The 1,153,433-nt window shown below is 44.3% G+C and overlaps 17 protein-coding genes, 5 long non-coding RNA genes and 1 other non-coding gene across 58 annotated transcripts; 13 read left to right on the top strand and 10 right to left on the bottom strand.

Annotated features, from left to right (window-relative positions):
• The first annotated feature begins 74,899 nt into the window (after window positions 1-74,899).
• ENPP7 (ectonucleotide pyrophosphatase/phosphodiesterase 7) lies at window positions 74,900-83,265 on the top strand. Its single transcript, XM_035104188.3, has 5 exons — window positions 74,900-75,192; window positions 76,168-76,313; window positions 77,850-78,470; window positions 80,093-80,318; window positions 82,561-83,265. Exons 1-5 carry the CDS (start codon window positions 74,952-74,954, stop codon window positions 83,157-83,159), a joined length of 1,833 nt encoding a protein of 610 aa, XP_034960079.2. The 5' UTR covers window positions 74,900-74,951; the 3' UTR covers window positions 83,160-83,265.
• A 31,215-nt stretch (window positions 83,266-114,480) lies between these two features.
• On the top strand, window positions 114,481-124,862 carry CBX2 (chromobox 2). Its single transcript, XM_035104187.3, has 5 exons — window positions 114,481-114,785; window positions 114,930-114,973; window positions 116,414-116,479; window positions 121,853-121,922; window positions 122,489-124,862. Exons 1-5 carry the CDS (start codon window positions 114,714-114,716, stop codon window positions 123,860-123,862), a joined length of 1,626 nt encoding a protein of 541 aa, XP_034960078.2. The 5' UTR covers window positions 114,481-114,713; the 3' UTR covers window positions 123,863-124,862.
• Window positions 124,863-136,392: 11,530 nt separating this feature from the next.
• On the bottom strand, window positions 136,393-141,643 carry CBX8 (chromobox 8). The gene is made up of 5 exons (XM_035104186.3): window positions 141,257-141,643; window positions 140,590-140,633; window positions 140,298-140,363; window positions 140,098-140,164; window positions 136,393-139,863 (listed from the first exon to the last, which is right to left on the bottom strand). Exons 1-5 carry the CDS (start codon window positions 141,323-141,325, stop codon window positions 139,015-139,017), a joined length of 1,095 nt encoding a protein of 364 aa, XP_034960077.1. The 5' UTR covers window positions 141,326-141,643; the 3' UTR covers window positions 136,393-139,014.
• A 12,940-nt stretch (window positions 141,644-154,583) lies between these two features.
• Window positions 154,584-155,458, bottom strand: LOC132591632 (uncharacterized). Its single transcript, XR_015948581.1, has 2 exons — window positions 155,037-155,458; window positions 154,584-154,846 (listed from the first exon to the last, which is right to left on the bottom strand). It is a non-coding gene; the product is annotated as an uncharacterized LOC132591632 (long non-coding RNA).
• Window positions 155,459-204,451: 48,993 nt separating this feature from the next.
• On the bottom strand, window positions 204,452-212,234 carry CBX4 (chromobox 4). Its single transcript, XM_035104183.3, has 5 exons — window positions 212,016-212,234; window positions 211,831-211,874; window positions 210,701-210,766; window positions 207,937-208,003; window positions 204,452-206,906 (listed from the first exon to the last, which is right to left on the bottom strand). The coding sequence occupies exons 1-5, from the start codon at window positions 212,082-212,084 to the stop codon at window positions 205,521-205,523; spliced, it is 1,632 nt and encodes a 543-aa protein (XP_034960074.1). The 5' UTR covers window positions 212,085-212,234; the 3' UTR covers window positions 204,452-205,520.
• Window positions 212,235-280,945: 68,711 nt separating this feature from the next.
• Window positions 280,946-343,973, bottom strand: TBC1D16 (TBC1 domain family member 16). Of its 14 annotated transcripts, none has more exons than XM_088661483.1 (14): window positions 343,660-343,774; window positions 338,016-338,111; window positions 335,414-335,503; window positions 330,510-330,759; window positions 328,196-328,826; window positions 297,991-298,188; window positions 291,462-291,609; window positions 289,298-289,465; window positions 288,488-288,636; window positions 287,714-287,848; window positions 286,534-286,720; window positions 284,185-284,364; window positions 282,244-282,390; window positions 280,946-281,986 (listed from the first exon to the last, which is right to left on the bottom strand). In XM_088661483.1, exons 4-14 carry the CDS (start codon window positions 330,694-330,696, stop codon window positions 281,741-281,743), a joined length of 2,376 nt encoding a protein of 791 aa, XP_088517609.1. In that variant the 5' UTR covers window positions 330,697-330,759; window positions 335,414-335,503; window positions 338,016-338,111; window positions 343,660-343,774; the 3' UTR covers window positions 280,946-281,740. The 14 variants fall into 14 exon arrangements, 10 of the variants coding, with proteins under 10 accessions (XP_088517609.1, XP_034960067.3, XP_034960069.3 ...); XM_035104176.3 differs by having other exon boundaries at window positions 343,594-343,723; XR_015948016.1 differs by lacking the exon at window positions 335,414-335,503 and having other exon boundaries at window positions 284,244-284,364.
• A 218-nt stretch (window positions 343,974-344,191) lies between these two features.
• On the bottom strand, window positions 344,192-346,298 carry RMI2 (RecQ mediated genome instability 2). Its single transcript, XM_035098937.3, has one exon. It carries the CDS (start codon window positions 346,253-346,255, stop codon window positions 345,821-345,823), a length of 435 nt encoding a protein of 144 aa, XP_034954828.1. The 5' UTR covers window positions 346,256-346,298; the 3' UTR covers window positions 344,192-345,820.
• A 421-nt stretch (window positions 346,299-346,719) lies between these two features.
• CCDC40 (coiled-coil domain 40 molecular ruler complex subunit) lies at window positions 346,720-373,007 on the top strand. 2 transcript variants are annotated; one of them, XM_088661482.1, is made up of 22 exons: window positions 346,720-346,853; window positions 348,716-348,782; window positions 349,416-349,472; window positions 350,207-350,351; window positions 350,388-350,737; window positions 351,979-352,099; window positions 352,890-353,077; window positions 353,872-353,955; window positions 354,049-354,268; window positions 355,548-355,705; window positions 357,144-357,266; window positions 358,653-358,774; window positions 360,515-360,758; window positions 360,854-361,036; window positions 363,772-364,017; window positions 365,220-365,433; window positions 366,569-366,738; window positions 367,472-367,563; window positions 368,607-368,727; window positions 369,544-369,732; window positions 371,673-371,831; window positions 372,580-373,007. In XM_088661482.1, the coding sequence occupies exons 1-22, from the start codon at window positions 346,834-346,836 to the stop codon at window positions 372,823-372,825; spliced, it is 3,519 nt and encodes a 1,172-aa protein (XP_088517608.1). In that variant the 5' UTR covers window positions 346,720-346,833; the 3' UTR covers window positions 372,826-373,007. The 2 variants fall into 2 exon arrangements, with proteins under 2 accessions (XP_088517608.1, XP_034963844.3); XM_035107953.3 differs by having other exon boundaries at window positions 346,721-346,853; window positions 350,207-350,737.
• A 2,435-nt stretch (window positions 373,008-375,442) lies between these two features.
• On the top strand, window positions 375,443-397,830 carry GAA (alpha glucosidase). 8 transcript variants are annotated; one of them, XM_088661475.1, is made up of 21 exons: window positions 375,466-375,528; window positions 375,800-375,953; window positions 376,426-377,020; window positions 378,000-378,145; window positions 380,439-380,604; window positions 382,790-382,886; window positions 384,527-384,646; window positions 385,794-385,912; window positions 386,064-386,195; window positions 387,154-387,264; window positions 388,098-388,211; window positions 388,343-388,427; window positions 389,281-389,398; window positions 390,319-390,452; window positions 390,738-390,889; window positions 393,040-393,188; window positions 393,453-393,594; window positions 394,600-394,698; window positions 394,966-395,130; window positions 395,268-395,420; window positions 396,701-397,830. In XM_088661475.1, the coding sequence occupies exons 3-21, from the start codon at window positions 376,493-376,495 to the stop codon at window positions 396,758-396,760; spliced, it is 2,790 nt and encodes a 929-aa protein (XP_088517601.1). In that variant the 5' UTR covers window positions 375,466-375,528; window positions 375,800-375,953; window positions 376,426-376,492; the 3' UTR covers window positions 396,761-397,830. The 8 variants fall into 8 exon arrangements, with proteins under 8 accessions (XP_034960060.3, XP_088517601.1, XP_060127911.2 ...); XM_060271928.2 differs by having other exon boundaries at window positions 375,490-375,556; XM_035104166.3 differs by having other exon boundaries at window positions 375,522-375,667.
• Window positions 397,831-404,468: 6,638 nt separating this feature from the next.
• On the top strand, window positions 404,469-425,624 carry CARD14 (caspase recruitment domain family member 14). Of its 5 annotated transcripts, none has more exons than XM_088661473.1 (21): window positions 404,469-404,489; window positions 409,424-409,658; window positions 410,478-410,615; window positions 410,961-411,286; window positions 412,700-412,870; window positions 413,397-413,516; window positions 414,128-414,253; window positions 414,959-415,102; window positions 415,659-415,790; window positions 416,020-416,147; window positions 417,591-417,685; window positions 418,619-418,664; window positions 419,447-419,636; window positions 420,950-421,076; window positions 421,543-421,780; window positions 421,920-421,983; window positions 422,402-422,513; window positions 422,860-423,033; window positions 423,465-423,568; window positions 423,722-423,837; window positions 424,550-425,624. In XM_088661473.1, the coding sequence occupies exons 2-21, from the start codon at window positions 409,433-409,435 to the stop codon at window positions 424,755-424,757; spliced, it is 2,985 nt and encodes a 994-aa protein (XP_088517599.1). In that variant the 5' UTR covers window positions 404,469-404,489; window positions 409,424-409,432; the 3' UTR covers window positions 424,758-425,624. The 5 variants fall into 5 exon arrangements, with proteins under 5 accessions (XP_088517599.1, XP_034960050.3, XP_034960049.3 ...); XM_035104159.3 differs by lacking the exon at window positions 404,469-404,489 and adding an exon at window positions 404,895-405,043 and having other exon boundaries at window positions 415,662-415,790; XM_035104158.3 differs by lacking the exon at window positions 404,469-404,489 and adding an exon at window positions 404,895-405,043.
• A 227-nt stretch (window positions 425,625-425,851) lies between these two features.
• Window positions 425,852-434,393, bottom strand: SGSH (N-sulfoglucosamine sulfohydrolase). The gene is made up of 8 exons (XM_035104164.3): window positions 434,245-434,393; window positions 432,586-432,746; window positions 432,364-432,469; window positions 430,223-430,376; window positions 429,678-429,834; window positions 429,141-429,222; window positions 427,920-428,123; window positions 425,852-427,040 (listed from the first exon to the last, which is right to left on the bottom strand). Exons 1-8 carry the CDS (start codon window positions 434,366-434,368, stop codon window positions 426,481-426,483), a joined length of 1,548 nt encoding a protein of 515 aa, XP_034960055.3. The 5' UTR covers window positions 434,369-434,393; the 3' UTR covers window positions 425,852-426,480.
• A 13-nt stretch (window positions 434,394-434,406) lies between these two features.
• On the top strand, window positions 434,407-453,204 carry SLC26A11 (solute carrier family 26 member 11). 2 transcript variants are annotated; one of them, XM_060271931.2, is made up of 17 exons: window positions 434,407-434,541; window positions 436,245-436,605; window positions 437,135-437,327; window positions 439,097-439,182; window positions 440,719-440,798; window positions 441,661-441,803; window positions 442,889-443,064; window positions 444,233-444,305; window positions 445,132-445,182; window positions 445,404-445,464; window positions 446,436-446,491; window positions 446,640-446,780; window positions 448,588-448,715; window positions 449,500-449,605; window positions 450,310-450,443; window positions 451,065-451,137; window positions 451,591-453,204. In XM_060271931.2, the coding sequence occupies exons 2-17, from the start codon at window positions 436,414-436,416 to the stop codon at window positions 451,680-451,682; spliced, it is 1,785 nt and encodes a 594-aa protein (XP_060127914.2). In that variant the 5' UTR covers window positions 434,407-434,541; window positions 436,245-436,413; the 3' UTR covers window positions 451,683-453,204. The 2 variants fall into 2 exon arrangements, with proteins under 2 accessions (XP_060127914.2, XP_034960054.3); XM_035104163.3 differs by having other exon boundaries at window positions 434,509-434,650.
• A 3,520-nt stretch (window positions 453,205-456,724) lies between these two features.
• LOC118079699 (E3 ubiquitin-protein ligase RNF213) lies at window positions 456,725-561,023 on the top strand. Of its 3 annotated transcripts, XM_088661464.1 has the most exons (67): window positions 456,727-456,859; window positions 460,563-460,651; window positions 462,487-462,671; window positions 468,977-469,126; window positions 472,134-472,288; window positions 472,932-473,090; window positions 474,433-474,629; window positions 475,681-475,952; window positions 477,092-477,363; window positions 478,071-478,280; window positions 478,949-479,144; window positions 481,830-481,885; window positions 482,472-482,625; window positions 482,786-482,941; window positions 486,469-486,567; window positions 488,588-488,710; window positions 489,517-489,694; window positions 491,332-491,505; window positions 492,757-492,915; window positions 494,394-494,980; window positions 502,990-503,155; window positions 503,323-503,540; window positions 504,838-504,978; window positions 506,306-506,467; window positions 506,781-507,921; window positions 510,567-510,760; window positions 511,524-511,676; window positions 512,468-516,052; window positions 516,678-516,814; window positions 517,437-517,532; window positions 518,783-518,901; window positions 519,422-519,538; window positions 522,872-522,954; window positions 523,606-523,753; window positions 525,149-525,284; window positions 526,844-527,035; window positions 527,416-527,555; window positions 528,352-528,497; window positions 530,760-530,978; window positions 531,935-532,116; window positions 535,545-535,665; window positions 535,981-536,081; window positions 537,395-537,577; window positions 538,062-538,219; window positions 538,307-538,403; window positions 538,686-538,800; window positions 539,885-540,098; window positions 540,563-540,753; window positions 541,285-541,407; window positions 542,461-542,571; window positions 542,778-543,020; window positions 544,603-544,684; window positions 547,971-548,005; window positions 548,398-548,492; window positions 548,733-548,892; window positions 549,565-549,745; window positions 550,587-550,675; window positions 553,052-553,303; window positions 554,234-554,366; window positions 554,776-554,856; window positions 556,274-556,454; window positions 556,584-556,785; window positions 556,913-556,990; window positions 557,534-557,731; window positions 558,714-558,803; window positions 558,918-559,096; window positions 559,256-561,023. In XM_088661464.1, the coding sequence occupies exons 3-67, from the start codon at window positions 462,513-462,515 to the stop codon at window positions 559,407-559,409; spliced, it is 14,778 nt and encodes a 4,925-aa protein (XP_088517590.1). In that variant the 5' UTR covers window positions 456,727-456,859; window positions 460,563-460,651; window positions 462,487-462,512; the 3' UTR covers window positions 559,410-561,023. The 3 variants fall into 3 exon arrangements, with proteins under 3 accessions (XP_088517591.1, XP_088517590.1, XP_088517592.1); XM_088661465.1 differs by lacking the exon at window positions 460,563-460,651 and having other exon boundaries at window positions 456,725-456,859; XM_088661466.1 differs by lacking the exon at window positions 522,872-522,954 and having other exon boundaries at window positions 523,613-523,753.
• Window positions 561,024-563,335: 2,312 nt separating this feature from the next.
• RNF213 (ring finger protein 213) lies at window positions 563,336-655,940 on the top strand. Of its 2 annotated transcripts, XM_088661462.1 has the most exons (68): window positions 563,336-563,415; window positions 568,362-568,508; window positions 570,458-570,633; window positions 570,861-570,989; window positions 571,863-572,564; window positions 575,978-576,153; window positions 578,079-578,237; window positions 579,153-579,349; window positions 586,034-586,326; window positions 587,957-588,213; window positions 589,448-589,657; window positions 590,886-591,081; window positions 592,793-592,848; window positions 593,341-593,494; window positions 595,742-595,870; window positions 597,483-597,581; window positions 599,111-599,233; window positions 599,886-600,069; window positions 600,511-600,684; window positions 604,335-604,493; window positions 604,804-605,381; window positions 607,089-607,251; window positions 609,122-609,339; window positions 609,975-610,115; window positions 610,574-610,735; window positions 611,479-612,619; window positions 613,134-613,327; window positions 613,493-613,645; window positions 614,009-617,650; window positions 618,896-619,032; window positions 619,577-619,672; window positions 619,998-620,116; window positions 620,719-620,847; window positions 620,975-621,057; window positions 623,200-623,347; window positions 624,436-624,571; window positions 625,828-626,019; window positions 626,986-627,125; window positions 628,191-628,345; window positions 628,719-628,937; window positions 629,685-629,866; window positions 630,944-631,064; window positions 631,779-631,879; window positions 632,731-632,913; window positions 633,082-633,239; window positions 633,328-633,430; window positions 633,693-633,807; window positions 634,727-634,943; window positions 635,134-635,330; window positions 635,905-636,027; window positions 636,688-636,798; window positions 637,086-637,328; window positions 637,564-637,645; window positions 639,705-639,739; window positions 640,032-640,126; window positions 641,007-641,166; window positions 642,668-642,848; window positions 645,062-645,153; window positions 646,450-646,698; window positions 648,203-648,332; window positions 649,105-649,188; window positions 650,451-650,631; window positions 650,763-650,964; window positions 651,093-651,170; window positions 651,929-652,126; window positions 653,307-653,396; window positions 653,509-653,687; window positions 653,834-655,940. In XM_088661462.1, exons 3-68 carry the CDS (start codon window positions 570,499-570,501, stop codon window positions 653,985-653,987), a joined length of 15,522 nt encoding a protein of 5,173 aa, XP_088517588.1. In that variant the 5' UTR covers window positions 563,336-563,415; window positions 568,362-568,508; window positions 570,458-570,498; the 3' UTR covers window positions 653,988-655,940. The 2 variants fall into 2 exon arrangements, with proteins under 2 accessions (XP_088517588.1, XP_088517589.1); XM_088661463.1 differs by lacking the exon at window positions 570,861-570,989.
• Window positions 655,941-658,314: 2,374 nt separating this feature from the next.
• On the top strand, window positions 658,315-700,503 carry ENDOV (endonuclease V). Of its 3 annotated transcripts, none has more exons than XM_088661479.1 (9): window positions 658,315-658,441; window positions 660,097-660,268; window positions 660,620-660,754; window positions 662,000-662,039; window positions 662,583-662,695; window positions 663,981-664,049; window positions 664,555-664,683; window positions 671,564-671,634; window positions 700,395-700,503. In XM_088661479.1, the coding sequence occupies exons 1-9, from the start codon at window positions 658,380-658,382 to the stop codon at window positions 700,444-700,446; spliced, it is 843 nt and encodes a 280-aa protein (XP_088517605.1). In that variant the 5' UTR covers window positions 658,315-658,379; the 3' UTR covers window positions 700,447-700,503. The 3 variants fall into 3 exon arrangements, with proteins under 3 accessions (XP_088517605.1, XP_034960044.3, XP_088517606.1); XM_035104153.3 differs by lacking the exon at window positions 700,395-700,503 and adding an exon at window positions 676,348-677,436; XM_088661480.1 differs by lacking the exon at window positions 700,395-700,503 and having other exon boundaries at window positions 671,486-671,612.
• On the top strand, window positions 700,407-1,087,312 carry RPTOR (regulatory associated protein of MTOR complex 1). 5 transcript variants are annotated; one of them, XM_088661471.1, is made up of 36 exons: window positions 700,407-700,503; window positions 810,598-810,700; window positions 818,677-818,759; window positions 889,311-889,469; window positions 893,862-894,008; window positions 905,138-905,313; window positions 921,820-921,879; window positions 947,933-948,033; window positions 948,620-948,764; window positions 967,697-967,772; window positions 980,835-980,936; window positions 990,116-990,199; window positions 991,151-991,261; window positions 999,276-999,350; window positions 1,000,909-1,000,974; window positions 1,001,155-1,001,346; window positions 1,002,359-1,002,499; window positions 1,006,619-1,006,736; window positions 1,008,033-1,008,173; window positions 1,011,339-1,011,497; window positions 1,023,139-1,023,257; window positions 1,023,977-1,024,051; window positions 1,029,413-1,029,516; window positions 1,030,694-1,030,877; window positions 1,032,472-1,032,582; window positions 1,046,037-1,046,142; window positions 1,049,322-1,049,436; window positions 1,049,773-1,049,897; window positions 1,053,015-1,053,119; window positions 1,059,044-1,059,091; window positions 1,067,883-1,067,989; window positions 1,073,404-1,073,531; window positions 1,075,009-1,075,095; window positions 1,081,117-1,081,233; window positions 1,081,779-1,081,908; window positions 1,085,031-1,087,312. In XM_088661471.1, exons 1-36 carry the CDS (start codon window positions 700,492-700,494, stop codon window positions 1,085,097-1,085,099), a joined length of 3,981 nt encoding a protein of 1,326 aa, XP_088517597.1. In that variant the 5' UTR covers window positions 700,407-700,491; the 3' UTR covers window positions 1,085,100-1,087,312. The 5 variants fall into 5 exon arrangements, with proteins under 5 accessions (XP_088517597.1, XP_088517594.1, XP_088517596.1 ...); XM_088661468.1 differs by lacking the exon at window positions 700,407-700,503 and adding an exon at window positions 775,265-776,875; XM_088661470.1 differs by lacking the exons at window positions 700,407-700,503; window positions 1,023,977-1,024,051 and adding an exon at window positions 775,265-776,875.
• NPTX1 (neuronal pentraxin 1) lies at window positions 726,059-736,291 on the bottom strand. The gene is made up of 5 exons (XM_035104150.3): window positions 735,762-736,291; window positions 735,178-735,385; window positions 733,927-734,171; window positions 732,640-732,819; window positions 726,059-730,349 (listed from the first exon to the last, which is right to left on the bottom strand). Exons 1-5 carry the CDS (start codon window positions 736,272-736,274, stop codon window positions 730,128-730,130), a joined length of 1,368 nt encoding a protein of 455 aa, XP_034960041.1. The 5' UTR covers window positions 736,275-736,291; the 3' UTR covers window positions 726,059-730,127.
• LOC148686787 (uncharacterized) lies at window positions 967,043-970,187 on the bottom strand. The gene is made up of 3 exons (XR_015948014.1): window positions 970,080-970,187; window positions 968,681-968,730; window positions 967,043-967,143 (listed from the first exon to the last, which is right to left on the bottom strand). It is a non-coding gene; the product is annotated as an uncharacterized LOC148686787 (long non-coding RNA).
• Window positions 978,205-986,591, bottom strand: LOC148686786 (uncharacterized). The gene is made up of 2 exons (XR_015948013.1): window positions 986,469-986,591; window positions 978,205-978,410 (listed from the first exon to the last, which is right to left on the bottom strand). It is a non-coding gene; the product is annotated as an uncharacterized LOC148686786 (long non-coding RNA).
• Window positions 1,087,313-1,097,555: 10,243 nt separating the features above from the next.
• LOC148686785 (uncharacterized) lies at window positions 1,097,556-1,104,209 on the top strand. Its single transcript, XR_015948011.1, has 4 exons — window positions 1,097,556-1,097,682; window positions 1,098,798-1,098,903; window positions 1,103,730-1,103,825; window positions 1,104,154-1,104,209. It is a non-coding gene; the product is annotated as an uncharacterized LOC148686785 (long non-coding RNA).
• A 10,122-nt stretch (window positions 1,104,210-1,114,331) lies between these two features.
• CHMP6 (charged multivesicular body protein 6) lies at window positions 1,114,332-1,126,121 on the top strand. The gene is made up of 8 exons (XM_035104146.3): window positions 1,114,332-1,114,446; window positions 1,117,792-1,117,901; window positions 1,120,664-1,120,751; window positions 1,121,173-1,121,259; window positions 1,121,346-1,121,411; window positions 1,121,844-1,121,924; window positions 1,123,733-1,123,787; window positions 1,125,444-1,126,121. Exons 1-8 carry the CDS (start codon window positions 1,114,384-1,114,386, stop codon window positions 1,125,494-1,125,496), a joined length of 603 nt encoding a protein of 200 aa, XP_034960037.1. The 5' UTR covers window positions 1,114,332-1,114,383; the 3' UTR covers window positions 1,125,497-1,126,121.
• Window positions 1,126,122-1,141,292: 15,171 nt separating this feature from the next.
• LOC148686784 (uncharacterized) lies at window positions 1,141,293-1,145,513 on the top strand. Its single transcript, XR_015948012.1, has 3 exons — window positions 1,141,293-1,141,401; window positions 1,144,865-1,144,955; window positions 1,145,398-1,145,513. It is a non-coding gene; the product is annotated as an uncharacterized LOC148686784 (long non-coding RNA).
• A 1,540-nt stretch (window positions 1,145,514-1,147,053) lies between these two features.
• On the bottom strand, window positions 1,147,054-1,147,128 carry TRNAR-CCU (transfer RNA arginine (anticodon CCU)). The gene has a single exon. It is a non-coding gene; the product is annotated as a tRNA-Arg (tRNA).
• Window positions 1,147,129-1,153,433: the final 6,305 nt, after the last annotated feature.

Raw genomic sequence — 1,153,433 nt, 5'->3', positions numbered from 1 at the left:
TGCTTAGCCTGGAGAAAAGAAGACTGAGAAGTGATATGCTAGCCTTAAATATCTGAAGGGCTGTCACATGGAAGATGGAGCAAGCTTGTTTTCCGCTGCTTCAGAGGGTAGGACCCAAAGCAATCAATTCAAATGGTAAGAAATGAGATTCCAACTAAACATTAGAAAGAACTATCTTGCAGTAAGAGTTGTTTGACAGTGGAACGAACTACCTCGGAAGGTGGTGGACTCCTCTTCTTTGAAGGTTTTAAAGCAGAGGTAATCTTTTCAAGGATTCTGTGATTCCTGTATTGCAGAAGGTTGGACTCGATGACCCTTGGGGTCTCTTCCAACTCAAGAATTCTATGATTCTCTTAAAAGGTGCCCACATAGCCACTGCCACACTTGCTCACAGAGAAGCTCATTGTACTTCTCCTCTGTTCAGAACCCAATCCTGATAGGTAATAATAATAATAATTTATTATTTATACCCCGCCCATCTGGCCGGGTCTCCCCAGCCACTCTGGGCGGCTTCCAACAGGAAAATACAACACAATAATCTATTAAACATTAAAAGCCTCCCTGAACAGGGCTGCCTTCAGATGTCTTCTAAAAGTCTGGTAGTTTTTTTCTCTCCTTGACATCTGATGGGAGGGCGTTCCACAGGGCGGGCGCCACTACCGAGAAGGCCCTCTGCCTAGTTCCCTGCAACTTGGCTTCTTGCAACGAGGGAACCGCCAGAAGGCCCTCGGTGCTGGACCTCAGTGTCTGGGCAGAACGATGGGGGTGGAGACGCTCCTTCAGGTATACTGGACCAAGGCCATTTAGGGCTTTAAAGGTCAGCACCAACACTGGTGATGAAATGTCAGCATGTTTAAGGGAATGTGTTCAGAAACTGAACCAGCAAAAACAGGAACTGAGCAGGAAGAGCAAACAGTTTGCTGGCCATTGCTGAAGGGATACTTATTGAAACCTTTGCAGGAACCATAGGATGAATGGGGAGGGAGGTTACATTCACCCATGGACACCATAGGAGTGAATCCTGCCCTATAGCTTCCCAGGTGACGGACTTGTGCTTTAAGCAGGGCTATGCATATTCCTTGGTGCTGTACAAGTCAAGAAATTCCACTTCCTAGAAAACTCAACTTTCCATTGAAAATATTTTTGTCTAAGTATCTATCCTTTACAGTTGTGGGCATGTTTGAAAAATGCGAGGATTAGTGCCTCATGAAGTCTCAGAAGCCAGAGGTCTTGCGAGATAAGATTTCCAGGGGTTGAGAAAGCAGCTTCAGTGCCTTCCATTACTTCTTAAGAACTGCAAAATAAATTATGTAAAATAAGATAAATTATGCTTGATCTGCATAATTTATATAGGTTACAAACTCAGCTTTACTTAGTGCTGAGCTGGGGGGTTACCTTGTTTTCTTTAACAACAAAAAACAAAAACACAGTGTAATCTTTTTCCAGCCAAATATGTGTACAAAAATGCATATGCTGGACTGAAATGTGTACATGGGTGCATATATCAGTGAACAATACGATGTGCATTATATCACGAGAAACTGCATACAAAAAATGTGTTTTTGGAGAAAAATCAAACTAAAAGGCTGAAAGATTTTAAAGAGGACTTTAAAAAATTTCAACAAACTGACACGTAAATGTGGAGATCTGAACTTAAGATTTGTAAAATGAGAAACCAAAATTGTCAGACCTGTTCAAACCTGGTACTATCTCATATTGCAAGGGGGCAGGGGGTATCCGTGACTGAATACTCCTTCATACCAAAAACACACAGGCTGATGACAGGAAGAAGGGTTCCATCCATAGAATCATAGAGTTGGAAGAGACCACAAGGGCCATCCAGTCCTACCCCCAGCCAAGCATCAAAGCATTCCTGACATATGGCCGTCAAGCCTCCACTTAAAGACCTCCAAAGAAGGAGACTCCACCACACTCCTTGGCAGCAAATTCCCTGCCGAACAGCTCTTACTGCCAGGAAGTTCTTCCTAATGTTTAGGTGGAATCTTCTTTCTTGTAGTTTGAATCCATTGCTCCGTGTCTGCTTCTCTGGAGCAGCAGAAAACAACCTTTCTCCCTCCTCTATATGGCATCCTTTTATATATTTGAACATGGCTATCCTATCACCCCTTAACCTTCTCTTCTCCAGGCTAAACATACCCAGCTCCCTAAGCCGTTCCTCATAAGGCATCGTTTCCAGGCCTTTGACCATTTTAGTTGCCCTTCTCTTTTACATACTCCTTTTCTGTGCACAGAAGGGAATGTTTGTTTGTTTAACAGAGAGCAGCAACTGGTTTTTCAATCTGCAATCACCTTTCTTGGCGAGTTCATGAGGACCAATGGACATTAGCACTCAGGACCTGCAGCCATGAAGACGTTTGACTGGCCTGCAAAAGGGGTGGCACTCTTATTATATGCCCAGCATAATGGAAACAAAAACAGACCTGAAAATGGGGTGCAATGAGCAGAAGGAATGTAAATGAAGTCATTAGCAAACTGCAGCTCCCGTCTGATCGCAGAGGGGCTGTTGGATGCTTTACAAGCAGCACAGAACTGGAAAGAAGCTCCTCTGTACAACACCATGTTCCTGGTAATAATAATAATAATAATAATAATAATAATAATAATAATAATAATAATAATAATAATTTATTTATACCCTGCCCATCTGGCTGGGTTTTCCCAGCCACTCTGGGTGGCTTCCAACAGAAAAATGAAATAAAACAATTAAACATTAAAAGCCTCCCTAAACAGGGCTGCCTTCAGATGTCTTCTAAAAATCTGGTAGCTGTTTTTCTCTTTGACATCTGATTGGAAGGTGTTCCACAGGGCAGGCGCCACCACCGAGAAGGCCCTTTGCCTGGTTCCCTGCAACTTGGCTTCTCGCAATGAGGGAACCATCAGAAGGCCCTCGGTACTGGACCTCAGTGTCCAGGCAGAACGATGGGGGTGGAGACGCTCCTTCAGGTATACTGGACCGAGGCCATTTAGGGCTTTAAAGGTCAGCACCAACACTTTGAACTGTGCTCGGAAACGTACTGGGAGCCAATGTAAATCTTTCAAGACCGGTGTTATGTGGTCTCGGCGGCCGCTCCCAGTCACCAGTCTAGCTGCCGCATTCTGGATTACTTGTAGTTTCCGGGTCACCTTCAAAGGTAGCCCCATGTAGAGCGCATTGCAGTAGTCCAAGCAGGAGATAACCAGAGCATGCACCACTCTGGCGAGACAGTCTGCAGGCAGGTAGGGTCTCAGCCTGCGTACTAGATGGAGCTGATAGACAGCTGCCTTAGAATGAGTGCAAATCCATTTCCACAAGAGGGAGAAGCAAGCACTTGCCTGGCCCTGAATATGCTAAGGAGTTGCTAGAAAGAAATCTGTGCAAGGCCATCTCCCATGGGTAGATGCAGATCTGTTTTATTTGCTCTGCTTTAATACAAGTGTCAAAACACTTCACGGTGATATGTCATCTCAAAGCCCAAAAATCATACAAAAAGGTGCTCTTATAACTGGATCAACAGCCAAAGCAGCAATATGTAATTCACTGGGAATAAAATTCAGGAGTTGCTGCAGTGGAACTGCTGTTCATCACTGTGTGGATCCCTGGGTTCAATACCTGGTGCCTCCAGGTAGGGCTGGGAAGAAACCTCAATCTGAAATCCTGGAGAGCTGTCACCTGCCAGAGCAGGCAGTAGAGAGCTGGGTGGTCAGATTTGGTATAAGGGAGCTGACAACATGCGCAAAAGCAAAAGCAGGTCCTTAATAAAATAAAAATCAGTGACCACAAGGTGGGGGTATTGAAATCAAGGGGATCAGAGCCAAACAGTGGGGAGCCTGAGTGATATTAGGAGGCTAGGACTGACAGATGAGTCTGCTTCAAGTGTCTCAAAAAGAGAAAAAGTGTGAGAAAGCTACTTCTTCAAATGATCAGAAGCTGTACATTCTTTCTAATGAAAAAGTGGTGAGACAACACATTGACATCCTGAAAAAGAATAGCCTGCAGAACTGCCATCACATACACATACAAACCTGCCTGTCACTGGATCAGAGTTGGACAATAATGAGGAATAAACACAAAGAGTACAAACCCCAGCTGTAGCATTTGGGCTTTCTGCAGGATGGAAAGAAAAGAAGCCTCACTCACATACTAAGAAAACATTAATCAAGTCAGAGTTTATAGGCAAGACTCAACTATGAAAATCACAGTGCAATCCTGTGCTTGTTTACAGATCTTGCTGCCAATTAAGTGTTTAGGATTGCAACCTTAATAAATAATAATAATAATAATAATAATAATAATAATAATAATAATAATTTATTATTTATACCCCACCCATCTGGCCGGGCCTCCCTAGCCACTCTGGGCGGCTTCCAACAGAAATATTAAAATACAATAATTTATTAAACATTAAAAGCTTCCCTAAACAGGGCTGCCTTCAGATGTCCTCTAAAAGTCTGGTAGTTGTTTTTCTCTTTGACGTCTGGTGGGAGGGCGTTCCACAGGGCGGGTGCCACTACTGAGAAGGCCCTCTGCCTGGTTCCCTGTAACTTGGCTTCTCGCAGCGAGGGAACCGCCAGAAGGCCCTCAGCACTGGACCTCAGTGTCCGGGCAGAATGATGGGTACCCATGAGAGACTGGAATCTTGGAAAGAGGACTGGGAGCATCGGTGAACGCATTTGGTTGCCGGAGGTAGAGCAGTAAGTGGCAGCATCCCCCAAAAGATGTATCATACAAGAGGGAATTATTTTGGTACCCAAGGACGAGAATCCTACAGCCCCTCTCTCCTGGCTGGAAGTACAAATACAACAATAATAAATTAAATAACAACCTGTTACTCTTTTCACAACACCCTGAAAACATCTGCCTGAGGCAACTACCTTGCTCTACCTAATGGCACAGCTGGCCCTTGGTCTGCATCGCCATTTTCCTGACAACCATTCAAATTTGCCTGCTCAAAAGTGGCACCAAGCAGCTTTTCTTGCTACAGGGGGGAAAAGATGCAGGGGGGGGGGGCATTTTCATTCCTGTATAGGTGGGAAAGCAGACAGAGGAGGCCAATTTGGGGTTTTGATGTTTGGGTAAATAGTCCAGTTCATTCAAACTGTTTCTGAATCAGAGCTGGGACGGATGAGTGTGCCCATCCCTAATCAGTTATCTTTTTATGCATGATACAGCCTCATTTGAGGACCATCATAGGCACACTCTGATCAACAAATGAGATCCCACTGCACCAAGTAAAAGAAAGAATGGAAATTTATTTCACTCCAAGATATAGACCAACCATCCGCCAGAAAAGCGGGAGGGGGAGAATAGTATTTAAGAATTATTTTACTCCCACATTACAGTAGCACTTTCTGTAATTAACAGCCAAGGTTTAATTAAACATTGATTAGCCAGTAATTAGTCTAATGATTAGTCACCTGAAAGAGATGGAGCATAAATACACAGTGGGGCTGCCAAGTGATGGGAGTGAGGAACTGAGAAGTGGGGAAAATGATAAAGGAAGCAGATTAGAGGCAAGTCTCAGATTCTATTCCCACCTCCCTCAGGGCCAAATGTTTCGTGTTGTTCTGGTGTGTTATAAATGGTGCCTTCAGTGTGAATTTTTCTAATCGGCACAAAGTCTGACTGTGTCTCTTGTGTGAGAAATGAAGCCGAGATTGAATTTATCTCCCTGTTCCATCAGATTTTGCCTTGTAAATGCAATTAAACAAATTTTTTCCCACTTACTGAAAAATAGGCTCGTTCTCTGTAATGAAGTTCATCTGGAGGGAGTTCAGTGCATACCTCACCAAATACAATACAAGAAATGCATCATTTGCTCAGCACGCAAGAAATGACAACTTTTAACACCCTTGAAGGAAGCCACTCCACAAACATAGATTTTTATCTTTGGCTTCTAGCAGGTACTAAAGTAGCTAAAACATTGGGAGAGCTCAGCAAGAGTCTTTTTCTCTGCACTGCAGCATTTTCAAGTAAAGCAAAGTAACTGCACCAATTATTAAGATCGTGGGCCGGGGCTGCTGATAAGACAGCCAAGAGGCTCATCTGGTACCCCACACCTTGAGGCAGGAGGCAGCTGATCCACTACCAACTGCTCATTGGATGCATCCAACCATACACCATGTTGCTGTTCTTGCTACAACAGCAGGCTGTGCAAATATCTCTTCTTAGTTTCAAGAGACCTAGAGATTTCCTTGGGTCAAGTCCCCTTCCTAACCAAGATCGGAACCTCACCTGATTACGCCTTTAGTGAAGCCGTTTCTGTCTTCGGCTGTCATGGTTCCAACCTTGCCTGTCACTCATTTACCTTCCTCTCTGTTTCCTATGGACATTACATATGAGCTTAGTAGCATTTAAATAGGTCAGAGTTCTAAGACTGCCTCCATTCACACATGTCGCAACCCCCAAATCCTCAGAACTACTTGGCCGAGCCAGACTACATGTTCCACCTGCCCATTTTTTGGTCTTCACCGATCTCCTTTGTAAGTCAACACCCTATATACAATGAAGCCCACAAAGCCACCATGAGGAAGAGCTCAAGGAAGCTCTACAATCCATAACTTTGTGGAGAACAACCTTCACTTGGATCACTGGATTTGAGAGGATGGGGGGCACACCCCACCACAAGAGAGCACATTCTAGTAGTTAAGGTTGTGTGTGCATCCCATTATCCTCATGCTACACCAGCATGGCCAGTGGCAGCGGGGGGCCAGGGGGGTCACTGGCTGAGGGCCCATGAACTCATGAAGCCCTAGGACCACCACCTCCACCACTCACCACCTGCCCTTTTCCTCACCAGGACACATAGCCATGTGTGGTTATGGGGAAGATGAGTGGGGCTGCTCTGCCCCAGGAAGAGGCTTTCTGGATGGGGATGCCGGAGACGAAGGAGCAATGGGCCTCTGGACCTGATTGCTGGCTGCCTGTCTAGATATGTGCTGCTGGCCATGACTTGCTCACTTGCTTTGCTCTGTTAAAAAGGTATTCCTGAGTGTTAATAGAGGAAGAAGGGGCAGAGCCTCGGACTTGTCTGTTTGTTGCCTGCTGCCAACCGCAAGCTTTGTTTGATAAAAAAAGGCTTTCCTGGTTGTCACTCAACATGGTATGTGTGTGGAGAAGGTTGGGGGGGGGAAGAGGTGGGCATGTGTTGCTTGTTGTTATTAGATAACAGCAGCATTGTTCTGTAAAGGGGGGGGATCAATAGTGTGATGTTCAGCAGGAAGGCTGGTATGTATGCACTGTCAAAGATGGAATTCAAGACACAGTCACCTTTCTGATGAAAGAATGAAAAAGGAAAGAGGGTTATGTGTTAATCCAATCTGATAGTCTTTTAGGTTTCACAAGTAACTTTTAAAATTTGTAATTTCAGGAGAATAAAATTTATTCTGGCAGTTAACTTTTGATGTGTGCATTTCCTGTTTACCTCCAAGTGATATGTCTCCCAAGTTCTACATCTGAGAGTACAATTTTATATGTATACTTATCCAGAAGTAAGGCCTGGGATCTACTCCCGGGTAGGTGTATAGAAGATACAGCAGTACCTTTAAGTTATAGTTGTTTGCATCTGTCTCAGGAGGCAATGGAGGAGTGTGCTTTTGGGGGTGAAGTCCAACTGCCCCTGCTGTGGCTGTAGAGACTGGTATGGGAGAGACATGTTTTGTTGCAGCAGGGAAGAGCAAGGCACCCGGTTGTGATGCACCATGGAATTTCTTTTTCCTTTATTCTTAGTTTGTTTGTTTTTCCCTGAAGTTTTTGAGAAAATTTTGCCGGAAAATCACCCAAAACGACACGGTTGGATTTTCCCATACATTTTCCAATTTCTGCCTGGACACTGCTTCCAACTGCAGTATTCCAGCTACATCTAGGAAATTCTGGACGTATGGCAACCCTATATTTGGTCAACATTATAACTTTTATGCTCATATTTCTGGCTACAGGCACCAGGCCCATTGGCAGACCAAGCCTGCATTACAAAGACATCTGCAAACGGGACATGAAGGCTAGCATTATTCTGTTTGAGTCACACTTATATATACACACAGGTATATATACACAGGAAGGAGTTTCCTGTGTATATATATATAAGTGTGACTCAAACAGAATAATCTTGTTTAGGCCACCATATTCTACTCTAAGAATATAAAGAACACAAGATGTGTAAGTATTAATTTCTGATATGTTTGGTTTAGATATCTGTTCTTAACAATGTGTATAACTGAAATCAGTATCCTATTTTTGCTGTTAGTGAATTTGAAAAATTAACCAGAAAACACTGTAAGTACTAATTTCTGATATGTTTGGTTTAGATATCTGTTCTTAATAATGTGTATAACTGAAATCAGTATTCTATTTTTGTTGTTAGTGAATTTGAAAAAATAACAAGAAAACACTGTGGCCTAAGCCTAAATAAGAAACTGTACTTTCACTGTAAGTATTGCTTGTACAAATTCATTTGTCCAAACACCATTTTAGATATTTTGTTTAAATACTAATGAACTTAACTTGAATGTATTAAAATAACAGAAAGAAGAAGATACCACTGAAGAAGCCCAATACTGGGCGAAACAGGTCCTAAACGCCGGCAACCTGTCTGTTGCGTCGTTGCTGACCCACCCTGTATCGCATGTACTTTGCGTTCACCTTATTTCCTGTCAATACATTTAGACTTTAGTTTTCAGTTTTTGGCTATCTCCAATTTAGCCACCAACTGCAAGAAAGAAATTAGAAAGAAATTAATAACTTGTATGTTACATCTTCATCTCCACCTTCCCACACACTGAGAAGTGCCAGTTGCGGAGGGAAGGATGCATGTTTTGTTTTGCGATGGGTGTTATTTCTCTGAAAATCATAGACTAATAAGAAAAGACTGCAGGACAATTCCAGCACATGTATACAAAAGACCCTCATACCTCACATCTGGGAAAACCAGCCTTATATAGCCAACATGCTAATTAATGCATGAAGGGGTTAAGACCATCCGGAAAGCTGTAATGCTGGTCAGCTCCTACTTTTATAGCTAGAGTATTATTTGTTGCTCTTTTCCATCAAATCCAGGTAAAGCTTCTGGGTCTCCCTCACCTGTGGCCAAAAGCTCTCCGTACTCAAGTTCAGCAATTTTCTTTTGGTTTAGGTCCAGTAATCACCGACCATTAAGTGTGTGCTGCTATTTACAATGTGCATTGCACTGGCAGTAATGGCAGGTTGTAAAGCAGGAATCAAGTGGTTTGACATTAAAACTTTCAGCTTGGGCTTGTGGTGTATTGGAGCATAGAACTGGCAATAAGGTCTTGTTCTATAATCACCTCTTCCTGTACGCTTGGAGTGCTGTGCTAGGTTACAGCAAAGTATGGATTCAGTTAGCCTTCTTTCAAGCTAATCTTTATTACAGCATCAGCTTTCATAGGTTACAACCTACTTCTGCAGATGCAAAAACAGATAAGCTGGCAGCAAGCAGCGTAAGGATGTGAATATTTACTCTCAGAAACCCTCCTTTTTAAAACGATGGTAGCCTACACAACAAACAGCTTCAGATGGCAAGGGATATGATAAATGCTTCACTTGGGTTTTATAAGAGAAAAACCCATAATCACTCTTTAAACCCTGGTTTACACAATCAATTTTTATATGAATTCCTGTTCTGCCAGCTCGATATGTCCACTGGAGTTGATTTTCTCGAGAATGATCACTCCAAAGTCCACCTCACTGGAGGCTGTCATGTCCTGGATTGCTTTTCTGCCACTTTATCGTACAGTCCTTTTTGACTTCTTAGGTGTGAAATTTCTAAGCACACTTAGGTAAAGAATTGTAGCAACGGCTTGATTGCAGTTTGGAATCTAAGAACAATGGCACTACATATGGGAATGCAGAAATGTATCCATCAAGTAGTGAAGAATACTGCATTTCCCCGTGTATAAGACGACCCCTATGTTTATTTTGCACCCAAAACTGAGAAATCAATATTTTGAACAACTTCGATATTTTAATAAACATTCAAAGCACCGGCGTGGTAATTCCCAGGGTGGCACACTTCGCCACTTGCGCTCACCCTCTCAGAAAATAAGGATCAGTGGTGCAACAGCAAAACAATGGCATCACGGCAGCGCGGGCACACCTAGGCATAGCTTTAGCTTTGGAACCCACCCCATGAAGATCAAAGATAGGAAAAACTTAAGAAATGAGAGCAGCACTCCCGAGCATGTGCAGAGTTTATTTTCCCCCACTCCTGAGCTACTGCAACCAGCAAACCTCTCTCCCCATTAACAGGAAGGGCTTTCAGGTCAAAGGGCGGAACTTGAACCCTGTGCGCTTCCCGTCCTCAGTTGGGGGACAGGACCGGGGCTGATTGGCGCAGCAGGCCAGCGGGCTCCGGCTCCACCCGCTTCTTGCTAACTCAACCTGGGGGGGGGGGGCCTTCCAGCTCGATAGGTGATCTCCAGCACCACCGTTACCCCGCACGTCAGCCTTAGCTGGTGAACAAGCTGCTCTGGAAGGCGAGCGGCCTCAGCATGCCTGGCTCCGGGCCCTGTCCTTCGCCGCAGCGGCTCCTTGGTGGCGCCTGCTCAGCGCCTTCCACCTTGACACAAGTCCAACACCACTTCGCTAGCGCGATCCCACACGCACCATCCGTGTATAAGATGACCCCCAATTTTTTACTTAAAAGAAATCTTATACACAGAAAAATATGTTATTTGATTACTACCAGGGTTGTGTGTGTGTTTATTTATTTATTTAGCTAGCAAGCAAGCAGATGGGTTTCTGAATGACACCTGAAAAGCAGCCCTCATTCAGCAGGCTTGCAAGCTGCTGAGATGGTTGCCTAGAAGCCAGGAACAAAAGGGATTGTCAAAACATGTCTGTCTCAAATAATTTTCTTTCAGAGCTCCCCCCCCCAACCTTTTTTTTTGTATTCAAACAAAATCTGGGCCTAACATTTGCTGTACGCCAATGTATCCACCCCATATGCAAATCAGCTCATGCTCAAAACTATGTATGCTTGAACCCTGCATGAGAGGCCCATGAAACTGGCTAGCTCATGATACTTAACGAAGGCCTGGTGGTCCCTACGACTGAATGTAGTTTCAAGGGGAACTAGCCTGCTTAAGAGCTTTTTAGGAATCTTTACAAAACCTAAAACAGAGTTATCATACACATTGCACGAGTTTCAAGCAAACAAAAAACACCTTGCCAATACAACTGACTGCCGTGCCTTTTCACCGGGGTGGGAGTGGCAGAGGAAGAGGAAGAGGAAGAGAGCACCATTGCCATGGAGCAGCTGCTGGCGTCAAGAGTGCAGCGGAGGTTCTGCCATTTCCAAATTGCAACATGTGAATGGGTCCTTTGAGTCAGATTCTCAAAAGAGCTAAATCAGTTTAGCCTATCACAAATAAGATTAAGAAGTCATTTGATGGTTGTGTATAAGCATCTTCCCAGGGAGAATCTTTTGGGCACTAAAGTGTTCTTCACTCTAACAGAAAAATGCAGAGCAAGAACAAAACAGCTGGAAGTTAAGCCTCAACAAATGTGGGGAAGGTAGGGAGGCCAATATTCACTGGATCAAGCTGCCCAGGGGACAGTTCTCTGATACGTACAGGTTCTGACTCAATAACAGACGTTGTTTTGGGCTGATAAAACAATGTCAGCCTTCAGATGATTGGGTTGTTTTTGTAACAGAGCACTGGATTTGCTCTTTGTCTGCAGTGGTGATAACCATTTTTCAATATGGTGGCGAAGCTGACCACCCTCCTTATAATTTCCCCTTGCTCAGTACGTATGTATGTATTTATTCAATTTATAGCTTGCCCTCCCCTTCCTCCTAAAGGAGCACTGTTTCTGTGGATCACAGATGCATCACAGATTGGAGGTTCCTGGTCTAAAGTTACTCCACTCAGTATGTTTATTTCTGTTTTTAGGTACGAACTAATTTTTTTCTTTAAGTGTGAACCAAGAAAATCAAAGAACGGATGCAACAATCATGCTGCATATACATCACAGAGGTACGCATGCCTAAGGAAACTAGGATATGTATTCATATCCTGCAATCCTATTGCTGTTTGCCTGGGAATAAATCCCATAGGACTTACTTCTGAGGAGAAGCGATTTAGTCATGCTGGCCACATGACTCGGAAGCTGTCTGCGGACAAATGCCGACTCCCTCGGCCTATAGAGTGAGATGAGCATGCAACCCCAGAGTTGTCTGCGACTGGACCTAATGGTCAGGGGTACCTTTACCTTTAAACCCTGGTGTACCAGGAGCCCAGAATAGCAGCAAATAAAATCCGTTCATATGTCAGCAACTGATAAGACTTGTCAACTAGTTCTTCCAAAGTCTTCCTAAATTATAAAGCTCCAAAATACAGGCCAAAAGAGAGGAGGTCTGGGAAGAACGAGCCATACAATGGGCACCACCAGTGAAAAGGCCCTGCTCCATGTAGCTCCTGCCCTCTCATTTGATAGGGTGCCCACTTGCCCTCCTTCTTGACATGGAATGCTCTCTATTGGAGTCTCCAGGTCCAATATAAAGACCATAAGAAGGAAGAGCAGGGACCTTGAAGTTCCCAACAGCTGTTAATCAGGCAAGCAAGCAAGCACACAGGTCACCTTTGTCACAGGGCGCTTATGTCCTGGCCAGGCCTGCACTCAATCTCGTTTTTGTACAATCTTGTTTGTTCTCAGTAACCAAAATTATATTATCAACATATACAAGCAGAAAAGTTGTTTTCCTTCATTTGCAAGGAATTGTGCAAAACAAAGTGGAACTAATAAAGAAAAGTTCCAGGGTGGCAACAGAAAGCAAATTAAAATTGCTTCTGCAGTTCATCAGAACTATCCAGCAATATCAAGTTATAGGAAAACTGGTGCTATTAACAGTAACCCTTCTAGTTGGTTAATTGAGTTGGCATGCACATGATGTCTGATGCTAATTCCCCCCAAAGAGTTAAATCATCAGAGGCAGCTACAGTTGCAAATGGAAACAAAATATCTGTGAAAGGAAGAGGAGCAGATTTGCTCAAGTGTGTTGCAGGTAGAAATACTGTTTGTAATGAAGTGAGAGCAGTAGTTGCTTGAATTAACAAATAAGAAAGTTTTGAGAATTTACATGCTAGATTAATTCATTGAGAAGGAGATTGTAAGAAAAACACCGGGGCCTAATTTGAATAAGAGAGTGCCTGGTATCTGGTGGGCAATCTCCTGCTTTATTTCCACACTGTGGCTGCAGACCTAATCACCTGTCAGAAGAGCTATAAGATTCCAGTGAGGGTCATATGCCTTGTTAATCCCAGCAGGTATATAACAGGAATACTGGCCTGCCAAGGTTCCACATGAGTGTTAAACTGAGGATCCACATGAGATGACCTCAATTTTCTCTCTCCCCCCCCCCAAAGGAATATAGGGATGTTACTTCCCAGCCACATTGCCACACATTTGCAGTCTAGATGCCATGGCTCCTGCACTTCTTTATGCTGACTGTGAAGTAACTTGGGAGGCCTCTGACCCCTGCAACTCGATGGCTCTCGTCACTTAGCAATATATTACAATGATGAGGATGTGGATTATCCTGCCAGGGCCTTCCGAGTGTGCTAATCCTATTTACCTATGTTACTTATGCCGCTAAAAAATAATTTCAGGAAGTGAAGGTTATTATGAACTGCTGAGGGCACAGCATCTCCCTGTGACTGCTGAAAGACTGTATGCTGCAGGGTCCTATGCCCCCCATCTCCCCTGCCCTGAGCTCAGAGCAGGTTCCCCTCCTCCACTAGACGTTTGGGGAAATCTTTGCAACTTTAGACTCCGATTGGGCTTGCTGCTGTTAGACTTAGCTTTCAATGCCATGGCCAATGTGTTACTTAGATGTGTGCCATAAGAACAATGTAAAATGGGTGGATTGTTTAATTATTACAATTACTTTAACATTTTTTAAACGTAGGCACTCTTCGGTGTTTTTACCACTGGTTGGTGTTTGATTTTTTTGGTTGGTTTTATCTGCTTTTTATATTTTTTTAAAAAAAACACCTTACTATTATAGATTTTCAACTGTTTTATTGTATTCTGGTCACTGCAGAGAAACAGCGGAAGAACTACTCATGGGGAAGACACGGGGTTCATCTTACCAAATTAAAAGCACTGCTTTTTCTCCTAAATGTTCCAAGTGCTTCATGCGCATTTTCTTATATCAGACCAAGTAGGTCAGTTTTTTTAATTATTATTATCCTCATATTGTAGTGGGGGGAGGGGAGAAGGGTGGTGCTAAAGCTGAGTGAGAGAGTTGCTTGCCTAAAGTCTCCCAGAGAGATATTGGAGGAGATGAGATAGGAACCAAAGTCAGTGAGAGCCAGTATGGCGTCGTAGACTGTTTGACTAAGATTTCGGAAGACCCAGGTTCAAGTCACAACTTGGCCACGAATTTCACTGGGTGACCTTTGGCCAGCCTGCCTATCTCTCTCTCTCAACCTAAGCTACTTCACAGGGTTATTGTGAAAATTGGGGGGGGGATGGGACATGTTGAGCTCCTTGGAGAAAAGGCAGAATATAGATATAGAAGCAAACAAGGACTTCCTGGTTTATACATCTTTACAAAGGGTGTTATCCAAACCTTGCTAGCCCCCTGCCCTTACAGGGCTTCCCTGACTGGCATAGCTTGCTTGTGGGAGGTGCGGCCAGTAAGATTGCTGCATTGGCACGTTTGGCAGCAGGAGTGCCAGCTTGGCTCCGCGACCATGGGTGCCATGGGCCGTGGTGTCCATGTAGCGTGCATGGCCCTGGCACCGGAATTTGTGGGTGCCCAGCCCCTTCTTGGGGAATTTTGTGGGTGTTTGGGCACCCACGGTCCCAGGGAGTTGACACCTATTCTTGACAGGCAGAAAGGAGAGGCTGGCACTAATGGAGTGACGCTTGCCTCCTTCCATTGGCTGCAGGCGGTAGGAGGGCAGCTTAGACAGAGCTGGAAAAAGGGATGCCTCTGTTCTTCCCCTACCCTCCTCCCAGCCCAGCATAAGGGGAGTTTGCATTGCTCTGTCCTCTGTTACACTTGCACAGAGGCTGTTGCCCTATCTTGTTGTTGTTTAGTCGTTTAGTCGTGTCCGACTCTTCGTGACCCCATGGACCATAGCACGCCAGGCACTCCTGTCTTGCACTGCCTCCCGCAGTTTGGTCAAACTCATGTTCGTAGCTTCGAGAACACTGTCCAACCATCTCGTCCTCTGTCGTCCCCTATCTTAGGGCTTTGCAATTTGTGGCAGCTAGCAAACCTAGGCATAAATCATGTTAACACAAGAAATTCTGCAACTGCACCAAATCCACAGGCCTCTACTTATGAAGAGGCTGGGCTTTCATCTTTAACTTTCAAATGCCTCTCTCCTTTTTTTGTTAATGGGGGTGGTGGTGGTGGTGCTATTTTTGTCCAAAGCCCATGGAATTAAACCTGCAACATGGTTAGACTTTTGTCTTTAGGGATGATGATGGGCTGTGATTAACAAAAAGATATGCCAGTGCAAGTGCCATTGTTCCCCCCCCCCGCCACCCCCATTTCTAGGCTGCCTGTAATCTCCTAATGCTTTTGTAAGTAGAGCAGTTGAAACAAGAATATTTTAAACCCTTTTTCTCCTTTTCTAATTGGAGGGGGGGAAGTCAAAAGATACAGAAAGGGGGTGAAAGAAGCATTTAACTTTAGGACACCAGTCGGCTTCCTTATCGGCTACCCTTGCTTGCTGGGATTAAAGCCTATCATGACTCAAAAGCAGCCAGCAAGACTCTCACTCTCTCTTCCCTTCTACCTGTCTGTAGCAGTTACCTTGAGGTTTAGGTTTAGGGTTGTTGTTTTTAGGCTTATTTAATTTTTATATCACTTCCCACTAAAAAGTCCGGAAGCAACTTACAAGCAAATAAAAACGCAATGAGAGAATTACCAAAGTATATTAAAAATGGATTGAACAATATAGTTATTTAAGCAATTTATATACTGCTTAGCTACAGTTGTCTCTAAACAGAAAATACAATACAAAAAACGGTAAAAACCAATTAAAACTGTGAATTCAGATAAAATATGATATAATAACATTGGTACTAGCCTAATGCTTTGGAAAACAAAAAACCTATTTGCCTGGCACTGAAACAATGACGAAGTGGACACCAGGTGGGTCTTTCAGGGGAGAGAAGTACACAAGGCCAGGTGAAGCCTCTAGAGTTGAGGCCAAGAAGCATTCAGCAGGTGGTGAGAATCATGGAATTGTAGAGTTGGGAGGGACTTCAAGGGTCATCTAGTCCAAACGTGAAGTGACTGGCTGACCGGCTTAGGTGCTTTGCGCCCTCCCTCCCTGTTGCTGGGCAAGGAAAACCAAAGTCCATGTTCCTCTCTCTTCCTGGTTTTCCAAGGATAAATTATCTTGTGTGTGAATGCATTTGTTGCTAGACCAGGACTTTCTTTCCAACTCTTTCAAGAGTTGGCAACCCTAGGTCAGAAAGAGAACTGGGTCATTGCTGGGCAACCACCAAATACACTCCTCTTGCCCCAGAAGTGACAATCATTGTGGGATTCCATCCTCCCTGTCCAAATGGATTATTATTATTATTATTTTACTTTGAAACATGTCACTTGTAAACAACAGCGCTTTTTTTATCAAGTGTTCCATGAGTGTTCCATCAACCATTTCCCTAAGCGGTGGCACTTTTAACCACATATCTTGGTCAAGGCCAAACATATTCATTCTGTCTGCTAGGCATGCAGCATAAAATCGACAGCAGATTTTGACAGCCTTCAAACTTCAGCTTACTGCTGGCCTTAATTTCTTGATCATTTTTCAGCCCATCTAATCTTAAAGGTAAAGGAAAAGGGACCCCTGACCATTAGGTCCACTTGCGGATGACTCTGGGGTTGCAGCGCTCATCTTGCTTTATTGGCCGAGGGAGCCGGCATACAGCTTCCGGGTCATGTGGCCAGCATGACTAAGCCACTTCTGGCAAACCAGAGCAGTGCACAGAAATGCCGTTTACCTTCCCGCCAGAGTATTTATCTACTTGCACTTTGACATGCTTTCAAACTGCTAGGTGGGCAGGAACAGGGACCAAGCAACAGGAGCTCACCCGTTGCGGGGATTTGAACCAACCTTCTGATCGGTAAGCCCTAGGCTCTGTGGTTTAGACCACAGCGCCACCTGCATCCCTAGGTTAAGGCAAAATAAGCAGGTGAGCCACTCCAGTCCCAAAACATCATATTACGTCACTTATTGCACCAACACATCAGAAGTGCAGTTGATACATGAGCAGAAATATGGGGGGTCTGATGTTCATGTTCTTCACTTTTTTTCAAAATTCAAGTGTTTAGTCCTTTGGATTTGGAGGGTAGAGGTGTGTGTGCTTATGTGCTAAGTACTTAGAAAACGTTGGCTAACACAGCAAAAACAACATGAGAGGAAGCAGTTACGAGTAACCGGTCTCTACAGCCACAGAAGGCACAGAAGGCACAGAAGGCACTGTGATTCTTCAGCAGTTTGACTTCACCCTCAGAGGCACTCGAGGGATTGTCACTTGAGGCAGACCGATGCCAACACAGAGCAGCATTCAAGCCTTCCTTTCCTGACTTGCAGTTTAGGCTCCACATGGAACTATCCAAGGTGCTGACTGTCTTGCTTGCTTGTCTTTGGGACTTAGACCTGTGTTTCACTTTGCTTGCCTGATTCTACCCTCTCCTTTATCTAGCCTTACATTGCTGGAATCAGACTTTCCTTGTCTTGACTGTGCTTCCTGGATCCTGACCTGATTGGAGCATGCCCCTACTTGGGCTTGAATCCCATCCCTGAGATCAGAACACAGACACACGGTTATTGCCATTTTTAGTACAGTATGGCCATCTCAGATTTTGCTTAAAGGCTTTGGGATTAGTGTTGGACAAAGTGCCCCTGCATCTTTGTATAGTTGCACAAAACCTATGCTAGGAATTGGCCCACAACATTCTCAGAGGATCCGAAGTGTAGGTGAAGAGTTACCAGTAACTTGCCTTTCATTTGCTACAATAGTGCAGATTTACATGTATCTAAGGCGGGCGGAAAAGAAACCAGAAGTTGCTGGACTACAACTCCCAGCCTCCCCAATCAATGACCCTGCTGGCTGGGCCTGGTAGCAACTGAAGTTCGACAGAAGCTGGAGGTGGCACAGATTTGAAACCCCTCATCCAAACAATGATATTTATTGCTCACTCCATCCTGCTTCAATGCAGCAGACCAAACCTAAAGGGGACATAGCCCTTCAGTGCAAACTCACCTTACATGCCAAGTAGGCTACAATTAACATTCTTAGTACAGAGAGAGAGAGAGAGAGAGAGAGAGAGAGAGAGAGAGAGAGAGAGAGAGAGAGAGAGAGAGAGAGAGAGGCTGCTGGATGCCCAAAGGAGGTTCCCTTCTCAGGTATCTCAGCCTGGAGTGATGGTTTGGTAACCCCCTCTTTACTACTATGATGCCTCAGGGTGCAACCCCACCCCACCCTTCCACCAGATTGAGCTTAGCTATCTCAGTATCCCTCCTCTCCTGCCAACTGCAAAGTACTGCAGACCCCATTGCAGATACCAGAAAAACAAATTTCACCTTTCGGCAGAAAACATATCTGTTACCCCTTTATAGATGTGTCAGTGAGTGTCTGATGCCTGATGGGGGTTCATGCCCCCAACGTATGGCCATCAATGACCCATGAAAGTGCTGACTACTCTTTCTACATATTCTGTTGACTCTCTGGGTTTTGTTTTGTTTTCTTGGGGGAGTGGGATCTGCCAAATCCTGCATGGATAGAAGATAATCAGCTTTTGGTCCCAGAACCTCTCCATGCTGGTTATCTCACTGAGACTGAGCCGGGTTTCCATGCTGAAGCAGCATGCCTTATTGCACAAGGAAGAACTTGTGGCTCTCAAGGTATTCGTTGGACTACGACTCCCACCATCCACGACCATTGGCCATGCTGGCTGGGTTTGATGGGAGTGAATCTGGTGAACCGGGTTCGCGTCCCCGCTCCTCCACATGCAGCTGCTGGGTGACCTTGGGCTAGTCACACTTCTCTGCAGTCTCTCAGCCTCACTCACCTCACAGAGTGTTTGTTGTGGGGGAGGAAGGGAAAGGAGATTGTTAGCCGCTTTGAGACTCCTTAAGGGAAGTGAAAGGCGGCATATCGAGTCCCAATTCCTCCTCCTCCTCCTCCTCTTCTCCTCCTCCTCCTCCTCCTCCTCCTCCTCCTCCTCCTCCTTCTCCTTCTTCTGGTATACTGTACATGGGGTTTGAAGGGTTAATAGTATAAACTCAGGCCCTCCAGTCACATTCTTCCACAGAGCCGCAGCAAGAGCATTGATTGCTTCACACATCTCATCAGACTCGGATCGGTGGAAATCAATGGGGTTAGGTCAGCAGCAAAGGCAGCCAAGTCTGTGCCGCCTGTCTTCTATGTCTGGGAATGGGATCTATTGAAAAGTGTCTCCCTAGCTCCCTCCCGCTTCCCCAGTCCCCTCTAGAACTTGCGTGATCTGCAGTTCTCTTTCCATGGATTTTCCTGTGCAGAGAGGAACTGCTCGTTTCTTTGCGGCTTGAATTTCCTCGTTATTTTTGGAGGCTTGGCTATCTCCTGGTAAGAGTCGTAAAGAGTTGACAACTGTTTACAGAGGAGGATTTAGGGATCTAGACTTTGTAGTTGCAGCGGTTTTGTGGCAGGGTGTACCCCTCCCCCCCCTCCAAGAAGTAAAAGCAAAGAGAGGAGTTTGTGCTTTTTCAAACATAGGTCTTCGTCCAGAGCTGGTGCAAGAGACTGTGCTGCTCTTCTGCCACTGCCACCCACCCACCCCCTTTTCTGCATTATATAGTAATAATAATAATAATAATTATTATTATTATTATTATTATTTATTTATTTATTTATACCCCGCCGCCCATCTGTCTGGGTTTCCCCAGCCACTCTGGGCTTCCAACAAAATATTTAAATACAATGGTCTGTTAAACATTAAAAAGCTTCCCTAAACAGGGCTGTCTTCAGATGTCTTCTAAAGGTCTGGTACTAGATGTTTTTCTCTTTGACATCTGGTGGGAGGGCGTTCCACAGGGCGTTCACCATCCTGCCACTTTTCCTGCTGTCCCTGCTGCTTCTCTCTGTGCCATCACCACCCTTCCCCTGCCACTACTGCCCCTCATTCCTATTCTTCCTCCTTCTCTCTCCCCCCCCACCCGCCTTACTTTTTATGTTCTTTATGTTTTGTTCTGGGTGTTCTGGGGATGCAGGGTGGGTTTGTGGGAAGTGGAAGAGGAAGCCCCATTGTGCTGGCAGAAGTTCTTGTGTTAATACAAGGTATCCCAAACTTGGGTCCCCAGCTGTTTTTGGACTACAGTCCCCACCATTCCTGACCACTCGTCCCTACTAGCTAGGGATGATGGGAGTTGTAGTCCAACAACAGCTGGAGACCCAAGTTGGGGAAACTCTGTGTTAATGGGGTGACTCCATTGGATGCAACCCTATGAGTGTGGTGGTTTAAATGATTCTGTGATTATGCCACACTAGCATGTGGCACCCCACGTTAAAAATTTGTTCTAAAATTACTTACCTGAAGCATGGGAATTTTGCAGGCATGTCCTTCTCATGGAAGGAAGACTTCCTGTGAGTAAATGTAAGAATGGATCAGGCCCAAGGCCAATCTAATCTAAACTCTGATCTCACAGTGACCAACTATGTGCCCCGGGCTATCTTATTTTCACTAATTGTTGGTATTTTCTTTGACTAACCACAGTACTTACTGGGGACGAGGGTGGCGCTGTGGTCTAAACCACAGAGCCTAGGGCTTGCTGATCGGAAGGTTGGCAGTTCGAATCCCCGCGACAGAGTGAGCGCCCATTGTTCGGTCCCTGCTCCTACCAACCTAGCAGTTCGAAAGCACATCAAAGTGCAAGTAGATAAATAGGGACCTCTCTGGCGGGAAGGTAAACGGCATTTCCGTGCGCTGCCCTGGTTCACCAGAATTGGCTTAGTCATGCTGGCCACATGACTCAGAAGCTGTCTGCGGACAAACGCTGGGTCCCTCAGCCAGTAAAGCGAGATGAGCGCCCGCAATCCCAGAGTTGTCCGCGAGTGGACTTAACAGTCAGGGGTCCCTTTACCTTTAACTACTTAGTACTTAGGGCTCTACTACACATGCATTTCAGCACGTGATTTTAGTTTTCCATTTCTGAAAAAAATGCGCCTAGAGCACACGCTATGAATTCTTTGCCCTCAGGCAGAACAGGAAGCTCAGGAGCTCATCCTTTCCACTCCTTTCTTTTGCAATGTATCTGAACATTTCAGTGGGTCAGGATCCTGTTTCCTGGGAAATCACATGGAAGCAAAGATTTTGGGGCACTGGTTACCCCCTTGTGCATCCCCATGAAACAGAGACACCCCCTCGTCTATTTCCAGATACACTGTGGAAACTAGTAATAGGTGCACACATATGTATACAAAGGCCTATTATCCAGCCGAACTGAATTCTACTTGCTAGCAGCAGGGGGAAGAGCAGGAGCTTTCTCCGTGTCCCTTTAATGCTTCTAAACAATGCAATCTGCTGCTGGCACTACTGAGTTCCTTTTCCTTGAATGCAGAGAGAGAAACATCCTCTAGATGCTAATTTATTTGAGAAGCTGCTAGAGCAGGTTCAAACAAAGTGGTAACTCGAGTGAAAAGGGAAAAGGAAACAGCAGATCCTTTTGAAAAAGGGAAGGAGCTGGTTTCTAGCAATAAACTCTGCCTTTCCATAGGATTTCCCTTTCTCCCAGCTCCCATGTTGGGAGTGCCAGCAATAGCCAAATCCAAGCAATAGCCATATCCAAGTCACAGAAATGTAGAAGGCTGCCTTCGTTGGTTTGCATGTCATACTAAGCCAAACCATGGGTCACTGTGAAAACATGCAAGTGTTCAGATTTAGGGAGAGGAGATGGTGGTATGTTTGCTCCTTCCCAGTCAGTTTTGCTGCACATACTCTGGCTTAGCACATGATCCAAACCTGGGCTCCTGGTTTAGCTCTCTCATAAACCATTGGAGAAACTTTGTTTACAGGTTGTGGTTAGTCTGTGGAGAGCTAAACCAGGAGCCTTGGTTTGGTCAACACACTACACCAAAGCAGTGTGGTGTAGCAGCAAAATGACTAGGGAGGAAGGAGGCAGTTTTGAGCACCTCTCTGCACCTGCCTGAACATGCTCAGCTTCACAAAGGGGTATCGCCTGGAGGGGCTGAGTATTGAACTGAGAACCTTTTGCAAGCAAAACATCAGCTCTGCCTTTCAGCTGTGACCCCTGCCTCATGTGAAGTGAGAGGAGGCCCTAAGTAACGCCATTGCTCCTATGGAACATTGTTGAAGAGCAAAGTCATTTCACAATACAGCCTTGCTAATGAACTTTCAGAACTGGCTACCACAACACACTTTGATAGGCCTTGGTCCGATCCAGCCAGCCAAAACGTATGTTCTTAAAAGAGAAGTGGGGAACCTGTGGCCCTCCAGATGTTTCTGGACTCCAACTCCCATCAGCCCCAGCCAGCATGGGCAATGGCCTGGAGGGATGATGGGAGTTGGAGTCCAGAAACATCTGGAGGATTGCAGGCTCCCACCCATCTCTTAAAGCCACAAGTTATGGATATCCTTTCACTATGCAAGCAGAACAGATCGTCCTAATATTTGGAAAGGGCAATCACCTCATCATTAGTCTTTTGTCCCAGTCTAGCTGGCCCTACAGAATAAGGCCTCCAGCTTGCCGCCTTCTTTTCTGTTATCAACAGAGGCACTTTTTAGTCCTCCGGCATAAATAAACTTCTGTGCAGTGCCCCCTTTCTGCCTCTGGTTTTGCTGCAATGAGGCTTCGCTGACAGAGTGAGGGAGTGTGTGGGGAGAAGGGGCTCTCTGCCTTTCAGCCTTCTGTGAGATACAGCTCTGAGACAGGCACCCTGGAGATCAAAAGCTCCTCATGCATCCTGTCATCTTCCTGCCTCCAGAGGTGCAGGCCTCAGGGCGTCTCCGAGAATGGCATGAGAGAAACCCCTCCACCACCTGTCCTGCCTTCCTATCAACTGGACGTACTTGAAGCTTGCAGATGCCTCCACACTTCATGGCATGGCACAAGATGAAGCACGCTGCAGAGAAACTAGGCCTCGCCTAGTGCAAAATAGATCAGCAGAGAGAAAAACGTTGTGTGTGAAGAAGGGAGGGTGCAACCTCCACAGGCCTTTCCTTCTTGCACTGTTCTCCAGATTTCTCTGCATTTTCCTCCCTTACAAAGATGTAGAAGGAACACAATCGGAATCCAATTACGAGTACCTCCTTTGCGGGCACCCTCAGCAATTATCGGTTTAGTGGTGCAAAACGTAGTTCAGTCGCAGCCGAGGCTGGCGGGATTGATTTCTTGTTTTGTTTTAAGTGTAGTTAATCTAATAGTTCATTTATTTAAATTGATAGGGCAGAGCGAGAAGTAACAATTCTATTCCGCCCCCGCCCCCCCCCACCTCCTTAGATTCGGATCCAAGGAGCTCAGCTTCAATAGCTAAAGAGGAAATGAAAGGAATCCTAAAATGCCCCACGAATATCAGCTTTTGTCAGCTTGGCTATTCTTTGAATTCATTACTCCTCTTTTAGTATGGGTTTTATGTTACGGCTGGCCTTAATGTGTTAGCCACGTGTATACCGCTATCTGTCTCAGCCACTTCCAGGAAATCCTTCCCTACAGAAAAATTAAACCACCAAAACCAATCCACACACACAAAAAATGGTTCCGGGGGCTTCAACCAGCTTCAAACGTACTTCCAGCAAATGTTGGCAGATGGGTATTCGCTAACAAGCCACGCTGCCAAGCCAGCAGGGAGGAGCTCGGCTCAAAGCCTTCCTGCCGGTGCATTGTTCCAGCCACCGCCTTGCTGTGCTAAGGACAGAACTGGTTTCTGGTTAATGGGCTTTAATTAAAACTGTTGACGGGGATTTCGGTTGTTTACACTGGAAGGCTGCACGGAAGTTGGGCTGGATTAATGGTGTTGTGCAAAAAGAATTGGCTTTACGCAGAGAGGCGTAACGCAGTCGCTGCGGGGCTTTGATTTCACTTTGGCCATGGGGGATCATCATCGCTAACTCCCTCTTAAGTGTCACTGATAGACTCTGTGCTGTGATTTACTCACAGCAGAAAACTGAAGATGCGTTTTCCACAAGTAGTGGGCAGGGGAACATTTCTTCTTGCATGGCTTCAAGTGTCTAGCTGGGAGAGGCCACTGTAGGGTATAGACACAGCTCAGAACTGAAATGCTGTTGGGCAAGATGAAATGGAGGGGGGAAAGGTTAAGGGATTATGTAATATTCAAGGCCAAGTGTTTGGAGCGCTGGGATCCCCAACAGAGCAGCAGTCCTTGCTTTTTCTCCTACAGCGTTTACTGGTTCTTTGAGAACCTCAGGCTTACTTGCTGCCCACTGGAACCTCAGAGACGCTCTTTCAGTCTTTGTATGTGTATGAGAGAGGGGGGGGGAATAAAAAGTCAGATTCTAGGAACTGGTCCTGCAAGCAGAAACCTACACCATGACCTCTGCTAGTGCAACCAGGCTTTCCTCCCTCCTCCCCTCTATGCTCCCCCAAATTGGCACATGGGTGTGTATGTATGGAGAACTCCAGAATAGCACAGCAGGAGGAGAGGAGAGACAACACCATCGGGCAGGCAATAAATGCTTGCACTGATGGAACATTTGTAACAGTGTGATGTTGGGGAGCCTTTGCTGGAGAGAATAAGCAAGGGTTGGCTCCCTGCCAATTCTCCTCTGGATATGTCCCTCCTTTCAGTCCTCATGTTCCTGTAACATCACAAACTGAGAATAGGGAATTCTGCCTTCAGGATACATGAGTATGCTCAGGCAATAAGAATCATTTGCCAGCTGAAGACTTATGAGCTGTACCTGTGTCATATGTGTTTTCCAGTCCTCCTATCTCTCAATCATTTCTCCGATGAAAATAGAGATGTCCTATTAATAATAATGATGATGATAATGATGTTATTATGTATATCCCGTCCAACTGATTGGGAGGCCTCAGCCACTCTGGGCAGCTTCCAACATATATAGAAACGTAACAAAACATTAAACTTTTTTTATAAAAAAAATCACTATACAGGGCTGCCTTTGGATGTCTTCTAAAGGTTGTATAGTTACTTGTCTCCTTAGCTCGGGGGGTTGCATAATTCCATACCCTACAACATTTCTCCATTGAAAATAGGGATGTCCTAAGGAAAAGCGGGACATTCTGGGATCAAGTCAGAAACTGGGATATCTTCTGTAAATCCAGGACTGTCCCTGGGAAATAGGGACTCTTGGAGAGTCACACACACACACACACACACAGTAGTTGGAGAATAGATCAAAATAGTTTTTTAAAATGTATTTTTATTAAAGATTTCTTGGTTTACAAAAGTATGTGCACTGTCTCTTTTTTCAAGTTACATTTTCTACAGATCAGTTTCATTTGTTGAGACATAAGTGTTACATTAGGGGAAAGGGGGGGAAGAGGTAGAGGGGGGTGGTGATGGGGTGGGGTCAGGTGGAGATGTCTCTATTTTGCTTAAAGTATGTGTGAGGTATTGTGTCAGCGTCGCTTGTGCAGGATTCTCTTTGCTATTCGCTTGTGTTCCTTTGGTGGTGAGAGAGGCTGGGGTTGGCCTAGGGCAGGCATCCCCAAACTTTGGCCCTCCAGATGTTTTGGACTACAATTCCCATCATCCCTGACCACTGGTCCTGTTAGCTAGGGATCATGGGAGTTGTAGGCCAAAACATCTGGAGGGCCGCAGTTTGGGGGTGCTTGGCCTAGGGTGTGGTTGTTCATTTGTGATTGGATTGGACTTTGTTTTCATGTGTGAGTGGGTGTTTTGGATCAGGTTAGCCATATTGATTCATATGCTGTTGATGGATTCTTGCCGTCTTATTGGGCTGTGTATGTGATAAAGGGGAGCCATACCGGGGTGAAGGTGTCTTCTTCTATTTGTCCCTGTGTCAGTTTCAGTTTATTGGTTAATTTTTCTAGTAAAGCTGTTTCCCATGCTATTTGGTACCATTGGTCCATGCTTACTCCTGACAGGTCTCTCCAGGGTCTGGTTATGATGTTTCTGGCTGCTGGGAGTATCAAAATAGCTTTTAAAAAGAGGCGTCTTCAAACTTTTAACCTATTGGCTGAAGCTGCTTGGAAGAAGCTGGGTGCAGAACAAAACTGTTGGTTCCAAATTCTTTGACAGTTGCCCCCAGTGAGAGGACATGCTGCTGGCCAGGACTGATTCTTTTTTTCCACCGCTGTCATCCCTCTCTGCCTTTCCCCAACCCCTGTTCCATTTGCCCTTTTCACAGGGAATTTGCAGGTGTGTTGGCTTCAGCCGGCCCACGGGAGACATTGTGCACTGAAAGATTTTTGTTTTGTTTTGCTAGATATCTTCATAGACAGCGGCACATCTGTGCCTATATGAGTCACCATGCTGGAAGCTAAAAAGGAAAACCCAGAGTGTTTCAAAGAGGGACTGTCCAGCACAGGTTAGGCTAAAGAGCCACAATTCTCTGCGGACGCCTCGGCCGTGACCTTGCAGGCAGAAGCGGTTCTGCTTGAGGCCTGCAGGGCGAGAGAAGAGGTAGAGAATGTGCGTGAGAAGAGAAGTTATCTCTCTCTCTTGGGGGGGGGGGAGGCCGAAGAAAGCAGATGACTTTGCTGGAACAGGGCAAAGCACACAGCACACACATCAGAAGCGCCAAGATGCTCCCCAGCAGGATGCTGGAAGCACTGGCCCATTTTCCCTGCTGGGGCCAGGCAGTGTGATGCATGCCAATGTGCAGAAGGTGACAGGGTAGAGGGCAGGAGGAATGAGGCTATTAATGCTTGTTGTGTCGAAGTAGTTTATGATCTGTCTCTGTGGTTTTCAACTGAGCTTTTTTCCTTTCCTTTTTTTGAAAGGCGATTGATACCGCATGAGGTGTAGAAGCAAGGGCAGGGAAAGGTGCCGCTGGAAAAGGCCTGCTCCTGCAAATCTCACGTTTGCTGCAGGGTTGAGGCAAAGAGAAGGGGGTGCCTGGGCAGCGTGGGGGGCACGATGGCTCTATTGAAGCAATGGGGGCAGGATCCCGTACAGCACTAGCTGAAGTGATAAGGCAGGCAATTGGAATCAAGGTGAGAGGGAGCGGACACATTTGGGGGAGGAGGTTGGGATGCTGGGAAGCAGGCCGGACTATTTCTTCAAGGAAACATTGTCTTACGGTATTGTTTGCATTAGTGGCTTAAAAGGCGGTGAGACCATTTCCCTCCTGGGCAGTTCAAGTTGCATTTCCATGGCGCTGGGGATGTCTTCACCCAACACGCATGCCCTTTGGGGTTTCCTCACCCTTTCAACACCCCCTCCAGAACTCTTACTCAGGAAGCTGCCATCTGCACACATGCGCTCACAGCTGCCTCAAATGTTCACCTCACCACGTACTCTGCATTCCCAGGTTCTAGTCAGATTGAAGTTGGTTTGAGGAAAAGACTCATCAAACAACAGCACTTGTCCAGAAACTACAGGATTGTGGCTAACATTGTGTGGGTGTGTCTTCAAAAACCAGCAGTCAGAGGGTCCTGGATGCCGAATAAGCAGTATTGTGAACATACTTTTCTGTAACTGTCTGCGTCTAAATGTAAATGGTTGGAACAATTCTCTTCACCCTCTTTGTCTCAATTCTGTTTTCCAATGGTGAGCACACTGAGTCTTCTTTGGAATAGATATAGATATAGATAGATAGATATAAATAAAATTTGATCCCTCTGCCTAACCATTCTCTGTACAAATAGCCATAGAGCATGTATGGTCTACCTAACCCAGCAGGCAACAACTGATGCTACAAGACTTTAAGAATGCTTTCCCCTTTTAATTGCCCTGAACATAAGGTTCTTTTGGCTAAGATAGTTTCCGTCAACTTGACCCTCTGTGAATTTGTTCTGTGATACTATTGACTGCCGTTGTCACATCCAGCGGCAGTGAGTTCCAGAGATCCAAAATGGAAATAATAATAATAATAATAATAATAATAATAATATTTCTACCCTGCCCATCTGGCTGGGCTTCCCCAGCCACTCTGGGTAGCTTCCAACAGAAGGTTAAAAATACATTAAAACACAGCCATTTCCCCACCGCACATTAGGTTCATGTTGAATCCCGATAAAGAAATCCCACTTACAAACAGCAGGAGCAAAAGTAATAAGAGCCATGCCTGGTTTTCTGGTCTGGCCAGCATTTCCCATAAGCCAGAACTGCTCAATAAGGGTTCTAAAACAATGTTGGCATTTGCTGTTGGGTTGCTGGGAACGTAAAAGTAAACACAACAGAAAGATTCATGCTAACTGCTTTGCTTTTGTGGGTTCCAATCCAGAGCCTGTCTCCACAGAACAACAGCTGTGGAGTATATAGCTCTGTAGGTGAGGTGTTATGATGCTGGGAGCATAAGGATGAGCCTGGAACCAACTTGCCCTTATCCTGGAGCAACTATAGTGTGGCCATGCAGAGAGCCAAATGACATTAGTTGATAATAGCCTTTATCCGCAAGAAACCACTCAGCAGCCAAGTGTGCCGCATAGTAGGTATCAATTTGCTACTGACCAGGGTATATACAGAGCTACTGAAACCCTTGTGTCTGGTGGAGAGGGAAGGATGACATAAGTACGGAGTTACAGTGGACCATTCATAGCCCACAAGTTTGTTCCTTTTCCTTGTTTCTCTCACAATAGTGCAACCGGGGTTTCAGCATAAGGCACCTGGGACAAGGCTCCTGGACTTCTCTAGCCATTGAATATAAGAGGGAATTTTAGCAAGTGAGAATTGTGGGAAGCTACACTTGTCAAAATTTGAACCTAGATGTAACTATGAAAAAGCACAGAACCTCTGTCCTCCTTTGCAACTAGCAGCGACCCCCTCAACACATTATTATTAGCCTCTCTTTTTTTATTTGCAAATACTGTTCTCATTTTCTTTTTCCTGTTCTGGAATAAGAACTTCCCCTTCGCAGAGAATTGGGGTGCAACTACATATGATAATGTGAGATTGGATAACCTGCTGTTTTCTTCAGCAGTTCAATAGCAGCTGGAGATATAGGGTGAATTTTGTTTGTTTGTTTAATCTTAATAAGCTTTGCTTAAGGTACAGTTTCTTTTCCGTACAAAGAACAGCTAAAATTCTTTCAGGTTCCTAAAACTAATTTCATGGGAAAGTGGAGGAAAGTTCTACAGGGGCACTGGGATAATGGCAGATGGAAAAGAATTTGGCAAAATATCTTACCTTCTGTGCCAACACCAGGCTTTAAATATCATAAGCAAGTGGTATAAGTCTTTTGAGGGGGGTAAAGTCACTATTGAGAAAATTGATCCAAACCATAGAAAAGATGGAACAGTTAAGGGTATGTACCTACATATATGATGGGAGCATCTTATATAGCCTTGTGGTTTTGAAATAGTTATAAACATGATTGGATGCTTGGTACCGTTCTCTCTGGAATATGGCTATAATGGAGAAAATCAAACGTGATTTGAGATTTCAACAAAGACTAGAACCTCCAGACACTTTTTATATACTTTGGCATTCCTTTATGACATATACAGTGGAACCATCATTTTCAAGACAATGCTTGTCACAAGCCAGGCAAATGTGGAATTATACTTGATGATCTGATAAAGTGATCATTTTTACTTGGACTTTGATATTTTAATCCATGTGCAACTGTATTCATTCTATGTGCCTATTTTATAGTTTAGTTTTTCATCTTTTAAATTTTACCTGTTGTTATAATTGTTCTCTTTGTTTTACATCCATTATAAAATGAAATAATAATAATAATAATAATAATAATAATAATAATAATAATAATAATAACAATAATATTTACCAAAAGTGTGTTTTGCCAATGAATCCAGAGCTGGCTCTCTTAAATTATGATGCAGATGATCTCATTCTGTTTACTAGATAGAAGAAGCATTAAATTTTCTTCCTTTTATCAGTGGCTAAATTTGTACTGGCTAGAAGATGGGATTCCGAACAAACCACCTCTTTGTTACTGTGATACGAACACCTGGGACTTTTTAACAGCAGAGAAAAGCACACACCAGCTGAAAGTTTCCACTGGGAAGTGAAAAGTAAATAAATTTATACTTACTTGCATTCCCTTTATAGAAGTCATGAAAAGATCCACAAGAACAGCTTCTCAACCTGTAAAGGACAAAACAGCTTTTGTGTACCCCACATTCTAGCTAGCTAACAACCCTTATTTGATACTGTTGCAATGCCTTCCCAATCTCTGAGCAGTGCGAGATTCCAGGGCTCCTGGCACTTATCCAGGGTTCATTGTTCCTTTTGGAATGAGGCACAGTGGAGACTGTGGTGTCTTTATGATATATGGCTTATTTACACACACATATATAACCTGAATCTAGAAGGGAGGGGCCCACAGCATTAACACCCCCAAAGGGTACTGTTTCTCCCATAGCCGCATAGTTCTCTCTCAGTCCCCCGCTCCCCTATTTGAATGGGCATTGCCATTCAAATAGTGTTTGTGTGCTACATCTTGTGATTGATTATGTGGGGCAGGGCTTACCTGGGCCTCCCAATATTTTATTCAGGTTGGTACCTCTACTCTCTCTCCACACATACACATTGTCTCTCTCTACACAGAGAGACATTCTCCCACACATACTCAAGGTAAGGATGGCATGTGAGGAGGAGACCAGTTGTTTAGCAGACACCCCCTTCAGAATCACATGAGGAGGAGGCAAAATTCAGCAATGCAGGTGATTGGGCTGTGAAGGCAGCTTGGGCACCATGTGTTGTCCATGGTCAAAAATGAAGCCTCAGGATATGCTTCCATATAGTATCCCCCTAACATTGACTCCTGGCCTGTGTTGTGCATTAACAGCCAACAATCTCCAATATTTAGCACGGCAACTACCATCCCTGCTCTTTCCATAATCTCAATTCAGTTCTCTCTCCACCTCTCTCTCCGTCCCACTTTGGGACTTCCCATGCGGTTAAACATGGGCATTGGGTCCACTCCGTAATCCATCATGCTTACACCATCTTGCACCATTTACCCCTTAGGGCCAGGGCAGCTTGCCAAAGGAGAGTCTACCTCCTTGAAGATGCAGGTGGACCTCTGCCTTTGCCCAAAGTCCATTGTTAATGAAATATATATCATTGCTAATGATATATATTTATTTGATTTATTTTTTGTAGTTAAAACACTGAAGAAGACCAAACCAAAACAGTATGATTACCTTGAATCACTGTCTCGCATGTCGTTATAGTTTATAAAGATAAAAATAGATATACCGGTATTTCGCCTGTTGGAATTGGTTGACGTGTTTCCTCTTTTTTTTGGTATTTTGACCAAAGTCCATTGCTGGCAGACAGCAAGTTCTGCTAAAAGTTCCTTTGTTCCCTGCTCATCACAAGTCCTCAATCGCTCCCCTTCAGGGGGCAGCGAAGAATCTGGCCTGCTGTGCCATACAGTTTATACATTTGCTGCTGCTGCCAAGCTCATCCCAGCACTGGTCAATGCTCCTGGCATTCTGGAATCCCCACTTTGGGCGCCTGCTGCTTCCTAGTGCCTACTCTGCTCTTCAGCTCCACCAAGGGAACTAATTTTGATCACATTTCCCTCTCACGTCCTCTCTCTCGCTGTCTCTCCAACTCCCCATGAGGGGACTTTAATACAAAGTAAATCACTATTATTCTGTACCCAGAGGTAAAGGCTCATGTTCTCCTGATCCATTCTGATGAGGACCTTTTCCTCTTCCCCTCAAAGTCATTCAGCATGCGTGAGCTGGAGTGCAGGAGAGTGTCCTTCAGCAGTTGGGGCCTTGCCAGGGGAAGGTCAGAATCAGGGATGCAGAGAGAAAGATCAACATGTGAGAGTGGATGGGCAGGGGCAGGCAGGACAAAGGCACAGTGCAAATTGCTTCATCGAGGCCGGGAGAATGCAATAGTACTTTACTCCAAAGCCAAACTTCATGGTGCTGTCTCAGGGAGCTAGAAAGCAGGCCAAACCGGGGGGGGGGGGAGCCCTTTCTTTATGAACAGAATTCTCCCAGTCTGTATCATTCTTTTTCTGGTTCAGATTTGGATCCAAAGCAAGTAGCTATATAATTGGTTGTTTTCTTCCACTCCTCTTTTCCCCCAATATCAGGGGGCAAATCACACACCCCCAAGGGTGTATGAACTCAACTATAGTCTCTGAAAATGGAAGGCAGTATCCTTCTGCGAAGAAGGCTGATCGCCAAAAATTGATGCTTTTGAATTATGGTGCTGGAGGAGACTCTTGAGAGTCCCATGGACCACAAGAAGATCAAACCTATCCATTCTTAAGGAAATCAGCCCTGAGTGCTCACTGGAAGGACAGGTCCTGAAGCTGAGGCTCCAATACTTTGGCCACCTCATGAGAAGAGAAGACTCCCTGGAAAAGACCCTGATGTTGGGCAAGATTGAGGGCACTAGGAGAAGGGGACGACAGAGGACGAGATGGTTGGACAGTGTCCTCGAAGCTACCAACATGAGTCTGACCAAACTGTGGGAGGCAGTGAAAAACAGGAGTGCCTGGCGTGCTCTGGTCCATGGGGTCACGAAGAGTCGGACCCCACATCCTTCTGCAAAGTCCACATTTGTAGAAAAGTGTTCCTCGAGACTAAGGGCTGCCTCCCTTAGGCATGGCTGACAAGAGGCTTCTACCGGTAGGTTACCCAGGAATTTTCAGATGTGCAAATATTCCAGGAAAGGTGTGGTAGGAAACACAGCTACCTGCCCTCTGTAATATGTAATATCTCAGGTGCACAGGCATCTCAGGTGCACAGGCGTGTGCAAACACACCTGCACATTCACACATGCCCTGCTTAAGAGTGGCTGCAGTTGCTCCTCTCTGAAGTTGTAATAAACTTTGTGACTAGTGCATTAGAGTTCTGTGCAGGGATCAATAGCTTTCCCGTTTGGTTCTTTTCACTCAAATTTACCCCATTCCTCCATCAGTAATATTGTCAGTCCAACATAATTGCCTTGTGAGTCTGCTGGAAGGGGACGAAACGTCTGGTCCATCTGAACCTTTTCCCTAGCAATGACAAACAACTGGCCTCTCCCTCGCTGAAGTGCCAGCACCAAAGATGTGGGGAAGGTGCCTTAGCTTGATCAAAAGAGTCATGTAATCATTCACAGGCACCGGGACGCACCTCTCGCTGACCTTAAGAAGGCAATTCGCATCTCTCAAAGTTATTCTGACAGGTTGTTTACAGACTCTTCTAAACTACACCACAAAACAATTTAAAGAACAGAACTTCCTGCAACATCTACCCTCTGTTGATCTCTCTCACACACATAAACACCGGTGTGCACAAGTACAGTGGGAAATCAGCTGGCAGAGGGTGAATGGATTGCGATCTCAGGATGGGGCCTGAGTAACAAGGAGGAAAAGAGAAGAGAGCCAAGGGCTAGAACTCAGCACAATTTGGCTATCATCCCATACAAGTAATTATGGCCCAGGAGGAGAGAGCACAGTGAACGCACCGAATATGCATGGCTGCCAAGAAGAGGTGTGCAGCGAGGCAATGGCTATGAGAACAACCCTCCTAGGTCAATGGTGAAGGGAGGTTCCACCTCCATTGGTGTGACTAGAAGATGTACAGAGGGCAAGTTCCTCTCCTAGGTTGTTGCACAGAACTGCCTTATGTCCTCTCTGCTGCATTCTAGAAGTAATAATAATAATAATAGTAATAATAATAGTAATAATAATAATATATTATTTATACCCCAGCCACTCTGGGCGGCTTCCAACAGACATTAAAATACAATAATCTATTAAACATTAAAAGCTTCCCTAAACAGGGCTGCCTTCAGATGTCCTCTAAAAGTCTGGTAGTTGTTTATCTCTTTGACGTCTGGTGGGAGGGCGTTCCACAGGGTGGGCGCCACTACCGAGACGGCCCTCTGCCTGGTTCCCTGTAACTTGGCTTCTCGCAACAAGGGAACCACCAGAAGGCCCTCGGCGCTGGACCTCAGTGTCCGGGCAGAATGATGGAGGTGGAGACGCTCCTTCAGGTATACTGGACCAAGGCCGTTTAGGGCTTTAAAGGTGAGCACCAACACTTTGAATTGTGCTCGGAAACATACTGTGAGCCAATGTAGGTCTTGAGAGACCGGTGTTATGTCTAGCCGCCACATTCTGGATTAATGGCAGTTTCCAGGTCACCTTCAAAGGTGCACATAGAGTAAATGCACATAGAGTGCATTGCAGTAGTCCAAGCGGGAGATAACTAGAGCAGGCACCACTCTGGCAAGACAGTCTGCGGGCAGGTAGGGTCTCAGCCTGCGTACCAGATGGAGCTGATAGACAGCTGCCCTGGACACAGAATTGACCTGCGCCTCCATGGACAGCTGTGAGTCCAAAATGACTCCCAGGCTGCGCACCTGGTCCTTCAGGGGCACAGTTACCCCATTCAGGACCAGGGAGTCCTCCACACCTGCTCACCCCCTATCCCCCAAGAACAGTACTTCTGTCTTGTCAGGATTCAACCTCAATCTGTTAGCCACCATCCATCCTCCAACCGCCTCCAGGCATTCACACATACAAGGGGCAACACTGAGGCTAAACTGGCAGTCAGGGCCACTCTCTGGATTGATTATAAGTCAGTACGTGGGCAGGTGGGGAGGGGCTGGCTAGGGCAGACTGAACTTGGTGGGACAGTATCCTATTTGCCCTAAAGGACCAGTTCCCGATGGAAAACACAGGCAGTGGTATTGGTGGGCATCAGTGCCATGCTGCATGCACACCCACACCCTCCCTTGTGCTTAATCACAGCTTCCTCAAGTAGTGATTCACCAAGTCAAATGCAGCCTAGCAGCCATGTACAATAGACCAGCAGAGGCAAACTAACATGCCCTCCAACATTTCTCCCATGAAAATAGGGACATCCTAAATAATAATAATAATACCCCACCACTCTGGGCGGCTTCCAACAAATATAAAAACATAATAAAACATTAAACATTTGAAAACTTCCCTATACAGGGCTGCCTTCAGATGTCTTATAAAAGTTGTATAGTTACTTATTTCCTTGGCTCGGAGGGGTCACATAACTCCATCCCCTCCAGCATTTCTCCAATGAAAATAGGGACATCCTAAGGGAAAGTGGGACATTCCAGCATCAAATCAGAAACTGGGGTGGCTTCTGCACATCTGCGACTGTCCTTGGAAATTAAACCTCCCACCTCCAGCGCTTGGGTGATGTGGTTTGCGTTCAGTTTAATGGCTCGCTGTTTTTGCAGGCCTGGCCAGACCTAAGGGCAAATGGAAGTGAGTGCCAAAGGGTTAGGGCAGGGCTCCCCAAACTAAGGCCCGGGGGCCGGATGCGGCCCAATTGCCTTCTAAATCCGGCCCACGGACGGTCCGGGAATCAGCATGTTTTTACATGAATAGAATGTGTCCTTTTATTTAAAATGCATCTCTGGGTTATTTGTGGGGCCTGCCTGGTGTTTTTACATGAGTAGAATGTGTCCTTTTATTTAAAATGCAACTCTGGGTTATTTGTGGGGCATAGGAATTCATTCATTATTTTTTTTTCAAAATATAGTCCGGCCCCCCACAAGGTCTGAGGGACAGTGGACCGTCCCCCTGCTGAAAAAAGTTTGCTGACCCCTGGGTTAGGGGATGAATGCTTTTAAAACATTTCTGCAGCGGAAGGCAGCAATGCGAATGCAGCACGTTGGCCAAAGACACCCCTTTCCCAGTACCTGCACGATTCTATGAAAAGCAGAGAGGGACACCTGGATTTCAGCTTCATATTGTGACAGCAAGGCAGGCTGCTTAGCACCAAATGCTCCTCTGCAGGAATGTCCGCTGTCGCAGCCCCCCTCCCCACTCAAATCCCTCTGCTCCATCCCTGCTTGCCCCCCCCCACTCCTCCCCGCCCTCACTGACTGTAGCTTTCCTTAACAGCGAAGGGTTGCTGTGCCAGATTTACGAGGAGGAAAGCTGCTCTGGTGTTTAATGACTGCTACAAACAATCCCATGATGGCTGCTGCCGGGTCTGCTCAGGGAAGCACTTTGTAGCTTTGATTACTGTATGTGATGGGGGGGGGCATTAGAAAGGCAACCTGTTGCCCATTTCCCAAGGTAATTAATTTCATCTGTATTGAACAGATGCCATAATTTCAGGGTTATGGATTAAGTAAAGAATAGACGAGAGCATCCTTGTTGGCTTGGAGATTAATTAATTTCATCAGGAGAAATAGGCTCTCACGCTCCCCTCTTGGCAGAATTGCTTTTGCCGGGCATTTTTAATCTACCTGCTTCACTTCGCTGCTGTCCCCAAGAGGACTCTCAGCCCCCTAATTTCCTGCCAAGGAGGCAGAAGGACCCCACCTTGTCTGATCAGAAGGGAGGAGGGGTGACTGATTCCAGGACTCCTGGGCCCTATCATTGCCTCAGAGAGAAGACGAGGGTCTAGTGAGCGAAAGCAGAAATTTTGGGGGCAAGAAGATTCATAGGTTACCTTTTTTTAAAAAACCAAATCTGCCAGCTTCCTGCGTGATCTTGGTACCTGTTTTAGGCCATGCCCAAACAAGAAGCCAATGTGGAGGGTTTGAGCTCCAACTCCCCTCACTACTCATTATTAGTAATGATGTCTAGGACTGATGGGAGTTGGAGCTCACAACATTTGAAGGGCACTACATTGGCTCCCCCTGCATTACACTATGTCCAGACCAGCCTTTCCATTACAGAACTGTAGCATTGGAAGGGACCCCAAGGGTTGCCCAGTTCAATGGCCTGCAATGCAGGAATCCCATTGTTACATTAAATTTCTCTATCACCCCTCACTTTCCCCATAGAAATATTTGTTCCTTTGTTATCTGTATTTTATTCCTCGCCACCGAACTGCAGACTTGGGATTCATGCCAAAGCGGGAGGCAATAAACTCCAGGTTTGTTGCCATTCTGATCTGAGGAAATGTGAGCCAATATGGCACAGTGGGGGGGGGCGGGGGGGTCAAGTGTGGGCCAGAGGAAATCCGGCTCCAACTTCCAGGCCGGCTATGAAACTCACTGGGTTAACTTGGGCCAGTCGCTGTCGCTCACGGCGTTGTTTCAAGGATAAATTGGTGGCAGGAGAAAGAAACTTAAATGTCACAAACAATAAATACATAGGACAATGCCACTGTTACTGTGGCATCTTTTTTGATGCAGCTGTTCCAACTGGAACATGCCTGATCAGTTTGATCCAGTGAGGTAGATGAGTGTGTTGAAGCAGGTTTCCACCTGAACCAATCCAGATGTGCACCCGCCTCTGAGATGCTCATTCATGCTCTACAAAATTGGACCCCAGTTATTATGCTTCAAAGGATCCAGTCCCTCTACGGTATGCTGCCAGGAATGGATAAGACAAGGAAAGTTCTTACCAAGGCTTTTTATTGAATATTCACAGAGAGAGGCTTAGAAATGCAGCCTCTTGGAGTAATGGTGTTGCTCCGAGTGAAACCCCACCCCCTCCGTCTCTCCTACTTCCTCATAATTCATCACTACGGATGCTGGAAAGGGCCTTTCGCCTTTGTGCTCTCTACTCTCCTACTTTCAATGCCCGCTGGGTTCTGGGAGAGGAGGGGGTCAGGATGCTTTCTAAAGACACTGAGTCCATCAGCTGTCTCTCCCCTGGTGCTTCTTCTTCCTCCTCCTCCTCTCCCATTATTTCCCAGATTTTCCCCTCATCTGCCTCTAAGCTATAACCTCTCTCAAAACCCTGTTGTAATTCTGAACGGTCTCCTTCTTCTCTGGAAGGGTCAGGCTGGGGAGGTGGTCTCCACCATTCCTCCTCTGCCCAGTCCATGACAATGGAGAGCCATGCATGAGGAGCCATGGATTTCACACATGACTACTTGTGCACAACTGCAGATGCGCCAAGGCTTCTCTCTTGGTTAAGAGATACACCAGCAGTGATTCCCATTGCCACATGAAATGCTGACCGCTTGCTGACCACTTGGTGCAAGCTTATTTTATCTCCTCTTACATCTCACCTCATCCTAGAAAACCCTCAAAATTTGGGCTTGATCCTGGAGGTAATGAACTACGTACCTCAGTTTCCTATTGCACAAAACATTTGCCAGGCTTCTCATCCAAGACAACATATGATTGCTTTGCTACATCACTACCCATGTTAAAATTGTTTAGTAAATCAGCTCTTAATGTCAAAGCAAGAGCAAGCATTCCCTTGGCAGTGGCTCGGTTGTCATCACCCTGATAACTCTGTCTTCATTCTCAAAACTAGAAGGCACTAGCAAATAACATCATAAAGCAGTGGGTGCTCAGTCTGGCATTTCTTTTAGAATCTGAAATACCTGCAGGACTGTCAGCCACCAGTAAATTTAGTGATTGACAATAAAACATGCAGTAAAATCTTCTCTGCCTAGATTTTTTTTTACAGCGATCACCATATAATATTTATTTACTGTGCATCCTTGAAAAAGAATTTGGCAATAAAAATACAGTGGTGGTAGAGGTGGTGATGGTTGACTCTGGATCTCACTAGGCTCAGAAGGGGAAAAAAAATATGGGAGCTTTGACCTGGGGTTTTGCCCTCCAGATGAATCCAATACACAGTAGATTATAGAGGAGGGATCACCATGAGCCACGAGTAGGGTTGCCACTGTAGGGACATGACCAACACCACTCCTGCAGGACTCCCTAGGGCATGGGCCCAAACCTCACTTTGAGGAAGGAGTCCTTCCTTGCAGAGCTTGTAGAAGGTTTCACATGGACTGATAAGCTCCGAACATCATTTGCCACCACCTCAGCAACTGCGTCCTCTGCGACTACCTTGCTCCCTATGCCTCCCTTTGAATTAGGGCTCCTTCCTCCAAGTGTGATGATGAGGGGCAGGATAACAATCCCTAGGGCTGCCATACATCCGGACATTACCAGGAATTCAAAGGCGGAAGTGATGTCCAGGGGGAAAATTTTGAAAAGCAGCACTTTGTCCTTTTGGGGTGTTCTGGTCTTTTACTTTTTGAAATATGACAGCCCTAACAATCCACAGAAAGCTTTTCTGTGCTGCTGCCGCAAAGGCATTAATTTAAAAACTATTTAAAATGGTGAGCCAATGGCTCATTTTTGGGGAGACGGAAGTAGCACCCTGTCTCGGGCAGCATGATGCTTCTTGCCAGGCCAGCTGTGCCTTGGGACAGTGTAGAGTGTGCCATGTTCAGTAGGCATGCTGCTGTCCAAAAGTCAAGGGCCCCTGGAGAAACCAGGAATGTTTAAAACAGAAAGCTCAAAGCAAGATGCCAGGTGTGGTATTTGGGGAGAAAACTCCATACTAGTCCATACTTTGTCCATACAAGTCTCTTGCATTGAATTAAGCTTGGTTACCTTCCCATGGGAAAGGAGTGCCATCAGCTGTTGCTGCTGATCCCCTCCAGTGTTAGTACCAGGCTGTGGAAATCCAAGGACACAGAAGGCCAGAGGTACAAGAGACCAATGGAATGAAACCACAGCTCAGAGGGAAAGGCTGGGCCAGACTTGCAGGAGGCCCAGGAAAGGACATAGAAGGTAAGAAAACAGAGGCTGGGCAGAAAACTGGAAACTGCACATCCTCAGAGAGCCCTATATAAACCAAGACAGCACCTGGCTGGTGTCCTGACAATGATCAGGCCCAGACCAGGAAGCATTTATGGCCAAGCCATCAGCAAGCAAAGGGATCTCTGGGCAGGTGGAGTGATACTGGAACTTGGGAGGGCAATGCAACTGATTGAGCTTTCTCTCTGCAACCCCAAGGGACTGGCCATGTGAAGCAGCTGAAAGCAAATCAGAAAGGCCACCGATTCTGATCACTGTTCTCACACTTTTGCCACTATCCCTTGGCTTTTCTCAACCCAAGGCTTTTCTCAACCTTGAGCAGACCTCCAACCTGCGCTGACCTCCAGGCCTCCAACCTTGCCTATATCCCTCAGGCCTAAAACACAGTTCCACCTTCTGCTTGCAATTCCACCTCTGGCTCCTCAAGCACCTATTTTTCCAATAGGCCTTGTCATATATTTTAAACATGAGCACAGAGGACGTCTATTGAAGGGAAGAATCCCCTCCCCAACACACACACACACACACACACACACACACACACACACACACACTCACTTGCCTCGTACTTGAAACTCACTTTTAATCGCCTAAGAAGGGGGGGGGGCTCTGTGCCACGTTGATATTCATGAGCCAGGCGTTTTATTTAATGTGCCTCACGATGGAGGATCAAAGATACAGAGCGGCACCTAATTAATTATTTTTTTCCTTCTTCTGTAACATCCCCTTAGTGGGCCTCGGAGCCCTGGAATCTAAAAGGGTTCCGCTTTTGCACAGACTCCGCATAATGAGATGGAATTTGGACTCCAGCAAATTTGTTCAGTTTTATAGAGTATTACGCGAAAAATGCTGTGAAATTAAGTTCTGGCTCCGCTATCACACCGCGGCCATCAGGGCCGCTTTTATGTGTGGTGCTGTGACGGGAGAGATGGGGAAACGGCCCTACATCATGCTAATGTGGTGAACAGAGAGGAGGAGGAGCTGTAACACAGCGCCAAGGGCGGAGAGTGGGGGAATAATGAAGAGAGAGAGAGAGAGAGAGAGAGAGAGAGAGAGAGAGAGAGAGAGAGAGAGAGAGATATCTCAGCAGAACTGGGCCAGCAGCCCTGAGTGGCAACAGCCAGGTATCTCCAGAGACACATACACAACCCAGCCCTCTCCTTCACTTTGAATTAGAGCAGAGCACAGCAGTGGCGGAAATGCCACTCACTCCTGGCTGCAGGTAACCATCTGGAAAGACAAGCAAGAGAGCCCTGGGAAGGTCACAGAACATCTGCAATTTGTTCCAGCCCACACAACAGCCCTTTAAGGTGGGTGGAGATATGATGGAGGAAGGGGACAGGCATTAGGAGTGGAGGGGAATGCTGTGTTTCCTCTCGGGCTGCTTTGGGTGGAGCTGCTCTGGGCTGCGTCTTGCCTGAGCCTAAGCTGCCTTGCATTGCGAGGGCAGGATCATTTGATAGTGGGTTATTTATGGACACCCCTCTCTTCCCCACCCGCATCAACATCCACTAGCAGTCAAGGTGGCATCAAGAGACCTATGCCTACAGGTCATTTGTCCAAGAACATTAGTGAAGTGTTAGGGCAAAGGAGAAAATCAAATCTATCATGTGAACAATTCCCTGAACAAAATTGATCCAAAAATCCCAAAACATCCCAATTTGAAAGAACAGGTTTCCATGGGAAACACGTTCACCCTTTGGGATTTCAAGTGGCCTCGCTTGCACTGCCATACTTCTGCTTTGTGGGTTCACTTACAGTCCTGAATAATTTGTATGCATGTGCATTTCATCCGGAGTCATGCAGCATCATGGGTTTTGTAGTCTTATTCCAGGCATCCCCAACCTTTGGCCCTCCAGATGTTTGGGGCTACAATTCCCATCGTTCCTGACCACTGGTCCTGTTAGCTAGGGATCATGGGAGTTTCAGGCCAAAACATCTGGAGGGCCGAAGTTTGGGGACGCCTGTCTTATTCCATCGCCAGGAGGTCTCACACATGGTATTGCAAGAATGCATTCTTGCTTGTTATCTGGGTTCACAAACTAAAATAATGAAGTCAGTCTCCATAGGCCCAAGAAACAGGAAAAAATGCCATCCAAAAGTCATTTGGTTTGATGAAAGGGGTCCATAGTTTTAGCCAATGGTTGCAATCAACATTTTATGCGCTCTCTCTCCCTCCCCTGGATGGCAGGACACAAGAGTGGCCCTGCCTAATTGCTTCCCCTTCAGTAATGGGGCAAAAAGTAGAGCAATGCAGCCAGTACATGGAAAGCAGTATGTTAACATGCCGACATCTAGCACAGTAGCTCATTATCCGACTGAGGATTCTTAGTGTATATGGAGGCAGCTTCCTGACCCTCTCTTGCCCAGCTGCAAACCCCAAAGCTTCCTATCACAAAAGAACCAGCAGCTGGCATGGAAACAGAAGGGCCGTAGAAGAAGAGATAATACAATTAAAAAACAAAAACTCCAGCAAGGCCTTCCCTCTTTTCTTCCCTGCTGTGATGTATGTGGTTTTTTGTCCCTGACAGGGCAGGATCCTCTGGGGAGCTGCATTGATTAATCGCACCTTTCAGTTTGCTGTGAAACATCTTCACTTTCTCAAGCTTAAAGAAGGCTGACATGTTCAATTGTGGCCCTCGGTCCTCAGTGCCAGCCTGTCTGGGGAGTGGCTGCCCACTGAGCATCGCAGCCATCTAATGAGAGTGGCGCCTGCATTAGCACTGCCAGAGGCTCTCTGATGTAGCAACCGCTGGGAACAAGGAGGCCTGCACTGAGGAAATTCAAACAGACACACTTTCTAATTTCCATGACAACTGTAATAGGGTATTTGCTGGGCTCAGGCGTGTGTGTGTGTGTGTGTGTGTGTGTGTGTGTGTGTGTGTGTGTGTAGGAATGTGATCCTTCAGCACAGAGTGAGCCTGTCCTCATTTGCAAACCCAAGCTAGAGGGTTATATAAAGGAAAGGCATGTATCTTTGCCAATTTGCAAATATTTTGGACCATGGCATCAACTCCCGTTAATGTGATTCCCTACACTGATGAAGAAGCAGCTCGAAAGTTATTTATTTCCCCTTCAAGTGGCACTGTTCTATTGTAAATGCACATACATCTTTACATTACACACCAGTGAATGTACTTCTGCTTACTGCATTGCAGACTGGAGGAATGGAGCAATCCAAAGAGATCTCTTCCTGTAAACACTACATCCGTCGGAATGGAATCCAGGGAAAGCTGTCTAGTGTGCTGGATCTGTAATACGGCAAGCTGTGGATTGTGCAATTGCGATAGAGTATGATTTCTTGAAGGGTATCTGTCCTAATCTGTTGCAGGATAAACAGCCAAGGGTCTTGTGGCATCTTAAAAACTAAGGGCAGGATTCACCTAGCAATACCTATAGGTGGAAGTCTTGAACATAGCAGGAAGTTGAATCCCACCAAACAAATTTATTATGGCAGAAGTTTTTATGGACTACAACCCACTTAAATGAGATGCTTGAACTTTTATCCTGAGTTACAGGAACTTTCCTGAATGTTGAGCTCCTTGGGGAAGCCTTGCCTCTGAAATGAGGCGGGAATGTACCAAGGACAGGACCTTCTCCGTGGTGATTCTCACCAGGGAGCATCAGTCAAATGACCACGTTGTACTTTTTTTAAGCCATCAGCTGAGAACTTTTTTATTTACTCCAACCTTTCATGGCTCCTGAATTGATTTTGGGTTTTAGCTCGTTGTACATTGACATTTTCTGCTTAAGGTTGCTTCTAATGTTGCCCTGTGAATTAGAGATGGGGGATATATTTTGGTACGGTGACTGTTTCCATTTTAAAATTGTTTTTTATAAAATGATGTAAGTTGCTGCGAAGCCACATGTGAATTTTAAAATAAATAATACAAGCAAAAAATAAACAAGCCTGTCAATTTGATGGCAAGCCTTTTGAGATTTAAACAACAGCTTAACACTGTTCTCTCTCTCTCTCTCTCTCTCTCTCTCTCTCTCTCTCTCTCTCTCTCTCTCTCTCTCTCTCTCTCTCCCCCCCCCAGCATTCTCCTCTTTGGTTGTAGGCATCTCTGGTGGAAGAGCAACAAAACAGTTCAGAATACCTAAAGTTAAGAATAATCCTTCCTGACCTTTGCAATCATCTGATTAAGCTCTCACCATACAATAGAACTCCTAGATTTGTTCAAGCTCAGGTTTAAAACTCACTAGGCTATTTAGCTTCATAGCTGCTCTGGAAGGTTAACCAATTCTACAGTATTGCAGTCACATATCTGCAGGTACCATGGCTTGGGAGTGCGGTGGGAGGAAGAAGCAGTAAAAAGTGGCTTAGGGCTTTTCCAAATGGTGCCTTCCCACACTTCAATCCTGCGGTGCACAATTGGATGCAAGCTTATACAGCTGCCCTAATTTTGAGTCAGAATCAGATGGTTTTCTCTCTCTGGTGTGGTGTGACCAGTTTTGATGACTGGCGATGGCTCTCCAAGACCTTTCCCAGTCCTCCGGTAAAAAGTACAAGCTGTTATTAGTGCTGGTTTTGCCCTATAAATCCTTATACATCTCAAGACCCCCGAACCTCAAAAAACTGCCTCTCCCCATATGAACTAACCTGAATGCTGCAATCATCATATAAGACCCTTCTTTGTGTCCATGGGAGGTCTGGAGGCTGGTGACCTGAGAATGGCCTTTTCACTGGTGGCTCCCTACTTGTGGAATGCTCTCCCCAGGGAGGCTCACCTAGCACCATTATCTTTAAGTGGCAGGCAAAAGCATTTCCTTTTCATCAGGCATTTGGCTTTGAATTATCTATGGCCTTTTGCAGGGGGTGGATTCTGGTGTGTGGGTGTGGGTGTGGGTGTGCCTGCTTGCTTGCTTGCTTGCTTACTTGCTTGCTTGCTTAAACAGTTGTAAATTTCTTTGAGTTGCCATGGACAAAAAAGTGACCAATAAATTTTAACAATAATAAGAATCCCAATTCCCTGCTAAAGGAATGGGGAACCCATGGGCCTCTGGATTTTGTCGGGCTCCAACTCCCACCAATCCCAGCCAGCAAGAGCTGACAGCAAGGCCAGGGGTGGTTGGAGCTGCAGCCCAAGAATATCTGGAGGCATGCAGGTTCCCCATTCCTGCCCTAAGCCTAAGTGCACATAGATGAAATAATGGCATATTCTGCCAATTACCCCTGCACCTATCTGCCCTGATTTCCCCTTCTGCCTCCCATGTGTCTATTTCTAGATTGCAAGCACCTTAGGGCATGGACCTGCCCTTTTGCATTTTTTTAAAATGCAGCATCATCTTTTTAACTAGGGATCGAACTGGAAATCTTCTGCATACACAGAATGTGGTCTTAATGCTCATCAAAGGAGGAAGTCCACCCCAAAGCAATTCCATCATGATGAGGACATAAAGTTACTATGAATGGGCTGCACAGCCTATATAGGAACCGGTGTACCCTGTCCCTCTCAGCTGTGTGAACTTCTGCTCCACCCATGCCTGCACAGCACCCAAATTATGCTTCTGGTTCCTAAAATGTCAGTATCTGAATTCTGAGGAATTAATATTTGATAGAATCATTCTTTTTCAAGGAAAGACACCCACTTTCCTATAAATACTCTGAATATTTATCTTATGAAACACTTTTACAGCCCAAGCCTATGAAGACAACATTTCAACTGCAGCACAGTGCTGGTATTTTGAGATTTCCCCAGCAGTGTGGGCAGCCCAACAACAGATGGGTAGAGATGAACCCATCATTCTGTGCCCATATGAAAGGGTGATATCAATAGCAAGGCCAAAAGTAGCATAAGAAACTCACATATGTCGTCTCTTCTGACCTTGCCAGCACTACGGACAAAATGGAATTGCTCTAGTGTCCCCAGCATTGATGCAAGGAGTTTTCAGGATACCATCCATTTTTTGAGCCTCCTCCTCTTTCATGTACCCGACCCAGAAAATATTGTTAGCATCTCAGTGGGTCAATCCATGCCACCCGTTGCAGATGCAACATTCTGGCAACGCAACAGGAGAAATTAGTGGAAGAGTGTGTGAAACAGGAACATGATAAAATACAATACAACTACTGTACAACCCGTTCTATGAGAACATCACATTGGAGTCGGTTTCATTTAGGTAACTGTACAGTTTTATTTTGAGGTTGCAATGAATACACAGTATTGTGGGCTGGACACCCAATCTGCCTCCAGCAGGATGCTGCTATAATTATGTTAGTGCATAATGGACTTTTATGACTTCCCCGACCTGGTGCCCTCCAGATATTATATGACTACAATTTCCATCATCCCTCCCCCTTGACCATGCTGGTGAGGTCTGGTGGGAGTTGAAATGCAGAACACTCGGAGGGCACCAGGTTGGAGAAGAGTGTTTCAATAGTATCAAGATGCTAGTGCGCAGAGTGCTTTACAGCTCTCACCTTGTTCATCTTCAGGGGCAGGGAGAATATTTGTGAGGAGGGCAACCTATTTCCATTTTGCAGATGGGAAGTGAGATTGAAGAGGGAGGTAATTCCCTCAACTCCACTCAGAAAGGACCCTAACCATCAAAATGCCTTATCCACTGATTTAAATAAGAATAAGAATATATTATTTGTACCCCGCCCATCCAGCTGGGTTTCCCCAGCCACTCTGGGCGGCTTCCAACAAAGATTAAAATACATTAAAATGTCACACATTAAAAACTTCCCTAAATAGGGCTGCCTTTAGATGTTTTCTAAATGTCAGGTAGTTGTTTATCTCTTTGACAACTGACAGGAGGGCGTTCCACAGGGCAGGCGCCGCTACCGAGAAGGCCCTCTGCCTGGTTCCCTGTAGCTTTGCTTCTCGCAGTGAGGGAACCGCCAAAAGGCCTTTGGTGCTGGACCTCAGTGTCCAGGCAGAACGATGGGGGTGGAGACGCTCCTTCGGGTATACTGGGCCAAGGCTATAATTTGTTTCAACTGTTTTTTAATTCTGAATTGTATATAGCTGGAATTGGCCCTGGGACATGCTGGTGAAGGGCAGGTAATACATTTAATATCAACAGCAAAAACAGCAGCAGCAGCAGTAGCAGCAGCAACAACAACAAACAAACAACTGCCCACTGTCTCTAACTGTAGCCTCATCCATCTGTAGGCTGTACTGGAAAGAACAATTATAGGTATTAATTCCTATTTCCTTCCCATCTGTCCTTAAGGCAGAGATCATTTAGAACAAATGATACATAGAAGGGGGAGGAAAGTTACACAGAAGCTAAGCCCCAGCCCATCTCCTCCTGAATACCTTGTCATCAAGAAAAATGATGCTGGCAAGAGAGAAATCCGCTGGGGTTGCTTGGCTGGCAATTCACCAGGCTCCAGTGGCCCATGAATGTTTATCAATAATTTCAGGATCTGCCAGTCAGGGACATTGGCTCTAATGCTTTTCCAAAGCATAGAAAATGCTGGAAAATGCTGCCTCCCAAACTAGGTATCTGGGTGGACTGGAAAACACGGGAGAGGAACTCAATTAGTAGCTCCCAGAAGAAGAGGATTTTTCTTTTTATTGTGGGAAGCAAGTGATATCTTCTTGACATCACATTAAGAAATGGAATGATGGGGCTAAAAGAAGCTAGATCCTTGCAAACCCTGTGGCCATCAGGTCCCTATCCCACAGGACAGGACATAGGAAACTGCCTTATAATGATTCAGGTAGGTAGCCGTGTTGGTCTGACGCAGTCAAAATATATAAAAATAATAATAAAAATTGTCCATTAGCACCTTAAAGACCAACTAAGTTTGTTCTTGGTATACACAGAGTGTATCTGAAGAAGTGTGCATGCACACAAAAGCTTATACCAAGAACAAACTTAGTTGGTCTTTAAGGTGCTACTGGACAATTTTTTGGTCTACTGGTCTACTGAGTCAGACCAGAGAAAGCTCCAGGACCAACAAAGGGGGGGGAGTGCTCAGACACAGAGTTTTAAAGTGAAGACCTTGTGCTGGAAAGAGCAGAGAAAAGGGTATGTGTGATAAGCCCATAGTGTTCCTGCCCAGGGAAATGTGAGAGGGAACATGGGTTCAGTGCATCAGAGGTGCTGGCCCCAGAAACAGGGTGCCAAAGGTAACATCACTTCCAATGAGAAAGGAGATGAGGAAAGGAGTTGTGCAATATCAAGGCCAGCAATAGCCAAATGGGCAGGATCTGGACCATGAAGCAATGTTAATACTGCCCCTGGCATTCATGGATTTTAATCCAGGTGGTGTTTTTTTAAAAAAACCCCACACAGTCCACAGTTGTATTTATAAGTTGTATTTATCTTGGCTGTGAGTTCTGGGGGACCTGCTCCTTGTGGGTCTTTTCCAGCTGGACTAGGACAGAGGGGCCCTGACTGACTCCAGCTACAAACACTGAAGCATCTGAACAGACTCTTGAGCTGAGGTGTTATTGGGGGTTTTTTGTGGGCAATGATTGCTCTTGATGATGGTTTTATATATATTTATTTTAAATACTGCGGTTTATGTGGAAATTGTTCAATTTAATTGTGTGTGTTTTATGCTTTATTGTTTATGACTACTTTTGCTATGTTGCAGTTATGTGATTTTTTTTCCATGTTGTAAGCCGCCTTGAGCATGGTTTGAACTGTGGAAAGGTGGCATACAAATAAAATCATGTGTGCATGCATAAGGGGGGGGGATTAAACAAATGTGAGGATAGAGATAATTCCACATTGTTACTCCAGACCTCTCTTTGGGCCTTGTTATAGCTGCTTCAGCCACACCTCCATTCAACATCCTTTGCTAGCTAATGCTTACTTTACTGCAGAGCCTGAACTAAAGAGGGCAGAGTGTGCAGGAAAGCACAATTTTCTGGCCCCTGGGCGCCTGAAGGAGAGAGCCCTTGAGAATACAGATCTATGTTGCAGGAAGGCATGTGAACGTCCAAAGCATTCACACATATATACTACATACTCGTCAAACAGAAGAGCATATTTGTTCCTTTTTTCCCTCAGTCTGGGTATGTTCCCATTGAGTTTCTCTCTTTTCCTACTCCTAGCTGGAGACTCAATGAAGAGGTCTTGACCTCCAGACCTATCTGCGTCAAACGCAAAGTTCTTCTTCCTCTGTTCCTAAAGTTTAGCCAAGGGGAGGCTCTCACCCCGCTGCCCTCCCTCCACAAGGGGGGTGTTTTCTGCGGATTAGCAGAAGATTATGACTCCTGTGCACATATTGATAGAGAAGGTGAGATCGATGGGGAGTGACAGCACATGCCATTAAAGCACATTTAGTCCTCCCCGAAGGGTGTGGAGGAGCCAGAAGGGACGGCGCAAGAGCAAGGAGCTGCCAGACCGGATTGGAAAGGTCAGCTCCGTCTGTGTCTGCGGGACCTTGCCGTGGGGCCCTGCTTTTAAAAAAAACTGGGTAAAGTCTGCAGTTATTGAATGCAATCGCGATCGCTTGGGGCCCTTCAAGGAGGCTGCGGCGCTTGACAGAGCTGGGCTGGCTCAGGGCGTTTCAGCACCACGGACAGCGGAGAAGGTGGCGGGAGGGGCCGGGCAAGAAGAGGCTCCAACTTCCCCGGAGCGGCAGCCCGCAGGCGCCGCCCGCCGCATCCTTCTTCGATTGCAAAACTTTAGTCGGCATTTCCGCGCTTCTCCAAAGGTTACGGGGAGACGAGGAGGAGCCTCTGACAGGAGCGCCGGGCAGCCAGCTGCCAGCGAGGGGAAGCTCTGAGGAAGGCAAGCAAGCAGATGTGGAAGGGCAGCTAAATGGCAAAAAGACTGCGCGGGCGGAGGGGAAATCAGGTTTCCTGGCGGAGCGTTGCGGAGGGGGAGCCCTATGGGGAGTCTTAAGTGTAGGGGAAAACTCACCGAGCCTTGATGCCTGATGGCAGCGCTGCACAACATCATTCGTGCTGTGACAAAGGGGATTCCAAAGTGGGTGTTTAAAGTAATGGAGGGTTACTTCTTAGGTTAAGTAAACTCTAATTCTGAAGGAAGACCAGCCACACAGGACCCAGATCAGAATGTGTTCCCAGTCCAGATTGGGACCCTGCACTTGCTGCTCCACCCTGCTTCCCCCCCCCCCAAAAAAATCCCCCTCTGCTATTTGGCAGGTGCTGTTAGGGGATGCTTAACACAAGGTGTTATTTGACCCAAAAACAGGAAGGTATTCCAGCTGGTATGAAGGGAGTACTGGTTAAAACATAGTTTAAACAGAAGCTGCATTCTCTGGATCTCACCATTCTGGACCATTACCAACCAGTATTACCATTTCACACAAAGAAGGCAGGAAGGCTGTGCAACTGACTGATTCTCCACTTGCCATGAAACGAATTATCAACATCGCTTTCGGCCTGGCTTGAGAACTGAAATGGCCTCAGTACCCCTGGTGATGATCTTGGCCAGGAATTGAGCAGATGCTTTGCTCAGACTTTCAGCATCCTTGGGCACCATGGTATCCTTCTGGAACACCTGGCTGTGGTGGGGATTAGAGATGTCTTTTGAGGGTGCTTCTGGTCCTTCCCAGAACACCACAGTGCTAGAGTCAGATTGGGGGTCACCTGCTCAATGCTTTGACCTTTGGCATGCTACTCCATTACTAAATCACTAATGTATTGCTGGCTGCTGGTCCATTTCCAAGTGCACCTCAAAGTGTTGGTCATCACCTGTACAGGACATCAAAAAGGATTGTCTTATCCTATATGATTCCTCTGAACCTGAAGTCAAAAGGAGAGGCCCTTCTGCACATCCCACCAGCTTATGAGGTGCAGTGGGCAGGGACTTGCTGTGACAGGGCCTTTTCTGTTGCAGCACCCAAAATGTGGAACTCCCTACCTTCCCCCAGTGGATCACTTTGTCCCCCTACTCCAAAATTTTCACCTCACTATTTAAGCAAGCTTTGGGGTCTCCATCGTTTGAGTTGCTTTTTCTGCTGTTGTAGCTAGTTAAAAATGGTTTTATGGTTCTGATTGCTTTTATTATGCTGTATTTATTATTTTTGTTGGCCACCGTGAACACTTTCTTAGAAGCTGCATGGTAGGAAACCAATCTTTTAATAAATAAAAGATGTATTAAAATAGTTAATAAAAGATGTATTTAATAAAAGATTTATTAAAAGATAATATGTTGCCTATGCATGTGTAGACAACACATAGCATAGCATATCCCTGCTATCTCTCTCTCTCTCTCTCTCTCTCTCTCTCTCTCTCTCTCTCTCTCTCTCTCTCTCTCTCTCTTTCTCCCCTCTCTTACAATAATGTAGAAATGGCATAGCTTCACTCACATTTCTCTAAACGGCAAGGGCAAGGAGATTTAAGCTACAGAAAGACTAAGATTCATTTAAAAATAGATATGTGTTAGAATGTTTGTTATTTTAAGGGGTTCATGCAATATGGCACAGAAGGTGTGAAATTGCCGCACAACTCTTGTCTTCAACATGCAAGCGATCATGTGGGACTGAAGAGGCGGCTTCACAGCAGGGGCTTGCTTGGCAGAGCGATGGGGATCCAGAGTGAGAGAACGTGTCCTGCCTGATATGATGGTCAAGATGGAACCAGGGAATGCACCTGCCTTTCCCCTTGAAGAATAGTGGGGTACGTGAAGATGAAGCTGACTGCGCTGGGAAAAGCTGGCTGGAAGAAAAAAATTATATAATGAATGTAACTAAAGGGGGGGGGAATCAGGAAAGGGAAAAGAGGAGGCAGGAAGATAATCACAATGCACTGAAGGTTCCAGTGGTGCATTTTGAGTAGGACAGGTAATTTGCAAGATATATTGCTGGTCCTGCTATACAGCATCCAAACTCTCATTGCTACAGACAGGCCTCTCTCTGCGTACCATGTGAGTAAGGGATAAGGGGTGAATTTGGGCATGCAGGTAGTTCACTGCTAAATGTTTTATTTCATGCCATCGTTATGCTCGCTGCTGTTAGGAAACGGAGTGGCAATGAGTTACATTTTTGCATGGTGCCTCTTCTCCTGTTCTTTACCTTGATTGTGCCTTGGGCCTGCTAATCCTCTTGTCATCTCAGCCCACATCCTGGAGCAGTGCTGGGCTTGGAGGTGGGGAACCCAGAATTCAAATCTCCGCTCAGCCGTGATGTTTATTGAGTGGCCTTGAGCAGGCCGGTATCTCTCGGCCTCAGCTGCCTCCCAGACCCATCACGAGGTGGAAACGCTGCTCCGATCTCCTTCAAGGAAGGGCAGGATGCGAGTATCATAAATATTCTAAGCAGGAGGAAAGTTGTCAGAAAATATCCTCCTAAGCTGCAACGCAACTGGCAGGGAGCAAAAGCAGAACGGCTGCTGAGTCAAGGCCTTCCTGCTTGCCAGGGCATATCCTTGAGTGGGAGATACCCCCTCGGCTGGCTGAGCACAGAGCCTGAGTGGTGCCAGCACTTGAGCTGAAATTCAATACCTGGATGCACAGCCAAGTCTGGAAGGAAACCTGATCAAAAGGAGTCTGGAGCAGAGAACGCTGAGCAAGGTGGATACTTGGCATGGATCTATAGAAGCTAAGGTACAACTCAGCTGCAACTGTGACATTCACCCTGGTGCAAGTGTTGGGGTGGTGGATGGGGCTTTGGGAGTGCACATGCCCCCCACCACCACCACACACACATCATGCGAAGTATTCATGGATAGTACACACACACATTGTCACTATAAGCCCTCCACCCTCCAGAAAAGGTGGAAAGTTCATGGGAATGTGTACACTAATGCCCAGCTTACTGGTGATGTCATTAGCATGGTGGCATGTGAGTTCCTGGGGCCCATACCCCTTCTCCAGGACATGTAGCAGGGATAGAGAACCTGTAGCCCTCCAGATGTTTCTGGGCTACAGCCATGTTGGTTGGGGTGGATGGGAGTTGAAGTCTAACAACATCTGGGGCAGCCAGATGTGGCACTCAGTTTGCAGAACACACTCCCCATGGAGACTGTGTTGTCTTTTCAGTGAGGTGCTTTCCCCGCTTTCCCCAAGTCTTTTACCTTTGCGGAATTGTGTTAACGCTGCTGTTTTTTCCTTCTATTTGTCTGGTTACTGTTTCAATTAATTTTTTTCCGTTTCTAATCACCTCATTCTAAAGCAGTGTTTCCCAACCTTGTGCCTCCAGATGTTTTGAGACTACAATTCCCATCATCCCTAGCTAGCAAGACCAGTGGTCAGGAATGATGGGAATTGTAGTCCGAAAACAGCTGGAGGCACAAGGTTGGGAAACACTGTTCTAAAGCATCCTGAAATTGGTTTTTCCATCAGGAGTGGAGAACCTTCAGACCTTGAGCCTCATTAGTCCCAGCAGAGGTCTCCATTTGGAACGCGAGGCCACTTCCCCTAAAACCACACCCATCTGCCCCAGGCCCAACATCCTTTGTGGCATCAGGCACGAGGAAGATACAGTTGCAGCTGTCAAAAGGCAATTGGGGAGTTTCAAAACTGGGCTCCTGGCTGTTTCCTTGGCAAGGGAGGGTTGCTGTCAGCAGCAATCAGCTGAGCTTGCTGGGATCAGCTGCGCTGCACAGTTCCCAGTCAGGGTGCACAGCCAACCCCTGCCAAAAACAGGGCTTGAAGTGAGCATCTATCAGCTGATAGGCACTGACTTTAAGTCCACTGGGAATGAGTGCACTACATAATTCCCCACAGAGAGCTCTGCTGACTTCATAGCCTGCTTGGATCGGATCGGGTTTTCCTTCTCAGGGCAGCTTGAACTCAGAGGGGAAATGGGTCACCCGCTGGCATCACCTGCACTGTGGTGTTACCCACAGAAGGGCTTGGCATCAGGGGTGCCAATCGTCCTTTGCAGTGTGGCTTGAATTCAAGCTGCACTACAAAGGGAAAATGGGTCATCTAACATCAAGTTATTGATGTGATGACATGTGATGGGCAGGTGGCCGGCACTACCCACCTGGCAAAACAACTCACTAGGGGTGCTGAAAACCCAGGATACAGCCCCCAACCTGAAAAGGTTCCCCATTCCTGTTTTCCACTGGAGGGTGGAATGGATGGGTGGGTGACACTTATCACCAGATGAGATGTCTAAACTGACCCTGATAGATCCTACATTCTTATTATCCTGCTGAAGCACCAAGCAATCCTGACCAACAAGCCCCTTTAGATCACAGTCCTGGGATTCTGCCTGGTTCTCAGCCAAGTGTGGAGCAGACATCAGCAAGTTTGCAAGTGCTTACGGTATCCTTACAGGCATCTGATTCTGAGAAGGGTTAGGTCAGCAGCACAAAGGATTTGCTGAAGCTCTTGGAGGACTTGGAGAAGGTGTGCAAGTGATTCACTGCAGACAAAACAGGTACCATAAGCCACATGGGCAGAGAGACACGACCAAGTTTACTTCTCCATGGTGACCAGTTTGGTTCAAAACATTCAACCTGAAGGTTCTTGGATCAGGGTGGTGGTGATAATATAGACGCCCTATCAACAGCCACATGGGCTACTGCTGAGATCATCATCAGATGACTATGCCAGCCAAGCCAACCAAGCCATGAATGTTGCCCTCCTGCAGCAACTTCATTTCACTTAACAAATCAAAAGATTCAAGCTCAACAATGGTGTCCACCTGCAGACCCAGTGTTAGTCCTTGCTTTCCTACAGCTCTTCTAATCTCTCCTAATCTCAACCCCTTGTCTCCTTTCTATCCCACCCAGGGGGATCCCGGCAGTTGTTATGCCAGGACTAGCCAACACGGCCCCCTCCAGATGTTTTGGACTACAACTCCCATCACCCCTGGCTATTGGCCATCCTTTCCACAACATTTGGAGAGCACCACATTGGCTACTCCTGGATTATGTGTTTCAGTCATCGCTTCCTTACTATTCACCTTTGCCCTGAATAGCTCTCTGGTTTGTCGAGTTAGTATATCTAGCCACATGATTTTACAGACTCCCAAACCTGGAAACAAACATCAGTCGTTGATTTTGATATTTAGAGGTTTGCATATTTTGTCCCTACCACCCCTACTCCCCTAATTACCCTGCTCCCACATTGTGCTGGATAGAGATGTTTTAAGCAGACCTTCCCAAACCCAAACAGCATATGTTGCTCCAATTACAATGTATTTCATTGGCTGTTTAGTACAATGATAGTACAGTATTACTGGCTCGACCAGCAGAAACACAACTGTGGGAAGCGCACTGCAAAGCTATAGAGTGTCACCTTGTGGCCAGGCTTGAGCATAGCAACTTTTAAAAATTAAATTTGAAAAACTGCAAGGGTCACCAACCCAGCAGCCATGGCAGGTGCCCCAGATGCAAAGCTTCAATTTTTGTTAAAACGACTCCCCTAGAAAGAAAGTTATGAAGCAAAATGTAGAGGTACCTTCTAAGCAATTTCTATGCAATGAGAGTGAGTGTGATGTGGCCGCCTTGTATATTTTTCCTGGCACTGTTCCGCACAGCAACAGCAACAGTGTGTCTTCAAGACTGTGTGATCTTCACCATCAGGCGCTGCAGGACGTAGCTCACTTACCATGGTAAGTATGTGTTGGATTGGGGTAGCTGTTTCTCTAATTTTGTCTGATGCCTTGGTCCTCATGGCAGACATTTTTTATTATACCCTCCCCCGATAGCCATTATTTTGTAACTGGTGCCCTCAGCACTGTCTCAAAATTCAAAGTGCTCCCTCCCAGAATGTCCACTGGTCCAAAAGGTTAGAGACCCCTGCTGTAAACTTTTGAAGACGTTTTTCTAACATCCAACAGTATTCATCTTCAGGGCAGGAATCCTCCTTATAAGTCAGTCCCTTGGAAAAAAGCAAAAGATGGAAAGGGTTTCTTCCTGCAAGGCATACAGGAGGACTTTCGTGAAGGTAAGCTGTAACCCTAGAAGTAACATCGAAATGAGCCTGGCCAGTTACACAGGTCAAAATGCCAGGTTCAGAGATCAGATTGATCTCAGCTCCAGATTGATAATCAGCAGCAACAATCAAGGAGCACAGTCCTTCCTGGCCCAGTCCCAAGGCTCATCCTCAACCTAGAACAGTTGGATTCAGAGAACAAGGAGCCATGTGCACCACGGCACCATTGGAAGCAACATGGGGTGGTCTCCCTGTGCAGCTAGAGGCACCTGGCGGCAAAGGTTTAAGCAGGTCCTTGGCTCCTGGTCATCTGAATCCACCATTCATCTATACTTTAAAAAGCAATTCACCAGTCAAGCAAAATATATAGTTTAACCTATGGCCCCTCATTGTGCGGATCTCTTGTTCCTAATGGTTTATCATTCTGTGGCACACTCTGGATCCAAGTCTTGATACCTAATGAGAGCTTGCTGGTTCAGTTTTCGGGAACCAATGGAGCTGGCCAGGAGCGTAGCAGTTAGATTGTAACATGAATCTGGCAAAGCTTCTGGAACCTTCTTCACCAGTCACATGTCTCAGACTCCGGCCCATATTGCAGACTCCGGCCCATGTACATATATGTCTATTTCCTGGTCCTTTTTCCTTCAGACAGTTTCACAATGCAAGTAGGAAAGATTTGGCCTTCACTGAATAGAGTTCCTTTAGCTCAAGGTGGGACTTTCGTGCCAGTATTTCCAAGTACACAAACAACCTGTTCCTGAGACTTCCTTGGATCACTGCTGCATTCCAGCCGCTAGGCAAGATCTTTGAACTTTTGCCTGTATAAGGTGGGCCAAAGGTAAAGGCCTTTATCCAAGCACAAAGATTTTCCTTGATGCTTAATCTCTGAACAAGCACTAAAATAATAATAATCATCTGTTATGAAATGCTCTTTTGCATACGAAGGCAGAGGTTCTCCCACAAGAGGACATAATCATCATCAGGATAACATTATCAGGATTCCTTCCCTCTGGTATCAGCCAACATGGGGACAAAAGAAGTCCATTGGCTTGGTAGGTTAATAATAGGAGGGGGAGTTGAAGATACATTTGCCTGATAAGGATAATTGTGCCACTTCAAGGCCCATCTAGTCTAGCATCCTGTACTCCAAGGGGCCAACCAGATGCTTATGGGAAGTCCATAAGCACAGGGGCGTACCCAGGATCAAAACTGGGGGGGGGGGCAAGAGAGGGGAAGAGAGAGGGAAGGAAGGGGTGGGTGAGAGAGGGAAGGAAGGAAGGAAGGAAGGAAGGAAGGAAGGAAGGAAGGAAGGAAGGGGTGAGAGAGAGAGAGAGAGAGAAGAGGGAGGGAGGGAGGGAGGGAGGGAGGGAGGGAGGGAGGGAGGGAGAAAAAGGAAGAAAGAAAGAGGGGGGAAGGAAGGATGGAGCTCCCATCCGCCCTGCCCCCCAGCTCAGGCTGCTCCTCCCCCCTCCCACGTTCTTGTCGCTGGCTGCAGCCACAGAGGGGGCAAAAACAGCCCAATTTCCATAACTTGCAGTGACTTTTCCCCTTCAGTTTTCGGAGGGGAAAAGTGTGGGTTAAGGTCCGTAAAATACAGTATATTTTTTTCCTGGGGGGGCAGCTGCCCCCCTGCCCCTCGCTGGGTACGCCCATGCGTAAGCAGCACATGAGCACAATAGCTCTCTCCTGCTGGTGATTCCCAGAAACTGGCATCCAGAGACATGTCACCTCTGAACCTAGAGCTAATGTAGCCAGCCGGACTAGTAGCCAGGGCCACTGATGGCCTAATCCTCCATGACATGTGGTTCTCGCCCCTTTGCTAAGCAGCATCTGTTGGTGATTTGGGCACTGCAGGTGGGTACCAGCGAGGAAGGATCAGGAAGAAGGCTGAGCCCAGGTAGACCAACATTGCCACGCATGGACTCCAACTCTCACCTGGATTCTGGGCTTAAGCTGCTGCAGCCCAACCAGCAGTGCAATCCTGTTCTGAGCAAGGCTAGTAAACTCCCCTGCCCTCTGTATGGGACACTGTGGATCTTTGCTGTTTGTTTGTTCTATGGGATTTGATAGCCCTTACTCCATTCATTACAGACCCTCCACGTGTCCCTATTTTTTCAGGGACAGTCCCGGATTTACAAAATTCTTATTTGATCCCAGAGTGTCCTGCTTTTCCTTAGGACATCCCTATTTTCATCAGAGAAATGTTGGAAAGTATGGAGTTATGCGACCCGCAAGCCAAAGAGATAAGTAACTTTGCAACCTTTAGAAGATATCTGTGTGTTTTTTTAATAACAATTTATTAAATTTTTCCAATTAAACACATTTAAAAACATTAAACAAAACAAACAAACATTCAATACAACACAGTACATACATCACTCTTTTTACACTTCTCATACTCTCCTATTAAAAATGCTCCACCGAGTTTGACTTCCCTCCCTCCCCTCAATAAGTTTTCTAATCAATTCTTATCTCGCAGTTCCTTTATATCTAGTCCTTAAAGTCAATTCGTAGGATTTATTTCAAACCTGCAAGTGTCTTTAAACTTCTACAATTCTTTTCCATATAGTCCACAAATTTACTCCAGTCTCTTAGAAACCTTGTCTCCCTCTGGTTTCGAATCCTGCTAGTCAGTCTCGCTAATTCTGCATATTCAATCATCTTTGTCTGCCACTCTCCAATTGTCGGTAAGTCCTGGGTCTTCCATTTTTGGGCTAATAAGGTCCTCGCCGCGGTTGTCGCATACAGAAATAGAATATTATCCTCCTTGGTTATCTCTTGACCTATCATTCCTAACAAAAATGCTTCTGGTTTTTTGGGAAAGGTATACTTAAAAATCTTTTTCAGTTCATTATAGATCATTTCCCAATAACCTTTAACCTTTTCACATTTCCACCACATATGATAAAAGTCCCCTTCCTTTTCATTGCATTTCCAACACATTCTGTTACTCATTCTATACATTTTTGCTAATTTCACTGGGGTTAAATGCCATCTATACATCATCTTCTAAACATTCTCTTTCAAAGCGGTACATGCTGTAAATTTTAATGTTTGGTTCCATAGTTTCAACCACGCATCATATTCAATATTATGCCCAAAGTCTTTTGCCCATTTTATCATTACCTCTTTCGTCAATTCATCTTTAGTATACCATTCTAACAGCAAATTATACATTTTGGACAACAATTTTGTTCTGCCTTCTAGCAACTCTGTTTGAAATTTGGACCTTCTCTCCTCAAAACCAATATTTTTATCTTTTACAAATATATCATTTATTTGGTGGTATTGCAACCAACTCGTCAAAGATACTTTGACCTCTTCATAGGGTTTTAATTTCCAACCTTGTTCAGATTTTCTTAAAAGTTCTTCATATGTTGGTCTCTCCCCTTCCATATTCACCTTTTTCACTGTAATTACCTCCATTGGTGAAATCCACCATGGGGTCTTAGTCTCTAACAGCACTTTATTTCTTTCCCATACTTCAAATAGCGTCCTTCTTATTACCTTTAGAAGATATCTGAAGGCAGCCGTGTATAGGGAAGTTTTTTAATGTTTAATGTTTTAATATGCTTTTTTATTAGTGAGAAGCCGCCCAGAGTGGCTGAAGCAACCCGGGCAAATGGGTGGGGTATTATTATTATTATTATTATTATTATTATTATTATTATTATTTAAAAGGTCATCCCTATTTTCATCGAAGAAATGTTGGAGGGTATGAACCTTATGTCGACTTGTGCACTTGGGTTGCTGAGCATCTTCAGAGGGAATCGAAAGACCTGAGTGACTTTGCTCACTTTAAATCCATGTTTTTCCTCCTCCTTCTCCTCTCCTGCTTTCTAGCAGGCCAAGCAACATTATGACACCACACCCTCATTCTGCCGCTTTATTGTACGGGTTTTCTGCAATGTATTTTTGATACAATGTTAGTGGTGGATTAGTTTTGTGCTATTAATTTGTTCTCTGTGATGCTTCTCCAATGCTACCATATTATCGCTGTCTGGCTATAAGTGCCACAAAAGCAGGAGAAATCAACCACAACAGCAACCGAGAACATTTGTGGTATGAAAAGTCATGGGATTTCATTAGGAAGTTACAGGGCATGCACTGAATGGAAACGAAGCCATATGACTGCCCCAAAGCTTTTGCAGGTGCAAACAGCCTTGAAAGCAACGTCATGTGTGGCCAACCTCATAGCATCATGAGCAAAAAATATCATGTGTGAGCAACAAAAGGGATGACTGGAGGTTCCTCTCTGACAATTGCCAGTTTATTCTCTACCTTTGAGGAGCAACTTAGGTTGCCCTCTCCTCATCCACCACCACTCCCTCCTGACTTTCCACTTTTCTACCATGTACATAAAGTTGTCTGCTGCGATCCACTTGCCTGATTCTCCCTGCAACCCACCTTCCTCAATCTTTCCCTCTTTTCCTCCAGTGCCTTTTGATGAGATTACTACGCTGCTGACCCCATCTAACCCTCATGCACACCCATTGACCTATTTCCTATCTGCTCCCTATCACCACAGCCACAGTCCCAAGCTGCCCCTCTCCTCCAGTTTCTTTACTGCTGTGTTCTAGCATCCTACAGCTCTCACGGCTCCCTTGACCCATCCTCACCCTTTAAGCAACTGCTGATCTCATTCCTTTGCTGCCAAGCTCTCTCCTGCTCCTCTGACTTTCTCTCTTTCACCTGCACTCTTGACCCCTCTCTGATCTGGCTCCCATCCTGTGGACTCCACTCAAGCTGCTCAGAACATAAACCCAAAGGTCCCTGCCCTGTCCTTGTCCTCCCTGATCTCCCCCTTGCTTTGAATACAGTTGACCCTCCATGGTCCTGTGAAGTTGAAGGGTGTGTGTGTGTTTGTGTGTGTGTGTGTTGCGGTGGACCGTGGACATCCCTAGAAGGAGTTGCCAAAGTCCGTTGTTATTTTTCCTGCTTCTTTAGTTGGTTATGTTGCACCTTTTTGTATTACGATTTGAATTCTCTGGAACAGGAAATAAAATAAACAATAAAAAGTACAGTTGAAAACCATACAGCATCCAGAACAGAGCATTGCGATTGCTACAACAGGCAAAAAAACAACAACACAAGTTTTCAAGTAGTTCATTGCAAGAGAGGGAAGAGTTTAGGAACCACTGTGCTACAAAGCCATAATAACTCTGTGCTTGCTTTGGTTTGCAACAAGCCAAATGGAATGGGTGTATAAGACAGGGAAAAGATGGGAGACTTTCCCTGATGAAACTGGACCTGTGTGTTACTAGATGGCTGTTCAAGAGGAGAGGGGAAAATCAAAGAACCAGAAGTGATTGCAGGGCCAGCACACCTCGTGCTACCCAGAAATACCTAGGGTGCGGGGAGTTCTCTCAGGTGTCATATTTCTTTCTCCACCCCTTTTGTGAGTGATGACCAATATGCATACTAGACACCCACAAGCTCAGCATCAACTGTGCTGATCAAACATACCTGAAGAATCATCAAGAGCCAAAAGGTGGAAGAGAAAGAGCAGGACAGTCACTGTGTAAAAGTAGCAACCACAGCTCCAAACCAGAAGCAAGATGAGGCAGCAGCTGTACAGGCAGGAGATTCTGAAGGTGTCGGTGGGCGTCAGAGTGAGATACAAACAGGTCAGACCAATGGGCTCACCTGGCACCATCATTATATATCTTTAGGCACCAGACAAAAACCTTCCTCTATAACCAGGCCTTTGGTCTAACTACCTGTGGCCTTTTAGAAGTGGGAGATGGTTTTAAAGTACAGGCAACTCCTATTTTGCGCACGTTCAAAGAATGTGCAACTGTGAATGCACGGGTCGTTTTTGCATCCAGAAGAGAGCAGGGCGGGGTGGAACAGGATGTAACGGGGCAGGGTGGGGTTACATGCACAAGGGTGGGGTTACATGCACACAATGACCTGGAACAGAAAACAGGGGGTTGCCTGTATTTCTTTTTTCTTTTTCCTTTGCTTTTAATGTATCTATGTGGGGGTTTGTTTGTTTGTTTGTTTGTTTGTTTGTTCGTGCGTTCGTTCGTTCGTTCGTTCGTTCGAAGTTGCTTTGGGTTGCCCTGGGCAAGATAAAGTGACTAACAAAATTAATAAGTAAAATAAATGAATACTCAGCTGGCGAGTGCAGCTCCCATTCATGTCAACAGAGCTTATTCAGGAGAAATTCCTGGTGGGTTGTGACCCATATTAATGAGCATGAGGGTGGGTGGGTGCAGATGCCTTTTGTACTTTCTGCATTGAGACCTCCAGGATAAAAACATCATCTTTTATTAGGTACTTCCTGATTTGTCTTTACTCTCACCTGGGATGCCAAAGCATGGAAGGATCCCAAGAGATGCACAAGAGAGAGAGAGAGAGAGAGAGAGAGAGAGAGAGAGAGAGCATTTGTTGAGGTAGCATAGCATAGAACCTTTTAACAGGCAAGCCCTACATAGGTTTGCATGCTTCTGTGGCAACAGTCAAGGTGTTTGTGCCTTTATGTTATGAATCCAGGAAGGTTCTGTTTTATGCTTATCAGGAGTGATCTAAGCGATAGGATGCATTGCTTGATTCTTTTATTACCTTGTTGTGCTTGATGTTGAGTCAAGCAAATGCTTGTTCTCTGTTTAAGAAACAAAGACTCTGCCCTGCCCATTCTGCTCTGGTACAGAGGCCACCAGGTATCATTTCAATGCTAAGTGCAAGAAATAACTCAGAATAAATTTGCCGTCCGGGCTCTCTTATCGCAAGTATTGATTAGAGTTGCAAATACACATTCTAGGAGCCATTCTCAAGACCATTTAACATGGAATAATTAACACAGTGCTATTTGCTTGCCTAATGATGACTGCACTGCCACTTTTCCAACAGAACATTATATTCCCTTGCTATGTGGGTATTTTATTTCAGCAGTGTCAAGAAGACCCATGCATATTCAACCCTGTAACTGTGAGTGATGTAGACAGGCCATTGCAGTTCCAGTTTTATCTAATCTAATCAATCTACAGTATATATCTATCATCTATCTATCTATCTATCTATCTATATCTATCTATCTATCTATCTATCACATTTATAGCCCACCTTTCTTCCAAGGGGCTTAAGGTGGCAAACTTTTTTCTACTCTGCCGCCATATTTGGATGTCCAAAGCCACTTGGAATCTACAGCAAAGGGAAGGAATGCTGAAAGACAGTTAGCAAGCAGCCACCTACATTTCTGAGGTTGTACTGTAATCTGACAGTAGACACGCTTCCCTGTGAGTAAGCCTCAGTGAACTTAATGGGGCTTCTTCCCGAAGAGGGCATGGATAGGATTTGCCCTGTCTGTTACGGTAATGTTGGCAGAGGCTGAGCCAGTGTTAGTAGCAGGCAAAGAAATAACGTACTGTATCTCAAAGATGCTGAGAAAGCCAAACCCGTAAGGTGGATGGCTTAAAATCTGAACAGCTCTGCCTAATAAAAGACCGATCAGTGAAAGGCACTTAGGGGAGAGGAGAGGAAGTGCCTACACAATTCATTCTGGCATGTCTTGGTTTCTGGCATTTGACAGTGCTTGGGCTGCACTGATACCAGTATCTGCTGCATAACTGATAGGACAATGATTGCAAATCTGCTTGATGGGATCAGAAGCCACCATGGTGTGTAACATGTTTTAAAGGTGGGTAAGCCTAGGTGGTGCCTTATATTTGTTGCTGGACTCCCAACTCCTTTCAGCCCCAACTAGCATGGCCGATGGTCATAGAATCAAAGAATTTTTGAGCTGGAAGGGCTCCAAGGGTCATCTAGTCCAACCCCCTTCAATGCAGGGATTGCAGGTAACGATCAGGGAGGGTGGGAGTTGTAGTTCAGCCACATCTAGAGGGCACCTCATGGGCTGCCCCTGTTTTAGAGAGTCAATGCAGCAAATATTACAGCAGACAGGAAATAAGATCTAAGAAAAGGGGCTGAAGGGAACGAGAAACCTGACCATTTGTGGCACAGGGAAAGTGGCTTTTAACTCCCAGCCCTTATCCTTCCAGCACAGCCAGTGGGGAGATGCACAGATGGTCCCATGAAGCTGATACCGCTCGTTTTCCTTCCCACAACCGGAAAGATTGGCAAAGCGGGCAAGAAAACGAACAGCTAAGGAGGGAACTCAAAACCCACCGAGCGAGGCGAGGCATTGTAAGAGGGACGCGAGGCGAGGCACCAAGGTCGATCGCAGGGGGCCTCTGGGGAGCCGCATGACACAATTCCCTTAAAATATTAATCCCCATTTTCACTGCGAGGTGAGTCAGCAGCAGTGATAAAACTCCAGAGAAGTCATAAAAAGCAAAAGCAATTGATAAAGCGGAGAGTCGACATAATAAAACTCTGCCACGCTGAAGGTCAGGTCGCGCCTGTCTCAGTCAGGGCTATGAGCCGGCAGATGGATGGTTCGCTTGCTCCACAGCCCTCAGGGCCACAGAAGAGAGGCATCTGAGAAGGCTATGCAGCTCAGCAAAACCCGCAGCGAGGGGGTTTTCAGCCTGCAACGTGCCCCAATGCAACTTGCAGATCCGAAAGTTTCCTGAGGACGAAAGCCTGGCATTTCTAGTTGAATTATTTGGCCAGGGAAAGTGATCAGAGTGGAGCAAACAAACTTCTTCCTTATTTTGGCTGAAAACTGTGTCTGCATGACAGAGCTCCACAGTGGGGGATGACCACTAGACCTCATTCACCCCTACACAATCAGGGCAGTCTCGAGCAGGTCGGGCACCCTGGCGCTGAGGGGCGGAGATCGCTCCAGCGCCCCCGCCCCTGGCCGCGCAGCGCCCAGTCTACCGGCCTGGTGCCCTGGCGCCCCACGCTACCGGGACTCTACCTAGAGCCAGCCCTGTATACAATATCCCACGATTCTTCTATATTGGTCGCTGAATGTGTAAACTGACCCCATTGAAATGCCGGAGGTCATATGCGAAGATGCCAAAGGGGTCAGTCTGTCATTCGCACATGCAAGTCATCACATGATGTTAAAGCCATCTAGTGACGAACCTGCATGTGCGAATTGTGTCCTGAAAATGGCTCATTCCTGGGATACTGCCGATTGCAAGGAGAATCTCCAGGCCGCTGGGGATAATATTATTGGTGGCTGCTGCCATTGACATGAAGGCTTTGTATGCAGTTGTGGGTATCTATGTGGAGGTCAGTTTTCAAACATCACAGCTCCTGCATGGAGCACCACTGTTATGTACTGAGCTGAATCCTAGAACAATAGGATTCAGAATCAGCGGGAGCTACCCAATCCAACTCCAGGTGGAAGTGAATCCTCAACCTGATTGGCCTGCTGGAGCAGCCAATCAGGCGGCTGGCAGAAGTGAATCTGCTACCTGATTGGCCTGTAGGAGCAGCCAATCAGGCTGCAGGCAGAAGTCAATCCACAATATAATTGGCCCACAGGTGTAGCCCTGAAGTAGCCAATCACGCAAGGCCCATTGTGTAAATAATGTATATAAGCAGACGGTTTGGGGAAAAGAGCCATTCGTCTTCTCTTCTCCTCCTTGATGACTATGAGCTGAATAAAGAGCATGAAATTCACTCTTGACTCCGAGTATATTTCACTGGCGACGAGGATGGGATCCTGCTGAGCTGACCGCCACCACGCACTGCACCGCAGCACCGCCACCTGCTGCACCGCTGCATCGCACCGTGCATCCAGGCTTCAGCTCCAGGACCCAAGGAACCCAGAATGGCAACCGACAGCAGCTTCTCGCCATTCAAACCAGCATCAGGAGACTGGGAAGGGTACGCCGCCCGTTTCAACTTCCTCCTGCAAGCGAAAGAAGTCACCAACGATGCCATGAAGAGGGCAACATTCTTCAGCGTCTGTGGAGAGGAGACGTTTGAAATCGCCCGGGCTCTCCTTGCACCTAGAGATGTCGCTACCGTCTCTTACAAAACAATAATGGAACGGCTGAAGGAGCACTTCTCACCACAGCCCTCGGTGGTAGCTTGCCGAAATGCCTTCTACGCAAAGCGGCAAGCCCCGGGGGAAACCATAACTGGGTTTGTGACCTCCCTCCGCCAAGCCGCCCGGTTATGCAACTTCTCAGAATTGGAGAACATGCTTCGTGACCGCCTCGTCGGTGGCCTGAGGGACGAGATGTTGCAACGACGCCTCTACGCCAAAAAAGACCTCACGTTCCAGATTGCTCTGGAGGAAGCCCTGGCAACCGAAGCCGCCGAGAGGTCAACGCAAGAGGCACGACCGGCCCCGCCATCCCAACCGAGGGTCTACCACGAAGACCTCACCGACGAATCCGAATCTGACAGGGAGGAAGTACACCGAGTACAGCGGCGCACTCAAGCAGCACACACACCACAGCAGCCTCGACGAGAAGGAGGGAACTGTGCAAGCTGCGGGGAGAACCACGAGAGGAGGACCTGTCGTTTCCGCAACGCAGAGTGCAGGCAGTGCAGAAAATTGGGACACATCGCCCGGGTGTGTCGGGCTCGACTCACCCGTCGACAAGCATCAGATGACCGACCCAGGAGCCCCAGGTCACACGGCACCATGCACCAAGGCAACTCGACGGAGATCACGGACTACCAGGTATTCCAGTTGCCCCATCCCAGCACAGAGAAAATTTATATAGAGGTACAGATAGAGGGAGCCCCATGCCGCATGGAGCTGGACACGGGTTCAACTCTATCCATAATCTCGGCCCGAACATTAAGGGAACTGTGCCCTAATGGGGGTCCCAAACTAAGGCCGGCCCCATTCACCCTCCGGGACTTCCAGAAACGTAAGGTCCCTACTATGGGGGTGGGGACCTTCAGGGTGCAATATCGAGGGCGAAAGCAACAATTGGACTTGCTGGTAGTTAAGGGCCCCTACGTTAGCTTACTGGGACTGGCATGGTTTGGACCTCTGGGGCTAGCCGTTACCGGGGTGAACCGCACTAGCTTACAAGTGGACGTGGACGCCATATGCAAAGAGTTTCCAGGGGTTTTCGATGGGGCATTGGGACGATATACAGGACCCCCCATTGCCCTACAGCTAGACCCCGCTGTACGACCCATCAGGCACAAGGCCCGCCGGGTCCCGTTCGCCCTGAAACCCCGCATAGACGAGGAATTGGACCGGCTCGTGGAGCAAGGAGTGCTGGAGCCGGTGCCCAACGCCCCCTGGGAAACTCCAATTGTCACACCCGTCAAGCCAAACGGTTCGGTCCGCATCTGTGCAGACTACAAATGCACCATAAACAAGGCTCTCACGGCCCATGCATACCCAGTGCCAGTGGTCAGCCATGTCCTCGCCACCCTGGCTGGGTCAAAAATCTTTGGCAAACTGGACTTGGCCCAAGCGTATCAACAGTTGCCTGTGGACGAAGCCACAGCAGAGGCTCAGACGATTGTGACGCACAGAGGGGCATTCAGAGTTAAGCGGCTGCAATTTGGCGTTAGCGTGGCACCAGGCATATTCCAGAATCTAATGGACTCTCTCCTTAAAGGGATTCCTGGCGTCACCCCCTTCTTCGATGATGTACTGATCGCCGGGCCCACACCAGAGGAATTTGAGGACCGCCTCCGCTCCGTCCTGCACCGTTTCCAGACGGCGGGCCTCAAGGTGAAGCGGGAAAAGTGTTTACTGGGAGTGCCGCAGGTGGACTTTCTGGGATTTAAGGTGGACGCAGAAGGGGTCCATCCAACCGGTGACAAGGTACGGGCCATTTGTGAGGCCCCAGCGCCCAAGAGCAAGCCCGAACTTCAGTCATTCTTGGGACTATTGAACTTTTACCATGCCTTCCTTCCCCATAAGGCAGCGGTAGCGGAGCCCCTACACAGACTCCTAGATAAAAGGGCCCCTTGGGTGTGGGGCCAGCGACAAAGGGCCGCATTCCAGGCAGTCAAGGACTTGCTCGTCTCGAACTCGGTCTTAGCACACTTCGACGAGAGGCTGCCAGTGGTGCTGGCATGCGACGCCTCTCCCTATGGCATCGGCGCTGTCCTGGGACACCAACTCCCGGATGGAAGAGAGGTGCCGGTGGCATACTTCTCCCAGACGCTTGCTGCAGCCGAACGAAACTACTCACAGATTGACAAGGAGGGTCTGGCAATCGTGAAGGGCGTAAAAAAATTCCATGATTTCTTGTACGGGCGGCCCTTTACCATAGTGACTGACCACAAGCCGTTGCTTGGCCTGTTTGCTCCTGAGAAGCAGACCCCCCAAGTGTTGTCTCCACGTGTCCTCAGGTGGTCAATTTTCCTTGCCGGCTACCAGTATGCACTAATCCACCGCCCTGGGAAGGCGATGGGCCACGCAGACGCCCTCAGCAGGCTACCACTACCAGAAACAGGCCCCGACCCAGCGCCTGCGCAAGAGGTTATGACCCTGGAGCTGCTTCCCGACCGACCCATTCAGGCACAAGAAGTTGCGCACCATTCCACAAAAGATAGGGTCATCTCCCGGGTCCTGGACTGGGTGTGGCGAGGATGGCCCAGCAGCAGCCCCGGGCCAGAATTCGCTGGCTACACAAACCGCAAACATGAACTGTCGGCCCACAAGGGGTGCCTGTTATGGGGAAGCAGGGTTGTTGTTCCCCAGCCCCTCCGCAAAAGGGTCCTCACAGCCCTACACGAGACACACCCAGGGGTAGTGAGGATGAAGGCCCTTGCCAGGAGTTATGTGTGGTGGCCGGGGATTGACAGAGAGATAGAGGCCTGGGTCCAACACTGCCAGACCTGCCAAGAATCCCGCCCGGATCCCCCAAGGGCCCCAGTCCAGCCCTGGGAGTCCGCCCGACATCCATGGTCACGCTTGCACGTGGACTTCGCTGGCCCCTTCCAGGGAAAAACATTCTTCATAGTGGTGGATTCCTACACCAAATGGCTGGAGGTCGCACTGGTACCATCCACTTCTACGGCGGCGGCCATCCGGGTACTACGTAAGCTGTTTGCGACCCACGGGCTCCCTGACACCCTCGTCTCGGACAATGGAACCGCATTCACGTCAGAGGAGTTCCAGACCTTCACAGCGCAGAACGCCATCCGCCACATCCGCTCGGCACCATTCCACCCTGCCACCAATGGCCAAGCGGAGCGCATGGTGCGGACCACCAAGGACAGCCTCCGCCGCATGACACAAGGGGACTGGGAATACCGCCTTGCCGCATTTCTTCTAGCACAGCACAGCACCCCAAGCACAACGACGGGCCGGAGCCCAGCTGAATTACTAATGGGCCGGCGCCTTGCAACTAGACTGGACCGACTTCACCCCGACAGAGCTCAGGATGAGGTAGTGGTGGGGAAAGGCAGGAACCCCCGGACATTTGTGGCCCAGGACCCAGTGTATGCAAAGAATTTTGGGGCAGGCCCAGCATGGGTACCCGCCACAGTCACCAAGGTGACCGGTCCCGTGTCGTACGAGGTACTAACGGAAGGGGGGCAATGTTGGCGCCGCCACTGCGACCAGCTACGGCGACGATTCCCAGGAGGAACCCGGGAGGAGAGCGGGACAGAGGGGTCCCAAGGGGACAGCAGGGCAGTGAGGCCTGTAGAGCGAGAGGGGTGGGCAGGGGAAGCAGAAGCAGTAGGCACAGAGGGGCGCCCCGAGGCTGGAAGGACACCGGAACCAGAGCTACAACCTAGTGGTTCAGTGGCGCCAGACCAGACAGCCCCGGCACAGCCAGCAGCCTCGGAACATGAGCCAGAACCAGAACCCCTGACCAAGGAACACCCCAGGCCACAACGCACACGGAGGCGGCCAGCAGACCTTGGGGACTACGAATGCAACTTCCCGGGCAGGACTGGAACTTAGAGGGGAGGGGTGTTATGTACTGAGCTGAATCCTAGAACAATAGGATTCAGAATCAGCGGGAGCTACCCAATCCAACTCCAGGTGGAAGTGAATCCTCAACCTGATTGGCCTGCTGGAGCAGCCAATCAGGCGGCTGGCAGAAGTGAATCTGCTACCTGATTGGCCTGTAGGAGCAGCCAATCAGGCTGCAGGCAGAAGTCAATCCACAATATAATTGGCCCACAGGTGTAGCCCTGAAGTAGCCAATCACGCAAGGCCCATTGTGTAAATAATGTATATAAGCAGACGGTTTGGGGAAAAGAGCCATTCGTCTTCTCTTCTCCTCCTTGATGACTATGAGCTGAATAAAGAGCATGAAATTCACTCTTGACTCCGAGTATATTTCAACCACCATGTGGAAGAGTTTTGCAGCGGCTGGTACATGGATGTGCTGAGAGGGTGGAAACTTCAGAAGCAAATCAGGGTGGGGGGGCACCTGAATAAATGGTCCTTATGGCAGGATTCCATGGGCTACAAGAAGGCCCAATACAGCAAAAACACTGTAACAAATTTGTGCAACAACAGCAAGCCAGCACAAAGTGATGTGTGTACATAACTTGGCAAAATAAGAGCTGAAAGACAGTGCAGTGGTAAAAGGCACAGCCAGTGAGACACCCCTTACAATGTGATACAAGAGAGACCTGCTTCTCTTTCTGCCCTGCACATCTCTGCTGCAGGTGACTCTATTCACAGAAGCACAGAAGGTAGAGACAGGCATTATGCCCAGGAGGTGAGGCAATGAAGCTAAGCAGATCTCACTGCAGTATGGACCATATGTAGGCTGCTCGGAGCTCCTGTAAGGAAGGACAAATCCAACAATAAATAGTGCATTTCCTTTATTCTAGGTGTTGATACCATGCCCTATCCTGGGGATCTAGGCTGCTAATGGGCATATACATTGGAAAGGGCTAAGCCAAAGGGCTTCCCCCTAATCATCTCTCTAGCCAGCCTGCAGAATCTTGTGGAAGTTCAGGGAGTGCAGAATACAGCTGTTTGTTCTGACGAACTTTGTGTTTGAAGGGAGGAGGGGAGTGTCTCCATCTCCAGACCTCTGGGTGGAGCTACACAGCTTTTCCCACCAAGACCCATGGAGCATAAAAGTGCTTAAACCAGCATGAAGCTTCTGTTAACTATTAATTATTTGTTGATGTTGGCTTGTGTTTTCATGAGAACTAAGGGCCTTTTTCATAGCAGTGCCCCCCTCCCTGCTGCCCAGTTGTGGAATTCCCTTCCTAACAAAGCACACCTGGACATAGGTGTCAACTCCTTGGTGCCCTGGATGCCCGAGCACCCACAAAATTATCCATGAAGGGGATGGATACCCACAAATTTCAGGGCCAGGGCCATGCACACTGCATGGCACTCATGACTCTGGGCACCCACAGTCATGGGGCCAAGTTGGCACTCTAGCACCTGATTCCTTCTCTAATGTACAGGTGAAACTCAGAAAATTAGTTACAGGTAGGTAGCCGTGTTGGTCTGAGTCGAAGCAAAATAAAAAAATTCCTTCAGTAGCACCCTAAAGACCAACTAAGTTTTTATTTTGGTATGAGCTTTCGTGTGCATGCACACTTCTTCAGAAAATTAGAATATTGTCAAAAAGTGCATTTATTTCAGTAACATAGCTGCCAAGTTATCCCTTTTTTAAAGGGATTTTCCCTTATGCTGAATAGGCTTCCTCGCGAGAAAAGGGAAAACTTGGCAGCTATGTTCAGTAATGCAACTTAAAAGAAGAAACCAATATATGAGATAGATGCATGACATGCAAAGCAAGATATGTCAAGCATTTATTTGTTGTAATTGTAATTATTTGTCGTTAGACGGGTCAATTATAAATGGATGAATGAAATGTAATAGTGATGTTTATTTTTTGTTTATTTTTGTATTATTGTAACTATTTGTTTTATTACTGTGTAAAAATTAAAATAAAAATAAAAATAATAAGTTGCATTACTGAAATAAATGCACTTTTCGACGATATTCTAATTTTCCGAGTTTCACCTGTATTTTCAGTGGCAGGTAATGATTTTCTCCAGCTTTTAAAATGATAACGTGGACTTACTATTACTTGGCTCTGGGGGGTTTCAACCCCCTGCTCTCTTAAAGTGGTTGTATTTCTTTACTTTGCTTTTGAGTTGACAGAGTTTTGTTTCTTTTATGATATTGTTGTTACTATTTCAGAAGCCAGTCAGAAAACTTTTGTTATTGGATGAAATATGTAAGTAAATATCGGTACTTTGGCGGAACCCTTGCAGAAAAAAAAATTTTTTTAAGGAGTGGGGTAGGAGTTGATTATTGGGGAAATCAAGCAAGAAAGAGCCAGAGAGAATGGCAGCTTGGAGACTTCGATAAACCTTGCTGTCAATCTCTTTATCTCCCCGCAGGGGAGAAGCCTGGCACCCTTAAGGCTTCAGCTCTTATCTCTCTGTTAGCATTAAAGGAGCAAAACGCCTAACCCCAGCCACCAGGATGCAACTTGATAGAAAGGATTCTCATAATTGCTAGAACACCAGGGCTGGGCCAGGAGATTTTGCTGCCTGAGGCATAATGTATTGTGCTCCCTCCCAAGCCCCTCCTACCACAACATGCAGGTGCACCACAGCACTATAGTGGCCACCCTGGAGAATCATGGTAGGGTGGCTGCTGTCTGCAAAGTCTCCAGGGCTGCTGCTGTTGCACAGCTGTGCAGTGCCAAGTCTCTTCCCTCCTCTTTGCCTTGTCACTCAAAGTTTTTGCCCACTCTTCCTCCAGCAGCTCCCCTTCCACCTACGCAGCAACAGCTGTGGGTAATGCGTTCCTTGGAGGCTGGATCTGCTGCCCCTGTGGATCCTGCCACCTGAAGCAGCCACCTCACCTTGCCTGATGGGCGGACAGGCCCTGTTCAACAGCCTGTTCAACCCAATAAAGGGGTGGTGCAAGCAGAACACCGTTGCTTCCAGGACACCAGTAAAGGGTGTGTTGCTCCCAGCTACCAGGAGGCATTGAGGAGGAGCAGATTGGCTCTGCTGATGTGGCAACATTGCACTCAGCTGCCTTGTGCTTCCACCTCTCAGTGACCAGCAGCGTGAGGACACCAAGTGACTGTCCTTGCCTGTGCCACTCTGCCATGCACTATTGATTTAACCTTTGGAGCCCCTAGCTTTTCAGGAACACAGTTTGAGAAATGCTGACTTATGCAGTGCTATCAATAAACATCAAAGTCAGTAAATTGCCAGCCCTGGTTGGAGCCACACTTTCCCTGAAGGAGCTGGTGCTCCTCGATCATTGGAAGTGCAATTGGGAGAACAACAGAAGGAGGTGAAGGAGAGACAAGGGTTGGGAGGGAGGGGCATGGACAAACGCTATTACATGCGCTCCAAACTTGGTTGCAGCTGGGATTAAGGGAGCAGACCCAAAACAACAGAGGTGGTCTGGAAAGGTAGAAAGTAGGGGTGGGGTGGGGGTGGGAGGGAGAGCACCAATCAACATACACGTGCAAGGAAGGAGCTCTATGTGCTCGGGGCAGCAAGGGAGAATTTACAGAAGGGCAGGAAGGAAGAGAGGGACCATTGCAACATGCATGTTCAGTTCCGCATATATGTTCATGGAAGGAACTCCATACACCAGAGGGCAGCAGAAGAGAAATGTGTGGAACCAGGTATCTTCAGGCTGGAGAACTGGAGAAGCAGAGTTCAGAAAGAGGGATACAGAGAGATTATTTTTGTATTTCAGCTTCTTGGGGGTGGTATATTATCTATTTCATTTAGTTATGCCTGCTCGCATTTTAGATTGCCCCATTTTGATTAATTTTAATACTTTCCTTTTTAATGAGCCTTTTCCCTTTCCTCCCACCCTGTGTGAGCAGCTTTTGAGAAGCATTGGGGAATGAGTGATTGAGATTGAAAGGCTGCATCTTGTCAATGATTGCTGGCAGCTGTTTTTGTCACAGGCCTATGGCACTGCTATTTCTCTGGCCTGTAGCAGAGGCATAGCTGCCAAGTTATCCCCTTTTTTAAGGGATTTTCCCTTATGCTGAATAGGCTTCCTCGCGAGAAAAAGGAAAACTTGGCAGCTATGAGCAGAGGGCCTCTTCTCTTATGGAAATACCACTTATTTCGGAACAGGGCTGCTCCACCAGGCAACCTAGGGCATGAGTCTAATTTCTGAAGGTTCCCCCTCCAGTTAGGGTTGGAGGTCCTTTCATGGCCCCGAGATCTGCACCAATGAGCAAGTGGTGATAATACTTAGATCTGTGTCAATAAAAACTTCACGCTGCTGATTTCTGCATATCCAAACTCTTTTGAAGTGATAAAAACAAGACACAAAGATGATGATGATTTTCTAGCCAGTTTACAAGTCTAGCTCCAAAACGTTTGTTAACACACGACATATCTGTTGGGATACTTTGCAAACCTTCCATCCATGTCTTCCTTCAAACATGCCTTCTTGAAAGGAGGGAAATCTTTTGCTAGGGATAAACTACAGGCTGTTCTTGAATGTGGAAGGTAAACGGTGTTTCCGTGTGCTCTGGTTTCCATCATGGTGTTCTCCCTTGGTGGCAGTGGCAGTGGTGGCAGCGGCAGCGATAAGTTGGTGCACAATTGGGGGTGTGGCTCCGCTTCATTATTTGCATAACTTTGGAGGCCTCCAGGTCCCAGAGCTTTGTTGGGGCGCTCTCGGTCCCCATGGGATAATGATCAGGAGGAGGAGGCTCTGTGCGGCCTCTTTGCTTGTTGTTTTGGGTGCCCCAAGCTCCCCTTTGATTGCAGCAGTGGCAATGAAGGCAGCACAGGGACCAGCCAGGAAGCTCGGTTGCTGCTGGCGGTCCCTAGGAGTTCGACGCGGCCATGGCACTCACCATCTTGCTTTGCCGGATGCCCTCCTCCACAGCTGACTCTAGTGTTCTTTCCCTTCCCCATCCAGCCACACCAACTTGCAGGTCTTCCAGGACTGATGACAAGACAGTTCATGCCCTATTACAGAAAATAACCAGTGCTGAGAGTTCAGCGGGGGAGGAGAGAAAAAAAGCCTGAACTATCATTAAATTCGGGACGCAGGTGGCGCTGTGGGTTAAACCACAGAGCCTAGGGCTTGCAGATCAGAAGGTCAGCAGTTCGAATCCCCGCGCCGGGGTGAGCTCCCATTGCTTGGTCCTATTATGGAAAATAACCAGTGCTGAGAGTTCAGCGGGGGAGGAGAGGAATAAATCCTGAACTATCATCAAATTCTGGACATGGGTGGCACTGTGGGTTAAACCACAGAGCCTAGGGCTTGCCAATCAGAAGGTCAGCAGTTCGAATCCCCGGGATGGGGTCAGCTCCCATTGCTTGGTCCCTGCCCCTGCCAACCTAGCAGTTCAAAAGCACGTCAAAGTGCAAGTAGGTAAATAGGTACCGCTCCGGCGGGAAGGTAAACAGTGTTTCCGTGCGCTGCTCTGGTTCGCCAGAAGCGGCTTAGTCATGCTGGCCACATGACCTGGAAGGCTCCCTTGGTCAATAAAGCGAGATGAGCGCCACAACCCCAGAGTCGGTCACGACTGGACCTGGTCAGGGGTGTCCCTTTACCTTTACCTATCATCGAATTCTGCATGTTCAATGCACACACGCAAAACAACATTAAGCTGACTGTGCATAAAGTTGACTAGCAGTTTGAACCCCAGCAGGAACTTGTTCCCAAGCCAAGTGTAGAAAGGTGGATCAGATAGAGCTGTGAACTTGAGACCCTGCCATGCATATATAATCCATGCCTTTCCTATATTTACTCTTTCCCTGCTCGCTCGCTCTCGCTCTCTCTTGCCTTCCTGGAAAGATGTTTGCTTCCTTGGGCTTGGTGGCCACCCTCCTTGCTCTCGGAACTTGTGCCCCTTTGCAAAGGGCAAGCAACCGCAGCAAGCTCCTTTTGGTTTCCTTCGATGGTTTTCGGTGGAATTATGACCAGGATGTGGACACCCCCAATTTGGATGCCATGGCTTATGATGGGGTGAAGGCCCGCTACATGACACCTCCTTTTGTCACCCAGACAAGCCCTTGTCACTTCACTCTGCTTACAGGTGAGTGCCTGGTCACTTGGGAGAGATGAGGACAGGACAGTGGGGCCCTAGGAATCAGAAATGGCAGCTCTTTAAGGACAGGAGCCATAATGCTAAAGGCTCGGTTTTGGGTGCATTTTAAGCAAACCTCTTGAGCATTTATTACTCTTAGCACTGCCCCACCTGAGACCTGGCCCCAAGTTGTTTAAGGCTAAAAATGTGAAGGGCAAAACCTGTGACATGGGCTGATAAGAACGGAAGTCCAACACAGCATCTGGAGGGCCCATCACCTTCCTAGACTCCTTGCTGTGCTGGATTCTCAAGAGCCAGGTGACACACTGGTGTGTGGATCCAAGGGTGGCAACTAAGCCACATCCATGGGAATTATTTGGCATCAGTTTCCAAGGTGGGGTAACTGGAAGAGGCATAGGTGAGATAGCAGTTGGCCCATAGCAGAGGGCAAAGAAGAAACCTAGGCAGGGGGAACAGAGCTAAATGAGCCTGGGAAGAAGGGCACATAGCAATTTCATGCTGGCAACAGTCTACTGGAAGAATATCTAGAATTGAGGCTGATCTGCCCCAAGAAAATTCTACACCAGCCTCCTGCCAATTAGAAGACAGGGAGTCCATCAGAGTGTGCAAGTTCAAGGGCTAACTTGGGAAGATCCTACCATTGGCAAAGACTTGGCTGGTCTGCAGCTGAGGGCTCTGAATGTTTGGGCCTCCAGTAATGGAAGTTGCTGGAAACCACAGGAGGTGGGAGTGCTCTGGTGCTCAAATCCTGCTTGCAGGTTTCTCACAAGGATGCTGGACTAGGTGGGCCATTGGCCTAATCCAGCAGGCTCTTCTTAATGTTCTTATGGAAGGGACTCTGACTCAGTGGCCCCTGGGGGTGAGTTCCCAGAGTCCAACAAGTACGGCAAATGGAGATGCACCCACCCACTCCTACTACGAGACAGCTTGTAATTAATGCCAAGTTTGACTCTCCCCTGGCAGGAAGGTACATTGAGAACCATGGTGTGATTCACAACATGTGGTTCAATGTCAGCACCGGACAGAAGCTTCCTTATTACAACACACAGGGGAAGTCGGAGTGGTGGGATAATGGCAGCCTCCCCATATGGATCACAGCACAAAGGCAGGTAAGCCATGAACCCACAACACTTCTGGGGAACAAAATGGGGGCCCTCTTCTGGAACTTGCCACTGAAAGAAACAGACAGAGAGACAGACAGATGGGTGGACAAGCTCCACATTCTCATGAAGTTAGTTTTGCATCTTCCTCTGCATTATTTTCATTGAGCCCATCCCTGGTCTTGCTAACTAAAGCATCCAGGCACACACTGTGGTGCTCCATCTTCACAGACCTTAGTAATGTCACAGGTTTTTCTTAAGTAGGGATGGGGGGACGCTGGTGCCCTCCAGGCTTTGTTCTCAATGGCCAAGCTGGCTGGGGCTGTTGGGAGAGGGAGCCCAGCAACATCTGAAGCAGTGTTTCCCAAACATGGGTCTCCAGCTGCTTTTGGACTACAATTCCCATCATCCCTGACCACTGGTCCTGCTAGCTAGGGATGACAGGGGTTGTAGTCCAAAAAACAGCTGGAGACCCAAGTTTGGGAAACACTGAGAAGGGTCACAGGTTCCTCCAACCCTGTCCTAAAACTACTATCCTAAAATTAATTGGAGAATCAGCCCGTTGAAGAAGTTTTTAGGAATTCATTACCACAGCCAGAAGACTTGGAGAAAGGTTGTCAAATATGTTTCTGTTGAAGGGCCTTCCCTCAAGGGGTAGAAACATTGGACCCTTTGTTGAAGGCCCCCCCCCCAAGGAGCTGGACATCAGATGAGCCCCCATCATGCAGCAGGATGACAAAGTGATTGATCTCAGGAACTGGCCTCTCTGTGATTATGACTACCAAAGCACACATCACGATGACAGAGGCCACACATACGGCAAGAAATCTCGGGAGAACTACTGTATATCTTTGTGCTTGGTGCCCAGAGACACAATATGACATATGGATGCCTTCCTTTGAATCATCTCCTGGTGGAAGCCAAGCCATCGTGTGTTGGGGCAGGATCTATGGGCCTCTCCAAAAAGGTGCACTCTGGACTTGGTTGTTTTACAGGGGGGTCTCTTCTTTAGATGGTGATGCCTATTGCTTCACCTACTTCAAAATCTGGTCATCTGAATTTGAGGGTCTTCCCCCTGATGGGGACTGGACTACCCCTATCCTAGAGTGACACGTTCCTTCCGCTGCATGCAGACATACACCCACCCACGGACCACCCCAATAAAGGACCCAAATGGACATTGCATGCAATTATGAGGTTTTTTTCCACATATGGTTTTATTTAATTAATGAATGAATGAATAATAAATATTATTTCTGCTTTGCTTAGCAGACAAACAGGTGCATGGGGGAGAGGGAATGGCTTTGCAGAGGCACTTAAGCCTCATCCACCTGCATCACTGGATGCTATGGCAAGCCCTGCACTGCCCAGCTTTGTGCTGGCTTTTGAGGGCAATGCATTTCCAAGGCTTTCTCTGCAATCTTGAGGGGCTAAAGATTTAGGATGCCCAATTGTGCACCCAAGGCCAGAGAACCTGTGTTTGCACCATATGCAGTTCGGGTCTAATATTGTGCCACTTTCTGGGTCTGTGATTTTTCATCCTAGGGTTTGAAGACAGCCTCCCTCTTTTTCCCTGGGGGGAACGCCACCTATCATGGAGAGCAGGTGATGGTGAAGAGGGTGGAGAAACTCTTTCACAAGTACAACAACGAGACCGAGTGGAGGCAGAACGTTGACATAGTCATGAAGTGGTTCCTAGAGGACAACCTTGACTTTGTCGCCCTTTACTTTGGTGAGCCTGACTCCACTGGACACAAATATGGCCCAGAATCCCAGGAGAGGAAAGACATGGTCAGCCAGATTGACCGGACGGTGGGTTACTTGAGGCAGCGTCTTGAGGAGACCGGCCTGAGCTCAGACCTCAACATGATCATCACATCTGACCATGGCATGGAAACGGTGATAAAAACGGATGAAATTCACCTTCAGAAAGTGCCAAACTTCTCTTTCAAGGACATTAAGTTTGAGCTGGTAGACTATGGGCCACAGGGTCTCCTGGAACCAAAGCCAGGGAAACTAGAACAAGTTTATGAAGCCCTGAAAAATGCTCACCCCAAGCTCCATGTCTACAAGAAAGAGGAATTCCCCAGGAGGTTTCGTTATGCCAACAACACACGGATCACGCCTCTTGTGCTGTACGGTGACCCCGGCTACGTGATCCATGGGGTATGTATAGTCTTATCCACTGCACTTCCAGCTCTCTCTTGTAATTTATATGTTCCCATCTCCTATTGTGAGCTCCCCAAATCCATTCTGTTGACCAAATAATCTGAAAGAAAGGGCTAATTTTGAAGTCCTGGTTCTTGTGGGAAACCTTGAATCGGGAATATGGATCCAGTTGAGCAATATGAGAGCCTTTGCAACATAACATTATGGTGATATTCCATTAATATTTATGCCCCCCTGTTTTGTTTCTAGTGGAGGTATTGATATAAATATGACAGGTTTACTGCTTCATGTGGCATTTACACGGAACCAGATGGGTTCAATACATTTTTAAAAATTGGGTTTAAATTATAAATTTTGCTTAAACCAGATTTTTAACAATTTAGTTATAGTAAATGTTTAACATGTTTGTATTCAAACACACACACACCTTAACTTCAATCATCTATCAAACAGATCAAGTTAAAGCCTACATTTTATGTTATATTTATTACGGTGGACTTCCTAGTGGACTCAGGAACTAGCAAGTTATCACGAGTGTTAGAATCCAGGAAAGGCTATGAGCAGGTCTACACTCACGGTTTATAACGTTAAGAAAAGGTTAAGGAAATAATTTCTAAAACGTAAGCAACATGTTATATGTTGCTTAGAACATTAACAATGCATTATTAAAATGTGACACCAGAGGGCGCTGCAGAGCAACCATGAACAAGCAGTAAGGGAAACTGCGGAGGTAATGAACTTTTATTTAGCAGTATGCCCTGTGGCGTTTTAGAAGGATATAGCGAATATCGTTCTAAAAACATTAAAAAGGTCAGTGTAGATCCAACCTATTTTTGAATACCAGAGTTCATATGGATGACCTCATGCTTTTATTTTATGTCATCCTAATTTTTGCAGTTTTTACATTATGGATACTTAGGACTCTACTAAGGAAGTGTCTCATTGAGAGAGCTTCCTGTCTCATTCAGAGAAACAATTTTGCCCAGTAATTAACAGCTTTTGCTTATGGACACTTACAGCCCATTTCCATGCATACATACACACTCAGAAGGAAACGTCACTTTGTTCAGTCCCATAAGCTTGCAAAGAACTGCAGCCTCGCAGCACAATCTCATGCATGTTTAGCCAGGAGTAAGCCCTGGCTGTGTTCCATCAGGATTCTCCCTTAGAGGTTATGATTGCAGGCTCACTCTTCAAACAAGACCTTGCTTAGTATCCTTACAGGTGTATAGAGACAAACAGAAATCTGTCTCTTACCTGCCATGTACATTGACTGCACAGCCAGAGGTTGTGCTCTCAGGTTGTATAGAGGCGCTCTTAATTGCAAAACAATACATTGGGCTATAGCAACCAGGTAGTATGCATGTTTGTTCAGGAAATATAAAGTTCTCAGTTTTGAAGTTCATTGATCAATTACTGCAAAGCTATCTTAGGACACAAGGCACATTTCAAATAGCTCACTATTGTACTACCCACTGTGCCTAATGGTAGGGCTGGCCCTGATATACAGCACAACAGATGAAAAATGTGCTACTTCGTTGCTTTGTTACTGCATAGGAAAGCTGGGGAAGTACCAAGGCAAAACGTGCAGTAGGTTATGCCCTGTCCTTCCTTTTCAGAGAATCAAAGTGCAATTCAATAAAGGCGAACATGGATTTGACAATGAGGATATGAACATGAAGACTATATTCCGAGCTGTGGGACCAGCCTTTAAGAAAGGTCTGGAGGTGGAACCTTTTGAAAGTGTGAATGTTTATGCCCTGCTTTGCGAACTCCTGGGGATTACACCTGAGCCTCATGACGGATCCTTAAATGTCACACAGAACATGCTGGCCAAAAATGCAGGTATGATTTTGCTCCTTAGGAAACTTTCAGTAGAACTGCAACCAAAGCATTCAAGGATGCAACCAACAAACCTGTCAATTAACTGATTAAATCCAAACTGGTAAATTCTGAAGAATACGGTCAGCGCTGTAGAATTTCAGTGACATCTTTAGAAAGTTCCTTATACTGTACCAGACTTTTCCAACCTGGTGCGCCTGCAGATGTTTCGAAATACAACTCCCATAATTCCTGAACATTGGCTATGCTGGCTGGGGCTGATGGAAGCTGGGAGTTCAAAGCATTGGGGGGAGGGGGGTGTTACTAGCATGGCTAAGGCTACTTAACCTGAACCATCAAGCCCCAAATATTGTGCTGTTTTGTAGACCAGAATTGACTCCTAGGGTGGTACCCACTATTAGTCATATGCAGAAGTATATTGATTTCAATGGATGCGTTCTAGCTAAGGAGCCGTAATCATGATCATCATCATCCTTTATCATAGGGGTGGGGGGTCTGCGGCCCTCCAGATATGGGGCTTTGATTCTCACTAGCCCCAGGTAGCATGACCAGCCAGGGGTGGAGCAAGCGGGGGTTGGGGGCAGTCCGCCCTGGGTACCGCCCTGGAGGGGGTGTCACTCGGAGCCACACCCCTGCCCCTCACCTCTGCACAGCAGCCTGGGGGGGGGAGCTGCAGGTGCACCGGGTGAGCAATTGGGCGCCGGGCGGGTGCCTGCTGGAGGGGGGTGGCACTTGGGGCCGCGCCCCCACCCCGCGATTGGTGCCTGAGCCTGGACGCTCTGTTTAGAAGTTGCAGGGGGCACGATCCCCCTCTACCTAGCATGCATGTGCAGCGGGTTGCTGCACATGCATGCTAGGTAGAGGGGGATCGCCCCCGCGACTTCTATACGGAGCCTAAACGGAGCGTCCAGGCTCCAGGTAGATAGCCCACTGGTGCAATACAGAACACATTTACCTTTCCTATATACTGAGCTGAAATGTTGCCCAAAATGAACATTTTTGCCTCTAAACCACACAGGCTAGTCTACTCTGCAGCCAGCAAGTTGGGATCAGGTTACCTAAGCAGTCAACAAGATTCAGTGTCAGCTACTATGAAGAGGGGTGTAGAAGCAGAAGGAAATTAAGGAGGACCTTCAGCCTGGTTCCCCAACATTAGCTATACAGCAGGCTGGTGCACAACAAGCAGTAGCCTATTTTAACTAATAACTATTAACAAAGTAATCTGCAAATGAGTGCCGTCCTCCCCAAACTCAATGACGTTGCTTCTTTCACAGCTCACTCCAATAAACCTCATGTTGTAATTGAACACAGAAATAAAATAAAATAAAATCCTTCTATGGTTTGATGGCTGCTGGGGGATTTACCAGTCATAGAGCTCTCTGCTATTTCTGGGGCAGGCTCTCCTCCCAGTTGCATTTTACCAAAGCTCAGACAGGTCATGCAACTTAGAATAAACAACCAGACATCTCTCATTAGAGAGTAGTAGCTGTGATCTGTCAGATGACCTATACAGAGAGAGATTCACACACACACACACACACACACACACACTTCCAGGAAGGTGGTAAAGCAGATTTGGGGGTCACCCATGAGGCAAAACAGAGAGGAGGAAAAAAGCTCATTAGCAAGGGATAGATTAAATGGTCACATGGACAACATCCCCAAGGACACGAGGTTTAAATCAAAGATAACCTTTGCTGGCAATGGACAGAAGACCCTATAAAATGTGAACTCCTAAATTTGTCTTAGCACACTGGCATGGTATTAGTTTTGAAAATAATGACCATGGTTTCCATCTATGAGAATAACATTCAGGGTTGCATGCTGCTCTCTTCGTCTCTTCCCTGTATTCCTGGGACATTTAAACTTACAGAACTGTGGCTTGTTTCAACTATGGCTCTAGAACATAGCCAGGAACTGAAGCCGTGGTTTGTTCCTGGCTCTCTTACTGATGTCCTTTCTCCATGTTGCATGTCAATTAAATGCACAGACATTAAATGCTTTCACACGGTGCAATCCTAAGAAGGGCTACTTTGGAAGTAAAACCTACTGAGTTCAAGGGGACTTGCTCCCTGCCCTCCAGCCCACATAGCAGTGAGGCCTGCTTTGTCTCTGCAAAGCCAGCTGAGGTGCTCCAGGCTCCCACATTTGCTTCCCTGTGATAGTTAAAACACTTAGCCCTTCCCATCACCATGAAGGCTCTCCTGGATTAATTTTTTCCTGATCTCTGTGCTTCTATCTACAGGCACCTCTTTGGAATGCGAGTTTTGCAAGGGAAGAAACAACTGCACGGGTGTGAAGAAGCCTTGTCCCAGTGGCCAAGATGCCTGTTCCATCTCTCTGCTCGAAATCCCCAGTGAAAAAGACAAAATAATAAGCAAGGGTTGTGCATCCTCCGAGACCTGCAAATTGGGATTGATCGAGGTGACTCATGGCAAAGGGAATTTCACACGGGAAAGCATCACCTGTTGCAAGGAGATGGGCTGCACACCGGCCACTCCTACGTTTCCACCAAAGAGCACCAACCCCAATGGAAAGTCTTGCCCGGGCTGCTTTTCAACCACAGGAAAGTGTACCACAGAAGTGGTGGGTTGTACTGGGTCAGACACTTACTGCGTTGGTTTTGTTGCATCGCCAGAAGAGAATGCCATAAACTACAACCTGAAGGGCTGCATAAGTGAATCTTCCTGTGGCCTGTTAAAAACACACAAAGAGGGTGTTTTGGGTAACATCGTTTCTATAAAAAATGTAACATGTACCCAAGCCTACGATACTTCTACTTCTCTCTCTCCCTCATTTGGATTCCTCCTCCTGGCTCTCCTGCTGATTAAGCTTCTCTTGTAACAAGCTGCTTGCAGCATCTCAACACCTCTTGTTTTGAGTTGCCTTCTTTTTCATTTTTTCACTGAGTGAAATAAATATAAAGTTGAAAAAGGAATGAATTTCAAGTCATTGTCTCGTTCTGCTGATCCGCTGATCAGAGGTGAAATCATTATTTCCCCTAATTCAGCATTGGGGTGGGGTGGGGGGACATTTCAAGCAGCCTTGCTCTGCTTGAAGGAAGTGATAATTTAATAAATGCAATGTTTTGCTGAGAGAAAATGAATACAAGTTTGTTTGTTTGTTTGTTTGTTTTTTAAGGCATGGGGGGAATTGGACTTGCTCCCACCTAAGTGGAGATTAGAATTGCAACCGCAGCCTCTCATCTCTTGGCCTCCTGTAAGCAATTGCAATGATCACAGCAGAGCTGGTTTGGTCACACTGGGTGCCAAGCCTCAGGGGCACTGCAGCTATGATGTAGAATAGAAGGTGAGAGGTGGGGGGGGTGTCAAATTCTTTGGCATCGCACAGCTGAAATTTGTGACACCCCCCCAGGCCCACCACTGAACACAGCGGCTAACCAACATTCCGGTGTGGTTATTTATTTATTAAATTTATATCCTGCACCTTCTTCCAAAGGTGAAGCAAACAAGTTATACAAGTTTTATCCGCTATCCAAAGGAAAAACTGATTCACACAATGAATATATCCTCCCCCCAACCCTCTGCCGGGCAACTACCAGGATGCATTGCAACACATGAAATTATGGATGGATGGACTGGTTCGTTTAGCAAGGCGCATGCAAACATCTACTATGGGTCAATTCACACATGATATGAGAATTATAAGGGAAAATCCTGAAAGCATTTTGTCTCTTCCAAATTGACCTCAAATATTACTCTGCAAGGCCAGGATGCCCAGGTAATCCAATCAGGTAACCTGGCAAGCAGGACCCAGGTGGCGCTGTGGGTTAAACCACAGAGTCTAGGGCTTGCTGATCAGAAGGTCGGCGCTTCGAATCCCTGCAACGGGGTGAGCTCCTGTTGCTCGGTCCCTGCTCCTGCCCACCTAGCAGTTCGAAAGCACATCAAAGTGCAAGTAGATAAATAGGGACCGCTCCGGCGGGAAGGTAAACGGCGTTTCCGTGCGCTGCTCTGGTTCGCCAGAAGCAGCTTTGTCATGCTGGCCACATGACCCAGAAGCTGTCTGCGGACAAACGCTGGCTCCCTCGGCCTATAGAGCGAGATGAGCGCCGCAACCCCAGAGTCGGACACGACTGGACCTGATGGTCAGGGGCCCCTTTACCTTTAACCTGGCAAGCAGGATAAAAATAACACACTCAGATTTCTGTTGTAGTCTGCCCCTTCTCTGATGTACATATTGGGGGGTGGTCTTGGGCTACACCCCCTCTATGATGTACCATATGTATGATGTATGGAGGGGTGGTCTTGGGTTCCAGGTCCAGGGTGAGCAGTTCAAAAGTCTATATAAGGGCTTGCGCTCATGGTTCGGGGTTCTCTTGCGTGTGGGGGGAGCACCCTGTTGCAACAGCTTTAATAAAGATCAGGCTTACTAGCTGCTTTGCTTCTCAATATTCTCTGGTTGGCCTCTGTTATTTTCTTCTACTGATAGAGAACCTAAACAAGGACTCTATATGGCCTCTTGGGTACCCCATAAGGGAAAAGGAGCAGGGTTTTTCCTATTATTATTATTATTATTATTATTATTATTATTATTATTATTATTATTTAAACCCCGCCCATCTGGCTGGGTTTCCCCCACCACTCTGGGCGGCTTCCAACAAATAGCAAAATACATTAAAATATCACAGATTAAAAACTTCCCTAAACACACAACATTGACTTTCTTCCTGTGGGATGTGCTCAGGCATATGCAGAATGCTTAAGGCGAATCGGGTGTTGATCCAGCAGCCATCATTGGGACGAAAGTTTGCTTTCTCCACCACTGTTAGAGCATACCCATGTATGTATGAAGAATGAAGAAGTTCAGTAGTGCTTTTTATTATGGGCCAAAGGCTCCATTTACATAAGTCACACAACAACAATACTGCATGCACATTGAGCACAGGGCTGCATGGGAACCTACCGTCATGCCCATAGCACAGCACAATCGTTACATGCCCCATGCTTGATGCCCTGATCCTTCTGTCTGATACACACGTGGTGGTGGCAGCTTTACAGACGCCCCCAAACTCCTGCATGGGCAGCTGCAGGACATTTTTGTTTAAATGGTGGCATCTAGTGGACAAGCCAGTGCACCACAGCTTACGGCGTCTTTTTGCGGCAGAAGCTTGGAGTGAAAATGAGATTCTCACTGCCTTGAAATTGAAATACAGTAACTGCAAAATCTGCCGTTCCTCCCTGCGCGAGCACACACACATTAAGCGACTCCTTTTCACCCCCTGCTGCCTTTCTGAGAGCTGAAAGGGACCACAACATCATTTATGCCAACTTTCTGCAGATCTCCCCTCTTTGCCTAACGCAAAGGACCTGTACAAGCCAGTGGTGCTGTATCACTTTTCTGCCTTCTACATTACAGGGACTTGGAAACAGGAAGAAGTGCTTGCATGCGCTTCTTAAACTCACGGCTGGGATTCCTTGCGGTGTGCTTGGGCAAGGGATCTTTTCCAGCTTCCCAGGAAAGACATCAGCCCAGTACAGTGAACTGCAACGTGTTCATGATAATAGTTAGCCATTGCTACTGCACAAAGGACAGCCATCTTAAAATAGCTCCCACACATTCTGCTTCCCAGACTCTGCTGGAAGTCTGCTGGCTCTCCAGGAACATTAACCCACAAATAGCCAGACACTTTATTACAGAATTTGCATTTCTTCAACATGCAAGGAAAGAGCTGCTCTGCAGTGCCTTCAAGGAGCCAGAGAGGCAGACTCTTGTCACATTCTATCAATTCAGTGTGTGTTCCAACAGAAATACCTGCTGGCAGGTGTGCCGCTCCGAGGCCCATCCTTTGCTCTGCATCAGACTGCAACAGAGGTGTCTGTCTCTCTCTTTTACAGCACTTTGGGGGAAAGGGGTTCTGTAGCAGTGGGGTTCAGTACTGCTCGCAATCCATCCCATTGCCCATTCCAAATTCATAATCAAACATATGCAACTTTATCACCCGCCCGGAGTGTTGTTGGATTTCTGGATTGAAGGATGGTGGCTAACTGGGGCTTTGCAAGATCCCTGCATTGAAGTGTCAGCTGAGCTCTGCTCCATGTGGTGAACCACATTGCTGAAGCCTCTCAGAACTAGACTGTTTCCTGCTTGGCAGGGGGTTAGACTGGGTGGCCCTTCGGGACTCTTCCAACTCTATGATTCTATTATTCTAACCACCCAGGTTGTTCACTGTAAAGGAGAGAGTAAAGGAAAGAGTATGGGTAGGCAAACTAAGGCCCAGGGGGCAGATCTGGCCCAATCGCCTTCTAAATCCGGCCCGCAGAGGGTCCAGGAATCAGTGTGTTTTTACATGAGTAGATTGTGTGCTTTTATTTAAAATACATCTCTGGGTTATTTGTGGGGCGTAGGAATTCATTCATTTCCCATATATATATAGTCTGGCCCCCCACAAGGTCTGAGGGACAGTGGGCCGGCCCCCTGCTGAAAAAGTTTGCTGATCCCTGGGAAAGAGTTATAGGAGGGTCTCCAGGCTCATTGGCTGCTTTTGCTGTGAGCTATTTTTCTGAGTCGTGCAGAGTGATGCAGCGGTTTCACCCTCGAAGCCCTAGTGATGAAGTAGACTCCACACACAAGACTCTGAAGATGACTCCTTACTTGCAGGATGGCAACTATTAGCAAGAAGTATTATTTATGCAATACAATGCGTTTCTCTCCCTTGAGCCCAAAAGAGGGTCTTCTTGCTTCTTGCTTCCAAAACTCCTTCGCAGCAGTGCATAAGCTATCAGTCCACGGCTTGCCTGCCCTCTCAAACTCCTCCAGACACAGCATCTGCTTGACATTTCCACACTCCCACGTTGGCAAGATAACCGTCTATCTTTCAACTCCCACCCCTCCTATCTAGGACACACACACACTTTTAAAGGGAGTTAACAAATTAACAAGGCAATGGCTCAGCATTTCTGTGACCTTAATTGGAGTCACAAGATTTTACATATGTTTTCTTTTCCCCCATACAATTTATTCTTTATAAAATACCTTTTCTAACAAATACGGTACAAATACTAACATTTGCTTGAGCAACAAGCCCTAATTTAGCTCTGGTATGTCTTATATATCTTTAACCTTGCTCTTGAGTTCTGCTCTTTGTTTTCAACTCTCAGTTCTTGGCTTGAGACTGGTGCCCATAGCCTGAGCCTGACCCAAAAGTGCTTCCATGCTTTGTTCTTCTTGTGGGCTTCCTGAAGGCTGATCTTTCTGGCCAGTCACAGATGGAAGCAGGATGCTGAATAAGACAGACCCTTGATCTGATCCATGGCTTCCTCAACCTCAGCCCTCCAGATGTTTTGAGACTACAATTCCCATCATCCCTGACCACTGGTCCTGCTGGCTAGGGATAATGGGAGGAGGAGGAGGAGGAGGAGGAGGAGGAGGAGGAGGAGGAGGAGGAGGAGGAGAAGAGGAGGAGGAGGAGGAGGAGGAGGAGGAGGAGGAGGAGGAGGAGGAGGAGTTTGGATTCGATATCCCGCTTTATCACTACCCGAAGGAGTCTCAAAGCAGCTAACATTCTCCTTTCCCTTCCTCCCCCACAACAAACACTCTGTGAGGTGAGTGGGGCTGAGAGACTTCAGAGAAGTGTGACTAGCCCAAGGTCACCCAGCAGCTGCATGTGGAGGAGCGGAGACATGAACCCGGTCCCCCAGATTAAAAACTGTGATACGAATTAGTGACTTCCTGGTTCGTTTATTGTCACGGAAGGTTCCAAGCTCTATATTCCGATTCCCTCCTCCCCCCCTCCAGTTCCCCGTGGCATCCTGGGAGGAAATATGTTGTATAAGATCTGTTCTGTAGACGGCCAACAGATGGCGCCATTGTTACACAAAAGGATATGGCGTCTGTTCCTTCGATGTCCAATAGAGGGCGCAATTTTTTCAGAAAATCAGGTGTTTACCTGTCACAGGTATGACATCTATATACTCTAAGTTTATACAAACACTCGTGTATTGGAATGCAACGTTGTGTCAAAATTTCAACGCAATCGGTCAAGCGGTTTCGGAGGTAGCTGGCGGTGTACGAACGGGGACATTTTACATTTTTATATATATATAGATGCACCTCTGGGTTATTTGTGGGGCAAAGGAATTTGTTCATTTTCTTCCCCCAAAATATAGTCCGGCCCACAACATGGTCTGAGGGACGGTGGGCCTGCCCACGGCTGAAAATGGTTGCTGACCCCTGGCTTGGGGCCTCATCAATCCTAAATCCAGCCCTAAGGATATTACACTGATCGTGCCCCAACTGCACTGGCAATCCAGTAGTTTCTGGGCCAAATTCAAAGTGCTGGTTTGGCACTCATTACAGATCTTTAGGAAACAGGCAGAAATGTTTCTCTTCAACCTGGCATCCAGTTGATTAACATTCTGTGGCTTTTAAAATGTGTTTGTGGGAGGGAGTTTATTGGTTTGTTTTTGTTTTACTGTGTATTTTGAATTCTCATTCCATATTTTTCTGTTTTGAACCACCCTGGGATCTTCAGATGAAGGGGGTTATACCAATTTAACAAATAATAAGATTAAGAAGGGACGCGGGTGGCACTGTGGGTTAAACCACAGAGCCTAGGGCTTGCCGATCAGAAGGTTGGCGGTTCGAATCCCCGTGACGAGGTGAGCTCCCGTTGCTCGGTCCCAGCTCCTGCCAACCTAGCAGTTCAAAAGCATGAAGTGCAAGTAGATAAATAGGTAGCACTCCAGCAGGAAGGTAAACGGCGTTTCCGTGCACTGCTCTGGTTCGCCAGAAGTGGCTTTGTCATGCTGGCCACATGACCTGGAAGCTGTACGCCGGCTCCCTCGGTCAATAACACAGGATGAATGCCACAACTCCAGAGTCAGTGATGACTAGACCTAATGGTCAGGGGTCCCTTTACCCTTTACCTAAGATTAAGAAGATGCAAATGATGCCCAAGACTCCCATAAATGGTCACAACATCCTTCTGTACAAACACTAATCTCCCTTTCTGGGAGAGAGTGGTGGTGTTCTTCAGTAAGTAATACAGATGATGCCAGAACCTTGGTATTTGGCACATCCAGGCTTTGAAGAATATGAAAGCTCCTTTTAGTCTTAATTTTCATTTTGATTGTTGGCTTCTTTATAACATCACAAGATGACCAAACTGTATGTCAAATACTTTCAGAACTGCTGTGATGTGAGGCAGAAAAATCTCGAGCACCTTATTTTTTCCCCTCTGGAAAGTTTTCTGTTTCATAATGGCATTAGTAATAATAAATGGGTGCCAACTGCAATATTATGCAAGCTTGGCAATTTCAAAGTTTGTTTATTAAATACAAGTAAAACAAACATGCTTACCATAAATTAGCTGAGTCTTCTCGGGCATCAGAAAATTTTCACATGCAAACTGAAATTTTCTGCATGCAAATTATCCCACCTCATTTTAATTTCCGTAAGATTTTCCCCTGGAAGTTTTCCTAGTTCAGAATTTTCTGGGAAACCCCCACCACTGGTGCAGTATGCAAATAAGACATTAGGGAGAACTTCATTGGCGCGTCCTCTGTGTTTACATGGGATGGACTCCATGACTTCTACCACTACTAAAGCATTTTCAAGATGGAGCCAGGTGGTGAATGGTATAAATGCAATTCTCTTCCATACGTTTTAGACTCTGATGAGAAGCACAGAACCGCTATTGGCTGGAAGATGACATTTGATACAAATGCAAGGCAACATTCACTAGAAGAACATTGGTACATATGCCTTACCAGGTGAAATGATTCAGAAGAATAGAATAATATATCACAAGTGCATTTTTAGGTTTTCACAGTGGAAATGAGTGTTATAGCACCTAGACAGCACAAGATAGTAATCCCAGTGAACAAAACATACACTTCAAGAAGCACCTATCAAGCTCTCGACTGGATCTGTAAAGAAGTCTCCTGCATTCATTACTTATTCACACAAGAGAGGTGTACTTCCATGCTTGACTAGAAACAACTCTCTGGAGTTGTTGTCTGTCTAAATGTGAAACAGCCCTCAATCACACCAAACACATAGATTCTATTGGCTAGAGTGTTTCAATTGTTTTTTTTTGGGGGGGGGGGAATAAGACTCGAGAGACATACCTCCACCCACCATCATATTTGTCTAGATAAATAACTTTTCCCTGCCTCAGCTTGCCTCACACACAAAATACTGATCCCTGGCTAACTTGTGTGATTGACAGGATTTATGCTTTCTGGAGCATTCATGAAGTGTGTCCTGGAAAAAAAATACAGTAGAAGGCATTTAGAGCACACAAAATAGTCTCCCCATGGTTCTGATATCAGTCAGATGCTAGCAAAAATAGAGGGGGGGGGGAGAATGAACCTATCACATTTTGTCACTAGAATGGCATAAGAGGCATTCAACCCAAATTCCTAATCTAGCCTGGTACAGATATAGCAAAACTGTTTGCTGCAGCTTTCCTGTAGCCTAACAAATCTTGGAAGATCACTGGCAAAAGTCTGTCTCAGGGGACGGTGAAAAGTGCAAAGTTGGAGAGTTACAGTGCCTTCTGTGGCTGAAGAGACATGTTTTATTGCAGGTGGGCAGATGAGGTACACCATGGCATTTCTTCTCTCTATGTTCTCCCACTGGCCATTCCTCCTCCAGTCACTGCTGTGGATACACAAACTTATTGTCTATCTCCAGGCACTGCAGTCCTCATTTCTACTGGAGCTATATCGTTAAAGGAGGGCCTGCTCATTTAACTTCTTTTCTTGAGGTTTTATAGCTTATGCAAAAATCTGAGCTTGTCTTTTAGTTTTGACACTTCGAAGGAATGACCGATCGTATTTCAAAAATCCCTGTTCGCAGCTTCTGTCCACTGGTCACACTGGAATTCTGATAGGGTATCTTCTGAAAAGAAATGCATCGTGACCAACAGACCTCTGTGTCTCTGAGCACATTTGGCTGTCTACCTGGATTGCTTTCAGCTTGCATATGCCACAGTGAAGGTGGCCAGAAAGGAGATAACCAAAATGAATAAGGAACAAGGAAGAAAAGTTTTGTTCTATTCCTCGCTCACTCCAGGGTCCAAATTCACTGGTTCTGCACTGTTGGACTTCTATGGGAGGTGCATATAGGGCTGGAGCTGCAAACTGAGGTCTGGGCAAAACTTGCACCTGCCCTACAACACTCTGGTAATCTCAGTTGTAGGGGATGAGACAAAAAGAAGAAGAAGAGTTTGGATTTGATATCCCGCTTTCTCACTACCCCAAGGAGTCTCAGAGCAGCTAACAATCTCCTTTCCCTTCCTCCCCCACAACAAACACTCTGTGAGGTGAGTGAGGCTGGAAGACTTCAGAGAAGTGTGACTTAGCCCAAGGTCACCCAGCAGCTGCATGTGGAGGAGCAAGGAATCGAACCCGGTTCACCAGATTATGAGTCCACTGCTCTTAACCACTACACCACACTGGCTCTACTGACACCTGAGCTGTGTGCCCAGCTGCAATTCCTTTCAATTACCACATTAAAATGAATGAACCATTATCTATCATCAACTTCTTTAGGAGAGAGGGGGGAAAGGTGCCATTTGGGACATTACTAAGGTGAGTGGAAGACCTTTCCCTCATTTTGCATAGCTGTAACTCCAGAATCACTGCGGGAAGGGCAGCATTTTACCCCCTATTTAAATATACACTAAATAAATGCACCCCCTTTACTTTCTCTCCCCTACACAGACATCTATGGGAGAGAGTAAATATAACCTGCCACACCGGACATCATTTCCCTCATTAAGAACAAACATAAGGTTCTTGTGGAATTGTTTTCTTCTCTTTCTTAAGGTCTTGCACTCTTGGATGCTCGCAGTCTACAATTTTGTTATGCTCTGGACCATCAAGAGTGCCTTTGTTCTTCAGTTACATTCATCTTAAAATAGCCATCTGAAAGCCTCTCTCCCATCCTGGAACAATCCCAGACCTCCTTGGAAAGCCGACTTGCTGCATTGTCCAACTCTGCTACTGTGATTTTGTATTGTTAGCGGCCAATACTTTGGTTGGGCTTTGATTCCTAATTCCTCCCCTTGGCCTCATGAGCTGATGTTTCAGCTCCATCTGTTCTACACATTCTGGTAACATATATGGCATTGCAAAGCCTTTCGAGCAATTTGGGATTCTCTTGTCACCTGAAGAAAGAAAGATTGTTTTCGGCGATAGGAACAGCCTGCAGGAAGCAGCAGATCCCTGCAAGATCAAGGAATATTTAACAGCAGGGCAAAGGGATGGCTTACAGACCACTTTGAGAAGTAGAGAAGAGATCAAAAGGGAGCATTAACATATGTAAGCAGCTGACCAAGGATCCTGACTCAGCCAGCAACCACTCTTGGACCTTTTCAAACTTTCATGCAATTTATATTTAAGATCTGTATCTTTTTCGTGCAAAGAAACCCTGTATCATTAAGAGCTGTATAACAGGCAGAAAACATTGTACAGGTTTCCCATCACTGCATCTCCAGGCTTGGGGGGGGGGATTACCTTTTGTACTTCTGCCTGTTAAGGGCACATGCCTTCTTTTTAAATGAAAGAGGCTTATCTTTGACCAATTATCATACTGTCAAATATCCATTGATTTGAACTTTGAGAGTTCCATGCACGAGCCTAGTGTTGCAAAAGCTGTCCCTAGGAGTTCTACACGGCACCAAAGCCCTAATCTCATACAGCCTGCTTCTGAAGATTTCACCACACATTGCTCTCTCTGGCCCACAGGAGCCGATTCCTGGGGGGCGTGGGGGCCAAGGTCCCTTCAGTCCCTCACCCCACCCTGATAAAATATTTGAGGGGGGCTGCTCGCCAAAGTTGATGGGCATTGCCACTCAAATGTGTAGGCCACATCATGTGATAGATTATGTGGGGTGGAGCTCACCTGCCCCCTCCCAATATTTTATCCAAGTTGGCACCCCTACGGCCTGTCCTGTTCAGTCCTTCGCGCTGCCAAGCCTGTCTCTGCAGCTGGAACAACGGTGTGAAAAAGGAAGCCACCGCCTCACCAGCAGTATCGTGCTGGTGAGGGCTGATGGGAATTTTCATCTGAAACACTTGGGAGGGCACCCCGTTGGGGAAGGCCACATTCCATCTCACACCCCACAGCAGGGGTCACCAAACTTACTGTGCTTCGGGCTGGTGCCTGCAGCGCCGATCACGTGGTGGGCCAGAGGGCGGGGCAGCGCGCGCCCATACACATGCACACTATTTCCGGTGCACTTCCAGATCACAGGAGCACCGGAAATAGCTTGTGCGCATGGGCATGGGCCTCCCGCGACCTGGAAGTGTGCCAGAAATGACACTTGTGCACGCGCGCAAGCTATTTCCGGTGCTCCTGCGACCCGGAAGTGGGCAGCCATGCTATGCTGTGCCAGTAAGAGCGGGCATCGTCATGGGCCAGATAAATGAGTCCTTCAAGCCGTATCCGGGCCCCGGGCCGTAGTTTTGGGATGCCTGATCTAATGCATTGTACCTGGCAATGCGCTCCAAACATGTCGGGCCTGCACAGGAAGAAATCAAATCCCAGGCCTTTCATACTCGGCGAATGGTGTGGGGTCCCATGGCCAGCTCCAGCCCCTTCACACATCCTTCAGTGACACCGGTGGCTCCACAGACCATGCAGTGCAGCCCTCCCCCCCCCCAATGTTTGAGAGTGCCTCTCCCCAGCCTAGTACCTCATATCTCAGGAGCTCAATAAACATGTGTTGCCATAGCAACCAGTTCCGGCTGTGCTCACCGGTGGTGGACTTCTCCCACTAATGAGATGAAACAAGAGACGTGCTCTCCACGCACTAGAGCAGGAAGGAAATGTTTGGCTTGGGAACCTGTTGCAGGGGGTGGGGTGGGAAGAGGCTGTTCTACAACCAAGCCAGATATATGTGTGCGTCTCCCACTATTTTCAGCAAGTAAGGGCAAACATTAATAATCTGTCGCAGTCAATAAGAAGGAGGGGAGACTCACATTTTACATGCCTGCTTATACAGTAGAGCAAATAGCTTACTCTATATTAAACATAAACCAAGACATTTCAAAACACCAAATGATGCCCCCTCCCCAAAGTGAAGGCGCAGCATAGCCAAGGCAGGCAATGTTATGCTGGCAGCTGAGAAAATCTCGCAAATGCTTCTCCCCGGGAGTAATAATAATAATAATAATAATAATAATAATAATAATAATAATACAATTCATAATAATGAATTAAATGCCAATTTTCTGCCTGTCAGTGACACCCAAGATCAGCTGCTGCGACCTCACTCTACTTACCAGACTTGGTCGCTGGGCTGTTTAATATAACACTCAAGAACAGGCTTCCCCAACCTCGGCCCTCCAGCTGTTTTGGAACTACAATTCCCATCATCCCTGACCACTGGTCCTGTTAGCTAGGGATGATGGTAGTTGTAGTCCCAAAACAGCTGGAGGGCTGGGTTTGGGGGTGCCTGCTCAAGAAGAAGCCTTTTTAGGCCATTCAAGGGTTCCCAGCATGCCTTGCAGCACCTTGACCACCCAAATTATCGAACTGTCTCTGGGGCAGAGGCTCGGAAACCTGTTATTGGACACAACAAGGCAGGCATGCGCACCTGAGTGGGTCCCCCTCTCTTACACACACAGACACATATCAGTGGTAGTTTCAGGTTTTGGGTGGACCTTAGGCAGACCTTGGGCAAGACGCTTTCAGTGGGCTATGCCCATGTGGTTGTCTCAGTCAGCACCACCTTCCAGACAGAAAGACGGAGAACATGGAGTGTGTAAGTTACTCCCCTTCTTGCTCCTCTGCCTCTCAGTGTGGTGTAGTGGTTAAGAGTGGTAGACCCGTAATCTGGGGAACCGGGTTCGTGTCTCCGCTCCTCCACATGCAGCTGCTGGGTGACCTTGGGCTAGTCACACTTCTTGGAAGTCTCTCAGCCCCACTCACCTCACAGAGTGTTTGTTGTGGGAGAGGAAGGGAAAGGAGAATGTTAGCCGCTTTGAGACTCCTTCGGGTAGTGATAAAGCGGGATATCAAATCCAAACTCTTCTTCTTCTCACCAAAAGAGGACAGGTGAACAAGGCAGCAATGAGAAGGAGCAAAAAAGCCAGGGAGTTCCTGGGTTTGGCAGTGGCTGTCTGTGCAGGCCTTGGAAGTCCTGCCAGCTCCTGAAACCAACCCTGGTAATAATATTCAAGGCTATACTTTTTCTTTTCTTTTGTAAAAAAAAAAAAAGCTTTCCATAGCTGCAAATGGAGTATTTCCTAACACAACTACAAAAAAAGAAAGAAATGCATGTATAATCAAGCTGGAATGCACGGTTTGGTGTAAGATGGAAGGAGAAACTGTTTAAATTAAAATCTATGGGTAGGTACAGTATCTGCCAGCCCAGTAGAGTTCAGTTTCTATCGTCAACACGCTCTTGCAGACAAAATAAGAATGTAGACTATGCCCACTGAGACCGAACTATAATTGTAATAAAAATACATTAGCAAATCTTTGCCACCTTGGCGATTCCTTGCTGCTGCTGAGGTCCTCTGTAAAAACAGCTTGTAATCTATCCTACTTTCAGGTGGTAAAATGGGCACAGTGAAAAATAGGCAAAGGAGAGAACAGCCAGGCTCTCCTCCTCTGGATTTAGCAGCCATTAAATCCTGTTCCACCTCAATCTCCCAATGCCTGAACACTGGTTGTCAGTCTCTGACAGTGTGCAACTCTAAACATGTTTAATCAGATGTCTGAGCTCAATCCGAATACCAATGACCAGGGTCAGGTTGGTTCAATAGGACCAACTTCTGAGTAGACATGGCTAGGATTGCACTGTGTCTTCCTAAGTGTGTTTAGGATTACAAGCTTTTTTTCTGAGACATTTGGCTTTGGAAGGGAGATGCTTAAATCCAAACAATATAATCACCATGCAAAAATGCCAAGGTAGGCAACCTAACAATAGCTGACATTTCAAGAATGTTCAAATGCAGGAACAGTATTTGAGTAGAGCATCTGCCTTAGTGAATCTATTCCAGTGTGAAACTATACCCATTGCAAACTGCAGAAATATTAGGTTATTAATTCCCTTGTCATGTGTTACTTTGTAATTTTAAATTATCCTTCCTTTGTTGTACAGTACTTCAATATTTGTGTAGCTTTTAATACAATAAAGGAAACATTAGGTCACCATGTATTAAAATAATCTAGGATCTCATATAATCATGTAATGAATAGCATCATCACGAAACTTTGGATGGGCTACAGGTAAAAAGAAACAAACAAAAATCAATGCATTCGCATATGAAAATTCAGAACGTAAGAAAAAATATGGATCGGAATTTGCAATTTATAAATGCAGACGTCATTTTAAATGCAATCGCATTCTATAACACCAACTGACAAAAGCTAGAAGCAAACCCCAGGGAATGGATCACTTGTCCATATGACTGAAAGCATTGATCAATGCAATTAATTAATTGGTTTATCACAGCTCAGAGGTGCTGCTTTGTAGATGGATTTTAATCAGGCCCATTCCCTATGGAAGGCTTTCAGTGCTGATGGCATGAATGCAAGCACATCCCTTGATTAAAGCTATATATTCCTTCCAGAAGGCACAAGCTATGCTCTTGCATGAATATCAAAGTAGCTTGTGCCAGCAACTCCTGGTGGTAAAAACAACTTTTTAAAGGTGTTAGGAACTAGAAATAGAAAAAAAAAATCCAGGGATGCAACATAGCTGATTGCATTCTTAGTACAGAGGAAAACACTGAGCTATTTTTAACAGTTCCGCAATTTCCTACATGCCGTGTTGTGCAATGTTTCCTGGGATGAAGTGTGACCTCTTGATCATCTTTGGACTGTGGCGCTCTCACTCCTACATTGCAACACAACCATATTCCGCAATACCATTCACAGGCAGGTGGTGGCTCCCGAGCTGTGTTGCTATTAATGTGGCCGCAACTGCATTTCAAAGCCCCGGGGTAAGGCTTTTGCAGCTGTGGGGTCAGAACAGGCTCGGGGAAAGGGTTACAGTCAAACGGCATATTGCTGAAACGTCCAACTGTCTCCAGTTGGCACTGTAGCCCTGGGAGTCCAGCGCTGCTATTTGCATTCTTAGCACAGAGGGAACATTGGTGCAATCCATCTGGTTAATACACTGGAATGTCTCTCCCTAAAGATAAGTCAGAAACGCAACTCAGATCGAACATTCATGTGATTTAAGAGAAGTCCCTGTGTTTGCTGTGCTAGGAAGCTGCTGCAAACCTCAAAGGGTTAAAACATTCCCAGCTGCCACCCCCTGCATTGAAAACCGAAGATTGTCCAGAGCAAAAAGACCTGCACATCTGCATGCCTCCCACAGTCTCTTGGCCTCCTTCCAAAGGGACTGCGGTAGCTGTGCACACACAGAGCCAGTTACTATCACTTGTTGCAGAATAACGTTAATTGTTAACAGACAATCTGCCTGGCCGCTGAAACTGAAACGGCTTCAATAAGTTTCTCAGCTGGGCCTACATTTTAGGTAAGTCGTTGTCACCCATATGCACAAAGCCACCTACCAACCTGGAGGGAGGCAGCTAAATGTAACCTCTCTCAACTGGCCTCCCGGAAAGCTTCACCTTAATTGTGGGCAGAGAAACTGGGGGGGGCAAGGGGGGGACACATTTCACCGACCAGGGGGAGGAAAAATGATCCAAAAGTTTCTCAAGGGCGAGGGTTCACCATTAGCAAAGCACTACCAGGGCTTCATTGTTATTTTTCCTGCCAAAAGATTTGTCTTTTGCTAGTGTTGAAAGTGGCAGCAGAAACTGCGTCGGCTGCCTGGCTACCATTTTGCAGCTTCCACAATGCCCTGGGTCTACTGTCATTTCACGTCGTTTGCCAGGGGGCAAGGGAATTGAGGCCAGCCCAAAGAAACTGGTGGAAAAAATACTCAGAGGATATTCTACAAAGTGGTTTCAAACACATACCCTGCCAAGAGGTGCAGGGTGAGCAAAGGGGGGGGAATCAACTTTTCTCACAAAAAAGTCTTCTGAGGAATTATGGCTCAGCTGTAACTAAATGGCATGCTTCATCATTATAAAGCAGCTGGTCCTTTGGATGAGAATCCCAGGCTAACTTGTACGCCCATTGCTAGGTAAGGTCAAACTAACAGCCAGTCAGCCCAGTGACTAGTCTTTGACAATGTCCCCTACTGGACATTGTCCCCTACAAAGGAAGCCACCATCTGCTTACTCTGTCACATCCAAGTCACGACCGGCACTCAGCAGTCTAAGATCACCCTGTCAGACCAGCTATGAGATGTCTCAAATACAAACATTGTTCACTTGCTGACCGCAACATCAGGAACAGTGACCTGCGTATGCGTACTGTAACATTATATGCTGAATTTTCATATCATTCTGAAGCTAAGCAAGGCTGAGACTGGTCATTTCCTGATAGTATATACTATCAGGGAACTCTATGTATGTTGCATTGATTTCCATAGAAGAAAGGGCATGAATATAACATTTTTTAATTTTTTAAAAAATTCCAAATAGGAATTGTTCACTCTTTCTCTTCCTACAATAACAATTACATAGGCCCCTTTCTCCACATTATTCATGGCCAGTCTCACATATTTCGTATTTTCCAATGGGCTATTTTCCCTTTAGTCACGGATCATATAAAGATGGAAGATATCCTTGCCCCTTTTCCCTCCTAGATCCTCACCCTTTCCTGTTCAGTCCGTCATCTTTAACATAAAAACAACAAGAATGGCATGTGGCATTCAAGGTGTGGTTATTTAATGCCAGTTCTGAAACAGAGGTCCTGATTTTGACCTTTTATTTCCGATTCGTGCTCACCTGTATTATATACCACAAAGATATGTTTACTGTAGATGTACCGAATTGTGGGGCAGGGGGCGGAATGGGATGAATTCAGAATGGTCATTCCAAGCCTATAATTATGACAATGGATTTTGTATGAACAAAAGCATACAGAATTTTGTAGTGGCGAGGTTCGAGTGTTGGATCAAGAGTACCCAGTTAGTTCCATTCAGTTATGAAACTCACTCAACCTTAGGCTAGGAACTATATCAGTTCCTGATATAACCTACCTCACAGGGTTGTTGTGGGTATAGCATGGGAAGAAAACTATGTAGGGTACTTTGGTGTTCTTTGCAGGAAAGAAGCAAAAGAAGCAATATAGAAAGAAGCAAAAGACAGGAATACAACCAAATGAATGGCAGAAGAAGATGATAGAATTTATGGAACTGGCAGAGTTAACTGGGAGACTCCGAGACCAGAGGGAAGAAGCGGTGGAAGAAGATTGGAAAAAATTCAAAGTGTATTTAAGAAATAAACATATCATTGAAAAGAATTAATAGAAGTTTAGAAGGTACAGGGAGGTTGTAGAAATAATATATGTTTAGATAAATATTGATATGGAGGTGTAGTTATAAATAAGCAGTATGTGTGAGATTTTGTGTTATGATATAAGATAAGATTAGAAGAATAGTTATAAGGCAAACAAGGTATAAGAATAAGATTTAGAAATTACTATAGAGGATTTACAATGTAACGCAGTTGGAAGGGACTTGAGGAAGTCACAGTCACTAGAATTGATACAAGTTGAATGTTTTGGAATTTTTGTTTGTCTCTTGTTTTTGTTTTTTTTGTTTTGTTTTTTTGGTATTTGGTATTTTTTGTATGTTGTATTTCTTGTATTTTGTCTATTTTTTTGTCTTTGTGTGTTACAAAATAATAAATATATTTGGGGGGGGGGGGAGAGAGAGGAATACAACCAAAACAATGGATATATAATTGAAATAGAAGCACAATCCTGTACATATCTACTCAAAATATAGCTCAGTGGAAATGACTTACTGGATTGCAATCCCAGGCGGAGGGGGGGGGTTCATAAAACCTTCTACACACACAAAATGAAAAAGGAGAAACCCAAATGGAACATAATCGGGATTAGTTGAAGAAAACGGGGAGAATAGGTCCATTCAGCTGGCCTGTAGGTGAAAGATGAGAGGGGACTCCTACACCTTAAATTATAGTTGTGTAGAAAATGGGAGTTTAAGTAAGCCCTGTTGAAAAATGTGTCTTCTACGCAACTATTTAAGGTGCAGGAGACCTCACTCTTCTCTTCCACCTGGCCACCCTACCTTTAGGGTTGCTAACTGACCAGGGGGGGGGGGAACGGCTGCAGCCAACCAAACAGTTTGACCTACCTTTAAAAGCAGCTTTATATACAAGAAGCTTTTCAATATGAGATTACCTGGCAACCGACACTGATCAAACCGCTGATAAAGGGGCTGAGTGAAGGGTTCACAACCCTGCCAGACAGAGTCTCTCCCTTGAGTAATTCACCTAAAAGTCTGTGTTACAGGTGCCTTGAAATCCAAAGTTTATCGCTGGGGGGGGGGAAAGGCATTGCAAGTCAGTCTTGGCCAAACGGGAGGATGGTGGTAGAAAGACTTGGGTGGGGAAAAGAGCAAGCTGTAGACACGTGTATTGTGAACCACATGGCTTCCTTACTCCTCTCCCAACCATAAATATAACGACTATTGCTAAATTACAGCAAGAGAAAAGTCAGATCTCAAATGGCTGTCATGTAGGCTTCATTGCAAGTGCAGTGACAGGAATCTAAAACCGCACAAGTTTCAAAGTACAATTGTGTAATGTAACTCATCAGAACGATTCCAACCATACATTTCTATGGTTCTATTGAAGAAGAGTTTGGATTTGATATCCCGCTTTATCACTACCCGAAGGAGTCTCAAAGCGGCTAACATTCTCCTTTCCCTTCCTCCCCCACAACAAACACTCTGTGAGGTGAGTGAGGATGAGAGACTTCAAAGAAGTGTCACCCAGCAGCTGCATGTGGAGGAGTGGGGAAGCGAACACAGTTCCCCAGATTACGAGTCTACCGCTCTTAACCACTACACCACACTGGCACATGCACACTGGCACAGGCATGTGCCAGTCAACCATTGGACCATATAAAAACCTTCCCAGGTTCTGTTTAGGGGGTGGGGACAGAACAGTTGGGGCATTCCCTCCTCATTGATCAGGTTCGGGGTTCTTTTCTGTAGCTCTTTAGATATTCAGCCTTTGGAGCTCACTTGCCACTAGCTCATTTTCCTCACTGTTCAAGGTGTTGTATACCACAAAACCCACCAGGTATTAGCACCCTGGAAAGTCATGCTTCCTCCCTCCTCCCAAAGGATCATATGCAAAGTTACTGGGTGAATCCTGAAGGATACACACTGCAGAGAACTCCCAGCATAGCAACAGCCCGTTTTTAAAGCAGCGCTTCCCAAGCAAAACAGACCAGAACATGCTAGAAGAGTTCTGGTTTAAAAGGCAAAAAAAATAAAATTAAAAAAAGTTCTGGGTTCAGCTGGTGTTTCTTCCCCACCAGAAATGTTTGGCAAGGCCATTGTTGTTTTCTCGTTTCCAGAATGATTGGTTCCCCATCTGCCTGTCCTGCCTCCCGGGCGAAGAGGAATCACACAGCACAGCAGGGAGAGGCCTGTGTTACATTGCAACCCAATTTGCTACGCATTTCCACACCATTTGCTTCCCTTTCTCTCTCCTGTGCTGGAAAGACATTTGCTGCCCCGGGGGGGGGGGGGGTCTTCGCTGACCAAGGAGCTGGACTGCAAAGTCCAGAAAAGCAGCCTGTCAGGGGACCAGCTTGGGGGTTGTTCCAGGTGTTCCTATGGTAACCCAAAAGCCTCGAGAACAAGAAGAGACTCTGGCCGGCTGACTGATGGAGATGCTAAAGCCAGATGTGCAAACAGGGTTTTAAAAAAAAATGTTAAGGCACATTCAGATTTTGACATTCTGCTGGCAAATGCCTCATGAACTGGGACTACTCTATTCCATTCACAGGTACAGTGGTACCTCGGTTTAAGTACACAATTGGTTCCGGAAGTCTGTACTTAACCTGAAGCGTACTTAACCTGAAGCAAACTTTCCCATTGAAAGTAATGGAAAGTGGATTAACCCATTCCAGACGGGTCTGCGGAATACTTAAACTGAAAGTACTCAAACCAAAGCATACTTAAACCGAGGTATGACTGTATATATGTGGCAGTCGTCTTTTCCTGCTGCATTACTGAGCAATATGGAACATATTCATGGACTTATACTACTTTCCATTCAATACCTGTTTTAAGCTGGGAAGCCCCTTAGGAGCAACCTACCATTATTATTATTATTATTATTATTATTATTATTATTATTATTATTAATTTGTACCCTGCCCATCTGGCTGAGTCTCCCCAGCCACTCTGGGTGCCTCCCAATCGAATATTAAAACAATATAGCATTAAATATTAAAAATTTCCCTAAACAGAGCTGCCTTCAGATGTCCTTTAAAAATAGGATAGCTGCTTATTTCCTTGACATCTGTTGGAAGGGTGTTCCACAGGAGGGGGCACGACTACCGAGAAGGCCCTCTGTCTGGTTCCCTGTAACCTCACTTCTCGCAATGAGGGAGCCGCCAGAAGGCCTTCGGCGCTGGATCTCAGTGTCTGGGCTGAATGATGGGGGTGGAGACGCTCCTTCAGGTATACAGGACCGAGGCCGTTTAGGGCTTTAAAGGTCAACCCCAACACTTTGAATTGTGCTCGGAAACGTACTTAACCTTCTTCCGCATGAGCCCACCAACATGTTCGGATCTGACTCAGAAGCACTTCTCCACATTCTCCATCACCACCACACAGGTAGAAAGGACAAAGTGGTTCTTTGCAACAGTAGAAACACAGGACTGGAATTATCTCCCCGGAGAAACTTTTGTTGTGATAAATTATGTTCTATGAAGTTTCAACATTTTTAACATGTGTGATCAAAATACAATTTCTTCTTTTCTCCTGTTTTTATGGACTTCCCACCCCGTTTTACATGGAGTTGTTGTTTCTCCCCATCTGCTGCACCTATCTTCTATTAAATCAATAACCACAACATTGTACCATAATCTAGTTACTTCTGTTGCTCATAGTTCAAATCCTGCTCACAAGTTCACCATACTATATTTATTTAAATAGTCTGGAAAAGGTGCCTGGCACAGACTAATGTACCGGTACTTCTAGCACCAAATTTTCCATGGATAGGGCTACTGTTAGGGTGGTCCAGGATGCCCAAGCCCTGGGTGTTGTTGTTGTTGTTGTTGTTGTTGTTGTTGTTATGCTGGGCAGATCTGCTCATCACCCAGCTACCCACTGTCTTAATTTTCCCGAAGGCACACACAATAGCTGGACAGGGTAGGGAAAGTGCAATGTGTGGGGAGAATCTTGCTAGATTTTAGAAAGGACTTGACCTAGTTTTACTAGGTACGTAAGCAGCAGATTTTGCCAAAAGATTGCTGGCAGTTACAGGCTACAATCCACATGCGGTGTACTGGGTCTAGAATAATACATCAGCGCCCATAACTCACCATGTGAGCCCTGACAGCAAGAGCTAAAATATGTTCCCCTCTAAAAGTAAGCTTAAGTTTGCAACTGAACATACAAGTTAGCATATACAATTTTTATTCATATTTGTGTCGTGGGTTTTGGAAACGCCCTTGCCTAGCCCTATTGGATTTCTTTAATTCTGCTTCTTGGTTATCTTGCCTGCTGTATTTTAAACTCCCCCCCCCCCCAAAAAAAAAACACTGATGTTGTTATGGATTTTAAACATTATTGTATACTGTTACAAAAACCTTCCAGACTGAAGGGGAGCGTGGGGAATAAATACACAGCTAAGTAATAAATTAAAAATATGTACTCATTGCGCTGGGCTGGTGAAGGACATGAATGTAGCAGGTCTATGTACATTTTTCATGAGGTGCAATCTGGAACACTCCAATTTCAGCGCTTAAAATTAAAGCTGGAATTAAACGGAAGAAATTATTTTGACTATCAAAGAAGATAATCTCAGTAATTCCTTATTACAGAGGGGGAAATCCTTAACCTACTTACCTGGGAGTAATCCCCACTGAATTAAATAGGGTTTACTTCTGAGTAAACAAGGTTATGCTTGCACTGTGAAAATATATTAGATAAATATATCATCTGGCCTTTTCTCTGTAAACAATCTCTACTTGATTAGAACATGGTGCTGATAACACCAAAGTTGCAGGTTTGATCCCTGTACAATATAGGACAACTAAATATTCCTGCATTGCAGGAGGTTGGACTAGATGGCCTCAGGGTCCCTTCCAACGCTACAATTCTTTGTTTCATCTACTGCTTTTACACACCCTCCAAACAGGACCATTTAAATAATTACCTCCAAAAGGTAAGACCCAGAGAATGATAACACTGAGAGACCAAAGCCTTGTGGGTGGAGCTACTTCCCAAGAAACATTGGTTCTAGTTCCTAGAAGGGCCATGACAGATAGTCTTTACCTATGACCACATAAATCGTTGACAGGCGTAGGAAGAGGAGCTGTGCGGGAGGATCTCCCATAGCAATAAAGGAAATATTTGATGCAGTCCTAAGATTTGACACTTATCCATATGAGGTTACTATTGCCTAAATATGACTGCTTACAATTCTTCTATATTCCTGGTAAAACAATATTTGATGAGGGATATTTACCTTATGTTACCGTAGGTGTGAGTGTGCGGGTGTGTGGGTGTACACCCTCCTTCAGCTAAATAAAATTCCCAAAGCAGTAACAGTAACAAAACGAGCAAAATACTTTTTAATAAATGCATTCATTTAAAAGCAACAACAATAAGATGGCAGTCCTATACACACTTACCTGGAATTCAGTGGACTCCAACGAAAATACTTTTTAAAAAAATAAAAATAAAAACTTAACCTGGTTGTGTTGTTTAGTCATGTCCAACTCTTCGTGACCCCATGGACCAGAGCACGCCAGGCACTCCTGTCTTCCACTGCCTCCCGCAGTTTGGTCAGACTCATGTTCTGTCCAACCATCTCATCCTCTGTCATCCCCTTCTCCTTGTGCCCTCCATCTTTCCCAACATCAGGGTCTTTTCCAGGGAGTCTTCTCTTCTCATGAGGTGGCCAAATTATTGGAGCCTCAGCTTCAGGATCTGTCCTTCCAGTGAGCATTCAGGGCATTCCAGTGAGCATTTCCTTCAGAATTGATAGGTTTGATCTTCTTGCAGTCCATGGGACTCTCAAGAGTCTCCTCCAGCAGCATAATTCAAAAGCATCAATTCTTTGGTGATCAGCCTTCTTTATGGTCCATCACTACTGGGAAAACCATAGCTTTAACTATACGGACCTTTGTCAGCAAGGTGATGTCTCTGCTTTTTAAGATGCTGTCTAGATTTGTCATTGCTTTTCTCCCAAGAAGCAGGCGTTTTTTAATTTTGTGACTGCTGTCACCATTTGCAGTGATCATGGAACCCAAGAAAGTAAAATCTCTCACTGCCTCCATTTCTTCCCCTTCTATTTGCCAGGAGGTGATGGGTCCTGAAGCCTAATACTGGTACCTGAAGCCTAATACTGGGCACCTGGGGAGGTAATTCCATCAAGGGGTGCCATCACCAAAGAGGCCCTTTCTCTGGTTACCCCTGCTTCACGTCTGGCAGTGGGGGTAACTTGGAGAACAAACTTTGATGCAATCCTTAATGCATGTGGTAGAAAACAGCTCTTCTGTTCTCCACGTCCCCAAGCTGGGGCTGTGGGGAGCATTCCCACACATCCTGAGATGCCAAAAGCTTGGCAGCGAGATGGGAAAGGGTTGGCGAATCAGCTGACTTTCAGCCTCCTAAGATGAGCTTCACACATGGCAGGAGGCCATACATAAATGTATGCCCCTGACCTCTAAGAGTGGGGGAACCGATCTGTAGCACCTGCCCCACCCCCCATTCCCTGAGCCCCACAGAGAGCAACAGGGGGAAAGACAGCGACCCCCTTGAGTAGACAGAGAAAAGCACTTAATGGCTGCGATAGCCAAGGGGCATAGAGACTGGTGCTGCTGTTAAGGAGCATAATTAATTCCATACCACACATGTCCAAATATCATGTTTTCCTTTCCCCACAAAGTAAACCCCAAGCCTAGCTACTTGAAAAATTTACATCGTTTTGCCTTCCGTGACATACAGCATAAAACATTCCAAGGATTTCTGGCATACCATAAGAAGTGGAATGGCGAGGCCCTGTCTAGATGAGTCAGGATCTCATTTTGAAAATGCCCAAGGCGCTCCCTAGTTGCTGAGCAAGGAAACAATCAGAAATTCCCCCTGCCAGGCCTGGAGGCTCAGCTGACTGACTCCTCTTAGGCTTCCCTAGACTTGGAGGCCCTGTAGTCAGAGGGTAAAACAGGGACTCAAGTAGAACCATTCTAGCTTAATCAGCCGTGTATGAATGAACACAAGGCCAGCTTGTCAATTCCCCCATTGAAAACGGAGAAGGTTCCAGTTTTCTGTAAGACCACCAGAATAGGGTACCTGAAAGGGCATGAGTTAAAGAGGTTTTCTGCACTGGTCCAGTAAAAACGCTTTTGCTGCGCTATACAGACCAGAAACAGTTCTCTTTGCAGAGCATTAAGCACAGCGGCTGGATTCTTCTTGTTGTAGAATTCTTGTAGCTTTGCAGCAGAAAACGACTCACCAAAGCTCAACTTTCGAAGACAGCTTTATTGCAGAAAAAATAACAGAAACACCTCCAGAGCTTTCAGACATGACTGCTCCACACCCCACAGGCAAACAAAACAAACACTCTATATATACGGTACTGAGCATCTTAACAACTTAACAACTTAAATCACATGACCTTGCTAATTTGCCAGCGTCTCAGGCTTAAAGTCCTAACATGAGTGGACGGTCATGTACATTGGCTTGCAAAGCTCTCTCATTTTCCCTTAGGGTAGGGAGGTGGTGGGCAACCCTTGGCCCTCAGCCTGATTTCAAAAGCCTTCTTCAAGCGGTCATCTCAGACCTCTGGAGTGGGAGAGACAAGGGAGTGTCAGGAAGCAAGAGAGAAAAAGGGTGGCTCCGCTTGCCACTGGCATGCAACCCCCTACCAATTACCACTGCAGCCACCTCCAGGGAATTGCAGTCCTTGACAGGGAATGTCCCCTGCCCCCACTGCCTTAGAGGGGTCTTGGCTAACAGACTGCAAGAACTCAAAAGCTTGCTCACTATATTGCGTGGCATTTTGATTGACCCAATAAAGCTATTGCCCTACAATGGATTTCGGGATTTCCCCTTAGGGGTCAAAAAAGCTACCGTATATTTGCTTTTTCTGTGACTTCAGAGAATATTGAATTTACCTGTTCAAGAGGGCAATGCTAAACTGGAGGGAAATCATTTCATATCAGAATAATTATGGGACTTTATTCTGAGGATACATCCCCTCCAACAGCTAGATAAAACTACCTGATTTGGCTTCTGTTGACTTTGTCCTACCCCACCAAAAATTCATCTCTGTGGCTTCACCAACATTAAAATTGCTGCGGATCTATTTCTTGCTGTTCTCTTCCATGAGGAGCCTGTGTCTCTCTCTTAAGGCTGGACATAGATCTAAAGAACTGGTGGATTTTATGTTTTGAAAAATGATGAATTCCCCATGTTGTTTCCTCATTCATCCCTAGGCGTTACCTGAAACCTGCATAGTATCTAGGGAAACTCTAATCGAGTCTGTTATCTCTTGCAGACTTTATGGCTTTAACACCAAACCAGTTTGTCTCTTCTGCCCCACATTTCTCACGAAGAGTTCTGGAGAATTCAAAAGCTTGCTCACTCGTTTATGCCATTCTAGGTGCCGTACTATGGATTTTGCAATATGTTTAAATCTGTTCTAGGACCAATGCCAACTATTACTCTTTAGTTGTCTTGGATAGAAATTGCAACCTCCAATGACCCATTTCAATTAATGTGGGGGAGGAAAGGACTTGCGCAGGAATTTGTGGAAACCCCAAAACGTTGTGATTTTTAAATGGATAGTGTAATTTGGGAGGTTGGATCCGCCAAAATCACATTTTGGTCCACCATCTCAATTCAAAATGGCGCCTGGCATCAAAACAGCAATAAAGTCCACCATTCCTACTTTGGACTCCTCATGCCAAATTTTGCAATGATACCTTGAGAGACAGCCAGACCTATACCAAAAAAACTGACAGTGTCAAGCCACAGTGATATTTAGTCTGCCATTTTGATTCAAGATGGCACCTGGTGGTCCAAATGGTGACAAAGCCCACTGCCCCGTCTCAGAAACCCTTGCACTGTTTGGTGGTGACGTCTCAAGAGGCAGATGAACCTACGCCAAAAACCAGGCAAAGTCACACAAAAGTGATATTTTGGTCTGCTCTTGAGTCAAAATTACACCCAGGGTCCCAACGTTGATGAAAACTGCCACCCTCACCTCAGGAACCCTTGTGCAAAGTTTGGCAACCATATATTGAGAGGCGGCCAAACCTATTGAGAACAAATGGACAAAACATTTCCCAAAATATAAAGGAGTGTTGCCTGCCACCCCAAACTCTAAGCAGTGCAAGATTCCAGGAGTTTCAGGTGCTTACTCAGAGTTCAGTTTCCTCAAAATGAGGAACAACAGAGACTGTGGTGTCTTTATATGGTTATTAACACATATATATACCGGTAACCTGAGTCTACCACGGAGGGGTTCACAGCATTAGCATCTCAAGGAGGCCTTACTTCTCCCATAGCCACAACTCTCTGGCCTTTTGTCTTTCAAACTACCAGCAAATTGAGGGAGGGGGCCCAGGCATTGATATCAGGCACAGAGCCACTTCCTTTGCTACCTTCATGGCCCATACTTAGAGGGTCATTGCTTCACTAGGAAGTTAGTTTAGCTATTCCAGGAATTGAATCTGTGCTGGATCCAAGAATCTTAAAAGGGGGCGCATGCATAGAGCCTATCCCCTCTACTAATTCACAGCAGATTGGGAAGAACACACACCTTTGGCATCCGTGAACATGTAGTATGGGGAAACCTAGATGCCCACCTGTTTAACACTGAAGTCTGCTATAGCCTTTGTCCTTGGCCACCCAATTATAGTGATTTATTAGCTTTGCTGTAAAGTCCAGCTGACATCTGGTTGTCTTTCAGCACTTGACGACTCTGTATTGCCTTCTGATTGAGAGATGAATGTTGTCTTTTAATATAACAGGACCACTTGCTGCTGACCCATCTGAATTCTCACCTTCCCCTACCAAAAGGAGGAATTAATCTGCCCTTTTTACAGGTTTTCTAGAAATGCTGAAAGAGTCCCATCATGCATGTAACTAGTAGCATTTACACACCATACATCTGAAGCATGTGCCTTTCCCCCAGAGACTCCTGGGAGTGGGAAGGAGGAGTGTCAATAATATATAACCCAGTGACACAGCTTGGGTTTTTAATTACACGGAGTGGGCAAGGAAGAGTTACAGTTGAAGGCCCTGAGTGTGATTAGAAACTGATCAATTCGGCAATTCAAGTATGCTTTACCAAAAAGAAGAAACAGACCAGTGCTTATTTGGAAATAAAACCGGTTTATACTGACATGTTCAACTGAAGACACCCAGAGACGTTTCAAAGAAAGAGCATTGCCAACTACAGCTAAAAAGAAAGTGCTGTGAGCAGAAGCATAAAAATGTTTAATAACAATTCATTCATAGTAAGATAGCACCATTTTTAAATCTTAACCCCCATTCATTCCCTGAATATACTCTCACATACCCCAACTTTAGCCAGTCCTCTCAAATCTTCCCTTCTTCATAGGGAAGAAGTACATACCTCCTCACCACTGTGTGATGTTTGCCATTTGTGTTTTAAAACACATACAATACAGAACTAATTTTAAGGATTCAGGGGGTTTTGTTTTGTTTTGGCTTTAGGAATCCAAAAGCTCTGGTTTAAATTTGTATAAGCCTTAAGTCACTTAAGTCAGTTTGCATTACTGAACAGCAAAGAGCTTGATGACTTCTTAAAGACTAACAAATTTATTGTTAAAGCATAGTATAAGCTTTTACATACGTAAGTAATCAAGAGGCAGTGCTCAAGGCGTCAATCATTAAGACAGCACCCCTAAGTGCACTTAGTTGGAGGTTAGCCCTATTGAATTTACCTCTGAGTAAACATGCATAGGATTGGGCTGAATTGCTCTCTGCCTGCCTCCTATACATTGGGCCCATTTACGGTATGTGTGAATAGACTGTAGGTTTGATCACATTCATTAGCAGCTGGTGCCAACGTTCAGCATGGAATGCTGAATCCCCAATAACACTTGCCTTATTATGTTCTAACACTGGTACCATTGACAAATCTGCTAACCGGAGGCACAAATGATGATAGTGAACTGTATCCTCGTCTCTTGCATGTACCCAGTTAAGAGTCAGCGCTGGCAGAAGAAGAAGAAGAAGAAAAGAAGTATCTTAGAAGCTCGTGCGTTTGAAAGTTTCTTCTTTTCCACTCATCTGAATTGCAAGTCACGAACTTTTATTTTGCAATCCTTTATTTACATAATCCTTAAGCATCTGTTCATATAGCCTGGTTTTATATACCGGTACATGGTTTTAGGGTACCATATCCTCTCTTCAGTAAGGGACTTGGGTGGCGCCATGTGGGTGGCGCTCAGGGCTTGCTGATCGGAAGACCGGCGATTCGAATCCCTGCGACGGGGTGAGCTCCCGTTGTTTGGTCCCACCTAGCAGTTTGAAAGCACGTCAAGTGCAAGTAGATAAATAGGTACCGCTCTGGTGGGAAGGTAAACAGTGTTTCCGTGCACTGCTCTGGTTTGCCAGAAGCTGCTTAGTCATGCTGGCCACATGACCCAGAAGCTGTCTGTGGACAAACGCTGGCTCCCTTGGCCTATAGAGCGAGATGAGCACCGCAACCCCAGAGTCATCCACGACTGGACCTAATGGTCAGGGCTACCTTTACCTTTATTCTCTCTTCAAGTGGACAAAATTTCATAAAATAGATCAATACTAATGAACCAGGCCTTCTCGGTTGTGGCACCCAGCCTGTGGAATGCCCTCCCATCAGATGTCAAGGAAATAAACAACTATCTGACTTTCAGAAGACATCTGAAAGCAGCCCTGTTTAGGGAAGTTTTTAATGTTTGATCTTTTATCGTGTTTTTAGTGTTCTGTTGGGAGCTGCCTAGAGTGGCTGGGGAAACCCAGCCAGATGGGTGGGGAACAAATAATAAATTATTATATTATTATTGAGCCAACCTAATAACCATCCACCTAAAACTACGTTACGCCGCTCTTAGAATTTAATGACAGCGAAAAACAATTAATAAAAAGCAGGCTGAAATGAAAATACTTTAAAGTTGTTCCTTTAGAATTTTCAAAGATGGAACTACTCATATTTCCCTGAGAAAAAAATTAGGCCAGGTTCATCTAGGATGAGAAAGTTCAGGCGAGGTCCATTTAATCCAGCATCAAGTCTCCAACAGTGGTTAGCATCTACTCCTCTGTGGGAAGGTTCTCTGTAGAGAGATGGAGGCAGGCAAGGAAGACCCCAGAGCTCTGCCCCCACCCTGGGGCCATTCTACCACCAGCTGCCCGATGGGAAAGATCCTGATGACATTTTAAAGGGTTATAAGATGGGGGCAGGATGTGATTTGGAAGATATATTTGGGTTCACTCCAAGTCTGTGGTTTTTATATCTCTTTATGTGTTCACATGGTATAAACATGTATGTTGTCCCTTAGATCCAAATACACACAGAGAGAGAGCACATAAGCAAGCAATACTCCAAAGGGTTTCTGTTTCCAAAAAGGGCAGGATGTGGTGTTCTGATCTCTTTACCACTTTTAATTGTTGAGGGAAACAAAAGAAAGCAACAAAACTTCCACTTTTCAACTTTGCTTGGAGAGCAGCTTTCTCTGGGATTTCTCTTTCACACACACACACACAGTTCCAAAGACAGACAGGGGAAAGGGGGAAGGATTCCACCCCCTTTTTTCTGCTTCCCCTTGAAAATTAGCATCCCTCTGGTGCTCAGCAGCTAGGAAAGACACTGCAATGATTCGGCCCACGGAGGGATATCGAGTGAACCTGCCCAGGTGAGGTAAACCTTGCCGACCCCTGCTCTAGAGGCTTAACCCGGGGCTGAGACCTCAGCTAACCAACCCCTTTTAGCTACGGCCCTGGCTTGGGATGCATGTAACAATACATTGGTGGTGTTAATGCTACTTGCAAGAAGAGAGATAAATAACTGAAATGCACAAATAATTGGGACGATGTTGCAGAACCACAGAGCCACAACAGAGAAGGCCCTGCCCTTGTGCTCACTTGCCAAATACCCCAAGATGGCAAGAAGATGCCTCTATGAAGTTACAAAGCAAGGTATGGAGGCAACAGCCTTCTCCTGCTGTTTTGTCCCCAGCATTCAGCTCCAATGTTAAATTGTCTCCGCACATGGGAGTTCCACATAATCTCACATCTAATAGCAATAGTCAGATCTGCCTGCTGTGAATTCAGCTCCAGCTATAATTCACTTAATGAGGGCAATGGGACGGCAGGACCAGGCCACTGAAGTACTTGCTCATGATTTCCACCCCCACCCCACCCCACTTCTCAGGAGGTGGCAGAATATATATTTCCTTTGAAGCTGTTCATTATGCATTGCCCAAAGCAGTTGTTTGCTTAATTTGTCCAGAGACATGGCCTCCTGTCTCCCCACCCTTCCTTCCTATTTCTGAGCTTCAGAGGGATGAGGTTCTTTGCCACCTCCAGTTCTCTCTGGGCTGGGATGCTCCCTCCCTGCCCCCCCCCAAAGCACGGGGTAAAGATTATGTGAAGTCTGCTCCTCCAAAAGCTCAAAAAGGGCACTTGTCAGGAAGAATATTTCCTTTGCAGTCAGACAGCATATCATTATTTACAAAAGACCTAGTTCCTCCTTCCCTGTGGACCTTCCCTTCCATTTCTCCTCCCTCCTGTGGCTGAAATTTTGTCTTTTTCTAGCACTACTTTCCAAGCAATCAACATCTCAAATCAAGGCACTGCGGGGCTCTGGTGCCTCATGGAAGGGAAATCTGTTCTGTAGAGCTGTGATGCTTTGGAATTTTTTTAATTATTATTTTTATTTTGTTTATGGGTTTCTCCAGCCACTCTGGGGATAAAGAAGAGATAAATCTTACTAAAACTCGGGTTGTGTAAATGTCTCTTTACTTATGAGGCAAACACCACAATGAACAGACTGACAGAATATAGGGGAGACACCATAGCACCATTCCCATTTGTACAGTGCTGCTTGTTAAGGTGTTCCAACAGCTTCACTGACATCACCTTGAAAATCTTTGCAACAATCCTGTAGGTAAGGAGAGTCTGCATCTTTATTCCCACACTGCAGAATGGGGGTGACATGTTCTAAGAGATTGTTGTAAGATCACCCCAAAAGTTCACAGGAATGAGGTCTAATTCCTGCCTCAAAGCTCACTGGAATCCTTTGCGCAGTTACTCCGAAGTAACTCCAATTGAACTCAATGGGGCTTACTTCTGAGTATTGCACTGCACCTCACAACGCTATTTATGGGATAGGAACGAGCTAAAGTTTGGTCTCCCATTCCTTTTTCACCTGTTTTTCAAATATTCAATCCAAATGCGGAACCTTAAAAAAATGCTAGGAGGAGGCTGCTTTGTATCTACAAATTTATTAATGTATCAGTTAATAAAACCATTGTAACCCCATTTATGTGACCATTTGTCGGCGGGTGCCAGTTGTCCTTCCAATTCGATACGGCCCGGCTGACTTGTGCAAAGAGGAAGGGGGCTGTCCCTTCCCGGAGCGCCCCTACAAACCGATCCATGCGGTGCCCTCGGGATTCACGCGCCGGCCTCCCCACTCCGGCTCCCTTTGGAAGACGACGAGGTCTGCAGCTGAAGCAAGGGAAACTCTGCTCGCAGCAGCGCAGGTCCAAAACGAAGGCCAACTTCAGAGCAAGTTCCCTGGAAGTCCTCGCCGCCGGCGCTTATTCAGGACTGACTTGAGCGTGTCCGCCGGGGACGGTGCAGTAAAAAAGGAGGGGGGAAAAATCTGTCCGAAGCGTTTGCCTTCTTTTCCCCCAAGGATTAAACTCCAGGAACCAGCCAGCCACCCCCGCGCTCCGATCCAACTGTCCGATCCCCAGAGGAAAACGCCGCGTGAGACAATAGCGCCTGCCGCTTGCCTCCTTTCCTCCGCCAGAAGCTTGCTTAGGCCCCGCCTTCCCCGCTCCTCATTGGCTCGCTGGGAATTTGGGGAGCCCCTGAGCTGGGCGTGGGGAGGCGGAGCCCGCTGCGCGCGCGTTGCATTGTGTGCGCCAAGGAGCCAAGGCGAGCGGGCAGAGAGGCGCTGGCGGCGAAGGAGGAGGAAAGCGCGCGCGTGCCCTGCTAGTCGAGGGAGGACGGCGGAAAAGGAGGAGAAGCAGCAGCAGCGCGCGCTCCCGGGGCCTCCCTCGCCTTGTTGTACTCGGCACAACGCTGGCTCCGCTACGAGCAAAGCAGCGGAGGGGGAGAAGAAGCAGGCGGGAGCCCGAGCCGAGCCAGCCGGCGCCATGGAGGAGCTGAGCAGCGTGGGAGAGCAGGTCTTCGCCGCCGAGTGCATCCTCAGCAAGCGGCTCCGCAAGGTGGGCAGGCGGGTGGTTGGTGGGCGGGCGGGCGAGGGAGCGGGCAAGCCGGCGGGGAGCAGCAGCCGCCTCAGCGTCGCCTCTGGCTCTAACCCGCGCCTTCTTTTCTTTCTTTCTTTCTTTCTCTCTCTCTTTCCTCCGCAGGGCAAGCTGGAGTATTTGGTGAAGTGGAGAGGCTGGTCTTCCAAGTGAGTCCGGACAATGAACGCAGCAGCTGAGCGCCAGCCAGCCGTTGAGCTGAAGGGGGTCCAGGGGCGGGGCTTGAGCGCTGGGAGATGCTGGGCCCAGGCGACCCCTGAATTTGGGGAGGGGGGACAAGGCGGGGAGGGGAGCAAAGAGCGAGAGGGAGAAACGGGGCTCGGAGGCGCTTACCCCACACCACCCCCGTGTCGGCTGGGTTTTGGAGGTGCTTCCAGACGCTTGGAAGTTACTTTAGTTTTTGTTGTTTTTCCCCCTGCGAGGTTCCTGCTTTCCTACCCGTCCCCCAGAACCAGGGAGATGGATGGGAGGGCATGCTTTCCTCCTGCTGGACTTCCTTTTGTTTACCCATAATTGGTGCCTTAGCTTCTCTCTCCTGCACCTCCTTGATTTTGTTCACTTCTTCTCTCCCTGTGTTGTATGTTAACTCTGCCAAATTAATCCACGGCCAGATGCCATGGGTTGCCTTCACTACCCCTTTTTGTAGTGGGGGGGTGGAACCAGAGGAGAGGATCTGAGCGAGCTGTTAGGATTCCCCAGGCTCCAGCAGAGAAGCTGCAACTGCTTCCCATGTTGTCTATGGATTCTCTTCTGAAACCTGAGATATCAACTGATGCATGTGGTGTGTTCTCCCTCTTCCCCCCCCCCCACCTCATAGACTGGGGAGAGGGGTTGTCAACCTAAGAGGCGACCATCTCTGTTTACTCCTCCTGCCAGCTGCTCCTGCAAACCAGGCTTCCCCCACCCTGCCCCCCATTTGCTTTTATCCTTTTCTTGCTTGACTTCTCATTTTACTCCCCTAGCACATACATGTGTGTGTGTTCTCAAGTTATTCATAATCCACCTGAGGTTTCTCCTTTGCCAAGCAAATGCTCCTTTTTCTGCTCTCCTCTCCTTTCCATTATGGAAATTGAACCTACCCTGTCATGTGCTGCTAAATTCTCACCCCACTTAATGACCCACAGTTCAAAAAAAAATCCCACCTTCCCAATCAATTATTTTTTCAATTCACTCTAAGAGCATAGCCGCTGTTCAGTTTTAAATCGTGCCAGTGTGGTTGTTGTGTATGGCTAGGGCTGTAGCATTTCTGAGGGTTATTGTAATGAAACGGTACTTCTAGACGCCTGCTATTACCGTGTTTCTCCGAAAATAAGACACCGTCTTATATTTATTTTTCCTTTTAAAAAACAAACACTATGGCTTATTTTAATGGGGTGTCTTATTTTTTTCCTCCTCCGTCTGCTGCCGCGGCCGGCACTGCTGCGCCTATCACTATGTCTTATTTTTGGGGTATGGCTTATATTCCTTGAATGCTGAAAAATCCTGCTACGGCTTATTTTATGGCTACATCTTATTTTCGGAGAAACAGGGTAACTACTTGTTTTATAAAAAGAAGGTTGTGTTTACAGCGACTGGTTACTCTTTTCCAGGCACAACAGCTGGGAACCCGAAGAGAACATTCTTGATCCCAGGCTGCTCCTGGCCTTTCAGAAGAAGTGAGTAAGCCACAAACTGAGAGGCAGGGAGGGAGGGAAGGAGGGTTCCTCTAGGCTGCCCAGCTGGGATTATGGAAACAGAATACAGAGTAGACCATTGTGTATTCATTGTTCCCCCTAAATTGCAGTACTCAAGACAGCCTTTCCTTGGTACCTAAATATAAAGTGTTTTAATGCCCTGGTGTGTTTAGTGGTCTTGGTAGACTCGAAAAGTCACGTCTTGTTGTGGGAGGGATGTTTGCAAATAATGCTTAAGACTGTAGCTTGCTTTTCCTGCTTCTGTACTGCATGTATTAGGCTTACACTGTAGGCTTCATTTGGAAGTCTCTCTCCCACTTGCTGTGCTGCGTAAACAACACCCGTATGTAAGTAGCATGAGAGGGCAGCGCCATGCAACAAAAAAGTCCTTAAACTTGATCGTTTGTAAAGTATTTGTATGCTTCAGCTCCAGTCTGCTGCTAGTGGGACGCATTGTATGTCCAAACTCAGAGAAGAGAAACTTTGAGAAGCAAAATGGGTTAGCTTTTAGCAATAGTAGTGGAGTCTCAAATTGCTGGCACACTCCTCCCAAATGCCTTATAGTAGCCATTTTTTTCCTGACAGTTTGTTTTATGGGATAGCTAATAATAATAATATATTACAATTAAATTAATCCCTACCTAAAATTAGAAAAGATGTCTGACAAAATACTGGAAACAATTTCTACTAACTGTTAAGAAAACATTGTAACCCCTTGCTCAGAAGTCTCCAACTTGCAATGTTCTGTGTTCTTGGGTTTTCGGCTTGTATTTGTAGAATTAAGGATGCCTAAAAATTATGATAGTCAAATCTAAAGCAGACTGCAAAGAGTTCCTGAAGGAATTCTCCATACATGAGTGATTGGGTAACAGAACAGCAGGCAAACTTTGTTTATTCATTTGGACAGGCTTAAGTCCAAGGTCTTAGGTATATTAGGGCAGACTGTCTTAACCAGGCATCCCCAAACTGCGGCCTTCCAGATGTTTTGGCCTACAACTCCCATGATCCCTAGCTAACAGGACCAGTGGTCAGAGATGATGGGAATTGTAGTCCAAAACATCTGGAGGGCTGAAGTTTGGGGATGCCTGGTCTTAACCATTGGGGCAAATGGTGAGGAAATTCACTAGGTGAAACCACCAATAGCTGCTGCGTGGTGATTCCTGCCTTAGTCTTTGGTGGTGGGAGTCGGGGACATAACATAGTATTTGCCCTCCTTCACTCTGCAGTAACAACAAACAGTTTCGACTAGCCAACTACCTTGCAAACCACCTCTAGCCACAGAAATATTTGCAGTTCTGTTTGGTAGCTTGAGCAGCTTTCAGAGTGCATAGTGAGTCCCAGCAGCTGTAGTGGCTCCAGTTTCACATGCATACTTAAAAAAAAATTATCTGTGGCTTGAGGCTAAGCAGCTCTCCTGGTCCCCTACCCTGTTCCAGCAACACCTGCTGGAATTTCTTTTTTTCAGCATAACTGATCAAGGTGCTGGTGCCCGTTTCCCTTTTTCACCTGTTCATCCTACCCAAGCAAGTAGTATCCATGGAGCCTCTCTGGTTGTATTTAGGGGGGGAAATGAGAGCAGTTCTTGTTTCACCCCCGATGCACAACTGGAGAAAGTAACATGTTACACGGGCAGGGTGGGTAATAACTATGTCATGTATGTCATGAGTAGTACAGAAATAGTGAATGTCAAAGATGATTCGTTCTTAAAACTGAAATCATGAAGCTGATAGGATGGCAACTGTGAAAGGGAAGGGTTTTCATAGAACTTTTTGCCTTGTGATGGTCTCTGCCCTGAATAGCTTTTTTAAAAAATAAAATAAAAATAGTAGGTAGGTTCACAGAAGGTGGGTACTAGCAGTAAAATAACTTGAAATTGAATCTTTGTGTTCAGGGACAATGTGCTTTCAACAGTAAGGGTGTTGGTGGTGTGCCCTACTTATACCTTCCTTGTGGGTATCTGATCTCTGTTGGAAGGAAGAATCTTGAGCTAAGTACTCTGATTCTCCCCACCTTGTATGATTTTTGAGACCAGAAGATATAATTTGGGGTGGAGAATGTGGGTGGGTGCTTGCTGGAAACTGAAATGAAGCAGCTAAAGGAAATAATAGGAGTGCATTGGTCACCGAGGGTGCAATCCTGTGTTAGAGTTAACACTGGCTTAAGGGGCTTTAAGATTTGTCAGAAGCCCTTTCTATAACCTCCCAGCCCAGCCGTTCTGTCAGCAAAAGGAACAGATGGAACAGCCGAAATAGGATGGGGGAGTCATGGGGGACAGATTCTTTATCTCTTTCATCCATAGCTACACCCCCACTTGCAGAATGACATTACACAAGTGTTAAAGCTGGTGCAGATAATTTCTCCTCCTGTTGACTTAAGTGGGGAATAATTTAAAAAATAGCCATAGGGTATGATGTATATGTTACTACCCAATCACAGCGCGCCTCCCCCAGATAATAAAAATCCAACACAGGATGAATATAACTTCTCTGGCTCCACGGGCATTGTTCAGAAGAGGCAACTCTGGCAATGGGAAGCTGTGGGGAAAGGGCACTCTGTACATAAATGGAGCACTTTTCACAGTCTCAAAACACACACGCACACACAGGAACTTGAGCACATTAGTGTCGCAGGCTAGAACAAACAAGTACCTGGTTGCAAACACACAACTCCACTCCCATGGCTTGTTGTACCTGGACAGAAAACCCCACACAGGTAAGAAAGGGAACCAGGAGCATGTGCTGTAATGTGTAGTTGCTACAACTGTTTCCCATCTCTCTGTCTGCCCCTTTGCTAGATATGAATGCTGTGCTGTGTCTTGGCTGAACTATCTTGCTCTAACACATTGTCGCCGTCCCCCGCCAGTGTGGTGTAGTCGTTAAGAGCAGTAGACTCATAATCTGGGGAACTGGGTTCGCGTCTCCACTCCTCCACATGCAGCTGCTGGGTGACCTTGGGCTAGTCACACTTCTCTGAAGTCTCTCAGCCCCACTCACCTCACAGAGTGTTTGTTGTGGAGGAAGAAGGGAAAGGAGAATGTTAGCTGCTTTGAGACTCCTTAGGGTAGTGATAAAGCGGGATATCAAATCCAAGCTCTTCCTCCTCTTCTTCTTCTCACTCCCAGAATAGGGAGAAGTGTCTCCTACACAAAGGGGAGACACTCGCCTTTTAAAATGCAGGCATACCCTCTGTTGTCAGAGGCCAGGCATCCCACTCCAACCATTGCCACCACAAGCCAGATGCTTGAGTCCTTTTTGATCTTGAGCAGGGAAGGTCACAGCCTGGCTGCAAACAGCCACTGTGTGCACAGTGTTCTGCTACAACTCCTGGTTTGGGGGAAGGAGGTAGTATACTCCGTCCATGCAGTCTCTCCCTTCCCCACATCGAGCATGAGCACTGGCAGAGCATCTGGGTGGGACCACTCGCTACTGTGCATCCAGTAATAGGAACTATGTGCTGCAAATGCTACCCATTGCTTGCTTCTCTGTCTGCATCTCCCCTTGTTCCCTACAAGCTGTTTTCACACAACCGCAGGGTCTATCCCACACCGTGTTCTGCATAAGCCGAAGTGAGGCCCAACTCATGACCGACAGCGGTGACTAAGCTGCACACAGCTGTTCTTTTGTAGCAGCTTTCCTCAACCTAGTGCCTTCCACATGTGGCTGGACTTCCATGTCCCAGACAAACAGCCCTGCTAGATGAGGCTGGTGGGAATTGTAGTCCAGAACATCTGGAAGGCAACTGGTTTAGAAAGGCTGCCCTGTAGGGTTGTTAAAATGACTTGCTCCAGGCAGGTGCATTTCACCTTGCAAGTTCCATGGCAGCTATGCCAAGATCCTAGCAAGATCTTGTGCAATTTCTCCTCTGTACACTTTGTTTATTGTGCTCCAAAACAATGGTTGTGAGGAGCCTACGGCCATGTGCTACAGACTGAACCACTGAAGCTGATGGGTTTAGAGGCAAAGTTGCATTGCCTTGCGTTTTCTTGTGTGTGGTGACTCAGGGTGGTGGTGTCCCTGTTGTGAGTCCATTGCCTCTCTCTGTGTTTTTTCCAGGGCTACTCTAAGCATACTTGCCATTTTTCTTGCTGCTTTCCCCCCCCCCCTAGGTGTGAGTTTATTCACTCTTGGTCTGGGTACACATTGGATATGTTGACTATTCCATCAGTATAGTAGTGGCTTATCTCTGATCTCTGTATAATACAACTATTGTGTTGCTCTGTTGGTGGAATAGAACCAAAAAATCCAAATACTTGGGGATATATGAAGACCACATATATGAAATGAAATAACATACACTTGATGTAGTAGATAATACATAATGTGAGTTTAATACAAACAAATTACTTGCTACATAAAGTTTCCACTGCATGGTTGTTCAGCTGTATTAATGTAAATATATGGTATTTCATCAGGTTCTACCACATTCTCATGTGTATGCAGAGCAGGAGAGCATTACAAAATAGAAGGCTTGTCTTGTGTTCTTATAGCAATGCTTCTCCACATTTCCTCTGGTTGGATAGTCATTGGTATTAATAATCAGTTGCTAGTGATTAGTGGGGAAATATATCTCCAACTATAGAGTTTTGTGTGTGTCATCTCTTTTAAGGACAGCTTATTTTCCCTGCTGCTTTGTCACCTTCAGTTTTCATGTCCAGATTTCCATTTCTAGTGTTACTTGTGTACTACAAAAGAAAGAGGTACATGCAGGTTTAATGCATTTTTAAAAAATACTTACGATTTGGCGTTTAAGTATTTTTCTTCAATGGAAAACTAATATCTCTGAAACCATAGTCCTGTTTACATGTGTGTGTTGTGCACAAATCATAAACTACTAAAAATTCATGTATACAGAATGCAAATGGATAATATTAAATTGCATGCACAATAGACCATCCCAAGACTTTCAAAGAATCAGTCTTATTTGTAAAACACCAGAATTTTTTTCCTAAGAGAGCAACTCCAGAGAGAAGGAAAAAATACGTTTTTGATCTCTTTGGAACAGTGCCATTAAACTTTTGAGATAACAAAAACAGAATAAATCATCTACTTCTGCACACATAGAACCAGGAAAGAGTAGCAACTTGCAGTAATGTACAGAGAGGTGGGTAGGGCAAATGTCTTTTACTGCTTAGCAACGAAACAGGTCAATAAGCTAGGGATGGCAGAACACCAGCAATGGAATACTACGGAACCAGGCAGGGTCACCTGCATTGTCAAATGCTGGCATTTATTTGAAAAACGGACGTACTTTCCTACATTTCTCAAAATGGTAAACCGGTGGTCTTTATTCACCCATGGAATCTTCTGAGAGAAGAGAGACTTTGAGAACTGCACTGTCATTTTGTTGTCTTTTCAGGGAGCATGAGAAGGAGGTGCAAAATCGGAAGAGGGGCAAACGACCTAGAGGCAGACCCAGGAAGAACGTTGTAAGTAATGGTGATTTCTGGGAGGTAGCTAGAAATGGATGTTTAGTGCAGCAGACTGTGGGGTGGGGGTGGGGGCAGGACACTTCATGTGCCTCTGTTAGGAAGTGTGTTTTGTGCAGCCTGTGGCTTTATCCCACAGCTGGTTGTGTGTGCCCGGTCACCTGGAGTCAGTTTTTTTTTCTCCATGGGCAATCAGGAAACTAAATAATGCCTGTATCCAGAAACATTTCCTTCTAGAAGCCAATGAAAGTGGAAATTTCTGAGTTCTGAAAATTAAATAGTGGTCCAGGTAGCATATTTTATTATTAGAATCTTACTTAAGGCTGCATGATCTTAAGTACCGGCAAGAGAGAACCAGGTGGCTTTTTTGTAATAACAGGAAGTTACTAGTGTTTTAAAAATGTTTTATAGTAGAGTAGATCTCTCTGCTTTGGTGGACTTTCCATGCAGCAGCCCTTCAAAAGCCTTCACTGACAGTATTTCTGAAGAAGCAGAGCATATTAATGTCGCTCCTACTCTTTGCATGTGTGTGTGTGTGTGTGTGTGTGTTGCTTTGTTTTTAAAAGGAACCGGAGGTGCCTCCAAAGAGCAAATCCAGCAGCTCTTCTTCCTCAAGCTCCTCCTCATCTTCCTCCTCCGATGAAGAGGATGAAAGTGACCTTGAGACAAAAAGAGGTCAGCGGAGCAGAGAGAGCCACCCAGTGCCTCAGAAGAAAGCTCAGATCTTGGTTGCCAAACCTGAGAATAAGGACCCTATTAGGAAGAAGCGTGGGAGGAAGCCTCTGCCTCCGGAGCAGAAAGCAGCGAAGAGGACTGTCAACCTGGCAAAGGTGCTGAAAACAAACCAGAAGGAGATGGGAGGAGGGGGAGGGGGAGCTCCCAAACTAATGAGCAAGATGCAGCCGCAACACAATGCTCAGAGTTCTGGCATTGCCATGCTTAAATCCCACATGAAGGAAGCCCAAGGTGCATTTGGTGGGTTTTGTTCCGGGGCTTCCTCCACCGACAACCTCTCCGGTATTGTGAAAAGCACCTCGTCTGGGAGCCCAAACTGCGGCATCAGCTGGCAGAGCTCCATTGTACATTATATGAGCAGGATGTCGCAGAACCAGAACTCAGCAGATGCCTCTGCCGTGGGGAGACTGACGCTCAAGTCGGCCATGTCCTGCAAGAGTGGCCTGGGGCTCGATTTAAAACTGAAAAACCAGAAAGCCGGCGGGGATCTGGAGTTGACCGTGCAAGGCTCCAAGGTGACAAAGAGGCCTGGCAGCAGCAGTGCGCTGGGGGAGCAGAAAACAGGGTACGGTGCTGGCACCCAGAACTTGCACAATGGCAACAAGCCCCCCACCGGCTCTGCCAACAGCCACCCAGCTTCCAACCAGGAGCTCAACCTCCAAGCTTTAAATCTGCAGAGTGTGAAAAACGGGGTGAATTCCACAGGCGGCAGCAACCTTCCCCGCCATGCTTGTGGGACTGCGGCCAAGGGCACCGGCGGCAGCCTAGCTGTGAGCACAGGTGTGGCCAAGGGCAGTGGCTCAAACGCCACAAACGCAGGGGCAGCGTTGGCAGGCGCGGACCCTTGCAAAAGCGAGAAGCCGGCACAACGAGCAGCTGTGGGCGAGAGGGATGCAGCCGCGAAAAGTGGCAAGCCCCCGTGTGCACAGGAGGGGTGCCCCGCGGCAGGGAACCACAAGGCTTCGGCCCTCTCTGAGATGAGCACCGGAGAAGAGGAGACGAGCTCGGATTCAGACAGAGATTCTGCTTCTTTCCCCGGAGCAGGCCAGAACATGTCCGTCTCCATCCAGACTAGCCAGGACTGGAAGCCCACTCGCAGCCTCATCGAGCACGTCTTTGTCACAGACGTGACAGCTAACCTGATCACAGTGACTGTCAAGGAATCACCAACCAGTGTTGGCTTTTTTAATCTTAGACATTACTGAGCTCGGAGGCATGCAGGGGGGAGATACGCTTCCCTCCCGCTCATCTTGTCTCATTGACTCTACCTGACTGTTGCCTTGGATGCCAGAAGGGGAAACAAAACCCAGCTGCTCCCACCCTTAATAAGCTATATGCTATGACGCAGTCACTCTGCATTGGGAGGCTCTGCGGTGGTTGACCATGGTAGCTTCCGGCCTGTAGTTTTATCTATGGAACCCCCCTGAAGCATGCAGTGGGTTCTTCTCGGGAGCCAAGTTGTTAATGCAGCTGCCAAAATATATGTGATGCAGTGGGGGACACACTCTCTCTAGAGGAATGGCTTTACTTGTTGAAACCAGCCATTATAGAGGAGGTTGGGCAAAGGCTGGTAGCCCAGGTTTTGTTGTGCTTGGGGACTCCTTAGCTTTATGAGTTAGAAATGGCAGAGAGAAATGGAGATCTAGCTGCCTGGTAAGTTGAGGGAGAGCAAGCCCTCCAGTACAATAACATTTGTGTTCTCCAAGGAAAACAAATTCCTCATTCCTTCCACCAAACAATCCACATTCAAACCTTGTCATTTCCTAGGACAGTGAAACCCAATCTAAACCCGAATGCAAATTTAGGAGGCTGCAAGAGAGCATATGAAATGAGAATGATGTTTACATTTCCTTATTTCCTTAAGTCGATGCATTGGACTTGGAAGCTAAAGGGGGTGGTCTAGAAGTGGGCATTGCCCTCAGAGCTTTTGTGGCTGGGCCTGAAGGTGCTGTTTGTTGCAAGGCCAAACTGGCAGTGGACTGCTTTAAAAGGCTCGGGTTGAACATTGGCCCCTGGAAGCACCAGATCTATCTAGGAATCTGTGTGCTGTAGTGTACAGGAAATCATTCCAATAAAACAGTCTCTGAGGTCTGCTCATGACACGGCACCCTTTTTCACTTGCCTGAAGCTGCTCAGAGTGGGGAATCCAGCCTCCTTTTCTTCATTAGCACCTGGGGTGTGGTTGAGGGATACTTTGCCCATCGCAAAAAAAATTACAGGAGAAGCACATGTGAATCATTGTTAAGAGTTTAGCTGTGCATTCATGTATGGTGAAGCCGTGGCCAGTTGTGGCTTCCAATCGTGCTTATATGCAGCAAAAATCCATACATGCACTGGTGAGTCTTTTATAAGAGGCCCCGTGGAACATGTGTACTCTGTATCCACAGCGCCTCTTTTAAAGGACTCTCCCTTTACATATGTTTTTTCTCACAGCGAAAAAATAGAAGTGGAGTTCATTCATGTGGAGTAGACATTTTGTCGTATGTGAAGCAGCCCTGAGGTTTTGATGAGCGAGAATGTTGCTGATATCTGCCAATCAAATTTAACTAAGGGCCTTTGGTATTTGGGCAACAGATCCTTAGGGTTTCTATTGGACTGATCTCTTCCGCCGCATCCGTGCTTGCAAGCTTGATACAAAACATCCCATGCATATAACATTTGGATGGGGAGCTCCGCTTTCTTCTCCCTTACTGATGTTTTGGACTGCATGTAGATCCGGCATCCCTGGATCATATATTACTAGCCTTCACACATGATGCAGAGTCAAAGTTCTCCTTGTGATTTGTAGTTACAGGAACTATCCGTTGTGACATCACCTGCTTACCAGTGATTGAAACCAGAGAGGTCAACATTTGTGTTGAGCCTGAACTTGCCTGAAATCAAGATGTGACTCAGTTTGAGTCTGTTTTGCTTCTCCCAAAATAGATGTTTCCTATGGGTCGAACCTGTAATCCAGGTTTGTGCTAGCACCAAGCAGCATGTTTATTTCTGTCAGAATTTGACTTGTGTCCCTTCTAGCTTATCAGGACTTTAGCATGCTCAGAGCGGGAAGCAGGTAGGAGCAGAGAATGTCTACATCAGGGGTGGCTAGCCAGTGAGTTTTCTGTACCAAAGGTTTTCTGTACACCCAAAAAAACTATTTGGCATTATTAATTTTTGTTAAGCAAATTAAAAACTGTGGTGCTATGATGTTCCCACTGAGATGCTATGGAAAGTCAGCCAGTCCTCCAAAAATTATGCACCTTTGGCTTGCAAAGGTACCATTTCATTCTCTGGTGTTGCACCATTCCCTGAAGGTCCAAACAGGTAGAGCCCACCTACCTGTTTCCTCAGCCTTAAGACCTTGGAATGGTGCTGTGCTGCAATAAGAAGAGGCACTTTTGCAAGGCAAGTGGGAGGCTCTACTGCCTCTCCCTGCACTGAGCTGATTGGGAGAGTGAGGCAGGGAGGAGCTGTCTACTTTTATCTGCCTGGGCATGCAAGTGAAGGGAGCATTGGCCACACTGCAGCCAATGAAAAGGGTTAGCCTCTCCAGGTCTCCATTATTTATAATGAAATGCTTTCAAACCTTGGCTGCAAGGACATGCAGCTGTGTAGCTTTCATAATCCTAGGGTGTATGGACATTAAAATACTAGTTTATAGGAGCTGCTCAAGGACAAATGGGTGTGTCCCAGGCTTAATTGTTCTGAAAGTTGAACAGCTTGTGTTTGCATCTTAGTTGGTAGTATGACTGTCATAATATCACCCAGGCCCTAGTTTGCAACCTTTGGACCTTTTTTTTTCTTAGCAGTGGTTTGGCCTTCCAGTATTCCTGTTTGCTCACTACTGCCACATGAGTTTCCCAACAAGGGTATTTATATGCCTTAAAATAAAATAAGGATGTGAAAGGAAGTTGCAAACCTTTGGGGGATATTGTGCTGGTTACACTTGGGTTAACTGCAGCTCTATATGGAATTGGATATTGAAGCAGGTTGGTTCATTCAACCTTGCTTACGCAGAAGTAAATGCCATGGAAATCAATGGGTTTTGTTTCCAAGTACCATAACTGCATTTATAAACCAGGTGCAAGTTTATAGTTTAAGAGATTGTGATTGTTTAAGAGCGGTTTTAAGTTTTGGTTAGAAACACTAGCCTGGATTCAACTAACCCAGTACATTAGTCGAAGGCAGCAGAAAGACTCTCGCTAACTCAGTGGGGCTTTCCCCCTCTCCTTCCCTCCAAATTCACTCTCGAGAACTGGGAGAACCCCCAGAATATAATGCTCGGGAGGAGAGGGGAGATCGTTCCCTCTGGTAAGGAGGAATCCTTTCACTGGCAGAACACTTGTATTAGACAGTTGATGCATTGGACCTTCTCTTCACAAGGAAGCTAAATAGGTGGCTTGTACATTGTTCAGAGAGCTTTCTAAAGAATGTTTTGGTGAGATTGAAGTACTAATTGCTAGAGTGCGCACACTAGTGGTTCTAAAAACATACTTTATAGTAACAGTATGATTCCATTAAGGAACTTTGCCCAGACCAGAGTAAAGATTCCCTTTGGCTGATATGTACAATGATGTCACTAATTCTAATGTAGTATGTAAATGTGACCATAAAGTCAACTTCTAAATGAAAAGGATCCTTGTATATAGCCTCAGAAATGGAAGGAAGCATTTATTCTGAATATGCAGGTCCACTTCACAGGGGTCTGCACTCCTCTGTCCATTTATTATTCTCCATTGAGGTGTCCTTGTTTTTTGTTTGCCTTGCAGAATAGGGACTCGTGTGTCTTAAAGCAGAGGCTCTAAACCAGGCATCCCCAAACTCGGCCCTTTAGGTGTTTTGGGACTACAACTCCCATCATCCCTAGCTAACAGGACCAGTGGTCAGGGATGATGGGAATTGTAGTCCCAAAACATCTGGAGGGCTGAATTTGGAGATGCCTGCTCTAAACCATTGGGCAATACCTTATGGTCATATTCCTGCCCTATAGCTTTAGAATATCTGCTTCAAGACACTTGGAGCCCTGTTTTATAATGGTCACTTCTGTTCATTTGTTGTGTTGTGCTTTCGTTTTGCCCCAGGATTTATCCTCAGGGTCTACATGGCCTTACCTTGTTTTTCTTCTCAGCAAAGCATGAATGTCTCACTTTCTGGGTGCCAAAATGCAACAGTATGTTCTGTTAGTCTCTCTTAGTATAAGCTCAGCCAATGAATTCTCCATTTGGAAGGCTGAAGGACCTCCGCTAGCCAATAATTTGAAAGCTCTTGCCAATGCCTGGCCCAGACTTAGAGTCCTAAACGTCGTTGTGTTCTTTGTCATGCAGTTGGCAGGTCTTGGTTTTGCAGTCAAGGAGAGGGATTTCATAAACTTCACTTGCCTGCTATCTCATTGACTTTGCTGTGCATCAAGTGTTTATTACATGCTTGGTTTCTGTGAATCTTGATTTCTTTTAATTTCTCTTAAACCCTCTCTATATTATGTGTGTATCCCTGTGTTACACAGAGCTTGCAGTGTTGTAACTTACATCAGTATATTTTCCATTTTGCCCCAGTGCATCCTGTTTTCTTCTAACTTTTGCCAGGCACCTAAGCTGTGCCATCGATTGGTTTTCTAGATAAGCATCTTCTGTCTACACAACCTGAAATATACTGTACAACAATTTCCACTTACTGATGGGCATCCCTGCCTGTTTCAAACTTCTGTACAATTTTCTTGGGATTCTTGACTTTTGCTCTTCAGACACTGCCATTGTAGACAAGCTTATATTCCACAGCTTGTCTGGAAAATTGAAGAGTCCGTTGCTCTCTTTACCTTAGAAGTTCTAATGCTGTGCCTTTCTACTAACCAGCTATTTCAATTCCAAAGTCTGTAATCTTGAAAACACCTTTCTAACCAGCAATGTGATCCACTCTTCTGACAACTTGACTTGACTCCATTCAGTTGCTTAATGTGGAAGTAAGTGAAACATTTAAGAAGGGGGGGAATCTAGTTGACAAGTTGTGAATTCATATACAGTTGTGGCAAATTGGTGCTGACCATGTTTACCAGTTGAAAAAGTTGGTATTCAAAGCCTACCTTTATATATTTTTCTTAGGTTTGCTGCTATGTGTCTTGAGTATATTAGTTGTGTGGCAAACTGCTGTTTAAAGTTTTGTCACTACTTTCTCAAATTTTGAAGAGCTTTTGTTAAAAATTAAAAAAACATGAATAATGCTACAGTATTTGTATATCAAATGGATATTTTTCATCTGGAATAATTAAGTTGCTCTTTTGCATTGACTGGAAGAAGTTATCCGTTTTAAGTCACTTGGTTAAAGGTGTAGTATGCACAGTACCAAAACTATTTTAAAAAAAAATCACAAAACCGATTTAGTTTTATATTTTGCTGTTCACGTTCCTATAATATTCAGTGTACCAGTTCTGCATTCAAGAAGAATTGCTTTTACAAGAAAGAAACTTGTGAGAATTGGTTCTGTGCTTTTTGTAATGTGTGTCAATCACTGTGTGTTTAATTTTTTTTTAAGCCAAATAGTTCTTGTATGACATTTTCTAATTGCTTTAACTAGAGCTGTTCCTTTGCTTTTATGCTAAGAGAACAAAAGTTGGAGATGTTATTACCCTGGGAAAGCTTAGGTTCTTTGTTAGAGTGGGACAGACTTTCCAGCCAGAATATTAAATAAGGCTGAAAGCAATGTCTGCCTATTGATCTCACTGTGGGTTCATTGCTGCATTTGGGGTTTGTTTGCTTGACCCTGATTGGCTGGCTTTGCTTGCTTCTCTTGTGTGATGTCTTATCTTCCAGTTTCCTTTGGCCGTTAACTTTATAGTTTAGGCTTGAGATTTCTAGGCTGTTTTGTGTTTTTGTTTTTTTTTAATTTATTTTACAGGTTAAAAGGGCTCCTAGAAGATGCTATGCTGGACAATTTTTGTATAACTTTCAATTCATTGTTTTAGTATCAATAAATATTTTTTTAACTTTTCAGCTCACTGTGGCCTATGCATAGTTCAATTACTGTACTTGAATTGATTGGTTGTATTTCTATGCAACTTTCCATCCAGATGGATCCCAAATACTTCCTTCTCCACTGTACTCTTTCCCCCACCAAAAAAGAGAGAGAGAGAGAGAAATTATAAGGCACTGGTGCATTTAAATACTGGGCAAAAGAACTACCTAATGTATCAGTAGATGTACACAAGAAAAGAAAAATAGTCAAGTCCTTCTGCTCATCTGGCTGACAATTAACAGGTGCAGAGCCGGTTCTGCCATTAGACAATCTGAGGTGGCTGCCTCAGGTGGCAGAAGCTCCCAAGGTAGCAGCCACCCAGGCTCCCTGCCACTGCTGTCAGCTGAATTTGTATCAGAAATGTGAGATCTCGCCCAAATTTTGCACTTACCACTGGCACCACTTCTCTGCTGGTGGCAAAAGCGGCGCCAGTGGCAAAAGGTACGGAGGCGGCAGGGCAGGGAAAGGTGGCACTCCCTGTTTTGCCTCAAGCCCTGAACAGGTGTATCCACAAATTAATGTTTATTTTCATCTCGTCCACATGACATGCTAGAAGAAATTTCCACAGATAATAGGAGTGTTTTCTATCACAACCTGCCTGTTTGTTTGTAAGAGAGAGAGAGAGATAAAATATTATCCCCGCTGAATCATGCCATGATCAAATCCCTTTAGACCAGGCATCCCCAAACTCGGCCCTCCAGATGTTTTGGGACCACAACTCCCACCATCCCTAGCTAACAGGACCAGTGGTCAGGGGTGATAGGAAATGTAGTGCCAAAACATATGGAGGGGTGAGTTTGGGGGTGCCTGCTTTAGACTCTTACCATCCAACGCTACAAGTCTTTGACTTTACTACTACTGCAGCAGTAGCATGCCCAGAGCAACTCCCATACAAAGCTGTGTTCTCCTTTCTAAATGCGACATTGTGGGAAGTCATTCTGTAAGTCAGTGCTCTACTGTCAAAGGGCCTCTAGTGGCCAGAGCCGGTCCTGTGGCAGCGAAGCTCTCCGGGAAGGGAATCGAAAGTGTCTAACGCCTGCGTGAACCCAGAAAACAAGTTACAGCTCCGTTTCTTCAGTGGCCCATTATTCGAGCCCCCGGTGATTCCTGTGGTGCTATGTTGACCCGGTTAAAAGTAGCAACCGTAGTTTATAAGCCGCTTGGCTCAGGGGAGGCGGTGGAAAGGGGTGGATCCCTACATTTTCCACTCCAGCGTCTTCCAAAAGTCAACAGTGTAGGAACCGAGGTGCTAAACAGCAGCTGAAGCGCAGCATCTGCAGAACCACTAGTGGGGGAAGAGAAGACGAGAAAGGGCCACGCCTCATAGGCAGTGGAGGACTCCCCATCAGTCCCCATCCAGTACGGCCATGGTCACGGGGATTATGGGAGTTGTAGTCCAACGACGTTTGGGAGGCCACAGGTTGCCTGCCCATCCCTGTTTGTGTCTCCCGTGCGCTGATTAACTTGGCAGACATTTGACTTCTGGCGAGCTTACTCCGAGGCTGATCCGGCAGGGATGAGCCAGCCATTTCCACCGGCTGTTCCTCAAGCCCAAGAGGCCGCTGGATGCTGCAGTCGACTCCTCGAAGACCAGCAGGTCTCCTGAGTAAAATGGATTTAGCCTCGCAGCTTAAATTTTCTACTGCTTACCATAGCTGTCAACTTCTCCCCTTTTTAAAAGGGAAATTCCCTTATGCTGAATAGGCTTCCTCGCGAGAAAAGGGAGAACTTGACAGCTATGCTGCTTACGCATACCGCTGAATAAAGTTCGCTGCTGAGCCAAGAGAACTTGCTTGCCGTGTATCCGCACCTATATAAATTTCTGTGGGTGGAATGAAAGACTTTTCCTGAGGGACTCGAGGCCGAATCGGAGTTTCCCAAGTCCATGCGCTTCCCTTATAAAGAAAAATTACGGTTCCTTTGATGTTCCAACGGCTTGCTCTTGAGTAATCGGCTGAAGCCAAAACCTGTACTGGAACATTTTGCTCCATAATTAAACGTGGTAAAAAGCCTCTCCTCCCACCTCCTTTTCTTGCAACGACATTAGGTTCTTGCATGGCCGCTGCAACATTCCTCTTTTTGCTTAGGGAGGGGAAAGACGTGGATGATCCTTCCTCCGCTCGGGCTACCTGATCCTCTCTGAAATAAAGGCTGCAGCCGCACCGAGTTTGTGCTTCGGCCCATCCACGGATACCCGGCGTCCTCAAGGGACGTGGACTGTTTGAACCCCCCACCACCTGGTGGTTGCGCTCTCGCTCTTTTCCTTTCCCCTCCTTTTGCAGCGGAGGTTGCTCCATGTGGGCAAACGAGGCACAGCCCCTCAGCCGGTCCCCCCCCACACACACTTCTTGCCTTGCCTTCCTTGCTGACTTGCCCCCAGCCCAGGGGGCAGCACTGCCCGTCAGCTTCCTTCCCCTCTCTGCTGCCCTTTGTAGGCCTCAGCAGGGAAGAGGAGGGGGGCAAAACCTGTTATCTGCCCGGCCTTACCCCCGCCCCGCCGTCCCTGCCCAGGGGGCACCAGCTACCGCTGCACCCTTGGTTAAGTCCAGAGTAAATCCCTCTGGAACGGCAGTTCTGCCCTAGTCGACGCGGAAAGAGGAAACCGCCCAGGCGGAGCCTCCGCACCTCTCTGTCATCCCGAATTGAAAAAGCCACGCTATCAAAATAAATCCTGGACGGCTATGGGGATGGATGGTTCCCTGCTCCTCTCAAGCTTGGGGAAGTCCGAAACTTGAACAGACGGGGGAAAGCTGTAGCATAGAGCTTGTTCACACGTGCATTCTTATCACACAACTATGGCATTCACTTGCACGCAGGGCGCTACACGAAACAAGATTAGAAACTCAACAGCTTCAGATCAAGGAGGGAAAGCAAAGTGCAGCGGTTCCAAACACAGCTTGTATTGTATGACACCACCTACCTAGGGAAGTCGCAATCCTAAAAAACAACAAAAGACAGGTCTCGCCGCCTTTCCTAAAAACAGCCAAGGAGACGGCGAGTTCCTTGGCTATTTTTAGGAAAGGACTGCAAGACCCGGAGTAACTGGATCCCTGCCAGAAACTGAATCGGATCTTTCCTCCCACACCGGCGGCGCATAGGAAGCGAGGCTGGATGCGCAGGGCTCAACTGGTGGGCCGTGTGTGTGTGTGTGTGTGTGTGTGTGTGTGTGTGTGTGAGAGAGAGAGAGAGAGAGAGAGAGAGAGAGAAGATCTATACGAGGAGAAACATCCTCTCCGCGCAATATGCGATGGTCACCCTCAGCTCCAAATGACCCACCCATCGCCTTCAATTGTCTTAGAATCACAGAATCGTAGTTAGAAGGGACCCCCCAAGGATCATCTAGTCCAACCCCCTGCAATGCAGGAATCTCAGCTGAAGCATCCATGACAGATGGCCATCCAACGTCTGCTTAGGAACCTCCAGGGAACGAGAGTCCACAACCTCCCGAGGGAGACTGTTCCTCGAGCTCCTCCAGCACCTTCCACGGAGGATGCCGTGAGCAGCCTTGAACACAATGGGAAGCAGAGAGCGCTGCCTGAGCCAGATAGCCGGCTTATCTAAATCGGTCCTGCCTACACTGGTTGGGAGCAGCTCTCCTTGGGGACATTCCCAGCTATGCCGGGAATTGAACCAAAGCACCTCTTCTTGCAAGGCTGAGCTACCAGTCTGGCGCCCGGCTCTCCTTTTTGGGCAAAGAGGGGAGTCCCTTTTTTGAAAGGAATGCGGGCTTCCTCCTTCCGGGAGGAGACGCAGAGGCACCGTGCAGGGACTAGTAAAACCATCGGACTAACACGAACCGGCAGAACCGGGCTCAAGCAAGCCAGAAACTCACTGGCCGGCCAGTCCACTGGATCCCCCCCCTCTCGCCCTAATGCTGTTTTAAAGAGGACAAGTGGGAGAAGATAGACCTTGGTTTGCCTCCCTGGAGCTGCTTTGGAGAAACGACACGGTAAGAATCATCAGAGCCAACTGCTAGGGGCCGAGGGGTCTTTGCCCCCCCCCCCAATAAAATATTTGAAGTGGCCCACAAAGTTAATGAGTATTGCCATTCAAATGGTGATCGATTACGTGGGGCGGGGCTTACCTGCCTCCCCCCACCCAAATATTTTTGTTCAAGTTGGTAAGCATGGTCCTAAATAAATATGGATGAGATGCTTCCAAATCGGGAGCCTGGGGGCGCATCCTTCCTGAGTACTGGATGCTTCTTTGCAGGACAACGCAACCCAACTTAGGTGCCGGCTGCCTGGGAGCCCACAAAATTCCCCATGAAGAGGCCGGGCACCCACACATTTCGGCGCCAGGGCCATGCACGCTGCATGACACCCACAACACTGGGCACCCACGGTCGCGGGGCCAAGCTGGCTCTTCTGTTACAGAACCAGCGTTTCTGGGCTTGCTAATTGCTGGCTTCGCGCACAGCCGAAGGCAAACAAGCCGCAGCAAACAATAATTAAGCGAGCACCGCGTCTACGGGAAAGGAGACGCTCCCGACCAAAACTTGGCTCTTCTGATAGACAGAACTGTTCGCTGTCCTTTCTCAGCGTGAGAGGTTCAGGGGGCAAGATGGCCAGAGATGGCTGGGATGCAAGGCTAGGTGGGAGAGAACAGGACGAGAGTGGAAACCCTAGCCAGAGGCTCCTCCAAGAAAATCCTATAATTAAATCATCTAGTCGCTCTCGAGTTGCCCCTCTCTGTCCTTCCACCAACCCCCGTTTTTTTGTTGTTTTCCCCGAAGGTAAGGCGACTTCCGGGGGGACGGGACTCTTATAATTCAGAAGTTTCTTAATGAAATGCAAGCCGCGGTTCGTTTTGTGGCTACTGGCTCATCGCTCGCTTGAGAGAGGCTTTTATCTCGCTTAATATGCGGTAGTTGTTGCTGCTACTCATACCGACGACCCGCAGCAACATGAGCTTACTCCTGAGTAAACGACTTCACGGACCCCCAAGACAAAGGGGGCCAAGAGTTAGGGTGGCCGTGGCTGTGCTCAGAGGCGGCCAGCGCGAGTTGTACTCGTATTATTTTTTTAGCAGGAAAGAGCACGGGGTGCCGGACGGCCTTTATCATTCCCAAAGCCAGAGTGCTCCCTGGAGGATCCCACTTGGACCCGGGAAGCTCAGATTCAAATCCCCACTCAACGAAGAAACTCAGCCTATCCTACCTCTCAGGGTTGTTGTGCAAAAATGTACGGAAAGGAGGATGGGATGAAAAGTTAACTTTTTCAGATTAGGCGTCGGCTATTTTCCTTCAGGGAGGGTTGTCCTTTCACTCCCCCCACCCCTCTCCATCCTCCCCCCACCCCGCCCAAGTGACCACAGAAGGTTATTCTAAGACATCTATTCTAAGGCATCAAGTGACAGCCGCCCTTGGGTGCTCCGCAGTCTGGCCAGATTAGCAGAAGAACTCCTGCGCATTTCGCTCTGTCTGGTTATGGGAGAAGATAGCTAGGACTTGGGGGGACCCGCAGAGGACGCTCGGCATGAAAACGACTTCTGCTTTCCCAGAGCTGCCAGAAATGCGATAGTATTCTCCTAGCAATGTCAAGGCTAGCGGAGAGTGGGGAGGCTATGGAGGCAGTTCCGGAGAGCCCAAGAGGACGCTTCCCCACTGCTGTTATCTCCCTAGATAACCTGAATCCTGAACGAAGCGCAGCAGTGCGAGTTCAAGGCGCCCATCCTGCCAGGCCGAGGGCCGCCCGGCCCTGTTCTGCTCGAGCTTGCCGTCCTTGGCTTGCTGCTTTTCTTGCTCTTTGTCCGTACTTTACCTGCGCTCTCCAGAACAGAGACTGGCGATGCAGAGACTGCTCCTCTAAAGGTTAAAATAGGGCTTTCCTTCCCATTTTCTTCGCATTTGCTCAGTTTGAGTATTGCTTGGTGTGTGATCCCATTGATGACTTGGCTAAGAGGAAAACTTGCCTCGTGTGACAGCATTTCCTACCATTGAAGTCAACGGGAACTGGAATGAACCCCGCTATTCTGTTGGATGCAATAACGTGCGCGCGCACACACACACACGCACCTGGCCCCGCTCCACTTAAGAAACCCAGGAGAACCGCTTAGGAACCTGGGAGGGGGGAAAGTCCGAGATGGACCCCTGCCTTTCAGTGTTCACCAATGCAGCTTCCACTGCTTGATGAGTATCAGCTGAGGAACAAATAAAAATAATAGGGTTCTACTCTCATTTTTAACCTCCGGTAAAATCATCTCTCTTTTGGAATGAGTGGCAGGGAGGTCTTAGACTGGAAATAATGTGGCAACAGGATGGGGGTTAAAAAAACAGGCCAGTATAAGCAGAGAGGCCAAAGCAAACCACTGGGAGAAATCCCTAGCCCAGTTCTGTTCCTAGTCTGGTAATAAATTTTATCATCTGGCTGGGCTATAGTTCAGTCTACCTACGGAGATCTAGGTCTCTTGCAGGGCTTAAATGTCTTCCTAAGCTGCCCCACCCCCCTTGAGAGATGTGTTCCAACAAAGATAGTCACAGGCAGCATCTTTTCCCCTTGATTGAAACATCTCACTCAGGAAATGGTACCCAGCACAGCCCCCTCTGGTTACTGCAGCAGAAGCACTGCTGAGTCAGCAAAAGTGGCCCAGTCGCCTCCCAGCCCTCCCCCACCTCCCCAACAACCCAGTCAGAAGCCTTTCCAGCAGGGAAACACACTGCCAGCAGCCCTCTGTATTGCAAATGGGGGGGGGGAGGTTTGCATCTCCCTTGCACTCCACAGAGCAACAAACAAAACAAAGGCAAGTCTCTATTTACAAAGTCGTATATATATTTCAGTTCACATAAAAAGCAGGTACTGTATTAGACATTCAACACTGGCCGAAGACACCTACTTAAGCTTCACTTCTGAGACTTGTTAGGCCAGATCCATGATTATAGGTTTTGTAATTTCTTTTCCTTTTTTTTTACAAAGAGAATTAAATAACTCACACGCACATACATTCAATATATGTAACTATGTACATACACATATACACCCACATGTATGTTTAGCTTTTATATACCCATGGGCGTGCATCGAGAGACACACATCCGTCAGTGGCACAGAGCCACCTTTGACACCTGAGGAGGTAGGGACCGCATTTGTGATCTATTTTCAACCAAAGAGGCATTCCTCCTGGCCACTACCCTTTCCCCAACCCCAACCCCTCCAGCCTCTGTAGCAGGACTATGGAAACCTTTGTCAACATACAAAAAGCTGACATACATATTCCCCACCCACCCCATGTAGGAGAACTGAACGTATCTGCAGTTTGTTTCATGAATTTTTTTTAACTGCCTGGAGTTTGCAACATTGGCTTTATTTTAGAAAGGAGGGAACAGAAAACAAGAACCTGAACTTACTTCCCTAAGTACAGCCCCAATGAAAACCCCCACATTTGTTTCGTTGGAAGAAACCTCCAAAATAATGAACAGAAGCAAGAAGGTGGGTGAAGAAGCAAGACGTTTCTAGTTGATCCCAGGGAAGGAAACAGCCCTCCTTGTGCTTCCTTCTTACACCCAAGCTTCGTCCTCCCCATGTCTCATTATGCCACATGTGCTTTCATCCCCAGCGCAGTCCCCAAATTAGAGCATGTTTTAAAAGGTTCTAGCAAGTAGGCCATTCAGAGAAAAGACAGAGAAGGCTACTCACCCCCCTGCCAGGCCCTTGGAGACTGCTAGACAGATTTGTGCTTTTTGAACCAAGAAGAGATGCTTAAATCAATATCTATTGGGACACCAAAACACCTGCTAAACACAAAAAACGAGAGCAAAGCCAGCCTCCCATTCTGCACACACACCCTCTTAATGTGTGTGGGGGGGTGGGGGGTCTAACACAGGGTTAGGAAACAAATTTGCATTCCCGTAAAAAAAATAAATACTGGAGGGAGCTGAATATACCAAGGCATTTTACAAATCTTCAAATGCCAAGAGTGCTTTATGCAAGGGAGCAGGAAAAAGGGGTCTATGTTCAGCATAAAACTGGCAGGTGAAAAGAACTACTTGACTGTTGACCACAGAAAGAAGAAGAATCTCATGTGGGACTGGGGGGGGGCGGCGGGGGGGGGGGACAGGATATACTTCTTCCCAGAAGGTACAAGAGAAAGAAAGCCACATATAAACAGGCATCTTGCTTTGTGACTGATCTTGTGCCCCTAATTAAGTGTCTTTTAAAGAGGAGCTGCTTTCTCAGCATCTATAATGGAGGCTTAACATTTCTAAGGAAGATAAAGATCTTCCCTAACACACCTTTTTAAAGACCCATCCAACAACCAGGGAAGAACTGTGGGGATGGGAGAGAGAGAGAGAGAGAGAGAGAGAGAGAGAGAGAGAGAGAGAGAGAGAGAGAGAGAGAGAGAGAGGGAGGGAGGGAGGGAGAGAAGGTTTACTTTCAATGTAACAGCAGAATCGCCTAAAATATGAACAGTGAGATACTTTCCTCCCCAACTTTTCTGGCATGTAAGGAATGTAAACAGATTTTCCTCTTTTTTTGGAGTGACTAGGGAAGGACGAAAGAAAGAAAAACCAGAACAAGTTAAGCTAAACTATGAGCTCAGTTACTTCTCCCCCCCCCCTTTCTCCCCTCAAGTCATTTTAAAGTGCATGACAGCAGCTACACTTTTTCCGAATCTTGAAACATACAAAGCCCCTTTTCCCTTGCAAGAAAAGGTCATTCAAGTTAATACTTCTTTGCTAAAACATCTTTCGGTTTTTTGTTTTGTTTTTTAATTGACACATTTTATAGCAACAACTTAAAAAAAACTGGAGCAAAACATATGAACGACAATACTGTAAAGTCAAGTGCTCACTTCAGCTGCCCAGCGAGAACAGTTGTGTATACAGCACACTTGATTGTACAAAGCAACACCTTATAATATAACAATCAAGAAACTGGAGACCTTTTTTCGTCCCCCCAGGTGAATATAATATCCCCTATTTGCCCTCATCTTCTTTGGGGGGAGGGACAGGGTAAAAAAGGAAAACAAACAAACCAGAAAAAATGAAATCAATATGTTATAATTAGCTAATAAGGTCATTCACTATCTACACCTGCTCTTGCAACTGAAGTAAGACATACATCAGTTCTGTTTTTTTACTGTCCTTCTCCAAGAGCCTTAAATAAAAAACCAACAACTTAGAGTTGAAATATATATGTATATAGATATATATATGTATTTTTCTTTAAATAACATATTTACATCTAATAGAAAATATAACTCTAGAGATAATTTTTCCAACCAAAATTGAAATTGGTGGTGAGGGACTAAATGAATGAGTTAAGGACAGGTGTTCCCCCTCCCCCGATCCTGTCCAATAAACCAAAAATCTAGAACCAGACAACAACCTCTACCCCAAACCCTTTAGATGCCTCCTCTTCTTAAAGGGGATTCATCGCTTTTCCTTGAAGAACCCTTGGTCTGTGTTGCTCTCCTTAATGGTAACTGTCAAGAAATTAGAGGTCACATCAGTCACGACCACTTTCTCCAAGTTGTTGAGAGATGGGCTCCAAGCTTCCTCTTCTGGGTCACCAAGGATCCTGGAGACAGGGATGCGGGCAATGAGAGAAGGCCTGCCAGCCTGGGTCCCTATACCATCTCGGTATAAGCCGCCTTGGCTCGCAGAGCTGTGCAAGATCTTAGGGGCGCCCAAGTCCAAACTACTTTGCCCTTTCGGATCCAGGAAATCTGCCCTGTGCTTTGTTAGCCTGGGGGGATAGGCCTCAGGTGCACAAAGCTTAACACCAGCTTCTGCTCTGGGGCTGGAGACAGCACTGGGTAACTCAGGCTCCCGTCTCCGAGCTAACTGGATCACACTGTGTCCGGAACTGAATTTGGCTGCGCCCGGGTTAGCTGCTTCTTCCAGTTTCCTGGCCTTTAGGTAATCGACCACTGCCTTGTCCCCTGGTTCCACTGATTTCCGCTTGCAGGCAACGTCAGCTGTTTCAGGCAGGTCTTTGTAGAGCTCTTTCCTGGGCTTGGGGCCTCGCTTTTTAAAGGCTGCTTCAGACCGGTCTTCCTCTGCCACAATCCTGTTTTCCTGGATGGTCTCTGCTCGGGAGGTGTTGGTGGTAGCAGTGGCAGAGGTGCTTTGAGGGGGCAATGGGATTTGCCTCAGTCCTTCCCTAGCACGGGAAGTAGAGCCCATCTCCTGGGGGGGCCTTCCTGGGTATGGCACCCGGATTCCCCTAGCAGAGTCGCTACGGAATTCATAGGTCTTAGCTTTGGCTTTTGCCTGGGCCTGCAAACAGAACAGAACAGATGAAAAAAAGGAACTGGATTGATCTAATACTTTGCCACAGCAGCTTCATAAATTTAGCTTATAAGGAAATCATAGTGTTTGTTTCTCTCTCTCATGCGCACATACAGATATAATGAAATCATCCCTCATTCACAATGTTGCCTTTTGAAAGTGATTTCTGTTACATGTAACCATGTGCCAGAAAGCAGCTCTCTCTTTATCCTGTACTCTTACCTTTAGCAAAAATGTTTTGGGTTTGGGGCCTCGTTTCTTAGGACCATAAAGTTCCATTTCTCTTTCCCTAAATGAGGTTTTTTTTAAAGAAAAAGGGGAAAAAACATTAAAAAACCCAGAAGATCATAGCATCAGATTAGCACTGCTCCAAAACACAGTGATATGGGTAAAAAGTAATTTCCCCTGCCTAAAAAGCATACCTTTCCTCAAAAGCTGCAAGCAGACGCGCATCTAGAATATTTTCCTCAGGTTCCCAGGTGCTATATCTAGCCAAAGGAGAAGGAAAACAAAATGAGGTGGTGTGAGGGGTTGTTTCTTTAATGTGTTCTTGTTTTCCAGAACAGAATGACTGCATGGTAACTTAAAAGATCGTCCAGTCCATCCCTCTTTTCCATTAAAACACTAAATTCAATTTTACTGCAAAATAAAACAAGGCCAACACCATCCTAAATACACATTCCGCTTCAAGGACTGCCTTTGACAGTTACTTACTTCTGAGACCAGCCCTTCCATTTGACAAGATATTCCATACGACCCTGCAGATGTCAAGAGGACAAGACAAATTAGCATGCATTTCAGAAAAAGGAGGGGGAAGTCTAGAAGAATCCAATACAACGCTCAAAACCATGCTTGTAATAAAAACCAAAGGTGCACTCAAAATCATGTGTCAGGGGTGTGTGCGGGTGTGCAGTGTGTGTGTGTTGCTAGTGGCCAAAAGCGTGCTACAAAAATGCACATACAAGCGGCAAGGGCGGAAAGGGAGAGAGAGAGAGAGAAATCCATACATGAAAAAGGGGGCGTGCTGCAAAAAACGTGATCAAACATGCATGCAGCGAATGCGTGCAGCGAAAGATCCGTGCAGCAGCCCGAACGGTGCATGCATGCAAAGGAAGGAGGCGCAGGAGCCGCTTTCGATGGCGATGGTGCTGGCACCGTGCGCAACGCGAGCAGCAGCTCGCGGGGATCGGCAGAGGCAGAGCTCCGGAGTGCTAGTGCTGCTGCTGCTGCAGCAGCAGCAGCAGGAGAAGGCAGGGGGGAGCAGCCGGGCCAGCGCCGCTCGCCTGCCCGCCTGCCTGCGGCCTCGCGCGGGGCCTGTGGGCCCGGGGGCGGCGCGCACAAAGCCCCGACAGGCGCTTCCCGTGCGGGCGAGGGCACCTACTTTGCGGATGCGTCTCTTGAGCAAGGCCTCGGCCGCAAACACCCTCTCGCCGACGGCGGAGAGCTCCATGTTTACTCGGCCGCGGGCAGCAGGAAAGCGGCGGCGGCGGCAGCAGCGGCGGCCAGCCCAGCCCAGACCATAATACTCCGCTCGCTGACGTCAGCCTTCGCCCTCCCTCGCCTGCCTCCGCACTTGTTGCTGGCGGAGCCTGGCTGCCTGGCTGCGTGCGCGCTCGCTCCCTCGGAGCAACCGCGGCTGGGGAGGGAGAGGGGAGGAGAGAGGGAGGCCGCTGCCGCTGCCGGAGCTCCGCTCGGCCTGGGCCCGGTTCTTCCCCCGGCCGCGCGGCGCCCGCCTCCCTGCGACGTGAGCCGCGTTTCAATCGCAAGGGGGCGGCGCCCAAGGAGCAGGGAGGCAGGAGGGGGGCGGGCAGGCTGCGTCCCAATGAGGAGGAGGAGGAGAGCAGGGAGGGGGCTCTCCGGAGGGGGGAGGGAAGGAGGGAGGAGGGGGTCCTCAGCTGTCTGGTTCTAGAGACGGGGGGGAGGGGTGCACATCTAGGCAGCCCTCCCCAGCCACCCATCCCTTCCCCCTTTCTCAGAGAGACGTTACAGCCTGGACTCTCTGCAGCTCGCCAAGGCACTCGGGCCCACAGCTCGATCTTCTCCCTATTCACCGTTTGGTAGCGGGGTGGGGGTGGTAGGGGGCAAGGATGCGGGATGGGGTGGGTGAGAAGGAGGGTGGTATAAATTCAGTGGCATTTCTAGAAGCCAATGATACTGTAGCGCTTTTATTGTGTGTGTTTGAAACGACTAATTTACAAAATAAACGACGACGACGCCTTCCTAAGCCTTGCAGAGAACCGAAGATCAGGGGTGTTGGTAGAATAATAAAGGGGGTTGTCCACGCCGGGTGAATGGGGATGCCAAGTTTCCTTGGTTTGGGTCGTGGACAGGTTTGGGGAATCGATGGCGTTCTCGATCCTCTAGGCAAGGATGGTTTGGTGGCGAGTGTGGCGTGCATTGCAAAAATAAATGAAATAATTTAGCCTATTCTCTCTCTCTCTCTCTCTCTCTCTCTCTCTCTCTCACACACACACACACACACACACGACCGCCTCTCCTTCCTCCCACCGTTTAAAGTGCCTTTTAATAGCGGGAGGAGGAGGCGGGAGCAGAATGGGTTAGGTACCACCACCGAAGCCGCCAGCCAGCGCGCTGCCTTCCTGCACCCAGCTCAAGCAGACGCTGCATTTCCTGAAAAGCAGCAGCGGCAGCAGCAGCGACGTGTGTGCAGAGAAAGGGATTTGGAAAAGAAAAGGTGGGGGGATAGTACTCAAATGCACACAATGGGCTGAAAAAGTCGACTCAGCAAGCGAGCCCATCTCTTTTTCGGTGGCACCGGAGGAAGAGGTGGCCTGGGACTGGACCTCTTTCCTTCCCAAGGGCCAGACACACAGAGCCGGGTCGCTTTCCAAGGCAGCCCTCGGCTCGGTCGCCAAGGAAAAGCCTCGCTCTGCTCCCTCGTCCACCTCTGCCGAAACCAGGGGGGCTCCTGCGCTTTTCCACGAGCAAAGCGTTCGCCTTCCTCTGGAGTTCTGCTGCGTAGAAAAGTTAAAACGCAGCAGCCGTTCCGTTTTATGGCAACGTATTGAGCAAAACTCGGTTGAACTTTGACTTAGGCATATTTGCAGCATGACACATGCAGACAGATACGGGGACGGGGGTTGTGCACATGTGTGAGAGGGATGCGGAAATATGCGATAGAAAAACCATAAACGCGCGATTTGCGCGGTGGAAAAAGAGTCTCTGTTACTTATTACCTATCTTTATTGACCTTTCCGTCCTAGGTGGGGAGGGATCTGAGCGGTAATAAAGCTAAACAGGAGATCCTAACTTTGCCTCCTTACTTGGCGGTAAATTCCACGGACATCCATGACTCCCCACTTCAGAGTTAAGCACGTGTGGGATCGGAGCGAAAGAAACCTACGAAGCTGCGATCCTAAGTACACTTATTTGACATCAGTTTGGCTTTACCAACAAAACGTTTCCTGTGAACTCCGGGAATGACGGGACAGGGAGGGAGGGAGACTTTGGCTGGATGGCTTTTGAAGACCCACGCCCCATCCAGAAGTCAGTTATGCCGGATAATTTTGACGTGATCCCCAAATCAGGCTTCAAGATAAACTATTTCTGTCCAACTGCTTGAAGTCTGGAGCAAAAAAAAACCTCGCTCCACAGGGACAGACAGATACTTTCTATTCAGTAGGCTATGCAGATTTTCTGTTTCAGACGATTCGCTGTGCTTGTGCTGATAGGGTATAACAAAGGACCAAAAGTCAATATAAATGTATCAGAGTTCAGATCAATAGAGTTGGGAGTTTAAGAAAGATACCCAAATAGCTTACCACGGTATAGCTGCTTCCCCAAGGATGGATGGATTAGACGGAGGGGTTAATATAAACCTATTAGTCATATTATATATTGTATTATGGGTTAATAAAGCCTATAACACCGGCGCGGGGAGAGGATTACACGAGGTTATTTACAAATTACGTAAAATAAAAATAAAATAAAATAAATCACCTCATCGGACAATAGCAGCCAAAACTGTTCTCCTTTTTAAAGAAGCCAGCCGTGGACTACAAAGTCTTTCTTCGCAGCAAGAACGAGTGGTGCCAGCAATACAGCTGTTTTTGCTTAAGTTTAAATACTTTCCAACAGTTTGGGTAGTGAAAATAAAGCCGACCTCAAGAGCCTATAATACGAGGCTCCGGTTTCCTCGCGCCAAGTACCTCTGGGCTTAGCTTTTCGCAAGTTTGCTCGAGCAGGGGGAGAGAGAGAGAGAGAGAGAGAGAGAGAGAGAGAGAGAGAGAGAGAGAGAGAGAGAGAGAGAGAGAGAGAGAGAGAGAGAGAGAGAGAGAGAGAGAGAGAGAGAGAGAGAGAGAGAGAGAGAGAGAGAGAGAGAGAGAGAGAGAGAGAGAAGAAGAAGAAGAAGAAGAAGAAGAAGAAGAAGAAGAAGAAGAAGAAGAAGAAGAAGAAGAAGAAGAAGAAGAAGAAGAAGAATTAATAAATTAAAATAAAATAATAAAACGTAAGGGCGGCTGTGGGAAAGGAGATGATGAGGCGTTTGTCGCATCCCACAAGGGTGTCAAGTGGCTGGGGGTTTGTAAACAAAGTGGCCGTGTGTGTGGAGCGATCAAGGCGTTTCTCTCCCCTCTTCCCCTCGTCCTTTTACCTCCCCTCCCCGCATGGTCGGACTCCTCTTGCCTAACCATCCTGTAAGTTTTTCCCCTTAAGCCGCCTCCCCCGCCCTCCATCCCCTTTAAATCACTAATGGCTCTTTAAGACTGCAGCTATTTGCTTTAAGATACTATTTCTCTGCATTTCATCCCTCAGTGACTTTACTGCCTCTTTACTCCAGTTAACTGTGTTTACTTTTCAGACGATTTGAAGGGACTCAAGAAGAAGTTCAGGCGCTGCGCGGAGGGGGGAGGGAGATAGGCTGGGAGTCATCCCCCGCCGGGTTTCAGAAACCGGGGAGGAAGGAACCACCTTTCCTTCTCTGTTCCGACGTGATCTGAACAAAAAGGATGGACTCGACCCGAAGAGTGGTATGATTCAAAACTTAAGTTGCATTATGGTGCTATTTGCCACGACCAGGGGCGGAGGGGATGTTTATAATAATAAATGTTTTTTTAAAAAAAGTAAAGAGTTTTGTGCAGCTCCTAGCACAGTGCTTGAGCAAAATCAGATAGCAATTGTAAGATCTATTAGTTAGGTACGCTCGTGATATCAGTCGAGCAAGGGTGTGCGGTGCTTTCCAATTCCATTCTAGCTGAAACCAAACATTTATCTGCACGATCTTACGTATTGGCCTTTATGGCTTCAGCAGTCACTGATCGATCAATCCATCTCTGCATCGGAGGGATTCCTCTGAATGGTAAACTTAAATAGCAAAGGCAGGGAGACGCAGCAATATTCAACATGTTTCTGAACAATCTGGGGACAGGGTTTTTAGGGCAGGTTTCTTTCCAAAACGAAACAGCGTTGGCGTTGGGATCAGAATGATACTACATAACTTGAATTTAGCAATATAAAGTTTAGAGGAAGGGTGACCGTGACGTTTGCCTCGCATAACAATCTTCTCACTCGCTGTTTTCTTATTGCCACTGGGATAAACAATATAGTAACATGCATGCCACCTAACACCCCCCCCGTGTCTATTCCACGCACCCCGTTGGGTCTTCACCGTCTGTCCCTCGCACCTCTACCCGCTACCCCCCCGCCCCGCCCCCCAAAAAGAAGCACAGTAAGAGGCTAAACAGCTAGTAGCCTCCGGTGCGAAATGCCTGTTCCGTTTCTAATCGCCTTGCTGGGACATCTCAGCTTCCCTAATGTCCGCGCGCCTCCGCTTGGAGAAATAAGGTAAAGGCTTTCTCTTCCACCTTGGCTCCCTCCATCTGGCTGCAATTTTGACTGTCTTGGAGCGAGTGCGTGGCGCCTGTGTGAAAGTGGAAATAAAACGGTCTAGCATTGCGATTTTATGAAGAAAAAATGCCAGCAGTTCCATTTAGGATCGTTAGCAGCGTGATAAATTAGTTCCCCCTCCTCCCCGGCTCGCCTTCGCCTACACACACACACACACACACACAGAGAGAGAGAGAGAGAGAGAGAGAGAGAGAGAGAGAGAGAGAGAGAGAGAGCGCCTCTGCTCCCCCCTCCCGGGTTCTCTCTTTGTGTGCGCGTGTTTATTTAATGGAACAGGGGCTGCCAAACACCTGTTTCCTCCCCTCCCCGCGCCACGACGCGTGGCTTTTGTCTCAGAGGGCTCGGAGCTGAAATCGGGGACCAGGAGGAGACTGCAGCGTTGGGCGGGGTGTGCGGGAGAGCAGCTAAGGCGGTGTCTTCCCCATTAGAGCTGTATTTGCAGTGCGGTATGGAGGGGGGCGGGTGGAGGAGGAGGACCGGGAAGAGCCCGGGGATGCCTCGGCCAAAGGGCTGGAAATAAGAGGAGGAGGGGCCTGTATTCTGCGTTCCAAATGGGGATCTCCCCAAGGCTGGCTGGCTAGCTGCCTGCCTGCCTGTCGATCCCTCACCCCCACCCCCACCTCCGCTTCCCAAAAATCTCATTCGGCAGCTTGGGGTTATAGATCACCATTTTCATACCGAGGCTGTATCGGACGGAAACAGCCTGGAGGCGGACGGCAGAGAGGAACGAACCAATACAGTACTGCGCATTCTGATATAGATATACTATATAGACGATGCAGTAACGAACGCGCAGCGTGCAAACAGCGTACCCCCCCCCACAAGCAGTGACAAGCCTGTGGTGCTGGATCCTGGCGCGCCTGCGCGGCGATTGGAGGGAATTGCCGAGTCAGGTGGCGTCTGGCGCGTGTTCGCGTGGCCCGGTAGAACCAGCGGGGGGCGTCGTGGAGGCGCTAAGCGAGCCGAATAGATTGCGCGACGGCTGCGCCCGAGATTGCGACACTGCGCCCGAGACTTACTGGTCGGTGCGAGTAGAGAAGAAGCGGTTCCAGTGTCGCTGGGCAAAATGCGCGCAACACTCACACAACAGGGACGACACACGGGGTCGGGATTTTTGTGTTGGTGATGGGTTTTTCCGAAATCAACCCCAGAGGACGGGTGTAACTGCAGAGTTTACGCACAGCAAGCAGGGGGACAAAATTAAAAATAATAATAAAGAAGTAATTATTGTTGAGCTTTAAGTTCGTGGCCACGAAATCAATACAATGTTTGAGCCGGGGTGGACCTGAATGCAGGCTCCAGGAAGACGATTGAGTCAATCTCTCTCTCTTTTATTCTTTTGCAAATTGGTAAAGGATCACAGCTCAATAAAAGAGTATCTGCTTTTCATTCGGAAGGTGCCAAGTACAGTCATCTCTGGGTCATAGCTGCTAAGTTTTCCCTTTTCTCGCGAGGAAGCCTATTCAGCATAATGGAAAATCCCTTTAAAAAGGGATAACTTGGGAGCTATGCTCTGGGTAGGGCTGGGAACGACTCCTTGCCTGAAATCCTGGAGAACCGCTGGCTGCTAGCCCGTGTAAGCAATACTGAGGTAGAGGGTCAGTGAACTGACTAGACTGAAGGCAGCTCCTGGTGTTCCTCGAGTGGACAGAAGCACCTTCCTTTTTTCTACATCACTTGGCTGACCCAGCCCCGCCCAGCCCCGCCCCTTTGCGCATTTCCCCTGTATTTGAAACCCATTCCCCCGTTGTGTTCATAGAGGCCATCCAATACCTTCGAAGAAGCACGGTGGTGAGTGAGCGGGTGTTGAAACGAAGGTGTGCAGAGAGTGAGGCGTGTCTTTCTCCGCCTGTGCCTCTGTGAATGAATCTGAAGTGTGCAGGTGTCAAAAGTACTCCTTATTAAATAAGCGGGCGAGCAGAGCATGTGTGTGCAGAGGCATGCCTTTGTTGCGCTTTGTGGTGTATGTGCATTTGTGTGTGGGCGCAGGGCACGTGCCACGGTTCTGCAGCGCTCATTCATAGGAACACCAGGACAATCTCACTCATTCCAAATAAAGGGTCTTCCAGGTACCGGTAAGTAAGTGCAGCCCAATCTTCAACGTGCCATCTGGAAAGTAAGACTCAGCGGGTGCAATGAACATTGACTTCGAGGAATTGTGTAAAGCTAGGATCTCACCTTTCGCTTGATGCTCAGGAGTGCACCTTGCAAGAGTCTATGGGTGCCTCCGTGTGTTTAGACAGCTGTGTCCCTTTTGCGTTTTGCTTTTTTTCTCTGGACTCTTGATGTGCATCTGTGCAGCGCGAATGGATGTGGGTGAGACGCGAGAGGAATCCTTGCAACATAAAAGCGCTGACGGATGTCAATTTTATCCCGATTTGTACCTCCAAACTGTTCTGTCCCATCATGAGCCCTAAGGGCTGCTGGAGTCCCCTCTCACAACATGCTAAGGGATCGAGGGATGTTGTGAATGTTCTTGATGTGAGGGTGGGGTCAGGGGTAGCAGTTAGGACGGACGTGAAATCACCAGGAGGTGAACAGAACTGAATCGAGGCAAGGCAAGGAGTCTTGTTTGTAGGAGATGATGTCAGGTTAGTAGTAAGTGTAGAGCAAGACTATCATAGAACTGTAGAGTTGACAGGGACCCTAAGGATCATCTAGTTCAACCCCCTGCAATGCAGAAATATGCAGCTGCCCCCTATGGAATCGAACCTGCAACCTCGGCACTATCAGCACCACGGTCTAACCAAATGAGCTGTCCACTAGTCAGGGTGGTTCGCGCCAGAAGTTGTTGAGCTACAACTCTCATCATCCCTCACACCATTAACTATTTTGCTTGAGGCTGTTGGTGGCTGTTAGTCCGACACCGTCTGAGGGCACCGCGTTGGTTACCACTGGCGTAGAGGGATGGGGTCGCGAGTGAATGCTTTGGTGTGTGGTTTATGGGGGCAAAGGGCGCGACTAACCCAATAAATACGGCGCGCGTCTCTCCTCCTGTCAGCCGTTCTGTCTCTGCGAGTGAGGCAGAGGGGAGGGGGAGGGGGCTGTTTTGCAAGTGACAGGGAGGCGACACGTGGACAAGGCAGCCGCAGCTTCCTGCCTGGGGCAAAGGTGCCCCCTGCCCCGCACCCGTGTCCCTTCACCCTGCGTCACCCCTCTGGGAGAATGGGAGAGGAGCCAAACACAAAATGCTACGCAGAGATGCCTTTGCAAGGGCTTGGGTCTGGAGAAAACCATCGCCCTGGCCAGTTACAGGCAGCTCCCCGAGCCACCCTCCTCTGATGAGGATGATCATTATCATGATCTTCATAATTAGTGTCTCTATAGCCGGTGGAACTCGCTGCAACGGGATGTAGCGGTGGCCACCAACTCGGGCGGCTTTAACGAGGATGCTATGCAGGGTAAGGCTATCAATAGCTACCAGGCACGATAGCTAAGTTCTGACTCCACTGCTGGTGGCAATAAGTCAACAACAACGGGGGAGAGCTATTGTCCTGGATAGCTCAGTTGGCTAGTGTGGTGTGTGGTGCTGATGACACCCAAACGCCCAGGTTTTTTTTAGGGTGGGTAGGAAGGAAGCTAGTCTGAGCACAGTGTACCAAACCGAGAGGGCAACAGAAGTCTGGATAGCAGCGCCCTTAGCTGGGATCGGGGGATGTAGAGAGGGGTCAGCAAATTTATCCATGCTGAAGAACTGAGAAATCCCCAGCAAACGTTCCCTGGCCTGCCCTTGGGATTCTTAATCCCAGTCCGAATATTAGTTTTTCTTCAGTTAGTGGAGATTTTACATTTCTTAATTTTTTGCTTTTCCTTAAATCTTTGTTCCATTGGACAGATGTGCATCCCACTTGCAACTATTTTTGTTTTAAAAAAAACAGATCAGATCCTATGATATTTCTCTTTTGAAATAAATTGTGATTTTGTGGAGTAGAAAGACAATGCCCTTGCCTTTCACACTGCCTTCAGGCTTTCCCTGGAACCAGCTGGGCAATCTTAAATCCCCTTCCCCCAAGAAAAACCCTAGCTTATCAGGATTCGCCCTAAATTTCCCCATACACCCACACTGCCTTGCTTCCTAGTGAGTTCACCTCCTACCCAGCCGCCCAACCCGCTTGAGTGCCCCATTTGTTGAAAACACTTGGCCGGGAAGGCCAAAGCAGAGCCAAGGCCCACGCGTTGTGCATTTGGTCTTCAAAGAAGCAGAGGGAAGGTCACGTCCCTGAACCGAGGAACCCGAACCTCCCATGGCCGTATTTAGCATCCGCCCCCACGAAGCAGGACCTGTCCAATCCATGCCAAAGGACGCTCCTTCTTCTAACCAAGCCTCCTTTAGTAGCATCCAGCAGACGCGAAGGGAGCGGTGCGCAAGATGGACGGGTCGGGCCGGACCTTCCCGTCGCTCGCCCTGCCTTGTGGCTGCCCGGTCCTCTTTCGTGCTAGTCTGTGCTGAGAGTTCCCGCTTGAGTTGAGCAGGACTTTGCTTTTTGTTTGGCAGCGCCGGCGGCTTGAGCAGGTGGCGGCCGGGAAGAGCTGCCCTTCTTCCTCTGCAGGCCAGCGTTGCCTCGGAGCCAGGGGCCGCGGTGGCTGGGCGGCCCTCGTCCTAGGCAGGACCCAGCGGGTTTCTGCTCAATCCCATCAACGCGCTTGGCTGCCCCGGGGCTGAGAGGTGGGTGTGAGAAGAATGAAACGGAAAGGAGGGAGACCCCCGGCCGCGGGGACCTGGAAGGGGGGAATTTGGGCGAGAGGGGACGGAGGTCAACGAGGGCTGACCCTGGCTGGGCTGCGGCCAACCAGGACCCTCCCCCGCATCCTGGGGGCAAGGGGACACCCTGCACCCACGGCAGAGTCAGAGGGCAACCCTTAAAGGGGGGCAGGCATTCACCAGAGAAGTCAGAAACAGGCGGTGGGGAGAGGCGGCATCACACCCTGGGATTTACTGAAGCTCATATTTGCATGTTTGGCCAATACTTTGGCCACCTCATGAGAAGAGAAGAATCCTTGGAAAAGACCCTGATGTTGGGAAAGATTGAGGGCACTAGGAGAAGGGGACGACAGAGGACGAGATAGTTGGACAGTGTTCTCGAAGCTACGAACATGAGTTTGACCAAACTGCGGGAGGCAGTGGAAGACAGGAGTGCCTGGAGTGCTCTGGTCCATGGGGTCACGAAGAGTCGGACACGACTAAACGACTAAACAACAACAACAATATTTGCATGATCCGGTTACCCCTTATCTCAGTGTTCGCCCACCGGGTGTCCTCCTCGTCCTTCGGACTGCCACTTCCATCAGGCCACTCCTCTATCAGATATATGCGACTGTGCTAGCTGAGGCTCATGGGAATTGTAGTCCGAAACATCTGGAGGGCACCAGGTTGGTCAGAAGAAGGCTGACTTCACCAGTTAAGGATGGAGGAAGGGAGGCCCCCTTCTTCCAGTGCGCTTGTTCTGTCGAAATTCAATCTAAACCTCTTATATCAGTAGAAGCAAAGGATAGTAGTTATTCTGGAATGAATCCAGACCTGTTGCGAGTTGCCAGTCTCCCGTTTAAAGCTCTTGACTTCATGTGGAGGCTTGGGCTTCAGTATTGCACGCACGTCCATGGGAGTTAGACCTAATGGATCTTGTGGGATTTACTTCTGGATAAAGATGCCTAGGATCGGGTTACACATACTGCTTTTAGCCTCAGGGCTAAAGCGCCAATCTTATACTAACTGAACCGAGGGTAAATTCTGTAGGGTTATTGGGGAGGGGGAGGGAGACATGTGGCAGGATACTGTTTCAAATCTATAGTGCAGATGGGGCCTTTGTCACACTCCCTGGGAACTTAAATCGTTTTTCTATCCTGCTAATCAGCAGTGAGTCTTGCCATAAATGGCCTGTCCCATTAAAAACAGCGCACTCGTCAAATCTCTCCACTTCATCTGTTTCATGCAAATATCGAATAAAACTACACATCCGTGTTATAAGAGGAAAGCGATAAGGATCCTAAAGCACTCAGCACCCGGCCCGGGTTACTGATAACAGAACCAACCCACAATCGAGGGAATAAAGATGAGGGGGCGAGGGACACACACCCGCGGGAGCAAAACCCTCTATTTCCCCGGCTGACTCATAGTTGGGTGTTTAAGAAGCTGCCATTAAAAAGCACTGTGACCCAACTGACGTGAGGTGGTGGCTGTAAGTCATCACCTGAGGTCGCAGTCACTCAATATTGAATGGGCCGGTTGTGAACTCCCTTGGCTTAATCTTCTGCACATTTAGTGAACAAGGGAATCTTCACCGATTTCAATGGAATTTCCCTTCAGGCTCAGCTCAGAAAGAAGAGGCTCCTGCAGGCGGCGATATGAACAACGCAAAGTCTGCTCTGCTGCTTGACTACAAATCCCATCATCCCTGACTGAACATTGACCCTACTGCCAGGGGCTTTATGGAAGTGTATTGCTTTATATATAGAACTCCGGGGGGTGTCTTTAAACTTGTTTGTAAATCGCTTAGGTCCTTTTTTTGTTGGAAGCGACCCCTAAGTCACTGAATTCAGTGGGGATTGCTCCCGCGCAAGTAGGCCTACTGTACGATTGCAGTGTAGGCGTTCTGCATAGAGGTTTGCATTTGAATCAGTCCATTTAAGTCCAAGTGTTTTAAGGTCGGGGTGTCATAAGTGTTCAAGGAGGGGAAAATATTATTATTTTATTACAGTCGCTTCTCCGGAGAATTCAGGGCCTAGTGTCTGCATGCTTCCCTCCATTTTAACGGAACAACAACCCTGCGAGGTAAGTCAATCTGAAAGATGGTGACTAACTGCCCCAGGATCACCAGTAAGTTTAACTGCTGAAAAGGGGTTTGAATCCCGAATCTCCCCAAATTCTACAGTAGCTCTTGACCGCGCTGGATATCTACCGGTATGTACAACAACCACGTTGCCAACAACTCATCCATCCTTTTTAACATGTTGGCCAACAACTGATAAAAAAAGCTTCATTTCTAAAAGACAGACGCATCCTCACTAAATCTCACTTCTTCTCCCCCCCCCCAAAAATAAATAAATTGTGGGATGAGAGAAAAAGAAGCCAGTGAACATTCCTTGAAGACGTAAGCTTGCATTTCTTCTGTTTCCAGCTAGGGCTGCTGTTACAGTAGCCAGGCAAAAACCATAATATATATTTACTTCCCCCCCCCCACCGCCTTCTTCCAAAGCAGCTGCTGCGGTCCTTGCCGCTGTTCGGCCACGGGAACCTTCCCTTGAAGCCAGACACACAGAAACGACCATTGCCAAAGAGTGCCGGCGGCCGCAGCAGACATGGGGCAGCGCCGGACGCGCAAGGAAACTGACCGCGGCGAGCACTGAGTCTGCGCCAGCGAAGCGCTGCGCCAATAGGCGCGCAGCTCGCGGGTCATTGGCTGGCTGAGGACAGCCGACTGGGACTCGATGTGGTTGTTGCTACAGCCTTCCTTCCTTCCTTTGGAATGTGCCTGACTAGATCACGGTCTTTTATTTGGCTTTCATTTGGCTATCTGATATAATAAACGCCATTCCTGTCCTCGGAATAATATTACAGTATTAGACGTTCCCAGCGTTAGGGGCATGTTCATCACTACAGGGACATGGGAAGTGAGTTTCCTGCGCCGTACACTTGGGTCACAAAGAGCTGGGTGTCTTTGCCACTGTGTTTCAGTGTATGGTGGTGAGAGCATTCGTGGTTTTGCTCCGGATTAATTAATCTGCATTGTTTTGGGGGGATACGAATTGAATTGGAGTCTTCTGACTCCAACCTTGAGTCAATTGGGGCGCATTAAAAGGAAGCGACCATTCTGTAAAACTGTCTTGAGACTCTTGACCAGCAGGAAGGGCCATAGCTCACTGCAGAAGCTCATGCGATGTCTTGTGTAGACAAAAGCCCAAATGCATATGGCTTGGACTGTGAAATCAAGAATCCCAGTTTCTTGCTAAAAGAAACGCAGGAAAATGCTCGTGCCCATCTCTCGCCACGGGGTGGGGCAAACACCCTGAAATGGAAATTCTTGGGCATGATGGGAGTAGCCAGGATTTTTGTAAGGCCGGGGGTGGGGAGAGAACTTTGTTAGGGGGACAGGACATTTGTAGGAGGGGGGGGACCGACGTGATTGGTCAGTTAGTTAAGTATTTCCATTGTTTTACTTGCACCCCCCCCTTGACTACGCCCATGTCCTTGGGGGAAGTTGAAGAGAGAATCTAGTTTACCAAGCATCACCTACCTACACAGACACACACACAGCACTGATAAATGCAAGGAGAGAAACGTCCCAATCCCAAACAGACCAGAACAAACATTACTCCCACCCCACCCCCGCTCTTCCTTTCTAGGCAGGGTACATTCCACTTTCAAAGGCAACAGATAACTACGCCGCCTCTCGCAGCTTACAATATCATATTATTGATCAGCAGAAACCGAGGCCATAGATTGTACCTGGCTGAGGAATCTAATCGAACAGCTTCCCATTCGGTCTTGTGGAGGCAAAAGGTGATGGTGGCACCGGGGGCGTGGAATCTGCTGCTCTTTGAAGGAACCGTTCTCAGTGGCAAATCACAGTTAACAAACAGCACTGGGGCTGGAGGGGAGAGAGAGATCTGGACAGCTGTTATCTCAGACCATAACTTAATGCATATAACCCTTCACCCACCAATACTATTTTAATTAATCTAAAATACGTGCATTGTGTTATGTACAAACAATACTCTGTGCCCTACATCTCCCGTTTATCATTTACCGTAGCTAGGGAAAATATTTCGGGGAGTTTTGGGGAGCGGGTGTGGTGGGGTGGGGTTGGAATCGCAGTGAACACACCTGTTCTGTTTGCGTGCCAGGATCAGAAGCCGCAAACGACTCTAGGTTCCTTTATTTAAAACCAAGTAACAACCTCAAAACAGACGCTCAGAAGAGCCCAGCTCACAAAGCCCGCCTAATCCAGGCTGTTTTAATTATCTTGCCCTGAAATTCACACGCTCCGTTTGAATTTGCTTGTGAACTCCAGTCTTCCCGAACTTCTTGAGCTGCTTTTTGTTCTCTTCACCCTCAAGAGACCCGTGGATTTCAGGTGCTTCCTCTCTCCGATAACAAGCGCTCCAGAGGCTGATATGCACAGAGAAGGGCGAGAGAGGGGGAGATTTGAGGTTAGGAGCAAATAGTTATTTCACCCTTCGCTCTGCCTACTTTCCAACTTTTTTTTTTTTAAAAAAAAAGTCTGTCATGCTGCCTAAGTTCCACGGTTTGCAGAGAGAGTGACACGTGTACAGACGCTGACAGGGCTGTGCGCTCTTACCTACGAAAGGTGATGTCACCACAAAACTGCTACAGGAAGTGTGTGTTTCATTCTTAGTCCTGTCAGCACTCTCAAGAGCACAGCTGTAGCCTATTTCCTTCTCCCCCTTTCAGAGGCTGTCTGAGATCTACCCACCCTGCTTTGGGGCTGCACCCTTCCTCAAAGCACTGCATCTGTCCCCTAGCTTTCTGTTAAGCAGGAAACCACCAACGGTCGTGCGGTTGGTTGGAGTCCCTTTCTTGCTTCGAAAGCGGAAGGCAGGGGCTCAAGACGCGGGAGGTGGGGTGGGGACACTCGGGAAGGACTTGCAAAGTAACTAGTCCGCATTAAGTAACATCTTTTTAACAGCCTAACCAAACCGCCTGGCAATCATCCGTATTCAGGATTAATTGACACAGAGTAGAAAGGGAGCAGGTTCTGCATGTCGTGTTAGGACAGCCCCAGTGACCTGTCCCTACAAAACAAAGGTGCATGGAAGTCAAACCACCTGTTCTGGCTGTCATAACCCCGCCCCCACAACCCGGTCGCTAGATCTGAATATCTGAAAGCTTTACCTGTTGGATTTCTATGTTGCATCGCTGATAATAGGCACGGGAGTCCAGACATTGGAGGAGAAATGGCAAGCCTGGCAATGGCTGCTGGTCTCACTTATCTTGCATGTTGTGTGAGGCTCCTCGGCGGCTCTTGGAAGGGTGGCACCCTTTCTCATGGGTACCATTGGGAGGAGGGTTGGGTGTGCTCTGCAATAGCAATTCCCTCTGTGCTTTATGGATACTGTTAAATCCTTATTCTGAGAGCAGGTTCGAGAACTAAGGAAAGTCTGGAACCAATTAATTCCTGTCACTTCTCTGGGGAAGGTCAAGAGAAGATTCAGAAAATCACACCCTTCTCCACCCAAGGAAGTGGGTTATTTATCCCATGTTAAGTGGTTGCTCCACCTGTTCCAGGCTTGGCACAGACCATCGCGTTGCCTCCCACAAAATCACTTTTGCCTGCCGTTGAACCGGTCCAGGGCCTTTAAAAAAAATGAGCGAGCGAGAGAGAAAGGACTAAGAGCTATTAGAATCATAGAAGGGCCATCCAGTCCAACCCCCTGCCAAGCAGGAAACACCATCAAAGCATTCCTGACATATGGCTGTCAAGCCTCTGCTTAAAGACCTCCAAAGAAGGAGACTCCACCACACTCCTTGGCAGCAAATTCCACTGTCGAACAGCTCTTACTGTGAGGAAGTTCTTCCTAATTTTTAGGTGGAATCTTTCTTTCTCACAAGGCTATACTCTGACTGCCTACACACCACAAAGCCAATGTAAAGCACATTCCCACTACCACAAAAGAGTCCTGGGCTTTGTAATCAACCCCTCATAGAACTACAATTCCCAGCAACCTTAGCAAACTACAGTTCCAAGGATTCTTTGAGGTGAGGGAAATGTGCTTCAAATGTATTGCATTACGCAGCCTAAATCACATATCCAGAGTACTCTTGAGAGGTACTCAAAATTGTGTTAGGCTGATCAAAAGTTTCACTAAATCTGGGTGGACGAATCCATGATGTCACAGAGAAGGTGGCGAAGGGCTGCTAGTCTGACGTCCAATGCTTATATAGATAGGTAAACTGATATTCACCGAAACCTGCCTTTGGAAGCCCGGCTTCCTCCTAAGCTCAGAGGGAGATGCTGGTTCTGGTTAATACAGCAAGGAGATCTGCATACCTTCTGCATAGTCATAGGGACGCTCTGGTTATTTCCTCTCCCATTCCACTCTCCCTCACCCCGCTGTACGATACTCCGACCACCCCACTCCAGACTCCAGCCAAGTGGTGGCACTGATTTGAGGCCTGGCTGTCTGCTATCCTATACAGATTCCAGATTCCGTCCAAAAAGACCTCCGGAAGATGTGGAACAACAACAGCCCCTGGGGCAGGCTCAGAAAGCAAAGTCATGGGTGCGGGTGGCGGTGGGGAGTGAGGACAGAGTCGCACCAGATGTTGCAATATCGTAGCTGCATCAGTACAAGGCAGATGGTCTTCCTAGAGAGCAGAAATATGTGAACCGCCTTGAGATCTACGGAAGAAAGGCGGTATACAAATTTTAATAAGAAGAATAAGAATAAGAACAGGGGCTGGATTTTGGGCATGCAAAGGAACCTGGCCCTGACTTGGCCCTCGCGTGCAAAGAGCTGAGCAGCAGAAAAGCAGGCAGAAATCACTCTTTCTAGATAGATAGATAGATAGATAGATAGATAGATAGATAGATAGATAGATTTTCCAGCAACTACCAACGGATATAAAACAAACATAAATGTGAACAGAGCACTAACAAAGTTTCCCACGCAACTGCAAATACACAGACGCGTTGAATCTTTACCGAAATCAAGGCAATGTTGCTCCATACAAGAGAGGACTTTCCTGGAGATACCAGCCATCCTTGATCATGTCTCCCTCCTAACTGCTAGAACCCACTCTGTGTGTGTGTGTGTGTTAGAGAGAGAGAGAGAGAGAGAGAGAGAGAGAGAGAGAGAGAGAGAGAGAGAGAGAGAGAGAGAGAGAGAGAGAGAGAGAGAGAGAGAGAGAGAGATATTTTAATATTGCTTTCCAGACTACTGTACTCCCTCCGAAAGCAGTTCGCTTCCATTACAGACGCAAACTTACAAAGTGAAAGGACGAAAGGAGAGTGGAAAAAAGGTCAAGGAGGCTGAGCAGTTTAATGATGCTGAGTGGGGAAAGTAATGAGTTATAAAAAAAGGCATCTCTCGTTCAGTTGGGGCCCGGTTGTTGTTCTTGCTTGTACAGGAGTCGGGTGTCCTGCGACTCTCTGGTGGTTCTTAGAACTGCGTGCACTGGGAGAGGCCAGAAGGAACATGACCTTCCACCTGCATCTGCCACCGGCCCTTGGAGCAAATAGGCGAAGGATGCTGCCGGACCAGGCCAGACTCAGAGCTCTCGCCCTCCTGTCGGCTGCAAGGATTCAAATTCGACTGGGGTAGCTGTTCCTTCCTGACTTGCGTGCATCAGACTGTGCCGGATCCCTCATACTTAGCACTTCCCTGGGTAACTTCAAGCGCCTCACCTGTATCCGGTCTCAATAATCCTCCTAACAACCCTGTAAAATAGACGAATGTGACTTTTATAATGCTCCAGTCCGGAAACGTAGCTCGCCTAAGGTCACAACGTGGACCCTCTTTATATCTTTATTATAAGTAATGCCCACTGCGTTCAGTGCAGCATAAGGCCCCCTGACCAACAGGTCCAGTCGTGTCCGACTCTGGGGTTGCGGCGCTCATCTCGCTCTATAGGCCGAGGGAGCCGGCGTTTGTCCGCAGACAGCTTCTGGGTCATGTGGCCAGCATGACAAAGCTGCTTCTGGCGAACCAGAGCAGCGCATGGAAACACCGTTTACCTTCCCGCCGGTGCGGTCCCTATTTATCTACTTGCACTTTGATGTGCTTTCGAACTGCTAGGTTGGCAGGAGCTGGGACCGAGCAACGGGAGCTCAACCCGTTGCAGGGATTCGAACCACCGACCTTCTGATCAGCAAGCCCTAGGCTCTGTGGTTTAACAGTGCAGCATATACCCTTGCAATTGCGAAATCAAGGTCAGGGGTGCCCACTTGAATCAAATATTGGGGGGGGGCAGGTAAGCCCCGCCCCACATAATCGATCACATGATGTGGCACACAAACAGCATTTGAATGGGAATTCCCCATAACTTTTGAGGGAACCGGCCCCCTAATATATTTAGTTTGGGGGACAAGGGACCATAGGAGTTGGCTCCTATGAGCAAGGCTAAAGTGAGATTTGAACCGCGCGGATTAACCATTTCCTTACCCCAACGGGAATAAATTCCACTGGAAGTAAGCATGCTTAGGGTGGAAGAGATTGCAGCCTTAACCAACCCATCACAGCCAGTGTTGGACTGAGGTCATAAATCTTGGCGCAATCACTGCCTTTCAGCCTAACTCAGCTAACTAGAAACACAGAAAGCTTCCATATCCTGAAACAGACCATTGGTCCTGCTAGTTCTGTATTGACGATGCTGGCCAGCAGTGGTTCTCCAGGAAGGGGCATTCTCGGCCCGATCTGGAGATCACAGATTTGCAGAGTTGGAAGAGACCACAAAGGTCATCTAGTCCAACCCCCTGCAATGCAGGAATTTTTCTCCTAACGGTGGGGCTTTAACCAATTGAGCTGTCCCTCAGATATGTTGGGGACTTGAACATGGGAGTTTCTGTATGCAACGCTGACGCTCTACCACTGAGCTACAGCCCTTTCCCTGAGTTGGTGCCATCCACAAAGATATTAGGCCCTGACGTGCCACAGACTTCGCTGTCTTTTGCCACGTTGTGCGTTTAAGCTGGAAGTGCCTACCGGAGGAGAAATAACAAAAAGCAAAACCACCACCATGTGGTGTTTTTGAATGAACTGTCTTCTTGCCATTGGGGTGGGGGTAGGGGTAGGGGTCTCGATTCGCTTCTAAAGAGCGTCCCTAACTCCATTATCTAGCAACCTTTCAATACTATGCATGTCCCTGTATAGTCGATAGGTAGGTACATCAGAAAAAGCGGTAAGGTTTTTAATATATATATATATGATCATTAATTCTTAAGTCCCGCTTCTTCTTCTTCTTCTTCTTCTTCTTCTTCTTCTTCTTCTTCTTCTTCTTCTTCTTCTTCTTCTTCTTCTTCTTCTTCTTCTTCTTCTTCTTCTTCTTCTTCGTGAGTGTTGCGTAGATCTCAAATGCGATCGATCTTATTCGTATAAAGTGACGACATTTAGGGCTGCGGAACTGGCCTCTCGTTCCGGCTTTTCACAAGTGGAAAGTGCTTACTCTCCTGCAAGTCCTTGCAGGGTTCCCCTCCCCTCCATGCACCCCCCCCCGTCTGGGCCTGCATGCACCGCAAACACCCTCCTGAGGGGCGGGTGACACCTCCGGAACTTTATGGGGTGTTTGGTACAAAGGGCTGCAGTAAGTAGAGGCGGCGAAAGCTGCGAAAATTACATGCGGGTTTCCGCTGGACTTGCGCAAATCCACCGTTGCACACAGCCTGCTGAACTCAGTGGGGCTTCGTTCTGAGCAGACCCGCGTGGGATCGCATTGCACAGCTGTAAGCCCAAATTCGCAAACTGGAAAGAGGCTTGGCGAGAGAGAGAGGGAGAGAGGGAGAGAGGGAGAGAGGGAGAGAGGGAGAGAGGGAGAGAGAGAGAGAGAGAGAGAGAGAGAGAGAGAGAGAGAGAGAGAGAGAGAGAGAGAGAGAGAGAGAGAGACTTTCCTGAAAGGTCGCCTACGCAGCCAGGAAAAACGACTTCTCGACGTGCCAGGAATTCTTTCAAAGGCAAGCGGGCGTTTCCTGGACCTCGGTCGAACTTCCGCTGCTTGTTGCGGACTTTGATCTCCTGCAGACTTTTGATTCTGACTCGCCTTCGGAAATCGCCCAGGCCACAACAAAGGGAGCCTGGTGGTGCGTGAAGTTGTGTGTGCTTCGGGGAGGGGAGGGAGGGGACAAAGACGTTGAAGAGACGGTTCACTTCAGCTTCGATATTCACAAAAGCCCTCAGAAAAGTCTAACTAGGACAGAAGAAAGATAACTGAGTTTTTCTGACTCTCTCTCTCTCTCTCTGTGTGTGCGCGTGTATTCGTCTCTGGGTTGTAGGAGCAGGAAAGGAGAGGACCGACTTTCCAATTATTCTCAAGAAGTGATTTCCAGGGAAGTGACTTAAGAAATCCAAAGCAATCCCCACAAGGTGCTTAAGCTTCCAGTCTCCTTTGCACACTGGGGCAGATTCCAGTTCAGTGCAATGAGGACCTTCTTTCGAATATCGGTGTTTCTCAAAGGACCCATAATCAGGAATCAGCTGGGAGAATCCTGGACCCGGTTTCCGGGTCAACTCCGTCCTAGCTCAGGAACGGTGAGGTGGGAGTTGGGGGGGGTGTGCCCCGAAAGCTCATACTTCCAGGGATGCGGGGGTGACTGCCCCTGGAATAATAGAATAATTGTAGAGTTGGAAGAGACCACAAGGGTCAATTAGTCCAACCTCTTGCATTCCTGAAATCCTGCGCTCCTGGTCTGAAACCGCATTTGTGATTTGCAGTTTGCGGCCACTCCGAGTATTCCGGTCCTACCCGCTTTACCTCCCTCGGTTGATAGGAACAAAGATGTGTGTTTTACACTGCCACAGATGTGTGTTTTACACAGCCAATTGTCCTACTTTCCGAAGGACAATTGTTGGGTTTGGGTAACGCTACCCGCACCCTCTAGAACGAGTTGCCCCGCCCGACAAAAACAAAAACAAACCCTGACTCAGAATTAATGAAATGTATTCGAACCCGGGTACAGCTGCAAACCGCTGGATTATAGAGGTCTGCCGGCAGCCCCAGTGTCTTGAGCACAGTCTCCTTTCTGCGAGGACGTCACTTTAGACCCCTTCAGGTACGGGTCGCGTTATCTTTGCTGCTCAAAAAAGAGAGGTGCCTGGGGGGAAAAAGTCTACCTGGAAACTCCGCTACCCTCCTTGAGAGCCTTGTTCACTCATCTCATGTCGGTACATAATTCCTGAGGCTGTGATATCTCAGCGATGGATAAAATGCCCTCTGTGTGTGCTCAGAGGAACCTTTAGTCTATATTTCACGGATGCCAGCCAGGACTCCAGCACTAGCTTTGATGTCAGAACCTGCTTTGATACTGAAAGCAGATTATTGGAGCTCATCATTTATGCAAACTTCACCTTCTTTAAAGGAAACTATTATTTTAACAGGCTCCAGTAAGTTTATGCACTGCTTAAAGACACATGCTGGTCTAAACAAGCAAGAACCACCGTTGGTTCAAGATCCACATTAGGGCAACACCTTCATTACATGGCCAAATGTCACAAAATAACAGGTTTACCACACCTATCAGCCAATCACCCATTCTCACCACCCTTCTGAGTAATACCCCTCCCCACCCTCCCACTATATATAAGGGTCTGGTGACTTCTGTTTCGGTGTATCTGAAGAAATGTGTATACACACGAAAGCTCATACCAATGACAAACTTAGTTGGTTTCTAAGGTGCTACTGGAAGGAATTTTTCTATTTTATTTTTACAAAATAACGCGCAAGCTTTCGAGTTTTCCGGGACTCTTCGGCACCTCGCACGCTATTTCGTAGCGTTTTTATTAGCCCAACAGAGGTCTTAGATGATTTCCGCATTTTTTTCAGCAGCCAACACGCTACCTTCACGTTTTCTGCTACTCCTCTTTTTTGCTATTGCAGTTTCTGAGGCTGCTCTTTTTGTGACGGCCTCTCATTCCCAAAACGCATTTCCCTCCCGGGATTAGGTATTTCCGAAGTGGGGCAGGAGGATCTCTCGTGCTACCGTATGTGTGCTGCGTGGTAAAGAATAATTCCAGGTGCATTCCATAGGTGGCATCGTGCTACTAGAAATGGTCTCTGCGCGCGAAGCGAGGGAGCCGTCGAACCAGGCGCGAGAGCCGCTTCGTTTCAGCAGAAACTTCTCCGCTCGCCTTGAGGAATAAGTGCCACCTGGTTAAAAACCACACAAGCAGAGGATGGGTGGCCATCTGTCTGAGACTCCTCTAGCTGAGATTCCTGCATTGCACGGGGTCGCTTCCAACGCTACAATTCTATTGCCACACAATCGACCCCACCACTTAAACCGATGGGGCTTTTCGTTGTCTTCACACCAGAACCTACGAGATACCGATCCGACAGCCTGCTCTTCGGATTCAGTGAGATCAGTGAGATTTACTCGGAAGTAATTGTGTGCGTTCTTGGACGCCAAACACCCATTCATAATCTTGATGTATTATAATTTCAAATGAACCATTCCTCTGATTGTAAATGCGTTTTGAGGGCACATACACCTTAGATCCATTTATTCGGGTTTAACTCCCCCGTTGGGCTGTGTCTGCCATTTTCCTCCTGACCTGGATCTTCCCTTCTCTCAAAATTATTATTATTATTAGTAGTAGTAGTACTTTACATATTCTGAGTTTGCGCAGTGTGTGTAAAATCGCAGCCTCCACAAACACATTGAAATTGTCACCCACACACAAAATCGTAGGAGCTACAATTTCGTGTGTAGGTGATCAAAGAGACGGTGAGTCTCAGGAATCTGGGGCTCAGAAAGCAGAGTCATCCATCGATTTCCACTGTGGTCAAAAGTCTTCTGCAGTAGCCTTGAATCAATAATCCTTCTCTGCCCAAGCAGAAGACACACGGGTGAGGACTCCGAACTCTCTCTATCCCTTCCCCCACCCCTCGAAAACCAGGACACAAGAGAGATTTGGCAGAACACGTTGGGTTGCTCCAGGTTCCAGGACGTCTGTGCTTCCATCAGCCGCTCCCTGGGCAGAAATACGACGGGGATTAGGGAAACTGGTCGGCCAGGAGAAGTTTGGGCGTGTCGTGGGGGGAGCAGGGGAATGAATGGACGTGTGTGTGCACTTACTGGCGATGTGGTCAGGAACCGAAGCTGATTTAGACAGAATAGCAATGTGGCAACCGGTTGGTGGGAGAAACCTGCATCCAGGGGATGTTGGGGGACCCATGCAGGAGCGGCTGCAGACCCTCAAACCACTGTGCCCCACTCCAGACTGCCCGGACCTGAGCCAAGCCTTAGCACCAAGAGCGGCTTCAGGAGCCGCCCGCGCCTCGCACAGTGAACTGGAGTCCAAAGGAAATCTAGAGCCCACAGCTGGGGAGATGCTTGGCAACGCCATCCTGTGGGAGTCAGTGCCACTACGTTCAATGGGGTTTGCTCCCTAGTAAGTGTCTTTAGAACCCTAGCCTAAGCCAGAAGCGCAAAGCAAAGGCCACTCCGGCGCCGCCACCCCCCCCCCGAAATAAATGGAGGGCTGGAAGCCGAGCGATCTTTGACGGACACCCACCCAGAACATGACACCCATTAGTTACACACACACACACACACACACACACACACACACATTTCAGGCTCTCTCGGTTCTCCTCTCTCGACTTCCTGCCACGGAGAGGGGAGGAGGCTATTTCAGCCACCGGGACCCGCAAACTCTCACAGAAAAATCCTTGTGAGATAAAATTGCTCCATTCGGAGGCGATGCGGGGCTGGAGAGAGAGAGAGAGAGAGAGAGAGAGAGAGAGAGAGAGAGTGACTGCGGCGGCGAGCAGCTTTATCTGACACTCTCCGCCTTGCAAGGACGTTTCACACAAAACGCCTTTTGTTCCCGGGGACGACGGCGGCAACCCCCACCCAATTTGCCTCAAAACACAAACATGCGTGTTCCTCGCAAACCAGGCTCGGCTCTCTGCAGCAAACCCCCCCCCCACCCGCGACAGCCAATGAAAGGTTGCCGTGGCAGGCAGAGCCGCTCGCCCTACTACGTCCATCTCCACCACCTCCCCGGTCTTCTGCTTGGATCCATTTTGTCTGAGCTACACACACTGAGCCATATTCGTTCGGGGAGTTGTTTATCTTCCCCGCCGGGTTCTGGAAAGAGCCAGCAAAATCCAGTTGTTAATCAGGGAGGGAGGGAGGGAGGGGGAGGGGGAGGGAGAAGCGCCCCCCCTGAAATGGACTAAAATAATCTCTCTCTCTCTCTCTCTCTCTCTCTCTCTCTCTCTCTCTCTCTCACACACACACACACACACACACACACGTTTGCCTCTTTAGTTCCTCAGCTAGGGTAAAATAGCCCTGTTGTGAAGCAGGGGTAGGGGGTGGGGGCCGTGCATTTGCATGCAATACCCCCCTCTCCACCCGCAATCTCATCCGTGGCACATCAGCTCGCTGACGTCAACAGAAGAGAGGAGGAGGTATAAATTGGAATCTGACAGCTGTAAGGAGGTGTGACGGCGGCAACTCCTTCGCCTCGGGTAGGAAACGAGCCCTTTCCAGGCCGCCCCATAAGCCCGCCCTCCGTTAGTGTCAGCCTTAATTTAAACCGCGCAAGGGAAGTCGCCAGGATTTGACCCCTCTGGATCTGTTTTCAACAACATCGAACCCGAAACGCGAAGCAAAAAAGAGAAGACGATGGGAAAACCAGAGTGCCCCTGAGCACGTACAGAGTGCCTTTCCTCCCATCATCTTTATACCGCCACCGCTATTCCACAGACATCTGCCACGGCTAAGAAAGAGCTTCTAGGCAGGCAAGAGGGCCGTGCTGTGTTGGGGGGGGGAGGAAGCCCACCCCATGGCCATTAGATTGGACAAGTACGTGTTCCGCTACCCACCCACCCCTTTTGAACGTCATGCAACTTTGGTGAGCCAGAGGGAATAAATAATAATAATAATAATAATATCATGATCATTACTACTACTACTACTACTACTACAACACACCATAGCTGCCAAGTTTTCCCTTTTCTCGCGAGGAAGCCTATTCAGCATAAGGGGAAATCCCTTTAAAAAAGGGATAACTTGGCAGCTATGCAACACACCGCTCCCCAAATTGATTGACAGCAAGGTAGGGAGCGGCAGCTGTGCCAGCACCACTTCCTTCTCAGATAGGGGGATTCCCTCCTCTCCTCTCCACCCCCCCCACCCAGCAAGCAGGGCCCTCCAGGGGTGCTCAGGTGACTGCGGCAGGGAGATGCAGCCCTGCCCCTCCCTCCCTCCCTCCCTCCCTCATTTTGACAGCAGCGCCCGGATCTGTGCCTTAACAAAAGCCATTACTGCGTGCAAAAGTATCTCCCGCTCATTTGCATTTCGCCCCTTATAAGCAAGCGGAGGATTTGCAGCAGCCTGCGCTTAATAGGCTAATAATAATAATAATCCCGCGAGGTGGGGGTGGGGAAATATGGCAACCACATCTGTGTCTGAATCTCGATCAGCAGCAGCAGTTCCTGCAGCCACTGCAGCCCTGCCCCTCCCTCGCTCCCTTCTGCCTGGGCACCGTGCTGCTGCTGCTGCTTCACCCGGCCTCTGACGGCGGCTGTGCTTCGCTCTGGCATCGATCGCCTTTTAACTCGTCTCGGGCTCTGGAGGGAGAGGGAGAGAGGGAGCGGGTGCGCAAGTGCGGGGGGGGGGGCGGTGCGCAGGGCGGGGGAGGAGGAGGAGGCGAAGGCGAAAGCGCCGAGAGAACAAGGTAGATACTGTATTTAGGTTCATGCCCTTATATGGTGACGAACGCGGCGCCCTGCAGACTAGCTGCACCATAAAAGGAAGCGGCGCGAGAGCCTCGGGTGAGCTGTTGAGCGCTGATTGGTGCGCCCGTATCTCGGCAACGGGGCTTCAGTGGTGGAAAAGAACCGAGGATTCTAACCCCGCCGCCACCCCCCCCTCGCGCGCCTTTCCCTTCCCTTCCCTCCTTCTCCCCCCCTTTTATCATCCCCTCTCTGTCCCCCCCTCCCACAACCCACCACAAAGTCAGCAAAGGCAAATATGGTGGGAAAGGGGGGGGAGCCCCGTGCCCGCCTCCCCTCCTCTGACATGTCGCCTGCTTGCAGCTGAAATTGCCAATTTAGCCCCCAGCAGATAATGGGTTTCCACCAGCACCAATTCTCCCTCCCTCCTTTTCTGCTCCCTCTCCCTCCCCCAGCTCTCTGGCCTGCGTAAGTCCGAAAGAGCGTAATAATAATTACAATTAGCTGCGAAAAGAGATGGCTTCTACTGGAGTGGCTGGGTTTGGAGCTCAGAGACTCGTGTGTGTGAGGGGGGGGGCGCGGGATGGATGGATGGATAGGGAGACAGATAGATCTAGGTGTACATGACGGATGGACACGTATGCCTGAGTGATGGATGGCCCAATGAATACCAGGCCTTGATGGATGGGTTCAGCAGAAAGAGGAGAGGATGCAGGGATGTTCACATTGGTTAGAGAGATTTCAGGGGTTGATAGATGCAGAGGAAGGGGGCAGGTGGGCAGAAGGGCCATGGGGAAAAGTTGCGCATCCCCTCCTACGCCAAGAATCGTTGTCAGCATTGCACAGGTGCAAGCCAGTTCGTCCCCAAATGCGCTCTCTACGGAAGTGTGATGCACATGTTTCCGAATACCTGCTCTCCGCATCCACACGTTCTCAAGCGTACCCTTACTCAGCTTTACGAATGTGCGGCCCAATCCTGTTGTGCATTTTTATACCGGCAACCACCAAAGCCCAGTGGATTCAGAAGGGGCCTACTTCCGTAAAATTTGAAAGGGTAAGAGGCCTCGTCTCGGCTCCTTTTTAAAGGGAGCCACAACCGAGGACAGGATTAACCAAGCTCCCAAATCCAATTTGCTTAGGCTAGCTAGCCACAGAAGGCCTCGCTACCTTATGGACAGATGCGTTTGAGACTGGGCTTGTCTCTGGATGACCTGGGAATTCCTAGGAGCCAGAAAAATCCGGTCCATGGGGGCATTACGCGTCATGGACGCCCGTTTTGTGGGATGCTGCTGCTGCTGCAGAACAACATTTAACATTCTTCCCTTGAAATGAAAGGAGTGTATGAGGAACATGGAAGACTTTATTTCCGCCTAGTGACATGGCAGGCATCGCAGTGGTCTCTACCAGCAGTGAGACAAAGTGGCACAGAGTATCGATCCAGCAGCACGTGGCAGCCGAGGGCTGGAGCGCAGGGCTGAGATCCGCAGACCTTGAGTACCGTCTCCCGAAGGGCGCAACACTCTCAACATCTGCGTTTTGGAAATGTAGGTGGCCACTGGCCAGTCCGTCCTCTAGGTCAATAGGTGCGCTGTTAAAGGCATGTGAAGGAAAACGAAATAAACTGGGGGGGGGGGAGAGGGAGAGAGAGAGAGAGACCTAGCGCTGAATCCTAGTTTCTCGCGGTATGAGCTCCTACTTGATCCGCGGCATTTTGTGGACGCAGGTATACATAACATGGGCGGAGGTGCAGAGACTGGAGGGGAAACCAGTTTTGCAAGGAGAGGGAAAAAAGCAGAAAGAGGAGAGGATTCATCCTGGTTCAATAAATAAATACTGGGGAGCGTTTCGTTTTTAAGAGACAAGGAGACTCTTTTGTCTTTTCGGTGGCAACAGAGGAGAGCAGGGAATCTATCCTGCCATCTTTGCCTGTATCTGAAATGGCTGCTGCGGTTACTATGGGGGCCCGTGCGCCGCAGTGGCTCGTCGGCTGCGGAAGATGCAGCGTGGTAGATGTGCCAGTTAACCTCTCCCGTGCCACCTCAGCTCTTCTGGACTCTGGGGTGGGGGGCGAGAAAGCCCCGCGCCCCCCTTCTTCGATTGCGCTCAGGCTCCGGAAGACTCAGAGATTTCCAGGGCTTGAAGAAACTGTCTTCTTCAACCACCCTCCTCCCCAGTGGCCGAGGGATCGCGTTCAGCGTTTGCTCGCCACTTGCTTGTGGCCTGCTCAGGGGTAGAGGAGAGCTAGGGAGTCCGCAATGCCCGCTGCTGCTGCTGTTGAGCGATCAATCCGAGCCCGGCCTCCGAGCCCGGCGCCGCTTCCTCTTTGGCAGCTCACAACAATGTAGGTCACCCTGCTGCATGAGATTTGCAGGCTGGGATTGAAACGGCTCGCCTGGCAGCCCGGAGCTCCGAGCTGGCCTAGCTCAGCAGCCGGCTCTGCACCACCCACACAGCTCCTTGGTTCAGAGATCGCTGCTGTGGCGCGGAGGGAACCAGCCACGACGAAGGCCGGTTTTTTTTTTAAAGAGGCGTCTCAGGAGGCTGCAAGCTGGAGCTTCCAGCCCCCCGAGCTGTGCCAGCTGCCCAGAACTCGCTCGCAGGCCCACCTTGGTAGCCAGCCGCAGCTGGGGCCTTGCGCCTGGGAGCAGGTGCAGCAGGGGAGAGTAGAAGCATGCCTTCTTCCCGGAGCGCAGGGATCGGGTGGTCCCGCTGGGGCAGGAGCGCAAGAGGCGGCCCACCAATGCCCTTGTTTTGTGTGAAACCCCTGGTCTGGCATCCAGTCTCTGATGCCCCTCTTAGCCTGGCCACCGCAAGGCGCCTCGCCAATAAAGGACTCTCCCTGTTTGGAGATAAAGAAACGGCTGGCTTCCTTCCCCTAAAGTGCGCGGACAGGCAGCATTTTGAAGGTGCCCGTGAAGGTGTGATGATGGCAACTGGAGAACTCGCCCGGCAAAAACTGTCGCCGGCAATGGCATCCGTGTCTAATGTCAGCCGTAGATTGTAGCTGACGTGATTTCTCGCCGACCAAGTGAGAGAAAAAGGTTGAGACCTCTCTCAAGCTATCCTAATCCTTTGTCGGAAGTGCACGATCCCTAGGAAACACGCCTCAATTCAGAACATTTGCTGTTTTGTACAAGGAGCGCCCGAAATTTCGCAATGGAATGAATTCTAAGGGAAGGCCCGTAGCTCAGTGCTACGTATCTACCTGGTTTCCACGCAAAAGAGTTGCTATTCAGTCCCCGGGATGCCTATCTGAAACCTTAGAGAGACGCTGCCGTAGCACTGTTGTTGTTGTTTAGTCGTGTCCGACTCTTCGTGACCCCATGGACCATAGCACGCCAGGCACTCCTGTCTTCCACTGCCTCCCGCAGTTTGGTCAGACTCATGTTCGTAGCTTCGAGGACACTGTCCAACCATCTCATCCTCTGTCGTCCCCTTCTCCTTGTGCCCTCAATCTTTCCCAACATCAGGGTCTTTTCCAGGGAGTCTTCTCTTCTCATGAGGTGGCCAAAGTATTGGAGCCTCAGCTTCACGATCTGTCCTTCCAGTGAGCACTCAGTCTGATTTCCTTCAGAATGAATAGGTTTGATATTCTTGCAGTCCATGGGACTCTCAAGAGTCTCCTCCAGCAGCACTACCAGCTCCCTACATGAGTCAAAGAAATAGATTCAATTTATTGTCTCAAAAGTGAATCCCACCCACCGTAAAGGTCTACGCTTCTCCAAAAAGCACAGACAAAGCAGTTAAAACAAAAGCGCCCGTAGGCAGATCTTCCTTCTGCGCCTGACCTTGATTCTGGCCTTCAGATTGAAATCAGCAATAACTGGAGTTCATTTCTTGCTGATGTCCATATGAAGTTCAGCGTGAAGGTCGGATTCAGTTTGAAAAATTCGCTTACAATATCGCCCCATACTAAAACGCAAGCAGACAAAGACAAGGGTTACCAAAATAGACGCTGGTCCAGGCTGCAACCGTTTGGCGCTATTTTCTCTCTCCCGCCCCAATCACATTTATCTATCTGCTTGGCTGCCTACAGTGAAACGTCACCCAGGACACATTTTTTGGGGGAAACTTCATTGATTTCAGGATTAAGAAGCGGGGCTAAAGGCTGTGGAGACTTAGGATCTTCAGCTAGGGACCAGAGATGCAGACGCTGCAATTCCTTCGCAGCTTCCCCTGGAGTTGTAAGTTTCAGGGAGACGTCGGCAAAACTATCCCGGCGCTTTGCAGATGGCCAGCCTGAACTGCACGCTGCAGCTCTTTCCCCACTTGCCCGCAAGCAAAACCCGGGAAGTTTCCCTTAGACTAACACACATGCTGTGAGGATCGTGCCACCTGCGCACACGCGACACGAATTGGTGGTTAACTTGCAGGCGTCTCATTCGCGAGGTCAGTGGGTTTGGAATTGCCGTCGGCGGCGACGCATCTTTGTGTGAACGTGAGAAAGAGACACTTGACATGGACGAGGTAGATCCTGCCAAAGTACCCAAACTGCGCGCATTCGATGTTTGTCTTCTGCTTCGGTGTCTGCACTCTATTGGCATGCATTGGCACGTTGCTTCCTCCCTCCACCCTCCACGTGCTCCTGCCCGGCCGCGAGAGGCGTGTTCCGAGCTCTGCCAACCTAGCCAGGGCCGATTCCGCCGCGGCTGCATCCGCACCCTCTCTCTCGCGCCCGCCATGTCGGCTCCCTTCGCCAGCTTCATCGCGCTTCCTTATACGGCTGGCGATCGGGCGGCGCTCGCCTCTTTTTAGACCCTTGACATCAGCGCCTGTAGCCGAAGCTCGACGCGGCTCGCGACAAACCCCCCGGAGTCGGTCTCCTCCCCTTGACCTGTTTAATCCCGGGTGAAATACCAGTGCCTAAAAAGGCTTTCGAGGGTTTATTTGGTTTCTGTCTGGAGATACGATTATAATATATACACCCACTCCTCGAAGAGAAGCGGGGGGGGGGGAGTCTGAGTATATGGCTGCATATACCATGCCACTTTTACAGCCCAGCCCCTAACCGCGTTCACTCGGAAGCGTCTCCTTTCTTTCCATAGTTTTACTTCCAAGGAAGTGTGCATATGATAGCAGCCTCCGTGCTTTCGATGTTTCACACGCCCTAGTTCAATAGTGGGATTTACACCCAACCAACCCCTTAAAAAAAAGGAATAAAATCGTACCGGGGTGAAACCCATTCTTCCCCGCTGCACCCCTGTGAGGTAGGACACCACTCCTACTGGCGATTCACAGATGAGAGTGAGGCTAAGAGACGGCGACTTCCCCAAAGCTAGAAGGATTTCTTCGAAGCCGGCTCCCTGTCCTGAAGACTTGCTCCGAAATGGCACTACTCCCAGCTTGGTTTTACAGTTTTGACAGCGGAATCGGATTCCGAGATTACCTGCGTTTAGACAGGTTGAGAACGCAGGAACCGAAGTTTCGTTGCCTTTTTTCTGGTGGTAATCCAAGGTCCAAGCAGATATTTTACAGAAGTAGGTATTTATTCTCTCATCCGATTCACCAGCAACTCGGGCAGCTTCGCACCTCTGCACATCATACCCCAAATTCACAAAATTACACCCCCCACCACATCGAGTTAATAAATCTACAATGTGCCGCCTCTACGTCTAATTTTCCTATTGCTTACAGACTAGACTCCTTAATCGGAGGGTATTTATTATTGGGGGGGAGGATCAGTCACCCCAGTTGTGGGTGAGGGGTGGGCAACAGAATGGTCAGTATGCAGCTATGGCCCGCGAGGAAATAAGCCCGATGGACTGCAGTGGGACCCAGCGCAGAGACTTAGGATCGCTCTGCCGCGCTCCCTTTTTGCGCATCAAAAGAAGGACCACCCGCCGGCCCTGACTCCTTCCATGTCTCTCTCAGCCTTGAGGCAGGTTCAAGACCTGCGCCAAGGCATGTGCCGCCTGAGGCGCCTCCATTCTGTCAGCCGCCCGGGGTGGTCAGCTCAAGTCACTTGGGCGCTAGCTGCGGCTCTGGCCCAAGCTCTGCTCCGGGTCTAGGGTAATCCCGGAGAGGTGACCTGGTGGATCCCTCGGGGCACTAACTGCAAGGCGGGAGGAGGCACGGTTGCTTCTGCCACGCAACAGAGCCGCCTCCTTCAAAGTCTTACTGTCCAGAGGCTGAGCCTGCCGGGGGTCGGGTGGGGAAGCGGGAGGGTTCTCCTCTTCCAGGTTCCAGAAAAAGCTGGGGAGGAGGAGAGGCTGGTGGGGATCGGGGGGGAACGAAGGAGCAAGAGCTCAGCTCGGATCGCTCCTCTGGAAAAAGAAAACCGAGTCCGGCTGGAAGCCTCTAGGCAGCCATTTTCTGATGGTTTTCTGCCTTTAGGATTGGATCACGTTGCAGAAAGAGGAGACGGAGCGGGGGGGGGCGCAGGAGCTTCGAGGGGGACGATTATGCGGCAGAAGAGGCAGGGGCTGCTGCTGCCAGGGGTGGTGGGCTTCGGCGAGCTGGAGCGGCGCAGGGAAAAGGGGTTTATGTGCCTTTGCCCACCCCTTGCCCCGCCATTTTGTACTTCGCCAGCTTTTCCCTAAAGTAGAGAGAGAGAGAGAGAGAGAGAGAGAGAGAGAGAGAGAGAGAGAGAGAGAGAGATATGATGGCTGGCCACATGGATCCTTCGCGGTTGCTGGGGAAGAGAGAGGCACCCCCAGCCCAAGGTTTCTCTGCTGTCACCCCTAACGCTGCGACGGGGAGGGGTGGAAAGAGTGATGGGAGAAGCAACAGGCTCGGACCTCCGCACACTCAGCCCCGCTGAGCGGGGTCCCCTGGTCTTCTCCAGTGCGAATCTAGAGTGTCTCCCCTCCACTTTGGGGGCTCCGCATAGCAATAAACTGGGTCAGGCCAGGGTCCCTGGCCTCAGCCTCCACCATGGCGTAACTATAACACCCGACAACCCCCCGCCCCAAATATAAACCCATCCCACGCGTTTGCTTCGGATTCTTTAATCCCGAATCACTGCCGACTCTGTTTCTGCACCCACAGCCACCAAGGCCGACGGGAATAACCAAGCCGCCGTGGACTATGGGGTGGAGAGGATGGAATGGGCGAGCCCCTACAGCCTTCTTGGGAATTCTCAGCATCCACTGAGATACTGTATATTTAAAGTACCCTTATAGCACTTGAACAGTCATAGCTTTCCCCCAAAGAATTCTGGGTTCTGACCTCGCAGAGCTTTAATTCCCAGCACCCTTAACAAACTGCAGTTCCCAGGAGTCTCCATGGCTGTTCCAGCGGTATAAGACTGCTTTGGATGTGTGGCGTGGATGTGACAACCCAAAACCACGGAGAATTTCCGAGCTGCAAATTCTCCCCGGCTTCTAGCCGGTTCCTCCTGGTCTCTCCAGCAAGTCACCTGCTACTCAGCTCCTCAGGCGTGAGGGCCAGGATGCCACCCGTTGCCAGCGCAGAAACGGGAGAGTTTGAACGCCGCCAAGGGCAGCCGCACTAGCTCAGGCTCGGCTTGCGAACAGGATGACAGTTCCAACGGGGTGTGCACCCGCTTCTCCCGTTTGAAAGGCTGCAATATTGCACCACGTCGTAAATGAATGAGAGTGGTGGTCTTGGCTTCGGTTATCCGCCCCCTCCGGAGAGTCCAAAGCAACGCTTAGCCTTGGCTTAGCCTCTTCTCAAATATGCTCACCAAAGCCTTCTGTTGTCTATATTTGTATCTAGACTTCTGTTGTGTATATGCGTATGTGTGTGCGTGTTGTATGTATGTGTGCGTGTAGCCTATATAGATATATTCTGTTGTATGTATATACTGTATGTGTATATATACACAGAGAGAGACGTCTCCATTATGGCACGTGAGGCTGTGGGCGGATGGGAAGGAACTGGGCGAGAGGGACCCTTCGGAGACCTTTGTCACCGTGAGACACAAACCCTTCGGACTTCGATGCCGATCTCTGGCTGGGCTGCTGAGGCCCAAATCTCAGCCTGGGTTCTCGGCCGAGAATGAGAGGAGGCGGGCGGCTCTCTCACAGAAACCCGTCAGAGCAGGATGTCTCGCAACTGAATTCCCTACTGCACCGTGTTTGTTTTGCCTCTCCAAACCAGTCCAACAGCTTCCCATGTGCGGCCACACAAGTGCCCAGGGTTATTTATTTAATTTTTTACGACATATTGGTTGCATGCCTTGGCACGACCGGGCTGTATTACCGATGCCAACACCAAGCCTGCTAAGATCTCCATTTTTAAACTCCGTGATCCTTGGATGCCCTTCCCACGCGGGGCAGGGTGATTTGGAAACCCACGCGTGGGCGCGCTAAGAACACGTGGGGCAGGCTCTTTCTCTCGCTCTCCTCCTCCTTCCCACCCTCCCTCCCCCCCGCCGCCCGGGGGCTGGTTTGAATATGGCCAGGCATCCCTTAGGTAGTCCGAGAGGGGCGCGTCGCCTCCAGGGAGAGGGCGCGCGCAACAGATCCAATAATTCCGCTGCAGCAGGCAGAAGGGGAAAGTGTGTGTGTGGGGGGGGGGGGTGGCATGGAGAGACTGGCGACACGAAATTGCAAGCCTGGTTTTCGAATTGATTGGGGAGCAGGGTGGCGCCTTCATTATTTCAGCAGAAAGCGGAAAGAAAGAGAGAGAGAGGGGGGCGTTTTGCAATGCTGCATTGCAGGGTGTTGCCAGCAGAGAGGAAAACAGGGAAGGAGGTCCGTAGTGTTGCAATGCAGGTGCGGGATCCCCTTGCGTGGCGACTGCGAGGCTGGGCTGGGCTGCGGGCGAAACGGTACCAGGCAGGCTCCCCAAGGCCTCCATTTTCCCCCAAGCCCCTTCCTCCGGCCATTTGCTTCTCTGTCCGTTTCTGCTGCCTCTGCGTTTGGATCTGCAGACATCTCTTTCCAGGTGGACGTGACAAGGTGCTGCCAGAAGGTCCAGCGCCGGTACTGTTTCCGATCCACACGAATCGGCAGCGTCTAAAAAGCGGAGTCTCTCTCTCCCCCCCCCCCCAAATCCTAAATATATGGCTTGGAGATACTGTACACTGCGGTGAATTCAGCCAGTTTTTCTCCATTTCTCTTCCCACCCAGAACTACGGGAAAACAGAGGAGGGCTCTGGCTGGGAGCTGGAAACGTGGTCCTCGAACCTCACGCGAGACACACAAACACGGCTTGACAAGACCACTTCTGAGTGCAGCGCGATCCTATACACGCCTCCTGAGAAGTCAGCCCCGGTGAATTCCAGGGGGATTTAGCTCGCAGCTAAATGCGGAAAGAGACATTCTGAATTCCTTTACAGAGTCGGTTTTTCTGTCTCGAGAGACGTCTCGGCGGGGTGGTGGGGATTTCAGACTTCTGGGGAAAAGGAAACGCGCTCGACCTCCCAAGGGTATTGATGAGCAACCACCACCCACTCGGACCGCTTAAAGTTAAGCCGAAATTGCTTGCGCAAACGATTCCATTTGCCGCAGTCTCAGTTCCTTTGTTTCAGAGGCTCGGATTATTCAGTCTTCTACTGTATGTTTTCCAAGACCGTATACTCAAATCCATTGGGTGATATTTGACCATTCATTTGCTTCCTTTTGGGGAGCAGAGAGAAAGAGAGACTCATTCATTCAGGGTGGGGAGGAAGAGATGACCTCCCCCATCCTCCGAGCCATGTTTCCTAGGAAGCAAATGCCATGGGTTTCTATATGGCCCATCCAAGGGAACGGACTGAGGGACGCGCTTCTTCACCGCGGATTTATCGGTTCTTACTTATTTACTTATATGCCGCTGCTTCTCCAAGGGCCTCCGGGAGCCACACACGGCCGTGCCTTCTCCGTTTTCCCCTCGTAACAAACCTGTGGCGGTAGGTTAGGCTGAGAGCGAAGTGACACTGAGAACTTCATGCACGAGCGGGGTTTTTGAAGTAGTTGCAGCCCACCTCTCTAAACACGACATTCTAGTGGCGCGCTCTTAACCAAGGCAGTATGACTTGAAACACAGTTGACTTGCAAATTAGCAGATCATCAGTTACAGATACAGCAGATACTTGTACCTGCTTACTCGGAAGTCAGGCCCACCACGTTCAGGGGCACTTATTCCACAGTAGGTGAGACCTATTATTGATGGGACTATCTATGGCTGCTTGAGTAGAGGAAGGCTACTCCTATAGGCACTGCTACATAGGAGTCAGTCTCACTGGGCACAGTAGGGCTTGCTTGTGTGTTTGTGTGGGGGGTGGGGATGGAAACACGCATAGGGTCTCAAGGATACTCTTAAAGTAAACCACAGAGGTGGGATCTTCCTTTTGACTCAATACGGCTAGGACCGGGCCAATACAATCTTCTAGACACGTGGTGTGGCAACATAATCGAAGCCGAGCGCTCACCAGCAACCTGAGAGTGTAAAACGGGCTTTTGCCTGGCCGCCAGTTCGACGTCATTTTCCTCGGGCTAAGGACGTCGACGGATCCCTTTCCCCACCGGTTATATGAGTATTTATTAAATTATTATTTATTAAATGACACTGGAGCACTGCCTTGCAGAAGGAAAACGAGAGATCTCTGAAAGGTCTTCCTTGGTGCTGCTGCCTGCAACTATCTCTTGGCCCGCAGCGGCTGGGCCAGTGGGAACGAACGACTGAATCCGGTTTAGCGGGTGCGGGGTCGTCCAGCAGCCCGGCCCTCCTCCTCCTTCAGCAGGGACTCCGAAAGGCGCAGAAACCCGAGCAGCCTCTGATCACGACCCGCAGAGCTAGCGAGGCCTTGCCGGGCACGAGGAGTAGCACGCGCAGGAGCATCGCCAAGGCTGCAGCGGCCGACCGGCTGCGCCAGATTCGCCGGGAGCTCGCCGTGACTCAGGTCTTTGTTCACAGACCCTGCAACAAGGGCAGCTACAGAAAGTCAGCGATTCAAGGTAGCCTGGATTCCTTTGCGCAGGCGCAAGGTGCCACGTGGTCCGATCTGGATGAGCTTAACGCGCGCTGCGGCGGATCATCTTCCCGCTCCGCGCGGGCTGATTCTTGGAGCTGATTTTCTCTTCCCTCGCCGCCCCGCCTCCTCCTTAGAGTTCATCCGGGTGAGAGCTTCGTCTCTAGGTGCCCACGATGAAGCTCAGGGCGAAGTCCTGGGAGCATGTGAGGTCAAAAGAATGTATCACTGAACATGCACAGAGTACAGTCAGCCCGACAGGGAGATTAGGGGATAATAAATCTGTATCAAGTTTGAATTCCGGCCTGCTTTGTCTGCTATATTAAGAGCTGTGTTGTTGGAGGCTGATCGCGCCCCCCCCCCGCAGGGTTTTCGAACACCACCGTGATCTTAGCCGTAAGGGACCCCCCCCCCCACTTTCAATGGGGCGCTCAAAGAATTGGTTTACTTTAGCATCGTATCGGCCAACTTTGGACTCTGCAAGGAAGGGACAGTCGCCTTCATAAAGACTGCATGAAATATTTTCACCTTGTTGAACTAGTTTTTCGACCTATTTACAAAGGGGGGGGCAATGCCTAGCTACCCGCCTCCACAGTCCCCTCCACTCCTCGAAAGAAGGAGTCCGCTGCCTGCCGAAGCTGTCAAGTTATCCGGTCGATTTCCAAAGATCGCCCCACGTGCCCCCTTTCCACTCTCGCGCTGCCCAGAGTGAAACTCCGAATTGGAGTATGAGGGCTTGGCATTGCGTCGTGAGCCTGTGGCTCTCCGCGCAATTACGCGTCGCCCACTCCTCAAGCCGGCAAACGGCGAAAGACTATGGATAGAAGTCGATTTCTCTCCCAGTCACGGGTTTAAACGAAGTTATATGGATTAGATTCAGATTTATTATGATCGCGAGGGGCTTTTCTTTTAGCAGGGAGCTGTTCCCCTTCGCGGAATCGTATGCGAAACGCGCTGCGTTTCGGGGTGCCATTTACATCTTTTGCTTCAGACTGCATATGAGATCATTTCCCCCATCATAAAGAGCTTGTTGTCTTTTATCAAAGTTCTTTGGAGCAGTTGAGAAACGCGGGTGTTTTGTTTTCCACAGGCAGCTACAGTGCTTCGAGTTCAAGGAGAATCGGATTTGGACTGGGACTCTGAGAACGTCTAGAAGTGGAAATCGCCACTTCTGAGGGTTTATTTATTTTTTTAACCACTGGGAAGCTAAACGCTGTAAAAATAAAATATGAACCGAGGTGTTGGCTCTATACGATTGTACGGAAATACTGTAATAGAATATCTTTTCATGGGGCTAGGGATTTGGGATCGCCAAAGCACCTGAGGGTTTAAATTAATAACTGCATGAAGGAATCCTATGGACTTGGACATTTGAAAACTTCATAGCATTTGGAGATATCAGGGTTTGCCTGGAAGATCTGCGTTGTCTGTAGGAAGTGGGTGGAGATACCTCACCTGATTGTTCAGGGAAAGACTTCAGCTTTCAGTTTCTGTTTAGGATCTATGTACTTTCTGCCTTTTGTGATTTATGGGACCAATGAGCTAACCTGCCAAAGGGAATGGCTAGGCAGGGACCACTTCACTGCCAGTTTGGTCGTTCTGTGTGCCACTAGCCATGCCTGCAGGCAAAACTAGCAGAGTTGTGAGATGACCCTTGAGGGATGTAAAGACTACACAACCTTTGGACCAATGGTTTTTGGGACCACCCATTCTTAGGTGAAGAATATTGTGTAAGTGGTTTAGGTCAGAGGCAGGGAACCTGTGGGGGTGGGCATGCTACCCCCTGGTACAACATGTGGTTGTACTCCAACTCTCATCAGCCCCAGCCATCATGGCCACTGGTTAGAGATTATTGGAGTTGTAGTTCATCAAACATATGGAGGGCCTCAAGTCATAGCTGCCAAGTTATCCCTTTTTTTAAGGGATTTTACCTTATGCTAAATAGGCTTCCTCACGAGAAAAGGGAAAACTTGGCAGCTATGCCTCAAGTTCCCCATCTCTGCTTTACATATTAAGGTGATACTTAATAGCCAGGAACAAGGTGGTAAACAGAACAATGTAAGTAATCATCTTTCTTTGCTCCAAACACTTCCTCCAGATTATCTTCATTTTAGGTGAGGCAAGTGAAAAACGCCTGTCATTCAGATTTTAGACATCTGGAAGAGGAAGTGCCATGCACTCTGTTGCAATAATCAAGGAATGTTGTTAGTTCCCTTAAATTAAAATAGATATGGTATATATTTAAGGTAAAGGTAAAGGGACCCCTGACCATTAGGTCCAGTTGTGACCGACTCTGGGGTTGCACGCTCATCTCGCATTATTGGCCGAGGGAGCCAGCGTATAGCTTCCAGGTCATGTGGCCAGCATGACAAAGCCGCTTCTGGCAAACCAGAGCAGCACATGGAAACGCCATTTACCTTCCCGCTGTAGCGGTACCTATTTATCTACTTGCATTTTGAGGTGCTTTCGAACTGCTAGGTTGGCAGGAGCTGGGACCAAGCAACGGGAGCTCACCCCGTCACAGGGATTCGAACCGCCGACCTTCTGGTCAGCAAGCCCTAGGCTCAGTGGTTTAACCACAGCGCCACCTGGGTCCCTATATGGTATATATTTATCTGTAAATATATCCAAAAAAAAAGGGTATATATTTACAGATAAAGAAATACCAGATTAATGTGGAACACATTATTAGAAATACCGGTAACAAGTGTGTAATATACAGAAAACAAGTGTAGTAGTGTATTTTCTACACCTAAAGGGGTTTTGAGGTCCCTTCCAACCCTCTGCCTCTATGAACATACACGATATTTTGCTACACTGCTGTTGAGCTAGACTTTCTGCATATTGATAATGAAAAACTGCACAAACAGCTGATAAAATGTGTACAGTTTTGGCAAATAACCAAAACAAGGTGGAGTTTTGAATCCTAAAATGTGCATTTTGCATTTGAAACACATTGAACCTTATAATACAAATTGACCTTCGGGTGCTGATTCACACATAAGGTCAAGAATATACATCACGGTATTTGAAATGGTTCCTTTATTTAAATATATTTATACCCAACCTTTTTTAGACAAAGTGGTTCTGGATCCTTTCCCGTTACACAACATTTAAAAATTATATTTATATAACAACAGGATAAAGCTATAAACTCCAATTGCCTTTGTAAAGCTCATGAGAATGCTCCCCATAGTTTGAAAGCATCTCTTCCATACTCCTGTTGGGTTTAGCTATGCATGACGTTTTTGTGGGAAAATCTGCAGTCAGTATGACAATTATGTTTGCTAAATAAGTATGTGAATGGGTTAAGACTCTCAGAGTTCCTGTATTCCAGTATTCATATCCTCTACTTCCTGTAGTGGGAAATAGAATGAAGGATCTTAACCTTTCCTCTTTCCTCTTTGCTTCAGTCATTATCTTATTTTTAAGACAGTGATGTGAGCTGACGTACAGGCCTGGGCTCTGCTCAGAATCCAGACTCCACTTTGGCGACTAATTTTGCATTTTAAAACTAAGAAGTATTTTTACCTGCATGCTACTTTGATGTATTTGCTGCCTGCATCAAAATGTAAGTAAACATTTTTTAAAAAATAAACTAAAATGTGTGGTTCATTCTTAGCAATGGGAAAAAAGAGGGGAAGGTCAGCAGACCACAAATAAACAGGGATAAAAATGTATAATTGCCCAATCCAAGCTTCCAGTAAGATGTAAAAATGCATAAGTGTTTTGACTCTGCTGAAAGGGTCTCACAACCTGTTTACTCGCATGTTTCTCCCATACATGTGGGACAGGCGGTTCAAATTTTAATTTACAGATTTAACCCTCAATCCATCTCCATCATATTTTTTTAAAGACACAATCCTCCTTGGGATTCTGCCAAGTCTAGTTTTATATTTATAGAGTATATGTAAAATATTTAAAACAAATTAGTATTTGATCTAAGGTGAGTTCTTGCTAATAAAATTTTATTGTGCAGTAGTTGAATTTTTTCCATATAGCATTCACGAAGACATTTTGGAAATTTTTGACATTTGGTGTGGCTAGTCCTTTTACTGATACTTTTCAAAACCTGCCTTGCAAACTGAGCAAGCATGTAATTGTAGAGCAATGTGAATATTCTAAATCAAGATTCTTGATGTGAAGCAAATGGTTATAAGGGGAATCAGATTACGGTACATTTTATTGGTGTGATAGCCAGTGCATCAAATTGCCTTATGACTGGATCTGATTGAGGCTTGATCAGCAAATAATTCACTCAATGGCTATCCTGGGTAAGTTTCTAAGTTTTGGTCTCTGTCCCATAAGCAAAATGGAAAATATAACTTCCATCTGCAAGGTTGTATTTTATTATTGTTTTTAATACATATTTTTTAATAAATCACTGAAGAGATTGCTATTTAGCTTTCTCATCTCAGCTGAATCCCATCTCTTCTAAAAAAAAGGCATTTATGATACCCACCATGTTATCATTAGAGTTACTTTATGAGACATAGCACTTGACCCAATGTCACCTAGAGAGCTTCATGGCTGAATGCAGAACTTGAACTCAGGTCTAACTCCAGCACTCTTTTAGTTATAACATACTAGTCTATTAGGGACATTCTCTGGTCTCTGTTTTTGTGAGATATGTTTTAATGAGTAGGAGAGGGTATATTAATTGCAATTGAGCCCTCCAGGTGTCCATGTGTGTGAGTTGAACAGAGTTTTGAAGAGAGAAGAACAGGAAGTACTATATGCTCCTTCCAGGGGAGGAAGGGAAGTGACATCACACAGAGCCCTCTCTACCAACTGTATTTCTATGATCTGGCCCCTTGTCATGCTAACTAGCATTTGTTAGGTTTGGCTGCTAATCTCCCACAGTTTTAGGCTCTGTGCTGATCTCACTGCCGGTAGCTGCATAATATGGCATAGAAATTCTTCTTTAAAATGAAGAATCCACCCCCACCAAAACCAACCAACCAGCCAACCAACCAACCACCAACATGAATGAAGAAGCAGGGCCAGGTGGAAGGAAGCCAATCCTGTGTTTTCCTTAGAACAATGAGTCACTCTACTGCACATACCAAACCCAACAGTAATTTTGTTTTATATTATAAAGTAGGGCAAGATATACGCTTGGCCTATTAAAACAAATCCCTTTGCATCAGACAGTCTTATCTGAATGCTGTGTCCCAAATTTTAAAAGCAGTTGTATATTTCATCACATTCATAAAGCTGCATGCCGTTCTTGCTGTATGTGTGTGTTTGAGTCAATGAAGCATTTTGACTGAGTTTTCTCATGTACAAAGTTTTAACTGTAGATTTCTGATGAGGGGTTTTGTACTGTGAAGCTTTCTATAGAAGGCACCTTTACAAATAAGTGTCTGTGTTTGATTGTGAAATTCTGGTTCTCTGAGAAGCCAGAGATTAGTTGTGATTAAGTAGATCCCCAACAAGCTGTATGTGTTAACTTCCCAATTCCTGAAAAATACTCACAGACCCTCCAAATGTCCCTGTTTTCCAGGGATAGTCCCAGATTCACAGAAGCCATCCAGGTTTCTGATTCGATCCTAGAATGTCCCACTTTTCCAGGACGTCCATATTTTCATTGGAGAAATGTTGGAGAGTATGGAGTTATCCGGCCCATGAGCCATCTGAAGGCAGCCCTGTATAGGGATTTTTTAAAATGTTTAATGTTTTATTATGCTTTTGCATATGTTGGCAGCTGCCCACATAGTCAGTGTCCACGAGACTGGAACTTTAAACTGCTTAAATTAATGAGTTTAAATAAGCTTAGGTTTGCTTAGTCTAATTATTTGTGGGTCACATTGTCGGCTTCTGTCCTTATGTATCGCAATACCACTCCAGCTGCAGTCTGATGAATAATTTGCTGACTAAGAAACTAGAATCTTAACCAGAAATTATGTGCCTAGCTACATGGTTGCAATTCCAGTAGCGCATATTATTATTTTTAAAAAATGATATTATTACTAGCTGTACCCGGCCACGCATTGCAGTGGCCTAGTCTAGGGTCCCGTTTCCCAGGACAGGGGGAGGATGTGATCCACCCCCCGGTCCCTGTCTGTTTCCCCCCCCCATATAAAGTATTCGTAGTTTGGGGAGGCTCTGTGAGGGTCCCTCGGTGGATCCCGGTGGGGTAGGGGATAGGGGGGGTACCTGCAGGTTATGTTGGGGAGGGTCTCCCGTTTCCTGCATGGAGGTGGTGGTTTCGGGGTGTGGCCTGGGTCTGGAGGGTTGGGCCAGTTTTCGAGGCCAGGTCTGGATCTGGAGTCCCGGCCTGTGTGTGGAGGTGGCATGGGCGTCGGTCGCTGAGGTGGTTTCGGGAACTGGCGTGGGCCTGGAGGTCCAGCCTGGGTCTCCAGGCCTAGCCTAGCTGTGGCGGTGGTGGTGGTGGTGGTGTGGGAGGGGCTGGTCTGGTGAGGTTGGAGGAGGAGGGGTGGGTGAGGTGTGGCAGCAAAGGTGTGTCCAAATTTGAACTCAATCGGTCAAGCGATTTTGGAGAAAGGTCATGACACACAAACATGGACCTTTTACATCTTTATATATATATATAGATTTGTTGTTGTTTAGTCATTTAGTCGTATCCGACTCTTCGTGACCCCATGGACCATAGCATGCCAGGCACTCCTGTCTTCCACTGCCTCCCACAGTTTGGTCAAACTCATGTTCGTAGCTTCGAGAACACTGTCCAACCATCTCGTCCTCTGTCGTCCCCTTCTCCTAGTGCCCTCAATCTTGCCCAACATTAGGGTCTTTTCCAAGGATTCTTCTCTTCTCATGAGGTGGCCAAAGTATTGGAGCCTCAGCTTCAGGATCTTTCCTTCCAGTGAGCACTCAGGGCTGATTTCCTTAAGAATGGATAGGTTTGACCTTCTTGCAGTCCAGGGGACTCTCAAGAGTCTCCTCCAGCACATATAGATTAGGCATCCCCAAACTTTGGCCCTCCAGATGTTTTGGACTACAATTCCCATCTTTCCCGACCACTGGTCCTGTTAGCTAGGGATCATGGGAGTTGTAGGCCAAAACATCTGGAGGGCCGCAGTTTGGGGATGCCTGAATAGATAATGACATGTTTATACTATCCTTCCTGCAAGTTGCTCAGGGCATACATAGCAACATACATAGCATAATCCCTTTTTTATCTTCACAAGAACTCTGACATGTGATGGCATTTGGAGTTTGAATGCACCACATTTAAACACGGGGCATAAAAGCAGAAGTTGAACTTAACACACTGAATCACTGTTGGGAGAACACACTTTACCCTGGCTGCAATGACATTGAGACTCTGAGGTTAGGAAAATAAGAAAGCAACATTTATTGCAGGAAATACACATGCTTAATAGGAAAACTTCCAGTCCTAATTCACTAAGGTGCAGAATGCAATGAGCCATGCTTGCTGCTGCATCTCAGCAGGACAGAAATGGGCAAAAGTTGATAACTGTTGGCTACAGATGTTGGTGGCTAGGTATCAATTCACCCTATACATTTTTTATAGTTGTTTGTTTGTTTGTTTGTCCAGGCACTCAGACCCAGCCTTCCATTTGGGAAGCAGAATGTGGTAACTGTGTCATTGTACACATGGTCATCAGCAATTGTCATGATCCCAGCAGCAAGGAGGGAAAGTGCCAATGTGTTCGCAGAAAGAAATGCTTCCTGGCCATATCCATTCACACATTATGGTTGCCTGCATGAGTGGTTAAGAGAATGTGTGCCTGTCAAAAAAAATGTATTATGTGCCTAGAGGTTGCTGAATCCATGTTGGACATTTTTGTTACTAAAGTAAAATGTCAAAATGACACTCTCCTTGCTCATTATTTAAAATTATACCCAAAGATGGAGGAAGAAAATGGTTACAGAGAACCAGGCAGAGGGCCTTCTCGGTAGTGGTGCCCACCCTATGTCAAAGGAAAAAACAACTACCAGACTTTTAGGAGACATCTGAAGGCAGCCCTGTTTAGGGAAGCTTTTAATATCTGAAGGACTATTGTATTTTAATATTTTGTTGGAAGCCGCCCAGAGTGGCTGGGGAAACCCACCCATATGGGTGGGGTATACAATTATTAATAATAATAATAATAATAATAATAATAATAATAATAATCCCTTCCAGGATTTGCTGCTCAAAGGAACTGCTTCCCTTCCCTTCGTGGTAAAGCTGACCTTGATCGCTCATCTATTCCGCCTCCTAGGGTTGGGAGGATAAAGAAACACTGGTTTGCGTCTTTGGAAATGAACAATATCGTGAGATAATATCAGCCCTGCATCTTTTTTGCAGTTGCAACCTGCTCAAGGACAGCTCATTTAAGTCTACAAGACTAACATCAGACTTAGCATATCAGATAATCAGATCCGACTTTCTAGATAAGCAAATGAATGGAGGAGACAGAGGTGCTAGTTCAAGGCCACTGCTGACATTGTAGGAAAACACACTGTCCACAAACCAGTCTCTAAGCAAACAGGCAGGCAGGAAAGCCAAGCAGGAGCAGAAAGATTTAAGTATTTAAAGTACAGTAGTGGAAGGGAAAATGCTGGATTTTTAGAAGGTGTTAAGAAGTCTTTCTTGATAACTATGCACCCTCAGAATTTGTCGTGTGTGCCCTAACATCCAATGGCTATCCGCTATGTCCTCCTCTGCTTTTTCTTTGTGTTTTCAACAGCTGCAAACCACATTAAACACTTTTCAATGGTTGAAATTGGTTTAATTTCAAAAGTGCCCCCTTTTTTGGGGGGGGGGAAGGTTATTTCACAAGTTACCTTTAGAGGTAACTCTCAGGGGAGCAGGGGAGGCTGTCGTTGTTTGCTGTTGGAGTATCTGTGGCTTCAACAAGACAGGCAGAAAATCATCAGGTGTAACCTTTCCTTGCCCGGGGAGATGTGTATATACTTCACCTTCTGAACTGCTGCCCCTTTTGCAACTATTAAAGCCATGGAACATAACGTAACTGGTGGGGAGGTTAGCAAACACAGAGCCAGGAAGTTTCTCTTTACTTTCTAGCATCTTGATCCCTCCGGCCCAGAGGCGCACTAGGATGTCTGGCCCTCTACAAAGTCAAACTGAGTTAAGCATTTAAAATACTCTTGGAGCATAAAGCACTTCGGAGCACCATGGGAAGTAGCTAAGTACTTTACGTCCCTTTAAAGGACCCTGGAAACCCCTTAGTATGGCCTCATCAGTTACTGGCGTTAAAACTATTTAAGCAAACTGTGCCTGAGCCTGCCCTGGTCAACTTCTCATATATATAAGGAAGAGCTGGAGAAGATTCCTGGCCTCATGCGTGCTGAGATGTGGGGAAGGGCTGGGATGGAGCAAGGAGACAGACTGTGGGAGTGATTCTGGGGTTGATGTCGGCAAGCCGCATCAAGCCTGGCAGGAGAGCTGTCAAATGTTAAAGGTTCTTATCGCGTGCAATGCTGGCAAGCCACATTGTACGTCGGTATAAGCATACACGTATCTATAGGTTAGGTCATTAGGACAGAGCAGGGCAGCAGGTCACCATAGGACTGGGCAGAGGTGGGGAGAACAGGATGGAACTGGTTTGGGCAAGTTATAACAAGGGAAGCAGGTCCAAGCCAGAGAGGTTGAACCCAGGTCGGGAGGAAAACAATGGAATGGGGAGGAGATTCTGGGAGGCTAGCAGCAGTCACAAGATTGAGGGGAGGGGGATGTGTAAAGAGTGCACATGTGACAAGGAGGTGTTTGAGGGATACGTGAGGATCAGGCACTTCCCTTATGGAGGGAAAACTGGGTGTTGGCAGGATGTGACACATGGGGAAGTTCCACCTTTTCTGGGATGTCCTGACTGTCATTGGAGGAAGACTGCACTGGTTGTTAATGATTTACTTGGTTACAAAATCTCAATAAAAGGGGGCTCCTGCTTTTGCTCTGGGTCACCCCCGGAATATACTACCTTTGTGTTGCGTCTGTTTGCCATCTCAACACAGACAACTCCTGGGATGCCTTCCAAATATTCTGACACCATGTGAGCTTTATTTTGGAAAGAGCAACTTCACATACACACACAAAAAAAAAACCCATTATATGGGTGGAGGGTTTCTTCAAAGGAATGGGAATGGTAGAGATGGGCAATGTGATCCAAAATGATCCAGAACTGTTAACTTCACAAAGGCATCACAGCCTTCATGCTGTTACTTTCTAGGAACCCTTAGCATTGTGCCAGCATGTCACCAGTCAGTCCCAGGAGCCCAAGTCGGCCTAATGGCTCTACCTACAGCAAAACAAGCTTTGGATGGGAAAGCCCAGCAAACCAGATGGCATCCTTAACATCAGGCATGGAATTCTATTCCGCAGCAACCCAAAGCCCGCCGTGCAAAATGCACTGTTTGTTTTGCCATCGGGGCAGATGTGCAAGCACATCTTTGGGACAGAAGTTTGCGCTTTCTGGAGCCTTGGGGAAACATCCTGACTCTGTGATAAATTGCCCTCATTTTGCACCTTTGGCTGCTTTCTCATCTGTCTCCAGCATCCCAACTCCTAAGCAGCTTTCTAATGGCTGCCATTAGGTTTTAATTAAAAGAACTTGCCCCTTGGGGATTCCATCTTTTCTTTTCATGTCCATGCAACACACACACACACACACACACACACACACACTCCATGACAAGCACACTCTGCCTTTTCCATGTTTCTAAGGGGCATTTTTTTTAGATGCAAAAACCCCACATTTAAAGTAGCCGATCTTTTCGTAGTAAAATTGAATGTAGACACTGAAACCTCACATATTTTCACTTTGTTTATGCCCATGAGATATGAGATACCTTTGTGATATTCCAGAGCACATTTAAAAGTTAGTCGGGGAGCAGGGGCCCAGCTTCCATATCCCCCTTTCTTTGGGCTAAACATGGCAACAAATATTTGCAAGAGCTTTAGAAATATGGATGGTGAAGTTGTAGAAGCACTTGGATAGCTGGCCACTTTCTGGCTTGTGACCACTGAGAACTATGTTTGGCTGTGAGACATACGACAAAAGCCTGGGAATGGATGAGTGTTGTTGTTGTTGCTGTTGCTGTTGTTGTTGTTGTTGTTTACAAACACCCTGAAAGCACACAGATAGGCAGTGTCCCATAAAGAAGCACAGAACATCAGAGATGAATCGTCCATCCATTGGACGAGTTTTACTTCCAAGCTAGTAAGTAAGTCTTAGAATCAGAATTAAGGATGGCAGAGGGTTGGGGGAGATGCCATCTATATTTTGCACCTACTACAGCACTTTGCCTACTAGAAGGTAGGGATGAATGACTGAAACTGGATCTCTTGGGGGACTCTATTGCATTATATTGCATATAAATAATTGCTGGTTCGTAATATGTATTATTTAATTTATTCATAAAGCCTACTCCTTATTTTGCAGTCCACGGGGCTGCAAGTGTAGCATCTTACAGTCCTATAGAATAAAACAACCAACCTAAAAGTAAGCATACCAACTGGGAGACGGACCCCTGAGTTTCATGGACTACTGATCTCTCCCTATAACGAGACATTTTGGGTGCACCTCTCTCTAAAGTTGCTGCCCAGGAGCCAGTGCAAAGGCACCCAACATCTCTGCATGGGGTCAAAAGCAGACAAATCTTCTGCAGACTGCAACTGCACATGCCTACTCCTGTGGTGCAGAACATGTAGTCCTCCAGTTGTCACCGAATTGCAATTGTCATAATCCCTGACCCTTGGTCATGCTGGGCAGGGGGCTGGTGAGAGCTGGAGTCCAGCAGCACTCAGAGGACCAGAGGGTCCATATCTCTGCATCTAGTTAGCCCAAAGTTACAAAAACAATTTATACAGAATGGGACCTCTTAACTGCATTTCATTTATTTTTTCTTGGGCATCATGTAGTGATATTGACTTGACTCTTCTTCCAATGACATTTTGGCAGTTCCTCTTGTCCAAAGGGGACTCGGAACTTGGGATGGAATCAGCAGCTTCCAGGGTACCAGCTCATGTTGATAAACATTTGAGTTTTATATCTTCAGGTCAAAGAAAAATGAAACTACGGTACTAGCTTTCTGTTGTCCTACACAGGTCCAGCCCTGCCATTTGGCAGAGTGAACAGCTGCCTGAAGCAGCAGATTTAGCTGTCATGAAAGGGGAGGCAGTGTTGTGCTACTTCGGGTTTTTTTTATTCCTGGGAGAAGGGAAGAGGTGCTTGCAGGATTTTCTGTCTCAGCTGCCATAATAGCTGTCCTATCTAAGACTTGGGGTGGGCGGCACGATTCAATGCTCTGTCTCTGGCATCAAAATGTTTTTAGGCCTGTGGGAAATTAGAGTGGACACTTAGAACATGCCCAACATGTGTTTGAGGGACAAACCATCTTTTGCTGGGAATATCAGTGACAGGATCTCCCAACCTTTTGACTTTAAAGAAACATGGGTAGTGGGCTCCATTGTTGATCAGCGTAGCAGTGCTTGCCATTTCACCCAATCTAAATTATTCCCCCCCTACTCCACCCCACCCCAAGTGGCTATTAGACCCATAAAAAGGTAAAGGGACCCCTGACCATTAGGTCCAGTCGTGACCGACTCTGGGGTTGCGCGCCCATCTCGCATTATTTCTGAGGGAGCCGGCGTATAGCTTCCAGGTCATGTGGCCAGCATGACAAAGCCGCTTCTGGCAAACCATAGCAGCACATAGAAACGGCGTTTACCTTCCTGCTGTAGTGGTTCCTATTTATCTACCTGCATTTTGATGTGCTTTCGAACTGCTAGGTTGGCAGGAGCCGGGACCAAGCAACGGGAGCTCACCCCGTCACAGGGATTCGAACCGCTGACCTTCTGATCAGCAAGCCCTAGGCTCAGCGGTTTAACCCACAGCACCACCTGGGTCCCTATATTAGACCCATAGGGAGGGGCAATTTAGATCAGGTAAATGGCACGGGTAAAGACTAAATATGCCCTCCCACCAAACACCTGCTCTGGTCAGGTTCAGAGGTCCCTGCTGCAGCTTCATTAAAGGAAAAACGAATTCTATCATGGCTCTCCTACGTAATGTGTAGCTTGGCCCTGACATGGAACCTTCGAGATCAGCCCTGGCAGACAAGCTGTCTTTCAATGCAGCCACTGCAACCCTCTAAGCCCATCTGAGGAATGACATTTGTAGCCCCTGGGGGGGGGGGAATACAGTAATGAAGCCAACAGGCTTCATCATAGACAGATAACAACGGCAATGTCAGGAATAAGAAGAGGAAACCTTGAAGAGGAGTCCCTCTGTTTGTTGTAAACTACTCATGCTGAATATAGAAAAGAGCCTTTGACACGGAGAAGAATGGAGGACAGCACGATGCGAAAGTTGTCATAGGATGGCTTCTTTTTCTTCTTCTAACCTACTAAGGATTCAAGATGGTTTAATAAGGAATGCAGAAAATATCGGGACCTCTTCAGGTTCTTGAGAGAGTATTCATTTTCTAAAGGGAAGAAAACCCACTTTGCTTTTTAAAAGCTGATAGCAAAGCAACCTTGAACAGCAGCATTGCTGTGTCTCTACAATAGTGCTCCCAAATGGGGTCAAGCCAATGTTGCAACTATATCAATGCACTTCAGAAGTCATTTGAAGCAGAACAAGGTGCCTCTTTACATTCCTTCCTAGCTTCCAAGAGCCAAGGACACCTTGACACATGGATCTTGTTTGACATTCTACATTTAAACACAGTAGCAACCACATTCCAAGAACAGTCCTCTTTTGGAACTGATCATATTGGTTTGCGTTTTCAGATTATAGCATTTATTTGTTCAGAATTTATCTTCATCACCAGCGCTTGATAGCATATGGTGGAGATATGGCAAGTTCCATTGCAGGCTCACAAGGTACATTATCCCCTCTCCCACTGGTCTGGTCATAATAGATGGGGCATCGTACCTTAGTCAAGGATATTATCCCTACAATAAATCTGGGGTTTCTAGGAACAAGGAGTCATCTCCCCAAGGTACACATCTATTACTATTTGCCTTGACTGTGCTAAACCACAGATCTGAAAACTGTTTAAAAAAACTTCAGTGTTGTCTCTGGATCCCAAATTTCCTTGTTTAGCTTTTTAGTCATTGCCATTTGCTTCCCCCCCTAATTTTTATTAAATTTTGTTTTACATTTTAGAATATTCATTTAAACAACCTAAAATATCAATGACTTCCCTTCTTCTCTTTCCATGGTTCATTTTGCATAACATAAATCTTGCATATTTTATATAAACTAAACCATTCAGTATCCCATTATTACATCCATCAAAATTTATTTACACTGTTGAATACAGTATATCTTAATGCTGCCCACATTTTCAAATATATACAATTCTCCCCTCCCATATATTCAATATACATTTTTCAATCTTCTCTAAAGCTATGTTCTTCTTGTTCTCTTATTCTATATGTTAGGTCCGCAAGCTGTGCATATTCCATCAGTTTAAGTTGCCATTCTTCTTTAGTTGGGACTTCACTCATTTTCCATTTTGGGGCTAACAAAATACGGGCCACAGTAGTGACATATATAAATAACCTTTTTTGACACCTGGAAATTTCCGTTTGAATTATCCCCAACTAAAAGGACTCTGGTTTGTTTGCTTTTTGAAAAGTACTTTTAAACATTTTTTCCCAATTCATTAAGAATTATTTCCCAATGCTCTTTTACCCTTTTACAAGTCCACCACATATGATAGAACGTACATTCCGCCATTTGCATTTCAAAACGGTGATACAGAATTGTGTCCGGCATATTCTTATGCCTCCCTCCCTTCCTTTGTAACCTGCAGAATATGTAGGCAATCAAATCAGGAGCAGAATGATTTTGAGAAATATGCATTAGGACATGATTCATCTGGGATGGAAAGCAAAGGATCTAGTACAGCTCACTGGGATAGCTAAGTGTACCACTACAAGTTGTAAACAAACTCCAAAGCCTTTTTTTAAAGAGGTTCCTCTATCCATGAGATGTGTGCTGCAATAAGTTATGTTTATGTATGCTAGATGTAGTATAAAGGTAAAGGTAAAGGGACCCCTGACCATTAGGAGCAGTCGTGACCGACTTTGGGGTTGCGGCAATCACCTCGCATTATTGGCTGAGGGAGCCGGCATACAGCTTCCAGGTCATGTGGCCAGCATGACAAAGCCGCTTCTGGCGAACCAGAGCAGCGCACGGAAACGCCATTTACCTTCCCGCTGTAGTGGTACCAATTTTTCTACTTGCACTTTGATGTGCTTTCAAACTGCTAGGTTGGCAGGAGCTGGGACCCAGCAATGGGAGTTCACCCTGTCGCGGGGATTCGAACCGCCGACCTTCTGATCGGCAAGCCCTAGGCTCTGTGGTTTAACCCACAGCGCCACCTGTGTGGGTTAGCTACATTTCTTCTACAGGCCAGGGCTGCCACTCAAATGATAGAGTGTGCTAGAGTTGTTAAAGAGTTCCGTCAAGATCAGGGAGTCCAGTGTTCAAATCCTCACTCAACAGTGAAGCTCACTCGGTGCTCTTGAGCCATTCACCTAACTTACCTTGAAGGGTGGTTGTGAGAATAAAGAGGATGAGGAAAAACAATACATATTAGTTTGAACTCCTTAGAGGAAGGGCAGGAAAATAATGTAATGCAGGTGTGGAGAACATCTGGAAGGTCAAAGGTTCCCCACACCACATGTCAATACAAGGGTTAACAACACAGTGCCTTCTAGATGTTGCTAGACTACGATTCCCATCATCCCCGGGCACATCACTTCATTACTCCAAAGGTCAGATTTGGTAATTGGTGGGCTAAAATGGCCAGCATATCTGTGGACATTATACTACCCATTTATACAGACTTTCATAATCCATAGACTGTAGAATAAAATGTCATAAAACGTAGAATAAAATGTCATAATGTCCTGGACGGTCCGGGAATTAGCATGTTTTTACTGAGTAGAATGTGTCCTTTATTTAAAATGCATCTCTGGGTTATTTGTGGGGCCTGCCTGGTGTTTTTACATGAGTAGAATGTGTCCGTTTACTTAAAATGCATCTGGGTTATTTGTGGGGCATAGGAATTCGTTCATCCCCCCCCAAAAAAATATATAGTCTGGCCCCCCACAAGGTCTGAGGGACTGAAAAAGTTTGCTGACTCCTGGCACAGAGCTTCCCAAACTTGGGTCTGCACTGTTTTTGGACTACAATTCCCATCATCCCTGACCGCTTGTCCTGCTAGCTAGGGATGATGGGAGTTGTGGTCCAAAAACAGCTGGGGACTCAAGTTTGGGAAAACTTGTCATAACAGATTCTTCCTCTGACAACCTATATTAGTACCTAACTGAGCCGCAGCTCATCTTTTCCTCTTACTTTTGGGCCAGTTCATCAGTATTTTGGTTCTGGAGGGGTCATGCATTGTCTGTACCACTTACTTCTTGAGGGAAGGCTGTCATAGTCCTCTGTGTTTCACTGGGATGAGACTGACAGCTTTGACAGTTGAAGATAGATTAGTTCAGGGTTTCATCTTAAACAGGATTTTGAAGGCTTTCCTAAAGCCATGTTAGAACCTGGCCTCAGACTGGCAGCAGGAAGCTTTGAATGTCTTCTGGTACAGAGCACTTCGTGCTTTGAAGACTTCGGACGAAAGTCCAGTTACCAAAATGCATATGCATGCCTTTGGCCCCATCCCCTTAGCTTTTGGTTCTGCCCACTTGGTCCTTGGAGGCCTGGTCAAATATGAATCCAACTCTCAGGCTGAAAAGGTTCCCCACCCCTAACAGAGAGGTTGATTTTACCTGTATGTTCAATATCTTGAAATATTCAAATGACAAACAAGGAGGCTGCAAACCTAAGCACAGATGCTATGAAATGAGCTTCATTGGCCTCTATGGCACTTGCTTTTTTAAGTGCTTCAGAATTAAGCCACCAGGATTGGTGAAGGTAAAGGTAAAGGGACCCCTGACCATTAGGTCCAGTCGTGACTGACTCTGGGGTTGCACGCTCATCTCGCATTATTGGCCGAGGGAGCCAGCGTACAGCTTCCAGGTCATGTGGCCAGCATGACAAAGCCGCTTCTGGCAAACCAGAGCAGCACATGGAAACACCGTTTACCTTCCCGCTGTAGCGGTTCCTATTTATCTACTTGCATTTTGATGTGCTTTCGAACTGCTAGGTTGGCAGGAGCTGGGACCAAGCAACGGGAGCTCACCCCGTCACAGGGATTCGAACCACCGACCTTCTGATCAGCAAGCCCTAGGCTCAGTGGTTTAACCACAGCGCCACCTGGATTGGTGGAAAGCAGGAGACAATTCAGAGATATCACCCTTCTGGTTCGGAAGATGTCTTATCAGGGGGGCTTTGTCTATGAAATGAAACTAAAGACTCTGCATTCAAAGTACATGTACAGGTGCCGGGCAGACATGCCTTCTGCTGGATTTGTATGTATCTGCAGAGCTCTTTTATCAATGCTGAAAATGACATTGAACCTTCTGCTGTGTAGCATGGTGTCAGATATTCTGTGAATCATCAGCAAAAAAAAGGGAAAAGGCTTTTCCCGAGTTAGTGTTGTGAATGCAAAGGGAAAATATTTGTTATAATAATAGGGAAGGCGACACTCTAAGTGGCCTTTATTATTAGATCCTCCTCAAAGGCGCCCCAGTGTTGCCCAGTTACAATTATACAATTAAATACAATTATCCACCTTGGGTCACTGTCAGGGAAAAAGGTGGGGCATAAATAAATAGATGATGATGATGAAAAGCAATAGCTAGGATTGAAAAGAACAGTGGTGTTTGTTCTATGAGCCAAAGAGGGCTTTAGACTTGCTTTTCACAAGCAGCAGACTCTATGCTTACCTGGAAAGCTCCTCTTGAAAGGGAGTGGTTTCTGAGGCAGTTTGAAAAACATCCATGGATGTGTTTCAGGTGATCCAAAGAAAGCAGTTAATATTAGCAGTAGACTGGTGTCCTTGCAAGAGAGTCTAAAACAGCTTCTAGCAGCTGTAACCCCTGTATGCCTGCAAATGTTTCCCCCTCTGTTCACTTGGCTAGGCAAAAAATATATCTGAATGAAAAGGATGGGATGTGAGCCAACATTCATTCAGTTTTTAGTCTTGGTGAAGGACATTAGTGGGCAGCTCTGCGCTTGACTAAAAACTGCTATTCATTTTGTCCTCGGCGCGGCTTTGCGAAAGAGGTAGCATTAATTCACATTTTACATGTGCGGAAAGTGTAAGTGACTTTCAAGACAGGGCTAGCTGTTATATATATATAAAAAGAAAAAGCACGACTAGGTGTAGCAGTGATCTTGGATTGATGTCGGCAAACCGCATCAGATAGAAAGCTAGCTGTCAAAACCCTCAGCTGTCAAACGCAACGTACAGTGCTGGCAAACCTTCCTGTACGTCAGTATGCATAAACACGCATTCACAAGTTGGGTCAGGGGGACATTAGAGGGCAGCAGGTCACTACTGGACTGGCCAGAGTTGGGAGGATCCTGGTGGAACCGGTTAGAGCAGGTTAGAACAGGGGAGGCTGGTCCAAGCCTGAAGGGTCAGACCCAGGTTAGGAGGAAGACAATGGAAAATGGTGGCAAGGTGGGAAAACACCAAGTCACAAGATTGAGAGGAGGGGGATGTTTAAGGAGTAGGCATGTGACAGGGAGAGGTCTGAGGAGTATGTGAGGACCAGGCACTTCCTCTATGGCGGAGTTTTGGGGTGTTGGCAGGATGTGACCTATGCAAGAACACCACCTCTTTGGGGCTTGACCAGTTGTCATTGGATGAAGAATGTACCTCTAGTTAATCATTGACAGTTCTGAAACTTTACAATAAAAGGGGGAGCCTGCTTTCATTCTGGGCGACCTTCCAGATCCACATTCTGTCTCCCGCTGTGTTCTTTATTGTGTGCTCCCCACAACTAGGGCAATCTGAGACACATTGCCAGGTCCCACAAGCATAATTGGTACAGGTAAGTGCTATTCTTCTAGAAAAAAGGGGTGCTGGAGCTCACCATGAACTTCTCCCTTGTTCTCTAAGAATGGCAATGGTGCCCACCTGAGAGGTGCCGGAACTGAGCTCCAGCTGGGGGGGAAAAAGCCCTGGGTACAGGTATCCCCCCCACAAAGACTGCTGCTGCCCAGAGCCTTTGGAAGTCTGCAAGGTCCACTCACACAGTTCCCACACCCTACTTGAGAAGGGCAATACCCACACCCTACTTGAGATCAATCAAGGATTGCATAAATTAAGAGTTGTGTTCATCTTGGGGGAAGGACAGTAATGGAGAGGGGGGCTTTCAGAACTCCAGGTGTTGCTGGACTGCAACTCCCGCCATCCTTGACCAATGGCTAGGACTGATGGAAAATGGACCCCATTAATACCTGGAGGGCCATGGATTCCCTAGCCATTTTAGAGGCTTTGAAACAGCAATCTGGAAATGCTGGAGCTAAGCCAATTCATAAGCATGATTCCTGCTGTACACTGACTGGGTACCACCCAGAAAGGAATTAGGCATGCCTGAATTCCTTTGAAATCAGTGTGCTAAATATAGCTATACATGTTTGCAACCTATTAAGAATACATCGAATTTCCTTTTTCTTCGTTTAGGCAGGAAACATAGGAGAGCTATAACCTCCAGGATGAAACAACATACATTAATTTGCCTGGGACAAACAACAAAAGGAATGATAGAATCTCCTCTCGCCCACTCCATTCCTCCACGTCAATTCTCTTCTGCTTTGGGCATGCAATTGTTTGTTGGCACTCACCTGTGACAGCCACTGTACTGCCATAGATCTCTCTCTGTGGAATCAAGTGAGACTGGAAATCTGAAGCAGATTTGAAGCCTTCCTTCCCACCCCCAGCCAAACATTATCCCCAAGTGTGGGTGTTTGGATTTGGAAGTTTTCCATTTTGGCCAAGAGGTAACTGTTGCTTTTGGAGATAGTAACAAATCTGTTCATTCATCCTCCAGTTTGTTCGGGCACAACTCCCCTCCCCCTTTTCTTTAAAAAACAACAACACAGATCTCTCTTGTATTCTTGATAGGCGAGTCTTTCAGGGTCCATTGTTATTTTGCATAAACGCTGAAAAAAGGCCTTGCTGCAATTATGTTCTTTCAGTTTCAGGGCTCCAGTAGAATCAAGGCAATTGGTAAACTCCCTGGCATTAGGATAAACAGATACAAAGGTGGGATGGCTCCTGTACCTTTGAAAAACGTATAGAGGAGTGGATTTTGGCGGCTGCACAGAGGGGAAAACTGCCCTGAGACCTTCGGGTATAGGGCGGTACAGTGGTACCTTGGGTTACAGACGCTTCAGAACAAAATAAAAAAAATCCTTCCAGTAGCACCTTAGAGGCCAGCTTAGAGACGCTTCAGGTTACAGACTCTGCTAACCCAGAAATAGTACCTTGGGTTAAGAACTTTGCTTCAGGATGAGAACAGAAATCGTGTGGCAGCAGCGCAGCGGGAGGCCCCATTAGCTAAAGTGGTACCTCAGGTTAAGAACAGTTTCAGGTTAAGAACGGACCTCCAGAACGAATTAAGATCTTAACCTGAGGTACCACTGAAAAAAATCATCATCATAAGGCAAAAGCCAGGGCATTATCCATACACACTGGTATTTTCATTTACAGAAAGAAAGCAGGGCTAAATGAAGAGCCCAAGATGGTTAGAAAACAAACCTAAAGATGTGAAAAGCTGAATCCTGCTATTTTGGTTAGATTAACATGTCAGGCTTCTTCCAGGTGCATCGTAATGAACGATGTCAGTATCGTGTTTTAGACCCATCTACTTGGCTAAATGAGGCTCTCTGCTAATTATATTGCCACCACTGTTCTTAACAGAGTACAATCTCTCTTAAGCAACGATTACTTTTCTTCATACTGTGTTTAAAGGAGAAAGGGGTTCTGATTATTTTTGTTACGCATGGAATATGTGGATCCAGGGTGGCTCCTCTCATTAGTGTCTGAAGACCCGAATGAAACCAGAGACTTTGGTCAGCCCAGTTTCAAACTTAAATGTATCCCCACGATGCAGCAAGCTGACCAGATGAGATGGCCATCTGTCACATATGATATATAAAAGGATGTCAGATAGAGGAGGGAGAAAGGTTGTTTTCTGCTGCTCCAGAGAAGCGTACACAGAGCAATGGATTCAAACTACAAGAAAGAAGTTTCCACCTAAACATTAGGAAGAACCTCCTGACAGTAAGAGCTGTTCGGCAGTGGAATTTGCTGCCAAGGAGTGTGGTGGAGTCTCCTTCTTTGGAGGGTTTTAAGCAGAGGCTTGACAGACATATGTCAAGAATGCTTTGATGGTGTTTCCTGCTTGGCAGGGGGTTGGACTGGATGGCCCTTGTGGTCTCTTCCAACTCTGTGATTCTATGATTTGGTTGAGATCCCTGCATTACAGGGGGTTGGACTACATGACCCTTGGGGAATCTTCCACCTCTACAATGCTATGACTCTAAGGTTAAAGTGAAATGGATTTCAGAAACAAGCGTGAAATTTTGCACTTGGCAAGTATTGCACCTTGCATTTTAAGCACTGACGCTTGGGAAAGGCATTAGAGTGCTTCAGTTTTGCCAACTCCCAAACCTCACTTGGCAAAACACCACTGCAAAAACTATTGCAACACTGAATTAACCACTTTGTTTTTAACATAATTCTCTCAAGCAGGAATTTAGATTCCCTTGCCATTGAAATAAGGTGAAATATTTCCTTTCAGTTCCATCGTTTTATCTGAAAAGAGCTCTTTTGCAAGACTTCTAAATGTCACACTGGGCAGCAATAAATAGATAAAATAATTAAAAAGAGGGGGGGAAGGCTGGCAACTGTGACAGTTGGAAATTTGATAAATAATAAACCAAGGTTAGTAATTTATACACATTTTGTGACTGTCAAGAACAGCCCAAACATTAGAATTTTGGATGCTAAAATGCTAGCGCAGGAAACAGAATTCCAACATTCTGTCAAGTCTGTTGCACAAATATTTGTAGGAGAAAATATGTTTGGACAGATAATCCACTATTTTGCTTGGGAAGGAGAGGAAGTGCCAGAAACGAGAGCCAGAGACCAAAGAGGAATGCCCTTGGCATTTACTTCTGTTTACATCACACAGCTGGGGAGGGAGAAGACACCCCCACCCATTCAAAGCAGTTCCATACATTGCAGAAGCAGCAGCTCAAGAAGAGTAATGTTGGAGCGGAATTCCTCCTTTCTGTACTGCTGCATAGACCGCCCCTTCAAATACATGGCAGACTAGTATCTGGGTCTGGCTGTCTAATTGGAGGGCTACGATATTAATTATTTTGTGCTCCTTATACGTCTTGAGCATTGGATGCTGCTTTGATCTGCTTGGGGGGGGGGGGGAGGAAGCAGCTGACAAACCAAGAAATCAAAACAAACCTGCTTCCAGAAAAGCAGCTATCTCCTGCATCCGCCTAGTCTCTTCAAGGTCACAGGCTCTGCTCAAGGTCACAAGGCAGCAGGGCTTGCAGCTAATGCAGAGGATTGAAATACACACACACCTACAACCATCCCCTGTGAAGGAAGCTTTTACATACTTAGGTATGGGGCCCTTTTGACTTTTGTCAGCAGCTGGGAGATAGGCTGCATTTCCCTGGGAACTTCCGCGAGCCCTGTGTGCTTGTACAGAACTATACATTCATGAAGATTTTCCCAGCCTGCTGCCCTCTGTATTGGCTGGGACTGAGGAGGACAATAAACCAAAACATCTGGATGGCACCAGCTTGAGAAAGGTTGCTCGGGACTCTCAAGGAGCTGATCTTTCACCATCAGGTCACTCTTTCCTATGAAGAAAATTCTATAAGCCTCTGATCCTTCTTAAGCAGATTAAGTGTATATACCTCACCCACAACAGCACTGTGTGATATTTTGGAATTAATATAATAACCACCAACACCACCCGTCCATCTGCCTGGGTTTCCCCAGCCACCTTGAGTGGTTTCCAACACATATAAAAACATAATCAAACATTAAAAAACTTCCCCAATACAGGGCTGCCTTCAGGTGTCTTCTAAAAGTTGCGTAGTCCTTTATCCCCTTGACACCTGATAGGTGGGTGTTCCACAGGGAAGGCGCCACTACCAAGAAGGCCCTCTGCCTGGTTCCCTGTAACTTCACTTCTCGCAGTGAGGGAACCGCCAGAAGGCCCTCAGAAGTGGACCTCAGTATCTGGGCTGAACAATTTTACCAGTTCCACAAATACACTTGCAGAAATGTTTTGCACATTGGTGTCTCAGTCTGATCAGTGTGGGGGTGTAGCCAAGACCCCATGTAACCAACTCTGAGCTTCATAGGGTTGCCAGACTCAATAGAGGACAGGACCTCTGTGCCTTTAATTGCCCTGCTCTCTTTTGGAGTCTGGAAACCTTAAAGAGAAACCAGCAGACCCTTTGCTTGGAAATTAAACAAAGGGTCTGCTGGTTTCTCTTTAAGGTTTCCAGACTCAAAAGAGAGCAGGGCAATTAAAGGCACAGAAGTCCTGTCCTCTATTGAGTCTGGCAACCCTAGAGCTTCACAAAGGAAGAGCCAAGTGGAAGGAAAGCAGCAGTAGGTCAGTGGAAGCAACATTTCTGACATCTATAAGGGGCCCCCACTTTCAAAGCCAGCCTATGCTCTGTTAGGAATCCAACTACAGTAGTCTTGCCAGCCACCATGCCTCCTAATCTGCCACGTGTGTCATGAATTACACAAGCACTTCTGCATAGTCACGGAACTCCAGCTGCCACTGAGAGCAGCTCAGCAGCAAACCTCGCACACTAAAAACACATCCTCTTCCCTTGCTATTTGAAGAGCGGATAGGCCCCATCCGTTTTGTCGGCTTACTAAATCAGTTGCACCTGAAGCTGCCAGCTACTTGTGTACTTTCAATGCACGACACAGCTAACAGGAAATGGCGTTCCTCAAAACACCCACAGATGCTCCGTCAAAAAAGCTCAGAGCTCTAGAGCAGGCATCCCCAAACTGCAGCCCTCCAGATGTTTCGGCCTACAACTCCCATGATCCCTAGCTAACAGGACCAGTGGAACATGGGAATTGTAGTCCGAAACATATGGAGGGCCGAAGTTTGGGGATGCCTGCTCTAGAGGCTTCTGTATCCAGGACAGTTGTCAAATTTGGGGCAGGAGCAGGGTGGGGAGAAATCTGCAAGAAGCATGGGCTTGCCAATTGCTAGTAATAAGTTGCAATTAAGTTGTTTTTAATATACTAGTGATAATGCATTTTGCATTAATTGCTAAGCACCAATGATTAAAGTTATTAAATATAATTAAGTTTACTAGAGGAACAGGAAGATTCATCTCACAACCACTGACATGTTTGTGTGATACAGGAAGTGTGGCTCAGTGCCTGAGCTATGATGGCCAAGTTGTATTATATTATTCTTTGCAAGTTTTTCTACTTTTAAAATCTTTTTGTTTTAGACAAAGGTAACAAGACAAAGGTCAGAAGGAGCCCCAGACTTGCTCACGCAGTCACCTATAAGACAAAATCCATAGGTGGCCCTTTAACAGTGGGCAGCTGATAAATATGTTTTGCCTTTCTGGTTTTCAAAAAATCTCAAAAGCTGAACACAAACAGCCTGAAACTTCAAAGCTGAGCCAAATTTCCGTATTCACTCTTAACAAAGGAATAAAGAAATTCATGAGGAGTGGGTGGGGACACAGCAATTTCATTGGAAAAAGTAAGCATTTTCTTCAAGCTTTTTCCATCCAAGATTTTACAATTTCTCACTGGAAGAAATCCATTCTCAGTACATATTGAATGTTTTTATTACAGCAGCCCAAACACATTCCTAGAATACAGTTGATTAATATTTAGCAAGATGTCTGTGTAGAAAGAATGGAGATTGTGTTTTTTAAAAAAAGCTGTAAAGCATTTTGGGGGGGCGGGTAAGAGGCAGTCCTTTTCTTAAAAAAAATCCATAAATCAAATTAAACCACTGATACCATGGGAGCTGCCACCCTGTTGATTTTGTATTTGTTCTTCTAACTTCTGCAATTTGCTTATTTTAAAAATAGACTTTGTTCAGCTGCCCATGTTGTGACATGGCTAAAGTCCTCAGTTCCTTCTCAGATAGGTGCTTGGCAAGAGTCAAACACACGCAGCCTGACTCCCACGCCAGCTTTACTGAGAAATTGCCACGAGTTCAACAGGAATCGCTCCCGATGACTTAGGATTCTACCTAGTAATAGCCTACAGTATGTATTTTTTGCTTATGCAGAAGATAACTAATATCTTAGTTGGAGCAATTTGTTCCCACTCCAACAGCAGTCTACCCTAAGCATGCGTTGCCTAATACTGTAATGGCATATCTGTAAGATTTAATTAAGGGCAGAGAGGGCAACAAGATGAGACCAAGGCCCAATGAAACGTAATCTTCCCAATCTACCTTCCCCTCCATTACCAGCATTGCTGAGAAAAATAACAGAACCAGCTTTCAAAGAGCTCTTCAAGCGGTGGCACCAGAGGCGTAGAAGGATATAGAATCATAGAATGGTAAGCGTTGGAAGGGACCCAAAGGGTCATCTAGTTCAACCTCCTGCAATGCAGGAATCTCAGCTACAGCATTCAGTAGTCCAGCAACTTTCAATTAAAGCTTAGTAGCCTGAGCAGAATTCAGATTCCTATCCTTACATCTTGCACTTCCTAAAGCTCAGATCTGCTAATACGGGCCTCTAGGTGCCTCATAGTTCAGTGGAAAGGAACAACACGTTTGTAGTTCAAAGCTCCTATGTGAATCCCTGGCATTGCAAGTCCAGATGAGACCCTGGAGAGCTGCTGCCACTCAGTGTAAACAGTGCTGAACTGGACCGTTTGACTCTAGGACAGCGTTCTGTATTCCACTTGGGCTTTGAGATATCAAAAGGCAAAGCCAGCATTGTTTCTAGGTTAGCCTTCCCTGTTCTTTTGCCATACAGATTATTATTATTATTATTATTATTATTATTATTATTATTATTCTAGTTGGCCACAGGAAACTCCTGTAGCCAATCAGAAGCCGTGGAAGCCCCGTCGGGCATTTGGGTTCCAAAAGAACATTTGCAAACCGGAACAATTATTTCTGGGATTGCAGCGTTCGTCAGCCAAAACGTCCAAGTTCCAAGGCATTCGACAACCAAGGTACGACTGTACTGCCCTATACCTGCAGGTCTCCAGGCGGTTCGCAACGTAAAAGCACAAAATACATAAACAAGAACAAAAACAAGAGCAATCCAATCTCAAATGTGCTTTGAGATATCAGAAGGCAAAGGCAGCATCGTTTCCAGGTCAGCCTTCCCTGTCCTTTTGCCCTCCAGATGTTTTTGACTACAACTTTCATCAGCCCCAGCTGGCAGTCAATTGTCAGGGATGGGAGTTATGGCCCAGCAACATTTGGAGGGCAGCAAAAGCTGGGGAAGGCTCTTCCAGGTGGACTATTTTTTGGGGCGGGGGACAGGAAGGAAGACAGTCCTTTATTTCTAGGATCATGACTTAATCCTGAAAACTAAAGCTTCGCAGAATGACAGCCAACACAATTTACACTAGCACAACTGCATTCTTTTGGAAGTATCCGTCTGGCAATCTACCTTTCTGGTTAACGTGACAAGTTGACAAAAGTCCGCTCACTTTGCCATGTTCTCTCATGACATGCCAAGGTAGGGCAGAAATTCATTTTGACTGTTTTATGGAGAGCACCCTAAGAGACTGTTATGGATGATTGGTTAGGAAGTTCTGATGAGGCTCATCTGTGTGAACGTTTTGTGCAAGTCCCAACAGGGACCCTACAATCCGAAGATGGTGAACGCCAAATAAATTCATGTAACTCTTTGAAACGGACAGCCTGCCTCTTAAGGAACAGAATTCTCAAATGGAGGAAGTGTGTGGGCGACAGAATGAGAGCACCATTTTCTTGCTATCATTGTACTCCTATACTTTATTCTATCCAGGATTTCTTAAGAAGCTACACCTGACCTTTAAGGCGCTGGGGGGAAGGGGGGAGGAGAGGGAATCCATGATGTTTTGATGCTATCGAGGGAGCAGCCTCTCTGTAGGTCTTATTTTTTGCAACCAATTACATATGTACTAGTTCAGGCACATCCCCAAACTGCGGCCCTCCAGATGTTTTGGCCTACAACTCCCATGATCCCTAGCTAGCAGGACCAGTGGTCGGGGAAGATGGGAATTGTAGTCCAAAAACATCTGGAGGGCCGAAGTTTGGGGATGCCTGTACTAGCTGGATGACCATACATGTCAGGCATGACAGCGTTTGGCACCTTGCTCTGTTCTGCACCATTTAAGAACTGAAATCATCTGAAAACTGAAGCAGAACAGAAGCTTGCCCATCGAGTTCAAGTGCTTCTTTTGTGGGCTCTCAGCTAGCGAGTGAGAAAGAATTCCAGAGGTCATCTAATCCAAGAATGGAGAACCTATTGCATCCAAAGTACCCCCTGCAGATTATGACCAGAGACCCGAAACAGCAGCATATGCTTAGATTGCATGCACAATAATATTGGCCCCCAAGGACAACCAAAGTTGCAATAAATGTACTCAAAACCTCCTGGTGTTTTTGGAAAGGTTTATAATCCTTTGCAATGACTGCATGACACACAATTTTCCTTCCTTCGGCATACAGCCCCCAAAGAGCAACAGGTGCCCATCAGGTCTCCAGGCCCTCGTGCCTCCCCACTTTCCAGCTAGTCTTTGCAACCCAGACCCTAGGCTAGCTGCAGAACATCAAATGCACTTTCAACATATCCATTTAATATTTACATTCAAGCAATTCATAATAATTGGAAGCTTATAGTTTAGACATTTCTAGTAGCAGCAGTTTCTATAATAGCTTGTTTAGATTTAGATAATGATTATTATTATTAACTTTTTTTTTTGCACACTGAAAACAAGAATGCGTTGGACACAGTATCAAAAAATATATACCAGAGGAAAAGGGATGGTCCTGCAGTTTTATGAAAAGGAAAAGTAAGGGGGGGGGGGGGGTAAAACAAAAACCAGAAGTGGCTTTTAAAAAGGGACAAAAATGAAAATATTCTGATATAGCTTTTAATATATATATAATATATGTATTTAATATAATTATATATATATATAGGGCAAATCTAGGGAAACTCCATAAATCTAGTCTTTTCTTAATATTTCATTATATAAATACCTACAAATAAATATAATTGCGTGGCCCACCTTGGAGGGGAGGCGGGCTGCCTTCAGCTCAAACAATACATTTTCAGCAACACCACATACAAACGGGAGCAAGAACGACTCGACAAGTTAGCACTGTTAAAATATAATACTATGTAACTCTCCCGTCAAGTTAACTGGGAAGCTGCCACCCTGACGTACTTCCGGGTGCACGAGACCCATGGAGGGTGAAGATCTACCCCCCCTCCCCCCAAGGAACCAACCAAGATGGAAGACCACCCTCTAGCGAAGGAGAATCGCCGCACCCCACCCTCCCTTCTTCTGGGGCGTGGCGGGGGTCGTGGGCCACGTCTGATCTTCGCGGGTGGCACCATAGAGTTACTCTCTGGGCAGAACAATACCTTAGAGGAGGAGGGGGGTGGGGGTGGGGTGTCATGTGTTAGGCTGCCCAGGGAGAGGGCCGAAGCCTGCGCCTCCTCACACTGTCACATATTCCTTAAAGGTCACAGTCAGGCAGTTCGCCGTCACATCCGTTATGATTATATTCCCAAAGAAAGGCTTGAACTCCGGCACTGGGGGCTCCTCCTCCTCTTCTTCCTCCACCTCAAAGTGTTCCACCGGCTTTGGAGGTTCTGGCACCGGCGGGTCGGCCGGTGCCGGCAAAGTCTCTGGCTTAATGTGCACCAGGCCAGGCTCACTGTCCCCCCGCACCTTGACGCACCGCAAGTCTATGGGCTCGTCCAAGTCAGAGTCCAGCAGGATAACCTCGGGTTGGGAGGCAGGAAGCGCTCGGGTCTCGGGTCTCTCCGGGGTAGGGGGGCTGAGGCAGGTAGGGGTGCTGATGCTCCGGGAAGTGAGCCGCTTCTTGCCGCCCTCCTTGTCCCTGTGGGGTTCAGAGAGGCAGCGCTTGCGCGGCCCAACGCAGCTGGGCGAGAGGTTCAGCCCAACGCATGACGCCGCAGCAGCAGCAGAGTTCTGTTCCTGCGGCCTGGAGTCCAGGGACCACGGGGCGAGGTTGGGCTTGGTGGTGAGCTGCAGAGGTTGCTGCTCAGAAATGGAGGGCTCTTTGCTAGGGGCTGTAGTCTTTTGGCAGTTGGTCCCATGATCGGCAGGCGCTTTACTTGCCTCTGCCCCAGATTTCCCTTGGAGGTCGCCGCCTGGCCATCTCTCCGCCCCGGGCTTTTTCCACGACTCCTGCCTCTCCTCGGAGGCCCCCCTCTTAGCAGTCCTGTCCTCAGCCACCCGCTTCTTGGGTGCCTCTCCGGATTTGATCTTCACGGCCTGCATGCCGTTCTCCATGTACTTGCTCATGACAATCACAATGCGGCCGTTCTTGTTCTTGTTCTTGACGATCTTCATCTTGCCGCCAATCCCGTTGCCGGTCACGCCGTCCCGGGGAGGGGGCGGTGGAGGCGGCCCCGTGCCGCTGGAAAGGTTCTTCTCTGCGCTGCTCTTCCCTTCGGCACCCCCCAGGTTCTTCACAGGGTTCAGCAGGCTTTTTGCGGAGCCATGAGACCATTTGTCCATGTGGGACATCAAGGGGCTCTTGCTGTGGTCCAAGCAGGCCTGCCCTTGCTGAGGCTCCTTGCTGCCGGGCTGGTAATGGGGCTCGTACATCTTGGGGTCAGGCTGGTAGTGGTGGTGCTTCTTGCTGTTCAGCTGGTAGTAGTACTTCCCTTTGCCGTGAGACTTGATGTTGCTCTCCTTGCCATTGGGCTGGTACTGGTGGTGCTTCTTACTGTTGAGTTCGTACTGATGCTGCTGGCTTTTGCCAGAGCTGCCCAGGTCCAGCTTGGGCCTGTTCTCCACGGCAGGGTCTTGGAGGCCAGTGAGGACATTGGAACGGCGTGCAAAGGATGGCAGCTGTAAGAAGGAGCGGGGAGGGGGAAAATAGTCCATTAAGGGCTTTGAAAGAGAGAGGAGGGCAGGTCCATTTTACAAGCCTATTGAAACAGATCCTAATTTTTAACAGCAACAGTTTTTAAAGGATGCTCCAAACAGGGGTTCTCCAGCTGTTTTTGGACTACAAATCCCATCATCCCTGACCGCGGGTCCTGCTAGCTAGGGATGATGGGAGTTGTAGTCCAAAAAACAGCTGGAGACCTAAGTTTGGGGAAACCCTGTTCTAAAATGCCTAGTCCAACAACCTCATCCCACCTTTCCCCTAACTGGCTGAGATATAGGTTAAACTAGAGGCGACAAGGCATCCTTTTACTCAATGGGCCTTTGGAGCACAAGGGGGGAAAAGATGTCTAAGAAATGTATGTTGAAATTGGGGCAGGCTGGGGCAGGGACAATGCTGCTGTGAACAGCACTCCTTGGCTCCTGTTACATACTTCTTGCATTGTGGGTCTCCGCAAGTGAAGCAGGAAGTGTATTTTACAGCCAACCAGGCCACCAAACACAGAATGAAGGTGGAAGCGAACACCTAAGACTCCACCAATAAATCTCTTTTGCGGGACACAGAGGGCTCAGTCATGGTCACCCACGACAGAGACCACATTTGCTGGGCCTTCTCAGAATATATTCCACACATGCTGGCAAAAGGACCTATGAAGTCACAGGATAGCCAGGGCTTCCTCTGCTATTTACAGTTAACAAGGCATGTGTGTGTGTGTGTGTGTGTGTGTGTGTGTGTGTACAAACACGCTGTCTCCCAGAGTATGATGAAACCAAGATGAAATTCTCTTCCCCTGGGAAAGGCACCAGACAAGGAAGCGGATATTTATTAATTAAACAAAAACAGAACAGGCGTTCAGAAAGCCTTTGAAAAAAATCTGCTTGCTCAGCAAGATTCCCATTTCAGGATATGGTTAGATCTACAGTACTGTTATTTTCTTATCTCACTTTGAAAGTTAGGAGAGTAGGAAGCAGAGGAAGTGATTGGATTTACCTGAACCACCAATGGCTTTGGTTTGGGTCCTCGTTTGCGGTACCCCATAAGTTGCTCCTGCCTCTCCCTGAAGAGATATAAAAATCAATAGCGATGCAATTAGGAAACCTCTCTCCCAGCAACACACCAAAGAGGACAAGGGAGAGAAAAGTGTCCTTTACCGTGCGGGTTAACCATGAACACAAGATTAAGGCTGCAATGCTAAGCACTCTTACTTGGGAGTAAGCCACACTGAACACAGTGGGACTTCTAAGTAAGGAATCACAGAGCTAGGCAGCATTTTTACTGCAGAGCAGCAGCAGGAGGCTACAGCACTAAAGGCAACAAGACAAAATGCTAAAAGGTCACGGGAATTAACACAAGCCAGCAAGCACTGCTGCCTCGAGCCCCTACAGGGTATCAGTTATTCCGGCGGAGAGGGACGAAATGCACAGACAAGCAAAGGGTGGGAGAAAATTTCACACAGCACCAAAAAAACACCTTTCACGCTTTGCACATGTAAATGCTAAGGCAGGGTAACAAGTGGAAGAGCAACTTAAAAAACAATAACCCAGAATACACAGAGTAACCTAATATGGGTAAGAAATACTCCCTCCAAATTAGTATGCAACCTTGCACACTTTCCAGGGAATGAGTTCCACCAAATTCAGTCGGACTTACTCTTGTATAGGATTGCACTGTTAGTGCAATGCATGAAAATGTTCTGCATCTCTATCCCCAAGAAATTATCAAGATCTAGGAATTCATAGACAAGTAAATAAATAAAAATCTAGTTCTCATGGAGACCAGCATTTTCCACAACCATGCAAAGAGGCATAGAAACGCAATAGCTTTTGAAACCAGCCAATCTGATATTTTGCAACAAAACAAGTCATTGAATTACTATGGCCAAGTCTCTCAGGGGGCCATTTTAGCACTTTAAATGGGGCTGAAATATATCTTTTCCGAGGGCCCTTTATTTTGTTTTGCTAACTAACCCACCATTTTGGTAGAAGTTTTAATTTTAAAATGTCAAAACAAATACAGATGCTGCAATTCTAAGAACATTTGGGAGAAAGCAAGTCCTACGTAGACGACAGTCCAATCCTATCAATGTCTATTCAAAAGTAGGTTTCCTTTAGTTTGATGGGGCTTATTCCAAGAAAAGTAAAATCACACTCTCTAAGTTGAGTTTATTTCCAATGAAACATACACCTAAGGTTTTGCTTACAGCTAGGTCATAAAAGCTCACTGAAAACCATGGGGAAGGGGCTTATTTCTGAATAAACATGGTTAGGAGAACCTGGGTGGAAACAATGACTGCAGACTTTTAAGCTTTTCTTTCTGCTCACACTCCCCTCCCTGCCACAGGAGACATTCTTTATTGGGTCCTTTTTTGCTTCTCTTAAGAAACCACCCATGAACATAGCAATCTACAAGGAGTGTGTAGACAGAAAAGTGCAAGTGTGCAGTGGCAGTAGAGGGAGATCTTGTGTAATGGCAAAATGGCAAAAACATCTGGGTGCTGACAGCAAATCCTAGACAAAGTGCATCCAGAGGGGAAGTCCAGGCAAGTCCCCACCCTCCTTGCACTCAACGTCCCACCCATCCCACGTGCTGCCTGCAGAGGAGATGGGAGTCACGAAAGCAAGCAAGCAAACACACACACACATACACACACAACGCGACAGGAAAGCAGGAACTGCCCTAGATGCTAATCACCTCATTAGGATTCACATAATGCGCCCCTTCCCCCCACCGCTGCCTCGGAGGCCACTCATGGACTGAAGAGGGAGGGGATAACGTGCTCCAGGCGCCTGAACCGCAAAATAACCAAATTATCGATCGAACGCGGGAAAGGGAGGGGCGGAGCTCGAGGAGGTGCCGCCACTACCAGGGGCTGGCCGGAGCGGAACAGGGGCAATGCAAAGGCAGCAACTACGGTAGCGCCGTTTCCAAGGTGTGCAGTTAAGGCACCTGGAGAAGCCACCTCTCTTTCTCCGTACCCCCCCCCCCCCATATCCTGCAAGGCCCAGCGTCCTCAAGCTTCGGGCAGCTTGGCAAACGCACCGAGTGGTGACTGTGGTGGGAGCAAAAAATAAATGCAAGTGCCTCTCCCCGACGTCGCCTCCTATTTCCCAAGTTTACACTTCGGGTTGCGCCAAAATCCTAAGGGAAACGAGGCGCACGCATAAAAGGCAAGCCTATGGCAGCAGCAGCGCCGTATGCACTGGGAGCGACCCAATCTCCAGCTGAGGCAGCCTGGGCTCGACGAGAGCAGCATTTTGCAGCCACACACACACGACGTGGGAGGGGCTCTCTGCGAGAGGTTTCCGCAGCAGCGATTCTCCCCAGGCAGGCTTTCAGAAAATGCCAAGCGCAAGAGCGGCCAAGCTGGCGAGCGGCGCGCACACCCGCCGCCTCTCCCTTCCGTCACGTGCCAACACCACCACCTTGCAACGACCGAGGCAAGGCAACTCGAGCGTCGTCCGGAAAGGAAGTCCCTGCTCTGCAGCGGCGAATGGGTTAAAACGGAGTTCCGTCACGCGCAGCGCCGCTTGCACAAGTCTGCCACGCTCCCAGCGACCTGTGCTACTGCAGCAGCAGCAAAGGAAAGGTCCTCGGCACTCCGCGGCCCACCCCGGGACTACGCACCTCCCGCGCAAAAGCCGTGGCTGTTTCTAGGCTCCCCACTCGTCCACCGAAAATGGATCTGGGTGTACAGCTCCTGACACGGACAGACAGGCAGAAAAACAGACATCCCCTTTGCTCCATAAGCTCTCACCTGTTCTGAAAGGCGATTAAGAGTCTGGGATCCAGGATGTTTTCCTCCGGCTCCCACGTGTTATACCTTGCAAAGGAAATAAAAGGAGGTTTTTATTTATTTATTTATTTATTTTAAATGCACACCACTTAGCTATATAGTGCAGTACTGTAATTCACATTTGTAGTTCTCGATGGGAGCTCTTAAACACACACACACACACTCACTCTCAAGCTGCATGTTAAGGGGCCATTTTAGAGACTGGCCAAGTTAGCCGCCGCCCCCCTCAGGCTTCCCAAGACAGATTTCAAAGTGCGCATTCAGGACTCCAGCCGCTACAGGGAACTGGGGGGATGGGCGGAGGGGCTGTAGTTTGGGCAGGCGGAGCAGAGAATCTTGTTTATTTAGCGGGGTTATTATTCCGGAGGAATGCCATGCATGCGGCAGCGGGCCAAAAGCTCCCCCCTTCCAAATCTGCCCCCTCCGCCGTCTCGGTATCCTACCCAGTTCCAGCGCCTTTCCCGCCCCCGCCCCCTCCTCGTACGCTCTGTCATCCAGACCCCCACGGAGCTGCCGAGCTCCCGCACGTCGTCTCTGATCCAGCAGAAGTAGCAGCACGGACCGAGGGACGGTCAAGTTCAATCGCAGTCCCCTCCCAGCCAGTAGGGCAGCACCCTGGTGACAGTGAGTGGCCGCCTTCCCCCGGGTGTCTCTCTCCCTCTCGGGCCCGATTCGAGGATTTAAATCGGATCCTATTCAATGCATTATTTATTTATTTGTGGGAGTCCTCCCCCTTCCCCTGCTCTCGCCCTCCCTTCTCTCCTCGATCTCGGGTCTGCTCGGTTCTGCAATATGGAGCCTGCTTTCCAAGGAGCCATTTTCTGCAACTGCTGAACATCAGTCGCCGCCTTGCCTTCTTTCTCTCTCTGAAGCTGCTGGCTCTGCACTGCTCTGCCTCGTTTCTCTAGGATGCCCTCCCCCACCCCAAATTACATGCACACCCCCTCCTTTTTATGCATGCGTTAAAAAAAAACAACCGATGCATTTTCCGGATTGCTGGAGCATGCAAGCGAAGTGCGTTAGCAGGCAGGCAAGCCAGCAGACTCTGCAGCCCGCTCGAAGGTCCCCCGTCGCCCTTCCCCAGGACTTACTTTGAGGACCACCCTCTCCATTTGACCAGATACTCCACTCGGCCCTGCAAATAAAATAAGGGGAGGGGGGAGGAATAAAAGACGTCAGTCTCCTGAAAGATCCCCACCACCACGCAGTCTTCAGACCAGCAGCCCTCCCTTCTCCGCCCTCCACCCTGGAGCTGCAAGGACCGTCGCTCGCTCACCTTCCGGATACGCTTCTTTTCTATGCTTTCCACCGCAAAGACATGCTCGCCCACCGTCGGCAGCTCCATTTTGGGTAGGAGGGTGGGTGGCTGGAGGAGGGGAGCGTGAGATCGGGCGGGGCAGGGAGGGGGGAAACCCTAGGGCTGGGGTGTCTTGCAGTCAGACAGCGCTCTCCGGCTCTCTCGCTCTCTCCGCTCGCTTCGCCTTCCCAGACAACTGAGCTCCAGCCTCCTGCAGCAGCGCAACTCATGCAAATCATCGCAGAGACGTCACGGGGGGCGGGGAGCTCGCTGCCTGTCAAAGAGAAAAGCGGCTCAGGGATTGGCTCGGCGCCGTTGAGGGGCGGGAAAAGCGGGGGAGGGGAAACGGAGAGAACGTTAGGGAGGCGGGGGAGAAGGGGCTTCGATTTAATCCCCCCCGCATGAAGGCGGTGTGTGAGAGTGGGGGGGGGGAGAGGGTTGACTGCTCCATTGCTCAGCAATCTACGCTAGTCAGCTCCCCCACCTAAAATTTCGAAATCCGCCAGTGTAAAAAAAAAACGTCTCCAGGATGGTATTCAGTCTCTCTGGATAGCAACACTGTGCCCTTTGGCAAAGTCCTATGCAGGGAAGGAATCTAGATTTTCATTTTCGGGGACCAAACCGGAGGACTGAGGAGTTGCAAAGTAGCACCCCCCTCCCCCCCCAAAAAAAACCTTATGGATTTTTCTGACGGCTTCGTAGCGTCAGAAGCATAGGGGCTGATCCGCAAAGTTTTCCATTCATTTGCTGGGGGGGGGGTTGTTCTGTCATGGGGTGAGGGTGTGGGGGGAATGACCTTTTAAAACATGACGGAACAAGCTTTAGATTAAAGGGGACCCGGCAAAGTCTATATCTGGGAGAGAAGGGCAACGCGGTGGGGGGTGGGTGGGCGAGGTTTCAGACACGTCAAACGTCAAAAGAGATGAGGAGCAGGTCCGCTCCGGCCCTTGGGCAGCCTAGTCTCGCGACAGAAAAGTAGCTTCTCCTTTGAGAAGGAATGGCTTCTCCCGGTTTGCAGGATTTCAATTCTGATCTTGGATCCCAGTCAGTCAATCCTTTAAAAATAAAATAAAAACTGTCCACGAGAGGACCCTGCGCATAAGGGCAGAAGTTGAACAATAAAAAAGGCAATGGAAACCTTCGCTGGAGTGGCAGGTGAGCGGGAGGAGTTGTGAGGGCGGGGAAATGGCAGGGCACCCCCGAAAGGTGCGAGTGAGCTGGGGTTGGGGCGGGTGCGAGCCCTCTGCTCTGAATCCCAGTGGGAGACTTTGGGGAAGTTCTGCAGCATGTAACCGTCTAGGAGAGGTGGCATGATATAAACGGGGGAGGCGATGGGAGCTGGCCAGCTCTTGATGGGATCGGGGCGACGTGGAAGATGAGAAGTGGAGAATCTCAGAAGATGTGGACACACACACAGAGAGAGAGACAGACAGGCAGACGGAGAAACAGGCTCGCAACAGAGGAAGACCCGCTGCCAAGATCCTGAAAAACTTCAGTGGATGGGGGTGGGGAAGCTTTGCGGGGCACAATATTATACTGTATTCCCAAAGTGTATGGCAAAGGGGCGGGAATCCCCCTTGTCAGTCGCTCCACGAAGTGGGCGGGAGAGCGGGCACCTTTTTCGGAAACTTAGAGCCCGGCCCGATTGGCGTGATCGTGGCTTCCACCGGGAGAGTTTACCAGAGGCTGGACAGTTCCCCGCCTAACCGGAGCTCACACACGTGCGCAAAGTTGCCCAGTTTGGGTGGGGTGGGGGGCGTTTTCATGAGAAGGCGATCGACCCATTTGCCCCGGAGCGTCGTGCGCCTTAGGGGCATAGCTGCCAAGTTTTCCCTTTTCTCGCGAGGAAGCATAAGGGAATTTCCCTTTAAAAAAAAGGAGAACTTGGCAGCTATGCTTAGGGGAGTACCTGATTTATTGTGGCGCTATGAGTTGGTGGCTTTCTTTTTTCGGGAACAGTCGATTTATTTATTTATTTATTTTATTTACACACACACCCCTGCTATAATTCCAGCAGAGATCTTTTGCTGCTCCCCCTTTAATGGGGCTCGGCGTGGGCTAAGCGATGTTACGGCAGGAAAGCGACAAGACCTCTGTCCACACACAGTCGAGGTTCTGGGAGCTCATCGGGTCTCAGTCAGAAGAAGCGAATTAATCTCAGCAAAGGGGAGCATTTAAACACGGATGGAATCGTCCTTCTCTCGCAGCCAATTGCGCGAGATGTTGCTGGAAACCGGAGCACCATAGATGCGCTGGCGCTAAACTAGTGGGGGAGGGAGGAGAAGGGGATGCCTGGCTTTCTACGATCTCCCAAATCTGCTTTGACCAAACGGGTCCTTTGGAAGGTGGCTGATGACACAGATAGGGGAGGATGCGTAAGCAGCCAGCTAGCCGGTCTATTCAGCACACCGTGGAAAGATGGTCGACCCAGATCGTTTTTTATGAATTAACCAGCAATAACCTTTCCTTTAAAAAAAAAAATCAGAGGAAGGCGGGCCCTTAGAACTGTACATCAATTCCTCTTCTCTCCACGCCCCACTTCCTCTCCCTACATTTTCCACGTGCTGTTAGCCGGTGTGTTTTTTTAAGCAGCAAGTGAGCAATCTCGTCTTCTCTCAGTTGCCCTCCAGTGCGCCCCCTACTGATGTCTGGAGGAAATTTAGCGCCGCTTCAACCGAGCGGATTCTGCGAACTGCCCCGGAGGCGAGGAGCCCGATCCGCGGATCAGGAAGGGTGGGGTGGGGAGTTTGCATTTTCTGCTTTTTGGACAATACGAAAAATGCAACCGCCAGTCCCCAATCTATGCGCTACAGTTGATCGGGGGCGGGGGCGGGGCGGATACTCCATTCATAGGGACCTGCAAGATCCTATCCTGCTACTTTGTCCTAATTCAGAAGAGCTATCGCCTCTTGCTTCTGTACTGATAGAGGATTAGACTTTTCCTTTTCCACATACTATCCAACATACTAATGCTATCTGATTACTATTACACATACTACCAAGTGGGAGAAACCAGACCTCTTACAACACTTACCTGTGACCACTGAATTATAGTTAGGATGTATGTTTTAAGTGGTTGATCCGGATCAAGAGTTATTCGCAATACATTCTTGGATTACGCCCCATTTTAAAAGCTGGGTGTGTGAGCTCTTTAAAAAAGTAGAACATAATTCGGTAGGTCTGCTGCTGCTGGTGGTGGTGGTGGTCTGGGTCATTTTAGGATCCTCGGTTCTGCTGCTGAAGTGATTTTACCCAGTTTGAAAAGGGAGTGGGGGCTGTCAAATCGGCAGAAGGAGGAAAGAAGCTGTTTGACCAAGTGGAACATTCCTGTCTCAGCCTGAAACCAAAGACACAGCGGTGAGAGAGAGAGAGATTAGGAAAGAAAGAAAACAATTGACTCGGTGTAAGGATTGTAGTAGAGAGAACGCTCAAAACATCCACGCTCAAATCCCGCGTTACAGAATCTCCAGAGCAAAACCGAATGAGGGACAGAGACAGACTCTAAACAAACGGATTGTCCCCCGATTTTGCAGCATTTACCTCGTTGGAGCCCAAATTCCCTACCTTGCTCCTTTCCCAAAAACTTCATTCCACTCGGTTTATCCCATCCGGAATGAGTTTTCACTGGATAGGCAATAGGGAATAGTTCGCAGAGAAACGGACGAATGACTTCCCCGCTTCTCCCATCCGCTTCCAATCGAAGCCCCACCGGACGCTGGTATTGTGTCATAACGACACACGACACGACGCAATAAAACACAACGACTCTGAAGCTGGGAGAAGCAGCCTGCGGGTGGCCCAAATAGGGAAGCCGATAGAACCGCGCAGAAGAGGGGAAAGAGGAATAAACAACCTGGAGACAGTGAATAACACCAAGGAAAAGTTCGGGGGTTGTGTATTTTAAAAGCTGCGATAAATATACACCGGAAAATAGATGATCGTCTGGAATAGGGTTTGCCAAGAGTTGGCTAGAAGGGAGAATTTCTCCAGGTGCAGCTTCTCCTGCCACAAAGCACTGCAGTGACAGGAAAACTTGGGCCAGTACTTCATCCTCTGACCCTCTGAAAGATCTAGATGCTCTCCTGGCTCAGGATCACCTGACAATAATAGCTTAAGCAGAGGGATTGTGAAATAGCAGCTGTGGCATCTGCAACAATATATTATTATTAATTTGTATACCGCTTTTATGCCCAAACGGCAGTTGGCTTCATCCATTTCTGGCTTTCTTTGTTAGCCTGCGGGGGAAGAGTTTAGGATCCAGCGCATTTTCCTTTGTCCCCCATTCGCCCCCACCCCCCAATCTCACCAATAAAGCAGGTTAGTGGGCAGGCGGGGAGATATCTGCCTGAATCCCCCCCAGTGGGGCTACGAACTCCATTCTGCCACTTCTCACCTGTATGTGGAAATAGGCAGGAAAACGGAAAGCTCACAACTAAAATCCCAAGGTCCAAAGAAAGAAATGCCCGGCCATCTGATCATGCCAGGCATACATTACACGGACATCTAAAACCAGCCTGCAGAATTGCAGTTACCAATCGTTCTCTCACTCACTCATATACAGTACACACAGCGTCAGCAAACCGGCGCCTGGCTCTTTAAGGGGATATTATTACATCCAAAGGGGCCGCACAAACAAACTCTCCTCTCGACCTGTCTCTAAAGTGTACACTGGATTTATTTAATCCGGGCTGTTGAGGAACTGAGGACCAAGTCCTAAACTGCGAACCATGAATACCGAGCGAACCATTTTAGACACCAGGATCTGACTTGCGCATTAGCCACTCCTGCTGCTGCGCTGAATTTTGGAGTAACCTACAGTATTATAAACCGGGTCGTGGTGGGGAAGTCGGTTTGGTGCTCCCTGTTGGGCATTAGGTAGGTTGTAGGTTAACTTGGAGGAAGCCGGCCAGCGGGTGGAGCCGACCTCCAGGATGGAAGCTGCGGGCTTAATTCTATTGAACTCCTTGGGGAGAAGTCCTTTGCTGCAAAGGCGTCTTTCCTGGAAGGGATTTGGGCTGGGGAAAGAAGAACCCATTTAATAGGTCAGGAATCTATTTTGGATTAAAGAGGGCGGAGGCACTCATTCAATGCTGGCGGCGTGTCATTCATTATAAACCGCAGGAAGACTCGCCGACCCACAGGATTTTGGGTGTTCCGAAGCAGCTCCCTTTTTAAAAACTGGGGGGGAGGGGGGGTGGGTTGAAATGAGTTAGAAAAAGATCCCGAGGCGACGATCTCGAAGCTTTCCAGGAATTTCCGTGAGGACTCTGGAATCCAAGGATCATCTTTTTTTTTTAAAAAAAAGTTCTTAAAGAGGTAAAGAATTTACGCGTTGGGAGGAGGCGGAAGAAGAAGAGGAAGAAGGAGAAATCCCCGTGCGTGTGGCTCGAAACGGTGCTGTTAATCTTTCCTTTTCCAGCGGCGCTCCTCGCCCTTCCGGAGCGGAAAGAGTTAAGCGTTTTCCGTATGCAAATGAGGCCGGAGTTGGCAGCCACGTGTGTCGCTCGCGAGGGGGAGGAAAGCGAACGCCGATGGCTCGCTGCGCGCTCGGCTTCTGCAGGCGCCCGCTGGGACCTGGAGCGGCTGAGCAGTGGACTGGCAGTGGCGGGGAAGGGCCGCGGGTCCCTCGCTTGTTCCCGCAGCTTGGAAGGCTGGATTTTTATTTTTTTTTCCAAATTAACCCGCGCTGCCCTTCCTTCCTACCCCGGCAACAAGGCCCCTTCCTCGGGGCTTTGTCCCTTTTGTTATCCAAGACAGGCTCCCAATCGTAAGGGCTGCACAGGGTTAGAAACCCCAGCCAGTTCGTGAAGGTGCGATGGAAGAAATCTACGATGATGCCTGACTGGCGGCGTTCACACGTGCGTGGTGTTCTTTACTGCTCTACCGCAACAGGCACGTGGGGACGCGCTCTCAGGACCTCTGTATGTCAGGAGGTTCAAGTTCAAAGGGGGAATCAAATTTAGACACTTGTCAAAAATTATTTTCCCTGGCATTTCACAGCTTGTCTTTGTGCACGTCGAAACCAGGTGGGAAACAGCCACAGTTCAGAACTGCAAAGTTAAAACGAAGAAGAGATGGGATTTGGGAGGAAAACAAACAGATTTATTTGCCTTTTTTGTTAACTGATACCGATTTCGGCATATTTAAAGAGTTTAAGGAGTTGGTGAGCCGGTGTAATGTCTACCCCTTTTCCATTCTCATTGGTTGTGAAGTTGAACCCTCCCCACTTTGGGTGGGGGACTTTACCTGGGCAGTCTGTCTGAGGACCATGGTGGGAACCTGGAGTCTGCCACTTGTTCTAATTTGGGAGCAGAGAGGGTGGTTTTTTGGGGGGAAGGATTGCTCCCAGGCTGTTACTGGTGGGGGAGCACAGTACAGATGCACAATTAGTGTTATCGTTACTATTACTAATGATAATATGGAAAAATCATGATTATGTCTTCAATTTATATTCCTGTCTCTTCTTTTTCTGCTCTTTAGGAGATGGCAGCCATTTTGTGTTAGGCGACTTATTTCCTTGAATAGTGTAAAAAGTTGTTCCTGATTGGTTGGGGTAGACAGCAAACTGTTCTTATGCCTTGAAGAAACCTCCATTATTATTATTTTTACCATTAAGGGTAAAAATATGCCAACTGAGGAGCCATAAGATGATAGCTGTTATGCCAGCGCTGAAATATATTCCACTCCCAGCACAAATAGAAGAGTGCTGGGCCTGAAAATAAGCAACCTTAGACTCTGGTTTCACCTCAGATCGTATACCATAAATCTTTCGCCTTTTACAATAAGAAACCGTAGAATTGGGGGGCATTTTTTGGTGAAGGATGAAGGAGAAAAGCTGTGTACAGTCATACCTCGGTTTAAGTACGCTTCGGTTTAAGAACTTTCAGTTTAAGTACTCCGCGGACCTGTCTGGAACGGATTAATCCACTTTCCATTACTTTCAATGGGAAAGTTCAGGTTAAGTACGCTTCAGGTTGAGTACAGACTTCCAGAACCAATTACACTCATACAGTGGTGCCTCGCTAGACGAATTTAATTCGTTCCACGGGTCTTTTCTTATAACGAAAAATTCGTCTAGCGAATCCCATAGGAATGCATTGAATTTTTTTTTAAAAAAATTCGCCCATAGGAACGCATTAATTGAATTTCAATGCATTCCTATGGGAAACCGCGATTCGCTAGACGAATTTTTCATAAAACGAATTCGTCTAGCGAGGCAACCTCCGCTCGAAAAATCCTTTCGTTAAGTGGAAATTTTGTTAAGCAGGGCAGTCGTTAAGCGAGGCACCACTGTACTTCGGGTTAAGTATGCTTCAGGTTAAGTACTCCGCGGACCCGTCTGGAATGGATTAATCCACTTTCCATTACTTTCAATGGGAAAGTTCGCTTCAGGTTAAGTACGCTTCAGGTTAAGTACAGACTTCCCTAACCAATTACACTCATACTTTGGGTTAAGTACGCTTCAGGTTGAATACTCCGCGGACCCGTCTGGAATGGATTAATCCACTTTCCATTACTTTCAATGGGAAAGTTCGCTTCAGGTTAAGTACGCTTCAGGTTAAGTACAGACTTCCGGAACCAATTGTGTACTTAAACCGAGGTACCACTGTACCTTTAATAGGGACAACCTTTTGTTGTTTTCCAACTAAACAGAAATTCAATGAAAGAAAAGTGAGGTGCAAATGAAAGTTAAATTTAAACACTTAAAAATACTTTTTAATACAAAAGCTGAAATCTTTAGAACAAAACAAATGACACCAGGAAGAAAATAGAGGGAGCGAGGGATGACACTGCTGCACAATAAAACACAAAGGCCCAGAACAAACTGAGCAGTTGAAAGGCCTTTGATGAAGTTCTTTATTTTGTTAGGTATTTATAGAAGCAGCACATAAGAACATTCACAAACACACAGGGTAGAGGGTGTGGGAAGGAGGAAAAGTGAGAGACTGTCATAATGACGGCTGTCATTGTTTGGATCCCTTGGCTACTTTGGAATACATACAGAACTGCTTTCCAGACTGGCATATCTTGACCATCTCAAGAACACTGCACTTCTTTGTTTGGTCTTGAAGGGACAACACAGTGTAGCCTAGAATCCGGTAGTGAGGGGATGTTTCCGTCTGTAACATTTTCTTATCGCTTTTCAAGAACAGTGTTTCCCAAAAGCAGTCCCCAGTAATAATAACACCACAACAATGAAGAGTAATAGCTATAATCGGCAATTAGAAAACAACAGCAACAAAGCAGAACAGCAGATACAACAATGGCATACAGCCAAAGTTTGTCAGATAAAAATCAAATAAAAAAGACAAAACAAAAACAAATGGATATTTACTTGCCCTCAAGAAGAAAGAGACTGTACCTGCCAGCCTACCTTCAAGGGAACTGAGGAGGTTAGAGACCACTGCCAAAAAGGTCCTGTTTCTTGTCAGTGACAGATAATTCCCTAACTGGTAGAACATGAAGGACCTGATGAAGAGATTTTAATATGCCAGGGCACCCCTATGGAAAAAGAAATACTCTGGGCCCATCCCACTTTGGACTTTAAAAACCAGTAATAGCAGCTTGAACTTTACTGTAGGATTATAGAGTCGGAAGGGACCCCAAGGGTCATCTAGTTCAACCCCTGCAATGTAGTTGGTTTGGAATTGATGTGGAAGCATACAGCTGTTAACATGTGGGCAGTCACTTTCTGTTCTGGTTGAGGCCTCAGTCTAGACCATCTTCAAGGGTAGTCCCATATAAATAGTGTTAACAGTAGTCTAATCAATAACCATACAGCATGAACCAATTGTGACAAGAGCTTTGCCCTCCAGTGGTGGGTGCAGTTGGTGCATCAAGTTAAGCTGGCCAAAGGCACTTGAGGTCAGAGGTCATGCAGTGCCAAGGAGAACTCCCAAGTTGTGTAGCTGATCTGTCATCAGTTCACCATAACTTAACTGCTCAGTATCATTAACTCTGTTTTGACATGATTGAGCTTCAGCTTATTAATTGATTTCTTCAAGCATGCAATTCAGGGACTTTACTGCCACGTGAAGATCTGATGATGAGGCAAAATGAAGTTGGGTGTCGTGTGTGCAACCCAGTTCCCCAGAGAACTTCACCAACAGTTTCATACACATGTTCAATGGCATAGGAGAGAATATAGATCCCTGCTGAACTCTAAGAAACACAAGAAAACAGTCGATTTGGAGCAGGCATCCCCAAACTGCAGCCCTCCAGATGTTTTGGCCTACAACTCCCATGATCCCTAGCTAACAGGACCAGTGGGCGGGGAAGATGGGAATTGTAGTCCAAAACATCTGGAGGGCCGTAGTTTGGGGATGCCTGATTTGGAGCATCTTCAAAGCATGGTAAATTGCCAGGCATTTATGGCAATTAGCACCACATTTCTAACAGCTAAAGCTGCAGTCTTATGCACATTTACCTGGGAACAAGCCACCTCGAAAGTATATCCCAAGGAAACACATGTAGGATTGTCTGGAATAATACAGAAAGTGATCTTGTATCCTCAAGTTCTGTTTTGTAAAATGTAATACAGTTTTGTAACTAAACCTGATTTTTGGTGTGTTACGGTAATGGCTGCAGGAGGCAGGGCAACATATATTCATTTCATGGTTCACTTTGTCTTAACAAGAGCAATGTATGATTTTATGTGCACGGCTGCTTTGTGGAGGGGGAGATGTGTTGGGGAACTCCATTTGGATTTCTTTGCCCTAGGCACCGGAATAGGCTAGCCCATATTCCACTCCATAGGTGATCATCAGTTGTGGCATCCTGCTTGTGAAAACAGGTTGGGGGACCCTCTGAAGCAGATTTAGGAGGTGGGGCTGCAGGAGGCAGGGAAGGAGAATCTTGTCACATCCACTGATGTGAAGTTGGATGTCTCCCCAGGGTTTCTGCAACATGGGACATTTTGCGAAGCTCTGCTGGTATATTGCAAAATAAGCGAGGATCCCTGAAAAACAAGAGAGAACTCCTGGCACCCCAACTCATAATGCTTTGGTTAAAGAGAAAGCATTTGTGTTTGGCGGGGGGGGGGTAGGGGGAGCGTGCTATGATTAAACCAGCCAGTCAAATGGATAAAGTCTTAAAACGGGAAATAAACACTAGCCAAAGGCTTGTCTGTAACAAGGACAGTCTCTTGGACTGGGAGCAGAGCAGGAAAAGCAAAGCTCTCTGAGCTTGCAAGGAAAGGGCCTACTCAGTCTGGATATCACCATTTGTACACACCTTTCTGGCTAGGAGCTGAACAAAGACCCTGCCTCTGCACTGTCACAGAGCTGAGCCAATAAAAAGCAAACTGATATTACAATTTTGATTTCCCTGGGGGCCTGATGGGGCTTAATGTAAGAATTATTATCCATTGTGAATAGCAGCTGATATAGAGCGCTCAGAGGAAATGGTGTTTTTTTTGTTTTTTGTTTAAAAACCAAACCAAAACAGTCATCTACTTAATGCTAAATTTTAACCTGCATGCATTATGAGTTTGTTAAACTTATTTTAAAGAGAGGGGATAAATGCCCTGTAATCTTGCCTAATGTACGTTTGCAAGAAAATCAGAGAAAACTTAAATGCAAAAAAAAAAGATCTGGGTGAAAAGTGCCTGCTGGGTGAGGTGGGGTATATATATTTTTATTATTCAACCTCCCTCCATCAGAGTATTTCTGCAGACCCCCCCCATGTTTATTCCGCTGAACTTTAAAAGGATATCTGCATCTGAAAAATCTAAATATTTCCTCTTTAGAAACAGCCAAGCATAAAAGTGATCCATCGCCGCCGCCCCCCCCAGCTGCCTTTATACCTTTCCTAAACACACAAATTAATTTACTCAGGTTCTTTGTTTAAAAGAAACACCCACAGCCCACACCCAGCTACAATAATCCTGCGTCAGGTGAAAACAAAAGAGCCCACCATTAAAGTGTATAAAGGCAGAAGCCACATCTCGGAGACTGGCTAGCATTCAGTGTTATAATCATTCAATTTCAAAGAGTTTAAATTGCTAAAAAGCCAGATCTGACAATATGGATTTCGGCAGGATATTCATCTGGCTTTTCTTCCTGGGCTGATTGCACATGATTTGACAGTAATGATTATAATGGGGCCTATAATGTTGTCTTTCCCGTCCTACTACCTTGAAGGTTTATGAACCGGTTATGTATCTTTTCCTTTGTAGGTTTTTTTATAAGGCATATTGCTCAGTTCCACAGAAACCACAACTGTACCATATATACACAAGTGGGATCCAGTTTTTTTTATTAAAAAAAATTCACTTTATAATACATATATATGGAAATACTGCATTACAAATATGGAGGTCTGAAATTATTAAAAGGAAGGTGAAGGGCTGAAATCTTATCCACACCTACCTGCAAATACCGGTAAGTTATATTGAGCTTACCTCTGAGTAGACAGGCATATGTTTTCACTGTTGTCCAGTTTAAAATAGATATGCTTGTGAAAATGTATTTTGAACTGATGGTTATTATTGTAAAATACCGTAGGGATTCCTTGATTCAGACAGTCGAGAAACAGCACTTAATGTAAAAAAAGTTTGTGTTTTCTTAATCAAGAATCCTTGAAGTAGTTCCTGATTTGAGATCTCAGAGCAGACCTCTGCATGGCGAATTAATCAGTTAAAAGCAAAGGCAGTTAATTGACCCAAAACCCTTGAATCGGTTGACAACCCTACTCATTTGTTTCTGAGAGAAAAGGTTTACACAAAGTTTTCCTGTGAAAGGTTTCTAAAGACCTTTAATGATCCTTCCTGGCAATTAAGGCAAAGATAATGGTATTCTAATCACATCCTGCTTACTGATATTGTTCTGTTGTTCAGAACTGTGAACAACAGAACAATGCTGAACAACTGTACACTGTACTCATTTTCCTCTGATTTCACCCGTTTCTGCAGTGCATGTATGCAAAGGTGTAATAATTTAGACAACACTTTTCATAGTCCACAGAGAACTTGATCAACCCATGATCACACCAGACTCTCTCTCCCCCCCCGCCCCCCATGATAGAGGTCCTAATGACTCTTCATAAATGTGGAATTTATGCCCTCCCATAAATCTGTTTGGTGTTTGCAGAGATCAAGTTTGCTGATCCATCCTCCACACTGGCTCCCAGTATGTGAGTAGCTTATCATCTTTCCGGGTAGTGTACATGGACCAGGGGGACATGCTCATTTAAAGGGAGAGACTCTCACCTCCCTGTCAGATGTCAGGTTCTTTAAGGAAACAGATTTTGTATCGCTTTTAAGTAGCACTGCTGCCCAGCAACAGGGCCGGTGCTAGGGTTTTTTGTGCCCTAGGCGAAATTACCTTCTGCCCCCCCCCCCGGGTGTCTGCCTCCTCCCTGCCGGCCTGGCCCAGCCTTCACCTGCTTCCCTTCCCAGCGCCCCTCCCGCTTACCTGCGACGTCCATGGCTGGGTTGCTCTGGCCGCCCTTGGGCTTCAGCCACAGACCCCCAGGCGCAACAGCAGCTGCTCCCGCCTGCCCGAGAAGTAGAGCGCGGCGCCGGCGCCTGGAGCCGAAGGCCCGGCTCTGGCATGTGCGCGCTGCGGGAAGGGGCTGCTCTCACCCCTGTGTCCTCCACACGCCGCTGCCCTCAGCGCTTTGGGCACGCCTGGGCTGCACCGGCGCCGCTACTGCCGCCCGCCCTGGACGTGGGTAGGTGGCGTCGGGGCGCAGCGGCCGCGCGGCAGAGCAAGTCCTGCTAAGCCAGCGCCCCCTCCATTTTGGTGCCCTAGGCAACTGCCTAGTTCGCCTTAATGGAGGCTCCGGCCCTGCCCAGCAATATAGTTCAGATGTTGCTGAACTACAGATCCCCCCCCCGCCATTGGCCATGTTTGCTGAGGCTGATGGGAACTGTAGTTCAACAACATCTGGCAGGCCAAAGATTTCCCATACCTGATATAGAGAGAACCACTATTGTGTGAACAAACTTGCCTAGTTCAGACCAGTACAGAATCTCAACCTCTTGGCTGGGGGTGACACTGAGACCTTGCAGCTCAGGTGGGTGATTGGAAAGGCAGCAGGTCTGTGTGCCTTCCTCTGATCCAACCACAATTTAGCACCATTTAGCAAATGGATCAATGCCAGGGTGGGGGGTGGAATCATTGCTGGCTTACAAAAATGGATGCATTTCGGGTAGAACAGGACTTTGTTCAACAAAAGAGAAAACTGATTTATTTTTAAAGGGATTTCTAAAATTCATTTTCACTACCACATATCCATATTAAACTGTTGATCGGACTAGTTGCTCTCAGAAATCACAGGGCGAGAAATAAAAGATGCGGGAAAGAGAACAAAATAGGAGGCGAGCCGATCTGCAAAGCTAGCTCAGAATCAGTGTGGGTGTTTTTCCAGCTATATGGGCCCTTATGTCCCTCATTCATTCCAAGATGCAGGTAGGTGGAAACCTCACCCTGTTGTTCAGTTTCATGTTTCCATCTGACTTTGGCCTATCCTTCTGCTGAAGCAGACATGTTTGAAATGTAGGGCACAAACCACTTGCCTGTGGGTCACATAACATGCGGGGGAGAAAAGAAAGAAGAAGATGGGGAAGTAGAATTTAAAGAGAATGGGGGGGGGGGCAGAGAGAGAGAGAGAGAGAGAAAGCATGAAAATGAAAATCAATCAAATGCCACAAAGTAAGAGGCACACAAAGAATCCCTGCTCTGGGTTGCCAAGGCAAATCTGTCAATAGAGTATTGAACAAGCACATCTGACTTGCAATTATTGTCCCTTTCGAAATGCAACTTGCTCCTTCACCTCACAGACCAAGCCGGGTGCTTGATGGCTTCACGGATTCAGAGTGAAAGGCAGATATTCCAAATGGAGAAAGAACAGAGAGTCCCTCCAGGAAAGATGGAGAAAAATTGCTGTCAAAGGAGCTGACCAGCCGCTGATATATGGGAGGAGACCCACTTTCTTAGGGGTAGCCAGGTTCACCTAAAATGCAGCAATGTTAGCTAAATGCAACACACACGATAGAGTCTTGTGGCACCTGACGGCTAGCACATTTGTTACTGCACAAGCTTGAGTGGGCTAGAACCAGCTCCATGAGACATGACATAAATGGTTTTCCTCAGTAAGCAAATAAGAAAAAAAAAAGGTAAAGCAATGAGGCCAAATAACCATATAACAGAAAAAAGTAGGCTACAATTTGCGTTAATCCAGTATTAAGCAAGTGTGGGGAACCGCTTTCATTTCAAAGGCTGTATTTGTTAGTATTTGTAATGTAATTTCATTGGGGAATGCATTTCACAAAGAATACCGTAGATGGTATTGGAGAAAGGAAGTAGTAGTTGGTAGGTTTTTTTTCCTGTTAGTGTTGTGAAGATGAAAAGTGTGGGGACTTCGTGCAGGCGCTGTCTGGAAGAGTTGTTAAATAAAACTTGTTCAGTTGTTACCAACCTTGACAGGTAAAAATATTTATTTGCAACTATTTGTGTAAGGCATATATTTTATCACAAACAGATCACAATATTGCCTTCTAGGGAATTTGTTGTGTGTGTAGAGGACACACCCTTACATTAAGGATGGGGAACCTCTGGCTTCTGGCCTCTGAACCCCTTCCAAGTGTTTCAACACGGCCAGACAACACCCCCCCTCCCCTCTCCTTTCAAGGCACACAAGGATGGGTGTGTGTGTGTAGAAATTATACCCTTCCTGTTCCTCAGTTGATTGGTGCAGATCAGCTAAAGGCTTGGGGGAGGACTAAGCATGGAGAAAATAGTGGCAGTCTATGAGACAGAGAAAGAAAGAGAGAGAGTGCTCCACACACACACACACACACACACACACACACACACACACACACAGCATGTGTCTGTAGCTGTGTGGCAGGCCTGCCCCACTTACACTGGGGTCTTAGCCCCCCTACTGCTAGAACATGCCCCCCTGCCCCAGCTTTCGACCAAGGTAATGCAGCCCTCAGGCTGACAAAGGTTCTGCATTCCTTCTGCTGAGGTACAAATCAGAGAGAGAGAGAGAGAGAGAGAGAGAGAGAGAGAGAGAGAGAGAGAGAGAGAGAGAGAGAGAGAGAGAGAGAGGGAATTTCAGATTTCTTCCTTATTTACTTGACGAAAGTGCAAGGGAAGCACTGAGGTTCTGGGTGGTATCCGGAGGTGGAGGGGCCAAGGGAAGGCTGGGCCCTGAGCGCTGCATATTGAACAGCGCTTGCCGCTTAAGTGGATGTAGTTTGTTGACAGCTGAGTCTAATTACAAGATTTTTCTCCTTGAAGAACAGGTCTGCACATGTGTCTCCTGACAACAGAGAAGAGAGACAGCCGCAAGAAAGAGCCCATCAGCTGCTCAGTGAATTGTGATGCAGTTTGGGATGCCTGGCACGGGGTTTTGCAGCTTCATTCCCCACCCACTTCTTCTCTCTGCCCATTCTCTGTTGCGGCCACAAAGGCATTGCAACAAAATGCACTTTTTACGCACGCACGCACGCACGCACGCATGTGCACGTGCACACACACACATATATTGCACCAAACCCTCAGAAAGTTGCACATACTATGCTTGTTCATTCAGAAGTCAGCCCCAATAACATAGGACTGCAAAGCTCTACCAAAAACAACCCAACCCCATCTGGATGTCCTCAGAGTGAGGCATTTTGGATGAGGTGGCCCAGTGCCTCTGTCACTTTTCTGACGCAGCCAGAGATTCTCTTTTAAATTTAGTTTAAAACATTTAAATGATTTGACTTTAAACTAGGTTTGAAAGAGAATTTCCAGCCTCCGTGGGGAAGCAGCAGCAGCACAGGTGTTCTTGTTGGGTATCTTTCCCAGAATGCCTCTCTTTCTCATCAGGGTGAGACATGGAGATGGGAGAGACCTGCAAGAGCTGGGCGGGCGATGTGCCGCGCAAGGCAAGTGAGAGTTAATACACACACACACACACACACACACACACACACACACACACACACACCTGTCCCTGCTGCATGAGGCAATTGCCTCAGTTTGCTGAATGGAACTGCCAGCCCTGGCCATGATTCATGCTAATGGGGCTTGACCCATGCCTGTCCTGAATGAGGTTCCTGTCTGGCCCCATTAGACTGGCAAGCAGCTTCCTTCAGACCCCCCAAACTTGACTGTTTTGGACCTGACTGCAGGACCCAAGTTCCTCTGCTCACACTCTGCACCCGCAACAGGAGGTTGCGGCACCATAAGCTTTGGTTTAGGGCCACAGCATGAGCGCACTGAGGAGTGTGCAAAGAGCGATATGCCCTACAGAACGTCCTGGGGAATGCAATCCAGTTAAAAGCCATGCATCTAAGAAGGATCTTCCATATCTGCCTCAATACGATCCAGAATCGGTTTATAAGAGTCCCCCCTGTGCCATCCCAGAGAGTTACCTGTAGACAAGGATGGAGGAAAGAAGTCCAGACAGACCAATTGTGTTAGCAGAACCACAAGCTGCATGCATGGTTACATAAAAGCATTGCTATGGGGCCACCTTCTAGTCTCTGGTAGTTGTTTGCGGCTGGGTTAGGGTTGCCATATTTCAAAAAGTGAAAATCCAGAAACAAAAGTTGTTGAGCTTTCTCCCCTCCCCCCTTCGGGCCAAAGTTGTTCAGCTTTTTCGGCAAAATTGCAGAACAAGTAGTTTTTGAGCTGATTTAAAGGAAAATCGCCCCAAACTGGTGCTGTGATATGGGTTGCCATATGTCCAAATTTTACTGCTTCCGACTGCAGTATTCCGGCTATGTCCAGGAAATTCCAGATGTATGGCAACCCTAGGAAGGGTCATAGCTCCGTAGTGGAGCAGGTGATTTGTATACTGAAGGTCCCAGACTCAATGTACAGCTGATTTTAATTTAATTTGCCCTTTATTAAATGCTAGATGAGATTGGCCAGTGGCTTAGATTGGTATAATGCAGCTGCTTATATTTCTCGATAGTAAGCCAGCTATCAAAGGCACACCCTCATTGGTGCTCGCATGAACTGCATTGGGAGTCTTCTTCCAAATGGATTCTGCAGTGAAAAAGGCCCTTCTCTGAGCCTTAGCCAAGCAAACTCCCAGTAGGTTGTGGCACTGTCAGGCCCCAGCAGTAGGTCAAAGTGACCTGGGCTGACTACAGGATAAGCCATAGTTGGGAAGTGTTAGAAGACCAGGGTGTGTGTGTGACCTGCGGCAGGGCAGCCAGATGACATGTCACTGGAGAGTATTTCTGATCCCCCTTCTCCCAGAACGTGGCGTTCGTTAAGAGTACAGGAACAAAGTACTCAAAGACATTAGACCACGAGTGGCCACCATATGGGAAGATGCTGTTGCTAGGAAGGAGGGAGGAGGAACCCAGTGCTGCAACTGGGGGAGGAATAGCTTCCCCGAAGCCTTGATATGCTTAGTGTTTATGAAGTGCATTTCCCGATAGCTTCATATTCATTTCCTCATTATTTCTGCATGATAACCCTGTAAGTTATGTCAGTAGTATTATCCCCATTTTACAGATGAAATGATTGAGGCAAAGAAATAGCAGCTTGGCTGAGGCTGCTGTTCCTGGTGCAGCTGAGATCTGGGGACTTTGGGTTAATGGCTTAGGGCTGAGGTTCTTCATCCTTGTAGCAGGCAAGTATACACTTAGCTGCCTCTTAGCCCACTATGTTGCAATGGCTGATCTGGCAGATGCTTCTGCACTAGGGAAGCAGATGACCTGCAAAGAGAGTGCGGAAGAGTTGATAGGCAGGCAAGGGTCACCGAATAGCCCCGTGAGGACACCCTCCCAGGCAAACCTTCAGAGCAGCTCTGTGCCACAGTAAAATAGAATCTGGTCTGGGTGTTGGGGCAAGAGGGACAAGCCTGGATAGCTCTGCCCCACTTTTCTTGCACAGGATACCAGGCTAGTGTCCATGGCCCACTCACTGCTCTTTTCACTGCTGCAGACAAAGTAGAAACACCCAGTCACTCTTGCCAGCCACCTTCAATCAATCCAGAGTGTTTCTTGAGATGAGCTGCAGCTGTTTTCTGGGGCAGTTGCCATCTTTTCATTGACTTTGTGGCCTGTAGGTGGGGCAGTGGCAGGGAGGAGGCTGGCGGCTGGGCCAGGCTGTGAGTTTCCTCTCTGCACCTGAACAGAGATGCCAGTGCTGCAGCCATCCCACCTGGCCTCAACCTGCGCTTCTCCTTCTAGCATCCTCACAGCCCACCCAGCCTGCTCCTCCTCCAGATTTTGCAACCGACAGCACCGCACTGGCAGCCTCAAAGAAATGCCGGAGCGCACACACAGCTATTTGTGAAACGATGTCACCAGCCCAGCGACCACCCTGCGGCTTTTATCCTCTCAGCAGATTACACAGGGGCCTTTATGGTTTGGGAAGATTTAGTTGACAAGCCGGGGGAGCCCTCCTCCATGCGCTAGGCATGCTGTCGCTGCTCGGGTGGTGCACTCTCTGTGCTATAAAGCTGCTTAGCCTGGGCTCCAGTGCCACGACACTAAACCTATTACCAGATGATTTGTATGGAGGGTAAGGTCTCAGTTCCACTAGTAAGTAAGGCAAGGCTGTGATTGTAGTGCTTTAACTCCTTGCACGCTGCCCAGAACCGGCAAGGCCTTTGTGACCAAGTGGTGATGATACAACAGCACGCAAGGAAATAGAGGGAATACACATAACAACTCACGAAGGCGATGCAGCTATCTGCCACATTTCTCAAACCAATTCTTCCCATTGCCCACACCCCCTTTCTCATGCAGCCTAGTGCAGTTGTCCCTGGTTGTGTGAAGTAAGTGATTTGCAAAGGGGGAAATGTGGCAATGATTGGGTTAAGCACTACTGAGCACTTGCAGCACCTCGACCAATTAAATAGCTCGACCCACTTTGATCTATTTGCTTGCAGTGGCTGAAAAGAAACAGAAGAGTGTTGGGAGGGGGGGGAGGTAGATCCATACCCCTAGCAGGCTACATTGCTAGCCAGAACATCTGGAGTACGGTCTGCAAAACATCAGGTTAAAGAGCACCTAGCGAGACATGTTAACACTTGTTTAGTATGGACGACAAGGCTGTGCATTTCTCGATTAAATGGGGCAAGCATATGTAATTATTCTTCCGCCCTGCTTAGGCCATCAGCTAAAGAGCATCTATTGCGTAAGATGCCCCTATATTCCATATGGACACAGGATTTTGCTTGGATACCATTTGTGCAGAAGGAATCTATTTGAGCGTGTCAGGATTCTACTGCGATGCACGCTAGACAGATACAGAGGGGACCTCCAGATGTCCCCATATCCACAGCAGACATTCCTCTGGAGTTTCTCTTCTTGGCTCCCATTTATTAATGGAAACAGGATCCTCTGGCCTAAGAAGCCCATCGGATTCCCCCCCCCCCGAATATCCAGAAGTTACATCACATCTGGTTCCTATGGAGACTGCAGTGATGTCAGAAACAAAAGGAGGGGATAAGCTGCCGCTGCCTCGCTGCATAAATCTTCTCATCAGTACTGCAAATATGAAGCAGGAATAGTCTTGCAGCTAAGGAAAGGCCAGAAAGGGAGGCGTTTCTCCCATCCTTGGGAACGTCCCCAACCTTAATAAAGACGTTTCAGATTTCCTGTTCAGGTCTTTGAGGCCTGCTGCAGCAGTGAGAAAAAAAATCAGGCCCAGTTAATAAGCCACCCTATGCTATTACTCAGAATACGGATGAATCATGCTGAAAGATCAAGATGTCATTTTGCCCAGCTGTGGGGACTGTTCTGTGGAAACCCACAGAAGGCCACTGCTCCTTTCATTTCCCAGTTTGTTACAGGACAAGGGACACACAGCCCAGGCTAGCTGACTGAGGGGGTCCTTTGGCCTCCCCTGAGCAGGCTCTGGGAACTCCAGCTGTCACAAGCCGAGAGGTCTCAGAGGGATGCTGTGACAAATTGAAGCACTTTTGAAATGTTTATTTCTGTCCGGCTGGCAAAGAGTTAACCCACCTTCAGCCTGACTGGCATAGAACTCTGATGGGGGCGGGACTGTGCCCGGCTTTAAAAAAAGGAGGGAGTGTCGTTTTGGTCAGTTAGGAGGGAGAGGGAGGAAGGTGTGGTGTGGTGTTATGAGGTGGCTTGTTAGAAGGCAGTGAAGAGGCTAGGACAACTTAAAGTTAAATGTTTGACTGAGTTTATTTTGTACAACTGGAACAAAGCTAATTAATAAATGACATGTTAAAGAATCACTTATGTTTTTAACACAATAAAACTTCATCTTTGTTTTTGCCAACAAGAGGTCCGTCTGTATTTTTCCAGCGAGGTACCAGGACTCACAGCCGTGGTGACTCAAGAGAGGGCAAAACTCACCTCAGGCAGGGAGGTGGTGGTTTGTGTCCTGAAGTTACACGGAGGAGGCTTAGAAGGGTAACCTGAGGTGCCAAGAAGTTGCCAGAGTGCAGAGGGCAAACTTCTACAGTGGGGGAATCCAACTGAGGGAGACCCTTTACTGGAGGCAAGGGGTTATTCCTGGGGGACAGCCTAGAGTTTCTTAAGGTACCAGGTCACGCAGGCTGGAAGGCTCTCCTTACTTAGAAACCCATTAGTAAAAGGGGTTTATTTTTGAGGCGGCAGGACCAGAGGGTGGGTGTTTTCCCCTCTGGATTCCTGTGTCGCAGTGATAGTAAGGCAGAGTGGGACCAGGGTCGTCACATTTTTGGTGGCAGCGGTGGGATCGAAATTCAAAGCTAACGCGCCTAGTTTGGTTTGAGTCTGTCAGGATTTTCCTGTGAGGAAAATGACTCACGTAAGAAAACCCAGAGAGGCAAAAGGAGATGAAAGAACGGAAGGGGCTGAGGGAAGCCCAGGTTCTGAGGTAGAACTGATGAAACTACGAATTGAGATGGCCCGAATTGAAGCTGAGAGGGAAAAGATAGCAGCTGAAAGTGAGAGGGAAAAAGCCAGAATTGAAAGTGAGAGAGAGAGAGCTAGGATTGAAGCTGAAAGTGAGAGGGAAAAAGCCAGAATTGAAAGTGAGAGAGAAAAAGCCAGAATTGAAAGTGAGAGAGAAAAAGCCAGAATTGAAGCTGAGAGGGAAAAGATAGCATCTGAAAGTGAGAGGGAAAAAGCTAGAATTGAAGCTGAGGAGAGAATGCAGTCAGAGAGGATAAGGGCACAATTAGAACAGGACAGAATGAAGCTTGAAGAGATACGTTTGCGATCAGAATTAACTCAGAGTCCAGTTAATAATGATAGTATCGCAATTAATTTAAAAAGGTTCCCCAAATTTGGAAAAGACGATAATGTCGAATCGTTTCTATTTACCTTCGAACGCGTTTGTGTGGAATTTCAAATACCTGAGGAGAACTGGATGCTTTATTTAAGACCTCAAATTTGTGGGATACTAAGTGAAATTTATGCTGACCTGAGGGAAGAAGAGCTGTCAAGTTACCAAGTATTTAAGCAAAGGGTCAGGGTTCGATGTGGGCTCACGGCTGAACAAAGCAGAAAGGCTTTTCGTGAGGCAAAAAAGGAACATAAAGAGACTTATGCCCAACTAGCTAGCCGCTTAGATAAATTACTTGACAGATGGATTCAAGGGAGTGGAGTGAAGGACTTTGATGAGTTAAAACAATTAATTTGTTTAGAACAATTTTTTAAGCAAATCCCTAGCAATTTACGTTGGTTCTTGAGGGATAAAAAACTGAAAACTGTGGCACAGGTTGCCGAGGTCTTAGACGAACTACAAGGTGATTTCAATGAAATAGCATTCCCAAAACACTCACAGAAGGGTAATCCATGGAGAAACAGAGAAATTAAAGACAGGCAAGAAAATTTTCCTGTCAGGGAATCAGTTTCTGACAAGACAGGGTCTAAGAAAATCACTTGTTTTTTCTGTAATCGTGAGGGCCATGTACGTGCCAGGTGCCCCCTGCTGGTTAAGTCGCAAACTACACCTACTGCAGCTAAACAAGTAAAACTGGTAATGCAGTCACAGGAAAATAGCTCGCCTCAGACAGAAGGCTCAGAGAAATCAGACAGTCCAGCTGAGACTACTTCTAAGGTCTTACAGGTCTGGAGGGCTGAGCAGGAGTGCAACCAAGATTACATGGAGCCTATTGAATTAAATGGTCAGTCTTGTTTAGGTTTGAGGGACACAGGAGCAGAAGTCTCACTTGTCAAATCACAATTTGTTCCAAAGGAGCAGTACCTCAAGGGTCAGTCCTATAGTTTAAAAGGCATATGGGGGCCACATTTTGAAGTACCATTAGCTGAAGTTGATATTACCTACAAAGGATTTTGTGGCAAATGGAGAGTAGGAATCCTAAATGAATTGGAGGTACCCTTTTTAATAGGGAATGACCTAGCTAGTCAGAAGCACCGTATTCAAGTGATAACTAGGTCACAGTCTCAAGTCACTGAGAGTAATCCTCCTGCAGTTATAGAGTCACCCATAGATCCTAGTGAGGGTGAAGGGCTGATTAGCGTGCCAGTGGTCCAGGAGCACGGTGCCCAATTCTTGAGTGATCAAAAAGAGGATGAAACTATAAGAGAGCTGTGGGGTAAAGCACAAAGTCCTACTGCCGAAGTAACTGTGGAGAACCCCTGCTTATTTACCACCATTGAGGGAAGACTGTATAGAATTTCTAGGAGGAGGAAAACTGCTGCTGTTTGGGAAAGGAAGAAACAGTTAGTGTTGCCAAGAACTTACCGGTTGCAAGTGCTACAAATGGCACACGACGCACCCTCAGCAGCGCATCTAGGCATTAGAAAGACTAGTGATAGAATCCAAGCAAGATTTTACTGGCCTGGGATGGGCAAAGACATCAAAGAGTATTGCAAGTCCTGTGTGATCTGCCAAAAAGCAGGCAAAAGAGCGGACAAAACGCGAGGCTTGTTACAGTCTATTCATGTAATTGCTGAGCCCTTTTCCAGAGTAGGAGTAGACATCCTCGGGCCTATCTCCAGAGTTACAAAAAGGGGGAATAAGTTTATTTTATGCCTAGTGGATTATGCTACGCGCTATCCAGAAGCAATACCTCTAAAGGACATTGACTCAAAGACTGTAGCAAAAGCCCTCATGTCGGTGTTCCTAAGGCTGGGATTCCCCAAAGAAATTATAACAGATTTAGGGACATCCTTCACGTCCAAGACCATGGAAGAGCTTTTAACTCTTTGTGGGATTAAGCATGTTAAAACTACGGCTTATCATCCGCAGTCGAATGGCTTGACGGAGAAATTTAATTCGACCCTGAGCCGGATGCTAAAAACCTATTCCATCAATCATCCTAACGACTGGGATGAGAGGCTGCAACACTTCCTATTTGGTTATCGCGAAGTGCCGCAGGAGAGCACAGGGTTCAGTCCTTTTGAACTCCTATTTGGACGACAGCCACGAGGACCCCTAGACTTGATGAAAGCAGCGTGGTCAGGGGAGGAGCAGATCGACAGCCCTGATGTTGTGACGTATCTACAGGAGCTGCAGAGCGACCTTCAAGAGCTACGGGAGCAAGCTGCTCACAACTTGCAGCAGGCACAGCGTCGACAAAAGCAGTGGTATGATGCACACGCAAGAGACAGAACTTTCCAGCCTGGTGACAGTGTGCTCGTGTTAAGAACAAGACGTCGAAAGAAGTTGGAGATGTCGTGGGACGGTCCCTTCAAAGTGGTCGAGAGGATATCTGCGGTGAACTATTTGGTAGAGTTAGATGGGGAAGGGAACCGATGTAAAAACTTTCATGTAAATTTACTTAAGCCTTATTTTGACAGAAATAAGTTGGTGTTGCAAGTAAAGGGGAAGGTGACCCAAGGAATTCATTTAACTGGATGGGGAGAGCTAAGTAAGGGCACAACTCTAGCAGAGGTGTCATTCGATGAAAGTCTGACCCCAGAGCAAAAGGAGCAGTTAAAATTAGTCCTTGCTCAGTTTGCTCAGATCTTCTCAAACATCCCAGGGAGGACCAGCCTAGCAACTCATGTAATAGACACAGGGTAAGCACATAAGTGGGAAGGAGAACATCATAGCGGACGCTTTATCCAGGTATTTTTAAGAGGTATAGAATGGTGCGAATTATTATATGAAATGTTGGGAACCCTAGCAGAACATTTGTGATTAGGCATTATAATCTAACACATGCCAAACATGGTTTATTTGTGTACAAGTTTATGAGATGTTAATTTAGTTGACTTTGTAATATGAAAGTTATAGAATGCATTGAAGTATTTTTAACCCCAAGCCCATTGCTTTGGCATTGCTCTAGTTAGTTAAGAGCAAGCCGACGCAATGTCTTTGTGGTGGGGGAGATATGTGACAAATTGAAGCACTTTTGAAATGTTTATTTCTGTCCGGCTGGCAAAGAGTTAACCCACCTTCAGCCTGACTGGCATAGAACTCTGATGGGGGCGGGACTGTGCCCGGCTTTAAAAAAAGGAGGGAGTGTCGTTTTGGTCAGTTAGGAGGGAGAGGGAGGAAGGTGTGGTGTGGTGTTATGAGGTGGCTTGTTAGAAGGCAGTGAAGAGGCTAGGACAACTTAAAGTTAAATGTTTGACTGAGTTTATTTTGTACAACTGGAACAAAGCTAATTAATAAATGACATGTTAAAGAATCACTTATGTTTTTAACACAATAAAACTTCATCTTTGTTTTTGCCAACAAGAGGTCCGTCTGTATTTTTCCAGCGAGGTACCAGGACTCACAGCCGTGGTGACTCAAGAGAGGGCAAAACTCACCTCAGGCAGGGAGGTGGTGGTTTGTGTCCTGAAGTTACACGGAGGAGGCTTAGAAGGGTAACCTGAGGTGCCAAGAAGTTGCCAGAGTGCAGAGGGCAAACTTCTACAGTGGGGGAATCCAACTGAGGGAGACCCTTTACTGGAGGCAAGGGGTTATTCCTGGGGGACAGCCTAGAGTTTCTTAAGGTACCAGGTCACGCAGGCTGGAAGGCTCTCCTTACTTAGAAACCCATTAGTAAAAGGGGTTTATTTTTGAGGCGGCAGGACCAGAGGGTGGGTGTTTTCCCCTCTGGATTCCTGTGTCGCAGTGATAGTAAGGCAGAGTGGGACCAGGGTCGTCACAGATGCCATTTCCTGGGGGGTCTCCCCTTCTGCTAATTCTGTACCTTGAACTTCTGGTTTCGTCTGGTTTCATGTCTCTGAGCAAGGCCTTTTTTGTGGGGTGGGGTGGAGGATGGAGAAGCACACACAGTACTTCCAGAGGATACCCTTTCTGTTGCCAGGTTAATGACTAAACAACAATAAAAATAAAAATCCAAGGCTTTTAATCATCATTAAAAAACAACAACACCAGGTATAGCAGGTTTTATATTGTTCTTTCGATTATTAGATTTCTCTTGTTTTATACTGGGCGGAGGGGTGGTGTAATGGTGCTTTGTTTTTAAGCCATCTGCATTATACTGAATCTGAGCAGTGGTCCACTTGGCTTGGATGTCCCATCTGCTCTGAACACCAGCAGCTTTCCTGAGTCTCAAGGAGAGGTATTTCTCCAGTCCTGCTACCAAGTTCCTTTGTCACAGGCAGTGGCGTAGTGTGGGTTGCCAGTGCCCGGACTGTGTGGAAGGGAGGGAAACAGACAGAGTACACATGCGCATTCAACTGCCTAACAGTGTCTGCACCACCCAGGAGATCGCAGACACAGAGATAAGAAAAGAAGAGTTGTTCTGCTGTCTGTAGAGGTCACTTCCTAGTTCGCATGGAGAAGCTGTTTTCAATGGAGCCCAGTGACAGAGTGCACAGCTGTCTTGAGGCAGCAGAAGGTGTTGAAATTTTGCATCCCTAACAATTTTGCCCCCGGTGCATTCACCCCTGTGGCTCCCCCAAGCTACAGCACTGATCACAGAAGGTGCCAAGACAGCCTCCCCCAAGTTGGTGTTCTTTAGGTGCTTGGGGCTAGAACTCCCATCGGCCCCAGAGTGTGTAACTATGCTGGCTGGGACTGATGGGAAATGTAGCAAAAACATCTGGAGGCCACCCAGTTGGGGAAGGATTCTGCTGGGGATCTGAACTGGATGCTTCTGCATGGAGAGCATGAGCTCTGTTACTGATCTGTCCCATTTTAGCTTTCAGATTTTTTAAAGAGAAAGCCGTTTATACATGTTAGTTTATTAACGTCTGAGCACTCAGACTGGACAATACCATACGCTTCCTCCCAGTGCTATTCATCCTGGAACTTACTGTGTTATCCTTAGGTCATAATAATAAATCATTAACTATAAACAACATACACAGAATACTGTGGTTTCATAAGAATCCGCAGCATTGACATTACTCAAAATTGCCAAATTAATTCAATGTGAGCTTACTCTCAAGTAAGTGAATGTAGGATTCAGGGCAGGCCCAATATATTTTAGCACCTGAGGCAAACCACAAAATGGCATCCCCATGCCGCCAGGGAAGAAAGTGAAGAGCTGCATCAGGAAGAAGAGGGGAGTAAATATCTACACCGGGATCTGCTGCCCCTGTGGATCTTGCCACCTGAGGCATTCGCCTCACCTTGTCTCATGGGCAGGCCAGCCCTGATAGGATGACAACTGCAACTTTATACCGTGTCCTCAAAGTGACTTGCAGTAATCGAGGGGGGTGGGATCAATGTCTTAAAGAAAATCCACATTTAAAACATCATGATTTCGAGCTGGTCTATAACCGTAATAAATGAATGAATGAAAACATCATGATCAAGACAGGAGGCGACATCTCAGAACAGTAATTTTAAAAGCGAAGGTCTGGCAAAACCAGAAGCTTTTTGCATCCTCCTCTTGAAGGCGCTGATGAGATGGATCCTCTCCTTTCCACTTAAGAAATATTCAAAGGTACAATCCAGTCAAGCACTTTGAAGCCCCTTGGATTTCAGTGGGAAAGGATGACCGCAATAGTTAACGCTCATGTTGAAATCAATGGGGTTTAGAAGGGCTGAGGTTCATGTCTTAATGTCTGACCTTTTCTTTTGCTTTTCAAAATGGTGTAAGTAGACTCATTAAAACTTTCTGAATAAGAAAGGAGACACAAAAACCTATTCCTGGCTACTGTATCATAGCTTAAATTCCTGTGTGGGGGTGTGATTGTGTGTCTTATGTGTGTGTTCGCATGGCATTTTCTGTGAAGGTGGACAGACCTATTTCCACAGCCTGGTGTGACTTACTCATCCTGTCCTCTCACTGTCCCCACAAGGAACTGGAATTTCAAGGCATGTTTATTTGCTTATGGCCCCATCCTCTTCTGAATGTTTTGTCTCATCACAGAGATAGTCTCACAACTACTACAATGCATTACACTTGGGATTGCTCTTGAAAACTGGTTCAGAAAATGCAGCTGGCTCATGTCTGGAGATCTGACCCGTTTGTTTTTTAATATGGGCACAATTCAAGGTGATGCTTTTTGTAACTTTATGGCCCTAAATGGCTTGGAACAAAGTGCCACCTTGTCCCACATGAACAGTCCTAACTCAGGGCCGGCTCTAGGTAGACCCCCGGTGGCGCGGTGTGCCATGGCGCCGGGCTGGTAGGCAGGGCGCCGCGCGGCAAAGTCACGCGGAAACCATGCTGCGCCCTGCGAGGGTGGGGGTGCCGGAGCGATCTCCGCCCATCAGCACCAGGGCGCACGACCTGCTCGAGACTGCCCTGGTCCTAATCTTTAAGATCTGCTTTGAAAAACCCCCCCTTCACAGGTTAGATGGTGATTGGGGAAGGGGACTCAGAACTGCAGTACACTATGACATTGTTATTTTTTGGACATTTGCTTAAGTCATTTTTATTCTCCAGGGCTTTTAATGGGTGATCTGTGTTTCTACAGCTTTCATCTCACTGAGTTTCACTTAATTCTATCAGGAATACAAAAACAAAATAAAACCAGTGTATGACAGCACTGATTGATCTCAGTAGATTCACAGTCCATTCAATTCAACAGGGTTTTCACCCTTGACAAATATATACCTTCGATGTCTGGTTAGCTCTTGCAAGACAACAAAATATTATTGTATTTACATCACTTGTTTTTGCATTCACGTTCTGCCTTCCACTAAGCATCTTTAATGGTGCTCGGTGTTAAAACCATTGAAAAATACAAGAATAACTCAACACATTATGGAAGACACGATCAATGCACACAATAACCTACGCCTGCAACTCAGAATTTCAAAGGTGCTGCTGGAAGGAATTTTTTTTATTTTGTTTCGACAGTCATAGTCAGTTGCACTTCATGTTGACTGCACAGTTACAAAGGGTCAGTTTTCAGAATTCCAATAAGGTATTCATGATTTGGGGTCTCTCTCTCTCTCTCTCTCTCTCTCTCTCTCTCTCTCTCTCTCTCTCTCTCTCTCTCTCTCTTGCAAATAAAAAACGATCCGTTTGTGGCACACTTCATGAAAACTTGGGGCAGGGGACAGGATTTAAAACCTCTTTCATGTGTGATCTCCAACCTGGGCGTTCCCAAAATAGATACTGTCGGTTTCAGGCTGCGCTTGGGCTGCTTTGTACCACTGGCAAGGGGTTTGCCCTTAAATTTGTAGCAAAGTCTCACATTTGACCTATGACCACCGTGTCATGAAACCTTAATCTCCTCCGTGTGCCTTGGCTGCATCTGCACTTCTCACTGCCGCTACTTGGATTTCGCACTAAAGAAAAGAAAGAGTGCCGCTGCACCTCTGACCCAAACAGCACCGCCATTCCTCTGGGTCCAGCAGCTGACTTGGTTCGCCTAATAATCACCCTCATGATTGTCTACATATTTGGATCCCCCAGCTTGGTTGGGTATTTACGCACCTCTAGTGTTCAATCAACTTGCACTGTGGTGCAGATCCCATGGGTCTGCGAGGCACTGGCATGCATCCAAATATTCAACTGACCCACTGATTCGGCAGGAGCAAGCAAGCCCTGTTTCTATACATTTGTTAGAAGGGTAATAATTTGCAAGGCTACAGAAAACCACTCACCAAGCAAGTGCTGATTTGCAAGCAATTATATATATTTTTATAGAGTAGGTCTGCGGTGCCCAAGAACGCTGCAAACTCATATACAAGCTGCTACAGGCGCACACCTTTGCACACACATGTAAGAGATGCAGCCCAGGATTTAGATGTGGGTGGCAGAGTCTCTTATGTCGCATTGCTTAGAACTGGGATGTAAATTTTGCAGAGAGAATGAGTGAAAAGGAGAGCAAAATGACACCATCAAGCAATAGGCAAACACTCTATTCCCAGAGGCAGTTTTAGGGGAGTGCAACAGAACCGGGCGCAGAGCCTCGGAGAAGGCACAACTACAGTATAATTTTGAATTGAACGCAAGAGGCGGTGTGTGTGCGTGTGCACCGAATTTTGGTGTTGCCCAGGGCGCCACAGAAATTTGAGACCCCAAGGCCCGCCACTCATAGCTGCCAAGCCTCCCGCTGAAAAATGCGGGATCAGCAGCGGTGCAGCACCGGAAGTCGCTTATGGACATGCGTAGAAGCAACTTCCGGTGCCACGCTACCCATGTCTGGGCACTGAAAATCGGGCGCCACCAACACCCAAAATGGAGCCTCCCTGGCAGGTAGCAAATCCGGGGGATTTACGGGATTTTTTCCAATCCGGGCTGCCAGAGGGAAACGGTTTAAAATATGGGGTTTCCCCGCGAAAAACGGGAGACTTGGCAGCTATGGTGCCACTGCTGTTCCTTAGCACAGAAAACAAGTCCCACCACATTCACTATGTGAACTCTGACAGTAGAGTTTTGTGGGACTTATTCCATTAACTAATTTGTTTCATTTTGAAATATATTATTTTTGCTAGCCTCCCTTGGGCATTCACTGAAAGATAGGACATAAATATTCGTAATAATTAACGCACAAACAAATGAGTGCTGAAAAGACAGATGAGGTGTCAAAGAGCCAAGCCAATACTTAGCAATCCATTCCCAAAGTCAGAACCAAAACTCCACTGTAAATTTGGAGGCTATGTCCTATTTCTGTGCTGAGAGCCCTGGAGCAATTTTACATGGCTAAGCTGAATCATAGAATCACAGAGTTGGAAGGTTCCCTCAAGGGTCATCCAGTCCAGCCCCCTACAATGCAGAAATCTCAGCTAAAGCATCCATGACAGATGGTCATCCAACCTCTGCTTAAAAACCTCCAAGGAAGGAGAGTATGTTCCACTGCTGAACAGCTCTGTCAGAAAACTTTCCTGAATATTTAGTTGGAATCTTCTTTCTTGCAACTTGAAGCCATTGGTTCAAGTCCTACCCTCCAGACTAGGAGAAAACAACCATGCTCCCTCCTCCATGTGACAGCCCTTAAGATATTTGAAGATGACGATCATATCTCAGACTCCTCTTTTCCAGGCTCCTTCAAGCACTCCTCATAAGGCTTAGTTTCCAGACCCTTGATCCTCTTGGTTGCCGTCCTCTGCACACGTTCCAGCTTGTCAACATCCTTCTTAAATTGTGATGCCCAGAATTGGACACAGTATTCCAAGTGTGGACTGGCCAAGGGAGAATAGAGTGGTACTATTACTTCCCTTGATTTGGATGCTATACTTCTGTTTGGTGAAGCACTCGTGTGCCCCTGAGGATTTGCCGCCCCACCCCATTTTTAGTGAAGAGTACCTGCAAAGCTACTTGACGCAGTGCCTTATCATTTTGTGATCCTTCTGGCTCATTCGCATCTTCATTTCTTTTCTAAATATAGGTGTTTTCTTATTATTTAAAAATGCTGTGTGCTCCCCTACTCCAGCTGCAATGGAAACAAAACAGGGGAGACAAGTACCAGCTGTCCCAAGGCGTCCCCCATTCCTTGTATGGGGTGGGGCTGCCATAAGAACATAAGAAGAAACTTGCTGGATCCAGCCAAAGACCCACCTAGTCCACCATCTTGTTCTCACAACGGCCAACTGCCTGCCCATGGAAAGCCCACCAGAAGAACCTAAGGGCGACAACTCTCCCCTCACTTGTGATTTCCAGCAAGTGGTATTCAGAGGCATACAGCCTCTGACTTCAGAGATACAACACAGCCATTGTAGCTAAGAATCATTGGTAGCTTTTGCCTTCACGAATTTGTCTAATCTTTCTGTTAAAGATATCACAATATGCCACCATCACGGCCTCTTGTGGAAACAAATGCCATAGTTTCGCTATGCCCCTTATGTGAAGTTAGGACATTCCTTTGTCCTGAATCTTTCAACATTCATTTTCCTTGGATGGTCCAGGGTTCTTTTTATTATTATTATTATTATTTTAAGTTTATTACGAGCTTTTAACATAGCAGATATACATACGTACGTACGTACAGACATACGGTACATACATGCAAACATACAGTGCAAACATACAATACAAACATACCCCAAAAAACTTACAAAGACACAAACACCTACATTCACTTACAATACTAATGTTCATATCCTTGAAAATAGTTCTTGATCATTTATAACTTATTACATCAATAATAGCAAGAATTCCCCCCCCCCAATTTCTTAGCCCTCTGCTCTCAGCAGAGGAAGCTAAGTTGAATAATAATCATGGTTCTTAAACTTCCCCATTCCATCTCTCCCTTAAACTCTAACCAAAAATAAACAAAAACATATTATAAAACAGGACTTAGACTTCTTATATTCAGACTCTCTTTATCATCATGTCGTCCTTTTATACTATATTGTTGTTATCCCTTTTTGTTATAAAACAAGAGTCATTCTGTTGCAAAGGCTGTGTTGGTATCGCATCATTATTATTTTTTTAGAAATATCAAAAAGCTCTTCCATGGAAGGGGATGATCCAGGGTTCTAATGCTATGAGATGGGAAGAGCACTTTCTCTGTTCCATGCACAAGCTCATACACCTCTGTCATGTCCCGGCTTGTCTCTTTTCTGAACTAAAAAGCTCTGAGTGTTGTACCTCTTCTACACAGAAGAGTTGCTTCAACCCCTTCATCATTTTGGTTGTCCTTTCGCAACTCTACAGCATTGCATTTGAGGTGACCAAAACTGTACACATTATTCCAAGTGCTGTCTCACTATATCATGCTACTGGCATCAAGCTGTGTCATGTACAGTGGTACCTCAGGTTACAAATGCTTCGGGCTACAAATGCTTCAGGTTACAGACTCCGCTAACCTGGAAGCAGTACCTCGGGTTAAGAACTTTACCTCAGGATGAGAACAGAAATCGCGCGGCAGCAGCAGGAGGCCCCATTAGCTAAAGTGGTACCTCAGGTTAAGAACAGTTTCAGGTTAAGAACGGACCTCCGGAAAGAATTACGTTCTTAACCAGAGGTACCACTGTATTCTACTAAGGGAGAAACTGGGGCTTATAAATATGTGGGAAAGTCCAGTGTATCTAACACAAAAGACAGCTAGAGGACATCTAGCGTCACGAGACAGTAACTACATCTGTGTGAGCAAGGCTAAGCTGAGGCATATCAGCGCTGATACCCTTTGAGGCTAGAAGGATCTGAGGGGGGGAAGGTTGGCAGTAGTAGAGTTTGACCCACCGAGCTCCACGACCAGATAAAATGACCCAATCTGAAATCATTTTGATTGATTTCATAGTATCCTGCAACTCTTGTTTCCAGTGAAAGAAGCTGATTTTTTTTTAAAGAGAACCCAAATCGGGAATGACCACCCATGCATCTGCTTTAGAGACACATCTGTTTCTCGTTGTGTTTTGGAAAGTGTTTCGACTAAAAAGTACATCTGTACAGGGGTGGGGGGTTGTGTGGGGTGGGAGGGTAGTGGCAAAGAACTGGAAATGATCTTTCAGCACCTCGGAACCTGTGTGGTGGTGTGCGACCTACAATTGTGACACCAACACGTGCTGTGTTGCCTGTACCACCTAAGCAGTGGTGCTGCCTGAGAGGTTCTTCCACCACACCAGGGGTTGGTGGGGTTTTTTTATAGTCTTCTTCTCTTCATGATTTCGGTTTTATGCTAAAACACCAGTGCCATCACCCATACGTCAAGCGCAGTGCTATTTTTCTTGAAAAAGAGCTGCCACAATGGCACCCACCTGAGAGGTGCCAGAACTGAGTTCTGGTGAGTTCCAGCTGGGGGAAAAAGGCCTGCACAAGTGACATGTCATTTTATCCATAAAGGCAGAAGGCGAAATGTGCAACGCAATTCCCAAACAATGGGAATGGCTTACATTGCAGTTTGAACCATTGGCTTAAGATGTTTCGGGAAAGAGTGGCCATGTTTATACCACCGCGTCCTGGGAACAAGGCAGCGTTAGAAATTTCATGTGGGAAAGGATGGCACCAACGGGTAAAGCCCCATTGATTCATCTCCAGTGGTGGCTCAGAAACAGCCAGAGTAGCCTAGCATGCTGGGCTTGGAATGAGTTCAGATTCCTGCTCAAGAGCTGACCTTGGACCTAGCATTGGACCTCCACCTATTGCTTCTCCCGGGGTTGTTGTAAGAATAAAATAGGATCACATCATTTGTACAGTCCAAGCTCCACAGAATAGGTAAGGGATACAAGTGTGCTTTACAAATTTAAAAGTATGAAAATCACTAGGATAAAGATCTCCGTGTTGCATGTGCAGAGCATCCCACAGAGTTTAAAGGAGCACCAACATCAGTTTTCCTCTTAATTGTGGCAGCAAGCACACATAGGAGTGATCCTATGTATGTATGTATGTATGTATGTATGTATGTATGTATGTACCGTATGTATGTATGTACATAACATACATTTATAGCCCACCTCTCCTTTAAGTAGCTCATGCATCTCCATCCCACCTGCCATTTTATTTTGACAACAACTCCAAGAGATAGTCCCTGGCCAAAGGTCACCCATGGGCTTTATGGCCTTATAGATTGCAGCCTAAGGCTCCATCTGCATTATACATGTAAAGCAGCATCATACCACTTTAAAACGTCATGGCTTCCTACTTCAAGCAGTCATGGCTTCCCCCAAAGAATCCTGGGAACTGTCATTTGTCAAAAATGCGGAGAGTGGTTAACACACTGTTATTCTCCCCACAGAGCTACAATTCCCAGAGTTCTCTGGGAAGAGGGATTGACTGTTAAACCACATTGGGAATGGGGTTTCTTAATAACCCTCAGTACCCTTAGCAAACCACAGCTCCCAAGATTATTTGAGGAAGCTATGGCTGAATAAAGTGGTTTGACATTGCTTTAAAAGTATAGCGCAGATAAGATCTTATACACTCCCACCTGTAACTCTCATTAACTTAGTGGGACTTAACTTCCGAGGAAACATGCCTAAGATGCACGGGGTTTATTGAATGTAAAGGTCTGTCATGCAAAAGGTCATTCTGTGCTTATGAAACTTACTGCACAAAATGTATGTCAGCTGATTTGGAAATCTGTTGATTGCCCTAAACAATTAACCCTTAAGCAAAAGGTAATCAACTTTAAACAGAAATGGGACTATGGATCTAGCCTAGCCCAAATACGAGTTCTGGTTTATCCAAGTCAGTTCTTGACTAAGTATTCCTTCCTGGCATCTAATAAATAGCTGCCGTTTTCCAACCCAGTTGTTCATAAGCAAGGAAATTACAGGTTGGCATACCTGCCTGCTTTGCCAGCTCAGCCTCTCCACATTTTGCGGAGGCCTAATGTGGCTGATTCATCCTGTTCCTTGGCCGCTGCTTACGCACCATGGTGTACTGTTTACTTCCGTGCCTGAATGGCGAGCCTGCTAAATTAAGCCCTCCAACAATCGTTTGTTGATTCTCCCATTACATTTCCATAGGCTCTCTGACTTCACAAAGGGGCTGCTTTAAAGGGCAGGAGCAATCGCTGTGCAAAGTGATTCAGCAGAGAAACAGGCTTGTTGCTATTCTCCAAGCGGCTCCTGAGCCAGACACTCTGTAACTGCATTGAGAAGCACGAGCTTCTGCTGATGTCCCTATTGTTTGTCCTTGCGTACATGGGGAAGCTGCTGCATTAATTTCAATCAGCGAATATTAGCTTCCATCAATGGTGCTTTGGCTCAGGCCTGACTGTGCAATGCTGGTTCCAGGCCCAGCTTCCATAGTTGGCACAGTCAGATATGTGCTACAGTCCACGCCCTGGCAAGGGTGTTCGTTGCCAGCTGGAGCTTGTCAGGCTCCTCATATTTGGGCTTGGAGGTACATGGAAGAATTGTGCCCCTGAGGCCTGGCATATAGTCTCACGGGCAGTGCTATTTTTCTAGAAAAAGAGCCTTTATAACCCACCACCAACACCTCCCTCATTCTCATAGAATGCTAATGGCACTGACCTGAGAGGTGCTGGAACTGAGTTCCGGCAAGTTCCAGCTGAAAAAAGCCCTCATCAGGGGCACCCCCCCTCCCACCACTTAATTCCAGGCCTCAGAAGAAATGTAGCACCTCATCCCTTGAGCTGTGCCTCTAAAGCTGAGCATTCAGAAACATTGAAAGCCTCCGAAACCAAGTGTAATTTCAGGGATGAGACTCTTCCAAATCTCAAAAGCTTCTCTCAAAAGTTGCAGGACCTCTACACAATCCGGTGCCCTGAGGTTAGTTCTAACAGGGTTCGGTACAAGAAAGTAACCACCCAAAGTAGGAGGACCTCCCTTCTGCTTTTGTCCTCTCCATACAAACCAATACCCAAAATGATCCTCATATCATGGCACTTTCATTCAAAGCTAGGTAACCCTCCTTTGACGCACCTGCTCCTCAAGCTGTTTCTGGTTGATTCCCAGTTTAATAATATTGATTTGCCTTTGCTCACCCTGGGATTTTCCTTTCTTGGACCATGATTCAGCACCCGCATCCTTCAATGGGATCCTTTTCCCTAGCGGCACTTATGGCAACAACACGGGTTTACATCTAAGAATTTTGGCCCCCCCCCCCATCTCTCTCTCTCTCCCTCTCTCCTTGCGAGAGACACAAATTTCATCCCTGTTTCATTCCGAATCAATTTAATTTTATTGCCCAAATCACTCAAGAGCAATTTTTCAAGTACAAAAAGGTCAGCACATCCAGGTCTAATCAATTTTCTTCCCCAATGGCAGGAGGTTGAGGCGACATATACTTCTCAACACACTTTTATTATCTTCATGATGCCTGTCATTAGTAGCAGGTATGATGTGCCCCAGAGTGTCCTTATGACAGAGAAGAGGGAGGGGGAGATGGACCAGCAAGGCTGGTCTGAAGACATTTACAACCGTTCAGGACAGGTTTGATTACAATAACTGCGCTCCAGCTGAGAAACTGGCCAATTAACTAGCAGGAATGATCAAGACTGCGGATGATTCCCAGGGTGGTTTGATGTATAAAAAGTGGAGCAAGAGGGTAAGGGGCAAAAAAGAAGGTGGAATGGGGATTTATACAAGTCTTGTTGTTGTTGTTTAGTCGTTTAGTCGTGTCCGACTCTTCGTGACCCCATGGACCATAGCACGCCAGGCACTCCTGTCTTGCACCGCCTCCCGCAGTTTGATCAGACTCATGTTGGTAGCTTTGAGAACACTGTCCAACCACCTCGTCCTCTGTCGTCCGCTTCTCCTTGTGCCCTCCATCTTTCCCAACATCAGGGTCTTTTCCAGGGAGTCTTCTCTTCTCATGAGGTGGCCAAAGTATTGGAGCCTCAGCTTCAGGATCTGTCCTTCCAGTGAGCACTCAGGGCTGATTTCCTTCAGAATTGATAGGTTTGATCTTCTTGCAGTCCATGGGACTCTCAAGAGTCTCCTCCAGCACCACAATTCAAAAGCATCAATTTTTCGGCGATCAGCCTTCTTTATGGTCCAGCTCTCACTTCCATACATCACTACTGGGAAAACCATAGCTTTAACTATACGGACCTTTGTAGGCAAGGTGATGTCTCTGCTTTTTAAGATGCTAACTAGGTTTGTCATTGCTTTTCTCCCAAGAAGCAGGCGTCTTTTAATTTCGGGACTGCTGTCACCATCTGCAGTGATCAAGGAGCCCAAGAAAGTAAAATCTCTCACTGCCTCCATTTCTTCCCCTTCTATTTGCCAGGAGGTGATGGGACCAGTGGCCATGATCTTGGTTTTTTTGATGTTGAGCTTCAGACCATATTTTGCGCTCTCCTCTTTCACCCTCATTAAAAGGTTCTTTAATTCCTCCTCACTTTCTGCCATCAAGGTTGTGTCATCTGCATACCTGAGGTTGTTGATATTTCTTCCGGCAATCTTAATTCCGGCTTGGGATTCATCTAGTCCGGCCTTTCGCATGATGAATTCTGCATATAAGTTAAATAAGCAGGGAGACAATATACAACCTTGTCGTACTCCTTTCCCAATTTTGAACCAATCAGTTGTTCCATATCCAGTTCTAACTGTAGCTTCTTGTCCCACATAGAGATTTATCAGGAGACAGATGAGGTGATCAGGCACTCCCATTCTTTTAAGAACTTGCCATAGTTTGCTGTGGTCGACACAGTCAAAGGCTTTTGCATAATCAATGAAGCAGAAGTAGACATTTTTCTGGAACTCTCTAGCTTTCTCCATAATCCAGCACATGTTTGCTATTTGGTCTCTGGTTCCTCTGCCCCTTCGAAATCCAGCTTGCACTTCTGGGAGTTCTCGGTCCACATACTGCCTAAGCCTGCCTTGTAGAATTTTAAGCATAACCTTGCTAGCGTGTGAAATGAGCGCAATTGTGCGGTAGTTGGAGCATTCTTTGGCACTGCCCTTCTTTGGAATTGGGATGTAGACTGATCTTCTCCAATCCTCTGGCCATTGCTGAGTTTTCCAAACTTGCTGGCATATTGGGTGTAGCACCTTAACAGCATCATCTTTTAAAATTTTAAATAGTTCAGCTGGAATATACAAGTCTTAGACCAGTATAATCTTAGTCACATGGTTGCTATAGTGGCATAAGAGTGCTTTAGATGTGTGGTGTGGACGGACCCCATGCCTCAGGTGTGGATGGGGCAAATAATAAGGTCTCTTCCGATGACCTTAACAGGCAAGCAGGCAGGATGGATTGCACTGCAGAAGGATGTTTGTTAAGTATCCTGGTCCCAGGAAGCTTAGAGCTTTAAGGATAGGAACTAGAATTTTGAATTGCCCTTAGAAGCAGACTAGCAGCCATTGCAACTGATGTAGAAGTGGGGGGTGCATGCTTAAAAAGAACTAGACCAGGCCAATAATCTAGATGCTGCATTCTATGCTACCTATGATTTTTCAGACAGGCCCACACACTGGTCTACGTAAGGTGCATTGTTGTTGTTTAGACGTGTCCGACTCCTCGTGACCCCATGGACCAGAGCACACCAGGCACTCCTGTCTTCCACTGCCTCCCTCAGTTTGATCAAACTCATGTTCGTAGCTTCGAGAACACTGTCCAACCATCTCGTCCTCTGTCGTCCTCTTCTCCTAGTGCCCTCAATCTTTCCCAGCATCAGGGTCTTTTCCAGTGAGTCTTCTCTTCTCATGAGGTGGCCAAAGTTTTGGAGCCTCAGCTTCAGGATCTGACCTTCCAGTGAGCACTCAGGGCTGATTTCCTGAATAATGGATAGGATAATTCAAAAGCATCAATTCTTCGGCGATCAGCCTTCTTTATGATCCAGCTCTCACTTCCATACAGCACTACTGGGAAAACCATAGCTTTAACTATACGGACCTTTGTCGGCAAGGTGCATAATGCAACGTAAGGGGCATTACAGTAGTCGAATTTCAATGAAACCAAGTCAACTTATTCTCTACGTGGGTAGGCAAACTAAGGCCTGGGGGCTGGATCCAGCCCAATCAGCTTCTAAATCTGGCCCAGTGGCTCCGGCACCGGGGCGGGGCTGGCGCCCGTTCTGGGGGCGGGGCGTGCCTCCCGGAGGGGCAGGGCACACGTTCCAGGGCCGTGGCGCGCCTCCCAGGGGCATGGCGCGCCTCCCGGAGGGGCGTGACCCATGTTCCGAGGGCGGGGCGCGTGCCCGCGATGGCAGCCCGCCTCTACCGCCCCTATCTTCCTACGCCGCTGATCTGGCCCGTGGATGGTCTGGGAATCAGCGTGTTTTTACACGAGTAGAGTGTGTCCTTTTATTTTAAATGCATCCCTGGGTTATTTGTGGGGCATAGGAATTCATTCATTCCCCCCCCCAAATATAGTCTGGCCCCCCCACAAGGTCTGAGGGACAGTGGACCGGCCTCCTGCTGAAAAAGTTTGCTGACCCCTGCTCTAGAAGCAGATGTCATTGGCACATCTGCTGGAGCTGAGCAAAAGCACTACTGGGTGTGGCTTCCACTTGGGAACCCAGGATCAAGCCTAAGTCAAAGTGGAGCACTCTTAAGCCGCAAGCCTTGTTTTTCAAGGCGAGCACAACCCTCATATAAATCAGGTTGAAACCCAATAACACTTGATTAATGCTACTTGTATGTTGTGGTTTTCTATAGTGCACATCAAGTCCATCACTGATTGCATGCACAGAGTTATGTCATTGATGGTATCTCCCTCCCACATTTTATTCTCACAAGAGTTATGTGAGGTAGATTCTTCCCAGTGTTGAAGTCCAGCATTGGATCTATCTACTATACCAGAGCGGCTCTCAATGGAACGTAAGTATGACTAACTATGGTTGATTCATTCCAGCAATAGCTGGTTCATTCATCCATTTATTGCTCAATAAGAAGTATTCTCTGTGCAATATGCAACGCAAAAAACACACAGCTAAAAATAATACTTAATAGCTTAAGAAAGAGCAAAAGCAAACCAACCAACCAACCATAAGATCAAAACAAACTGCTTTAAAACAGAGATTAAAAAACAGCACGTCTCAATTAGAATGGAGTAAAAAAAGCTTTGGGGCAAGAGATAAGCTATAAATGTCACTGCCCTTTTCGGTAAGCACTGAGCTCCACATACTGCTATATAAAGCCAATGTGAACAAAAGAATTTGGCCGAATTTCTGCATGTAAAAACAAAACAAAAAACAAAATTTTGCAGCTGCAAAATCAAACGAGAACAAACAATGAAAACCAGTAAACTCCAGGGTTAGCAATATTCTGGCTTTCTCGTCAGGTTCCACAATGCAGTTCAGAGTCACTGAGAAAGGCAAATGGGAATGCAGAGGCTGCCCCTTCAGGGAGGATAAAATAATAGGCAGGTGGGGGGAGCGGTTGGCTGGCTTACCTATCCCCCACCCTGCCTGGTAAGTGAGGCTTCTTTGCACTGATGAGAAGGAACCTGAAGGATGGAAGGAGCAGCTGCTGTAAGCTCCGAGGGATCTGGGACACCAAGACTGTGACACAGATGTTGAGTGGATTGGCAGCTGAATATTTCACCAATCCTGGTGTCAGAGCAGCATCTTTTGTCACACTCGAGGGCAGTAGGCTAGCTGAGGGGACGCAGGGCAGGTTACGGGCACACACACACCCTCCTGCCCTTCAGAACCTCATTACTCCTCTGTGACATCCAGCACCTGCTATCTCCTCGTTCTGCCTAACGGTGGGTCAGATCTTGTGGCATATATCAAGTGCAGGATTATGAAACCATGCCTTGCTTGCGCTGTTGGTTGTGCCAGGGCAGTTCTGAGCCAGAACGTTCTCTGGACTCGTGGCACCGCGATTCTCAGGATGTCGTTCCCAGTTTATAGACTCACAGAAGGCTTCTGTACTTGCGTTTTCAAAACACCTGATGGTCTAAGATAGGGCCACGTCAGTGCTTTGCCTTGTCTACAGAGCCTCGAGGCATTTCGTTGAACGGGGAACACACGCAGGTTGTTAAAATAAGGCTCGCCCAACAAGCCTAGTTTTCAGATACACGCTCAGAGCTTGGAACCCTGTTAAACACAGCTGTGTCTCCCGGGATTACAGCCCCATAGTTGTCAGTCATGCCAGGCCTTGCAGAGTAGCAAAGCAGGCCTCAATAGCACAAAGCATCTAGAAATGAGGCAGATTTATTAATTTTGGCACGAGGCCCAGAGTCCAGGCACGCCTTTAGGTGGTTGCCAAGGTTTCCAGATGCTGCTGGGGATCTTTTAAACAGAAAAAAAGAAAAGGGGGGGGGAGAGAAAAAGAAAATCCAAACCAAATCCTGGGAACTCTGGCTCCAGGAGCCCAGGCTATGGGGCAGCAATGCCATAATAAGAAACCCCCTGTCGTTTCTTAGCAGCAGAAATAAGGAGGTGCCGTCACACCGCTTGCTCTTTAAAGAATGGTCAGTGAATTCTGACATTCTTCCTTTGGACCTAAGCTGATCATATATCCTACCTACTTTATACAGAAGATGGTCCTCTGTTTAAAGGGCTGCCTGGTCCAAGTCTGGTTAAAATACAGTGGTGGCTCGCAAGACATAGTTAATTCATAACGCGAGTCGCTTCGCCTAGCGATAATTTCGTCTTGCGAAGTGCGGGTTGCCGCGGCAAAAACAAGCAAACAAAAAAAACGACCGACAAACTTTGTCTTGCGAAGCGCGGCCATTGAAAACTTCATCTTGCGAGTCACCAAAAACATCGCAAGACTCTTTTGTCTAGCGGGTTTTTTGTTGCGCAAGGCATTCGTCTTGCAAGGTACCACTGTATAAAGAACTCACCTGTCCTCTGTGCCCTATACCTTTAAAACACACTAGAAACACCTTCTTTCCCTCAAAGATTCCTGGGCCTTGTAGTTTATCACTCATAGTGTCACAATTCCCGTGACCCTTAACAAACTACAATGGCCAGAATTCTTTGAGGGGGGTGGGAATGGGTGTTAAAGGTATAGTGTTTACCCAGCTGTATTGTGGTGTGTGTTTTTTATTGTCAACATTTTCAAATTGGCATCTTTACCACATATCACATGCAAATTCTATGCAGATGTGGCCTCTTTCCTGGTGAGGCATTTCTGCCATGGACTGGTTGGACGCAGAGGAATGGCAGGAGGGAACCCCCAAGGGAAGAAGTCTCTGAGCCTGGGGATTGATGGTGGGATGACGATGAATGTTCAGAGGGAGAAGGAGTGGGAAGAGGAGGTGTCGGGAGCTGAGGGGGCAACAGAGCTAAATTGGAGGCCATCTTGTGGCAGTGGATCCCACAGATTATCTATGCACCTCCTTTGGTCTGGATCACATCTCTCTCTGTTCAGCTTCATTGAATGCCCACGGGTTCTAGTGTGATCAGAGTATGGGAAACAGGGGAAGGAGGAACATATCCTGTCTATTCACTTTCTCCACATTCTTCGTATCGTAAGCCCCTCTGTCATGTCCACTTTCTCTTTTTTTCCATAATTTTTATTCAATTTTCTGTTTTTACATTTTAGAATATTCATTTAAACAATCTTAAAATATCAGTGGCTTCCCTTCTTCTCTTTCCATGGTTCATTTTGCATAACATAAATCCCTGCATATTTTATATAAACTAAACCATTCAGTATTCCGTTATTACATCCATCAAAACTTATTTACACTGTTGAATATATCTTAATGCTGACCATGTTTTCAAATACAGTATACACTATTTCCCCCCCATATATTCAATAAACACTTTCCAATCTTCTTTAGATGTATGTTCTTCTTGTTCTCTTACTCTATATGTTGGGTCCACAAGCTTCACATATTCCATCCGTTTAAGTTGACATTCTTCTTTACTTGGGACTTTGCTCATTTTCCATTTTTGGGCTAATGAAACACGGGCCGCAGTCTTGCCATACATAAATAACCTTTTTTTGACACCTGGAAATTTCCGTCTGAATTATCCCCAAAGAAAAGGACTCTGTTTTTTTGTTTTGTTTTTTGAAAATTACTTTTACCCCCCCATTCATTATGTTTATTTCCCAATACTCTTTTACCCTTTTATAGGTCCACCACATATGATAGAAAGTACCCTCAGTCTCATTGCATCTCCATGTCATGTCCAATTTCACTTGCCTGCCCTTTCCCTTCTAAACTAAGGAGGCCCAAACTTTTCTTCACAGAGGTGATGCTCCAGGACAGGCATCCCCAAACTTCAGCCCTCCAGATGTTTTGGACTAGAGTTCCCATCTTCCCTGACCACTGGTCCTGCTAGCTAGGGATCGTGGGAGTTGTAGGCCAAAACATCTGGAGGGCCGCAGTTTGGGGATGCCTGCTCCAGGCCCTTGATCATTCTTTTCAAACTGTTTTTAATGCTGTCTTTTACATTCCCGTGACCTGTCCTGGGACCCTCTGGTGAAGGGCAGGTAATAATAATAACAATAATTTTGCTTGCCCGTTTTCGCACTTTCTCCAGCTGTACAATATTCCTTCTTCAGATACACTTTCCCACATAGATTAAAAAGAAATCTAGGGCAGCTTCCCTTCCCCCAGCTCAGTCCGTACCTACTCATGTAACTAACACCTGTACCTCTGGGTGGACGGTTGCGTCATTGTGCATAGCACCTGCTGAGAGTCCCAGGGCAGACACCTCCACCCCCTGCCTGCCTGCCTGCCTGGCTTCCTGCCAGCTTCTCCCTTCTTCCCGGCTTGACAATTAGTTGAAAAAGCAGGCTGGAGAGGCTCCCTGGAACACACAGATTCCTCCCTGCCACATCCAGCAAACTGCTGCCTCAGGACTCCCTTAGCAACCAAATGTCTCTCAGGGCTCTCGGCCGCCCCTCAAAGCACAGCCAGCACAGCGCAGCTCAGCACAACACAACACAGGAGGAGGAGCAGGAAACAAGGAGAGGCATTTTCCTAGGCTCCATCATGAGGTAAAGTGAGGATTGGATTGCCTCATCCTCTCAGCCCTGCAGAACGCAGAAGAAGCTCGACTTCTTATCGGTTAAGGAGAAAAATAAAAATAAAAAAATTAGGCTGTGTAACCTGGCTGTGTAATGTGAATAAACAGGCACCAACAGTCCATTGTTTCCGAATCTGATTTTTGGGATTCCATATGTCATTCCTGCCCTGCTCCCACCCCAAGAATACTCTATAAGCCAGGCATCCCCAAACTGCGGTCCTCCAGATGTTTTGGCCTACAACTCCCATGATCCCTAGGACCAGTGGTCGGGGAAGATGGGAATTGTAGTCCAAAACATCTGGAGGGCCGAAGTTTGGGGATGCCTGCTATAAGCGCTCACTCTATGTGCATGCAAAGCATTATTTATTAAAATAAAAAAAATTCCTTCAGTAGCACCTTAAAGACCAACTAAGTTTTTATTTTGGTATGAGCTTTCGTGTGCATGCACACTTCTTCAGATATCTGAAGAAGTGTGCATGCACACGAAAGCTCATACCAAAATAAAAACTTAGTTGGTCTTTAAGGTGCTACTGAAGGAATTTTTTTTATTTTACTTCGATCCAGACCAACACGGCTACCTACCTGTAACCATTATTTATTAGTTATTTTAGTTGGGACATTAATATGGACTTATTGAACTCCCCATGTTTTTATAGTAGAATGGAGGCAGGCTGGATTCGGTACAAACCTTCCCCAACCTGCTGCCCTCCATAGATATTTTGAAGTGGCCATAGTTCAAAATATACATGGAGGGCATCTGAGTGTGGGGAAGGCTGCAGGGCAGACATTGGCAATTGGAGGTTTGCCAGCTATGGGGGCCAGTAATGCTTGAGTCATGGGGGAGGGGGGCAGGTAGGGAAGCCTGAATGAAACCTTCAACTCCTCCCCATTGCAGCCATATACCAGTCTATACCAGAAGCCTTAAAAAAGTCTATACCAGAAGCCTTAAAAAAGAAAAAGAAACCTAAGGGTTGGGGGGGGCACCACAAAAGATAAGGGTATCTCTGATCTCCCTGTACCCTGTGGACATAGAAGGCTCAGACGAACTCGCAGCTGATAACTAGAGTGTGGCACACAAGCTTTTAGAGCAGACCTGTAAAATTTGTGACCCGGCAGCTGAAGGCAGCCCACTCACTGCATTTTGGCTTGGCGGGTGCACAACTATCCTCCTTCTTTTTTTCTTTTTTCTTTTTTGCAATCTGTGGTAGGCTTCAAAGTTCATAGATTTTCTACTGCTTAGGGTTGCCAGACTCAATAGAGGACAGGACTTCTGTGCCTTTAATTGCCCTGCTCTCTTTTGAGTCTGGAAACCTTAAAGAGAAACCAGCAGACCCTTTGTTTAATTTCCAAGCAAAGGGTCTGCTGGTTTCTCTTTAAGGTTTCCAGACTCAAAAGAGAGCAGGGCAATTAAAGGCACAGAGGTTCTGTCCTCTATTGAGTCTGGCAACCCTACTAGAGAGAGAGAGATTAAAATAGTGTGCATGCTATTGTACATAAAGAAGCAAAAGCTAGAAAGTCCCACCAGCTGCAATAGAGTAATCCAGGAATGTAACCCCCCAAAAAAATATTGACTTGAAAATGTATTGTGTCTTAAATATATTCATATCTGATGCTACTCAAAAAAGCACCCATCCACTGAAAAGCTACAAAAACCTCAGTGTGGAGAGCTCAAACTTTGTTATTTAAGGACAGTAGCAATTTTTTTATTTTGCAGAACTTTTACTGATTTTCAGGTTTTGTCATTCAACATAAAAGACACATCTGGAACACCCATGAGAATATAGGTCCTGTGCTCAATAAGTTACAGTAGCCAATAGGGTAATGCCAGTAGACACCCCACCCTTGCTGTTTTATGTGGAGTTTTGGCTCTCCATGCTGGAATGCTCCAAGCAAATTACTGAAGCTCTAATAAACAAACAAACAAACAAACAAACAAATCTGCATTGTCTATGCCTGTGTGTGTTCAGGGACAAGAAGATGTGAAGATTATTGGATGCATGATAAGCGAAGCGGGATGTGGAAGCATATGAAGCATGTTAACAGTTTGTTGGAAGGAATTGTAAGAATTTGCAATACAGAGGCACAGATATGTTATTCTCCTAATGATATCACACTAAGGCTGGATCCAGGTGTCACAATAAACCATGGTTTATTAAGCCTTGTCTCCCCTGGGCTCTCCTGCTCCCCACCCTCTGGCACAACCCTAAGGAGGAATTCAGAAGATTTAACTTCTGTTTTTGATCAACCTTCAGCATGCTACATTGTGTGATCCCGACAAAATGCGGTTTCTCTTCACTGTGGTTTGGCTGAAACAAGTCTAATTCAAACCATGCTTTATGCAGCTGGCCATTGTTAAGATTAACCGCAGCTTACCATTCAGATGTAACACTAAACTATGGTTAATTGAAAGCAGAAGTGAAACCTTCGTAGCTGTGTCAGAGGAGCTCTAAAAAAGCACAAATCTGCAAATGTCTAGTCCAGAGCTTTCCAAACTGTGTGTCACAACATGTTAGTGTGTTGGCAGCAGCAAGTAGGTGTGTGGCGAGAACACGTGCAAATCTGCATGATTTTGCATGATTAATTCTGCTTCTTAAAGAGGTAGTGCCAAGAAATATGCAGGGTACTGAAACATTTCTCCTCAGCTCCAAGATTTCACCAGCAATTTCTCATGTGCATTTAAACCATAAGGATTGGAAACTTAACCAAAAAGAAAGAAAGGAGTTTTTTAAAAACAAAAACAAAACAAAACTCCATACCAGGCATTTAAGAGGCTTTGGATGCTGAATTCTGCACCCCATATCGATTTTTGTACTTGTGTGACAAAATCACATATTCACAGAAAACAGAGACCTTGCTGAAGGGAACTTAGATAACTACGAGATCTGTGCAATGAATTGTTGATCTTGCATCAGCTGAAGTAGCTCTGTGTACTGCTGCAGAAGTGTTAATACTCTCAGCATTCCGACTGGAAGTCTGGGATGTATTGTGAGTGTTTGTGTCACCTACTGACAGCCCTGGCTCTCCAAGGCTGCCCTTGCTCACTGTGATTAGTATTCAATGATCATGAAATCCCAGTGGGAGCCATTAGTTACCTCTCCACAAGAACAGAGATGTTTCTCTATTAACGTCAAAACATGGCTCCTGCGCTCCTCTCGTCGCTAGCAAGACCTGAAAGATATTGCAACAGCAACTGTAAAGGGAATTAAATCAACATTCCCAAGGAACTGTAGAGCCACTGGGCCACTGCCGGTGGCAGTTCAGGAGGCCCCTTGAAGCCTTTCTCCAGGAAAAAAAATAAATGGGGGGAACGGCTTCTACTTCACATGGCGATCAGAGGGTCACAAACCATGACGGTTTGACAAACAAGAAAAGATAGAAGAACTGGTTAGGCTCAGCTCTGGAGGAAAGACAATTAAGGGCAGGGATGTGTTGACAAGTCTTCACATATTTAAGGGACTGTCGTCAGGGTGGAATGCTCACTCTCCCTCGCCGCTGAGGGTGGGACAAGAGGAGAGATGCTAAAATGCTGCATCAGTTCTGCTACCACTTCAGTATGGCAGGAAGTGGGAGCTGGTACAGTTCTTTGTTTGTAAAAAAAGGAACAGTGTGACCTAGAGAGTTCCATGTCAGCAGCACCACTCTGGACCCAGTACAGTACACAAAGCAGCTGATTTGACTGTGCTGCTCTTCTGATTTCTCACTTTGGCAGCAGCCAGGACTTACAATGCAGTCTGCATTAGGGATGGGGGAGAAGGCTGATTCTGTTCACGTTTAAAGCGGAACGTATCAAATTAGCACTTTCTTGAACCAATATGACAACTGAAACACAGACGTCCTTCGAAATACGCACTTATCCGAATTTTGTAATGCAGTTGTCCAGCAAACCAATGTTTACAAAAACGGGTATGTTAAGTAAAAGTGTGCATAAAAAAGGAATATACATAGGGAAGATAGCATTCCAAAATGTGTTGTATTAGGAGGAATTGCTTGCAAAAAATGTGTTTATTTGGATAAATTTGCATTTGGATAAAATGCTGCAGAATTTTCATGGAGATGTTTCAAAAGAAAATTCCCAAACAGCTGCAGAAATGAATTTAAGATTGGAAAAATTAGAAAGTGAGAGAACCAAATTGACAGATCCTTCCACCCCCAGTCAGAACCCCCAGGGAAGTTGCAGTCATCTCTTAGAAATGTAAATGCAAAGCTGGTCAGTACTGATGCGCCCTGGGAACCAAAGAATTACATTGAAGTAAGATTGGAGAGAAAATGTTAAACTGGAAGGGCAATAGGGATATAGGAAGGATTTCCCCAGAGAATAGGTGAAAACTATTTGAGCGAGGGTCTCAAAAAAGTGAAGCATCTGTGCCAAAGATGATTCTTAAGAAAAGTAAGAGTTATATGTTTGCAACTGGGGTCACCTGACTCTACCTGCGAAGATCGTGAGTACAACCTGTATTCTGGATAGATGTTTCCATCCATCGGAGGGTACAGACCATTTGTCTGAGAAAATAAAGAGGCACAAAACACATCACGTTAAAGACCTGAGTTTCAATCTGAAAGACGGGCAGCAGCCAAGTTGCAAAGAGGTCCGTGGAAATCAGCTACAAACCCACACAATTTTTTACATGCATATGGGCTAGCAAAAACTCGCTCCCCGTTTCTAAAATCATCCCCGCCTATTTGCCTAGAGGGAGTTTTCATTTCTCAAAGGCTATCAGGAAGGAGATTGTTATTTTTTACTACAGTTGAGATATCAATCAACACTGTCCAGTATCCTATAGGTTGTAAAATGTATGTGCTTAGACCACATTAGGAATACTCTCCCAGGGATGGTTTGGGCCAAGTGAAGTGAGCTCTGAAGACCTTAATTAATTATCTCATGAGATCCCGTCCAATTCTGGGGAATCTGAGATGGAAGCAGAGAAAGACTGTGAAAAAGACTGCAGGAACTCAGAACAAGTATCTGTACTGAGTTTGGGGACTGAAATGAGGAATCACCTCCCAGTTGGGTAACGTAAATATTCTGGAAACTGAAAGAGGGTTAAAGAGGGAGTTAAAAAGGGATAAGAAAACAGCCAGAAGGCCTTCACATTCTCTGTGATCTACCTAACAAAATTTGTTTACTGAAACGTGCGTAGAAAAAAATGAAGGGCCATTAATGACTTCATAAAGTGGCTTCACCCCAGCTTTGTTCTTTGAGACAAAACACTGGAGGTAGCCATTATCAGCCGTGAAGTCACTAACTGATGCAATGTGTTTCCCTGTGGAACGAGCACATTTGGCTGGATTATAAAGGAGGAACACCATGATCAGCAGGGGTGTGGGAGCCTATGTTTTGCTATACGTGAGTTTAAATAAACCAACTGGTGCCCCCTCCCCCTGTAAAAAAAAAAGTCATTGGTGCCAAGGGGTTACATGACGCACACAGATTGCATCATATGGGAGGGGGAGGGGAGGAAAGTACAGGTATTGGAAACTCGTGAAGCACATTAAACAAAAGATAAAAGATATAGCATAATAGTAATGAATATTTGTGCTATACATGCAATAGGACTAATACTAACTAGTCGAACCCACAGAATCAGTATTCTTTGTTATTGCTAATTGTTCTCTCTCTCTCTCTCTCTCTCTCTCTCTCTCTCTCTCTCTCTCTCTCTCTCACACACACACACACACACACACACACACACACACACCATTGTCATGGGACGCAAACTTGCTCTCGGTGCGTTGAAATGTTTCCGCTACCAGCTCTGAGCGCTTGCTTCTTATGCAGTCATAGTTCACAATAGCTCCAAAATTAGAGGGGATTGGCTTCTGAAGCAACCTACACTTATCTCATCTCCAGCCATAATTTTACCTGCCCCCCGCTGCTTCGCTGTCCTAATCACTAGAAGCAAGTTCAGTGTGCCCTGCTGGCATTGAACAAATGGGTCCATCTCAACATTTGTGTGTGTGTGTGTGTGTGTCTGAGACAGGGGAACATCTTCATGCTCAGAGAGTCCCCACCCATTCCTCTGGGATGTTATAGCAGGGTTCTGGCTCTGTTTGATTTGCACAGGCAACCGAGCAACCTAGGGACTATACAAACCTACCGTAGATCCATGTGCTTCTTCCAGCGTGGTGGGAACCCCTAAAATTATGCCAATTGGATGCTTATGCAGCCTGCCTATATGATAAAACCGGCCTTGTTCATGCCTTCAGACGCCACCTGCCCACTCCTCTCTTGCCCCAGAATCTTGCGCTTCAGCTCGTTACCATTGGCCTATTTCCGCCAATAATGTACTTACGTGGACATCAAAGGAAAGTGAACCCTCCCCACCACCTTCCTGTTTATTCATCATGTATGTCCTCTGGCATACACTGGCTCTGACTTGCTTAGCCAAGTATCTGTGGTACCTAACCTCATCCTATTATGGTATTGTTGAGCACCCGCAATCTTTTTGTTACCCAGACGGGCAGTCCTTTTATCCCCATTTCACTGACAGGCAATTAAGGATAAGGCAGTGTTTCCCTTTAGGGCTTATCAGGCAAGCAGCGAAGTTCCCACACTCCTTGCTGAAAGCAGGAGGCTGAAAGGGCCTTTGGGAAAGTCAAGGCATTTTTAACTATGAGTTAGCTCTGCTACTGCATGAGCATGGGAAGCCCGCTATGTCAGCTGGGACCCTAGATACTACGATGCTTCAACCTAAAAGTCTTGCGGGGACAGGACCAGGCAAAAGCACCTGTAGATAGATCTGAACTGCAGGGTTTAGGGGACTATACCGGAAGATTATATAACTGTCATAAAGGCCATTAAACAAAATTCTCTCTTGCCTTCCGGAGCTCTTGTGCTTTTATTTAAATGCAGAGCAAGCAGAATTTTAACAAATAAACCCGCCCTCCTCATCTTTACAGCATGGAACATAGGAATGAGTCTGACCATCTACTTTGGCATTGGCTACACTTGGAGTGGGGAACCCCTTTTCAGGCCATGGGTGTGTGTGTGTGTGTCGAAAGCAAAAATGGTAATAATATTTTTAATAAAAAAATTACTTTGACAAAGTAATATATTTTTTATAATTTTATTACTATTAATGGTTATTACTTTGTCAAAATAAAATCATAAAAAAGCAAAAATGGTTGGAGCAATGGGTGTAAATTTTACATTTGAGCAATAGTCTTTTTTTTCTTCACACTCTCTCATGCACCTCTGTATCCTGCTTCCAGACAAGCATGAAGCATTATCAAGGACACATTCCAGCCAGGCCAAAACATTAGAGGTGAGAAGCAGGGTGATTGAGTGATGTGGAGAAGGTATGTGGCCTGTGCAGAACTCCAAAGCCCAGACAGGCCTGGAGTATTTGGAACCTAGGCCTGAGAATCCCCACCCATGGTCTCTGCTGACTGGAAGCAGCAGCAGCAGCAGCAGACAGGGGACATTCCTAGCCCAGCTCAGAGACAGTGGGGTCTGAACCTGGAATCTTTTGTACGCAGCAAGGTGCACTACCAGCCGAGATACAGCTCTTCCGAAAAGGCTAAAAAGCTGCCACTGCTCAACATGCAGTGGCTGCAGGCAGAAAAGATCTGCCAGAAGTGAGGAATAAAGACAAGGGGCCAGTCCTAGCAGTGGCAGACTTTAAAATTTCAGTGGTGGCTTGTGTGCAGCACCTTCTCAACTCAGTGCCCAGTGTGGGCAAATTGGCTGTGCTCCCCTAAACCTGTCTCTGGTCCTAAGGTAAAGGTAAAGGGGCCCCTGACCATTAGGTCCAGTCATGACCGACTCTAGGGTTGCAGCGCTCATCTTGCGTTATTGGCCGAGGGAGCCGGCGTACAGCTTCCAGGTCATGTGGCCAGCATGACAAAGCCGCTTCTGGTGAACCAGAGCAGCACACGGAAATACCGTTTACCTTCCCGCTGTAGCGGTACCTATTTATCTACTTGCACTTTGACGTGCTTTCGAACTGCTAGGTTGGCAGGAGCAGGGACCGAGCAACGGGAGCTCACCCCGTCATGGGGAATCGAACCGCCGACCTTCTGGTCGGCAAGCCCTAGGCTATGTGGTTTAACCCACAGCGCCACCCGCGTCCCATGTCTCTGGTCCTAGGGTGGTCTTAAATCACGAGCCTCTGGCGCTTTAAAAAATAATAGTTTATTTATAAAACACGTTATTTATAAAGAACAGTTGCCCTTCCAACCACTAAGCACTGAGAATGGCATACTGTGAAGCCTAGAGCTGTCATAATGAAATCCAAATTAAAAACATAGAGAGAACTTTATTTGATGCTCCAGAGAATAATAGCTTTTCAGGTGTGTAGATCTCAGGTTCTTTTTCTCCTCATATCCAAATGATCTATGGAAATTTGCCTTAGATGTCATTTTATAGAAGCTACTCTTTCTTTCCATTATTGATTTGTATCATGAGAAATTTGTATCATCATCATAATTGATTTGTATCATGAGAAATTTTTTTTCTTTTTTGTAAAATACAATTTACAAAAAATTAAAACACAGAGAGGCGCACGCTGAAATCAAGTTGCCATATCTTTTTTTTTAATCAACGTGGTTCCACATATAGCGCATGAGCAAAACGTATCTGTGTGGCCTTTTGTTTTGTTTGTTCGTTATCATAAATGGAAGCATGTTGGAGAGTAAAGGTAGTATCCTGTTTGCACATGGACCTCTGGGGGTTGGGGGAGGGGAAAATCCTCTATGGACCCTCCAAGCGCCCCTATTTTCCAGGGACAGTCTTGCCTGGATGTACAGAAGCCGCCCCGGTTTCTGATTTGATCCCGGAATGTCTTGTTTTTCCTTAGGATGTCCCTATTTCCACTGGAGAAATGTTGGAGGGTATGGAGTTATGCTAAGCTAATGTGATGTAACTATACAACCTTTAGTAGACATCTAAAGGCAGCCCTGTACAGGGAAGGTTTTTTTTATATAAAAAAGTTTAATGTTTTTATTATGTTTTAATATATGTGGGAAGCCACCCAGAGTGGCTGGGGCAACTCAGTCAGTGGGTGGGGTATAGTAGTAGTAGTAGTAGTAGTAGTAGTAATAGAATAGGATGTCACTGTTTTCATCAGAGAATTGATGGAGGGTATGTCCTCATCGAGAGCTCAAAAGTGCTCATGTGACACCACCCTAGCCAGGTCTCCACCCAAAAAAGTAGAAGCCGGCAACACCTGGATTCCAGGGTGTTGGCTCGTCTGTAACCTTAAGCGACTTATTAATAGCACCAGATAAATTAAGTACCTCGCAGGAGGGAGTCACCGTCAACTAGGAAGGTGAACACAAGCTTAGTATAATGGCTACCTTTGAAGTGATGCAAGAATATTATAGAGCAGCAGACAAACTTAATGGGGCCATTTGAGGCAGAAATGCTCTCTCTCCCCAGTCTCCTTTCCAATCTACCCTTTTATAAGGGTAGCTCAGGGGTGGAGAACCCTGGGCCCTCCAAAAGCTCCTCTCATTCTCCCTGACCAATTGCGCATGCTGGGATGGGGCTGATGGGAACTGATAGCTCAGCTGACCATCTTATGGGTCAGCTGCATATTCTTGCATTGCAGGGAGTTGAAGATCCTCAGGGTCCCTTCCAACTCTATGATTCTATGATAAGATACAGAGGACCACAGATTTCCCATCCCAGCTCTACCTTCATTTCTAAGCCCCAGCTGTCAACGCAAAATGGGAATGTTTTTTTTTAAATGGAAAGGCAGCTTATAAATGTTAATAACTAAATCACAGTGTAACAACATACTGTTCCATTGTGAAATTCGCAGCTTATAGGCTTAATCGATCTGGTCAAAGCTTTGAAGCATCTGCCTGCCCTTCAGGTTGTGAGTTGTGAGGGGGTGGGGGAGAAATAATGTCTTGTAAATGCTTCCATCTTGACCTGTACATCCCTTTTTATTAGATGCGGACTTCTTTGCTGTGGTTATTATTAACATACATCTGAAAAACACCTGATGCTGTGAGATTAGTAGTAAGGGCTGGGGGTTGAGAAGACGTTGGAGGGAAGAAATGCAGCTTGCTTGGTTTTAACCTCAGACATCAGATTTGAAAACTTAAGTTGGCTCTTTGTAGGAAAGGCCACTTCCTCAGGGGCCTGGTTTATCAGTTCTTTGGCAGCAAAAGAATGTGCTTTTAAAGGGCCTGGTCCCACAGCCCCTTAGCCCTGAGGCCCTTGTGGTGGCATCCACTGGTATCAGTGCCTTGAGACATCCCCCTTGGAGTCGGTCACAAGGCCCCACTGTCCCTTCCAGTTGTTTTTAAAATACTTTTTGACTTGAGGATTTGTTTGGCTGGGATTGCCTGGTTTTGGGGGGTGGGGTGGCCTGCTTTTTTTTTAATCCATGTTTTGTTTGTTTCAGGGTTTGTAGAAGTTCGCCCGCTTTTCTTTGGAGAGGAGGTTCTGAGCACCATCAGTTTTTCTTTTGTGAAATTGCTATTGTGTCCTCAGTGGTTTCTTAGATTTCCAAATGTGCGCCCTGTCTGAGAAAGGTTGGCGATCCCTGTACGACCACCATTGTTTTAAAGCAGACCCCTTGGCTATTTTTTTTATCCACCCCACAGCCTGAGGTAGCCGCTATGTGACTTGAGCGCCCTACTTAAAGAAAGGAGAAGCTGTCAATGATTTTGGAAGGAGCGAGTGTGGCCTGCTTAGCACAGCATAGTTGTCAAGCAAACCAACATAGCAACCATCCAATCCGGCGAATGGAGGAGATGCATGTAGTTTGATGGTTTGCGTTTGCTGCTTGCAAGTTAAAGCGAAGGCAGTCATAATTGCTTCCGCGAGAAGATAATTATTTTAATAAAATTCATTTAGCACAGATGCGTCCCAGAGAGGAAGCCTGATAGGAACAAAACATAGCAGTTTGTCAGGGAAAAAGAGAAATTGTCTTTGCTTGATCTTTCCCCCATTCTTCTCATAGAGACATAAAACTGGAGGAAGGAATCTCCCAAAAGCCATCTAGCCCAACTCCCTGCAATGCAGGAATCACAGCTTAATAATAATAATAATAATAATAATAATAATAATAATAATGACAAGAGTTATTTATTCAATTTGTATACTGCCATTCTTCTGAAGATCGCAGGGCACTTTGCAGCATAAAAATGGAAAACGAGAACACTCAAAAGATACATTTAAGAAACAAACAAATCAATAGCCCTCCCCCCCACCCACATACACATTTAAAAGGCCGCAGAATGTTTAATCAGCCCAAAGCCTGGTTATCAACAAACATTTTTACCTGGTGCCTAAACATATGTACTGAACACGCCAGGCAATCTTCCCTGGGGAGAGCATTCCACAAACAGGGAACCAGGGTGAGGGCGTGGTTTGTAAAAGAGAGGTCCTGGGGTTCAGATGGTACTGTATGGCAAGCCTCTGCTCTGACTTCAGAGGCTGCCCCTAAGCCCTGACATACGGCAACTAGCTGTGGTTTTTGCGCTCTCTCTCTCTCTCTCTCTCTCTCTCTCTCTCTCTCTCTCTCTCTCTCTCTCTCTCTCTCTCTCTCTCACACACACACACACACACACACACACACACACCATTTTCTCTCACTCTTCCTTTGGGACCAGTGTGCTGGAGGGAGACAGGTTGTTCTTGCTAGAGGTCTGAACTGGTTCCTTGCAGAAGGCTCCCCCCACTTCTACCATCAGTTTCAGCACCCCTCACCTTTCCCCCTCATACCCTCCTTCAGGTCTCCCCCCCCCCACACACACACCTGCAGGAAGACAGACAGACTGCAAGCTCCCTACCCCTGACCTAAAGGCCACAACCCTAAAATCCCTTTAAATCAATAAGACCTACTTCTGGGTAAGGGGTTAGGAAAGGTTGTTTGCACAGGATTAGAAGACAGTGAAGAGATGGGCTTTCACAATACGTTTTTAGAGTCAAAGGATCATTCATATAACCAAAGAATCACAGAACTGTACAGTTGGAAGGGACTCCAAGGGTTATCTAGTCCAACTCCTTGCATTGCAGGGATTCCTGCAAGTTATATTCTATGTTTTGATGCCCACGGGTACAACACAGTTGTAACATCAGGCTAAGAGGAACAGAATCCCCTGCTAACTCCCTCCCTTGTATATTTTGAGCCATTGGCTCTATTGCCCTGTGAACAAGATATCCGCAAGCTGATTAGGGCTGCAACCCTGTTACAAGGGAGTAAGCCCCATTGGCCGTAGTGGGACTTCTCAGTAAGCATGCTTAGGATCGCAGTGTATGTTCATGGTTCGCTATATTGACTTCTACACACCAGTTGGGCAAACCACTCTTCCAAAACTAAAGTCAACCAAGGTGAATTCCTGGAACATTAAAGTATTCCACATCAAAACAAACAACAAACCAGCCCATGGGTTGAAGCTGTAAAACTTGTTTCATGACAACACTTGTAAAATATTTCCCCATTCAAAGCCAGTAAGGCAAGTTCCAAGAAAGGAGATTCCGACTAAATACCAGGAAGTGATCTCTGACAGTAAGAGCTGTTTGGCAGTGGAACAGACTCCCTCTGGAGGTGGTGAACTCTCCTGGTGGTGAAGGATTTTAAGCTGAGGTTGGATGGCCATCGGTCATGTATGATGACCATATAACACCGGTCCTGAAAGACCTACATTGGTTCCCAGTATGTTTCCGAGCACAATTCAAAGTGTTGGTGCTGACCTTTAAAGCCGTAAACGGCCTCGGCCCAGTATACCCGAAGGAGCATCTCAACCCCCATCGTTCTGCCCGGACACTGAGGTCCAGTGCCGAGGGCCTTCTGGCGGTTCCCTCACTGTGATAAGCAAAGCCACAGGGAACCAGGCAGAGGGCCTTCTCAGTAGTGGCACCTTCCCTGTGGAACGCCCTCCTATCAGGTGTCAAGGAGATAAAGAACTACACAACTTTTAGAAGACATCTGAAGGCAGCCCTGTTTAGGGAAGTTTTTAATGTGTGACATTTTAATGTATTTTAATGTTTGTTTGAAGCTGCCCAGAGTGGCTAGGGAAACCCAGCCAGATGGGCGGGGTACAAATAATAATAAATTATTATTATTATTATTATTATTATTATTATTATTATTCAGAGTCCTGCATTGCAGGGGGGTTGGCCTAGATGACCCTTGGGACCCTTTCCAACCCTTACAATTCTACGAGAACTGCCGCTGCTGTGTGGAAGGTCAGAAAACATTATTAGCCAGCAGGGATGGAGGAGGTGGAACCACAGTGTTGTACAGGTACCTCCTAGAATAGCAAATCCCTTAGGAAAGAGGTCGCTAACAGGAAACCTGCCACAATCATTCATCTGCCTAGATAGTGAAACAGTGAAAGCAAAATTAGTTCTCCTAATGAAGAAACCACTGCCTTTGACTTACTATCAGTCACATCTGAGCTACCCATTCAAAGGCCTCTGTTACATACCCGTGTTTCTCCTAAAATAAGACACGTCTTATATTTATTTTTCCTATAAAAAAAACACATCGCAGCTTATTTTCGGGGGATGTCTTATTTTTTATTAAGCATGGTACAGCATTGTTACTGTAAGTATGTTACGGGGCTTTCTTGCGCCGCCCGCTGAGCCCACTGCTGGGTCCCTGGGCTTGACGCGGCGCGGCGCGGCTGGGGCTGCTGCCGGCTCCTGCCGGGTCCTGCGGCTTTGTGCGCCGCCCGCTGAGCCCACTGCTGGGTCTCTGGGCTTGACGCGGTGCGGTGCGGCGCGGCTGGGGCTCCTGCCGGCGGCTGCGGCTTCGCGCGCCGCCCGCTGAGCCCACTGCTGGGTCCCTGGGCTTGACGCGGTGCGGCGCGGCTGGGGCTGCTGCCGGCTTCTGCCGGCTGCTGCGACTTCACGCGCCGCCCGCTGAGCCCACTGCTGGGTCCCTGGGCTTGACGCGGTGCGGTGCGGCGCGGCTGGGGCTGCTGCTGGCTCCTGCCGGCTGCTGCGGCTTCGCGCACCGCCCGCTGCCGGGTCCTGGGGCCCGTTCAGTCGGAGCTCGGCACGTCGCTGGGCTGGGGCTCCCGCTGGGCTGGGGCTCGGCGCGGTGCGCGCTGCTGCATTTGCCGGCTCCCGCTGGGTTGGGTAGGTACCGGTACCCCCAACATGTCTTATTTTGGGGGGATGTCTTATATTTTTTTGCCTTTAAAAGATCGTGCCATGGCTTATTTTAGAGGCACGTCTTATTTTAGGAGAAACACGGTAGCTATTTTTTCCACTATACTTATGGTGACCAAGGAGTGGGATGCCAATAATATGTATCCTGTTTGGAGCGACCACAATTGTAATCAAGTATTAGTCATGGTAGTTATGATTAATACAATGTATTGGAAAGCATTTCTATGACCTAAGGGTCTACTACATGCCGTCATTGACTGTAGTAGTGTTTTATCACTGGTGTTATACCATTGGTAATGTTCCTACTGGACAATTAATTATGGCCCTTTTACTTTGCCATCAGAAAGCTGTTGTGAAGATTGGAATGAAATCAATATACTGTACACCAATGAAATTAATATGCACCAAGGTTTCTCATTTCCAGTTCAGAGGGTTGTTCAAATAATATTCCTAGGGCATATCGAGAATTTTTAACATCAAAACTCATAAAATAAAAAATAAAATTAAAACTCATAAAATAAAAAATTGTGGGAGCTTTAGAATACCCCAAAGATAACACAGAAGTAGCCTGTAGTGTGGATTTGGTAATAGGTGGGGGCTGTGGAAATCCAAGCAAATATTTAATTCAGCTGCCATGTAAAACAAAACACAGAGACCTGCTGATAGTTTCACTTGCAATTGTTGTCATCAAAAGTTGTGCGTGTCTTTATATCTCACACTCATGGCAAACCTACAAAATTCTCAAAGTTATCTGGTGCAAACTTCATTGTATATCTTGACTCAGTTGCAAGGGGTTCACTTGAGCTGCAAAATTTACTTCCAGCCTCCTTCCTGTTCACTGTCCGGAGAACTGAGTCACCCAGGAGGATGCAGAAGGCGAGGGGCCGCCTCTTAGCAGCACAGCATGTGCTTTTGATGGAAGGGGGTCCTAGAGAGCTGCTGCCAGTCAGTGTACAGGCAACACTGAGCTAGATGGCAACAGATGATCCTACTCGGTTCAAGACAGCTTAGGATTCTTATCTCATTATACACGATAAAGTAGACATCTCACCCCTTGCTTTTTCCTGTAAGACCAATTGCAGTCATTAACAGTCCTCAACAGGTTTACCACACCTGTCATCCAATCACCCATTCCCACCACCCTTCTGAATAATACCCCGCCCCACCCTCTCACTATATATAAGAGTCTGGTGACTTCTGTTTCAGTGTACGGTGGTACCTCTACTTACGAATGACTCGACTTACGACTGTTTCTACTTACGAACGGAGCTCCGTCCGCCATATTGGATGCGGTTTAGATAGGATTTTTTCTACTTACGAATTTTTAGATAGGGTTGCTTCGACTTACAAATTATTTCTCCCAATGCATCCCTATGGGATTCGACTTACAATTTTTTTCAACCTACGAATGTGCATTCGGAACGCATTAAATTCGTAAGTAGAGGTACCACTGTATCTGAAGAAGTGTGCATACACACGAAAGCTCATACCAATGACAAACTTAGCTGGTCTCTAAGGTGTTACTGGAAGGAATTTTTTTTATTTTGTTTCGACTACGGCAGACCAACATGGCTACCTACCTGTAACCGGAATTATTTAAACACTGTAAGGTAACAAGGCTAGTTCAGGCAGTATGTTTTCCTTGGTAAATTGCACCAACCTTCCTATTTTCCTCATGAGTGAGCTTGAAAGAACTACTGTTAACAATGTATGTCAGAAACATGTAAACCTGGTTTTCTAGTTCCAAGACTGTGGGAATGCCTGCAGCCATGAACTTTCGAATAAACACCCTTGTTGCTCATATGAGTGCATACTGAGGAATACACAGGAAGGTTCATGCTAGTGAAAATGAATACCGCCAAAGGCAGTCCTTAAGCTTTAGCAAGCCATTTTGAATGGCAAGGTCACAAAACCATGGTTTAGTTCATTCGCTAATGTGTAATTGGTGATTACACAAGCCTAATGTAATGGCAATGGCAGCGATGGCAATGTGTGGCACACTGCTAATTTAGCTTCTCCTATTATCTAGCAAATACTGTACAATACAGCTTTCAAAGTGCTTACACACCAGGCCATCCTGTGGCACAATGGGTCAGCATGTCTGGCTATGATTCTAAGACCTCTATGATAATGTGGGCAGTTGCTTGTATATATGCAGTTAAAACATGCTGTAGTGAAAGCTGTGCTCTTCCTATTCATTGGACAGATGAAGGCTCCTTTCACTGTGTCAGATCGTCGGTCCATCTTCCGTAGCATCGCCTATGTTGGCTGGCAGTGGCTCTCAAAGCCCTTGGCAAGAGGCCTTCCACCTCAAGATCATTTAACTGGAGAGGCTGGTGGAGCCAAATCTGGGGCATTGAGCTGAAAGGCACCTGTACAGCAGGAGCAAATGGTCATTGTCCTCACTGGGGTTAATGGTTTGTAGATTCGACTAGGAGCTGTTTGCTTAAGTGCAAACAACTGAACCCATGTTTCTCAGGCCAATGGGAAAGGGTGGTATCTCTTTCTGGGATCATAGGTCCCCACTGCTCTTTCAATTAAGTTTTCATTTAATTCATATTATTTTTGTTGCCTTTTGCAGCAATAATAATTTTTTTTTAAAGAAAGCTCAGAGCAGCAGGATTCTGTACCTCTCCTCCTCACTGGACAATAAGGGCATAATTTTGAGAGGAGATGGGGTGCTCTTCTTTCAACAACAGTAATACAGCTCTGAGGCTGCTAGGTCCTGCAGCACTATATTCAAGCGCAGCATTTCAATGAATCAACAGAAACGGCGGCTGACTGCCCTAGGACTGACCGGCTCATTGGTGTCTTTGGAAAAAGACGAGCCTCCTGACGGTTATAACCCAAGCAAACATCCCTCTGGTCCTTATTAGGGGCTGCAGCTGCCGGAGCATAATTCATTACAGATTTGCCAGCCAGCAATAAAAGGTGTGTGAGAGAGTGTATGCGCCCCAAAAACCGCAACCCATGAGTTGCACAAGAGGAGAAACACAGGCCAAGCACTCTCCTGTGCTCCTTATTATTCTGTACTCTGAAACTCCTGTACAGTGCTTGGTACCTTGGTTCTCAAACGCCTTGGTACTCAAACAACTTGGAACCCAAACACTGCAAACCCAGAAGTAAGTGTTCCGGTCTGCAAACTTTTTTTGGAAGCCGAACGTACTCCGTTTTGAGTGTCACACTTCCTATTTGAGTGTCATGCTAAGGTCTGTCTGTTTTTGCTATTTATTTAGCATTTTTGTGGCTCTTTGTGTGTGTGTGTGTGTGTGTGACTGTGTGGAACGCAGTTCAGCTACTGATCGATTGATTGTGTGACTGCAGTACATTGTTTATTGCTTTCATTTTATGGATCAATGGTCTCGTTAGATAGTAAAATTCATGTTAAATTGCTGTTTTAGGGGATGTTTTTAAAAGTCTGGAACGGATTAATCCGTTCTTTCTATGGGAAAACATACCTTGATTTTGGGACGGACTTCCGGAACAGATTAAATATGAGAACCAAGGTACCACTGTACTCCGCAAGAACAGACATGAATGTGTGCTGACAGTGTCTCAAAAGACACCGGTGCCAGCCATCTGAGCAAGGGCTAGAGCCCCCCCCCACCCCACCCCCAGGACTTGGAACATTGGGTGGTCTGGGTTTTGCTGTCAGCTCAGGCTCCTCAGACCATCTCTGTCATCTCCTCATAGTGTCAGAGGGCTGAGCTTAGGGAGTTGAGTTCAAGTTCCTCTCTCAGTTAGGCCACAGATTCATCACATGAAGTTTCCAGGGAGAGCCGACTATGTTGGGACATCCGTAACGTGGGAGCAACTGTGACCTGTTGTTGTGATGAGAAAGGAAATGTTACAACTCTCAAGTCTTAGGGGTGGATCGACTAATTTAAACTGTAGGAGGCCCTCTGCTTTTCTTTGCACCCATTCATCCTAGAGAGATAAACCCTTGACAAGGTTGAAGATTTCTGCTTTAGACTAAAGCGTATGAGGTCACTTTCACAGCTAAAACAATAGACGAAAAAGCTTAAGTGCTTAGTTTGAGCTGGGGATCCCCTAGTGTCGAGTACTGGAATCTGTTTCAGAAGCTGATGTTGCTCCCCCCCCCAAAAAAAACCCCTGATCTTATCACACAGCAGAGCAGGCGGAAGGTTTTCCCATACAGTTGGTGTATTTGTGCAATAAATGCACACTTGTGACTTCTTGTGACCAGCCCCTTCCTCTCCCTGCAAAGTTGTGCTTCTGTTGTTCGGACAAAGCTTTTTCCCAACTGCCAAAGGACAATGTTTTATAGTTGGGGTGGGTGGGATGTTACTCTCCCCCCCCAACCCCCTCCCCCAAAACCATTGCTATAGTTGTTGCTGGATAGAATACAATTGTGTGAACATCGTCATAAATATATAGGGTATTGCCTGTGACTATACATTAACAAGGGTGGTGCTGTGGGTTAAACCACAGAGCCTAGGGCTTGCCGATAAGAAGGTCGGCGGTTCGAATCCCCATGATGGGGTGAGCTCCCGTTGTTCGGTCCCAGCTCCTGCCAACCTAGCAGTTTGAAAGCACATCAAAGTGCAAGTAGATAAATAGGTACTGCTCTGGCGGGAAGGTAAACAGCGTTTCCGTGTGCTGCTCTGGTTTGCCAGAAGCGGCTTAGTCATGCTGGCCACATGACCTGGAAGCTGCACACCGGCTCCCTCGGCCAGTAAAGCGAGATGAGCGCCGCAACCCCAGAGTCATCCGCGACTGGACCTAATGGTCAGGGGTCCCTTTACCTTTTATACATTAGCAACAGTGACACAAATCCCTTCCCCAATACCTGTACGCGTCTGCAAATTTCAAAAGTTTAAATGATATACAAATTCCAGTGGCTGTGCACGCTAACTTCTGGCATACACACCTATCCACATTTCAAAAGTGAGGGAACAGTGCTATAGAGATCACTCTTCAGCTATCCCTCACCCTATTAAATAAGTGAGGATGGGGACATCATATTATTGGTGAACCAAGGCTTGCTACAGTGTCACACAAAGGATAGGACATGGCTGGGTCATGCTTCATTCCATGTTGCAGGCAAGTGCTGTGTTCTGTCTCCAGTGGCCAGCTGTTTGGTGGTGAAACTATCCCTTTCCTTCCCTATTAAAGCCAGTTCAGCACACTTTCAGTATCTGAGAGGTCTCCATATTATCTACCACCGCAGGAGACAGATCTCTTTCTGGACAAACAAACAAACAAACAAAGACAATGCTTTATACTGAATCACACCATTGGCCCATCCAGTTCAACACTGCCTACTGTGGTTGCCAGTGCCTCTCTAAGATGTGAGGAATCAGACAGTCGGAGCTCAGTTGGTAATGCGCGAGACTCTTAATTTCAGGGTCGTTAATTTGGGCAAAAGATTCCTGCATTGCAGGAAGTTGGATTAGATGATCCCTTCCAACTCTACAATTCTATGTTTCGACCTTGAGAGATGCCAGGGATTGAACCTGGGACCTTCTGCATGCAAAGCAAATGGCTTGTGCCACAGCCTTTCCTCTGAACCTCATCAATGCTCAATATGCTATGCATTCTTCTTAAAGAGCCAACTGGCTGTGCAAGTCATGCTGGGTGGAAATCTGCAAGAGGTATAGAACGAACCAGATGAGACTTCATAATCTGAGACAGCCTGTTTGTGATTCCTGGGTGTGGTGTGGAAATAAACAAGTTATGGCTGTTGCGCAACACTCTGCCTGACAGCTTTCTAGGACACCTGGATAGACCACTGATGGGACCTGAGTGCTGGACTTGACAGAGCTTTTAGGCAGGTCCAGCAAGGAAACCTTAGACGCTCTTGTGCTCGTATGTGCTGCCGCTGTGAAAGAGTCAAACAAAATTAGGTTGAGGACTACAGTGGAAGGAGGTGTTGCCGTGGCCTTCCAAGTTGTGCTCATTTAACAGCCCCTCTTGCGGTACTCGGACTTACAGTTTCCTCACTCACGAGGGCTCAACAATTAAAGTAGTCATTCACTAGAGCAGAGGACCTAGGCTAGCACAGCATGTTCATTTATAGCACTGGGAGATGGCCATCTGCACAGAATGTACCGCTCTTCTGTGCTTCACCTTTCCAATACAGCGAGATCATGTTCTCAGCTGCTGGAACGAAGCTCACTGTTAATGATTCCAGGAGCCCTGCGGCCTATAATTGTGGCACCCCTTACTGCTAGAGACTGAAGCATGAATCATCTCAAGGTTCAAGAAGAATTTAGGCAACTTCTCTTTGGAATATGGCTTCTTTTCTCCTTGCGAAACAGTGCGTGTAACAGGCAAATTAGTACATATATTCTGGCGTATAAGACGACTGGGCGTATAAGACGACCCCCAACTTTTCCTGTTAAAATATAGAGTTTGGGATATACTCGCTGTATAAGAAATACGACCCGGTGTATAAGACGATCCCCGACTTTTGAGAATATTTTCCTGGGTTAAAAAGTAGTCTTATACGCAGGAATACACAGTATATGCAACATGGTGAAGCCTATGCCTGAGTGGTATTCATTCAGAAGCCCAGAGCAGGAGGATTATTTAGGGTTTCCAGAATTTCCTGGAAACAGTGTCTGGGCAGAAATAGCTCAAAAATGTCATTTCTTTTTTTGTTAGTTTTTTTTGTACAATTCCCATCATCCCTAGATAACAGGACCAGTAGTCAGGGATGGTGGGAATTGTAGTCTCAAAACCTCTGGAGGGCCGAGTTTGCCTATGCCTGTCCTGGAAGGCTTCAAGAGCTCTCCATAGATGGCATAGCTATCATCTGTTTAACTCAGGGATGGGAATCCTGCGGCCTTCCTGATGGTAGCTGGATTCAAACTCCCATCAGCCATGGCCAGCTTGGCCATCTTTTGAATTTTTATTTAAACAAAATGTATATTTAGAAAATGTATATACCACTTACCCAATACCAATTAAAGTGAACATTAAAAGGAAGCTGACTGTAAAAAAATCAGAATGTTAATCAAACCAGTAATTCTAAAAACAACCATACATAATAAAATTACATGTTAACATTGCGAAAAGGCTTTAGCAGGTGCTGAAAACAATTCAGTGAAGGTGCTTGTGTAATACCAATGGGCAGGGACTTCCAAAAAGTAGATGTTGCCACACAGAACATACATTATATGGAACTCGTAAAAGTGCTGGTTTTGGAGATCAAAGCAATCAAATGGGCCCAGTGGGAGTAAAGTGATCCTTCAAGTAAACTGGCCCTAAGCGGTTAAGGGCTTTATATACTAACACCTTGAATTTGGCCTGGTAACAAATTGTCAGTCAATGCAGATCTCTGAGCAGGGGTGTAATACGCTGCGAGAGCCTCACTCCTGTCAGCAACCATACTGCAGCATTCATCACTAACTGCAGTTTCCAGATCAGGTGCAAACAGAGCCCTACTTATACAGCGTGGCACTGATCCAGTCTTGAAGCTACTAATGCGCGGACTATTGTGGCCAATATATCCCGCTCTTGGAATGCACAAGCCATCATCAGATGATGAAAGATGTAGTCCAATAACGTGTGTGTGTGTGTGTGTTTTTGTGCGTGTGTGTGCGCGCGCGCAAATGTTTCTTTGGTCAAACAAACTGATCATGGTAACTCACATGTCAAGCTAATGAGCCATTTAGGCTGAAGTGTGTATTAGAAGTAAAGTAGGAAAGACTTGTGTTATATACCGACATGACCAGAATGGCAGAAGATATTTCCTCCAGTACTGAACAGAGTGGGCCTGTAAGAGGTAAAGGGTGTGTGTTTGTGTTTGTGTGTGTGTGTAAGTAAGAGAGCAAGAAAGAGAAAACTAGAGCTATGATTCTCAGTGATCAAACAGAGGAAAGGGTGTCCTGTTTCTTTATCTTAGAGCAGCACAGGGCATGAGTGGAGACCAAGCTGTAAGAAGGGAAGACCTCAACTTTCCAGAAGTTGGTACAGCTTAAGATAATGTATAAATAGTAATGCAAACATATTTTTATTACCGGTACTTTCTATGTGTTTTGTTTATACAGTATGTAATAGTGAAAGACTGTCACCTATAATTATTTGTATATTACCCTGTGTTTATTGTTGCTACATTATTGAATTTTAAAATAGAATAAAAACATTAAAAAGAAAAGTCACAACACTATTTCACTTTCCCTCACAGGAGCCTGAAAAACTCGCCTGTTTGTATGCACATTCTTACAGATCTCATGGTGGAGACTGTTTGCTTTGAGACGTAAGTTATGACTTCATAAGGCCATACAGTCGTACCTTGGATTCCGAACGCCCTGGAACTCGGACGTTTTGGCTTGCAAATGCTGCAAACCCGGAAGTGGTTGTTCTGGTTTGCGAACATTCTTTTGGAACCCGAAATCTGACGGGGCTTCCGCGGCTTCTGATTGGCTGCAGGAGCTTCCATTTGACGTCCACGGTACGACTGTACAGGCAAACTGCATGGCTTCAATAAGCAACCGTCTATAGTTTTAAGCAAGAAACACCCCCCAAAAACATTTTCCAACATATTTTGGGAAGGGGTGAGGTGTGTGTGTGTGTGTGCACTGCAGCTTATTTTGACCCCCCCCCCCTTTCTTTAGGCTCACTCTGGCATTTTCTGCTTCTCAGTCCAGTCCTCCAAAAAGAAAAGAAAAACTAGGCTGGGCATTATCAGTTGAGTTGCATGACACACACCCAAATGCACACATGCCACAAAGGGCTGAGAGATGTGCTTATGTGAATAGAGGTCATGCTAGAAAACAAAAGCTTCCTCTGTGCCTCCAGAATATTCCACTACACAATGTCTGAAACACAAAAGTCACGCAACTCCCATACCCAAACAACATTTAGAAATGCTAGAACAGGGGTCAGCAAACTTTTTCAGCAGGAGGCCGGTCCACTGTCCTTCAGATCTTGGGGGGGGGGCGGACTATACAGTACTTTTTTGGGGGGGGAGAACGAATTCCTATCCCCCACAAATAACCCAGAGATGCATTTTAAATAAAAGGACACATTCTACTCATGTAAACACACACTGATTCCTGGACCATCTGCGGGCTGGATTTAGAAGGTGATTGGGCCAGATCCGGCCCCCGGGCCTTAGTTTGCCTACCCATGGGCTAGAAGGTGAAGAACTGTAACCTCCACTCAGCACCACCCCAAATCCCTTTGTATTTGTCCAACAGCTTTTGTTGAGAACAATTCTTGATGAAATATTTATGCAAGGGTTTGGGTGGTGGTGGTGGTTTTGGCAGCATCCTCTATAACAATGTCTAGATCAGGCATCCCCAAACTTCGGCCCTCCAGATGTTTTGAACTACAATTCCCATCTTCCCCGACCACTGGTCCTGTTAGCTAGGAATCATGGGAGTTGTAGGCCAAAACATCTGGAGGGACGCAGTTTGGGGATGCCTGGTCTAGATCAACAGTTCTGTGTTTGTTGACCCAACATGAGATTCCCACCCCCACCCCCACCCCGCTGTTGACATGCTGAGCTGCAAAGCATTCACTCTGTTTAAATCTGCAGAAATGGCAACAACCACCCACTTGAAAAATGTCCTGAATCCACAGTATCGGCTCACATGGTCCCTGGCACCAGTGGCCAGATGGGAGCATTGAGTTCAGACTTAGAACAGCACACGGCAATTGAGATTATAAACAGCAGGTGGTGCTGTATTCCTATGACCTCTGGAGGAAGCCAAGCCTAAATGGATATATACACCCCCTATCAAATGTGAATGAACACAATGCTTCTGCACAAAATTATCTCTCACAGCCATCTCACCTCTAGCAAAGCCAAGCTGAACTAAAATTAAACTGGCTCTTTCCTGCTAAGACTTTTCCCTCGTGGCACACAAGTCTGAAGTGCTAATTACCCACCAGATCTGGGTTTTCTACATATATCTGCAAGTGTAATCCAAAGAGCAACCAAAAACAATTAGCAACCTGGCTAAGAAGAGGGGAGTTTGCTTGGGAGGGAGATGACTTGAGAAAAGTAACACTAATAGGTTTCAGGTGCATAAAAGGATGCCTGGAGGAGTATGTGGATTGTCTGCCATGGGCAAAAACAATGGGCGGAAGTTGCCGCCAGAAGGACTTAGGATTGATGCCAGAGTGTAGTGAGTGGTAGAACCCTGAAACAGGTTGTTTACAGGTGCGGGGGACCTTCCATCACAGGGGCCAGCACTTGGCAGGTCCTCTGTATAGTGCTATTACGGGCTGCATTTGGCTTGGTGGGTCAAATGTTGTGAAAATAAGCCTGTGCAAAGATGTTAACAGACCGCAACCACTAATCTCAGTCAAGTTGTTATTTATCCTTTCTGAAACTGTCTGCCACATTGGAGCAGATGTAAGAGAGAGAGGGAGGGAGGGAGAGGGGGAGACTTTGGATGCTAACTCAATGAAACTAGTACTTGTAATAGAACCTAAAATGCAGTTAGGTTCATTCTAAAATGTAAGTCAGTTAAAAATTAAGCAAAGCACATCAGGAACCAAGTAGTCGCCCTTACTCTGCAACCAGAAGGCTACAACCTGCCACACTCACAATGGCTGCAGGGAAAAGCAGGAAGACCTACGGTATGTCGTGCCACTTTCCTATGCAGCTCAGAGCTGGATCAAAGCTGCAAGGGGGGCAGGATTCAGAGTACTGAGAAATTCATTCTAGCTTTACAACTGCAGGACATGCATTCAAGCTCACTGTTCCAAGTGGTCCTGGCTCTTGCAGCACTGATTTTGGGCAGTTTTTTCCAGGAAGATCAACCATGGTGAATGCTGGAAAAGAGCACGGGCATGGATGTGAGAGACAGGAGGGTGACAGAGGTGCAGAGAATAGGCTGCATCTCTGGAAGTGGGGCCTGGAGATTCAGCTTTGAGACTGCAGCAGGCACAGTCTATGCTGCCCTCCAAATCTGTCTTAATGAGAGAAGAAGAAGAAGAAGAAGAAGAAGAAGAAGAAGAAGAAGAAGAAGAAGAAGAAGAAGAAGAAGAAGAAGAAGAAGAAGAAGAAGAAGAAGAGTTTGGATTTGATATCCCACTTTATCACTACCCTAAGGAGTCTCAAAGCGGCTAACATTCTCCTTTCCCTTCCTCCCCCACAACAAACACTCTGTGAGGTGAGTGAGGCTGAGAGACTTCAGAGAAGTGTGACTAGCCCAAGGTCACCCAGCAGCTGCATGTGGAGGAGCGGAGAAGCGAACCCAGATCCCCAGATTACGAGTCTACTGCTCTTAACCACTACACCACACTGGCTCTCATTTAGCCATGTACAAGGACCCAATGAAGTGTCAGTGACAAAACATTACAGGGGCTCTACCTGCATCTTCAAATCAGACCGGTTCAGGCCAAAAATAATCAAAAGTTTTCATGGTGTGTGATTTTGCATAATTTATTATACTCACAGTGAACTTGAGGATTGCAACTTCCGTAACTGCAAAAATTTGATTTTTGACCTACAGCAAACAAGTCATGTATATATGAAAAGAATAAAAAATAAAGCGCTTTGTAAAATATGGTGATCAGGCTTTGGATACATACACACATCCTGTGATTATTTCCCTGGGGAACCCCAAAAGCTTGCAATTTTATTGTTTTCGTTTTTGGCAGACTATATTCCAAGTTATGCAGAAGCCAGAGAGCCATGGTGTTTTGGTTAAAGCAACACGGGCGTGCACAGGTGCATGGGTGTGTTTGGGATGGAGGGGCTGGAGTAGCATTGCCCTCCATCTACTGCGTTGCTGGTTGTGGACTCAATGACTTAAGCCATCTACATTCCCCTACGGCAGCAGTGTGTGTGTGTGTGTGTTAGGAGGGGGAATCCTTTTGCCCCTTGGAACTCTTGATTCACCAGGCTCAGCCTTGTGCACTCCCTTCAAAATGTTCCGAAATGTAAAGCAACAACAATATCAAAAAAAGTTGGGACACTCAGAGCGACGCCCTTCCAGGTATATAGGACACACATCAAGATCCTGCTTTGACCACAAGGGAGACTCTTCCGCTCTCCTTCCTTCTCCCATCCACTCATCCATCTCCTTTGGGACATTGAGGAGAAACATCCGCCTCCTGTTGTCTCCTGTTGATGTCTGCTGAGAGTGCGTCTCAACTGCGCCAATTTTTTTCGCTTCCATTTCTCTTCCAGTCTTTGGGCACTCAAGCCTCAGGAAGCTGTCATTTCCGGAAAGTGAAGACCTCCCGTGTTTTCAGTCCTCTCCTGCTTTCATTCCCTGGCTTGGGAGAAGGTTCCTCCACCATGCCTCCATAAGGGCAGCTATCCGAGTCTGGGTGGTTCCCCGTACACTCCACAGCGGGGATGTAGCCACTGTCCCACATTCCTGTCCCGCAGAGTTTGCACAGGTCATGCAGACCGCAAGGGATCCGAGGCAGCAGGCGGAACTGATAAAGCAAACTTCTAGCCTGGAATTGGGATGGCAGAGTAGATGTGAATACACAAGCCCACAAAACAGCACAGGGCACAAATAGCACATACGAGAAAATGCTGAGTTCGTCTAAATTGCCCATCTCACACCCAAATCGTAATGGAGACTTGACACCACCCACAAAAGGAGAACACTGCACAGCCTTCCATTTGCTGTTTTGGAGCAGACAGAATTGCAAAGGGTTTTTTTTTATCTGTCTGTCTGTTTGTTTAACACCTGCAATTTTTAATTTACCTTCCTGAGTATGAGCTCCCCATTCATGTGCATGGCCAAGTTCCCAAAGTGCAGAAGCATCTGGTCAGTGGCCAATTGCTGTTCGATGACATCGTCTCCATAGATCACCACAATAGCCACACAGATGAAGAGGTGGAAATAGTCTGTCTGCAGCAGCAATAGAAACAAAATGATCAAGGGAGGGAGGGCTAGAAAGATGCACCGATTGAGGCAACAAGTTCACATTTAGTAGCTTTTTGGCTTAAAAAAAAAAAGCCAGCGAATGGGAGAATCATAGAATTGTAGAAATGGAAGAGATCCTGAGGGATCTAGTTCAACTCCTTCAATGTAGGAGCCATGAGAGAGGTAATGGGAATTATAAATGATGTGGCAAGATGGGAATGAAAAGTTATTTACTCTCTCCCAACCACTGCAAGGCAGCAGTTTAAAGACAAAGGCAGTACTGTACTTCGCAGAATGCAGTGGTACTGTTGTGTAGAGGTTAGAGCTTTGTAGTGTGATTGAAAAGAGTCAAGCTGAAATCCCCACCAGGTGGCCTTGGGGCAGTCAGTCACATGCTCTACCTTATAGGGTTGTTGTGGGGATAAAGTAGGAGGTGGAGAAACCATGTACGCCACCCTAATCTTATTAAAAGAAGCACAGGATGGCAACGCATTGAAATAAATCTAGAGAGCTATACACTTTCAAAAGCAATGCAGAAATCTCTTGGGCCACAGAGAAAGAGGAAGTCAAAACTAGTAAGGCAGACTGCAAATCCTGGTTTGCCCAGTTACATGCACGAAACCCGGATGCATTCTGAGAGAACTGGCGTATCCTTACAAGACAAAAGCCTACAGTGTCGAAGTATATGAAATCTAGCAAGTCTGTAAGTTTCTTGACCCAGTTATATCCGTTTCACTTTGAAGAAGTAAAGGCATGAGAGGGAATATTATTTGTAGTAAAAATGTTTTCAAGTGAGCAACCAACAAATTAGGTGCTGGATATGCTGCATTAACGCTTAATTTACAAAACGCTCCATTCTGAATAACTTTGCACACAGAATTAAGACCTGCTGCAGGGATAGGCAGCATTGTGCTCTCCAGATCTTGCTGGACTTGCATCCCCGACTATTGGCCATATGCTGGCTAGAGATTATGAGGGCTGGGGAGTCCAGCAAATTCTGGAGGGCACCACGTTGCCTGCCCCTGTTCTACTTGCTTAACACAGTGAGTTTTAGGAGCACAGGAGTCTAGACCACCTGGCAAAGGGCGGTGAAATCTCTGCCACGAGGATTCAAAGCGAGCTCCCCTCCCCCTTCCCAGACCACCACCAGAGAGCAACTATTTGGCAGAGAGTAATGTGAGCAAGCAGCATACGGCGAACACAGTCTGGTGGCAGCCTCCTCTCCTGCAGACAAGACCAGGTCAGACAGAAGCCATACGCTGGCTTCCCCTGCTGCTCAGTCCTGGGGCTAACCTCACAAGGAAGTTGAAAATTAGCTTGCCTCTGCGTATGTGTGTGTGTGCGTGCGCGTGCCCTTCACACAGCAACATCTGCAGCTTGGAGAGAAAGCCAGGGTTGCAGCAACCCCAGCGCACAAGGCAGGCTGAGGGCCGCTTTGGCTGATGGGTTGCGACAGCAGCAAGAACAGCCTAGGAGTTCAGTAATGAACCGTCAGGGTGAAATTTGCATCGATTTGTGTAATGTCAGAGGCAAACAGTGGGAGAGAAGGCAAGCAGTGTGGAGGGGGAGGGACACACACACACACACACACAGAGAGAGAGAGAGCACATCACAGTCATGACTGGGGAGAGGGGAGAGACCTGGAAGGGCAGCGGCTGCAACCGGCAACATCCCCCTCCCCCATTCACCATCCTCCTCCAAGGAGCAGTGCAGGAGCCCCCGGCAAAAAGGACCCTTCTAACTGCCCCGCTCCTCCTCCAGCCCCCTTTTAAACCTTACCTGGTAGTGAGCCCAGCAGGCTTCCCATATACGCAGAGCCTCAGCATCGGGAAACTCACGCTTAAAGCAGAGGAGGATCCAGCGGTGGCAGAAGAGCATCTGAAGGCCATCCTCCCCAAGGGAGACCAGGTGGTGGTAGAAGCGCACATGCATCAATCGCAGGAGCTCTCGCAGGTACATCTGGCAAAGAGGAAGAGGCGCTCAGCTCAGCTCCAGAGTTGGGGAAGAAAACCCTGCTACTCCCCTCTAGACCACTGGGCATTCCTGCCCCCAAGCCCCTCAGGCTCAGCAGGAGCAGACACACCTCTTAAGAGCTGGTTCTATTATTATTAGTATTAGTAATTAGGTGGCATTTTTCCATCTCCGCCGTATTAAGCAGTTGGTCCCTTACCTCTCTCGCCCTGATCTGGCCACAGTGATCCATGCGATGGTCACCTCCAGGCTTGACTATTGTAACTCGCTCTACGCGGGGCTGCCCTTAAAGCTGACCCAGAAACTCCAGCGGGTGCAGAATGCTGCGGCGAGGCTCCTTACAGGGTCCCGGCCGTGGGATCACATTCATCCAGTGCTTTACCAGCTGCACTGGCTCCCGGTGGAGTACAGGATCAGGTTTAAGGTGCTGGTTTTGACCTTTAAAGCCCTATGCGGCTTGGGACCCTCGTACCTACGGGACCGCCTCTCCTGGTATGCCCCGCGGAGGACCTTAAGGTCCACAAACAACAAGATTCTGGAGATCCCGAGTCATAAGATGGCTAGATTGGCCTCTACTAGAGCCAGGGCCTTTTCAGTACTGGCCCCAACTTGGTGGAACGCTCTTTCCCAGGAGACCAGGGCCCTGCGGGATTTGTCATCTTTCCGCAGGGCCTGCAAGACAGAGCTGTTCCGCCTGGCCTTTGGGTTGGACTTAACCTGACCCCTGTGTTTTCCTCCCTCATGGCCTGGATTTATGGACTACTTGAAATGAGGCTGCATTTTAAATTTTAATACTGTATTTTAATCTGTATTTTAATTAATTGTTTTTATGTTTTATTGTAATTCTGTTGCTGTGAGCCTCCCTGAGCACGGTTTTTGACTGGGGAGGGCGGGGTATAAAATTATTTATTTATTTATTTATTTTATTTATTAATATATCGCCCTATACCTGGGGGTCTCAGGGCGGTTCACAGAATAAAACCAACTCATTCACTAATGCAAGCAGTCCTATTAGGAGCACTGTATCCCTGGTGCTAGGGGATGCATGGCATATGGCCTCAATAGCCTGGTGGTTTTGCTGCTGACCATCAGGTCGGTCTGTAAAAAAAACACACATGTTGGTCCACGATTTGATCATGGATGAGTGGGGCTGACCTGGTGCCTATCACCAAGGCCTGGGTGGGGGCTGCCGGGATGGTTAGATCTGACCCAGATCTGCCTGTCCAAGTACTCAGTGCGACATCAGCTCAGACCATAGCTGTCAAGTTTTCCCTTTTCTCGTGAGGAAGCCTATTCAGCATAAGGAAATTTCCCTTAAAAAAAGGGGGAGAACTTGACACAGCTATGGCTCAGACTGGTGGGATGGGGATAAGGGACGCACTGCTGCAGTCCACAAGGAGTTAACTTCTCGCTATCCCTTCGAGTGGGACTGGAAGTTTGCATCTGATGTTGAGAGTAAGGTTGCCAGACTCAGTAGAGGGCAGGACTTCTGTGCCTTTAATTGCCCTGCTCTCTTTTGAGTCTGGAAACCTTAAAGAGAAACCAGCAGACCCATTGTTTAATTTCCAAGCAAAGGGTCTGCTGGCTTCTCTTTAAGGTTTCCAGACTCAAAAGAGAGCAGGGCAATTAAAGGCACAGAAGTCCTGTCCTCTACTGAGTCTGGCAACCCTAGTTGGGAGACGGCATACAAATGCTGTTGGTGTAGTTCCCACCCTGACCCCCCAACAGCCTCCTTGACCAAGCTTATCTTGGGTATGATGTTGGAGGAACCCAGGACATCCATGCTGAGGTTGCCCTTGGGGTGCCAGCTCAGGAGTTCAGGGCCTCCATGGCAACTGTTCCCCAGCCCAATGCCACTTGTGCTATGGGGTTCTGAAGGGTAATATCCCCTTCCCAGTGTCATTTCAAATTGACATGAAGCTGTAGGGAGCAGCCATTTGGAGTCTTGGAGCGATGTGTCATCAGTATATCCTACGTGTTGGGATACAGCACCTCCTCCTTGCAGCTACTACAACTTCTGCAGGTAAGTGGATTGCAGATTTCACGCTTCTGATTAATTTAGGATTTAAAGGGCAAATGGGGTGTGGAGGAGGGAGAAAAGAGATAAATAAGGTGTAGGTGGTGGGTGGGGAGAGCGCTCCAAGGTCAAATCCTCACCAGTTGTTTCTCCATATCCTCATCACGAGGGGAACTGATGAAGATCGTGTTCTGCATCAAACCCACAAAGCACCAGAATGTATCCGATTCATCCAGGACCTCCGCGAGAAGTGGGGCAACAAGGTCAGACATCCCCTGGGAGTAGCCAATGGCAGGGTTGTACACTGCATAGTTCAGCAAGATCCGCCTAGGAAGAGGATGGTCAAATGGCCAGACAGTGAGGCTGGGGTGGTGGAGCAACCCAGAGAGGCCTGAGCACGTACCCTCCAACATTTCTCCGATGGAATTAGGGACCTCCTAATTCCATAATAATAATTTTACTATGTATCTGACTGAGTTGCCCCGGCCACTCTGGGCGGCTTCCAACATGTATAAAAAAACATGATAAAACATGAAACTTTTTTTAAAAAAAAAATCCCAATACAGGACTGCCTTCAGATGGCTTGGGGGCTGGATAACTCCAAACCCTCCCTAATATTTCTCCGATGAAAGTAGGGCCATACCCTCCAACATTTCCAAGATGGAAATAGGGACATCCTAAGGGAAGGCGGGACATTCTGGGAGCAAATCAGAAACCGGGGTGGCTTCTGTAAATCTGGGACTGTCCCTGGGAAATAGTGACACTTGGAGGGTCTGGGAGCATACTCAGTAGGCACAGAATGCTGACTTGCTGTTAGGGTGGGTGGGGGATGGAATGGAGCGGAGCGGAATGGCAATGGGCATGGCTGGCTGGCAACATGAAAAGGAGCACTCCATACTACAATATTGTTGCAGGCAGCGCCATCTTAAGCGCCCCTGTCGGCATGGTGCGCGACGGGCGGGCGGGCAGGCACAGCGCGATCTCTCCGGCGCCCTCCCGCCCCGTTTCCCAGCGCGGTGGGCAGGTGGGCGCCGTGCCCAGCTGCGCAGCGGACCGGCGGACCGGCCGGCCAGCGGGCGGGCACAGCTCGCGGCGCCCTCCTGGCAGGTCGGCGCCATGGTGCCCTGTGCCACCGGGGGTCTACGACGAGCCGGCCCTGGTTGCAGGCTCCACCTGCTTTGCCCTGCCCACCTTTGAAAGGGTTTAGCTGGAAGCATATGAAGTTTGGTGTCCAAAACACAGATGGATCTGGGCTTTCCAAGTGGGTGCAAGGTTCTCAGTGCATTTTTTATTTTTGCACTAATGGGTTACAATAATCACCTCATTGTTTCCACGTTGGGGTTGTTCTCTCCTCGGAAAAACTGGTTACCGCGGTCCGTCCTCACCACATCTTTGTCGACCGTGAACTGCACATTCCGCCAGAATGCCTTCTGCTCCTCCGGTGTCAGGGAGAGCCTAGGCGCCACGTTGCAACATGAGTGCACTCCCAACCCACCCACTGCTGCCAATGGACCCTTACTTTCAGGTAAGGGTCAAGATAAAGGAGATCTGGGGCAGTTGGGGAGGACAGAGGAGAGTTGCCTCTTTTCTGTATACGTCCCACTCAAAATGTGACATTGGACCTATTGTGAAGGTTCATTTTCTGGGGATCGTCCCCCTTCATTGTTACAATTGAAGATTTAAAAGAATAATGGCTGAAGGAGGGAGGGTGGGGAGAAAGAGGCATCACACATACACACGCAGAAACACGCAAAACTGGGTATGGACCGGCTGGATTCAAAGTCCCCTCCATTCCCCTGAGAGGAAGCAGGACTGAAGTCCTTACCTACACTTGCAGGAAAATGTGATGCGCTCCCCATTCTAACCTCAGCCTCCCCATTCTAGCCCTCCCCATAGCAGATCTGGGGTTTAGGATTGAGGTTTACAGAATAAAGTAGTTCAGCATTTATAAAAGTAATTAAAGGAAAGAAATGAAGAGAGAGAGAGAGAGAGAGAGAGAGAGAGAGAGAGAGAGAGAGAGAGAGAGAGAGAGAAAGAAAGAAAACATGTAAACCTTGAAAATTTGGAGTTGGAGCCACTGTCACTCCTCCTTACCTTTTCTGCTGGATCTCAAAGTATTCCTCTCTCTTCTGCACTCGGAGCGCCTCCCTCTCCTCTGAAGTGGATTCATAGCTGTAGTAGCGCAACAAGAAAGGCCAGACCTCACCACGGATGGAGACATCGATCCCACCAAAGAAAATAGCCTGGGGAGGAAGGGAGGGAGGGCAAAGGGGAAATGATAAAGAAGTTGCAACAGAGGAAAATGCCACAGTTTCTGAAACTGGACCTCTTTTGCTCTCCTCCTCTGACAAGTGAGGCCTTGAGATTCAGGAGCCCCACAATCTGCACATGTTTAGAGGGAAAGCAGTTACCCCCCTTTTTTTCCCCAGGGGAGACACAAATCAAACTCATTTCAATGTCAATAACCCCCCCTGGAGAGCCTACACAATTAACACATCATTCTCACGTCACTGTTTAATCCCCAATCTTGGAAACTTCACACTTGGACTCAGCCTCACATACCTCCTCCCCTAGCAAAGCCCTTAATTATTTTAAATCCAGACAGTCTCAATTGCTTTCATAGGCCTTTCACATACTATGCAAGCAACCCTAGAAATGCTCACTGGTCCTCATGTCCCAAACCGCAGGGCAAACAATGCAGCAACAAACCAGAGATCCGGAGAGATGCTACGTTAGCCTGCAGGGAGCTGACAGGTGCTGCCTCCCTGTTGCCAAAGGCTGGGAAGATGACGTGCAAAGGTTCCTGGAGGCCAAATAAGCACAACTGCTCCACGCTCCACTTGGGAGACGTTTCTTCTCTTGGAACCAGCAGAGCAAAACATGCCACTGTGGCTTCTCCCTCACCTTCCTCAGCTTGTACTCTTCTTCCACCTGCCCAGCCTCATTTAGATGATGGAGCCATGCAGAGACATCCAGGCGCTTGTAAGCGTTCTCCTCTGGATGGGTCTCCGAGGAGGGCAGCTTGGGCCTTCGGATGGAGAACTGCATGCAGGTCTTCACGTCAGTGAGCTGCTAATTGGGAGACAAAACCAGGACAGAGGGGCTAGAGCAATAGCTGCAGGAGCCTGACCTCCCATTCCCATGGCTTGGACATCTTATATCCAGGTCACCACAGCAGAAAAGGAAGATGATTTTTGTCTGGAGAGAGACTTGTCCTGGGAGGGCGGCAAAAGCCTTGGAAGTTTGGGGGAGACTTCCGGCCCACGCCAGCAAGCGTAATTGGGAGTAATTAAGGATCAGAGCGACATGACGCACTGCTTGGTTCGGCTCGCTGCCTTTCCCACCCTCCCCTGCCCAAGATCAGAGCTAACACGGCTTGCAGCAATATCGTGAGCCTGCCCAGGAATGCACGCAATAAATTACATCTGATTGGCTACATACAAAAGGGCTGCTGTTAGGAAGGAGAGAAGGCAGCGGTGCCAGGCTCTCCGAGGACGCTTGCCATTCCTGGGTGAAAACTGCAGCTGACATTTAATTTAAAAATCAAAAGGTTACTCAACACAGATGGAAGCCCCCATGGTACTATAATGAGGGGAAAGCAGCGGGGGAAGAAGAGGGGAGGGGGGCTGTGTAGAAGGAAGGGAATGTAGAAATCACTGTTTCTAACAAGCATCTCTAGTATCTTTAAACATATAATTATGGCCTTTGCAAGGCCTTTGTGCAGAATGAAGCAAGATATGCCAATAGGCTTTGTCAAAACACCATTTGAATACAGACGGCTAGAAGTCATAGACTGAACACTCAGCACAATCCTAATTGCAGAGACAAGATGGGCAAGTCAGGACACTTGCTGCATCCCGGACTGGCGTTCAGATTCCACCTGATCTGTGGACTCACCCTGTGCTCATACCGGACACATAATGCACAGAGGAGAACCCTGAGAGAATTAGATCTGTGGCTTCGCCATTTATATAAACAGCTGGCTTACTTTATAAGGCTGCCGCAGGCCACAAGAAGCAAAGGAAATGAAACGAGGCCCAAATATTCTAGCCACAGAAGAGGTTTACAAAGTCGAACACTCTGCCCAATAAAGCAAATCCTCCGTTATTCAAAACTCCTGTTTGGCTGAAATTTCTTAACCCAATGTAGTGTCACCTTGCCAGGAGCTTACATAACCTACGTAAGCCTGCTCCTCGTTAATTCCCAATATTGGATTAAATAAATACTTTGGATGGCCCCCTTCTCCAGCAAAAGAAAGAACAAACCAAGGGATGTGCATCACCAGTGTCGACAAACCCCTGGCAGATCTCCAAGCAGGCAGAGAAGCTGGTCTGCCAGGAAGAATGGGGCACAGCCCCACCAACATCAACCAGCAAGCTAGCCGGCCATCTCTTACCTGCCTTCTTACTTTCAACCAGTCCAGGGGGAGGGGGAAGCGGACAAAACGAGAATTGGTTGGCACTGCTACTCATTCATTAACTTACAATAGTATTTATAAACTGCCCTCCCAGAAAACATCAGCAACTTACAAAAGCCTGTAAAAGCAGTACAAAATAATCTTTAAAATGACTGTCCACTCAATCTTCTTCTTCTTTTAACCTGTATAGGCCCGTCAGCACAAAAAATATCTTCAGGAGACGCCTGAAATAAAAAGGAAGGCTGCCTGCTGAGTCTCTGCCAGAAGAGTGATCCACAGCATAGACTGGCAACACGGAATCCTTGACTTCTGGATGCGGCCAGTTGGGCCTCTGTAGCACAGGGACACAATTAACCTCTCTCCTCCATAGTGATATAAGGTATTCTGGACCCAGGTTGCCCAGGGCTTTGCATATCAACACAAGAGCTTTGAACCTGGCCTGGTAGGCTAGCTCTGGCTCGACCTACTGTTGGCCTCTGAGCCTTCTAGCCTATCAGGGCACTTGCCACCAATTTTCCAGACATGTCAGAAACAAGAAGAGATGTTGCCCACATTTCTTCATTCCTAGCTAGAAATCAACGGACCACTTCTACTAGGGGTGGAGAGGGTGTGAGGAGGCTCCCCAAGTCTACTCTGGACTTTACCGCTTACCTGGTCTTTGAGATGGGTCTCTGTGCAGTATTTCCATTGCTGAAACACTTCGGAAAGTTTATCCAGGCCACCATGGTGAAAGTGGAAAATCTTGTACTGACTTTCCCTGCTAGCAACCACCAGCTGCCCACTGGTGCATGCCTCGTCACTGAAGGAAAAGGGTGGAGGGATGGGGAAAGAAAAGAGGGAATGTGTAGTTAAGAGCACAGTTTACTGGTTAGAACATCTAGGGGGTGGGACTTTGTTCAAATACAGATAGCGCAAAAAACATTTGAGAGTCCTGTGTGCATGTTGCATGGCTGGGCTGAGAATATATATATAGCACCCCTCCAAAGAAATGTGAACTGCTCTACACAATCTAATGCGGTGTAAAGGTAAAGGGACCCCTGACCATTAGGTCCAGTCGTGACCGACTCTGGGGTTGCGGCGCTCATCTCGCGTTATTGGCCGAGGGAGCCAGAGTACAGCTTCCAGGTCATGTGGCCAGCATGACAAAGCCGCTTCTGGCGAACCAGAGCAGTGCATGGAAACGCCGTTTACCTTTCCGCTGTAGCGGTACCTATTTATCTACTTGCACTTTGATGTGCTTTCGAACTGCTAGGTAGGCAGGAGCTGGGACCGAGCAACGGGAGCTCACCCCGTCACAGGGATTCGAACCAATGACCTTCTGATCAGCAAGCCCTAGGCACTGTGGTTTAACCCACAGCGCCACCTGCACCTCTCATTGAAGCAAATGCTTTCTTACGGTAAGACTCAAAAACCAAACCAATTTAGGTAGCGTTTCCAGGAATCAGAAGCCTGTGCCTTGCATCGACAGCCATCTTTTCCCACATCTCTTCCCAAGCTTCAAGCACCCCAACTCCTTCCTCCTCCATTGCACTTTATCTCTCTCTCTCTCTCTCTCTCTCTCTCTCTCTCTCTCTCTCTCTCTCTCTCATATTTCCACCCCCCCCTTCCCCATAGAATGTATCTGCAAGGACTGAAATGGCAAGTTCTCTGAAAACTCCAAACTGCAATCAAAATGAATTATGCAAATCATCTGACCTTAGTTTGCATAATATATTCTGAGCACATACTTTGCTTCCCCCCTCTCCCCCCCCACCCCGGGTGTAGAGGTTGCTTTTCATTTTCATTTCGCCCCCTGCAGAGCACACACTGCTCTGATTATGAGCTTTCATGGACCAATTGGCGCTTGTGAGGTCTCACAGAATCAGAGCACACTGCACTTTTCTCGGTACCCAAAAAAGGTTGGGGTGGGTTTGGTTTTTTTTGCTTACATCTGGCAGTACTTACCAGGTTGTTTATGGTAATCAACCAGAGTCCTGGTATGCTAGGCACTGTACAAACAAAAGGAGTATCAGGTGGAACAGTGCTCCCCCTCCCACCCCTACCCAGTAGATCGTAAGGGCCTGGGCAAAGGAACCGGCTGCCAAGACCAGTTTGCTTCTCAAATGAACTCCAGGACTCATGGCGTTAATCAGCAGTGGCTAACCCTTTTCAGCCCAAGGGATGTTCAGCCACATGCCACCAGTGGGTATGGCCAATGTATATACATACACACAAAGATATCCTGCACATTCAGACCACACACTCACACATTCCCCACATAAACAACACACACTCACCAGACAGGCACAAAGCCCTCTTTCTCTCTGTCTTTCACACACATTCATAAAACATTGAATGTGTTATAACCCTCCCCCACAACCAAGAACCCCCGCTTTTCCTTTGTAACTCCATGTTTCTAGTCCTCATTGTTATTAAAACACCACTTGCAACTGTAAAAACAAAAACAGGAGCTAAATAACAGGGGCAGCTCAAGGACTGAAAAGGAGGAAACAAACAAAGCTAGCTTGTCAAGGGCTTCCAACCTTTCATTGTTTCAAGTCAACATTGTATCCATAAATAAATGCACATTTCAGATACAGTGGTACCTTGGTTCTCGAACGGTTTAGTTGTTGAACAAATTGGCTCCCGGTTGCTGCAAACCCGGTTTGCGAACGTTTTTTGGAAGCCGAAGGTCCGATGTGGCTTCCGCTTGAGTGCAGGAAGCTCCTGCAGCCAATCGGAAGCCGCGCCTTGGTTTTCCAATGGTTTCAGGAGTCAAATGGACTCCTGGAACAGATTAAGTTCAAGAACCAAGGTACCACTGTATTTAGCTGTCTGTGTATTTGTGGATTCAGATAGGCAGCCATGTTGGTCTGACGCAGTCGAAATAAATTAAAAAGATACTGAAGAAGTGTGCACGCACACGAAAGCTTATACCCAGAACAAACTTAATTGGTCTCTAAGGTGCTACTGGACAATTTTTTATTTATTTCGACTGTGTATTTGTGGGCAGCAACAGCAGAAAAATAACCCTCATATTGTATCTGACTGTATGTTGCATTGTTATTGGGGGTTTCATTCTTAAATTGTGACACATTTGTTGAAAATCTCCCTTGGAATGATGTGTACCCGCTATAAAGGCAGGATGCTTTTAAAAACAAAAAAACAAAAACTCAAATAAATAAATAAATGCTGTATAAGTGTAACAGCTGTCATGCTTATGAAAATTATATGCAAATCCTGTTAATTTACCTGTGATTAATAGGATAATTAGCCATAGCCCTTCAGCTCTCCCCGTTCTAAATGAAGAGACTTCCTCTTTTTCCCCACCCCCATCCCACTTGGTAGCCTGAAAAGGAGCTGAATTTTATGGAACAGAAGAAGTGCATACTTCCTGTTTACACACCAAAGACCCTAGAAAAACTTGCGCTCTCAACAGTTACAGGCCCTAAAAATCAGAACCAAAGAGGAAAGAGGATGTGCAAAGAGGCAATTTAGTGCAGGCATCCCCAAAGTGCGGCCCTCCAGATGTTTTGGCCTACAACTCCCATGATCCCTAGCTAACAGGACCAGTGGTCGGGGATGATGGGAATTGTAGTCCAAAACATCTGGAGGGCCGAAGTTTGGGGATGCCTGATTTAGTGAGTGAGCTACGGAATATACAAAATATGATGTAAGCAAGAGTGAGGAACCTGTGGCTGTCCAGATGTTGCTCGACTGACATTTTCATTGCCCTCAACCTTGTGACATGCTGGCTGGGGCTGAGGGGGGGGGGGAGTTGTGAGTCCAACAATATCTGGAGCGCCCCAGGTTCCCTACGCCTGGTGTAAGACCAAGGGAGTGCCTCAAATGGCTTAGTGTGTTAACATGCCCACGAGGTCTCTGAGTGAGCTTGGTTTAGTGACTATCTAATGCTACCTTACACACTTATCTGTGAGGAGAAAATGGGATAATCCCACACATACTGCTCATCTTGGGTGCCAATGTCATAAACACCTTACTGCAATGATTCGGTGCAAAACCACACATTTTAAACTTTAAATATATTTTCAGCGGGATTCTGTAAGTGGGTTCAAAGCGCTACGGCGAGTGCTGCTGCTTTGGGAAATGGTTTGAGTTATTCCCAGAGGCATTGGTTGCTGAAGCACTATGAACAAATATGCTGTAAAAAGGCATGCAGAGGCTTAGGCAAGGGCTCGAAGGCCAGGCTCCATCGCACTGCTCTTTGCCACTGGGAAGGAAGCTCATTTTCACGAATAATTTACACTGAATGAACAGGACTGTATGGACGTACATTTCACCAGAGTGAACAGATGCCATAAACGGAGCAAGTTCCAAGATTTCCAACTGGTGTATAAAGTAGATGCATATCCATATTTATGTCCATAATCCAGTGCGAATTTTCACCTATACTATACCCATTAAAGGTCCAGAGGTAGAGAATGAGATTTGCATAAAAAATGTCTCAGGTTCAACCCCGAAACACTGGAGGGTTGCTTCCAATCAATGCAGACAACATCAAGTGGGGTGAGCCAATGACCTGATTAGGTGTAAGGCAGTTTCCTTTTTTAAAAAAGTTTTTTTCCCCACCTTTCATTTACTTCCTATGCTAAGGCCAATGTTAGAAACTGAGATATGAAAGCTAGGAGCTAAATGGTACACCTTAATCCTAGTTATGGGCTCATCAACGGAATGTCTAAGCGCGCTTTTTATAACCAGAATGCAAAGCTGAAAATGAATTAATTGCAGCTAAAATTCACAAGGTCTAGTCCAGGCATGGCCAAACTTGGCCCTCCAGCTGTTTTGGGACTACAATTCCCATCATCCCTGACCACTGGTCCTGTTAGCTAGGGATGGATGATGGGAGTTGCAGTCCCAAAACAGCTGGAGGGCCAAGTTTGGCCATGCCTGGTCTAGTCCTTCCCCTGCCCAACCCCCTAATATTTTTAAGAGCATCTCTTCTCCAGTTTTCAGAGAGTAGCTGGAAGTGGGGAGGCAGAAAAGGCTCCTCCTTTTCTTCCACTCTGCAGTTTTTATCTGAAATCTTAGGCCCAGTACTGTGCCCAGAGCTCAGAAACAGCTCGCGCTAATGAAATTCCCTGTCACAAAATGTGCCTAGAACAATGGGAGTTTCAAACGCTGGCTAAGGCTACCTTCCTCCTTTCAGTGTAAAACAATTATTTCCTCAAGTTACTCAATGCGTTTTGCCTTGGGGTTTAAGAAACTGCAGCTAACCCATTAACAAAAGGAGTTTCCTTCTGGGTTCATGCTCCAAAATGTTTCAGGCTCTCTTAGGTAGCCTGGGGAGTCTGAACAGATCAGGATGGAAAAGGTAGGTTTCCATAAGCTCAGGCATCTTCTCTAGCAGCTATGTTCTTCCAGGGCTCCACGGCTACCTGAGCAGGAAGAGAAAGAGTGGTGTGTAACCTTCAGGCAGCCTGAAAGACTGTGTGGGTTCAGGCAGTTTGTGTCACAAGAGAATGGTACGTGGCAACAGTTTCATAATACCTTCACTGCCTCACATCTTAAACCTTTTCTTTGAAACCATGGTACAGTGGTACCTCGGTTTGCGAACTTAATCCATTCTTGGAAATCCGCTCTTCAACCAAAACCGTTTTTAAACCGGCACGCTTTCCCTAATGAGGCCTCCCACCACCGGTGACCTTCCATCGTTCAGCTTCCGTTCTTGGACCAAGGTAAAGTTTGCAAACCGGGAAACTACTTCCAGTTTTGCGGAGTTCGTAAACCGAATAGTTTGTAAACAAGGCTGTTCTTAAACCGAGGTATCACTGTGGAGGTGGAGGGGAAAAAATTGGAAGAGAAGCAAATTCCTAGCCTAGAATTACACATTACCTTGGCAGACATCCATGTTTGCTGAGGTAATGTGTAGCCCCAGCCTCAGGAAGCCAAGTTTTATGCAAGTTATGGATTCCAAGCTGGGTAAGAAGAGTCACTTGTGTGGATATATAGAATCTGGCCTACTACTAAATCACCACATTACTGTATATATTTTTGCCAGCCCAGTAAAATCCCCTCACAAAAAAGGTGGTGGGAGTGGGAAGTAAGTCTTGGAGGATGGTTGGCGGCTTGGTTGGAGGAAGGATGGCGGCTAACAGATTAAGGTTGAATCCTGACAAGACAGAAGTACTGTTTTGGGGGGACAGGAGGTGGGCAGGTGTGGAGGACTCCCTGGTCCTGAATGGGGTAACTGTGCCCCTGAAGGATCAGGTGTGCAGCCTGGGAGTCATTTTGGACTCACAGCTATCCATGGAGGCGCAGGTCTATTCTGTGTCTAGGGCAGCTGTTTATCAGCTCCATCTGGTACGCAGGCTGAGACCCTACCTGCCCGCAGACTGTCTCTCCAGAGTGGTGCATGCTCTAGTTATCTCTCGCTTGGACTACTTGCAAGGCGCTCTACGTGGGGCTACCTTTGAAGGTGACCCGGAAACTACAACTAATCCAGAATGCGGCAGCTAGACTGGTGACTGGGAGCAGCCGCCGAGACCACATAACACCGGTCTTGAAAGACCTACATTGGCTCCCAGTACGTTTCCAAGCACAATTCAAAGTGTTGGTGCTGACCTTTACAGCCCTAAATGGCCTCTGTCCAGTATACCTGAAGGAGCGTCTCCACCTTCATCATTCTGCCCGGACACTGAGGTCCAGTACCGAGGGCCTTCTGGCGGTTCCCTCATTGTGAGAAGCCAAGTTGCAGGGAACCAGGCAGAGGGCCTTCTCGGTAGCGGCACCCGCCCTGTGGAACGCCCTCCCATCAGATGTCAAAGAGAAAAACAACTACAGTACCAGACTTTTAGAAGACATCTGAAGGCAGCCCTGTTTAGGGAAGCTTTTAATGTTTAATAGATTGTTGCATTTTAATGTTCTGTTCTGTTGGAAGCCGCCCAGAGTGGCTGGGGAAACCCAGCCAGATGGGCGGGGTATAAATAAATAAATAAATAAATAATAATAATTGGATTACTGGTTCAGAATGCATAGAGGATGTACAGGTAATCTGTTGTTTGAAAGGCAGACGCAGAGGAGCAATCCACAATTCACACAGAACACCTGATACCATTAGAACTTCCTAGGTGGGCTTCCCCTCAGAGAACAATGAAAGATGGAAATTCACCCTGGTCCTGCTGCCATGTCACTCTCCTAGGTAACAGGGCAAGTCAGACCACCTCCAAAGGAGTTATCCTACCTGAAAAACAGGCGAAGAGACCGCATCTGTCCCAGGTCGACTCTGAAGACACCACAGATCTGTTCCAAGGCAAACACCTTCTGCTGCTCATCCCACCGGGAGGTCTGTACTTGAACGTTATTCTCCTGGAACTGGGAGCTGGGATCAAGGCTTGAGTTGGCGCTGGCTGAGCAAGTCATGTGGCTTTCGCACGGTTCGCTATACCAACATGAGAGAGTGGCACCAAAAGAGGAAGAAAGGAAGAAGGCAGGAAAAATTACCTGAAAATTACTAACTCCAAGAGCCAGTGCGGTATAGGAACTAGAGGGCTTGATTTTGATGTGGGAAACAGACTCAATCCCACTTGGCTATGAAGCTCAGTCTGTGGTGTCGGGCAAGCCATCAACCCAGTCTTACCTCTATCCATTGCTGCAAGAATAAAATGCTCTGAGCAAAAGCAAAAGAAAGCTGGAAGTATAAAATAAAAAACCCAACTCTTTTCATTAAGCTTCATTTAATCAGAAGGCGCAGCGTTCCCCAAGTTGCAAAGTGGCATATACAGAAAAGCCCAAATTTGTGTGTATGTTTTTTCAAGCCAGTAACCCTAATGTCTCATTCTCACTTCAGCAGGTTTATGAAATCCCGACAGGCAACACTGGTTGGCCAAAACCTGCTTCAAACCAATGTCTGTGCTTAATTCCCAGATAGGGCTGGTGAGCAGAGTAGGTAAGTTTCCTCAAAGTGCAACAATACTGAGAGGACAATATTTTAAAAAAGAGAGAAGCAAGCAATGTTTCAAGCATGCTGGCCAAAGTGGAAGCGGCGAAAAGGCTTGTGGCTCCTGTGCTGTGAAAGGACTTGGGGAAACCACTTGACTCTGAGTTCCATTCCTGCCAGACTCACTGGGTGGCCGGGGACTGACCCTCTCTCGGCCCAGCTTCTAGTTTGTGAAACAGATGATGCAGCCTCTCTCGCAGGGCAAAGAAAAAGACCGTTAAGCACCTTCTACATCAGTGTCAGTCTGTCACATGAACATGTGAATGTAGCAAGCTGCCTTATGCAGAACCAGGTCACTGGCCTATTTAGCTCAGTACTGCAATATCCACCTTATCAATGGAATCCTAAAGTCTTACTCAGACGTCCAGACCTGTTACCCAAGACATTTTGTTGTCATTGTCATTATTATCACCACCTTTCCCCTAATTGTTCCAATTTTATTGTTGTTGTTGTTTTGGGGGGGGGGGGCATTTCAAAGGCATCACTGTTATCACCATTACCTCTGCCTGGTCTACAGCATGGATTGTTCCAAAGTTGTTTGGGGAGGGTCAGCACAGTAAAAAAGCAGAAGCATAATCATTGTTCTCTCCTCATACAGCCCTAATTTTGAGAAGCTTGCAGATGATAGACTCAGCCTTAAACATCATACTAATATGAGCCAGTATTGTTCAACTGCTACTCAGCTCATTTTATGCATTTTTCATGTACTTTCCTTGAATTTGTATTCTATTCTTTTCCATTCCCTAAAGATCGTTAAAAAAAAAAACACTTGCCAGCCAGAATTAAGAATGGTGTGTGTGTGTGTGACTGGCTGTAGTAATTCAAAATTATTTCTGCGTTCAGTTATCTTTTATTTTTCAGCTCTATTCTACAGCAGCATACCAGCAACAGGGAACATAACAACCAAGGCTTAACTGTGTCCAGAAAAGAAGAGAGTTTTCCGAACATTTTTTGTTAACCAAAACCAAATCAACACCTGAACAGATTTTTTTCCATATTTGAAACATTTTATGTTCCCATCTCTTTTCTTTTTCTGCTCTTTTGCAGTCGGCAGTTTTCCAGTGCTAAGCCACACCTTTGGCAGTAACAGTTTATGACTGGTGTTTTCCCCCGCCCGGCACCTTCTCAAATTCCAAAAGTGCCCCCCAGTCCCAAAGAGGTTGGCGACCGTTGCTCTAAAATCTCTTCCCAAGCAGGCCTCTTCTATTTCTACAAATATACCTCAAATGGCTAGCATACAAACAGTATTATGGATAGTTCAGCTGGTTACAGCATGGTGCTGGTAATGCCAAGGTTGCAAGTTCAATGCCTGTATGGGACAGCTGCACATTCCTGCGTTGCAAGGAGTTGACTACAGTGGTACCTCGCAAGACGAATGCCCTGCAAGATGAATTTTTCACAAGACGGATGCGTCTTGCGATCTGATGGTGACAAGACGAATTCGTTTTGCGAAAAATTCATCTTGCGAATCGCGGTTTCCCATAGGAATGCACTGAAATTTAATTAATGCATTCCTATGGGCAAAAAACGAAATTTCAATGCATTCCTATGGGAAACCGCGATTCGCAAGACGAATTTTTCACAAAATGAATTGACTCACGGAACGAATTAAATTCGTCTTGCGAGGCATCACTGTAGATGATACTCAGGGTCCCTTCCAACTCTACGATTCTATGATTCTACTGGCTCTTCTGCGGTAGAAAAAAAACTTTGGAAGGCAAAGGACTTTAGGTCCTTTAATTACAGAGGAATGTTTGCTGATGACATTGGCCACATTTCTCCAGAAATGACAAGAATGAAATTCCATAGTCTGCATGTATACATTCTGCAGACAAAAACCACCTACTTCCCATCACATCTCGAATTGAAATACATGCAAATTTGAAGACACACTAACCCTTTGAACCATTTTTAAATGTAAGAATGTAAATGTAACTCCCTGCTTATCATGGCATATTTCCCTCAAATGAATAGTCAAGGAACAGGAATGTAAAATACGATACCACATAGCTCTCTGCTGGTAGCATCACACATCACATTTTTAGACAAAGTGGCTGCACAGCTGTTGAACCACAAAATACTAGGGACAACAAGCCAGACAAAGCTTTTCGGCATGTTAAGCAACTGAACTCAGGAGATATATTGCCCCAAAATAGGGTCCAGAGTTCAGATTTCAGAAAGTAACTCGTACCTCCCCTATGAAATTATCCTCCCTCCTGCCCCAAGAAAAACAGCAGTGCTCTGGGAAATAAGTAAATCTGAAACTGTGACCTCTAAGATCTTGAAAAGGCCAATCCATTTGAACAGCCTGAATGGGCTCTACTGTGAAATCATGGTTTGCAAAACAAGGCAAGGAGCAGGTATAAAAGCAGCCCCCTGAAAAGCCACTTTATGCAGTGTTTTCTAATCCGCTTATTGAACAATGTAGGCACTGAACGCTGAAGAAATCACACACTCAGCATGCCTGTGCAGAACATCCCCACCAGTATGCTTTCCTATCCTGACAACAGTGCCCCCCAAAACCAGGGCCACAAACTGAACTAGACCACTGGAAGAGCCTTATTTTTAGCATTCACCAGTGGTTTGGGTCATTGCATTCCAATACACATTCCCTAGACAGCCAAGCTGAGGGCTCCATTGTTAACAGAGCCCCCTCCCTTGATGTGCAGAAGACCAAGTTCAGCAATACAGCTTGAAGTCAGTCTCTCTCTCTCTCTCTCTCTCTCTCTCAAACACAGTAGGGCACAACGATCTCAACACATCTCAAATTTAAATACATGCTAATTTTTAAACAGAAATATTCTAACCATCTCCAAATTTGCTTTTAAGTTCTTTTGTTTTCACACCTTCAGTGATCATAGATAAGTAATTCACACCTGTTTGGGCTCTCCGTTTCTTGGGTCTTCTGCCTCCCAAGCTCTCTCACCCCGCTACCCGCCACCTCAGCGCCACCATTTCTGCCCCATAAAATAGATGTTTTCCTTATTCCAAAATTACTTCCGTCTCACAGAAACTGCACCTATTAGCAAAACTATGCAACAGACAGAAGTGAAATCAACACATCTGTTGAACATTCTGGCACAGAACAGCAGCTCAGCGATTAGCTAGGGGGGGTGGGAAATAGCTTAACAGCTGTTCCTGCACAGGTCCATCTTTTTAAAATCCACTACCCACAAGCCCTCAAGATTTCTGGAAACTTAAAACTCAAATCTTATTTCCTTCTGAATGCCCTGGGAAAACCACCATCTTGACTCCCAAAGCAGCTGTGAGACTGAGCAGATCATATACAGTACTGGAAAGAGCAGTTAACTTGGTCCAAACAAACAAAAAATAGGCCCAGAATCCTGTTTTGTTCGGTAACCATGGAAGAACTGGTGATCTGCCTTTTGTCAGAAAGACTGAAGAAGACAGGTGAGGGTAAGAGAAGAGATTACTTCCTTGGGGTACCCAACAGAAGAGTTCAAAAGAAGCTGTTGGGAAGTCAAAATTTATAACACTTTTTGCGCCATGAGTGAGAAGGAGTGGGGGCAGTGGGGTGAGGGATGGGTACTTAATTTCCCCCCAAAATATTTCAAGGCTAGGGTCCAACTACCTTCCAAAACAAAGAACATTATTAAAAATTAAAAAGTGACCATGGAAGCTGTGAAGAATAGGGGCACCCCAAACTAGTCTGCGCTGCTACATCAATTAAGCTAAGTTTCTCGGTTTACAAAAATTCCATATTCATAGTAGCTGGTCATTCAGATGTTTTCTTTGTGGCTGGCCAAGGACCCTTTGGAAGTATCTGTTGACTCTCAGGATTTCCTTCAAAGGATGGTGTGAATACAGTTTCCTTTTAGTTTAAAAGGTAAAGGTAAAGGGACCCCTGACCATTAGGTCCAGTCGTGACCGACTCTGGGGTTGCGCGCTCATCTCGCATTATTGGCCGAGGGAGCCGGCGTATAGCTTCCAGGTCATGTGGCCAGCATGACAAAGCCACTTCTGGCAAACCAGAGTAGCACACGGAAACGCCGTTTACCTTCCCGCTGTAGCGGTTCCTATTTATCTACTTGCATTTTGACGTGCTTTCGAACTGCTAGGCTGGCAGGAGCTGGGACCGAGCAACGGGAGCTCACCCCGTCACAGGGATTCGAACCGCCAACCTTCTGATCAGCAAGCCCTAGGCTCAGTGGTTTAACCCACAGTGCCACCTGGGTCCCAATTTAGTTTAGGCAATCCTTATACCATAGTGCTTGCATCATCACATGGTAATTAACTTACTAATTTGACAACACCCACTTAGAAAATAAGTCGCAGGACATAATTACAAGTATATCCAATTAGACTGAGGACTGACCACAGGGACCTATATTTACATCTAAAACCAGATATCATATTGGGCATTCAACTCCCACATTGGCAATGAAAATGATTTGTGTAATTTAGCACTCATAATCTAGGTTTTAACCGGGTCATGATGCTCCTCTAGTTGGTAACTCATTAAAAGAAGTGTACATAGCTCATATATAATTTCTGTTTGTTCTGCTAGAACAAATACCAGTAGCTGGATGCCACAGGAGAGGAGAATGCTCTTGTGCTTGGGTCCAGCTTGTGGCTTTCTCACAGGTATCTGGCTGGGTACAATGAGAACAGGCATTGCAACCTAGTTTTTTGTGTGTTTATGTGGTACTGTGCCTAACACAGAGACCCATGGATAAAGATGTGCCATTGTTGATTTTCCTGTTACGTGCATAAGGGGCAACCATGGAGTTTAGCAATATAGAGCAGGGATGTCCAGCAGGTCGATCACGATCTACTGGTAGATCCCCGTGTGGTTTTGGTAGATCGTGGTCGATTGCTGGGTCCCTTTCCTTAGTGTTGGTAAAATAGATTCCGACTCCGACCCCGACCCCCATTGTTGCACAATCTGCAGAAAGGAAGACGGAGTTTACTTAGTGAGGCTCTTTGTTTCCGCAGCGATCTGTTGTTGAGTGGCTGTTCCCCTTTCTCCCTTGAGCTTAGGCTTGAATTCTCAATAATCGGGGGTTTCCTCCTCCCTTAAAAAAGCTCAACAACCTTGCCCTGCACCCCTAAAAAACGGGGCGTTCTTCCTCCCTAAAAAAAGCTGCCAGTTTTTAATTCTGTGAGTAGATCGCAGCCTCTTGGGAGTTGGCCACCCCTGATCTAGAGCAAAAGCTGAATGAAAGGATTCGCTTTCAGTCTCAGGGTCTAAACAGAGCAATTAAAAATCATAATCTAGTATCTAGTGAAGCTTGAAATGAAGCCAGTGGCAAATCTTCCATTGGAGTCGGGGTAATTGTGTGTGGTGGTGTATCATGCCTGCTTTGAAACACTAAGCCAAATCCAAGGGGCTCCTTCTGTGCCTCCTTGCCTTGCGGGCCTGTCTGTTAGCAGTCACACCAAATAATAAGCTCATCAAAGCATCTACATCTATGCTTCCTTCTTTGTCTATGCTGATCTGCTGACCACCCATATGAGGCAACAAGCCATGATATTAAAAGCTCCACCTCCAAATGCAGGCCTAGATTTCTCTACCTGTTCAACAATTTAAATTGAAATTTATCGAAGTGAAAATTTATGAAAACTTTTTTTTTCCTTTAAAGCAACCCCACAATTTAAATTTTGGACCAGACCAGGGCCGTCTTAAGGTCATTGGGCGCCCTGGTGCAGGGATCCCTCGGGCGCCCCCCCTCTTTTTTTTAAAAAAGAGGAAAGCTCTTACCTGGCGTGTCGGGCGGTGGGAGCCTCACAGCGGCCCCCGCACCTCACAGCGGGGCCGTGCTGTGCCGGAGGCCACTTGCCTGTCCAATGCCGGATTGAGTGGGGGAGGGGGCGCCGCTGCTCTGCGCGGCCTTCCTCCCTTCTCCCAGCGGGCCGGTGTGCCTGGGCAGGCCGCGCCGGGGCCTTCCCGGCCATCTCCCGCGACTCCGCCGCTTGCTGGGTCCACGGCCGTTTCCTTCCCGCCAACAGGGCGCTGCGTTTCATTGGTAGAGGTGCTGCCATGTGGTGTCACCTCTACCAATGAAACGCAGTGCCGGGGTGAGGGATGACCTTGGCGCTGCAGAGCGGAACAGGGTCCTAGTACCCCTGTTCCACTCGCTTACCTCCCTGCTCTCCTGCCGCAGCTGGTGGAGGAAAAGGGAGGCCGCCGCGCAGCTCCCCCACTTGCTGGGGCGCCCCTCAGAGCCCCCTGATCGCCCTGGCGCAACGCGCCACTAGAGTCAATGGGTGAGCCGGGCCTGGACTAGACTGCTGCATTTTGCAGTTTTATTTTTGTTTTGAAAGTGGATTAGATATTTCCACAACAGCAAAAATTCTAGATTCAGCAATAGGACTACAGCTCTGCGTAGGGTTGCCAGACTCAATAGAGGACAGGACTTCTGTGCCTTTAATTGCCCTGCTCTCTTTTGAGTCTGGAAACCTTAAAGAGAAACCAGCAGACCCTTTGCTTGGAAATTAAACAAAGGGTCTGCTGGTTTCTCTTTAAGGTTTCCAGACTCAAAAGAGAGCAGGGCAATTAAAGGCACAGAAGTATTGCCCTCTATTGAGTCTGGCAACCCTAGCTCTGCGACAGAATTTCAAATTCAAAGATTAGACTTACATCTATAGTACCCTCAGCATGCATACACCACTTTCCAGATTAAGCAAAAAAACAAGCTCCTGCTTCAAAGAAGTTCCAATATAAAATCTAGGTGGTGAGTAGGGATTGAGGAGAAACCGTGCACATCCCTTGTTATACCTTAAGTGAAATATTAGGTACATAAAAATGAATACGATTGCATCTTCAATTTTTGTTTGCCCAGGATTGTAGCAGAGTCTAAATTCCCTTTCCTTCCACTAATCAAGTACGTCCCATTATTCTTGAGAAAGACTGACTTCTGGAAATGTTGTAGCCCCAATGCTAGAATGTTAGCAAGGGTTCCTCCCTCCTTCTCTCTCTCACGCACATGCACACAGACCTTTGTTATGTGTCCATTTCCCCCTAGCAAGTGCCACTAAATGCTATTTAAGTAGCTAATTAACTTTCTGTGCTAGAAAACCTCCTGTAATTGCGATTCTTTCACCTTTTTAGCCCACTTCCCCAAGGGAGCTGGAGCTGTCCTCTGGCATTTGTTCTGCTCCTTCCCACCACTGAGGCAAAAGTTCTACCTTGACAGCAGCCTGTCAATCAAGGCCACAAAGGTCACCAGGGACTGCATTAGGAAGATTCCTCCTACGGACAAATTTGCCTAGCTACGCACAATGGAAAAGATGGAAGGCGGCGGCGGCGGGGGTGTGTGTGTGCTTACATGAAATTTCCATGCAACGTTAGGTAGCAGATTCAACAATCTATATACATATATATATATAAGCTAATAATTCTTCTGAGTTTATCGCTTAACAGATATTTCTCTCTTAAAAATGGATTACAGAGATATTCAGAGCCCAGACTGTTTATATTTTGTCTGTGCTGGCATCTGCTCCTCATCAAATAGTGGGGAAATAGAAAACAAAAGCCCTTTTGAGTGATGCTTGCAGCAATGTCAGTCATTTTCAGTATCCATGATAATGCTATATGGGAAACTTTCGTATCAGACCTTTACTCTTCTCTCCGAGAATCCAAAATTGTGTATGTGTGCACATGTGAGCATGTACACACACACACACACACACACACACACACACACACACAACTGGATTCAGTTTCTGTGGAGCAGACAAGTTATTTTGTTTGGCATTTTGATCCAAGATGAAGCATTTCAGGATGAAAATACCCAGTTGTGTAGCCTTTGGGCAACCTTTTGAGCTTGGTGTGTCAAAATTCACCCAAAAACCGAGCATAACTTGGGTGGTGTGTCACTTCCGAGAAAAAAACCATAATTTCGCAATATTTATAGTTTAAATAACAAAAATTGTAATATATAACTGTATTTAATAAACCTAAAATTAGTTATTTAACCAAACCAAACAAAAAAACCCTTATTTATCACAAAGTGCCCAGAGTTGTTGAGCTTTTTGGGGGGAGCTGCTGGCCAAAGTTTTGGAGGTTTTTTGAGAGGGTGCAAAAGTTGCTTTGCTTTTTTTGGGGGGGTGCCCCAAAGCTGCTGTGTTTTTTGGGGGGGAAAGAGAACAGAAATAAATGACGAATAATACCTTCGCTGGAACTAACACGCAGCACCGACATAGTCTGCCAAAGTGCCAAAAAACCAACACAGAACGGGTTAAAAAACGAACGCTGTTACACCCAATCATCGTCTGCCAAAGCACCAGGAAAAAACAGCACAGAAAGGGTTAAAAAACCAATCTCTGGCTACCAGCAACAACAACAACAACAAAAAAGGATCCGGGTTTTAACAGCAGAGACAAGCTGTAGCATGAGGAGGAGCGGGAGAACAAATGGGGGGGGGGACAACAACAATAGCGCGAATGGGCCAATGGGGCGTGTGCCAGCAGTGAGGGCTCTGCATGTCACGCCTGACACACGTGTCATAGGTTTGCCACCACTTCTTTAGTGGGACACATATAATAATAATAATAATAGAAAAAGTCAGGATTATAGCTCGTTCTAGAAACCATCTCATTGCATTAAAGGAGAGCTCCCTTACTGGTCTGGCTCAACACAAGGACACAGTTGTGCGTGAGAGTGAGAGATCCTTTGTAGAACCCCATTTCATTTCCAACATATTAAAAGGGAGAGGAAGGGAAGAGAGAAAAGAGACAATTTTCAGGGCAATTTCACAGGGAGGGCTGTGCCTGAAGTGAAGGTTAGATACTCCTCCGAATCTGTCTGGCCAGTGTTCAACTATGCACAGCATGGAATCTGTTAATACACAAAGTCTTTTTATATTACTTCAGTTCTGATAGGCCTCCTTATTTTTAATTTAGAGAGAAAATCCGTGTCCTTATGAGCCATGATGAATGATTCTTAAAAGATAGTCTGCTAATAATAGAGAGAGGCCAGAGGTGATCATGTGGCACTTTAGCAGGCAGGAAGTGTTCATTTTGCACATCTCTCCCCCCCTCCCCACTTTTTTGTTGTTGCTGCCCCTCTAGCAGTCAGTGACTGACTCAAAAAAAGACGTTCAGTGAAACTGATGCAATTCCACCCACTTTCCATATTTTAATCTATACAACATATTCCAATGTATATTTAAACAACAAAGAGCTTGATATTTTCAGGCTTCTCTGGTATAGAAGCATGGCCAACGATTACTCCACTAGAAAGGTTTTGTTAGCTACTATAAGTGATGCAAAGAGGATAAACAGCTTAATTTAAAATGGGAATGGCAAAAGGAAGGAGAAGAAGCTGTTAGCAGTTTGCTATGGAATAATCCATGTGCTTTAATCTGCTTTACCCAGTCAAATGCAAGTTGTACATACATATATAAGTGCGCTCACTCTCCAGTATATAGACACACACACACACACACACTCTTGCTAAACAGGTGAGGCATGCTTCGGTAAATCCAAGGAAAGGATTTTCCTCAACATTTTTTGTTGTTACAGTTGCTTAGTGGTGACAGGTCTAGTCGTTTGACACTTATGAATAAACACAGTCACACACCCCTCTGCAGCTTAACACAGCTAACCATTGAGAGGCAGGCGTGGGCATGAACCTGACCTTCCTTTTAAAACAAGGCAAGTATTGCAAAAGCCAAAAGATACGTCTTTACATTCTGTACAGAAGAGGGGGGGTCCTTTGCGCCTGGGCTTCAAGCTTGTTAATAAATCAATTGAAATGTAACACTTCTCTTCTCCCTCCCCCCCCCCACCGGCACCTCCAAATCCTAGAGATGGAAAATGTGATTTCTTAGCACAGCATGAAGAGAAATGTTTACCTTCCAGCTGGTCCAGGCTGGAAAAGGAGAGCTTTCTTAGCCTTGTTTATTCTATTTCATTATTATTATTATTTTAAAAAAAGAATCAATGGGTCATTTTGCAACGCTTTCCCTGCCGCCCTCCTCCCGATCCATCCATGCAAAAATAAAAGTCAGAACTCATTATGCTAATTACAATCAAGCCTTTAAAAAAACACCAAACCTAAGTCACTGGAAACACCTAAAGATTCTTGTTCTCAGATTCTTAGCATATTAGCAATGAGCAGAGAATCTCAAAGGGTCCTTTTTTGCCTGGCAGATTAAAGCACCCCCCCACCACCACCACCAATTTATATTCTGCTGAGAACTCCAACCCTTGCCCAGCCAGCACCACCCAAAGAGACTGGCACTGCTGTTGAAAACCCACTGGAGTATGGCATAACATTCCACAGCCGGGGAGGGGGCAGGAATGGGGAGAGCTGACCAGAAGGGTTACCCAGAGTGTTTAATATTGTTATTTCAAGGGCTGGGATTAGGGAACCAAGCCAGGCAATTTTCACTGCATGAGCTGCAAGGAGAGAGAGAGGGAGGGAGAGAGAATTCTGTTCTGAACAAAAGAGTACAGAATACAGACAGAGTGAGGCAGTGAGCAGGTAGGACAAGAAAGGATGCTCTTTGTTAAATATTAGCAATAAGTGCATTGTTAAGGCAGCCGCCGATGAAGCGCTCGTCGTAAAGCAGCGCAGGAGAACATATGGCCTATCGATGCTGGGATTAATGCTGGCTTGCAAAAACAGCCACTCTGCCTATATAACAAGTAGGAATTGCCTCCAGGCAGCCAGGCAGGGAATTTCTTGTTAAAGTTGGAAGAGCCAAAAACGGCTCGCAGGAGTTTGCAAAAAAAAAAAAAAGGCAAGCAGACCATTAAGTATTGTTGCTGCGTAGTAACTTTTGTCAATTTGTCTGCAAGGTTAGACCAGGCATCTGCAAACTGCGGCCCTCCAGATGTTTTTGCCTACAACTCCCATGATCCCTAGCTAACAGGACCAGTGGTCGGGGAAGATGGGAATTGTAGTCCAAAACATCTGGAGGGCCGAAGTTTGGGGATGCCTGGGTTAGATGAATGGGAATATCGAAGAAACAAGAATGGTGGTCACTACCAGTCCATGTTCTTAAAACCTGGTTTAGCCATCCAAAGATAGCGACGAGAAATGGCATCAACTGAAAAAGCTGAAAGGCAGGACACGGTGCCCTCTCAACTCTCAGCAGCATGGCCAGTGGTCAGGAATGGCGAGAGTTGAGTGTCTGCAACCCCTAGAGGGCATCATGTTAGCTATTCCTGCTCCTGCAAGGGGCAAGGGGCAGGTTGTGCAGCTATGAGCATGTGAGAAAAAAGATGCACAATGGATGGTAGTTACAAGACTAAAAGGGTGGGGTGGGGAGCAGCAATCATGTGAAAGAGGCCAGACTGAATGGTGGTTGAGAAACCACACTAGTCTTTTTATCTGGCACGGAAACCATTGATTTACAATAGCCCAAATGACACCTCTCCCGAACTGTTGCATTCCTGTCCTTATAAAGGCATCACTCCTGTATTTAAAAATGGTAGCTTTTATTTATTTTTGAGCTTCCATCGCAATTGCAGGAGAGTCCTTCCAGGCACAAACTCATACAATGCTGCTGGCTCATGTGGTCTGGAGGTTGCAATCCTTGATAGGGCCGGTGACTGACTGCGTGTAAACCCTACCTCTCTCTGTTACCTGCTTGCCTTTCTGCCATCAAGCTTCACTATCCCCTTTGGCTTCTGTCCTGCTCTCGTCTTCTGTAGAGTTCTTGGATCAACTGCATTGTCAATTTCACCTCCAGAGTGGGAGGAAGGACAGGAAGCTTTGCCCATTTCCCCACTGCTAAAAGAGCAAAAAGCAATCCTGAAATAGGGTTGGGGGCTGCTGCTACAGTAGCTGTAGAAGAACTGCTCCTTTCCAATGGAGCTGGGTTTGCGCCAGAATCTCCTCCCTTCTATATCCCATACACCAGACTCCTCCAACCTTTTTGGACCAAGGGAAATACGTCATGGGTAGCACCACAACATGTCCAAGTGATTCATCAGACACCAGAACATCAGACAGTGATTTAAATAAGCCTCTCTTTTTTTTTGTCTCTAACCCACCTGACCAGCCACTGTCAAAGGCAAAGGGGAAAACATACCTTGGAAAAATGTAATGTCAAAAAAGTCAGGAGCAGCAAGGGGCACTCTGGTGTCCATGGGTGCTACACTGGGGTAAGGGACGTGGTGGCGCTGTGGTCTAAATCAGTGGTCCTCAACCTTGGGCCTCCAGATGTTTTGAGACTACAATTCCCATCATCCCTGACCAATGGTCCTGCTAGCTAGGGATCATGGGAGTTGTAGGCCAAAAACATCTGGAGGCCCAAGGTTGAGGACCACTGGTCTAAATCACCGAGCCTCTCGGGCTTGCCGATCATAAGGTCAGCAGTTCGAATCCACGTGACGGGGTGAGCTCCCGTTGCTTTGTCCCAATTCCTGCCAACCTAGCAGTTTGAAAGCATACCAAAGTGAGTAGATAAATAGGTACTGCTGCAGCGAGAACGTAAACAGTGTTTTTGTGCACTCTGGCTTCCGTCATGGTGTCCCGTTGCACCAGAAGTGGTTTAGTCATGCTGGCCACATGACCCAGAAAAGCTGCCTGCGGACAAACGTTCGTACCCATAGTCAAATTCGTCCAGGGGTCCTTTACCTTTATCTACACTGGGGGTCCCACTCATACACGTTTTTCTCCTACCCAAAAGCTTGTTTTTGGTTCCATCTATATCTATCTAAAATTAAAATGTTACTTAGCACCTCCTCTTTACAGCACTGGTGCATAGTGTATACTTAAGATGTTCTCTAAAGGAAAAAAAAGACTGTCTTGAATTTAAGAGGAACATGAGCAATGGCAGGTGAAAAAGATGCACAGGTAAAGCTTCCTGAGCCAATGTGGCAGGTGCTTCAGGTGCAGGGAAGGAGAGGGGGGGTGCCTCAATAGCCATCACAGTCAATGCATGGGAGCAAGCTCATGTGAACAGAGCTGGTGTTAGCACAGTTTATGCTAAGACAATAAAATAATGTGGTTTTTTCCCCACTGGCACCGGCTTAGAGCTTGAAACAGGAATGGCTGAATCCTGGATTTAGTACGTGATAGGTTACATGGAATGAACAAGGCTTTTTTTCTTGCTTCCCCCTCAACTTTTCTCCTTTTCAGATATTTAAATCATGGGGTTGGTTTTCAGTGAGCTTTCCAGTTTGGTCAATAAAAAACTAGGTGAACCAGTTAGCAGAGCATGTACATGCAACCACTTGTTAAGCCTGCATTACCCCAATCTGACCACTTACCCACTTCCTAAGATTTTTGGCAATATAACCATCAAGCACTCTTCTCGATTAATTTAAGTCACGGTGACCTCCAGGCACATGTCTAGAGGTTTTGTGATGATGACTTTTTGCAAGAATTGTCGGGTGGAACTAGGGTGGGGTACAAGAATCTTGCATTACTGGTAAGGAACAGCCACAGGAGACAAAGAGATTATAGAAACTACCAGTTACCAAAATACTGACGGAATCAGATTCTTTCTAGGGATGTTAAGTAATGGAATGAATTGCATTCCCAATCTCTTTTGCTTTAAAATTTTAGTTTTCTAGGTGCAGATTTCGTTTCAACACTGGAGAGCATCCTAACATTTATTACCTGTTTTCCTACAGTCTGAAATAGTGCATAGCCCAGTAGTAGTTTTACCTCCTGATCTTCTACTTATGTGGAATGTGCTTCAAAACCCAACAAGATCTCATGAGATTAGCAAATGCTGCACAAATGCTTTCAAAGGTAACTTCTGTCAGGAACCATAAGGACTAGAAACCTGGTTCTTTTCGATGCATGAATAGAAAAAGCAGCACAGGAATCTGATGCAGCAACTACATTTTGCATTGCAGACATCAATGGCATGCAAAATTAAGACCTTCCTGCCAGAACTCTCCATTAAAATGCACATATATCACTCTCCTAAAACCTTCATGTTTTAGGTCATCTTTCATCCAGGCTTCCATGGGAGAAAAGGAAACCGATGGATCTGCATTGTCCTCTATTTGAAGGCGCGCACACACTTCAGCTCTCTCAATCATTGTCTCTCCAAGGACATGAGGTCAGAGGCCATGTCCCTAGAGAAGAAGATGTTAGCCAATCACAGCACAGCAGCAGCAAATTGTTTAATCACCAGAAAGCAGGCTGCCCATGCAACCTTCCTGGAAGAAACTGAAGGGCACAAGTATCAAGATGGGCTACTTGCAAGTGGAGGAACATCGATGATTTTGCACTCAGAAGGCAAGTAGGTCCATCAGCAGCTGTGCCTGCCAAAATGTAAGGCAGGCGATAAATGGCAGAGTTTGGTTAGTGGCTAGCCCAGATGAGATAGCAAGAAAAGGGCATGTTATCTCCCGAGAAGGATCAATGACAGAATTTTCTTATGAAGAAAAGCAGAAGGTTGGGACAGCCTCCACCCGCATCCAGCTTTGAATTTAGATGTCTCCGGTGTTCCTTTGGTTAGCCAAAGCTGTGCTGAGAAAAGTGTGCCATCTACTGGCCACATGAAGAGATGACCTCTTTCGAGAGCACAGAAAATGTGTTGAATACAGAATGGGAGAGGGGCAAGGGAGGAGAAAAGAAGGACCAAACCTTTTAATCTTCTCAAAATTAAGAGGCCCGATGACAATAGGAAAGAGCAACACAATATTGGTCATGGGATGAGTTAGCCCAAACCAGACTGTACAGCAGTTCAATGAAACCTTGTTCGTTTGAACGCGGGCACTCCAGACAAATCACAATCTGTAACCAAGGTTTGTCCTTGGTTTCGCTGCTCATGGTTTGCCTAGACTCTAGAGCAGGCATCCCCAAACTTTGGCCCTCCAGATGTTTTGGACGACAATTCCCATCTCCCCCAACCACTGGTCCTGTTAGCTAGGGATCATGGGAGTTGTGGGCCAAAACATCTGGAGGGCCGCAGTTTGGGGATGCCTGCTCTAGAGCAAGGCAAACCAGAAGCCTTAGTTTGGAAGCAATGCTAAGCCAAACCAGGGCTTAACTCCAGGTAGCATGGCAGCAGGCCGAAGGGGTGTGGAGTGAAGTGGATGCAATTTTTGCTTTACCTATACACTCATATGTTCACACTTAGCTCCCATTTAGCTCAGTGTTATGTGCTGAGTGGGAAATATAAGAGAAAGGAAAAGAAAGTGGAAGACATGGGGGGAAAGAGGACGAAACACTCTGTATGCTGGTGTTGTGGTGTGGTGAGTGGGAGAAAGCAAAGATGAACAAAGAACTTGTTTGAGTAGATGCACAGAGGATTGTGCTGTAAGTCCCATCATGTGCAATGAGACTTACCGAACTCCCAGCCTTCCCCAACCATGTTTGCTCCAGGTATTTTGGACTACAGCTCTTATCAACCCCAGCCAGCAATGATGGAACTTGTGGTCTAAAACATATGGCAAGGAATGAGGTTGGGGAAGGTTGCTATATAGCAGGGGTCAGCAAACTTTTTCAGCAGGGGGCCGGTCCACTGTCCCTCAGACCTTGTGGGGGGCCAGACTATATTTTGAAAAAAAAATATGAATGAATTCCTATGCCCCACAAATAACCCAGAGATGCATTTTAAATAAAAGCACACATTCTACTCATGTGAAAACACCAGGCAGGCCCCACAAATAACCCAGAGATGCATTTTAAATAAAAGGACACATTCTACTCATATAAAAACATGCTGATTCCCGGACCGTCCACGGGTCAGATTTAGAAGGCGATTGGGCCGCATCCGGCCCCCGGGCCTTAGTTTGGGGAGCCCTGCTATATAGGATTGCGGGCTGGGTGCAATCCTTTACAGGTGACTCCCCACTTACGCGGGGGTTACATTCCGGACCCCTGTGCGCATAAGCAAAATGTGTGTAACTGGGGACCCTCGTCACGGCGAGGAACTAGGGCGATTCCTTCTTCTTTTACAACAAAAAAGTCCAGAGCTCTTCGTAACAAAAAGCAACCCATATTGTTCCTTTGCCTCCAGATTGCCAGAAAGGGCAGGGAACAGTGTGTCCAAGCCCGCTGCGATATAGCTTCCCGCCCAACGGCTGTGGAACGGGGGAGCGCAGCAGCAGTGAGAATCCCCACGAGCCATTTTGGAGCCTATAAATTCTTGTTTTAAAAGTCTTTGAAACATTGGGCTCTGGGGAGGATCTCTTCACAAGCCATGAGGACTTTCCAGCTCTGTCCTGCCATTTCCAGATTTGAAATTATTTCAATCGATTGATTGATTTCCCAGCGCCACACATATACAGGTGGGGGTATGTCTGTACCCAGTTTCCAGGAATAAGCTCCCTTGAACTCAATGGGACTCTCTTTCAAGTAGACATACATTAGACTGTGCTATTAGTCTTGTACTTATCCACCAGCCCAATAAGCCAACCACAAAATGAACTGTGACTTGCTATTTTAAACCCACCGCTATAGCTGTGCTTTTTGTTCTAGTATAATAAATTGTTAAGAATTTAGTATTGTATTGATTCCTGAAATGGTTTGCACTGAGACAGTGTGGTTTTTATTATGTATTCTTTGTTGTACTATGCTTTATAGTTACAGAGTTTTGTATTTACACTGGTTGGGAACTTACTTAGAGTGCAGTAATTGCAGACAAACTTGACTTGATCACATTAGCTCCAACCTTTCATTGAAATTTATTCCCCGCTTTACTTAGATTTCTCCCACGAGTACACTGGCAAAGCAGACTCCACCATTACTGCAAGGGGGAAAATGCCTTGCAGTACAAAACCATTGTTAGGGACGCAGGAAACTAACTGCCTTGTACCAGGTCAAGACCACTGGTCCATCTAGCTCAGCACCATCTACACCAGGCATCTCCAAACTTCGGCCCTCCAGATGTTTTGGCCTACAATTCCTATCTTCCCCGACCACTGGTCCTGTTAGCTAGGGATCATGGGAGTTGTAGGCCAAAACATCTGGAGGGCTACAGTTTGGGGATGCCTGATCTACACTGACTGGCAGTAGTTGTCCAGGTTTTCAGACAATCTCCCAGCCCTACTTGGGAGATGCTGGGGATGAAACCTGGGATGGGATCTTCTGCTTGCAAGGCAAATGCTCTTCCACTGAAATACACCCTTTCCCCAGTATCACGTTAGCAATGAAAGAATGCACCTATGGATGCCTTTGTCCTTGGAACAGTTAGCTTTTAGGTGCAGTCTGTATCTGTAGATATAGGTGCCTCCCCACTTATGCAGGGGTTATGTTCCCGGGTACCGGGCGTATACGTGAAATCGTGTATAGTTAAAACACCATTGGGTTCAGTGGCGGGTAGGATTAAAGAATTTCCCAGATGTCCACCCCTGTTCCCACCCCCTTTTTATTTTATTTTTATTTTTGCTAAGCGTGTAAAGCTGAATGCACACAAGTTGAATGTGCATAAGGGGGGAGGGAATCCCTGTACAGTCATACCTCGGTTTAAGTATGCCTCGGTTTGAGTATTTTCTCTGCGGACCTGTCTGGAACGGATTAATCCACTTTCCATTGCTTTCAATGGGAAAGTTCGCTTCAGGTTAAGTACGCTTCAGGTTAAGTACGGACTTCCAGAACCAATTACACTCATACCTTGGGTTAAGTACGCTTCAGGTTGAGTACTCCACGGACCCGTCTGGAACAGATTAATCCACTTTCCATTACTTTCAATGGGAAAGTTCGCTTCAGGTTAAGTACGCTTCAGTTTAAGTACTCCTCGGACCGTCTGGAACGGATTAATCCACTTTCCATTACAGTGGCCCCTCGACTTACGAATTACTCGACATCCGAAGTTTTTGACTTACGAATGGGGAAAATGGCCGCACGCTTATGAATTTTTCTACATCCGAACGGAAACTGTTGGTGGTTTTAAATGCGGTTTCCTCGACTTACAATTTTTTCCGAATTTTTCTTTTCCTATGGGAAACCGGTTTTCGACTTACAAACTCTTCGACCTACGAATGTGCATTCAGAACGGATTAAGTTCGTAAGTTGAGGGACCACTCAACTTACTGGGAAAGTTCGCTTCAGGTTAAGTACGCTTCAGGTTAAGTACAGACTTCCGGAACCAATTGTGTTTGTAAACCGAGGTACCACTGTACTAGAAGCCACAGCAGAACACCCCTGTTGCAAAAACCATGGTTTCTAGATCAGGGAACGAGCCATGATCTGACTTAGTGTTATGTCAAACCAGAGCTGATGATTTATTTTGCTCCAGACAAAGGTTTGCTCTTGGCTTACTTGGCGTACTACTCGTGGAGGATCAAAAAAGCCACAATTTTCACTCTGCGTACTCAGATGCCCGCTTGTTTACACTTAGCCTTAGCATTGCTTGCTAACCAGGCCATAGTAAACCTTTACATTTCTGATAGGAAAATGTTACCAAACCCCTTAGGTTACTTCTGGAGAAAGCACTGCACCGTCTCTCTCGCACAAATAGAACAGCTTCTAGAGATAATAGATACAACTACTTCCACCTACTCCATGACAAAGCGAGGTGCCCAGGCGTTATATACCTTGTAAAGGGTATATAATCTCAAGGCAACGTGTGATGTCCCTTCTATTTGGACAATCTTTTCCTCTCTCTCATTCATTCGCAGGTATGCATACAGAGCTCTGATCAGTGGAGAGCTACAAAATTCTACTGGGCTATGGGTAGAGCAGAGAAAGAGCTAGTGGGCCGTATTGGTTTGTTGAGGTAGAGAGGGAGGAGGAGAAAGAGAGAGATGTCACAATGCACTCAAAGCTCCTTCCACTGCCCTATTCCTTTCCAGAAGACCTTGACCATATTTACAGTGAAAGCACCACACGGGAGACAAATTTGTGGACCTTCAAAACTGACTTTGTTTCTTATACTGGTCTACTTTGGATATGTCTCACCTTGAAAAGAATAGAAATCTATTAATTTCCATTCCCAATCACCCTGCCTCTTTTGCCAACAATCAAAAGCCACTGCTGCTCCCTTGCCTTAGGTAATAGGAAGAGTCCATATGAGACACAGCCTACCTAAAATAATCCCTCTCTGCTGTTTAAACATTGACACAATGCTAAGCAGCTCATACCTTTGACATTTCCTGTTTTGATCCCAGTTCCTCACAGTGGTTGTTTAAGGCACCATCGCCTCCCATCTACAAAAGCTACTCTCCTTTCACAGGCCTCTGCTGGCAACAGACAGACAAAGAAATCAGATCAAATCTTTACTTAGGGTTATAAGCCAGTTTTTGACACAGCCAAAGGCATAAAGAATCAATTAAGCACAACAGAAGCATCAGTAAATGCATAAAACCATAATAAAAAAGCAAGGCGTACATAGAAATTCTGTCTTTGAGCTTTATGTCAAGGTTGTGCTCCTTAAGATGGATTGTCCTTCCACTATCGTTACAACAAAATGGAAATGGTGAAAGAACAAGGGCGTACCCACCACGGGGCAAGTTAGGGCAGCTGCCCTACTCTAGAAGCAGGGCTGGTGGGCAGAGGCGGAGCACAGCCCGGCGGAGCGCGAGTTCGCCATTCCCGCCGCGCCGCGCCGCACCCTCCCTCCAGCTCCCCGGCGTGCCCTCAGGCAAGGCCAAGCACGGCGGGGAACCAGGGAGCGCGGCGCGGTGGGCAGGAACGCCGAACTCGCGCTCCGCTGGGCTGGGCTCCGCCTCCGCCCACCAGCCCTGCTTCTAGGGAGGGGCACAGCCCAGCGGAGCGCGAGTTCACCGTTCCCGCCCACTTTGTGGCCCCTCCCCTTCCGTGCCTTGGCCCCTCCCCTTGCCCCCCCTAGTTTTGATCCTGGGTACGCCCATGTGAAAGAAGATCATTTTTGCTGCAGAATTTGCTCCAATTGTCCTATTTGATATGTGTAAGGAATGTTCTTTTATAGAACTGGTGGTTGATCTTAAATTTTACCACCTTCCTTGGGGTGGGGGTGGGAAGAAGGTACAGTCCTTTAGCTTGACTTCCTTCCTGGATTTTTATTTCGTCCTACAGGTGCCTTTGATGGTGCAGACGTGCCTCTCTCTGTTTCTGACATAGCCTTATAATTTCACTGAAATAGGCCCATTTGGTTCATTTTACAGCCCATTACTGTATTCTATCAGTAAAGACTCAGTGTTTAATTCTACAGTAGGTGCAAGGCAAGCTATTGACAAAGGCATACAAAGGAGTCAATGAGTGTCTGCTGTAAAAAACGCGCGCGCACACACAATTGGTGGGACCTTAATCAATTGGTTATTTTAACCTCACTCACCTTGGGTCACATAGCAAGGATGGGAGCTAAAATGACTTAAATGCAGCCTATGGACAGACCGAGCAATTATCATTGGTTTGCGAGTTTGGCATGCCAAATGTACCCCTGGGCTCTCTGTTTCTGATATGTTAGTCCTACACAGCTACCTTTCTGGAAGTGTGGATTGCTTTATTTCAATCAATACGCTGATTGAATAGGTGACAACGCAGCAGAAAATCCGATTCTACAAAAAGAAGCACAAAGGAACACAGACTGCAGGAAGTAAATCCCACATCACCATCATACAGCAGAAGCCAATTTCGAAAGCCTGGTGTTCCCTGCTCCCTACGCTTGCTTCTCCATCCAATACATACCTATGGCTCGCAACTGCTCTGCCAGTAATTTAATCTCCTGCTTAATTCTACAGAGATCTCAGCCAGCACCAGCCTCCTAGGTGAATTGCCACAACAGCATGATGCAACATCCCAGACTCAGTTACTGCTTGCAGTCCCACAGACACTTGCACACTCCCCGCCCAATAAACTACTGGACAAGAAAGCAATTTAATCATCAGCTCCCTAGAAAGAAGTCGAAACAGAAAGGGCAAGAACTATGCAAGCATTGCATCAAGCCAAACCCCGCAGAAGGTGCCTCTTGAGGATTCCATGCTTTTCCTGGGCACATGCACCCCTCCCCTCCCAAAGCTGTTTCTTAATTCCTGCCACTAGAAGAAGGAGAAAAAGCAAGCTATATTACTTACTACTGGGGCTGTTGCTTGACCAATCAATAATATTACTGTCAATAAATTGATTAGCCAATCCACTAACTCTCTGCAGATGAACAACACACTAAGCATGAAACACAAAGCATGCTTTCTTTCTTTTAAAGAAATGCCATGCGTGTTGTGGCAGGCATCAATTTTCCTTTTAGAAGAAAAATGCTTCTAAAAAGCCACCTCCAATTTTACGAGCTGTACTTTTATCTTTTTTTAATAAAGACAATCAGATGTTCAATTAACAGGGGTCACATTTTTGAGTGGCCAGCCTTTTAAATTGATTACACATTGCAGCCCCGCTTGTTAAAAGACAGGTGGAAGTTTATTTTGAACCCGGGTTTACCAGCTCTGCAGCTGCTATGTGTGCTATTTGGTGGTGCGCATTTCTGTGCTCCACATGCTCTTAAGGGGAGTCCTTGTTCAAATAACAAACCAGAGGGCCAGGCAGCATCTGGAGGAGAACCAGAAAACCAAAGTGCTCATAGCACTGCAAGCAAATAAAACACCCCAAGAATCCAAGATTGCTATATGACAGGCTCCACCTCTGTGCATACAATGAGCATACAGGATGAGCCTTAAAACATGCACATACTCCAGTGCATACCTGCCAAGTTGCTGTCAGAGAAATAAGGGACCAGGCCGGAAATAGCAGACCGGAAGTAGCGCTGCCACCATTTTGGAACTGGGCGGAGCATGCTCAGAAGTGACTGTTGATGCTGCTTTGCCCAGTTCCAAAATGGCCGTCGCGCCAGAAGTTGCACTGCAGCCATTTTGGAACTGGGCAGAGCAGCATCAAAAGTCGCTTCTGAGCATGCTCCGCCCAGTTCCAAAATGGCCGCCGCGCCAGAATAAACCGAGAAAAAACAAAAAATTCCGTTTTTTCAGCTAGGAACAGCTGGAAAAAGGGGGATTTCCCGGGGAAACGGCAGACTTGGCAGCTATGCTCCAGTGGTTAGCTACCAAACTGAGCAGCAGGCCAGTGCTGAGAAAGGAGTTGATGAGCTACCCCCTCTCACTGTGTATGAATGCCAGAGGTTTCATATACGGTATGCTGCATAAAGGGGTATAATGCGGCCACTCCAAAAATATCTTGCTGACAAAACAAGGATCAACCTACATATGATGGAAAAAGCAACTGCTGTTTTAATGTTGTACCGTTTTCCTTTAGATTGCAGTTTGATTCATTATCTGATATATTGTGTACTATGGTTTTGATGCCTACTTCCTTGGGAGGGTTTTGTCCTGGAAGGTGGCATAGATCAGGGGTCCCCAAACTACGGCCTGGGGCCGCATATGGCCCGGGAGGCTCTTTTATGCGGCCCCCGGCACCCCACGCCACCTGCTGCTGCTACCCGCCCTTACTGGTGTGGCGCGGCTGCCCACTTCCAACCTGGAAAAGCGACGGAAATAGCTTGAACACGTGCGCAAGCGCGTCATTTCCGGTGTACTTCCGGGTTGGAGGAGGCTCCTGCACATGCGCAGAAGCTATTTCCGGCACTTTCCAGGTCAGGAGTGTGCCAGAAATAGCGTTTGCGCATGTGCATGGGCGCGCCTGGCCGCGTGCTCCCACGCGCCCGTGCGTGCTCCCCCACCCTCTGGCCCGCCGCACGATCGGCGCAGCGGGCATTCAGCCTGAAGCTGGGTAAGTTTGGGGACCCCTGGCATAGATAGATAGATAATAGATGGATATATATTTGATAGATATAGATATATAGTTTCTGGCCAATCCAATCTCCAGTGCAGAGTTTGAGATTCCAGGGGTCTTGGCCCTTTACCAGTGTCCGTGTTTCCTTTGGGAAAAAGAGGGGTAGTAGAGACTTTAGTATCTTTGTGAAATACAGTTTATTTACACATATTTACATCTGAGTCTGGATGGAGAGAGGGTTCTGAGCATCACATCTCACAAGGGACTCGCTCCTCACGTCAGTGCAGCCCTGGTACAAAGGTAGCCCAAATGTCACCTGTATCTCCACACAGTTTGTCCACGTGTCAGCCTGCATGGCCACTGGCTCCACCCTTCTTTCCGCCCAAAACCTTTCCTAAAATGCAACCCAAGCCTCGTGCAAAAAGGACAATTTCCCCCCTGTGGTGACATCATGCCCCCTGTAACCCTGGCAACCTCCCCTTCCCAACTCTGCTATTGTCTTTTGCTAACTAACACGCAGCTGGGGGAGGGACTCCTCCCCCCCCACTCCTTGTGTGACACTGAATGTCCCAATGGCTCACCTTTTGTCAGGGTAATGACAGGGTAATGTTTAGTTCTTTCATGGCACCTCTCTCAGCCAATCTCCCGAGAAAGTTGGCTTGACTTACTGTTAAGGCCCTGCTAAATCCATTGACCCAACGCCACATTCAGTAATTTCAGAGAGCAATTGGGAGAGCCTGGCACCCAGAATTGTAGAGGATCCTTGCCCCCTGCAAACCCAGAACAATATAAAATGAACAAGGACAGGATACCTCTGGAAAACATAAACTGCATCCTGCCCTGCCATGAAGGTCACAAAGGAGAATGATAGGAGCAGCCCAGGGGCCTCTCAGCTAGAGCCTTACATCCTTGCAGAGGCAAAGGCCCTTTCCTTCCTCTTGTTGTTGTTGTTGTTTAGTCGTTTAGTCGTGTCCGACTCTTCGTGACCCACGGACCATAGCACGCCAGGCACTCCTGTCTTGCACTGCCTCCCACAGTTTGGTCAAACTCATGTTCGTAGCTTCGAGAACACTGTCCAACCATCTCGTCCTCTGTCGTCCCCTTCTCCTAGTGCCCTCCATCTTTCCCAACATCAGGGTCTTTTCCAAGGATTCTTCTCTTCTCATGAGGTGGCCAAAGTATTGGAGCCTCAGCTTCACGATCTGTCCTTCCAGGGAGCACTCAGGGCTGATTTCCTTAAGAATGGATAAGTTTGATCGTCTTGCAGTCCATGGGACTCTCAAGAGTCTCCTCCAGCACCATAATTCAAAAGCATCAATTCTTCGGCGATCAGCCTTCTTTATGGTCCAGCTCTCACTTCCATACATCACCACTGGGAAAACCATAGCTTTAACTATACGGACCTTTGTCGGCAAGGTGATGTCTCTGCTTTTTAAGATGCTCTTAAAATCTCCTAATAAGGCCCTGGAATCAAGACGGACAGGGCTACAGTGGAGTACAGGATCAGATTTAAGGTTTTGACCTTTAAAGCCCTATGCGGTTTGGGACCCCCGTACCTACGGGACCGCCTCTCCTGGTATGCCCCGCGGAGGACCTTAAGGTCCACAAATGACAATATTTTGGAGATCCCGAGCCATAAGGTGGCTAGATTGGCCTCAACTAGGGCCACGGCCTTTTCAGTATTGGCCCCGACTGGGTGGAACGCTCTCTCACAGGAGACCAGGGCCCTGCGGGATTTGACATCTTTCCGCAGGGCCTGCAAGATGGAGCTGTTCCGTCTGACCTTTGGGTTTTGATTTGGGACATTTTAAAATGAGGCTGCATTTTAAAACAGTTTTAAAATCTAAATTGTATTTTAATCTGCATTTTAATCAATTGTTTTTCTTTCTTTTACGTTTTATTGTAATTTTATTGATGTCAGCCGCCCTTAGCCTGGCTCTCACTGGGGAGGGCGGGGTATAAATAAAAAATTATTATTATTTTTATTAAAGGACAACATCCTGGCTCATATGCTCAGCTGCATGAAAGAAACAATATTTAAGCTGGACAATCCACACCAACACAAATAGGTGGAGGCCTGGATTAAGTATATCCGTCACTTAATAGCAGCAACAGCTAAGGACTGGGGGAGGGAGGGCTCATGCATTTGGACTGTGTGGCATATCCAGCTCATATATGAAATCTCCCCCGCCCCCATGTGGCTGCAAAAAGGTAGTCCCTTTCCAAACCAGGGCAAAGGAAGAAGAAATTCTGTAAAGGACCTATATTTTTGGTCTACACACTGAGTGACTATTGTTAAACAATTAAATGGATCATGGCACCACTGGAGGTGGTTGGAGGATGGATGGTGGCTAACAGATTGAGGTTGAATCCTGACAAGACAGAAGTACTGTTTTTGGGGGACAGGAGGTGGGCAAGTGTGGTGGACTCCCTGGTCCTGAATGGGGTAATTGTGCCCCTGAAGGATCAGGTGCGCAGCCTGGGAGTCATTGTGGACTCACAGCTGTCCATGGAGGCGCAGGTCTATTCTGTGTCTAGGGCAGCTGTTTATCAGCTCCATCTGGTACGCAGGCTGAGACCCTACCTGCCCGCAAACTGTCTCGCCAGAGTGGTGCATGCTCTAGTTATCTCTCGCTTGGACTACTGCAAGGCGCTCTATGTGGGGCTACCTTTGAAGGTGACCCGGAAACTACAACTAATCCAGAATGCGGCAGCTATGGTAGACTGGTGACTGGGAGTAGCCACCGAGACCACATAACACCGGTCTTGAAAGACCTACATTGGCTCCCAGTATGTTTCCGAGCACAATTCAAAGTGTTGGTGCTGACCTTTAAAGCCCAAATGGCCTCGGTCCAGTATACCTGAAGGAGCGTCTCTACTCGCATCGTTCTGCCCGGACACTGAGGTCCAGTGCTGAGGGCCTTCTGGCGGTTCCCTCGCTGCAAGAAGCCAAGTTACAGGGAGCCAGGCAGAGGGCCTTCTCGGTAGCGGCACCCGCCCTGTGGAACGCCCTCCCATCAGATGTCAAAGAGAAAAACAACTACCAGACTTTTAGAAGACATCTGAAGGCAGCCCTGTTTAGGGAAGCTTTTAATGTTTAATAGATTATTGTATTTTAATGTTGGTAGCCGCCCAGAGTGGCTGGGGAAACCCAGCCAGATGGGCAGGGTATAAATAATAATTTATTATTATTATTATTACCAGGCATGCATGCCAAAAATGCTGCTGATTTGTGCTGATGACATACCTGTAGCTATTTATGGGAAAGGGGTGTCTCTCAGTATCCAACACTGCTGCTGTGCTCACACAACAGACTCCCAATTCTGCAACAGGACTTCCCCTTCCTCTCCTTCCCCTCCTGCCCCGTAGCCCCCCCCCCCCCCGCACCCTCAAAATCTACTTTGGAGGGTTGGGAGTCCCTCTGCCGCCTGAGATTTTGGGAGCATGAAGAGGGAGGAGGGGAAGGGGAAATCCCATGGCGTGAACAAAACTCCACTTGCAAAGCACCAACCACACCCTGTGTGCACATTGACAGATCTACTTGGAAGCAACAGCTTGGACTATCAAACAAACATATGTTGAAGTTAATTCAGTGCAAGAGGATCTAGGTTTGAAATTACATGAGTTTCCAGCTGTTTTCCTCCATGCACCATTCCTTCTGGAGATTACCACTGAGCAGCCTCTCAGTGCAGTCCAGCAATATTTAACTTACTGCTGGACTTCAAACCTCAGGCCTGGAAAGGTGTGTAAGCCTGTGTTTTAATAAAGACCTGAAATAATAATAATAATAATAATAATAATAATCATCCTGTCCAATTATACCGGACTTGCCATGGGCTCAAGAACATTTACTGAAGCAGGGATTTGTGTACGAGCTTGAAAGAGAACGATCAAGCCACTTATATTTAATTTAAAAAAACCTTTAACCACATTTATAACAATAAAAAGTGAAGTGAATAAAAGGTGAAGTAAACCAGAAGTGGATTTTGACATTTCAGCCCTGAGAGATGCATCATTGTGCAATGTTAGAAAGGAATGGGGCAATTTAAAAAGTGTTAAAGGTGTTATCTTTTGACTTCAGTCCTTTCTTGCCAGTATGTAGATGCAGACATCTGTGCAGCCTGAAAACTGTATTGTGTTTCAGCTGAGACCCTCGAAGCCTGATGAAAAACTTGGGAGAGCCTTGGTTATGGTGTCTAAGAAATGCAAAACCTAGTTCAACTCAAGATTGGCTGATTTCTCTGGCAAGCTTATTGGGGCTTAAGAAGAAGAAGAAGCTAATGTACAATTTATTTTAATTGTGTTTTTATTTTACGGAAGGAGCGTTTCGGAAAAGTGAGCTCGAATTGTTTTATGTCATTAAACAACTCTCCCAACCACCTACCAACTCCCACCATCCCACAGCTTGAAAGACCTCAGCTACTCTGTGTACTCCTCCCAACATGTTTACTAAGAGTAGCATCCACAAACAAACAGGCCAAACCCTACGCCAAAGGATAAATGGACATAAATCTGACATCAGGAATCACAAGACAGAGAAACCAGTAGGAGAACACTTCAATCTCCCAGGACATTATATACAAGATCTCAAAGTAGCTGTTTTATTACAGAAAAATTTCAGAAACAGACTGGAAGGAGAGGTTGCTGAATTGCAACTCATTACCAAGCTTAAAACCATGGAGAGACCTGGTCTGAATAAGGACATTGGATTCTTATCTCATTATACATGATAAAGCTTTCTTTAGCACCTCACCCCTTGCTTTTTCCTGCAAGACCAATTGCAGTCGTTAACAGACCTCAACAGGTTTACCACTCCTATCATCCAATCACCCATTCCCACCACCCTTCTGAGTAATACCCCTCCCCACCCTCTGACTATACATAAGGGTCTGATGACTTCTGTTTCAGTATACAGTATCTGAATAAGTGTGCATGCACACGAAAGCTCATACCTATGACAAACTTAGTTGGTCTCTAAGGTGCTACTGGAAGGATTTTTTTTATTGTTGTTTTATCCACAGATTGCAATATAGAATCCTAGAACTGTAGAGTTGGAAGGGACCCTGAGGATTATCTAGTCCAAACCAGCAATGTGCAGTTGTCCCATATGGGGATCGAACCTGCAATCTTGGCATTATCAGACCACATTTTAACCAACTCGGCTATCCAATAGGCATGTCTTGAACAGCAATACCTTCTGTAAACAAAGAGAAATCCTGGACTGCCTTTATTCTATAAATCACAGCCCACAAAATAGGAATGCTGCATGTTGACAAGTAAACATAAAAAAGCACATGGGATCTTGGAACCACACAAAGTTAACAGCTTTGAAAACCAGACTTTTGCCATTTAAAATATTTTCTTATGTGCCAATTTGCAATGTAACTGAAAGGCCACACGAGGGCACCCTCCCCACACAATGAGCGGGCAAGACAGTGTGCACTGCACTAAATTGGAGAGCTGTGGCTTCAGTCACATTTTATTGATAAACTGTCAATCTTCTCCCTAGAAAATCAGCCTTGCAGTTTGTCACAGAATGGTAAGTTGTATTAGATCTAGATTCTGAAGCGCAGGAACACGAAGACATGGCAAGCCACTTCTACACAACAGTACTAGAGGAAAGCAGAGAGAAAAATCAGCCTGGCAATTTATAATCTTGGCAGTCTAAATTACATGGATAGTAGCACAGCCAGCCTAAGCTCCAAGACTATATCCAGGGTATTGAAGCACACAACTGAGCTCCTCTCTCATCCATCTTTCAGACAGGTGAAAGTTATCTTGGATATACAAGTGACGACCATTTCGTGCCAGGGTTCTGTTCCCAGCCCCCTGTGTGCGTCAGCAAAACCCATATAAACGTGCCCTGTCCCCAGTCTGCCCAGCCTGCCATTCAGTCCCCATTCTGCCTTCTTCCAGGTCCAAATGGACCAATGCATTGGCAATTGTGTGTCAATTGGACACGGCTAAAACAGTCACTGCCTGTAGATAACATCAAAGAGGTGCCCCCAAACTGAAAGAAGTGTGGTCAGCCAGCTAAAAGCTATTCCTTACATGACATGAATACTAACAAAAAAGACATATACATACATTCAGGTCCGTATTTAAGTAACATCCTGGCCATCAAAGCAACTTATACCAGGGCTTGCAACTACACCTCCATCGCAGTGGGCAACTCAAAGCAAGCAGGGTCTACTGTCTCAATGACCAAATGGGATCTCATATGTAGCGACTACTGTCAACGCATCTCACCACAGTTGGACAGCTAGTGGGATCCAGGGCCTTCACCTCTGAGATGCAACAGAATAGGCTGTCATCCTATACACACTTATGCAGCAGCAAGTCCCACTGAACTCAGTAGGACTTCTGAGTAGACATAGAATAGAATCATAGAATCATAGAGTTGAAAGAGACCACAAGGGCCACCCAGTCCAACCCCCTGTCAAGCAGGAAACACCATCAAAGCATTCCTGACATATGGCCATCAAGCCTCTGCTTAAAGACCTCCAAAGAAGGAGACTCCACCACACTCCTTGGCAGCAAATCCCACTGCCGAACAGCTCTTACTGTCAGGAAGTTCTTCCTAATGTTTAGGTGGAATCTTCTTTCTTGTGGTTTGAATCCATTGCTCCGTGTCCGCTTCTCTGGAGCAGCAGAAAACAACCTTTCTCCCTCCTCTATATGACATCCTTTTATATATTTGAACATGGCTATCATATCACCCCTTAACCTTCTCTTCTCCAGGCTAAACATACCCAGCTCTCTAAGCATACATAAACATACATAAAATCACACTGCTGAGAGTAGTAGAGTGAATGCCCCTCAGCAGGGGCAAAAACTGGACAAATAGCTGTTCTACAACCGGATAATCTTGCTCTTTGATTACTCCGTAAAAGGAGCAAAGGAACACAAACTCACCTGTTTTCATTAACTAGGAACATGGAGCCAACATTCTCCACCAGGGCTTCACTGATGGGCGAGAGGCAGAATGGAGAAGAGAAGGCATCAGAGTCCGAGTCGAATGTGCTGTCTCTGCTGACATCATCGGCAGACAACTCCAAAGAGCCCTCGTCGTCCTCTGCAGTCTCCAGGTGGCTCTCCAGCCCTTCTTCCACTGACTCCTCCAACCGGTTGTGCTCCTCCAGAGAACTGATTGTCGATAAGATACCTGAGTCACTGTGGGCAGGCTGAGCCGAGCTGCGGATGCTGTCCGTTGCCAAGCAACCCTGGGGCAGCTTCTCCCCTTCTTCCGAAGGGCAGCTGGCGTGAGCCACATCCCTCACCAGCTGCGACACAGTCAGAACGTCTTCTTCATCCTTTGGGGTCACAGCTCGCTTCTGCTCGGAGGAGGGGGAAGCCTGCATAGTGGCGCCAAAACCCTGAGTATGGCGGTTACGCTTGCGGGGGGCCTTGCGGACCGGGGAGCTCTCTGGTGTAATGTAGCGGAGGGCCTCCTCGTCCTGTCTCTGAATTCGGGAATTTGGGACCCAGGCCAAGATAAGCGTGGTTCCAAGCAGCTCATCTTTCTCCATGTACAGGCACAAATAGCCTACAAAAGAACACAGTGCCCCAGGGTTACAACCAAGCCCCAACTTCATGAATGGCAGGTATCCTGAAAGGGTGCTGAGCACTCCAGTTTCCTGCTACCACTAGGACTCCTCCCATCACTCTTGAGCAGCTCTCTCCTAAGCACAACTTCTTCCTCCTCTCCTAACCAGACCCAATTGCTTCATCCACTGGAGCAATGTTTGGTTACTGATCATCGTTCTTGACTGCTTTTTACTCTCCAGCTAGTATCTACAACAGCTCGGTTTGGAATCCAACATAGTATTAGAGACAAAAACATAGCTAACTCAATCAGCACAACCAACTCATTTATACATCTGCTAGAGGGAACACCAGAGCACTCTTCTGGCCAACTGCAACCCAAAGAATAAGGATGCCAGTCCTAGAAAATCAAAATGGGAAGGGCCACCATTCGGTTATGGATTATCTGCCTTGATTACAAAAGGTCCAAGGTTCAATCCCTGATGCAAAAAGCTCCTGTCTGAAACCCTGGAGAGTTGCTGCCATGCAGAGTAGACAATACTGACCTAGACAGACCACTGACTCTGACTTGGTATTAAGGCAACTTGCTAAGATCATCACTTACTCCACCAGAGCTCATGTCAGGCTGGAATCTAGTTGAATTTCAGGATGTTACTAAAGCAGGGGTGGGGCAAAAGTTGTTTAATCCTACTACCCCCCTCCAAAAAAATCCCTTTTAGTTTGGGGTAGGGAGGGAGTAGAAAAGGATTGGTTCCTATATTATGCTGTTTTCTTCTTGCCCCAGCATGGTTAACAGTAGCTTTTGGGAAGAATGAGAAAAGATGCAATTTTAACGGGGAAAATGACTCTGGTGGAAAAGGGGGAGCTCCCCTTGTTTTTTAAGCTTTTAACAAATATTGGGAATTCCAATCTTGCATCCCGTGCAGTTTAGCCCTAAGATGAGGGTCTTTAAATAAAAACAAACAAACAATTAATTCACCACCACAGACACTCTAATGTTTTACATAAGAAATAACAAAACATTATTTATGAGAAGGAAAGAACAAGGAATACCAAGTCAACCCTCCATAGCAACTTTGAAACCGGATTGAGAATAAGAGGTAAGAAGTCAAGGGAGAGGTTTTATGCAACAATTAATGTTTACTGAGAGACTCTTCTGTGCACAAAGTGTATCCCATAGAACTTTCCTTAACATTAAGTCCAGCATCAAAGTTCAAGGTGCTGATACTGCTGTGCAAAGCCTTATACCACTTGGGAACATGATACGGAAAATATCATCTCACCCCATGTATACGCAACTGATCACCATGCTCTGCAGGAGTAGCAGGGCCTTCTGCAGACACCATCTCATAATGAGATTCATTCAATACAATGTAGGTCTTGAGCCTCTAGTGTTATGGCACCCACCTTTTGGAATTCCATTACCTGCCAGACAGATGCTATCTCTATGATCTTTCTGGCACCTGTTGAAGACTTTCCTCTTCCAACAAACCTTTCAAGTGGACATTTTTATCCCAATTGTATCTGTATTGAACCCGAAACTACATTTAATTGCTGTTTCATTATTGAAGCTTTTATTGTTAAATTGCTTCAAGATGGTTTATGGGGGGGGGGAGAGAGAGAGACTCATAAACAAAATGAGTTAAAGCAACGGAACAAACCCATGTCTCCAGCCTCCCCTCACCTGGGTGATGCTGCACGTTGCCTTGCAGCATCTCGGGTGGGTGGACACAGACATTGTTCTTGGAGTAGATAATCTCCCCATCCAAGATGGAAGACGATCCGCCACCGCTGCTGCTGCTGCTGGCATTTAAGGTCAGGAGGTCAGATGCTTTCGAAGAGGCACGTCGGAGGAGTCTTCCCAGAGACATTGCCAAGGGAGTGTTTCCATTCTCTGTTGACTCCACTTAAGCACCTAATTCAGACAGTCAAGTCTGCCCAGGGGAAAAGGAGAGAAAGTGTCAGAAAGAGAACAACAACAGGTAGAATGGACAGAAAGACACATACTGCCTGCCTTCATGCAAAAGGAGGTAAGACACCGTCTCAGTCACATGAGGGGGAAATAATACAATACTTGAGAGAATAAGAAAGTCTTCGTTAGCAAAAACAAACAAACAAAAAACACCACTCCAACATAGTTTAGGCAATCACTTCCAGAAAAATGAGCTGTGGACCACAAAAGTGTATGCTGCCATAGCAGATAGGTTAAATATTTGTGGGACCACAAGGCTTACGATGGGTTTTCTTGCAACACCAGAAATGGAACCTGTAATTTGGAGTTTCTTTTTTCTCATTCCAAACTATCAAAAATGAATTGATACTTGAGTCTAAAATTACAGCTTTGGTCACAGATTTCCAGTGTCACTTTTAACACTAGAATTCTTGTCTGCAGTCCAACAGAAGATGAGGTGGCCCGGAAAAAAATGAGGGGAGCCCCCCCCAAAAAACCCATCCTCTTTCCCTCTCTATACCACCTTAATATATAAAAACAGAGGGACTTTATTCAAGAGCTATGCAATCACATTTCGGAACAGAAGCTGTCTGAAAAGGAGGATGAATTTTAGCCGAGAATGCACCAGGTATTTTCAATAAGCATTTTTGCCACCATCACTTATTTCCTTTGGATCTCTGCAGTGTGGTGTTGGGAACACCTTGCCCAGGAGTGCAATTTGGGAACTGCTGTGGCTATTGTTTCTTTTGTAGCATAGTGACAAGCCTCTGTGTACATAGCCTCTGACTCCTCTTGAAAATGGAGCTTGTCCAGCAACACATTCCTGCCATCACCAGCTTCAGATATGAACTGGCTCCAGAGGTCCACGAGAAAAAAACAAGCCAAGGGAAAGCTGATCCCACTCAAAGCCTCCCCTCCAAGCACAGCGGTTCCTTTTTAGTCAGTACTCTTTGTTCCCAGGGTCAGCCTAACCTGGTCTGGTTTCTATGGTCCCTGTAGCAACACCATCCCCTTGCAATGCCAGATTCAAGTGCTTTCTGGAAAGTGCTTTCTGAAAGAAAGAGAAATATCAGGAAGCAAGCCTAGATCAAACCTTACTGTGTGCCTGTCCCCTCAAATAATTAACAGGAAAGCAGGCCAAAGAAAATGCATGCTTAAGCTAACACATGCAGATATAGGAGAGAGACAGTCAGAGATGCACACAGGAGAGAAGAAAGGAGGAAACAAAAAAGGCAAATGCACTAAGTGGAACAGACCTAAAAATCACACTATATAAAAGCCAAGAAGCTATGTATATACACAAATAGTTCACTTTCTACCTGTTTTTAAAATTATGACTTCCACCCACTTCCTTCCAGAGCTTCTCTCTTGGCACCTTCTGCCAACCCCATTACCTAGAGAACGTGGGTTTTTCTTTCCTCCATTGCAGCAGCATGTATTTACCATGAGAGGGGAGGCAGGACATACTTCACCTCTAGTATTAAAACAGAGGCAGTACATTTTTGCAGTGCTGGGCTGGGAAGACAGCCTCCTCCTTCCCCAGTGGTATGATCTCCACACACAGAGAGAGAATAATGTGTTCATCTGCCTGCTGATATGAATGCATGTTACATGTGTCATCTGTCTGTGTACTGTATATGCATGAGTGCAGTTGTGATATGCATGTGTGCTGTGTGCAAACGTGAAAGTGAACATATATTGGCCATGCCCACCACTGGCATGGACCTCCAATGCAGTCCTCAGGCCAAAACAGGTACCATGCACCTGGCACTACAATGGCTGCAGCACTTCCTTAAAGGTAAAGGGTAAAGGGAACCCTGACCATTAGGTCCAGTCGTGACCAACTCTGGGGCTGCAGCACTCATCTCACGTTATTGGCCGAGGAAGCCGGCGTACAGCTTCCAGTTCATGTGGCCAGCATGACAAAGCCGCTTCTGGCGATCCAGAGCAGCACATGGAAACGCCGTTTACCTGCCCACCAGAGCGGTACCTATATCTACTTGCACTTTGACGTGCTTTCGAACTGCTAGGTTGGCAGGAGCTGGGACCGAGCAACGGGAGCTCACCCCGTCGCGGGGATTTGAACCGCTGACCTTCTGATCGGCAAGCCCCAGGCTCTGTGGTTTAACCCACAGCGCCACCCGCATCCCTTACTTCCTTACTAGGGAAGCATGTTAAGGGAATACACAGATTTGAGAGTAATTTGCCAGAGGGCAGCTCTTAAGAGGCTGGTTTTCAGTAAGTGCATCCCATCTTCCTTATGGAGGAGTGGATTCCTCAAACATTCTGATAAGGTGACCCGGTTATTGGGCTGGTTTCACCAAGACATCTCCTTTGAAATTTCACATGCTACTCTCCCCCACTGCCAAACACACACACTTCCAGATCAAACCAGGCTCAAAAGCTCTGGATCCATGTACATCTCTCGTCTCACTTAAAAACGCAGACAAAACAAAGATGCACACACTTCTGAGGAGAGGAGCAAAACAGCCTGCACCCATGTTGTTCCCCTGCATTGTGCAGCAAGTCTTGTGTGTTGTTGAGCTTGTGTGACAGTGTCATGATGCAGTAGCGTCTTACTGGCAGAGTTGGGGAGCAGCAGATGCATCCACCGGGGGGGGGGGGAGATGCAAGGGCAGCATTTCCTCTGGAAGAAAGTGGTGGAGGGGAAAAAAAATCTGGCCTGCTCAGGCACAAACTCACATGTTTTCCCAGCTATTTTCTCCAGGGGGCTGAAGCAGCAGTAGATTGACCCCCTTATGGAATGAAAAGCAGCCTCGCATTATCACCAGCTTTTGCTGAGCAAAGACAAAGCAGCTGCTGAACATGAAAAGGGGTTTTTCTTTTTCCCCACGATTTGGATCTAAAAGCAAACAAACACGCCACCTAATTCTACACCGAACAATCTCTCTTGCTGCCACACAAAGAGTGTTGTTCAACAGGCATAAGAACCTCTGGACGACAGCGCTTGGGAAACCCAAGATAGCATATGACATGAATACTACGTTTCAGAGAATGCAGGGCTTATCAGGCTGGGAGGAGTAAAAGTGGTTGCATCAACTCCAAGCCATTAGGGCCACAGATAAGCAGCAGTGCACCTGCTTTACCTGTGGAAGGTCTCAGGTTCAATCTGGTCTCTCTAGTTTGGACAGGTGAAAGACCCCTATTTGAAACCCTGGGGAGCTGCTGCCTGCTACAACAGACCGGCCTTCCCAGCCTGGTGCTTTTCAGACATGATGGACTCCATCTCCCCATAAGTCCCCAAAACCAAAGCTTAATGGCCATGGGTGATGAGAGTTGCAGTCCACCAACATCTGGAGGCTGGGGAAAATTGGTACAGGCAACACAGAGCTAAGTCAACCCATGGTCCGACTCTGTGTAAAGCAGATTCCTGTGCTCCTCTGCATGTATTAGCGGGCACAGCGTGGTTGCTGCTCTTCTATGGTTAATGCTACTGCATCCCAGCCATGCATAACCTGCTTTCCACATGGCTCAGGCATGCATCATGTTTACAAAACACAGAAGCAACGTATCGTATTTTTCCGTGTATAGGACTAAAAAAATTGGGGGTTGTCTTGTATACGGAACATGGGCATCTGGATGGATTTTTAAAAATATTTAAGCATATGTCCGGGATTTTGGATTGGGCAGGCTGAGGCGGTCCCTCCTGCTGCCGTCCCCCTCTTTCTCCTCCACCTCTGGGCTGCATGCTGGCGACTGGCTCGCCTCCTGAAGCGCCCGCTGGCTCGACCACCGGAGCGAGAGTAGCTGCTGCTGCTGCAAGCTGCCTCATCATCATCATCTTATTTGTATGCTGCCTTTCCATAGTTTAAAAACGATGCTCAAGGCGGCTTACATCATGGCAAGATTTACATAATTACAAAAGTCATAAACAACAAATAAACCACATCAAAAAAATACACAACCAAGTGGAAAACAATTTCCACATCAATCAAAATCTAAAAATAAGGATACAGCATTAATATCACAGCTGCCTCTCCTTGCTCTTTCGCTTTTCCCCTCTTCCCCTCTCAAACTCCTACCCTGCCCCCAGCCCGCTCACCACCTTCCTTAGCTCAAGTTTGCTCGATGGCATGACCCAGCACAGAGTGGGCGCTGCCTTCCCCCGGCTCTTCCTTGGTATCCTGCTTGGGAGCCCCCTTTCCCTCGCTTCCCTGCAGCAGCAGCTGCCCCAACTGCTGCCTTTGCTTCTGCACCACGGTGCACTGCATGCGCACCTCATGCTGGAAACTTTCAGAGCGACCGCCCCCCAAAAGATCAACAACTTGCCGCCGCCAATCATCCTGAATTTCACTTCTGTTTTAGGGTTTTGTTTTTCTAATTTTGGGTTCAAATAAATAGGGGTCATCTTATACATGGAGAAGTACAGTTTTGGGAGGTCCACAGCATGTCAACAATGTAAGTACACCTGAACCGTGTGGGAGGAACCCCAGAGTAACATGGAAGCGACCGCACTGCTCCAAGTAATGCGCAGAGCAGGCCTACATTGCAGGTTCTGAGGACGGACACTTATTGGGGCATATTCCCAGGTAAACATGGTGCAAGGCCTTGGCGCAGACAGGAGATTAGCGCTGTGGCATCACGCTCTAAAACAATGGCTATTTTAAATCACGTACTGTAGAAATTTCAGGTTTGGAGAGTCCAGTTCCTCATGTTTGGAAACAGCATGTAGTTCGTGCAGCTGGCCCTTCGGTGCTCTCCCCCACCTGTGATGCAATCATGTGTGGTGAAATAAAATCCCAATTGCCTTTAAAAAATTGCTCATGCCCTATTAATTTCCTCCCACACTCAGCTGCTGCTGCTGAACACCTGTGCTGCAGCCCACAAGGTACTTCCAGTTAGCTACTGGCTACTTTCATGGGCAATGCCCCTGGAGGCAGGCAGCAACTGGATAACCCCCCAGGCCTTCTCATCAGCAAAGAAGTGCCTGAGCCAGCACAAACAGTTGGCTTGTTTCTTCTAAGGCCTATCCCTTTTGAACAAAGGGCCGAAGAACAAGATCCTGTTGGCAGGGCTGCTCACTTGTTCCGGCTGCACACTTCTTCTTTATCAGAAAGAGGAGTGGCTTTATGGAATGGTTTGGCTGGAAGGATGGATTTCTTATTGAAAACTTGGCACAGTTACAAGAACCCAGTAATGTTTGAAAGGCATGCAAGGCAGCATGCTCCCTGCAGCAAAGCACTGAAGATTTACACAACGCCCCAGCCAACTATGGGAAAGTCAGAATGGGGGTGGGGTGGTGTGGTGGGGAGAATATAGATATGCACAGCTCTTCTTAAAATTCCCCCATTACAAAAGTAGCATGGAAACAAAGAACAATAAGAGAAACTATAAAAAGGGCTGTAAAAAGTACAGAGGTATAAGCAGAAGGTTCAATCGTACACAAAGAATTAATATTGCAAACCAATTTACTTTGCATTTCTCTAATCAAGACAAAGGAGTGTGGCCATACCATTAAAATTACACAATAGAAATTACTGCAGCAGTGCAGAGGTCCCAAGAGCTGCCATGGAATCGAAAGGCATATTCAGAAGAGGGAGCTGTATTTGATTAAGAGTTTTGGTACAAGCCAAGTCTGTGGAAGAATGGCCCCATATCAAAACATGAATGCAGCAGGAACTGGGGTGCCTGGCTTCATTGCTGGTTGTGAGGGGAGGGGGACTTAACAGGTTACATACAAGAACTTTGGAGTTCTTACTGTAACTGCAACGAAAGCATGGCCAGTGCTTCCTCTAACATCACGTGCAAGAAAATGAAGAACCTAAAACTCAAGTATGCAATACACACTTCCTTCTTTAGTTTTTTGTTTCCTTAAAAAAAAAAAAACCACACAAATATTTATATCCTGCATTTTCAGCAAATGGCTTTCCAGGCATCCAAGGGCTACAATTTAAAACACCATGAAATCCAGGTAGCTTATAAACAGCAAATGCACAAAAGACTAAACAAAAGAAGTGGAAAGCAACCAGTAAAATCATAGCAAAAGGGGCAAAGTATGACTGCCCATAACAATGAGAGGATAAAACAGTTTTTAACCTGTTGCCAATAAGTAAGGTGCCAAAGAAGAGCTCATTTGGGAAGATATTCCATAGAGAGAGCACCACCACAAAAAAGCCCTGTTCCTCAATAGATAGCTGCCTGACCTTCAAAGATGGGAACACCCAGAGAAGGGCCCAATATGAAGACCTCAACTAACAGGTAGGTTCAAACAGAAGTAGATGGTCCTCTAGATATCCTGACACCAATGTGCTTAGAACTTTAAAGGTCAAAAACAGCACTTTGAATTACATCCCATATACACTAGAAGCTAGTGTAGATGTTTAAGCACTAGTAATATTATGAGTGGATCATTCAAGTTTCCCAAGACTTTTTCCTTCCCCCCCCCCAAAAAATCAGCTTCACATATAAGGAATTACAGCAATCCAACTAACTATTCGATTCTAATCATATCTACTCAGAAGTAAGTGCTACTGAATTCAGTGGGGCTTATTCCCATGTAAGTGGGTTTAGGATTGCAGCCAAAGACATTACTAAAGCAAGGGGCAACCATGGCAAGTTCATCTCTTTCAAGCAGCCACTGTTTCTGAATTCTGGCCCACAAAGTACTTTGCTATATTTGCAAGGCAAACAAAAAGAAGGGGGGGAGGGAAGGAGAGAAAACGCAACAATGGAAAGCATCAGTGCCAAGGAGGAGACTATATTTCTTGGGTGGGGGAGTCTTACTTCCCAAGAACTGTTAAACAATGGGCACTCCCATCTGGGACGGTATCTGGAAGTCTTCAGTCCCTGCCCTCAGCTAATCAAGTTTCTGACGGGGCAAATCCAAATATTGACTACTGCTATTTGCAAAGTGTAACTGTATTGTTGCAAGAGAAGAAACAGCTGCAGAATTTCAAATAGTATTTACGCAGCACTTTATGGGTGCTCAACAATGCACCTGACATACATTATCTTGCGGTAACCCTTGCAACGACCCTGCAAGATAGGGCACCACTGCTATTCCCATACTGCAGATGGGGAGATGGGTCTCCTAGTGAGCTTGTGACAGGGGTGAAATTAGAACCAGAGACTGAATTGTAGCTCAGTCTCTACACTGGCTTTAGTGCAGTGGCTTCAGTACAGTGGTCCAGATCCACCACCACCACCCCCTCAATACTGTGCACCACACAACTTAGGGGAGGTTTCCTGGAAACAGCAGCATGAGTAAGCGCTACTCACCTCTCTTGCCCGAGAGAGTGCCAAAGCCGTGCAAAGGACTGTGCTTCCGCTGGCTGGCATTGATCACAGCAGCTACAACTCATTGTACAGTGTCATCTGTAAAATGGGATCAGAAGTTACCTACTTCACAAGGGTGGTTGCAAGACTGAACATAGATTAGAATGTACTTTGTGAAGTAAAGGATGAAAGAAACCAGGCATATACTGTATATATTATCTCTGGTGCACAATGTTGTCGTTTAGTTGTTAGTCGTGTCTGACTCTTCGTGACCCCATGGACCAGAGCACGCCAGGCACTCCTGTCTTCCACTCCCTCATGCAGTTTGGTCAGACTCATGTTGGTGGCTTCGAGAACACTGTCCAACCATTTCGTCCCCTTCCAGGGGCGTAGCTAGGATCAAAATTAGGGGGGCAAGGGGCGGGGCCAAGGCACGGGGGGAGGGGCCACAGTGGGGCAAGGAAAGCCATGGTCATTCAGGGGCGAGGGGGCGCCAGGATCAGCCCAAAATCGGGCTGCTCTGACCCCCTCCTCCCCCTCCGCAACTGGCAGGGGCGAGGGGGCACCAGGATCAGCGTTTGGCTGGCTTTCCCTCCACCCGCCCCACAGCCAGCAAGGGAGAAGGGAGACGGCCCTTCTAGCCGGCTGGTTGTGGGGCAGGTGGAGGGAAAGCCAGCCAAATGCTTTGCGCGGCTCTGGAGCTTTCCCTCCACCCGCCCCACAGCCAGCCAGGGAGAAGGGAGACGGCACCAGGCGCGGCGGGCAGCGGGGCAGGCTGGCCACCAGCAGCCCTGCTTCTAGGGGGGGCAACTGCCCCCTCCTGCCCCCCTGCCTATGCCCATGTCCCCTTCTCCTTGTGCCCTCCATCTTTCCCAACATCAGGGTCTTTTCCAGGGAGTCTTCTCTTCTCATGAGGTGGCCAAAGTATTGGAGCCTCAGCTTCACGATCTGTCCTTCCAGTGAACACTCAGGGCTGATTTCCTTAAGAATGGATAGATTTGATCTTCTTGCAGTCCATGGGACTCTCAAGAGTCTCCTCCAGCACCATAATTCAAAAGCATCAATTCTTCGGCGATCAGCCTTCTTTATGGACAAGCTCTCACTTCCCTACACAATAACTGGTATGCACAATAATTGGTGGTTATTCACTCCAGAGGAAGTTTAAACATGGACAATCCCTCTCAAGATAATCTACAGACCTCTTAGAGCAGGGGTGCGCAAACTTTTTTCAAAGAGGGCCAGATTTGATGAAGTGAACATACGTGAGGGCTGACCAAAGTTGCTGAGGATTGAACTTGTTGAGCTTTTTTTAAGGATTTGACCCCAATAAATAAACTGCCACAGGAGCCAGATGAAACTGGCCTTTGGACATGCCTGTCTTAGAGCATCTCTAAGAGAGAGTTCTCTTTTAACCATTGGGTGGAAGATCAAGTTGCCAAATAAATAAATAAGCAAGCAAGCAAGCAGATATCCAAGAGTCCTTTTGAGGCATACCAGACAATATGCTCTTGAGAAGCATATTCACCCAAGGAATTTCTGCTTCTTAGGAGCACACCCTGAGGAGCTGTGCACAATAGCTTCTCAATTACCCATTTACAAAACATACAGTAACATATTCTAGACCAGCTACAGCGCTGGCACTGCCGTGAATGTGCACCTCACAGCCCAGAATCATGTACAAATAAATGACTCAAAGAAATGAGTAAGTCCTTTAGAAGAATGAGCTCACTGGAAGCTGTTAAATCATGTTTTAAGGAAGGAACGTTATCAACTTTTGCTCTGCTAAGTAAACTTCCTTGTTAGGTCAGGCTTGAAGTCTTATGCAAGAAGATCAGCACAGCACTTCTCCCCAGCTCAGCTCTCATTATCTGGTCCAAGCAGCACCATCAGCTTATGCACCACTTGACAAACCTTCCACATCACATCACTTCAGCACCGTGGTTTTCAAGCTGTGTTCTATGATATCCTGGAGCTTCCTGGACACTTATCAGGGCTTTCTAGAACATTAAGATTCTTTACAAAGTTGGCTTATGCATCATTACCAATCTTGCCCTGAAATGTGCAGCTGCAAAGAAGGTTGGGGTGCTTTCTACTTTACTCAGGATGAGGGCAAGGCCCAAGAAGTCTGACCAGTTACCACCAACTGAATGTGTTCAGTATCTGAAGAAGTGTGCATGCACACGAAAGCTCATACCAATGACAAACTTAGTTGGTCTCTAAGAGGCTGCTGGAAGGATTTTTTTTATTTTGTTCTGGGGTGAAACATCCTTCCCAATACACAAGGGTTCTGGGAAGATACCCAAAGGTACATAGATTTGGAAAAGGTTTTATGCAAGTACAAAGTTTAAAAACACTGCCTTAAAATGTCCACAGCAACAAAACTCACATACTTTTATTTTCAAAGTTACCCAGGGATATAAACCAGTGTTCCATTTTTCTGTAAGGTGCTATTCCACAATTAGGTGTCATGCGACTATTGAAACAGCCACCAATATTACAACCACAGTACTGGTGACAGTCTTTCTTGTCACCACATCCTCAGCTTGAAAACAACTTTGAATGCCTGGTTTGCTAACTTTAATGGAACACAGCACCCCACCTCACCCAGACTATCTCTACTCTTTGCCTCCTGTTGAGTCTGGCTATCTATTGCTTCCAGTTCACCAGTTCAACCACTGCTGGATTCTTGACTCCTGCTCCTGTGAACTCTCCGTGCTGTTTCCTAACTGCTTGCTTCTGCCTGGTGGCTCAAACCTCCAAAAACCACTGTAATCTTGGCAGAAAGTATGAGGAAGCTTCCTCCCACCTAGAACATTCACTGGACAAGTTGTCCTGGAATTGTGTGCTTGTGTGTGTGCAGCAATCTCTGTCCAACTCCTGTCCTGTACCTCTGCTGACCGTGGCCTTTTCCTTAACTTCATTCCCAACTCTTAAAACAACCATCCCCTTCCTCTACTTAAAAGTGAATTGGGGCTTGCTTAAGTATACAGTACCACTTCTTGGTCTTTCGAGTCAAAATCCTTTGCTCATCTCCTACTCACCAAACCACCATCTCATTTGATCTCCTGATTACTGGCCTGTGTGGAAAGCGAGATGAACTCCTCAAAGACTAATCTGTGCTAAAGCCTCAGCCCAGCCCTGGTATTTACAGGTGCATTCCTAGGGGCCCAACTCCTCTGCTCATCATAAGCAGGTTCTCTGATGTTCCAAATCTTCATGCCACATGCTACAGCCCTGTCATCACCAACAACAATGTTGCGGCTGTGGTTCCACCTCAACTGAAACCCTCTTGCAACTTTGCACTGCTCCTTGCTGAAAATCCTTTTTTTAAACCATCACCTAAACTAAAAGGACTGTGCTGCCAGTCTTTCTCCTTTACCATACTAGCAAGCATGGTTTTATATCTACCCAATTTTACACTGTACTTTTGGCGCAGGCTAGTCATGCTTGTTTTTAAAACCTTCCTTCCTGACACATCACCCCTTCAAACAACTTCCCTAGTGGGATTTTTGTGTGTGCATGTCTTAGTAACAGGAAGAGCAACTCTGTCTTTTAACACCTTCCCCACCATCAACTGTTTTAAATAACAGCTTACTTAGAAGTTATTATTTTAAGTATATGGACAACGGCAGAACCATTCTGATTCCTAGTGCCGAGTCTATACTTACTGTAGAATGTTATAGTTACAGGTAGGTAGCCGTGTTGGTCTGAGTCGAAACAAAATAAAAAAATTTCTTCAGTAGCACCTTAAAGACCAACTAAGTTTTTATTTTGGTATGAGCTTTCGTGTGCATGCACACTTCGTCAGATACCAGTCTTTTGTAGAATGTTATGTACTGTATGAATAGGAGAGAGTGGCTCCCAATGGATTTGTTCCCCTTTCCAAAGGGACACTGCCTTCCAAGAGAATGCATGGATGACCAAAAGACATACATTGCTTGTTAGACATACATTGCTGTAATTTTTTATTTTGTGAACCACCCTGAGACCCCCCAGGTATAGGCGATATATAAATTCAATAAATAATAAAATAAATAATAAACTTCATCGGTAATATCCTAAATGCATTGAAACACCTCAGTTACTGTGTTATTTAAACACAGAATTTTGGAGAGGAAGAAATAACTACTGGTGAGACATGACTACTGTACACAAAAATCGAATTATACTAGGTAGAAAGGAGAGACTATGTCTCTTATTATGCTTGTGGTCTTTTATGCTCTGAGCCTGGGGACCCAACTATACGTTGGTATTGACCCCATATGTTATGAGATCCATACTTTATGGCCTCCCGGGCTAATATGAATTATTCATTGTATTCAGGTTGTGGGGAGTGAAGGAAAGACACAACCACTTCCACTGCTGGCAGAAGCTCTGTAAATTAAAAAGTGAGCAGAATGATCTGCTCATCAATAGCCTGATCCTGTGCAGTCAAGCATGCCCAATTCTACACAGGACTAATAGGCTACCATTTCACATAAGGGCTCTCCCCACCCCCACCCCCAATAATGACATTTCCATATTGACACAACTGCCAAGACAAGCTTTTAAAAATAAGCATAACACAAAACATGAGGATCACCTAGTAGGATCTTAACATCAGGCATGCTAGGTGTATCTCCTTAGAAACTGATTGCTGCTACATCCTGCCAAATAACTGGGGAGTAAAGGTTCCAATTTCACCACTGTGTTCCAGGAAGGTGGGGATTTGGCAGGGGGGGTTAGAGAGAGAGAGATCGTGTCTAACTCACAGCTTTTCTGCACCAGAATACCATGTATTGTGTGTCATTCCCCACCCTTTCCCTGCCATGATGAATTATTTCTAAGTGTTAATCAGTGAAAGAAGAATGCCATATGCAACTGAGGAACTTGGCATACCAGCCCAGGGTAATCTAGTGTGACTGAAGAGGTACATTAAAAAACAAACAAAGAACATTCATTCCGCTGCCAGTCACATAACAGAAGGATATGCTTAATGCCCTGCAGAAAAAGACAGAGGAACCATAGTACATATAAACAGATGTACCTAAGGAGAGTTACCCCAAAGGAAAGCATGTTTCCCATGTATTCATCATAAGCCTTCTACAGTGACATACTGTACACTCATCTCCTTCCTCTTCAGACTACATTTCCCTTGTCTAGAGCACTATGGTGTGCAGCTTTCAAATACCCAATGGCCAATCCCTGCTCACAATACCAGGCTCCCTTCAGTTCACAATCCCTGCCTCGCTAGTATAACAACTGGCTTCTCTGCACATATAACCTCAGGGTCAACCCCTAGTGTCTATACAGCCACTTACAGTGCAAGATTCCCACCCTAATTTCCCCATAGGTACCAGTGTCAAAACACATGCGCCCTGAGCAGGTAACGTACAAGAGGATGGAGACCACCCCCTAAGGGCCAACCCCCGAGAGATGAAGCTCCTTCCCAGAATCAACCCATCGCAGCTCGCCTCCTCCAGCACCGCAATACATTCCATTCACTCCGCTCACCCACCGCAGGGCCTGAATGAAGACCCCACCCCAAAATCGAACCGGCTCCCCACCTTCCACAATCTATTATTTCCCAGGGAATACACACCTCGAGCAAAGACCGCGAGAGCAGCCTCGCCCACGCCCCCCAATGCCCAGCAGGGCAAATTCTCACCCAGAGGCCACCGCCGCTGCCGCCTCCGAAATCCTCGCCGCGCGAGAGGAGGGTCTGCGGGGAAGGTGGGCGCGGCCACCCTTAGGCACTCCCACCCTATCTGCCTAGCCCTGCCCACAGAGCCTTCCTTCCCGGATCCGCTCCGGGCTTAGAGGATGGAAAGAAAAAATACTTAGGCCGACAGAAGGGCATCGCGTGGAGACGGGGGACTTTTGTCATAGGTCCTGTTTCCAGGGATGTGCTGCGTTCGCATCCTGGAAAAGCTTTGCGGCACAATATACGCAACCTTTCCCCACTCCCGTTCCCCCGCCTCTGCATCTTTGCTGCAAGAGCCAGAAGCTTCAGTGTAAAGAGCAGAGGTGCCAAGCGTGTAGAGCCAAAGTGGCTTTCTCGTACTGGGCCATTTATTATTTTTTTTAATTGAATAACATATTCTGTAGACACTACGCTGTTATTTGAAAAACCTAATAATAATTAACAGCACTGAGCTGCAAAAACAAGGATGCATGAGAAAATAAGTGCCTTCAGCAACTCAAAATTGTAAGAGGCTTTATAGAAAATGACAAATTGGATTTTTTTGTATTATATTTCTTCCATATTCCAAGTTATATTCGAGAAACACACACACATTATAAAGTTCCAGCTTAAATTACACAGCAGTTGAGCATTTTAAAATAAAAATAAACCTACTGCATGAACTTAAATACATTCAGTATGATTGCATTGGCCAGGGTTTCATGCTTCTCTTTCGACAGTCTGCTCAGAATAATAGTGATAACACATGGTGAACTGTTAGTTAAAGGTTTGACTAAAAGTTTAATCTATACACATCTCTTTGGACTACAGCATGGCTGCATCTCCTAGAGATTATGCTTTTGAATACTATGCAACTAGATTTCCTGTCCTCTATTTTGAGTGTATCTTTATTGGAAAACTTGTATTTCTGTTCCATACTATTCAGTGCTCATGCTGCGACTGAGTTATTCCAGAATTCTTCTTTGAAATTGAGTCTGTAGAAAATTGAGTTAGTACCCTCTGACACCACTTTGTATGTTAATAATGCTCAGCAATTCCAAACCTGTTAATATAAACATTTTTGTTTGAGCATCAGAAGTGAAAGGAAACTCAATTCCATGATATGCTGTTGAGTCGCAGCAAACCAGAGGGACTATACATAACTAAATCCAGTAGCTAACAAGAGATGATTCTTTAATATTTGGACAATGTAGAAATACTATATGTGTTTAGTGTGTGTGTGTTTAATGTGTGCTTCTATGCTGAAACACAATATCCCCAGAGCAGCATGCATCAGCAACTACCCTGCATTCTTTTTTGGGAAAAGTACTACCTCAAAATCAGGAGTAGATTGTGGATTATTTGATAGCTACCTCCACACCTCACAATAGTCACACATTAGTAAACAAGGCAAGTTCCAAAACTAGGCACATCAATTATGCATAAGCTGTGATGTGTTGAATTCCATGAAACACGAGCCATTAAGAACCCCACTGAACCCTGTGAGAAAATGGTCAGCATAGATGCTCAAGCCGATAATAGCCTCAGGCTTTTATTGTAACTTTTGTCCATCTTGCAAGTGTCTCCCTGAAGCCACATGTGTCCAGAAACTCTATTAGTCCAAATATGTCCTGGAGCAGGGGAAACAGTACTTTAAAGCAGCATGGACTTCATGTAGCAGTTCAAGCGAGTTACAGTTGAAGTTAGATGTCTGGACTGCAACTGGTAGTGAAGTCGGCAACTCAACATTAGATGCATTGTAATACAGAGAAAGTGCAGGCCAAAAGAAGAGCCCAAAGTTCTGCAACCAGATTCTTGACTGCGGATGTTTTATCCTAGCAGTGACAACTGCATTTTCCACTGGATAAGCTACCCGGTAACGTTACTTGACCCAAGTTGACTAATTGGGAATCAGCAACAGCCCTCCTCCAAAAAGGGGGTTGGGTTTCAAGCATTTCCATCTCCATTGCTCTGTCATACCTGCAGCAAATGAACCAAGGTCAAATTCCGCTGGGTAATCCAAGTTCTCCTAAAGGAAGTTCAAGAGGAACCTTATTTGGCAAAATAAAAATAATTTAAAAATCCAAAGGTGCTTCTTCAGCCTCCCGGCTTCTTTTTGAGAAGCTGTTTTGACAAACTGTTCCCATCACAAAATGTGCCTATGCAAATCCTCCACTTCCAGCTGCCACATGTCCCTGTGCAGGGGGTTGCCTGAAAGGTCCGTCATTTTCACAGCTCGGATGGTGGGCTCTGGGCTGCAAGACACCACCAGGCCCATCACCATCACGTACTTCCCGGCGCTGAGGCAAGGCCGCCCCTTGGGGATTTTCTCCACGCCCTGAGCCACGAAAGGGCCGCTGTCGTCCCGCAGCCGCACTGTCGAGCCACCTTCCTCCACGGCCAGCACCGTGCCCTGAAGCCACACCAGCGACACGGAGAGAGCGGGGCGCCGGTACTCCTCCCGGTCCAGCAGCCACGGGCCGCCAGGGACCCGGTGGCACCGCTTCAGGTGCGCGGCCAGGACCTTCACAGGAGGCAGCGGCGGCGACGGCGACTGCGCAAGGCGAGAGTCTTCCGCCATGGCTCTGCCTTCTTTCCCGCCAATTTTCACGCCGCGAAAAGGATGATGGGCCGGCGGAGCCTTCCAGTAATAGCGCGAGAGTTGAAGGAGTTTTTTTAAAAAAAAAAAACAGCAACACGCGCACAGGTTCGTTGGCCATAGAGAGAGGAAAAAGAAGAGCGGACTCACAAAGTTCTCCATAGATTAAAATTAAACTGAGCTGGTATTCCTCCCCCCTAAAGTTTACTGCAAAAATATATATAGATTACACCTAAATGACTCAGCTTCTGCGACCATAGAGCAGCTCAGCCAATCGTATTTCAATAGATATATTATCTTCAGTTCATGCAACGTGTCACTCTAAACTTTTTCATTTGTCTTTGTCTCCTGCCACTCGACATGCATGCCTCTTAAACCCTAGTCCGGGCACGACAGCCTGAAGCACAGAAATGGTTCGGACCATATTTCCATTTCCCCTTCCCGCTCCCCGCAAGTGGTATCATCCGAGAAGATGCCGGGGCGGGGCAGGAGAGAGAGAGAAAGGGAAAGAAAGAGAGAGCGCTGGATGTGTTTAGCGTCGCCTAGCAACGGAGGAGAGGATGGAGCCGAGCGGCAGCCGGTGAGCGCTTAAGGGAGCGGGATCAAGGCACTTGGGTTAGAGAGGGGGCAGGCACAGGGGTGCATTGTGGTGAGGGGAAAGGGTACCCCAGAAAAGGCTGCTGCCCTTCAGTGTATTGCATTAGTTAAGCCCTGTTAGTATCTCGCCCCTGGGGGGGAGGGGACAGCTCCCCCCCCATTTTCATTTTAAATAAAATAAAATAAGTTTCTGGTTGTAGATCTACATTGCTGTGCCCTCATTAACAGCAACCCCCCAACCCGCCCTCATTCAGCAACTCAAATCTAGGGCTGTGACCCTATATCAAGAAAGCTTGAATTCAAGGGAGAATGGGCATATATGTGAATGGGAATTTCTGTTGTTGGGGGGTGAAGTGGGTGAAGAAAAGGAGCCCCATAAGACAGACCATTGCTTTCCCGCCGCCGCCGCCGCTTCACTCCTTGGTTGCCCTACCCACCAGCTCCACCCTCCATTTCTCAGTATTCCACCTCCCATTGCAAACAGTCGATAAATACCCCATTCCACTCAATGGACCATACAATAAGGCACTTTGTTGGGACATCCCTGAGGCTGATGTCCTTTACTTTTCTCCTCAGTCCTCCCATATTACCAACTTCTAGGATCTCCCAAACCTCTACTCTGCCTCCCCTCCCGCCAGCTTCAATCCTATGTGTGCTTACTTAGTCCCTGTGAATTTATTTCTGAGTTGACACGCATTGGGGTGAACTGCATGGCCCTCATTTCCCCATGTCCGATATGCATTTCAAACATTGCTTTGTGTAACTCATCCTCCCATCTGGTCTATGCTCAAGGAGGACCAAGAGCCTCTCCCTATGCACAAGACCAGATACCTTCTAGAGTTGTTGTCATCAGCTTTGTAGTCCCCTTACTTCATATTTCCTCACACTTTGCATCTCAGTTCTCTAGGGTTTCAAGACCATTTTCACCACTCTTTATTTAACATATAATCACTAAAAGCTCAGTTCCTCACAACTTCCAGCCTCTCAAACAACTGCATTTTGTATCTTTCTCTTCTCAAATGTTGGACTGTTGTTATCCTTTTTTTATTCCATCAATTTATTGTAATCCAGAGCTCCCAATTTCCCTTCCCTATTTTAACACCACCTGCTCCTGTGAACCCAGAATCTCCATTCATCCACTTCCTATTTAGACTGATTCAGCACACATGCATTATTAAAAAAAAATACGGTAGCTCTCACCTTTCAACTTGTTGTCTGTTCTAGTCAACCAAGCTTCACATTTGCATCTGAAACTTACTGCTAAAGTCATCACTTGAACTTGCAGCAAGAAGAAGCAAAGAATCTTGTGGAAACTGTATCACCTTCCACACAGAACTCTTCCTTATCTTTAGATTTGTCATTCACATTGATGACATTGTTCATTCACCTCTTGACTCTTGAGGACTTTTGGACTACAACTATTGCTATGACTTTAATAGTGTGTGTGTGTGTTTAATTGTTTTTAATGTCTGCCCCTTTTCTTATTTTTATCTGTAAGCTGCTTTGTCTTGTCAGGAAAAAAGGTGGCGTATAAACAACAAACAAACAAAAACAACAACCCTATATGAACTTGTTTGGACTGAAATCCCACTGAACTCAACTTCTGAGTAGGCATGCATAGGATTGCACAGTTAGACCTAGTACAGTATATATCTGTAGCACTAAGGTATCAAATTGGGTTTGCCAAAATGAAACAAAGGCAAATTACTGCTGTTGTCATTCTGTATTGGTGCCCTGCCTTGCAAACTGGGCTGAATATAAAATTCACCAAAATCTAAACTGCTTTTTCAACATATGATTGTAATGTTATTAAAATAATTTATTTTCTCTACATTTAAAATAAAGCGCTGAATTGGAGCATGGAGAAATTGCAGAAGATGAGAATAAAGAGCTGCTTGCAAAAGATGAAGAGGTAATATAAATGCAAGGATTTTGATGTGTTGGAGAATTTAAGTTATATATAGAAATTGAACCACAGTTTTAAAGGCACAGTTTCACTTGAACTGCACACATTTGAACCAAGGAACTCACTAGCACTGGTTTGATTATTGCAATATGTATATGTATTAATTTACAAGGCCCTTAAGAACTTGAGTCCAGGGTACCTTAAGGATCACCTGAATCATTATATCTGAGGGTGGATTCTCTGTTTGTGGTGCCCCATGACTCAGATCCATGGCTCATGTCCACCAGGAGCCATGCATTTGGTATTATGTGTCAGACTCTGTGGAACTGAGAGCAACAGGTACCCTCCCAGCTGAACTTTGGGTGCTTCACATAGACCTTTCTATTCCAGCAGGCATTTTAAGTATGCCGTTTTATGCTTATTTGTGAATTTATGTTTTTTAACCTGTGGTTTTTGTTTGTTTTAAACACCATATTAAGTGACTGGAGAGTTGCTTCATTGATTGTTCTGTAAATTGCTTTGTGACCATCTATGATGAAAAGTGGTCTATAAATATTGGAAATAAAAATAAATAATTAGAATGCTATTTTCCTCTATGTGTATGTTTCACACACATACCCTTTTCTTTGTATTGAATAGACTGAGCAGCTGCAAGATACAAGTGGCCAAAATCAAGATGATGGGGTGAACACAGAGGTAGGTATTCATGATTCTTCAGTAGAAGAACAATCCAGTTAATTTAAATGGTTTAAGAAGAGCAAAGCCGCTTCCTTTTTGTGGTATTCAGCAGTCAAATTATTTTGATTCTTTTCTAGCACTATCAATGCTTTGCTGTTGCTCTTGCAGTAGCAAGGTTGAGCAGCAGAGCTCTCCTACTGCCACCAGCATCCTTGCAGCTTACCTGGATGGGGCATGATGGGTGTGAATTTGGGGCTGCACAGGTCCAATGGTGGGAGCACTGGGTTGGCTCTGCTGACATCCCCATGTAGCCTTGGCTTTGCTACCACCCTAACCTACCCCAGCCTCATCCAGGTAGGTGGCATCAGAGTTTGGAGGGCTGCTCCACATCCCCCCACAGGTTGCTACTGCACTCTTGTCTCCAGTCCAGTAGATATTATAACATAGTTCCAGTTTTCACTTTTAAAAAAAGAATCAAAATCTAAACTTTTGCTGAAAATAAACATTACACACTCATTGCCAAAGGCCGTGCTACAAATCAGTGAAGAGAAATACAGATCTAACTTGTTTCCTCTCTTTAGACTCTGGATTCTCAAATTATCCCGCTCAAATCCTAAAGGACGGTTAAGCATGTCCTTTAACGTTTGGCTGAATCAAGACAAGTTTCTGTGCTTTCTAGAGGATGAAACGTGAACTATCTTCATATTATTTTCTAGTGTTCAGGTAGTGTTGATTCATTCTAATTTTTGCAGCCAGGAGAAAATAATCCCATGGAGGGAGGAGCAGAAGGTGCTTCTGGAGCAGCCATGGAGGAAGGGGCAGAAGGTGCTCCTGCAGTGGCTACAGAGGAAGGGGCAGAAGATGTTATTGCGGCGGTCACAGAGGAAGGGGCAGAAGGTGCTCCTGGAGTGGCTACAGTGGAAGGGGCAGAAGGTGCTCCTGCAGTGGCTACAGAGGCAGAAAGTGCTCCTGCAGTGGCTACAGAGGAAGGGGCAGAAGGTGCTCCTGCAGCGGCTACAGAGGAAGGGGCAGAAGGTGCTCCTGCAGCGGCTACAGACGAAGGGGCAGAAGGTGCTCCTGCAGTGGCTACAGATGAAGGGGCAGAACGTGCTCCTGCAGTGGCTACAGAGGAAGGGGCAGAAGGTGCTCCTGCAGCAGCTACAGAGGAAGAGGCAATAGCTGCTCCTATGGAAATCTTGGAAGAGATACTCTCAAGAGTGATGAGTGAGCCCGGCACACCAATGCCAGGTCTTCCTGAGCGTGGCACCCCCTCCTTTTTGCAGGTGAGAGTGACACTGAATGTGGCACAAAGGAACTTTTTATTCCCTAGGACATGTTGGCCTCATTTGGATATAATACTGCTAAACCACACTAGAGGAAGGCAGGAGAGTTCTAAAGCCCTAGGCTCAAGCAGGCTTATTCCCATAGTCTTGTGTTATATCTGATTTAGGCCATTATGTTGTATATACAATGTTAGGTCTCTATCAAGAAGTAGTCCTGTTGAAAATGTGGTTGAGTCTAAATGAATGAAATGTAAAATAAAAAAATTCCTTCAGTAGCACCTTAAAGACCAACTAAGTTTATATTTTGGTATGAGCTTTCGTGTGCATGCACACTTCTTCAGATACACACTTCTTCAGATGGTGTATCTGAAGATGGTGTATCTGAAGAAGTGTGCATGCACACGAAAGCTCATACCAAAATATAAACTTAGTTGGTCTTTAAGGTGCTACTGAAGGAATTTTTTTATTTTGCTTCGACTCAGACCAACACGGCTACCTACCTGTGAATGAAATGTGAGAAGGAGGAGCGGGTGAAAGTGGATAATATTTTTTTTGGGGGGGAGGGGGGAACTGATTAAATCCATGAGTCAATTTTTACTATTATTTTTCCAAGGCAGGGTTGATTTACCACAGCCAAATCCAGTTCAGCAATTCACAGGAAGTGACCTGTCAGCCTCCTCCAGCTTTATCTTACAATCTCAGTGCTGTAGGACTCAGCACTGAGATGGGGAAATAAAATCCCTCTGCCTGCTTAGTATAGCACGACAGCACCAAGATTGGGAAATAAAGCCCTCTGCCTGCTGCTTAGAGAAGAAGAGGTGTTTCCTCACTACCCATCCCAACACTAGGGAGAGATGGGTTTTTAGAGCCCCTCATCCTGACTTAGGGAAGAAAGACTGAGTGCTCTGTGTGTGTCTGTGTGTGATTGGGGTGGGGGTGGGGAGGAATATGAGCTGTACTCTCCCAAGGTTGCACTAGCAAGATGTTTCCAACCTTTACTTTGCAATCATACAAGGTAGATTTTAAAATAAATACAGACTCTCATAGGATGTCAACAAGGGTCTGTGTCTATCTGCTATCCACACCAGTTATAGTCTTTAAACTGCTTTGTAGGGTCTTTGTGAGGTAGCTTCATTCATATTTTGCTATTACCAATTCAAGTAGAATTTGTATTAGAGAAGTCTTTCTAAGCATCAAGACACTTTTCAGCAGCTCTCTTCTAATAGTAGCCTTTCTTTCAGGAAGCGTTTGACACATTCAGCCTACCTTCCAGATTGCCCAGTGGGCAAGTGCTGTCTCCTGTATCTTCAGGAACCAGCAGCATGAGACTGGATACGCAATTGGGACGCCGTGTGTTGTCAGGTATCAGTCGCCATCCTATTGATGCGGACTTTGCTTGCCACTGAAGCACACTTTTGAATCCAATTGATGATGGAGAAACCTTGCATTTGAAATGTTTGATGCCAATACTAAGTTGACTTCTGTATTTTCCACTGTGGTTCTCTGCCTGGTTGTTATCATTATAGCACTGCCATAGTCATTTGAATGTGCTGCAGGTATCCAAAGGATCTGAATAATAGAAACAAGGATTTTTAAAAGTGATTAATGGAGATGACATTAAATAGATTGGATGGAAGAGAATTTTGTAGAACCAGGATTGGATAATGGCAATAACAACACCATTTATTTATAGTACTTGTATACCACTTCTCAGGCCACACCGCTCAAAACAACTTACATAAAGTTATAGAAACAACAATCTATAGGATGTTAAATACTTCAAAATAGGATAGCAGAACAGAAAGAGAACTAAAAGCCAGATAAAATAGCACAAAAATAGCAGTAAATGAATGGAACTGGTGGAATATCCTTTTTTTAAAAAAAATTATTAAAGAGTTTTATTACAACTCTTTAATAAAATTTACAACTGGGGGAATATCCTTAATAATGTGCTGCCCAGTAGTATCAGGTGAGAGGTGTTGGTTTAGTTTAGTGGGGTTTTTTTTGTTGCATTTCAGTTCAATTTATACCCTGCTTTTCCATGAAGCACTGTGCCCCAAGAAGGTCACGGTAAACCTTCCATGTGGTAAAGAAGTCTTTGCTACCTTGCATTTTCTGTTGCTGATGCTACTCATCTCTTCTCCAAATATAGGTGCCTCTAAGACAGTCATCTTCCCTGACTCTACTGAGGCTGCTTTTCGGCCTTTGTCTCTGCAACCCAGTATGCTTGGGCCCATGGAAGAGCAGGAAGTGGAGAACGTGTTGCATTTTGCTGAGGGGGACCTTGGCAGCGAAGAGGCAGAGGAAGAAGCTGAGCTTGTTGTGTTGGACCCAGAGCATGTAAGAAAAGACCAAAGCTTACAAGAGCTGTCATGTCGGCAGCTGGATGAAAACAGAAAGTCAGATATTAAAAGATATTGATGAAATTTGTGATATTTAAATGCAAAGCAGCTGACTCTTTTGAGCAGATCTTCTCACACAAAGATAAATAAGGGTTGCAAGTTATAACAATCTCTCTCCCCCCCCCCAGTTCTAAGTTTTCCCACACTTGCTCTCTCTCCCTTGTTGCTCCAAGTTTTTTCATGAATATATTCAATCCACCAACCTCCCAATTTTCACACAAGACCCCTTACTCTCAATGACTTCCTTTCCCATTCGCATTCTATAATTACAGATCCCCACCTTGACCCCAGTTTCCCTTCCTTCCTTGACCCAATCTCAGCTGTTGCCCTTGCTTCCTCCCCTTTTGCCTTCCATTTCCCCCTCGACTTCCTTGCTCACCGAACCATTCGGTCAGCAAACAGAATTACCCTAAAGCGTTTTGTTTGGACATCATTCTCCTCCATTAATTCTATTGTTTTACATGAGATAAATGCCCGGGGCATTTCTTGAATGCTGGTCTGTAGGTGTGTCCTAAGTGGAAAGTTGGAAGGGAGGGTGGATGCCCAGCATGGACCTTTGGTAAAGCTATATGTGATCTTCTTTTTAAAATTTTATCATGAAATAAGGCTGTCCCCACATTTTGTACTGAAATTTACCCAAGATAGCCAGAGCAGAAATTGTAGCAGTTGTTGAAGACAAATGTTGACCCCCCCTGGGATGATATATTAACTTCCTCTTGATTCATTCTATAGCCCTTGATGAAAAGATTCCAAACTGCTCTCAAGAACTACCTCAATAAACAGATAGGAAAGCTGACTGAAGAGTTTCGGGAATTGGTACAGTATATTTCCTTTGAATTTCTGACTCTTCTTTTTTTGTCCATCCACGCTGGAGTGTGCATGGTCACTTTGTCCCTCCCCTGATTGCAGACAGCAGGAGTAAAGACTGCAAAGATTGAGAGGGAAGAACTCGGCGTGATCTTGTATGGAGTCCAGCAGCAGTTGGCGCAACTGCAGATGGTACTGGAGAAGAACCACAATCTCCATTCCCAGATTGCCATGGAACGCCGGCAGTTAGAGGAAGAGTTGCAAGACCTCAGGGGCATGTACAAGAAGACAAGCCAGGGCACGGAGAGTGAACGTAAAAAAGGTGACCTCCTTTGCTGCTAGGTTGTCCCTCACCCACTGGCCGAGGAAGAGGGGGCCTAGGGGAGCGTACCGCCCCTGGCAGCTTGATCCCGATGGCCCTCACCCCTTTCATATTGTGAAATTAAACCTATCACATGCTTACTTTATAAGCTTTAGCTCCAGTATTCAGGGGCTATGAATATTTCAACAACCTAACTAGTTTTGCCTCCTTCTACCAGATTCCTGAATGATAGTATGATTGTTGGATCAATTGCATGCAGACATAGTTGGTGGTCAGTAGAATCACAGGTTGAATTTTCTTCCATTGTGTTTATAGTTGCTCTTGTGTAAACAAGAGGCCAATGTAAAAAGTGATGTTATGGATAGTGTGTTTATTCTGTACTGCAAAGTCAGAAGCTGATACTGGACATAAAATTCTGCATTCTGAGAATGCTAACTTCCATTTTTAGTTTTCATTCTAACTTTATGACTATTTATTTATTTATTTTTAAACACACACAACAGAAGCCAAAGAGCTATAAGCAGCACTTTTGGTGGACAAAGCAACCTTTTAAATAGGCCTTTTTAAATAGGAGGAATGGATTGCCCCAGATTGCTCCTCCAGATTGCCTCTTTTTCCGCTGACCTATGTGGAATTTGTTGTCGCCTGCAGCTGTCAAATGAGTTGCTGAATACAAAGCAGGGGCTAAGGGATGGCTTTATGTAATGCTCCTGGTTCTTTTCTTCTGGCTAGAGAAGGAGACTTAAAGATGCAAAACAAGATTAATGCATGTGATTAATTTACATGATTTACTGAGGCCACAGTATTCCAGTTTTGGGGTGGAATAAAACGTTTCCTTGGTAGGAAATCTGGATATTTTTAGTATCATATACACATGCCTCTAGATCAGGAATCACTAACCTTCAGGGGGCCATAGGCACATCTGGAAATCAGAGAAACTGTCATGTGCACCCACCCACACTCTGCAACCAACCACACACACCACAACCTGTTCGTATTTCAGGCCTAATTTCAGAAGTGAAAGGGACCCCGGTAGGTGTCAGAGAAGGTGTGCCCATGGGTGCTATATTGGCAACTTCTGCTCTAGAGATATGATCAAGTAGATCACAGTTGGGCAGCCTGTGAGTTGCAGGCCTGACATCCTTTCACTTTACAGAAAGCCATCTAGTTTACATGGTTTGTTGCTTTCCCCTTACTATACTATTAATCACAGTTTTGGCACAGGCTATGGAAATATACATACATATATGTGTGTGTGTATTCCTTCCGGTTTTCTTAGTTTCGGCCATGCAGACAGAAATGGAAAGTCTGTCCCTGCGCCTGTTCTACATGCAGAACATGGACCAAGATGTTCGTGATGATATAGCTGTGATGAAGAGAACTGTGAAGAAGGCTGAAGTGGAGAGGATGCGAGCAGAGGTGGAAAAGAAAAAACAGGTACCTAGCGGTTGATCCTCTCTAACTCCTATCCATGAATGTCATTTGCTTTATGTATCCTGCCAAAGCTGATCTCCTGTTGGCCCCTTTGTCTCCTCCCATCTGCCACGATGACCCCTTTCCCGGAACAGCTTTCCTTCCACTTGCATCTCCACACAAGTCTTCCTCAGGACTTCCTTTAGCAGACTGTCTAATTTTCATTTGATCTGCACTTCCATGGTCACTTGTTTGTCTACCCCAGGCATCCCCAAACTTCGGCCCTCCAGATTTTTTGGGCTACAATTCCCATCATCTCTGACCACTGGTCCTCTTAGCTAGGGATCATGGGAGTTGTAGGCCAAAACATCTGGAGGGCCGCAGTTTGGGGATGCCTGGTCTACCCTCCAACGGATGTCATGATATGAACGAGCTTCAACCTCTGCTTCAACAGTCTTGTGATGTATCTAACCGGGAGTGGGGAACCACAGGCCCAACTGCCAAATGTGGTCCTTTCTGTCTGGTTCTGGTGACTCTTCCCAGGTCACACCTTTCCTCCAAGGCCACATGCTTCGCCATCCCTGCTCCATGCCCTCCTTGACTACTTTTGCCTGGCTGGAATATATGATTAAACTGTGACAATCCCCCTTGCTTTTGTGGATGGTGAATGAAGCACGCCGGTGTGTGTCTAGAAACCTCTGACTTTTCCATGGCTGGAATGTAGTCTCTAGTACAATGGTGAGAGTGACACTTGTTGTTCTGCCCACTCTTGCCTCTCAGCATGTCCACATTTGCCCCAGGCTCCCCAGCTATCGGTATTGTCCTGTGGTCCCTGGAAGGTTGTCCTCAGACTGATAATGGTTCACCACCCTTCATCTGCACTGGGAATGGGGAATATATGGCCCTCCAGATGTTGCTTGATTGGTATAATGCCTGACATTGATGATGCTTGCTGGGGCTGATGGGAGTTCGACAGGGCTGTCTTAAGCACCTTTGGCGCCCTAGCGCCATGGTGCAACGGATCCCTCCGCCGCCCTCCGCCGCCCCGTTTTCCAACGCGGCGGGCGGGTGGGCAGCCGGGCTCAGCGCGCAGCGCAGTCGCTGAGGGTGCTGCTGCGCGGCGGGCGGGCGAGCTTGCTGGCGGGCCGGCGCCGTGGCACCCTGCGCCACCCAGCCTGGCCGTAGAGCCGGCCCTGGAGTTCGAATCCAACAATATCTGGAGGGCTATGAGTCCTGCTTCCAACCTCTTTTCTTAGGTTGTATGCGTACAAGCTGAACTGGGTGATAAAGAGTTCTGGGGTGGTAGAGTGGGTTGCAGACTGCAAAAGGATGATATCATTTTTGAACACTCCAGAAAGTTCCCAGCAAATTAGCAAACTGGGCCCATTTCTTTTTCTGAGAGTGCACAGAGAGAGCAGAGACAAAACTGCCGCCACTAACCTGGAATTGTCTGATTTCACAGGACCTTCACGTGGACCGCCTCGTGACGAGAGTGGATGAGCTGCAGGAGCAGATTGCTCTGTATGAAGCCCAACATATGGCCCAGGCTGAAGACACCAGAATCACACGACAAGAAGTGGGAGAGGTAATGTCTTTCTGTGGCTAAGATATTTTCATGAAAGGGCTAGTTTCCAACCAAGGACATGCACATGTTGCATTGCTGAACTTAACCAGCCCATCTTCCAAACAAAATGTTTTATTAGATTGACAGCTTGAGATATTGCTTTATTTACCTTTTTCATTTTACTTTTTTGCTGAAATATGAAGCTGCTCAAGGCTACAATCCTATTGCAAGTCCTATTGAACTCGTGGGAGATTACTCTCAAGGAGACACACATAGGACTGCACTGTTTAAACTCCTCAGGCAGAGCCAGTGATTCCCACATTGATCAAGTGCTTCTGAAGGGCCCTCTGCCTGACTGGGACAGAAGTGGGGCAAGGCAGCAACAAGGTCAAGGCAGCTCCAGGTTGGCAGCAGTGGCAACATGCAGGTAAAAGCACACCTGCAGGATTGCCACCACCAACCTGAAGCACCCCCCTCACCCAAGAGGGTGCCTTTTATTCTGTGCACACACACCCTGATGTAAATTATATACCAATTAAATTATATGACAATATTTTAACTGATTTCATGCATTTATACCCTTCCTTTCCATTATAATGTTTAAAACATGTTTGTATCCATGTGGAAGTGTTTGATACATAGACAGATACATTAACTCATAATACTCTGCAACAAACCACAGCTTATAATCCATGTAAAGAAAGACCTTTTAGCCATTTTTTAAAGAATTGATCCACAGTTATGGGCAAGATAAGAACTCATCTCAGCAACAATCATTCGGGAAAGATCAAATTTCTTGAATTATGAATAAATCCTTTGGTGCTCCTCGTGGGTTTTCTTTATTGCACAAAATGGACCTCTTTTATGTACTGTATAGTGTTTTGAGATGGCATTGACCACTTTATTGTGGCTTATTAAAATTGTGTATGTTATCTTTTTCTGTCTATATTATGAAGATAACTCAAGGTGTATAAACTGGATGATTAAAAGAACAGTTTTGGGAGGATATAATTTTGAGTGGAAGAATCACAGGGCAGGAGATTGGAGGCACTTATCCTTTCCCCTACCAGATGTTGTGTGTAATGTGTCATTTGCCTCTCAGTCTCCTCCACGTAGCACAAGTCAGCACTGCAATTTAGGGTTCCATAGACCTTTTTAAGTCCCCCAAACTCTTCATACAAGTTTCCGATTTCCAGCTCTTTTTTTGTATGCTCAGATTTCAGTTCAGCTTCTTCTGACATGTGAAGAAGAATAAAGAACCAAGGAGATGAGAGTTAAGGGTCAGAATTTATAACATCGTTATTGGGCTGTGTAGAAAAGGAGGAGGAGGTGGTGATTAGCAGAAATAGGATTTGATTCCCATTTGTCTGTGCAGTGTTGTAGTATTTCACCACAGTGTCGTTGCAGGCAAGTATAGAGATACAAGCTATTCACCTGGAGAAAAAGCAGCTTCTGCATCAATGGACTGTCAGTTTGACTGCAATGAAGCGCCGAGATGAGGCCTACGCTGCTATGCAGGAAGCTCTAAGGTATAATAATAATAATAATAATAATAATAATAATAATAATAATAATAATAAATTATTTGTACCTTGCCCATCTGGCTGGGTTTCCCCAGCCACTCTGGGTGGCTTCCAACAAAGATGTCACACATTAAAAACTTCCCTGAACAGGGCTGCCTTCAGATGTCTTCTAAATGTCAGGTAGTTGATTGTCTCATTGACATCTGATGGGAGGGCATTCCACAGGGCAGGCGCCACTACTGAGAAGGCCCTCCGCCTGGCTCCCTGTAGCTTCTCGCAGTGAGGGAACCGCCAGAAGGCCCTCGGCACTGGACCTCAGTGTCCGGACTTGAACAATGGGGGTGGAGATGCTCCTTCAGGTATACTGGGCTGAGGCCGTTTAGGGCTTTAAAGGTCAACACCAACACTTTGAATTGTGCTCGGAAACATACTGGGAGGTAACTGCAGTGAACGAGCAGAGATTTTTTTGGGTGGATATTATTTCTAAAACAACAACAACACTTGCTTTTGGGTTAGATAGAGATCACCATGATTCCCAACGGCACTCAGAACTTACCTAGAATGGCAACTATTCCAAAAGGAAGTGTTCATTCTTGCTTCATCTCTTTGCTCAAATATGTGCCAGTCACTAAAAACTGTGAAAGTAATTCCCTCGTCTGTAAACAGATACCCAAGTTTCCCTCTCCACCTGATCTTCATGGAGTTCTGCTGACAAGAGAGTTGTTGACAGGCTGTTTACTTTCCTCTTAATCTCTGCCTAAGGAAAGAGAAATGTTTTTATCTTCCTGTTCCTACCTTAACATCTTATGTTTGGATCCAGTTCTATCTTGAAACTTCATGCATCTAGGCCAGGCAGTGACTTGGTTTCTTTCTTTATCTAGGATCTGGACCTCTGCCAAAGTTGAAAAATTATCCAGCTGCTGCATGATAGTTCCCTTTGCTAACGTGCTAAGAGAGATACAGTGTGAGACATTGGTTTCTCACAGATACATTAAGTGGGAGCCAGATGGCATGCTTCGTGTGTTTACTGCAGATTTGCAACTTTTGTATCTAAATGGCTTCAGAGTTTGTAGTTTTTGAGAACTTTGATATGAATTTGTGACATTTTTGCAGCTGCTTTCCACATGGCGATTATTGTTAGTGATAGTAGCACTGACTTCTTGGAGTGGGCGGGAGGAGGAATCACATTTCCTAGCAATAATGCACTGCAGTTTGGTGCTCATGGGTTAGGAAAGCCATCTGAATGAGGGGCAACCAGTAGGGTACCCTCCAGATCAGGCATCCCCAAACTGCGGCCCTCCAGACGTTTTGGCCTACAACTCCCATGATCCCTAGCTAACAGGACCAGTGGTCAGGAATGATGGGAATTGTAGTCCAAGACATCTGGAGGGCTGAAGTTTGGGGGTGCCTGCTCCAGATGTTAGAATCATAGAATGGTTGGAAGGGACCAGGAGAATCATCATTGTAGGAATCTTTTTGCCCAATGTGGGGCTCAAACCCACACCCCCATGCTCTTGTTGAATTACTTTTGTCTATATTTCCAATAACAAAGAAGTAACATCTGTCTTCTTCTTATCTTGCAAAGAGAAAATCACCTGGAAAGGTCCATACTTGAAAGTAAGGAAGATAGATGATCACTGAAATTGAATGAGCCATTGCAAATCCTCTCTTATTCCTCTCACAGTTCATTTGGCAGCAGGCACTGATGTAAACTGGCCCTGGATCTTTCTTTTTCTGCTCCTGCAGAGATTCCAGGCACAAGCTGAAGTCTTTAGAGATTGAGATCGAAGTTTACAAGAAGTCCATCATCAAGGAGGAGGAAAAGAATGAGCTGTTGGCTGCTATCTTGAACCGGTCAGAGAATGATGCCAACACAAGCAGGAAGCTGATAGCCCAGAGCATGGCCAAACAGGATGCCATAAAAGTGGAATTTGGGACCTACACCCGTACCCTTCAGGAAACAGAGCAAGCCCTCAACCGGGCCAATGCGGTGAGATCATGGGGCCAGGCATTGCTACCTGATTTACTCTAGTAAGTCACAAAAACTTACTGCGTGTTTAACATTCCCGTATCTTTCCTTTCCAGGATCGAGCTGCTCGCACGAATGAATTGGTTCTCATTCGCCGAGAGCTAGAGAAAGGTTCACAAAACAAGCAAGAACTGGAGAATGAGATTGTGAGCAAGCTGCAAGATCAGCTGATGTCGAACAAAGCAGCGAAATACTTTTTGCAGCTGGGCATCAGGCTGCAGAACAGATTGATGGCTTTGGTATGTACAGCACTGAAGGTTGCATGGAGAGCACAGGATTTCCTCTCCTTTTTTGAAACTGAAGAATATTTTATAATAAATCTCCCCTTACCAAATAAAGATTTTTTATAAGTGTTCTTAGCATAGTATTTCCACATTTGTTTTCTTTTATGGAGACCCAGAAAGAATGAACCAGCAGTGTTAGACCTATTTTTAAAAATCCTTCCCTGGTTCAGTTCTGGATGCCTACTGTGCATTTGAACCATCGGACCACAAGGACCCAGTGTTGTAAGGAAATGGTGCCAAACTTCAAGCACACCTCTTTCCTTTCTTAATGAAGGATGGAGATGTGCAGATTTTCTGTGATTACGCTTTTTAAAATATTACGCATAAAGCGCACTGATAGACGTAATAAGTGTTTATTAGGCAGTGAAAACTATCCCATCTGCAATTTACCTCCAACTGATGGCATGTTTAGCTAACGTTCAAGGCAATCTAACTAACGAGGCTGTAGATAAAGGTTGATTCATGCAAAGAAAACACAGCTGGAATAACATTGCTGCCTTCTTGTGTGATAGTTCTTGCACAACCTAGTTATGGAGGCAGATATAAACTGTGTAATAAATTATTCCTTTTAAGAACTGGTCTGGGCCCAGTAACCAAGAATCACTGGCAAATGGTGCAAAGCTGGACTTGGAGATTCATGAACAGCATGTATTGGGAATGTGTCAGGAACCTTAGCTCAGTATGATATTGTTTCTTTAGTATAAACATTCCCTAGTTTGGCTGTCGCATTACACACAGTTAAAATCCACCAGCAGCTATAATACAAGTAAATGGATGTGTGGTGGAGAGAGGAGAAGGCATGATGTTTGAATCTAATCTTTTTGGTTCTTGCATTTTGAGTTGTGTTGCCATAGCCTGTTTTTCTAGCTTATTCCCTCTGTGCATTTTTAACTAAAGCTAAATGCTAAATATTCCATTTTCAAAAAGCCACACCCAGTATTCTGATCATGGCAGAGAGATACACACCTCTGTAGTTTCTATGCAATGAAAGAACCTTTGCAAATGCTGCAGTTTCTGTTAGGACCTGATGAAGCTTTAAGAAACTGTGTGCATGTTAGTTGCTGGAGTTGTTTATGAGGAGGGCATTTTAGATGCTAGTCCATAGTTCCCACAACCTACCTTCCAACTGCTAGTGGTTGCTAGCTCTACAATGTTTGTCTTCGACGGCCCTGGATAAAGAAGACCTCAGGTTGGGTCCAGCTGCAGTTAGGGCCTGGTGGAATACTGAAAAGCTGGTGTGGTAGTAAATAGTAGCAAGTAGCACACATTTCAATGAAAAAAAAATACTTGCATGGCTTGATCCATCTTCTGTCATTTACTCTTGGCAATAATACTTCATTATTAGGCTTTGGAAAATTCACAAGCTTCCCTTGAGTTCCTATTAAAGGGCAATAGAAGTTTCAAGCCTTTTTCCTAAGATATAAAATGTTGTCCTCAAACTTCTGCCATCAAAGCATCTCAGTTGTACTTAATTCACATTTGCCTGAACTTTTAATACTGATTAGGTTTAGCTAGGAATTGTAACAGTTTTGACCAACTGTCCTTCCTGCAGTTTTATGTACACTAGATTAATAATTTTGCTTGTTATCTGTTGCTGGAGATTTTTTTATATGATTGTAGCCTGCTTCATATTTGAAAGTCACTGGTGTGCTTCTGTAGAAAAAAACAACAGCATATGTTTTATAAGTAAGTAAAATGAATGAATGAAATCTTTATTACGGCCAAAGGCCCACAATATAATCTTATGCAACACAATGTACAAAAACACTGGGCAAGACAGGATAAAATAAAGCAAGAGTAAATAAAGTTAAAAAAGGACTTTAAAAAATTCAATACATATAAACAGATATAATTTGCAAGAATTCCTTGGCTAAAATAGATGGAACAGTACATTTGTTTCGACAAGTTTCCACTATAAATCGGGTAATAGAACAGATTTTCAGTAATCATGAAGTAAACCATTTTTCCTTTTGTAATAAGTAAGTAAAATATTGGCTACTGCAGTGCATTAAGAAAAAACGTCTAGCACACACTCCCCAAACAATTGAGAAGGCATCAGTGAGAGTAGCAGACAGGGCTATACCCAGGGCCGGCTCTAGGTAAGGTCCCGGTGGCACGGCGCGCCAGGGCGCCGGGCGCTGCGTGACAAAGCCGCGCGGGGCGCTGCGAGGGCGGGGGCGCCGGAGCGATCTCCGCGCCTCAGCGCCAGGGTGCCCGACCTGCTCCAGACTGCCCTGGCTATACCCAGCACTGTGCATGAGCAGAATGGGATTCTACTTGTACAGTGGGACTTGATCTCCCTCTCCTCCCTGCTGAAGTCCCTTGCACCCTCAAAATTTGCTCCAGAACACTGGATAACCTTTTGGAATGGATTGGGGGGGGGATGTGGAGATTTGCAGCAGGAAGGAGAGGAAGGTAAAATTCCATTGTGCAAGTGGAAATCCACCTGTGCCCTGTTGGAGTCTGCCCAGTGAAGGATGCTGTTTGTGCAAGCACCTAAGCTCATTTGACAACTGATGGGAATGAGACTCGGGCTGATTCATGCTAAGCAGCAGACCAGCACTGAAATCTATGATCCTTTAGCCAACTTACTCTAGAGCTAGACTTTCTATGTCAGTATCGGAGGCTTGCTTATAATATTGAATCAATTTCCCCCTTCCTTTCTCCCCCCCCCCCCCGCTTACCTATAGGATATGGTGATTGCTAATGCAGAAAATGACATTGCCCAAACCGCACTGGATCAAACAAACACCCAATGCAAGCTGAATATGCTTGAAAAGAAACTCTCTGAAGTGGACAAGGAAATGGACTCTTTGAACGAACAAATCAATCATAGTGAGATTGAAATTGCGAAGCGAATCCTCCTGATTGGGCGCAAACAGGGGGTCATCAACCTGTACAACAAGAAATTGGAAATGATCTTATCTCAGCTTGGGGTATGTGCCTTATGACTTTCACAATTTGAAATCTGAGCCTCCTCACTGGAATATGACATCTCATTTATGGCATTAGGATTCAAAAATATTGGCTGCCATTCACTCCCAAGATTTATTAGGCTGTTATGTCTTCAGCTACTCTTTGTGCTGCACCACAGGCCACTCGTTAAAGTAGCAGGGATTTTAAAAGCGGTTTGGGGATTAGTGGGAGGTTTCAAAGGGGAAATGGTATGATAATAAAGCGCCAGCGCATAATGGGACCTGTTATACCCTTAAACTCAGCCAGCATATCTAATAAGAAAAATATAGAGGAGCTACTTCTTCGTTAATGGCGTAATAGCATAAAACATGTGGTATGTGATCTTTTTTTATCAGTCTTGTCTGCACCCAAGGACTTGTGATGCTTGAGGGGATATGGTGCCTTTTATGTATTTTCTGTACGGCTCTGTACCACAACATGGACTGCAGTTGTGAAGTTTCACAGTCTTTTCTCCAATCTGTGGCATGGTGGGCTGCTGCTCTAGAAATGCAAATACAAAGGTCTGCTAGTTATGTAAAATCTCTGACTCCTGATCTTTGTCCTTTCAAAATTTTGTTATTATTAATAGTAGTAATAATAATTTATAATATCCAAACTTTCTTCCAAGGACCTCAAGACAGTACACATGGAGTGTGCCCCGACCCCAATAATTTTATCCTCACAACAGCCCTGTGAAGTAGGCTAGGCTGAGATGTAATCAATGGTCTATGGTCACCCAGTGTGTTTCGTGGCTGAGTGGAAATTTGAAGCCAGGTCTTTCCTGTCCTAGTCAGACACATTAACCATACGTGTCATTGTGCTATTACTTTGTGTTTTGTATATGGGGTCTCAAGGCATAGAACAGGCATAGGCAAACTTGGCCCTTCAGATGTTTTGGGACTACAACTCCCATCATCCCTAGCTAACAGGCAACCAGAATTTGAAATATGCTTTTCAGCACAGATTTTTGGAACTCCCAGATGTCGTTCACAGCTCATTCTTTGAGCTGCTACGGTCTCAGAAAAAGATTCTGTGCACTTGGAAGCATTAGCCACCAAGTCATATGTTTCCAACATTGCTGTGATATGTATAAGCAGCTGAAGTGACATGTTAGCCCTGTGAAAGCAACGTGCCACAACACCCCCCCCAAAAAAAAAACCCATTCATGTGATCCTGATTCCAGGGACAAGAGTTGGGGCCGCTGGAAATTGAAATCAAGAAGCTCTCCAAACAGATTGAGGACAATGATATGGAGGTGGAGAAGCTGCAGAAACACTGGCTGAACAGCCAAAGGGAATTAGTGAAGCTTACCGGGGTGCGAGAACAGCAGCTGGCATCCTTCGATATGTTAAAGAAAGAAATCACAATTAAGGAGCAAAAGAAAGTTCGCATAGAGAGTAAGTGCAGGTCCTCCTCCTAAGGAGTTGTTCATAAGGTCTTTCCCCACAGCTTTGACTGGATGGTTTTGAAGTCTGTTTAAAGATGGTCTGTTTAAAGCGGGATAATCCTATTTGTGATTGCTAGTCAGTGATTGCCAAATGCAGAACTAATGGGGGGGAAAGGTAGAGAGACACGTCACTCACTTTCGGTGGCATCAGTGAAGATCTTTTCAAACATCTGCAAATGTGAGATAGTCACTTGGGTGACCGGCTAGCTACCCTGGAGTCTCATAGCATTTGGTAATTGCGTGCTTTTCCAGGAAGGTCACGTGTGTTGTTTGAGTTACTTTTTTCTTAGATCACCTTGAGCGATTTGTTGTCAAGCTCTCACATAACTGCTGCTGCCAAATCTCCAAAACAATGTACTTCACAGCAATCTTTAATCAATCCCCTGATGTCGGAAGATTCTTTTGAATGCAGAATTGTGTTTTTGTACCCATCAGGTTTGAATTTCCTTTCTGAGAGAATTTGGGATTCTCAGATGGCAGAAATTCACAGGGGACTTCTTAAAGGACATTTTGCCCTTGAAAACTCTATTACCAACCATCCAGCTACCAAGAAAGGGACTTGTAAAGTTATAGACCAGGGGTCAGGAAACTTTTTCAGCAGACCTTGTGGGGGGCTGGACTATATTTTGAAAAAAAATATGAACGAATTCCTATGCCTCACAAATAACCCAGAGATGCATTTTAAATAAAAGGACACATTCTACTCATGTAAAAACATGGTGATTTCTGGACCGTCCGTGGGCCGGATTTAGAAGGCGATTGGCCCGCATCTGGCCCCCGGGCCATAGTTTGGGGACCCCTGTTATAGACTCTCATGTTCCTGCTGGCCATAGTAAACAAGCAGTTCACTGGCCATAGTGAACAAGGCATATAAAGGCATATAAAGGTGCTGATGAAATCACTGGTATCACAGCGCAGCACAGATTTAGCAACATCAACAGGTTTCTATATTTGTGCAGCAATATTTAAGGCATATTTCATAAAGTTTATGCACACACATGTTCTCCATGGCATTTTCACCTGTGGACTATAATTACACACCCCATATTTTAGAGCATTGTTATCTCTCCACTGTTCCCCTGCAGACGAAATCCAGCAGGAGAAAAATGAGTTGAAGGACACTGAGCGTCACATGAAGAACATGGCTAATGACTTGGTGAAACTGCATCTATTGATCAATAAGAACAGTGAGAATTCTGAAGGGTTGCAACAAGGCAATACCATCATGGAGAATGAGTTTGTGCGCGCTCTCAAGGTATTGCAGCCCTGTTTAGGGAAGCTTTTAATGTTTGATGGATTTCTGTATTTTAATGTTTTTGTTGGAAGCCGCCCAGAGTGGCTGGGGGAACCCGGCCAGATGGGCGGGGTATAAATAATAATAATAAATTATTATTATTATTATTATTGCCTGTCTTCTTGATACATTTCCTCATACACAGTCTGTCCGAGATGCTCTTGCTCTGTTTTGCTGAACCTATAGAAAGGGCAGTTCTTGAGAAGTAGCCTGAATGCCTTTTGCGGGAGTGGTGGAGCAATAGAAATTGTACAGTGTACCTAAGCAGGGCTGGCTCTTCGTAGACCCCCGGTGGCGCAGGGCACCATGGTGCCGGCCCGCCCGCTGGCCGGCCGGTCCACTGCGCAGCTGCGCGCGGCGCCCACCTGCCCACCGCGCTGGGAAACGGGGCGGGAGGGCGCCGGAGAGATCGCGCTGTGCCTGCCCGCCTGCCCGCGGCGCAGCAGCGCCGCGCCCACCCACCCACCGCGCTGCGAAACGGGGCGGAAGGGCGCGGAGAGATCCGGCGCACAATGGCGACAGGGGCGCTTAAGACGCCGCTGTACCTAAGAATGAAATTGGGGGAAAGGGAGCTCAAATGCACATTTAGTCAGAGACTTGTTTGCTGGCACACAAAAAATAAAGCTATCCTTTTTATTGGCCCATTGTATTCCCAAGTGGATAAAAGGCATAAACAATGTCTCTCCGGCTCTAGGTAGCAGAGAGAGAATCAATTGAGATGCAAGAGAAGCTGGACCGACTTCAAGAAGAGAAAGAGAGGCTCCTCAACGGCCTACTTGAGGCAGAGTGAGTCCTGTTATGTAATATGGAACTTGAACGCTCATGCAGTACAGCTGGTAAATTATACATGCTTCCTTGTGGTTGCATTTCCCCTCTTTTGAAAGGACCAGTCACAGAGTAGCCACAAGGACTGTAAATCAGATTTCCTTTTCTCACAGCCTCAGAGCTGAACAGACAGCAGCTTTCATGCCTGGAACAATTGGTTTGCTCACCACAATTGCTACTGTACTGTTCAGGGCCTTCTAGATGATTTCTTTTTTAAAGCAACAATTCTACTCTTCTCAGTATTTTTGTGAGATCCACATATCCACCTGTACCACTTATATTATGAGTTCACGTTACATAGACAATAGTAATTTAGTTTTTTGGGAAATGCAATCTCTCCTACCAAAATCTCTCTGCACCCAACTTCCCCCAAAAGCATGCCTGTTGTGATAGTGAGTTTTGTGTACGGCGTGCAGTTTGCTTGAGGGCCCAGGCTCCTCTTGGCTAGTGAGATCAGCTGTATGATTCTGTGGCCTCTTTGTAACTAATTTATAAGGTAAAGGTAAAGGGACCCCTGACCATTAGGTCCAGTCGTGACCGACTCTGGGGTTGCGCGCTCATCTCGCATTCTTGGCCGAGGGAGCCGGCGTATAGCTTCCAGGTCATGTGGCCAGCATGACAAAGCCGCTTCTGGCAAACCAGAGCAGCACATGGAACGCCGTTTACCTTCCCGCTGTAGCGGTTCCTATTTATCTACTTGCATTTTGACGTGCTTTCGAACTGCTAGGTTGGCAGGAGCTGGGACCAAGCAACGGGAGCTCACCCCGTCACAGGGATTCGAACCGCCGACCTTCTGATCAGCAAGCCCTAGGCTCTGTGATTTAACCACAGCGCCACCTGGGTCCCACTAATTTATATTACCTTGAAAACTAATTTATATTACCTTGAAAACTAATGAAAACTAATTTATATTACCTTGAAAACTGATGCAGATCAGAGCCAAAGGAACCGCTTTAGTGCTCTGTATAAAACCTTTCCACCCCCCTTGCCTTTTCTCCTTTTAGGTGTCAGATGATGCAATGGGAGAAGAAAATACAGCTGGCCAAAGAGATGCGTGCAGCAGTGGATTCAGAGACAGGGCAGGGTGAGATCCTAGCCATGAAGTCAGAGATCCACAGGATGCAGGTGACATAGAAAGGGCTGGGTAGACAAATCTGCTCATTACCTAGCCTGGCAAAAGTATCAGAAACCTCAGCAAGCTGGTGGAAGCCTAGTCTAAGGCACTGAGGCAGAGAGCATTTCAGCCTAATCAACATTACCTCCTGCCTACACAGTAGACTTCTGGTGATCCTTTCCTGTTCTGCTGATGTATCTATTATGATGGAAGACAATGTAGGAAGGAAAGTTGCACATATAATATATATGTGGGGGCCTGGTGACTTTTTGTGCCAGATAGATCCAATACCTGTAGTGGGGATAACCAGTTTCTGGCAGGAGAAACACAGATCCTGCAATCGGGATAATTAATAAGCAGATCAATAGGTGTTGTTTTTTTCCAGGTGTGTTTAATGAATTTCATTCTAGCTGCCAACCTTGCCTTCTTCTAAGGACTGGCAGAAAACACATATCCCTTGGATAACAGAGGCACTGTGATCCACTGAGAGGGCACCTGCATTTCATATTGGAGTGTTGGTCGCTAGCTCATAGCTCATGGCATTCTGCAGCCAATAGTTGAGATTCTTTGAAAACACTAACCATTCTAAAGCCTTTTGCCGAATGTGCAAATCAACACTGTCGTTGGACTTTGGGGGAAATTCTGTGCTTTAAGTGTATGGCGTTTATGCAACCCACGTTGCACAAACCTTAGGACTGCTGATGCTCATGTGTTCGCTGTGCCCTGTCTGATAGCTAAAATGCAATGCATAGAAAAGTGGCATCTGCCTCATGTGTGACTTCTAGGTGTATCCAGTACGTTTGCGCCTCTCTCGCCCTGCACTGTAGGTAAGGTACCAGCAGCTGATGAAGCAACAGGAGAAGCTCATGCGAGATATGGAGGCAGCTGTTGCCCGCCGAGAGTCTATTGTGATTCGTGGAGAGGCACAGAGGAAAATGAGTAGCAAAGTGTTCACCAAGGGCGATTTCCATTACAAGAAGCTGGAGCTAAAGAAAAAGATCAAAGAGACCCAGAAGGTCAGGAAATAAAAACAGGTGGCAATAGCTCAGTAAGGCCATGTAGAAGGGATACCCTAATCACTTTTTTTTTTTTTTGCTTTATAGGCTACTACCGTAGGAAACTGCTCAAAAGTATATTAAAAATCGGACTCTTATCTGACCAGCTCATTTTTGTACAGTGTGTCTCCAAAATAGCAAAAAGAGCTGGTGCAGTTTCCATCTTACCCTGTGTCCTTTTCCCAGTTAGTGTTCTACTTCCAGACTTCCTATCATAGAAGTTAGTGTCTTATTAAAGAGGTGCCAGCCTTCTAATGTCCCTTGTCTTTATCTGGACAAATCATCTCAAAACATCCCTCTGCATGGCTGCTACCAGGGGCTGCCATTTCTCTAGTGGGCCCCTGAACATAATATGAGATAATGTTGGGCTTCTGTTCATGAGGAATTAGGCTTAGGTAGGAACAGCAACTCTACAAAGAAGCAGCCAGGATCTTCCCAAATCCAAGAGAGACTTGAGATGTAGCATCTTCAGCCCACTTGCAAAGGATAGCAGGATAGCTAGTCTTACTTGATCACATTCTCCCATCTCTGCCCACGTTAAAAGCTGCAGCTCTTCATTAAGAACAGTAGGAAGATGGCATTATATAGCTTATCAATAGTCTCAGTTGTAGACTCTAACATCCACATATACTGAATCTCACAGATTGCTTTATTGAAACAACCAAATCCCTAAGTCATTCTGTATTATTAGTTGCCCTTGCAGCAAACTAAATACTGTCTTATATTAGCACTTCAAATGTTGTACTGTATAAACTTTGCCGCCTTCCTGCCTTTCACAAATAATTAACCTTCTGAAATGAAATGCTAGACAGAGCAGGAAACGTCAATTCTTACTAAGTTGCTATAAAGGGAGAAGAATAGAAAATAGCGAGACCCTCAAGTTTGCCTGCCCTACATGTGCAGAATCTCGGAAAAAAATCTGATTTAACAGCCTTCCTGGTCCACAGCAGGCAGTTTGAAATATACATTTATTCCACACTAGGATCTCCTAGCAAGGTTTGCTTTCCTGTAATCAGCTGGAAGTTGAACTGAAACACCACACAGTATAATACTGTATTATCCACCAGTGCCCATGACAAATATCTTTCTTTAGTGTATTCTCAGATGTAAGTCCTGTTCAGCAAAAACAAACAAACAAACAAAACCCTCCTGCAGCTTTAATTAAAAACTCCTCCTTGTACTTCTGTCTTCTTATTGCTTCCTGTTCAGTATGGCAGCAGCATTACTGATGCGTAGCTTCTAAACCCTTAATCAGTTCCAGGATGCATCATCTTTATTCTCAATAAAAAGTGAGTGGACAGAGGACGGCAAAACAACTAGTATGAAAGCCGCCAGAGATTGCTAAAATGCCTTCCTGAGGCTGCCAGCTCCAAGCCCAAAGAGGACATGTCTAGAAAGAGAATATTAGAGCCTTTTATTATTCAGTTCAAAGAACATTTTCAAAATGTGGTTTAAAATGCAATGAACTAGAACAGTAACACAATTGGACAGATCCCATTAAGAGACTGTCAATAGAAGGCCCCCGGGTTCCTGCTGGCCAGATGGCGGGAACACCTGCATCTTCATTGCTTTTGTATGCTAAGGGAAGGCAGAGCTTGAAATATGAGACATTTTATCCATTCCATGTTTACGGGAAAGCATGTGCGCCATTACCTATTAAGCATGGCGTGAAATTTTACTCTGCTGCAAGACATATGGATTCTCATCAGCTATCCAATATGCACCCATATATCAAAGCTCCTCGTGACAGTGTACATGCATTTTCCTATGTTCGAATAGCTACTGTTTAATAAAAGTGTAATGCGTGATGCTACCCCGAGATAGTCTCTTACAGGCCTATCTGGCATGTGGGTTGCACTAAAAGGCATAGAGTCTTTTCCCTTCCACTTCTCTTCCTCTAGCATGCTGAGGAGTGCAACAAAACCATCTTTGAACTTGAGAATTCCCAGGTGAGCCTCGCTACTGCACTTCAGGATAAGCACAATGACATCTCCCTCTTGAACATGGAATATAATAAGCTTGAGACAGACGTGGATCATCTGCAGGAGAAGAAACGGCAGGTGAGCAGAACAGGGCTTCTCTGTAGCACATTTTCCAGCTTCTTCTGTGGCTGATTGATGTATCCTTTCTGTTTGTTCATAGCCATTTATACTCAGGTTGAGTTGGTTCATGTGCATGTATAATAATGCACAATACACAAAGCTAATTCCAATATTAATACATTTATTCTTTTCTTATATTTTCTTACTGCTTCTTCTTGTGCCAGCAGTCTACATCAGCTGTGTTGTTCTCGATACCTTGGGTACTTTTCTATTCTTACCTAAGGATTGTGTTATACAGGGCCTTACAAGAAGAAGCAGTAAGAAAAGATAAGAAAAGAGAAATGTATTAATATTGGAATTAGCCCCATAGATTATACATCGTACATATGAACATACTGAATTAGACCTTTACGATAGGAAATAACCAGTAAAATTTTCACAGTTATTATCATATAGCCTGTTGGGCTTTCTGTATTGTGACAACTGTATTCGCGTAGCAAGGTATTGAATTTGTTTTGACTTTGGTATAATAATGCAAGCATTCACTTTTGGAACTCCCTTGCAGTGCCCACTATGTTGTTTCACTGTCCCCTGCACTTGGGGACCTTGTCTATTAAAGGACTAGGTCTCTTGATAGTCAGAAGGAACAGATTTTTGGGAAGCAGTTCTTCCCAACCTCAAGGACCTGCTGCGCAGGGCCCTGTTCACCATTGCCTTGCCTGTAGACTTTTGTTTCTTGTAACGTATTTGATGTTCCTTTTCTAAGAACCTTGCAGATATTGTGGCCAACCAGGGGCGCCTGAAGCACCTGCGGTCAGTGAAGGAAGGACGCTATAACCCAGTTTGCCGCGGTGAGTTAATGGTCCGCATCGAAAGGCAGAAGCTGGAGGAGCGACTTCACAGCATTCACATCATCCTCCATCAAATCGGGCAGGAGCATCCACAGCACAAGGCGGCATTGAAGTTGCTCACCCAAAGCCTAAACCATAGGCTGGGCACACCAGCAGTATAGTAGCAGGGGGGCGGGGAAACTAAGACTGAAACTTTTACATTTTGGATATTTCACAAATAAAAATGTTTTTGAGAATGATTTGGAACAATTGTTGCTCATCGTTTAGTGGATAGTTAAACATGAAAGAGCAAATATGGTCAACGTGGCAATAAATAAATAAATAGAAGTGTGTCAGTCTTGAACTCTTTGATTTTTGCTCTTTTCTTTCCGTTCTGGAACAGCAGGCTGTTAAGGATCAATTTATTGTTTGTTGACTTAGGTTACTGAGGACAGAAAATCTGTCATTAATCTATGGCATAGACAGCTAGTGTGGTGCCCTCCTAGTGCTGATGGATTCCAACTCCTATGAGCCCAAGCCAGCATGGGCAATAGGGATGAGGGGAATTGGAATCCAGCAGCAGCTGAAGGCCCATAGGTTCCTGATCTAAACCCTTAATACACGAAGGGAGAGTTGCAGAATTTGGGTCCCGTAATTTTTCTGCTGATCAGGATACTTAAAATGGACTACCACCAGGCTGCAAAGATACCAAGTCACACTATAAAAAGTGTTCTTCCTCATTTTTAATACACAGGTATTTATTTTTGTTTTGCTTCCCTTGGTTGAATTTATTTTTTCCCTATATTGTATCCTAAGAGGCTATTTAGGTTTAGAGAAGCTAAACAGACTATGCTGCTTCTTTTATAAAAACAATTTTAAGGAACGGATCATGCTATCCAGGGCCCCATTTACCCATCTCCAGATTATCTTCTCTACAGTGTTCCAACTTAAAACAGAACACCAGAACTGAAAACATTTCCCCACTTGTACTCAGTTGTAGAGGGGATTACCAAAACCCACTTCCAAAAATTATCTGATTGCAGGTGTGGTAGGGAATGTGCTAGAACAATGTCTTGCCTCAGGAAGAGAGACAATAAACAAGCTTAATCCAGACAAGACTGAGGTACTGTTAGTAGTTCCCTAGACCAGATAGATTAGGAGGTAGCCTCCTCTGAGAGAGGTTACCCTCCCTCTGAAGGAGCAAGCACACAGTTTAGGGGATACTAGTGGATCCATTACTGCTGCTTGAGGCCCAAGTGGTGCAGGGTGCCTTCCACCAACTTTAAAACTATAGGCCAGGCATAGCCAACCTTGGCTCTCCAGATGTTTTGGAACTACAACTCCCATGATCCATAACTAACAGGGTCAGTGGTCAGGGATCATGGGAGTGGTAGTTCCAAAACATCTGGAGAGCCAAGGTTGCCTTTGCCTGCTACAGGCACTCAGCTAGGGGGATTTTCTTTTCTTTTTTTGCTAAAGTGTTGGTTCAGAGTTCTATACTGTATGTGAACACATACCTTGTCATCCATTTGGGGTACAAAATGTGTGGCTGAAACAGCTTTTCGTTGTAGAAAAAAAATACACTAGTTCTGTGGGCACACCTGTATACAGTCCAATGTGAACCTCCAGCCTGCTGCCTGCTGCCCAAATTCGACTATCATCAGGCCCATTCCACCAAGCATGCCTACCAGCTCTGCACCGGTTGTTATGTGACATATACAGTAGAATGCCAGATGTGGGGCAGGCAAGGGCGGGGCTTGGCCCAAAGGCACTTTGCAGGCAGTGTTGATTGGCAGCACCTGTAAAGCCTTTCTCCCAGCGCATCTCCCAGGGCTTCAGGAGAGTTGTGTGTAAGGGTGGCAAAGTGAAGTACCCTTCCTTATCCACCAAATCTGGTATCTGAAGAAGTGTGCATGCACACGAAAGCTCAAACCTTTGACAAACTTAGTTGGTCTCTAAGGTGTTACTGGAAGGAATTATTATTATTATTATTATTATTATTATTATTATTATTATTATTATTATTCACCAAATCTATGCTTCAGTTAAGAGCAGGCTTCCTCAACCACGGCCCTCCAGATGTTTTGAGACTACAGTTCCCAGCATCCCTGACAGCTGGTCCTGCTAGCTAGGGATCATGGGAGTTGTAGGCCAAAAACATCTGGAGGGCCAAGGTTGAGGAAGCCTGGGTAAGACCAACCGTCCGTTTTGCACACCACTTCCCAAACCGGCAGCAACAAGTAGCAAGCGCGCGCGCGCGCACTCGAGGAAGCGGACTAAAAACTTGCGAACATTCTCAATGCTTGTACAGGGTTTAATTACAGGATTGGTGCTCCCCACCCCCCGCAAAAAGTTCGTCATTGACAGCTCGTCAATGAGGAAGCAGCTCATCGCTTGCTAATAGGAATGAGTATCCGAGCGTCCACATTACAGTATTATAACTACTGTACTACAAAAGAGTGTAACAGATGTTCCTTCTTCAGGACACGCACCTTCCGACTAAATGAATCTCTCTAGAAGATACCAAAGTTCAGGAGCGGCCTCGATCATTTCCTATCAGATTTTTGTTGCTCATTTTTGTTCCCCAGGGTGGTGGTGGTTTGTGCGTGTTCGAGGTTGAAGTTATGAATTCGGGTACAAATCCGAATACATATTTTCCCTGAGAAAAGTATTTTGAATCCAGGGGAATCTTTTCCCCACGACGCTATATGATGCTTCAAGTAACAACAGCAGACTCTTCCACCAACTTTAGTCTACGGAGCTTGCTTTAAGAAAAGCCGAAAGAGAAACTAGAGGGAAGTCACATGATCAACTGTTCACGTGACTGTAGTGATTTCCCCTCCACCCACCCGGAATATTCTTGTTGGACTCGAGTACTGTATAAGGTTGGTTGACGGCGTTTCTGAGCCGGCGGTGAGTGAAGTTTTGCAGGGGGAAATGGTCAGGAAATATTTGGGTGTCCCTCACCCTGTTCTGCAAGCCTGGTAGAGTAACCTGCAGAATCTTATTCGGAGATCAACCACTGTGAGATTTTCAAGGTTTCCTATAATTTTTATTACGCAAGAAGCAAAGTTAGCAGCGTTGACTCATGAGAAAAATTCCGACGTCGGTATTTTATTAAATACGTAATGCCACCTTTTTTTATGTTATTTGCAGGGTTCTCGTGCCTTTAACTGCTCAAAACAACAACTGGGAAAACGTGCGTCCTTTCACTGTATAATAGCAGTACTGTATGTGCTATTAAAAGCAACACCTTCTGTTTTTCTGCCTGCTGCAGAGCTCTTAGGCACGGAATCTTGCCAGAAAACAGGTAGTATTTGGGACTGTGATAGTTCCCATATAGAATTGTACCCCATTTTCTCCAGAGAAAAAAAAAAGAAGGCAGGCAGAATGGAGACTACCAAACTAGAATGAATGCATGGGCGATGGGCGTAGCTAGGATTTGGGGGGGCAGGACCTCAGATTTCTGTGGATTTTTATTGATTGAGGGGAGGCTGCTGGCCCCTGGCCCCATGTGAGTACTCTAGTGAACCCTCAAAGGAGTGTCTGGGGGCCCATTAAGTTGTTTGGAGGCAACATTAGGCAGAAGTGGGGGGGGGGGTAAAGGCAGGAATGCACTCTGGCTATTGCATAAAACTGGCTTGCTGGGTCCTTAAATCAGATAAAACTAATGAATGCCAAGAAGCAGACTGGGAACTTTTGCTTGTTCTTAACAATAGGACTCTTGGGCAATGCAGCCTGCAGAAAGCCTTAAGTTCCTTGTCTTGCATGTTCTCCCGCAGGTGGATGCCTTAACCAATCCTATGCCTGCTGAGGAGGGCACACCTGCTTGTCTCCTGAAAGTCTACTATGCCACCGACTGAGAAGCCAAAGTGGAAGGGTCTCTGCATGATTCTGTGGGCTTCTGGCATCACAGCTGCAACTGTTCTACTTGGTGTTTCTGGGGTCCATGATACCTTGAGCCCTGGAACTGCTCCAGAAGCTGCAAGCACCTGCAGAGATAATAATAAATGCGGAGATGTGAAACAGAAACCCATAGAACAACCGGAATTCCCCAGAGGGTTCGACGCGCAGCCACAGTGCAATGTTCCTCCAGACAGCCGCTTTGACTGTGCTCCAGAGAAGCTGCTCTCTCAAGAAGAATGCCTGGCCCGGGGCTGTTGTTATGTCCCTGTTTTGCCCAAGGGCCCTGCTGTTTTGCAGCCGTGGTGCTTCTTCCCTCCTAGCTACCCTAGTTACAAGTTAGCAAACCTGACCACCACTGAGAGTGGCTACACTGCCCGCTTGACCCGTGGTGTGCCCACTTTCATGCCAGACGACGTAATGACCTTGCAGCTGGATGTTATCTTTGAGACGGAGGGTAGGCTTCACTTCACGGTGAGTAGGGACTCTGCCTGTTTCATTTCATTTGTATACTGCTCTTCAAGAAAAAAGATCTTTGCAGAGCAACTTGCAAATTGCATATTATACATGCAATAAGATGCACTTATAAGGGACCCAGGTGGCGCTGTGGTTAAACCACTGAGCCTAGGGCTTGCTGATCAGAAGGTCGGCGGTTCGAATCCCTGTGACGGGGTGAGCTCCTGTTGCTTGGTCCCAGCTCCTGCCAACCTAGCAGTTCGAAAGCACGTCAAAATGCAAGTAGATAAATAGGAACCGCTACAGCGGGAAGGTAAACGGCGTTTCCATGTGCTGCCCTGGTTTGCCAGAAGCAGCTTTGTCATGCTGGCCACATGACCTGGAAGCTATACGCCGGCTCCCTCGGCCAATAATGCGAGATGAGCGCGCAACCCCAGAGTCGGTCACGACTGGACCTAATGGTCAGGGGTCCCTTTACCTTTACCTTTTTAAGATGCACTTAAAAAAACAACAACACCCCAACAGCACCAAAATCTCAGTATAATATTTCAAAACAACATCAAAAACCAAGTGGGCCTATAGTAGGAAAATATACAGTGATCTAGGAAAATATACAGTGATCAAACTCAGGTGGAAATTGGGGTGTTTTGCTACTTGGATCAAATTAGTGGCTAAGGGATGTAATAAAGAGGTACTGTATATAAAGTCAGATATTTTGCTAATTGAATTGGTGGAGGGATGAGTTGTTTCATGAAAAACACCTGGTTCCTTTGACCTATACTCTGACTATGTCATCCCCACCCCCAAATTCATGAATTATCTCTCCCCCACCCCTACGTCTCTCAAGTAATTTCACTATAGATGCAAAGTTCCTGGCAGTCTGGCTAGAGTTCTCTGATTTGCAGCATCTCTATTTATGATGCAAAAAACTCTTCATAGGCTCCATATGGCTTAAGTCAACCCTGTAATGCTATTTCTTTTGTCTTCTCCAACACAGCTTAAGGATCCAGTTAACAAGCGCTATGAAGTCCCTTTAGAGACCCCAAAAATGAGCAACCGGGCATCCTCAACACTGTATTCGGTACAGTTCTCTGCTGATCCCTTTGGCCTTCTTGTTGCCCGAAAATCCAGTGGGCGGGTTCTGTAAGTTACTCCTGATTTTCTTTACCCAAATGTTCTCCTTCTGTCTACTTGCTGCCAAGAGCATCAGTCTAACAGAGCCTGAAAAGCTGTATGAAAACAACAGAGGAATGAGAGCATGTGGGGGTGAAGGCAATTGCCCCATCCGAGACCCATGCTGTAGCTAATACAGGTGAAACTCGGAAAATTAGAATATCATCGAAAAGTGCATTTTTCGATGTTTAAAGGGACCCAGGTGGCGCTGTGGGTTAAACCACAGAGTCTAGGGCTTGCTGATCAGAAGGTTGGCGGTTCGAATCCCTGCAACGGGGTGAGCTCCCATTGCTCGGTCCCAGCTCCTGCCAACCTAGCAGTTCTAAAGCACATCAAAGTGCAAGTAGATAAATAGGGACCGCTCTGGCGGGAAGGTAAACGGCATTTCCGTGCGCTGCTCTGGTTCGCCAGAAGCAGCTTTGTCATGCTGGCCACATGACCCGGAAGCTGTCTGCAGACAAACGCTGGCTCCCTCAGCCTATAGAGCGGGATGAGCGCCGCAACCCCAAAGTCGGACACGACTGGACCTGATGGTCAGGGGCCCCTTTACCTTTACCTTAATAGCGATGTTTATTTTTGTATTGTAACTATTTGTTTTATTACTGTGGAATTTCCAAAAGAAAGCATTTGTAAAAATAAAAATAAGAATAATAAGTTGCATTACTGAAATAAATGCACTTTTCGACGATATTCTAATTTTCCGAGTTTCACCTGTATATTCTGGGGATAGAATTCAACATTGTGCTCTTTCAGTCATTCCGTCTGTGCAAGCATTCCAGCTTGCCAGACATAAGATCCCTCCTCTCCCCATCACACAGTGTGATCTGAAGGGAAAGAGGGGGGTGGAAATAGCAGCCGCCAGGAAAAACCAGTTATGCTATGAGCAAGGGTATGAGCGGAACTAACCCATTAACCGGAGGCCTTGGAAAAGGTGAGAAAGTGGTGATGGAGAGTAGGATGGTCACACAGGGCTCACCCTGATGCACAAGCAGAAGGCTTCCACTGACAGGGTGCCCCCAGGGCCATTTTCCATACTACATACGAGCAATCCAGGGTTTATACCCAAGAATCTACCTGAGGTGGCACTTCAGACATTGCCAACTCTCTGATGTGTGTTTTTCCAGACATGCATTTGAGTCATTTGCACATAACTTGATATTGGAAAATGTAGCCTCTCTTAAGTGTGCACCTTAAGCAAATACACTTATGAGAAGCAGCCTCCAGCGGTTAGAGCTCTTTGTAGTATTCATAACTCTGGGCTAAAGCACTTCTTCTTTTTGACCTCCTGCATTTCTGGTGAGAAAGAGGTCCTTTTCTGCATTCAGGGTATGTAGTGACATTATTCACAGGTGTGCTAGGGCAGTGGGAACCAGAGAAATGCTAAAGTGGAATGGACCTTTTTGGCTGGACTCGGTGGTAAAGCATCTCGTACCTACGGGACCGCCTCTCCTGGTATGCCCCGCGGAGGACCTTAAGGTCCACAAATAACAACATTCTGGAGATTCCGAGCCATAAGGTGGTTAGATTGGTCTCGACTAGGGCCAGGGCCTTTTCAGTACTGACCCCGACTTGGTGGAACGCTCTTTCACAGGAGACCAGGGCCCTACGAGATGTGTCATCTTTCCGCAGGGCCTGCAAGACAGAGCTGTTCCGCCTGGCCTTTGGGTTGGATTCAGTCTGACCCCTGTGTGTTCCTCCCTCATGGTTTTGATTTATGGACTACTTAAAATGAGGCTGCATTTTAAATTTTAATATTGTATTTTAATTAATTGTTTTCTTTTATGTCTTATTGTAATTTTATTGGTGTTAGCCGCCCTGAGCCCGGTTTTGACTGGGGAGGGCGGGGTATAAATAACATTTTATTATTATTATTATTTGTGTTCCAGGTAGGAGGTCCCTGGTAAAATCCCCAGCATCTCCAGGTAGGGCTTGGAGACATCTCTGCCTGAAATGCAGGCGAGCCTGTGCCAGTCAGGCAGAAAACACTGAGCTAGGTGGACTTGTATAAGGCAGATCCTTATGTTCCTAATGTCTGGTTAAGGGCTTCTTTCTCCTTGTTCTCAAAGTGAATTCAGACAACCAAGAGCCTCTTATGGCCAACTGAGCTACACAATGCTCACGTGCTCTGGTCATGTGGCCAACAAATCCATTGGAAGTTGTGTGTGTGTGTAGGCTTTGGGAGTGGTTAGTAGAACAGAGATCTAGAAAAGGCAAATTCATTGCAACCTGCTTATTGGGATTGTTCACTTTCCCCCTCAAATAGGATCAATACCACTGTAGCTCCCCTGTTCTACGCAGACCAGTTCCTGCAGATCTCCACTTCCCTGCCATCGCGCTTCATCTCTGGGCTAGGTGAGCACCAGACCTCGCTCATCCTGAATGTTAATTGGACCAGGTTTACCTTCTGGAATCGGGACATAACGCCCACAGTAAGTCATGGGGAGTTTCAGTAGGGTGGTGTTCAGGAAGGGCTGGAGGAAAACAACTTTAGAAGACTGCCTCTCAAAAAGCAGCTGTCACAGATGGGGTGTTGGCTACTCCCGAGTAAGCACTCCACACATCCTCTGGATTTTCATAGTTTTATTGTGCATGCTATATACAGTGGTGAGATGTCTCAAATCATGTCTGCTCTGCATGGGGCAGAAGCCCACAATGGCGTCTCGTGGGCTCTGACCCCCCTTTTAAGACTGTGCATGCAAACGCCCCTCCTCCTTGCTCTATGGGTCCTCCGTGGTCCCAAACCAGGCTCCTGAGGTGCCGGTCTACCTCCTTTCCAGCCCCTGCTGAAGCTAGCTCCTCCCCTGCTTCCCTGCTACCAGCCTGGAGCTGAGCCACCAGGACTCTGCAGAGCCCTGGACCCGTCTTAACCCTTCCTGTTCCTGATTTAAACTCCCAGACTTGCTGCTGCTCTCCCATCTGATGGAAGTAAGCAGAGTGGGCTGCTCTCTGCAAGCCCTCTCTCTTACAGCAGCGATAGCCAATACAGATTGGGCATGCTCAGAGGCCACACTGCACTGTGTATCCAGAGGACAGAGGGGAGTAGCATGAGAAATGGCTTGGCTGGAACCCCCAACAGGAGCACTCTACGCTACAACTCCCCCCCCCCCAAGGCCCAGCAAGAACCTTCATTGAACTACATAACTTACGCTACAACTTTTTGTTGCAGTTCACCGTTGTCCCTTCTGCTTTTGAATCCAGTTAAACCTGTCCTTTCCCTCTTGCCGGAGAACTCTGGATATAGTAGTTCTACAAAAGGGGTTTGGGATTTCCAGCGGAGAATTCTCAACACCTCACCTGACTTCAGTACCCAGAATTTTTTGGCAGGTTAAAAGTTAGTAGTGTGCATGGGACCTCTATGTATGGAGGTGTGGGCATCCACGCCATCAAATGCATTGCTAAGACCATTTGCCTGAGGAATGCCTTATGCTCTCATTGACTTCTGATGTGCTTTTTCAAGTAGTTGTTGAAAATGACAATGTGTGCAGGAAGCATCATTTGACCTAACCTGGCAGTGAGGTTTTGAAGTACAGTATTCTGCTATTGTCCACAGTGTAGATCCATCATTGCACTGTTCTACTAACTAAACCTGGTGTCAAGCTTCGGGGAGTTCTTTCCCTCCCCCAGTGGCAGCGAGGAACAGAGAAAACAAAGAATAGTTCTTGCTAGTGAGTTTATTCAATCATCACAGCGAGAGACAAGGAATGTAGTCTGTCTCCCATTAATGGCGTTGCTCCAACTGAGCTCCTTCCCCCTCCCTTGCTAGCAACAGCACTTCCCCTTACCACCATAGCTGCCAGGTACACCGTTTCCCCCGGGAAACCCCCGTTTTACTTACCTTTTCCCAGTGGTCCCCTGTATCACTTCGTCTCCCGTTTTTCTCCGTTAGTTTCTCCTGCCGGCGGCCATTTTTTTTCTTTCTGATTTGCCCTTCTATGGGCACCAAAATGGCCCCCGCCGGCTTCAAAGGTCGCATCTACACATGTCTGGAAGTGCATAGACGTGACTTCCGGTGTCAGCGGCGGCCATTTTTGGTGCCCATAGATGGGCGGAGCGACACCAGAAGTTGCGTCGAAGCACTTCCTGACATGTGTACAAGCGACTTTTGAAGTCGGCGGTGGCCATTTTTGGTGCCCATAGAAGGGCAAAGCGACACCGGAAGTTACGTCGACGCAACTTCCGGTGTCACACGGCTGCCGGTCCCGGATTCTGCAGTCCGGGACTTGGAAGGTAAGCTTACCACCGTAAGGAGAGAAATGTCTCTGAGTCCTTTGCTCTTGTACTCTCAACGTTCGCCAGGTTCTGGGAGAAGGGGGGCCAGAAATACTCTTCAATGATAATGTGTCAGCTGTCTGCTCTGTCTCTGTCTTGCCCTTCTCTTCTCTTCTCCCAACACCTCCCAACTCTTCTGTTCACATCTCTCTGAGCTGTGACCATCCTCAAACCACTGCTGTAATTCAATACTGCCTTTCTCTTCTCTGGAAGCTTCAGGGGAAGGGGGGGGGGAGGGAAAATCTCCACCATTCCTGCTCCATCTCGTCCCCTTCAGTCCAGTCCCTGACACCTGACTTAGTTGTGTTGTATTAGGTGAACTATGCACTGTTTCTGCATTTCCAGCCCTCTGTCAATCTGTATGGCTCACACCCCTTCTACCTGGCAATGGAAGACGGCGGCTTGGCCCATGGAGTCTTTTTGTTGAACAGCAATGCTATGGGTAAGGCATCTTTTTAGAGTGTGTTCTCTGTTCCTTTATATCTATCTACCTCTACAAAGGGCCCTACGTGTTGTTTATTTAAAATGCAGGATACTAGATATTGAATAGTCATTTTTTCAAGCATTCTATAATGCTTTGGGACTTTCTTTTTTTTCTTTTTTTGGAGCTGTGGCAGTTTAGTTATCTCTCGCTTGGACTACTGCAATGCGCTCTATGTGCGGCTACCTTTGAAGGTGACCCGGAAACTACAACTAATCCAGAATGCGGCAGCTAGACTGGTGACTGGGAGCGGCCGCCGAGACCACATAACACTGGTCTTGAAAGACCTACATTGGCTCCCAGTACATTTCCGAGCACAATTCAAAGTGTTGGTGCTGTCCTTTAAAGCCCTAAACAGCCTCGGTCCAGTATACCTGAAGGAGCGTCTCCACCCCCATCATTCTGCCCGGACACTGAGGTCCAGTGCTGAGGGCCTTCTGGCGGTTCCCTCATTGTGAGAAGCCAAGTTGCAGGGAACCAGGCAGAGGGCCTTCTCGGTAGCGGCATCCGCCCTGTGGAACACCCTCCCATCAGATGTCAAAGAGAAAAGCAACTACCAGACTTTTAGAATACATCTGAAGGCAGCCCTGTTTAGGGAAGCTTTTAATGTTTGATAGATTATTGCATTTTAATGTTCTGTTCTCTTGGGAAACTCAACCAGATGGTATAAATATATTATTATTATTATTATTATTATTATTATTATTAATAATTATCATTTATACTCATCAGTGCAATCCTCAGCATGTGTATTCAGAGGCAAATTCTATTATATTCCATGGGACTTACTCCTAGGGAAGCTCCACTGTTCAGGATGTGTTTAGGATCGCAGCCTGACAAATGAGTCGTAAGCCTTTCCCTTTAAGACTGATGGATCTATATGTATAATAGTGTGCGTCTGTCCTGATCAAATAAGGTGGTATAGTGAGTGGGTAACAGCAAGCTGGTGCTGTCAGCATATTTACAGGCAAAAATGCACAGCAGGTTGGAGAGGTGAGGGATTTAGCTGCTGATGCAAGGTGATGGTTCATAGCTGCCGAGTTATCCCTTTTTTACAGGGATTTTCCCTTATGCTGAATAGGCTTCCTCGCGAGAAAAGGGAAAACTTGGCAGCTATGTGATGGTTGCTTGTAAACCGTGAAGATAAAATCTGGGCTCCAAATTGGGAAGTGTTACTGAGTCCCATTTTGGGGGGCAAATCTGCATGCACTTTAAATTAAACTGCTATAAGGCTATGAATTTAGAAACCTAAATTAACTAAATTAGACGGGTAAAGTTTTAGGAGGGTGCGATTTAGGGTTTATTCACATGCTTTGTTTAATTAATTTAATTCCCCAGTCTAATGTTATTTTCCATTTATAAATTTATGCTTTTTCTTCTGATTTTTCAGTGGTTGCTGAATTTGTAAATTTTCATCCTTTATGTGCTTCAGTTTAGATAAAAAACAAATTTATTTTATTTTTGGTCTGACTCTGGTCCCTCCTTGCTTACTGCCACTAGTTCACTGGATCAACCTTACTGGAACGAGATTTTGGAATCTTATTTTCAGGATGTGCCTTTGGTCTTCAGCCACCATTTCCACACCTCTTTCTGCCTTTCAGATGTGATCCTGCAGCCCAGTCCAGCCCTAACCTGGAGAACTACTGGTGGTATCCTGGATTTCTACGTCTTCCTGGGCCCAGACCCAAAGAGTGTTGTGCGGCAGTACATGGATGTCATTGGTAGGCACTTGCTTTCTTCCTTATGAGAAGCTAGCTAATAACTTGACAAAGTGCCTTCTCTCCCAAAACTGCTCCCATCAAAAATACCCCTCTGGTCTGTTGTGGGTCCTGTGAAGCACTATGAGCAACTTCCAGCTTTGTCCTTAATGCCACTGATCAGCATCCAGTGCCATGGCTGCAATGATTCAAGCCTGTCCTTTCTTTGTATCGGCATTCCTCTTTAATTTGAACTTCAGGAAGTGCACTGTTGGTGCTAGAAAGTTAATAAAAGGGGGAACCCCGAGTGGCAGGAGTGGCAAGAGGACTCCCACCACAATGTCCCGCAGTTCTTAAGGTAAAGGGACCCCTGACCTGTCGTGACCAACTCTGGGGTTGCGGCGCTCATCTCGCATTATTGGCCAAGGGAGCCGGCGTACAGCTTCTGGGTCATGTGGCCAGCATGACTAAGCCAGTTCTGGCGAAACAGAGCAGCACACGGAAACGCCGTTTACCTTCCCGCCGGAGCAGTACCTATTTATCTACTTGCACTTTGAGGTGCTTTCGAACTGCTAGGTTGACAGGAGCAGGGACCAAGCAACAGGAGCTCACCCCGTTGCGGGGATTCGAACCGCCAACCTTCTGATCGACAAGCCCTGGGCTCTGTGGTTTAACCCATAGCGCCACCCGCGTCCCTCCCATAGTTCTTAAATCTGTCTTAATGTCACTGGGGGAGGATGTTGGTATTTCATGCCTCCGATGCTGCAGATGCGATTGGTGTAATTCACATGCCTGTCTGGGAAGAGTGTGGGAATGGAAGACTGTCTTATCTCTTCCGCTATGTGTACTGTTACACTGTACTTTTGCTTTTGCTTTTTGTTCTCTCAGAGCTGGAGAGAAAGGACGCAATGATTCGTTTGCTTGTTTGTTTGTTTGTCTGTCTGTAGTGTGTGTAAATAAATACGTAGATTAGCTCTACGATGTCTCGCTCTTCTTGCTGTGTTATGCCGGAAGATTAGTGTGCATATACAAGTTGGTATATGTCGCTGAAGCGCACTGGAGAAGAAGGGGAATGCCTTTTCCAGAGCTGTGCATACCGGAGGACACTCGAAGGTTCGGGGGCTGCAGGGGCACCCCAGGGCGTTTCCCCAACAATTCCCTCTTCCCTCAGGGTATCCATTCATGCCCCCCTACTGGGCCCTGGGATTCCACCTCTGTCGCTGGGGATACTCATCTACGGCTGTCACCCGGGAAGTGGTGAAGAACATGACAGCATCACGATTTCCCCTGGTACGTGGCTTCCCAGAGTCCTCTCCAGGACACAGCTTCTTCCTCATGTGCCTGAAGAGCTGTGGTAACTGAGCAATGGGGAATAACGGGGCCAGAGCGTCAGAGAAACCGCCTGTATGCTCACTAATGCCACCATCTGTGGACTTCACAGGATGTGCAGTGGAACGACCTGGATTATGCAGATGCTAGGAGAGATTTCACTTTCAACAAGGATGGCTTCGGGGATATGCCAGGTATGGTGAACGACTTCCATCGTGATGGCCGGAGGTACGTCATGATTGTGGTAAGTTAATGAAGCCTGAGCTCTTCCACCGATAGGGAACTTCACAAAGGCTGGCCCTCCACATCGTAGCTCATCAGCTGGTCTGTCGGGACCTACGGCCAGGTTGCAGACTGATCCGAGGTGGTTCGTGACAGCAGCACAAGCACCATAGAAATATATGGTAAAACATTAAGAAATGGGTCCCCCAGTGCATGTTCTGGTTAAAAGTGGGTCCTGGATCCGAAAAGGTTGAAGGTAACTGCTCTAGAGTAGGAGTAGCTGACCTGTCACAATCCAAGTGATGTGGGACTCACAAATAGTCCCTGACGATTGGCCACGAGTGCAAACAATCTGGAGGGCAGTTTCCTGACCTACAGTAAGAAACAACTTGACTGATTCTAAGCCTAGGTATAATGTTTAAACTGGAGGTTGGAAACCTGCATTTCTCCATATATTCTTGAACTCCCATCACCATTTAGTGGTCAGGGATGAAGGAAGTTTTTAATGTTTGATGTTTTATTGTGCTTTTAATATTCTGTGGGGAGCTGCTCAGAGTGGCTGGGGAAACCCAGCCAGATGGGTGGGTATAAATATTATTATTATTATTATTATTATTATTATTATTATTATTATTACTTTTTATCTATTTTCCACTCCTGGTTTAAGGCCACTGCTGTTGGTATGCGCTGCTTTCTGAGATGCAACAAGCAAGCAGCAAGTTGCTAGGACTTCTCTTCCTTAAATCTGTAGATTTATATGTTGAGAAAACCCCTGGTATATATGACCTAACGCTTTTGAGACATGAGGTGTGAGATTCCAGCCTTACTGGTCTGACCTAGAAAATGGAAGTAATTATGAAATGATAGACTTCATTTCAAGAGATACTGTGTACATGTTGTGGAATTCCATGCTTTCTTGCATTTTCATGTCACCAGATCTGATATGTCCTAGCCTGCATCTCCCTGTGTTCTCTTTTTAGGATCCAGGTATCAGCAGTTCCAGCCCTGCTGGGAGTTACAAGCCTTATGATGAAGGCCTGAAGCGGGGGGTCTTCATCTTAAATACAACAGGGCAGCCTTTGATTGGGGAGGTGAGTCCTGGGCCCGAGCCCTGAACGGCCTCGGCCCAGTATACCTGAAGGAGTGTCTCCACCCCCATCATTCTGCCCGGACACTGAGGTCCAGCGCCGAGGGCCTTCTGGCGGTTCCCTCACTGCGAGAAGCAAAGCTACAGGGAACCAGGCGGAGGGCCTTCTCGGTAGTGGCACCCACCCTGTGGAATGCCCTCTCATCAGATGTCAAAGAGATAAATAACTACCTGACATTTAGAAGACATCTGAAGGCAGCCCTGTTCAGGGAAGTTTTTAATGTGTGACATTTTAATGTATTTTAAATTTTTGTTGGAAGCCATCCATAGTGGCTGGGGAAACCCAGCCGGATGGGCAGGGTACAAATAATAAATGATGATGATGATGGTGATGATGATGATGAAAGAATGCCTGCTCTGAATGGCACGTGTTTTTGAGTGAAATCAAAGCCCATGATTCATATTCTAATTATACTTGAGCTGGACGGGTAAAGGAGAGGCAATAGGATGGACCATGTCTTCCTTTGTTCATGGGGCTCCAATTTCCATTTTGGTAGCATTGCAAGCGAAGCCCTGAAATATTGCATTCTCAGCGCGCTATATGGCTGCGATTGTACACTTGCAGTCACCATTCCCCTGGAAACCACAGAGGATTCTGCTCTTAGACAGGTTTTGCTGTGCCTTCTTAGTCCATTGGCCTTCCTCTAGTTCCATCTTTCAAGGGGTTTCATGAGAATTGGGCCACAAGTAGTGCTCTAAGGATGCAAGTAAGCACAGCATTGTGACACACAAGGGTTTCCCAATGGCTTTTGAGATCTGTGACCTTTTATCTTCCAGGTCTGGCCCGGCCCCACCGTCTTCCCTGACTTCACCAACCCAGAGACTCAGCAGTGGTGGCATGACATGGTCAAGGATTTCCATGACCAGGTGCCCTTTGATGGCATGTGGATTGTGAGTTTCTCATGCCAGCACTTTGGTGTTGTCGTGTTCATTGAACGGAGGAGGCGCAAAGTCCTCAAAATCCCTTTGTTTCTACACTGATGGAGAAACAGGATTCTTCTCCTTTCTACTCCACATTCTAGGACATGAACGAGCCATCAAATTTTGTGGGAGGTTCCTTGGAAGACTGTCCCAACAACAAGTTTGAGAAGCCCCCTTATGTGCCAGGTGAGAGAGAGAGAGAGAAGGTAACAAAGATGGGGCTTTACTAGTAAATGATGGGTGGAACTGGAGAATTTGGGACTAGAAGATGAACCAATAAACCTTGGGAGAGGAATCTCCAAATATGATTACTTGGGAATATTCATGACAGCATGGCCTTCAGTTAATTCTGCTTGGGTCACTGCACTGTGCAGCACTGGATGAGCTATTTAACAAAATTATGATGTACAGTAGGGATGGCGAGCTTCTTATGGCCCCAGGCAAAACATGACTTGTGGTCAAGGATAGTGGGAGTTGGTCCAGCAACATCTGGAGGGCCTAAGTTCCCTACCCATGATTCACACACACTGCACTATATGAAAGCAGCCAAGGAATCACAAGTCACAAAATGCCACATAGTGCAGGGCTGGTGTGCATGAGGAGCACAGGAGAGCAACGAGTTCATCCTTGTTTGACCTGGTTCAGATCCTGAAGCAGGAGTCCTAGCAGTCGCTCCCTGTGGTTAGGCCAGGCTTCCTCAAACTTGGCCCTCCAGATGTTTTGAGACTACAATTCCCATCATCCCTGACCACTGGTCCTGCTAGATCGGAATCATGGGAGTTGTAGGCCAAAAGCATCTGGAGGGCTGAGTTTGAGGAAGCCTGGGTTAGACCATTCCTATAGCAGCAGCTCCCTGTGACGCTCAAGAGACTTGTAAGTATTGAGAAGTGTTGCCTTTTCCTTTCGGTCTGCTGCTGAGCACTAGTGATCCTAAGATCCCTGAGACCAAGAGTGCTCAAGAATTCTTCCCTTGCCTTCTAGGGTGATGGCCTTTTTGCTCACACGTTCTCCCTCCCCCCCCCCCCCGTTCCCTACGTAGGCGTGCTAGGAGGATCCTTGAAGACTCGAACGCTCTGTGTCTCCAGCAGGCAATACCTGTCCTCCCATTACAACCTGCACAATCTGTATGGGTTGACCGAAGCCATCGCGTCACACGAGTGAGTAGGACATACAGAGTCCTCGGGGACCCTGCCTAAAAGGTGGCATGCCTCTTGGCTGCAAGAGTCTTGTCTTGGTTTTCAAGGGCCTGTCGCCGGTGGTAAGCTGGAGCCAAGCGCCTTGAGTTTGAACTTCTGCCTGGGAATCTTCTCATGGGATGCAGTAAATCAACACTTCCACCAGCACTTGGACAACTGCAGTGTGCTCACCTTTGAAGGTGACTCTGAAACTACAATTCAGAATGCAGCTGCCAGCCTGGTGACTGACAGAGGCCACCGGGACCATGTAACACAGGTCCTAAAAGACCTGCATAGGCTCCCAGTACGTTTCCGAGCACAATTCAAAGTGTTGATGCTGACCTTTAAAGCCCTAAACAGCCTCGGTTCAGTATACCTGAAGGAGCATCTCCACCCACATCGTTCAGCCCAGACACTGAGGTCCAACGCCGAGGGCCTTCTGGTGGTTCCCTCACTGCAAGAAGTGAGGTTACAGGGAACCAGGCAGAAGACCTTCTCAGTAGTGGCATGCTCCCTGTGGAACGCCCTCCCAGCAGTTGTCAAAGAGATAAAGAACTGCAAAACTTTTAGAAGACATCTGAAGGCAGCCCTGTACAGTATAGCGAAGAAGTGTGCATGCACATGAAAGCTCATACCAATGACAAACTTAGTTGGTCTCTAAGGTGCTACTGGAAGGAATTTTTTTTCAAAAAAATTATTTTGTTTCAGTATAGGGAAGTTTTCAATGTTTGATATTATGTTTTTATATGTGTTGGAAGCTGCCCAGAGTGGCTGGGGCAACCCAGTCAGATGGGCGGGGTACAAAAACAAACAATAAATAAATGATTGAAAGATCAAAGCTCTGGATGGACAGGGGACAGTTTCTGACATTGCCCATGACGTCCCCTCCCTTCTGTTCTCAGCGCTTTGGTGAAAGTGCGAGGGAAGCGCCCATTCATCATCTCTCGTTCCACCTTTTCTGGTCATGGTCATTATGCTGGTCACTGGACTGGGGATGTCTTGAGCACCTGGGACCATTTATACTATACCATACCAGGTAAATATGTTTGGAGAGTCAATCCCGGGAACTTGCCATGTTCTGCTTTTAAAGATGCTGCTTTGGAGTTCTTTCAGATCTCCGTGAGAGAGGAAAGTTCTTGGCCTTAGAGATGCGAATTCCCTAGCAGGGATGAATTCTGTGTAATACCACACACACACACACACACACACACACACACAAAACAACAACACAGATCACTACAGAATCGTGCCTGCACCCAGAGCCTGCAACTGAAGAGCTTCTCCTAGGCCATTCCATGTATTTTCCTTTCCTTGCCTTCAGCGGTGCTGCTTTTTAACCTCTACGGTGTGCCGTTGGTTGGTGCAGACATCTGTGGCTTTGTGGGCGACACGTCAGAAGAGCTTTGTGTGCGCTGGACCCAACTGGGCGCCTTCTATCCCTTCATGCGAAACCACAACGACCGTAGAAACAAGGTAAGCAACGGTGGATCAGCCTTGCTCTTTCCCCCTCTTTGTAACATATTTACGCTGTGTGGGGTGTGTGTGTGGAGAGCATGGCTGGGATTAAACATTTTAGAGAGTTCAAATGGAAGGTGTGTGTCTCTGGGAGGCAGGAGCATCGCTCAGTGGCCCAGGACAGGCACCCCCAAACTGCGGCCCTCCAGATGTTTTGGCCTACAACTCCCATGATCCCTAGCTAACAGGACCAGTGGTCAGGGATGATGGGAACTGTAGTCCCAAACATCTGGAGGGCCGAAGTTTGGGGGTGCCTGGTCCAGGATAAGGGACAGGTGGACCATTGTATCTGGATTGGTCTCTGGTGTCATGAACCAAGCATAAAGGTAGCTTGTTGAGCAACTCCCCCCCTCCTCCCCCCAATACTTCCAATTAGTTTAATCTTTGGAATAGGCTGCTGCTCACGACAGCCCATCCTGCACCCAAAAAGTTCAGATAATCATTTTTGTGAAGCAACAATGATTTTCATGCTGTTGGAAAAAAGCAGACAAAGGCTCCTTTTCCCACCCCCTCCAATACTGAGCTGGAAGTAAGAGTCAAAACCTAAATGCACTTCATTTAGAAGTGTCCTGTGCTTGAATTTCATTTAAGAGTGTACAGTGACTTGGTCATAGCCACAGGCATAGAAGTAATGAAGGAATTGGCCGGATAATGTTTTAAAAGCAGTGTTGCAATGTGGCAAAGAACGCTATTAGGAGTTGAAAAGGAAAAGGTTAGGTCAACTTAACTTGAAAAACAAGGCCGTGTAATGCTGAGCTGCTGAATCACCCCAGTAGTCTTGGTGCTGCTATGCAACTGCTTGCAAGGAACTGAATATGGTTAGATTCACAGCTTGCCTGGTATGAATTGTGCAGCACGCACAACTCTTAGTTGTTCTTTTAATAGTCTCATTAAATAAATCATTAACTGGACCTCCTGAAGTGAGTAAATTTTCAAGGCAATGCTTACTTGGGAGTAAGTTCTAATGTGTACCATGCTGTTTTTTCTTCCTTGTATAGTGGTCCCTCGACTTACGAATTTAATCCGTTCCGAACGGACCTTCGTAAGTCGAAAAAATCGTAAGTAGAAGCCAATGGGAATTTTTTTAAAAAAAAAATTCGTAAGTCGAAAAAATCCTACCTAAAAATTCGTAAGTCGAAAAAATCCTATCTAAACCGCATCCAAAATGGTGGGGGGAGCTCTGTTCGTAACTCGAAACATTCGTTAGTCGAGTTATTCGTAAGTCGAGATACCACTGTAAGTGCATTTAGGATTGCAGCCTTATTCGTGGTTTAGTAGTACCCCCCTCCCCCGGTTGCCCATAGCTGGTTCAGTAGATTTCACAGTGGCCCTCAAGATGCTGCGCATCTTAGGGGCGAGTAACTCCATCCCATGCCCTCTCTGCTTGCTACAGTGCTCTGGCCCTGCGTGCTTCTGCTGCACCAAAAGTGGCCATGGGGGTCCTTGTAGCATAGGATCTTTGGCTCTACTTGCAGCAGCGGCAGCATAACAGTTAGAACTGACTGTTACTGTCGATGTAGTGCCAGAGATTGCGGTCGGTGCAAGTGCCCAATATTATGCACTCTGTTACTAGCACAATGGGCCCTAAGGGATCATGCCTTAAGACAAGAGCCGGCAATGTGGTGCTCTCCAGATGTTACTGGACTCCAGATCCCATCCCTCTGTGTCTGTTGGCCATGCTAGCAGGGGTTGAAGCCCAACAACATTTAGAGGGTACCGCGTTAGCTACCCTCGGCTTCAGGGTTACTCTTTTTATTTCAACTCTCATCAACTCTATTCCTGTTAGGCAGTGTTTCCCAAACTCCAGCTGTTTCCAGACTACAATTCCCATCATCCCTGACCACTGGTTTTGCTAGCTAGAGATGATGGGAGTTGTAGTCTGGAAACAGCTGGAGAACCAAGTCTGAGAAACACTGTGTTAAGAGTGTCAACGTGTCCCACAGCGGGTGTCGAACTTGCTAGTGAAAAGGATGTTTGGGTATCGGGGAGGGTGCATGTGGGAGGAAAGCTGTTTTCTGAACCTGATCTTGGCAACCTGGGAAATGCCTTTTTCTGCAGAAGCCCTTGGGGCATGATGCTTCTAATTTGTTTTCCCCCCTGTCTTGCAGCCCCAGGAACCTTATGTCTTCAGCCAAGAGGCCCAAGGAGCCATGAGAAAAGCCTTCTTGCTGCGCTACTCCTTGCTGCCGTACCTCTACACCCTCTTTCACAAGGCCCACTCCGCAGGGGAGACAGTTGCCCGACCCCTTTATCTGGAGTGAGTCAGCGGACTGCTGTGCCGGCAGTGGAAGGGTCAGGTGGAGTGGGGAATCTGTGGCCTTGCAGCCATTTGACCCACAGCGGGGGGGGGGGGGGGGAGCCAGAGAGAGAGAGAGAGAGAGAGAGAGAGAGAAGAAGAAGAAGAAGAAAAATGAAAGAGAACGTTTATGAGCTGAAGGCGGAGGAATTTGCTTCTTGATCACATCAAGTTTGTTGATTCCCTATAATACAGAGCTGTATGGGGGTGAACTCTTCTCTGCAGGTTCCCAGACGACCCCAATACGTGGGACGTTGACCGACAGCTCATGTGGGGAGCAGGGGTTCTCATCACTCCTGTGTTGGAGGCAGGGAAGACTCAAGTCAGCGGCTACTTCCCTTTGGGCACATGGTACAACCTTTTGGCGGTGAGTGTTGCTGCTTCCTCTGGCCAGTGCCATTGTTGTTGTTTGTTGTTATCCCTGTGGAACACCCCCCTATCAGATGCCAAGGAGATAAAAGAACTATACAACTTTTAGAAGACACCTATTGTCAGCCCTCTAATGGGAGTTTTTAAATTCTGATGTTTTATTACATGTGTTGGAAGCTGCCCAGAAAGGCTGGGGCAACCCAGCCGGATGGGTGGGGTATAAATAATCAAATTAGTATTATAATTACTGTGAAAGATCACAAGTGCCTGCGACATTTCACTGGAATTGGGAGCACAGCGGGCAGAGAAGGTTGATAGTTCCCTCCTCCAGGTCCTTTCAGCTTCAATAAACGGAGCCTTTCCCATGATGTCCAAGCCATATCTGAAGCACATCTCTTGATTAGTCATTCACAAAATTGGGTTCACCTACGTGGCCATCATTGACCTCGCACCTTCGTAACATTATTGTCCGCACTCACTATAGAAGCCGTGGTTTCTGATACCTTTTTGCAACGTGTCTGGGAGATGACTTGCCCTTCAGGCTTGGCCACATTCATGGGCTCCAGAAATACTTGTTTTGGGCGCCGTGGATTTGTAATGACCAAATACTTGTCACATTTCAGATTTTGCTTGACTTGAAACCGTCAAGTGACTAATCTTGTCTTAAAGCGACAGTAGCCTGAATCATCATCCTGAGTAGATGAAAATTAACCTTTAGACAATGCAGAAGTGGGCTGCCGTATTTATTCTCAACCCAAATGCTGGCTAAGCCCCAGGAAAGAGAGGCTTGGTAGCTCATCAGCTCTTAGGGCAGTGTGTGTGTGTGTACCTTTTCTGCACACCAGCAAAATGGAAGGAGCATTCAAAGGGCGGGGAGCCACGATACCAGCCAAGCTGTGTGTGATCAGCGATGTCTCTGCCTCTGTGCATTTTGTGCCTTTACACACAACACACAGGATTTCAAATGCCTGCTTAATGATGGATCCTGTATCTGGCTTTTCAGGGATCTGCCATACACAGCAAGGGACAATGGGTTCTCTTACCGGCTCCACTTGACACTATCAATGTCCATGTACGAGCAGGTCACATCTTACCCTTGCAGGTGAGTTAATTCCACCACTTTCGACCTTGCCTGGACACCCTATGTCTTTGAATCAACCCAGTGCCTTTGCCAAAAACAACAACAAGAACACAGAACTACTAAGCCAAGTTACTGCCATAGGATTCTCTTGGCAGGGTGTTCTTGTGTGCATGATTAGTGGGGTGCAGGGATATTTTTATAATATTGCTTGGGGGGGGGTGTGTGTGAGCTATATCTCAGTGCTTTAATGTTCTGGTTATCATCTTCCTCCACTGCCTCTCTCCCCAGGAACCTGCCTTCACCACCACAGAGTCCCGCAAAAAGGGGATGTCCCTAGTGGTGGCTTTGACCCTGGAAGGGGTAGCAAGAGGTGACCTGTTCTGGGACGATGGCGATGGACTGCAGACCTTTGAGAAGGGCGATTACACACAGATTGTATTTCTGGCAAGAAATGTGAGTTTTTGGCAGAAACGGGTTGTCCCTAATGTCTGGGATTTCATTTGGCTGCACCAGTTTTGCGGTGGTATCCTGTCATTCACCTCCCCCTCTCCTTCTCCTTCTCTCTCTCTCCCCCCCCCCCCCCGTTACAGGGCATGTTGGTCAATGAGATTGTACAGCTCAATAGCCAAATAGATGGGCTGCTGTTGAAAGAGGTGGCAGTTCTCGGTGTCCCCAGCCCTCCTCAGCGTGTCCTGGCAAATGGAGTCCCCGTCCCAGACTTCTCCTACCGCACAGACACCAAGGTAAGGACTTCTCTGTGGATGGAGGCTGATGCCTCTTTCTGATTGCATTGATTGCAGAAAGGTTATACATGGGCACAAGGTGCAGGACGTTTTGGGGGCGACAGCATGAGCTCTTTCAGCAATAGAATATACTGTAGTCAGCTTTTTAAAAGTATGTTAGTAAAGATTTGAAAGTGCCAAATTGATTTGAGCAGGGCTTGCAGTGTTCAGGGAATTAGTTACCTATTAGATTTCTATTCTGCCCTTGAATCTGAAGTTGCTGGGGCGGTACATTATAAAATGTATAAATCGAAACAAATACCATAAAGCAACAACAGTATAAACTGGACATTGGGCAACATGGTCCTCCTGAGTTCCCTGTATTTCAGCTCCTCTCTTCTGCTCCCCAAAACCCATCTCGAAACTTTATCATACATTCTGAATGTTGTAAATGCTATTAAAATGCAAATCAAGGGCACACAACATCATTCTCAATATCCTTAAATTGCTTTTGTCTTACTTTTACATTATATATCCAGCTATGCCTTGGAAAGAGAGTATTCTCAGAAATAATTAGGATGGCTGCAGTGTAGACCATACATGACTTCACAACTCAGAAGACAATTGTTGACTTGGTTTAGAACAGGCATCCCCAAACTGTGGGGGAGTTGGCCTACAACTCCCATGATCCCTAGCTAACAGGCCAGTGGTCAGGGATGATGGGGGTTGTAGTCCAAAACATCTGGAGGTCCGAAGTTTGGGGGTGCCTGGTTTAAAAGCATGGCAGCCTCTCTGGGTGGGATTCAACTGATGAGGTCCACTCATGCAGTGAGATTTCCTCCCTCTCCATTCTCCATCATCCCTAAATCTGCTCTGGTTTTCTCCCAACCCTCCAGAACAGGTGGGCATGGGGGGGGGGAGAGTATTGCTATGTAAGTGGACCTCATTCCATGCATACATACCCCACTTACTGCTGCATTGAATTCCACCCAGGGTACTTGCCTGCAGGAGCATGTAGGGCTGCCAACAGGCTGTCAGTCTAGAGGTGCTTCCACATGAACTGGTGCGTCCACATGGGGCAGCAGCCACATTAGAACCATGTGTACCACAGAAGCCCAAGCACAAAGGGACAGCAGAACTTCCCCTCTGCTTTGTGAGATTACCCATGGCCCCACAAGGTCTCAGTGGAGATTAGCAAGGACCAGCCAGCACCTGAGCTTGGACTGCTTTGTCCTTCATTGATGATTCCAGGATGAAGTCGGTGAGCAACTGTCACTAACTCTACCTTGTCACTTCCTCAGATCCTTAACATCCCACTCCACTTGCTGATGGGAGAGCTATTTCTTATCACCTGGTCCTGAGCAAGGAAGAAAAGCTCTCTCCAGTTTCTCTGCACCACGCTAGAAGAATGAAAAACCAATGATAACAATACACATTATTCTGTCTGTACACGACACTGGAATGTTTTGGTGATTCGTCAGGAAGTGCCTTTTCAGGAGCAAGAACTGTTTCCTGTTTTCCTCTGGCCCTGCAGGGAAGGGAAGGGGAACCTGTGACCCTTAGGGTGTCAAGGATGATGGAAGCTGTAGTCCAAAAGATCTAGAGGGTCACGGGTTGCTCAGCATCTGTTGGAAGGGGAATAGTCAGAGTCTTCAGGGACTTTCTGTATTCTTAATTTAAGCCAGATATTTGACAGCTTTGGTTTTGTTTTTTGGATGCTGATGAAGTTCAAGACACATGGCTGTGTCTCCTTTCCCCCCCCACCCCCCAAAAGAGAAAAAGAATGTTTATGAGAGGACAGATGCTGCTTTCTTGTGATGAAGTTCACCTTAATGGTACAACCAAATGGAGCAAATTTGCTCAAGAAGGTGCAGAAGCAGACAGAAGCCATTGCGGACACCCACTTCATTGGCTACCAAGCTCAGCTCCCTTTGAATCAATTGGTAGCCTCCCATTGGCTGTAGTGATCCAGGACTGCACTCCAAAAGTACTAAGGGCAGTGGAATGGAAACTTTCCTGGCCTAGGGAGCAGAATCTTTCAGGGGAAAACAGCATGACAGTGGAGTTAGTCATTCCAAATCACGTCCCCCTGCCCTCCTGTTTTCTAACTCATCAGCACACCTTCATAAGCCAAAATGTGTATTTCTGCTGCAGTGGGCAGAGCAAGTGTTTCTCTATGCACAAGACCTCATTTTACTGCACTAAAATGGAGCTCTGTTTTTGTAGTGGTGCATCCACAGGAAAGCTGTAAAAGCTGCTTGCTTGCTGAAAGAGCAGCTCTTATGAACAAAAAAACGAGCTCCTTTTTGGGGAAAGGCAGCTGCAACAGGAACTCAGGGAATACAGAGAGTCTGTTTGCATTTGAAGCCTGACATGAATTTTTTCCCCTGCCTCTTAGAAGTCTGTCTTCTCAATAAATATTTTTCTTAAATCTTGTGCTTTACCCTCATTTGTGTTGGATCTATTTCACTGGTGGCAGAAATTATTTTTTTAAAAAGGTTGGCTTTTGATAAAAAGTGGGGGATAAAAAAGCAACACTCCCTAACTACTCATAGATCTTCCCCATCTCTCCTTCCTATTTGCTGTTTCCTTGTTTGTTGCGTTCACCTTTCCTCTCAAAAGCTCAGAACAGGCCAGGCATCCAACTGGCTCTTTATCCGGTGCATTCAGATTGTTCTCTTGTTGCCATAAAGTTTGCTTTAAAGGTAAAGGGGCCCCTGACCATCAGGTCCAGTCGTGTCCGACTCTGGGGTTGCGGCGCTCATCTCGCTCTATAGGCCGAGGGAGCCGGCGTTTGTCTGCAGACAGCTTCCGGGTCATGTGGCTGGCATGACAAAGCTGCTTCTGGCGAACCAGAGCAGCACACGGAAACGCCTTCCCGCCGGAGCGGTCCCTATTTATCTACTTGCACTTTGATGTGCTTTCGAACTGCTAGGTGGGCAGGAGCTGGGCCCGAACAACAGGAGCTCACCCCGTTGCAGGGATTCGAACCGCCAACCTTCTGATCAGCAAGCCCTAGACTCTGTGGTTTAACCCACAGCGCCACTTTACCAGCACCCAAATGGTTAACGATAATGATGATATCCTAGTGGTGGTTGCCAAAAACAGCTGCAGTTTGAGGATACGGTGCTGCTGTCGCCCAGCATAAGGCACAGACACAAGAGCAAATAGTAAACAACACTGCATGTAATTCAGGATGCAGTGATTATATTAAAGGTTGATTCGAGATAGAATAAAAATTGTAACAACAGTATGTTGCTGGGTTGCTCCACCCCCACTGTACCCTATGCGTGCCCTATAGATAAATCCCGAACAGTTGACCTCACCCATATGTAGGGAACAAAAGGACTAAGGCACACAGAACTACGTTAGTTGGTTAAAAGTACATTGAGACCCTGTTCCGTGTGTGTGTGTGTGTGTGTATGCACACATAAGAGTTTGAGAGATTTTCTGAGTATCTCTAAACAAATACTTCATAATTAAATTCAGAAGAACTTCCAAAGAAGTATCTTCCTCAAAATATATATAAATAGGTCTGTTAAGGAAGGGTAGTAATGTATGTGATCCACGGAGTCCAGTCATTCCTTGCAAACCCCACAAATCTATGCATTCTATATATGTAAGTACAGAAGGCTGTTCATTGCCATTGCTCCTTCTAAATGGTAAACTCAGCTGGCAAGTGTTATCAAGGTTGTAGCCCAAAGGGTCTATGGAGACACAGAAGGGGAGATACCACTATGCTAAAGATTAGCAAAATAAAACTACCAAAAAAGTTAGGGGGGTGGACCCTAAAGGGTCAAAATCCACCAAACCTGCCCAGTTTTCAGGCTGAACATGCTCAAGAGCCACTAAAATTTTTATAAAGCTGGAGAAAGGGAAGGAGTGGACTGACCTGCTTGAAGGGAGTGGCTGTTTAGAATCCTGCACTGGAGGGAGAATGCATTGCAACAGTTTACTGCAGGCCCTGCTTTGTACTACTGCAATGCTGTCCTGGAGCGCTTGAAATACTTGTGGGCCTCTGATACCCAAGACCATATTTAAGGCAAACGACTTGACGTAAACTTTTTACTGTGAGTTTATAGCACAGATCCCTGTGGAATATTCTAACCATTGCCTGATGAAGCCAAATCTGCTTTTAGTACCAGAATTCAACCCTAGAATATGAGAAGCACTGGCAGAGGTTCCTTTCCGTAATCACTATACATCTGGAATCGAAGTTAAGATTTCCAAGATGGAAATACTGCGAATGTGGGTAACCTTTTTGTTGATGGTGGTAGCAGCGGCAGAGCAAAAAACAGAGTTTCTGCTACCTCTTTCTGCTCTGTGTTTTTTTAGTTCTATAATTGCCCTGGACTGTCTTTGAGTCCGGATTTTTGAGAATGGGAAAGGTAGCTCTTCTGGTTGTCACTCACTGTCTCTCTAGCTAAGTGCTGGCTTTGGAGACGCCCACTCGTTCCTTATCCTTTCTTCTGCAATCGTGGATTTTTCAATGGCTTGACCCACCCTTCCTCTCCAAGCTAAGGTGGAGCTTCTGACTGACTCGGTTTGCAGGTATGTTGGCAGGGATTCTTCCCTCCCGTGTTGTCTGGGACAATTGCCACCAACCAAAACAAAAAATTTCCCCATGCAAGATCTGTATCTGTCACAAGAGGGTTATAATAAAGCACAGGGGGAGTATTCTGCCTCTTTTATTTTACTTCTTCAAAGCCAAGGCTCATGAGCTCATGTAACTGCCTTTTACTGAATCAAAAAGCTATTTGTTCCAATAAGCCCAAAGCAGGTCTCCAAGGTCTCAACCTTTTCCAGTGTGTGTACTGCAGCGAAACCAGCATTTTAATAATAATAACTTATTATTTATTCCCCAGCCACTCTGGGCGGCTTCCAACAGAAAAATAAAATACAGTAGTCTATTAAGCATTAAATAATAATAATAATTTATTATTAATTTATAATAATTTATTATTAATTTATAATAATTTATTATTAATTTATAATAATTTATATTATTTTGTGGCATCTTGTAAAAGAACCAGTGTTCTATTGTGGTTGGAGTATTGGACTAGGACCTGGTGGCAGGGTGGTTTTCTAAGCTGTGTCTCCCTGACTTTACAAAGTTAATAAGGGCACGTGATACAGTTTGTTTACAAGAAACCTGGTCATCGAACTTGCAGGTTTTAATGCCCTTTTCAGTTCCAGCAACCGAAGCCACAAGAAAGGTAGGCCTTTGGGTAGATTGTTAACCCTGGTGGCTCCCCATATATAAAAAGTGAACGTATCCTGTCGACAAATGCTAGCTGTAAATTACTAGTAACAAAGACAGAGCTGGAGAGCCAGGAAATGTTACTGGTCAATGTGTATATCCCTCCCACTCCCACTGTCACAGCCAAGAACCTACAATGGGAATTTATTGCACATGTGGTCGAGAATCTGGACTTCATCTGCCTTGACTTACCTATCATCTTGACTGGAGACTTTAATACCTGCCTAGGCCAAGAGTGGGAAGTGTTTACAAAAGCATGGGGGATCTTGGATACTTCTGTTCTCCCAGAGTTCTGTTTTTGGGAACGTAGATCCCGGGATCCAGTGATTAATCTGGCGGGTCTGCAACACACTAAGCTGACCACCACCAGGGCCCTGACGTGGCTCAATGGGCTAACTGATTGGGAAGGCTCTGGGAATTTTACCTATATCCCCCTGCAGGGAAATAGTGTGGTGGACTATATTCTGATACCCACTAAAATGATGCCCTACGTGGTTGAGTTCTACTGATCCTATGCTTAGTGACCTCTCCCTCTACATTGCAAACTTGTCTTTCCATCGAGAAAGACAGAACAGTTAATTAATCCATCCCCCCCAGGAACCGAGACCCCAGCACACAAGGATACGAGTTAACGAGCATACACTATCTCTTTTCCAAAGCTTGGTGAATTGACTGTGTGATCCATTTGTTCTCGGTAGAGAAAGGTGAACTTTCCCCTGTTGTTGGAGTCACTCTGAGGAATTTATCAACATTTTAATAACTGAACTGTCGCATTTACACTCGCATAGGCCACCTAAGAAGAGGAGGATTGGCGATTGGACTGACAAAGAAACAATAGCAATTAAAACCGAGGTTAGGAGAATCTATAGAGAGTTCAGAGAGACGGGCAGCTCTTGATGGTCTGATATTTACTTCTCCAGATCCTGACAACTCAGGGAAACTATCCAGCTCAGCTGGATAAGATATAATCATGCATGTTGGGATACGCTACTTTCAGCCATCCTAATGAAAGATCATAAGAATTTTTGGAAGGCTGTCGCAGACTCCCACACAGACACAGGATGATTCGCTGACATTGATTCTATCTTTGTTATGGGTAGAGCATTTCAAGGCGGTTTTCTTCGATGACTGTATTCCACCTGATAGTCAGGATCATGTCATTTTTACTTTCACGGATGAGTGGCGCCCTGTCTCCTTTACCGAAGTTATAAGTTTAATTGACCAGATGAAAGCAGGAAAGGCTGCCGGCCCTGATGCTATTCCATCTGAATTGATCAAAGCTAAGTCAGAGTGGTGGGCTCCGGTACTAGCAGAACTATTCACTGTGATAGATAGATCTGGAATTATGCCTAACTCATGGCAGCAATCTATAATTATCCCAATCTTTAAAAAGAGTGACAAAAAGCTGCCGTCCAACGATTGGCCAATAAGTCTACAGTATTGTCAAACATCGGGAAATTGTACGCTAAACATCTGTCAAATAAACTAACTACTTGGCTTGCTGAGAATAACATCATAGGTCCAGAGCAGGCAGGGTTTAGGCCAGGGAAATCCACTTTACGCAACTGCATGGTGTTATCTCATTTAGCCGCTACACACTGCTCCACAAAGAATGTTTTTATGTGGCCTTCCTAGATATCAAGGCTGCTTTTGACACTGTTGACAGGCAGCTGTTATGGAGCAAATTGGAGACAATGGGCCTAGAACCTAGATTACTTTACTTGATCAAAAAGCTCTATACAAAGAACACCTGTTGTATAAGAACAACACCAGGGAATGAAATGACAGGTCCTGTCATTATAGACTGAGGAGCAAAGCAGGGCTGTGTACTTGCTCCCTCTCTTTTTAACCTTTTTCTTAACGACCTCACTTCTTCACTAAAGCAGGTGGACGCCCATAGCCCAAAACATTCCCATTCAAGCATTCCCATTCAAGCATTCCCATTCAAGCATTCCCATTCAAGCATTCCCATTCAAGCATTCCCATCCTCCTATATGCAGATGATATTATTTTGCTTTCACAGACAAGAATTGGCTTAAAACGATTGTTAAATTCCTGTATTGACTATCTGTCCATAATGAAATCGTGCATGAACTTTGATAAAAGCAAAATATTGGTTTTGGGGAATTCACGCAAGAACTATAGCTGGGTATTTGGTGGAAAAACCATCCAGCAGGTATTCAAATTCAGCTATCTGGGAATTACATTCCATCATAGGCTTCTTTGGTCCTTGCACCATGCAACGGGCGGTGAATGCCAGTAAGATGTCTATGCAGGCCATAATGTGTTTCTTCATAACAAGAGGTAATTCGCATATCCCCTCTGCCCTTAAGGTCTTCAACACCAAATTGCTCTACAGAATTCCAGTCTGGCTGCTAGGGTTAACTAGCTGGTAGAACGAATGCAGGCAGCTTTCCTTTTTAAGATTTTTGCTGTCCTACGCTGTGTATCCTATGCAGTCTTGTGTCTAGAGGGAGGTCAACACAAGGTAGAGACTGTCGCCTGGGCGAGATTTCTTCTGTGCTGGTTAAACATCTGCCTTACAAGAGATAAAGAGTATCTCCTCAGCAAAGTTTTGTTAGACCCCTTTCTTTCCCCAGCGTTACAACAGTTTAACAGTAAAGGTACAGCAACTCGGGCTGTCAGTGGAACTTTTTGCGATCGATGTCCCTACCATCTGCCAAGGCTATAATAAAAACTAGGTTGTGGGAGATTGAATGCCAGGAACTAACAGTAGCAGCAGAGAAAACATGTTCCCCGCTTTACTTTCAACTTTCTTGGGCACATGAAATTAACCACAATTATCTTGAATTTTTGCTTAACCCTCAATAAAGAAGGGCATTTTCACTGGCCAGGTTTAATTCAAATCCATCAAACCTCCTTTGGGGAAGGTTCTCGGGCAGGGTGGAAGGAGAAAGAATTTGCCCATGTGAAGACCATCTCGTGGAAATCCTTACACATATGGTTCTTAAATGTAAACTATAAGCTGATCTCCGCCAGCAATTCCTAGATCAACTCTGCATCCCCAAATGGAAACCAGAGTTGGAGGTCATACATTTTCTATTACTGGGGAATGATCAGGAGATCACTAAGTTAGTGGCTAAATATATTTATTTGGTTTTTTGTCATTGCAGACATCTGATCTTCCTGGAGATTTAGAGATGTGGCAATAGACTGCTTTGCCTTTTTTCTTTTGGCAAATGTTTTGTGCCACTGGGAAGGTGGTAATTCTGTATTGATTTGTTATGGATGTTTGTATGTGACGCCAATAAAAGGTTTGATGATGGTGATGACTAGGACCTGGGAGACCAAGGTTCTGATTAGCCATGAAAGCTCACTGGATGTTCTTGGGCCAGTCAGTCTCTCAGCCTAACCTACCTCACAGGGTTGTTGTGAAAATTAAATGGGGAGGAAGAGGACCAAATTTTCCCAACCTTTCTATCCAAGATATTTCAACTGGAGGTTGAGCCTGGCTCCTCCTATAAGCAGAGGATCAACCTCTCCCTGAAGCATGAACTTCATCTTGAGTCTCCTTTCCCTCCTTTCCCTCTAGAGCCAGTTGAAAAGCAAACTGCAAATGCTCCAGAACAGCCAATATACTTCTTGTTTCCAACAATAAAAATAAAATAATGATAAGTCCTACCCTCCAGAGCAGGAGGGTAAAACAAGCTTGTTCCCTCTTGTTCCATGTGAAAGCTCTTGAGAGATATTTGAAGATGGCTATCATATCGCCTCTCACTTTCCTCTTTTCTAGGCTGAACATACCCTGATCCTTCAACCCTTCTTCATAAAGCTTGGTTTCCAGACCCTTGATCATCTTGGTTGTACATGTGAGTGTATTTGATTTGATTCCAACCAAAGTTATTTATAAGGAAGCAATATGCTTTGGGATTTTGTCACTGTGTACCATTCATGATATTCGAAATATTGTAGGAGATAGTTATTTATGTGTCTTACAGTTTTGTTCGCGGGTGAGAAACCAAGGTGAGAAAGGGCAGTGTTTGTCCAAAACCCACCCTGGTGAAACTACTTGAGGGAGGACTTGAACTTTGGCACCCTGGTGTTTACAACCTGAGCCCACGTTGTTACTTATGCGAACTCTCAGCTCCTGTAACTGGAAGGAAGTCTGATTAGCTTGCCGAGGTAATAATGCCTTGCTATGCAATAGAGCCATATACCTCTGGTGGAATAATAGCTCTCTCTTAGCCTGGCACTCTGCCCAGGAGGAAGAACTGCTGATGAATACATTAAATCTCCCTGGCAAGCAGAGCTGGCCCTCCTGAAAAACCTGTTCACTGTTCTCCAGACATCACAGTCTTTCTCCAAGACATGCAACACCAATATGTCGAGGACAACATTCACCCCTGTGGATCAGCAGGAACAGGTAGGACTAGTAGGGTCTCAGCTTTAGCGTTCAGTGTTTCTGTCAGGGGGGTGGCTTGGCCTGAAGGAAAGGAAGGGCTGCTATCTCAATCACATCCAGGGCAAAAGAGCTGAGGCGAATAAGAGTTTAGTAGGTTGCTCAGTGAATTGAAGGACTTAATTTGGACTTGAGTGTCCTCCTTCTCCTCCATTTACTTCAACACCCCTAAATGCAGGCCTCTAGGGCCTTCAAGACTGATAAACTGCTTTATACAGACACCATATGGAGTCCCAGAAACTAAACACCTGAGAACAACAGGGCTTTTCTTCAGTGGGAAATCGCCAGAACTCAGTTCTGGCACCTCTCAGGTAAGTTCCGGAACTTCTCAGGTGGGCACCATTGCCATTCTAAGAGAAAGAGGGAGATGTTCATGGCGAGTTTAGACACCTCTTTTTCTAGATAAAACCCCCCAGGACTTAGCTGTTCTTACTCCACAGATTCTGCATTCCCTGCTTACTTATTGGAGAAGTTTATTTGTTTGTTTGTCCATTGCATTTTATCCTCCCTCCAAAGAAACTTGGGCAGTGTGCACAATTTCTGCTCCTAAATTCCCCGCTTCCAACCACTGACGAGTTTGGAATCCCAGATTGTTGTTATTTTCATTACCTCATTCTATCTCCCAAATGGAACGATGGGTTTCGAGTTCTCTCTGCATTTAAGTGCCTGGGTACCACTTCCTGGCTTTTTTTAAAAGTCAGGTAATAATCATACGCACCCCAGTCTGCATTCCCAACCACTGTGGTCCAAAATATATGTGTAACTGTGGACCAGACAACATTCTGTGGTATACCTGAAGGAACGTCTCCACCTTCATCGTTCTGCCCGGACACTGAGGTCCAGCGCTGAGGGCCTTCTGGCTTTTCCCTCACTGCGAAAAGCAAAGCTACAGGGAACCAGGCAGAGGGCCTTCTTTGTAGTGGCTCCCGCCCTGTGGAATGCCCTCCCATCAGAGGTCAAAGAGATAAACAACTACCTGACATTTAGAAAACATTTGAAGGCAGTTTAGGGAAGTTTTAAATCTGTGACATTTTATTGTATTTTAATCTTTGCTGGAAGCCGCCCAGAGTGGCTGGGGAGACCCAGCCAGATGGGCAAGGTACGAATAAATTATTATTATTATTAGACACGAGGCTTGTCTTTGCAAAGAAACATGTACCTCTACAACATGGGTAGGCAAACTAAGGCCCGGGGGCCGGATCTGACCCAATTGCCTTCTAAATCCGGCCTGCAGACAGTCCGGGAATCAGCGTGTATTTACATGAGTAGAATGTGTCCTTTTATTTAAAATGCATCTCTGGGTTATTTGTGGGACATAGGAATTCAGCCCCCCCCCAATATAGTCTCCCCCCCCCAAGGTCTGAGTGACAGTGGCCCGGCCCCCTGCTGAAAAAGTTTGGTGACCCCTGCTCTACAACAAGGATGGGAAACACCTGGCTCTGTGGAAGTTGTTGGTCTCCAACTCCTTTCAGCCCGATAGCGTGGCCCAACAGCACAGAGTCCCCGCTCCTGATCGGCAACGTTGCATACAAGACATGATATGAATGAATGAATGAATTAATGATGATGCATATTATGTATTTCTGACGTTTTTAATCTGCCCAGGATTGTTAGGTAAAGGATTATGCAGAAATCTCAAAATAAATTGATGTAGCAGGAGACCTAGGGTCCTGGAGGGTAGTGTTGGCAGAGCCAGCCAAAGATCTCCCTGTGGCAAAAGTTGCTGGTGCTCCCCATTCCCCATACAGAAGCCAATTGGGACTGGTAATTGTATCTTGCATCAACAGACAGTGATGGGACGGCATCCTCCAAAACACCTGAGAGGGGAGAGAAGGAGAACACACAAACACAGAGAGCTCTATCCTCCAGCACCTTGCTGCTGTTCCCTGCCTAATGGTAGGGCCAAGCCAGAGTGCTGGGATTTGTTGCTTGGTGGCAGCTTGCTTTATTATTTGATTTAGGAAAGGAAGGCAAAAATAAAATTTCCACCCCGATCTGGAAAGGTTTTTCCCCCTATCAGGCACTTCAAATGATCTGAAACCTTTTTTGTCCAGTATTACCGGTATGGCTTCCTCCCAATCACCTAAAAAATTCTGTGCCTAAAAGGGAAATGGCTATTGACGTGATTCTCATCCAACTGTACTTTCCTTGTTTGGGCAGCCTGTCAGCTTCTTGAACTGCTCTAGCTGGAATATGGCCCTGTGCTACTTACTTTCAGATAGGAAGCCAAATCGAATTGGTTGTTGTTGTTGTTGTTGTGAGGAGGAGGAGGAGGAGGAGGAGGGAAAGCTTCTAGTTTTGATGGTTAGGATAATGTTCTCATCCCTGCCTACCTTATTGGAATTTTATTGGCATGTTTAATCACTGCTGCCTCTAGGCAAATGGATTGGTGGTGTTAACAGTCCATTGTGGCCTATAAGAGGACCGTATTGTTGTTGTGGTTATTTAGTTAGCACTAGATACGTGCTAGACACTTGGAAGGACACAGAAAGGACAGGGGAGGTGCACATGGGAATAATTCCAGCTCTAGATGTAAATTAACAAGGAGCAGATTATTAGCCATCAGGCTTTACTCCAGAATCCAGCAGACACCCACACTGTAAATGTTAAATAAATGTGTAGGTTAGACAACCATTTATTAAGGTGCCTGTGTGTGTGTGTGTGTGTGTGTGTGTGTGTGTGTGTGTGTGTGTGTTTGTTCACCCACTTCTTCAAGTGTGGAAAAGTTCCAATGGCAATACTTCTGGGTTTAGTTTCTTTTGGATACCTGGGATGCATTTATAATGTTTGTTGACAAATGTGCAAGCAGAGCGTAAGTGGAGGCAAAGCATGCATTTCAAACAAGACAGGAAATCCCCCTATATATGGGTAGCAGCTTGGGCAATCCTGCAGTTTCAGTTCACTCCAACCAGAGCACACACATGCTTTGAGAAAATGTCAACTGTTGTTTTACTGCCTTCTGGGCATCAGATGGAGGAGTGTCACCTTCTCCAAACTCATGTTGGTGCCTCATTCAAACACATGCAGAGATTCCTAGCCTACTAGGAAATGATCTCCTAACCATTAGTTCCTTTTCATGAAATAGCAACCGTCTATTCTGAATTATTAACCAGCGATCCTTTGTGAGCAGGCTGGGAAGAAGAAAAAAGTCCAGCAGCAGGTTTTACACCATAAATAGATTTGCCTTCTGGACTCAATGAACCAATGTGGCTGATTTTAATAAACTATTCTTTGAACCTCATAGGCATCTTTGGCATGTGGGTTCATGCTTTGCTTGTGACACACTGATAATCAGGACTTTCTATGCTGCACACACAAAACAGCTCAAATTCTGTGCCCTGTGTAAATGATGCAAAATACAAAAAATAAAATAAATAAATGCACATATAACGTTTGCATCAGGCATCCCCAAAGTGCGGCCCTCCAGATGTTTTGGCCTACAACTCCCATGATCCCTAGCTAACAGGACCAGTGGTCAGGGATGATGGGGATTGTAGTCCAAAACATCTGGATGGCCGAAGTTTGGGGGTGTCTGGTTTGCATAGTACTTGTGTTTGCCATGGGGAGGAGCAAGCCAGTACGTGACACTGAAGAAATGCCCCTTCCTTTACCATTATATATTTTTTGCTTCCATAAGGTCTAGAAGCATTTTAAGAAAAAGGGAGACGGGGGGGGGGGGGAGATATATTATGCACCCAGAACTAAATTGTTGCTATACTTAGGTAAGAAAGTATAATGGACACATTTCAGGCAACAGTATGGATAATTGCTGTAATCTGTAGCATCTGTAGTATGTATGTATGTATGTATGTATGTATGTATTATTATTATTATTATTATTATTTTATTTTATTAGAATTTATATACTGCCCTATACCCAGAGGTCTCAGGGTGGATCATAGAACAAAATCAGAATATAAAACCACAAAATATATAATCAAAATAAAAACAACAACCCAATACCCCCCCCCAAAAAAACACCGCACATTTTAAATGGCATAGGATGTCAATCAAATCAACCAAAGGCTTAGTTAAAAAGGAAGATTTTTGCCTGGTGCCTAAAGGTGTATAATGAAGACAGGTGTATAGTGCATGTAGTGTTAGTTTGGATAAAAGCAGAGAAGATTATGGACTCGATGATCTCCAAGAATCCTTTTGGTCCTGCAGTATATTGTGCAATGCTGTTTTCTAGGCTGGTATTCGGCCTCTGCTGTGCCACACACTCAATTTGAAACAACAGCTGTGTAGCTTATGGAGAGCTTACCTACTGTGTATTTAGAGCTTCGAAAAATAAGTTTTTGATTTGTGCCCTTCGAAAACTACTAGCCCCTCTCGTCCTTCCAGGTTCCTATTATGGCGGAGGCAGGAGCAGATAACCCCATCCTGGTTGATCAAGAGCTCCGTGACATGGATGAGGACCTTTTGTGGGAGATGGTAGAGGGTCATCGCTACAGGATTGTTCGTGGTGTCACCCCTAGCCGGCTCACACCCTACCTGCGCCAGGCCAAGGTGCTTGGTCAACTTGATGAGGAAGAGGTGCTGCACAGCCCTCAGTTTACAAACAGCGCCATGAGAGTGGGTGAGCAGCCTTAGTGTGGCAATGTTGATGGGGCGCCATAAGGCACATCTACCTAAAAACGGGGAAAGGGGATATGTTTGCTCCTCTCCCTCTAGAAGAAATGTAGAAGGGGAGGCGGGACAGCCCTGTTGAACCTTGATCTACACCACCAAGTTGATACACCACCCAAGTTGATAATCATTCATCCTCACCATAAGCAGATGAGGAAGGCCACCAACTTTAGGAGCAGACATAGCCTGTGTCCAAAGAATCTCACCATGGTAGTGTTACCACTGGAGGGAAGGCTAGCTGTTGATGCAAATATTTGGACTGCTAGGACATCATTTGTGGCTGGGGGAATAAATGAGATACTAAATGGGAAGGAGCTCCTCTCTGTCAGTCAAAGGAGGATGGGTGTTTCACAACCTGGTGCCCTCAATATGTTTTGGACAATAATGCTTATCAACCCCAGTTGGCACGAGGACACCAGATTGGGGAAGGCTGCCAAAGACAGATAGGGCAAATTGTTCCACAAAGACCACAGGTAGGGTAAAATCATTCCCGCACAGACCAAGGTTGAAGGAAGGAAGCCAAAGCTGGGCCTGTCAAGACAACTGATTGCAGCCTATATCAGTCCTTAAAGACTGCTCTGTTGGCTTCTCTGTACTGCAGTTGCTATAGAAGGCCATTTAGCTGGCTAACAAAATTACTTACAGAGATATGGCACATCACATCACCTGCCATGTTCCTCTGACCCAGCAGGCAGGGTGGGTCTTAGGGAGTCCCATAGGAGAGGAACTCAATGGCTTTATTCTGCTGTTCTTTCTTATTCCCTTGTAGGTCACATGCTGGATCTCTTGAAATTCCGTGGGAAAAATGGAGCCCTTGCCTTTCTGGAAAGCCTGAAACTCCACAACCCAGATATTTATGTGCTCATCACTGGCTTGGAACCTTCCATAGACCACAATCATTTCAGTGGTGAGTTTTCTCAAACCCTGCACCCCACCTATTCATAGCTCACTTTCTTGGGAGTAGACAGTTGTGTTAAAAACAATCTTCAGCCCCTGAAGTGAGGCTGGCCCAAGATATTTTGGCACCTGAGGCAGATAATCGAAATGGTGTCTCTTACACACACACACACACACACACACACAGGTAACTTGCCAACCTCCCCTTGCCAACTTCCTCACACAAACACCAGGTAGCAGAAATACAATAAACACCAGACTGCTGCCAGAATCTGGCCACCTGAGGTGGATACTGCCTCATGCTAGGCCTAGACCTGTCAAAGCCCTAACTGTTACCGTATTTCCCTTACTCTAGACCTGATTGAGAGTTCCCAACTGACAGAATGCTTGGCCAAGGCAGTGAGCAGCCTGCAGGAAGAACTGAGCCAGGAGAAGCGGCAGAAGGTCTCTTTGCTCCATCACTGCCGCAAGCTGAAGGAGAAGACTGCCCGGCTGGAAGCACAAGCTGAAAGCCTGAGCGGCATTGAGGCCGAATGTAACCGTATGAAGAGGGAACTCAGTGCCCACTTCCATGAGGCCCTCAAGCTTAAAGATGAACTTTATGGCCTGTCTTTACGTTACAGCAGTGCCCTGCAGGAGAAGGACCTGGCCATCACCCGCTGTCAGAGCCTGCAGGAAGAGGTGTGGTAGGGTGTCGTGCTCAGCGTTGTGACATCGTTTTAGGAGTGACAGGCTGCTATCAGGAATGATGGATGAGCATTATGTGTTTCAAAGAAATTCCCAGAGTCTTTCGCTAGTCCTCTAAATGCAGTGTTTCAATGAATGTTTTGCCACAGCTCCAGAGTGCTTCCTGTCAGTCATCTGTAGCTATTTTTGTACATGCCTACTTTTACTGCTAGGTGTTTCGGAATGCAGGAATTGTTAGCTTGCCTGGAGGAATGCCTAGCTTGGCACCTTGCCTCCAGTGGAGGCAACAATTTATGCTGCAGCTTCAGAGGAAAGGCATAGCTCTTCCACCCCATGGACACCTCCTCCAATACAATTACCAGTAGACGATGACCCATTTGGATTGACTGGAAGTGACATAACATAAAATTCCATGGAAATGATGCAATCTGATTCCAGACAGAGAGAGATTGTTTGGTATCTGCTTGTTGGAAGAGAGTAGGGTTTCTTACAAGATGACTCCTGAAATGCCTGGTTTATTGGACCCATCAGCTGAAGAGTGTGCTATTGTAGATTGCATTGTGTGCCAGGAGAACCAATAGCCTATCATCAATTTCTTTATGGTTGTCCAGATTTTTCTCTTTCCTTCTGTGCTATGATTGACCTAAGTATGTATTTAGCTGAGCCTCTTGCAGAACGTGCATAGGTTTAGAGTGTGGAAAAAGACACCCCTCAGTAAGTGCTTACTGAGGGGTTTTTTTGGGGGGGGGAGTAATAGTGTAACCCCACCCCTTAGTAGGGGTGGTCCTGTTCAGAGTTTCCACCAGCCAGTCAGTCATGCTGTATACTGTAAGCCAGGTGTGAGAAACCATTGGCCCTCCATAGGTTGCTGAACTGCAGCTTCCATAACATCTGGTCATTGGCCATGATTGCTTGATCTGATGGGAGCTGTAGATCAGCAGCATCTGGGGGGGGGGCAAAGGTCCCCCACCACACCTGGAATAAGCTGTATAGAGCTCAAGCAGGCCTTTCCTCACTCCTAGTTTTCCACCTTTATTTCCCAGCTGCCTCTCAACATTCCATGGGCACTAAGCATGCTCAGTTTTCCATTGGCTGTTGGGGATGGGTATGTGCGTCCCCTTAGTTTTATTTGTTTTTGTTTTAAATTTGGAGTTTCCTTGAACGTGCTGGTGCCACCATCTTGTTTCTCAGTGGGCCTGTTTGGGCTCCAGTTCTGTTGGCACTCCCCAGCTGAGTCCACTGTTAGAAGGACTTGGAAGTCTAGCTGCATTCTTAAAACCAGACTCTCAGGTCCTGTGTTTCAGAGTGAGCATCCAAACCTGGCCTGGTGTTTCATGTTGCTACCACTCGTCTCGCTCGCTCACTACTGCTTCTTCTCCTTCTCCTCTGTGTTCCCATCAATGGTAGCTGTACCTGATGAAGCAGGAATTGCAGCGAGCCCGGGTGTCATCATATTGTGAATGGGAGAGGTCCCCAAGGCCAGCTGGGGACCCACAGCCACAGGCCGATGAGCTTCTGACACTGAGAGAGGAGAATGAGCGTCTCAAGTCAATGGTGGAGCTGGGGACCTTCAGCGTGGTAAAAGACTATTTCCAGGAATACTTTCATACAGGTTTTACTTGTGCTGTGGAACCCCAATTATTTCCACAGTCCTTTTCCTTCCCCCAGAGAATCCAGGGAACTGTAGTTCTGTGACGAGAGATGGGGATTTCTTAACAGAATTCTTAGTTTCACAAAACAACCATTTCTATGATACTTCAGCAGCATACTGGTGTTCTGGTGTAAGAACCAATGTAGATTTGCAATGTAGATATGCCCTTAATGTGTTTGCCCTAAAGACAAGCTTCTTACAAACTTATATAGGCACCTGCACAGTTGTTTCCTCACATTTCAGCAAAACTGTTTGTCTTGCACAAACCCCCTCCAACTGCATAACGTTCCTTTACTGGCTGCAGGAGGCTTAGCCTTTGAGGAGGCAGATTGTCACAGATCCAACCGCCACTTATGGGTTTCCATGCCCATGCACCCCAACCTGGGCAAGGGTGTGGTGGCAGGGTAAGGGGAGCAGAAATGTGCCTCTGATGAGCCTCTCTCATTTGCCCAGGTGCAGAAGGATATCCTGGAGCAGAACCTTGATGATGCTCTGGATGGAAAGCAGGAGCTGCTGAATCGCATCCACTCGCTGAGGGAGCAGGCGGCGCTTGCTGAGAATCAGCGGAAGCAGGTGAGAGGGGGCTGCACAACCCATGCTTGCCTTTAGGCAAGGTGGAAAGCAGAGGAATCAAGTCTCTTTCCAACTCAGGTCAGGAGGACAATTCATGTCCATAGCATGAGGTTACAAAACCCCAGCCCAAATTGTTTGTTTACATTTGTATCCCATGCTTCCTCCCCTAGGGGAGCACAGGGCAGCTAAGGATACAAAGCAATACCAAAAATAAATAAACCATAGAACATTTAAAATATCAAACAGCATCTGATTAAAACTGCGGGAGCCCAATACCTTTAGGACAGAGTCTCACAACAAAGGCTGCTCTAAATATATTTCGAAGTTGCACCTGAACGCTGTCAAGCTGGGTTACATTACCAGCATAAAGTAGGTGTCAAGAGGACCTGGGATAGCTCAGTTGGTACAGCATGAGACTCTTAATCTCAGGGTTGTGGGTTTGAGCCCCACGTTGGTCACAAAGATTCCTGCCATTTCAGGGGTTTGGGCTAGCTGCTAGATGACCCTTGTGGTCCTTTCCAACCCTACAATTATGTTCTGTGCCTTAAGGTGGTGGCAAAGAGTGTCATGTGCTTGTTAATATCTTTCTAACATTTTTTGTCACCATTCAGTGCTGGGAAGAAAAGGAGCACACTCTGATCCAGTGCCAGAGGATGAAGGTGGACTGTGAGATCTACAAGGACAAAATCAGTGCCCTCCAGGCACAAGTGGCTGATCTGCAGAAGGAGAGAGATCAGGTAACACCTAAAGGTCTGACCACAGGAAAGAGAGGAGTTTTTTTCAGGGCAGGCGCCAGGGAGGTTACCAAAGTAAGGGAAGTGGTGGATTGTCCAATTAGAAGGGATCTTTACCATTCTAGAATGTTGCAGCAGTTAAGGAAATGTCCAATCAAATGTTCCAAGCCATATAATGGACGACGTTACCTGTTACTAGCTGCAAGGTTTTAATGGGCAGCTAGAATCCAGCCCAATAGTTAAAAAGGATAGCAGCAATTGTAACATGGCTTGTTGTCCAAACAGAGAATTGGCTGCATTATTAATTCTGTTTGCGGAATCTCTTCCCCCTGCCCTCCCCACATAGCTGTGTTACTCAAGTCAGAGGTCCTGCATGCAATCAACCCTGCATTAGCAGAAAGTGGCCAAATAAGTAGGTTTGGCCTTACTTTTATATTTTGCAGTCCCAAGACAACTCAGGCAGCATCTTGGCTTTTCTGTTGGTACTGCGGAGTACTCCTTGTGCTTCCTCTGGTATGTTCCGCCCCTATTTAGGGTTGATTCTCAAGCCCCCAGAGCAAATGGCTCACTGGAACCTTTTAAGCTGTTGTGAGAATAGTTTTGATCTCCTGCACTTGTCCCTGTAACTGTTGCTGCCGACAGCTTATTTCCGCCTGTCTCCCAAAGCCCTTGCCGATGGTGTGTTTCTGTCCCCCCCCCCCCGACCAGGCCTACAGCGCAAGGGACGCTGCTCAGTTGGAAATTTCTCAGAGCCTCCTGGAGAAAGATTCACTCCGCCGCAAAGTCTTTGAGCTCACTGATGAGATCTGTGAACTCAGGAAGCAGACAGGCCTACGTGGCTCAGCACTCGCGGTGAGTTTTGGGATGACGGTAACCAAGAGCCCCCTCCCATTACACCTCTCCCACTTCCTCGTCTATCTCCTCCTCCCAGTTCGCCCAAACCTCCCCTCACAGCACTCACTCCCCCACCCCTCACAGCTCACCCTCACCTCCAACCCCTTTGAAAGGAAAGCATTTCAGAAAGTGGCTTACCAAACTGCTCTCTGAAGCGCCTCCCATCCTGCTTTTAAGTAGCTCACTAGGGCCACTGGCCACCTCCACTGCTTGCTTGCTTGCTTGTCTGCTGTCACACTGGAGTTACCATAGCCACCTACTGACAGCCATGCAAACTGCAGCATGACAACAGAACGACAATTTTATTATATGGGGGGGATAAACATTAAAATTACTTGTTAGCAGGCAACATACTCATATTCCCCAGCACACAGCATGGAAATGACTGGGGTAGGAGAAAAATGGCAGCCCCTTATCATCTATATGGCGTTGTTCCCTCCAGTATTTTCTGCACTGCAGGCAGTTCTTTGCTGCATGTTTTATGAGCCATTTCTCTCTCTCCATTTCCTCTAAGCAGGTGCAGTGGGATGGGCCTGCCAGCTCTCTGACCAAGGAACCTTGTCCAAAGAGGAAGCAGCGTCTTGTGCGCATGAATGCCGTCTGCCCCCAGGGTGACAGCCAGGACAGCTTCTTGAGCATGTCTGAGGTGTACAGCTCACCCCTCCCCAAACCCATCACACTTTCTCCAACTGCAAGGCAGTGGGGGGTTGGGGTTGGGGGAGGAGCCACAGGATACTATCCTCAGGGTGTGGGGTCTCACTTGTCTTTCAGGCCTCCACTCTTTAGGGCACAGAACACCTGGGGGAAAGACCTGAATGGGGAAATTGGAGTTCCCCTGTGTCTGAGTGGCCTGACCCACTTCTTTTCTTTCGCAGTCTTGGTCAGATTTAAGCAACAGGTCAAATCAAGAGCTGCTTGGGAGCATCCGCTCATGCTGCCCAATCCCACCATGTAAGCATTCCCTACAGAGGAGAGCCATGCAAGAAAGTTCTTTTTCCAGAAGGTGAGTAAAGACCATGCTCTGCTGTATACTGCTGGTTCCCAGCTAGGCCTATGTGGGCATGTGTGCTTATGATGAAAAAAGAAGAAGGAGAGAGAGATAATCCTGATTTTGATAGACAGGTGCATTTTGCAAAGTGGGCAAATAAATACTGATTTATAGAAATATGTTTAATAGATTTATAGTTGTTGTTTAGTTGTTTAGTCGTGTCCGACTCTTCGTGACCCCATGGACCATAGCACGCCAGGCACTCCTGTCTTGCACTGCCTCCCGTAGTTTGGTCAAACTCATGTTCGTAGCTTCGAGAACACTGTCCAACCATCTTGTCCTCTGTCGTCCCCTTCTCCTAGTGCCCTCAATCTTTCCCAACATCAGGGTCTTTTCCAATGATTCTTCTCTTCTCATGAGGTGGCCAAAGTATTGGAGCCTCAGCTTCACGATCTGTCCTTCCAGGGAGCACTCAGGGCTGATTTCCTTAAGAATGGATAGGTTTGATCTTCTTGCAGTCCATGGGACTCTCAAGAGTCTCCTCCAGCACCATAATTCAAAAGCATCAATTCTTCGGCGATCAGCTTTCTTTATGGTCCAGCTCTCACTTCCATACATCACTACTGGGAAAACCATAGCTTTAACTATACGGACCTTTGTCGGCAAGGTGATGTCTCTGCTTTTTAAGATGCTGTCTAGGTTTGTCATTGCTTTTCTCCCAGAAATAGATTTATAGATATATGTTTAATGGATAAATATTTATAGAAATACTGATTTATAGAAATTCTAGAAATAGAATTTATCACAGATACTTCCCCCCCCCCCAACAAAATAAAAAAAATCCTTCCAGTAGCACCTTAGAGACCAACTAAGTTTGTCATTAGTATGAGCTTAGTTGGTCTCCAAGGTGCTACTGGAAGGAAATTTTTTATTTTGTTCCGACTACGGCAGACCAACACGGCTACCTACCTATACCTAGAGCTTTTTTCCCAGTCATCCAGATTTTAGCAGAATTTGGAAAGGGGCTTAAGAGCAATTAGGTGGATATGGAGATGTGATTATTATCTACCACCACCACTGGAAGTCTTTATACACCTTAATCTTATACTTTCCATATGTTTTCTTCACAGCCATGGAGGGTAGAAACTTGCACCCTTAAGTCTTCATATACCACCAGATTCTGTGCAAACTGACAGCCGTGCAAACTGCAGTATGACAATTTTATTATGTAGTGTGTGGGGGAGTTAAAATGATGTGCTAACAGGCTCCATTGGACATGTGTGAATCTGTTCTAGGCTCAACTAAACAATATATAAGGAGGGAGTATTTTAAGATTGCTCATCACACACACACACCCCATCCTGAATATAACCTCGCAACCGCCATGACACCCTGGATTGATCTATCTTTTCAGTTCACGCTCTGTTAATTTCATCTTATTTATGTCTCCTCTTGCAGCAGTTCCCTGGAGTTTCTGGAGGAGGATTTCCTTTCAGCTTCTGAAGAGAAAGTAGAAGATCCCCCTTTTGAGTATGAGATGGTGGGAAAAGATGGTAAGGGATCAAACCTAGGTTGGTGTGTCCCTGGCTAAGGGGAGGAGACGACTCTTCCCATTAAGTTGTTGTATTTATAATTACCTCATTAAAGGTAAAGGTAAAGGGACCCCTGACCATTAGGTCCAGTCGTGACAGACTCTGGGTTTTGTGTGCTCATCTCGCGTTATTGGCCGAGGGAGCCGGCGTACAGCTTCCAGGTCATGTGGCCAGTATGACAAAGCCGCTTCTGGTGAACCAGGGCAGCACATGGAAACCCTGTTTACCTTCCTGCTGTAGCAGGACCTATTTATCTACAGGTACTTGCACTTTGACATGCTTTCGAACTGCTAGGTTGGCAGGAAATTACCTCATTAGCTCTGGGCAAATTGTAGCAGCTTCAGTTAAAATAGACTATCTCCAAAGGGCCCACAATCTAACTGGGCCCTTCAGTTGGGATAGGGCAAAACAATCATATCAATAATAGTAGGAGACTTGTTATCAAAGTGTTAATTTTAAGTACAATACTAGGACTCCAGAGTCAGATCTGTATTGAAGAGGAAAAAGCAGGGACTGTAGATCATACAATTCCAGAATTTGCTTCCTTGGTGAAGTCTGATTACCTGTTTTTTGGGGGTGGAGAACTTCAGATCTGCAGGGCCAAATGTGACCCTTTAGGGATCTCTTGAGCCCATGTGACTTTCCCAGGCCACACCCCTCATCTACCAGGCACCCCATATCCAGCAAAGCAAAGGAGACACAATGAGTAAATTCTGAAGGTTACCAGCCAAGCATTTTGTGCAGCAATAATAGATCCTGCCTCTTGTTGCAGAACTTACTGCCCCATTCTGATTGGTTGTTGTGCAGCTTTGCTAACTTAACATGGGTGCCTGGTTAGAGACAAATAAAGCGGCCACTTAGTTCTCACCTATTCAAACATTTTTTTCATTCCAGATGGCAACTCTTTGTGGCTTCACCTGGACCCCTGCATCTCAGAGAGGTAAATGTCAAGTTCCCAACCGCAGAAAGTTTGGGTCGTAAGTATCCACAGACTCAAGGCCTAAGTCAATGAGGATTGCCTCAACAATTGAGGCACCCATGTCCTGGGCAAAAGACAAAAGGGCTGTGCTGACAAGAAGGAAAAAATGAGTTTGTTACCCAAGGAATCTATCTGAAGGCAACTTGCAGGGGTGAGGAAAGAGGAGCACACAGGCCAAGAAGCAGGGTGGTGGCAAGGGGCAACAGAAATGAGAAACGGGTGTCAAGTTTAAGCAAGAATGGAACATTTGAGTAGCAAGTAGCAGGCCAGCTAACATTTTTGTATACCGTAGGCAAATGACTGTAGGCTTCCCATTGAAGTAATTGGTACAGGTCATAGGAGCTAACTCCTAGGGGCCAAGGGGTCTTTGCCCCCCCAATAAAATATTTGAGCCCCCCCCCAAAGTTGCTAGACATTGCTATTTAAATAGTGTGTGTGCACTGCATCATGTGATCGATTATGTGGGGCGGGGCTTATCTGCCCCCCAATATTTTGTTCAAGATGGCACCCCTGGTACAGGTCATCTAGGGTTAGTTGCCTACCATGATGTGTGTGTGTGTGTCTGCATGCACACATTTTTTCTCAGAGGTAAGGTTTTAAGACCTATTATTATGCTATGAAGCTCAGTTGAACCTGTGATGGGATGAGCCAAGGGGAAGGAAAGGGGAGATATGCACATCTGGGAGGAGACAGAAGCCCCCATGCCCACTCTGTCCTCATGGCTCCATTCTCCTCTCCCCCAGTGTGCCTATGCGCCGGAGGCTTGCACAGCGTTTCCCAAGCCGCATCACAACCATTGCCTTCCAAGCCAACACTTTGATGGAACAGATCAGCATCATTGGGGGGAACCAGACGGGCATCTTCATTCACCAAGTCACGCCTGGCTCTGCGGCTGATGAGATGTCTTTGTCGCCGGGCCATCAGATTGTGCTGGTAAGACGTGCACATCTCCGCACTCCATAGCATCATCGGAGACTCCGTGGTTATGCCTAAGGAGCCTATCTTTCTCTTTCCCATGGAGATAACCTATTTCCTTTGGACGCTTTACTCCTCCTCCTAGCTACATCCCTGTCCCCATGTATAACCCAGGGAACTGCCACCTGACAATGATTTGGTGCTGGAGGAAGGAAACAAAATGGAAAACACCAAAGCCACTCCAAGTGTAGAGTAATGACCACTGCGCTCACAACATTAATGTGCAGGATAGTTGTAATTGCTGTGGATAGAATAGAAAATGTTCTAAAACATAATATTTTATTTTCTTCCTAATTATGCTGTTTTAAATGTGTTTCTATATATGACCTTCCTTTGCAATGTCTTATTTTGAAATCTTTTAAGGTATTTTAGTTTCCTGCTAATTATGTTTCTTTGGATGTTTGTTTTGTATTTGGTCTTCTTCCATAATGTTTTATTTTGGAATGTTCTATTTGATGTTTCAACGTAGGTTGCAAACTGCTCCGATGTGTTTGTTGTTGTTAAAAACAGAAAGCGGTATAGAAATGAAATTAAACAACAATAGAATCTTTACTCCCCAGCAACTCACGTTGAACAGTGCGAGTGCCGGGAAGCTCCTATTGCCTTGTAGTAAAAGTGCTTGCTGGGTGGGGCAATCTATATCTGAATCATGAAGAAGAAATTATGAGATGGTTGAGCAAGAGGCATGGCTTCTGGAAGGCTCAGCAACTAAGCCTAAGCACCCCAAGGAGACAGTCATTGGGCACAGAGATGACTGCTCAGAGTAGGACATGTGCAGGTGTCTCCTGCTGGGCTACTTTCAGAGGGATGCAACTCCCTCAACTACTTGGGAACAGGTAGGTAGCCGTGTTGGTCTGGATCGAAGTAAAATAAAAAAAAATAAAAAATAAATAAAAAAAAAAATAAAAAAAAGGTGCTACTGAAGGAATTTTTTTATTTTACTTGGGAACACACTGCCTCAAGCCAAGGGTAATAAGCTAAAAACTTGACAGGAAATTGCTCCAGAACAGTGAACCACCCTAATGCAAGTCATATTGCTCAGCTTCTTCTGCCTTCATTGGAGATTCAGCACTCGTTTCCCCTTGCCAGACTACTTAGGCACTTTTTACCAAAGGTGTCATTGTAACATGAACATGGCGAAGGATTCTCCTGTGTTGTGGCTTCACTGGGCTGCAACCGATTGCCATCATGTGTTTGTCTGCCTCTTGAAACCCTTCTTCAAAGCACTCCCCTTGATTTTATTTTTGAGCTAGTCTTCTTCGAATTTGTAGGTGGATTACGGAGTCATGGAACCAGGTTTCAAGGCTGTCCTGGAGGATGCAACACTTGAGGAGGCTCTTTGGGTCCTGGAAAGGGTCAATGGCTTCTGCTGCCTGTCCGTGCGGCTCAACATGGAGGGTAAGGGTCGCCTGATGAGAAAGGGGAAGTCGCTATGAGCAATCAGTGATACGGATATTGCTTGCGGTCCCACCATCAAGTAAGGTGAACAGTGGATACCACTAAGGGTGGCATACTAGGAGACAGACAGACCTGCTTCATGGGTAGAATCCATTGGGAAGTTCCCCTGCACAAACCCAGTTGAAATGATTGTAAGCTGTGCAAGAGCATTTCAAGGAGGAATGTGTTAGAAAGACAACTTTCTGGCGGATTGCACCCCATGTTAAATAGTGTGAACGAGGAGGTGCTCTTTTAGATTTTCCACCTTGGGCATCAAAATGTTTTGGGACAACCCTGGGCATCTCCCTAGCCATGGGTAGAGTCAGGAAGACATCATCATTCTCCCCATGCCCCTTGGGCTTCTCAACTCTTATCCTGCACTCCTGCTATTCCTACACAGCATTTCCAATACTCTCTAACCCATTAGGCTACAAGAAGCTGCTGAGTGACCTGAACTCCAAGCTGGTGACATCTGGAGACTCCTTCTACGTTCGGTCCAACCTCTGCCTTGAGAGGCAGGCACCTGGGGAACTTCTAGTAGGGTGCCATGACATTCTGCACATCACCGACACAGTGTGCCAGGGCCAAACGCAGTGGAGTGCCTGCCAGGTGAACCCCTACACCATGAAAGACATGGATGCTGGGACTATCCCCAACTACTGCCGGTGAGATTCATCATCTGAGGAGGCCTCCTTAGCACATCTGAGATGGTCCTCTCCACATGGCATGATGGCCAAGGAGGGGGGACCACATCTACTCCTTTCTACCTAATGCATTCCTCTGTCCCCTTTCTTTCCACCCTAGGGCACAGCAGCAACTCATCACCCTGATCCAGGAAATGGCCCAGAAGAGCACCATCACTCACAAGGTAATTGGGAGCAGCCTATGAAATAATTTGAGGGAAAAAATCTTAATATATTTTCCATATGGTTGCAGGCACAGCTCACTGGAACTGTCCTGTGCAGTCGTTTATGGACAATTCTGTGCAACCATTATTACTGGTGCATCTCTGTAAACCTCGGTTTCCTCCACCCCTTGCTTTGGAGTGACGACGTCTCGTCATTGAAATTAAATCTGCAAGCATTTGTTCAGATTGCGAACGGCAGTCACCGGCGACGAAACATGCAGCTCCAACAATGGGCGCGGGCCAGTGCCATTTCCCTTGTAAGCCTAGGGAGGTTGGCAGAGAGAAGGAAGCATATATCCCTAACAGCACTGATATGTGGAAGACATACTGAGTGAAAGTCATTTGGAATGAAGGTTTGACATTCCTTCCTGCCTTGCAGAATTCTGGGTTGCAGCCCAAACTGGTGCGCATCGTGAGCACAGACAACAAGAAGATCAATCCGCTCTGGTCATCAATGGACTGCAGCCTGTCGGACTCCAGCAAGCCACATAGTGAGTTCCGGGTAGTTTCTGTTTCTAAAAAAAAGATAATTGTCCTTGTCCTTTAAGCAATGTGTTGTTCCAGAAGACAATTGTCTTGAGCAGGCATAGGAAAACTTGGCCCTCCAGATGTTTTGGGACTACAACTCCCATCATCCCTGACCACTGGTCGTTAGCTAGGGGTGATGGGAGTTGTAGTCCCAAAACGTATGGAGGGACGAGTTTGCCTATGCCTGGTCTTGATGTTGGTCTTCTGCAGAACAGCATCAATGGCTCATTTCTCTTCAATGGGGATCTCTGTGTGTGGCTTTGAATGAGTGGCCTCCTCCAGACTTGGCTCTTCTTCCTCTTCCTCTAGTGAGCCGCCGAGTCAGCCTCCACACCAGGAGCTGTGTCAGCCTGATGCCGTACACTTTGGTCAGGCCCTGCAGGCCTGGCTGCCCACGCCCAGTTCTCCTGGTGCCCACGCTGTTGGGAAGGATCCTGGCTGACAAGTTGTGCCTGTCCAAGGCCTTTGAGAAATGTCCAGCAGGTACGTCCTTGGGATGGGGCCCGGCCCCATTGTTACATAAACTAGCTGGGCTCCCTTTGCTGGAACTGTGCAGGTTGGATAAGCCATGGGCCAAGGGAACAGCAACCTGCGGGACTTTGGCTTGGCTTCACTCAACAGAAGGGGCAAGTAAATGGAAGTGTCTTCCATTGAAGCAATGGAATTGAGGGTAGTGGAGGTTGTCTTCTGATGTCCATCTCCAGTTCTTGTCACAAGTACTGCCTCACCCCAAGACACACACCTTGACATCTTGACAAATGTGCCTTATGGTACATTTGCTCATTTTCTACTCTGCCCACACCCACACCCAGCAGTGTCACCAATAATTCCTGAGAGGCAAGGTCCAGTTTGGAAGCTTCTCCAGAACGGCACCAAGCTGTGTTGTCTTCTTGACCTGTTTCTTCCCTCTGCAGAACCCCAAGGTGAAACACAGAGCAGAGATGCGCTCCCCGAAAAAAGTGAGACGAGTAGCAACTTTTGTGTTCCCCATCAGGCTCTGGAGTGGCTGATGCAAAAGGTAATAGGGGTGCAGGGGGTCTGGGGATGTGGCCCAGGGGTGCAGATGCAAGTATCTCTTATGAGAGACTAGGGTTTGTCAACCCCCACCTCTTAAGAAACACACATGCACAGACTTGGAACTTAATTGCACCCTGAACCTGCTCCCTTCTAGAATGTGCATGGCTGGCTGGACCTGGGCCTGGAAAGTGTGCAGGAACTCCTGGCTATGGAAATCTACCCCATCATCATCTTGGTCACTATCAGTGAAAAGAATGGAAAGAAATTCAGGTAAGAGCCGAAGGGCCAAGGCCTCCTTAGCATAATCCTAAAGCCACAACAACCTTCCTTTCATGCCAGGATTTGAATTGCATAAAGTTGATGATGGAGCCTTTAATGTATTTGGAGCGGCATTTATGGGTGTGGCAGAAAGTCATACCTATCACGTTGTGGCATGGCTGTGAAAGGGGGTGCTTTTGAATTGAGTTTTTTTTAAAAGAAGCAAGCTGCCCAGAGAGGTTGTTGTGCTATTGGACAGTCTAGAAATCATTTAAGTAAATAATAATTACATAATCGAACCCCCTGCAAAAGTATTGGATGACAACTATGCCAATCACTGAAACAGGCAGGGGAGATAATTTCTTCTGCCACTTACTCACACCTCCCATGGTTTGTCAGCAAACTTTTTCAGCAGGGGGCTGGTCCACTGTCCCTCAGACCTTGTGGGGGGGCCGGACTATATTTTGAAAAAATATATGAACGAATTCCTATGCCCTACAAATAACCCAGAGATGCATTTTAAATAAAAGGACACATTCTACTCATGTAAAACCATGCTGATTCCCGGACCGTCCGCGGGCCGGATTTAGAAGGCAATTGGGCCGCATCCGGCCCCCGGGCCTTAGTTTGGAGACCCCTGGTTTGGAGGATAACATCCCATGAGAGTAAGGCCCCCAGGTCTTAAGTTGCTGACCTCCAGCCCAACAAATGATCTGCATTTCAGGAAAGCCCTCCAGCGCCTCGGAGCAACCGAGGAGCAACTTTTGGAGACTGCCCGGAAAGAGGAGGCCCAGTTGGAGACGGTGCCCTGCCTCTATGGCACCATTGCCCCCGACGGCTGGAGTGACCATGACACTCTTGTCAGCTGTGTCCGCATGGCCATTGCTGAAGAGCAGAAGAAAGTGGTATGGGTGGAACAAATGCCCCACTGAACTGTTTTGGAAATGGGCAAGCGTGTGGTGGTCCTTTGTCTCAGGGCCTTGGAAGGACTTGACAGTGCTGCAATTTATTCTGAACTAAGCTCAAGAGGGACTGGGGGCATGTTTGTTCAAACTTTCTGAACACTCTTTTACACACACTCAAACACTTCCAAGCTTAATTGACCTTTTGCCTCCCAACCCTGACTGCACACCCCACTATGCAGAGTCTTATGTTGACTAGGAAAGACAGCGCTTCTGTTCCATTGAAAATCAAGACACTGTTCAGCTGAGTTTAAAAAATTCAGACATGTTTCATTCTGTGGCTTGTCCCCAATGGGCTTGGTTCCCATTGTTCCCTACATTTCGCTTAAAATGTTGAAAAGAAGGTGCTTTGGGGCCGATCTGAAAGCGAGAGGGACCCCTTGATTTCAATGGGGCAAGCAGGCAAAGGATTTGACCCTTCAGATCTCAATAAATATGCCACTGTTAACACATGTACAAATGAAGAACGGTGGGATGTTGTATGATTTGCTATGCCCATGGCCTACATTTCTCTCCCCCAGAATATACGGGACCATTGTGGTCTCTCTTTTAATGTACTGGGTATCCCAGAGCTCTCTGGCCTTCTGTCAGCACCTGCTTCTCAAGCATCTTGCAACATTAATATACTACAGGTGTTTAATCCAGAGACTGTAGATACAATACTTGTAAACAACTGCATACTCATTCAAGCTGTCTCTTATCTGATTTACCTCCCACTCTCTGTTTTCAATTACTTCAACAGGTAAAGCAAATATATTTCTCCTGATTTTTTTTCATTTTGTAAAACAGCAGAGTGCTAGGTAGCTCTGCTGCTTGCATTAAGCTAAACTATAATAATAATAATAATAATAATAATAATAATAATAATAATAATAATTTATACCCCGCCCATCTGGACACTCTTATATATGTTTACTGCCTACCACTGCTATGGTGACCCCAACCCAAATCTCTGTGGGATTTTCCAGATTCTCAACTTGAAGAGGTAAACAGCAAGTGTAGGAGAAACCAGAAGACATTCTAGTGACTGTCATTGCTGTAGTAACAAGGGAAGGACTATCAGCTCAATGAAGTAATCTGCTTTATTTGTTGGTTGAATATTCAGTAGGAGCCACATAAAAAGCTCTTTCAAACTTACTGTTTAGAAACGTCTCATAGGCCTGTAGCAGTCTGAAAAGCATGGAGAGGAACTGCATGTTAGCTTTCCACCTACTGGCAGGTTTTGGAGTTGGGTGCTTTTAAGTGACTCCGCCATGTGCAATCCTCTTCAGAAGACTGTACGGGGTACTCTCCTAAATTTTTCAACCGCATCTAGGCCTAACGCATTCCTGTACACATTCCTGCAAAAGGCACTGTTTCTGAACGTGCAAATCACAGCCTGGATCGGACCAGCCCATTTCTGTAGAGCAGCACCTGCTGGCTGTTCCATTTGGCACTTGCGACATTATTCCCTTTGGCAGCAAACATTTTGGCAATGGAGGGCTGGCTAAGACGGTTGATATGTCTGCAGCAATTAAGAAGGCGGGCACATAAGAAACCACCCTCGTCTTGCTAACTCCAGCTCTTCCCACAGCTGCAAACGCAACAGTGCTTAGCTCTGCAAACTGCAAGCCTTTGCAAGTCAGAGCTTTCCTTAGCGCTGCTCATATGAATGAGGAACTAGCAGCCACCACAAAAGGGAAGAGGGGGAAAATCACAGTTCGTTATGCAGCGGTCGACACTGCGGGCTGGGCTTATCCTCCAGAACTCCGTCGGGCACACACACCCAGGGGTCGTCTGTTTCCCACTGCCATTTCAGCAACAGCCCCCTGAGCTCCTCTAGGACCTGGGCATAGCGGGGGTCAGAAGCCAAGTTGCGGCTCTCCGTGGGGTCGAGGCTGTGATCGTACAGCTCCCAGCGTTCCCGGTAGTAGTAGCCATGCAGCGTCTTGTTCCAGTGTGTGGGCTGCCCTGCCTGGGTCCTGTTCAGCAGGTCCTGGAATGTGGGTGACACGTAGAAGTCCTGGTCGATGGGGAAAGGCGTGCGGTTCTGCAGGTTGTGGATGAAGCGCAGGGGCCCCCGCTGCACGGCCCGCATGGGATAGTGCATGGTCACTTCATGGAGGCTCTGGCTTGCAAACACTGTGGCCCACGCTGGCTCCAGAGACAGCGCTGGCAGCAGGGACTTCCCGGTCAGTTGCACCATCCGCTTCCCAAAGAGGCTGTAACTGGGGTACGGCACAGAGAACCAGTCCAGAATGGTGGGGGTCATGTCTACAGAGAGGAAGGGAAAACGTCAAGCATAATATAATAACAATAATAACAGCAACATTTATTTAAATGTCACTGCCAAAGTAGGTGGCTCAATCCCACAATTAAAAGAAGAAATTCCTCCCCAAAGGGTGTACAATCTAACATGACTATAAACAACACAATAAAAATCAACCATTTAAAATGCACAATTAAACCCGGTGTAAATGGCTTTTTGTTACTGTTGTTGTTAAGTAATTTAGTAATTTCGTTGTTCCCGCAAGGGGACAATGACAATAAAGATATCTTAAACTGCTTTAGACATTTTATTTGCAATCCAGCAGTATGCATAGTAAATAAAACACAATTATTAAATATTGGAAACTTTCTATGGACTTCTTGCTGAACTTGTAATATCTGGATTTGAAGATTGGAAAAAATATTTAGATGTTAAAAATGGAAAAAAATGATAACATTTTCTTTAAAAAAATGAAGATAGGAAAAAATATTGGCTTACAGAAAACAGAATAGTTGGGAGTTTAATAGATAAATACTATATGCAACTGAAGGACATAGAACTGGAAGTCTTTAAAAAAATTTTCCCATTTTCTTTTCTTTTTTGTTTTTGATCCTTTTTAGATTAGATTTTTAAAGTGTTTCTTTTGTTATCGTGCATCATAAAAAATATACTTTGCATTGGGTACGAACTTTTGTATAGCTTTGGATAAGTATCAAAAATAAAAGTAAGTTAAAAATAAATACACAGAACAGATGGGTGCAAAATGGAAGCCAGTTCGCGGTTGTCTGGACACCCCCCAAAGTCTCTTCCTCACATTCAAAGCCCTCCCCTGCCTCACACTTCCCCGATGCCAATACAGGAGTTGGTAAATCAGCAGCTCTCACCTAGCAAGCTGACATAGGCACTGCTGACCTGTCCCCAGCGCGAAGGATGCTCAGGCGAGGAGATGAGGAGGGGTTCAGCCGTACCTGACCAGTACAGGTTAGTTCTGCCGCTTGGGAAAGGGATACCGTTGTCGGAAGTGTAGATTACAAGGGTAGTGTTGTGGAAGCCGGCGTTGTTCAGCTCCTCTAGGACAAGACCAATCCCTACATGTGCCACAGAAAGAGACCTGAGGGTGCTGCGCCAAAGGCATGTAGCAGCCTTCACCAACAACTGTGCTCAGGAGAACTCTCGTCTGCAAAGTGAACCACTCTGATCAGATGGGAGCTTCATCACCACCATCTAATTACTGAATGGGACTTGCTTTCCAGCAGCCAAAAGCAGCTCATCCAGCTGCTCAGCATGAAATATTTTCACTCAGTTGGGGCAGCCAAGTCTGGATATTGCTAACCACAAATGCTGAAGATAATGAAATTCATAATAATAAACAATAAGGGAAATGGAAGTACAAAGAGGCTGAAGAAGCACTTAGATATAGCAAGAGGGGAATAAGTATAAATGTAAAATGATTGTTAAGATTTCTAAATCCAAAAAACATTTTGAATGATTGGGAATGTGTGGTTAAAATGGATCAAGAATTTTTTTTTAATAAGTGTGTTAGAAGAAGAAATGGTTTAAGAGATAGAGTGTGCTGTATTAGTTATAAATAGAAGCGTGGAAGGGAGGGAAGGAGGAAGTCGACAGATTAAGAATTATATTAGATATTGTTAAAGAAATGTTTTTCCCCCTCTTTTTCTTTTTGATTTCTGATTTTTCTCTTTTTTGTAGTTGATATAAAATCAATAAAACCATATTAAAAAAAGATAATGAAATTCATAGATATAATGTATGGAGTCGCTTAGTGCTTTCTTTCCACACCTCACTAGGATTTCCAGCGTTTTAAAGGCCAACTCGAGCACATGTGTGTACCTGGAGGCCAGATGCATCCCTGTGCTGAAGAGAACTTGATTGCCACCCCTCCCTCCAGAGCAGATGTTTCTCCAGAAGGACTGCCTTAGGTCCTTAAGCACAAGAGATGCCACATGGTATATCAAATGTGCAAAAATGCACCAGACTCTCCCTGAACACACCTAAGCTCTCACTCTTGCTTCAAGAGCGCTGCCTCTCCAGCCTTGCTCTCCACTCCTGCAGGCAGGATTGCTCTGATTCAATAACCGCCCTACCTTGATCCATGCGCCCAGTGGTTGTGTACTGAGCTGCCAGGTCCCCACGAGCAGCTGGCGTGTCCTGTACAAAATATGGGACCTGAGGGCAGAAAGGGGGGGCAACTGTTACCAGAAGCTACACCAGGAAGGGAAACCAAGGGAATAAAGGCCCACAAAGAAATTGCAATGGCCATGGCTAACCTCCCTCCATTGGGCACAAATGATCTGCTGCACAACTCCTGGTCCGGCAATGGGGATGGCTAGGGGACGCTGCACATGCTCCCAGGGTTCCATGGCAGAGAAGAAAAGGGTGGAATTCAATGCAGCGCTATGGAGATCGATCCATCAGCACATGCATTTCTGCTTGCCAGGCTGAACAACCTCCCTCCCCTCCCCTGTGCGCTGTTATGAGGAGGAGCACATAGAGACAGGAGCCCATGTGACGGCTTCTGCTAGTGGAATGGGGTTGCTGAATCTGGCCCACGCGTCTTTACTTAATTACCTATTAAATCTATATCCCGCCCTTCCTCTTGTATCTCACATTCCATGTCTCACCTGCACTTGATCTGGGCTGTAGTGCTGGGGTTTCCAGTCTGGGATCCAGCCCATTCCAGGCTCTCCATTGCCAAATTTCTCGCAGAAGGCTCCGTACTGGGGCTGGGAGTGGCCGCAGCGGTGTGGATCGTGGAAAGCAACATACAAGAAAAAAGGCCTGCCAGTTGAAAACGCAGGAGGTGTGAATGCACTCAAACGCCTGAGACAACAAACATCATCTCCACCACTTTTAGCAAAAGTACTCTGGGCGTCCTCCAGCTTTGCTGAGGTTCCTCTTTCTGCTAACTGCAGCCCTCAGCCTCTGCTCCCTTCAGTTTTTCTGCTGATTCTCTGTCCTGATTTTTCATCCTCCATGAAATAAACCCCACCAATTTTCCCCAAGCTCCCTTTTTTGCCTCTCAGGTTTGCGTAAATTTTCCTGCAACAAACATGTAGACTGATGGCTGTGCATTCTTAAATTCCGTTTGTGTGTGCCAGAGTGCCCTGGTCTACGCAAGTAGTGAGCCTGCAATGCAATACCAGCACCCGATGATGGGATCTCTTACCTCTCCTCCTCCTGGCTGCGGAGGAATTTCCGAACCAGCAGCTTGATTCGGGTGATGTTCCGCCCCACCTGCAGGACAGAGCCGTTCTCCTCGGTGTAGGCAAAGTCAAAGGGATACACAGCCTCTGGCCCGACGTGTTTCTTCCCAATGATCCCTGAAGCAGACAAACACCAGCAGTTAGATGCAAGAGCAAGGAAAAGTTAATAGTTCACATAAAAATCCACCAGCGCTCTGATGCACTTCGGAGCTAGTGGTTACCCTGGATCAGGCTTCCTCAACCTCGGCCCTCCAGATGTTTTTAGCCTACAGCTCCCATGATCCCTAGCTAGCAGGACCAGTGGTCAGGGATGATGGGAATTGTAGTCTCAAAACATCTGGAGGGCTGAGGTTGAGGAAGCTTGCCCTAGATGAATCCAACACAAGGTCTCTGTTGTCTAAGAGCTACTGACTGGCTCCCAAGAACTGTGGTTTCCTAAAACAGCACTTCCTGCCAAGGCTCAGGCTATCTCAATCCCAAATGAAGAGATGCAAGCAAATACGGTTGCAAAAATGTAGGCCTCGTTTCAACTGGAGAGGAATGCATGTGTATGACCTGAATGTGGTTACTGGGTGGTGGGAGACTAAGCATGTACAGAATGCACTCCCGTGTGCCAAGGCTTAGCCTCTGGTATGGAAAACATGATTAGGGACTAAGCCCTGGAGAAACTTGGTTCAGATTAAGCTTCATTTTAAAACCAGTCTCTTTCATATATGGTACATTTGACATGGAATACATTTTGTACTTAGCATAAGTACACGCATGTAAATAGCTCTATGTGTATATGTGCAAGAATTGTGTTACTGTGCAATAATCGCTGGTTTCTCCTTTAGAATACATGGAGGTGGTGACAAAGAAGAACGCTTTCCATGGATTTTAGAGAGGAGCTACTTGTATAGCATGCATCACCTTCCACATATGATGCTTGCCCTGTTGGATTCTGTACTTGGGGGGGTTGTATGTATCCCAGTACCAAGTATGCCATGATAATGCCGTCTTCTCATCTGTGCCAAGGTGAGCCAGATTCTGAGTGAAGGGGTATTCAGGAAAGGCATGTATGCACGTATACTCAACTCGCTTTTCTGTTGTGGACTGAGCATGCTCCAAAACACGGATGATGGAAGCTCCACCCCTTCCCATGACAGGAGGGCAGTCCCTGGCAGAAAAATATTGGTGGAAGCTTCGGGGTAAATAAAATAAACCCCACTGCAGCTGACCACAGGCACCCAACCACACCTTGCCCCACAATACCTCTCACTACCAAGGAAATGCAACACAGTGGTACCTCGGTTTAAGTACTCAATTGGTTCCGGGGAGCCATTCGCTCCCTGAAAAGTACTTAAACCGAGTGCCTCTTCCGTGTGTGTGCGAAGATCGCTTCTGCGCATGTGTGCGCCACGGAACCCAGAAGTAAACACTTCCGGGTCCGTGGAGTACTTAAACCGAAAGTACTCAAACCGGAGCGTTCTCAAACCGAGGTATGACTGTATACGAATAGAAAGAGGACCTACCCAGTTGACGCTGACACAAAACCTCACAAGCACACTGTACAAAAGAATACAAGCCTCCCCTTCTCTCCTTCCCCAACCTTATACTGTACTCAGCACTAATGTCTCACAACAAATTTAACTGATGTGTAAGAAAGACTCTACAACCTAAAAAAGAGACAAGGCGTGTACTTTTGCAAACCAAGAAAATCTTTTTTAAAAATAAAATAAAATACATAGAATCCTTTCTCCATCTATGTACAACCACAGAACTGGGGCTAAAACTCATCAATGCACATTATAAATGAGGGATTAGAGAAGCACTGTGTTTCTGTGTATCTGAAGAAGTGTGCATGCACAAGTAAGCTCATACCAAAATAAAAACTTAGTTGGTCTTTAAGGTGCTACTGAAGGAATTTTTTTATTTTGTTAAAAAAAATGGTTTTATTGCTTTTTGTAAATTGCATTTTCTTAGCTGATTGCAAAGAAAAAAGAACTAAAATTATTTGTGTGGTGTGGAGGCTGCCCTTCCCAGATCCCCTATAGAAGAAGAGGAGTGGTATCTTGAGCTGCAAGTGAATTTGCAGGGAGGAATTCTCCTGCTCCTACCAGCTTACCTGTCCGAATCCCTGCCTGCCTAAGCAGCAGGGGGAGGCTCCGAACACTATCAAAGGAGTTGAAGTGATGCACATCCTGGTGGAGCCCATACATCCCATTCTGGTGCTGCAGATAAGAGAGAACCATTCACAATATGAGCAGGGCAGGCAGGGAAGGGAGTTCCAAGGTGATAGAAAAGGGCTGAGCAAGCAGTTCCCTTATGGCCACCTGGCAAGTGTTACCTGAGGCAGGCCTGTGAGAATGCTAGCCCGGCTCGGGGAGCAGCTGCTGACGGAGGTGAAGGCATTCCGGAAGATCAAGCTGCGCTGGGCCAAGGCATCCAGGTTTGGGGTGCTGATGGCCGTGTTGTTGTACACGCCGCTCTCAAAGCCACCGTCGTCAGCTGCCATGGAAGGGTCAGAGGTCAAGGTGTGAAATCAGTGTCCCCATTGCAACGCCATGGTTGCCTATGAACAATGGTAGCTATGAGCCAGGTAGCTGGGGGTTTGGGGCCAAGTTCTGCAGCTCAAGCAGCAGTGCCCAACTCCCTAACAAAACTGAAATTTTGTGCTGCACCCCAAACTCAAGCAATTTACAGGGTGCTTCCACATGGCACCCTTTACTGTGGATGCATGCAATAACATGACACTGTATTTATCAAAATCCCATCCCTGCCCTTAATCTGGATTTACCCTTTCATGGATCCCCCCCCCCCCCGAAATGGTAAATCCGGATTAAATGAGAAGATACTATAGAACAGCATTTTGATGAGGATAACGTTGTGTGGCCTCTGCAAAGAAAAAAGAAAAAACACCCCAAAACCTGAGTCCTGAATAAACTGTTGTGTGGAAGCACCCATTAGCAACATTATCCCCAGATGCTCTAGCAAATGAGTCATGCAGTCACAGTGGAAAAGTCAACCCTGGAAACTGAGCCACCCAACAGGTGAGCATATGAGCTGATGCTCCATTAAATCAGTTTGTGGGACAAAAGAGGAACTGCAGCAGGAGGAAAAGGGGAAACGAATACAACAGATTTCACACAATCCTGGTTACTGCTGGGCCTGTATTACCAAAGCCTTTAGACAGACCCTCAAAGTGACGCTATTTTCCAGGGACAGTCCAGGCTTTACATAAATTGATCCTGGAATGTCCCACTTTTTATTAGGACATCCCAATGTGAGAGGGTATGCTTTAGCAACCAGGCATAGGTCCAAGGGTATGCTTTAGAGCAGGCATCCCCAAACTTCGGCCCTCCAGATGTTTTGGACCACAATCCCTATCATCCCTGACCACTGGTCCTGTTAGCTAGGGATCATGGGAGTTGTAGGCCAAAACATCTGGAGGGCCACAGTTTGGGGATGCCTGCTTTAGAGCAACCAGGCATAGGTCCAAGCGTCTATATGCAATTCACATGCTCTCTCACTTACACTACCTATGGCTAAACCCCAATATCTCTTAATGCCCGTCGAGCTCTTCAGTGCCCACCATAAGGACTCCTTGGCCCCCCCAGCAGAACACAGGCCTACCATCTCCAGTCTGGGAACAGCTGTGCCTGCTGAATTCTGTTAACAGCACAGTAGCCCTAGCTGAAAAGAAGTTGGCAACAACATGCTTTGACTGGTGCACCAAGTGCCCCAACCAAGAGGGGCATGAGAAGGGAATGGTGGTTGTGGGACATATCTTAGCGCCTAGTAGTCCATACTGGGTGGGGGGGGGGCGCAAGTCCGGCCCCTCCCCTAAGTTTCATACTTCCCTCCTCAGAGCTTTCAGGGCTACTTCCCGCGAGGGCGAACTGAGTGGGGAACAGGGGGAGGCGGCGCGGGCGCCTGGCTCTCAGGGGGTTTAATCTCCAGAGAGCAGCACCCCGGCTGCCCTGGGCCCCACAATCTGCTCGCTCACCGACTATTAGCAGCACGTTGCGAGGTCTGCCCGGGTCACTCCGAGCGCAGCAGAGCCCCAGAAGCATCAACAGCAGCAGCGGCGGCGGCGGCGACACCACCCATCTCCGCGCAGGCGGAGACATGGCGAGACACCCTTCCTCGCCGGGCAGAGCGCGCGCCTCTCCCCTTCCCAGACTAAACGCCGCTAGGAAAAGGGCCAGCCGCCGCCTAGCTCCACCTCCGGATCACATGAGACGCCTCTGACCGGATCTGGGTTTTCCGTGCTCCTCGGTGCCTTCTGCCGGCGCTGCTGCGGGTGAGTCCAGCCTGGCAGTTGGGGGAAAAACAGCAGAATGGGCCCTTCGACTACCAGGAGGAAGCTGGGAGCCTGGAGCTCCCTTGTTTACGCAGCAGGAGCAAATACTGTAAGTCTCCTTTCCTTTTTATTTTTTCTTGCTTTCGTTTTGAAAACTAAACAAGCCCTCCCTCACTGCCGAGTCTGGTGATGGTGCCCCCCAGAAGATTCCCAAGTTGTTTCTGGTCTCGTACCTATTAACTGCTTTGGAGCATTGCTGTGGCTTAAGTTGAGGATTAGCTTAGCCCCACGCCCCGTTTTCCGTGCTAGCTGTAGAACGTGAGAGTGTAAACTCTGCGTATGTACAGAGCGTGTTTTCCTTGTTGCTGAATAGCCACAGCCCCCATATCTGTGGTTAGGGAAATGAGGCTTCTTGGTCAGAAAGGCGTGGCTTGCGAGGCTGTGCTTGAACTATATGCTTTTATTTAATGTTGCCAACTATATATGTGTGTTACTAAGTGTTAGAGGTATCTTATGCAGCTTGCTTTAATCCAGGAGGAAAGGGCATTTACTCCTGGATGAGTTTCCGGTTGAAATAATACGTAAAGCGGCATGCGACATCTACAGCCCTAGTGTGCGTGCGTTGGTTCACTCAGAAATGTTTACTTGCAAGCCAATGTGCCTAGGATCACCTCCCGAGTCATAAAAACAGCTTGAGCGGACATACTAAAATGTTCCCCTGAAATAACCCCTGTTGACTAGAACCAAGCTGTCGCCTGATGACACTGTTTACATGAAGTAACAACCACACAGTCCCTCCTCTTTACTAGTAGGTCAAGGCAGACCACACAAGCTGAAGCATGCAATCTGAGAGCTGCACTCTGCTTCCACCACCAAGTGGGTGGTGCAGTTGCTTAGGTCAATAAGCTGTTTAGAGTTGGCTTTGCCCCCTTCACTTCTTGAGACAAAATTGAGATTTCCTTAAGAATAGAGGGGAGAGAAATCTGTTCTTCAGAAGCAAAGAATTATGGTACCTGCTTCCCAAGGAGAGGCTGCCCATTGTTTGTCAAGCCCAGTGGTCATCCTTTGCTTTCCCGTTATCATACTTTCCTGTATTGTAATAATATTTGGCACTTCAGTTTTCTTAAGGATAAAGGGACCCCTGACCATTAGGTCCAGTCGCAGACGACTCTGGGGTTGCAGCACTCATCTCGCTTTACTGGCCGAGGGAGCCGGCGTACAGCTTCCAGGTCATGTGGCCAACATGACTAAGCCGCTTCTGGCAAACCAAAGCAGCACATGGAAATGCCGTTTACCTTCCCGCAAGTATTTATCTACTTGCACTTTGACATGCTTTCGAACTGCTAGGTTGGCAGGAGCAGGGACTGAACAATGGGAGCTCACCCCGTCACAGGCATTCGAACCGCCGACCTTCTGATTGGCAAGCTCTAGACTATGTGGTTTAACCCACAGCACCACCTGTGTCCCTTTCACTTATCTTAGGGTACTATAATTGGTTTCGTTTTGTATTCTTGTTTGTAGTTTTCATCTTAAAACACACCCAACACTTGCTGGGTTTGTTTTCGCAGACATGAATGAGAAGATTCCATAGCAATACTTGTCTTTTGGGGCACTTAAGTTTCAATACCCCATTAATATTTGAAATGAAGAACTGATTGAATAACTAGAACGGTGGGTGTCCTTTTTCTCCCTCTCTCCCCCAGGTATTATCGTAAGCCACCTATTGCCTGTTTGGGAGTCTTTCTGATGTGCCTCGGCAATGACCTTCTCCTTTGTCTGCTCTCTTGACTTTGGCATGCCTGCAAGAGGTTTTGATCATGACTGGTGTGATGGGCCCCAAGTGAATTGGCCTGAACTACTGTGATTCCAGCCATGGCAGAGAGAAGCCATGAGTGTCGGGAACAATGCTACGGAATAATCCAGAAGAGGCTGCCAGTGCTAAGGTGGCTTCCCAAATATTCTCTGCAATGGCTGCAGCTCGATCTCGTTGCTGGACTGACAGTGGGATTGACTGTTGTGCCACAAGCTCTTGCCTACGCTGCATTGGCTGGCCTCCCAGTGCAGGTGAGGCCATTGACCCAGAGCTTTTTGTTGCCTTAGTGTAGCATCTATTGAATATTTCCTTTTCCTTTTTTGCTTGAAAAATATACGGTGGATCCAATTCCAGAGGAGAGCAGCTTTAGAGTTAATAAGCTCTGAGAGTCTCTAGCAGACAGTGGATGCCTGGAGTAAATCAAAGGTCAATGAGCGGGAATTACCAGTTCTCTGAAATACCTTTACTATTGTTTGATTCTGCTTCTTCCTGCTGTTCCAAGATAATAAATTCTCAGACGCCCTCCTTTAAAAGTGTTTTGCCGAGTTATCAAACAGACACCTTTTTGTTTCTTTCTCTCTAATTTTTTCATTTGATACAAGTGTTGACACACACTACAAGTTAAAATGTGCACAGCACACATGTAAGACCTTTATGTATGACTAGGATCACACTTTTTTAGCCATTCACAGCCTTTTTGTCTCTGTTGTGCTCTATTTCTGCTCTTGTTCCTACATCAACTGCGATCAGTCTCTAATTGCCTGCCTTCCTCCCTTATAGTATGGCCTCTATTCCTCCTTCATGGGCTGCTTTGTCTACTGCCTCCTGGGGACATCGAAAGATGTGACACTGGGCCCGACAGCTATCATGTCGTTACTGGTTTCGTCCTACGCATTCCATGACCCTTCCTATGCCATCCTGCTCACCTTCCTCTCAGGCTGCATCCAGTTAGCTATGGGGCTGCTACATCTTGGTAAGACCTGGCTGGTGCTATATTTGGTCAAATCAGTGGTCCCTCAAGCCCGCTTATGGCTAATAATAGCCAAACAGGGAGGCAGAACTGGAGAGATGACTGGTTGTCTATCACAAGATTCTGATAGTTAGAGCTGAACATAATCCTGTGACTGCGACCCTCCATTAATTACAATACTATGATTTTAGATATCTACTCAAAAGTGAGTCCCATTGAATTTGGTGCGGCTTTACTCCCAAATAAGAGGGTATATGATTGCAGTCTTAACTCTCACAGCTCATTGAATTACTGTATAGTGATTTGTAATCCCACCTTGTTTCCTATAGATTATCTGTTGCTATCCTAGGTTTTTGTTTTTCAATGTGTGCACATGTATGTGTTTATTGCAAGAGAGTAATGTGCCCAATTTGTACAGTTTTGTTTTTAACCTTCATTTTTTTTTTCAAACTTGGGGACTGGCAGTACTTAAAATAAAATGCCACAGAAGAAAATACAAGTGAAACTCGGAAAATTAGAATATCGTCGAAAAGTGCATTTATGTCAGTAATGCAACTTAAAAGGTAAAACCAATATATCTGAGATATGTGGATGCATGACATGCAAGGCAAGATATGTCAAGCCTTTATTTGTTGTAATTATTATTTGTTGTTAGGCGGGTCAATTATAAATGGAATGTAATTAATGAAATGTATTAGCGATGTTTATTTTTGTAAAATAAAAAAATTCCTTCAGTAGCACCTTAAAGACCAACTAAGTTTTTATTTTGGTATGAGCTTTCGTGTGCATGCACACTTCTTCAGATACGAGGTTGATGGACTTCCATTTCATGCGGCTCAATGTGGTGCCTTCCATAGTTCTGGTTACAGGTAGGTAGCCGTGTTGGTCTGGATCGAAGTAAAATAAAAAAATTCCTTCAGTAGCACCTTAAAGACCAACTAAGTTTTTATTTTGGTATGAGCTTTCGTGTGCATGCACACTTCTTCAGATACCTTCAGATATTCAGTTTATTTTTGTATTATTGTAACTATTTGTTTTATTACTGTGGAATTTCCCAAAGAAAGCATTTGTAATTAAATAATAATAAGTTGCATTACTGAAATAAATGCACTTTTCGACGATATTCTAATTTTCCGAGTTTCACCTGTAACTTAGAAAATTTAAAAGTATCGTACATCCAGCTCATCTCCCTTTTCCTTGCTTAGTTCTGTAGCTGAAAGGGCACTAGTTAAACTTGGGTAGCCTATATCAATGTCTTGCGCATTGAGGCGGCCCTAGATGAGAACAGGCTGCCTCCTCCCACCTTTGCCCAGCTGCCCCTGCTATTAGTGCTTGGGATCAGCAGTAAATGAAGGACCCGGAGCTCTAGGAAGGCAAGAGACAACCAAATGACAAGACAAAAGTTTCCAGTGACTGTCAGAGCGATGGAGAAAGGAATCCAGTAGGTTCAATTCTGGTGTGGGGCCTAGGTGGCTCAAAGAGCAGCAGCCCATAGGCCCTTGTTGGCCAAGCCAAAGCCAAATGAAGGACCCTGGGGAGTGGGAAGATGATGACCCTGGGAGGAGGAGTATTTTAATACTTACTGAGGCCACCAAAATACTTCAGGTACTGCAGCTGCCTCTGTCTCGTTATGTGTGTGTGGGCATCCTTGATTAATGGATCGCTTTTGGCTGAAGAGCTTGGTAGTTCTGAATGGAGTATAATGTGCAGTGAAGTAAGTCCGTTGCGCCCGGTCTTTGTAAGGCTTAATAGACATTCTTTATTCCTGGCAGGTTTCCTTCTGGACTTTATCTCCTATCCTGTCATCAAAGGGTTTACTTCAGCTGCAGCAGTCACCATTGGCTTCAATCAAGTCAAGGTAAGGGGTTTCCTTCCCTCACTTGGCCTTTATCCAGGTTTAGCAATGACACTTGTAAAACTTGCCTGCCCATTCTGTAAGATTAGGATGGAGGCCGGGCTTGCCTGTTCAAGTAATTAGATCTATGGTAAAGGGCTTAAGGAGAGCTCCGTAGGGCTTATCAAGGGTGGCTCAAAAATGCTCATGCTGTTGATAAAACTTAGGAAAATTGCTCTGACTTCATGTGAAGACTCTGGCAATTGTGAGAACCTGGAATTGTAACTATTTCACATGCTATACACTCCATAGCTGTCAAGTTTTCCCTTTTCTCGTGAGGAAGCCTATTCAGCATAAGGGAATTTCCCTTTAAAAAAAGGAGAACTTGACAGCTATGATACACTCTGCCCTCTCTTTTCCTACCTTATATGCAACGATCCATGGGATTAAGTCCCTTTCTACCTCCTCTGGGTTACAGGGTTTCCTAAGGATTCTGTAAACACTAAATGACAGCTGGCAGATCTCTTAAGCTAGCTGGGATCCTCTGTTTTGGCCACTGAACCCCGATTTGCCTTCACAGCCTTGCAGCAAATGGCAGAAATTCATGCCACTGCCAGGCAAGAGATACCTGAAATGGAGATGGTAACTAGGGCCTAACCAGCATTTTTTATGCTCTCAGTTGGTTTTAGAAGCAAAGGGGCCATGGACTGCTTAGAGTACTGAAACGGACAGTTATCTGGACAGATTTACCCCACCTTCTGCCATAGATTTGAGGATTTTTTTTTTGGATTTATGAATGCTTGAACTGCCTACCATGTTCCAGCTAGTATCTTTAAAACGCTGTGGCATCAATGCTTCCTTTGTGGTTGGCCACAGTCAGCTATTCACAGGGGTGAGGGGCAGGCAGCAGCAGATAACGATAGCAATCACTGGCTGAACTCCTTGTGTTTGCAACAACAGCCCGTTTCAAGAAGTACCTTTGAAAGAGAAGCCTCTGCTCCTTGTTCCACAGACGGCTTTTAAAGCAGTTAAGGTAGGGCAAGAGCTAGCAAGCCTCCTCGGGTGAAAGACATCTTTTGTTGTAGTATGGGCAAATCATTTAGCAGAGGTTGTCTGGGCATCTCTTGATTTTTATTTTTGTGGATGGCAGAGACTTAACTTGGAAGTTTGTGTAACTGAGCACAGAAATGTGATTTTTATCGTTCACATACCTTGTCTTACACGCTTACCCACAGTACCATCACACATTGTTCAGTGTTGGCAAAAAAGAAAAGAGCTCTTTATTTTTAGGATAAATGTTCGAGGACAGCTAAGTCCCTTTGTTGCAGGTAACATGGAACACCTCAGAAATTATTGTGAGGCATTCCCACGGAGACATTTAATGGCTTTCCTAAAAGGAAACACAAGAGGTAAGTGGGTCCAAATATAATGTGGTGGGGTTATTGTTTGTTACTGTGGTATGAATTTTTGTGTTTTTATATTGTGTGTGTGTGAGAGAGAGAACACACACTAATTTTTTTCCATCATCCTGACTTGTGGCTTTAAAATGTGTTTACATAGACGCTCCTGGGCCTGCAGAACATCCCACGCCAGTTTATCCTCCAGGTGTACTACACCTTCTGCAGAATTGGAGAGACAAGGTAAATGGCTGTGCCTATGCCTGCCCCTTGTTTATTCCTCTCTACAAGACCTTTAGTCTGCAAAAGTAGCAAGAACGATAAATAGAGAATCGGTATGTAGGCTACCTCTGGGAATAGTAGATGCCCTTGGGCTGCACAAGCATCTTATTTTCTTGAATTTCTATGAGATTTGTAGTCATGCAACTTCACATCATTGGGGGTGGTGTGTGGCATGGGATCATATGATGGAGCTGAAAAGTGGGGTGCTCTTACCAGAGACCTGAGGGGCGCAGGGGTGAGCAAAGTCTTTTGCCTCATCCCTGAGAGCTAAAGGCTTTCTTTTATTTTTTTGTAATGAAGGCTGAGGTGAGTAGTCCTAAAATTATAGCAGCTGAGAGGATCCCTGGCATATTGCCCTCTTGAGCTGTATGTTTTAATTGGGTGCACTTGTTGCATGTATCGCATTGAATGTCTCCAAGGTGCGCAGAGTTGGGCTTGCAGTTCTTGCACAAAGCTGAATCTGCCACATTATGCCCTTAGTCTATGAGCAATTATGCTAAATGTGGGTGTACCTCTTGGAGGAATGAATGAAAGTGGATCTGGATGTAACTTTTCAAGTCCTCAAATCTTGCATCTTTCCCACAGCCAATTAAGAATCTAACTGACTGCCAGGGAAGTTTTAATTTGGGCTAAGGAGAGGCTCATGCATTTATGCGGTGAGTGCTAAGGTGGCTGTTATGTCCCTCATACGCAGATCCAGTGGCTCAGTAGGAAAGGACCATTTTCAGGGAGCAGGCGTGACAGATGCCACTTTTTTGGTTTCTCCCCTTGTTTAAGTGAGGTCCCTTTCAATTCAGCTACGATTGTTATAACTTATATGCAGGGTTGCGGATGCTGTTCTTGGGCTGTTCTGCTTGACAGCACTTACAGGGCTACAACAAATGAAAAAGAGCATCCCTAAGGCCAGCCGGATGGAACCGTTGTCTGTCAGGATCAGCCAGCTTGTTGTCTGGACAACAGCTACAGGTTTGTCTATCCCACCCTATTAGCTAATTTTTTTAGCTCTCTGCTTTCACAGCCAGGAGTGCTGTTACGTATGCTGAAATATCGTCTTATTTTTCCATCGGTAAAGTCTCTTGACTTTATCAATTGTGTAAAGTGGTGGGGTGGCTAAGAGTGGTTTAGTTGCTTAGGAAATAAAAAATAGGTTGCAGTCCTGTGAGGGAAGGGAGTATTGTCAGTTTGGCTGGATTTAAAAATCTCACATGAAGGATGGCTGAGTACTGAGAAGCAGCGGCGAAGGAAGCTGCCCAGACGCCTGGGGCAGCACGCCCAGGGACGGGGCGCACTGCGGGGCCTCTGGAGTCTTCCTGCCTCCTCCCACTCAGCTGCCCTACAGCTGGGGGGAGGCAGCGGGTGGACCGTTCGGGCAGTGCAGGGCCTGCGTGCACCCAAGCCTCCCAGGAGAGACACGTGGCTCGAGTGCGCTGCAGTCCCTGTGGTGAGTGCTGCCCGGCATTTTGTCACTCCTCTCAGTGGTGACTCCCAGGGCAGCCGGCACCCACTGTACCCCCCCCTTCCTCCACCTCTGCTGAGAAGTGGTCCTGTAGAAAAACTCAGCCCAGGATCAAAGAGGCTGCAGGAAAGGTAGGCAATGGAGAGAGAAAGAGCATTACTAAGAAAGAATGTTTGGAGAATTGGTGGGGAGAAGATAGAGGATACAGGAAGGCCTTCTAAACCTCATGAGAAAGTTGAGGTTTCTCCTAATTGCATTTTCAGACTGTGGAACTGTGGAAACAAAATTTATTTACCTTTGAATTTATATTGCAAATTCTCTCCATAATTTTTAAAAACATGGGAGCTGTCACCAGAAGCTGCCTGTTCGCTTTGGAGTCTCTTTCCACCTCGCAGATGCTCAAATTTTGTGGTAATCCAAGCATGGGGAACCCCCACTCTACACAAAATAGTTAGGCAGGAGTGCATTCATGGCCTAATAGGAGATTTGCTGCTGTTGCTTATGGCCTTAACGATCCTCTATGTCTACCATTTATGCTCACTGTTGGGTAGTGGATGACGGCTTTGCTATAAGAGTCTCACTCTCTTCCTTGCAGTCCGTAATGCTCTTGTGGTCCTGTTTGCTGGTCTCGTGGCCTACTCCTTCCAGGTAACAGGCTCCCAGCCCTTCACCCTCACAGGGGTTACGCCCCAGGGACTCCCATCCTTCCAGCTGCCACCGTTCTCCGAGGTCACACCCAATGGAACCGTCTCCTTTGGAGGGATGGTGCAGGTGGGTATTTCAGATGATGCCATAGCTTTAGATGCTGATATAACACCCTGTTATGTAGTTGACACTGCCCCCCCCAAAAAAACCAAGGCAGTTCACAACAATAATTACAATTAAAACCACAGCCAATTTAGTTATGAATACAGCTAAAAAAATAATAATTGACAGCAACTTATTAACACAATCCTCTGAATGTGGTAAGAAGAGGTACTTAGATAAATATCGTTTTTTAAAACCCTTCCTAGCAACAACAACAAAATAAAAGAATTTAATCTGAATATCCACTGCAAATTCAAATCAACCCTTTCTCTCCTATAAACCCAGAAAAAATCCTTTTGAGCTGTTGCTTGGAATCTACATAGAATTGCTCTACAGCTCTTCTTTTCTTCCTGTGGGTATTTTCATGTGTGCAGAGAAAGTAACCCTTTCTGTCCCTGTACTAAATTGAGCAGCACATGAAGCCTGCAGCCCTTTGCATTTGTGCATCTCTGCGCTGGTGGAAGCTGGCACTGTACTCCTCTGCTCGGTTCTTGCGATCTTTGAAGGTGCTCGATCTTCTAATTCTGGTCGCTGGAAATGATGGAAAGGAAGCAACTAATTTATGCTTTCCTGGGCCTACCATACTATGGTGTGTTACATGCTCCAGACTGAATCAGCTGATCTTTGTTTTAAAATTGTTATGCTTTTATTGTATGGTGTTGTTGTATCAAGTTTGATATATTTTTATGACATGGTGGTATATAAATAGCTTTATAAATAAGCAAATAAACCACAAGATAATTGCGTGGCTTTGCATAAATTGCCTCGCAGAGTTGTTGAGGCAATGTCGAAGGAGTTTTAAAGGTTGTCCTATAAATTTCATATACAATAATAGAAAAATTATTAGGTAAAGTTTATGTGAATTAAACTATTTCCCATTCTCTTGTGCTGAGGCGGTGCCTTCCTTGGAAGCTATAATTGATGGTAAGCACGCAGCTGTTTAAAACTGGTACCTTTTGAGTGACTAGCCTGAACTACGGGTAGACTCCTGTGTTGTCCAGTGTTTGTTGATCAGATGCCATGGTAAGAATACTGAGATGTCATCTATGTTTGCTGCAAGCTTCATTTGTTGGGCACAAGTGACCTTTGTAGTAGAATTAAGCCATCCTCTCTCTTTTTTCGCCCGTTACAGAAAATGGGAGCTGGCCTGGCTGTGGTCCCTCTGATGGGACTTCTGGAGACGGTTGCTATTGCCAAAGCTTTCGGTATGGGCCCCCCAATCTTTCAGCTTCTCTAGGCATTGAGTCAAGGGGGAAATTCACATGGCAGCTAATGGGATTTGGGCTTTGGAAAACCTGTTGCCTTCTAAGAACAGTATGCTTGTAGGGAGGAGGGAATGATGATAAATTTAGGTGCAACATTTATCTTTCAGGCATATTTTATCTCCTACTTGTTACCTAGCCAATGAAGCCCCCTTAACACCCAGCGATGTGGGAATTACCGGTTTCCATTTGACATAATCCCACAGAGAGGAGCCCTATGATTGACTGCCCCAGTAGAACTGATTACATGGGTCCCATCCAGTGCGCACGGTGAGATGGCATCCCATCCCCACCTAGGTGTTCTTCACACTCTCTTTTTCTTTCCGAACCATGGATTAAAGCAGGGATGGAGACCCTGTGGCTATCTTGGTGTTACTGGACAACAAATCCTGTTATCCCTGACCATTGACCATGCTGCCCGGAGTTTACGGGAGTTCAAATCCAGCAGTGTTCAGAGGACTACAGGTTTCCTATCCATGGATTAAAATTAGGGAAATTCCTTAACCTAAAAGTATTCTCTGACTAAGATTCCTATACCTAGAAAGGCAAAATAACTTTGTTCAGGTAGTAGAACTCTCAGTAGAAAAGAGGGTGCAGGGAGCAGAAAACCACAATTTGGGTTCTGCTAGGTGGATCCAGGCCTCTTTCCAGCCCTGTATTTCCAGCCCACACATTTGCAGTGCCTTGTGGAGCTTTTACCCATTAAGAACACCAGAATTTCTAGGTTTCTCGGTCTAACGTGTGTTCTCCATTTCCCTTTTCATTCTAGCCTCTCAAAATAACTACCAAATCGACCCCAACCAGGAGCTGTTGGCCATGGGTAAGATTTTTGCATGAACGGATTGGATGCTGTTGGCTGGATGGGATTGAGCCCTTCCACTTTGGAGTTGGGGATGAGCCTGGGAAGGAAGAGCCGAAATTCCCATACAGGAAAATGACTTTATTTCCATAAATTGTTTGAAGCATCCCTAAGCCAAAGAAGCAGGTCTCCACATCTTTTCTGCCTTTGTTCATTAACCTCTCTCCCTCTGTGGCTTCCAGGTTTCACCAACCTCCTAGGATCCTTCATCTCATCCTTTCCTGTCACAGGCAGCTTTGGCCGGTGAGTGGCTCCTATTGTGGATGATACTTAGCTGCCCAGTGGCCCAGCTTAAATAGTAGTACAAGTTGCACACACAAAAATAGTAGTGCAAGGGCATGTGTAAAATCATTTGCTATGGACTCATTTTTCCCACTTGCATAACGGATAGGCAATTTGGGCTCCCTTTATGTTTTTACTGTATGGGGGTTTTTTTGTTTTTTTAATTGACATATGTTGCAGTCCATTTCAAGAGACCACTAGGGTTAGTCTAAGCGGAGTATTTAACATCTTCACATAAATAATGATAAGTGCAGGCTGCAGGTAATGCTTGAGACCGAGTCCGAGGTTTTACATGCAGGTCATCTCTCTCGGTGGTCTCTAGAAAGATGCCCTTATTGCAAAATAGCTGGGCTGATAATCCATACTGATAAATAAGTATTTGCTTGTGTGGGGTGTTGTGTGAGGTACTGTATTGGCCCGAATATAAGCCGTACCCGCAAATAAGCTGCACCTTTTAAATTCGGGGGGGGGGGAGAGAAAAAAAAGACAATACTCGAATATAAGCATGTGTGTCTGTCTGAGGTGCTTTCTCATGCACTCAAGGCGTCCAGGCACCACTGGAGAGAATGACGGAGGGAGGGGGAGAGCAAACTTGGGCCGCTCATGAGGGGAGGTTTCTCTTCTCTCCCCTCACATACAACGTCCGCCTTGACCTGCTCATTTGTGGCCCCACTTCTCAGATTCTTCCCCACCACCCTCTACCTCACGGGCTGCTGTGGTTTGACCGCAGCAATTTTTGTAAGGTTGCAAATTTAAGCCGCACTTTAACTTTCCATGGTCGGAATTTGGGGGTGGTGGTGGTTTATATTCGGGCCAATACAGTAATCATTAGCTCTTGTTGTCTCTAGGCTGACTACTGTCCCTTAAATGGTCTAGGGAGGTGAGGGGGCTGTTTTCCGTTCTTGTAACCACAAAGCTTGTTTATGTTGCAGGACAGCAGTGAATGCACAGACAGGTGTTTGTACTCCTGCTGGAGGTCTAATCACAGGTAGGAACTAAAAGGATGTCTTTGTGCCTGCTGAGTTATTAAGGAATCATATCTGAGCAGGGATACAGAACTCTGAGGGGCTCACTGTCCTATTTTAATGCCACTTGTCATCCCCTTGTTTACTCACTTTTCCTTGTTTCTTCCGTAGGGGCCCTGGTGCTATTGTCTCTAGCCTTCCTTACTTCTGTCTTCTTCTACATTCCCAAGGCTGCGCTGGCAGCTGTCATCATCTGTGCTGTGGCTCCTATGTTTGATGCCAGGATCTTCTACACGTTGTGGCAGGTTAAAAGTATGAGCATGGATGTGTCCTCTTCTTCCCATAGCTGAAAAGTCGGGGATCCTGTAATGTTTCCCTAACAATAATGGAGCCGGTTAGAATTCTTTAAAATGTGTCATACGACTTTAACAAAAGTATCATTCATAATTTTCTGACTTTCTAATTTTTTAATAATTTGCACAAATAGCCACACCTTATTTTTCTCTCTCCCCCCCTCCATTTTTTCCAAGATTAGCAGCAGATTTAGAGCTCTGCAAATCTAAGGAGCTTTGAATTGATGTTCATAACTTTTCAAATGCTTAGAGCATTTTTGGATGTGGTGTTCAGAGTTCTTGGATAGGCTGCTTTCAAGTAGTAACGCTGAAGCAGAGCAACAAGGTGGTCACTAGGTTTTTGTAAATATATAAAACAGAATGTTTTTCCCATTCTTGTAACTTTTCTGGCTCGGTGAACAGGAACTGAGAGTCCTGTTTCATAGATACTTCTGGGAAGTCATATATTCCTCACTCCATGATCTCCCATCGTAGCACCCCCTGAATTTGAAAAATCTCTCTGTGATGTCCCTTTCACATTTAAAAAAAGAATATATTCTTGGCTATGGAAAGTTACCAACGTAAGGGATGCTGGCATCTGCTGGACAAATGGAGTATCTCCCAAAGTTTAGTGTGTTTCCAAAAGCAGAAATAAAATGACTATACTTTACTTTCAGAACCATGTTCAGCTTTTCATCAGCACAAAACTGCTGATTGTTCATTTGTCTTTGTCCAGAAACATGACAAATGGAATGTAAAGAGACCACTTATTTGATGAAGCACAGGTTAAAAAAGGAAATGAAATTCTCTATATACTATACTGAAACTAACCCCATCAAACCCTTGCAGTCTGAGGTATACCGTAGTGAAAATGGAAGCAGGGTGTTCTTTATTTTGAATTAGTTCATTCAGAAGATTATTCATCCCTGGCTCTGCCAATCACTGGCTCTGGCTCCACCAGTATGCAGCCCTTGACAGACTACCCCTGAGGGGAATGTGGTTCCCGGTAGGAAAGAAATCTGTCTAGTGCATTTTTATGATATGGGATGGGTTCTGGTTTAGTTAATTATATACAGCAATAATGTGACGGGAAAGGTCTCCCTTACAAACACACCCAGCTCACCCTGAGCTTATTGGTTTATGCTGCAGCACGGGCTCTGATTTGGTTAATGGTATATCTCTGAATCTAGAGTTGTTGTGGAGTAGAGAGGGTAACAAGTATGAAAAGAGCATTGCATTATATGATTGCATTAAATGGCCTCATAGTTGCCTCAGTCCACACTAATGAGGGAAAAACTCTTGGTGACATCTTCGTCGGTAAGAAGCAACTATTTAATGGCCTTGGCCCAGTGTACCTAACGGAGCGTCTCCACCCCCATCGTTCAGCCTGTACACTGAGGTCCAGCTCTTGAGGGCCTTCTGGTGGTCCCCTCACTGCGAGGTTACAGGGAACCAGGCAGAGGGCCTTCTCGGTAGTGGCACCTGCTCTGTGGAACGCCCTCCCATCAGATGTCAAAGAAATAAACAACTATCTGACTTGTAGAAGACATCTGAAGGCAACCCTATTTAGGGAAGTTTTTAGTATTCTATTGGGAGCTGCAAAGAGTGGCTGGGGTATATAAATAATAAATTATTATTATTATTATTATTATTATTATTATTATTATTATTGATTTTATTTTGCTGTTTGTTTCTCTCCTTCACTGTGCTCTGCGGCAGCCATCTTGCTGCAGGACTGGAAAAGTCTTGAGTCCTACCTAGTCATTCCCCTCCCCCTTCTCTCTCAGGGCTGGACCTGGTGCCCCTGTGTGTAACGTTCTTCTTCTGCTTCTGGGAGGTGCAGTATGGAATCATAGCAGGAGTGCTGGTCTCAGGTATTCTCCTGCTATACCCCATCGCCAGGCCACGGATAAAGGTTTGTTTATGATCCCACTGAGTTAGAATGCAAGAGCTTAGGAGGGAAACTCATAAAACACAGAACAGGTTTACTGCAGTACAGCTCTAATATTTGAGATACTGTACTAGAAAATAAATAAATCATTTTTTGTTTCCAATTGCTACAACTTGCTTGTGACCCTCTTGGAGCTTGAAACTGGAGAATGGTTTCCTTGTGCAATGCACAGTGAAGAGCGCAGCATTTTTTAATGTATATTTATATTCAACCCCTTATCTCCTAATCATTTTTTTCCGTATGGCTGAAATATCTAATACAGTGGTACCTCGGTTTATGAACACAATTGGTTCTGGAAGTCTGTTCATAAACTGAAGCGTTCATAAACTGAAGCGAACTTTCCCATTGAAAGTAATGGAAAGTGGATTAATCCGTTCCAGACAGGTCCGCGGAGTACTCAACCTGAAGCGTACTTAACCCGAAGCATGGGTGTAATTGGTTCCGGAAGTCTGTTCATAAACTGAAGCATTCATAAACTGAAGCGAACTTTCCCATTGAAAGTAATGGAAAGTGAATTAATCCGTTCCAGATGGGTCCGCGGCGTTCATAAACCGAAAATTCATGAACCGAGGTGTTCATAAACTGAGGTTCCACTGTATAGGTAATTGGTGTTGCACGTCCCTTCGCTATGAGAGCCTCTGGGGCATGTTTCCTTTGACTTTCAAGAAGGGAAGGGTGGAAATCGCTGAACAGGAACAAAGCCACATCCTGTTTTCCTCACGGCACTTTTGACAACCTTTTTTTGCAGGTCCTGCAGCATGAGCGAGAGATGCTGTTTATACAGCCTGCCGGTGGCCTGTATTTCCCAGCCATTGAGTTCCTGCGGGATACAGTGCGCAAACGGACTCAGACAGGTAAAATGAAGAACTTAAAAGCTCCTGGCCACCTGAACAAAAGGACCAAACCGCTTGGGGCAATAATATTTGCATAGAATGGTGCCTTAGGGACACAAGTGTTGATGACCTGTTCAAGAGGAACTAATATTCCTGGCCCTACGGTGCCTCGGGGGGGGGGGGAGAGAAGAAGAAGTGAGGTCTATGCTTGAGCCCCTCACCCCACCCATGAATTCCAATAAGGAAACAAACTCCATCCTCTCGTAATTTGGCATTTGATTAAAGGCTCATGGTGCATAGGGAGATACAGCGTGTTCCAGATGTGGGAGAATTCTGACTAGCATCTCCTCAACCCAAACTGATAAAGCAGGCAACATGGGGCTACCAGCTCTTGTAAGATTCCAGCTATTCTGGGAGTTCATGGGGCCACTAACCTGCCATACTGCATTTTGACAGTAGCGAAGGTGGAAGCGGGAAGTTGTTAATGGTACTATATTCCTGGCCAAGCCTTAGTTCCCACCTGCTGCCAGATAGTCTCAGAATATCCTGTTTTCTCCTAACACACCAGCTGTGGGGAGGACTAGTGCAGCCCAAGGGTCAAGGAAGCTTGCAGTTAGTGGGGTCATGGCTTGAAATTGACCATTGGCCCGAACTCTCTTGGTGTGAGTAGCTGCCCTGTCTGCGTTCGCCCTTTCTTGAGCACGATGTTTCTTGATTACCTTCAGAGTCTCGACTGTGCCACATCATTCTGGACTGCACCCACGTCAGCAGCATTGATTACACAGCAGTCCTGGGCCTGTCTGAGCTGCTCCAGGAATTGCAACATAGGAGACTCTCTCTGGTGTTTATTGGCTTGCAGGTAGGTGGGTGAGAACTGCAACCTCAGAGGAGCAGTCACACACTGTGGCTGGATTTTGGGAAACAAACTGAGCAGGCTTAAGACCCAGCACTCATCTTTGTTTAGCGGTAGAGTTTGTTGCTTTGCATGTAGCAAGTATCAGGTTCAATCCCTGGCATATTTCTCTCTCTCTCTCTTTCTCTTTAAAGGATATTGGGAGCTGCATAGCTTGAGACCTTGGGGAGTTGCTTCCATTCAGAGTAGACAACACTAGATTAGATTAACCAGTTACCTGATTCTACAATAAGTTTCTAAAAACATGAAACTCCCAACATCTTCCTCTAAATACAGCCCACCCATTTAAAAAAGAGTGTGTGTGTGTGTGTGTGTGTTTGCCAGTACAGTACTGTCTATTGTGCCTGGATCACTGTGTTCCCTAAATATCAGCCGGAGGATCCTTCTAACCAGACATGCAAGGGTCAGGACATATAAAAGCTTGGATGTAACTCTACCTTTGAGCAGTGGACCATCTCCATCCATCCAGGGTCCTTCTAGTCTTTGAGATCTTCAGGGGCTTCCCTGAATGCTTTGGGACAAGTTGGAATATGACTGACCAATTCTTCTTATCATTCCTGTCCACAGAAACATGTTCTCAAAGTCTTCCTGGCTGCTGGTCTGGAAGGATTGCGTCATTTCCCCAACCTGAAGGATGCAGGTGAGCAGTGTCGGGCATTTTCTTGTGCCAGTGTCCTTGTAATGGTGTTTGGTGTCCTGGAGCTACCCGGTGCCTCTTAGTCCTGTGGCCAGATGCAGCACCAAGACAATGGGCATTTGGGGCAGAGTTCCTTCTGGTGGGAGGTGGAATGGGGCTCCCTGCATCTCTTTGATCTCTGATGAAAATGGCTAGTCTCACTTTTCCTTTATCAGGGCTTTCATCCTATGAGGGAAGGCTGTAACCTCTGGCCAACATCATTCCCTTGCTTCTGCACTTCCCTTAAACATTAAGCCTTTTGAAGGAATGCCTTGTTGGTCTTCATGGAGCCTCATCTCCCATTTCTCTCTCTCTCTCTCTCTTTTTTAACCACAGGTGGGATTTGACTTGTGAAAACATAAAATGAATCACGGTCTTAACAAAATGCATCTTACCCCGCTTTTGTCTCTTCTGCAGAGAAGAGCCTTGAAGAGGAACTGAGCCATGCCGGTGAAGCCTTGTTGGATGACAGTGACAGCATACTGCCAACATCTGGGATCATCCAGTGAGGAGACAGAAGTAATAGATGCCTGTGACCAAACAATAGAAGTGACCCAGGCTTGACAGTGAAGCTTTCGGGCCATGAACATTTTGGAGCGTGAACATTAGGTGGCAGATGTTCTGTACCCTTATTCATGCATTTTCAGACATCGCACAACTTGAATTCAGAAGTTGCTCACACTCCGGGACTGTTCAGTGTGAAGAATAGTAACCTCTTTACCTCCTTCATGTGTATGAAATCTGAATCTGTAAAAAAGCACAAGGTCACCCAGTGTTTCAGAACTCTGGGGCAGCAGAATTGAAGTAACCATGGGATCTTGGGGCTTCTAGATTGAAGGGTGGTTACCTTTGATGATTTCTAATGTACATTGGATTTGAGTAGCATACTTAAGGGAACACTAATAAGGAAAGGGAATTAAGAAAATAAAGCACTTTTTTAAAAATGGAAATATGCCAGGGTGAATGAGACCAGTCTGTGTGGTGTACATCATGAACTAGGAGTATTTCAGTTGTGTGTAATCCATAAAGATTCCCTCCCACATGGCTATCCCCTCCCCATGGGTTTTATTGGCCACTAAGCTGACATAACACACTGTGATTGGTGCTTTCATTGGCAGCATTGCAAGTAAAATGAGGAACCAGAGCATAGCTCTAATTTTTCACTGGGGAAAGAACAGTGCAAGTCTCAAGATTGATTGCTTCTTCCCACCACTGTGACTTCTGAATGGTCCACTGGAGCTCACCAATGTGTTGCAGGAGAGATTCCAAGCTGAGAGAAAGCAGTTTAGCTCATGGGTTTTCAGAAGTTTGATCTCGTGGGTCAGGGCTTGAAATCTGACCAGTTGGTCCTAACCAGAATTCTATTGGCAAAAATAGCTACAACTTAATTGAGTACACTGTTTGCCTTCAGCATCTCCACTGCTGTTGTGGATTTCACCCATGTGAACTTAGTGATAGGTGCCTATGGGAGAGGAAGCAAATTGACAGGGCAGGGGGAAATGGGAAAGGAAAGCCAGCCCTGCTTTAGCTCCCACACAGCAATGGCAAATTAAAAGCCATAGGAGGAAACTTTGGCATCTAACCTTACTAATTTTACAAACTGGCCCTAGCCAAAGAGAAATACCTCCTAGTGTAAAAATTACAATAGTTAATTAGTTTAAATGTGCACTACATATTTTGAATAAATAATGTGTGTTTCTTAGCTAGGTGTAAGTTGCCAGAGGAAGTTGTGGTTTGACAGAAAGTTTAGTTATGTGTCTCTAAGGGGCATGTGTCAGGAAACAACCCTGCTATCAGAACAGGAAGCAAAGCAACTCACTGTTTGCAAGTGCTGAAGCATGTTATGAGAGTAGTGGGGACACCGTGCAGGCACTTCACCCCCTGACGAGAAAGCATCTTCAGTTATAATTTAGAGATGAATTTTGGCTTCTACTCTTAATGCATCTGACCTTCTGGATATGATTATTTCTCCACAGATCAATGTGTTTAATTCAACAAAAGCTATTAAACATACCGGTCATGTGTTAGGAACTGGATCTGATGATTGATTGATGTTAAGAGATGTGGTTCATTCATGGAAACCTTACTACTGTATCTAATGTGGAGCTGCCCTGTCAATTCTCTGCTGTGTTGGAGAGATCTTGATGTGGCAGTCCTTTTGAGAGAGCATGTTTGGTTAAACCTGGCAGGAATAATGAAGCCCTGGCCAGTGCTTTTTTCTGGGGGTACACAGGGGTACGCATACCCCTAAACATTTTGTGAATCTTTGTACTTTTGTCCATTTACTGTATTTATTTTTCCCGATTTGAACTATAAAATTGTGATTTTCTTGAGTCAAAATGAGAGTACCCCTAAACATTTTTAAGGGGGGGGGAAAAGCACTGGCCCTGGTAATCTTTTTTTAACACACTGATGAGTAAGGAACATGTTTCTGAGAAGCTATGTCGTTTCATCATGTTTTAGTTTCACTGGCTCTCAGAAAGAGGTTTAACAAAGCACATGAAAAAAATTGCATGGAAAGTTGACATAGCAGGCTAGGCTAATTGTTTTTCTAGCCCAGCATTTTTCTATTCCAACCGACAGTGGTCTCAAAACTTTGAAGCAGAAAAAAACCACCCTGCACCATTACCTGATTCTCTTAATTAGTGCTGGCCCTTAGTTAAGCAATAAATGTTTTATTTTGTTCCCTTAAGTAGATGTGCCAAGCATTGACTCTGGGACCTTTTACCTACAAAAGTGCATGCATTCTCTTCTTGGTTATACTTCTTCCCTGTGTACCCTTACAACTTCATTGTATTTATCCTTGGGCTGTGTACACATTGCCAATTTAAAATGAAGCCAGAGCGTTCTTTTTCTCCATTTGGATCAAAGCTATTTTTTTGGGGGGGGGGATGCATCAGGACCCAGGTTTTTTTTTAAAAAAAAATACAGGATACAGAATGGATATGGATTGTGGACAATGTTGTGTATACAGTATGTTGCTTCTCAAACCAGCAGTTGACAGCACACTGGATGCAGAGCAAATGGAAGTGTGTACACAGCCACATAGCTATCCCCTCCCCATGGAGTTTATTGGCTAGTAAGCTGACATAACACACTATGATTGGTGCTTCCATTGGTAGCATTGCAAGTGGAATGAGGAACCAGTGAGCGTAGTCTTAAGAGTGCAAGTCTTAAGAGTGATTGCTTCTTCCCACTACAGTACTCTGACTGCCGAATGGTCCACTAGAGCTCACCAATGTGTTGCAGGAAAGACTCCAAGCTGAGAGATGGCAGTTTCGCTCATGGGTTTTCAGAAGTGTGATCTCGTGGATCAGGGCTTGAAATGCGACCAGTTGGTCCTAACCAGAATTCTATTGGCAAAAATAGCTACAACTTAACTGAGTACACAGCTTGCACCTTCAGCATCTCCACTGCTCGGTATTGTTGTGATTATTACACCCATGTGAACTGGTCTACTTGGTGGTAATGTTGGTCTGAGGTGATCCAGAAATCTCTGGTGCAGAAGCATCACTCTGATCTTTATGGGCTAAGAACTGCAATGTAAGAGGGGCACACAGATTTCACTTGGGCCAGCTCAGTGTTCTGTGGTCTTCATTTTAGCTTTTTCTGGTGGCAGCAGCAATACAAAGAACAGTGGCTAGGAGTCCTCGGAAAAAACCACACCTTCTAATTACCGTACAGTAAACCCTTTCCAAGAGCAGTCAGAAGAGGATCTTCATGTTTATTTTACATTTCACTTTATGCCTGGCTCAGTCACTTCCTCACTGTGCAGGGTTGTAAATCTTATCAGAAACTCCCTGCTTTAGTTTCGTTTTATCGAAAGTCACAAGGATTCCTAATTCCTGCAAACTGAAAATGGAAACTATTTTTCAAAACAACTGCCATGTATGGAATTAGGAATCCTCGTGATTTTCGATAAAACGAAACTAAAGCAGGGAGTTTCTGGTAAGATTTACAACCCTGCACATTGAGGAAGTGACTAAGCCAGGCATAAAGTGAAACGATAACAATTCATTATTGTTTCATTGTATTAATTTTTTCATATTGCATAAGGGTGGGAGTATAGATATCTGTTGAATTATATTATCCAGCCTTTATGTGCAATGGTGCTATAGGCTGGTGGGGGACCCCCCCAAACCCCTCCCCCTAGAAATTAATAAATAAATGGTAGGATTTTGATTATTTGGGATACAAAGGGAGAATACAAGCTGCAGATGAATTCCTGGGCTAGCCTATGCAGAATGACCTGCCCAAGCTAGGAAACAATACAAGGCCACTGGCAATGCAAGAAACTCCTTCCCTCTGCCCTGAGGTGTGAACACTAACAGACGGGATTTGGAAGGCTGCCAGGGTAACAGTGTGATGTCACAGGACATTTTGGGGGCCTTTGGCACAAGCTTTCAGATAGCTGAAAAAGGCAGAGTGATCTTGGCTGGCTGGCTGAAGGCAGGTGGCGAGAGATGCCTTTGACTTCACTGCTATGGGGAACAAACCCCTCTTGAGATGACCATGCTGTAAGATCTGTACTCCCTCTATGTAGACTTAACGGTGTAAATACGTGTAGTTAAACCACATTTCTAAAGGCACGACAGTCTCCGCCACATCTTCAATTCTCCAAAGGAGCACAGATCCTTGTTGAGGGCCATGACCTATGGAATCCCATGCATGGCTCGGCAGGGATTGGGGTGGCCCGTAACAATACATTACTGTTTGGCTACAGCCTGTATTTGGTTGCCTTCTTAATAATTTTTTATCTATTAACCTGCCTGTGATAGTCATCAGAATTACCACCTGTGCCTGTTTTGATACATGAGGCATTCTTCTCAAGTCTTCCCTATACAGATTAACAGGATTGAGTCTTTACATAAACTTTGTGTCCTTGAACACCGTTTCATTCTGAGGTGATCTGAGGCTTCATCCCCCAATTTAGAATTTCTCCTGCTGCATGCTCTTGTCAGCTACTGATGTTTCTTCTGCGTTCAAAATTTTATGTGTTTTAACTAGGCAGACCAAGCATTTATTTCAGCATTAGCAGTTCCCAAGATAATTAAAACGAACACATTCTCTATCCAGGTACTGTAGTGGAGCAGCTGGAAAAGTGAGCGTGGTGAGGACACAGTGGAGTTTACTGCGCTCTCCATGTTTCTCTCTCACAAGCCTCCTGCCTTCCGCCACTGGGGAAACAGAAATGGCCTACCATGCAAGGTCACAAATGCCACAGAAATGTGCACACCTTAGGAAGACCGCTAAGCATTTATTTACCTTTGGCCATTTGGTTCCTGTAAAGACCACGGAGTGAGCAGCTGCTCCCCATCACCTTTAGTTTTAAATGGTCTTTCGGAAATGCAATGCTACCAGACAGAAACGCACTCGCATGGTCCGGCTCCCAGGGACTCCGGAGCCTTTCCCACCTCTTGCTTTGCAAATGAAGCGATGCAAAGAGGAAGTTCGTCGAAGGACAGGGAAATGCGAGTTTCTTCCCGCAGGCTACCGTATGTCTTGATGGCCTGACAGGAAAGAGGGGCTGCCTCGAGGCAACGAAAGCGAAACCGAGTCCTGCACACGAGCAAGGGCGCGCCTTATTTTCTGCTTCTTCTGCCTGAGGCATTTCTGTCGAAGCAGAGCGGGCTTGGGGGAAGCGGTGGTCCCGCCGAGCTGTGAAGGGGACCCACTTTTTCCTGAGGTGGGTAACGCACCAAGGGCGGGAGATTCGTCGCTGGAGGGAATTCGTCTCGCAGCGTCTAACGACGATTGCTGCTCCTCGGTTACGACGCTGGTCTTTTGGGTGGGGTCGAGGGTGGCTCTGTCTTGTCCTTCATCGCGCCAAACTTATTGCAGGCTCTTGCTATGGAGCTTTGTTTTATGACCCTTTTTGTGGGGACGGGGAGGACAACACCAGCAGGGGCTCCTCCAAGCGGCGGGGAGGTGGCGGGCTTTGCAATGCCGCTTACTTACGGGACAGGTACCGTGTTTCTCATATTATAAGACATGTCTTATATTTATTTTTTCCTCAAAAAAACACACTATGGCTTATTTTCAAGGGATGTCTTATTTTTTTCCTCCTCTTCCTGCCGCGTCCGGCATTGCTGCTGCGCCTATCACTATGTCTTATTTTCGGGGTATGGCTTATATTCCTTGAATGCTTAAAAATCCTGCTATGGCTTATTTTATGGGTATGTCTTAAAATATGAGAAACAGGGTAGTTGGGGTTGGAGAGGGGGGAGGGGGCTTTAGAATTCTGAGCCTCCAGAATTCAAATGGCTCCTTTGTATGTTACGGTACTGTGGACGATGAGTTTACCTAGGCTAGTTTCCGCCTTAAACGGGAAAGATAATTCATGGATGAGCTCAGTGAGATCTTGGATCTAGGGGTTGAAATAGTTCTCTTTTTTGTAATAAATTTTATTGAATTTTACAGTTTGCTTTTCAACACATTTATCATATAAACGAAAATAAAATAAAACAGACCTCTTCCCTGACTTCCCTCAAATTCCCCTTCTGGTTCTTTAACTGTTTGCTACAGAACTTCTGCTTAAATTTTGTCTTATCTTCCATCTTTTGTCTAAGTGCTCTTATATTCTTGCTGTATTTATACCAAGTTTTCTTTCAATTACACCTTACATTTAATTAATTTCCATATTGTTATTTCTTAACCTTTGCTCTTGTTTTCTTAATTGTAAGTGTTTACTCAAACCCTGCTAGTGAATCCATTTCTTTACAATGTTCCCGTAAATAAAGCATAAATGATTCCCAATCTTTCTTAAAGTCTCTATTGTCTTTATCTCTAAGTCTTCCCCCGAGTTTTGCCATTTCTGCATATTTCATAAGTTTAACTTGCCATTCTTCTTTTGTTGGTATCTTATTTCCATTTTTGGGCTAATTACGGCATACATAAATAGCATCTTCTTTTGATATAGTTATTGTGTGGTTGCTTTTCTGGGACCGGGAGCTTTGCAAGGAGGAAGGAAGCCTCCTGACACCAAATCAGGTCATTCTATCCCAGTATATTGCCCAAACTGAGTGGCAGCGTCAGGCAGAGACATTCCTAGCCCTCCGCTTGGGATCTAACCTGGGATCTTCTGCCTGCAAAGCAGATACTCTGCCCCTGAGCTATGGCCGCCCCTCTCCAAATGGGGAAGATGGCTCCCTGTGCCGCTAGGGCTGCTGGTTGGAGAAGGAAGCCACAGTTCATCCCTGCTGGGCTTATGCCACAGTAGCCCTTGGTCTTGGAAGCCAGGTGATGTTGCTGAGCGCCTCAACAACTGCATGGCAGGCCCAAATTCGTCAGGTGAAGCATTACCTGCCTTTGTGCTGGGAATGTGCCATCTGCTGACATGCTGCCTTGCTGGGTGGAGTGGCTGCCTCTCTACTCATGGCAGAATTGTGAAGACTTTGCACATGAGACCAGGCTTTAAAAAGAGATCTTTGGTATGATTGAGTTGGTCCGTCCCTAAGTAAGATAGGTATTCTCAGCTTCTCAAGAGCTGTGCATAGGCAGTGCTGTAGTTACAGGGGGCGGGGGGAGAGACAAGGGGAGTTAGCTGGGTTTTTTGCCCTGCGTGAAGCCTCCAGAGGGGCACCATTGAGGTTGCCAGATGTGTGTGTGTACACTAATGTGCATGCGGGTGTGTGTGCCAAACTGTGTGTTTGACCGAGGTGAAATAAAGCCTTGTTTCACCCCAAACTTAGGTAGGTTTGTTAGAAATTACCCTAACTCGGGCATCCCCAACCTCGGCCCTCCAGATGTTTTGGGACTACAACTCCCATCATCCTTAACTTACAAGACCAGTGATCAGGGATGATGGGAATTACAGTCCCAAAACATCTGGAGGGCCAAGGTTGGGGATGCCTGCACTAACTGCTGTAATTAAGGATCAGATAGAAAATGCTCCTATGTCATAGTCCTTGGAGGGAACACCTGGATCAAACCCCAGCACTAGACTTGTCTCTCAGGATTTTAAAGCATGGACTAAGGCAGGCATCTCCAAACTGTGGCCCTCCAGATGTTTTGGCCTACAACTCCCATGATCCCTAACTAACAGGACCAGTGGTCAGGGATGATGGGAATTGTAGTCCAAAACATGTGGAGGGCCGAAGTTTGGGGATGCCTGGACTAAGGTGTCCTCAAGATTTTTTGGCAGTCACCATTCTTGATCTGTGTAACTCAGGTGATAGTTTAAACTATGGCCTTTGCAGTCTTAGAGCCTACATACAATAATCAAATGAATCTTGTGCTATCCTGACTATAGGATCTGTTCCAGTCACTTGAGCCCATAAGTCTTTTAGTGTGCCTCACTGATCCAGGCTCTTGGGCCATGAGTTGTGCACTATCTTGTGGTCAAGCAAGCCCAAGGGAAGAGATGGTCAAAAACAATATCCTTGTCTAGCCACAAGGAGGCGCATTTTCCTTTCATTTTTAATCAACCAAGGAGACTATTTGCATGCAAAGGAGCCTAAAGCAGGCACCCCCAACCTTGGCCCTCCAGATGTTTTGGGACTACAACTCCCATCATCCTTAGCTAACAGGACCAGTGGTTAGGGATGATGGGAGTTGTAGGCCCAAAATATCTGGAGGGCCGAGGTTGGGGGTGCCAGGCCTAAGGGAACAGAACTAAAAGAGACCTCTGGTACAATCCTAAGCATGTTTACTCAGAAGTGAATTGGTAGGGCTTATCCCTAGGTAATGCATATAGTCTTGCAGTCTAAACATCTTTTTAAAAAATGGTACTTTGGGGGAGGGAAAGGAGGTGCTCATGGTTGTACTGTGTTGAAGGAGGTTAAGATAATAATTTCTTTCTGGTTTTGTCCATCTCACATGCATATATTCCAAGTTCCATCTCTCTCACTGCATGCTTGCATCTTCCCTTGCAGATGTGGTGCTTAAAACAACTGTGTAAGACGCCCAAAAGGTATCTTATAGGGGAGTGGGAAGATAAATCATGGATCAGATCCAGGTGCTCTTGGGGGAAACTGATTTTCTAGATCCATTTCAATTGGGGCTTAGGCTGGGTTTTGGCACAGAAACTGCATTCATTGCCCCATACAATGGCCTGTGTAGAGAGAGAGGCAGGGGAAATGTGTCCCTGTTAATTCTCCTTGACCTCTAAGTGGCTTTTGATACCATCGATCATGATATCCTAGAACAGCCATCTGAGTTGAGGGCGGAAGGCACCGCTTTGTGGTGGTTCTTGTCCTACTTGGTGGATGTTTCCAGAGGGTTTTGCTTGGGGAGTCTTCAGCCCCACGGAGGTTCCTTCAATGTGGGGTTTCTCAGGGCTTGACTTTATCTCCCATCCTGTTTAAGATCTACATGAAACCTCTGAGTTTTGGAGTACGTTGTCAGCAATATGCTGATGACACAGCTCTACTTCCCCTTTACATTTGCAGGTGAGGTGGAGAGGCAATGGGTGTGCTGGACCATTGACTTGCCTTGGTAATTGTCTGAATGAGAGCCAAGAAACTGAAGTCCAATCCAGGTAAGACAGAGGCACTGTTAGTGGGTGGTTCCCTATACCCGGTACTGTTTGGATGGGCAGTTGCCTGCTCTTGATGGGGTTGCACGCCCTCTGAAGGAGCAGGTATGCATCTTGGAGATATTTCTGGATCCATTGCTGTCACTTGAGACTCAGGTGGCCTCAGTGGCACAGAGTGCCTCCCATCAGCTTTGGCTGGCGGCTCAGCTGCACTCCTGTCTGGACAGGGCTAGCCTAACTACTGTTTATGCTCTGGTAACATTTAGGTTAGATTACTGCAACATGTTATATGTAGGATTGCCTCTGAAGATAGTTTGGAAACTTAAGCTAGTGCAGAATTTGGCAACCATTGCGGCACAACATTTTGAGCATATTACTCCAATCCTGGCACGACTGCACTGGCTGCCAATTAATTTTCAGGTCCAATTCAAAGTGCTGGGTTTGACCTATAATGCCTTAAACAGCTCAGGACTGCAATGCCTCAATGAACCTACCTGCAGGGCCGGCTCTACGTACACCCCCGGTGGCGCAGTGCACCATGGCGGCTGGGTGTTCAGGGGGCGCTGAGGGGCGCCCCAGCAAGTGGGGGAGCTGCACGGCGGCCTCCCTTTTCCCTCCGCCAGCCGCGCCGCTCACGGGAGAGCAGGGAGTAAACAAGCGGAGCAGGGGCACTAGGACCCTGTTCCGTCTGCAGAGCCCACCTTCCGGCGCTTGTCAACATGGCCCGTATGGCTTCTTGCCAGCGCTGATCTCCAGGCGCTGCTGCCGCTGCCGCTGCTCCGGTGCCGCTCCGGCTCCAGCTTTGCCTCGGGCCGGCTGGAAGCACGTGTAGAAGGCGGCCAGGCTAGCGGCCAGCTGCTCGCCCAGTTCAGCTCTGGCTCTGGCTCCTGCCGCGGTGGTGGCTCCAGCTGCACTGCTGCCGGCGCCGCAGTAGAGCCGCACGAGTGAGGCCACGGGCACCGCTGAGCCGCCGGGCGCCCTAGCGCCTCACCCAGCAGTTCGGCCAGCGGTGCCGCGGCGGCAGTGCAAGGCGACGAAGACATCACCGCCGAGCCCCACGCAGCTCCCGCCGCCACCGCCAGGGGGGGGGTCAACTCTGGGAAAGGGGGGGCGCCAGAGGGATCGCACCAGGGCGCCGGGTATGCTTAAGACAGCCCTGCCTACCTGGACCCTGTGATCATCATCTGAGGTCCTTATTTGTGTGCCTTCACAGTGGCAACTGTGGCAACAAGAGGGTGGCAACACGAGAACGGGCCTTTTCTACAGTGGCTCCTCATTTGTGGAATTCTTCCCAGGGAGGTTTGGCTAATGCCTTCATTATACACATTTTAATGTCAGGTGAAAATGTTATTCCAACTGGCCTTTGGCTGCTTTACCTCCAAATCAGGGGTCCCCAAACTTACCCGGCTTCTGGCTGGTGCCCGATGCGCTGATCGCGCAGCGGGCCAGAAGGTGGGGGAGCGTGTGCGTGTGCAATATTTCCCGAGCACTCCAGGGTCCGAAAAGCACTGGAAATAGCTTGTGCACATGCACACGGGCCTCCTCCGACCCGGAAGTGCACTGGAAATGACGCTTGCTTGCTAATTTTTAGACCCGGAAGTGGTCAGCCACGCCACGCCGCGATGGTAAGTGTGGCCGGCAGCAGCAGGCGGCGGGGGTGCCGGGGAGCACATGAATGAGCCTCGCAGGCCGCATTCGGCCCCCACGCCATAGTTTGGGGAAGCCTGCTCCAAAGGGTTCCTCCATTAACTTCATCATTTCCCACCATAACCCTTCCTCTGAATTAACTATGGATTTCCATTAGATAATATATGAGGGAATGCTTGTTTTATTTGCAGAAAATTGAGATGCAAACCTGACTTCCATGCTGGAGATGGACCCTGGGGTTGAGCAAAGGGCAGAAAGCCCCAATATCATGGAGTCCTCTGTTGATGAGCAGCCACCCACTGAGGAAGGACAGGGGGAGCCAAAAGGGTCTCTGGTAGAGTTCCTTAAGACTGAGGCCTCACACCTCAAGAAGAAAGTGAGTATATTTGAATATAGGATGTATACTGTATAGAGGGTTTTTTTGGCAATATTTATTATTCCCTGATGAAAGAGAATCTCTCCTTTTTGCTGAAGGAATGTAAACAGGGGTTGCGTTGCCAGAGATGCTGTAGTTGTGAGAGTCCTGAACTGAATAAGTGGTTGGACTGAATGACTGCTAAGGTCCCTTCTATCCAGTGCTTTTTTCTGGGGGGAAGCAGGGGTACGCATACCCCTAAATTTTTTGTGAATCTTTGTACTTTTGTCCATATACTGTATTTACTTTTCCCTATTTGAACTATAAAATGGTGATTTTCTTGAGAGTACCCCTAAACATTTTTAAAAGAAAAAAGCACTGCTTCTACAGTATTTCTAAAAATTGACAATGATAGACACTCCTCTTACTGATGACTGATATCTTGAGGCTGTTAAATATATTTTGCTGGGTTGTAACAATAACGGTCAGGTGTCCCTTTACCTTTACCTTTTAACACTGTTAACATAAACAGTGGATGCAGTAATGGATTGGTTTATAGCTTCTGCCTTAGTAAGCAAGCAATTACCTTTTGCTTCAGGATGCCAAATTCTATGAAAGCAAGCTTATTTTTCAACAGTAAAAGCTGTGAACAATGTTGACTGGAATGAGTTGGGTGAGGGCAATAACCTTCCTTCCAGAAAAGGGGAGACAGGAGAAACCAGTGCTGTCATGGTACACTTTGAAGAGGGAGAGCTCACCACGACAGCCCACATAACTATATCCTCAAGCTGAGTTTCAAATGCAGACACATGTGTTGATCCTACGCATACTGGAATAGTGGACAGTCACAGATTACTGAGCTGTTAAAGGGTGGTTTAGTAGCATGTTGGAATTTGACCAGGGAGGCCTGGGTTCATATCCCTGATCAGTTAAGTGGCATAACAGCAACCTCATGCATAGTTTAACTGTGAGTAATGCTTACTTCTGAGTGCATAGATTCAATTTGTAAAACACAGTAAGATTTCAACAAAAGAGCTTATGCCTCGGGAACTCTTTTAATTAGAAATATGAACAATAATGCAAAGAAATGTTAGTTTTTAAACTAGAATAAAGTAGGCATTCCATCAAAGGAAAGAAGTATCCAGCTTCTACTTGATTATTTTCCTTGTTTTCTGAGCCGCCAGACCTCGATTCAGGGTTTTCACTTCCTCCTTACAATCTGATGAAAATTAGCACACAAGCATTGTGATGATATTTCAGCCAGAACTCTGGATAATCTTATGCTGTAGTTTCATGTAGAGGTTAAAAAGCATGAGGGACAAGATGGGACCTCATAGGCCAGAGGTTTTCAACCTTTTTGAGTCCACGACTCCTTTGATCAACTACATTCTTTCTTCGGCACCCCTGTAGGGCTCAGGAGCCCAGTTATGTCACCTCTTGCCTGCAGAGCTGGCAGCCTCTTGCCCTTTTTCAAACACCCTCCCTTGTGGAGTGTTTCCCTAAGCCTCCTCTCCTCTCCCTTCCCCTTGGGAGTCCTCCAGGCAGCCGCCGCAGCCGCCCCTGGTCTCTGAGCCACCTCAGTTCCTGGCAACCAGCACCCCCTGGCCAGCCCCAGAGGCAACATTTGTCTGGGAAGCTTGTAGCCAGGGCTGCTGCAACAAGCAGCTGCGCAAGCCTTTGGGAAGCAGAGAAACGAGAGGGCGTCAGAGGAGGGAGGGAAGGAAAGATGAACAGAGGCTAGTGTTGCCCGCGGCACCCCGACTATCATTCAAGGCACCCCAGGGTGCCACGGCACACTGGTTGAAAACCACTGTCATAGGCCAATGACTATGGGGTGCAGCAAGTGTCTTTGGACATCACCTTTTTGTGTCCTGCTTTTGAGGAACTAGGTCCAATAAACCTTATGCCCACTTGCTTCACCCCTGCAAAGCAGTTCCAATTGATACCCTGGTAACTGTTTTTGAACACACTGAGAGAGAGCTTCAGGTAAATTAGTGCGGTCACATCCTCGCATCCATATATAACCCACCCAAATTCATAGGACAGACCTTCACCACTCAGAACAAACTCCTCTAGACAGTACTGAAGAGATGCAATAGTGGCATCACTGCTACAGAGTTGGTCCTAAAATGGACTGTAGCCCATGTTTGATTATATTCATTATTTTGCCTTCTGGTTATTGTCTTAGTGAACCAAATTAATCCAAAGTAATCAGGAGTGGAGAACCTGTGGTCCTCCAATTTGTTGTTGGATTTTGGGCTGCTGGGAGTTGTGACAGAAAAGTTTGTTTTTGCTGGGCAGGTTGGTTCACCAAGTGTTTTCTTTTTCTTTTTCCCTGCCAGCAAATGGTTAACTAACGGCAGCTTATGATTGGCTGGGGTTCCAGGAGGGGGAGTTGAAAAGGAGAGGATTTGGAGAGACAGTTTGAGTAGGTTGGGATTGCGGTTGGGAGATAGGGAGAGAGAGGAGAGAGAGTTAGTTCTGAGGAATATATCACAAGACAAGGAGTCTCTGAGCTTAGTGTGAAGGACAGTGTGTGATGTCCTGTAAGAGTAATTAGGCCATGAAATAACGGAGGCTGAGGCTGAACAGGGAGAAGTAGAAGCTGTAAAGAGACCCGTCTACTTAGGTCTCATTCCAGTCAGGGGGGGAAAGATTCTTCTAGAAAGAGAAGATTCCCAAACCAGCGATCTCTTAGGTCTGTTACTTGGAGTACCTAAGGAGTAGGGTTGTCAAAGCGATGTGTAACTGACAGGAAGTACCACCTTGTTTAAGAATCGAAGTATTAAGCTATGCAACATCTGAGAAAGCAGTGAAGTGAAATAACATTATAATCTGAAGTAGCCTGTGTTTTACCCACTCGTGTCATAAACTTCCTTTGTTAAATAAAATCTTTATTGTTTGTTTAATCTAATCCTGCCTGAGACTCCAAATTATTAAATTTTCCCTCACACATGCCCCCCACAAGATAATCTGAGGTAGTTTGTGGGAATTCGAGGAAGTGGTGTTCTGTGAGGTGGGTGCACTACATTTAAGTGAGGGCAGGCCCAACGGCACCAAGGGGGAAAAGTGTCGTTGCGCCGTTGCAGGAGTCCCATTAATTAATTAACCCCCCAATCCATGTCTTAAGGTGTGAGGCAGTTCTGAAACTGAAGGGAAGCCAAATTCGACTGTCTAGAAAAGTCATATTAACTTGACTGGCTTTGTGGAGTTCGGAAGGCTCTCAGGTGCCACAAAAATATAAACCATGTAAACTCTGACATCGCTTTCCAATTCCTGCAGTAACAGTGCAATCCTATGCAGGTCTATTCAGAAACAAGTCCAGCTGAGTTCAGTGAGGCTTGCTTGCTCCTAGGTGAGTGGCTATAGGATTGCAGCTTAAGTCAGTGTTCTGTTGTGATCACTAATACGCCTGATTTTTGAAAAAGGTTGGTAGTAATAAATATTCTGGTGTGTGTGTATTTAAATCACTGCCTATCTTCCTCAGTGGTTTCATTGCCCCTGCAGCTATAGGCTAGCTCCATCAGGGTCCCTCTCTCTCAACTGTCATCTGGTGGCAGCCATTTCCTCAGGCTGCCTCAGTGGGAGAGATAGGAACAGCTGTCTAGACATTAGGGCCTGAGTTTTTCAGTTTTATTTTACTTTCCCCCTTGTGTGTTATATTTTTGTTTGTTTGTTTGTTAGAATGTAAGTCTGTGGGTAGTAGGAAGTGTCTTGTTTTGATTTTATGTAAGCCACTCTGGGATCCTTTTTAAAGAACTGGTTACAAACACTGTAAATAATAATAATAATAATAATAATAATAATAATAATAAATCATGATCTTATTATTTATATGCCTCCCAGCTGACTGGGTTGCCCCAGCCATTCTGGGCAGCTCTCAACAAAATATAAAAAACACAATAAAGCATAAATCATTTTTTTTAAAAAAACCTTCCTTATACAGGTCTGCTTTCATATGTCTGCTGAAAGTCAAAAAGTTGTTTATTTCCTTGCTATCTTATGGGAGGGCATTCCACAGGGTGGGTGTCAATACCAAGAAGGTGCCTGGCTCCCTGAACCTTCACTTCTGAGAGTGAGGGAACCTTGGAGCTGGTAGTGGGGTGAGAGAGCTGAAAATAATGCCAAAAAAAATTCACATCTGGCAACCAATGCGCCACTTTGGTTCCAGATAGTACATAGGGAGTCTAAAAAGCCCAGGACACAAATTTTCATGGCCCTCAAGCAGCTATGGTGGCTCATTTAACAAAAAGGTCATGTATTTTGCATTAACTCTGGCATTCTTACCAAACAAAGCCTCCTGGAGCAAAATAAACACCAGGGTTAACCCCTCCCCAATCACAGAACCATAGAATTGTAGAGTTGGAAGGTACCACCAAAGGTCATCTGGTCCAGCCCTGTAATGATGTTGTTGTGGCTACTCTCGAGTAAGACGCCCCAGTCCATGCTTGTCTTTAAAGATTTTATTGTGCATAGTATTTACAGTGCAGAGATAGCAGAAAACATGGCCTCCTAGTCACTCGCAGAATCCGGGAGTTGACATTTCCTGTTGCGTGACCAGCATAAGAGCTTGGGCACCCCGAAACGCCTCCTCCCGACCTTACGTTTAGTGGTGCGCCTTAATTTGGGCGCTGGAAGGGGCTGCCTGTTCCCCTCCACCTCTTGGTCAAGGCGTTGCAAGGGCTCTCCCCATAGCTGCCAACTCCTGGGAGAAAAAATACGGGATCAGCAGCGCCGGCAGTGGAAGTCGCTTCTACGCATGTCCAGACATGCGTAGAAGCAACTTATGGTGCCGGCGCTGTCCGATTTCTGGTGCCCAGACATGGGCAGAGCGGCACCCGAAATCCAGGCCGGTAAGAAATCCGGGGGATTTACGGGATTTTTAAAAATCTGGGCTGCCGGCGAGAAACGGGTTTAAAAACGGGGGTTTTCCGCGAAAAACAGGAGACTTGGTAGCTATGGGTCTCCCACATCACTGACCCTTGCCTCCTCCATCCCGCTAACTTCCTCATTCCCCCCACCTGACCCACTGCTGCTGCTCTCACTGGGCGAAGTGCTGGGGGGAGCTTCCCTGTAGGAAGGTCCCCTGACATGCCCCCTGCAAACACGATCATAAAACCTTCATCCCCCCTTATTCGATTTAACAGCATCAAACATGAACGAAAAGAAAATACTCAGAGAGTACTTCATGTTTCAGAGAGAGAAACACCCCTCCCACTATATAGAACTCTCATGATTCACAGAATATTAATAGTAATAAAAAGAGATAAAACATCAAACATTAAATAATAATAATTACTGTTTTATCTGGGCCTGAATGTTACATATAATCGAGTGCAAGAAGTATCAGCCACAGTAACAAATGTGCCGTGTGAACAATACAGGGAAATGGTGTGTCACCATCATCATCATTATCATCATTTTATTATTTATACCCCACCCATCTGAGTGACTCCCAACACATACAGTATAAAAATATAATAAAACATCAAACATTAAAAACTTCCCAATACTTCCCTTCAGAATCGGATATCTTTAAAAAGTTTAAAAGGGCTTTCTGGAGGTTCCTTCACTGCGAGAAGACAGGGAACCAGGCATAGGGCCTTCCCGGTAGTGACACTCTCCCTGTGAAACACCCACCCATCAGGTGTCAACGAGATAAAGAACTTCACAACTTTTAGAAGACATCTGAAGGTAGCTCTGTATCAGGAAGTTTTTAATGTTTGATATTTTATTATGTTTCTAAACTGTATGTGTTGGGAGCCATCCAGAGTGGCTAGGCCCGGCAACCCAGTCAGATGGGCAGGGTATTAATTAATTAATTAATAATAATGGGACACAGCTTGGGTACACATTACTTTTTGTACACATTACTTATCCCAATCTTCCTCATTTCCTTAGAGAGACAATGAGAATGAAAGTCTTGTGATATGTTTCTTTCCTTCCATAATGAGAGAGTGGAGGAGGTGGCAAGCTGCACTATCCTTGGGGCCTGGATCTGCTGCCCTTTCCAGCTGTTCCCAGTCTGTTGCCTGAGGCTTCTGTGAGGGTAATGGACAGGGCAGGCCTGCTTTCAGATTTGCCAAAGCCACATTTCATTGTTATATTTGATCAGAACCAACATACTGGTTCAAGCAATCAATCTCAGATGCAGTTGTCAAGCAGGATCAAACTGTGGATTGCAATCTTGGTTTAAAGGGATTGCTTTCAAACCATAGTTACCCAGCTCCCTGTTTTTTGTGGTGCTAAATTTGAATTTCTCCCCTCAGTGTATGATGAAACAAATTGACAAAGCTTTGTGTAAAAATCTTGTATTTAATTTCTAGGACCAAAGTGCTACCTCTGGAATAAACTATGAAGAGGGTAGTAATGCTGGAAGAAGCTCAGAAGGAAATCCTGCTGCCTTTGTTTCTGCAGCTGAAAGAAAGGTGGCAAAGAAGGGCCCAGGAAAGGATCAAAGTTGGACTGACAAAGTGGTGAGTATTAGGTCCTCTGTGTGCCTTCTTATCCTAAGTTTTTCCTTCCAGAATATTGTGTACAGTGGTACCTCTACTTATGAATTTGATCCGTTCCGAATGCACATTCGTATGTATAAAAATTTGTAAGTGAAATCACGATTTCCCATCGGAATGCATTGGAAACAGATTAATTCATTCCGGAGCCTAGAAAAAAGACTTTAAAGTGCACTTTAACTGCACAGCAACATTACCTTTCAGTGCAGGGAGTGCAGGCGTCAGCGGCGAGGGCCAGATCCGGCCGTAGGCCGAACAGCGGGGTGGCGGGAGTGCTGGCGGCGGAAAAGGCCGGATCCAGCGGGAGCTGGCTGAGCGCGGCGGCGAGGGCCCAATTCGGCCCAGCAGGGGTGGCGGGAGCGCTGGCGGAAGCAAGGGCCGGATCTGGTGGGATACGGCTGAGCGCGGCGGCGGCAAAGGCCCGATTCGGCCCAGCAGGGGTGGCATGAGTGCTGGCGGCAGCAGCAAGGGCGGGAGCCGGCTGAGCGTGGCAGCAGTGAGGGCCCGATTCAGCCCAGCGGGGTGGCGGGAGCACTGGCGGCGGCAGCAAGGGCTGGAGCCGGCTGAGCGTCGTGGCGGCGAGGGCCCGATTTGGCCCAGCGGGGTGGCGGGAGCGCTGGCGGTGGCGAGGGCCCTTCGGATGTCGAAGAAATTTGTAAGCGGGCCCCAATTTTTTCTACTCATAAGTAGAATATTTCGTAAGTAGGGTCATGCGTAAGTAAAGGTACCACTGTATTAACAGGACTATTGTTTCAGTCCTATGTACACTTACTTGGGAGTAGGCCCCATTGAACTAAATGGTACTTACTTCTTTGTAGACATGCAATAGTGCTGTGGAACACTTTCTGTGGAATTTCTGCTTATGAGTGGTGGTGTATAGTGGTTTTTCTTCTCTGACAAGTTGTTGTGGAGGGAGCATATTTTACCAGTTTTGAAAATATGGGTGGTTTGAATTCTCAGTATAGACAATTAAATTAGGATTTGATAAAATATAGAATGGGTTATCCAGTGAAGTGAGTTTTAGAAACCACTTTTCCTCCTCTGCCATTTGTAACTTGGCTTGCTTGTATGATCAAACTGGAGTCATCTGCTCTTTCAGAACAGGTCAGTGGTGCAGCTGTTCCCAGTATGAGACACACTGTGGCCTCTGTTGCAAAACCTGTTTTCAGTGGACCACAGGAGTTATTAGATTGGATTTGGAGTTGCCCTTCCCTGAACAGAAGGGCTTTTCCTGTTTGTGAAATGGTCTGCAATCTATGAGAGGTTCTTGCTGGAAGAAGTGGGGGTGGTGATCTTTGCCACTTCTTCCTTCCTGGTTGCACATCACATAGCACATCCCATGCTCTTCCAGGGGCTCTCCTGGTGCAGGTGACACAGGGGCTTGCGGGGGGGGGGGAAGAGGAATTGACAAAAACAACACCTCCATCACTTCCTTCAGTAGGAGTATCCAATTAATTAGTTCCACTGACTGGACATGTGGATCCAAGCTGTACAGTATAAACCAGTACTGTACCTGATTTCTTTTTCTTTTGTTTTATACTTCTTTATCCTTTCCCCCCTTACTTGCTGCAGTGTTATTGTTTTGCTGTTGTACAGTGCTATGCTGTTTTAAAATATTTAATGGTGCATGTTTATAACAAACAAACAAGTTGTTACTACCGGTAATTACAGGCAAGCCTGAAGGGAGAGACTGACATAGGCTGTTGATCTGTGGGCCACACTACCTAAAAGTATGAATTCTTTTCACCTGTTATTATTAATGCCGAACAAGATTTCTGGAAAAGGTTTATATCTGAAGAGTAAGAAACAAAGGGATGAGCCTGCAGCAATCAAACTTTTGTGTATAATTAACAGTTTTACCATAACACATGTTAATTTATTTATTTTTTTAGATTTCTGTATGTGAAATGCTTGCCAATAAACCTTTTATAAACTTTTGGAGGCAATATTGACAATGTTGTTTCCAAAAGCTAACCAGATGTACACACTTGATTCTGCAATGGCAACAATGGCAGCAAATAGGACTTGCTAAACTTAGGACTCAGCTATACAACTGCAAATAAAACGTTTCAAGTGTGTTGTAAAGTGCAAGATACAAATGTGACACTAGATGGTGATAATGAGCTATGGCAAATTCAATATTTCCCCCCCAAAACTTTTCTTAAAAAACACATTTCCACAGTGCTTAAGGTGTGTAGATTCCACCTTAGTAAGGTTTAAAGGCATAGTTTATTATTTCTGTAAATAATTTCCAATTTTATTCCTTCACCCTATGGGATAGAAATATCCTTAGCTGAAGGTCATTTATCTGGGATGAAGGTCCATCACATGGTTTATGGCACTACCTGTTGGCTGAAGGCAGTGAAAACACACAAAGTTGCAGGAAGTAGAAGTGGTTTAGTCCTCCTCAACTCCAGTCCATTTCATGATGAGACAAAAGAAAGGCAAATAATATACAAATAAGAAAAAATGCACACAGGAAAGGCATTGCAATGAAAGGAAAGCACTACAGACTACTTCCCTTAGGGAAAAGGTGCACAGAGGTGGTCTTGGAAGAACTTATTGACAGAACAATGTTGAAAGACACACACATTACTCAAATGCAGGAGAACTATGCCATAGGCTAGGTAACTGCTGAGAAATACATAAGGAGAGGCAACAACAGAGATCAGGGAAAGCAGTGTAAGGTAGGATTCCACAAAGGACAACAGCTTCTTGCCTGCAATCAGTTTTTACACAGACAAGTGACAAACTACAAGGGTGCCTAAATTAATAATTTACTTTTATGTACAGTGTGCTGTGCATGATATCCTAGAAGAGGAAATTTATTTGTATGAAAGCAGTGTGTTCTGGGATCATGTGGTATCTTATTCCAGCCTTATCCTGTAGCAAGCAAGAATTTCTTCACATCAGCTGGGCAGGGAAACTTCTTAAACATTGGTTCATAGGAGGATGCATTGCTGTGTTACAGAAAGCAGGAGTGAGCAAAATCTTTACAACAGAAAAAACAGAAACTCCTTTAGAAGGACCTGACAAGGGAAAGCTGCCTGCTACTGCAAATCAGAATGTGGAAAAAAGAAACCATAAGCATACAAAGAAACAGAGAAACTGGGGAGTTAAGCAAAGGTATCGCTCATGTAAATTTATTGAAGTGGTATTAAGTGTAATAAGAACTGATGTAGTGATTTCATTTTCATTCTGGTCTGAAAGGGAAGGGAATCCACATTTGACCAAATGTAAAACTATCTAGAATGGTCACGTAAAATATTAAAGCATTCAAGTGCCACCTATATATATATATATATATATATATATATATATATATATATATATATACACATATACATATACATATATACATATACATACATACACAAACCCTAACATTTCCTTCCAAATTTTGCAGTGGTTAACAGTGCAATCCTGTACATGTCCTGTTCAGAACTTAGTCCTACTGAGTTCAGTGATGTTTGCTTCTAAGTAAGTGAACATAGGATTGCAGCTTAAGGGCTGGATTCAACTATCCGATTTCACTAGCAGAAGCCAGTGCAACAAATCCTGCTAGTGCAACAGAGCTTCTTTCCATGCACCCTCTCACACGCCCTGAAAATCTAGAAAAGAGCATGGGGGAGAAGAGGGGAAATAATTTCATTAGGCAAGCAGAAATGTTTATACTGATGGGGCAACAGCCTGAATTCTACCCCTAAGTATCAGAACATATTTGCATCTGTCAAAACAAGCTATGCTGACCTTTTTCTTACTGTTGCAGCCAAGTCTGTTATGGCGATGGTGTTACAGTATTTTTCCATGCCATACTGTCTAAGGACTTCAAAGGAGAGTCTAATGAGCCCAGAGTCTTCATTAGGGCAGAAGGCATTTCTGGATATAATGATTGGGAAGACAATATCTGTGAGCTGCTTTGCACAAAGTAAGTACAGTTCTGTAGTGGCCAGAAAAGACAGCATCCACATATCAGGTTTTTAAAAATTGGGGAAATACATATTTTTTGTTTCTACTGAAACTCTTAATATTTATTTTCTGTGCCTCTATAGACTAGCATTTTAACTTCCTGTCTATCTTCTCAAAATTAAGGTTATTAAGAGCGCATGCAGATACATATAATATTTATTACGTATTAATACTGGCTTTTTATAATTTTTTGGAAGGTGAGGTATATTTCTTTCCTTAAAAATAAGATTGTATTAAAGCTTTTTTTATATAATGTAGTAAGATAAAAGAAACTAATTAAATAAAAACAAAAACAGCAAAAGAAAGAGAGTTCTTAAAGAATTCAAACATTAATAACCGACTTTCTAGCAAAAATATATTACTTGGCCCTAAGACATCCATACCTAAGGATAGCCAAGGTAACAGCAATTTTTAAAAATGGATCCAGGAAATTATATGCCAGTTAGTTTAACTTCTCTTCTGGGTAAAATGGTGGAAAACATAATTACATATCAAATTACCAAATTCCTCACCAAAAATTTCCAAACAAACTTAGCAGTCATGGAATAAGTGGATAGGTCCTCTTCTGGATTGGTAACTGGTAAAAGAAGAGGAGAAAGTAGGACTAAATGGACAGCTCTCACAATGATAAGGGGGTCCCTTAAGTAGCTGTATTTTACTTCTAACTTGTTCATAAATGAACAGAAGAGAGGAGTGAATGAGGAGGAGGCAAAACATGGAAATTATTCTGGATGTTAAAAAGGTTCCTGAGAAAAGCATCTCCCATGAGCTATTTCACAATATACACAGATGTTTCACACATTACTCAAGGGCTTATGGCAGCTGTCAGCTCAACTGTCAGATCCATCTCTGTTAAACTACTCTTTTGGAAAGTGGTGTCTCTAGTAGCCAATGTTTTAGCTAGGCATGTGTCAGAATTTTGTTCCTTCTGGGACCTCTGGGTGGCCCTAATAAAGGTACTTCCTTTATACCTAGGATGCATTCCACTTTTCACAGATCCCAATAATAGATCCTACCTTCTTTCTGCCCTCCCTCCACCCACCTAGTGTTAAAACTATGACAAAACAATGAGTTGTGTGTGTTTTCCTTTTAATTCCTAAAGGTGGTAAACATATGATCTGGAAGCAATATTTACTCCAGGAGATTATGCTTTGATGCAGCAACTGATACTTTACATTTAGACCATTACTTTTCTGTTTGTTTTTGTTGAGAGAGCTTTTTTTTAGCTTAAGATTTATTGCTCAACCATTTATGTACTTTGCTTTTAATATAATCACAAACGTGGGTTGTTTTAAAAACAGGGATGTTGGTAAACTTGGACACCTATTTGAAGGTTGTGTCACCATTTCAATGGACAACATGGATAAACAAATTCCCTATAAATATTATGTGGTATGTGGCAAGGAAGGAGAATATGAAGTTATACCCAAAGAGTCTCCAGAGGGATTCTATGTGAATCGTTGTTTGTTTATACAGTTAAAGTATTTAAGTGGTACAGGTAAGGAACTGTTTCCAGTGTGTGTGTGCGTGCATGGGTGAATATGTGTGTGTATGCATGTACTAGGTTTATAACCCATATTTCCTCCAAGGAGCTCAAGGTGGCAGAGATGGTTCTCCCTTCTATATTTTATCTTCACAACAACCCTGTGAGGAAGGTTAGGGCGAAAGGCTGTGACTGGCCCAAACTTCATGGAGGAATCTCAACTAAAACATCCATGACAGATGGCCATCCAACCTCTCCTTTAAATCTTGCAATGAAGAAGAGTCCATCACCTCCTGAGGGAGTCTGTTCCACTGTCAAACAGCTCCTGCTGTCAGAAAATTCTTCCTGATGTTTAGTCGGAACCTCCTTTCTTGTAACTTGAAGCCATTAGTTTGAGTCCTGCTCTCCAGAGCAGGAGAAAACAAGCTTGCTCAGCTGTTCATAATAAGATTTGGTTTCCAGGCCCTTAATCATCTTTGTTCAGAAATGGGCGAGCACTTGGTGTCTGCTCCCTGCTTTGCTTCTGTCTTCACCCAAAAGGAAAGCAATGCTAGATGCATCATACCCTAGAGATTTGAATTAATTTAAAGAACTAGGTTTCCCTTACCACCTCTAATCACTATGCCACATTGACTCCCACCATAGCACTGACTAACATTCTGATTTAGCAGCGTACCTGATCCCTGCATCATGTTTCTGTGTATATGGGCTTGCTGCCATGATGGAAAACAGGAATTCCCATTTCCTAAAGGCATAATCTATATACATGGGAGAGGTGGACCACAGAAAAACCTTCAGGGAAAATAATTTTTTGTTCATGTGAATGCATGCTTATATGTTTGAGACCTGAAAGTGTATTATATTGAGCAACCGAGTTTGTAAAATTGAGGTCATCAATATCTTTTTTTGAGGGGTGGGTGGGGATAATGGCATGTAGAATATTGAATAATGAAATTATATTACCCATATAGATAGGGGGATGGAAAGGATTATCTTGTATCATGAAAATTCCTTGTTGTTGTTCAAAAAATGAGGAGAAACTTTTTTGTTTTTGTTTTATTAACAGATTGGCATCAGTTTGATGATATAATATGTAAAGAATCCTCTTCAAGCAGGTGGAATATTTCAAGCAATAAAAATGCCAATATTGTGAAAATGAAGAAAAGGGCTTTACAAATAATGCTGGATAGTCTGTTCTCTATATTGAATACCTGGACTTCTTGCAGTGTCAAGAACTTCTTCCAGCAATTTCAGCAGTTTTACTTGGTGAATAGGAAGCTAATGGTACATGAGGGAAAGCCAAAAGAATGGACAGATTTACAGTTTGATGAAAAGCAGGTACAGTATTGTAAAAGCAGGTTATCAGGAACTTGTCTTAAGGGGTCAGTGTTCCTATTACTAAATTATCAGCAGCTGTTGATTTTGATGTCCTATGTGGCTGTGTTAAGCTGCTTGCTAATTTTATTGAATGAAAAGGCCTAAACTAGGTCAGATGATTTAGATTTTCAGCTATACTGTAATTGCTTTTCCTATCATCTGACATGGGATAAAATAGATACTCTAGGACCGTGTAAATGCATATTCTCATGCTTTTACATTACTCAGATTGGCTTACAGTCATTACAAATAACAATCCATTAAAAAAGCCACAATACAAAACCAAAAAGGAACATAACAGCAACATAAAAACTTCTTCTCAGCAAAGCAAATGCTCACTGAAATATTAAAACTATTTCACCGGCTGGCAAAACATAACAAGCAAGTGGGCCAAGCAAATCTCATGAAGCAAGGCATCCCATAATCTGGTGGGTGCTGCTCCTGAAAAAGCTCCATCTCTTATCTTAACTAATTGGCTGATGGGCTGGATCCTGACTCCCCCACTCCTCATGGGCCTTTTTGACAGGTGACAGCTGGCTGGCATTGACCATTTGCAGGCACAGGTTGGATTCAAACATGACTTACAAACAGATTTTCTTCCTCTCTGGACCAGCAAAGTGATCTGCAAAATCAGTCTGCAGAGGAAAAATGTCTTTTTGCCTGCAAACAATTAACACCAAAGGGGCTTGCTGTCAGCACCAATCAGTGAGTCCCACTTGCCAAAGGACAATCTGTAATGCACTTTAAGTCCCCCCCTCTTCTACAAGGTGATGATGGCAACACCTCCCCACCCCCATTACTTCTTGTTATTGTTCAGGTTTTTGCTGCTTCTTTAGTGGCAGCAGCCACTCTCTGTACACACTCTGTTCACACTCTGTATAAACACACTGCTTACATTTTTCATTTCTTGGTTGCTTTACCACTGGCAGTGTTGGCCAAGGTACTTTCCCCCTCTTGACCTGCTTTAGGAAGGGAGAAGGTGGAGAGACTCAGCCATTACCACTGGTTCCAAATGTGACACAGAACAGAACGTCTTCTAGAAAAAAACAGGTTATTTTTGGAGCTGAATTTATTATTATCTTTTATCTTCTTTTATTTAGGTTCAAAAGGTGATTAAAGATTACTTAGAACATTACCGAAAGAGTGCAGCTTGGAATACATCAGAATATAATAAACTATTCCTGTCATTGACCATCTTTCTATTATCTGGAGATTTCTATGATATTCCAAAGTCAGAACAAGAGTGTATCAGATTTTGCAGCCTTCTTTGCCTGAAGGAGCAACCACCGGCAAAGGCAATGAATGAAATCAAAGAAGTGTTTTCAAAGATTTCATGGTGCCCCCCAGGCTCTCAGATTCCATCCCATGAAAGGTGTGCATGACTTCCACACTCTAGATTTTTAAACAAGTTTTTAAAACCCACCTATTTTGAACAGTCTTTTCTTACATGTTTGCTTTTTTTGTTTCTTTGTTTGAGTGCCATCTTACATAATATAATTTTGTTAGTTTTCATATTAAATCTCTATTATCAGTTATTAACTAGCTGTAATTGACCTTTTCAATAACTGTTACTACCTTTGTCAGCTGTTTTGCTTATTTTTAGATTGTTTTTATGATACTGTGAATTGCCTTGGGATGTGAATAATTTTGTAAATAAAATAATAATTTGCGGCTGAAAAGTAGAGGGATTGGTATTGAATAAAAAGTGTTGTATGATAATTGCGTTGCTACCTTTGTCCAAACAGAGGTATGACTTTAGCAACTGTGTGTTGGACAAAAATTAAATGGATTCAACCATCCCCATGCATAAAGCGGGGATTGAGAACCTGTGGCCTTCCAGATGTTGCTGGACTTCACCTCCCATAGTTCCTAATCAATGGCCATGTTGGCTGGGGCTGATGGGATCTGGGAGCCCACCAACATCTGGAAGGACACAGCTTCCCCATCAATAAGATTTACATCTCTTGAATTCCCTAATAAGAGGTACATCTCCTGAATTTCTGCTTGTGAGACTTTGTCAGAGAAAGGTCCCAATGTCCCTCTTCAACCATCTGATTGGCTTTTCTTTTTCGCTTTCAGGTTGGGGGTGTATTTGAGATTGTTCTGCAATTTTTGTATTGTACAGCAAGTTCATCAGTGGCTGTGGACAATCCCAGTTCTTCATCTCTTTACTGATTTTGAATACGTCCAAGAGAATGCTCAACTTGAATCGGAAGATGCATGGGCAAGGTTGAAAGGTCTTCTCTTTGTTCAATATAGGATTGATGAAGAAAAAAAGGGTTCTGAAAAGTAAGTTGGAATATGTTAGTCTTATTGCCTTTCTCTTAAAAATATTATGATCTGTGGATTAAGCTGTCTAGAGTTCCTGTTTGATACATAGATACATACATTTCCCATATGCTGCACTAGAAGAGATTTAGCAGTGCATTACTATCCCTGTTAATTCAGAAATCAGTCCCACTGTGTAGAAAAGCTTGATTAGGAGTGTAGCCTTTGAATGCAGTCCTAAGACACTAAGGTTTATGGCTGGAGGAGGTTAAGATGATGCACTGTTACCTCTCTGCTGGAAAGCTGTGCTGGCAGAAAGCTCTGAAGATGTGATGGGGGCAACAGCAACTTTGGATTCACTGGATTCAAAACACCGCAGGTGCCCTGAAGGCCCCAATCCTTGAACTACTTAGCTGAACCAACATGGTGCAGGCATAATGCAGAAATTAGAAACACATTGCATTTCTCCTTTCCATCTTAGCCCACATGAGCCAGCAAAGCTTGGGATGTTGTGGTAGATTTGCTGATCTGCTCATCCTGAACCCTACTTAGGATTGAATTTTCCATTTACAAATACAGTATTATTCCACTGTTCCTGACAATGTTCAGTTTCCTGAGAACATGGCATTCTTTTTTATATTATATGAAGGCATTATGTATATTTAAGTTATTATTATTTGGTTTTGCAGATTCTTACTACAAAAAATGAAAGAAAAGAAATATTTAGTGAAAGAAAACAGAGCACTGTTTAGATCATGGTTTTCCTTGCTTCCTCGAAGAGCCTTGGCTGAATTTACCTCTGACTTTCCTGCTGAACCATTGGACTATCTTCTAGGAATTTTTCATAGACTGGAAGATGTGAAAGCCTCTTATCATACCTGTGAGGTATGCTTTGATTTTTTTTTTAAGAAAGTAATATCCATCTAAAATAGGTGGGGAGTCTGTGGACCTCTAGATGCTGTTGTACTCCAACTCCCATCAGCCCCTACCAGCATGATCAGGGATGAAGGGGGCGGTAGTCTAGTAACATCTGGAGAGCCACAGGTCCCCCATCCCTGACCTAAAATGTAGCACAGCTTATAACATGCCTGTTAAGTCAGTAAATGAGACAATTTAAAATAAAAAGTTCTACTCAACAGAATCCTGATAGTCCATACTGAAGTCATGCAATTATTACATTTTGAAAAAGGAGGTGGTGATATGACTGAAAAAGCCCGCCCTGGTCTTCTTGGTGTTGGATGGAGTCATAGTGTGGTGGTGCTCCTAGACTAATCACTGTCACTAAAAACTGATAATACAGCTATGGCCATTTCTGAAATGTAATAGCCTGACTGCTGTTGCCCTTGCACTGGTAACTTCCAGAGTGGACCACCATTTTTCGTTCTGTTTTGCCTCTGAGATTAGTCTGGAAGCTATAGCTAGTACAGAATATAGCCACTGCTGAAAGAATTGCATGGGCTTCCAAATAGCCACCAGGATAAGTTCAAGCTGCTGATAGTGGTGAACAAAGCCCTGTGTAGGAGCCAGGAAACCTAAATGATTGTCTTGCCCATCTGATCATTATACTCTGCAGGGAAGGACCTCCTACAGATACAATCTCATCATGAGCTCATTCCGTACAACGTAGGAACCAGATCTTTATCATGGAAGCACCTAATATTTGGAATTTCCTCCGGCTACGTATCAGACGCACAGCACATACACACACTCATGCACTTCGGTTCACACACTTCACATACACACTGCCACACATGCATCTCTCTCTCTCTGCCCAAGTGTATTGCTCTTAATCACACACTGAGCATACTAGAGCCCACCCATTCAGAAAAGCCCAATATTTCCAGCCCCTATATAAACACACACACATACACACACACACACACACACAGAGAGAGAGAGAGAGAGAGAGATCCCTGGTGATCCCTGATGTAATGTAATGTATAGTTTGGCCTTTAGACTAGATCAGGGGTTCCCAACAAAATTTTCTCGAGGACCCCTCATCGAGCCGCTATTGTGACAAGGACCCCCATTAATTCCTAATCCTAAAATTAAAAAGTGAGAGCCAAATTAAGAGTCTTTTTTATACGTTTTTTACAGTTACAACAGAGTACTCCATCAGTATACAGTTAGTTTTAATTTTCAGTTCTTAATGAGATGAGTTAAATCTGTCCTTTGAGTTCATTATTTCTGAAATATTAGGTTCCAAACTTGAAACTTTCACTCTGAAATCTGACTGCAAATCTCTACCTGCCTACTAGTCAGCAGAAAATAACTTTTGGCTCCATTAGCACCTTTTTATTAAACAATTTTGGCTGAGTGAAACATATCCAGCGCCGTGGTGCGAAGATCCCTCCGGCGCCCCCCCAAAAAAAATTCCCAAGAATTGACAACCTTTTTTAGGCGGGGGACCCCCAAAGTTGTTGACCATTTTTAGGAAAGGTTCCCCAGAGAAGAAGCTGACAAGAAGCAGCGGGTGGAAATTAGCAAATGCTAAGGAAAGAAGGGGTGAAAGAGAGAGGGAGGGAGGGAGGGAGGGAGGGAGGAAGGAGTCAGAGAAAGAAAGAGAGGGAGAGAGGGAGGGAGGGAGAGCCGCGCACAGCGCCCAAGCGGCTCTTGCTTTTCTTGCTGGTACAACGAGCTGGGAGAAGGGACGGACTGACAGGAGCTCCCGTCCATCACCACCTCTCCCAGCTCGCAGCAAAGCAAGCGGAGCAGGCTTGGTAACTGGCAGCAGGGGGGAATGGGGCATCCCAAAAGTGCTCCTCCTGCCTTCCGTGCCTGCGTTCCAACGGAAGGCAGGCAGGGAAGGCAGGCGGCTCAGCCCGGGAGAGGCTGTTGCTTTTGCAAGCAAGGTGACAGCCTCTTCGGGGCTAGAGCGCCTGCATTCCGTGGGCTCCTCCCACCCAGTCACCCCTCTGTGCAAAGGGGGCTGATTTGTAAGGCGCCCGCACTGCTCCCTCACTGACAGAGGGGGTAAGACCACCACCCCAAAAAACAGTGGCCCCCTCTCTCTCTGGGGGTGGGAGTGGGCGGTGGAATGGGGGTGGGGGAGGGGAAGGCGCAGCTGCCGAGGTGAAGAGGCGACCTCGCGCCCGCTTCAAAGCCTCCCACCGGGTCCTGAATTGAGGGAGCAGGGGCGCCCAGCAGCGAGTCCGCCGCCCTCCGCCGACTCGGGAGTCTCATTGGGTCTCCTCGGAGGAGGCGGATCCACGCCAAAAACTCCACAGAACAGCGTCTGGAGCTGCTGGCCACAGGCAGGGAGAGGGCGGGAAGGAGGCAAGCGAGCTCTGGGGCTTTCGGCGTGGCGCCTCCTCCTCTGAGGAGACCCAAGGAGACTCCCGAGTCGGCGGAGCGGATTGCTAGGGGTGCCACGCCGAGGCAGCAGTGCGTGGTGCTCCCGCTGCGCGCGCGCCGCTCAGAACGCGCATCTTGGGGAGGTGATCTTGCGGACCCCTCTGGCATAGCTCGCGGACCCCTGGGGGTCCGCGGACCACTTGTTGGGAACCACTGGACTAGATGATAATGCAGCATTCTAGTTCTCTGACATTAATTTTTGTCAATGTTTCTTAGGAGGTAGAAAAATTCCTGATGAAGGTGTTGGATGCCCTCTATAAAAAACAAAATGAGTAAGTAAAAGATATGTTTATACCTTCATTATAGTGTTTAACTAGAGGAGGGTCTACTGAAGTGGGTTACTTGAACAGATTTACAACAGATTGTTTTTAAAAACATCTGCCGTGTGTTTGTGAGAGAGAGGTGGATATTGCAAAATATCTGCCCATGTGTGCAAGGCAAGACCTCTTTTTCTCACACACGGGCAGATATTTTGCAATATCTCTTAGTTTCTGCCTCACTCACTCACTCACACCCACCCACCCACCCCTGAGCAGATACTTTGCAAAATTGATGCACATACCCAGTGATATTTTGCTTCCTTCTAAAACCATATGAAGGTGACATGGCACAGATTCTGAAGTGGGATGGAAGAGATCTGAACACCCATTAGCTGCATTCCGAGGCTATCACCAAAAGTGAGGTGAATAGGGTGCAAAGGAAAGCCTTGCACTCTCTAGGATTGCACAAATGAAAGCTGTATTAGACACACTAAAGTGATTGTCAGGTTTCGTTTGTTGTGCTCATATTTTTAGACATAATCCAATCCATCCAATCCCTTGGTACAGCAAAAATAACAAGCATTTCCCACAATTTTAGAATGTTACAGCAGGACACTTGGAACTCATATGTGACTGTCTGCCAAAGACTTCATGAGAAAATATGTAGAAAATTTCTGAATCTTCAATATTACAAGACACCAGCTGTTTCTGTCAACATTATTTCAAGGATTCTTGAATTTGCACCTTCAGAGGTGAGCATCTCTCTGTATGCTGTTTGTTATTTGAGGTGGTTGCTGATGAACCAAATGGGTTGGGTATTGCCTCTCTTCACGTGGCTAGCTTTTTTTGTATCTTAGCAGAAAGTTGCTCTTTGGTTCAACAGTTTGTAATTCTTTATTTTCTTCACAACAGGCTTCAAGAGACAAGGCTATGCAGAATACTCCAAAGACAGTATACCAATGGCTTCGTAATACTACCAGGGACTGGTTTCGTCGTGTTCTTCCAGCACATATGCTGAAACCTGGTTCAGATTTAAGTGTAGAGCTTACTTTTTCAATGGAGCTTGAGGTTTGTAATCTGGAACTCCACACTATTTTCTTGTATGTGTACCCCTCCCCCAGTAGTCATTTTGGCCTTCATGGAAAGAGATCAGTTGCTGCGGTGGAGCATATGCCTGCGCTGCCCAGGGCGGACATGCTCCCGAGGGGGGGCGCTATCCTGAGGGGGATGGGACACGGAGGGTGGCCTCCCATGCACCACAGTTCAGGGTAGGAGAGGGGCGGGGAAGCTGCTGCTCACTCTCCTCCTGCTCTCTGCAGCGGGGTCAGACATGACCCGGCAACGGAGCTGCTACGACTAGGTACGCCTCGCCACGGCTGAGGAGGGCTGCTCTCTGCCATCAGGTCAGAAGAGCTGCTGCCACCGGGTGCAAGGTATGCCACACACTCACCTGCCATTTTGTCACCCCCCTCAATCATGACACCCGGGATGGACCGCACCCATCTCACACCCCTTCCTACGCCTCTGTGTTAGCCAACCTCACAGAGAATATTGTTTGGATTAAGATTGTGTTTATTTTGGTGTAGCTTTGCAGAAGATGCAAGGCTAATCTCTCCAAAGCCTATCTCTCTAGAGGAGGAATAGCCTTCTATTGATGTTGCTAGAAGGCTGTTTTCCTGCATAATTGCTGTGTGGGATGGTCAATCTTTGTGGACACTGTAGCCGGGGAGCTGGAGTTAAAATACTTTTTTCAAGCCTAATCACAGTGAGAGGGGAGAGAATCTGAATGAGTGTGGTGTCTGTTTGTGTGTGTGTGTGTGTGTGTGTGTGTGTGTGAGAGAGAGAGAGAGAGAGAGAGAGAGAGAGAGAGAGAGAGAGAGAGAGAGAGAGAGACCCTGCCCATGCCAGCCTTGGCTCAGCCCATCACTGACACATTGGCCCCAGAGAGTTGTCAACAAGGATATGCATGACTTCAAAAAGGTCTTATTTTCAAGCATAAGTCCAGCATGGGAGGCATATTTGGTGTCTGTCGTGGCAAGTTTATGCCTTCCTGTATTCCACTCCTCCATAAAAAATGGCTGCACTGCAATGAAGCTTGAATGTAGCCATCAATTGGTGTGACTACAAGGCTGATTTCAAGTGTAAATGATACACGAAGGCTGTTGGAGGAGGGGAGGCTATAAGCCTGTCCTGCTGTAGAGGCACGGTTGCCCAAATACTCTTGTCTGTCCTGGTAATGCGTGCTGTGCCTTACCTGCACATAGCAAGAAATAGGCCAGTGCTGCTGCAAAGCAGTTTGTTTTGCAGGGTGTTACCCTCGAGGGAGTGTTTCTCTCTGGGTCTCTTCCATCTTCATGGTGGCTCTGAAGTCTTGCATAGGAGAACCTATACACTTGCAATTCAGCCCATGGAAACTTCGAGAACTTGGAGCATGCAGTTCTTCTTGCTCTCCTATTGACTAACCTTTTGGTGACAAATGCCTTAGCCAAGATGTAAGGGCAGTGTCTCGCTTATTTGACTCTCCTTTGATGCACGATGTCTTTTCTTCTCTCCAGGGTTTGGAAATCCCTCCCTCCTTTGGAGTTGCTAAAGTGACATTATGTTTTTATATACTATTGTCATTACTATTCTCTTTGTTCTTTATTTATAATACACCAAAGCTGTTCTAAATTTTTAAAAATATAATAAATACAACACAATACAACAAATGTTTCCTTTCCTCTAGCTAACTTTTATGTCACAAAGAGAACTTCATATTTTGAATGGCCAGTTTTGAATTTTTAGTCTTTGGAGTACTGATACTCAACATCATTACCAGTTGGCTGAGGGAGATGAAGTGGCATGATATTCATGTCTTGCATGTATTCCTTTTGGGTTGGAGATTACCTAGCACATAGAATCATAGAATCATAGAGTTGGAAGAGACCACAAGGGCCATCCAGTCCAACCCCCTGCCAAGCAGGAAACACCATCAAAGCATTCTTAACATATGCCTGTCAAGCCTCTGCTTAAAGACCTCCGAAGAAGGAGACTCCACCACACTCCTTGGTAGCAAATTCCACTGCCGAACAGCTCTTACTGTCAGGAAGTTCTTCCTAATGTTTAGGTGGAATCTTCTTTCTCGAAGTTTGAATCCATTGCTCCGTGTCCGCTTCTCTGGAGCAGCAGAAAACAATCTTTCTCCCTCCTCCATATGACATCCTTTCATATATTTGAACATGGCTATCATATCACCCCTTAACCTTCTCTTCTCCAGGCTAAACATACCCAGCTCCCTAAGCCGTTCCTCATAAGGCTTTGTTTCCAGGCCTTCGACCATTTTGGTTGCCCTCTTCTGGACACGATCCAGCTTGTCAGTATCCTTCTTGAACTGTGGTGTCCAGAACTGGACACATGTTGCAGTCAAAGATTTGTAGAGCTGGGAAAAGACAGGGGATTTATTCTGTTCATGTCCACATGATCATAAGGGGACCTTGGAAGGAAATGTTACAGAGGTAGACCATACCAAGGGGATGCACATGATTTTGCCTACCCCACCCCCAATTTATGGAGAATTTCCATGGATGCAGGAGGCACTTCCCTTCAGATGTTGCCCACCATATGCCCTGCAGATGTTGAAGGCAATGGGAAGATGCCTGCATAAGGCTAGAATTGGAAACTTATGCTGCTCTGTTATCTGCATGTTTAGGAGAGAAAAAGGATAAACTCTGCCCCAGGGGCTGGAACTGGTCCCTAAAGCTTTTTAAAGTGGACTGACAGCCACATCTCCTGTTGCATGATGGTGGTATTGGCAGAACCAAACAAAAGAAATCCAACCATCAAAGTCCACTGTCCCTAGAGCACTCCAGTATTGCTTGGGTTTCTAGAGTGCTCCTGTTCGTTCCACTCTTCACTTTGCGTAGCTATAATGAAGCTGTTCTGGGATTTTCAACAGTGACCAGAACCTGCTCATGCAGTTCTGGAGAATTCAGAGGCAGACAGGAGGAAGAGGAAAAAACCTACTCCTTCTAGTCCCATTGCTGCTTTTGTGCCTTGTGGAGCTTTGTTAAAAAAAGATTTAAACTTCCCTGCCTCTCCCAGCACTGATGGTAAGGAAAATGCTGCCACCATCCTTCTCCTTTTCTGGTCTCTATGTGTTCACTGAAGAGTGGGGAACAATGTGTGCCTGTCTGTATGTGGTGTTGTATGTATGTGTGAGAGAGCATGGCTGCCCCCATTAATTTGCTATTGGTCCCACCTATGTTTTGTACACAGCCTATGGTTTGTCTCAAGGCAATGTGGCCCTTGGGTCAAAAAAGTTTTGCCACCTATGCTTTAGACCAGGCATTCCCAGACTTCGGCCCTCCAGATGTTTTGGACTACAATCCCCATCATCCCTGACCACTGGTCCTGTTAGCTAGGGATCATGGGAGTTGTAGGCCAAAACATCTGGAAGACCGCAGTTTGGGGATGCCTGCTTTAGACTATATCCTGTTTCTTAGTAGATTGTGATGCTGAAGGTGGGAAACTCTTGGCATATAAGTTGAATAAACTTTCCAAATCCTCTTGTATCCTTAGTGATGTGCTTTTATATTAAAGTGCATTTTCTTTTTTAGGCATGGAATCGATTTTTGAAAATTAATTTTCGTGATGTAAACCTCACAGAGGACTGGAAGGGAACTTTAATTAAAGACATGCAAAGCAGAATCAAGCAGGTACCAAGATACACAAAGATAGTATTTAGGCTCAGCTTTTCATGCGGGTGGTGCTGTGGTCTAAACCACAGAGCCTAGGGCTTGCCGATCAGAAGGTCGGCGGTTTGAATCCCCCCAATGGGGTGAGCTCCTGTTGCTCAGTCCCAGCTCCTGCCAACCTAGCAGTTGGAAAGCACGTCAAAGTGCAAGTGGATAAATAGGTACCGCTACAGTGGGAAGGTAAACGGCGTTTCTGTGTGCTGCTTTGTCATGCTGGCTCCCTTGGCCAGTAAAGCGAGATGAGCGTGCAACCCCAGAGTCGTCCGTGACTGGACTTAACAGTCAGAGGGTCCCTTTACCTTTTTCATGTGAGACTATTGATTATAATTGAAGATTTAATTTTAATGTATTTGTTATGTTATCATATTTGGAAACTCTTATATAGCATTTTTTTAAAATATTAAAATAACTTTATTTGATTCATTCAAACTGTACATCAATTTCAATTTAACAGCTTCAACAAAAAATCAATAAAATAAAATACATCTATAACTTGTGTTACAAATGTCTTATTCGTAGAGTCAACCCTATCCTCCCTCCTCCCCATCCCCACCCTGAGCCCTCCCTCCCTTTCCCAACGACTTCTCAGCTGTAGCATTTTTGTGATACTTTTATTTTTCCATTTTGCCACCACTATATCAAAATAATACTTGGTCTAATTTTCATTGCTTACTGCTTATTCGTGTCAGAGCTTCAAAGTTCTCTGCAGGTTATATACATACATTTTCAGACAGAGAATGAATATCTGTCTTTCCTTTTAGACAGAGCAGGTATGCCGCTATATTCGTGCCTGAAGTTCTGATTAGTATAGTTTTACTCATCTTTACGATAGTTAATTGTTTCATCTGCTTTTATAACTGTGGGTTGGATTCAACTAACAAATCCTGTTAACAGAAGCCAGGACAAGGGCTTCCACTAGCACAATGGGATTTTTCTTTCCTTTTCTTCCTGCCCCACCTGAAATTACCGGTATCTCCCCCAGAACAGTGCACAGGGGGAGGGGAAAGGGAATTGTTCCATCTGGCAAGTTGAAAAACAATTGCCGTAGCACTACACTGAATTCATCACTGTATATTGTATTATGGTAACTTGTCTTGGGGCCATATGATAAAGCACAGGTAAGAAATTTAATTAATGAATGGATAGATAGTTAGATGGGACGCAGGTGGTGCTGTGGTCTCAACCGCAGAACCTAGGGCGGGTTGGCAGTTCGAATCCCAGCGACGGGGTGAGCTCCTGTTGCTCAGTCCCAGCTCCTGCCAACCTAGCAGTTTGAAAGCACAGCAAAATGCAAGTAGATAAATAGGTACCGCTCCAGCGGAAAGGTAAACGGTGTTTCTGTGCGCTGCTCTGGTTTGCCAGAAGCGGCTTAGTCATGCTGGCCACATGACCCGGAAGCTGTCTGCGGACAAACGCTGGCTCCCTCGACCTATAGAGCGAGATGAGCGCCGCAGCCCCAGAGTTGTTCGCGACTGGACCTAACGGACAGGGGTACCTTTACCTTTAGATAGTTAGGTAAGTTAGGGTATATATGTCTCTCAGATTTACTCCCTAGTTTGTCTTTAAACACAAGAGACAATGGATTGTATCCAAAACTGCTTTTCTTTTATTGGAGCAGACTTCTGCTTGCACAATGGAACTCTCTACAGTCCCCCATGAATCCTCAAAATCTGCTCCAGAAGGCTGAGGGACCCTCTGGAGCAGATTTCGGGAGGTGCATGGGGAGAAGAGAGGGAGAGGAAGCCCTCTTGCATGAATTATATGCAGTGTTGGATAGAATCAAATATATTCCATACATGGTTCATAACATAAAGGGGCAGAAGTATGCTTGTCTTTGTACATAGAAATAATTTTAAATGCTAAAAGAAAACATTGATTTTCTTTTATTGCAGTACCTTTCTTCCCATTCCTTGTTTTCTCTTTCTGATCAATGCAAATATCTGGAATCAGTGATACTATTTTTTATATTCTTCCCTGACAGGTACCTCCACTTCAGCAGATTAAAGCCTACTGCTGCTTCCTTTCAGATTTTGAAAAATATGAGCCTCTGATTGGCAAATCTTTTGAAAGTTGTGCCATAGAAGCTGTTAACTTAGAATACAAGGTAGGTTCAGTTTGGTCACTGCACCAAACCTTGATTAGTACTTTCACAGTCTAGAATACAAACCATGATATATATTTTTCTCCCTAAGGCTAACTGTGGCTTAGATCTACCTGGTACTCTCATTTCTATGGTGTAGCAACCACTTGAAATAGAGGTTACAGAACACAGCTCTCCTGACAAAGAGTAGCTCTGTTCGAGCATTTGTCTGCTGTGTTCAATCAACTCATGAGAGGGAAATGGGAATGAGCACGCTAGCTTTGAAAAGCCCCTGGTCCCCAAGAGTTGGAGGATGTACAGTAGGGAGTTGTTTCTATTTGTGTAGTCTTCCCATACAATGCAGAACTCTGGGAAATCATTGCATGGGGACAACTATACATATGGGGTAGGCTCCCTGCTGGATACCGTCACCCACCAACCTGTGGATTGTGACAGGGAAGCAATGTGGGGTGAGATTAAAATCGCTTTTCCAAAAGTTTCAACAGGTTTTTGGTGGGGGCAACTTTTTTCAGACCTGCAGCAGAAGAGGGAAGGATTATAAATTCGTTCCATTGCCATGGCCATGAACCTAATCACTCAGGTTGCTATGTTGTTGTTGTTTTTTTAAGCATGCAGCATGAAACTATTGATTTAACGTGACATATTTGGGCACTAGTTCCACTGAAATCAGTGAGGTTGGACAGAATGAAGCTGCATAATGAAATTAACACTTACCCTCTAAGAGCTTAGATGATGTGGCAAATTTGAGAGCTTGCATTATGATGAACTCATTGTCATTCAATTCTTTACATATTTTTATGTCTTAAAAGAGTGATCTCATTCGTCTGATGGCCTCTTACAACTTGAGCAAGCTGGGCAAGCTTGTATCTGCTGTCATCACAAAATCATGGCCAATTGATAAAGAAGGAAAACCTCTGACTGACCTGGAAGGTGTTTTGCATCATCTTCTTGTTTGGCCAGACATCAAGCATCTTTTCACCTTCAAAGGTATTCACATGTAGCACAAAATTGGGAAGGTTGTTCTATGGATAGCAGGAAAAATATTTTAGTAGTACCCAATGGAGGAAAGCACATTATCAAAACAGAGCCAAATAACCTTACAGTTGCCCTGCATCTTTCGCTTCCTCTAGCTTGGAGCCAAATACATGCAAATCAGGCAACCTGGTCACTTTTGGGAGCAGAGGAAAGCCAATGTGCCTCCACTTCCCATTTCCAGCTTAGAGCTGGTGACAGGAGCCAGAGCCATGTCTGTTTGCTCTGCCTCTGTGGCATTCTGAGCTGTACACACACCCCTGCCTCCCTCCTGCATTCTGGACACAGGGAGAACCTGTGGGGGGAGGCAGAAGTGCGTCTGCTTATGTCTTCGCCTACCGCCTGTGTGTCTCCACTGTCCCTCTTCAGCTTGGAGCTGAAGGAGGGGTGGGGAGGTAGGTTTTGTTTGGCTCTGTTTGTACCTGGCAAACAGAGTATTTTATATGTATATATGGAGTGAGGACCATGTTTGAGAGGAAATCCTCAGGCTCCCTGAGGAATGGCTAAGCAGTCCCCAGGGATACCATGGCAAGTGAGATTAAAAACTCCTGTGAATAAAATGGAATTGAGCTTGACATTGTGGAAAAGGAGTATCACTTAAGAAAATTGGTTTATTGCTCTTTATAGGTTATATGTTTTATTTAATTTATTATATTTGTTATTGACCAAACTGCGGGAGGCAGTGCAAGACAGGAGTGCCTGGCGTGCTATGGTCCATGGGGTCACGAAGAGTCGGACACGACTAAACGACTAAACAACAACAACAAACTCCCTTTATCTTGCCCAGCTCAACCCAAAATGACTTAACAACCAAACAAATACAGTGGTACCTCGACATACGAATGCTCCGACTTACAAAGGTTTCGACTTACGAAGTCGACAGCCCCGGAAATCTTTTCGCCGTGCGTGCCCTGCACGTGCATTCTGCGTCTGCGCAGAAGCGGCATATGTGGTCCGCGCACCGCAGAAGCACAAAACCGCAATTCACGCATGCGCAGAACGGGCGCTTCGACATCCAAAAACCTCAACTTTCAAAGAACGCCGCGGGACATATCGTCTTCGTAAGTCGAGGTACCACTGTAGACAGTAAACCCCACATAGATACATTAAAACCAAGAAGAAAGAGAAATACATTAAAACATCCCACCCACTTTGAAAAGGCCACAGATAGTTAAAGGCCAAGGGCCTGGTTATAGAGGAAAGCCCAGCACCTAAAGAGATGTAACAAATGTGCCAGGTGAGCCTCCCTGAGGAGAGCATTTGAGAAATGGGGAGCAACCATAGAAAAGGTCTGTTCTCATGTTGCCAACCTCCAGGCCACTCGTGGAGGGGTTTGTGGTTTTTTAATGTTTTGGTTTGTTTTCACTGACAGTTTTTGTAAGTAGAGGAAGGTATTGATTTCTTCCAGATTGTTACAATTCTTTTGTGTGTAGTTTTTTAAATAAAAAAACTAGGTATCACCATTATATCTAAGTAAAATGTTTCAAAACTTAAAAGGGACCTTCGATTTAGTTGCTAAGTATGTACTGGTTTATAGCACAAGAATGAAAACTGTTTATTTGCTTGTTTTTAATATCTGACCAATCTCACAGGAGGAAGTGGGGACTTCCTGAGCCACCTTACTGATGATGCCAAGGCATTAATGAAGACCACTGAGTCCACACATAAAGAAATTTATGGCAATCTCATGACAGGCCAGATCTTAATTAGACATTTGGAATTTATTATAAAGTACAAGGAACAATTTGTGTTCATTTGGGAATTAAGTAAGTGAGTTTTTTTATCCCTTCATGTGTAAAATAGAAATAAATCAATAGGTTTTTAAAAGACATGACATATGTTTTTATGCTGTCTTATTGGCTTGCACCAGAGTATCAGAAATAATGAATCCAAGTGAGAGACAAAGGCAGAAAATGAGAAAGGATGGCATGAGCATTTAGCTAGGGGTGCTCAATTAGTTAAACAGACCTGTTAAAAGTGTTAGCTAATTAAGGTAGGCAGAACACCCTTAGCTTCAATTGGGCTCACATTTACTTTCACCTCTCTCTTCTGAGGCAGGAGGCTTGGAAAGTTCAGATCCACCTGGCTTACAACTAGCTGGACCTGCACACTGGAAGGGTTTACTTCTGCTGTTGAGCATGACAGTGCCTCTTTTTTTCCATTCTGAAGAGCATGCTGCCCCTATTATTATTTTATTATTATTAAATAAATAAGTTATTAAATTTCCATACTGCCCTTCATCCAAGGGTCACAGGGTAGTTTACAATACATAACATAGTAACAAATGAAAACATTACCACCCCACAGTTATTATTGCTAGCATCCCTTGCTTAGTAGTGTAGCTTTTCTTCTGTTGTTTGGCATAGAGGAGAAGCATCCTCCAATTTATGCTAACCAAGAGAAGGAAAGCCTTCTAAGGCACTGATCTGACCTGTTGTCAACCAGGCACACTGGCACCTTCCAAACAGCCAAACCTTTTGAACCTTCCTGGCCCAACTGCAGAAGTTTCCCGCAGAAGCTTTGGGTATGGGGTGTGCTTGACAAGGAGAGGCAGATCACTTCATCTTTCCTCAACTAGTGTTTCCCATTATGTATGTCATAGAGCAGAAATATCCTCTTCCTTGATCTAGCCTAGTGATGGGTTGTGCTGACATGCTCCCCTCTTCTGCCAACATCCAGTGTTTCTATGCTCACTAGACAGTTGTGGTTGTGGTTCCCTCCAGCACAGCCAGCACAGAAATGGAGTGCCCTGATTGAGGAGAGATAGAATGTTCTGTTCATCCTCAGGCATCACACCCATTACTTTTGCTTATGTTGCCCTACCAGGAAGCTAGTCATTATAAACAGCATCAGAGGCCTTCAAACGCTCCATTGGACATCCTCTTATGAGAAGTTTCAATCAGCGCTCAAGGCGAGGGGTGGGAATTCTTTTTTGGGGTCAAGCAGGGATTTGCTTCTGCACCATTAGGAGGGCAGGATTTTGCAGTGCTTATTGTAAATAATAATTCTGATTTCAGTGAATAAATCTCTCTCATCCACGGAGAAACCAAAGCAAATACCAAAACTAGAAGTAGTACTTCAGTTGAGGCTGCAAGAACTAGCATCTGTCAAAGAGGAGCAAAAACAGTTGGGATTCTTTTTGAGTATGTTTCGGAAGGTGGAAGACATTGTAAAAGGTAATGGTTTCTAATGTATGTGTGATTTTCTTTTGCACATATTTGCTTCTAACGTTGGGAATGAAAGTAAGGCAAGACTAAGGAATAAAAAGGCAGCAGAAGTTTCCAATAAATGAGCAAAATAGTTACATCAAATGCCAAGACCATTTATTTCTTTTACATACTTAGCCAGTACAGTGGTACCTCGGGTTATGAACGCTTCGGGTTACGTATTTTCAGGTTACGAACTATTGTAATCCGGAAGTAAGTAACCTGAGTTCTTGGAGGCCTCGCTGCTGCCCGGAGCAAAGCCCGGACATCGGCGGGGCCTGCAGAACCTCCGTGACTGGGCTCCAGCCGCGGAAGCGTTTGGAGGTAGCCTGGTTTCAGTTCCCACCCCCCGCTCTTGTGAGTGTCGGTGGCGAGTAGATAAATAGGGACTGCTCTGGCGGGAAGGTAAACGCCGTTTCCGTGTGCTGCTCTGTCATGCTGGCCACGTGACCCGGAAGCTGTACGCTGGCTCCCTCAGCCAATAATGCGAGATGAGCGCCGCAACCCCAGGGTCGGTCATGACTGGACCTAATGGACAGGGGTCCCTTTACCTTTATATATAAGATTAGTCTTACTTCCCCCATCTTTTTCTCAATCACCTGATAAGCAAGTGTGTTGGTTATTACCCCCTGCACTGAATTTCCTCATGGATACAACACAGCTCCTTCCTTAGCTCAGTCCTTGGTTCTTTTATCGTGAGTGTAGGCAGGGATATATATTCAGCATCTGCAGAAAAGCTAGAGGGTTTTTTAATTTTTAATTTCCTGCTCAAACACCCTCTCCAAATTTCCTTCAATGACTTCTTTTTATTTATATTGAATTGATTGTGTTGTCACCCCACACTTCCTTCAAGCAGTTCAGATCAACATAAAAGGCTCTCCTTCTCACATCCACTTTACCCTTCATTTTATCCTTACAACAACCAAACACTGAAAAGTAGGTAAGGCTGAAAAGTTAGTAGCCAGCCTAAGTCAGTTATGGATTTTTGCAACTGAATAAGGATTTGTCTTCTATGCAAGTATTAAAGATGCAGAAGCTTTGTCCTCTTTTACACCTGGACACCCTAGTAACATCACAGAAAATGTGAAAGTTGCTTGAGTAATATTTGTGGCTTTAATTAAGGAAAGGAATAGGAAATAAACTTTGTCTTCCTCTAGTGAAGCATTCCTCCAATTTAAATTAATAGTTGACTAGTGAAACTAAATATAGGGCAAATGGATTCAAAATAGTTTCTACTGTGCTAATACCTCATTTGTTATTTAATTTGTTACCTTCTAGGGAGCATTCTCAGGTTTCAAAGTAAGCTAGATGGAAGGGCAGTGGAAAATGTTTACTAGTCTTTTAGCAAACTACCAATAAATGTGTTTGATGCTAATATAGTTCATTGCCCAGCAAAGGAAAGATGTTAAACTTGGAGTGTTTCTTCAGAGTTTCTCTTTACTTTTCAGTGGATATTGCTGAAATGGAACAGAAGCACAGTGAAAACCTAACCTCAAAAGCATTGCATGATGTTGTGAATGTGAGAGAGATTTCCCAGAGTGCTGATAAAATAGAGACACATTACCACCTGAGTCCAGCGCAAAAGAAGATGACTGAAACTGTGAATAACTTTAAAGAAAGCAACATCTTCCAGTACTGCTGGGAGTGGGCAGCCAAAAAGCTGGCAAGCAGTACTGAGGATTTGAGCAAAGAGGATAGCATTACCATTTTAAATCCTGAATCTTTATTTGAATCTTGTTACAATGAATTCTCCAGACTCTATGAGTGCCTGAAATCTGAAGAGCTCACATTTGCTGAAGTGGACCTTCTCTTCAAGAATTTTACGAACCATTATGATGGACTGAAAAAGGATTTTCAGATTATATGCCGCCTTCAGCCTCAAGACAGTGGGAAATGGGTAGAGCAACGAGTTGAGCAGATCCAGCAGTATCATAAATTACATTTGGCTTTGGACTGTGTTAATGTTATTGACAAGGTCAGGGAAGGTTTAAACCTCTCTGGTGACTTCAACGACCTGCAACTATTACTGAAATTTGTAAGTATATCTCTTTAAACCCCACCACCCAAAAGGCTGTCATGAAGGCTGGGTGTTCAGGTGCAAAAAAGAATATGGCTTCTGCACCTCAAATTGTTGTGCAGAAAAGGGAATTTCAGCATGAAAAGCTATCCCTGTTGAAATTCCTTCTTTTACACAACTATGAAAAACGGAGCGGGGAGCCTCAAAACATGGCACAGCTCTTTCCCAGACCCTACTTTGCACCCTTCTCAAGAGCTTTGGATGGAATGTGTCTTGAACTGTGATTATGTCTCGCTTGTCTGGAGAGAGGTTCGTGTGTGTTTAAACCTACAGTGAGGGGGGGACAACAACCCCATCCTTTGTTCTACCCATTTTATTCCTTTGGTGGCCTTGCAAACCACTGGCATGAGACACCCAGGAAGATGTCTTTGAGGCAGTGCCACCCTTGGACTATCCCTTTATTTCTAGAAAACCAGTTCTCTCTTGCATCTGGCTATTCTACAGTGCATTCAGAATCACTTGTGTCTCTAAAGGGCTTCTAAAATTGCAGTGGTGCACTTCTTAGTAGAGCTGGGCCAAACCTTCAATGGTCTTTCCCACCCAATGGGTTGAGTGAGTAAACTGATTGTACTCTTGAAGAAGGTGGAATGGGTGTGAAGTTCATGGTGTGTTTTCCTGTGTTTTGTCAGAGGTAGGGGCATTACTGTTTTGTGATGGATAGGCATTATTATCACAGGCTCAGTTTGTATGGTAAGGTATAGGTTTGTTAAGCACTTCAGATGTTTTGAGTTCTTTGATTATTATTCTTTAGACTAGATATGATTGCTACCCTGCAAATCTGAATATGATACAGATGTAATTCTTTTGGAATTTATTATTCATCGTAGAAGCTATCAGCTGTACAATAGACCTAGACTCTTGAAATTGTTTTCCAAGCATATAACTCTGTGTGATTCACCAGCAGTTCTCACTTGCATGAAAGTAAATATGCCCATAAGTCACTAGCCAATCTTACTCTGTGAACATGTAAACATAGGAGAACGCCTGATGGATTAGGCAGGGATCATAATGCAAACCTCCCACTCCCTCAGATCTATGTGTCAGATGTGTGCTGATGCATACAATAATGCTAATGTGTCAGAGGTATGACAGATGTTATAGCCTGTGAAAGCAAGAGATAAGTGGAAAGATGCAAAAGCTTGTTTATGATGGCCATTTGTAAACTCATATGGTTAGTGTGAGGGACAGGGGATATCGCGAAGTCCCTCCCCTCCTAAGTTCAAGCCAATCCCCGAGCACAGGGGGAAGCAGAGAGAGTTCCGATTCCAGTGGGGAAGCAGGAAGTCGTGTCCGAGGCTCAGGCAAGGTAGAGGAGCCAGGGTCCCAGGTGGGACAGGAAGGGGCGAATAAGGGCGGGAGACCCATCCCCCCAACTCCGGAATTACGCAGAAAGAGGAGGGGAAAGAGGATGGGTCTGCCAAAGCTTTTGTGTTGGAGAAAGACGCGCCAAAAGCCATTAGGAGGTTCTGAAACCGACTGACAACATCACTCCGTGTAAATAGTAATGACTTGAGCACTGTAAATACGCAGCACCAATAAAAGAATAAAATGCAGAGCTGCGTAGCGTCGTTACTCTGAAGTAGTCCACTCCGGCCACTGTGACAGCAACCTCCTAATCCTTTTTGGGCTACTTTGGAGTTGCCGGGATGAGCGTGTCAGAGGCGGAGAAATGGCGGCAGATCGCGGAGCAAGCCCAGCAAGAACTGCAGCAGCTGTCGCTGCAGGCGCAGGGGGAATTGAAGGCAGCTAAAGAGGAGACTAAGAAGGTCCAGGACGACCGGCTACAACTTGCGGAACAGGTGAGAGCGCTACAGGAAAGAGAGCAGGAATTAAGGGTGGTGGCGGTAGACCTCCAAAACAAGCTGGATGCAGAGAAAAACAAGGCGGGAGGGGCACCCCAAGTCCAAGTGCTGCCAGGAAGGAGAGCCGGGACCCTAGTAAGCAAGTTCAATGGAGACCCGAGGGAATTTCAGGGCTTTGAGACTGAGATTGTGTATGCTCTTGAGCTGCACCACGATGAGTTCCCTGATGATGAGCACAGGGTAGCGTTTATTGTGGAGCACCTTACCGGGGCAGCCAGGGAGTGGCTAAGACCGTTAATTGCAACAAGGAATCCTTGCATGAAGAATGTCAAACTATTTCTAGAAGGTTTGAAAACGATGTATTCGTCCGATAGTCATATGGATCAGACTAAGGAGGAACTTCATAATTTACGCCAAGGAAATATGACAGTTCGCGCGTATTGGGCGAAATTCACCATGCTGGTGCACAGATTGGGGTGGGAACTTGAGTCCCCCCCAATGCAAGCGGCGTTCTACTTGGGGTTGCATGAGGAGGTGAAGGATGAGCTCTCGAGAGGTCCAAAGCCCAGTAATATGGATCAGCTGAGCAAAGCGGCTCTGGCGGTGGGGGTGAGACAGGAATCCCGGTGGAGCGACAAGCAAGCAACGCGCGCAAAGCGGGCTTGGTTCCCACGGTCGCAGGAGAAGCCACTCCCCCAACAACCCTTTCAAGCCACGCCTGGGGCCAGTCAGGACCAGGAACCCATGCAGATTGATAGCGCGCGCGCGCGGGCTTTTCAAACCCCAGCGGCGCCAAGACGCAAGGAGGGAAGGGGTGGGAATTGCTTTCTCTGCAACTCCCCCCAGCATCTCGTCAGAGACTGCCCACATCGCAGGGAGTGGCAAGGAAAGGCGGGAACGGTTGTGCCCTCCCCCACTGACGCAGCACCACAGCAGGGAAACGGGAAAGCCTGGCTGCAGGAGACAAGGGGCGGCAGCCAGGCACAGTCAGCAGACAACAGCCCCAGCCCACCCACCCGCACAGAGAGGAGCAGAGCCAGCCCACCCCTCCCAGAGCAGGAGTGGTTCTAGAAGTGACGCTCACGCTTCCAAATGGCTATCCCCTGACAGTCCTCGCCCTAATTGACAGTGGGGCGTCAGCGAACTTCTTCTCGAGAAACTTTGCAGAAGAGCACCAGATCCAGCTTCTGCAGCTGGATTTTCCTCTGCACGTGGCAACCATTGACGGCAGAGAGCTGCTGGGAGGGGCCATCACTCATCAACCCCCCCCCATGAGAATGACGGTGGGGAGGCACTCAGAGACACTGGCATTCAACGTCACCACCATCTCAGACCCCCCCATCGTCTTGGGCATGAGCTGGCTGGCGCGCCACGACCCCTCCATCAGTTGGCACCAGAGATGCATCACTTTTGGATCGGACTTTTGCCTGGAACATTGCATGCAGCACCAACCAGGGGAGGGGCCTCCGATAGCCACGGTGGCCACCATGCACGTCAAAGGGGGTGAGGCGATACCCAAGCCGTACTGGGACCTGCAGGAGGTCTTCAGCGAAGCGGAGTCCGACCACCTACCCCCACACAGGCCTTTTGACTGCCAGATCAACCTGGTGCCAGGGGCAACTATACCCCCAGCCAAGCTGTACGCCATGTCAGACCAGGAACTGGAAGATCTGCGCGCTTTCATCGACAAGAACCTCAAGCGGGGGTTCATCAGAGAAAGCAAGGCAGCAGGGGGCAGCCCGGTCTTCTGGGTGGACAAGAAAGACACGCAACAGCGCCGTCTTGTGGTTGATTTTAGACGGCTGAATTCAGTGACAGAGCCAGTGGCTTTCCCCATGCCCAGAGTGGATGATCTCCTGACAGCGGCACGCAGGGGCAAGATTTTCACCAAGCTAGACCTGAGGGGGGCGTACAACTTGATCAGGATCCGGGAAGGCGATGAATGGAAAACCACGATGTTCACGCCTCTGGGCTCTTTTGAATATCTGGTGATGCCCTTCGGGTTGCAAGGGGGCTCAGCATGCTTCCAGGCCTTCATGCACCACGTCCTGGGGTCCCTCCTCTTCAGGAAATGCTTGGTCTTCCTGGATGACATCCTTATTTACTCCAACGACCCAGTGCAGCACGTGAAAGATGTCAGGGAGGTGTTGCAGCGCCTGAAGGAGAACCACCTGTATGTGAAGCTGGAGAAGTGCAAGTTTCACACCAAGGAGGTGGACTTCCTGGGCTACAAGCTGTCAGACAAGGGGCTGGCGATGGACAAGGACAAGGTGCAGGCCATCCTGGACTGGCACAGCCCCAGGACTCGCAAAGATGCCCAACGCCTACTAGGCTTCGCCAACTTCTACAGGAAGTTCATCAAGAACTTCTCTCGCGTTACGGCTCCCATCACTGACTGCCTGAGAGGCAAGCAGAAGTTCAGGTGGACACCAGAGGCGCAAGCAGCGTTCGAAAGCCTCAAGAGGGTGTTCGCCTCAGACCAGAACCTGTTCCACGTGGTTCAGGACGCGCCCCTACGCGTGGAGACAGATGCTTCTGATAAAGCTGTGGGCGCCATTTTGTTGCAACTGGACGCCAACCGAGAGTGGAGACCCTGTGCCTTCTTCTCCAGGAAATTGACTCAGCCAGAGCGAAACTACACAGTGTTTGATCGAGAACTTCTGGCGATCCACGCTGCGTTCCAGCACTGGAGACACTTCCTGGTGGGCGCCAAGCACCCCATCCAGGTGTGCACAGACCACAAGAACCTGGAGTTCTGGAGAACTGCCAGGGTGCTCAACCAGCGGCAGATACGGTGGGCAGAGTTCTTCTCGAACTTCAACTTCTCCATACACTACATCCCGGGAGAGCAGAATGTCAGGGCGGATGCCCTCTCCCGCAAGCCAGAATACATGGAGGAGGAGGCGCCACCGGCACCCAGGCACATTTTCCCCCCGTCAGCATGGTCCTGCGGAGCAGCAGTGGTGAGCGAGGCAGAACTCACAGCACTGACGGCAGCGGATGAATTTGCCAACCGCATCTGCAGAGAACTGAGAAGGGGGGGGGAGCAGGCAAAAGACTTTGCAGAACGCAGGGGGCTGCTTTTCTACAAGGGTGCACTGTACCTGCCCACCACCCAGCTTAGACGTACGGTCCTCAAGCAGATGCACGACAACCCAACGGCGGGTCATTTTGGGAGGGACAAAACCACTCACCTAGTCATGAGACACTTCTGGTGGCCAGGGGTGCGGGAAGATGTTCGAGACTATGTACGGGGCTGTGACACCTGCCAGCGGGCAAAGGTGGTCAGAGCAGCGCCACCGGGATTGCTGGAGCCCTTAGCCACGCCACACAGGCCGTGGGAAGTGGTGTCCATGGACTTCATCACAGATCTGCCTTCTTCCAGGGGCAAGACCGCAGTGTTGGTGGTGGTGGACCTCATGTCCAAAATGTGCCACTTTATACCGTGTGCCAGGGCGGTCTCGGCAGAAGAGACAGCCAAACTGTTTGTGGATCACGTATTCAGGCTGCATGGATTACCCTTAAGGGTTATTTCGGATCGTGGCCGCCAATTTGTTTCCAGGTTCTGGCGGCGGCTCATGAACCTCCTGCAGGTGGAGGTCAGCTTGTCGACGGCTAGACACCCGCAGACCAATGGACAGGCGGAGAGGGTCAACGCCATTCTGCAGCAGTACCTGAGATGCTACGTCAGCCAGAGGCAAACGGACTGGGTGGATCGCCTGCCACTGGCAGAATTTGCCTACAACAATGCGGTGCACGTCTCCACAGGGGTGTCGCCCTTTAAGGCCAATTACGGGCGTGACCTCAGATCTTTCCCTGAGAGGGAGGGGGAGGAGGAGGAGGAGGGCCCACAGGCTGAGGATTGGGCAGAGGAACTGGAGACGGTGCACCAGCAGCTCAGAGAACACTTGGAGAGAGCCAAGGAAGCGTACAAGAGGGGGGCAGATCGCCACAGGCGACCGGGGGAGGTCATTAGGGTGGGGGACAAAGTTTGGTTGTCCTCGGAGGGCCTTCCCATCAGAGGGCGATGCAAAAAGCTGGCGCCCAGAAGGTTGGGCCCCTTCACGGTCACGCAACAGGTCAACCCGGTGGCATACAGGCTGGCACTGCCAGAGGACATGAGGGTGCACCCAGTGTTTCATAGATCGCTGCTGTCACCGTACAGGGAAAGCAGCAGGCTCCGAGACAGCGAACAAACCCCTGAGGGAGGGGGGGAGAGGGAAGGCAGGGAGCAACTCAATGAGGCCACAGCCATCCTGGATTCAAGGTGGGGGGTGGGGGGCCTGGAGTACCTCATGGCATGGGAGGATGCTCCACCGTCCCAGAATGAATGGGTCCCAGCCACTCAGATACAGGAGGAATTCCTGGTAGAAGAATTTCACGCCCTTTTTCCCCATAGACCCAAGCCCTGGCACATGGAAAGGGAGGGGGAGGGGGAGGAAGCACGGGAGAGCAGTTCACCATGGCGCTGGGAAGCGGAGTTTGAGGAACCAGAGGATGAGGTATGGGTGTCACCGAGATCCACCCAGTCAGAGGAAGGAGCAGATTGGCAGAACATTTTTACCCCCACCAGCTCTGACGCCACAGACTTTTTGGGATTCCCGTCCTCCCAGGCGGAAGGGGGGGGCTTGCAGGACTGGGGGGAGGTGTTCACGCCAACGGGCTCGGAAAGCACTGAGTTCTTAGGCTTCCAGTCGTCACCGACACCTGGGGGGGACCTGGGGAGGGGTGAAGGAGAGCTTGGGAGGGGGGTGGATGTGAGGGACAGGGGATATCGCGAAGTCCCTCCCCTCCTAAGTTCAAGCCAATCCCCGAGCACAGGGGGAAGCAGAGAGAGTTCCGATTCCAGTGGGGAAGCAGGAAGTCGTGTCCGAGGCTCAGGCAAGGTAGAGGAGCCAGGGTCCCAGGTGGGACAGGAAGGGGCGAATAAGGGCGGGAGACCCATCCCCCCAACTCCGGAATTACGCAGAAAGAGGAGGGGAAAGAGGATGGGTCTGCCAAAGCTTTTGTGTTGGAGAAAGACGCGCCAAAAGCCATTAGGAGGTTCTGAAACCGACTGACAACATCACTCCGTGTAAATAGTAATGACTTGAGCACTGTAAATACGCAGCACCAATAAAAGAATAAAATGCAGAGCTGCGTAGCGTCGTTACTCTGAAGTAGTCCACTCCGGCCACTGTGACAGTTAGTGAAACAAACTATCCTACAGCCAGGGCGGGTTCACACCATACATTTAAACATAGAGAGAGAGAGAGTATCCAGTTTTCACAGCACACTAGAAGAAGGAATATCAATGAATGTTAGCATGCAGTTTTTATTGGGAGCAGGACTTACGGGTAGTTCAGGTTTGTTTGTTTGTTTGTTTAGCAATGCAGCTGCTGAGGCTGCAATTTGATGTGTAAAGAAGCACATAATCCTTTCCCCCCATGCCATTTCCCCCACAAAAAAGTATCCATATATTTTTCCTATGGGGGTGACAACAGTTGGGAGGGCTATTTTCCACAGAAAAGTGACACAGTAGGAAAAGGTTAGGAACTCCATTGCATGCACAGATGCACACACATCCTACCAGTTATCTGCCACAGATTGTGGACATGGTGGCTCCTTGGTATAAAAAATTGCAGAATGACATACCGTGTTTCTCATATTATAAGACATGTCTTATATTTATTTTTTCCTCAAAAAAACACACTATGGCTTATTTTCAAGGGATGTCTTATTTTTTCCTCCTCCTCCTGCCGCGGCCGGCATTGCTGCTGCGCCTATCACTATGTCTTATTTTTGGGGTATGGCTTATATTCCTTGAATGCTTAAAAATCCTGCTATGGCTTATTTTATGGGTATGTCTTAAAATATGAGAAACAGGGTATGCATAGCTGTCAACTTTTGGATTTGAAAATAAGGGATCAGCAGCCTCACCTGTCCACTTTCAGATTTGAAAATAAGGGATCAGCAGCCTCATCTGTCCCGGGGACAGTCTACGGTATATCTAACAATCCAGGATAGCAGCGGGAAACGGTGCTGGAATAAGGGAATTTCCAGCAAAAAAAGGGAAAGTTGACAGCTGTGGCTTGGAATAAGGGAGTTTCCCGGAAAAAAGGGAGGATTGGCAGCTATGCATATGTGTAATTATGTCATTGTTCATTCATATAATTTGCTTTTCAGGAAGATGAACTCCAGTCCTTCGAGAGAAAAAAGCTGTCCTCCATAAGCGCTTCATTGATACATGCTATGAAAGTGCTGCAAGACATCACTGAACCACGTCGTAGGTGCCTTGAAGAGCTTGCACGGAGGAGGGAGTTTGTCAGCTGGGTCAAAAAGGTTCTAAAAGGTAAAACAGATACATATCTGTTCCTTTTTTTGCTGAAGGTCATAATAAAAACCTGTGAGTGATATCTATCATCTATCTATCTATCTATCTATCATCTATCTATCTATCTATCTCTTTCAACTGTGCATCTATTTCAGCCCTGAAAGTGCGTTGTTTGTTTCCCCTAGATATAAATGAGCTAAAGGTATTTGTAGACCTGGCCTCGATCTCTGCGGGAGAAAATGACATGGATGTGGATCGTGTGGCCTGTTTCCATGATGCTGTGCTTGGCTACTCTTCTCTGCTGTATGAATTGAAACAGGAGTCAGGTTTTGAGGAATTTCTGTTGTGTTTGGAAAAACTGTGGAAAGCCCTGGAAAGTGATCCTAAACTCCCAGAAAAACTGGTAATTTCTTTAGCACTACCTTAGCTTGTACCTGCTCTTAGGCAGCTGCGTGTCTGATAGAGAGGTTAACTTTGCTTCATGCCTGATGTGAATTTCTGCTGATGTACTACTATGGCTGCATAAAATTATTGGCTCAAGTGAAGAGAGATTAAAGTTGCAGCTACTGGGCACATTTGCCTTTTAACTACTTATGTCTAAAGGCTACCCAGCAGTGGGTGCTCCCTTATGTCACGTGCAGTGCAACTCATACACAATTTATGGAAGCAACAGCATGTTACATGTATTTAATGCAGTGGTGTCCAAACTTTTTTCAAAGAGGGCCAGATATGATGAAGTGAAGGGCCGTGAGGGCTGACCAGAGGGCCAGCCAAAGTTCTTGACCTTTTTTATGATTTTGCCCCAAAGTTTTTGAGCTTTTTTAAGGGTTGAAGTTGTTGAGCTTTTTAAAGGATTTTACCCCAGGAAATAAACTGCCACAGGATTATGTGCCCCCAAAGCCTGATTTAATGAAATATTTTGTACAAGGCAAGCTGTATTATACTCAAATACAGTATCATCAACCATGGTCTTCTCGAGTAGCTGTTAGCTGCACTGCTTTGTGGTGGCTCCATCCCCATAAAGCCTTCAGTGTGCAGTGTTTGGTTTTATCCCTGTGCTGTTTAACTTCTACATGAAACTGCTGAGTGGGGTCACCTAGAGTTTTGAAGTGTGTAACCAGCAATATGCTGATGATATGCAGCTCTGTTATCTCATTTACCTTTGCAAGAGTAGCAGCAGATGTGCTAGACTGAAGTCTTGCCTTGGTAATGGACTGGCTGAGAGCCAATAAACTGGCCCTTAATCCAGATAAGGTGCTGTTAGTTAGGGATTGCCTGGAATGGAAGTGTGGGGTTTTCCCGCCTCTGTATGAGATTACACTCCCTTTGAAGGAACAGGTGTGTAACTTTACAGTACTTCTGGATCCCTTATTATCATGAGGCAGATGTGGCCTTGGTGGTGCAATGTACCTCCCACCAGCTTTGGATAGTGGCTCAGCAATGTCCCATTCAGACAGGGTTAGCCTGTCTTCTGACGTTTATTCTATGCTAACATTCACTTAGATTACTGCAATGCATTGTATGTTTTGTAAGTAGCACCGAGCCATTTCTGGGGGGGGGGGTAGCAGCTAAAATTATAATTAATAATATCTTTCTCCAGTTTTGTCATATTGCCTAGTTTCACTCTCTCTGTTGAACTGGAATAACAGTAGGGGGGTAGTGAGACAAATCTAGTGTATTTATTCTCTTTACATACACAGTGTGATTCTGCAAGATACCTGAAGTGGTTGAAAGACATAAAAGAGACTCACGGCTCTGTGGAGCAGTCATCTTTATCACTGGCAGCAACAATCAATAGCAATGGAATCTACCAAATTAGGGCACCAGCAGAAGGCCAGAAGGTGAGACATTGCTTGAAAGGGTATGGTGCACGCTGTTTCAGTTTTTGTAGCCCTTCTGCTCATATTTTTCTAGCTATCTTCTTAATATCAAACAAACAACCAGCTGTAAATTGAAAGAGCTAGCAAAGGATAGTATTCATATTAAAAAAGGAGTGCCAGTATTCCAAACAACAATAATACTGACACATTCCTTTCTGTTTGAGAGGGAAGGGGGAACAGGACTTCTCAAGTAGCAGTGCTGGTTTTATGTACATTCAATAACTTTATTTATTTATAGTTACAGGTAGGTAGCCGTGTTGGTCTGACGTAGTCGAAACAAAAATTTAAAAATCCTTCCAGTAGCACCTTAGAGACCAACTAAGTTTGTCATTGGTATGAGCTTTCGTGTGCATGGAAGGATTTTTTATTTTTTATTTACCCACCCCACCTGACTGGGTTGCCCCTGCCACCTTGGGTGGCTTCCAACAAAAATACAAATAAAGGTGGGGGACACATCAAACATTAAAAGCTTCTTGAAACAGGACTGCCCTCAGATTCTACAAAATATTTATATATAGTTGTTTAACTCATATCTGTCAGGTGTTCAGTATAGTGCAATGGGAACCGTTCTGTCAGCTCAAGCAATTCAGCTTGCCAGATAAAACATCCCACCCCCTTCTTCCAGCATGCTGTTCTGGAAGTTATCTCATCCCCTCTAGCCAATTGGGGGACCATGGGGTGTGTAAACTCCTGCCGGCCCCAGATTTTCAATTCTAGTTGTGGATATTTTTGGATACAGTAATTTTGGTGTGGATTGAAGAGAGAGTGACAGAGAGGACATTTAAAGGGTGTTTAGAGGTCTTTGGAGGTCTTTAAGCAGAGGCTTGACAGCCATCTGTCAGGAATGCTTTGATGGTGTTTCCTGCTTGGCAGGGGGTTGGGCTGGATGGCCCTTGTGGTCTCTTCCAACTCTATGTTTCTGTGATTCTAAGATTCTAGAGGGTGCTCCCCACTTTACGTGATTTCACTTATGTGTGCAGTGGCTAAGAATGGATCTGCCATGTAATTAGGGGGATGCCAGTAATCAACTAACCACTGCAGCCTCCTTCCAGTATTTACATTGTAACAGCAAATAATGACTGCTTTCTAATGCTGCCATTTGCTTTATCATTGTTTCCAAGGACCTTGGAGCTTCCCATCATAATAGTTTCTGGGTGTAGCTGATGCTTCTGTTTACTGCTGCCATTCAGTTGCCCTAGTTAGGTAGGCATAGCCAGAGGGGCTTTCCTTGTATAAGGAAGTAAATCAAAGATCAAATTTATTTGGAGTCATTATCATTTGTTGGAAGGTTTCTCTGCACACCGTCCTGTTCCTGACAGTCTCAGAAAGTCACGGTGGTCAAGAAGAGATACGGCAATACTCCCTGGAAGAGCTGCAAGAGCTGATGAATAAGCTGATGCTGATGTCAGGAAAGATAGAACAAAGTACAGAAGTGGAGAAGTTTTCTGAGGTCAGTTTTCCATCACAATTTCCTATGTGTATCTGTATATCTTGAGAGGGGTGTGGTGGGAAGGACAGAGTGATAGTATTTCGCTTCTAGCCACACCACATTTCTAGACTGCATATTGAGAAATTATTAGGAAATAATGTGCTCAAGAGTTCCGAAAATGTAATTTGAAGCTATCATAGTGCTTTGTTTTGTGATTGATAGTGGTATAGTTTTATTAACAGTGATATCCTTTTCACTGACAATCTTGGTAGCATCTTCTTCCTCAAAACACTTGCATCATATTCCCCACTGTGTTTGCTTAATCTGCACCCAGGTATTTTCTAGTGTCCAGAGGCTTGCACTGTCTTTCATCGACCTTTATTCTGCTGGAAACATGCTTTTCCGCTCTTGGGTCGCTGGTGTATATTGCTCACCCAACCATGAATTCTGCCTTAGCATGGACTTCAATTTAAATTCTGCTTGTGCCCTTATTGGAAATGGAGACGTCACAGAAGTTCTGCCAACTGTTTGCCAAAAGATGGAGAGTTTCCTGGAAAAGTGGAACCAGTTTATGTCGGAGAAGCGATCCCAATACTTTTACTTGAATTACTATATGGCAGAACAGCTTGTGTACTTGTGCAAAGAGCTTGGCTCAAAGTGCCCCAGCGAGGCTGCCTTAACGATGCTGTCATTTATAAAGCGCAACTGCAGCAAGCAAGATGCCCAGGAGGTCTTCAGCCAAGTAGTATCTAAAAAGGCAAAGAGGAATTTTGCTGATCTGCTTGGGCCGGTGGCAAGAGGGAGAGAGTTGGCTGTACAACTGGAGTACATCTGGGAGTCCTACATGAGAAGTATGGGCTCATTCCTTCCAGGCTGCCTGGACATTGAAACCCTTGGCATTTACTTGGCCACCATGGCAGATCTGGAGAAGAGGGGTGTTATGCGAAAATTGCCACAAGGTCTTCATGCTGGCAGGCCTAACCTCATTCTCTGTCCTCGCTCTGAGGTGTTGGCTTCGGCATTGGCCATCTACATGAACAGTCCAGGGGAGATGCTACCCTCTTACGATGAAGTCCTGCTCTGCACACCACAAACCAGCTATGAGCAAGTGGCACTGTTTTTGAGGCGGTGCATCACTCCAGGCTATAAGGGGAAGAAGATTTACACCTTGCTGTTTGCAGATGAGTTGAGCTATGATGTTGGCTACAGGTCTGAGGAACTTTTCCAGAGTCTTCACTTTAATCACCATGATGATTATAGGCTAGTGATTCTCTGCAACTGTGAGAGAGAGCACTGCTATGTCCCTTCTGTCTTCAGCCAGTTCAAAGTTCACATGATCCCTCAGCAGCCCCTGAAGGACATTCAGGGCTACCTTGAGAATCATTACAAAGCAACGCAGCCTCCAAGTTCATTGGCTTCTGTGTTCAAGGACCAAATGTGTGTTGGGATTGTAGCTTCTGAAAGAGCTGGAGCAGGTGAGTGAACTAAGTTCATATAGTTTTCCATCTAAGTTTCAGAATACATAGATTAAAACTTGAGGGTTGAGAGTATAAAAAAATTGTGTCTGTGATCTGTAGGTCTAATTTCTAGCCTGTTAGATGATACCCATTCTGTGATATAACATGTTGGTCTTTCATTTCAAAAGCTTTCATTTCATTCCATAGAGTATAAATACTCCAGAGTAAAAAACAATGAGAGGGTCTAGTTTGTGGGTGACACCAAACTATTAATGATGGCTTTGAATGAGGCTTCGAAGAGTTAAAAAATAATCTCACTAAACTGAATGAATGGACAACAAAATAGCAAATGAGTAATTTCACTGGGGCAAAAAGTCTACTGCCCCAGTGCATTCTAATGTAGTTTGAATGGGTGGTGGATACCCAGAAAATAAAGACATCTTGGGGTCTTGCTTAGATTACTGAATGAAAATGTCAATTCAGTATGCAGCAGCAGTTGTTTTTTTAAAGGAGATTAAGAAAGGGATTAACAGTATGTGTTGTATTCATGTACAATGTGTATGTGTTGTTCCTTTAAGTACATCTAGACTCCCAGATCTACTTCCCCCTGGTTTCAAACTGATTTGTAATGATATCTGTATAGATCATTATCAGAAGTTCCCATGGCTGAGGTTCAACAGACAACACAAAGCATTTGTTTCTCCATGCTTTGGGAGAATCAATAACTAAGGGTGGGGGATAGGATAGAGCAGGGGTGTCAAACTCAAATTCATCGGGGGCCGCATCAGCAGTTTGGTCACCCTCAAAGGGCCGGTTGTGTCTGTAGGACTATGTGTCCACTCTTTATTATCATAAATTATTGTCACTGCATTCATTTATTACTGTTTTTTGTAATAATGTAAGCTCACTCCCGCCCCCACGCGGATCACATTCCTGCGTCGTGGCGCGTGTGTGGGAGGGGATGTAAACGAGGGAAATTTGAACAAAAGGTGGGGATCGACGGCTTGGGGGGGGGCTCAACTAAACCTTCGTCAGGAAGGAGAAAGCCACTGCTGGGATTAAAAACCTGCAGATGGAAAAAGGGCTTCCCTCTCCCGCCCTGCGCACACCCAAACCCCGCTAGGCAGGATGCCACACACTGCAACCCACCCCATGCTTTGGAGAGGGGCAGGAACATGCGGTGCAGCGCCAACTCCCTGCTTTGCTTTTGCATCCTCCCTCCTCAGCGCCAGAGTCCCTTCCCCTCGCGCTGAGGGAGGGCAGCGGATTTCCCGAGGAGGAAGGTGGCGGCAGCCCCAGCGGACGTGCATCTTCGCCTCAGAGCTGCTCTTCCCCCCACCCGCGCTGTTGTCGTCTTCGCCGCCACCTCTCCCTACCGGGACTGCAGGCAGAGGAGGCTTGAGAACCTCCCCCCCCCCCAAAAAAATTCCCCTCCCACCTGCTCAAACCGCGAGGCGACTCCATCTGGAGCCCTACATCACGAGGGGCTGAGAGGTGGCGGCGGCAGAGCGGGAAGAGCAGGAACCCGTGCCGTCGTCACCGCCTCCCTCCCGGCCGCCCCCCGGGGAGCAGCTCCGCCGGAACTGAGAAGCCAAAGGGCGGCTCGGGGGTGGGGGGCAGAGCAAAAGCCAGACACCCTCCCGAGTGTTTATGAGGAGAAAACGGGGGAAGAGGGAAGAGAAACCCGGCTCCATCAAGAGAGCGACTGTTGCGCTTCGCCTACTTCCCCCTCAGGCTCACTCCACGTCCCTTTCGCCCGCTCGCTCGCCCACCTCCCGGATGCAGCCGAGGAGAGGAAGGGAAGCGGCGGGCGGCGGCTCCCCAGTGCCGCCTCACTCGCTCTCGGAGACAACAGCAAAGCCCGCCAAAAAAAAATCCAGCGCTGCTCCGTCCCGGCACCAACTTTGCCGGCGGCGCCTGTAGGGCTTTCCTACCTCCTCGGCGGGCTTCCTCCTTCTCCTCCTGCATCTCACTTCCCCGTCTGGCCGCTGTGCCACCGCCTCCCTCAGCCTCATTCGAAATTGAAATTCCCTGGCCAAGGCCGTCAGCGCAGCTCCAGCGCCCCGGCCTCCGCCTGCAGCCCCGCCCCCGGTTTTGACCCTCGGCCAATCGCAGGCTCCAGAACTACTGTCAGCGGTTATTGTCAGCGGCGGCTACGCGGGCCACATGACGAGGTCTGGCGGGCCGGATTAGGCCCCCGGGCCTTGTGTTTGACACCCGTGGGATAGAGGTTTGGAAAACCATGCAGAGAAAGTGGATTGAGGTTAGATATATTTTTCTGCCTCTTTCATACTTTGGGGGTATGCAATGAAATTGATTAGCAGTGGATTCAAGACAAGAAAAAGGATGTGCTTTTCACATGAGGTTTGCTGTTTCTGAATACCAGTTGTTTAATACCAGGGCAGACACTGGGTTAGGGTTGCTGTCTTCATGCCTTATTGTGGTTTTTCTGTATCTTGACTGCCACTTTGGACTAGGTACACCCTTGATTTGACCCACTGGTGCTTTTCTTATGTTTTTATCTAAAATTAGATTTCTTTTTGCTTGTTGTGGATGGAAAAGTCCAAACACTGGATGCCCTCAGTTTCCAGTCAGTTCACTGGGTTCTTACTTTTCTGTTAAAAGAACTGATAAATAAAATGTGTTGTTGTTACTAATAACAGGAAAATCTCTGTATGTAAAGAGGCTACAAGAGAAAATGGAAGCAAAGTTGCAAGGCTGTGGAGTAATCTTAAAAACAATTAGGTTGATCGATCCAGATGTGGATGAAGGCAAAGTGCTGAGAACTCTCCTCCCATTCCTAGAAAATCAGTACCAGAAACAGCCCATGATATTTCATTTTGATATCACCTCTTCTGTGAGTATATTGCTATTTTGGCAGAAGTTGTTATCAAATGTTATGGAACATTTTCGTAACTAGCTTTTTAAAAAAGGTCTCAGGAAGGAGCGTATTAAGTAGAGAGATAAGAGAAAGGGAGGCCATGCAGGATTTTGAACAGGAGTGACTGCAGCTTTCATCATCCTTGAATATTGGCCATGTTGCTTGAAGCTGATGGGAATTGGAGTTCAGCATCATCTGTAGGACCACAGGCTAAGAAAGGGAAGCTTGTGCAGGATCCGGGCGTGGACAGGAAGACATCTCTTAATGTGTCAGGGGATCACCAGGGGTCAGCAGAATGCCCAGCAAGGGGTCCCTTATGCTGAGAGAGCCGAGCAACGCCAGGGCAGTCCTGAGCAGCATTGGAGTGGTTCAGCATCAGAGGGGGAGGTGGTAGCCCCGTCTCCTCAGCAGCACAGGGGACTTAAGCGTAGGGAAGAAAGGAGGAGACTAGTGGTTCCCAAAATACTCTGTTGGAAGCGTTACCGCAGAATGCCACTTCCAGGATCTGAAAGTGACTGAAAGGACATGAGAACTTTTGGTCTTTCTTGTACATAGCTGTATGATAAAATGCTGTAAATATACAGAAGTGGAGTCGGAAGTTGTTACTTGTGGAAAGCATTGCCAGCTCCCTCACATAATGTAATTGGGATCATATCAGTAGACTAATCAGGATAAATAAATATTGATTAAATGATCTCTACTCGCTCATTTGTCTACTTGAGTTTCTGTATTCTCCTAGGTCCAGACTGGAATTCCAGAATTTCTGTTCAAGCTGTTAGTTTTACAGTACCTGATAAATATAGATGGGAAACTCTGGCTGCGGAAACAGTGCCATTTGTATGTTGTAGAAATTCTTGAACCATCACCACCATTAAAGAAAAACATGAGATCAGTAAGTACATGTAGATATGTAACGGCTATGTAAATATTTACCCAGCTGTAATCATATAGTTACATTGAATTGTGTTTTGAGATTGTATTTTTCAAAATAGATAATAAAGTACAACCACTGTACTGTTTCATATACATCACAATCGTGCAGCAATGCAGCATGCCAAGATTATTGTAGTGTTTATTACTTAGGGAAATTCTGAAGTTTAACTTTTCTTTGTAGTTTTCTGTGATCAAAAAGGAGGTTGTCAGATGCCTAGAAATAATGGTCTTAGCAGCTTATCTATATATACAAGTTGAGGGCAACGTACAGCCTAAGGTTCCAGCATGCCCAATCTTCTCCCAACACTATGCTTTATAGAAGGCTCTGGGGACAAATGCACAGCTCACTCTACATTTATCCCTAAAACTTGTTATATATTGGGATTTAAGAACCCACCCTGTCATACTGCATTATCAACCATGATCCTGAACCATTTAACTAAATATGACTTTAAATTAAAATGAAATTTAATTTAATTATGTTGGTTTGTTCACCTTCACAGCTCTTGGTCTCCATTTCTGCCTGTCAGACTTGTGGGGCCAATTTAGCCTATATACATGTAAATTTTATTAGACCTTCCCATGCAAATGTTAGAAAAGATAGCTAGCAGGAAGTAAAGAGTTTTGAGGATAGAAATATTGTGAGGAGTAACATAGTTTATAAGGGAGAAATAAATGTCCAGTCATAACATTCAAGAGTCTTTGACTTTATGATACCTTCCTATTCACTGCTCTCCCCTCTTCTTTTAGACTTGTCCAGGACTGAAGTACAACTTCATTGATGTGTTCCCCAAAGTAACCTGCAGATCTCCCAAGGAAGTCCTAGAAATGGACATGCAGAGGAATCTGTCAGACCCAGGTATAGATCAGGAAGTGTTCTGTAGCGAAGCCTTTCAGAGACCCTACCAGTACTTGAGAAGATCTAGCAGAGGAGATAGTCTTGACACATTCCAGTATGAAGAAGGCTCTGTTGAAGGGACACCAGCAGAGTGCCTGCAGATGCTCCTGATCCATTGTGGAGTAATAGATCCTTCCTGGTCAGAACTGAGAAACTTTGCTTGGTTTTTGAACCTTCAACTGAGAAATTGTGAGACTTCGGTGTTCTGTAATGCAGCTTTTGTCCACGACGCGTTACACGGCTTCAAAAATTTTGTGGTCACATTTATGATTTTGATGGCAAAGGATTTTGCTACACCATCTCTAAACATTTCTGATGAAAGCCCTGGGAATAAGTTTTTTGACATGGAAGGAGTCACAGAAAGAGATCTTGTTCCATTCCTTCTAAGGAAGAAGTGGGAGTCGGAGCCCCACCCATATATATTCTTCAATGAAGACTCTATATGTATGACATTTATTGGCTTTCATCTTCAGAAAAGAGTCAATGGTAGCATTGATGCCATCAATCCCTTAAATGGAAGTGTCATCCGGGAAGGTGTGATGACACCTGAGCTGTATGAGGGATTGCTGCATCAGAGAGTTCCATTAAACATTAATTTTGATGAACTCCCTAGAAATAAAAAAATTGAGACACTTTGCACAGTTTTGGGGCTCCAAGGACAAATGGATCCTGATGAGACATATGAGCTCACAACAGACAATATGCTAAAGATCCTTGCCATTGAAATGCGATTCAGGTGTGGTATCCCTGTTGTCCTCATGGGAGAAACTGGCTGTGGAAAAACCAGGCTAATAAAATTCCTGTGTGAACTACGTAGGAGCGGTGCCAGTGCCGATAACATGAAGCTTGTCAAGGTCCATGGAGGCACCACAGCAGATGCAATCTATGCCAAAGTCAGGGAAGCAGAAGGCATTGCTATTGACAATAAACAGCAATACCAGTTTGACACCATCCTGTTTTTTGATGAAGCCAACACCACTGAAGCTGTCAGCAGCATCAAAGAAGTCTTGTGTGATCGCACAGTCGAAGGACAGCCTTTGGTCCACAACTCAGGTTTGCAAATCATAGCTGCATGCAATCCTTATCGCAAGCATACAGAGGAAATGATTCAGCGCTTGGAATCGTCTGGCTTAGGCTACCGTGTCAAAGCAGAGGAGACCAAGGAGAAGCTTGGCTCCATTCCTCTTAGGCAGCTGGTATACCGTGTCCATGCGCTCCCTCCTAGCATGATCCCTCTAGTGTGGGATTTCGGACAGTTGAACAATGTTACTGAAAAACTCTATATACAGCAGATTGTGCAAAGACTTACTAGGTCAATAACAATGTCTGATGTTGAGATCCAATTAATGACAGATGTGCTTTTTGCGTCTCAGACGTATATGAGGCAAAGGAATGATGAATGCAGCTTTATCAGCCTCAGAGATGTGGAACGCTGCGTGGAAGTCTTCAAGTGGTTCCACAACCACAGTGAACTACTAATGAAACATCTGGAGAAGCAAGTTGCAGAGAGGAAGGCAGCTAAAGGTTTTGTCCAGCGAGACCCAGTCATTTGGTCCTTGGTTCTTTCAGTGGGTGTTTGCTACCATGCTTCCCTGGAAAGGAAAAGGGAGTACCGAAGAGTCATCAGCACCATCCTTCCAAAGCCATATGATGGTGAAAAGGGAATCCTTGAAGAAATTGGCTTAGTTCAGGATCTCTTCTTGAGTGACCTACCTCTGAGGGAAACGATCGCTAAGAACTTGGCACTGAAGGAAAATGTTTTTATGATGGTTATCTGCATTGAACTTAAAATCCCCTTGTTTCTCATCGGCAAGCCTGGCAGTTCCAAATCTCTTGCCAAAACGATTGTGGCTGATGCCATGCAAGGCCAAGCAGCATATACTGAGCTTTATAAAGAACTGAAGCAAATCCATTTGGTGTCCTTTCAGTGCAGCCCACACTCTACCCCTGAGGGAATCATCAACACTTTCAAGCATTGTGCTCGCTTCCAAGAAGGAAAGAACCTAAAGGAGTATGTCTCTGTGGTGGTGTTAGATGAAATTGGCTTGGCTGAAGACTCCCCCAAAATGCCTCTGAAGACCCTTCACCCGCTCTTGGAAGATGGCTGTGTTGATGATGATCCACTCCCTCATAAAAAAGTTGGCTTCATTGGGATATCTAACTGGGCTCTGGATCCAGCTAAGATGAATCGAGGGATCTTTGTATCCCGTGGAGAACCGAACGAGAAGGAACTCATAGAAAGCGCAAAGGGTATCTGCTCTTCAGAGCGCGCCGTCCTGCACAAAGTTGACCGTTTCTTTCCCATCTTTGCAAATGCTTATGAGGAAATTTGCAAGACCCAAGGCAAGGAGTTCTTTGGGTTGCGTGATTATTACAGTCTCATAAAAATGGTGTTTGCTTTAACCAAAAAACTGAAAAGAGAGCCAGCTCCCTGTGAACTAGCAGAGATAGTTCTCCGTAATTTCAGTGGTAAAGAAGGTGTTGAGGCCTTGAACATTTTTATGTCTAGGTTCTCAGAAAAAGGAGCTGTCATCCGTGAGGACATTGGTACAATTGATCTAGTTCAGCAGAACATTTACAGTGACTATGAGGATGGTGAATGCCGTTACCTGCTGGTGTTGACGGAAAATTATGCAGCCCTCCAGATCCTGCAGCAGGCTTTTTTCAATGGTACACAGCAGCCAGAAATTATTTTTGGTTCCAGTTTTCCCAAAGACCAGGAATACACCCAGATCTGCAGAAACATCAACCGAGTGAAGATCTGTATGGAGACAGGGCAGATGGTCATTCTTCTTAACCTGCAGAATCTGTATGAAAGCCTCTATGATGCCCTTAACCAGTATTACGTTCAACTTGCTGGTCAAAAGTATGTTGACTTGGGCTTGGGGACCCATCGAGTGAAATGCAGAGTGCACCCTAAGTTCCGTTTGATCGTCATTGAGGAGAAAGAGGTGGTCTACAAACATTTCCCCATCCCGTTGATCAACAGGCTTGAAAAGCACTACCTAGACATCAATACTGTGTTGGACAAGAGGCAAAGAGACATTGTGGAAGAATTGAAGAAATGGGTGGACAGCTTCACAGCAGTTGAAACCGAAAAATACTTTATGGGCCAGCAGAAATATACCCCTTCTGATGTCTTTGTTGGCTACCATCCTGACACCTGTGCCTCAGTTGTCCTGCAGGTGACGGAGAAGCTGAAAATGGATGCTTCCCCTCAGGAGCTGATGCTAAAAGTACAAGAAGAAGCCAAGTTGGTCCTGTTGAACTGTGCGACTCCCGATTCTGTAGTCCGCCTTGGTGATTCACGGCTGGGTTCCTTTCTGGCAGATGACTTGGCCATGGTATACTTTCATCAGCAACATCACACTTCCCTTGCGGAGTTCCTTCGTGCTTGTCTTGGGACAGAGTCTAGGGGTCGCACAATCTTTACTGAGGTGAGTTGTTCCATAATATTTCTTTGTGTTTTTTTAAATACACATTAAGAATCTGTACTCCTTGGGGATGCCATGAGAACTGTACAGGTGAGGCTGCATTTTGAGAAATGCACGAGCATTTTGGCAAATGGAAATATTTCCCACATCAAATCTCTTCATCAATGCCATAAGTGCACACAGTAATAATATATAAAGTTCCTAGATCAGGAACTAAAGATTTTCACAGCAAACCACATTCAGTCCTCTTTAGTTGCTTAGTTGCAACCAAAATTCACCAGCATTTTAATGTAAATTTCTTCTAATGAACATGTTTTTGCATGCAGTTTTGGCAAAAATAGCGTTTTGCAGGCAATTTCCATAATATAATGGATTTTTGTATATTATTTTCACTAATATATGCGCTTAAATGCACACTTAACCCTGAAATAGGCATTTGTGTACACATTTATTTGCTTGAGAACTGCATTGCAAAATTCAGACAAATGTGATTTTCACGCAAGTGTTTCAGTTCACATACTGTTTTGGAAAGTTTTGTGTTTTGCAAATCAGGTAAGTCCACCTTTAAATGTGGTTTGAACCATATTCTTCCCCAACCCCTGAAACTCACTTTCTTCTTTCCTGTTAGATTTCTACTTTTTCCAGGCTCCTGACAGCAGCAGATACAGAGACTTTGAAGGCAGAAGTACAAGGCGAGTTGGGCAGCCTCAAAGTTCTGTTCTTGCAACAGTTTGACACAGAATACTCATTTTTGAAAGAGATTCGGTGAGTGTCCAGTGTCCTTATAGACATAGCATGGTGTTCAGCCAACTTTTATTCAGAGTATACCTGAATCTATTGGACTTAACTTAGTCCTGTTTATTAATTTCAGTTGGTATACCCTGAGAAAAACTTAGTTGAATTCTACATGATGGGTTGCATCCAATCCTAATCCTACTCAAACTAGACACATTCAAGTAATAGACATGACTAATTTATATTAATTAACTTCAGTGGGTTCATTAACTTCAGATTAGAACTTGGTAGGCTACAACCTTAAATTGCCTGCAGTGCCAGGGGACATCTGTGTCCTCCAAGCTGCAGCCAGTAGCCTTTCCATTGACTTACACTAAGAATATTCTCTTCCATAAACCCTATTGAGGCAAGTATGCCCAGTCAATTAGGAACAAACAATATGAATGATTTTGTCAGGCAGATGTTTTTTCAGTTTTATTGTTAACCTGTCTTCATTACATTGGACTATAATTACAAGATGACTTCTTTTATGTGTATTTAATGGCACTGAATTTTACTTCAATTATTTTTTCTGCTTTCTTGCTAAATAAAAAGCTTTTAAACAACACATACATCCAACCATTTTTCTGCAATCTTTGGGTTTTTCTTCCAGCAATTTTCTAGATGCTACACCTGGAAGTAAAATCCTGATTATTCAGACACACTTTGAAAATGGATCTCTCAGTGCCCAGCTCGTTGCTTCAGCCAGGTATGTTGCATGTTAAGTGGCATGCCTGATGCATTTTTCAGTGTTTTAATTAGAGCAGTACTGAGTACAGGGCTAATAGTCATAGGTGACATATAGTGTGTATAAAGGGTTGTTGTTGTTTTTTTCCAAAGTCTAGCATAAGCTCTAAGAAATATAGGGGAGTGAAAATTGGGCAGAGGTGACTAACCATGGGTCAAATGAAGATGTCAACCCAATGTGTGGCAGCTGTGAAAAAGGCCAGTTCCATGCTAGGGATCATGAGGAAAGGAACTGAAAGTAAAACTGCCAATATTATAATGTCATTATACAAATCTAAGGTGCAACTATATTTGGAATACTGTGCACAGTTCTGGCCTGGTTGATCCAAAAGCAATACAGTGGAACCTCCGTTTTTTAATGTAATCCGTTCTGGAAGTCTGTTCGACTTCCGAAATGTTTGAAAACCGAGGATCAGAGGGCAGCTGGCAAATCTAATTGGAAAAAACGAGAAACACGCCTTGTAAGCCATTCCAAGGCATGTTCAAAAACAGAAGCAGTCACTTCTGGGTTGTCAGCGTTAGGCTTCCAAAACGTTTGGCAGCCGAGACATTGGACAACCGAGGTTTGACTGTATTGCAAAGTTTAAAAAGTTCAACAGATGGCTGAACTTCTCACCATGAGGAAAAGTTGTAGCATTTCAGACATTTTAGAAATGGTGAGTAAATGTACATACAATTATGTGTGGCATGGAGAAAATTGATAGAGAACAGCTTTTCTCCCTCTTTCATAATACTACAAATCACGGGTATCCAGTGATGTCAGTTGTTGGGAAGATTTAGGACAGACAAAAGAATTGGCTCCCACAAGTGGCACTGGTGGCCACTAGTTTATGGAGGCTGAGGCTGCCAGTGGCTGGTAATCCTGATGGATATGTAGTACCTCCCCTGTGGAAGGCAATATGCCTTATGAGAATACCTGTTGTGCTCAGTTCCTTCTTACAGGCTACCTATAGGCATTTGGTGGGCCACAGCAAGAACAGGATGCTGTACTAGATGGGTCATTGTCCTGATCAAGTAGGCTCTTCTTGTATTCTTATGGTGTATGTAATACATAGTAAGCATCCTAATACTTTATGTTGGATGGAGTGGAAATGTAAGCTTCATGAATACTGAAATAACGATGGGAGATGTTGATTGATTAGTGGGTGCTTTATGATGGCTATTTAACCCTGCCGCCTGAAACTGATGGAAGCCCTTTTCTTCCCCTTGCAGATACTCAGTTGTTAACGAAATCAACAAAGCAGATCAGGGTGAAACCTCCGTGTTTGTGTTCTTCATCACTAAACTGTCACGAGCTGAAGGAGGAAGTTCCTATGTAGGATTTCAAGGAGGTAGAACTATCTGTGTTCAGAAATTTAGAATAATTACTGGAGTGCATTTTTTATTATTAATCATCATCATATAATATGCTAACAGTGGACTTGTGCTGAGTTATGACGGACATCTAGCCTTAATTTCCCAAGGAGCTCAGGGCTTTGGAACGGGCTGGATGACTGCTAGTCAGGTGGTGTAAGTCTCAGTCCAAAAGCGACTGAGCGCTGCTGAGAGTGCATAATCACACTTGCCATGTGGCGGTGGCAGCTGCAAACAAACCTTACTTCTCTGCCACCATTGCCTTGTTAAACCACCCAGCAGAGCTCTTCTGGATGATGAACAGCTAACCACCTTGAGGAGTGCTGTAATGGATTTACAAATCACGTTGTGAATAAAAAGTACCACAGATAGGGCAGGTCCTGTAGAGGTGCACAGAGAAACATCAGTTTGAGATTCGTGGGATCAGTTTAAGTTACTGCAGCCTGACAATGTAAAGAGGTCCGACAACCAAGAAATTCTCTTGTTTTCTGTTGCTAGGGTTGTGGCAGTCTGTGCATATTGATGACCTGAGGAAATCCAAGGATATTATCTCTGATGTAACTGCCCTGAGAAATGTCACCATCAGCCAGCTTTTTTCTGCAGAGCCTCCTGAAAGTAAGAATGTGAATATGCATGTTGAGAGACAGTGCACAAGTGAGAAAACATCTAGGCATGTCTGTATGTCTTGTGTTTTATATATGTATGCAGCATCAATTTTTGACGGAATAATTTGAGGTTTCACTGTTGAACCAAGGTCCCACTGGAAAGAGCCTAGATTCTGTTATATATAGTGAATTGTTAGAACTGTCAACTGTACCCCTTAAAGGCCTTAAAACTCTGGGAAACTATAGAAGTCTACTTTTCATATATTTGAGAATTCTCATTGAAAATTCCATGTTGGTGACATTGTATACTGACACAGTTGTTCTATATGACTTCAAGAGTGACACAATTTTGCTGGTGGGGATGTGAGGTGTGAGGAACATTCAATTCTAGTGAAAAAATTCTGGTAAAAAAGTTCTGGCCTAATCTGTATCAGGAAGTATCCACTATCTTAAAGACTATTGTACAAATTACCCCGTATCTTTTACTTCTAAATATATGGGATGGTCATACTCAAGACCACAATCTAAAGAACTGGGTATGTGACTACTGGTGGCAGCTACGATATCCATAGCACAAAAAGAGGAAGCCTTTGCAGGGGCTGGAAATTTCTTTGTGATATAAAAATGTATGGAACCTGTTGATCACAGAAATGATAAGCCGTAATATCAAGGGCGTAGCCAGGATCAAAACTAGGGGGGGGGGGGCAAGCCATGATCATTCAGTGGGAACGTGGGCGGGGCTACAGGGCCAGCTGGCCTGACGACATCGTGGTGGCGGCAGCGGCGGCAGCGGCCACCTTGTGCTTCTGGGGCTGGCAACGGCGGCGGCTACCCTGCTTGGCTGGAGAGGACGGGAGGGTCGGGCAGGCAAGAGGGGGTGACAGGGTGGGCGAGGGCAAGGCAAGGCACGGCCACAGTCACGACGGCTCCGAGGCGTTGCTGCATATCAGCATAATATTTCAACCATGTTGTGGGTTCAAGCCCCACCTTAGGAAAAAATTCCTGCATTGCAGGGGGTTGGACTAGATGACCCTTGTGGTCCCTTCCGACTACAATTCTATGATTCTATTGATATATTGCCATAGCATATGCATCATTCTGCTTTCTTGAATTGTCCTACTCCTAGGCATAGCAGCCAACGCCTAGAGGCCTAGGTGCCTCCCCCCCCCCAAATACTAGTAAATACCGTTTGTGAAAGAGTCATCCCCCCCATGTTGATGGGCTTTCTATGTGGGGCTTATCTGCCCCCCCCCCATATTTTATTAAGAATGGAAGAGGGAGGGAAGGAAGGAAGAAATAGAGAGAGGGATAACTCATATTTGTGGGTGCCTCTGGGTGACGCTGTGATGCTGGAACTCTGCAGCAAGAGGACGGGAGGGTCGGGCAGGCGAGAGGGGGTGGCAGGGCGGGTGAGGGCGAGGGAAGGCACGGCCGCAGTCACGACAGCTCCGAGGCGTTGCTGCATATCAGCATAATATTTCAACCATGTTGTGGGTTCAAGCCCCACATTGGGGAAAAATTCCTGCATTGCAGGGGGTTGGACTAGATGACCCTTGTGGTCCCTTCCGACTACAATTCCATGATTCTATTGATATATTACCATAGCATATGCATGATTCTGCTTTCTTGAATTGTCCTAGGCATAGCAGCCAACTCCTAGAGGCCTAGGTGCCTCCCCCCCAAAAAAGAAATTACTGGTAAATACTGTATTTTAAAGAGTCCCCCCCCCCATGTTGATGGGCTTTCTATGTGGGGCTTATCTGCCCCCCCCCCCAGTATTTTATTGAGGATGGAAGAGGGAGGGAAGGAAGGAAGAAATAGAGAGAGGGATAACTCACATTTGTGGGTGCCTCTGGGTGACGCTGTGATGCTAGAACTCTGCAGCAAGAGGAAGATACCGGTACACCTGTACAGGAGCCTTGTAAGCAGCTTTCTCTCTGCTTGATTTACAGCAGGCACGTCCAACAGGTAGATTGTGATCTACCAGTAGATCACTGGATGTCTGTGGTAGATCACTGCTAGATCACTGGCACCCCTAAAAAAAGCTCACCCAAATTTTTCCTCCTCCCTAAAAAAAGCTGAACTATGACCTGAAGCCCTAAACAAAAATGGGCCTCCCTCCCTCCTAAAAGAAGCTCAACAAGTTTGACCTAAACCCCCCAAAACAGGGCTTCCCTTCCTTAAAAAAACTCAACAGCTTTGACCTGAACCCCCCCAAAGGGGGTAGATCACTCCCAGTTTTTAACTCTGTGAGTAGATCAGAGTCTCTTGGGAGGTGGCCACCCCTGATTTACAGTATACAGATGCAGGAGGAGGGGCAGACTGGAACACCAATGCTTTTTATAAACATCACTGTGTCTATCAAAGCTACAGCCCCCCTTCTTATTCACTTCCTTTTAGCCTTGCAGGGCCACCTTAGTCAAATTGAATCCTCTGCACCCTCATTAAATCACCAATAGAACTGTTAATGCGATCCCTGAATGCCCATTAACAACTCCCACTGAATAACAATAGGGTGAATAGGGTGGACCTTGCCTGAAGGGATATTCTGCTCCATTGTCTTAACTGCTTAAGTACTGGTAGCCACTTTGCTTTATTTATTTGATGTGTTTTTGTTACAGCTGTGTTCCTGTAAGAGCAAGTGGAGAGCTGCTCTTGCTAAAGCAAAGCCCTTTCCACTTCAGTTTTTGGAGGGGCAAAGTATTGGTTATGGTCTGTAAAATACAATAATTTTTTGCTTCTAGGGGGGGCAGCTGCCCCCTCCTGCCCCCCCTGTCTACACCCATGCGTAATATAAAGGTTTCCAAAGGCTTAGAAGATCCAGAACATTTTTATACTGAGTGCTTGGACTTGCATTTGTACCAATACAACTAACCTCCAGGACTCTTTAGTGCCACTGGTACAGAAAATAAGGAGCTCTTAACATTCCTGCTAACTGGTGTCTCCATCACATCTTCTGGTTTTGTTGACAAATTAAGAGAGTGGATACATTGCCCTATCTGTCGTTTCTGATATTGCTGTATTTTAAAATTTGTTATTGCTTGTTTTGTATATCTCACGTATAATGGAATAAAGTAAACAAAAAACTAAAGCTAAAGGAATGCACCTGTTAAGAGAAAGAAGAAAATACATTACTGTAGACTTTGGTAATACCCAGTAGTAGCCAATGTGGTGCCATCAAAATGTTGCTGGACTACATCAGCCCCCACCAATCCAGCCAATGATCAGGGATGGTGGAGTTGTAGTCCAGCAATAACTGGACAATGTTATATTGACTATTCTTGCCCTAAGTCTATCAGCAGGCAACTTGCATCCCTGTATGACACCTTCTTTGTTGTTGCAGCTGTGATGATAGAGGGAATCGAAGAAAAGGAAGATGAGATCGGGGTGGAAAGGTCAGCAACATCTGAAACCCAAAAGCTGACTGTAAGTTTAGATACAATGTGTTTAATTCTATCCCTTGTTTCTTTGGGAGTAGATGGAGCCTATTTGTGCCTGCTCCATGAATCTCTGATACTGAATAAAGTTTCTTACAGACATTGGGAACAAACAACAAAGCACTTCCAATAACATGATTCTTTTAGTCTTCTCTTTTAATTCCCCCCCTGTCTCATTCTAAATTATATGGGAATACTAATCCCATTCCAGTCCCCCCCCCCCTTTAACAATATACTGCATTTGTGCTAGCCTCGTCCTCTTTACAGGGAACATTTATAATCAAGCCACTACCTTCCTTTAATCACCTCCAGAAGAATTGAACTGAAAATATCACCTCCCCTATAGCATTCACTCTATCATTGCTTTGCCACCTGCTTTTGCTAAAGAGCCATGGACGTTACTAGTCACCAACCTTTAGCAATATATATTTTGGTTAGCATAACAACATGACTGGCTCTTTTCTTTGTGTTATCTGGATGTGACTGCTCTTTTCTGAACAGATTTCTTGACAAAAGTCCTGCAAGTAGGAACTCCAACAATTACCATATGTATTCTTTCTTTAAGCTTGTGGCTTGGACTTTGGTTTGCACTGTTGCAGGATACTAATCATCTTTTTCCTTCCCTGCTGTTCCTGGAAAGACCCAAGTCTTGGACACCACCATTCTTCTACGGAGCTGTGTACAAAGAGCTGTGGGCATGCTAAGGGATCAAAATGAGGATGCTAGCCGCAGTACTAAGAGAATTGAAATCCTCCTTAGCCTTCTGTCTCAGGAAGATGACTTAAAAGGTATGAAGGGCTAGAAGCACTTGAAAGTGGAAGACATTTTAAAGGAATATGCAGGCCCACCTCCCCAATCTGATTTGGGTTGGGCCCCAGTTTGGACCAGATTGATTTGTTCCACAGATCTGGATCACAATTTGTAATTTTGGATCTCCCTCTCCTGCAGCAGGGACAGGGCGACTTGCAGAGCTGATGTGTGGGGAAGCGACTTTAGCTGCTGCTCTGGCCCAGACACCAGCTGTTAGGCAGGATGCCTCAGCAAAGCCCCTCTCTGCCTCAGGCTTGTGAGGAGACCCCAGAGCCCAAAAGGGATATCTTCTTTGGGCCCTGGGGAGGGTCTCCTTGCGAGCCAGGACTCTCCAGTAGGGCTTTGTTGAACCACTCGGCTGGGGGGGGGAGCCTCCTGCCCCCCAGCTGAGCAAGCTCTGATGCCTCTCAGGTTCACTCAAGGTGGGGGGTGGGCTTCATTAAACTGCTCCGCTGAGGTGCAGGCAGCCAAGCGTCTGCCTGACCCTCATTGCGAAGTAGTTTACCCTCCCCACCTTTAGTGTCTGTGAGTATAATAATTTCCAGCTGTATAATAATCTCCGGCTGCAAATTGTTTTCCCCTCAGCACGCCAGGCACTGGTGACAGAGGGACTTATAGCAGTGGTGATTTCCCTCGCAATATACTGCTGTGTGAAGGCGGCGTTGCGCTATGGCCTTCAAACCGGTCCTGGGCGATATATCGATCCATCGCCCAGGCCTACTCTCCAGGGTGCTCCCAATATACCGTTTCCCCTAAAATAAGCCATAGCCACAAAATAAGCCATAGCAGGATTTCTACGCATTTGCGAAATATAAGCCATACCCCGAAAATAAGACATAGTGATAGGCGGCGCGCAGAAGAGAGCGCCGAGGGGAATAAAAATAAGACACCCCCTGAAAATAAGCCATAGTGGGGGTTTTTGAGGAAAAATAAATATAAGATGGTGTCTTATTTTAGGGGAAACACGGTATGTGATTTCAGTTACATGCACAGAGGCCAGAAACATAACCCCCATGTAAATTGGGAATTGTCTGTATATTTTGTAATATTTGTTAATTTGTGGGTTTTTTAAAAAGTATTTTAAAACTGTAAAATACCTTCACAGAATGATGGGATAAAAATGCAATAAATATATATATATTCATGTCCTAAATAGATTTTCCATATTTTATAATAGAATATTGATAAAGGTAGCTGCTTAACTATACAGCCGTTCCTGCAGCTCTATAAAGTATAATTTAATTGGGAACATTCATAACAGAAGAAGGGGGAAACTAAAATTAATTTGCACTGTGCAGAGATTTTGCTTCAGAACTTGAAATTTAACCATAAGTAGTGTCAGTTGGCAAATTTTATGCTGTCTTTTCCCTCAGCCTCCTTCCTGAAGATAACAAAGACTCGCCTGTTAAGCCTTTTGGGGAGGCAAGAAGAAAATGTTTACACCATGAAAGAGTGGGTACGCCGAGAAGCATCAAACCTCAATGCCCTCCAAGAAGTAGGAACTTTCAGGTATGCGCAGTAGTTTAATCACTACACTTTTGCCAGCTGTAAAAAAGATAAGTCATTATCCAGGGAGCTCTTTGCACATACACATTTAGGATATTTTAAGTGCACATGGAGGGGATGCTGATTTTACTTACTTGCAACTGTATCAAGTGCTGCTTCAGAGGGGTCCCCTGATCTCTAGGTGTGTTTGCAGGAGCCTAAAAAGCTGTGTTCTTCTTGTAGCTCTTTAGATCTCAGCTGTTAGTTGCAATTCTGGAATCGGTTAAATGGACCTAACAACCCCACTGTTTTCAGTATATTGCAGTGAGTGTAACTGGGTACAATACTGGAATCAAAAGCGTTCACTGGAAGCTGTGTTAATATTTGGCTGTCTTTCAAAGGATTTGATTCCATTTTTGCTGGTACCATTAAACCTGGAAGTAAAACATGTATTTACTTTGCTTCAAAGACACAATTTGACAGGTTCTAGGAATAGTTGAAATGCAGAATTAGGTTGATATATAGTGGTCCCTCGACTTACGAATTTAATCCGTTCCGAATGCACATTCATAGGTCAAAAAGTTTGTAAGTTGAAAAAAGCAGTTTCCCATAGGAATGCATCGGAAATGGAAAAATTCGTAAGTCGAGTAAACCGCATCTAAAATTCGTAAGTCGAAAAAAACCCATCTAAACTGCAACGGTTTTCCTTTCGGATGTCGAAAAAAAGTGTGGCCATTTTTTTTTCCATTCGTAACTCAAAATTTCGTAAGTCGGGTACTTCATAAGTCGAGAGACCACTCTGTGTGTGTGTGTTTGTGTGTGTGTGTGTGTGTGTGTGTGTGTGTGTGTGTGTAGCTTATTTATTTTATATACCGCCCTTTATCAAAAGATCTCAAGGCAGTTCACAAGATAAAAATACAAGATAAAAGCATAAATAAACAGAAACAACAACAAAAATACCTCCCCCCCAACCAAACACATTTAAAAGGCTGTAGAACAGGGGTCAGCAAACTTTTTCAGCAGGGGGCCAGTCCACTGTCCCTCAGACCTTGGGGGGGGGGCGGACTATATTTTGAAAAAAAATATGAACGAATTCCTATGCCCCACAAATAACCCATAGATGCATTTTAAATAAAAGGACACATTCTACTCATGTAAAAACACCAGGCAGACCCCACAAATAACCCAGACATGCATTTTAAATAAAAGGACACATTCTTCTCATGTAAAAACATGCCGATTCCCGGACCGTCCGTGGGCCGGATTGAGAAGGCGATTGGGCTGCATCCGGCCCCCGGGCCTTAGTTTGGGGGCCCCTGCTGTAGAATGTTAATCAGCCAAAGGCCTGATTGAAGAGGAACATTTTTGGTGGGCGCCTAAAAACATATACCTTAATGAAAACACCAGATGAACGTCCCTAGGGAGAGCATTCCACAAGCACTTTTCTCCATAACATTCTCCCTTGAGATGTTTCTCCTTTGAGATGTTCCTCCCTTGAGATGTTCAGAATGTTCCTGAAGGAGTGTATGCCTTTCTTAATATTGAGTATTGCCTTTTTGTTTCCTTTACCTCTCTTGACGCAGAGATACCCTGTGGAAGCGGGTCCAGAGTGTGGTGACTCCATTTATGGCCTATATATTGTCTGTCCTAGACAGTGACTGCAACCTAGACCTATTGGTCAAACCAACAACAGAAAAGTGTGTGAAAGCTCTGTGGATATTCATCTTCAATGATCTCAAGCTGCTGGACATCCCTTACATGATGGGCCAGAACAAGTAAGTGGCATAAAGAAGGCATGAATGGTTGCAAATGAATTGATGGCTTGCAAAAATGTGAATGGTAACATTTTGATTCCATGTGAGGGACCTATCCTAAAAGCTGTTTATTCAGTTAGCCAAAAGAACATGTGCCAGTTGTATGCCATGATGTTTTGGCAACACATTTCTCAGTGGGCATGACTTACGAGTCGGATATAGCTGCTGTTTTCCTCTCCTTAAAGGAATAATGTTGTGGTTATCAAATGCTTTTTTGAGAACTCAAAACTCAAGGATTGGTAAACATAACTCTTTCTAAGTGCTGAAACAAACATTGAGCTTCCTACTTAGTAATGGGATATCTCTAGCTTGCTAACTTAATTTACCTGTGTCTTGCCCAGTTCCCAAACTGAAACTATTCTGGTGCAGAGCTACTTTAAGAATTCAACAGGTGCTGGCAATGAAATGCCCTTCAGCTGGAAGATAAAAGATTATTTGGAAGATCTTTGGGTTCAAGCTCAATACATCCCTGGTGATGAAGGTGAGAATCCAGAGGGAACACACAGAGAATTATCAGTAGGAGGGATCATAGATTGGCTTGTGTCTCTCCTCATGTGTAGATGAGCTTTCTACACATGCATCTATAACCTGGGAAAACTCTCTCTGACAAACATTTGTGAGGGGAATATGGGGGTGGTGTGAGAGAATGTGAGGCTAGCCTCTACAGCTCTGTGGACCCCCTCAACACTTTCATTCATTGAGGGGTTATTTGTCCCCTCCCACATGGAAATAGCCAGAAGCAGCTTGTAATAATAATAATAATAATAATAATAATAATAATAATAATAATAATAATAATAAAAAATTTATTATTTATACCCCGCCCATCTGGCTGGGTTTCCCCAGCCACTCTTGGCAGCTTCAAGCAGGATATTAAAATACAACAATCTATTAAACATTAAAAGCTTCCCTAAAAACAGGGCTGCCTTCAGATGTCTTCTAAAAGTTATGGCTTGAGGGGTCACGCTAAAAATAATTTGGGGTACTGATGACTACTAAAAACATTGCTAAAATGAGACACAGTTCTGCCCCCTGCTTAAATCTTTGCCCAAAATTGGCATGCCAGGCTTTATATTAAAATAGTTTAAAAAGTCTTAGGAGATTTAGCAGGGAATCTTGACCAGCCACTGTAAACAACAAAGCAGTCTCCAGTGTTGTGGGAAATTGATAAGAAAATTATACAGCAACATGCTTTAATAAAGTAGTACTGGTGAGATGCTATAGTAATTTAAATTCTCATTTAACTTAAATATTCCCATTCTACTATTGTCCTACAGACAGATTTGTAAGCATCTTTCAGAAGAAACCACTGGGGCAATATATTGCTGATCTCCCTGAGGAAGAGAGGGGGCACCTTTTTCACTGTTACGTCCGAGACTTCATCCTCCTGACAATGGGCGTTTCTTCTAATAAGGAGCTAATGGTAAGTGCCGCAACACGAGACATCAAGATGCTTAGAACATTGTGTGTGCCAGTTGTAATGCCCAGGAGTTGTGTGCTATAGTGTTTGACTGAAACACATACTTCAGCAGCATATGGCTGGCATTTGATTACCACTAAAGTAGATGAATATCATACAGATATGGAATGTGATGGTGATTGCACACCTTTGTTTTATTTGAATGAAGAAAATTCAAGACTGCTTGAAAGCTCATGTTGCTAGATCTCAACAAGTAGGGTTTTCTCCCCACTTCCCTGTCCTAGCTGTTCCATATTCAGTATTCTCTCACTGCATCAGCTGGGGGATCTTGAGGTGTGGCTACTTCAATACACCTGCACATATAACCTGTCCTGGATTTATCCCTTAGGATGACCTAAAAATGTGATTTCGACTTCCACCCCTTGGGGATGTTTCTTTGGGTTGAAATGATTACAACACTAGAGGGGTTTCTTCCCTTTCCCTTTCATTTTACAGTAGCATGGCAAGTAGGTAAAGGTAAAGGGTCCCCTGACCATTAGGTCCAGTCGTGACCAACTCTGGGGTTGCGGCGCTCATCTCGCATTATTGGCCAAGGGAGCCGGCGTTTGTCCGCAGACAGCTTCAAGGTCATGTGGCCAGCATGACAAAGCCGCTTCTGGTGAACCAGAGCAGCACACGGAAATGCTGTTTACGTTCCCGCCGGAGCATTACCTATTTATCTACTTGCACTTTGACGTGCTTTCGAACTGCTAGGTTGGCAGGAGCTTGGACCAAGCAATGGGAGTGTGGGGTTTACTCATGAGTGTAGGGAAGAATAGGGAAGGGGAGGGGGAGACAGACAGACACTTTGACCTGCAAAGCTCTGGTTCGAAAAGGGAGAGAGAGAGAAGGGACCCCTCGACCCTTCGCCCAGGCAACTTTAATCACACAAAAGAATTGTGTCATAGAATTCAAAACAACCAATCAAATGCATCAACACATCCCAAAAGGGTATCACATGGGAGAGGATCAGGTAGCAGAGAATACTTGAGGAAAAACCAGGAAGGCCTTTCCTAGGCTACAGATCTATCTGCACTACAAAGCATGCGAACAGGAGCAGAGGCAGGAAATCGTAAAGCAGTAAAACACACAGGAACCTGTGAAAGATAGCAGATCTATATCAAAGGCACTTTGGACCTTTTATGGTAGGGAGGATGCTGCAAAGGGGAGGAATGCAGATGCCTTTTGCCTGTATGCACCAAATGGTTGTGCTTGCCTGAAACCATCTCAGATTGAAACGTGATTTTCCAAGTATAGAGAAATGGAGACTTAATCATCCTGTGGACTTTATATCGCAAATCACACATTCTACCGTGTTTCTCATATTATAAGACATGTCTTATATTTATTTTTCCCTCAAAAAAACACACTATGGCTTATTTTCAAGGGATGTCTTATTTTTTTCCTCCTCCTCCTGCTGCGGCCGGCATTGCTGCTGCGCCTATCACTATGTCTTATTTTCGGGGTATGGCTTATATTCCTTGAATGCTTAAAAATCCTGCTATGGCTTATTTTATAGGTATGTCTTAAAATATGAGAAACAGGGTATAACCCAGGTGGAAAAAGTGACATAATGAATTATAAAATTCAAGTCATCCTCTTCAACCACACACATAATCATAAATCTATGATTTCTTTCAATAAATCCCTGGGATGCTACTGCTACACGGGAGCTCACCCCGTTGCGGGATTCGAACCGCCGACCTTCTGATCGGCAAGCCCTAGGCTCAGTGGTTTAACCCACAGCGTCACCCACGTCCCAACATGGCCAGTAGATCAATGCACAAAATATCCCCTCCTACTTTATTTTGACTCTACCTTCAATCTACTGGAAAATTCCCTTTAATAGAAGTTTCTGACAAGTTGTTTCCCCAGTCAGGTGGTTCTTGGAATGAAGCGGCCCAATAAAGGCATTTGCATCTAAAGAGGTTTAATGTCTGTCTTCTGTGTTCAGATGAGCTTACCAAAAATTAAACTTTGAAATGTGTTTTCAGGTAAACTAGCTCCAAAGTGTACACACCCAACTGCTATAAACAAAAGTAAGAAAATGTCCTGCAGGTACCCGTAGAGTGAGATACATTTTACCCCAGTAATACAAGCATTTGTGATTGAAACAGTTTTCCTGAATGTGTTATAATTCTAAAGATAAAAGTCTCACCTACATAAGAACCTGTAGATATTACCACACAAGATTTGCTTCCAGTGACACTGTTTTTCAATTTCTAGTTGCTGCAGACAGCTCTCTTATCATGTATGGAGGAAATGAAGGCGGCTTCTTCCAATGCAGAAGAGAGGGTGCTGCCCCTCCCCTGTATCCATCTTTGTTACCATCAGTTTAGGAGTCGTCTGCAAAACCTTTCCAGGATTCTTGCTGTGTACCCTGATGTGTCCAATGCTCTCACTGAACATGTTGAGAAAGGAGACAGCTTCTTGCATCACCAAATGGTAGGAATCATATTGGGTGGGTGGTAACATTTTAGTCCTACTAGAAAAAGTGTATTTTTAAAATGTATGGGGAAATGCTAATATCTTTTAAGGGCGATTGCTAAAAGTCACACAAGGCTTTAACATTTGTGTGTCGTATTTGTTCTTTGATGCTCTGATAATTAGTCTCTTGTGTAAATACAGTGGTACCTCTGGATGCGAACGGGATCCGTTCCGGAGCCCCATTCGCAACCTGAGCAGTACGGAACCTGAAGTGCCGAATCAATGCATGCTTGCCGAGTGATTCAGCGCTTCTGCGCATGCACAAATTACCAAACCCGGAAGTAACCCCTTCTGGTACTTCCGGGTTTTGCGCATTTGTATCCCGTGATGTACACATCTGCAGCGAACGTAACCAGAGGTATGACTGTACATACAATCAGCACAAACCACAGTCTCCTTACAAGTGCAGGAATTAGATTGATCCATGATAGGGAAAGCTTACAAATGAAGTAGGATTCCAATGAAAATTCCTTGCTAAACAAGGTGTAAAAGGTTTAATGTAAATTTAGCAAGTGATTAATAAAATGCACATCTTAAAAAGAAAGACTAAAGGAATGTGTCTGTTCTGTTTTGCCAAAAACAAAAAAACAAAAACCCATAACAGAAAACAAAGTGGAAATGTTTTTCACCTTTTCTCTTGATATAATCAGAATGGAAGTCAGCTATGAACATTGAGACTAATACAGAAGAGTCATGATCTGCTTATTGAGTTAGGAATGTGGATAGTCATAGTTCAGCTTGAGAGCAGGTTCTCACATTTTCCAGATTGGCAGTTGAATTATTTATTCTGCTTAATGAAAGGAGAAGAGTCATAACTTGATTTTTCACACCTGATTTTTAAAAAATGAAGTAAATGTTACTATTATTTATTGTCCATGTCTGTATTAAAGCCCTGTTCATGCCTGATTGCTTAGGTTCTGGATGTGCTTGCTGCAATTGCTTGCACTGAGATGTTGGAAGAAAAACTGTTGAACTGCAGATCTCGAACGTGGCTGCAGGAGGTGAAGAAGCTTCAAATGCCAATTGAACTTGTGTGTACAGCAAACTACATTCAAAGCAATGGGAGCCGATGTGACCAGCTGCTCCAAGAACTCAGGTAGGTCACGTGGACCAAACTGGAGGTAGAGGAAACACTGGAGAGTTTGACTCAGGTGCCATCACCAAAGACAGGCTGCCATCTGCGTTGAGGCAAACAGACTCAGCCACCCCATCCCCTGTAGGTGTGTATAATAATAATAATAATAATAATAATAATAATAATAATAATAATAATAATAATACCCCGCCCATCTGGCTGGGTTTCCCCAGCCACTCTGGGCGGCTTCCAACCGAATATTAAAAACAGTACAGCATCAAACATTAAAAACTTCCCTAAACAGAACCGCCTTCAGTTGTCTTCTGAAAGTAAAATAATTACTTATTGCCTTGACATCTGCTGGGAGGGCGTTCCACAGGGCGGGTGCCACTACCGAGAAGGCCCTCTGTCTGGTTCCCTGTAACCTCACTTCTCGCAATGAGGGAACTGCCAGAAGGCCCTCGGTGCTGGATCTCAGTGTCTGGGCTGAACGGTGCGGGTGGAGATGCTCCTTCAGGTATACAGGACCAAGGCCGTTTAGGGCTTTAAAGGTCAGTACCAACACTTTGAATTGTGCACGGAAACATACTGGGAGCCAGTGTAGATCTCTCAGGACCGGTGTTGTGTGGTCCCGGCGGCCACTCCCAGTCACTAGTCTAGCTGCCGCATTCTGGATTAATTGCAGTTTCCAGGTCACCTTCAAAGGTAGCCCCATGTAGAGCGCATTGCAGTAGTCCAAGCAGGAGATAACTAGAGCATGCACCACTCTGGCGAGACAGTCTGCGGGCAGGTAGGGTCTCAGCCTTCGTACCAGATGGAGCTGGTAGACAGCCGCCCTGGACACAGAATTAACCTGTGCTTCCATGGACAGCTGTGAGTCCAAAATGACTCCCAGGCTGCGCACCTGGTCCTTCAGGGGCACAGTTACCCCATTCAGGACCAGGGAGTCCTCCCACCTGCCCACCTCCTGTCCCCCCAAAACAGTACTTCTGTCTTGTCAAGATTCAACTTCAATCCATTAGCCACCATCCATTCTCCAACTTCCAAACACAATCTTCTTGCTTGGAATGAGCAACATGTGAATGATGTTTTTACTATGTATTTCATGCGTTTATCCTGTATTTTTATGCTGTGAACCACCCTGAGATCTTCAGATGAAGGGCGACATAAAAAGTTAATAAATAAATAATAATAAATAAACTCCTCGCAAAACAAGGAGTTTGTTTGGATTTTACTAGAGGACCTTAAATTAAGTCAACATGGATTTCTGAGGCAAGAAGATGTTTGGGAATGTTAGAGGACAGGACATGCAGAGAAATATTTTATCCAACATTCTGCATCATCTTTCTACCCTGGTTTTCTTAGCTAAAGTATGAGATGCTAGATATGCTAGAAAGAGATCTTTGTTTTCTCTTAAGCCAAGTACAGTGGTACCTTGGTTCTCGAACTTAATCTGTCCCGGAAGTCTGTTCCAAAACCAAAGCGTTCCAAAACCAAGGCACACTTTCCCATAGAAAGGTAATGCAAAACGGATTAATCCTTTCCAGACTTTTAAAAACAACCCCTAAAACAGCAATTTAATGTGAATTTTACTATCTAACGAGATCATTTCTTGGTTAGGGTTAATTTTAGGACTGGGTTAGGGTTAGGGTAAGGGTTAGAATTAGAATTAGGGTCAGGGTTGTTTTATGTTTTCTTGTGATTTTGATTCATTTGTGGTTGGTTTTCTGGGGAGCACCTGGCTGCCTTCAAGTGGTGCAGGGGCCCCTAACCTGTTGCTGCTTGCATAGGAGCAGGAGCTGGATCGGGGCTGCTCAGCTGAGGAGGTGCAAGCTCAGTCACACTTTCCATTGAGGGGTTCGTGGGTGCACTCCCCTCAAGGGAGAAGTTTAAAGGAGCCCCCACCTCAGCATCAGAGCCCCTGCACCACCTGAAGGCAGCCAGACTGAATAGTTGCTGGAGTCAGGGGAAGTTGAGGCAGCCCGGAAGCTGCATCTGAGAGCCCCTGCACCACCTGAAGGCAGCCAGGTGCTCCCCAGCTGAGCTGCCTGATCCCACTCCTACTTGCGTGAAAGCAGGAGTGGGGTGGGGATCTCTCAGCTGGGAAGGGAGGCTTCGTGCTGCCTATCAGAGCAGCCCTGCTCCTGCTCCTACTTGCCTGCAAGCAAGAGCAGGCTGGGTGGTGGTGGCGGTGGTAACATCTCTTACCTGGTTGCTTGCCACCCAGCCCGGCTTTCTCTCACTCAGCGCCGGGGCCATTGGCGACTCCCGGGGCTGGAGGAGTAGGTGGTTGCCGTGGCGGCGGCTGCCTGCTCACTTGCTGGAAAATGGAAGTGTAGCACTCAAAACAGAAGTTATACTCAGAACGGAAAATGTTTGGCTTCTGAAAAACTCATTTCCGGGTTTGAAGTGTTCGGGTTCCAAGTAGTTCGAGAACTAAGCTGTTCGAAAACCGAGGTACCACTGTATAGACCAGTGTTTCTCAACCGCTGTTCCGTGGCACACTAGTGTGCCGCGAAACGCTGGCTGGTGTGTCGCGACGTGCGGCGACGAGAAGGGCGATTTGCATTGTCACGTGCCTGGCGGCCGCCAATATCCGACACTGACCCGCCGGAAAGGAAGCCGGCCGGGTCACGACGTGGGGCGAGCGCAGCTCTCAACAGCCACCACCACGGGAGGGTGGTTTTAGACAAACTTAAAGAAGCTGGCTGGATGAGCTCAACCTGAAACTTGCTGAGCAAAGGATTGTGCTGGCAGAGAAATCAGCGGCTTGTGAAGCCTTATTACAGGAGATTGCAACCAACACAGCAATTGGCAAGTGTTTCTTACAGTCATAATTATATAGTCAATATAGGGCGGCACAGACTTAAATTTTTTAACTTTTTTAATGGTGGTGTGCCTCGTGATTTTTTTCATGGAACAAGTGTGCCTTGGCCCAAAAAAGGTTGAGAAACACTGGTATAGACCATTAATTCCCAGTATTAAACCAGCAATTTGGGAGATGACTGTCCAAAGCCTTTTGCTTTCTTTCCTTACAAACTCTTGATACAAGATCTTATTTAAGGAGTTCTAATGGGTAGAACTATGTGAGATTGCCAGCAACCTTGATTAATATTCAAGTTTGTTTTGATTTCCTGTGCCTCATTTAGACAAAATGCCTCCTTTGTCGAAAGTCTTTCCTGATATACTAAATGGTTATTACATTGGTCTGCCTCTCTACTCAATAAATCTCACTCACAACTTGTAAATTCCACCTGTTTTAGTAGCAGAATTTATTTCCTGTTGAATTGTAGGTGAACTGTAATTCCACCTCATCCACCTGCAATTTCTATCCAGGCTCCAAATTCCTCAAAAATGGTCACACATTTTCTCAAGTTGCTGTTTTTGAGCAAACATTCTTCTGAAGAGCTGGGCAGGTTGTCTAATTCTTGACTTCCTCCTCAACACAGGAGCCAATGGAATAGGATTTTCTCACTGTCCCTCTTCATGGAACATGTGCTCCTTGGAGTAGAAATGCAGATTCCAGAGGTGAAGAAGCTGGTAAAAAAGTTCACCTCACGCCTTGGAAAAGTAAGAACTCTGTTCTCACTTGGTGCAAAGCATCTCTTTATTGTACTAAGGAAGTAAGCAACATCCTTTTTATTTTTATTTTTTTAACACAGAGCATCAACATCATCGAAAATTCAAGAAGGCAAAAAACATAAAACCTGAGAATGGTTGTATCAAAAGCATTCAACACAAAGACCATAAAAGAGCAGTGTTATTGTAGTTATTGTGGTGATAAGTGTGTAAAACCTAGTGGAACAGGATAGTTTTATCTGTATGTTCCTATACATTTTAAACTTCACTTTTGGAATGTGATACTATTGCTTTTGTTCTTTTTAGTGTTTTCAAGGGGATTCAGACATTAAAACCCATAACACATTCTCTGCAGTCATGGATATCCTATGTCAGTGCAAGGAGGATGCCAGTTCAGTGTTTTGCAGGTAATGCCTTTAGGATGAGCCCATTTCATTTTATGAGAGTGGGATCCTGGAATTGGTGGCAGGCTGTGTAATCCTGTACTCGTTATGATTAGGACGGTGAGAGAAATGCTGCTACCAAGCCCAAATGACCTCAATAGTGCAAATTCTCAGGCATCCCTGCAAGCAGTGGTTCAAGTCCCTTCATGCTCGCATGCACTCTTGGAACATAGTGCAGAAAGGGAAGAAATGAGAGTCCTCTTAACACAGTACTCACATAGCTCCCCGTGCAGGGGCATACAGACCTGCTGTGAGGGAGTGGCTCACCAAACAGGGCAGAGTACATGGGAGAAGGGGTAATATGGCCCCACACACATTTTGCATGCCTAGCAAGAAAACCCCAGTCATGACAGAGGTAAAAGAGCAGGAGTAGTTTCTTAATCGCTCAGCCACAGCAATAGACAGGTGTTGGATATGTCATGGGGCATTTGCCTTTTGCTCCCATCCCCAGCGTCAGTGCCCACCTATGGATGCCAAGAGGGCAGGGACTGCAGGAGGAGCCACTGGCAGAGGAACAGGGGTGTAGGGGGAGCGCACCGCCCCCGGTGGCATGATCCCCGCATGCTGGGCGCCACACTCCCACAGACGGTGCAACACGCCCCCAGGACATGCACCACACCCCTACGGGCAGTGTGCCATGCCCCTGGCACACGTGCCACCCCCCCAAGAGTGTGCACCAGCCATGCCCCCACCTTCTCTCCACCCCACCCCACCCCTGCTGGAGCTTGAAGCTCCACCACTGGGAGGAGCTTTAGACAGATGGAACACCACACATTTTATATTTAAGAGTACAACCCCATGATTGTTTGTATGTTTTGGAACATGCTGTATAGACTGCATGGACCAACCCACCCTTTTGGCTCATTCTTCCTCTTGGCTACTAACATCACACACACCCCATATACACACCTTGCTATTTTGCCCAGTAAGCCGGTTCTGCCTAGTAGCATTCCTGCAGACCTCCCATTCCTCTCTTCCTTCCTTCCCACCCTGATGTAACTGCCTCAGACATGTCAGCAGCAGCACCCTTCCCTCTTGTGTGCCTTGAGACCTCCCAACTCATAGTCAAAGGAGCACTTTGTGTGCAGGCATCATGGGAAGGATGCCAGTAACTGCAAAATATATAGGCACCTTTGATGACTCAAGAACAGCAATGGAACAGTCAAATAACTTCATGTAGCTCCTAAGCCAGTTTCCTTATTACTGCTCTGGGCAGTGAGCTATAATTAAATATACATTAAACCCACATACTGTACATGTTTGTGTTGTATTCACAGTTATGGTTTGAGGCCATGTCCAATTTGTTTGGAAGATCCTAGGGAGCCAGTTCACCTTCCTTGTGATCATGTGTATTGTCATCATTGCATAAAACAACGGCTGGTACCAGGAGAGATGTGCTGTCCATTTTGCAAAGTTGAACTACCAGATGACTATTCTCCCAAAGTATCTGAGGAGATCCGGTAATGCCTTATTGATTGATTGATTGATTGATTGATTGATTGCATTTATATCCCACAGCAGTTGGTAGTTCTGGTGATAGGTTCAGCTTCTGGCCCTTAATTTCTGAGGATTTAATCATTCCCTCTATTATCAATGTTTGTTGGGGCGGGGACAGTATTTGGGTAGCTAAAATGGCATAATTCACACACAACAAGGTGAAATTTACAGGTTCAGGGGAATCCCAAGGTTTGCAAAAGTACATAAAGCCTTTAGAAAAATAGCGTAAGGAGCAGCCCTTCAAAACATACCAATGTGTAATGAAATAGTGTATCCTTAAAGGCATGGCTAGTTGGATTGAACCCTAAACTGGACCTTATTTGTTGGTCCAACTTATATCACTCTGTTGGCCATGCATTTTTTTTAGCATTGTCCACAAACTATGTGATGCAAGTTCTGCAGTCGACTAGATAAGTAATTCTCCCCTATTCTCTTCCACCACCACAGTGTTGCCATTAAAAAAATGACCCAGTTCCGCAAGTGTTGCAACAGTTTTTTCATAGAGCTGGTTTCTACTATGTGCTTCAAAGACAATGAGCCCCCAGAAAAAGCTGTGATCCAGGAGCTGCTGAACCTCCTATTTGTTCACATGCCGCCTTTGAAAGGTATGTTCGTGTGCTCCCAGCAATTTGCCTTACCCTGAACGTATTGACTTCTTCATGTCTCTGTACCATGTTTCATTATTTCTTTAGGTTCAGTGTACACAAAAACTCTATCCCCCTTTAATGACGTGGTGGATAAAACCCCTGTAATCCGTTCTGTGGTGCTAAAGTTGCTTCTAAAATACAGGTAAGGAACTTTTAACTGGGATGTGCAAGTTGGGGGCAATATACCCTGCTTCTCCTTCAGTGTTCACCCCACTGATACCTGCTCTGGTTTCCTTGATATCTTAGTGGTCCTCATATGAGTTCAGCTATTGCTTTTCTGAAACTCTGAAGGCTCTCCCCCTTAGCCCTGATGTACAACTTCATCTGAATGCATACTTCTGACAATGGAGGTCTCCTTTCATTTTTAGAATAGAGAAGCATGTCCCTTGTTCATTAATAAGGGGAGGTTTCTCTTTTTCTATAGTTTCAATGATGTGAAAGTCCATGTTCAAAAATATTTATCAGAAGCAGAATCAATATGCAACCCAGACAAAGAAGACAAGACAGTACTGTACATGCTGTTTGCCAGCTGCCTTGAGGTAAGTATATTTTCCCCATAATTTTTCAAGGTACCTCCAGATGTTTTGAACTCCCATCAGCCTCAGCCAGCATGACCCAATTGTCAGGGACAAAGGGAGTTGTCTGAAAGTTTCCAGATTGAGGAAGGTTCCTGTGCTGTGCTCCCTGTATACTTTCAGTTTCTTTTTGCTTTGCCAAAGTCTCAGGCTGTGTGGCTTTTCAGAAACAGAGATGCAGTATCTATAAGGCCAGTTCTGCCTGTATACATGTACAGGAGAGCAACTGATTAGACTAGATTTTTTTGATATCTGGTCTAATAAATTGCACCAGTCTATTGTCTTCTGTGAAAAAAAAGAAGCAGGTACAGTAAGAAAAAGAGAGTGAACAGGCTGATATGCCTCAGTGTGACCAAGTGAACTCTGCTTGAGGAATATTTAGAAATATTTGGCATGCTTCTTAGTACTTAAGCCTCATGTGGTCCTTTCCCCCACTTAAGCGAAACTTGAATAAAGAACAATTAGGAAAACCTTCCCTGCCTAATTAACCAAAGTGGTTAAAGAAGGGTAAAAGCAAAGCCTCTGAAAGGGAAGCCATTCCTTAGAGCCTTCAATATATGCATGACAAAATCAAATAATTATGTCCTCACTGCAGAGGTTTCAAATGCCTCTGCAAGTTCTGCCTTCTGAAGTGGATGACTAGGGTCTCTGAAGATTCTCCCTACAATACTAAGGGCTTATCCACACCTCCATTTGCCACTTCCCCTGAGAAAACCCACAGTTTGGCGTTGAATCAGAACTAACAGCAACTGGGTTTTCTGCAGATTGCTGTTTGTTTAGATTTAGTGCTAAAGAGCTGGTTTTCCATGGCAAGGCAAAGACAAAAGCCTCTCGGTTTTGTGCCTACAAAGCATGGGGCAAACAGAAAACTGTTTGGACCTTTACTTTCTAGGCGTGGGACAAGGGGAAACATGGGAAAACCCTGAGCACTTTATTTTCTAGAAGTGTCAATGCACACAGTAATAAGAAATGCTTCATTCAACAGATTTAACAAAGATTGGTATGGTGAGCGTGAGCAATAGCTGGAAAGCATTGTTCCCTTTTTCAGGATTCTATGTGTGAGAAATTTGGAGCCTCAGAGAAAAGCAAGGCAAACTGCCTGAGAGAAGATGGACACTTCCTAACAAACTACATAAAGCAAAGCAGGAGCAGCCATGAAACCTCTCAAAGAGTCACCATTGAGTACCTGCAGGGAGTGGCCCACACCCGCCTGTGTATGGATAGGGCTGCACAGCTGCTGTTTGAACTTCATGGAACTTCAGGCAAGTGGGATTCTGTAAAACTGGAATAAAATGTACCAAATAACTGGTGTATGAAAGAGTTCCTGCTGCTAGATGAATTACAGGATGGGTTTATCCTTTGTGTCCATATTTAACAGAAAAATGAAATACTGGTTCTGTGCTTCTGTTGTCTTTTTCCTGCCAGTAGATTTGTGCTCTCTTTTGAATGCAAAGCTTTGTGTGACATTTGTTAACCTCAGTGCTTCTGAAAGTGTTGGGTCAAGGTAGAGTCCAGTCAAAGATAACTATGGGGTGTGGTGCTCTTCTCCGCTTTCAGGCCAAGGGAGCCACCATTTGTCTGCAGACAGCTTTCTGGGTCATGTAGCCAGCATGACTAAACTGCTTCTGGCGCAACGGAGCACTGTGATGGAAGCCAGAGTGCACAGACACATGTTGGTTATTAATAACTTAGCATAAATCGGAAGCATTTTCTGTTCTCTCTCCAGCTAGTAGTCAAGAAACAGAGAAGCAACGCTACCTGCAAAAAGTGAAGCAGTTCTGCAGTCAGATTCAAAATGACTGGTACCGAGTTTACCTTATCCGCACACTTACTAAACAACATGGGATGGAGTTCACACAGAGACTTTCTAATGAATCCGAGTTTAACTGGATATTTCCAGCAGAAATAATTCAACAGGTAGTACAGCTCTATCTTGAGCACTTACCATCTTATTAATTATTGGGCAATAGTTTGGAAAAAGTAGAAATGGTCAAATAGTGTGTATGTTAAGAAGGATTTATTTTTTTAAATGAATGTGTTTTGCTTAGGCTGAGAATGTGATGACTTGCCCAGAGAGGGCAGTGATTAAATGGAATCAAGGTATGACAAGGGCATCTTTCAGTGATGCTTTTAAGTATAGTGAATCCTGCTTTGTACCAAGGAGTTCATACTGAATGACCCATGGATCCTTTCATAGTGATATGGTATTCATACAATTTGCTTTGATGTTTGCATATTTCTTATCTATGGTTTATTAGGGTTTTTACACATTGCTATAATAGAACAGCAGAGTCCCTTTCCCTCCTCTCAGCTTTCTTCCATCCCCCCAACCTCAATCCCTCTTTTATTTTTTTTAAGCAACAGTGTTTTCATGTCTGATATTCAGTTGTATCACATGCTGTACAGTTTCGCCTTTTAACAACTAACTCTTTGTGCTCTGTGCCTCAGAAATTTCAGTCCAGTCAGATTGATCAGTTCCTGGTACATGGCGAGGACTACAAAGTGGTGCGTGATGCTTTGGGAAAAGCAGTGATAGAATGCCAGGCGGGTGGCATTGCAGCAACCTTGAAGGTACAGCTATTTAATTCTGGCCAGCACAGCTCTTCTATATTGACATAAAGAGGACTGTAGCATTTAGGATTTCATGTGCTTCTGGTGATTTTCCATTCCTTGCTTCCATGTAGATCTGGGCTGTATTAAAGTGGTTTTCGTGCTTTAAATTGTCCCAAGCTGTATTCTTATACTTTCTCCTAGGGCTTATCAGATTGCAAACCTTTATTGCATTGACTGGAATGTTAAGGCTAGCAAATAGGATCTGAGCTTCAGTGTAATGCATGTCATATTAGAAACAGTGACTCTACTATAAAATCATTATTAGTGGCTGATTTTCTTCACAGTGCCATTTCATAGTGTGCTTTTATATATTGTGTTCCATATTGGGGTGGGGCTACCTATAGGGAGAAATTTGGCAAACTGAAATATGTTTGCTATAGCTGATAGGACCTTAAAACGTAACGGTAAAGGTACCCTCGACCATTAGGTCCAGTTGTGGACGACTCTGGGGCTGCGTGCTCATCTTGCTCTATAGGCCGAGGGAGCTGGCGTTTGTCTGCAGGCAGCTTCTGGGTCATGTGGCCGGCATGACTAAGCCGCTTCTGGCGAACCAGAGCAGCGCACAGAAACGCCTTTTACCTTGCCGCCGGAGCAGTACCTATTTATCTACTTGTACTTTGACGTGCTTTCGAACTGCTAGGTGGGCAGGAGCTGGGACCAAACAACGGGAGCTCACCCCATTGCGGGGATTCAAATTGCCGACCTTCTGATCGGCAAAGCCCTAGGCTCTGTGGTTTAGACCACAGCGCCACCCGCATTGACTACCAAATTGGAAGTGTCAGGAAACCTTTTACAAAAGGTGTGCCTTTTGTTTCCTTTTTGGCCACACATATATCTTCTATAGATATATTTGAACCAGTGCACTTTTTAAAATATTTGTGATCTAGTACTTTTTTGTTTTTTGCAATGCCCAGCACTAATATCCATGACTGCTGCTAGCTAAAGATGTAAGTTTTACTATTAGTAATCTCTCTTTCTTGCCCTCTTCTCCTCTCCACATTCTGATTTCAGGAAAGTAATGTCTCCAAGTCTGTCCAGGCTGTTCATTTTCTCTTGGCTGTCTTCAGAGAGTTCACATCTCTGTATGGATGCAAGGAGCTGAGTCTTCATCCAAAACAGGAGGTAAATGCTTTTGCCTTGGTGCCAGTTTGCACGTTGCCTTGTGCACAAGTGCTGCTTCCTTAGGAGAGAGGAAGATTTAGGATATTGATTATAGAACTGAGCAAAGGCTGTTGTTTTCCCCAACTTTCATTTGAAAATCCATTGAAGTGAGTCTAGTTGACAAATCTCACCTTACTTTTTGTAAAACAATTTTCTTCTTATTTCAGCAACGTGATGTTATCAAGGAGTTCATCCAGAGCTCCAGTGTTCTTCCTTCTCCAGAGCTGGAGAGATTTGCAGAATCTCTGATGGATAACCATCCCCCCTCACTGGCACTGAGCCCCCAGGATTCCAGCCGCAAGAGGGTAGTGATTGAAATGGCAATTCACACTGCTGCTGTCTTGCTGTCTGGCCAGAATCGAATCCTTGAACCTCTAAGGAATCTGGCATTCTCACCACATACCATGCAGGTAAAGAAGTGAATCTTCCATTTTCCTTTGCAATTCCCATCGGTTCCTGCACTCATTACTGCTTTACTTGCATTTCCCATTGTGTTATTTTGGAGGAACTGATGGTATGCAATGAGGTAACATTTCTAGATACCCTAAATGAATGCGCCTTAGAACAGTTGGCCATGAATCTTGAGCGGCGTCCTGGACCTGATGCAAGATGTAGGTGCTGTGGGAGATTGATCATAGGCCTATTAAACTAAGCATGCATATAAATGGCCAATAGCCAAGATGAGCCAACGTGGTCACATTTTATTTCAAAAGAGGAAATTTCACCAAAATGAGAACATTGGTTTAAAAAAAAGAGAGGCTGAAAGGCAAAGTGATTTCAACTCACTCCAAAATGCTTGGGAGTTAGAAGTTCAACTGGGGTATATACTGCATATCAGGAAAGGTACTATAAGCTAAGGTAAAAAGGTAAAGGACCCCTGGACAGTTAGGTCCAGTTGAATTTGACTATGAGGTGCGGTGCTCATCTCAAATTTTCTGGCCGAGGGGGTTGGCATTTGTCCACAGACAGCTTTTCCAGGTCATTTGGCCAACATGACTAAACCACTTCTGGCACATGGAACACCGTGACAAGTGCCAGGGTGCATGGAAATGCCGTTTATCTTCCCGCCACAACAGTACCTATTTATCTTCTCACATTGGTATGCTTTCAAACTGCTAGGTTGGCAGGAGCTGGGACAGGAGCTCACCCCATCACGCAGAGTCAAACTGCCAATGTTATGAGTGTGAATAACGAGCAAATAAGCAATTAAGAGGCAAGACGATGCCTTTTTTTATATAAAAAAGGAAGGCTTGTTCAAATGAAGAGAACAAAAAGGAACACAAACATTGACAAAAGAAAGTGCAAAGAAGCAGACAGTAAAGTATGCTAAAAGAATTAAAGGAACACATTGCTAAAAACATTTAAGATTGCATTCATGTGGCAGTTTATTCTACTTTCACAATGTTTTCCTAACTGTTAATTTCCACATTATATTTAAGTTTGCAAATTACATAAAAGCCACTTCCGGAATACAGCTTGTTGTCTCCCTTGTCCTGTTTAAAAGAGAATTAGATAAATTCATAGAGGAGAAATCCATCAACAGCTACTAGCCATTTCTGTGGTTTACCTCCACTGTCAGATACAGTATTCCTTTTAACAGCTGCTGCTGGGAATCTCAAGTCGGCAGAGTGCAGCTGTTCTCATGTCCAGTTTGCAGACTTCCCACAGACATCTTTTTGGTCGCTGTAACAACAGGATGCTGGACTAGATGGACCACTGGCCTGATCTTAAGTACTTATGTTTCTACTGGTGGCCAGCATGTTTTAGTGGTAGCCAACATTGGCTAGAGATTATGAGGGGTGCATTTCAGTAACATCTGGAGGGCACAACATTGAGTACTCCTGTTGTAGTATCTCAAATGTGTCCTCCTTGGTTACTTAAGCAAATGAGTGAGCTGTTTGCAAGTCCTCTGAATCAATTTAGTCATAGTCTTAAGAAAATATTCCATTGTATATTGTAGTAACATCGCTTTGATTCACCCTCTCTCTGCAGAAAGCTTTTCTTCCAACAATGCCTGAAGACATAGTTGCTCAAGTTAGGGAGATTCTGAAAAATGAAAGATCAACCTGGTATAGTAAGTATCATGTTCAGCCTTGGGAGTGAACTAGAGAGAGCTATTTTTCCAGAGGTGTTTTCCAGAACCAGAGCCAGTGTGGTGTAGTGGTTAAGAGCGGTAGACTGGTAATCTAGGGAACCGGGTTCGCTTCCCCACTCCGCCACATGCAGCTGCTGGGTGACCTTGGGCTAGTCACACTTCTCTCAGCCCCACCCACCTCACAGGGTGTCTGTTGTGGGGGAGGAGGGGAAAGGAGATTGTTAGCCGTTTTGAGACTCCTTCGGGTAGTGATAAAGCGGGATATCAAATCCAAACTCTTCTTCCAGAAAGTGAAAATTAAGGAAAACGAAATCTTGCTGCTTCCAGATATCATATTCATTTAGTCAAATTATACCGTACTAGCTCATCTATCTTATAAATAAGATATCATTCCATACTATGGAAGAGATTGGGGAGTCAAGTTCAGAGGGATGGAAGAACCAACCAACCAACCAGCAAATGCATTTCAAATAATATTTGTTTTTTGTTTTTTGTTTTTTTAAAATAATTTTTATTCATTTTCCATTAATAACAAAAAAGAAAAACCATCATAACCAAATTTTACTCATCCATTAAAGAAAAAAAACCCAAATATATAAAAAGAAAAAAATAGAAAATATAAAAAGAAAACAGAAAAACACACAAAAAGAAAAATCTCTTAATTCTAACCATTACCATAAAACTTTGGACTTCCCCAATTCCCCCCCCCTGGGTTCCCTAATAATTATCCTTAAAGCAGTTTTCACATTATTTTCATACATCATGCATCCATTTACATATTCCCAAATTTTACTACCTTATACATATAATTATATATTTATTTATTCAATTTCTACTCTTCCAAATCCTCACCTTAATTCAATTCTAACTTATCATTCTTATATCTAATATTTCTTCTCTTAACTTATTATTTTTTACCAGGAATGCAATATATTTTAAATCTTAAATGATCCTTCTTTTTTTAAAAAAATATTTAAAATCATCCCCCCTACTTCTGAAGCCGAATCCTCAGGACAATTCAATGAATTCCATTTGTCGTACCCAATTCAAACCATACATATCCATCCATTAAGAATAATCTTTACATAATCATCCCACTCCCACCCTTTCCCACATCCACCTCCAATATTCTTTCCACAGCTTCTGCCCTCCCTTTCTTGCTGCACCTATTACCCCATCCCTCCCCTCTTCCTTTGCACTCTCTTTATGCTCTACATCACGAAACAATTTCTTTTTTTCCCATTTCCCAGTGTCCCCCCTGGACCCCCCCTCTCACTGGGAGTTCAGCAGAAACCACTGTCTCTTTTTTGAGGGCTCCTTGAAATATATCTATGTCCTGTCCCACATCTGCCACTTGTGGGGCATTGCGTTCTTCGTACTCCTCTTCTTCCAGAATTTGTATTGATTCATCTTGCATTTCTTCATTGTTTTTCGAGTTCAATCCTTTCTCATTTCCATTTTCTATAATGACTCTGTCTCTCCATAAACTGTTGATCTCTTGCAGCTGTTCTTTATTTTCCTTTAGTTCCTGTTTAATATCTGTGAGCACTGAGAAAATCTTTTGCAAAACAAGGTCTTGTGCTTTTGCTGTGGCTACATCCTTCTCCTGCATCTCGTATTTCATACACATCCAACAAGTTAGAGAACCGGAAATGGCAGGGACCAAATTCCAACACATAATTCGCTATTTTTTAGGCTGAACTGAATGCACTCTTCCTCCATTTTCTATACATAATCCATAAAATATTCAAGTCCAAAATAATAATTTCCAATTAAATATAATACTCCAATACTTTATTAACTCCAAGTCCTTTCACTGAACCACCCAGGGATCCAGTTCCAGCTTTCAGAGAGACTTTCTTTTATCAAATGTCACTATTTTGCAGGCAATTTAATTTTAATCAACCCTCTCCCCTGTGCCTGCTACAAAGGAGCTCTTAAGTCCACTTCCTGATAAATTGAAAATTTTCATTCCTTTTGACAGCTAAGAGTTAATTAACTGCTTCGCTGTCTCTCAGATGGTGGCAACAGACTTCCTTTTTAAATTGCCCCCTGTTTCCAAATCGTCTTTTCAAATCAAAGTTTTATCCACAGGCTTATCCAGATAATCAAATTCTTACTTTAAAGGAAGAATCCATCGCTCTCCTCTGCCGGCGCAGAGCTTCACCCCGTGAGGGTAAAATGACGCTCAAAAATGGTTCCTGCGTCACCCGACTCTACTCTCACCGGGGCTCTTCTCGAGCTTACCGGGAGGTAAAGGGGCCGCAAATGGAGCACCGCTGAGCCCTTCGTCCCCAGAACGCACAATCTGGGGCTCTTTCGGGGGGCTGCGCCGCCCTCGCAGCTCCCCCCCCCTCACGGAGCCGGGCTGCCTTGGAGCTGGAGGCAAGTCCTGCCAAACGGAGCTGGCGACAGACCGGAAGTCCAATAATATATTTTGATTACTTGCCTCAGACCACATAATGTACAATTGTGTTTTGAGCAGCAGCAGAAACAACAACAACAACAATTTATTATTTATACCCCGCCCATCTGGCTGGGCTTCCCCTGCCACTCTGGGCGGCTTCCAACAAACATTAAAATACATCAAATATCACAGATTAAAAACTTCCCTAAACAGGGCTGCCTTTGGTATTTTCTAAATGTCAGGTAGTTGTTTATCTCTCTGACCTCTGATGGGAGGGTGTTCCACAGGGCGAGTGCCACTACCGAGAAGGCCCTCTGCCTGGTTCCCTGTAACTTGGCTTCTCGCAGTGAGGGAACTGCCAGACGGCCCTCAGCGCTGGACCTCAGTGTCCGGGCAGAACGATGGGGGTGGAGATGCTCCTTCAGGTATACTGGACTGATGCCATTTAGGGCTTTAAAGGTCAGCACCAACACTTTGAATTGTACTCGGAAACATACTGGGAGCCAATGTAGGTCTTTCAAGACATTGGGTTTTATATACTGTACCAATCCAATAGGCTCTTTACTTGTCATACCCACCCTAGGTTTCAGCTTTAGCTGCTATCGGCATGGATATATAAAATGTGTGAGAAAAGTGAGAGGGGATACGTCAGCTAGGTTTCGGGTTTTTTAGCAACTGTCCTCGGGCAGAGTGTAAATAATAAAATGGAGGGAGGGAGTGGAGACTATTTGTAAATTGGGGTATGGTTTTAAGTTATCCAACAACACATGGAGGGTAAGGGAAGACTGCCAGAGTGTAGCTTAGAGTGGCTCTGTGTTCCATTCACTGACTCTACTTTCCCCTCTCTCCTCAAATTAGCATGTCCAAATGGCCACCCCTGTGTTATTGGGCAGGTAAGAGCTTTCATTTATTATGTCTGTGATCAAGTTTATCTCCTTAACTTAAGGTTACCAGATGTCCCCGTTTCCCAGGGACAGTCCCTGGATTTACAAACCAGTCCCCATACAAAATCCATTGAAGTTGAAAAGTGTCCCCGGATTCATTGAAAAAAATTCTGGTAGCAGTACATTAACTGCCATTTTGTCTGTATTTGTTTTCTCTTTGCATTATATCCTGCTTTAAAACTTCCTTGTAGGCAAACTAAATCTGGGACTTTTCACAGTTGCTTACACACTTGGAGAAGGGAAGGCATATCTTGGCCATGGGTCAGCTGGACTTCATGGTAAGCAGAGCCCAATAGGTTGAGCTACTTTGGTTGTAATGTTTCCTCTTGTCTTTCTTCCAGTGTGGTCTTCCTGTAGAAACTGGTCGATGTCTTGATTGTAATGAGCCAGTCGGAGGTCACGACTACAAGGCATTGCCAAGATTTCACAAAACTTTGTAGGTTTTTATTTCCAACTCTTTGAATTCTAATTAAATTATTGATTAATAAGTTTTCAATTGGTGTTATTTGCAAACTATGCCAGTATGTCCCTATAAGTTGAATCCCTGCCTTTTGTAACCTTAGATCAATCATCCTATGAGAAAGCAATTACTGGCTCACACTGTCTGCAAATCATAGATCTTAAATCTCTTTTTTTGTAGCAAGCATGCACTTTCACTATGCATTATTCCATTCAGGACTGAGCACGATAGGACACAAACTGGCCATATTCTTGGAGACCCTGAAAAAAGGGGAGGCAATATAACCTCTGAGAGGGAGATGTCCCCAGCTGTCTTAATTTTGATTCGCTTGCTCACTCATTTGGCATTACTTCTGGGAGCCACAGAAAATCCTCAGGTACTTTTAAAAGAAAACTATTGCCATACAATTCTACAGGATATGCATTGCTGGGAGGGAGCTGATGAAGACTTATTCAGAACTGAGTTACTTGAAAAACCAAGTCTCCTAGGATTATGAAAGGGGAGATCATAGCAGATGCTAGTTCTCACAATTGCAGCCAAGAGTCTTTGCTATAAAAAAAGGTAAAGGGACCCCTGACCATTAGGTCCAGTCGTGACCGACTCTGGGGTTGCGCGCTCATCTCGCATTATTGGCCGAGGGAGCCGGCATATAGCTTCCAGGTCATGTGGCTAGCATGACAAAGCCGCTTCTGGCAAACCAGAGCAGCACATGGAAACGCCGTTTACCTTACCGCTGTAGCGGTTCCTATTTATCTACTTGCATTTTTATGTGCTTTCAAACTGCTAGGTTGGCAGGAGCTGGGACCAAGCAACGGGAGCTCACCCCGTCACAGGGATTCGAACCGCCGACCTTCTGATCAGCAAGCCCTAGGCTCAGTGGTTTAACCACAGCGCCACCTGGGTCCCCAGGTGTCTTTGCTATAAAGATATGCAAAGATCACTTAATGGATTTGTGCAAAAACTCAAGGTTATGTTTGACTGTTACTTTGCATGTCTTGCAATAGAACTGCACATTGATTGCTCTGAATCTTGCATTCTGTTGTTGAAGTCCCTACTACAGATCATAAAGCCACCAGTTCAGGATCCGGTGAGCTTTCTCATGCAGCATATTCATAAGGATTTGGAGCAACTGATGAATACTCTTGGGAAGAGTGCTGATGAAACCACCAGTGTTGTGCATCTCATTCTTTGTAGCCTTCTCAAGGAACCTCACCAACAGACAGGCCAATGTAAGGAGAGCAGCTTGCAAAATGTGGTTGCTTACATAAATCAGTGATAAAACCCGCAGCATAGACTTCGGCATTATATTTCAAAGGAGGTAGTGACAGCAGCACTCAGCTTTCCAAAATGGCCCAGTTTGTGTTATTTGTTGTTCTGTATTTTGTTGCAAAAGTCCCTTTCAGAGCTATGTAGGGTTGACTTGTAATATTGATTATGATAAAGCAAAGAATTATAGGATGTAGTAGTAATGAATGGTCATATAGATACATTGCCCACTAACAGTGCCTCAATCTTAATCTGGATTGAGCTTCAGTTTGTTGGTTCTCATGCAGTCTGTTACTGAGGCAACTCAATGGTCCAGCTCATCCACTGCCACACCTGCACATGTAAAGGAGTAGAGCTGTGTGGCATCAGCATATTGCTGACAATGTACTCCAAACCTCCAGATAACTCCACTCAGTGGTTTCATGTAGATATTAAACACCAAGAAGGACCAAACTGAACCCTGAGGAACCCCACATTGAAGGCTCTATGGGGCCACGAGATCTCAGGGGCCATCCAACTTCCTGTGAGATCTCACAAGAGTATCTTAAAGCCTGCACAAGAGCATCCCAGAGCCTGGTCAGCAAGGCAGAGAGCTTGAAAGCTTTCAGGTCCAGTAAAAACCAAACACAAAAGGAGCGTTTAAGTTCTACACCTTGCTTGCACTTAATTTGCACAAATTCAGCTGGCTGGCTTTCAGTTACACAAGGTTGAAATCACACAAGTTTTGCATGAAGGTACGATTGTACTGTAACTTCATGCTGGAAGAAGAAAGGGGAATGACACACAATAAATGGTCTTTTGCAGGGAGATCTGACAGTCTACTCTCTACAAAGCAGTACAGAAATGATTGGGAAGGAATTGTTGCTCAAAATGTTGTTCTTCCAGAACTAAAGGTAAATAAAATTAAGTGCATCACTAACAGGTAAAGGTAAAGGGGCCCCTGACCATTAGGTCCAGTCGTGACGACTCTGGGGTTGCGGCGCTTATCTTGCGTTATTGACCAAGGGAGCCGGTTCCAGGTCATGTGGCCAGCACGACTAAGGCACTTCTGGAGAACCAGAGCAGCACACAGAAACGCCGTTTACTTTCCCGCTGGGGCGGTACCTATTTATCTTCTTGCATTTTGTCATGCTTTTGAACTGCTAGGTTGGCAGGAGCTTGGACCGAACAACGGGAGCTCACCCTGTCGTGGGGATTCGAACCACCGACCTTCTGATCGGCAAGCCCTAGGCTCTGTGGTTTAACCCACAGTGCCACCCGCGTCCCTTATCACTAACAGTACACTGATTTAATTATTGATCAATGGATCATATGTATTCCATTGCTAAGCCATGTAACAGGTATATAATGATATATGCCTATGACTACAGTGAAACACTGAACATGCATTTTACCTGTTTATGCAGAAGCATATCTGAATATGTAGACAATAAATATTGTGAGTGCTGAATGTGATATGATTTGGACCTACCGTATGTTCCAAAATCAACAGTTAAACAATACCTTTCGATACCTTTCTTGAGACCCACCAAAATTTCAGCAGTTCTCCAGAACTCTTCATCATTTTTGTGGAGAACACAAAAGCTTGTCACACTTTTGTGACATTTTGGTTGGTCCAACAAAGGTATTGCTCAATTGTTTAAAATGCCTGATTTCTCTAAGGAGGTAACACGGGAGATTTTGTATTTCATTTATTTAGAAATATTCAAGCAGGACCTACTTGAACCAATCAGGCAGGCTCCTTCCTAAGATGAGGTGGTATCATTTCTGATTCTACTGGAGCAATGAAAAGTCCTGACCTTTTCCCCCGGAAGGATTTGAGAGAGCCCTTGTCAATCAAACCAATACAACTCTCTAAAAGTCACCAAAATATGTTTGCCAGTAAACAGAATACTGGCTAGGTTGGAGCAGATTTAGCACCCAGTTCTATAACCTGCAATTATGTTTGGCAACTGTGTTAACATTCACCAATCTAGCTTCCACTTGAAAGGCATTTAAGAAGGCAAGGAAGAATACAGAGAGAGGTGTTATTGGAAGTGTATCTGAAGTCCTTAGCCATGTGCTCATGTTAAAGTAATTTATTGCACTAAGTGAAGAGAGCTCTAGTGATGGCAGAGCCAATGGATGAGTGCCACGAAAGAGGTATCAAAATCACCTTGAGAGTAGATTATGCTCTCCAACATGTAGCTTGGTCTCAGGGCAGAAGAGCCCTGAAAAACCACAACTGGGGCATCTTTCTTGGGGGATGTATATATGAAAATATTTGAAGAAATATTTCTCCCTAAAATTACACATATGAATAACAGATTTTAAGAGGGGGAGACTTAATTATTTATTGTTAGTGGCTGCTCATTATTAGATCTTGGGGTGGGGAATTGTCTTTACTGCTCCTTGATCCCTGTCTATTTTGAAATTTAAGGGGAACATGGCAGGAGAGGTTTTACATGCCAAGGACAATATTGCCATGGAATTTTACATGCACAACTAATAGTAGGGGTATACTGTTTCACTTACATTTGTCTTGCATATTTTCATCTCATTAAATTAATTTTTAAAAATGTGGTTCTCATATTGCTAACATGCATGGTAATCCCTTGAAAGATTATCCATTTCATTGGCTGAATGTTATGGTCTCCCTTGAGATGTACTGTATTTTTCGCTCCATAAGATGCACTTTTTCCCTCCTGAAAAGGAGGGAGAAATGTCTCTGCGTCTTATGGAGTGAAGGCTAGCAAGCCCTGCCCATGCGAGCGGGGGTGGCGGCGGTAGCAGCGGCTACCCCTGCTCGCAACGGCAGGCTTCCTTCCTTCCTTCCATCCATCTTCTCCCTCCCTCCCTCCCTCCCTTATTCTGATTTGGAGTATTTTTTTCTTGTTTTCCTCCTCTAAAAACTAGGTGCACCTTATGGTGAGGTGCGCCTTATGGAGTAAAAAATATGATATTCATCGTTAATGTTCTTCCAAGTGGACACTTGTCAGTTGGAAGACCATTATTATTATAACACCAAGTTTTACTTTTGCTGTTCTGTTCTTTTTCACGGTATCCCTGGCAGGGGGCACGTTAACAATGTTTCATTCTACTATTTGCTTATTGCATATACAGTATATCTAAGGAATGCTCAGTGAACTACCATATTTTTTTACTTAAGAATATTTGTAAAAGACAATACCCTATTTATCAGAATGCTTGACTTGGTGGGAGGCTTTTGTTTCCTTTTTAAGAAAGAGGCCACTTCTTATATGGACTCGCTTTCTTTTACACCCATGCAGTTTCTGGATAAAACACTTCTGGAGGTGAATCAACAGATCAGTGAAGATAAGACAATGGCTTCTAACTTAATAGCAAAAATTATATATGGTGACCCTGCAGCCTTCCTGTCTAAACTACCCAGCAACAGCACTGTACACTGTTCCAGGATGTGGAGCTGCAGGAAGAGGATTTCAGTTGAGCACCTGAAGCATATTGTCCAGCAGAAAGATGGCAAGGAAACGGTGCCCATCTTGTGGAAGTTTTTGCAAAAGGTGATCATGTCCAGTTCTTTACCAGTGGTCCTGGCATGGGATATATGAGTCAGAAACCATAGTGCAGGTTGCTTTTCATAATGAATACGAGCTAATATTCATAAATAAAGGGAATAATACAATACACAGTCTTGCATCTTCCTTTCACTTTGATCTTAAAAACAGATGCTCTCCTGTCAACGACTTGTCAATAGCTAATAAACTTCAAACAATGCAGGTGGTTTGACCTTTTTTAAAAAATTAATCTGTACTATTATTCTCACTCAAATACTATTTTTATCTGTTCACTTGAAGATTAATCATCATTCTTAATCTGGAGGCTTCTTAATGAGCACATTCTCCAAAGGTTTAACTAGCTAAATGATACATAAAAATAGGATTCTGGGGCGTTAGGAAAGGACTTGTTCTGCACTATTACCTAATCAAAACTTCTTATAGTTTATTTACAACTAATGAGTAGAAAAAATTAATATGAGGGGGAGAAAGCTTGTCAAATTTTAATAGACAGCCCTCAGATAAAAATGACTCCTTTCAAAAATTAATGTGATTTTGATCAACCCCAATTTCACCATTAAAATATAAATCACAATGGGGAAATTAATTAATTTGACAACCCTTGAGCATTCTTTTTGCTCAGTATAAAAGCTTCTATTTCATTTTAACACCACTACTAACTAAAATTTGTGTAAAATGTTCTACATGAGTTCTTCAATCCTTATAACATCAAGAAAATGTATGGCTTATTCCATAACATATTTGGAAATGTCTTTTCAAATTCAGCAAACTTCATGCTTATAAAGTGGAAATGTAATCCTATTAAAACATTGGCAGAAAGTAGAAAAAGTAATTCAATAAGTGTAGAGGAGAAGGTTTAGTTCAGGTATCTTCGACCTTTTCAGGCTGACTCACCTTACTCTGCTTCATTTATAGGAAGCTGAATTGAAGCTGGTGAAGTTTTTGCCAGAAATTCTGGCTCTGCAGAAAGACTTGGTGAAGAGGTTCCAGAACATTTCAGAGCTGGAATACCGAACAATTAGGGATTTCATCAACAAGGTTTCACCAGGTGAGACTGCCACTCCACAGATCAAGTTAGCAAAGCATAAATAGCATTAAGGCAAGTGGTTCACATCACGTTTTAAACTTATAAAACAGCCCCAATGACAGGAGTGATTGTTAACTTGTGTACAGTATATCTATCACTCTATACCCATTGCATGCCTAAAGGATTCCTGGGGGAAACCATCACTTTTCTGATTTTGGAAATATTGTGCACAATCAAAGTACGTGATATAGGCATAATGGACACAATAGAAGTACAATTAAGGATGCTGGACTAGGTGACCCCCTCCAGCAGGGCTGCTTTTACATTCTAATTCTTTGTAACAGATCTAACTGCACTTGAGGCACTCTTAGAAAGAGCTACAGAACTTCACGATCTTGACTTGCAGTTTGTTTCCTTATGCTTTCTGCAGAATTCAAGAATCTTATGAAAAACAGAGTGAATATATTTCTGAATGTATGGAACAAACTGAAATCATCCCTGGAAATCCACGGTAAAATGCCAGTTTACATTTTTAAATTTAATGTACTAAATGCATTCTGTTAGAGGGAAATACAGGCGAAACTCGGAAAAATTGAATATCATCGAAAAGTGCATTTATTTCAGTAATGCAACTTATTTTTCTTTATTTTTCTTTTTTAAAAAAACAAACAAACTTTATTTTATGTCACAGCAAATACAATCAGTCAAAATCAATAATAAAATAAAAACAAATTACAACCATAACAATGTTGCAATTGTCTTGTTTTCCCCCTCACCACCACCCCAACCTCCCACCCCCCCTCCCCTGCGACTTCACAACCTGGTCTGAACTAATCCCATTTATCTTCCTTTTCATTCTTAATATACATACCTTGTTTCAATATTTACAATAAATTCATATCATTCTTCTCATCTATCAAATTTCCTAGGTCAATCTCTCTTATCCTGCTACAATTAATACATTATATTTCTAAAAAGAAAAAGAAAAAGATAGAACCTTTAAACATTGGAGATAAGGCTTAGGTTCTCTACCTTAGTTTGCATATAATCTATAAATGCTTTCCAATTATTTTTTGAATCATCCTCTTTCATTCCTTTAATTTCTTCATATTTTATGGCCAGAATATAATAATTATAGAGTTTCTTTTGCCAATCTTCTTTTGTTGGGACGGAAGCGGTCTTTTAATTTTTCTTTTAATTTTTACAAATGCTTTCTTTTGGAAATTCCACAGTAATAAAACAAAGTTACAATAATACAAAAATAAACATCGCTATTACATTTCATTAATTACATTCCATTTAAAACTGACCCGCCTAATGACAAATAATTTCAATTACAACAAATAAAGGCTTGACATATCCTGCTTTGCATGTCGTGCATCTATCTCATATATTGGTTTTACCTTTTAAGTTGCATTACTGAAATAAATGCACTTTTTGACAATATTCTAATTTTCCGAGTTTCACCTGTATGTTAGGAAATGTGCATAATTTTTATGCAGACTTTTGCTTATAAAAATTCACAAATGTAAATAGAAACAGGGCAAACTGAACTTTCATCTGCCCCTATAACCCAAATGAAGCTCTGGTCTTATTTATTCATGGCAGGCCAACCTTTCCCTTTTTTAACTTTGAAATAAACTCTCTAGCCTTATCTGTTGAGGTCTAAATAAGCTATTCCTTCTAGTATTCTCTCCCTTTGCAATTCCCATTTCCCTTTAACATAGAGATTAATTGGTAGGATGTAACATGATCCATTTGTTCATCCAGAATGCCCAGGACCCCTTTTTACTTCTGGCTTTCAGAAAGTATTGGAGTCAACAAATGATGATGATTTTTAAAAAGCCAGAAATGATCAAAAAGGAAAGGGGAGCACCTACCAGTGGTCTGAGCCTGTTGCTCACTGATACTTCCTTCCTCCATTGCAGGTGAAATTAAACTTCCCAACGGCTATTGTGATACTGACTTAACCCTGGAGAGTGAGTTTGAGATCCTTTTGCCTCGCCGACGTGGCCTAGGCCTTTGTTCCACTGCCTTGGCTAGTTATCTCATTGGCCTACACAATGACTTTGTCTACGCCGTAGAAGGATATACAACAGATGCCAAAAGGTATGCCTGTGTATGCATCTGCTAGAACCCACACTTCTTCTTGCAGTGTGACAGATATTCTTATCTATTGCTAAATCAGCAGAGGAGCAAGATTTCTCATTCTTGTACTATCCCTCCCTTTCTAAACAGATACTCTGTTAGCCCTGCTGAAGTGACAGATCTACATGTGATCGCTTACGATGTGGAGAGGGACTTGATCCCATTGATCCTGTCCAACTGCCAATATAGCATGAAGAAAGGAGGGGAGGCCCTCCAGGAATTCGATCTGGAAAAAATTGAGCAGCAACTTGCTAGTAGATTCCTACAGGGGAAGCCCTTAATCACATTGAAAGTATGTATAAAATGATCGTGATGCTGCCACTTAGCTTTCTTGGTGTCTGTAAGATCCTCTCTCATCCCAGAGAACGTTATTGCAAAGCTCTGCTCACTGGCATATTTTCTGCTCTCTTCCCTAACAGGGCATACCGACCCTGGTGTACAGACATGAGCAAAATTATGAGCATCTCTTCAATGATATCAACAGTAAGCTGAGCCAGGTAAGCTTCTGACATGAGCTTCATGGTAAAGAGATAAGGGAGATGCTGGATTTGAACCTGTGTCTTTCTGATCCTAGTCCAACACTATACAGTGGTACCTCGCAAGACGAATGCCCTGCAAGACGAATTTTCGCTAGACGAATGCGTTTTGCGATCTGAGGTTGACTCACAAGACTAATTCGTTTTGCGAAAAATTCATCTTGTGAATCGCAGTTTCCCATAGGAATGCATTGAAATTTAATTAATGCGTTCCTAAGGGGGGAAAAAGAAATATTGATGCATTCCTATGGGAAAGTGCGATTCGCAAGATGAATTTTTCGCAAGACAAATTGACCTGCGGAACGAATTAAATTCGTCTTGTGAGGCACCACTGTACTATATTTGCTCTGTGGAGCATAGGACAGCCTATGCTACATTTGGCTGTGTTTTATAATTGTTTCCTATCCTGTAGGATTGCCTGCATTGCATGCTCATCTTTTCTTTAAAGCAAAAGGAAGCAGTGATGAATGTATTCTGCTGGATTTTTGTTCCCTTGAATTACAGATTTCTCTTCCAAATTCCACAATTGGCATGATCAGTGGGAAGTTGCTATCCTACAGTGACATCTGTGAAGCGCTGTCTGTCACTGAAATAACCTTAGGATTCCTGGCTAAGGCTGGAGGAGACTCAAAGATGACTTTGACTGAATATGTTGAAGATATCCTGCAAATGGGCAGTCAGACAAATGACCACGTGCTGAAGGTGAGTGCAGGGGATCAGGGCCTTAACTTGTCTCTATGGGATGAGGGTACACTAGACTAGAATAATAAATACAGTGGTACCTCAGGTTAAGAACTCAATTCGTTCTGGAGGTCTGTTCTTAACCTGAAACTGTTCTTAACTTGAGGTACCACTTTAGCTAATGGGGCCTCCCGCTGCCGCCGCACGATTTCTGTTCTCATCCTGAAGCAAAGTTCTTAACCCGAGGTACTATTTCTGGGTTAGCGGAGTCTGTAACCTGAAGCGTCTGTAACCTGAAGCATCTGTAACCCGAGGTACCACTGTATATCACTTGCCCCCAGTTCAAGGAAGGCAGCTACCTTTCTCCCTGCCCCATAGTCTTCATAATTTATCTTTGCTCCTCAGGTAGGAGTAGACCCCAGGCACATGTTCTCAGGTAGCCCTTTGCAGTCTCCTAGAACAGCTTAATGCAGCTGGTGTTGAGACACATTTAATTAAAAGAGGCTTACAGTATGGCAAGAGTTGGGAATATGCCTAGCCCTTCTTGCCATTCTTAGAAGGATGTGTGCTGGGGATGAGCAATGGTTGACTTTCAGTACAAGTTCTGCATTGAGTCCCTACTCTTGCACAAGTGATGCAGAGAGTGCACTGCAAGTGATGGGACTTGTTTTATTGAATTGTTCTTGTTATTTAGTTGATTTCTTTTCTCATCAAGATTACTTCAGTTACCTGGTTCTTGCCAGTCTCCCTGCTTATAGTTACAGCGGGTTAGTTGTGTGTCTGCTACAGTGGAAAAATTCATAAAATCAAGGGCCCCATGACAGACTAATGTACTGAATTTGTAAATCAGGTGCCACAAAACTTGTTTTTGCTCAAGTTCTTATATATGGGTTCTTTTAAGCTTCCCCATCCCAGTTCTAAATTTGTCTTTTATAGCTTTTGCAAAACTAGTTCTGACTTGTAACTCTCTTTCAAAAAACAGGTGTTTGTTTGTTTCTTTCAGGCACTGAGCCAGTGTCACCTTGAGCACACCATTGCACTGTGGCAGCTCCTATCGTGCTATAAATCCGAACAGCTGCTGCATCTGAAAAGGGTAGGAAGGCAAAGTGGGGGAAAGCATGTGTTAACTTGATGATTCATTTCTCTGTTTTCCCATTTGCTCCTAACAGTGCTGCTGTGTCTCTCTTCCTTACTATCTACCTTCCAGGATCCCTTCGCAGAGGTTGGTGCGGCCTATAAAGATGAGCTCACTGCAGAGAACACAGAACTCCTCAATGCCTTCCTTATGCAGGCTGGGCTGGGGTCCTTCCTCCAAGAGTTGCACGAAATGATCATTCTGAAGCTGAAACATGCCAAAGCTGGGGATGGATTTGGACCCACATGGGGGTAAGAGCCTGTCAAATCCAATCTAAGTCTCTTGTCCATTTGCATATTCTCTTTAATCACCTGGATGTGGCTCTTTTGTGCTCGTGAACAATACCATATACAACAGAATAGCTGGTTATACTTGTGCTCACTCTCTTTCTCTCTCTCTCTATTTCCCAGCCTTAAGGACACACTTACTTCATACCTTGAAAGGAAAGGGAGCAACGTATTAGAAGAACTAGAGGATACATTCCCAGAAGAGATCCCACTCTCACAGTGTATCGCTGCCTGGAAAGTGGCTGCCACTCTTAAACGAGAACGAAGGCTTGGTTAATTCAGACAGTGCAACCTCTCTTCTTGCCCAACCATCTTTTTTAAAAAAAATACTGAAGAACAAAGTGCTGAATTTTTAGGTGCTGCTTTCCTTGCACTGAGAAAAAAAGTCATAACTAAAGGAGATCCTAACTAAAAGTGTAATTCCACAATATTAGGAATAATTACTGCCTCAGAAGATGAAGGATATACCCTCCCTCCCTACAACTAACTATACATTTTCCCCATATAAAATGCAAGTTAGTGATTCAATCGCATTCAAAGAAAGGGGTAGAAAAAGCAAATGGACCCTTTCAAAAGCCAGAAATGGATGTTGTAGTGTCACAGGTAGCTGGGTCAGAGGCAATGAACTAATCCTCCTTCTCTCAGGTCTTTTACCCTATGCAATGGTTTACACTTTGGCACGAAATGAATTAGCAACAGCTTAACTACACTGATGGGTGTGAAGCTGATGTCATTTTTTTGCCAAATCATTTTTATTCATTTTACAATAATTATTACAATTGATAAAATACATTTTTCTTTCTTATATTAAACATTTTGGCTAAAAGCCTGACTTCCTTCAACCCTTCCTTATGATTTTCTTGCTATTATAACAGATTTCTATATTTTCGCTATTTAATCATTGCTTTAAATTATAACATCGTAACTCATATCTAAAAATCCATATATAAACTGATTTTTATAATTTAACTTACAAAGCTTCTTGCAATCCTACCAACGTATTTAACTGGTTGCAATTGTCTTTCAAGTATTCTGCAAATTTAGTCCAATCTTTGATGAACCTCTGGTCCCGCTGTTCTCGGATTCTTCCTGTCATTTTATCCAGTTCCGCATACTCCATTAATTTTGCTTGCCATTCTTCCTTCGTTGGTCATACTTATTGTTTCCATTTTTGTGCTATTAGGATTCTTGCTGCAGTGAAGCTGATTTCAGAGACGATGCATCAAACAGTAGTTTTTTTATAAGCATTTTATAAAGAAGTACAGGATACATATTTTGGGTAACGTGAACACATTAGAAGCCCAGCACTGGAAATTATAAGTACACAGTAAATGAGTGTGAACACAGCCCTAAGCTATGTCAGTGCTTAGTCAAGGAAATAGTTTCAGGTAGCTGCCTTAAAAGCAAGTAAGTTAAAAAGCACACACTCAGGTGTGATCTAAGTTGCCTTTAGCCTATCCCCCCCCCCCCCGCTTTTTGCTCTTATGAAAGAACTTTTATTTCTGTTGGATAAAAACATAGATATTAATTGGTATTTTTGAACATGCATGCAAAAAAAGTGTATCTGATTTTCATTGCACTAAATTATGATTGTGTTTAATATGACATTTGAATTGAGTGATTGAGCTGTGAATCTGATGTGAAGACAACATACCTCACACTTCTACACATCTTTAATGAGTAAGCAATACTCATGGTCTGCTTCAGAGTTGTGCTTACATAATGCATTGGCTAAAGTGATGTCATTTGCAGTGGTGTTCCAACTCATTGTTCTAACAGAGCAGTAGACTCGGAACCCTACTATGGATGAACCTATGGTCATTTTTCACCAATGTATAAGAGCTCTATTGCTGCTCACTCCATTTAATAAATCAAATGTTTGCTACAAAAAGGCGTCCATTGCATGAACAATGACTTGTATTTATGTGCTATAGTAGGGAAATTCTGGATTATTTAAATTCTGGTTGAGAAAATAATCTTTAAACAAAACTATTTGGGGATGGGGGTTGAATTGTTTCAACCATAAATGAGCTCAACTCAATAGGTGCAGGCACCCCTTTTTAGTTAAGAATAATAATAAAAAACCCAGTCCTGCAGAAAATTGTTTCTTGATACAGAAGTATGTACACCAGGGGTCAGCAAACGTTTCCAGCAGGGGGCCGGTCCACTGTCCCTCAGACCTTGTGGGGGGCCGGACTATATTTTGAAAGAAAGAAAAATGAACAAATTCCTATGCCCCACAAATAACCCAGAGATGCATTTTAAATAAAAGGACACATTCTACTCATGTAAAAACATGCTGATTCCTGGACCGTCCACGGGCCGGATTTAGAAGGTGACTGGGCTGGATCTGGCCGCCGGGCCTTAGTTTGCCTATCCATGATGTACACACATCGAACTAACCGAAGCATTCAGCAGACTTTTCTTTTTAAATGATCACAAGCAAAGGTTTACTGCAAGGCATTCAACAAAGGGGTAAGTGGGCAATGTCCCACATTAAGTGACAGCTTGCGCTCTGTTCAACATAAAAGGCCAACACATGGACCGTGGTTCCATAAACATGTTATTTTCTTTTTTGGAGGGGGGTTATACATAATGCTTATTGCCATTATGTGGATGGCCTGTGAATTTTTGCACCTTTCTCTATAAACATCCTTTCCCTATGCATGGTCAGAAACACAGGTTTTCTTGATTGGTTCAAGATACAATTTGGTTATCTTTCTAGAACAGGCTCCTATAGCTCTTTAGAAAGTTTAATTGCTCCAGTGAAGCCTGTGAGAGGGCAGATGATCTACAATCTGCCATTTCACAACAGCAGTTTATTAAGACAACTTGAGTGTTACATAAATCCATAGGACACAATTATTAAGCACCAGTCTTCTTAAAATGTCCATCTCAAGCATAATAATGCACTAGAAGGATGAAAAGAAGCCAGACCTCCAGCCACCCTGTGTGTGTGCATAAATGTGCACTTAAAGAATAATCATTTTAAGTATAACTCTAGAAATGTAAACATTTGCAAGAAGACTCAACCCACACTCCTAATGTATTTGAACACTTGCGGAACAAAGCATTAATTTTGCTTTCTATTCTGGTAGGCCTGCCTTTGAAAATCATGCCTCCCAGACACACTCTAGATCTTTCCTAAAACCACAACTTCCCCTGACAATTTGTACTTCTTTTTAAATCAGATTTATTATTCATTCTTGATTACAAGAGTTGTAATTTAAACCTGGCAGCTCTTGTCTTTTGCCTGTTATTAACAGCAGCACAGTAAAAAAAATTTTTAAAAAAATGCTCAGGCCATCTCTTGCATACGATAAATAAATTAGGGTAGCCAGGTTGCAACCTGAAGATTCCTGGTTGCAAACAAATCAAAAGCACTTACAGCTGCACCCTAAAAAACATGACTGCCCAGCTTATGCCTTTTCCTCAACAGGTTCACAGGGGGTTATGGGTTCGAACGCCAAATTGGGTGAAAGATTCCTGCATTGCTGGGGGTTGGACTAGATGCGCCTCGTGGTCCCTTCCAATTCTGGTGGCTGGTGGTGCAACTCAGGGTTCACATCTAGCCTGATTGAACCCTCCTAGAAAAGTCAAAGGTTGCATAAATAATTACTCTCCTAATTAAGAACCAAAGGTCTGGCTATACGTATAATAATATTTTTGTCCGGCACCTAGAAACAGGTTAAGGATGTCTGCAGAAAAAAAAAAGATAACGATGTTTTGACTCGAAGCACTATATTATGATGCCTCTGCATACCGGATCTTGGGAATCCCGTTGCGAGAGGAAGCTTCCCATGGGTAGCTGTGAAAATAAGGTGCTGGAACACATGGGCCTTCGGCCTGAATCCGGCAGGCCCCTTCCTTACGTTCTTCAGTAGCTCTGCGCTGCGTCAAAAGGTGTTTGCCGATGGATGGGGATATTTGAGAATGGAGGTGACCCGTTGTCCCTTCCCCCGTTCTGCCCGTTTGGAACGAAGCCAAGCCCTGCCCTTGGATGTCTCGCGGCCATCGGGAATTCCCCGTTTCCGGTTACAGTCGGGAGGGAGGGACGGACGGAGCGGCGAGGCTGAGCCACGGTGGGTGGGGTGGCGCTCGGAAACGAAACTTTGCGCATTCTCCAATAAGAAGAAGGCGAACGACGAGGGGGAAAGCGAAACTTTGCCGGCTTGCCTTGCATTGCTCAGCTGCAGGTGCGTCAGAGAGGAGCTGGCTTCGCAGAAGCGGGGAAGCCTCCTTTCTGCTGAGCTGCGGGGTAGCCATTACGGAGTTAAGCCGAGGTGAGTAACACGAAGGTGGCAGATGCCACCTATAGAAGCAACCTGGCCGGCTTCGCGGCGTGACCCGTTAAAACCTTTTACAGGCACCTACGATAGAAACCGCTGCTCGCCTGGGACGCTCGCCTGGGACGCAAGGGTTTTTTGCTGTCGCTTCTGCTAAACGTCTTGCAAGCTGCGGAGCGGGGGGGGGATGGGACACGTTTTTGTGTTCTTTTGCCCGTTTGCTTTTTTCTCGGCGTGGGTGGCAGCGGCACCTGCATGGATATTAAATGGAGTGGAACTGCAAAGGGGAGTGGGACACGGTTTGTTACGTCGCTTGTATATAGGACAGTTTGCAAAGTTGGGCGAGGAGGGGCGGGTAGCTTTCCTGGGTCTCCGCTATTGCCCTCGCTATTGAGGTGTGTTGTTGGTTTTGATGCGGTGGGAAGACGAAGAGGTTCCCACCTTTGTCCTGATGATATTGTGAATTTAAGCAAAGCGGCAGACCCGCCAAAGCCCGCTTCGTTGCTTTTGGGCTGCGGGGTCACGACTCATGCGCCGCTCGTCGACTTTCTGTTTCATTTCCGCGAGGATACGCTGGGCCTTTTGAACTTTCCTTTTTTTAAAAAAAAAGAAGAAATAATGTTTATGGCATGCTCTTGCTTGCCGGAGATAATCTGGTGGAGGTGCTTCGGAAGGGAGGTGAGTGAAGGTCCAGGGAGATGAATTCTTTATTGTACGAGAAGGGTCTGTCATATATAAAGTTGTGATATGGTGGGCTTCTAATTACTGGATCTGGCAAGGATTCAATTGTTGGAAAAGCCAGGTCAACTTCTTGATAATGGCCTTAAGTATGGGCAGTAAAGGTAAGAAAGGAAGTGGCTGTGTACCAGGGGGCAAATAGGTGGGCCCCCTCCCTCAACTGGCTGTGGTAGTTAAGAGAAAGCCCTAGGGTTGTTGTGTGGGTTTTTTTTTGAAAGGGTAAAATTTGTTCCAATTTGTGTGGTAAAAATCATACTTCTGGAAACCAGCGAATAATGCGTTGCAAACATATAAAGAAGGTAATCTCAATGAATTCTGGGGTTTGTAGTGCAGGACCAGCTGCATCTACCAGTTGTAGGTGGGGTGGAGAGACAGAGGAGACTGTTCACCTGTTATATTTGCATAGTGGCTTCTGATTGGGCTATTGCACTCTCTGGCCAGGGCCTGGAGTCCAGGGGTTGTGTGTGCTGAAGTAAAAGCTTTCAACTCTCTCTCTCGCTCTCTCTCTCACACACACTCACCACAGTATTATTATATATGGGGAAGAGCTAAGGCAAAATTTGCAGACCTTTTGCACTCTTCTCTTTCCTGTTTCAGTTAGTAGTGTCCAAGCTATTTCAACATGTTTGTTGCCAAGATGTTATTTTGACCCCAATATTCTAGTTTTAAAATGGCAGCCGACTCCACACGAACACCCCAAGTGCCTAGTGTGGGGGTGGACCTTGTGCCTTGCCACCCTTCAGTGGGTTTTCCTGACACGTTTCCCAATCTTTTTAACAGTTGCATGTCATAGGCAGAAGTTAAGTGGGTGTAAGTGCTGCTGGTCTCTTTGCTGCGGAAGAACAGCTTCTGCCAAGAGATTTTGAGGTGTGATACTTTTGGGAAGGCAAATAAATAAATAAATCAATAATATCAGAGATGTTGTGAGGTGAGGTGACAAGGTCTTCCTGTCCTCGGCACCTTGTCTCAAGTGAAGGAGGCTGAGGAATGAAGCCAACTTTCTTTTCCCATCACCAGCGTAGGTGGAATCGGGAGGCAGCAATTTGTGTTGGGCCTCCTCAGAATAAATACATACCCAGTACATATACACACATATGTTCCTTTGCTGTTAAGGACTTGTAAGCCAAACTGCTATAACCTTAATGCACATAAGTAGCTGTGCAAATAAGCTGCATTGTATTTCGCAAAATATCAGGCAGTGAAAGAGAAAACCGATGGGAGATTACACTTGAATTGGGCCTTGCTGATTCAACGAGACCATTGTGGGTTGGTAGTTCAATACAAAAGCACTCTCCTGGTCAGTGATAAATTGTGGATAATGCGAGTACTGACATAAAGTTTAGCAGTAATGCAGTATAAGCTTTGAAATCTTCATAACTGCATTGTGTTGCCTCACAATGTTTGTGAGGTGGACAGGAGAAATGGTGCTTAATCTTGAAAGGGTGAATGGCATTTCTTGTGTGATTTAAGACAGGCTGCAGTTTCTCTGTGGTTAGTTACTTACAGGTGAAAGGGAAAGTGTCTTTGTATATGTTCAAAGAAACCTTTTTCTAACCCAGTTTCTAAATGTAAATACTGTAATTATGACCAGAGATAGGTTGGGGGGTGATGCTAAATGGGCACACTAAAAAGAATAGGGATGGGCCTACAAGAAGAATAGTACCTGCAAGAGAGACTTTAAATCACTGCTCCTGCTAACCAGTTTTGAGGAAGAGACAGCATGGGTGAGAAGATCAGTTACTACTAGCTTTGATTAGTTGCACACTTTGTAGTATTAAAGTGTAGGTAAATTGAAGGCAGAAACTGAGCGAGAGATGTGTTAAATGCCCATCACCACTATGCCCACACTTAAATCAATATACATATACCATACTACACGGCCACTGCCAAAATAAATGTTTAGCTCAAAATACTGACATGCTTAGACACCAAACTACCTGAAGGAGTGTCTCCAGCCCCATCATTCAGCCTAGACACCAGGGTGGATTTGATTTAAAGCAAATCACTAGGCAGTAAGACTTGATTTAAATTATTATTATTATTTTTTAACAGAAAGACTTGTTATTGCTGGTATAATCTTAATATTTACAACCAGAGAAAGGTTTCATTTTTGGAATAATAAATTTTCAGAGTAGTTTTTACAGTTATATCAAAAATTATTGATTTGCTTATACTATTAGAAATACATAGACAGATAATTATGAAATTATTGTGTGGTTTAATAAGTTAACTGTTTATATTTGGACAACTTTTCTGCTGTACTTTATTGGAAGGAGAAAAATAATCATTTTCTAAATAACAATTTAAACAATTTATTTAACTACCGTAAATTAATAACATTACAGTCATACCTCGGTTTAAGTACGCCTCGGTTTGAGTATTTTCAGTTTAAGTACTCCGCGGACCTGTCTGGAATAGATTAATCCACTTTCCATTACTTTCAATGGGAAAGTTCGCTTCAGGTTAAGTACGCTTCAGTTTAAGTACTCCGCGGACCGTCTGGAACGGATTAATCCACTTTCCATTACTTTCAATGGGAAAGTTCGCTTCAGGTTAAGTACAGACTTCCGGAACCAATTGTGTTTGTAAACCGAGGTACCACTGTATAGCATATGTATCCATGTTTGTTAACTGATGTGGTTAAACATTGTTGTTTTTTTCAAAAAACTTAGACTGAGCTTTAGCACACATGAAAAACAAACAAACAAATCTTTTATTTCCCGATGAATAGCCTTTGGACTATACATGTAACTTAAATAGAAAACTCTCTTTAGAACTATTTTTCCTCAAAAAGCTTTTTATTTTAAAAATCCGGTTTAAATTTTTTAAAAATCAGGTTTTTTAATAAAAAAAATATTTGATTTTTATCCACCCTGCCGGACACTGAGATCCAGCTCCGAGGGCCTTCTGGCAGTTACCTCATTGCGAGAAGTGAGGTTTCAGGGAACCAGGCAGATGGCCTTCTCTGTGGTGGCACCCACCCTGTGGAACACCCTCCCAGGTGCCAAGGAAATAAACAACTACAGTGGTACCTCGGGTTAAGAACTTAATTCGTTCTGGACGTCCGTTCCTAAGCTGAAACTGTTCTTAACCTGAGGTACCACTTTAGGTAATGGGGCCTCCCACTGCCGCCATGCGATTTCTGTTCTCATCCTGAGGTAAAGTTCTTAACCTGATGTACTATTTCTGGGTTAGCGGAGTCTGTAAACTGAAGCGTCTGTAACCTGAGGTACCACTGTACCTGACTTTTAGAAGACATCTGAAGGCAGCCCTGTTTAGGGAAGTTTTTAATGTTTTAAGTTTTATTGTGTTTTTAATATTCTGTTGGGAACCGCCCAGAGTGGCTATGGAGGCACAGCCAGAGGAGCGGGGTATAAGCAATAAATTATTTTTATTATTACTTAGTAGAACATCTTGTGACAGGTTTGATGCATTATTTATGTCTGTTCTTGGTTAGTTTTATAAGAATTCTTTAGGGTTTATGAGGCAAAATATTTTGTACTGTATTAGAAGTAGTATTGTTACTGTTATATTTACACTGAACTTTTCAGCCAAGTTCATTTAAGTCAAAGCAGCTTAAAACTATTAAAATTCACTACAAAGATACAAGTTATAACTTTGATTACGTTTTGATGTCTGATGTTAATTTTAAAATTATTTTAATTGAAACCTATCTGTATGCATTTGTGTGTGTGTGTTTGAGGTGGGTTCCTGTGTTTATAACATACTGTTAAAATACAGAACTTGTGACCTTATCCAAATCTGATTATTCATTAAGAGGAACTACATTTATTAATCTCTATGAATGTATGAAATGTTACTCCAGTTTGTTTTGTTTCACTGAGTGAAACAATATGCAAGAGGGAGAAAGATTGTTTTCTGCTGCTCCAGAGAAGCGGACACAGAGCAATGGATTCAAACTACAAGAAAGAAGATTCCACCTAAACATTAGGAAGAACTTCCTGACAGTAAGAGCTGTTCGGCAGTGGAATTTGCTGCCAAGGAGTGTGGTGGAGTCTCCTTCTTTGGAGGTCTTTAAGCAGAGGCTTGACAGGCATATGTCAAGAATGCTTTGATGGTGTTTCCTGCTTGGCAGGGGGTTGGACTGGATGGCCCTTGTGGTCTCCTCCAACTTTGTGATTCTATGATTCTATGACTAATGTCACCCCACCCAATTTGTCTTACGTTTTCTTGCTTTCCAACAGGCTGGGGCGAAAACTTCACCCTGGATCAGCAATTGCATGAAAAGGGCTTTAAATGCCCTGAATGTGGCAGTGCTCAACCTGCATCTCACAAATTCTGCAGTGACTGTGGGAAGAAGTTAGCTGAGGCTTCTTCTACCAGCACACAAAGTAAGTGATTTACAGCCTTAACCAAGAATCACTAAATGGTGTAGAACTACTTTCCAGTATGAATTAGGGACACAATGAAAATACGTAAAAGACAGGGAAAGTTCTAGAATCATTGTTGCTGGCTAGTCAATGTCCTTACCTCTCCTTGCCTTTTTGTGTTCCTGTAACTCTGTATTGGAGAGTAAGAATAGTAAGTGTAAAATTCAACTGGTACCTTGGTTTAAGAACAGCCCTGTTTAAGAACGATTCAGTTTATGAACTCCGCAAAACCGGAAGTAGTGTCCCGGTTTGTAAACTTTACCTTCATCTAAGAACGGAATCCGAATGATGGAAGTTGCACCGGCGGCAGAAAGCCTCATAAGGGAAAGCGCACCTCCGTTTAAGAACAGACTTCCGGAATGGATTAAGTTCATAAACCGAGGTACCACTGTAATTTAGTCAATAATAGCATGAGATGTATATAAGTTCCAGTTTGTGCATATGTTATTTCTGTCTCTCTCTTCACTCTTTTCTCCCATACCATGTTTTCATTCTCTTTTGGAGTATTAGTTGTAGAGCTAAATGCACTGTTTTAAAAACCACTAAACCCATGCCCCCAAACCTTAACTGGGTGAATATGTTGGGGTATGTGTGCGTGGAAGTCCAAAGAAGTGATTAAATTTCTCCAACAGCAAGACATAGGCTTAGAAGTGTTTTACTGATTATATTGCCTCCATTCATAGTTCAAGACATTATACATTGCACACATAGGACAAGTCACGTTCTCCAAGCTTCTAAACACTAGCAGTTCCAACTTTCTCAAATTTTACAGAAAGCAATTGCCCAAACGCCTGACTCTTGCAACTTCCCACAGTTCTCTGTTCTCCGAACTGTCCTCTTCTCTTCCTCAGGAATGTGAATGTGGGAGGATATCTCATATGCAACAGTACGTGATAAGTCACCCAGCAACTAGATAAGAAAACCACAAGCCCCTTGCAGCTGCACTTTGAAAAAAAATTGAATGTGCAGTTCCCCCTCGCCCCGGCTTTTTGTCCTTTACTTGCCCAGCTTCTGCACACTCCTAACACTTCCCTTACCTCATGATTCCTATTGCACATCTACTTTCCCTTATGCTATAAATTGAGGAACGCTAAGGCACCCTGGGATCCATGCGAACAAAGCATACAAAAACCAAAAATGCCTCTCTGTCCCTTACCTGAGAGATACTATCTTAAGAATATAACGGTGGTAACAAGAGGCTGGTCTTCCTCCTCACCATGTCATATGTAGTGGGGGGAAAAGTTTGACAAGCATAATTAAGGCCAAAAATGCTCGACTAACACCACTGGTGAAAACTAGCTGTTAGAAGGCTTGTTATGTGAGCTATTTATTTATTAAAACATACTGCCTTTCTTAGACAAAATGCCAAACGCGACTTACATAAAAAAGAAATCAAATAGGCACAGCCAAATGGGTTGGTGGACATTAGTCATACAGCTTGCATATGTGTTGTTAACACACTGTGTGAAAAGAAACTGAAACATTAAGATATATATAGCAACAGGTTTAAAAAAAACACTGCAGACCAAATTGGCAACAGTGCAATAGACACAGAGAAAGTTTAACTTGTTTTGTTGTTGTAAATTAATTAAAAGGATTGCTTTCTGCAGTACGATGAATGGGATGCGCTAATAAAATGACATGTGAATTATAGAGACAGTATCTGAGATGTGTTGCATCTGAAGACGATCCAGAAAGACAAGCATATGCACTTCAATTTCTTCATTGAACCTGGGGGTCACGCCTGGGAATTTAATTTAATAATTAAATAATGCTCTTTGTGGGCCTGACAGAAAATTTACTGACTTCTGTGTCTTAAAATGTTGGTTCACCACTGAGATCCCCAGCCCTGCCTCTGAACCATTGTCCAAATTCTCCTTGGATAACTTTCTGCAATACTTCCATTTCAGTTGCAGAAAACAGAGATGCAAAACTGACTTCAGTGTTGGAGATGGAGCCTGGGGGCAAATTGAGAGTGGAAAGCTCCCCTGCCTTGGGAACTTCCGTTGATAACCAACCACTAACTGGGGAAGCACAAGGGGAGCCAGAAAGCCCTGGGAGTCAGGCTTCTCACACACAGAAAAAAGTGAGTACATTTGAGCACAGGTTGAGCATAGTGCAGAGATTTAAGAAATACAAGCTTTTGCTTCCTGCTGTCTGTTATAGTGGAGCTGTTAAGTGTGCTTTGCTGGGTGTGCTTACTGATGCTTCTTGAAATGGCCAATTGGTTTAAAGTTGCTGCATTAATACGCAAGCAATTACATTTTGCTTCCAAATGCTAAGCTCTCTGAAAGCAAGGCTATTTTTCAACAGGCAGTAAAAGTTGAGAACGATGTTGACTGGAATGAGTTGAATGAGGATGATAACCCTCCTTCCAGAAAAAGGAAAAAGGAGAAACCAGACCTATATGAGGGCAGCAGCCCATGCTCAAGCCCGCAGCAGGTAGTTTTTCCTATGTGCAGTGAGTAATTAAATAAGTGAATTGGTCTGAAGTATCAGTTGCTAGTCAAGTGTCTGCTGTGAATTTCTGATTGGAAAAATGCATTTTTGTCAGAATCCTTGACTAGTTCTTGCAAATAGAAAACCCTGCCCAGAATCTTGGAGAGCTGCTGCCAGTCAGTATAAGGCAGCTTCCTATGAAAGCTAGGTTTTCTCACCCATGGAAAATGGCAGCCATGGATGCATTATGTTTCATATTCAGATTCAGGTCCAGTTTCAAGGGATGCTCCACAAAGAGCATATTACAGTAATCCAGTCTTGAGTTCACCAATGCATGAGTCATAGCAGAAAGTTATTCCTGTCCAGGAAAGTGCATAATTGCATACCAACAAGTTGATAGGAGGTGCTCCTTGCCATGGATTGAAGGACAAGTAATTAGTAAAACAGTCATACCTCAGCTCCCGAGTGCCTTGGGAGTTGAATGTTCCAACTCCCGAATGATCGAAAACCGGAAGTGAGTGTTCCGGTTTTCAAACGTTTTTTGGGAAGCCTGAAGTCCGACACAGTTTCTGCTATTGTTTCTGGCATGCCTGCGCAATCGGAATTCGTGCCTTGGTTTCTGAACATTTCAGAAGTTGAACAGACTTCCGGACAGATTATGTTTGACTTCCAAAGTACGACTGTAATAATAACGGATGTGCCTAGGTCTCTTCCAGTTCTGATTTTAATAGCTTAGAGTGGAAGCATATGCTGGGAAGGTTAATATTGAGGATGTAGGGTGAATGATCTATTCTTGCTTTACCTCTGAACCTTTAAAAGCAGGGTTTCTCCATTTTAAGACGTGGATGTTGTTGTTTTTTGTTTTCCATCATGCAGAAGAAGAAAAAGAAAAAGAAAAAGAAAAGGAGGCCCTCAGATGCTGAAGTTCAGGACTCCTCGATGACATCCTTGACAAGATGTTTTAGTTCAGCACCACCCAGTCTTGATCACTTTAGCCCTGAAGTGACAGATGCAAAAAACCAACCAAAGGAAAGTCAAAGCCCAGAAGATAAACTGACCAAATCAGACAAGGAGTTGGCTGGTGACAGTGGAGGTCAGATTAAAAGTAGCCCCTTAGACATAGATCAGAATCTAGCAGTTGCTGCAGAAAAAGATGTTGGTGATAGGGATTCCAAGAGTCAGGATAGTAATAATGATGCAGTAAACCAGCATGTTGGTGCTGCAGTTGCAGAGAAGATGGAGGAGGAAAGCTCTGAAAAGAATGATGTAATTGGTGAACAGACAGGTTCTAGTAAAGAACAAAGTAAGACAAGTTCGACTGCAACTGATCTGTCTCAGGGAGATATATCAGATACTCAGACTTTGGTTGCCATACAACCTAATCCTGATGGAGATGCAGAGAACGTATCTTTGGACCCTCGCTGTAGTGGTGAATCTTCCAAAAATAAAGTTGCAAAATCAAGTACAGAAGATCAAAATCAGGAAATTAAGACAACTTCATCTGAATCGGAAGTGAGCCCGGGTCGTAAGAAAAAAGTTGCAGAGACCAAGCAACAGACAAGTGCTTCGGTTTCAAAGGTATGTTGCCTGCAGTCCTATTGGCTGTCTTGTAGTGTGGGTATGTCTGCTTCCATTGCCTTCTTGGGTGTTGTTCTGAATAGAAGAGTTCGAGTTGCATGTCATCCATCTGCGTATTAATGAATGTAGACATTGCATCTCTAGATGACCTCCCCTAGTCATTTCATGCAGTTGTTGAACAGAGTAGAAGGCAATATAGAGTCCTGCAGGTGGTAGTGGACTTTGTGGTGGGCTGATGCCACTTCCCTGATCTCCTTCCAGCTGTGCCGCTGCTACTTACTGGGGAAAGAAGGGTGAGGCAGCATGGAGGTTGGTATGGAGCAAATCCACCAGCACAGCCAGGCAAAGTAATCCTGCCCCTGTTTATCAGGCAGCACTGAGAGGAGTGCTTGGTTGCAGTGAATAAATCACCCTTGTCATCCTTCCCCAATGTCATTGGTGTTAAAAGATGGGTTAGTCCCTTGTTTGCTGAAGCTTCTTTAGGTGCCAGGATTGATCTTTTGTTTTTAAAAGGGGTCCATTTAGCCTAATGGAGACAAGCTCCCTGCTCTGGACTGGATGGTTCCCTTTCAGAATCTTTCCTTTGTTGCCCCCCCCCCCGGCTGTAAGATTCACTGAGGGATTGAAAAGGAAGCTGTCCTTTTCTGTCCTCCCAATTCCCCTGATATTGTGTTGCATAAGTGCCTTGGGGAGGGGCTTAAGGGATCACACGCTAGCTTGTCTGATCTAGTTGTATAGTGCACTGTGCCACAGTGGAGAAAAATACTTAAAGGCAGCCCATCCAACCTGACCCAGTGAAGAGCCAGGTGTTACCACCAGGATTCACCAGAGGCTGCTGAAAGAAGAGATTCATTTACGTGAAAACATATTGTGGGGGAGATATCCCCCACCCAGTCCATGGCTTCTAAAATAACACCTTCTGATGACCTGTCTCAAGCATAATTTTTTCATTGGGAGCCGGGCACAAGATTACGCTCCCCATATATATAAATAAATATACATATAAATAAAATATACATATATATATGTACACGTGTGTGTGTGTGTGTGTGTGTGTGTGTGTGTGTGTGTGTGTATATATATATATATACACACACACAGTATATTTGTGTGTGTGTGTGTATATACACACACACACACACATATATATATATATACACACACACACACATATACACACACACTTTATTTTAAAATAACAAAAAACCAAAAAACAAACATCACAATCAAAATAATACATCTTAATTGACTTCCCTCCACTCCCCCTCATGGATCCATTATTTTATACTTCTTCATACACGTCCACAAAATCTTATATTCTTAACTATCCAATTTTAAAACCTTATTCTTGTTGTTACAAGTGACCTTTAAAAGTTCAACTAATGTAAAATCCTATACACAAAGCTTGAACATTCTCTCCCCCCCCCTATACACAAAGCTTGAACATTCTCCCCCCCTTTAAAAATAAAACCTTTTTCTTTCTAGGGTTTCAAATTGTCTAGGATGTTCTGCATAGTTCATTAGTTTGGCGGTGGCTTCTTCCTTCTATAGGGATGGTCTGGTCTTGGCCTGGCATCCATTCTCAGATGCAGGAACAAAGTCTTTTGCATGGTAAATCCATTAGGTCCTGTATCTTTCAGAATCATAGCTTCTGGTTTTTTTTTACAAAAGTCATTTTCAACATTCTCTTCAAATCTTTATATATCACTTTCCAAGCCTTCTTAATAATTTTACATTGTCACCACATATGGTAGCCTCTCATACCTTTTACCCGCCCTTCCTGCTTCATCTCCATCACTGTCAAATCAATTCACACAAGGTGTCATTTTTGTCATAGACTACCTTTACTTTCCCTTGCATTTTCCCCAAACCTCGTACCTCAGCCTTTCCCACATTAGTGGTGTGTGCATTCACTTCTTTAAATTGTCCCACAGCCTCTGAAACTAAATTAGTATTTTCCTAAATTTGAGAGGCTGCCTTATCAACATTTTGCTTTTTTTTGTCTGATTGAACAATTCTCTTTTCAATTCTAAAAGCAAGTCAAATAATTCATATTTCTCTTGTCTTGCGACTTTGCTGGTTTGTTTCAGCATTAAGATTTTTTCTTCTGCCATTTCTAATTTGAAATGGTGGGGCAGTTATCTCGCTGTTTCCCAGATTCCCTTCTAAGATTAAATTCCAAAACAAAAAGTCCTTTCCCACCAGGGAAAGTGTTATTTTGGCTTTATCAGTACTTTGTCAAGGCCATTTCACTAAAATAACCCAGTACTTCCAGCCTCCTCCCTCCCCCCCTTCTACTTTGCTCACAGAAACAAATTTTAGCAGAGTTAACAATCGTATATCCCCTTCTTTACATCCATTCACATCAGAGTAATTTTTAATTGCCAGTATAAATAAAACTGAATTATTTGAAAATCCAATATTAGGCCAATATTAGCAATGAATATTATAGTCCTTTTTATAATCTTGATTTTTAACCAGCTGTTACCTTTTAATAAAATAATTCCACAATTATAATTCCATTAGGTTAGATGTCTTCAGCACTCTGGAAGTTCAAAAACTTCTTTCCCACAAGTAGCGTAAATTCAGAGGGTCAGTCCAATTTTTCTACCTGAGAGGATATTTGTGATATTCTTCCATACAATAACAATGCAGTCCTCTGGTTTAGCCTCCATTTTAAATCAAGTTCAATCGCAACATAGGATGGATTCAAGCTCTAATTCAAGTCAAGTTTCATGTTGTTGTTTTTTTAAAGAGAAAATCTTGAGATTGGTATAAGCAAGAGCTTGGTGAAATCTTTTAATCCATATTAGTCATTAGCTAACTTATCTTCCAAAGTGAACTTCATCAACACTTCACTTGTACAGTATGTATTTCGTGCTCATAGACCCAGGAATGGGAGCGGACTTCCTTTTAACACTACTGTTTTTTGCCAAATCAATCAAATTAAGCAGTCAGCAGCTTCAGTCTGCTGGAAAGGTAGCCGCTTGTGGCTGGATCAGAGGCGTTGCTCTCTATGAAGCTGCATTGGTGCCTAGCTCAACAGAACGTTCGGCTTCCCCCCCACTCTGCACCTTTCGGCACAAAAGCAGGGACCGGCAGTACCGAGTGCCTGTTAGTGAGCCGCAGGACCCGAGCCACCCCGATGTTCCTCTTGGGGCTATTTGGAGAGGTGCGTCACCCTTGCGTTCTTCCCCTTAGGCTCCATAGAGCCAAATCTGACGGGAGCTGTCAGATTTGTGGTCCGCTCACCGTCTTGTGGAAACTTCTAAAATAATCCATTCTGATTACCTGTCTCAAGCATAATTTTTTCCTTGGGAGCTGGGCACAGGATTAAGCTTCCCCCCCCTTCAAACCAAAAGGGACTAGTACATTTTTTCAAGAATTTTGAATCACATATGCCTATGTTATAGAAAGCCAAGTTGGATGAACAGACTAAATCAGAAAATGTCTGTGAAAAACCAGAAGAAGCAACAACTCCAGCAGAAGGATCTGAGAAGGGAAAGACCTCTGCTGCTACGAATCAGAAGAAGCAACAGAAAGATCAAAAGACTAAGAAGCAGCAGGCAAACCAGGAAGTCAAGCAGAGGTATAGCACATTTCTGTTTATTTCAAAAGTGGTATTAGATTGGAATTGGCCAGTAGTAGTTGTTGCATAGTTCTAATCCAAAAGGTTAGAAACACGAAGCTTTATTAAATCTGAAATTACCACAAATACTCATCTAACACAGTTTACTATGTAGTGTTCATAGATCTTTCTAGTGCCACCAACATTTCATTAGTACCATTTCTAAAATACTATGATTTCTGTAAAGCATTTTTTAAAGGACCACAATGGATAAGCTGTTGGAGCAATCATTTTTACCCACTCATTAGTTGTATTTTGATCAGTACATTTTATTTTTTAGGAAGAAGTAGGAAGATAATAAACATTACACCAGGCATCCCCAAACTTGGCCCTCCAGCGGTTTTGGGACTACAACTTCCATTATCCCTAGCTAACAGGACCAGTGGTCAGGGATGATGGGAATTTTAGTCCCAAAACCGCTGGAGGGCCAAGTTTGGGGGTGCCTGCATTGCACCTTTTAACATACCTGCTTGTTTTCCCTTTTGACATAAGCCACTTAAGGGTAGAGCAATCCAGATTACAGGAAGACAGTATAATTTACCTTGGGATAAATTATGCCAGTGTGACATCCCTGTTCCAAACTCCACTCAGAAGCCTAATGGAGGGAAAGAAGTATTTAAAGTTGAGTTTGACTTATCCTACCCTTTTTGCCAGTGTAACTCTCACTGGGTTGCTAGGTCATATGACTGAGCTGAGCAGAATTTGGAATAAGGTTAAATCTGCCTGTCCACACCCCCAACATGCCCTGGAACATGCCCCATGCCCCAGGACAAAAAGCCTTAGTTCAGCTGGCTGAGCCAGGATGGAGGACTTGCCTAGAATATCTGGATAAGCCAGCATGAAAGCCTTCAGTTGATGTAGGAGATTGCCTATTCCAAACATTGCTCATCCTAGTGGAGCTTGGATTTGGATTGCTCCCTTAACTTGGTGATAGCCACAGGTTCTCTTGAGGTTGTACCATGGCAGCCCAGGCATAGATCCACCCTTGCTGGTGTAAAGTCTTTGCATCTTATTTGGGCAGAAGTCTGTCTGCTTATATACTGCTACACATATGGACTTGCTACCGTATGTCTTTTCCAACACAGAATTGATGTAATATAGTCTTGGCATAGGTACTGCCAAAACTTTGGAGACTAAGATGCAACTGTTCTTACCCTTGGCAGAAACAATATCCATTCAGCTTGGAACTGAAGTTGGGAGGGTGGAGGCTTCTTAATGGCTCTGCACTTAACACTTAGAGCCAAAACAAATCTCCAGCTGAACTTTTCAGCTTGGGGGGCATGGTGGGCAAAGGTATGAAGGAAACATATAGTTTATTTCATTTGCCAAACCCTGACACCCTCATCACCCTTGCAAATGGGGTGAACAGTATTAGTGAAACCTGTACATATTGGGTGGTGGTCAACTGTTAATTTTAACTACTCAGAGTAAAACTTAAGGAGAATGGCTAAATTAGGTCCATTAATTTAGATGGGTCTGCTCTGAGTAATGCCTATTGATTTTTTTCCCCAGCAATTGCATAATATTTTGGATTCTTTGAGCACCTGTTTGCATTTTCTGACCATAGGCACAATCTTGTATAGAATAAGCTGCATAGTTTGAACTGAGTTGTGAACCTGGATCATACTGTTTCATATAATAAATATTAGCTGAATTTATAGGAAAACACTTGAGATTTGATATCTCATCATCTGTTCCTTGAAGATTCTGAAAGAATTCTCTAATTTGTCTCTTCTTGGTAGTTCCCCCCCCCCCCGATATATAGAGTTGTGGTGTGGACTCTTGAACGCCATGGAACCGTTTTCTGTTCTGATACATTGTGGTGCCCTACTCCATAAATTCACCAAAACATGTTATACTAACCATTGTCTTCTTCACTGTTGCAGCCATGTGAATTCTGATGAAGCTGTTACAGTATATTTTCATGCTATACTTTCCAAGCACTTCAAGTTGGATCCTGGGAAGCACAAAATTTTTATCAAGGCACAAGGCATCTCTGGCTATCTTAACTTCAAGGACAATGTCTGTGAGATGACTTGCACAAAGTGAGTACAATTTTGTGCATTCATGACTTTGGAATGGATTCATGGGCCAGAAAGAATATTGCTATATGTAGAAGTGCTAGATGATGATAACAAATAATAAGATATGGCAAGGTATTTAGTCTCCCCTTTGACTTTTTCAGTGCCTCCGTCTAGCATTCTTGCTTCATCTTTTTCCAACTCTGGAGTTACTAATCCCCCCCCTTCAGATAAGGCAGCTTTCATTAACCAAAACGTGATTGGGCCACGCTGATTCGGAACAGATGTATCCTTTTAAACATGCCTCCAATAAAACAGGATGACCAGAGGAGAAATATATTACAGAAAAAGGAAAATTAATTTTTATTATCTCATGAGCAATGTGAAACTGTAAAACTCCCTTGCTTTTTTTTACTATTGCCAGGAGGTATGATGTTACATTTATAGAATTAAAATGTGTGGGGTTTTTTAAAAAAAATTAATGCAGCAACATACAAGTGTTGTTATCCTTGTTACTGTGAAGTTGTAGCTGTGACTCATGCTATGTAGGGTGCTGAAGTATTGCACTCTGGCTACTAAGGCAGCTTGCTTGTTCCTCACATTGCAATAATGGCAGGCTTCATTTTTGTTGTTGTTGTTGATTGATCCACTATTAACTTCTTGAGAGTAGGATATCATGTATAAATAGGGGCCAGTATTTGAATAGTATCGTTCAAGATGGGGGGAAAGTGGAGAATTGTGTGTGTGTCTTCTGTATGCATATCTGATCCAGCAACACTTTATTCCAGGCCATTAAGTTTTAAGGCGTGTAACTATATATTAAATGGCAAATATTTGGAGGCCTCTCCTTCCATAAAAGTTAGTTGAAAAAGTTTTATCTATTGTCCTGTTTTACTGCTAAAATGTGCATTTATGGTTTTTTTGTTTTTTTAATGCTAGGGATCTTGGTGAGCATGGTCACCTAATGGAAGGCTATGCAACTATTAATAAGGATAATATGGATAAACCAATTCCCTATAAATACTATATTGCACGTGGGAAGGACGGAGAGTGGGAATTCATTTACAAGCCTATGCTGAAAGGAGGAGTTGTAAATCGTTGTTTGTTTATAAACTCAGCATTCCTGTATGGCACAGGTAAGAAACTATTTCTGCCGTATAATTGTTTAGTTTATTGGGCTCCATGAGCACTATAGATGGTGACAGCAGTTACGAAATTAAAAGACGCCTGCTTCTTGGGAGAAAAGCGATTATAAACCTAGACAGCTTCTTTAAAAAGCAGAGACATCTTGCCGACAAGGTCCATATAGTTAAAGCTATAGTTTTCTCAGTAGTGATGTATGGAAGTGAGAGCTGGATCATAAAGAAGGCTGATCGCCGAAGAATTGATGCTTTTGAATTATGGTGCTGGAGGAGACTCTTGAGAGTCCCATGGACTGCAAGAAGATCAAACCTATCCATTCTGAAGGAAATCAGCCCTGAGTGCTCACTGGAAGGACAGATCGTGTAGCTGAGGCTCCAATACTTTGGCCACCTTATGAGAAGAGAAGACTCCCTAGGAAAGACCCTGATGTTGGGAAAGAGTGAGGGCACTAGGAGAAGGGGACGACAGAGGACGAGATGGTTGGACAGTGTTCTCAAAGCTACTAACATGAGTTTGACCAGACTGGGAGGCAGTGGAAGACAGGAATGCCTGGTGTGCTCTGGTCCATGGGGTCATGAAGAGTTGGACACAACTAAATGACTAAACAACAACAACAACAACAAGCAATATAGAGCTTAATTGCATTTAGTTCCAAGGAACTGTGCATAGGACACACAATTTTTCTTAAACTGATGTTTCCCAGAGGAGTTGAAGGAAGCAGTGGTGCGTCCGCTGTTAAAGAAAACATCTCTAGATCCTTTAGATCTATCCAATTATCGCCTGGTTTCGAATCTTACCCGTACCTGGGTAAGATAATTGAGAGAGCGGTTGCTGAACAGCTTGGTAGGTTTCTGGATGAAACATCGGCTCTAGATCCATTTCATTCCGGCTTTCGCCCTGGTCATGGGACCGAGACTGCTCTGGTCGCCCTAACAGATTATCTCCGTAGACAGCTGGATCGAGGTGGGTCGGGACTGCTGATTCTTTTAGATTTGTCAGCAGCCTTCAATATGGTCGATCACGAACTTTTAGACCACCGCCTTGCCAACCTGGGGATTCAGGGCACATTCCAACAATGGCTGCGCTCCTTTATCTCAGGTCGGGGACAGAGGGTGACGCTAGGCACAATCCTTTCCCCGATGCTTTTTAATATCTTTATGCACCCCCTTGCCCAGATTGTCTGGAGTTTTTGGCTGGGTTGTCATCAATATGCTGATGACACCCAGATCTATCTGTTGATGGACGGCTGCCCTTCCTCGGCCCTGGACACACTGACCAAGTGCTTGGAAGCTGTGGTTGGATGGCTACTTGGGAGCCGGTAGAAGCGACATCCTTCGAAGCCAGAGGTCCTTTGGCTGGGTCGGGATGACATGGAGTTGAGGGGCCAACTCCCATCTCTTGCAGGGGCTCAATTAGTGCCAGTGCCTTCTGTCAAGAGTTTGGGAGTTTGGGTGCCTGAAGACATAGTTGCTCAAGCTAGGGAGTGTCTGAAAAAAGAAAGATCAACCTGGTATAGTAAGTATCATGTTCAGCCTTCTGTCAAGAGTTTGGGTGTAACCTTCAACGCCTCCCTTTTCATGGAGGCACAGGTTGCAGCCACAGTTAAGGTGGCATGTTCCCATCTCCGCTATATTAAGCAGTTGGTCCCTTACCTTTCCCGCCCTGATCTGGGCACAGTGATCCATGCGACGGTCACCTCCAGGCTTGATTATTGTAACTCGCTCTACGCGGGGCTGCCCTTGAAGCTGACCCAGAAACTCCAGCGGGTGCAGAATGCCGCAGCGAAGCTCCTTATGGCGTCCTTGCCGCGGGATCACATTCATCCAGTGCTTGGATGAATGGAGAGCCATTCATGGAGAGCCAGTGTGGTGTAGTGGTTAAGAGCGGTAGACTTGTAATCTGGGGAACCGGGTTCACGTCTCTGCTCCTCCACATGCAGCTGTTGGGTGACCTTGGGCTAGTCACACTTCTTTGAAGTCTCTCAGCCCCACCCACCTCACAGGGTGTCTGTTGTGGGGGAGGAGGGGAAAGGAGATTGTTAGCTGCTTTGAGACTCCTTCGGGTAGTGATAAAGCGGAATATCAAATCCAAACTCTTCTTCTTCTTCTTTACCAGCTGCACTGGCTCCTGGTGGAGTACAGGATCAGGTTTAAGGTGCTGGCTTTGACCTTTAATTTTCTTTTTTCTTTTTTAAAAATACTTTTTATTAAATTTTCCAATTAAAACACAATTCAATTATTTCAATTATATCCAATTATACACATACATATCAATTAAGCCAAATATTATGCCAAATCATAAAAAATTTTTAGGCTTCCCATGCTTCAATGTCTGGGGATTCTAGATAACTGTTCGCACTGCCATCCTAATCCTGATATCAAAATATTGCTGTAATCCACAATAGTCCCAATTTTTTCCAACAGCCCCTCTAGATGTTTTCTTCTCTCTTTGTCTTTTGTCGCAGCTTCTGAGATAGACATCAAACAAGATTTAACACATATCCATTTTTCCTGTGTGGGTTTTTTATCCAGTCCAACCTCCCCATAAATCTCTCTTGATCTGGAGTGCCTTTCTTGCCGCACCAACAGTCCGACACAAGCCAGCGCCATCTTGAACGCCTCAGATCGTATTCCATCTTCTTCTAAACTGTCCGTTGATCGCAAGAGTACAGCTTTTTGGCGAGGAACAGCCCGTTCACATTATGCACAATCTCTTATAGCTGATTTATGGCTTTCCTTGTGTTTTAGCTGCCTTCTGCGTTCCGAGACTCCAATTAGGCTGCTATTATCTCTCAAATTCGAAATACGCCACAGCTCGTAAATCCAACTCACCGGCGGCTTCCAGGCCACTCCAATAAGCATCCGGAAGCTGGTTTTGACTTTTAAAACCCTATGTGGCTTAGGACCCTCATACCTACGGGACCACCTTTCCTGGTATGCCCCGCGGAGGACCTTTAGGTCCACAAATAACAACATTCTGGAGATTCCGAGCCATAAGGTGGTTAGATTGGTCTCTACTAGGGCCAGGGCCTTTTTAGTACTGGCCCCGACTTGGTGGAACGCTCTTTCACGGGAGATTTGACATCTTTCCGCGGGGCCTGCAAAACAGAGCTGTTCCGCCTGGCCCTTGGGTTGGATTCTGTCTGACCCCTATGTTTTCCTCCCTTATGGTTTTGATTTATGGGCTACTTTAAAATGAGGCTGCATTTTAAATTTTAAATTTCAATATTGTATTTTAATCTGTATTTTAATTAACTGTTTTCTGTTATTATTATTCAGTAACTAGATGCAGTCTTCTTCCATGTTAATTGGGAGAGGTGGGGGAGACCAGAAATAACTATTGCACAGAGACTTGAAGAGCTAGCTAAATGAAAACCATGCATATTTTGTCACACAAAGTCTAATTTCTCTTCTGTAAACCCATGGAAGTTCAAATTATGATTGGAGTGAGTGGAAATACCTTTCCATCATCATAAAGGGCAGCAGCATTTGCAAGCATCCAGTGGTGGGGGCAGGTGGGGCTGCATTGCTGACCTGGCTTCCCAACTCCCTCCATCGCTGCTGGTTATTGAAAGGGGGGAACAAGGAAGCAAGGAGCTCGGTGCAGGCACAGTACAGAGCCAATCCACTACTCCACCACTGCTTGCACTGTGCAGATTCCCTCCTGCTCTTCCCCTCTCAATAATCCGTAGTAGTGTGTGGCATTGGGGTAACAGGTAAACAATACTACCCCGCTAGCCATTGCTGCAAATTAGTGAACCAGGAGTAGACAGAGAATCTAATAACCGTTCCTTCCACCAGAAGGTGCTTTATTCACTACCTTCATGTTTTCTCTCTTGATGTGTGCATTGTGGTATGAATGTAGATGGCAATGGCGGGGTGGAAAAGAGAGAAACACTTGGCATTAATGCAGCCTACTTGCCTACCTATCCTGCAAACAATCCATGCAGCACTTGTTTACCTTCTGTGAATCTGCTAGTTAGCTGATAGCAAACACTTGATGCTTTCCCTCCAAGGGCTCTGCAGAACAATTTGCAAAGTGTTGACTGCGGCTAGCAGACTGGCACCAGCAGGAGGGAGAGTGGAATTGATCCACACAATGAGGACTCAATATGTCCTAACTTCCAGCCACTGCCAGCGCTGAATCGGTGGGGCTTGCCTCGAGCTCCGAGGCAACTCGGCTCCGCGAGGGGGGGGGAGGCACGATAGCGACGCGCCTCCCCAAAAGAGCCCCAGGTTGTGCATCCTGGGGACGAAGGGCTCAGCGGCACCCCGATTCCGTGACTCCTCAACTCCCTGGTAAGCCTTAGAGCCCCGGAGAGAGTTTGAGTGGTAGTCGCAGGGGGGCATTTTGAGAGTAATCGTGCCGGCAGCGGAGAGCGGTGGATTCCTTCCTTTTTCTAAAAACAAAGAATTTGGGAGCCGTGAGTAATTTATTTAAAACAATTTGGACTTGTATTGATTTGGCCACGGAGGAGGTCTAAAAGGGAAGTCGACCTCTTCTATTGAGAGACTGGTGAAACAGTAACCTGACCACTGCTGGGAAGGTGAAAGGAAACATTTAATTTGCTATCAATTAGACTTAAAAGCTCTCTCCCTGAAGCGGGTGGGGGGGGGGAGTGAAGAGTGAAGTAACATTTAAATTCCCTGCAACTTTAAAGAAGTGTATTTAAAGGAAGTCCCTGAAGAAGCCTGTTCTGGGTTCCTGGAGGGATTAGCGAATGGACCATAGAAATTAAGTGAGGATTACAAATTTTATTTGCTTTGATTTGGACTTGGTTAAAAAGTAAAGAATTTCAATCATGGAAGAGAATTAAGAAGAGAAAAGATTCCCAGATTGGGTTTAAAATGGAGTACTAACTATCCAAACAACATCCCTGTCATTTCCTGCCCTGCACTCTGCTGTTTTCCCACGGGATGGAAAGTGATAAGATGGCTGTAGTCTCAACATCCGACAAAGAGGGACTCTGGCTAAGGATCTCTATAATACTTTTGGACATTAAAAAGGAACTGAATCTGAATGTAAACCAGCTCCGTGAGTAAAACTAACAAATAAAAAAATATTTGGACAATAGACCTGGAGAGGCGTTAGAGGATCAAGAGGATTTATCAACAATGAATATGGAAACAGCAGCAGCAGACTGATTTGTACACTGAAGAAGAGGAGGAAAATGAGGAGAATGTTCCATAAGTGAGAGATGTGGAACAGAGGAAGGACTTGTTACAAGAACCACTCAAGGGAAAATTAGGGTGGGCTGTTGCCCTCCCAGTGAGAGGGGGAGGACAGGGCATATTTAGGGAAAACCTTAAAGAAGTTAGAGGGTGTTGGGAGGCAGATAGAGGGAGGGAGAAACAGAAGGAGTGGTGTAAAAAAGCTGGTATGAGGATATGGGAAAGGGTGGGGATGGGTTAAAGGAATCATATGATGAATTAATGGATGGATGATATGGAAGACCCGACACTGGTTTGAATTATGGAATTCGCTAAAATTTCCAGAGAATCTGGAATTGGTGGAAGGAGGGATGAAATTTTAATATTGTTATAAATGTATTAAGATATAAGAGTTAATAATTGAAGGGTGATTCATTGTTAGCAAAAAATAAAGGTGAGGGGAAGTTACAGATTATAGATTTAAAGGAAAATAGAAATGATAGATTGGAATTATTGGATAAAAGGAGATGAAAGTAGAATCGAAATATGGGATATTATATAAAAAGTTTAGAAAATATCATAAATAGATTTGATGGAATATATTGAATATATTGAATACTGTTAATTTAGTTGTGCTAATGGACCCAATATGGAGAGAGTCGGGGAAGTCCTAAAAGGAAGTTATGATAAGATTTGATTGCTAGGATTTTCTTTTTCTTTTTCTTTGTGTTGTTTTGTACTTTTTGTATTTTGTATTTTTTTATATGTCCTGTATTTTCTTTGTTTGTTTTGTATTCTCTGTTTTTTGAGAAAATCTTTAATAAATATATTTTTTAAAAAAACAAAAGCTGGCTGGACACTGAGGTGACTGCCTAGGACGGGCATCCCCAGGCTGCAGCCCTCCGGGTGTTTTGGCCTACAGCTCCCATGATCCCTAGCTAACAGGACCAGTGGTCAGGGAATATGGGAGTTGTGGTCCGGGACATCTGGGGAGCCGAGGTTTAGGGATGCCTGTCCTAGGAGCATCTGAGATACATGGGACTGATGGAAGTGCCTTTCCCTAACTTGTAAGTGTATTTTTTTAACTTTTTAAAAATATATTTTTATTAAAGATTTCTTGGTTTACCAAAAAAACCCAATATGTCTTGATGTCCAAATATCACAGGCGATCATGGTGGATGGCAAATGCACATTGGTGCATAAAGGAAGAGGAAGGTACCCAGTCCTGCTGCTGCTGCTGCTCCTTCCTTTGGTCTAACATGCAGGAGGGAAATAACTTCTGCATTTCTTCAAGAGTTTGCCCATGGTGGAAAGTAGCTGTGTGGTTTTTCTCTTCCAGGCTGGGGTTTTGCAGGAGACGCCAGCAATTAGTGAAAGAGATTTTCATATGTGCGAGGGGAGGGGAGAGGGTATTTGCCAGAGGGATGGCATTTGTTGCTATGGGCCAGTAGGCACATGGATTCATTGAAACCTGATCTTGTGTTAATGAAACCTAAAATTATTATTATTTATTTTAAAAATTAACAGATTGGCATCAGTATGACGATATAGTATGTGCTAAACCACCTGACACTATCTGGAGTACTCTTAAGAACAACATTCCTTGGTTAAAAAGTTCAGAGAAAGGTGTTGTGAAGGGAAAACAAATAGCAGCAAAGGTAATGCTGGAAAATCTCTTCAGTATACTGAACACTTGGACTCCTCGCAATGTCAGCAGCTTCATCTGGCAGTTCCATCAGTTTTATTTGGTTAATATGAAACCAATGGTATATGAGGACAAGCCAACAGAATGGACTGATTTACAGTTTGGAGAAGAACAGGTATTGTAAATCTAAGTTGCCATTAACTAGAATAAGATTTTCTAAATAGGCCACTGCTAAGTCACTTGTCTCCCACCCTTCTCATTGAACTATTTGGTTCTGAATTAGAGCATGTGATTTAAGAAATTCAGCCACAAGCACTTCCAGCAGAAGACAGACAAAAAAGATAAACTGGGACACTCTGATTTCTGTGACAGTTGTTCCGATTTCAGTAAATGTGTGAACCATAATTCTGTTTCCCCTACATATAGAGTGACACCACATAGGACTCTAGTACAACCTTCCTGTGCCAAGCTGCTTTATTGAGTTGGGAGGTCGATCATAGGAAGCCAAGATTCTCCTGCATCTTGGCGTGTCTTCCCATGTCTCAAAAATGGTGTTGCTCTTTTGAGTGTATTACATGTGGGGGAACAACATTGCAATCTTGAGCAAATTCAGTTTAATATCAGGTACCACACTGGCCATTTGCAAGTGCAAGAAGACCAGATGATTTTGATGGGTGGGGGTAGATTCAATTTTTATCCAGCTGATGCAGCCCTTGGTAGGCAAATCCCTCCCAATGCTGGCCAGGCAGCCATTCAGCAAGGGGGCTGGGGATGTGGCAGCAAGGCCAAGCCAGATGAGGGGCCTCAGGGACCCCTGCCAGCAGGCAGGGCAGGATGGGGATCCCTGCATGGGGGCGCGTGACTCGCACTCCTTAAAAATCATGTGCCTGGGCCTATGGCCCCTCTGGCCCCCCCATGCTACACCCCTAGCTACACTGCTGGACCCGTTCTTTTTCTGCTGGCACATTATTTATGCTGGGCACTGAGGAGTTTCCTTGGTACTACAGTAAGCATAAAGAATGGACACATCACATCTGTAAATGTCACTGTTTTCTGTAAAGAGGAGAATAATTATTTTGGAATGTGCTATTGGACATAGTATTTTTATTGATGCCGGCCATAAGCCATAGTTAGTCAAATCATGCATGTTAGTGCAGGGAGTATAAGTATTCCTCACTTTGCTCCTCCTTTTCTAGAGTGGGGAAACAAGTCAGCCACTCCATTTTTTAGCTTTGTGGCAAATCGGCAGTTATGGTTCAGTTGTATGAAGCAAATCATGAGTGCTGGTTCACATGTAATGCTACTCCATGGTTTGTTTACCCAACTCTAGAAAGGGACCAAGTGGGAACTTCTTGAGCTGCATGAACCAACTTGTGCACAGGTTTGCTTGCTTGCTTATTTATTTATTTATTTATATTGGCAAGCCTTTTATAAACTGCGTAATATTTTAAAACATCTCTTAGGTGGTGTATGTTTTAATGATCTTTAATATTGTACAACAACAAAACAGTAGTGTAAAAACTTCCAAAATACATATACAAAAATGGGAATTCATCTAGTTCAGATGCATAAAACCGGTTCCATTCTTATGGGTCATGGAAAGCCTGGGCAGGTAAGTCCTTAAAAGACATTGGTAGGAACTAATGGTCTTTGTTTGATGTATGGCATTAACCCTGATTTGTGGCCAGAATTCTGTGCCAACCTAACCGTTTAATGATAACCTGAATAAGCATTTCAGATTAAGTAATTGTCTTCTAAAGAAAATAGGTGGAGTTGGTTTTTATTCCTTTCACCCTTTTATCTAGATTAAACAGTTAATTCTGGATTATTTAAGAGAAATAGCCCATACCCTCCTTAACCAGAACAATGCAAGTGGTCCATCTTGGAACAAGGAAAAGAAAAATAAGCTGGGCCTGGCAGTGATCATTCTTGTACTAGGAGAATATTATGGGATTCGAACATCAAAAGATGATCTGGTAAAGTTATGTAGCCTTCTTTGTTTGGAGAAACTACCAGCAGATGAAGCAAAATCTTTCAAAGAATTGTTTTCACATGAGCTACGGTATGTGATTTTGGATTTGAAAATTCAGGTTTAGTGTTTTGAACAGATAGAATAAATGACTAGTTTTTCAAGTTTGTGACATTGTTTTAGCAGCTCATTGATACGCAAAAATTCAGCTCGCAATTCTATACTTTAGGAGGAATTAAGTGTCATTCTATTACGATTTTTCTGTCAGCACAAGCATTTTTGATTGACAAATAAAACAATCCTTGGGAGTAAGAGGGGAGACATTTCCATTGTGCTAGTAGGAGCTATATTTCCATAAAGATGCACTTGTTTAATTTTTTGCCTCCTAGAGGAGGGTATGTCATTTTAGGGCGTGAAATTTAACTTTTGCAAATTTCTTCAGTGAGCAGTCTTTAAAATAAGTTTTTGGGTGTGTGGAATTCAACTCAGCTATTTTTGTGATTGGACACCATTTAGCTTGGTAAATACGTTAGATGAAGAAACACATAAACTGCTTTTAGAAAACCAAATAATTTTAGTTTTGCTTTCTAAAAAGTCATGTAAAACTAAATAATAAAAATAATATTAATATATAATACTTGACAATCTTTTTTTAATGATTTCTGTGCCATTTTACTCATACTATACTTTACTCATACTATACTATATTAAAATGCCTTTTGAATTCCGAACTTTTTAGCACTCTTCATTTTGTAATCTGAAAGTTGAAATATTCAGCATGCTGTACTCAGAGGCATGAGTTTCTGTTAGAGAAAAAGTAATAACTTTATGAGACACAACAGAAAAATATAATTTGACTCTCTTTTTGTGTGCAATTTTAAAGATAGCTGGATTGGTTCTGCCACTGGCAGCGGTGGAAGAGATGATGTTGCTGATTCCCCTTGCATGTTTCCTTCCTGAAAAATCTGCTTTGGAGATTGGCAAAAAAGTGTCCCCACCTTTTTCTACTGGGGACCTCCATTGCATTGGATTCTTTGCAGTTGCAAAAGAGACACTTTCAATGCAAGCCATTGTTCTGGCCTTAACAGCTCCTGTGCCTCAATCAGAATACAGTAGAAATACAACATAAACAAACAATTAATTTTGGGACTACGTCATTACCTTTTTGTTGCGATGGTCTATGTATTTATCAGAAATGCAGAATTATTGCAGAGTGCACCCTATGCACAAAGCCTTTGGTTTCACGCACAGGTACATTTTAATGCAGGTTTTGTTTATTTCAAAAATTCATTTTCTGGTAGGCGTTAATTTGTTACTTCTCTTTCAGTGTGGAACAATATTTGAAGAGGTTTTGCAATCAATGTATAGAAGAAGAAATTATTGAGTGGCTGTTGACAATCCCAGCTTTTCATCTGTTTACTGCTTCTGTTGATCTTGAGCGTGTTCATGTGAATACTCTGCTTGAATCTGAAGAGAAGTATGCAGGGCTGGAAGGACTTGTATTTGTTGAATGCAGAAATAAACAGGAACATAAAAAGTAAGTTTGTAATGTATTTGTTACTTCATTTCATTCTGAAATTATCAGTAGTCACATTCACTTACCGCACTGAAAAGTGGCATGATTTGAACAAGCCTCCTGTCCTCCCTGACCTGTAGTCTCCTTCACCACCTTCCTTAGAGGAATTCCAAAGCTTTTCTTATGGCAAGAAGTAGAATGGGAATGTTTCCTACAATAAAGGAAACCATCTAAGATCAGGATTTTCTTGTGGTGGTAGACTTGTGGTCAACATGGCCAGTGTGCCCACCAATCCGTGTGGCACATACAAAAGACTGTTTGCTATTCCTATTCTGTTCTTCTCCTGCATTGTGCAATTGAGATATCTCTCCTTATTTATCCACCCTCTCAAAAATACATCAGGACAGTGACCTACTGGGTATGTTAAGAAAAGGTGGCCTCTTAACCAGGTCCTGAGCTGTATCTTAAATGTTAGTACCAAAATACTGAGCTTGGTCTGATAGCAGATTGGATGCCAGTGCAGATCCCATAAGCAAGGTATATTATATGCTGGCAGCAGTTTGACCTCACAAGTTTATCTAGCTGCTGTATTCTGCACCGGTTGTAGCTTCTGGGCCAAGTCCAAGGGTAACCCACTTGGAGCACATTGTAGTTGTCCATTCTCGGGTTCCAAAAACATAGGCACCTGTGGTCAAGCTATGTCCTGCTTCAAAGGATAAGGATGTCAGGAGCCAGTATCCACTTGCAGAATAGTCCAGAGAGTCAGATCACAGGAGAGAAACCAAGTCCAATCACAGGCCAAGGTCATATAGGGAAGTCAGGTTCTCAACAAGGAACCATAACTCGTCAAGGAGCTGGAGGAGAGAAGCTGCTCAAGCAACTTTCCTAAGGGATTGAAGGTTTTTATCCTGGTTTCAGCCGCCGCCTTTTTCATTTTGATTTTCCTGACCATGCAAAAACTTAAGAGTGTACTCTGTAGTACAGTGGTACCTTGGTTCTCGAACACAACCTGTTCTGGAAGTCTGTTTGACTTCCAAAACGTTCTAAAATGTGGCGTTCGGCTTCCGACAAATTCGCAAATCGGAACACTTCGGGTTTGCGGCGTTTGGGTTCTGATTTGTTCAGGAACTAAGCCGTTCGGGAACCAAGGTTTGACTGTATACTTTTGCTCAACATTTCTGCTTATTTGCCATTCTAATCTATATGTTGAATATATTTTCTTTTTCTTTCTTTTTTTTCTTTTTGTTAGATACTTGCTTACACTAATGAAAAAAAAGAAACATTTGATGAATGGAGGCAGAGCACTGTTCAGGTCATGGTTCACCTTGCTGCCTTTGAAGGACTTGGTTGAATTTATCTCCGAGTTTTCTGCTTATCCGTTAGATTGTCTTCTAGGAACCTTTCATCGACTGAAGAATTTGCAAAGCATTTACCGTAACCTTGAGGTTTGTTGTTTAATTCTGGTTCATTTATAAAAGACTGTTCACACCAGCACAAATTATAATATCTCAGCTCCTCAAAGTAACCCTTCAATCAATCAGATCTCATCATTTTAAAAATAAAGAACGCTAGGCTTTGTCCTGATAGTTTTATTGAGACACCATAGAATTGTTATGCTTGAAAGGGACTTTGAGGTCTCTTGATTAAAACAGCCTTAATTGAGACCGCACATTTTATGGGGAGTGAATCTTTGTTATAGTCCATAGTGTTCAGTAAAATATATAGAGATTTTATGGATTCCCTAATCAGAAATGTATAGGATTAGTAGTGACTGATCTAGAATTTAATCTAATCCCGGTTACTAGGTCAGGACTGTGTCATGGGTATGCCCTGTTCCAGCCTTTTCTTCTCTTTTATTAGAATTAATCATACCTAAGGCTGTTTGGTGCAGCAATCCTAAAATTCAACACTGATTTTTTTTTAAAAAAAGAAAGAACATCTAACACTGAATAGCTCAAACCATATAGATTCCAAACCTGACCATGGTTATTGTTAAGATAAGTGCACCTACAAAAAGTTCAAAACCAAATTATTGTTGTTATTATTGTTTGTTAAATTTGTATGCCGCCCTATACCCGCAGGTCTCAGGGAGGTTACAACATAAAATCACAATATAAAAACATGAATGGTCTTTTTAACAACTCCAAACCATATTGCCAAATTCATTTGGCAAATAAATAAATCTAATAGATTTTAATGCATCAATAAGTTCCGTAAATATTCTACAATACTACAGTAGCACTTGCTTTATTGTTACTGAGGCTGAAATCCTGTACCTCTGGGGTGATGAACCTTTTCAGCCTGAGGGCCTAATTCCCACATAGACAACCTTCCAAAAACCACAGGCCAGTGGTGGGCGGCACAAGGAAAAAGTTGGTGAAACAACATTATAACAAACTTCTGAACAGTAAGGTACATTGTAGCCATTCAAAGGCCAGTTTTCTGCACCCATCCACACATTGTCCATCCTCTAACTAGGCAAGCAAGAGGCTAAATTATCAGAGTTCAATAAAAGATTACAGCCAGGGGAAAGCATGTGTGGAGGGGAGAGAGCAAGGCGAGATGAGGGGCGTGGCTTGGGGAGAGTCCTAAGGGCCTGAGGTTCCATATCCCTACTATATGTATTTAACCAGAGAGAAAGTCTTATCTAAATCCATGGGACTTGGTTTTTAGTAATGTGTACATACATAGTTAATATGGCAATTTCTTTGAGACTAAAAGTATTTGCGGAACTAGTTCCCAAGTGGTTGAAGGGGAAATTCTTGAGGATGCTGAGTATTCTTTTGGATGGTAACAGCTTGGATGTTTGGAGTGAGACTGCTCCAGAGTTGGCCAGCTGGAGATAACTCCACAATTCATGGCTACCATTGCATAAATACCTTTTGGATCTCTGTGTCTGTTGTAGAACTGTTTACCATTAGTTCCACCTCTCATTAGCTGTCCTGCTTTCTGCCCCACCAGACCCAACGAGCAGTGGCCACCGTTGAACCAAAGCCTAACCTAAATACGTAAGAGCTTTGAAGCAGTAGAGAGTAGTGAGCAAAGAATGTAACCAGATAGATCAATTTCATTGTTGCATAATTTGAAGGTGTTTTGTACAACAGGATAGTAAGAGATGATTCTGGTACTCTGGCTTAATTTTTATTGCTTTCATAGGAAGTAGAAAAGCTTCTGGAGATGGTGATAAATATCCTCTCTAATACACAGAATGGGTAAGTAAAAGTTGTGCATACCTTCCTTAAACATGCTTCTCTGGAAAAAAGTCCTCAAAGCACAAAACAGAGTCTGAGAATATAGATTGCAGTACAATTATAGAAGGATTACAAAACATAACTGTTTCTAAATAATTGTTTTAATAGTTATGTCATTACAATTATTACCAAAATTATTACTGTACCTAGAACGTTATTGCCTCAGTTTTCATAGAGTGCTGTCTGTCTTCTAGAATCTAATTAGATGTGTTAATTCACTTACGTACAATACAAGGTTTCCTCAACTCTGTTTTACTAGTTCTTTAATTGTGAATGATATCAATTTGTCAGTAATCTAGTATCTTTTTACCTCACCACATATGCATATAATCTGCATGCAGAGCTGCACAATTTCAATAATTATTCACATTCCATAGAATCTCAGAGGTAAAGGCTACATTAGAGAAGCACTGCTTTCTGTACCCACAGTAATTAAAGTATTTCACAATTTAGCATGCTGCAGCAGGACTCTTGGAACTCGTATGTGACAGTCTGTGTAAAGCTTCATCAGATGATATGCAGCAAAGTTAAAATGGTAATGCAATACAAGATACCAGCTTCATCTGCTGGGATTTTGTCAAGGACTCTTGGACTTGCACCTTCGGAGGTGAGAATTTCTATATGATTTTACACATTTTTTTGAGTACATAGCTGCCAAGTTATCCCTTTTTTAAAGGGATTTTCCCTTATGCTGAATAGGCTTCCTCGCGAGAAAAGGGAAAACTTGGCAGCTATGTGAGTATCTGCATGTTTTCTGTGTTCTCTTGAACCAAGATACCAGGCCACCTGGAAGAGATTCTGTAAGGAAGCTCAGAAGGAAGGGGGAAATAGGCTCAGTTTGGCCCCCCCTATGTCTGATTGCCTTACTTTACTGTTGCTCAGTAGGTTCAGGAAAAAATGTAAAACCTTCACACAATGTATTATTTATAAATGTATACACCACATTTCTACAGAATTACACAAAGGTGGTGTGAGGGGGAAAGAGTACAGAGAGCCCCCCCCATCCTGTGACAGGTGGCTTAATCAAAATTGACACAATACAAGATATGCTACCTAAAACAAAGAGAAAATGCTAAAAACAAAACAAATTAAGGAACAAAACCAGCAGAAACTAGAAACAAACAAGCACCATTTTAAAAGCAGATCGCAGAGTAGAAGATTAGGAGTCACAACATTGCAATCTCTTCCCCTTCTATTATTATTTTTTGGCCAGCATTAACCAGGGTTCCTTCCTAACTGATATTGACCTGAAATTCCTTACAAGATATGATGGGCATGAGCTTAGGTGACTTAAAAAAAAGAAAGACTATAGATCTGTCAATGTCTGATACAAAGATCCCAAATGGAACCTCTCTATTCAGAGAGACACGATACCTCTGACTGCCAGATGCTGGGGATTGAAATGAGATGGCCATTACCTTCATGCCTTTTGAGTTCCAGAGGTGCATGGTTGGCTGGTATTGGAAACAGAATGCTGGACCAGATGGTTTCAGTGAAGATGCTAGGTGGACCTCACTTGGGATGGCCACCTCTTTTTCTTTTGTAAATAGTTACTAGTTTTCAAAATAGCCATATTCCAATTAATACTGTAAATCATGTACTGACAGACAGGGCAATAAAACGAAACTGCATTAAGTAAAATAACCACAGATATGTGATAGTGTGGAAACTTGTACCCATTTTCTTCCCCTCCCCTGTTTTTGTTTTCCTCTTTCCATTTTGCTTCTGTTTTTAATGAACTGCAAATGGACAAACTGGTTAGTGTTTACTACCGTTTATTGAAAAAGCAAACTTTAAGTACTAATCAATGATCCTGACTTGTTTCAATAAATGCTAATTGATGCTAACTATAGTTCATGCTTTAGTAATAACAAGCTGCAGTTAATTGGAAGTGGATACAGTGGAGGAGCACATAAGCCCAAGCTTGAGTATGTAATGTTAACATCTGCTTAAATTGCTTTGGCTAAAGAAGATTATTTTTACTCTGATATCTTACAACTTCTAAATGTATTTGTATTAATAGTTCTAGTTTAGAATAAGTAGTTTAGAATGGATCCTTGAAAAAAAATTTTTTAATTACTGGCAGGAAAAGGTGCTTAATTCTAACAAAAATCTGGAATGGATTTTTCTATATGTGAAAACCCAGTGCCCAATAATATGGGAGATGCATAAAGTAGAATGAAAGGTTGACATATTTCTTTCTTCAGTATCTCTCACTATTTAGGTTGTGTATTGCATTCTTTTTTGATTATATAGAATACTAGCTGGCCAGGCCACGCGTTGCTGTGGCTCATCCCTGTGATTCCCCCCACCCTGTCCCAATCCATGACCTCTCCTGTCCCCTCCTGCCCCCAACCCACACCCAGGCAAGTCCCCACCTCAATTCGGCCTAATTTGGCCTAGTAGCTGCAGTACCAGTGTTGCCTCCGATAGAGGGCGCTGTGTTGCAACCTCTTCTGCCTTCTATTTCCCAGCTTCCCCGGCCCTCTGAGTTCAGGGTTCCAAAAACATGTCACACCTGGTTTTCGTGGCACAGGTGTGACATGTGGCCAATCTATGTGCATGGAAGCACTTGCCTATACCCATGTGACGCTGTGGCCAAATTTTAACGTGATCGGGCAAGCGGTTTTGGAGAACATCGCTTCTTAACAAACATGGACCGTATTATCTCATACCAGAACGTGCCTACTGGGTTATACTTGAAGGGGGGAACAGTAAATGCTGGGGTGAGGGGAGAGAGAAAAGAATGGAATTGATAGGAGAACTGCGTGATAAAAACCAAAATGTAAAAATCTCAATAGTGGTAGGTTGCTCTTGTGTTCAGCAGTTTGTAACTTTCCCTTTTGCATAATAGGTTTCAGAAATATTCCAAAGGCTCTGTGCAGATACCAGGAACTGGTTTCATCAAGTTTTGACAAAACCTTTACTAGAAAGTTGTTCCTATTTATCTTCAGTTAGTTTCACATTTCCAGCAGAACTTGAGGTTTGTATTTTGCAACTACAGCTATCCAAATCTTTGTCAGTATGCAGTGTTTTTTTCCCTTTTAACTTAATGAGTTTTTTTTAGCAGCTGCCCTTACTTCCTTCACATACCTATGTGCTCCTTTGGACATGTTAAGAAATGTCAGAGAGTTTATTGTTTGGTAGCTTAAGATCTGTGGTTTCTGTCACACCATAGATATGAGGTTTACCCATCCAAAGTTAGCTCCAGAGAGCCCACCCTAGAGTCACTGTTGCTCAGATGCAAATCATTGAAGCCATGCAGAGAGAGAGAGAGATAGTGGTGTGCCACTCATTTCTAGACTGGGAATATATATCCAAGTTAGTGTGGTGGCTCCTCTACATAGAGCAGGGGACTGCCAATCTTCTCCTTAGTCCAGCACTTGAACCCAGCAGTTGCATTGGCTTCTAAGAGAGAGATTTTGTACTTCATAGTGACTGAGAACCCAGTGTTTTATTGGTGTGCAAAAATAACCAGTCATAGCCTCAAGCCTAATTATAAAAATGGTGGGAGGAAGTAGAAAGTTTGTGTGAGAGAGAGAAAGAGAGGGGGGGATCTTATATGCTCTCTTAGGGGTCACAGACTAGGAGTATATGCTCAGTAGGAGAAAGCATAGAGGAGTAGGCATGTTAGCCAAGGACTGTTGTACATGCCTAGTCCCAGCTTTTTAAGAAAGCCTAAGTAGGTCTCCCCCAGAGGCTCGCAAAACACTGTAGGGCAAAGGTGGGACAGTTGCTTGCCAGTTTATTTGACAGCAGCCTATTACAGTTCCATTTCTGCCAAGTAATCCCAGTTGCAAGTCGGTAAGCATCAAGGAGAGGTGTCCTCCTTTTGCATGTAGTATTGAAATGGGCCTCTACCAGGTAAGATGGCAGGTGAAATAAAGTGAGCCTGGCACCTACAGGTCTGCCACTGCCAGGGGCCCAGGGGATATGTTGGCAGCCCTAGTGGACCCTGTAGAGGCCTCATGAAATGCCCCCTCTCTTGTCAGATGCTGATGTTGCTGATGAGGATCTAGTTGCTTATTTTTTGCCACTTTTAAAAAGCTCCTGTGAGGCGTGCAACTTGTCTTCTAAAGATGCAGGCATTACCCCTGTCTTTTTCATCATTCCATTATTATTATTTTTATTAGGGCTTGCCCTTCAGAAGGTCGGCAGTTCGATTCCCCGCAATGGGGTGAGCTCCCGTTGCTCGGTCCCAGCTCCTGCCAACCTAGCAGTTCGAAAGCACGTCAAAGTGCAAGTAGATAAATAGGTACTGCTACAGCGGGAAGGTAAACAGCGTTTCCGTGCGCTGCTCTGGTTTGCCAGAAGCGGCTTAGTCATGCTGGCCACATGACCCGGAAGCTGTACACCGGCTCCCTCAGCCAATATTGCAGGATGAGCGCCGCAACCCCAGAGGCAGTCACGACTGGACCTAATGGTCAGGGGTCCCTTTACTGGGAAAGGGTAGGGTATTGTTGTCACATGTTGCTCTTTTCTTCTGCCAAGAAGAAAAGAGGGCCTTTGCCAGGGAGAACCAAGGGCTTATAAATACAACCCCCTTCTGCTCTTAATTTGGGTTAATTTAACTGAATAATAATTTTCTTTCTTAGGCTTGGGATCATTTTTTGAAAATAGACTTTGCTAATGCAAATTTCACAGAAGAGTGGAAGAAAACTTTAATCACAGATATGGAAGGCAGAATCAAAAAGGTACTGAGATGAATGGGTTATATTGACTCATATGAAATGAAATCTATCACATTCAATCTAAATCGGGGGCGGGGGATCTTTTTCCCATGGCTGCTTCTCAGCAATGAGCAGTGCCAAATATGTGTGGCCAGAGTTGAAAGTGGCCATGGCCAGCCCTACAATATTACACACCACCTTTTCCTGATGGACCCTAGAGTCAGTTAGCCTGTGTAGAATTACGGCATACCAGCCTAGACAGGAAACTTCTCAATTAAATTTGCATGTCCGTTCCCCCTCCTTCCAGGCAGTCTTGTTTCAGGAGATGTCTGCTGTCACTCATTGTCTAAATCTGCAGCTATTCTGAATTAGCTGATTCTTCTGTTTTTCCTCCATTCTTTACTCAGTTCTCTCCACTTTATTAAAAGAAGGGCTTTGTTCTTCCTCCTGATGGGAGCTAGGAAGTAAACATTTCCCCCTTACCTCATATTGAGGAAAGATCCCATTCCTTATCAGAGCTGGGAAGCTTGACCAGCAGGGACAAGCAGAGAGTAACCTAAGTTCCAGTTACATTCCCTTCCTGATCCCCATCTTTTTTTCTGGGTCAACACCTGGCCTTACAAAGGCAAATGGATAGGGAAAGGCAGTCTGATCAAGCCAACCAGGCCACAGACCTGACATAGATCTCATTAATGAAAGCAGTTAGGTGCTTGGAGAGTCCCAGTATGCAGAAATCTAAAATGAAGTATTGAATGGCCAGGTCCTCTTCCTCCTCTTTTTCAGAATCTCTCCCTCTACCCATACCAACATAACAGGATAAAGCTTCTCAAATGCAAGGTGGTTCTGATCCACTCCTTAGGAGCTTAGTGAAGAAGAGACCTCTCCCATTCCTCTCAGCACCCCAGTTCTGCATATCAGGAGACCCACCGTGGGTCATCAGAGAGAGATCTCCCTGCTCACAGAGACACTCTAGGCCCTTTACTCCCTTCCCCTATGAACCACTGATGCCAAACCCAATGTAGGGTAGCGGCAATGCAGTTCCTTATCAGATAATGACTCTCAGCCCAACCAAGAGCAGCTGCCATGGGAACAGAATTGTGTGCCCTTGATGTCTTTAGTCCCTTTCTCAGCTGAACTTACGTTCCACTCCTGGAGCAGCTGCCATCCACCAAGGTGGCACAAAAAACTGTTTTGTCGTTCCTCAAAAAGTCTCACCTTTTTGCAATGGACAGTGCCATTTAACAACAAAAATCATCCAGCTATGCTAATCCACAGTACAGTACAGATTGGAGGATCATCAGAAACTTTTTAAAGTTTGATGTTTTATTCTGTTTTTATATGTGTTGGAAGCTGCCCAGAATGACTGGGGCAACCCAGCCAGATGGGCAGGGTTTAAATAATAAAAGTATTATTAGTTACCATTACTAGATAAATATATTTGCTTTGTTTTATTGTCCTAAATTACTTTCCTTCCATGTTTTCCTTATCTGATAATCTTAAATAACTGGAACCAGGTAGAAAGTTTTGTTTTTGTTTTTGCTCTTCCCTGATAGGAATCTGCTGTTAAACAGATTAAAGCCTACTGCTGTTGCCATGAGAAAATGGAACAATTTGACCCTATGATTAGCAAAGCTTTTGAAAACTGCGCCATAGACGCTATAAAATCAGCATACCAGGTACTATATCTAAAATCTTCTGAATCCTACACTTATTTTCCAAGTACTGTTAGTTTGTTGAGATTATGCTACATGTGCCTGACTGTGGGAGCAAGCAATAATGGGTTTGTGATTCAATGCCGCAGGTAAATCCAGCTTGACTTCCTGGTTTGCCAATCAAGACAGGCTGACAAATCATGTATCTGGGAGCCATTTTTTGTAGATAATCCCTGCTCAGTGACAATCCTAGGATTACAAAGTCATTCATCAACTGTATTTTTGTCTGAATCCTACTTGTTTGAGGTGTTCATCAAATGTAAATCTATTGCCATATAATTTACATTTTGGGAAAGGACAGCAAATTATTTGGCAAATCTCACAATGAGCAGTTCTGTGAAAGCAAGTTCCTTTTGGAATCTGTTGGATTGGGCTCCATTATGAATACTAAACTTTTTAAAATGATGTAGCAATTTTGTAAAAATAAAATGACAGACTCATCGCTATCTAATGCTGCCAGGGCTGGCCTGCCTGTGAGGCAAGGCGAGGTGAGGCAGTTGCCTTAGCGTCAGGCTCTGGATACCATGTCTTCTCCAGGTATCCAGAGCATTTGCATTGCCTCCAGTGGCAAAACATCCAGGGCCTGAACCCTCCACATATTTTGTGTCTTATGTAGGAACAGACTAATCTCCTTGAAGTGATATCCCGTTACAATCTGAGCAAACTGGGTAAACTTGTATCTGCTGCCATCATAAAATCATGGCCAACTGATGTAGCAGGGAAGCCTATAAGAGACTTGGAAAGCGTGCTGAATCATCTGCTTGTTTGGCCAGACATCAAGCATCTTTTCATCTTCAATGGTAAGTGCAGCTACTTGTATCATTTAATGGGTAAAGTTCTGGGAGCAGGTGGGAAATATCTTATTATTGAATGAGCACAAAGGGTTATTTAATATCAAAACAGAGTTGAATAGGAGGAGAATTAGTATTGGACATTGTAGAAAGGTAAAGTCAGTTAAGGTTTAGTAACTGGTAGAGGATTTATGCTGAAACACAAATATTGTGTGTATTGGAAGAGTGTTATGTTGCAGGCTATTGTAGTTCTTTTATGTTTTATTTCTTCTGATGAATAATGGGTCACCGTTGTTGTAAGTAGGGCAGCAAACTTTCAAATTATGTGTGTAGAACAGAGAGAAGTAAGGAAACCTAATGGGGTCCAGCTGTCATGGGGATGAAGTTATTTTAGCACCTAAGGACAAAAGGTTGTTTGCTTGTTTTTAAAATACCTGACTGATCTAACAGGTGCGGTTGGAAACATTCTGGAGCAACTTACTGAAGAAGCCCAGGAGCTAATGGCCAGCGCTGACTCTGTATATACAAAGGTTTCTGAGGAACTCATGACAGGCCATATTCTAGTTAAACATTTAGAGCTGGTTTCAAAGCACAAGAAGCAGTTTCTGTCCATTTGGGAATTAAGTAAGTGTGTTTATCTGTATATATAAATGGAGAGATGGGTAAAATATAGGACTGAAGTCCAGTTATGAAATGCTAATAAATGTTACTCCATTAAAGCTTATCCATTTAATGTCAATTTGAATTTGCATATCGTTTTAAAACTGCATTTCTGAAGCAAACATAGTGGCTTTGTGTTTAGTTGACACATGTATTGTAGCGGTCATTGGCCAAATTCACATAGTAAGTCAAACCATTGCTCACCAGTTACAAGTAGGTAGCCGTGTTGGTCTGACATAGTCGAAACAAAATAAAAAAATTCCTTCCAGCAGCACCTTAAAGACCAACTAAGTTTTTATTTTGGTATGAGCTTTCGTGTGCATGCACACTTCTTCAGATACACTGAAGCTTACCAGGACCATGTGAATTTGTGAATTAGAGAGGAATTTGCAGCCTGGTCTATTTTACTCCCATTCCATGCTGAGCTGAGCTAAGGTTTGGTTTAGTGTATTGCCTGAGCCCAGCATTATGGTTAAGCTCCTCCTCATTACAGACTGTAGCCAGTGTTCGTTCCATTCTCCTGTAGCCCACACATTTGCAGAGTCCCAGTAAGTCATGGTTTCCCATGACATGCAAACTAGGTTCACATACAATTAGCATGCCTATTGTGTGTGAAAGATGGGAGAATATTTCTTCTAAGATAGTGATTGCTATCTGTAGTCTTTTATAAGGATGGGGTGGGATTCAGCTAACGGGCCGTACCAGTGGAACCCTTCTCAAGGATTTCCCATAGCACAGTGGACCTTTTTTCACATGTTCCTCCCCCTGTGTCTCCCTTGTCCACCCCCACCCCCCAAAAAAGGGGGAAATTGGCTCAGCGGGTTGGGAGAACCCTTGGAACAGCGTGCAGAGAAAGGAGAGGGCAGGTTGCTCCATCAGACAAGCAGAAATGCTTACACTGACAGAGCAATCTGCTTACTGCTATGTTGTGTTACTCCTGCTGCATTAAAGATATTCCTTCTTAAAAATGAGTGCACCTTTCGGTTGATCTTTGTTTTTATCCAATCGTGGGAAAGGAGACAAGGGAAGCACTTAAGCCTGAAACTTCACTTGGGCTCAGAGTGGCTTGTGTATGCAATGGTAAATCGCAGTTTAGTGTTTTTTTTTGCACCAGCTGTTGAGAAGCAGAGTTCTGGAATGCCCTTGTTTTTTCCGAATTTTTTTAATTAACTTCCTTTTCTATCATTACAAACATCTCATATCAATAACATACCTTTTACACATCTTCACCCCTTCCGTCCCAGACTTCCCTTTCTGGTTTGTTGCCCCCTTACTACATACAGCTGTTTCTTACAATCCACTGTATCATTCCTTCATTATTTTAAATGTTCTCTATCAATAAAGATGTGATTGTTTACCTTCCATCCTATCATCCTGACGAGTCGATGTTCTTTTTTTGTTTTGTTTCTGCAAATATATTATAAAAGGTTCCCACTCTTTTTCAAAGCCACTGTTGTCCTTTTCTCATAGTCTATCCATCAATTTTGCCAGTTCTGCATAGTTCATCAGTTTCTCTGTGCCATTGTTCTTTTGTTGGAATTTCTCCAGTCTTCCAGTTTTGTGCTATCAATATTCTCGCCTCCATAGTAGCATACATAAAAATGTCCTCTTCTCTTTCGGCAGATCTTGGCCTAAAATACCCAACAGGAAGGCTTCTGGTTGCTTAACAAATGTTACTTTTTTCAATTCATTATATATCATTTCTCAATATTTACGTTTTTGCAGTCCCACCACATATGATAAAAAGTACCTTCAGGCTCACACCTCCAACACTACTCCTGTTCATTTTTGTACATTTTTGCTAGTTTGACCAGTGATACATACCATCTATACATCATCTTCATGTAATTCTCTCTCAACAATACAGTCCGTAAATTTCAAATTTTCTTTCCACAATTTTGTCCAATCTTCGAATTGTATATTGTGACCTATATCTTGTGCCCATTTTTATCATTACCAACTTTACTTCTTCATCTTTGGTTTCCCACTGCAAAAGAATATTGTATGCCTTTTTTAAATAATTTAGAATTTTCTTCTATCACTTTCTTTTGGAATTTGGAAACCGAATATGAAAAGCCTCTCTTATTGTCGTCTTTAAAGATATCCTTTAATTGTCTATGGTGCAGCCAGCTTTGAAGATGTTCTTTTATTTCTTCATATTTTTTTTCGGTTTTAATTTTCCTTCCTGTTCTACCAATAGTTCTCTGTATGTTGGCCATTCTCCCTTTCTTTCCAGAGTTTTAAGTGATAATGCCTCAATAGGTGATAACCACCAAGGTGTCTTAGGTTCTAATAATTCTTTATATTTTTCCCACACTTTAAACAATGGTTTCCTTATTATATGGTTATGAAATCCTTTATGTATTTTCACCTTTCCATACCATAGATAAGCATGCCATCCAAACCTGTTGTCATGTCCTTCCAAATCTGTTATTTACTCTTTATCTAATGATCCAATCCCAGATCCATGTTTGGGATGCAGTTTCATAATACAATTTTAAATCTGGAAGTGAGAATCAGCCTCTTTCTTTCACATCTAAGTATCTTATTTATTATCCTTGGCCTTTTCCCATTCCAGATAAATCTTGAGATCTCTCTTTGCCATTCTTTGACGCATGCATTCCCTGTTATTACTGGAATTGTCTGAAAGAGGAATAACATCCTTGGGAGTACATTCATTTTTATTGCTGCGATTCTCCCCGATAACGAAAGGTTCATTCTATTCCATACTTCCAAGTTTCTTTTAACTTCATGCCAATTTTTTCATAGCTGTCTTTATAAATATTTATATTTTTTACTGTTATCCATACACCCAAATATTTTACCTTTTTATGTACTTCTATCCCTATCATTCCTGTTATTTCTTTCTTTTCAGATTCTTTAAGATTTTTTAATAACAACTTGGTCTTACTTTTGTTTAATTTAAATCCTGCCACTTGTCCAAACTCTTGTATTATTTTCATTACTCTTGGGAGAGAATTTTTCGGATCTTCCACAGTGATTACCAAATCATCTGCAAAGGCTTTCAACTTATGCTCACTTTTCTTTACTTTTATTCCTAATATTTCTTTATCTTTTCTTACTCTTCTTGCCAATACTTCCAGCACCAGAATGAACAACAGTGGTGACAACGGACATCCTTGTCTTGTTCCCTTTTGTATATTACATTTGTTTGTCATCACCCGATTTACAATTATTATTGCATTCTGTTCTGTGTAGACAGCCTGTATCCCCCTATTAAAATTTAGTCCAAATCCCATTTCTTCCATCACTTCCTTCATGAAGTCCCAAGAAACATTGTTGAATGCTTTCTCTGTATCTATAAACATCAGCGCTGCTTTCTTCTCATTTCTCACTTCCAGGTATTCTATAATATTTAATACATTTCTAATATTTAATTTGTCTGCCTGGAAGGAATCCAGATTGATCATAATGAATAAAGTCTTTTTTAAAAAAAAATCAATATATTTGCCAAAACAAATGCAAACATTTTGTAATCATTATTTAAGAGCTTATTGGGGAGATGGTGAGTCCAAGTTGGAGATCTAATTTTGTAAAAGGAAAGAAAATAGGGATTTTGTGCAGGTGATTGTAATTGGCAATTTTCATTTCAGGGTGCAAGCATCTTTCACTGTTGGATGAAAAAGAGCACAGATCAAAACTAGAAGGAATACTTGACTTGAGGCTGCAAGAAGTACTGTGTGTCAAGAGGGAGAAAAACTGTTTGGAATCCCTCTTGAACATGTGCAGGAAAGTGCAAGAGCATATAAAAGGTATTTTTTTAAAAAAGGGGGGGTAATTTAAAAACTGTGACTCTGTTAGTTTTCCTTTGTAAAGATTGTTAAAGATTAGGAGTGGAAATAAACCGGGGAATGAGAATGTCCCTGAACTCTCCAACATCAGAAAAGCAGATTGATCCAAGTAGAAAAATGGGGTAGAAATTGCAAATTAATGTTCATTTTTTAAACAAACATCACAGTTTGGTGTTTGATGTTGCAATGTGAACCGTTGTATAGCAAAGATAAGACCCACTGGAGGTTTTTTGTGTGTGTGTCCAAGTTCTGATTTTCTCTTTACTTTCAGTGGATATTGCTGAAATAGAGCAGAAGCACAGTGAAAACCTGGCCTCAAAAGCATTGGAAGATGTTGTTAATGTGAGAGACATTTCCCAGAGTGCTGATAAAATTGAGACTTATTACCACCTGAGTCCAGCCCTGAAGAAGATAGCGGAACAAGTGAATAAATTTAAAGAGAGTGACGTCTTCCAGTACTGCTGGGAGTGGGCAGCCAAAAAACTTGTCGTTGATGAAGATATTGCTGCTCTGGATCTTGATGAAGTGCCTCCCTCCCTTTTTGACCCTTGTTACAGGGAATTCTTGAGGCTATATAACAGTCTGAAATCTGGAGAGCTCTTGTTTTCTGAAGTAGACATGCTCTTCAGAGATTTTACTAACCGTTACGAGGATCTGAAAAAGGATTTTCAGGTTATGAGCAATCTACAGCGTCAAGATGGTACAGAATGGATAGATGAGCGGATTCAACAAATCCAGCAATATCATGAACTGCATTTGGCCATGGACTCTGCTAAAGTTATTGACAAGGTCAGGGAAGGTTTGAATCTCTCTGGTGACTTCAGAGTTCTGCAACAGTTACTTAACTTTGTAAGTATATTTCTTTGAAACCACAGTTCGAGAGCTTATCCAGTAAACTTACGTAGCTTCATTCTGTTCAAAAGCTGATAGAGTCCACTTTTCATTGGGGTCTATACGTTATCACAGGGACACAAAATGTGGATTACATATAGAGTTGTTTAGTACTTTGGATTTTTGGATCTCTTTAATTTCTTTAGCATGGTTTTTCTGCACTGAAAATGAGGTGTTTTTTTTTGTAATTACAACCCATTTGTTAATTGCTTTCCCCAAGGATGTCCAGCCATTAGGTTCCCCCCACCCCGCCCAATTCCCAGCTACTTAATACTGTCAGGCATTTGGTTTATAGAATTTTATAATCATATTGAAAGAGGCAACTGTATGGGTTGGATTCAGCATAGCTGCTTGCAAGACAGAACAATCCTCTCTCCTCCTACAGTGTACTGTGTAAAATGTAGGTGCACATAGGAAGAGGAGTGGGGAAAGTCCTTTTGCATTGGTGGAACTTTTTCTGGCTTCCCCTAGCACACCAACTTAGTTGAATCTAACCCTATATTTCTATTCCGTACTGCAGAACCATCTAAACACAGTATGCAATTTAGAGGGTATGCACACCACTGTAAGACACAGATAACTTATGGCTCCATTTCCCATGTGGATATTGTGTAACTGGAGAAAGCAAAACAATAACAACAAACTTTTAAGGACATTTTGACTGGCAGAAAAATAATCTCTATGCTACTCAATATAGTTTTGGGAGTCCTGATGAGTATTCATCCATGTGGTATCTACTAAGTAGTGGATCAAGATGTGTAGCAACCATCTGCAAAGGGCTGATACAACTAGCTACTTACCTCATGGTAACAGTTTGCAAATTTAACCGCATGTGCTGTTCATTTGCCATATCTAGTCAAGTTTAGCTCACTTGCATCCCCACAAAGAGTCAGAAGTGGTAAAGATTTGGTGATAGCCATTGTGGGCAGCTTGGGAGGAAGGGGTTGGATATAAATCTAACAGAATAAAAGATGTGCCTAGGTGCTACAGACTTTCATCTTACCTACATGGCTTTTACAAACACTGCATTAGAGTTACAGGAGGCTACCATGCCATAAGGCCACTTACCATCTACTCTTGCCATCTCCAAAATGTTTCATCATGGGACCATAGTTCCCCCCCTTTGTAAAGATAAGGGGATTCCAGTTCCTGGGAGATTTTCCTTTCACTTTGTATAGAATCCATAGTAGTTGCAGCAAGCAACAATTTTTTCTCTATAAAGCAGCCTAACTCATTCTTTTCCGAAAGAGAAATATATATATTAATAAATGTTCCCCTGCTGCAAGGATGCTATGGTAATATCTGGTTTGATTTCTGATGTAGATATTGTGCTTTTGCTGGTTTGGACATCTAAACACTGCTTCTGTCTGATTTTATTCATTTCCCTTTTTGCCTCCACAAACAAACAAAAGCGTTAGGTGTGGTCAGTGGGGCAGCAGCGGTAGGGTGATCCTGATCCCTTGCCATTGGAACACTGAGTGCAGCTGCAGGTTCCTGAGAGGGGTGAGGTGTGGGGAGCCATTCCAGTGTACCTAGAAGGAATCGTATCTGAAACAATCCATGATGCCTCCACTTGAAACCCAGCACCATGGGGCTGAAAAATGGGAGATGGAAAGGTTTTACACATCCTTAATGTGCAGTACAATCCTATTATTCCCTTTTCAGGTACAGAAATTCCAGTTTCAGCAAGAGAAGCTCTCCTCCATGAGTACTGAATTGGTGCGTGTAAAAAAATGCCTGCAAGACATAACTGAACCACGTCGTAGGTGCCTCGAGGAGCTTGCACTCAGGAGGGATTTTGTCAGCTGGGTCAAAGAGTCTCTGGAAGGTAAAACAGATGTGCATCTGGCATTCTTGTTTTTTGGTTTTAAAAGGCTAAAAAGTTACTGGGACATATGATGTACACTTGAAATGTCCTGTTATATTATGTATAGATGTATTGTACCAGGCATGTCCAACAGATAGATTGTGATCTACCGGTAGATCACTGGATGTCTGCAGTAGATCACTGGTAGATCATTGACTCCCCCAAAGAAGCTGAACAACTGTGGCTCCCCTAAAAAAGCTCAACATTTTACCTCTTTCCTGGAAAATGGGCCTTCCTCCTTCCTAAAAAAAGCTCAAAAAGGGGGGTAGATCACTGTCAGTTTTTAACTCTGTGAGTAGATTGCAGTCTCTTGGGAGTTGGCCATCCCTATATTATACAATGTCTTTCCTCGTTTTGTTTTGTGTACAAGCTGGGACCTGCAAGATGTCTCAGTACAGGAGGGACCCCAGAATGGGATGTTGTACTGTCCATTTCTCAGCCACCAGCTCCTTTCTCATTCCCTTGTCTCATGCTTCCTGTTTTTCTCCCTTGAATTTCTTATTTCCTTAAACATTGAGGAACACATAGCTCTACACTCAAGACACATAAGCGTGTGCACACAGACTTATATGTGGGCAGGGCATAGGAAGGAAGATCTCTTTCCACTTCATGTGTACAGGCGGTGTTATCTTTAAATGAGACATGCACAGGGTTGTGAGAAGCAATCATTTCAGCAAGAAAAATTGTTGAACTAACAGCACTTTACATAGAATCATAGAATCATAGAGTTGGAAGAGACCACAAGGGTCATCCAAGCAGAAAACACCATCAAAGCATTCTTGACATATGCCTGTCAAGCCTCTGCTTACATAGCAAATTATTTTTGTGGTTTTTACTTAGACAGAGTGGTTTTAAGAAAAGATCCATCATATATTCCCAAAGTGAATTATTTTTTTGCATAGGTAACAACTTTTTTGTCCTTCTCCCTCAAATCCATTGGAAAAAGCATGGCTTTCCTTGGATGTACGGAGAGCACTGAAAATGCATTTCTGTGTTACAGGTTTTGTTCTCTTAATGAGCTCCTTATTTTATTATTTTTCATCCTAACACACTAGGGAAGAAGGTGCCCAGTTCCACTTTAGCAAGATTGATGTATGATGCTAGCTTATGAGCCCCTCAAAATTCCTGTTTTGAAAAATCACATTTCAGTGCATTCAGGGTGGCTGTGACTATGGCAGCTTTCTCAGCAAATGTACCTCTTAATGAGGTGTGTGGGGAAGCCACATGGGCAACTGCAACAATGTTTATGAGGCATCATAAGATTGGTAAATGTTTTTCATGAGGTGGCTTTTGGGAGGCAAATCCTCCAGCAGGTTTTTTAAGGGGCAGTCATAGAATAGAGAGCCCACCCAATTGAGATCTTACCTTTAATCAATCCAACCATGCCACCTTTGGAAGGAACAATTGTTCACCTCTGAAGGGTGCATCTCAGAAGTGTTGAACACATGGCATGGGCCCAACCTACATCAAGGTTTTCCCTGTAGGTTGTCATGAAACAGACTAATGTGGGGGAGGCATGGCCAATGGACAAAGAGCAAGATGCATTTCCTGTGTTTAGTTTGAGAGGGCAGCATAGTCCACAATGGCATGTGTTCAGAACCTCTGAGAAACACCTTTCAGATTATCACAATAGTTCTTTTGCCTCCTTGTGGTTTACTCCACTTCACAACTTCACATAAAAAGCAAAGGAAGCAAATGTGAGTAATGCAGGCTTTGTGTCAAGCACTGAATAAAGATGTAGGTTCTAGTAGAAAGACATGGAGTACTTCCAGGGGCAGAATTTATAGACAGTAAACTTTGGGGTGTCTTTCACTTTGTTTATTTGCCTTAGATAAGAATGAGCTGAAGGTATTTGTGGACTTAGCTTCTATCTCTGCGGGAGAGAATGACATGGATGTGGATCGTGTGGCTTGTTTCCACGATGCTGTGCTTGGCTACTCCTCCTTGTTGTATGACTTGAAACGGGAATCGGGATTTGAGGAGCTCATGAAGTGTTTGAGGAAACTTTGGAAAGCTCTGGAGAGTGACAACAACCTCCCAAAGAAACTGGTAATTCCTGCAGTTGGACCTTAGTTCATCTGTGTACATCTGCTCTTATGAAGCTGTGTATTTTATAAAGATACTGCATCCATTGTGAGTTTACTGTAGATATATTGATGGGTAGAAAATTATTGATGTGGACATTGAGATTTTTGAACTTTCCCTTTTTTGCGGCCTTATTCCAGCCCTTCTGTCAAATCCGAAGGGTTGACAGCTACATAAGCTCCCCTATTGTCAAATCCGAAGGGTTGACAGCTATGGATATCCACCTTGTAACTACTTAAACCTACATTCTGCAGAGCAGTGTGTGCTTTGTATGTGAAAATAAATTATGCCTACTGTATGCTCTATTCTACTGCATACACTGCAGTTTTGTGCATGATATCAGTTGGTGGGTTCAGTAGCTACTTTAATTTCATGAAATATCTCTGGGCTTCACAGCACAGAATAGTGGAACAGAAATCTTCCAAATTCAAAAAGCAATGTCCTTGAGTGAGGATTGTCATTTAGCAACACACCATACTCCCTTGTCATCTATGGGTATGCTGCTATTAGTTTGTGATTTGTACTGGGATAAAGTATGGGTTGTACTGGGATAAAGTATGGGACTAATTCAGAGTATATCTTCTCCCTAAATCCTACAGCGTGATTCTGCAAGATACTTGGAATGGCTAAAAACAATAAAAGAGAGTCATGGTTCTGTTGAACTGTCATCTATATCACTGGCAACTAAAATCAATAGCAAGGGAATCTACCGAATTAGGGCACCAGCAGAAGGCCGGAAGGTGAGACCATGCTTGTAATATATTGTCCCAGTTTTTGTAACCTTTCTCTTCATCTCTCAGTAGCTATTTTTTTCTGTATACCACACCCAACAAACAGCCTGCTATAAAGTGAATGATATAACTCTTTCTAAGTGTCTCTGTCAATAAACTGCTTCCTTTATCATTTCCTGGTGCCTCCCTGTTGTAACGCCATTAAGTAGACCAGGGATTTCCTCCCATAGTGTTCACATAAGTGTGAACTTGAGAATTCACTATCACAGAGCTATTTTCTGTTGGTGGCATTGCTACAACTTCTTACTGGCATCTTTCCAAAGACATTGCCCTCATAATTTGGCGCAACCCTCTCAGTATTTAACATAAACCTATTTACCGCTGACAACTGCTACCTCCTACATATAGTAGGGGGAGAACCTTGTATGACTACATAAGGAAGTAAAGCGATGGTTAATTTTTTATAGGTTTCTCTGGATACTGTCTTGTGCCTGACTATCTCAGAAAGTCACGGTGGCCAAGAAGAGGAACGGCAGTACTCCCTGGAAGAGCTCCGAGAATTGATGAATAAGCTGATGCTGATGTCAGGCAAGGTAGAACAAGGTGCAGAAGTAGAGAAGTTTTCTGAGGTCAGTTTTCAGGCATAATTTCCTGTTTGTATTTTAAAACTCGTGTTATCCTTTGAGGGATGTGTGGTGGGGGGACAAGAGTAACGGGGTTCTTCCTCCAGTCATGCTGCATTTCTGTGTCCATTGAGAGATTGTAGAGATTTCAGAAAGTGTTTTTTCCCCTGAGATGTAAAATACAATTTGAAACTTCACAGAAGTTCGCATCACATTGAATTGTGATGATTTGTTGCTTATTAGGATGTTCCTTTGGGAATTGAATGGCTCCATCATTTGGCTCACTTGACCTTTCTAAATTTCAGTGTTCCTGATAAATTTTAAAACAATTAAAAGTTTACACCCTGAATGCCCTTGGACCAGAGCTTGTTGGCTGCTTGCGAGTACAGAATGTTGAAGGGGGGAAAGGTTGAAGAAAAATTCAGGGAGTAAATGCCCCCCTTTTTAATACATATTGTGAACTCCTTTCAGCTCTATAAATGAAAAGTGGTGTGTAAGTTTTTAAATCAATAAATGTTAGGAGAACCAGTTCTTGAAACCACCTTCATGTATTTTGGTTAACCAGCTTAAAAGTTCAGTTTGGCCATAGTTTCTGCTGGTGTAGCTCTGTCTCTAAGCTAATGGAGTTAGCCAATGCTAGCTTAGGCATTCTAGTAGTAAGGGTGACAATGGGTAATGCATATTTTACATTCATTGCTGTTGTGCTATTTAGATTCATTGGTCTGTCTTCTGTGTTTCTTCTCACCCAGGTATTTTCTAGTGTCCAGAGGCTTGCACTGTCTTTCATCGACCTTTATTCTGCTGGAAACATGCTTTTCCGCTCTTGGGTCGCTGGTGTATATTGCTCACCCAACCATGAATTCTGCCTTAGCATGGACTTCAATTTAAATTCTAGTTCTGTCCTTATTGGAAATGGAGACGTCACAGAAGTTCTGCCGGTCATTTGCCGAAAGATGGAGAGTTTCCTGGAAAAGTGGAACCAGTTTATGTCGGAGAAGCGATCCCAGTACTTTTACTTGAATTACTATATGGCAGAACAGCTTGTGTACTTGTGCAAGGAGCTTGGCTCAAAGTGCCCCAGCGAAGCTGCCTTAACAATGCTGTCATTTATAAAGCGCAACTGCAGCAAGCAAGATGCCCAGGAGGTCTTCAGCCAAGTAGTATCTAAAAAGGCAAAGAGGAATTTTGCTGATATGCTTGGGCCGGTGGCAAGAGGGAGAGAGTTAGATGTACAACTGGAGTACATCTGGGAGTCCTACATGAGAAGTATGGGCTCATTCCTTCCAGGCTGCCTGGACATTGAAACCCTTGGCATTTACTTGGCCACCCTGGCAGATCTGGAGAAGAGGAGTGTTATGCGAAAATTGCCTCAAGGTCTTCATGCTGGCAGGCCTAACCTCATTCTCTGTCCTCGCTCTGAGGTGTTGGCTTCGGCATTGGCCATCTACATGAACAGTCCAGGGGAGATGCTACCCTCTTACGATGAAGTCCTGCTCTGCACACCACAAACCAGCTATGAGCAAGTGGCACTGTTTTTGAGGCGGTGCCTCACTCCAGGCTATAAGGGGAAGAAGATTTACACCTTGCTGTTTGCAGATGAGTTGAGCTATGATGTTGGCTACAGGTCTGAGGAACTTTTCCAGAGTCTTCACTTAAAGCATCAGGATGATTATAGGCTAGTGATTCTCTGCAACTGTGAGAGAGAGCACTGCTATGTCCCTTCTGTCTTCAGCCAGTTCAAAGTTCACATGATCCCTCAGCAGCCCCTGAAGGACATTCAGGGCTACCTTGAGAATCATTACAGGGCAACGCAGCTTCCAAGTTCATCGGCTTCTGTGTTCAAGGACCAAATGTGTGTTGGGATTGTAGCTTCTGAAAGAGCTGGCGTAGGTGAGTGAACTAAGTTTTCCATCTATGTATCAGAATGCGTAGACTAAAACTTGGGTATAAAACATGGTCTGTTGTTTTTCCTTCTGTGATGCTCTTTTAGCTTGTGACTGGAAAGATCAGCACAGGAATAATGAGGGCAAGGGGCACATTAAACAGCAGAGTAGTTTTACTTGAACAGTATTTCAGCCTGCTGTTTAGTGTTTTTGTCCCAAGCTTAGACATAAATGGTGGAAGGAAATAGTACCTCTTTTTACAGAGATGATTCCAAGATGAAAACTAGAGGTTACAGTGCAGGTGGCGGCAGCTGTGACTGGTACATTTTGGGATAAACAGTTAGTACAGATCTAAGCTGAAGACTATATCCAAGTGATTGAATCAGTTTCTCTCCCTCACCCAGATTCTTCCTACTTGTTGCTCAGCAGAAGCCCAGACTATTGAGTGCTCTCAGTTTCAAACCAATCCATTGTGTGCCTGCTGTGCCCATTAATAACTCAGTTTTTATTATGAACAATAGGAAAATCTCTTTATGTAAAGAGGCTGCAAGAGAAAATGGAAGCAAAACTACATCGCTCTGAAGTGCCATTAAAAACTATTAGGTTGATAGACCCCCATGTGGATGAAGGGAAAGTGCTGAAGTCTCTTCTCCCATTCCTGGACCATCAGCACCAGAAACAGCCTATGATATTTCATTTCGATATCACTTCTTCAGTGAGTATACCATGGTTTTGGCAGAGGTTTGTATCCTTACCCCACCCCTCACTTAATAAAGTTGGTTGTTATTGTTTGGTTGGGTTTTTTTTAAAATAAGCAGCTCAATGAGGAGGAAAATTTCCTTTTCCTTTTTAAAATTATTACATTTCTGTATTTTCCTAGGTTCATTCTGGAATTCCAGAATTTCTGTTCAAGCTCTTAGTTTTACAGTACCTGGCAGATATACATGGGAAACTCTGGCTGCGGAAACAGTGTCATTTGTATGTTGTAGAAATACTTCAAACATCTCCGTCACCAAAAAAACAAACTAGATCTGTAAGTACCTATGGGTATTTAACTACTATGTCCCAAATTGCTAGCACACCACTGAAAAACCCTATTGCAAAGCTCCCATTTTTAATGAGTTTAACGATTTCTTACATAATCATGTATTTATGGAATGCTGATATTAAAATTGTACATGTGCTAAGATAACTGATTTTTTTAATTATCCAGGAAAATAGAATTAATGAGAAGCAGTATTAACTTGTCAGTTTAAAAGCTGTGGAAAAATTATTGAAACCATTAAGAAAAGAATGAATGAATGAATGAATAAATAAATAAATAAATGGTGTGAGTGACCAAGATGTATGATCTTAGGATAACTTTTCCCTTCTTTCTCTCTTTTTTAAAAAAAAGTATTTTCCAGGATTGAAGTACAACTTCATTGATGTGTTCCCCAAAGTAACCTGCAGATCTCCCAAGGAAGTCCTAGAAATGGACATGCAGAGGAATCGGTCCTATGATTGCAGATCTCCCAAGGAAGTCCTAGAAATGGACATGCAGAGGAATCTGTCCTATGACCCAGGTATAGATCAGGAAGTGTTCCGTAGCGAAGCCTTTCAGAGACCCTACCAGTACTTGAGAAGATCTAGCAGAGGAGATAGTCTTGACACATTCCAGTATGAAGAAGGCTCTGTTGAAGGGACACCAGCAGAGTGCCTGCAGATGCTCCTGATCCATTGTGGAGTAATAGATCCTTCCTGGTCAGAACTGAGAAATTTTGCTTGGTTTTTGAACCTTCAGCTGAGAAATTGTGAAACTTCAGTGTTCTGTAATGCTGCTTTTGTCCACGACACTTTACATGGCTTCAAAAATTTTGTGGTCACATTTATGATTTTAATGGCAAAGGATTTTGCTACACCATCTTTAAACATTTCTGATGAAAGTCCTGGGAATCAGTTTTTTGACATGGAAGGAGTCACAGAAGAAGATCTTGCTCCATTTCGTATTCGGAAGAAGTGGGAGTCAGAACCGCACCCATATATATTTTTCAATGATGATTCTGTATCTATGACATTCATTGGCTTTCATCTCAAACCCAGTGCTAATGGTGGTATTGATGCTATCAATCCCTTGAATGGGAATGTCATCAAGAGAAATGTAATGACAGCTCAGCTATACCAGGAATTGTGCCTTCAGAGAGTTCCATTCAACATAAATTTTGATGCACTGCCCAGACATGACAAAATTGAGAAACTTTGCATGGTTTTAGGAATACAGTGGCCAATTGATCCTGATGATACATATGAGCTCACAACAGACAATATGCTAAAGATCCTTGCCATTGAAATGCGATTCAGGTGTGGTATCCCTGTTGTCCTCATGGGAGAAACTGGCTGTGGAAAAACTAGGCTAATAAAATTCCTGTGTGAACTACGTAGGAGCGGTGCCAGTGCCGATAACATGAAGCTTGTCAAAGTCCATGGAGGCACCACAGCAGATGCAATTTATGCCAAAGTCAGGGAAGCAGAAGACATTGCTATTGACAATAAACAGCAATACCAGTTTGACACCATCCTGTTTTTTGATGAAGCCAACACCACTGAAGCTGTCAGCAGCATCAAAGAAGTCTTGTGTGATCGCACAGTTGAAGGACAGCCTTTGGTCCGCAATTCAGGTTTGCAAATCATAGCTGCATGCAATCCTTATCGCAAGCATACAGGGGAAATGATTCAGCGCTTGGAATCGTCTGGCTTAGGCTACCGTGTCAAAGCAGAGGAGACCAAGGAAAAGCTTGGCTCCATTCCTCTTAGGCAGCTGGTATACCGTGTCCATGCTCTCCCTCCTAGCATGATCCCTCTAGTGTGGGATTTCGGACAGTTGAACAACGTTACTGAAAAACTCTATATACAGCAGATTGTGCAAAGACTTACTAGGTCAATACCGATGTCTGATGTTGAGCTCCAGTTAATAACAGATGTGCTTTTTCAGTCTCAGACGTATATGAGGCAAAGGAATGATGAATGCAGCTTTATCAGCCTCAGAGATGTGGAACGCTGTGTAGAAGTCTTCAAGTGGTTCCACAACCACAGTGAACTACTAATGAAACATCTGGAGAAGCAAGTTGCAGAGAGGAAGGCAGCTAAAGGTTTTGTCCAGCGAGACCCAGTCATTTGGTCCTTGGTTCTTTCAGTGGGTGTTTGCTACCATGCTTCCCTGGAAAGGAAAAGAGAGTACCGAAGAGTAATCAGCAACATCCTTCCAAAGCCATATGATGATGAAAAGAGAATCCTTGAAGAAATTGGCTTAGTTCAGGATCTCTTCTTGAGTGATCTACCTCTGAGGGAAACGATCGCTAAGAACTTGGCACTGAAGGAAAATGTTTTTATGATGGTTATCTGCATTGAACTTAAAATCCCCTTGTTTCTCATCGGCAAGCCTGGCAGTTCCAAATCTCTTGCCAAAACAATTGTGGCTGACGCCATGCAAGGCCAAGCAGCATATACTGAGCTTTATAAAGAACTGAAGCAAATCCATTTGGTGTCTTTTCAGTGCAGCCCACACTCTACCCCTGAGGGAATCATCAACACTTTCAAGCATTGTGCTCGCTTCCAAGAAGGAAAGAACCTAAAGGAGTATGTCTCTGTGGTGGTGTTAGATGAAATTGGCTTGGCTGAAGACTCCCCCAAAATGCCTCTGAAGACCCTTCACCCGCTCTTGGAAGATGGCTGTGTTGATGATGATCCACTCCCTCATAAAAAAGTTGGCTTCATTGGGATATCTAACTGGGCACTGGATCCAGCTAAGATGAATCGAGGGATCTTTGTATCCCGTGGAGAACCGAACAAGAGGGAACTCCTAGAAAGCGCAAAGGGTATTTGCTCTTCAGAACGCGCTGTCCTGCACAAAGTTGACCGTTTCTTTCCCATCTTTGCAAGTGCTTATGAGGAAATTTGCAAGACCCAAGGCAAGGAGTTCTTTGGGTTGCGTGATTATTACAGTCTCATAAAAATGGTGTTTGCTTTAACCAAAAAACTGAAAAGAGAGCCAGCTCCCCGTGAACTAGCAGAGATAGTTCTCCGTAATTTCAGTGGTAAAGAAGGTGTTGAGGCCTTGAACATTTTTATGTCTAGGTTCTCAGGAAAAGGAGATATCATCCGTAAGGACATTGGTACAATTGATCTAGTTCAGCAGAACATTTACAGTGACTATGAGGATGGTGAATGCCGTTACCTGCTGGTGTTGACGGAAAATTATGCAGCCCTCCAGATCCTGCAGCAGGCTTTTTTCAAAGGTACACAGCAGCCAGAAATTATTTTTGGTTCCAGTTTTCCCAAAGACCAGGAATACACCCAGATCTGCAGAAACATCAACCGAGTGAAGATTTGTATGGAGACAGGGCAGATGGTCATTCTTCTTAACCTGCAGAATCTGTATGAAAGCCTCTATGATGCCCTCAACCAGTATTACGTTCAACTTGCTGGTCAAAAGTATGTTGACTTGGGCTTGGGGACCCATCGAGTGAAATGCAGAGTGCACCCTAAGTTCCGTTTGATTGTCATTGAGGAGAAAGAGGTGGTCTACAAACATTTCCCCATCCCGTTGATCAACAGGCTTGAAAAGCACTACCTAGACATCAATACTGTGTTGGACAAGAGGCAAAGAGACATTGTGGAAGAATTGAAGAAATGGGTGTACAGCTTCACAGCAGTTGAAACCGAAAAATACTTTATGGGCCAGCAGAAATATACCCCTTCTGATGTCTTTGTTGGCTACCATCCTGACACCTGTGCCTCAGTTGTCCTGCAGGTGACGGAGAAGCTGAAAATGGATGCTTCCCCTCAGGAGCTGATGCGAAAAGTACAAGAAGAAGCCAAGTTGGTCCTGTTAAACTGTGCAACTCCCGATTCTGTAGTCCGCCTTGGTGATTCACGGCTGGGTTCCTTTCTGGCAGATGACTTGGCCATGGCATACTTTCAGCAACAACATCATACTTCTCTTGCAGAATTCCTTCATGCTTCCCTTGAGAAGCCTAGAGGTCACACAACCTTTATTGAGGTGAGTTCTGAAATACTTCTTATATATATATATATATATATATATATATATATATATATATATATATGTATATACATTAGGAGTTCATACTTTCTTGAGATGGCATTAGAACTTTTATGATTTTAAACTGTACATGGCAGCATTTGGATCAGAAAAATATATTTCTCGTCACCGTGGAGATCCGATATTGTCACAAAATGTTTAGTCAAAATCTGATCTGAGCTATATTTTACTGGTTGTACAAAGGTTTAAGATATTCCTTATGGGTCAAAGTGAAGCACCCATTACCAGGCGTACCTTCTGCTAAATTCATTAAATTGTTCATCAAGCAGTATTTACAGCAAGGTCAAATGTAGCTACTGGTCCAGTTCAGGTGTAATAGCGAAATATGGTTTGTTAAGAGAATGTGCTACAGCAAGCCTTAGGCTTGTGTGGGAAGGAGATGGGAAGAGATAATGTAAATCTAAAGTGTACTGTTATTGATGCCTCTAATAACAGCAAACCAAGATGTATTGTTTTATCTGATCTTGTTCAATATGAAACAGTGAATATTTTGTTAACTGCTTTGCCGTGGGTGTTCCATGCGCCTGTAACATTTTGAAATTAAAAGTTCAAGCAGCAGAAACAGGTGGTGGGTTATACAATTAATTTTTTGCTTTTTTGGCAATTCAAATGCCAGCTTCCTTGGTATCTCTCATATGTGGCCAGAAATCTAGAAAATCCAAATACGATCTGTTTTGCCGATGTTGGTGGAATGATTTCCTAGTGCTTCCTTTGGCGGTGTCTGTCAAGAAATTAGCAATGTCTAGACTGCTTAAGTCAGGGTAAAAACTAAGGCATCTAAATATCACCCAGCAGATTATACCTTTTCCTTCAAGCAGGAGTTGCATTTCCCCCCTCTTTGCCTCCCTTTTAATTTTATTTTCATGCCCATCATGATCTAATATAATTTTTGTTGTCAAATAGATGTAGTAGTTGACAACCAAGATTTTGGGATTTGTTCTGACAGAAATGTTGGGTTCTTGATTGCTGTCAGCATCACTCAGATCCTAAGAGCAACTCAAGGGCCTCCTTAGTGTATGTGGTGCTGGTGGGGCTAACCTTAATTTTATTGGACATTAGACTACCATGCCATATTGCTTCATTTTGTTTCAAAAGGGTTTGCTGTGTGCCGTTGTGCAAAAATATTGAAAAACTTTGTCTATCTTTGACAGAGAAATCTCGTATTTTTCTTTACCATTTCAGGTTACAACTTTCTCTAGGCTCCTGACTGCGGCAGACACAGAGACTTTGAAGACAGAACTATGTGACAATGTAGGCATTCCAAAAGTTCTTTTCTTGCAACAGTTTGACACAGAACATTCCTTTTTGAAAGAAATTCGGTGAGTGACTTGTGTTTCTCAGTCCACTTGGTTTGTAGACCACATTCAATATAACAGTAACAGAATTTTTGAGTAAAACAGATGGGTAGAGAATAAGCATGGGGTTGTGGTAGCATTTAAGGTTATGTTATAGATTCAGACTGCTGGGATTTATGGAACTTGATATTTATTTATCACCCACCCTTCACCCTAGAGTGCCATGGTGTGTGACAACATTAAAAACAACATACAATCATAAAAAGTGGGATCTAAAAATATACAAGAGTTGGGTCTTCAGCATTCTCTGGAAGCTGTATAATGAAGGTACTATACACACCTCTGTGGGAAGGGAGTTCATAGCTTTGGGGCAGCCACAGAGAATGCCCTTTCCCAGGCTACCACCACCACCCCAAACCTAACAAGAGGACCGCCTCTGCCAGTCTCCGCACCTGAGATGGTCTATAGAGAAGTCTGGGTACTGTACTGTTGCGTGTGATGATCCACTCTTTGCCTGAAATACAATACCCTTTTAACCGTTCTTGTGACATCTGTTGTTTTCTCCCAGGAATTCTCTTTCTGTTGCGCCTGGAACTAAAATACTGATTATTCAGACTGACTTTGAAAATGGATCTCTCAGTGCCCAGATTGTTGCCTCAGCCAAGTATGTTGCATAGCATGTGTTGTATTTTTTCCAGCTTCTTAATTAGAACAGCATTGAACTCATGGTTAATGGTCATAGTTAACAGTTACCACAAGCTTGTTCAAGGTCTATCCTTTTCAAGGTCTAGTAAAACACTTGGGGAAAGTGTGAGGGAAGACAAGCTTTGTGTGAAACTGTTTGAACATAGTGAACATTTAAAACTTGGTTTTAGGATGGGGTGGAGAAGTAAGCCTTGTAAGTGTTACGATAATGAGATGTGATTAGGCAGTAGTGTCCTCTGTACTGCCGCTTGAAATTGCCGACAAGTGTTTCCTTTCCCTTGCAGATACTCAGCTGTTAATGAAATTAACAAAATAGATCTGTGTGAAGCCTCAGTGTTTGTGCTCTTCATCACTAAGCTATCTCGGATTGAAGGAGGAAGTTCCTATGTGGGATTTCATGGCGGTAGGACTGCGGGATGTAGAATAAATATGAGGTTTTCAGTGAATTTGGAATGCTGTTGCAACTGTGAATAAATAACTGATATCGGTAAAAATAGAGAAGAAAATAGAGCTATTTACTGAAATATCAAATTGAGGTCCAAATTGAATCTTGTGGTCAGGGCTCATCTCTAATAAATGCAACATTTGCTATCTTTTGCTTTCTTTTTAAAACAATACAAAGAGAGCAGATGGGGTTAAAGGATGCCCATACATGTTGGCATATTAAGGAGATGCTTGACCAGCCCACCTGGTCAAACTTGGCCAACAGAGGGTGGGGGGAGATAATCACCTGGCCTATCACCTGGATCCAGTTCCCTATCCATGCTAAATATAAATAAAACTCAGTTCTTATGGTGGTCACTGTTGTGAAATGAGAGAAGAGAAGCCACTGTGAATACCTTTTGATGAAGGATGGTATATAAGTCTAACAAATAAGAAATCAGTATTATTGAGCCTCTAGGTAGTTAGGCTCATCCCTATCTGTCTTGCACTGGATTTTTCTTTTCTTAAGATAACTTCATGGCAGTAGTCGGACTCACAAAAAGTATTTCTGTCTATTGCTAGGAATGTGGCAGTCTGTGCACATTGATGATCTAAGGAGATCCAAGGACATGGTTTCTGATGTAACTTCCCTGAGGAACATAACCCTCAGCCAGCTGTTTTATGAAGATGCGGGGAAGTCTGCACAAAAACGTGAGTGTAAGAATTTCAATAAGTAATGTAGCATTAACATGTGACAACCTGTAGTCATTCCCACTGTCCTTAATTTTATCAGAAAGCAAATTTCAACCCTTTGAAAAACCTTCTGTATTATTTGCAGCTGTGATTATGGCAAAGGAAGAAGAGCAAAGTGAGGAGATGGAGACAGTGGTAGCAGCAGCACCTAAAACAGAAATATTGGCTGTAAGTTTCAATGTATCTCACTTTATTTGGCTCCCTATGAAAAGAGAGAGTGCTTTACCCCCCTTAATTCATGCTGAGGACAAATCATAAAAGTCCTAGAGGTATTATTGTACTTGTTCTCTGTTATGGTTTCCCCTCCATATTTTTTTCAAATGGTATGGGAGTCTGCATATCCCCAGATTTTCTCAGGTGTAGTGAGGAAACATCTAATAAGCATGGATTATGCTTCCTCATACCAGAGGTTGGGTTCCTTTCCCTGTTTTTGCCTGAGATTCGGCCCTTCTCCCATCTGCTCTGCTATCTTTTGCATGTGCCTTCTTTGCCTTTTTTCTTGCTCCCCTTATTGTCCATTTCTGCTCTCTCGCCTGTGCAATGTTTTGTGGCTTTTATGAACAAACAGGCAGATCTGCAGTTAAAAATGACCACCCATGTTAGAGTGGTGAAGACTTAAGGGGTGGGAATTCTGGCTGCTCCTGCTGCCATAGAGCCTCCAAAAGCAAGTCTCTCCAGAACATGTGTTCCTCTGTGCACAGGGATCGCTCTGGCCTACCATTCCAATTGATCCCTAAGGGAAAGTCTTCCTCATCACAGAGGAACAGGTTGGCTACCTCCAAACTCTAGACACCCCCTTCTTACTTTGTAAACAATTAGGTAGGGCCCATTTCAGCCAGCTTCCATCTCTGGGCCTCTACTGAGCCTCTCAAAGACTGTGGTGAATGGTATCACCTCAAGGGCCTCTTCTCTCCATAAGAACTAACAGACCCTGTGATCATCCTCTGAGGTCCTTCTTTGTGTGCCTCTTCCATATGAGGTCTGGAGGGTGGCAACATGAGAGCAAGCCTTTTCTGCACTGGCTCTCTGCTTATGGAATGCTCTCCCCAGGGAGTCTTGCCTGGCACCTTTGTTACATACAGTATATTTAGGTGCCAGGCAAAAACATTCCTCTTCTCCTAGTTCTTTGGCTTATTAGCCAACTTTAAAGGTAAAGGGACCCCTGGCCATTAGGTCCAGTCGTGACCGACTCTGGGGGTTGCGGCACTCATCTCGCATTATTGGCCAAGGGAGCTGGCATACAGCTTCCAGGTCATATGGCCAGCATGGCAAAGCCGCTTCTGGAGAACCAGAGCAGCACACGGAAACGCCATTTACCTTCCCGCTGTAGCGGTATCTATTTATCTACATGTACTTTGACGTGCTTTTGAACTGCTAGGTTGGCAGGAGCTGGGACCGAGCAACGGGAGCTCACCCCGTCACAGGGATTCAAACCACTGACCACTGATCAGCAAGCCCTAGGCTCTGTGGTTTAACCCACAGCGCCACCCGTGTCCATTTTATGGCCCTTTAAATTGTGTGTGTTTGGGCGGTGTGGGTTTGTATTATTTTTGTTTGCTACTATGTTATGTCTTGTAAACTGCCCTGTAATCCTCAGATGAAGGGCAGTATAGAAATGTCAATAATGCTTTGACGGTGTTTCCTGCTTGGCAGGGGGTTGGACTGGATGGCCCTTGTGGTCTCTTCCAACTCTATGATTCTATGAAATTTAATGAATAAATAATCACAAAGTCTGCAGGTGTCCCTTGTTAGCATTGAGAGTAAGCCCAGAATTTTCCTGGTGGCCATCATTTTGTTAGCCTCACTATCACCTGTCTACCAGAACATTGCAGGAGCTCCTTTTTAGTGTCTCTGTGCTTCTGTACTCAATCCTTGCTCTCCTTTCTGCTCCCAGCACTAAGCCTATTATTGAACTGATAAAACAAAGATCCCATCCCTCGTCTTAAACACTCCAAAGATACCAAGGACACCCAATTATTTCAAGTGGAGTAGATCTCCAATGCAGGAAGTGGGTTCTTCTCACTTCTCCACCATAACAAAACAAGCACCTATTGGTTTTTGTTAATAGGACCTCGCCGTGCTATCCCTTTTCCTTACTTTTATGACTGCTCTTCTCCAGGCAGATAAATATGCTGATTCCTGGCTGCAGGGGAGATCTTGTATCTTTGTCTCCTGTATTGGGCAGCAAGCAAGAGAGTCATTACAGGCTCTTGTTTACATCAGTTCCCTTTTTCAGAGAACAAATGTGCACCAGCTTAGTCTGTGTTGCTTCACAATATTAATAGGCTCTCTTTCTCTACTCCTGGAAAGCCCCAAATCTTGGACACCACCATTCTTCTGAGGAGCTGCGTGCAAAGTGCTGTGGGGATGCTAAGAGAGCCAAATGAGAGTTCCAGCCGCAGCACTAGGAGGATTGCAATTCTCCTTAGCCTTCTTTCTGAGGAAAGTGATTTGAAAGGTATGAATGACTAGGAGCATTTAGGTTTGTAAAGTGGAAGGCTTTCTGGTGCAAGCCCCTCCCAAAATATGTTCATACAATCTTTTTCCACAGAGCATGAGGTAACAGGGTTCTCGTGTGCTATCAAGCACAGGATTATGCACGGTGTAGGTGGGGGGGGATAGGTAGAAGTTTCTCGCTGTGTGGTAATACTAGGACCTGGGGCCATCCAATGAAGCTGAATGTTTGGAGATAAAAATCATTAGTACTTCAGTCCCTGTATAGTTAACCTGTGGAATTTGCTTGCCACTACAAGATGTGGCAATAAGGCAAAATCAATCATTTTATTGCTTCCATCTTGCCAAGATAACAGCTGTAGTTTACTGTCACCTAGTCTAGTTTCTAAACACCAGTGCAGCACATCTGCAACCTCTCCTGCTTCATGCTGAGCATTCTGTAGATACAGCATACAGTCATACCTCGGTTTAAGTACGCTTCAGTTTGAGTACTTTCAGTTTAAGTTCTCCGCGGACCCATCTGGAATGAATTACTCCACTTTCCATTACTTTCAATGGGAAAATTCGCTTCAGGTTAAGTACGCTTCAGGTTAAGTACAGACTTCCAGAACCAATTACACTCATACTTCAGGTTAAGTACGCTTCAGGTTGAGTACTCTGCGGACCCGTCTGGAACGGATTAACCCACTTTCCATTACTTTCAGTGGGACAGTTCGCTTCAGGTTAAGTACAGACTTCTGGAACCAATTGTGTACTTAAACCGAGGTACCACTGTACTCAATACTCTTCACTCATCTCCAGATTACAACTCCCAACAATTTTATATAGATAATACAGGGTGAGTCTTTTAAAAGAGGCCCCATGGGACATGTGTACTCTGTATCCACGGCACCTCTTTTAAAGGACTCACCCTGTATATTTGTAATTTCATAGTTGACAGTCAAGCACTGCAGAAGATTGTGAAACCTTAACTGGTGTTGATGATAAAATGGGACTAAATTAGCTATCGGTCAGATACCTTTTGTTTTGTCTTCAGCACTTGAAATCTGGCCTTAAGGAATACCAGTTACCACACTTTCTGCTGTTTTTCAGCCTCCTTCCTGAAGATAACAAAGAATCGCCTCTTAACCCTTTTGAGAAAGCAAGAGGAGAACTCTTACATCATGAAAGAGTGGGTGCTTCGGGAGGCATCGAACCTCAATGCCCTCCAAGAAGCAGGAACTTTCAGGTATACACAGTTGTTTAACCTAGTCATATTTCAGCAATCTAAAAGCATAGGCCATTATCTAAAGAGTACACCTCTCTTAAGATGGTTCCATGCACTCAGAGGAATTATAAATTTCTTCTTCCAGCTGTGGGCCCACAAGGTATATTTGATACTTCTCCAGAGGGTCCCCTTGAGCTTTGGGAACAACTTTTCAGATGGGTTTAAGGGCTGCAGAATCAAGGTGGTGTTAAGAGTTTGGTAAATATATTGCAGTGGTATGCAGAGCGAAATAATCTAGTAAAACAGCTGGTTGAAAGGAAAAATAAAACAAGGATTATTAATCATGAGAACGTCATTCTGAGTACAGGCTTTACATGTGGCCAAAAGTAGTGTCACTAGCACATACTAACTCAGACAGGGCTTATCCACACCTCCCTTTCCCTTACCTCTTTCCCCGGGAAAACCTGTGTTTCAGCACTGAATTGGAACAGACAGCAATCAGGTTTTCCATGGATTCTTAAAGACAATCTTAGGGTCCCGTGCCTAAGAAAGCACAGGAGAAGTGGAAATGTGGGCGAGCCCTGAATCTGTTTTGAGCAAATGTAATTCGGTGAAAAAACAGGAAGGAAATAAAAGTCTCAAATGAAGTAATCTATTTCACCAACAAGTGGTTACTAAAAAAGAATGAGCAGGGGAAGAATAAATTGTCGTTTTGTCTATTTCCCTCACCGTCAACACAATGGTTCAGGTAACTTACTGCAAAGCATTGTTGCTTTATTCCCAGCAGGTAGAGGGTCTGAAAATTCTCCCATGTTTTTCTTTTTTTGTTCGTTTTCTGCAGTCAACTGCAGTATTACAGCTAGTTAAATATCCTGGCCCTTTTGAGTTCAGAGCATTTACATGTGTAGCTGGTGCAAGATGGGAACCAAAACTCTTTAATAAAGCTGGATGTTGTTGTTTTCTGCAGTAATAGCTCTGTGGGCCAATAATGTTTGGCTGTCTTTCAAAGTTTCTGCCTCTGCTTCAAGTGGTAACATTCCTTATGTAAATAGTATAAACTTTGCTTCAAAGCCATGGTTCACAGTTGGAAAGATGTATATACGCAAGTCAAAAAAAGGCTTGCTTTTTCTTCATAACATTCTCCCTTGAGATTTTCAGTCTTGTCAGAATGCTCCTGAAAGAGTGCGTGATTGTGTCTGAACTTAATTTCTTCTTAATATTGGGTATTTCTTTTTCTTTCTTTCTTTCGTTTCCTTTACCTCTCTTGAAACTTGCAGGCACACCTTGTGGAAGCGGGTGCAGAGTGCAGTTATACCATTTCTGGCCTATATGGTGTCTGTCCTAGACAGAGATGGCAACTTGGACCTGTTGGTTAGACCAGAAACAGAAAGTTGTGTGAAAGCTCTGTGGATGTTCATCTTCAATGATCTCAATCTTCTGAACATCCCTTACATTATGAGTGAGAAAAGGTAAGTAGCACAACCAAGGCAGCAATGATGAATTGATTTGTTGTTAAATATGAATGGTGAATGTGATTTTGACTCCCATGTGAAGGAATATTTTGAAAGCTCTTTGTTCACTTGGCAACTATGTATGCCAGTAGTAGGCCATGACAGTTTGGCTTCCCATTTCTGAGTAGGTTTGGCTTACAACAGAACTCTTTAATACCTAGCTTATATCACATACTGCTAGCCTAGATAGGAGAACCTTGCTGCAAATTTGCATACTGTCTCCTCCACTTCCAGGAGCTTCTCCCATTTTGTCTTCTTGTCTATCCTAGCAGAAGTCCTCCTTTTTTCCTCCATCCATTGCTAAATTTAATCATCTTTGCTCCTCAACTTGTTGGGGTTTTTCCACTATTCTACCCTGGGGTCTAAATCCAAAACCCTGGCCATGAAAAAAACAATAGCCCATCTTGAAATCTAGGCAGTAAATGATCTTCTCTCCCTTGAGAGTGAGTGAGCTGGGTGGACCTGATCTTACCCAACTGCTCCCATACAGGTACTTAGTACAGTACTAGGTGTGTGTGTGTGTGTATGTGTGTGTTGTGAATTGCTATCCTGTGGGACCAATAGAGAGTTCCCCAGACCTGTAGTATGGTATGCTTTTATTCCATGTGTTAATTATAGTGTCTCTGAAATGCACCCACTACATCCATCCATCCATCCATCCATCCTTATGGAATAAGTTATTGAGGCAGCCCTCAAACTAATTGTATCCTGTAATCCATTCATTATGCATTCATTATTTCTTTTTCTATATAAACAGATCGCACTTTACATGCATGTGGATTAAAGGCTGGCCTTGTGATCTATTCTTTTGTTTTGGTTTTTATAGTAATGATTAATAGATTAAAGAAAAGCAAAAGTAAGTTTCCCCACTTGGTAATGGATTTCTACCAACTTTCCGATTGATTTTGCATGTTTCTTGCCCAGCTCCCAATCCAAGACAATTCTGGTGGAGAATTCCTTTCAGGTATTTACAGATGCTGGCAATGAGATGCCCTTCAGCTGGAGGATAAAGGATTTTTTGGAAGACCTTTGGGTTCAAGCCCCTTATGCCACTGGTGATGAAGGTGAGAATGCAGGGATGACATTGCAACTGGTGTCGCTCATAGGAACCTTTAGATAAATGTCAAATGGATCTGAAGGCAATAATGAAGCACCATCCCTTTTTGATGTTTGTTCTGAGGTTAAGCTGCTGTCCTCTATGGTTCTGTTTGCCAAAAAAACAAAACCTAAAACGGACATTTTGCCGATTTTCCAAATCCCCCCCCCCCAGGCGCTGTTTTCCTCATTGGAATCCTGTTCACAAATTCTCCCTTCATTGAGAGGGCTGTAGCACAACAATTGCAAGTGCTCTTGGATGAAACAGATTATCTCAACCCATTTCAATCTGCATTCAGGCCTGATTATGTGACTTGATTTGGTCTTGGTCATCCTAATGGATGACCTTTATCAGAAGGAGGACAGGGGAATGCAACCCTATATTCTTATTTGATCTCTCAGTGGCTTTTGGTTCTGCTTATGCAAGTTTTTAGTCCCTGAGCATCTTCTGTTTCTATTTGCTTTTATAGGCATATCCTAAACTATACAGACAAATGTTCCTGCTGAAAATTTACTGCATATCCAAGAATGTCCTGCATTTATGTCCAGGACATGACAATCCTATACTTGCTAGCTGCTAAGAGCATTGCTTTGAAACTAAAAGGAGTGATTTGGGCCACATTTGTGGTGCAATGTCAAATTTTCCATTGCTCAGTGGTTACCAAAGGCGGGGGGGGGGGGAAGCTTGGTGAGAGACTTCTTCATAAATGGCAAACAGCTTTCAATGTTTTGGGTTATGAGGCTTACAAAGTAAAGGGTCATCATACTTTTAACTTTTGAAATAGGGCCATGACACTGCTGCATGGTATTTCTGGCATATACTTATTTATTGAAGCATTTATATACTGCCCTATCATAAAATATCAGGACAGTGAAAACAATATAAAACAAAATACCATCAAAAAGCAATACAAAACAATCTTTAAAATGACTGGCAAGTCAAGAAGATTCATGCCTATTGGCATAAAGAGATACTATGGCATTTAAAATTCCCATCTAATCTAGTTTCCTCCCATTGTACTCCTGACCTGCAGGCCATGCGGAGAAGTTTGTAGGACTCTTTCAGAAGACACCACTGGGGCAGTATATTGCTGGTCTCTCTGCTGAAGAAAGAAACATTATTTTCCACTGTTTTATCAGAGACTATATCCGTCTGATAATGCATGTGGCCTCTCCGAAGGAGCTAAATGTGAGTATAACCAGTAAGAGATGTTGAGCTGCTTGGAGAAGAAAGCATGTGTCAATTACTACGTTCACAATTTGTGTGCTGTAGCATCTGCAAGAAATGGTATTGCTGGCAGTTGTTTTTCATAAATATAAGTCTGCTTTGTCAAGATACTGGAAACATTAAGAACCAGAATTCCCTACCAACAAGGTTTTCCTGTAAGTACGAAGCTATTTAAAACAAAAACCTAACCTAAATAAGGGATTATAGCCATTGTAACACTGAGACTGTTAGCACATTTATCTAATAACCATTTGGTTATTAAGAAAACAACAACCGGATATGTGATTTCTATAATAATTCACTTATTTATAAAGACTTGTTTTTCAATTTCCAGTTGCTGCAGACAGCTCTCTTATCATGCATAGAGGAAATGAAGGCAGCCTCTCCCAGTGCAGAGGAGGTGGTGCTGCCCATCTCCTGGATCCATCTTGCTTACCATCAGTTTAGTAGTCGTCTGCAAAACCTTTCCAGGATTCTTGCTGTGTACCCTGAAGTGCTCAATGCTCTCACTGAACATATTGAGAAAGAAGGTAGCCTCTTGCATCAGCAAATGGTAGGAGTGATATTTGGTAGCTGTAACATTTTAGAAAAAAACACAGCCTCTGAAGTACATTATATTCTTTCGTTGCCTTTTTAAAGTATTAGGAGAAACAATAATATCTTTAAGGAGAGGTACTATACATCACACAAGGCTTTAACATGTCCGTATTTGCTATACTCCTTATAACAATGCTAATCAACATAGTGCCCTCCAGCTTTGGTTGGGCTCCACCTTGAATTAGCCTCAACCAGCATTGCCTCTCCCAGGGACGATGGGAGTTGCAGTCCCAACAATATCTGGAGGGGCATCACATTGGACACCTCTGTCTTAACTGTGTACCTGCCCTACTGTGAGAACACAGTGAGCTTGTGAACCATGAGCTTATGAATTGAATAGTAAGTGTAAAATTCTAGGAAAGAAGAAAATACAAGTGTTAAAGGTTGGCTAATGGAATGTGCCCTATTTAGAACAGAAAGTAAAGTGGTATGTTTGTTTTAAAATAAATAGATGGGATAAACAGAAAGGAAACCAACTATGGACACTGCGGGAGTGTCATTATATGTTCATGAAACTAGTAAAGGGGGTATTGTCATAGTTCTTCTCAAGTTCTGATGCCAACTTACTCAAGGGAGAGGGGTATTTGCTTTCTGTAACTTGCTTAGTTAAGGGGGCATACAGCCTTATTAGTGTCTGAAGCGAATGTATTTTTCTTTACTATCCGTGTCTGTATTAAAACCCTGTTCATGCCTGATCGCTTAGGTTTTGGATGTGCTTGCTGCAATTGCTTGTACTGAGATGTTGGAAGAAAAACTGTTGAACTGCAGATCTCAAACATGGCTCCAGCAGGTGAAGAAGCTTCAAATGCCAGTTGAACTTGTGTGTACAGCAAACTACTTTCAAAGCAATGAGAGCCAATGTGACCAGCTGCTCCAGGATGTCAGGTAGGTCAGAGAGGCAGAATATGAATTTAAAAGTATAGTAATTCTACTTTCATAACTTTTTCCCCTTGAGATTAATTTCATATGACATTGTCACTTGGTTACATTGTTGTTTCACCCATTTCATTTTTGAACTGTTGTGGTAAGTTACCCATTTGCAAAGCTGCTTCCCTCTAATACCGTGTTTCTCCGAAAATAAGACACCGCCTTATATTTATTTTTCCTCAAAAAACAACAACACTATGGCTTATTTTCAGGGCATGTCTTATTTTTTTTCCTCCTCCTGCCGCGGCTGGCATTGCTGCTGCACCTATCACTATGTCTTATTTTCGGGGTATGGCTTATATTCCTTGAATGCTTAAAAATCCTGCTATGGCTTATTTTATGACTACGTCTTAAAATAGGGGAAACAGGGTACCTTCAAATCCCAGATTACACGTTTCCTGTGTTATCACAGACACACACACACACACACACACACACACACACACACACACACACAACTCAGTATAGTGGTTAGAGAGTCAGACTGGGAGCTGGGAGACCAGGGTTCATCACCTCGCTCGACCCTGAAGCTCACTGGGTGACCTCACAGGATTGCTGTGGGGATCAAGGAGGGGAAAAGAACCTTGTATGCCACCTTGAGCTGCTTGGAGAAAAAGGTGGGATATAAATGCAGTAAATAGTAAAACTAAAATGCTATTATGGAATCTACAAAGGAATATGGAATGAAAAAATTACAGTAGTCAAGTGGTTCTGTGAGCCTCCGAATTGAAGCTCAGTGGAACAGATGTAGCTGTTAAGTAAAATAATCTAAGATGCTGCACTCACTCAGTTCTGGCCCTCTCCTTAGTTACAATTTACTAGTGGGTTGCATCATTCCTTCTAGTCTTTTGCAAATCAAGTCTTCAGTGCCACTGAATTTTATGACACACTCTGCAAAAGGCAGTGATGATCCCTTCTTATACACCAGGAGTCTTTCCTCAATCCCTCAATCCAGTCATCCGGTACTTTATTCCTACTTTATTCTTTTTTCCCCATCTATAAATAAGCCATAACTCACATTTCTCTTGGAAACAGGAGCCGATGGAATCGGGTTTTCTCAGTCTCCCTCTTTGTGGAACATGTGCTGCTTGGAGCAGAAAAGGTGATCCCAGAGATGGTGGATCTGATAAAAAAATACACCATAAGGCTTGGAAAGGTAAGGACCCTTTTTCCATTTGGAGGAAAACATCACTTTAAGAAACATCAGTTGCTTATTTGGCTGGCCATAAACAACTTAAATATGTACCACTTTTACTTTAGAACTCAGAACTCAGAACTTGCTTTTCTGTTCATAAGTAGAATGGCAATTCCAATTTGTAAAACAGAAACAACAATGAGTATAGTGCCTCAAATGCCTAAAAAAGAGATATGTTTTAACCTGTTAATGTCAATGCCAGGCAAGCCTCACAGGAGAACATTCTACAGCTGGGGAGGGGTTGTGTACATATTATACTTGTAAAGCACAGTAGACATGCATTCTTTCCATCAAAGAATTCTAGGTACTGTGGTTTGTTAAAGGTTTATGGGAACTGTAACCCTGTGAGTTGTAGACTGCAGTGTCCAGGATTCTTTTAGGGGAAGTGTGTTTCAAAACTTCTTTAAAGGTACAGTATAGTGTGTTCACATCCTAAGTCTTACTGAACTCAGCCCTTCTGCAAAGACATGTATCATTGCTGTAGTAAAAATAATGTAACAAAGCCAGTTGGAGTAGCTTATTTGGCTAGCTTGTTAAACCCAGTTAGAACAAATGCATGTTCTGCTATTGCAGTTACCATAATGATAAATGTGCAGACTCTTGTGGTTAGGTTACTGCATTGTTTGCCTATATTTGAGAGTCTCTTCCCATTCACATTGTTTTTATTCTTTTCAGTGTTTCCAGTGGAATTCTGACATCAAAACTCATAACACATTCACTGCAGTGATGAAAGTGCTGTGCGAATGCAAGGATGAAATCAGTTCAGCATTTTGCAAGTAAAGCTTTTGGGATGAGTGTGTGAGGAGGGCTGGGGGGAAGACAGTTTGTGGGGAAGCAGTGGGATATAAGTTACCATAAATGTGAAAAGAGAAATATTTTTTAAAAAAAGACATGAGGTAAATTGAAATCTTTTGAGAGATGTGGGAGTTTGAGAGGGAAAAAATTAAATTAAAGGCCTTATTTGTTTGGCATCTCTGGGTGAGCAGATTTTGCCTAAAATGGGACGATTGACTCGTAACACCTCCAGAACCAATGTCTATACTTTGATTAAAACTGAACTATGGAACTCCCTGCAAGAAGAAAATTGCTGCGGTGAAGAGTCTAGTGATTTCCAGAGAGGAGTTAGATACAGTGGTACCTTGGTTGTCGAACGTAATATGTTCTGGGAGTCCATTTGACTCCCAGAACCATTTGAAAACCAAGGCGCGACTTCCGATTGGCTGCAGGAGCTTCTTGCACTCAATCAGAAGCCGTGGAAGCCACGACAGACGTTCGGCTTCTGAAAATCATTTGAAAACCGGAACACTCACTTCTGGGTTTTCAACGTTTGGGAGCCGAAAACTTTGGCAACTAAGCCATTCGAAAACCAAGGTTTGACTGTATTGGCAGAAAATTGTGTCAGCAATTGACAAATGATTACACCAAATTCCACCTTTTTGTGACTATTGCAGCCCCTACGCTAGCATTTTGTGATTGCAGGGGCAGGCAGGGCTCAGTAATTTTCAGTCCTCTCAAGTGGACCCTGAAAGGGGAAGGGTACCATATAAAGTTTGAGCATCGCTGGCTTAGGCAATGGGCTCTACAATTAAATATATGATCACATTAACTGTGGCTCTTGAATTCACAGGTATGGCTTAAGACCGTGTCCAATATGTATGGGAGATCCTAAGGACCCAGTCAACCTCCCTTGTGATCACGTATATTGCCACAGTTGTATCAAACAGTGGCTGGTGGCAGGACAGATGTCCTGTCCGCTTTGCCTGGTTGACCTACCAGAAAAATATTGTATTGAAGTATCCAAGGAGCTCAGGTAAAGCCATCTTCTGACAATCTATAATACTGGTAATGATTTAGAGACACTGGCCTTAATTTCTGAGGACTTAATATTACCCTACTAGCTGTGCATTTACACATGTGTTTTGTGGTGCAAGTTACAGAGTTGACCAGATATGTAATGGCTCATGCATTTTCTCCACAGTATTTGCATAGAAAAAAATGCCCAGTTCCGTAAGTTTTGCAACAGTTTTTTCATAGACATGGTTTCTACTATGTGCTTCAAAGACAATGAACCCCCAGAAAAAGCTGTGATCCAAATGCTACTGAAACTCCTGTTTTTCCATACGAAGCCTTTGAGAGGTACGTGCACAAGATCTTTTATCAACTGTCTTGTCTTGAATAAATAGACTTTTCCATGTCTTTATGCAGAGTTTTATTACTCCTTTAGGAAACACCAGGGTGCATACAAAATCTCTGTCGCCTTTTAACGATGTGGTAGATAAAACTCCTGTAATTCGTTCCGTCGTGCTAAAGTTGCTTCTAAAATACAGGTAAGGACTTTCAATTGGGACTTTCAACTACCCTGCTTCTTCTTCAGTGTTTATCCCACTGATGCATGTTTTCGTTTCCTTGAAGTCCTTGTGGTCTTTTCCTGGGTTCAGCCATTGCTTTTCAGAAACTTGCTGGCTCTCCCCTCGGCTCTGTTGTACAACTGAAATGCATACTTCTGACAGTGGAAATCTCCTTTCATTTTTACAATATAGAAGCACATGCCTTGTTCATTAATAAGGAGAGTTTTCTTTGTTTCTATAGCTTCAACGATGTGAAAGTCTATGTACAAAATTATTTATCAGAAGTAGAATCAAGCTGCATCCTAGACAAAGATGATAAAACAAAACTGTACGTGCTGTTTGTCAACTGCCTTGAAGTAAGTATACTTTCCAGTTTCCTTGTTTACTTTGCAGGGGTGACCTGGCCCAGTGGTAGAATCTTAGGTCATTCCAGAATCTTAACTTTTCAGAGACATGGAAGAGATTTTTATCATTGCCTGGAAGTAAATAGACTAGATCAGAAGGTGCTTACGATTAGATTTAGTCATTTACAGTTGACTTATGTGGAGCAAACAGGATTTCCTCATCATCTAAGCTTACACACACCATTTTGTTTATATATTTACCAAGCTGTCAGCTGCTGGATCAGGTAGGAGGGAAATAGCTTTCCTTACTCGTCAAAGCCTGTGCACAGCTTTTGCATTACCATCAACTTAACTAGCACTCTGTGTTTTGATTATTGGAGATGGTAGCAATTTCACCCCCTGATAATATTTTGAAAAGCAGTGAGTGACATAATGATGATCATGAGTGATTCTTGAAACATTTGGAACTGTGTGACTTGCTTCTTGATAAGCAAGCCTCTTAGTTTTTCAGCCTTCTAAAATTGCCACAGCCCCTACTTGTTTGCTTTTAGCTGAGTATTGAACATGCCCCCGGAGCATTTGCTTGGACTAAGACTGCAGTACTAACCCCTTACCTAGGAGTAAATACCATTGAATTCAGTAGTACTTTTGAGTAGACATGGTTAGGATTGCATTGTAACTCGTGGCCAAAATGTTTCCAGATTTATTTGTTTGTTTGTTTGTTTTTAAAGCACCACCAGGAAGCAGAAAAAGCTTTGCAGGCTGGCATACCTGTCAGCTCAGTGGCATTCCATGTACAAAATGGTGTGTGTGTGTGTGTGTGCTTGCGTGTCCCCAAAGGTGCAAACTACAAATGCAAGAAGTTTAAAAAGCTTAAACTGTATGGTATGGAGACTTAGTTGTAACTGGGAAACGTGGTTTAATTTTTCAGGATTCTATGTGTGAGAAATCAGGAGCCTCCTCTGAGGAAAGCAAGGCAAACCGGCTAAGAGAGGATGGGCATTTCCTGGAAAGCTACTTACAGTGGAGCAGGAACAGCGGTGACACCCGTCAAGAAGCCTCCATCGAGTATTTGCAGGGTGTGGCCCACATCCAACTGTGCATGGACAGGGCTGCAGAGCTGCTCTTTGAGCTTCATGGAACTTCAGGCAAGTGGGATTATGGTAACCAAAGAGGAATGCAAATGTACCAAAGAAATGGCATGTGAAAGAGTTCCTGCTGCTAGATGATTTACCAGATGATTTTTATCAGTCATGCACTTTTAAAATTGTGACCTTTCTATAGCACGGCATAGGGAATAAGGTCTTGTTTTCTTTCTTTCTTTCTTTCTCTCTCTAGATGGTAGTGAAGAAACAGAGAAGCAACTCTACCTGCAGAAAGTGAAGCGCTTCTGCTGTCAGACTAAAAATGACTGGTATAGAGTTTACCTTGTCCGAAAGCTTACTAATCAGTATGGAATGGAGTTCACACAGAGGCTTTCCAGTGAACAACAGTATCTCTGGGTATTTCCATCGGAAGTAATTCAACAGCAACAGGTAATACACATCTGTTTCTATTGTTAATAAATTTGAGGTGTTTATTTCTGAGCTATGGCTTGGTACACAAGGGCCAAATGGAGTGGCTCTTAAGAAGGAATTTGCAGAAATAAAAGGAATTTGTTTTGCTTACATTGAGATTTCACCCTCTAAGCTAAGGTTTATTCACTCAGGCCTTTGGTAACTAAGCTGGTTTCTATGGTGGTGCTCATCTTTTAGTGAGTTAGGTAGGTCTAATTTTATTCACTGAGCATTTTAGGTATATTGTGCTATACACTGTTTTAAATTTTCTGGTTTCAATTGTTTTTATCTGTTTTTTATCTTGTAAGTCACTTGTATTTTTTTGTTAAAAAGTAACTAACAAATATATCTAATATTAATAAGCAAAACATATTGCTTTGGCTAGAGAGCTTAGTGATAACTTAGAATGATTGGGCAGGCATCTATTACCCTTCCGAAGTTTGAAATTCGACTGCAGATTGCTGGGCAGATTCTGTAGTTACAGCACATTGTTTAGAATGTGCTTTCATATTCACACTTTTTAAAAATGGGACTTGGTATTTTGTGGCCTCAGAGTCATCAGCACAATCAGATGGATCGGTTCCTGGTATGCGGCAGAAACTACAGAGTGGTTCGTGATGCTTTGGGAAAAGCAATAATAGAATGCCAGGCAGATGGTATTGCAGCAGCCCTGAAGGTAAAGCCATTTCTTTTGATTTCATATATTCCTGATGATTTTTTCTTCCCTCCTTCCTTTGTATATCTCAGCTCTATTAACAAGGTTTTCTTGCTTACTATTGATGCCAAAGCCCAAATATTCATCTGTGTTCTATGGTTTACTTCTTGTGCTTATCAAATTACAAGCCATTCTTGCATTGGGTGGAGTATCAGGGCTGAATTTCAGCACGCAACATGTTGCATTAGAAACACTGACTGCTTATCAGTGATGGACTTCCTTCACTGTGCCATTTTGTAGTGTCCTTCATATGTTCTTACCCAGATCTGGGTGGATCTCCTACCTACAGGAGAAATTTGGCAAATGAAGAAATCCCAATTGAAATACTCTTGCCATAGGTGATGGAATCTTACTGACTACCAGATTGAAACAGTGTCAGGGAAACATTTACAAAAGTTGTGCCTTTAGTGTCTTTTTTTGGACACATCTTTGGACTGATGCACTAGATGAGATCTTTGTGACCTGGTACCATTTCATGGGCGTGTTTTCTGTACCAATATCCATGACTGCTAATAGCCAAAGATGGAAGCTTAACTATTAATAATCTCTCATTTCTTGCCCTCTTCTCCACCCTGCCCCACCCCCAATCCCAGCCTTGGTAACTTGTGCCTTCTTTTTCAGGCATGCAATGTCTCCAAGTCTGTCCAGGCTGTTCATTTTCTCTTGGCTGTCTTCAGAGAGTTCACATCTCTGTATGGATGCAAGGAGCTGAGTCTTCATCCGAAGCAGGAGGTAAATGCCTTTGCCTTGGTGCCAGTTTGCATGTTGCCTTGTGCACAAGTGCTGCTTCTTTAGGAGAGAGGAAGATTTAGGATATCGATTATAGAACTGAGCAAAGGTGGTTGTTTTCCCCAACTTTCATTTGAAAATCCGTTGAAAGGCATTGACCTATATGCATTATTAATCACCTTCCAAACATTTGATTATCTTAGTTGACCATAGTTCATATGAAGATTGAAATGAGTCTAGTTGACAAATCTCACCTTACTTTTTGTAAAATAATTTTCTTCTTATTTCAGCAACGTGATGTTATCAAGGAGTTCATCCAGAGCTCCAACGTTCTTCCTTCTCCAGAGCTGGGGAAATTTGCAGAATCTCTGATGGATAACCATCCCCCCTCACTAGCATTGAGCCCCCAAGATTCCAGCCACAAGAGGGTAGTGATTGAAATGGCAATTCACACTGCTGCTGTCTTGCTGTCTGGCCAGAATCGAATCCTTGAACCTCTAAGGAATCTGGCATTCTCACCACATACCATGCAGGTAAAGAAGTGAATCTTCCATTTTCCTTTGCAATTCCCATCAGTTACTGCACTCATTACTGTTTTACTTGCATTTCCTGCCTGTCTGCCATCACACAGAAACAGTCCTCGCCTGCATGCAAGCATAACACACTTTGGCGAAAGACTTCAACTGAAGATCTTAATGCATGAGCAGGAGGACACTGCATATTACAGTATTCTAGTTCCGCTTTGATATTATTCTTCTCCCCCTCCAGGTTGCTTTTCTGCCAACAATGCCAGAAGACTTACTGGCTCAGGCTGTGAGATGGGAAGGAACAAGAACACTTCGATGGTATAGTAAGTACCATGCTCAGGCTTGGGAGCAGCCTAGAGAGCTATTTTTCCCCAATGGTGTATTGTCCCCTAAAAACAGTGGAAATAATCCAGGGTATGATGGGGATTTAATTTTGCTGCTTCCATATATTATTCTCCTGTCAAATTACTGTGTCTATCCATTTAGGCACAAAGACATATGGTTAAGTGTCAGTGGGTGGTACCCAATTCACTCATTCTTTTAGTGCAAGGATTTCCACTTCCGCATCAGATTTTCCCTGTCTTCCCTCCCCATGCACCTCCATGACCTAAACTTTAAATGTACTTTGTGCAAGTGAAATAAGCAGACCTGAAACATTCCAAGATATTTTGATGTGTACCATGGGAACAAGTAGCAGATTGATAGAAATATTTGTTTCTGAAAGCATCCAGAGGTATTTCGAGATCAAATTCTGTAATGAGACTCTGCTAGCAGAGTTGGTTATCAGAATTAGCAGAAATTTGTTCATATTTGCCCCACCGTGCATCAATTTGCACTTGTTTACATTTTATTGCATTTGCCATTTTACTGCCCAGTAACTTAGCTTGAAGAGGTTCTTTTGGAGCTCTTTGCAATCTCTTTTTAACAACTCTAAACAATTTAGTAGCAAATACCAACCTCACTGCTCAGCCCTAACTAGATAACTTACGAACAAGCACAGGTTCCAATACCAATATTTGGAGGACTCTCCTATTTCTCTTCATTCAGAGAACTGTCCATTTTTTCCTACTCTACTTCCTGCTATGTAGCCAATTCCTGATCCATGAGAGGAGCTTTCCTCTTATTCCTTGAGTGCTAAGCTTACTCAGGAGTCTTTTGTGAGGTACCTTGTCAAAAGCTTTTTGAAAGTCCAGGTTTCCTGTGTCAGCCATATCATCTCTATATGCTTGTTCACACATTCAAATAGCATTAATAAGTGTTTTTTGTTTGTTTTAGGGGTGAAGGTCTAAATTGTTGAGCTTTTTTTAGGGAGGGCAGCGACAAAAATAGATCAACAATAAGTCATCCCGCCAGCGGAAACTCTCTTCCGCTCTGGAAATCGTGTGCAGATAAAGGAAAGAGGGAGGGAGTGGGGGCGAATGCTCCTTTTCACTCATGGACGAAAATGAGCCCACAGTCAACTTTTAACAACCGGGGGTTGACCTGTCGATCACAGTCGACCTGTTGGACAGCCCTGTTCTATATGTTTGGTTATTTTATATTTAACTCCATCAGGTATAGGGCAGGGAATGAGTTCTCGATAGGTTAGAATTCCCTTTGTTCCATTGATAGTACCATTGTGCTGAGGCTCTGCTTCGTGTGCCTCCTCAATGAGAGGTCCGAAGGGTGGCAGCACAACACGGGCCATTTCTGCAGTGGCTCCCTGTTTGTAGAATGCTCTCCCCAGGGAGGTTCGCCTGGCACCATCATTATACAGTGGTACCTCTACTTATGAATAACTCTACTTACGAATGGAGCTCCGTCCGCCATCTTGGATGCGGTTTAGATAGGATTTTTTCTACTTACTTATTTTTTTCAATAGGGTTGCTTCTACTTACGATTTTTTTTCTCCCAATGCATTCCTATGGGATTCGACTTAAGAATGTGTGTTCGGAACGCGTTAAATTCGTAAGTAGAGGTACCACTGTACACCTTTAGGCACCTGCCAAAAACTTTCCTCCTTAAGCAGGCCTTTGATTGATTGACATCCAGTGCCCTTTAAAAATGTGTTGGGGAGTTATTGGGATGTTTTTGTTTTTGCTTTGCTTTTGTTTTTATATCGTGTTTTTATATTGTGAACTGCCCTGAGACCTGTGCCAAAAACTTTCCTCCTTAAGCAGGCCTTTGATTGATTGATTGACATCCAGTGCCCTTTAAAAATGTGTTGGGGAGTTATTGGGATGTTTTTGTTTTTGCTTTGCTTTTGTTTTTATATCGTGTTTTTATATTGTGAACTGCCCTGAGACCTGTGGGTATAGGACAAATGAATGAATGAATGAATGAATAAGTAAGTAAGTAAATAAATAAATAAATAAATAAACATTCTTCTTTTTTTCAAATTAGCATGTCCAAATGGTCATCCCTGCACTATTGGAGAGGTAAGAGCTTTCACAGATGGTGTGTGTATTCTAGTTTATTTCTTTAAAAGCAGTCAGTGGTACAGTTTGTGTAGCACTTCATTCTTCTTCAACTTTCTGTCACGTGTTCAAGGGCTGACTTGCAAAGCAAACTAAATCAGAACTTTGCTGTGTGTGTGGCTTTTGTTTCTTTGTTTCTTTAGTTTTGCAATTGCTTATCATTTTGAAAGATAGTTGAACCTTAGGGTACGCTTATCCAAGCAGAATTACTTTAGATTTCTGCTTCTAATATTCCATCCCTCTCTTCTTTCAGTGTGGTCGTCCCATGCAACGTGGTTTGTGTGTTGATTGTCGTGCTGTAATAGGAGGCGACAACCACAGAGCAGTGCCAGGCTTTCAAGAAGCACAGTATGTTTTTATGTTAGCTTTTTGGAATGTGGAATGGCAAATACTTTTTTAGAGTGTTCCCTAGTCCCCTAAAGATTGGGAGGTGGGATCTATGCAGCTATTTAAGGTGAATCTGTTATAGAACAGGGCTCTGCCCCATCAAGTTGTAACAACTTTAGAGGTATAAAAAAGCAATTTACCTTCCTAGATTACTGCAGTGATTTCCAGTTCACCTATTTCAATGGCCATATTCAGAAGAACACCCAAGGCTTCAAAACCTACTATTTAGGAAGTTATGGCTGCCCCCTCCCCTATCCTTTCCCCTCTTCCTATCATGTTCCACTTTTGACCCAAAGATCTGGGCTTGTATTGATTTGACCCAAAGATCTGGGCTCCCTATTTTATGTCCAAAGTAGAGAACTTTGACTTAACACTGCTCACAATTATCTGAGAGTAATTCTCTGTTGGACTTACTTCTGAGTCCAATGCATGTATAGAACAGGCATTAACAAACAAGAAAAAAGCCAGGATCGTACTATGGCTTTCCTGATTTTTTAACTTCATGAACTTCATTCACCCCTCATTTTTATTTATTTATTAGAAGAATTTCTATATCTCTTTATATAAGACACGTCAAGGCAATTTACAGGATAAACAGTTCACTAAAAACACAACAACAGCATTAAAAACAAGTCAAGGGGGTAATTTAAGTTGAAACATATAGAACAGCAAATAATGTTATTTTAACATTTTACATACTACCTATGTAATATGTTTGTATCTATTGTTTTAGTGTGATGATAATTATTGTCTGGATGTCTGGGAATCATAGAATTTTTAAGCGCAGAAAAGTACTGTTTTGTAGCAAGTGTGCACACACCGACTATATTATTCTGTGCAGGAGTATTCAGGACAGGTCACAAACTGGCCATGTGCTTGGAAAACCTGAAAAAAGAGAAGCTGAGGTAGCCTCTGAGAGGGAGATGTCTCCAGCTGTCCTGATTCTGATTCGCTTGCTCACTCATTTGTCACTGCTTCTGGGAGCCACAAAAGATCACCAGGTATTTTCAAATAGAACTAGAACTGCGCAATTCTGTCTGAAAAGCATTGCTTCATGAAAACTGAAGAAAGCCTATCTGAAATGAGCTCATTTTTTTTTAAAAAATGGTTTATTCTCAGTATCTTGTGAAGGAGATGATCGGGTGCAAGCATGTCTCGTCTGGGATGTGTTTCCACTTGAGGCAAAGTGCCCCACTGTTTTTGTTTTTTAAAGTATTATTTTAAAAATGTGGTTGTTAACGATTCATGCAGAAATTCTTTTGTTACATTTCAACAATACATGGAGGATTATTTATACTCCAGAACTGAAGGGAAAGTAAGACTGTTAGCAAGCTTCATATATATAGTATGGGAAACAGCCCTACTAGAAAAATTAACCAATAAGCTGAAACTGACATGGGGGCAAATAGAAGAAGACGGCTTCACCCCAGTATGGCTCCCCTTTATCACATACACAGCCCAACAAGACAACGACAAAAATCCACCAACAGCATACAAATCAGTATGGCTAACCTGATCCAAAACACCCATCCACCCCCACTCACACACGAAACAAAGACCACCACAGCCAATCACAAATGAGCAATCATACCCTAGGCCAACTCTAACATCCCTCACCACCAAAGGAACGAACAGCGAACAGCAGAGAACTAGTACAAGCGATGCTGACAAAAAACTCCACATTCACATCTTTCCCCCATCTACCTCTTTTCCCCTTTTCTTCCCAATGTCTCAACAAATGAAACTGATCTGTAAAAATGTTATGAGAGACATTGCACATACTTTTGTAAATCAAGAAAATATTTAATAAAAAAAAAGCAAGCTTCATATATGGATAAATGTTTCCTTGAAGCTGAAAAGGTACAGTGGTACCGCAGTCTATGAACTTAATCTGTTCTGGAAGTCCGTTCTTAAACTAAAACCATTCTTAAACCAAGACACACTTTCCCTAATGAGGCCTCCTGCCGGTGCCCTTCCACTGTTCGGCTTCCATTCTTAGACTGAGGTAAAGTTCGCAAACCGGGACACTACTTCTGGTTTTGTGGAGTTCGTAAACCGAATAGTTTGTAAACAGGACTGTTCTTAAACCGAGGTACCACTGTACTGTACTCAGTTTCTCATACTATAGTGGACACTTGTGGTAGACAGTTCATTACAATAGACTTCTGGCTTCCTCAAGGATGAAATCATTTAGCACAGTTGTCCAACGATTTGGCATCAGGTGGTATTGACATTACACAGGCGCCTTCACTATACTCTTTTCAGCCCCTCCTAAAAACATTTTTGTTTAGACAAGCCTCAGGTTTTTAATTTTTATAAATGTTTTGATTATTTTACTACTAATCTTTCTGTTTTATTCTTTTTGTAAACACTTTGAGATTTTTCAATAATCAAGCAGCATATAAATTTTATGAAATAAATAAATGACTGACTGTTACTCTGCATGCCCTGCAATAGAACTGCACATTGCTCACTCTGAACCTTGCATTTTGTTCTTGGAAGTCCCTGCTACAGATCATAAAACCACCGGTTCGGGATCCAGTGAGCTTTCTCATGCAGCATATTCTTAAGGACTTGGAGCAACTGATGAATACTCTTGGGAAGAGTGCTGATGAAACCACCAATGTTGTCCATCTCATTCTTTGTAGCCTTCTCAAGGAGCCTCACCAACAGACAGGCCAATGTAAGGAGAGCAACTTGCAAAATGTGGTTGCTTACATTTCTAGTAAAGCAGGCCTAAATTCACAGCATTGGCGTTATATTTCAAAGTTGATTGAGGCAGTCGTGGCAGAGTTCTCACAAAGAGCTGTATTGTACCTATTTCTAAAAATAAGTAACTTATTTTAATAAGTGAGTGGCATGTAGTGGCATGTCTGCTCTTAACCTGATTTCATAGTCTCATTGCTTTCATTATTTAACTATCCACTTTTCAAAATGGTCCTGTTTGCATTACTGGTGGTTCTGGGTAAATTCCTTTATTGGGCTTTGCATTATTGAATCATAGTACTGATAAAGTGAAGAATACACACAGAGTATCTTGTTTTTACAATATACACTGTAATTTACATGCAAGAATGCTGTCCACATTGAATGGGCTTGGCTCCTTTTGTGACTTTATGTGAGTCACTTAATGACTATACACAGAATAGGCCTGTGCATCACCCTGGAACATATATAGAAGCCACACCAAATTTGACACATTCTGATGTTTTAGAGCTGTTACCCCCTTAATGCCATGGTTCTCACATAGTACTAAGCCATGGTTGGGGAACTTCCTTGGCTCCACAGTCCAGATACGCATCAGACTTAACCTCACCAGCCAAATTTGGCAGGTGGACACCGGTCAATAATCTGATGTCACAAATGTCACAATGATATCAGGTGATTTGGCACTTTGAAGTCCCAAAGTTGAGACTTCAAAGCTCTGTGCAGGGCAGTTGGCAAACTTGCCAAGAACCCTACACAGTAACTTTAAAGCTCCTGAGACTTTGGCTGTCCGGTCCACCAGCTAATGGGTTGTATAGCCAAAGCTTGCTTTTTGCAGACATCAGTTCTTCATGTTAATTCTCCTTTGAGAAACTCTCATGCACTGCTGATCCAGCAGGCTTTAGTTCTCCCACTCATCCATGGATAGGCAATGTGCCTTCTTTTGCCAATGTGCAGTTGGGAACACACTTTGTTTCCATATTCTGCACTGGCATGTGGGTCTCTATGTGTCCCACACCTGAAAGCACATATGATGCCAGATGTAGGGCAGGTGGGTGTGGTTTGGAGGAAATTGCCTTATGGGCCAAGTTTGGCCCCCAGCTTAGTGTCATGTGTGAACCCTGTTCAGCAGCTAAACCAGTGTTTCTCAACCTTTTTTGGGCCAAGGCACACTTGTTCCATGAAAAAAATCACGAGGCACACCACCATTAAAAAAGTTAAAAAATTTAACTCTGTGCCGCCCTATATTTACTATATAATTATGACTGTAAGAAACACTTGCCAATTGCTGTGTTGGTTGCAATCTCCTGTAATAAGGCTTCACAAGCCGCTGATTTCTCTGCCAGCACAATCCTTTGCTCAGCAAGTTTCAGGTTGAGCTCATCCAGCCAGCTTCTTTAAGTTTGTCTAAAACCACCCTCCCGTGGTGGTGGCTGTTGAGAGCTGCGCTCGCTCTGCGTCGTGACCCAGCCGGCTTCCTTTCCGGCGGGTCAGTGATGTTTATTGGCGGCCGCCAGGCACGTGACAATGCAAATCGCCCTTCTCGTCGCCACACGTCACGGCACACCAACCAGCGTCTCGCGGCACACTAGTGTGCCGCGGAACAGCGGTTGAGAAACGCTGAGCTAAACCATGGTTTGTTTACTAACAACAAACTATGATCTGAAGCCATGGTTTGTTATTGACTTACAAGTCTTGGTTTGTTAAACATGGCTTAGCATTATGTTAGAGCCTGGCACCCTCCCTTAGTCATGGTTTGTTTGACCATCCCATTCCAGAAACTCACCAAGCATAAAGCAGGAACAACAGAAAAAAAACTTTGGCAAAATAAGCTATGATTTGTTTGTGCATCTGTGGGGCAACTCTTTGTTACATCATGGTTTGTTAAACGAACCATAGCCTTAGTATTTTGTGCAAACCAGGCTAGACAATGGAGGGATGTGTAGCTTATGTGACCTTTTTTGGTAGTCAGGGGAAGAAACCAGGTTTCCTCCTTTTGGAGGCTAATACAGGCAGAAGAAACTGGGAATTGCTATCAATAATCTCCAGCCCTTTAACAAAAGCAGCGACAGAGAACTATTAATTGTTACTGCTACTGCCACTTTCCATAGCTGGCCCATGCCACATAACTGCATGCAAGGAAGCAGGGATAATAAGAAGGTGTTTCATGCAATAAATGTTCTTTTGCAGGGCCAGTGCGTTTTGATGGTCAACTCTCCACAAAAGAGCAAAGAAACAGCTGGGAGGGAATTGTTGCACGGATCATTCTTCCTGAACTGGAGGTAACAATAACACACTTCAAAATTTGTATTTTCTGACAGTACACAGACTAGCCTTATGGATTATACATATTACATTAGCAGCAGATACAACATACATTGTTATCCTCATTACAGTGGAACATGCAGTGATGTGTATGCAGATAGGTCTGTCACTTCTGCAAGGCTGACAGAGTAGCTGTTGAGCAGGGGAGGGAAAGCACAAGAATGAGAAATCTTTATCTACTGCTGATTTAGCAACAGATAATGTCACCTGTCAGCTGCAGGAAGCAGTGGGGATTCTAGCAGATGCTACGTTGACCTCCCCATTCTTTTTGTGGTGCAGAAGAGAAAGTAAGGGACGCGGGTGGTGCTGTGGGTTAAACCACTGAGCCTAGGGCTTGCTGATTGGAAGGTTGGTGGTTCAAATTGCTGTGACGGGGTGAGCTCCCGTTGCTCAGTCCCAGCTCCTGCCAACCTAGCAGTTCGAAAGCATGTCAAAGTGCAGTTAGATAAATAGGTACCACTCCAGCAGGAAGGTAAACGGCGTTTCTGTGCGCTGCTCTGCTGCGCCAGAAGCGGCTTAGTCATGCTGGCCACATGACCCGGAAGCTGTACGCTGGCTCCCTCGGCCAGTAAAGCGAGATGAGCGCCGCAACCCCAGAGTCATCCGCAGCTGGACCCTAACGGTCAGGGGTCCCTTTACCTTTAGAGAAAGTAAGCATGAGAATCCTCTCTTTGAAATCTAATGTGCCCAGTAATTCCTTCCAAGGCTAGTGGATAAAGTAATGGTGTGCACTTAGGGAAGGCATTGCCAAGGGCAGGTTTAGCCCTATCCATTCTTACTGTCTGACATGAGCACCAGATCTTGTCCAGATTACTGCATAAAATTGTTTGGGAGTTCCTAGGGACTGAGGGAGTTGTGCTCTGCAAAGCTTCACCCTGGGTTCAGTTTCTTGCTGTGATGCTACAGCAGGACTCTAGAAGCTAGTTTTTTTATTTATATTGATAGGAGTACATTTGAAATAACATTTACTAATTAGAAAAATTAAAGACTTCTCTTTCAGAACTAACTCTCCTTGATACCCCACACCTGCAAATTTCATAATAGTTCTAAGGAAGTGAGCATTTCACGTTTTGAGAGCTAAGGTGTTCAGAACCCACAGGTGAACTACCAGTTTCTATTATTCAAGATGCAGTTAGAATCACACCAGTTCCTAGATCAGCATTAAACCCCACTTCCCAGCCATGCCTTAGAGAGAGGGGGGGGGGCTGCATCTTAATGGTTATAACCCTCACTCCCTAATTTTCCCCATGCAGGTTCTGGATAAAACACTTCTGGAGTTGAATCGACAAATCAGTGAAGATGAGAGAATCTCTTCGAACCCAGTAGTGAAAGTTGTATATGGGGACCCTGCAACCTTCCTGTTCACACTGACCAACAGCCCTGTACACTGTTCCAGGATGTGGAGCTGCAAGAAGAGGATCTCCGTTGAGTACCTGGGGCATGTTGTCCAGCAGAAAGGTGGCAAGGACACACTGCCCATCTTATGGAAGTTTCTGCAAAAGGTGAGCATGCCCAGATTTTTGCCAATGGCCCTATTACGGGAATACACGAGTCAGAAACTGCCATGCAAGGGACCCAAGTGTACACTGCTCTTCATAATTTATAAAGGGGAAACCCTAATATATGCCCTTCATCTTCCTTTCTCTTTTCCTTCGTTTTATGAATGTTATGACTTTGATCTTATGAGCAGAAGTCTCCTGTCAGCTACTTGTCAAAAGCTGAAGTACATCAGTAAGCATCAAACCAGGCAGGTGCTTTGAAATATTAAAATCACAGTCATAGCATAAGATAACTTTATGCTGGTATCTGTGATGTAATGACTATCAGAGACCCAAGTCTACTTTACCTCCCAAAGGTATTGAGTGCTGTCAGAACTGGATTAAGGGAACTGTTATTCATGTTTCTGTAGCTGAGATTGAGAGGAACCTAAGGACAAGGGGAAAATTCTACTGTTAGAAGTTTTTTGTTGATCCAACACCTAGCTGTTTAACCCTTTTCTGCACCTGGATACCACTTGCCTTACCATCTGTGGCGGGGGGGGGGGGAGAGAGACTGGGTCACAGTATCTTTTCTTCCTTTGGATGGATGAATACTTGGGGGGTTCCCAGCTTTCATTGCAGGTTGGGGGGGAAATGGACACAAAATTATCACACGCACACCCCAATTAGAAGAAGTGCTTAGTCTTAGGCTTCACCAAGAAGCTGAAGAAAAGATTCATGACCACTTTTAGTACTCTTTTATAGCAAAATGAGACATGTTGGAATGATGTGCAGTTTATTTTGTGTTAAAAAATATTGTTGGGGGGGGTCTTATGTGATGAGATGAGCTTTGCACAGAGCAAGGTCTACTTGTACCAAGCAGATCTCTGCCCAGAATGACTTAAAAGTAAATGCTTCATTTATACCTTTTTCCTGGTGGAAATATTACTAGAATTGAGAATATTTTTTTGCAGCTGTAGAAAAATAAGGGGCCAAGTGGTTTAGGCAAAAAGCCAGAGGGGATGCATAAAATTGTGTAAAGCTGAAACCAAGAGAGAGATTGTGCAGGGGTCCTGCTTATTTTGAAATCTGGTAGCCCCTTACTAAATTTGCTTTGTAATGAAGTTATACCTGTGGGAAGCCATGTTCTACGGACTTTCCAGATATGAAGAGTTCTGTGTATATGTTAATTTCTGCTTATTGACAACCACCAGTGCTGATTCTTCTACATGGGAGTGACTCACCTGGTGAGGCAGAGCTATAGTTGCTTCCTGGAAGCAGCATCATTGTGAGGTGACAGCAAGGGGTGGGGGGGCTATGCAGCAGCAGAGGCAATCTGGTACTCTCACGAGTGCACCTGCACAGGCCCAACCTCACTGCCATTTCGCTCCTGGCTCTCCTGGTAAGCGGCAGTGATACCACTGTCTGGGCCAGGTGCAGCAATTGCCTCCTAAGGGGAAAGCTACTCATGCTTCTGTAGTCTTTCAACTCCTCTTATCTCATTAACACTACTCTGCTTCATTTTTAGGAAGCTGAATTGAGACTGGTGAAGTTTTTGCCAGAAATTCTGGCCCTGCAGAAATACTTGGTGAAAAGGTTCCAGAACGTGTCAGAGCTGGAATACCGAAAGATTGAAGATTTTCTCAACATTTCCGCAGGTAGACTCTCCCATATTAAGTTAGCAGAGCATTAAGGCGTGTGGTTAACAGCAAGCTTCACATTTATACAAGTCATCCCTGTTTTGTGACCTTGCACAGAGCAAAAAAGAGGAGAAAAAATGGTCACCTCATTGTGGCAATGCATCCTTCAGGAAAACACAACCATTGTTTTTGTAGACATAATGGATATGATCCAACTAAAATTAAGCATTTTGAAGTCTCTCTGATTTGAGAGGAAACATTAGAGACATGCTTAAATTTCTGCCATTGAAATCATTGGGATCCAGAAGTGTTTAAACCAACCTGGATCATGATCCATTTTAGCAGTGGGAAGCCATGATCTGACCAGGAGATAGAACTTGCTTATATTTGTAGCAGCATTTCATCACAATTAATTTGGGGATTCAGTGCTACAACGTACAGTGGTGGACACTAGCTTAGATGGCTTTGAACGATGGCATTCATAGAGGATAGGTCTACCTGAAAATTAGGCAGCTTAGTGAAATGGGATGCCTGAAACCAGAAACCAGAAACTAGATATAAACGTCAGGAAAGGGTGTTGACTTTGTGCCATGCCTAGGGCTTCCCAGAAACATGTGGCTGGCAGTTATGGGTACTGGATTAGGCAGACCTTAGGTCTGCTTCAGTAGGCTGCTCTTAGATTCTTACTTCCTGAACCAAAACTTACTTGGGCAATAGCTCCCTTAGAAAGACATGCAGAACTTTGCAATCTTGCATATGTCACATGCTGTTTGTTTCTTGCATATTCCAGAAGGCAAGAGGTGCCTTATGACAAACAGAGTGAAGATATTTCTGGCTGTTTGGAACAAACTGAGATCTTCCTTGGAAACCAGTGGTGAGTGGCCAGTTTACATCATTACTCTAGAAAAATAGTAAGATTGAGAGGTCACCTGGTGCCATCTAATGGTAGCTTGGGTCTTTAATGCTGGAAGAAACACACACTAGTCTCGTCTCCTGAAAAGAGTCTAAAAAGGTTGTTCCATTTAGCAGTCTCTCCTTTTACAGTACTCCCCCACCCACCCTTAACACAGGACAGGGTGAACTAGTAGAACATAACACAGGACATTTGAGTTTAGAGCAAAGGACTGTGCAGTTTATTACAAGAATGTGTTGGATTGGCAACTTTGAGATTAAATTTAAGTGGCAATGGATAGGAGGGACCCAATGTCTGTGTGAGAGCTAAAAAGAGAGGTACAAAAGTGCAGGTATTACCTATTCCAGAATTATAGAAGGGAAAGAGGGATGGATCAAGTTTCTCTGGCCTTTGGACGCAGGGGTGGTAGCAATTACGGGTCTATACATTATGAGTGCTTGGGAGTCAGACACCCTGGCTTTTTTATTAACAGCTGCTTTGTCATCAACCCAGGAAGATGGAAGTAATAGGCGATTGAGGGCAGATTGATCCCTTCTAAATCTCCTTGGACTCCTTATGGCATGGAGCTAGTCTTAATGGTGTTGGGTGGTTTATGTATTGTGTGCCTCTCTTGGAGACTAACATATACAATATATAAAAATAATGGATATGGAGCTAAGGGAGGGAACACTGTGGGAAGGAGACGGAGGTCAAGCTATGACTGATCCTGAACCAAAAGGCCCGGCTTGGGCAGCTCAGGATTGTACACGGAAGGCTTAGTGGAATCTCTAATACGCTTGATCATCTAATGGAGAAGTTTTCTTAGATCAAGGGGAAAGGAAACTGCATTTAAGTTGCAAATTTCCCCACCATAGCTGGCAAGTTCAAAAAGTGTGTGTGGAGAGAGAGCTTGAGAAATACTGGTGTAATTCTGGGTGGAGATTCTGATCCTTCGGCTCTGTATTGGCCAAATTAGTGGACACCCCTTGAATGGCTTGATTGACTTAGAAGAGACTAGGCAGAGAGGAAGGCATTTTCATTTTATGGAGTGTGCATTTCTCTTTGCTTAACTGTTTGGAGTCATTCCTTGTGAACATGCTGAAGGTGATTTTTGCCCTGCTTTCCAGCAGGTTTGCTTAGTTCACTACTTTCTAAGACAGAACAAGAATGTGGGAGTCGAGGTGCTGGGGCAAGAGAAAATTAGAAACCTGGTCACTCACTAATGTTTTCTGGTCCAAATGCAGGTGAAATTAAACTCCCCAAAGATTATTGTGCGTCTGACCTCACTTTGAAGAGTGACTTTGAGATCCTTCTGCCTCGCCGACATGGTCTAGGCCTCTGTTCCACTGCCTTGGCCAGTTATCTCATTGGCCTACACAATGACTTTGTCTACACCGTAGAAAAATATACAACAGATGCCAAAAGGTATGCCTGCATGTGTATCTGCTAGAATCCCTGCTACTTCCTGCAGAGTGACAGATAGCCTTATCTGGTGTCAAATCAGCAGTAGAGCAAGATTTCTCATTCTCTTGTGTTCTCCCTCCCCATCTCAACAGATACTCTGTCAGCCCTGCCGAAGTGACGGATCTACATGTGATCACTTACGAGGTGGGGAGGGACTTGAGCCCGCTGATCCTATCCAACTGCCAATACAGCATGGAGAAAGGAGGAGAAGCCCTCCAGGAACTGGAACTGGAAAAAATTGAGCAGCAAATCACTAGCAGATTCCTACAGGGAAAGCCTTTAATCACATTGACAGTATGTATCATGGAAGCTTGATGCTGCCACATAGCTTTCCTGGTGCCTTTTGAGATCCATTTGTCAGGTTAGAGAGCATTATTGCAAAGGCCTGCTCACTGGCATATTTTCTCTCTCTTTCTCACCAGGGCATACCCACTCTGGTATACAGGCATGACCAAAATTATGAGCATCTCTTCAGTGATATCAGAACCAAGCTGAGCCAGGTGAGCTTCAGAGATGGGAGAGAAAGAATACAAAAAGTGGCTGATTGCATTTCAGTAAAGTTTTGTTACCATTAGGATTAGCTTCTTGCTGCACAGTGCCCGATTCTGTGCTTGCTTGGTTTTTGTTGGCATCCTTCTGTCTTGAGAGAGAATGGAGTGCACCTGCAGGGGTGAAGTTAAACCACTAGAGAATCACAGTGCCTGCTGTGGCTGCAGAGACCAGTAATTCGTAACTGCGTGTTTTTGCTGTGTTAGCAGCACTGAAGTAGCGTGTATGGAGGTCAAGCAACTGTGTGTATTGCCCAGACAACAAGACCCCCTTCTTGGCCTCACTGATGTAGTCCATTGGGCACCAGATTGGCTGCAGGTGTTGCCAGAAGGAGGGGGTATAAGATGCCACCCAACCATCTTAAGCACTCCACTGCGGATTTGTGTAGGGTTTACTCCTTAGCCTCCCAAGATGTCCCACAAGGCAGCAGGTACATTGGTAGCCCTTTGGAATTCATTGGGACACTTCCTTCTAGGTGTGCTTGCTGTCCAAGTCAGGGCCTGGCAAACAGCTTCTATAACTTGGAAGAATTATTGCAGAGAAAAGGAGTGGACTATATAGAGACTGAATGCAGTGTTTGCAACAATCTGTGCTGAATGCGTATGGGTTGTGTTTTTTATATATTTTCATGTCTTGAAGGAGTACTTTCCTTTATAGCAAAGGGCAACAATGATGGGCATTGATTGGCTTTCATTCCCTTGAATTACAGAGCTCTCTGCCAAATTCCACAATTGGCATGATCAGTGGGGAGCTGCTATCCTACAGTGACATCTGTGAAGCTCTGTCTGTCACCGAAATAACCTTAGGATTCCTAGCTGTGGCCGGAGGAGACCCAGATATGACTTTGACTAAGTATGTTGACAATATCCTGCAAATGGGCCGTCAGATAAGTGACCACGTGCTGAAGGTAAGTGCAGGGGGAAAGAGGGAAGTAGACTAGGCTGAATGCGATGACTGTCTTACATGGCCCAGGCTAAAGGAGGTGCTCTCTCCTCCCATTTTTTCCAGAGGTCCAAGTTCCATTCACCACAGCAGGTTCTTTGGCATTCCTCTTGACCTTTTGAGCTGGAATGGGGGCCCCACAATTATACTATCTATTGGAGAAAGCACAATGCAACTGTTGTCTTCCAGCTTACGATTTAAGTCCCCTTATTTTGGCTGTTTCTGACTTTTAAAAAGAACGTCTTTTTGCTATTGCAAGTTTTCAGTCAAACCGGTTTTTTGCAAGAACCTAATAATACCACACAGCCTAATGGTTTATCCACACGCACCTTTCCTCCACGCTTTCCAGGCATGGTCCTTGCATTAAAGCTCCACCTGCTCTTCACCGCTGAATTGGAGCAAAATTGCCATTTTTTGCGCTTCAGCTTTAAAGAGCAGGTTTTCGTGGGGAAAAGCTCCGGGGTGAGAAAAAGAGCACTCAGACACAGAGCTTTAAAGCTCAGGCCTGTGCCTGGAAATCACAGGGCAAAACGTTAGTGGGGGTACTTCCTAGCACCCTACTGGTCCAAAACATTCTGCTGCCCCAAGAGGTGTTGAAATGTCACAAAAGGGGATGCTGGTTTCTGTTTAACTTGATACAGATAAAAAGGCAGTTATGTATACACAAGAGTTGAATAACAGTAAACTCTTGGGCACTTTAAGATGAGTTTCAGTGAAAACAGAAACTTAAAGCTATTTTTAAAGAAAAAAGATGTTGCCAGTTGCAAATTTATTGTCTCTAGAGAATATACGTGTAACAGAATGTATATATTAATTTCATTTCATTTATTTTATTCCTTTGCTGCTTTTCACTCACACGGGTCACGAAGAGGCTTACATAGATAAATAATAACATAGTAGAACATCACAATTACAACATAATTCATGCAAAATAATTAGCAAATCAAAAGTAAAATAATTACAAATCATCAATAAAACAACCACCTTCTACTAAACATTATTAACAAAAAACAACTTTTGAAATATATTTGCATTTCTTCTAAATGAAGGTTTAGCTATGTCCACCTCATCTTCATACCTATTGTAAACCTAGTTCTGAATTACAGTAAACTTAAAAATGGTCAAACATTGTGTGTTTCTTACAGGTGCTGAGCCGATGTCACCTAAAGCACATTATTGCACTGTGGCAGCTCCTTTCAAGCCATAAATCTGAACAGCTGCTGCACCTGAAAAAGGTAGGAAGCTGAAGGGGACGAGGATGAGATAACTTGATGTTTTGTGCTCTTGTTCTCCCTTCTTCCCCTAATGATGCTGTTGTGTGTTTCTTCCTTGCCATGTATTTCCCAGGATCCCTTCACAGAGGTCAGTGAATCCTATAAAGAGGAGCTCACTGCAGAGAACACAAAACTCCTCAATGCCTTCCTTATGCACGCTGGGCTGGAGTCCTTCCTCCAAGAGTTGCACGAAATGATCATCCTGAAGCTGAAACATCCCAAAGCTCAGGAAGAGTTCAATCCCAAGTGGAGGTAAGACCCTGTCAAGCCCAACCTTTGCATATTTTCTTCATCACCTGAATGTAGCTCTTTTGTGCTTGTGAACAGTGCCATATACTGCAGAATAGCTAATTATACTTGTGCTCACTCCCTCTTTTTTCACTCTCTCTCTTTCCCAGCCTTAAGGACACACTTATTTCATACCTCGAAACGAAAGGGAGCAACATACCAGAAGAACTAGAGGATACATTCCCAGAAGAGATTCTGCTCTCCCAATGTATCGCTGCCTGGAAAGTGGCTGCCACTCTTAAACGAGACCGAAGGCTTGGTTAAATGCAGACACTGTGCTGCTTCCTCTCTTTTTGGCCAAGCTTGCACATAGCAAAAACAAAAAAACACCTTTTGGATAAAAAAAAATCATTGACGAAGGAGAACCTAATGGAAAGAGTCGCTGCGCGATATTAAGAATAAACTAAAATGTGTAAATCTTAATTTAAGCCATAGAAGCTAAAATAAAAATTATATTTATCCCCTAGTAGAGCACAAGCTGAAAGATGCAAGCCACATTCAGAGGAAGGCAAAAAGACCTTTTCAGTGGCAAGTTTAGAGGGCTAGCATAACAGGCCCTTAAAAAAACCAAGGTATAAATTGTCAGTATGGGGCTATAGAGCAGGGGCTGTGTGTCACCTTTCTGTGGGATGTCTCTTTTCCCTTAAGTCACTCAGGTCGGCAAGATACAAGGAACCAATCCTCTTTCCCTCAGGTTTTTTCTTAGTCTTCCTAAGTGCTACCAAAGCTGCCTTTCTCTACTATTAGGGGCATCATTTGTTTGTAACTTTTATTTTCCCATGGTGTGTCTGTTAGTCTTTGGATCTAGGCGCCCAAACGACAGTTGTCAAAGCTGGGTCAAGGAAGTTTTCCAGGTGGCTTTCTTAAAGCCATTCATCAGGCACAGACTCTGAACTAGCTTGATGTCACTGCCTACACAAGAAGCAGCCAGTCAAGGCTGCCTAGCCTGCCTGTTGGCCATTGTGAATAGGTATATTCACTCACTTAGGCAGCCATTTTCATAATCCCATGAGTGTCAAAATCTGCTTGTTTCGCAGCTGGACCCTTGTATGCATAAACTTGGTTTTCCTTTCTTTGAGCTCCACGACTTAGATATTCCAGTTGATGTTAGTGCTTTGAATATAACAACTGATTCGCTGCTGGTGTTAAATTTGCAACTGTGATCATGATTAACTATGCCGTCTTAATTTCTGTTTGGGCCGAAAAATAGCTCAAGCACATTTCTCTAATCAGCTTCATGAAGGAAACACTGAAATGTGTTGGATTTATTGGACCAACTAGGATGCTTTCAAAAATAAGATAGCTATTTTATTTCATTTTAATAATGTTATGCTTAAACTGTCAGCTATATACAGCACATTTAGGAGCTTGAGATGCTGTGCCTCATTAAAACAACAAAAGGAGGAGATTCTGTGGAAGTGATTAGGATTTCTAGAAGGAGGAAGAAAATACCACTTACTCCTGTGTGAACTGTGCACCATTAATTGAATGAACTTTTAAAAATTTCTTTTGAACTGTATTCATGTGGATTTTTAAGCACCTTTCCCAAAATATTCTTCTCGATAGATGGATGAAAACGACAACCCAAAATATTTTGGGAGGAATTTCTCAGGGTGAAAGTAAAGTAGTATCTGCCACTGCTATAAATGATACTAGCCAAGTTTTGTTGGTGCTCTAAATTTTATGTGCTTTATAAATAACAAGGTTCTTAATAGGTGTGCTTGCACATACTTCAGTTTACCAAACTCTTTCTTAAAGGGCTATGAAAAGCTCATTTCACATATTCTGAGTACCGGTACTTGCATTTCTGGCCATCTGCATAACTTCCCTAAGCTTCACCTGTTCAACATGCATAATCTATTGATAATCTACACTGGGTACTAAATCCAGTTTATGAGTCACTGCTGATCCAACTGATCTCTATTTAAGTAGTTACCTTATTATTACTAGAAAGTTCTGAGTCTGGGGCGGAGTTGCTTACACTTGCTCTATTTCCAAACAAGAATACAAGGAACAGACACAGTGAAGGAACAAAATCCATTATTCTCCTTGTGGATGATGCATTTGGCTGTGATAAAATTAACACTGTACTGGTGAAACAGTAAACTGTGGCTTCGTTTACAAGTATACTGAGTTGGGGGACCATAACCAACAAATGTTTAAAAATTATTTTGTAGATTTTTTTTTCTCCTTTTAATAAAAAATGGCTACACAAGACTTGTATTGTGTTTAACTGTCCTGAAATTTTGCTATCATCATGAATTCAGTCTGGAAAGTTGATTGTGTTCCTTGTTACTTACAGCATATCTCTACTTATACCATTATTTCTTGGGTTGGCAGGGGTGAGGTTTTCTATAAACTTGCAATTCAAAAGCAAATCAGCATAAGCTTTTCCCAATTATTAATCAATACGGTAGGTCCGAGATGCTTTTCTACACAGAAGAGGGACATCTCTTCAATACATTATCCATTGATTATCTGCTCAGCATGAAATCTATAAATTCAGTGACCTAAAGGTTCATTCATTTTGGAGCTGGGTTTGAAAGGAAAGGCAAGATTATAATGATGGGGGCTTTGCTTGTTGTGCAGTGCTAAGGCCATCTTTCTTTACGTACAGTATAGGGTTTTTGCAGCTGCTCCAGATATTCAACAGATAGTTTCTAGAATGATTAAGCATCTTTTGGAGATAAATTTCATATTGCTGCATCTAGCATGGTGGTGGGGAACCTGCAGCCTTCCAGTTAGACTTCCTGCTCCCATCAGTTCAGGTATTGAACTGTTCCCTTCCCTGTAGGAAGTATGCAATGAGAATGTATATAAGTGTGTTTTTCCTTTTGTCCATCCTGCATGTTTGCAAGCAAGGACCCTGTTAAAGATCAGGCTTACTAGCCGCTTTGCTTCATCCTGTCTTTGGTTGGTCTCTTCATTCTCCGACTGATAGCCTCACTGATCTCTATACGGGCTCCTTGCATGCAGCTCCTACATGGAAGGGAGCAGTTCAGTATTTTTACAACAGAAGCTCTGGGTAGTTGAGCAGAGTTACAAATTTGTATGTGTGAGTGACATACCGGTAGAGACAGAGAAATTCCAGAGGGGCGATCCTGTTAGGCTGCAATAGATTGTAATGGATTGCTTTGAAGCAGGGCCAGATTTTGGTTTGATGAGGCCCTAAGCTACTGAAGGTAATGGGGCCCTTTATATGTCCAGCTGCCCTTTGTCAACAACAAATGTCACTGTATTTTTGTGTTGAATATATGCTATATGGTAATTGATGGACCTAATAGGTATCTAGCGCCATTTGCACATGTAGCCACGCAACCAGTCCATGCAGAATGTAGGCACCCTATGAAGAAATGAGCAAACCAGTGATATTTTAGGGAGCAGGCTAGCGGGTGGGGCCCATTACTTGCATCATAGGAGCCTACACAAGACAAAACACTTGCTGTATGTAGGTTTTATTTTATTTGTTTATTATATTTTGGAAATGTACATCTAGGGTTTTTTTCCCTTTAAATTTTTGTGGGGGCCCCAAGAGAGTGGGGTCCTAAGCTATACCTTGTTTAGCTTATACGTAAATCCAGCACTGCTTTGAAGTCACTTCAGTGGGGGGAGGGAGAGACCCCCCCCAAAAAAAATCTCCTTGTCATGCCCTGTATTTTTCCACATAAGATTATAATGAGGAATACCGCAAGTATTTCTATGGTTGTAAAGCCCTTCACAATTTGGTGAGGAACATCCTTCAACGTAATGAAATCTACAAATTGTACATAAATGCAATGCTATAGTCTTGTCACATTGGGATTAACAGACTCAAAATCATAAACCTGTAATATTTACAAAATAGTAATACATACCCAACACTGCTTTCTATTCTTATTTTACAATGCTTATTTTACAATGGTATTCCAGGACACTGTGCGATACACTCATGTTATAAACTGTAATTTATACAAAAGCCAAAGTATCAACCCAGGTGTATGTAATTAACCAATAAGTTACCTCAGTCTTTAAAGGAGGGCTTTACATTTACGGTACAGTCCTTTGCCACATGTGCCACGTCGAAGGTAGTTTACATTATCAGATGCCCGTGTGGTCTCTTGTATGTGGGATGCACACTGAGACCCATTAAATTTCGGAGCATAAGAATAAGGAACAATATAAACGATGCTCCCCTAGTTGCACACTTTAATGAAGCATCACATACTGACGAGGATTTATCTTTTTTCGTTATTTGGACATATCATGGACCCTTGGAACTAGCCAAGAAGATTCTTCTACAGAAAGAGACCAGATTTATTTACTTATTATTTAATACATTAACACCTTAGGTCTCAATACAGATTTAGATCTTAACTGTTTCTTATAAATTAAGAACTGTAATCTTGCAGCATTTTGGGGGGTTATCGCTTTAAGACTGAGGTAACTATTGGTTAATTACATACACCTGGGTTGATACTTTGGCTTTTTGTATCAATTACAGTTTATAACATGACTGTATTTTTCCACAACAAAGGTGGCAACCCAAACAGCAGAACTTTCCCTTCCATCACTCGACCTGCAGTGCAGGGAGAGAGAGCACCCTTGGGTCCGCTCGGTGGGGGGCGTGATCAGTGCAGGAGCAGCCCAGGAAGTAGTAAGGCGGAAGGTCCGGCTGGAATGGCGGACAGGGAAGAAGCCGAGGTGCGGGTGGCGGAGGAGACGTTGCGCGCCTGGGAACGGTAAACTGCAGCGGAGAGGTCAAGTCTCTCTTCCAAGGCGGCAAGCGGGAGCGCGCTATCGCTGGGGGCTGCGGGATTTGCATTGTGCTTTCCGGGCGGCTAAGGCTGCGGCTCGCTCGTGCGCCACCTCCCGGGCTTACAGCTGCAGTACTTGCTATTTCACAGGCTTGCCTAATTGTCCCCCGGCAACAAGCGCGCCACCCGGGCTGCTCAGGCGCACGTCGTTTTTAGCTCACTTTTTGCATGGTTATAAAATGCCTTGCCTAACGCTGCAGTGCCTCAGGGACCGTTGCGTTTGGGAGCCAGGAACTAGTCACGTTTCTCGTCTAGCAGCAGCAGCAAAGCACCTTCTCGCCCCGAGGAGCAAAAACTTAACAGCGCAAAAAACTTAACAGAGCAAAAAACTTAACAGCGCGAACATAAGCTGGTTGGTTTACTGGGAAGCCAGCGCCATCGATTCCGAGCGAGCCTCCTTAGGCATAGCTGCCAAGTTCTCCCTTTTTTTAAGGGAAATTCCTTTATGCTGAATAGGCTTCCTCGCGAGAAAAGGGAGAACTTGGCAGCTATGTCCTTAGGATTTGCGCCTTAGCGCTATCTTTGCTGGTCAATAAACAGCCCACTCATGCAGTGCAGTCCTACACGTGTCTCTCCTTAGCAGCAGGACCCACTGACTTAAATTGATCTGATTCCCCAGGCAAATGGATTTAGGATTGCAACATTAGTGCCTCGTGCTGCTGTTGAACTGAATAAAAGATAAACCTTACAAAAAGAAGTTGGTTGGGTTTGGACCGCTGTGTTGTCAACAAGTTGTAGGGCAAAAAGTTCAGGTTACCTAATCTTGTCAGCTCTCCTAAATATGATACAAATCAGTTCAGGCTAGAGAACCTTTGTGCTGGACTACAACTCCCATCAAGCCTAGCAATTGGCTGCACTGGCTGGGGGTTGATGGGAATTGGAGTCCCAACAGCATTGGAGCGCCAAAGGTTTCACAGCCCTCAATGTGTCAATGGTGAAACAGCGGGTGGAGAAACTTTGGAGGATTGACTCCAGATAGTAAATTTACAGTGAAGGGTACGGATATATATATTTGAAAGCAGAATGGTTTGTCTGCTTATATGTTGTTCCAAATGTCAATATGCATTCCCTGAGATTGAAAACAACAAAAGCAGACCACTGTTTCCCATCATCTCCCTCCCACACAATTAAAAGATAAAGGTATCCTTTAGTCTTAAATTTGTTTGCTGGGGTTGGAGAGAGATGTTCTTGTATTTGTGGATAGACACATGTGTTGAAGCAAAATGAGTTGGTTTCATAAGCATTCTGGGCCGACAGAGGTCTCCTGTACTGTATAGTCTTATTAGTCTGGAGACAGAGAAGATGCTGGAGTTTATCAAAAAGAGCTGATTTGTATGGTGGAGGCATCGTTGGTGTATACATTTATTGTCCCTCCGCTATCTCAGGGTTAAACAGATTGTGCAGTATTTCAAAAGGCTACAGAAACCTGCAGAACCTTTGAACCAGAGGCAATCAAGGGATAACACAGTGAGCAATGATGCTTCTATCATACTCCCCCAACACAATGATAATTGCCTGTGCCCGGCCTGTTCTGGTGCTGGAAACAAACAGATGCTACCTAGTTCTATTATGTTTCATAGTGACCAAGCACAGCTGAAGGCAGATGTAATTGACCAGGACACCCAGGAGTGGCAAAGCACCCCCTCCTTTGCTGGACTGGAGAGAGTTGGAGGAGTGGATCTGTCTTACATCAAAGGAGATGACACAAGAGCCTGTGCTTCACTGGTGGTGCTCAGCTACCCAGACCTTGAGGTAACCATCATAGATCTCCCAGGTTCTAAGGTTGAGAATAGAAGGAAGGGTCTTGGAGTTCTGGTAGGCCCTGGGTAACTTTAAATTAGTAGCTCTGTTTGCCTCCAGGCATTGAAAGGCTGAGGATAAGATGATGACAGCAGTTCAGAAGTAATTCAACAAGACATGAGTTTGGGGAGTTTCTGCCAAATTATGATCGCTTGATCGCTATAGACTTATGAGGATGTTAAGATGGTAATGTGTGTTTATTACTTCACTTGCTTGAGAATGTGGTCAGCCGCTCTTGCTCATTCTGAGTGAGTTACTCCACAAGTAAATATTTCACTCTGCATTCTCCCTCGATCTTTTTAGGTCTTGTATGAAGACTGTTGCATGGTAGCTGTGAATGCCCCATACGTGGCAGGTTTCCTGGCCTTCAGAGAAGTCCCTTTTCTTGTGGAGGCCGTCCAGCGTCTAGAGCGAAAAGAGCCTGGTCTCAGGCCCCAGGTGTGATATTTCCCCCCTCTGCTCAATCAGACCAAGAGTCCATCTAGTCCGGGATATTTTCTTTCCTGCAGTGGCCAACCAGATACCTCCAACAAGCTCACAAGTAGGGCTAGAAAGCAACAGCCCTCTTCTGCTGTGGCTCCGCAGAAGCTGATACTCTATCATCATCATCATCATCATCACCATCATCATCCCAGTTAATTTGTATATTGCTTACATGCCGAAATATCTTCTCAGCAGGTAGCATACTGCTTCTGAACATGGAAGGTTCCCTATTGGTTTCAGCAGCTGCTTTTATCTTTCCTTCATGGAAAATTGCCACTAAGGACATCTTTTCTGCATAAAAGTTCTGTACCAACATCTGCTTCACAGGAGAGCTCGCCAGGCTACCAGCCCCACATGGCATCTGTGCAAAAAAAGAGGGATGCCACCTATGCTTATTTATACGGCATCTGTAAATGAATGCAGATTGCTAAATCAGGATTTGTTGCTCCTGATTTAGTCTGTTGCCCTCTGTTTTGATTTTACGTGCTTCTGTTTTAATATTCGGTTAAGTTTCCTTTTATATTGCTGAGTTGTAATATATTTTTTTTATTAAAAAAAACAAGTTGCTTTTAGCAACGAGTAAGAATAATAACTTGGATCCAGACTTAATCATGCTTTTGCAGTCAATGCAGTGAAATCAGTGGGACTTAAGCAAGCTTTGCTAGATCTGAGTGATGCAGCAGTAGCCAGCCAGGTGCTACTGCCACCCACACCTGTCTGTTTACCTGCTCAGCATATTTCTCCTGTTACACTTCCCATTGAAGCATGTGCAGGGAAGCAAGGAGCTGGTGCATCTCTGAGCGCATGCCAAAGGGATCCAGGTGATCTCTAAAACGGCGTATGTGGAGTCATCCACAAGTGCTATGGGAATTCCCTCACAAAAGAGGTAAGACTGGAGACGAATGTTTGGAACCAGAAGGATGGTGAGGCCTGAGGAACAGGCACTCCGTCACATGTTCCTTCTGAACTTGAGGTGAGGGAATTGTGTACATTGCTCACTTCCTACCCCTGCAGCTCTACGTCCTCAACGAGGCATTCCTGGGGTATGGCTCTGTGATTGCATCTCATCTCTTTCAGCATTGGGGGAAGATGGTGTGAATATGTGGGTACATTCTCTCTCACACACACACCCTCAGTTATTGAAGACGTCTCCCACCCTACATCAACTGTCACTTACGCCCCTCTTTGTGGCTTTTCTAGCTCCTGCTCGTAGATGGAAATGGCATTCTCCACCACAGAGGTAAGACTCTTGAATTGGCTTTTTAGTCTAGCAACAATCGGATTTTCCTTCCATATTTGGTTGGTCTGTCATTGCGCCTGGGAGTTCTAGAGATCCCAGCATGGGGAGCTTCTCTCCAGTGCTGGCTCCCATCTTTTACAGGGCCCTTAGGAAAGATGCCCTCTGTTTACACCCTCTCTCACACAAACACCCCACTCAAAGGGGGCAGACCACTTCATTGCCACTGTCCCCTCACCCTTTCCCTCTGGACCCAGTTCTCCCAAAGGCTGCTCTTATCATTGCTTGCATGCTTGAGGAGAGCAGGTGAGGGAGCAGTAGCAAGATGGGAAGAGGAGCACCAGCCCCACAACTGGGTGGGGTATCCTCTTGATGCTGACCCCTGACCCTGGGTCCAGCTCATTGCAAAAGTTTGTGGGCTTGCCTCTTCTGGCGTGCTTTAGCTTTCCTTTGGTAGTTTGGTTCTCGCACCCTCATAAAGAGACCCACAGCAAGTCGGAAAGCTGCCTTCTTTGCTTCAGCATCTTCCCACTTTTCCTTCGGCAGGCTTCGGCATTGCCTGCCATCTCGGTGTGCTCACAGGCCTCCCCTGCGTTGGTGTAGCCAAAAACCTCCTGCAGGTTGATGGTCTGGCCAATGACGAGCTGCACAAGGAACAGGTAAGTCCGGGATAGCGATTCTTAGCTCACATTCCAAACGGCCATCGGGAAGGTTCGTAGATCAGCGGCGGAGCATCTGCTTTGAACGCAGAGGGGGGCCAGGGTGAATCCCCAGCATTTCCAGGAAGGGCTAGCATTTCCAACGCAGGAAGGGCTAGCATTTCCAACGCAGGGGAGGTGTAGCCCAGGTGTAACACTGCTTCCAGCCAGTGTTATAAACAAGCTAGAGGGACCAATTCTCTGTGCTCAGTGTAAGGAAGCTTTCTATGAATGGTACATCAAGTGAGCCTTTGCTTATTGTCCTCTTGTAGGAATTGTAGAAGATTTTGCTGGTTTATTTGCACTGCAGTTGCAGTTCTGCTATGTATATGTGTGTGTGTCCCATTAGAAGGGATGCATTGACCAAGATGCGCTGTGTCAGGAAACCACAGCCAATCTTGGATTCCTGACGTGTGTGCATAGACATGCATTTGTTGCATGCACCTGAGAACAGTCTTATGGGTAAGCGTAATGCATTTTACGCATAGTGGAGTGGCCCCAAAAGGGAAGTCACTCCTCTTTGCGTGGCATAATCCCTACAAGAGAGAATTCCACCCAGGCTATTCCTGCCCCAGACTCTTCCTTCAGGGACTTGCTGTACAGAGCTGCAGGACTGAACAGATACTAGCAAAGGAAATGCCTGGCGAGTGTGATCCCAACCTCTTTTTCTTTTTCTTAATTGTCTCCACTTTCAATTCATAGTCTTTTTCACAGTTCATTTACATTTAGTGAGAGACACTTTTGTCATAGACATTTTACAGTTGGGGGGGGGGAGGAAGAGGTGGGGAGAGAAATGGGGGTATTGTTCTTTTGTTCTGTTGCCTATTAGTGTAGCAATTTGTGTCTCACCATCACATGGGTAGGTCTTTCGTTTATGTATATATTTCTATTTATAAGGCAAGAGATGAGGGGTTCTGAGCTTGGTTGCTTGCGTTCAGTTGCTTGCAGTGTGGGTTGTTTGTGTAGGGGTGGGTGGGTAGTATTAGGTCAGGCATAGGCAACCTTTGGCTCTCCAGATGTTTTGGAACTACAGCTCCCATGATCCCTGACAACTGGCCCTGTTAGCTAGGGATCATGGGAGTTGTACTTCCAAAACATCTGGAGAGCCAAAGGTTGCCTATGCCTGTATTAGGTTGTTGGATCCCAACCTCTTAAAGCAGAAGGAATTCTAGGAAGTCGCCTAACGTTGATCAAGTTTATAACCCCATGGACTCGTTTTAGCTGCAACAAACCTATTGTATTCTAGATCCAAGACCTTCAGGCAGGAGGAGACACATTCCCCCTATTGAGTACTTCAGGGAAAATCTTGGGTATGGTAAGTACTGGGGTGCAGGGAGGGGCACTATTGATAGTGAGCAGAGTAGGAAGCGCTAAGCCCCTACCAAGGGTGTCATCAGATAGATGGGGAGTAGGCCCTGGTGGATCCTTTGAACCAGGCAGAGGGCCTTCTTGGTAGTGGCACCCTCCCTGTGGAATGCCCTCCCATCAGATGTCAAGGAGATAAAGAACTACACAACTTTTAGAAGACATCTGAAGGCAGCCCTGTATCAGGAAGGTTTTTTTGTTTGACGTTTTATTATTTTTAAAAGGTATTTTGCTGGAAGCAAAATAAAACCCAGCCAGGTGGGTAGGGCATAGATAATAAAACTATTATTATTATTATTATTATTATTATTATTATTATTATATCGTCATCGGTCATTGTCGTCGTCCATCTGGCAACAGTGAGCCCTGAACTGGCTCCAGTCGCTTTGGCGTTTGCACCCAACTCATTGTCCCTTATACCATCTCTTGTTCATTTGTTTTTAAATCTGCCCTAGGCTTTGCGCAGCTACGCCAAGAGCACCAAACCTGTGTACGTCTCTGTGGGCCACAAGATGAGCCTTCTGTCTGCTGTGCAGTTAGTGCACTCCTGCTGCAGGTATCGGGTTCCTGAGCCCATCCGACAGGTGAGAACAGGAGTTCAGGTGGAAGGGTGGTGCTGGCAGCCTCAGGCCAAGGGACCAGCTGATCTGCCAATTTGCCGCGTCAGTTGTAGGCTAGGGCTTCCAGTGGTGGTTGACCTGATGGCTGCCAGAAGGTTGCCAACACGGCGATGACCATCGTCCTGTTGTTTGTCCTCAGCGTCTTGTGTTCTGAGGTTGCTATACGTCCTCTATTTGCGGAGGCTTCAGTTTAGGTATCTTGGCTGATGATAGCCATCAAAGATCTGTCCTCCATGACAGGGGGAGGTAACCTGCTGGTTTTGGCCTAAATGCCCAAAGCACTCAGAACTTGGGCAAGAGCAATCTGTCTCTTCCTTAGCAGGATGAGCAGAGAGACAGAGAGGGATGGGGTGGCAGACACAAGGAGTGGCAAGGCAACCCAGCCAGATGGGCAGGGGGATAAATTATAAAATTGTTGTTGTTGTTGTTGTTGTTCTGGCCCACTTTTAGCTCTGGTCCCACCCCCTGCTGACTTCTACCCTGCGCACTCCTGGCATGTCACCACCAGCAAATTACGCCTGTCATGACCACCGGCCACCTGCCAGCTAGCCAACCTCTGGGCCTCATGCCATCTAAGGAGAGGGTCTTCCTGGCTGACACAGAGTGTAATTCCCTTTTAAATAACTTGCTGCTGCCAGATAAAGCAGAGGAACTCTTTCTTTCCTTCTTTCCTTCTTTCCTTCTTTCCTTCTTTCCTTCTTTCCTTCTTTCCTTCTTTCCTTCTTTCCTTCTTTCCTTCTTTCCTTCTTTCCTTCTTTCCAAGGCTGCCTTAAACTTACAAGGCTGCCTTAAATCAGGCTTAAACTCTCCCCTGGGGTCTCCCTGAAACTTCCTAAGGTAGTGCAAGGTTTATGGCTCCCAGGTAGGAGGGTGTTTGCAATCAGCTTAAACCACCTGGGTTTATGAAAAAGCAAAAGGAAATGACTAAGATTGGATGGAAAAAATATGGCGTTTTAAAGAAAAGGTATTACAAGGAAAAGTTACAGAAAAGCAGTATATTCCCCAATGGAGCAAAATAACAAAATAGATTAAAGTGTGATCCTCTTTTCCTCTTCTCTTATTACATGCAGTAGAGCTGGTTCTCACTTATTCTCACAAAGCCTTTTCTTATCACACTGAGACCCACCTTGGTCTGCCCACCTCCAAACTATACGGGGCCAGCTCTTCATAGACCCCCGGTGGCGCAGTGCACCACGGCACGGGGCTGGTAAGTTGGGTGCCGGCCTGGCAAGGAGGGCACCGCGCGAAAACCAATTGCGCCCTGCGAGGGCGGGGCGGGCAGCGGAGCGATCTCCGCCCCTCAGCACCAGGGCGCGCGATCTGCTCAAGACGGCCCTGAAACTATACGAACTGCTTAAAAAAGCAAAAACAAACTTTGTTTGCCTGCCCCCACTTTATATCTTCAGTTCCTCCTGTCATGCTGCACAAGTTCACCTTCTAATCCCCAAATAGTATGAGATAGTATACAGCATTTCCTAAAAGCAAGGCTCAATTCCTTCACAACCTCCAAGGTGGGGAATCGCCGCCCCACAAGCCGAATCGGACCTGCCAAAGCTCCCCATTTTGTTTTGTGAGGCCACTTTAGCTAAGCCATGCCCGTGCGTGCATTACATATGGCATGGGCCAGATCCAGCACTCTGGCCATTACATCACACCGGCTGTTCCTTCTGCTCTCCAAGCACATAGGTGCATGGCCTTTTAGCAGGCTGCTTTTTATTGCAGGATTTGTTTACTAGGAATTGCTTTTGGGCTGGCTCCATCCATAACTGCTTAGCAAATCATTAAACACCCTTCCCAAGAGATCTTCCCCTTTTAGGACGCACTGGATAGTTAAGATTTTTGCAAATATCCTAGCCCAGGCATGTCCAAAGTCCATTTCAGGGGCCTGATCCGGCTCGTGGGTTGGTTCAATCCAGCCCCTGTGGCAGTTTACTTCCTGGGCTAAAATCCTAAAAAAAAACCTCAACAACTTTGGTTGGCCCTTTGGTCGGCCCTCATGGACCTTCACTTCATCAAATCTGGCCCTCTTTGAAAAAAGGTTTGGACACCACTGTCCTAGCCAATGACATTTTCCCCTGTCACCCCTCTGTCAATCACACCATGGCATCAAGGGGAGCAATTTGCTTTTGCTGAGAAAACTATAGGGTGCCCAACTATAGGTGGATGAAGTCTCCCATCCGAATTTCACGCCTGGGTGTTCCTGGAGTGCAGGATTTGATGTCACTGCACGATATATTACTGCCTACGATGCAGGTGGAGGTTGCCCACGAATAACTGGCAAACCTGCACACCAGCAGACTTAAATGGCGACCACAAGGATAAAAGGAGTAGACTAAATCACCCACCTCCTTTCTAAGGCCTCTCTTTTCTTGAGATGGAGATGCCTTGCCAGCTGCAGGAGGCTGTGCACTCACTGGCTGGCTGGCTGGCTGGCTGGCTGAATAGCTCTAGCAGCATTGCTCACATCACCAGACTGCGGTGCTGCCTCTGGCTCAGGACCCTGCAAGAGAGTCTTCAGAAGCTCCCCGTTGAGAATACAGCCAGAAGGTGGCAGTGCTAGACCACCTTTCTTAACCTGGAGGCTGCATTTGAGCAGCGGGAGATTGTAGAGTGGTGCGTGGGCAATCAGACATGCCGATAGCCTGTGCCTTTGCTGGCTGCAAGGTAGGATGAAGTTCAGGAGAAGCGGCTTCTCCCTTCCCTGCAGCACTCTGCGAGGGAGTGCTGTTTCCAGGGCCCAGCTACCAAAACCGCAGGGAACGTTTCTTAGTCGGCGGAGTGTGCGTAGTTGGGGCTCCCTCTTGATCTGCGGTTGCTTCGCACATGCATGCATGTGCTCATCATTTATTTGCTACAGCATTGCCTAAGAAGCCATAATAGTTCAAGCATCAGAGGGAGGGAACGAGAGGGAGAGAAGAAATGCTCGCACTGCGTCACATCATCACAAATACAAGGCCTCTCGTTGTGATCGCTTTGCGTTTCCAAGTCACCAAGTGCTCTGTGATCCAAGGTTTTGGGTGCGCTTGTGAACTAGCCCTGAATGGAGCCTGTTCCAGTGTATATTTGAAAAGAAAAACTGCTCCAGTGTTTCTGTTTGATTGCTGCAGCATGCTCCACATCTCACAACACTTTAGTAATGGTAGGTTGCTTCACCCCTGCTCTTACTACTACACAGGAGAAAGTCCCCTGTCCACAAAAGAGCAGGGGGGAAGTTTGTTGTGTGATTTTAGGCCCCTCTTTCCGTGCTTCCCAGCACTGGAATGAAACAGGCTCCAGTTCGTTGGGAACAGAACTTCCAAGCTCCACAGTCTCCAAACATGCCCTGGGCTGATGTTCCCAAATCTCTTCCCAAAATACTCCCGGCATAACCTCAAGCCCCTAATGCTGCTGCTGCTGCAGCTAGCCTATTCCAAAAATAGGTGTGATCTGGAGGGATTATTAAGGCAACATGATCCATCTTATTGATTAGCCTCTTGGTTTAATAAGCCGGGTTAAGCTGACTCTTAGCACAGTGCTAGGAGTGAAGACTGGCAAGACTTTTTTTGCAAACGAAAAAGACACTTAATAAGGCATCAGATAAACTTGCTTTAGGAGTGTCTCCCAAACCCAGGCTACCAAAAGTGAAATGGAGGTAGCTCTTGATGCTGCTACCAGTTAGTGTGACACTTAATAAACTAGAATTGAAATGCCGCAGGTTTTATTGAAATATACTGAAATGCATTCAAATCCCCTGGTTATGAACCCATTTGGGCCACTAGGGACTGGAAGTCCCTGGTCGTGAATTTCATTGCAAAGCCAGCTTTTTAATCAAAGGAAGCAGAGTTATTTGTCAGCTGGGTGTAAGATGAGATAAATTCCTCCAGTGAAACAGTTCCACCTGTAGCCATTTTTCATTTTCACTCCAGATGGATGGATTTATTTTGGAAGAGCGGGGTGGCCTTTAGCTTCTACTGTAGCATATAACACAGCTTGCTTGTTTGAGCCATCTAGATTCCCTTGTCCCGAAGGGAATTCTGGTATGGAGCTGAATGATGGGAACTAATTTTGGTAGAAAAGTGTAGGAGAAGGACTCTCAAAGTTTGTCATAATGAACCTTCCCAATGGGGAGGGATGCTGGTAGCCGGCAGGCATTGAAAAGCAGCACCTTGCAAAATTCCCTTACTTGTGCCTCTTAATCTAACTCTTATTAAATGTACAGGCGTCCTGTCTAAGTATGGACCTGACAAGCTCTAATGGAACAGTGAGACCTAAGAAGCAATTAGGCTGAGGGCCTGATACAATCAGCCATGTCATTTTTGACCACAGTTCCCATTGCATACAAAGACTAACGCTGCCTCTGCGTACACATGTAAGCTTCTCTATCTTCAAAGGCATTAGTTGAGCTGCAGTGGTATTAAAGAATATTATCCAGTTATAGTGGAGAAGAGGAAATCTTCCTTTTTAGCATTCCCCAGTGAAAGTGGAGAGGCCAGCTTTGCCTTGAGCAAAAGAGGAGAAGAGGCTTGAGGGTGTGCAGGACAACTGTGTAGCTACATGGAGGAGAGGGAAAGATGCCTAGCTGGGGGACAGGAGGAGCTGTCTCTGCAGAGGGCAAGGAGCCTGGCTGCTGGGGACCCCCAATTGCCAAGGGAGACTCTACCAGGGACACTATGTTTGGGGGAGAAGGAGGAGGCGGCTGAATGCCGTGTATTGGTTTGAAATCGTTAACGAAAACCAGTGGTTAACAACAACAGAAAGAAAGTTAACCTGTCCAAATATGGGCAAACCAACTTTGTCCTGCGGAGTGCTGCAGAAACTCGATCCCAAGGGATAGGGGTTGGGCAGGCAGGTTATTCTGTGATATTTGGGAAGCCTGGAAGGTGGTAAAACTGGGTATTGGCTTGTACATCAGGCCTAAGCATTGCAAATGGAGCCCTTCCCTTGCTGCCCTCATGGATTCAGTGTACAACATGCAGGCTTGGGAGATCTAGGGCATGCATGGGATATGTTGTGCCCCAGGCCTTCTTCTGGCTCATGGCATGAAATGAGACCTTCCTCAGATAACTGTAGGCATAGCAGGGAGAGTCTGAGCTGTACCATGCAAGTTACAATAGGCGCCTCTAAGCCCTGGCAAAGGCCAATGGCAGTTCAGAGGGGCTGGAGACTTGTGGCCTGGTGAGATCTGTTCTGAATCCTGGCTGACCAGCCACAGGAAATGATAAACCCTCCACCCCATTCTCAGCCCTGGCACAGAGACTATCTCATATGACTGCTGGTCAAACACACCCAAGTCTTTGCCCCAAGTGGTGTGAGAAATGGTCAGAAATTGGGAAGGGCGGGTTGTGGGACGTCTTTATTGTCTACCATCTGGTGAGCTCTGAGTTAGTGGCAGCAATTTCCCCCGCAAGGCTGATGAGCCCATTCAGATGGTTTGTCCTTGGAGGTTTATTGGACCTCATGGGTTCCTAAATCTTTCCAATGAGAAAAGCTGATGATCCCATTGCAGCCCTGGTCTCGCTGCCAGGTATATTTGTTTTTAAAAGCATTGCTGTAATTACTGACAATTATTTTATTATATACACCACTTAAATATTTTTTTGAGTAAGCAAATCTATAATTCCCCCCCCCCCCCCTATATCAATAAACCCAGCCAGACCACAAATCCTCCACAAAGTATTGGCTTGTTCTAGAATTAGGAAGTGATTCCCCTGGGAAGCCTAGTGAAATACGTTCCCCAAGGAAGCGTGTGACAACCCATGATGAGAATTCTGTCCCATTGGCTCTCTGCTATTTCAATCAACTCAGCCATTTTGGCAGCATGCGCCTGCTCACATCACTTCGTTCTGAACACTGAACTGGCACACCTGCTGTTTGAGCTGGAGAATCAGTCAAAAACTTATAGATGCATACATACATACATGCACATGCTCACATACAATATATTCATAGCCTAGAAGTAACTGCTTGAATCTCCAGAGAAGTGGACACGGAGCAATGGATTCAAGCTACAAGAAAGAAGATTCCACCTAAACATTAGGAAGAACTTCCTGACAGTAAGAGCTGTTCAGCAGTGGAATTTGCTGCCAAGGAGTGTGGTGGAGTCTCCTTCTTTGGAGGTCTTTAAGCAGAGGCTTGACAGGCATATGTCAAGAATGCTTTGATGGTGTTTCCTGCTTGGCAGGGGGTTGGACTGGATGGCCCTTGTGGTCTCTTCCAACTCTATGATTCCTTTGGGAAATCTCTAACCTGCTGAACAAGTCATAGGTATAGAAGACCGTTTTCTCCAAGTTATTCAGAAGGCACCTCCCATTGAATCCAGACATGGATCAGGGACGGCTCACAGGAGCTCATGCCTGCAGAGTACATTCTGTGCATGCAGGAGGTCAAATTTTCACCATTTCAACTTTTAGACGGGGTCAGGTCAGAAGTGACGATGAGAAAGTTGGAGACACCCAAGGCTAAGTGGGCGCAGAGTAGCCTGACCCTTCTACAAGCCCTCTGGATTTGTTCCTTGATTTCAATGCCCGTTCTATTTTTTTAATTTTTTTTAAAGGCACCCATGACAGTAGGCAGGTATCGGGGATGTGTTTTGCCACCTAATTACTTGAGCCAGATTGGAGCGCAGCCTGGAATTAATAGGGAGGCCTTGTGGTGAGTTGTTGGGTGGGAAGTCAGTCCAGAAAATGTTCCTCAGATGGTTGGCCTAAGCATGGGCAGGGCTGGGATCTGGGCGTTTCTTCTTCATTGTTCATTAGGTGTCATTTATTCCCTCTCGTCCCACCACAAGCTCCTCAGATACAATCGCAGACATCAGCCAGCCAAAACAAACTGCCCACCCCGGTTCTGTTTTCTGCCCTGATTCCAGGCCGACATAAGATCCAGAGAGTACATCCGGAAACATTTGGAAGCCGTCTCTGCATCGCCTCAGCCAGAGAGGTAGGTGTGGGCGATTGGGTGGGATGCATGGCCGCGCATCCCCTTCGGGCAATCTGCCTTTTTAATGCTCTTCGGTAATGGCATTAAAGGGACAGCTAGGGTAACGTGGCAAGGTGAAATGACCGCAAGGCCCACACGGCCTCCGGGAGCAGGCTATTTCCAGCAAAGCACCGTGTTGCGCCATGTGTTCTCGGGGGAATCACGTGGCTCCGCGCTGGGCATGGCAGAAATGCGTTCGGTTCGCATTTGCCTTCAGAAGGTCACAGAGGATTTGCCAGTGGTGGCAGTGCAGAAAAATGCAAGTCCTGAAACGGATGGGGTGGGGGCAGAAGGTAGACTTCTGGCTGCTCTGCAGTAGATTTGCCAACAGTTTCTTTCCCGATTCCCAATCGCAGCAGCAAAAATGCTTCACGCAACCTGCCCTTGTGAGTTAGGCTACTGAGAAGATGAAGAAAGCTTGGGGAGAAACCCCCGAGTGGATTTTTGTGTGACAGGTTTGTGTAGCTCAGTTATTGGCACTGTGAAAACCAATTCTTGGGCTCAGCATGTGCTCAGAGCTACCCTGTCCCCTGGTTTTCTGTTGCCACTATGTTGAACCCAGTTTCAGTTGGTTCTTGTAACGGAACCAAAGTTGATCCTGCAAGCCTGGAGGCTGCCCATTCCAGTTCAAAGTTGCAGGACTCTGGCTGCTCTGGGCATTGAGACTGCTGCATCTTCTATGCTGTGTTAAATCACCCAGGTGATGTTTTGCTCCTACAAACCAACCTTGCAGCCAGGGCAGATCTGCTCTGCTAGGAGGGGGAGGGTGGAGTTTAGGAGGATAGTTGATGAGGAAAGGGATTAATCTCTGAATGGTGCAGCAAAACTTTTAAAAAGCATTTGACCTAGCATGGTGGGGAGGGGCAGATTAGGTGCTGTGGATCAGGCGGCAAAATGTTTCGGTCTGGCCCTGTTTGCTACTCTGCCCCAAACCCTGCTTCGTTCCAGTTCATTTCTGCTTCATTCCAGATCTGCAATCCAAATATGATGCTATGTCCAAATAATAAGGCAGAATCCTCGGGTTTTTTTTAATGCTGTCCTTTATTATTGTCCTTTCACTGCATTTATGACCTGCCTGTTATCTGTAGTGGCTTCATTTTCAGCCCCTAGACTCATTTGCAGCCTAGAATGTCTACTGACCCTGGGACCACCTCCATTCATAATACGTAAGCCTCGCCTAAGTAGAGGTTAAAGGCAGCCAGGGAAACTGTTTTGGAGATGCTTCTTCCCCTCCGTAATCTGACAGTTGCCTTCAGGCTGAAGCTCTTGGAGGAGCCAGGATCATAATCCTGGCACGGAGGGAGTGATAGGTGTTTTAAGTGAGTGCAAGTGTCAGCCCCCCTGAAAGGCTATTAGCATTTATCCGAAGGTGGGATAATGGAAGAGGTGAGGATTAAGCAGGCCAAGTCCCTCTGCAGAGAGCTGACAAATTGCCCTCCTACCCTTTGGAGCCTGATGCATGCAGGATTCTGCCTTCATTCAGGGCCACTGAGGTTTGAGAACCATCTGCCACCATCCCAGCTGTTGTTGTCTCTGTTCAGCTCAAGGGGTCCTGAGCGCAGGATACGCCCCCAGCATGCGCTGCCCCAGGCCAAGGCTCTTGTGCCCTCCCGTCCCATGCTGTTCCTGCTTTTTATGTTGTGTTTGCATGTGTGTGTGCATGTGCTGGGAATGTTTACCAGGGCTGCAAGTTTTTAACAGGTTTGCGTTGCTCACCGTAACCCCCAAATGGCGCTGTGCTTGATCTATTCTAGATTCAGGAAAGGTACATGAGAGGTAGATTCCCTCCACCCCCAGATTCCTCGGTGCTTTTTGTTCTGTGCTCCTTTTACACATTCTAGCCTAAAAAGGGAAAGATGCTCTGATTATTCTGCCCACACCTTCCCAGAGGTGCAAGCTATTTTGATGCCTTGAATTTCACCTCTTTCTTGCTGCTGTTTGCCCTGGTCATAGGTTTCCAACAAGGCTCACAGTGCAAGGGCAGAGATGGGCAGCAGCAATCGTTTGCGATGGAAATCCTGTTCCAACCAAGAAAAATATCTCATGCCATCTCTGCTTAGACCGGGGAGGGTGTGAGTATGCAGTTCCAGGGCTTCCGTTCTGCACAATTCTGATATGTAGGCACACTGCCCTATGGCTGATCTTGTGAGGCCTACATCTCAGAAGTAGGAATGGCTTAAATGCAAAAGGCCACAAGTGAGGGCTGCAGTTCTCAAGGCTGCCTTCCGAGAGCCTTTACCGTCAACTGTTCCGCGCTGCCTTAAATCATGCCTTATCATTCATTATTGATTATTCAGTTCAGGAAAAAACAAATTAATTTTTTATTGAAGGACAAGTAGGGGTGGGGCGGGGCACAGTGTTCTGGGGAATCACAAAAAGCTTTTTAGATCACGGTGTTGCAGCAGGAGGCCAGTAAGGAAAAACGTCCTTCATTGTGTTCCCCCCCCCAAAAAAATTAAAAAATATATATTGGTGGCAGGTTGTAGGGTCTGCAAAAATCTTTCAGCATCAAAGCAGGGGGCCCTCGAGAGCAATGTGTGTGTGTTTAAACAGGGTTGGGGAAATTTTTCAGTCTGAGGGCCACATTTGCTTCTGGGCAACTTTCCAAGGGCCGTATCCCTGTGATAGGTTGGACTTGAGAGAAAAATGAGGAAATGTAAATTTTACCCTGGTGCATTAGGCTTGTTTACACACGCACACACACACACACCTTCTCTATCCCCCATCCAGACAAGGAAGAGATATTAACAGAGTTCTAGCATTTATTTTAGCTGGAGTACGAAGCAGGACAAGGGAGAAGTAGAGTTCTGAGGGATAGCTAGAAAGGCCTAGAGGGCTGCAAATGCCTGCCCCCATTTTAAAAGATGGGCGCATTGAGAGGGGACCCACAAAAAACATTTGCAATCATGGACTTATAAGCGGGGGGCATGCACGCATACAGAAAATAAATAATGCTTTTTTTAAAAAAAAGAATTACAACTTTGTGGTGGGGACTTTTGTGAGGGGGTAGGGCAGCCTACGGCCTGCAGGGCATAGCTTGGCCACTCCTTGTCTAGTATGAGCTGTGTCAAGTTGCAAGACCTGAGCGCCCCCCCTGGCCCCCAAGTGGAGGTTGATGTTTAGGGCACTTTTCTTTGCAAGCCAGTGCACTTTGACTGAGGTGTCCTATTGCATTTTGAAGGGCTTTACTAGAAAGTAAATGAGCTGAGGATTGCCACTTCTGTTCCTCCAGGTCATAGCTGCCAAGTTTTCCCTTTTCTCACGAGGAAGCCTATTCAGCATAAGGGAGAACTTGGCAGCTATGCTCCAGGTATCACAGCCGCCGCCTACAAATACAGGAACCTGTGAGTGTAGGAACTGTTCCCGTCAATAAGTAATCTCCAAATAGTGGCTTTTGTTGAGATACTGAAAATGTTACTCAAATAGGCTAATTAATTAGCTAACGGCAAGGCTGTTGATGAGAATTTTTTTAAAAAAGAAAAACAACCTCTAATTTGTTTGGCAGCCGTGGAAGTGTTCTTTCTTTTTTATACATATAAACATTTTTATTAGATTTTCCAATTTAAATATCTAAATCATTTTCAAATTATACAAATTATGCAAATATCAATTAAACAATCCAAATCCTCTGCCAAATTATACAAATTTATCGACTTCCCATGCTTCAGACTCAGAAGGCCTAGTCCTCTTATAGTCACTGCAGTTCTTTTCTATATAGTCCAGATCTTCTTCCATAATCTATTATTAGCTTTCTTCTTTTTTCAAGTCACTGAGTTCTTCCGGCAAGCAAGATGAATCAAACCATATATGATTCTGTGTGAAGTTTTGCCATAATTCCCTTTTATAAATCTAGCACTGTCTCCTCACACGCTGGTATCTTGCCAAGTCCGTCCAGAAATCCACAAATCTTTTCCACAGCTGGCAGCCATTCAATAAATCAGATCTTAAAGCCTCTGTGATGATTTTCTCCAAGCCGCTACTAGAAGCGGCCTTTTCAGGGGAGGTTTTGCCAGGTCACAACCGTATACCCCCTTTGACTGTTGCTGTAGCCGGCTCTGTCTCCAAGATGGTGGAAGTTGTTTTTGTAACTGCGTCATATCTCAGAAATTTCTTGACAAGTTTCCAACTGCTAATGAGCTTGCTTCTCTCTGATGTCCATAAATTTAGGGAGTCTTTAGCCACATTCCAGGCAAGTCCCAAATTACAAACTTTAATTATTTATATTTTCAATTCACACAGTCTACAGTATATATTTTAAAAACCATATTATCTCAATAAATTTGCAACATTCCGATCTTGCTCACTTTATAAATGCTGCATACGGCTCTTCCGGAGGGAGGTTTGTTAAGTAAATAATAAAACACAATTATAGAGTTCTAGCCTCCCCCCTTCTGCTCCGTCACATACGTCATCTTGCCCTGGTGTAAAACATTCCTCAGTTATCTTTTGTTTTCTCAGTGGCTGTGCTTTGCAGAATAAATCTCTTCCTTGTCTGAAGCATGTCCACAACTCATATCCAATTTCTCTCTTAAGTCATGGAGCCCAGTTCTCTCGTAGAATCAGCGTCCCATGAGGGCTTTCCATCCAGTGCCCCCAGCCTCTCCTTCCTTCCGAAGTCGAAGCTGGAAGTGTTCTTTCTTTCCCCCTCTTTTTAATACCTCCTCTCCTCTCTAGGATGAGTGAAGACGCAGACGCAGACTCTGAACATTAACGCAGCATTGAGGACGTTCTTCAAAACCTCTTTGTCCAGGACAAGTGACAGAACAACCTCCCAGCTGCCCTGCGACTCCTGCTGACTTCCCCGTGCAGCAGAAGGAACAACGGAGCTTCAGTGCCACAACATCGGGGCCCTGATCCCCCAGTTGTACAGCTGGGGCTATCTCCCACCTTTGGGGCTGCTTCTCACCTTTTGTAGCAGGAAAAACTCTGTTGGTTACCAGAGCCCAGACTAGGTGCAATGTTAGTTGCACAAAGAAGAAAATGTACACAGCACTACTGCAATGGAAATAGGTAAAAGTTCGAATCCGTGTGTTGGGGCAATGGGAATAGCATTTGTGGGGACCCTGGGAGTGAAGTTTAACTCTATCCTTGCCTACTAGAGTCCCATCTCTTCCCCAAAGCTGCTATTTGCATTTCAGAGGAAGGGCTTGTTTACACTTCCGCTTCCCCCGTGCCTAGAAAGCACGGGGCCTGAGCAGTTTTGCACTTGACCTTTGTTCCGCAGCTTTCCCTTGAAAAAACCCACTCTTCGGTGCTAAATCAGAACAAACAGCAAACCTAGTTCCGATTAGCCTCAAGTTCCCACTGGCACTAATAGAAATGCAAATAGTTATATTGGAGAAGCAGGTTTTCTCGAAACCACAACAGAATTCAAGTCCCCCTCCTCCTCATGGTCTGAGGCTGCTCCCTCTTCCCTGCATTCACACAACTTGCATCGCCCTTAGTTCAGCCCTGGATTGGGAAACTGCACTCTACCCCGGTTGCTCCCAATATAAATTTGGGCAGGTCCATATATTACATTTTTCTATGCACACATTTCGAGAGCATTGTCTTAAGCATGCAATGCGTGAAGAAGCCCCAGCTCCTGCTGTGAAAGGAGTGGAAACTCAGGAGTGTTCCAGGAAACTCAGGAAACTCAGACAGTACCTGTCTTCTTTCCTGGCACAGCCACACGCAGGTCAGGAAGAAAGCATTGCTTCTGTTTGTAAGATCTTAGTCATATTTGAGATCTTTGAAGTGCTGAAAATAAACCTTTGTTGGTAATCTCTGAACGATTGTATTCTCCCACACACACACACACACACATGTGCGGTTTGCCAACAAGGAGGCGTCCGAGAACCTGTGCTCAATACAGCAAGAAACCAGGCTGCTAATGGGGAAATAATATGGCAAGGAATGGGAATTCCAAGGGCAGGGATTCCATTAAGGGCTGTGAGTTTAGCCAAGCAATATGGCTCCACTCATTTGGGCAGTGTTCTCTCTCTTTCTCGCCTCTCCCCCCACCTCCCGCCCTTTTTGCTTGAGCTCTTCTAGCCACATCAAGTCACTCAGCCTCCTGGCTCATTCTGCTCTCCGCTCTGCCTGCATGATCGTTTCTGCCACTTTCACACCTCCCTTGGGAGCAGATGCTGAATCCCCAACTCCTGATGGTCCCAGCAGATGGATAGTGAGAGGACTCTGTGTATCCCGTGGGTGGGTGTAGCTTGAGGAAGCCAACAATCTGCCTCCTTGTTTTGTTGGAGGCCGGGGCTACGCTCAGGCTGCAGAATCTTGCCGGGTGCCTCAGTTAAGCAGCCTTTACTTAGCCCACAAGGGTGACAGTGTTTTGCCTTGGGCAGTTGGGCTTGCGATGGCCAGCGGGGTCTTAGGGCAGCCAGAACTGGAAAAGGGAGATTCATGGTGCCTTGGTCACATGCTCTGGACTGGCATCGTATTAGCAGGAGCCTGACCAGGAAACTCCCAAGGAATGCATCAGACCTATAGGGTTTTTTTAAAAATATAAAAAATGTTTATGTAGTTAGCTTTATTTAGCATGATATTAAAACATTAGTTAAATCTAAGCAAATTCTCGTGGTAGTGAACTGTTAGTAGTCAGAACAAATAATAGGTTTCATTATTTCATTAATTGCCTTATGGAATTAGTCCACAGTTGCTCAGGGTGTATGTAGGGACTCAACCATTCAGCCCTCCTCAATACGGTCATACCTCGGTTTAAGTACACTTCGGTTTGAGTACTTTCATTTTAAGTACTCCGCGGACCCATCTGGAGCGGATTAATCCACTTTCCATTACTTTCAATGGGAAAATTCGCTTCAGGTTAAGTACAGACTTCTGGAACCAATTACACTCATACTTCGGGTTAAGTACGCTTCAGTTTGAGTACTCCGCGGACCGTCTGGGAAGGATTAATCCACTTTCCATTACTTTCAGTGGGAAAGTTCGCTTCAGCTTAAGTACGCTTCAGTTTAAGTACTCCGCGGACCGTCTGGCAAGGATTAATCCACTTTCCATTACTTTCAGTGGGAAAGTTCGCTTCAGGTTAAGTACGCTTCAGGTTAAGTACAGACTTCCGGAACCAACTGTGTACTTAAACCGGGGTACCACTGTATTAGCAGGGGAAACCCTGGCAAGAACTACTGTAGAAATAATACGTATATTGTATACCTATTTGTTCTTGTGGCAACTAGAACAACAGGCCTCAGGAGAAACTCCAGCATGAGCATTCGTCTCATCCTCTGCTTATTTCGGTCCTGTGATCTACTCCAGATCAATTCTGACAATGGCACTCGGCCTTGACCTATGCGTGCATTTGTCGGATCTCTCCCTCCTTGCCCCCACCCCACCCTTCAGGTTTGCTAATGCCCTTCAATCCCATCCCACAGTCCACCTGTCACGCAAGGCCTGAGCTCTTCCCGTCCATGTTGAATTAAGCCCCACGTCTCTTCGTTTTGACCTGCAGCCCCCACTTCACCCCCAGCTGCATAGCCCAACTCTCGCTCCCTTTTCCTCAATCCCATCCCACAGTCCATCTGTTATCCTGAGCTTTGGTTCTCCCCCTTTCCCATTTATCGTGATGTGCCATTCGAGCTCCTCCACCACCGCCCCCTCTCCTCTTAGATCCAATCTGCAGCATCCTCCTCTTCCAACACTTTGGCTTCCCCCGCCATCTCTGCTTCTGCTGATGGCACCAGATCCTGGGCCTGAATCCCTTTCTCCAGTGGCAATCCAGGTCCCCTACAGCATCTGAGACCGCCTGGGTACCCAACACAGCTTTGCAAATATCCTTGCCATCGCCAGCCTTCCCTCGCCAGCCTTCCCTCTTTGCTTAGTGGCCCAGTGCTGTCAAGGAGCCTGGGGAGGGGGGGGGGGACTCCTTGCAGCTGCCGTTTCCCTTTTGCAGCAGCCACAGTCTCAGCTCCCAGATGTGAGCTGGGTGGGGAGCTCAGCTGTGACTCAAAGCTGGGGTGGAAGTCAAAGGGCTGGAGAAGAGGGAGTGTTAAGCAGCTTCTGCCACCCAGCCATCTTGTAACGGGGAAGGATCTGCAGAAAGTGTCATTGGCGAGCTCTGCCTGCAAAAGCAAATTCATTCTGGCTGAGTGAGATGGTGCCATCTGTGCCCAGCTGTTGAGGTGGCAGTGCCTGAGCCCCCAGGCCACCCGCCAGATGGGTCCATCCATCATTCCACTGCTCCACCTGTTCACCCACTCTGGTTCTGCTGGTTGCTTTGGAACGGGAAGATCTGTCAGAAAGAAAGAAAACCGAGAGAGGGGTGTGAGAAAAGAATGGGATACCCCGCTCACTCTGTTATCTTGGAGAACAGAGCCCAGAATTAGCAAGGGGTTGAAGAGCAACAGTGTGTGAATGGCAAGGGGTTCATGGACCCAGCTGATGCAACCTGGAAAGCAACACCAAAAGACACACACAGAGAGACCACCGTCTCCCATAGCCTGTTGTGGCTTCTGAGGACGCAGGAAGGGAACCTTCTGGAACATTGGGCAAGACAGGAGGGAATCCACCCCACAGCACAGTGTCAGCTAGATGCCTTTTTCTTTTTCTGTCTGCTCTCCGCACGGGCAGCAGGAGAATGGAAAAGTGCCTTCCTACTCAGTTCTCTCCTGCCTGCCACGAAGAGCAACAGAATGTTCATTTTCCCCCAGAGCTGGTTTCTGTCTCCAGAATTCTGCCGCCCACTTTTAGTCAAAACCTTCCCTCTGTCATATTAGTTATTTTGTTAGCGTGTGTTGAATCTGGAAAGAGGATCAAGGCGGCAGGGAAGGGTGGCGTGATGCGAAGCCAACCAGCAGGAGCATTAGGTTGGCTCAGCTGGCCCATGTCCGTACCACATGCTGGCCTTGCCATGTCCTCCCGCTTTCCATTCTCATAAGCAGCAACAACAACACAATACAACTGCCAGGAAGTCAGGCAAGAGCTTCCATCACATCAGACCATCCACATCCCATCGCCCTTCATAGGCGGATTTAGGGGAGTGGGACTGGTTCACCCACACTTGAGTTCCACAACAATGATGTAGAATGGAAGGCAAGAAGGGGAGGGGTGCAACAGCACTGGATTTTGGAGTCACCCAGGGCGCTGCTGACATTTGCAAGCCTGGCACTGCATCATTGGCCATGCTGGTTCGCAGTTGGGAGTCCAACAACATCTGGAAGGCCACAGGTTTCCTATCCCCGGGCTGTGGGGGGCCGATGGGACTGCACAATTATTTAGCACCTAATACAAAGTCCTGTAGGTGTGGCAGAATCTAGGTATCTTCCCTTAATCCTTTTTAAAAGGATAAGCTTTTAACTCTCCTGGTTGCAGACAAAAACGGGGCAGCTTCTGCAAAGCTCAGGATAACTCAGACTGCATATGTCTGGGTGAATTTCCAATAACCAAGGCATCACTTGAACGTACTATTCCTTCCCTTTACCCCTTACTTACACAGCTGTTACCTCCTTTAACATGCCCCAGAAGTCCTTGCATAGCACACCAGTTCCAAAGGAGCTTTGTTGGCTGCCAGTTTGCTACCAAACCACATTCAAGATGTTTGCTGTGGCATATAAAGCCGGATCAGGGACCTAGATCAGGGATGGGAAAAACAGTGACCCACCCAATGTTACTCCTATCAACCCCAGCCAGCATAACCAACGGCTGCAGAATTATGGGACATCAGCAACATCGAGAGGGTCACAGGTTCCCCATCCTGGACCAGGATTCTTGACGGAGCCCTTGTTCCCATAGCCATCTGCCCACATGATTTGATCTTGTGTGGATCAAATGACCGTGCCACATCTGCTAAACATCCACTTTGTGGCAACACATGGGAGGGTGTTCCCAGTGCTAGTGCCCCAGTTATGGATTACACTCCCCTGATAGATTTTCAGTGCCAGTTTCACCCAGGCTTTTGGTTAAACTGTTGATTGGTGGAGATGAGTCTCGTCTGCCCCCCACCAAACCTGTTGACTTGTACCTATTTGCTGTTTTAAGGTTGTGTTGGTTTTAATTGTGTTTTTAGTTTATCATATGGTCCGCCCGTCCCCGGATTATATTTAACGCAAGGTGGACTATAAATCTCACAGATAAATACGTTGCAATGAAGCAGCTACTTAACTCAGCTGAGTTAAACGCACACCTACCTTCTCAGTACATAAATCCTATTGTTTGGTTTCTATTCCTGACCCTGCAGACACAATGGCGGATTAGCCTGGTCTTTATCTAATTGGTTTAGAAACAAGAAACAGGAAAACCCGTTCAATATTCGTGGATCGCCAGCCTTAGTAGAAAGACACATGTTTGGAACTTTCCTCCACCCCTGAGACCCTTTAAACTCCTATCCACTGGATGCAATCCCAGGCCAAATTTTATTATGTTATGCCCAGTGATTGTTAGCAGTAAACCTATCTCTCTAACAGTGTCTGTGAGAGATTTTTGTGCACCTCTGCATACCTATTTGGCAGGCTCTCTTTCCCTACATTAAATGTGCAAAGGTGCTTAAGGCTGCAACCCTAACCCCTCTTTCTTTGGAGTAAGTCCCAGGGAGTTCAGTAGGCCTTGCTTCTGAGCAGACACTGTTAGGATTACATGGTAAAGAAGGATCATTTGCCAGGTCCCTGGCTGAACCACATGCAGAGCAGGGCAGGGTCCCTTTCCTTCTTTTTTTCTATAATTTTCTCTTTCCATGGTTCCTTTTGCGTAATACAAATCCTTGCATATTTTATATAAACTAAACCATTCAGTATTCCATTATTACATCCATCAAAACTTATTTACACTGTTGAATTTATCTTAATGCTGCCCATGTTTTCAAATGTACACAATCCTCCCCATATATTCAGTAAACATTTTCCAATCATCTTTAAACGTATGTTCTTCTTGTTCTCTTATTTTATATGTTAGGTCCACAAGCTGCGCATATTCCATCAGTTTAAGTTGCCATTCTTCTTTTGTTGGGACTTTGCTCGTTTTCCATTTTGGGGCTAATGAAACACCATCCATTTCTGGCACGCCGGGGGCAGTCCCACCCCAACTCGGAAAACCATCCTATCTCCCTAACAGCCCCAGAGCCCCAAAAGGAAAAACTAATTAGCTTTTCTATAAGCGCAAAATATATTGCTTTGTTGGATCCCATTGTCTTTCCTATTTCTTTTTTTAAAAAAGTGTATTCTTAATGAGAGCAATAACTCTTAAACAGATGTGTTTCTGGCCAGGAGGAATTGACCCCTAGCTTCTGGCTACAGACCCTGCAAGTGTGAAGATAAATTAGGCTTCTCCACACATAGGGTTGCCAGACTCAATAGAGGACAGGACTTCTGTGCCTTTAATTGCCCTGCTCTCTTTTGAGTCTGGAAACCTTAAAGAGAAACCAGCAGACCTTTTGTTTAATTTCCAAGCAAAGGGTCTGCTGGTTTCTCTTTAAGGTTTCCAGACTCAAAAGAGAGCAGGGCAATTAAAGGCACAGAAGTCCTGTCCACTATTAAGTCTGGCAACCCTATCCACACACAGAGAGCCCAGAGCTCCATCTGCCTGAATGGAGGCACTTGAAGAAGCAACTGACACTCTCTTTGGAACCTCTCCTCACTCTGACTCAGCAGCCCATTTCTGGCATGAGTCAAACCCACCTGGCCTGTCCCCACTCTGCCTCCCATCCATGCTACATATTTCGGAGCAGGCTGCCTTCTTGTGCTGCTCTCATCACCAGCATATTCATGAGGTGCCCATGTGGCCTTCCTGAACCACAGCTGCGTGGAGTGTGCATCCTCCTTCAGCTGGAAAACTGGTAATTAAAGTGAAGAATGACATTTAAGCTTCCTCTGGGTGGGAGGAGAGAGGCTCCCAGGCATCTGGGTAGCATCATGCTCTTGATTACAAGGTTGGCTGTGCAAAGAGGGACCTCTCAAGCATGGCTAACCCAATCCAAATCTTATAGAACTAAGTCGTGAACTAATTTCAGGCCCTATCATTTGCAGTCTTGGTTAGCAGTGCCCCTTTGGCTTTTATAAGCATTAATATTTCTTTTGCAACAGCAATATGGCACTGTCGATGCATATGATGCTTTACAGGCATAAAAGAGCAAGTCCCTGCCCTGAGGATCTTGTAGTTTAAAATTCGACCCAAGGAAGGCAACAGAAATTAAAAGGAAACTGAGCTTAGTGATGGGCAAAAACTCAATAGATGGTGGTTATTCCCGTCACTATATCTCAATGGTAGCAGAACCATTGGTCCACTGCAGCATCTGTTTTGCACGCAGAAGTACCCAGATTCAATCCTGGCATATCCAAGTAGCTTGAAACTCTGCAGAGAGCTACTGCCAGCCACTATGGGGTAGCCAATATGGCACCCTCCATATGTTGCTGGACTGCAGTTCCCATCCGTATTGACCATTGGTCATGTTGGCTGGGGCCAAGTCCAAAAGCATCCATGAGTCCATGGTGGCTACCCGTGGAAGACAATACTGAGTTGGATACACTAATGCTCTGGCTCGGCTTGCTACATCCAAGACAAGCTCCATCTGCTAGCTTTCTGCCTATCATGCAGCTATTTAAAGGCACAAGGGCTCTACTAAAAGGGGAAAGAGTATCCTGTTAGGCAAAGGGAATTGCCGTTCTGCCTCCCCGCATCCCAGAAGACCACAACACAGCCATGCTCTTCTCCTGGAGCTCCGTTCATTTATTTTATCTTATTTATTAGATTTATATACCGCCCTTCATAATAAGATCTCAAGGTGGTTCGCAGAATAAAATGCAGGATAAAAACGGCAAAAAAATTAAAAATTTAAAACAGCAAATCAATAACCTCCCTTTCATTTGCTGCATCTGAGCCAGTGCTTTGTGTTCAGCAATGGGTGCTTTGAGTGAAACAAAACAGGAGCATCATGGCCATAACATGGAAGAGGACAAGGCTTGTGCACATATAAAAACTGTGAAGAAGAGGGTTTCCATGCAGTAGCTTGCTGTCTCATATGCAGCCTGTCACCATGTACAGTATAAAGCTCCCTGCAAAAAGCAAGGAATGGGCTGGGCTAGAATATTCCACACACACCCCACCCCCAATGTTTGGTAGTTCTTTATTTGCAGGAGGTTTATTTATTTATTTTTAAATTAATTTTTATTACTTTTCCATACATCGCAAAACCACCAACACCAATACAACAAAATAAATACAGATACAAAATTAAATTTCACGTTTTTCCCTTGTCTATTTTTGCATTCTTCCTTCTTCCCAAGAAAACAAAAACAAAAAACAAAACACACACATATTTTTAAAAAAAGACTTTTAAAGTATTCCATTGTGACTTCCTGTCTTTACCCATTGCATATACCTTCTCTTTCAGTTGAGTGTACTCAAAATATTTGCCTTTCCTATAGCCATTTATCTAATACATTCTATAACACACTATCTCTCCTTTAATAATTCAGCTTCGTATTCTTCCTTGATCACTCAAATGCTAGCATGGAAAACGTATCATTACTATATTTTCAAACATATTTCCTGTAACTATCCCATTTCTGCACGATTTTTTTTGTTTCGTATTTCCTCTGAGATTACTTGTCAGTTGCGCCATCTCGGCGAATTCCTGTAATTTGCTTTGCCACTCTGTCATTTTTGGAGCCTCATATTTGCAGGAGGTTTAAAACAACCACCACCAGGGGCAGCCCATCCCGTTTTGCCACCTGAGGCGAAACAGGAATTGCTGCCACCTTCCCCACTACTGCCACCACTTACCACCGCATCCCAGCTCTCGCCAAACTCGGTACTCCTGAAAGCCTTGCTGCTCAGCTTCTTCCTGAAGCGGGTAAAGATCTGAGTAGCAACGAGGTGTGCAGGAACACTCTGGCTCTCTCATTGAACTTGATGGTTCGTGAGGAGCCAGGGATAGGGAAGATGAGTTGAAAGGCCACACGTCAAAACACCTCCCTCACTGCGGTGGAAGTGGTGGGGCACGTGGAGCCGGCGCCGCCTCTTGCACTTCCACCGCCTGAGGCAGGTTCTCGACCCCACCTCATGGGCGGGACGGCTCAGACAACAACATACCGTAAGAAGAGCCTCCTGGAACAGGCCAATGGCTTACCTAGTCCTGCTTCCTGTTCTCACAGTAGCCAATCAGATGCCTGTGGAAACGCCACAAGCAGGACCTGAGCACAAGAGCCCTCGCCGCCTCCTTAAGCTTCCAAGAACTGGCATCCAAAAGCATTACTGGCTCCAACTGCAGAGGCAGGGCATAGCTGTTGTTGTTTAGTCGTTTAGTCATGTCCGACTCTTCGTGACCCCATGGACCAGAGCACGCCAGGCACTCTTGTCTTCCACTGCCTCCCACAGTTTGGTCAAACTCATGTTAGTAGCTTCGAGAACACTGTCCAACCATCTCGTCCTCTGTCGTCCCCTTCTCCTTGTGCCCTCCACCTTTCCCAACATCAGGGTCTTTTCCAGGGAGTCTTCTCTTCTCATGAGGTGGCCAAAGTATTGGAGCCTCAGCTTCCGGATCTGTCCTTCCAGTGAGCACTCAGGGCTGATTTCCTTCAGAATGGATAGGTTTGATCTTCTTGCAGTCCATGGGACTCTCAAGAGTCTCCTCCAGCACCATAATTCAAAAGCATCAATTCTTCGGCGATCAGCCTTCTTTATGGTCCAGCTCTCACTTCCATACATCACTACTGGGAAAACCATAGCTTTAACTATACTGTACGGACCTTTGTCGGCAAGGTGATGTCTCTGCTTTTTAAGATGCTGTCTAAGTTTGTCATTGCTTTTCTCCCAAGAAGCAGGCGTTTTTAATTTCGTGACTGCTGTCACCATCTGCAGTAATCAAGGAGCCCAATAAAGTAAAATCTCTCACTGCCTCCATTTCTTCCCCTTCCATTTGCCAGGAGGTGATGGGACCAGTGGCCATGATATTGTTTTTTTTTATGTTGAGCTTCAGACCATATTTTGCGCTCTTCTCTTTCACCCTCATTAAAAGGTTCTTTAATTCTTCCTCACTTTCTGCCATCAAGGTTGTGTCATCTGCATATCTGAGGTTGTTGTTGATATTTCTTCCGGCAATCTTAATTCCGGCTTGGGATTCATCTAGTCCAGCCTTTCGCATGATGAATTCTGCATATAAGTTAAATAAGCAGGGAGACAATATACAACCTTGTCTTACTCCTTTCCCAATTTTGAACCAATCAGTTGTTCCATATCCAGTTCTAACTGTAGCTTCTTGTCCCACATAGAGATTTCTTAGCCAGCCACTAATGGCCTTTTCCTCTATGAACATGGGAACATATTCATAAATGCCAGCAGTCTGAAGGGACACAGCCCATTCTACAGCCTCGCTTTTCTGCATGTGTAGACCAGGCTGCAGCTAATGACCACCAGATCAAATCAAGGGTTTCCAGATTTTCAGCCAGCAGCTTTAGCGATGCCTTGAACACCTGCTGTACAGACATTAGCAGGTGGTGATATTATCCTGGTGGCATGCAAAGCTTCCCCTCTTGATTTCTACAAATCAAGCAACTGTTAAAAGATACACAAATAGGCCAGGCCACTGTTTTTCTGCTCAGCTCATAATCTTATGGTTTTATATATACTGTATGTGTGTATGAAAGAGCAAAGATTTTCTCTCCTGAACCAGCTGCCAATAAATGTTATTACTGTAGTTATTAGAGGGTTCTGGGCTTTGCTGTAGAGAGGGAAAAAGAACAGAATTGGGTGTGTTTTTTTAGGCACAAGAGCAAAATTTCCTCCTGGACAATCTTCTGAGCGCCATGTGCTAGTTGTGGGCGGGATCAAGGGCAAAAGTAGGCAGAGCAAAGAATGCAAAATTTACCCCTTTAGACTAGCTCCGGCGGGAAGGTAAATGGTGTTTCCATGCGCTGCTCTGGTTCACCAGAAGTGGCTTAGTCATGCTGGCCACATGACCTGGAAGCTGTACGCCGGCTCCCTCAGCCAATAATGCGAGATGAGCGCCGCAACCCCAGAGTCGGTCACAACTGGACCTAATGGTCAGGGGTCCCTTTACCTTTACCTTAGCTTTGCACATACATACTACAATCACCCCTCTGTCCTCTGTCCAGGCAAGAAGAGGCATTATCAGAATTCAAGGACACATTCCAGCCAGGCAAAAATATTCCGGGAGGAAATGGAGCTCTGTCTAATTAAATTATTTGCTTTACTGAACCCCAGTGTTAATAACTGTTTGTGATGATGAACCAGAAAATTAAAGCTTTTGGTTGACAATTTTAGTCCAAGCGCTCTCATGACAATCTTGCGATACTAAGGGTAGTAGACCAGTGGGGTTTAAATTTAGGCAAAGCCAATTATTAAATGTCCTACACCAAATCTATAATTCAACAGAGGGAAGATTAGCCTCCATCAGCAATGAAGCATTTTGGAACACAGGATGGAGCAGGAAAAAAATTGCTTTAGGAACTTAAGATTGAACAGCTTCTGTAGATACAAGGTGAGTGCCTGTCCAAATCTGAGCCCTATATAATAACTGTGCTAGGGGCTTAGCTTTAAACACTTCAAGGGTTGACAGTATGTGATTGCCACTTTTGTATGGAAAAAGCATGTTAGAATTTTGGCGCTTTGAGACACTTTTTCCTTTGCATATTTCTGATGTGCTCCCCATGACCCTGTTGACTGAAAAATAAGGTCGAGGTATTTAAAGGCTTTAACTTGTTCTGTCAACTGATGATCCATATACCATCTATGGGCCCTATAGTTTCTTGAAAACACAATGTCTTTAGTTTTCTTGTAATTCACAGCCAGCTGTATGTTTTTATATATACTGGAAGCCGCCCAGAGTGGCTGGGGCAACCTGGTAAAGATGTGTGGGGTATAAATAGTAAAACTATCATTTATGGAATGGGACATCCCTATTTTAATCAGAGAAACATTGGAGAGTATGTGATTAGATATTCTGTTTTGGCTCCCATGAAATCATGGCCTCCAAAGATACGTGTTTTTTAGGGCTCTTATGTAAGTCAGGTGAAAGATGTGTGTCCTGATTTTCCTTCAACATGTTGGAGGGTATGCTCTTCACCATTCACAAAGGTACATACCTTAAAGCCCTTTCCCCACCTGTCTAAATTACAAAAAAGCAAACATTTGAGGCCCTTTTCTCACAGGGAAGTTGCTCCAACAAGCAAATTCTCAACAGCATCTACCTAGGTGCTCCAGTTTCTGATAAACATCTCCACGAACTATGACTGCGACATTTTCAGAGTAAAGGCAAGCCTTGAATGAAGCTTGTTGTTATTCAGCTTCACGAAATATGTTGACCTTCAACTCTGAACATTTTGTTTTGCTTTTGTTAATAATGAATCACTATCAGATGATTATGTAGCAATAGAGAATTAAATGACGGAGGGTTGCAGCTCATCTTTCAGGGGTGACTCGTGATGCCCAAGCAACAGGGCTTTGGTTCCATGGCTCAGTAAGTTGTAAACATGCTGTTCCTTGTCGCAGCCGTTCTAAGTGAGTAAAGCAATGGTATTTGGGGAGAGCAGAGGTGTGAGGTTTGGGCAATCAAATAAGAAACCTGCTTTTGGAGGGAGAAGCCCGTCCTGCTTTGCATGGGTAGGCAACAAGATTGCCTGCTCTTTCTAAACCACTAGCTCTGTCAGTTCTAATCTAGCAGGCGACAGCTCTGAATTTCTTACGGTCCTTTGGGGAAATCCATGGGAGATGGAATTAACGTCTTTGCCTCCTTGCTTTCAACTGTGCCCATGTTCCATAGCGTTGTAACTCCACAGAACATAATGATGTCCTTAATTTTAGAATGTCAGGCCCGTTGTTCAGACAGCACTGCTACAGCTTACCCCATACTATTTAAATGCCACATCGCTGGAGATGGAGGTCAGTGGACCACGATGACCTGCAGACAAGAGCAAAGAACTGGCTTGGACGCCTCCTTTGCTGCCCATATTTTTACGGGCAAGTAGGCACCACCACTGGCCAAATAGCCGGCACTTTCCTTTCGCTTATGTTTCAGTACAAATGCAAATAAGGCTCAGATGCCAGGGCTTTAATTGGATTCCTGCGCAGTTGGTTGGTGGCAGCGGTGCCTGGGGAAAGTCAGATTCTGGCTTTCACTGATCTTCGTGAGCCAGTTGCTGCCTTATGGCTGCTCCTTCTGAGTTTGCTCATGCAACTGATATCAGTTCGTGTGGATGGAACCAGAGGTGGATTTAGGGAAGCGTGATCAGTTCAGTCACGCTGTGTGCAGAGAGCTTCAGGGGCAGCACAGGGGGAGCTGCAACTATGATGTAGAATGGAAGGTACAGCTGGTGTGTGTGCCAGATTTTTGCATTGCACAGGGCACCGCTGAAATTTGAGGCCCCAAGATCCTCCACTGGTGGAAGTGTTCTCCGTCAAAAATTATCACCTCATCTCCCATTAACAGGTCTTGGTTGCCTCTGTCTACTCTTTATGCTATGGCACAAACCTCCAAATTTCTTAGCATGTTACAAGTACCAACTATACTGGAAGAGGATAGTTAACTCCACACTGCTGTTGGAGTACATATGGAAACAGAATGGCTTGGCTTTTTCCTGAGTTATAACCACACTTCCAGTTTGGGAGCACTTGTATTGCAGAGGCCTCTCTACTGGTATATGCACATTGCGTAAGGTATGTTTGTAGAAGGCCTGGAGAGAATCCACAATATCCAGTTTAGAACTTGCCACGTACTGGGAAAATCCATTCAGATTCCTCAATCAGTAGCCCAGTCTATCATGGGTTTTTGAGACTAGAGGGATGATTTTTGCCAATGCAATTGATCTGCATTAATCCTCGGTCGGATTGACTATTCAATGAAGAACATTTATTTTTTATACTGTTCCAACCCATAGGCTCAAAGAAGCTCGTAGCGGTTTTTCCCAAATGTTAAATGTCCTGCCACCTAGGATCTCCTGGTCAACTGGAAGCTGAGTTCTTAGTCTATCCTCTAAAGCAGGAATAGTCATTGTGGTGCCCATCAGATGTTGAGGATTACAACCCCCACCAACCCCACCCAGGATGGTTAATGGCCAGGGATGATGGGGGTTATCAGTGTGGTGCCCTCCCATGGTTTTGGACTACATCTGCTGGGGTGAGTAAATTGGCACCTTCCCACATTATTTCTTTTGTGCAAGTTCAGAAAGCACAGGAACCCTGGCCTCTTTTGCTTCTGGTCACTCTAAGACTGGGGCGGATACTCATTTGCTGCCCCCAACTCATCCCTGAAGGAGCAGCTTACCTGGATGCAAAACTATGCTTCAGGCAACCATCCAATTTCTTGAAAATGCAGTTACCTGGGTAGGATGTGCCTTTCCTTGGCTAGCAACCATAAATTCAGCTGTTGGAGTAATGGCATACTCATGTTCTCTCGCTCTATCTCTCTCTGATGTACCCTAGCTATCGCATTGCATGTCTGTTTTCAACACAGCTCTAGCAAGTGGGTAAGAGCTTACCAGGCCGATTCATGGGACAGCCTTCATAAAGTCGCTCCCCACTGGCCTGTGTGTGTTGCACCGTTGATGGTCTTGACTATGTTTGATGCCTGGCTATAAAAAATGTAATGGGGTGGCAGGGACTGCAATGAGCACCTGGGGACCAGTGTAATTCCCTCATTGTTCTAACCTTTTCTCCCTTTTTATATACCATCAGAGCCCCTGGAAAGAAAGCATGTGCTCACATTATTCTTGCGGCTTGATGCCAGCCAAGTTCTCTGTAGGGCAGTGCCTCCCTTTCAAGTTTGCCGGCGAAGCCCCATAGTTTTATTTTAAGGGCATATTAATTAAAGGCAAACGTGACGCATGTCTTTTGACATCCAAATTAATAGTGAATGAGTTAATTATGAGAGGTGCCATTAGTGTGATGGAAGAGTCTGCACTGGCCCGGCCCAGGGGAGATTAGGAAAACTGGCAAGAATGACTTCATATGAATTCTGTGCAGCACAAAACAGCCTGTGGCTGGTAATCTGAGATGGGGTGGGAAGGTGCCAGTGTTGAGGGCAAGGCCAGTTCTCCCTTCAAATATTATAGCCTGCCATGTCCTCATTTTTTAAAACAGCAGCATAAAAATTTACTAAACATCTAATTAAATCACAAATGAAGCAAAATAATTCAGCAGTCATATTTTCCTCAGTTTAATGCCAACCACCACCACCACCAGTTCAAACTGAACGGAGATGGTGAATCTGTGAGTATATGGATGATGTTGGACTTGCAACGTCCATTAGCTCATGCAAGCATGGCCAGTAGTCAAGGATGATGGGAGCTGTAGTCCAGCAACATCTGGAGGACCTCATCCCTGATGTAGAAGATCTTAGCAACACTGCCAAACTATTATCAGACGCTGGCATTTTCCCGAAGGAAGCCATTCCATCGTTGTAGGAAACCGAAATGCTTTTCTATATGTCTCAACCGCCCTGGCTTGATAGACAGACTGGCACAGATAGGATAGTGCAGACAAACTAGAACGGATGGAAGCTGCCCAACAAGTGTATAGGGGAAAGGAGGATCTTTGACTTACAGCCCAATAACCCTAATAGGATGCAATACCGAATCACTTGCCTGTTGTCGATACATTTAGTACAGCTGCTCTGATAGCGCTGGGCAAACACTCTAGGAAAGAGTTGCGTGATTGCTTAGGGGTCAGTGAAGAAGTTCCTACCTGTTTCTAATGGGGCAAATGTTTTCAAGAAAACAACCCTGTCTGCAAATCAATATGTGGCTCATTTGCTGCTATCTTGATAAACAGGCAACAGCTGCTTTCCTGGCTGTAGGCAATAATTCCACATTTTCCAGGAGAGCTGGAAATAGCAGCCTTGGCTCACCTTGCAGGGATAAAAGCTGAAATACATTAAAGACTGTGCAGACTGGTGGGAACAGGGGATATATGGGAAATAATTGGGTAGAAGAGAGTTACCTAATAGGTAGGGCAATGTGGTGTGTGTTTCCCCCCCTAGGTTTCTTTCGTGAAACTCTTAAGGCAGCATATTAGTGCCACCTCACTTTTTTCAGCATATATTTTGTGGCTGAGGGAAATAACTGTGCTTAAAGCAGCCTTTGCCAACCTGGTGCCCTCCAGATCCTTTGGATCAGAACTCCCAACAGCCTCAGCCAACATACCCAGTAACTCTGCTGTCTGGGTCTGATGGAAGTTGTAGCCCAAATCATCGGGAGGGTGGCACCAGGTTGATGAAGAATAAGAAGAGCTGTTTCCCCTGTCTCTCCTGACTTCGATTGTCCATGGGATGAAGAAGCCAAGATGTCCCACTTTCTTTATTTTGAGGGGCAGGCAGTCACTCAGAAAACTTGCATTAGGAAGCTTGCAGGAGAATCTTTCTTCCACATTCTTAAGGGCCAGCCAGAATTCACTCTCAGAACATAGGCTGGACCTTTTACACAGGATCTGCATTATAACTGGTGCTCAGACATACCTGTCCCCTAAAGCCTGAAATAACCCAGCTTTTCTGGATTTAGCATTGCCGGAGGGGCTAAAGAACAAAAAAAATCCAACTTTTCCTTTCTTGAAAAAAGATGATTCGAATATAAAAATGATTAAATGCTTTTACACGATTATATAAATGACATGCTCATTTTAAATGTCCCCCAGACCAGATAGGATCAACTTTTGCATGAGTATAGCTTGGGTATTATTGAAATGCTCCAACTAAGTGAGCTAACTGTGTGGGTCTTGGCTACCATACAGGCAGGCATGTACCTAACTCCCCAGCGGGCGCCGGGTCTATAGTTGGGGCATGCATGATTGGCCTCTGCCAAAGAGGTTGGGTCACATGTAAAGCAGGGGTGTCTAGCCTGTGACTCTCCAGATGTTGTTGGAGTACAGCTCCTATCATCCTTGACCATTGGCCATGCTGGCTGAAGTTGATGGGATTTGGAATCCAGTAACATCTGCAAGGTCATAGTTTAGTCACCCCTGATTTGAAGGGCGCCACAACCTCTTGCCTTCCACCGTTTTCAAGAAGTAACTTGGGGTGCTCCAAGGGGACACTTTGCACCTTCCAGCTTCCCTGTGGAGATGTTAGACCTTTCTTGAAGGTCATACTATATGGCCTTTTCATGAATGGATGCTTTTTCACAAACCCCAGTTCATCATGTACTAACTTAGTCACTGCACACAAACCACTCACAATGTGGGATGACTTAAAGTGTTCCCCACATGGCAGCCATAATGAAAACATTGGCTACCAAAGTCTTCTCCTGCAGGGATGTGGAAACTGTGACCTTCAAATTGGAGCACACCAGCTCCAATCAGCATGGTGAATAGTAAGTGGTGGTGACAGTTGTACTCCAACATCTCAAGAGTCTTAGGTTTCCCTTTCCAGTTCTTCTGAAAGAAAAAAAATGAACCAGTACAGGTTGGACAAGAACCACCAGAAGAAAGACCTTCCTGTTTCTTTATGTGCAGTTGTAATTCTGTCACTGAATTAAACTTGGGGGGGGGGTATTTGGTTTTTGTTTTGTTTTGTTTATCACTAAGCACTGGCATTTTGGAAATAGCTTTCTCTGCTACTCAGTGAGGCGTTGTTGTGGTGGTGGTTGTTGTTGTTGTTGTTTAGTCGTTTAGTCATGTCCGACTCTTCGTGACCCCATGGACCAGAGCACGCCAGGCACTCTTGTCTTCCACTGCCTCCCGCAGTTTGGTCAGACTCATGTTAGTAGCTTCGAGCACTGTCCAACCACCTCGTCCTCTGTCGTCCCCTTCTCCTTGTGCCCTCCATCTTTCCCAACATCAGGGTCTTTTCCAGGGAGTCTTCTCTTCTCATGAGGTGGCCAAAGTATTGGAGCCTCAGCTTCAGGATCTGTCCTTCCAGTGAGCACTCAGGGCTGATTTCCTTCAGAATGGATAGGTTTGATCTTCTTGCAGTCCATGGGACTCTCAAGAGTCTCCTCCAGCACCATAATTCAAAAGCATCAATTCTTCAGCGAGGCGATCAGACTTCCATACATCACTACTGGGAAAACCATAGCTTTAAGTATATGGCCCTTTGTCGGCAAGGTGATGTCTCTGCTGTTTAAAGATGCTGTCTAGGTTTGTCATCGCTTTTCTCCCAAGAAGCAGGCGTCTTTTAGCCCCCAGTGAAGACACTAAGAGTCTAGATATATTATACAATGAATGTATGTGCATTGTCCAGTGGGAAACTGAAGCTGCTCAAATACCTGACCCTTTGGTAGGCAGTACCTTTAAATAAAACCTTATCTGACCCACAATAAAAGCAAGAGTTTCTTTTAATAAATCCCTGCAGAGAAAGAACGAGGCTGAGAAAGCATCTGGTTTTATAACAAGCCTAGCTTCCGGTCACTGTTAGCGACCTAAGGCAATAAAAGTGTCTCCACCTAACAGTGTTTGGAAACTCGGGTTGTCCTAATCCTCAGGTGGATTCACGCTCCCAGATTCATTGGTTTCCTAATGGCATCTGCACCTTATCTTAGCCTCAACTGCAGCAGCTGGGCTTCTGTGATACAAGGGAAATGCAGGCAGGCTGTGTCTCTCTCTCAAGCCTACATCTCTGCATTGTCCTTTATCTTTGTTCAGAGCCAACATGGCTGTCAAGGCAAGAAGCTGCACAGGGATAGATATGGTATTGTGACGTGCACGGTCTCCTGGCACCTTGAAGCTGGCCAGCATCAGAGATGGACGTAGATGGATTCCTTAATTGCAAACCTTGCCCATCCATTCAGTCCCCAGTTTGCGCTTGGGAAGTTGTGGCAGGTCTCGTGCAAATCTCATCTCTCCACAAGAAATATAGCACCTTCATTCTTTCCCCAGGCTGTGTACAAGGAGTAGGTAGAATAATGAACAATTTTTTTAAACACACAGAAAGTCTGGTATGCAATCAAGGGGCAAGGCTTTCAAGGCTATACAGTTCTCCCTCCCCCTCCCCCTCATCTCTCCCTCCCTCCCTCCCTCCCTCCCTCTCTCTCTCTCTCTCTATACAAACACACACACCAATTTCTCACTTCCCTGCCTTCCAAATAAATATTCCAAATGTCTACAGAATTCAGAGAGCCAATGAATGCCTGAGGTGGAGTAGGAACACCTGCCCTACAACAGTTTCACTGAGAGACACTAGGTCTAGAAATAACTTGAAGGAAGGAAAGCTCAGGTTTTGTAGTCCATGTGATTCCCATTAACTGCTAAACTTTCAGCTCCTTTTCCAGAATGTGTTCCCACCAGCTAATGAAATATCAAAGCAATTCTTAAGGGAGCAGTGGGGATTGGAAAGTCTTTGAGAAAATGCCTAGCTTTGTAATTCCCTCCAAACAGCAGTGCTGAGCCAATATGATTAAAGCTCTCTGGTTAACACACAAACCTTGTTTCGGGCGAGTAGGAAGTGGCTGCCCTTGCGGGGGATCCACTTGGCAACTTCAAAGGATGCTGTGACAAATTGCTCATATATCAATTAGTGTTAGGTAAATGTCACCTGGTATGTAGTTGTTTGCAGAAGTCTTGAGATCCAATTAGCCTGACATTGTCACTGCAGGCTGCTAGAGGCCCCCTGCCAAGAAATCTCCTGTGCCGAATGCATCAGCAAGGCACCAGCTATGAAGGGACTCCCAGCGGTGTGCTACACATCTAAGTTAAAGGGTGCTTGTGTATAATCTGAATGTGCACACGCACACACACCAAAGTGAAATAAAAAAATCAAGGTCTTATATATATAAGGACAGATCCTGAAGCTGAGGCTCCAATACTTTGGCCACCTCAGGGGAAGAGAAGACTCCCTGGAAAAGACTCTGATGTTGGGAAAGATTGAGGGCGCAAGGAGAAGGGGACGACAGAGGACGAGATGGTTGGACAGTGTTCTCGAAGCTACAAACATGAGTCTGACTAAACTGCGGGAGGCAGTGGAAGACAGGAGTGCCTGGCGTGCTCTGGTCCATGGGGTCACAAAGAGTCGGACATGACTAAACGACTAAACAACAACAAATATATAATAAATATTCATCAATGAGTGTGGTGGAGTCTCCTTCTTTTGAGGTCTTTAAGCAGAGGCTTGACAGGCATATGCCAAGAATGCTTTGATGGTGTTTCCTGCTTGGCAGGGGGTTGGACTGGATGGCCCTTGTGGTCTCTTCCAACTCTATGATTCTATGTACCAAGCAGACACGTACACAAATGTATAAACCACATATGTGAAGCAGCACAGGAAGACAGCCCTGAAACCATTTTTGACTCCCAAACTGGCAAAATGTTTCTCTGCAAGGAAGGAGGGGGTGAGGGAACCTTTCCTTGTTTCAGAAATTAAAGTGATTACCATCTCAAAGGAATGGCTAGACTACCAGGAAGGGCAATCAGAGAAAGCATTATCAGATGGCCTGGCAGACGGGGATAAATAACAAGTACTCAGATTTCTGTTGTAGACTGCCATTTTCTGTGATGTATGTATGATGTTTCTGGGGGTGGTCATGGACTCCAGGGTGGTCAACTTAAATGTCTATATAAGGACAGGTGCACCTTGGTTCTGGGTCCTCCAATTTTCTCCTGCGTGAGAGGGAGCACCCTGTTGCAACAGTTCGATAAAGATCAGGCTTACTAGCTGCTTTGCTTCTCAATATTCTCTGGTTGGCCTCTGTTATTTTCTCCTACTGATGGAGAACCTACAAAGGACTCTACAAGGGCTCTTGTGTATCCCATAAGGGAATAAGGGCAGGTTTTGTTTATTGCAAAAGTATTCAAAATTGAGGAATATTGCATTCGACAGATCAACAAAAATTCTCCTGTATTCTAGTATAAGTGGAGGACCTTCAGCACCTCAGTTCAGATGAACCTACTCACAGATGCAAGATTTAGGCTGACACCTTTGTAATGTCCAATGCCAAGGAGGTACCCCTTGAAAACATTTGACATGCGACCAACAGCCCTCAGCAAGCTGCTTGGAACCACAAGGCTCATTGAAAACAGCTGTGGGGTTGGTACTGGCCCTGTGTCAGGATGGGAGAATGTTGCTTTCTCTTGGTATCTCATTTTTCCATGTACGCATTTCTGTGAAAGAAAAGAGGAATCCTCTCTGCCAACCAGAGTCCCACTCTGTTGCAAGATTAAATTCCTTACTGCAAGAATTGCTTTGCAAAAAACGTATCTGTTAGGAGAAATTAGGGAAACCCTGTGACCTAGGTTTATGCCTTTATTTGAGTGGCAAACATAATTGCCCAATGTGGGGAATTCGACCCCCAAAACTTAATAGTGTAGCTCTTAAAACTTCCTCAGGGAAGCTGGTGCGTATCCCTAGAGGCTAGCATTGCCTAACCTTCCTTGCTCCTCTGCTTATTTTAGAACCCAACCCCAGTCTTCTTCAATGGGAGGCCGTAGTGGGTTGCTTTCTCTGTGGTCCACACCTAGACTCAAAAGAGAGCAGGGCAATTAAAGGCACAGAAGTCCTGTCCTCAATAGAGTCTGGCAACCCTATCCACATCCCACGATCCAGAACCAGCAAATATTAGTGCTCGCTCCAGGACACATGATGGAGAACTTGCTGCGATGAAACCACCTTGCCCGTGCAAGGTCGGTCAGCGGTCGCTGCCAGAGAAGAAACACACGCAAACTACACTTGCATATGCATGCGCAAATACATTTAAAAATGGAAATGTGCAGGCACACGCAGGCAGGCAGACGAAGGCTCTCAGATGGATAGCTACTAGCTCTTTCCCAAACAGATGTTCCCAAGCCTTTAAAAGCCTTCCAGCATCCTTCCACAGACACGAATTAGGAGGAATATTTGTGGCATGAATATAAATAAATAATGTGAATTGCCCGAGGTGAGAGACAAGGGAGATAAAAAGAGAGATGGGCAGGCAGCAGGCAGTGTACAAGGCCATCCCTACCATTAAACAGAGTGAGGAGGCTGCCACCTCAGGCAGCAGAGCAGATGCTGGGGTGGGTGGATAAGGAGTGGCGGTGAATTTGCAGGTGGCACAGGTGCGCCATGCCCTTCAGTTGAGCCTACTTGCTAGTCCACTTGCCCTCTATACATGTCATGTGTGTGTGTGTATATGTGTGGGTTTTTTTCTTTTGTAGCAGCCTGGACTTGGTGCTTAATAATGAAGAACCCACCTGGGAAGCAAGGGAACCCATGGGCTGGCGGGATTATGAGGCACCGATAAAACTGTGTGGTTATAAGTATACTTCTTCTAACTAGGGAATTTGCTAGCAAACTATAATCAGATTCTTCTCCGCACATCTCAGGGCTGCAGGTGGGATTGGTTAGGTTTTCACATGTTTACCTGCAGTCACTCCTGCTTGTGGGACACGGGTGGCACTGTGGTCTAAACCACTGAGCCTCTTGACCTTGCTGGTCAGAAAGTCAGCGGTTCAAATCCGCATGATAGGGTGAGCTCCCATTGCTCTGTCCCAGCTTCTGCCAACCCAGCAGTTCGAAAGCATACCAGTGCAAGTAGATAAATAGGTACCGCTGTGGCAGGGAAGGTAAACGGTGTTTCCGTGTGCTCTGGTTTCCACCACGGTGTCCCGTTGCACCGGAAGCGGTTTAGTCACACTGCCCACGTGACCTGGAAAGCCGTCTGTGGACAAACACCAGCTCCCTCAGTCTGAAGCAAGATGAGCACCGCAACCCCATAGTTGCCTTTGACTGGACTTAGCCATCCAGGGGTCCTTTACCTTTTACCCTTTTACTCCTGCTTCTTGTAGGAGTGGTCGAGTGCTGGGCCCCTCGTTTGAGAGACTGCGCTGCAGCTGCAAGAGCCAATGCATGGAACCAGGCTGACAAATGCAAATGTCAGCTGCAGGCAATCACTGACCTAATTTCAGAGTTCACTGTGGCTCTTGTCATCTGTTTGCTGTTGCCTCAGCATAGATGGGCTGACAGGGAGCTAAGAGCAGGCAAGAGAAAGGATGCCCTGGGAATACGGGCCTGAGAATGGGCAGAGAGAGAGAGAGAGAGAGAGAGAGAGAGAGAGAGAGAGAGAGAGAGAGAGAGAGAAGGAGAAGGAAAGAGGGAGGCTGGAAGGCAGGCAGGCAGGCAGGCAGGCAGGCAGGCAGGAGCAGATTTGATGGAAGGTGGAATGTTTGCCTTTATGATATTGTCAAGGCTGTGGAAGGAAAACTAAATAATAACATTGTGAAAGCGGATACAGAGCAGCGTGGCGGTGGGACCAGCATACGGCTTAGTGGCTGGTTGCACCCTGCCAGCGACCCCCAGAGGCTGGCGCCCTGGCGCAATGCGCCACTAGGCCCTATGGCAAAGACGCCTCTGAAAGCAAGCATGCAGGTCTACTGAGGGGCGAAAGGTAAGCAGCTCATAGCCACATCTCTGTGGCTCCCCAGGGTGGAGGTAATCTAGGAACTGGGAAGAAAACTTGGTGGACCAGGTGCTACAAGGTCTGACGCAGAAAGCTCTGAGTATGACCTGTTTGTTCTAAGGCCATGAAAGTCTTTGAGCTTGTTTGGATGGCTTCTGTAATGGCCTATATTTGGTGTGGAAGGGCTGGCTGCTGAATTCAAGTAGCCAGCTTTTTTTTCCCTACTAGAAGGGGGCACATCTAATTCCTTTTGGATCTATATAAAGCCCTGATGAGAAACCTTGCCAGTAGTTGTTGTGAGACTATTTGAGGCACAGATAGCTCAAGGTTCATAAGTGGACTGATGGCAAAAAAAACCAGCAACCTCTTGCTGAATTGCTTGTCGTGCATCACTAGGGTTGACAGCTTTATCTTTGAGGAGGTAGCTGCATTTATTTCTAATTAAGTTCCCAATCTCAATCTATTGCGGAAAAGGGTCTTCAGAAAGGTGTCCTCCCTTTGGCACAGCACGGCATTTGCCAGATGAGACTGTCAGCGAACAAAACTGTCTGAAGAAGTACCACCTGCCCACATGGGTATAAAGGTAGGGAAATATTTTGCCGTCATATTCCTACCCCTACAGTGTTTTCGATTGGTTCTTGATACTCAATCCAGTAGCTTTCCTTTAGGAAAGGAAAGAGATGTGTCCCGGTTGCCTTCCTGCTTCAAAGCACAGTGCAGGGATTGAAGAGAAGCCATTTCTTCATTCCTACAAGTGAATGAATGAAAGGTAAGGCTGAGGAAAAAATGGTGAATATGATATTCCAAGAAAAAACTGCTTCATATTTTGGAGGCAAGGCAAAGGGCATCTTGGAGACGGAGGGAAAGGGTGCTATGTTGGTTGGCAGTGGAAAGGGAATAGGGTAAAAGTACAGTCTTTGGAAGGGTGAAATGTTCCTCAGTGCCCTGTATCAAATCGAGCTTGCGGGTGCTATTTCCAAGCCCCCAGAATGCAATCTCCGTCTTTCCTACCCACTTTCCCCCAAGCTCTCTGTGGGACCTTGCTGGCATTTACAGAAATCACTCATGCATTGTGAAGAGCCATCAGTCAGATCAAGTAGAAAAACAATGGGAATTAACATAATTAAATAATTCTGTCAGGCAGGCTTTAAGAACCCAGTGAATGGTTGTTACATAAAACAAAAAGCCTGGATGGTGAATAGAATCAAGGACAAAGCAAAGTTCTCAGAATTCTAAGCTTCATCAGCATGTGACCCGGAAATTCCAGATCCCCCCCCACTAAAAAAAAATGCCAAAGTTTTGTGCTAGTTTTGCACCGTTTTGTGCTGCAAACCCCAGGTTTTGTGCCATCCCCCCAAAACCGTGAAATTGACAAAGCAAATTGGGGTCATTAGTTAATGCAAAAAAATCCCACCTTGTCAGATTGACTCCAAACCAGCCAAAGTGGTGTGATGGTTTTGTGCTGCAAACACTGCTTTGTGTGCGGCCCTTCAAACTGAGTAATTTACAGTCAAGTGTCCATGAAGGTAAAGGGTAAAGGGACCCCTGACCATTAGGTCCAGTCATGATCAACTCTGGGATTGCGGCGCTCATCTCGCATTATTGGCCGAGGGAGCCGGCGTACAGCTTCCAGGTCATGTGGCCAGCATGACTAAGCCGCTTCTGGCGAACCAGAGCAGCCCACGGAAACACCGTTTACCTTCCCGCTGGAGTGGTACCTATTTATCTACTTGCACTTTGACATGCTTTCGAACTGCTAGGTTGGCAGGAACAGGGACCAAGCAACAGGAGCTCACCCCACCACGGGGATTCGAACCGCCGACCTGCTGATCGGCAAGCCCTAGGCTGTGTGGTTTAACCCACAGCGCCACCCGCATCCCATAGTGTGTCCATAGAGACACCCTAAAACCCAATATTGTCCTATTGATGCCAAACCAGTGCCAAAGTGGTGTGCTGAAACTTAAACTGGTGGAGTCACAAGTAAAGGGCCAGAAACCCAGCTTTGTCTGATTGGCACTAAACCAGTGTCCAATTGGTGTGCTGGTTTTGCACAGTTTTGTGCCACAAACCCTGCTTTCTTTACAGCCCCCCCCCCAGCTGAGCAAGTGATGCTCATGCTGGGGGCCACAGGGACAACCCAAAACCCAATTTTGTCTGATTGACTCCAAACTGGTGCCAAAGAGGCTGGCCCACAGGCAGGGCAGTAGTAGTGGCGTTAGTGACAGCCTTAGTGGTGGATTTATATTCTGCTTCAGTTTGTTATGTTACTACATTGTTGCTGGTGGGGGGGGTGCTATACATGGAGTAGTAGTGGTATTTTGATGAGGATGCTGCTGCTGCTGCTTGTAACTTGCACACATGAGCAGCACAGATTCCACAATGATATGCCACGTGGAAGCGCTGAGTGTTGCTTCACTTTACAGGTGGGTTTCCTAGCTCTGGAGATGATGCTTGTACTATTAAGAATTAAGGCTGCAACCCTAAACACATTTTCTAGGGAATCGGCTTTGCTGAGCATCGTGGGAGTTGTTTCTGAGTGATGTGTGAAGGGCAGCACTGTGCATCTTCCAGCATTTATTTGTGTATTAAATGTATACTCCTTGGAAGCTGCTTTAGCGTAGACGATTCTGAGACAGGCCAATGGCATGATTCTGTACTGTATATAGAAGCTCCCTAAATTCCCATGATCCAGCAAGGCAGCGTCTGTGTATATTTAACCCCATGAATCTATCTGGCCGTAGCATGTTAAGGCTGGACCTGGCTGCCATGCTTGCCAGTGGTGCCATCATAGGAGATATTTAGGGCAGAATTTCAGGGCCTCGCTTCACAGGGGATCCCCAAATGCAGCAGGGGATCCCCAAATGCAGCAGCGGATCCCCAAATGCACCACATTTAGAAGTGATTGAAGTAATATTCACTACCATCCACAGGCCAAGAAGTCCAGAGTCTGAAATGACCTAGGGTGGATCTACGCACAGGAAAAAAACCACACTATAAATAAGTCAAAAATTAAATCCTTATAGCAAAAGGAGAAAAAAAACACTATGTAAAAATCGCTTTGAAATTCTTTTTGCTCTCTGGCACCACCTGGTGTTGCATGTTTATAATGAATTTGAAACTTTTTTTGCTAATGTAATAGTAAAATAGTCCATAACTGCACCACTGATACTCGCTGCTGGAAAGGAAAGTGATGCAATCAATTGCATCTTTCTTACCAGCAAAGGACAGAACCTTGTACTGTATAGCTCGACTTACTGCTGCTCTGGAGCTGTTGCTCCCATTCCTTTCACCAGGTGGCCTGCAAAGCAGACCCCACCCCTCTTATTTCAAACAAGGTAAGAGGGGGGGAAGGCAGTGAACTGCTCTGGCAATGAAAAGGTGGTCTGAATCCGGTTGTCTTTGTGGCCTTTGATGATGCTATGGTTTTAATTCTACATGAATGAATACCTCTGGAGAGAAAAGTAAGAGCAGCCTTGCACTGTGTGCCATATCTGATGCAAAGGTAAAGCACCAGGCAGAGCTTTTACAAAATATGGCTAGCCATTTGTGATTGTGAATGTTGCTGAACAGGATCAGTTAACTTGCCACTAAAGTAGAATCAGGTCACTGAGGTTCATGCGACTACAATCAAAGGAGCAAGTATGTTTTTCTACTTCTGTTCTAGAAGAGAAGGAAGGCAGACTTAAAAGGCTATGGTTTGAGATAAGGTTGCCTTATTTCCAAAGGTCATCCTTTGCATGGTTTCTGACCCAGCTCTCTTCCGTAACCTATCTTCCTAATACGTACAACCTGTACTTATTGGTTTCTGACCTGGCTCCCCTAATGAGCAGATTTGAATCTAGTTCAGCCACATGAAGGCTTAACAGGATACCTGGCAGTCAGTCAGGGGCAGAACAGGTACTTTTTAAAGAGATGAAAGAAAAGGCTAGGCGACAGAGATGGAAAAGTTCCAGAATTCACTCCATGAAATGTACTAGTTGGAAGACCAGCTATGAACAACATGACAGCTAATCTCACTTTCCTAAGTAATAGGAATTGCAAGTTGCACCATGTCTCATTTCTGGACAGTTATGAGGCACCAGTAAGCTATTGTCACAAATATTTAAGGAATAATTGAGTACTATAGTGAGGGGGGGGGGAGATTCATTCATCCAACATATTAACCCCCCCCCCCCCCAAAAAAAATACTGCTACAAATTTGAGCAAGACAGGAAATGTATGTCAAAAATAGCAGGTGATGGTAAGCCAAATATATTGTAATTTTATTGTAAGTCACGTTCAGTTTATTTATTTATTTTTGTAAAGAACCAACTAGCAAGTCTGACCTAATGAGCCTTCCTTTTAATCCCAGTTGTGGAGGGCTGATCGGTAGATAGGGACATTATGGGGGTACGACAAGAGAAATTCACTCTACACATGAGTCAGGTATACATGATACCATATGCATACTCTCCAACATTTCTCCAATGAAAATAGGGATGTCCTATTTAATAATAATAATAATAATAATAATAATAATAATAATTTTACTATTTATACCCTACCCATCTGACTGGGTTAACCCACCAGCCACTCTGGGTGGCTTCCAACATATATAAAAACATAATGAAACATTAAAGACTTTTCTATACAGGGCTGCATTCAGATGTCTACTAAAGGTTGTACTGTATAAAAAAAATAAGAAAAATTCCTTCCAGTAGCACCTTAGAGACCAACTAAGTTTGTCATTGGTATGTGCATCCACACTTCTTCAGATACACTGAAACAGAAGTCACCAGACCCTTATATATAGTGAGAGGGTGGGGAGGGGTATTACTCAGAAGGGTGGTGGGAATGGATGATTGACGGATAGGTGTGGAAACCCGTTGATGACTGTTAACGACTGCAATTGGTCTTACAGGAAAAAGCAAGGGGTGAAATGGCTAAAGATAGCTTTATCATGTATAATGAGATACGTAAGAATTCAATGTCTTTATTCAGACCAGGTCTCTCCATGGTTTTACGTTTGGCGATAAGTTGCAATTCAGCAACTTCTCTTTCCAGTCTATTTCTGAAATTCTTTTGTAATAAGACAGCTACTTTGAGATCTTGTATATAATGTCCTGGGAGATTGAAGTGTTCTCCTACTCGTTTCTCTGTCTTGTGATTCCTGATATCAGATTCATGTCCATTTATCCTTTGGCATAGGGTTTGGCCTGTTTGTCCAATATAGGTTGTATAGTTACTGATGTGCTTGGCTCAGGGGTCGCATAACTCCATCCCCTCCAACATTTCTCCAATGAAAATAGGAATGTCCTAAGGAAAAGTGGGACGTTCTGGCATTAAATCAGAGACCGGGGCGGCTTCTGTAAATCCAGAACTGTCCCTGGAAAATAGGGACATTTGGAGGGTCTGCCATATGTTCCAGGACTGACTTTGACCCTGATCCTTAGTTTCAGGCTTCAACCTTGGCACCCAGGGTGAGCACCTTGCAGCTCATGGGCCAAAAACTGGTCTCAAGTAAGAAACATTCCAATAGATCCACATATTGAGACAGGAATGGGTTTATGGCAGGCATCCCCAAACTTCGGCCCTCCAGATGTTTTGGACTACAATTACCATCTTCCCCGACCACTGGTCCTGTTAGCTAGGGATCATGGGAGTTGTAGGCCAAAACATCTGGAGGCCCGCAGTTTGGGGATGCCTGGTTTATGGGTTTAATTCTGACAGGCCTACTTGTTTGGCTCGCCCTCTCTTTATCCGTGGCCGAGACTCTCTCAGTCAAGGATATTATTTAACTGGATGTAGCAGGCTGTTTAGAGACTCATTAAAATGCATTGTTTGAGTTGCTAAATGGAAGATGCTGGAACGGATTTACCTTCCAGCAAATCCCCAATGCCCCTCGCCCTGGAACCTACAGATCTGAGCAGAAGCTCCCCTGTGGCCTCTATTCTCCTGCTACCACTACTGTAGTCTAATTTGCTCACCCCATGAATATTAATAAGAAGCCTGTCTGCTGGGTCAGCTACCTGCCACTTTGAACCACAGTGTTTTTGTTTTGCTCTCCTCCCACAGTACCTTTGGAAAGTTGGCTCCCTTTTATCTCGCCGCTACTGGAGCATCTTTGAACAAGACAGTAAATTTGTGTCAAAAAAAAAAATGTGGTGATGGACAGCCAGATAAAAATTCAGGTGTATGGAAGGGAAAGCATTTCTCAGCTGGCGGCCATTTTGGGACAAGAACATAGCCTAGATAGAATAAGCTTCTTTGAAGTCTGTTTGGGCAAAAACAGCAGCACATCTTTACCAATATGAAATAGACACTATATACAGCCTGAGTATGCTGTGCTTTCTGGGACGTACCAGAAACTAGTTAAAAGCCAACATTGACTTCTGGCTGGAGCAGAGAGTTAGAGGCTACTGACTTATTTAAGTAAAGAAAATTGGTTTATAAAGCCATTTGTCTGATGTTGTAAGCAATAATACCATGCTGAAATCATATTGACTTGAGAAATAAAGGTACTAGACCTACTGTGACCAACGTTCGTACTGACTTAATTTACTGAGTTTATTCAATAATCTCTGAATTACACTTGAAAATAGTTCTTGTTATTTCCAAGTGAATTGAACATGAATTAAGTTATTTTTAAATTATTATGTATAGAGGGGGGGTTGTCGCACTTTGTGTTGGATAGTGGTTGCCTTTACCATTTTTACCTCTCTGAAAAGAGATTCTGTTATTTAAATTTAAATATCATAATTGTCAGGGGAAATAATTAAAACAGTTGTTCAAATTACCTGTGTGTGTATATGTGTGTGTGTGTTTTCTGATGTTTCTAAGCTTTAAGTATATTCTACACACTTTAGCAAGCAGCTTGTAAAATTCTGAAGGCTGAGGAAAATGCCGTGGGCCACATGAATGAATTGTGAATTGAACTGGAATGTAATTACATAGTTTATTTTTGAAGGGGGGCAAAGTTGAAATGGAACTAATTCCTTTTGGGGAGGTGAACTGGAACGAATCCCTTTTAAAAAATGAACTTCCCTAAAACCACCTGCAATTCCCTTGCTTCCCTCTTCTCTGCAGCTCTTTTTATTTTAATGAGGATGAACAAAACTGAGGGAGATGCAGGGAAGACTTGCGAGTGTGTGTGTTTACACCTGCATGTTTATCATTTGATTCCTCATCAATTGATGCAGCTGAATGTGTCACTGCCTCCACCAAAAAGCATTGCGTCTGAGGTGATATGGAAGTTCGTCTGTGCCGTTTGATTGGTGAGAGGGCTCATTCACACATGTGAGTCATTCCTCCACGCTGCAGTCATTGTGTGAAGAACATGTGTGTGAAAACTTCTCCTGCGTGTGAGGACTGGGACATAAGCTGGCAAGTAAGAGACTCGAGTGCCTCGTTCTGCCAAAACTGGAGGTATTAAAAACAAAAAGATGGTGAAGGATACTTTCTAACCTCATGTTTTTATTGATATCATCCATTTACTGGCGACTGTTCAGTGGCAACAGAATGGTATTTGTTCCTGATTGGTATCTGAGAATATATCAAGCATTCCACCCTCCACTCATTTGAAAAGGAAAGCAGCTCTTTTTCTATGCTTGCTGGAAAGGCTTCCAGTGGGAATAGCAGTTAGCATGGGTGAATCAATGTTAGTCGTTTTGGACTCACAGCTGTCCATGGAGGTGCAAGTAGATTCTGAGTCCAGGGCAGCTGTTTATCAGCTAAATCTGGTACGCAGGCTGAGACCCTACCTGCCCGTGGACTGTCTCGCAAGAGTGGTGCATGCTCTAGTTATCTCCTGCTTGGACTACTGCAATGCGCTCTACGTGGGGTTACCTCTGAAGGTGAATGCAGCATCTAGATTGGTGACTGGGAGTGGCTGCTGAGACCATATAACACCAGTCCTGAAAGACCTATATTGGCTCCCAGTACATTTCCGAGCACAATTCAAAGTGTTGGTGCTGACCTTTAAAGCCCTAAATGGCCTTGGCCTAATATACCTGAAGGAGCGTATCCACCCCCATTGTTCAGCCCAGACACTGAGGTCCAGCACCGAGGGCCTTCTGGCGGTTCCCTCACTGCAAGAAGTGAGGTTGCAGGGAACCAGGCAGGGGGCCTTCTCGGTAGTGGCGCCCGCCCTATGGAACGCCATCCCATCAGATGTAAGTGAAATACCTGACTTTTAGAAGACATCTGAAGGCAACCCTGTTTAGGGAAGTTTTTAATGTTTGATGTTTTATTGTGTTTTTAGTATTCTGCTGAGAGGCTGGGGAAACCCAGCCAGATGGGCAGGGTATAAATAAATTTGTTGTTGTTGTTGTTGTCACCCCAAGTACTGAACTCGTCTTAAGTCCATTGATTTCAATAGGACTGTTGTGAGTAGGACTAACCCTGGCTATCGCCCTATGTCACCAACTTCTCAGATACTGTATTGGGAAAGTATTGAGCAAGGGGAGGAAGAACAAGAGCCTACCAACTAAAATAGAGTACTTAGCAGCTTGGGTAAAAGGAGCTTCTTGGCCTGTGCTTGATAGGATAGTAGCACTAATATGCATTGCAATGCATGTGGCTCCAGGTTCAATCCCTGATATCTCTTTTAACAAGGAGCTCAGGTAGCAGGGCTGGGAAAGACCTCTGCATGGAGGCAGCAGGGGTGGAGATCCTATGGCCCTCCAGATGTTTCTAGACTACAGCTCCCATCATCCCACAACATTGGCCACGCTGGCTGGAGCTATTGGGGAATTAAGTCCAAAAACAGTATATTGAGAGACACAAGTTCCTCTTCTCTGCAATAGAGAACTGTTGCCAGCTGGAGTAGACATCATTAGATAGCTCTACAGTCTAGTTCAGGATAAGGCAGCTTCATATGTTCATATACTATACCAGATTATACTACCCTATTGAAGGTCCTTGCCTATTCAATTCTTTCCCGTATTACAGAAAACCATAGAACCGGTTGGCTTTGTTTAGGTCCAGCTATGGAAGATTGAAGAAGATTGTGTATGTTTTGTATTGTTTCCAAAGGCTTACTTACACTATAAAACTACACATAAAGCTGGTTCAGACATGCTCATATATTGCTGACTCATCATTTAGTGATTTTCACCTCCAATGTAAACTTATTCCACCGGAAAAGCATTATGGTGGAGATTTCCAAACTGTGTGTTGTAACATGTCAGTGTGTTGGCTGCAGTGTGTAGATGTTTCACGTGAACGCTCCCCGTGCTCCTCCCGGGGCTGGAAAGGGGTTAGTTTAACCTCTGGTTTGCTAGTAAAACAAAATTACTGTGTCACAAAATGATGCATGTCTAAAATGGGTGTCACCAACATGAAAAGTTTGGAAAGCTCTGCATTATGATGTTTTCTCTGGGGTATATGATTTGTGATGGCTTGTTCATGAAGAACTGCTATCATCAAGTAATGACCCAGCCTGTATAGATAATAACAAATTTTCAAGCTGCAGAGAGTTAAAAAGCTTTCAGCATATCAGTATCGGGAGAATAGCCTAGTCACCAAGAGCCTTAGGATGGGAAGAGGTTTTCTGAAATGTTGGCTTCACTTTAATGTCATGACAAATGCAGAGGCAATAAGAAAATGCATTACTGATGCTTGTCAGAGAAGAAGAATGGATGAGGACTAGATGGTGTTTTAGATGCCTTATGACTCCTACGGTATTTCTGCAGTTGGAGAATAGGGGACCTGTGATTGCCAATCCTGGAGGAGGGAAGAAGTTTAGTTGGAGGAAACTTCCTCTCTTGAACTTAATGTATTCTCCTCCTAGCGTTGCCCTACTCCTCTACCCATCTTCCGGCGCTTCCTTCACCAAGCTCCCTCACAGTCCCTAGCTCAGTAATTAGTCCCTTGCCAAGTGTCAGGCCCCTGCGATGAGGTCAGTCATGTCACAGGCAATGAGTTATGGCAGGAAAGGCCAGCAATTTTGCAGGCCTTGTAGCTTCTCATTAGCTTTTGAGCAAGAGAAACTGGCAAGAGGTGCTGTGCTTGCGGCTGAAATGTGATGGTTACCTAACCCTGCTTAAATAGTATGGATCTTAACAAGCTGGGGCTTTCTGTCCACTGAAACTCCAAAGTTTAGGGTAAAGGGCACATACCGGGGGGGGGGGGCAGGAATTGTGAGTTCGCAGTGGGAACAATTTAGGAGTTGTCATGTGCACCAAAACTCGGTAGCAAGTACCGCCATCTTCTTTACCTGTAACCTGAATTTCAAGGTGCCACCCTAATACTGCTTATATTGTATCATGCCTGTGTCTTAAGGACTTCAAGCCTTGTAGCACGTTGCTTGTATTATGACTCACCACTAATTACTCTCCTGTAACGCGGGGGCCCCCCCCTCTGAAAAGGGGAGCCATTCTGTGACAGAAGAGACTCTTTTTGAACCAATATAAGACACTTTTCAATTTGGTTAGCTGCTAACTGAACTGCAGTGCTTAAATGTTCACAGTTATCTTTGCAAGGGATGAGGATGGGGAGAAAAGCAGGACAACACGGCCATGTCCTTTTGACCTCCAAGCACCCCAAGAAGTCTGGGGGCCACCAGCCGTTATGGCTGCTTCCCAGAAGTATGTACATTTGCTTTCTGCAATAGCGCTGCTGCACTTTATGAGCTGCTTGCAGGCTTTATGCTATTTCCCTGCAGAGAAATACATCCTTTGCTGGAAATCGGCGATGTGTGAAGCAGCCCTCAGATGCTGCTCCTGTTCCTTTTCCCAGCAGCAGCAGCCAGGTACTGGCAGGCTGTAACAGCCAGTAGCACAGAACTACCGTGTTTCCCCTTTTTTAAGACACCGTCTTATAACTTTTTTTTCTCAAAAAAACACAGGGTGTCTTATTTTCGGTGGGGTGTCTTTTTTAAAAAAATTACCTGTCATCTAGCCCAAATTCTACCATCAAGTTATCCCAATGCAGATGCAGCACATGAGTGTCTGATGAGAGGGGAAAGAGACGGAGAAGGAGGGAGGGAGAGAAGTCCTAGAGCAACTCCCCAGCCCTCCGGATACTGCAGTCGCCCTCCCACCCAGTCCCCTGATTTCTGCCGATCCGGAGAACACAGGCTCAGGCACTCCGCCCGGCCCGGCAAGGCGCTCTAAGCACTTGGCGTTGCGGAGCGCTTGGCGTGCTCCATGCTGCAGCCGCCAGTTCGGGCGGCGGGGAGGCAGACCTCCTCGGCGGGGCCAGGCGGAGGCTGCTAACTCAGGCGCTCCGCCCGGCCCGACAGAGCGCTCCAAGCGCTCGGCGCTCCGGAGCACTTACTGTGTTCCACGCTGCAGCCGCCGGTTCTGGGCGGTGGGGAGGCAGACCTCCTCGGCGGGGCCAGGCGGAGGCCGCTAACTCAGGCACTCCGCCCGGACCGACAGAGCGCTCCAAGCGCTCGGCGCTCCAGAGCACTTGCTGTGTTCCACGCTGCAGCCGCCGGTTCTGGGCGGCGGGGAGGCAGACCTCCTCGGCGGGGCCAGGCGGAGGCCGCTAACTCAGGCACTCCGCCCGGCCCGACAGAGGGCTCCAAGCGCTCGGTGCTCCGGAGCACTTGCTGTGCTCCACGCTGCAGCCGCCGGTTCTGGGCGGCGGGGAGGCAGACCTCCTCGGTGGGGCCAGGCGGAGGCCGCTAACTCAGGCGCTCCACCCGGCCCGACAGAGCGCTCGGCGCTCCGGAGCGCTCGGTGCGCTCCACGCTGCAGCTGCCAGTTCTGGGTGGCAGCGAGGCAGGTCTCCTCGGCTGGGCCAGGCGGAGGCCGCTGGCTTAGGTGCTCCGCCCGGCCGGCGCTCCAAGTGCTTGGCGCTCCAAGCGTTCAGCGCTGCAGCCGTCGGTTCTGGGCAGCGGGGAGGCAGGTCTCCTTGGTGGGGCCAGGCGGAGGCCGCTGGCTCAGGCGCTCCGCCCGGCCCGACAGAGCGCTCCAAGCGCTCGGTGCGCTCCGGAGCACTTGCTGTGTTCCACACTGCAGCCGCCGGTTCTGGGCGGTGGGGAGGCAGACCTCCTCGGCGGGGCCAGGCGGAGGCCGCTAACTCAGGCACTCCGCCCGGACCGACAGAGCGCTCCAAGCGCTCGGCGCTCCAGAGCACTTGCTGTGTTCCACGCTGCAGCCCCCGGTTCTGGGCGGCGGGGAGGCAGACCTCCTCGGCGGGGCCAGGCGGAGGCCGCTAACTCAGGCGCTCCGCCTGGCCCGACAGAGCGCTCCAAGCGCTCGGCGCTCCGGAGCACTTGCTGTGTTCCACGCTGCAGCCGCCGGTTCTGGGCGGCGGGGAGGCAGACCTCCTCGGTGGGGCCAGGTGGAGGCCGCTAACTCAGGCGCTCCACCCGGCCCGACAGAGCGCTCGGCGCTCCGGAGCGCTCGGTGCGCTCCACGCTGCAGCTGCCAGTTCTGGGTGGCAGCGAGGCAGGTCTCCTCGGCTGGGCCAGGCGGAGGCCGCTGGCTTAGGTGCTCCGCCCGGCCGGCGCTCCAAATGCTTGGCGCTCCAAGCGTTCAGCGCTGCAGCCGTCGGTTCTGGGCAGCGGGGAGGCAGGTCTCCTTGGTGGGGCCAGGCGGAGGCCGCTGGCTCAGGCGCTCCGCCCGGCCCGACAGAGCGCTCCAAGCGCTCGGCGCTCCGGAGCGCTCGGTGCGCTCCACGCTGCAACTGCCGGTTCTGGGTGGCGGCGAGGCAGGTCTCCTTGGCTGGGCCAGGCGGAGGCCGCTGGCTGGGGTGCTTGCCCAGCCCGGCAGGGCGCTCCAACCGTTTGGTGCTGCGGAGAACTTGGCACGCTCCACGCTGCAGCCGTCAGTTCTGGCTCCAGGCACCGAGCCATCAGGTCTCCTGCTGCTGCTGCAGCCGACATTCTGAGTCCCGCTGGCTGGCTGGGGCGCTTGGCGGTCTCGCTCCATATGGCATGGAGGTATGCCTTATTTTCGGGGTATGTCTTATATTTCGCAAATGTTTAAAAATCCTGCCATGGCTTACTTTATGATTACGTCTTAAAAAAGGGGAAACACGGTAGGGTCTATTGTGCAAACTCATCAAGTCAAAACCGGTGCAGTTAGATTTGCCACCTCCTGGCCTCAAATGGTCTCCCTCTGCCTTTAATAGCTCAGTCTCTCCATCTCCCATTAATGCTCTTTTTTTAAAAAAAATTAATAATATTTTATTTTCCAGAAAAGAAAAAAGATTAACAAACCACTAAAAACAATAAGGAAAAAGCAAGATAAAAAGAAAAATACAAATACAAAAAGAAGACAAAAAACAAAAACATATAAAACATTATATCTTATCTCCTCACATTGTAGATTTGGGACCTCCTCGGGTTCCCGTTCCTGTGATTCTTATATACAATTCTTAATTAGCAAATTCTATATCAGAGTATTCACCTTATAAAAATTCCTTCTTTCCCTGTAAATAACATCTTCACATGTTCCACAGTTTTAATTGTAACTTAATTTCTAATCTAAAATATTACTTTAGCATATTTTTTTTAATACAATTTAAAATCTTTCCATTCTTCTTCCATCGCTTCTTCTCCCTGGTTGCGGATTCGTCCGGTCATCTCAGCCAGTTCCATAAATTCCATCATCTTCATCTGCCTCCATCTCCCATTAATGCTCTCATGTGGTGGAAGGGCAGCTTCTGCTAAATGGTGTCCATCGAAGCAGCTATTAAAGGAGGGATATTTATTTATTTATTGAATCCCATTCTTCAGCCAAAACAAAAAACAAAAACAAAACCCAGCTTCCAAAGCAGCTTACAAATCACAAGCCTGTCCCTGCCCTCAGGCTTACAGTCTAAAAAGACACAGCACAAAAGGACTGTTGATTGGGATGGACGAGGAAATAAGCAAATTCATATACAAGTTCTAATGACCGGCTGGGATGGAAACAGTTCAAGAAGAGACAGTCCAAAAGTTGCTGGTCTCTCAGCAACCAGCTCAAACCTCTTCACGCCATGAGCTTCTCTAGTTCATCCCAAGGTGAGGGGAAGTAGACATAGCTAACCCTGGCAAGACAGCTTACTCTATGGTATTAACCCTTTCATGCATGTTGGTTATATGAGGCCAGTTATCCCACATCTTCTCATGTCATCTCCCTGTGTGTGTGTGTGTGTGTGTGTGTGTGCGCGCGCGCACACACACACACACACCTCTGTTTCTTTTTAAACAAAGCTCTGTTTATTTTAAGGATATGTATATATTTTATGTAACTACTACGCTTTTATGAAAGTTTTGGTTCTTTGTATGTCCTGGAATGATCTACGGACTTACACAATAAACTTTATTCATTTGTACTTCAGATAAATCATAGATATCAGTGTGCCTTAATTATGTCTGTTCAATAGACAACACTTTGAACAGAATTTTAAATAGCTTGGCTGGGGCTGAGGAACTGGAATTTGAAAGACTGAGTATACATAATACTTAGGGGCTTCTCTTAAATCCTTGAGAATGTAGGTTTGCCTATGATTGATTAGTAAGTTACCTTGACCTTTGTAAAGACAGCTTCATTTTATTTAAGACAGAACATATATATGCTGAAGGAAAAAACTATTATAAATATAACATTTCCAGTTAACCTCTCCGCTAAGTGATTAGACAAACTTCTGGAAAACTTTCCCATTAGAACCTTACCATTAAAAAAAAAAAAATCTTGACGTGTCATTATAGTAGGTTTGCTATGTCAGAATTCTTCAGATTGCCTGGAGGGGAAAATCCTATTGAAATCCCTCAAGCTCCATAACAAGTGTTATGTAATTTATGATTGGTTGGTAAATTGTCATTTGCTGATAAGACCCTGGCATACAATGAGACCAATCAAAAAGAAAGAAAAAAAAAGAAAGATAAGTGGGCTGATTCTGGTATTTCACCACAAGTTTTGCTTTCTTTTAAAAATTCCATATTCATAAGAAACTGTTTTATTACCAAATTATAATATTTTGAGGGATAGAAAAATCAGTTTCCCTTTCAATTCTGGTTAATTTTCCTCAGTCTAACAGTAAAATTCAATCCGTACTGCGGAAATGTTATTTTTTCCCATATGGGCTGCCAAGGAAAGGGAGTCAGGTCAGACTAAATCCCTGGCTCTTAAGAGTCTGTCTGTTCCTTTGACCCTTCCCCCCAAGTCTTGGGTCTTGTCCTCACTCAACCGAAGCCTTCCATCTGCTCTGCCATCCCCAGATTTAATGGGCTTTAGCTCTGGAGAGTAAAATTCCCTCCCTCCCTCTCTTTCTTAAAAGCCCTATGGCTCTGACAAGGATGTTTTCCTGGTTTTCTTATTGCTTGTTGCTGTGGAAGGAAGGGAGAGCGTCAGGTAATCATCTGCCCTATAGCTTATTCAACAGAGGCCCTCTGCTGGTCTGCACCCTGCCTTCTGGTCATATACCCAGCAGTGCACTTAGGAAATGTTAGGCTTTGGACTTAATGGTCTTATGGGCCTGGGAGGAGAGGCTTTTCAGATGTTACTTGTCTTACCTCATTTCAAAATGTAGGCCCTGCTGCATTTGGGAGCTGTCCTGCTCATTCTTCTGAAAGAGCTCCTGGACCCTCTGCCCTGGTGACACTCCTGCAAATGCAGTGGCCTTTACTCACACTGATTTTGAGCGTCCAAGCTTCACCGATTAATGGCAAGGTGTTTGCATACTGCAAGTGATTCCTACCGATGCCTATAACTGTATATGATGGCTGCCTACCAGCTGGTGCTATTGTATAAAACATAACAATATTGATGTAAGAGGTTGGGGGGGGGAGTATTATTTGAGCTGCTAGGCGAGTCGTGCTACTCTTGTAGACGAAGGTAATGGGAGGGAAGGGAACAAAGGGAAGAAAGCCAAAACATGAAAAGAACCCCCTCTTCAAAGCATTCCCCAAACCTTCTCCTCTTCTTTGCCACTCAATTCCATACTAATTCCTCCTCCTTGCTTGCCCGCTTCCTTCCAGAGTGAAAAGCCATCCCATATCCCAAACATTGAGAATAATAGAATCATAGAGTTGGAAGAGACCACAAGGGCCATCCAGTCCAACCCCCTGCCAAGCAGGAAACACCATCAAAGCATTCTTGATATATTTCTCATCATCATGGTGTAGAAATCTCGGCTCCTCTGACAACTGGGGAAATGGATGAGGCACAGTAATACTGCCTTCCCTCTATGCAGATGGAAGGACAGCGTGCTTGTTGAGGACTAGTGACAATAGGCTGATAACTGCTGATAGCAACAAAGCCTGCAATTGCCACCGCCTGCATCACCAAATAATTGCATTGGCTGCTTCCCTGGGGAGGTTGTGCTTAGGAACCCAGTTGAACCAGCCCCAATAGCCAATACAGTGGTACCTCTACTTACAAATTTAATGCGTTCCAAATGCACATTTGTAAGTAGAAAAAATTTGTAAGTCGAATCCCGTAGTAATGCATTGGGAGAAAAAATTTGTAAGTCGAAGCAACCCTATCTAAAAATTTGTAGGTAGAAAAAATCCTATCTAAACAGCATCCAAGATGACAGACGGAGCTTCTTCGTAAGTAGAAACATTCGTAAGTCGAGTCATTCGTAAGTAGAGGTACCACTGTAATACCTGATGGGATCCTAATGGCAACCCCACCCTCTGCCTACACAGGCTTTGCTTGCTTATTTTGTCATATTATCAATTCGCCTGGAAGTGTGCTGTTTTAGTGTAATGTACAGGAACACAGCACAGTATAAGTAAATTGAGACCCAAGAGCTTGCAGTTCAGTGACCCAAAGAGCTTGCAGTCTAAAGGGTGAGCATATAGACAGAGGAAGGTCAGGGATGAGAGAAGCAAAGGAAAACAAAGGATGGAATGAGCAAATTCAGGGGAAGGTGTTTATGGATGTGAGGATGCCACCCTCGCCACCTCTGAGAAACAATGCTAGTCCTATTGAGATTCTTCTTTGTTTAGCTTTCCTTGAAATCCCTCTTGTGTTTCTCCTGAAGAGGAACCTTCAAAGCTACCTTGAAACTTTGCTTGAGGCAAAATTCAGTAGCAAGTCAAGTCCCAAGCCTGATCAAGTTTGCCCACTGCAGGGAGAGTTTCCTCCAGATATCCAGTGCTGGTGGAAAGGTCTTTGAGAATACCCACGGAGAGGAGTAAGCAAGAACATGGAAAAGCTGGGTTTTGTATAGACTATCCACTGTTCTCCTTGTCTAAAATAGACAAGGGAAGAAATAATGGTCTCAAAGTGTTACATTTAGCCTGGATGTGAGGGGAAATGGACTCCCTGTTAAGAGTGGAGGTACTGTACATTGGAATGGGTTGCTTAGGAATGTGGTACAATCAACACTACGGTAGAAGAGCAGGCTAGACAAGTTTACGGCTAGATTAGTTTAGATAGTAGCAGTATAACTGGACTGGATCATACCATTTCAAGCCATATGTTCAAGTCTGAAGCTGAAGGTACATCGACAAAGGTAGCTTTAAACACGTTCATATGTGTGACAGGGGAATGGACTTGATTAAATCCCTTCCACCTCTGATTCTATAGCTCCTTCCTAGCAGAAAGTATCACATAGTTGAGCATGCTTGTGGATGCTCAGAAAGCTACAATCATGCACTGGGGAAATAAGTGTAAATGAATGCTGGAGAGAGCGAGAGAATGTGAGGGAAAAGTTCCTTAGATCCAAAGTAAGAGTTACTGGCAGGAGTCTTGAGCAAAAAATTAAATGGAATAGCACATTCCAGTAACTATGTTTCATGAATCAGTCTGCTAGATCTGTGGCTCCCAAGCATTTTGACTTTCAGGCTTGTTTCCTAAGACTTGTTGGCATGTTTAGGGAAGCTTTTAATGTTTGATGGATTTCTATATTTTAATGTTTTGTTGGAAGCCGCCCAGAGTGGCTGGGGGAACCCAGCCAGATGGGCAGGGTATAAATAATAAATTATTATTATTATTATTATTATTAGTAGTAGTAGTAGTATGTCAAAATGGAATAAATAATTTTGAGGAGAAACAGCATTGCATGAGCCTTTTGAACATGTCAGTATTCGGTTGCATTTTGAGGTGCTAAAAAATACAATCTAAATACTTGGTGACACCTTCCAGGTATCGCTTCTGGGGTCGTGAAGATAGCACACTCCATCTGACTCATAAAACACCAATCATCAGATGTGATGTGGGCAGGAGACAGGATGATCAGCAAGTGTTCCATTTAGATTGTCATGAAACCTTCCTATACAGCTGGTGATTACTAGGAAACGAGAGTTTTTATCTTTTGTTGTGGCATACATACAGTCATTTAGAAGAATATACAGGGAACATACCCAGCCTGTGGACTGATTAACTCTTACACATTTTGCAAAGCTTAAAGGTCCCAGTTTTGAATGAATCCCATTTTCATGATGTGAGAAAGCACTCTCAGTTCCAAGCTTCACTATGCCAATCGAGTCATTTCATCTTAGTGGCATGGTGTCTGTTCTTCTCCAAGGCAGCAAGAAATCTATATTTTTACACTGGTGATGAGAACGTCATTGTGAATTCTGGATGTTCAGGCTCTGCTCATTTGAATGAGTGGCATGGGAGTCAAAGTGTAGTATGGTTTTGCACTGAAATAATTGGGAAATAGTGTCACGCAACCTGACTATAGGGAAAAAGAGTCTGGGGTCTGATAACAGTGTAATGAGTGCTGTGCATATATCTGGGTGAAGTGGAAGGAAAGGAACTTCATGGAGGAAATATGAAAAGACAGGACAGAAGTGAAATAGCTACCGGTAGTAAGTAGATGAGGAAGGGAAGGCTTGGGGTATATATTAGAAGGACCTCAATATTTCAAAGTAATGTATTTAATGTGTACACAAGTGGCCTATTCATTCAAATGTGAGATATATAGTTTTTAAAAAAAAAAAACTAAAATCATCCAACACACACAAACATTTAGGCCACAACTTTTTATTTCCTGCCAGTGAGAAACAAAATGGCCAGCATGCAGTTTTATCTGTTCCCTAACTGCTTCTTCATGATAGGTCTCCACCTCTTTGAAAGTCATCTAAGTTGGTGGTCATAACCACATCTTGCAATAACAAATTTCACTGGGTGGGATCCAATGTAATGCTATCACGGTTGTTCCATCAGTGCAAGCATTTCTGCTGGCCAGATGGAATGCTCTCCTCTCTCCTCTCCCTGTGCCCTGTTCTGGGGGGGGGGCTCTTCCAACCTTTCAGAGTGGATTGGGGGCTGAGGAACTGGGGGGGGTTGGGGGGAAGCTCCACGGTGCTAGCAGGAGCCCTTGTGCAGACTTCTGCTGGCCCACTGGGTTAGTTGAATCCAGCCCATAGTTCAACTTGCAGCCCCAGCCTCATTTTATGCAATTGCTAATTCCACCTAAAGCTGCCCCCTTCCATCCCACAAGAGTTCTCTCTGTCCTATTCATTTCCTCCTTATCTCTCCCAGCTTTTTTAAAGTGTTCCTCTTTCTTTCTACATAGTTTCCAAACAATTGGGAGGGACAGTATTTTTTGGGGTAGTAAAAATTACGGTAATCGATTTCTGAAAATTCATTTCCTGGTTCCATGACTTGAAAGAAAGAACCCCTCTCCTGGCTGTTTGAGAACAAATACCGGTAGTTAGGTTTCTGCTACCTGTATTTCTCCGAAAATAAGACACCGTCTTATATTTATTTTTCCTCAAAAAAACCCCATTATGGCTTATTTTCAGGGGATGTCTTATTTTTTTCCTCCTCCTCTTGCCGCGGCTGGCATTGCTGATACGCCTATCACTATGTCTTATTTTCGGGGTATGGCTTATATTCCTTGAATGCTTAAAAATCCTGCTATGGCTTATTTTATGACTACGTCTTAAATAGGGGAAACAGGGTATATGTGCGTGCATGCATATGCATTTATGCATTGCACATTAAAGTCAGGAACTGCTTTCACTTGCTTTCCAGAATAGTAGTTGTATTGGTCTATTGTACTAAAAATCAAACAAACATTTGTATACGTATTTGAAAATGACCCACCAAACCCATTAATGCTTGCTTCTGAGCAACCCTGCGTAGTATTGGAAAATTCTAATCTGAGGTAAAGGTAAAGGTAAAGGGACCCCTGACCATTAGGTCCAGTCGTGACCGACTCTGGGGTTGCGCGCTCATCTCGCATTATTGGCCGAGGGAGCCGGCGTATAGCTTCCAGGTCATGTGGCCAGCATGACAAAGCCGCTTCTGGCAAACCAGAGCAGCACATGGAAACGTCGTTTACCTTCCCGCTGTAGCGGTTCCTATTTATCTACTTGCATTTTGACGTGCTTTCGAACTGCTAGGTTGGCAGGAGCTGGGACCAAGCAACGGGAGCTCACCCCGTCACAGGGATTCGAACCGCCGACCTTCTGGTCAGCAAGCCCTAGGCTCAGTGGTTTAACCACAGCGCCACCTGGGTCCCTTGGTGAAAACTGAAGCATGGATTAATTAATCCAGAACACTTTTGTCTCTGTTTCAACCCATCATTGGCTCTGACGCTGGCCACTACTAGCATGTGACCCCCAATGTATAATTATAATTATAATTATAATTATTATTTATACCCCGCCTATCTGGCTGGGTTTCCCCAGCCACTCTGGGCGGCTTCCAATAAATACCAAAATACATTAAAATATCACGGATTAAAAACTTCCCTAAACAGGGCTGCCTTTAGGTGTTTTCTAAATATCAGGTAGTTGTTTATCTCCTTGACCTCCGATAGAAGGGTGTTCCACAGGGCGGGCGCCACTACCAAGAAGGCCCTCTGCCTGGTTCCCTGTAACTTGGCTTCTCGCAGCGAGGGAACTGCCAGAAGGCCCTCGGCGCTGGATCTCAGTGTCCGGGCTGAACGATGGGGGTGGAGACGCTCCTTCAGGTATATAGGACCGAGGCCATTTAGGTCAGCACCAACACTTTGAATTGTGCTCGGAAACGTACTGGGAGCCAATGTAGGTCTCTTAGGACCGGTGTTATGTGGTCTCAGCGGCCGCTCCCAGTCACCAGTCTAGCTGCCGCATTCTGGATTAATTGCAGTTTCCACGTCACCTTCACAGGTAGCCCCACGTAGAGTGTATTGCAGTAGTCCACAGGAATGTGGACCTCTAGGGGGGGGCGAGGGGCTTTCCTATCTCTGTATTAGTCCATGGGATGAAGACGGCATGCTTTTCATCATAGTAACACTTGTCAGTGCTAGGCTAAGAGTGCACTTTTGAAGCATCATAGGATGACTTCTGTTGTGGTGCCTATGGCTGGCATTCTTTCCCAGCAGATGGAACACTGGGATGCAACAAAAACAACTCTCTCTCTCTCTCTCTCTCCACACCCACAGAAACTGGGGGGAGGAGAGAGAGAGAGAGAGAGAGAGAGAGAGAGAGAGAGAGAGAGAGAGAGAGAGAGAGAGAGAATCATCTGGTTGGAAGCCAGACACCGTTGTATGGAAAGAGCAAACAGGCGTGGTGGCGGTGGCGGTGGCAGAAGAGAAGGCGGATGGGAGCTTTGTCAGAAACACAAAGTACCGTAAGCTCTGCATTTTGCCACATAAAAATAGCATTTTAGTTGCAATAGTAACCACTCCTTCTGGTCATGAAAAGACTGCCCTTAGAAACTGTACTTTAAAAATTATTATTTAAAAATATATCTTTTTGAGGCCCTGTTTGGCCATAAATGTTTGTGTGAGAGAAGCAGCAACAGTGGTTCAGCTGGAACTCTGTGCACCCTTACCTTGGAGTAAGCCCCACTGAAACGCCGGGGATTACTTCTCAGTAAACATGTTTTGTATTGAGCTGTGTATTTCTGAAGGATTACCACGGGAACCTGCAGCAAAATGTTGCAGTACACTGTCACATCTGAGCAGGAGGGTGCCTGCTCATAGTTCCAGTCAACCATGCCCTCCTCCAAGTTTTCTGATACATTCCTACTTGCCTAAGCATGCCCAGTCCCCTTTTGGACCGGGCTGGGGGCGGGAAGTTGCCCCCTTGTGAGTTTTGTTCTGTAAATCTACTTCCACAAACCTTGGGGTTCCCCTAAGCATGCTGATACATCTCTGTTGTCCCTCAGTGGCTCCAGTCCTATCAGCACTTACCACTTGAGTTGGCTATTATTATTAATGATAATTTTATTATTTATACCCTGCCCATCCGGCTGGTTGCCCCAGCCACCCCGGGCAGCTTCCAACACACATAAAACACCAAACATTAAAAACTTCCCTATACAGGGCTGCCTACAGGTGTCTTCTAAAAGTTGTATTGTCATCCATCCCCTTGACATCTGATGGGAGGGCGTTCCACAGGGAGGGTGCCATTACTGAGAAGGTCTTCTGGCTGGTTCCCTGTAACTTCTCACAGTGAGGGACCCTCGGAGCTGGACCTCAGTGTCCAGGCTGAACAATGACGGTAGAGACGCGCCTTCAGGTATACGGGGCCAAGGCTCTGTAGGCAGTGGCGGAGCTTCATGCTCTGGCACCGGGGGCGGAGAGCAGGCAGGGGCGGGGATGGCATGCGTTCTGGGGGCGGGGCTCCCCGTGCGGGCGGGGAGGCAGCCGCGATGGCGCCCTCGGGATCGCGCTGTCCGGGGTGGAGCGCCCCTATCACCCCCCTCTTTCTACGCTCCTGTCTGTAGGGTTTAAAAAGTCAGCACCAACACTTTGAATTGTGCTCAATTTAGAGCACAGCTTAGAGGGAGCCATTGAGATGTGGATATTATATTTGTCTGTAAATTGTTTTGTGTCTGCATTACCTTTAAGCATGTCTGTAAATGCCTTTAAAAAAGCAGAGGGGATTGCTCACATTCATTTCTCCTTCTCACGATTGCCATCTGCTTTTGGTCCCATAGGTCCTAGTATCTCATGAATCACTATTACAACATGCTTGAGTCTTCTATCTCAGTTGTAAGGTATGGTCCAAAAGGGGGGGGGAGCAATTGGAATCATTAAAGTGACACACCAATCCTTTCATTCTTTGGCACCATCAAGAAATGTAAGGCATCACTGATACTGAAAAAGCATATCATATCATTGGAATCATACTTGTGTTTTTACCCAGAGGCACAAGCTCCCCTGTAAAACTAAAATCTTGCCACATCTTCAATATATGTATGCATTCAGGAAAGCATGTCAAGAGAAGGTTGTGTTCAAAATATTAGGTGGCCTGACTGATCACGTACTCTCAATTACATGCCAGTTCCCTGTTGCAGGCCAGCACTGTTCACCTGGCCGCCCAGCTTCTCATGTGAAATAACTGTGTGATTAATGGAGTTGACAAACACACCCAACATCCACTGAGTGTGCCACTCAGTTGGCATTGCAAGCCCCAAGGTGAAACAAAAAATGTGCCCAAACCACTATATCCTGGAAATGGTGAACACTGCAAACTCCTCTGTTCCATCCTCTATGGTCTTCAGTCCTTCTGGTTCTTGAGCAGCAGAAGCATATGCTAAAGTGGTGCCAAGGAAGGAAAGTTGCTCCTTTTTGCTAATAAAGCAAACATTCTCCGGTTACAGAGAGCTCAAGACAGCTACATACTGGGCAGAAGTCACAGGAATCCACTTTCTCAAAGTTGTTTTCTGGGGAGGTCTTCCATCCCTTTGCTGAACGTTCAGTTTCTCTCTGTTAACCCATTATTATTGGGTGAATGACTTGCACAACCTCTATTAGCGGATGTAATAATTGGAACTGAGTAGGACTGAGTACATTCCTTATCTTCCTTTCCTTTCCCTGAGTACATTCCCTATCTTCCTTTCACCGAAGGGAGGAAGCTGACAACACTGGCTACTTCTTTCAACTAGGGATGTACCCTCCAGATGTTGGACAACTCCCATCATACCTGAGTATTGGCCATGCTTCCTGGAGCTGGTGGGAGTTGTAATTCAACAATACCTGGAGGGTACCACATTGGCTATCACTGCCATTTCATCCTCATAGGCACTGCCCTCCACAGGTAGGCTTGCTGGCATCCAGGTTTTAATTTTTGGTTGCAGGTGAAGACCTTTTTATTCGCCCGGGTGTTTTAATCTTTGTGTGTGTTTTCTTATGCTGCATTGTATTAATGTTTTAGTGCTGGTAGCTTTATTTAATTTGCTTTTATGTTGTGCTTGGCATTTTCCTTTTGCTGGTTTTAAGCTCCCTGTCAACCGCTCAGAGAACATTTGTTGTTGGACAGCATACAAATATTGTAAATAAATTAAATTTGCACCTGTTGCTGAAATTCTGGCTGCATGTGCTCCAAGCATTTGCAGATTTGTTTGGAATTATTCCTCGGGAAAGAAATATACACTGCTTTGCTTACCGGTAGCTCTTCTGAAGCAAAATCAGCTTCCTAAGAATAAGAGGCCTTCTCCCTTCCTCTCGCTCCACCGAAATCCCTCCTCCTTAGTGAGTGATGTGCATAGAACCATTTAAAAAAAGAAATAGGGCAAACTCTGACATCAAGCTCTCTTAGAGAGTAGAGGCTTTACGTTAGGGTCACAGGCACATAATGAAGGAGAGCCAGGTTCCAAGATGCTGTTTCCCTGACAACCAGAAGGCAGGGATGAAAGAGAGAGACGGGAGGTGACTTTTCAGAGATGTCATTAACTGGATCTGCCAAAGTGGAAGTTGATTTGGAGTCTCTGGGGCTCTCAGGGACATAATAGGACTAGGGCTTGTCTGTGTAGCACAGGGGTCCCCAGACTACGGCCCGGGGGCCGGATGCGGCCCAATTGGCCTCCCAATCCGGCCCACGACGACCCCCGCCGCCCGCTGCCGCCGCCCGATCTTATGGCGCGCAGCGCGGCGGCGATCTTCCAAATCGGGAAAAAATCGCCGAAAATCCTTTGTGCGCATGCGTATGGGCCTCTCCCGACCCAGAAGAGGTCATTTCCGGTGCACTTTCCGGTTGGGGGAGGCCCATACGCATGCGCACAAGCGATTTTCGGTGATTTTTTCCCGATTTGGAAGATCGCCAGTGCGCCAGTAAGTGTGTGCGCGCATGTGCACGGGCGTGCACTCCCCCGCCCTCCGGCCCACCGCACGATCGGCGCGGCAGGCACCGGCCCAAAGCCCGGTAAGTCTGGGGACCCCTGGTGTAGCATGACCATAGCTGTCCTAAATCACACTTGGAGATCCCACCCACTTCTTTGGCGTTCCCTCACTTGCATCTCCTAGTCTCTATTTACTGCTGAGAGGGAGATACACAATATCATCACTGAAATGCTAGTTCACCCCTCTTGCTTTGTCCCTCTGGTCTCTTGAAATACCAGTGCCAGTGAAAGAAGTCAAGAACAGGGGCAAGCTGCATGAGACAAGCTCCAAGGGATCAACCAGTTTGCTTACACTGGAGAGCCAGTGTGGTGTAGTGGTTAAGAGCGGTAGACTCGTAGTCTGGGGAACCGGGTTCGCGTCTCCGCTCATCCACACGCAGCTGCTGGGTTACCTTGGGCTAGTCACACTTCTTTGAAGTCTCTCAGCCCCACACGCCTCACAGGGTGTCTGTTGTGTGGGAGGAAGGGAAAGGAGAATGTTAGCCGCTTTGAGACTCCTTCGGGTAGTGATAAAGCGGGATATCAAATCCAAACTCCTCCTCCTCCTCCTCCTCCTCCTCCTCCTCCTCCTCCTCCTCCTCCTCCTCCTCCTCCTCTTCTTCTTCTTCTCCTCCTCCTCCTCCTCCTCCTCCTTCTTCCTTCTTCCTTCTTCTTCTTCTTCTTCTTCTTCTTCTTCTTCTTCTTCTTCTTCTTCTTCTTCTTCTTCTTCTTCTTCTTCTTCTTCTTCTGTAAAGGGTTCAAGGCATTGAGACGGGGGATGAGAATAGATATGTTGCTCGGTCCTCTTATCCCAATATAGGGTTGGGCCAGATAAAAACAAGTAAGAGGTATGTGCAGGAGATCAGCTGGATAGAGATGAAAGCAAAACTGGGCATCCCAAAGCAGCAAAAGCTGGCAACCCTAATTGTTTAGACAGAAGAACTGGCAGGAAAAGGGAGATTACCACAGGCAATGGTCAGCTGGTTCATTTGGCCAGAGAGCATATGCAGTTGTTTTCAGGACTGGTTTTGCAGAACCGTGGCAGCAGGCCACAATCTGTGCTGTATTCCTAGGGGGTGCAGGTGTAAGATCTCTGCTGCTGCTGCCGCCGACTCAGCAGCACAAGACCTGCTTCTTCCCAAGTGGACCTGACTTTGGGAGTTCCTGGCTGTACTGGGGTCCTTTCTGGGAGAGGAAAGTTTGGTGGGGGAAATGACTGCAGCCCTGTTGTCTTTCATCACTCTTTATTGTGTAAAAATAAATTCGACAATTCATGTAGTTTAAGCATTAAAATGAAAAAAGGAAAGGGAAAAAAACAGCATGAAGAACCAGTAGAAACAGTGCATTTTAAGAATTGCTGATGTGGACTGTGGATGTAAGATATAACATCAACTCATTCAAAAACTCAGTAAAGACTGATAGCAAGAAATAGGAAAAATATACAGCTTTGGTTAACAGAATGACAACTCAAGAAACATTTATCCTCTTTCACGCTGTACAGTATATACAATTGTATCACTATCACCCTTTTTTATTTTTTATTTTGGCAAATCCTGCACAATTTGGACTGGATTTATTTACCTTGACATGTTTTCCCCCCCTTCATTAGTTCACACTTAACATTCATTATTAGTTACAAGAAGGTTTCCAATAAGGGTCGTTAGCAGATCGATCTTATAAGGTAGAGTTTTGTTGGGATTGGTTGGTTTTGCTTTTAAAGAGCACTGCTTAAAATATGCTGCCCTGAGCCAAGATTTAAAAATAATATAACTAGGCTGGGTTTGTGTTGATTATGTTTAGATAGATTTCCACCCCCTCTCCTAGTGCTTTAGCATTGTGATTTCATAGGGTGGTCACATGACCCACTTCAATATCTGATGAGCACCAACCTTTCAATAGTGCAACATCGACCTTGAACTGCTTATTACATGCCCATACATGGTGCATATTCATTTGCCACAGCTTTAGGGTTGGTCAGAATGGCTCAGTGAGCCTCACAAATTCTATCCTTCACACCTCCCTTTTCACTCACAGCCAAGAAAAACTCATTGACTGGGATGAGAGAGGGTGAGGTCATTTAAAGGGGTGATGGCTATTAGTACAAACCAGAAATTCTTTTTCTTAAAAAAGAAACCATATAAAATACTATTTATCTCAAAATAGGTTTTATCATCCTTTTATCCTTCATCTGTAGCTCAAAAGTATTTTTTCAGGGAATACCTGTTTTTCTACATATATTCTTTTCTAATAAAAAATACCTTTCTTGGTAGTAAACTCCTTTTACAACAAGAGAAATAATTTGTGTGTATTTTGTTTTACAAAAGCAGAAAGGCTTGACATTTCAAAGAGTAGCTAACCCTTCAAGGGAGAGAAAATGCTGATTCAACTAATATCACATTTGAGCTGTGATTTCTATACACTGGTTGTAAGTTAAGTCCTAGGGAAGTGAATAGGTCTTCTAAGTTACCCATGTTTAGGACTGCTTGCCAGAGAATGCTTTGCTGATTACCTAAACTGGCGTGACCTTATATTCTTCAGTGGAACTACACCTGTGTAAATGGTCAGTGAAAACACCTCCTTTAGAAGGAGGCCTTTGGGAACTGTCAGACAGTCTTTAGGCAAACACATGCACTGCCTGTGCAGTGCTCTTTACTTGTATGTGTGTTTTTTATAAAAGGGCATTACCTGAGAGAGGCATGTATTATTCAGTGCAAGAGGGAACATCAATCGTATTAAGCAGTAGGCTTGAGTTTGGCTGGATCAGCTATTTATTCTGCGCTCGCTAGAGCAGCCTTGGTGCTGAACGGACAGCTCCCAGGGAGTCTGGCATGGAAAATACCCACCCATGGTGGTGCTGAAGGGACAGCTCCAAGTACATCCAGGTTGGTAAACATCAACAGGACTGATTCAGCAGCACAGTGTACGTTGCTTAAAGAAATGCTTAAAGAACAGCTCCTATAGCTGCTTTTTTAGGACAGCACAACTACTGGATTAAGAGCTCTGGCTTCTCCAGGACTTATAGGAAAAGACAAAGCTGAGTGGAGCAGTTCCCATGGATTGATTTCTTTTAAAGTTACCAATATTTTAACTGGTGGCTCCTCTTCTCTTCTCTAATACAAAAATGTGTAGTGCTGTTTATCACGGGGAAGAATGCTGTATCATTAGCCACCTTTTTCCAGCCATGCCTGACCTATACTATCGTGCTTGGATGACTTTAGTTTTTGAATTGTTTTTAAAGCATGAACTATCACTCAGCAAACCCCCACAGCTCTGCATTAGCCCATGCAAGCAGGCAAGCATTAGACCAGGTAAAACACGATTGAGGCACCTACTGAAAACATGCAAGAAACGACAGTACACCCCTTGCCTTCCCTATAAGCCTGCAGGAAATCTAAGGGTACCATAAACTAGGACGGAATCTATAAAGAGCACTATGCAACCCATTATCACTAAAGGTGGTAAAATAGGCACTCTTATCTAACCAAAACACAATCCTCACAAGAAAGGCCAACCACTACACCTTCCCAGCTTCCTAAAATAGTTGGTGCCCTTCATGATGCAAACATCTCCGTCTATAGCACGATAAGAAATGCACATTTTGCCTTTTTGCAGAGGTTTATCTGAAGGCTCGACACATCCATACAGTCTCTTAGGTATCCCTTGTGCTGTTCTTTTTTTAAAATACTGTAAAAAAAACATAGTGCAGGCTCTGTTTCTGGTTATTGGGCAAAACAGATGCATGGAGAGGTCACAGCTTCTTAATTCCCTGGGGCTTTGGAGCAAAACCAGGATTTGCCCTTTATTCAGTTTCTTGACACATTTGCTTAAAACCTCTCTCAAGCAGTTCCTTATTCCTTTCACAAAGGAAGAGCTATGAACCTTTATGAAAGTGAAGTATACCTCAAATCTCATTGGGTCCAATAAGCACAGGGCAGGCCAAGGCTCCTTGCGCTATACATCCTGCCACCTGCAGTGAACCCAATTTGTATTTAAAAGGCAAAAATCTCAGCTCAGCGGTATGGCCATGGAAATCGGACTGCAACCACATGCTTTGCATCCGACTACCACTAAAACTCCCCCCTACCCCAGCCCTTCAGGTTTATGGCTCTTAGTGAGAGTAAAGGAGCATTGGTAAGGGTTTGGGAACGCCTCATAAAGTCATAAGAAAATAGTCCCATCTTCAAGACAAGTTTTCTGGGAAAAGGCCCAGGATGCATTACCTTTGGAGGGGAAGGCAAGTAGGAGCCTGCTGTGGAACCAGGAAGGGAGAGGTAAGGGGATGGATCAGGTGATTTCCTGCCATCTTTGGGTCACAGAGTTTGGGGAGAAGCAGTAATCAATGCCTGTGGTGGAAGGAAGGTTTTCTGGACTACGCATAGGCTTTGTGATGGCTACCAGAGGCAGATCCTTTAGGCTATACAGCAAAATGAAGGCAGACAAGGGAAGGGAGCTGCTCTGCAGCTCCATTAAAATAGGTAGGAGCCAGCTGCTCCTACAAATGACCAAGGATCTGGACAAGTCGTCTAGGATCCTTGAGCTGGCAATGCTCCTGAGTCTCACATGTACCCTTGGGGGGCAAAGATGGCTCTGTTTGCTCTGGCCATAGCCAGAGGTTTACACAATTGGTGGGGGAGCAATGAGGGACCTGAAGAATTTCAGAGAACAGTCCTACCCCCCCACCCCTCAATCTCCTAGTCTAGCCACCATCATGCGTCTCTCATAAGCGTTTATCCTCCTATCACTCAGAGAATAATTCGTAATAAAAAATAAATATCTGCCCACAGGTGACTGGCTGCTTAAAAGACATAGAGTAGGAATATAGAGATATCCTTTAAAAAGTATATGCAAATGAAGACAAATGTGCTGAAAGAGTCGCACCAGCCCAAAGGCACTCAGGCATTGAAACAAAGTTGGCAAGCCAGAAAAATCAGACCATTCATGACGAGACTTCATAAAGCAAAATGGGGAAAAAAGATAAAGTCTCGATCCAAAGGAGAAAGGGACAAAAGAGGGAGTGAGAGAGGGGGGTGGGGGACAATGAACCCTCTCTTCAAAATTGTAAGGTTGCAAAGTCCCAGGTTGCCTTAGAGTTGACTGGAAAACTCCCAAGTCTCCTAGATTTAAAAAAAAAATGTGATTGATTCTTTAGAACAAACAAAGAAGATAATTTTAAAAAGAAAGACAGAAGAGAGAAAGGAAATAATTTGTCCATAATTCATTCCTGGGTGAGGAGAATGTCTGTTAACCAAGGGTTAAATGGATTTGGAATGGGAAGGGCGGGGAAGAGCAGCATTTTTTAGTTGATCTGACGGCAGGCTTCAAATGTCCATTTGGTGGCTCCACCATAAATTTCAATGTTGGTCTCGGACCAGGCTATGACACTACCAGACAGAGCTTTGGTGCTGCACGTGGCCAGGTTGTAGATCTCCCCTGGGGTGAGCTTTCGATCCCAGATGTTGAAGTGGGCTAGTTCTCCCACAAATGCCTGGGTGGCATCAAATCCACCTCCAAGTGTGTCCTTGAAGAGAGAAATGGAAGATAAAAGATTTGAAAACATCTCACCCTGGAAATATGCAGTATGTATCCTTATCTAAAAGTTAGAGTTTTCTGACCCTAACTTGAATTAGTAGGCTTCTAAAATGGCATCTCTATTATTTTACATTTTGGAAAACCCTAGGGCATTTTTGTTGGGTTATTCATTTTCTTTTCCCCTGAAAACCTCAAGAAGGATAACTCTCTGTGCTAGAATATATCTTGGGGTGGCATGCACATTGAAAAAAATTGTATTAAAAAAAGAAGAAGACCCAAGAGGTAAGTCAACACTGGGGATCCTATAGTCTTGACAGAGTAAACACTTGAAATGAGCCAGAAAGCTTCCGTAGCAGCATGCAAAGGTCAGCAGGAATAAACTGCACCAGAGAAGTTCAATAAGGAGGATGCAACGTGCAGCCTTTTAAGTGCAATTTTCATGGATGGAACTTCCAAAAATAGAAACTTAGGCCCTTGGTTCCAGCAGTGCCAGTATGCATGGAAGGGAGGAGGCTGGAGATAGAAGTTGTTCCCCGGGGAGACTTGCCTGCAGCCTGCTCTGTTACCTTCTAGGTGCTAGGAAAAGATCTCCTAATTTTCCCAGGCAGTTTTACCTTTACTGGGTAACTCTGTCTCTAATTAGTAGTGTTGATTTTTGCAGTGTTTCTATTCTTCTTTCATTCTGTGGTGTATTGCACTCTGAGAATTTTGAACGGCAGTACAGATTGATTTATTTTTTAATGTAAGTTTGTATGCACATGTAAATGAAGGCCTCGCATGTTGTTTTGAGAGAGGAAGGGGACAAGTGGCGTTAAAGAAATGGGCCGTGGTGATTTGCTATGATCCTTCATCTTGAGACGTGTGTGTGTGTGTGTGTGTGTGTAAGCCTGCACCAGAATAATTGGATACCATGGCTTTCGCTTTCTGACTATGGCAATGTATCTGAGTGAGCATGTTGTGTAACTGGCAGGCAGAGTTGATCTATGTCACTTGTGCGATAAGTGATGGGGGAAATAACTGCTTGTTTTTATGAGAAATGCAGGAAGGAAATTTAGATGCCCTGTGGTGTGTGATTCAGTGTGAAATAGTTGGTTAGCTTTAGACACAGAAGCAAGGAGGACAGGACCCTTTCCACGACTTGCATATCACCCTGTAAAATTTGAATTATAACTTGTGTGTGTGTGTGTGTGTGTGTGTGTGTGTGTGTATCCATGTGCAGGTGTAGATGTTAGGCAGCATTGTTGTCTCTACCACTGTCAAAATTATTATGTCCCCTGAAGATCCCATTTGTTCCATGGGAACATCAATCCCCATTCCTTTAAAATTATGAGTGGTTGTGTATGCAAACATGTGTAGTTCATGAGATAGCTAATGTGGTGCACTCCAAATGTTGCTAAACTCCAATTCCCATCAGCTCCAGCCAGCATGACCAGTGGTCAGGGATTATGGGCACTAAAATCCAGCACTATGTGTGGGGACACCATGTTGGCAACCCCTGGTTCAATTGTTCTTTAATGTGCATGACTAAAGGGAACAGATTGGTGATTTTCTGTGTCTCCTACTCATTTTAGAACTCTCTCACCACCACCCCCATACCATTTGGTCTCCCCCCCCCCTTATCCCTCCCTCTCTTTAATCCCCTTCTGTTCTTATCTGATGCCTAAGAAACTTCATCAAATTTTTGCCACTGTTGTTGTTTTTAAGAGGCAAATTTCCTGTACTGCCCGTGGCGGAACCACTTTGCATTCATCTAACAAATGTACTCAATGCTGGCTCTGACAGGCAGCCTATGAAACTATCACTGCAGAAAGCCTTATGCTGTAGGTTCAGAAGGTATGGAATGCCAGTGTGGCACGTTGACATAATCATGCTACATTGGCACTGGAGACCCCAGCAGGTGCATGATGAGACCTGCTGAACAAGAATACAAGGCGGATGCTACTATGTAGCATGTGAAGCTGCAATCCCCAGCATTTCCTGGTATGGCTGGGAGAGATCCCTGCTCAAAACCCTGCAGAGCAGTTTCCAGCCAGTGCTGAAAATCATGAGTCAGATGGACCCAATGGTCTGACTCTGGCAGCTTCCTGTGCCCCGAGGAATATCTAGGTCTACTAAACTTAATCCAGAGCAGCACAATCTGCAGGTTTTAACTATTTATAATGCTTAAGCACCTTCTCTACCGGTCTTTCTAATCAAATTGCTGCAAACCTTGTACAGAACATGGATAAATTCCAGTGGTCACCCCTCCCTCCTCCGCTGCCACCACTATGCTACCTTACCTGTTCCTGTCCCAAAACAAGGACCCCTTGTGGCTTGATAGGATGATAAGGGGCCAGGTTTTCCCCATTGCCTCGTTGTGTGCCATCTTGATAAGCCTCCCAGACACCATCCCGAGTCGTCCATGTGATGCAGATATGGTGCCATTTCCCATCGTTAATGACAAAAGGAAGCTTTGCTACCTGGTGAGAGAAGAGGGAGATTGCATATAGTACTAGAGACTTCACCAAGCTGGCGGTCTTCCCGAACCTGCTCTGTTATGTAATACTAGAGAAACATTTGATTTTCACATGAACCACAGAACCTTCTGATTCGCATTGATAGAGAGATGAAGATTTTATGGGGTGGCAAAGATTCTAGATTCTAAAAACTCCAGTAAGCGGAGACCATGACAATGCTTATTTTAACTTCAAGGACACAGGATCAGGTTTTCTGACCCTAACTTCAATTAGTAGGATTCTAAAATGACATCTCTATTATTTTACATTTTGGAAAACACTAGGTCATTTTTGTCGGGTTCTTCATTTTCTTTTCCCCTGAAAACCTCAAGAAGGATTATTCTTTGTGCTGGAATATATCTTGGGATGGCATGCACATTGAAAAATGCAACACAAAAGGAACTACCACACTTGTCAAAATGTGGAGGTGCTGTCACACAAGCTAGGGTTTTTAAATAAATATAATAATAATAATAATAATAATAATAATAATAATAAATAAATACTGTGCATATATAAAGGTTGTTCTTTAATGGCATTTGTATTTCATTTTGGGCCACAAGAAGAAAAATATTGAATGTCTGCCTGGTAACATACACAGTGCTGTATAATGACCTTAAATTTCGGAGAAGGGATTGGGGAACTGGGGTTTCTAAAAAAAATCACTTATTTCTCTGGAGGGCAAGCTAAATATAAGCTCCTCCAGTTCTTTTTTTCTTTTTCTTTTCAGAGATCCCTGGGTGTCTTTATTTAAGTTGCTCCAGAAAAGGGGGTTGGAGCCTGGAGGGGCTTTAACTCACTTCCTTTGTTTTCACTTTGAAAGCAAAGCTACTGAATTCCAATACTTCTGGCTGCAGTATCGACCAGCACCAGTGGTTTGCAAATACATACCCACCATGTGCAAAAGGTGCTACAAGGTGTTTGCAGAAAGGGTGCAGAGTTTTCATTATTTAGCCATTATGTTAAATGCTGGTTTTGTTGCCGCTTGTTTTATTAATTAATACATTTCTCCCCTCCTTACCCTTAAAATCATTGCATGGCAGTTGAAGGATTAGAACACTGATCACTTACCTTATCATTGATAAGGATCTCCATGGGATTATTGCCCCACTCAATAAGCACTAGCTCATTGGCTTGTCCAGGTACTGCATAAGAGAAGGGTGTGCCCACACCTGGGGAGGCATTCGATTTTATCCACATGCAAATAGTAAAGGCGTACATCTCTGGCAGGCTTTTCTTCACCTTGGCATACATATAGTTGGTTCTCAAGGGGAAAGTCAGCTGAAACTTATCTGTTGGCCGATTGTCTTTCTGGCCTGAGGGAAGATAGAGAGGGTGTTTGTCAGAGGTCTTGAAGGGTACTGAGGCTGCAATCATATATGCACTTACCTGGGAGTAAGTTCCATTGAGCTCAGTGGGACTTACTTCTGAGTAGACATGCATAGGATTGTGCTATGCAATAGGATTGCACACACAATAGGGTGCTCCTATTCAAATAATGGCATAGATGTAATTCTAAAATGTACAGGAAGGTCTTGAGTCTCTGTCAGTGGAATTTTGCATAGAACTCTGTCTGCCTCTCTCTCTCTGTCTCTCTGTCTTCATTATATAATGAGCCTTAAGATGGCACTGTTTAAATCCCTCCAGCACATTTCGGCACTCTAATCCTAGTCACATGGACAGCGCTTGGGGAATAGGGTCTTTTCTCTCCTTTCCTCTCCCACCCCTTTGTTTATTTTTTAACCATAAGGCTAAAAAGCGCTAATGAACACAGAAAAAGGCAAGGGGCAGAGTATTTGACTGGACACAACAACTGGTTCTGTTGAAGTTTAAGATGCACATATTGCTTAGAGGAGGAAGAAAATGTTAAACTGCTTGTCCTAGGTCACTTAGAGGGTAGACCCCAATGCATATAGATGAATGAATTATGTTAGCAAGTTGAAGGTGCATTTTTTTCTACATAGGTATGCTGAGTCAAAGATACTTTGCTAACATAGATTAGGTAGTTCTTCCCTACTTTACCAATACCACTTTGGAAGAACGAGATATTATCTATTTACTGTCCTTCCCCATTACACATAAACACACAATCACACAGACACACTCACTTTTGTCCATGAATTCCAGGGAGGATCAGAGTTGCATTTGCTCATAATTTAAATGAAAAGTAATCATTTCTTCACCTCTTTTAAACAGAAGGGGGGAGAACTGCTTTGTAAGGTGGGGGGGGGCGAAGGTGAGCTGTTTTTCTCCAAATGTGTAATTATTCAGTGAAAAAATGCTGATCATTTAAATCTAGGCTTTTCTCAAGCTTCTTTTTACCTTTCTCTAGGTCACTGATCCTTTGGTGAAGGGAAGTTAAAGTGCTTTCTATTTTTCCTCTTTCTTCAGTCTCGTTCTTAGGGTTGTACTTGCCTTCTTCCAGGCTGTTAATTCGGGACAGGACTTGCTTCTCTAAGTCATCGATGTTATTCTGGAGTATCTCCTTCAGGGAATTGGTCTGGCTGGAAGAATTCATCCTACTGAATTGCTGCATGGGGTGGGGGAGAAGCAAAGAGAGTAAGTGGATTGTTGCAAACCAAATTAACACCACAGCATTATTTACCACAGACTCATCCTGATGTTTGCTACCCTGGCAGCTAAACTCACGGACAGCTTTCCAAGCAAAGGAGCACCAATTTATCAAAGGGAAGCACACAAACTGCCACAAAACCCTACTGTATGAGAGTTGGGGGGGGGGTAAGTGGCAGAGAATACTTCACTGCAGACATTTTACCTCGGGAACAGGGCAAAGGGTGCAGCATTAAATCAACACCGAAGACGGCAGGGGCTGGCCATCCCAAAGCCACGTCTGACGGTGTCTCCTTTTCTAGTTCTAAGGAAAAACAGAAAGGAGAAAGTTGTACCTCCAAGGTTTCTAGTCTTGTTTTAAGCGACTGCAAAGTTTGCCCAAGTTGGGTCAAGGTCTCGGCAGCCGGAGTCCGGGACAGATCCCCCATGGTGTTTTTCGAAGAGCCGGTCTGCTTCCTGTTGGAGCCCCCGCCCGTTTTGGATTCACTGGGGACCGTGTCCAGCGAGCTCTGGCTCTCACACCTGCCCAGCTTCGTGGTTAGTTCCCTGATGGTTTCCTTTTGGTTCATGATGGTCTCCTTTTGCTGAAGCACCGTTTCCCGGAGCTGTAGCACGGTGGTCTTCAGGTCTTCCGTGCTGCCGCCGCTCTGCATAGAAGAAGTGCACATGTCCGTATCCAACGGCACCGAGGTGCAGATAAACCGGGTCTGCCCGAAATTCTGGGCGCATCCTCTCAAAAAGAAGAACGAGGCCAACACGAGGCTGCACCGCACCCCTGCAAACATGGCCGGGGCAAAGTTCCCAACAGACGCGGCGCCCCGGAACGCTGGAGTTACTTTCAGCACCATGGAACTGTCCGCCGAACTGCTGAGCCGACTGCGGTACGCGGGCTGCTTTTATAGCGCGCGGGAGGGGCTACGAGCCCGTTGACGTCATAGTGGGGTGGAATCCCTGTTTAATTGCCTTGCGAGCGCCCTGTTTCCTGTTTCGGGCAGCCGAAAGTGGAAGCTGAGGGGTCCCGGTGGAATTGACCGAGGGGGCCTGGTAATTGCCTCTGCCGCCTCCGCTTCGCGTCGTGAATGGAACGGTGCACTGGGAGAGCCCGCGGTGGGCGGGGGCGCCCAGGGAGTACAGGGGAGAAGAGCCTTCGCTGTGGCCGCTGCGTAAGGCTTGCATGCACGTGTGCGGCGCAGAGAGAGGCAGCGCTCCTCGGCACTGCTGGCAGCGATGCTGAGAAGAAGCGCCGCGTGTGCCTTCAGGGTGCTTAAGTGCAGGAAGGGGTGTGCAAGGTCGTGTCCGCGGTAGCTCGCGCCGCGCTGGAGCAGAACTTAAGGCTGCAGGCGTAGAGAACGCCGGGCGGTGGTAGTGGTGTGTGTCCGTGTCCACGCGCGTGTGTATAACCCCTGTGTAGTGTGTGTGCAATCGTAGGAGCCAACTCCTAGGGGCTGAGGGGTCTGTGGGACACCCCCGCCCATAAAATAATTGAGGGGGATGCCCCCTCCCTAAGTTGATGGGCATTGCTATTCAAATGGTATGTGCACAGCATCATGTGATCAATTATGCGGGGCAAGGTGTACCTCCCCTCCCCCTGTTTTTTTATGGCACCCCTGTGTGCAATAGTCACTAGCTGGTGTACTTGTGTTTTCGAAGGAGTCATAGGGGGTGTAAGAAAGGGACGGCTATGTTATAATCAGGATAAGGTTGTATTTGGCGTCGGCGGCGGGGATTAACCTGTGGACCCCCAGGTGGTGCTGAAGGCAAACTCCTATCAGGTACTCCCAGCCAGCATAGCCAATGATCAGGAAGTGTGGGTGTTGTGTAATCCGGCAAGGTCTGGAAGGCCACAAGTCCGTCCCGTCCCCCCTTCCCTTGATGATTGGAGGTTGTGTGCTTATGTTTAAACGCTGCAAGAAGCTACTTTAGGATAGGAGTCGTCTAGCCACTTGACGATTTCCAGGCGCAATCCAGCCCTGGGAATCTGTAATGTGCACCAATGACGCACACGCAAAACTCTTGAATGCCTTTCAGAAGCCTGTGGTGTGTCACCGCTATCATGTGTGTCACTATGGCAGGCGTCTGAAAATAGGAGGCTGTCGTGACACGTCTGAGTCCATCCGTACCTGGAAAGAGGAAGTGAGAGCTTTTTTCTACAGCCCTTGCTACACCTGAATCTCCCGGCTTCTCAACTCGTCAGTAGTTAAATACCTAAAGGAGGTGCCAATGCGTAAAGCCCCTGATTGCCCCTGGCCTTAAATCCTTTCCTCCTCGTGCTGCTCGCTTCTCTGGAGTGTTAAGTCTCTCTGTGATCACTCAGTGGCAAGAGAATTTTGCTCATGCTCAGAGACCCACGACTGTGCGCCCTGACACGAAGGAAGCTCTGCTCTCAATCCAACTCCGCTGTCCCTGGCTAATTCGTGTGGTCGCTGCTTTTGCTTCAGTAAATTCCCTGTTTGGGGAAGCAAAACCGGGCAGCTGCTACAGGATTTGTTCCCAAAGCCGTGCTTGCTCAGGGAAGCAGCGCCCGCCTTCTCCTCGGCCTCTCGCAGCAAGCTCGCTCTCATTTCTGCTTCTTTTCCCCTTTTCCGATCCGAGGAGGACCATTTCACGGGCTGTGGGATGGCAGCAGCCATCCAGCCAAGCAGGAGCATGATGATGCGGCCTGCGGGGAAAGAAAAAGAAAAGAAACACACCCGGATACTTTGCTCAGGGCCCTTCTACTGCCGCTCCTCTTCCCAGCCAGGAGATTCGCTTCCAGTAAACCAGTCCATGCTTTCCCGCAAGAAACATCCGCCCGAGGGATGCGCCTCCGGAGCAGACAGCGGAAGCGGCTCATTTCCTCCCGTTTCTCGTGGCACCGACTGAGTGCTTGAATGACTGAATCGTCTGCTCCTTTGCCAGGGCACCGGATAGCTTCCCGCACCGCGGCGCCTCTGGGGCTTTGGGAGCTGAGAATGAAGCGAGCGAGGCGGTATCAGCCTCACATCCCCTTCTCTTCCTCCCTCCCGGAACTGTTGGCCGCGCCAGCGCTGGCTGGAGGCCTGAGGAGGGGCCTATGCGCGTTGGTGTTGTGTCCCGGACAAAAGTTACCTCTCCAGAGCTGCTCTTACCGAATTCAGAGGAGCGAGGGCAGGGTTGGCACAGCAAGCTTGAAAGGCCTGCATGTGGTTATTAGGCTAGGTAGGAGAAACCGTAGCAAGCAGGTTTTTAGAGCATTGGTTGTGGTTGATTAAAAAAAAGAAAATAAACACCAGAGTCCAGAATAACTCTTGGTGTTTCTGAGGAATAATCACAAATGGAAAGGGAAAGGAGGAGACTTTAGGGAAAGATGGGGAGGGGCACTGGATACAGTCAGTGCCGGATTTATGGATAAGCTAAACAAGCTATAGTTTAGGGCCCCACTCTCTTGGATCCCCCCCAAAAAAAATTAAAGAAAAAACCTGGATGTACATTTCCAAAATATAAGATAAAAAACAAATAAAATAAAACCTACATACAGCAACAGTGTTTTGTGTTGTGTAGGCTCCTATTTGTTATGTGCAAATGGCTTTAGATACCTATTAGGTCCATAAATTACCATATTGCACATATTTAACCCAAAAAACAGCAACAATTTGTTGTTGACAAAGGACAGCTGGACATATAAAGGGCCCCATTACCGTCAGTAGCTTAGGGCCTCATCAAACCTAAATACGGCCCTGGCAAATAGATTGTAACCAAGTTTAACTCAAGAGCAGACCGGCTGAAATTACAGTAATGAAGTTCATCAAGCGCTTTCAGTGGGTCTACTTTGAGCAAGACTATCATTGGCCCCAACTCTGTAGTCTCAAAGAGTGTTGACCAATAAGGGTTTTCTGGTTTCCATTCCTTTGTTGTAGTGTTCAGGGAGAAAGGGGCAGGCCCTCTTCAGGACAACCCCTGCAAGCCACACCTTGCACCTTTTCGAAGAGTATGCAGCAAAAATGGAATTCTAACCAAAGCACACATTCAGTAACAAGCCGGGTTCCCCTCCAGGCAGCTTTGCTTCAATACTCTTATTCTTATTAATTTATTTATGATTTTTCAATTTTATACATTTCCATAATTTTACAATCATTTTAACATTTCAAAACTCTACTTACTTCCTCCTCTTTCTGTGGTTCCTTAAATTTATTTTTAATACTTTCTGCATTTCCAACTTAATTTGCTCATTTATTCAACTACTTTAAATCTATACTCTTATAACACTGCAGGTTACTGCAGCAATCCTGCCAATGTTATCTGTTTACAGTTTATTTGTAAATATTCAATAAACCATTTCCATTCTTTTATAAATTTGTTATCTTGATTTCTTATTTTCCCCCGTAAGTTTCGCCATTTCTGCATATTCCCTAAGTTTTTGTATACATTCTTCTTTCGCTGGGACTTCTTTCCATTTTTGGACACACAAACAGGCGCTTCTTCGCTTGGGGGATTGCTTTAATATTCTAGCCTGACTTAAGAAAAAAAAGTTATGGTAGACTTAACAACCACCTCTGCTCACTAATTTGTGACATTTTGGTTGGCCTTTGGGGTTTTTCGAAACCCAAAGCGCCGTGCCCTTCCTCTTTCCCCTCTGCTTCGGTTGTTTAGCGGACCTCGCTCAGAGAGAAAAGTTTCATCCATTCATTTGGCCTGCGGAGGTTGGGCAAGTCAGGCCCCAGCAGATGACGTTGCCTCCCCTGCCGCGAATCCGGTGGCACCGCCTTCTTCCCTGCCCCAATTTTGCCCCGCCGACCCGCCCACGCAGGACGCACATCCCGCCCCTCAATAACAGGCGCTTCTTCGCTTGGGGATTACTAAACCAGTGCGACTCCCAGTTTCGGCTGCGGCTAAACGTTCCAAGGCTGGCGGCCTCGGACTGGCTTTTGTCTTTCCAAGCGGTGCTTGTCACGCGGGGGAGGCAAGAAACGGCGTGGCGTGGCTGCGTCTACTGCCACCCCGTGTCCTCTCCCTTCCCCTTCCTCAGACTGGGCACCGGAGGCCGAGTCACCTGGCGAGGAGGAGGAGGTGGTGGTGGCGGGGCTCCCGTTTGCGCCGGGGCAGCCTTTAGCACCTTTGCAGAGCCCACGGGGTCAGGCGGGGCGAGGAAAGCTCCTTTGCCGCCCACACGCCACGGATAAAACGGCCCTGGACTGGGTGCGGCTGCTGTTACTCTGGAGTAATCCCACCGAGGCCAGCTGCGGAAGCTCTGCGGTGCAAACGCTGAGGCCCGCCAGCTCGCCGCTCCCTGGAGAGTAGTGGGGGCTCCTGCCTCCCCAAAGCGGCTTTCTGACAGATTCCCCTCCAGCTCCCTCCTCCAGCGGGCAGGGCTTTCTCGGGAGGAGTTGGAGTAGTGAAGTGGGGTTGGATGGGGGCTTCTATTTTGAGGCTTGGGGAAAAAAGACATTCCCACCAAGACCCCTAGTTCAGTCCCACTTTCTTATCTGGACCAAAGCCAGGTGTATCATCACCTAACCCACCTTCCTTTTAGGCAGAGTGAATTGGCTACCTGGGAGCAGAAGGGAGGGCTTGGAAGGCAGAGCTATGTGTCGTTTTAAGCTGCCCTGCTTAACCGAGGCTGCGGCCATTAGGAGCACCAGCTGACAGTCCAATCTGCTTCTGTATGTTGAACTGCAGGGGCAGCTTTACCTTCACCTTAGGCAGGAAAACTGCATTGTGCTGGCCCTGGCCAGGCCTTCACCAGTCATGAAAAGGTGATCTCCTTTCTCCAGGCATCCCTGCTCATGCCTCAGGTATAAGGTATCTGGCAGAGTCATGCATGGCATTAACCACAGTTAGGCAGTTTCCTTTTTCAAGGCTTCCCTATTTTCCGCTTAAATCCTCTCTGCTGTCCTCCAACCTAGTGACTTCAGAACTGCCATGCCGGATGCTCAGATCAATAATACAAGACTGGCAGCTCTTTCTGTATTTGCAACACCACAGTTTTTTCAGCCGCTGGCAATAGCTACCCCACTCCCCTCTTGGAAGGCAGATATCTTGCTCCCTCCCCACAAGAGCCCCCTCCTTTAGAGCTTTAAATCCAGATGAAGCAAGATAACACACATCCCTTCCCCCCCCCTCCACATTTCCTGAGTAAGAATTCACTTGCTTGCTTAAAGGATTAGCAAAGGAGACCAGCTTCTGGTTGTAACAGGGAGAATCAGCTTCTGGAAAGCCGGAGGCAAGGCAAGTAGAAAGGGGAGAGGGCTTCTGACACATTCTTCAACGGGAGAGAAGGGAGAGGAGGCAGAATGGTGCCAGCCTTGGGCACTAACTAGGAGCATCTGCACTGAGCACCCCCCCCACACACACAGAGGGAGCAGAAACTTGCCTACCTGCCAGGGGGTAAGATGCCAATAGCAGCCAAATATTTCATCAAGGGAAATGCAAAGCCGGGAAGCAGAACACTGAGCGTAGCCTCCCATCAAATGCACATGTTCTGGGCAATGTGCCAACAGACCCTAGTGCTCTACTGGAGCTCTGCCTGTGATTCATTGGCTGTAATAACCTGGGAGAGGCCACAACACTTTGCAAGAATCACAGAGATGAATGAATGAGGCTCTGATGGGTGCTCTGCTCCTTTGGGCAGATGCATACAAAGGCCCACAGAGTAACATGCTATTAAGGATCCACACAAGTTTATAGAAACAGAAGGCCTGTATACATCATCTATTATCTTGGGAGAACAGGCCCTTAAGTTGCCTCTTGTTTGGTTACATATTCAGAGGGTGAGCTATTCAAACACTGAGAATCCTGAATCCTTGACAGAATCAAAGGTTCCTGGCCCACTTCTCTGCTAAGGACCATGCAAACAACAGCCTAAATATTTCCCCCTACTTAGAGGAGGATGAGCTGTGCAGCATAGGGTTCCTTGCTAGCACAATGACCCAAGATCGCTTGTCCATGTAGAAAAGACTTATTGTCTCAGGACAAAAAAATCTTGATGGCAAGGTCAAACAGTTGTCATGTTGGCAAGATCATACATGTGCTGATTAATGCACATGTGCAGGCCTCAGATCTGAGCTTGCTCGCCAGTAACTGCAAGTTATATATGATCCAGGCGTACATTATTCAGTTTTTACTTTGGCTGTGTTTGGAAAATGGAAGTACTGTTGAAAATCAAGATGTTCCTACAGCCCAGTGCCCAGGGCAGTGATATGATTTCCCTTTTGCGATTCTGAGACCTTAGGGTAAAGGGTGTGCAATAAATTCATCATCATCATCATCCTGAGGCACATCTCCACAGTAGGCTATTAGCAAGATGGCAAATGACAGGTGTGGTAGGGAGCTGCAGACACACCCTTCTGACCCCAGCATAGCTATACAACTTAATTGGAGAGGGCTGCAAAATCGAGGCTGTGTGGACACACTAGCAGAGGCAATGTGGTGCACCCACTGGTGTATTAGCGCTCACTGCTGCCCTGGCCCCAACAGGTAAGCTGTAGCAATACCAGTGATGGGAAAGCAGCTCCTTGGCTCTGCTCCACTACACCACTTACTACTACAAACAGATGAAGTGGATGTTAGACACAGCTTCTGAGCAGACCTGGCTCAATATACTTTGCTGCCTGAGGCAATGTACAAGAAGGCACCCCCATTCCATGTACAGGTACTAGACTGGCAGTCAAATCTTTGTTCTGGTAATGGGATAGCATCTCCTAGTGCATACATAGCTCTGATCTCTAAAGGAGTGGAATGTCTGGAATGGGGCAGGGGCCTCTGCCGCCAGAGGACATAACCTCATTCTGCCTAATAGTAGGGCCAGTCCTTCTCAGTCCTTGATTGTGCAAACACTTGATTGTGCAAACAAGCGTAGGTCATGCAGGTGTCATGGATGGTGGTGATTGTCAGAGGGTCGTCGTGGCTACTCTAGAGTAACTCCACCTGAGTCCAGTTTGTCTTCAAAGACATTTATTGTGCTATTTATTTACAGTGTAGAGACAGCTTAAAACATGACCTCTTATCCTGAATCAGAATCCGGCAATGGCGTACGTCTGTTCCTACGCCAGCAAAGTAGTCTGGGCACCCCAAAACGCTGCCCCCTTGACCTGCGTTGTGGCGCTCTCCTTCTTGCGCCAGAAGGAGTGATGCCCTTTCAGCTTCCTCCCTGAGCGGTCGGTGCCCTGGCTCTGCAACATCCCTGAGCATCTGCCTGCATCCCTCCGCGCCGCCCCCCCCGAGCTTTCCCATTGTTCCTCCCTCTGATTTCTCTCCTCCTCCGAGTCTCTCCCTCCCCCTCTGGCTGCTTCAGAACCACTGGTGCTCTCTGTACTTGACGAGGTGGACGTCAGGATGATGGGGGCTGGCTCCCTGTAGGGAGTCACCCTCACAGTGATGTTTTAGGGTTAGCAGTCTCTTGGAGATCTTTCAGGTAAAAACATTTAAAACTTACATGGGAATTACATTTAAAATAACAACATGAACACATAATATCCCTTTAAAAATCCATATAAAGCATTAGCATTCTCAGAACCTACAATTCACACACACATACCCCATAGCTGCCAAGTTTTCCCTTTTCTCACAAGGAAGCCTATTCAGCATAAGGGAATTTCCTTTAAAAAAAGGGATAACTTGGCAGCTATGTCATACCCATACCCCAAAATAGCCACAGGAAACTTTGACAGCACACTTCACAGCAGGACAACACAGTGTGTTCCCCATCTTGATGTTAGAAAATGTGTGCCTAAGAACACAGTGGCTTGCAAATGAACTGAGGTTCTGAGACCAACTTGATCCTGTTCCCACGGTCAGTTGGTTATGAAACCTAATTTTCCATGTGAACAAATGTAATTATTTTGGTAAACAGATTTAATGATGGGAGTGTGAAAAACAACAAATAGTTTATGTGACCAAAATTGCCCACAACTAGCACACTAGGACATCATTCATTAATTTGATTGGATTCCTTTGTGCTTTTGCATGGTATTGTATGCCGCAAGAAGAGAATACCACAAAGTTGCACATGAACCCTTTTGATAGGACCCACTATGTTTCATGTTAGATACTCTTCCTCAGGGGCAATTAATCAATTTTCTTCAGAGATAATCATACACACCTGATAAAAGGTTTTCTTTGGGGGGGGAAGGGTTAAAATAGTATGATGGTAAACATCTAGCAATCTCTTTCATCGCTTAATCTTGTGGCGTCACTGAGAAAGGGGGTCACAATTCCCCCTCTACTCCCCCATCCACTGAGATGATGACTTCATGTATCTAATAAAGTGGCAAATGCAATGTGTCATGAGGCTTATTTTTTGCTAAAAGAAACTAAAATGGGAACCTCTCCAGAGCTTTTATAGAAGGGCTTTGAAGCCTGAAAACTTTGGTTCCCGGAAAAGAAATGGGCGTCTTGCCTTTCAACCGAGCAGTGATTTGCAATTTGCATGAAATAAGCTAGGAGAGATCAAAAGACACAGTTTACCATTTGATAGGATTCCCCTGGCTGATGTTGGTCACTTTTAATACAAGAATATCTTTATAGAGCACTTAACACAGGTACAACTACCGTGTTTCTCCTAAAATAAGACACGTCTTATATTTATTTTTCCTCTAAAAAAATACATCGCGGCTTATTTTCGGGGGATGTCTTATTGTTATGTATGGTACGGGGCTTTCTTGCGCCACCCGCTGAGCCTGCTGCTGGGTCCCAGGGCTTCACGCGGCACGGCTGTGGCTGCTGCCGGCTCCTGCCGGGTCCTGCAGCTTCGCGCGCCGCCCGCTGCTGGCTCCTGGGGCTTCACGCAGCGCTGCGCGGCTGAGGCTGCTGCTGGCTCCTGCAGCTTCTCGCGCCGCCCGCTGCCGGGTCCTGGGACTTCGTGCGGTGCGGCTGAGGCTGCTGCTGCTGGCTCCTGCGGCTTCGCGCGCCGCCCACTGCCGGGTCCCTGGGCTTCACGCGGCGCGGCTGGGGCTGCTGCCGGCTCCTGCCGCGCCGCGCCACGCTGCATGAAGCCCAGGGACCCGGCAGCGGGCGGCGCGCGAAGCCGCAGGAGCCGGCAGCCTCAGCTGCGCCGCGCGAAGCCCCAGGACCCGCTGCTGGGTCCCTGGGCTTCACGCAGTGCAGCGCGGCGCGGCTGGGGCTGCTGCCAGCTCCTGCGGCTTCGCGCGCCGCCTGCTGCCGGGTCCTGGGGCCCGTTCAGTTGGAGCTCCACACGTCGCTGTGCCGGGGCTCCCGCTGGGCTGGGGCTCGGCGCGGCGCACGCTGCTGCGTTTGCCGGCTCCCTCTGGGTTGTCCCGCTGGCTCCCCCAACACGTCTTATTTTGGGGGATGTCTTACATTTTTTGGCCTTTAAGAGATCGTGCCATGGCTTATTTTAGAGGCACGTCTTATTTTAGGAGAAACACGGTATTATTAGCGGTATATGCTTCCTAAATCCTCCCCACTGTCACATGCTCTGTGAAATATACACAGAAGGTTGAATAGACACACAGATGAGATTTGTTTCTTTTATTGGAGCTGCTTTTGATTGGGAATTGGCAGAACTGTTCATCTGTGGGTTCCCTGTGCAAACCCACCATCTATGGAATCAAGGCACAGAATTCAGTACCTTGAGATTCTCAGATCCCTTCATCACATTTTTGTATAGAATGTATCTAGTCTTCATGGTATCTAATGAGTGGCTTGGGCATAGCTGCCAAGTTATCCCTTTTTTTAAAGGGAAATTCCCTTATGCTGAATAGGCTTCCTCGTGAGAAAAGGGAAAACTTGGCAGCTATGGGCTTGGGTCATGTTTAGGGGTTGCCAGACTCAATAGAGGACAGGACTTCTGTGCCTTTAATTGCCCTGCTTTCTTTTGAGTCTGGAAACCTTAAAGAGAAACCAGCAGACCCTTTGTTTAATTTCCAAGCAAAGGGTCTGCTGGTTTCTCTTTAAGGTTTCCAGACTCAAAAGAGAGCAGGGCAATTAAAGGCACAGAAGTCCTGACCTCTATTGAGTCTGGCAACCCTAGTCATGTTGGCAACACTTGTTTGAAGGGCTTCTGGTGACTATTAGGTAGGGTGACAGCACACTTTACGGCCGTCCATCCCCGTCCCCCCACTACCAGGCTTCTGTTCCATCTGTCGATCTATTCCTTCCTTACCATTCTTGGTGGTTCCTGTTTTTGCAATATCAGTTTTTGCTACGAGAATATTTTAATTCTTATAAAATGCAGCATTTCAGGGAGAAAGAGATTATATTAAAGAAATGCATGTGTTCAAATTTTCTTAATTTGCATAACTATGGGTGTGGAACTTGGGCTTTCTTGTCACAGAATTGCATGTTGTTGAAGGGGTTTGGGGTGGGGAGGAGAGTTAGTGAAACTTCTTCACAACATGAGCTTGTTCATCCCAATCTGGCAGTGGTGATCCCTGTGCATCAAGAGATTGCTCATCTGGGATTCATTGAAGTGACTGGAAGCAGCTGCTGATGTGGATGCTTGACTCATCCCCATCTGGATGAGCCACTATTTGTTTTTATCTGTTTCCTACAGCTGGAGCTGGATTGGGGCCATTTTGCCACAAGCACAAGCTGCTTATGGCAAATGGGTACCAGTGCTTGTCCACAAGAAGAACACGATATTGTAGGACTCCACTGTAAATTATGAAAAGGGGCCCAATATGATTCATAAAAAGATTCATATCAAAAACATGAACTCTTGTTCTATTATGAATGGAACAAATTTATCCCTGAAAGGGAGAACTGAGTGAACTGCGTCGCCACTTTTCTCAGAGTGATTGTTTTATGCACAAAGGTATGTTTTTGAGGACTTATCTAGTGGGAAAGAAAACATAGGGCTTTTAGCAATTCTCCCCACTTTTGAAACAAAAGGTTCGTGTTCCTGGCTGACTTTTCTTTGCAGGAAAAGTGAGCCAGGCACAATTGATCAAGGTTGGACACATCAGCATCCCTTCATTATGAAGGTCAGCTGAGAGAAATGTGTGTGGATTGCAGAGAGTGAACTTCCTTGGGGCGAGAGGTTGGGAACGAGGGCAGAACTTAAAAGAGTTTGTGCATTAACAGGATGGTTTGTTGCTGACAACAGGCGGCACCCCTGACCCATGCACTGCAACTGCTAGTCATTATAGCTGTATAGCATTATCTCCAGAATCAGAAGCAGTTGGGGTACAGCAGGAGAAGGCTGTTGCACTCATGTACTGGCTGTAGGCTTCTCCGGTGGTCCATGGTTGGAGTATGGGATACTGAATTTCATAGGCCTTTGGTTTGATACAGAAAGGCACTTACATTCATGTGAAATCTCCAGTATTTGAAGTGGGACATTTATATCCCTCTTTTCTATGATGAAATCATACTCAAGGAAGATTACAGCAGAAATATAAACGACAACAACATTTAAAGCATCTGTGGACTCAGTGGTGGCCTTAGACAAGCCACTATTTCTCAGTCTCTCCCCCAGCCCGTCACTATTCAATATGAAGATAAGGCTTATCTTACAAAGCTGCTGACAATGTATGTAAAATGCTTGAATGCTCAGGAAATAACAAGACTAGGTTTTATTATTAGTATATTAATTTTGTTATTATTCTATCCCTGAGCACAGCTACCTCTGCAAAACCACGGCATGCCTTTACAGTACTAGAGTGTCACCTTCTTCCAATGAGGCTTCTGTGCTTGTAACAGCATAGGCAAGCAGAAATCCCCAGCGGCAGCTTTCCCCCGGCATGGGGATGCAGTAATGGGGAAAGGTTAGCTTCTTGTATTTCTATTGTCATCTAGCTGTTTAGAGGCCCCAGAGATGTGGAGGTGGGTGGTGGGTGTGGCAACACCTCAAAGTTGCCTCATGCCATCCCAACCTTTTCCATCAACAGCTGTATATTCATGCGATCTTCAGAGTCTTGCATCAACTGCAGTTAGAAGAGATAGAAGGTTGGAAGGGCTGCCTGGGAAATGGCAAAAATCAAAGGTCCCCCCCCCCCTCTGCAATTAACCAATTGGCCCACATCATAGTTGCTCCTTTTTAACTCATTCTGTTTGGTTCTGGAGGTTAGAAATGACGTGCATAGTCCATTCTAAATCTGATTCCAGCTGCATGCTGAATAAGCACATACAGTTCCCTTTCCCCAAGCATATACATCATTTCCCTGGGCCTGCCTTCTTTTAAAGCACAGCATTTATCTGTAACTTGCTACTGAATCTGATCTGCGTTTTTATTATCCTTGGTGTTCATGCACCTTAGATTTATCCTAGAGTAATTAGTCTGGTTCAAGGAAGTGAGGGCAATGCTTGCTTGTCTGCCCATCACCTGAATCTTCTGCTCTTTTTCTTTTCTGAAAAATCAAGTACAATTGCAACAAATTAGTGCTGCAGATGGAAGCAATTGTACCAGTAAAAGCCAAGATACCTCCTGGAGTGGAGTTGGGTACTTTCCCATGGTTGATCGGCTTAGGCAGCAGATGATGTAGCTAGCAAGTGTACAAGGGCTGGCAAACACATGTGTTTCCTGTACAATTATGGCAGTCAGGGCACAGATGGCAATAAAGGCCTTCAGGGGGTCTCTCTCCAAACTTATTCGCCTGTTATTTTAAGGATTGCTTCTGATGTGATAAATGCATCAGTTTAGGAAACAGCGTTCAGGCATACATGCACATTTTGCATTTGCTGCATGGCATGCGTGCTGCAAAATTACATCTGGGTACAGCTTCCTAATGTATGAGCATTATATCCAGTGAAATGCATGCACATGAAATAGTCACACACAGCAGCAGCCTGATGGTATGCATGCCACTTTATTCATGGAAGAGGTTTGCATATGGGGATTTTTGTCAAGCTTGAAGCAGTCCTTATCTGCACTGCAGGAATTTGCTTCTCTTCAAGGAGCTCCAACACAGATTGTGCTAATGGAGGTTCTCGCTGTGCCTGGGTTGATTCCCAAAGGCATTTCCCAATAATGCTGTGGGTCAAAGCAACTTTGCACTGACTGGGAGATAAGGGATGATTTGTATAGTGTGTTTTTTTTCTTTTGTAAAATCTTTTGGATGGCTTGGCACATTTTGTCTTTTGCCTTTTTATTGTACCTTGTAAGGCTGTAAGCAACGGCAGTCTGTTTTACTGTTTCTTGTTCTTACTCTCCTTAACAACTTGTTTTATTGTCCATGTTTTAGCATCAAGTGCCACTATGCCAGTAACTCTGTACTAGGGCGGGCTCCCTATTAGTACAAATATTCCCTTGTAGAAGTTGCCCTGTGGATGTGGGGCTGCAATCCAATTTTCATATGTAAAGATGAACATCTCTTCAGCTCTCAAATCTGTACAGCCAGCCTGATTCACAACCCATTTGACACAATAGGTTTGGACTGAAGCCTTTTTGTTCCACTAAATAAGCAAAACTGATACAGTACTTGTTTGACTCCTGAGGCCTTCAGCACAATTGCACTGGGGATCCATTTCAGTGGTGGTGCACCTTGCAAACAAGCAGCTCTTTCAAAAGTCTCTCTGTGCCTTTAAGTCAGAAAGCTCCTTCACTCTAGGAGGCAGCAGGCAAAGATTTCAGTCTGAAGTCTGCTGCATTTTGCTGCAGTCCCCTTTTGCAGATCTCCATCTATGATGCCTTTTCCTCTCCTCACTGTCCCCTTTTCCTAAGTCAATATATTTCCTGGTGCCTGCCATTGGCAGCCAAGTAATAAAGCAGGGGGTTCTTTATACCAGCCAGGTCCCAGCAATGCTATAGGGACATGGATCCTTTCATTACAAATAATTAATTTTGTTACATATTGCATAAGATCCTAAGAAGCTTTCTGGGGCAATCTCTCGCTCACTGGATGCACAGCTCCTATCAATATTGCATTGCATTTGGGTACCAGAGTTATGAAGTTTCATTAAAAATTTAATTTGTGGTTTAAAACTGCAGCATTCCCTTTAAAAATCTAGCAAAGAAACCACAGTGGGTATAGGATGGAATAGGGTGACGCTGAGTGGAAGGAGCTGCCAAAAAAACTAGAGGCACAAAAAATTTAGATACTTTAAGGAGGGGAAGGGTGGGAGTGTAGAACAGAATAAGGAAGAGTGAAGGCTACAAATCCTCTTGTGCCTGCCTTTCTTTCACTACTCTGCCCATCACCACTGGCACCTAGACTTCTCCTAACCCTTTCCACTCATTTGTCAAACCCTGACTTCTACCCTATCCCCACGACAATCATAAGTCAGTTAGAAAGGGCTCGGGATGAGTTACATAATCTGCATAACACCCATTGACTCTTTTAATGCTTAAATCAGGCTTCCTCCAACTCGGCCCTCCAGATTTTTTGAGACTACAGTCCCCATCATCCCTGACCACTGGTCCTGCTAGCTAGGGATCATGGGAGTTGTAGGCCAAAAATATCTGGAGGGCCAAGTTTGAAGAAGCCTGGGCTATGCTGTTTGGAAGAATGGCAGGATACCCATTTCCTTCAGAGCTGTTGAATTCTGAAGTTCAGATGCCCTTCATGACCATTGCCTTGCTTCCAACAACAAAAATGCATTTTTGACCAGTGCAGAGGCAGCTTGTTTATTCACTTAACACCCAGCCTTTTTAAGAGTTCTGGTGGTTTTAAAGACTTGTTCTCTACTTTGTGACATTTTGGTAGGTCTTAATAAAGGAACTTTGATATTTTTCCAGAATAAAAGCAGAAGTTTAACCCAAAGCCATGCATGCTAATGCAGCCTGCCTCTTCCTCTGCTTAGCTTATTTGGTGGGTTTCTCTCTGAGAATATTTGGTATGCAAAGGACTTGCAAATAGCACCCCTGGAGATGAAAAATAATTGCAGCTGCTGTGAAATAAGTGGTTGCACCTCATTCCTGCTCCACTACTCAATTGCTTTTATTGCCACCAATACTGCTTACTACTAACCCAAAGTGGCTGGGGCAATCCAGTCAGATGGGCAGCGTATAAATAATAAAATTATTATTATTATTATTATTATTACTACTAGTAGTAAGTTATTAATAAATAGCAAATGCAGGGACTTCTATTTCTACGGTATTAAGTAGAAATACCTTTGAATCCTTTTTGTACTACTGTTACTACCATGTTACTACTGTTACTGTTACTACTGTTACTACTACTACTACTAGTAGTTAGTAATAAATTTCTAAAACATTAAATTTCTAAAACATTAACTACAGATACCCCTGGATTCTAAACACATTTACTAAAAACATATAATGCAGCTAGAATATTTTCTCTTTAAATGCCTGTAAAAAGCTAAATGTTGCTGATTTGTTTGGGGAACTAAAATAAGAAATAGCAAAGCCTTTGTCTTCTGCTGAATTTTTCATTGCAAATGTTTATTCCATACTGCAACAGCTGGGTTTGGAGAAAAGCTGGATATGTGAAAAGGATAAAGAGCTCTGCAGAGCCCAGGAATGAACTGTGTGTCTGTGTTTTGTGCGTAAAACAAAAGGCTGCCAAATTTAAATGTATTTTTTTATTTTAAAAAATGTCCTTGCTTTACAACAGGCACCCCCAAACTTCGGCCCTCCAGATGTTTTGGACTACAATTCCCATATTCCCTGATCACTGGTCCAGTTAGTTAGGGGTCATGGGAGTTGTAGGCCAAAACATCTGGAGGGCCGAAGTTTGGGTGTGCCTGCTTTACAACAACAACATTTGCAGGCTGTTTCTGTTCTTGCTTACTTGGAAGTAAGTCCCTCTGAGTCAGAATGCAACTCACTTCAAATTCAGCCTCAGTGGGAAAGGGCGCAATCCCATGCCAAACTTTCCAGACTTTGTATAAGCCCGCTGAATTAGCAGGCTGCGGAGATCCACTGGATCTGGGAACCCAGTCATGTGGGGTCTACACCTTCATCACATGATGCCAGCATATATCTTAGCTTATGGAAGCTCATCACTATTGTGCTCCAACTGTATCTATCCTGAGCTATAATGCCAGAAGATAAGTGGGGAGGGGGGCTATACTATATTGATCATGTTGCTATCTGAAACAACTGAACCTGCAATTGTCTTCTCCGTGCTTCTCTATTACATGCAGCACCACACTGGACATTGTTCTGATACACTGTGTGAAATTTCCTGTCCTGACTTATGCAGGAGCTTATGACACACGGCACACATCTGAGGGTAGCTTAGTTGGACAGATACCGGTAGCAGATCAAGTAAGGCTGCACCTACAGGACCTTGGATAGCTCCAAGCAAACAACTTGCTCAGAGTGCTGTTCAGGCATGATGCCTCATGTGACTAGGGCTATGCTCATAGTAAATCATGCAGTGAACTTAAAGCAACCCCTCTCAACAGCTCAAGGGACTCATAGACGTCAGTCTTTGGCTCAGGGCTGGTATTGGGGCTGCTTTCAGCACTGTTGTAGCTTGTGCAGCACTAGTCTCTCTAATTCAGCTACTTCCATACATGTGTGGCCCTTGCTCCTGCTCAGGGTTGGGATCATGACATGGAGAGGATTCATGTTAGTGTCATTCCTTCCTGGTGGTCTCTGTCGCAGGTATTGAAAAATCTTAATGTGATACACCAAAATCACCTGGAGAGCAAATCTAAACATTGCAGGCAACATGGCGAATGGGTAGTATATATTATCTAGGTCAGTGTTTCCCAACCTTGGGCCTGCAGCTGTTTTTGGACAACAATTCCCACTGGTCTTGCTAGCTAGGGATGATGGAAGTTGTAATCCAAAAACAGCTGGAGACCATAGCTGCCAAGTTATCCCTTTTTTAAAGGGATTTTCCCTTATGCTGAATAGGGTTCCTCGCGAGAAAAGGGAAAACTTGGCAGCTATGCTGGAGACCCAAGGTTGGGGAGCACTGATCTAGGTAACATGTTAAAGGTAAAGGTACCCCTGACCATTAGGTTCAGTTGCGGACTACTCTGGGGTTGCGGCACTCATCTCACTCTATAGGCCGAGCAGGCCAGCGTTTGTCTGCAGATAGCTCCCAGATCATGTGGCCAGCATGACTAAGCCACTCTGGTGAACCAGAGCAGCACATGGAAACACTGTTTACCTTCCCGCCGGAGTGGTACCTATTTATCTACTTGCACTTGACGTGCTTTCGAACTGCTAGGTTGGCAGGAGCAGGGACCGAACAAAGGGAGCTCACCCCGTCACGGGGATTCGAACCACCGACCTTCTGATCGGCAAGCCCCTAGGCTCTGTGGTTTAGACCACAGCACCACCTGCATCCCTTTTCAGGTAACATCTTAGGCAACCCTAAATCCCAAGGCATGTAAGTGATTGGCCCTCTCTAGGGCTCTCAGCTTCTAACACAGGCTTCCTCAGCCTCGGCCCTCCAGATGTTTTGAGACTACAATTCCCATCATCCCTGACCACCGGTCCTACTAGCTAGGGTTCATGGGAGTTTTAAGCCAAAAACATCTGGAGGGCCGAGGCTGAAGAAGCCTGTTCTAACACAACAGTGTACCAAGGATCTACGAAATTCTGACTTGGAAGCGTTTATTCATCACTTCGCATATGTAGAGTGACTGGCTGTGGATTCTCAACAGTGATGGAGAGGATTTCTGCACGTGCTCAGGGGTTCTGCCTTCACACATTCCATGATGGAGCTCTGGCAGCAAAAGATTAATCTTCTAGAGCAGGCACCCCCAAACTGCAGCCCTCCAGATGTTTTGGCCTACAACTCCCATGATCCCTAGCTAACAGGACCAGTGGTCGGGGAAGATGGGAACTGTAGTCCCAAAACATCTGGAGGGCCAAGTTTGGAGATGCCTGGCATAGGCGTTACCTCATTTTATTGATAGGGTATGTGTGCACCTTTAAAAACAAATTTCACATTTCAGTGGTGGAGAAATTGATCCAGCCCCTGCCCCCACTCAACGTGGATGGGTGGGGCCACCCACTTGTCAATCACCACATGCCATTGTGCCTGTTTGTGCCAATCAGCTGCCATATTTGGAGAGGTGGGTGGCAGAGATTTGCCCCTCTGCTTTAAATTACGTAGAAAGTAACAGGTAGAAAACATTTCCTATAACTAGCACAAACAAGCAAAGAAAGGCGGCAAGCAACTGAAAAGGAAAGGCAAACAAAATCCCGTCTTCACTGAAGCAGGAGAAAGATCAAGATTTAATCTGACTTCAGTTCCAGATCCTGTTTTTCAATGTAAAGGAAATACAGGTGGTGGTGATTTGTTTTGCAGGACTCATGACCCACCAGCCTGGCTCAGCTCAGGGAGAAAATGAAGTAGCCGCAAAAAGAGTAGAGCCACTCCCTCATGAAATGGGGCCCTCTAAACTAGTAGACACCACCTTATCTTCCTGCATAGAAAAGGCAATGTTTTTAATAGTCCTAGGTTTGCATTCCAGTTTGGTTGTCTTTGCTCCCTTCTTCTTCACTTACCCGCTTCCATCAGGGGAGCTGCTGTCCTGTAACTTTAATTAGGGCAACATTCCACAGTGGGAGCAGCTTCTGTCCCCAGAGTTATAGTAAGTGGAGCTACTACATTGCCCTTACAGCAACCCTGCAATGTAGTGTCTTTCCTGAGGCTGGCTATGTCTTTAGTCTCCCAAATCTACACCTGTCGCCACTACCCAAGAGCAACCAATCCTATAATATACCGTAAGCGTCACGGGAGTTTGCGGCAACCTGGATTGGTGCAGAACAACCCATTGGTTTGGGGATGGCATTGCTTTGCTTACTTTACTGCTTGCACTGCTTACTGAAGTGCCTTGCTGGTGACTCCTAAACAGGCTCTGCATTAAAACATTATGCATTCCAAGGCTTTGTAGCAGAGAGGCAGTGCCTCAGGCTTTGAAGTTGTAGCAGTCACTTGCCAAAAGGGTTGGCCACAGCTGCTAAAGCCACAGTGCTTTACTGGCTTTTATCAGTTCCCAATTTCATTCTGGTTCATCTTTAGCCTCAAGACAAGTTAAGCTATCAAAGGCCTTGGTTTGTTTGTTTTTAAAAAAAGCTGAGGTTGCTGCTCTGTAGAAGGAAACAAACCGCCTTGAACAGCACTTCAGTAGTCAATCATAGCAATCACGGCAATATAGATCCTGAAAAACCCTCCAACAATTGCAGTGCTCAAAACTCTTCCAGACGGTCTGTCTACAGTTTGCTCCTCTCTAATCAGTGAGGTCTGGCTATTCATAGTCACCCAACTGGGTTTTGCATTGAGGGAAGAAAAAGAAAAAAAGAACGGATCAGTCAGTTAGTGGAACACTTAATTTCAACAAATTAAATGTCTGTCTAATGTTCCTCCTGTTCAGTGATTCCTTCAACTAAATGAGTCCACCTGCTGTTTCCATTTATCCTAACTCAGTCAGACTGCAGCAAGGCATGATGGGACACAGTCCCTTTGCACATTCTGGCCAGGGTGGAAGGTGAGAGGCCAGGCAAACCCATCCTCTGTGCTCTGGCATCCTGGAGCTGATGCAACAATTGGACCCAATGCTGTCAAATGGTAGTAGTGGGGTTGACTTGGGATCTGGTGGATCCTTAGCCATTTCAGTCCCTCCCTTGGCCCTGAAGTGCCCCATTTGGGTTGTTGTTTTTTTAAGGGCTGCCACCAGTAGAAATCCCACCAGCAGTACTTTCCCCCCATCCACATATTTGCTGTGGAGAATGGGGAGCTCTATACCGGAAAAGCATCACTTCATGAGCAAAGGAAGCTGTGGAAGCTGTTTTTGGTTGGGTGGAGGGAGAGCTCTCCTCTGCCACCCAAACCCTCCCCAGCATGGCAGACTGGAGCTTTGGATTGCAGCCGAAGCCACCATGCTGCTTCTCCCGTTTTATAGCTTTGTCTCCAGCTGCGAGAGATAAAACTGTCCCTTTCGCCTTCTGTGCTATGCATAGACAGCCGCACATAAAACTAAGCACTAGAAGAAATAATACATTCCCTTGCACCTTCCTTGGGAAGCAATGCTGCTGCAGAGGAACTCTTCCCCCAGCTCCTGTAATCCTGAGATATGTCTCACAGTGCAGAATGCTCCCATGTGAGAACAGGGCATAAATATTGGTGGATCCAAAGAGTCAGGAGATCAGCCCTAGGTATGTTGCATCTGTGCAGTAACTGCGGGGATCCCTGTAACGCGGGGCATCTCTAATATCACACACCCTTCCCCTAATGAGGACAGGGCTCCCTATATGGGGCTCACCCCATGTTAGCAACACAACAGCCCTGTGAGACAGGTTTCCTCTGTTTAAGTGCATTGTCCAAGGCTTTGCCCACTGAACTGTACATTACGCCAGCACTCTAGGTCTTTGCAGACATTAGTGACTTGGTTAACTTGGGGTGCTGCTTTAGCTACAATGCCCCCCCCCCAAGCTTTTGCAAGTGTGTAGCTGAAGTGGATTTAGTTGGAAGACTTGAAGCAGCTTTAGAAGAGAAGTTAATGTTCATGAGATACCAGCATTGATTGGATCAGGAAGGTGTTGTCACCAGTTCCTACAACTGGTATGAGCCATGGGGTTAGAGCAGGCATCCCCAAACTTTGGCCCTCCAGATGTTTTGGACTACAATTCCCATCTTCCCCAACCACTGGTCCTGTTAGCTAGGGATCATGGGAGTTGTAGGCCAAAACATCTGGAGGGCCAAAGTTTGGGGATGCCTGGGTTAGAGTGATGGGGTTTTCTTTTGTGGAGACAGGTGGTGGTATTCACTCTTCAGCTACTTGATTAGATCTAGGTTTGAACAATCTGCTTGTCTCCCAGAGCCACAATATTGCCATTATTTTTGGATCACACTGACTGGTTTGCAAAAGGTCATCCTATCCTGTGCATATGACAGAAGACTAGAGGAGTCAGCTCCTAGGGGCTGAAGGCCCCCCAATAAAATATTGGAGGGAGCCAGCCCCCCCCAGATGATTGGCATTGCCCATTCAAATGATGTGTGCACATGCCATGTCTGGTTTAGGTCTCAAGAAGCCAGTGCTGGATTTCCAAATAGGCAGAGTAGGCATTGGCCTATGGGCCCCATGCCTTTTAGGTGCACCGTGACAACGGATCAAAATAATATTGATTTGATCTCGATCTAGTTAGTTGGTAAAATAAAAAATGTATTAGGAGATAATTTTGCAAGGGAGGCCCTGATATTTCGACTGCCTAGGGGCTTCCACATGGTTTAATCTGGCGCTACCTCCTTGCAAAGTGAACTAAACTGATTGGCAATACTGAGGTGGAGTTTCTCCCAGGTTATAACTGGTAGCCAGGCTGTTAACACCATCTAGTCCAGCATCCTGTTCTCACAGTGACCCACCAGATGCCTATGGGAAGCCTGTAAGTAGGACCCGAGTGCAGCAGCCCTCTCCCCTCCGGCAGTTTCCAGCAACTGGTATTCAGAAGCATACGGCCTCCAACAGTGGAGGTAGAACAACCCATCAGGGTTAGTTAGCTTCATCCTCTTTAAAGGGGTCACCTGTGTCAGCCGGATAGCTCAGCTGGTTAGAGTGTGGCGCTGATAATGCCAAGGTTGCAGGTTCAATCCCCACTTGGGACAGCTATGTAGTCCTTCATTGCAGGGAGTGGGACCCTGGATGATCCTCAGGGTCCCTTCCAGCTCTACAGTTCTATGATTCATTTGCAGAGGATTTCACCCTAGGTGACCTTAAGCAAACCATCCCACTTTCTCTCAGCCTTTGCATGTACCTTCCCACCCTGCTGTGGGATGGAGAAGCAAGTGTCTGCATCAGCCCGATGTGGATGGCAGGACCACAGTCTGGAGGCATAGCTGTCTCCCTTTTCTCGTGAGGATGCCTATTCAGCATAAGGGAATTTCCCTTAAAAAAAGGGAGAACTTGACAGCTATGCCTGGAGGACAATGGAGTGTTTGTGCAATCTTGTGTATTGAACTAAGAAGAACTCTGCTGGATCAGGCCAGTGGCCCATCTCATCCAGAACGCCTGTGAGAAGCTTGCAGTAGGACCTAAGCACAAGAGCACTCAGGGAGATCTACTTTTAGGCAGGAGGCCATGTAGCCCAGCATTTCTCTCTTCACTGAAGGATCTGCCTTCCTCATAAGTGACTCTTGTGCTGGATGGGCAGAATGCCAGCCCTTCAGCCCTCCCTTCTTGAGACGTTGTGTTTGACACAGCAGACATGTCAGCAAACTGGACATTTTGCCTGAATGCTTCTGGCAGACCTAGACATGGCTAACTGGGGTTTTGTTTGAGTCTGAGTTTCCTCAGATTAGGGGCTGTTTTGCTGCCAAGCCAGAGCAGATATTGCTCGATAGAACCTACCAAATATAGGGAAACATTCCTACACTGGAGAAGGAGAAAGTCTGTTCAGAGATTTGTATGATACCACTCGCAGTACATCTATTTATAAATATGCATGGGGTGGAGCTGAGGGGGAAATTTTTTAACAAGTGTTGTGAACAAGCACAGAATTATAGTGATATAACAAATGAGCTAACGTTTTATTTATGTAACATCTTATTCAGACAGCTATCAAGAGAGAGTGTACAATCACGAGGCTGGACAGGCATCCAGGAAGCCTCTTTCTCCAATTTGCTGCAATGAGGCAGGATTAATTATGCTAACTAGACCATCTTAGAGAGATTTTCCTCCAGTTTACACCCAGCCTAAACAGTGCAACCCCATGCATGTCTACTCAGAAGTCCCACTGAATTCCATTGGGCTTATTCCCAGGTAAGGGAGCATGGAATCGCAGACTAAGGTACCTAAATAATCTGGAATTTATTTCTACACAGCGATGGAAATCCTACATTTTCAATACTCACTCGGGTCCTATTGAAATAGATGGTACAGATGCACATTTACAGGGTGCAGGATTGCAGTAGGTCAGTTTGCTCCAGAAAATGAATAGCTCCTCTGTCTCTACTCCCCAAAAATGTTCCCTGTACACTTCATGTTTAAAGAGATTCATTTTTCACTACAGAAGTGTTTAGTTAAAAACAGTGTTTCTGTCCCGTTTTATATCTCCCCCTCTTTCTTTCTTTCTTTCTTTCTTTCTTTCTTTCTTTCTTTCTTTCTTTCTTTCTTTCTCTGATGGTGAGCACCATCGAGGAGTTAAAAGGAGCCCCATTTACAAAGCTGTCTAGTTGGAAGTGAATGTTGCGTTCTTTGCTTATCAGTAGTAAAAAAAATGTTTATGAGTACTCATGGCAATAACTTAAAGCACACTGTGCCAGGTTTTCCATTATATTATACAAAATGTGCAAAAATGTACAAATAAAGGAATGTGTAATGCAACCAATACAGGATATTAATCTGGAGGAAACCAATTGATTATTGATGTGAGCTCTCTATCCAGGGAAGGCTCATCTGTGTTTAACTGTTCAGTGGTGAAAAGAATTCTGGCAAGTCCTGCTTCCCACCCCTGCTGGTGCTGCAATAATCTGCCTGCCTAAACTGCTGTGGCACAGACCAACACCTTTTATTTCACAGTAAGGGAGGGAGGGAGGGACGCAGGAGGTGCTGTGGGTTAAACCACTGAGCCTAGGGCTTGCCGATCAGAAGGTCAGCGGTTCAAACCCTGCGATGGGGTGAGCTCCCATTGCTCTGTCCCAGCTCCTGCCAACCTAGCAGTTTGAAAGCATGTCAAAGTGCAAGTAGATAAATAGGTACCGCTCCTGCGGGAAGGTAAACGGGAGGGACGCAGGAGGCGCTGTGGGTTAAACCACTGAGCCTAGGGCTTGCCGATCAGAAGGTTGGCGGTTCAAATCCCCGCAATGGGGTGAGCTCCCATTGCTCTGTCCCAGCTCCTGCCAACCTAGCAGTTTGAAAGCATGTCAAAGTGCAAGTAGATAAATAGGTACCACTCCTGCGGGAAGGTAAACGGCGTTTCTGTGCCCTGCTTTGGTTCACCAGAAGCGGCTTAGTCATGCTGGCCACATGACCTGGAAGCTGTACAGTTGGCCAGACCACTGCAGTGGCATAAATGAGAAAACTGAGATGGGCAAAATTTCATGGAGCTCTTAGAAAGTATCAGCTCTTTGGTCCTATGTGGCATGTTTCCAATGTTTTCCCTGGCTCCAAACAAGTTCATGACCACTATGTAGAACATAAGAAAACAAGAAGTGCACTCAGGAGTGCCAACTTGGCCCCGTGACCATAGATGCCCAGAGCCGTGAGTGCTATGCAGCATGCAAGGCCCTGGCACTGAAATTTGTGGGTGCCCAGCCCCTTCATAGGGAATTTTGTGGGTGATCGGGCACCCAGGGCCCCAGGATGTTGGCACCTATGAGTGCACTGCTAGATTTGGAGCATTCTCAGTCCAGTTTGTGGTCAGTCAATCAGAGTATGAAAGCAATAGCTCTCTTTCTCTGTCCCAAACACCATGGGTTGCATCCAGCCCCTAAGTTAGTGCAAGGACCTCCCCTTCCTCCTCTTCACATGCGGCTCCTACATAGCTTCTAGGGCGTTCCCCCAGAGGAAGTTTTAGGGTAGTGTGACCAGAGCAGTTGCACTGGGCGCTGTGTGGCAGGGGTGCCAAAACAATGCTGTAGAACAGAGTGTGAGGGGCGCGGGCACCAAATTTTAGTGTCACACTGGGTGCAACTGAAATTTGAGATCCCAAAGTCCACCGCTGGTTCCCCCAATCCTCTGGAGCAGATTCAGGAAGGCTATGGGGTGCACACAAGGGGAGGGGAGGAAGTCCCATGGCAGTAGCAGTAATCTTTTCACTGATGGAATGTGTTAGTAGAATTACCAACCTATGTCTGAAATAATGTGTATAATCCCTTTTAAAAGCTATAAACTAGCATCTTGTGGCAGTGGGTTCCGCATGTTAATGATGCACCGTGAAAAGAAATCCTCCCTTTCGGTGTGTCCTGAAACCTATTGCCATCTAATTCTGAATATTTCCTTTGCAGTGAAATATATATGTATATATATACGGTATTTTTCAGTGTATAAGACTATGTCACCCCCTAAAAATAATGTCCCAAATTTGGGGGCGTCTAAAACATGGATAGATGCCCCCCCATTTTCTTAAATTGGAGTCCCCCATAATAGGGGGTGTCTTATATATGGGGGCATCCTATTGACGGAAAAATACATAATGTTACTTATGTTCTGCCTAGTCCCCTTTAACATGCATATAGCATGTTATTAATTTTTCATTTGTTAGGAATGGGGCAAATATGTTTGCTCTTCCGATTTGGTGCTGTATACTTTGGCAGACTAGCAGCTTTTGGGCTGCTGTCTCTTTTTGCTAAAATGCCAGAGACATAAGCTGTGTGTTCGCAAGCTATGTGCATGTTAAAGGGGACTAGGCAGAACATAAGTAACATCATGCTTTCTCTGCCACTGAAGGAGAAGGGCATGCCACTAGGTCCTGTAAGGAGTGAAAGCTGGTCATTTGGCTCCCCCAGAGGGTACCCGCCAACTGTGATGTGTAACCAGTGTCAAATCTCGACACTCCCGAATACCCACCCACACGCCCCTCACAATCTTGCCCTGTTTCTCACCCCTCAGTGCTCTGATTCACATTTCCTACAAGGAGGCAAGTGCTGGTGTCTGTGTGCTGCAGACGCATAAATAATAGAACTGAAATCATCCTTAGTTAAAAATAGATATTCTTCTTAATAAATATTTTACTTACTGTCTTTAGGATATAAAGCTCCCCTGACTGAAACCTTGGTCTTTTGCCCAAAGAGCTTAAAACTACCCCTAGTTCTGGCTTTGCAAACAACATGGGACTGGTTTAAAAAGACTCTTTCTTAATGTCTATTATTGGACCGGGGGGGGGGGAGTTGGAGTAGAAATCCTTGCTGCTCAAATATTTTAAACTATTTAAATATAATGGTGAGTCAGGGCAGCTTCTCATTTGGTAGATAATTTAGGTAACCTTTGTACTTAACTGATGCAAATTCATAATGAAACGTATCCTGAATGTTTATGAGTTCCTTTCTTTTCCTTTGTTCCATTGTCTAAAATGAGAGCAGGAAAGTGGATGATTTCAATAACTGGCAGAGACCCAAAGAGCACAGGTTATTGAAAAAGACTTTGTTAGGGTGCTGGAGTTGGTCTTCTTGGGACCTGGCTAAACTATAATTGAAGAGGCATTAGAGGTTACATACCAAGGTAGCTTACCTAAATTAGATGTTAGGCCACTGATTGGCTTACTTATTTAAAAGGTAAACAAACACTTTCCAACACCTGTGACCCTATGTCCTGTAATAGAATGCATACCAACACCCAAATCTGCAAGAATGTGTAGAGAAATACAGGGCATGAAAACACTGAAATGATTTCACAGACAGAGCAGTGATATTCAAGAGACACTGTATTGTAATCATCTGATGAGCTTGTGTCAACCTTCTATGAGCAAAACTCCAAATCTTGTTGATATCGTCCAGCAAACTGAACCTGCCCTAAATATTTTTGGTAGCAAACTACTTACTCCAATAGTCTATGGTGTTGAAATCTGGGGCTCCAATTTGAACTCTGTTAAAGTTTTGGGAACTCTGCAGATTCTCCCCCCCCCCCCCCCGCTTTCCATTGTACCATCAGGAAGTAGCAGCAGCTCTTCTTCATACAGAATCTGGGGGAGTCAACAATTAAGGCAAGAGCAGACTGCATTGAGTTAAAGTATACTGTATTTTAGAAATTGCTACTGTGCCTATTGAGTGTTTTCCTGCACTGTGCTATATGGAATTGGGTGATAACCAACTATAGAAAGCAGTTTGTCAAGGTGTTTTAGACTATTATTATTTTCCAGAACTGCTGAGCTCTTCTTTGACCTTGTATAAGTGTCAACGAAGGAATTGGCTCTTTTTGATAGAATCCAGAATCTACAACTAATTAGAAACACCAAATTCCCCCCTTGGTATCCTCTCTTGAGAACAGAGCATTTTAGAGCTAGTTATCTGACCAAACTCTTACCAGTTTCCTTAAGAAATTACTTTATTGATCTGTGTTTCCAAGTGATGCCCACTGCAGTCTTGGAGGGCCTCTACAACAAGGTCCCATACACAGATAGACTTTGTATTTGTGGCCAACCCTCAAGTGGAAGGCATCACTCATCTGTTAGCCTGTCCCTTATATAGAGACCCAAGAGATTACTTTCTGAAACTCTTGTTCACAGAAGCAAGCAGGCATATCCTGGCAGAAATTGTTTGGTTTCTTTTGAGTGACAGTAATAACTTCAAAACACACAGAGTAGCCCTTTGTGCACAGGCTGCAAAGAAAGAAAGAAAGAAAGAAAGAAAGAAAGAAAGAAAGAAAGAAAGAAAGAAAGAAAGAAAGAAAGAAAGAAGAGGAAAAATCTGATAGTAAGATAGAATAGCTAGAAATTGTTGTGTTGATTCAGAGGTTGGATCTGAAATCAAGCTGGAATTGAGTTTGTTGGTGTCTCTGGTAACCTCTCTCTCTTACATCAAGGATGTTGGCAAATTGGATTTTAAAAAGGCAAAATAATATTAGAACTGGAGCTGTCAGAGATGCGCAAGGGAAACTGTTTTAATGCTCAGGAACTTGCAAAGTCTTTTTTATATTATGGATTTTTATAGATGTATGTTCTGCATTATTTTATTAATACATTTGCCTAATACAAGTTTGGCTAGAACAATAAACTTATGACCTTGAACATGAATGTAATTAAAAGGCATGGCAACAACAAAAAATATTTGCATTGATCAGTGTGCTCCTATTCCTTTACATCAAGTTCATCATGCTACCTGTGTAGCTTAGTTTGGAACTTTTTGCTGTAAACAGCATTGGAGTTTTGGACAGGGCAGTCATGCCAAGCACACATTAAAAAAAAATCATTGCTCCAAAGAAAGCGCTTGCCAGGGTGCTTTTGGTTTATGTCTTTATGTCTTTGGTTTATCTTGAGACACCAATCTGTCCATTTGTAAGATCCAGGGCCTCTGGGTTCTTTGGCTGTGTACACATCATTCATTTAAAGCACATGGCTCCCTGCAAAGAATCCCTGGGGATTGCAGTTTACCACTTACAGAGATATAATTCCTAGGATCCTTACCAAACTACAGTTCCCATGACTTTTTTGGGGGTAAGAGGAAAGTCATTTGCTAAATGTATGGTGTGTGCGCCACTTTTGTCCTTCTAAAACAATGTATTAATGTGGCTGCTCTTCTAGAATGCATATCTCTGCAAGTGATTTTGTGTTTTGAGTGTCATATCCTGCCTAGCTGATTATTGAAAGTGGCTCAAAACAAAGGGCAGACAATTAGATTTGTATATGTGTGCATGCCTGCACAAGCAAGCATGGGATGGTGAATGAATGAATGAATGAATGAAATGAATGAATGAATGAATAAACAAACATTAAATGGCTGTAATATTGAGGTCACAATAAAATAGACAAAAGCTGCTCCCACATCCACTAATGCTTGCTAATTTGTTTTCTTTAAAATATTTGTTCACATCAGGTTTTATAATTAAACTATTATCAGTCTGAATAACAGGCCTGGAAGCTAACTGATTACCCTTTTTTTCAAAGGTCTTAATGCCTCTCCATGGGTAGGGACGCGGGTGGTGCTGTGGTCTAAACCAGTGCTCCCCAACCTTTTTATCGCCGTGGACCAGTCAACATTTGATAATTTTACCACGGCCCGCTGAGGGGGGGGGGGATGTTGATTGTTTATATTTTATTTAGATTGTTTTGATTTAAAAATTTTAATTTAATTGTATTTGAATGTTCCTTGGGCGGCCCGGTACCAATTGATCCACGGACCGGTACCGGTCCGTGGCCCGGGGGTTGAGGACCACTGGTCTAAACCACTGAGCCTCTTGGGCTTGCCAATCGGAAGGTCGGCAGTTTGAATCTCCATGACGGGGTGAGCTCCCATTGCTCTGTCACAGCTCCTGCCAACCTAGAAATTCATGCAGTTCACGGTAAACAGCATTTCCATGCACTCTGGCTCCTGTCACAGTATTCCTTGCACCAGAAGCGGTTTAGTCATGCTGGCCACATGACCCAGAAAGCTGTCTGTGGACAAATGCTGGCTCCCTCGGCCTGAAAGCGAGATGAGCACTGCAACCCCATAGTCGCCTTTGATGGGACTTAACCATTCAGGGGTCCTTTACCTTTTTACCTTTCTACCGTAGCTAGTTTTCCCCATACCAAGGTTGAGAAATAGACAATCACTACCCCCTGCTCCCAATCGGTTAATCATCGTCTGTGTGCTTCTCGGGTGCACTTCTGTGTTTCACTTCCTGATATTGTTCAAACCAGGCTTCGTGACATCCATCCCAGTTTCCATGGTGTTCAATTGTGATGCCCCAAAACAATTGCAAAAGCCAAAGCTCTTTCAGTTCCAAGGCTTCTTTTCAAGAAACTTAACATAACTGGCATTTCAGTGTGAAGAGACATGCATTTCCTATTATCTCTAGTTTCCTTGGCAATGAAGACTGGACGGATTAGGTTTTTTTTTTTGTAAGTGATAGAAAATAGTTGGCGATGAGTGGCTAGAGGGACTAATAGGTGGGGAACTTCTTCATTTTGCTCACTATTACAAAACGTATCCATTTCCTCTTTTTACACTGGCATACTTGAAAGACCCATATTCTGCACCACCTAGTTCCTTTATTGATTCACTAGTAAAGGTAAAGGGACCCCTGACCATTAGGTCCAGTCGCGGACAACTCTGGGGTTGCGGCGCTCATCTCGCTCTATAGGCCAAGGGAGCCGGCGTTTGTCCGCAGGCAGCTTCTGGGTCATGTGGCCATCATGATTAAGCCACTTCTGGCGAACCAGAGCAGCGCACGGAATCGCCGTTTACCTTCGCGCCGGAGCGGTCCCTATTTATCTACTTGCACTTTGATGTGCTTTCGAACTGCTAGGTGGGCAGGAGCTGGGACCGAGCAACAGGAGCTCACCCCATCGCGGGGATTCGAACCGCCGACCCTCTGATCGGCAAGCCCTAGGCTCTCATAAATTCATAAAGTACTATTCAGTACTCATAAATCAGTACTGAATAGTACTGAATATTCTAAAGCAACAATTTCCAAATGAAAGGTTGAAACCCACCATGGTCAGATGCGGCCATGGTTTGTAAAGGAAAGTCTGAGAGAGAGAAGACCACATTGCTGGTTGTGCCCACCCAACATAAGTCCCCATGAGCACTGGTGGAGAAAGGGGGTGTGGTAGGTGCAGTCTGCCCCGGGTGTCATCCCTGAGTGGGGGGTGACATCACCGCGCTGACCCCCTGGGACATTCGCCCCACCCCCTGGGACACTTGCCCCGCCCCACAGGCAGCTAGCCCCGCCCCCACATGCACAACATGTGCACTGCTCCAGATGCTGGGGCAGCTAGCTCTGCCTCTGCCCATGGGCAGCCAGCCTAATACTCATTTTGATGTTTTTGTCCGGCTCTGACACCAGCACATGCTAGAATGACTGGGTTGCATGTTTGTCCAATCTGCCTGAGCAAAATGCATTGTTTTAATTTCAGCTTAAAATTGTTAAATAAGAAACTGTCTCTGTTCTGACCCCCTTGGCTTATGTACTTTTAAAAAGGTGAATTTTTGGCCTCTGTAACAGGGCTGAGGCTGAAAAAAAAACCACCAACCCCCCCCCCCCAGTAAATCTCTTGTTAAATATTTTATTTCCTTCTTTTATAAAAAGGACCTTTGTATTTGCTGGGTTCGGTTAATCACTGAGCCCCAGATGGAGATTTGCAGAAGTAAATGTTATGCCCTTTTCGTGACACATTAAAAAGTAAAGTGCATCCACAGCTTTGACCTTGCCATCCTCGTTAGGGATCAGTTATCCACATAACAATGGCATCCGTTCTGCCACTGAGCCGCTGGCATGCTGAGAAGCTGTCTTTTCCTCTGGCAGGAGCTATTATAAGCTAAATTTTGCGAAGGCAATGTGGTTCCACTATCTTAGGTATGCCCTCATTTGCAACACTGCAGGAATAGGTGGAATTTGCCCTTTATAGTTAAAGGAGCCAAAATGGGAGCCTCTTTTACCTTTTTCTCTCACTGCTGCTGCTCCTATCCTCTTGAACTACACTACACTTGATCTTAGCAAAAAGGCCGAGAAGTGAATGGCACTATTTAGCGGGAAGAAACTCCAATGAAGATCCTCGTCATTGCATATTTTACATGGCTGTTTATTTGTATATTTTTTAAATTTTTATATATGGATGTTTTATGATGGCCTATACTTGTAATGCCTCATAACGGTTTGGCAAAGTAAGTAAATCCTCTTGAACTATCGTATTTTTCCGTGTATAAGATGCCCCCATGTATAAGACGGCCCCTATTTTTTGAGCCCAAAATTAAGAAATAAATTTATTTATATATTTAATTGCAACATTCCACGTATAAGACGACCCCAAATCTTAAACTTCAAAAATTTTGGGGGAAATATAGCCTTATACATGGAAAAATACAGTATATACAGATACATCAACTATACCTCTTCACAGTATTGGGAGTCAGAGAGGGTGTGCCCCCTTACTTATACTGTAGTAATCTATCGTTTTTCGGAGGGAGAATGATGCTTTGAATAACTTAGGGTGAGGAGAAATTAGGGTTGGGTCTTGTGGATTTCCATAAGGCCCCTCTGCCTTTCTCTCCATAACTTAAAACACTGCTTTCCCCGCATTGTTTATCCTATTCCATCAAGATGCTGGAAAATGAATAAGTTGAATAATGTCTCCTGTGTGAACGCTGAGCTATGGGAATTTCCCACGCTCCATCTGTCACTTAACTATGCAGAGAGTGCAGCAACTTTTTCTTCGCGGTTTGGACAAGCACAGGGTGGGGCAGGAGAACATCTCTGACTCGTAACTGCTTTCTTCTAGAGAAGATGAATGCCTGAAGGAATCCATAGTATAGAACACTTGAGCCAGTGTGGTATAGTGGTTAAGAGCAGTAGACTCATAATCAGGGGAACCGGGTTCGCGTCTCCGCTCCTCCACATGCAGCTGCTGGGTGACCTTGGGCTAGTCACACTTCTCTGAAGTCTCTCAGCCTCACTCACCTCACAGAGTGTTCGTTGTAGGGGAGGAAGGGAAAGGAGAATGTTAGCTGCTTTGAGACTCCTTAGGGTAGTGATAAAGTGGGATATCAAATCCAAACTCCTCCTCTTCTTCTTCTTTGATGCAACATTAGATGCTAATTAATTAGCCAGCATTATATGATCTCCATATATTGTAGACTACATTTCCAATCTTTCCTTATTGTTGGCCATGCTGTCTGATGCTGATAGTTGTACCCTGAAATATCTGGAGGGCATCAAGTTGCCTACCACTGGGAGGATATCTAGTTTGCCTGGGACATTAAACAGTGGAGACCGTGTTGCCAGTAAGGCCCTCAAATGAGCACCCAGAGTGCCATAGATAATGATGGTGATGACCATAAGTCTGGTGTCTGCACCTGGGCTAACATGGGTGTGCCAGTGCCCTGGGGGCTGCTGCTAGTTGCCGCAGCATTGTTGTTGTTTTTAATCAATAGGAGGAAACCCGCTTGCCATGTACATGGTTACAGAAGCCTGTTTATTATGTTGACTTCAAAAATACAGCAATGTTAACTGCAACAAACTGGTGCTTATTCCCAAGTAAATGTGTTTATCAACAGAGGCGAGCCCCATTTTACCCCTATTGTTAACAATGGTGCCGTGATTTAAGTATGTTTCAAATGCAAAACTGCACATGCTCCGAATAGTTCTTTCTTCTTTATCAGACTTGGCAAACTGGTTTTTGTCTGTTTGTTGCTCTGTGGAACGACAGTGAGGCATGGGAGGATAAATGCCCATTGTATGCTTCATAACTGAAGTAATACACATGGCTGTCTAAGGAGGCCTCTGAAATGACCTACCGGTAGTTGCACCACTGAGAGGTGATCGGTCCGGCTGACTGGAAGCGGATGAGTGCAGGGACTGAGTGATTCTATTGCAGGTCCTTGCTTCTGGGAGATGGCAACCTATATACCTCATGTTTTGCACAAGGCGGCGGTTATCAGGGGCCAGAGCTGGCTTCTCTCACTATCCAAGACAGACTGTGGCAATAGTGTAGGGAACATCCCATTGCCTTCACTCCCCCATGCCTGGCACTAGTTTATTTCCTCAGCTTGAAGAGTGCTGCAGCAACATTATTTTACTGAAGTGGTACTGCAGGATTTAGGCTGCTGATCTCCCCTGACTGGGCTGGATACAGTCTGGTGAATTTATCAGTTCACATACGCTGCATTTTGCACCTAATACTTGAGCTCTCTGTTTAACTGGCTGTCTTAACCCAGTACCAGATTTCTTCTAATCTTCTCTAGTATTTTTTCCCCCCATGGAAAACCTCGAAGGCTATAACCCACTGACTGCTGCTACTCCTGACAAACATCCATTGAAACAAATAGGGTTTCTGTGGGATCAATATTTGGTAGATTGTGCTTGAAATTCTAAACGATTTGACATTTGAGGGTGGCATTTTGTGGGGTTGACAATTAGAAATAAGCAGTTTTGTAATAGCTCAGTTTCTCAACATATGCTCTCTAGGCTGTGGGGAAGTTTACGTTTTGAAGGTGACACTTCAAAAATTCTTTGTAGGAACGAACTATTTGGCATTTTGGAAAGGCATGGAACTAGCCTATGCATTTCTCTTGCTCCCTTGTGTGCCATGAGCTACTTTCTTGCCTAATGTGAAACAAATGTACCTATATTCATCTGTCAGATGTTGGAAGGTATGCACCCATTACAGGAATGAATGAAAATACTGCCTGTCCCAAGCAAGTCCCATAATAGCCAATCTTCTTTCATCGCCTGGACTGCTAGACTGGATGGATAACTGAGTGAATTATATATAAGTGTGTGGTGTGAAAAGATTACCTTGCTCTTTTCTATTCTTCTGGTGTTGTTTCTTTTTCTTCAGCAATGTTTTCTGGCTAATTTTCAGACTGATGTTTTATCTTATTCCATGTTCATATTCTTTTTTTATAGGAGGCCAAACACCACATCTTGGGATATACTTGGGCCTGAAAGCCTGAGGAGTTATCCTATAACAAATATATGATCTGCGAGGTGTAACTGTGGGGCAGTCATTCTGGGCTTGCCACTTCTCCCTTTAAAGGGGGCAGGAGGGGATATTAGATTGCCTATGCACACTAATTTCAGCACATGCATCTTCAAATTGTCCCGTTACTAGGCCTGGAGTATATATGAATTAACTTACAAAACAGTTGAGCTCTTGCAAAGCCCTCTTTTTTGACCAACCAGCTTAGCTCAACTGCAACATGTCCTTGAAGCACTGCCCTAAATCATCACTCTGTGATGCCAAATTGTTCCTTAGACTGTAAACCTGTCAGCAGGACCGGTTTATAGTTTTATTTGCATAGATCCCGGATCCTGCTTAATGAATAATAATACCAGAGCTTTAGTACTCCAGCAGTACAATTTTACAGTTCTTCTGTATCTTCTTGTTTTGTACAGCTTGTATGTAATTGAGGATACAGTGTACAAAGATAGAGAAAGGAGTATGATGGCTGTTAACTGAGAATTGGCTTGGGTCCTGCAGTGTAAACTAAAGTTATTTGATTCAAACAAAACCAGGATTCAAATCAAGCCTTGCTTTTATTCCTTATTCCAGAAATCTCTGCCCCACAGAATATGATTGATGTATCTTATGTCAAATAGCAGAACTCCTAAATGTCACTTATATTTGGAATTCTAATTTGGCTACTTTACCAGTAAAGCACATTTGTTCATGTGTATGTGTGCGTGCAGGGACGCAGGTAGCACTGTGGGTTAAACCACAGAGCCCTAGGGCTTCCCGATCAGAAGGTCGGCGGTTTGAGCTCCCGTTGCTCGGTCCCAGCTCCTGCCAACCTAGCAGTTTGAAAGCACATCAAAGTGTAAGTAGATAAATAGGTACCACTCTGGTGGGAAGGTAAACGGTGTTTCCATGTGCTGCTCTGGTTCGCCAGAAGCGGCTTTATCATGCTGGCCACATGACCTGGAAGCTGTACGCTGGCTCCCTCGGCCAATAGAGCGAGATGAGCGCCGCAACCTCAGAGTTGGTCACGACTGGACCTAATGGTCAGGGGTCCCTTTACCCTTTTATGTGTGCACACATGCACACGCGCCGCGCGTACACACACACACACACACTCTTCACTTCTCCTTAAAGCATAATGGTGTTTTGAGTTTCAAAATAGACTAAAACCATTTATAGCCAATGTAAAAGTATTTTTTTTTCATTAAGGAAATAACCATGGATGCATAGCCCCATAAGGTTATATAGCTGGCAAGGTTTTGTTTTGTTTTGGGGTTTTTAAAAAAATAATAGTTCAGCTGTGGCCCAGTGGATACTTAGGGGGGTGGGGAGTTGGGTCACACTGGGAGCCAGTGTGGTGTAGTGGTTAAGAGTGGTAGACTCGTAATCTGGGGAACCGGGTTTGCGTCTCCGCTCCTCCACATGCAGCTGCTGGGTGACCTTGGGCTAGTCACACTTCTTTGAAGTCTCTCAGCCCCACTCACCTCACAGAGTGTTTGTCGTGGGGGAGGAAGGGAAAGGAGAATGTTAGCCGCTTTGAGACTCCTTAGGGTAGTGATAAAGCGGGATAACAAATCCAAACTCCTCCTCCTCTTCTTCTTCTTCTTCTTCTTCTTCTTCTTCTTCTTCTTCTTCTTCTTCTTCTTCTTCTTCTTCTTCTTCTTCTTCTTCTTCATCTGGCAAGGCTGGACTGGACTCTTCTTACATTCGTTCAGTTCTGCCCATTCTTTTAAGGACTGCAGCTGATTTTCGACAACTTTCATAGACACCAAGGACTAGAACAGCAAGAGAGCAGAAGCATATATGGATAGAACTGCCTGCTGCCTGTGGCAAGGAGCAGCTGGGGAGATGTGCAGTCCAAGGCCAGAATAGGAGGGAAGAGTGCAAATGAGGATTAAGTTGCACTGGTAGAACAGTGTGCCTCTCAGCTGGAATATGGCTGCAGGTCAAGACTGTGGAATATTGCCAAGCTGCAAGGGGAGCATACGGTATATCTCAGCTAGAAAGGAGTGCTGCGGGTCAGAATTGAGATGCATTAGCAGAGACGTGCAAAGGAAGGTTGTTGACAATCTGTCTGGCACTAACCCATCCTCTTAAGTCCTCACTGGCTTGATTTTCAAGGCAGGTTATTTTTCTCATTATTTTTTTTTAAAGCAACAACAACACTGCATCCTGGTTTTAACATTTAGTTTTCCAGTTTTTTCCTTCTCAATTTGTCCTCTACTTTCTTTTCTTTTTTTGCTGCTGCTGTCTTGGATTGCTGAAGGAATCCAAGCTAACACATTCCTTCCTGAAGGCAGAATGAGCACGGCTAGCTTTAGTTCTGTTCCTTTTGTAAATCCCATATATGTTCAGGTAATTGACTCTAAGTAAGATTTATGTTTCTTTCTACAGTAGTAGCATAAAAACAAAAGGAGAAGCATTAGTTTTGCAGAGGGGAGGACGCAACAAGCGCGTGTTTACACCATATGCTGCATGCATATTTAGGAGGCTGCAGAGTTTTATGAAGATGAGATATTGTGATCTACTGCAGCCTCATGGAACATGTGACTAGGTAGTAGCTCCATTGTTGCGTAGGACACAGCCTGGTTTATGTGACCAAGCGCCTCAGAAGGAAAATTTGCTATGGGAACATCAGGCACCAAGTCACCAAGTCGACTCATTCTTATCAAGGATTTTACTCTTTCACTGTGGATTCAGAACATAGGCATTCTAGAGGCAATGTATTATTTCAAAAAGATGATGTGGGGAATCTGAGCAAAAGGTCTATATGCCCCCCCTTTTTTACAGAGCATTTGGCCAGGCCATTTGGCCAACATTCAATTATTAGATTTGGAAGGTTATGGTATGAAACATGGCTGGCATGCATGTCTATGGTGTGGTAAGGTAAAGGTAAAACACATTTTTAAAAATTGAATCATGTTATTAGGAAAAATATAGAGAGAGTTTGGGAGGAGTATAGAAACCCGTTAGAGAGAAAAACACCTTTATGGCTGTGTGTATCTCTTCATCAGTCCAGAAGCTTCAAAAAGCAAGGAAACATCAAAAACTAGCAAGGCCTGAATCTTCAACATTACAAAATATTCAGACTGAGTAACACAGTAATACAACATGAGGGTTGGAGATTTCAGTACTGTATAATCTTCTCTCTCTCTCTCCCTCATACACACACACACACACAATTTATCAGTAAGGTATTTAGCAACTGAAGAAGTGTAAGAGAGTAGATAATACTGCTCTGAGCTCCTTGGGTTTGGCAAAAGTTTTCATTGCTCCTTGCTGTCAGTTGCACAAGCTTTAAAAAAAATGATGTCTCAGGAGAACAAGGAAAATTCTATTCCAGTCCTAGCAGTGCCAAGTATGAAATTCACGACAACATCTAGTCAATTATTGGATAGGCTAAAGGATGATTCTTGTGGTGAGAAAGTGAGAATTTGTTTAAGTTATTCAGAGATATTACTGGTTGTTTATTGAATTTGAGAATATATTAGGATAAACTTGAGAGTTGTGAAAGGGTTTGAAATATATTTACAGAGTTCTGTAGGTTGCTATTTCTAGAGGTGTTATTTGGTTATTTTTAACTGGCCTTTTTGTTTCTTTCTTGCCACATGCTTGAGTTATATTTTAGGTTATCTTCAATGGTAAGTGAGCGTTTTAATTTTTAATTTATTTTTTTAAAAAATATCATTTATTTATTTATTACATTTATATCCCACCTTTTCCTTCAAGGTGGTGCATATGATTCTCCTCTTCCTCATTTTACCTTCACAACAACCCTGTGAGGTAGGTTAGGCTTAGAGGCAGTGACTGGCACAAGATCACCCAGTGAGCTTCTGCAATGCCTTGCTTTCTAATGAGAAAAATTGGAACATCATTTTTCATTCTGCAAAATGCCAAACTTCTTGATTTTTGGAGGTACAAGGAGCTTTTTTATTTTTTTCCTGCACTGTACGTATTTTAAGTAACTCAAACAACTCCAAATAATATCATTTTATTTAGGCTTTTTTTTATAAAGTACTTGAACAAGTACTTTTAAATGTTTAAGCTTGAAGCCATGCATTTTGGCACAATGTAGTTTCAGATTCCACTGTTAAATAGCCCCTACCCCCTCTATTGCTTTAACTAGGAGTACTGGCAGGGTAAGTCTTACATGTACACAAGTTATAGACAATAATAATAATAATAATTTAAAAATATCCTTTAAACGATTTGATGCTTCCACAGAATGTCAAACAGGTGTGACTGTGACCATGGGCATAGCCAGGATTTATTGGGGGGGGGAAGGGCAGGCTTTATGTTGGGGGGGGCAGAACTGAGTTATCCGCAGTGCAATTGGTCAGTTAAGTATTTTATTAATTTATTTGATTTGGTGAGGGCAGCTAGCCCCCTGCTCTCCTCCCCCCCCGCCCTGGCTACGCCCATGCTTGTGACTTTACAATAAAAGTAAATTGGAGCTCACCACATCTTTTGTAATATATGTGCCTCGGAAAGATACAACTGCAAAGGAACTTTTAATATTTCCAATTGTACAATCCAAAAATGTACAGAGAAAGAGATGCATTGTTCTAACCAGCACTACAGTAAATAAAAATAAAAATATGTTGGCATGTTTTCAGTTAAGTTGGGAAGTTGGCATGTGGTTTTTTTCAATTAAGGAGAATTAAACGAATTTTGGTTCATTTTGACAAATTTCCCCCTCCGATATTAAATTATGAAGATCACGGTGATCTCATCGCCTTATCTAACCTATCTATCACCCAGTAATTTTCAATACAGCAGCTGCCCTATTTCTGAAGCTGGGCTAAGGCTATTTCCTCTGTGCCGCCCCCGTAGCTCTGCATGTTGCGGGCGGCGGCGGCGGGTCTTCGTGCCAGGTGGCACCTCGCGCAGCTGAACGCCGTCAGGTCTGTTGCCGCGGCAACCCCGGCGCTCTCGGCCCCTCCCACCACCTTTGCCTACAACTCTCTCGTATTTAAAAGGCGTCTGACGCGGTATGAGCCGGCCGACGACCCGTCGCCGCAATGCATTCTGGGTCTCGGCAAAATGGCTGCCTCCTTGGTGCGCTGCTACTGAGGGGAGTTTGGCTGTCCGGCAACCCGGGACGTTTTCCTTTTTTAAGCTTCCCGAACCCCGCTGTCTTGGGGACTTTTCTTTACGCGAAGAGCAGCCATCAGCTGTCCCGAGACGGGGGACACGATGGGACGAAGTGGGCGCCCGTCGCGGCAGCCGGGCACAGGGCAAGTACCTCCACGGGGGTAGGACGTTCCTTCTCGGCCACCGGAGACCATAAGCTCTCGGAAACAGGCCCAGTCCCTGCTCCTGAGCCCGACTGCACCGCCAAGGGCTAGACTTTGTCGTGAGTGAGCTCCCTTCCCCCTGCATCCTCTCCGAGGATAGGGATAGCCGCGCCTGGAGCAGAGGCGACTTCGGCTAAAGCTGCAAGCTCCATCTTTGCTTCCTATTATTTTGCCTGTAATAGGACAGACCTCCCGACCCCACGTTCTTAAGAGTTCTGCCTTGAACAGGGTACCACGTTGTAAGCCTATCCCGCTCTGACGGTTCCTTTGTGGCAAGAATCCTGTGCTAGGAATCTCCATATTTGAATCCAGAGTAGACCCGCTGAAATTCTGTACACCCCCCTGCAAATGTTGCCTTAACGAGGACTTAGCTGAACAGCAGTTCCCACAAAGAACTCCCACTGTTGCTAGAGATACAAGAGGTTCCTAATCTGATTCTCCACCCTGGATAAGAACTTTTGTCACTCAATGTCTCTTACATTGCTTGCAGTCTCTTTGTGTGGCATAAGGCATCAACTTTAACCTAAACAAGACTACCAAACATCCTGCTACTATAGTAATATTTACAACTTGCCCGCTGATTTGCAATGTTTAGACCACTTGGCTAGATTCCCAATCATACATCACATTCTTCGACCAAAAATAGCTCTATGCCCATCTTCTAAAACTTTCTTCTGAATGAATATTCATTGATATCATTTCTGCCGGGTTATGTCATAATTTCTGTTGTGACCAAGAAACACATATCTCCCCAATTCTGAGATAACAGTGACTGTGAACTATATCTTATTCCTGAAGAAGGCAACAACAACAGCAGCAGCAACAACAACGGATTTACATACATATCTCTGACCCATGAAGCTAGAGGGTGATAATCCATTTGCTGTCAGATACTGTTTGTTGTCCCTTGTTTAAGGATTGCAGCACTCCTTAAATTTTCTCATCCCAGATAGGAAACCCGCAGTTGCTGAGCAGGGAATATTGCAACACTCTGGGACAGTAGCACTTGCAAATCCACTTTGAAAACGGCTCCTTCCCTGCAAACAGCTCCTTCCCAGGAAACATCTTTTGGGAACAATAATTGCCAGATTCCTTTGTCCTTCCAACTACTTTTTTCTGGACATTGTGTTGGAGTGGAGGTTTCTGATCTCTGGTCACATTATTTCATTTTCTTCTGATGGAGTCTGACATGCTGCAGTCCCCCCTCCTAGGGCTTGGGGAGGAAGATGAGTCAGACATGACTGACTGGAATCTGCCCTTGGCCTTCATGAAGAAGAGGCACTGTGAGAAAATTGAGGGCTCCAAGTCTCTGGCTCAGAGTTGGCGGATGAAAGACCGGGTAAATATATATAGTAGCAAATTTTATTTGAAAGGGAGATTCTAATTTTATTCTTTGCTTGCTTGAAGTCTGCACGTTGTCCTTTGGTACACCCCTGCACCTTTATAATTTTTTTTAGCTTTGAATACTTGTTAAATTGCTACAGTCATGTTGATAAATTATGCATTTGATTAAATAAGGCTTTAAATTGTTTGTCATTTGTATCCAGTTTTATGCATAAAAGAAACAAAGCTAGCTGTCTTGGGGGGATTTCAGCTAACAAAAACTGTCAGTAGAAGCCCCCTGAAATTGGCTCAGGGAGGTCAGGAGAACCCCCAGAATACTGCACGGGGTGGGCGTGTGGGGATTGTTCCATCTGACAAGCAGATATACTTGCACAGACAGGATATTCAGCGTAGGGTGACACTGAATTCCACCCTTGGTCCATTAGAAAAAACTCCACAGTTGGGCAATAATCAGGTTACACATAACTGTTTATTTAAATAATTAAAAATGTTGAGGTGTTGTAATTAAAAAATAAAAGGTAGAAATAAGATGCAATGATAGTGATAGTGAGAAGGCAGATTTTTTTCTATGAGAAAATTAAAATAAAAAGGCCTTACATAACCTGCCTATTTAACGACATCATAAAAGGCCCCCCATCCCCAAAACCTGGACCTCTTCCAAAATAGTCTCTATTCCTAAACCTCTCAAACATAGCCTCAAAATAGAATCATACCACCCAATTTCATTGATAAACCGAGACTACAAGATATTCACATCGATCCTAACTGAGTGCCTAAAAATCTTTCTACACAAACTAATCACTCCGGACCAAGCAGGCTTTGTCCCTGGTTGCAACATAACAGACCCTGTTAGGAAACTACTGAATCTGATGGAACACAGCAAAATGATGATCATGCCCCTAGACATCCTTAAAGCCTTTGATTGCTTAGAATGGAAATATCTATTAGCAGTATTAACTAACATGAAATTTGGCCCCAACTTCCTACAAACCCTCAAACAAATTTGCTCCCAAGCCTTAGCAAAATGTAGAATTAACAGTATGGACTCCAATACCATAACAATTCAAAGAGGCACAAAAAATGGATACCCACTTTCTCCCTTCCTATTCATCTTGGCCCTGGAACCCCTAGCAATCTGACTCTAAGCAGCCCCAGATATCAAGGGTGTGGAAATAAAATGTAAAACCTACAGACTAGGGCTCTCCACAGACGACCTGATGGTCACAACACCAGACCCCATAACACAGCAACCACCCTAATTAAAGAACTCAACACATTCGCAATGGTGTCAGGCCCACAAGTAAACTTTGCAAAATTTGAGGAGTTGTGCTTCAACTCCCCCCCCCCTCCGGCACACTCAAAAGGAATTCACCAACACCACAAAGATAAAACTCTGCTGCACCAAATTCAGGTACCTAAGGGTTCAAATAACCAAAAACCTCAACAAACTATATTTCCACAATTACAATTCCCTTTGGTGACAAATCAACAGAGAGTTAGTTACAGGTAGGTAGTCGTGTTGGTCTGACGTAGTCGAAACAAAATAAAAAAATTCCTTCCAGCAGCACCTTAGAGACCAACTAAGTTTGTCATAGGTATGAGCTTTCTTAGAAGTGTGCATGCACACGAAAGCTCATACCTATGACAAACTTAGTTGGTCTCTAAGGTGCTGCTGGAAGGAATTTTTTTATTTTGTTTCGAAATCAACAGAGACTTGGGGAAATAGAACAACACCAACTTCACCCTTTCAGACAAAATAGCCATGATCCAAATGATCACCCTCCCAAAACTAGCCTATTTATTCCAAATCCTCCCAATCTGGAGTCCCTCAACCAACTCCAGAAGTGGTAGAAAAAACTACAAGCCACGAATAAGCTCCCAATACCTGCACCTCCCTTCAGAAGGAGAATGGGGAATCCCCAACTTAGAATCATATTACATTGCCAACCAACTACACCACTTAATCCATGAGGCGAAACAATGGGTCCACTTGTAATAAAATGAATAGAAAGAGAAACCAGCCAGTTGACGCTGACACAAAACCCCATACAAAATAATATAAGCCTCATCACCCCACCCCTCCTCTCCCCCCTCTTTCAACCCAACCTTATACTGTACTCAACACTAATGTCTCACAACAAATGTAACTGATTTGTAAGAAATACTGTACAACCTGAAAAAAGAGACAGTGCATGTATTTTTATAAACCAAGAAAATCTTAAAAATAAATAAATACTGTATATTCCGGCGTATAAGACAACTGGGCGTATAAGACGACCCCCAACTTTTCCTGTTAAAATATAGAGTTTAGGATATACTTGCCGTATAAGAAATACGACCCGGCGTATAAGACGACCCCCAACTTTTGAGAAGATTTTCCTGGGTTAAAAAGTAGTCTTATACGCAGGAATATACAGTACCAGAGGAGTTCATTCAGCATTAAAGATTGCATGCTGAATGTGGTTTTTTTTCATGTGCTGCAAATGCGATGTTGTAAGTTGCCACCTAGTTGCCTGGGGGCACTTCTTGTCTTCAGTGGTTGTCAGATGACTAGTTACAGTAATGAAAAAGTTACGTTTTGTTGTTTATCTGAAAAGTATAGATTAAGCTATGGGTTCTACTGCAATAAGAAATCGTTGTCATTTTTATACTAACTGAGTACTCTAGTAAGCAGATTATTGTAAGATCATTTCATTCTTTGGGTAAAATTGAGGGTACATTTCAAGTTTTGCTTAAGCTTACACACTGAATCCATAGTGTGGGAAATATTTTTGTAATACAGATAAAAGCAAACATAATTTCTTTGTAAAATCAACCTGCCAGCCCAAAGAAATGTTGTTGACATTGGAACTTTGCAGCTTGGAACATGCTATCTTTATTTTGGGATATGTGGTGGGTTGTTTTGGTAGAATATACAGTAGGTGACATCAGTGTGAATTGAGTCCACAGATGCAGTTCACTGCTTGTTCTTTTTGCATATCTCGACTACTAGCATGTTTCTTTCTGGATTACAGCTAATTCATTTCTGACTTTTAATTGGCATAAAGAGCCTATGATTAGGAAGATTCTCTGTATTTAGCTGTTTTGTTTTATTTCCATTGTTCTTTTATATTTCATGTTTCATTTTAATTGTCCTATCCTTAAGAGTGCCACATGACAGGCATTAACTATTAGTTCAGTACAGTATTTATTTTAAAAAAAATAATACTTTACTCAGTCACAGGTAGATGCATGGATACAAATGCTTAGAGCTGGAGTAGAACTTTGAGTTGATTCTAGAAAACATTGTTTCCCCCATGTTTATATCTCTTCCACTCATGTAATTTTAGCATTGTAGTTTTTTGGTGAGGAGGGGTCACAACCTAGAGCTATTATATAATGGGACACATTGAAACCTATGTAAGCTTTGATTTAGGAATTATCTCTAGCCTTTAGGTTATACTTGAGCTACATTTATCTTCTAGTGAAATATTTAATATGAGACCCTGGTTATAATATTGCAGTAGTTATGGGGTAATTTTATATTATGCTCTTTTGCAAGATCAAATTATTTGAGCATTGAGCTAGCTCAGGGGTTGGCAAAGTTTTTGAGGCTTGGGCTGGTTCACGGTCCCGCAGACGCCATGGTGGGCTGGAGTGTGCATGCACGCACGCATGCACAAACGCTGTTTCCGGCACGGAGGAGACGTGCGCAGCTTCCCATTGGCTGCAGGAGCTTCCTGCAGCCAATGGGAAGCTGGCCAGCGTTGCAGAAGGTAGTCCTCACTCTGCTTCACGCTGGTTTAGCGTGGCGCACGGGAGCCGACCGAGTGGGCAGCGGGGGTCCATGGACCCTCTAAACAACCCCCAAGGGGCGCTTGTGGCCCATGGGCCTTAGGTTGCCGACCCCTGCACTAGTTGGTACATTTGGTTTTAAAAATAAACTATCTTCTATTTTTAATTTGGAATATAATCCAAAGTTTATATAGCACCAATTTGGAAGACACTTTTTAATTTACTACTGTCAATAATAATGACACCACTGTTGGTGCTCTGCAGAGAGGGCAGAATGCATGTTCTGGGGTTATATCATAAGAGGTTTTGGATCAAGTGGATCCAAAGCGCTCCTATTCCTTTGGCACATAGCCTTGATGGGGGAGAAGAATGTCAGCCTTGTTGTACTGCTTCCCCTTCTCGGCAGCTTCCCCTTCTATGGCCATAGATTTTCCTTTCCCACCCCTCATTAGATTAATCCTCCCATATGTAGTTCTGCACATATAATGTATAAAAGATATTGAGTAAACCTGTTAGTGATCCAGTGATAATGCTGTAATACTAATCTCGTGACAATAAATTGTAATACTTTCTTAAAATGGTGATAGTCAGTTTAGCAGTGTTTTTTTGCCTGATTGACAAATAACCTGAAACCTTAAGGAATAATTTTTTGTTGTGCTGCTATTTGGTGGCACAGTTCCATTTTAAGAAAAAGTCATTGATAAATCTACTCTTTGCCCAGAATATTGTAACTTAGCAGAGGGTTTGCTCTTCGTAGCCTAGATCCAAAGTATCTGTATGCGATCCGAATGACACTCCTTTGATCTATTATTTATTCAAAGAATCTTTTTTTATCACACAGAGTAGGAATTTCACTTTGAATGTGGAATTAAATCTCATAGTTCTGGTAGCAAAGACTTCATTAAAATAAAAGGGTCTTGAATGTGTTGGATTTTTACTGACTGGTAGCAACTTGTCAGAGCTTTTAAATTGAGCCACATTTACTTATATTGATTTTTAAAACAAATGGGAAGCAAAAAAATATCTGGTTGTAGTGGTTTCATTTTAACAATCCCCCCTCCCCCGTCGGTTGCCTCATAACCTGCCAAGTGAGAATTAAAATATTCCGTTCATGGGAACAGGCAGACTGTGGGTTTCTATGGAAAAGCAAAATAATAGAAAGGGCTGTTTTAATGGACTAATAGAGCTGACTGGTGTCTGAATGACACAACATCTTCCTTAGAACCAACAATAATCGATAGATTTACCAGCCATTTCAGCATCAGAACTATGAATAGAAACCTTCACATTTCAAAAGATTATTGCTGAAGAATATAATTGTCCTGCTGATTTATAGCCTGACCTTCCTTGCTGGCCAGTTTTACCTTTTTTTTTGCTGGCCTGTTTTACCTTTGGTTGGGGTTTTTGAGGTGGGGTGGACTTGTTCAAATACTGTTGGTAAGGGGGAGAGAAATACAACAATTTTGTAGAGAGGAAGGCAGGTGTTTCTTAAGGATCATTGCTGCCTATACCCCCACCCCAAAATATTGTGCTGTACCGGTACTCTACCCTTCTCCATTCAATGACTGGATAATGCATTGTAGTGCCACCTTTTCTTGTCCCCTGATCATAGAATCATAGAATGGTACACCTAGGCCATAGCCCCAAGATTAAGAGTCTCTTGCTCTACCAGTGGAGCTATCCCAGAAGTACCTTCTCTTTTATTCCATTGAGGTAGCTGATAACAGTAGCTGGAACTCATGTTAAAACATGTTTATCAATTGTCAGTCAGTACCGGTACATTGTCAATACGTTGTGTTTCTTGTCATATATTTTAGAGAGAGCTCAGGTCATATAAGCTGCCTTTTAAGGTAAAGGTAGGCAAAATATTTTTTTTAAAAAAACCCAATCCTGGGTTGTGTTTTGAAGTAAGATTTATAAATGCAGATATTACTTATGAGTAAGCAGTTTTTTGTATACACTGCAGAATGGTTGAAGATACTATAGTTTTATAATGCTGTTGGTGTGTGTGTGTGTGTGCTGTTGCTTTTCAAACTCTTCCTACTGTAGAATGATATTTTTAAAAAAGACCTAATGATCTTTAGCTATTCTGGAGGACTAGACAAACTTCATTGCTGATGTGCAGCTTTACTCTACACAACTATGGTGAACTTTCCTGAACATCTTCATAGTGGTTCGGCCTGTCTTTTATAGTTTCAAGAATGGGCAACTTGCTGGGCAGGAGCCAGAAAATGGAAAGCATATATACAAATATAGTTTCAATATTGATTCCTTGTTTAGATAAGTGCTTGCTTTGTAAATGGTGAATCTATCAGCTTTGCCATTTATTATGAGCATTATTTGCATTACCGTCTGTGTTTGAGCATTGCTTAGCTGTTTGTTTTGTTTTGTTTTAGTCATCTGAATGAAGTTAGGAGTTTTGGAAGGCAGTTGTACTTGGATGTCCATGATGCAGTTTCCTGAAAGCTAAACATTCTGTGGAATAGGCTTGGGTGATATATCGATATATCACCCAAGACTGCTATGGGGGGGGGGGGCAGACCGTCGTGGTGGTTTCTCTCAGTGGTATATCACTAGTGAAGCTGCCGTCGCTCCTGAGTCCCATTGCTACCAGCGCAGTGATGGTGAAACAAGCTGCAGCTGGCTGCTGGAGGCAGAGGAACTCAGAGCCCTGGCAGTAGCCCTGATCCTTCTCCTGCTAGTATGTAAGTGGGAGAAGGATTGGGGCTCCCTCAGCTGAAGAGCAGAAAGTTTTGTGATCCCAGGCTGAGGTGCTGTCCTTCTGGATGGACGGAGATTTTGTTCAGACGGGAGGCGAGAGCTTCACACTCCCTGGCTGAAGGGGCCATGCCAGCAAAGATGAAGGGAGCCCTGACAATGGAGCCTGTCAGGTTCCTTTGCAGTGCTTCCTTCATCTTGCTTGTGGGGGTGGGTGGGAAGCAGGCGGCCTGTTTCTCCTAAGAAAAGGAGGCTGATTGAGAGCCAGTGTGGTGTAGTGGCTAAGAGCGGTAGACTCATAATCTGGGGAACTGGGTTCGCATCTCCGCTCCTCCACATGCAGCTGCTGGGCGACCTTGGGCTAGTCACACTTCTCTGAAGTCTCTCAGCCTCACTCACCTCACAGAGTGTTTGTTGTGAGGGAGGAAGGGAAAGGAGAATGTTAGCCGCTTTGAGACTCCTTAGGGTAGTGATAAAGCGGGATATCAAATCCAAACTCTTCTTCTCCCCACCTCCTGTCAGTGAAGCTGAAGGAACCCTGTGAACGGAGCCTGATGAATCCTTCCATCTTCACTGGCAAGGGTGGGCGGGCCAGCAGGCGGCCTTTTTCTCCCAAGAAAAGGAGGCTGCTTGACCGCCCCTTGCACCTTGCTGGCGAAGGCGAAGGGAGCCTTGCAAACCGAGCCTGTCAGGATCTGACACTGGGCTCCCTCCGTCTTGGGCAGTGGAGGGCTAGCTCAGCTGGGGAGCAGGGCCTTGCAGTCTGGAGTGAATGCAGCTCTTTCAACATTGCGGTATATCACCAAACTGCAATGTTTTTGCTGGGGATACACCGCAATGCTGAAAACCTAATATCACCCAGCCTTATTGTGGAATGTGGAGGTTGAAAAAGCAAGCCAAGCAGTCTCAAGCAGCTAATTGAGGAATCTAGTGCATATTGTCACCATAGCCACAGTGAGAACTGACCTTTCAGGATACATGTGGCTGTGGACTACCTGCAGAGTCATGTGAATTATTAATATTTTTCATGGTTTTGTTCATTTTTTATGCTCTTATTTAATTCATCAATGCTGAAATATTTGATCTCCTTTTTCTTAAATGTTATCTAAGCCTCTTACAGATTTTTTCTGAGCTCTTTTGGAAACAACTGAGTAAAATGAGGATAGAGTTTATGTCAACATCTTTGTTAATTGAAAATACTATTTAATGCTTTGTTGTTATTTAGTTGGACTGGCATACAAACCTTTTGACTTGAGTCAGGGCCAAATAGCACAACGTATATGTTTGCCTGATGGAATTGTCATTGTGGATAGAGAAGCCTGGGGAATGTTTTTGGTTTGCTGTAGGATTTGTTGATTTGTCTTGTATCGATACTTTCACTAGAATGAAATTCCTTAAGTTGGGTATAAAGCTTTACCAAGTTAAAATGGTAGGAGTTCCCCAGCAGCACTGTGTAGTGAAAAGACCCAAGAGGCTCATGGAATGAAGATTCCTTTAAAAATTCTGTATTCTATTCCAGGGACCTCTGAGATGTTAATTGTTTGGGAGGGCTGGATGGGAAAAAAATGGACTTTCCAGCTTCAGAAGAACCCATCCTATTTTCACTGTCCTTTTTTTAGTTCAAAAAAATAGCCCTGCCTTATGCTTTGCAATAAACTTTGTAAGCATCTTTGATATCCATTGACTAGCTTTGTGCACGGTGCCGTGAAATCCTGTTCACTAGGAATTAGTGTAACAGAAATAAACTGTCAGATGGCTTGTTTGAGTTGTCAAAGTAATAAAAGGTATCATAGGAACACTGCGGCGTTAGAAAAAAAGACTTCAGATAATTAGGCTGTAAAGCAGGGGTGTCAAACTCAAATTCATCGGGGGCCGCATCAGCAGTTTGGTCACCCTCAAAGGGCCGGTTGTGTCTGTAGGACTATGTGTCCACTCTTTATTATCATAAATTATTGTCACTGCATTCAATTATTACTGTTTTTTGTAATAATGTAAGCTCATTCCCGCCCCCACGCGGATCACATTCCTGTGTTGTGGCGCGTGTGTGGGAGGGGATGTAAACGAGGGAAATTTGAGCAAAAGGTGGGGATCGACAGCTTCCGGGGGGGGGGGGGCTCAACTAAACCTTCGGCAGGAAGGAGAAAGCCACTGCTGGGATTAAAAACCTGCAGATGGAAAGAGGGCTTCCCTCTCCCGCCCTGCGCACACCCAAACCCCGCTAGGCAGGATGCCACACGCTGCAACCCACCCCGTGCTTTGGAGAGGGGCAGTAACATGCGGTGCAGCGCCAACTCCCTGCTTTGCTTTTGCATCCTCCCTCCTCAGCGCCAGAGTCCCTTCCCCTCGCGCTGAGGGAGGGCAGCGGATTTCCTGAGGAGGAAGGCGGCGGCAGCCCCAGCGGACGTGCATCTTCGCCTCAGAGCTGCTCTTCCCCCCACCCGCGCTGTTGTCATCTTCGCCGCCGCCTCTCCCTACCGGGACTGCAGGCAGAGGAGGCTTGAAACCCCCCCCCCAAAAAAAATTCCCCTCCCACCTACTCAAACCGCGAGGCGACTCCATCTGGAGCCCTACATCACGAGGGGCTGATGTACATCACGAGGGGAGCAGCTCCGCCGGAACTGAGAAGCCAAAGGGCGGCTCGGGGGTGGGGGGCAGAGCAAAAGCCAGGCACCCTCCCGAGTGTCTATGAGGAGAAAATGGGGGAAGAGGGAAGAGAAACCCGGCTCCATCAAAAGAGCGACTGTTGCGCTTCGCCTACTTCCCCCTCAGGCTCACTTCGCGTCCCTTTCGCCCGCTCGCTCGCCCACCTCCCGGCACCAACTTTGCCGGCGGCGCCTGTAGGGCTTTTCTACCTCCTCGGCGGGCTTCCTCCTCCTCCTCCTGCATCTCACTTCCCCGTCTGGCCGCTGTGCCACCGCCTCCCTCAGCCTCATTCGAAATTGAAATTCCCTGGCCAAGGCCGTCAGCGCGGCTCCAGCGCCCCGGCCTCCACCTGCAGCCCCGCCCCCGGTTTTGACCCTCGGCCAATCGCAGGCTCCAGAACTACTGTCAGTGGTTATTGTCGGCGGCGGCTACGCGGGCCACATGACGAGGTCTGGCGGGCCGGATTAGGCCCCCGGGCCTTGTGTTTGACACCCGTGCTGTAAAGAAATGAAAAGCTATGCTGTATGGAAGCCCTAGAAAGTAAGTTTTTAAAACACACATAAGGCAATGAGGTATCAGAACACAACCAAGCCTGTGTGGTGGTTTAACCAGCAAGGGTTAATACTGTTCCTTTGATAAAGGACAGCTATTATTTGTAAATGATGTACTGATAACAGAGTTGGAACAAAGTAAGCACTGCTAAATTGAGTATTCTGTTGCAAAATGAATTACAACTGGCTATCACTGTAAATAGTTAGGTAATGAATTGAGTAAAATATTAACTGACTGATTAGGTGACTAGATCACATATTTGTTAATATATAAAAGCAAGTTTGCATTTCACCCCAATCTGATGAGGGCGAAGGGAGATAATGTGTCGAAAAGGTATAGCCTTCCTCCTTCCACTTCCAAAGGCAACTTCTGAGTTTCAACTGTTTGTGTGTCCTGCCACTGCTATGTGTGCATACCTACTTCCCCCCTCCTTGTGTTTGTGTATCTAATACATACAATATATAGCTATAGGTGTGTAGTGTGTATGTGTGTTCATGGCACTTTGGCTATTGCCATTGCTGGCATGCAGCTCTTGCAGAGGTGCCAAACCTTCAAGATGAGCCATGGGCTGAAAAAGATTAGTCACCCCTGCTCTTAGTCAAGCCATTGTTTCTGCAGCTCCTGTTCAGAAGTTGCACAGACAGCTGCTGCCTCTGCTGGAGGTTGATCATTGGTTTTGTTTTAAAAATGTAAAAATCCCTACCTGGTCCCAACCTGATAGTTCTTACTCTGCCTACAAATAATGCTTGCTATAGAAGGAATTGCATTCAGAAAGTGTTGTGTTAACAACTACTATAGCACCTATCCATCTGAATATGATTTTAAGAAGGAATTTTGCTCCAGAATGTTGCCAACATTTTGAGTCATAAAGTATAAATGCATTTTCTTATTTGTTAGGGCTATTATATCTGGAAAACCACTTCAGAATCTGTAAGCAGCAGCTTTCTTGTTGCCTCAGCTTGTTTCCTTGAAATTATTATATTTCAGCACCTTGGAAAAAGGGATTAGATGAAAGGATGTATGAAGTGAGTAATATATACTGAAGCAGAACGATTTATTTTGAAGGAGTTAAATAGCTGTAGTGTGGAGTCCTATACTCTCTCTCTCTCTCTCTCTCTCTCTCTCTCTCTCTCTCTCTCTGTGTGTGTGTGTGTGTGTGTGTGTGTGTGTGTGTGTGTGTAGAACACAGAAGGGAAATAACCCTATTAGTCTTCGGGAACACCCAGCTAGACTATTGCTTATCCGTGCCATTTTGCTGTCAATTTTCAGCAAAAAATGCTGCTTTAAAACACATGGAACTGAGGAATAGACAATAAATATTGGCATGCACAATGATGGTCACAGATCAGGCACTTGAGATGAAATATTGAAAGATAAGGCAGTGTTAGGCCACAAAGGAAAAGTAGCAAATAAATGGGGGTGGAAGAAAATATTATTTGGCAGCATGCTTTCTCTAAAAAGAATTATTTGTGCTTGTCCTCTGTCTCAATGGGGAAATCTGTCATGTAACAGGCAGCCCCCCCCCCGTGTGGTTTTAAGTAGCAGTTTTCCCAGTATATTATTATTACTTGTAATATGCTAATGTTCTCCAACAGAGTGTTCTCTTAGACTCATACCATTCTTGTTTAGCAAGATTGTTTAATAGATAAAACCCAGTACAATAAACACTTTCTAATCCTTCCTAGCAGATTGCCCAATAGTTGTGTTCCACGATGCACACATGTTAACCTTTGAAATGGCTCTTGGTTTCCAGTATGATGGGTTTTATTGGTCTTTCATGACCTGAATGACTTGCCATAATGATTAATCTTTATTAACACCCTCCCGACCATGCTTGCAGTCTTTTTGCTTTGGGTTATGCTTTTCAGTTATGTAAAAGAGAGCAATATAATCCTGTTATAGGGGTGGATGGAGTAATTCTCCCTGAACTGGGTTTGTCACCTGGTAATAGGATTATTGGTGATAGTGTCCCTTGCATGTCTGGCCAGATCTGTGGAAAGGGATAGGTAGAGTCGGCTCTGCCCTCCTCCCCACTGTGATTCCTTTTTTAAGACCTCAGACCTTTTTAAAACAAGTAACCTGCCTTTTGTAGTTCAAGGGTTGAAGTAGTGAAAAAGACTAGTGTGGTGGTGGTGGTTATAAATGAGATTATTTACTGAATTATTTGTATTTTTGTATAATTTAGTAACAGAAACAGTTGCCCTTTTAAAAAATAATGTGTTGAATGATTTTAAGTGAATTTGGATTTGGGCTGCCTTTCTTTCACTATAATAAGTCTGGTATAGTTTAGCATGGAAACTGATAAAAGGGTTTAGGATTTCCCTACTGTTGATTTGTCATCTTCACAAGACTAAAAAGTGAGATGCTAAATTGAGTCAATAATGTTTGGAGAATGCCTTGGAAGTCAACAGACATCTAGCCTGATGAGCAAAACAGTTAAACAAAAGGAACTAGTAGAGGCAGCTGACTGTTTCTTATCATTTGGAAATCTGAGCAGAATACAAGACTGGAAGAAATGTTGACAAAGTATATAGGGTTGCTTGACAAAGGTGAGGGATTCCTGATCAGGAAGTGTTTTGTCTAGCTTTGTACAGGGAAGCAATTGTGTAGAAATGGCTTAAGAAATGAATTGACCTTTCTTAGATGGCCCCATGAGTTTAGTGGTGAGCAGATCTCCCAGATCCAAGTCTAGCTCGTTGACTCTTCTTTTTACTGCTTTCTCTTCCTTGGGCTCTCCAAACTGGTTCTGGGGTGCCTCTTTTGAGCCATGTGCTGCTGAAGCTGATGCAGATCTTTCTACTTTCTTCAGAATTTGAATCTGATGCCTGAAGAAATACATTCTGTGTTCACTCACTAGTTTCTAACATAATTACAGTGACTGTTGCTGCATAAAATGCCTACCTTCTGTTGTATCCTAAAGTTGGAAGTGCAAGTAACTGTAGCAGGCATTATAGATGGTTTGCATTTTGAAACTGACTGTGGGAGAGTAATGTTCAGGGTGAGGAGGATGTGGTATGAAACACTAGCTAACTAGCTGGATCTGATTCAGTTTATGATGATCTCCAAGTGTTACATTTTTTATTCATCTTTGGCTGATGACTGTAAAATATACTCATGGAAGATGTCATCAGAGTGGGTCATCCCTGCACATTTCCTATTTACAATTTGCCACTGTTTGACTCAAACTGGTCAATTTAGTGTGATTAGAAGAGAATCCATGTTCTGGAATGTTGAGATTTTATTTATTTGTGGGATTTACATCCCACCTTTTACCATGAGTAGCTTCAAGACAATAATAATAAGCCACAGTCACATAGAGAACAGCAGCACACTAACAGATAAAAACTATTGCATCCATTACCGGTAAATCACCATAAATACAAAGCATGAGAGAAAAGGATAGCCTTTGAAGCCTAAAAGCTTGCCTTAGGTAAGACGAGCACTAAGCTTGGTTGTGATCCAGCATTTACTAAATACATGCTTGTTTTCCCAAGCGTTTGCTGATTCTTAATATCAAGCTTTAAGTGATTTTTTCCCCCTACTGTGGCTTTTGTATTTATAATCTTTATGTATTTATGTTGATTTATTATAGTATATATGCCCATGTGGCTTTCTTTCTTAATGAAGGGCAAGATTCAAATATTTTAAATCAATAAATGGAACTTAAGAGATGGAGTTGGGTGAATGGGTTACATAATTTTGGGTGTACCTACATAAAAGTAGCTCCCCCCCCACCTACCTGAACTCAAAAGCTGATAGTCTTCAGAGGCCCTTGTTCAAGTGCTATCTTAATGGGTGGGGAGGTTCATGTGGAAGAAGTCAATTCTTTGAGCATCCTCACTCCAGGCTGCTTAGAGCAGCGTTTCTCAACCGGTGTTCTGCGGCACACTACTGTGCTGCGAAACACTGGCTGGTGTGCCGCGGCGAGAAGGGCGATTTGCACTGTCACGTCGCTGGCCCGCCGGAAAGGAAGCCGGCAGGGTCACGAGGCGAGCGCCCGCGTCGTGACCCGGCCAGCTTCCTTTCTGGCGGGTCAGTGTTGCATATTGGCGGCCGCCAGGCACGTGACATTGCAAATCGCCCTCCTGGGGAGGAGGAGGCAGGCGGGGAAGGCTGCGCAGGGCTTCTCTTCGCCGGGCCAGAGCGGCGGCGGCTGCCTGGGGCGGCTGGGAGGTGCCGGCAGCTGCACGCCCGTGTCTGCCCGCCTGGGGTCTGTCCCCGCTCGCTCCGCAGGCTCTGCGCCTGGTGGGTTCACCTGGCTACCGCGCAGCAGTTCTTCAGCGGCATGCTTTACCGGTACGTCTCCCCTCCAAACTAAACTAAATATACCGTGTTTCCCCTATTTTAAGTCGTAGTCATAAAGTAAGCCAGGGCAGCAATTTTAAGCATTTGAGAAATATAAGACATACCCTGAAAATAAGACATACCTCCACGTCTGCCAGCTCGGGGCCTGAAACTGGCTGCTGCAGCGTGGACCGCTCAGAGCGCCCAGGCGCGGGCAAAGCAAGAACATGGAGGTGCTGATCAGCTGGAGCGCGGGAATTAGCTGTTCCTGGCTCAGCTGTAGCGCACGCGTAGGAGGAACGCAGCAAAGTCAGCCCTGAGGAGGGAAAATGGCGTTTAAAAACGCCGTTTGAAGCGCCCACCTCGCGAAGGAAAAGCGCCCCGCCGGCCACCGCCCTGCCCAAACCAGGGCTCTCTCCCCTCAGTCACCCCCAGCTGCCCCGCCGCCGCTCTCCCCTCCCTCAACTGATCCTTCTTCCCCAGCCGGCTGCCCGCGTTCCTCCAGCCAGGGCACGCAGCGGGGAAAGGGTGTGCGACGGCTGATGCAAACAGAGGTGGCCGATTGCCCGGGGGTGGGACGGTCAAAAAGGTGGGCAAGAAGGGAAGGAAGCTCCTTGCTCGCCGCCTCCTCTCTCCCTCTCCCTCTCTCCTGCTGGGCGCCTTGGCCCCGGGGAGGCGCAAGGAGCCGCAGCAAACGCGGAGGAACAGGCGGCCAGGGGTGGGTCGCTTTCTCTGCCTCCTCGGAGTTTGGGCTCCGTATACAGGAAGGAGCGAGCCCGGAACTGCCTCCCAGCCAGCAGCCCCTGAGGAGCCGCCGCCGCTGCCGCCCTCGAGCTTCTTTTCCCTCAGGCGGCTGCAGCGTGGAGGGCGCCGAGTGCTCCGCAGCGCCAAGCGCTTGGAGCGCCGGGCCGGGCGGAGCGCCTGGGCCAGCGGCCTCCACCTGGCCCGGCCGAGGAGCCCTGCCTCCCCGCCGCCCGGAACTGGCGGCTGCAGCATGGAGCACGCCGAGCGCTCCGCAGCGCCGAGCACTTGGAGCGCCCTCCTGGGCCGGCCAGAAAGCCTGAGCCAGCGGCCTCCACCTGGCTTGGCCGAGGAGGCTTGCCTCCCCGCCGCCCGGAATTGGCGGCTGCAGCGTGGAGCATTGGAAAAGACTCCTGGATGAATCCCTCTCTCCAGGCAGAAGAGAAGCTGGGGGTTTGTGAGTTGACCCCAGGGCAATAGTGGGCAGTGTGGAGGGATGCAGAATGAAGTCGGGCAGATCATACCGTAATAAAAACCGTACCGGTAATTAAAAAAATACAGGTAATACACCCCACCGAAAATAAGACACCCTGTGGTTTTTGGGGGTGGAAAAGTTATAAGACGGTGTCTTAAAAAAGGGGGAACACGGTAGGGCGGCACAGAGTTGGTGTGCCGCGGGATTTTTTTCATAGAAAAGTGTGCCGTGGCCCAAAAAAGGTTGAGAAACACTGGCTTAGAGAATTAAACTTTAAAACCAGCACTCTGAATTTTATCCAGAAACAAATTAGAAACCAGTGATGATTTTTTAAAAACACTGGATTTATGCTGTGGGCAGCATGTGTTAGCAAACTATCCACTGCCTTCTGCATTAGTTAAGTTTTTGAACAGTGGTAGATTTAAGAGTGGCTGGGGAAGCCCAGCCAGATGGGTGGGGTATAAATAAATAAATAAATAAATAAATAAATATTATTATTATCATGGTCATTGTCATTATCTGAATAGTAAAGCTGATTCTTAAGGGCCAAAATGGAATACTTGGAATACCATTTCCTTCATCTGATAATTCTTTAAAAACAGCACCTCTTTCATGTCTAGAGCTTATCTGGATTTCATTACGGTTCATTGGGGCATTTCTCTATCTAAAAATCTAGGGAGGTTATAATTTTATTGCATCACATGAATGACTTCCTAAAATAGTTGTGCCTGTGCAGTGGAGCAAAACACTTCCTTCTTTTAGTTTCTAGAGAACTTTCTTGGTTTATAATTGTTCCTGCTACTCTAGACTACAGTGGGTGATCATTTTTCAGAAAGCTTTGTGCTGAAATTTGCAGGATTTTAATGAGTGGTATTCTGGATATTAACATGATTCAGGATATGTTAGAACTGCTTAAGCTTTTTCTAAACAGTGACCTCTTCACATTCTGAAGAAAAGTTAAGTTCCTCTGCATCCATTGCATAGTAGCATTTTTTCCTGTAATATTTAGGCACAGTTTTATATTTGGAAAACATGCAATAAACATATCCCTGACAGTGGATTACGTTGATTGAGGGGGGAAAGTTTATAGTGTGTTTTCAATTATACAAATATCTTTCAAAGGCATAGTCAACTATATATGGGTATGTTTTCTGCATCATGAAGTAACTCTAAGGTCTTGATCCGGAACACATTTATTAACTTGGAAGTAAGTTCCATGATATCAGCGAGACTGTGTGAGCAGGCTTGTGTATCTCCTTACTATGACATCCAGTTTGATGACTTGTAGAGGAACATACGTTGACTTTTTCCATATTGTGTCCGAAGTGATATCTAGTGACATGAAAGCTCTGTCCACAGTGCTTGATCTGCATTGACTCTCTTCATACATGCAGGCCATCTCTTGATGTTGCATCCATCACATAATGAATGTGTTTCTTTGAACTGGGATAATTAAAGTATGCTACTCTTGTAGTGGAAGTGCAAATTATTCTCAAGGGCAGCTTGAAGCTTGATGTTCCCAAAAGCTCATGGCTAACATGGCACCATGTTCTTCAGCAAGTCCTTTCTCCTGAAGCTGTCACATTACATGCCTTGTTTCATACAAAACCTTCAGTATTAATCTGATTTCCATTTTAAATTGGCATAGAAGCATAAATGAGCATTGCCATATTAAAACTTCGAGAAGAAAGGATACTGCATATGTAAGATGTTTATTTATGTGCTGTAGAATTGGAGTTATGTGATTTCCATTGTGGCCTGTGATCTGAAATAAAGTATGCCTTTTTTTCTTTTTTTAAAGGAGGTTTTGAGTATCTCGTTTCAAATGAGCAGATGTTAGTGTCTTGAGAATATTGATTTTCATTTATATTGTCTTCACTGAAGGTCCTCACTTGTTGGTGATACAGATAAAAGTGCAAATGTTAGAGAAGAGCATTTGAAACAGTAGATATAGTTCTCCACCTTTATTTGACCTGAACATGCACATGAGTGTCCTCTCAATTGAACCCTAATCCTTACTCCCCTGTTCTCTGACATTGCTCTTGTTTTACTTGTTTCAGACAATAACATATTCTTCAAAACAATATACATGTACCATTTTATTCCTTTCTTCCAATTTTTGCTGTAGCCTAACTGCAAGCTTCCTATATTTTCTGTTAAGGCCGATCTAGCTTATTACTATGAAATAGCACTGCCCCTTTCAACATTTATGTGCTTAAGCGCCAGCTGATACTGATTACGGTATATGCCTACATGTGCAGTGTTATGGTGTTGATGCAGATATATTGGTATAGATTTCCCCTCTTCTCAATTCGATACAATCGGTATTCTAATCCATTCTTACAATGCTTTACAATTTAGCTGAACATAATTTCAGTGGTGGTACCTTGTTCTTTCTCTAATTAGTAGCTATGATTATCTTTGTGGTGGCTTATAAATTTCAAGCCAATTCATGGTTTGTCCTTGAAGTAACCTAACAACATTATGAGGCAGCTTAAGGATACTGCATTAAATTGTATAATTAGTATAGTCCTCTTCCACAAAAGCGTACGGTAATTTTAGGACAAGTCGACCATTTGCATTTGTTTTTGCACTTGGTCCAACATTGATCTGTTCCTTGTTTATAGATCTTATATGACCATGCATATATAACCATTTGATAAAAAGAAATTTATAATAGTTTTTTTTGTTATGTTTAAGTATGTTGACAAAGCTGAGCCTTTGATAAAAATAAAATGACACATTTCTTCTGAAATTGACATGTAAACTGTTCCTTCACAGGTACATAGTTAGGGTTAGGGTTAGGGTTAGCAGTAGATAATATATTTTAGTTCATGAGCCTTTCTTTACAGCAACTTCAAAAACCATATGTAACTTCATGCAAATTACAGGCAGGTAAAATGGCTAATTGGTGCAAGTCCTTTGTTGTGTTCTAATTTCCCATAATTGGCTTGTGGTGATCAACAGCTTGCTTTCCCTTACTGTATAGGATTTTGATAGAAAAGCATGCAAAGGCAGTTTTACATTAACTGGAAGAGAATGTTAACATTATCTCAACAAATACAGTAGTATCTCTGGAGGTCCGTTCTTAACCTGAAACTGTTCTTAACCTGAGGTACCACTTTAGCTAATGGGGTCTCCTGCAGCCGCCGAGCCACCGTGGCACAATCTCTGTTCTTATCCTGAAGCAAAGTTCTTAACCCGAGGTACTATTTCTGGGTTAGTGGAGTCTGTAACCTGAGGTACCACTGTATAGCACTTGAATTTGTTTTACAAGTGTTTCCTTTTAGGTCTGAGAGTATGAGATAAAAAATATTGAACCGTCTTCTATTGATGGAAGCATGCCAGCTTTTAATTTAAGGGGGTTCCTTTGATACACACGCAGATTCTCTGTGGCTTGAAAGTTTGCATCAGCAGGTGAAATGGGAGACAATAGTTTAATAAAAGCAGCTTCCTGCTCTCTCTCACAAAACCATTGAATTCACACCTAGGTACTAGTCTTTGATTCTTAGCATTATAATCAATCCTAATTCGGTAATGTTGGATAAATTAGCTTTTTCTAACTTTTGGGCCATTGTTAGTCATATGAGTTTTTTTAATGTTAATAACTGACCATTGTGCGATATCATAAACTACCTTTTAAACTCGACCTTAAAAAAGCTCCAGTTTGTGTGGCACCGGAGGAGGGAGTGACTGTTATGGAAACATTATTATTATTTATTAAATTTGTGTACCACCCTATACCCGTAGGTCTCAGGGTGGTTCACAAGATGAAATCACAATATAAATACACAAAATACATTATCAAAACAAAAACAAAAACAACCCAATAACAACTACCCCTCCAACACATTTTAAAAGGGCATTGGATGTCAGCTAGCCAAAGGCCTGGTTAAAGAGGAATGTTTTCACTTTATGCCTAAAGATGTAACAACAACAACTTATTAACAATTTATTATTTATACCCCGCCCATCTGGGTCGGTTTCCCCAGCCACTCTATAATGAAGATGCCAGGCAAACCTCTCTGGAGAGAGCATTCAACAAATAGGGAGCCACTGCAAAAAAAGGCCCATTTCTGTAGAAACTCATCTATAGGCCTTTTGGGTACACAAAGCGTCTTTGGATCCTAGCCTTTGTAATGATCAATGCCAGGCCTTTATTAAATTATTGCAGAATGTCTATGATCTCAGTAGTGTAGTTCCTAGTGTGGTAGGAATGGGGAAGCATTATTTCTTAAAAATTGATCTATTTAACTGAATCAGTACTAAAAAAAAAGCTAAAAGAAAACTTCCTTTGTTACCTAGCAGTACCTTTTTAAAAAATGAGTACACATAGTAATTTGTCCACTAATTTAAAGTAAGATTCTGATTTGCACAGAAGATAGATATTTTAGAACCAAAACTTTTTAGAAGATTTAATTTTCTTGTATTAAAATGTCTTTGGGTATTTTTGCTAGTAAATACAAGTCAGCACTGGATGTGAGACATGGTTGTTGGATTTTGCTGCTGTAATTGCATTATGTTCCTGCTGTACTAAATCACTGCAGCTCATTAGTAAAAGCAAGCCTGTATTAGTCATAGACCATCACACTTTCTATAGTAAGAATAAACCGCCAAGTTGTAATGTACTTGAGTGTTAATTAAAAAGTGATTAAGCTATAATGTTGCTTGCCTTCTTGCTGGCCTGGGCGGGCATTGACTCTTGGGAAACACTGTAGCAAAAGAGAAAACATAATAGCTGTGGTGGCAAACACTTTAAATTCTTGAACCAAGAAGTCTGAGGAAGGTTTTTAGAACCAATGTCCCAGCTGCCTCCAGAATTTAGCATAGAATTTCAGATATGCTCTCCAGTGAATTGCCTTTCAGTCTTTTTTTATTATTAAAAAAGAGTTAACAAACTATTATTTTTTCAATAAATAATATTGTTTATTGATTTATAAAAGAGAAATTATACAGGTGACTTGACATTGCAAAATGTTCAAAACAAAGCATTTCAGTATCATACATGGTTCAATCCAACCAAAAAGTAAAAAAAAAACAACAACAGAAAAAGAATGTTAAAATATTTTTAATCAATAAAATTTTGATTCATATTTGATTCATTGGTGTTCCTTTAGCTAATTATGAGCCACTTTTAGACTACAACTCCCATCAGCCCCAGCTGGCATTGGCCAATGATCAGGAATGATTGGAGTTGTATTCCAGCAACATCTACAACCCATGCTTGGTAAAGAGTGCATTTAAAGGATCCAAGAGTTAGTTTCAGTGTTCAAGTTCTCCTCTCTCTCTCTCTCTCCCTCTCTCCCTCTCTCCCTCTCTCTCTCTCTCTCTCTCTCTCTCTCTCTCTCTCTCTCTCTCTCTCTCTCTCTCTCTCTCTCTCTCTCCCCTCTCTCATCTGCATTTTACTAGCAAGTCATAGGGTTGCATCAAACACAGTTGGTTCACTGGTGCAAGGAACTTTTGAGCAGTGGGACTTTTGTTTCCTCTCCTGTCCCCTCCAGCCCCCTTATGCACCCTCAAAATCAGCTATCAGCTCTGGAGGTTTGATGGACTCCAAAACAGATTTGGGGGTTGGGGGTGGACAGGTGGAAGCAGAATACAGTAAACGACAATTTCTTTAGACCAATGGAGCCTGCTGGCTCAGCATTGCATACATTCCACAATCTTTTACTATCAGGATTAGTAGATTTTTAAACTAAGTGTGACTGTGGCACAGTGATGCCTTTTACTGTTGAGTTTCCAATCAATGGCAAATTAAAATTTGCATACTTGCTGCAGCTGTAAAACCTGCTATTATACATTTCCATTCTGGCCTTTGGAACTGAACAGTGGTTAGTTTATTATGGTTTTATTGTGCCATTACAGTGTGTTTTTTGTGTCTACAATTTAATCCCATGATTCTTGCGCCATACCTGTAATTTATAGCTGTTTGGTTCTCCTCCATGTATTTCTCTCATTTGAGAGTAGAATTGTGGCTGCTTGTTAAATGATGGTTTTGATTACAAATACAGCACTTGTAAAGCTCTTTCTGCAAATTTCCAGTAAGCGTAGTTGGAAACTTAATCTGTATTCTAGCAAATAATACCTTCATTTACTGTTTTGGAGAACTATATAAATGTATGCAAGAGTATTATGAAAGTTTCAAGAAGTGTTCCTTTTTTCTGTCAGCATAGCATTTGTTTGTTAATGTGACAATAGTTTAAAAGGAAAATGAAATTCATCTTTAATAATCCTGTAGTAATATATCCTTGATTTGGAAAGATCTTTCACTGTCAGCTGAGTCACTCCTTTTGATGCATCCTGCTGTGTGAGTGCATAAATGAATCAATTACATTGACATTATTAAAACAACTTTGTCACAAACTAGAGCTCATTGCAAATAAATCATAATGTGTATTTTGCCATTATTTTCAATTTGACAGTCTAGAATTAAGGCAATATTTTTTAAAATGCTAGGCAGCATGGGATCACCTTGACAGAGTGTGAAATCACAAAGGGAGATCTGCAGCTCATTCAGGCTTTTGCATGAACATGGAATTGTTTAGATGACATTTGTCATTCGTGTCTAATTTGTAATTGTTTCCATGCTAAGATGGTGCTGTGTGGAATTGAGTATACTATTAAATTGCAAAAAGAAGGATCACCCCCACATTTCTGTACATAAGTAATAGGAAACTTCTTGTCACACATTTTGGTGCCAATATAAGAGAGGGCAATTCATAGCAATTGAAGGGCATGTCTGACTGACTCAGAGGAGGAGAGTGCAAAGGATGCTGGCAACAGGGGAGGGGCTGGAGAGGACACCCTCCACCCTCCCATTCCTGCTAGTTCCCTCTTCTGGAGCAAAGAGTTTCCCTTGCATTGGGAGACACACCCCATGGAGAAGTGCATGCCTCCAGTCTCATAGGGAGAAGGAGTCTTGCAAGTGAGCGCATCATCTCTTGCCTTTAAAAGCTGCTGAGGGGAGCATGCCCATCTGTCAAGACTAAGGTTACTAGATTTTTTCAATGAATCCGGGGACACTTTAAATGAATGAATGAATGAGTATGAAGTTATTTTTTTAAAAAATATGAAGTTAAATATTCTCTTTTGTGGTCTCCTCTGTTGTGCGGCCTTCCTCTGGGTCCCGGCCTGCTTTCTTGGAGTGCTAGCCATGCTTCCACTCCCTCCCTCTCCCTCCTTGCACTGTGATCCCCTACAGGCTTACTCAGGAGTAAGCGTTACAGGTAGGTAGCCGTGTTGGTCTGGATCGAAGTAAAATAAAAAAATTCCTTCAGTAGCACCTTAAAGACCAACTAAGTGAAGTAAGTAAGCGTTAGCAGAAACCCCTTCCTGCTGCTGCCCTGCCCGCCTGCAGGCATCTCCTGTGCAGGCATCAGCAGAGTTTGAGATGTGGGATGATGACAGAATCACAGATTTTGAAATCTGCAATGGAGGTGGCTCAACAAGAGCAGCCACAACTTAAAAGAACATAAGGCTTCCCTGCTCCATTTATACCTATTGTGACACAGAAGGTACCCCCCCCCAAGCCCCATCCTACCAATCTCTCCCTTTTTATCAAAGGGAAGGGGAAGGAGGCAAGCAAGCAGAGGTAGCCTCTTTTAATATTTTTAAAGGTTCATTTTAATTTTTTTAAGGTTCATTTTTTAATAAGAAGGGAACAAGAAAGCTGTTTAGGGGGAACCAACATAAACACCCCCAAAATAAGCATAAAACATTCCTCTCCTTCTATTTTTTGCTAGTGGGGGTGGGTGCAAGGGAAGAAAAATGAAGCAACAGCACATAATGATGTATAGGGTTGGGGAACCAAATGTGTGAAAAGACAAAGGGAGAATTGGGAAGAGTTTATGGGTAAGGAGGAAAAAATGGGGAGACAGACAATAACACAGAGAGAAGGGAGGGAGGGAAGGCAGTCCAATGTAGCTCACAAACATGCAGAATGGAGCAAAAGAGGCAAGACAATCCCCCCCCTTTACTTTGAAGCAACAACCTCTGTCTGGGAGACTGAAGGTTCAAGGCAGCATCGTGCTTTCTGCTGGCTTGGTAGCTCAGCTCACAAGCAGGCAGAACTCAGCAAAGGGGGCTTTAAAGGTATGAAAAAGTGCTCCTCCTTCCTCATGAGCAAGCAGGAGAGACAGGGTAGCTTGCAGAGATGTCATGCAGAGAGGCTTCTTCCCTGCACTTCAGCTCTGCTGGTCCAAAGAGCAGCCTTGCCTCTCTGGCTCAAGCAAGCAAGCAGGAGGAGCAGGGCTGTTTGCAGAGCTAACAGAGAGGGAGGTTTCTTTTCGCGTGTCAGCTGATAGGCAGGAGAGTTGCAGCAAAGCTCAGCTGCACCTCCGGCTCCCGAGGATACTCTCCGGAGCTGGAGCGGATGATTGCTTTGGGCTCTGGGGAGGGTCTGGAAGTCCCCAGGCATATGATTAATCCGGGGACATTACATTAAATCCAGGGGCATTCTGGGGGTGGATTTTTTTCTGGGGACAAATTGGTAAATCTGGGGGCTGTCCCCGGGAACAGGGGATGTCTGGTAACCATAGTCAAGACATCATCATAGGTTTGGTTCAGTTTCAGACCCTGATGTTCTTATTGAACACTTAGTGATCTTAGTAAGTGTTGAATAAAGCTTTATTTATTATGTGTACGTGAGAACCTCTGTCATTGCATTGCGATGGGAGCCAGGACGCTTTAGGGTACATCTTGAATGAGTAAAAAGTGATCATATGTCCATATGAGCCCTCTAAACACTTCAGTTGCTTGTCTTAAGTTTATCAATAGACATTATGGGTTTGTTCACATTCATGTTGTGAAACAGCAGTAGGGTACTCTGTCAGTAATGTAAAGGTAAAGGTAAAGGTGACCCTGACCATCAGGTCCAGTCATGTCCGACTCTGGGGTTGCGGCGCTCATCTCGCTCTATAGGGCGAGGGAGCCGGCGTTTGTCCGCAGACAGCTTCCAGGACATGTGGCCAGCATGACAAAGCTGCTTCTGGCGAACCAGAGACCAGAGCAGCGCACGGAAACGCCGTTTACCTTCCCACTGGAGTGCTCCCTATGTATCTACTTGCACTTTGATGTGCTTTCAAACTGCTAGGTGGGCAGGAGCTGGGACTGAGCAACGGGAGTAATGTAGTTCTCATTAAATCAGTTGGCAGTACAGATGTCAAGTATACAAGACGTTGGCAGTCCTGAACCCTGTATGAGGAAGAACAGGATACAAAAACTAAAAAAGAAAAAGTAATAAGCTTTACTGTTGGAGTAAAATACAGCAGTATGACAATCTATGTATGAACACAGTTTGATGTAAATAAATATCTTCATACCTCATACTTTTTTCCTTTTTAATCCTTGCAGTGTGGTTTCTAACTGATATTGTAATCTGTAACAAGGAATGATGGTTGATAAATAATAAGGGGCTTGAATTTTCTGGGTCATACACTTAGAGGGTCAGATCCTGTACAGACCCTGAAGTTTATGTGTCACCTTGGAATCCTGAGGAAAGGTAAAGGTAAAGGTAAAGGACCCCTGAACGGTTAAGTCCAGTCGAATTCGACTTCAGGGTGTGGTGCTCATCTCCACTTTCAGGCTGAGGGAGACGGCGTTTGTCTGCAGACAGCTTTCTGGGTCATGTGGCCAGCATCACTAATCTGCTACTGGCACACAGAACAATGTGATGAGTGCCAGATCACACGGAAACATCACTTACCTTCTCCCTGCAGCAGTACCTATTCATCTACTCATACTGGTATGCTTTCAAACTGCTAGGTTGGCAGGAGCTGGGACAAAGCAACAGGAGCTCACCATGTTGGGCAGATTCAAACAGCTGACCTTCCGATCAGCAAGCCCAAGAGGCTCAGTGGTTTAGACCGAGGCACCTGTGTCCCTTCCTGAGGAAAGGGGGAGGTTATGTGTGGGGGTTATATTTTCAATTTTTTCATTGTTACATCTGAAAAACAATTATAAATTGAGGCGAAAGGATATCGTTCTCTCAGGGTTCAATACACATTGGGCTATAATACATGGGAATAATTCCCAATTTGTTGCTGCTGCTCTGCAGGTAAAGCCTTGCTGTCATAGGTTAGGACATGAACAGACTGGTTTTAGAATTTATCAAGGTCAACAGCCTTGTTGTGATACATTGGTTTTTGCTGTGTTTGTACTGCTGGAGGACATCTCTGCCAGGAGCCTCTCAATCTTTATTTTTTTCTTAGGCTTGAATTATAATCCAGGCAATCTTCTTTCTCAGAAGAAATTGCTATTCACCTTTGGGCAAGTGGCAGACTATGCAGCTAATATATTTTATCTGCAGTACCTTTTTGCTGCTGCTCCTCCTTCATTGGACGGCTTGCTGTATGGCTGGATAATAGTGGAATACTGTAAGCCTTTCATTTGTATTGTTTTCCTCACCGTTGACTAAGCTACTGCTTCAACATCTTGATAGCTTGATTCTGTGGATTGTTCCCAAAGGTTTCAGTATTTGCGCAATAGTTAAATTGATGAGAAAATGCCATTTTCTTTTTTCATAGTTTCTTATGATTTTTGCCTTGGGTATGTTTTTCTCTGCATTTGTTGTTGTTGTTTTTTAAAAAATAGTTATTCGCCTAAGGAATGTGGTTTTGTAACTACATCAAATATAAAATAGACAGATTTCTTATTTCTTGCTGAATGAGTTGCATATTGGAAGACAATCATTGGAAAAATCTCCCATGACACTCAAGTTTTCTAACCAAAAGTTATTACAGTGGAACCTCGGTTTATGAACACCTCGGTTTATGAATTTTCGGTTTATGAACGCCGCAGACCCATCTGGAACGGATTAATTCACTTTCCATTACTTTCAATGGGAAAGTTCGTTTCAGTTTATGAACGCTTCAGTTTATGAACAGACTTCCGGAACCAATTACACCAATGCTTCAGTTTATGAACGCTTCAGTTTAAGTACTCTGTGGACCCGTCTGGAACGGATTAATCCACTTTCCATTACTTTCAATGGGAAAGTTCGCTTCAGTTTATGAACGCTTCAGTTTAAGTACTCCGCGGACTGTCTGGAACGGATTAATTCATTTTCCATTATTTTCAATGGGAAAGCTCGCTTCAGTTTATGAACGCTTCAGTTTATGAACAGACTTCCGGAACCAATTGTGTTCATAAACCGAGGTACCACTGTATTGTAAACTGAGTGTCTAGACTGTGTTTAGAACTAGAAATGTCTTCAGTCCTGAAGAGATTAGCCAGACCCAGCAGTAAATTAGAACGAAAAGGATTAATAGGGTGGTTATCCATGTTACTTTTAATACATGGGCCGTAATATATACTGTACGTAGCTCAAAAGCTTAGCGATGTGCATGCCCAGGTTGAAAAACACACTTTTAAGAGGAATGTGAATAACTGGTAACATTTTTGTATGGTCTGAGACTATATGAGAATGGCCTCTGGTAGCCTATTCGTATTCCTTCCTATTCATAGTGTTTTTGTGGTACTGGTAGTTCCCTGGTCCGGATCACTTAGTTGAGAAGGTTTCCACTCTTATGGACCAGTGGGCACCTCTTGAATTTTGAGAAAGTGTCATGGATACTAGTCACAAAATGGCTCACAGGGACCGGTGGTACAACACAAAATTAGAGAGAATACAGTCATTGCTTCTTCCCCAGACAACTTCATTTTACTGTGGGAATTCAATAGGGTCCTACTGGTCCTGATTTTGGAGATCACACCCCCCCCCAAAAAAAACACCCCACAAAAAAATGATGCTATTGGCTATCTAAAAAAACAAACCAGAGATCATTTGCCAGTACCAAGAAAAATATACAAGGTTGTCATGCAGTGTTCATTCTTCCACACATATGCAAGGTGTGCAAAATGCTCACAGCACATGCATGCATCTCTCCCTCTCTTATAGACCACACATAGACACGGAATGCTCATTCATACATACCTCACCCCCACCTACCTCAATCTCACCCCCTGCTCTTGTGCATCTCCCTCCAGCACACACACACACACACACACACACACACACACACACACACCCTTCAGGAGGTAAAGCAGGTGCTTGCTACCAGCTCCATGTGGCTGTTGGGTAACAAGCAAGCAAACAGGATGAGCTTCTAAGTGAGCAGGAAGTTCTCCTTGCCGCCACTTCTCCCCACACAAACATTTATTTATTTATTTATATTTCATAAAATTTATACACTGCTTAACCAAACAAAAACAGTGGCATCAAGAAAAAAATCACAACCATACTTTAAAACCTAAAAAAGTATCAGTATTAAAACAGATTAAGATTACTTCAACATTCTTAATGTCCTTTCAAACCAATCAGAATGCAACGCTGTGGGCCCTTCTAGCTCTAGTAACGACTCTTCTCTTCTTTTCTGTGCTTTCCCCTCCCACTTCAAAAAATCCATAGAAACATTGAGGTTCAGCAGCTCAGTACCTGCAGGTGCCCTGGTGGGCCTGCAAAAGCCAAGGTGTCTGAAGGCCCTGGAGCAGTGATTTGTAACTTAGATCAGGGCTTTTTTTTCAGCTGGAGCTGAAATGGGTGCCATTGCCATTCAGAGAGAAAAAGGAAGAAGTTCATAGTTAGCTCAGGCATCTCTTTTTCTAGAGAAATAGCACTGACTTAGATCAAAGATTAATAGGAGAAAGATTAGTCTTTTTGTCGTAGCATTTTACTCTTCCTTTCTAATCTGAACACAACAGAGTGCTCAATGCAGCTTGCATCTGATTAAAAACAAAATATAATAACCAGGGGCTGCTGCTGCTCCTCACATTGTTCACCTAACTGCCACAGCCACCAAACTCACCATCCCCTTGCCAAGCTGTGCTGCTGGCCTGCATCTCTGTTGTCACACTGCAGGCCACCTATTAGCAGCCACATAGTGTGATGACATGTCTTCTTACAAAGATGTAGTTTAGTAAGATTAAAACACTACTAAATTCCCAGCATACAGTTAAGATAAAGAATGTGAGAACCAGCAAAATGGGGAGGAAAAAAGTCAATCTGAAATTGGCCTGCAGACTTGGTAGAATGAAAGGGATTTCAAGCAATAGCTGTATCCTAGTAAAGAGAAGGCCACATGAATCTTCTCCACATGGTGGGAGTCACAAAAATGTAGGCCCTTCCTTAATTCCCATAAGCCATACTGGAGACAATAGTGGGAAACACACGAAGCCTCTTCAGCTGATCTCAGCAGACAAGCAGACTTGTGCAGGAGGAAGCAATGGCCCTTTAAAATATTTACTTTATTTGTTATATTTATATACTGCCCTTACAGTATTAACTCTCTGGGTGATGTACAAACATATTAAAAGTATCAAATAGATCAGAATTTAAACAGTAAATAAAATTATTTAAACATTAAAAAAATCTAAAAATGACATAGCTGCTAAACACAATTTGAAACCAACATAAAACCAGTAGGGGAATAATTCAGTGCAAGAGTCTAAATGCATACCACTTCATTTAAGCAGTGAAGAACATTAAAAAATAACCATTGCTTTGAATTGTGTTCATAAAATCGTAAAATTGTGGAGTTGGAAGGGACCCCAAGGGTTATCTAATCAATGGCCATCCAACCTCTCCTTAAAAACTTCCAGTGTCTGAGAGTCCACAACGTCCCAAGGGAGTCGATTCCACTGTTGAACAGCTCTTACTGTCAGAAAGTTCTTCCTGATGTTTAGTCAGAATCTGCTTTCTTTTAACTTTAATCCATTGCTCTTAGCCTCCACTGCAGGAGAAAACCAGCTTGCTCCATCTTCAATGTGACAGCACTTCAGATATCTGAAGATGGCTATCATATCTCCTCCGAGTCTCCTCTTTTCCAGGCTAAACATACCCACACCCTCAACTGTTCTCCATAAGGCTTGGTCTCCAGACCCTTACTCATCTTTGTTCGGAAATGGGTGAGCACTTGGTATCTGCTCCCTGCTTTTCTCAGTACCATGGTCTGGCTTCATGTCATCTTCTGTGTGCAAGCAGCATAAGAGTTGCGCTAGTTAGGGCAGAATTTAATACAAGACTATAGCATTTCATTCTGCTTTACACTACCAAGTGCATTCCCATAGGGCTAAATGCCTGTACATAACATAGTTCACATTTATGTGTGTTAAGATAGAATCAGACTTTGTCCAATTTTTCTTTTTCTCTGTTGCACAATAAAGCTTCTAAACTGAAATACATGGTAACTGTGAAACTGCTTTCTCCCCTTTCCTAAGGGCTGTTCAGTCCTCTGGGAATTCCTGTAAAGTGCTGATAGAAGGAACTGCTTCAGAAATCATGAAGCTTCCTCCTGCATCCTAGAAAGCATCACTTAACCCCTTGATAACCTAAAATGAGGAATGTGAAACTTGCATAACGTCTATGATAGCAATGCATTTTGATCGACAATTTGCATTGGGATGTAGCCAATGCAAATGTGGTGTTTTGCAGCAAGCTTTTTGGATGGAGGGAGAGGGAGGAGATAGTAGAGACTGCAGGGTTTTTACTCTAAAAATACATGGGATTCTCCCTGTTTGGTTCCACCCTCCAATTCTTTCTTCATATGATCTCTCTGCTGTGTGCTCCAGTTTCTAGCTTTCTTTATAAATTATACATTTGTATGGCTTCAGCTTCGCTGAAAGTTTTTTTGCCTGCTCTGAATCTTAATGAGCACCCCAGGGTTGTGGAGATCCAGGTGGCTTTCCTCTAGAAAGGCATGGGAATGCTGTAAATATTTGTGGGAGGAGGTCCCTTATATGTGTGATTTTAAAATAAAGAATTGTGGTAAACAACAATCAAGGAATGATGCCATCCCAGAAATAAGTTGTGTGCAACTTTGGAGTGTTGTTCATGATTGGTCTTTGATTTCCCCCCCTCCTGCTCCTTGCCCTGGATATATCAGAATGCATGTATTTGATCCAAACTTTCTTCTGTTGCCATTGAATTAGCAGCCCTAGGCAAGACAAAGATGTGAAGCCAATTGGCAGTTCTTGACTACCGGTAGACACTACAAATCTTGCTTTATTATATAATAAAGCCCATTTTAATAGCTTTTCATCTTCATAATTAAAACACTTAATGCCTGTAGTACAAATATATAGAGCCAAAGGATAGCATCCAATAAATGTTCTCTAAATTTAATACCTTATCACAGTGCAAACAGAATAAACTTTATATTTTAACGCATTCTTTTTCCAAAGAGAAAGGAACTACGTACCATTGGGGATGTCCAGTGAAGCTGAATGTTGGAAAATTCAGGACAGACAAAATAAAGTATTTCTTTACACAGCTCATGGTTAAAATGTAATTTGTTCTCACAAGAGGTGCAGACGCTTTGAAAGAGGACTAGACCAATTCATGGAAGATAAGGTTGCCCATGACTATTAGTCACAATGGCTACATTCTACCACTGCTGTCAGAGGTAGCATGCCTCTGATTACTAGTTGCTGAGGTTCACACTCACCCGGTTTGCTCTTGGGTCTTCTTTTTGAGCTTCCCATGTGGCTGCTGTGAGAGCAGAGCATTGGACCAGCATAGGCAAACTCTGCCCTCCAGATGTTTTGAGACTACAATTCCCATCATTCCTGACCACTGGTCCTGTTAGCTAGGGATGATGGTGGGAGTTGTAATCCCAAAACATCTGAAGGGCCGAGTTTGCCTATGTCTGGACTAGATGGACCGTTGTCCTCATCTTGTGTTCTTATGGCAGTAGTTTATTCAGCAAAGTTTTATCACACTGGAAAAAAATCTAAGGAGATAGAATTGACAAGTGAATTTCCTTGGTGTTCTAAAATTAGTAAAATATCCACATTTTTTTGTATTTTATTATGGTGGTGTTCCTCAGGCTGTAATGTTACTGTTTTATTGCATGTGTTACATCATATCTAGACTGACCGCAGGGGACCTTCCCTGCAGAAACTGTTACGGTACCTGCCTTTGGTCCCTGGCGACATCGTTTAATCACACCTTTCTTGTTGGGTTTTTATTATGAAATTATGAAATGCTTTATTCCTTTTCAGCTTTTTTTGTTACACTTTATTGCTTTGGAGTTCTGTAATTCAACTCTGAGACTGTTACTGAGTCAGGTACTTTATCTTCAGTCGCTTGAGGTTTCTTGCTCAGAGGCTGCGTTTAAAAGAAGGTGAAATGTCTGGTTTGTGGAATTTCAGACTGTATCAGCACTGAACTTGTATTATTTGTCTTGGTTCATGCTTCTTACAAAAGATTCATCATGTAACATCTTCTGCTTTTTGTCTGCATATATTGGATTATATTGGATTAGGCCAAAGTCCCTGTGCAATTCTTTGGCCATAGTTTTGTGTGTGTGTGTGTGTGTGTGTGTGTGTGTGTGTGTGTGTGTGTGTGTGTATCAGACAGGGCATAGATTATTGCATGCTCCTGTGAGACTGGAATAGCCAAGATGTGTAATGAACAGGAAAAAGTGGGGAGAAAGAAGAGGCTGCTGTAATAGTGGACTGAGACAACATGAGCCTAAGGGCATCATTAACTCTTATCATACACCACTGTAATAGCCGAGTCCCACAGCTATTATTAGATAGCTGCAAATTGGAGTGGTATAGTTTGGCCCCTGTACAGTGTGGGAGTTCTTAAAGTATAATATTTTGGAGAGCATGCAATTACCCAGTCTTGCAGTAAGAATATTGCGCTGATAGCCTTTACCACAAACCATGTAGTATGCTTAGAATCAAATTCCTATCTTCAGTGATAACATGTATGGTGAAACTGTGTCTTGTGATCTACCTGCAATATATGAGCTTTATTTTAAGAGATCCCTGTTAGAGATTTTTATTATAAAAACACATTTAAGGTTCTTTTTGTTTATCTGGCTTCCTGAGTGGTCACTTAAGGCAAGGCATGCTATGTTGCATTATTGATTTGCGAATCTTGAATAATGTGTTTCCATTACTTTTTAATAAAACATTTCTGTTGGACTCTGCCTAATCCATGAAGTTTGGCAGAGATCCACTGGCAATCAGTTTTCAGTGGAACTGCACTAAGGGCTTTAGAAACAGAAGCTTTAAGAATTTAAGACACATATGCAGCCCCAGGATATGTTTTCTGAACAAAAGATAACCTGAGGCAGATTTCCCTAATCAAGAAACAGATTCGGAGATCAATACATGAATGTTTAGGGTGCTGCCTTGTATTTAATAGTTCCTTAGTATAATTAGAAATAGGGTCAGTTAGCAATTTGCCACAAACAACATTTGACTTTTCTCTAAAACCATGTAGAAATAGGTTTCAGCAAAAATGTTGCAATTAAATTTTTAAAATTTATTGTAAACATTTAATGCCACCTTTCCCCTAATTTGTACATTTCAGAAGGGTAGGATCAGCTTTTCCAATAAATCCACAAAACAAAGCAGCAAACCAAGCAAACATTTGTGCTGGTGCCCACGTTAGTTGTTTGTGCACATCAGTGGCCTGAAAGAAGCTGTATAGATTTCTTATCTATACAGCTGGAAATAGTTTTTTTCTTGCTAAAGGTTACCAGGCAAGTGCCTGTTTTTAAATACTTTGTACAGATACAAGCATTTGGGGGTTTGGGGCTATGGTGCAGAAGGCTATCCATACTTTTTTGCTAACTTGTCTAATAAATTAATTTGACTGTTTTAGATGGTATAGCACAGGATGGCCAACTCCCAAGAGACTGTGATCTACTCACAGAGTTAACAAGTGGCGGTGATCTACCCCGTTTTGGGGGGTTCAGGTCAAAGTTGTAGGGCTTTTTTAGGGGGGAGGAAAGCCCCATTTCTTTGGGGTGCAGGGCAAAAATGTTGAGGTTTTTTAGGGGAGCCAAAGTTGTTGAGCTTCTTTGGGGGGAGCCAGTGATCTACCAGTGATCTACCACAGACGTCCAGTGATCTACTGGTAGATCACGATCTACCTGTTGGACGTGCCTGCTATAGCAGAACTGAGAAGCTTTTGTCTGCATATTAATCACAGCAATCATTGCACAGATGGCATTTCCCATTGGAGAACGGAACCACATTTTCGTGCTGAGTGATAGGACTCAATTTCTTACAGTGACTGCAAACGAAACGTCTGCTTATTGTTTGACAAGCAGGTGGCTTCTTTCCATGTGCAGGCCGTTAAACTTGCTTAAATTCAGAGGCAGAATTGCAGTAGAAATACCCTCTGCCAGTTGTTGCTTAGAACAGAGATTAATGGCCCAAACCTTTCATTTTAGAAGCTTAAGCATTATACATGACCTGCTAATATTCTTTCAGAGGGCTATCCTACACGATGAAACAAAATTGCAATAAAGATGCCTTTATCTTCTCTTGTTAGTATTTGTAGATATATACATGAGTTTTTAGGCCATGTACGCTATAGCACTGCACTTCAACTGTTGGGTTAGGACCTACTAGTTGGTTTTGGCCTGATCTGATGTGGGTCACAACAGCAGCACTACTACCATGCAAATATATGGTAAAAGAGTAAGAAATGGGTCCCCAAATGTATGTTTGGTCTGAAAAGGCTAAAGGGTTGTCTTAAACAATGTAGTGATCATCTCTCTTCCTTTTTTCAGATGAAGACGGTTAGTGTTGCCTTAGTGTTGTGTCTAAATGTTGGTGTAGACCCTCCTGATGTGGTGAAGACAACTCCATGTGCCCGTCTTGAGTGCTGGATAGGTGAGTCCATTTGAATATTATTTGTTTAATCTTTTAACCAGCCTGTCTTGAGACTAGATGCAAGTAACAACACATTAAACACAAATCCTGTATTAAAATGCAGATTAAAGCAGGTTGATTTACTAAATGTCACACTACCTCCTCCTGGTGGCTTAATTTTAAGCCACTGAAATTCAGCCCTAGTGTAAAAGGGCTTATCTGTCTGAAAGAGATTCAGCCTCAGGCTAGCTTTGCAGAGGAGGATTGTGGAGCAAATATCAAGAACACTTCTCTGCATGGCCACTGCTATTTGTGTGAAGCCAGAAACATGGTGCTCATAGTTGATCTATTCTAGAGGATTTCAGAGGCATGTGGGCCGCAACACATTTTGGGGGCCACTTTGAATATTATATTGTTTTTTATTTATACCCCGCCCATCTGGCTGGGCTTCCCCAGCCACTCTGGGCGGCTTCCAACAGAAAAATAAAACACAATAATCTATTAAACATCAAAAGCCTCCCTGAACAGGGCTGCCTTCAGATGTCTTCTAAAAGTCTGGTAGTTGTTTTCCTCTTTGACATCTGTTGGGAGGGCGTTCTACAGGGCAGGCGCCACCACCGAGAAGGCCCTCTGCCTAGTTCCCTGCAACTTGGCTTCTCGCAACGAGGGAACCGCCAGAAGGCCCTCGGTGCTGGACCTCAGTGTCCGGGCAGAATGATGGAGGTGGAGAATAGTGTGTGATTAGTTGTACATTATAGTTCCTCTATTGTGTATGTCCCTGGATATAACCAGAGTTAACGTAGGGAAGTTTTGATACCTGCAAGGATTTGGGTGTAATAGTATGCATTTTGCATTTAATTGTTTACTAGAAAGAGGTTTCATAATGCAGGTTAGATATAGGTCACCAAAAACCCCAAACCAAATTATTTTCTTATAGTTTTACATTGTGATTTTTGACTGCTGAGAGAAGACATATTGACATGGCCAAGAGACTGGACCTTGGGGGCAATAATTCTCAAACTGGAATGTCTGTTGAAGAAATTGCGCAACCATAATTCTTTCCTTTCTTTTTGTGTTAGTTCACCTCATTTTCCTGGTATCTTAATTGAGACTGGGCATTAGTTCTTGTTTGTTGATTAATAGACCCTAATCGGAATTGAACAGGGGTGCTTTGTGTATGAAAATGTTTCATTAAACCACCAGCAGCTCCTTGCCAGAACTTCTGTTTAGTTCAAATGTCACAAAAGCATGGGTTCTGAAAAGGATCCCAGTAATTTTGATAAATTGAATTTGGTGGAGAGAGGGAGACATAAAACTTTCTGTGCACCGCTGTTGTCTAAATGACAATTTAATGTCATTTATAATGTCACATATTCAGTATGAATGCAGTCTGTCTCCACACACACCAGGTATTTCCCAGTGTGCGTGATTTGTATGCATAATTAATTAACTTGTTCTGTGTGGGTCTCTGGCTTTCCTAAGAGCATGTATTCTAATGGACAAACAAAATCTAGGAAATGTTGGATTGCTCCAAATTTTGGAATATTGCAGTAAATGGAAAGGTCTTGTCTGAAATGAACAAAAAGCCAGAGGCATTCATATTGGTATTGTCTGGGTATTTTCTTACCCTGTAAAACAGCTGCAACATCCGTTTTAATTGCTAAGAAGATAGAAGGTTTTACAAAGCGACTTCAGCATTTACTGCAGAGCTGTTAACCAGGACTTATGTATGCATTCATGTTCAGTTATGTGAAGATAAGTATGGATGATTTTTCCTTGTATTATAACAGCTGTAGTATAATGCTAGTATTTGGGGTGCTACAACAACTGTGTATTCTATTCTATTTTTTAGTAATAAGTGCACTGAGTATAGGAAATAATTGTGAGGAGTCATGCTTTTCCATTTGACTCGGCACGCTGGCACCCCCAACTAGCTGAGAAGACATCACACTTTTATAATCGTTTCTTGTCTGCATTTTGTACTGGGGTACTCCCCACTTGCTTGCTCAGTCTGATTTGTAAGTAGCAGAGGACCAGGAAAACCCAGGCATGATTTTTCCAATGTCCAGGAGAGCCTGAACACGTTTTGCTCCAATCTGCTGCCTACTGGCCAGAGCAGCAGAGAGCTACAGAAATATTTGGGATTTCCTGCTGTAGCCCTACTAAGAAGATGGAAGTGTTGAAAGAAGTAACATCTCCTTCCCCATACATGCAGCACAGCAAGCCACTGAATGATGAATAGTGAGATGTGATACAGCCTTTCCCCCTGTACTCTGTGTTCTAGACGCTTCTGCATATTGAGTAACTGGGAGGTAGAAGGAAGGAAGGTGCTTTGCATCCCTGCAGTGAAACAATGTAGGAATTGAGCATTCCCTGTTTTGTCACCTGGTACCACTGTGTGTGATATTTATATTTATAAAACACAATTTATACTTTTTAAAAAAAATACAGTGGTATTTTAATAGCCACTAAGTAATGTTTTTGCGCTCTTCTCCTTTTGCTGTGTCTTAAACCTGTCTCTCTGGGATTAAAACTGGAGTGAACAAAATGTGGTTATGTTTTGAAGGTGAGTGAAGAATAGGTGTGCATATCTTCTGTAATTTGCCTTGAATGAGCTTTGAAGCACTAGTACATTCATTTTTGGGAAGCTACGGTTGTTAGGTGTACTGCTTTCACTCCATATAATAGACAGTGTTCCTGTAATATTTCCTATCTTCTCTTGGAAAAATGACACCTGTCTCTTATTTTGGTTTTGCTTTATGACCTGGCATTAAATGTCACAATAAGAGTGTAGAAAATGTCATTAAGAAAGATGAATGCCCTGTAGCATTCAAAGGGGGTGGTGGAATCTGTTTATAACAGTAGTGTAAATGAGTTGAATACTGAATAGAAGCAATGTAATTCAACTGAAATCTCTCTGTTTATACACTGCCTAATGGAGGCAGTGCATCAAAACAAGGCAGGAAATGTGACATGGTTTGTTACAGTCCCTAGAAATGGACTAACTGTAAAATAATACTGTTCTTTTTTCTCTAAATGTGACCCAAATGCCACAATGCATCATTAAGAGCTAATTTTAGCAAAATGGAAAACAGCAATCCCAGGACAGTTACTTCTCCACTGTGTCTGGAAACCATGCTAGCCCTTAATAATGATGTATAGGTAAAAGAGATGTGGGTGGCGCTGTGGTTTAAACCACTGAGCCTCTTGGGCTTGCCGATCAGAAGGTTGGTGGTTTGAATTGCCACAATGGAGTGAGCTCCTGTTGCTCTGTCCCAGCTCCTGCCAACCTTGCAGTTCGAAAGCACGTCAGTGTGAGTAGATCAGGGGTTCCCAACAAAAATTTCTCGAGGACCCCTCATCGAGCCGCTATTGTGACAAGGACCCCCATTAATTCCTAATCCTAAAATTAAAAAGTGAGAGCCAAATTAAGAGTCTTTTTATATTTTATATTTATACGTTTTTTACAGTTCTTCCTCTTCATCTGTAGACCTTTGTCGTTTTAACGAACCACTTTTTAACCAACGGTCCATTTTTAACTACGCGAACTGTAGCTTCCGCGAAAAACAACGCCTTGTTTACAAACACTACTGTTTTGCAAAGAGGCAGCGTGCGCCAGGGAGGAGGGAGGGGAATGGAGAAGACAGGGTACCTGCGCAGTAGCGCACAAATGAAGCCGACGCGAGCAAAGTATCTTGGGGAGGTGAGCGTTAGTAGAATGCGTGCGCTGCCGCTTTGCAAAACAGTAGTGTTTGTAAAGCGCCACCTAACGGCATACAGCAGAACTACTGCCTCTATCTAATTCTAGTTTTGCGCTAGATTCTGCTCATGCAGGAAAAGGCCAAAACAAAAAATCTGTTATCATACGAAATATATTTAATATATTTTTTATTCTAATAGCATCTTGCGGACCCCTCTGGCATAGCTCGCGGACCCCTGGGTGTCCCCGGACCACCTGTTGGGAACCACTGGAGTAGATAAATAGGTACCACTGTGACAGGAAGGTAAACATTATTTCCATGCACTCTGGCTTCTGTCACAATGTTCTGTTGCACCAGAAGCAGTTTAGTCATGCTGGCCACATGACCTGGAACGCTGTCTGTGGACAAATGCTGCCTCCCTTGGCCTGAAAGTGAGATGAGCGCTGCAACTACCTTTGACTGGATTTAACCATCTAGGGTCCTTTACCTTTAATGATGTATGACTAAATACTTGACAAAGATACCATTCTTTTGCTCTTTTCATGTCTGGGTAAGAGCAGATACAATGCATTTATTATTTCAATACAGAACAATAAAATTGATGGTAATCCTGTATTCTCCAATCTTTTCAGTCATTTGTCTGAAGTCAGCTCTTACCACCACTTTTCTTTGCTATTGGTGCTTTTGCTGGATCCTTCCTGGGCATTTTAGTGGGTATGAAAGGATGCATGAGAAAACATCAGAGTTAAGCAACTGGAAGATGTGCTTGATAATCACTTCTGGGTCACCTTGGAGGTCTGCTACAAGGGCATAGAGCAGGCTATTCCAACATTTTGATTCTGAATGTGTGACCCAAGAAACAGTGTCCCATAGTGCAACTTGCTTATCTAGACAATGCCAACTGCCTGAAAGTATTTGCCTCTCAATGAGAGTCACAACTGTCCTGTGAGGTAAGTTTAGACTGAGAGACAGTGACTGGTCAGAGTTCACTTCATTAGCTTTATGGCTGGGACTGCATTTAGAAACCATGCTGGTGATTGGGAGATACAGTATTAAACTGTATAGAGTATTAAGCTGCTGCATTTATGGATGAAAAATGTTTTCATGAAGAATGAGATTGGCTCAGTTGAGCATTGTGCTGATTGTGTAGGTTACTGTTTTGTGTGTTATCTTTCTGAAGGTACCTTATTTGTGTCCAGTCCAAAGTCAGCTTTAAAAGCATTGACTTCAGAAAGCAAGAATTCTTTATAGTATTTTTTTTTTAAAAAAATCTGAATAGGGAAAATGTCTAACCCATTCTTAGTTCTTTTCACCTTAGAGCTATTGCTTCACCAGTCGATACTAGATTTGTTCTTTTTGTCCATAGTGTCAGGTGGCTTCCATTAAGCATGCAAATGTTCCTTTAGCATTCCACAAGGACATGATTCTTCCCTAGGTAGACTTCCACTGTAATTCATTAGTCTCTTTTTGCATGCATTTTTTACAAATTAATCTTGGTGCTTCAGGGAGTAATTTGGAAACGGTCCAGTTTTTCAGCCCTAGCTTTGCAAAAAGCATGGTACTGTATTGGAAGGATGCTTTTAGCTCAGTTCTTAAAGAATGAGACGGGCCTTCTGAGGAAGATACAGGCAGTTAAGTGGGGAGATGTAAGCTTTTGTCTGAATTGTGTATTCTGAGTATCAGGAGACAAAATGCTAGCTTACCCATCTTCTGCTTTAAAATAGGTGAGAACTTTTCATGTTGGTTTTGAGTGTTGTGGGGCAATCTCCCCCCCCCCCCATGGGGAAGCCTGTTCCTTTAATATAGGCAAAGCTAGGGCTCAACACACATGGGACGCAGGTGGTGCTGTCGGTTAAACCACAGAGCCTAGGGCTTGCGATCAGCAGTTCAAAAGCACATCAAAGTGCAAGTAGATAAATAGGTACTGCTCCGGCAGGAAGGTAAGACCTCTCCTTCCCAGAGGGGAGGGGTTGCGAGCAGGAGCCATTTCCCGTGCTTGCAGGGGGGCGTGTTCAGCCCCCTGCGTTAGCACCGCCCAGCCACTACGTTAAGCCCCTCAGCCGGCCAATAGTGCTTGCTGGGGGGGGCGGAGTCTGCCTGCATTTAAGCGGTGGGAGTTTCCTTACCCTGCTTCCTGCTTGCATCAGATCTCCTGCCCTCCATCCCTTTAGGCTTTGCTTTGCTTTGACCATGCTATGGACTTGGGTTGGTCGCCTTGGTTGCCCAAGGGGCCTGGTAGGAGTCATTTTTATCCATGTGGCAAATTGGCACCGGCCTCTTGGTTTTTTCACCTACCTCATAGCAATTCGTCACAACTTTTGGTATTGGCGGTTAGGCATTGGATTATTCAATATGTGATGTATCTGTGTTCTGTGTCGGAGGGCAGGTTGTGGCCATCACCTACCTCCTTTGGGTATCCCGTTAAAGGGATCTGGCGGTCGTGGATCCTGTTTGATGCCCTGATGGGGTTAGGGCCATGGCACGGCCCCCGGTGACTTCGGGGGAAGCTTCCAGTTGTATTTGCATCAACAAGCTCCTCCCACTGTTTGTTAACCCTAAAGTGACTCCACACCAGTCAGGGTGGAGTCATCTGTCGCGTTCCTGTCCAGTGCCTAAGCCAATACCACTCACATGCCGTAACCAATAAAGTTGTGGCCTTATTTTGCCCATTAACCTAAAATCACATCTCCTTGTGTCTTATTTACTCCACACGGGGGGCTGGTCATTGACTTGCAAACGGCGTTTCCGTGCGCTGCTCTGGTTCACCAGAAGCGGCTTAGTCATGCTGACCACATGACCACGGCTGTACGCCGGCTCCCTCGGTCAATAACGCGAGATGAGCGTCGCAACCCCAGAATCGTCCGCAACTGGACCCAACAGTCAGGGGTCCCTTTATCTTTACCTTAGGGCTCAACACATGAGTGAATACAAGCAGCTGGATTCCCTTTGGCTTACATTAGCAACATCTGGAAATGACTGTATCTGTTGTCTCATTGGCAATTGATGGTGCTGGCTGAGGCTGATGCAAGTTGGGAGTTAACAGCATCTGGAGGGCAACAAGTTGATTGCAGAAGTCTGAGGAATTGCATTACTGTACTGGAAATCATTACTTCCTCCCCAGTTCACCAGTTTTTCTCCATAACTGTGTTGATAACCTTTTTTGTTCCTTTATTGAAAAGTGGGATCCATAAATGTTCAGAATACTAAATTCTACTCTGATACTCAATTCTGTGTTTGAACTGCACTAGCCTTGATTACAACTGACCACATACTTCTCCAGAAACCTCTGTTTTGATAAAAGATGAGCAGAGCAGCTGAAGGGATTACTTTTTCTTTGTGCGTCTTTTGGAATATTTTGATTTGGTCTTGGAAAAGCACTTGCTATTTACCTATACTATCTGTTCTTTCCTTATTTTGAAAATAAATAAATCAGCTACTAGAATAAAAAAGCTAATTCCTTTTGTTGGTAATCGTCATGCCTATCAAAATCCTGATGTTCTGAAGCTATAGTGCTGAAATATAATTTCCTATATCTCACTGCACTAAACCCAGAACCTCAAATACAGCTTTTCAAAAGTTTTAAGCGGAGAGCACTGCTGTGTGATTACGGGCATTAGCTTTTTATCTGTGAAAAATCTTCTTTTTGAGCTGAGCTCGATGGAAATTAGGGAGACAGCCACCTTGACAACTTTATGCTTACCATGGGAAGACAGCTATAACCTGCTGTTCCGGATTGTGGAGAACACACACACACACACAAACACACACACACGTTGTTGCTGTCTAATAATAGTACCATGAAAAATATACAAGGTGGCCACATCATAATCTCATTTCACAGAAATCACTTAGAAGGTACCTGCACATTTTACCCTGTAACGTGCGGGGGGAGGGGGAGGGGCTATATACTTGTTTTTATTTAAGTAAGCTTTCATGGCTGCCATGGCACCTTGCTGGGTTGATTACCTCTGTTTTAAGGTAGACTTCTTCAGTTGGCTGGGACAGGGCAAAACTGGTGGAAATGCTAAGCATGTTAGTGTCTTTACACCAAGCTCCCTTTCTATTAGTGTCCTAAAGGAAGCAGCTATCTCATGCTCCAGGGCCTTTTATCCAGAACTTTTGCAAATTGCCTGGTTTGCTATGTTACATCCTTGGAGATTGCACAAGGTTGGTGCAAAGTAATGTCATGAGCTATAATCTGTATTCAAATACCCTTCCCTCCATACAGAATTAGAAATTATGTGAATATTCTTGAGGAGCTGATCAAAAGTCTCATGACTCTTTTATGTGTTTTAGATCCTCTGTCAATGGGGCCACAGAAAGCTTTGGAAACTATTGGTGCAAATCTGCAGAAACAGTATGAAAACTGGCAACCAAGGGTAAGTATGATTTTTGTGTTAGAGAGGAGTTCTATGCCTCCTTTTTTCCAATCAACTGTGTGTACTACTTGTACTACATGAAAAAACCCTGGTTTCAGCTTGGAGTATGGACCATCCCTTATATAACTTAATGACTTGCCAATATTCATAACTTGTCTGTCCATTCGTGTGCATAGAATCTTGCAAGTTCTCAAAAGCTATTAGGCTTTGGTTGGGTGAATGTACTTTGAAACAGGAATAATTTTCAGTCAAGATTTTTATACTACCATTTATATTCCACATGGCTCCCATTGGTATAACTTTCTGAGTAGTTGGAATTCAGTAGTTAGTTTCCGTGTAGGTTGGGGTCTTTTCTGCACCATCAGTTTTTTGGTGAATTTCTGCAATCTTGACCGGTTCAACTATGCTGTTTATGACTGTTTGTTAGCCTTTAGATTTATGGTATGGTAATTGCCAAAAACAGGGATCACACTAGCTTCTTTCCATGGAAGTAGCAATTTGTGTAAAGCCCCCATGGCTTTGGCAGTTTTAATTATGGTAGCAAAACCATGCTCAGTGAGCTTAAAATTGTTGTACCCATGTGGGCATCTGCTACCTACAAACGTCTTCTCATATGGAAAGATTGTCACCCAGTTCAATTTTTTGGTTGTTGTGCTCCATAAACATTATATGTCTGAAGCGGGCACATTCCATTTTTGTAAGAAATAATCATTTCAAGTAATTCTGTTCATAAATATTCAGGGGGCACAGTCACTCTTTAAGTACTGTGACCACATATTGGGGATGGAAGATGTGAGCAGACTTCACATGCTCTGTCTATATCATTTTTCTGGCTTTGGTACATTTGGTACAAAATTCCTTTGCACAATTAAGACGACACAATACTTTCTGTATATGGAATGTGTGCTGTGCTTTATCACACATAGTGGTGGTTCAGGCACAAGGCTTCAGTAGCTATGAGAACTGATGTACACAATGGTCACAAGGACCATCAATCCTTTGAACACCCTTGTAACCTGAGTTCCATCTGGGGACGCCCCTGTTGGGCACAAAACTGGAGTATGTCTTTGGCTCTCTTCTTTCCGCTCTTTTGTGTGTGGCAGTTCATGAATTCTTTTCCTGGTTTGAGGGAAACCATAGTTTGCTCTTTTATCTGAACCATGAAAGTATGGTTTGTAACCCATGTCCAAATGGGATTAAACAGTTAAATATAGTTTGCTCAAATCAAGAAAATGAATAGGGCATCTCCATGTTTGAGGAAGGCTAAAGGATTGTGTGAGAGGTCGGTTCAATCCAGGCTTGTGAATACAATGCCAAACTGTGGTTTGATGTTGCTTCTAAACTTGGCTTAGGTTTAAAGCCATTTTACTGTTGAACCTACCGTAATTCTGTGTGTGCATATTCTAGAGCCAGAAGTTTCCACGTGCTTTGTGTATTTTTCTGCCAGTTGCATAAGATTTGGTAGACTATTTTTCTTTTCTTTTAAAAATATTTATGAAACAAATGTAACAATAAAATATACAAGAAAAATAACTACAAGAAAAGTATACAATAATAAAAAGGGGTAGGAATATTATCTATAATCTCACAAACATTTCAAACTCCAAGGCTATTTTTTATTCCTCCATTTTTCATCTTCAGTATTTTGATCAGTAACTGTGTTTTGGATTTCACATGCATTGTTGATTGTCAAGAGAACTCCTGTGTTCCTATTCTGATGAACTTACAGTATTATTGTCACATGTGCAAATACAGATAGCAATCTTCTCTGCTTGAAATCTTGATCAGTGGACAGCTGTAGGGTATGCTCCGGAATTTTGAAAATCTTCTTAGTATTCTTTTCCTTTCCCAAGCGGGGAGCTCGAATGATAACTAGCTTGTCCTGGCTATAGCAATACCCTTAGGTAAATTTATTCCTAGTCATTCTACTTTAAAGTGAAATTGGTTACACAGAGACAGGTGGCTGTTTCATCATTAATTTATTTGTTCCCGTATAATTTATAAAATCAATAAGGATAATAAATTGCCACAGCAAACGTTTTCTTTGGTAACATGAGCTCAGAGTAGACAGAGGCAGCATCTCTTTCTGAGCAGTTCAGAATAAAATCTTTGTTGAAGCTGATTAGTTATCAGAACAGATTTAAATATGGATTTAATATCCTTGTGGTGGTGTGAATATTAAAGTGTGGGATGTGAATTGCTTCAGAAGTGTGCTAAAGTCAGGGGAGAGAGCTACGGGCATTAGCTTTGCATGTAACTTGGCTTCTCTAGTTGAAAAGGATCTTGTGTAGCAGGGTTGATAAACTCGGTTTTACAGTACTTTGACCACAGCCTGGTGAGGAATGAGGGCTCTCTTTGACCATGCATTGACTTCAGAGAATCTCAACACAACAGGGATGAACACCCTGTCCTTACCATGCCCTTTCTAGCCTAGGTCTGCGAAGGAAAGTAGGAACTTGTTTCCCAGACTATGAGTGTTTGAGGACCAGGACATTCACAGGGAAACCAAAATGCTTGTTTACAAAGCTATTGTACTACCAACCTTACTATATGCTTGTGAAACATGGACCACTTATAAACGCCATCTCCAACTCCTTGAAAGATTCCATCAATGGTGTCTACGACAAATTTTACACATCACTTAGGAAGACAGGTGAACTAATACCAGTGTACTGGAAGAATCAAAGATCACCAGTGTTGAAGCAATGATTCTTCAACATCAGCTTCGTTGGACTGGTCATGTTGTGTGGATCCCTGATTATCATCTTCCAAAGCAACTACTCTATTCTGAACTTAAAAATGGAAAGTGTGATGTTGGTGTTCAACAAAAGAGATTTAAAGACTGTCTCAAGGCAAATCTTAAAAAATGTAGTATAAACACCAACAATTGGGAAACACTTGCCTGCAAGTGCTCCAATTGGAGAACAGCCTTTACCAAAGGTGTCATATGGGCTTTGAAGACACTCGCTCAGGACACAAGAGATAAACGTGCTAAGAAGAGGGCATGCTTGGCAAATCCACATTGTGATCAGCTCCCACCCGGAAACCAATGTCCCCACTGTGGAAGGATGTGTGGATCCAGAATTGGCCTCCACAGTCACTTATGGACTCATTATTAAAACCGTGTTTATGGAACAGAATCTTACTCGGCTACGGGTGATCACCAAAGAAGAAGAAGAGGAAGAAGAAACTCAGAGTGTTGTTGCTAGTAAGACTACACTACTCCTGCTGGTGAGCACAAATTTTGGGTAACTTCCAAGGGCAAACTTGCATGTGTCGTGTTTTGAGCACTCTCAGTAGCTGCTGTCTTGTTACTGTAATTAAATCTTCATATTAAAAAGATCCTGAGCCAGGAACCACTCTGGATCATAACTTAGGAGAGAATGTTATCGGGATAACTAAGGAATCTGCAAATTAAATTTGCATTATATTGGCATGATTGTGTACATTTGCTTGTTTCTTTTCTGCTGCTTATTTAGAATTAAATCCTGTGTTTAGGGAACAGTGACTTATGCTTCCATTGGCACCTGCATCAGTTTGTAGCAGTTTTAAATTTAGATAATTGCAGGATTGGCATCAGGGGCCAACCACCTAATTGTTTATTAAGAATAATTATGTCCCGCCTTTCCAACAGAATGCTGCTCAAGGCAGCTAACAATAAAAACAAGCTCATCAAAATACAAGCTGAAATGTAAATAAAACCATGAAAAATAACCTTAAAAATAAGCGCCGAGAAAATAAACAGCACAGGTCCAAATTGTACCACAGCAAGACTCTATGACTGCTTATAGCATGCTTTCTAAAATATTTGCTGTCTCCTCTGTGTCTGCCTTCCATTTGTGGATGTAAATACAGTAGTGACACCAGATGATTTTTTCCAAGATATTTATCAGTTGTCCTGCCAACAGAAAGAAAATGGAACAAAGGAGATTAATCTTTCTGGGGTGTGAACATTAATATAAATGTTATATTAAAAAGTCAGCATAAAGGCCTAGCAGCATTTTTCTGACATTCTGCTGGCCAAGTATGCATTTTGTTAGAATAAAACTCAAACTCTAAAGAAGCTACAGGAAATTTAGTGTGTTTATTGACAAAATGTGTTGATTCAAAATCAGTGAGCTGAACTAATATGTTTTCTTTTGAAGAGATTAAAAATGGACTGCCCTATAAGTGAAATCTTCAACTGTATCAAACAGTTCACCTATTTTGATACCCAAAAGTAGTGCCTTTAGGGAGGACAAAAATATTCCCGCCTATTTATTCCCCCATTAGTTGCTATTTTAGCACCATTTTATTTTAAACCAGGTCAGTCAACTCCTGCAAATAATAGTTTGTGGGATCATGTGGTGAGGATATAAGTGGTGCCATACATTCAGGTTTGCCTACATGGTAGTGACACATGGCCAATTGAGAGCATGAGCAATGCTTCTTGAAACAGCATTGCCATTCCCTTTTGTCCCCCTTTGTAGCACCCCGCCACCCCCAATCACAGGTTGGATGCCTTTTGCTGCTACTGAAATATTTTGCCAAAAGTACCCTCTTTTAGTCAAGTCCTAGTTAATTCTTCATACTGGCATTTCCTTTTTTCAGCATGATAACTTGTTTACTGTAATTGTTTTGAAATTGTTCAGTTATGGCTCAGTTTTGGATTTTTTAAGTTTCTGAAGGTTCTTTTTTATTTATCTGTATTTTAAACATAAGAACTAACCACTCTTCACAGTTCTTATCATTTTCTGATGGCCTCCCCCCCCCCCCAAGAAATAAGGTAGGAAATAAGAGAACAAGAATGTCAAAGCAAGACGAGCCACTGTATAATTAGTTTTTGTTTTGATGAGTTTGGAAAGTTGCTAGAGGCTGCAGACTCATACATACTTCCCTGGAAGTGCACCCCACTGAACTCGGTGGGGCATACTTTTGAGTAGACATGTGTGAGATTGTTTTATAGTGATAAAAAAGGAAAGCAGAACTGAATAAGCCACTAGGTTAAAAACAACCAAACCAATAACTTTTTTAAAAAAACAATGTGAATTCAAGGGGAGATTCGGTTTAAATACAGGCTTGATTGCATAACCATGTATCAGTGACATACTTGTTTGCATAAGAAGATAAACCATAATAAAATGTTGGTTTCTTCAGATTTGAAACGCTCTTGTTGGATATAATGGAAGTATTGAAGATAAAAGGAAAGGGTTGTTACCTTCTCACTTCCACTCAAATTCTTTCTGTCCAGATGCAGCAGACCTGGCAAATTCTGCTGGCATATTTGGACAAATATATAGCTAGTTAACGTGATTTCTGTAAGTATCTTTGTTGTAAGATTGTTGATTTCCTTAGTGGTAACATTTATGCGAGCATGAAAGGCCACAATGGTTTTTTTACGAGTAAAATTGCAACGATACCACATTATTGCACATACTGATGAGTCATGCAGTTTCTAGTATCCATGCTACGTGCCATTCCAGAGCCCTTCTCTTTTCAGCAGTAACAAGAATAATGAATCCCGTGGAACACAGCCTATTGGCTGGCTGACATGAGACTTTAACACAGCATGTGGAACCTAAGGTATAGTAAAACCTCAGGGCACAACGAAAACAAACGAGTCTCTCTGCTGTTTAATGACAGAGTCCATGGAATTGGGGGAAGAGGGTGGGCTGGGGAGGGGAGTTGGCTTCGGGTAGCAGCAGGTACTCTGCGTGTGGGCAGACCTCATGCTGCCTTGTATAGTTTGTACAAAACATGAGGCAATTACCGAGCTCAGATGTTTTGTGTGCAAGATACTTGGTTTGTAGCGGTAAATCACTGCCCTTTGAAACATTGCAAAGCTGAACACGTACTACTTGATTGCATTCAGCCAGCTTTTGAGTTTTTCCTGCAGTAATAAAGAGAAGTTGCTGGGCTATCTGCAATAAAACAATAGGAGAATGATTGAATCTCTTAGACCTTTGCTGTAAATACTAATAGACCTACTTTGGTTGTGATTCCCCCACCCCACCCCCACTTGCTTAAATGGTCAATAAGGCTGAAGAGAACCGCATGCCAGGGCACTGAAATAACCAGCCTAGCGACAGAGCTTGGAAATAGTTTATCATGAATGGATGACAAGTATTGATTATTGGAAAATTGCTACTGAGTGTATGAGCTTCATTGGAATAGTTATCCAATAAGATGTGGAGTAATGAGGCTTCAACGTTTAATGCAATTTTGCTTACAGGATTTGTTCAGTAAACGCATTAGTTGAAATATCTGCTTGGGTAAATGCAAAGATTTTAGAAACTAATTTTGAAGGGAATCTGAGAAACAATGTTGACAGTTTCCAAAACCAACTCTGCTCCATGCTTGAATGGTATGCCTCTTTAGTTTGTAACTACTTACAGGTTTTCTAAAAATTAAATACTTTTTCGTGTTTCACAGCTGTATAAATTCTTGTGCTACAAGGGTGAAAAACACTAGAACCAGTTTCATCTACAGAATCATGCAGTTAAGTAAGCCATTTCATGCAAGGTTCAAATTATTTTTTTATTGGGAAGCAAGTATAGAGGCTTACAAAGTTCCAACAAATTAGAGTTCTGCAATCAAGCATGAGAAATACTTTAATGCGACACACACACACACACACACACACACACACACACACGAGAATGAAGATGAGAGATTATTTAGGAATACGGTACTTGTTGCCACGAAGGGGCACTAATACCTGACAGCCTTGATTGTGGTAGGCCACTCTAAGCCAAACTTTGGCTTAATGCAAATGTGTGAGTATTCAGGCTTCTGGAGAGGAGCTTGCAACCTCTGTAATCTTTTTGCTGCTGTGCTGTGAAGAGCTAAGCCAAGGTTTGCTTTAGTGTGCCATCTAAACTCAGACTCATGCCTCCTGGTCAAACCCCAGCCTTCCCTTGACTGGAGCCACCTTCCCTTGTTCAGGCAGTGACCAGTATGCCTTTCCTCACTCATTTTGAGCAACAGCCCAAGCAAGGGAATGCCAATCAAGTTATTTATTTATTTTGTGGCGACCCGTGTAGGGTGGTGGTGCCTAGTTTTAGCATGTCATCTTGTGGGAACTAGACCTTAAAGGTAAAGGGACCCCTGACCATTAGGTCCAGTCGTGACCGACTCTGGGGTTGCAGCGCTCATCTCACGTTATTGGCCAAGGGAGCCGGCGTACAGCTTCCAGGTCATGTGGCCAGCATGCCAAAGCCGCTTCTGGCGAAACAGAGCAGCACACGGAAATGCTGTTTACTTTCCTGCTGTAGCGGTACCTATTTATCTACTTGAACTTTGAGGTGCTTTCGAACTGCTAGGTTGGCAGGAGCTGGGACCGAGCAATGGGAGCTCACCCCATCGTGGGGATTCGAACCGCCGACCTTATGATCGGCGAGGCCTAGGCTCTGTGGTTTAACCCACAGTTAGTAATCACCCTTAAGACTCCTTCCTTATGATGGACCAGTGCCCCTAAAGCTCACAAAATATAAACAGAAGACAATTTGTTTTCTAAATAGATGTTATCAAGGCGTAACATTTCCCCCCCAAATATACCTTTCTCTAGTCCAACTACCTAGTTTGACCTCTGCCCTGACAGTAACATTTGTAATACTACAGTAAGCATTGTTGAGAGGCTGTTTGTATCTGAAAAGCAATATATAAATGTTTGGAAACCAGTATATTTTTCAGAAGCAAGTCCCTTCGTGTGGACTTTGAATCTGGACAAAAATACGGTACTACTTTTGTATGCTTGTGTTTATATCTGCAGCAGCTCCCTAGGTGGGGTGGAGTCTAGATTGTAATTGTAGCATTACAATATATTTTACATTTTGTCTCTCTCCCTCTTCTTTGAAATGAGTGCAGAGGTTGCTCAGGGGTTCACACTTTGATTAATTTTGTTTTCAATATATGTAGCTTGTTTCACTCTGATCTCAGCCTTCAAATTAGGTATCTGATTGCATTGTGTTTTATGTCTTTCCAGTCTCCCTTAAAAGTAGATGGATGGATTGAGGTGTAGCACATCCTTGAATTGCAGAATATTGTACACACACCAATTTACATTTCAGCATTTCTGTGTTCCTTGAGATAAACTGTAGCAACATCTCCTTCATTTTAGAGGCCAGGGCTTCCAGGTGGACTCTAGTCCCATTATTCCTTTCATAGAAATAAACCACTAATCAACAGAGGCTGTTGATGAAGCTTTATTTTTGGCTTTTGCCAATTTCGGTGAAGTCCATTCCAAGCCACATGTCTGCCTTGTTTCTATAATAAATATTTTTTGGATGCACTCATGATCCATTAGCATCTGTTGTATATTTTTTGCTGCTTGTTTCACTGGACTGTGGATTGTATTCATTGACCAGATGATGAACATAGCAGTCCGCTACATCAAGGCAAAGATTCATGTGCATTATATATAAGTGCTTCTATGTTTGTAGCCTTCTGGTAGTAGTCTTTTAAATCCTGTATACTTGGAAGCTCCATTGAAGTGGGGCTTACTCTTAGATAAAATTTTGGTTTACCCAGTTTGCTTTTTGGGTAAATTGATACAAATTTTGTATATTCTCTTCACCATTGCCTAATTAATGTTTGTAATTAATTGCTCTTGTCCCTCTAAATGCTAGAATAGCCAAATGTTAGAAATAATGAATAAAATAACATATCTTAATTTTAACAGATTAAGCTCTTTTTTGCTTCAACATATTTTTGTCAGTGCTGTTGTAAATTGTCTGTACACAGCAGTTTGGTTACATTTTCTGAAAACCATTGTGTCTGAGGAATTGAGACACTGATTTATCTGAGGAACTGGGAACTTGCTGATTTATTTCCAGTATTGCAACAGTGTAATTGTTTACAAAAGTGTGACAACAATTCTTGCTCCCGTATGCCCCTCCATCTATAAACGGTCTAGTGCAATAAGAGAGGATGCTTTAGAAGGCATCGATGGGTCAGCTGAGTCTCTTTTCCATGAAAGGTACTCCTGGAGCAATGGAGTCACATGGGAAATGAAGCACAGGGGCTGTTTGGTACAGTTGTGAGCTTTTACATGCCAGTGTTTCATTTCCAGTATTCTGGCTTTAGAGAACACCAGCATTTTCTCTGCAGCCAGTTGGAATTGAGTTAGAGCGCCTTGTTCCAAAAAACATTAGCTCCTCCTTCCATATTTTGGCAGTTTTAGCATTGAACCATCAACAAAAGCTTCCCTGCTTTAGATCTTTCCCAGGGTCATTGACAGGGAGCCAAATATCATCCCTGACTCTAGTTGTAATGGTTACTTCCTGGCTTCCTTTTCCCCTGGACTCTGAGCTTTTGCCTAGTTCGTGTTGTTTATGTATTTGTGACAAACTGCAAATGAGGTCCTGTAGCCAAAGGCAAAATTGTAGGCTGGATGGCACACAGTTTACATAATTCAGAATCTGGTGTGAAGTACTTTGCAGCATATGCTCATTAAATTTGTATGAAATTAGTTCCCCCCTGCTTTTGGTTGATGATTTCACCCATCTCCAATTTCATTTTTACTCCTCATTATCCAAAATATTTTAACTGAATGATTCTATATAAATTCACTAATAGCAGGACTGGCTCACCCATGAGGCAAGGTGAGGCAGCTGCCTCAGGTGGCAGGTTCCAAAATGTCTTGGACCAGCCCTGACTAATAGGTTTAAATATCTCTCTAGCTTTAGCAATCTCCCTTCCTCGTTCCTACCTGTATTGCCTTTGAATGCCACAGTGGATGTTCTCACTGATCTAACTCTGATCCTAGAACATTCCCAATTCTCCCTCGTTTTATTGTTTTTATTTTATAAGAGTATTTTGAGGATACTTCTTAGGGCATAGCCCTTACAAGGACTGCAGTAATGGCAGTATGTCTTTCTGAATATAGGTCAGGTTAATTTTCCACATTCTGGTATCTGCCATTACTAGACCGATTCAGTTCTCCACCCCAGAATCTGTAGCGAGATCCTGGGAAGTGCTTCGTGCAAAGGGGTTGTTCTGATGTCTTGAAGCATGTGGAGCAAGGTGATAACGATTACTGTGACCCTTTCTTTATATCTTTGGTGCCCTGAGGAAACAGTTGAAAAGCTGAACTGCTCCAGAATTTTCCCAAAGAACTTTTGAATCTGATTCCGATGGTGGTAGTTAACCCAAGCACTGACCAGGAAGGTAATTCTCAGGTCTGCAGTGGGGACAAGGTGTTGTTAATCTAGCATGTGAACGAATGGTGCGCAGCAGACCACAGGATTGTGCTGAAGCCCTACATATTAATGTAAATGATGAATGGCTGGGCAACTTTTCTTTTGGAGACACTATAGGGATTTTGTCCCTCTTTTAATAAACTGAAACTGTATTCAGAAGCTGAATTTCCCTTTGGCAATGGAAAAAGTTTGAGACCTATTTATTACAAAGATTATCTAGCAGCTCCAAGAGCAAAGATGTAAAAATATCCTTAGTTTGTGATTTTATAACTAGGCTTGAATATATGCGCCAGCTTCTTGTTTGTCAGGGCTGACAGTGTGTGTATGTGTGAGTGGGTGGGTGACTAAATTAAGTGAACAGAACTTTGTTTTTTTAAAATTCACTCCTTGTTTTTGGTCCAGCAGTTTCTAGAGTTCTTCATTTGTTCCATTATTTTATTGCTAATTGTTAAAATGCTGTTGAGCAATCAGATTTCCTTTTTGTTAAGGTGGCCTGAACAATTTTTAAAATTAAGCAGTAGCAGTAAAATTTTGTGTGGCTCATAATAATATTGGTTAGTTACTTGTCTTTTATTTGCTAGCTTTTAAAGCATTGAAATAGCTGCTGTTGGTGATTATGGGCATTTAGAATGGCAAAAAAGCAGGGGCTCCTAAAAACCTGTGCAAAATCTTATCAATAATAAAGGAGGGTTAGGCTTTTAAAAATCAGCCCTGAGTGCTCACTGGAAGGACAGATCGTGAAGCTGAGGCTCCAATACTTTGGCCGCCTCATGAGAAGAGAAGAATCCTTGGAAAAGACAATGATGTTGGGAAAGATTGAGGGCACTAGGAGAAGGGGACGACAGAGAACGAGATGGTTGGACAGTGTTCTCGAATCTACAAACATGAGTTTGACCAAACTGCGGGAGGCAGTGCAAAACAGGAGTGCCTGGCGTGCTCTGGTCCATGGGGTCATGAAGAGTCGGACACGACTAAACGACTAAACAACAAGGCTTTTAAAAAATCCTTGGCATTACGGAAGTGGGCTTTGGGATTGATGTTTCCTTGTTGGAGACAATTCAAAGTTGAACACACAACTATGCTACTACAGTCATACCTCGGTTTAAGTACGCCTCGGTTTGAGTATTTTCAGTTTAAGTACTCCACGGACCTGTCTGGAACGGATTAATCCACTTTCCATTACTTCCAGTGGGAAAGTTCGCTTCAGGTTAAGTACTCCACGGACCGTCTGGAATGGACTAATCCACTTTCCATTACTTTCAATGGAAAAGTTCGCTTCAGGTTAAGTATGCTTCAGGTTAAGTACAGACTTCCGGAACCAATTGTATTTGTAAGCTGAGGTACCACTGTAAGTATTCTTCTTCTTTCGCGATCACTTGTAGCCGAGTAAGATTGTCTTCCATAAACATGGTTTTAACAATGAGTCCGTAAGTGACTGTGGAGGCCAATTCTGGATCCACACGTCCTTTCACAGTGGGGACATTATACCTTGCATTTTGTACTACCACCATCTTACTTGTATATTACCTTTCGCTGGTAAACAGTGCTTAAGGTGACTCACAACATCACAACGGTTGCAAAATTCAAGAGGGTTGCAAGACACAACAAAATTTAATTAGTCATGGTAGGCTAATGAAACCACCTACTTCAGGTGGCGCAATGGGTCATTGTGTCTGGCTGTTAACCAGAAGGTTTGTGGTTCACATCGTCCACCCAAGAATGGTTGTGGTATGAGCAGGATTCTTGCATTGCAGGGGATTAGACTTGATGATCCTCGGGGTCCCATCTCTACAATTTATATTAATAAATAAACAACAAAGTTAAACAGTTCATAATGCTGTACAGCAGTAAAAACTACACAAACGTAATCTAGATAATAACAAAAATAATGCATCTCTAAAACTAAATCCTAACCTAAAATAAGGTCCTTGGATCACTGTGTAACACTGATTTGTATTTGAACATGCATTTTTGTGAATATTGTTTTTTAAATTGCACAATGCAGAAATTGTTTGAAATGAAATTAGAAATGATCTCGTGCAAAATTGAAGTGGATCAGAAATAGGCAGATTAACCTAGTGATGGTCTCAGCAGTCAATGACTTATGTGTTTAGAGGTAGGATGCACCGGACATCAGTTTTTGGGGAGAGGGGAACAACAGTGTAAAAAGAGCTACTGCCTTAATGCCCTGGGGCTTCCCAGAAGCTGGTTGTTCTTAAGTTCTTTATTGGTACATTGAAATAGTGCCAAGTACCTGGCTAAAAACATAAATGTGTTTCCAGCACCAATAGCAGGACAGTGCCAGGTGGCTTTCTTTGGCAAAATGTTCCCTAACTGCAGAACAATAACATGAAATTACTGGCTCAGCACCTCTGCAGATCTTTTAATATGAGGCATGCATACTAACGACAGGCCTTTGCAGCTGTTTAATTTTTTACTTTTTCATTAGCCAGTCACTTTAATGATTCTCTGTATTGTTTAAATGGTGCTTATGCCCTAATGTTGTACACCACCCTGATATTTATAATGATATGGCAGTATAGAAATGCATTTATAAATAAAACTGAATAGAATGACAAAAATTAGTTTGCAGCTAAATGGAGCATTTGTGCAGTTTATGAAAATAATCCAAAATCTTTGCCCATGCAGCCCACAGGCACTACAGAACTACATCTGCTTAGGGAAAAGCAGGTTTCTGTTTTGCTGACGTATGTACACATACAGGGATACAAAGCAAGATCACCTGATGCCGAAAGCTCAATTTTATCCTCACTTATTTGGAAGTAAGGCCCACTGAAGAAAATTAGGCTTAATTTTTATTAAACATTCATAGGATTGGGTTAAACGTATCCTGAACTTTCTGAAAGAAAGAGCCCAGAGACTAGCAAATGATATACAAGGATGCTATCTTGTATATCACCAGCATCTAGAGGGCCCATATGAATGGTCTTGCACTATTGATATTTACCTTTAAAATAGCATTTTTTTCTGCGATCTATTCAGTTCTTAAAATAAAAACAATTATCACTCTGCTAACTAAACACCATGACCATTGGCTTTATATCTCATTGAGAAACAGTTCAGTAACTACAAATTCAGTAAGAAACCCACCATTATAAATAGATGACTTATTGTGTCATAATGTTTTATCTCGGAAGGCAGATATTTTCCCCATGTTTTTTTTATAAAATATATATATATTAAAAATGCCTTTAAGATAACATGATGCTCATGGTTCAGTTGTAAGAAATGTGTAGGCTTGAACATGCCTTATATGAAATCCAGTCTTCATTTTCAGCCAGGTCATTATTTAAAAAGGAATTAAGATAGTTGATAGCATGCCTCAGTTGAATTTAAAGTATATTTGAATTAAAAGGTGATACTCAACCAAGTCATACTTAAACACATTGAAATTAATGGACTCAAGTTATTTAAATCCATTATTTCAGTGGGTCTACTCTATGACTAAAGTTGGAAGTCATGTACCCTGATCACCTCCTAACCATCTACCAGCAGTGCCAGATTTTGGCAACTGCAGATATTCAGGATGAGTGTAATCCTGTCTAATTGCAGACAATACATAGATGATTTGACTTGAAGAAAGAGTGTCAAATCAAGAAGTGTTATCATAAATGCAACTTTGATGATATGGGTGTATTTTTGATCATATACAAGGTTTCATCAGAGATTAATTTTACAGGATCAGATGTAGAAATTGTTAGAGATGGTCTCAAGTGTTGGATCAAGGGTTTGTGTGGTGTTGATCAGGGCTTTGCTCTCTAATATCTTGCAAGCTACTGTTCCCTCCTCTTCCCAACACTCCCTAGGAGTGTATCTTGGTTCGAAGAGGAAGGCAAAGGCACTCCCAGTTCCTAGAAGAGCATATTTTCCCATGGCGGGGAGTCCAAAGTTGATTTGAGGCTATATGTCCTTGCATGCTCAGTTTCTCCTCATACCTATGTGGGAATTGCATGTAGAAAATCATGTCTTCACTTGCATTGTTGGGATTTGTAGTCCTAGTCCAGTTCCTATCAGGAAAAGGAGCAATTAGAGGCATGTTCATGCATCCTTACTATTGGGTCCTGCCATTGGACTCTTTAATATCCCATCTGCAGTCTCACACACTCATGCATAGCAGGATCCTGTTATATGTGAAATATTGGTCAGTATGAGAGATCCTAAGATGGTACTCTTATTCCAATAATTTATTGTTACTCAAGTATAGCAATAATATTAAATTTATTAATGGTAGCTAGAATGTTCATTGCTAAATAATGGGAAATCAGCAAAATTCCCAATTCAACAGAATGGCTGCAAAATGTCTGGAGTATAGCTATTATAGTTACAATTGCACATTTTATTCAGCTGCATGAGGGGATCATCAAACGAAAGTATGTTGGCATTTAATTGGTCCTTGTTTATTAATAACCTGAATAGGAAATACTCCATTAATTACTTGAGCAATAATTTTTTTTTTACATTTTAGTGCTTGATGGTTATATAATTCTGATCATCATGAATAGAACATCTGAGGCTTGAGCACACAGTTGCAGTTTTTTTTAACTACTTGTAATCTGTCTTTTAAGTACTTGCACCAAAGAATTTCAGTTCTTCATATTGCTTCAAAAAAAGTAAACAGTGTGCATGGTTTCTACCTGTTGTTGAAATTGCCGAAGAAAAAATTGAATCAAGCTACTGAACAATAGTGCAAACAGAACACTGACTAATATACTAACATAATAATTTTCTTCAGGTGACAGTTCTTTATAAACTTGGCATTTTAATTATTTTAGGCTATCTTTAATCTTTATATGCATTCCTATCATCAATTATTAGGCCCATTTTACCAACTGTAATTTTTCATAACTAAATGGATAAAAACCCATCAGGATTGATGGCTTAGGTTGCACCAATCCCATTCTGCACACACATTTACCACCTCTCTGTCCTTACCTCTCCACTCCCATGCAATACCCTGCCATTTATCACTGAAGCAGTTTCCACATACTCTGCCCGGGGCCCAGGCCTTCTTTCCGAAATGTTCGCTTGACTCTCAAACTGAACATGAGGCCCTGAAAGGGTGGCACCTGAGAGATTTCATTTGATATGGGACACTAAATTTTAGTGCCAGATCAGGGCATGTGTGGCAGTTTAGGAGCGGCGGCAAACAGCTTCCTGCACTGAGCTATGTGGATGACGTGGCAAGGGAGAGAGAAGAGGAGAGAAAGGTGTGCTGCAGCACATGCTCAGTGACTCATCCTAAAAAGAGCTATTTTGCCCTCTGTTATGCTTGGGTTATTAGAAGAGGTGGCCATAGAAAGCCCAACTTCCTTGTCCTCGCAGGAAGAGGAAGACAAGAAGCTTCCCTGAGCCTGCAAGGAGGGCTAGGAGGCAATAGCTGTCTCCCATTGTTGCTCACCATCAGCTGGTAGGATGGGGTAGAATTCTTATAGACATTGCAACCAATAGGACATGAAAGCAGTAGCTTTCTGCTGCTGCTGTTATCCATAATATTGAGAGGTATGCTGCCTCTGATTGTGGAGGCAGTATATATCCATCATGTCATTTATGCCCAGCAGGGCTTGGACCAGGGGTCCCCAGACTTACCGACGTTTGGGCCGGTTCCCACCGCGCCGATCGCGCGGCGGGCCGGAGGATGGGGGAGCGTGCGCCCGTGTGCATGCGCACGGGCGCTTCCTGGCGCGGCGGCGCGCTTCCAGGGTGGAAAAAGCGCCGAAAATCCATTGTGTGCATGCGTATGGGCCTCCCCCAACCCGGAGGTGCACCAGAAATGACCTCTTCCGGGTCGAGAGAGGCCCATACGTATGCGCACAAAGGATTTTCGGCGCTTTTCCCCCGACCTGGAAGAGCGCTGCTGCGCTGCGCGCCATAAGAGCGGGCGGCGGCGGGGGTCGTCGCGGGCCGGATTGGCAGGCCAATTGGGCCGCATCCGGCCCCTGGGCCGTAGTTTGGGGACCCCTGGCTTGGACCAATAAGAAATTACTTGGTAAGCTGCCTCCTGTGGTGCAAACTGTTTGTGCTTTGCTTAGATAGAAGAACACATTTGGACAATCCATTGTGGTTTGCTCAGGCAGTCCAGAGGCTAGGGCGGAGTGCTTTACCCTGATGTTCATTCCCAGCTTCACAAAACCATGGTTTATGAAATATTGAATGATCATCCAAATCAGACCATTATGACTGGCTCATTGTTACAACAATTAGCACACTTGAAGAATGCATCCAGAAGCTTATTCATAATAGGCTAACTTTCTAATACACTTAGAAAAATGTAAGTGAAAAAAATGGTAGCCAATCACTATGGTTTGTATTCAACTAAGTCCTACTCATGTTGTGTGGATGCCTGATTATTGTTTTCCAAAGCAACTACTGTATTCCAAACTTAAAAATGATAACCATAATGCTGGTGGTCAACAAAAGAGGTTCAAAGACTCTCTCAAGGCGAATCTAAAAAATGTAGTATAAACACCGACAACTGGGAAACACTGGCCTGCAAGCGCTCCAATTGGAGAACAGTCTTTACCAAAGGTTTCGTGGGTTTTGAAGATGCTCAAACTCAGGACGAAAGGGAGGAACACACTAAGAGGAAGGCACATTTGGCAAACCCTCAGCATGATCAACTCCCACCCGGAAACCTATGTCCCCACTGTGGAAGGACGTGTGGATCCAGAATTGGCCTCCACAGTCACTTACGGACTCACTTTTAAAACCGTGTTTATGGAAGACAGTCTTACTCGACTATGAATGATCGCCAAAGAAGAAGAAGACTCAAGAGTAGACCTGTTGCGTTTAATGAGCCTAAGTTACATTAGCTTCAATGGGTCTACTCTGTCTATGACTACCATTGAATAGCAGTAATAGCCTGCCATGTTGTGTACCCCTAAGCTGTAAGGTAAAGCTTGTTCTTTTTTCCAATATCCTGTGACAACATGTTTTGCTTTTAGGTTTTTGCTCTTAATGTGCCTTGGTTATGGTAGTGATACATAAAATTCATCCCTTGAAGTTCACAATCAGGGAGTAGAGGAAAGCAGTGCAGACTGCCCTCTATGGGAAAATTTGTAGATCCAGCACTGGGAAAATTGCAAACCCTACTGGCACTTTCCACTATGACTATCTGTGCAGCGAAAAAAAGTTATATGCCATGGTGTTTTTTTTAACACTAGAGTATTTTCTTTGTGTTGGGAAGCTACCCTCAGTAGCGTTCAAGTCTGAAATCCTTTGCAAATTAATTGGTGCAACTAATCAGTTAGTGCATTCATCATAGGTTTTAAATGTGGATTTTTAATTGAATTTTAATTGATGAAGTTCAGTGCTGATAGCAGTTTCATAAACAATGTGTGTACATCCCTGAAGTCAGGCAATGTGTTTGAGATGGCTTTCCAAAGAATAAATTATTTGTCTGTGTTATTTAATCAAGAGAAACTGTTATAGTAATTAAATATCCCCCAAATACTGTATAGCCTGTGTTGAGATGAGAGAATACATTTTAGCTGGTTAATTAATTGATTGGTTAATATCATGGCAAGAAATTTTGGCAAACTTTTAAAAAAACAATGATTGCAAATACTACCACAATCTTAAAGAGGCACTGTAGGAATAATTTACAAATCTCCAGTGCACCTTTTAAATGTGTGGTGTGGTCAAGAGGCTTTATCTCAAAACCCCCCCCCCCAGTCTTGTGACAAATCTTCTATTGACTTTATTAATGGAAATCTGAGGCCAGGAAATGTTGACTGAGTTCCAGCAGTACATACCACAGAGCTCCCAGTATGAATAGACATTGGTATTCTCTTCTATGAGCCCAAGATCCTCTTTGTATCCATTGAATGATCCCTGTGGTCAGCCCGAGCATTTCCGTCAACCTAGCAGCTATTGTATGTGTGTAGTTTGGATTGTACTATATATGTCATTTGGCAAAGGTTCTCCAGGTAGTATTTGACTACAGACTTCTTAGATTGAAGTAAAACACTGTTTTAAGTGCTGCTTGCTTCAGATGTTTATAATTTTCATGCTTAAAAATATTTACTAGTAGCTATAGAAAAATGCATGAACGCCACAGGTCTGACTTCTGTATAATTCCCTTACATAGAAAGGTGTAGTAAAATGCAGTGTATGAAGGTGAATGACGTTAGACAAGGAAAGGTGTTCTGACCTAATGAGTTGCTGAAAGGTGAAATGGTTTGAAGTGCTCAGCAAGCAAGACATTGGAGTGTCCTGCTTCACAGTTCATTACTGGGTAACTCATGTGGGAAAATAATGGAACTTCCCATGCAGAATGAGTGGAAATGTACAAAAGCAGCAGGTGACTATTGCAAATTGTGCTCTAAGGATGACTCTAGCAGAGAGGTTTGAATCTGGGAGACACTAGACTTCGGACTCAGCTATACAGTTGCAAATAAAATGTTTTAAGTGTGTTGTAAAGTGCATTATGCAAATGTGACACTAGGGGGCAATGATGAGCTATGGCAAATTCAATATATTTTTCAAAACTTTTTTTTTTTACAAAAAGCATTTTCACAGTTTTTATATGTGTCTGGATTCCACCTTCCTATCTGCAGAAGGTGGCAGAGAATAGAAACAGTAGTACTGAAAGTCTCAACTGTGCTCTGAATGAAACTTTCTCTGCACATGAGAAAAGGCCAAGCATATCAGACATTATTATTTGTATAGCAATATTATGCCCTGTTGAGGGGAAAGGATTCTGTGGGTTGTTTTTTTTAAAAAAACCAAACCAAACAAAACACCTTTTGCAACTCTATGCTGGAGTCTTGCATAACTGATGTTTTGGTATTCCTTATCTCTTATGGCATATCAACATATGTCCTTTTAATTTAAAATGACTCTCTTTGTACCATGCTCAGCACTAGCATCTGCAGTGCATAAACATTTGCTGTAGAAAGAGGGAGAGGTAAGTTACATTCCTGTCTTTGGGATCTAAGCACATTAAAATCTATGGCATTCCATCTTCCTCTCTGGTAGCACCAAGCTAGGAGCTCTGAAGGTCGTTTGTGTTCTTATAGCAACTATAGCAGCAGCAATGTCCCCAATTACTTTTAAACTCATTCTATAAAAGGACCTTGATGCCCTCATCTTAAATCTGTCAAGCCCTTACATCTTTAAATATTCTTGCATTTAATATGCTATTCAGATGATGTCGTTTTTGCCACTTTTGTGTCGCCATGTTAAAGGATTTACCATCTTACTACTGAGAAATTGAAAGTAACATTTCAGCACATCCAGATTAGTTCAGTCCCTCTTGGAACACATTCATTCATGGCAACCTGGTTTTAGTAAGCATGACCGGAAGGAGGCAGAGTTAAGAACTAGAGGGAGAGAGGACTGAAATTTGCTACTTCAGAATAAAGTTGTTTGAAGCCTGCACAGATTATTGAAGCAAGACTGCACATGTCTACATGTGCTTACTCCCAGGTACATGACTATGGATCGCAGTCTTAATAAGCTTGCATTCTGGAACAGTTCCAGAAAGGGCTAAATGAACAGAACATTTCTGTCTTATGTGGGTATGTTCTGTTCAGCTTGATCTTATATAGATTTGAATAGCTAAATAATGCCCCTTTGCTTTTGCTGTTTGTTAACAAAAGATGTTGTTGTTGTTTAGTCATTTAGTCATGTCCAACTCTTTGTGACCCCATGGACCAGAGCACGCCAGGCACTCCTGTCTTCCACTGCCTCCCACAGTTTGGTCAGACTCATAGACAGGGAATAAAAGAACAGAGTTGATTTATCCGGAAAGAGCGGTAGGAGCAATTATTTGGTCTGTTAGCCATCTCTCCCCCCACTCCACCCCCATCTCAACTGCATTAGTAACATACAGTGTCTTATTACAGAGATTGAATGCCTAGGAGTAAAGAAAGGAACAGAGAGATGATCAAGAGCTGCTTCAAACAGTACTAGTTTTCTCAATGGAATGTCCTTCTGTGAGGAAATAGTGTGCAGCTAAGTTGGCGCTGTGAGTTAAACCACAGAGCCTAGGGCTTGCCGAGCAGAAGGTTGGTGGTTCGAATCCCCGTGACGGGGCGAGCTCCCGTTGCTCGGTCCCAGCTCCTGCCAACCTAGCAGTTCGAAAGCACGTCAAAATGCAAGTAGATAAATAGGAACCGCTACAGTGGGAAGGTAAACGGCATTTCTGTGTGCTGCTCTGGTTCGCCAGAAGTGGCTTTGTCATGCTGGCCACATGACCTGGAAGCTGTACATCGGCTCCCTTGGCCAATAATGCGAGATGAGCGCGCAACCCCAGAGTCGGTCACGACTGGACCTAATGGTCAGGGATCCCTTTACCTTTAAGGTCTAGTTCCCACAAGATGACATGCTAAAACTAGGCACCACCCCCCTTTACCTTAAGGTTGTAACAAGATCATAGAATCATAGAGTTGGAAGGGACCCCTGACAATGCAGGAATCTCAACTAAGACATACATGACAGATGCCCTTACAACCTCTGGTTAAAAACCTGCAATAAAGGAGAGTCCACAACCTTCCAAGGGAGTCTGTTCCACTGTCAAACATCTCATGCTCTCAGAAAGTTATTCCTGGTGTTTAGTCAGAATCTCCTTTCTTGTAACTTGAATCCATTTGTTCTGGTCCTTCCCTCTGGAGCAGGAGAAAACAAGCTTGCTCTACCTTCCTGAAGATGGCTTTTTAAACATTTGGAAATACAGTGGTACCTCAGGTTACAAACACTTCGGGTTACAGACTTTGCTAACCTGGAAGTAGTACCTCAGGTTAAGAATGGACCTCCAGAACGAATTAAGTTCGCAACCCAAGGTACCACTGTATGTGCTAAAAAACACATGTCCTTGGGTAAAGAGATTAAGAAACACAGCTGATTCCATGCCTCAGTAAATCATTGTGTGATTGCAAATGTGCATGATTTGCTGCAGATGACTATTCTAAAAAACAATATCCTATTGTTCCTTCTCAACTCATAATATGCATGTAAATGTTGTTTGTGATGCTTATGTCGCTGTTTGTTTCCAAGTGCTTTCCATGTAAGAGTTTAGTCATGTTTGAAGCAGACCCAGAGAAGCATGCCTGTACAAATCCATATTACAAAATCCATATTATAATAATCACTTGAATAAAGAAAATGGGTAAATTCTATAAAAGAAATCTAGCTTGATGTCAGGGACTGGCAGGACTCTGAAGTGTGTGTGGCAGAGGCTGGGGAACAGGAGAGTGACCTAGGAGAGGGTACAAGTGATTTATGGGGTTTGATGCTGCCTGCAAGGCAGGAGCCAGGGGACAGGGGAGAGTCAGGGCAGTCTGAGATGGAGGTAGGCGTGCCAGATGTGATGGAAAAAGAAGAGGCTGTTCAGCTGACAGACAGGCCAGTAGACCCCCCACTTTCCCCTGCCCCACTGTCTCCTGGAACCAGGAGGGGCTTGAAGCGAGAAGTCTCAGGTTATGGGGCACAACCCTCATCGGGGAGGGTATATAAGCTAGCAGGGAGGTGGAGTTCCCCTGTTGCTGCAACTGCTCTGCAGGGCCTAGACATGTGGACAGCTGCCCCTAGAGGCTAGAAACGTGTGCATGTGTATTTGGAACACTGTGAAAGTGGCGGTAAGTGTTTCTTGTCATTAAAGAATTAACTATCAGAAGTGTTACTTCCATGGCTGGGTAGGGCCAGTTCAAAACTGTGTTGCTTATTCTCTTTAATGCTGCTCCAGTTCATACTTTGAGTGATGGGAGGTGCTAAGCATGGTAAAAGTCTTCTCCATCCTCCATGCGGGGAGCATTCACCTATTGAGACCTTCTACATGAATGCCGTGTTATGTAGTTACCTGCTTCACGTTTCTAACCTATATGCTTTTGAGGTGGAGAAATTGGGCAAATGAGGTATTGGTGGAGTAGGATACAGAAGGTACAGTTGTGGCCATTATATTATTATTACTGTACAAGCATTGCCAAATCTTAATTTTTGAACCTGGTCATAGAGTTGAAATGGGAGAAAGTAAAACAGCTTAATTCTTAGTATAGGAGTGAAGGTATTCGGGAGTATGTGTTACACTGTGTTTTTAGCTGTGTAAACAGATCAAACAGTATTCAGGCTTTCATTTTCTGCTGACAAGTTTTGTGGAACTTGATACAGTTAACTTCTTATGCATAAAAACATTTTGGAGAAGCTTCCAGCTTGGCAAATGTGTTTAATTTCATACAGTTATACTTGCAATTTTAAAATAATGTGTTTCTCAGCCAATGTCATTTGAAGTGATCTTCTGTCTCGAACTAGAATCTATTGCAGGGGTAGGCAACCTAAGGCCCGTGGGCCGGATGCGGCCCAATCACCTTCTCAATCCAGCCCGCGGATGGCCTAGGAACCAGCATGTTTTTACATGAGTAGAATGTGTGCTTTTATTTAAAATGCATTTCTGGGTTATTTGCGGGGCATAGGAATTCTTTCATATTCCCCCCCCCCCAAAAAAAATATAGTCTGACCTACCACATGGTCTGAGGGACAGTGAACCAGCCCATGGCTGAAAAAGGTTGCTGACCCCTGATATCACAAACATTCCAGATGTTCCCACCTTCAATCCTTGGCATCTCCAGGTAAAGCTGGGAAAGACATGTGTCCGAGAGCCTGGACTGCCACCTACCAGTCAGTGTAGACAATATTGGGCTCGATCAGTGAATGGTCTGACTCTGACAGCATCCTTTGCTTTCACCACCTGAGAGCTGGTGTAGCAAAGTACTGAATTGCAAGAGCTGTTAGCAGGGAAGTCCCTGATTTAAATCTTGCTCTGCCCTGAGTTCACTTGGTGGGCTTAAGCAAGCCACAGTTCCCTAAGTCTCAGTCACCCTAGCTGTGAAAGGCAGATAAGAAATTTCTATCTTGTCAAGGTTGTTGCAGAGATTATGCGTGTGAAGCACTTTAAACAGGTGAAATGTGCTATCTAAATGCTAAGTAGCATTGTAACTCCCTGTTTCTATGAAACTCCAGGGTGTCCTATTATATATATATATATAACTTGCATTGTTGTCTGCACACCATGTCTCAGTGGAAATGCTTATGCATTTAGCCATCAAGATATCTTCTTTGTTCCCATGTCACCAATGTTTTCTTAATATCTGAAGTACAGTAATTGAGATTTTCTTTTTTTGCTTGAAGCGTCTACTGTATATTGAAAAGTCACTTTTCTTCCCTTTCCGCATGTTGTCTTCTCTTGATGCTGTTGTACTCCTTATTAGATATCGGTGTGGTCTTTGATATGGTTTCTGAAGTTTTGCTCTCTTGCATTTTCCCTCTCCTTCCTAATTAAGTGGTGTACTGCCTACTGTACATCAAAGGCTGAGCATTTCCTAAAGAGTAACTAGTTAAGCATGAAAGCTAATTGAACACATGACCTAATTATTGGATAGTCTCCAAGCCATTGCTTTTCCTTTATTTCTGCAGGGTTTTTGCTTTTAAAGCTATAGCAAATGCTAATTACTGTTGTAAAAGAAAGGGGGAAATATGCTGGGGAAAATGTTTCCATTTCATGGTTTGGAAATGAAATGGCTTTCTTTTCAAAGGTTTTCAGCATATATAACTCCATTCTAATAACTCTCTCCCAAGGTTGATGTTTTGAATTTAGTACATGTAAGGTTAAAAACTTTCAGTGCAAGGCTTGGGCAAAGCCCAGCAATTTCCCATATTGGATCACAAGTTTCCTAGTGAAATTTAAAGCTCCCAATATTTGAACTTTCAGTATTCAATCACACACGTATTCAAAAGACTCGTACTAGCTTTCGAAAACATAAGAACTAGCCTTAATAAATGCACCACTTCTCTATCCCATTTAAATCAGTGTACCATTTCTATCTCTGTCCACTATTAAGTGTTTAATATCAAATGAACAATTTAGAGTCTGATTCCTGCCACATGAGGGTGTAGCAGCATGGAGCACTTGCTATGAGTCCCAGTGGAGCTCTCCTCCCTTAGCATGACAATGTAGGATGTGTCCATGTGCCAACCATTACCCCAAATTTTGTGGCCCCACTCAGCCTTCTAGCTCCAGTTAGAATTTCATTTAACCCTGAAGCTCTAATCAGATTTTGTCCTATGCTCTTGATTGGAAAGCGAGGACTGGGTTGGATGGAAAATGAAGTTCAACATTCAATTCTGGCTAATGACTAGCATGATGTGCAAATGTACAGAGAAGAGCTCCACTGGGCCCTTTGGGTATTTATCTGGTTGTGTGTAGCTAATTCTTTGAAGCTGGAAGGAGCTCTGTGCTCCCCATTCCCCTCTGGAGTGGATGGGAAGAGATTGGAAGGTTTCACGTCTAATTCCAAACAATGGCTTAGCATTGTTGTGGTTCCGAGCACATGGGACAGCAACATGGAAACAACAGTCAGTCCCTTTATGGAAAGTGGTGGAGCTGGTCAGCTGGAGGAGTGAAGGCCTTGGATAGGCATATCTTAGGTATAAGAGTGGAGAGATAAGGGAGGGGGGAAAGGTATGGAGGGTTTTGAAGATAAATACAGTGGTACCTCTAGTTACGAACTTAACTCGTTCCGGAGGTCCGAGGTACTGGAGGTTCTTAACTAGAGGCGTGCTTTCGCTAATGGGGCTTCTTGCTGCCGCTGCGCCACCCGTACACAATTTCCGTTCTCATCCTGTAGCAAAGTTCTCAACTCGAGGTAACTCTTCCAGGTTAGCAGAGTTTGTAACCTGAAGCGTTTGTAACCCGAGGCGTTTGTAACTCGAGGTACCACTGTACTGGATCTGGGAGCAGACAGGAAGCTAGTGTAGAGATTTACCACAAAAATATATGATTGGGGTATGGCTGTAAAAGTGGATTAAACAAACTCATGGAGAACAGGCTGAAAAAATGGCGAGGCGGCTTGTTTACTGGAAACCAAATCATGGGATGAAGTGATGCAGTGACTTTTTGAAACTGTGGGATAACAGCTTCTCCTGAGACATGACGGGAATCACCAACAGTTGCAGGAATAAAGGATACAACACTATATATGGATGAGGAAACATGGGAAAAATTGTCACATGCAGGAAAGAATAAGGATTGCAGCTGAAGTTCCTCACTTGAAACTTTATAAATTACCTATTAAACCGACACAATTGAAATCACAAGATGGTAGCTGTTATATAAGGGACTACCGTAGCTGGCCCGGCCACGCGTTGCTGTGGCTTAGTCTGTGAAATGGGTCCTCAGAGTCCCCCTTCAGACTACCCTGATCTTCAGAGTCCCCCTTCATTTAGTTGAAATGTTTTACGCGTTGCTGTGGCCATCCCTGGGAGTCCCCCCAAGGGTGTCCCAAGGGATGAGGTATCTCGCCTCCTCCTCCCTCCTCCCCCGACTGTTCCCTGTGACTGTTCCCAGGGTGCCCTGATCCATCACCTATCCCTCCCCCTCCTCCCCTCATTGCCCGGCTCATCCCTGTGAGCCCCCCTGTCCTGACCCATGAAGTATCCCGCCCCCTCTTTTCCCCACCCCCCGGCTGACTCATGAGGAATCCTGGCCCCTCTCCCCCACCTGTCGGCTCATTCCTGTTATTTCCCCCACCCTGTCCCGATCCATGAATTTTTCCGTCCCCTCCTCCCCCCACCCCGGGGTCTGGGCTGTGGCAGGGGCGGCGGTGTCATCGGGGGCCTGCATGACTTGCTGTGTTTATGCGGCAGTGGGTGAGTCCGGCCTGTGGGGTGGTGGTAATGGTGGGTTCTGGTGGCAGTGGTGGGGTGAGGCATGTGGTGGAGGCGGTGGAGGCGGCGGCAGCGGAGGTAGTGGAGGTAGCAGCGGCCGTGGGGTCTGACCTGCCTTGGGTTGTTTTGGAGCGGTGGCGAGGTACGGTTTGTTGAGAAGCACTGCCTAAGATGGAGAACCAGAAATCTTGCAATATAGGCATGTTTTCATATCAAAAAAGGAAAGCATTTCTGGAGGGTTTATTGGAAAGAGCTAGACAAGAGTGAAATATAGCCATTGGGCTGTTTTGTGCTGTTTTTCATGCATTCTACAGCAATGATATGACATCTTTGAACCAAACCAAGAAACTTGCAAAATCATTTTAATGGGAAAATCCTCTTGGTCTTGCTGTCCTGCTGACAAATTCAAGCACTGCAGGCAAAGTGACCTTGAGATGGAAGAATCTGGGGCAAAGAGGAAGTTGGTGCCAAAGTCTAAAAGGACAGAGCGACCAATAACCACAAGTCATGTTCTCCAGGCTGTAAAGGAGTTTTGTTTGGGGTTAGCTTTTCTGGTTTAAAGAATTGAGTATTCTTGTTAGAATTTGAAAGCTCCGTATAAGGGAACTTGGGAGGCAAGCATAATAGCATTTAAAAGGCACTTAACGTAAACCACTAAAGTAGTTATTAGATACTCAGAACTGACCCATCTGTATCTTGCAGGTGCTTTCCCTTTGGATAAAACAGCTGAATCATTACAGTGCTGAGGTTTTGAAATTCTCCAGAGTTATTTCTTAATAAAAGCTGAGGTCAAGATTGCATTTATAGTACAGGTAACAGTTTAATATTTGTTGTCCAACTGCTGGAAACCACAGGAGGGGAGAATGCTTTTGTGCTCGTGTTCTTCTTGCTGGTTTCCCACAGGCATCTAGTTGGCGACTGTGAGAACAGGATGCCGAATATGATGGACTATCCTTATGTTTTCCTCAACCATTTAGGCTACACACAATTACATTTGTTTTCTGGGCCAGTCTATGGGAGTCTTCTTCAGCTGCCTCTGACAGCTTAGCTAGCATGGGGGTACGTGGGACATGTTTATTCTAAGAACAACTTACAGAGACATATTAGTCCACTGCAGCAGAAGCAAAGAGTCTTGAAGCACCTTGAGGACTAGCAAATTTATTATGATACTGTATAAGGTTTCATGTAGCAGAGTTCATTTCATCAGATACATTGGCTGAAGTGGACTCTAGTCCACAAATGCTTAAACCATAACAACTATGTTTTGTCTTTAATACACTTCAAATAGTCATTCTTAAAGTTCTTTTAATTTTTTTTATCCAGGGTACGCAATAGGTTTCGCCATGCTTTCTTGCAATAGCAATCAAGTAGTTTAATGTTTTTTAACCTATAAAGCCCTAAAGAGTGGATTGTCTTTAGAGAAGGCTTAATCAGGCTAGAGTAACCGTTATTTATTGTGTACAGTACTGTCTTCTGTCATAAAATTTGGTCATGCAAATCACAGTTTCCACTATGTACATGAAATACTCATTTCTACTGGTCTTGAAATTCTGTTCTTGTTGACCAAAGGAGATTTAAATGTGCAAGTGGGAGGCTGCTGAGTTTAGGACCTAAGATTTCATTGTAATAAATTGCCTCATTATAAAGCTGCTAATGTGTTGTTTTTAGTGGTCAGGGACAGTGATGGATTGATATCCAATCAAGATTTTCAGCTGAGAGGGCATATCTGTGTGTTTCTGTGCTCTGCACTTGTGAAGACATGTGGAAAGGCTTAATATCAGAAGAACGTAGTGAAAGGGTTAAGTAGTTTAAATCCGATCCACATTTTCCTGTAATTATACTCTAGCCTCTAGTGTTTTAAAACACTTTTGCTTTGTGGCAAAAGAAGGTCTCAAAGCAAACTGTGGGTGAAATATGTATTTTGTGTGGAGCTACTCTGACTGTGACTTGTGTGCGTAATAGCCAACTAGGGTAAATGAAGCTGAATGTTACTCAAATAGGAATGGGGTTCAGCACTAGAAGCTGTTTGTTTCTTTGATGCTGTGAAAAATCCCAGCTAGGTGTGCAGCTGATTCTTGTGTGTGTTTATTCAGAAATTACGCCCCGCTCAGCACAAGGGAGTCTCTCCACAGAAAATGTGCTTGCTTTCCCTTTCTGCTGTGGCTTAGAGCACTGGTCTTCAACAGATGGGCTGAGATCCATTAGTGGGTTATGACCTGATCCAAGGTGGATTACAACAGGAGCAGTACCAACATGCAAATATATGGCAAAAGATTAAGCAATGGACCCCCAAATTCATGTTTGGGTCCTCAGTCTGAAAAGGTTGAATATACCTTTTTTAGAGAACTGATGAGCTCACTTAACCCAACTCTTACCCTGGAATTTGCCAAGTTGTTGCAACTGAGCAATTTATGACCAATGTCCATTCAGCGCTCCCCCAAAAGTCCTCTATAACCTTCCAGGATAATGCACATTTTGAGAGTTATGAAAGCTGACCTAAAATTCTGCTATGTTACTCATACCTTGTGATTATTTAATTATTTAATTTCAACAATTTAACTGCAATAGTCTGTATGTGGTATGCAGAAAATACAATATAGAAAAGGTAAAAATCTGTTAAAACTATATGATCAAACTTCAGTTAGAATGCCTGCTGGAAGAAAAACAAATCTTCAGTAGGCTGCAGAAATTGGGGGCCTGTCTGACGCGGGTGGCGCTGTGGGTTAAACCACAGAGCCTAGGGCTTGCCGATCAGAAGGTTGGCGGTTCGAATCCCTGTGACGGGGTGAGCTCCCGTTGCTTGGTCCCAGCTCCTGCCAACCTAGCAGTTCGAAAGCACGTCAAAGTGCAAGTAGATAAATAGGTACCGCTACAGCAGGAAGGTAAACGGTGTTTCCGTGTGCTGCTCTGGTTTGCCAGAAGCGGCTTTGTCATGCTGGCCACATGACCTGGAAGCTGTACGCCGGCTCCCTCGGCCAATAACACGAGATGAGCGCTGCAACCCCAGAGTCGGTCACAACTGGACCTAATGGTCAGGGGTCCCTTCACCTGACCTCAACTAGAAGGGAATTCTGTAACATTGGGCCCATTGCTGAATGTAGCCCCCCCTCTAAATCTCTTGTCTGAATTAATATTGCACAGAGTATCTGAGAGGTGGGGTGGGGTGGGGTGGGGGGAGAGCCGTGTCAGGTCAAATACTTAGTCACTCAAGGCTTTAAAAATTGATTGCATTAATAGCTGTTGCTGTGTTTTCATCCACTGAATTATTTTAGCACATTGAAGGTATAGTTTATCAGGCTCTGCTGTCTTGGATTCCTTTCAAACCCCCAGTAACATTAGTCACCATTTTCGTGTACTGACCTCTGAAGTCTTACCTAATGTTTATGCTGATTTCTACTAATCTAATTGAGAAAATGGAAGCAAAGTTTGGACTGAATTATTCAACTTCCTTTGCTTTAATAGCTCGTGAGAACCACCGTTTCCTCTGTTACCCTCTTTTGTGTTTCGGGGGGGGGGGAGTATATTTGAAGAATATGTTTCCCCCCCCCTCCTATCGCCACCACCAAGTTTGTTCTTTAAATTTGTTGTTTTATTCCAATATCAGTAATGTGCTTTTGTCTTTAAACTTCACCCAGCCTTTGCCATTCTTTCTTCTGTAGTATTGCCATTATGAGCACTGGCTGCCCACTTCCTGTTGAGCCAGGTTCAGGTTCCTTGTACTAATTTGCAAAGCCCTAAGAAACTTAGGTCCAGGGCACCTCAGGGTCTGCCTAAATCCTTCTATCCCAGCCTCATCACTGAGATCATCTGCAGGATTTTCATTGGCTGTCCCCTGAGCTGGCAAGGCTTATTTGATATCAACACGAAGTAGAGCCTTTGGTGTAATTGGCCCAGTTCTGTGGAATGCTCTGCCAATTGAGGATCAGCAGACACCTTTAAACACCTGCTGAAAACATTTCCATTCTGGCAAACTTATGCAAGCATCTTTCCATAATAATTAGTTGAGGGTCTCTGGTTTATTTTTATTTTTGTTGAAATAATTTGTGTTGGGTTTTCAAGAATAAGTAAATACATAAGCAGATGAAGTTTTCTGTTCAATAAAGTACGTTGATACAACTGCAATGCATCATTTATACTTCCCTCACTCAGATAAACCACTATAGCAAATAAACAAATAAAATAATTGAAACAAAACTAGATCCCCCTCCCTCCCCCTGCTACCAACAATCCTTTGAAAGCCCTGTTACTCCTCAGCAGATAAGTGTAGCAAAGAAATAAGTTTACATACAAGTCAAAATTCATACCAAAATGCATGTATCAAAAGAGCAGCTTAATTCAAGACATCCAAACCATCATATAATGTGAAAGAGGAGATAAATCATTAATTTTAGCAGCAACAAAGGTAACAAAATCATATCACTCTCCTACAAAGCAATCATTCTTTGCTTGTCTCCTAATTACTTTCAATTTATTTGTACATTTTCCCACTATAGCTAACCTCAAGACTCATTTTTATTTGTATGTCTATTTAGTATATAGAGATAATAATGTAAAATGCTTTGATATTTTATGTGCTATAGTGGTATATAAATATTTTTTGTAAATAAAATAATTTCCCAGTTTTATCACTTTTGCATTTTACAGATTGCTAACACAGCTATTGTGGAATTTCTAGCATTGATGATAAGGTGCATTTTTTGAAGCAAATTCTAATTAGAAGTGTTCCTTGGTGGGGGCTGGTCCATCTTGCAGTCTAAGGAGGAAAAAATGACTCCCCGGTGAGCTATGTGTGTGCATCAAGCTGCATGAAGTCTCACAGCCTGAACTGAATCTACAGTACTGATGAGTTTACATTCAGGAAATGAGGAGCCACATGTAGCCTGAAACTTTAAAGAGCTCTTAAAATAGAAAAATAAAAGAGGAAGGGTAAAATGTCACAGCTGCATGGCAATTATGCAGTGTACTGACTAAGAAGGTTTTAAAGTTGTGTCCTGGTGTGTACTTAAAATCCTGTTACGGTGTTTCATGTTATATATTCCTCCAAGGGTCCCAAATGTCTTAGGAACTAGAGAATAATGAGACAGGAGAAGTAGATTCTGTAGTTTGTATCCCTTCCCCTTCTTGATTAAAAAGAAAGAAAGAAATATATTTATATATTGTGTCAGGCCTTGAAAAATTGCTTTGCTTACCAGAAGTAGAATGGCAGGATTTGAGGGTAGCTAAGGAGAAAGCTACAGAATCTGTTAGCTGAAGCCTTACCATAGTAAACCTGGCAATAGTCCCTGACAATTCTGCATGTGATAAGGATTTTACAAACATGAATGGAATTATATAACATAATATTGCTTTGCTCCTTTGTTATTCCATATCACAAAAAGACAGAAAGAGAGAGATTTATCATATTTGGGATGAGGATTATTGGAAGTGCCTTATTCCATGTACCATCCAGGTAACATCAATTTGTACTTTTGAATCTGAGCAAGATAAAGCAGTTTATTTTTCTGCAGTCACCTGTGCTTTATGTCCGTTTTCCACCTGCAAATGGCAGTAAATAATAGCTCAGTTTGAATTGTTTCCACTCCTAATAAGAATCTGTAGGTGATGCCTACATTAACACATCACATTGTTGATGTTCACAGATATCATGACCGAGACTTGGAAGTAAACTGATTAAAATTTAAGTCTCCTGGTGCTGAGCTACAGTACTATTGACTTACTACCTCCTTAGCCCAATTGCTCTTTTGGCCTTGATAAAACGTTAGCATGGTCTTGCCTAGAAATTACTCTGTGTTCACATATATTCAAATTTCAGGCCATATATGGATTCAAATTGCACTCATTTCACACGCTAGCAAGGTTATGCTCAAAATTCTCCAAGGCAGGCTTCAGCAGTATGTGGACCGAGAACTCCCAGAAGTGCAAGCTGGATTTCGAAGGGGCAGAGGAACCAGAGACCAAATAGCAAACATGCGCTGGATTATGGAGAAAGCTAGAGAGTTCCAGAAAGACATATACTTCTGCTTCATTGACTATGCAAAAGCCTTTGACTGTGTCGACCACAGCAAACTATGGCAAGTTCTTAAAGAAATGGGAGTGCCTGATCACCTCATCTGTCTCCTGAGAAATCTCTATGTGGGACAAGAAGCTACAGTTAGAACTGGATATGGAACAACTGAGTGGTTCAAAATTGGGAAAGGAGTACGACAAGGTTGTATTTTGTCTCCCTGCTTATTTAACTTATATGCAGAATTCATCATGCGAAAGGCTGGACTAGATGATTCCCAAGCCGGAATTAAGATTGCCGGAAGAAATATCAACAACCTCAGATATGCAGATGACACAACCTTGATGGCAGAAAGTGAGGAGGAATTAAAGAACCTTTTAATGAGGGTGAAAGAGGAGAGAGCAAAATATGGTCTGAAGCTCAACATCAAAAAAACTAAGATCATGGGCACTGGTCCCATCACCTCCTGGCAAATAGAAGGGGAAGAAATGGAGGCAGTGAGAGATTTTACTTTCCTGGGCTCCTTGATCACTGCAGATGGTGACAGCAGTCAGTTCATCAACAAGCCTGATTTAATGAAGCATGTCCTAACTGTAGTATCCAAATCACTGTAGAGTGGCCAGCACTTTATTCATTTTTCTGTTGGTGGGAAAGGGCAGTTGTATGGATCTTAAGGTGTTTCTGAGGCAATAGCCAAATACAATTGGTACAAATATTCAGTTTGATTGTATAGTGAAGTGGAAGCAAGTTCCTTTAGTGTTCTTTGGAAGAATAACTTAAAAGTACTGTAGTGAGTTAATGAGAACTGGCTCTTATAGTCCATCACAAGATGCTATTAAGCAAGATTGGTGCGATTGATGAGTGTTCCCTATACTTTAAAATAGTGCCTTAATGACTTGGATTTTTTACTGAAATTGTGAGTAGCCAGAATTGTCTTAGTAGATATCTGAATTTGGTTACTAAATTATCCTCACATTCATAGACAAAGTCATCCAAAAAACATCCCAAATTACTTCTGTGAAGGTTATGGGGTAAACTTTTGGTAGAAGTTTGGCTGAAATGGTAGAATTTGCTATGGTTTGCCTACAGTTTGGACTAGGGGTGTTAAAAACCTCATGCCCAAGGGTCAATCGAAATGTCTATTTGAAACAAAGAAGGAAAAATAGACAATGGGAGAAAACAAAATATCAGAGGAGGCAACAATGCAAGGCAAGGAAGGAGTCCTTTGAAGATGTTCAAATAAATTTGTCGTGATGCACAATGTTTGAAGGGACAGCTATAAAAGCAAGCATTTAAACAGTTATTTAAAACAAAAACTTTAAAATATATGTCATTATAACAGATGGTTATCATTTATACTAATCTTTGTATTAATAATATTACAGATGAAATCAGTAACATTTTTCCCAAAGTAAAGGTTACACATCCTAAAGATTATTAAGACCACAGAGGGGGGAGATGCATAGTATTACATTTAATTATATAGAACATTCTTTTTCTATTTCTGGGAACACCAGACACCATGCCATGTAACAAATTGCATTTTAAAGTTACAGCTTCCTGACCTTCAAAAGTACTTTGATGTTTGTGATGTTTGAGAAATGCAAGCAGACTGACTCGTGAGTCCTGGCAAGATGGGGGCACTGTGGGTGAGCAATTCCCGAGTCCAGATAATTGATCAGCTGCTTGCTTTCATTGGGGTCTTGTTCTCCTGAAAGAACAGGTTTGTAGGCTGGGGTGCACCTGGATGCATCTTTGTCACAGGTGATCTCAGTGTCTAGAAGTGCCTTTTACCAGTTTTGACTGGTTAATACAACTATGGAGGTTCTCTGGACTGGTTTAACCTGGGCAGCTATTTATTTTCCATCTACTGCAGGCACCCCCAGCCTGTGGCCCTCCAGATGTTTTGGCCTACAACTCCCATGATCCCTAGCTAACAGGACCAGTGGTCAGGGATGATGGGAATTGTAGTCCAAAACATTTGGAGGGCCGAAGGTTGGGGATGCCTGATCTACTGGTAAGCTCCATATTGGATTCTGGGATTGTCCTTGAGATGACCTGGAAGCTTCAGCTAGTGCACAGTGTTGTGACTTGAATGCTCACTGTGGCAGAGTATCACCATTATTTTACATTGCTTTTGAAAGAATTATGTTCACTGTTGAACAGAAATGTTTGTAAGAAAAGCTATCCCAGTGAACTTGTTCCCACTGTGTTGTAAGCTAGACAAAGCACGTGTTTCTAGGAGCGGTTTTATCATGTCGTAGTAAAGAATCTAAACCCTTTAAAATAGGGATTCAGTTGACTAGTTACCTTTTGTTCTTTTACTTTCTCTTGAGCCAGTGTTGATGAAGTATATACATGTCATGACTAAGCAGTGAGGGGAAGGTCATGGAACTATATTGGATTCTGCTGTGCAAACATCTTTACTGTTTCTCCTACGTATTGTGGTATAATCAATGTTTCTGGGTTAGAGAATATATCCTTACAACAAAAGTGCCTTCTGTTCTATAACCATGATGTTCTGTGTGCCTAGTGAAGGGGAAAAATTCAAAGCATTTATTTCCATTGCTCCTTCTAATTTTCACTCTCTTGGATAATTAGCTGGAACTCATTAAAGCAAGATTTCCCTCTGGCTTTGGAGTCTCTGAAGGGGTGATCTAAAGAGAATTCACAGCCATACAGAAAAAGAACTTGGTTTATTCCGTACAAATGTAGATTAATTTAAACTGTAATGTGAGATGATTGGAAGATATAACAAGTAGTAAATTTGCCTGCCTCATCCCTCAGGCACCTACAGTTTAACTCTATAATCTGGCTTAGCTACACATCTCAGTTAAACATGCAAGAAGGGATAAAACAATTGATGATTATTACCTGTACCACTAGTATTAAAGGATAATTGTCTCCCTTAAATTAATAAGAACTTGCTACTTATATTGTATAAAGCTTTTTTGAAGTTCCACTTGCTTGAATTGTGTTAATACATCTGGCCTTGCATATCTAACTCTCCCTTCCCCCATTAATAAATTTAGAACTTAGTTCCATGTTTAGTCTCTTTCTGGAATGCTTTGGTATTGCACATAATTACTAATAGTATAATATTTATCTGTGTATGTTATTTCTAAACTGGCAATTATAGCACTTCTAATGCTGAGCTATAATTGCTGTTTCTGCATCAGAATTCATAATAGGCTCTCTAGTCAAATGGCAACATACCAGGCACAGTATTAAATTGGCTAATGTAGAGCATTTTCTATAAAGATTTATTTCTATTTTTGTGCCCCATTAGCTATTTATTTCAACCCTATGAAATTATATAGTGAGAATAATGACACTTTCCAAGAGCTGTTAGAAAGCATTAATAATATAAACTTATGAAAATGTGAATGAAATATTACTTAAATGTTGATGTGTCTCACTGTGGCCACAGCAAGGAAAGTTTTTCTGCTCTTTAGGGGAAGGGTGCTGACTCAAGTTCTATACATTTGTTTTGTTACGGGGCAACCTGATGACTTGTTTTCACTAAACGGCCTTGGTCCTGTATACCTGAAGGAGCGTCTCCACCCCCATCATTCAGCCCGGACACTGAGATCCAGCACCGAGGGCCTTCTAGCAGTTCCCTCACTGCGAGAAGTGAGGTTACAGGGAACCAGACAGAGGGCCTTCTCAGTAGTGGCACCTGCCCTGTGGAACGCCCTCCCAGCAGATGTCAAGGCAATAAGTAACTATTTTACTTTTAGAAGACAACTGAAGGCAGCCCTGTTTAGGGAAGTTTTTAATGTTTGATGCTGTACTGTTTTTAATATTTGGTTGGAAGCCACCCAGAGTGCTGGGGAAACCCAGCCAGATGGGTGGGTTATAAATAATATATTATTATTATTATTATTATTATTATTATTATTATTATTATTAAAGTTATGCATTGTGATGAATTATTAGTAATGAAGGGGATGATTGGCAATGTTTAATGATGCTGAAGTGATAGCAGGGATTTTTATTTTTGATGCATAAATTAAAAGTTATTTCTATAACTAATTGAAGATAAAATATAAGGGGTGGGGTAAAACTGTGTAATAATAATAATAATAATAATAATAATAATAATAATAATAATACCCTGCCCATCTGGTTGGGTTTTCCCAGCCACTCTGGGCAGCTCCCAGCAGAAGAGTAAAACACAGTAAAACATCAAACATTAAAAACTTCCCTAAACAGGGATACGGTTGTGTTAGTAATCTGATCCTGTATGGTAAAGCACAAAGCATGTATTCAAGAATTCAGGGTGAATTGCTTGCTTGTGGATGTTGACTGTCACCTACATAGCCTGGTAGATAGTGTTGGGAGGAGTCAAAGGTCATGGTGCATGTTGGCACCATTGGCATGGGGAAATGTGTAGCTGTGAGGTCCTGGAAGCAAAATTTAGGTTGCTAGGAAGGACATTGAAGGCCAGGACCTCCAAGATAGCTTTTTCTGAAATGCTCCCTGTTCCATGTGCAGGGCCATCTACACAGGTGCAGCTTTGTAGTCTCAGTGCATGGATGAGACAGTGGTGTCAGGAAGAGGGGTTTGGATATGTTAGGCATTGGGGACATCCTGTGGCAAGCCAGGCTTTACTAATGGAATAGGCTCTACTTGAACAAAGATGGAGCCAGACTGTTGGCATTTAAAGTGTTAAAAGGTGGCAGAGCAATTTTAAACTGATCCTGGATGGGTGTGTGTGTGTGGAGCTGACAGGAGCGGCGGAGGAGGGTCCAGTTTGGAACAAAGTTCTCCTCTGGGATGAGAGTGATAAAACTGATGAAAATTAAAATAGGGAAGTGTAGAACTAGGCATGGTGAACAGTGTTAGAAACTGAGATATGAAAGCTAGGAGCTAAATGGCACCTGAAACCTAGGTTATGGGCACAACAGTGTGTCTAGGTGCACTTTTTTATAACAAGAATACAAAGCTGACAATGAATGAACTGCAGCTAAAATAGTATGTTCATTTTTCAAATGGTCTAATCCTTTCCCTGCCCACCCCCCTAATATTCTTAACAGGGTCTCTTCTCCAGCCTTCAAAGAGTAGCTGGAAGAAGGGAGGCAGAAAAAGGTCCTCCTTTCCTTCCACTCTGCAGTTTTAATTTGAAATCTTAGGCGCAATACTGGGCCCAGAGCTCAGAAACGGCTCGCGCTAATGAAATTCCGTGTCACAAAATGCACCTGGACCAATGGGAGTTTTGAACACTGATTGTGAGTACAGGGGCACAGTACAGAAATTCAGAGAGGCCACAATCTAAGTGCCAGAGACACTTGAAAAGAGAGACTGTATACAAGTGTTTAGACTCATTGTTAAAACCATGTTTATGGAAGACAGTCTTACTCGGCTACAAGTGATCGCCGAAGAAGAACAACAAGAACAAGAAGAACAAGAACAAGAACAAGAAGAAGCTAGTAGCTTCTGGGCCAAGATGGATGAACTGGAGTGCTTAATCTTAGAGGAAGGCATTGATATAGTGGGCATAATAGAAATCTCATAGAATAGAGAGAACTTGTGGGATACATACTGCACAAGGCATTCTAGTGCTTGTAAACAGACATGTGACAACCTTGCTAATGCTCCCTGATAACTGAACTGTGGTGGTGGTTTAGTAATTTCCTCTACAAAGCAAAATGAGGTAGAAGTTAAGAACTGAAGTAAGGACTTACTTCATCATGAGAATGCTTAGAATTTTAGTGTAAGTTCCATTGGGTTCACTGGGGCTTACTCTCTAGTGCATGTGCTTAGAGTTGCAGCCTTCAGAAACCTTTTAAAAATTTAGTAATCTCAGTACATTATTTATTAAAATGCTGCTAAAAACAACAACCCTACAGCGAAGGGCTCAATCCAGCCAAGCTAAGCACCTGCATTAACTTCAGTGGGAGTGTTAAGCTAAAATCTCTTTCCATTGAAATAACTGAAACTTAAAAATGCTTAACGGTTTCGTAGTGTTGAACAGGAATAATTACAACACCGTGAAAATTTTAGTATGTCAATAGTGATCTAAACTAGCAGTTATCCCACCCCCCACCCAATATGCAGGTTTCCTTGTTGTAAAATGATTTAGATTCATGTTAGAATGACATTACTGGCATAATTTCCAGTTCTAAACCTACACATGTATTTTAAGTATATAAATGAACAAATCTGTGTGACTTGTTTTAGTTTTGTATAAATATGTTTATGGAATCTTGCAGTGAAGCTGCCTTATATTTCATCAGATCATTGGTGTGTTTAGCTAGTAATTACTCTTTTACCTGGCAGCAGCTTTCCAGAATCACAGGCATTTATTTATTTTTTTGCCTATCGTCCCTGCAGTTCTTTTGAACTGCAGATGTTGGGAGACAGAGCCTTGTTCACGTGAAGCTTGTAATCTGTCACGGGGAGCCTTGACTTTTGTTTGATTGGGAGTCACCTCAGTTACAATAGTGACTTTCTCCAAACATTTCCTGGAGCTTTATGGAAGTGAAAGTTCCATCTACTTTTTTGCATTATTGCCCAACAATGTTTTGGAAATACCTTCTTGGCACAAGACTCCAAATTCAGTGAAAATCTTCTTTGGGTTGCGGGATGGGAAGCTGACAAAACACAAAATGCTACAGACAATTTCTGAGAATAAAGGTTTTCATTACTTTTGCATGGTTTTCTTTTCTTTTAGTTGTTCTTTGGTGCCATTCTCCTGTTTCTGGCTAAAGCTTTAGACAGGGACATGAGGCATCCCTCCTCTTGGCTAGATTTTTCTTGCATGCCGTGTAGGTTCCAGTGGTGGGTTTGTTCCTTCTTCCTCATTCCTCTTTTGAAAACTGAAGAAGACCTTCTATTACTTCTCTTTTGTCCTAGCTGTGTCTGACAGGAAAACTCTTTTTTTATTTAAGTGGTGTAATTCACCCAATACAATTCTTGGCTGGCTTTTAACACTGCCTCCCCATAAAGAGCTGTAGCATAGTACAGTAAGTCACTTTCAAGGTATGGCACAGCTGTGGGAACAAGGTCTCTTCAACAAATGGCTATAGCTTTTTGCCTCATCTTCCAGTAAATTGTATTCTGTTTGCTGAATATTCACAAAGGCACCATGCAAGGATGGATTCTTGTATAAGCTTTTTGGAAAAGAGCCCTGACCACTGCAAGGAACTTCTGTGTCGCCTCCATAAATTGAACAGAATAAGGCATTCAGAGATGCCACCAGTGGTGTCTTTAATCTTGTCTCAGAATGACATGGTACATTAAAGAAGGGTTGACGCACCCAGTAAGTAAACGTTGTATGTCTAAAGAAAATAGTATTGCAAGAAAACACAGGGCTTGTAGGAGCCAACAAAGGTTTCCCTAGAAGCCTCCAGGGGTTGCCATTGTGGAGCACTTGGGAGGCCAGTATCCCAAGTGTGGGAACAGTGGGAACAGCAAGGAAAACTTGCCTTGCCTACCTTTTTGGGTTCATCGTTGCAGATTGGGTCCAAAGAGGGTAATTGAACAGGAAGTGAAAACTGTGACAGGTAGGATGTGAGTGAGAGGGGCATTGAGAATCTGGCGTGACTCAAATAATCTGAGTTAAGCAATATAGCCAAAACTTATATTCATAAGGCTATACCGAAGGGACTCCATACACGTTGCCCAGGCTTGCACCCCAGAGAGGACAATTTGGTGCTGCTAACATGGCAAAAACAACATGGGAGGCAGCAGTTAAAAGTTACCCATCTCAGCAGTCAGAGCAGGTGCTGTGATTCTCCAGTGGTTTGACTTCACCCGTAGAGCCGCACTCCATTGTCTCCATTGTCTCTCAAGATGGATGCCAGCAACAATACCCAAGTATATGTGTAACATGAGTCTTTCTGCCTCTCTTTGATATGGATCCCTCAAAAGATGCTGCCAAGTTATATTCACCTGAGCTATTAGATAGGAACCTGGATGTACCTTCGAGTCATGCAGTATCTCCTGTTGTGAGCTATTCATCATTTCCTGTTTAGTCATTGTGAGCTCAAACTAACACTGAGTTGAGAATTCCTCTCCACCTTTGCAGCCCCCTTTGCATGCTGTGAAAACAGGAAAGCATTTTGTGTGGGTAAGAGAAATGCTTAAAAATTTCTGAATATCTCACTGGGAGGCTAGGGGTGCTGGCTGTTCTACCCTTTTCTATTTTCAAACTTCATTATACTGCTTCCATAAACAGCAGTCATGTGAACCACCATGTTCTTCCACATTATGCTATGCCATAGTATCATTCTAGTGCCGAACATTCCATAAATATCTGTGTGAAATTGTGGGAAGGAGGGAGGGAAGGAATGGTGGTCACTGACCATTGCAAGGAACAATGGAGCAATTATTTTTTAAAATAGAAGGAAGAGAAGAAGAAAACAGGCACCGCCACCACACGCTTTCCTATAAGCCCTCAGCTCTCAATAATTTTAAGAGTTTATTTCTGTCACACTAAGAGAATAGGCTGTTTCTGCTTTCCATTTTGTTCCACTGCCCCTCAGAAAAAAGTATGTGTGTTTCAGCTCAGATTTAGTTCATATTCCATTAATGTACATTTGAAGTTAAAACAATTTTTTTTGCTCTGGCATGCATCAGTTCAAAGAGATCCTTTTGGAGCTCTTTGCAGTGCACTTGAGTTTTCACCAACCTGAGTAATTTGTGGAATTTGTTGCCTCCATCTCAAAGGACCATATAGAAGAGAGCACATGAATGATTTGAGAGCATCACAAAAAGGTTCTGTAAGGTCAGTGTTTCATTCAGATCCCAACACTACTAGCCTGTTGTTTGTGAACTTTAGAGGCATCCCAGCAGCCCAGTCAATGTCTAGTAGCTCAGGTTATATTTTACTTGCTCTTAACTATATCTATGTAACACACGTCTGCCAATGTACTCAAAGTACATATTCTGAAATTATCAAAGCAAGCCCAACAGGGAGACATTTTTCTTCTGTATCCACCAGGAAGTGCTTCTGTATATCTGATCCTTTCAGTAAATACTTATGTTTTTCAAGGCTTCCCCCTCAAAATCCTAACGTCTTTAAGCCTCCTTTGATTCAAATGAAAGCCGAGGGCACGTATGGTGCTCCTGTGGCTGTGAGAATTATGGTAGGATGCAAAGCTTTTCCGGCACTAATCACATGTGAATGAATATTGTGGATTGGCCAAGAAATCCAGATACTGCATTGGGTCCAGATTTTAGATAGGGAAGGAAAAGGGGGAAATCATATAATTTAGTATAATGAGCTTGAAAGGGGCCACACATCATCACCATTGTCTGAATTATCAGAAACAAAATGACTTCACTATAAAGAGTAATTCCCGTTTTCCTCGGGAAGTAAAATGTATAATAAATTCAGAGCAGCTCACAATAAAATGTGGCAAGGAAATTTTTTCAAACCACCATTGGCGTATTTCATTCCCTTTTCATTTCAGGCTGTGATGTGGACATTGAAACCCTTATGTAGAGCTGCTGATCTTGATGTACTTCACTGATTCCTTGTCATCTGCAGCCCCCTGATCTACCACTATAATGTTTCACCTAAAGAAAATAAATGAAAGGGAGCATCAATCAGGAATTTAATTGCATGAAACAGTTGCATAAATTGGCATTTGTCATCTCAGAAGAGAACACATTTATCAGCCTTTTCGCAACATCAGAAGTAAGCAGTGCTTTGTATGTAAAGCACAGTTTGTCCTCAAATGTTTTGACATTCATTTTGATTTTCTGATCTAATGGTTTTTTGATTTTAAAGGGGGGAAATCATTAGGGATTTCTTCCATTCTACTCCATGCTATATCATCATAAAAGGATGTCTTTAAACTTTCATTCTTAAACAAATTTAATTTCTCTGAGAGATTTGCTTTGCATGACTGTGAGTTAAGCTGCAAGAACCATTTGCTAAAGAAAAAAACGTAGTTACACCTTCACCTCCAACCAGCATTGATAAAGTTTTATGGTTGGTGGGAGTTGCTGTCCAACAATATGTGGAGAGCACCACTTCCTTAACCTCTCAGCTCCAAGAAGAAAAAAAAAAATAGGGCCAGGTGGTGCACTCCGGGTTTCCACCATGGCCCTTTTTACATGATTTTTAATACAGAATGTGGTTTCTATATAAAGGTATGAATCTGAGCCACAGCTACTTTGAGAATCATTGAATTAGTAATTGACGTTTATGTGTATATGTGTGTGTGTGTGTGCGTGCGTGCACTAGAGAACCCAGCAGTGCTGCTATTTGTCACGATATGTGGAGCATCTAAAAGACAGAAAATACATATAAGAATCTTTATGCAGGTGCCCTTGAGAATGAGCTTCTGATATAAAAGCACTGATGCATCTCTCTTTTTCTTGGTCAATCTCATTAAGTCTTGTTCCTAAGTATTTCAGCACAGGGGGAGTATAAGAGGAATCCCTAAAATGACATTGAACTCACCTTAACTGGCCTAATCTTTACATCTTTTATATTGGTGTTGCAGTCTGCTTTCTGGGCTCAGTGCAAGATGTTCATTTTGCCCTAGCTGTCTTGAGTCAAACATACCTTAAAGACCATTTCCTTTCATATGATCTATTGTGACCAATAAGATTTTATTGGTATCTTTTAAATATTATCATCTATATATTGTGTTGACTCTCAGGAGCAGAGAGATAGGGTGATTGTTCACAATTATGGGACTTCTTAGTTGTGGCTCATGCACAGGCCATAATTTCAATTGACTTTTAATAGTTCTTTCTTATATATGTGCTTTGCCTGTTTCTAAGCAAGTCCCCTTTGAAATAGGGCAGGGTGCAAAGGTTTATGGATAACTTGGATAATCTGCCAATAAAATATAATCAATTTATGTTAACAATAAACACAGTTGAGGCAATGGAGATGGTGTTGATTACATAACATGAGAGAGAGAGATTGGCACCTAGTACAAAATAGTGCTCAGTGCCTACCTATTAACCTGGTTGACCTACATAAATAACCGATAACAGGAGCTGAAGTGATATGATAAGTTTTCATTGGAAAAGATTTGTACTTGGACACACACACACACACACACACACACACATACATTCAAGGAACTTGCCTGAAAATTCTACCATCAAAGAACTGGAACTATCTTCATCCTCTTCTTACCTGCATAGTTCACTTGACTTAGCACAACCATCCTAGCAGCAACATGCTACTCAGACAACGGCAGGATTGAACCAATGTCATGCATAAGAACTGAGCTTCCCCTGTATGCCGCAAGAGAAATGGGGAAGGAGAAAGTGGTTCAGGGCAGAGGCCACTGCAGAAAGCCAGCATGATGTGATCACGCAGGAATGCGAGAGTATATGTTTGAACAAGACTGTTCAAAACTTTCACATGAAATACTTTATTTTAATTTTCTGGCTACTTCCTACAAATGCAATGTTGGAAGTTTAATTTGTATTATGAAAATTCAGAAGACCTGATTCTCCTTTACCAGAATTAATTTATTTTGTTTTAGTAGAGATCACCTTAAAATATATATAGTAGGAATAGGCAACTAGTGTCCAAAAGGCAAAATGTAGCCCCTCAGCATATTCCTGGTCCTAAAGATTAATATAATGGAAGCTCTCTTCCCAGACAAAACACAGGGGAAAGCTTCCTTTTTCCCTGTTCTTCAGTTTTGAATAGCAAAAGATTCTCTGTTAGAGTTCTCCCTTTTCCATACACGTCAGGTCTGGCTCCCAGGTGTGAGTAACTGAAGTGGCAAGGAGGGATTACTCTGCTCAAGCCTGGCATGTCCAAAGTCCATTTCAGGGGCCTAATCTGGCCTGCCGGTCGGTTTAATCCAGGCCCTGTGGCAGTTTATTTTCTGGGGTAAAAATTCTTTAAAAACCATCACCAACTTAATCCCCCCCAAACCTCAACAACGTCAATCCTAAAAAAAGGTCAACAACTTTGGTCGGCCCTCACGGCCCTTCACTTCATCAAATCTGGCCCTCTTTGAAAAAAGTTTGGACACCACTGACTTAAGCCCTCTAACAGCATTCTCTTATAATGTCAACTCAAAGTTAGGTGCCGTTGAGCTCAGTACAGGTAAGTGGGTGTAGAATAGCAGCCTAATATTGTTTGCAACATCTCCCCCAGTGTGCAAGAGCCCTTTGCCTGTTGCACAACTCACATTCAAATGTCAATGGAGGGGCTAATCTTGCTGGTCCTTCCACAATTCAACTTATGACCCCTGTAAAAAAAAGTGCATCACCTATGATTTACTGGTAGAGAGTTTGTTTCTACTGAAATGTTGGCACACTTCCATTAGTTGTTGTATATGCTTTGTGGTTCTTATTTTTAAAAATGAATGACAGTCCATATAGTTAGCTTAACTTCCAAATTCTTTAAAATTCAATGTTGTGACATTTTCTGTTGAGTAAAGATGAAGAGTGATATCTGAAGCTTTAATGAATATGTTGTCGTTTTTAAAACATTTTCTTCTGTAGAGGTCTTCCTTCTTGCAAAAGCTTTTTATTATGACAGAATATAAGGAACATATCAGTGGAGCACTCAGGCGGCAGAAGTGTAAGAGGCTCTGCCCACACCACAGGGAGGTGTTCCGGTGTACGTCATTGCTTATCCCTGGGTGGAGAAGTGGAGTGGTGGAGTGGCAGTGCTTTGAGGAGCTCCCACCAAGTTCAGTGAGAGCCAGGGCATCCCTGCATGCCACATTGACGATTGGCTCCTCTCCCCCTGGGGGAGAGGCTGAGTGACAATGCTTTGAGGAGTACCCTGGCTCCTGCTGTGTTTGGTGAGAACCAAGCACTCGGAGCAGCAAAGTTGGGGGTGTAGTGGCGCAGGGAGGCGGCAATTCCTGTTTCGCCTCAGGTGGCAAAACTGGAAAGGCCTCCCCTGAAATGTAACATTGACACTTGTTTTACAAATTGGGAGATGGCCTTGGAGACTCTTTCTCTTTCCTCACCCTCTCCGCTCTCTAGACATTTCCCTCCCCCATTCCCTTGGCATTGTTTTACCATGGTTTAAAATTACAAATGCACCATGCCCAGCCAGAGTCAATGCTTCCCTGTTAATGGCCATTTGAATCTATAATTTGATGTGTGATTTGTGGGGAAACTGATTAGTTTTTTTTACCATTATTAGTGTCAGTATATGAAACACTACATCGTAGTTAATGTCAAGGGAGAGGGGATAACATCCTTGAGACAGTATCTCAATTTGAAAACCATGGTTTGTAGAACATCAGCATTATGCAATTTCTTAGGTGTTTTACTTTGGTCATGTGTCAGTAGAAACATTGTAAAAGATGCCCTGATCAATTCCTCCTCAAAGCAAGGGACCACATTTATTATTGGTAATCAATATTTAGTTTTTGTTTTAAATAGCATGTCCAAACGCTGAGCAAAACAGTCGTGAATCCTCCTCACAGATGTTTTTACATCTTGTTACATATATTAAGTAGCAGGTAGTTCCCACAAATACTAGTTGTTTGAATTGCTGAATACTTTTCATTGTGAGATAGGGCACTATTATTCCCTCTTTATGGATGGGAAAATGAGACTTAGAGTGAGTGCTTTGCTATTAGCCCTTATTGAAGTAGCCTCATGATCCAGGCATCCACTCATGATTGGCGCGTCTATTTGCTCCCATTGTGACTGTCATACAAGTGGTTCATTTTGGCAGCAGCCATTGCAGAAATAACATATAAACCTGACCAGTTATTGCATGTCAGAGGTGGGACTTGCATTCAGAACTGGTCCTAGTATTCATTTGGTCAATAACACTGGCTTTTGTGTGTGATGTGTTACACACACACACACCTCTACATATAATTGTGTGGTGAAGCCCTTCTGTTCCACTAAAGATTGAAAATCAGCAGTGTTCCTACTTTAATTCAGTTTCTAAATTGCACTTTGCTTTAATATCATTTGTAGGACAAAATGTAAACAAGTTATGTAATTCTTAGTTCAAATGATTAGTTGAGTTTAATATACAAACTGCCTCATAATAATGAGATTGACTTGATTTTTAAAACATTTTTGAAGCTTTTATGATGATGGGAAATAAAAAACAAAGTGAACTTAGGTGGATAATGTATCACAATGACAGCTAAGCTCAGATTTGGACTGTGGTCTTGACACATACATTGCAGGGGTTATGACTAAGACAACTTCATCAGCATGTATTGTAGAGCCAATGTGGTGTCATGGTTATAGTGTTGGACTAGGACCTGGGAGATCAGGGTTGAAATCCACCAGAGCCATGAAGCTCACTGGGTGACCTTGGGCCAGTCACTGTCTCTTTGTTTAACTTACCTCACAGGGTTGTTGTGGGGATTAAATGAAGAGTGGTAGACCCAAGTACACCACCTTGAGCTCCACTGAGAAAAAGGTGGGAAATCAATAATTAAATAAATTTTGTACCAGCAAGGCTGAAGATGCATTGCTTAAACATAGGCTACCAGTTTTCCAACTTCTTTAAGACAAAGGTGCTATCCAAAAAAAAGAAAAAGAAAATAAAAGAATAGATAATTTCAAAGGTCTCCCTGCCCTGCTGCATACATCATGGTACAGGAAAGGTATCTCAGAATCCAGCCTTCAAAGTGTACAAGTGGCTTGAAGTCATGGTCCTATTTTAAAAATTATTTTGGAAAACTTATTCATTTATATTTGTAGCTTATCCTGTACCCTGTTGAAAATTGCATTATGTATAACAATGTGTGTGGCGCAGTGTGTTAAACCACTGAGCCTAGGGCTTGACGATCGGAAGGTCAGCAGTTCAAATCCCCGCAACAGCGTGAGCTCCCGTTGCTTGGTCCCAGCTCCTGCCAACCTAGCAGTGCAAATAGATAAATAGGTACCGCTCCTGCGGGAAGGTAAACTGCGTTTCTGGTTGCTGCTCTGGTTCACCAGAAGCGGCTTGGTCATGCTGGCCACATGACCTGGAAGCTGTATGCCGGCTCCCTTGGCCAATAAAGCGAGATGAGCGCTGCAACCCCAGAGTTGTCCGCGACTGGACCTAATGATCAGGGGTCCCTTTACTTTTACCTTTTATAACAGCAGTAATACATGAAGCATAATTACATGTTTAGAGAGATAATAGTATAATGAATTAATGGAAAGCTGGATTTAGTGTATCCTTTTCCACCCTAGTGCCCTCCAGATGTTTCAGGGAAGCTTTTAATGTGTGACATTTTAATGTATTTTAATTTTTTGTTGGAAGCAGCCCAGAGTGGCTGGGGAAACCCAGCCAGATGGGCAGGGTACAAATAATAAATTATTATTATTATTATTATTATTATTATTATTATTATTATTATTAGGCCAGGCATGTCCAACTCCCAAGAGACTGCAATCTACTCCCACTTTAAAAAAAACTGGCAGTGATCCATCCATTGGATTGACCAAAGTTGTTGAGCTTTTTTGGAGAGGAACACAGGTATGGATCATTTGTGACTGTTGACCATGCTGGCCAGGACTGATGGGAGTTAGCATCTGGAGAGCACCAAGTTGTAGGCTGTAGCAACCTTTCTGTCAATTGCTGGCGGTTAATTGCTTTTCAATACCAACAGTGATTAAATATGGTATAATGATTCCCCCTTCCTCCCCCTCCTCAAAAGGTGATGTTTCCTTATTGTGGTGCCAACAATGATAAATTGGCCATTTGGCTTTGACACACTCTCGGCTGCTAAATGTGTTGCAGCCCACACAGAATATGCATGTGTGCGTTTTTATTTTCATACTTTCTGGGAAGAATTATGGCAAAGAATTATATAAAGGTATATCCCAATTTTCCTTCCAACAAATTGACTAACCCTTAACGGAAAAGAATAAGTGCTTGATCAGATGCTTCCCCCCATTCTTTGCAGTTTTGAATCAACCCGTAAATACTTGTTTGTTGTCCACCAGCCTTCCTCTAGGCCTACAAATAATACAGAATAACTGGGCTTCTTTGGGCTGTTTCATCACCACCTCTGAATGTTTTAAAATAGACCTTCAGACTTACTTTGTTTCTTCTGTTTCTAGATGCTTAGGATTAAGGCAACAGCCCATAAGCAGTGCCACAGAGGAGAGGAAGGAGGGATTTGAGCATCCTCCCCAGACAAGTAGTCCCTGCTCCCCATTGCTCTGATTGAAGGTTTCCTGTGATTACTTGAAGGGAAAATACTTTTCACATGCTCAGAAAGACACTTTGCCCCTTCTGTGACCTTCCCAATAGTTGCTTTCAGGTACTGCCACTGCAACTCCCTCAATGCATCTGTGGTCTAAAAAAATTAGGTCTTCCTTATGTGAGAAGACAACCTCCTGCATCCCTTTGCCAGGCAGGGACAGATGTAATCACAAGTAACCAGTCTATATCACCCTGTATTTTGTCTGTGCACTCTATTCAGTACAAGACTATCCTCAGATGGGACCCTGCAGTTGTGTTCTGTTTTCTAGGTAAATATGTTCCTTCGTCTCCTGTTCATAACTTGGTTTAAAAGTAAGTTTACTTGACACACGATGCATTTAATTACTTGTTTGCTTCTTCTTGTTTGCTTCCAGTGTGGTGTAGTGGTTAAGAGCGGTAGACTCGTAATCTGGGGAACCGCGTTCCTGTCTCCGCTCCTCCACATGCAGCTGCTGGGTGACCTTGGGCTAGTCACACTTATTTGAAGTCTCTCAGCCCCACTCACCTCACAGAGTGTTTGTTGTGGGGGGGGGGGCTTTGAGACTCCTTAGGGTAGTGATAAAGCGAGATATCAAATCCAAACTCTTTTTCTCTTCTTCATGGTGTGACACAGACAATAGGGTCTGATGATCCACATGAAATCAGTGTAAGGGGAGTGTGAATCACCTCCACTTAAAGTTTTTCTCTGTGATTGCTCACTCTATTCTGCTGTTGGATTTAGAGAGTGGTTCTGATCTTCTTTCTGGCTGTGCATGGCTCCTAGGAGTTTGCATGTTTACAGCAATGAAACATTCCCTAGACCTCTTATCCAAATTGCAGGTACCCAAAGTTTCAATCTGTAGCTCAGATTGCCCTGATGCAGAGCCTGTTGGCAATGGCATTGCTGGTGTACTCTGTTCGCACTGCATCTTAGAGCAATTTGCAGCACAAAGCGTAGTGCATGATGCACTGCAGCTTTTAATGGAAAGAAAGGTCTGCATTATTTTAGCTGGCACAATAATTTATAACAAGTGATTAGAAGGTTCCTAGAGGTAATTATAATTAAACCACTGTGCCCTTTGTGAGTGTTCTTGCCTGCAGGTATTCATGTCCCCTTTGTGGCCTGAAGAGAACAGGACATTGTTTCATTAGAAATACATCTAGAAATCTTTATAATTGCATTTTAAAGGAGAGAGAGGTACAGTGCATATCTAATCATGTTGTTGCTTGAAGAACAAGTATATTTTAATAGTGTTGATACTTTTAATAAAGTATCTTTCCCTGGATGGTATTGAACTAAGTTTCACTTAGAGTAGACCCATTGAAATTAATGGACCTAACTTACCATGTCTATTAATTCTAATGGGTCTCTGCTGAATACCATCCTTTAAACCAGTTTCCCAAACTTGGGTCTCCAGCTGTTTTTTGACCACAATTCCCATCACCCCTGACCCCTGGTCCTCCTTTTTTGAATTTTAGATTCGATGTGTATTTTTAATATTCCAAATGCCCAATTTGATTTATATTTTTTCATTCATTGTATTACTAATGATTCTTATGAAATAATGCATTTCTAAAAGTGGGGGGGGGGATTCATGGGAAATTATAGTACTGGATAAATTTTCACTCTCCGTCATGACTTTTTGTTTTGAAAGTTATCCAATATATACACCCTATTTTTCCGTCTATAAGACGCCCCCATGTATAAAACGCCCCCTATTTTGGAGGACTCAAAATTAAGAAAACATTCCTCAGCACTACCCGTGTATAAGATGAGCCCCAATTTTAAACCTATTTTTTTTGGTTTAAAAAAACCCTAGTCTTATACACGGGAAAATACGGCATGTGTGTGTGTGCAAATAAGTTGGAATGACCTAGGGCTATTTCAGTTACTTAAGTGTGTAGACTGGAGTATTTCCCATTTCAGCATTTATTATCAGGACTTCAGTCTGCACTGGGTCTTGAACTCACATCTTGAGGAATGTTGGAGAAGGACTTACCTCCTGTGCCTGTATAAGATATTCCAGTCGGGCTGGAATTTTCCTGTTTGCCATTTTCCTGTTCATCTCCTCCTCCTTTTTTTGCCACCATCCAATCTTGATTGCATAAGCGCTGGGTCTGACATAGATTCTCCTCTTCCTTGCCAGTGCTAGTCATGATTGTTTGGAAGTTTTCCAATGACAGATTCAACTTTGCTGCTAGTAAACACGTTTTAAGAAAATACTTTTAAATGTTTTTATAACACTAGGCAGCAGTGTGAGCTATGAGCTGGAAATTCATGGTTCAGATCTCAGCTTCGTCATGAACTTACTTGGTGATCTTAACCAATCTACTATCCCTTGTTCTCAACCACATACCTCAAATCTGTGGCATGTGGAATAATTACTGTACTGCTTGATTTGGTTCTTGTAAAGATTACTAAGATAATGTACTTGAAACACTTTGAATGCCTAAAGAGCACTATATAAATATTGAATGTGTTGTTTTATCTTCTAATTTTCATCCATGACCCTGACGAACTTATTTTTTTGCATGCGATATTGATTCTTCTCCACCATGTCATTGTTTCAATGGGAAAATATTGCATCTATTTGTTCCCATAGCTGTGTGAGTCTTGATAGAAGTTCTGCAGGGGACCTTCTTTTGTTTTTAAGCTTTTGGTCTTTAAATGCAACGTCCCTTGCTATGTAAGACAATGTAGCTTGTACAACCCTCTGCAGTGTTTTTTACTTGTTTTGGAAGGACTGAGCTCAGTCTATATGACATTTGTGATCTCTGCAGCTTTACAATGACTGGGGGAAACCACTTATTGTAAATTCTTTTATAGTACTTGAAAACTGATCTAGAAGCTGATTGAAATGCCTGTTTAAAAAATGGAGAGATTTTAGGATGAATCATCCTGAGGTTGTTATTGTCTAAACTTTGTTTTGCACATTGCTCCAGGTCCAAGGGAAGCTTGTTTTCAGTTGTTGTTCAATGAACCTCCAATGGCTTGGCTGGTCATTTTCTTAAAAGTCAGGAAACAACTGTTACTTCTGGGCCCAATTACTGCTCCCCAAATTGATGGTTGCTTCCTCCAAATCTCCTGATGACCTTTTCCACTAACTTCATGTAGATGTTAAAAAGCATGGGGAGCAGAATGGAACCCTGCAGGACCCCACAGTTCAAGTGCCATTATGCTGAGCAGTAATTCCCCAATGCTTCCTTCTGGAACTGGACCTGCAGGTAAGAGTGGAAGCACTGGTTCATTATGCCTTCACCTAGATCAGGGGTCCCCAAACTAAGGCCCGAGGGCCGGATGTGGCCCAATCGCCTTCTAAATCCGGCCCGCAGACCGTCCGAGAATCAGCATGTTTTTACATGAGTAGAATGTGTCCTTTTATTTAAAATGCATCTCTGGGTTATTTGTGGGGCATAGGAATTTGTTCATATTTTTTTCCAAAATATAGTCCGGCCCCCCATAAGGTCTGAGGGACAGTGGACCAGCCCCCTGCTGAAAAAGTTTGCTGACCCCTGACCTAGATGTTGTGGTTGATTGTTTCAAAAGCTACCAAGGGAACAAGGAGAAATAATGGGATTTCACTTCCCCTTTCTCTCTTATTCACTCAGTCCAAATAAATAATCCACATCTTCCAAAGCATCCTAGGAAGGGGGTATTTGCAACTAGGTGGTAGTTGTTACAGAGTGGTCCAAAGAGTGGACCTTTAGGAGTGGTCACACTACTCCCTGTTTAAAGCAATAGACACCATTCCCTCATGCAAATATGTGTTCAAATGCACAGTTGGACTCACCCAGTCATATCAGCCAAGATGGGCAATGATTGAGGGAACTTATGGTTGGCTGAACACCTTGTCCACATCCTCAGGCCACAAGAGCCTCACAATATCTGAGCAGACAGTGCTCAAGATACCACACTTCAGAGTCAACCAAGACATCATATTCAACATGAATGAGCAATTTTACTCTTGAAGTGTCTCACACATTTATTACAGCAGGAGCCTGAGAGTTCTGAACCACACTTCATAGACTATATTACAGGGGCCCAACTGGCCTCAAGTAGAAGTCAGGCATTTAATGTTGCCAATCCCATGTTGTGGAAAGCTTTTCTGGCAGAGATTTGGCAGGCAGCCCTACTTTTGGCGTTCAGGCATCTCTTGAAGACTTCGTTTTATGCTCATAGGCTGATCCGATTGCTTTACAATTTTATTGAGTGACCAGTAATTTTAAGGATGGCTCTGCACTGCTTTTAATGTGTGTGTGTATGTATATGCGTGTATGTATGTGTGTATGTGTATGTATATGCGTGTATGTATGTGTGTGTGTGTGTGTGTGTGTGTGTGTATACACACACACACACACACACACACACACACACACACACCGTGTTTCGGGGTATGGCTTATATTCCTTGAATGCTTAAAAATCCTGCTATGGCTTATTTTATGGGTATGTCTTAAAATATGAGAAACAGGGTATATATAATATTGCTGTGCACCACCCCAAAATTCTGGGAGAGGTCAGTATATAACTGCTTGAATCAATCAATCAATCAATCAATCACATATTTCTATAGGTCTTTCCTGCTTGGAACAATTCTGCTGGAATTGTTGCAGCAGAGGTGAAAAAGTAAGCTTTCTTTGCCACCATGTAGTAGGTCTGATCATGCGGTCTTGCTTAGCTTTGCAAATGTGCTAGCAATTTTATTGCTCCACCAGCCTGCTTGCTATTCTTGTTGCAAGCATTATACCACTTGCACTCCAGCCCTTGTCTGGCCCATTTCACTGTCCAGCTCTGAATTACAGACCATGAGTCATTCACCCTGTAGCAAAGACTAGATTTAAAGCATGATCCACATTATGCACTGGGAGCAGGAGTGCATTGAGCCTGCCCTGTAGTTGTCATGGTGGCCATAAATTTCTAAGCCAGCTCACCCAAAGGGGCCTCTGTGCGGGTATAGAAGCCACTCAGAACAATCCGCTGGGGATTCTCCAACACCACTTAGACCACCCTTACAAGCTAGGATAGAGAGATTGCTGGCCAGCAATGTATGTGGTATACCAGTGACATCCCTATTCTGTCTCTCTGATCCCGTGTCAAGTACTTTCAGATTTATTCCCTTATGGGCAATGATTACTCCTGCCCCTCAAGCCCAGAAAGGTACTGCACTGATTTCTGAGGCAGATGCAGTTGTGACAGACATGCCTCCCATGCATTTCCTTCACCCAGGCTTCAGTGGTTCATGCTAGGTGGGTTCCTTCATCTACAAATAAATGAATGAGAGCTGTCTTGTTATGGAATAATACTCCAACCTTCTGTATCAATGCCTCCCTCTGCCCACAGTCATAGTTATAGAAGCACTCCTGTGGCCCTCCTTGTTGTATCCCTGTAGACATAATATTGGAAGGAAGAAAACCATCCAGCACTTTCTAAACCTCAAGGGGAGTAGTATGTATGTTATAGTGCAGTAATAAACACACATCCATCAGCTGCAGTAATTCGGTATAGGCTCTGCACATGATGGGGTCTCTTGATAATGTTCCAGTTCTGATAGTCTCACCAAGGATGAGTCAGGTGCAAGGCTTTTTAATGAAAGAAGAATAAAAATCACAGCCGGCTCCACTCACTTAAATAACATAGTAATGTTGCACATGAACTCCTCTTCTTTCTGCAGAAAGCTGGGGGTTAAATGTCTAATACCACTAGCTCTGATATATTGTGCCCACTAGACCTCTTCTCTTTGAAGATCCAGATGCAATGGGCTCTCTTGATAAGCTCCCAGCCCAAGAAGTGACAACAAGGCTAAAGCAGGTGCAAGGCAATTAGCAACAATTACAGCTGGCTTAACTTACTCACTTAGATAATTGTGGTTGTGCCGTATTTTAACTCCTCCTCTCTTTATTGCACCGTACAGGCATCCACACAGCGGCAGAAAGCTGGGAACTAGTTGCCAAATGTGTCTGAACAGCTCTCTGATGTTTTGTCCTCTGGGCCTTCCTTTGCTCTCCAGTTCTAAGCTGTTCTGTAGCAAAAAAAAAGTACATCAAGATTGCATACAACATTGTGCTTTGCCCAAGCTGTTCAAGAGTCCTCCATATGATTTTTTATTATCTCCCCACTCCCACTGCAGGTCTTTAAGACAGACAAGGTTCAGTAGTTGCCCCTGACTCTCTGGGGAAGCTTTTAGGGGGAACATAAAGGGGATGTATTGGCTACAATATTGAAAACATGCACATTGCAGTCCACCTTGCCTAGGAAGATTCAGCTGCTAGCTCCTTTTTTTGCCCTCCTTGGAAAAAATCTGCTGATCAGTGTCACGTAATAGAGGAAAGAATTATAGTTAACTAAGATGAATTCCTTGCAGCATTTGTAAGGTTCAGATCTACTAGACAAGCAAGAGTTGGAATAAGTTTGTCATCTTCAGTAATGGCTACATGCTTTGTCCGTTTATAACAGATGTCTCAATTTCATCCTCCTGTGGTTTCCTTGCATCCCTTGTCAGAACAAAGTGATGGTTTTGTATCAAAGGGTCTACTTAAACTTGCATTTGTTTTTCCCCACCCTAAGGCTGAGAAACGGGCATCATATTTTTTATAGTATTAAGACCTGGCATCAGATCTTAGATACACTACCTCAAGATCAGTTCAGACATTAAAGAGTCTAACTAGGTGCTTCATAAAAAAGGCCATAATATGTTTGGAGTTGATCACAAGATGTGTTTCCGCCCAAGTCCCACACTTACCAAGCCTACAACTGTTTCACATGAACATCCCCAGACATGTAGTAGTTTTACAGGCATTTCAGATGCACCCACTTAAAAGCTTTACTTGGAAGGGGTTGTAGCTCAGTGGCGGAGCCCATGCTTTAAATGGAAGGTCCCATATTTCAATCCCAAGTGTGTCCAGGTATGACTGGGAAATATTTATGTCTGAAACACTAGACAGCACCTGCTAGTCAGTGAAGGATGGCAATCCTGAGATGGATGGACCGGTGGCCTTACTTGGTATAAGGCAGATTCCTCCGAGGGCTACTCCAGAGTAAGAATTTAAAATCCAATAAATCCATCAATTTTGGGGTTTTACGCTGTATGGCCAGTGAAATCAGGGGCATATCTCTGTAGTTCAGAGGTTGAAATTGCTTCCTCTCTTTGCAAAGTACTCCTTGGTGAACTGAATGTTTCATCAACTAATTATTACAGATGTGAATGTTTCCTTTATCTTTTGAAAGAATGAAATGCACAGAAAAGACGGTGATGCTAATGCTGTGTTGTTATGGGACATGGAGTGGCACTGCTACATTTGCTGCGGATTTTAGCTAAACCTAATCTACCAGCAGGCTGCTTTATTGCCCATTCCAGACTTTCAGCAGCTGTTTTATCTGACCTGTTAATTGGTTTAGAAATGCTGTGTGTGGCTTCTCCAGCACAATCAGCATGATGAAATGGAAGCCTGCACAGACACAAAAAGCGTCTCTCTAATTGAGTGAGTTGATGAAGTATGACAGGAAATGACATGCTGTAGATAAAATATGCAGTGCCAAAACCCACAGTGTGTAATGCCATGGTGGCCCCACTTCTCTAGGGGAGGAAAGGTATCTATATTCATAGATTTGAGATATAAAAGTTACAGAGAGGCAGGTGTGATCTCCTGTGTAGATTACTTTCTTTTTCTTTTGTTTTCTTGTCATGAGAAGAATGAAATTGCAAGTACAAGTTTAGCTTCCTGTTTGTTTTTGTTACTTTTTCTTATGAAAGTTTTAAATAGAAGAGAATCATAGAGTTGGAAGAGACCACAAGGGCCATCCAGTCCAACCCCCTGCCAAGCAGGAAACACCATCAAAGCATTATTGACATATGCCTCTCAAGCCTCTGCTTAAAGACCTCCAAAGGAGGAGACTCTACCACACTCCTTGGTAGCAAATTCCACTGCCGAACAGCTCTTACTGTCAGGAAGTTCTTCCTAATGTTCAGGTGGAATCTTCTTTCTTGTAGTTTGAATCCATTGCTCCGTGTCTGCTTCTCTGGAGCAGCAGAAAACATCCTTTCTCCCTCCTCTATATGAAATCCTTTTATATATTTGAACATGGCTATCATATCACCCCTTAAGCTTCTCTTCTCCAGGCTAAACATACCCAGCTCCCTAAGCCATTCCTCAGAAAGCAGAACTGAAATGGAAAATTAAACTTTCCAACAATTAGAGTTTGTTATTCCTGAACATTGTTCAAAATTTTATTTAAATAACTGACTTCCACATACCGTAGGAGATGTACCTCTGAGGCTTGGTAGGTGTAGGATCATGGAACTCCCATGCCAGAGTTTTCCGAAGGTGAGAGGCCAATCCTCTTATAAAAACAATCTGAATTATTTGGGTTAATTAAAGGCACTGATTGTAGAACAACATGCTGGCAGCAAAATGAGTACAAGAAAGGAGTTCATAATTTATATACTGCGATTTCTAAATTGCTTCACTTTAAAGACTTTGGATGAGCACCAATTCATTGAAAACATTAAACAATAGTTAGTTAAAATGAGTGAAACAGAATGCAACAAATGTTAAAATGGATCTTCATTTATTGCATTATGTGAAATCAATTTAAAAGAGAGAAAACAGTGCTTTGAAAAGATGATTCTGTCGGCATCCGTGGGTCGAACGGCCAGCTGGCTAGCCCCCAGCTGGATCGTCTCCTTCCAGCCATCACGCTGCAAAGATCCCTCGACCTCTGGTGTGACATAAATCAGTGACCCAAGTCTGCTGACATGGGCACACTTTATTTAGCAGAGCAAACTGTGCAACAAAAGGGGCTTGAGGGTTGTGGAGACATACTAGCAAATTATTGATTTATTAATCAGAAATCAGGACAAAGAAACATGTTGTCTCTCCTTGCCGTCTCATCCCAAGAGAGAGAGATAAAAGCAAAAGCAACAACAACAACACAGCGGAAGTTCCACTTGCACCAACAAACAGTGCTGGAATGTAAACAGACATGTGACATGTAACAATCCCACGTCTGTAACTAAAAGTGGAATGGAAAATCCCAACAGATTCTACAAGACATTGAGTTTCAGAGTTATGGGGGGTTGTCAGGAATCATAGCAGGAAAATCTGGAGAAAGTGCTCTTTTATGAAAACTGGGTCCAAACTGTTAGCATTTAGTAATGTAGATTGTAATCCTTCATTGGGTAAGTGTTTACCCCAGGCATTCCCAAACTGCGGCCCTCCAGATGTTTTGGCCTACAACTCCCATGATCCCTAGCTAACAGGACCAGTGGTCAGGGATGATGGGAATTGTAGTCCAAAACATCTGGAGGGCCCAAGTTTGGGGATGCCTGGCTTGCCCCATCATACTTCTCACTGTCAGGACAATGCATATTGCTTTGCCTCTCTTTCTTTGTTACAACAATAGATGGTCCTGATAGCTGCTAAGGAAACCTGTTTTGGTTCCCCAGGGGTTTTATTTCATGGAGTTCCATGCACACATGTCATCTAAAGGTAATGTGGGAAGTACTGGTAACTGTCAACTAGTCTTAAGCTACCTCTTGCAAGTACCTTATTTGCTTTCAATATGCCAGCAAGTTTGGAAAACTCAGCAATGGCCAGAGGATTGGAGAAGATCAGTCTACATCCCAATTCCAAAGAAGGGCAGTGCCAAAGAATGCTCCAGCTACCGCACAATTGCGCTCATTTCACACGCTAGCAAGGTTATGCTTAAAATTCTACAAGGCAGGCTTAGGCAGTATGTGGACCGAGAACTCCCAGAAGTGCAAGCTGGATTTCGAAAGGGCAGAGGAACCAGAGACCAAATAGCAAACATGCGCTGGATTATGGAGAAAGCTAGAGAGTTCCAGAAAAACGTCTACTTCTGCTTCATTGACTATGCAAAAGCCTTTGACTGTGTCGACCACAGCAAACTATGGCAAGTTCTTAAAGAAATGGGAGTGCCTGATCACCTCATCTGTCTCCTGAGAAATCTCTATGTGGGACAAGAAGCTACAGTTAGAACTGGATATGGAACAACTGAGTGGTTCAAAATTGGGAAAGGAGTACGACAAGGTTGTATATTGTCTCCCTGCTTATTTAACTTATATGCAGAATTCATCATGCGAAAGGCTGGACTAGATGAATCCCAAGCCGGAATTAAGATTGCCGGAAGAAATATCAACAACCTCAGATATGCAGATGACACAACCTTGATGGCAGAAAGCGAGGAGGAATTAAAGAACCTTTTAATGAGGGTGAAAGAGGAGAGCGCAAAATATGGTCTGAAGCTCAACATCAAAAAAACCAAGATCATGGCCACTGGTCCCATCACCTCCTGGCAAATAGAAGGGGAAGAAATGGAGGCAGTGAGAGATTTTACCTTCTTGGGCTCCTTGATCACTGCAGATGGTGACAGCAGTCACGAAATTAAAAGACGCCTGCTTCTTGGGAGGAAAGCAATGACAAACCTAGACAGCATCTTAAAAAGCAGAGACATCACCTTGCCGACAAAGGTCCGTATAGTTAAAGCTATGGTTTTCCCAGTAGTGATGTATGGAAGTGAGAGCTGGACCATAAAGAAGGCTGATCGCCGAAGAATTGATGCTTTTGAATTATGGTGCTGGAGGAGACTGTTGAGAGTCCCATGGACTGCAAGAAGATCAAACCTATCCATTCTTAAGGAAATCAGCCCTGAGTGCTCCCTGGAAGGACAGATCGTGAAGCTGAGGCTCCAATACTTTGGCCACCTCATGAGAAGAGAAGAATCCTTGGAAAAGACCCTGATGTTGGGAAAGATTGAGGGCACTAGGAGAAGGGGACGTCAGAGGACAAGATGGTTGGACAGTGTTCTCGAAGCTACGAACATGAGTTTGACCAAACTGCGGGAGGCAGTGCAAGACAGGAGTGCCTGGCGTGCTATGGTCCATGGGGTCACGAAGAGTCGGACACGACTAAACGACTAAACAACAACAAGGTACCTGGCTGCAAAATACATGTAGGCAAGGCTCCCTCTCTTTATAACAACAACAAACAAGAGCTAACTATTTCCTGCAAAATATACAGAAATTATGAGATGCTAAAGTTGGGCTCCCACTTCCATGCCTTTTAAAAGGGAAAGCTGATTTTGAAAGAGATACTGTATATTCCTGCGTATAAGACTACTTTTAAACCCAGGAAAATCTTCTCAAAAGTTGAGGGTCGTCTTATACGCTGGGTCATATTTCTTATACGGCGAGTATATCCCAAATTCTATATTTTAACTGGAAAAGTTGGGGGTTGTCTTATACGCCCAGTTGTCTTATACGCCAGAATATACGGTACATTCCCATCATAATTCTATTTGTGTTTTTTGCACTGAAGAAGTCCTCACTAGCGCCAAAATTTGCAAGTCTTAGTTTTTGTTATACAGTCCTGTCTGTCTAAGGCTTGGATCTTACCGTGTTCATGCTTCCCTTCTAGCCCTCCAGTTTTACAGTTAAGTCATAATTTGGTTATGTTTCTTTCTGAGGATTAAGTCTAGTACACATCAAAGCTTCTAGGATTCTGATTTGCAAAGCCTGGACTGGATCCAGATTTGCAATTGCACTTTGCTACCCTTGGCTTAACCTTGACTTAAGTAAATGCAATTAACTTAGTTTGGATCCAACCCTATGGGTAGAATCCATTTAGTGCCCTTGTTCCCATGGGAGTGATTTTGGTCCAGTGAACAGCTGGAGAGATGGGTTTTTTTTGCTGATATTCCTCTTTCCTCCTGCAGCCCACTCTTTGCCCATCTTCTACCATGTTCTGGAGGAACTCCTAAGTTTCCCAAGATGATTTTCAGGAGGCTGCAGGTGGTCATGAAATCAGCATAGTCCCCCCCCCCCTTTTCTGTCAGCGCAGATTCCATTCTATATGTTCACATGCTTTTTTCTGTTTATGAGGTAGTCTTGTTCAGATCCTATATCCTGCCTAACAGAACAGTGACTAATATTTATGCTTGTAAGCAGGCGCTTCTAAATTATAAAGCAGGATGGAAGATTCTTATTTTGGATGCTGAGGACAGATGGGATGTTGTCTTTATGGCTTTGCCTCTCCCTGTCATAGCACTTGGAAACAAAGGACGATTGACATGAATGTGTGGCGAACTGGGAATAAGATAAAACATTGCTGCTTGGCAATTGATTGCAGTTCTAATGCAAAATATTTCTATTTCTAGAACTTCTCAATTACATCAATAATTGACACTGAATGTTTGCACAGTTTACACAAATTCTTGATTTAGTGATACTGTTTAAATGTTTGAAATCCTGAATTAAAATAAATGTTACATACTTCTTATTATTTTCTTTTTTTGTGCTTGACAGAAGGTATAACCTGGGTCCTTCTCAAGGGGAAATAGTGATGCAGTTGATGAAAAACAGATTTTATACAATGTTCAGAAGAGAACAGTGTTAGTCTGTCAAAGCAGAGTTGCCAGTAATTTCTGTTGTCAACAACCACTTTTCTTAACATACATTAGAATTTTGTCAGACTAATTTTTTATATTTTGTTGCCATTCCACCCAATTTTAGTCTCCAGGGCCATGTCTATGTCCATGCATGCACAGGTTGTAATGAATTCTAGTTTTTCGAAAGGAAAGCATTGGGTACCGTAAACCTTTTATTAATATTTTATCTGCAACAAGACTTTATTTTTTAACCCACCATATTTCTTGTAAACTTTTGGTCCCCCAAGACCCACATGTAGGCATTTGAGGGCCACATGCCAGTGGACTAAAGCCAGTTTATAGACTGAAGGGAATGCAGCTGCTATGCAGTGCAAGGACCATGCTTTGGGCTGCCTTGGGATTGCTGGGGTAGGTTAAAGCCTTCACTCTCCAGTAATTTCAGTGTAATATAACAGTGGTGGACGCCCATCCCCATCCCTGCTCATCTACACCCCCTTGCTTTTCTGCCCTGTCACTGCTCCACATTCTCCCCCTCTATCAGGGTGACGGAGATGGAGAACACACAGGCAAATTCCAGAGCTCTGCTACATGCGATATTCCTGGCTGGGAAACAAAGCTGAGAGCTCTGGCTCAGTCAGGCTCCTGCTGCTTCTCACAGACCTTAAGACAGAATAATTGCACACACAGTCTGACAGGGTAGATCCCAACATTTTCTGTCTCTCTCTTGCACACAATATGCTTCATTAGTTGTGTGCAAAACCTGAGCAGTTTGGCACTTGAAGACTTGCTTTAGGGTACCTGTTACTACTCTATTCAAGAAGGGGCTAACAGCACGCCTGGTCTGCACCAAATATTTGCTACTTTTTTTTACCTTTGGAGAATACCTGAAAGGTAGCTTGAAATTAGACCGATGAAGTATTTTCTTAGTCTGTAATCCAAAGGAGTTAACTGCAGATGCAACCACTCTTCCATGTAAACGGCAGCTTGTCTCTTGTCCAGGGAGACAGGGGCAACAGGAAGAGTAAGTGAGGCGCCACCTGTATGCCTAGTTCTTTCCTATGTATTCATACCACTGACTTGAATGGCAGTTTTTTGTTTTTCCAAAGGCTGTAAAAATCGTGAGCTGCTTTTCACGCCTCCACTTGTGACAGAGGCACCTCTTGTCATCTCTCCACAGCCTTGGAAAATCTCAGTGTCAAGCGATTTCCCCCTTCATATGTTTATGTTGTTATAATAAAAAGCTTTTGGCATATCGAAACCTGCATAGGGCAATTAGAGTGGAAATGTAACACAAAAAGTCAAATTATTCTGGGAAAATAACAGGATATTATGTTAGTTATCTTTCTCATATTTTTGTCGCATTTTTAATCAAAATAAAATTGCCACAGAAATCCCTGACAGCTGTACTGGAACACAAGAGAAACAAAAGAATTGGTTATGCATATTATAATAAGGATTTGCTTCATAGTCTTGATTAAAACTCTGCAGCTTTTGGGTTTTTTTCTTCTATTCTAAATCATAGCCAGTGCAAAAAAAAAAAAAACCTGGACTTCTACTTTTAAGTTCCTGTTGTTTTATGATTGTTTTAGATTTGGCTTTCAAGTGCACAAATATAAATTTACTTAATCCTTTGTAGTGGTGTTTTGTTTTGTTTTGTAAATAGCCACAGTTGCATTTATTCCAGATTGTTTGAAGTGCTGTTTACAGCTAATCAATAGGAAGAAATGAATTAATTGGTATTGTCATTATCTTTACTCAGATTTCAGATGGATGCAATATTGAATGAAATAAGAAGTGTTCTGTCTTAATTTTGTAAATGGAATTGAGACTGTTCCCAATTTGGAGTTCCCCAAGGCTTTTTTTGTAGACATAACATCTTGAGTCTCACACTAAAGCGATAATAAAAATCGGATTCTCACCACTGAAGCAGCTGACTGACATCACCACCAGCAATTTCATGCTTGTCCTGCGGTGCCCATCAACAAGGCATTTTGACAACTCTGAGCTTGGTGTCAGCTTTGGAATGACAGATACAGCTGAATACCATCAGCAAAGGAGCTGTAATTGAGAGTGTCCTTTCTGATAACCATAATAAGAAGGAAAGCTTTCTTGCCAAGGAGCAGGCAGAAATACGGAGGGAAACATTATAGAAAAAATCAAGAAGAATTTGCTAGGTCAGGTAGACTTTGCTGTAGGTACTTGTTTCCCAGCCCCCAGCCCCAAATCTGCAGCTAGTAGGTGTCAAAAAGAAGCTAGTGCAGCCTTATCCACTAAAGTTTTAATTGCTCTTTTATTACAGTGAAATGTTGTTGAAGGATTAAAAGCCAATCTGTACATCTGCAGAGACGCCATTAGTTTTGCACTCAGCTAAAGCTGATATTTTGCCTTGAAAATGTGGAACAGGAACATCTAACAGTGGAAAATAACTGACACAGACAACAAGCAGAGGATATAATGGAATAAAAAAGGCTTTATGAAAGGAACGAACACTGGCACTAAACACTTTTAATGGGAAGTAAGCAAATCAGTTTGTAGACAAAAAGAAAGGTCATGAATTTTAAAACATGTGGTTGTATCTGACTAACTCATAGTCAGTAGAGCCACTGAAATAAACGGAATTGTTAGCCATTACTAGCTTGTGTATTAATTTCAACAGGTCTACTCAGAGTATGACTTGGATACAACCCATGATTTTGACTACATAGTGAGGTCTTTCTACTGTCAAAAAGCTACATTTAACACCAATAGAAGAAATTCATTTAGGTGTCAGTTGTTTGTGATTTAAAATAACATTTTAAAGCTAATCAACTTTAAGCTCTCTCCCAGTACCTAAGAGCAATATGGTTCAGTCTACTTTATCTTAACAAAACCAATATGATCTTGTGCATTGGTGCCCTTGGTAAATCTTCATGTGAGGAGGGTAAAGTTGTAAACATGTCAGCTGCTAGCTTGAAAGAATGGCACAGCAAAAATGCAGGGCAGATTGGAGGAAGAAGATGTGCTGCTTTGGGCCCCGAAAGCTATGTGGTCTGAAAATTAGAATGGCTTCACTATGAAATGCATCAGATTTCTTCCTTTAAGAGTTGGAATATGCAGTTTATGTGAGAGATTGGGTGTGGAGACAGAGGAGAAAAGGAATTACTCATGTGAAATGATGTGTTTCTCTCCTCTCGGTTGCTGTCATATGAATCTACTACTATGACATTGGTGAGAAATTGCTACCCTGTGCTAGGCCTTTCAGTTTAAGGTCTCTCTAAGTTCCTTTTGAAAGTTTTGATGGTAGCCTATTTTTCCAGGTATAATGCTTATTGGGGGAAAACAGCTATATTTTCAGAGCAGCAGTGGGCCACTTGTGACCCGCAATATGTGTTTAACTGTAGTCTTGACAAACCTATGCCCTTCTCATCTTCTGACCAGCCACAGGCAGCATGGCCCAGTCAGTGGTCAGGGATGATGGGAGTTGTAGTTCAGTAACAACTGGGAGGCCCCAGGTTTCCCATTCCTTCAGTAGAGAGTCTTAGATTTCGTTTTCTACACATAGTTAAAGCAACTGAAATGTTGGTTCTCTGCACACCATTCTTTTACAAATTAGAAGTTAATCTTGAGAATGTGCATTCATTCCTTTTCCTCTCATGTGAATTTTCCACTTCCTGCTGTGGTTAAGCTTAAATGTGGGCTAGCATTACAAGTACATTAATATGAACCATGGTTCCCATCTTACCCAGATGCAAGCTCATTTCAAACCTTGGTTTCAAATTCTGATTGAGAAGGGAACACTGTTTACTAGCATTTGTCATGGTTAGCAATGGTGAAAATTTTATGCTAAAGTATGGTTAAGATTGATAAGAGGAGGAAGAGCCCATTCACAAATTTCAAAGGAAACAGCATGCATTCCTGAAGCTGACTCCCAACTTGTGAACAGTGGTTTACAGGGATCCAGAGTTGAAATTGTACTGTCCACTAGCATTGTAGAGTAATCTGCCCATTTCAGGTTCCATGCAAGCAATTTGCTGCTTTTCAATTATATACTGCCAGCAGGATATTCTGTCTAGTGCAGATAATGGTGTTGTGGTTGACAGTGGAGGATAACTGCTTTGCTAGAATCTGTTTCTAAGCATGTGTCAGTTTTCTGTCAATTGAAGGATCTGTTCTGATGTACCTTTTTCCAGAAGCAATTTAGTTGGCAGCTCCTGTAGTAACTACTGCTTTTCTGTTTAGGGAAGGTATGTACTCTTGTTTCCACTGAAATTGCTCCCAAACTGTATTGAGCAATTCTCCCTTGTGTTGCTGGGGAAAGTGCTACTCTGGAATGCAATGAATCAATTGATCGATCGATCAATATGACTTTTAGAAACAGTCTTGTGCTCTGGGTTTCAAGTTTTAGCAAGACACAGTCTTTCTGAAATTGTGTAGTCTTGAAGAGTGGAAAAACTCTTTACAGTTGAGAAGCAAAAAGGCTGTGCACAGTTTGGCAGTTCCTAACACTGCACCATGAAAACAATTCTAAATAATTTTTACTAAAGGAACTAGAAATAAACTTTCATTGATGGACATTTCACTTCCCAAATGCACCAAGACTTACCAATCTGTGCTTTTGTTTCTTGGTGTTCTTCTTTGATCTCTTGTTTCTGTGATAGTCCTTAGAATGTTCCATTTTGTTTAAATGACCTGTGTTTAAATGTCTGAAACACATAGATAATTAGTTTTATGTAAATAGAAGCACTGGGTACATAAGACACAGATATCCTGCTGCATGTGGGGTGAGATGTATAGTGAATTCAGTGCTTGACCATGCTTGCAGTTTAGTGGCTAGAGTGTTGGACCTGGATGTGGGAAGCACAGGTTTCATAGCAAAGTGAGAAAGTCCACCATTTCTTCAGCCAATGTGGTTTAGTCTGACTAGCACTTGGGAGACAGGGCTCAAATCCTCACTCAGTATTGAAGTTCACTGAGTAACCTTGAGCCAGTCACTGCCTCATTGCCTAACCTACCATACCTCACAGGGATGTTGTGGGGATTAAATGAGGAGCAGGGAGAGCTATGTATGCCACCCTGAGCACCTTGGAGAATAAGGTATAAATGCAGTAAACAAATAAAAATAAAAATAAATTTGCCCTCAAGTTGTTGTGAGCATAAAATAATTTTCATGCCTCACGTTTTGAGTTCATTTAAGGAGGGGTGGGATACATATGTGAAAAATAATGGGAAATTCGAAGTGTGGAATCCTAAACCCGGTCACTGTGCAGCAGGGTTTAACAAAGTCAGGGCCACATCCACATCTCTGCCACGTATGCCAGCTGGGAAAGAAGGGAGGTCAGACTGACCACTTTATCAACCTGCAGCTGGCACAGCTATCAGGCCCAATGCCATCATGGGATCCAGTGGTCCTCCCTGCCCTTGAATGCTCAATTTTGGGTTTTTTTGTTGTCAGCGGGCTGGGCAGAGGGACACCTCCATTCAGTCCCGCACTGACTCAAAAGGGGGGGGGAGTGAATTACACCCTTAGTTTGTAGAAATCCTGTAAGTATTTTGTATTGCATACTCTTTCTTGTATGCACTGAGACAAATATAATCCCCACTGCCATTTCTTCAAGATGTATTGCCTGATCTTCATAGCTGATTTGAAGGAGGGAGCGAAGTACAGTGAGTGGGAGCAGAATAAGATCATAGACAGTAGTTGTGGGAAATAGGTCTGATTGGGTGTTAAGACACAAAGCAACCAAAATGGTTTATGGCACAGGAGAGCATTCATTTGGAAGGAAATGCAATTTTGACCTGCAGTTTCATGAGATGAAAACAGGATAGATTTTTTTTTGAAACACACACACACACACACACACACACACACACACACACACACACACAATTTTATTTTATTTTTTATAAGGAATCTTGCATCCCGATTTACTGTTTGCACAATGTTTGTGCTGTCATTAAAATGGCATAACAGCTGTGAACACTGTTTTAGAGAACTCACTTTGACAGAATAACATCTGGGGGGAAATAACCATGAATCAAAAGAACCAAGCTGTGCTCTTCACATTGTTTTTTTCCTTTGGTGTTGTAATCACAGGAGGCATGTAAATAGTCAAAACATAAGGTTTGGTTTGCCTTCTAGAAGGGGGCAGTAGTAACATCCAGACAATCTTTAAATGATGTACCTGTGCGGGTTAATGAAACTAGTAAGTAAAGCATGTGATTAAATCTTTTTAGAGACTAAATATAGAGTTGAATCTGTGGCTTAAAGAGAGAATATTTTTGATGAAATCTGAGAAGCCTATTTTAGGAAGGGGCATAGCTTATGGTAGAACATCTGTTTTGTATGGAGAAGGTCCCAACTTCAGTCCCTGGCATCTGCTAGTAGACCTGGGGAAAACTTCCGACTGAAACTTTGTAGAGCTGCTGCCAGTCAGTGCAGATAATATTGGGCTCTTTGGACCAATGGTCTGCCTCAATATAAGACAGCTTCTGATGTTTCCAAGGACAGAATTCTGAAGCTGGAATTGTTTTTTTCCCCCTGTTGGAGGCAATGTCTCATCTCTCTGATCCCAGTAGCATTAGTGGTCCTATAGTGATTTTTTACCCAATAAAAATATACATATGAACATACCGTATTGGCCTGAATATAAGCCACACCCTAACATAAGCCATGCCTTTAAAATTGGAGGGGTGGGAGAGAAAAAATACCTGAATATAAGCCGCTCCCTTTTTCACTGTTCCTGGCTGCATATTGGGGGAGTTGTGTTGTTGGCGGCCTTTCCCCTTCCTCTCCCTTTCCCTTCCCAGCCTTGGGGAGAGAATGGGGGGCTACGTGCGGGGCAGGTGCCCCTTCGTCGCATTCCTGCCGCTATTTGCCCCACGCTCCTGTCTCCTGCATACTGTAAGGTCGCGAATATAAACCACACTAACTTTTCACGGTCAGAATTGGGGGGGGGGTGCGGCTTATATTTGCGCCAGTACGGTACTTGAACCCAGTTTGATTGAGGTGACAACACCACCAACCCATTGTTGAAGATGTAATCAGAACCCTTTTGATCTGGAGGTATCTAGCTATCTCCACCACTTGACAGGACATGTCAAGGCACACCGATTTCATGCTTAGCGCACATTTGGTTTTTTGATACTGGACTCTTTGTCAGACCTAGTCCCAGCCCAGGATGACGCCAGGTCAAACTCTAAATGCCCAGCCAGCAATACTGTTCCCTGCCACCATGGAGAACTCTTACCTCACACTTTGATTCCCTTGTGTGTCTTTGTAAACCCGTTTTCATTGCTGTGATCCCCTTTAGGAGAAAATAATTGTCTAAAAAGTGGGATAAAAATATAGGGCTGTATTCAGCTTACTCTTGGTAGACCCACTGCTATTAGTGGCCATGACTACTACTCTGGAGTAAAAGTTTGTTGAATCAGGTATGACCTGTCCATGAGGCAAGATTAGTTGACCACCTCAAGCAGAGGAAACCCACCAGGTAGCATTCCCGTGGGCGCTCTAGAGAAGTGGCACCAACAGCAGCACCAATTTCCAGTGAGATTTCAAGAGATTCAGGCAAGAATTTGCCGGAAGCTGGCACTTCTGCCAGGGCTTCATGGGCACTGCCACACAACACAGGTAAGACAGGCTTGTTGGGGGGTGGGGTGGGGGCATGTTTCATTTCACCTCAAATGATGAAACGGGATGCTCTGCCCCTAAGTTGACTACAGCCTCATAGTATGCAACACAACCAAACAAATAAGAACTGGTAATGTTTGCAAGCTTTTCCTTAAAGTTCTTCCTAATCACTTTCCTGCTTTTTCTCTGTTTCTCTCTAAAGGAAATATTATTACAGTGTTGTCAAAGCAAAACAAATTGCTGGTTACACCTCTCATCATGGGCAGCATGAATGGAGATTTGGCTTGTCTGTACATCAGAATGCTATTTTAAAAAGGGAAGGCTAAAACTCCTTGCTTGGCAGATAGGTATATAACTGCTTATTTAGTGGCTCTTTGTTTTTCCCCTGTTTCCTCCTACTACAGCTCTGCTCTGTAAATGTGAAAGTGGTGTTCTATGTAGAGTTTGGCTCTTCTTTCCATTCACCACTATTAATTATGAATTCAGTTTAATAGCAATGCTAGGGGGATGCGACGGAGATTCCAGCAAGGAAATTGCCCCTACCCCCTCCTCAAAGCGAGAATTGAAAAATTGCCTTGGTTATAGGGCTTGGTTATAGTGTCTTGTAAATGCGCCAACAGGCAGAATGTGATTTAAGGCATGCATTTTGCAAATCAGCACCTTCATAACAGGCACTGTAAGATATGATAGTGAGATAGAAGATGATGCTTGCATTAATGCAGTCTACTGTGAGCAGCATTCTTGAGTGACAGACTTTAGCAGCATCTTTCCTGCAGCTGCTTGTCTCTTGCTCATAAACACAGATGAGTGGAATGAAATATTACACTGCAAGGCACAGTTTTAACAGAACATCCTGAAATGCCAAGAACCACTATTGTGTTAACCTGCTGCTTTATTCCTGTAAAAAACCCACAAAAATGTGGGAAAAAACAGGCAGTGAAAGGTTACTATTTCTCACGGGAAAATGCTGCAGTACCTTTTAGAAGTTTGCAAAAAAGGGGGGAGTGAAAGGACACTGTACAGCATTTTTAAAAACATTGTGAAAGGACACTGTTCAACACAGGAAATAGGGTTATGTATTTTCGTTTAGAAGTAGCTCTTTGCCCTTTAAATTTGTAGCTATTGCTTGGTTGTTCTCCCCTCACCCCCATTATAAGCTTTCCTAATGCAGTTATTTAAACGACGTTTGTTCTGTATTTTGATTCAAGCTCTGCTGAAATGAATGGACTGATACAAGAGCTTTGCTATGTACCAGTGTTTTTCTGCTTTTCTGCAGTAAGTGGTGGTGGTAGTGGGGCAAACATGAAAAACATTACATTAGGAATGTGCGAGTGCAGAAAATGTTGTGTTAGAATTGGCACTGCACTTCTGTTGTAGTTTCCACTAGCTTTTAGTGGCACTTGTGCAGGAGAATATAATCCCAAGTGATGCCATGTGCATACCTGTCTTTTAAATTTTGTTTGTGGTAGAATAAAGTTGGAGCTATCTGTGGAGGGACATGAACCTCCTGTACATACTGTGTCAATGGTAGATTTTCTGGTTTCTTACATGAAATTGGCACATAGTTTTCTTTCTAGTAGTGTACATGAGTATAGGACACAAGCTAAGTGGAACCTCTGTGTTCAGAGGCAGTACAGTGGTACCTCGGGTTACAAACGCTTCAGGTTACAAACTCCGCTAACCCAGAAGTAGTACCTCAGGTTAAGAACTTTGCTCCAGGATGAGAACAGAAATCGTGTGCCGGCGGCATGGCGGCAGGCCCCATTGGCAAAAGTGTACCTCAGGTTAAGAACGGTTTCGGGTTAAGAACGGACCTCTAGAACGAATTAAGTTTGCAACCCGAGGTACCCACTGTATAGCTCTAAATACCAGTTGCTAGGACAAAAATCAGGGGGGTCTTTGTCTTCTTGCCCTGCTTTGTGGGCTTTCCAAGAGACATCTTGTTGGCTGCTGTTGGATCCAGCAGGACTCAAAGGAGGGGTGAGTCTGAAAATGCCTCTGGTCTGGTATATATATACCTTTTCCTTGAGTCTAAGTAGTTCTTTGTGCCCTGGCCATTGTCTGCTACTGAGTTTGAAAAATGAATCAGGGGCTTAACTTACAATAAACTTTAATTTGAACAAGGACTTCATCTGGGATTTCTATCTTCTTGAATGTTTAATGACCTATTGTCTAGGCCTAAATTGTTGCAGCATCTTTAGCTATGCCCTGTAATCATTTCAGGACTGCGGATAGTTCCTTTGGTACCAATATAATTTGTAGGAGGGTTTATGCATTATGAAGAGAGAGGTGCTTTTGTAGCAGGTGGATATTTTAAAGTTGTCCAAGTTTATTTAGTTGTTTAATACTGAATAAGAGGCAAATGTTTGTGGGAAATTGTCAAAGGGGGTACACAAATGTAGTTTAAGCATTATAAGATATATGCTGCTTATTGATTTATATGTTCTATATAAATGAAAGTGAGCTTCATTCTTGTACATAGGAAAAATGTCAAATTATTGTTAATTCTCATCCATATGCAAAAATAAAACAATGTGATATTATTCTCTCTCTCTCCTCTCTCCTTCCTCTCTCCAACCAGGCCCGATACAAGCAGAGTCTTGATCCTACAGTGGATGAAGTTAAAAAGCTATGCACCTCATTGCGTCGAAATGCCAAGGAAGAGAGAGTTCTCTTCCACTACAATGGGCATGGTGTCCCTAGACCAACAGTAAATGGAGAAATATGGGTCTTCAACAAGGTACACGATTTGCAGATGGAGTTAAATCACAGTCCTTCTCATGTCAAATTTGTTCTACACTTACCAAGAAACCAATAAAAGCGTCATTGCTAATGTTTGATTTTAGAGCTTCAGTTTGTTCACACCTTTATGTACCCCCACATTAAGTTGTTATGAACTTCTTGTAACTCCTTTTTTTAAAGGGATCCCTGCATTCCTTCTGGAGGAGCTCTCTCTCTGCATTAGCGTGTGCACATAAAGAGAGCTAGATTACAGAGATAATAATGATGCTAGATACATAATTAATTTGCATGTCCAGATTTCCTCCTGAAGAGGATTCCATAAATTGCTCTTCAAATTCCACAAGCTAATAAAACTCTGTTACACAGTGCCAGCAGTAGGCATGGTACCTTACAGAGTTTTCTAAGGGAAAATACTCCCGCCCTCTTCAGTGGCATACCTTTTAATGCACATGGCCTTGGTCATTATGATCTTGCAGTGTATGCTAGAAATGTATGAAACATGAAGTGCATTGCCAGGATTTTCAGCTTGCCTTTGTGGTGTCGGAAGCCGTAACCCACTTTGCATTCAGAATCCTTATTAGCCTTACTCCAGACAACAAATCTGCCACAAGAGCTTGTACTCGACATCAAGATGTCTTCTCACTTGCATGGGGATGAGAAGTGGGTGATAGGTTATGATGATTGATTACCAGTTGCACTTACCCAAATGTGTTTTGCCTTTTAAGTAACACTTTTACTACCTCCAACAGGTGACTGATAGTGAAACAGAGACTTTTATTCAGCTGTTTATTTACTGCCCTGGGGTTGCTCCTAACTGTGTTTTATAGCTGGTTCCATATAGCTGAGGGAGAGTTGCTCTTGGATGTTTATATGGTCAGTTCAGTTTCAATTTTTTTGTTTTATTGTTCCAAGTACAAAAATGTAGTTGTTTAGTTTGCAGTGCATTTTGCAAAAAGTTACTATTTCAGCCCTGAGTTTAGGCGTGTGGAGGAGAGGACTTGGGTTCTTTCTTTCCTTCTATGGTGTAGCCTCACAAACTTATACCATAGTTTACTAATGTTGCTGGCTAGTAATTCGGCTAAGATTAGGCAGCGAACTGAGCATGTGTCTTTCATGCAAAATGTCCCCATGTTCAACTCTAATCATTTCCAGTTAAAAAGGTCTAGTAACACAGGTGGTAAGGGACACGGGTGGCACTGTGGGTTAAACCACAGAGCCTAGGGCTTGCTGATCAGAAGGTCGGCGGTTCGAATCCCCATGATGGGGTGAGCTCCCATTGATCGGTCCCAGCTCCTGCCAACCTAGCAGTTCGAAAGCACGTCAAAGTGCAAGTAGATAAATAGGTACCGCTACAGCGGGAAGGTAAACGGCGTTTCCGTGTGCTGCTCTGGTTCGCCAGAAGCAGCTTTGTCATGCTGGCCACATGACCCGTAAGCTGTACGCCGGCTCCCTCAGCCAATAACGCGAGATAAGCGCCGCAACCCCAGAGTCGGTCACGACTGGACCTAATTGTCAGGGGTCCCTTTACCTCCCTTTAACACAGGTGGTAGTGAATTGCCACTGTCTGTTGAAGGAAGACTATACTGGAGCATATTACCTGGTATAAGGCAACTTCCTTCCTAATAGAGTTCAGAACTCAATTAACATTCATCCCATCACAACACCAAAAATTTAATCTAAATCTGGTGTTTAAAAACAATAAAAAGTGATCTAAATGAGTTCTGAACGGTAAATAAGATAGAAATAATGTGATGCTGAATGTGCTACAAGAATGAGGGAAATAAATTACTGATGAATGAAATTTGGATGTTGTGCCAACAGCATTATTAAGTATTTATTTATTGTGCCTTTGCCAGCTATCCTGCCTTATCAGCTGGGGTAATCTGATGAAGACTCCACTGTCTATTATTAGGAGATGTCTTAAAGATTTGTAGCCCAGGTTACGAAGGAGGACTGGATTTGCATAGGTGGAATGTGAAACATGATATATTTGCCTATCAGAAGGGGAAGTGTGCTTTCTTTCTAACAAAAAAAAGCAAGACACACAAGGGAGGGAGGAAATGCTCTTGCCCTCTGCTTCCAAACTGCTTCTGTACAGCTTGAAGTTTCAAAGATTCTAATGCAGAGTAAATGCCACTGTTTTGTTTTAAGATGAATTCTAGAAAATATAACTTCTCCCAGTGGTCCTCTTAGGTAGTGCATTAAAATCCAGTGACTGCACATTCACTAGCAATTGGCTCAACCTACCACAGAGTGTCCCTGAGATGCCCTTGGTGGTCGAGCTGTAGTTGTGACCTTCTTTTTTAGCTGTAGAATTGTTGCTTCTGATCAGAGACTCTGCAAATTATCTCTTTGCCCTTCAGTGGAAGACCTGTGAGTTTACAGTGAGTCTGTGCAAGTTTAAGCACCCATCATTTTCTAGTAGTGCTATATTTATAAGAGATTAAGGATAATATATTCTGATACATAGATTAAAAAGGATAAACCCTTCAGGAAGTATTATTTCTGTCTGATTTGTTTCAGCCAAAAAGCCAGATCTCAGTTGTTTTGTTTAACTAAGCAGACTCTATTTTCCACAGGGATCCAAGCGAAAAAGGACTATGTGGCATAGTTTGAATAAGTCACTTTTAAAAAGTTAATCATTAAATTGAGTTGGATCTTTTTTTAAAAAAAAGTGTGTGTGTTGGTGTCTCACTGTGTGTGTGTGTGCGTGTGTGTGTGTGTGTTTATGTGTGTGTGTGTGCACGCTTTTCACTCTTTCCTGCCATGCATCCCCCCTTAACTTGATTTTTTTATTCCTCTTGTCATGTTTTGCATAATGTGGTGGCTAGCTTAATTTTTCAGGACTGGTTTATAAAGCGAGCCTAGTTTTTGGATGTTTAATCTAGTCTGACAGATAAAGAGGAACTTAATAAATTAATACCATAATCTGCAGTGCATCTATGCTCACTTAGTTGGAATGAGAACTTGCTTTTCATTCTCTGTATATTTAAGCATGAGAAAGAGAGACAATTGCAATGTGTTTCTTCTCCTCTTCTGCCCCCAGATTATATTGCTTTGAGATGGGGCATTTAGGGATCGAAGGTATTTTGTCTTTAAGAACCTCACTTTGGTACAGTACTTTCAGCCCATGTAGGAGGAGAGAGCACCTTGAAAGGATTTGGAGAACATTTATTGGTATATTCTTCTCCTTCCATTCACCTCTTGCTGCAACAAGACCAATGTTCCTCTGTAGTATGATAAAATGATTTCCCACTCTTTTGAAGACTTGCAGTGCTCTAAATTTGGTTTGCAACTTGGCAGACAAAGGAAAGCAGCTAATGAGATGCTAATGGATTACACAGAAAAAGAAAATTGACATTCCCCCAGCCCCCCAGCCCCTGCTTTCTTTTATATTTTATGATTCCATTAAAATCACAATTTTTGACCATAAAGTCAAGAACCCTCAAAGCTGTTGTTTTGGCTTTACAGTATTTCAGGCACATGCCAGTGATTTGTATATTAAAGAAAAAAGATGCACTGTGTGTGTGGGGGGGAAACCAGAAATATTAATGGTTGCTCTTTTTCCTGGGTGCTCTTTTTATAATCTTTGTTAATCACTCAGAAAGTAGCCAAACAATTCTACAGTATCACAAGTGCACAGAACTTGCATATTAAACTGTAAGGCAGAAATCTGTTTTATTACCATTTAAGTAACCGGAAGCTGTTCCATGTTTTCTGATTGGTTAAGCTACTTCATAGGTGGTTTTTTAAAAAAATTAAAAGCAGTGGTGATTCATTTACTTGTCAGAGGTCTTAGCTCTATCTTTGTGCTTAGTTTTCAAGGCAACCATAAGTTTGCAAAATTGATTTCCAGATGACAGTTCAGTGAGTCTTCTGATAAACTGTCGTTCTGAGATAAGATGTCTCTTGGTCATGATTCAGGAAACAATGCATTTTACTTACGAGGGTGTGAATTTATTTTGCTTGGTACAAATATGCATAGGGACATACCCAGTATAAACAGCTAGTAATAGTTAACATATATTATTTTCACACACTGTGTTTGGTAGAATTTCACCTAACATTATAACATGTTCAGCTTACTTCTCAAGTTGGTCCTGACTCTTTTTATGACCACAATCTCTGATACATGCATGATAATAATACATAGTAAGTGACAAGGATTCAGAGTAAATTTGAGAACATTTTCACACTGGATGAACCCTTGTATTACTTTATGGGAGGGTAAATGATGATGCCATAGCATCATTTATTTCCATAATATTTGGAATTGTTTCTTAACCCTGAAAACAGAAGTAGCTTGTTTTATCCTTCTGAGTATTGTAGGCAAAGGCTGTTCGCTGTGCAGTATAATATACATATTTTTGTTTGTTTGTTTATTTTGCAGAACTATACTCAGTACATCCCATTATCCATATATGATCTACAGACATGGATGGGCAGTCCCTCTATCTTCGTGTATGATTGCTCAAACGCTGGCCTTATTGTCAAATCTTTCAAACAGTTTGCCCTGCAGAGGGAGCAGGAGCTGGAGGTGAGATCTCTTAATGTGGAAATGTGAAGTTGTGAAAGAGGGCATTATTCTTTTAGGCTTCAATAGGATCGAGTGGGGAAAGGACCATGGGATCACGCCTAGTGAGAGCAGATGATACTGTGCTTGATGGAAAGATACGACTAGCAACAAACGTGTAGGAGACTGAGCTGAAAAAAAGAAACTAATTTAGGAAGAGTCTTGCAGCTTTAATTTAGTTCTGATTCTGTTTGCTTTCCAACAGTATAACCCTGGCCATTAACAGAACTGTTAATTAAATGATAACATTAATAGAATCTGCTTGTGCCCTAATGGTTTTTACAGAGGAGATGAATGCAAGGTTGAAGTAGGTCTATATATCTCTTACACATTGCGTACTTAGATCTGCATAGAGATCTATTACAGTATCCTTACTCTTGCAACCAAATGTGCAACCGCTAAACTAAATGCTTGAAAGAGTTACAAAGAAGGAACTTGCTGTTGTTGCCATTAATTTTGCAGTGTGAAAAAGTGCCCTGGTGTTAATAAAAAGCGGCATTTTGTGGTTTTAGTATTAAATTTATTGTGGCAAATGTGAATACCAGAAGATGAAGCCATTAAATTTAAGAAGCTTTCACTTATGCCTTTGACACTGAGTTTGGCTGAATATTTTCTCTGTACTTTGTAACTGCCAGAGATGCCTTATTAGAAACCAATTTCTTATTTTTATGTTGCTAACTCCTTTCCATCTTTTAAACTCTCACTTTGAATGCTAGAAGCTGAGCCAAACAGATCTATACGGGATTCTGACTATCTAGGTTATCCATGATTCTAATATTTTACTGAAACAAAACTACATTTTTTTTTCAAAGCCAGTCCTAGCATATGTTTATTCATTAACTTCCTTGCCTTTTAATTTCTACATAATGGCTGTTGTCTCCCCATAGAATTTGGAAGCATAGTATAACAGCACTTAATGATTCTGCTGCTTCAGTCCATCACAATTTATCTATAATCTTCTTATCTGTTGGAGTTTTCCTTCTCAAATCCTTTCATAATTTAAAATACACAAAAATCTTAGAGATGTGCAGTGACCCAGGTACTTTAATAACCTATTTGTGGTCTCTTGTAGAGAATTACTGTAGATCAGGGGTGGGCAGACTTCACTCTGTGGGCCAAATTTGGCATGCCAGGTTTTTGTTTTTTTTAGAAAGCCACGCCCACCTGTCCAGGTAAGGGCAGGACTTGGCCAAAAGGGACTTTGTTTGATCAGCCACTGTAACTAGGGAAATGTGTGGAATTGCCTTTGATGCTGACCTGCTGTAAAGCTGGGAACAAATCCTTTCTGCGGTGAGGGATAAACAATATCTATACATTGCCTGATGAAAAACATTTTAATATTAATCCACTGGTTTTGTAAGTTGCTGTTAGATTTGTTTATGGAAAACCTTTGCTCTCCGGCTGCTAATCCAACATTTCCCTCTTGGTGTCTGTTTAGATTGCAATAACCTTCAGTCTTAGCATGCCAAGTAGTGCTGTGGATTAACTGGCTAAGAAATGTGTTTTTCAATTTCAGAGTATACTCTTTATAGGAACTGTTACACATCCTGTTAAAAAGGCACACTGCAATTTTTAAAAGTGGATCAAGGATCGCACTTTTTTTTTTATGCCAAATGCGCAACAATGTAAAAGTGCACTATAGGTTTCATAATTAACTTAGATTTTGATCTTGGTACTTTATTTTTAATTAAAATGAAGAAATGCCTGTCTCTCTCCGCCTCCCTCCCGCCTCCCATTAGGCTTAATATTATTGGCTATTGTTCAGATGGTTGCTTGTATAAATAACGGATATTAAAAAGACAAAACATGTCCATGGTTATCACTTGTAAATATTTCTTTTGGCAAATACAAATACTTCTAGTTTAGAGGAAGGCAGCCCATGCATTGTGGGGACTGGAGGCTATATGCTGCATTTATTCAGTGCTGTTTGAAATTTATTTTCTGTGTTCCTTTAAAAAAGGATTGACCTACTGGATTATCAACTCATGGAGTAATTTGACATACTTTTAAAAATTTTGGCCTGTGATAGTAGTAGGGATTAAGGGATTGCCTGCCAGATGGTGTGTTGAACTGGCAGTTCAGAAATAGTTGTATAAATGGTGTTTAAAAAAATATGAAATAGTAGCAATGTGAAGCTTATGATATAGATTGCTCTGTTGCTTCTACCAGTCATTAATCAATGAGCTAAATGCCTGGGAGGCCTCTTCAGTTTAGGATTCTTCTATTCATTTTAGATGTCTTCATAAGTATAAGCCAGTGTTTTCCAAACTTGTGATAGTTTAAGGCTCCCCTCCCCAAATGTAAATGGAATATGAATTTCACTCATATATTAGCTATCGACTACACATGTGTAGACCTTTCTCTCTGTTGAGAATCATAGGAAACCATTTTTGCATTATGGGTTTGAATTCATACCACAAGCATGCTCCTATCAACATAATGAAAAGAAGCTGCTTCCTCTGGCGGTGCAGGTTGGGAATGTTTGCTCTTGTCTTTAAATCTCAATGGGAAGGCTGCAATTAGGAGGAATTCTTCCTCAGCATGAATAGTGCTCCTGAGGGACAGGAAGATGAAGGGCAGAAATGCCAGTTCAGTGTTCTGAAAATGTTAAATGCCAATTCAGCTATTTTTGTACTGTTTTGTTAAACCAAAGATGAGAACATCTTCCTTGTTACTCCACTTCTAATCACCCAGAAGGGAAGAGTTCACTTTTATAAAATGCCTTGTTGACTTGACAGAATCCCAATGGACATTCCAAAGTTCTGTGTTAAGATTCTAGCAATGTTCTGACCCTAAACAAAAGACGCAATGTGCAATCCAGTGGTGTGCAAACAACACAGGTGTCTTTTTTTCTTTCAAATTTAATAGGACAATAGGGCATTGTTGCAAGAGACCAATACCTCAGATATATTCCTTTTGTTTCTGGGGTTGAAACGAGCCATTGAAACAGGCAACCAGTACCAGTTTTTGAGTGGAAAATGTTCTGAAATCTTCTGACAACAGTAATCTATTCTTCCTCTATAAGTAGCCTGTTAGGAAGGGGAAGATTAAGTAAATGAGTGATGATGTGTGTGTGTGTGTGTGTGTGTGTGTGTGTGTGTGTGTGAGAGAGAGAGAGAGAGAGAGAGAGAGAGAGAGAGAGAGAGAGAGAGAATCAGTCCATATGAGAGAGAAAAGTGGCCCCTGAAGGAGTATCCTGACAGAATGTGTTCCTCCACCGAAAAGGGTCCCAGCCCTTCATTAAGATTTTGTGTGGATTTACCCTGTTGAACAGGGACAGCCACCATGGTGGCATCCAAGTACTGTTGGACTGCATTTAATATCATCCCCGAACATTGGCCCTGCTGTTCCTGGGTCAGATCTCAAACCCACAAGAAATGGGACCATTCCAGCTGGAAATCAGGAAATCAAACCCAAAATCCTAATGGGGGGGAACTTATAAGCAATGTATTCTACCATCAGAAGCAAGGTCAGAGACTACTTAATTACTTCGTATTTCCATGGTTAATTTATATGTCATGATATTTGACACAGGTTGCTCATGAAACCTTGGAATTCAGATTCCAAATATTTCCAATAATCCTTTTGTCCAAGCCCTCTTGAGGTTTGCTCAATGTGCCTTGCCACTCCTGGATGGGTGGCAATTGAAGAGAGAGACTATATTTGGAATGCCTGCTCTAGGGAAGCCTGCCTGGCACTTGCATCAATGTCTTTTAGGCAGGCATAGGCAAACTCTGCCCTCCAGATGTTTTGGGACTACAACTCCCATCATCCCTAGCTAACAGGACCAGTGGTCAGGGATGATGGGAGTTGTAGTCCCAAAACATCTTGAGGGCTGAGTTTGCCTATGCCTGCTTTTAGGCTTGAAGCATTGCTCATAATTGAATTGCTGCTGTGGTTTTTGTTTTTGTTTTGGTACGTTATTTTGATATTTTCAATTTGTTGTCGTTTAGTTGTGTCCGACTCTTTGTGACCCCATGGACCAGAGCACGCCAGGCACTCCTGTCTTCCACTGCCTCCCGCAGTTTGGTCAGACTTATGTTGGTAGCTTCGAGAACATCTTGTCCTCTGTCGTCCCCTTCTTCTTGGACCCTCAATCTTTCCCAACATCAGCGCCTTTAATGTAATGCTAATCCCTGGTTTAGCATTACATCTAGACCAGGGATTGTGGTGCCCCCCCCTTCATGTTGTTGTTTAGTCGTTTAGTTGTGTCCGACTCTTCATGACCCCATGGACCAGAGCATGCCAGGCACTCCTGTCTTCCACTACCTCCCACAGTTTGGTCAGACTCATGTTTGTAGCTTCAAGAACACTGTCCAACCATCTCGTCCTCTGTTGTCCCCTTCTCCTTGGGCCCTCAATCTTTCCCAACATCAGGGACTTTTCCAGGGAGTCTTCTCTTCTCATGATGTGGCCAAAGTATTGGAGCCGCAGCTTCAGGATCTGTCCTTGCAGTGAGCACTCAGCTTGTGACAGCAGTCATGAAATTAAAAGATGCATATTTCTTGGGAGAAAAGCAATGACACTGGGCCCATCACCTCCTGGCAAATATTTTTCCCATAACTACTGGGAAAACCATAGCTTTAACTATACCTTTGTCGGCAAGGTGAGTTCTCTGCTTTTTAAGATGCTGTCTAGGTTTGTCATTGCTTTTCTCGCAAGAAATAGGCGTCTTCTAATTTCGTGACTGCTATCACCATCTGCAGTGATCATGGAACCCAAGAAAGTAAAATCTCTCACTACCTCCATTTCTTCCCCTTCTATTTGCCAGGAGGTGATGGGCCCAGCGGCCATGATTTTGGTTTTTTTTTTTTGGTTGAGCTTCAGACCATATTTTGCACTCTCCTCTTTCACCCTCATTTAAATGTTCTTTAATTCCTCCTCACTTTCTGCCAACAAGGTTGTGTCATCAGCATATCTGAGGTTGTTGATATTTTTTCCGGCAATCTTCATTCCGGTTTGGGATTCATCCAGTCCAGCCTTTCGCATGATGAATTCTGCATATAAGTTAAATAAGCAGGGAGACAATATACAACCTTGTCGTACTCCTTTCACAATTTTGAACCAATCATTTATTCCATATCCAGTTCTAACTGTAGCTTCTTGTCCCACATAGAGATTTCTCAGGAGACAGATGAGGTGATCAGGCACTCCCATTTCTTTAAGAACTTGCCATAGTTTGCTGTGGTCGACGCAGTCAAATGCTTTTGCGTAGTCAATGAAGCAGAAGTAGATGTTTTTCTGGAACTCTCTAGCTTTCTCCATAATCCAGCGCATGTTTGCAATTTGGTTTCTGGTTCCTCTGCCCCTTCGTGTTGAAGCTGTGTGGTCCAATTAATAATAAAAGCAGCAATCTTTGTTGTTAAATGTTTGCCTTGACCTCTTCCTCAGACTTATCTTGGCCTTTTGAAAACCAGATTGAACTTTAGATATAAGGTCTGTTCATGCTGACTCTTAGCAGTGAACACTGGCAGTTTCAGGGAATATAATGTTGTCTCTCAAGGCTTGACCAGATGCATGTATATATGTATGACTCCGGGAAAGAGTCTGGATCCAAGGCAGGTGCTGGGGCAGTTCAGACAATAAATAGTGCATGTGTTCCAGTCATTTGGCTGCGCTTATTGAGGACTAAAGCCACCCTGTTATAGCTCTCAATTATCTAATTAACTAGCTCCATTTGAGTTCAGAGTGTTTCTGTAAACACGCCATAATTCTGGATAGCTAAATGAGCTGCTCAAGTGCACTGTTGGAGCAAAAGGCTGCTTAATCTTCCTGTGTCATCCCACATAATTGTGTATATCTGAAATGCCTTATTACATGTCAAGAGAAGCTAGAAAGAGGGTGAGGTGGAGAATTTGTGCATATCATAGGACCTTGCTCAGGCTGTATATAAATTAATAGTGACATATGAGCCTTAGGTTCTTAGTCTCCCCACAACCCCACAGCCTTATTTTCATGGTCTTTTTTTCAGTCTCTAGGGTATTTTATGTTAGAGCAGTAGAATTTCTTGTGTTTATTCCTTCTCTGTGTGGGAATTTAATTCTACTGTGGGAGTGCTTGTTCCTTTAGCCAGAAGTACGGTACATGACTAACTGCTTCTGATCAGAAATAATGAGATCAAATTTGCAGTTTTGATTTGTTTTCCGTCTTCAGCACAGATGAATCTTTGAAGTTACAGTCCAGAGGACTGTTACGGTATATGTCAGTGGTGTGTGGAATTTTCCTAATCATCTTCTGGTAAGAAGAAATTGTTCTCCTTTACCTTTGTTAGTACATTGGCATAGAAGATCAGGATGCTGTCGGTTCTGAGAAATCACCAAGCCGTGCCACCATTCAGAATGATGGGAATTGTAACCTCAAGCCTCCATGTCCCGTACTCTTGACACTATCACTCCAAGGAATAAGCAATTCTTCCCTTGTTCAGAACACACAAAAACAGCAGCAAGTGAGAGGATCTGAATACACTTGATTTTTCTTCTAAATATGTACTTTATTGGCCAGAATATAAGCCACACTCCCCCCCCCCCCAAATTCTGACAGTGAAAAGTTAAAGTGTCCCTGTTTCCCCTTTTTTTAATACGTAGTCATAAAGTAAGCCATGGCAGGGTTTTTAAGCATTTGAGAAATATAAGACATACCTCAAAAATAAGCCATACTTCCACGCTGCGTAAACCAACCCCCACAGGCACCTCCACTCACAGAGTCACTCCATGCGGCTGGCACTGCAGGAGCGCGATCAGCTGTGAAGCGGCGCTCCAAGAGCTCCGCTTAACATATGATCGCGCTCCCGCCTTGCTGGCTACATCCCCGCGCTCCGCCTTCTCGTCCACCGCCATCCCTGCCGCTTCCGTGCTTGCCGCCACCGCTGGGCTCACTGCTTCTTCCTTGCCTGGCCCGGCCAAGGAACTTGGAGCGTCCTGCAGCGGCGGGTGAAGCGCCTGGGCCAGCGGCCTCCGCCTGGCCCAGCCAAGAACGCCTGCCGCCCCGCCACCCGGAACCGGTGGCTGCTGCAGCGCCAAACACTCAAGAGAGCCCAGCAGCGTAATTACTGTACCGGTAATTAAAAAATAAGGCATCCCACTGAAAGTAAGCCACCCTGTGTTTTTTTGAGGAAAAAAGTTATAAGACGGCATCTTAAAAAAAGGGGAAACATGGTGTGACTTATATTCGCAACCTTATGCTGCCGGCAAAACAGCGTGGCTCTCCCCCCACCCCCCACCCAGGAAGCAGCCTGGGAGCATGGGCCCACTGCTCCCAAGCCTCCCCTGGTGCCAGTTTGGGGAGGGAGTGCCAGGAGGTGGTAGTGTCAGGACGTTGGTTCTGGTGCTGGCCCCAGCCCTCCAGGTCAGGGCGGTAGGGCTGGGAGGTAGGGCGCACCAGCAAATAAGCCTTGAATTTTAAAGGTGCGTCTTATTTGCAGGTGCGTCTTATATTTGGGCCAATACACTATACCGGTGTAGGAAAAAACATACTCACCAATGAAAAACATGTTCATTGACAGGTGTGGATTCTCAGGTGTCTATTTTGTTGTTGTTTTTTTTATACCAGGAAAAAATAAAGAAGCATTGTTTGAGTCTGTTTTTGTCACCAGGCAAATAGATTTTTATCATATTGAGGAGCCTCTATGCTTGTTGAGTAGTTGTAGCTCCAACTGCCTGGCAGGCATAGAGCCAAGCCTATGCCACCTTTCTTCAGCTCAGAGTCACCCATTACCTTTTCTCATTAGTCACTGACGCTCCATAGAAAAATGTTCCTCTTGCCTGGCACCTGTGTGAAGATCGCGCATGTATCTGTTTTGCTAAATATGCGCTTGGAAAGCTGCAGTTTCCAAGTATGGTACACTTTCCTCATCAGAATACACATGTATGACCTTCACGGAGCATATTGTACACCATTGTATGTTGGTTTTGCAATACCCGTGTTTGCCTCTGTGGGAAACATCATGTGTGAAATGGGGACCCAGCCTGAAACAACACAATCCAATCAAACTCAGCATGAAACTGAACAAGTTTACTAGAGGTTTAACCTGTTTTTTATGAGAATCTCCTCACCAAGCAGAGAACTGCATACAATAGTAATATAGACACAATATTTAAACTTTAAACACCCCAAATCCTAAGGAACAGCCAGCATTAATGTTCTCTGTAAAAGAGTCCTTTGCAAAAAATAAATAAATTCCTTCACCCTAACCAGAAAGTGAAGCTGTGTGTGCTAGATCACTGACCCATTCATATCTCTGCTACTTGTCAGTTGTAATGAATGAGATTATCAGATGTATGTTGTGTTCCCTATCTACTGATTAGCTGCCAGGCAGTTAGCTGATTAGCAAGGGGAATTGCTGCAGTCTGCAAAGTAAAAAGACTGGAGAAGCAGTAAAATTGAGGCGCAGTAGCCAAGAGTATTGAAATAGCTTTTAGTTCCAATCCTATGCACAGTCTAGGTGGGCAGGAGTTGGGACCAAACAACGGGAGCTCACCCCGTCGCGGGGATTCGAACCGCCAACCTTCCGATCTGCAAGCCCTAGGCTCTGTGGTTTAGACCACAGTGCCACCCGTGTCCCCTATTGTAAGTTATCTCCTTTAAATTAACAGGTTTAATATTTACTTTTCTGTAACTGCACTGGTTTGTAATATCTACTTCTGAAAAGACAGTGGTTTAAGATGCTTACGTCTTTAAATGTATAGGGGTAATTAGAAGTTTGCTCTTCAAAATAGTTTTATACTGAAAAATATGTACTTTGGTACTTGCTCTACCTTTACTGTTTAAACATGATGAGACCAAAAACATGTATGCAGTCATGTTAATGTGTTTTCTGTCTGTCTGTGGGGCAGGGACACTGATCAAGGGTGAGGAGAAGCAACCAGAGGTGGTGATGCTTACAGCTGACTCTCAAAATTCCCAATGTGCCCTTGGGCTCAAAAATGTTAGCAGCACTTGGCCTTTGGGAGCAGGCATAACCACATTGCCTAGCTTTGTTTGTTCTCAGTAACTGTTGTATTGTAGTGAAATCCTGTTGGTTGGATGATGACAGCACTGCTACTAGGATAAAAGTCTGTTTTGAACATCAGTATGTGCAAGCTGTTTGACGTTTCTGTTATTTCTGTCTCTCATTGTGGCTCAGCTTTCATGGCAAACAGGGAATGAACCATTCTCAATTCATAGCAGTGATGTCATCCAGACCTTGGGAAGCAATTTCCTGCTTTGGAGTAGTTTCACTATGTTGGCTCTTCTTCTGGTTACTGAAGTGTTAGGGACTTGCTTTGAAATTTCTCCTGTGACCAACTGCTGTGGAGTGTTCTGAAAAAACGTTTCCTTTTTTCCAAGCTGGTTACCATCAAAGGCCCATTTTAAAATTGAGCTTTGAGAAAGGATCCATACAAACTGCCTACATGCAATCTTAGCAGTTAAAGAAGACCTTTCATTTCTTTTTCTCTCTGTGTATTCATTTTCCCATAAGGATTCTTTCCCTTCTGCCCCGTTCCCTCAGGCGTAATGTTTTATCTCCTTGCAATTCTCCTTTTTATTTCTAATTTGCATATGAATATGAGTAAGGGCTAGTTTATACAGACCTTTCCTAGCTAATTAATATTTCTGATCTCCATTGTGGAGGTTTGGAAGCACTATTTCAGCTCACATTTGTAATTTGGGACAATTGCTTCCCTGCAGCCAGAATTTCAACACCAGAAATCCCATGAGATACCGGAAACTTCTTTTTTCACTCTTTCGGAGAGACACACTGCATCAGATATAGACAGTTTCATGAAAGGCTGTTAAACTGGTTTTCAGTGTGGTTTCTTTCTAAGCATTTTCAAATGATGACAGAGAAGTTTTTCTTTCATAATAATTTTCAGCCAATTAATATTTATACTGTTGAGCTACTTCAGGTTATAATAACACTATTCGTGAATGAGGTGGTGATATCCACAGTAGTTCATTGAATGACCAATTTGGTGGTCCAGTCTTTTGTTGAGCATCCTATAGAAACTTGCACTCAAACGTCTTTATAATGGGAATTGGATCAAATTATCATAATCTCAAATTAAACAAATTGATCTTGGAGTTTTTTATTTAAAAAATCAGGATAATGAAGGAAAAAGGAATAGAGATGACATGGATCAGTCTAAGGAATTATGACATGATGGTGCTTCTTTCAAGGGATTTCAATCGAACTGACTGATCTTTAAATGCTTTCCTCATTTCCCCCCTAATGCTTTCCTAATGCTTTTTTAGGCCTTCACCACAACAAAATATGCAAAAACAAACAAACCCAAACCCTTCTGTTAAAAGCAAAGTAAAATTAACGCTGAATTTATATTTTATTTTGTGATTTGTAATATGCTGCTTTACTGTGTATTGTTGTAACTTCATGGTTTATTGTCTATTAGCCAGCATGGGCACTGAAGATGGGAATACAAAAATATTATATTAAACAACATACCACTTAAGGCCCCTGAACAGCCTGTATCCTAGGCTTCATTCCTAAATCCTATCTTGGTTTTCAGTTGTCCATGTGGCCGATATAACGTGTTTTCCCGAAAATAAGACACTGTCTTGTATTTATTTTTCCTCAAGAAGACACACTATGGCTTATTTTCAGGGGATGTCTTATTTTTTATTACGCGTCCAGCCTCGCCTCTTCCTTGGGGCCCTCCAGAACTGCGCCTATCACTATGTCTTATTTTCAGGGTATGGCTTATATTGCCCAAATGCTTAGAAATCCTGCTGCGGGTTATTTTATGGGTATGTCTTATTTTCGGGAAAACAGGGTAGGCAGAAGTTCAGGCTGTGCAGCTCATGCAGCCAGCTTCCTGCAACCACTAAGGTAGTGCCTTTGAGAAAAATGACCCGTGCCATGACTAAAGAGCATAGGAAGCTATCCTTTGGATAAGCAGTTACCCTTTGGATAGGCTTGAGCTATTCATTTCTGCTTTACAATCTCCACCAGTATCATTAGTAATTTAATCATTGATGAGTAGCATGGTTCTCTGAGCTTTGGCATCTCCTTACTAGTTTTGTTTCCAGAAGATTTTCTAGATACTGGTAGTTAATCAGTAGGAAGACTTAACTGCTGTTTGTTTTAATTTCCTATGAAGGTGGCTGCAATTAACCCTAACCATCCACTGGCTCAGATGCCCTTGCCTCCTTCAATGAAAAATTGCATTCAACTGGCAGCATGTGAAGCCAGTGAGTTGTTGCCGATGATCCCTGACCTGCCAGCTGACCTGTTCACATCCTGTCTTACTACACCAATCAAGATTGCACTGAGATGGTGAGTGACTTGCCTGCTATTTGGAGGAATATTGCATGTTCTATGAGCCTTGCCTGTTGGACTGATAGACTTGTTGACCCAAATACTTCAACTGCTCTAAAATATATCTGCAGTACTAAATTACAAGGATTGAGGTGTTCACCTGGGAGAGTATCTTATTAAGCATACTTTCACCTTCTTGGCTTTGATTATCCTTCTGTTTATTACGTTTTGGATTCTAGCTGGATATTTGGGTTTGTTCAGATTAAGGGACTTACTGTGCTGGAAATTAAAATAGTCTGCCTTTTCACAAATCAGAAATACCATATGGTACAACACAATGTTATATCAGTAGACCATTTTCCAGACAAGCTATAGTGCTGATCCTCAAGTTCTTCCACTTGTGCATATTCCGTTTATTCCACAGGAGGTTTTCAGTGGTACTACGCTTTGAGGATTGCGGTGTAAATCCCATATGTTACAAAAATGCTTCAAATAAGCTAGTTAAGCAATAGCATGGAGTACAAAAATTTGCAGGCATAAACAAAAGAGAAGATAATTTGAAGTGATGTGGCCTTCTGCCGAGGTGGAGAGAGATGAAAGCATATTCTAAGAAGATTACAGTACCAAAACAAATGGAACACCAGATATCTAATAACTCTGATGCACAAACAAGTTTAAAGTTTTAGTAAATAGAAAGTGTCCAATGCTTTCGTTTCCTCTTTCTGTTTTTCATGTCACAGTGCAGAATTAAGATTCTTTTGTCAGATCTTCTGCTTTTGCAGTATTTGTGAAATTATTGCAGTTGAGTTGCAGTGTCAGTTTTGTATGCATATCCTGGCTTTCCACTTTGAGCAGCTTTGCACGGCAAACCCAATTGCTTTTGGTAGCAAACTTTTAAAAGTGTGGACAACAGCATACATGTATTTTTATATAGTCCAGTTAGGATTCCCAGATGGCTAAATATGGATAATTAAAGGTGAAGGTATGCCATCCACACTTAGCATATTTTCTCAGGAAATTGTGATGTAGCACTGGTGAGCATAGAGCAATCAGGTGTGCTGTGTGGAACAGCCCTTTGGTGAAATCTGCAATGTCTATTTTCCTTAGCTGTGAAAGTCCCACATGGTAAGTTGCCAGTCTGCTATAAACAGAAGTTAAAACCCTTATGCTGCTATGTCTTTATGTTCACTGAACTCAAAATAATTACTGTGAAGTGGTCTTAAGTTCATTTGGATTTTTTTGGGGGGAGGGGGAAGTAGTTTGAGGATTAGAACGTTAAAGATGCTGAGGTCCTAAATGCTTTTTAACGCTTGATGTTTTTAGATATGCTGTAAGGCGCCCAGAGTAGCTGGGGAAACCCAACCAGATGGGTGAGGTATAAATAATAATAATAATAATAATAATAATAATAATAATAATAATTAATTTTATTTATTATAAGAGACCAGTACTTAGTTGTGTTTCTGGGGGTTTTCCTGTTGTTATTCTGTCTCTCACAGCTACAGTAAACCTACCATTAAAATTATGGACTGGTTATTTCTTCGTCAGAGGGCAAACAGGTAAATTTAGCAGGGGAACAAATACTCCCCCCCCCCTCACTGTAATATATAGGCCAGGGTTTTTGTCCACGCTTTCCTATTGCTTCCCTACAATAGACCCAGATTATTTTTATGGAGCCATTAAAAATAACACAATTTGTATAATAGATATGTGTTAGTCATTGTTCATTATATTAAGATTTTATATCAGAAGCTACTCGCCTCAATTACTTGATATTACTTCCCATATGATGGGGTGGTGCCTCTGAGTACCAGCTTTTGAGTGGGAGAATGCTATTTTACTTATGTCCTGCTTTTGGACTTCCCATTGATATCTAGTTGGCCATTGTTAGAACAGAATGCTAGACTAGATGGGACTTTTGGTCTGATTCAGCGGGTTTTTATAATATTTTAATAACAGAACAGTAAACCAGTTGTTTGCTTTTGCTTAACCTGTTTAGTAGGAGGTGATTGTAGAGTAGATTAATAGACTATTACCAAAACCCATATAATTATCTTAAGACTTTTAGTGTACCAAATTAAGCATAAGTACAAATACAGTTCAGCAAAACCTTTGTCCCTGGTAGAAATCTGTATTTAGTGGCTTTAGTTTAGAAACATAAAAATCAATCAATATTCAAAGATGTGGCATAAATGAAATAGCGCCATAATGTTTTTAAGGAGGGATACCTCTGTGGTAGCCTTGAGTGTGAGAAATCAATTTGCATTTATTATAAATTCATGTGATTTTGTGATTGATTCTATGAATCTATGGCAGGGGTTGATAAGGGGTTTGGGATTGTATCATCTGAAAGATAACACCTCTGGCATCTCAGTACCTTCAGCAATGTTCTAGTACAACATGAGGTAGTCTTATGGAATATTTTGTTCCTTTTCTGTTTCTTGTTTTGTGGTACAACCTTAATGATATTTATATAACTTCAATTTGCTTTGACATCATTCAGTGAATGAAGAGTGAGCAAATAATACTGTGTTATACACGAGAGCCTGAGTCAATACAGTACAGCAAATAAACCATGACAATATTTAAGCCTAGTTACCATATTCATTGTTTCTAAGTCTGCATCTTGTTTGAGCACATTTCTGCATCTCAAGGAATACATTGGGGAGTTAGATTGTAGCTGGATTCTGCAATATTCAAAACACCCTTAAAGTCTCTGCTTATTTTTCCTAATTTATTATGGATATTGGAGCATTTTGCTTTGTGTTCAATATGTGTACAAAATGAGTGGTTGTTACATGTTATTGAGGAAGGTAAGGGGGGGGGGATATGTCATAAATTAATTAATTTTTATCCAGCCATACTTTTCTGTTATGGCAATATATTTCTGCTTGCAGAATGGAACTTTCTCCTCTTCTCCTTTCCCCTGCATCAGAACTGATGCCATCAGAATCAGTTTTGGAGGACTGGCAGACCCTCTGGAGCAGATTTGGGGTGTGTGGAAGTGTGGAGGAGTGGAAAGGAAAGTCCCATTGTGCAAGTGGACTTCTGCCCACAGAGCATTGGCTACAACCCACAATGTTTAAGTGAATAAATGAATCTGCAATAGTTTTTTTATGCAACAGATACTGCTTTTCTTTATCTTGCCTTCCCTTCAAAGAATTTAAGGCATCTTGCTCTTCCCTTCCCTATTGTGACCTATGAGCAGTTTGTCTGGGAGATTGTGACTTTGTCCCTGTCTTTGAAGACAACCCACCAAGAGCATATTTGACTTTGTTTAAGGCAGGCATGTCCAAAGTCCGTTTTGGGGGCCTAATTTAATCCGGCCCCCATGGCAGTACATGTCCTGGGGTAAAATTGTAAAAAAAAAGCTCAACAACTTCAATACCCCCAAAAAAGCATGTTCACTTCATCAAATCTGGGCCTCTTTGGAAAACGTTTGGGCACCCCTGGTTCAATTCAAAGTGTTGGTGCTGATCTTTAAAGCCATAAATGACCTCCGTCCAGTATACCTGAAGGAGCGTCTCCACCTCCATCGTTCAACCCAGACACTGAGGTCCAGCTCCAAGGGCCTTCTGGTGGTTCCCTCACTGCGAGAAGGGAGGTTGCACGGAACCAGGCAGAGAGCCTTTTCGGTAGTGGAACCTGCCCTGTGGAACGCCCTCCCATCAGATGTCAAGGAAATAAACAACTACTGTTTCTGACTTTTAGAAGACATCTGAAGTTTTATGCTTTATTGTATTTTAAATATTTTGTTGGAAGCAGTCCAGAGTGGCTGGGGAAACCCAGCTAAATGGGTGGGGTATAAATAATAATAATTATCATTATCATCTTTTTCTTGCTCCCCACAACCCTAAACATTTAGTGCCAATCTGTCTCAGCATTCACTGCAGGAAGCATCAAGGAATGGCTCAGTGTCAAACAAACAGTCCTCTTTTTTATAGTAATCAGTCCTCTTTTGTGCAACTCTGCAGTGTGGTATGTTACAGTATTTGTATTGAATGTACCCATGTATATGATAGATACATGGATAGATTGGAGAGAGGAGGATGAAGTTGTTGGCAGAAAAGTGAAATTCCTTTGTAGTGATGCTAGCAGACTGAATGCTTATTTTTATTTTATGTTATTTATTTATTTATTTATTTATAAATAATTAATAAACCTAGTACATCTCAAAGGCACCAGGAGGCAGGGAGTGCAGTTCCCTTGCCAGTTCTTTCTCTTCCAAATATGAAAATGCTATAAAAGATTATTATTTGTGTAAGGGAGTTTAACAGCTATTGAGGCACACTGCCCACGCTCCAAAATAGGCTTCGTAGCTCACAACCAGAGGCATGGAAAGTGTCCCTGGAAAAGTACTTTTCTGTCCTTGGTATCATTGAACTGCAAAGAAATCAGGTGTTCACAGAACAGTAAAAAATAAATGTACAAACTTGACATTTTTAGGGTGGGTAGAGGGGTCATAGTGCGTCTCCCAGATTAATGTGTTCATCTTTGTAGGGAAGCCTTGCTTTTATTTTGAAATTGGACTATTGTTCTCTGGTGTTGAAAGACTTGTAGGGACCAAGTAACACCAAAATGAACTGATTCTGGTAGAGAAAAGCACTCTCTTCCATGTTATGCTACAGGCTCTTAATATTCAGTGCTTTGCAGCAGAGTCATTCTCTGCAGGTACGGCTTGCTGTAAGTAAGGCAGGAGGTCCATTTACATTTTGCATCACTCTGAGATTAGTATATAAAGATCATTGCTTATCACATGCCTGGATGGCATGCACATTCATAACGTGGGCTACAGACCTTTCAATAGACATTTCAAAGCATTTGGTGTTAAATTCTCACAGCATAAACTCCATCTCTACTAAAAGTAGGTCACTAAGATACTGCAGTTGTAATGGGTAATAGAGGAATATCCTGCATACCAAGCAGTGAATGTTAAGTTTTGAAATTCCCCTCTTATTAAGTGGAAAAAATCAATCAAAATACTGCTTCCACCAAGCTGTGTGTGTATCCATTTTCCATATAAGCATAACATGCTGTGCTGAAAGCGCTTTAAATTTCAGCGAACTACATAATACGATCCACAGACAAGTGTGATTCATTGATTGGAGGGCTGGACTTGGATCTTGAGAGATGTGGGTTCACACAGCGTTCTCTCACTGAGAAAAGACTTTTCTGCTGTTTCTTATTTCTTGTGTTGCTGAAAGGGCTACAGAAGCTGTGTTTGGTATTGAATGGTGGGTCTTTTTAATAATACTATTGATGTTGCCTGACCAATTTAAGTTTTGAGAAATTATAGAGCCCAGGAACTTAAAAGACTCTACTACTACAACCATGTAGCCAAAGCAAAATTCCAAGTATGTTGGTACTTGGCCAATCAATAATTAATAATAATAATAATAATAATAATAATCACCCCCTCCCATAGTATTCCTTGGATTGGAAGGTGGTTCCCCAATGCACCAGGAAATGCTCAGCTTATTCTGTGTAAATCTGAGTCAACTGTTTCTCCAGTTGAGGGACCAGCAGAGTCTACTCCACCCATTTCACAGAAGAAGAAGCGAGTAGACACAGGTGGAAAGAGGGCTGAAAATTTGCAAGTGGGAGGGGAATTGTTCTTCCCTAGCTTACCTGGTATTTGAGGCAGACATGAGTAACTCACGTTTGCATTCTGAACTAAGCAATTATAAAGCTCACAAGTATCTCCAGTTGTGGTAGAAAGAAGATGCCACTATGTTAGTGCCCATGGCTCCTCTTTTACACAACCCAGACACCTGACTTGCACCATGTGGGCCCAACTTCATTTCTAGGGGAAGATGGGGTGGACCCATCCACCCCTTGCTCCTAAGAGGTTTTCCATACATATCTATATAACTCTCTATAAAATCTTATTCGTTACTTGTTCGGACTGATATCTCTGTTTGTTTCCTTTAGGTCACAAATGACACTCCCTTCCCCCCCCCCACCCCTTTTAGGTGTCTTTCCAGTCACCTAGAATTAATTCTTATTTATCAAAGGTGAATGGCTATTTACAGGACTAGCTCCTTAGGTAGCAACCACAAGATTGGAATTGCACAAGGAAGGCAACTGGGCATGTTTTTAGTTGTCTACCAAATTTAGGAAGTGGGCTACTGTTTTTTAGACAGTGGAAATTGCTATATACTAGTGTCATAGCTGCCAAGTTTTCCCTTTTCTCGCGAGGAAGCCTATTCAGCATAAGGGAAAATCCCTTTAAAAAAGGGATAACTTGGCAGCTATGACTAGTGTGCCTTCAAGAGAAAGTCCATGTTTACCTAAAAACTCCTTTTCAGCATAACTTAATGATGAGAGTGTAACAAGATTGCCAACTGATATCTTTAAGAAGTAATATAAAAGAAGTCATGTGAATAACGAATGATAAATTTTGCAATGTTTCCAGTTGCATTTGGGGCATTCTGAATAAAGTGCCGTTCAGTTTCACCCTGTAAAAACACTGCAAAACTAGAAAAAAAACCGCTGAAAGGAATGATGTTTCCTTTAATAAGCTGCAGTGCAGGCTACAACCCTTGGGACCCAACTTCAGCAAGCTGTTGGAGCTTCACCTTGTATAGCCAGCACTGCAGCAAAAAGCAGAATTATGTTTTTTCCCGTTATACTTACTCACAAGTCCACCCCCTGATTGTTTTATGATCGCTTTAAAATGACAGCCTGAGAGACACCTGTAGGATGTCTTCCCTTTTCAGGATTGCGTAAAATTGCTAGCATCTAATTTGGAAAAGTCCAAAATAACTCCCGCCTCGTACTTAATTGCTAAGTGCCAGTAAATGTCTATGTGTGATTTGTTCGCCCCCTGGGTTTATTAGTTCCTGCTTCATAGCATGAGAATAGGAACTTCTTTAACATTATAAGAAATTGAACTTACACCTATAAACTTTTATAAAGCTTATATGAAGAAAGAGCAATGGCATGCATATGATAAGAGAAAAGCAAAGCAAAGTTTTGTTACTTTTTTAGATAATATTTCAAAACGAGATATATTTATCAACTTTTGAAGAAGTAAACTACCAAGGGAAAATGAGTGAAAACTTGATATTCCCCTTCCTAAACAGGAGGTGGCAAATTTTCAAAGGGAGATTTCATCTAAAGCAATTGCATTGAAAAGAGTAGTTTGTGAATATCCAAGGGCAAATGATTAATATGGGCCGGGGGGGGGGAGGAGGAGGAGGATGGAAATGAGAGGACATAGGTTTGGGGTTTTGTTTTTGTTTTGTTTTTTTAGTAGAATTGAGCCAAATTTTCTGTAGTATTGATTTTTGTGACAACATATGCATGCTTGATGAGGCAGAACCTTTTGTGGAACAGTAAAGCAAACTGAACAACAACAAAGGTGTTTCTCTGCTTTTTACACCTCCAGAGAGCGGTGCCCGCAGCACACATTTTATGGAAACTCTCACACTTTTGGAGCAAAGGAACTGAAGCGCCTCAACCGAACTAAGTCTTAAAATGAGTCCCAGTGCATAAATCCACCCCAGCTTATCTGACTTTGTAACAGTCCCATTCTTAGCCCTGCAGGTATTAGCATGAGTTGAGGGAAAGGGTTACAGAGGCACAGCTCAAACCATCACATTGGAGCAGAGCCTTTTCCTCTCCTCTTCTTTTATGTTCCCAAATATTTCTTCTTTTCTTCCCCTTCCCTCCCTCACCCTCTTGTACCTCCTTTCACCTACTAGTATTGCCTTTTGTCTCCATCTCCTTTTCCTTTTCCTCTCTTTTTTTCTGCCCCGTGTCACCTTCTCTGTCACTTTAATTCACCTCTCCATGGCCCTTGCCCCTTCCTCATGTCAGCTTGCCTGAAATCACAATAAACAGGAAATCTGGGGAGGGTTCATCACCCTTGGGACCTTGTACTGTTGATTGTTCTTTGTTGCCCCTCTGTTGAGTGAAGTTTGAAGGAACTCCCCTGATTCTTCCACACTGAAGCAACATATAGTTGTAGTTCCATAATGAAAAGTTTGTTTTAGTTTGTGAAGTCCTGCCATTTTACCATTCAACATTCCCACCCCACCCCCACTTCAGATCAACTCTGATAGATTAAAGTTGCAGTCCTGTGTACACTTACACAAGAGTAAGTTACGGGAAGTCCTTGCACTGGCTTCTGCTAGCCAGGCTCATAAGTTGAATTTGGCCCTGAGTTTCAGCTCAATTCAATGTTTTAAGGGTTTTTGACTGGTAATATAGGACATAATCCAGCCACGTTTAAGCATATCCACAGGATTTTTTATTTGTGTGCAAATAACCTTTTCTCATTTGGGCTGAATTTGACAGTCAGGAGAACATGAAGATTATTATAAGCTCTGTGTTATCTTTGTTTTCAGTTGCCATTTTGTTAAGAGGGAAATTTTATTGGGATTCAGAATAGAGACAAATAAGTTCCATGTATATATGTGCGAGAGAAAAGCTACTTCTTCCCCTCCTGTCCTGCTGATGCTTTTTGATTATGAAAGGCCTACCAGCAATGATAGGTTTGTGCTGAGTTTTCTAGTCCTGTTTAAAATTCTTTGCAGCTCTGCAAGAACCCAGGATTAGCTGATTTCTTCTTTTACTGGCATTATGGAAGGAGCGTTGGGGCTTGGCTTTGTGCCACTAGACAAGTTGAGATTCAGAGCTCTGCAATAACATCAGCTTCAGACCTCTTTAATGACTGGTTTTGGAAATGATACATGTGAGGGCATTTTGCATGGTACAGCAGTATAAAATGTACTTGAGCGGGCTGTTTAACTCCTAAGCACTGCTTCTCTCAGCATGATTCCATAGCCCTGTATTTTTAAAGGGCATCAAATCTGCGTAAGTTGTCGCTTCTGATTAAAAGGGAAAGGGAGCTTATGCTGCTGTTATATTTTGTCTTTTCTTCTTTGGTGGTGCAGTGAAAATTGGTAGCTTGTTTTGTCTGCCTTTTGCAAATATAGGGTGCAAAAAAAATGCGGAAATTAAGTACAGTGGTATCTCTACTTACAAATAACTCTACTTACGAATGTTTCTACTTAGGAATGGAGCTCTGTCCGTCATCTTAGATGCGGTTTAGATAGGATTTTTTCTACTTACGAATTTTTAGATAGGGTTGCTTCGACTTACGAATTTTTTCTCCCAATGCATTCCTATGGGATTCGACTTACAATTTTTTTCGACTTACGAATGTGCGTTCGGAACGCATTAAATTCGTAAGTAGAGGTACCACTGTATAGGTTTCTGGTCATCAAAAGTAACTTGTTGGGATCAGATATAAAGGCGGATTACTTAACTGGAGCAGCCTCTAGACATATAACAACTGCAGAATTCTGCAGTACTGTGGTCAGAGTACTTGTAAAGGCAAAAAACAACAACAACCCAAAACATTAGTTCAAATCAAATGTGTTTCATTATTCATGTTACTAACTGGAATGATGAGCTATAAACCATGGCTGGCTATGAACCACAGTAGGCCACCTGAACTATGGGGTGGAAAAGGGCAGTGGTTATGGTAGCAGGTGGGCGGGCACAAAAACCATAGCTGGGTTTCCTTGCTTTGATACAAAGTGATTGCCTCTCTTATAGCTTTTGTTGTATTTATCACCATAGCAAAACTTTGAAACAAAAATCAACTGACAGACAGTAACCACATTCATACAAAATACTAAGCCTAAAATCCTGGTTTAGTAAGCAAGGGTATACATGAAACTATGTGCAGGTAAACAGAGCTCCTTTGTAACCTCTTTGATCTTCCCTTTGCATGAATGGTTAAACAAGCCTGGATTCAGCACTTCACCATAGCTTCCCATTGCATGTTAACCCAGAGCTGTGATTGTTGTTGAGAGACAATGGAGTGCACCTCTGGAGGTGAAATCGAACCACTGGAGAATCACAGCGCCCGCTGTGGCTGCAGAGACTGGTAACTCGTAAATGCTGTCTCCTGCATTGTTTCCACTGCATTAACAGCACCGAAGTGACCTCTCCGGGACACAAGCCTGGGCATTGTGTATGGTAGTCCTGGGCTGACCAGACAACAAGACACCCCCACCTCGGCCTTGGTTGAAATGAAAGCAGAGAAATACATTTGGCAGCAGCTTAGTTGCAGGAGTTGCTGAAAGGAGGCGTACAATATTACATCTTAGGGACTCCACTCCAGATTTGTGTAGGGTTTACTTATTAGCCCTTTCTTCTCCCAAAGATGTCTATATATATATATATATATATATATATATATATATATATATATATATATATACACACACACACACACACACACACACACACACACACACACACACGCACGCACACACACACACACACCCTGCCCATCTGGCTGGGCTTCCCCAGCCACTCTGGGCGACTTCCAACAAAATATTAAAATACAGTAATCCATCAACATTAAAAGCTTCCCTAAACAGGGCTGCCTTCAGATGTCTTCTAAAAGTCTGGTAGTTGTTGTTCTCTTTGACTTCTGGTGGGAGGGCATTCTACGGGGTGGGCGCCACTACCGAGAAGGCCCTCTGCCTGGTTCCCTATAACATCACTTCTCACATTGAGGAAACGACCAGAAGGCCCTCTGTGCTGGACCTCAGTGTCCGGGTAGAACAATGGGGGTGGAGACGCTCCTTCAGGCAGTGTCTATATCCGACAAGGCAATGGATATAGATTTTTCCTCCAGGTTTAATCCTGAAGCCTTTCTTGTGAATGGATATAGCCGCAAGGCAGCAGAGGTTTAGGGCAGGCTTCCTCAACCTCGGCCCTCCAGATGTTTTGAGACTACAATTCCCATCATCCCTAACCACTGGTCCTGCTAGCTAGGTATCATGGGAGTTGTAGGCCAAAAACATTTGGAGGGCTGAGGTTGAGGAAGCCAGGTTTAGGGTCAAAGTTTTCCTTTTCCTAGGTGACTACCTCCCTAGGCTGATAAGTTCCATCTGCTCCACATTTTCCTCTACAACATGTGCCTTCTCGACCATTGGACCCCCTATTGTTTTCATCTGCTCAATCCACCAGAACTTGTCTTCACATGCAGGGAAGTCCTTAACTCACTGAGGGTTTGAGACCCATCAGCTACCCTCACCTGGTTTAGCCAGCCAGCTGAAGCCGCTTCTTGGGGTGTGGCTGTTGTCGTGTGCTGGTGGCTTCTTGGAGCCACAGGTGACAGCTGAGTGCAGGATGGGGACCAAAGGTGGACAAGCTACCGCAGAAGGAGTACAATGTGTCCCCCCACCAGAAGTGCTAAAAGGTAAAGGTACCCCTGACCATTAGGTCCAGTCGCAGATGACTCTGGGGTTGTGGCGCTCATCTCGCTCTATAGACCAAGGGAGCCGACATTTGTCCACAGACAGTTTTTCCAGGTCATGTGGCCAGCATGGCAAAGCCGCTTCTGACAAACCAGAGCAGCACATGGAAACGCCGTTTACCTTCCTGCCGGAGTAGTACCTATTCATGTACTTGCACTTTGACGTGCTTTCGAAGTGCTAGGTGGGCAGCAGCTGGGACTGAGCAACGGGAGCTCACCCCGTCGCGGGGATTCAAACCACCGACTTTCTGATCGGCAAGCCCTAGGCTCAGTGGCTTAGACCACAGCGCCACCCGCATCCCATAGCACAGGTACTACCCCTCCCCTAACACCCTATGAACAATGGCTTAAAAATAACGCAGGATGTCAAACCATGACTATCCTGACTTATTTTTGAAGCTGTTAACCATAGTTTCCAGGCACACATATAACAGGAAACTATGCTTAAATGCTGAATTCTGCGGTGGGAGGAACAAAGTAGCTGTCATCTGGTATATGCCAATCATTCATATCCTGGTTTTGCATTGTGGGCAAAAGTGTACTGCATCTTCCCCCAAAACAAATAGTGAGCTTCATAGTTGAGTAGAGATTTGAACCAAGAGGTTCTGATTTCAACCATATCTATATATTTTACTCCTTCTCCCTCCCCCTGTATTCTTCAGTACTTTGACTTTTACTATTTTCTTCTTCTTTTAACCAGCCCTATTTCCCTATGGGCACTTACTGATGACTAGTAAAAAGAAACATTTGGAATTTAATTTTTGCTGAGTGTCTGCATTTTCAAGTACTCTAGATAAGTGGTCTGAAAGGCAAGTTCTACGTTTCATTTGGTGTACTGTTTAAGAAGTTTGAAACAAAAACGTTGCCAGTATAGGGTTTTATCTTGAGGGTTTTCTGGGTGCTACCTCTGTGTGCCTTCCAAGTCACCCATGTTTACTGCGATATTTATACAACACTTTTTTTCATTTCCCCCTGTCATGCTAGCACATCAGTGTTTTATTTCATAGCTGGTTGTTTCAGAAGTAGCTATGGATGAAGAAGGAACACAAGGAAAATGTTTTGCCTTTGTTATTCTTGAGAGAAAATGCAGGGTGTCCCTAACAGAGTGGCAGGTATAAGCTATAGTTTGCCATGTGGAGATTTAGTCTGGAGACAGCAGGGACTCATTAAAGGAGAGCACTAAGAGCATTTCCTTGTATTCTGAAGTATGATAGCAGACCTGTGGCAGTTGCAGCCCTCTGAACATGAAAGCTGCGAGTGCTTGCTGAGTTTGTGCCATTATGCTGAATACCATGGTGAACTGACTATGCCCCAGAAAGGGTGTTTTCCTTACTAATCAAAAGCAGGAGTGACCTGATTCATTATTATGTTTCCTTCAAGAAGCTGAAAGCCCCCTTGAAATCTCTGAAATCAGCTTTATTTACATCCTGCTCATACGCTTTTGTTCAGTGCCCTAGAGGGGCAGAACAAAAGGACAGCTTTTTAATGCGCAGAGTTTGTGTGAAAATATCATTGACCCCAGATGTGCACCATATTTTTAAAGAACAAAAGAACGAATGAACGAACGAAAGAAAGAAAGACCAAATCATGCACTTGACACATTCATTGTCACTTTCCCCACTCCATTAGGTACATGGGAGGCCTGCCACAGCTGAACCAGCAAGTCCTAATCAAAAGCCTACTGAATCGAGGTATAGGTTTTGGTAGCTCATGACAAGGGCTGTCTGGATTGAGGCAGGTGGCTGCCGTTCAATCCTGAGGCCTTGGAGATATAGCCCGGAAGAGGCTGCAAGGGCCCTAATAAAAGAGAATGGAACTACAGCGGCCAGAAACTGTTGTGCCCTTTTTAATGCCATTCCATCAGATTTCAAAAGATAATCTGAGTGAGTTAAAGTCATAGGTGATGGAAGATTTCCATGGAAATACTATGCCCTCTTTGAGTCATTGACCATCAAATGGCTGGTCTTTACCATTTGGCAGTGCCTATAGCGGCATATCAATTAGTACATCCTTGTCAACGTTGCAGTGAAATTTCAGGACATTGAACATGCATCATTTGTGATCCTGGCCAAAGGTTACCTACATTCTTTTGCTTGGTATTCTTCACTGTAGAGAGTGGTAGGTTGAAGGCAGAAATTTAATGGATGGTGTTAGAGGAAAGCATGGATTAGATGGGTGCTGGTACTGTGGAATCAGAAACCAATCAAGGAAAACTATAGGCGTGGACACAGGAAGCTGTCTTATACTGAGTCAGACCATTAGTCCATTTAGCTCAGTCCTGTTTACACTCACTGGCAGCACCACACCAGGATTCCCCCCAGCCCTACCTGGATATTAAATATGAGACCTTCTGCATGCAAAGCAGATGCTGTTCCACTAAGCTATGTTCCCTTCCCTAAATGGATGTGACTTGTTGTAGCAGCCAGCCTTGGTTCTTCCTAGCCTCACTACTCATTTGTCTGCATCCTATCTCTTTTTCCTCTCCCAGTTTTGGCTGTCAAAAACAACACATAATAATTATTTTTTCAAGAAACGTGTATAAATATAACCAAAGACATAAGCAGTGCTCAAAATTAGCCAGGTGTAAGGCACATTTTGTGTCTGGCACAGGTCCAATTATGATCATACAGAGATCTCTGGATGTCAGGTTGGCGACTGGGGAAAGCAAAATGTCACTTAGAGAATAATCTGAAATATTTCCTTGAAGCTTGAATTTGTTTTACTTTGGATTTTTGATTTATTTTGTAAACCCCTTTGAGATTTGTTTATAATGACGATAATAATAATAATAATAATAATAATAATAATAATAATAGCAGCAGCCGCCACTAGGTGGGGAGTGGTGCCTAGAAATTCCATTGTGGTGACTGCAACCTAGGTTTAAAGTGCCATTTGGAGATTAGCTCATATATCTGAGTTTCTAACACTGGACATAAGAAACAAAATGATATGGTGAAAGATGCACATGGATAAGAAAATTAAAAGGCCCTATCATGTATACTGATCATCACTGCACTCACAAAAATACTTTATTGCATTTCAAGGTCAGCCAGATGAGAAGGAAAATTGGAAGGGTATGGAATATATAGTCAGAGCTGGTGATATATAGTCAAAGCAGGGACAATATATTATGCATTAATGCAAAGTAGATACACACTTCTATAATGTAGGGAAACACATACCTCTGGTGACAGAGAGAAGCTGCCACTTAACAATTTTTTCATGTCTTCTGCACGGGAATGGCATCAGCTTTATGTTTTGTAAAGCAGTTAGTGCATGACTAGTGTAAAATAAACACTAAAGAACAGAAGTAGTGCTCTGATTGCTGTGTTTACACTGAAGTGAGAAATCAATATGTATATTGTAATGCAATTAGGTATTTGGCAAAGGTGGTGAAGCCGCTGGCAGTATTTAGCTAAGCTGCCCTAACATGTAACACACACAAAAGGTCTGAGCAGATAGAAGGGTCTCTAACAGAACAGTTTTGATTCTATGGAGATGGAGGGGTATGGCAAACAAAAGGAAAATAAAGGAAAACATGGGTCTTGGAAAGGTAGAACATGGGTCTTGGAAAGGTAGACATCTGGCTTGAGAGCAGTACATGTGAAAAGGATCTAGGAGTCTTGGTAGACCACAAACTTGACATGAGTCAACAGTGTGATGCAGCAGCTAAAAAAGCCAATGCAATTCTGGGCTGCATCAATAGGAGTATAGCGTCTAGATCAAGGGAAGTAATAGTACCACTGTATTCTGCTCTGGTCAGACCTCACCTGGAGTACTGTGTCCAGTTCTGGGCACCACAGTTCAAGAAGGATACTGACAAGCTGGAACGTGTCCAGAGGAGGGCAACCAAAATGGTCAAAGGCCTGGAAACAATGCCTTATGAGGAACGGCTTAGGGAGCTGGGTATGTTTAGCCTGGAGAAGAGAAGGTTAAGGGGTGATATGATAGCCATGTTCAAATATATAAAAGGATGTCATATAGAAGAGGGTGAAAGGTTGTTTTCTGCTGCTCCAGAGAAGCACACACGGAACAACGGATTCAAGCTACAAGAAAGAAGATTCCACCTAAACATTAGGAAGAACTTCCTGACAGTAAGAGCTGTTCGACAGTGGAATTTGCTACCAAGGAGTGTGGTGGAGTCTCCTTCTTTGGAGGTCTTTAAGCAGAGGCTTGACAGCCATATGTCAAGAATGCTTTGATGGTGTTTCCTGCTTGGCAGGGGGTTGGACTGGGTGGCCCTTGTGGTCTCTTCCAACTCTATGATTCTATGATTCTAGAAGATGAAGGTTGAGTTGGCAGCAGGCAAAAGGAAGCTGGGAGAATGGGGGGTAGAGTAAAGGAGAACTGGAACCAGGGCTTGCTTTGTGCTAAACCCTGAAATTTGTTTTCAGGCTTTAATCCTGAAGAATATGAAGTGAGACTATATGAATGTGACCCTGAGAAGGTTCAGAATTCATCTTTCTCACCATTGAGTGAGGTCCTCTTGCTAACAGTTGCTGTTTCCATTTGGGCTTGAACCCGGACATTTTCTTGTACTGTACTGGCTGGAAGAAGTGCTCTAGAGTAGTGAGGGCATCAGAGAAAGGTACAGGAGAGAGAGATGAAATTCATATTGATTTGAAACAACTTGCCAAATCTTTGGCTGGAGGCCATATCTTACGTGTTTCTTGCTTGAGTCATTTGTAAGCATCTGTTCACTCCAAGTGTGGTGCACTGTTGTCTGGACTGAATAGGTTAAACTGTTGGAATTGGAGGGAATAATTGCAATAAATGCTCTATTGGTCCCTTCCCAGCAAACTCTTCTTCTATGAATGGAGCTGTTTTAGCAAGGCATTGCTTTCTTGACTCATTCCCCAGTGCTGCTTCTTTCAGCATCTGTTCTCTGGGGAACTCCAGCTACCAAACCACATTACTCTATTAGTTCAGTTTTATTCAGTGCTTTGTCCATGCTCCCTAGAAGTTGTGGCAAATGACCGAAACTTTCTCCTCCTCTTCCGAACTTGTCACTGTGGTAGTTGAAGCGCGTAGGCTTGACACTAATGATGGAAACCACTGCAGAATCACAAGTGCAGCAAACACTCTTTTCTGCTATGCTGTAGCAAACTTTTTGTTTTTATTTTACAAAAGCATTCTAATAATGAGGAACTCAATTACTGCCATGGAACCTTTTGGGTAGCCTGTCATTATAGGTTTAATTAGCATGATTTACTTATGCTTTCTCTTTTTTTCATCTGCAGGTTTTGCATGCAGAAGAGTGTGAGACTGGTGCCGGGAGTCACGCTGGATTTAATAGAGAAGTAAGCACGATTTCGGAGACCTTTAAAAGATTCTTACTTGCCCAACTTTACTTTTTCCAATTTATTTAACTGGAGATTCTCAGGTTTCTTGGAGTGTGTCCATCCCATATGGCTGTTTCGTCAAAGCAACCTCACAAATACAAAGATTGTTTTGTAGCCAAAGGGCAGTCCCCAAAGGTCAGACCCCTGCTTATTTATTTTCTGAAAGGGACAGGGACATGAGCCAAAGCAGAGCTAGGTATCCTGAGACTAAGTAAAATAAAGAGGAGGAGATAAGCCTGATACATACCACAATTGTGTTTCTCTCTTTTTAGGCTACATTTTATAGACAACAAAATGGTGGTGGTGATCTGTGTGTTTTGGCCTTAAAGAAGGGGTAGGAAGCACAGCACAGCTGCAGGGTGGTCCCTATCCACCTCTGCAGTCATTACCAGTATTCTTTTTGGAGGGTGGGCATAATTGAAATGCTTTGCCAAGAAATCCTAAGACACCACAGTTGCTCTAACCCTCTTTTCAGTTCTCTTTATTATTGCAAAAAGAAAATGTGACTGAGGGGCATGGTCTTCTTTTATCTGTATTTGCCCTCAGGGAAGGCACACTTGTTTGGGGCATGCAATACGGTTTCATGTTGGACAGCTCTTTGGACAGCCTTTTGTCAGCGGAACAGAGACCAAGGCAATCTTCAGTGATTCACAGCTCCCAACAGCCCCAACACCACCTCTCATGCTACTGCAAAGGGTCTCACAGACTTCTGGAGCAGATTGGCGGTTGCCTGGAGGAAGCTGCGGGAAGGGAGGGAGAACCTCTGAAGTTTGCCTCTGTCCCTGTTGTGCTAAGGCTCTGCCTAGATCCAAGAGCTTTTTGTCAGCAGAGGGGCACCGATTGGATACAACCCATTAATCATATTGGTAGGAGAGTTTCCTAGTGCTATGGTAGCAGGAGGATTGTTTATTTGGCAACATCACTTTATTGTGTCTTGAGTATTGTGGTGACTGTGGTGACTGGCTAGCCATCCTTCCAGCTTTGTATCTGCTGCATCCAAAGGCAAATGAATCCCACAAGAAGCTCTAAGGTCCCTCTGCGGCATCACTTTGGATTTGGCACAGCAAAACTCCCCACAACCTTCCACCCTGACCAGCATAAGATCTGGGGCTTGGTGTACATTGCCTTTTCCTCCTTTAGAGCCCATGGCTCCTCAGACAGGGTTAGCATTGTTCAGTTAGACTACCTTTGACTTGTCAAATGCACAGAGATTCAAAATTACATACACTAGCTTGTTTGCAGCTTTAAAGTGTTTGTCTTTTATGTTATTACTGCAAAGTATAGCTCAATACAACATTGACCATCAAAAAAAGAAAGAAAGTGGAGCTACTATTTGTTGGAGGCTTAAACATTTTTATTAAACGCTCATAGAAGAGGTTTAAGAAAATTGAATATTTATGATCGTTGTGTGTGTTGATTTTTTAAATACAGAACTTAAAGGGGTCCATATTGACATTAAGGAATTTGTACAAGAATTTTGCCAAACTTTCTGCTTGCCAATCTATGGGAAATTTGTACCATATGTTCTTAGGCAATGCTCTGAAATAAATTGATTTTGGTGGGGTGATGTTGTGTTGTTTCCCTACCACATTTCTTTTAGCCTCTGGAAAATGGCCAGCCTTTAAAGTACGCAAAGGTGCCTGGAAAGTGTTAAGTAGCGAGATAGTGCAGTGTTAGTACTTTCTGAAAGCTTGGGTTAAGAAGAGCTGATATTACTGGCACTGCAGCATGCCTGCAGATGAATATGCATTGATAGAGCTCTGCCCTTTATCCAGTACTGGAGTAGCATGGCATTGCCGGAGGCCTAATGAAGTGCACTGGCACAGATCATGATGTGGGTTGCATAGCTGCAGCAATGCAGAAAGGAAGTTTGCACTGTGCTTGCTTAAGCAACAACTCTTTTCGGCCACTGCAATCATTCTCTTATAACGTCTGAAATTCCTCCTGCATCTTGAATGTCTGCCAAATACTTGTGAAAAGACAAACAACAGCTTATTCTTTTGCATTGGTTAGCTGCACTCTTTTGGGCTGCACGGTATCATAAAAACATACTTTCCCATTTTAAGGCAAGCTGACAAAAAACAGACATGGTTTTCTTTCCCCAAATATGGTTCGGTTTATGCAACCCTGACCTGAATATGGAAAGGTTAAAAACTAAAATCTTCTGCAATGTGCATTTTTGCAGTGTTCCTGTAGGTTGCTTTGGTGCAGAAAGAGATGGGCTCTTTAGAATCTTGGTTCAGTGATGATTTGCACCTTTTTCGCCTTATACTGCTTATTTTGTATCAAAGTACAATTGAGTGGGAGCAATTAATAAGAGATAATTTGATTTCAATATGTCTTTCCCTTAGAAGCATTCCTTGTCAAGCAAGATAAATGGGAAGAACATATTGTGGACTCATTTAGGTTTCTGATGTGCCTCTTCAAAAGCAATTACGGTAGTCTCCCCGCACCCACCCATTCCACCTATCAAGGCCAAAATTTTGTAGCGAAGACACCTAAATGCATTATAATTGTAATGAATAGGGGTGCAGGTGCATAGGCATAATTGAAATGCTTTGCCAAGGAATCCTAAGATACAACAGTTGCTCTAACCCTCTTTCAGTTCTCTTTATTATTGTAAAAAGAAGATATTCACAGCAGAATTTGGCAGCTAATGCAAAATACCACAGTTTTCAAAGAGTTTCTGCAGGAAATAGCTGTGACTGCAACACAATAAGCACCAAGTCTCAGCAGCCGGCCGAAATCTTCCAAGACTCAGTAGCTTCATAGCAGATAACTGGCTAGAAATATCAGATGTTTCTAAATGGTAGTCCAAACTTTCCTGGCAATTTTCTGCCACAAAAATTGTGCTTCTGGTTTTCCCAGTCCTTTCTTCTGCTGCATCTGACACTGTCCTGTCACCATTCTCATTCAGTTTAAAAGACTTACAACAAAGTAATATAATTGAACAAGCATGTTCTTGTTGCATAATTTAGTTCCTTGCATTACGCAATCTTCTGGGTTGTTGCTGTTGTTTTTAAGTGTGACATTAGAATCTTTTGTTGAAGATTTCCACTTTAGATTATTGTTCTTTGTTTTCTAGTTAAGAGGATTCTCCAGAGCTGCAGCCACTGGCAGGCCATCTTAATTGGTTTACCATTGCTATTTGAGATAGAGCCAGTATGGAGGAGTTGTTAGAGTGCAGGATTAAGATGTGGGAGACCAGGGTTCACATCCCTACCCAGTTATGAAGTTTGCTGGGCTATAATTTCCCTGTAGCCTTGGAACCCAGCGGTTGTTCTCTGTATTGTTTGCTGCTGCCACCACCAGTGCTCGTGGAGTAGAAGGTATATCCTCCTACCCCAGGATGGGTGTGTGTGTTTGTGTGAAGACCTTCCTCTCTGTATATGCCACTGGGCACTAATTTGCCCTAGCATCACCATTCTGAGGTTGGAAGGAAGGAAGAAACTGGCATCCCACCAGGAACTGACTGGCAGTCGACCCTGTAGACCACAATTAATGCTGTGCGCACCTCTAAGAATGCCAGTGAAGATTGGATTGCCCTATCTAAAATGTCAAGTTCTGCCTTGCTGATTTGCTCAAGTAGATCTCTGTCGAACAATTTGTCCATTTCGTTCCAGAACAAGTTCCAAAATGGAAAGCTGTCGCCTTAATGGCTTTATCTACTTCAGTATCAGTAAATCTTCTGTGAATAGTGCTTGACAAAAATGAAGCTGTGTCAGACTTGTGCGGATTTTCAAGTGGAACCATACTGCCACCTGAGATTGCAGGGGTACATTAAGAATAGGGCCCATGCCTGAGCCAATGTACCCAGTTTGAGCCCTGTGCTAGACCTTCTTCCCTAGCACTGCCTTTGGAGCATTCCTTTTTACTTGAAGGCATCTAGAAAGTAGGGTAAAATGCATTTTTGATGGACCAGAAAATTTTAAAAACCGCATTTACAAGTATACAAGAGCTGTATGTCTGTGATGCGTTCATACCGGTACTTAGTTGCACAATTAAAGGTTTATATGCAAGCTGCATGTGTATGTGAGTGAGTCTCTATCCCCTATGCATCCACCAAGCCAGGGAAACGTTTGTTCACCCTTGCAGACTGGATGCTTGTAATAACAAGATCATCTTCTCAAATGCAGCTTTGGAAGCCCAGCCATAACTGTTCTTTCTTCAGTATGAGAGCGCTTTCAAATTCACAGTGACTTAGATGAAACACTGCTTTTCCACCTATCATTTTGACAGCCAGTGTGCAGTCTGTACCCATTGAGTAATATTTGCATGAAACACCAGAAAAGGGTAGGAAGGTCAGTCATAAAGTGGGAAATAGTCACCCCCCCCCATTGCCCTCTTTCACTCCCAAAGCAGTGTGCTGAGAATGTGTTGAGTGGCTTGGCAGATGAGCAAGGAAAAGAACAACCCTTCCATTTATCTTCTCCCTTTTCCGCTTCCATATGAACACCATCTGAGAAATTAGCTGTGAAGTTTTTGACTGGGTAGATCAATATTCAAAGCAAGCTCAGGATTTATGAATCAAAACAATCTTACATGGAAAGTTTTGTCTGCTCCCAGCTGTGCTCTTCAAGAAAATAACTGGATTGGTCTGCTGTTGGATACCTAGACCTGGATTTGATACTGCATGACCTGCTCAGTGCAGGCTAATCTGTAGAACAGAGACTGCTTGTTGCTTAGTACAGATCCTGCCCAGACTGACTGAAGCTGGCAGGGTAAATAAGGCTTCTCGGTAATGACAGATTATGTGGGAAAAGACAAAGAGAAATCTCTTTGGCTCGCCACATTTGAAAAAGAAGATTGCTGCTAAGTCAGGCTTGCAAATCTGTTTGGTAAAGTAAATAAGAAAAGAGCAGAGTGACTGCAGCTCTTTCATTTGTCTTGGGGACTGCTTTACATATGAACTTTGGCCCTTAACTTAAAAGCTGTGTAGATTTTTCAGGCTTTGTTTCTCTTATACCACCACTGAGCACATCAGAATTCATTTTTCCTGCTGTTTGCAGCATGCTTCATGTATTTTTCATCACAGTAATCTAGGTTGCATACTGCATGCTCTGCATTGGTGTTGTATTCTGACTGTTCCAGGAAATTTTTCTTTGCAATCTGTATTTCAGACTGTAGAATTAAAAATATGTGCTGCTAAATAACTCATAAAGCTGAGCATGGCTTGAGGGAGAAATGTCTGCAATCCTGAAATAATCCGCATTTACAGGCAACTGATTCATACCTCCCTCTTTCTTGTCTTGCAATTGAGGAGTTCAGCCAGCTCAGGGAAGGTTTTTCCAATAACAGTTAGTTGGTTTCAGTAATCATATATTTCAGTGAGACAGCAGCTTCTGCTTCCCCATATTGGGCAGGATGTGACACTTGCAGTAGAATCCTATGCTCAAAAGTTGCACCTATTGTAAAGGGTAGTGGTAGAGCATCTCCTTTGCATACAGAAGTCCCAGGTTCAAACCCCGGCATCTACAAGTAGGGCTGCAGGAACCCTGGGGAGCAGCTGCTTCTTTATTTTACAAAAAGTCAAAGTGGTTTACAAAAAGCTTGTCAGCATCCATACTGGGTGTACGATTGATCTGACTTGCTATAGGGCAAGTGTTGCTTTGAGTTCAGTGGGTCTTACTCCTGGAAAAGTGATTACAGTGGTACCTCTGGATGCATACAGGGCTGCCTCTGGATGCGAACAGGATCCGTTCCGGAGCCCTGTACGCATCCAGAGCAGTACTTAACCTGAAGCACCAAATCTGCACATGCTCCCCCCATGATTCAGCGCTTCTGCTCATGCGCGTGATGTCATTCGGCGCGTCTGCGCATGCACGAATCGCCAAAACCCAGAAGTAACCAATTCCATTACTTCTGGGTTCGGCACGTACATAACCCGTGTTGTACGCAACCCGCAGCATTTGTTTCTAGAGGTATGACTGTATAGAATTGCACCCTTATGCTTATGAAGTGCAAAAAGGGTAATTAATCCCATACCCTCCAAGTGCCCCTATTTTCCAGGGACAGTCCCAGAATTGTGAACTCCATCCTGGCTTCTGATTTGATCCTGAAATGTCCCTGTTTCCCCTGCCAGTGCCACTGCTGTGGAGCTCAGGGAGGAGGATTAGCTGGTGCTTGTCCTCAGCAGCAGTGACGGCTGTGAGGGAGCATCCCATTGCCTTTGCATGGCTGCCACTACTGGCACCCTCCACTGGGCTGCTGGAGAGCAGGTGAGAAGGAGTAGAGGCCACCAAGTCTCAGCCCCATATGACACGCTGGCTCTGAGGGACAGGCAGAGAGCAGGGCTGCCCTGGGCAGGAAGAGAAGGGGAGCAGAGTGCAAGGAGTCTTGATTATTTTTTTATTATGGTTTGTGTGTCCAAGTCTGATAGAGCCCCTTTCTACAATTTATACATTGGTGTGTGTGCTTTTGTAAATCTACCAAAGAATAACATAAAATAGGGATTAAGGGGTTTTCTCAGGGTGGTGGAGGGTATGTGTGCTGTGCCCCATTGGTGTAGTGGTGGAGGAAATGCTCTGCGAGGTGGGGGGACACACAAAAATGGGAGGGTTGAGGAGGGTCAGTTGTGGGGGAGTGAGAAATGTCCCTATTTTCATCTGAGGAATGTTGTAGGGTATGTAATCCATACAGATTCAAATACAGTTGCCACATTTAAGCAATGACATTAGGGACCATCCCAAGTGCATTTCTATAGTCTACCATGCACTAAGGACTTCCCTCTTTGTCGTGAGATCAAGCCACCTTATATATGTGTGCACACAATTCCAGATTATTCAGGCTAGTTGCTATAATGGAACACAATAGAGTAGGTATTCCTGATTCATAGTTTGAATAAGTAATCAGTTCAGGCAACAGCCTCCCAGGGCATCAATGCATGTGTTAATAGCCCTCCTCCTCTGAAGAAGAAAAATGTGTGATGAGTGTGACGCCTTAGTAAGCTTGAGTACAGGAATGTTTTCTCTAAAATTTCAGGGTTCTCCCCTCTCATTTGAGGTCTCTGAACATGTCATGCTTGAAAGCAAGATGTATATGGTAGACCTGTGCTCAGGAATGGGGAATAAAAATCTTTTTGTTTGTTTGGATATGAACAGCAAGCAGGTCTTGGATTTAGACTACAGCCAGGCATTGTGTATATTGGTATTCTATGGAAGTGGTTTTTTTTTTAAGAAACAGCAAAGAATCTCAGCTTTCCCTAAAGAAAGAGAGAGAACAAGTTAAGCGTCTAGTAAAGATGTGATTGAAAGTGCGTCTGTTGCCAGAGGACTTGCTGAGTAAGATTCACAGGGGGTGAGGAACAGTTTCATGCATCACCCCTCTCTTGCTCCTCAAATAGCAGAAGCAGGTCTTGCAAAACAGTGAAAACAACAGAGGAAACTACACACAGGAAAAAATGTGTAAATTAATTCATTTATTTAAAATATTTATATATCTGTATCTCCTTCTGCTCAGGGTGGCTTACAACTTGTTCTTAACTACAACACATTAATATTAAAAACACATAATTTAATTCACCAGAATTCCATTTTGGGGGACAGAATTTAGCTCATTGTTGCATGGAATGTTGTTTGTTTAATGTTGAAGTCTCACAGCCTCAGGGATCACCAATATCCATATTGAATTAGCAATAATTTCCCCTGAAGTCTCCTTGACTAGAGACTTGGGGTGATTGTTTTTTCTTGTGTTATGTGGGGAGATTGCATTACTAAATATGGTGAGCACAGGGCTGGATAACAGTGGGAAAATACGCTTCATGTTTGTGCGGGGATGCCAAATTGTGTTTCTCACCTGAGGTTCTATGCATTATCTGAAGAAGAGGCGGCATGTCAAGGGCATTGTGAGAGTCAGGACCTGGGAATGGTACTGAGACTGTACCTCTTGGCTTCAATGCATAAGTGCACCTACTCTTCAATCATGTTGGAGTTGGGTCACTTCCAGCAGCATTGTTCACTTGTTTGGGTGGCACCTGGGTTGGTGATGATGGAGACTGAAAGAGTTACCATTTGATTACAATCTTCCTGAAGGGAAGGGAGGTTCTTGCACCTGGACAGGAGAAAGATTGATTATTAAGTATTTAGCTCTGACTAGAATAGTTAGCTTTAAAGTATTTGTGGAGCTGTAGCAGTTTCACCTCCTTATGTATTGTTATACCCCCCCAAAAAATAAATCTCTCTGAACCATGCAAAATTCCAGGGGCCTCAAGTGCTAACTGAGGGTTGGTGTTTCCTTTTGGAAATGAGGCACAGTGGAGACTGTAGTATATTTTTGATATATGGTTTATTTACACGTACATACGACCTGAGCCTATGATGCAGGGGTTCAAAGTATTATAGTCCAAGAGGGTCCTGTTTCTTCCATTGCTGCAGCCTTGGATCAAAGAAAGAATGAAGGAAGGAAGGAAGGAAGGAAGGAAGGAAGGAAGGAAGGAAGGAAGGAAGGAAGGAAATAATACAAACAAACAAGCCTCTCTATCCCTCTGCTCAGCTTGCTATGTATAACAGACTGAAAAGCTTTTTCCTTTGGTCACACCATCACCACTGCAATCTTTAACAACTGCCCCCCTTTTGACTCTGCTTACTATCTCAGAGCTCAGGGAACAACTCCCTCCATTTCCTGGCTGGCACAGTCTCTTTGCATTGATAATCACCCATTACTTTCCTTTGGTTGTCCATACCCTGAGCATGGAAAAACTGGGTTGACACTGTTAAATCCAGCGTTTCGGCAATCTCTCTCATTAGTGCAAGCATAGATTAAACACCCACAAGACCCAGGAATTTCGGGGAATCAGAAATTAGAAGGGGGGTCCAGTTACCCACAAACTCATAATAGTATGTTATCAATAAAGTGAGCAGCTGTAGTTAAAAGGATGAAAGAGCTGCTTTAGACCATCTTCTTTATCTTATCTCATCCTGTCCATAATTTAAGTGCTTATCCTACTAGGAAAGAGGCATTTGTGTTTTTATAGTGGTCTTCTCTAGACAGAGGAATTGAAGGTTTTCTCAGGGGTGTGGGTGTTGGTGTGGGTATGTGTCAGAACCAATGAAATGAACAGAAAATGTATTTCTGCAGTGAATGCTGTGTAAATTGGGCAGCTTTCTTTTGCATTTTTGTGTTATAATTAGCCATTATGGTAGAAAATATTCTCAAGGCTGCCAAATGGTACATTGAGAGCAAAGAGAGGAGCTTCATCATTAAACCACCAAGTATTGATTAAGCTGTCAGGGCATTTGCCAAACTGGATTTATTGTGTAATTGGGGGACTTGCTGTATGTCCTTATGGCAGTCATTCCCCCCTCCCCCCCAAAAAAAACCCAGAGATTGAACTAAGAAGTCCTTCTAAAACTCTTTTTTATTAAAACAGACAAGACTGATTTCTCTCTCCCAACATCAATTTTAGCCCACCTGGGACACTTGCAACTTCTGTTTCTTCCCAATCATTCTCATGGATGCAGCAATAGAAGCTTGTTAAGCAATGAAATAACCAGTGTCAAAGTATGTTAGCCTGCATAGGAAAGCTCAGCTTTGGGAAAGGAGTGATTTTTACCTGCTACTTTTGTTTTAACCCCCCTCCAAAATTTGGGCCACTGAAGTAATCAGTGGCACCAAAACATTCCTTGAGCCTTCTTTAAAGATTAATGGAGTTAAATGGACACTATGAAAGGTTGCAGTGTAAAAACCTAATGTTAACAGAGTCACTACGCTAGCAGTAAATCATTTTGATTTTGTACAGCACTTACATGGCTCAGCAGGTTTCATATGCAGCATGCACTATAACTTGTAGCTGTCCATGGTATATATTTTCCCCTAAATGCATCTACTGTAATTTAAATATCACAAAAAAGTTTGATCGTGGAAGAATGAAATTTAAAAACAACACATCATATAGAAATAGCAGCTGCCTACTTGCAAAGATAGGAGAATACACACATGGGCCCAGCCTATTCCTGTAGCTGTAATTTGTTTCAATATTTATTTTTACAATACTGTATTGTATCTGTGATATGTTGGTGGATTACATGCAATAAAGCAGCTTAGTCATGCTGGCCACATGACCCGGTATCTGTACGCCGGTTCCCTCGGCCAGTAAAGCGAGATGAGCGCCACAACCCCAGAGTCGTCCACGACTGGACCTAACTGTCAGGGGTCCCTTTACCTTTACCTTACCATGGTGGTTCAGAGCTGATGGTCTCTGCTTTGCAGTGACTTTGATAATTATTTTACTCTTATTTTAGGTTTTCAAAAAGGGTTTTGCTGAAGTTGATGTGTGTGGGGGGGTCAATCTTCCCAAGATCAAAGAGCGGTTTGGCTTTTTGATCTTTTTACTGTGGCCACTACAGCCCATGGAACATTTTCTCTTTGCTGTAGGATAGATTAGAAATCTGACTCATCATTCAGCATATCCTTTGGACATTTCACTGAACTTTGAAGCAGTTGTTCCCAGCTGTGCCTCTTCAAACATGGGGGGAAGCAAATTATACACTGTTTCTAGATAAGTAGGCAACTGACTTATTCAGAGGGACTGGGATTGAGTGAACTAAAAATCAAAAATTAAGTAATTTTGGAAATTTGTATTGCCTTCACATATCCTCTGAAATCCTGTGAAGGTGAAATGGGAATTAATGACAGCACTGCAAATTTGGAGAAACAACCAGTCGGGCTTGGCAGAAACGTGAGCCACAGGAATATCAGTTGTCAGCATAGGTGCCTGGAATGAGCCTAGTCTTACAATGCTCTCTCTGTTGCATGGAATCACGGCTAAATTTTTAGTTATTGGGGCACCTTTCTTTCCTTTGGTCCCAGTTGTAGGAAAAGTTTGTTCCTTTTGTTTTGCAACATTAGTACCAGACAGCCAAGCTTACCTTATCTACATATCCATAGTTTGTAGGAATCAGGGCAGTAGCTTGGCAATTGGAAACAGCCAGATCAGGACAAAGTATACTACAGTGGTACCTTGGTTCTCCAATGACTTGGCTCCTGAAAAAATCTGCTCCCGAATACCGCAAAACCGGAAGTAAGTGTTCTGGTTTGTGACCGTTTTCCGGAAGCCGAACATCCGACATAGCTTCCACTTGACTGTAGGAAACTCCTGCAGCCCGTTGGAAGCCGCCCCTTGGTTTCGAACCGTTCCAGGAGTAGAACGGACTCCTGGAATGGATTAAGTTCGAGAACCAAGGTACCACTGTAATGTAAAAAGGAGATATATTCATTAAAAGTTGTTTGAAGTAAGCTTCCTCAAAATTTAATATGTAAAGAACCTCTTTCACCTTAATCTGTTATATGTATTATATGTATTAATTATAAAGGACACGTGTTTTTCTTCTTCAGTAGTCTGAAGACAAGATTTAGATTGGCAGTTAAGGCAACACACGTCTATTGTAATTCATAATTTAGCTGTCTTAAAATCTTGAGAAGGAGTTTGTTTTCCAATTAAGCTGCAGACTTTTTGAACAAATTACCTTGCACCTTCTTTGAAGAGATGAAATTTCTCATTATCCAAGCTAACCCAGCAGCCTGGCGGAATGAGCATGTTGTTAATGCTGCCTCCGCTGCTGCTGGAGCTGCCATGTGGATTTATTTTAAGTCCTTTGGCGGAGTGACCAAAATATCCTTGTTTTTGAGATGTTGGACATTTTGAGTATTACCAGTAAAGCTTCAAAGATGTTATTGCTGTCCGCTAGTTGTGCCCTTTTCTTTGCAAAATGAATTTGTGCTCGCAGCAATTCAAAACATGAGTAGCATGATATTATAACTACAATGGGCAGGCTGCAACTAACAAACCCCATCTGCAGAAGCCTTGCTTCCACTGGAACAATGAGGCATTTCCTTCTCTCCTCTCCCTGCTTGTAACCCTCTGTACCCCCTGAAATTAGCTCTGGAGGAATAACCCCCAGAACAGCATGGGGGGATTATTCCATCTGTCAAGCTGGTATGCTTGTACTGATGTGAAGTTCAACATTAAGGAGCACTAGCTTTACTGCTAGTTGAGCTATTCAGTGGGGACTTATCTAATGCTGTCAATCAGTAACTTTTTACCAGCACAAAATTCACTTTCCTAAAATTATTCAAAATAACAAGTCTGATGCTAAAATTACCCTTTGTTTCTATTATAGCTATCATGGAGGGGGGCAAGCTGGAAATCAGTAATTCATTAATGTCTGCCAGTCACTGATAAGATGAGTAATGATTCAACAGGAGCTAATTTAGAGATGAAATGGGGAAAACAAAATCCCCAGAGATTGCACAGGAGGAACAATGTGGGTAATTGGGAGAAAATGTGAAAATCATACTGCAGTGCTACGAAATAACCAATTTCTCCTGCACACCATCAGAGGTGCTTAATTAAGCAGCATTGCTTTTTATCATAGCAAATCTGGAAGGTAGGCTGAGGGATGTTGTTGTCTAAGATCTCAGCACTTCACCTCTGCTGAATTGGATTAAAATGTATATGTGGGTCAGTTGCTCAAACAGTGTTTGCTGGGTTCCTTCATCGCCTTTTTTTGGCACAGCCTATTTTCCTTGCAATTTGTCATTATTAGAAGCATCTTCTGGAGGGGAAGGCCAGGCACAAAACTGAATTTAAAATACCAGAACTTTTCTTGGGTTAGCTTTTGCTTAGGGTTGGCTAGCTATAAACAGTAAAAGTATTGAGTAGGCGTCCAACCATCCATCAGTAAACAGAATATGCAAATCAAAATTAGGAATGTTTTTCTCGTGTTCCACTGTAGTTCTAAGTACACCTGCACTAGCCACTGCAGTGACTGCAGAGAACATTTTGTATGAGCTTTGCAAGGACAACAGTCCTCTCTGTAGTGCTAACTGAAAAGTCCATGCATTGTGCTCAGTTGCTGCATACCACTGCAGAATCAGCAGTGCTAACTACTAGTGCCTAGGGCAATGTATTTTCCCCAAAGAGATTGCACAGAAGAACCACTTGATCAATGCCAGTGGGTGGAGGTAGGGGTGATGGTTGTTGTTGTTGTTAATTTCATTTAGGCAAGACCCAACTCAAGGCAGATCACAAAAATAAAAGCAATCACAAACCCACATAATAGTTAAAATAGATTAAAGCTTGTGGTGTGCAGTCACTGGACTAGGGGGGAACTAGGCTAGTCATGTTGCCCCGGTGCCTCCTTCCCAAAGCCTGGGAAGCTTCTGCCCTGCTTAGGGAGGGAGGAGCAATGCTCACATGTGCAATGTTGCCCTTCTCAATTGCCCTTGCAAGCTGGCACCTCTGGCCCTAGCTGCTCCCCTACGAAAAATTTCACCACACGCCACTGATTAAAGCCCACAAAAAAATGAGAAACACAAAGCTGAAAGATTTCCTAAAGAGGAGGGTTTTTCTTGTCTTCTAAATGACACTGCTGTTAAGTTCTTACAAGTTCCTACCAGGACATTCATGTCAAGTTCCTGCAAGATTCCGTTGAAAATAGGTTTCATGCAGCTGTAATGGGCATAGCCCCTGTCATCACAAATGGCACCTCCTTTGGAGTGGGGAGTAATTGCTTCCTTACAGATTCCAAATGGGTCCGGGGACACCCCTGGACAGGAGGAAGGTCTTGGATAGATCATGAGAATAGACTCTGGATATACAGTTTGTCATTCCTATTGGTGCGTCTTTGTTATCTTGCTTGTCACCCATTGAGTGTGCACTTCCATAGACCCCTGTATCTAGATGTTTCTTTATTAGTACGGTAGTATGTTTCCTACTAGATAATTATGTGCCTTATGCAGACTCCCCTCCCCCTTTTGCATATAAATGTAACATTCTTCAGGGTATCTAGCTATGGGAGTATATTTTAATTACGCCAAAGGGATAAGTGCTGTATATAGACAACAACCTTGCAGCCCCAGGGAGCTTATTACCTTAATTAGTCATTCATACTTAAGATAAATTCAAAACCAAGTAATCTGAAATACTATTATCCTTGGGAGGGCACCTCCCTCAAGTCTCATGACTAATAAAGGGCAATTTAAATAAGGTGGTAAATTTCTTTTAAATAAAACGCAGTAGAAGTTTCTCTAAACCTATTTTACAGGTTTACATTTTGACTGCTAGGGGAGCAGTGATGGTGAATGTCCAGTATAAAACCTGCCTTGTTAATGCTTGGGGTTCAAGGGGGAGGCAGCTTTGTGGATGATGTTCTCCAAGGTTTATGTCTGGCAATAAATCAATGTTTTTTTTAGTTGAAATGGTGCACTTAGTTTTATTGCCATTGTTACAGAGGGAGCCAGGCTCTGAGAAGAGCCTATTGTATACGCAAAATAAGGTCGCATTCAACAAGATGGTTTTCATGGCAACACTGTTCCATTTCCTCATATAAATAAATGACATGGTTGAAAACAAGCTTTCAAGTTTGGGGCTCCTATACAATAAATTCTTTGGCCATTGTGGAGCATAGATAGGTTTGGGGCAGGTTTTGAAATGCAGCCAAAATCTGTTAAGGGTTGTTTATTTTTGTAGCACCCTCTTTAGAGGAAAAAAGGACATTAATTTGACATTTACTTTGGCGGTGGGGGTGGTTCTTGTTGTATAAATTCAGCACTGTTGGTTTATATAGGGCTTCACAGAGGTACAAAATAAACAAAGGTAGGCCACTGTCCCCAAGAGATCTGTATGTTGACTGTGGAAAGATAAGAAAAGATGTTGTAGGATAGATGAGAAAGGGAAAATGAGCAACAAATGTCAGCACATGAAGCTACAGGAAGGTAGGCTTTGTTTCTGGAAGAGAAGGCGATTAAGGGGTCATACTAAAGGCTCTGTACAAAAGCATGGTTTTGAGGAGCGATTCTAATGAAAACAGCAAGATGGAACCACATATGTATTACTGGAGGGAGTTCACAGCACAAGGAGAAGACGGAGAAAATGAACAAAATCATCTGAGTGTAGAAAACATTCTGGTGTCTGTAGCCGGTGGAATTTTAGGAGTGAAGATCACATATGGGGTTGTGTCATGGAAGCACTGAAAAATGCAGAGTTTTTAAGATAAAGACAAACCTTGTGCTGAATGCAGACGAAAGGGAAGCTGAGTAGGGGTATCATATGAACTGAATGACTAGAGATGTAAATAAGCAGTGTTACGGATGGAGGTGAGACAACTCGTGTGTGATAAGGAAAGGCTACCGTGCTTGCAGATATCAAAGTGGGAGTCAAGCATGCATCACTGTGTTAGCTGAATGAGCTATGGCACAAAGTGAATATGGTGAGCAAAAGCAACGGAGAAATCAGAAAGATGGTGATGATGTCAAAGTGTAACAATATATAAAAAAAGTTTTAAAAAATTGTCCAGTAGCACCTTAGAGACCAACTAAGTTTGTTCTTGGTATAAGCTTTTGTGTGCATGCACACTTCTTCAGATACACAGTGTAACAGTTACTGAGGAGCAGAACAATTGGAAGGGAATATAAGCAGTCCAGTCATTCTGAATTTGAGACATCAAGGGGACATTCTCGCATAAATACCTGTTGGACAGAGAGACAACAATAGAAAGGTGTAGTGGGGTGTCTACGTATTATAAGTGGTACTGAAAGCCTATCAGTTTATTGAGAGACGACCCACAGAAATAGAGGGTGAGAGTAGCGGGGGTTGAGGATACCCAGCAAAGAAGGGGAGGGAAGAGCAACTCTTTTGTTGCTCTAAAATCAAGGAAGCCAGCTGAGAACACAGTTGCAGAGACCACGGAATGTGGCATGTTTGTTAGCTTTCAAAGCATAGTTGATTAATTTCTGATCTACTGTATAATATATATGCACTCAGTAGCTTTAATAGATCCACATTTATCCACTAAGAGTTGGATTATACGATATACTGTTTAACATATGGCCATTCTTCATTCCCATGTACAAATGGAATGTGTGAACTAAACAATCATTGTCATGAATATAGCTGGTACAAATGCCTATAGGCAAAATGGCACTTTCCTCAGCTGTTCTGAATATAATTCCTGCTGGCCAGGTCCATGATTGTCACAAATCTAGTTTCCCCCCCCCCCTGATTTTAGGTTTGGGTCAGGTTTTCATTTAGCTGTTATGTAGCACAGTATTACTACAGAATTCTGAAGTACCTGCTTTTTGAACTCTAGTTCAATATTTCTTGGAATCCTCCTGTGATAAATTGGTGCTGATTTAAGTCTGGAGACAGAAGCTGCAAATATCTTATTCTTCAGCACAATTTGCAGAGAATTAAGGCTGCCTCTAGACTACAGTTGCTGTAGTACTAACCGGGAAGTGAGCAAAAAGCTATGTGTTGGGGAGTTAGTAGTAGTGTGGGCTTAGTACTGATCTTGCTAGTCCACTATGGCCTGTGTGTATCTGGCAAAGAGCCTGCAGAATCTTAAGGACACAGCCTTATACCACGGAGCCATCTAGCTCCATACAGTATTGTCTACACCAGGGGTGGTGATTCCTTTTTCACCTGAGGGTCACATTCATCATTGGCCACCCCTTTGGAGGTCACTTGCCATTGCACACTCTTGCCCACACCGGACAAACATGTAGGCCCCCCCCCAAAAAACCTAATCCATGATAATCCCCAACTAAAGGGGATTATCATCCCCTCCTCACCCAGCAGATGATTGAATCAATAATTAAGAAGGGGGCAATTCTCAACACCACTTTTTCTTTCTGCTGCCACCACAAAAATCACTAGGGGCTTGATGGGCCAGGAAAGTTTGGGGGGTGGTAGTCTCTTGTCTATACAGAATAGCAGTAGCACACCAGAGTTTCAGGTAGGAGTTTTTTCCTAGCCCTGCTCATAGGGCTTTTTGCACATGCTCTACTACTGACCTTACAACCCTTCCCTTCTCTCTCTTTCTCTCTCCCTCTCTTTCTCCCTCTCTCTCAGTGTAGGTAGGTATCAGAGGTGGTACTGTGGGTGTTCATACCAGAATGCCATCCTTATGTTCTCTGCCCCTTAGGCCCTAAAATTAGTTGCTGGGGCTGAAGCCTGAGGTGCCTCAGGCAGAAGACAATACTCTGAAGGAATTTATACCAGGCCTAGTCACTCCACGGGTTTCGCACTGTCTGCCAGTTGCAGCGGCTGATGTTTCCCACCTCTACTTATTTGTTTACTGTCTGTACTTCATTCTGTGCCCCCCAAGGACTTTGTGTCCTGAGTGCACATGGTCCGTGTTAGCTTACTAGCTTCAGTCCCAGAAGCCCTCAGTCCCATGACATCAGATTTCTAGTCCAGGTTTCTGACCATAAACTGTTGTGTGAATGGTATTAGGGACTGTAAATTGGCCAAAGAAAAATAGATAAAAGTTCTAGCAGAAGTTCATGCACAGTGCTTAGTATGGATGCATCTGATAAAATTAATCAGAATAATTTGCTGGTTTGGGTTAAGTACCTCTAGCATTGTGCAACTGTTACCATTTTATACATACAGCAGCAAATGAAGCCAGGACAATTATGGTGTCTAGATAAAGGAAAGAAAGGCATTTTTTGTTGATGTCAGATGCTTCTACAATTATTAGTGTGCATCATCCAAAGTTGCCAGGTTTTCAAAGAGGATCTTTTGTCTGTGGCACCTGGCACAAGCTGTTCAGTGACCCTGACATTTCCATAGTTGTTACCTCTCAATGGTCTCCAACGAACTTGAGCTCTGTAGAGAGGACGGCCAGGAACACTTGCTAAAAAATGGAAGTGAAGCAGCATAATTAAAGTGTACCTTATGGCTTCAGTCAATCTGGCCTCTTTCTTCTTGTTCCATGGCCAATGCATTTTACTTGGTCTTCTGTGTCAGAAACTCTCCTGTGAATGACAAGGTAATATCTAGGGAAACAAAATCAATTCCCTTTCCTTTCCCACTCGTCATATACTTGACTAGGATGTTCTCTTTGGATATTCTGAACAGCTGAACTTCAGAAGCATAAGGGGGGGCAGTCTGATGTTGCTTTGCAGAGGTAATTACTGTAAATCACTTTTTTTCAAAAAATACAAGCTCATAGAGAACTGTGACTTAAGGCTAATTCATTTTTTTAGCAGGAGCAGAAACAAGAATTTCTTATAGACATTCTCATGGTGAGAAATCAAATTAGATTACTTTTACGTTTCTCTTCTGAAGGCTGAAGTATGTCAGAGTATGGCATAGATTCCAGTTGTAATTTGCTGTCAAATGATACATGTAACTGTATCATGCTGTGTTTTAGAAGCAGCCATATTGTTTTGCAAAAACAACAACACAAAAACTTGATGATGATGATGATGATAATCATAATCATAATTTATACCCCACCCACCTGGGTGGCTTCTAACAAAATATTAAAATACAATGGCCTGTTAAACATTAAAGCTTCCCTAAACAGGGCTGCCTTCAGATGTCTTCTAAAAGTTTGGTAGATGTTTTTCTCTTTGACATCTGGTGGGAGGGTGTTCCACAGGGCGGGTGCCACTACCGAGAAGGCCCTCTGCCTGGTTCCCTGTAACTTGGCTTCTCGCAGCGAAGAACCGCCAGAAGGCCCTCCGCGATGGACCTCAGTGTGCGGACAGAAATATGGTTTCCTTCAGAATGGATAGGTTTGATCTTCTTGCAGTCCATGAGACTCTCCAGAGTCTCCTCCAGCACCATAATTCAAAAGCATCAGTTCTTCGGCAATCAGCCTTCTTAATCACTTCAATACATCACTACTGGGAAAACCATAGCTTTAACTATATGGACCTTTGCTGGCAAGGTGATGTCTCTGCTTTTTAAGATGCTGTCTAGGTTTGTCATTGCTTTTCTCCCAAGAAGCAGGCGTCTTTTAATTTCGTGACTGCTGTCACCATCTGCAGTGATCACGGAACCCAAGAAAGTAAAATCTCTCACTGCCTCCATTTCTTCCCCTTCTATTTGCCAGGAGGTGATGGGACCAGTGGCCATTATCTTAGTTTTTTTGATGTTGATCCCAAGATCCAAGATCCCGCCCCCTTCATACGAACAACAATCTATATGTAGCTAGCCTTCTTGATTTACTGACTATGGATGTCAGTGACTTCTGAATGAGATTAAGTAAGACAGTGCTGCATTCCCTTTGAGGTTGTTTAAAGTGTATTATGTGGTACAGTATACTGGGTAGTCATTGAAATCAGTTTAAGTGATTTTACTGAAATTTCAGTGGGTGGTTAGCTTTTCTTGGCTGTTGCATTTCAATATTATTTTAAAGTGGGTCCCGTCCCCCCGCTACACATTTGAAATGTTTGCTTTCATAATCTTGTGTTCTCTCCCCCCCAAAAAAATTATTGGCCCTGAACTTGAGGAACCATATTGCTTGCCAAACTGAAAGGGAGGGTGTTATAATTGTTGGAGAAAGGAATATTGTTCTTTGGCTTTTAAGAGAGTTTTGCAAACAAATGAGATTTTGCTGAAATTAAACTCTAAGAACATCTTTGTGTGATGTTTAATTGGTCCATTCGGAGATGGTTGCACTGATTACTGTGCTATAATAGTACAAGACCAACCTATAAAGAGATTTATTTCTGACAGCAAAGTGCTTGACTGTGCCACTTTAAACTGCAAACGCCAGGATAGCCTCCCATCTGCCTTTTTATTGCATTCCAAAAAGAGCCATTGTAGTGCATATTATTGTAATGAGGTAAATTTACATTGTTATCTCTGCATTCACACATTAATCAAGCCAAATGCATGTTTCACATGCTTTTAGCACTGCTAATCTCTGAGATTTTCTCAACAGAGAAAAAGATGCCATGCTGTGTTAGCTCTGAGCCAGGTCACAAGCATTTGATATAAAAGCATGGAGCAAGTTCTGAATGAGTTTGCTTTTTGCTCTCCCACTCCCCAATTCTACGAGAAGCATGTTAGTGACATGAAGCAGGGGTGTCCAACAAGTCGATCGCAATCTACTGGTAGATCCCTGTGAGGTTTTGTCAGATCATGGGTCGATGTCTGGCTCCCTTGCCCCCTCGCCCTGCCCCCATTGTTGTTTGATCAGTGGAAAGGAAGACAGAGCTTTCTCTCTGTGGCTGTTTTCATTCAAAGCGATATTATTGTGAGTGACTTTTTCCCTTTGACCCTTGCCTTTAACACACACACCCCAACGGAACTTCTCTCCCAAGAAAGTATTCGTATAAAAACGGGGCTTTCCTCCTCAACAACTTTGACCTGAACCCTAAAAATGTGGGGTCAGATCATTGCCAGATTTTAATTCTGAAATTAGATCACAGTCTCTCGGGAGTTGGCCACCCCTGACATAAAGTATTTGGGAGAATGCAGGAGTGAGTGGACAGGATCATTAAGGCAGTATAAACATACACACCAACCATTCTCTGTAACAGAGGTGGACTCTCTGCACTTGAATCATCTGGGTGCATCTATTTAAGGAATGATTCCACAGCAAAATCTGGTGTATATTATTGCAGTAATAGCTCTGATTACATGTTGTTACGGAACAAGACTTTTGCAATCAACAGTGTCAGTTCTAGTGGAGTTGCACAGCAAAAGTGGGCCGCAGCTAATCCATGCAAACTCGAGGCTGTCTCCTTTCAATTTATGGGTTGGTGAAAATAGCTTGAGCAGCTCCCTTCATGCATTAAAACAAAACAAATCGTTGTAGCATGTTAAGAATGTGTTTAGGATGTGAGGGTGATCTGGAAGTGACATCTCACACCATTGATCATCAGAATTGATTAAGCTAGGCTAGGCTTGTGTCCCTTTCCTCTCTCACGGTTCCATGTGTGTCCCTCCTGAAACTGCAGGCTTGTTGGAAGGAGTGTACCATTATTTGGTCAAGGTTATATGATAGCTGCTCTCTTCTGCTACAGCCTCAAAAAAAAGTGAAGGAAGGAAGGTTCATACAGTGGCTGCTCCCCTACTTGCAGAGATCCTTCCTTTGGACATTCAATTTAGTCCAAATCTGAGCTGCTTCTGCTTGAAGTGTAAATCCCACTCTGCCCTACCAAGCAGGGGCTTAGAGCTGGGGCAGGAGCTTATTTTAGCTCTATGTCTATACATTAATATATATTTAAAATCTTTCTGTTAATGCTGTTTTTAAAAAAGTTCCATTTCTTCCTACAGCTTACTGGGATCGGTCATTATAAAATCAGTGCCTCTGTTCAGCAAAACATAACCTTGCTCCTGCCCAAAATAGCAGAATAGTGAAGAGAGGGGGGAGCAGTTTTAATGACTGACAGAGCCTGTTTGTCCAAAAATGTGTAGAGGTTTTTAAAGCACAGGTTTTTATTTTGTCCCCTTGAGTGGATGGAACCTGTTCTACCAGTAAAGGGGGTTGTTCATTCTGTTGCATGTGCACTTTTTGATATACAGTAGTGATTTGCAGAGAATGCACAGTCTGTTAAGCATTTAATGAACACTATCTCATGATATAGCCTTTCTAATCTCCAGCAAACTAATTGCAGAATCATTGGATGCTTTATCAACTTCTAAACTTACTTTGAGCTACTGTCAGTTCTGCTTCACTGACGAAAGGGTCACTGGGTAAACATTTCACTGTTTGCAGGGATTTGAATTGATTTCTTACCCCAACTGCTCAAGCTTGTGAATCTGTGCTAGTGCCGTTTCCGTCAAGCCTCAAGGGATGTGAACAGTGTGGGCTAGAGATTGTTACTTGGGAAGCTGCCAAGTTAGGAATTGATTAGTGTCACTTTGTTCTCTCTTTCTTTAAGAACACGAAATGGAGACCCATGGTAATTTTGCAGAGGGAAGGGGAGTCACGCTGGAAGTTTACTGGGAAAAGGAGGGGAGTCTCTAGACTGCATTACACCTTGCTTCTCTGACTTCAGAAGAGTCATGTGCCACAAGAAAGCAGGGTGGCCCAAGACATTCGCTTCCCGAGGAAGAGCAGGAAATGGCACCAGCCTCCTCAAGTACCCCAAAGTACCTAACACTTAAAAGCTAGCCAATATCTTTTGGTACCTGAAGCAGAAAATTCCATGAGTGCTTCCTCCTCTCCCTGCAGTAAAAGTGCAATGAAGATAAATGAAATAATTCATCAATTTGTTCCCCTTTCTTAACATCCAAAATCAGCTGCTTAAGACAATAGTTTCACTCGGCCTAATGGTAGGGCGGTTCCTAAAGCGGAAAATAATTCCACAATTGACTCCCCCCCCCCCAACCATCTTTTTAGTCTAGTAGTATAGAAGCTAGTTATTTAAAACTTTAAATATTCCACCTTTCAGATCAAGCATGTGCACTTGCTGCTGCAGTGAAATTAAATACAACGTGGTAAAACACAACTAAGGGAGGAATTCAACATCGCACAGTTACAATTGTTCCATCTGTGCAAGCACTTCTGCTTGCCGGGCACAACAGTCTCCCCTCTCCGCCCCCAGCTTGTTCTGGAGGTTCCTCCAACTTCCCAGACCTGATTCGAGAGGGTGTGGGGTGGAGAGGAGAGGGGGTGGAAAGCCCCCTTGTGCTAGTTTCCACTGGCACAACTATTCAGTTGAATTCAGCCTGAAAACAGCAGAAAAATAGTAGTACAGTGGAACCTCGGTTGTCGTACGTTTTGGTTCCCGAATGCCAAAAAACTGGAAGTAAATGCTTCATTTTCTAATGTTTTTCTGAACCCTAATGTGCGACGCAGCTTCCGCTGAGTGCAAGAAGCTTTTGCAACCAACGGGGAACCATGCCTTGGTTTTTGAACGTTTCAGAAGTCGGAACGGGCTTCCGGAACGGATTTCGTTTGAGAACCAAGGTACCACTGTAACAATTGTTCATGTGGATTGTGTTCAATTGTTACTCTACTTATGGAAGACTCTTGGTTTCAGCAGAAGCCTCAAGGAAGGATTGCGATTTTCCCCAAAAGAAACACAAAATCCTCCTTTCTCCTGCTGCTCCGTATGTCACTCCCATGTTGTTCCCTAGAGTTCCCCAAATTTCTGGAACAGATGTGGCCCTGGGAGCACAGCAGTCTGTAGAGGGAAAGGGAAACCAACAAAAACTACTCCTTTACCCACCTTCTGTCCATGGAAAGCTCCACTGAATTGAAGAGCCTTCAGTGTGTGGAGGGACATAATTGAATAGAACACTATTTGTTATGTCCAGGCCCGGCTCTAGGTGCAGTCCCGGTGGTGCGGGGCGCCGGGGCGCCGGGCCAGTAGGGGGGCACTGCGCGGCAAAGGTGCACGGAAGCCATACTGCGCGCTGCGAGGGCGGGGGCGCCACAGCGATCTCAGCGCCAGGGCGCCCGACCTGCTTGAGATGGCCCTGGTTATGTCCAATGAAACCATCCCATTAGCGCAACAACTTCCACTTGTGCGATGGAACGTCCGTACACTTTTCTCCCCACCCCACCCCCCAATATGCTCCGGATGGTGGGGAGAACTCGCAGAACAGACGTCAGTGTTCAGGCAAAAGAGAAGGATGGGAAGTTTCACTGTGCAAGCAGAAGACCTTGTGTTAACAAGAATATTTTGTGGGATGCAACCTTATCCAAGAACCAGCTGAAACTAAGTCTTGTATGGCTGTATCTTCACCATCATCCTAAAACATACTGCTCCTGAAAGCTAAGCCTAATTTAAGTGCTCATCATGTTTGCTAATCATGTGTTTTGGCTTGTGTTTGGACACCAGATCTACAGTGTTAGTGTTCCAGAAGCCCTGAAGTGTTTGAGGGTTTCTTGGAGAAAAAGGAGCATTTTATATTAATCTTTGAAAGGAAAATGGGAATCTTCTGTAGAATTTGCTTTGCATCTGAAACTTGGGGAGGGGAGAGAACTGCTTGTCTTAATGAATCTAATATTTTTTAATGAATACAGTCTCCGTCATAAGATATCCCTGAAAGTTATATGTATTTTAAAACTTTACACATTAGTGAAGGACTTAATGTTCCAGCTACATTAATGCTTTCTAAGAGTGCTGATATCTACAATATTGAAATCCCTTAGTTGTACCTATGCCACCTTTCAACAGTAAGAGAAATTAAATGTTAGTTGATTGGTAAGTTACCTACCCAGAAAAATGCTGTTATATAATCTGAATAACAGAGATGGGTGGTTTAGGAATGTGCTACAATATTCCTTTCTGATCCCACCTGACACTATTTTTTAACATGCAGTTCTGCATCTGTAATTGCAAGGCATAACAATTTGTATCTATCTAAAAATGTGATATGACCTCTATAATACAGGTGAGAGTACCTTGGATAGCAAACTGTGTCACTTACTATTCTAATCCACACTCAACCATGAAGCTCAGTATGTGACTGTGAGCCAATATCTGTCAACCTAACCTATTTTACAGAATATATTGTCAGGATAAACTTGAAGTGGGTAAGAATTTATGTATGCCACTCTGAGATTCTTGAAGGAAGGATGGGATTAAAATGCAATACAGTAAATGAAATATTAAATAACTGGGGGCAATTTTTAAAATTCCCTTGAGCTAATTCATTAGAACAACATCCCATTGATTTCAGTGGAGCGTCCTTCAATGTAATTTTGGTTATGCATCAAATGATGTTCACAACTGGCTGCCATATTGCACAGAAAACTTTCTTTCTTTCTTTCTTTCTTTCTTTCTTTCTTTCTTTCTTTCTTTCATTCATCTGATCAGCAATTCTAGGATGGCTTACATCATAAATGAATACAGCAGTAAACAAAATTCATTCTTATACCTTAAATAAAACTAAAATTCATTAAAATAATTCTTACTAGTTGTACTACTACTACAAATATTTACAGTTGGCCTCCTTAGCAAACATTAGCAGTCCCAACTGCATGCGTTAGATTTGCCTACTGGATTGTTTTTAATATCAGGGGAAATCATCACTGCCCTTAAAGGAATATTTGAGTATAAAGGAATATTTGAGTAAGGACATAGAACACTAGATAACATGAAGTTAGACCAAAGATTTGATCTTCACAAGAAGCTATTTGTTTTGCTTTGCTGTATTTTCATAAGAATAATTTGTGCAACTTTTCCGTAGGGCCTTAATTGTGAAATTTTATTTCACAGGAAGATACTATGCTTCTTCATCCAGTAACTTTATAGTTGGATTATTGGAGGGGTGGTTATATTAAACTATGCCATTTCATTTAGATGTTTAGTTATGCTGCTTTTTCCTTTGTTATATTTTGTAAGGATAAAGTCAAAGTCACATGACATTTGTTCTTGTTATCAGCCTCAATCTGCCACGTTGCATTGTGATTTGTTGAATTTCTCCACATTTTCTAAGCTGCTCATTTTCAAAAACTTTCACTGGTTTATTCGTCAATCCATTCAATGATTTAATGTGTAGTTCATCCTTACTGAATAATTAGGGGTTGGGGTTGGAAAACAGATCGTAAAAGTATTCCCCACTTGCTTATTAGCATTTATTCTGAAGTATCCAGGAGATTTTGCTTCCAGTAATTTTATGTTCTTAACATGGTTCAAAATTCAAGCCTTTTAAGTTCACTATTTGAACTGTGAGGTGGCAAGAAGCCATGGGAGATGGGAACAGTGAGATGAACTACCATGTGAAATAAAACATTCAGGGGTCAAATAAGGCTGCATTCCTAAACCCCACCTACCTGAGAGTAAGCCCTATTGAACTGTCTTACTTAAAAGCCCATGGAGAGGCAGGGGGCAGACGGGTGCACTTGCCCCAAGGCCTCAAAGGGCTGAGCTAGCTAGGGGGCCATGCCAGAGACCTGACAAACTTATACAGTCATGCCAAGAACACCCTGTGCCTCCCAGCCTACTGAGGACTTAATGGACGAAACACCCATGGCTGTCCTTTTGCACTGCAAGGCTTTGATAGTAAAATATGGACCTCTGTTGCTGCCTATTAGCAGTCAGGTCAGGTCAGATCAGGCAGTTGTGCCACGGCAGAGCATCTCATGGTCAAGACTCCCGCCCCAGGCATCAGACAAGCTCTGCATGTGCCTGCTTACTTACAATATGACATTTCTGAGAAGACATAGTTAGGATTGTAGCCTAAGTCCAAAAAAGTGTACATTTTACACTTAGAACGTAGGGATAAAGGATAGCTTCCTTTTGCAGCACTTTTGTGGGCATTGGAATAGATTAGCATGTTTCTGTTTTAACAATAATATTTTGTTATTCCTTGCAGAATTCCTGGGAGGCTAAATGACAGAAGAACGCCTCTGGGAGAATTGAATTGGATCTTTACAGCCATCACAGATACAATTGCATGGAATGTCCTACCCAGAGGTAAAGCTATGGCATATAAGCTACAGAATTACTGGCAATATATATAGCTTGATCATAATAGAAGAGAGCAGGAGTATGAAATGAGGCACTAATGAGGGGAAATAGGAAGCAATGAGAACTGAAATACAAAAAAAGGGAGAACATTTTGAACGGATAAAATAGGATCTTACCAAACTTCATTTCCTTGCCATGTCAAGTGTCTTTGCATTTGTGTGGGGGTGTTTTTTTTGCTTTTTGTTTGTTTTTGTTTTGCTTGTGGTATGCTATAGTTCTGCCCTTTGACAGCTGTTCTCATTTTGGAGGCTTTAGGATATTGCATGGCAGGTATCAGAATGACGTTCAGTGGATATTATTCCACTATTAAAACTATGCAAACAAAAAATAAATGTTGGCTCCTAGGTGTAAAGTCCCAGTTGAAGGCTCAGCCCGTATCTATTAGTGTGTTTTAAACCTAAATATACAACGGCAGGCCTAACTATTGCTATAATGAATCTTGCCAAAAACCTGGAAATAACCCCCCCCCCAATGTTTTTTATTACTTTCAAGCTCTTTATAGGTGCCATCCATCTTTCTGTCTTTCTTGCAGATCTTTTCCAAAAGCTCTTCAGGCAGGATCTACTGGTGGCAAGCCTCTTTCGAAACTTTTTATTGGCAGAAAGGATAATGAGGTCTTACAATTGCACACCTGTCAGCAGCCCTCGTCTACCTCCAACTTACATGCATGCCATGTGGTAAGTTGCTACCCGAAATTTCCCTCATGCTGTAAAGGTTTTACAGTCATACCTCGGGTTACAGCCACTTTAGGTTGTGTCTTTTCGGGTTGCACTCTGCGCCGAACCTGGAAGTACTGGAATGTGTTACTTCCAGGTTTCGGCACGCATGCGCAGAAGTGCTAAATCGTGCTTTGCACATGCGCAGACGCACCGAATCGCGACCCACGCGTGCGCAGATGCGGATTGCGAACATGCCTCCCACACGGATCATGTTCACAACCCGAGCGTCCACTGTACACAGATGCTTAGCAGAAATTCCAGGTGCTGTTGTCACAAAATGTAGTTGCCTGAATCCTTTTAATGCTTTTTGTGATTAATACATGGATCAAGTATGAAAGAAGATGTGGGAACTTACTACCCATCTCCAAATGTCTTCTTTCTTAGATATGTTAATTCATATTATTAGGTATGTGTCTTATTTTCCTGGTACAGATGCTCCGTTTTATTGGGACTGAGATCCTGTTTTTTCTGTTGCACAGTGTCTGCTACTGTTGTCCTTGTGTTTTTGTTCTGGATGTAGTAAACTGTGGTTCTAAGAAAGTCCCCAGAGACAAAACTTTCATTTTACTCCCTCACTTTCCAATTAAACAGAATTATTGTTCCATCCCATTTTGATAGGTCTAAAAGTCAGGCATTCCTTAACTAGAGCAATTGCTCATGTCCAGTTGATAGGCAATGGGTTGTATCCAATGTAACAATCTGTTAACAATTTGTCACTGCAAGGATTTCCACTTACACAATGAAATGTTGTCATTCTCCCTCCCCCGCTCACCTAAATTTGTTCTAAGGTTTTCTGCAAACCCTCTGGAGCAGATTCAGGTGTTTGTGGGGTGCATAGAGAAGGAAAGAAGGTCCCATTGCACAAGTAGAAATCCTTGCCTGATGGGACATGGTCATTGAATATCACCCCTTATTTTGATAAAAGAATAACCAAAGCTTAAGCCAATGGTGAGAATCCTTTGACCTGCTGGGCTCCCAAATCCCATTGGCCTTCCTTAAGCATAGCCAATAGCCATGCCTGAGTCCTGGTAATGGAATATGCTTTTAGACATGTGCAAGGGGTTTTCCCCTTTCCATAGTTTTCTGGAATTATAGGTGAGCAGAGGACATGAACTCTAGGAACTCTCGAATCCTGGCATCCTTCATTTCAGAAATAAAATATTGGGAGCAAATGTATACAGTGGTACCTCGAGTTACGAATGACTCGACTTACAAAATATCCAACTTACGAACTAAAATAATTGGCTAGCACTTACCAATTTCTTCAACATCCGAAGGCCGGATCGGGCCCTCGTCGCCGCAGCCGCTGGCCTTTAAAGTGCCTTTTTTTAAGGCCCCGGAACGAATTAATCCATTCCCAGTGCATTCCTATGGGAAACATCATTTCGACTTACGAATGTGCATTCGGAACGGATTAAATTCGTAAGTAGAGGTTCCACTGTACAAATAAAGGTTCAATCCATTCTTTCATTCACTTTATTTGTATGCTGCTTTTCAACAACAAAAAAGTTACGCCTGAAAGCAGCTTACAACAAAGAAATGGGGATGCATTTCAAACAAACACTGCTAAACTATTTCATAATGACATAGGAAAACAATAACATAACACAGCAGAGCAATAGCAAATAAAATAACATATTAAAGAAAACCACATTCCAATACTATAAATATAACAAGATTGCTTAACATGCAGCACCCAATAGCAAAAATAACAAGGGAGCTTGGCAGTTTCAGCTTAGTCCTAGAAACACCCCTCCCATGATGTTGCTCTGAGTCCCTCTCCTGCTGCCACTTGCAAGGCTTCTAAGGGCAAAGAGTGGGGTAGCTGGAAACTTCCCATGATAGGCTACTGCTTTAAAATAGTTCAAAAATGGCCCAGAGCATCTGGCTTTGTGATGCTTCTAAAATAGTCTCATGTGGGGATAAAGCGATGCAGAGTTGTCCACAGCATTTGTTTCCTGTCATCCTGCTCCTTTTTAATATGATGGATCAGAATGTAAATGGCACAGTTATTATCAAGAGCCTCTTAAATTAATTTCTATTAGCAAACACTCAGTAAATGAAAGTGTGGGGTGATTAGATAGAGCAATTATCTTTCTGATTCCGAAGCCTCTCTAATTACGGCCATAGAAACACAATGCTTGGACAAACCATATAACCTAGGAGGGTCCAGACAACATGGTTGCAGTAAAATAAACGTCACAGCTATGTCATATGTGAAAAGGTTTCTGGGAAATAAATAACACTATTCAAGGACATGCTGTTTACTTTGATTTCCAAAGAGGATTTTGATAGAATCTCTCTGACGCAGTTGTTTAGAAGAATGACAAAATTAGTGCAATATAAACCCTGTGATGAAAAGCAGGAAGCATATCATGTGAGGCTTGATTTACAACACATTAATCTACTTTCCTTGGGGATCTGATGTAAAGATATTCTATTCTTCCTATTGACCCTTGCTCTTTCATGTGTGTTTATATATACAATGTTTTATAAAACAAAATATATTTGTAGATTGGAGGGTGGTTATACCAGCATGCCTTCTTGAGTGAACTATTGTTTTCTGTCTTCACTCTAGATCAGGATAGGTAACACATGACCTCAGAATCATATCAGTCCTGTCAATATATTTTCCCTAGCCCATGCTGCTATTATCTGGTAATACGGTTGCAGATGAGGCATCATTTTTAGCAGCCCAGCGCTGCCTGCAGAGTCCATATGTCACCCTATCTCTGTTCTAGATGATATTCTTTTCACCTGTTCGACATGTTTCTGGTGCAGTGTTTTATAAGGTCATATGGCTCTTTCTTGTAGACACAAATTGCCACATCTCTTGGTAGTGCATGCCAAACCACTGATTCTGCCTCTGATGGTGTGCCTCTATTTTAACTGCATTGTCTATTATAAGGATGCACCTCTCTACATTGCTGGAAGTGTATATTAGTGTGGGGCATGTAAGCATTGTATTTCAAATGCAGTGAAGCCAAATGCAACACCATCCTTTTGCTAATGCTGAGGAAATATGACATTGCAATTAAGCCCTGGGAAAAAATGTAGTTTATTTTCAGTCTTGAGGGACCAGCATCCCTTCCCATTGAAATGGGTGGCTAATGCTCCATCACAGATACTTGTTTTGCTTTCGTATTTTTTGCTCTTCATTCAGAGAGTGATTCATTCATTTAAAATTTAAATGATGAGCATACCTACCCATCATCTGACTTATTTCGGGGTAGTATTTCAAAATGGGCTTTTCATGATACAGGTGGCACATGTTTGTTTTGCATTGGTAGGTGCATGATTTCCACATGTTTTCTCTCAGGCTCCACATCTTTTCCAGATATATCACATTTGCCCACTATCCAGATTGCAGCATTTTTTGCTAGAGTAGGATTCTTCCTGCAGAGCATTGCACTTGCTATATAAAATGACATGGGTGTGCTGGCAGTAGGGCTCTTTGAACTTTGAATGTAGTTGAACAACTCAGCTCTACTGTGTTCCCACAACATGGGAGATTGCAAAAGGCATTTTTTTCTTGGGAAGCTGCCTGAAACATACTGCAGAATTAATACATGTGAGGCTTGTATAATGTCATTTTTGCTGCTCTGGTGTCTTGATTTTAAATTGGATGGGGGAATGAGATTCCTGCACTGCAGGGACTTGGACTAGATGAGCCTTGGGGTCCCTTCCAACTTTACGATTCTATGATTCTATGATCCTCACCAGCACCACCAACTTCTTTCTAGCTCCTGTTTCCTCCTCCAGTGCCACCTGCCTGAGTTCCAGAGCTGTGTTAGATGCTGTTTAGTAGCTTTTGTGAAAAGGAAAACATAGCACAGTTGACAGCCTCTTGTGACAGTCTGCTGTTCAGCTGTGAGGGTGCTAGAGGGATGTACATATGCTGTGAATGTTTTTCCACTTGACTTGAGCATCTCTTTATCTCATGAATAAATAGCAGCCCCCTTATAGAAGTTTGATGGAAGCCATTTCACCCTATTGTTTTTGTGTATCAGTATGTGCCTAAAGGGGATTATCTCCTTTCTGCTCACTCACAGTGCAGAAGGGATTTCTCTCTCCACTTTCAGTACAAATCACTTGAGATTACCTTTGATGGCTTTGCTTCACCTTACTTCTCAGTTCCTATTTAATAGCATGTATCCTGCCGGAATCTTAATTTTTGTGATTCCTTCACCATTTATAATCTTAAAATATCCTGTTCCCTAAAGCTGTTTGTTTGGGTCTGAATTTAGGAAATGGTTTTCTTCCCTGGTACAAGCTCAGGATTGCCAAATTGATGGTTGCATCACTACAGTGATAACTCACAAGACAAAATTAATTCGTTTCACGAGTCATTTCGTATTGTGAAAATTTCGTCTTACGAAGCACGGCTTCCCATAGGAATGCATTGAAATTTAATTAATGCGATCCTATGGGCAAAAAAAAAAGCTCAAGAAAAGGCGCTAACTCACCTGCCATGGTAAGAACTTGTCCAGTGTACTCAGTACAGACTGAAATGCTCAAATTCTTTACAAAATCTATCATGTAATAAGACAGACTAGTGACAACGCTCTCAGAATATAGGTGCCTTGCATTCACATTCCTGTAGCATGAACCTATTCCAGCATTCAGAAGGAAACTTAGTAGAAAACATTGGGGTAATAAATAAGTAATTGTTTGCCAAAATATTGAGTTGGACTAAAAGCATTTTCAGAAAACTAAAGCAAAGCCACACGGTATCTGCCAAAATTCGATGTGAAAGAGGGAGGACCAAAGTGAGCCTTTGTAATCGTGCTTCATTTTTGAGAACATACAGTAGTGTAGGTTTACAATCCAGAACAGCCAGCATAATAAAGTGGTCTTTAAGGAAATCTAGAAGTTCTCTGCCTTCCTTTTCTTACTTATAAAGTCAAGCACTGCTGTACCTCAAGAGACTTAAACTAGAGGCAAGTTGGAGGAGATTGGGATAAATTATTCAGAAGTATATTATACTTTTGCTGTATAGAGTGAAGGAAGATGGAATTTCAGTAGGGGAAATAAACACTTTATATTTTAAAGTAAAACATTGCTGCCATTTTCTCCAGGGGATGAGTGGGGAGTTAATGACAAGAATCACAGAGGCCTTTCCATACTTTCATTTTTGATGTGAAGTCATGGGGGAATCATGTTGTCTGCCTTCTAAAATACCAGTGTTCCTTCAGAGTAATACCCTGTATTTCACATTTTCATTCACAGCGTGTTATTTGACTGCTTAATAAGTGCAAACAGATTCCCTTGGGCTCTACTAAATTTTTGGCAACAGAAAAATCAGGCCAAAATGGTAGGTTTCAGGAAGGACGTTTAAGCCCCACCAAAAAAAAAAAATCCATAGGTCTTTGGATGTCCTTTTTGGAACTTATTCTTTCAGCAATCTGTAGTTTCTGTACCATCTTTAATGGTCTTTTTTCCGAAGTGATCATCAGTTAGTCAGATATCATATAGTCAGTATAGTGACATCAAGTTGTCATGTGGCTAGTCAGATATGGTACAATACAATGAAGTCGAATTCACAATCAGGGACTTTACTCTGAACTGGCTTCCTGGTGATGTGATGTAGCCAGTCAAATTTTCTATGTGATGACACAGTGAAGAGAGTGTTTCCTACCCTCACTCTAAACCAGGCATGTCAAACATGCGGCCCTCCAGATGTTTTGGCCTACAACTCCCATGATCCCTAGCTAGCAGGACCAGTGGTTGGGGAAGATGGGAATTGTAGTCCAAAACATCTGGAGGGCCGCATGTTTGACATGCCTGCTAAACAGATGAACATTTTCACCCTAATCACAGCCTCTCCCCTGAAAAATCCCCTCTCCTCCACAAAATACTCCCTTCCCTCTTTGGTGCAACCCTAGATTTTTGTGCTTTTCTTTTGGTGTTTCCCTTAGTGTCTTCGTTCTTTGGATAATGATGTTTTGATTTATATATTGTTTAGTGCCAGAATAAAAAGAAGTCTTATCATTGCATGAGGCAGAGGTCCTAACAGGATTTTGTGGTTTTAGTGCTTCGCATGTGAATTGGGCCCTCTGCCCCATCCACGAGAGGGTATACAAATTTGCATATACTAATTTACATGTATGGATGCTAATTTTAGAAATTGTTGTTGTTGTCATCCATCTGTCTTGGGAGACAATGGAGGAATGTGCCTTTGGGGATGAAGTCAAACTGTTGGAAGTTTATAACACTTGCTGTGGCTGTAGAGACCAATGCAGGAGAGACATGTTTTGTTGCACCTGGGGCAGATGAAGGCGTCCGGTTGTGCTGCTCCAGATGTACCATGGAGTTTCGTCTCTTTGCACTCCACCCAGCAGTCATTCCTCCTCTGGTCACTACTATGTATGCACAACCTGACTTTCCCCAGGCACTGTAGTTGTTTGCAAGGGATTTCCACACAGTGGGGTTGATGTTACCAGCCTTCATGTCACATTTGCAGACATCTGCAAATGTAGAGTTGTAACATAGAGTTGGTGTGCCAACAAGCCTGGTGGCTGAAGCCAGCTCGCGACACAGTCAGGAAAAGTGCAATGCTGAAACCTTGTTGGGAGAGATCATCACAGACCACAGCAAGCAGATGCAGCAATGGGCAGAGCACTATCAAGAACTGTACTTGAGTGGAAAGGTAGTCTCTCACACAGCAAACTCCAGCATTGTGACCTTCTACAAGAAGCAAGGCAACCACCATGACTGTAACAACTACCATGGAATCTCCTTGCTGAGTACTGTGTAGTACTTTGCCTGTGTAGTTCTCAACAGATTACAATCACTCACTGACAGGCTCTATCCCAAACCACAATGCAGCTTCAGAGCTCAGAGGTCAACAGTCAACATGATTTTCTCATTGCACCAGCTGCAGGAGAAATGCTGAGAGCAGAGACGCCTGTTGAGTACTGCTTTCATAGACCTGATGAAGGCCTTTGACTTTGTCAGCCAAAAAGGACTCTTCACACTGTTCCACAAAACGGGATGTTCACCTAAGCTTCGCAAGATGGTTGTGTCCTTCCACGATAACATGTGTGGCACCGTACAGTATGACGGCTCATCCTCAGAAGCCTTCCCTATAAACAGTATGAAGCAGGGCTGTGTTCTTGTCCCAACCCTCTTTGGCATATTCTTCTCCCTGTTGCTCTCATATGTCTTCAGCTTGGCTGAAAACAGGTGTGTACTTCCTTCCATTCAAGGAGTGATGGGGGGCAGATTAATCTGGTATGTCTACTATCAAGATAAAAAAAATTGTCCAGTAGCTTATCTGTTAGGGCTGGTGGGCAAAGACATACCACATATGGGGGAAAAAACAATCTTTTTTGTATGCAACAACAGCTGCCAGGGTAGTGATTGCCACTGAATGGAAATCTCAGGCCATACCAACAAAGGAAGAATGGATTTGCAAATTAAGTGAGTATCTATAAGATACCATTCAAATCAAAAGTTAAGAATGGAGTGGAAGTATTTCAAAGATTATATATCAAAATATTGTTCTAAAAATGACATGCTAATAGGCTTGGAATAAAAAATGTAAGCAATAACAAAACCAATAGAGAAAGAAGGAAAAATCTGAATTTAACAAAAAATAATCTACTACAGAATGCAATGAAAAAAGGTATAAAGAAATATAAAGAAGTTGAATTACTGTGGAGGGAAGTAGAGGGTGGGTGGTGGGTTTTATAAGCGTATAATTATGTAGTTGTTGTAATTTAGGTATTATATTTTATGTTAGGGAATTATTGGTAATTTTGATTATTATGTATATATGTTAAGTTTCAATAAAGATCGGGGGTGTGTGTGTAATGAGCCCTTATCTGATAATTTAAATAGCAGTGCAAGGCATCTCACCATATTACGAAGGATTATGACCTTTGCTTTGATAGGTAGAAGGCAGGGATAGGGAACAGTTGAAGTTGTCCCCATAATTGTATTTCTATACTAGAAAGGCTAAGTCTCTTATATTTCTGCTTGCCACACTGCTGTTAAAGGCAAAACTCTTCCCCAATGTACCGTGTTTCTCATATTTTAAGGCATCCCTACAAAATAAGGCATGGCACGATTTTCTGAAGCCTAAAAAATATAAGGCATCCCCCAAAAATAAGACATGCTGGACCCGGCATGAACCAGCAAAGGCAGCAGCCCGCTGGGCTGGGGTTTGCCTTCCTTGTGAGTCTGTTCTTTTACCTCTTGGCGTCGCTATCACTCACTCACGTCAGTCTCTCTTTCTCCTCCTCTCCTCCGCTTTGCGTCGGAGATCTAGGCTTCAGGGGCTTCTCCTCCAGCCGCGCTGCAGGCTATTGTTTCGCCCTGGTTCACCCCAGGGCTTTTAGGGGGTCGCTTAGCCTCGCGTTGCCCCTAGACCCCTTAGGCAGCAGCTTCGTGCACGGAGCTTTTCTCAGAGCTCCCGCAGAGCGCGTCCGATGCGAGCGCGAGGAAACCGGAAGTCGGCTCCCGCGCGCTTTGCCGAGCTCCAACGGAGCGGGAACCAGCGAAGGCAGCAGCCCGCTGCCGGCTTGGAGCTCGGCAAAGCGCGCGCTGCTGCCTTTGCCGGCTCGAGCTCCAAGCCGGCGGCGGGCTGTGCTTTTGCTGGTTCCCACTAAGTCGGGGCTCAGCAAAGCGTGTGCTGCTGCCTTTGCTGAACCCCGACAGAGCAGGACTGAGCGGGAACCAGCAAAGGCAGCAGCCCGCCGCCGGCTTGGAGCTCGAGCTGGCAAAGGCAGCAGCGCGCGCTTTGCCGAGCTCCAAGCCGGCAGCGGGCTGCTGCCTTCGCTGGTTCCCGCTCCGTTGGAGCTCGGCAAAGCGCGCGGGAGCCGACTTCCGGTTTCCTCGCGCTCGCATCGGACACGCTCTGCAGGAGCTCTGAGAAAAGCTCCGTGCACGAAGCTGCTGCCTAAGGGGTCTAGGGGCAACGCGAGGCTAAGCGACCCCCTAAAAGCCCTGGGGTGAACCAGGGCGAAACAATAGCCTGCAGCGCGGCTGGAGGAGAAGCCCCTGAAGCCTAGATCTCCGACGCAAAGTGGGAGGAGAGAGAGGAGGAGAAAGAGAGACTGACGTGAGTGAGTGATAGCGACGCCAAGAGGTAAAAGAACAGACTCACAAGGAAGGCAAACCCCAGCCCAGCGGGCTGCTGCCTTTGCTGGTTCCCGCTCAGTCGGGGCTCGGCAAAAAATAAGGCACCCCCGAAAATAAGCCATAGGCTTATTTTCTTGCGTTAAAATTAATATAAGACATGTCTTAAAATATGAGAAACACGGTAACCCTAGTGCTTGCAAATAACTTAAGTTTCATAGGTTGGTTGTAAACTAGCTATATTACTGTACATTTTTCATCCATTGATCTTACATTTAAGATTAATATCTTACCAAAGTTCAAATGCCCATGCTTGAATAAATTCAGTACTGAATTATTGAAAAGCAAATAGTATATTCTAAGGGCATATGTTGTGGTTATTTATTTATACCTCATAATAACTACAGCAGTGTTATCAACGCAGGTCAAATAGTCACCCTTTTCTCTTTTGAGCAAAACATATTTAAGCCATTGACATGCATATACCTACTCAAATGAAGAACGTCTTTGGTGCCAACTTTTTTGTGTGGATGTGCTACCAGGGAAGACCAAAACGCAGCTAAAAGATTATTCAGAATGTCCCTTCTCCAAAGGTTGGGTGCCATTGACTCTGGGCTGCATCATATTTGTCCTTCAGAACAAGACTATAAGGCAGCAAAGCAGTGGCGAACGGTGCCACTTGGCTGCCCGGGGCGGCACATACGCAGTCCGTCCTGGCGCATGCGTCGTGACGGCACACGAGGGCAGCGGTGCGCTTGGCTGGAGGAAGCAAGGGGCGGGCCAGGGGTCGGTGGCGCTGCCCCCGCACACTGCCCCCACGCTGCCCCCGCCAGACTGTAGCTAGGGGCAGCCCGCCCCTCCCTTGCTACGCTCCTGCAGCAAAGACTGAAGCATGAAATCTGTGATGGATACCCAAAACTTGTTGATGGACTCTCTGACGCTTTTATGCTTTCCATTTGTTGGTTAGGTATTTTAAAATAAGGCTGACTAAGATTCACAACTGCAGGTATTTATTTAGGAAACTTGCAATGAAAAAATAATGGACTCTTTTGTCTAGCGTTCCTTATTTCTCAGGCAGTAGAAATTAGCCTGCAAAATAATTCTACACAGATCCAAACATCATCTGGCATGAGGTGAAGCTCCATTCGTGCACAGATGACTTGCAATCTCTTCCCTCCTCTAACTAAACTGACTGTGCCACACCATACAATGCTCTGAAGAATTACATATCCCCCCACAGTGATTTTATGTTGTGTGTGTGTGTGTGTGTGTGTGTGTGTGTGTGTGTGTGTGAGAGAGAGAGAGAGAGAGAGAGAGAGAGAGAGAGAGAGAGAGAGAGAGAGAGAGAGAGAGAGAGAGAGCTTTTGCTAATGTGTACAAGATTTTGGATCCATGCAAATGTTATGTAATAGACTAATCTAATAAAATATTATGTATTGTCACGGTCTTGCTCTTATGAAAGCCTCCTGAAGTGGAACCCCTGCCTTTCTCTTCTCCTCCATGTGAATTAAGAAGATAGAAGGGTGGCTTTCCTTCCTGGCTTCTGTTTTGCCATCTTTTAATTTACCTTTCACTTTTACCTCTGGCTGGAATATGAATAGCTCTGTTCCCCTGCTCTCTTTTTATGAGTGTTTACAGTGCTTTTACTTGGGCAGTGGCCCATTTTACTTGTGTATTTGTATAAGTATTTAACATTTGTTCTCTAAACACTAAAACAGATGAAATATTAGCAAGCCTTGCCCTGCTTGCAGTGCTTTCCCCCTCCCCTACAAAGCAGGAGAAAATGTTCTTGAGGGTAGGTAGCACTGTAAGAAAAAGGATAGAACAGCGCCTGTGGAGCAATTCAGGTTAATCACTATCTCATTACATTGCTAAAGGCAGTCATATTACATTCTGATAATGGTAATTATGCTTTTCGGAAAGGGTGAATAATATTGACTGATATGACCACATTGATTTTTAATGATGTGTTTGTAGAAGTAGGAAAAGAGATTTGGCCTTAATCTGCTGAAATCTCTTTTCAAATACCATTGAGTTTCTCTCCGATAAATGTTTTTTTTTATAAGCGTTCCAAGATTTGACCTTGTGGGAATGGTTGCTTCTTTTCTCTTTTCTTTTCTTTGTAGAAGAATTTGTGGTTTTTACCTGAAATGCCTTTGAGGAGTTAAGCATCTTACCAACATCTGCCTCTATCGGCTAATGACCTACACTGGTGTCTCCTGCAATTTGCAAGTAGCACAAATCAAGACTGTAAATGTGTCTCTTCCCATGACCCTCCTTCACCTCTAAGCAATAAAGTATAGATAAATAGCATTCATCTCAAAGCCCTTGGTGTTATTGGCTCTCACAAACTATTGAGATATTTTTCTCTTTTGCAAGTTTCTGCCCCTCCTTGTTTTCTGGCTTGAAAATTGGGTAATATTATTAGTTCTTCGACAGAAGTTTTAAAATATCAATGTATTAGTAAAGCCTCCCAAGATTTGCAGGCAAGTTTTATTTACAGCCCCCATTTGGGACTCAGTGTGTCCAAGCCAGAAGATAAGTGGAAGCCCGATTTCTGGAACTGAGTTTTTGATTCATAATCCAGGTTCCTACTGCTGTCCTAGTTTCCAACCAGAGAACCAACGGCTATAACAAGAGCTGTCAGAGTGGCTTGAATACAGTGTCCATTGCCTTCCAAGATTGCATGAGGGGGATTCCCTGGTTCTTTAGCTTAAGGATATGCTTGGGTACTGATTAAATTTTGCATGCAATAACCGAACTAAGCCAAGCCAACATTGAGCACCAGAGAGCAGATTCATTTTGCCTTCAGTACCTGCGCTTCCTCCATGGCCTCCTAGCTCATGGCCAGTAAAACTAGCACCCAGAAAGCAACAGCACTGCTGGGTGTTTTTGTTTTACTCTGTTGCTCTAGGGAAGGAGCCAGATCTTTTTCAGGGTCATCAGTCAGCTCAGAGGTAGTAACAGCTGCTTGAGTTTCAATTCTATGAGTCTCTTGGTGGAACCTTTGGGGAGCCAGTTGTCACCACAAATTATTTTTCTATATATCTGCAGAGTGGGAACCATCCATAAAAGCATGAGCCAAGCCTCTGTTAAATGTTTTCACATCAAGTCAGCACTGCAGGCAGAGTTCAGAAATAGGATATAGATTTAATTGTAATAATTGACTTTATCTCTTGTCACAATCTGGAATAAATATCTCCCACAACTGTTCTCTATAACCATTTTGCCTGCATCCTGGGCGTTTATTGAACACGTGGGAGCCATTTATTGCTTTTGCTTTGAAGCTGTTTTGATTATCCCCTGATTACCTCATAATTATATAGGCAGCCTATTGTGAAGGTCATTACTGAAGAAGCCATGGGGATGAGGAGGTGAGGGAGCAAATGAAACAAAGTGTATGCTGTGAATCAGTAGAGAAATTGTGTGTTTTGAAAGCTGTTCCTTTATTTTGTGCGTAGTTTTTGTTTTCTATCTGCAGCCTGAATCCTGTTAGTTGGCTGCTTTGCAGTAGCTAGTCTCTTGGGTGGAACACAGTTGATTAAGATTTAATGGAGGTATTCAAACAAGCAGCTAAAATCCTGTATGTTGATTATGTACAATATCAGTATGTAAAGCCTCTTGGAAATAACATTTTTTTTATTTCCATGGCTCCGATCCATTATTTCCATGGCTCCGATCCATTGCATTTACCTAATGCTTCCTCTGCTCCTTTAAAGCAAAAGGGTGATGTGTAGCTCACAATCCTGTTACATTATATTCAGGTATGTTAAGATAACAACAACAGCTAAGTTCATGATTGTTAGAGACAAAAGGTGGTTAAGAAGCTTCAGTGAATATAAATACTTGTCTGGTGTACTAGCAGAACTGTTTCAATGCATTTGCAGTTAGCATTTTCATAGAATCATAGAGTTGTAAACTTTCTATTTCAGTTGTGCACTTTATGTGTGTTGGTTTAATTAAAAGTTTGCCTGAGATTCAGAGGGGCATGTGCACTATGCAAGCATTTAAAAATTGGTGAGTTTTTTTTATAAGAAGGGACACCCATAAAACTACCAAACTCTTCTTTAAATATACATGAGGAACTTTGGTTCATCGTGACGACACCTTTATTTATAGGAGTAGAGCCCTGGCAAGTACGTGGATCAGTTGTCACAACAACTGACATTGTTGCACATCAGCTAGACCATGTGGTTTCCCATTCCTGTGTTAGCTTGGCATTTTCCTAGGCTCAGTGTTGTGCTAGCATAGCAGGAACTCTTGTGAATTTCACCTTTTAAAAATATTTTTATTATAGATTCTTAGTTTACAAAAATATGTGCATTGTCTCTTTTCTCAAGCTGTGTTTTCTACAGATCAGTTTGCAGTATTAGGTTGGGAAGAAATGAAGGGGAAAGAGTGGGTTGGGTGGCAATGCTTCTATTCTTCTACTTAGTGTATTTTTGTGTCAGTGTCACTTGTGCAGGTTTTCTTTCTATTCATTTGTTATTTTTCCTTGGTGGTGAGAGTGGTTGGGGGTGGCCTTGGGGGTGGCTGGTTGTCTTTGGTTGGCTGTAGTGAGATTTGTTTATGGGGGGGTTGTGGGGTCAGGTTAGCCATATTGATTCGTATGCTGTCGGCAGATTCTTGTTGTTGTCTTGTTGGGCTGATAAAGGGTAACCATACGGGCGTGAAGGCGTCTTCTTCTATTTGTCCCCATGTCAGTTTCAGCTTATTGGTTAGTTTTTCTAGTAAGGCTGTTCCCCATACTATTTGATACCATTGATCCATATTTACTCCTGGGAAGAGCAACCCGTTTAGTTGACTTGATCTCTCAGTGGGTTTTTGATACCATTAACCATGATAGCCTCAAGTGCCATCTTGTCTCCAATGTTGCTTAGTATCTACATATGAAGACTTCAGGAGTGGACATTAGGAGATTTGGGGTGAGGTTTCATCATATGCTGATGATACCCAACCTAGTTTATCTGAATCAGGAGAGGCTGTGAAAGCCTTGGACCAGTTCCTGGACTCTGTGGTGGACTGGAGGAGCACCAGTAAACTGGAAAGGCAGAGGTGCTGTGGGTGGGTGGATTCTGAGTCCAGATAACTGGTCAATTGCCTGCTTTGGATGGGGTTGTACTCCCCCAAAGGAGCAAGTTCATAGCCTGTTGCTAGAACCCCAGGTGACCACAGGGGCTAGGAGTGCCATTTTGAGTTGGCAAAACAGCTGCAGATGCTTCTGAATCAGGATAGCCTGGCCACTTTTGTCCATGTGCTGGCAACCTCCAGATTGGATTATCGCCATGCACTCTTATGCGGGGCTGCCCTTGAGGCTAACTCAGAAACCACAGCTGGTGCAAAATGTTGCAGCTCAACTGCACATTGCAGTAGACTATCATCATCCTATTATGCTGCTGCATAATAGGATGATGCAGAATTACACTGACTGACAATTAGCTACCAGGCTAGGTTCAAGGTGATGGCATTGGTGTACAAAGTCCTACACAACTTGGGACTAGGATACCTAAAATATCATATCTCTTTTATACCCAACTGATCACTACACTCTGCAAGATAGAGCATCCTGCAGATATCATTCTACCCAAAATTCGGTTCTGCACAGTGTCGCAATGTGGCCTTTAGCGTGGCAACACCAACCCTTTGGAATTCTCTTCCATTGCATATCAGACAGGCACCGTTTCTGTTTAGCATCTGCTAAATATGTTCCTCTTTCAACAAGACCTCTAACACGTTGTCCCAGTTGGTATCTGTCTTGGAATTGAATTGATTTTTATGTATATGTTTTAAGCTGTTTTTATATTATGTTTTCTTTTTAAAAAATTATATTTGCAGTTGTTTAAACTGCATTAAAATATGTAACTTTTATATATGCTTTATTGTAAATTGTTTCAGGATGCCTCATGGGAAGCAATAATAATTTTAAAAACCATGTTTATATTGCGTTCCTCATTCTCCACCCAGTTCAGTTGCTTCATATAACACAAATTAAAATAGGCAATTAAACCAACGTGCAATTTAAAATATTGTGCAAATTCGTCTAGCTAGTAGGCTTTTAACAAGTGTGGGATATCAAGAGATTAACTGTGCATCAGACTATTAATGCAATGCTTCCTAAACTATTGTAGTTTGCCTGCTTGTTGGAGATTACCAATTTTTATCTCTTTGTGGCCAACACTTGAGAAGGTATTTGAAAGGCATCTGAATTAAAATACAGCAGTTTCAGCACAGGGGCAGCTGAATACAGAATGCGCAGATTGAAGAGAGGTGAAGCACTGCTTGACAGAGGGTAGGTATTACTAGCTCCCTGCATGCTCCATGTCTCAGAGACAATGTCAAGACACTCCGAGTCAGACTGTCTCCAGTGACACGGAACATGTTCAGACCTGTTAATGCTGTGCCACGATTTTGCACTGCTTTCCCTTTCCCTTCACCCTATGCATTCATTGCATGTGCATCAACATAGGAAGGTGCCTTTTACTGAGTCAGTCCATGGACACATCCAACTTAGTATTGTCTACACTGACAGGCAGTCATTCACCAGGATTTCAGACAGGGAGCATTCCCAGCCCTACCTGGAGATGTCGGATATTGAACTTGCGAACTTCTGTATGCAGTGCAGGCTACTTAACTATGGTCCTTCTTTCAAAGTGCTGAGGGATTTCTGTTCAGTTCTCTCCAGAAAGACTTTCAGCCTTTTCATTTTATTTTTGTAAGAAACTTGTGAACTACATTGCAGATCTATTTAAGGCTCACTCTGTTAATCCTAGCCATGCCTACTCAAGTAAGTCCTATTTAATTCATTTGGGCTTACCCCCAGGTAAGTGAAGATGAGGGTGAAAGAGGAGAGCGCAAAATATGGTCTGAAGCTCAACATCAAAAAAACCAAGATCATGGCCACTGGTCCCATCACCTCCTGGCAAATAGAAGGGGAAGAAATGGAGGCTTGCTTTCCTGGGCTCCTTGATCACTGCAGATGGTGACAGCAGTCACGAAATTAAAAGACGCCTGCTTCTTGGGAGAAAAGCAATGACAAACCTAGACAACATCTTAAAAAGCAGAGACATCACCTTGCCGACAAAGGTCCGCATAGTTAAAGCTATGGTTTTCCCAGTAGTGATGTATGGAAGTGAGAGCTGGACCATAAAGAAGGCTGATCGCCGAAGAATTGATGCTTTTGAATTATGGTGCTGGAGGAGACTCTTGAGAGTCCCATGGACTGCAAGAAGATCAAACTTATCCATTCTGAAGGAAATCAGCCCCGAGTGCTCACTGGAAGGACAGATCCTGAAGCTGAGGTTCCAATACTTTGGCCACCTCACGAGAAGAGAAGACTCCCTGGAAAAGACCCTAATGTTGGGAATGATTGAGGGCACAAGGAGAAGGGGACGACAGAGGATGAGATGGTTGGACAGTGTTCTCGAAGCTACCAACATGAGTCTGACTAAACTGTGGGAGGCAGTGGAAGACAGGAGTGCCTGGCGTGCTCTGGTCCATGGGGTCACGAAGAGTCGGACACGACTAAACGACTAAACAACAACAACAAGTGAAGATAGGATTGCAGCTTTGCAATGGGTGTCTTTTAAGAAGCATTACGTAAGAAATATGAAGAGTTGCATTCAACTACCCTGAGCATTTCACCAGCCCAAGGATATTTCACCTTCTCTCACCCCCCACATGCCCCTTAAATATAATAATAACAACAACTTTATTATTTGTCCCTTGCCCATCTGACTGGGTTGCCCCAGACTCTCTGGGTTCCAGGGGTTTCTCCAACCCTCTGGGGACAGTGAAGAGGGGGGAAAGAGAGAGGAGAAGCCTGTTGCACTAGCACAAAGAAATTAATTGAATATCCCCCATGCATCTGAGTAGAGTTTTCAAAAGGTGCATCTTTAGGTCTACTGATGCTAATTTTTGTTTTTTAATTGATTCTTAGTATCAAGTAACAAAACACACCCATACAAGGAAAATAGAGCTTAGTAGTTGCACAGAGAAGAAAGAAAAATAGCAGCTGATGGTTATAGTTTTAAACATTCCAAGAAAGGCAGTAAGATGAAAGTGTCTCTCCATAAGGTTCCACGAGTCAGTGGAGGGTGAAAATCATGTTTGATTGTCTTAACAAAGTCAATAAAATGATACCATGTCATGAAGAAGTTGCGAGTCTTTCGCCTCTCCGATCGATATTTCTTTTGTGAAATGGTTAATTTGTCCTTAAGCGCAATGTCCCATACTTGCAAAATCCAGGCTTCAAAAAGATTTGCATTTAAAGTTTTATAGGTTCCCCCCCCCCAAAAAAAATATCTAATCTAACTGCAGTTAATAAATGGAGGATGAGATCTTTATTGGTTATTTTTTAAAATGTGAGGAATAAAATAAGAAAGTAGGGCTAATTTTCAGTCTGGCTGTATTGTTTGATTGTTTGAAAACTTTTCCCCAAAGGGAATAATTTTGGGGCAAAACCACCACATATATACTAGAGAGCCAGGTAAATTGCATCCCTACCAGCAAAGGTTGGATGTGTTATGGTTAATTCTATATAATATGCCTGGGCAGATGTACCAGCATTTATAGCTTTTTCTCAAGTTCTAATTGAGATGGATTCAAATAGTAGTTTGTTCCAAATGTGTTCCCTGAGTTGTTCCTTTAATTCTTCTACACAATTTTTTTCCCATTTTAGTCTTAATGAAGTGAGGGGAAGGGGAGCCAATTGTGTGAGGATTTTATATAGTTGCGAGATGATGGATTCGCTTTCCCGATGGGTGGGTTGAGATAAGCAGTTGCTCAAAACTGTTTAAGCTGCATAATGCTTAAGTCCTTATATTTGGGTGATCCAGAACATGTATAATCGGGTGTATCTCTAACCAGCCACAGGGTATACTGGTATCTCCCAATATAAAATTTATTTCTGGAGCTGTAAGAGGCTTTCGATTAGTGTAGAAGTCCATACTGCCCTTTCTATATTGCCCTTTATCCGAGGATCACAGGGTGGTTTACAATATAGAAACACAAAATATATGACATAGTAGCAAACAAAAACAATACACCCACACACAGTTTAAAAAGGCATAGATTCTTTAATTAGCCAAGGCCTGGGAGAAGATGAATGTTTTTGCCTGGTACCTAATGATATTATTGAATGTGCCAGGTGAGGCTTTCTGGGGAGAGCATTCCACAAGCGAGGAGCCACGGTAGAAAAATCATGCTTCTGTGTTGCCACTCTTTGGAGCTCTTGTGGAGGAGCCATGCGAAGAAAGACCTGAAATAATCACAAGGTCTGGGTCAGTACATATGGGAAGAGAATCAACCTGCCACACAAACCTACTCAGGTCCTAAGATCATATTTGCAGGCGCTCTCTCCCCCCCCCCCTCTCTCTCTCTCCCTCTCCCTCTCCCTTTCCCTTTCCCTTTCCCTCACTCCCTCTCTCCATTTTCAATAGAGACACCCCATCTTTAGATTTTATTCCCCAGAGAGAATCATCTGACTCCAATCTTGTTATATTTACATTACCTGTTTGAGATGGGTGATACATGTTTTACCTTACTGACATGGGATTTTCAATAATGTTAATGTTCTAATGCAGTTTTCAAATTACCGTATTTGGTTTTAAATTGTTTGCTGATCTAGAAAGCCCTTTGGGGGAAAACTGCAGGGTATAAAATACCTTGGAAGCAAGTAAGTAAATGAATACCAAACTAAGGTTTGTTGAAGGCCACCACCTTCAAATACAATTTGCTACTCTGGTTCCACATACATTTTCATACAATCACTTTCGTCAGCCTTCTGATGTTGTCATGTTATCTTTCCTTAGGCAAGCTTGGGACCTCGCTGTGGATATCTGCCTTTCTCAGTTGCCCACCATTATAGAGGAAGGAACTGCATTCAGGGTGAGTTACTGATTTTTCTCTTGAAAAATACATGGGCCATTCCATCGGAATCAGCTAGTGCTTCAAACCTCATATTCATTCTTGACTTCTTACACCCAAAGATGTTTCCCAGCAAATGCAAATAGTTCTAGTCAAAGTTATTGATTAATGGAGGATTGGAGCTGCTCAACATTTGAGGAGTCAATTCTGATTGCATAGCTAATACAGAGTCTAGTCTAGTCTAATTTAAATCATCTTTGTGTATTGTTTCATAAGAATTAGAAAACTGGCTATGCTTGCAAGGGAGGAATAGTTTTTATAGTATAAAAGAACAGGTCCCTCTTCTGAGGACGTTACAGTCTGAAATTCTACATACAGAAGACAACAGAGGAGGGTAGGAAAGGCAGGGTTAATGAGAAGAAGTGTGTGGAATTATTTCAGTTCCATGTACTTAGGTTTAGTTACTGAAAGACATGAGAAATAGAGGGTTACGGTCCATAACGACTAGTTACTATAACATTGTTTAATGTGACTTTCATCATAAGAGGCTAGATGCAATCCCTCTGCCACCACTGTTTTGGGCTGGATTCAGCTAACCTAGTACACTAGTAGAAGCCTGTGCAAGGACTTCCACTAGTGTAACGGGACTCCCCCCCCCCAAAAAAAAATCTCCCTGCCTCCTGCGGACCCCCACAATGTCCCACAAATCTGCTCAAGATCAGGAGAACCTCCAGTACAGCATGCAGGGGGAGGAGAGGAGAGATTGTTCCATCTGACAAGCAGAAATACTTGTTCTGACATAATGATCAGTGTGACGTTGAATTCTACCCTTCCTTCCCCCACCTGCTGCAACTTTTTGTTCTCCCTGTCCCAGAGCAGAATAAACACTTTCTCTTGCTTATGATAGTTTCTCAGGACTAGAAATGCACCTGAAGCCACAGTGGTTTTCAGAAAAATATGTTGTAATGATGCTCCTTCCCTGCAAAGGAAAAACAAGCAAAGCAAGATTTAGACTTGCTAGCAGGTTGTCACATTTGGCTTCTTAGAGCTAACCAGCACTTAAAACTGGTAGATGAACTTGGGTACAGAGAATATTGAATGTTATGTATGTTTTTGGATATCTCTACCATATGTTTGTGGTGAGTGTACCATAAAACATAGAACATTATAGAACTGGTTGGAGAACTTGTTTTTCTTTACTTCTAACTATGAAAGAGAAAAGGAGAGAGAGAATTGTGGATTCTTGTTATTGACCGGAATTGGCTTCCTGAAACAATGGTGTATAATGATGCTATGTGCTCACAGAGGCCCATACTATTGTAACAAGACTCCACTGCCAAGATTTTACAATAGAACTAGCGCTCCTGAAACTTGCATGATTACAAATGCTGCATTGAAGAATTATATTTTGGGAAAGCTGGAACACCTAGCTTTGTTCTTTAGAATGATCTCATGCAGAGAAATTGCTCCTCTCTGTTTTGGCTTAGTGATTTTGAAGGGAAAAACTGTTATTTATCCCTCAAGCATCAGATGCTTTAGGCTATTTCTTTACCGTCTTATGGACAGAACCATTTAAATTATAGCTCTTTTATAGGCTCATTGGCCTACTTGGTCAAATACTCTGATAGATTCTGGGCTCAACTCCATTAAAGATGCTTTAAATGGAAAACCTATGTTTTGTTTTCTCAAGTTGTGTTTGACCATATAACTAGTTGTTACCTAGAATACTATACTCAGATACTATACTCCTTTTTTCTATCCTCACCATTTATCTCCACGTTCTTTAATGCAAAAAATTGTGTTATACACATGCATGCAAACACACACACACATGCACACACGCACACACGCACACACACACACCACTTTTTAATTGGAAACCAGCTTGGGGAAGTGTGATTTGCAATGGAGAAGCTACCGTAGGAGAAATGTTTAACGCTTTGTCAGCTAGCATTTTGCACCTTTACTTTCCCCCCTAAGCTACTTCTGCCACATAGGTTTCTAGATGCATGTTTGTGATGCTGATCCCCTAGGGCAGAGGTTTCCAAACTTTACAAGTTTGGTGACACACTTTTTTGACATGCATTATTTCGAGACACAATAATTCAGCTTTGCATCATTTTGTGACACAGCAACTCAGTTTTACTAGTAAACTGGTGGTTAAGCTAAACCTTTCAAGCCCCAGGAGGAGCGTGGGGAGCATTCACGCTGTAACTGACACACGGAAGTATTGCAGCACATAGTTTGGAAAGCTCTGCCCTAGGGGGAGAAACACAATTTCAAGGCCAGGGGAGCAATTTTGAGCAGAGAAATGGTTAAAGCACCTACCTTGCTGCTTCTCCACTCCAATGGGTTTCTCCCAAAGCTGCCTTTTCATAACAAAGTGGACATTGAGGTTTATAAACCTGCATTTGCAAAGCTTGCATGTAATGTTTAGTTTGTCATACCCTCTCTCTCAAAAAAAAAGGTAGGTGACCAAAGTAAGATATCCCATTTCAGACAGACTGGTGTCTTAAAATGCCATTGTGTCCCAATTGCATATAAAGAGGGAGGGGGTCTGTTTTAAAAGCAAAATGGCCACATAGTGAAGAGAGCCCATAGTCCAGGCTTCCTCAAACTCGGCGCTCCAGATGTTTTGAGACTACAATTCCCATCATCCCTGACCACTGGTCCTGCTGGCTAGGGATCATGGGAGTTGTAGGCCAAAAACAGCTGGAGGGCCGAGGTTGAGGAATCCTGCTATAGTCACTCCTCCTCAGCTCTTTTCTCTGACCCCAGTTCCACTATTGGAACTTGACCGAAGAGAAGAGTGCCATAAGGGGACTCATTATAGAGAAGTAGGCTATTAGTCTACCATGCTTGGTGTCACCCTAAACCAGGCATCCCCAAACTGCGGCCCTCCAGATGTTTTGGCCTACAACTCTCATGATGCCTAGCTAACAAGACCAGTGGTCGGGGAAGATGGGAATTGTAGTCCAAAACAGCTGGAGGGCCGAAGTTTGGGGATGCCTGCCCTAAACTGTGGTTGCTATTTAGATCTTGCCACTTTCCCAAGGCTGAAATTACGTATTATGCTAATTATTCTTTAATGGAATGCTTTAGCGAAACTGAATTGGCCCCAAACTCACACAATTGTTATAGCTAAATTTTCTGTTCACAAAATTTTATCTCGCATTCCTTTCACATGGCACTACCACCTCAGAATTTATGTGGAGACTTGCTTATTTGGAATTATTTCCCAGTCAGCATTTCTCTCTATGTGATGTTGGTATGTACACCTTTCCACACAGAGGGAGATTTTAGTATGAGGCTCTAAACAAGTATTTTTTTCACACGCAGTCTGAATTGGTATACAGTAGCTGTATTTCAGAGCTCTACAACATAAAGGTAAAGGTAAAGGGACCCCTGACCATTAGGTCCAGTCGTGACCGACTCTGGGGTTGCGCGCTCATCTCGCATTATTGGCCGAGGGAGCCGGCGTATAGCTTCCAGGTCATGTGGCCAGCATGACAAAGCCGCTTCTGGCAAAACAGAGCAGCATATGGAAACGCCGTTTACCTTCCCGCTGTAGCGGTTCCTATTCATCTACTTGCATTTTGACTTGCTTTCGAACTGCTAGGTTGGCAGGAGCTGGGACCAAGCAACGGGAGCTCACCCCGTCACAGGGATTCGAACCGCCGACCTTCTGGTCAGCAAGCCCTAGGCTCAGTGGTTTAACCACAGCGCCACCTGGGTCCCATAACAACATAAGCACCTGCAAATAAGCTCTCATCACTTCTTTCTTCTTGTCAGATGGACTGTTGTGGTTGATCTTTAGATAATTGAGCAGTGGGCATATTCTTGTCAAGAGGAAGGTGCATTTGTCACCAGGCAAGCATCATGAGAACAACTTTCCCCCCCATCTGATGAGATGGCAGTGTGCCAATGTTTGTCTGTGGCTATCTTTGGTGGGTAGGAATGCGTAATTTATTGAGTCATTGGACCACGCTATATCTATATTACTGTTGACACAGCAAGAAATGTATTTGAAAGAGAAATGTCAATAATGGTTGGCATCACCTGCAGAATGCTGTAATATGTAAGACCCGAGGCCTTTTGTCTATTGGGTTCGGGAATAATAACAAAGGTAGTATAATAAGGGAAATCATTCCGGAGTTTAGGAGTGCGGGTGACTCAGTCTTAGCAGCAGGCCAGGAAGACTGTCAGAGCTGTGAATGTGTCTGATAGTATAAAGGTAGGTGTGAAGAAGGCCCATAGAAATAGATTACTGTAGAACAAAGGACTCTATGAATGCTGAAGGGGTGAAAATGATTTCTCAGTCTGTTTCAGTTTCTAGAACTCTGAAGTGGGCAGCCACCTACAGGCAAGGCAGTGATGTATGTATGTGTGATAAGCTCCGTCTTGGTGGCTCTTGCAATACTGAGCCTTTTGGAGAAATGTATCTAGATATATTACACTGACTGGATGAGAGCCCAATAGAAATTTATTGGACTGGGGAAAAATTGCAGTCAAGTTCTCTTGCAATGACAGCAACCATCTACGGCCATAAAAATGAATTATTCCTATACAAATGATTAAAGTCTTGAAGCTAATGACTAGAGGGAAAAACTAATGTGTAACCTACTGGAGAGTGTTTTGACATTTCTTAAAGATTCCTCAATACAACCTGTACTTGGCACGTAATATTCCTGCCTTTTGTAGCCGAAAGGGAGTAGCACTCCGGTTACAGGAATAAAACTTGTTCTCTCCCTCACAACCTCTAAAAACAGCTGTGGATCTTTGTCTGTTTGTTCGAATGTGTTTGTTAGGCATCATTTATTTAGCATAGCTTTGAAAAAGCTGTTTCGGGATTTGTCAGTAGCAAGTGTTTTAATGTGACTTGGCTTGCCTAATTGTGTGACAAACAAGTATGACTCAGAATATTACTAGGTCTTTAAAGTAAGGGCATTCACCTTTAGTTTGCTTGAGTTGTTGGCATCCATCTCTCTCAGGAGACAATGGAGAAGCAGTGTGCCTTTGGGGTCGAAGTCAAACCATTGGAGAGAATATTGGATAATTTAAATAAATGAAATTGCTCAGAAAACGAATATTTTATAATAAATCAGTGTATCCAAATGTATATGAACAGACAGTAAGTGTGAGGGCTTCCTCCCTCCCTCCTCTTGCATGCCTGACATCAGAGGAAACAGTCTGGTTTCTTAAATAATAGTTTTAATATTAAGAGGCACGCAGAACAGGCAGGCAGTGACCGTGTCATATGCCAGCCCCTCCTCCAACCTTGGGAATCGTGGTTGTCATATCAGCCAGCCTCAGGTCTGCGGTTGAATGCCAGGTTTGAGCATCATGGGAAACTGTAATTTAACAAATAAAATTTCCACTTAATCCAGGCGAGCAGCTGTGTAATGTCTGAACGAGAAGTATGCCCCCTTCCAAAGCTTTTGTAGTGTGGCATCTGCATCCTATATAATAATGTCCATGTTGTCCCTGCGTCCAGATGTCCCGTGTGTCCCTGGGGTACTGCGCATGTCCCCCAGAGACACAGGGATTGGACGGAGGGACAACCAGGGACACAGGGATTGGACCCGTGCTCTCGGGACACAGGGAACAGCCAACTGCCGCTCCGCCAACCGCCGCTCCGAAGCCCAGTCTCATGCTGGAGGTGCGCGGTGAGGCGGCGGGGGAGAGAAGCGCTCCCCCCCCGGCAGCCTTGCCGCACACCTCCGGCATGGGACGGCGCTTCCTCGGGGAACCCGAGGAAGCCGAAGCGGCAGCGGGCGCGGAGGGAGGCCCGCTTTGGCTTGGCAGCGGCGGGAAGAAGGGGAGGAACATCCCGCCACCGCCAAGCCAGTCCCGGAGCCGAATTGCGGCGCGGCGGGGTTTTTCGCTGTTTGCCTCCCCCAGGGGAAGGCAAACGGCGAAAAAACCCCACTGCGGACTGGCTTGGCGGTGGCGGAAAGACCCGCCACCGCCAAGCCAGTCCCGGAGCCGAATTGCGGCGCGGCGGGGTTTTTCGCCGTTTGCCTCCCCCAGGGGAAGGCAAACGGCGAAAAGCCCCCGCTGCGGACTGGCTTGGCGGTAGCGGGAACATCCCGCCACCGCCAAGCCAGTCCCGGAGCCGAATTGCGGCGCGGCGGGGTTTTTCGCCGTTTGCCTCCCCCAGGGGAAGGCAAACGGCGAAAAGCCCCCGCTGCGGACTGGCTTGGCGGTGGCGGAAACATCCCGCCACCGCCAAGCCAGTCCCGGAGCCGAATTGCGGCGCGGCGGGGTTTTTCGCTGTTTGCCTCCCCCAGGGGAAGGCAAACGGCGAAAACCCCCCGCTGCGGACTGGCTTGGCGGTGGCGGGAAGACCCGCCACCGCCAAGCCAGTCCCGGAGCCGAATTGCGGCGCGGCGAGGTTTTTCGCCGTTTGCCTCCCCCAGGGGAAGGCAAACGGCGAAAAGCCCCCGCTGCGGACTGGCTTGGCGGTAGCGGGAACATCCCGCCACCGCCAAGCCAGTCCCGGAGCCGAATTGCGGCGCGGCGGGGTTTTTCGCCGTTTGCCTCCCCCTCAGGGGAAGGCAAACGGCGAAAAGCCCCCGCTGCGAACTGGCTTGGTGGTGGCGGGAAGACCCGCCACCGCCAAGCCAGTCCCGGCAGGCCGCTTCCTCTAGCGCCCGTTTTTAAACGGGCTAAAATCCACTAGTTGCTTATATTTCTGACTGCAGAACTCACAAAAATGTGTTCACGATTTCTCTTTTAGCTAATCTGGAATAAGTACTTTTCTAGTTTTTATCGTCTGTGCTTGAACATTGCTTTCAGCAGGGACACTTTGTTTCCAGTGGTTTGCCACTACAGAAGAATGTTACACAATTGCTGAATAATCTCTGTGGTTAAGAAAGAAACCACCAGATTTGAACCACACACACACACACACACACACACACACACACACACACACACACTTTGCATAAGGATTTATATTTTTCTCTTTACTTTTCTTTTGAAGGACTGGTGGACATTTAAAAGTAAACGAACAGTTCAACCCTGGATTGCATTTTTAATCCATTTTTGCTAACTCCTATTTGTTTCCTGTTTGTCTACACAGACTAGGAAAGAAGTTCATCTTTCCATTAAATCCTTGTCTTTGCTGGCCTCTAGCTGTTAGTCAGCTTTTGCGTTACAGCTGCATCCTAAAACTCTGTGTATTGTAAAATTGAGGGGGTTTAGTTTTCTATTACATTGCTTTTACACACAGTGAATTGAACATGACTGAACGTTCTAGATCCTAACCCCCATTTCCTAATCAACATTTTGCTCTCCAATCTATCAGGAATTATTGTGCAGCAGACTAAGTTAGCTTCTGCCAGCCAGCGGTAATCCTATAAGAAATTGTGGTTTAATGGAGGCTCAAGCGTTAACCACGAGGGGGGGAGAGAATTTAAGTATTATTAAGGTTAGTCATTCGGTTTTGTAACTGGGCTGGCAGACGTCAGAGTCAGTATCTCAGATGTCAAATATTCTCTCACAGGATTTCTTAAACATTGTCATAGCAAGTCTTCCAAGGTCAAAGAACAGATTCAACCTCCATGAAAATACCTAGGGGAAAATAATAGGCGGAGCTAATTCAAATTATAGGGAAAGAGTGGGGTACATTAAAGGGAGAAGTGGGGAGCAAGGGATGCTTTGAAATGTTCAACATATAGAAGCAAAGAGACAGGAAACAAGCTCCTTCAAATTCTGATGAATTGTCCCACACTGGGTCATAAAATTGGGCCCTACCGTTTCTTATGAATTGTGATGGTAAATGTAGACAGTTACTCCTTTGCTGTTCACATTGTAGCCCTCAAAACAAACTACTTGTGGGACTGTAGACCAGCACAAAGGAAAAAATAAAATAGAAGTCTCTGCTTCCCAAAAAGTATCATAAACAGACGACTAATGGGGCGGAAGCTGATATAAACCATTTACTGTATCATAAAGACACCACTATCTCCGCTGTCCCTCATTCTGAAGGAAACACAAACCCTGGATAAGCGCCTGGAACCCCTGGAATCTTGCACTGCTGTACCCAGTAGCTTCTTTCAGGTGGGGAATTTTATCAGCACAAGCATTTCTGCTTGCAAGACAAAACAGTCCGCCCCCCCGCCCCCCAATATGCTTTCCTGGGAATTCTCCCAACCCTCCTGAGAGGATTTGGGAGAGATGTGAGGGGAGGAAAGCACTGTTGGACTAGTGGGAACAGCTGTGCTGGCTTTTATTAGCATACCAGGTTAGTTGACTCGGCCCTTAAAGAACAGTTCGGGGATTCTGTGGAGGCTGCTTCTGAGAAGAAAGGTGGGAAAGTGGGAAAGCCAAGACAATTACTTCATACTATTTAACAGTATCAACTGTTTCGGCTACTTTTATTGAATTTAACCTTCCAGTAGCTCTTAAATATGTCTTTTGAGGACTATAAGTATGGGTGTAAGTTCACAAAGGCTAGGGCATGACACCTGGCTTAGGATCGGCTGGAAATTGCAACTGAAAACTGCTAGCCCACTACTGAGAGAAAATGTAGCCCCCCCCCTCTGTTTGCATATGTGAGAACAGGAGTGAGAGTCTGTGTTTTCCACAGAAGCTTATAATAAAAGTATTAGTTTTTAAGTTTCCACTGAACTGTTGTTTTGAGAAAGTTGGGTGATTCCCTGCTTTTCCCAGCCCAAGCTTAGGGAGCCAGCGTGGTGTAGTGGTTAAGAGCGGTGGACTCGTAATCTGGCGAACTGGGTTCGCTTCCCTGCTCCTCCACATGCAGCTGCTGGGTGACCTTGGGCTAGTCACACTTCTCTGAAGGCTCCCAGCCCCACTCACCTCACAGAGTGTTTGTTGTGGGGGAGGAAGGGAAAGGAGATTGTTAGCTGCTTTGAAACTCCTTAAGGTAGTGAAAGGCGGAATATCAAGTCCAAACGCTGCTGCTGCTGCTTCTTCATCTTCTTCTTCTTCTTCTTCTTCTTCTTCTTCTTCTTCTTCTTCTTCTTCTTCTTCTTCTTCTTCTTCTTCCTCTTCCTCTTCCTCTTCTTCTTCTTCTTCTTCTTCTTCTTCTTCTTCTTCTTCTTCTTCTTCTTCTTCTTCTTCTTCTTCCTCCTCTTCTTCTTCTTCTCCTTCTCCTTCTCCTTCTTCTTCTTAATGGGCTGCTCCTTGAGGAATTAAGCATTTCACAATCAAGAGTTCTTAGCTGGCCTACGTGTTATGATCACTACGTGGAATATGTTTGGAAAACATGTAGTGTGGTTCCCCATCAGAACCATGGTGATATAGTGTTTAGAGCAGGGGTCCCCAGACTACGGCCCGGGGGCCGGATGCGGCCCAATTGGCCTGCCAATCCGGCCCGCGACGACCCGCCGTCGCCCGCTCTTACGGCGCGCAGCGCAGCAGCGCTCTTCCGGGTCGGGAAAAAAGCGCCGAAAATCCTTTGTGCGCATGCGTATGGGCCTCTCCCGACCCGGAAGAGGTCATTTCTGGTGCACTTCCGGGGCGGGGGAGGCCCATACGCATGCGCACAACGGATTTTCGGCGCTTTTTCCACCCTGGAAGCGCGCCTCCGTGCCAGTAAGCGCCCGTGCGCATGCGCATGGGCACGCACTCCCCCGCCCGCCGGCCCGCACAGGCGCGCGCTCCCCCGTCCTCCGGCCCGCCGCGCGATTGGTGCGGTGGGAACCGGCCCAAACGCCGGTAAGTCTGGGGACCCCTGGTTTAGAGTGTTGAACTTGGGCTCGGGAGACCGGGGTCAAATCCTCACTCAGTCATGAAGCTCAGTGTGTGACCTTGGGCCACTCACAGCCTCTCAGCCTAACTTCACGGGATTGTTGTGAGGATAAAATGGGAAGGGGGAAAACTCTCACAAGTTCCTTGGAGGAAAAGTGGGATACAAGTGTAATAATACGTACCGCATTGGCCCAAATATAAGCCGCATCCGAATATAAGCCGTACCTTTAAAATTCAGGGGGGGGGGAGAGTAAAAAAGACAATACCCGAATATAAGTCGCTCCCTTAAAATTCCGCAGGCACTCACACCCATTCCGTTTTACTGTATGTCTGTTTCAGCAGCGATATTGTAAAAGCCAGTTTTTGTAAGGTCACAAATTTAAGCTACACTTTAACTTTTCACAATAAGAATTTTGGGGGGTAGTGAGGCTTATATTCAGGCCAATACAGTAAATAAAACAAAACTTGCCCCTTGGTGTGAAGAGTTTTTGAACAACTGCCAAGGAAGTCTTCTGGTTGTATATAAACTTTTATTTTCTTGTGTCAGGAACAATCTAGATGGCTAGGCACGCTACATGTGATGGTGTGTGGAGCAAACTTTACACTGAAGCTGTGGTGGCCTTAGCATATAGACCTGCCCTAATTCTCTAATAAACAGCTTGTATCCTTTTGTTGCTTGGTTGTCCTCCCCCGTAAGCAGTTCTGCATTTAAAAAGCACAACTACTTTTGAACTTAGTTTGTAGATATTTTATTCAGGGAGGACATACCCTACGTTTTGTGATGTCCCGCTTTGCAGAAATGTGATTAACTTTGAGATCTTGTTACTTATTCAAGTCTTGTGCATATTAATCTCATTTCTCCGCAAGACCTTGTACAGAAATATAGTGGTACAACAATTCATTGCTGTCAGTGATTCAAGCAGATAAATCTCTCTGATTCTGCAAATGAAAAAACAGATTAATTAGGCATTCATCAGTATTATCAGGGCTCCATTGCTGGTTTTCCCAGTTTAAAAAATTATGCTTCCATGGCATTTGGCATAGTGAAGCACCTCTTACTTTACAAAGCATCCTTAGAGAGAGACACACACACAAATGCCATGAAGAGACCCATTCCTTTTGAGGAGCAGTGCTGTTTCTGGCTCTAAAAATCAAGGTACGGTGGGTGGAAACTAATGTGACATTCTTCTCAGCACTTCCTACCTGCATAGTAGAGACCACCATGCAGTAAGGGGGCAGGGATTGCTGTTTGGCAGGGGTGGGGAACCTAATCCAGACCTCCCCTTGTGGCCCACCAGGCCATTTTGGGCAGATCATGCCCACTTGCTCTACACCCAACATAATATAAGATACCAGGTGTTGGGCAGCTAAAGGTGGAACTTGACTGAAAGGGATTTTGCATGAAGTGTTTTGCCAGCCCTGTGCATGGTGCTTGGGATGAACTGAGCACAAGGTTTGCAAAGTCTTTGTGCAGTGCTTCCAAGGTGTGTTTGCAATGAGTTTGCATTGGGGGGGGGGAGCTATGGAAAATGGACCTGAAAAATACTGCGTGTTATTTACTGAACGAAAACCACATGAAAATGATCCACAGATGGTAGTGAACTAGCGAAAATGTTTAAAGCTAAGACAGGCAAATGCTGGAGGTGCAAAGAGGTAGAATGATCATTTTACCACATGCGGTGGTCATGTAAAGTAATCAAAGAATTCTGGGAAATGATTTATAATGCACTTAAAAAAAATGTTTAAGAGAACATTTCCCAAGAAACCAGAAGCTTTTCTTCTGGGAAAAGTAACAACAGAAGTCTCCATCCCCCCCAATTACGGCAGCCCAAATTTTGCTTGTAGCGCCAACCAAGGAGGAATGGCATTTGTTATTGGAATATGCGGAGCTAGCAAGTCTGACTAGTAAGATAAGAGAACAAAATGATTGAGAATGCAGAAAGGATTGGAAAATGTTTGTAAAGTGTTTAAGAAATCAGTATAAACAAGTGAACAGTTTAGTAGGACTTGAATAAATTCAGCAGTACAAGAGGAAGTATGAGATAATTAGTAAGAAGAGTAGAACTTGGTAACTTAGAATATGCGGAAGAGAGGTTAAAAGAGAAGATACCAGAGAAGGAGAGGAAGGGAAGTCTTTAGGTGTTTTGTGTTGTGTCCTTGGTTTGTCATGGCTTTGTTTTCATTTTCCCCATTTTATTCTTTACTTATTCATTTTTAACTCTATGTAAAAACGCAAATAAAAATTACTTTCAAAGTGTGTTTGGGAAGGTTGCACAAGAGGCATTGGCGAGTGCCAATCTCCTGGTGTCATTATGATGTCAGTTGACATATGGATTTTCCCACCCGCTGTCAAAGTTGGCCCACATGAGTGTGGGGAGATAAGTATTTGGTCTGGCCCATCAGGTCAAAAAGATTCCTCACCCCTGTTTTGGGGAATATTCAAATTGGACCCAAGAGTGACCTGCATAGCTTTGTGTGTTCCATCCAGATTGTAATAGTATATAAATGTTACACATTTTATCAAATAAGAATAAATAAAATTTCAATTGAATGTTAGTATTAACCATAGGCCTCCACATAAATGAATTAAATCAAGATATGCATGCACAAAAAGAGGTAGGAGGTAGGGGAATGAGGCCCCAGAAAGGACTTAAGATCTCTTTAAGTTCTACATAGTTCTAGTAAGACATATCTTACATCCCAGTTTTGTACTTATATCCATATATTGTTAAGGGTAGCAAAACTGGAAGATAACCAGTAGGTTTCTTAGACATTTATATCACTGAAATGGAATATAGGCATTTTGTGAATATCTTTTTCTTTTTAAAAAAAATGGAGAAATGAGTTTTGCTTGTGCATGGTTTTTTGTTTGTTTGTTTGTTTTGACACCATCTTATATAATTTAAAACTGCATGTATGAATTGTGAATGTCTTTGCCGAGACAGAAAAACATTTTTCATTGTTGCTGAATCATTTTCACCTTGGACTCGGTAAATGCGGCTCCGTTGCACAGAATATATGAAAGCGTAGCCATGAAAAAGAAATGAATTTGTGCCCTGTCAAAGTTACAAGTGGAAAATGTGCACAGCGGATTAACCATTCAAAACTTATAAACAAGAGCTTTCTCCCATTTTCCTCCCATTCTTTTTAGTAGATGAATGATTTCAAGTAGTTGGTTCACAGCAGACTGTAAAATCAGCGTGGAACAAACTTTTGCTAATGTTATGCTGAGGTTAAAAAAAAAAAATTCCCCACTGCTTTGTAGTTCGTAAACAAGCAAATTTGGAGTTCCTGCATTGTTTTGTTGGCATACAGTTTTCATGATAGTTTATAATGACCCAATGCCCATTGTTTCCCCAACAGCACAGCCCGTTCTTTGCTGAGCAGCTAACAGCGTTTCAGGTATGGCTAACGATGGGAGTAGAAAACCGCAATCCACCGGAACAGCTTCCCATTGTGCTGCAGGTGAGTTGGCAAGCAGTAAGACTGCTAGCTTCACTGAGGCGGCTGCTGCTGCAGCATGTGGACAACCAGCCAGCTGCAAATTTGCTCAGTATGTGTGTATTTGCGTGCATGCCTTTCCCTGACTGCTTTGCTCTCTGCCAGATGGTGTTTGGGTAAATAAATTATGTGGACTGCGTTGGAGACTAATTGGAGCTGATTGTTTGCTGGGCCTTTGCTGAAAAAGACACATTGCACACAAGCATAGTCCCACTACCCCACCCCCTAAGTGCTCCCCAGGTGAGCATAAATTGAGGTTGCAGGCCATTAGTCAGTGCTACAGAATTTAACTCCTTCACCTGTCCCCCCCCCCCCGCTGAATGCACCAGGAAGACACTTGCACAAAACAGCTAGTCATGTCAGCCTCTCTCCCCCACCCACAATTTACTGGCTACTAGTAACCAGTGCTTTTTTTCTGGGGAGACACAGGGGGACGCATACCCCTAAACATTTTGTGAATCTAATGGGAGAAGAAACTTTTTTCTTTTTTTAGTTTATTCTCTAGCACAGCGAATTGTCAGTGTGTGAAGCAGTGTGGAATGTGTGGGGGTAATGCATGTTCTTTTTACTTTTGTCCATTTACAGTATTTATTTACCCCGCTTTGAACTATAAAATGGTGATTTTCTTGAGTCAAAATGAGAGTGCCCCTAAACATTTATTTATTTTTAGAAAATAAGCACTGCTAGTGACAACAGGGACTTATCTTTCCAACAGGGTTTTGGGAACTGACTGCTTTTAATGAAAGGGCTGGTGCCATGCTGTTTTATTGTAATTATTTGCATGGTTTTAGCAGATAGAATTAAAACTATTTATTATCTATATTTCTATCAAGGTTTAATTGTTTTTTTAATGGTTTTTATTTTTATCTTTAAATTGCCGTGAGTCCTGTCAGGGGAAAAGGTGGATTAATAATAATAATAATAATAATGGTCTGTCAGTTGCAAGAAATGTGCATCGTCTTGCATTAAATGGATGACCTTCAGTCATAGACTTCTTCGTATCTGAAGAAGTGTGCATGCACACGAAAGCTCATACCAATGACAAACTTAGTTGGTCTCTAAGGTGCTACTGGAAGGATTTTTTTAAAATTTTGTTTCAAAATTTAGAAGTCATTGAATTCTGACATTAAAAATGCACCAGCAAGTGTTACCCTTTGCATTTAATATCTGCAAAACGGCATAGCCAGAGATTAATTCACATTTGTTCGCTTTCCTGTGCTGAAAAAATAGCACCCTTCCATTATTATTAGAAGACAGTGTGAGGGAAGCGGGGAGTGGTGTTGCTCCTGAAGCCTGTAATTTAATAACAGTCTTGAGCTGGAATACAGGAATTTTGCAGATATAAGTGACTTAGTTTCTCAAGGTACAAAACAGAATGTGAGATCACCCAGGCCTATTGAGACAATAAAGCAAAAAATAGATGTTCCAGCATTTTGGTGGAATATAGAATTCAGTAGTTACTCAGTTCTGCCTTGAGCCCTAACTGCAATGCACAAGTTTCCTGGGAGGCACAGAATAAAAAATAACAAATATATATCATCATTGTACTATCCCATACCTTTGAGAACTATACTTTGATGTGTGAGAACTGTTCAGTTTTCTAATAATCTGCACAGGCAATGCTGACTGCAACCAAAGAGTGAATCGTTATTTCCTGCAGTTATTTGAGGACACTTGGTCATATTTTGTTTTCATTTACTTGACGTTAGCCAGTCATAGACTCTTCCTACTTAGAGGAATGGGACTATCCAAGGGCGTCCATTTTCCTCTCTTATAATAGGAAAGGACTCTCATTCCCACTTAGATCCACAATCTTGCATCATGGCTGGCAGTATCATCAATCTTTGTGAATCTGACTCTTCATTTTGTAGAGCCTCTGAAGCCTGGGAGATCATTCTTGGAAAGGGGTGATAGATGGGCAGTTTATCTCTGACAAAGCCGTGGAGACAGGGAGATTTCTAATCCAGCATCAAATCTGTTGAGTGACTTGACATCAGAGGGATGCTACGATCATTAATTTTGCAACAATATTAAGATACCCACCTGCTTCCTATTGCTTCTTAGGGAGAAGTGACTAAGCCGGTGGAAAAGTCAGCACAGATGGGAGGATTCATTAGGGCAACCAAGTTTACATTGTTTCATTAGATTTGAATCATGATGTGATTTAATTAAATTTGGCAAAGCATGTAGATGTTTTATCCCCATGAATGTGCCCACTTGCACAGTGCATCTGAACTTAGGTAACTGATCTAGAAGAGAGAGACTTCACTCCCACATTTCTCTCTTCTTATACTTTGGCATTATATTGTCCTTGAAATGGTTGTAATATTCACAGGAGGACGATTCTTTTGTAAATGGCCTTTTATTGACTTTTTAACAATGAAGTTCCTATAGAATTTCTGATCTGTTGGGAAAGACTTGACGGAAATGGATTACCCATGTAGAGAAGGGCAGGGTGGGGGTGGGAGGGAGGGAGAGACAACGATTTCATAGGGTAAGGGAGTTGCCCACTTTGGTATATGTTTCAACTGTTGATTGTTAAATCTCGATGAGGCATTTGCTTTCCAAACTGTATCCAGTGCAGCTCAGAAGGATTAGTAGTTGCCTTGTGGATGCAATGCCTAATTGCAGATGCCAAGGAAGGTTTTGTTTTATCTACTGCTGCCTTTAAATAATGGCATCGGCTGCTGTTTGACCTGTGCTATCCTGCAATTTTAATTTAAAACCTCCTTGAATGTATTCATTCCTGCTTTGGGTAGGTGGTTTGGTATTTGCATATACATAGAATATTTTTTTAAAAAAAGAAATCTCGGATCCCCTGCCTTTTCTGTATATTTGCCTCTCTGGTTTTGCAAGCAGTGTTTTGCTTTTCTTATCAGACAGGGATCAGAGTTTGCTAGGTCTCAATTGTAAAGTTCACTTTTGTTTAGTATCAAACAAAGAATAGTTTTGTTTTTCATATATCTGCAATATTAAGAATCAGAATATTAAAACGTAATTTTTTTAAGACAAGTTTCTGTGCCCATTTCCAGCAGTGAGTATATGCAGCTTGTGAGGGAGTATTGCTTTTATGGTAGCTTTTATGGTAGCTGCTTTGTGGTAGCTAACCATGTCTTGACAAGGGCTGAATGTATCCTGATGGTGAAAATCATTGCCCCACGTCCAATGTAACCACCCAATTCAACTATTTACATGGGAGCTGTAAAAAGGAAAGTGGTAATTTTTGCCCATTTGGAGTGAGGACAGGAAGTGTTGTCTTCATTTGGCTGTGAACGTGTCATCATATAAGGTAGCAAAATCTGATTAGCTACATGGCATCAGGAAGCCTGCTCGGAATTGGAATGATGGGAATGAAGGCAGGGCAGCTGCACTTTTAATACAAGCACTACAGGAAGAAATCCAGCATGTGACCAGGACTTGTAAACAGGGGTGTTTGGAGGAGTTTGAGAGGCTAGCCCAATTCTCGACCAGAAGATCAAGAATACAGATGCAGACCTCAGAACACAATGAGGTGGCAGTGGAAGGTATAATGCACAGAATTATTCCTGCTGCTCTCCAGAGAAGGAAGAGACATGATGTGCTGGCAGGTGATTCCCTACAGAGGGTGCCCAAGGCAGCAGTGTGTGGAGGAATGACTCATGGTTTCAGTTGTCTCTACACAAATGCACAGACTATGGGAAGCAAGCAAGAAGAACTTGAGTTCTTAATACAACATGGCAAATATGTCCTAATAGGCATTACTGAAACCTGGTGGGACAAGACTCATGACTGGAATGTAGAAATTGAGGTGTACAACCTGTTCAAAAGGAATAGGTATGCTTAGTTTGGAGATATAATATCCATCTTCAGTTATCTAAAGGGCTGTCATATGGAAGATGGAGCAAGCTTGTTTCTCCTGCTCTGAAGGCTAGGACCTGAACCAATGGCTTCAAGTTACAAGAAATGAGATTCTGACTAAACATCAGGAAGAACTTTCTGATGGTAAGAGCTGTTTGACAGTTGAACAGACTCCCATGGGAGGTGGTAGATTATCACATTGCCCTTGAGATCCCTGGCTAACTGGCAATTACCTTAGGAGGAACCATTTTTTATAAAAGAAAAATTGTAGCAAAGCTGCAAATCAGAGAAAAAGCAGCGGTTACTGGGAGGTGATTTGTGCACAAATAAGCTGAGCCAAGGGGGTTGTTCTTAGCCCCTCCGGCCCTTCCTTTCATTCACAAGTTTTTCATGGGTGACAATAATTCAGCACAGCTCTAGTCTTGGGGCCCTGCTCAAATGTATCAGATCTAGTTCAGATAAGTGGCACCAATGCAGTTTATGGGTTTGCAGAAAGGTAAAGGTGAGAGTTATGCTATGAAAGAATATTTCTATGATTAATGTATTTTATGTAGGCTCCAGAGGTAATAATGATGATTCAGATCAGCCATCTCCAAACTCTGCCTTCCAGATGTTTTGGGACTACAACTCCCATCATCCCTAGCTAACATGACCAGTGGTCAGGGATAATGGGAATTGTAGTCCCAAAACATCTGGGCCAAGTTTGGGGGTGCCTGATTCAGATAATGTGAGGAGCATCTTTATAGACACTGATTACTTTCAGCCTTGTTACTCTTGCTGCTTGACCCATTTTTTGCTCATGTGCAAAAACACAAGAGACTAAGGTGGCTTTCTTATATGATGTCTTGCAAGTTTAAAATAAAAAGAAATTTAGATCTCACTAGTGTGCCACACATGCCCTGTATGTATGCTCTTTCGGAATCCCTTTCAAAGGCACACCTTAGATTTTCTCCTTAGATTTTCTCTGTGTTAGAAATTGTCAAATAATTTCTTATCAAAATTACTGAACAACTTTTCCAATACATGTAAAATATATTGAGTGTAGAATTTTCCTCCTGCTGAATTACCTCCCTCATCTCCAAACTACCTACCGGTAGTTGTACTTGCTGTCTTTGCTTATTATTCTTCTGCCTGCAATATTCTTGATCCTCTCCAAACTGGTTTTTACACGTTCTGCTGAACAAAAAGTATTAATACAAAAATTTCCAATGCCCTTTGCATAGCCAAGTTGTGTTTGTCTATCTTCATTCCTCCTTTTCATTATCTCCAGGATTATAATTTCCTTTTTGTATCTATTGCTGAAGCCATTGTTCATGTTCTGGTTATCTCCTGCTAGACTACGATAATCTCCCCTTTGCAAGTCTTTCCTAATGCCTTATCCACTCCTTTTAGTCAGTTCAGAACACTATCTAGAAGTCTGGAGCCAGATACTGTTCACATGAGAGCTCTTTAAGAAATCACATGTAAAATTGCTTAAAAGCCACTGTTCTTACCATTGGAAGGGAAGCTGCTGAATCTAACCTCTGTCTCAGGTATATTGGGAAAAAGTTTTATAAAAGGCAGAGTTATTTAACCTATAGGATAAGTCCTGCTGAGCAAAGAAAGGGAAGTATTGTTTTTCCAACACATATAGATAGGTACAATCCAGAATATACTTACGTTCTTGGATTTTCCAAAAGCTTGACAAAGTCTCTCACCAAAAGCTTCTAAAGGTTATGGGATAAGAGACCAGCTTCTCTTATAGACTCGTTAAAAAATAGGAGGCAAAGAGCTACAATAGATAGACTATTTTCACAGTGGAGGAAAGTAAACAGTACAGTTCACTTAATTGCAAGTGAAATGTGTAGTGTGGTAGCCAGTTTGCAGATAACATCAATTTATTTCGCACAGTGAAATGTTAAGCAAGTTGAAAATAACCCAACAGGGGTTAAACTGGGTGACTGAAATGAGTAGATAAAATTTGGGATTAAGTTGAGATTTGGCCCCTGGCATGGTTCCCTCTCACCTCTCTGATTCAAATCAGCACTTGAGGATGAGGACTAGGATATGGGAGGGAGGAATGGAACTATGCAGCACCACTTGATGAGCACCCTCCCTGCCCTAGATGCTCCTTGACCTGTTGAGGCAAGAGACCCCACCCTCTCCTGCACCACTGTCCCCCAGAACCAGGAGGGGATTGAAAAGGGATGAGTAGAGAAAGTTGCAGTCTCTAAATGTGTGCATGCATCCCATGGGAGGAACAGCTCCATAGAGCACAGACCTGCAACAGCTCCATAGAGCACAGACCTGAGAATAGCTGCCTAGTTGCTAGATTGGTGTGCATAGCTATCCAGAGCTGCAGAAGCGACTGTGTTATCTTTGACAATAAAGAGTTAACTGTCTGCCATCTGCATTCCTATGACTGGGAAGCACCCTTGACAAATCAGCTCTTTTATACTGCAGTAACTGTCTCTATTGGGACGCGGGTGGCGCTGTGGGTTAAACCACAGAGCCTAGGGCTTGCCGATCAGAAGGTCAGCAGTTGGATTCCCCGCGACGGGGTGAGACTTCTGTTGCTCGGTCCCAGCTCCTGCCAACCTAGCAGTTCGAAAGCACGTCAAAGTGCAAGTAGATAAATAGGTACTGCTACAGTGGGAAGGTAAACGGTGTTTCCGTGTGCTGCTCTGGTTCTCCAGAAGCGGCTTTGTCCACATGACCTGGAAGCTGTACACCAGCTCCCTCGGCCAATAATGCAAGATGAACACTGCAACCCCAGAGTTGGTCACGACTGGACCTAATGGTCAGGGAGGGGTCCCTTTACCTTTTAACTGTCTCTATGTAGGGGCTATGTGAGTAAGGTCAGGAAAGGGTACCCACAATAGCTGTAGTTTTCAGAAGATTACGGTCTACACCTACAGATTTTATCATTAAAAGGTATTGATGATCCACTAAGACAATGAAGGGTAAATGCTGATAATATTTCTGTGCATCTGACAAGCACTTCAAATAAGTAAACCCCCCCCCCCAAAAAAAAGACATTTGACTATTATTGTGGTATACCCATTTCTTAGAATTTTGTGTTACTGTTTAGCATCTGTTATATGGGTGCTAAATTCCTAGTAAACATCTCAAAGTGATTTAAACATCAACAGTAAAAAACATATAAACAAATTTCATATATAAAAACAATTAAAGCAATTTCATATCTCCTAATGTCCTAAAACACAGACAACCACTAAGGATTGTTGACTATAAATCTAGTCATTTTTAGCCTATAGCCATGCAGCATACTATTGAAATATATTGGTAAATGATTACATTATTCTTTAATGCCATGTTAATATATAATATTTTATTGTTTGGGAGCCTTCATTCTTTAGAGGTCTGTAGATCTACCAGCTCATTAACATAGCTGGATGTGGTTTTAATGAGTCTGTATTAAATTACTAATGTGCAGCCTCCTCCTGTTCCTTTTCTCTCCACTCTGACCTCTTAGCATCTATTTGCCAAGGAAAACAAAGACTGATTACTGCTTCCAATTCCTTTTGAATAGCTTCTTGCTGTTCATTATATATTGGACTGGAGATGCAATTTTCAGTTTAATCTTCTCTCTCACACACACACCACCACAGATTCAACCTTTTCCTTAGCTTCATCTAAAAAGGCATCCCCTGCAAAAATAGCAAAGTGCTGCCCTAGCAGGAGCAAAGAACTGAAGAAGCAGGCAACAACTGGCAACACTTGTCCTGCCCGGTGCACACAGTTAAAAAACAACAATGTAGATTAACTGTTCTGTAGCTTACATGGCCTGTTGTCTTTGTCCATGGAGGTTTTTTTTGGCAGGGATACTGGAGTGGGTTGCCAGTTCCTGCTCCAGGTGGATCACGTTTAGTCAAAACTCTCCACTATGACCTGTCCATTTTGGGTGGCCCTGCATGGCATAGCTCATAGCTTCTCAGAGTTATTTAAGCCCCTTCGCCATGACAAGGCAGTGATCCATGAAGGACCCATGGGCTGCAAGAAGAACAAACCTATCCATTCTTAAGGAACTCAGCCCTGAGTGCTCACTGGAAGGACAGATCCTGAAGCTGAGGCTCCAATACTTTGGCCACCTCATGAGAAGAGAAGACTCCCTGGAAAAGACCCTGATGTTGGGAATGATGGAGGGCACAAGGAGAAGGGGACAACAGAGGATGAGATGGTTGGACAGTGTTCTCGAAGCCACCAACATGAGTCTGACCAAACTGCGGGAGGCAGTGGAAGACAGGAGTGCCTGGCATACTCTGGTCCATGGGGTCACAAAGAGTCGGACACGACTAAACGACTAAACAACAACAGCTTACATGGCCCTGATCCTAGGGTTTTGAGACTCCAGCGTACTGCAGCAGCACGAGAGCACAAATATAGTCTGCCTAGTTCACTCCCTGCCTGCCCTTATGAGTTACTCTGGAATGTCCATCAGATACCTGCTCCGCGTAATCATGGCTGTAGGGTGGATGAAGGAAGTTGACCAACAAATGGGGTAGACGCCTGCTGATTAATAAGCTGCCCATTTGCAAACCACAGTGCCATTGCTTTCCCACCTCTGGGAGCCAGCCTCCTACACTTCGAATGAGAGACTAAAGGGGAGAGAGAGCATCTTAGGTGCCTGGCCTTGTTGTAGCATGTATTTTTTTATTTTTTTAAATGCCATTTCTAGTTTGCCTTCTGAGATGGGTTGTGTTGCAACAGCAGATGTGTGAGGTGGTTTTCAAAAGAATTGTTTGGAGCTTGGGAGCTCAGACCCTCCAGTATTTAGTTTGTGACCTTAAGCAAGACACTTCTCTTCTTCTAGTCCTGTACTTGCTTACAACACTGACTGGACAAAATCCCGTGGAAGACTTTTAGCAATGCATGATGACACAACATAGCCTTCTTTTTGGGTTCTCAGCATATGGTAATCAGATACCTACAAAGGCAGTGCCTTTGATGTTCTCTTAGACTTAATGTTATGTTTCCATATTTGCAATGGGTAAGGGTTTTCTGGAAAGTCTTCTACATGCTTAATTTATTGATCATATAATGCAAATCATGTATGACCTTACATGTATTCTGTGGTATCCTTTGGTATTTTTTCTTGGTTATCTGCTCTGCAAGTGGATTATTTTGTTTCTGATCATGGCCCAGTTGTAGTCCATATTGTATACAGTAATTATATTTTTCTGAAAGTGAGATGTTGGTGCTTGAATATAACCTTTCCCTGATCTTACATATGCTCCAGAATTTCAAAATTTCAGGTGCTTTACACTGCAATCTGTTTTCCCCTCACTCTCTCCCTTTTTCTGCAGGTGCTGTTAAGTCAAGTGCATCGGTTGCGAGCTCTTGATTTACTGGGACGGTTTTTGGACCTAGGTCCCTGGGCTGTTAGCCTGGTAGGTACTTATTATGGCCATCTTTTTGGAAAATGAAAGATGCTGGCTATATAATTAGCATGTATGAGTGAAGAATTCATCCTTGCAGGTTATAGAAAATAATGTCTCACAAATTTGAAGAACTGGACACTAGTTTTCAAGAGTTGTATGACCCTGAGGTCAACATAAATCAGGCTGCTAGAGCTTCAGATGGCTATAGAACTGATGAGAATTCCTTTATATGTAGTACACATTAGCTGAAGATGGCAATCCCATCCTTGTTTGGCCTCTCCAATTTCATCTGAGGCTACGGATAGTGATAATAAGAGAGGCAATGTGAATGCTTATACAGTTTTTTATGGACATGTTGGATTTATTGAACAAGCTGCCTGAGTAAAATGAAAATAAACTAGATGCTTCCCCAGCTGTTGTAAATTTTACCCATACTTCAAACATGGCCTACCTGGACCTTAAATGAGAAAAAAATTGGGTCAAAATCATTTGAGGATTTGAGCTATGTATGGCTTGTGCACAAGCCATTGGTGGAGTAACGATGTACATGTAAAAGTTAAATCTTCAATTAAAATGAGAGAAGCAAAGAAATGGAGCACTGTATCCATTAGAAATAGTGTTGTTTGGATTGATGATTAGATTTTTGCAAGCTGCCTCCTAGTAGAAGCAAGAAGAGTCAAATGAGAGATGTGGAGAGCAATGCATCGTAAGCACGTTGTGCATTGAGCAAAATGTGTTTTTTAAATTAAGTCTCAGTTTTGGCAATCCAGATGAGATTGAAAAAAAGCATCTGATATCCTTGAATAAAACTGACCTGAGACAAATATGCTGAGATTATGTCTTTAGCATGATCATTGTGATTCATTGTCAGGTGTTTGCCATGCTATTAAAGTTTGTGCTGGGTTCACCTACTCCATACTTCCTAAGTTTATTTTTGATTTTCAAACTTTCTTCCTCTAGGCTCTGTCTGTTGGCATTTTCCCTTATGTGCTAAAGCTTCTCCAGAGTTCTGCTCGAGAGCTAAGACCTCTTCTGGTCTTCATCTGGGCCAAAATCCTTGCAGTGGACAGTGTGAGTAACCATGAAATGTTAATTTAGTGATGTAGAATATGTTAAAAGGGCTGCCTTGATTCATTGCAGAGGCAACACATGAGATAACTTGTTCACGCTTAGGAATGTCATTAGTATGAGAGACTTGCCCAAAGGGAATTATTGTGGAATCATGAACAAGTTGGATTTAGGAGTGCCTGCAATCTGCAGGCCATTGAAGAGGGACCTGGCCAGCTCCTGCAGTTGTGGAATACTCTTCCCTGGCACCTTTGTTACATATCTTTAGACTCCAGGAGAAGAAGTGTCTCTTCAACCAGGCAGTAAGCTGATACATTCTATGGCTTATTAAATGCATTTGTGGGAGGTGGGTTATTGGTTTGTTGTTGTTGTTGTTGTTGTTATTATACAAAAACATAAAACATTGAACATTAAAAACCTCCTGATACAGGGCTGCCTTCAGATGTCTTCATGTAGCTATCCCAGTCGTTCTGTCTACGTTGAAGCCAGTTGGGATTTACTGGAACTTACTGGTAGATCCTGCTAGTAAAAGCTCAATGGTCATTTTGTGTGTTGACTCTGTGCATCTATAATAATAATAATAATAATAATAATAATAATAATAATAATAATAATAATTATTATTATTTATTTATTTATACCCCACCCATCTGGCTGGGTTTCCCCAGCCACTCTGGGCGGCTTCCAACAGGAAAATAAAATACAGTAATCTATTAAATATTAAAAGCCTCCCTAAACAGGGCTGCCTTCAGATGTCTTCTAAAAATCTCGTAGCTGTTTTTCCTCTTTGACATCTGATGGGAGTGCGTTCCACAGGGCGGGCGCCACTACTGAGAAGGCCCTCTGCCTGGTTCTCTGCAGGCAGTCTATGTCTGTCTCACTTCCTATCGTAGTCTCATTTTAAATTCACCTAAAGGTGTATCAGCTTGCATTGTGCATAAAGGTAATTGCAGACAGAAATGATTAACCAATATAAGTATTACAACATCAAAACTAGATATTTTTTACAAGCCTGACATTTACAGTATTTGTGTTGACTTAAGTATTTTGATTGCCTTTGCTGATTAATGCTTTAAGCACAAGCAGGAGGAAAGAGCCATGATCACGCACTGGCATCCTTTCCTGCTGATCCAGAGTTATGTTTAGTGTTATTAAATATATTTTGGATAATGTTTTAAGAGGATTTTGGACTGCAAAGAAAATGAAAAGTAATCTTCAAGCTGTTCTGGGGAAGAAAAAGCTCTTTTTTTGATATATGTTTTTGTTTGGCTGGAGATACAAGCCTCCATGTATAATTCAGAATAAGAATATATTCACCGAATCTGGCACACAGCACTGTGGAGGCCAATATGCCAATGAAATTGTTGTCAGGGAGTACAGAACACATTCCCGTCTTTAAAAGATAAGGCCGGATGTAGCCTTCCAGCTTAGACTGAAGTACATGCTTTAGAGTGCCAGAGATGTAAATCCTTTAGAGTTTAGTCCTCATTTATGCATTATGCTGTCTATGATCCAGCATTCTGCAGCAATTCTGGGATTTTGAGACAGGAAGCCCTTTCCATGTTTTGTTCACTCCACTGGATATAATATCTTAGGCTGGGAAACATTTGTACTTTTTCCTCCTTTATCATTTGTGAAACATCAACTCATGTTCACACCCCATTCCCCCCACCCCATTAGCTATAAGTATAATAGCAAAGGTAGGGGAGATGTCCATCACAAAAGGATTCCCTGTCAACCTGTGATAAAGGTGACAATGCCCGGCCATTTCTTTCTCCCATCACTTAGTGGGGAATTTAACATAAAAATGAAGACATAGAAGCATTTGTGTTTGCAGTGTATATCCAAAATCCATTACATATTAGATTTTCATGACTGTCCGTCAAAGTGTGACAAAGAATGAAGTGCAGTGTGTTAAAAGTAGAGGAGGGGGCTGGGAGGGGCATAGGACATGGTCTGTTGCCTAACAGCCCAGCAGCAATTATCCCTTAAGGTTTAGGCTCTTATGGGTATGTTTCTTGCATGGCCATGGCATTCCAGAGCTAGTCATTTTGCAAGATTTATGTCAGGTAACAATGGCTGCAGGGGAATGTCCTTTGAATGTAAGTGAAAGCATTATCCCAGCTGCTGTAGGCAGTCATGAGAAGCTGTTGTTTTGGTGTGTTGACTGAAAGATAGATGTAGTGATTAATTGTTCAGCTGCAGTGAATCACATCTGTGTGACAGAAGTAAAAGAAGGTAGAAAGTGGAGGAAAGCTAAAAGTGTATTTATGTGCATTGTAGTGGCTTAGCTATGAAGTACCCTATTTGAATTGTGCCTCGGCCGTGAGCTTGCTAGGTGACCTTAGGCAAATCACTGTCTCTTAGCCTCAGTCCCACCATCTGCAATATGGAAGACAGCAATGGTGACTTTCCTTAGGGGCTTGTTGTACGGATCACAACTAGATTACATGTGAAAGCACTTGGAACAGTTGAAATATTTTTAAAATAACAGTAAGTTTTTAGTAGTAGTGGGTTGCTAGATAAGAGCTACCAGGTTAAAATAATCCTTTTCAGTTTGTAAGCATATACTTAATTTCACATGGTTGTACCTCAGGGCCCAGCTAATGTTTTTGGGAATACTGTACCTGGATAGCTGTTGGTTAGAGCATGGTGCTGATAACACCAAGGTTGCAGGTTCGATCCCCATATGGGACAGCTGCATTTTCCTGCATTACAGGGGCCTGGAATAGATCAGCCTCAGCGTCTCTTCCAACTCTACCATTCTATGATTCTTTGATTCTGATACTGCAGAATTTCTAAAGCTTAAGTAATCGAAATTGGAGTCCTATATGAGAACAGGATTTAATAAAAATCATGTTTAAAACAGACTTTGAGTTCAAATGTTTCCCTGGTTCTGATTCAATTAGAGTTCTGTTGCTTTTCATGTTCTCTCCAGCACATATGCTATGGGGCAGCTTTATTGTCTGGAGCACTGATCCCTGGATTATGGCTTGGTTGCACACTGTATGTATACTGTTGGATCATTGAAGACTCAGTGTAGTCTACTTACTCATTCTTCCAACTAGCTTTTCTCTCACATTCACCTTGACAGAAAAATCTTCTACACATCATGGTTTTGTCTGCAGGATGAACAAAGAACTAAAAGATCAGAAAAAGAGGAGTGAGAGGATGCCACAAGTATGCACTAGTACGCATGAGTGTATGTTATATTGGAAAGCTTGGTTTTGGACTGGGTCTAGTTAGTGCCTTTCCTTTTTTTAAAAAAAAAAAAACTTTTTGCCTGTGCAGAATGAGCAAAGTGGCAAAGCTAGCAGATGTTGTATCTTTTTAAAAACGCTCTATGGGCACTTTGTGTGGACATCTTTTGTTTCTATATCCATTTTAGTGTTTGAATACTTATGGCCTAATCCTGTGGTTTGGTGCTGCAGTATTCATAGTATTCATGTTTTGTTTTGTTTTGTTTTGTTTTGTTTTGCAGCTGGACATATTGGATAATGTCCATCTAGACACACACACAGCAGGCAATAGAAGCAGAAAGCCTGCCAACCCTCTTGAGCAAATATGGGCACAACTATTGTTGACATTGGGGGGGTGGACACATTTGGGGGTAGTGGACACAGTGTTGTAATATGACTCTTCAACCATATGGGAACATAGGAAGCTGCTGTATACTGAATCAGACCAGTGATCCATCTTGTTTAGTATTGTCTACACTGATTGGCAGTGGCTCTTCAGGTTTCAGGCAGAAGTTATTCCCAGCCCTATCTAGAGATGCTGGGGATTGAATCTGGGACCTCAGCTGTTCCATCACAGAGCTACGGCCCTTCCCCTAGGACAGACATAGGCAAACTTGGTCCTCCAGGCGTTTTGGGACTGCAACTCCCATCATCCCTAGCTAACAGGACCAGTGGTTAGGGATTATGGGAGTTGTAGTCCCAAAACATCTGGAGGGCCGAGATTGCCTATGCCTGTCCTAGGATGTTGGGGATTAAAGTAAGATGTCCAGAAGGAAAGAAGCCTATGCTGTTGGGCTCCATCTCAATGTACCATTCAGCCAGTGCAAACCCAATGAATGACTGTTGAAACAGTGGTCTTAGGAGTGCACGTAATCTCCAGGCCATTGAAGAGGGACCTACAGTTTGTAGAGGGAGGGTTGTGTGGGGCCTTTCTTACATATATTTAGGCTCTAGGCGAAAAAGTTTCTCTTCAACCAAGCATTTGGCTGATTAACATTCTATGGCTTTTTAAATGTGTTTGTGGGAGGTGGGTTATTGGTTTTGTTTTATGTGATGTGCTAATCATTAAAACATTGTAAAGGTATGTTAGATCAAGTAATCAACATGTATTAACATCAGGTTTAGATTTGGTGGATAATACATTTTTAAATTCCCAATAGTGTTCATTCATAACTTTCCTACATAATCAGAATGTTTGGGCAGCTGAAATCAGGCCAGTAGAACTTCCAGCTCTCCTGTTTTTGTTTTAAGAATTCTTTCTTAAAGCCATAGATAGACAAATATAAACAATATCCTTTGCTAGCCTGCAGGCACAAGAATTAAGGAGTTGTAACTGTGATCACCTCATTAATGATAGTATAATTGACCATCACCATCCAACTCCTGACAGTACATAAGTTAACTAGTGTTAATTTAAACTCCATGTAATAATGGTGCCAGTGGGATGCTTATTGTAGAGAGAGAAATAACCACATTAGTAAAAGAGCAACTGCTCAGTATTTTACTGTATTAATGTCAATGCCCATTTAAATAAGTATACTGAGGTTTTCAAAAGAGAAGATGGTGACTCTTTAACCTGTGTAATAAAGTACTACTGAAAAATCCCACTAGTAGAATTTTAGGGAAGAGTGAGATCTTGTGACCAAACAAAATGTTCCCAACACCCCTTTATTTTAGATTGTGCCCTTCAATGATGAATCTAGCATCTTATACTTAAGCTTAGGTAGGTGTGTGCCACTCTCAGATTTGTGTTTCAGCATCACAAGGTTCATATTTTTTCTTCCCTGCTGAGGGAGTAAATATGCAGCTGATAATGAAAGCCCATTGTTGCCTGCCCTCTTCTGCGTGCAGAGAGGACTTTAATTGCTCACAGATGTTGGCAGTTCATACCACCTTCACAGCAGGCTTGCCACCATTCTGTTTTTACTGGTATATCACGATTCCTTGAAGGGGGGAGGTGCCATTGATGCTGATGTACATTCAGTATTTTCCTCCCACAGGTATCATATTGAGAGTACAGATTAATGCTCAATGTTATCACCAGAGTCTTCCACTGCAGAGTCTGTTTTCCTCAGGCAGACAGAATACTGGTGGAATCTGGTGGAAGTAGTAGCCTGTTTCTGGACAAATAATTGGCCACTTACCTAACTGGTACCAGTATTAACAAAATAACCATTCATTGGAAGCAGCAAACCACCCCCCCCCCCAGCAAGAGTTAAGTCTGCTTATACATACAGCTTGGCTTCAGCCATTTTCTCCTGCTTTGCAGCTGTCTGCAACAAGCAGCTTTAGTTACCTGAACAATGTAGTTATTCTCTTGAATCTTTGTCTCTCCCACCCGCTTTGTTTGACCCCCCCCCTTCTTGCATTTTCAATCAGGAATAAAGAATGGTTAATATTTACCCACCTGGTGTTTATCTTCCTGCAGAACTCACTGAAGAGAGTTCAAAGCAAATTCAGCCTCCTTCCTTTCTCTTCTCTCTACCTAATGTCACTTTAGTCTTTCATATAAATGTATGTACCAGTATGTATGTGTATGTGTTCATTCATCTTTTTCTGGCCTTAATATGTCATCCCCAATGCTTAAACTGGCATGCAAGTGCACAATGTTTCAAGATGCAGTTGCTAATGAGCCTTATTAGCACTAAAAGCCAGCCTGCTTGATTCTCATCTAATTGGCATCCAATATGAAATGTGGGGAAAGCTCACTTTCAAAGGGAATTATTCTCTTATCAGGAGAGGTGGGGGCTATGTCCTTTCCTTAATATCAGACACAGCAAAATGCTGGGAAACATTCATTTATACTGGAAATGAATACAATCAGAGATGCCATCTGTGTGGGGGAGCTTAACCTGTTTCCCACCATGCCAACACCAGTCATTAAGAAACAAACCTTCTCCTAGCAACATTGGGCCACCCTAACTTATGTTTCTTGGTCACAGTATAAAAGGATTTTAGGTCCATCCCTGTGTATTAAGCAGAGTGAAAAATTCCCGCCACCTCAGCTGCTTAATCACAGCCGGACTCCGCCCCCCAGCGAGCCCTATTGGCCAGCTGAGGGGCATAACGTGGCAGCGAGGAGGGGCTGGTGCAGGGGGCTGAACACGCCCCCCCTGCAGGCACAGGAAACCTCTCCCCTCTGGAAGGGAGGAGAGGTCTTATCCAAGACACAACCCTGCCATGAATTTGACATTTGTGTTTTTGCAGCCATTGTTTTAACTTCACTCTGTAAATTAGCATTTTGTTGGCGTTGGCTCGGCCTGCTTTTGAGATGATTTTTGTCTGGCAACATGTCCCAGCTTAACAGTTTCATCTCATAGCTACAACACCATGCTTCTCAACCTAGTGGCCTTTAGGGGACCAAACATGAGTTTGAAGACTTTTTATTAGTGACTTGTGCCCTTTTCTTATTTCCTCCACATTTTTCTACACAGTAGAACATTTGGAATAATTAGCATTGAGGAACATGCTGTAGAAAGGTTATGCTTGGATTGGTCATATCACTTGATATTTCACAAAGGGTCTGTGAACAGAAATCTGGTATCCTGCAGATTAGGAAGAATGTGCGATGCTCAGACCATTGCGGGTTTGATATGACATAAACAACTAAATTCTACAGCCTTGTTGTGAGCATAATAAATAGAGTGTTTTATAGTTGTCAAAATATTGGCAAGTTTTTTCTCTCTAATAAGTTAAATCATGGCTCATTGAGTACAAGCTGTGTTCACTGTTGGCCGTAATTGTCATTGGCTCACCCAAGCTGAGTTAGGTACTTCTTCCTCCTTGCAGAAAGTCCATTAGTAGAAGCCAAGGAAGAATTGGACACTCTAAATAAATGTTAAAGGCCAGTAAGTAAGGGCAGAGCAAATTCACTCTACTCTTAGAGCAGGGAAGCCAACATGATGCCCTCAAGATGCTTCTAGGTTACAAGTCCCAGCAGCTGCAGCCAGCAGGGCCAGTGGTCAGGGATGATGGGAGCTGTAGTCCAACAGCATCTGGAGGGCATTGTGTTGGCTATCCCTGTCTTAGAGTTTTAATCAACACTGTTGTCATATTGCTGCAACAGTAATGGCTGGAAAACTGCAGGAAGCCAAATTCTACCATTCATGGCACAATTGCTTTCATGCAATAAACTGAATCCTTGTGCCTGTCCTTGGGGCTTAGATCAGAAAATCTGCACGATCTGTGTTATGGTGAGAGGCGTATGCAGAGGGGAGCAACATCAGCACATCACTGATGCACATGCATCTTCTAGACAACTTTTTTTCTGAGTTTTCAGAACAGACCAAGTTTCTTTAAGCAGAGTTTTGTGACATATCCATATCAAATTGCCTCATCAGATACAGGGAACAGAGAAGAACACCAATGCCAAATGAGCCACCTGGTTCCCAAGGTAGCTTCTGAAAGGGAAAGTTTAAAGTCACTCCCTTTCAACCCATGGCTGTGTTTAGCATAAAAGTCAAAGGAAGCATAAAAGAAACAGGAAGACCCCGAATTTTGTCAGTCACAGAATATGTATAGTTATGTAGTCTGGGAGATGTCGCTTCTTTCTACACCTGGCTTGCAGATGGCTGTACTCCCAGTACATTGCTTAGGCGGAATGAGCCAGAGCTGAGTTGTTATCTGTAGAACTGGCTTCCTGATTTTTGCTTTCAAGGACTCTCTGTACACATGCAATTGATGAACTAAATGTAAATCATTCAAAGACTAAAAATAAATTATCTTCAGCTTATTGTTTTTTCTCTCTCCCCTCCTCCCCCATCTATCTTGTTTTTCAGTCATGCCAAGCCGACCTTGTGAAGGACAACGGTCACAAATATTTCCTTTCTGTGTTGGCAGATCCCTACATGCCGGTAAGGTCAAATAATCAGTCTTCACCACCACCACCACCAGGGCCGTCTTAAGCACCTTTGGCGCCGTGGTGCGACGGATCCCTCCGCCGCCTCGTTTTCCAGCGCGACGGGCGGGCGGGTGGCCGGGCTCAGTGCGCAGCGCAGTCGCCGAGGGCACTGCTGCGCGGCGGAGCGGGCGGCGGGCGGGCAGGCGTGGCTGCGCGGTGCCCCCCCCCCGGCGGGCCCTGACCACCACCATCCAACCTCTCTGATTAGAACTCATGCTGGTTCATGTGCTGCACTTATGAGGCAGCCATGCTGTTGATTTTGTAGATGGTTAGAAGTTCCTTCCACAAAGTTGTAACATGCAACTGTCCTGTTGATGAGCAGCATGGAGAAAATGGTTAGAGGACACTTTCTCCCTCTTCCTTAAAGGAATGAAATGGTTTGGCATTGTATTCAGGACAGACAAAAGGAAGTTATTTCTTCACACACTGCATTTGTGGACCTCATTCCCAAAGGCTTAGATGACTTTCAAAGGGGTTTAGATAAATTCATGGTCCATCGGTGGCTATTAACCATAATGACTAAATACGCAACTGAATACGTTATTGGTGGGGTGGGCATTATCTTCATTCACTGCTTTTGGCTTCCCAGGGGGGTCAGGTTGGCCACTGTTGGGAAATGAGAACCTGGGCTAGATAGACATTAGATGTGGTCCAACAGGGCTACTCTTACATTGCTACAATGTGGATGAGGTGGGACACATAAAGAAGAATCGTAAATTGCACACATTTTTCTTTTGCTCAGTATTTCTTCTTGTGAAAGAGACTACAATAAATGAACTAAGGGGCTTATTTATTATCAATAAATGTATTTTAAGCCTGTTAAAGAAAAAGAATGTTGCAGTAAGGGCACTGGTAGGTTTTTTTGTATTTTTTTTTTTAACTTCACTACTGTTGCTAGTATGAATCAGCTGGGCACTGTTCTCTTCTCTATTATTATTTTTGTAATCTTGCACTTAAGGGAAAATAAAATGTCATCCAAAATAATTTTCAGTCTTCCCGCGCTGCATGTGAAATGTACTGTCCTTGGGAAATGTTTATATAGTTCTTTAAATGTATCGGAAGCACAAAAGGTATTTGACACATGGAGAGGTAGAGATGACAGAAAATTTTCAGAATTCTTTTAGAGAAGGATGCAAATCCTGTGCAACCTTTTTATTTTGCCTGAAACGTGTCTGTCTATTTGTTGTGGCAGACGCTGTGTTTTGTGATTTAAAGTTAAAAGCATTTTCCACCTTCGCACCCTTAGAAAGCTTGAACCCACAGTAAAATGAATTTACACGCTTCTGTTTGAAAGGGCCGTCATACAAGCAAATGAGATTAAGTCATTTTCATGGCCATTTTCATTATTTCATTTAATTTGGATTGTTAAGTTAGGGAGACCTTTGAGAACCCTCAGTGTCAAAAGAGGCAAGTTCCAGCAGGAAGGATTTTTTTTAATAATAAAAATTCTTTACATTGAAATATTCACTTATTAATTTATCTAATCCTCGATCTTTTGTGTGTCTTTTCAGGCTGAACATAGGACGATGACAGCTTTTATCCTTGCAGTGATTGTCAACAACTACAATACCGGGCAGGTGAGTAAAAGTTGAGGAAGGGTGTGGATGGCTCTACATCTGACCTCATTAATAATCTTGAATAAAAATGTTAAGGACCTAATCCCATGCATCTATGCTGCTCTAAAAGAGTCGTTTTCCTTAGAATTGTTTAATTGGCACATAATGTGTTAAAATATCATGCTCTGCCCTTTGTTATAGGAAGCCTGTCTTCAAGGGAACTTGATTGCCATTTGCCTGGAGCAGCTCAATGATCCACATCCTCTTCTGCGCCAGTGGGTGGCTATTTGCTTGGGGCGAATCTGGCAGAATTTTGACTCTGCAAGGTGGTGCGGTGTGAGGGACAGTGCCCATGAAAAGCTCTACAGCCTTCTCTCTGATCCAATCCCAGAGGTAATACAGCGTCCAGTGGAGAGAATGGTTTATGTGCTTGCCTTAGCTGTCCAAAAGAGCTTCCCTATATTACTTGATCTGATCAGGGTACACACCACTAAACTTTGAAAGTATTCTTTCATATAAAAACAACAACAATTGATGAAAGTATTTCTGTACCACCATATAACATATGTGGGCAAGTGTACAGCAATAAAATATAAAACACCTTTTTAAAACAATTCAAATAACCATTAAAGTGGCTGGCTAATGAAACAGCTGCAAAGGCTGATTAATTTATGAAGATCTTAACTAATAAGGCATGAACATGATTAAAAGAAATCTTAGTCAATTAATTTCATGAGTTTTGAGTGATTAATCTAGTAATTAATTCTATATATGGGTAAAAATAGTAATTTTGAAGGAAGTTTCTTCATTGTAGCAGATGTCATATTTTAATATGTGTTCCCTTCTATGTAAGATGAAAGACAGAATGCCTCTTTTAAAAGAGCACTCACCACTTGTAGCTTTTATGAATACTTGTATTAGGCAACATCCAGCGATGTCTACCTTCTTATGCAATGGAAATCTGTTGGCACAATAGAACTTCTGGTCTTTGTCTCCCTGTACATGCCCAAAATCCACTCCAGAGGGTTTCTCAGTTTTCTGGAGCAGATTTTGCAGATTGTGGGGACTGTAAGATGGAAGAGAAGTAGAAGCCCATGAATACCTGCCCAGTTAATTTATTTGAATAAAGCTTATACTAACTGATTAATCTGTTAACTATTGCAGCCCTGTAATCTGTTAACTATTGCAGATTTCAACTGATGTGTTGAGGGTCTGCTGGCCATATGGAAAAAAACATAGTTCTCTCATGTCTGCATTTACTTACTAGATGTGTCCTTAATGTTGGGAGTCCTTTCCAATAGGATGGATATGTTATCTTATGGCATCTTTGCACTAAAACATGCAAGTGACAAAGTGTATGCTAAGAGTTTAAGTTGGACAGAGGTTATTTATGTTTCTTTTTCAGGTTCGCTGTGCTGCAGTCTTTGCCCTTGGCACCTTTGTAGGCAATTCAGCTGAGCGGACAGATCATTCTACCACTATTGATCACAATGTTGCCATGATGCTGGCTCAGCTCATCAACGATGGAAGTCCCATGGTCCGAAAGGTATAGCATGGGGTTGGGAGGGGTAGGTGCTAGAGCCCCTGTGCTACTGCTCAGCTTGTTAGTTCTGTCTGCACTGACTTTTTTGGTTCATTGCAGCTGTTCAACACTTTGATTTACTGAAAACAGGGAAAACCCATAGCTCAGTGATAATGCGCATCCTTCACGTGCAGAATGTTCTAGTTTTAACCTCCAGCCTATTCCAATTAGCAGAGCGGAATTTGTGCTTAGGTTTCCTCCACCCACCCACCCACCCAGCAGGTCATGAACATAAAAGGTAAAGGTAAAGGGACCCCTGACCATTAGGTCCAGTCGTGACCGACTCTGGGGTTGCGCGCTCATCTCGCATTATTGGCCGAGGGAGCCGGCGTATAGCTTCCAGGTCATGTTGCCAGCATGACAAAGCCGCTTCTGGCAAACCAGAGCAGCACATGGAAACGCCGTTTACCTTCCCGCTGTAGCGGTTCCTATTTATCTACTTGCACTTTGACGTGCTTTCGAACTGCTAGGTTGGCAGGAGCTGGGACCAAGCAACGGGAGCTCACCCCGTCACAGGGATTCAAACCGCCGACCTTCTGATCAGCAAGCCCTAGGCTCAGTGGTTTAACCACAGCGCCACCTGGGTCCCTCAATATTCTGTGAGACCCTGAATAACAACAGCCTTAAAACATTACAAGGTGAATCCTTGCACCTATGACTATTGCCAAACATTACATTGGAAAAGACACATAGTCTTCAGAAATAGTATTGAAGAGAAAACCCAGGTTAAAATATAAGATCAGCTGTGGACTCACTGTAAGCCTCAGTTTGATAACGTGGAAATAATAGTGGCATGCCTTCGAGAGGAAGGAATGTCCATTATTTTAGCTCCAAAGTGCTGTGTTAATTGCAAACAATAATAAAGTATTGCTAAGTTTCCCCCTTTCTCATTAGATATTCCGTTGGGATTCTTCAGGTCAGGGGAAACTATTTAATGTCTGTTCTATTGAAATACAATTCTAAAACCAGGCATTTGAGTTGTTTCTATACAGTGTATTGTAATCGCAGGGTAATTTAGGATTCCCAAATGTCTAAATCTAGCCCAATTGTTCCACATCATGATGAGTGTCCGTCAGGTATGGACTCTGCAGAAAAAGAGCACAATTATAAGACCTTCACTCTGAAATTCTGTTCTGGCAGCATTAAGCAATAAAGAAAACATGGCATGTCTGCAAACTGGCACACTCTAGGCCATTCATTGAGAGATTCATGAGGATGAATATGCATACTTTGTGTACATGTGGTAGTGGCAATGACTATGTGTCCTAAAATTTGCTTGGAATTGGCTTTTGTTCGTGGTGTACAGCCTTTGCACACTGCTGCTTCTGCAGGCAAGTCTTCCTAGATCTTTGTTCCAATAGAATCCTTACAGTAAATTAATAGCACATCAGGCTTCCCATTTTACCTCCCACACGGCCACTTCTTATTGGTTTCTCCTTGTTTTAACATCTTGTCTTCATCAGAATGGTTAAGAATAGGGAGGGTTTTTTTGGGGGGGGGTAGTTAGCCAATGTGAATCTTTGGCTGCCGAGACTGCTTCATCATAGGTAAGCAAGTGCCATTTCCTCAATGCGAGAAACAGGGAAAGTTTTTGCACTCCTGCAAGCCATACTGGCTCCCTCTCTGTTGACGATTTCTTTGAATCACAAGCCCTGTCGGGTCAATCGTTTTGTCTCTCCGTTTCCTGAGAGGCTTACGTAAATTTCAGTTTGCACTCGCCTGTCTGTTTTCAGCCTGAAGAATAACATTGTACTGCTTTTCTCCCTGTCCTGAGGGAAATAAAATTAACTTCATCACCCAGAGTTTGATAAAGAACACTTGCTGCAAGAGGTGGTATAGGGTCAGCGGGGGCGGGGGGGGAGTTGACCTTGAATTGAGGGCATAGATGCCATGGATCCCTTTCCCATCACAGCTCCCAGGGGCCATCACTCTGAAATACAAAATGCTTTTTCTTGTCTGACCTGAACGTCAGGCTGCTTCATTTTGCCCAGTGGGGCCAGGCATGAGGCCTTTATCAATATGGCATTTCATTTGCTGTACAGTATGAGAAATCCCTTTGCAACAGAAAAAGGGCATTGCATAACAAAATAATGAAAGAGCAGGCATTAGAAAAGAATTATTTTAGACCTGGCACCATATCCATCATTGAAAAGTGTGCTGCTGAATGCCAAAAGAAAGTGATATCTGTCAGCAGAGAGCTGTCAGGCTTGTATGTCACTACTTTCATTTTGGAGCTGCTGCATTAAAAAAAAAGAGGACAGGGAAATGAAATTAGCTGTCCTGGCCTCTGTCTCCAAGACCTCAACACTTTGCAGAATTTCTTGATGCTCTTGCTACTTCCTCCCGAAACAGAAGCCACGTTTTGTCTCTGTAGTCCTTTCCTATTTATCACCCTTTTGATAGCAGAGTCTTACATTACAATCTACCGAATTAAATATGAAATATCAATTTGTTACTGGAAGCAAGAAGTATGTGGCAGCCCTCCGAGAGGAGGAAGGATGAGTTTTGCAAGTGCAAGAGGGAAACAGGACAGTTCTATTCAGCAAACAGCTTTCCATAATGGGTTGGAGGGGAGAGGGCTGAGATGAAACAATAGTCCCTTGAAGATTGTTTTTTCTAACCTCCCATTTTAGAGCGGTAGCACACCAGTCGCTTGATAGCACTGAGAAGTGTTGTGACCAGAGCTTCCTGCCTAGTCTTGTCAAATTTATCATAGGCAAAATGTATTTCATCCTTTCTAGCCTCTGGGTAAATAGGACATTAGTAGTACTGTGTAGGGCTATTAAGAAAATGCCTTGGTATTTTCTGCTCAAGTATCATGGTATCTAGAGACTTTAATAGTCTGTGCTATTCTTGCAGAATTCAAGATTTCCCACCAGATTTCACAGAAAACAAGTAGCAGGTTGTGTTCCCTCTAAAGCACCAAGGTTTTGCTTGCCCAATGTCAGATGTGATTTCTTTTTTGAGCTGACTGTGAACTACTGTGAACAGTTAGGCATTTCTAACATGCTATTTCTGTAACTGTTGGAGTCTTCATAGAAAAGGTTGGCAAGGCTTTAAGGTCCGGACCATGATCCAGGAGGTCACACAAGAACCTTGCCCTTATTATGATTCATTATGTCCTACAGAGGAGCTTGAATGAACCAGAGAAGAATGGCACAATGTCCACCCTTCCCCTTCAGTTCTTCCAGTATCAGTAGATCAGTTTTACAATTCTCAGCTGCATCAAAAAGTAGAGAGTAGCCAATAATGAAATATCTTTCGTTGCAAAGAATTCACTTTGGAGTCAAATGTTCCAGCTTTCTTAAGACCGTCACACTAAAGTGAAGGAAAAATCAATGCTTCACAAAGCCAAGTATAAAAAGTGCCCTCGTTCCCACTTGAGGTGACAAATGGGTATTAATTTTCACAGGGACTTGATTCTCTTGCTTGCTTTATTTAAGGTTGCTCACAAAATAGACCTCCAAGTATAGGTATATAAATAAAATAAATAGTAATAAATAATAATAATAATAATAATAATAAATAGAATATTTCCACTGCATTTTCACAAAAGAGAACTTTGTTAAGTACTGCTATATGCTATTTTTAGGACTGAGGGAGATATTTGCTGTTGGTACTTAAAAGTCAAAATGTACAACCCAATGAATGACTGTCACAGCCCAGATGTTGTTGGATTCCAATTCCCATCAGTCCCACCATTATGGCCAATGGTCAGGGATGGCAGGAGTCATAGTAATAGGTCCTCCTCCCTGCTTTACAAGATACACTGAGCTGTGAACAGAATGTTTCAATAGCTCCTGGACTTGCTAGGTTAAATTCAGAAATATATTGCTTGACCTTAGAATTTGGAGTGGAGATTACTGCATCAATTTGTTTGTTTGCCTTCAAGACCCGAAACACTGTTCTTTGAGTAGTCCTGGAACTTTGACTTGCAGATGGGTGTCTGCTTTTCTGTTACATTATCAGGTGAATGAGATCTCCCCTGCTTTTTTTTACAGTGATTGGGGTTCTTTGCTGTCAGTTATTTCACATGCACACAGTGTTCAGAAGTCTGTTTTTCCTCCCTTGTCCTCTCCCTAGGAGTTGGTGGTGGCATTGAGTCACCTTGTGGTCCAGTATGAAAGCAATTTCTGCACTGTTGCCTTGCAGTTTATGGAAGAAGAAAAGAACTATGCACTGCCATCACCAGCTGCTCCAGGTAATACATCATTTTCTTTATTAAAAAAATTATAATAAAACTGTAGAAGGTAATTCTATGAGGGAGGGCAGTTTATTGGCTAAATCACATTTCTTGGCAACCCTTCCCCCCCAAAAAAACCTGATTTTGTATGTGAAGGTCAAATGTGGGCTTCATATTGGCTTCATTTACACATCATGGTAGATTAAAGATTTGTTGTGGAAGGACAAATAGTTCCCACTTCACTTCTCCCCTAGCACAAGCAGGAGCAACAAACCACAGTCCCTGCCTTAGCATTACATCCAAATGAGGAGTCATGGTTTGTTTTATTCTAAGCAAACCTTGGTATGAAGCTAGGGTTTATTCTTACTGTGACATGTGGACTTTGGTCAGTGTTTTCTATCGCTTCTCCTCTTCTTTTCCTCCTCTTTGTACATTCTTCTTAATTTGGGAAATACAGAAATCTGGATAAATTGTTGCTGGCCTTTTATCTCGTGAAATGTCATCTTAAATATTAAATATCCTGGATAATCTCTGGGGACTTGGGAACCTCTCCTGTCATATAATTTAGATGAAAATACAGTTGTCTCCCTGCAATGAGTAATTCAATAGCCCCTTTGTCTGAAAGAGTGGATTATATTAAAAAATATGAAAACCTACTCTCCCATTCCCTTGTCTGTCTGGTTGCTGTTGAATAAAATAATAATGTGTTTACTCAGGATAAATTAAAGCTGTTGTGTAAATAAAATGCACAAGAAGCATCTTATCTCCAGCATCAAGACCCAGCTATATCTGGCACAGAATTTTGAAAGCTTTTATACGGCACAAATGCTTCTTGGATCTCTCTTAAGGAGGAAAACAGTTGACATGCCAGGCACTCATAGTATACTGTAACTCCTGCAGCTAAGCATTTGGCTGGGGGGGGGGGGCTTAAGTTTTGGTTGACCTTTTGTTATAGAAAAATATCTAGCCTCACACCTCACCATCACACCCCGCCACATTGCTTTAAATGGGGTTGTCATGTTAGTCCCATTAGAGTTAATGGAGGCTGCACAGCACTTTGTCAGCAAAGTCTAAAATGAATGGATGGAAACAGTAGCACAGATTTAGGTCTTGTTTGCAAGAGGATGTATTCTCCTAATGCCAAAGTAGGGTACTTGCAGCAGTTAGCTTGCTTCTCCATTTATGGACTACCAAGGCCTAACCCAACTTTGTATAGTATTAGGCCACAGTGATGCTAAAAGCAGAAAGTTGTGATCCTTTTTCTGGGTGTTAGGAAGATGGGGTAGGAAATGAATAACAATATTGTCTCCATAGAAGGTGGAAGTCTGACTCCAGTGCGAGACAGTCCCTGCACACCAAAACTCCGTTCTGTCAGCTCCTATGGGAATATAAGAGCAGTCACAACAGCAAGGAATTTGAATAAGTCTCTGCAGAATCTCAGTTTGAATGAAGAATGTAAGTTTGCTTTTCAGGATTCTCTTATCATTTACTCTTTGCATGCATGCATGCAAAGCTTACTCATATGATTGCTACCAACCACAGCAATAATGAACCGACTCAGTGCCTATAAAAGTTTGGATGGCATACCTAAGTGATGTGACAGGATTAGATCTGGAAAACATGAGTGGAAGAGAATTCACATAAGAGCACTTTCCCGCCTCCTCTCACTCCTGCCCCATGTTAAAGGCCAATTAAGAGGGTCAGGGAATCCTCCAAAACAAGGTTGGAAGGGGCATGGGAGGTGCGGAAAGGGGAAAGGGGAGTTCACATGATGCTTCTATGTGATTTGGGGTGGTTTCCCCTTCTTCTAGAAATGAACCCATCACATTCTAGAGGGTCCCCTGACCCTCAGGATTAGCTTTTTGTGAGTGCAAGGTGGAAGAACAGCACAGTAAGCCCCCTTCTGCTTGCAGTGCATTTCCAGTGTACTCAGTTTTTTAAAAAAGAGATATTTAACTAGCCTGTCTTTATATCTTGGGATTGCTCTTCCCATAACTTGAATGTTCTAGAGTAATGGTTCCTAATTAGCTATGTACTGCACACCCCCTGTCTTTCAAAAGCCAAGCCATGGACCTTTGAAAATGTTGACACCTCTGTGGTAGTTTTGGTTATGTTATTGGTGCCACCATACCCTCCAACACGTCCCACCGCAAAACAGGGATGTGCTCACGTGTGAGTCATGTGACCAACGCAAGAGCACAGCACCAAAAAGCACATTTTTGAGTGCTGTGCTCTTGCATGAGAGCACAGCCCCCCCCAAATGGGATATCCCGGACAGTTGATGGGTATGTGCCATGGACCCCCTGGGTGGGCTATGTGGGCCCCCTGGGGTCTACAGGCCACCAAGTGGGAACCACTGCTCTAGAGTAGGCATCCCCAAACTTCGGCCCTCCAGATGTTTTGTACTACAATCCCTATCATCCCTGACCACTGTTCCTGTTAGCTAGGGATCATGGGAGTTGTAGGCCAAAACATCTGGAGGGCTGCAGTTTGGGGATGCCTGCTCTAGAGCAAGATTTTCCACAGCTGCCAATACTGACACCCTGTGGTTAATGCAATCATGCAGGAAATGAATGCAGACCTGGGGGCCAAGAAAAGGGCCAAGGAGTGAAAAAGAAGTTTACGAGGCATAATGCCAAAAAATTAATTGATAGCTATGAGCCTCAGAAATATAGGCATAGGCCAGGGGTGTCAAACTCAAGTTCATCAGGGGCCGTATCAGCAGTTTGGTCACCCTCAAAGGGCCGGTTGTATCTGTAGGACTATGTGTCCACTCTTTATTATCATAAATTATTGTCACTGCATTCAATTATTACTGTTTTTTGTAATAATGTAAGTAATAACTAGCTCTGAAAGCAGAAACATAGTCAGAATAATGGCAAGTAGATATTCAAATGTACAATTATTGTACAATTTATTGAAAAATGATTTTTGGTAACTGCACTGGGTGGTGGAGGCTCACTAGGGTTTCATGCAGGACCTTTGCAGAGCTACTAGTACCTGGAGATGCTGGGGTCCTTCTGCATGCAGGACAGATGTTCTGCCAGTGAGCCACCACCCTTCACCAAAGGGACTGTCTGAGGTTGACTCATTGGAGCTGCTCTCCTGGTTCCAGGGTTTAAGGGCCAGAAGTATAAAGCAGCATCCTATGTTTCTGAGGAGAGGGAGGGGAGGGAGGAAGGAAGGAAGGAAGAAAAGAGGGAGTGGGAGGGAGAGAGGAAAGAAGGAAAGAGGGGAGAGAAAGAAGAGTAGGAAATAAGGAAGGGAATAAAGAAGAAAAGAAAAAGAAAGAGGGAGAGAAGACGGAAAGGGAGAAAGAAGGAAGGAAGTAGAGGGAAAGAAAGAATAAGAATGAGGGAGAGGAAGAAAGATGGGAAGGAAGGACGGAAGGAAGAAAAGAGGGAGCAGGAGGGAGAGAGGAAGGAAAGAGGGGAGAGAAAGAAGAGTAGGAAAGAAGGAACAAAGAAGGAAAGAAAAAGAGGGAGAGAAAACAGAGATAAAGAAGGAAGGAAGGAGAGGGAAAGAAAGAATAAGAACGAGAGAGAGGAAGAAAGAAAGGGAAGGGGGGGTCGCCGCCTTGATTCAGCGCCAGAAAAGAGCACGAAGGGACCCAGGGGCAAAAAGCATTTCCCGTGTAGCGTGAGGCAGCGGGTGTCCGTTTTAGGAGAAGTGCGTAAAGCCTCAGAGTTGCACGTTCGTGAGGCTGAGCGCTGCTGAGCTCACATTCATGAAGCTGAGCCGTGGCAGGAGGAGGAGGAGGAGGTGAGGCAAGAGGAGGCGGAGGCGGCGTCTTGCCGGGTCGGTGCCCGGCAGCGCCGTGCGGAGAGTCCCGAGCCTCTGGGACGCAGCAGTGCTCTGTAGCACTTTGAATCCTCCTCCTCCACACGGCGCTGCTGGGTGCTTTGTCTGTGCTTCAGCAGCAGCAGCAGCAGCCGTTTCCAGGCTCCGAGCCGTGGCAGGAGGAGGAGGATTCAAAGTGCTACAGAGCACTGCTGCGTCGCAGAGGCTCGGGACTCTCCGTGCGGCGCTGCCGGGCGCTGATCCGGCAAGCTGCCTCCTCCTTCTCCTGCTGTGGCTCGGGGCGCTCCACGCAGTGCTGCTCTGGCCGCCTTCCTACCCCCCGCCCCCCCGCCCCAGCTGTTTGTCGGCGCTTTGTCGGCGCAGCGCTTCAGCAGCAAGGTCCCGCTGCTGGGTCCCGCTGGCTGGGGCGCTCGGCGGGCCACATGACGAGGTCTGGCGGGCCGGATTTGGCCCCCGGGCCTTGTGTTTGACACCCATGGCATAGGCATTTACAGAGTACACCTCCCTTGCCAATGATGAATCTCTATATTTAATAAGATAATTTTACAATACATCAATTTTATGATTTATGGTCATGGTGATTTGGACTACAATCCCTATGATTAAGAAATGTTAATCATATATTGATATTTCCTGACTTTATTTCATTTACGTTCCTAAGAATTTGGGTTGGAGTCAATGACAACTTTATTGGCACATCGAGGGGTCAATGTACTCAGAAGTTTGGGAAATCCTGCTGTACACAGATACTCCAAGGAATGCTGTCCTTGCACACTTGCTTCTCTCAATGTTTCCATACTTATTCTTTGTCTTCAACAGCCGGGAGCTCTGTTGCCTTTTCCCCTGGGAACTTGAGCACCAGCAGCAGTGCCAGTAGCACCTTGGGCAGCCCTGAGAATGAAGAGTATATCCTGTCTTTTGAGACCATTGACAAGATGAGAAGAGTCAGCTCCTACTCTTCACTGAATTCACTGATAGGTGAGCCTGCACATTTCCAAGCCGCCTCATCTCTATTCTGCAGAGTGTGGTAGGAAAGCTTTGAGGAGGAGTTCTTTGTAATAGCACATAGACTCTTAATGTGAGTAGACAGCAACCTGACAAAAGGAAATGAGGTATTTGTTTGAAGTTTTGTGTGTGGATGCAGAACAATGACACAGCTGCATTTGTGTGTGAGAGTGTGCCAGCTTTCCGAAAGGGGAGGACGTGGTGAACAATCCCAGCAAAAGAACCAAATGTTGATTGGAATTTACAGCTGCTTCCAGCATTCTTAACCTAGAAAACTGGGTGATTATATTTGACTATAGTTTTGATGCGCTGCCTTGTTGATAGTAACATCTATGTTGGCTACAATATACTAAAGCAGAGCTTTCCAAATTGTGTGTCACGACACATTAGTGTTTTGGCTGCAGTGTGTAGGTGTGTCGCACAATGTGTGTCCGTATCTCTTAAAAGAGGTTAGTATAACCTCCGGTTTGCTAGTAAAACTGAATTACCATGTCGCAAAATGATGCATGTCTAGGAAGTGTGTCGCCAACATGAAAAGTTTGGAAAGCTCTGTTCTAGAGAGTGGGGCTGACTGTTATTTCAGTTTCAGTTTCCCTGTTTTCTAGGGCTCATGGAGAACTGTATATGAAGCCAGTTGTATTCATGTTTCAGTCTGCATCTGTGCATCAGTTAACTAAGTGATCCATGGTGCCTGTGCAAAGATGAGCGGGGAGTGGGATGGAGACAGAATTCTTGTACCTTGCTTTCTTATTTCTCCTCCACTACCATTACAACCTTCCCTCTTACCCCACCTCATTTCAAGTCTTTGTCTGGGCAGGGCAGGAAAGCACCCAATTAGAACAACTACTCCATTTGCATCATAATGGACATGGTTAACTCATGTGCCACAGACCCTCCCACCACACTTAGCTCCTGAGTTAATGTGGAGGTGAAAAGGGGGAAATAGGTCAAACCACCCAGATAAGGAAAGTGCTACTGGCTTGACTCTGCATACAGAAAGCCCTAGTTTCAGTACCTGGCACCTCCTGTTATAAGGCTGAGTTGTAAAACCTGAGGCCTCGGGGAACCATGGGCTAGATGGGCAAATAGTCTGACCCCGGTGTAAGGCAGTTTCCCATGTCTGTTTTCTTATAAGAGTAGCATGGCAGGATTAGTACAGTGCTTTGGTTCCTGTAGGGTTGTTTGTTTGTTGTAGCTAAATTACTCAGGCTTGCTATGTTAATCATCCTAGTCCCCAGACTAAAGTAATGTAGATTTTTGAGGAAGAATGAATTGTTCAGATATTAAACTCATGCAGACCGTTCCAGAGTATGAAGCACAATATTGCTCCTAGACTATGATTCTAACTAATCATCGATCACATTGAGATGATGACAAATGGTCACACAGCCATTGAAATTTGGCTACATGATAACATTGCAAAGCCAAGTAAGCAAGGACGGGAAATATTTCCATTGCCTTTGTGCTTATTTGGAAAAGGCATAGTTTTGAAGGGGATAAGAGCTTCTCCAAAATTGCCACCCCTCCCCAACTTTAGCTCAGCCCTGTAAAATGGCCCACTGTCTCAGTTCCTGTGGATATTTCTCCATAGCCTCCTGCTAGTGTAAAGAGGTGCATATTTAGTTATTTACATGTGTCTTAAAAGAGTTTTAGAGCACAGCTGAAAAACATAGCCTAGGAATGAGATGAGTGAGAGCATCTTGAAGCACAAAAGCAGCTCTCTAGTGCCTTCCTCATTCATATTCAGACAGGAACAGCTCATATCCAGCTGTAAACGACATAGCTTATGGAAGTGTTTAAAATTCATAACTTACACGGAATCCCATTACTTTCAGCACTTACCTCTTTAAGGCCAGGGTTTTTTCTTCTTCCTCCATGATTTCTTTTTTCTCCTCCTTCCTTTTTCAAATGCATCTTCCAGCCTTGCCTCTGTTGCATCCTAAAGGAAATTGTAAAAAAAGGAAACCTGAACTTGGTCCATAGGTTTGTGCTTGAGTTGACCTAAATGGCAGATTATGTAAACTTTCGGACTCTTGTCAACTCCAACCCATTCTCTCCTGTTTAAATTTCTTCTCAATTACACTGGGCAGGAGGGGGGTAACTTGTTCAGGACCAAAGGCCACAATAAGAATTTCATGAGCTAGTGGGACTCAGACCACTTAAACATAATTGACACTAGCATTGTAATATTATTATGGATTTCTAGGCAATGAAAAGTTGCACTTTCTGTGTGACACCATTTGTGTAGTTGGCAGCACACTGTTCAGGGTAGACTATGAGCTCATTCTGGGTGCTGAACAAGGTCTAGAGGAGACTGGCTTGGGATATGAGGCAGTATTGAGAAGCAAGAAGCAAGCATAGACTCCTGGGTATCTGTGGCTGGATCAGGTTGTTCACAGTACCCGATAGCTCCCTGGGCAAACTCCCAGGGAAGATGGATGTTGTCTAACAGTCTTAAAGGTAAAGGGACCCCTGACCATTAGGTCCAGTCGTGACCGACTCTGGGGTTGCGGCACTCATCTCGCATTATTGGCCGAGGGAGCTGGTGTACAGCTTCCAGGTCATGTGGCCAGCATGACAAAGCCGCTTCTGGCAAACCAGAGCAGCACACAAAATGCCGTTTACCTTCCCGCTGTAGTGGTACCTAATTATCTATTTGCACTTTGACGTGCTTTTGAACTGCTAGGATTCAAATAGGCCCAAGCTCCAACCTCTTAACGGAGGGCAAGTAACTTGGAGCATGGCACTCCATCGCTGTCAAGTGGGCTTCCAGGTGTGTTATCTCTGTTGAGAGCCTTAATGGAAGTGAAGTTTATGGGTGGTTGGTGAGATGAGGGAGTTTTGGATCCTCTCTTGAGATGGGCCAGTGTTTTACTCTGGCACCTTCATGGATTCAGTTAGCTTTTTTAGCTCATGGCAAGTAGCTGACTAATCTAGACCAGGCATCCCCAAACTTCGGCCCTCCAGATGTTTTGGACTACAGTTCCCATTATCCCTGACCACTGGTCCTGTTAGCTAGGGATCATGGGAGTTGTAGACCAAAACATCTGGATGGCTCCAGTTTGGGGATGCCTGGTCTAGACTAATTCTCAGGTCAGCCATAGAGTCCCTTTAGCATATGAAGAGTGGAGAAAGGCAATATTGAACAAGTAATAATTTATGCATAGAGAGAGTGAGGATGGAGATAAAAGCATGCGAGGAATGGCTCCATAGCTCCATGGTAAAGCACATGGTTTGCATGCATCTGTTCTCAGGTTTCTTTCCTGCCATCTCCAGTTCAAAAGATCTCGGGCAACAAAACTGAGAAAGAGCTCTACCTGAGACCTCAGTGAACCACTGCCATGCAAAGTAGACAATACTGGGTTAGACAGAGCAATAATTTTCTGACTCAATATAAGGCAGCTTCATATATTCAAAGCCTTTTGATGCTTTTGTGCATGGGGCCTTTTCTCTCCGTTGCAATCTGTTTATTATCATTTCTTAATATGCACCTTTTGCTATGCTGCTAAATGTGAAATTTATTGTTATTTCATAGCAGTTGGTGGGTTGGGGTGAATCCAACCCTCCTGACCCTGACATCACAGCTGAATGCTGCAACGAATTAGAATTTTGCAATGGTCTGCTGTAAAATAAATATCCTTAGTATTAAATAATTCTGAGCCCAGGAACTTGTTTAGAGCTCCAGAACTGAACTGAGCTCACCATCAATCTACACAAAAATCAATTTTTGTTACACACACACACACACACACACACACACACACCTTTCCAGCTTTCTTCATTCTTTCAATATAGTTTAAGGGCAAGGAGTCAATTTGTTGTCATCCTTGTAAAACAGCTGGGGGTCAGAAATCTGTGTTGATCTACTTCAAATCACACAGTGATCTACCATTAGATCCTGATCTGATTTCTGCTCACCCTGTTCTAGCACAATATGCATAAATTTGCTTCTCCTCTGCAAACTCATGCATTTTAACAATCCTCTCCCCCACCCCACTTCTAGTCTATGTGAGGCCATAGCACTCCCATAAGTGGGTCAGGCTGAGGCATTTTACTTGTCTAGAACATTGCAGCTCCACCAAATTTTGTGCTTAGGTCTACCTTTTGCTACATATCCAAATGATACCTGAATCCCATTTTTAGCCCTTTCTCATCTTGAACATACTGTATTTGTGCTTTTATGCTAATGCAATTATCCAAGCAAAATGTGGTTTGCCTTGGAAATGAGTTTTCTGAAACCTCCAGGATCCATCAAACCTGGGGTTTGCCTGATTTGATGTGGAAACGGGAGTTATAAGCAGTGTACTTAGGAATCCACCTATACATAATGCTATTTACAGAATAATGTAACTGTTCAGAGAGTGAAGTTATGGTCTTTGTAGGGCTAGGATGAGACAAGGTAAAACATGAGATGCAAAGGAGAGGAAAGATAACATTTATTACATTTTATTATTACTACATTTATATCTTGCTGTTCTTCCAATGAGCTCAAGTCAGTATCCACTGTCCAGTTTCCTTCCTCTGCTATTTAAGCTCACACAACATTAAAGGTTTATAAAACTAAGAGAGAGAGACTGGCCCAGGGAGCTTTATGGCCATGCAGAGATTTTAACTCTGGTTTCCCTGGTCCTAGAGTGGCACTTTAGCAACTACAGCACACTGGTTAGGCTTAAGAAAAAGTGGGAAACTTTTCAAAAATGAAAAGTGTGTTGCCACAAGCATGCATACTTAGATTGCTTTTCTCACATGCAGATTTAACAAGTCATTTGTGCTCTCATTTTAAAGCAGATGTCGGGTGTATCACCCAATTAAACAAATATTAGTAAATTAATTGTATACACTTTAGGTGGCATAAATGGGAGTACCTCCTTTAAGGATGGCGCTTGCTATCAGCAGGTTTTATATTTGCACTTAAAAATAAAATAAGTTAAAGAAATAAATGTGCTGGTTGGTTGGTCAGGGCACCATTTTCATAAATAAAAAAAAATTGGTTAACCATTTAATTCACTAAATGTTGCAGTCCTACTTTAATTGCCTGTCATGTTGGTAAAATATGCATGATATAAAAGAGCAAATTTGTTAACACAACAAAATAATAATAGCTGGTGGGTTTTTATAAAATTTATTTTACGCAGGTCATATGGATATTCACTCTCACTGAGCCCCATGCACCATAACTATCGATAAGCTCAGATTTTTTTTCCCCTAAGGCCAGGAAAGGTCAGGCCCCCATATGGGATATCTTTGCCAGCTTCCCACCATCTCTAGTTTTCCCTGTGGCCTTTCCCAATTTTACCAGGTGTATGTGTAGAGGAGGTAAACTGGCATCAGAAAAGATTCTCACTTTGTTCCTGGTAACACGGTTGTGTTGCCAGGAATGCTGGGATCTGTAGCTCTTAATTCCTCCCTGCTCAAACCATCAAGACAAGAAATTAAACTTGATTTAATCTGCTGGGTTGCAGGGTCACAGTAATAACTTAAAGGTGGGTTCTTCAGTGTCCCTAGCTTTCTTTAGCTCCAGTTTACCTACCCTTTCTCTCCCCTCTCCCCAGCTCAGTAACTTTGGGGTGGTAGGAAAGCAGCTGGGAATATGAAGATGACTGATACTTAGGCAAGCTAATTATGAGCTAAGACAAACTTGGGTTAGTTTGTAATCAGCATGGAGGAAATTCTGAATTTTGGCCCCATCCATAGTTGTGCAACTAGGGACTGCAGTGTTGGATTCCTCCAGCTTCTGATCTCTGACTAAGCCAGGCACTGGTGGGAAATTAAATGACAGCACGGCTATCTCAACTTTTGTGTGCCATGGCCTTTTCAATACTTAGCGTGGTGAGGCAGAAAGATGTAAACCATTTGTACTGCCCTAATCATGGCTGTTAAATTGAATGAAGAGCCATGCACATCTGAATAAAAACCAAAAACTGTCAATGAAGAAGGCAATTTACTTTCCGTGTTCATTGCTAAAAGGAATCATTTTGCAACTCTGTACTGCAAGGTCCATTTAACCAGTGTTGAATTGGCCCAGCTAATTACAGAGCTGTCATTTTAGATGAACTTGAAGCGTATAACACTCCTTCCTCATGCTTTGTTTCTGCATCCCTTTTTTATTTATTATTGTACTCCATTATGCAGACGTAGAGCAGCTCCCCCCCCCCCCCCGCTGCTAGTATTTCCTTTCATCAGCACACTGACTCAGTTGGTTCAAGCTTGACAAGAAGCAATTTTGGATGCGTCATTCATGTGAATCAGTGCTATGAGCAATCCTTTCACTAAAAGGGGGGAAATAAAATAAAACAAAATAATGTATAGGGAGGTAGGGGGTACTCTTTCTAATGAGTCAAAAAAATTCTTCATAGAAATCCCCTCTGTTCTCCTCAGCGAGCGAGTGAGTGAATGAGGAATTGGAGTTGCACATTCCGTTTTTTAAAAAAGATCAGATATATTAAAACCAAGTCTTTTGTGTGAGCTCGCTCTTTCTTCTTCTGTCATAAGAGAGTGCTGGTGTGTGTTAGTACAGAGTGCTGGAATACTGAAACACAGATTCCTTCTCCACCTCACCCCTGGTCTTTCATGAACTTTAAAAGGAATCTCAAACAGTTGAGATTTCCCAGAAGTCCTTATGTAACTTTCTGCACAGAACTAAGAGCACAGGAGGCAGAATGCTGATCAGGGAGAAGAGGGCTGTAGAGAGCTCTCCTGGTGGTACAAGCTGCATGATGCATTGACAGCTGGCATCTTCTTGACTTTCATCATTTTTTCCCCCTGCACCTTACAGAACACACGTGACAAAAGTCAGGTTTGTTCTATGATCTCAAAGTCTGGCACAACAAAAGATGCAAATTGTGTGCAGAAAGTTCTAGACTAAGTTAGGGTGAGAAGATACTAGCCAAAGCTGAGCTTTGTCATGACCCTGGGGTCAGACTCCCCTTCTTTTTTACTTTTTCTAAAAATCATTTTTATTTATTTTCCAATAAAAACAGCCAATTAACATATCCATCAAATCATAATCATAATCCAATTAAAAACAATAAACTAAAATAAAAAACCAAATTACAATCCAAATGATTAATTATTAATTTTTCCGGGCTTCCCATAGTCTGGACCTCTGAAGTATATCTCCAATATCTTCGTTCCTGCCTTCTTCTTTTTGTTCTCATATTTTCCACATTCCAATCTTAACGCTTTAAAGTTCTCCGTCCCTGGCTATGCGATTCTCAATCATGTCAGAAATCATATATCCTTTCATCCATCGAGTACAGCTTTATTTGTGTATATATATTTTTTCAACTGTCTATTTGCCACCGTAGCTTTTCCTGACTTCATTCCAATCTTCCAATCCGGGCTGTTGTCCAAGTCTATCGTTTGAAGTTTAATGACGCAGCAACTCCTAAGTTGTTAAATTATTCCAATCCGGGTTGTTGTCCAAGCCTGTCGTTTGAGCGTACTGTTTGCAATATTGCAATGTAAATGAACTGTATTCCACAGATATAAGTCATTTGGTGATCGATCAGCTTTACCGGAGACCACACAATCCCCCCCTCTGGGCCCTAGAAGGGAGGTTGCTAGACATCCATTTAGCCTTCTCTCTCGCTCATAATGAAGAAATTCTGCAAACAGATGCACTGTATGTTATCCCAAATTGTTGTCTCAAGTCATGATAAAGTCAGCTAGCAAGTATTTCCCACTTCCCTCGAAAAAGGGAGGAATTCTCATTTTTCCGTGCTGCGTCATGCAGTATTAACAAGCGCCATCTTGTTTCTTCTTGTTTCTTCTTTTATGTTTTTCAAGTCTAAGGAAAGTACAATTGAATACTTAATTATAAATAGAAGCCCATCTGTACTTTTTTAAAAAAAATAGGTTTCTTAATGAGGCTTGGTATAGAAAAACAATTGTAGGTATTGAGAAGGGGGGAAAAGAACATACCAGTCACCTCCGTAATCCAAACACCATGATGAGAATCTATTTGAAGTCTGAGTTTAAACACCAGGGACTGTGCAGTTCTGCAGGGGTTTTTTCAGTCTTCTTCAGTCCAGACTATGTCTGTTTATTGTCCAAATCTAATTATTTTATCAAACAGATATTTCTGGCTATGAGAGTGACTTTGAAGAGTGAGTCGTGTCGTGCTCTGGGACCTAGTGTCCTGCTGCTTGCACCTTGATGCAAGCTGACAATCTCGGATGGTCTGCGGGTCTACAAGACAGTCCTCCCCCACCCTGGGGAGTCTGCCACGGCTAATTACCCCCATATCAATCCTGAATTACCGGCATGGCTGAGGTCCAATTGTGTGGGAGTCAGCCATTTCTCACTGCCGGAAACAGGAAGCCACTCCCCTTCTTCAGCTGGATGAGACTGGGGATTCAAGATGGGAGAGTGAATTGCTCTCAGGGCCAACCCCATATTACATACTAAGAAGCATTTGTACAAGAGAAGCCCATTGTGCCAGTACCTCTATAGCACAAGAAGGTCATGTTGTCCTCCTCTGATTCAACTCAGTGGAACCTCTGTCTCCCACACTCAGTCAGAGTCCATGACTGCTAAAGCAGGCTGCACACCATTAAAGTCTCTTCACACAGTTGGTGGAGCAAGTTACTTGGACAGAGCTGAAAATCTTAATTTAGTTTCAATCTGAGGATGGCTGCTGATGAAGCAGCATTTGGGCTGTGCTCTTATGGAATCCCCAGTCTGAGCTCTGCGTGGAGGTGTCCAAGGTGTCTGTGAAGCCCCACCTCACCTCCTCACTGCCAACTTCATCATTCAAAAAAGAGCAATGATTCATTAAAAAGTCAGAGCTATTTAGGGTACCCACACAGTAGTCTTTTGGTGGCTTTAATTCTAATTCAAGAGGGAGGGAATAGCAGTTGCATGCAAGATTGGCCAAACAGTGGCTGACATGGAAAAATCTACTTTGTTCAGACAGTTTCCCATACCTCTTCGTGTCATCTTAGGTCCATGATTGACCATAGGAAACTGTCTTATACCGAGTCAGACCATTGGTTCATCTAGCTCATTGTTATCTACACTAACTGACAGCAGCTTTCCCAAGATTTCCAAACCTTCCCAGCTCTGCCTGGTAAAATCAGGGATGGAACTTGGGACCTTCTGCATGCAAAGCAGATGTTCCACCATGGACCCATATCAGTGGTATGAAAGTGATTTACCAGCATGAGGGCAGCAGGTAACCTTGTAGTAATCCAAGACAAGTTTTAACACTTGTTCTGCCTAGGGTAACCAGTGGAGTTTGGTGCTGGTGACGACAGAAGTAAAACAATTGCATATATTGTTGGTGAGGCCATCGTTGGGGAACACAGGGTACAGTGGGTTGTATCTAGCATAGTACTATGTGAACGTTCTATCAGCACAATGATTTCTGCTTGTGCAGCCCCTAAATCTGTTGCACATGGGAGAAGGAGAGAGGGAGGAAGTCCCATTGTGCAAGCAGAAATCTTTGTGCTCACAGGATGTGATAGCTGAAAACCACCCAGTCCCATTATTATATTGTAAATATATATTTATTTATTTATATGTCACCTTATACCCAACAATCTCAAGGCAACTTACATAGTAAACATATACTAAAAACATGCAACAATAATAACTAAAAGCACATATTTCCACCCATAAAATTATCACAAGCTGTCACCATTGCAGGGGATTGGACTTAAATGATCCTCAGGGTTCCTTCCAACTCTGTAATTCTATGATTCTGTAAAACAGCAAGCAGCTAAAACCATCCATTGAACAAATAAGAGACAAGTGCTAGTCTTCACCTTTTAAAGCCCTAAATAGCCTTGTTCCTGGTTATTCATAAGCTAATATCATCCAGGAAGGCATTTTTGAAGATACCCATCAGAGGTTCCATGCACGAGAAACAACGCTTGAACCTTCTCAATAGTGGCACCACACATCTAGAACTCTCTGCTCAGATATATTTACCTGGCTAGTTCATTGTCCTCCATTGGGATGGATATCCCAGTTTTGGAGGGCTTTTAACATGCCAAAGATGAAATGACTCAAACTGAAATACTGAAAATCCTTAGCTTGGTAGATGGAATGTTGTTGTTATTCTCCTGCATTTACCGATATTTTCCTATTGTATACTGTATGGTTTCATAATTTAAAATGGTTTTGGAATGTCTTGTTGTGCATTAGCATAGTGTTTTAATTGAAATGTACTACCGTAAGCAAGAAAGCAAGTTTAAATAGGGGAATGTAAAGATTTTGGTATCACATTGCAAAGGAAGAGATAGGCCGCGGTAGCCATTCCCTCCCAGATAATATAGACAACAACACCCATCATCCCTGACTATTGACCATGCTAGCTGGGACAGATAGGAGTTGCAGTCGAAAACATCTGGAGGACACCACATTCATTAATCCTGGCTGTATCCAGGTAGACTAGGAAGCATGGGAAGAGATGCCTAGATGCTGCTGTGCATGGTTGCAGCAATGGCCAGGGTGTAGTTTGTTACATTTTGATGATTATCTGTATTATTCAGAGCAGACCGTTCAAAACAAATGGATAACTAACTCAAGTCCATTAATTTCAGTGGATCTTACCTGATTATGACTTAGTTTGGATATCACCCTTTGTACATTTATTTGTAACCTACCTACAAACTGAAATAATTGAAGTGGCTTCCTCCCCAACATCTCACACATCTCACCTGGGTAAATACAGAAAAGGAATGGGACCATGAAGTTTGAAACAGGGTTGCCTTTGCGACATGGTGAAGAGGAGCTAGTATTAAGTTTTGCTAGAACATGTACTGCTAAATCCATTATGTGTCAGGTAATCAAACAATCATTTGATCTGCATGAGCAAGTGAAAAGTCAAGAAGTTAGGCTTCTGCCCTGAAAGCTTTTTTTTTCTATCAAAAGGAATCTGACCTATTTAACCAAGGCAGACACATAAATGAGGCCTTAGTCCACACATCTGACTAAGTCATTGGGCAAAAGTTCACAACTAAACTATCAGAAGTCATTCTTTTGCCCCAAACATTGTGTAAAAATTATGTTAGGTGCAATCACAATACTGATGAAAGGAATTTTATTTCCAATGTGTATTGTTTTTCATATTCTCCTGGGGAAATAACAGTACCATTTCATTAGCAATTAGTTATGACTGTTTTGTTTGTTTTTTAAATCATTGTCATCATATTACAACATCTATCTTAAATGAATAAGGAAGCTCAGCTTTCAAAGATCCTGTCACAGTTATGATATACAGTCTTAATCTGGGTTGAAGATTATTTGAGACTGCTAATGTGCCCATATTCAAGTAAAATAACATGTCCAGGAATCATTGCCAGTCACACAACTAGACTCTATTAGCATTTATAATTTGACCTCTCAGTCTCTATGTCTAGTAGTAAATTGAAAGCATACTCATTAATTAAAGAGATTGTAATCTCCTTCTGGCAGGGATTTATCGTTTGTCTGTGATATTCTGCAAACTAGCATATATCCTGATGCCGTTGTATAAATAATAACCGTAAATAATACTGTACTGAGTCTGGGACATTGTCACAGTTATAAGATCAGTATATAATATGATAAATTGGCCATAGGATTTAATTCAGAAATACATTCCTTTTTTCCCCCCTTTTGCTTCTAGGAGTTTCTTTCAACAGTGTTTACACACAGATTTGGAGAGTCCTCTTACATTTGGCTGCTGACCCGTACCCAGATGTTTCAGACTTGGCTATGAAAGTGCTCAACAGCATTGCTTACAAGGTAAACTACTGAGTTCTCAAGATTTTGCAAACTATAAATAAATGGCTCTTGCACTTCTCCTTTTGGAAGGCTTTCTGTAATAATTTTACCAGTCAATGAGAGCTTGTAGAATAGATTCTCACATAAATTTGCTTATTTGGTTGTTACTTTTTATTTATAGTCTACTTTAATCGAAGAACTATAGCCTGAGGAATAGCACTTAAAATGAAAAGAAATAGTTAATTCTCCACACCCTGCAACAAACAAACAAACAACTTGCAATCTAAATCGGGTACAGGTCATACAGGGGGAAAGGGAAAAAATTTAAAATTATGTATTATGTTATTAGATTGAATGTGCCTTAATCCCATTAATAAACTTGTTCTGATTTCCTGCAGCAGTCCCCTTCCCAAAAACACAATATACAGGTATTCATCCTAGTTCAGCTCTGCTTTTGTGGAGGGGTTGAAACTTAACTCTTAACATTGCCCTTCTTCTCCTTCTGGAACTCTGCCCTCTGAGGGGAGAAAGAAAAAGGAGAGTAGATGCCCAGACAGCCTCCGAAGTGCCTAATAGGCAACTGCTAACAGGAAGGTACTAGAGGCAGCTGATCAGGTAGTAGGTATTAGAAGGAATGGAATTATGTAACATGAATAACCCTGTAAATGGAGCTTTCCTTTAATGTCTAGCTAGTAAATTTGACTTGCGGTTCTGGTTATTTTCTTTGCAAACTCATTTAGATTATGCAAGTGAGAGTAAGACTGGATTGCAGATTGAAGCCACAACTGCTGCCCAGTGCAGGTGATCTAGTACATGTGAGTCAGCATGCAGACACCCCATCCCACTCCTCACTTCTCCTGTATGGATTGAAAGCACCACCATTATTGCTCTTCTTCATTTTGCAAGGATGATGTGTGTTTCACTCCAGAGGCTGCCATCATTGCTGGTTTTGGAATTATTAGCTCAAATAGTGTTGATAACGGGGCTGTTTTGGAAATCACTTGTGATAACAAATCTTCTACCACAAACAAAGCACTACCTAAACATTTACATAATATTTGCTCTTGAAAATACTTCCCCCATCACTCTCTCTAGATTGCAGCTAGGGGCTATTTGGATATTGTCTTTGTTATGTTCTTGGCTCAAGCCCTTCTGGCTGCTCCAACAAACAAATAAACATGAGCCAGTCCAACATGAGGTGAGATCTCTTGCTGATTATTCATTCCAACAATGTAGCTCAAGAACTTGAGGCTAAATGTGCCATGAGAGATGTCACTATTTTAGTGCGCCGAGAGGTGTCATGTTTAAACCTGTTGTTCTCCTTACAGTGCTAATTTTTCTTTTAAAATGTTTATTTACTGGCACCCATCACCCACTGATTAATCTCAGCTGATTGGCTAAATGTCTTTGGGTAGTTTTACGACTCTGTAGCAGACGAATTTAAGGATAAGGAATGAAAAATTATGTTCCTGATACCTGAAATGAATGGAGGGAGAGATTTATATTTTAAATCTCTGTTCTTCCTCATATCATTGTTACACTTAATTCGTAAGATAAAGCAATCAACAATATGTATCAGCAATATGGATGCACATATACAGTGCACTTACCCTTAGACCAGGTTTCTGCTACTTAGATACAATAGAGTATGAGCATGACAGTTTTGGGTAATCCTTTCTTGCAACCGGGTGATTTAGCAAGAATAGCTTGCAGATTGAGTCATCATCATATTAAGATGGTGAATTTTTCCCATGGTGATTTTTCTAAAACTCTTCCTTTCAACCAATGTAATAATAGAATTATTCAATGATGCTTCTGGCTATTTGCACATATTGGAATTAAAGCTGATGTACTTTCATGTGTGGTGTAACGGGATTGCACAGTGGACAAGATCTACAATGGAACATGCCATTCTTGCCCTCCAGGAAATATATATGGATGGTATATAATAGGAAGCGCTACTCGGCCATATGATTTACTTTTTCTCCATCATTCACTTTGGTTATACAATTGCTGCTGCCAAATCAGTTAATGGGTTTGGTATGATAGTACAGTCATACCTCAGGTTACAGACGCTTCAGGTTGCGCCTTTTCGGGTTGCGCACCATATGAACCCGGAAGGACCCGAACGGGTTACTTCTGGGTTTCGCCGCATGCGCGGAAGCGCCAAATCGCAACCCGTGCGTGCTCAGACACAGTGCTGCGGGTTCCGAAGCTGCGGGTTGTGGATGTGCCTTCCACACGGATCACGTTTGCAACCCGAGTGTCCACTGTACTTTAAATCATTGTTGAACTAGTGGCATTGACATGGCTGAGAAACGAAGTCTTCTAATAAGTGGCTATATATGCTCATTCAAAGGGAGCTCAAGCAAGGGACAGCAAATAGTGAATAGTGGTATTATCTACCATCTCTGTCAAAGTTGCCTTTTCTCTCCATCTTGAAAGTGCCAAACTTGATATGATAGAAGCTGAGGTGTCTAGGCAGTACCACATTTTATATGGTTGGTACACACATGTGCTACATGTTTCTAGAGGCAGAGGTGGAGGAAGAAGAGTCATATTGTGACTTCTTCATCATAATTATGGATGGGCAGTGTTCCCTTTGAATAGCATCACCAGGTAAATAACAATTTCATTATATTTCTGGAAACCACAACCTGCATTTCTGTTTATACTTTATACAATATAGGTAAAGGTAAAGGGACCCCTGACCATTAGGTCCAGTCGTGACCGACTCTGGGGTTGCGCGCTCATCTCGCATTATTGGCCGAGGGAGCCGGCGTACAGCTTCCAGGTCATGTGGCCAGCATGACTAAGCCGCTTCTGGCAAACCAGAGCAGCACACGGAAACACCGTTTACCTTCCCGCTGTAGCGGTTCCTATTTATCTACTTGCGTTTTGACGTGCTTTCGAACTGCTAGGTTGGCAGGAGCTGGGAGTTCGAAAGCACGTCAAAATGCAAGTAGATAAATAGCATCACCAGGTAAATAACAATTTCATTATATTTCTGGAAACCACAACCTGCATTTCTGTTTATACTTTATACAATATACATCACCATATTTTGGAGTGAACCATTTCCTTAGTTTACAAATGAATTCCACAAATGCTTTGTGGTTATATCGCTAAGGGAAACCCATGGCAATTGTGCAGGTCCTCAGACTTGGGAGGGGAGGGGCCATATCCCATTACAGTCAAAGAAGTTTGGGATAGCTCAAGTCCAGATGGCCTTGGAATTTGCAAATATGATAAGGGAAATATGGGTGACTGCAGAAACCAGGGATTGGGAAATAGTAACGGGAGCAGAGCAGAAAATGTTCTTTGTGGCCAAGGATTTTAGCTGCTGCCAATTATTCACCTGCCATTCATCCTTTGTGTCTCTTACTCTTTGAGCTTTTACAACATCATGTAGAATAAATAAATTGTGGCATTTCACATTTGGTGTACTTGTTCAGATAGTCTTTTAACCTGGTGGTAATAGATGTTTTCTGCTCACACAAGAATTTCTGGATCACATCCCAGAATGTACTATGCATTTTCTTGGCTCCATAAAGAAGACAACAGAAAATGGCTACGCTTTTTGGCAGGGTGTTGTTCAGCATTCTTTGGTGGAATGGGAAATGCAGTGGAAACTTAAGCGTTTGATACATAACTGACAGTTATCATATAGTAAAAGGAACTGTTGCAGTGACCTCTTGTGTGCCCCATGAAACAGTGCGGACATAACACTGAGCACTGGTTGTGTTTACCTCGTGATGATTACTGGTATTGCTGAGCAGACAGGGAAACTGCACTTGTGATAGGTCAGCAAAGGTTCATTATAAAGTGTCGATTCATATGTTTATCGTAAGTAAACTTCATAAACGTTTGCAGCTTGTGCTTGAATCTATTCTTTTGAAGTCATAATAGATCTCATGCATCTCAACATGAATGAAAAAACCAGCAGTTTCCTCTTTAAATTTTATGTTAGAAGTTGAATGTCTGCCACTTTCCCATATTTGTTGAATGTGTGAACTAGCTCTAGGTTTTTCTGTTGAATCCTCAGGAGTTACTAAGAGTTTCTATCTGAACTGCCATTGCTATGTGCCTAGGTGAACTTTGCATAGGTGTCTTCCTCATCTCCTTTCAAAGCTTCCAAAGCACCTGTTTCTAAGGGAGTGAACTTAAAAGGGTCAAGTTTAAACCCTTGGAAATGAAAAAATTAAGACCATTACATCATTGCCTAGGTTCTAGTTTATGGCATTTCATTATAGTGACTGACCATACAACCTTTATCTCTCATCTCTGCTTTTAATAATTTAGGATGACTTGACAACTCAGCATAGCTTGAATTGTGCTTTTGCTGTTGAGCAAATTTCATTTATCACAGAGGGCTTGCAGTGGGACAACTATTCTGATGTGGTTGTAAAAATATTATGTTATATTTTAGCACCTGGAATGATGGTATGAATACTCCAGAGCGTTTCTAACAGAGATTCCTACTTGCCACGTTCCTGAAAAGATGTGAAGTATGATACACTTGATCTTGAAGCATCAGATGAGCTATAATACAGCCATTGGTCCATTATAAAATTCAACTAGCCTACACCACTGCTGAGGGTCAGAGGGAAAAGAATATTTTGTCTGGTCCTAGAAGACCATATAAAGGTTCTGGGTTTTAATAACTCTGCATGTCCTTAACAGAAGAGAATCAGCAGGGGAATAAGCGTTAGACAATAAGGCTTTCAAAAATATAATTTACTGCTGCACAAATTCCATAGCCATCTAAGACATGGTGGAGAGCCAATTTGATCCCGAAATGTAACCTGTCACGCTGGCTGTTCCAGCAGCAGCTTCTCACTCTTATTGATGTGGCTGTTACTACACCAACTGCAATTTCCCCGATCAAGGGTATGGTGCTAGTGATGGCCTTGATCCTTTTCCTAATGAGCTGGGAAGGAGAGAAGAAAACTGCCTCAAAAGGCTGTCTCAACAAGGTGAAATCTGAAGGAGAGAGGCAATATGTGCCCTCAAGCAGGGCTGCTGCAATCATCCAGTTTGCACCCAGCAATTTTGGGTGTAAAGTGCAAATGCAGGTACAACTGGAAAATGGCCTGCTGTTTATGCTATTTATTTCCCCAAGTTCCCAAATGCCTTGTCAATGGCTCTTTACACCTTTTGTACAAACTGCAGAGATCTTAATGCCCATAGTCTCAGTCTCTTTTGGATTTGACACACCCCTGTAAGTGAAGTGTCTGCTGAATAAGAAGCCTGGTTTTTCACACTTCTTTGCCTGTTGTTCCCATCCCTCCCTTGCCTAAGATTTCTAAAGGCAGTGAAAGAAGCTTACCTGAATACCTTTTGGGAATTGCAAGAGCTGCTGCACATATTTTCCTGCTTCTTTGTTGTTATGGTTGTTGTTGGTTTTAAAGTTATTGCTGCTGTTGTTTCTGAAGTTATTGCTTCAGAATCTATTACCTCACGCCAGCCCAGTATCTCAAGCAAATTTGGAGGGAAGTGACTCCAGTTATGAGGTCAGGAAGTAGTTTTTCTCCCCTGAACGTGGAGGGAATTTTATTCCCTCTATGGCTTCAGGTGGGTTAAGCTACTTTTATAAAGCACCATTCACACATGTCCATTTGTTTGCAGATTTGAATGTTCTAGTTTCTGGAAATCTGTCGCCGCAATATATTGGAAGGAACTTTTGCTGAGGTATCAAGTTCTAGTTTGGCATTTTGGTCAGATTAGTCATTTTAATGAGTTTTTCATTTTGTAAAGGTAACCTCGTTTGCCCCCAAAGCACCAATGCAAATGTTAACATATTATATCTTTCATATGAATTTGGAACCTTTTATTAATAGGCATCAGATGAACCCTTGTCAGGCATGGCCAAACTTGGCCCTCCAGCTGTTTTGGGACTACAACTCCCGCCATCCCTGACCACTGGTCCTGTTAGCTAGGGATGATGGGAGTTGTAGTCCCAAAACAGCTGGAGGGCCAAGTTTGGCCATGTCTGCCTTATGTGGTAAGTGCATATATCTTAAGTTGTATAGCAATGCTATAGCAATGCTGAAGACTGTTTCCACTTCCCACCATTGATATTGAGGTTCAGTAAGGTTATTCCTGGTGGTAAAAATAATTTTATTCCTATGATTGGCATTTGTTCTTTCTCAGTTTTTCCATTCTTTCTTTCCTAGGCGACGGTAAATGCCCGCCCCCAGCGCATCCTTGATACTTCTTCTCTCACACAGTCTGCCCCAGCCAGTCCTACCAACAAGGGCATGCACATACACCAAGTGGGGTAAGTACTACATCTTAAATCCCTTGTTATTCATAGCTGATTTTGTGCTTAAGGAGCAATGTGTATCTGTGTACCATGCAGACATTCAGCTGTCTGGAGAGGTAAGCTATGGTATATTTCACATAAGGGGACAATTTAGGACAAATTTCTCACTCTGTGAAACTGATCTGACAATCCTTGCAATGAAGGCTGCAGCGCTGCAAAAGTATCCCTCTAAATTGACCCTGACTCATCCCACATTAGAGATGCTTTCAAATCCCTTTGCCAAAAGTTAGTCAGAAGTGACATATACAGTGTCCTATGTTGAAGCCATCAAAGAAGGAGATTAATCTTTGTGTTGGAAAAAGTGTTGATCTCATCCTATAATGTCTGAAATGTGACACAAATGTGTGGTTTTTTCCTGAGGCTAGGAGAATGTATTAGGAAGTTGTTGCATTGTCTGTTTCCTGAAACTTATATTCAGTTATTTAAAATGCTACCCGTCAGACATTATAGGATACACATTTTTTCTTGGTTTTTGAATGACCATAAATTGGTAGTAGAGCATCTGCTTTGACTGCACAGGTTCAGGCCCTGGTTATCTCAAAATAAGGCTGGGAGATCACAGTCTGAAACCCTGGAGAATTGTTGCCAGTTGCCAGTCAGTGTAGAGTAGACAATAGTAAACTAGATGCACCTATGGTCTGACTCAGTTCCAGGTTGTGTGATTGTGGGGTAGGGGTAATGCACCAAATATAATGCATGGCTTTTACGGTAGGTACTAATTAGAAGTAGAAAAAGTTTCTCAGAACATAGATTCTTCATTTGTGCTTAGTAACCCTTCCGTCAGGGATAACCCTACACTAGTTGCAGATAGGGGGACAGGATTTTACAACTGCTGCATCAACGCTTCTGCAGGGATTTCCAACATTAATTTCAAATGTCGTTTCCCCCTTTACAATCTCAACTGGCCAAAGGCTAACTGGCACCACTTTGGGGGGGGGTGTGGAAAAGCATCTAGCGCTGAAAAACAGAATGGCTTTACCCACAAGAATAAATAAAGTGGAAAGTGACAGAGAAAACATAAATTTGTAGTTGCAAAAGGCCATCTTCTGCGGCAGTCTGCTTTCCTACTCTGCTGGTAAAACAGTATCCAGTACAGCAATATTTCCACCCATATTTGATTTCCCATTTCCAGAGGATCTCCACCTACCACCAGCACCAGTAGCTCCAGCTTGACCAATGATGTGACAAAGCAGCCGGTCAACCGGGACATGTCATCTGTAAGGCCTGCAAACGTGGGCAACATGGGGGTGCAATACACTCCACACTCCCACCAGTTTCCTAGGACAAGGAAAATGTTTGACAAGGGCCCAGATCAGGTAAGATCTTCCCTGTCTCATTGTACTCTAGTCCCTGAAATAACTCTCATTTGTTTTGCTTCTCCTCCACCTGTTTTTGCTATGTCATCTTTATTTTTCCTGTAACCCTGGCAATACGAATAAGATATTTATTTATTTATTGTTGTTAGCTTTACAGCTTTAAAAAAAATCAAAATAAAAGAACAACCACCAGCAGCAACAAAACAAAAGACAATAAATGCAACAGATTCATTGCATATAACAGATTTTTAAATTGTTTTCCCCCTAGTTTTATCCTTGCAATGACCTGTGAAGGAAGGGTAGGCAGAGAGATAGTGACTAGCCTAAGGTGAGCTTCATAGCTTGAGTCCTTCAGTCCTATTCCAAAACAAAACCTTTACACCATACAGTGACTAATGCAGCAAGAAAATAAATGTAGAATACAAGTTCCGGTGCTGATCAGTTCAGTCTGAGCAGAAAGTAAAAGTGAAGGCAGTCCTTCAGATACGATAGTCATAACCTAGTATAATAATGTGATACAGGAAAAATCTCTGGCAGCTAGAAATGTGATACTATGCCTACAATCTTTTCCAGCCTCTCTTTTTCACTGCATATTTTGCCATTCTTGATGGCATGCAATTTCTTTCCCTGAAAATATGGTTTCCTTTTGTAACCTAATTCTGTTAATGCATGTTGAGAAATACTTCTTCATGAGCTACGCTTTTGTGTGAACTTATAGCTTACACAATAAACACTGTGGTTTAGTGTTTTAAAACCTTTTTGAGATGGGTACATATGTCAGGGATCTTTCAGTTGGGCTCTGTCTCTCTGCAGTGTTTACTATAAGGGGAAACACTTGCAGCCCTAAGTCTCAGGAGCCATTCGGGTTACCAGATGCAATTTAGAAGCGGGATTCTTTTTTCTGTAGTATTTTCATAGAAAGGATATTTGAATGTGGGCCAGTTTCTCTTGCCATTTTGGTGGGAGAAGCTTCATCTTCTGAAATTCTCCCTTTTATACTTCTATTGAAGACATAGGTGCCCTGTTCAATATTAAAATTGGCACCCTAGAGAATACAGGCCTCTGCCTCTTAGACAGCATTATTGTACATTTCACTAGGCCAGTATGTATGTATATATATATATATATATAGATTTCCTTACAAAGGCCTAGATTCATATGCTTCTTTCAAACAAATATGACTCAGACTAAGCAGACATGTTTTCCAGACTCTTTGCACTGTAAATAGAATGCACAATAAAAAAATACCTTAAAGACAAGCAGGTGTGGAGCGTTGTTACGCAAAAGTAGCCGCAAGAACCTCTGACACATACATACAAGATACTTCCTTACAGGGCATAGCAACTTCTGTGGCATGTGAAATTTGAGAGCAAAATATGGCCACATTCCGCCACGATTAGCTTCAGAAATAATATACTAGGCTATCTTCTGATTTGGCAGGGTTTTGGTTTTTTTGCTGTTGTTCCAATAAACTATTATTGGATGGTGATGTCCTACTGTGGTTGATGTGCTATACACTCAGTGAAACCAGATGTGCAGGTACTGTAACTGAAGCACAAAGTGTACCTTTGTTTCCTCACTTTTCTCTGGACAGACAGCTGATGATGCCGATGATGCCGTGGGGCATAAAAACTTCATGTCAGCAACAATGCAGACGGGGTTTTGCGACTGGAGTGCCAAGTATTTTGCTCAACCGGTGATGAAGGTACAGTCTGCCTTTCTTCTATAAACCCTTTTCTGAATTGCAGAATCAATTGAATGCACCTCACCCTAAAAAGTAAATTACTGTTGCACATGTACACATGTGCATACACACGCACGTACACACACATATGCATGTTCACACTGCCGAGTTCTCATTCATGGTCCTCTCTCTCTCTCTCTCTCTCTCTCTCTCTCTGTTCATTTACTTTCTGTTCCAGGAGTTGAGCATTTATTTATTTATTTATTTATTTATTTATTTTAAACAAAAACAACAACAACCCAGCAGCTATTGATTCCTTCTCTTCAGTAATAGCCTGGCATGCAAAGGAATAAATATTTTAGGCTTCATTCACAGAATGCTTTGTAACCGCTTGTCAGTTTTGTGCCTTAGCTAACACTTCCCAGCTCATCCTGAATCCATCCCGTTTGGTTTTTATCAGCAGTAGGAAAACAATACATGTGCATGGAAGGGGAGTGGTGGTTTATATTGTACTCATTGTTTTCATAAGCATGTCCCTGCTTCTGCCACATTCAGAGTCCTGCCGTTGGAACCCTATGATTGTGCTGCAAACTGAAGAAAGGCATGGGGCATGAAAGTCAGAGGTTCCATATGTTTAAACCCAGTGCTGGATTAATGCACAAGCTAAGTAAGCTACAATTTAGGGGCTCAGATTATGAGGGGCCTCTAAATACAAAACACACATACAACCCCCCCCCCAAAAAGATTTCTAAAATTTTTATGATCTGTTAAAACACACAGGAGAACATCGATTTTTCTTCTGATGTGACTAATATATTTAAGTACCATATTTATCATACTGTGTTTATAAATCAATTCTCATTGGGTGACATCCATGACTTTGCTCTCAAAAAAAAATCATGAAAGAAAGTGTTTTACATTTTGTGTTATGTGCAGAACACACACAGTAGATGCTGTGTGAGCTCTTCCACTTAGTAAGTGATAGACTGCATGTTTAACGGCTCTTGTGCTGCTCTACATTAAAAAAAATTCATATGTGCTAAGAGGATACATTCTGTACAAACAGGAATATTGCAAGATATATGCTTTGGTTAGTTTCTTAATTTTTAATTGCATCCTCGCTTATGTACCAGTATATATTCAAATAGGAAAGTGTATTATTTCATTGTCTTTTCCGTTAGAATAGTACACATTTGGAGGTAGTGCTATGGGCTCTCTTGGTAATGACATAGTTTAGGGCCTCTGCCTTAGCCCTGTTTGTAGTGCCTCTTGTTGCAAAAAAGGTATAATGGGTCATACTGGGTGGTAGCAAGAACCTATATGTGGATCAACAGGATTGCAGGCTCCCTTTCCACATACACAGCACAGCATAAAGGATGCCAGATCTCTTTCCACAGCCATGGGATCCCATTCTACCATACAAGATTCTGGGTACTTAGTGTGGCAGCCACTCTCTAGTTCAGGCATGGAGCAGGTTCAGTGTTCTTAATGGTATGTTATCAGGGCAGCTTCGTTGCCTACAATCAAGCGGTCGTAGTAGGAAGTAAAATGACTTGCACATCCTCTGTACCTAATGATAAGCCAAATTCTGGCTTAGTGAAATGCACAGACTCCCAGGGAGATTGTGACCCCTTTGTTCCTCTCTGGTTGTTTTCCTACTGTGCTGCACTGAACTAAGCATGACATAGTGTGCTTTCTAGACCTGGACTTGTGGTTTAGCTCTCCCAGTCAACCCATGAGTTATAAACCATAGGGCAAACCTTGGTTCATGGTTAGCCTGGATAGCTATAAACCATAAACTCAAGTTCAGTAGACATGCCAAGCCATGGCTTAGCTGCAGCAGCAGAATGACCAGTGAGGAACAACGTGGCTGCAATCTCCTCTCCTAGAGCTCACACGTTCACCGCAAGCCATTGTTTTTGAAGCTGGTGATTCAGAGCCCACAGGGCCCAAAGCTGGTGGTTTGGAGCACATAGAATCTGAGGCTGGTGGTCCTGAGCCCACACAGCCTAAAGCAGAAGCTTCACAGATGCTGTCCCCTGAGCCTAACCCACCAGAGGAATCTAGTGCTTTCCACACGATCACGGCTGGCCCACTGTGCAGGGAGCACACCAGGCAGGAGGCCACAGAATTCACAAACTGTAAGCCAAATTTACCTTTGTGTCCCTTTACCTTTACCTTTACCTTTATGCATTCAATAGAGAGCTGCAGCCAATCCTGGTACCATGCATATGGGAAAGACAGCAAGGCAGTTTGGCTCCTTGTGCTTGCCAGCTTCCAGGTGGATTAATGGGATGTGGGGGGGGGGGGTGGAAAGGAGATGAGCTAGAAGGGACCGTTTCCCTTTTATAAAGCGAGGAGTAAGAGGACACCAGGACAGAGAGAGATTGTAAGGGAGGAAATGTCGCAGCAACATCAGAGAAGGCATAAAACTTGTAAGAGTGATAGATGGCCTGCAGGAGGGAGGGTAGGCAAGCTCCTATGACGAACTGGCCTGTAAACAAGACATTTGGAGGCAGTGTTCCCCAGCCATTATTGATGGCCCACCAACTTGGAAACAAACTCAAAAATGAAGAAAACCTCATGAGAAATAACCCAACTATCGCACAGTGCAAGTCATTCAGTCTGCTTTCTGGACCTCGAGAATGAGGGCTCTAGTCCCATTCAGCCATGGACCTTGGACGACAACCTTTCAGCCCGTATTTCCATTAGTAAAGTCAGGAATAATAGCAGCCTGCCTCACAGAATATGAATGAGAGATGGGTTGTATGCCAAACAATGCTATATAAATTATGTATAATAATGACACCAAAATCATCACAATGGTACAGGGAAGGACAGCTTCTAAGCAGCTGTCTGCATACTTGCTGCAAACAGCTGTGTTTTCTGTATCTTTCCTTGCTAATTACTGCAGAGGTTTGTGTTCAAAGAAAAACTTGCTCCCTCCCCTCTCATCATGCTTCTATTCATCTCCACAGTAAAGAGGCAGTGCTGAATTCATGATTCTGGAATTACATGATACCGTGAGCAAGCTAATGCTGTGCCTCTGACTGTTACCAAAAATTCCAAACCTTTATTGTGCATTTTGCACATTATATTTAACCTACACACAAGCAAGGTGAAGTGGGAAGGCTGAAGAAGAGAGCTGGGGTGGGGTGGGTTCAAGATTTGAGCACAAGAATGTAGGCCAAGTACAGCACAATCTTTCAGCTCACTTGCTATGTTGAGCAACTTTATGTTCATATTTTATTTGTGTGCCATGAGGGTTAACAAACAATTTTTCTCTGATCCAGATAGCACTTGAGCTTCCTGGGAGAGTTGCAGTGATTAAGTATTCTGCCTGTCTGTTGTCCCAGAGGGACATCAACAGCAAACTTTTTTTTTAAAAAAATGCCAGTTTTTGCTTGCTGTGTAATTAAAGCCTCTGCTTTTCAACAACAAGGGCAGAACTGTTTGGTGTCTCACTCTTTGCTGTTTCTAGCTGTATTAATGTTGAAACAACACTGGAACATTTTGCCTTAAGTAAAGCTTTCTAATCCAGGAGGGAGGTCAGCAAGTCACATAATCTTCTAGGACCAAGAGTTGACCCTGCTTTATTTCATGCATCTTTGGAGTTTCCATTTGTCACCAGGCTGTTTATTTACAATCTGAATTCATTGGCATCCATATGTCTTGAGAGAGAATGGAAGAGTGTGCCATTGGAGACAAACTGTTAGAGAGTTACAGTGCTTGCTGTGGCTGTAGAGAACAACACAGAGTTGGTCTACCAATGGGCCTGGTGCCTGAAGCCAATTCCCCATAGAATTGGGGGTCCATCCATCTTTCATCTGTGGACATTACTAATCTAGTGTAGACATCACTGAGACAGAAGTGTGAACATGCTGGGAAGGTAACCTTGGAACAACTCATCTTTGATACTGTCCTGCCATGTGGTGCCCCTGGTTCTTCCTGATACAGCGCATGTGAAAAGCATCAATGGTCAATGTTGCTGGTTATGGTGGAGCCCAGTTAAAATTGTCTACCACCTGAAGCCTGGGGTCAAAATGCTGGTGCATGGTGTGCTAGCGACACCCTGACCCAAGATGTCAGGCTGATGGTCAGGCCAAACTCCATGCAGGCTTGGGCAAAACATTTGATGAGTCTCTGCAGAGCTTCCTCAAGTCTGTGTCATTTGCAAATAACATCTCTTGGATAAGAACCTGCCACACCTTTGTCTTGGTGTGGAGACTTGCCACATTGAACAGACCCCCTCCCCATCTTCTGTCAAGCTGAAGGCATAGGAAAGCAACAGAGGGAAGAACATACCAAAGAGAGTTGGGGCAAGAACACAGCCCTCCCTCACACTGTTCTTTAAAGGGAAGGTGTCTGAGGATGAAGCATCATACTGGATTGTGCCACACATGTTCTCGTGGAAGGACATGGCCATTTTGTGGAGCTTAGGTGGGCATCCTATCTTGTTGAGCAGTGTGAAGAGTACTTTTCAGCTGACAAGGTCAAAGCTGGTCTATGCAATCTGAATTAGAACTCAGGAAACTCAAGGGCTGGTATTCTTTGGCCTCATTTTAAAATCACAAGAACATAAAAAAGCACCCTTCTCACCCCCCATAATAACATATCCTCATGTATCACAGATGCATTTATAGAACAAAACTATGGAGACACGCTGAAGGTTCTCATGAATTAGACTAGGCAATTGAAATTTGAATTGTGAGCATCCATCCCAAGCAGTACAAGGTTTGTAAGGTTCCTAGTTAGAGGTTGTGTTCATAGTGATGACTTTCCAGAAATTCATGCGGATTCATACTGGCACAACAACTTTCTGTGTTGCACGTGTGTGTGTGTGTGTGTGTGTGTGTGTGTGTGTACACATGTATATCTTCTAAAATTACCCTGCTACAGTATTTTATGCACAATCTGTCAGCTGAAGAGGGAGCAGAAATAAATGTCTCCCTATAGGCAGTACAATAGGTTTCTTGCATGCTGGGTAATGTAAAAAGGCTGAAATATGTCTTGCAATGAATTCATATAACTTTGCTTGCAAGAGGCAGGCACATTCATTGCATTAGAAAGGCAAGAGTACAGTTATTAAAATAAGAATTATGTATGTACTTTGAGTTGTCAGGGAGTGGTATTAACTGGTCCACTGAACGTGCCCCCCTCCCCAGTGCTTTGAGATCCACTTGAATAGGCAGATTCATGGAGGATGAGTCCTATCAATGGATGACAATATAGAACCTCTAGGTTCAAGATAAGCATGCCCCTAAATTTCTGTGGATTGGCAAAGGCTGTTGGTTCATGTCCGCAATTAGAGACTGTGGTCTTGCGTTCAAAAATGTTAATGTGCAGCAGTGTAAGGCTCTGAACAGCCACTGCTGCTGTTCCAGAAAATGCTTATTTAAAACAAACAAACAGAGGAGGGCATAATAAGATAACAAGTGACAGCGGACAACTAAACAAAATATTGCCGTGCATTTTGAATAGTACTATACTTTATAGAGGGACCCAGGCGGCGCTGTGGGTTAAACCACCAAGCCTAGGGCTTGCTGATCAGAAGGTCGGCGGTTCGAATCCCTGTGACGGGGTGAGCTCCCGTTGCTTGGTCCCAGCTCCTGCCAACCTAGCAGTTCGAAAGCACGTCAAAATGCAAGTAGATAAATAGGAACCGCTACAGCGGGAAGGTAAACAGCGTTTCCATGTGCTGCTCTGGTTTGCCAGAAGCGGCTTTGTCATGCTGGCCACATGACCTGGAAGCTGTATGCTGGCTCCCTCGGCCAATAATGCGAGATGAGCGCGCAACCCCAGAGTCGGTCAAAACTGGACCTAATGGTCAGGGGTCCCTTTACCTTTTATACTTTATAGGCTCAGGGTTGAGAGAGCAACACCCCCCCCCCCCAGCTAGCCCATACAGTTGTATGGTGGGTAGTTGGATGTTGTGTGAGTGTGAAGCCCTCCATTTTCATGCTTCAACACAACAAATCCCAGAGCTGTGTGGTATAAGTACAGAAGAGTTCAGCAAAAGGGGGTGGGGCGGAGTTGGGGATATGTGCTTGAGGGCCTCTGTTGCCTGATCCCATTTTCAGTCCTCTATTCCAGCTTCTTCTCATTCTTTTCATTACAGTAACCTACTTTGTTGCTAATGAGCAGACATAGCTCTTGCTGGGCTTTCTGGGGGAGAGATATTTTGTAAAGTAACCATAGCTGCCAAGTTTTCCCTTTTCTCGCGAGGAAGCCTATTCAGCATAAGGGAAAATCCCTTTTAAAAAGGGATAACTTGGCAGCTATGAAAGTAACAAAGACACGGACACCCAACAGACCTGTGTGTGCTTAGTGCCTCCAGGAGGCCCAGAATGGACATGTGAATAATCCATGTAGTATTTCTCCAAAACCAGCATTTATAAGGACCAGCCAAAATACCGCAAACTAATGAGCAAAGTTTTAATTCTAGTTCTTCATCTGGTTAGGTGGTATCCAAATGGGAGGTAGGGGCAAGGGAAACAAGATTTAAAAGTACAAAAAAATAGACTGAATGTTTTAATCATGTGATCAGCATTTCATTTCTATTCCAAGATCAAAATTACAGGTGGAATTAGTTTCTTTTAGGTGCTGCAGGTATCGGGTTACACCTGGGTTTCAGAATAAAGAAACATTGGCTGACACACACACATCCTTTTTTTAAAAAAAGAACATAAAACCTATTCCTGAGATCTCTGTCAATATATTTTCTGCATACCCGAGAGTCCTACTGGTCATCAAAGCAAAACACTTAACTGGCTCTATATTCAAGCAATTTTTTTCTTAATCACAACATGTTTTACAGGTGGATTTGCAGTTCCCCAGTATTATTATTTTTTAAAGAAATTGAATCACCAAGAGAATTTGCAAGGTAATAAAACATTTGGTACTTCATCAACTACAGCACAAATGCAATTAATTTTCTCTTGATACCCATAGCTACACAGGCATTGTAACATTTTTTGAAATGTTACTACTTTAATTACTAATTAGCTTCAAGCTGTTGGTCCAGCTACTTTGGCCAAACTGACTTTTATGTGCTTGTTTCCAAGTCTAGAGAACAGTATGTAGATGTTTTAAAAATAAAAGAATTAGGATAATGCTATCTTTATTTTACCATTCAGAGTGGGTAATATATTAACTCCCAATGATTATTAAAAACATTTATCTACTTTCTGAGAATAACTGTTCTCCAGAGTGGTGCCTTATTAATCTAATAAATCACTCCAGATGGCCAATCAAAATGCATCGTTCTGTGCACACAGGATGTGTGTTTTTAGTGTGAGTACTTCAGGTTTTTCTTTTTTTAAGTAGAAGTTTAAGAATATTTGGAGTGCTCTGAATTTACTTGTTGAATGGAGAACTACAACACAATTCTAGAGAGAGATTTGTCCAGCAATAACTATTTACTACCATAGATATGAGTCACATTCCAGCAAGAATTTTCCTTCCACAAGCTCCACTGGAAATAGATGTCCCATTTCTTTCATCAGGGTTTACAGGAATATATATATACAAAAGGGTTTTAGGTAGTAAGAGAATTTTCTCTTACTACCCGAAATATAGCGTGTTCATTTTTATCTCATATTCCCTATCACCACTAATATTGAAGGGTTATATATAGCCTTTCCCCCAGAACAGAATTTTGCTGAGATGTTTGAAACAAAACAGGTGGATTGATATCTCACAAATCATACTCATAGGGCTGTCCCATCATTTGACTTGTTTTATTGGAAATAGAATTTGGTCTGCAGTCTGCTCCTATGCATGTGTACTCAAAAGTGTGCCCCATCTGTTCTGTGGGGCTTACTCCCAGGTAAGTGTACTTAGGATTGCCACCATAGAAACCTGCAGCCAACATTGTGGCTGATCTTAAATACCCATGTACACAAATAGACCAAATCAAAGGCAAATCTGCTCCTCACACTGTCTCTGCCCATCTTTCCCTCCCCTGCACAAACCTCACCCTCAACCACCTCCTTTCTTTACCCTTCCACCACCCTCCCACCACCATCCCCACAGTTTCTCATGAGTCCACCCGCTCTCCTGTCCATCTCTCTTCTTCTCCCTTCTCTCCTACCACACAATTGCTCATCCCCACTTGCTTGCTTTCTCTCTCACACACACAAAGGCAGGTCTTGTTCATGACAAGACCTCACGAGCAATATAAGCATACCAGCGCAAAGGTTTGGCTCTTAATTCAGGAAACATTAGAAAATGCTTACCCAATTTTGGAAGGTGTATTGTGTATTTTTACACAATACTGGTGAACTCCATGAATCCAAACACTACCTGGTCACAGTTACAGACTGGCATTCAAAAATGAAATGTTATGGGCAACAATAGTGCATAACTCTTTCACCATCCATTGCTCCCCGCCCCATAACTCTTCCCTCCCCCAAACTGCTTTTCTCCTAGGAGGAGTACTAGACCTGTGTTTCCAGTGGAAAAACCTGTGATTCGTTATAGAATCATAGAACTGTAGAGTTGGAAGGGACCCCGAGGGTCATCTAGTCCAGGAATCTCAACTAGATCATACATGACATTTGGCCATTCAACTTCTGCTTAAAAACCTCTAGAATCCATTATTAAAGATCGCATCCAAGGGATGTGCAATATACCTTTATGCTTGCTTCTTTCTCTACCTACCACCATCTTTTGCGTTTTGCTCATGTTGCATAAAAAGTCGATTTGGGAGCCTGCTAACAGAGGTTTCATGGACACTGCACATGCTGTATTCTACAGGGTGTTCTTCACCAAAGATTGTGTGTGTGTGTGTGTGTGTGTGTGTGTGTAGGATATATATATATATATCCTAACGCTACACTGAACAATAATTAATGTCTATGAAACAAAAGCCAGCATTGCATATATCCAAGGAGCAGAATTGGTATATGTCATCAGTTGCAGCTGTGCTGTTCTCCTGATTATTCCATAGTTCATCTAGCTGAGCTTGACATTCTTACAATCTATGTAGTTCTCTAGAGTTATGTGGAATAGTCTCTTTCCTGAAAATGCCGCACGTGGCACATTCAGGAGTAAAGAAACCTGTTTTGTTCCTGCTGCCTTCTGGGAATTTCAGCTGCCTGTATTTAAACACACACACACACACACACACACCATGAAATGTGAACTAAATGTAGGTAAGTGAGAAAGCCTAGAGCAGGCACCCCCAAACTGCGGCCCTCCAGATGTTTTGGCCTACAACTCCCATGATCCCTAGCTAACAGGACCAGTGATCGGGGAAGATGGGAATTGTAGTCCAAAACATCTGGAGAGCCAAAGTTTGGGGATGTCTGGCCTAGAGCCTTATGCCAAGACTCTGCTAGGAAACACATGAAGCAGGCAGGGTGACAGTAGATGCTCTTGTGAGGAATACATGCAAAAGGGGCTGCAAGAACACTTAATTTCTGTAAGGTTTGGTGTGGAAGGGAACATTCTTTCCCTGAGAAATAGGCATTATGCTTCTATGAACTGACTGGTGGCATTATAAATCATTGGCATCAGTCAGTGTTCTATTTATGGAAAAGCAGAACAAGGTTTGTTTCAGAAAAGTGTGTAGTGCTTTAACTGGTAGTGCTTTAACTGGTACTTAACAGCAGTGCTCAGGTAATCATAGATCCGGCCCTACTCCCACCTCAAGAGTTCTGAAAACATTTAAAGTCGGGGAAGTGTAGCATTGGTCTTGCCCCTGTGTCTGACTGCAACTTTTAGGATCTTTTATGTTTAATGCAGGCAACATATGAACAAAAATATACACTCACACCCTAGCCTCAATAGTCACAGGTTGCCACCTCAGCTCCACAGTGGCTCTGGCTCTGTTCAACTGATGGAGGATTTAGCCCCTTAGGAAGCTGTTTCATCACTGTGAAACCAGCAGAGATCTCCCTATAACATTATTTATTGCTGCAAGGAGAAAATCCAACCTCTGTCCTTATTTCCACAACCCCTTGCTGACTGTTTCCATCTTGATACGGATAAAGCGGAGAACAACTTCATTGGCTTTCACATGGCACTGCTCAGTGGGATACTTCTGAATTGTAATTGGTTTCTGTCTGAGTGTAAGCCAAGAGGTGTTAGAAATCTGTAGTGTGTCATGATCCTAATCATGTAACACTATTCCAGACACCCACACACCTCTGGGAGACCCACATAGAAGTGAATAGAACAGAACAGAACAGAAGCTTGTATTTTGTTTACTATAGAAAGACTTTTCTGAAGTCATTAAAAATGACTGCAAGGAGAGAACAAACATAGTGTGAGAATAGGCCTGCTGGATTGAGCCAATGGTTCATCTAGTCTACCATCCTGCATCTGGGAAGCCCACAAGTATGGCATGAGCGCAACAGCCATCCTCCACTGATTGCCCCCCAACAGCAAAAACTGGTTTACTCTTCCTTTACTCCTCTGAAGGTAGAGATCACAGTAGATTTCATTACTAATGGCTGTTAATAGTCCTAACGCTCAATAAATTTGTCTTGTCTTTTTAAAAACCATTTAAGCCATTATGAATTGTGCGGTGTGAAGGTGCTTTCTTTTGTTTATCTTTAATCTTGTGCTTGTCAATTTCATTGGATGACCTCTAATTTGAAGTGTTATGAGAGAGGGAGTAGCATTCATTCCACTTCCTCTACACTATGCGTAATTTTAAAATTCTCCATTCTGCCCCACCTTTGTAACCTAATAACCTAAACTAAAAAAAAAATCAAATGCTCTAGCACAGTGATGGCCAAACTTGGCCCTCCAGATGTTTTGAGACTACAATTCCCATCATCCCTGACCACTAGTCCTGTTAGCTAGGGATGATGGGAGTTGTAGTCCCAAAGCAGCTAGAGGGCCAAGTTTGGTCATCACTCCGTTAGCAAGTTGTTCTTTCTGGGAAAGGAATTAATGATATTGCCAAATCACTGATTTTGGATCACACTCTTAATCCCTTGCTGATAATTGGCTAATCATTGACATAGCTGTCAACTCTCCCGTCCCCCCTGTATTTAAATCCGTTTCCCGCTGTTATCCTGAATTGCAAAATATCCCGTAAATCCCCTGGATTTATAAGAAAACATCTCCTGCTGGCCAGGGAGGCTCCTGAGCTGCGTAAATGTCCCGGCTCCCGGTTGGCTGCTCGCTCACTTGCCAAGTGTTGCCGGAAATTGCCTCTGCGCATGCCCAAGTGCATGCCCATGCACAAAAGCTATTTCTGGTGCCCAGACATGCGGACACGGGCAGTCCGGCACTGGAAGTCGCTTCTGCACATGTCTGGACATGCGCAGAAGCGACTTCCAGTGCCGCGTCGCTGCTGATCCCTTATTTTCCAATCCGGAAGTTGACAGCTACCGTATGCTCATTGAGACATTTGCACATGCACTGATCTCAGGTTGTTCCCATTTGTGTATAGATGGTTTATTCCATTCCCCTCCCGAGTTGCTAGAACATCATGGTTTTAGCAACATCATTCATGAGCAGGACCGGCCTACCCATGAAGCAGGGTGAAGTGACCGTCTCAGGTGGCAGGAGCCATAGGGGCAGCAGATATTCATGGCACTTTGGTGCAGCCAACTTCTGATATAGACAGACTCACTCCATGGGAGCTGTTACACCGGGAAGAAGCATTCCCTAATGATAATCCATACTTACGAAAGCCATGCTAGATGCCAACTGGTAATGTTTCGATTCTGTACATGCCCCTTGTCTTCTTTTCTTGATACAGAGCCCTTTAAGATCTTCCAATTTATTCCTTTGAAATGACATTTTTATCAAAGTATATCTCTCCATTTGAATATACTTAAATGTACATTGCTGTTCATTTCTCATGTTCCATCTAACAAACCTTGGATTGTTGCCAAAGAAAACTACTGGGGAGAGTGAGGGAGAATTATTATTTTTAAAATAATAAAATAAATGCTGTCTAGCTTTGTAATCTTGTTGTGATTTGTTTCCAGAGGATGGGCTGCTGTGAATTTTGTTTGCATGGCAATATGATTTGGCATACTTTTTTTTCTGGACTGATAGGGACTATGTGCCCATGATTCTTAACAATAATCTCGAAGTGTGCCCTTTCAGTCTTTATTGATATGTCTTTCTTTCTGTTGTGAACTGGGAGGTTCTGATTCTGATAACCAATCTAAAAGAAATGTTCTTCCTTGGATCCCTATTGGTCTAGAACAAATTGAACGGCTACTATGCCTGTTTTCTCAGTGGTAACCAATGCCTGGTCTCTCAGGCTACAGTACCAACTGATTAGCAGCACTGTTTTATATCAGTAGAATTTTCATCATGGCATGAATAATAATTTCAAAGGAGGTCATCATGAAAGCAAAACACCTGAGCTGAGTGAGTGCTTGTGTTTGAAAACTGCAGGCCTGGCTACGAAAATCCAAAGCACACCTTTCTCTGCACAGAAAGCCAATTCACATTTGACATTTAATATGTATGTTTTCATGCCGTTACACATCTGCCTAATTGTTTTCAGCAGCCATTCCCAAAATGTGAGCAGCATCAACTTCTTGCAATTGAGTGTGCTTGCTTCCTTAAATAACGGGGCAGAATCTTTACGATCCCCTAGCTGCTCAGGCCCTCGACAGGAAGAAGTACAGGATCTTCACATGTTGTCTCCAATTTTGAATTATACCTTCTGTGTTTACACTTCCCTGCCAGATACTTTATGGAGCCTTTTATTCATAAGGAATTATGCAGAAGTTGCACTCCTTCCATCTAAACAGAAGAAAGCCTTGGAGACAAGTGTAAAAATGGTCCTGTACTAGGGATGAGCTTGCGGGTTCGTAACAGCAGCCACAAGATTCAAATATATCTGCTGTGACAAGCCATTTATATGAGCTTCATAAATTTACGTTGCTGTTTAAGAAAATGGGATATTCATTTGCTTTCTGTGAGAACTTGTAGCCTGAATGAGACAAGACAAAAACAAATAGACCTTTTCAAAAGAGTAAGTAAAGAATAGGTTTTGGAATATTTGTCAAGTAATGGATACGGTTTATCAGCCATAGGCTTAAAATGTGCATTTTAAAATAAATGTCCCGAGTGAGAGGATTTCAGTGCCAATATCATTTTTGCAATTGATCTATGTATACATCTGCATTCAAGCAGTGCATTCCAGTTGAATTCCCTGTATTTTGTCAATGAAAAATGATCTGCATTAGATTTCTTGAAAATATTGCCTGTGTCAACATTTTATCATATTTATTTTAATTGGTTAAAAGAAACAACTGAGGCTTTGATCACTTGACAGCCCTGGGGCCCAATGGTGGATGATGTTCAGTTCAGAAGGTAATGAAGTGTATCAGAACAGAAAAATCTCATCTGCCCCTTGCTGGTTTTGGTCAGATTGCATGGGCTGAAGGCATTTGGAATCGCAATAAGCCTTTATTTGCCATTCTCCTGTTGTATTCATCATCATCATTATTATTATTATTATTATTATTATTATTATTATTATTTATTGGCAGATTCCAGAAGAACATGATTTGGAGAGCCAGGTCCGCAAAGAAAGGGAGTGGCGGTTTCTGCGCAATGGCAGAGTCCGAAAGCAAGCACAGAAAATCATCCAAAAAGGTGATCAACTTTTTCTCCCTTACCCACCCCACTTTATACATCTCCTGGCACCAAGGAGAATGCTTATCCACTCTTTACATGAGGCCATGAACAAGAACACTGTTCATAAACCATTTGTTTGGCCAGTGTTGACCTCTTTAGCGTGAGCTTCTGCTCAAAAACTTCAACTTGTTTTGTTGTAATGGGGCTGTTTGCTTTTGAGAGCTAGACAGCCTTTTTCTCCTTGGGTAAAGCACATGGGACTATGCATGTGGAGTCAGCAGGCTGCTACTTACAAGAGTCTGGGAGACGCTGTGCTCCGGTATTGCCAATATGATTTGTGGTTGTCCTACTGTTTCCTAACCCAGGAATTTAGGAGCTACACAAGGATCACTGCCATGGAATATCTGAATGAACAAGGCTGTTCTCTGCTCCTGACTGTTTCCTGACTAACCCAGGAGTTTCAGTGTGCCCCAGTTATATTGTTTTCCTGGGGTGGCAGGTTCTTTCCCTACAAATTGTAGCCCCTTCTTCCTATCCTCATGTGCCTGTGTTTTAAACAGGTATTTTAGTCCTTGCCTAAGTCAGCTTTTCACTACATTCATGCCACTTTGCATCACCGAGGTCTGGTTTTTAATGTGTGCTGAGAGAGAGCGACAGACAGACACAGAGGGAGAAGACTAATGTGTCTCTCTCAGCAGCAGGACACTTGCCCTCCAACCCCATCTCCTCTTGCGTCCTGTGTACATGCTCCTTTTTGCACGTATGTTGCGTGGGTGCATTAGTTTAATAGTGGTTAGAATTAATTAGCTAATTCTCCTTAACCCAGGAAATGTGCATGTTGTAGCTGAGCTATTCCCCACTGAAGTTCAAAGCATGTGCATATTTTGATTGTGTGTGCGTGCTCAGTAATCATTATCCCCATATTAAGATCTGTGCATAAACGTAAGTTACTAGCTAAATCTGCCCATGTAATTCTATTGCTGCTGTCTAAAGGTGGGATTCCGGGGGTGGGGGGTGCGTATGTGAAACATGTGCCTACTGAGGAAGCTTGCTAACAACACTGAAGGCTAGTAGCAGAGCTTTTGGACAGTCATGCTGATAAAAAAATGGCATGCCCCACCGAAAGCAAAATATTCGAGATAAAATGAATTGCTCAAAGACGTTGAACATATGCTGCTGAACATAGCCAGGCTTTTCTTCCATCCGGTAGAGTTTAGATGGATGCAGCAGCTTGTTTACAAGAGATGGTGTTGCAGGCGAAATGCCAGCATTTTCACCTTCTCCAAAGAGCAGAGTCAGAGTTTGATAGGTGTCTAATACTTCTGGGGTTTTCAGCAAATTAGCTTGTGATCTGCAAGAGTCTGCTGTATCCCCTTCACATTCACAAGGCACCTAAAGGGTTTCAGTATCCTTTGGTTTTATGGGGCCCCATAAATGATTGTTTATTCATATCCTGTCATGTTTCTGCAATGCTTTTTTATGTGTGGCCTCTTTTACACTTACAGCTTCTTTCCCTTCATATGCATTGGACTCATGTTTCATCAGCATATATATTCAGTGCTGTACTGAAAGCGCATCTTGCTTATTTATAACTCTTTATTCATTTACGAGGCAGAAGTCAGGCTGTGGGCTTTATTGTTTAATGACAGAGGGTATTTGAATTCCCTGTATCTTGCTGGAGTGGCCCCTTAATTTTGCATAGCTGTGGTTAGAATTGACATTTCTACTCCTTCTGCAGCTTGGTTGGCCAGTGAGTAAGAGCAAATTTGTGCTGTTCACCTCTACTGCCATTTTCAGCGTGACTCAAGATTGCTCTCACCAGGGATGAGAAAATTTGGGGGGACTTTCCGTCTACAGATGTCAGCTGGGGAAAGATTAGTGTGAAATATTAATCTGTTGAGAGAGATGGTCTGTCTCTCACATATAGCTCAGTCCTTTGAGACCTAGCAGGCTTGAGTCAGCAGAGAAGAGAGCCTTACATTTTTATTTTAAAGGAACTGTGCAAACAGTTAAGGATGCCAGTTTCAGAGTTTTATTTTGCATACTCTTAGCAGTGGTGGAAACACGGGGGGATTTTTTTTTTGATGCTGTCCCTTTTGGAAATCTGCCTCCACTTACCTGCAAAAAACATTTTGTCACAAGAATATGGTCAGATTTGCTTTACGCTGGAACTCCAGAAAATGATATTCTTGTGTGAACTTGCCATTAATATCTGGGGGCTTTGAGCCCTATTTAACTATGAAACTTCGGCTCTTATGTACTGCACATTATATTGTAAAGGTATCTCTTTTTTCACCTGCCCATTCAGCCTTTATTGGCATAGTGCAATAAGTATTTAATGAGGCACAAACATTTTGCCTGCTTATTCCAATCTGTTCTCATCTTAACCTCCTCAGAGCACTGCTATCAAAATCTGAAAAGATTTGTGAGATCTCCAATTTGTCAGGAATGCAATGCAATGTCAGGAGAGGATATCAAAGAGTGAAGACAACTTGGCGATCTTTCCCTGTGCTCTCACACAGAAAATAGACATGTAATGCTGGAGGGAATCAAGTACAACAGTTGGGCACTTGCTGAGTGATATTTTCATTTTCTGTGTGGACCGAGGACAAATAAAGATAGCCTGGACAGAAACAGGTTGGATTCCCTCATGTAATTTGAGGAGACCAGGCATAGCATATTTCAAGAACCTCCTTTGTAGAATACTAAATTATTTACATTCAATGTAGTCTTGAGCATCAGAATTTATTTTTTATGATTATGAATATTTATTACATTTCTACCCCGCTCTTCCAAAGGAACCCAGAGCAAAAAAAACAAAACAAAACGCCACACCCAAGTGCGAAAACAATATAATAAAATAAAACATATTTATAAGCAATTAAAAATATTTTAGAACATAAAACAATCACATATCCTCACAGCTTAATAATTTCAAAGTTGCCATGAACAGTCTTTCAGCAATCAGGTACTGAAAGTTATTAATGAGGGAGGGAGATGCTGCTTCCGAGGGAGGGCATTCCACAAAGAGAAAACTACTAGCAGGGAAAGAATGAGTTAATGCTAATCAGGCCGCATATATTGGCAGTCCCACTGATAGGACCTCCCCTGGCAGTCTTAGGGCTCAGGGTGGTTGGCATTGTGAGAGGTCCTTATACCATTATTTGTGTTGTTTTTCTCTTCCTTTTCCTCCCTAGGTATTTCACGACTAGATGATCAAATCTTCCTGAACAGGAACCCTGGCATGCCATCAGTGGTCAAGTTTCACCCATTTACCCCATGTATAGCGGTGGCCGACAAGGACAGCATCTGGTAAGGCACTGGCATTTTAAACACCCTTGAGCTGGTGCCCTGTTCTTGCTGCTAAGCAAAAGCCTCATACATGCAGTCGTCTTGTTGTGCCTGGATTTGTAACAGACCCTGCTAATAGAATTTCAGCCTTATTACTTTCTCTGCGGAAGCCGGAGGTGTAATGAAGAGACATTAATCAAAAGTTAAATACTCTAAGGGTGGGGGTGGGGGGGCTGGAGGAATACATTGGATTTGGAGCCAGTGTATAGAATAATATATCTTTTTATCCTGGGAACGTAAATCCACTTGGAACCTGAATCCAACTTACCTGTTTGTTTTTCCTCCTGCCCTTCCCAGTTTTTGGGATTGGGAAAAGGGAGAAAAGCTGGACTATTTTCACAATGGGAACCCACGCTACACAAGGATCACTGCCATGGAATATCTGAATGGACAAGACTGTTCTCTGCTCCTGACTGCTACAGGTGGGTATGGCCTCATTATATATACATATATATACATACATACATACATACATACATACATATATATATATATATATATAGAGAGAGAGAGAGAGAGAGAGAGAGAGAGAGAGAGAGAGAGAGAGAGAGAGAGAGAGAGAGATGGGCTAAGAAAGTGTTTTCTGCCCTGTCTATGGACCTTGTCTTGCATTTCAGTCCCACAGAGGTGTATTGTTATACATGCTTCCTTAGTTTATTCATCTGTTTTAGTAAAGGGACCCAGCTTTTAATAAAGTTTGTATTTTTCTGAACCAAAAGTAAAAACTTCTGTAGCCTTTTATTTTGCACTGTCTTCAGTGCATCCTGCCAACAAACTTACTGAGTCACCCACAAAACTCTTCAAGCATCTCTGTTTGAGACTCTTCCTGTGAGCTGTCTCTCACTGTGTCTGTTGCCCTCACCTTCATTTCATCCCAAGTTCAGAAAATGCTTTGGGAATCAGGACAGTCTAGCACTAGCCTGTTCCTCCATACCAGTTTTTCTCATCCTGATGTCAGGAATCCTAACCATCAGTTTTAACCCCTGTGCACTTTCCTTGGCCGTCACAACTCCAGAGTAATCCTCTGCTCCATAGGACTTTAGGCCGAGTTAACAGATAAAGTAAGCTTCTCCAGAGACAATTATTCTTGCAGGGAGTGTCTTCAGGAATGTTGTGCTATGTGACAATCCCTTCCAAAAGCAGCATTATTTTGTGCAGTCTATTGCCCAGCATATCTTTCCTAAGCATATCATTGTTGTGGAGCAAAGTGCTAGTGAACATCACTAATATTGAGTGCATAAGCTCCAGGATCCCATGAACTGCAGTGGAAATCATATGTGTATGCATATGCAAATGAAAAACTGCATCCATTCAGGGAAACATCCACCTCAGCAAAGTGTGGCCTGATTCGCTCTCCCAAACCCCCCAATAAACAATACAGTCATACCTCGGTTTAAGTACCCTTCGGTTTGAGTACTTTCAGTTTAAGTACTCCGCGGACCCGTCTGGAACAGATTAATCCACTTCCCATTACTTTCAATGGGAAAGTTCGCTTCAGGTTAAGTACAGATGTCCGGAACTAATTGTGTACTTAAACCGAGGTACCACTGTACATTTGAGGGTTTGGTATGTGAAATTCATTTGGAAATTATTGTGCATACTAGAATTATTTTCAGTTTTAGCCTTCTTGCTTTGAGTCTATAGCCGAGGTAATCACAAAATCTTTATAGATAATAATCTGCATTTATTCCAGCCCTATCTAAGTTTATGATACAGTTAATGAATAAAGCCTTGTCCATAACAAGCAGGAAGAAGCTAAACTTCTGAGTCTATTTGCATTAACCATGTCTGAATACTGCTGCTATCACCAATTTAGAGAGACAGAGACCCTTAAAAAACACAAAAAGCATCAAACAGCACTTCAGACAAATTTGCTTGGAAGGATACAGTTAATCCCATTTATTTATTACAGTGACTACTGAAACACACATATTAAGGCAAAATGTTTTGGCTTCTGCTTTCTGTGGCTCCCTTTGAGTCTTGTGTCAGTCAAAGGGTGCTGTAGTCGTATTACCACCTTGACTATAGCACCCTTGATTTACCTTAGGTATATGAGAGCTGGTGAAGAAGGTGGAAGCTGAAATGTTTTGCTATAATACCTCCATTTCAGTTGTCCCTCTACAGGTAGATATGGGGATGGTGAGGAGTGAGCACTGTACTATTTTTAGATTAGAGCATCTTCAATGTTCCTGTCTAGTCTCAAGCATATAAACTAATAAAGCATGTGCTGCTATATTCTGTAGCAGCAGCAGTGCTGTTTTCCCTGTTTCCTTAAACAGCTGGATTTTTTTATTGCTGAAGTGTTTGACTTAATAAGGAAAATTGGGCCAACGGACTGTGATACAGCTAAAGCATTATTCCCATAAACAGTGGGGGGAAATGTTTGCTGAATGACAAGAAGGAGCAACAAATAAGATGAAGGTTTGGAAAAAAATAAGGTGCTGCAAGCAGACTGGTCTTAAAGATTTCCATTCCAGGCTAGAATCATTCATAAGATCCTTGCTCATTGTCAGGGGGAAAACACACTAAAAGAACACTTCGAGGAAAAGAATAAAATAGAAAGCCAACAGAATTGCATGTTCTCCAGTTTTGTCATAATGTGTGCCTCTAATTTAAAATCAAAAAGAGCTTCCTGTATGGTACCTATATGTTTTGCCCATAGGGCAAATAATGGTTTGGGAGAATATTTCTTAGGAAAGTGTTGCATGGATAAAACTTTAACCTACCTTAATGCTGCAACGCAACCTAGATCAGATCCTTTCCCTTGCCTTTAGTGGCTGCTGTTACACCAATGGGAGATCCAGTCCCCATCTCTTCTTGTAATATAACCCTCAGTGGGTGTTTCCACATAGCAGTTTATTGGAAAATCTCTGTTGCTCCTGCAGGGAACATATAGTCTCATCCTCATCAAAATGCAACCCCATATTATTTTCCCCCATTTAATCCAAATTGATTCTCCCCCCTCCTTTTTTCACCCTATCAGAATTTCCACAGAACGGGTAAATCCAGATTAAATGTGGGGTGGCATTTTGATGAGAGCAATTTTGTGCATGGACAGCATAGAGCACACAGTTAGATGCTATTTGCACCCAGTGATCGTCTAATTCAAAATCAAAATTGGGATAATACTAGGACCGCAGGAAGCAAAATTTCTTCCAAAATGGTTGACTTAATTACCAGTGAGGCCGTCTGGAAATACATAATCTGTATTGCTGTCAAGCTAGGTTGCTGCCTGTGACTCTGAATGTGGCAGAGGATAGTGGAGCTTGGCATATTACTCCCTTACTTAAGAGGCAAACGGACTCAACAATATGATTAGAAAGTGTCAGATCAAGCTTTCCATAGTAACAATTGATCTCTCCATAAGCATACCTGTTTCCTGTTTGGAGAACCATGGTTTAGTGGAATCTGTCTGAAGCGGCATGATTTTTCTGCTGGAGCCAAATCAGTAATGGTGATTAACTTACGGTACTGGGTAAGCCCAGCTTACCCTTCTGTGCTGAATTGCCTTATAATTTTCTTTCTGTCATTCCTTCAAGATGATGGTGCTATAAGGGTGTGGAAAAACTTTGCTGACCTGGAGAAGAATCCAGAGATGGTAACGGCCTGGCAGGGCTTGTCAGACATGCTGCCAACCACACGCGGTAGGTATGACCTAGCATTCTATCTGGATTTGGAGGGGCAAAAGTAGTTTGCCATCATTTGGAACAGGGTTAAGTAACATGGAGTGCACTTCACAGTAGTACCTTGTTATCAATGTTTGGTCTTTATGGAGCTGATGAGAAATTTCTGCCCTGTGATACTTTAGAAACAAATAATAAATGTAAGATTAAACAGAGATGCCAGATGGGGAATAGATGCCATCTTTTTCATAGTGCTGAACAGAGGAGTGCAGGTGAGTTCTCTTCCTGGACTGTGCTGGAGTTTCATCACTAGAGGTCAGATCTAACTTTTTTTGCTTCTAGATAGAGAATTGTTGTGTAAGGCTTTTCTAAGCACTGCCCTTCCTTGGACTCATTATTGCAGCTGGTTTTCTCCTCTCACTTTGGGGTTTTACCCCCCAAAACTCACCTCTTGCCACTATCCTATTTTTTTGTTTGCTTGTTCCCTTTTGCCCCAGCTCTGCATGCTTCCCATATTACCTTGCTGAGCCTGCCTTGACTTGGGCACACTGCTTGCAGTATTTCCTGCTGTTCGTTGTGTAGGGGGGGGGGGATGGAAGGTCAAGTGAAATGTCACATTTACAAGATGGTAGTGCAAGTAGATTTGAGTGTCCCAAACATGTTGAGAATCCACGCAGGGTTAGGTGTCAACAAGAAACCCATCACTTAACAAGCCCGGCTGAGAGACTGAGGTGCAGGGTTAGGTGACCAAAAATAACCCACTATGCCGGATGTGATAATGAAGGATACTTGCTCTGCTTCCAAGACACGAGGAGTCATTAATGCTCTGACAGTTCTCATTTCCGAACCTGTGCATCTCAGCACTGAAGCCTGACAACCACTTATTTGAAAACTTCCTGTTGCTAAACCAGCACTTTGCAATCCCTTTAAAATATTTGTGCTGGCATAGCCAGTAAGTGATAGTGGTTTGACACGTCAAAATAAAAATCTCTGCCCTTTGAACATAAAGGGTTTTACATTTCAGTAGCGCTGCCTACATGTTTTCCTTTAATGTCCTCTTCCTCCCTCACATTGCCCTGCTTTTCCTGTATAATGTGCCTTCTAGCTATTCATTGGAATTCACAGACGATGCCTCACTCAGATCTTAAAACTTTGACAGACCTTCCTCTGGTTCTTTCCATGAAAAGAATATTATGGTGATTCTGTTCCTCTTCCTTTTGGGCCAGGTAGCCTGAAATTTGAGGTGCAGCTGCTGCACACCCAAGCTTCTGTAGCGCACCATTACATGTGCACATAAACTATGGGAAGTTAGATGTCTGCTATAAACATTGCTGTGAGTGAAATCCTGCCATTTACAGGAATATTGTCAATAAGAGCAATGCGGAAGCAGCTAAAAGATGCTTATCTTGCAATTCTTGAACTCCCTCTGCTGCTTTGAGTGGAGAGTAGAGTACCAAAGTCAAATCTTGTTGATCTCTCCAGGTCTTGTCTTCATAGTCCGTTTACCAAGCTTTAAAGCTTACTTGATGTTCATTAAACACACATCTCGCCCTAAAGTATCTTGAAAGCACATATTTGAGAATCAGCATAGCCAGTGCTGGACTACCCATTAGGTAGACTTAATACATGCTGCTTAGGGCACCTGCAAAGTAGGCACACAAAAAATATGAGGGTGGTTTATATATATATATTTATATTTCAAAACAAGCACTGAATTAGTCATCATAGGAGAAATTAGAACTTTGTTAGACTTCCTTAAGCTCCACTACACGCTCTTCTCCCATTTTTCTGTTATTTTTATTACTTATCCCCACCTAAACCAATGAATTTATCCAGAATTTGCAATCAGAAAATCTAGAAAGAAATTATCTTAATTTTAGCATACTTGTAAGGTTTGTGTCACACACACACACACACACACACACAGACAGACAGACAGACACTTACATTAGCAAATACTTCAAGTACAAATGCACTAAGCAAAAAGGCTAATTTAAATGGAACATGTATAGAACAGCCAACCCCATCATCCCCAATCAGTGTGGCCAAGGCTTAGGGGTGGTTGGATCTGTAATGCAAAACATGGAGGACACCAGTTTGCAGGAGGCTAATATTAATGATATTGCGTCCAACGTTGGCAATAATAAATGAAAGCTGGCTTTGAATTCCAAATAAAATCCGATAAATCCTGTGTTATATTTCACTTCACAAAAATAGACAAGCAAAGTTCATAACTAAAATTTGAAAATATTCATTTAAGACGCTCATAGTCTGATAGCCAATACATTGCTTCGCTCAACAATCAATAAATTAAACAAGAAATGTAGTTTTCTAACCTGTGTAATTCCTTTAAAGTAGTTGGAGAACTTGTGGCCTTCCTGTTAATGTTGGACTTCAACTCTCATCAGCCCCTGCCAGCATGACCAATGGTTCAGGGATGATGGGAGTTGTAGTGTAGCAATGTTTGCAGGGCCACAGGTTCCCTAATCCTGCTTTAAAAGGTTTAAGATAAGGCGAGAACCTGCTATCACATGGACACAACTTGATACGTATTGCTGTACTCTGATATCCTCAGTTCTGGTGTTAACAGCCTATAAGCCCTTTGTTATAAATTCTGAATGAGAGTGACCGTTTTTGGCTTAAAATATAGCCTAATCTGTTTAGCTATCATTTCTTATCTTAAAATAATTCATTTTTATTGTTTTGAGTCACTACAAAAAGAAAAGTCTGAGGCTGAAGAGAAGTGGCATTTCATTGATTCAGTTCAATAAAATGTGTACAAGCAAATGTTGCCTTAACCCTAGGACTCCTGCATAGAGGCTGGTGTGTGCAGTCAAATCCAATTGTATCCTTGGCTCTTCCTTTGAAGTCTCTGCCGCTGCTGTTGTCTGTGGCTGCAGTTCAAAAGAGGAGAAGACAAGAAAAACCTGCCCATATGACAAATCCTTTTAAACAACGTTCAGGCATCATAAAAAAATAAAACTTGTAAGAGTTATGAGAGCAGAGCAAACCAACATGTTGACATAAAAAATATACCCATGAAGCATTGATTTGCAGATACAGCCTAGTCTGGGTAATGGGCAATGGTTTGTTTTTTGATAGTAAAGATCAGCTGTTCCTGATCCTTTTCACACTTTTCTATAGCATGAGCAAATGATTCCTGCAGAGAAGAGCTGCACAGGTCCCTTGTGACTGTTGTTTCTGATTTCCACTATGGCTTGAATTTTCTCCCAGTAATTTCCTCACTGTTTCAGTGAATAAGAAACAGCACTAAGGGAGAGTGATTGTGCTTCCTTTACAGATCTATTAAATTTCACTTTCATTCCTTGATTTTGTTACTACCTATGCATATTGCTGAGGGAATGAGAGGGTTAGTTAAATTCACTCTGTGCAAAGGTGCAGGGTGAATTAAATGTGAGTCCTCTGTAGAAATGAGATTATTGTTAGAAGTGTTGGCCTTTGCTGTGGAGACTGCTGGTACAGTTTGTAATCTGACTCCTGTTTCTCTGAGACCATTGTGCTTGTGGCCTCAATTTTCTGTATGGTGCTTCTTCCTCCTTCCTCTTTTTACATGGCCAGTGGAACGATACCTGAATTTTAGCATCCTCTGCTGTTGGTAGTTTTTCCTCCATCTTTCTCCTCCATCTCCTAATCCTCAATTGGTGATGTAATCATCTTGATGAAAAATGGGTCACTGACCTCACAAGGGGATTGAATGAACAGCAGGAGCAGAGGACACACTTAAAGGAGTGGGTGGACCTGACCTCTTTGTGCAAGCTTTATCATTTGTGAAGAACAGGCTGGAGTGGATTAAGAGGGATGGAAGGAAAGGAATCTTATAAAAGTGTATGTAATTCTCTAGCAAAACATTCATGTGCCTATATATAGGAAACACAAAGGCTTCAGCTCTGTACTGACTAGGTACTGCAACAGCAAACAGGCTTTTTTTCTTAGCATTGGTTATGCCCTTTCCTGGCTTAAATCTACCAAATACATTCATTGTCCATCTAAAAGTTAAAGGATTAGGTCTAAGAAAGACAGGAGCAAATTTCACATTATGCAAAGTCGTAATATTTTGGATCATGTGAAGATTAGAACAGCTGTGTGAGCATTAGAGAATCAGGCAGTGGGTGGAGGGAACCACAGAATCTATGCACATTATGAGTCAGCTCCAGGTCGGTGCTGAATTGGTGTTGATATAATGACCATTTTAATGAAAGCACCCAGGCACCACCAGAAATAGTGCAGGCACAGTTCATATTGTACCACTCTGAAGGAGGTGGGGAGAAGTTGCTGAAATTAACATCGGAATAAATTCAGCACTTGGCTGTTTTGGCCAAGCAGGTCTGTCATTCTGACTTGGTCTGTTCCTCATAACAAGAGATGGACCGGTACTAAGCAAGCCCTTTATTCTCCAGGTTTTCTTTGTGTGTGTGTGTGTGCAGTGGTTCTCTTTTAGATGGTTTTGTTTGCAGTTAAACCAGTGAGAAGGGTGACATGGGGAAATGTGAAAGATATAAAACCAGGGCAAGCCTTGTGCAAGTTAGTGCTTCAGTAGGTTACAGTCTCAAGGTGATTCCTGAGAGGATGCTACTCCCATATGTGTCCGTTTTGTGGTTTCAGATACTATTTCAAAAGGTGTTGGTTTGTGTGGATTGCATGTGAGGTTTCACATGGAATAGACAGAGTGACTTTTTTTCTTTTCTTTTTTACAAAGAGGGTGTTTAAGATGAGTGGTTTAACAGAAAGCATAATGCAGGCTCCTAGGTCCGTCTGTAAAGTGGTAGGGGAAGGACATGGCAGTTCCCATCAGCGTAACCACATCCTGTGTATTACCAGTTAGAATTAGGAGAGAAAGGAAGAGCAACAGCATAAGGAACATCTTTCCCTGAGGTCAGATATAGGCAGTCCATCTAGCCAAGGAGGAAAAAAGGTGGCATATAAGTATAAATAAATAAAGTACTCTGGCTGGTGCTCTCAGACTACCCTACAGAACAAGTGATGCCTTACAATGGAGAGAATGGGCTGTCACCTCCAACTGGTGCATCTCTGACCTCTTTGCTCGCATCCATCTCCACTGCTTTACTCCTCCCAGTTTTGGGGCTTGTTTTAAAGGTGAGCCCATGGTGTTTGAGAGTGGCCTTTGCAAGTCCTGCCCTGGAAAAGGTCAAGCAGGTTCTTTTTCTTGAGTTCCGTGGGCAAACCAAGGGCAGCCAGGCTCGGCATGTGCCTAAGCTGCCTTGTCCTTAACAACTGTGCTGCTGCCACCACCCTGCAGCTCCTCTCATTATCCAGCCTTCTTCCTGATGACTTCAAATGAATCCCCTTGTACTGCTAATTTCCCCCACTTAAACAGTTGTTTGAGCAGAGTCCTCTGTAAATTGTCCTTCCTCTCTGAATGAGTGCTCATTAGCAAATCATTGAAGTGTGCTTTGTTGCTGCCTACTGCATTGCTTCACAGCTGAGTTGGTGGCTCAGAGTGAGGCCTGAGCAGCACATCCTTTGGCTGTTTGGATTCACCTCTCCCCTCACAGGGTGTTGGGTTTCTTTGTGGGTTTTGTTTTGGTGAAGGGAAGGGTCATTTGGAGCGCAGCTTTCATTTCTCACTCCTCCACTGACAGTGAGGTGCCTTTCATTCTAGGTACTGTAGAGCATAGCAGGGCCCTTCTGAGCGGGATTTGAGCACATGAGCAAAAGAAGACCGGTCTTGCTTTCTCCCTCATGGCTAATGGCTTCCTAGGATGGCTGCTGTGATCAAGCTACGCGTCTTCCTTCCTTCCTTCCTTCCCTGAATGGAGGCCTCTCTGCTGCTACTGCTTCTCTCTAACTGTGTTCTTTTCTGTTCCTTTTGGGTTGCCTTTCCTAATCCTTTTTTTAAGATTTGTTTTGCTTTGGCTGACCAACTTACCCTTAGCATCAACCCCTTAATCCCTGTCTTCTCACAGGTCTGGCCCGAAGGGTTTCAATCTATCTTGACAGAAGTAAACAGGGAGGTGAGTGCTCTCTTTCCTCTTACCTACAATCAGCGTGGGAGGGGTGGTCCTTCTAATCACATGTGTTGTTGTTGTTGTTGTTTTTAAAATGGCATTCCTTCTAACATCTCCTGGGTCCTGTTAATCCTTGGAAGGCATCTTAGCTTCTCCTGGCCTTCCCATTCCTTGCTTTGTATTGCTTGTCTGTACTATGCAGCGTGGGCTTCTACATCTGATATCCGGTCAAGATGGGCCTCGTGTCCATGTGGAAGAAAGGCAAAGGGAGGAGATTCGTGCATTTTCCTTTGCTTTGGGAGCCTGATCACAAAATGTGGAAATTGGAAAGTGTTTTCAAGATATGCAGAGGCAATATTGCTGTGTGATCACTTTAAACAAGGATCGAAGCAGGCCAGCCATGCTCAGGGTACAGCAGCTTCTCGGCCACCACCATTACTCTTATACAGTTCAAGAGATGGTCTGGAATGTTTGAGCATGAATTCGTAAAATGCCTCTGTCTTTGTTGACTGCTACGTTTCTTTGATTTGTAATTATGGGATGCTGAGTGAAAGTAAATAGGAGGTGTGACCTTGTTTCAATCTGGAAAGTTGGTTTCCGCCTTTGGCGATTAATTGTCTGGAAAAGGTTTTGAACATTTCCAACCTACAGTAAAGCATGTATTTAGCTCTTTAGACTGAGACTGGAAAAAAAAAACCCAGTGGAGGGATGGGACTTGAAATCCTTCTCTGTTGCTTCAGCTTTTGAGATAGTGACAGATGGCTGGCACAACAGGACATGGTATGTGTGGTATGTGTCAGAAAGCTGATGTAATCTTCTTAGGCGCTCTATGAATTATTAATATTCACTAGTTGATAAGGGCTGGAATGTGTCTGCAGTGATTATCAGAACAAAGTTGGCTTCTCTTAGGTGGGGGGCCTTTAAACTTTCTCTGATTATTGGGAAGCAATGGAGAAGAACGTGCAAATACAATGGATTACTATGAGCATCCCATTTTTTGTAGAAACTTGCTGGCAAGCTGACAAAGCTAAAATTAGGAAGGGTGGAGGCTGAAGGGGTTTCCTTTTGATACGCTGTGCACTAGACCAGCTTATTGCAACCACCATAGAGAATCAATACTGATGATGCTTTGGAAGCAACAATCTGTCAGCAGCACACAGATAGATAGCTCCGCTTCAGAGCTAGCCTGGCACACCTGTTGAGGTCTTTGAGAGCACATTTCTTTCTGTGAGGAGTTGGAGAGTTTCAGAGTGGCAAAATGACTGCAAAAAGTACAGAAATATTTGCTCCAGATTATAAAGAGCAAAGGCACTGCCATCCCATCTGATAAATGTGACTAAACTTGTCTCTGATTCGTAATTCTTTGTCAAATGCAACAAAAAAGTGAGAAAAGTTCCATTTGGGGATATGAGATTGCCAACCAATAGTATCTACTACAATAGCATAAGCATGTGGTCCAGCCTCATTTCTCCTCACTTGCTGGATGATGGCTATAGGCAATGCAGGGCTGTCTGTAAATGGGTTTGCTTTTTGTTGTGTACTGATATTTGAAGGAGTTTAGCAAACGTGGTAAATGTGTCCTGGACAGAGGTTGGGTCCTCTTAGGCTATCCTCCATCTTGCCTCAGTCTCATAACTAACAGAAAGTGTGCTCCAGACCTCCCATCCCTGCTTCCCACAACCTTAGAAATTTACCAGGGAAATACCACTGCATCAATTGCTTCTAGGAAATTAATGCATTCTAAGGTCCAAACCAGACTTGACCTGGAAGAACTGTGAATAGGATCTTTTGTAGTTTATTTGCTAATTAGCGGTCCCATGGGGCTGCTTTGAAGAGTGGGGAAGTAGTACTCCAGGAGAAAGAGATTTAGAGATTTATCCCATGGTTTTTTCTCCAATGTAATTCTTCTCCTTTCTGCCCACCTCCCACTATTAGCTCAGTGGGAGAGCTGCTGTCCACTTCTGTCTTCTCCACCTCAGTTAGAGCAGACTTTATGTAGGGAGAGGGGAGTTTACTTTAGGGATAGAGTAGGGAAGCTGTGGGTTAGACCACAGAGCCTAGGACTTGCTGATCAGAAGGTCGGCAGTTCAAATCCCCACGACAGGGGTGAGCTCCTGTTGCTCGGTCCCAGCTCCTGCCAACCTAGCAGTTCGAAAGCACATCAAAGTGCAAGTAGATAAATAGGTACCGCTACAGTGGGAAGATAAATGGCGTTTCCGTGTGCTGCTTTGGTTTGCCAGAAGCGGCTTTGTCATGCTGGCCACATGACCTGGAAGCTGTACGCCGGCTCCCTCGGCCAATAACGCAAGATGAGCGCCGCAACCCCAGAGTTGGTCACAACTGGACCCAATGGTCAGGGGTCCCTTTACCTTTAAGGGAAGGAAAGAATTACCGTACAAATCTCCCTGAGCACCACTTCCACACTCTTCAAAGCAGCCCCATGAGGCTGCTAATTAGCAAAACAAAAGCCACAAAATACATTAATAACATATTTCCCTGGTCAAGTCTGAGGGTCTGATTCCCTTCAATCTGACACTTAAAGTAAGCAGTGCTTTAAAATCCAATATATAATTAATTAAATGTTCAAATCAAAGAAGCTCCGGGCAAGGCCTGGGGCTGGATTAGGAGCTTCCCCCAGCCCAGGAGCTCATAAAAGTTCTTGGGTCTTGTACTTTTCTCTCTCTCTTTTTTAAGAGTAAGGGGTGAGAAAGCTGGAGGGGTGAAGTTGCCGGGGGGGGGCAAGGAGAGAAGCAGGGCAGAGAACAGGGATACTACTAAGTAAGGAACACAATAAGGAGTTTTGTTTTTGTAAGGGAGACATTTTGAACTTAAAAGGCAGTGACCTTAGTAACTCTGCTTTGTGGGGCGGAAAACTTCTAGGAGAACTGCATGTCATGCCACGTTTTTGTGCTGTATCAGAACCAGCATCCAAGTGTATTCATTACCCACCATGATATGGATGAGACAGAAGGAGTCTCATGAGGAGGTAATGTGTTATTCTTTTTTAAAAAGGCAGTAGGTGAATCCCAGCATTGATTGGTCTGTGGGATTAACTTATGTTGTGCCTCTGTAGTCAGAGACAGAGCATGATGCCTTGAGAGAGATCAGGTCTTTTATGAAAATAAAGTAATTAGGGAAGCTGCAGCTCTATTTTGAGGCACCTTTCACTTGGTAAATTAAGGCTCCCGGTGTTCTAAAGAGTCTTTTTTTTTGTCACTTGGGTGATGCTTGGCACACGAGTGTCACTTGAAGGGGCATTTTCAGGAATTAATGAATAATGAGGTAATGCAGCCTCCCCACTGTTGCCTGGAAATTAAAACAGGGACATGGCTCATTTATCAGCCCCCCGGGGGGGGGTGTATAGAAGATCAGCTTTCCTTTTCTTGGATATACTATTGTGTTGTGGCTTGTGCACACATTTCTGAACTAATCAAAATGCCAGTTAGACAAAGACTATGATACAGCAATGATTTTGGGAGAGGGGATTGGGGTGGAAACATTATTTAAATAGAATGTATTTGGAATGCAGCTGTTTCTGATGCCAGGGTTCTTTGCTGAAACGTATTCAAGGAACTATTCCACTGAGATGCATCTCTGACTTTGGGGGAATCCTACAAGTAGCAGCTATGGAAAGTTCCAGTGGCTGACATGTTTTAAAATATACCCTTCTATATCACGCAGAACTGCTAGTCCTTGTGCAAAGAAGCCAAGAGGAATTATTTTTAAAATTAGCTTTCTGCCATGTGTCTTGTGCACTCAACTTCATGTAATGCCTTATAGAAATAAGATGGAAGTTCTTTTACATGGTGTACGGCATGCCTTGTCTGTGAGAATATGTCGGCTGTCGTGAACCTTGCCTCTTTGGGAACAAATTGTGGCAGTAGGCTCCATTACAGATTTCCTCATGAGCACATAGCAGCAAGGTCTCTAGTACCTGAGCAGTACCTTGCATCATGAGCCCTGTGGGAATGTCATGGAGGGGGGTGGTTGGATCTGGGGGAGCTTCACAACATCATAATCAGAAACCACAACCAATATTAAAATGCTAACAAATGCAATCAAACATCAGCAGATAGATGTTAAACCAGCTGTAACACAAAACACACTGGGAAGCAAAAAGATGCTGAGTAAAGACCATCAAATCTAGCACCACATGGATGGATAAGGGGAGAAAAACAACTGAAGCATCACTGCTGAGAGAGCCCTATTGCCAGTAGGCACCCTCCTCACCTTCAAAGATAGGGGTATCCAGAGAGAGGCTTCTGACAAAGATCTTAAACAACCCGTTTCAAAGATTGGTTTGTGGTGTGGTGTGGTGTGGTTGGTGTGTGTGTGTGTGTGTGTGTGTGTGTGTGTGTGTGTGTGTGTGTGTGTGTAAAATCAGGAGATATGTAAATATATAAAGACAGTTCACAACCTGGGAGGACATTGCTGAGAAGAGGAAGGATTGGTGTTTGTGCATTTGAGTTGTGCAGCAGAGGAACGTTTAGCATGTAAGGAAGTGAAAGAGCAATAATTTATATAAAGAAATGAAAATGTCTCTAAAATAATACAGCCATGGAAGCAGGGGAGACTCGCTTCTCTCTATTGGTTTTACTAGCCCTCTTCAATCGCTGGCTGTGATGCTTATGCTGCCACACTTCGCACTGTGCTCGCAACTATGGATGCATTTTCTCATGAACAAATACTGCTATTTGAGTGCTGAAAAAATGCAATGTCCTTGCAACAGAGAGCACTGTTTTGCAAACAGGCATTTGGCCTCCTGGAACAAATAAGAAACAACTAATTGCACACAGATTATACTGTTTGCAAGAACATTGTTTGGCATAGCTGTCAAGTTCTCCCTTTTTTAAAGGGAAATTCCCTTATGCTGAATAGGCTTCCTCGCGAGAAAAGGGAAAACTTGATAGCTATGATTGTTTGGAAAGGCTCCAAAAGATCTATCTTCTTGACTCTGTGCCCCACCTCCCCCAATCCCATGGAAAGGTTGGTTTCCTATTTTTAATTAAAATGAAATCAAAGAGTCGTCAACGAGCCTCTGATCTGCAAGACGCAAGGAACTTGAGATGTAAACATGAGTCAATAATGTTATGAAAGTTCCCTCTTTGAAAACCACCAGAAACCTCAGGCCTACTTTAATAAACATTAGTTTGCCCTGAAGTGGGTAATGCACACAAGCTACTTTGCTCATCATCATGTAGCATTTTCTATTAGCATTTCATAGCATTCTATATATTTATGCAATTATGAATGAGTTAGATTTAATGCAAAGGGCGGCTGTCTCCATAGATCTTTTTTTGCTTTTCATGTCTCATGAATGGGTTTAAAAACACATCTTGAACATCTCAGATTCCGCTTGTCTGCTGCAATCCTTTGAGAGTGGAGGGATGCTGTGCCATCCTAGTTCTCAGCACATGGGCACCCTCTGGTGGCAAGAGCTACATAAACCTCCATGTCACTACATGGAGGAGGAGCGTATTCTATATTCTATCAAGGGCCAAAAAGGGTTCCCCTGCTTCCTTATATTGTAAAATGGTTGTTATCACTGACAGCATCGTTTGCCTGGAACTATGTGGGAACAGGCCAGGTCACTTCCTCTTGAGCATAGTTGCGAGGGAAGTTGTCAAGATTTAGTGAACAGAAAGCAGCTGAGAATCCAGAACAAACTACTTACGGAGGAAGGCAGTTCTCATAAAACACAAGTGACTGGGGAATGAGGCAAAAGGCAAATAAGCATATTGAGAAGCAATATTTGTCATTCACTGCTAAAGATTCAGCAGAACCCACATTGCTCAGACAGGGACTGCTTCCATTTTTATAGAGCAGCATAAAGAAGTGAGTCCTTCTCACCCGTGTTTGCAGAGACTTTAATTTTTCATTAGTCTTCAGGAAGAAATCTGTATATCGTCCACTAAAGAGTAGAGTCTTGTTCATTCCACACAGTTAAACCTTTCAAGAGAGCCAACTCCTTTTAAGTGATGTATGATTAACATTCTTTTTGTGCTTCCCTTCCCACAAAGGAGAGAGAATTCCTTTATTAACCCCATTTTACAGTTGTAAGAAGTGAGACTTGGGCAAGAGCAGATGTCTTACTCAAGGTCACTCAGACCAGGAATTTAAATCCTTCCTCCTTTATTTAGCATTCTGTTCACGAGGCAGTTAAATGTTGAACACTTTATTTTGCTTTGCTTCTGGGATGATGTGGGAGCAGAATAGCTCCACGCCTCCATGGAGCCCCGCAAAGAGACATTACAGTAGTTGATCCAAAAAGCTATAAAAGCATCAATCATAGGCAGCTTAGTTCCCCCCCCCCCAGGACATTGTGATTACCCACCGGTCCGTCTAGTCTAAAGTCAGACTCATCTACCTGACAACTTCCTCCAGACACTAAGTAAACAAAGGTGCCATGCCATACAAGCAAGGAGAAAAATCCACATATTGTGTATGTGTGGTCTGCAGATTATGTTGCTGCTGAAGCAGTGTTAATATTCTTGTGCTGAAATGTAAGTATGAATGACTGAGAAACTGGCAGCTTAAGCATCTCTTCCTAGAGTGCTGCCTGCTTAAGATGAAAAGGCATCATCCATCTCAAGACTGCTGGGTTTATCTTGTCATAGGGACCATAAACAGAATGACAAATGCAAAAATGCTTTAGAGGTGCTTATAATCTAAACTGCCGCCTTTTTGCTTGCTCTGAATCTGTAGCACCCCTCCAAGTTGCCAAAGAAGCTGAAGAAACAATAAGTTTGCATGTCCAGATAAAAATAGGCACTGTCCGTTTTGCTGCCATTCTCTCCTTCCCACCCTGCACCCCATTTCTTGCAGTAAGAGCAAACAAAGGGCCCAATGGCACCTCCCAAGTTCCATACTTGCTCAGGTGTTTTGGCAGCCGGGAGTTCCAGCAGGCCACAAGAAACATTAAAGTGGGCCTGGGCAGGGCCACTGGATGAAGGGAATGAAGACAAAGATAATTAGGAAGATGCTTTCAGAGCATATACTTTGATCATCCCCTTTATCAGGGGTGGCCAACTTCCAAGACACTGCAATCTACTCACAGAGATAAAAACTGGCAGTGATCTACCCCCTTTTGGGGGGTTCACGTAAAAGTTGCTGAGCTTCTTTAAGGAAGAGGAAAGCAACGTCGAGTTTTTTTTTTAAGGAAGGAAAGTCCTGTTTTTGGTGGTTCAGGTCATTTTAGGGGTGCAGGGCAAAGATGTTGAGCTTTTTTTAGGGGAGCCAATGTTTTTTAGCTTCTTTGGGGGGAGCCACAGATGTCCGGTGATCTACCGGTCGATCACGATCTACCTGTTGGAAATGCCTGCCCTATATCATAGAGTTGGAAAGGGACTGGGGGTCATGTAATCCAACCCCCTGATTAAATCAGGATCTGCAATGTGGTGTGAAGCAACAGCACCTCTAGCAGGTGACGATCCAAGGCGGGCAAGAGAAATAGCTCCCCCCTTTTTTGTCCTACAAGACCCTTAATAGGTGCTTGTGTTTATAGCACTAGGTAGAATGTTTGTGCTGCTGTTATGTCTTGATGTCCCAGCTGCAGGCACTCTTGGAGGATACTGATTATCTCTAGACACGTTCTAGTCTGGACTCAGGCCTGTTATGGGGACTGCATCTTCCTTGGTTGCCCTGATGGATTATCTTTATCAGGAGAGGGGCATGGGATGTGCGACCCTGCAACTTCTGGGTGATCTCTCATTGACTTTTGATACCATTTGCTGTTTGTATAAAGTTATATATAGACCTTGGTTGGATACAACTAATAGTTTTTATTGTACGATTTTATTATTTTGCTGTATCCCACTTCAAAAACTTACTCAGTACAAAGCAGTATAGAAATGCATTAAATTGATAAATAAATGTCACCCTACTTTATGGTGCTACTGCCCTTATGGTGGCAGTTAGTATCTAAGGGAGTGCTACGTGTTTTTGCTGTTAAAAGGTTAAAAAATACAAGAGTTTGCTTTTATCTTTTGACTAGATATCTGGTCTTTTTGTGGGGCTGGGTGCTTTTCATAGTACTGGGTACTTCTCTTTCAGAAGATTGGTGCATTAGTCATTATTTGGGTTCTGTTTTGTTTTCCTATAAAAGGCCCTGGTGGAAGTCATAGTGAGGTTGGCAGGAAGAATCAACTGCTGCCTTGTTGGGTTAAGGAAGAGACTGCTATGAATCCTATATTGTTTCAGAGTCATTTATCATCATAGCACAACCTCCTTATAAAGGAGCCCAGGGGCAGAAACCAGAGAAAAAACACACATGTTGCATTGGATTTTGTTGATTAGAAACAAGAGGAGGTTGTATCACTGCAACAAATTCGTTTGAGTATTTTCATGCCTAATGCAATTTACTGCTTATCTCTATGTTAAAAAAACAAAACAAAACAAAAGCCTTATGGCTATATTGGAGAGGAATGGTCTTTTTCTTCCTTGGGAACAAAAACAGGGGGACAGATAATTATTAAAACACTTTTCCCTCACTTTTGTGTATCATACAAGCAGTTTGTGACTCCTGTGAATAAAACAATTCAAATGAAACCAACTAGAAACCACTGCTGAAGGTGCCGCCACCACCACCACCCTGCACCCCGCTATATTTTTTCTCAAAACTTGTCACTTCCCAAAGTCCACAGTACCTTCTACATTCTAACATTGATGCACAGTGCACTCTTTGTGTTGGATTGCTCTGCTTGATCGGAAGATTTCATTCCCACAATGTTCTGACTTATTTCATCTGTCCACGTGTACCAAGAATAAATTTGTATGGCGCACCTTTTTCTTTCCTCAGGAGCAGGGATGGTGGTGGACTGGGAACAAGAAACTGGCCTTCTCATGACTTCTGGAGATGTACGGATTATAAGAATCTGGGATACAGACCGAGAAATGAAAGTTCAGGTAACCACAATATATATTGCTTATGGATCTGATACAATCCGAAACAGAGAAATGTCTTGTGCTGCTGATTTCGCCACTCAGCAGAAGGCTACTTGTTAATGAGATAATTCCTGAACTCAATACAGAAGGTGTCTGTGGAAATGCTGCTCCATGGATGTCAAACAGTTTATGTGGGGTGGAATTTGGGACCAGGGTTACTTACAAATGGGGGTGAATCATGCCTGTGTACCTGTGATGCATTTTGTTTAAAAAGCATGTTGAAGTACCAGATACCTTGCAAAGATAAAATGCTTGGTGTACCTCAAGCACTTTCAGCCTGAGCCTTGAAACATCATTTCCTGTGAACGTCTGGACCATGGGGACAAATCTGTATTCCTAAGGTCATCTGACATTCACATATGAGGAACACTGAAACTGGTTCCAAGGACAATCTAAAGTGAATCCCTTTTAGAGTACTGAAGGAAATACATGCAGAATACACAGCTCAAGAAAGTCAACCAACCCACAAACTACAGATCATGCATTAAGGAATTTAACAGTGTAGGAAATGTTACAAAGACCCATTAGTCCAAAGGAGGCACATCCACACAGGCACAATGCAAAATTGCATTCTCTCTTACATATATGTGCACATATGTGCCGTGTGTTGTTTTTTTTTCTGGTGGCACACAACAGTATGTAGTACTGGCACCTTTCTTTCACGGAAAAAAGCAACACTGTGCACATGGCAGATAAAAGAAGCAAAGATGCACTGATGCCATCTTTCATGCAGACACAGACAAGAAGCATACAGACAAGCACTTTCTCTCATGTATGCATTCACACACATGTACACAGTGGCAGAGGAAGCTGGCCCTGATTGGCTGTTGCTGGCTGTAGCTTTTCTTTGAGCTGTTCTTCCTTCTCTCGCTTGGCAGCGGTGAGCTCCCATCCTTTTATTCACATGCATCTCTAACCACGATCCAAGGAAACTTTAGGAGTGTAGGCAGCTGACACATCCCACAGTGGAACAACAAGCCAGCCAAGCTTCTTCCTGGCTGTCATTCACTGCCAGGACTAAGATGATCCAGCTTACAATGGCAGAGGCTGAGTGACAGCAAATTTAAATTCACTATATTGAATGCACAGAGCAGTGTCTGGGCCATCCCTTTCTATGTGTGCTAGAAACTGACTAGTTGGCAAGCCTAAAAGTCCCTTATAGCATCTATCTGCCTTTGGCAGCCCCCCAAATGCCATTCCTCTCTATCTGCCACCTAAAGTCACCTACTACACTTCACATCATGACATAGCCGGCCTTGTTCCTCCTCTTCTATAGGCATTGAGACTGCAAAGGAACAGAGCAGTTTTAGCCGCCTTGTTGTTTGAGCTATCGTGCCACTCACCTTAGCAAAAAAAAAAAGTGCATTCATGTCAGTTGCCATTAAATCAAGCCACCTCTTCAGACACATAATGAGAGGTAACATCTCTGTCTAAGCTGCTGTGGGAAATAAAGTCTAGTCTACAAATCTTTTGGAAATTAATTACCTCTGGATGAACATTAATTATGGCACTTTGACCCAGCAATGCAGCACAACTAAGCCTATGCTAATCTTAATTATTTTCAAATATTATTTTATCTGTGCAAATTAGAGAACATCAGAAATCAGCAGGGTGAAAATATTTTAAATTAGAATGATTAATGATTGTACGGAGAGCATCTTAAAGGCATTTTATTTCTTAAACAGTGAAAATTGGTTTTTGCAGTGATTCAGGGGATCAAGACTTAATCATACTGCAAAACCCAGAGCAGCAGAAACATAGTAGTCATATTCAGAAATGCCTGCTGCCCAGTATTTGAGCCACTGAGAATATGTTGGGTACTAGGTTGGTAGGAGATGGGGGAGAATCATCATAGATTGTGGATGGGTGCAACAGCTGTGATGATCTAGCACAGTTGGTACAATAAAATCTCATATGAACTACTGTAGTCTGCATCCCAGGAGTGGACGACCTTTTTTGGCCCAAGGTCTGCATTTACTCTTGACCCAGCCCTCCCAAAGCTACATGGCGGCAGCAGGTGCAGCTAGACCACACTCCTATGTGTGATGCTGTCTTCACAGCAGAGCCATGCCCCCTCCCCGTCCGTTAAATGATTGACCTGATCACCAGGGTGGACACAGTTTGCATCTCCATCAGGGAACTGGACTGGGGGGGTGGGGAGAAGCTTAAACCTATCTATTTGCCCCAGCACTGTGTTTAATTTGACCCCCCCCCCTTCTTTTTGCTGCCAAGGGCTTGGGAGAGTGCATCAGGCCCCCAGCTTGGGGGTTAGCCGCTGCTGCCATAGCTTATCTGGGTTATTAGATATCTGCCAGGAATGGTGGTCTGCAGCAAGCAGGCACCAACTAAGCCAAGCTAAGGGTTCAAGCAGGAAATCAAGTTGGCACATGCGTAAGCAGGGATGAGCACTGTGAGAGCAGTGCATCTGTGCATTTGGGTTTCTCAGGCTCCAGAGCCAGGATAGACTTGGAAGCTTCTTGGGACCAGAGGGAATCCTCTTGGCCTATTGCGACATCCAATCCTTACCGATCCCGGCTGTTAGTGCAAATAACAGGTCAAATCTGAACACTTCCTCATTTGGCAGGTTACCACACAATGAGAAAGATGCCTGGATCCACTTGCCAGACTTCTAGTTCAAGGCTCCACTCCACTAATTGGATGGAACACTAATTTGCATATGAGCTTCATGGTAGAAAATTCACTTGCTTCCCCCAAGTGTCATCACGTTCCAAATTGACAAGTTACCTGAATAGCTGCCAAGATGCTGTTTACATATGACTAAACTCAGTTGTTGGATGGAGCTGGAATTCTACATGCAACATTAGGTGCAGAAAATATCTTGTTGGGAAACAGATTGTATAAATACTCCCGCCGCCACCCAAGGCAAAATTGCTTTCCTTTGCAACCTGAAACTTCACTCAGTAATATAAGTCAACTGGAACTATTTGTTCCTTAAGCACCTTTTATCCACAGGTTGTGTTCTTTGTCTGTGGCATGCTGTGGATGGAACTCTAATCTGGATTATAGTCTGATTTGAAAGAATTTAATAGACACCATTGTGGCCCTTTCTCAACCCTCTGGGAGTCTACAAGAGAGTTGATTTGGAGACCCAAAAGTCTCTTAACTTGCAGAGCCTCTATGCAGCTACAGTTCCATTTGAATCTAGGATTGCCAGATTTTTATCTCCAGTAAACTGTTAATCTAATATATTTTTTTTATGAAGCAAATGTAAAAAATAACATCAAGAGAAGGCGGATAGGCTCACAGGAGCAAAAATAGGAAGGAGGTGTGAAATTAGCTAACATAATTTTGCAGAGCCAGTTCTGATTATTATGCTAGTTTGAAAATGTTGCTCAATTTTTTGGTTGCTTAATTGAAACTGTTTTTCTTTTTCACAGCTGCACTCTTATTATTCCATGCAGTTCTGTTATGTGTAGCACATAAAGAGGAAAGAGCTATAGCCTTAGAATAACATACCAGCATTGCTCTTTGTGTTTATTATTTTCCAGAGTTGTTCTTTCACAAAGTACACTGCCCTTGGTTTCTGTTCTTACCATTTTTCTGCAGAGCATGAACACATGCAGCATAGAATCTTGTTGCAGCCTGTCAGGACTCCAGGTTTCTGTTTCTTGACCATGGGCATGCAATGTTTCATCTTTCACAGTTTACTTTCCATAAAAATATGAGAGAGAGTTCCTGGCTCCAAAGAGATTATAAAGGGCTGTAAACCTTTTTGCTGCAGGGCTTGGGGAGCAGAAGCATGTCAAAGTGGAACAGCTTCCATCATTTAAAAGGAAACACTTTTTGGTAACATCTCTCTCCCCAGAGGAAATGCAGGGTTTTAGAGTTCATGGCAGGCTATGTACTTCTATAATCACCCATAAAATGCTGCACAAAAAATGTGAAGTAGAAAGGCCAGTTGCATTTGCAGTTCTCTTTGTAGTTTTGCCACTTTTAGTAATTCAGCTTTGCTATTTGACTGGGTGCATAAAAAGTGTCTCCTTCTCACCAGGCCTTCCTGTTGTTAGTTCCCTTCTCAATGCTTTCTGCTCTTAAATATATATTTAATCTACTTTTGTGGCATTTGTGGCCTGATCTAATGCCCAATAAACAGCTATTGCCCTGCAGAGTTCTTCCTTTAATACGTACTTATTTAGAAAGCAATGGCTGCCATAACATACCTCTCCTACATGCACGTTAGCTGCCAGGTGTATTTTCAGCTGGAGCAGATTTATTTCTCCCCAGGGAAATGGTGTGTGTTTGTTTAAACAGCACTCATCTATCCATCATGCCCTTCAATATAGTATTTATGGCTGGTCAGGGACAAATATGTTTTGCAGAGAAGAATCTCCTCCTGGACATTTATCTTAGCAAATTAGGACTTTTTAATGTGATTAAGCAGGGCTTCCCTTCAAACTGAAGGGCTAAGATCTCATGCTACATGTTCCAGTGCAAAGGTTTGCTTTAGTGAGTAGACACATCAGGAAGTTGTGTGACATATATACCACAGTCAAAAACAAACTCATGACCCCAATTTTCATATATATACCAGTATGCATATAGGTGTAAAGTAGCCCAGATTACATTTTCCAAAACAAAGATTTAAAGCCTGGGTAGGCAAACTAAGGCCCGGGGGCCGGATCTGGCCCAATCGCCTTCTAAATCCGGCCAGCGGATGGTCCGGGAATCACTGTGTTTTTACATGAGTAGAATGTGTGCTTTTATTTAAAATGCATCTCTGGATTATTTGTGGGGCATAGAAATTGGTTCATTTCGCCGCCCGCCCACCCAAAAAAATATAGTCCAACCCCCCACAAGGTCTGAGGGACAGTGGACCAGCCACCTGCTGAAAAAGTTTGCTGACCCCTGATTTAAACCATGTGAAAGAGACCTAAGACATTTTTTGTTAAAGTTAATATTATCCAATATAGAAATTATAATACATAATAAGGCATAGACCCACACAAGTTCCTGAATCTCACTGTGGGAGATAATGCCGTTCTGATAATATTTATGTCTTGCTCTTTGCTAGAAGAAAAGAACCAATTAGCCTGGTGCTGCAGCTCAGAATAGGTGCCCTTGATGTCTTCATTGCCCTGGTCCTGCACAGTCATGTTCTGTGCTTATTTTAAAAAACCTCAGCCCTTTTCACTACCAGAAGTTAGTTTGTTTCCAGAGGTAATTTGTTCATGCCCAGTCATAAGCCAAAATCTGAGCCTGCGTGGTAAAGTTGTCACAACCACCTTGTTACCATTGTTTAGCATCAATGCTCATGTGTGGACCCCACTGCAGGGGTAACACTGGGCTATATATATGGCCAGTGCACTTAAAATCTCCCAGCCGTTTTAGCTTACTAGTGTGTTTTTCTCTCCTAGGATATTCCCACAGGGGCTGACAGCTGTGTCACCAGCCTGTCCTGTGATTCGCATCGTTCGCTCATAGTAGCGGGGCTTGGTGATGGTTCTGTTCGTGTCTATGACCGACGGATGGCTCTGAGTGAATGGTAAGAGACTTATCTAATTTTTACAACAAGTTGCATTCACTTTGCATTCACTACTACTATTCTTGCCGTTGTTTCAATGCCTCCATACACACTAGAGATCTGGCTGTTCTTGGAACCCCCACTCTATTTATTATTATTGTTGTTATTATTATTATTATTATTATTATTATTATTATTATTACTATTACTACTACTACTACTACTACAGCATGTGTGAAAATGTAATGTGAAAAGGATATCGGGTTGAATCCAGCTAAATTATTGTGTGCGTGCAAGTGCAGTGGAGCTTCCTTTCCCTCTCCTGGTCCCATGTACCCCTCTTCTACTCCCAGGTATGCTCCACAGAGATGGGGGAATCCCTAGAGCAAACTTAGGGATCACATGGCATGGTAGGAGAGGAAGGGGAAGTTCCATTGCACTCACTGGAGTTGTTCTGTGCCTGCAGTTCAACGTGGTTGAATAAAACCCACTGAATGCATCCATTTTCCCCAGGGAGTGCAGAGTGGGGGGTGGGGAGCCCATTTCTAATGTTTGGGCAATTTCCCTTGCACCACTGCAGAACCTCTCTTTTAAAAAGCCTTTGTGATGGCATAGTGGAAATTGCGCTATATAAATCTTCTCTAGTAAGAGGCTCTTTCCCCCATTGCATCCCGTCTTCTGGTTTGCAGCACCTTAAGGGGATGTCTTCCCATATTTTGTAGATTATATTAAACAAGGGGCACAATTCTGAGGGTCTTAATTTCTAGAATCTGCACATTATTGTCTAAATAGAATCATAGAATTGTAGAGTTGGAAAGAACCACAAGAGTCATCTAGTTCAACCCCCTGCAATTGTGTGAAGCGAGTCTATCATTTGATGGTTCTGTGGTTAAGCGCTCATGATAACTTACCTCAATTCAAGGCTGCATGTGTCCTCCAGCACCAACGTTATTCAAACCCTACCATAATCTTCTATCATCATTTGCTCAGGGATTACCTGACAGACTCTATATTTCTCACCTATTCATTTCAAAAAAGCTATGACCTGGAAACAAATGCTATGAGGTGATGCAATTTTTATCAACTTGAGCTGCAAGAGAAATAACTTTTTACAGTTTGTGGTTTTTTAAAAAGAATGGGAGAAGAATATTGCATTGACTTTTTTTCTCCCTGAAATAAATAAGTTGTAAAAGACATTTACTTATTATGTCCTAGAGCAAAAACATGGGGTCTTTCCCTCCTACCTTTTCTCCTCCCCTCTCATTTCCACTTATGCTTCATTTGACGAATCACAGCACACACCAGGGTACATGTTGGAACATGCAGTTGTAAAATATAATGCCTGTACTCAAAATCTCTGGCTCAAAGTCTTGCAACTTACCTAACTGGGAACCTAGCCACAGCAAGCAGATGGTTTCCCTTTCACATTTATGGTTCATGAGTTGGTTTCTGGCCTTTTTCCAACTTTGTCTTACAAAGTTTTGCCCCTCTCTTGTAGCCGAGTGATGACCTATCGAGAGCACACAGCCTGGGTGGTGAAAGCGTATTTGCAGAAACATCCTGAAGGCAACATCATGAGTGTCAGGTAAAAGAAAACGAAATGAAAAGGAACAAGGGCCTCTGAATATTTATGCGACATTTTCCTGTCAAAACAGTATTTTGCCCTCTCTTGTTTAAAAATCTGTCTCTGGTATTTAAACAGTGATGAGATTTGAGCTCTTCACTTTGGCATTTCTACTCTGCAATTAATTGCTGCTCCCAAGATGGGGGAACGGATGAACGGGTAACCTTGTTCCTTAGAGCAAGGGTTTTCAAACTTGGTCACAGCAAACTTCAGTCAGGAAAAATAATCTAATCCTCCTCAAATTAGATACATTCTTCTGATGATGATCAACCTCATTTCAGGTTGCAGCCCACCAGACTGGAAGAACTGAGTGTGGGAACTGCATAATATTGTAGGAGTGGTACCTCAAAGAAAGCAAAACCCCACAAATTTAACTCTTGATGCAGTGCATTGTGAGTCATTCTATGTACACAAATGGGAGTGCAAAATATACTCTGCTTCAATTCTTACATGGCTTAATCCTGTGAGTGAGGGCACTGTGTTCTAAGTCAGCTTCTATTGACTTTTGGGAAGGGTCACCCTTTAAAGTTAAGGATCCTAAATAAGATCATGCCCTGCTCCGGCTGGAGTTTGTGAGCTAAGTGGAAGGAGGTCCTCAGTGGAACCCACTGCAGCCTTAGTCCCACACACAAGATCACCAAATGTTTGGAAAGAGAGTCCAGAAAGCAAGGCTCAGGTCAAACCAAAGTCAGAGAAATCCAGTCTGGATCCAAATGTAATCAAGGGTCAGCATTGATCAGCAGGAGTCTAGGGGTCGAAAACTGAAGAGATTCTTCAGAAAGCAAGGCAGGCAAAGGAATTGGGTCCAGGAGGAGGGAGCTGGCTGGCTTCTGTTGTTTCCAGTAACTAGCAGACTCCAAGTGAAGCTTGATATACAGTGGTACCTCTAGTTACGATCTTAATTTGTTCCGGAGGTCCATTCTCAACCTGAAACTGTTCTTAACTAGAGGCGTGCTTTCGCTAATGGGGCTTCTTGCTGCCGCTGCGCCACCGGCACACAATTTCCGTTCTCATTCTGGGGCAAAGTTCTAAACTCGAGATAACTCTTCCAGGTTAGCAGAGTTTGTAACCTGAAGCGTTTGTAACCTGAGGCATTTGTAAATTGAGGTACCACTGTATAGCCTAGTGTCTCAGGCCACGCCCAATACCAGTCTGCTCAAAGAGCCTTTATTGTTGAGGAAGGTTGTTACTCAGAAAGAGCCCTTTGTGCAAGAGTTCTGCTGCCACATTGAACTCTCAGACATGGACTCCAATGTTGACCAACTGCCAGGGCTTGGACCTTCTGGTGCTGGTGTTCCCAAAGAACTAGGCAATGATTCAACCTCCTTCACAAGAGTTAGCCAAGGTGGATCAGGAATCCACTCCAAGGAATCTTCTAATACATCCCCTGGAGGTAGACCTGAGGAGGCCCCTTCACAGACCTCAGGGCCCTGGCATTGTGGGGCTTTGTCTACTCACTTAGGTCATTGGTCATTTGAAGGTATAGATGGGAACCAAAGTGGGGGTCAGGGCCTGGCATGACAGGTAACAACACTGGAGATAAGGATCCTAATCTTAAACAGAAATACTTATATGATAGCTGTAAAGTAAAAGGTGGGAAGTAACTGGCTAGAGCAAGACTTGCTACTGAGACAAAAAACTTAAAATTTTAACACCAAGGGATAGATTGTATTGCATGTTCTGGACTTATTGCTATGCAGAATTATTTCCCCATCTAGCAATTTTCTGTGCATAAATCCATTTCTCATGCTTCATAAATATGGTGGAGGAGCACTGTGTTTATTTATTACCCCATTCAAAGGACAGCAGACTATAATTTACTACCACTAAGTCATAGTTTGTTTCCAGAGAACTTCTTCCTTGTATACAAAATTGAAAGAAAATATAATGCTGTAAGAGGTAATGCTTTTCCACCCCCAAAGAAGGGGCAGCAAATGTTATAACTTCTGTTTTTCCTGGAAGCTGGTTGAAGTTCCTCTTGCCAGATGAGAATTTATTTGACTCTGAATATATTTTGGTAGGCGCCCCCTGACATTAGATAATTATCTTATCTTTCAAACAAAGGGTGCTTCTCACCAGATTCAGAAAGGGATTGGAATTTTACCTGGAACTGGGCATGTTCCACATCAATTAGATCAGCCTAGCAAGCCATATTGACTCTCAACAGCATGCAGTATGTTGATGTTTCAGCAAAAGATTATGCACTTCAGTTTTAGATTAATTCAGCTTGCACGGCCTAAAGGAGCATGATGCAACGACCTTACTAAAGCTAAGACCTGGGTCTAGTTTGTGCCTGGATAGGAGAGCAGCTAGGAACCTATGTAGTATAATGCTTTGAGCATTGATTAATTATAAATTAACTAATAAACTAACATGGAAGGCAGTAGTCTATTGTAAGATAGCTGTTCAGCAGAGTATTGGCTAGGTTGGAGTAACTGGCCTTCACAGCACTAGCCTGTTTGAATCACCCTCTTGCAGAGGGTGCATATGTAAAATGTGATCATTTCTAGTCATGCATCAGGCACACTCCGTGATTCTGTTCAAGAGCGAGTGGCATACTTACTATAAGGCTTGTACTTCACAGTAAGTGATAAACATTTATACTAAAACACTAACACTAAGAACCCAAAGAACATCTGTAGGGAATAGGGTCGTGAATGGTGTTCTTAAGAAGGCCAGCAGAAGCTTGATAAATGGTTTATGTACCAGTAAACGGAGAGATGAATGATTGCAGATAAAAGTCTAAACTCTGCACTTCTCACAACAAAAGCAGCTCTCTGAAGGTCAGTTCTAACTTTGGGGTCTTGACTTGCATAGCATGGGGACATTACAGATGTTGGCTTGGGTTCATCTTTTTGTTACTTAAGTACACTCTTTCCTCCTCCTTGCATGTACCTCTGTTCCTGAAAGACTGGAAAAAAAGATGGTTTTGTACTCTTCCCCTTTCTGTGGTTAGAACAGTTCCAGGATGTTTCTAGTAATACTAGCCCTCTGAGGTCGACCAAGTTTTTCATCACTAAAATAAAGTGTAGCAGTAGGCACAGGTATTCCATCCAACATCTCAGCCTCAGGCACTGCTGTGGTCAGAACTCGGTGAAGAAGCTGAGGGATGAATCATGGTGCTGTCTCATCCTGTTTAATCCTTTTGAGAAGTTTGTTGCGTTTCCTCGATTACTTCAGCACACAGGCAGCTTCGTTAAACTCAACTGTTGGGATTCTACATTACTGATGTGCGTACTGATTATGCTGGCACACTCAGGATCTGCTGTTAGATTTTCTCCGTGGCTTGACTTAAATCCGTCCTGATTTAGTTGTTCTTACTTCCTTTGTCCCAATGCAAAAGGCATATGCAGCACACCATAAGGCCTAATGGCATAGGACAGGTTCAGTCCCTTAGCCTATTCAGTCCAAAGGATCCCAGGCCTCTGGTTTGTTAAGGCCTCTGCCTGAAGCCTTGGACAGCTGCTGCAGAAGCAATACTGTTAGGGCAGAAAATATTAGGGTAGCTGGACCGATCAAGGAGGAGACAATGGCCTACTTTGTGTGTAATGCTAAGGCAAACCATGGCTGAGCATAAACAAGGGAACAAATGGGCTCCCACAGAGGCTCCCTCCTTGGTCATTTTGCTGCTGCACTACGCTGAGCTAAGCCATAGTATGGTTTAGTATGTCATCCATACCCCAGGCTCATGGCTTAGCTCTCCCGGACAAACCACAAGCTATAACCAAGGTGTCTCCTATGGTTTAAACAGCTCGTGATTGTCTGGGATCAGGGAGGGGTCAACTGACCATCATCTCATCTCTGGAGCTTGTTCATGCTCAGCCATGGGTTCAACTTAGCATTGCATGTGAATGAGAATAATATTTAGCTGGGCCAACATATGAATGAGAGTAATATTAGGAGCAGCTAGACCATCAAGAAAGAGCAGCAGCAATCTGCTACCCCAAAATAAATACAGTTAATATCACTAAGTGTTCTGTCTCTGTCCCCTCAGCAAGTTTAACATCTTATTAATTGCATATTTTATACCCTGAAACGAACCTTTCACATTGTTTATTATTCCATTCATTACTTTTATATTGGTTCACTTACTTGTAATGCACACTAATGGATATAAAAGAAAATACAATAAAAGCAATTTTAAAAGATAAATAAAGGGCAGCAGGAATTAAGAACATGGAATAAATCATTTCATGATTCGATTTCACATACATTAATTTACAGTAAACCTGAAGACTTATTTTTAATCAGAACGTTTCCTTATGTTGAGTAATAATTTGAAGCTTTGCCTCTCTTGGATATTTTAGCCCTGCTTCTGCCCTCTCTAAGTGGTGCTATAGATGCTTCCTAAGGATGCTGCTACATCTCTGACAGCCTAACACTTGGCAGTGACAGGTGGAGTGCTTTTCTCTGTAGTTCTTCATTTGGTATTGACCTTTGGCTTTCCAGATCTGACTGTCTGTAAGGTATTAGTTTCTCTTCTGCACCCACAGCTTTTTTTTTTGAATCAGATCTTAGCTGCACTTTTCAGCTGTGTGTATTGCAGATGGGCTGTAAACACTCAGCCTTCAAGTGGATTTCCACCAGCCTCCATTAGCTTTCACCTAGTTGCATACAAGGAATCAAATATTGGTGCTTTCATCTTCAGTCTTTTTATTGCTGTGTCTCCATTGCTGTTTTGTTTGGCAGTACAGCTGTAGAGTCTTCTCCTTGCACCAGCCAGAAGTTGGTGTAACTTAAAGCCCTGCTCACTATTCTTTTTTTCTATTATGTTTTCCTTTGTGTGTTTTTTTATACTGTCAGGCTCCACAGGCTGTAAACCACCCATGGGTCACACTATGAAGGCTATTAGGTCTTTAATTAAATTACAAGGTTCCAGAAACAGGAGAGAAATAATGAACCCTAAATGAAGGGAAAGTTCTAAAAGAGACAGGGCATGCAGGTCAGATATTTGAAGTATCACAAGAGAGAGCGGAAGAATTTGAATTGCAGTAGGGAAGCCCCATGTCGAGTCCTCATTATGAAATGCTGCAGCTGGAGACTAAGGAACTCATGTAGGGAAGAGCAGCATGAGATAGACTATATGGTTACCTAACGAGATCCAGATCCCAGTTACCTGGATGCTGCTTCTGTTACATCCTCAGACCAGTAATTGTGGTGATGCAGGGAGTAGAGAATTAGTTATTGTAACCAAGGTTTAAGGTAAATTCTCAATAAAATAGTCATTTGACTGAATTAAGATAACTTCAACTGATCAGGCTTTGGCTACAGTTTTCTTGGCAAATCCTCAGCTCAAGAAACCATCTGCTCAGTGAGTGGACCCCATGTTTCAACTTTGTTTTCCTCATAGAATCATCATTTGGACTGAACAAGCCTTACAGCATTTAAAGGATTAGGACGGAAGGCCAGCTTCATGAGCTATGAATCCATTATATTTATGGCAAGACAGTAATCAAGCTAAAAGTTAGAAATTTCACTTCACCAATTATTGTGATCTTAACCATTCACTCATGCCACTATAAAGCATCTTGTCCAGTGTTAAAGGTCTTCAACCGTTAGTCCAAAGTCAGTTCTCTGGCATGGGATGTTTGCATATGGTTAAAGTAACCCTGTTATCATTTACCTTGTTCCAGGGGAATACAAAGTGTCTTAAAGTTCAGAAATCAGTCAAACAGCAAAGCCAGTCAGTGGTTTTCTAGTGCTATTTAATGCCAATGAGTTGAACAGGAGGAATAATGAATTGATTCGTGTACACTGATTCCTTGTGCGTAAGTAACCTTATGTTTGCTTCTGCAGCATCTAGGGCTGCCTGAAACAGACTGCAGTGGGTAGCAAATATGCTGGTTTTCACAAAGGGACATTGCTGGCAAATTGAGCATTGATACTAATACTCTCCTAATTATAGCCAGGTTCTGGGATAAGTAGATCTGCTCTCCTTGTTGGAGCAAACAGGTAATAGCCTCATGTTTTATCTCTTTGCAGTGTTAATGGAGATGTCCGTTTCTTCGACCCAAGGATGCCAGAATCAGTGAAGGTCCTGCAGATAGTAAAAGGACTCACAGCTCTGGACATCCACCCACAAGCCAACCTGTTTGCCTGGTAAGTTCTAAATACAGCCTGCATACCACCCTGCTCCATTGTTTATTTTCCTTGGCATAAACAGTATGGCTTATTTCACATGTTTGCAGCTGAGGTATTTCAATTCTTGTATGCTTCATTGAACCTGCAGCACATGGATTTCAATTATGGTGGATGCTGCAACTCACCATATTATGTGGGTTTCCCTTCCTTAAGAGCAGAAAGTGCACTATTTGGTAGGGACTTGCTGTCCAGTGTCAGCAGTTTGGTGCCTGAGGTTTTCACTCAAGACTATCTCATAGTTATATTCTCCCTGCCTGCTGTTGTGTCTCCCATCCTGCCTCCCTAAATCTCTTACTGAGCATGTAAATTTTCCATTGTGAACCTGCTAATAGATGAGATTGTGCTGAAGATTTCATGGCTTAAAGAAAATCCCATTTGCTGTTGTAAGCTCACTTGCTTCTTGCGCCACAAATGGCACAAAAGTAGAAAACCTTCATCTCTAGGACTTAACCACCAGTTGTTTAATGTCACCAATGTTCTGTGTTCTCTGTTTCCCTCTGCAGTGGCTCTATGAATCAATTCACTGCAATCTACAATGGGAATGGTGAACTGATCAACAATATCAAGTACTACGATGGATTCATGGGCCAGCGAGTGGGTGCCATCAGCTGCCTAGCCTTCCATCCACACTGGGTCAGTCTCATCTCAACTGTTACCCTAAATTTGTTCTGAATAGCTATTATGAAGAGGACTTAGTGAAGCTGTTGAGAGGGACACACACACACACACAGTATTTCCAAATTCAGAAAACTCAAATTCAGTGAGAAAATTAATTGAACTAGCTCATTGGGGGGTTGGGGGTTGGGGAGCATTTATTTATTTATTTATTTCAGATTACCTGCAAGTTCTAGTAGGGTTCTTTTATTTGCTTAGACAAGGTTCCCAGAATCTGCTATTTTCTAGTAGCTGTCAAGTTACAAGTTCACTTGGTCAAGCCATGGATCCATCTAGTCCATGATCCTGTTTCTGACCATGGCCAAACAAATGCTTCTGCTCCAGGTGATCAAAGTAAGAGATGCCTGATGAATAGTGCAAAGTAGATATGAGGTTGCAACTGGGTATACAGTCAAGTCACATCATATGTGCATTTTACTTTCACAAATTCAACTTTGCACACTTTGCTGCAGCTCCATTCCAGATCCATTAGAGCAGGCATCCCCAAACTTCGGCCCTCCAGATGTTTCGGACTACAATTCCCATCTTCCCCGACCACTGGTCCTGTTAGCTAGGGATTATGGGAGTTGTAGGCCAAAACTATTTAAAATTTTAAAAGATGATGCTGTTAAGGTGCTACACCCAATATGCCAGCAAGTTTGGAAAACTCAGCAATGGCCAGAGAATTGGAGAAGATCAGTCTACATCCCAATTCCAAAGAAGGGCAGTGCCAAAGAATGCTCCAACTACCGCACAATTGCGCTCATTTCACACGCTAGCAAGGTTATGCTTAAAATTCTACAAGGCAGGCTTAGGCAGTATGTGGACCGAGAACTCCCAGAAGTGCAAGATGGATTTCGAAGGGGCAGAGGAACCAGAGACCAAATAGCAAACATGCGCTGGATTATGGAGAAAGCTAGAGAGTTCCAGAAAAACGTCTACTTCTGCTTCATTGACTATGCAAAAGCCTTTGACTGTGTCAACCACAGCAAACTATGGCAAGTTCTTAAAGAAATGGGAGTGCCTGATCACCTCATCTGTCTCCTGAGAAATCTCTATGTGGGACAAGAAGCTACAGTTAGAACTGGATATGGAACAACTGATTGGTTCAAAATTGGGAAAGCAGTACAACAAGGTTGTATATTGTCTCCCTGCTTATTTAACTTATATGCAGAATTCATCATGCGAAAGGCTGGACTAGATGAATCCCAAGCCGGAATTAAGATTGCCGGAAGAAATATCAACAACCTCAGATATGCAGATGACACAACCTTGATGGCAGAAAGCGAGGAGGAATTAAAGAACCTTTTAATGAGGGTGAAAGAGGAGAGCGCAAAATATGGTCTGAAGCTCAACATCAAAAAAACCAAGATCATGGCCACTGGTCCCATCACTTCCTGGCAAATAGAAGGGGAAGAAATGGAGGCAGTGAGAGATTTTACTTTCTTGGGCTCCTTGATCACTGCAGATGGTGAGAGCAGTCACGAAATTAAAAGACGCCTGCTTCTTGGGAGAAAAGCAATGACAAACCTAGACAGCATCTTAAAAAGCAGAGACATCACCTTGCCGACAAAGGTCCGTATAGTTAAAGCTATGGTTTTCCCAGTAGTGATGTATGGAAGTGAGAGCTGGACCATAAAGAAGGCTGATCGCCGAAGAATTGATGCTTTTGAATTATGGTGCTGGAGGAGACTCTTGAGAGTCCCATGGACTGCTAGAAGATCAAACCTATCCATTCTTAAGGAAATCAGCCCTGAGTGCTCCCTGGAAGGACAGATCGTGAAGCTGAGGCTCCAATACTTTGGCCACCTCATGAGAAGAGAAGAATCCTTGGAAAAGACCCTGATGTTGGGAAAGATTGAGGGCACTAGGAGAAGGGGACGACAGAGGACAAGATGGTTGGACAGTGTTCTCGAAGCTACGAACATGTGTTTGACCAAACTGCGGGAGGCAGTGCAAGACAGGAGTGCCTGGCGTGCTATGGTCCATGGGGTCACGAAGAGTCGGACACGACTAAACGACTAAACAACAACAACAACAACAAAGGCCAAAACATCTGGAGGGCCACAGTTTGGGGGTGCCTGCATTAGAGCCTTTTTCTTCTGCCTGCATCTCTCTCTGCCTGCCCCGCTCCTCCTCCCTTGCAATGGCCATTCACACCTGGAGGAGGGGAGCAGCAGAAACACACACGCAGAGGAGACCTTCCCATGGGACTCTCCACACCAGGCATCCCCAAACTTTGGCCCTCCAGATGTTTTGGACTACAATTCCCATCTTCCCTGAATACTGATCCTGCTAGCTAGGAATCATGGGAGTTGTAGGCCAAAACATCTGGAGGGCCGCAGTTTGGGGATGCCTGCTCCACACCTTGCCAGACAAGGGAAATGCATTTTTCCCCTCTATTTACAATTTTCCTGTGTTTGCACAACCCTTGGAACTGTGCCCTCATATATGTTGGAACTCAACTGTACTGGTGGATTTTCAATCCACTGGAAACAAACAGGGGAAATTAGTGGAGAAAGGATTTCCAGCATAACAGAAACTACTGGAAGTTGATTGTCACTCTAGAGGATGAAGCAGAGGTAGTTAAGAACTTTTATGGCCACAACTCAATAAAACCATCCAACTTTGTAACTCAAAATGCAATAATTAAAATCAAGAAAAGCAACATAAATGTTGCCTAACAGAAGCAGAATAAAACAGATTAGTGCCTTAACTGTCAATGTTTTGCTGCTTCCTGAACCTCTTTGGGCTCAGAGCAAGAGGTAAGAGCTTTGACCCATTATATCCAGCTGAGAAAGAGGGTGAAGGGGCTTACTTAGGCTTCGGAGGCAGTCAGACAACCTGGTATGACATGACAATATTTTATGTGAACCGCACTGAGACCTTCGGGTATAGGGCGGTATAGAAATTAAATTAATAATAATAATAATAATAATAATAATAATAATAATAATAATAAAGACTCCAACTATTTCCCTCTTGAGTGAGGAGCAGGGCTGGTGGCGAGTATAAATTCTGACTAGCTTCAAAAGCCAATCAAAACCAGCAGAACCCTGCTATGTATGCACTGATTCTATTTCCCCCTCTCCTTTCCACAGCCTCACCTGGCAGTTGGAAGCAATGACTACTACATCTCCGTGTACTCGGTGGAGAAGCGAATCAGATAACAGTGTGTGTGGCTGCTCTGTCAAGAGCAGGACATCTCCTGGCAGGTGGGACCGTGTCTCACTCATGGTGTACATAGTGAAACTATCGACTTGAATGTTTAGTGTTGGCTGCTGCTGCTGTGCAACCCACCCACCCCCCAATAACTTGAACACTTTTTTCCCTCCTGATTTAGCTACTGATGATTTTGAGTCAGAGGGGAGGGGAGAGAAGCAGCCTCTTGTTTTTCTTCCGAGCCAGAACCTTCAGGAGCAGCAGAAAATGAGTATTTATATTCTCACCGGGTTTCACCACCACTGCCCATGACTGCTTCTTTGGTTGCTTGGCATTATGGCTCCTACAAACTAAGAGGACGATTCCTTCCTAGAACAGGGGTGGGTTTTCCTTTGAATCAGGAATTAATTCAGGACTCACCTAGTGTTCTACATACTCTACCTAGAACGTCTGTGGCTGCTACCTATTTTGTGCCAAGTGCTGGCCCTGGCAGTCGCATGCTAGCAGGCTGCCGGTCTTGGATAGTTCTGTGTGTATGTTACTACTCTATATGCCACCGGCCACCTTCTCTTGCATTTACTGTTCCACTGGTAAAAGACGAAAGGAGAGTCCTAAGGAAGAGAGAGTCTCTCGGTGCTGCTGAAAATACTACAGAGTTGGCTGCCACTACGGAAGGGAAAGCAGGAAACTTGCCCCCACTTCCTGGGTGTCTGTTGGGGAAATCGGAGTGACACATTTGAGAAGCTGTGTCAGTACATGTGACAGGACAGGAGACCTTCTGCTCTGATGTCCATTCAATCTATAAGTTGCTCTAACTCCTTTTGCTCACAGCAGAACCCCATAAGCACAAGAAATGGCCTGCTACCTCCTCATAGAGAGCAAGGAGTTCACTTATCATTGTACCACTGCCTTAAATCCTACCCCCCCCCCCGGTTCTCCTTTTGCAAGAAGTGCTATTATTCAGCTTGGTAATGGATGCAGATATTGCAGCACACATACAGAACAGGCCTGTGCAGAGGGTCCCTCCTCCCATTCACCCCCCCCCACTTCAGGCACTTGCCCCCTAGGCTGAACACAGGGGAAGCTATATGTATACCTGGCACCCTGTGATTGCATGCATGGTGTGCTGCCTGCAAGAGAACTACTGATGTTCCCGCTCTCTAGAGAATGCTGGTTCCATCTCCCATACAATAAAGACTTGGGTCTTTTCAGTGTCCAAGGGAAGAGAATCCCAATTTAATGGCTGCCTGAGTAGGGACACAAAGACAAGAAGGCCCCTTTGCATTATGTTGTGCAGCTATTGGCATTGGCTCCAAAATCAGTTGTCTACAAAGCTGTGGAGAGGCATGGAATTCTGTCGTCTTGCCAATAATTTTGTCACTTGTGATAGCATTAAGAATAGAGATAGCATCCAATTCATCTTGCAATGTGGATGTCAGCTTTTCCTTGCTTGCAAAATCCATCTCCTGGCTCTCACTATGAAGCCTGCTGTATGTTTTTTCTCCCCTTCTAGGCTGAGAGCCACCATGTAAGATACTAGGCAGAGGCCAAGGGAGGATTGCTCATATAGCTAGAAACCTATACCGAAAGCTGCCAAAATTAAGTGATGGGAATAAACCCAAGAGGTGACTTGACACATTAGTTTGCTGATCCCCAGTGTCAGTTGTGCTGAGATGCCGCAGCCTTGGCCCCATTGCCGTGCCTGTCCCTCTGTAAGTGGCAATGAACTCAGGGAAGGGCAGATAGTTGATGGATTTTGCTAACAAGCACCAAGCCAGAGTCTGAAATCCATGTATAACTGACTTAACCTACGCAATTAAAAACAAATGAGAATATGATGACAATTTTTTTTTTTAATGTATATCCTATATATTTTGTTTCAAGAACAATATCCCTTGTGCTTCCCCCGCCCCTCAGTTTGCACAGCCAGGACTATGGTTGTGGTGGTCTTTTTCTGTTTTAATTGTCAGCTTTCATCCAAATTGGGGGGGGAGCTGTGTTTTTTTTCACAGGTCTGATGTGGAGATCCAATCATGAAGTTTAACCAAGGCTCCAGAAAGTAATCTACCTATATGGTTCACTTATCTCTTTATTTATTTTCCAAAGGCAAAATTTAAAGGAAAAAAGTATATATACATTTAATAATAAACCACCACAAGATTGTACTGTGAGAGTAAAACAATTAATGAAATAAATGGTTAATAAAATGTAAATGCCGTAACAGCCTCTGGTCAATGGGATCTGACTGTTATCAGACGGGGGTGGAGGGGAAACTTTGGAGAACAGATGTCAAGAAAAATGTGGTGGACAGGTGGGTGTGGGTGTGTGAATGGGTGGGTGTGGGTGTGTTGCAGGACAACAAAGCAATTCCATGAAGGAGTGCCTAGCTGCTCCTCCTGACAAAGAAGAAAGGAAGATAATAATTGCTGTTCTGACAACGCACAGACAATGCACTCCTGGCTTGTCTTCATCTCTGGATAGCTGCACCTGCTCTCGGCAATCCTCATCTTTTAAAAGGGTGAATAGAGGAGCTGAGTAAGTGCATTGCAGTCTGGGGAAAGTACAAACACAGCTACTGCCTCCAAAACAACAACATCTCACAGGTGAGTGTGCTTGGAATTGCAGCCTTAAGTCCAGAAAAGGAAAACAGTAATTCTTCCACAATTCCTTGAATAATAAGTGATTTAACTATGTGGCAAGAACTTTCCCCCACCCTCTTTATAGGATTATAATTGTTCTTCATAGGAGTACAAATTATTTCAAGCCATTTTCTCATTGAGGCAATTCAAGCATGCTGTACCAGAAGAGAGAGAGAGAGAGGAAGAAAGAAAAAGAAAGAAAGAAAGAAAGAAAGAAAGAAAGAAAGAAAGAAAGAAAGAAAGAGGAAGATTGCTGCATTAACAGTCGAACAGATGAGTTGTTATTTTTCTAGATGGGTGGAGTCTTACTGAATGCTTTCTAATGTCATACCCATCCCAGGGGAAATGGCAGAAGAGCTGATCTTTTAATCAAATTTGATATAATGATATGTATGTTGACCTGGCCCTGAATGTGGCTCAGTCTGTTCCAATTTTCTCCCTCTGTCCCAACCTTAGAAACAACTAAAGAAACAGGGAGACTATTGTAAAATATAGTGAAGCCATGTGCATCTTATTAGCTATCTGCACCAGGCAGGAGGGAACTATGACAAAGAATGCTGTGTAGCAGAAAAACACAGAATGCTGAGCCGTATCACACTAAAATAGTAGCAGTACCTGAATTAATCTCCTCTGAAATAGCTTTTTGCTTGTCATGCTGGACAGCAGCCATTTAATCGAAGATGGCCCTGAGACATGACATGATTCAAAAGACTAGCTTCAAACCTTCAGCATATTTTCCGAGTGAAGAGTGCTGTGCTCAAAACGTCCTTGGGGACCCATGCTGTAGGTTGTGCAGAGAGCCACAGCCATGAAAGGAGAATTTTTATCCTTTTGTAACGTGAAAGGCACGTTTTCATTCTATGAAAAATGTGGGAACTGGTTTACTGTAGCAGCTAAGTGCATCAGCTACAATAAGCCAGGAAGTCCTCAGTTCAACGCTCATGTCAACCATAAACTTACTAGGTAGACTGAAGTAAACCACTGCCTCAGAACATCAGTCCCCTATTTGCAAAGGGATCATGAGAATGGCCAACCTCACAGCATTATTGTTCTAAGTTATTACTGATTACATATGCGAAGTGCTTTGAAACCTTTAAAAGCATCATATGCATTTAATTTTAGCTCACTTATATAGAGCTTGACCTCCCCTAACAGAAAAGCACCTGTAACTTAAATGTTCACGAGGAACCCCAAGATCTGGCTTTTTGTCTTTCTGAAGAATGCATACAACAAGGAAAATAAAAGGTATGCTTTGTTTCTTACATTTATATTCTACTGCCCTCAAACCAAAGATGGTGTGCATTGTTCTCTCTTTCCCACTCCTAATCCAACACTCTTAAGCACTCTAAATATTAGAAATTGGAAGACTATTGGTAAAGAGTAGGAGGTGACATGCAGACTTAGCTCTGATTGGCCCAGATAATTTTTTTCTTTTTGTAACACACTCTTGTATGCCTCACCCAACAAGAGTAACCAGTCCCAAGGGTATGAGGTGGCAACCCACCAGCAAGGGAAGGCAGCTTCCATCATGGGCTGAGTGAGAACCAGATAGAATCATAGAGTTGGAAGAGACCACAAGGGCCATCCAGTCCAACCCCCTGCCAAGCAGGAAACACCATCGAAGCATTCAGCCCCACTTCCTTGCTTCAGATTGCTTTGATGGGAGCTGCTACCTGATATGACATCAGGGAAGGACAATGACAGGAAATGCTTGAATAACCCCTGTTCCGAATGGACACTATATAATTTATGTTCCTGTACTAGGTTTGTGTATGATCTTATTCTGAGAATATTTTGCAAGTCATTTTGAACAGCCTGCAGGACTATACAGCAAGGATTTAAGTATTATTAAATATGAAGGCTAACGTTCTATGGTTTCAGCAACACCGCAGAATAGTTACACAGGGATCGCCCACCACAATAACTATCAGGCTGCCTTCTTGTTCTCAAAATGGGCTTTTCGCAGTCCATACAAGATGAATGGGCTGTCTAAATCGTTTCTAGAGTTGTCATTGGTCTGGCAAAACATTTGTGCACATTTCATGCAAATAGTATTAAGTGTGATTGTAGGAGAATGGAAAGTCTTGAGCACACATCGTTGGCATCCTTGAAATACAGTCACAGTAAAGGACAAAAGAATAATGTGTCTTCCTTGCTTGTCTGAAGCTGTTTTAAGATTAATTGACATGGTGCTTAGCTATGTCTTAGTGGAAGTTGTTACCATGGGAACCTTTACTGAATTACTGATTATTTTAAACAAGCCTACCAGCAATTACATCTGTTGAGTCCAGCATTTTGTTCAGGAAAGTCATAGCCTTGTGCTGTCCAGTAGCTTATGGCTGTTATCCTAGATTTGTAGCAATTATTTCTCTACAAATTCAGCTGGGCAGTATTCACAGTGACCACATACTATCTAGTTTCAAAAATTCCCCCTCTTTTATTGGTTCTTCATAACTCAGCCCCCTTTCTTTCACATCTTCCCCATATCTTCTCCAGAGAATTGGGGAAATCCCCAGAACAGCATGTGGAGGGAGGAAAAGGGAGAGTATTCCATTGGGCTCTCACTGGCAGAACACTATCTTTAGTACTTCATTGAATGCAACTCATAGGTTTGTAACAATAGTGTCCCAAGAGTCTTGTAGGAGGTGGAGGACTTATCAACATGGCATGCATATAATGTTCAGTTCCTTGATGTTTGTTTATTGTGATAATAAATCTACTAATGTTTTGGATCAAGCAGTGTGTCCCTATATTGTGGTGGATTTAGGACCTGGGATACCAGGATTCAAATCCCCACTCAGCTGGGAGCAGAGGCAGCTCTAAGGGAGTGTGACCAGTGCAGTTGCACTGGGCACAGAGCTTCTGGAGCGCCAGAGCAGGCTTCATGACTGTTACTCCAATTCAAGGCAAGGGGAGGGAGGAACACACTGGGTTTTGACATTGCACAGGGCACCACTGAAATGTGAGGCGCCAAGGTTCACCACTGCTGGCAGACCTTGAGCCAACCATAGTCCCTTGACCTAATCTGTAAGAAAAGGGACCATGAATGCACCCTTGAACTCCTTGGAGAAAAGATGTTTTAATAAGTAACTCATTTGCAGGTAGCATCTCACATCTTGGGTGAACTTTGTGTTGCGGTCTGTTGGCTAGGAGCTATCCAAGGTCCTGAAGCAACCCACAGCAACTCTGCATCCTGGAAATTTACTTCAGGTTTCTGCCATCTATCAGATCAACGTACGTGCTTATGATGGGCAAGACCCACATTGCTACTTTTAAATGTTAGCATGGGCTCATTTGTCGACACATCCCCTTGCCTGCTAAAGTCAGCTACACATAGAATGTGGTGGGCCACGGTTTATTGTACAAGTTGGGCAACGGTGGTCCTCAGTCAAGTCACTCTTGCCCCTGTTTCCAGTTATAAAATGGGGAATAATACTTCTGTCACTGATTTTCAGAAGGCCTCTTAATGTTTTCAAGTGTTTTGGTAATGCAGCTAGATTTGTGTCCATCTGGCTTGCATTAGTAGGGCTAATGAGCAGCAGAGGCTGGTTCTGTGTTTCCAGCGGGTTTTAGTCAAAAGTTACAAGCATACAATGACAGCTGGATAACAGACTGCCAACAGACTGCTTTTCAGATTATCTTTGGCTCACCATGTCCCACATGAATGAAATATGCTCAAAAAAAGAAGAGTGCTGTTGTATGAGACCAAAGGTCCATCTAGCCCAGCACTCTTTCCCACAGTTGCAAGTCAGATGCTTCAACAAATCCTAGAGGTAGAATGGTAACACGTCAACCCTTCACTCCTCTTGCCTTCCCCCCCCCCCAGTAATTATTAAATATGAGGCATATAGCCTCTGAAGCTAGAGTTTCATTGTCATCACTGTCCCACCCACCCCCACCCCATTCTGGGACAATGAGAAAAGCCTTTGAAAGGATGGAAAGGGGGCCTCTTTTTGGTCTCCCATCCTGAGACCACACACCAAACATTGCTTCAAGATTCAAAACATGCCTGCAACAGGATGAGGATACACTGCAACATTTTGTTGCACTTGTCCCCTGCCGGTGATGGCCAGTAGCCATTTGTCATCCTATCTTCTGGTTTTATGAATTCAGGAGAAAGAAATATATCTATCCACTTTTCCATACAATGCACAATTTTATGAATTTCATAGCCCCCGTTCATTTATTTGTCCTTCTCTGCAAATGAGAAACACTGATTTAGCCCCTCTGTTTATTGGCACAAACAAAGCTGTCCTTATTTTCTTCCCTGTCTTCCCATCCTCTTCCTTTAACTCCTCATATGAAAATGTAGTCAAAAACTCCAGATCCTCAGGTCCCTTGGCAGCACTTTCCTGACAAGGGCATGCCTACCCTAACACAAGCTGCACAACGCCTGTGTGGAAATGTAAACATGCACTTCCCTAGTTTGTTTGATTTTCCTTCTGGAAATGTACCCCTTAAGTAAAATAAGTTCGTGGTAACGTTTGAAAGGATTCCAAAGAGTGAGAGTGTTAGCAGCTGTGACATTATTGCACTTGGAGGAAGTTGCCACTAAATTTAATATAGTCCCACTAGAATGTGTCACCTGAAGTTGTAGCATACTACTGAGCCTTAGGGAACCAAGAAGTATATGATCAAGAGAAGCTGCTCCACAGGCATGGTAGCTATTTTCACTGTATAAACAGCTTGTGCAAGAGGAAAATCAGGCCACTTTCGTATAATATATTCTACGTGCACAAGCTGCTTTGCATGGCTTATCACTCTCCTGAGCATCTTAAATGGCATGATCATTGAAAGAGCCATAGCTCAGTGGTAGAGCGCCTGCTTTGAACGAAGATGGTCCCAGAATCAATCCCTCCCATCTCCAGGTAGGAGAGAACCCTAGCTGAAACCCTGAAGATCCGCTGTCAGTCAGGCAACACTGAGCTAGGTTGAGCTGACTCAATTCCAGACAACTACTTATTTGTGCAGAAACATAGAGAAGTGCAATAACCTTTCTGAATTTATGCCAGTTTCATGATAAAGCAGGGACATTTTGTTTGGTATTATGTAGGCCTGTGGCCAGATAAAGAGAGTTGGGCATCTATTGGCCAGTATTTTATCTGACAAATCTATTAAGATGCTAGATTGATACGTTTAGCATATTTAAACAAGACCTAAATAGACCTTGGCCCAGTTTCACACTAAGCTGACCTACGGCTTAGAGAGAACAGGCAAGATAGATTTTTGCAGTCGCCATTAGCTCAGTCATAGAATTAAAGAGTTGGAAAGGACCGTGAGAATCATCTGGTCCAATCCCCTGCAATACAGGAATAGGCAGCTGTCCCATATAGGGATCGAACCTGCAACCTTGGTGTTATTGGCACCGTGCTGTATCCAGCTGACCTAACCTCAGGCTATTGCAGTTTAGGTACAAAGTATAAACTAAACAAATACTATTGCCAAGCTAAACTAAAAGTAACATCCTTAGTCTGGGAGCAAGTTATTGCTCATAGTTTTTTTGGGGGGGAGGGGAACCAGGTTCATCTGTAATGCTCAGTCAAACCATAGTTTAGCTCCAAGGTAACACAGTGGCAGCAGAAGTGAGGGAGAAGCAAATAGTCTGCAATTTTCCTTCTGGATACCTACACAATTGTGCATTCTTGCTAAGGTTCAGCATTAGGTGCTAACAAGGCGGATATATTATTTAGAGAATTGTTTTCAGCATAATGCTTGAACTGAGAGATCCACCAGATTACCCTACCTGAATATCTAACTGCTGATCCTATTCACATCTGCTCAGCAACATATCCCATTGAGTTCAATGGAGATTATCTTCAACTGAGTGTGTATAGGGTACAATACAGATATTCAGCCTTGTCTTTATAAACATACACTTTGAATAAATTACTTAAGATTGATTAAACAGATGCTCTTCTCTGTATCATTTCCTTATTATATTCCCTCCTCTAATCGCATTATTATTTATTTGTATTCACAAATTAAATTAAAGGTTAAGAATAGCCTTACGGTCATTCTGAGAGCCTAACTGCACTATAATTTTTTTAATCCATTTTAATCCTGTCATGGCTTCCTCAGAATTTTGGTTCGAAAAGGGGTGTTGAAAATCCTGTCAAAGATCACAGCAAATACATATGCCAGGATTCCCTGATGAGAAGAAATGACTTTGAAAGCAGTTTAAGTCTGTGGTGTTAGATATACACTGAATGTCTAATTTAATTAAAATTTACATCCCAGTTTATGTAGCCCCAAGGAACTCTCAAAGCAGTTTGCAACAATAGTTATTATAAAACACAGAAAGCCCACAATAAAATCAATGTTTAAAATTATTGGAAGATGTGGGAAACGGGGCCAAAGGTTTCCCACCATAGTGCTGAATTCTTCCTCTTGAATCCTGCAACCTTCAACTGATGCCTAGGGCTTGCCAATCAGAAGGTCTGCGGTTCGAATCCCCGCAATGGAGTGAGCTCCCATTGCTCGGTCCCAGCTCCTGCCAACCTAGCAATTTGAAAGCACGTCAAAGTGCAAGTAGATAAATAGGTAGTATTCTCAGTAGTGGCGCCTGCCCCGTGGAACACCCTCCCAGCAGATGTCAAGGCAATAAGCAACTATTTTACTTTTAAAAGACAACTGTTTAGGGACTTTTTAATGTTTGATGCTGTATTGTTTTTAATATTTGGTTGGAAGCCGCCCAGAGTGGCAGGGGAAACCCAGCCAGATGGGGCGGGGTATAAATATTATTATTATTATTATTGGTACCGCTCCAGCGGGAAGGTAAATGGTGTTTCCGTGCACTGCTCTGGTTTGCCAGAAGCGGCTTAGTCATGCTGGCCACATGACCCGGAAGCTGTACGCCGGCTCCCTCGGCCTATAGAGCAAGATGAGCGCCACAACCCCAGAGTCGTCCGCAACTGGACTTAATGGTCAGGGGTCCATTACCTTTACCTTTACTAGTTAGACAAATATCCTGATTACAGTGTTTTATTTCCATTTTGACCTGCATGCTTGCTATTTCTCTTCTCCTCCTTCCTTCTTTTTTTGCATTGACTCCTTTTGGAATGAACTGCTTAATTTGATTTCTGGGCTGTATTGGTTTCTGCACACGCCAATTAAACTCCCACGTGTTTAGGCTGCTGCACTACTGGTTGTTAAAATATGTGGGGCAGCAGACAAGCTGAAGCTGGAATGCAGCTGGCTGCTCCCCTACTCTCAAGAAAACCACCATAGCGAGGTAGGAATCTTGCCCCTCCCCTTGCCCTAGAGGCACACGAGTGGTTTTGGCAGCAGCAGAGAGGAAGGGCTAGGCTGGGTTCCTCAGGGCTTGTTAGCCTACTTTGCAAGATTGGTGCTGAAATGGAAGGTTGCCCTGTCATTACCACTTGCCACTACTACTGCTATTTAGATATATTACCTGCCCGTAGGGCGGCTGCAATTATCTAATACTGCATCATTACAATAAATTAAAACCAATGCGTTATGCATTGCACAGTGTCCTTTACTATTTCCCTCTTTGGTTATTGGTGCTTCTCTTATAGCTCATATCTCTTACTCCTTCCAAAATGTTGGTTTGCTTCTCCTCCTGCATTTCCCCCTTCCTTGCTGTGCCTCTATCAGGGCCGCTTTCCACACAATCATTTCCAACAACTTACGTGATATGTGACAAATGTCCAAGTGTTGTTTTGCAATCTCAGTGCACAAACCTGAATTTTATGGGGAAATATGTAGAATTGTAGCCAATGGTGGCTTTGTGTTAGCAGAAAGCACTTCAACTTGTGTAAGGAAGGAGCACCAGCTTTTTGCTGATTTCCCCCTGCCCCCATCTACTGCAGCTCTCGGCACCGTATCATATACTGTTCCATATGGTTACCATCCCTCAGGAGCAGTGATGGGTGAATATGCCCATTTCAACTTCTTTCCTTCTCATATTTATTCCACTATTCAGTTCCGTTCTCTACACCAGTTTGTTTGGTGTTTTTTAATGTCCTCATGAAAAATTCATCAGCATAGTATTTTAGTTCAAATTTTTATTAATATACACAATCTTATATGCAGTGTTGCCATTGCAAGGCCATTTCCCTTAACAGATTGCATTTTTGTATGTTGTTTTTTTACTGTTATATGCATTAACATGCACATTTTACAATAGAAGATGCACTTTTTGTACGGAATCCTTGACTGGAGAACTGTACTTCAACATTCAGAAAAGTGAGATTTCCAAAGGAAGACTGTGTTTTGGTTTGCATATCATTTTGGAAACTGCAAATCAGGGAAGTTCACTTTTAAATGTGAACCGAGTTGAACTGAATTGAATTTATCCCCCTTCCATACTAAGGTGTATCGGAGGGGGACATGGGGGGCTGCACTGTACAGGGGGGGGGTGGTTGTCCTACCTAGCACAAGGGATTCGAACCCTGCTTTCCCAATACTCTAACACCACACTGGCTCTTTATTTATTTATCATTTATACCTTGTCTTCTATACACTTGGTGTTTCATCCTCCAACACCCCGGGGGGGTGTGTGTGTGTGAAATCATGCAAATCGTAGTTGGAAGAGGTGCTGTTATGGATCCCAAGTCCTCTACTGAGTTACAACTCTCATACTTTCCAAAGAACTAGGTTTGCTATTTGCTTAATTTGGTCTTTTTAAAGTGTCTAGAAAATGCAGCTGGTATATAAATAACCCTGCAACCAGATTGCTCTCAGAGGTTCGTGGCATGGTTCAATGGTTCAATCAACTCCATTAATTTGAATTGTGTTAGGAAATGAACCAGGTGCCCTGCAAAGGGCTGATCATTATCTTCAAAGCTCTGAATAGTTTGAGATCAGGATATTTAAATGTCAGGCTTCTGCCACATGAACCTACCCGTCAGTTGAGATCTTCAGGAAAGGTCCATCTCTGTGTCCCACCTCCACTTGTCAGTGTAGTGGGACAGGATCTTTTTGGTAGTGGTGCCTAACTGTCCCAGGGTGCCCGACTTTACAGGGGCTCAGATATTCAGTTAAATCTGCTTTGTTTAATCAGTCCTTTGGATTGGAGTCGTTTTTATTTTCTCTTTAGTTTGCTATTCTGGTCCTATGTTGCTGCAGATTTATGTTAAGTTCTTTTTGTGTATATTGATTAGTATTGTTGCATTTTTAATTACTTTTGTCTTTTATGTTGACTTGGAAGCCTTTGGTGGAAAAGCAGACCAAAATGTTTTAATGTATATGTCTACTCAGTGTCTTTTTTAACACAACTGGGTGCACAATGCATGCTGTCAGGTTTGGCTTGTGTGGAATTTTTCGCCTCTAATTGGTGGACCTGGCTACCTCTTTGTGCCTGTGGTTTGAAGAGCAGAGGTGCTTAAATTGAAGCAAGACTGTGGGCAAAATGCTATCACAAAAATAACATTTTCTCCAGCATCCTTTATCTTCTGCACAGTAATTGTTTGACAGAGCTTTGATCACTTGACAGAATGTCACATAACAATGGTATGTTGCTAAATATAACCTGACTTGAAATCTAGCAGCTCCAGTGGGAATTTTGGTGTGAAACTAGTCACACTTCCCCAGTGGTTAGTGTGGTATATTTACTACTAGTCATTCGTTTTTTAAGTTGTAGAAATAATATAATCATGGACTTTGGCGAAACTTAATAGACTGATCTGTCCTGGGGGAGGGAGGGAGTCAAGTTGGGATGTGGGGGTTGGGGGACTCTTTGCAAGAGGACAATTGTATGTTTACTTCTGACAAGAAATGAAGAGCTCCTAAGAGGAGGTGATTAATAATTCTGTTCATGTTTATTTCTCTGGATACGAGACTTTTTCCTATCTTTATTTTTTCCGTAGAATGTAGGAGACAGAAGTGTTCTTTTAAAGTGAGAAAATTTGCATTTCGGAAGAGAAAATCTGTATTTCTAGGAGAGGTAAATGCAGGCCATTGGGACCATTCCAAATTCTAGCTGGCCCAGAAAGTAAGTTTTGTTGAAAACGAACATTCTGTCAGGAACTGTGAAACTGAATCACCTGTTTACATTCAAAACTAAATTGAAAAGTTGCAAAGTATCTCAGGAGCGGGAGGAAGTGTTGAAAACTTTTCCTTTGGATAGCTTTCAGAAATTTAAATTCTGGCACTTCACATATCCTTGGGAAGGTGGCAACAGTGATGTGTCTTGGTTCTCTGGCATCTACATGGAACATCTGTTCACCTATTCAAGTAGACCAAGGATATTCTTGATGGCAAATGACCATTAAAAATGAAGTAACTGCTATGGGGGTGGGGGGTGGGTATTTGTGTGAGTGTCAATGAGAGGGGAGGCGTGAGGCTTGCTATAATAGAATCAGTCTCTAAGCACTTTTAAAAGCAGAAAAGCTTTGCAATTCATCCTAAAGTGAAGGACAGATCCCTACAGATAGTACACTCTGAAAAGTAAGGCTTCACTACCTTTGCATAAGAGAATTTGGAGTAGCCCACCCCATATCAAAGGATGCATAGGCTCATCTTTTCAGGTATGCTAGACCAAGACTAAGATGTACCCCTTTTTTAAAGGTCACATACTTCATTCTACTTCCAATTCTTCTCCAAAGCACTCTAAGAACTAAGTCTATATTTCAGTTTAAGTACTTTCTTTATTATGCTTCCAATAAACAACACTCTCTCTCTCTTCTCTCTCTCTCTCTCTCTCTCTCTCTCTCTCTCTCTCTCTCTCTCTCTCTCGTGGTTAAGGCTGCCATCTGGTTCAGCTATGAGTAAATCAAGGGAATAGAGTTAATTTCCAGCCTATTAAAATGAGTTTGTTGGCTGTTGCAACAGCCCTTGGTATCTATATGCATTGGCCTAGAGCAGGGTAGGGGAAACACTTGACCCTGCAGATGCTGACCATGAGAGCCCTGCTATCTGGTGCTGTTGGGAGTTTGGAGTTTCAACAACATCTGGGAGGGCCATAGGTTCCCCGTCCCCTGGCTAAAGAAATGGCCCATGCTACTAGAAGACTGCCGAAGTTGTAATTCTTGATATCTTGATATGTGTGTAGAACATATGCCTGATATCTTGTATTCATAGATGCAATATATTTTTGTTTTCAAATAGGCGCAGATGAAAGATTTACATGGATGTTAAATAGCATGGGGGAAAGGATGGGACCTTGAGGGACCCCATAGGCTAATGGTCATGGAGCCAAGCACCACTGTTCTTGGTATGTCCAGCCATATAGGGACTAGAGTCATTGCAACATAGTTCCTCGCAGTCCCATATCAGCCAGAAGTCCAAGAAGGATATCAGAATTAATGGTATTGGAAGCTGCTAAAAGGTTCACCAGCACCAAAATGTTACACTCCCCCGACTAGCTCCTGGTGAAGGTCATCTTCAAAGGGCAACCAAAGTCATTTCAGTCCAAAACTAGGTTGGAATCCAGATGGGAAAGAATCTAAACAATCACTTTTCTTCAACAAAGCCTGGGAGTTGAGTAGTTACCACTCTACTGCCTTTCTCAAACCAAACAAATTAGACAGTAGCCAGTAATTACCCTGCATGGTAGAATCAAATGAGGGCATTTAAAGTAAATGCAGCACAACTGCTTCCTTTATTGCCACAGGATTACTGTGGAGATATATTTACAACCTCAACCACCCATCTGGCCTGTCTTCCTCTGGCAGCTTAATCGGGCAATATGGACATGGATCAAACGAGAAAGTAGTTGGCCTCAGTCCTTTGAGCAAGCTGCCCATATTCTGAGGCTGTGCACACTGAAAACTATCCAACAAAATAGAAAAGCAGCCGCCTCTCACCATCATAGATTCTGTTCTCATTGTGGAGCAAGACAGAGCTAGTGTGTACTTGCAATGTGCTGTGCATACGAGTTCCAGTAAGCTGCCAAAGGTTCCTCCTCACTACTTTGGGGGCTAGTCTGTAAGAATTCCTTCACTACTTGGAATAACTTCTCTGGCCAAGCCAACGCAGCAGGGCAATAGTGATGGCGAAGCGTGGTTTCTTCGCTGTCGCAAAAACAGGTCTAAAATAAGCTCTAACCAATGTTCAGCTGAATTGATTCCTAGTCTTTCTCCACGGTCACTCTAGCAGTCTAGCCAGCCGTTGAGTCACACTGAGCTCTACCAGTTGAAATCTCCTTATAACAGGTCCCCAGCCTCTGCATAGGTCAGGAGCCCAAGATCTCTAAACCCTGTCAAGTAGTGCAATACAAGGAGTTGTATCTACTCCCTAACCACAGGTCCCTTTTGTCCTGTCCTGTCAATACTTTAGCTTAGGTTAAACAGATAATAAAGATTGCTAGGCCCCTTTGCTCTAGAAAGGGATGAAAATGTCACTGGTAATAATGCACTGCTGGTGTCCCTGCCATGTGGGATTTTCACACACAATGCAGAGTCCAGTAATAATAATTTACTATTTATACCCCGCCCATCTGGCCGGGTTCCCCCAGCCACGCTGGGCGGCTTCCAACAAAATACTAAAATACAGAAATCCATCAAACATTAAAAGCTTCCCTAAACAGGGCTGCCTTGAGATACTTTCTAAAGGTCTGGTAATTGTTATTCTCTTTGACCTCTGGTGGGAGGGCATTCCACAGGGTGGGTGCCACTACCGAGAAGGCCCTCTGCCTGGTTCCCTGTAACTTGGCTTCTCGTAGCGAGGGAACCGCCAGAAGGCCCTCGGCGCTGGACCTCAGTGTCCGGGCAGAACGATGGGGGAGGAGACGCTCCTTCAGGTATACTGGACCGAGGCCATTTAGGGCTTTAAAGGTCAGCACCAACACTTTGAATTGTGCTCGGAAATGTACTGGGAGCCAATGTAGCGCTCTTAGACTGCAAACCTGATCTCATTAGGGAAGGGGAGACACTACTACTATGTGGCAACCTTAGCCCTCCTTAGAGCACGTGGATCCCCAGCCAAGTGAAGGTGCTATTGCATCTGTCTTCCCTGGATTCAGTTGCAACTTGCTCACCCTCATCCAACTGAGCACAGCTCCAAAGCACTAAATAGATGCTGTGATTACTACTTCTTGACTGGTTGAGGGATGGGCATTTTAAAATAAGTTTGTATGCAAATTTGTATTTATGCATGCATATTTTATCTCAGTACGTGAATTTTAAGTATTTTATTTCAATGGAAAATTTTCTAAACATTACCTTATCCTATATATATATATATATTCATTCCTACTACACAGTTTAGTGCATTCTTTGAACCAAGAACAGTATTCTAAAATTTGAAGTGTGAAGGATAATTACATTCTGATCCACGTATCAGTCCAAAAGATGTGTCTGAGGTCAGTTTGCTTTAAACTGCAGACCAAATCAGTTGGCTAAATGGTTAATCTTTAATTAATAAGCAAGCAGCACTCTTATAATTAGGGGGGTACACACACACACACACACACACACACACACACACACACAGAGAGAGAGAGAGAGAGAGAGAGAGATTACAGGAGTATTTTAAAAAGAAAAGATACATATCTTACAAAAAGGGTGAAAACAAACTTTAACTGTTTATTGTAAGAATATTTCAAACTATACCTACATATATGTCTTGAGTATTAATTTTAGACATATATTTCTATGCTATTTAATTATTGTACTGCTATTCTCTCTCTCTCTCTCTCTCTCTCTCTCTCTCTCTCTTTAATATATTGCAATATATACCTTATATAAATTTTTCATTGCCTGTATATATCATGCAAATAATAAAAGAAGAAGTAAAAATATACACCAAACGAAATTCTCCTCCTTCCCTAATCGATTGTTTGCAGGCATTTGAGTGTCACCATCTGCAAATTGATGACGCTGCCCTGAATCCAAACCCAAATATTTAACACTGCGATAAGATATATAAATGGCTAACCAGCATCCTGAATGAAGGCCTTAAATGGCACCCTGTGTGTTTTAAGTTATTCCTAGGATATATTGTGTTAATAATAAGAATCAGGCTTTTTGGTGTATGGGTATGCGGCTATGTTTTCCCACACACACACACACACACACCTTGGCCTAATTGCTATAAAAAGCCTTGCTTGTTTACCCAGTCTGAAAGGCAACTGCTATCGTGAATCCTATTCAGGCCAAGGCATTCAAAGTGAATGGCTTTCATCTCCCTTTCTATACCAGATATAAAAGAAGTGGGTGGCAGCACCGCAATGATGAGCTAGGCGATGTGGTTGGAAGTCCATCTATGTGTGTGTGTGTGTGTGTGTGTGTGTGTGTGTGTGTGTGTGTGTGAAGCTGGCAAATGAAGGGCATTTCTGCACTTACAATTTATAGTGCTATAATTGCTGCTCTCTCTCTCTCACTCTCTCACACTCTGCATGCTGACACACGACATCCGTCTTTATTCAGCTAATATTTTGGAATAATGTACCGGTACTTTAAAAGCAACACCACCCAACACTTTTTTGTCTACCGCAAAAAACAACAAACTTTTGAGAAAGTTCAAGATGGGCTGGACCTTCAGTATTTGTGTGGCATGTGTATAAGCATTGACCCGGCTTCTGTGTGGTGGCCATGCAAGGCTTTTTGGGGGGGGGTGTCATATGTTTCGTGCCACTTCCCTCTGTCCAGTACAAACTGTCAGTTTGCGAGCTCCGTTAGGAAGAGAGATGGCAGATTGAGACAATGGTGCCGAGCCATAAGTACAGTTCATGACAGCAATTAGACAAAACTCCACCACAATAAGCATGTTCACCATTGCTGAGGCAACCATGTGGTTCCTCTTCTAATCTCCTATCCCACCCCCACGAAAAACAGGATAATTCTGCAACACTAGGCATTAAATCCTTTAAACTCTGACATTTACTGGCTGAAGGAACATGAGGGCACATAAGGGCTGTGACTACATCCACTGAACTTTTCTACCATTCGTGTGGAAAGGAAAACCACACTCTCACTCTCTAATATTAAACAGTGACATGTAACGAAAGTTGCATACAATGAGCTACAAATTCACTCTTTAAGATGTCTGATCAAACAGCAACTATGCTGCTATAAATACAACTATATACGTTATGAAACTATGCCACTATAAAGCACAGAAAAGCCCCCAACAGGAGCAGAGGTAGCTTATGAATGCGGTACACATGGGAACAGTAAGTCCCCAAACTGTGCACTGGCACAAACTGGTGTGCTACAGGAGAGTCTGGAAACAGTAAGCATAAACCACTCTGGGACTCTTAGAGCAGCAAATCTCCCATACTGCATTGGTGATTTCACATCCCTTCTACCAATAGCCTATCACCTTGAGGGAGGACATAATGATACCGTACATTAGAATTCCCTGGCACATCTTGCAGTAGATCTGATGGGGACATGGGGATTTCAGAACATCGCCATTGTCCAGAAGAAGAATGCTTTAGCCAGTAAGACCCTGTCCAAGGTTCTGCCCTTTACTTTGAACTGACTGATTGACTGACCTTCGGACATCACCTGCTTCCCCTATGAGCCTCAAGCTCCCATGGAACTGGATGATTGGAGAACTAGCTTAAACTATGAGGATCAGGGCTGAGGAGAATCAGCATTAGTTGCCTCTCTCCATATTAATTGTGATAGTTTAACATTCCGCAAGATCTGCAAGAGTCTCGGGAGCCAAAAGAAACATCAAGAACAGATTTGCATGCTGAAGAAATTCACCTTTGGTGTGGTGTGCTATCAGCCACTGCATGCAGTGATTAAGGAACGAAACAGAGGGCTGAGGAGGTGGGTCCTTTGCTAATTATTAGGTCCCTTCCCCTGTGCTGCTGATGGTCTTCAGGCCCAACTGATAGTGCCAACCGAGTACTTAGGGGTCAGGAGTGTTGAGGAAGCTAGCTGCATAAAACTCCCAGATTGCCAGTTTGTACAAATATTTTGCTCAGATTAACGGCTGTCCCAGTGAAATCACTTTGGCATTCTTTTAATTTGTATTTTTCACAGACAGTCAAAAATTGATTAAAATTTCCTCAATCAATTTCTCTGACTAAGGAGCTCATCTGGGTCCCTGCATGTATTAATTAATTCACTTCATTTCCTCAATTAGGTAGCATTCAAAGTCAGGAGGAACCCAGAAAGCGATTATTATGAACTGTTTTCTCTGGGAAGAAAAATTCAGCACACTTCCTATATTTTCTACCAAGTGAGTACCTGAGATTTGTTATTGTTGAGCACTGCTCTTGAAGATGAATGACACACTCTTATAATGTGCTAGAATCCATAATAACTCTAGATGGAAACAACGCACTATTTGGTTTCAATCAGTTATGCTGCATTTTTAAAACAAATAAAGCAGTTTTTGTGGTGGTGTTTTTTAAAGAAACACATTTTTTTTCTTAAATTTCCTGGGGCATGAATGTTTTCTGCAAGGAAACAGGGGCTATGGAAAACAGACATGGAAGAAAGATTTCAGCATTTTGCACTTCGTTGTTATTAAGCAATTTACTGAAAATCCCTTACTCTGCTCATAGAATGAATCAATACTGGAAGAAATTAAGGCACATACTTTCAACCATGACAGCCTTGTAAGTACTGTGAAAGAAACATGTTATAGCCGTAAGAAAGTGCTGTGAGAGATGTCCAAGTCTGACAACCCTTGCCTTAATAGGAAAAGTAAATGAAAAGTAGAAACAAGATTGCTCCTTGGCTAATGTGAATAATAGGATTTAGACTCCCTGTGTTGAACCATATTTTACAAACTCTGCACCCATAAGATACTCCTTCTCCTCTGTTACTATGCACAAAGGTGGATATATTTCGGAATAATTTTGTTTCTCATTCGTGGTAGGGTTTTTGTGTTCCTGGTTTGCCCAACCAAGAACATGCCCACTCCTGTAATTAAAGTAGGCTCCAAAGTGTTTGAGTGGCTTCAGTTAGAAAAGCAGTTCAGCATGGGCTCGAATTCTATGGCAGGTATATTATCATTGTTAAGAGCTGGAAGGTTAAAGTCAATTTCCTTTGCTGCCTCTTTGCATCACTTATACAGAATAAAATATTGCAGCTACTTCTCTTCCATGTGTTAACTAAGTTGGTTGCCACCATCTTTCTGAGTTAAAGCGAAATTGAGGCTATAATTAAAAGGTAAAAGTACAGTAAAGGAGCCCTGGACAGTTAGTCCAGTTGAAGTTAACTAAGGGGTGTTGTGCTCATCTCGCTTTTCAGGCCAAGGGAACCAGCGTTTGTTCACAGACAGTTTTCCGGGTCATGTGGCTAGCATGACTAAACCGCTACTAGTGCACGGAGGACCATAACCAGTGGCGGAGCACATGGAAACACTGTTTATCTTCCTGCCACAGCAGTACCTATTTATCTACTTGTACTGGTATGCTTTCAAACTGCTATGTTGGCAGAAGTTGGGACAGAGCAACAGGAGCTCACCCTGTCATGTGGATTCGAACTGCCGACCTTCCGATTGGCAAGCCCAAGAGTAACAGTTGAGTCGGCCTGTCTAGGTTGGGGGGGGAGCAGTGACATATGTGTGATGTCACAAATGGTAACAACCCACCCCCACCCCCAAAAAATGTTGGGTGCAACTCAGCGCCTCTGCTCCAGCCAGTTTCCATACTGCACAGAAGCTGCAAATTCTTCTGGACAAGAGTTGTATTTTACATAAGCGGTCAAAGCCATTCTAACGGTTTCACCAATTTGGGGGGCCACACCCAAAGACATAGCAGTTTGAGTGGCCTATATCAAACAAAGGCCAATACAGTGGTGTTAGTCAGGCGGAACAAATTTGTAATTATATCTGGCTGGGAAGCATGCAGCTATCCTTTGTCAGTCATCTACACTATACTACCAAACCCTCAAGCGTCATGCCAATGAACTGTTAGTCAACGCTTAGTTTTGAGTTATCTGTCCTTTGCTTCAGTCCATGCAACACCATTCTTGTGTTCTCTTCAACACCAGGCTCTCTGACCACATTACAGTAATGTCCTGCAAGTTCCAAACATACGCTTTGCTCATCCAACTCTCCTGAGCCCAACAGAATGACTCAGAGCAGCTACCTTGTGTCCCAGGTGCCATTGTAATGCAAGCAGTCTGCAAGGTGTGTTTGACTTGATGCTGATCTGAAAAGAGTATCTTATTGACCTGAATTCTGGGTCTCATGTATCAACTCTTCCTGGATGGCTTGCTCAGGGTAAAAGGACAAATCAAATTAAGGGATATTGTCTTTGCCCAAATTTGATTCTGGCTCCATTTATGCCTCTCTTAGTGGGAAATCAAGGTGTGTTAGCACTTCACATTCATTCTTGGCTTTCAGGCAAGATCTGAAGGAATGGCCAATTATATGCTTTCTTTAAGAGGCTGCAATCTAATAAGTTTGGTGCTTTCTCTTCTTATTAACTTCACCAATCACTTTGCTTGAACCTGTTAATGGGCAAGAATATACATTGCTTCTCCCCTTTGGCACTAATAATTTCCTGCTAGTAGCAATCGCCTTCAGCATGCGTTTCAAGTAAGGCATAACCCATAGTTTAGTTTGCTGCTATCTATACAGCCTTGGGCTGAAATTGCAGTCTTTTGTCATTGGTTATGCAGAGTTCTTGAGCACAAGGAAGAGAAGGAGAAAAAGCAAAACAGCAGGCAGCACCAAATACGAGAGGGAGCGAGAAGAAAATATGTCTCAAATTGGTGCTGAAAAATATGCACAAAACCGTTATTAAAAAGAGTGAACTGCATAATAGCTTTTGATTGAAACCTTCCCAGGAGCACAATAATTCAATTAATATCAAGCATTTCTAGCAATGCAGCATCTCTTAAGAGTTGGAGAAGGAAGCAGGACAATGTGATAAAGGAAATAGGAGCCTTAAAAAGCATGAATAGAGGGCAGAGGATTGAGGAAAGTGGTCACTGGTAGGTGAGTCAGCAAGTTCACACTGAAAGGAAGAGAGGCAGAAGAGGTCAAGGTGACTGAGAGTAGAGATTGAAGAGGCAGAGGGAAATGGTTCAGAGCAATAAATAGAAGATGTGGAAAGAGATGCAGGATGGAAGTCTGAATAAATGTGGGAAATGAAGACTGGAACCAGTATGTGGATACAGGTGGGAGCAGCATAAACACATGCTGACAAAATGAATATTTTAACGCGACTCACTTCACACTGAATGTTAAGCAAAACTGACATTTGCTATATAAGATTTGTTAATGTTGATTCCATACTTGGGTTGGTTCTGATATTTGAAAATAAGAGAGAAACTCCTGGATACCCCCAAGCACTGTGCTGATGCAACACTTCGATATAATTCAAACTGCATTTTGCATTGAAAAGATCTCCAGAAGCATTTTGCAGACAAGAAGGAGGAGCAGAGACAGCGGAGAGTTCTGCTGGTAGCGAAATCAGGTGAAGCTGAACGTTCTCTGCTTCTCCTAAACAGACACACACACTCTCTCACGCCTCTACCTGATAGCTAGTATATGCGCACGTATGAGTTTCTGAGGCTTATCATCCTAACTTACAGACAGTGATAGACTGTTTGTTCAATTTTTATTTGCTCAGGCATTTCATATGATCTGAAGAATCAATTGTCCCCTTAGCGTGTGATACACATTTTGGCAGGCAAGCAGGCAGTAATCAACAACAAGTGACAGCTTCCATTAGCCCCGGTAATAGCACGTGGGGTAGCCGTGGTGAAGTGTCACATTTCTAGCTCTGTATAAGCTAGGGACCAAAACTGGCTTGTTTCCCCTTCCAGCTTTTGTATGCCACTTGAACACCAAACTCAATGCCAGTCTCAGATTAGAATGCCCAGTCTCAAAAAACCAATATAGTTGTGATGTCTCCTGCTTCCATCAAATAATGCCTGAGCCCTAATGATTGCCTTATGAAGAACATATATCAGACATACAATCCTTAAAACCAATTGTTTGCATAGGCCTTGTCCTGCCAAGTCTCCCTGGCCAATGTGCTTCCTTGACAATACTGCACAGCCCCTTCCAGCTTCAGTGTGAAAGTTTGCCTTCTTCCTGTTTTCTCCTTGCCCCCCCCCTCCTTTAACCCTGTATATTCACCACCAGTAGCTCAATACATCTTCCTGGCCACGACTAAGCAGCAAACAGTGTCCCTACTTCAGTCAAGGTCCATTCTTTAGTATCAGAGACAGAAAAACTTTCACGTACCTCTCCCTTGGGACAAAACCTGCAAGGAATTCTTCCCTTACCATTCCTGTTTCTCAACTCTGTTGCCTAGGCTGAGCTTCATTGCACCACCCACCTTGTCTCTGGTTTCCCTGTTCCTGGACATCCCTATATCCCGGAATCTTGTCCCAGTCCTCAGTCTATCCCACAAGAAAGCTACTATTGTCTCGTAAGGTCTGTTTGAAATCTTAATCCCAGCCAAACAGCGAACTTTCACTTCTCTTACTGTGTGGAAAATGGACTGCAAGCATTCTCAAAACTTTCCCCAAGGGGAAAATCAATGCAGGAGACTTCACTGCCACAAGCACAACACTGTCCATTAAACAAGCAAGTTGGCATTCAAACACAGATAACTGAAAGTTAGAACTCTTGATGAATTAAAAGCATCTGCATTTTTCCCCCCAAATTTTACATTTCCAAAAAAATAAATTGGAATTTTGTTTGCCTACAGTTACACCTTTCCTGTCAGATACTGTACACTAGGTGGCACTATTGCTGGAGACGAGAGAAACTGTACAGGGCTGTCAGCTTGGAACGACGTGTGCTGAGAATGCACATGGAAGTCACACGTCCGTGACTCTGGAGCAAAGCTCCTGCCCTAAGCAGAGAACTGTGACTTTGAAATAAAGGGTTTGCTGAGCCACAACTGCACAGTGGTGCCAGCTGAAATCTCAGGCTAATTTCCCAGTTGTGCAGTCATATCTTGCAGCGTGGAAATCTCCGCATTGGTTGTTTATATGTATGAGATCTTTCACCTCAGCTTGCTCTGTGTACATAATATCCTCTGAGCACCAGTTTTATGGCAAAGCTGCTTCCCGCACTATTTAACGAGACAGAAAGGCAGACTACAGCAGACACTGGGATGGGGTGGGGGGAAAGGTAACAGTTGCTGTTCTTTGGTCTTTTACCACCTGCATTACTACTGATTTACAGCAGTGAGAAGGCACATACTTCCTCTACCTCTTTTCCTAAAGCACATGGGTTGAAGTTTGTGTGGGATATAATTTTAAAGGATCTTTTCCCTAGGTCCTCTGTGCATAAAGTAACATGGAAGGCAGGTAGGCATTTTCAGGGCTGTGCTGTCTCCAAAACTCAAAATTATCTACCGTGTTATCCTGAATTCTAAGCATATTTCTATATATTTATGTGCTTTGCACAATTTATTTTGCTTCACAAGGAGGAAAAAAGAAATGTACCCGGCACTGAAGCCACTTCTTTTTCTGACTGCTGCTCTGACCTGGAGATTTCAGCAGCTCCTGCCCACTTACAGACAAACCTATCATCACTCCCAATGAGGACTAGAAACTTGCTTGTTATATTTTAAAAACTGAAATTTCCAGGATGTTTAATCCTGCACTCAGTACCAAAGTAATCCATGTTTGGGTTTGTTTTTCCTGCACTGATGCAGAATTTTGGGATATGCCCAGCCCCCAGCCCCCCATAAATTTAGTCTGCAATGGCTTCAGAGTCCAATGCTGACTGCTTGAATTCAATCATTATCTCAACCTCCTAATGATATCTGGTGGAAAAAGCTTTAAATCAATATGAATGAACTTCTGCTTCGCACCTGCCAATGCAACAAATATTCACAGATATATGCACCATCCTGGGACTTCCTTATTGATATACTTCATTGTATTCCTTTATGCAAACTTACAATTTGTTGGTTTTGTATCTATGTTGGCAGATATGCCATTTCTTGTCCATTTGAGCCACAGATCCATTCTTTGCTACAAATAGCACTGCAGTAAACTCCAGCTTCTGAGATGCAGTACAGTTAGTATTTCAAAGGCTGTGATGATGGATTCATTATGCCACCCAATGGAAGAAAGGGTGTATGTCCTTTTCATAACTGCACAAACTGGAGCAAATTATAATCATTTAAATATATATATATAATACTTCATTATAATGCACAAGCATATAACGTTTATGAAGAAGAGGCCACTTGTAAGTTCAAGTTCCTAGTATCTATAAGAGAACATTTGTCTATATTTAAATGAGAGTATTGTGAACCTGATAATATTTGCCCAATATTGCACAGGCACTACATATCGCCGAGTGCATTTAAAGGCACAAAGACAGGAAAGAAATAAGCAAAACTCTCCAGGCTAAGCAACTGCCAGGGGCTGGGTTTTAGATCAAGCTGCCACTAGGAAAAAGAAGAAGTGCAACCATCATTCATATGGGCAACTCATATTTAGGGAAGTTTTTAATGTTTGATGTTGTCGCTTTATTATTATTATTATTAATATTCTGTTGGGAGCCGTCTAGAGTGGCTGGGGAAATCCAGCCAGATGAGCGGGATATAAATAATAAATTTATTATTATTATTATTATTATTATTATTATTATTATTATTATTACTGCCATTTAAAAATATGCAGATAGGTTAGACATAATAATACAGCTCAGGGGCAACTCTGCTCATTTGACCTTCTGGGGATGCTTTGCAACCATGTGGCAATTGCAGTTTTAGCCATGCCTGGTAAAATAAGACTCCAGAGTTCAGGTAACGTTGGGTGGACCTATGAGGCTTCATTTATTAAAAAGCAGGTTCCAAGCGTGCAGAATACTACACAGTAACCCACTGCAAAGCTTCACAGACCACAATTTCGCTCCTTTATGTCTGTCTCCAGAAGATCATCTGCCCTTAGTGACCTTCTGAATGCAGAGCATGTGCCCAGACACAAGCTTCCCTGACCACAGCTGCCCTTACAGAGACACACATCCCTCTTTTAATGGGTGGACCCAAATGCCCATGAAATGCAAGAACTACAAGTACATACAGTATAAGCCATACAAGTCTATATGATGCTGAAATGTATACACCAGTGGTTCCCAACAGGTGGTCCGGGGACCCCCAGGGATCCGCGAGCTATGCCAGAGGGGTCCGCAAGATGCTATTAGAATAAAAAATATATTAAATATATTTTTTATGATAACAGATTTTTTGTTTTGGCCGCTTCCTGCATGAGCAGAGTCTAGCACAAAACTAGAATTAGATAGAGGCAGTAGTTATGCTGTATGCCGTTAGGTGGCGCTTTACAAACTGCTGTTTTGCAAAGAGGCAGCGCGCGCATTCTACTAACGCTCACCTCCCCAAGATGCTTTGCGCGCGTCGGCTTCATTTGTGAGCTACTGCGCAGGTACCCTGTCTTCTCCATTCCCCTCCCTCCTCCCTGGCACGCGCTGCCTCTTTGCAAAACAGTAGTGTTTGTAAACAAAGCGTTGTTTTCCATGGAAGCTACAGTTCGCGTAGTTAAAAATGGGCCGTTGGTTAAAAAGTGGTTTGTTAAAACAACAAAGGCCTACAGATGAAGAGGAAGAACTGTAAAAAACGTATAAATATAAAATATAAAAAGACTCTTAATTTGGCTCTCACTTTTTAATTTTAGGATTAGGAATTAATGGGGGTCCTTGTCACAATAGCGGCTCGATGAGGGGTCCTCAAGAAAATTTTGTTGGGAACCCCTGGTATACACAATAAGCCAAAGGTCACTCACAACGATAGCGATTGGTGATAACACAGTGAATCCCAGCCATTGTCTCTACGTCATGCCTAAACAAATGAACTTCTTGATTAGTCCTTGGCTGAAGGACTGAAAAAGTTCTCTCATGGAGGGCTGCTGTTTGCAAACCCACAGGAGGCAGGAATAAACCCGGGGTGGGGTTGGGGGTGGGGGAATTGCAGAAAAAACTAGGAGGATTTTTTTAAAAAACGAGTTATTTTTAGCGCGGAGGGAGTGTCCAAAAAACAAACCAAACTCCCAGTCTTTGCAAACCACTCTGAGAAGCCAACAGAAGATGGCGTGGGAACACTGGCGTGTAGGAGGCGTGGGAATCGGCAGCTGTTCACCGAAAGCCTCGAGACAAAACTCGCCCCTCTCCTGTTGGCCCCGTTTTCTATCTGGAGAAAAGTCTCAACTCTTTCCCCTCCCGATGTTGTTGGTTGGCTATAGCTCGTGGATTTAATTGATATTGACAGGACAGGGGATCAAGGTTCTCTCTCTGTGTGTATCTGTATCTATATATCTATATCTATATATCTATAATGAGTTCTTCTCCATCACTTTCTCCAGGTTGGAAGCAATAGATGCTTATAGAGGTCCATGTAGAGACCGCAGCATTTTAAAGTAGCTGTGGCCGAGTGTGAGCCTCTCCACTCAGAAAGGAAACATGTTTCTGACAATGTCTGTGCCAGTTCGGTCCACTGCTCCCCAAATTGAGAGGGAGAAGATGAGCTGCCGCTTGCAAAACTTGTGGTGTCTTTGCGTCCCCTGATGCTGTGCATGTTTGCTCAGAAGTAAGTATCACTGAGTTAAATTATTATTATTATTTATTCAATTTATTTACCACCCTTTATTAGAAGATCCAAGGGCAGTGTACAACATTAAAAACACATAAATACAGAACATAAATGATAAAAGCATAATAAAAACAGAACGACAGACAGCCTAATCATCATCATCATCATCATCATCATCATCATCATCATCATCATCATAACAGTCCACTCCTGCACACTTTCATAGGCCATAGATTATATGGCCATAGGCCTGGGTAAAGAGGAATGTTTTTGCCTGGTGCCTAAGGTCTATGACGAAATAAGCATGCTTCACCCTTAATGGTTCAGGTTTAGAGGTGACCCTGTGGTCTAAACCACCAAGCCTTTTGAACTTGCTGCGGGAAGGTCGGCGGTTCAAATCCCTGCGATGGGGCAAGCTCCCATTGCTCTGTCCCAGCTTCTGCCGACCTAGCAGTTCAAAAGCACATCAGTGCAAGTAGATAAATAGGTACCGCTGCAGTGGGAAGGTAAACGGTGTTTCTGTGCGCTCTGCCTTCTCCATGTGCCAATAGCGGTTTAGTCATGCTGGCCACATGACCTGCAAAGCTATCTGCGGACAAACGCCGGCTCCCTCAGGCTGAAAGCAAGATGAGCGCCGCACCTCATAGTCGCCTTTGACTGGACTTAACCGTCCAGGAGTCCTTTACCTTTTTACCTTGCCGGGACTCATGCCCCAAACCCCAAGCAACAAAACACCCTTCAGGTTGTAGTAAATATCAGTCCCTTTAATTAGCCTGTTATAAGAATTTTGAGGTCATATATATATATATATATATATATATAATAATTGTTCATAAAACATGTACATGAATGTACAGAAACATGTTTGAAGCAGCACAGGAAAACAGGCCTGACTGACACCATTTTGACTCTCTCTGACCAGGTGTTCCTCTGCAAGGAAGAAGTGGGGTGGGGGGAACCTTCTCATTGTCTCAGGAATTAAAGTGATAATCCCTGGCATCCTGATACCTGACTGCCAGACAAAAGGGTGTGATTAACTTGGCTGGGAAACAGGGAAATGTAAATATCTCTCAATTTTGTTGATTAGGTTTTGGGGGCAGGGGGCAGGGTCCAGGATGCTCAGATTACTGCCACCAGACCTCCCCTTTCATGATGTACCTATGATGAATCTAGGGAGAGGGGTCTTGGGCTACACCCCTTCTGTGACATATGGATGATGCTTCTGGGGGGTGGGCTGAAACCAATTTCAAATCTCTTTTTAAGGGCAAGACATCTTTGTTTGGGGTTCCTTCCTTGTTCTCCTGTGTGAGAGGAAGGACCCTGTTGCAACAGCAAAAATAAAAGTGCCTTGCTTCGTACGTCCTGGTTTGGTCTCTGTTATTTGGTGGGCAGGAGACGCTTAAATTCGTCTGCTTGCCTGGATCCTTGAGCTCTCCCTGGGTCAAGATCCATTTCTCTGGTTTCATAGGAACCAGCTTAAATTTTACAACAAGCCTTTTGGCCAGCTCCTTCCCAATCCAGAGTGAGAGTTCAGTAGTACGCAGAGGTTTATTTTATTTAATAAAATGTATACACCACTTGCTTTTTTAAAATAAAAAAGCTCTCAAAGTGGTTTACAAAACATGAAACAGACACACACACACACACACACACACACGTGCTTTTTTCTGTGGGGACACAGGGGTACACTAAGCCTAGGGGCAGGATAGTACAAAAGCTTTATTCCTCAGCTGATGAGAACAAGGGCATTGTACATGCCCACTTCAAGTTCAGCCCCAACCTTTTTAAAAGGAGGGAGAGGCAGTGGTAAGGTATATAAAGTACTGTATTGAAGTTTATGTCAGAACAGCAGCTGGGCCATATTGCACCACATGCAAGTTTATTGTGAATCTAAGTTTGGCTACAATTCCCAGCAATCGAAGTAGGCTACAATTCCCAGCACCGTTAAACTACAACTCCCAGGATTCTCTCGGGGGAAGCCACGGGCATGCAGACATGGGGGGGGGGGGAATTGTCAGGCGCGTTCCGCGAGCTAGTCTGTATGACCACCCGGAAGCTCCCTAGAAAGGAAACGCGGCGGCGGCGGGCTCCTCTAATTTTTTCTTAGCTCTACGGAGCCAAAGCCGTCACTTTTGCTCCTCGCCCCCTTTCCGCGTTCGCGTTCCGGCAAAGAGAGAGCCTCCGCGGCCGCCGTACGGAAGTCGAGTGGGCCGGGGTGGGGCCAATGTAGGCCAGGGCCGCGCGGGCGGGGCCGGGGCGATGGGGAATCTGTTCGGGCGCAAGCGGCGGAGCCGGGTCACCGAGCAAGATAAGGCCGTGCTGGTGAGAGCAAAGAAGGGGCTGGGAGGCAGGGAAGGCGGCGGCTGCAGGAGCAGGAGCAGGTTGCTGTGACTTGAGTGCAAAAGGCTGCAAGGTAGCCAGCAAATGTATTCTGCAAAGGAGCCCCTGTGCCTTGACAGAGCCCGGACCCGCATTTATCCCACGTAGACCCATGTTTCCACCGTATGTGACATGCCCACTTCCCCTGTATTTATTTATTGATTGGCAGTTTGGAGGGGCGGGGGGAGGAAAAGTGATTTTTGGCAGGTGCGGTTTCTCCTGCATGGGGTGGGGTGGGAAAGCCAAAGATCTCTTTCTTAACACAGCTGTTGAAAGTTAAAGGAACTTTGGCTTCTTTTCGGACTGCCTACACTTTCTGTTTCTCTCTAAAAGGAAAAAGGAAAAGAAAGAAACCCAAGCAAACGAACGGAAGTCGTGGTGGTGGATCACTTTGGCAGTCAGGTGGAAATACTCCCAGGCGGGTACTTAAGAGCAGCAAAGCACTATAGAAAAAATGAGCCTTGAATTTAGCAGCTGCCTCTCTTCCACCAGTCTATTATAAAAACACTATCGAAGAGGTTATTTGCCTGCCTTTCCTTACTGTCTGTGGAGGAGTATCCTAGAATCAGAGTTGGAAGGGACCCTGTTGGTCATCTAGTCCAACCCCCCCTGCAATGCAGGAATATACAGTTGTTCTATACAGGGATCAAACCTGCAACCATGACATTATCAGCACTATGCTTCTCCCTTCTTCGCATCCAGGATAGAAATACAGGCTCATCATTTTGGGGAGGTTCATTTGGAAGGCTAATATAAAATAGTAGCATCCTATGTAGAATGAGAAGTTTCGAGGTTGAAATAAGATGCCCTCAGACTCTGAGGGGGTAAAGTCACAGTGCTTTGGGAATTATGGGAGCTCTGTCTGGTGAAGTCTTGAGATTCCCTGTTACCACTGGATGATCATTTATATAGAGTTGGAATATCTTGGTCAATATCTTGGCCACAAATGTGTTGCCTATCCTTGGCCATAGTTCACAAAATAGTAGAGCAGTTGTGCAAGCTGCCTCCTAAACACAGTTACTGTACTGAAAAGTTTTTGGAACCCTTTGCTAGTGGGAGAACAATCTCCAGGAGTTTGGAGAAAGCTGAGGCCTCCTACATCCACCCCCAAAGTGCTTTCTCCTGCTGATGGAGAGGATTTTATGTGCCATCCTGCTCACCAACTCCCATTCATCAACATGGAGTAGGATTGCATTCTCAAGTCCCTTTGAACAGTTAGTGACTTGCTTATGAACAAGCATGTTTAGGATTGTGCTGCCATGGTATCTGTAAATGATTACAAATAACACTTGAATACCATGTCTATAGCATGAAAGGGTTTTTCGAGTGTCAGAAAGACCAGGGTTTTCAACACAAAGAGCCTGTGTTCAGCCTGTGACATTCCAACTCCTTGAACTGCACCAGAGATGGGGAACCTGTGACACACCAGATGTTGGGTTCCAGGTCCCATAATATTGGACCATCCAACATGCTAATGGAGTCCCAGCAACATCTGGAAAGCCACAGGTTTCCCCATCCCTGGTGTGTATAGACTTGTGGCAGTTCTCCAGGATTTCAGACAGCCCTTATCTGGAGATGCTAGGGATTGGCTGCTTTGTCATCACACCACTTTATTTCGCCACTGCATCTAGTGTATTCCAGCTGTGGCTTTGTTTTCTGCATTTTTCTCCAAGCACATTTGAAAATGCTTCCTATCCATTGCCAGCCTCACTTTCAGCAGTGATCGGCTCCACTCAGGATCCCCTGTCATAGAATCATAGAACTGTAGCATTGGAAGGGAGCCCGGGGGGGGGTCAGCTAGTCCAACCCCCTGCAGTGCAGAAATCTCAACTAAATCGTACCTGACAAATGGCCACCCAACCTCTATGCAGATGGTTCTTCCTGACTGAGTGCAGAACCTTACATTTGTCCCTATTGAAATTCACTTTTGGTCCAGTTCTCCAATCTGTTAAGGTCAATAAAACCCTGATTCCGTCTTCTGCAGTATTAGCTACCCTTCCCAGTTTGGTCTCATTTGCATATTTGATAAGTACCCCCTCAATTCCTTCAACCAAATATATAAAGGCATTAAACAACATTGGCCCAAGAACAGAACCCTGCGGCTACTCACCTGTCACTTTTTTGAAGATTTGCATTCAGCACTGAATTTAAATTCAGGGTCTCGGGGTTACTCTGCAGTATCTGTTCTAATATTTAGGGTGTCCCTAAAAATGTTGAGGTGTCAAAAGCTAGATGTAGCCATCAGAATTGGAACTGTAGTAAAGCATTGCAGTGTGTATGTCCATTACCGTACGTACTGAAGGGAGGGTCTTTGTCTTAATACAATTCTTACTTAAAACCAGCTGATTGCCAACTTTTTCATTTAGTTCTTAATAGCCTCATTTAGTTTGAATGCTAACAAGAGGTTAGTAGCTCAGTGGTGAGAAACCCATGGCCTTTTAGTTACTGTATTAGTATGGCCAATCATCAAGGGTGATGAGAGTTGGAGTCCAGCAACATCTGGAGGGTCAAAGGTTCCACATCCTGCTGAACATCTCCCCTCCACTAGCTATTGCCCTGGGAATACAACATCCTCATGCTCCACTAGCTGAACATTGTGCACCAAATCTGAATTCCACATACTGTTTTGTAAGTCTGGAATATCATCAGATAGATGCTGCTAGTTTTATTGTGCTGCGGCCTGAGAGCAAAAGCAATTTGACCAACCTGAAAGAGGAAACACATGGTAAAACACTCTCAAACTTTTATTGTCTCTCTCCCACCTTCTCCCTTGAGGTACGATGTGTCGTACCTGAGAACCAGTGGCAGTGAGTTGGTGTTTAACTTTGCAAGGTGGAACTTTCAGCTTCCGCTGCTGTTTTTGCAGCAAGCCAAAAATGGGAATAACAAAGTAGGTTTGATCAGGCTGCTGGGCTTATAAGCAGGTCTGCCTTAAAGGGAGATTTTGGTTTCTCTTTTCCAGTGGTCATCCTAGCACAGGGGCCAGCATACTTTTTCAGCAGGGGGCCGGTCCACTGTCCCTCAGATCTTGTGGGGGGCAGGACTATATTGGGGGGTGTGTGTGTGTGTGTGAACGAATTCCTATGCCCCACAAATAACCCAGAGGTGCATTTTAAATAAAAGGACACATTCTACTCATGTAAAAACATGCTGGTTCCCGGACCGTCCACAGGCCAGATTTAGAAGGCGATTGGGCCAGATCCAACGCCCGGGCCTTAGTTTGCCTACTCATGTCCTAGCAAGTCTTGTTGGTGCACTTTCTAATGGTCAATGTATTTTCTCCTGTAGCAACTGAAACAGCAGCGGGACAAACTAAAGCAATATCAGAAAAGGATATCGCTGCAGCTGGAGCGGGAGAGGGCTTTTGCTCGGCAACTATTAAAAGATGGCAAGAAAGAGTAAGTCATTCCAAGTCACTTTGCACCCTTTCCATAATAAGTTTATGGGCTGGTTCAGAAAGTCAAGGTCTTCTCAGTGAAATGAACCACAACTGCCCCTGTGGGCCCTCTTGTATGGGAAAAGCTTGAATTGACATACAGTGGACGCTCGGGTTGCGAACGTGATCCGTGCGGGAGGCACGTTCGCACCCCGCAGCGTTCGCAACCCGCATCTGCGCATGCATAGGTCACGATTCGGTGCTTCTGTGCATGCGCAAAGGGCGATTTAGCGCTTCTGTGCATGCACACACCGAAACCCAGAAGTAATCCGTTCTGGTACTTCCTGGTTCGGCGCGGAGCGCAACCCGAAAAGCAACTGTAACCTGAGGTATGACTGTATTGCATTCCATCATTACAACCCATGAAGCATTTACTTCCACACTTGAAGAAACTGCCTGTGGGAAACTTTCTTTACAAATGCATCCCTGGAGGAATTTGAGGTGCATCATGTAGAAACCTTAAATCTCTGACTGGCCATGGTTTAATATTTAAGCTGAATACAGTGGTGCCTCGACTTACGAATTTAATCCGTTCCTAAGGCACCTTCGTAAATCGAAAAATCCATAAGTCGAAAAACGCCATTAGAAACGCGATTTCCCATAAGAATGCATTGGAAACGGAAAAATTCATAAGTCTAAAACCCTATCTAAAAATTCGTAAGTCGAAAAATCCCTATCTAAAACCACTGCGGGTTTCTTTCCGGATGTTGAGACATTCGTAAGCGCGTGGCCATTACCCCCATTCGTAAGTCGAAAAATTTGGTTGCCGAGTCGTTCGTAAGTCGAGGTACCACTGTACTGTTGTTGCTGTTGAAGTGTTCTAACTACCTTGGCTCAGCCTGCATAATAACGCAGTGCTAAAATGAATATTGTCATGCATAAGGTTCCAGGTTCAGTCCTTGGCATCTCTAGTGAAACACGGCATGGCTAGGAGCTACTTTGGTAGTAAATGTACCAGGAATTGATATAACACATAGGAGAAAGGCTGTAGCTCAGAGGGGTAGCCTGCACAAGGTCCCAGGTTCAATCTCTGGCACGGCCAGATAGGGCAAGGAAATAATCCTGTCTTTCTAAGGAAAGCTGCTGCCTGTCAGAGTAGACCAGGGTGGGAACCAGTGGCCCTCCAAATGTTGTAGGACTCATCACCTAGCATATCCAGTGGTCCAAGAAACCATGGGAGTTGTATATGAATGATAGAAATAACCCCAACAACATCTGGAGGGCCACAGGTTCCCCATTCCTGGTGTAGACCAGTGATGGCGAACCTATGACACGCGTGTCAGACGTGACACGCAGAGCCCTCACTGCTGGCATGCGCCCCATCGACCCATTTGCGCTGTTGTTGTTGTTGTTGTTTTCCCCCCATTTGTTCTCCCGCTCCTCCTCACGCTACAGCTTGTCTCCGCTGTTAAAATCTGGATCCTTTGTTGTTGTTGTTGTTGCTGCTGGTAGCCAGAGATTGGTTTTTTAACCCTTTCTGTGCTGTTTTTTCTGCCACTTTGGCAGACTATGATTGGGTGTAACAGCGTTCGTTTTTTAACCTGTTATGTGCTGGGGTTTTTGGCGCTTTGGCAGACTATGTCGGTGCTGCATGTTAGTTCCAGCAAATGTATTATTCGTCATTTATTTGTGTTCTCTTTCCCCCCCAAAAAGCGCAGCAGCTTTGGGGCATCACCCCAAAAAAAGCAAAGCAACTTTTTCACCGCCCCCCAAGAAACCTCCAAAACTTTGGTCAGCAGCTCCCCCCAAAAAGCTCAACAACTCTGGGCACTTTGTGATAAACAAGGGATTTTTGGTTTGGTTTGGTTAAATAATTAGTTTTTTGTTTATTAAATACAGTTATATATTACAATTATACATTTTTTATTTAAACTATAAATATCACAAAATTATGGGTGTTTTTTTCTCAAAGTGACACACCACTCAAGTTATGCTCGGTTTTTTGGCGAATTTTGACACACCAAGCTCAAAAGGTTGCCCATCACTGACCTAGCATATCCAATGGTCCAAGAAACTATGGGAGTTGTATATGAATGATAGAAATAACCCCAACAACATCTGGAGGGCCACAGGTTCCCCATTCCTGGTGTAGACAGTACTGAGTTTGATAGGTCACTGTTCTGACTTTATATAAGGGCACTTCCTATGCTCCTAACTCCAGTGAGAAGAGTGATTTGAAGCTGCATAACCTTCATTAAAATTTCTAAATTGGTACTATTGAGCGTTCTTAAAATGTTCCTTTATTGCATCCTGCTGGAGAAAGGAGTCATTTTGACGATAGGTCACATAATGGGCAGCTTCATTCATGTGACACAACCAGCAGAGAAATAATGAATCTTTCTCACAATGCCAGAACTTAGGCATCTAATGAAATGGATTGCCCTAAGCCCGCAATCAGATGGAAGGAAGCACTTCACACGTTGCAAAATAAATAATTGCAAAATTAAATATTGTGATGGCCGTGAGCTTTAATAAAAATTTTAAATGATCAAGTAAGTAGAGAATATACATATTAGTTTTTTCAGGCCATAATGGCTAAAAATGGGACTTCTGAATCCAAGGCAGACTGTTTGACTATCTTTAACTTATTCCCTGCTTCTGAGAATACTGGAATCAATGGGGTTTTTATTATTGTTTTAAAAAATTAAGATCAGCAAGGCAAGGCAGAAATGGCTTTGGTTTGAAGGATGGTTTTTTACAGCCGGTGCTTTTTTCTCCTCCTAGGAAAGCAAAGTTTCTGCTGAAGAAAAAACGGTATCAAGAGCAACTGCTGGACAAGACAGAAAACCAAATTAGCAACCTGGAACGCATGGTAATGGAGGCATCCAATGTCATTTTTTTCAGGGCTTTTAAAGCTGTCATATCTGTATGCTGCTAAATTTTGTTTAATTGTGCTTAATTTCTAATTCAAGCTGCCTTAGTACTTAGCATTAATTGGACATCTTGGATTACACCATGAATGTTTAAAGTGGTATTTTGGGGGGATTGGGTTTGGGTGTTGTTGTTTTTTTACTGAGCTCTGAGTGCTAAGTCATGTTTTAAGCTGTAATATCTGCCTGTGCTACAGTGTTCTGCAAGCCAGTTTTGTCTGTTCCTCTTCCATTTGGCTCTATGGTGGCCTGTGGAATGTAGAACATACTGTCAACTGTGGCTGCAGTTGGCTACTTTCCCTACTACATATTGATGAAATGCAGCACTCGCTGACCCCCTCTGTTGACTTCTGTTTCCTTCAGGTCCAGGATATTGAATTCACACAAATTGAGATGAAAGTGATTGAGGGCCTCAAAATTGGTAATGAGTGTTTAAATAAGATGCACCAGGTGAGTGTGAGCCCAGGGTCCTTGGGACTATTTCATATGGGACACTAGTTGGGACATCTCTTCTGACCAACCTCCTTTTCCTGTAGGTTATGTCAATAGAAGAAGTGGAAAGGATCATGGATGAAACCCAGGAATCTGTGGAATACCAGAGGGTATGTATTGCCCCTTTGTATCATCATTTAGTCCCTTTTAACCATTGCACTGCTTCATTCTTATATTTGTACGACAGCAATCCACCCACTTGGATGCTTGAAAGTATTTCAGTTGTGCCACCTAACCTGCTTATGGAGAGGAGTGGGGAGCCTGTTTTGCTTTAACATATTCCATTGCAAAACTAGAGACTAAACTGTTCTTCATCATTGCACCTTAAACAGGTCAGAGATGACATTTGTTCATGTCAAGAAGACTGCCGTAGAAGGAGGGAGGGAGCTGAATATAGCTTGAGTGCCAAGTGGCTGGGTTTTTCATAGCTTCGGATCTATGTTCCTATGTTATACCGACACATAAGTGTTCCCATCTTACGATGCTTAAGGATATGGTGCTATTCTGGTGTTCACCAGGCAATCTGCCCTTTTCCTTTGCAGCAAATAGATGAAATACTGGCTGGCAGCTTCACTGTAGAAGACGAAGATGCCATTTTAGCAGAATTAGATGCCATCACTCAGGTGAGTGTTTAATCAGCAACACTGGTAATTTCATTGCCGGGCTACATTTTGCTGTGGACATTTTTCATCTCAAGCGAGGGGGTTATCCATCCATATACCTGGCAGGTAATAAGGGGTCCTTATTATAGCTGCCTTGCATTTATGTTTTCCGAAGCCTTGAAGTGATCAGCCCAATCTTCCCAGAGAGGCTTAAAAAGAAAGAGGGTGATACCCAACCAAGTCGTACTCAGAGCTGACCTATTGAAATGTATGGCCTTAAGTTCACTGAGTATCGCTAATGCTGGATACTGCCAGTATTGAATAACTTTTTACAACATGTTTCCTTGGTTTACCCTTTGTTTTCTTTGCCTTCAAATGAAAGATTCTTCCACACTAGTGTCTGAAGATTCATGTGTCCCCAGCTACTTCTGTGGATGCAATCTGTGGTGGAGATTCTGGCCTGCCGCTCCTCCTGTATAACTTTGGCTCCCTTCTTAGAAGGGACGGAACTTCACTTTGAGCCATTAGACTACGTTGAAGCAATAAGTGTCGGTTTATGCAAATGGTTGGGTCATCTGCCCAATGTGACAACAAACTCATCCAGGGCAGGCAATTGATCAGTTTCTTGCACACAGGAACCAGTGTTTCTGTGCTGCCAGAGTTCAAGCTCAGCTCATTTTCCCTCATGCATCCAAGCACCAGTGCACAACCTCCTCTAATTCAGGTGTCATGTAAGAAATACAGCCCCCAAACTACAAAAGCTTGGAAATGGAAAAGCGGATAAAGGATTGTCCCTGACCTCGTGTAGCAAGGTCTGATGCTAGGAGAGTGGCAGAGTCCTGGTGATCCTAATTTTGGGGTTGACCACCAAAGGCAAAAGTTATGAAACCCCTGCTGCCTAATATCCAACTCCACCAGCGATCTGGTGGTGATTGTAAAGTGTTCAAAATATTCGTCTTATGATGCTTTCCACAAAATTCCGTTGCTTGTCAGAGTGCATAGATGAGCATATTATAAACCGCAGCAAGCGCAAAATGGGGTTGCCGGATTACTAGTGGGTGCCAGGCAATCAGAACATAAATGGTTTTGTAACAGTTGCACTGGCTGCCAATGCTTTTGCAGACCCAATTCAGAGTTCTGGTTTAAAGCCTTTAAAGCCTTGAGCTGTCTGGAACTGGGTTACTTAAAGGACTACCTACACTCATACTGTCCTGCCCATATCTTGAGATCTTTGCCGGATAGCCTGCTTCAGTGTCTGCCAGTGAAAGCAATCAAGCTGGCAGGTGCTCAGACTAGGGCACAATGGTGGCTCTGCAGTTACAGAATTCGATTCCTTGGAGATCAGACAGACCCCATCCCTTGTATCCTTTAAAGAGGACTTAAAGGCCTTTCTCTTTTCCAAAGCTTTTAATGTGACTCATAGAGAGCAGCTGCTTATTGGAATTTGGATTGTGGTCCTGTTGCTGGCATTGATTCCACGGTTAATGTTGATTCCGTATTGTAAACACAATATAAGTCACATTGTGGAGGACTTTCTCAAAAAGGGATATAAATCCATTAAATAAATGAATAAATAGATTGACACAGTTGTATTCCCAGTACAATAGCTGCCACCCAACATGATTAATCAGGGTAACTAGCCAAGGAAGCAAAAGTGCTGCTAGAATCTTGTTAGTAACCAAAGCTCTAGAGCCCAGCCAAATTTTCAGCTTCTGAGGTGGTACAGGGAGCAGCACTCCTAACACTTCCTATGCACTTGGAAGTTCTGGTTTAGAGTTGCTTGTTATCCCCAGAACATTTGTTTCACAATGTGACTTCTTTTCTTGCAGGAACAGATAGATCTTCCAGAGGTTCCATCAGAGCCTCTCCCGGAAAAGATTCCAGGTAGCGTTGCCTGTCTTGTTTTCTTTCCCTCAATTGTGCAGGCTTGTGCTTTTGGTTGTGCCTGCGTGAACCACGTGGCACATGGGAGATTTAAGAATAAGGTTGGCAGGTGCTATGCAAGCACCAACTCCGCAGAGCGCTCTTAAAGCAGCTCTAGAGCACTGGCTATGTCAGACTCCACCAAAGCTTTACTGTATGTAATCATGCTACTGCCCAACACTTGGCACTTGTAGAGTGCTTTAAAATGTCCAAAGACCTTCATATGTGTTATCTTGGTTTCGTTCTCACAACAACTGTAAGTTAGATCAGTTGCACTATCCCAGTACTGTATTGGGAGGGGGGGGGAGTGGATTCACGGTACAGGTGATGTTTGAACAAGACAAACAAAGGAGGCCAAGCTCTGGTTGAAGACCCTGTTGTACCCATAAAACTGGTGTTTGGTTTGGGTGTTTAAAAACAAACTCAATCTGAAGTACAAGGTAGTGGACCTGGGGGAGAGTGGAGGTGAGCAGCCATAGGTGTACAAAAATGACTGGCTTTGGAACTGGAAGATATATAGGGAATAGGGAGCACTCAGCAATCAATGTGTAAGTCATACAGATTCTGGGATCTCTAAAGAAACAAATAACAAAAGCTGCCTTCGTTATTTTATTATTATTATTTATTGAATTTATACCCGGAGGTCTCTGAGTGGTTCACATAAAAAGATATATAAAAAGTATACAAAATAAAAATAAAAGCAATAACCCGATAATACCCCCCCAAAAAATAGCCACATTTTAAAAGGGTATGGGATGTTGATCCGGTCAACCCAAGGCCTGGTTAAAAAGGAATGTTTTTGCCTGGCACCTAAAGGTGTATAATGAAGGTGCCAGGCGAACTTCCCTGGGGAGAGCATTCGACAGACGGGGAGCCACTGCAGAGAAGGCCCGTTCTCATGTTGCCACCCTCCGGACCTTTCAAGGAGGCGTCACACGATATATTAGCCAGTATAGTGTTATATCATACCCTTCACAACTTGGAAGAATATCCTCACTTGTTGGTACTGTAGTAGTTACATCTTTCTCTGCAGAACCTCTTGCCTCTGCCTCCTGTAATAAACTTGTATGCGGTGCAGTTTGGCCCAGCTGCTGTAGTGGCATAAACTTCAATATACCTTACCACTGTCTCTCCCTCCTTTTAAAAAAGCTGGGGCTGGACCTGACGTGGCCATGTACAGTGCAGTTGGTCTCGTCAGCTGAGGAGTAAAGCTTCAGAAGTCTCTGGCCCCCAGGCTTAGCCTCTCTAGAGAGATTTGGAGAAAGTACTATCTCAACTTCCTTGTTGGCCGCCCTTAGAACATACAAGGTGTAGAACTGTATCAGGGCAGCGACAGGGAGTGTTCCTGCTCTTGGCACAAGTATACAGACATTCAGGAGTACTTCAAATGGAAAATCACAAGTCTTCCCTCAAACATGAAGATATGTTTGAGAGATGTTGCTGTGGGATTGGGCGTGTTTGCTTGCATAGCATCTCCATTGTCTCCTCTAAAGGGAGCAAGTAGCAAGACAGACCAGTTGTAAGACTAGATAAACCATTGGTCTGAATTTGGTTCGCTCTAACTCCAGCTTGGAAAGTTAACTCCTTCATTTTTTTTATTTTACCTTCTATTTACAGAAACGTCGCCAGTCAGTGTCAAACCAAAGCCAGAATTGGTGGCTGCATCTTAACTCCATCTCCTGGGGGATCCCTGCAGGCTATCCTGGACTCCCAGCATGCTTAGGGTGCAAGAGGCTTCCGTGGTGTCCCATTGGCTCTGAACAGCCACGCTGGAGCAGGTTTCCTGCACAGAATGGAAGCTGTAAACTGGTTAATATCCCATATCAAGATTATTTTGTAGTGTGCACACTCCTTTTTTGTAACATAAACTGGATTAAATGGTGACTCTCAAAACCCTTCAAGCCAAATGCTTTCTACAGACCTGATGTCGGCTGCAGACCTGCCTCAGACACCAGCACAGCCTCTTGCTAACTCTGCCTAAGTCCCATGGTGCCCTTTTGAGCTTGTGGGCGCTGTGAAAAGTCACGAGCTTTCTGCTACCGTGCGGGAAAAATTGCTGGGAACCCTCTTGGCCTTCCTCTTCACTTGCCTCTCTTCAGTTCTCTGGCTTTTTCGAATGGGTTCTCTCGCTCTCTTTTTGTTGTTGTTGAAAGAATGGAATTTATGGAACTTTGGCCTGTACCTGAATTAGACCTTGTTAGCTTGATGCTGAGATGGGAGCATCACTTCCAATGGTAGCAACAATTGCTTGTGCTGACGTGGTAGTGGAAATACAAGAAGATTATCCCGTGTTCAGTGTGCTTCTGAGACAAATGCAGTTAATAGTTCTATGCACCACCAGGTAGTGATGCAAGGCTGCTGGCCTTGATCTTAGAAAACTGAAGGCCTGTTTCCTACAGGGATAGGAGTCTATAAAGTGCTTGCTAAGGATTAATTCCTGAAATCCTATACAGGCATCCTGTTTCTCCCCTCCTTTTTCTTCCTTAACAAATCCATGGTGTGAAGAGCTGACATGATTGGGTAGTTGCAAAGCAGCTTCTTGATTAATCTTGCCCTTCCCAGCTTATCACAGCTGTGAAATGGGCTGAGACAGGAGGCACACATCACCCTTTTTCAGAGGTGGAGGCTGTCTCCCATGTCTGCTTTTCCTCTGTTCTTGTATGGAGCAGTCAGGAACATGGGGAGCCAGTAGGGCTAAGTATTGTTTTCCTCATAATTATAGAAAACTTGAATGTGCTTCCCCGTGCCCGCCCCCCTCCTGAATGCTGGAAAGGGCTGGATCCCAGTTCGTTCTGATGGCCTCCTTGCCCTTAAAAGGATGTTGAAGACTTTGCCCCAGATCACACGGCTTCAGGAACCTTGAAACATGGGTCCGACCTGCTTTCACAGTGGCAGCCCACCAAATTTGTATCCCAGACTTACTGCCTTTTGAGAGCCAGCTGGTCTGTGCTGAGCGCAACCCGCAGGACATGCTGAGATGGGGGCCAACCGTGGCTGAGCAGTTGAATGGGTTGATGCAGTGGGGGGTGGGAGGGGAATGATATTGAAGGCTCATTCTACATACAGAAGTAGCAGAGGTTGTCACTGTCTGGGGTCTACAGCTCAGAGCTGATAAATGTTTCCTCTGATTGACCATACTTTCTCTCTTAGTGAGTGGAATTGTATCCTGAGGCTCCTGGGATTCAAGCCTCTTTGAATGTAGCGGTTTTCCCCCCCAGTGGGTTTTCAACGGAGGCCCTGCCTGTTTTGCTGTTGCAAAGAACCCTGAATGGCTCGTCTTCAAAGTCCTCTGCTAGCACTTGCCCATTACCATTCACAGGGAGAGGGATGTGCATGGTAGTAGTCCTTCATGCTACACCTAGACCTTCCCCCACCTAGGCACTCTTTGTTAGCATTAGGAAGGCTGAGCAGTAGATCGGATTGAGTTCATGGTTCGCACTTAAGTCATCCTTTCTATATAATGTGCTCAGAGACCAGTCGACCAGCCTTTACATATGGGAGACAAACAATTACGGGAAGTGTGCTGTGATTTCTTAAAAGTTACCGGGTAGTTTGTCTGTTGCCAATTCTGTCTCAGTACTGCAGTATTCACTTTGTTCACCAGGTGGCAGTCCTACCCTTACCTGTTCCATCACTGTGGTTGAGAACAAACATTCTCCGGCTTTAACCTCTTAGTTGCTGTGGACTGCTGTCATTGATTGATTGTTACTACATTTGTGAGCAAATGCCAAGGCCTGTTTCTCAAGGAGGAGCAGGACTTTCTCATTGGTATCAAGGGTGCTGTAGAAGCATTCAGCTCCCCTACAGGGATCCCCAGTAGGCTCCATTGGGGCCAGTTAACTAGGTAGCTCAGTGCCCAGGGGAAATTAACAGGAGTGCATTTTTCTTGCTCTTCTTCACTGCCAATAAGAACAGGAAAGAAAGCCAGCAAAAGAGTCTGCCAGCTTCATAGGAGAGTAAGGACAGCAGATATGTAAAGTGGCCTTAGAGAGTAGCCACAGTGCTAACTAAACAGCTTCCCTCTGCAATTCTCCAGTCGGTGACATCTTTGGCTAAAGCTGGGTCAGATTAGGGCTGCTGCCCAGCCTCTCCAAACTCTCCACTTCCTGCGTGTGAGTTGAATATTTCCATCTCTTGGCTGAATCTCTGTGCAGCTCCTAAAACAGTAAGGCCAGCAGGAGCAGTTCAGGGTAGCAGCAATAAAGTTTTTTCTGACGCCTTCAATCTGGTGTCCAGTCACATACCTCCATCAGCAGCCAATGCACTTCCCCCCACCTTGGGACCTGAAACGTATAGAGGGTGTTGGCCTCTTTAGGATTGTTCTTACGGAGCGGGAAGGGCCTTTCTGAAAGAATCACTGTCGGTTAGAAAGTTAAGGAGAGGATTGTGAATGGCACTCTCCTGTTCTAGGATGTATGCAAGGGGCGGTTTTGACTTGCTGGTTTGTTAAAGAGCAGCTGAACATGGCATGTTCTCCCTTTGGGGAGACTGAAACTGGTGCTACAGAAAGAAGGGACACAGGTAAGAGTGTTAATGCCAGCCTGTCTTTTGTTTTTGTTGTTCTGCAATGGGTCTGCCTGTTTGGTGGGGAGGAAGAGCTTCAATGAGTGTCCCTCCTGTCTGCTGGTGATTTTATCCCTCCTCCAGGTCCAGAACTTTTTGTACCTGCCCCAAGGAGTTGTGCTCCACACAAAGCAATCCCACCCCACCCCCCCACCCCCGGGACTGACAATCTCAAAACAGAGAAGAAAAGAAATTACTGGGTTTTCTCTTTTTTTTTCTTAGGTATTCCTGGGAATAAAACTCTTCAAATGGAAGAGGCCAAAGTTTAGCACCCATTACAGAGCATTACTCAAAAGTTGTCCACGAGGGAACGGTGCTTCTGCTAGAAATCAGCTTGATATGGATGTTCTTCCCGCTGCCTTGACTTCAGGGAGTTGCTGCCTTTTAAACTCTGTGTGAGTGGGCACCTTTCCTCCTGAGCTAGTTATCCCTTGTGGCCTACGTGCATCTTCTTTAAGAAGAGTTGCTTCTTTTTATTTCCTCCTTCCCTTCCTTGAGCTTATGTAACTGCTGCTGTGTGATGCCTGGCACTGATGTGGTTTCTATGCCAACCCAGTGCAATACTGGGCTACTGGGAGAAGCGAAGCAGGGAGAGGATTTTGCTCAGGTATTGGCCAAATCAGCGGTTCTGGGGGTGTAAAAAATCAGAATGGCTTTTTCTGAACTCCTAGCCTGCATTATAGATCAGGAGTGGCTAACCTGCGACACTCTTGTTATCGGACTCCAGCTCCCATCCGCCTCAGCTAGCATGGCCAGTGATCAGAGATGATGGGATGTCTGTAGCTCAATAGCATCTGGAGGGCTAGGCATTCCCCCCCCCCCCGATCTAGATAAATGAAGTTAACCACCCACAATTAGATTCAGGGTGGGGACCAGGGGTGAAGAACTTGTGGTTCTCCAGGTGTTATTGGACTACCAGCCCCCAACAGCCTCAGGCAGCATTGTCAGTGTAGTTATGGATGATTCAAGTTGAAATCCAGCCACATCTGGAAGGCCACAGCTTCCCAACACAGCTCACACCCCTGGTTGATGTTCCATTATCTCTTTAGCTTTTCTAGAGAAGCTACAATTTCCATTGAAGGATGAATGAGATGGTCTTTCCCTCAGACCAGTAGAGATTCCGTCCATTTTTCAACCTTACCTGTCCCTGGTACGTTGTATTGAGCGCTAGAGTTGACAAACACCGTAAAGTAGAGCAAGTACAGACTCTGGGGTACACCAAGGCAGCTGATTAGGGAAAGATCATTCTATACTGCAGCTTCCAGTACTGCCACACCATGCAAGTTCCTTCTCACAGATACTGCAAGGAATCTTGCAGAAGGAATCTTGCAGAAGCTTGGTATGTTTTAATTTATTGCTGCTTATAGTCTATAAGGGTGGCACTGTGGGTTAAAACACTGAGCCTAGGGCTTGTCGATCAGAAGGTCGGCAGTTTGAATCCCCACGACGGGGTGAGCTCCCGTTGCTCGGTCCCAGCTCCTGCCAACCTAGCAGTTTGAAAGCACGTCAAAGTGCAAGTAGATAGAGGACCACTACAGTGGGAAGGTAAACGGCGTTTCTGTGTGCTGCTCTGGTTTGCCAGAAGCGGCTTTGTCATGCTGGCCACATGACCTGGAAGCTGTACGCCAGCTCCCTCGGCCAATAACGCAAGTTGAGCACCAGTCATGACTGGATCTAATGGTCAGGGGTCCCTTTACCTTTATAGTCTATACTCCTAAAGTCAGGAAAGGGGATTACTTGCAGGGGGGGGGAGGTTCTGTGTCAATACAAAATAAACTAGGCCACATTCCTAAATTAGCCAGTCACAGGGCAAGAAAAGTATTGACAAGTATGTAGATTTTATAACCTACCCTTCTGTGTAAAACCAGAGTAGCTTCCACTCAAACTATGGCAAAGCTTTAACAAATTTACAAGAGTAGTCTAACCAATAAATGATCCAACTGAAGAAGTCTGAATGCCTATGAAAACTGGAAAGCTTGGGTAAACAAAGACATTTTGACTTGCTTCTCAATGCAGGGATGGGAGTGAATGGGTACCACCCCCCATGGAAGGAATATTATGTAGGCCCTGCTCAACATGGGTGCCATTTTGCTAGTTGATACACCCTAAAACTTGGATCAGGGCCTCTCCAGGGCACAGCAATGGGGCAGCAAACTCTCCCTAATGTAGGGATGAGGATTTCCCCCCCCCCCCAAGCCAAGGCCCATGTTATATCATCCCAAAACTGTTAGGGCTCACATTCATTCAGTGGCTGTGGCCAGATAGAAAAGTAGGTGGGGCCAGAGCAAAAGTGAGCAGGAATTGCAGATGTGTCTCTTAATCATTGTTCATTCTTCTAGAATGTACATACAAGACAAGGCTTGAGCTGTTGATGATCTTAAAAATGGTGACCATATCCTTCAAATGGGCTGCTGTGTTGTATCAGCAGTGGGTTTTTTCAAAGTTCCTCAGTTTCAAACCTGGATGTTGACAAAAGCATGGGCAATGGGTTCCAAAAACCTTGTTCTCCAATGATAATCTTTTTTTACTTGGGAAAAAATTTAGTTCCGGCCACAGTTTCCATCGGGGAATTGAAGGTCTTTCCAGGATATGGTAAACGCAGATGGGTCTCCTCCAGAGAATGTGGATTTCTGACCAGTGTTACCTCTGTGTTGTCTGGATTCCACCTAAGGTTGTTCCACTCTGCCCCACACAGCCACAGTCGCCAGGAAAGAAGCAGCACCTGAATCTGATATAAAAGAAGCCCGGGTGCTGTCAGCGTGTTGATGACACTTCAACCCTGTTCTTTGGATGATCTTGGGAGCTTCATGAAGGTGTTAGGTAGAAAGGGAAATTACAGGATTCTTCAGCACTCCATAGGAGAACAGCCAGAGATGTGAGAAACAATTTCTCCCAACAGAACTCAATGAACGGAGAGGTAATTTTCCTATAACATGATTTGTTAAGCGAGGGGTGCATAATTTGAGACTGTGCTCAGTTTTCTAGCTGTTAAGTTACATTGAACTCACTGGGACTTGCTTTTGAGTAGACCTGTATGGAAGTACACTGAGAGCCTTTTAGATATTGACCCCATCAGTAAAGGGAAGACCAGCTTGCTTCATTGGTTAGGCTCAAGAAGTCCAGCTCACTTGATAACAATCTAGAGTACACTTTGCACCCTTGTTTTCAGACACAGTTTCAGTTACCAGACTACGAAAGGAAAGGAGTATTAGCAGGGGGGAAAATGGCTTCATACTTGAGCACTTACTTGTGGGCAACATAACCCAGCATCCTTTACACTTAATTCTTTTGCTGCCCAAATATCCCAAATTGGTTATCCTTAGTTAAAGAGCATGACTTTTTTTTAAAAAAAAGCCCTATCCTACCAACCAATTATGTAAATTGCATAAGCTATTCTCATCTTCCTAAGGCATCCCCGGAGAGCTATTTAGCAATGTGAGGTTCTGCATTTACTGGCCTATAAATCAATTTAATATACAAGGTGTGGGGAGTGTAGGTTTGGAAGTCTCTAAGGAAGTGATACTTATATCTATTTTCTAATTCTTTTCCCTTGCATTATTTGCTGCATTTTCACCAAAGCCATCAGGAAACCTCTGCAACATTCCACTGTGTCCCCCCTTAAACCATGCCTAAAGGAAAGCTAGGTTGAAGAAGGAGTTCACTTACCTGTATTTGAAGCTTATTCCATGTATTGATTCAAATTTACAGCTCACCCTAAAGGCTTCAGACAGAAACACACCCACGCCCGCACCTATTAAAGTGCAATGAAACCTAATAAAATTACAACACTAAAATAAACCCTGCTAGGTCTCCAAAAGCCAGTCTAAACAGGTCTTAACAGTGCTCACAAAATATGTTCAGGCTTGGACTTTGGGAAGCTTCTAAGGGGAGGGGGTGGAAATCTAAGCAGCAGATTTGGCAATACGTCAGAGCGGTGTCATTTTTTGCCTCCAACTTCCATATCTATAGATTTTTTAAACAGAGAGAAAGAATACTATTTTCAAATCCTCCCAACATTTCACAGAGGGAAATAGGAGTAGCATGTACCCGTATTCTCCGGCCAAGTTTTACTGTCCTGGTCTCCTCCATCCCTGACTAACTGCACATAGTTGAAGGTTTTGGTCTGCTGTCGTAAAATCTGCAAATGCCTGTCTGTGATGGGAAGAGGATATTTGTTTGGTTAAAAATCTATTGTACTCCCAATAAGATTGTCAAAAATTCCAAAATATAGCTCAGCAGCTGCAATGTGCAAATTGGGAGGCCTTGCACAGCGTGGTGCCTTTGTGTTCATCTGCCTGCAATGACACACAATATGATAATCAGTTTCCCTGTTCCCGATATTTACATTCTGAATAAAACCACCAAAACACTAATTTTAGTAAGGCATTTCCAAGGGGGGAAAGGGCCAAAATAACGAAAGTGATTGATCAAGAGAAGGTGCTGGGAAATAGGAACTGTCCTTGGTAAACAAAACATGTGTTTTGATGTTGCTTCTGGTATGAAAATGTCTAAAGGCAGCTCTGCTTTTAGAGGCCACATCCTGCTTATCATGGCCTCAGAGAAACAGTCTTTGCTTTAACCTTCTGCGTACCCTACCAATCTCTGGGAGTTAGGAACATGAGTCCAGTACATGGAAGGACCTTTGTCTGACTTTCTAAATAATAAATGCCTCCTTTGCCATCAGAAGATGATGTTGGAGATTAAGAGTGACAGCAGCAAGAAAGAATAAACTTTTGTTAAAGGGCATTCTGGGTATCGACAGCATCAGCAGTGGATCTGTACAGAGTGGGAGGCTGTCTCTGTGCTATCCTGCCCACATGTGTGAGAGACAAATCCACCAAGGATACATAAGCTTCACGTGGCCCCCTAACCTCCCCTCCAGTTATAGTGTAGTCCATCTGCTTTCTGTGGCATGTCAAGTGTAAGATAGGATGAACTGATCCTGCTGAGATTTATAAGAGGGATACAGTAATCAAATTCTTATCGTTTGGGTGAAGCCTCTGTGGAGACTTCCAAGAACAAGACAACACTAGTGCCACTGCAACACTATTTAAAATGTGCTTGTTGTCATCACCATGGAAATGAACAGAACCAACCATAGCATATGGTTTTTCCACAGCTATAATAGTTGAGCCTTTGTGACAGTTCATGACGAATTATGTCCATTAGTCTAGTTTGCATAACCGGTGCCAAGTAGCTTTTAAAAATAAAAATAAAAAATTGCATGCAAAATCTAGAAGCAGGTAAAAAAACAACAACAAGATGTTCCTTGAGCTTGAAAACCATGGTGACTACAGAACAAGGACAAGACAGAAATGGCTTCTAGCGGGCAAAGCTGGCAATACATGAAAAAGTGCCCTGCTGTTGCTATGGTCCCTTTTTGGACAGATATGACTTGGCCACTGCGATACCCCTAACCTCTGTGCTCTGGGAACATCCAGAATGGATTACTGTCATGCGCTCTGTGTGGGGAATATGAATGGAAAACTTAAACTGCCCCCCGCCACCAAATGCCGCAGCCAGATTACTGGGTCACCTTCTATTTAGAACATATGCAACCTCTGTGTTAAAAACAGCTGCCCTGGTTGCCAGTTCATTTATGAGCCTAATCCAAAATGCTTACATTAGTGTTTAAAGCCCTAAACAATTTAGGCCCCAAATATCTGGAAGACTGTTTCCTTCCCTACAGAGCCTGTTAGGATCAGCAGAGGGGGTTCTCTTGGTAGTTCCACACCCCCACTCAGATTTTGTTTTTGGGAGGGGGAAGGTGGAAGCCTGGGACAGGGCAATCCCCAAAACTCTGCAATTCCCTACCCAGAAAGGTGCTTACAGCAACTTCATTGTTCACCTTCCATCATATGCGGAAGACACATCACCCTGCCTTGGGCTTGGACACCTGAGATGTATGTTTTTGTGGCTCACCTTTTTCTTCTGACAGTGTTTTTCCCCGACCTTTCCAAAATAGTGTGTTTAAAATTGTTGTATCCCAATGTGATGAAGGGTGGGTAATAAATCGAATAAAAAAGAATAAGTATCCAAGGCCAGACCCTTATCAGGTGGCTACCAACTCCCCACTACATACTGGCATACCTGTACCTCACCTGCTTGATGGCCTGCCCTATCGTTAGGTAGAGTGAGGCAGCTGCCTCGTGCAGCAGACGTGGAGATCCTGCAATCACAACCGTTTTCAGCTCGAGGAGCAGCACTTTTTAAAAAATCTTCTCAATCTGTGCATGAGAATTAATACTCAGAATAGATTGTCCAAATTAAGACTGCTGCATTTGCCCTGCCCGTGTTTCTCTGAAAATAAGACACCGTCTTATATTTATTTTTCCTCAAAAAAACACACTATGGCTTATTTTCAGGGGGTGACTTATTTTTTCCCCTCCTCCTCCTCCTGCCGCGGCCGGCATTGCTGCTGCGCCTATCACTGTCTTATTTTCGGGGTACGGCTTATATTCCTTGAATGCTTAAAAATCTTGCTATGGCTTATTTTATGACTACGTCTTAAAATAGGGGAAACAGGGTACCTATTTTTCTGTGTATAGGACACCCCCCTATTTTTGGGGACTCCAAATTAAGAAAACACTCCTCAGTGCTACCCATGTATAAGACGAGCCCCAATTTTAAACCTAAATTTTTGGTTTAAAAACCTAGTCTTATACACAGAAAAATGTGGTAATTTGTCATAAACTGCATACCCTCCAACATTTCTCCGATGAAAAAAGGGACATCAATAATAATAATAATAATAATAATAATAATAATAATAATAATACCCCACCCATATGACTGGATTGGCCCAGCTACTCTGGGCGGCTTCCAACATATATAAAAACATAATAAAACACTAAACATTTTTTTTAAAAACTTCCCTATCAGATGTCTTCTAAAGGTTGCATATGTTTCTCCGATGAAAATAAGGACGTCCTAAGGAAAAGTGGGACATTCTGGGATCAAATCGGAAACCGGGATTGCTTCTGTAAATCCAGGACATCCCTGGAAAATAGGGACGCTTAGAGCAGGGACCCCAAACTAAGGCCCGGGGGCCGGATGCGGCCCAATTGCCTTCTCAATCCAGCCCCCGGTCGGTCTGGGAATCAGCATGTTTTTACATGAGTAGATTGTGTCCTTTTATTTAAAATGCATCTCTGGGTTATTTGTGGGGCATAGGAATTCATTCATTATTATTTTTCAAAATATAGTCCGGCCCCCCACAAGGTCTGAGGGACAGTGGACCGGCCCCCTGCTGAAAAAGTTTGCTGACCCCTGGCTTAGAGGGTCTGCAACCGTAAGGGGAGTTGGTGGAAAAAACTTCCACTGACCTGACCGTCATGTGCTACAATGGGCTCACCTTGTCTCCATGGTTATGCCAACACACACACAGTTTAAAGCAGTGTTTCAGCTGATACAGGTGTTAATCTTGCTGCTGTGTTAGCATTAGGAGTTTGTGGTGAATGAACACATTCTTGGTTTTTGGCCTTGTCAGCCTGAAGGTTAATACAGAGCTTCTGCTAAGCCTGGGCCTGTGCAGCCTTTTCCTGCGGACACAGGATAGTAGGGACCTGGGCTTGCTACTGTTTAGTTCCTGTGCCTTGTGGTGTTTACGTAAAGACAACAGAGAAAATGTTGTAGCTGGGGGTGGGAGCTGCATACAAAATAAAAGGATGGCCCCTGTAAACTGTTAGCAGGAAAGGGAAGGGGCCCAGAAGGTTTTATGTACATATGGTTGATTCCTACTAAAAGATAAAGTCCAGAAGCAATTCACAACCCAAGTATTAAAAGATAATCATATAAACATAATTAAAAACAGATTTAACAATACAATAACATATCAACGGTACTGCTTAAATGTCCAGGAAAGCACGAAGGTCAGAAATGATGTCAAGGTTGAGCCAAGGAGATGTCTCTGGAGAGAGCTTTCCATAAACAGGGTCAGAGAAGAGCTTAGCACATGTGTGATCAAACACTGGTGGATGTGGTTAATAGTGCCCTGCCTTGTTCTGGTTGTGTGGTGGAGTGAAATTATCAACAATGATTTTTTTTGGGGGGGGGGGGGAATAAGGGATGCCCCAAGCTAGATGCAACAGACTTGGTGGTTCAAGCCATGCTTTAGCGATACCTCTGCTTTGTGGCAATGTGTGTGACCCAGGAAGGCTGGAAATGAATTTATACCTTCTTCAACTGTTCTGTTAGGTGGTGGTAATAATAATAATAATAATAATAATAATAATAATAATAATAATAATAATAATAGCAGCAAGTAGATTCACAGCCAAGCACATGAACTACTTTCATTAAAAACAGAGGTAGCATTTAAATATAGGGCTCACAAGCCCATATTTCATCCTCACAACAATAACATAGGTCCAGACAAGTATTATTCCCAGTATACCAACGGGGAGGAATTGTGACTGAACAATGCTGGATTGCAAAAAGCCATAATTAAATTTGAGCCTCGGTCTTGCAAGTGCAACGCTTTGCCCACCAGATTAGATCAGGAGAGGAAATCTCGACAGTCACAGTTTACTAGGCGCGTGATCAGATTGGAGTGCCGCAGGTAGACTGGAATAGGCCCTTTTCTTCCCCAACCCTCTTTGCACCAATATAATTTTTCCCTTTAATCTATTCAGTTCCCTCTAATCTAAACTATTCAGATTTCCCTCTAGTCTGTTCAGTCCGGTTTCCGAACATGTCAACTGCTGCCCAGAGATCCAGGTTGTCTGCGTGTAACACACTTTCATGCTAAGACTGCATTGCGAGGTAGGCCAGTTGTGCCTGTAACATTTTCCAAAAAGCTGATCCAGCTCTAATCAAGGGAATACCTCCAGCGCTATGAGCCAGTTAGTGCCCAGCATGCCTCTCCCCCCAAGACAGGGAGCTGCTTGCCATCCTTGACATTTAATAATAATAATAATAATAATAATAATAATAATAATAATAATAATAATAATAATTTATTATTTATACCCTGCCCATCTGGCTGGGTTTGCCCAGCCACTCTGGGCGGCTTCCAACAGAAGAATAAAATAATCGATTAAAGATTAAAAGCCTCCCTAAACAGGGCTGCCTTCAGATGTCTTCTAAAAATCTGGTAGCTGTTTTTCTCTTTGACATCTGATGGGAGGGCGTTCCACAGGGCGGGCGCCACTACCGAGAAGGCCCTCTGCCTGGTTCCCTGTAACTTGGCTTCTCGCAACGAGGGAACCGCCAGAAGGCCCTCGGCACTGGACCTCAGTGTCCGGGCAAAACGATGGGGGTGGAGACGCTCCTTCAGGTATACTGGACCAAGGCCATTTAGGGCTTTAAAGGTCAGCACCAACACTTTGAATTGTGCTCGAAAACGTACTGGGAGCCAATGTAGGTCTTATGTGGTCTCGGCGGCCGCTCCCAGTCACCAGTCTAGCTGCCGCATTCTAGATTAGTTGTAGTTTCCGGGTCACCTTCAAAGGTAGCCCCATGTAGAGCACATTGCAGTAGTCCAAGCGAGAGATAACTAGAGCATGCACCACTCTGGTGAGACAGTCTGCAGGCAGGTAGGGGCTCAGCCTGCGTACCAGATGGAGCTGATAGACAGCTGCCCTGGACACAGAATAGACCTGCGCCTCCGTGGACAGCTGTGAGTCCAAAATGACTCCCAGGCTGTGCACCTGGTCCTTCAGGAGCACAGTTACCCCATTCAGGACCAGGGAGTCCTCCACACCTGCCCGCCTCCTGTCCCCCACAAACAGTACTTCCGTCTTGTCAGGATTCAACCTCAAACTGTTAGCCGCCATCCATCCTCCAACCGCCTCCAGGCACTCACACAGGACATTCTCATTTTGTGCAAATGGATATGATGTCATGAGGACAAGCACTTGGAAGGATCCTAGTCTCTTGAGCCATGGAGTGCATTATCCTTGGGTGGGCGGGGGAAGGGTGGCAAACAAAGTGCCAAAGCCAGGTTTTTATTTTAACAGTTTTTATTCAGAATAAAAATAAGAGATAACAAAATAAAAAATTAAAGTTTGATATCTAAGTAACCTATGGAAGTCTAATTATAATTGTCCACTGCTAACACAGGGAGGGTCTTCTCAAGTATAGAAGCAGTGTGTGGCTTCTCTCAACGGTCACAGATGAGGGATAAAGGCAGCGTTTTCTATATTTATGGTCCATCAGGGCCCAGGTGCTTTTAAGTGACGGCTTGCCTGACACAGCAAAAGTGTGCCTTTGGGTCATGTCGCAGGTACACAGGAAAGGAGCCTGAAGTGTCTGGGAAAGTTACGCAAAAAGGAGGTGTAAATTAATACAGAAATTGCACAGGCTATCCCCAACAGACAGGATATTGCAAAGCATTGCTCAGCTTTACGGATCTAAAATGAAGGTGAAGATATCACATCCCCACTTAGAAGGAATGGGGACTAGAAAGTGTCTTAAATATAATACCCTTGGCAGGATAGATCTACATCAGAGTGTGTGTGTGTGTGTGTGTGTGTGTGTGTGTGTGAATGCATATATTTAAATCCCCCCCCAAAAAAAAATACAGAGCAGGCCTTGGCTTTGGATATAAACAAATGTCAAATAATCTTGAAGCCTTCTGCACCCATGGATACCAACTATGAACATTTTTTCTGAAGATCAAAAAATATTTGGGCTTCTCCACATTTACCTTTCCTCTGCTCTTTCCAGGCATGGTCCAACTAAGCACTTAAGAGCAGATTTTCGCGGGGAAAGCTCTGGGACAAAAAATTCAACAATGGTCATACACAGAGTTTTTAAGCCTGGAAAGAGCAGGGCAAAGTGTAAATGTGAATAAGCCCTTAGTCTTAGTCCCATGATAAGGTAGTCATAAAAGGTAAAGGTACCCCTGGCCGTTAGGTCCAGTCGCGGACAACTATGGGGTTGTGGCGCTCATATCGCTCTATAGGCCAAGGGAGCCAGCGTTTGTCCACAGACAACTTCTGGGTTATGTGGCCAGCATGACTAAGCCGCTTCTGGCGAACCAGAGCAGTGCACAGAAACACTGTTTACCTTCAGCATTGCTGAAGGCTGGTAAATAAATCTTTTCCATTTTTATTTTTTTTAAACCAAACAAGTAAAACTCCTCTACACATCCCACCTCTCTTGACTTGTTTCACTGATGCAAAGGTGGAGAGGTGATGGAGAGGGCAACTGTAGTCTGGTTGGACAAAGGGAAGAAAAAGTCTCCAATGCACATTAGTTCCAGGGTGCACTGCCCCTAAAAGGTGCAATTTCGGTCATAGTCAAGGAATCCCAGCAGCTGGATCTTTTCTTAATACGGAAAGTTAGGTGATAGGTCTGTTTCACCTCCTAGGCTCCTGCTTCTCACGCAGCTGTTTAAAGCACAGGAGGTGAGCTCAGAGAGGATGGGGAGCTCAGGCAGCGGGGTGGAGGTGGGGGTGACCAAGCAGAGCTTGGTCTTCATGCCTGCATTCAGTTTTCCACCATTCAGAACCATTCAATCGGCCCCATACAACTGATATGTTTTCTGTCCTTTTAAATAAACAACTAAATTATTGCAGTGTGGGAAAATTGATGATTGGGGGGAATATTGAGTGAATAAGGAGGCTCCCTCGGCTGCACAAGCCTGGTTGAGTGTTCCTTCCATTCCATTGTTCTTTTGACTCCCAATTGCCCCAGTGATAATTATGAAATATTAGAACTGCAGGAGAGGCTGGTGGCTGCATAGAATGGATGCTGAGCCTTAGACTTTTAAGTGCTGGTTTTGACCTCATAAATGAACAGTATCAAAAAAGAAAGAAAGAAAGAAAAGAAAGAAAGAAAGGGAAAGTTAATGGTCATGGGACGAAAAGCCAGCCCCAGAGATTTATGGCAATGTGCCAGCTCCGTTAAAAATGTCCCTAAAAGTCGCTGAAGTTTTTTTTTTTAAAATGAAATGAAACCAACCCCAGTTCGCTCTGCTAGTTAACAGTTTGTGTTTGATTAGCCCCTATTAGATTAATGCAGTGTCTCTGTATTGCTGTACCAGACCTGGTCACTAGATGGCAGCAGCCATCTCTCTCAGTCAGAACTTTCTCCCCTGCGTCTTAATAAATCTTTAGGAGAGGGGGGGGTAAGGTGTGAAGTTGTTTCTGTGAAAAGGACATTTCAGGTGGGCGTGGAAACTACAGCGACTCTCCAACTCTCTGTGAAGGTGCGAGAATGCAACTTTTTCAACATTCCCCCCATGTTAACTCAAGCAAGTGTTGTTTATGCACGCCCCTTCTCACATTAGGCATTGAATTGATGGCTAATCCACACAGACAAAGCAGTGGGTTGAAACTGCAGGTTGAGCGAAATTGTGCCGGGTAACAAAAACCAGCTGTGCGATTGCTTCACACAGATTCAGAGTACAACTGAGCCCACTGCACAACACATTTTCAGGAATATGAAAATAAACGTGGCTTGAGCTCAATACCTCAAGAACCGCCTCTTTCCCTATGAATTTACCCGGACCCTGAGACCATCTTCTGAGGCCTTCCTTCATGTGCCCCCTTCCTCGAGAGGTTCAGAGGGTGGCAACATGAGAACGGGGTCTTTTCTGCAGTGGCTCCCCGTTTGTGGAATGCTCTCCCCAGGGAAGTTCGCCTGGAGCCTTCATGCCAGGCAAAAATGTTCCTCTTTAACCAGGCCTTTGGTTGATCATCATCCAGGGTCCTTTTAAAATGTGTTGGGGTTATTGGGTTGTTTTTGTTTTTATTATGTATTTTGTGTTTTTATATTGTGATTTTATCCTGTGACCTGTGGGTATAGGTTGGTATACAAATTTTAATAATAATGATGATGTTGATGATGATGATGATCTGTGAATGGGTAAGACGTAGAACATTAGTTGCTTTGCACAGATTGCTGACTTCATATTGGATCCATTCAAGACAGGTCCTCTGGACGTGCCAACTTGGTGACGTGACTGGAAGAAAGTATAGAGAGTGAAGTTTTTTCTCCCTCTCCCATCAGTCCTAGAACAGGCATCCAATGAAGAAGAATGGTAGAAGATTCAGGACAGACAAGAGTAAGTACTTCATCACACAGCACATTGTTGATAGGCCATTAGTTCCTATGGCTTGGTTCTAAAATGGGCAGGTGGAGTCAGAGCCCCAAGAGATGACATATGAGAGGCAGAAGTATTTTTGCTGTCTCTCTCTCACCCCAAGGTGGGTTACAGGGCTGACTACTATTGAGGAAGTGTTTGGTCAAACATCAGACATAAGGTAACGTGGACCATTAATAACTCAGTCTTAATGTCAAGGAATAGCATGCTAAGCTACGCACCCTTGCAACAGTGCAGCATTGGGACTGGCCTCTTGCACTGCTACAGGAATGCAGTTCTGGCATCCCACACGTACAGCTGTATGATACCTGGCATAGCATGTGAGGGAGGAGCATCTAGCTCAGGGGTTCCCAAACTACGGCCCCCGGGCCGGATGCGGCCCAATCGGCCTCCCAATCCGGCCCGCGGCGACCCCCGCCGCCCGCTGCCGCCGCCCGCTCTTACGGCGCGCGGCGCGGCGACGATCTTAAAAGTCGGCAAAAAATCGCCGAAAATCCTTTGTGCGCATGCGTATGGGCCTCTCCTGACCCAGAAGAGGTCATTTCCGATGCACTTCCGGGTCGGGGGAGGCCCATACACATGCGCACAAGCGATTTTCGGCGATTTTTCCCCGCCCGTGTGCGTGTGCGCATGCGCACGGGCGCGCACTCCCCCGCCCTCCGGCCCGCTGCGCGCGCACTCCCCTGCCCTCCGGCCCACCGCACGGTCGGCGCGGCGGGCACCGGCCCGCTGCGCGGTAAGTCTGGGGACCCCTGATCTAGCTGGCCCACTCCCAATCACCTTATTGTGCCAATACAGTGGTACCTCGCTAGACGAACGCCTCGCGGCACGAAAAAATTGCAAAACAAAAACGTTTTGCGACTTTTTGGCAGACTTGCAAGACAAAGTTTTCTATGGCTGTGTCATAAAAAACTTTGCAAGACAAAGCAGGGCGCCGCGAGGAGAAAGTCAGACCGAGAGCCTGCCCGTCCGCCTTGCGCTTCTGCCGCCGCCATCCCGGATCCCCCCTCACTCACCTTAAGCCTGCCTGCCTGCGCGCGAACGGGCTGTCTGTCTGGTTGGGCGCGAGGGTCCGGCTGCTGGGGAAGGAGGGAGGGAGCCTCTCCCTGGCCCAACTCCTGCTTCCCCCTGAAAAACTTCCGGCCATGGCGGGTGAGTCGGCGCCTTTTTTTGCGCTCCCACCCCCCCCACAGGAAAGCATGAATTAAATTGCAATGCATTCCTATGGGAAACTGCGCTTCACAAGACGGAATTATCGCAACACGAAACGACTCGTGGAACGAATTCATTTCGTTTTGTGAGGTACCACTGTACAGTGCCTTCGATCCAAAAGTACAGCTGCTAGTTCCAAAACACTGCAGTATAGTCAATGCCTATACTGCATTGTATATATGCAGAACAACCAGCAGACACTCGCCACATTCACACACAAGAGAGTTTATTAAAAATGTTTCTATGCTGCTTTTAATTTACAAAGAAACACCAGAGCAGTTCACATAAAAATAAAATATAATAATAAGCCAAGCTGTGCCAATCTGCTTTATATCCGGTCCCTATATCCCTGCCTAATCTTTTTTCATTTTTCCACTGAGGCACATTCGACACTGCCTGGCAGTGTTGGAAAACAAGAAGTTGGGCATCTAGTGTGGTGGCACAGGCATTATGGAACACTCTACCTAATGAAATTAAGTTGGTGCCTTCTTTAATGAGTTTTAGGTGCCAAGTTAAGACTTGATTATCTCGGCAAGCCTTCCTATGAAAATGACCAATGGTTTCTACCACATTCTTCTCAGGTGTTATTCTGTTTCTTTAATGTACAGTGGTACCTTGGGTTACAAACACTTCGGGTTACAGACTCCGCTAACCCAGAAGTAGTACCTCGAGTTAAAAACTTTACCTCAGGATGAGAACAGAAATTGCGCTGCGGCGGCAGGATGCCCCATTAGCTAAAGTGGTACCTCAGGTTAAGAACGGTTTCAGGTTAAGAACGGACCTCCGGAACGAATTAACTTCGTAACCAGAGGTACCACTGTACTTTGATTTTATTTGTTATGTTGTTTTGGCTAATTGAGTTACCCTTTATTCAAGTTTGTGATATACGGTAGATATTAATAACTAAAAATAAAACTGGTAAAATCAGTGACCAGTGTTAATAATATTAACAGGGAAATTCTGAGTCAACAGATATGTTTTTGATTGGGGATGAAACCTTCCCCCCCCCCTACACACAGCTGATACTTGACCTCAAGGGGGGAGCCTTCCACAGGGTAGGTGTCACAATAGAGAAATGACCCCCCCCCAAAAAAAGGATAGTTGGCACACAGCATGGTCCCCTGCAATGCAGGAATCTAGGTTTGCCATATTTCAAAAAGTGAAAATCCAGGCACAAAAGTTGTTAAGCTGTTTGTCCTAGCGCTTTTCAAAATCTCGCTGTGTCCAAAAAAATTCAGAACATATCAAGGTTCAGTGATGAGAGGAGTGACCAGCCAATGTCTGGAACTGCCATGGCTGCAGTGCATCAGTGCAAGTAGAAAAAAAGGCACCGCTGTGGCAGGAAAGTAAACGGCGTTTCTGTGCGCTCTGGCTTCTGTCACAGTGTCCCGTCGCGCCAGAAGCGGTTTAGTCATGCTGGCCACATGACCCGGAAAGCTGTCTGTGGACAAATGCTGGCTCCCTTGGCCTGAAAGCGAGATGAGTGCTACCACCCCATAGTCGCCTTTGACTGGACTTAACACTCCAGGGGTCTTTTACCTTTCACCTTTTTACAAATAGTACTGTACTGCTTACTGCATTGAAGCAGTTCCAATCAATGCAGGAATCTATTTCACATTTCTTAATTCTTTATGACCCAAACATACACACATGTCAGTACAAAGTATTTTCCTCCCCTCCCCGTTCCATATAGAGAAACCAACTGCACTGGCAGTGAAATCTTATTTCATTCAGCACTGTTTATGTCTTCCACTGCGCTTGAAGAAAACAGGCTGGTTTAGGTAAGCTGAGGGCCACACAAAATACTCTTCCTCCAACACCTTGCCACCATTCCATGCACCCCTAGCATCTGCTTCACTTTGCCTAATGGTTGGGTCAGTCCTATGAACATGATCAGATTAGCTTTAGCCATCAGCTCCAGGCGTAGCTGCCCCATTAGCTGATTGCCCACTTATCAACCTGAACAGAGTCTCTGCCCCACACTCTGGTTAGATCTCAAGGCAACCTATCTATTGCACATCTATTGTACAGGGTACCACTGTTGGCATCGCAATTATTTGCAAGGGGGCTAAACAACCAAGGTGTGCTGCATAATGTACCCATACGCTATGTGACTGCTTTTCAATTCTATCTCTGACCATGGGAACTGCTTACATCAGACCAAACGTATTTCATGCACAAACTTATGCTTATGCTAATTTAATTTCTCCAGAATTGCCTGCTGCCTTCATCACATTCTGATTGAGAAACAAGCTAGCATGTATTTGTACATGCTAAGTTATCTTCAAGCTACAGCTGGCAGGGTAAGCTGGGAAAACAATTATTTACACAATACCTGTTCCCAATTATTATTATTTTACATTGTCAAATACAATCTTCCTGGTAAGAAAGATCGAAGTTAATTTGGAAACAACTCTTCAAAGGCAAGGCAGCAAACAGGCCTATTTTTCTGAGAATGGGAAATAAATATTTACTATAGAGTCAGAGGAAAATCAGACAACAGAACAGATGCAAATGATAATAATGGTGGGGAGAGTGTACTCTGAACCCCCCCCCCTCTCACACACACACTTTCAGGGAAAGTGAATTAAGGAAAGGGGTGTTAAGGAGATATTAAATTGTGTCCTACTCTAGCATATTTAGATGATCCCCAAAGGACAACGTTAGAAAACCATGACCTGAAAACCATGGCAATCTTATTTGAAAGCAAGCACCTTTCTCTCTCTTCTGTTGATAATCCCATAGATATCCAGGTTGTGCACACCGTCAGTACCTTTGGATTCTGTAGGGAAGCCACCTGCATGAGGGAGATGCGATGCAAATTCATCTCGTTAATCTCATTAAACAGCTGACACTTGCAGGTACTGTACCATTTCTGCTTCCTGCAGCAGTACTTTGTGGGCATGGGGAGGGAGCTGAGTTGTTAGGCGATGCTTTGTGTTTTCCCCCAGAGTATCCTCTTGTTGCTGAGGAAGGAAGTCTGTACTTAACCTGACGCGTACTTAACCTGAAGCGAACTTTCCCATTGAAAGTAATGGAAAGTGGATTAATCCGTTCCAGACGGGTCCGCGGAGTACTTAAACTGAAAGTACTCAAACTGAAGCATACTTAAACCGAGATATGACTTTGTGTGTGTTTATATGCTCAAAGTGAGAAATGTATATAGAAAGACACTCCCTTACACCCACACCCCCAATGACCACAACTCGTAAGTCCCAAACGCTGGCAGTTTGGGACACAATCTATTAAATCAATGAAGCCTAAATTCCACTTAGCTCTGTGTGAATGCAACCCATGTATAGGACTTCATTTCTTATTGGACTGGGTGGTGTTCTGATCTAATGGCACAGTGTTGCAGTAGTGCATGCCAACAGCGGCAGGAACTGCTGCAGCGGTGAACACCAGTATCTGATCCACCAAAAAGTTGTTGGGTGTGTGAGTCTTAAGTGTAGCTGTGCCACGTGGCATTGCAGTGGAGGTGGAAGCAAAGAATGGCAAAGCCCTTTCGAGATGTTTTTGCTTCCGATTATTTACAGGCACCAGAAATCATTGCACCACCTACCACCACTCCAGTCCAGAAAAGACAGGATTAATGGTAGTGGAGTTCTGCCTGTTCCATATGGGGTTACACTCCTCTGTAAGGATCAGGCTCATCGTGTTGGGGCGCTTTGCAGTTTGTTGTGCTGACTCTGCCGCTGTTTATTGAGAAATCATTGACTTGATTTGTCTGGGTGCTTTATTGGGTGCTGTTTTTATTGTTCAGTATTGTAAATGCCTATGAGAGTTTATCAATAGCAGCATAAAAATCTTCTAAAATGGCAATAGTAGCTATAGAGCTGCAGAGACACGGAATAGATGGTTTGGGTGAGCATCTGGCCTAGGGTTGTTTATATACATATATATATATAGTTAATATTCATCACATGGAATATATCACAGAGGGTTGTGCACCATCCCCAGCAGAGACTTGAGCCAAATCAGGCTTACCAAATCAGGCTTATCTGGAGGGATCTGGGCCTCCATTGACTAGTCAGGTTCAGATAGCACTACAGGTAGGGTTGAGCAGTCCAGTCTGATGGTTCATACAGTGTTTATGTTGTTGTTTATACAGCGACCACAGCTTCCATAACTTGCATTTTGTATTCTATTCACATATACTTGCATATGTTTTCATCCTAATGTTTCAATCTTTGCTTCTGTGCTATTGGTACTTGGGTTCCCGTGACGTTGTCTTTTTTTGTTACTGGCCTCATCTAAAGCCACATTGGAATGTACTCTGAGCCACAACCACCTGCTGAACGAGTGGGAGTTGAAGCTGCCTTGCCCCTTATCATAGAATTGTAGAGTTGGAGGGGACCACTAGAGTCATCTAGTCCAACCCCCTGCAATGCAGGAACCCTTTGCCCAACGTGGGGCTGGAACCCACAACCCTGAGATTAGGAGTCTCGTGCTCTACCAACTGAGCTACCCCAGGACCCATAGCTAAGTGATCTTGTCCTCTCCGTATTCTCAAAAGACTATTGCACAGTGCTCCTGCACTCTATGGAAGCATTTCCTGGTGTACAGGCCAGCAGCAACTACTTGTTTTTCTGTCACCCTTGACTAGGGGGCAAGGATAAGCTCCGGGCGCTGCAGCAAGAGATGGCAAAGAATCTCTTTGTGAAGCACTAGCAGGAAGTGGTTCTTGCAAACACAAGAATTAGCCCCATAGCTTGTAATACTAAATGGAGGGGTTTTGCTCATGCAGGGTAATTTGGGTGCTTGAATGCAGGGGTCATTACACACTTGAGGGATGCGGCTAAGGACTGGACTCTTACGGTCTCCCAAAATAGGCTCAAATCCACGTATTCCAGCTGAACTAGTTTGTGGGTTGGACAGTTGACTTCCTGTTGACTTAGTAAGTCTTTTCCCCATAGTCACTTCTTTTGAATGTGTCACCATTGTCTGTTTGCACATCCCTTCCTATATATAGATGGTTTTAGCACCTCATGGGTTATTTGGTGGTGAAGGCAGTAAGGCCCTGAAGCACAGTTATAGGTTGTGAGAAAGGTTTGAGGGGAACTAAAGTAATGCGTAAGATACTTAAGAGAAAGCAAATGGTGTGCTTTGTCTCAACTCCATCCTTCATAAGGCTGTAATAGTTGGGGTTTGTGCTCCCACCAAGGAGAGTAGGAGATGATAAGTTTAAGATGAAGGAAGTGAAAGATGATATACAATACAATTTAGAGTCAGGATGATGAGTAAGCAACAGGGCAAAATTGTGTTTTCAAAGCATTCATCGCTGTAGCACAGGCGTCTAGTTGCTCTTTCACCTTTCAGACTGTTTCCAGGCTTTTGCCATTTTGGGGTGGGGTTCAGTCACATCCTGCCACAATTCAGAGTGTGCATTTAAAGCTGATTTGGAGCTTTTGCACAACAAACACAATTTTTTTTCCAGACAAAGAAAGTGATGGGGGCAGGAAGCAATCAAGTGTGTGGGTTTTGACACCAAGTCTAGTCTTTCCATGAACAAATCAGAGTGGATACTTATGAATAACCAACCCCATCTAATCTCCCTGCAATCCAATCAGCATGAATGTCCATTAAACCAGTCTAGACCTGCCAAAGTCATCAGCCACAGTGTTGCGTCCTTAGTGCAATGTCTCTGTCACTGAAAACCTTTAGAAATGGGTTGAATCAAAATTTTGGGGGGAAAGGTGAGAGAGATTTGTATGGCACCGTAATTTTTTTCAAGAAACCCAGCCCCCTCTTTTTGAATCTTAAATAGCTAACAAAATGGCTTATGTGCAATAATGAGGAAATGCATGACAGATAAAGCATGACACCATTGTCATAAATTGCAGAGGAAAGAGACTAATTAAACTGTTAAAGAAGTGCACACACGCAACACAGACCTCACACACACACACACACACACACACACACACACACACACACACACCTGCAGTTAAATTGGGTGGATTATATAATGTGGTGTGTTGCTACAGTAACTCCACTCCACCCCAGTGGCAGCTGGGGGCGGATGCTTCTGTGCTGTGAGCCAATGCATTATAATTTCTTCTTCTCCCAGTAGAAAATACCCTAGACTAAAAGGGATTTGTGGAGAGGAGGAGGGGAAGTTGAAACCTGTGGCAGGAATTCTCCAGGAAGTACAGCGTGTAGCTGCTGATGCTTCTCCCCGGGAGTTGTTTTTAGCCACCACCGTTTTGATGCTGCTTGCATAACTTGATAGATCATCTCTAAATAAAACATTCTCTCTCTCTCTCTCTCTCTCTCTCGCAGGTAACTAAGGTTTGTTTTCATGCTATACCTGTGTAAACCTTGGGTCAGAACCCAGGACTGGGTTCAGTGTCAAAGGGATACAGTATTCTTATATTAAGTTATGGTTCAAGCCTCAAGCCCCCCCTCCCAAAAAACACTACCCTTGGACTCCTATTTGGACACCCACTCCTAAGGTACGATATTTACTCAGCTGATGGATATTAATCAACAAGTGTTTCACAATATGGGGAACAGTAAAGGGTAAAGGTAAAGGGACCCCTGACCATTAGGTCCAGTCGTGACCGACTCTGGGGTAGCGGCGCTCATCTTGCATTATTGGCCGAAGGAGCCGGCGTACAGCTTCCAGGTCATGTGGCCAGCATGACAAAGCCGCTTCTGGCGAACCAGAGCAGCACACGGAAACGCCGTTTGCCTTCCTGCCAGAGCGGTACCTATTTATCTACTTGCACTTTGACATGCTTTCGAACTGCTAGGTTGGCAGGAGCAGGGACCGAGCAACGGGAGCACACCCCGTCGCGGGGATTCGAACCGCCGACCTTCTGATCGGCAAGCCCTAGGCTCTGTGGTTTAACCCACAACGCCACCCACATCCCACAAGTATATTTTAGTCTAAAATGCCCCAGGTTCTACCAAGGTCCAAAGCATGGGGCTCTTCAGCACCCTTGGGGCACATTGCAATCGGGAACTCCAACAGGTGGTAGCAGAGTCTGCTAGAGCAGCTGGCATGCATTGCAGGAAAGGGAGATTTCTGGGCTCCACAGCTCTAAGACAATAGGGATTGCTATGCCAAGTCTAGGGTAGCTTTAAATCCCCCCCCAGCGGATTTCAGAAAGAGGGATTTCATCCGGTGAAGTTTAGCAGTCCCCTGACTGAAACATTTTACAGTCACCCAGTCCCGCCCACCCATTTTCTCTCCTTCATAAACAAGAAAGCTTTTCCTTTCCCTGCCCAAGATCTGTGCTACGCAGAGGCTGCATGTGGTCAGGGCAAATCAACATCAGCACTGTTCTCTTACTGAGTGGCAAGAAATTAGCTGGCGAGGAGGCACAATGAAACCAGGCACCTTTCTGTGCGTTAACTTGCTCCAACAGTTGCAGTGAAACATAGATTGCAACTCCACCCAACATGCAAATGATGAGTGTGGCATGCTGGGTTTGGATACTACATTTTCTTTGCACTTGCTGTTTCCACCACATGGTGGAATGTATATTTTGTTTTCCCTACAGCTTTATATCTGTCTCAATAATAGCATAGCTACAATATGAGTTTGGTTTTTTATATATATATAAAAAATAGCTACAAGATGTGCAGGGCCTCGGGCAGCTGATTATGAGTGTCATGAAAAGGACACAAAATTATTATTTACTTTATTTTTTTATTATTATATTAAACCTTTCTGTTTATGGTAGCTAATTCTTATACTGGTCAATGTTTTGTTTTGTTTTGCATTCAGTGTACGATGAATGCAGTATCTTAACAGCCGTCTTTTATGCTATTACTACCATAAATTGCAGGGCAAGGAAGGAACTTTTCAACCTAACTCTTAAGTATATGTTATATGAATTATATTGCAGGGAGTGTACAGGCAAGAGAAGGTTGATATCTCTTAAATATTGATTGATTGATTGAATCTTTATTTGCTTCAGCCATTGGCCATAGCAATAAAACAACAATATGATATACAAAGAATAGAAATAAAAGTCAATTATATAAAATACATTTTAGAGTTTTGAAACAGTAGTCAAGTAGTGGATCTTATTCTAATTGCCCCAGCTAAAAACCTTACAACCTTTGCTGTCACCTACTCATCTTGATAATATTAGTATATTATCACGTCCTACACCAGCAAATGTATTAGTTAACCTTATAGTACCTGTTCACATAACTGGGATGCTTTCGAAAGAGCTTAAATCATAAGTTTTCTTGCTCATGTTCCCCAAACGTCTATTCCTTGATCAGGACATTGGTTTTGAACACCTCCTTCAGTTAAAGATAAGTTGCATTTTGCAATAATCCACAATCTCCTGCTGTTCAGGAGCAATATAGCTCAGCCCATCTCAAATCAAAACACTTTTTAACAATCCAGTTGATATGAACATGTGGCATTGCATTACTGTGTATTGAATTGGCCCATTGGTCACTGCCAGTTTTGTCTCTGATTTGCAGCACCTCTCTAAAATCTTGGTCTTTGTGGTTCTTTCTTTATTTGGAGATGTCAGGGACATAACAAAGAACCTGTTGCTGCCAGGGAAGCATGGTGCCTCTGGTGTGGACACATGAAGTATAATATACAGATTGGTCCAGAGAATGGCTCTGTTAGCTCTGTTTGTATTTGTCTTGGCAACAGATGCTCCCATAAGAGCACTCTTAGAGGCACTCTGAGATCCTAATAAGGCAAGAGGGGAGAGCACAAATGTTTGATAGTGTATAGGTACTGCAAGAAACAAACACTGTCTTCATTAAGGGAGTCACCATAACTTTGGATGAACATATGTATAACTGATCCCCAATCTGATGAAGTGTGCATGCACACGAAAGCTCATACCAAAATAAAAACTTAGTTGGTCTTTAAGGTGCTACTGAAGGAATTTTTATTATTTTGCTTCGACTCAGACCAACACGGCTACCTACCTGTAACTGATCCCCAATGTTGTAAATCCCAAATCAGTTCCTCTATCTAATCCACCTATTGTATTACTTGCAATCTAAAATTCAGCCCAGGAGAGATAGCAATGAAGGCCAGGGCAAAGAGAAAAATAATTTCAGTTATGTGTACTTGGGGTCAGTTACAGCTGGGCTGTTGAACTCCTATTAGTCCCTGATGATGGGAGTTGCAGTTCAGCAACATCCAGCGAGCCACAGGTTCTCCAACCCCTGCAGTAGGTCATAGGAAGTAGGGGTTTGCAGAAGAGGTGGGTTTTGGTTAGGGATTAGAAGGAACAAGGAAGTAAGAGAGAAGAGGTAGCCCCAGACATAAGGGAGAAAGGGCAGAGATGTATGAGGGTATAGAAGAGCTTTGGGCAGTTAGCAAAGGCTTTGGGCAGGGATGCATCAGAATGTATTAGCATCGGTATTGGAGGCGGGGAAGGAAAGGATGAGGAAATGCTGGAAATGGGAAAGGGCAGGAAGCTAGTGTAGGACTTTAAGGAAAGACTTCTGGTTCTGGACATGTCCTTTGGACCAGTGAGAGCCTCCCCATCCAATAAAATTGTTGATTTGCTGCCTTCACATTTTGGATACATTTTATTTATTTACCCACCAGCACCAAGCATATACACACATTAGTGCCTGAAACTACCTCCTCCTTTGTTTACTTGCTTATCTCCTGGAAACCGAGGTTACACCTTTTCAGTGACTCTTTCGAAACCTTGTTGGCAAATAAGCAATTTTAAAGTGGTTGAAGGAAGTCAAAGAAAGTGGAGTGTGGCGATGAAGCTACATTTCAGTGACCCTATTTATGGTGCATAAGCAGCCTGGTGTTTGTAGAATAATTTGAAGAGGAAGAAAAGGACAATTGGGGGAAACAAAAGAAAATGTTGTGGCATGAGGCAAAGATGTATTTACCATGAGTGCAATGCCACACCCCAAAAGCACTTAGCCAGCTTGCACAATAGATCCTATTTCTGGATCAGCCAAGGCGCTTTAGGCAGAACAAAGCTTGTGAAGCAAGAGGCTAGCTGGGATCTTCCCAGACACATTACGGCCAATGTGATTCCTGCTGTTCTCAATCTTGGTGGGAAACGACAGGGGAGAAAATAATATCAGTGAGAATTAAAAGAACTGAGGAAGCCTGTTAACCTGAAATCTAAGGATGGAATTCCCCGCCTTTTAAGTTTTAGATGGGAAAGATATTGTAAAGTACCATCAGGAAATAGTAAGAAAAATATTTTCTGTATTGGTGTGGAGATAAGAAAGGAGAGATCCTGGTGCTAGAGATTCTACTATGAGAAGCATCCCAAAAGACCAGCTTTATTATGTGAAATTATTGCAAATCCTTTTATCTCTCTTGCCAGAGGAACAGCTTGTTTGAACTGGTAGGCTGTCACTCTGAAATTAAATGCAAGCACCCGCCACTAACACCCTCCCCTAGCCATGCACACCCATGACGTAGTGAAGAATATCTTACATAACATCCCTAAATATAATATGACAGAGATTCATGCTGTCTGATCCGAAATCTTTGTCTTGGCTTTCTCAAGGGATATTAATTAAATCTGGAACTTGGAAAGTCATCAAACAGAGAGTGGCATACTCTCAACACGTCCCCTCCCTCCATCAGAATATTCAGTTAAAAATAAATTATCTGCCTCTCCCTCCGTGGGTAATTTCTGAAAACAGCATACATAGCATTATTTGCCCTTTTTGTCGAAGATTTGGGGACCACACTTTAGAACCTTATGCATCTTTTCCAACGCAAACTACTGTACTACTAAAATTTTAAGTTAAGTCATCTGACAGGCCCTAATGCTAGATTAAGACTTTATGCTGTCTGAGGCGCA

Source organism: Zootoca vivipara, chromosome 2 (assembly GCF_965207765.1).
Source record: "Zootoca vivipara chromosome 2, rZooViv2.hap1.1, whole genome shotgun sequence".
NCBI classification, from domain to species: domain Eukaryota; kingdom Metazoa; phylum Chordata; class Lepidosauria; order Squamata; family Lacertidae; genus Zootoca; species Zootoca vivipara.
The sequence above is the reverse complement of the archived record's forward strand: the minus strand, read 5'-3'. Positions and strand labels throughout refer to the sequence as shown.

Bases quoted from the DNA above. Each gene is read 5' to 3' on its own strand.
- CHMP6 (XM_035104146.3), top strand. From the start codon at position 1,114,384: ATGGGGAATCTGTTCGGGCGCAAGCGGCGGAGCCGGGTCACCGAGCAA. The intron at 1,120,752-1,121,172 runs GTAATGGAGGCA...TGTTTCCTTCAG, and splicing joins TTAGCAACCTGGAACGCATG to GTCCAGGATATTGAATTCAC. The intron at 1,121,925-1,123,732 runs GTGAGTGTTTAA...CTTTTCTTGCAG, and splicing joins AATTAGATGCCATCACTCAG to GAACAGATAGATCTTCCAGA.
- ENPP7 (XM_035104188.3), top strand. From the start codon at position 74,952: ATGTTTGCTTCCTTGGGCTTGGTGGCCACCCTCCTTGCTCTCGGAACT. The intron at 76,314-77,849 runs GTAAGCCATGAA...TTTTCATCCTAG, and splicing joins GGATCACAGCACAAAGGCAG to GGTTTGAAGACAGCCTCCCT. The intron at 80,319-82,560 runs GTATGATTTTGC...TTCTATCTACAG, and splicing joins CATGCTGGCCAAAAATGCAG to GCACCTCTTTGGAATGCGAG.
- CBX4 (XM_035104183.3), bottom strand. From the start codon at position 212,084: ATGGAGCTGCCGACGGTGGGCGAGCATGTCTTTGCGGTGGAAAGCATA. The intron at 208,004-210,700 runs GTGAGAGCTTAT...ATATCTCTTCAG, and splicing joins TTAATCGCCTTTCAGAACAG to GGAGAGGCAGGAGCAACTTA. The intron at 206,907-207,936 runs GTAAATCCAATC...TCCTTCTTACAG, and splicing joins CAAAGCCATTGGTGGTTCAG to CTGCCATCCTTTGCACGCCG.
- CCDC40 (XM_035107953.3), top strand. From the start codon at position 346,834: ATGGAGCCGAGCGGCAGCCG. The intron at 353,956-354,048 runs GTACAGTATATT...CCCTGATTGCAG, and splicing joins CTGAAGAGTTTCGGGAATTG to ACAGCAGGAGTAAAGACTGC. The intron at 364,018-365,219 runs GTATGTGCCTTA...TCCTGATTCCAG, and splicing joins TGATCTTATCTCAGCTTGGG to GGACAAGAGTTGGGGCCGCT.
- SLC26A11 (XM_060271931.2), top strand. From the start codon at position 436,414: ATGGCAGAGAGAAGCCATGAGTGTCGGGAACAATGCTACGGAATAATC. The intron at 439,183-440,718 runs GTAAGGGGTTTC...GTGTTTACATAG, and splicing joins TTGGCTTCAATCAAGTCAAG to ACGCTCCTGGGCCTGCAGAA. The intron at 451,138-451,590 runs GTGAGCAGTGTC...TCTCTTCTGCAG, and splicing joins CCCCAACCTGAAGGATGCAG to AGAAGAGCCTTGAAGAGGAA.
- NPTX1 (XM_035104150.3), bottom strand. From the start codon at position 736,274: ATGGTGCTGAAAGTAACTCCAGCGTTCCGGGGCGCCGCGTCTGTTGGG. The intron at 732,820-733,926 runs GTAAGTGATCAG...TTCTCTCACCAG, and splicing joins AGATCCTTATCAATGATAAG to GTAGCAAAGCTTCCTTTTGT. The intron at 730,350-732,639 runs GTAAGGTAGCAT...TCTCTCTTCAAG, and splicing joins TTGTTTTGGGACAGGAACAG to GACACACTTGGAGGTGGATT.
- TBC1D16 (XM_088661483.1), bottom strand. From the start codon at position 330,696: ATGTCTCTGGGAAGACTCCTCCGACGTGCCTCTTCGAAAGCATCTGAC. The intron at 298,189-328,195 runs GTGAGTTTGTGT...ATGTTGGTATAG, and splicing joins TTCCTAGTTAATGAAAACAG to CGAACCGTGCGAAAGCCACA. The intron at 288,637-289,297 runs GTGAGGGAGAAG...CTTCCTCCCCAG, and splicing joins AAGAGTACAAGCTGAGGAAG to GCTATTTTCTTTGGTGGGAT.
- RPTOR (XM_088661468.1), top strand. From the start codon at position 776,714: ATGGAGTCTGACATGCTGCAGTCCCCCCTCCTAGGGCTTGGGGAGGAA. The intron at 999,351-1,000,908 runs GTAAGGTCAAAT...GTGTCTTTTCAG, and splicing joins TGGCAGATCCCTACATGCCG to GCTGAACATAGGACGATGAC. The intron at 1,029,517-1,030,693 runs GTAAGTACTACA...TCCCATTTCCAG, and splicing joins ATGCACATACACCAAGTGGG to AGGATCTCCACCTACCACCA.
- CARD14 (XM_035104158.3), top strand. From the start codon at position 405,002: ATGTCGAGGACAACATTCACCCCTGTGGATCAGCAGGAACAG. The intron at 413,517-414,127 runs GTGAGAGGGGGC...GTCACCATTCAG, and splicing joins CTGAGAATCAGCGGAAGCAG to TGCTGGGAAGAAAAGGAGCA. The intron at 415,791-416,019 runs GTGTACAGCTCA...TTTCTTTCGCAG, and splicing joins GCTTCTTGAGCATGTCTGAG to TCTTGGTCAGATTTAAGCAA.
- SGSH (XM_035104164.3), bottom strand. From the start codon at position 434,368: ATGTCTCCGCCTGCGCGGAGATGGGTGGTGTCGCCGCCGCCGCCGCTG. The intron at 429,835-430,222 runs GTAAGAGATCCC...TTCAACTGGCAG, and splicing joins CGCAGCCAGGAGGAGGAGAG to GCCTTTTTTCTTGTATGTTG. The intron at 428,124-429,140 runs GTAGGGCGGTTA...TGGCACATGTAG, and splicing joins CACTGGGCGCATGGATCAAG to GGATTGGTCTTGTCCTAGAG.
- RMI2 (XM_035098937.3), bottom strand. From the start codon at position 346,255: ATGGCGGAAGACTCTCGCCTTGCGCAGTCGCCGTCGCCGCCGCTGCCT.
- CBX8 (XM_035104186.3), bottom strand. From the start codon at position 141,325: ATGGAGCTCTCCGCCGTCGGCGAGAGGGTGTTTGCGGCCGAGGCCTTG. The intron at 140,634-141,256 runs GTAGGTGCCCTC...TGACATCTGCAG, and splicing joins TCAAGAGACGCATCCGCAAA to GGTCGTATGGAATATCTTGT. The intron at 139,864-140,097 runs GTAAGAGTACAG...TTCTGTTTGCAG, and splicing joins CCAAAACATTTTTGCTAAAG to GCCCAGGCAAAAGCCAAAGC.
- ENDOV (XM_088661479.1), top strand. From the start codon at position 658,380: ATGGCGGACAGGGAAGAAGCCGAGGTGCGGGTGGCGGAGGAGACGTTG. The intron at 658,442-660,096 runs GTAAACTGCAGC...TATGTTTCATAG, and splicing joins ACGTTGCGCGCCTGGGAACG to TGACCAAGCACAGCTGAAGG. The intron at 664,684-671,563 runs GTGAGAACAGGA...CCCTGATTCCAG, and splicing joins TTCCTGAGCCCATCCGACAG to GCCGACATAAGATCCAGAGA.
- RNF213 (XM_088661462.1), top strand. From the start codon at position 570,499: ATGGAGCCTGGGGGCAAATTGAGAGTGGAAAGCTCCCCTGCCTTGGGA. The intron at 624,572-625,827 runs GTATACACAGTT...TGAAACTTGCAG, and splicing joins CAAGAAGCAGGAACTTTCAG to GCACACCTTGTGGAAGCGGG. The intron at 649,189-650,450 runs GTGAGTGGCCAG...GTCCAAATGCAG, and splicing joins ATCTTCCTTGGAAACCAGTG to GTGAAATTAAACTCCCCAAA.
- CBX2 (XM_035104187.3), top strand. From the start codon at position 114,714: ATGGAGGAGCTGAGCAGCGTGGGAGAGCAGGTCTTCGCCGCCGAGTGC. The intron at 114,786-114,929 runs GTGGGCAGGCGG...TTTCCTCCGCAG, and splicing joins TCAGCAAGCGGCTCCGCAAG to GGCAAGCTGGAGTATTTGGT. The intron at 114,974-116,413 runs GTGAGTCCGGAC...ACTCTTTTCCAG, and splicing joins TGGAGAGGCTGGTCTTCCAA to GCACAACAGCTGGGAACCCG.
- LOC118079699 (XM_088661465.1), top strand. From the start codon at position 462,513: ATGCTGGAGATGGACCCTGGGGTTGAGCAAAGGGCAGAAAGCCCCAAT. The intron at 491,506-492,756 runs GTAAGTGAGTTT...TTCTGATTTCAG, and splicing joins TGTGTTCATTTGGGAATTAA to TGAATAAATCTCTCTCATCC. The intron at 559,097-559,255 runs GTAAGAGCCTGT...TCTATTTCCCAG, and splicing joins GGATTTGGACCCACATGGGG to CCTTAAGGACACACTTACTT.
- GAA (XM_035104169.3), top strand. From the start codon at position 376,493: ATGCCACCGACTGAGAAGCCAAAGTGGAAGGGTCTCTGCATGATTCTG. The intron at 388,428-389,280 runs GTGAGAGAGAGA...TTCCCTACGTAG, and splicing joins GAAGCCCCCTTATGTGCCAG to GCGTGCTAGGAGGATCCTTG. The intron at 395,421-396,700 runs GTAAGGACTTCT...TCACTTCCTCAG, and splicing joins CCTACCGCACAGACACCAAG to ATCCTTAACATCCCACTCCA.